The 1,073,876-nt window shown below is 42.1% G+C and overlaps 9 protein-coding genes and 1 long non-coding RNA gene across 19 annotated transcripts; 4 read left to right on the forward strand and 6 right to left on the reverse strand.

The window, feature by feature from the left end:
- The first annotated feature begins 11,513 nt into the window (after window positions 1-11,513).
- MCM9 (minichromosome maintenance 9 homologous recombination repair factor) lies at window positions 11,514-89,833 on the forward strand. 2 transcript variants are annotated; one of them, XM_050949472.1, is made up of 13 exons: window positions 11,514-11,615; window positions 13,368-13,690; window positions 22,427-22,743; window positions 32,651-32,732; window positions 34,691-34,891; window positions 36,995-37,120; window positions 38,605-38,724; window positions 64,929-65,103; window positions 68,685-68,887; window positions 71,092-71,295; window positions 73,153-73,235; window positions 85,342-85,487; window positions 87,627-89,833. In XM_050949472.1, exons 2-13 carry the CDS (start codon window positions 13,381-13,383, stop codon window positions 89,245-89,247), a joined length of 3,588 nt encoding a protein of 1,195 aa, XP_050805429.1. In that variant the 5' UTR covers window positions 11,514-11,615; window positions 13,368-13,380; the 3' UTR covers window positions 89,248-89,833. The 2 variants fall into 2 exon arrangements, with proteins under 2 accessions (XP_050805429.1, XP_050805430.1); XM_050949473.1 differs by lacking the exons at window positions 64,929-65,103; window positions 68,685-68,887; window positions 71,092-71,295; ... (1 more) ...; window positions 85,342-85,487; window positions 87,627-89,833 and adding an exon at window positions 44,838-47,512.
- Window positions 44,322-60,274, reverse strand: ASF1A (anti-silencing function 1A histone chaperone). Its single transcript, XM_050949935.1, has 4 exons — window positions 59,931-60,274; window positions 55,158-55,273; window positions 47,891-48,067; window positions 44,322-44,724 (listed from the first exon to the last, which is right to left on the reverse strand). The coding sequence occupies exons 1-4, from the start codon at window positions 60,037-60,039 to the stop codon at window positions 44,512-44,514; spliced, it is 615 nt and encodes a 204-aa protein (XP_050805892.1). The 5' UTR covers window positions 60,040-60,274; the 3' UTR covers window positions 44,322-44,511.
- A 123,766-nt stretch (window positions 89,834-213,599) lies between the features above and the next one.
- On the forward strand, window positions 213,600-388,702 carry CEP85L (centrosomal protein 85 like). Of its 3 annotated transcripts, XM_050949566.1 has the most exons (13): window positions 213,600-213,693; window positions 242,085-242,246; window positions 298,244-299,028; window positions 345,884-346,005; window positions 364,114-364,231; window positions 366,699-366,875; window positions 373,165-373,317; window positions 374,699-374,853; window positions 376,609-376,726; window positions 377,234-377,284; window positions 383,621-383,728; window positions 384,185-384,398; window positions 387,346-388,702. In XM_050949566.1, exons 1-13 carry the CDS (start codon window positions 213,630-213,632, stop codon window positions 387,507-387,509), a joined length of 2,391 nt encoding a protein of 796 aa, XP_050805523.1. In that variant the 5' UTR covers window positions 213,600-213,629; the 3' UTR covers window positions 387,510-388,702. The 3 variants fall into 3 exon arrangements, with proteins under 3 accessions (XP_050805523.1, XP_050805524.1, XP_050805525.1); XM_050949567.1 differs by lacking the exon at window positions 242,085-242,246; XM_050949568.1 differs by lacking the exons at window positions 213,600-213,693; window positions 242,085-242,246 and adding an exon at window positions 290,792-292,129.
- PLN (phospholamban) lies at window positions 277,978-322,253 on the reverse strand. Of its 6 annotated transcripts, none has more exons than XR_007773913.1 (3): window positions 322,039-322,253; window positions 320,322-320,393; window positions 277,978-279,060 (listed from the first exon to the last, which is right to left on the reverse strand). XR_007773913.1 is itself a non-coding variant. In XM_050949992.1 (3 exons), the coding sequence occupies exon 3, from the start codon at window positions 312,539-312,541 to the stop codon at window positions 312,383-312,385; it is 159 nt and encodes a 52-aa protein (XP_050805949.1). In that variant the 5' UTR covers window positions 312,542-312,667; window positions 320,322-320,393; window positions 322,039-322,210; the 3' UTR covers window positions 311,662-312,382. The 6 variants fall into 6 exon arrangements, 2 of the variants coding, with proteins under 2 accessions (XP_050805949.1, XP_050805948.1); XR_007773911.1 differs by lacking the exon at window positions 277,978-279,060 and adding an exon at window positions 300,837-305,572 and having other exon boundaries at window positions 322,039-322,246; XM_050949992.1 differs by lacking the exon at window positions 277,978-279,060 and adding an exon at window positions 311,662-312,667 and having other exon boundaries at window positions 322,039-322,210.
- On the reverse strand, window positions 373,416-458,553 carry LOC127049342 (uncharacterized). Its single transcript, XR_007773935.1, has 3 exons — window positions 458,479-458,553; window positions 427,045-427,275; window positions 373,416-374,487 (listed from the first exon to the last, which is right to left on the reverse strand). It is a non-coding gene; the product is annotated as an uncharacterized LOC127049342 (long non-coding RNA).
- Window positions 458,554-465,600: 7,047 nt separating this feature from the next.
- On the reverse strand, window positions 465,601-840,704 carry SLC35F1 (solute carrier family 35 member F1). Its single transcript, XM_050949787.1, has 8 exons — window positions 839,964-840,704; window positions 622,439-622,614; window positions 546,483-546,610; window positions 526,442-526,601; window positions 522,331-522,487; window positions 512,370-512,422; window positions 505,944-506,098; window positions 465,601-468,054 (listed from the first exon to the last, which is right to left on the reverse strand). The coding sequence occupies exons 1-8, from the start codon at window positions 840,134-840,136 to the stop codon at window positions 467,830-467,832; spliced, it is 1,227 nt and encodes a 408-aa protein (XP_050805744.1). The 5' UTR covers window positions 840,137-840,704; the 3' UTR covers window positions 465,601-467,829.
- A 94,749-nt stretch (window positions 840,705-935,453) lies between these two features.
- On the reverse strand, window positions 935,454-967,872 carry NUS1 (NUS1 dehydrodolichyl diphosphate synthase subunit). The gene is made up of 5 exons (XM_050949874.1): window positions 967,266-967,872; window positions 947,935-948,057; window positions 942,628-942,780; window positions 937,200-937,299; window positions 935,454-935,686 (listed from the first exon to the last, which is right to left on the reverse strand). Exons 1-5 carry the CDS (start codon window positions 967,645-967,647, stop codon window positions 935,596-935,598), a joined length of 849 nt encoding a protein of 282 aa, XP_050805831.1. The 5' UTR covers window positions 967,648-967,872; the 3' UTR covers window positions 935,454-935,595.
- Window positions 967,873-975,432: 7,560 nt separating this feature from the next.
- Window positions 975,433-988,005, reverse strand: LOC127050081 (nephrocan-like). Its single transcript, XM_050951613.1, has 3 exons — window positions 987,817-988,005; window positions 982,187-983,088; window positions 975,433-975,880 (listed from the first exon to the last, which is right to left on the reverse strand). The coding sequence occupies exons 1-3, from the start codon at window positions 988,003-988,005 to the stop codon at window positions 975,433-975,435; spliced, it is 1,539 nt and encodes a 512-aa protein (XP_050807570.1).
- An 18,645-nt stretch (window positions 988,006-1,006,650) lies between these two features.
- Window positions 1,006,651-1,009,405, forward strand: LOC127049226 (zinc finger and SCAN domain-containing protein 29-like). The gene is made up of 2 exons (XM_050949809.1): window positions 1,006,651-1,007,548; window positions 1,008,780-1,009,405. Exons 1-2 carry the CDS (start codon window positions 1,007,026-1,007,028, stop codon window positions 1,009,328-1,009,330), a joined length of 1,074 nt encoding a protein of 357 aa, XP_050805766.1. The 5' UTR covers window positions 1,006,651-1,007,025; the 3' UTR covers window positions 1,009,331-1,009,405.
- Window positions 1,009,406-1,014,348: 4,943 nt separating this feature from the next.
- GOPC (golgi associated PDZ and coiled-coil motif containing) lies at window positions 1,014,349-1,062,216 on the forward strand. Of its 2 annotated transcripts, XM_050949753.1 has the most exons (9): window positions 1,014,349-1,015,252; window positions 1,037,183-1,037,347; window positions 1,040,166-1,040,189; window positions 1,049,817-1,049,992; window positions 1,051,495-1,051,660; window positions 1,055,575-1,055,670; window positions 1,057,321-1,057,485; window positions 1,058,211-1,058,391; window positions 1,058,911-1,062,216. In XM_050949753.1, the coding sequence occupies exons 1-9, from the start codon at window positions 1,014,959-1,014,961 to the stop codon at window positions 1,059,027-1,059,029; spliced, it is 1,386 nt and encodes a 461-aa protein (XP_050805710.1). In that variant the 5' UTR covers window positions 1,014,349-1,014,958; the 3' UTR covers window positions 1,059,030-1,062,216. The 2 variants fall into 2 exon arrangements, with proteins under 2 accessions (XP_050805710.1, XP_050805711.1); XM_050949754.1 differs by lacking the exon at window positions 1,040,166-1,040,189 and having other exon boundaries at window positions 1,014,353-1,015,252.
- Window positions 1,062,217-1,073,876: the final 11,660 nt, after the last annotated feature.

The following is a 1,073,876-nucleotide window of genomic DNA, read 5'->3' on the forward strand; positions in this document are numbered from 1 at the left end:
AGATTCACGCAGTGGAGGATTGGAAACTGCCCTATGGATGGCCCAGGCGTCTGCATGGCTAGTACGGAAAGGGAGACGTCAGTGAGGTCTATGGTGAGATATTTTGTTTACCTATTTCCGTAGCATATGGCTGGAATGTAACTGGTTAGTATCTCCATCCTATTAAGGTCTTTAGAGACTATGTAAATTGGGTTGAGGAAATTATCAGTGAAGGTGAGTATTGTATATGATGGGAAACCAATGAAGTTGACTGGTAGGGATGGTACGTGAAATTTTCTTCAATAATCCCTTCTCTAGATCCCATGAGTTGGGTCACCACTCTCAACTTGCAAGATGCTTACTACCATGTGTTTATTCATCCTGCTTACCGAAAGCATCTGCATTTTATTACCTTTATTAGCAGTTTAGAGTCCTACCATTTGGCCTGTGAACACTTCCAAGGATTTTTACTATTTGTCTTTCGGTGGTAGCAACTTATCTGAAGTGATGAGTAATAAAAGGCCACTCACTGCAGCAAGTCACAAAGGACATTCAAACATTATCCTGGGTAGGCCTGAGGACTAGCTGAGACAAATCTACTCTCATCCCTGTTCAATCAGTAAAGATTAGGAAGCAATACTGGAATATTGGAATCCACATCAGCATACCATCCCCAAAGAAAGTTTGGCACAATGTCATCTCATTTCCAACCTTCATTCTCAGCTAAGAATTTCAGAGAGAATCTGCCTAGGCTTGCTATGACACACAGCTGCTTGTACTTGGGTCCCCCACCTCCCTTAGGACTATGCCTTTGCCCTCTTGAAATCTGTTTACCAACTGGTTAGACACAGCATGGACTTACCTATAGTGGTCCTTCCACAAGTGCTGACATCTCTGTTTTGGTGGACAAAAACTCAAAATGTCAGCTAAGCTGTAGTGTTTCAATTGTCTTACCCTCGCCAAAGACTCTTGTTACAGATTGTTCCAGCATGACTGAAGTGCACATCTAGACAAATTTCAAACACAGAGACTGTGGTCAAGGACAGAGTCTCAGTTGGACATAATTGTACTAGAACCTAGAGCTGTTCACTTAGCCTGAAAGACTTCTGTACCTTTCCTGCAAGTCACAATCATCCAAATCCTGGCAGACAGTATTACAGGAATGCATTACATAAACTGACTCAAAGAAGCAAAATCATCCCCCTTATGCCAGGAAACTATCTACTTGGAGGACTGTTGCACCCTTTATCAGATCAACCTAACAGCCCTACACTTTATAGGCAGCCAAAAAAATTTAGTGGATAAGAGCAACAAGAAGGGCTCCTCTGTGCACAAATGGACTCTCAAAGATTTGATTATTTTTAAAATGGGAGATCCCCACTATAGACTTATTTTCTACCAATGTCAAGGCAAAGTACCTTATATTTTCCTCTCAGGGAGGATGTATTCCTAATCCAGCAGGAAAGAGACGTTCTATATGCTTTTTCTCCATCCCAGGGGGAAAATTTCCAGTGCTCTCAGGAAGATACAACAGCATAAAGCTGAGGTGATGATGATAGCTCTGACCTGGGCTTATCAGTTCTGGTACTCCAATTTGTTGCACCTGTCAAACCAACCATCTCCTCTTCCACTTCCAAACCAGCCAGACATTTCACAGAACCAAGGTTTCAGGTTACATCTTGACCCAATTTTTCTACATCTGATAGCATAGAGGCTAGTTGACTAAATTCTGTTGACAGGCCTGTCAGTGGTAGCACAGGACATTTTGATCCAGAGCAGAAAGGTTTCTACAAGATTGAGATACAAACCTAAGTGGAAGTGTTTTTCATTGGGTTCCATTCACAGACACCTTCAACCTTTGGAATCTTCTGCTCCTGTTAGCTTGGATTATTTACTGTCTTTGAAACACTCAGGTCTGTTGATTAGTTCTGTCAGAGAGCACTAAGCTGCTCTCTCTCCCTCTCATCCCTAGCCTCTGTTTGCCAGAAGCTGGGAATGAGTGACAGGGGATGGATGACTTGATGATTGCCTGTTCTGTTCATTCCCTCTGGGGCACCTGGCACTGGCCACTGTCAGAAGACAGGATACTGGGCTACATGGACCTTTGGTCTGACCCAGTAGGGCCATTCTTACATTCTTATGTTGAGGGTAAATCATTTTTCCCCATCTCACTGTATCAGTGATTTTAAGAGCCTGTTTCATGTTGTTCCACCCAGTCAAGGACCCTTTTCCTAGCGGGAACATGAATGTGGTTCTTCTATCATTGATGAAACCTCCTTTTGAACCCAAGTCGTCATGCTCATTATACCACTCTTCTATTAAGACAGCATTTTTGGTGGCTATTATTTTGGCTCATAGAGTGGATGTAATCCAGGCTTTGATGGTAGGCCTTATATACATTATATTCCAAAAGGAAAAGATTACTCAGACCACATCCAATATTTTTATCTAAGTGGTTTTGGATTTTCATATTATTCAGTTTATATACTTGCCTGTCTCTCTCTTCATAAATCTCATGACTCTCCTGGAGCAGTTATGCTTCATACACTCAATGTTTTCTTTTTACCTGTTTAGAACAAAAGCCGCTTCTTAAATCAACAAAGCTTTTTGTGACTTTTGGAGACAAACCTAAGGGGTTGGCTATTTCCTCACAGAGGCTCTGGGATGGGGTCTATCAGGCCTTTGCTGCCTGACAGACATCCTATACTTTACCTAAGTCAGAAGCTGCAGCCGTGAAAGACTAGATACTTCACCATCAAGAAAGAATATCTAGTCATCAGTTGGACTGTAGAGGTAGTACAGTATCTTTCAAGGATTCTCTTTGACCTAATATTGAAGCATGCACCCCTTAAATGGTGCAATGAAGAACACTAATCCTCCCACTATTCAAGGGTATACAATACTGCAAGCGCATGCCTTTTGTGTACGACACTGACCCGATCCACAGAAATAGAATACCGACTTCTCAGCCCAGATGGTGGGATTATTGCAAAAGGGAGAGACCGGACCCTCAGACCCATTCTGCAGGGGGAGTTGTGTGCTGGAATCTATCAGGCCGTCTCTGCCCCCTGTGAAGGTGGTTTTGCCCTGATACACCCCTACTCAGGCCAGGTTGCCAACAGGACATAATCCTTCAGAGCCTTAAAGGGATCTCAGGAGCCAGGAAGCCATTTAAGAAGGCTTGCCTGCGTTTTCTCAGGGCAGTTTGGGGGTGAGACTGGGACAGAGAATTCCTACACATTAAACAAACTACCTCCTTCCTCTTGGATTAGGGAATACACTGCTACAGCTCAAACAACATCCGTAGCATGCTTATGAGGAGCCCCTCTTTCAAAAATCTGTAGGGTAGCTACTTGGAGTTCTATTGATACATTCCCCATTAATAATCCATTTAGATAGGGGTCCTATCATCCTTCTCCAGTAGGGGGTGACTCCTAGCCATTCACTGGAATCCATCTGTACAAATGCTTGAATAAAAATGGTTTTTACTAGGGCTGTCAAACGATAAAAAAATTAATCCTGATGAATCACATGATTAAAAAAAATTAATCACAATGTTCATAATAGAATACCATTTCTTTAAATATTTTGGATTTTTCTACATTCTCAAATATATTGATTTCAATTACATGGAATACAAAGTGTAAAGTGCTCACTTTATATTTATTTTACTACAAATATTTGCACTATAAAAAACAAAATAAATAGTATTTTTCAATTCCCCAATACAAGTACTACAGTGCTATCTCTTTATCATGAAAATTGAACTTACAAATGTAGAATTGTGTATAAAAAATAACTGCATTCAAAAATAAAACAATATAAAACTTTAGAGCCTACAAGTCCAGTCAGTCCTACTTCTTATTCAGCCAATCGCTCAGAAAAACAAGTTTGTTTACATTTGCAGAAGATAATGCTGCCTGTTTGTTGTTCACAGTGTCACCTGAAGTATGCCCGTTCATGCTTCAAACACCACTCCAGAGGCCATGCGTCCATGCTGATGATGGGTTCTGCTCAGTAAATATCCAAACCAGTGCGGACTGACACATGTTCATTTTCATCATCTGAGTCAGATGCCACCAGCAGAAGGTTGATTTTTGGGGGGTAGGGGTGAGGGGGGTTGGTGGTTCAGGTTCCGTAGTTTCTGTATCAGTGTTGCTCTTTTAAGACTTCTGATGGGATGCTGCACACCTCATCCCTCTTCGATTTTGGAAAGCACTTCAGACTCTTAAACCTTGGGTCAAGTGCTGTAGCTATCTTTAGAAATCTCATTGGTACCTTTGCGTTTTGTCAAATCTGCAGTGAAAGTGTTAACAACATATGCTAGGCCATCATCTGAGACTGCTATAACATGAAATATATGGCAAAATGATGGTAAAACTGAGCAGGAGACAAATAGTTCTCCCCCAAGGAGTTAACTCACACAAATGTAACTAACATTTTTTTAATGAGCGTCATCAGCATGGAAGCATGTCCTGTGGAATGGTGGCTGAAGTATGAAGCGGCATACAAATGTTCAGCGTATCTGGCATGTAAATATCTTGCTTTCAGGTGACTGTAAATAAGAAGCGGATAGCATTATTTCCCATAAATGTGAACAAACTTGTTTCTCTTAGCAATTGGCTGAACAAGAAGTAGGACTGACTGGACTTGTAGGCTCTAAAGTTTTACATTGTTTTGTTTTTGAGTGCAGTTATGTAACAAAATCTACATTTGTAAGTTTCACTTTCACGATAAAGAGATTGCACTACAGTACTTGTATAAGGTGAATTGAAAAATACTATTTCTTTTGTTTATCATTTTTACAGTGCAAATATTTGTAATAAAAATAATACAAAGTGAGCACTGTAAGCTTTGAATTCTGTGTTGTAATTGAAATTATATTTGAAAATGTAGAAAAACATCCAAAAATATTTAATAAGTTTCAATTGGTATTCTATTGTTTAACAGTGTTCTTAAAACTGCGATTAATGATTAATTTTTTTAATCGCAATTAAATTTTTTTAGCTAATCGTGTGAGTTAACTGTGATTAATCGACAGCCCTATTATTTACCTTCAATAACTATGATTCTTCAAGATGCTTTGTCCTCACAGATCATATGATCCACTCACCTTCCCTACTGATATGAAATCTTTTAATAGAATTCTATTTTGATGAAGGAACTGAGTGGTGATTGGAGCTGCTCTGCTCTTTATGGCCTCACAGAAGGGCCATTCAGCGCACATGGACAGCCCCAGTGGACTCTAAGCTCATGCACATGGGGCACACATAGTGGGATCCGTGTGGACAAAAGCTTATTCAAGAACCTGTTATGGTAAAGTAAACAACTTACTAAATTTCTGTGTATATAGGTTTGGTTTGTATCTTTATTCCAAATTACCTGCATGGAAGAGAGGGTTAACAATAAAACAATCCATTGCCACCTCATGTGGTGCTTCCCCAGTGATTTGCACAGGTAACAGTGAGAGATAAAAAGGCATCTTTTAAAAAGTGGAAGTCAAATCCTAGTGAGGTAAATAGAAAGGAGCATAAACACTGCCAAATTAAGTGTAAAAATGTAATAAGAAAAGCCAAAAAGGAGTTTGAAGAACAGCTAGCCAAAAACTCAAAAGGTGGTAACAAAATGTTTTTTAAGTACATCAGAAGCAGGAAGCCTTCTAAACAACCAGTGGGTCCTCTGGACAATCAAGATACAAAAGAGCACTTCAAGATGATAAAGTCATTGTGGAGAAACTAAATGAATTCTTTGCTTCAGTCTTCATGGCTGAGGATTTTAGGGAGATTACCAAATCTGAGCTTTCCTTTGTATGTGACAACTCTGAGGAATTGTCACAGATTGAAGTGTCACTAGAGGTGGTTTTGGAATTAATTGATAAACTTAACAGTAACAAGTCACCGGGACCAGATGGCATTCACCCAAGAGTTCTGAAAGAACTCAAATATGAAATTGCGGAACTATTAACTATGGTTTGTAACCTGTCCTTTAAATCAGCTTCTGTACCCAATGACTGGAAGATAGCTAATGTAACGCCAATATTTTAAAAGGGCTCTAGAGGTGATCCTGGCAATTACAGACTGATAAGTCTAACATTGGTACCGGACGTATCAGTTGAAACAATAGTAAAGAATAAAATTGTCAGACACATAAAAGAACATCACTTGTTGAGCAAAAGTCAACATGGTTTCTGTAAAGGGAAATCATGTCTTACTAATCTATTAGAGTTCTTTGAAGGGGTCAACAAACACGTGGACAATGGGATCCAGTGGACACAGTGTACTTAGATTTCCAGAAAGATCCCTTACCAAAGGCTCTTCTGTAAATTAAGTTGTCATGGGATAAGAGGGAAGATCCCTTCCTGGACTGAGAACTGGTTAAAAGACAGGGAACGAAGGGTAGGAATAAATGGTAAATTTTCAGAATGAAGAGTAACTAGTGGTGTTCCCCAAGGGTCAGTCCTAGGCCCAATCCTATTCAACTTATTCATACATGATTTGGAGAAAGGGTAAACAATGAGGTGGCAAAGTTTGCAGATGATACTAAACTGCTCAAGATAGTTAAGACCAAAGCAGACTGTGAAGAACTTCAAAAAGATCTCACAAAACTAAGTGATTGGGCAACAAAATGGCAAATGAAATTTAATGTGGATAAATGTAAAGTAATGCACATTGGAAAAAATAACCTCAACTATACATACAATATGATGGGGGGTAATTTAGCTACAACTAATCAGGAAAGAGATCTTGGAGTCACTGTGGATAGTTCTTTGAAGACATCCACGCAATGTGCAGCAGCAGTCAAAAAGCAACCAGGATGTTAGGAATCATTCAAAAAGGGATAGAAAATAAGATGAATATTTTATTGCCTTTATATAAATCCATGGTACACCCACATCTTGAATACTGTGTACAGATGTGGTCTCTTCATCTCAAAAAAGATGTACTGGCATTGGAAAAAGTTCAGAGAAGGGCAACTAAAATGACTAGGGGTTTGGAACAGGTCCCATATGAGGAAAGATTAAAGAGGCTAGGACTTTTCAGTTTGGAAAAGAGGGGACTAAGGGGGAATACAATAGAGGTATATACAATCATGAGTGGTGTGAAGAAAGTGAATAAGGAAAAGTTATTTACTTGTTCCCATAATATAAGAACTAGGAGCCACCAAATGAAATTAATGGGCAGCAGGTTTAAAACAAATAAAAGGAAGTTCTTCTTCACACAGCGCATAGTCAACCTGTGGAACTCCTTGCCTGAGGAGGATCTGAAGGCTAGGACTATGACAGGGTTTAAAAGAGAACTAGATAAATTCATGGAGGTTAAGTCCATTAATGGCTATTAGCCAGGATGGGTCAGGAATGGTGTTCCTAGCCTCTGTTTGTCAGAGGGTGGAGATGGATGGCAGGCGAGAGATCACTTGATCATTACCTGTTAGGTTCACTCCCTCTGAGGCACCTGGCATTGGTCACTGTCAGTAGACAGGATACTGGGCTGGATGGACCTTTGCTCTGACCCAGTACAGCCATTTTTATGTTTATGTTTTTAACATGGGGGGATAAATAGTGGGCTTGAAATAAATATCTAACTCAGCTACAGTAACCACAGTAGTTTTTTAATTTAAGATCACTGTATTATTTAAAATAAGTAAAACAAAAGCAAAGTATGAGCACTGAAATTAATGGACTACTCATGTAACTAAGGCAAGCAAAATACTGTTTCGATGCATGTGATTCCAATGTATTAAATAACTTGAAAGTACAAATTCTTTTCCTACAAATCCTTTTTGTTTAGTATGTGACTTTTCTCCATGTATTTCAAGTGAAGTTACAATTAGATGTTTTCATTTCCTTTCTTGTGCACTTTCTCACAGAGTATGTTAGCGCAGCCCTGGTAATAGTGTTGTGTCTGGTGCCTTTGCAATCATAGATTACTGAAGGAGAATTACACGCTGTTTTTGTGAAGATCTTACACTAGCAACTGTTTGGGGGACACAGGCTGTTTCTGTTTTAATTTTGCACCAGTTAATCATCCATCAACTGCCAACAGCATCCAAAACACAATAGAAGGCAAGGACTCTGCAATGAGCATCTTACAACAGAACGCTCAGATCCTGCAAACACTTAGGCAGATAGGTAGTCCCATAGGGTAAATGGGTCTACTCTCATGCATAAAGTTCTTTTTTGTTTATGCCACTTTTTCTGGTGAAGGTAATGGCGGCAGCATGGAGAGTAGGAAGGACCACACCTCCTTTTCCTCCACAACAGGTTCTAGTTCCTCTTGGGGGATTCTCCAGTGTTCACAAGCCAGTCGAGAGATATAATCCCTCCAGCATGTTCTGAGTAGGCCTCGGGGCTTCTGCCCAGTGGGACGTGCCTAGTAGAGTTCCAGTGGAAGTCTCGCAAGGGGCATCCTTACCTGGTGCCTGAACCACTTCAACTAGCTCCTCTAGATCCAGAGGATGTAACATCTCTACTCGGTAGCCATCCTATATAGCCAAGCTCCTTCCCCTATCTCAGCATAAGCCCAGCCACCCTGCAGAGAAAGCAATTGCAGGATGGGCAAAATCAAACAACAAAAAGAAGACACACACTCAGTGATAGAGTTTTATCTTTGGGCCTGATCATCCATCCCTTAAGTCAACAGAAGCAGGATTAGGATTTAAGAGCAGAGCATTTAAAATTTTATTGGTGGATAACAGCACTCTTGATACGGGAAAGTAGTTGTGGGCTAAGTGAATGTTAGAGGAGAGATCTGACTGAAGAGTGGATAAGGGCCTAGTGCACTGGAACTGGAATGGAATTTCAGACAAAAGGGATGTATGGGTGGGTTGCTTTTTAATTTTAAAATGTAATAAGATTTAACTGTAAAGTATTCTAACTAGTTAAATATGTAAAGGGGAGAAAGAAGATGTTTACAAGCTAAATACAACATCACAAATACTCAGTTGAAAAGGAAAATTATGTTTAACAATTCCCATCAAACAAATAATAATAAAAAAAATACTTGTGGCCGTGTACCAGCCCCTGCAGCACGAAGAAGAGAAAACCGGGTTGCCTATCAGCCTGACCGACTTTAAAGACGAAAATTCAGAAGACCTCAAGGTATCTGTCTAACTGTGGGGATGGGGGACATGGGCCTAACTGAGCTTCAGTTAACTGGGAGTTTTATTTAAATGGAGCACCACTACAATTGCATTTTCTCCTTTATTTACTGGGATCTGTAGTTCTCACAGCTTGCCTGAAAAATAAGTAAGTGCTGTCCCCATTGTTTGTGATTGTTTCCTCATCTGTACAAGAAACTTCCCTGAGCTCAAGCAAGATGGCTGTAGAAGTGCAAATTGAATTTGGATCTGCTAACAAGGTCTTTATGGCATTGCTGACAGTGAAAAATCAAAAACTTCTGCAGACAAAGTCTTCTTTTACAATACAAAATTAGTCTGATCAAAAGATCTCGTTGTTATAGAAGTAAAAAAAGCTTTTCTAATTTTTGATATCCTCAAAGTAAGGTCATTATGGCCTTTTAAGTCTCTGCTTAAAGATGAAATATAAAAGGTTATACAGTCATTAAACACATTGCTACCTTACATTCTATAGTATAACATCTCCTTTTGAAATGCATGTGCACTCTGTCATCTTAAAAGACCAAGTCACAGAGTCTACGTGTTTGGATCATTGTTAAATTTAAATCCAAGGCAACAACTTCTATTTTAATAAGAAGTCCCGAGTATTCCTTCTACATTGTATATAGTTTAAAGAAATTCTAACTCAGTTACTTTCCTAAATGGTCTCCATCTCTTAGGGCCTCACCTGCACTACAGATTAAAAAAAACTGGAATTCCAAATCCTACAAATGTACATGCTTAACATTATTAGCATGAGTAGTTCCATTAAAAGCAATTACTTTGTTTAAGCATCTGCAGGATTGGGGCATAAGTTCTTAACCCCAAAATTGTAATACTGCTGCCTTCACAAACAGTGTATGTCAACATAAAACATGGAGAGAGAATGCCTAGTAGTGCAAGTATACTGTGTCTTCACCCTGCTTCCCATAGAACATTATTATTGAGCTATATAACCATGTTCCAATACATTGGTGGTTTTAGTAAAAGTAACAATTTAATCATCCCCATCTCCAATATAAACAGCTGTGCAGCTTAGTGCACAGACCAATACATTTGACAGTTATTTCTGTATCTGAAGGAATCAAGCAAAGCTACATTGTTAAAAATCCAACAAATTTTAACACAGCCAGAGCCCTAGAACAGTTGCACCCATCTTCCCTCACCCATCAAAGGACAATGTTTCAAATTCCTATTCCCTCCCCCAGCTCCCCCACCAACCTCATCCAGCCCACATCCACCTCCACTCCAGTTAATGGCAGAGGGGAAGTCCATTACATTAGGGTGTGAAACTGCTGACTCAAGCAAACTGTGGTCATGCCAAAACCTAGGATTTAATATAGTTATTGTGGTAGCATAGAAGGTGCCTTAGTAAGGTAAAGATAACAGTAGTCTTGAATGAATCTTTAGTTTGAAGTGGTTCAACAGCAGTAAGAGCAACACACAGGTAAAAAGAAAAAAAATGTTTGTTTTTAAAAAAATTGGTTCTAGTTTTTTTATTCAGGCCTAATCTTAGTATTTAGCTATGTATGCATGTAGGTGAGGCTATAAGAGACATGCCCCCTTGTACCCACAAATCAGGCAGTTTGATGGTACAGTGTTACACACAGCACTCACAAAATCTGAGGGCACTTCTGAAAACCGTGTTTCTTGTTTAAAGAATATACCTTAAATATCCTTTTGATGATCTGACTGGCAGACACACTTTGGCGGGTGAGCACATCTACTTCAAAAGTTCCAAACCTGCTAAAAGTGAAGGTTACTTGCTGTCCGGGACAAGTTTAAAACATGTCAAGCAAAACTGTTAACATTCATTTAAAACAATATTTTTTAAAAAACAACCCACATGTAATCCTGCTTCTTGCCCTCAATTCCTTTACGGAATAGAATGACTGCCTCTGCTGGACACCTCGTTCTTCCTTCAATCCCCGCCCCGGGTCTCCTCTTTTTATCCCAGCAGGACAGCTCAGATTATTTTTATTTCCACAACTGTCCCGATTACTACGATCCCTGCACTCCGAGGAGAGCCTGGCCACCTGGCTCCTGGTGGTGGGGGAATTAACGGGTAAAGACACCGGCTGAAAGATCAGGAGGGTACCGCGTGTTTACACAGACGGGGGGCGGCCAGAGAGAAACGATGTGCAGCGGGGGCTCAGCACCAACTCATCCCGCGGCCCCAGGAGAGCCCAGAGCCGCCCGAGAGGCCCAGCGCGGCTCCCCCTCCAGCTCCTGGGCTAGTAGCACAAACTGCTCCGTGGTTGTAGCTTGTGCCACTACCCCGGCCCCTCACCGCAGCTCCCGGCCTCGCTCCGCCTGCTGCCCGAGGCTCGGTCCTTCTCACGCTGCGCCCAGCCACGTTTCCGGCTCGCTGGGCCTCTCTAGCCGGCAGGCGGCCCGGGCGCGGAGCGGAGGGGGCGGGACGGAGCCGCTTCTCCTGCCGGGTGAGGGTGGCCGCTCAGGGTCGCTGGCTCGGTGCAGCGCGGCGGCTGCCTGCGAGAGCCCGGCTCGGGAGGCGGCGGCAGGTAACCCCGGCGGGGTAGGGGAGCGCGGCGAGCAGCCCGCGGGGGCAGGAGCGCGGGCTTGGCCCCTCCCCCGCCGCGGGAGCTCCGGTGAGAAACTTTGTGGCTGCGAGTTCCCTGTTCCCCTGGGGCTGGCCCGGCGCCACGTGCCCCGCTGCGCGGCCCCAGCCCCGCAGGGCCCGGCGGGATTGGCTGCCCTGGCCCAGGGAGGTGGGGCTGGAGGGTTCCCGCACCGCAGCAGCAGCCCTGTGCCCCTGCCCCTACCTGCGGCGGGGGAGACGCCCCTCGGGCCTCGCTGCTTCTTGGGCGCCTCTCTGACATTTAGGGGTGTGCCCGCTGGGCGCTGCGCGGACACAGAGGCAGGCCTGCCCCCGGGAGGGGGGTGTTGAGGCTGCCTCGCTTCTCCAACCCCTTCTTTTCGATGTCCCTCGTAAAGAGTCACAGCTGGACAGGCCTGAGGGAGCTGGGGCACCTGAGTCCCTAGTGATGGAACAAGGGGGTTGCACACTGCGTAGCTTCTGTAGGCTGAGCTCATTGCACATACCAGGGGAGGGATTCCTTGTGTCCCTTCACTTCCCCCCTACAAGCTTCATGTGTGCCACCCTCCGATCCCCCACTATGTCATGGACTCTCTGCTCCCCCACTTCACCACCATCCCCCAGGGCTCTGTGTGCCCCCTATTTCATCTTCCCCATATCAGTATCCCCCATTTTTCTCCCATGCCAGGGTGTCTGTGTGCCTTCTATCCCCTCATTTGCCCCTTCCCCCTATATCAGTGGCTCTGTGAGCCCCCATTCCCTCTCATGCCAGGACCCTTCATTCCTCCTCCCATAGCAGGGGCTCTGTGTGCACTCCCTATTCCCCCATTCTGATCGGATATGGCATTCCAAAGTTATCACTTTACACACTAACAGAGAAATGCCATCATGCTGAATGGAAGCCCTCACTACACTCAGCCAATCAAAGAACACATTTATGTTACATATGTTCTGTCCATTAGGAAGTTTAGAAATAGGAACATCACAGGAACCACAGAGCACCTGGTCTTCACAAAAAAAAGTTTTGATTAGTTGTTTGTTTGTTGCCCAAAAGTCATTTATACTCAAGCAAACAAAAACTCACTGATATTTATTCCATTCACACTGACTCAGAGGAAAACATTCCAAGCTCTAAACTTCGTAGATGGGAAACTTGAGCGAGAGAAGGTTCCTGGTTCTTTGCAAGTTGCTGCTATAACAGGTTTATTGTGTAATTATAGTTTATTATTATTTATGTGTCAGTACCCCCCAGAATGTGTTAGGTATTATCTACAAATATAGGGAAGACAAATATAGTCACAGCCCTGAGGAGCTCAATCCTGCAAATGTGCCCATGCTTGACTTTATGCATGTGAACAGTCCCATTGCAGTTAAGTTTGTAAAAGGCCCAAGAGCTTGTGAGAGACACTTAATAGCAATTGAAATAAATATCTTAATTTTTTTTTATGTCAATGAGAGTTTTCACTGAGTAAGGTGTGTGAACTAGGACCCCTAGCCAAAGATAATATGCATGCTTGCCATATGGTACTTTTCATTCATAATTTTAAAAACACTTAGCAAACTATCTTTATCACAGTTTAACAAATTTTTGTCAAGGTATATAATGTACTTAGTGTAAAATAGTTTACATTATTCACTTGTGACCCTAAAAAAATATTCTTTAAAATAATTGTTTTTTAGTTTTTTTAGATCTTTAACTGTTTTTTCCCTTTTCCAGTTATAGGTTCAATATGCTATTAAATGCTGACCAAGTAAATCTAATTGGACAAGTGTTTGAATCCTATGTTTTGGAACATCACAGGAATGACATTTTGCATATCTTAAAGGAAAGAGATGATGAGGGACACTACCCAGTCATTGTTGATGCTCTTACTCTTTTTGAGACCAACATGGAAATTGGAGAATATTTCAATGCATTTCCAAATGAAGTGCTCCCTATTTTTGATAATGCATTGCGCAGGGCAGCCATGACAGCTCTGCAATCTGCTTCCCAGACTCATGATTTTAGCGTTAAGCAGAATCTTCATGCCAGAATATCAGGTGAGTCATTGAGGTGTGTAATTCCATGAGATGTTGTGGATTAATGTTTTATTGACAAAGGGTAGTATTCACAAGAGAATTGGGTGCCACCTAACCCTTTAGGCACCTAAAGTTCCTAAAGACTGAACAATCCACTGGTTAGGGCACCTGACAGATCCGAGACCCAGGTTCCATTTCCCTGCTTCCAATCAGGCAGAGCAGGGATTTGAACCTAGGTCCACACATCCTGGGTGAGTGCCATAACCAATGGGCCAAAGATCATAAGGGGGCACCAGCACTACTTGCTCTTCCTCAGTTTTTCCTGAAAAAGGATGTAGGTGCCTAACTCCAGGAGAGGGTTCCCAGCTGTGGATCCCCAAAAGAGATGATGCCTCCCTCTGGCCAAGAGTTAGGCACCTAATTCCCTTTAAGGGGTGCAACTTAGGCCACATCATTATAGTTCTCCCCATATATTATATAAAGAGCCCTTGGCACCTAATTCAGGATTTTGAATTCCACTGGGCAACAGAGCAGCGTAATGCTGAGCATTGCAGTGCCTTAATCTTCATTGTACATCCCACCTTAAAAGTTCCAGTGTACTCTATTTACCAGGAACTAGTGCAGTGCCTGGTGGGAGAAATGACTGTCCTCTGTGTTTTTATTTTTGCAATTTTGATATGTAAGGAACAATAAGGACTTTAAGTATATTAGAAACAAAAGAAATCCTAGCAATGAAATAAACCTATACTAGATGCAGATGGCAAAATTGTTAATGATGCAGAAAAGACAGACATGTTCAATAAATATTTCTGTTCTGTATTTGAAAAGAAGCAGGATGTGCTTTGTTCAAAGGAGAATGATAAATACTTTCCAGACCACTAATAAGTGTGGAGGATGTTGAACAACATCTTCTAGGGATAAACATTCTTAAAGGAGCAGACCTGGATAGCTTGCATCAAGAGACCTAAAAGATCTGGCTGGGGAGATCTCTTGCCTGCTGATGTTCATTTTTAAAAATTCTTGGAATACCAGGGTAATTCCAAAAGACTGGAAGAGTACTAATGTTATGCCAAAAAACTTAAGTGGATGACCTGGAGAACTATAGGCTGGTTAGCCTGACAACAATCCGGGGGGAAATAACAGAAAAGCTGAAATGGGATATTGTTAAAAAATTAAAAGCTAAGAATATAATTAATGCCAGTTAACATGATTTTACAGAAAATAGTCTTGTCAAAGAAACCTGATTTCATTCTTGGATGAGATTGCTAGTTTGAATGATAAAGGTAACTACATAGTTGTATCAGAAGGGTAGCCATGTTAGTCTGGATCTGTAAAAAGCAACAAAGAGTCCTGTAGCATCTTGTAGACTAACAGATGTGTTGGAGCATGAGCTTTCACTTTATATTTCTGTAAGGTGACTGACTTAATATTTATGACATTCTGATTAAAAATTAGCACTGTAAAATTTCAATAGAACACAGTTAAATGATTATGAACTGGCTAATTGACAGATCTCAGTAGTTGTTAACAGGGAAATATTGAATGGAGGTGTTTCTAGTGAGCTTCTGTAGGGATCAGTCTGAGGCTTGACAAGGTTTGACATTTTCATCAATGATCTGTAAATAAAAATAAAATCATTGCTGATAAAATTTGCAGATGACAGAAAGATTGATAGGATGGTGAACAGTAGTGGAAACAGGGCAGTGCAGAGTGATCCGTATGCTGGGCCCATTCAAACAAAATGCATTTTAATACAGCCAAAGACAAAGTTACACATCTCAGAACAAGGAATACAGGCCATAACTACAGTGTTGGGGATTGTATCCTGGAAAGCAGCGACTCTGAAAAGGATTTAGTGGACTTACTGAACATGAGCTCCCAGTTTGATGCTGTGGCAGAAAGGGCTAATGCAATCCTTGGATGTGTAAACAGAGAAATAGCGAGTAGGAATCGGGAGTTGATTTTGGCTCCATATATGAAAATGGTGCAACTGATATTGGAATACTCTCTACAGTTCTGGTGTCCACATTTTAAAAACGACGTTGAAAAACTGGAGAAGGGTGTAGAAAAGCGCCACAACAATTATGTGAGGGCTGGAGAAAATGCCTAGCAGTGAGTAACTTAAAGAGTTTGGTCTGTTTAGTATAGCTACAAAAAGCTTGAGAGATGACTTAATTGTGGTGTATAAGTTCCTTTACGAGGAGAAAAGACTAGGTACTAAAGGGTTCTTTAACAGAGAAAGGAATAACAAGAATCAGTAGCTGGAAGCTGAAGCTAGACAAATTCAAATTGGAAATAATTTTTTACCAGTGAGGGTAATTAACCATTGGAGCAAACAATCAATGGAATTGGTGAATTCTCCATCTCCTGATGTCTTCAGATCAAGAGTGGACACCTTTCTGGAAGATATGCCTTAGCCAAACACAAGTTATTGGGATCAATGCAGGGGTTATTGGAGGAAATGTAATGTCCTGTGATCTACAGGAGGTCAGACTAGATGATCTAGTAATCCCTTCTGGCCTTAAACTCTGTGAATCTTTGAGAGTCAACAGAGAACTGCTATTTGTCTAAGAAAAGCAGAAAATGTAGCCCTCATTAACAAAGCCAAAGAAACCCCCAACACAATTTGCAACAAACCGGTGCTGCCTCTATAAAACGCTGCATGAGAGAACAGAAAATTTTCACGAGATAAAAGGCTTGGTTACAATTAAAGGAGCATTATTTGAAATTCTCAAGACCAGTGCAGAGAAAGAATTGTTATAATTACTGTTTTTATTTGTATTACAATATTTGTATTATAATATTAAATTTGATTTAGGTACAATTATATTAATACATAAAAGTCTCTTAGAAAAAAATTACATTACTTGAACTAATGTATTATAAAGACAAATGTACTGTATCAAATCCAATATTATCTACAACAGTTAGTAAAATGAAGGTGGGGATGGAAACTGAGGAAAAGATGAGGGTGTAATGATAATCTAAGGTCTTAATGTGTGGAGCTCCTTGCAGGATCGGGGCTTAAACCAAAACTTGTGTATTTATTTGTAGTACTGGGACAGGCGAGTCTAGGCCAACCCAGTATTAAAGGCCTGCCCCCTCAACTGAAAGTGAGGAACCACTAAGTCCAGGCTGAAATTGATTGCTGGGAACAACAAAGGAGAAAACAAAACAGGAATGAGGATAAAGGTTGAAAATCCTTGTTCCAGAGAGGGACACCAAGCATAGAACCCTGAACAGCACTCATGGCTACTGCTCCTCGAAGGCATCTGAGGAGTCAGTGGACGCTGCCCAGAGGAGCTGTGCCCAGAGGCATGAGCAGACAAGGGACTAGTAATATACCCTACAGTTGCAGAACACCCTCCTGTCTAGTAACTTCCTCCTGGTATGATGGTTGGCCATCTTGGCCAGTGCCAGGAGGAAGTTGACAAGAAGACAGATGGGGTATGCAAACAGCAGGGAGGTGCAGGGAAAAGTGCAACCAGAACCTCAGCAGGAGTTTCTGGAGGTGCCAGAAGAGGGGCTGCAACCTGATGCACTCCATGTAGATGTGCGCCAGAGTCTCCCTCTTGCCGCAGAAGGGACGGATATTTGGGGAGTGTGTGAACTGTGCCAAGTACATGCCCAGGGTCATGGCTCCATGGTGGAGCTTCCAACTAATATCCCCACTGGGTCGTAGAACCAGAGTGGAGTACAGACTGGCTTGCCAGAGTTCCTTTCTCTCCACAAGCAGCAATAGGTCTTGCCATTTGGTGAGGAGGGAGACACAAAGGTGAGGATGTGGATGGTATGAAGAACGAGTGTGTACAGATGTTTTCTGGGCATGTCTTGGAGGCGAACTGACTAAATGTCATTCAGGCAACTCAGGTGGCCTTAGGGGTGACTGGGGAAGCTTGCAGGTTCGATGATGAGTTCTGAAGGGCCAGGAGCAAGGGGTGGGCAGGGAGCACCATCCTGGCAGGACCTTCTTGAAGACAGTGAGGGAAGCAAGAGGCAAAATTGTCCTCGCCTACTGCAACATATGACAGTGGACACACAGGGTGGGCAGCCCGACCTGCTGGCCAAGTACCGCAAGGTCCACCCAGTCCTTCAGATCATAGTCCAGAAGGTCTCTGATTCTGGTGTCACCAGCAAGTACTGTCCTCTGACACCAATCAAGACTCCATCCCCTGCACACTTAGATGGGGGCTATGTAGCAGGGGTTCTGTGAGCAGGTCCTCCACCTCAGTGGCCCCTATGCACCTGGTTGCTGATGCTAGCTTCCAGGTCCTGAGGAGGTCCTAGTAAAAGGCTGGAAGCTCAGAGAGGTCTCGGGAGAAAGGTACATGCCCAGATAGAGCAGCAGACCCACACCCCACTAGATGACAAGGTGCGTGGGTGAAAGGGAGATTGCCTGCCACCTGTCCTCAATCATCAGACCAGAGCTCCATGATGCTGGAGGAATGTGCCCAGCAAGATGTGAAATCAAGAAATGTAAATGCTGTCCAACTGGGAATGGCACAGTTGAATGTCCTCTACCTAGACATAAGTGAAGGTGGTGGAGTTGTCCGGGTGTTAGTCTAACCAGGGAGTGATGGTTGATAATCTCCATGAGAACGTCCATGGCGGCCTGGCACTTCTCTAGCCTGAGGTGGTCCTGTGCTTCTTCCAGAGTAGGGTGACCAGACAGCAAATGTGAAAAATCAGGATGGGGGTGGTGAGGTAATAGGATCCTATATAAGAAAAAGACCCCAAAATCGGGACTGTCCCTATAAAATCGGGACATCTGGTCACCCTATTCCAGGGTAGTGTTAAAATTCATGCCCAGGATCAGGCAGTTATGAGGATCCAGAGTGCTGAGAAAGGCAGATGCCTGCTGATAGAACTGCACTGGCTCTGGTCCTGTTATGTGGGATAGAAGTTAACCAGGAAAAACCTGTGTAGGGGTCAGGAAATTCCATGAGTTTGCACTTAGTTTCAGATGCATTCTTTCATTGGTGTGGAGAAGCATTGTTTGCACCTCAACCCTTTAGGAAAGTAGCAGGGTGTACAGCAGAGAGTGGTTAGCTCTTCTTCCCTCTCTAACCCTTCAACAGCATGACTGTTGCAGATGCTTTAGTACAATTCTGGGACATGGTTAACAGATGGTTGGGGCTAGTATACCCTACAAGACAGAGTTATATTTTAATCCGTTTGGGGGTAGTTTATCTGCATTGTAACTCCTCTGACACTATTGATTTTTGTAGTACAGATTTTTGTAGTGCTGCTCGCCAGGAGCAGCTCCAGGCCCCAGCACGCCAAGCACGTGCTTGGGGCGGCAAGCCGTGTGGGGCTCTCTGCCGGCGCCGCGAGGGCGGCAGGCAGGCTGCCCTCGGCGGCTTGCCTGAGGAGGTCCGCTGGTCCCGCAGCTTCAATGGACCTCCCGCAGGCTTGCCTGCGGAGGGTCTGCTGGTCCCGCAGCTTCAGAGGACAGAGTGCCCCCCACGGCTTGCCGCCCCATACTTGGGGCGGCAAAATTCCTAGAGCCGCCCCTGCTGCTCACTTTAAAAGCAGAATATATTGTTGGAAGAAGTCAGGAATAAAAGAACATTTCATCCTTTTTGTCACAATGTATTGTCCTTTCTATTGACATTAAATTTGTTGTCAAGATGTTGATATTGAAAGCAATGCCATGCATGATTACTTGAAGTTGGTTACTCCTATAAGCCAGGAGTTAGTGGTTTCCTATGTTGGCCAAGTGTGATTGCAGCTTTTCCGAAAGTTACTAAAATTAGTATTGTGCCTGGAGAACTCCTGGCCTTTGAGCTAAGGGTTTCAGTTTCCCATTACACAGAGTTATATCAGGCCTGAGATGCTTATGATAATTTCCAAGAAGTTATCACTCTGATATAAATATATACTGTACTAAAATCCATTAATTTCTTAATATAAGATTTTGAATGTTGACTTTATTTCTGTAGTTAATAAAAAATTGCTGAAGCATTTATCAGATGTTAGTAGTATCAGACAGACTTAATGTTTATTAATTAAAATGTTATTATATAGACCTATGTCCCTGGATTTTGATGGTATATGTTTACTTAATCTTTCAATACTGTCAGGTTAGAAGAATCAGTTATACAATATACAGTATCTGCTGTTTCACCCCACTAAACCTTGTTTCAAAAAGTTATCATCAGTAGACATACGTACATTCAGGAACATAATCTGAATTGTGATTCTGTCTTTCATAATCCTGTTTTGTGAGTTCCTCTAGCAAAAAATAAAACAATTTGCCACCCATTTTACAATTTATGCAGACTTTATGCAACTATTAATTTTATGATATAAAAGGAATGCATGACCTCTTCTTTCTTACTAGTTCAAAATCATTAAATGTGATGTAGCTTTCTTTTTCTAAACCAATTTTCTGATTCCATTTGCACACCTCTTTGCTTTATAATGAGCATCTTTTTTTTAATCATAGTGTTATGGGGTTATAGATTAAGCTACCAAAGAAGTAGCAGGCGCTATGGGAGTCAAATACTTTTCTGATAGACCATACCTACAGAAAAGCTGATTATTGCTGCAGGAATAAAAAGGATGAGCTACATGGATTAAAGGTTCTTTCAGCATAATTTCCTAAAGATGCTGTCTTCCCTTAAATGGGCATAAAGGACTAGAAACTTTTTGATTTGTGGAGTTTCTCATCGCTCTTCCAAAGTGGGTCAGTAGGGCATTGCTTTCCTCCCGCTATGGAAGGAGCAGGGGGAACAGCCCTGAACACAGTAGAGAGTATAGTCTCTCATTTAACCAAAGGAAAAAATGCTCTTGAATAGGAACATCAGCTCATCTGCAAATTCGACACCATCAGCTCAGGATTAAACAAAGACTGTGAATGGCTTGCCAATTACAGAACCAGTTTCTCCTCCCTTGGTTTTCACACCTCAACTGCTAGAACAGGGCCTCATCCTCCCTGATTGAACTAATCTCGTTATCTCTAGCTTGCTTGCATATATATACCTGCCCCTGGAAATTTCCACTACATGCATCTGACGAAGTGGGTATTCACCCACGAGAGCTCATGCTCCAAAACATCTGTTAGTCTATAAGGTGCCACAGGACTCTTTGCTGCTTTTACAGATCCAGACTACACGGCTACCCCTTTGATACTTGAATAGGAAAAGGATGTCTAGGAATCCAAAACTGGGAGAAAGCATCTTTCTCCCTTGGGTAGGGAAGGGGGTGAGAGCAGCCCTTGGCATATGCACTGGTTAGGGTCAGGTGGGGTGAGAGAAGCTGCACTCAGCTGCACAGATCCCCTCTGCTTTAGAGGGAATTAAAAGATAAACTTGTCTACTTGAAGTTTTGTATTATGCAAATATAAATGCATAAGATTTCCTTTCACTGCAAATCTGTTCATGGTTGAGGGAGTTTTTGTTTAATTATCATTAGCCTACCAGTGTGTGCTCAGTAGCAAAGCATTTGTGTAAAGCTCAACCTATCATGTTATTACTAATGTACTAAAACCTACTCAAGGACACATGTACACCTCAGGCAAAGAGTTTGGGAAACAAAGTAAAATGAGTGGATTAGAGTCTCTGTATTGCTCAAAATACATTAATTTCCTTCCAAATCTAGTCTCTCTCTCTCTCTCTGCCCTACTGATGCTCACTCAGACAGTCATGCCACAAAGATGTTCAGTAGCCAATTGAAGTGCTACAGCTTTCTCCCTGGTGTCAGGTGTGCTATGCTTTATGAAGGTCATAGAGTTCATGCCTGTTGCTGGAAAAAATTATGCCAAAGGCAAAAATATAAGGAAATACATTGTTCTCCAGTGTTCCAAGGGAGCAGGGAGGGGAAATTCTGTCACAGTTACACGTAATAGCTCACTTTACTATGTAATATTAAAGAAAATAGTAACTTCGTATGAGGTAGCTATTCATGTTATCACATATCAAATATTCTAAAGTGCATTTATTTTTGAAAAGGAGTTGTAGGCTGTTGAGGTACGTTAATCTTCCTAGCTAAGGGCTTTGTCCTGCATGATTCTAAATGCCTTATGGCCAATAGAATGGAGGGCTCAGCATTGACTCTTAGGGTAGAACTAGAGCAGGGCAAGTACTGCAAAAAATGTACTATGACTATTTGTTTGAACTTATAAGTGAACATGCTTCAGTTGTGTTCATAACTCCTTTGTATTTGTTTTCTGTCAACTTTCCTGAAAGTGAGTTTTACTAGTATTGATCCTAGAGGAAAGAATTTTAAGGTCAGATGCTCACAGAATGTGAATTTTAAATTTTGTTAGCTTGGGAATTCACACCAGATTATGAGTTATGCTTGTTTAACCAAGGAAACAATACCATATGATTTATATGGCTGATCGCAGATAAATAGCAAGTCATAGAAGGTGGTAAATGAAAGTCATAGAATAAATGAAACTCACTAAAAGGTCATCAAATAATTTCAATTAATAAATTCATTTGAGAAAAATCCATGAACAGGAGAAGGCAAAAACCCTCAAATCAGTCACAATAAATTACTGCTTAGCTTTTGGTCAGAATAGGATTGTAATGCTGTTATATTTTCTCTCCATGTTAATTCTCTTATGTGTTTTGATATTTGTGACTAGTATGTTAGATTAATGAAATGGCCATGGATGCTGTTCACATCTGTCTTTCTCTCTTTTTCCAGTTGAGAAAACAGCTTTGTACCATACACTGCTAATGAAGATACATTTCATGTTTATAAACTTAGACTTGCGGTCTTAATAATGTATGTATTTTCATTTAACAGGTTTGCCTGTTTGCCCTGAGCTAACCAGAGAACGTATCCCTAAAACCAGAGATGTGGGTCACTTTTTGTCTGTTACTGGAACTGTTATTCGTACCAGTCTAGTGAAAGTCCTGGAGTTTGAACGGGATTACATGTGTAACAAGTGCAAGCACGTTTTCGTGGTCAAAGCTGATTTTGAGCAGTACTATGCTTTCTTCCGTCCATTAACCTGCCCTAATGAAGAAGGCTGCAATTCATCTAAATTCAGTTGTCTCTCAGGAACATCCTCTGTTCCGACCAGCTGCAGAGACTATCAAGAAATCAAAATTCAGGAACAGGTAAAAAAAAAAAAATAGAGGGAAGAGGAGAAATAAAATAAATGAATCGTAGAAAAATAAATTACTCTAGTAAAAGTATTACGGCATTCGTTGCTGGGGTAAGCTAGTGCAATCCCAACAGAATTATACCTGTTTATGCCAGTGATGAATTGTTCCCTTGTAACTGGTAAAAGATTTCTTAACATGCTACTATAAGTGGAAGAACTGTATAAACCCTTTACAGTTATTTAGAACAATTGCCCAGGTGAAAAGAAAGCTGATGGACACCTTTATCCTGCAATTCCAAAACTTCAAGCTAAAGAACTAGAAAAATGAATATCCGCAGAAACACCCATGCAAGTTTATTCCATTTGCTATATGGCTATATTATTTGAAGTCATTTTTATTCATTATTAGAAATACGTACAGCCAATGCCTGGATTAAATTAGGGTATTCATAAATTAAGTATTAAGTGTGTGTAGTCCATCAGTTCAACAATGACATTTTCATGCTCTCTCTTGTTGTGGATTCTGGAGTGACTCTGAAGTCCAAACCATGACACGCTTGCTCGTGAGCAGATCGGGCAGGCAAAGTAATTGGTGAGTGTCTTGATAGCTATAGCAGTAGTATGATGCATTTCCCCTGCAGCTAACAATTGGTTATTTCTGTCCTCTTCAAAGGCTTGGTAAGCTCTGAGTGTTGTGTGCTGCTAGGCTGATCTATTTAAAGCAGCCTTCTCAAGATCATCCAGTTTTATTGCACCAAAGTGTATACTCTTGTAGTGCTTTCTGGGGCGGCCTTGATTCCAATGTCCTTGTGCTGATTCTCCATAGAAAATTTTTCTGGGGAGTCGATACTCAGGCATCCTAATGACGTGTCTAACTCAACATGTTGGGCTTTTATCAGCATGGCCTCGATGCTTCTGGCATTCTACTTTTGTAGAACCTCCAGGTTGGCAATTTTGACCTGCCAGCAGATCCCCATAATGGCACTCAGACACTGCAAATGGAAGGCCTCTAGCTGTTTGATATGCCATTTGTATGGTGCCCAGGTCTCACAGCCATAGAGGAGAGATGTGAGCACAAAAGCATTATAAAGTTTTATTTTTGTTGAGAGGGTTATGTTGTGGGATTTCAGGATTTTGTTATGTAACTTTCCTAATGACTGAGAAGCTTTCTATATCCTGTTCGTGATCGCTTTGTCAAGAGATCCATCATGGCAGATGTTGCTGCCGAGAGAGGTAAAACTGTCAACGTGCTTTAGTTGGATTCCACTAATGGATATGCTAGGGGATATGGCATAGAGTGGTGAAGATGATTGGTGCAACACCACATTTTTCTCCAGGTTGATTGTGAGGCCAAACAATTTTGATGCTTCAGCAAAGCAATCTGTGATGCACTGGAGATCTTCCCCTGTGTGTGCTAAGAGGGCACAATCATGTGCAAAGAGTGCTTCTCTTATTAGTAGTTCTGTTACTTTTGTTTTTGCTTTAAGCCTTGTAAGATTGAAGACTGAGCTGTTATGTCTGTATCTGATGTATATGCCTCTGTTGAGCCCATCTGTAGCATGGTTGAGAACTTGGGTGAAGAAGAGGTTGAACAATAAAAGGGCAAGGACACAGCCTTGTTTGACTCCATATGAAATGGGAAAGGAGTCAATGAGATCTCCATTAAAAAGTACCTGACCCTGCATCCCCTCAGGAAATAAATGAATGATCTTTACCAGTTTTGGTGGGCAACCAAGTTTGCTGAGGATAATCCGTAATCCTTCTCTGTTGACAGTATCAAATGCTTTTGTCAGATCAATGAAAACACTGAAGAGATTCATGTTTTGTTCAATACATTTTTCTTGTGTTTGCCTGATACTGAAAATCATGTCTATGGTGCTGTGATCAGGTCTGAATCTGCACTGAGTGTCAGGTAGTTTGGCTTCTGAGACAGATGAAGTCAGTTGGTTCAGGAGGACACGAGCAAAGATTTTTCCAGCGACAGATAGATAGATTCGTAGATTCATAGATTGTAGGGCTGGAAGGGACCTCAAGAGGTCATCGAGTCCAGTCCCCTGCCCTCATGGCAGGACCAAATACTGTCTAGACCATCCCTGATAGACATTTATCTAACCTACTCTTAAATATCTCCAGAGATGGAGATTCCACAACCTCCCTAGGCAGTTTATTCCAGTGTTTAACCACCCTGACATTTAGGAGCTTTTTTTCTAATGTCCAACTTAAACCTCCCTTGCTGCAGTTTAAGCCCATTGCTTCTTGTTCTATCCTTAGAGGCTAAGGTGAACAAATTTTCTCCCTCCTCCTCATGACACCCTTTTAGATACCTGAAAACTGCTATCATGTCCCCTCTCAGTCTTCTCTTTTCCAAATTAAACAAACCCAGTTCTTTCAGCCTTCCTTCATAGGTAATGTTCTCTAGACCTTTAATCATTCTAGATGCTCTTCTCTGGACCCTCTCCAATTTCTCCTCATCTTTCTTGAAATGTGGTGCCCAGAACTGGACACAATATTCCAGTTGAGGCCTAACCAGCGCAGAGTAGAGCGGAAGAGTGACTTCTCGTGTCTTGCTCACAACACACTTGTTAATGCATCCCAGAATCATGTTTGCTTTTTTTGCAACAGAATCACACTGTTGACTCATATTTAGCTTGTGGTCCACTATAACCCCTAGATCCCTTTCTGCCATACTGCTTCCTAGACAGTCTCTTCCCATTCTGTGTGTGTGAAACTGATTGTTCCTTCCTAAATAGAGCACTTTGCATTTGTCTTTATTAAACTTCATCCTGTTTACCTCAGACCATTTCTCCAATTTGTTGAGATCATTTTGAATTATGACCCTATCCTCCAAAGCAGTTGCAGTCCCTCACAGTTTGGTATCATCTGCAAGCTTCAGAAGCGTACTTTCTATGCCAATATCTAAGAAGTTGATGAAGATATTGAACAGAGCCGGTCCCAAAACAGACCCCTGTGGGACTCCACTTGTTATACTTTTTCAGTAAGATTAGGAACCATTAATAACTACTCTCTGAGTACGGTTATCCAGCTAGTTATGCACCCACCTTATAGTAGCCCCATCTAAGTTGTGTTTGCCTAGTTTATTGATAAGAATATCATGCGAGACTGTATCAAATGCCTTACTAAAGTCTAGGTATACCACATCCACCGCTTCTCCCTTATCCACAAGACTCGTTATCCTATCCAAAGCTATCAGATTGGTTTGACATGATTTGTTCTTTACAAATCCATTCTGGCTATTCCCTATCACCTTACCACCTTCCAAATGTTTGCAGATGACTTCCTTAATTACTTGCTCCATTATCTTCCCTGGCACAGAAGTTAAACTAACTGGTCTGTAGTTTCCTGGGTTGTTTTTATTTCCCTTTTTATAGATGGGCACTATATTTGCCCTTTTCCAGTCTTCTGGAATCTCTCCCATCTCCCATGATTTTCCAAAAATAATAGCTAGAGGCTCAGATACCTCCTCTATTAGCTCCTTTAGTATTCTAGGATGCATTTCTGGTGACTTGCAGGCATCTAACTTTTCTAAGTGATTTTTAACTTGTTCTTTTTTCATTTTGTCTTCCAAACCTGCATCCTTCCCTTTAGCATTCACTGTGTTAGGCATTCCTTCAGACTTCTCAGTGAAGACTGAAACAAAGAAGTCATTGAGCATCTCTGCCATTTCCAAGTTTCCTGTTACTATTTCTCCCTCCTCACTGAGCAGTGGGCCTACCCTGTCCTTGGTCTTCCTCTTGCTTCTAATGTATTGATAAAAAGTCTTCTTGTTTCCCTTTATTCCCATAGCTTGTTTGAGGTCATTTTGTGCCTTTGCTTTTCTAATCTTGCCCCTGCATTCCTGTGTTGTTTGCCTATATTTATCCTTTGTAATTTGTCCTAGTTTCCATTTTTTTATAGGACTCCTTTTTATTTTTTAGGTCATGCAAGATCTCGTGACTAAGCCAAGCTGGTCTTTTGCCACATTTTCTATCTTTCCTACCCAGCGGAATAAATTGCTTTTGGGCCCTTAATAGTGTCCCTTTGAAATACTGCCAACTCTCCTCAGTTGTTTTTCCCCCTCAGTCTTGATTCCCATGGGACCTTACCATCAGCTCTCTAAGCTTACCAAAATCCGCCTTCCTGAAATCAATTGTCTCTATTTTGCTATACTCCCTTCTACCCTTCCTTAGAATTGTGAACTCTATGATTTCATGATCAGTTTCACCCAAGCTGCCTTCCACTTTCAAATTCTCAAGGAGTTCCTCCCTATTTGTTAAAATCAAATCTATAACAGCTTCCCCCCAGTAGCTTTTTCAACCTTCTGAAATAAAATGTTGTCTGCAATGCAGTCCAAGAACTTACTGGATAGTCTGTGCCCTGTTGTGTTATTTTCCCAACATATATCTGGATAATTGAAGTCCCTCATCACCCCAAAATCTTGGGGTTTGGATGATTTTGTTAGTTTTAAAAAAAAGCCTCATCCACCTCTTCAACTCCTAGCATGACATCACCCTTGGTTTTTTTACCCCTTTTAGCCTAACCCAGAGACTCTCAACACTTCCATCTCCTATGTCCATCTCCACCTCAGTCCAAGTGTGTACATTATTAATATATAAGGCAACACCACCTCCCTTTTCCCCTTGTCTGCCCTTCCTGAGCAAGCTGTAACCATTCATACTAACATTCCAATCATGTGTATTATCCCACCAAGTTTTGGTGATGCCAACAATGTCAGTTTTATTTATTCGTTAGCACTTCCAGTTCTTCCTGCTTATTACCTATACTTCTTGCATTTGTATATAGGCATCTAAGATACTGATTTGATCTTGCCTCCCAGTTTTGCCCTGACTCTCCTTTCTCTCTGCCATTATGACCCACACTCCCTCCTATTTCCAACCCATCTCCCAGGTCTCTATGTTCCCCACTTACCTGTGGGCTTTGCTTACCTGTCCCCGTCAAACCTCGTTTAAAGCCCTCCTCACTAGGTTAGCCAGTCTGTGTCCAAATAGGGTCTTTTCTCTCCTCGAAAGGTGAACACCATCTCTGCCTAACAGTCCTTCCTGGAATAGCATCCCGTGGTTGAGGAAGCCAAAGCCCTCCTGGCGACACCATCTTCACAGCCAGGCATTCACCTCCGCGATGCACCTGTCTCTGCCCAGGCCCCTACCTTTGACAGCAAGGATCGAAGAGAATACCATCTGCACTCCAAACTCCTTCACCTGTACTCCCAGAGCACTGTAGTCACTCTTGATCTGCTCGTTGTCACACGTCGCAGTATTATTTGTGCCCACATGGATGAGTAGCATGGAGTAGTAGTCAGAGGGCTGGATAATCCTCGACAGTGCCTCCGTAACATCTGGGATACGGGCCCCCGGCAGGCAGCATACCTCCCTCGATGAAATGTCAGGGAGACAGATGGGCACCTCTGTCCCCCTCAGCGGAGAGTCTCCGACCACCACTACCCTACATTTCCTGTTCACAGTGGTGGCAGCAGACCTCCCAGCCTTAGGGGTATGAGGCTTCTCCTTCTCTGCTGTAGGGGGTGATTTCTTCTCTCCTGTATCAAGAAGAGCATAACAGTTTCCTATTACCACAGCGGGAGGGTTTGGAGCAGGGGTGGAGCACTGCCTGCTGCCAGAAGTAACCAGGGTCCACCTTGAGCCATCTCCTCCTCCACCAGTAGTGTGTCAGCAGTCCTGTGTACTGGGACAGCTACCTCAGCTGTCTCCACCTGGACACTGTCCAGGAATTGCTCGTGGATTCGGATGCTCCTCAACCTAGCCACCTCCTCCTGTAGCTCTCCCACCTGCTGCCTGAGAGATTCCACCAGCAGGCACCTTTCACATTGGATGGTCCCCCCAACCTGGATATCAGTAAGTGGAAATTGCAAGTTACAGTCCCTGCAAAACCACACCAGGATCTGGGTAGAAGCGTCCATGCTCAGGCGCTCTGTCTGGCTACAGACGCAGGTGGAGGAGACAGAAGCAGTGCTGGTACAGGTGTTGCGGGTCTTCCTAACCATCATAGGCCTCCCTCTGGCAAACTCCCTCTCAAACTCCCCTGTCTGCGGCCCCCTGTCCGCTTCGCTCCCCTGGTCACTCTGGGGATGGTAGTTATCACAGACCACTTTGCTGCCTTATTTTTAAATAAAGGAATAATTGTGGCATCTTTGAAGTCTTGTGGCATTTCCTTACTGTCCCAGTATCAATAAGGATCTTCTGGAGTGTTGTTACCACTTTTGGACCCACAGATTTATATATTTCTGCTGGTATTCCATCTCTGCCCAAGGACTTTCCTGAGCTCATCAAACTGATTGCCTTTTCTATTTCTTCAAGTGAGGGTGGTGAGTCAAGCTGGTGCTGAATAGGCTTTTGAAGTATCAGATTAATAGCACTTGTTTCAGTTGAGGATGATCTGTTCAGTAGCTGGATGAAATGTTCAGCCCATCTCTCTTCCATGCTATGTTTGTCTTTGATGACTATCGTTCCATCAGCCATCATGAGCAAACCTGTGCCCACCTTTGAACCTCCATGGGCTGGCTTCAAGGAATCAAAGAACTTCTTTGTTTCATTTGTTTCTGCATATATTTGAATGTCTTCTGCTACCTTTACCCACCATTTATCTTGTATCAAGCGTAGTTGTCTTTGTGCCTTGCTTTGCAGGTGTTCAAATCTGTTTCTCTTTGAGGAGGACTGAATATCATTTGGCCAGATTTGGAAAGCCTAATTTTTTTCTTTCAAGAGTACTGTGATTTCCTCCTCATTTTCATCAAAGCAGTCATGGTAAGCCCTTTTCTTCCATCCAAGGACGTCAGTTTGTATCGTACAGGTTTTTGTACTGACTCTCTAAATTCCTCCTATGAGACAGGTTTATCACCAAAGTTGGTCTCTAGTGAACTGTGTCTCAATAGGATGCATAATTTAGTTTAACAATATCAGGGGACATCTTGATTGGTATTGGGCGTTTCAGGCATGTGGGTACCATGTTAGATTCAGTATTGACCTAATCATTCTATGATCCATCCAACATTCTGCACCATGCATGGCTCTGGTGATCCTGACATCCCTTATGTCACATTGTTGGACAATGATGGGCTCTATTAGATGCCATTGTTTGGATCTGGGGTGCATCCATGTAGTTTTATATTTGTCTGCCTGTCTGAAGATGGTATTTGTAATTGTCAGACTATGTTCTGCACCCTTGCTTAGGAATAGGAGACCATTTTAGTTCATTTTTCCAATGCCATTTTTCCCAGTGACACCTTGCCAGTAGTTGTTATCATTACCTACTCTTGCACTGAAATCTCCTAGGATGATTAGCTTGTCACTTTGTGATGTTGATTTGATGAGAGAGTCAAGATCAGAGTAGAACCATTCCTTAGCATCATCATGCGCTTGATAAAGTGGGCGCATATGCACTGATGATGGTAGCAAATCGTGACTTATTTAGTGGTAACCAAAGTTTCTTGGGTCTTCCATTAGTGCCTATTGAAAAGTCTTCAAGACATTTCAATAGTTTGGTTTCTCTGGCAATTCCCACTCCATGGATTCTATCTTTGTGTGGTTCTTTTCCCTTCCAAAAGAAGGTGTAACCCCCAGCCAGTTCTGTAGTAATGTCCTCGTCTGCCAATCTAATTTCACTGAGTGCTGCAATGTCAATGTCATACCAGGCTAGCTCTTTGGAAAGGAGCGCTGTTTGTCTTTCAGACTGAGAGGTATCGTCTTTGTCTGTCATAGTCCTGATGTTCCAAGCAGCAATCTTTAGTGCTTTTTTAGATATCTTTGGTTTTCAACTGCGTTGGGGAAAATCTGCCAGCTGTGGTAAACTGTCCGGATTTAATTTGGGCAGGCAACATTTCAGGCACCTTTTCTAGCCCCTTCTCTTACAAAGGGAGAGCAGTGCAATCCTAAAAAGGGCTGCTCTGTCACCTGGGCTGCTGCCCTTGGGTCAGGGATGGGTGACCAATGTCCCAGGCCACCTGCATGCAGGCTTGTGGCTACAACTACCCAGTAATCATCTTCACCTGTCGCTTTGCCACTCCCCCATCACCACAGGATTTTTGAAGAGAGAGATGCATGAATGACGTGTGCGTGAAGTTGATTAAAAAGGGAGAGTCATTGCACTGGGACAATCCCATTCTCTTGTCTGCTGAAGCTTGGCCCAGTGGCACAAAGACTGTTACAACTGGAGGCTTCGTTAGCTGCAGTGGATAGCCATGACTTCTGTAGTGCCCCATCATGCCTTTCGCCTTCCATAATACGTTGCTGTGTAATACAGTACTAAGTATATGTTGTCTGTCTAAGGGCTTTGCTACACAAGGAGTTATTTCAGAATAGTTAATCCCGATTAACTCCTCTTAATTAATTTGATGTGTGTACTCTCTTATTCTGAACAGGAGTACCTTATTCCAAATTAGTTTAATTCGCATGGAGTTAATCTGAAATAGTTAATATACTTTAAATTCCTACCCTACCCTATAGTGGATTAATTTTCCTGTGTGGATAAACTCTAAACCAACTACATTTGTTTTATATGTGATCATGATACTTGAGATGGCTCCCATGGAACCAATTTAGCCTAGTTATGGAAAATACCGTTTCTATGGGTGCTGCTGCCCCAAGAGCAAATCTGCAAATATCAACCCTTGCCAGTCTGCAGTCACCTACACAAATGGTCACTGAACATTTTTCTGCCCAAGGCAACATGCAGTCATTTGTATGATAGTCAGCCCTGAGGGACTGCCTGTGATAGTTGCTTAACTGGGGAAGTTATAACAAAAACTCAGTATAATGGGCACATACTTGGTCAGTGCCAAGTGGTTACGAGGTGCTTAACCAAGTGAAAAATAGGTGAAAAATTCTAAATTCTGCAAAATTTGAAAAAAAAAAAGAGAAATTGCAGTTAATATTTCCACTGTTGTATTTTTGTTGAGCACTGTAACATATTCAGACTTCTTTTAAGCGGCCTCTTCTCTTAATTGGGATGATATGATGTCCAATTTAAGAGGGCTCTGAGATGTGTGTATGTATACATCATATATACAAAAACAGAACTGTGTGGAGCGAGAAATGAAAAATATTTTAGCAAATTAAGGATAACCAATGACTGAAGAAGTTAAAATATTTCTGATAGCATGTTACCTATCTTGCATATTCTCTTTTATGCTTAGTCCAGATTTTTAGTTTTATTAGAACTTTATTTTTTTTCTTTTACTGTGTCACAAATATCTGCACTTAAGTGCTTTAGATGGAAATCGCCTGTGACAAGATTGCATAGCCTTTGCCTTGGAGGAAAAGAAATACAACAATTACTGATGTATTTGTCAATACCTATTCTCCTGGTTGTGTTGTGTTTTTTTTCCTCTGCTGTTGGTTTAGTCTTAGGGATTTAAGTGTAAGCTTCTTTCTATCCCTGTCAAATCTTGATTAAATACATGTAGTGCAGTGGCATCTTCCAGTATGTACAGTTAAGAGGAAGTGTTTAATTTTTAAGCAGGCATCAGTGCCTACAGTAAACTTTGTTTATTGAAATCATTCCTAAAGTAATTCTCAATAACAAAAAAAGTTCCTTTTTTTACAGTTACGTTATTTTTGTATAGCTTTATCCAGCAAGACATTGAAGTTGCTCAGCACCTCCCAGAATATGGCCCCTAGAGATAATTTAAGATCCAATTCTGTTTCCCTTGATGTCAGTGGCAAGATTCCCCAGACTTAATGAGAGCAACTGCATGCTCATTGTATGAGTTCTGTGAGAGAAACTAAGGAGAGATACGCCTTTGCAGGGAAAGAAAGATATGTCTTTGGTGTGCAGAATAATGGTTCTGTTGCAAACCAGACTGGCATGTAAACCAGAGCAACAGCATGTGATTCTTTGGATGGCACCTGCCTGTAATGAATGCCTACTCTTTTTCTTGTGTCTACTAGGTTCAAAGGCTATCTGTTGGAAGCATCCCTCGTTCTATGGTGGTTGTCCTGGAAGATGACTTAGTGGACAGTTGCAAGTCAGGTGAGGGCAATGGAGTGTTCCTGTGTAAAGTTATATATAGTTTCAGTTACACACTTTTGTACCTTGGGTGTTTTCAAGTTTATATTTCATTTGAAAGAAGGCATCTCCAATAATGCTGTTAGTTTTAAGGGCTTGTCTGATGGGAAACGCTCATGTGTCACTTTGTTATTGTGTTAAGTCAGTGTGTTAACATGGTAAATTAATTGTGTTGCAGAAAAGACCATCCTCTTATGTGACATCATAACATTTTGGCAGAAAAACATTGCTCCAGAAGTTATTTTGAGACCTGTGAATGTGAGGATACTGAATCTCCATTCCTAAACTTGTACAGCCCCAAAGACCTTGAGACTGGTGACAGTACAAACAGTTTAGTGTCCCTTTGGTGGTTTGGGAAACCATATATCATAGCTTCTTGTCAAAGAAGGATTGCAGGTAGAAACATCAGCGTAGTGTGCAGTGACTGTCAAAAAAGCAAACAACCCATTAGGATGTATGAAGAATGGGATAGAAAATAATATTCAGAATGTTATAAGTCTATTATATAAATGGATAGTACCCCCTCCTCAGCAATACTGTGTTCACTACTGATCACTTGCTCTCAAATGATACAGAGGTCAAGGTTTACCAAAGCCGCACTGGCTGCTGTTGTAGAAAAGAAACAAGATTAGATGGTATAATCCAATATAGCAGCTTCTATGTAATTGGCCAAGACTGATCCAATATAGCAGCAAATTAGAATGAAGTGGGAAAAGGGAGAGTGCACAGAGCCCCTGGTGTGGGAGAATGGGGGACATGGAATGAGGACAAAACACAGACTCCCTGGGATATAGGGAATAGGGAACAATGGTGTGGGGGGAGAGGGACATGGGGAACACATGAGTCCCTTGGCATGTGGTGGTTAGGAAATGGGAGGCACACGGAAACTCTGGCGGGGGGAAGAATGGTGGACCCTGGTATGGAGGGAGGCAAAAATAGGGGCGGCACACAATGTGGCATGGAGGAGAGAATGGAGGACAATAGTATGGGAGAAGGAATGCACACACATTGCTGCTGGCATAGAGTAGGGGGTTGGAGGAAGTCCTTGAAATACGGATGTGAGAGGGTGGCACAGCTGGAGCTTATGTGGGGGAATGGAGGGAATGCATGGATCCCCTGATGTGTCCAATGCATTCAGCCTACAGAAACAGCCAAGTGGTTGTATAGAGTTATGGCACCTCTGAACGAAACAAATAGCATAAAGCACAGAGTTCCACTTGTGATTTAGATCAAAACTCTGTATCAAAACAAAAGAGCAAGTGGAAGTTTTAGTATTTACAACAATAAAGGTTTTTGACTAATTGTATCTGCAAATCAAAAGACACGACAAGAATACAAAAAAATAGATATTAGATGAAATTTGGTCCCGTTTTAGGTTTAATAAGCCCCAGTGAAAAGTTTCTATGAAATATTGCAGGGCTTTTATGAATGCATGAAACCTGAAAGTGAAATTGACTATAAACAAACCTTAGACTAAGTAGTCTTATTTTCATTGACTGAAGCAATAGAGATTAAACAAGTAAATAAAGAGCATTAATAGTAAAAGTAAATAATATACTTTTTAGATGTCACTGTTGCTTGTTAAATAGTTAAGAAATTTTTAAAGTAAGTTTTTGAACCTGATAGTTTTTCTTTATAACTCTTAAGACAGGTTGTATTCATTTCTTTTGTTTGTTTTGGATTCACAATTTAAAAAAAAATGATTACAACATTTTATTCCCAGCTTTTATTCATAGATATAAAAAAGGGTGCATGATGTTGCCTATTTTAGAAATGCAGTAATTAGAGTAAATTCTTTTTTCTAGCAACATCTGCTCTACAAAGGCCTAAACTGCCCTATTATGTTTAATTTAGCTGTTAATTTATGTATCTGCATATACTGAGCAGGATGTTACAGTGACTAATTTTGTCCTTACTAATAGGTGATGACATCACAGTGTATGGAGTGGTAATGCAGAGATGGAAACCCTTTCACCAGGATGTGCGCTGTGACCTAGAGATTGTTTTGAAAGCCAATTACATTCAAGTGAACAATGAACAACTGACAGGGGTTATAGTTGATGAGGAGGTTCAGAAGGAATTTGAAGACTTCTGGGAAAAGCATAAGCGTGATCCCTTAGCAGGTTTGTAGATGAAAGTGAAAACAGGAACGATGCTTGGATTCTTGCTGGAGATAACACTGAAAATTATATTATTGACAACGTTTTTCCTTCATTCCCTCATCCTACACTCCTCCTTGGAAGCTATTGGCACAGTTGTAGTGCACCTTCAGATCCCATTCAGTTCAGGGGCGTTGTGCACTCAGCTCTCCTGCTTCTCAGGCTGTCAAAGCTTGTCTCAGGCAAACAGGACAGACTTCCAAGAACTTTGTTTTAAAACTGTGTATAGCATGTGTTGGTGTGCTTGTTTGTCTTGCCATGGCAGTTTAAGGAATAATTTCTTGCTACACAAAATTTCCAACAAAGGAATATAAAATTCTTATTTGAAACTAACTTAAAAAATAGGACACACTTAGAATCCACACCAAAACTGTACTTTCATAATTTTAATTTTGAGCCTTATGCCACTGTAGTTTCCACAATGTGTTATGTAGCACTTAACAGGGAGTGAGCCTGAGTCAGAAATGATAAGAGTATTAGAAAAAACACAATGCTGTTATGTGCAACAAGAAAAAAAACACAATAGGTCAGTCGCAGCACTGTGAAGCGATGGTTTGGGTCAGATCTGGTTTTAGTCAGCATTGCTCTGTTGACTCTGCTAATAGCTTAAAAATATGTCTCTGTGTCTCTGTACCTAATACTTCTGTGAATCTAGATTTATTTATGTGTTTATAACAAGTCACACACCTGCGTAATGTTAAAGCCAATCTGTTTCTATAACACTTTTACATATTAAAAACAGCTTTAATTCTTAAACTACAGTTCTTCATACAAAGTCTGTCCTACTGGCATCTTCATAAGAGAAGCAAGATGTAACTAGTCTTTGAGGGAAAACTTCATAGTCAAATAAATAAGCACACCAGGTGGCAAACACATTAGGCAATCATGTGCTGTCTTCTTCGTGGCCACATACACATTACCTCACCTTTCATTAAACGTTTTGTTCTCCCTAGTATTATGGAGTGGTTTTTGGTTGGTTGTTTTTGTTTTAAATTTGAGCAGCTATGGTTAACTGATGATCTGTATTGTATAAACTCTAACCAGCTTCCAGATGTTTTATATGTTCTTCATTTACACAGAGAGCCTGGTTTGCCATTGTATTACTTTGGATTTACATTGGGGTTATGCTGACATAAAACTGGAGTAATGCAATGGTGAATCATGCCCTGCATCTTAACCATGCTGCACAGCCCATAGGTATAGCACATCACATCTTACTCAATGTAGGCCTCATTCTAGCCTTAATATGCTTACCTTCTACCTTTGTAATGGTAAATCCATTAATCTAACACACCATGTCTTCACATACTTACTTCCAAGTATAAAACATCCTTTTTAGGGATTCACAGCACTTCCTTTTCTTTAAGGTTGGTTGCTCAGCTCTGTGTGCTAACAGTGAAGGGTAATATATAGTCCCAGAATCCTGATCTCTGATGTGCTGCTAGTGTCAGTCCTTCAGGGGGCAGAATTAATTCTATTACATCTCTCTTCACTGCCAGCAAAATCAGATGAACAGATTGGAACATTTCAGTTCTTGAGAGAGTATATGGACAGTGAGGGAGAGACTGCATAGGAAAGGGTGAGAAGATAGGGAGATTCAGTAAAATAAAAATAGAGGAGAAAAATGAGCCGATTTTCTGCCTCATGTACAGTACAATATATCTTGGCATTAAACATTGGGTTTTTTTAAGTCAGTGGAGCTGTACCAAATTACACCAGCTGTTTATCTGGCTCTCTGGTTTCTATCTGCACACAATGTACTAGCATTCAAGAGGATAAACTGAGGGGCTGTAAGAACTTGGCCTCTGTGGTTTCACCTGTGAACTAAAGTATTCAGTCTCAGGACTTCGTACGGTGCCCAGCATCCAAGTATCTGAGTGCCTTCCACCTTAAACTGGCATAGCAAGGCCCTTATATTGATTTACATCAACTGAGGATCTGTTCTTTAAAGTGAAGGATGTTTGGGTCTAACAGCTGCTTGGGGGGGTTGTCTGAGGAGAGTATGTTAACTTACATCAGATTTGACTTTAAAACAGTGCTGAGTGCTGCCTTTCACTTCTTTTCTAGGAAGGAATGAAATTTTGGCTAGCTTGTGTCCCCAGGTTTTTGGATTGTATCTCGTGAAGTTGGCTGTAGCCATGGTGCTTGCTGGGGGTGTACAAAGGGCTGATGCTGCAGGAACTCGAGTAAGAGGTTAGTATTCTTGTTTCTAACAGTACATGTCTTCCCTCCATACATACAAACATTCAAAATGAATATTAGAGCAAATAAAGCTGTAGAAACATAATCATTCTGAGTGAGAATATTGTTTAATCAGCATTTGAGTTTCCTATTTTTAGTTTTACTTTTTTCGTTTTTCCAAAATAACTTCTGCGATAGAAACCGGTTTTCAATGCCCCATTGAATAAAGTATTAAAAGCAATTGTTTTAGGTAAAACAAAGGTTCAGATTAAAAGTAGTTTTATAAATGACATTTTAAAATGATTTTGTAGTAGCACATCCCTAATGGTATTTGGCGTCAGAATGGAATATTAATATTTCCATAGTGTGAATCTCTATCCTGCGTTGAAGGGAAAAAATAAGATTCCCCCTACTCTACTTCTTAATGCCAGATTTTTCCATCTGTGATTGTCAGCATGTTTCTCTTAAAACTGTTACTGTAAGCTATTTGCCTGGTGAGTCTCCTTCTGTTGTTATTAGATGGCAAATGTGCCAGGTGGTATGTAGGTCATAGACTATGTAGTCTAAAATAATGTGTGTATATACAAGTATGGAATATATGTTTTTTTAAAAATACTATAGCAGCCAAATCAAGTCATATAGATCCTGAAAGTGAAGTCATTTTGTTTATATTGTTTATATAAGTTATTTAAATCATTTTAGAACTCTTTGATGAGGTACTTAATAATCAAAATATTTACTTTTGTAATTGCTTTGTATTTGGAAATTATTAAACTTCATGATTATTTGACATAACAAAATATTTTCAGTTATTATCTAATAAGAAAAAAAGGCTGACTTTATTGCTTATTTGTACAATAATTAAAGTACACCTCTACCTTGATATAACGCTATCCTTGGGAGTTAAAAAAAATCTTACCGCATTATAGGTAAAACTGTGTTGTATTGAACTTGCTTTGATCCACCAGAGTGCACAGCCCTGCCCCCCCGAAGCACTGCTTTACCGCGTTATATCCAAATTCGTGTTATATCGGGTGGCGTTATAGCGAGGTAGCGGTGTAGTTAAATATTGGGATCATAACTAAGCAGTGGTTCCGATTCCCTTCATTACTCAAGGTGGAACTGAAAAATTTACCATAGCTGGCATCTGCAAAACAAGTCTGTTAAAATATGAAAACAAGTAACTGGATGACCCTATAAGGCTGGCTATGTGATTATTTTAAAGAATCTTTTATGATGAGAATTGAGTTTGAACGCTGCAATATGATTAGGTACTACTTTTGAATTATACAGTTTTATCACATCTGAGTGATGTTAGATATGACAATATTACACCTGAATTATTTATTGTATCGTATGTTAAGAGGTAAATTTTATATGAAGAATTACATTTATTATTTTAGTTAAAAACTCTCTGTCTTGTCTGTCTTTATAAATGTAGTAGTCAGTATGCCACCCAGGCAATCTCAAGCTTTGTGTATTTATTTTTTCCAAAGGTGAATCACATCTTCTGTTGGTTGGAGATCCTGGCACAGGGAAATCTCAGTTTCTCAAATATGCGGTAAAGATTACACCACGATCTGTGCTTACTGCTGGAATTGGATCTACAAGTGCAGGTATCTGATGTTCCAGGCTGGCCAAGCAGGGTGTGCTCTTAATTTTTATTACAGTTTATCTGGGAGTCTCCATCTAAGCAGAGAGGGGTTTTATGTTTGAGCAGTGATATAAGCTATTCTTGATTGTATTAATCTAGAAAAAATTGCCATGGAACTGGACAAGTGAGGGCTGGGATGGCTCCCTATAGATCACTGGGAATACATCAGCCATGTATCCATTTCTCTTGTGGTGGGAACAAACTTGCTTCACCCAGCCCCTCTAGTGGGATGGTGTGGTAGGATCTCTGTCAGGATTCTCATGGAGCCTCCCCCAAAGGATCATCCTACTGTTGTTGCTTTTTAGTTGTTTTCTTTTCCCCCCTGCAGAAAATTATTCAGGCCTATATTTTTTCTTTTTCTGGCTTTTTTTGATTCTTCCAGAATGAGTACACACTGTGTGGCTGTTACATGCAGTAGGATCATTCTCTTTCTGCTTAACAGAGACGACTCCTCTTTTCTCTTCCTCTCCATGCTTTGAGTGGGTTGCAGGTTGAGAGTCAGTTCCCTGCTATAAGGCACTGCCTTGTGCAGCTGAAGCCTTATCTCAACTCTGGTTCATAAAGAAACATCTGAAGAGCAAGTTTTTTCCCCCTTAGTATGCCCCGGATGGCACCAAATGCCAGGGGTTGTTAAGAACTCTTCCTGAGGGACAGTACAAAGCCTCAGGTCCTTCTCCCACCCTTGGAAATTATGCAGTTTGAACAAAGTGCTGTACAATCAATATATGCAGGAATCTGTATATACCTCAGGAGTAAAGGACAAAGGATTTCAACTAGTGCATTTAATAGAAATGTGTTTCTCAGACAGTGTTGCTCTTCTTCCGTTTCTATGATAGGGAAACAGCATTGTGTTTAAATGGGAAAAACAAAAGAATATCTTTTCCTAGTCCCTTAGCCCTGTCCATCAAGTGTGTATGACCTATATACAGAGGATTTGTCATTAAATACTATTACTCCTGACTTTAAAATCAAAATGTTTGCAAGCCTGTCTACAGAGGAGCCACAAGAATGTTCATGCTCAGGATCACCTTGAATAATCCATCAATAATAAGAACAGAACAAGCTGTACTTTGGGCTTGTTCATGTTTCCTCAGGGGACTGGTGTCTCACAGATAGTGACCTGGACTAAAAACCTTGCAGTCATTTCGTATATTATTGCACCCTCCTTCGGCAGTAATGATTACGTCTGCGATTTAGTCACAGAGGTCACAGAATCCATGACTTCCAAAGACCTCTGTGACTTCAGCCAGCACCAGCTGGGAGCTGCAGAGTCCCTGCCAGGCAGACCCCCACAGCTCGTGGCTTCTGCAGGTGGCAGGGGGGACCCCCAGAGCTCCGGGCGACAAGGGAACCCCTGCAGCTCAGAGCTACCAGTGGAAGGGGGCCTGGGAGCTCTGAGCCCTCAGGGGTGGTAGGGGCCCCTGGAGCTCCCAGCCCGCCCGCAGCTGCCCAGACTCCCCATTTTGCAATGGATATTTTTAGTAAAAGTCAGGGAGAGGTCACAGGTTTCTGTGAATTTTTCATTATTGCCTAGTATTAGAGGGGTAGCCGTGTTAGTCTGGATCTGTAAAAGCAGCAAAGAATCCTGTGGCACCTTATAGACTAACAGACGTTTTGGAGCATGAGCTTTCGTGGGTGAATACCCACTTCTTCAGATGCATGTGGTGGAAATTTCCAGGGACAGTATATATATGCTAGCAAGCAAGCTAGAGATAATGAGGTCAGTTCAATCAGGGAGGATGAGGCCCTGTTCTAGCAGTTGAGGTGTGAAAACCAAGAGAGGAGAAACTGGTTCTGTAGTTGGCAAGCCATTCACAGTCTTTGTTCAATCCTGAGCTGATGGTGTCAAATTTGCAGATGAACTGAAGCTCAGCAGTTTCTCTTTGAAGTCTGCTCCTGAAGTTTTTTTGCTGCAGGATGGCCACCTTAAGGTCTGCAATAGTGTGGCCAGGGAGGTTGAAGTGCTCCCCTACAGGTTTTTGTATATTGCCATTCCTAATGTCTGATTTGTGTCCATTTATCCTTTTCTGTAGAGACTGTCCAGTTTGGCCAATGTACATAGCAGAGGGGCATTGCTGGCATATGATGGCGTATATTACATTGATGGATGTGCAGGTGAATGAACCAGTGATGGTGTGGCTGATCTGGTTAGGTCCTGTGATGGTGTCGCTGGTGTAGATATGTGGGCAGAGTTAGCATCGAGGTTTGTTGCATGGATTGGTTCCTGAGCTAGAGTTATTATGGTGCGGTGTGCAGTTACTGGTGAGAATATGTTTCAGGTTGGCAGGTTGTCTGTGGGCAAGGACCGGCCTGCCACCCAAGGCCTGTGAAAGTGTGGGATCATTGTCCAGGATGGGTTGTAGATCCTTGATGATGCGTTGGAGGGGTTTTAGCTGGGGGCTGTATGTGATGGCCAGTGGAGTCCTGTTGGTTTCTTTCTTGTGTTTGTCTTGTTCTTGTCATTATTGCCTGTGACCTGTCCGTGACTTTTACTGAAAATATCCATGACAAAATCTTAGCCTGAGTAATGATCTCCCTAAGCCAGCCAAGTTCTTGTACCTCTGCTTTGCCTTGATCTTCCAGAGCTCTCACTTTCATTTCCTGCTCCACATAAGATGGCTTCCCTGAACACATGATCACCAAGGATGGCTGGAGCTGGGAGTCACTTTAGCATAAATGGGGAAACCACACTTGTGATGCAACACAAGCTGTCCTGGTGTGTAGTGATGGAGCTCTCTGTGGTTTCCAGCTCATTCCTTGCAGGGGGGTCTCCAAAATCCTAAAATTGCTTTTAGCTCTACATCAGTGAGGGTACATCACTTTTCCAACTTTGAACTCTTATGGTAAGGCCCATTAACATAAGAGATAATGAGGCTCACATCTGGCTGGCTGTGCAAATTACATATACATTCACTTCAAAATCCCTTTACGCTGCCAGTGTGGTGTAAAGGCGCCTTAGTGTAATTGAGAATAAGATTCTCGTAACACTGCTGAATAATAAAATTACTGAATGAAGTTCCTTCAAACTTTCTTTGGATCTTAGAAGCAATTTATTTAGAAAAATATTATCCTAAGAGCAATTTATTAAAAAACCTCACATTTATAGAGCTGTCCAAGTGTAACTTCCAAATGGAATTTGAGGTAAAACTTTGTTTTGCTTTTGGAATTTTATGTTCAAGTAGCTCAACTGATTTTGCTGGAACTTGTCAGGAAAAAAATCAGCTTTGTAATAAGATCAAGCATTAAAAATGCAGTTCCTAAAGGACATATTTGAGAGATGTGTATGGTTAAACTGAGGGAGTGTAAAAGTGAAATTGGTACTTTCCTTAACCATAATATATGATATGATAATTAAGCAACGTGCAGCCAATATTTTAAAAATGGGTCTCTCAATAAAACTTGCCCTCTTTGCCTTAGGTAGCGTGAGCACTGAGAGCGCCTCTATCCATTGCCATATTGTTTAGTGCCACTAGGGATGTTTCTGCACTGTGCCTTGGCCTTGAAAATCACTTGCGAAGAATCCATGATGTTGGCAAGTACTACATGATGTTGGAGTTTGGGTTCTGAATGATTTTGCCTAAGACTGTGAGGTTGGAGGGGTGACCTGTGTCACATGTTCGTATCTGGATGATCAGACAGTCTATTGCATTGTTCAGGAAGAAAGGAAAAGTTACTTCTCTGAAGGAGATTTTGAGAAGCTGTTTGTTAGTAGTGGATGTAATTTCTCTTCTCTGACTTTTACCATGAATTTGTTTCGCATATGGTGTTCCACTATTTGTAATGGATACTAGCATATGATGGGGCCAAATTCTGTCAGGGCAGCAGGGTGATTAATGCCATGCAGTCCATCTTCAAATGTATGGCCTCAGTAAGTTCCTCTTAAATACAGTTGATCTTTTCTGCAAGTTAGGATAGGAGCTTTTCAGAGCACTCAGTGCTTGGTCCAGTCTCTGAATGATGCAATCTGGGATGATTAGCTAGGCGGAATAGTTCTACTGCCACTTTATTGTAGCTGTGATGGTGGTAGACCCAGTTATTTAGTTTGTTTAAAGGGACAAAATGCAGTTAGGCATTGAACTCTTAAAATCTTTCAGTTCAAATGGGGCACTTAATTGTCTGTTGTACATTTGAAAATCTGAAGAGTTTTTGTTGTTGTTGTTGTGTGTACCCTGAGGAAATATTGAGATTTGGATCAGTTTATTCATTTGATGCACTTCCTGCGTTAGGTGGAAATTTGATCAAAAGTGTTTGTGTTTAAAAATGAAGACAATCTCACAAATGCCCTGAAACAATAGAAATTCTTACTAGTTAGGGCACATGCATCCTTACTAAACAATGTCAGAGGATAAGAGAAAATGCTCCCTATTTTCTTTTAAGTGATCAATCATCATGGGTTTTACCTTCCTTTAAAAGAAATAAGTTTGGGAACCTAACAGGTTCACAGTGTCAATGGTTATTGCTAAATACTGAACTATGTTCTTATCAGGCTGATTACAAATGTTATATCAGCTATCTGTGTGCAAAATCTATCCACCCTTTTGCCTTGACTTGCATAATAAGATTAATGAGAGGATTTGGAAGAACAGCTACATTGTTAGTCTTAGAATTATTAAATGTCTCAAATCTGTGCAATTGGTCTTTATCTTCAAGGATGGTAACAGAATACTTTATGGTAAGATCTTCAGGTCAGGTACTGTTTGTGCGCGTGTGTACAGTGGTATCACAATGGAGCCTCAATCTTAATTTGTGTCTGTGAGCACTACTACAATACAAAAATAATAAAATTGTATATTGAAATGTCTTAAACCCAAAATGTTTTACGAAGCTACAGTAGGATGAAGCACTTCAACTTCTTATTAACTATCTAAACCAACTACATGAATAAAGAGGCTTTAAAAAAAGTAAGTGTACCAGGCCATGATTGTACATCATAATCCTATAGGGAGCAATTTTTTTCTTACTAAATATTCATGCTACTCCTTTTGAAGTTTAAATTTTGTAACTGCTTGAAACCTTTCAACCAATTGTGCAAGCTATTAGCATGGTTGAAAGAGAGTTCTTTGCTGTGCCCATCTACTACAAATGAAACATTGTTCTTAACAGACTATATACAATGACTTAATAGCAGCAGGAGATTAAAAAAAAGTCACATCCTAAAATCCCAGATAGCAGATGGTAGAGCTCAAATTGCATGCTTTAAGTAACAAGTATGTGCCTTGAAAGGCATAGACGTTTGCACCTAAAATTATACTGTGCTGTCTGTTTTCACAGTAGAGGACATTTTAGGATTATTTTGTACAGATCACTTTTTTCCCCCTTTCTTTGCATTTTATCAAAAGACAGCTTTGTTCCTAACCTATTATTAAAGGGCAATGAAATTGTATTCAGCGTTATTAATATTAGAGATGAGCCCAAATCATCACTATTCCATCTGTGCTTAAATATTTTTAACTTTCTGTTCTTTAGGTTTTTAATTATATTTACAGAGAAAGAGAAAAATAATACATATGCTTTAATCAGATTAAGTTTAGAGCAAATAAAATAACACAGAGAAAAAACTACTTAAAAATAGTTGTATTTATATTCCACAATTTGCTCAAATACTGTTTTTTTTCTTATAAACTTTCTACAGGATGTTTTAAAACAACTTCTTCACGTTGTTTGTTGACTATGTACTTAAGGAATTTCAGGCAAATAGTTCTGGTTGTTTTTACAGCTTAACACATGTACAGTATCAAAACGATGGTAGTCACATGCAGTCCATATGAGATTCTAACATGACATTTAATGAATTTTCTGATGTTGACCACCCCTTTGATGCTGAAGGTAATGCATCTGTAGAAAGAAGTGACTGTAGATTTGGGTTACTGCTCTCTGCATCTTCCAGTTTTTCAGTGTTGTCCTCCCAGTTAATGTGGAATCTTGTGACTCTGGGGTTAGATGCCAAAATATTCCTTTGTAGCTGGAGGAGGAGAAAGTATATCAGTTGTGTGCGCATGCAAGATTACTGTATAAATTTATGTACAAACATAACTAATCTCTATGAATTTATGGCACCTAAATTTTAATCTACAGATGCTGCATATGTATCAGGAACAGATGTTTACCATACAGAATCAATCCATCTAGTCCAGCATCCTGCCTCAGTGGCCAAACTTGCTTTAGAGGATGACATAGAGCCCTCATCTTGCACCAAGCTAAATGTGCCTTGCTCACCCAAAGGGAGTAGATTTCCTTCTTAACATCCCACCGTAAACATGAGATTTGAGTGTGTTTATCTTAGCTTGCATATATACAAATGTTCAGCACAGAATTAAATTATCCAGTCCTGGTTTAAAAAAAAAAAAAAAATCTAGGCACAGTCTGAGACACTAACCTGCAGTAGTGAATTACACAAACTGATTATACAATGTGCAAAGTAGTAATACTGTTTGTTTGCTCTAATTACATCAAGTGTCTCTTTGTTCTTATCTGATCCTGCAGTCCTTCCTCATGTTAGTAACACTACTCCATAAGTGTGCTTTTGATCACATTTTGATCTTGACTTAATTGGATTTAATTTAATTCCTATTAAAAAAAATCTGAAAACGTACTTAGCTTTGGAACAGGAAGGTGACCTGGCCCCATTTAGATAGTATTGTTGACCCTTAATTTTTTTTTGACAAGATGACAGGTATGTGCGTATGGATATAGCCAAAAAATGTATTCATTTTTCACTGCCTCCTTTCTACTTTTTAATTAAGATACTCTGGAAAGTTTGTTGTTAACTGTTGAAAACGTGCATATTACAGCATGGTTTAAGACACGAGAATCTCCCATGTTGCAGAACCATCTGCCCTCATCATGAAAGCTTAGCTTCCTTAGAGTATGAGTTCTGTGGCTCTGATTCTTGCGCACACACACACACACGCGCGCGCACCAAATGGAAGGCAGCAATCTACACCATCCCTCGAAGTCACTGTATACGGATCACAGTACAATCAATTAATTATTAAACTAATCATGGGAAAACTCTGCCCTGGAGCTAAAAACTGATCTTTCTCACCAAAGAAAAACGGTCATTGAGTAATTCCTCTTACCCAAATTGACAACCTTTTATTTTCAAACCTGATCTGCTTAGCTCCCCTTCAATTATAATTATGTTTTTAACCAATGCATTTTCAACTCAAACTAAATGTCTAAATTCTGCACAGAAGAATTCTAATTTAGCCAAGAATTCTGCACTTTCATTATGTGCCCTGCCACCAAAATTGCTAGATAAAATTAAGAACCTCCTGAAGTATTAGTGAGTGAAAATAGTTCAGAAGAAGTTTGCTGCATTTTTGTTAAAAGCAGAGTTAACGTTGCATAAACAAATGATACTAGATTAAAGTAGTAGTTGAGGGGTTTTAGTTTTGTTTTAGTTCAAGAACTTTTGAAGAAACTTGGATATTTAGAAGCCAAAACTTCAGCATTTACACCATAAAAAAATGGCATAAAAGGAAATGGTTATAAAGTCAAAAATAAAAAATGGGAGAAAGAAAGGAACAGATTGGAGATCTAAGGTGAAGATATTCAAAAGTTAATAGCAACTTTGGGTGACCAACTCAAAGCCCCTTCAAGGGGCCTGATTTTCAGGAACTGCCATGCACCTGACCCCTGAAAATTAGGCCCCTGTAGGGTGTCTCAGGTTAAGCACACCAAATCACTGGTCATTTCTGAAAATCATGGCCTTAAGTGTCCTTTAGTGATCCACAATTTAAGTGTAGTTATATCAGGGTATCATTTTGGGGGAATGTGTGGCTTTTCTCTGGCCTAATTATTGCAGTACATGTAATATTCTGGTCCACTCTTCAGATTTTAACATCATATCATTTACCTATAATGGAAAAACAAATTTACCTCATTACCCTTCCCCATTAGCCTTCTAACGTCAATTTATATACATTTCTTCCTTAAATTTCCATGCAAATAAAGGCCCTGACCCCGACATGGTGTTCCATGGAGGCAGACCACTGTGCCCTCATAGAACCCCAAAGACAGACCCCCGTGGAAGTCAATGGGGAACACCTTGCAGGTAAACAGACATTTGCCAATGCCCTCCCTCTGTGCAGTGTTGTGTTCCAAATAATTCTTATTTGACAAGTCATTTTAATGCTAATCCTGACTTAGTTTAACAAAAAACAGACTCTTTTTTAGCTCATGTCCTTAGCTTAGATTTTGTGTTTTGATATTTTTAAGTCAAATATGTGACTTAGCAACTATGTGTGATTATTCAGCCAACTCTAATCAGGTCAGTCTCCACAGCCCAAATTTGGCCCATCTCCAGTTTTTGTTAATATGAATATCAATTATGATATTTGTGACATGGATGTTTGTCCATTTGGAAATGGAAAGAGACCAACAACTCATTTCACATAATCCATGTAAGATGGCAATAGCTTCTGATCACTTCTGATCTAGGAAGGATTCTGGATGAAAACCTGTATCCCGATCCCCTTCAAAACTATGATAACTGTCACCTTAAATTTTTTTCTAAATCTTTTGTTTTTGCTTGATTTGATAGCTAGTTTTGTATGGCTTAAGGCAGTGATAGTCAGACTGAGGCTCAGAAGCTGCAAGTGGTTCTTTAATGTGTCTCCTGTGGGTCACTGCAGCACATGATATTAAAATACTGTAATTTAATTATTAACAAATCTAAGTTATTAACCTATCAGGGTGCCTTTGCTATGTTATTAACCAATTGTAGTTGATAAAATAATAATACTTGGTCATCCATTTTGCTGTGAGAATTTTTTATATATATATATATAAAAATATATATATTTTTATTATATAAAAATATAGTGTGTGTGTGTATGTGTGTGTATATATATATATATATATATATATATACATACACACACACACACACACTATATTTCCCCAGCATACTGTTTAAATATGAATATATAATACTGTAGTAAATGAAACGATGAATTCACACTACTGTGGCTCTTTTGGGTAATGCTGATTGCTAATTTGGTTCCTGAACTACTGAGGTCTAAGTATCATTGGCTTAAGGAATTGTTTGGTTTTGTTTTTTAAGAAAGCAAGCCTATTATGTTAACCCTGCTTTGGATACGTGACCAGAATAGAACATTTCTTACCTTAGAAAAGTCTGGTTTTACTGGAGGATTCTCTCTTAATTCCGTTTCAGTGTATTCATTGTTTACATAATAGCCAACTCTAATAAATTCTTGGCCTCGGTAGGTGCATGTAATTAACACAACTGTTACACCTACTGCATCTGCATCTGGAATAAGTCCTGGATTAGGAGCGTCAGCCTAAAATGTAAAAGGAAAAGGTTATTGAAACAATACAGATTGATGTGCCTTATCTCTAATTTTATACCATATGGCTATCTAGCAAGGGGCAGTAGGGTTGTATGTCACATCCATCATGTGGATTAAGCAATGGCTGTGCACAAATTTTAAATTGATGATTCATGCATAGTCGGGAGATAGAGTGCAAGCACATCTACACTGCTCTCTCAGTAATTGCAACCTTGGATTTAGGGCACTACTCTCTAGAGATACATAGTAATTCAGTCTCCAGGGTTTATTTGTTTGGTTTTTGTTACTTCTGAAACCTAGATGAACAGGCAACTTTTGCATCTGAAATTTGGTTTTTTTGACCAATTACCAGGTAATCTGTAGTTCGGCCAGGTGCACTAATGTCCCTCCACTCTGCTGTGCCACTGTTCTCCACACCAACCTTGAAAGATTACCCTTGCTAGCTTATTTTTCATGAGGTCTGTGAGGTTACATTGGGGTGCATAAGTTTTCATAGCTGATAGATTAATCTGGTAAGGAAAAACTGCAAATCATACTTCAGCAAGGAGAGGGAACTGGATTGCAGTGATGTTTGAGCTATTCCACAGGCTAATAAGAGAAGGAACCTGTATGTCTTTTGTCTCTAGGATGTCCAAGTGCCCGGTTTTCAACTGGAAAGTCTGGTTGAAAAGGGGACCTGATAGTGTCTGGTCAGATCTACTGACCGGACACCCACACTCAAAGTCCAGTTATTGCGGGTGGGGCAGGGAAGTGCTGGTTCATCACCCAGGTCAGTCCCTACTCAGCGAGGGCCGCCTTCTACCTGCATCGGGCAGTTGCAGCTCCGAGCCCCAGCTCTGCAGGAAAGTCTTTCCCGGCAGGTGGAAGGGGGGAAAGAGCAGCGAGTAACAGGGGAAGGAGAAAGAGGAACAAACAGAGGGCAGGACCTCGGGGGAAGAGGTGAGGCGGAGGAGTGGGACCTCGGAGAGAAGGGGCAGGCCAGTTCCACCACTCTTGCTGGCAGGGCCCGCTCCAGGGTTTTTGCCGTCCCAAACAGTGGGGAAAAAAAGAAAAAGCCGCAATTGGTGGCACTTCGGCAGCAGCTACCCTGTGCCGCTTTCTTCTTCAGCGGCAGGTCCTTCCCTCTGAGAGGGACCGAGGGACTTGCTGCTGAAGAGCCCGACGTGCTGCCCCAAGCACCTGGTTGCTGAGCTGGTGCCTGGAGCCGGCCCTGCTTGCTGGAGTGTCCATCTTTTAAATATTACAAAGTTGGCAACTCTATTTGCCTCCCTCCCCATAACAAAGTTTACCAACATGTGTGGTGTTAAATGCGACTCTCTTCACTTCTGACACATTTTCAACCAGTAACTCAGGCCTAATTAATATGCATTAATCTTTCTAAATGATCTAGCAGTGGCAGTATAGTTGTTGATAAAAAAAAATATGTATCATAAAATGGGGCATAACCCCAATCTTTTGAAATGCCTTTTAGCTATAACTTGGTTTTTTTTTGTTTCACCCTAGACCTAGGACTTGTAACAATGCATGTTTCTTCAAGGGATCATTGCATAAACTGCTTCATGTTTACAAAACAGCAATTAAGCACTGCACTATTGCTGGGAAAGCTACAGCCAAACATATTTCTAATAGTTTATTATACATTCTAGTACTGTGGCCTGTTGAGCTGGTTAATCGTATGTCACTGGCTCCTGTTCCCTGTTTCCTTGATTCTACAAGTATCCATAAACCAACCTAGATACCTTAACTAGGGGCTGTGGCTACTAAGGAGAAGGAAGAGATGTTACACCCCTAGGGGACAACAGCACCAGTGTGGTGGGAATAGCCAAACAATATTATCCAAAATCAGGCACGGACCAAGGCAGCCAGGCAGTATATCCAAAATCGAAAAGGCTAAGACACAAAATGAGTTACACCTAGCAAGGGAAATAAAAGGCAATAAGAAAAAATTATAAATACATAAGGAGCAAGAGAAAGTTGAAGGAACATGTAGGTCCACTACTTAGCTGGGAAGGAAAGCTAGCGGATCATATCAAGAAAGTTGAGGTCTGTAATGCCTGTTTTAAGTCAGCCTTCACTAAAAAGATTAATGGTGACCAGCTATTTAACATAATTATTAACAACAAGGAGGAGTCAGGAACACAAGCCAGAATAGGGAAAGAACAGGTTAAAGAATAGTCAGATAAGTTAGATATACTCAAATGGACAAGACTTGATAGAATTCATCCCACAGCACTTAAGGAACTGTCTGAAGCAATATCAGAACTGCTAGCAGTTATCTTCAAGAACTCATGGAGGACAGGTGAGGTCGCAGAGGACTGGAGAAGGGCAAACGTAGCACCTATCTTTAAAAAGGGGAACAAAGAGGACCCAGGAATTATAGACCAGTCAACCTAGCTTGGATACTTGGAAAGATATTGGAACAAAAATATTAAACAATCAGTTTGTAAGCACCTAGAGGACAACAGGGTAGTTAGCAATAGCCAACATGGATTTGTCAAGAACAAATCATGCCAAACCAATCTAATTTCCTTCTTGCACAGGGGTATTGGCCTAGTGGATCGGAGCAAAGAAGTAGATGTGACAGATCTTGAATTTAGTAAGTCTTTTGACACAGTAAATCCTACAAGATATTCTCAAACAAACTAGGGAAATGTAGTCTAGATGAAATTACTATAAGGTGGCTGCACAACTGGTTGAAAAACAGTACACAAAGAGTAGTTATCAATGGTTCACTGTCAAACTGCAAGGACATATCTAGTGTGGTACTGCAGGCATCTATCCTGGAGCCAGTGTTGTTCAATATTTTTAAAAATGACTTTGAGAATGGAATGGAGAGTATGCTTCTAAAAATCTGCAGATGAAATCAATTGGGGAAGGCCTGCTAGTACTTGAGAGGGCAGGATTAGAATTCAAAATGACCTTAAAATGGAGAGTTGGTCTGAAATCAATAAAATGCAATTCGGTAAAGACAAGTGCAAAGTACTACTCTTAGGAAGGAAAAATCAAATGCACAGCTACAAAATGAGGAATAATTGGCTAGGCAGTAGTGCTACTGAAAAGGATCTGGGGGTTATCATGGAATATGAGCCAACAATTTGATGCAGTTGAGAAAAAAGGCATATATCATTTCAGGCTGTATGAACAAGTGTGTCATATGCAAGACATGGGAGGTAACTCTCCCATTGTACTTGGCATTGGAAATGCCTCAGCTAGTGTACTGTCCCCTGTCCCTGGTGCCACACAGAAGGACATGGACAAATTTGAGAGAGTCCAAAGGGGAGCAACAAAAATGATAAAAGGTTTAGAAAACCTGACCTAGGGGGAAAGGTTAAAAAGCTGGGCGTGTTTAGTCTTGGGAAAAGATGATTATGGGGAGACCTGAGAACAGTCTTCAAGTATGTTAAGAGCTGTTATAAAGAGGATGGTAATCAATTATTCTCCCTGTCCACTGGTATTGAAGGTGGGACAAGAAGTAATGGGCTTAATCTGCAATAAGGGAGATTTAGGTTAGATATTAGGAAAAAACTTTCTAACTATGAGGATAGTTGAGAGCTGGAATAGTCATCCAAGGGAGTTTGTAGAATCCACGTCACTGGAGGTTCTGGCTGAACTCCACTTACTACAGTTATGCTACCAGAAAATTTGGCCCTATATGAAAATATACATACTTGTGCACATACAATAATTGCTTCCTCACCTGCCAATGAAATGCAGATGCTTCTGGGGAAAGATTTAGCAATTCCATCGATGCACAACAACAGATTTATACAGAGAGTGAAAATAATGGCTTGAAACTGCAGGGAGCATTTAAATAGGCAGAATTTAATTAAGCAAATTGTGTTATAGAAAGGCATGGCCCTATCTAGACTAGGAGAATGAAGTGTTCAGCAAACATGTTCTAGTCTGTTGCATTCTATGTGGGTTCTTATATAGCACTCCTCACAGCAGTATCTGAGTGTCTTCCAGTAGTGCATTAAGTGATGTGACTAAAAACATCTGTCATATGTTGTGTGTTCTCTCAGTGTTGGTTAATGTGCGTTAACACATTTTTAAAGCCACTTAGCACCTGGCATAGACAAACACTAGCCTTTAAAACATGTTATCTGGTCATGGTCATTAGCTTGTCCCTTACTAATAACCACAACCAGTTAATATCTGTTTTAAATGCCACTGTCTTCATCTAGACTAAGTACAAAGTGTTGTTTAACTATGTTTTAGTTAACATATGTCAACTATTTACATGTTTGCCAAACTCACCTAATTTTCCTAGTCTAAACAGCACCACCGAGTCACCCTTTTGTGCAGAAAGGGCTGTGAGATCTGTGCCCAGGTGCTCAGAACTGTAATTTTACATCTTATCAAAAGATTGCCCCTACAGCAACACAGCATCCTATGCTGGGGCATTGGTTCAGTTACTGACTCAGCAGGAAGAAAATACTGCCTATTGAATCACCAGCATGACTTCCTGCAGTGCCCTGCTTTGTTCTTGGTGGCAGAGATGCCAACCTTCTAATGTGCCGGAGGGCAGGGGGATGCTCCCCTGGGCTTCTCCCCGGCCCCGCCCCAACTCCACCCCTTCCCCCAAAGCCCCACCCCTGCTCTGCCCCTGCCCTGACTCTTCCCACCCCATTCCACCCCCTCCCCTGAGCGTTCTCACTCCTCTCCGCTAGTGCCTCTTGCACGCTGCGGAACAGCTGATCACGGGATGCGCTGGAGGGAAAGGAGAGGTGCTGACCAGCGGGGTCGCCAGCAGGTAGCAGGTGCTGGGGGGAAGGGGAGGCACTGATTGGGGGAACTGCCGGTGGATGCTGAGCACCCATTTTTTTTTCCATGAGTGCTCCAGTCCTGGAGCACCCATGGAGTCAGCACCTATGCTTGGTGGTCTCCCATTTAAGTATTAACCAGGCCCAATCTCCCTTGTGAAATTTGATGATCAAAGTTTAATATACTTTGGGCTGCAGGTACTTTGCTAAAGAAACAGGTAGGAGAACTTACAGGAGAGCTTGTACAGAATCATGCACAGGATATATTCCAATATAACCAATGTTCTGTATATCTAACTCCTAGTTTGGCTGAGGTAAGATAAATATTCATAGCTGAAACATGATAAATGATACCTTCCTGTGTAAATATCATATCTGGGGGACATGTTATACAGGTAATCCTGATTGTCCAAACTTCACATGTCCAGAGATGTGCCTCTTTAGATAAACAACATCAGCTCTTCCTCCTATCTCTCTCTACCACAAGCAACATTTATAACTTAAAAAATATTAATTGTAATTTTTAGTTTTAAAAATGAATCAGATTCTTCACTCAAACTAATGTATCTTTAAAAAAACAGAGGCATAAATACCAGCTCATCTTTTTGAGCAGTGTACCACAGTGCAACCCGTCTCCAAAGGCATCAGAATGCCACAGACCTCTTCTGTCAATTTACCTAGTAAGTTGTTATGACTAAAGGGTTAAAACTTGATAGTGGAAGAAATTCTAATAAGGGAAGTAATTTCTCATACATCTTCTTTATTGGTAGTGGGGAGAAAACAACCCCAGTATTGAAACCTAATTAATAGTGAAGTGCTTAGAGAATGATTTGTATATAAAAGACTGTTAAATGTATCCGCCTTCCTGCTCTTATTGCTGTGCCTTTGACCTGCCCTGTAAAATAAAGTTTTCCTTTATCTGAAAGTTTCAGATGTGCTCTGAAGCATTCAGATAATTGGGATGTACATGTTTATTCAAGATGCCTTAGACATTTTCTACACACACCTTGACACCACCCTTAAAACAATTGTATCAACTGTCCGAAAGATAGAAGCTCATTCATGTCTTCAGTTATTTTCTTTAGTTATATGTGTGAACTCCAGTGTATCTTTGCCATAAAGTGCAGTTCTCATGTGGGGATCGAAGTACAGTTCTTCTGGAAGGAACTAATTTTAGTTTTAGTCTGACACTTCTGCCAGTGCATTTTAGTCCTCTTTTACCAGACGAGGCTAGCACTGGATAAAGGCTGAACTGAGGATATGTCTACACTACAAGCCCTACAGCAGCATACCTACAGTTGTGCTGCTGTAGCATAGTCACTTGTTTTCTGTCACTGTAGTCAATCCACCTCCTCAAGAGGCAGTAACTAGGCCAATGGAAGAATTCTTCAGTCGACCTAGCTGTGTCTCTACTGAGGCCTAGGTCGGCTTAACAATGTCTCTTGGGGTGTGTGAATTTTTCACACCCCTGAACAACATAGCTACGTTGACCTAAGTTTTAGGTGTAAACCAGCCCTAAATTTTAGGTGTAGACCAAGCCTGAGTCATGGTTTTGTGATACGGAAAAGGCACCACTAGGAATTGAAGTGAGACTTAAACCAGACAAGTGCATTAAGCCACCTCACTGCCATTCTCTCCCCATTTTCCCTTAGGCACTGCCTTATTTGTAACTCTTTGGCTTTGTCAGTTGGTAGCTCTTAGGATTTCCAAACATCTGAAAATTTATGGGTGAGTCCTAATCCTCATGTGTCTCCCTGACGTGCTTCAATGCTACATTGAGAATCCCAAACTTATTTCAGGACTTGTGACGTTGTGTTGCAATTCTAACATCATGGCATGAAGATCCAAACATCATGATGCAATATTGTCTTGCTGAACAAAGATAAATAGATGGCTGTCCTGTTAAGTTTTACCATGAGCTGGTCACTGGGAGGAGGGGCCTAGACTAACCTTTTATACCCAAAGTTTCCCACAACTGCTGTACCCACCACAACCTCACCAGTGGTACAAATGTTGGGAAGTGCTATCATAGACCAGCTAACTGGCATTTTTAACCACTGTGTTGTCTAATCTTGCCCCCTCCCCCTATTCCCTCATTGATATCACAAGTGGAGCTGTAGCAGTAGGAAATTTCAGGAAAAACAAGGGCTCGTACAGATAAGGCCTTAAAGTCAGGAACAGTAGATTTAAGGAGTTGACACAAAATGGCGTTTGCTAGGAAAAAATATATTATTGAAATGCTGCTTTGCTCTAGGCTGTCCCCTTTAAACACTGAATTAACTCAATTGTTTTAGCAATATTGAAAATAACAAACTTACCTGAAATACAAACATGTGCCTTCCTGCAGGAACAGGTCCTACTAAAACGGAGTCTAAAACTTGATCATACTCCTCACTTTCTGCTGAACCCACATAAATTATTTTCCATTCCAAATCTACATTAAAACAAAAACAACATTTAAAAAAATGCCCAAAATTTGCACAAAATTTAATTCTCTCTCTTTGAAAAAGTCAGTCCATAGCCTAAGGATCCCAGGTCTTGCTTATTTAAGACTTTAGCCCAAAACTGCCTCCATAGCTGCTGGTCCATAAAGATTACAGGCTTGTCTACAAGGGGAAATTTACTAGCATAATTATACCGCTTTAGTTATTCCAATACAACTCTACATGAGCTTTCTAAGTTGTACACCCTTTGCTGCCAACATTATTCAGAAATGGTATGCCCCCTGGGAAAAGGCTGTGTAATGCCATTTTTGGACATAGGCTTCTCATGAATGGAGAGAGAGGGATGCTGGACATAGTTGCAGTAGGGAATAGTGATGTGTAGAAAGTGAAGAGCTCATTTACATGAGGTAGCCATGGACTAAACAGCAGTACAACATCCAAGCAGAGTTCCCCTGCTCCCCCACCCCCCCAATTTTATTTTTTTTTGCAGAGCAGGCTACCTTGTTAATTGAATAGCTAGCACACTGTACACACACACACAGATATATAATTGATATTGTGATTACAGAATACTCTCAGTAAAAGTTTTGGTGTTTGGATGTAACCTGAATCTTGAGATGGAATTTATAACCATTTTATGTAAAACCAAATGTATTGTATGGTTTCATAATACAATTTAAAGAAACCAAACAATACTAACAGTTCATAGGTTTCCTGGCCCATATATATTGCTGTGCTTACTCTCTGCCCCAGCTTCCTGTTTAAAAACTGAAACTATCAACTAACATCCATTAGCTCTTACTTTTATTTATTTTTAACTTTCACTTTCCAGATAAAACACACACATGGCAGAACTAACCCACCAGAATTCTTGCATTTTAAACAGACAATAAAAGGTCACTATGATGGGTTTTTCTTATTGAAAGAGGCCATTTGTGATTATTTCCTTTTTTTAAAATGGAACTTATTTTAAAATCTGTTTCAAAGAGTGCCTTAAAAAAAAAACTTGATGTGACACATTTTCATCTTGTCTTTCAGTATGGAACTGTGCCCTGATCACGCATACACAGTCATTAGCGCATACTCCTATGCCATTCCATAGTCTTCAACAAGACACTCTGCACAGGTGCAAACAGGAGTCTATGCCAGGCATTCTTGATACAGGACAGGAGCCTAAGGGCTTGTCTACACTGGCAACTTGCAGAGCTGCAACTTTCTTGCTCAGGGATGTGAAAAAACACCCCCCACCCCCCGAGCTCAGCAAGTTTCCCTGCTGTAAAACGCCAGTGTAGACAATGCACCAGTGCTGGGAGCTACGCTCCTCGAGGGGGTGGGGTTTTTTAGAGCACTGAGAGAGTGCTCTGCCAGCGACCACACAAGCCATGTTAAAGCACTGCCAAGGCGCTGCTTTAGCAGTGCTTTAGCATTGCCAGCATAGACTAGCCCAAAGTAAGGAAGAAAATGCAACATTGTAACACAACTTGGCTGCTTTATGATTCAAGTCCCTATTTTTTATCATACTTTTTGCTATGTTTATTTTTTAAATGGCATAACTCATAGGATTCAGGAAGGCATTTTGTTCCCTTTGTATAGCACAGCATAATTTTCCAGGTGCTGGATGGGAATTATTTGCCAACCTTTGAAGTATCTGGTATTGGGTATTGCCAAGACAAGATATCAGACTAGACAGGTAAATGGTCAGATCTACTACGGCAATTCCTATGTAAATATACCACACACAATTGAGGAGTATTGTGTAGGCCAGGGAAGTTCATAGCGTATCCATTATAAGCCACTGTTCCAAAGCACTGCTGTATAAATCATTCTGGACTGATAGTTTACAACATTTCAGACTAGGAATAATATTTGAGGTACTGAGGGAGTAAAAGCTATTTCATAAATTATATGCTAAAAGGGTAACTATCAAATCCTACTTGTTTAAGACTGTGTGCCCATCAGTAACTTTTAAAATAGTTTAAATAGACAAAGTTAAAAAATTAAATTGGCAAGGTATTGGTCTGATTTGGAGAGAAAAAAATACAGTAAATGACCAAGATATTAGTGTTTGAAAATTAAAGCAAGGATACAACTTTCTTCATAAAATTTATGAAGAAAAGATTATCTGTAATTATAATAATTATAATGACTTATATCGGGGTTCTCAAACTTCATTGCACCGTGACCCCCTTCTGACAATAAAGTTACTACATGACCCCAGGGGGAGGGCCAGAGCCAAAACTCCATCACTCGGTGGGGCGAGCAGGGGCTGGAGACCAAGCCCTGCCACCCCAGGTCAGCGGACAGGGGGTCACAGCCAAAGCCCGGCTGCGCTGGGTCGGAGTGGAGCTTGGGCTTCAGCCCTGGGTCCCAGCAATTCTAATGCTGGCTCTGGTGACCCCATTGGGGTCCTGACCACAGTTTGAGAACTGCTGACTTATATGAAAGATCAACATCTGTGGCCATGTGGAGGTAGACACATGGTGATTGGTGGTTATGCTATACCTGTACTTCGCATTCTCAGTTGACAACAGGGATAATAGTGCAAAAAAAAATTGAAGTAAGCCGTCTTTATTTCTGCTCATTTAGCCACTAATCAGCCTGGCCCAACTTTCATTTAAATCCATCTAGTGTTGAGTGTGAGACATACAAATGTACACAAATATGAAGGGAGGGTTGAAGTCTTTGCAGCACTGGTGTAATCTGTGTCTTGTCTGGAGCACCACCAATTAAACAGGCTGCTACATTCTGCACCAGCTCTACCATCCAAGTAGTCTGAAAGAGTAGCACATGGCATGGATGCCTTGTTTACACTAGAGAAATCTTTAAAAAATTTCTCACCACCTCAGCACAGGTGTTTACCACATACCTGCACAAATGATGGCAGCTGGCCTAAACTAACTCATCTACCACTGAGAAAACTGGTGATCTGCAATAATGCTAGAGCAACAGTTAGAGAATTTAAGGAAATCTTGAGTGTAGATGGGGCCTCTGTGGAGAGTACCAGCAAGTATGACAATTAGACCAAATATTGTGGTGTTTTCTTATGATGTGAACACTTGCCCCCTCGAAACTGGTCTGACCAAATGCATGTAATGTAAGCCTCCAACATATAATAAAATAGTAGTGACTGAAAGATACAGATCTGGGCTGGATTTGAACTGGTGACACAAAGGTAGGAAACACTCCATATATCCCATTACCAAAGCTTTGAACTGTTTAGTTCCCCCATAAAATTAAAACAAAAATAAGTATGTTTATTTTCCCCTACCCCTTAAAATGCTGGGATCCCCATGTATCACATGTGAGCAACAGTGGTGGGGTGACTAGCACCTATTGGATCAGTCCTCTTCATGGGGGCACAGAGAGCACAAGCTGCAAATCAGTTGTGGCCACAGGCACTCCCACTCCTCTCTCCAACGCTTAAGTAACTTTCAGACTGGTCACTAATAGCTTGCTTCATTCACCTGTTCTGCCAGTGCTCTTGAGGGAAGCTAAAAGAAGCCCATTCCCCTTTCCCAGACCACAGTGGTGAGACCAGTGGTCCGGAGAGCCCCTCTGGCCAGAAGAGAAATAAATTTTGCTTTCTGCTGTAAAAATCCTGTTTATTAACCTGCAGCACTGGCCCAGTACGCGGTAGGGTCACTGCTGTGAACCCTTCTGGACGATTCCTGTAGAATTTGGGGAGAGTAACCCGCACTGGAGTCGCCGCTGCTGAGCGATGCAAAAGGTTAATGCCTAGTCCACCCTCTGCACTCGGCAGTGGGTTGGGTACATTGCTGACCTCACTCCCTGCACGGCGCACCCCGCTCTGTATAGGCTGGGGAGCAAAAAGACTAGGTTTGAAGAGTGAACGTGAGATCCCCAGCTGGCAGGACATAGCACAGTACACCTGGACCCTGGCTGCCAACAAACAGCAACTTTCAAGTGAGTGCTAAAAATATTATTTCCCTCCCCCGCCCTTCCTCCCCGGGGGGGCTTAGTACCCACAATAATACTACATCTGTAAAGGGATTCAGTCGGCTACCTTGATTATTTTCAGACATTTTGTAAAATATTAAGTGCTGCAGCTACATTTAAATCTCTCTACTTTAACCAACCCTCCCCCCCGATGTTTTCTTCAAAAAATATTCAAATCGAATATCAAGACAATGAAAATATTTCCTGGGATGTGTTTTCCCCACTTAGTGCAACGTTTCAGCAGCATATCGCTTTGCTCTGCTCAGCATCAGTTCACCTCAGCAAAAGGGTGCACGCTGAGATGTGCTCGTTAACCCCTCATATACACACACACACACAAACACAAAGCTGGCAACATGGCTACCACCACTCAAACAAGTTCCTGGCAACTTAAGCTTACGTTATAAAATGCATGTTTGGATCCGAAATACAGCAGCCCTCAACTCCGCAGCTGAGGACACAATAATCAACTTTCCCTTGCCTTCCAGCCTAAACGCGCCAGCCTAAGACAGAGCATTTCTAAACAGCATTTAGATGCCTGCCAGCACATCCTTTCATCTAGTCACACCGAGGCAGCGAAGGAGAAACTGTTAACTAGTAGCAGCAGGCCTTTGCAAAGTTTAAACCCTTTAAAACCTGAAACGAGTAGCTCTGGGTTATAAAATCCGTACTGGGAAAAAATCTACTCACCTTCAGACAGGTCCTCTATGCACTCAAACGTGATTTCGAACTGAAAAGGATTGTAGAAAGGAGAAGGATTATCCAACACCACTACATTGTTCACCTGAACCTTTGCCATATTTTGAAAAAAATACAAACAATAGGAATAGGGTGTTAATGCAGCACAATAAAGTCCAATGTGTTATTTTTTTGTAAAGCACAAACTCCAGTGCTAGTACTTGGTCAAGGCTGTAGAGCTATGACTTGAGAAACTTTTTTTTTCTTTTATTTACAACAGGAACACTCCACACTGTTTTGCAGCTTTCCTATTTCACTAAACTACAGCCCATTCTGCTCTGTTAACTGGTAGCCTTGGCACTGATTGGCTGCACACTGAGCTATGACCCTCCTCCTGAAGCTTCCTGAAAGAACAAGATGGGCTCCTTTGCTCTGAATGGGATTGAAAATATTATCTGCTGCTCCACCTGCTGGCCCAGAGTAGGCTAAAGGCTTAGAACAAAGTGGTTGGACTGAATGTAGGAGGAACGAAAGAATGAAGGACGAGCTAGTCTGACATTATTTGAGCACTGGGCTCACAAAATGTACGGAAGGGCATCAGTGGCTGGAGTTGGCTTTTTTGTTTTTCCTCTCCTTACTCTATTTAACACTCTCTCTTTTTTCTTTTTTTTTCCTTCCAAATCCAAAGTTTCTGTATGGCCAGAGGTTGGATAGAATTATTTGATAAGGAAAACAAAGATGTAGTTGCTGATTTTTTTTTCTTTTGCTAGTTTTAAATCTGTTAACCTCACTGGCTTTACTCTGATTTACAAAGGTGCATCTTAAATCATGAAACTCTTACATGAGTAGTCCTTACTGAGGGCTTGTCTACTCTTAAAATGCTGCAGCCATGCAGCTGCACCACTGTAGTCCTTCAATGTAGATACTACCTACACTTGATGGGAGGGCTTCTCCTGTCAGTGTAGGTAATCCACCTCCCCAAGAAACAGTAGCGCACACTAGCCCTGGTCTACACCAGGGGTTAGTTCAGGAGCAATGTTTCTCGGGGGTGTGGATTTTTCACACCCTGGAGAGATGTAGCTATACCAAAGTAAATTCCTACTGTGGACCAGGACTCATGCAATTAAAGCCATTGAAGTCAATGGCACTGTTCACTTGACTAGTGAGTATGTGAGGAAGGGCTGTGGGATCAAGCTTATGTTCAGGAGCGGCGCCAGGGCTTTTGGCGCCCTAGGCAGGGATCCTTTTGCGCTCCCGGTCAGCGGTGGGAATTCTGCGGCGAGGGGGTCCTTCCGCACTCCCGGTCTTCAGGGCACTTCAGCGGCGGGTCCCGGAGCGAGTGAAAGACCCGCCGCAAAATTGCTGCCGAAGACCTGGAGCGTGGAAGGACCCCCCGCCGCCAAATTGCCGCCGAGAGCCGCAAAATGCTGCCCCTCAAATCCTGGCGGTCGCCTAAATGGAAGCGCCGGCCCTGTTTATGTTATATTTTAAGGGCATGCGTTCCATAAATGGCTTTTCAGTTAAAGGGATGCTAGATCATGAGGGTGTGGAAGAATAATTATTATAGGCCCTAATCCTACAATGAGCTCCACCATGGGCATAAGGAGCAGCCTGCACAGAGCTCACTGTGGGTTTGGAGCCTTAGTGTTTAAACGGAATTGATCCTCATTCAAGTACCTATAGAAATCTCAGCTTTAGGAAAGCTATTGCACAAGCATGTTCTGCCAGAAGCAACCTTCATTCCCCACAGCTCACCACCATGGCATACTTAGATGTGCAGAAAAAAATCAAAATGCTTTAAGGTGAAATCATAACTCAGGAAGTGAGGGGATGTTTAAGCCCACTGTACCTCAAAGTCCATGGGGAAGGGGCCTTCTGCATGAAGAGCTCACTCTTTGCACATGGAGGATGGGCCCATGACCCAGATCTGTGGCACCAGGTTTCTTATCTCCAGCCTCTGAAGAGAGCAACTGGCAAGGTCAGGGATCTGTGGCTGGGGAGGGGACAAAATGGGCAGGGCTGGGTGAAATGCTAATTCTCTCTCTCAGCTCTATGGGGAATTTACTCTCCAGTAAATACAGGCTCAGGCTGTATTAATATCTGAAATTTAATTTATTAATTTCTTGAGTGTAATAGAGTGACTATGTAAGACAGTGTTTTAAGGGCTTCTCCCTGCCTGGAAAGCCTGAGCTATGCTGACAGGAAGCCACAGCAGAGCTGTAGAGGACTGGAGGGCAGTGCTGGGGCACAGAGATTCTGTGTGGAAGCCCGTGGTCCAGATCTCTGAGGTGACAGTGAGATTTCCTCTCAGATGGCTCCCTCCTGTAGGTTATTCCAGTGCAGGGGGCAGTCTTGGTCTGTATTTACAAAGATATTATACTGTACTGCAGTGGTTCTCAAAGCCGATCTGCCGCTTGTTCAGGGAAAGCCCCTGGCGGGCCAGGCCGGTTTGTTTACCTGCTGCATCCGCAGGTTTGGCCGATCGCAGCTCCCACTGGCCGTGGTTTGCCGTTCCAGGCCAATGGGGGCTGCAGGAAGCAGCGGCCAGCACATCCCTCCACCCACATCACTTCCCGCAGCCCCCATTGGCCAGTGGGAGCCGCAATTGGCCGAACCTGCGGACACAGCAGGTAAACAAACTGGCTGACCAAGGGCTTTCCCTGAACAAGCAGCGGACCAGCTTTGAGAACTACTTCTGTACTGAATATGTGATCAGTGTTCACTAGTACTTTCTATACCGGGGTGGGCAAACTTTTTGGCCTGAGGACCACATCAGGATATGGAAATTGTATGGCGGGCCATGAATGCTCACGAAATTGGAGATAGGGTGCGGAAGGGGATGAGGGCTCTGGCTGGGGGTGCAGGCTCTAGGGTGGGGCCAGAAATGAGTTCAGGGTGTGAGGGGGGGCTGTGGGTTGGAGGCAGAGGGGTGAGGGCTCTGGTGTGGAGCTGGGGATGAGGGGTTTGGGGTACAGGAGGGGGCTCCAGGCTGGGACCAATGGGTTCAAAGGGCAGGAGGGGGAACAGGGATGGGGCAGGCTGTTGCAGCATGGAGGGGGGTGTGGGCTCTGGGGTGGGGTTGGGGATGGGTTTGGGGTAGAAGAGGGGGCCCTGGGCAGGGATCGAGGGGTTTCAATGGTGGGATTGGGATCAGAGCTATGCCAGGGGATTGAGCGCAGGGGGGCTCAGGGGTGCAGGCTCCGGGCAGCACTTACTGCAAGCAGCTCCCAGAAGCATGTTTCCACTCCTGCTCTGAGGTGCGGTCAGGTGCCTCTGCATGCTGTCCTGTCCACAGGCACTACCCCCGCAACTCCCATTGATTGCGGTTCCTGGCCAATGGGAGCTGTGGGGGTGGCACCTGCGGATGGGGCAGCGCACAGAGCCACCTGGCCACACCTCCATGTGCTACATAGCATCCGGAGGGAGGTCATGCCAGCTGCTTCCTGGGAGCCTCACGGGGAGGGGGGGCAGGCCCCCAACCTCGCTCCCCAGCTGGAGCGCTGTAGTGGGGTAAACCCACGACCCTGTTCCCCGGCAGGAGCTGAGGGCTGAATTAAATGATCTGATGGGCCGGATGTGGCCCATGGGCCCGTAGTTTGCCCACTCCTGTTCTATACCTATTTATCACAGTGCTAGAATTTATTTTGGTTTTTGTAATTCTGCTATTTAAACCAGCAAGGTGATGTACTGCCTACGTTGTCCTGCAGTTAGAACGGTGAACTAAAACCCAAGAGAACTAGGGTTCATCATAGCGAATCTCCCTAAAAAACATATGTCAGTAAGAGATTTCGATTTTCATTGACTCTTCACTGACTACTGGGAGTACAGTATTGCACTGACAAGAACTGTGCACCAGCCAAAAGGTTGCGATTTCTGGTTCCAGTGCTCCGTTAAGGTCTTTGTGCCCATTGCAGTCCTACCAGGAGGATCTTTGGACTGGATGTGGCCCTAGCACTCCATAACATCTTTAGGAGCTATGGAGTGTGGGTCATAGGGCGATCTGTGATTCAGGCAGTGATGGAGTAAAGAAAAAAGAGCTTGAGAGTGAAAAAGCAGGGGAACTAGACAGAAGAGGTAACAGATAGAAGAGAGATCAGGGAAGGGGAGAAGGGGAGTTGCATATGTTTAAGCATAGATGGCCATTCTAGTAGTTATAGTTGCAATCCCAAATCCCCTTATGTTACATAAATACCTACTAGTACCATTGTCCTAAGGTTACCTCCTCTTCAGAACTAACTACTGTATCGGAGAAAAAAACTGACTCACTGGAGAAAGTGAAAATTGAATAGTCTTGGTATGTAAACAAGAAACATGTCAGGCAGCAGTTAAAACTCTTCATGCACTCAGAGCTATGAGGCTTAATTACAGCAGTGTCACAATCAGCAGTTTCCATTTGCAGATGCTTTGGGGAACTTTTTCTTTGGTTTTAGTTCCCATGCATTTCCAGTCTCAGGTTTCACTTTAAATTTAATGTTCAAATGAATCCAAAAATCAAAGAGAAACTCTGTCAGAACAAGTTCGAAATTTAGTCTGTCACTTCTGTTTCGTGAACTGGGGAAGGGGTCTCTGTTAAAAGATATGTTAAAATATTTTTATTTTGCAGAGTTTATTGCATGACCTTTTGAGGTTTATATATGCTTTAAGTGTTGATAGTGGGTCAGATGTATTCCTGGTATAACTTTGCTAATATCATTGAGTTTGCTTGACTCAACGAGTTTAGTCCTCTCAATCTTGGTTCCTTGTGTAAATTTGTTCATATCATAAAATCATCACTTCAAAATTTGGCATGCTTGGCAGATTTTGCTCCACAGACCATTACCTGGACTATAATAGATGGGATGTCATACCAGTAGGTCTGAATTGAGGTGCTTTAGCAGAGCTCTGCATTGAAGCTTGCACATTGCCTGCATTCTCTCTTCCTGGCACTAGCCCGTGTATTTAATCCCCCCTTTCACTCAAATGCACACACACATTTTTGAAAAAGACTGAATTGAAATAAATATTCTTCAGGTTTGACAGTAACTGCAGTGAAGGATTCTGGAGAATGGAATTTGGAAGCTGGAGCACTCGTGCTTGCAGATGGAGGTCTTTGTTGTATTGATGAATTTAATAGCATCAAGGAACATGACAGAACCAGCATACATGAAGCAATGGAGCAACAAACCATCAGTGTAGCTAAGGCGGGGTAAGTGGCATTTAAATGCATGTGATGAAATAACAAAATATCTTTCCCCTGAATTCCGAAATATTAAAATGAATGTTAGATCTAGATTTGCCACTCTGATCAATTTAAATCTTTCCTATACTGTACTATACATCTTTGTTTTAAAAGATACTCTTAGACTATGAGTCAAAATTTCAAAGGAGGGTGAAATGGACCAATGGATGCATATGAATAAAATACTTTTGGATCCCCTGCATCATCTTTGGGAAATCTGGCCATTGCATATAGAGAGGGCACGTCAAGAAGAGTGTTTTGGAGAGTGGTGGGCTCGGGGGTACTGTGGGGAGTGAGGCATTTTTTAAAATGTGAGTTGCAGTTCAGAAGCCAGGACTGAAAACACTTTTTTCTTTTCCCTACATGAATGGCAAATAATTAGTCAAGCAGCGAAAGAAGAAGGAGCAATTCCCGGGCTGCTCATTTTTATATGGTGGCCCATCTCATGAAAGAGACTACCGGCCACTGACTTGTGAAGGGAAAATGGTATATGCTACTTCTGAAAACTTGGATTTTTTAATTCTGTGGCAAGTGAAGCTACTGGCCAAATCCTCAGTCTGTCCACAGAGGAGACTGACATCCTCCCTAATAGAAGAGCTGGAGATTTCCCTAAAGTAGCAGAATCTCTGGCTGGGATAGAGCCAGCATAGCCAGTTCTATCCCACCCTCTCTCCAGTTCAGATGTGTCAAGGGTGGGAGGAGGTTGGCCTAGGGCACTTTGCATTCCAGTGATCTTGATCCAGCAGAAAGACTTCAAGGGTGTTGTGGCTGCCTGTGTATGTTAGAGCATTTTTGAGGCTGCTCTAAATTACACAAGGGACTGAATTGGCCCATAGCTGTCCTCAACCTTGGAGGGGTGGGGAGATACAAAGCTGGTTTTAAGCCACCTTTATTGCTGCCTCCTCAGGTCCTGCTATTATCCTATCTTATCCAGAACTTGAGGTTAAGGAAGTAGGTCTTCTTAAAGAGCCCACTCATAAATGAGTTGTTTACATAATTAAAATCCGTTAGCTGGTTTATGAGGCAGTAAATTCTTAGCTATGTAGAAAATACCATTGTTTGACAAAACATGCAGACATACTGAAAGAGTACATTTACCTCAGAATCTGAGGACTGCAGGGAGCTTGAGGAGTTAAATTTGGAGAATGACCTTGCAATTAAGTCACCTTGCTATCTGAGCGGTTGGCACCAATTGATCTCCTTTGTAGATTCTGGTGCCAGCACACTATATGCAAAAAAAAAAAGAAAAAAGAAAAAAGTCAAACCTGGGTGCCTGAAGTTAGGTTCTTAAACCCTAAATTTAGGTACTTGCATACAAATGGCCTGGCTTATGAAGGCGTAGAGCCACTGCACCGATAATCTGGTCTCCTGTCTTTCATCCAAAACTTTCCTCCCATTCTCTGTCACTGATGAATGTACCACCATTCTCCCTGTCACTGATGCTTGGAACCTGGGAGTCTTTAATTCCTCCCTTTCCCTTTACATCTAGGCTGTGTCCAATATCTTGCTGTTTTTTCCTGCATAACATATATTTGAAATCAAACCTTGTCTTCCTGTCCAGTCACACACAACTCTTGTTCAGGCCCAAATCGTCTCCTGTGTTGATTGCCATAATCTCCTCCTCTTTGGCATCCTGATATCCACATCTTCTTGACCTTTCAAACCAACTCCCTATTTTGAATATCTCCACTGACTCTCCCTTTTCCACACACATCAAATTCAAGCTATCCCCCCGTCCAGGCACTTTACGCTCTGTCCCTCTCTCCTTATTTGCCCCTGTCTCTTTTTAGTTTTTCCTGCACCCCACAACTCAGCGAATGACAACAGCTTTGAGACCCTATTCATCCGTTTCTTCCACAACCATTCCAGGGTTTTTTCCCACACTGCTGTATGCTGAATGGCTTCTCCTCAGTTAAATCCCTCCTCAGGACTTGCTTCTTCCACAAAGGCTACAAGAAATTAGCCAAGTAAGCCACTGATCTCATTCTATTTACAAAAGCAAGCCAACACACCTGCTTCACCATCTGGTGCACTAACCTTCTCTGAGTTACTGAATTGCTAAACATTGCCTTGGTCCTGGTTGTGGATTTCTGCTAACCACCTCCCTTTTGGTTTAACCTGTACCCATGCTGGAGCTTACAGCTCAGCTCATAGTTCTTTTCAGCATAATTGCAACTACTTACCGTGCAGACGGGGAAAATCACCTCAGAAGTGTGTGGGCACAGTTCACTAGAGGCAAGTCCCACTTTACATTAACCTTACGCAGACACAACTGCCCAGTCAACCTAAACAATTACACTCTTTAGAATGGTATTTACTTAATCCAATGACTTCACATTGAATCTGTTTTCAACTTTTTCTCCATATTTACGTTTTTATGCTATTTTTATGTGAGCAACTTTAATAAAGTAGAACCATGCAATATCCCCAGTATGCCAAGTATCCGCTCATGAGGATGTTGCCTACAACAAATGTGCAAGGTTGAAAGTGTGCCATTACAAGTCCTATTGTCCTGACGACTTATCCCAGCAGTATGGATGGGAACTCCCATTGTACTTGAACCATGCTAATGACTTGGACTTGCTATGGTTTAGTTCAGTCTGTTTTGTAAAATGGATCCATGCTTTAACTGGATCCCCTGATAGAGATGATTTTGTTTTGTAGATGGGAACTTAGAACACAGTTTTGCTCTCAGCACGCAAAGCTTCAGGTCACATGCTTTAAAAAGGACTGTATTTACTTAGGAATTTTTAAATAATTATACCATTACATAGAGAAGTTCCTGTTGCTTTGTGCATTTAATCTCTCTTTATACTGGCTGGGAGCCAACACTCTTTTCTTGTGGTGTGTACTGTAAATTGGAAAGCTAAGATTATTGGCTCTAACCTACATTCAGGTTCTGGACATGAGGTAGCAGCTTGCCTGGAGCCGACTGGAAATAGCCTGGTGATAAACCAAATTTAGAATAACTCTTCTGTTGCCTTAATTGAAAGAATTGTGCTGTGACTACTGGGACAAAGGTGTCTCACTGCAACTAAAAACACAGGAGCCAAGATAACATGATTCAAAGAGAAAATACTTTTTTCCCTGTAGAAAAATATGTAAAATGCTTAGCCATAGGAACAGCATATAGATATATAGATATTTCTTTTTTTTAACCCTGAATTGAGATATCTGAGCCATTAGCAATTATCTTTGAAAAGTCATGGAAGATGAGTGAGATTCCAGAGAACTGGAAAGGGGCATGTACAGTACCAATCTATAAAAAGAGGAATAAGGATAACCCAGGGAATTACAAACCAGTCAACTTAACTTCAACACCTGAAAAGATTAATTAAGCAATCAATTTGCAGACACCTAGAAGATAATAAGATGATAAGTAACAGACAGCATAGATTTGTCAAGAACAAATTGTGTCAAACCAATGATTCTATGATTTTATGAATGGTGCTATGTAAACATAAAATATGATTTTATATATTTTACTCAAAAATTATTTTCTATATCCAGTTACATGGAATAGTGATGTACATCATCTTTGTCTTTAGCTTAGTGTGCAAGCTGAACACAAGAACCACTATATTAGCAGCAACAAATCCAAAAGGCCAGTATGACCCTAATGAATCAATCTCCGTGAACATAGCCCTTGGCAGTCCTCTACTGAGCAGATTTGACCTGGTCTTAGTATTGCTAGATACAAGAAATGAAGACTGGGATCGCATAATTTCTTCTTTCATATTGGAAAACAAAGGTAAAAATAGTCTTTGAATGTATATAAAGCTTCTTCTCCGCACTGATCTTTCCCAAATGTTCTACAGCCCAGTTTTGGAATGACCACTTCAGTGACTGAAAGGGTAGTTCAGTTTATTTTCATTCGATCCTTGAATTCATGCACGGTGCCGGCTGTGCTGGTTGTGATGTGGTTGCCTGTCCATTAGGAATAGGACTGAGACCACCAATCCCTGTCACTTAGATCAGTGGTTCTCAACCAGGGGTCCGGGGCATCCCGGGGGGCCATGGGCAGGATCAGTGTTAGACTTGCTGGGGGCCAAAAAGCTGAAGCCCTGTTGTGCGGGGCTGAAGCCTGGGACCCTGAGCCCTGCCACCTGGGACTTAAGCTGAAGCCTGGGCAACTTAGTTTTGCAGGTCGCGTGGGGTCCAAGGCAGTTGCCCTGCTTGCTACCCCCTAACGCCAATGCTGACTTTTATATGCAGAAAATGCGTTGTTGTGGCACAGGCGGGTTGTGGAGTTTTTATAGCATGTTGTGAGGGGCCTCAGAATGAAAAAGATTGAGAACGCCTGACCTAGATTACTAAACACCTGTCAGATGGTGACAAATTTCAATCAGTCTCACTCCATGCCTGTTCCTTCTACCATGTCCTCCACACCCGCTTCTCTTCCCTTTCCATTTAGCTGATCCCCTACTACCTAACATACCCTACAAAGTAAAAGTGGAACTAACATGGCATTTGCTGCCCTCTAATTGTTCACTCGATTTGTTTGTTGCCCCTCTTCCTCTACCCTGTCTGGTCCATTTAGACAATATTCTCTCTTGTTTCCTTATACTCCCCATGTGTCTGTACCATCAGTTGTGTCTCTTGTTTTATACTTAAGACTGTAAGGTCTTTGAGGGAAAGACTGTCTTTTTGTCTTGCACAATGAGGTCCAGGTCCATGCCTAAAGTTCTGAGGTGCTACAGTAATAATAATAATTAATAATAAAGTAAAAAGGTGAGGAAAATCTTCTTGCACTCTCTTCTCCAGTGCACACCTGTGCCACATCTGGCACATAGTGATTGGCCCTATCAAATATGTAAGGTAGCTAGAGGAAATAATCATATATTTATGTGGCACTTTTCATCTCAAAGATACCTGGATGTTTTACAGACTAAACAAGCTGATGAACAGTGAGCCTGATCTTACTCCCATTTAAATTGATGGGAGCTTTGCTGTTGACTTTATTAGAAGCAGGATTGGATGTTGGAGCCTGGGGTGAAACACAACAATGTTACAAAACAGTTCAGGGCAAGAACTTTCAGCAGAACATGAGCAGTTTAAACAGCAGGGAAATTAGGTAGGTAGTGTAGGCTTAGATCATGCTGGTCATGAGTAACTTGCATGTAGCTTGATCTGAGTGCAAGGTTAAACTGTAAACAAGGATGTGACGGGTTGTGGACTGGAGATGGTGTTTTGGGGCTAGGTAAGCGTGAACACCTTGAACTGATAAGCTTGAAATATCTTAAGGTGAGGACATCAGCAATGAGTCCTTACACAATCTGCAAAGCAGTTGGTTCTTACATGGACCCTGTGATGTCCAAATCAATTCAATTAAAGAAGTATAGATATTAGGAGCTAGGATATAGAACCTGAGTGACATGCTGGACAAGGTGTTTTGGATAAGCTGAGTGGAAAAGGTCTTGGAGGGAATCCCAACAGATAGAATGTAATAACCCACTCTGGAATCTGGCCAAATCATAGCTGAGCTAAGAGAATGATAGTCCCTTTCTGCTCAAAATGTAATAAAACCTCATTTTACATTCATTCATTCATTTAACAGGAATCTTTAGGAAACACTGGGAGTGGATGGGTCATTACACAAAGTAAAACTATTTACCCATGTTTATTCATGCACACACACACGCACACACACACACACACGCACGCACACACACTGTTCCTCACACCTTCTTGTCAGCTGCTGCAAATGAACCATTTTGATTCCCACTACAAAAAGTTCTCTTCTATCCTGCTGGTAATAGCTCACCTTAACTGATCACTCTCGTTAGAGTGTGTGTATACATATATCTTCCTACTGTGTTTTCCACTGCATGCATCCGATGAAGTGGGCTGTAGCCCACAAAAGCTTACACTCAAATACATTTATTAGTCTCACAAGTACTCCCGTTTTATCTCTGTCATTGTTTTGAAGTTATTGATTGAGCACTTGTTACGCAGGATGCCCAAGCAAATCAGAAAACCTCTGGAGCATGGAAAAGATGAAGACCTACTTTTGTCTAATAAAGAATCTACAGCCAAAATTGTCTGATGAGAGCAACCTTATTCTTGTGCGTTATTACCAGATGCAGCGGCAGAGTGATTGCAGAAATGCTGCCCGAACTACCATTCGCTTATTAGAGAGTTTGATACGCTTAGCAGAAGGTGAGCACATGGCAGTTTTTGTTTTTCTGCCCAACCTTTTTTTTTTTTTAATGGACACGTTAAAAGTGCAATTATAGTTCATAGGTTAAGTAGTGACCTTCCAGCTAAACTAGGGATGGATGAACCTCCTTGAGTTTTAGCATTAGTGAACCTATAGGTTTTGTGGGGGTTTTAGATATACAAAACTAGTTTGAATTTTAATTTATTATATTTCTCCCCCCAAAAAATTAAACCAGTGTAAAGAAGTTAAAGGGAAATGAGCAATGATATTTAAGGACCCAATACTGCAAACACTTGGCACGTGATGTCAGTTATCCCAATGAGCCCACAGTGATTGGCTCCTTTATAAATATAATAAAACTGCATATGTCCATTGTAGCTAATTGTGTAAATATATTTCTAGGCAGAGATTTTTAAGCACGAAATGTGAATTGATTAATTAGTTAATATTTGCACAGCACTCTAAAAAAGTAAAGGATTACATAAATCATATGGTTTTTACTTAATGCCTGTCTCAGGGTTTATTTCTTTAATTTTGGGTCCACTCTGGGACATTTCAAACACACACCACTCCTGCTCATTCTGAAGCCAGAGGGATTATTTCCTGAGGAAGACATAAGAAGGGTGTAAGGATTTGGCCCTTATCATCCCATAATGTTACTAAAAACAAACATTTCATTTATTTCATTTATTTCATTTTAAATACCAAGAATGCTGTCCACATTGTGTACTAATGTGTTATGAAATTTCACTTTAAAAGCAAAACTGCATTTGAGTTTTAAGAACAAAAAAATAAAGGAAGGGTGAAATATCTAGGGTAGTGCTCTTCTGTCCTTTAAAATGGCTTAATGGTTTTTAAAAATGAATTTAAAAGAACATACAGTAACTTTGTATAACAAATTTCAGCCCAGAGTGATGTTTTATTTTGTCAAAGATATCTCTTTTTTATTAGTCAGTTGTTCCTATTTGAATTTCTTTGTCTGTGTGTAGAGGGAGGGAGGAGGGAAGAAAGGGATTGTTTTTGTTTTTGTTTTGTAAACTTTCCTATCATTTAAAGCCTTTATCCTGCAGATACTTTGATGCTATTCATGTTATAAAGTATTTTACATAAGTATGCATTTGCATGATTGGGGTCTTAACCAGCATTTTATATTTTCAAAGTGTTATACAAAAGTACCATTTTTCTTGCTTAAAAATAACTGTTCATCAGCATAATTACACAACCAATCAGAATGGCATAGTATGGAGAATTATTTGCGTTATATCTATTCATAAAATTTATTCTATTTTGGGTAATGGTGATTATGGGAAGTGAAGCAGGAGAAAAAAAATAATATGGAAAAAACACGTTTAAATAACATTAAGGCTGTGACAGAGACCAACAAAAGGAAGGAAATGCAAAGTGTGGACAATTGCTTAAATCATGTCTTTTGTCACGCAGAATGAAAGGTTAGCTTTAATTTTAAATGTCCTTCTTTTTGTTAGATTGTGTTGCTATCAATACATTTGGATAGATAAATATTATTTTATACCACATTTATCATCATGGTATCTCAACACCTTACAGTTGTTTAAATATAGTCTTTTGCTTTTTTTCCTTCCAATTCCTTCAAATTGTTATTGAATCTCTAATCCAGAAGACACACTTCATTTCTAATAAGGAGAGTTTAAGTTTTCCCAATTCTGCAGACACTTATGACAGTGAAGTCAATGGGACTATTTTTATGCTTAAAGTTAAACACATGCATAAATGTTTTCAGAATCAGGCCTGAATTTGTTAGCCTCTGGTTGCTAATACAAACAAATGCTTTTCAACTTCAACAACATTTTTTTTTAATGCTCATTTATTTTTGCTAGCCCATGCTCGATTGATGTTTAGGGACACTGTAACTTTGGAAGATGCTGTGACAGTGGTCTCAGTGATGGAATCGTCCATGCAGGTAAGCTTTCTTATAGGAAATGACACTACTACAATCCCATGCTCTATGATTTAATTCATTTAAGGAGACTACTATGTATAACTGTCTCCATCTCCTTGGAGAACAATCCATTTTAATATTCAGACATTGAAATATAATTGAATTGAGAAACTGTGTTATCATAGATGGATGGATGTATTTTTTCAGTTAGACATTAGCTATTATATGTGAGAACCAAAAAAAAAAAAAAATGGAGTTTTGAAAAAGTTTTAGAAAGGTGCCAGAGCAGTGTAAAAGGACTTAGCATAAATGAGAATCAGGCCCGGAACATTTAGTCATCATTACAGTTTGTCACTCCAAAATTGTAGCCAAAACGTGGTAGTGTTGCTTATATCAAATAGTTCTTTGGGAGGACAGGTAGCACTGCACCGAGCAGTATTCAAGTATTTGCCTAGGGTCTCCACATTCATATTTGCAGCATTTCTCATCTTCCATTTTGTCATATTGTCACCATGTTTGCCACCCCAGCTCTCACTCCATTTGGAGTACATCATTGTTTTTGTTTGAAGTCAGTCCCTGGGGGAAGTTGTTCTAAAGAACCATGTTCTCCCAGAGCATCGGCATTTCCTGCCATTTTGTTACTCCGTAGCCTTCCACAGTGGGATTTTGGGGTAAGGGATTTTCAAGGGCGAAGCTTTTTTTGGACTTCAGTCTCTTGTGTGGTGGAATGTGTCCAAACAGTGGATGTCTTGATACATGCACCTGTTTTTGTTTCTTGTTTTTACTGAAGACATCCCATCTTACAAATATTGGTGCAATTTATGTGAGGCAATATAGTGACAGCATGGGAGTTGGTTTCAAAGTGCCTGTGATGATCCTACAGGATTGACTGAGTTCAATATCAGTTTTGTGTGCATGGCCTAAGATAGACTATATGGATGTACAGTATTCTGCAGTGGAGTGACACAGACTGAGACAGAGTGTTTTTGGAACAGCTCCCCATTTTATGCTGGCCAGTTTCTGGAGTATACAGTGTTAGGAGTTCACTTTCTTTTGCAGCTTCTTTACGTGCTCTTTGAATGTCAATATTCAGTCTAATGTGACCCAAGGTACACTAGATATTCATAGTGCTCAAGGATTGTACCATCCCACAATATCTGGAAGTTTTACTTGACCTGATGGTATTTCAGGTGGAAGGTACACACTTGTGTCTTGCTGGAGTTGGCATATAGAAACCATGTGCAATAGTACTTTCCAGGCACACTCAGAGAGCCAGTTAAAACGCGCTCAGTATCTAAAAATCTTTCTGGTTGAGCAGCAATTCAAAGAACATCAGCATAAATGAATCTGCGCACATGAGGGGATTCTGCTTGGTCATTTGTGTAGACATTAAACAGCAAGGGTGATAGCACTGAATCGTGGGGTAATCCACTCTGCTGAGTACATCATCAGCTCTTCTGACCACCAATCTCAACAAAGAAACATTGATTTTCGAGCAGGGAGGAGATGATGTGGACCCTCTTGCTATTTCTCAACATTCTTGCCTATTTCACGAAAAGTACATGATAGTTCACAGTGTTTAGTTCAGATAGGAGATGAATGAGAAGGGAACACAATAAAATTTTGCAGAATAATGAATGGTATAGAGAATGTAACTGAGCACTCCTGTTTATCATTTCTCATAATACAAAATCAAGGGGACATTCAATTAAAATGAAAGGCAACAGACTTAAAACCAATAAAAGGAAATATTTTTAACACAATGCGTAACTAACCCCTGGAACTCATTGTCAAAAGATATCATTCAGGCCAAGAGCTTACGCCAGATAGGATATATGTTGAAAGGATATGAATCCTTGGGGTTAAGGGTATAATCTAGCTACTAACAGAAGCTAGGAAGAAACATCCCCTAGGAGCAGGTTATCCCCAAATTATCTGTGGGGGGTTTTAGCACCCTCATCTGATGTATATGATATTGGCTCTATCGGAGACTGTCTCTTGCACCATTGGTCTGATCTAATACATTTCCCGTTTTCTTGTACAGGTTGGTATCTCATGACTATGAGAAACCATATATGCAAACGATGATACGTTTTATGTAGCACGTTTCAAGCAGAAGGACCTCAAAGCATTTTCATAGTATCATAGGACTGGAAGGAACCTCCCGAGGTCTTCTAGTCTAGTTCCCTGCACTCCGGGCAGGACTAAGTGTGGGGGTTAGCATGAAAACCTCCAAGCTTAGTTACCAGCTTGGACCTGGTACTTGCTGCCACCACCCAAAAAATTAGAGTGTTTTGGGGCACTCTGGTCCCCCTGAAAAACCTTCCCTGGGGACCCCAAGACCCAAATCCCTTGAGTCTCACAACAAAGGGAAATAATCCTTTTTCCCTTCCCCCCTCTCTGTTCCCAGTCCTGGAAACAAAAGTACTTTCCTATTCCCCCAGAGGGAATGCAAAATCAGACTAGCAATCCAACACACAGATCTCCCCTTGATTTCTTCCTCCCACCAATTCCCTGGTGAGTACAGACTCAATTTCCCTGAAGTAAAGAAAAACTCCAACAGGTCTTAAAAGAAAGCTTTATATAAAAAGAAAGAAAAATACATACAAATGGTCTCTCTGTATTAAGATGATACAATACAGGGTCGATTGCTTAAAAGAATATTGAATAAACAGCCTTATTCAAAAGAATACAAATCAAAGCACTCCAGCACTTATATTCATGCAAATACCAAAGAAAAGAAACCATAGAACTTACTATCTGATCTCTTTGTCCTTACACTTAGAAACAGAAGACTAGAAAGTAGAAACTACTTCTCCAAAGCTCAGAGAAAGCAGGAAGACAGACAAAAGACTCAGACACAAACTCCCTCCACCCAGAGTTGAAAAAATCCGGTTTCCTGATTGGTCCTCTGGTCAGGTGCTTCAGGTGGAAGAGACATTAACCCTTAGCTATCTGTTTATGACACGCCCCCCAAATTGCAGACAGTGGGGAAGCTCACTGGCGGCGATTTCCTTCTAGAGCTTTAAAATAAACAGATTACTACAACACATGCACCTTTACATATACTACTAAGTATATAACTAACAGACTTCTACATTTTAAGAACACTTTTTAACTACTGAATTCTGGGAAACTCTCACGGGAGAGTGCATCAGCTACTTTGTTAGAAGCTCCTGTGATGTGTTGAATTTCAAAATCAAAATCTTGGAGAGCTAAACTCCAACGAAGAAGTTTCTTGTTGTTCCCCTTGGCAGTATGAAGCCACTTTAGTGCAGCATGGTCAGTTTGTAGTTGGAACCGCCATCCCCAAACATATGGGCGTAGCTTTTCCAGGGCGTACACAATGGCATAGCATTCCTTTTCACTGACTGACCAGTGACTTTCCCTCTCAGACAGTTTCTTGCTGAGAAACACGACAGGATGGAAGTTGTGATCTGTTGCTTCCTGCATGAGCACTGCTCCTATACCACGCTCAGATGCATCCGTGGTTACTAGGAATGGCTTGTCAAAGTCCGGGGCCCTGAGCACAGGGTCAGACATGAGCGTTGCCTTAAGTTGGGTAAAGGCCTTTTGACACTCATCAGTCCACTTAACTGCATTTGGCTGGGTCTTTTTGGTTAGGTCGGTCAGTGGGGCAGCGATTTGGCTGTAGTGTGGTACAAATCGCCTGTAGTATCCGGCCAAGCCTAAGAAGGATTGGACCTGCTTCTTGGACCGTGGGACAGGCCACTTTTGGATAGCATCCACCTTGGCCTGTAGGGGGTTTATGGTTCCTCGACCCACCTGGTGCCCCAGGTAAGTCACTCTGTTTTGGCCTATTTGACACTTTTTGGCCTTAACAGTTAGTCCTGCCTGCCTGATGCGCTCAAAGACCTTTTCCAGGTGTAGTAGGTGTTCGGGCCAGGAGTCTGAAAAAATGGCCACATCATCGAGGTAGGCAACTGCAAATTCTCCCAGTCCAGCTAGTAGACCATCTACCAGCCTCTGGAAGGTGGCGGGTGCATTTCGAAGGCCGAAAGGAAGGACATTGAATTCATACACCCCCGCATGGGTGACGAATGCTCACCTCTCCTTGGCAGGTTCATCTAGCGGTACTTGCCAGTACCCCTTAGTTAAGTCTATTGTAGAGATGAACTGGGCACGTCCCAACTTTTCCAATAGCTCATCGGTGCGTGGCATTGGATAGTTGTCCGGACGAGTTACCGCATTTAGCTTACGGTAGTCCACGCAAAAGCGTATTTCCCCATCTGGTTTGGGTACCAGAACCACTGGAGATGCCCATGCACTGGTAGATGGGCGGATTATACCCATCTGTAGCATGTTCTGGATCTCCCGTTCTATAGCAGCTTGGGCATGAGGAGACACTCGGTAGGGTGGGGTTCTGATTGGGTGAGCATTACCTGTATCAATGGAGTGGTATGCCCGTTCAGTCCGTCCTGGGGTGGCTGAGAACAATGGGGCGAAGCTAGTGCACAGCTCCTTGATTTGTCGCCGCTGCAGACGTTCCAGGGTGGTTGAGAGGTTCACCTCTTCCACGCCACCGTCTTTTTTCCCGTCGTAGTAGACACCGTCAGGCCACTCAGCATCATCTCCCTGGACTGTAAACTGACAAACGGCTCAGGAACAGGAATGGGTCTGGAAGCTTGCCTGGTTTGGCTACGTGTAACCATTCCCACTCTCTTGGCCTGCTTCACCTGGTTGGCCAAGTCTTCCCCCAGTAGCATGGGGATAGGATAATTGTCATAGACTGCAAAAGTCCACATTCCTGACCAGCCTTTGTACTGGACAGGCAGTTGAGCTGTAGGCAAGTCTACAGCTTGTGACATGAAGGGGTAAACTGTAACTTTGGCCTTTGGGTTGATGAATTTGGGGTCAACGAAGGATTGGTGGATAGCTGACACTTGTGCCCCCGTGTCTCTCCACGCAGTAACCTTCTTTCCACCCACTCTCAAATTTTCCCTTCGCTCCAAGGGTATTTGAGAGGCATCCGGGCCTGGGGATCTTTGGTGTGATGGTGGTGTAATGAATTGCACTCGCATGGTGTTCTTTGGACAGTTGGCCTTGATATGTTCCAGTTCATTACACTTAAAGCATCTTCCATCTGATGGGTCACTGGGCCGAGGTGAGTTACTGGAGACTGGTGAGGTTGAAGGGTAGGGTATCTGTGGCTTTACTTGGGTGGTATGTGGGGTCTTTGGCTGTCCTCGGTTGTAGGGTTTATGGTCTGTGTGCCCCCTGGGGTAATCGTTCCCCTTGACAGTAGCTTTCTTGCTTTCTGCCAGTTCCATCCATTTGGCTCCAATCTCCCCCGCCTCAGCGATATCTTTGGGATTTCCATCTTGTATGTACCGTGTGATGTCTTCAGGAACACCATCCAAGAACTGCTCCATTTGTATGAGGAGGTGCAGTTCTTCCAAGGTTTGAATGTTGTTTCCTGTTATCCAGGCCTCATAGTTTTTTGCAATGTAGTAGGCATGTTTGGGAAATGACACCTCTGGTTTCCACTTTTGGGTTCTGAAACGCCGACGGGCATGATCTGGGGTTATCCCCATTCTGTATCTGGCCTTGGTTTGAAAAAGTTTATAGTCATTCATTTGCTGCTTAGGCATTTCAGCTGCCACCTCTGCTAAAGGTCCACTGAGCTGTGACCTCAATTCTACCATGTACTGGTCTTCGGGAATGCTGTACCCAAGACAGGCTCTTTCAAAATTTTCCAAGAAGGCCTCGGTGTCATCCCCTGCCTTGTAGGTGGGAAATTTTCTGTGCTGTGGAGCAATAATGGCGCCGGGTTGTTAGGGTTGGCTGGCACATGCAGCCCAGCTTTTGCCAACTCCAGTTCGTGTTTTCTCTGTTTTTCCTTCTCTTCATTCTCTTTTTGTTGTTTTTTCCATTTCTTTTTGGTGTTTTTCCATTTCTTTTTGGTGTTTTTCCATGTCTCGGCGGTGGGCCGCCTCTTCTTCTGCTTGTTTCCTTCGGTAGGCCACCTCTTCTTCTTCTAGTTTTCTTTTGTGTGCTGCCTCTTGGGCTGCCTGTTCTCTTTGGAAGGCTGCCAGTTTGATGCTTTCTTCCTTTTCTTTCATCTCCATCTCTTTTTGTTTTATTTCCAGTTGTCGCCTGTGTTCAGCTTCTTTGAATTGCTCTTCGGCCTCAATTTTTGCCTTAGAAGTCATGGTTCCTGTTTTCTTGTGTTGGGGTGCCCTCCGGTGTTTATCTTCTGCACTGCAGGCTCTGTTGCCTCCTGAAGTCTGCCTAGCAACAGTGCCTTTAGCTAATCTTCAATGTTAAGTAAACCTGAAAAACCACTTTATTTGCATGCATATAGTGCTGGAACTTGCCTCCTAATGGGAGGGCTATTGCATGACAAAAGACCCTTAACAGTCTGGTAATGGCTTCTTGCTTAACATGCAAGCCACAAACTGCCAGAGAGAGCAGAAAAAAAAATTCTCTCTGGTTCCCTTTTAAAACCAACTGTTTCTCTCTCTGCTAAAAAGCCCTTAGCAGAGAAAAGAAAAATATAATATTCCTACTGGCTTCTGGATTCTGTCTATATCCCACCACTGCTACACCATATCATAACCTTAGTCCCAGATTTGGACCTTAGCGTCCAAAATATGGGGGTTAGCATGAAAACCTCCAAGCTTAGTTACCAGCTTGGACCTGGTACTTGCTGCCACCACCCAAAAAATTAGAGTGTTTTGGGGCACTCTGGTCCCCCTGAAAAACCTTCCCTGGGGACCCCAAGACCCAAATCCCTTGAGTCTCACAACAAAGGGAAATAATCCTTTTTCCCTTCCCCCCTCTCTGTTCCCAGTCCTGGAAACAAAAGTACTTTCCTATTCCCCCAGAGGGAATGCAAAATCAGGCTAGCAATCCAACACACAGATCTCCCCTTGATTTCTTCCTCCCACCAATTCCCTGGTGAGTACAGACTCAATTTCCCTGAAGTAAAGAAAAACTCCAACAGGTCTTAAAAGAAAGCTTTATATAAAAAGAAAGAAAAATACATACAAATGGTCTCTCTGTATTAAGATGATACAATACAGGGTCGATTGCTTAAAAGAATATTGAATAAACAGCCTTATTCAAAAGAATACAAATCAAAGCACTCCAGCACTTATATTCATGCAAATACCAAAGAAAAGAAACCATCTAACTTACTATCTGATCTCTTTGTCCTTACACTTAGAAACAGAAGACTAGAAAGTAGAAACTACTTCTCCAAAGCTCAGAGAAAGCAGGAAGACAGACAAAAGACTCAGACACAAACTCCCTCCACCCAGAGTTGAAAAAATCCGGTTTCCTGATTGGTCCTCTGGTCAGGTGCTTCAGGTGGAAGAGACATTAACCCTTAGCTATCTGTTTATGACAATCATCCACAGACTTTATTAGTGTACTCTCTATGCCATTATCTAAATAATTGATGAAGATATTGAACAGAACCAGACCCGTAACTGATTCCAATTTATAGGCTATGGCTGTGATCCTGCTGTCTTTTCTCAGACAAACCTCAGAAAGGTAGATATCCAAAGGCACAAATGGCACTTAGGCATCTGTGACCTGCCACTGACTTTTAATGTGAGTTAGGTGAGTAATTGCCACTTGTGCCTTTGAAAATGTACCCCACAATTGCTTCAAATGGAATTTTGCTACTTCAAGACCTACAGAATCTGACCCTATACAGCGTAGAAAGATTACTGAAATGCAGCCACAAGTGGGGTTGGAACAGATCTGCTTTTTAGCAGCATGCAGCAACATTACACAAAAGGTAAGTTAAGAAGTGATGTAGAATAACGTTTTCAAATGAAACTGCAGTGAGAAGTTAGGGAGACAGGATATAACTAACCAGATTAGAATTTGGCAGGAGACTGGTTTTAAATCAGTACTGTTAAAAATCTTGCACACAGTTTTGTATATACAAGACCATCTTGAATTACCTCCTTTTTTTTTTTTGCAATTTGATGAAATAACAGACTCAAATTAATATACACATTACACTCAAATTTTGATCCAGTCAGAGTGCAGAAAGGAAGTAAAGTTATTGTTTCATAATTGTATATTACTCTTATTTATGCATAGCCTTATGGTGTGATCGACTGAGGGGTTCTGAAATGCATAATTAGCATCTGTCTAGTGGGTGTCAGTGGGAGTTTTGCCTGAAGGATTGCAGGATTGGGCTTGACATTAGCTGGTATGCTTTTCATAATTACCCCAATATGCCGGATACCCGCTGTGACAAAGTTCCTCCTTTACTTTGGTGGGTCCTGTGCTTATTGGCGGATTTGCTCACCTCAGTGATCTTCCCCTCAGGTAACCCACAGTCTGGGTCAACTCCTCCTGTGTCTGATCAGGAGTTGCGAGGTTTGGTGGGAACCCGAGCCCGCCCTCTTCTCCGGGTTCCAGCCCAGGGCCCTGTGGATCGCAGCTGTGTATAGTGCCTCCTGTAACAGCTGCATGACAGCTACAACTCCCTGGGCTACTTCCCCATGGCCTCCTCCAAACACCTTCTTTATCCTCACCACAGGACCTTCCTCCTGGTGTCTGATAATGCTTGATTGTCTGATAATTCCTCAATCCTCCAGCAGCACACCCTCTCAGTCTCAGCTCCTTGCACCTCTTGCTCCCAGCTCCTCACACGCGCTTCCTCTCCTCTGGCTCCTCCCCACCTGACTGGAGTGAGCTCCTTTTTAAACCCAGGTGCCCTGATTAGCCTGCCTTGATTGGCTGCAGATGTTCTAATCAATGTAGCTATCTCTACTGCCTACTAGAAAGATCTTAATTGGCCCCAGGTGCCTTGATTAACCTGGAGCAACTGCCATTTGGTTACCAGGGTCCTAGGGATTTGTTTAGCCTGGGGCTAACATACCTGTTCCTCAGTACTTTACTGTAACTGTCTGGCCTTGCCCCATCACACCGCATAACTCAGGACCACTATGGGGGCCATGTGTTTTCAACCACCTGTGAAGTGCGAATTTTCCCTTTGAACAGCTTTTTCTTGAACGGGGTAATTTATTTATTTTTATTAAAAGATTTTAAAAAACAAACAAGAAAAAGGTTGTTTTAAGAAAAAATATCCTTCCTGGGGAAAAAAGTAATAAAGAATATACATTGTTTTTTCATTCAGTACCTGAGATGGTTTAACTCTCTCACTCTGTCTCTCTCGGAACCTAGATAGCCCACAACGCCATAGTACTGAACCTCTCTCTCTGTGTGCTGATCACTGGAAATGATTAGAGTTGCTTATAATTATAGTAGTTCATAGTTCCTTAGTATCTTGTTGTCTGCTTCCCTCTTTTTTTTTTTTCTTGGTTAACAACAGCATTTGCTACTTACTTTTTCAACCTGTTTTGTTGGGATTTCCTTTAGTTTCTTCACTTTTGTCCATTGAATTTGGTGAGAGACATAATTTCTCTCAAAAGCCGCCTTATTTTCTCTCCAACTGTCAATTTTTAGAGTGTGGGAGGGTGATGGAAACAAGCAGGTGGTTGAATAATTCTAGGGGGCTGGCAGCTGCCACCTTTCAGCTTTGCAAAGACAGAATCAAGCCTTGCATTTGTAACTCCTATAATATCATACACCACTCAGTATGAAACCAAGGGTCATGGGGTTTAGCTCAGTAGTCATGTATTTCTTCTGGTCCTCTTGAGCAGCTGACTGGCTGGTTGGCCTCTCTTGTTCTCATCTCTTTTTATATCCTTGTCCTTACCCTTTATTCCACCTTTATTTTTCCCTTATTCCCTGTCGGCCTTCTTGTCCACCTCCTCTTACCTCTGCTTCTTGATTCATTCTGTTCCCTTGCTCTGTGTCCTCCTGTTGTCTTGCCTGTCCTTCTTTCCATCCCACATTTTACTCTCAGCCTTGATTTACTCCAAAGTTTGCTCTCTGCCCTTCTTACTTCTGTCTTTCATTCCATGATTTCCACTCCTTATCCAGCTCCAGCTCCTCTCCCTTGCTTCTGATTTCCCCCTTGTACTTCTCATTTTCAGTCTCCTTTCCCAGCTCCTCAACCTTCACGTGCACATCGCTGTTCTCCAGTTGTTGGGAGCACTGCTAACTCCTTTGAGTGATTGAGAACCTCTGGTGCTCTGCTTCTTGTTCTGCCTACATGTGTATCAAGCAAAGAGCTAAATGCTCATCAGAAGTGTTGAACGTATGGACTGGCCATGTGGCAGCTGGGTGTGCGGCATTCCTTATCCTGCAGATGGCACTCTAGAAAACCAAGTATCTTGGAGGCTTGAGCACAAGACCAAAGGATGAAAATTAGGAGGAAGTTACCTTATATCCTGTGACATTCTATTTACTGTTATACAAAACCAAAAAATAACACCCATACACACAGACACACACACATAGAGGCAACAACACTCAGAAGTTAGGCCTGTGCTGTCTTAACTTGGCCTCCTTGTGCATATGCGTTAGGATACCATCTTTAATTATATGAGTACATGATATTTTTTCCACAGCACCCATGCTTCATTCAGTATGCAGGCTGGACAGTGCTCACTTAATGAGCAGCTATTCAATATGTTGTTGTATTGTCATTGTTCAGTCTGTGGCCCTAAGCCTTATTCACTGCACACTATTCAAACACTGCTCTGAAGACAAAATTAATAATTTCCTCCTGGAATTTTCCAGGGCACTCATCACTTTAGTATCTGAATGTTTCAGACATTAATTAATTTTCACAGCACTCCTGTTAGGTGAGAGGGTGGTATTATCCCCATTTTACAGATAGAGAGCTGAGGCACAGAAAGAGTAAAGTCAAAAGTATCCACTATTTTGGGTGCCTAATTTGAGACATCTAAGAGCTGAGTTTTCAGAGAACATGGCATTATTTGGCACTTTATATGTTCAAAGCACAACTCTCAGTGACTTTATTTGCAGCTGTGAGAGCTCATCACTTCTACAAATCAAACCCCAAACTTTGAAGTTGGGCAATTTGAAAATGAGGAAAACACAATTAGTGGCCACCTATGAAAAATTTGGTTTAAATGACTTGCCATGCATCACATAGGAACTCTGGCACAGGAAATGACAGACTCCAGTTCTCCAGGGCAGCATTCAATTGTCTTAACCATGACACCCGCCTTTCTCTTACACGCCTTCTAACTTCTGCAACAAATGAGGCAGAGGTCTTTCAAACAACAGCCTCTTTTACTACACAGCCCTGATTCATCCCAAGAGCAGGTCCATCTTGTGCACTCAGCAAGCAGAGTAATTATTCCAAATAAAGTCACTTTTATTTAAGAATAGAGTGTCCACATGGGGGAGTTATTATGGAATAGCTAAATTATACTGGAATAGTTATTTGGAATAGTTATGCTGGTCAATTTTCCTCATATAAACAAGCCCTAAACCACAAATCTTCTAACTCCCATTCCTGTGTTTTAACCATTCAACCAGGGTTCCTTTCCTCCTTTAAGGGTACATTTACTCAGGGATAAAAGCCCCATGGCCTGGCTGCAGCTGACCTGTGTTAGCTGACTCAGGCTCAGGGGCTCACGATACTGGGCTAAAAATTGCTATGTAGATTTTCAGGCTTGGGCTGGAGCTGGAGCTCAGCCCTCCACCCTGATAGGGTCCCAGAGCTCAGGCTCCAGTCTGAGCCCGAAGATCTAAACAGCAATTTTTCAGCCCTGTAACCCGAGCCTCACGAGCCTGAGTCAGCTGACCTGGGCCAGTCATGGATTTTGTATCCCTGTGTAGACATAACCTAAGTGAAAAAATTACAATCTTGTCAGTTATAGATGTTACTCACTTAGAATTTTTATAAGGAATTCAGAGGACTTCTTTCCTAATATCCACTTTTATCAACTAAAAATCCCTAAGAATAAACTGTCTCTTCAGGCCTCAGATAGATTCTCTTTATATTTTTTGTGTAAATCCAAGTAATAATAATAATAAACAAAGAGTCTGACCTTGCGAACACTTATGCAAGTACATAACATTATCCATGTGAGTTGTCCCATTGACTTCTATGGAATTACTTGTGTGAGTAAAGTTATTGGGTAAGTATTTGCCACATCAAGTGCTAAAATAGCCAATGGCCGGTTGTAGATAAAACTGTCTTTGGTGTTAAAATCTGATGCTGAGTAACCAAGATGTTTCCATTTTTCTGGTGGCACAGGGAGGTGCACTTCTCGGAGGCATCAATGCACTGCATACCTCATTTCCAGAAAACCCAATGGAGCAGTATCGAATGCAGTGTGAACTCATCCTGGAGCGACTGGAGCTGCAGAATCTTCTGCATGAAGAATTCAAAAGACTTGACAGGTGATAATACGAAGGTTAACAAAGAATTCAATAGAGTAAAAGGATTGCTGACAATAACTGTACTAAGAGATTCTAAAAATAGAACCTGACTTAGGAAAGAGACCTTCAGTGGAGTTGAAAAAGCAGGGGATTTTTAAAGGAGCATACTGAGATCATTATAGGATCATTTTTCATTCTGGGATTATTGAATTTATGGAGGGTTAAATAACATTTTAATGATTTCTCAACATACGTCCAGATAAATTTAATCTAATTCCAGTAAGGTCAGAAAGTTGCTCTTTGTTAATTTTATTAACTTTTTGATTCCTGTTTGTTAAAGTACAGCAAGCTTTGCTTTATTTTTTTTAAAAAGGTTATTTTATGTTTGTCTGGTTGGATCCCTTTCTTTGTGATAATGGGTGATAAGTCTGGATCAAAATTATTTTTTGGGCTGATATATTTCTTGATACTGAAAATATTTTAGATTCTCACTGGATGGTCAGCAGCTTTTAGCTCACTGGTTTCATCTTTGGAAAGTCTATATGTTCTTAATAATAGAAAACTCCTTTTAACTTATTGAGGTGAAGTAATAATAGTCTAAAGAAAAAATAACTTTTGTCTCCTGAACTGACAGCAAGCTCCATAAGAAACACATACTTGTTTTTATTAAAGAAAGATAAAAGAATAATGTTATTAAGGGAATAAAAGCAGCTGTGAAAATATGAATTTCCCTTGAAAAATGTTCAGCTCTGTTTTATAACACAGAGTAAGTCACATTCCCAATAAGCCTACAGAGCAATAAAAGCAACTGAAATGAAGTTGAAGGTGAGCTGGCTCCAAGAGACCTAAGCAAGTTTTAAAGTAGAAAAAAAGTTCACATCATTTTGCTGCTTTTTTTTTTTTAAAGATCCTTTCTACCTTGGAGAAAACCACATCATAATGAATAAATGCCTTACATTTATATAGCATCTGCTGTCTCAAAGGATACGCAAGCCATATGTAGTACATAGGAATTATTTTATCCACCACTGAAATGCAGTCACTTCTGAGCTGGAACATAGCTGTTGTTATTAGTGCATAAAAATACTGATTTAGAACATGAAGCGAAGAAAAATAGTATCTCCTGTTAAAATGGGTGAGTTTAGGCAGAATACAATTAACCAGACTGATATTTGGCCAGAACACTCCTGTTGTTTCGAAATGAGCTATGAGAATGAAAACAACAACCACAAATGGTGAGAACCTGGTTTTACGGAGCATCCAGAAAGCTTCACCCCAAGCACTATAGAGCGTCTTAATATATTTGTTCCATAGTGACTCTGAGGGAAGTGAATCAATCATCAACAACCACTTCTTCAAGCAGCATGTAAATTTTCCTCACCTGTCGCTCATCTAAGATTTGACCCTGTTTAGCATGAGATCTGATGAGATCACAGTTCTAGGAAGTGTCACTGCAGGGTGCATCGCTCATAAGCACTACAGGCATTTGTGATTCTGTAAACCTATTTTTTAAAAATTGAAATAAAAAACCATAACTCTGGTTAACTTCTAGAACTTGTTGGTATATCTTGATGCAGGGTAATAATCAGGATACGTTATGTATCTACTCTTTAAAACAGTAACCTTTTTGCCTAAATCTAACTGTGTGTGTCACATTGTGAATAACCCAGAAAGAGAATATGCACATGCAGAAAAAAGGACTTAAGTAAATAATACTAAATATAAATTACACTGTCAAATGGAACAGTCTACATTTTCATACTAAAATCCACTTTTTGTTTGAGCAAAGTTCACAGGCAATTTGCAAGAGTGAACCAATATGGTTGTAAATGCTAGTATTTAATAAGTATGGACCAAATTCTGCCACCCTTACTCATGCTAAGTAATGCATTACTCCATAAATAGTTCTCCCTACCATGAATAAGAAGGCCAGATTCTGCTCCTTAATACAGGAGCAAAAGGAGATTAGACATTGCTGCACTAAGGCCAGTGTTATATGTGGAACATAGTGATTCTATTATGCTGCTGGATTCCTTTGTAGCCTCTCTACACACATATACATACGTGTGTGTGTGTGTGTGTGTGTGTATATAGATATATATATAAATGAAAAATTAACCTACTCACTTGTAAAAATATTTTTTCCTCCTCATCCAACAGATTACAGAATGAAAATTCATGCCAGTTGCAGCCCGGAGAGACCAGCAAAAATACTGCTTATGGATCTTTAAGCGATGGTACCTTTGGGCAGTCAGAGCAAATGTCCCAGACAGAACTGTCAGACCAACAAGGGAATAACTGCAAACAGCAAAATTCTTTGGTCAAAGGGAGAAGTAAAGCTGATACGCATCTTGAGCCTTCAACTTGCCAGGCAGCTGGTAAAAACAGAGATACAAATAACCTGAGTAAACACAATGACAGCAGAGCTGATGGCAGCTTGACCTGGTTTGACAGCATGGTAGATGACAACATGAATGCTGAAGAAAGTGTTCAGCAGTCCCTAATCCCCACGAGACCTCTAGATAATTTGGCTTTGAAAACAATGAATGACAAATCCTGTTCTAAAGAAAAAAGTGATTCAAGACAAAGCAGAGAAACTGGGATGGGACAGTCACTGGCAACTGTGGATCTCAGTGGTACTTCTAGACAGGATGTAGTTTCTGGTATTGATGAGAAAAGGACAAAAGGACATATAAATCTTTATTCTGAGGCAAATATTAAAGATCCAGCCTCAGAAAATGCTAGTGTGCCTGATTCAGTGGTGACACAACAGGTCTCTAAGAGGTGGCAGAGATTGCGCACAGAGAGAGCTCACAATTTTTGTGCAAGTACACAAGACCCCAAAGCAGACACCCTTCCTTCTCCACTGTCTTTCCCATCAGCAGCTGACACACAAGTTCCTTCAGGTGATATGAATAATGTTTGTGCAATAGGAAGGAGTAGGAATAATGTGCCGGTAGTAGCTGACAAGCAGATAACTTCCATGAGAAAAAGAAATAAAGACCAAACGGTGAAGGAAGCAATGGCAACAGGTTACAATGAGCCAGAAATCATTGAGAGTGAAGGACCTCCAGTGGCTAAACTGGCTAAATTTTCATTCAGACAGAGGACAAAATTTGTTCATCCTTCTGAAAGTAAGAGCAATGCAGAATTGCCTCCCTCACAATCAGAGGCTGTTTTTACGCCTCACAGGATTTTGAGAACTGTAGCAGAAGGAGAGCAGCCAGAGGAAGAATGTTATCGCCCTGCGAAACACCAGAAAAAGCTAATAAGTTTAGGAAACAGTAGTTTGGAGAAGAGACCCCTTGATAATAAAAGAAAGGAGCAGCAGCAAAATGAAACCTTACAAAGAGAAATCAAAGAAGCTACAACTGGACACTCAGAGACCAAACAGATCTCAGATATCAGACACCATGCTGGGTTAACGCCAACTGCCGAGAAGAGCAGGAAAGGAGAGGAAATGCCTGGTGGCCTGAGCACAAAGAAGGTGTGCTCCAGCACATTAGCAAAACTAGCCAGGTTTTCCTTCATTTCACCTCCTGAATCAAAATCAGAAAATCCACCATCACTTAATGTCACCAGCAACAGCAAGGAAAGCCAGGGACTGCCTCTGAAGACCCATTCTGAGAGCACCAGCAGCAAAAGAAAGTGTTTTGGACTGGGGAGTGCCAGCAATAAAAATGTGGTCACAGGAAAATCTCTCTTCTCAATATCAGATTTAGACGATGCCACATTAGATTTTGATTGGGATGAAGAGATTAGGAAAAACCCAAGGTCATAAACCATAGTACTTTCCCCAGCCCCGATCCACCTGTCATTATCAATATATTACTGGGAAACAATATCACTCATATTAATTATTTCCAAAGCTTTCAGGCAGCACTTCAGCTGGCATAAATCAAAATATTTCTTTTAAGTCATTGGAGCTATGTCAATTTACAGCAGGTGAGGATTTGACATACACCACAGTTCAGATGCTACGTTTACCTCTCTAATAGTTTACAAGACTGTTTATAATATCTGTTGACTGTTTCAATTGACCTGGTATAACTTGAAAACTCATGTGATTTGTGATCATATTCAGAGTATAGTGGTACCTGCAAATGAAGCAGGATTAATTGACATTTTTTTCTTAATTCAACTCATAAACCACACACGATTGTAATTGATCTTGTGTCCCATGGACCATTTATTCCAATCTTCTGAGGACAGTGTTAGCAAGATGGCAAAGCAAAAGCTAACCGTGCAGTTATATTTTGTTCGTCCTTTACATGCCTTCTTCCTTGATGCATTTAGTGATATTGTGATATACCATTCTGTTGTGATATGTATTCCTGTGTTATCAATATCAAGAGAATTTTGCTCTGTCTGTGGTTACTGTGGTCCATTGTCCTTTTGATGTGTTGCGTATGCCTGCTTTCTTTCTTTCTTTATTTAACTAGTAGTATCCACTGGTCCAGGCACTTGTTAATAGGATCTTGCAGCTTGCATCTGTCCACGACACAGTGATGGCTTGTGCTGCATACTGGGGTTCTGTATGCATTCTGGGGTCATCAGTGTCTATTTTTACCCCATAATTACACCTCTCTTCTAGAAAATCCCCCTTAAGATAGAGCAGTAGTTTTCAAACTTTTTTTCTGGCAACCCAGTTGAAGAAAATTTTGATGCCTGTGACCCAACAGAACTGAGGTTTGGGGTGTGGGAGGGGCTCAGACTGCAGACAATGGGAGAGGCAGGGGTGGGCAGCACACAGAGCCACCTGGCGTCCCCTGAGCTTGGTGCCACAGGGACATGCCGGCCACTTCCGGGAGCCACCTGAGTTAAGCGCCGCTTGGCTGGAGCCCACTCTCCGAACCTCCTGTCCCAGCCCTGAGTCACCTCCTGCACCCTAACTCCCTCCCAGACCCCGCATCCCCTCCCACACTCTGAACCCCTCAGTCTCACGCCCTGCCCGAAGCCTCCTCCTGCACTCCAAACCCCTCGGCTCCACCTCCCAGCCCAGATCCCCCTCCTGCACCCAAGACCCCCTCATCCCCAGCCCCATCCCAGATCCCGCACCCCCAGCTGGAGCCTTCACCTTCTTCCGCCCCCCAGATGGTGAAAATGAGTGAGTGAGCAAGGGTAGGGGAGAGCAAGCGAGGGAGGGAGGGGTATGGAGTGAATGGGAGCAGGGGTTTGGGGGAAGGGGAGTGGGCAGGGCAAAGGTATTCTGTGTTCTGCAATCAGAAAGTTGGCAATCAGGCAGGCACACAGCCCCTGCCCATGATGCCAGCCTCTTCCTGGTGCAGGGCTGAGATGGACTTTAGCCTCACCACCACCACTGTTACGGGCCCCGCCCCTGCTCCTTTTCCCCCCAAGGCCCCACCTGTTGGCCAGGCCAAAAGTTGGAGCAGGACCATGATAAGAGCTGATCAGGGAGCCCAGTCCACTGTGGGTGAGCCCTGGACCCTCCACCTGTCCTAGCCAGAGGCTGAGAAGCCCCAAAGCAGCCCCTGGCCTGTGTCCCCACCCCCAAGGGCATGCCACCCAGAGCAGGTGGAGGGTACAGGGCTCCCCACAACAGCCTGGGCTCCCTGGATGGCTCTTATCACAGCCCAGCTCCAGCCTCCATCCTGGCCAGAGAATGAAGCCTCATAGGAAAAGAAGGAGCAGGAGGCAAGGCCACAACTCCCCCACTTCTACCAAGGGTTTGGTGCTCCTGACTGAAGGAGATTGTAAGTCCCTTCTGAGCTGACTGTGACATCTGTCCTGAGTAAGTTTTAAAGTCAATAGTTTTGCCATCAGTATTCAGTTTCACTCTCTAGGCAGGCTCTGTGTCATCCCAAATAACAGATCCCAGAAACAATGGATCTTGATTTTCTGTAATATAAGTCGGCTCCTTGACTGCTTTAATGGAGCAAACAGCTGCAGAATGTCCATATTTCATGCATTTATTACATAGTGTGTCTGTGGCTAGACATGCATCATCTCTTGGGATATGACTTTTTCCACAACTTGGTCATGTAGTCTGGAATTTGTCCTTCTTAACCCGGGTGTTCTCGCTCCTTGCCTCAGGGGTTTTATGATAATGACTTCTAACACTCAAGTGTCTGTTTATAGCATCTAATCTCTTTTCAGGTTTTTCAATTTGCTCCTGACTTTTGTTCTGTTATTTGTCTAGTTCAGACTGCTTTGCTTTCTGTATACCTGTGACTAGGGTTAAGTCTATTTTCAGTTGTGGCTGCTGTGAATGATTTTTATCTGTTAACTCAATAAACTGCCTATCTCTGATGTTTTGCAATCCCAGAAACACAGTTTCAGCCAATACATGGAGAGCTCTTATAAAACATTCAGCATTTCCCCCAATTTCCTGAATTCTCTGACGGAAACATGCTCTTTCACAAACCACATTTCTCCTAAGTATAAAGTGTGCATCAAACATAGCCAGAGCCCTTTCATAGTTATCTTTGTGACTGTCTTCAGTAAAGTCAAAGGATTTAAAGATATGCTCTGCCTGCTTTCCCATAGCATAAATTAAAGAAGACACCTCTTTAGCTCCAGTTTTTTGTGGCGTTTGTTTGCAATTTGAAACCTTGTAAAATACAGCTTCCAATCTGTCCATTCTGAAGGTTTGTCAAAGCTAACGTTCTCTGGAGCATTGACGAGTGGCATGCTGATGAGCTCCTGTAACCTTTGTTGCTGTTTTCCTTCTGTTTACAACCTTTGTTGCTGTTTTCCTTCTGTTTCTGTTCTTAGTATACTTCTGGCACCATGTCATGTTTCTGTACCAGAAATGGACCAACTAGAGAGTCTCCTTCTTAGCGAGGCACACACCAGATATGTTCATCGTAAGATCCTTTGAGTTCTATTATAGTGGAGCTATATAAAAACTTTCTAAAATGGGGGTCATTTAAGCACTCTAAAATCTATATAACCCATGGGGCAGTGTGTTATGCTGTCAACAGACTTCCAGATCCACTATTTTTCTATTTTTATTTTTTTCTTTAATCCTTTGTTTTGTTATCTTATAGTATCTCCATAATTTTTCAGTACTCAGGGTTCATTCTATATGTGCAACCATTTTTTTCTATTCTAAATGCAGCCACGCTTTCATTATGGGAGGAATATAGCACACTGGTTACCATTAAGATGTTTAAACGAGAGTCCTAGGGCACTAAATTTGTTTGTAGCAGCAACTGTAGGCACCGATCCTGTGAACACTTATGCACATGTGTAATATTACTGATATATAGGTGTTAGAGCAAAGGTCAACTATTTGCTTATCATCCCAGCTGCTCCCCACACACACGTAGCTGCTTTCTGCGTAAACGTACACAAGATACTCAGTAAAGGAAGTCAAACAGATGCATCCTGATTACCCCTAGAAAGGAATTCAAAAATTGCATGAGCTAATAGAATTTACGCATGCTAAGTTGTTTGTTACCGGGTATAAAAGGGCTGCTCTGCGCTTGTAAGGTGTGCTTCTCCCTCTGGCATGAGTCAAGGGGAGCACCCGCTCAGGTGACTGATGAATAAAGAACTTGGCAACCGTCTTCTAGTCTTCCGTGCCTCCTTGGGGTAATTGAGTAGCTCCAGGGGAAAACGAGCCTGTTTGGCTAACAATGGCGACCCAGATGGGACTTCTCTCCCTGTAGAGGGCGCCGACCGGCAGCTGAGGGCGATTCCGAGGAGTGGCCACCTCGAGCTGTTGGTTTGCTCGGGCTCCGGATCATCACAATCGGCCGGGGCGGCTGCGTCCTCTCTAAAGAGAACTCCGAAGGACACGGAAGCAAGACGGCTCCAGAAGAAGGGGAAGTCCGACTGCCGGACGCAGCCATTTCGGGCGGTAAGTGCGTTTACCTCCTGGGATTTGAGGAATAGTGCCCCCGAAGTGTGGGTTGGACAGTGGAAACCCTCTAGGCGGCCCGTATGCGGGAAGGTATATTAACACTACTGCAGTTTTGTAAATGTCTTGTTGTTGTGTTTCTGGTTAAGGAGTAAACAAGTAACGGCCAATGAGTAACGTCACTAACTCCACTAGTTTATGGGCCGTTCTTGACAATTATTGGGACTTGGAGCAACCTCAGGGATTGCTCTTGTTCCTAGGAGGGGTAATCTTGTTCCTCCTCTTAATGGTGTATTGGAAACCAAAATTATAACTGACTAAGGGTCTTGTGTGAAAGGTGGATGAGTGCCGCTGATGAGGTCTGAGACTTAAGCTGACTCCAGCCGCCCCAAGACTCCTGCGAAGGGAAACCCGGTGACCAGGATATCTTGATTGCAAGGGGGGTCAGCCAAACCTCATGACCCAGTGGATATTTGAGTTGGGGCTAGATCCCTACCCTTTCCTCTGTTTCGATACCTCTGTCTCGATAAAAATCGGGTAAAGCATAATGGGGTCTGGACAAAGTACCTTCTCCGGGACACCCTTGGGATGTATGCTGGATAACTGGAAGACATTTAGACGCCAGGCTGATTATGGAATTGTATTATGTAAAGACAATCTTGTAAAATTCTGTACTCCTTGAATGGACGACTTTCGGGGTGGAATGGCCCAAGGAGGGAACACTTAAACCAGAAATTGTACAAGCTGTACATAGTGTTGTGACCCAGGATGGGCATTGGGACCAATACCCCTATATAAATATCTGGCAGGACCTCGTGGCCAATCATCCCCCATGGTTGCAAAAATGTAGATCACGAACTATTAAAACCTTAATGGCCCGTGCCCCTGTTAGGAAACCCTGTCCCCCTGTTAAGAAACCTTGTCCGCCCGCTGTGATTCCTTCTGCCCCTGATCCTATGCCCTCCTCCTTTGTATCCTGGCCTCCCGGTTCTGGAACCCCCGATTGAAGGGCCCCCCCCCTCCTCTGAGGATAATGCCTCAACTGAAAATTTAAGGGATGAGCCAAGTGACCAAGACTCTTCCAAATGGGAGCCCCCTCCGATCTCTCTGAGCTCCCCGGTGTCTGACCACACTAGGAGCAAGACTGGCCCAGTGACAGCTCAGGAGGGGAAGGTGTGGAGCTTGGCACCTGACTATAATCCTGGGGATACTCGGTTTACCCTTATTAGCCCACCGGGCAAGGGTGGCCCGGTACTCCAAATGCCCCTAAAACAGAGCTATTTGTGTTCAATGCAGGAAACTGTAGCCCCTAATGGCGGTCTCACTATGGTATATGTTCCCTTCACTACTAGTGATCTATATAATTGGAAACAACAGAACCCCCCTTTTCAGAAGATCCCGCCCCACTAACAGCAGTGTTTGAAACCTTAATTACAGCCCATAACCCTACCTGGGGCGACATGAGGATCGCTCTTAACGCCCTGCTGATCGCGGAGGAGGGCGTTTAGTCCTCTCAAGGGCTAGCCAAATCAGTAGCAGACCCCGCCAAGGTGGCTGCGCAGTTGCCCAAGAGTCCTCCCAACTGGCTACATGACGAAACGGGCCGAAACCTCCATGGCCGATACGCCACGGCCATAGTACAGGGGATGAAACGCTGCATTAGAAAAAACCCCAAATTGGGCCAAGCTATATAATATAAGACAGGAAAAGAATGAAAACCCAGCCGCTTTTTACGAGTGACTTTGTAATAGTTGTAAAAGATACACCAACCTCAATCCTGAGGACACCAATGGGAAACGGGTATTAATCCCCCTATTCATTGGGCAGTCCTATGAGGACATTAGGAAAAAGATACAGAAGTTGGAGGGGGCGTCGGGCAAGAACACAGAGGAACTTTTAGAAATTGCTATGAAGGTTTATGATCGGAGGGACAATGAGGAGCGGAAGAAAGGGGCCCGCGTTTTAGCCCTGGCCCTGAGAGAGGGATATGAAGAAAGGGGGGACAAAGTTAAAGGATGGCCAGGGCCACCGGGGAAGGGACGGGGCCCCCGCCTGGGTCGGAATCAGTGCACTATCTGTAGGGAGGAGGGACACTGGAAGAATGAATGCCCCTGGTGACAGGCCATGAGAAAGGAACATAAAGATAGAACCCCGCCCCTTCCCATCCTCTACAACAATACAGGACTCTCGGGGGAGGAATCTTCCCCATAGGGGGGCCAGGGGACCCAGCAGCCCCTCCTGGCGGCACAAGCTGCCAGCCTGGATCCCATGGTAAAAATTAAAGTGGAGGGCCGCCCAATTGAAGCCCTTATTGATACTGGGGCCACCCTTAGTTTGCTCCCCCTTAATAAGGCTCCCCGTGGTAGAGCTCGGGGACGTGCCATAGTCCAAGGGATTGAGGGACAAACTACAGCTTTGGAAAAAACTCTGCCTCTCCTAGTGAAAATAGGGGACCATCAGATTTCACACCAGTTCGTTTGCAGCCCCTCCTGCCCCATCGCGCTGCTTGGACGAAATATCCTTACTAAATTGCAGGCGGAAATCTCGTTTGACAATGGGACCATGGAAGTTAGACTTCCTAAACAGCAAACCTCTAACTACCAGATGGCCCTCATGAGCGCTAGAAATCTTTTCCCGGAATACCAGGGGAATGAAGAGAGCCAGCTGCCGGGGGTTAACCTTGAGGTTTGGGCAGAGGAGGGAGGCGTTGCTCGGGCCCGGAATGCCTCTCCAGTGCATATTTCCCTTAAGGAGGGAAGCAGCCCGGTCCGAATTCGACAATACCCCCTTAAGCTGACCACTCAGATCGGGTTAAAACCTCTGATTCAAAAGTTTCTGCAGTGCGGGTGGCTCAGGGAAGGTACATCCCCATACAACACTCCAATAATGGGGGTGCCTAAGCCTAATGGATTGGTCCAGGACCTGAGACAAATTAACAAATTAATAGAAACCCCCTATCCTGTTGTCCCGAATCCTCATACTATCCTGGGACAAGTTCCCAGAACCCACAGCTGGTTCTCTGTTATAGATTTAAAAGATGCCTTCTTTTCCATTCCCCTTGATCCGGAGTCTCAGAGGCTGTTTGCCTTTGAATGGGAGGATCCAGGTACCCACTACAAGGCTCAATACCTCTGGACCGTTGTCCCACAAGGACTTACCTGTGCACCCGAGATTTTTGGCAGCCAGCTAAAAAGAGACCTTGCCCCATTCCTGGCTAGGCACCCTTCATGCAACATAGTCCAATATTGCGATATCTACTCTTAAGTACTGAAACAGAGGCAAAGAGCAAACTATAGAACTCCTTAACTACCTTGGGGCACAGGGGTATAAAGTCTCAAGGGAAAAAGCCCAATTGGTTAAGCAGCAGGTCACTTTTCTTGGATATCATCTTTGCCAAGGAAGGCGTAGTTTGGGTAAAGAAAGAATCCAGGTTATACTTGATAGCCCTCAACCCCGGAACCCCCGAGAATTAAGGGCTTTTCTGGGACTGACTGGCTTTTGTCGGCTCTGGATCCCTGACTACGGGGGAAGAGCCAAACCATTATATGAATCTCTAACCAAGGAAGGTCTGCTCCATTGGACATGGACTAGAGAGATGGAAAAAGCATTTCGAGAGTTTAAAGAAGCCTTGGTTCAGCCTCCCGCTCTAGCCCTCCCAGATCTCCGGAGACCATTCACCTTATACATTCACGAGAGGGGAGGGGTGGCTGCCGGAGTTCTGTGCCAAAGGTCGGGACCAACCTGGCGACCTATTGGATACTACTCAAAGGTGTTGGACCCTGTCGCCAAGGGGTGGCCTGCTTGTTTGCGGGCCGTTGCAGCAACCGCCCTCCTTGTCCAGGAGGCTGAAAAATTGACCCTGGGTGGGGACACTGAGGTTGTGGTCCCCCATGGGGTGCCTCAAATACTGGGAACGGGCGCTGGGGAAAACCTCTAAATCCTAGTCGACATACCAGATACGAGGTGGGGCTCTTGCTAGCCCCCAATTTAACTTTTAGAACAGTTAATTCTCTCAACCCAGCTACCCTACTGCCTGATCCCCAGGTTTCCCATGAGACCAGCCCCACTCATGACTGCATTGAAGTTTTGCAGCAGGAAACTAAACCTCGCCCTGACCTCTTGGACCTGCCCTGGCCTAACCCAGATATTGAGGGCTACGTTGACGGGTCCAGTTATGTGGTAAATGGCAAGCGGTTTACTGGAGCGGCAGTAGTAGTTAAGGGTGAAGGAATATACAAGTTTAAACTCAGCCCTAATTTGTCCGCCCAAGCGGCGGAGTTAGTGGCCCTTATTGAGGCTCTCCAGTTGGGGACCGGGAAAACTCTTAACTTATATACTGACAGTCGTTATGCCTACATGGTGGTGCATGCTCATGGGACCCTGTGGAGGGAAAGAGGGTTCATTACAGCCTCAGGCCAAAAGATTGCACACGGGAGCCTCATCAAAACACTTCTTGAGGCCCTGATGCTTCCCCTCTGGGTCGCCGTAATACATGTGCATGCCCATGGAAGGGCCCCAGAGGCCGAACAGCGTAGGTATAATCAATTGGCTGATCAGGCCGCAAAGGAGGCCGCACGAGAAGGGGCCTCATGGCTCCTCTTGGTTCAAGATACAGAAGCTAAAACCCCTCCTCCCCAATACACAGCTGAGGAAGTATGCCACGCGCAGGCTGCAGGGGCTCGGCAGGTTTCCTCTGGGTGGTGGAAATTGCCTGGAGGGGAGATTTTTGTCCCTCGACCAGTGCTTCAGGAAATTCTTAGGCTCCTACATAAAAAGGGACATATGGGGTCGGGAGCAATGGTTGATTTGGTCACCCGATCCCTTAAGGGGCTGGGCGTGCACATGGAAGCCCAGAGAATTGTTAGTAATTGTCCTGTTTGTCAACGAACCAACCAAAAGGGGCGTGGCCCTCCTGCCCCAATGGGAGGTCGGCCATGGGCCACCTTCCCTTTCCAAACGTGGCAAGTTGACTTTGCAGAAATGCCCCCTTGCAGGGGCTATAAGTACCTACTCGTATTTGTGGATCAGCTTACTGGATGGGTGGAGTGTTACCTCACCCGGCATTGTCAGGCCTGGGCTGTCACCAAGGCTTTGTTACATGAAATACTTCTTCTTTTCCATCTCCCTGAGGTAATTGAGTCTGATCAGGGAAGCCACTTTACCTCACAAGTGGTTCAACAGGTTTCTCAGGCCCTTGGTATACAATGGAAATTGCATACACCCTGGAGGCCACAGAGCTCGGGTCAGGTAGAAAGAATGAATAGAAGTCTCAAGGATACCCCTACTAAAATATGCACAGAATCTCGTTTGAAATGGCTTGATGCTCTACCACTCGCCCTTACCCACATTCAAAGGGCCCCGCGTAAGGGTCTTAAACTTTCACCCTTTGAACTGGTCTTTGGGTTTCCCCCCCGAATACTTATCCCAGGGTTCCGGGAGGATGTAAGCTGGGAAGTGGGGAATGACTCTTTATGGAAACAGGTTTCTGAGCTGCAATCTGTCTTGTTACAGCTGCATCGATACGCGGCGCCTTTCCAGGCCCTTCCCTTGGATCAGCCCGTGCATCCGTTCCAGATCGGTGACCAAGTCCTTGTCAAGAAGTGGAAATGTGACCCCCTTACACCACGATGGGATGGGCCACATGCTGTTTCGCTCATCAGCCAAGCTGCAGTTAAAATTCTCGGGAGCGACAAGTGGACGCATCACACGTGGGTAAAACGGTTCCTGAACCCTAACCTAGAGATCGAATCAAGAGAAGAGGACACCAGCCCTCTGTCCGGGGTGGCACAGGCGAAGACTCCACCTGGGAATATCAAGGACTAGATGGACTAAAAGGGCTGTTTAAGAAAAAGAGATAATGAAATTATCATTAATACTTTTGCTTATGTACTCCCATTACGGTTACGGCTGGGAAAATAGGTTTTTACAACTATGGGAGATTACAGCGAATTCCTTTAATCTTAGTAACTGTTGGGTGTGTGGAGGTCCAGGAGATTGGAATGAGTGCCCTGGGTGGCCCAACCAGTGCAACCCAAATGGTGGGTTAGTAACTTAAGTATAGTGCACGATGGGACAGGAATGTAGACTGAGAATAGTAGTCCTTGGCAACTCTATTCTTCCGGAATAGGCATCTTTTGCCTTAATCGAACGAGGCGGGAGGGAGTGTACGTAGGGGAGAGCAAATGTGACTGGACTCTATCCCTAGGATTTGATTGCTATGATCCCAACTGTGACCCGTACAACTGTTCTAAATATCAAGGGCGATGGAACTACACCCATGTGAGACTTACTAATAATAGCTGGGTAAGATGTTCCTACCAACAACATACGGGTGAAGGTTGTAAGGCAGTAGGACGGGATGGGTTCTTTGATGCTCTCTTTTTAAGTTGCCAGTGAGACAATACCACTAGCAAGGACCACGTGGTATGGTGGCATCAATGGGCATGGCAACACCATAATAGAATGCAGACCTATTTTAAACAATTTTGGTCCAGTACCAATAGGCCAAAATGGGGCTGTAATTGCGCTTGGAAGACAGGAGCTGGGGCATGGAAATGTGATTACTGCGATTCCGACGGCTGACTGTCAGCCATAATGGGGGTGCCCTTAGGGCCGGGTAATCACTTGTACTATGAACAATCATCGGACCCCGAAACCTGGGATAGTCCCTTTGCCAATGAGACTTGGGCCCTGAAAGGCCATTATTGGATCTGTGGGCCCTATGCTTATCGAAGATTGCCTCCAAATTGGTCAGGAGTATGTTATGTTGGATATATTAGACCCTTGTTCTTTTTATTACCCCAAATACAGGGAAATAAATTGGGAGTTAAAGTATATGATGACTTAATTAGAGAAAAGCGGTTCGTGGACTCTACCTTGGCTGCCGGAAGCTCCCAAACATGGGGAGCTCGGGAGTGGCCCCCTGAAAGAATGATAAAACATTATGGCCCGGCCACCTGGAACCCAAATGAATTAATATCAGGGGCCAGGGAGCCTATTTATAACATAAATCGGATAATTAGGTTATAGGCTGTTTTGGAAGTATTAACCAACCAAACAGCTGCGGCTCTTGATCTTTTGGCCGATCAATCAACTCAGATGAGAAATGCGATTTATCAGCACCATATGGTCCTCGATTATTTGCTGGCAGAAGAAGGAGGAGCCTGTGCATTATTGAATCAGTCTAATTGCTGTTTACAAATAAACGATAATGGAAAGGTGGTAAAACAGCTAACAAAAGAAATGTGAAAGTTAGCCCGTGTCCCGGTCCAAACATGGGGTGGGTGGAACACAGACTGGTTTACTTCCTGGTTACCACAACTAGGATGGCTCCGAAAAGGTTTCCTCTTCTTTGTACTCTTTATTACAACCCTATTAACCCTAACTTGCTTTGCTCCCTGTTTAGTTGCTTTAATCCGACGAATGACTAACTAAGTTGTATATCAACAAATGATGGCACTATACCGGCCAGTGAAAACTGAAAATTGGGGGCCACAGAGCTCTCAAAATGCTTTTAAGGGGGGAGAATCTGTTAGAGCAAAGGTCAACTATTTGCTTATCATCCCAGCTGCTCCCCACACGCATGTAGCTGCTTTCTGCGTACACGTACACAAGATACTCAGTAAAGGAAGTCAAACAGATGCATCCTGATTACCCCTAGAAAGGAATTCAAAAATTGCATGAGCTAGTAGAATTTACGCATGCTAAGTTGTTTGTTACCAAGTATAAAAGGGCTGCTTTGCGCTTGTAAGGTGTGCTTCTCCCTCTGGCATGAGTCGAGGGGAGCACCCACTCAGCTGACTGATGAATAAAGAACTTGGCAACCATCTTCTAGTCTTCCGTGTCTCCTTGGGGTAATTGAGTAGCTCCAGGAGGAAACGAGCCCGTTTGACTAAAACAGGTGCACTGAAATCACCTGTGTGTATGTTTGCAGTATCAGAACCTAAATGTGAAAGCTACAGCAGAAGTAGAAAAGAGCAGGTATAGCAAAGCTTTCTGGCCCTGTAAAGTACATCTACTCTGCACACTTCTTTCTGCAGAGTGTAGTGTACATACACATGGAGCCCTCCTACCATGAGTATGAATAGCAGTGTGGTTCATGAGTCATGGCTTAGGCAAGTAAAGACATGCCTGAGGGGGGGACATACTAGCACACATACCCTACATAGCTCTTGACTTGCCCATGTCATGCCTCCCTGTCTACATGCTGTTTTGAACAGTGTGGTATCCCACTGCTGGAGCCTTTCCCTGCCACAGGAAAAGACTCAGGTAGTGGGGGAAGGCTCCAGCAGCAGGGAAAGGTTCTTCTAGTTCCCCATTGCTGGAACTTTTCTCCACTGCATTCCCCCTGCCAGAGCCTTTCCTCGCCACAGTAACCACTTAACCTTCTCTTTGTTACGCTACGAAGATTGAGCTCTTTGAGTCTAGCACTATAAGGCATGTTTCTAATCCTTTAATCATGCGCGTGGCTCTTCTCTGTTGCTGCTGTTCTTGCAGGAGCTCTTGCTAGAGACAGGGCTGGCTCTACTGTTTTTGCCACCCCAAGAGGCGCGCCGAATTGCCGCCAGAAGGCGGGAGCAGTCCCTGTGCCCTTAGGGCGGCACCCTCGTTTCCATGGTGGCTGAAGACAGAAGCTGGGCCACCCCGGACAGCTGAACATAGAAGCTGCTACCGAATTGCCACCGCCGCGGAAACGCGCGTGCCACCCTGAAGGCACACAGACTGCTCCCACCGCCAGCAGCGGCAATTTGGTGCGCTGCTTGGGGGGCAAAAACATAGGGATTCCGGCCCCTTGCAGATTGCTGCCCCAACCACCTGCTTGGGATGCTGGTGCCTGGAGCCGGCCCTGGCTAGAGATCAAATTACATAACGGGTATAAAATGCTGCAGGGGCGTGGCCTTCCAGCTTCTCCACCAACCCCTAGATGCCAATCAACTTTGTGCCCCCCCCAGCCCCTCAATTAATTACTCATTTAATTCCATCCCTATATCAGTTCTGTGCCCCCACATCAGCTCATTTTGTGTCCCCAGACCTCAAAACTGCCCTTACCCCTATTGCAACTCTGCTCCTCCTGCAGCTGTGGAGGCTCAAGGTGTGGGGCGGAGGGGTAGAGAGAGAGGGCAGCTCCAGACCTGACAGGAGAGAGAAGCAGAGAGGGATCCCTGAGTTGTTGGACTGTTTCCCCTCCCTCCTGTACCCACCTTTCCTGTGAAAATGATATTGCTGCACCTTGTCCCCCCTCCTTTACCCAAACACTTCTGAGTTCCGGGGGGGTAGGGGAGAGGAAAGAGCTCTGCCTGCCTCCTATAGCTGCGCTGATCAACTGTTCTTCCCCAGGAGGTGGGAAATCAGCCATTGAGGGCTATTGGGCAAGGCTAGAAATCTCATGAAGGCTGGAGCTTCTCTCACCATTGCCCAACTGGCTCCAGCAGGAACCAAAATTATGCCACTGCTGATGAAATTGTGATAGTTGGCCACACTGTGTCCTTGGGAATCCAGGAAGTGGCCTTGAGAGGGGGAAATGGGGAAGCTGACATTTGGAGGCAAACAGCTCATAGGATAGAGGCCTGTAGAAGAAAGAGCACAGTTGCAAGTGTGGTGCACAGCTGCTATAATGCAGCCCAGTATTTGGCACATGTATTTACCTAAGTACTTTAAATTATAATTAGTGTATTTTTAAATCTGACACACAGTTTAGTCTCTGTGGCATACTTTATCCTGTGTTTGCTTGACCAGTGGGAAATTAATTTACTAATGCATTACATGTTTACAGGTAAATGTGAATCCTAAATTACCTTCAGTGACTTGTTTGTTACAGTCCTCCTTGTAGCTGTATTCTCTATAGAATTTTGTCTTTATTCTCAGCTTACTGTGAAGATAACAGAGCTATTATGGAAGGCACAGCAAGTCCTTGGAGAGGCTCCATTGCAGATAGAAGGCCTGATTCTCTTTTCACTTGCTTAAATTAGGAGTAACTCCAATGAAACCAAGAGAGTTGTTTTGGTGTAAATCTAGTGTGAGGAGAATCAGATCCACATTCTCTCAGTGGGAACTAATAAAGGCAGAACAGCACTAATTATAGTATTCAACTAATAAGAGATGGGGAAGGTAACAGCCAGAAATCGCTGACAAGACTCTCTTCTGCAAGAATCTGAACATGAGGTAAGATTCACTGCCCTCCTTCACTCCTTGTGCGCTGTTCAGGCCGTTCAAAGGGAGCGGAAAACACACACATTTCCAGCAAAGTGCTGAGCCAGCATATACTCAGAACCCTGTCCTACCTCCCTATTGCCTTGGTGTAAGGGGTGTGGCGAGAGCACACTCTGTTCCTGTTATCCTCAGCATGCTGGACGGTTCCTAGAAGCTGCTGTAACTTATACCACTGCTATATCAGGGAGCTGTAACCACCTCCCATCCTTGCCATGCCAGGAGGACTTCAGTGGCAACAGAATCTGCCTCATGTTGTTAATATCATCTGGCAAATGGTACATCACTGACTGCAATAAAATCAAAGCACTGGCTTTGATTCTCCATTGCCTTGATGCTTCTTAATCATTTATATCTGTGTGAAGTGGATGCAAAGCTCTACCAAATCAGAGTTTTGCATTCATGCTTGAGCTAGGGTGATCAGATGTCCCAATATTATGGGCTTTGTCTTATATAGGCAACTATACACACACAAACACACACCCTGAAAAAAGAGTGTCCCGATTTTTCAAACTTACAATCTGCTCACCCTAGCTGCACCTACTGTGCCCAAGTGTAAATGTCTACACAAGGTGCCTGCTTCCAGGAAATAATAGTGAATTACTAAACTGTCTAATCAAAACAGAACTAGTAAGTAACTCTTTAAGGACCAGAAGCCAGATTGTCTGCTGGTTTAAACTGATCTTGTTCAACTGAAATCAATGGAGTTACACCATTTGCACCAAATGAGGATCTGGTTCCAGGAACTTTAGGAATTTCCCCAAATCTAGTCGCTAAGGAGTCTCATTGATTCTCCCCTCCCACCACTGGAAATCAGAAGCACCTTGGTGGAAATCAGTGGAATTGCCATAGTGTAAAATCAGCAGGGGATCAATATCAGACCCAAATTTCCTACATAGTCTACATATTGCTCTGAAATTCAGAAGGTTCTGTTTCCACTATTCTATTTGTAGGAAGGGTGTTGCAAGATAAATTTTGTTAGAGTAAGAGGAGTATAAAGTGAAATAGAGCAGTTGTACAGAGAGCACTGTATTCAGCATGACTGTAATTTGCATTGGAAAGGATTTGGCATCCCAATCCCTTAGGTGGCTTTAAAAATATTAACCTGAATGGAGAGCATTGAAATAAAGTAAACAGCACAATAACAAAACCAAGTTATTTTTCACAAGTGAGGAATGTTTTCTCTTTTGGTGAAATTTTAAATGGAATTCATAATTAAATACAGTTTGTGCCACAGCAAGAGGCCTTTTCTGTCCAAGAATTTCAGGTTAATCATCTCGGTGCACCAAGCCAGACAGCTCATTGACTAAACTCCCTAGACGCTTTATTACATAATCAAGAATTCTCTTTCAAATGGTTAAAGCCTTCACTTGGTGGTTCTTTGCATGGCAAATCTACAGTTCTCTGGAGACACCACACAGACCTGTTGATCAAGGCAGGCTGGGCGTGGCCACAGCTCTGAAGGTCTAGCACAGGGGTTCTCAAACGTCATTGCACCACCGAGACCCCCTTCTGACAACAAAAATTACTTCACTACCCCCAGAGGGGTGACCGACGCCTGAGCCTGTCCAAACCCCACTGCCCCGCATGGGGGGCAAAGCCTGACCCCCACCACATCAGGCAGGGTAGACAAAGCTGAAGCTCAAGGGCTTCTGACTCAGGCAGGGGGCTGTAACCTGAGCGCGGTCACCCAGGGCTGAAGCCTTTGGGCTTTGGCTTCAGCCCTGGGCAGTGCAGCTCAGGCTTCAGAAGCCCAGGGCCCCAGCAAGTCTAAGCTAGCCCTGGCGACCCCCTTCAAAGGGGGTTGCGACCCACTTTGGGGTCCCAACCCACAGTTTGAGAACCATTGGTCTAGCAGAACAGCTAATTCAATCTGCCTTCAGCGGCTGCAGGCTCTACCAGTCCTTTCTGTGAGCAACAACACAACCAAAAGGGATGTCTCTAGTCTGAAACTTCAGCCAGTTACACTGTAAGTGTGTGGTACCTCTTCTCATGCGGAGGCAGCTCGCTGCAGCAGCCCAGTACAGGTCACCTTGGAAGGCCTCTCCGCAGAGGTGAAAGTGGGCCGGTATGGCGTACCGGCAAGAAGTGGCTGCTGGTTCCGGCCTGTACACAGCCAACAGCACTTTAAGGTCGCTGCCCCTCTTGCCCCCCACCCCCAGGGCTGCCAACACGGGCAGGGGGGGCAAAGGGGACAGCTGCCCCAGGGCCCAGCAATTTAGAAGGGCCCGGGGTTCCCAGCTGCTGCTGCCACCACTACCATGGCAGTAGCCCTTTAAATCGCCGCCGGGGCCCCAGGCAGCATAGCCTGGGCAGTGTGGAAGGGCTGGCTGGGGGAGAGTGACCTCCAGCCCCACTCCTTCCAGGGGCCCAGAGCCAGGCCTCTGACTGGTAAGTCTTTTACATTACCTTTACCCCTGCCTCTCAGGCACCCGTCAAGCAGCCAAGGGAAAGACTCAAGGGAGAGTGCAAAAATACTCAGGCTCCCTGGCTCCCTCTCACCTGCCTCCCCAAGTGGCCTCCCTGACCCCCATATGTTGCCACTCCCCACCACTTTCTCGCCCTCCCCTAAGCCTCTGGCTGTGTAGGGAGGACAGGCGAGCGTGCCACACATGGAGTAACAGGCAGGTGGTTAAGAGGCCGTTGGTGACTGTTTACATTTATCCTTTTTGCTGCACTCTCTGTGAAAGTGGGGGGGTCAGCCCATGGGGGGCAGGTGGAGCCTCCCTTTAGGGATGCTAGCCCTGGGCTCCACTCCTTCTGCCTATGCCATCCCCATGGCCAGAGGCCTGAGGCCACAAGCCCTTCTCCCCCCCCCCCCCCAGAGTCCCCCCCCCTCGGCTGCAGAAGCCCCGGACTGGCTGCAGCCCAGAGTGACACACACCTCACCACCACCCCCCAGCCTGGCTGAAGCTGCTCCACGCCTCTGCTCCCCAGACCCAACCTGCGCAGTGGAAAAGTGTCTGTTAAGATGCTTTTGATATGCCCCATGCAGGTTCTGGGGTGGCCAAGAAGGCGGTATCTGCCTCCTCAGCCACCCCAGAGCCTCCATAGGGGATAATAAAACAAAACCTTCGCTGCCAAACCCCGCAACTGGGGGTTCAGGTGGCCATGGCTGCAGCAGTGCCAGGCAAGGCAGAGCCTTCACTGGCCTATTATATCCACTGCCCACAGGTCAGCCCTTATCAACCATTGCCACACACAAGCACTCAAAAATCATGAGTTGGGTCCCAAAATCAAAAGATTGGCTTAATAAATCCCATTTTTTTAAAATATGTCTCTTTCATGTTGTACCTACAGGGTTCACATTTTCAAGCTTTTCTCTGCCACTTCATTTTCCTCATAAAAAGGAGAATTTTCAGGTAATCACATGACTCCAGGAATTGGGATTTTAAGAAAAATGCCAAATATTGTGAGACTTTCCGTAAAACTGTGCTAGTTGCTCTCTGGGCTTTGATGAGACAAAATGGCTGCTGCTATGTGCAGGCCTTGCCTGCCACTTCACATTATAAGACCCTGTTTTCAGTTGCTTATAACTTTGACAAATTTTCACTGCATGGACTGAAAATTTCCAGCCAGCTGTCTGCCTCAGGCTGGACTCTTTTGGAAACTTTCATCCATAATAGTTTAGCTGTTTCCAAGAATGAGGCTAGGGAAAACTACATTATTTTGCTCATATTGCATTCTGGTGACCTTTTTGGTGGGAAGCTCTAGTGCCTCAATACATTGCAGGTGGGAGTCGAAATTTGATTGGGGGTGGCGTTTGTGTCAGGGATGTAGCTTTCATGAGCCTCATGAAAATCCACCCAAATTTGGCCAAGTTATAAGCCTTTGAAAAATTGCAGTTAGCACATGTTCAGTAGAGGCTTCTCTAATTTTTAGCAGCTAATTTCCCCAAAGATCCCATCTGTATGAGGCATGCTCCAGCATGGGGCTGAGCGGGACTTTCTCTGCAAGTGCAGCTCCAGGCTGCTGTGAGCCAGGCACCAGAACAGAGATCAGAGAGCCTCTCTTCTGTGCTCCCAATGGTCCTCTACTGGTGCCCAGCAGCCCAGGAAGTGTGGAGGTGGAAGTTGCCCAATTTGAAAGTGGAGGCCCTGTGGGGGAAGTGAGATGGAGACAGGAACTGAAGGCTTGGGGGGACAGGCAGACACTGGGACTGGCTGGGCAAAGAAACTGGAACTGGAAGCTTGGGATGGAAACAGAAGTCAGTGGGACTGGGATCAAGTGGGTGGAGCAGTGACTGAGATCAGATGAGGAACTGGGGGGTGACTGGAACTAGCTAAATAAAGAGACCAGGACTGAGATTCAGTGGGGCAGGGAGATGGAGATAAAGGGGAAGCAGCTCTGATAAGGACCCATGTGGGTGGAGGACTGGGACAAGGAGCTGGGATGGGGGGGGGGGGGCACTGACTTTGGACAAGGAATGTAGGGTAAAAGGAATCTGGGACTGGGAGCCAATGGGGATGGGAAACATTGTGTGTGTAGGGGGAGTGATTGGAGGCTGGGGCAGGATGGAGAGAAACGGATCAGAGGAGGAGACAGGACAGGGGACAGAAAACAGTGCTCTCTCAAAATGACTGTAGACAATTATGCAGTGGTGTTGTAGCCATGTTGGTCCCAGGATATAGAAGTTGGTCCAATAAAAATAATTACCTCACCCAGCTTGTCTCTAAACAAATATAATACATGTTAAAAGTGAATAAGATAATTTTAAAGACAATATAAAATAAAGATATTATGCTAATAGTATATATTGTGTGAATCTGGTTCATCAAAACCAAATGTTTGCTACCCTAAAAAAAACCAATAGCAGTTGAGTTGAACCTTAGGAATCACTGACCTTAGCAACACCTATCTGTTGAAGGTCCTATTTGTGCATAGGAATGAACCAGCGTTACTGGACACTTATTGACCCAGACACCATTTCAGCATAAGGTTGTCTTATTACTTTGGTTAGGGCCTGATCGTGTGGCCATTGAATGTGCAGGATCAGACCCTTACTGAGCCACATACCCATGATCGTAGAGAAACCATTCTACAGGATTACAAGGTGCACTAATGAAATCAATAGAGCAGAGAGCATCCCTGGGGACCTGATTTTGAGAAGAAGGGGGTACCTACGGCACTCATTGATGTCAGTGAGAATTTCAGGTACGCTGCATCTTCCAGGATCAGACCCTACGAGATGAAAGTCTGTGGTGTTTGTTATCCCATAGGACTATTAATAACATGAACCCTATTATAGTGTGATAGTAATCCTGCTTTTACTTGTTTTAGCCTCAGCACCAAACTCCCTTTCTCAGCTCTTGGCATAAAGAATAATACCAAGGTCTTGTATTATCTACAAGATATTAAAGCAATGCACTATTTCCCCCAAAGTAGCAACAATTATCACTGGAATTATGCCTTAAAACTCACTTCAACATATTTTTATGAGTTAGAGTAGGGAGCTAATTCGGAATAGCATTTAGCCTCATTTTTTAAATAAATTAATAAGATTTTACCTATATTTATCTTATGAATTTGGCTCCTTTAACTTGTAACTAAGGACTCTAGCTCTGATCCTGAAAGATATTGAGTATCTAAAATTGCAGCTGGGGGCAGTAGGATTGGTGGGTACTTAATACTTTTCAGGATCAGTACTTTATAATGGCAGTTCATGCTAATTGATCCAGAGAGACAAGCATGAGGTAATACCTATAATATCTCACCCAGCTTGTCTCTCTAATATCCTGGAACCAACGCAGCCACAATAACACTCTAACTGATCAATTCAATTACACTATATATATATATATATATATATATAAATATTTTATATTACTGATAACATGAATGATATACTATAAAAAAGATAAAACAAGCAAACATGGGACTAAATTATGGTATGTACCTGGATGCAAGCATAATATTTCTCTCCTACCAATCAAATGACTCTGTATACACCTCTACCTTGATATAACGCTGTTCTCGGGAGCCAAAAAATCAGACTGCATTATAGGTGAAACCACGTTATATCGAACATGCTTTGAGCCACCAGAGTGCACACACCACCACTACCACCCCCGGAGCGCTGCTTTACCGCATTATATCCAAATTCTTGTTACATCGGGTCGCGTTATATTGGGGGTAGCGATGTATATGTTTCATGTATACCTATATTGTATTGCAGATGTAATCACCACCACTCATAGCCCCAGGGCCGGTGCACTAGGATTTGGGGGGGGGCGGCATTTTCTTCGTTGGTGACCGCGGTGGCTGGATCTTCGTCCTCCTCGGTCACCGCCGGCATTTAGGCGGAGCAAGCTGGGGAAGGGCTGCCTGCAGCAAGTAAGGGGGGGGCAGCACACAGGGGAACTCCCCGCCCCAGCTCACCCCTGCTCCACCTCCTCCCCGAGCACGCCGTGACTGCTTTACTTCTCCCACCTCCCAGGCTTGCGGCGCCATTCAGCTTAGGTGCCGCAAGCCTGGGAGGTGGGAGAAGTGAAGCAGCAATGGCGTGCTCAGGAAGGAGGCAGAGCAGGGGTGAGCTGGGACCAGGGAGGGGAGCTGCCATGACTGGGGGGCACCTCAGGGCGGAGGGAGGGTGGGGAGCTGCCGCACGGCTCCCCAGGGGGGAAGGAGTTACTACGGGGGGGGTGACTCAGCGCAGGGGGTGGGGAGCTGCCGCGGGGGGGTGCCTCAGGGCGGAAGGCGGGAGCTGCCGTGGGGGCGGGGGCCTCAGGGCGTGAAGGGACAGGGAGCTGCCGCAGGGCTCAGGGATGGGGGATGGTGCAAGGTGGAAGTTTTGCCTAGGACGTGAAACATCCGTTCATCAGCCCTGCATAGCCTCATGTACCTACTACAAGAATGAGACATTCAGAGAATGTACTTACATTAACAGCAATACCACTTTAATCCCTTGATCAACCCCAGTAACACCCTTTAATGGTTCCTGTGTTGCAGTTTTTTCTGCAGAGCAGCCTCTTGTGTATTTGGGAGGGCAGGAGCCAGGGTTGCAGTGGCCATTCTATGCCATGTACTCTACCAATAGTTCAGGAACATATGCTGTTTTGCTGACATGGTCATATATGCACTGCCAGCTAGAATCTGGTTATATTTTCATTAGACTTTAGGTGCTTCTTTCAGTACTAAATTCACCTCTATCCCGATCTAACCTGACCCAATATAACACAAATTCGAATATAACGCGGTAAAGCAGTGGTCCCGGGGGGGGTGGGGGGCAAGGGGGCAGGGCTGCACACTCCAATGGATCAAAGCAAGTTCAATATCACACAGTTTCACCTATAATGCAGTATGATTTTTTGACTCCGGAGGACAGCGTTATATTGAGGTAGAGGTGTAACTGCATAATTTAGAACTCTTTTAAATGGCTGAGGGTTTTTTTCTGTTCTTCTATTACCATCAGAACATCAGTCTGAATTTCATGATTATTGTAAAGTAACAAAGTATTAAGTATTGCAATGTAATCCGCACAGTTATTGTAACAATAAATTAACTAAAAACCAAAGAAAGAAAGACAAAGTCTATAAAAGCAGAACTAGAACTGTTAATTAATGGATGAAACATGAAATAGATCTCCCAAGTGAGGCTAAGTACCATCCTATGCTATAGAGAATACAGTTATTGATGGCCAGATGAGGTAAACGGAATATTAAGTGCTCAGCATTTCTTGTGAATGAGGTAATAGTTTCATTAATAATAAATGCTAACTGCTTCATGTCCCCTGGATACCTGATATTACCTGCATTATCAGTATTTAGAATGGTGCCTTTTTGTTATACAGAAGACTTAAAAGCTCATATGAATAATATTATTCTTTACTAAAAGAAAAGCACATTCCCTTCATGGAAAAACATGTTTGCAGACGAGTTTTTTCCAGCTTTGGTTTTGTCCCTGCACATCATTACAAAATGGGCTAAGAAAATGGATCATTCTGCGTAATGAAATTAGGCCATTGATATTTACTGACTGGAACTTGATAGCCACATATCATTTACAATGAGTTTATGAAAAAGAAATACATAACAGGAAAAAAATCCTATTTAATTTTTTTTTTAATCTGACTGTACTATAATTGCATTGTATGATCTCAAGGTCTTAACTAGATCTCTTGATAATGATTTTTACGAATCAATTTGCTTGTTCTTAGGAATCAATTTAAACCCCCATCCAGTCCCAAGTCTGAACCTTGGGACAGTTTAGCTCCAGATCAAGATATGAATTTCATAATACATATCCATTTTTATTCTAGTCTTTGCTCAGACAGGCTAGGGTTTAGGTCTATCAGACATAAAGGTGTTTGTGACAGTACTACTGCTAGTGCTTCTGTGCTGGCAGATGTAACAAAGACCTGCTAGTTACTGACAATGAAAAATACCACAAACAGGAATCACAGGTGTTGAACCCTCAGTGACTAAATAGGCCACTACAAAAAGAACCGTTTTGAGAACAAATGTCCACATCATCTGAAAGATGTCAAGGTTCAGAGACACTAGTTATTGCCAGGTGGACTGATTTAAATCAAGGCAATTTAAAGGACTAAGTGGAAAGCCACAATTTTAAATGATCAATTTTAATTAACTTTTCCATCGTATTTCCGCTATTTTCTAAAGAAAGGTGCATTCTCATTGGTTGATACGGCTAACCTAGTGAGGGATTTAAACTAGGTTCAACAAGGTAGGTGACAAAAGCCAAAAGGTAAGTAAAAAAATGGGGACATGGGAGAAGGGTCGGAATCGGGGAGGAGGGGATGAGCCATTATAGCAGAGATAAGAAAGCGACAAGAGAACATGTGGGGCGAGGGAAATCAAATCAGTTTCTCAGATGTCTGTATACTAAAGCGAGAAGTATGGGGAATAAACAGGAAGAACTAGAAATTATAATTAATAAACACAACTATGACATAGCTGGCATCACAGAGATTTAGTGGGATAATACAGGTGACTAGAATATTGGTAGAAGGGTACAGCTTGCTCAGGAAGGACAGGCAGGGGAAAAAAAGGAGGAGATGTTGCCTCATATATTAAAAATGTATACACTTGGACTGAAGTTGAGATGGAAATAGGAGACAGACTTATTGAAAGTCTCTGGGTAAGGCTAAAAACCAAGGGTGATGTCATAGTAGGGGTCTACTACAGACCACCTAACCAGGAAGAAGAGGTGGATGAGGCTTTTTCTTTTTTTAAACAACTAACAAAATCATCCAAAGCACAGGACTTGGTGGTGATGGGGGACTTCAGCTATCTAGACATCTGTTGGGAAAATAACACAGCAGGGCACAGTTATCTAACAAGTTCTTAGAAGTATGGTAAGAGACCCCCATGGCTTAACCAGGAGATCTTCATGTAACCGTGGATCACAAGCTAAATATGAGTCAACAGTGTAACACTATTGCAAAAGAAGCAAACCGCATTCTGGGATGGATTAACAGGAGCGGTGTAAGCAAGACACAAAAAGTAATTCTTCCACTCTACTCTGTGCTGTTTAGGCCTCAACTGGAGTATTGTGTCCAGTTCTGGGCACCACATTTCATGAAATGTGAACAAATAGGAGAAAGTCCAGAGAAGAGCAACAATAATGATTGAAGGTCTAAAAAGCATGACCTATGAGGCAAGAGTGAAAAAACTATGTGCGTTTAGTCTAGAGAAGAGAAGACCGAGAGGGAACATGATAACAGTTTTCAAGTACATAAAATCTCTGAGGATAGGACAAGAAGCAATGGGTTTAAACTGTAGCAAGGGTGGTTTAGGTTGGACATTAGGAAAAACTTCCTAACTGTCAGGATGGTTAAGCACTGGAATAAATTACCTAAGGAGATTGTGGAATTTCCATCACTGGAGATTTGTAAGAGCAGATTAGACAAACACCCATCAGGGATGGTCTAGATAATACTTAGGCCTGCCATCAGAGAGTATTGCAATATTTGATACTTTTTCTAAAAGCCAAAGCCGCTGGGGTCATGTGAGCATGCGAGAATCTCAGGGTCTTTTGTTTTCTTGTTTTGGGTGGGGGGTTGAAAGTACAAATGATTTTGTGTGGGGGTGTGTCTGATGCATGTTTTTTTGAATGCTTGGGATTGGCCATCATGCTATTACACGCTGACAGTGAGTAAATATAGTCAAGAAAGCTTGAGATAATTGGCCCTGAGGAGAGGGACCTGAAAGAGATTATACAGCACAGTCACCACCCATACAAGAGAGGAGTGTGGCTCAGTATAGAACAGACACCTCTGAGGCGGACAGGGGGGATGGGGAAGAGCAAAGACTATGGAGTCGTCTTGGGCAGAGGCACTCTTTGCAGAAGGCAGCAAAACCCTCTCAGGCTGAGGCCTGGACTTGCTACCCACAATGAAGGGGATAGAGAAGCAGCTAGGGTGGATCCAGGCCCTGCTGATACAGCTGTGGGGAAATCAGCAAAGACTGTAGGAGGCAAACCAGTACCTGCAGGAGTATTTGCTTGAGATTATGGAGCAGCAGCAGTACTTATTTAGGTGCCGGAGAGAGAAAAAAAGGGAGAGGCCGTAAGGGCTGGGAGCAAGGGCAAAGGCCTAATGCTTGGAAGCCAGAAGCCTGGCCAAAATTAGTCTGTAGCCAGAAGGGACACTTCACAGGGCCGTGCCCCTATTTGAGTTATAACGAGGAAGTTCCCCAGGAAAGGCAAGTGGCATGGTTGCTGCTGAGATAATAGGGGGTGGCATGTTTTCTTGTGGGGAGTTGAGGCACATAGAAAGGAAGTGCCCTTGTAGAAAGAAAAAGAATGGCCCAGAGAGGGGTAAAGTTCCCAGGAAGAGGGGACTGGACTCCTATGCTGGGAGTACAGAGAAAGTGGGCATAACCACAGAAAGGGCAGAAGCTCCACCCCCACACTTGGTGTGTGGGTAAGAGAGCTGATAGACAAAAAGACCGGGACAGAGAGGGCCTCAGAAGTTGTAGGGGTGAGCCCAGTGGCACAGCAGGCTACTGTGGGGATCCAGACCTTGGGGAAAAAGGGATTGGGGGACTCCGAGGAGCAGGGAAAGGAGCTGCAGGAGAAATTGGAAGTTGCTGAGGAGGCCCTAAAAATAGCAGAGGGGAACTTAAAGTTCCAGAGAAACCAAGTCTGGTATGCCAAAGAGGAGAAAGGAAATATACATTTTCTGTTGGAAGAGTTAAGGCAGGAGAGGGCTGCCCTGTGAGCCCAGCTGTTTGGGAAACGGGAAGTGATAAACCCTCCATCACCCTCAAAGGGTACAAGTCTTGAGGTCCCACACTGGCAGAGAAGGGGTTAACGGAGTCCTGGGGAGGCTGCGTGGGAAGCAGCCAATAGGAGAGAGGCTGCAAGGAACAGCCAATCAGGGCCCAGCAGGCTTATATAAAAAAAGCCACAGGGCAGAGCAACCTTAGTTACTGCTGGGAGCCAAGGAAGTAAAGACAGCACCCCTAGAGGCCTGAGAGAACTGTAAGTACCTTGAACAGAGCTATGGTGGGCTCCTGGCATTGAGCAGCTGAGGCCCTGAGATAAGGGCAAAGAAGGTGCTGGGACTAGGGGGAAGTGGCCTGGGGAAATAGAGCATCAGTGACTGAGATTACAGAGCAGCAGGAGACTATTTACAGGGTCTCTGCAGGGCCAGCTCCAGCTTTTTTGCCACCCCAAGCAACAAAGGGGAGGGGAGAGAAAAAGCCACAATTGGCGGCACCTCTACTGCACCACTTCATTCTCCCAGAGGGACTGAGGGACCTGCTGCTGAATTGCCGCTGAAGACCCAGATGTGCTGCTGCTTTCCATTGGCTGCCCCAAGCACCTGCTTCCTTTGCTGGTGCCTGGAGCCGGCCCTGGGTCTCTGAGTTGGGACTCAGAGTAGTGGGAGGGCTTGGATCCTCCACTTGCCACTGTGGAAGTGGCTGGACTGTGGGATAGAGATACCTATCTCCAGAAGGGGAAAACACAGAGGATGACCTGGCCGGAGGGCTGAGTTAAGAAGAAAAAGCTGTGGTTCTGGGAGCTGAGTGACAAATTGTAGGCAGGAGCAGAGACAGTGCTGGTTTGCAGACTGTGGACATTGGTGTTGGCCTCAAGCTAATCCCTAGCCCAGCCAGGAGGAGGTGTCAGTCTCGCAATGAGGGCTTTACCCCGTGACAGTGGGTATTTATGCATGCACATACCCTGACTGCACGTACATCAGGTATTTATGGGCAGATGACCAGATATATGCCTCTTTGTGTTCGCATGGAAACTAGGTATTGGTGTACATGTGTTAGGCATGCCAACATTTGAAAATCTAGCCCTGAAAGAGTAAAGGTTTAGATTGCCTCCTTGCCAGAAGAACATCTGGCTTTTATTCAGTTATTACGCACACTTATCTTTGAACTTTTATTTTTATGATATGACAACACTAAGTTTTTGTTTTTATTTTATGTTCAGCATTTTGGAGATGAGGGAAAACTAACTTCAAGACAGCAGAGGGAGCTCCAAAGTTTGATTTCTTTTAGGTAGAAATCTTATTTGAGAGAGATGTGATAGATTCTCAGGCTATTCAAACATATCTTTTAAAAAAATAAGATTACTTATTTGCACATAGGAATACACACTACTTTATAAGGAGGATTCCACACAGAGCATTTGCAAGAAACAATCATAGAAGAGGAATAACATAATCCTGTATTTCTAAAACATTTTTGAATGTTAAACGTCTTAAAAATGTCACTGCATGTCTGTGCACCACTGCACTTAGGCCCTACTTATCTTAGCCCTTCATTCTTACAATCAAGAAGAAAAACATGAGACACTTGGTCGTGATTGCCTGCTAAGAAATCAAAGTTATAATGGCCTTTGCCAGACTAGCTGTCTAGTATTTCAAAACAGTACATTGCCTCTCAGAATGTTTTTTCTCTCGCTGGTTTTTTGGGTGCTGGGAGAATGTGGCTGAAGTGGAATGTTGAGAGCTTGCACATGAGTGATTCCACCATTGAACCCCAAGTGTCATTATCTTACTCTAGCTATGGCTTTCTTCAATCTTCCCTGGCAGGAATATGAGTCACCCTGACACAGATCCTGTAGGGAGACAGAGGAAACAGGTAGACTGTGGAAAATACCCTTTCCTCTCCCACCAAAGTAAAATGTTCTGGCCAAGGAGGAAATGTCAATGAAAGTTACTTCTTTGATTCTTGCCAGAATGAAAAGATCCTCCTTGCCAAAGCATAGAAATGGGTGACACAAGGTTTTCAGTAACACTTTCTTCAGGGTCAGATCACTTTCAGTTCTCATGGTTTCATGCCACCAATTCAGCTTATTAAATAACCAGTCAGCAGTTGACCAACTCACACAAGTGCTACAGCTGATGATCAGGCTGACCCTTTTTAATAGTGCTTTCCCATTCCAAGCCAGGTGATGGACTGTCTCTAATTGCCATTCTTCCTTCAGAAAGATAAACTGGAGAGAAATGAAATGTCTCCTCAGTTTATTTTATTATTTAAATATGCTCAGTGTCCTGCATGTACAGAAGACCCAATTCCTGGCCAAAAGAGGCTACAATTTAAATGAGACTGTACAGTTCAGAAATCTAACAGAGGGAAGCAGGGACTGTGAGTGTTGAACCCTGGTCCACAGGCATCTTAAGTAGCAGTTAAATTCCAACTTACTAGCCAGTGCATTGCTATAGGTAGGAAAGAAGCTGAACCCCACTGTAGGACTCCAGTCAAGAAATCTGATTGGGAAAATGCAGAGGGTCCTGACTGGTTCACAGCTTCTGTATAAACCCAGCCCAGGAACAGGAAGCTGTTTATACAACTGGGATCTATCTTGCTCTGGATCTTGTGCTTCTTGCTCACCAGCTTGATGTGGTTACCAGTTTGTGGTTCTGATCTCAAATTTGTCTCCTGCTTCTAATCTTCTGGTAACCTGACCCTGCCTGCCTCCTGACACTCAGATTTTCAGTTTTCCCTCTGGGCTGTCTTGGACTCTGACCTTTTGGTGTCTGACCTGGTCTGACTCTACTCCTGCTCTGACTGCAAGGTCAGACTGCCCATGTCCTGGTCATGACAAGGGGAATAGGGAACAAATTTAAAGCTATGCAGATATCTGAGAGAGCACCATCACAAGGCTTATTCAGCAGAATTCTGCTTTCAGGGTGATTGTAAAGGGAAGAAAATGGTCATTTGGTGCTTGAGAAGAAGGATGCAATTCTATGCATAAAAGATGGCTTGGGAAAAGGGGTGATGTGAGTAGAAATATGCAAAAGACTTGGCTAGGAAGGAGGCTTAGGAAGATAACTGGAAGGAAGAGGGAAGCTGGTTAAAATAGTCATAATACAAAATAAAAGTAGCCTGATTCCAGGAGAAGCCGTAGTTACAAAGCTGATTCAGGAATGCACTTAAGCATGTGCTTAAGTCCTTCGATGGTCCTAAGGGCTTGTCTTTCGTGGAGTTATTCCAAAATAGCTATTTCAGAATAACTCCATGTATTCCAGAATAAGGTCACGTCTAGCCTACAAAACTTTGTCAGGAATGTGGAAAAACTCTCCCCTACAATGACACTGCTGTGCCAGGAAAATCCTCCATGTAGATATGGTTTATACAGGTAAGTCTTTTTTGTTGGTATCACTTGCCTCATTTGAGGAGGTGGCTTAAGTATCCCAGAAAATTAATTTTTGCCAGTATAAACTGATTCTGTACTAGGGAGCTTTGCCCATATCGTCAGATTGGCAAATTCTTTGTAATGTAGACTAACCCTGACAATGTTCACACAGGGAGTTACTCAAGAATAGCTATTGTGCTTTAAATTCACACCCTGCTTTAATCCAAATCAACTTCCAAGTGTAGAGTAAGCCCTAAACCCATTGCACCTATCAGCAGCTTTAAGTAGCATCAGAACTAGGGCTGGTCTGAAGAAGCAGGAACAGAATTAGGCCAGCACTGAGTACTTTTGAAAAGCCTACTTGTGGTTTGGTACTTATTTAGCACAGACAATATGCTAGGTACAAATCACAAATATAAATAAGATATTGTACATGGTAAACTAGTGGCCAAAATTGGCAAATGGGCCTAAAGCACAGCTCCTAAATCCATATATAGATGCTCAAGTGGCCTGACTTCCTAAGGTGCTCAGAAGTCAGCAGCTCCCACTGAAGTCAGGTGCTCAGCACTTTTGAAAATCAGGCTACTTTAGCATTTACATATGGATTTAGGAGATGTGCTTTAGGCACAGGTTTTGATAAATCTTGGCCATTGTGTGTGCATTAAAAATATCTGAGCAATGTTTGTTAACCTGTATTTTTGTATCTGTAATGAGTGGTGAACATTTAGTCCACATATTGCCCTGGTAATTTGAATAACTTCTTTGTGTCTATAAATTTTTTTCTCCAAAATTGCAGCTTCTAAACACTTGCTGAAATGTATTTTTAATGCTTAATAAAATTACTGATGACTTGGCAGATCCTGTCATGATAGTCTGGTATATTGCTTAAAACAGTAGGTTGCATTTCTTGTTGTCATTGGTTTATCTTCCAATGTTATGCAATGTTGTAGCTGGGTTTGGTTCCAAGAAATTAGACCAGTGTTCCTCAAACTAGGGTCGCTGCTTGTGTAGGGAAAGCCCCTGGTGGGCTGGGCCTGGCCGGTTTGTTTACCTGCCCTGATTGCAGCTCCCACTGGCTGTGATTCACTGCTCCAGGCCAATGGGAGCCGCTGGAAGCGGCACGGGCCAAGGGACATACTGGCCGCCGCTTCCAGTAGCTCCCATTAGCCTGCAGTGGCAAACGGCTGCCAGTGGGAGCCGCAATCGGCTGGACCTGCAGACCAGCCAGGTAAACAAACCGGACCGGCCTGCCAGGGGCTTTCCCTACACAAGCAGCAACCCTAATTTGAGAAACAGTGTATTAGACGCAAGGTGCATGAGGTAATATCTTTTATTGGACTAACTTCTGTGACATGAAAAGCTCTGGAGCTTGAAGTTTCTCTCACCAACAGAAGTTGGTCCAATAAAAGATATTACCACTTTGCCAGATTTATCTTATCAGCTGGGGCCTGGCTTACAGAGAAGCAGACACATCCCTTTCTTTCTGTTTCTGTGATACCCATCTCTATAAAGTGGTTTGGTGTGTGTATACACACATGAAAAACCCTATAAAATGTTTATTTTCTCTCAGTGTCATGCCTACATTATGATGATTATATTTGGACTTTCCTTAATGGCTGTGGGTGGCAAATCAATGCAATACCTACAGAATTTCTTTTATTTTTTTAAATGGTAAGGCATACTTTATCTTTGCAGATCTGTTTTCACAAGCCAGGGATAGAGCAGGGGGGAGTGGGAATGGAATATTAGTTGCTCTGAAAGTGTTTATAGTGTTAGCATCATCTTCCATAGGAATGTTTTTTTGTGTGTGGAGGAAAGACAAAACTATAGTTAAATGATATGCATCAAACTTCTAATTGTTCAGAAAACTTTGCTGCTGTTCATAAAAAAGCTAAATTCATATTTTATGGAAAGTGTAATTTACATGATTGTACTCAAAGCACTGATATGGGGGCCCCAGATTAGTCTGGGGATCTCAAGTGAGGAGATGTGCAGTAGGGTAGGAGGAAAACTGCATCAATCTGGATGTGCCCTGTCCTACTGCAAAAATGTCCAAGCCCACTTTTGCAAGCATGGGGATGTGGCCAAATTAAATGAGTTAATTGAATGCTACTTAAGATTTTGCAGTCTTTGTTGTGGGATCAGTAGTTCTATCACTTTAGGAGAGGAAATGGTTATTTTGCTGATGCACAATGGCATTCAAATTCCACCACAGATCTCTCTAAATGGAGTCTATAACCAAACTTTTGGATACTCTGCTCCAGGAACTACTATATAAATGTTGAACAGTAGCTGTTTGTGTTGTAGTATCACCCAAAGACACTAGCCTGTATGGACCCAAATGCTCTCCCTGATCTAAGCTACTGATCTGTAAAACCTTTATCCAGACTTCCTTTAAACACCTTCTTAAGAAGCCCATGTGGGATGATGCCTAGGGGAAATTGATAATAGCAAGGTAGGTAACTAGTCAGAATTACAGACTGTGATTGGCAGTTAAATTCAAGCTGCTGTTACTCCTGTGGAAATTCTGTGCCAAAAATTAAAAATTCTGTGCATAATTTAAAATTATGCATATTTTATTTGTCAAAATAATACAATATAATCTCACTAGTTTCAGTTATTTTGATAATTTATTTCAAAATACCTGTCAACAAGTATGTCTGTAGCAATACAGACAACAAACAAGTGTAACCCTTCTGCCCCTCTGAGTTGGCAGCAACAAGGGCCGGGTTCAGTATCCAGGGGTTCTGTTTCAATAGCACAATGCAAAACCTGCTCGAGCCCCCACCCAGTGACCTGGGACAATTACATACCATTCCCCCACACCCCAGGTGCCTCTAGGAGGCAATACTTTCCCACTCGCAAGCACGGAGTCTGAGTGTAGCAAAATCCTTTTAAGAAAGGAGGGAAACAATGCAGCATCACGTTGGAGAAACATCACAAACAGGATTATATCACAAACCATAAGCAAAAACCCACCTCCAAGTACGTTTGGCAATGTCTTTTCCCCCTTAGGGTCTTAAGTCCAATCACCCCAATGTCCAACAACCCAAAAGTCTCTGGTCAGTGCCACCCCAGAGTTCAAAAGTTTATCTGCAGAGTTTTACCCCCCGAGCCTCGGTGGAAATGGGGGAGTGGAAACACACAGGGTGTTAAGGGGCACCTTACATGGGCCAGGGCCAACTGCTCTGCCTCTCTGTGGAATTCTGCTGCAGCCTTCACCACGACCAGCTCCACTACACCAGCTGTGCCGCTCCTCCAGCCGACCCATGAGCCACTCCAGCCGCCCCCGCAAACAGCTCCACTCCACTCACTGTTCCATGGGCTGCTCCAACATGCTGCAAACTGCTCTGCTCTGCCAGCCGCTTAGCAATAGATCTTCAGGCTCCCCCACTAGTTAACACAGCACTCAGTGATCTCAGCTCAGTAAGCTTAGCTCTTTTAGTGATTTCAGCTCTTAATTATTTCAACTTGTAGTAGGGGAGCCCCAATGCTGGTGCACTATTGGCCCAACATGAATTCAGCTCAGCAGCCTCTAGATGGACTCTTAATGGAATCAAAATTAGCTCTACTCTTTAACAGTGGAGAGAGGAGGATTTGCAATTGGTGTTCCAGGCCCTCAAAGGGGGCCCATACCATCAGGTACACACAGCAGTCCCCATCCTCTCTCATTTCAATGGGTTTTGGCACCTATGTCCCTTGTCTAGCAAGTGCTACTTAACTGATATTGAGACATCTGTCATAAAGCAGTCTCATAGTTCCTCATTCACATAATCAGGGTAAATGAATTTCCCCCACCCCTAAGAAGCAGAGCAAAGGTTTGGGAGTCAGGGGGAACTGAGGGAGAGGGAAGTAATTGCTGGGAAGGATCCTGGGAGTGAACCTGGAGTGTTGTTGGGAGAAGTATGGAACGCGTGGGGGGGGGGATTGTTAGGGAGTTGGTCAGCCAGGTCTGCATGTGGGAGGCTCCCCCCAGCCTCTTCCATTCAGACAAATCTGCCCCTCTTCTCATGTGACCCTGTACCCACACTAAGCCACTCCCACTCTCCCTGTCCCTGTGTCACCCTGCACTGCCACTCGTATTCAGCCCCTGGCTCAGTGTTGTTACCCCACTAGCACCTGTCTTCCTGCCCCAGTTTGCCCACTATCTATCCCTTCTGAACCCCAGTCTGTGATATACCCCTGCAGCTCCATGTGCCCTGATCTGTCCCCCCATATCCCATACCACCTCACGTGGCCCTGTGATGAAGGCAGCCTCTGTCCCCTCTCTCTCTTTGGCTACCCTGGTCTGTGAGCCTAACCCTAACCCAGCCAACTTTTCTGGTGCCACATCAGCCCCTGCTGGGTGAAAAGTCTAATTGCAGCATGACTCATCTCAGTTTCCCTTCTCCTCATCAGAATCAATCACTTTGTGCCTGGGGAGGGGGCATTAATTCTGCACTTGCACAATGGTGTAGAATTCCCCCAGGAATAAACTGTGTATGGGCCTGTTGCAGGCCCAAGGACTTTTTTTTTTTAATTATTTTTAAGGGGGGTTATGGGAAGGCAGATTAGCATTGTAAGTTGCTATTGTGGTTGTAAGCATTGCAAGACACTTTGGGGGGAGGGAAGGAAAGATTAACGGTGTAAATGTAAAATAAAAATGTGGTTTTTGTTTGTTTTTTACAGACAGCAAAAGGCCAAAAAGTTGGGCAGGGGGTGGGGGGAGAGCAGTAAACAGGTTAACTTAACACTGTAGCTAGCTAGCTTAGTTTAATAATAAATCGCTATGCTGGCCCCAGTTTAAGGTTATGAAAATCTGCAGCAGCATTTTTTTTTTTTTTTACTTAACCACAAACAGCAATAAAAAAGAGAATACGTTAAACTAGGGCTTCAAAAATAAAAAACATAGGCAAAATGACAAGGAGGGAGCGGGGGTGAAGCAAAGCTGTTTGTCCCAGAAACTGGTGTGTTTTGAAAAAAGCTAAAAAGGCCACAAAAAGCCAGTTCAAATTGGCACAAATAGCACCAGGAACAGAGGGCCCTGAACAAAAATACCCCACAAAAATCCAAAACTTAAAAACTCTCCCAAAAGCCAAAGCAAGTCAGATTACAGCGGACCCCAGACAACCTGGGCCCAGAACAGAACTCCCATCTACCCTACCCCTCCTCTTACATTACACCCAGGCATGGCCAGCCGTGGGTAGAGCATGTGTGAATATGAAAGTGGGTTAGGGTGTGGGGCACTAACACTTTCTTCCTTTCCCTGAGTAATGTGGGGCGCACCCATCACTCTCTGCTGTTATTTTATTAATAAAGCTTTAAAATTTAAACCCTTGGTATGTTTCGTCATCTCCTCCCCCAAACAATCCTGTGGCTTCCGCATGATTGCCTGATGCCTCGGGCAGATTGGTAACTGAAATCTGCCACACAGTCACTGCTACCCTTATCCTCCCCTTCATATCATTTAATACCCAGATGTTACTATATTTTAAATTAGATTGTAAACTCTTCAATGCAAGGATGTCTTATGTGTAAACACAGCATCTAGCATAATGCTAATCCTGCTTAGGGCCTCTGGGTGCAACTGCAATGGAAATAGTAAGGGCTAGAAATGAGGTTGACAGTAATGGACTGTGCATTAGATTAATCAAGCCACCCCAGATACTGAGCTGCTTATCTGAGAAGCTATTTAGTTTGTCTCTCATTATAAGGCAAGTCTACAAAAGTCATTCTTGTAGTTTTCTGAATCCTTTCCAGTTTGTCAATATCTTTGTACACTGGGGACAAAATAGTCCAGTAACGGTTTCACTAATGCCAAAGGCGGAGGTAATACCATCTACCAACTCCCACTTGAAATTCCCCAGTTTATACTTCTCAGGATCACACTGGCTCTTGTAGCCGCTGCACAAGAGACAAAAACCAACTACCTTCAGTTATGACTCCTAAATGCTACAGCTGGGCAAGAATAACTAAAACTGTTTTGTCTCCTGCACTAAACCAAGGGTTTTATTTTTCTAGAGACAAAAATGTCCATGCTTTCAAATTTAGGAGGCACTATGCAATTAATTCTCATCCCTGAATTGAAGAAACCATAAACACAGTAATGAAACATATTTGGAGACTCGAAGAAAATATAGTTGGCTGTAGACATTGGTTTGGGGCTTGGAAACTAGAAATTTTTAAAATCACTCATACAAAGATGTATGTAGTCAAAATGAGAAGATAGCAACAGCAGTGACCTGTGTAAGCTAGAGGCTCTGTCCAGTATATTTGCATTTCCTGTGGACCTTCAGTAGGTTGCTTTCCCCTCCAAATCACGTTAAAATATGGAGCCACTTTATTTGTGGCTTGTATTCAATTGGGGAATGGTTTCCTGTCAAAAAATCAGCTTCTTTAAAGACCTTTGTTTCATGGAGTCTTTCCATATAATCTACCGAATAAGTCTGTCAGTACTAGGAATGTTCCTTTCCTTGGCAACAGGACTGCTAGTTTATCTTCAGCTTTTCTTGGAGATGTAAACACAAACAGACCTTCAACTGAGAGTCTTGCATGTATTTGTCTGTGCTGCTAGTGATAGAAGTCCAAGATCCCAGAGGTGTTAAGTTATGATGTATTTCCCACAGTTTTTACAAGTAGTAATGTGAGACAGGAGCTATTTATCTTCTCCTTTATGCTTGTGAATCACCACTTAGATTTTATGTATTAGCAAGAAGATGAATATCAAGTTGGACAAACAATGAGAAAAATAAAAGGATTTTAGTATATTCATAGACAGACATATGTGTATCACCTGAGCTATGATTTTAACTTGTCATAGTGAGTGGCACAGATGTTATAAGGAACAAATTGTGTTAACTATGTGCCCATTTTGTAACTCAAATAAAAGAACAATGGTTCATAATCTAGACTCTTCAATAGTCAAATTAACATTGTCTCTTTTGAAAATGGGACTTAGGCTCCTTAGTCACTTAAGAGAATTTTTTGAGCTATTTAGTCATTTTAAGTACATTCCCCGGATTAGTTTAGTTAGAAATATATTGGATAAGTAAAACGGTATCCATTATGGTTATGTCAACTTAATTTATAATTCTTTCAGTTCAAGCCTTTAATCTTAAAAGATGAAGTCTAGATATCTCTTTTCTGATTTGGTAAGGAATTTCAGAACTTAAAATGTTACAATACTGGTTTTTTTTAACTGGCATATATAAAATCCATATTCCTAACATTTAAAACCCTTTTTAATATTTTGTTCCACAATAACTTGTATTGAAAAGTCTAACTTAGTAAGACAACAAAATTCAATTCTCTACCTTATGTACAAACCTGCCAAACTGATACTGCTAAGAGACTATCTCTGTACCATTTTCTACTGCTTTATCAGAACTACCACTGTCAATGTCTCATCTATTGTATCTGAGACTTGTGGGAATTTTTTTAACTGGTTCTTATTACTGCCACAGAAGAGCCATTACCCCTGGGCAGGTGTGATTCTGGTTACAAAACTCTTAATTAGTTCAGTGTGTTGGTTTGACTTGTATAGTAGTGTTGAACATGTACTAAATGCAACTGTCAGTTTCTAGAACTGGGTATGTTTTGGTTATTCAGGGTAAGGTTTTTCAAGTGTGTCTACGGGCTAGACTATCCTAAAAGGATTTAGGTGCCAGAATAGACAAGTGCCTAAATCCACCAGAGATTACATGTTATGCTTTAACAGGTTACTAAAGGACTGCAGCCATTTTTGAGATTGTATTTTGAATTCTACTGTGGATTTCTCTCCCCGCCCCCAGGGGTACCAGAGAATCTTTGATTCACTTGTCAACTACTTTGGAGGCAAAAGAATGAAGGAAATGTTAGTGAAAAATATCAGTAATAGCTGAATGTCCATTCCAGAACCTCCAGATTTTTAAAATGTTTTCCACTTAAATAAGGGTTTGTGCTTTGCTTTACAATGATTACACAAGCAAGTCCATAGTATTGTAACACTAATGAAGATTTAAAAACTCCACTTTTGTGGGGTGGGGAGGCCACTAGGGAAGAAAAAGAATGTCCTCTTGCTTGGCAAGGAGACTGCTACTTTCAGTCTTCAGCTTTACTGTGTCCTAAGAAATAATGTAACGGGTACAGCCAGCTTAGCTTCCAGTATGTGTCTGGATGCATTTCAAAATGTTGGCTTTGATCAACAATGACCTATCTGGTTTGAGTCCTGACTATCTCAAAGCCCAACATCTCTTCTGCTCTATCCCGACAGTTGATATCAGCTTGGGAGCTCTGACAAGCAATCCTCAGCCTTAAACATGGGGAGCCTAGTGTATAGGCTAGGCAGAGTAAAACCTTCCCCATGTAGTTCTGTTAATGCATTCTGTATAATCCCTGGCACCTGACTGAAAATAAAAATGTTTGTGGAAAAACCACTGGCCTAGTATCCAAAGAAACTAAGAGCTTGAAAACCTTGCAACAGACTTCATTTTGTGCTTCTTAGAGCACTTCCTAGAGAAATCCCCTGAATCGCTCTTCAGAAGGTGGAGATTGGGAGGGCTGTGTGCACATATGCTTTATGTTGGGGTAATTAGAGGTATCTCAATACCTAAGACCTCTTTCTTATGCCTCCCTTTGATCCTCAGAAGAGAGAAATTTCAGCCTGATGCTCCCTGGGGAGGGACCTTTGTGATTGCTCTTCTGAGCAATTTTCTTGACCTGCCGGACAGAGGTCTACAAAGGGGGCACCCCACATTCCACACTTCAAGGGAGATTCCTAGATAGGGCCTGGAGACAAGCGGACCCCAACACCAGGCTCCAACCCTGGACATTCAGAAGGAGTCCTCCCAATGCCTCACATGGGCCAACACAGTGATGGGCTGATACAACTACTCCCAGCCAGCAAGTGAGCCATTGCATATAGGAAAAGACTGGGCCCACAGGTGCCTTACCAGGCTCTCCTTTCTCTGTCTCTAGATCCCTGCCACCATAGCCGTAACAGAGGAGGGGATCACTAGCTGCTCTGCAGTTGAGCAGGAAGCTTCCCAGGCTCTTTGATACTGTGCTTCAATGTACCTGGCTTCCTGAGAGTGCTCCAGCTTAGGGAGGCTGCTAGCAACCCTGTCCCTGTCTGAGCACTTGAGAGCAGCCTGGGTCTCCACAGAACAGTCACAGATCCCTCTGGATCCCTAGTTTTGAACCTGAGATCTTCACTCCTAATCCTGCTGTTCCTTAGTTGGCCCCCAAATTCAGCTGGTTCCTGTAGTCCCTCCCACAAGGCACAAGCCCACCCATCTCCCAGGACTTCCAATAAGGCCTCACTCCAGCCAACTGGCCAGTCTGCTCTGGTTGCCCTGCCAACTGGAGCTCTCTCTCTGGCTGTTGCTGCTGTGCGGGGGGCCCTGCTGACCTGCCCATCCTCCTGAGAGAAGTGACTGACCCAACCACCACCATTCCTGGGTCTCTGCTGGCTGGCTAGCCACTGCTACTTTGGAGCCGCCTGCTGCTGTCGAGGAGGACCCTTGCAGGACACTGTGGAGGCGATTTTGTTCTTGAACTGAGGGACTCTTAACATCATTTCTGGGGTAGTGGTAACTCCTGTTCGTGTGTAGAGCAAGGGGGAGAGGCTTGAAGCCCTCCACCTCCCTCATCTGCTCCCCCCTGCCACCACCCCCACTTGCCATCAGGCCTGCTCTTTGCCTCTCAACGTGGCTGTTTGCTTCCCCCTGTAAGTCACTTGGGACTGTTTGCAGACGCAAGCAAAAAGACTGAAATATGTGCCCACGTGTGCTTGCATATGTCCCCCACTCCCCGCCCCGGACTTGCCTTCCCAACCCCTGCTACATTTGGCTTCAGGACAAAAAAATAGGGGGAAAAACAGGTGCAGATCTCCATGCAGGCACCTAATCAGTGGGGAGGTGCAGGAGACAAGGTCTGCTTTTCCTTCTCTGCCATGCTGAATTTGGCATGGGGCATAGCAGTTCCTAGCAACTGAGGAGAAATTGAACCCTCCTTACCGACAGAGGCAGAGCCTGACAATCTGGAGATTTTAAGCCTTTTTCCTAAATCTTGTGGTTCCTCAGAGATGGAGCCACACCTCCCTGCCTCTCTGGACAGGTTTGGTCTGCCTCCAAAGCTGAACAGAGCAGAGTACTCCAGTGTCAAGGATCTGTGGATCTCATTATGCCAAGAAAGCAAATGCTCAGGTATGACACAGATAAACTTTCCTAATCAGGCCCATTTTGAATTATGAGGCTATTAATTTAACAAGTTTTGCAGAACTGACTTGTGTTTAAAAGAACTAGAATTCAGTATGCTGCCTATAAAATAAGGATTAGAAAACTATCTAGCCTTGACTAGAAAAGCCCTCAGCAAAAGGGAAAGCCATAAGAAAAATAAAAGGATTTGTGTATTCATAACACACAAGATAATGCATGGCTGAAGAGTTGGGATCACTTATGTTAAGGGTGACAGAACACAGATACAGTGGGGCAAGGAACTGCAGCTTCTGATTATATTAAAGTTCAATCTCTCTTCTCCTGCTTCATCTTAATTATGATCAGCTTGGATGCTCTTGCTGGCAGTCCTTTGCTTTGGAGGCTGGTGGGAAAATAGGGTTTTCAGCTGAATGGGAACCCCTTCACCTTGACTTTGTTTCTACTGTAGCTGCAACAGAGCTCAGGCTTGTGGACTCCCTGAAAGCACAGACTCCTGCTTTCCTATAACATTCAAATGGTCATTGAAGGTGTTGAAAGATGCTTTTGTTCATGAGAACTATAGGAACTGAATGAAGACGACCAAGCAGCAGTAGGATGATGCCTTTCAGTCAGTCCAGTCCAATCTAGTTTGTATGGAAGCCAATGGAAAAATTTCTGCTGACTTCATCGGGAGTTGGATCGTACTCTTATCAAGGTCTTTAGAGTCAAACCAGGGGGCTGGAGGTGAAAAGAATCTCTTAACTTTTCTAAAACTTTTTTATTCAAATCATCTGGAGGTAAAAGTTCACTCTTCTGTAGGTGAAGAGGGAAATGCTCCCTTCCATTTTTTAATTAATGCAGTATTAATTTAAATTAAGGTTATCAAGTGATAAAAAATTAATCACATTGTTAGAGAATAATACAATTTATTTACATTTTTGGATATTTTCTCTATCTTCAAATATACTGATTTCAATTACCACACAGAATACAAAGTGTACAGTGCTAACTTTATATTAAATATTTGCACAATAAAAAAATAGTATTTTTCAATTCACCTACAACAAATAATGTTGTGCAATCTTTATCATGAAAGTTTAATTGCAAATGTAGAATTATGTTAAAAAAAGAACAATCTAAAATTTTAGAGCCTGCATGTCCACTCAGTCCTACTTCTTGTTCAGCCAATCTCTCAGACAAACAAGTTTGTTTACATTTACAGGAGATAATGCTGCCCACTTCTTCTTTACATCACCTGAAAGAACAAACAGGTGTTTGCATGGCATTGTTGCTGGCATCATAAGATATTTATGTGCCTGATGTGCTATAGATTCATATGTCCTTTCATGCTTCAACCACCGTTCCAGTGAACATGCTTCCATGCCGATGGCAGGTTCTCCTCAACAATGATCCAAAGCAGTGCAGACCGACACATTCATTTTCATCATCTGAGTCAGATGACACCAGCAGACAGTTGATTTTTTTTTTTTCTTTTTTCGTTCTTTAGTTTGGTAGTTTCCTCATCAGAGTGTTGATCTTTTAAGGCTTCTGAAAGATGCTCCACACCTCATCCCTCTCAGATTTTGGAAGGCACTTCAGATTCATAAACCTTGGGTTGAGTGCTGTAGCTATCTTTAGAAATCTGACTGGTATTTTGTCAAATCTGCAGCGAAAGTGCTCTTAAAACAAACATGTGCTGGGTCATCATCTGAAACTGCCATAACATGAAATATATGGCAGAATGCGGGTAAAACACAGAGCAGGAGACATACAATGCTCTGCCAAGGAGTACAGTCACAAATTTAATGAACGCTTTTTATTTTTTAATAAGCATCATCAGCATGGAAGCATGTCCTCTGGAATGGTGGCCAAAACAGGAAGGGGCATACAAATACCTTGCCATGCCAGCTACAAAAGTGCCATACAAATACCTGTTTGTTCTTTCAGGTGATGTAAATGAGAGGGCAGCATTGTCATTTCATGTAAACAAATGTTTGTCTTAGTGATTGGCTGAACAAGATGTAGGACTGAGCTAACAATATAAAACTTCAGAGCCTACAAGTCTTGTTTGAGTGCAGTTATGTAATAATCTATATTTGTAAGTTACACTTGAAAAATAATTGGAGATATATTTATTTTATCTCCTTGAACTGGAAGGGACCTTCAATGGTCATTGAGGTCAGCCCCCTACCTTCACTAGCAGGACCAAGTACTGATTTTTGCCTCAGATCCCTAAGTGTCCACCTCAAAGATTGAGCTCACAACTCTGGGTTTAGCAGACCAAATGCTCGAACCACTGAGCTATCCCTCCCCCCCATCACTTACATGATAGAGATTGTAAATACAGTAATCATATGAGATGAATTGAAAAATGGTATCACTTTTATAGTGCAAATATTTGTAATAAAAACTGTATGGTTTATATTGTCATTGAAATCAATATATTTGAAAATGTAGAAAAAAATCCAAAAATATTCAATAAATTTAAATTGTTAATTGATTAAAAGTGTGATTACAAGCACGATTAATTGAAATTAATTTTTTGTTAATTGCATGAGTTAACTGCAATTAATTGACAGCCCTAATTTGAATCACTCCTTTAGAGACAGTTATGCCCCATCTCTAAATTTTTGTGACATCACTGAAATAACATTTTGTAATCCCATTAGTTTAATTTAATCATTAGAAGCAGAATGTTGGTCTGTTAAGCATTATCTTGATTTAAACCACCATCTCTAAATGCATTGGTACTACTGTACTACCATTAACACTTTTATCAGCCCTGCTAATGCAATCATTGCTTGCAACTGAGCAGTTTTACTCTAGGCCAATAGTTTTCAAACTGGGGTATGAATGCCCTTAGGAGTACACAAGTTCTTGTTGGGGGTATGCAAGGAAAACTCCTGTAGTGGCAGACAATGCATTTTATTTAGTAAGACTTGGCAATCTAATCATAGATAAATATATTATGACCCAATCTCAGATTGGGGGTGGTATGTGGTAGACTACCTTTGGGAAGAGGTATGCAGCCTAAAGTTTGAAAACCACTGCTCTACACTAAAATTTTCCAGATGGGATTTCAGATTAGGTTGAAATCTAAATACTAGAAGACTTTTCCTTATATGATTAAAAGGAATCAAAAGTTCTGTAGTTTGACACTTGTCCATCTAGAAAATTAGGATTTAAAAAAATCCTTTCCATGCAGGCTTATGCTGGCTTTTTCAAAAACATCCCCACCGAGCATTGAAGGCCTGAAACCTATGGCAGCAGCTTCTGCTCTAAGTGTCCATATCTTTCGAGCATCTTTCAGCATGGTCTATAATGCTTCCCAAATATTTGGTAGTTGCCACCTGCTCACTGTCCAGTCCAAACAGATAACTATTATGCTGGCCCTCCAGGGTTAGTATGTTCCTGTTGTGAAGGTGTTTATACTGAAGCTGACAACCTGCAATAATCAAGAGTTTCTCTGCCACTGAGGCAAGAACCTTGGTTTTTCTAACCAGTATTAAACATTACTTTAATATTAAAAAAAAAAATTGCCATTACTGTCTGATGCATTTTGTTAAGATTTAGCTGTGTATGGCAATTTGCCATCTAAAGGACCAATTCTGATCAAGCTTAGTTGGGGATACACTCCATCCGGGGGTAAGGCCCTCCAGCTGTCCCTGCTCTAAAGAGCCACTAGGCTGCCTGATAAACCATTCTGCCTGATTGGCTGAGGAAGCTACCAGGACTGTTCTTAAACTCAACACACATGCCAATGGACTCTGTCCTCTTATGCTTGTCTCTGGCCAAGCCCTGTGCCTTCACAGCTTCAGCCCAGATCCTGCACTTAGCCTTCTTCCCAGCCTTGCTCCTGTCTCAAACCAGCCCTGATCCTACCTTCCCTGAATCCAGGTAATCTGGTTATGTCCTTTGATTCCTGGTTCCAGCTCTGTCTTGACTCATGGCTTTGGCATTCAGACTCCAGGTCTGGCCTTCAGCCTTGGTTCTGAGCCTGACTGCCTATGAGCCATTCTCCTGATGTTCTTATTGTAATAATAGCTATTATAATACACACCAAAAAGGGCTCAAAGCAAGGAAGAACTGATCCAGAGACCACTGAAATCAAAGGAGTCCCCTGGGCTTTGGGTTAGGCCCTCAAGGAGGAGATAGAACTAGCTTTGCGTATGTTCTTAAGAAAGGTTACTTTACATTTCAGCCCTGAATTATAATTTGAGCAATGCTTTGTGTTGATTTCCTATATTACTGTGTGAATGAGACTATGTAGAATGTATATAAATATTTTCAAGTGTGTAGCATGTCAGATATCAGTTACTCTCCAGAACTATAAGCTCCATGGAGCAGGTGTATATGCTAGGCACAATGCAGAAAAATACAAGCCACTAATTTAAATTAATTTACATATTTGTAATATGTTCCTAAGCTCTTAACACCTGAAACACGTAAGTAGACCTGTATCGCAAACAACTTAAACCTATTTCTTCAGTTTTACACACCTTTTTTGAACAGAGTGTGTTCAAAAGGTTTCCCCTTAATGTTTTGTTTTCTTTACTTTGTGGGACAGATTTTTCACATGTGCCTATGCATGAACAAAGTTATACATGCTTAACTTATATCTGCAAATGCCATGACTGCATATTCAAATGAGCTAACTGTCAATGAGTAGGTTCATCAGCAAAAGGTAAAAATGAAGTTCCTAAGTCAAATAACTTCAAAATTTCTTTCTTCAGGTGTCATTTTATCACCAACTGAAAGATCCAAAAACAGAACAAAGCAACCCACTCCTCCACCTCTCAGGGTATTATCTCAGTCCTCACTGCTCCTATAGTGAGTTGAAGCTATTCATTGGTGCCCCACAGGCTCACAGGATTCCCTGATCACATGACTTGTGGCTTCAGTCCATCCTGGGGAAACTTTCCCAGAATGCCTGCTCTCACAGAGCCCAAGAGTTGTAACAAGCACCCACTGTCTATATCCCAAGGCCGTGTACCCTCGTACAATGGCTGTCTGTGTATAGGTAACTTGTGTGTATCAGTATTGCCACATCTCATTTTATCATAACTTTTTTTAATATTTGGTGTTTCTATTAAAGCCCCAGCTTTTGGAGTCATGTTACTAGGTCAGAATGTTAATTTTTTTTTAAAGCGTCCACTTCTGGTCCTTATAGCTTTAAAGAGAGCTTAAAGGTGTGAGACCCCCAAAGACTCAAACTAAGTCAAATAAAAATCCAACATGTGTATATTAATCTTATTGTTTTAAGCTAGATTCATGATTTTTCAACTGTTGGGTTTAGCAATAGTGTCTTTGTGTGCATACACTAGCCTCAGCCACAGATGTGAACCTTAAGGAAGATGTCTTTCCTAGAGGAACACCACAGGAGTCCTCCCTGTAATTACATACACATGCAACTAAACTTTTTTTAATCTTGTGCCAATACCTGGAATTAGTTTTGTCGTGTGTTTAGGCATTAAAGGGGGAAGAGTAAAGTAAAGGTTAATTTCAGGCTGGCAGAGGGAGCTCCAAAGTGGGAATTCTTTTGTACTTTTTACTGTTGAAATTCCTCCTTGGGATGTTCTCTGGGAAAATGCTATTTATTAACATCAGTGGCTTTCATTCCCTTCTGTCCATATTCCCTTTCTTTTAACTCAAAACCTTGCAGCTGTGGCGGGTGCAGAAAAGCATTTAGGAAGCTGGTGGGGTTAGTCTGGGATGGGAAGCAGGCACAGCAAGGTCTCCTAGCCTAGAGAAAGGGGTATGTTTGCGGCAGAGGAGGTGTGGCAGATAGGAACTGAACCAAACAGCCTTACACTGCCAGAGTCACAAGGACACTCTGCTAGTTGCACAATTTAAGACTGCCTCGCAGAAGCTTCAGATTGTGTTAGGGCTAGATATGGCTCTGGTAGTCGGGTAACTGAATATGGCTTTTTGACACGTTGTTTTTCCCCCCACCTTCTCCTTTTGATTTTCAGAGGGGGTGAACACTCAACAGCTCTCACTGAAGTCACTGGGATCAACTGCATGCCTAGTGCTTTTGAAAATCAAGACACTACATTAGATGCTTAAAAATGGATTTAAGAGCCTAACTTCAGGCTTATTTTTTTTAAAAAAAAAAATCTCTGCCAGTGCATTCTAAACAATAGCTGATACAACTAGGGCTGTCAAGCAATTAAAAAAAACCACGTGATTAAAAAGATTACTAGAATACCATTTATTTAAATAGTTTTGGATGTTTTCTACATTTTCAAATATTGATTTAAATTACATGTAATACAAAGTGTACAGTGCTCACTTTATATTTTTGATTACATGTATTTGCATTGTAAAAGTGTCTTTCAATTCACCCTAATAAAGTAGTGCAATCTCTTTATCACAAGTTGAACTTACAAATGTAGAATTATGTCCCAAAAACTGCATTCAAAAATAAAAAGGTAAAATTTTAGAGCCTGCATGTCCACTCAGTCCTATTTCTTGTTCAGCTCAAATAAACAAGTTTGTTTACAGTTGAAGGAGATAATGCTGCCCACTTGTTTGCAATGTCACCTCAAAATGAGAATAGGCATTTGCATGGTACTGTTGTAGCCGGCGTCACAAGATATTTACATGCCAAATGTGCTAAAGATTCATATATGCCTTCATGCTTCAGCCTCCATTCCAGGGGACATGCATCCATGCTGATGACTGGTTCTGCTTGATAACAATTCAAAGCTGCGCAGACCAACACATGTTCATTGTCATAATCTGAGACAGGCCACCAGCAGAAGGTTGATTCTTCTTTTTTGGTGGTTCGGGTTCTGTAGTGGCCGCATCAAAGTGTTCCCCTTTTAAGATCTCTGAAAGCATGCTCCACACCTCATCCCTCTCAGATTTTGGAAGGCACTTCAGATTCTTAAACCTTGGGTTGAGTGCTAGAGTTACCTTTAGAAATCTCACATCGGTACCTTCTTTGCATTTTGTCAAATCATCAGTGAAACTTTTTTCTTAATTAACATCATGTGCTGGGTGGTCATCTGAGACTGCTATAGCATAAAATATATGGCAGAATGGGAGTAAAACAGAGCTGGGAACATACAATTCTCCCCCAACGAGTTCAGTCACAAATTTAATGCATTATTTTAATGAGCATCATCTGCTTGGAAGCATGTCCTTTGGAACAATGGCTGAAGGGTGAAAGGGTATACAAATGTTTAGCATATCTGGCACATAAATACCTGGCAATGTTGGTTACAAAAGTGCCATGCAATGCCTATTACTTTCAGCTGACATTGTAAACAAGAAACAAGCAGCATTATCTCCTGGAAATATAAACAAACTTGTTTGTGTCTTAGCGATTGGCTAAACAAAAAATAGGACTGCATGGACTTGTAGGCTCTGAAGTTCTTTTTCTTTCTGAGTGCAGTTACGTAACCTAAAATTGCACTCATGACAGTGCAGTACAGTACTTGTATGAGGTGAACTGAAAAATACTATAATTTTTACAGTGCAAATATATATATATATATATATATATATAAAAATACACACTTTGATTTCAATTACAACACATGTAGAAAACCATCCAAAATATTTAATATATTTCAGTTGGTATTCCATTGTTTAAGAGAGGGATTAAAACTGCAATTAATTACAATTTTGAGTTAATGTCATGAGTTAAGACACAAATTCTAGCACCTGCAATAAATGTTGAGTTTAATTCACATTCATTTACATGTCCTGGGTATTTTAAATGATTCCATTTGGGGCATCATGCATAGTAGCTGTTCTTCTAAAGTAAGTACTTCCTCATTCTGTGGAAAAGACTTGAGTGAGTGACCTTCATGGAAAAGGCCAGCTCCTAAAAAGGAATTATCTCTGACTCTGTTCTGCGCAGAGAGCTGTGAAGTCAGATCAAGTTATTGGACTCTCAGCACTTTAAAACTGCAGCAGAATTTCCCATTCAAGTATTTTTCCAGAGAGGCAGAGATGTAATCACCAACCCTTCACATGGATTCCCTTCATTTTAATTATCAGAGGGGTAGCCGTGTTAGTCTGGATCTGTAAAAGCAGCAAAGAGTCCTGTGGCACCTTATAGACTAACAGACATTTTGGAGCATGAGCTTTCGTGGGTGAATATATCTGAAGAATACATCATGCATCCAACGAAGTGGGTACTCATCCACAAAAGCTCAGGCTCCAAAACCTCTGTTAGTCTATAAGGTGTCACAGGACTCTTTGCTCCTCATTTTAATGTTATGTCTTGCCTGGATGAAGGAGTGCTATATTAAATAACTTAATTTTCTAGAAAAAACTCAAATGTTCCCCTCCCCAATGTGAATTTACTGTTAATTTAGAAGTGAACAGTGTAGTAAGCCTGTTTCCTGCATTAAAAATTTCTTTCAACATCATTCTGTCATAGCTAATAACATTGCACCTGATTCTCCTCCCACTTACTGGGAGTTACTCTGGTTTTGTAGTAGTGTATTACTAACCCCCAGCAGTAAGAAAATAAATAATAAAAAAAAATCCTGAGTGAGTACTCTTTGCAAAAACACAAGACTGGCTTAAATATGAGACTTAAAATATCTAGTTTTTTGGTCTGTCCTGGCTTTTGACCTTCCCCTGCCCTTTTGTCTGATACTGAGGGTTGAAAATGCAACCTAAGATGCAGAGTGTGTGTGCACTCACACACACACACACACACACACACTATAGGCCCTGGATCCTCAGAGCACCACATCCCTAACTGTTGTAGGCCCTGGATCCTCAGAGCACCACATCCCTAACTGTTGTAGGCCCTGGATCCTCAGAGCACCACATCCCTAACTGTTGCCCTCTCACTCCAAACATTTGGCCAGAGCTCTCTCTGGCTGCCTTATCCTAGCAGGTTACTGCAGTCTACTGCTCTCCACCTCTTCTCCTCCTGCCCACCCCCCCAGCAAGCTGCAGCAACCCACCACTCCCACAAGGCAGACTGCAGCAACCTCTCAACTTTGCCCACCCAAAACACTGCACACTGGCAGGATTCCACAGCCTCCCAGCAAGCTCCTGAAGTTACCCGTGGCTCTAGGCTGCATGGGAGGAAAAGGAAGTGTGGACCAGTGGTCAAAGTGCTGTCCTTGGACTCAGGGGAGCTTGGCTCTATTCTCTGCTGTACTATAAGCTTCCTGTTTGACCTTAATCCACGTGTGCCTCAGTTCCCTATTTGTAAAGATTGAAGTGCTCAAATATCAGTCACTGGGTCATACAAGTACCAAAGATGGGGAGGAGGCTTCTCCTGGAGTTCTCCCTTGCTGCACAGGGGTGGTGGGACGGGGGAGGCTGCTGCTCCCTAAGATGAGGAGGGGAGCAGCTTTGTTCTAGTCATCCCAAGAAGCATGGCAGTCTCTAGTGACCAAAAAGGGAAACTGCAGATGGCTCAGGCAAAATTCCTAAATTGTCTGTTTAAACATGAGGAGATTACAAGAGCCCCCAGCCCCAAATCACAATACAGTATACTCCCATTTATCTAAAATCCTAGTATCCAAGCCTCTGCATTATCTGAATCTTTCTTGTCCTTCACCATGGAGAGCTGAAAGTGCACTTTTCATATTTCACATGTATGTGATTTGTTCTATCTTGAAGCGTGCTGAGGTTACAGTAACGCAGCAAGTAAGAGAACACCAAACTTGTAGCAGTTTATAGTACTTTTTGTCCTCAAAACATAAATACAGGATTTTGAGTTAGGCAGGATGGATTCCATTCCTTCTCCACTGACTGTGTATAAGTTTAAGAAAGTCACTTAACTTCTTTGCCTCCGGTTTCACATCTGTAAACTGAGAAAACTCTCTGAGATTGGCAACCTCCCAGGAGAACAGTGAGGCTTCAATATTTAATAAAGTGCTTTGGAATTCCCAGGCTGAAGCAAAGTATTAGCACAATCATCAAGGACGATGCCACCCTTCTGTTCTGAAAGCAAAGGATGGATTAATTGGTCTGTTCTTGTTGCTTCCTGTGACTTTCCCAAAACAGCTTCATAGTTAATACCGGTCAAAACATTAACTCATCCCCCCTATCTTCTGCACTGATTTGGGAGGATGAATAATGGTACCCAGCTCCTAAAGAAGCCAGGCTGCCACATGGAGGGGTAGCTGTCATCACACCATGTCTACATCACAGAACATTTTTCAGAACGGTAGCCGTGTTAGTCTGTATCAGCAAAAAGAATGAGGAGTACTCGTGGCACCTTAGACTAACACATTTATTTGGGCATAGGTTTTCGTGGCTAAAATCCCCTTCATCGGATGCATGCAGTGGAAAATACAGTAGGAAGATATATACACAGAGAACATGAAAAAATGGGTGTTGCCATACCAACTCTAATGAGACTAATCTATTAAGGTGGGTTATTATCAGCAGGAGGGGAAAAAAACTTCTGTAGTGATAATCAGGATGGCCCATTTCAAACAGTTGACAAGAAGGTGTGAGTAACAGTAGGGGGAAAATTAGCCTGGGGATTGCTGCCTTTCCTAGCATGACCTTTTAGGTGCAAATTGGGTCCCAGCTGAAAGATTGTCCTTCCATTTCATCTTAATCTCCTCCTATTTTGAGATCAACTTTCCCAACAGGAGGGATGGGGAAACCAATTCTGAGGTGAGCTTACTTTACAATGTCCTTATATTGGGTCTCTGAATCTGCCATTCTCTGGTCCCACAATTCAGCTATTCTTCCCTCGAGACATTTTACCATAGCTCCAAGAGTCATGAGCTGCTTGCACACCGATGGTACTTGGCCCTGAGGTAAGCAGTCTTTTATTTTATTTTGTGTTTTTAAGCGGGATGGGGACTGTCCACTTTAAATCTACTACTAGTTTTCTGCCTCCATAGTTAAACTTAGGTTTTTATTCTGAGTACGTGCTGGCTGAGTACGTGTCTTTGCTTTATTGTTAATTTAGAAACTAAGGATTTTTAGTTTGTTTAAATGTAGTCCACTAACAAGTAATTAAGGAGCTTATTTCCCCTCTGTGCTGAATTCCCATTCAGTCCAATCTCCCTTCTTTGCCTTGTCAGTGACTCCTTCAGCTTCAGAAGGGACTCTTGCTTGCTAGCTAGCACTGTATTTCTGTCTAACCAGCACAGTGCACAAGGAAGGTATCCCTTTCACTCCATTCAATTACAAACCAGTCAACTAACCGGTGTTATCTCTGACTCATTCAGTTCAGTCACTCAGTCTTCAGAGATTCCAAGGTCAAAAGGGACCATTGTGATCTAGTCCAGTGGCTTTCAACCTTTTTTTTCTTTCATTTGCAGACCCCTAAAAAACTTCAAATGGAGATATGGACCCCATTGGAAGTGTTGGTCTGCAGACTACAGGTTGAAAACCACTGATTCAGTCAAACCTGTAGAACACTGTTCATAGACCTTCCCCAAAATAATTCCTAGAGTATATATTAGAAAAATATCCCATCTTGATTTAAAAATTGCCAGTGATGGAGGATTCACCACAACCTGAAATTTGTTCTACCTTCAATTTTCAGCCATTGGATTGTTATACCTTTCTCTGATAGATTGAAGAGCCCATTATCAAATATTCCCCATGTAGGTACTTATGGACTGTAATCAAGTCACCTCTTAACCTGTTCTTTTTGTTAAGATTAATAGATTGCGCTTCTAGCACCTATCACTGTAAAGCATGTTTTCTATTCCTTGAATCATTCTTGTGGCTCTTCTCTGAACCCTCTCCAGTTTATCAACATTCTTCTCAAATTGTGGGCATGAGAACAGGACACTATTCCAGCAGCAGTTGCGCCATTGCCAAATACAGAGGTAAAGTAACTTCTCTACTCTTACTTAAGATCCCCGTTTATGCATCCAAGGATCTCATTAGCCCCTTTGGCACAGTGTCACACTGGGAGCTCATGTGCAGCTGATTATCCATTATGACCCCCAATCTTTTTCAGAGTCCCTGCATCCCTGGAACAGTCCCCGTCTTATTACTATGACTTGTATTCTTTCTAGATGTATACATTTACCCAAATTAAAATGCATAGTGTCTGCTTGTGCCTATTTACCGAGTGACCCAGATTGTTTTGTATCACTGATTTGTCTTCATTATTAACTATGCCAACTTGTGTGTTGTGTGTAACCTTTAGATTATTTTCAATTTTCTTCCAGGTCATTGATAAAAATGTTAGTGTAGGGCAAGAACTGATCCTGGAGGACCCTACTAAAACACGCCTCCTAGATAATGGTTCCCCGTTTACAATTTCATTTTGAGACTCATTGGTTAGCCAGCTTTAATCCATTTAATATGTGTCATGTTAATTTTTCATTCTAATTTTGAATCAAAATAGCATGCAGTACCAAGTCTCACACCTTACAGAAGTCTCTTTATCAACTGAATTTATAATGTCACCTAGAAAAAAATACCAATTTAGTTTGACAGGATCCATTTTCCATACACTCATGTTGATTGGCATTAATTATACTGCCCTTCCTTAATCTTTATTAATACAGTCCCATATCAGCAACTCCATTACCTTGTCCAGGATCGATGTCTAACTGACAGGCCTATAATTACATGGGTCATCCCATTTACCCTTTATATAAATATTGTCACAACAGTAGCTTTCTTCCAGTTTTCTGGAACTTCTCCAGTGTTCCAAAACTTATTGAAAATCAATATAATCAGGCTAGCAAGCTCCTCCAACAGCTCTCTTGATACTGTTGGATGCAAGTTATCTGGACTTGCTGGTCTAACTTCTGTAGCTGCTGTTTAACATTTTCCTGAGGATAGTACTGGAATGGAAAGAGTGTGTGGTCATCCTAGACATCTGTTTTTCCCCAAATACAGAACAGAAATATGTATTGAACATGTCTGCCTCTTCTGCATTATTATTGATAATTCTACCATTTCCATCTAATAATGAACCAATACCATTGTCAATTTTTTCATTCCTAAAATACTTAAGTACATTACCGTCTTTAACTCTGCTGGACATAGATTTCTCCTTGTTTCTCTTTCCTTCCCTTATCAATTTTCTACAATTCGAAGCTTCTGATTTGTTTTCATTATCAACTTCTTGTTTCGTGTGTGTGTATATTTTATATATATCTTCCTCTCTTTCCTGCTAAACCAGGTTGTGGGTGTGGTTGTTTGTTTTTTTTTGTTTTGTTTTAAACCAGTATTGCCTTCTTACTTGATTGTGGGTTTTGGGCATAGAGATGAAAGGCTGAAAGGGACCTTCAGAGTTCATCTAGTCCACCACCCTGCACTGAAGCAGGACCAAGTTTATCTACACCATCTTTGGCATACGTTTGCCTATCCTATTAACTCCCAATGATGAGTCCACAACATCCCTTTAAAGTCTATTCCAGTGTTAACTATTCTTATAGTTAGAAGGTTTTTCCTAACATCTGATCTAAATCTCCCTTGCTGCAGGTTAAGCTGATTTCTTCTTTTCTCACCTTCAATGGACATGGAGAACATTGATCATTGCCCCTGTTATAACAGCTCTTAACATATTTGAAGACTATTCTCGGGTCCCCCCATCAGTTGTCTTTTCTCAAGACTGAACATACCCAGTTTTTTCAACCTTTCCCTCATAGATCAGGTTTTCTAATGCTTTTATTACTTTTGTTGCTCTGCACTGGACACTACTCCATCTGAGGTGGCCTTGCCAATGCTGAGTATAATGGGACAATTACTTCCCACGTCTTACACATGATACTCCTGTTAATATACCCCAGAATATTAGTCTTTTGCAACTGGCTCACATTGTCAGCTCATATCTTATTTCTGATTCACTATAAACCCCAGATCCTTTCAGCAGTACTGCTGCCTGGACAATTACTTCCCATTTTGTATTTGTATATTTAATTTTTCTTAAGTGTAGTACTTTATTGAATTTCATATTGTTGATTTCAGACTAGTTCTAGTCAGTCATTGTCACAACTAGAGCGTGGGCAATCTGATCTAGTGGTCTGAGCAGGAATCAGGCCAGGTCAGGTACCAGTTTTGCCCTCTGACCTCCTAAGGGTCAGGTTACCTGGAGATCAGTAGCAAGGACCAGGTATTGCAGAGGAAGCAGTCCTAAACAGGGAGATTCCAGTTCCTTTGGTTCACAGCTTCTATATAAACCCAGCAATCAGACTGCAGGACTGGAGTCCTCTGTTGGGATCACAATCCATTCTGACAGCTGTTACTATGTCAGTGGGTGGCAGGCTGGAACTTATTAGCTGCTAAAAGCTCTATGGAGCAGGGTTCAAGACCTACAGTCCTGACAGTCGTGCTGAATTCTAATCTTCCCCTCTAAACAGGGCTGCCCAGAGGATTCAGGGGGTCTGGGGCAAAGCGGGGGAGCTGCGGCGCTTGTACTCACCTGGCGGCAGTCCAGATCTTTGGCATTTCGGTGGCAGTTGTTCCGCACTCTGCTAGTATTTTTCTGGCATCACACGGCACATGTGATATTTCCTGACTTGTACTGTTAAATTGGAGGGGGGAAACACAGCCAATATTACAAAGTGATAGGAAAATTACATTACCTGGCTATGTCTTTAATGGAAAGTTTCAATATATTTTGTACTTCCATAGCACCTTCTGCTGATCCCTTTAGGGGTGGGGGAGTTAAAATGTATTCTAGTTTCTTTTGATTACAGTAAATAATGCTCACAAAAGAACATTCCAACAATAGACCAAATTCTGGTCTGCTGTAAATGTGTGTGACTATCTCTCAAGTCGATGGGGGATGGATGGACTCACATACATATGGGCTGAATTTGGCTCAGTCTGCAGATTTTCTCCTTTCATTAGTTCAGGTTGCACAAAAACCTTTTTGGAGAATAACTCTAATGATCTGTGAGTAGCAGCAGCCATTTCAAATGCTGCTGTCTTAAACAGAAACCTAAAGCAGCAGGGGAGGCAAAGCTGAGAGGTCACACTTACTGACACTTCAGTGACGAGATTAATATTAATGGATTAGAAATCAAATTAGCCACTCACTCTTCTTTTAGTAGAAGTTGGTATATCAAGCGTTATTGCATCTCCAGGGAGAACTAGGGCTCAGGTGGCTGAAAAACCTGTCATGCCTTAATGCAAAATAAAATGTTGGTCCATTTTTTTTCCCGATTTTATAAATCCTAAAGAAAAAAATCCTATCACTTAGTACCAGTCCTTGCCTTATCCTAGCCAATTCCATCTGTAGAGATCCTTCCACTTTAATTGAACAGATTTCTTATCCAGATTGGTAGCCATCTGACAGATACTGTTATGTCACTGTCAGGAAATTGACTGCAAATCACTATTATATTTATTTAAATGAACCTTTTTGTCCATTCAATTTTCATTCATCTTCAAAAGCTCACTTGCTTCCTGGGGATATGACTCAAGGTCAGCATTTGGACGTAAAAAGTGTTGGGTTTTGTTTTTGTTTTGGTTTTTATTGTGTATTTGTGAGAGTTTATTTTTGAGGTTGGGTTTTTTGGTGGATTTTTTTAATGCGATTTCTCTTCTTATTTGGCCATGTTGCTTATTCATCTTTGCGGGGATTTATATACTTTTGGGAGGTACTCAGGAGTCTTCAAATTTTTGAGCCACAATTATATTTTAGATCAATAATGATCAGAAGGAATGTTAAGGCCTACATCCTGCCTCTGTTCTCCCATGCAGCATTGCATAGGATTTGTCATACTGGATTAGACCATAAATCCATTAAGTCTAATATCCTAACTCTACCAGTGTAGCCAACAACTAGTGTTCCAGAGGAAGATGGATGTTTCCTAGAATGCCCATCATATAGGCTCCCTCCTGCTCTACAACACAACAAGCTCACACTATTGTAATAGTGTGAAACTGTGCCTATACAGCTGTTAATAGGGTTTCCAATTTTGTTTAGCTCAATTGATTGGAAAGAAGCATCTTTCTCCATCACATGCATGGAGCCTAAGAGCTACGTGGGTTCTGGGGACCTTGCAGAGGCAAAGGACATCTGTACAGAAGGGGCTTTGGCGGCAATTGCCACACAACAATGGATCTTTAGATTGTATTAACTTGCTATGTGTTGAGGGAAGAGGAAGAATCTAGAGGAGCCTAGTTGCTTCCTTTGTGTTTTTTTCCTCCTCCTACTCCACAGCAGGAAATCCATGAAGGGATTTCCAGGATGTTGAGGGAGAAGTAGGAAGCGTTCCCTCTTCTCCAGAGACAAGCCTACCTCCATGCGTGGACAGAGTGAAGTATGGGTAGATTCTTGTCTCAACTATTTCCTTGTTCTCCAGCTTTTCAGGTGCTTTGGAGATGAACCAAATTGATGACTTCAATAGTGTTATCTCTGCAGGGAGAGAATTTGAACTGGAGTCTTCAAGAGTGTCGCACTCAACAAATGCTGTGGGACAGCAAGGTCATGGAGGGGCTCAACAATGGAATGTTTTATGACTAACCATTATCCATATAGGCCTAGAGCCACACAAGGGCTTAGTCATTGCAGTGATCAGCATTGCAGTGCCTAACTTTCAGGCACCTAGGTAATCACAAACAACAATAGGATTCACAAAGCCTGAGTTAAGTACCTAGGCTCCCTATACAATGAATGGGGAGAAAGAGTTGCCTTAGACTGGGAACCACAAAAGCCAGCACATGAGGCTAGGAGCTGTGTAAACTAGCTTATAACGGATGCAGACAAGAGGAGAGTGTACTAAGCTCTGCCCCTCTGAGGGTTAGGCACCTAAGTTCTGGCTGCAGGAAGGGACCTCGTTTTGCTTGTGATCCACAGCCAGGAACCCTTCTCTGAGTCAGGTGGTGTAAGTGCTAAGCTGTTTTGTGAGAAGGAGTTAAGCACTTGCCTAGCTCATCCCAAATGGCCAGAGGCGGAAAAGGATAAGGTGGTGGTGCTACGTCTGTAACTTTTAGCCCAGTGGTTAAATCACTCGTTCAAGATGAGGGAAACCCAGGCTCAGTTCCCACCTCTGCCTGATGCAGGGAGAGGATTTGAACAGGGATCCTCTCAGGAGAGTGCCTTCACCACTGGATTATGGGATGTTCTGATGTGAGGTTTCTCTCGTTCTCTCCTGTGGGAAGTTGTTTCACTTTGTATAATACTTAGATGGGATCAACCAATATCATAATGAACCCTTGAGCAGAGTCCTTTCCTTTTTCCCCTTCATGAAGGCGGCTTTAGTAACCAATCAGTTCTAAGTTTGGGAGTCACCATAAATTGCTCAGAAAGCGTCACTGGAGAAATTCTAGGTGGAAAGCTTAAGCAAATGAAGCTTTTGCTGGAGCTCTACTCCGCCCTCTGGTCCCCCTCTTGTTGATCATTAGATGGGGCAGAGAGCACCTTCCACTGTAGAACTTCTGTACAGTTGAAGTTTTTGGTAAGTAGCTTATGCAGAAGAAGCAACGCAGTGACCCTTCTTGTCCCTGTTCATCCAAGGATGGAAGCAGAGCATCCTTACCCTCTAGACGAGAGTCAGGCAACCAGTCTTGTATCAGAGGGGTAGCCATGTTAGTCTGGATCTGTAAATCAGCAAAGAATCCTGTGGCACCTTATAGACTAACAGACGTTTTGGAGCATGAGCTTTCGTGGGTGAATACCCACTTCGTCAGATGCATGTAGTGAAAATTTCCAGGGGCAGGTATATATATGCAGGCAAGCTAGAGATAATGAGGTTAGTTCAATCAGGGAGGATAAGGCCCTGTTCTAGCAGTTCAGGTGTGAAAACCAAGGGAGGAGAAATTGGTTTTGTCGTTGGCAAGCCATTCACAGTCTTTGTTTAATCCTGAGCTGATGGTGTCAAATTTGCAGATGAACTGAAGCTCAGCAGTTTCTCTTTGAAGTCTGGTCCTGAAGTTTTTTTGCTGCAGGATGGCCACCTTAAGGTCTGCTATACCTTATATCAAAAACCTACCGACCGCTATGCCTACCTTCATGCCTCCAGCTTCCATCCCGGGCACATCACACGATCCATTGTCTACAGCCAAGCACTGAGGTACAATCGCATCTGCTCTAACCCCTCAGACAGAGACCAACACCTACAAAATCTCCACCAAGCATTCTCAAAACTACAATACCCACACGAGGAAATAAGGAAACAGATCAACAGAGCCAGACGTGTACCCAGAAGCCTCCTACTGCAAGACAAACCCAAGAAAGAAACCAACAGGACTCCACTGGCCATCACATACAGTCCCCAGCTAAAACCCCTCCAACGCATCATCAGGGATCTACAACTCATCCTGGACAACGATCCCACACTTTCACAGGCCTTGGGTGGCAGGCCAGTCCTCGCCCACAGGCAACCTGCCAACCTGAAACACATTCTCACCAGTAACTGCACACCGCAGCATAGTAACTCTAGCTCAGGAACCAATCCATGCAACAAACCTCGATGCCAACTCTGCCCACATATCTACACCAGCGACACCATCACAGGACCTAACCAGATCAGCCATATCATCACCGGTTCATTCACCTGCACATCCACCAATGTAATATATGCCAGCAATGCCCCTCTGCTATGTACATCGGCCAAACTGGACAGTCGCTATGGAAAAGGATAAACGGACACAAATCAGATATTAGGAATGGCAATATACAAAAACATGTAGGAGAACACTTCAACCTCCCTGGCCACACTATAGCAGACCTTAAGGTGGCCATCCTGCAGCAAAAAAACTCCAGGACCAGACTTCAAAGAGAAACTGCTGAGCTTCAGTTCATCTGCAAATTTGACACCATCAGCTCAGGATTAAACAAAGACTGTGAATGGCTTGCCAACGACAAAACCAGTTTCTCCTCCCTTGGTTTTCACACTTCAACTGCTAGAACAGTGCCTCATTCTCCCTGATTGAACTAACTTCGTTATCTCTAGCTTGCCTGCATATATATACCTGCCCCTGGAAATTTCCACTACATGCATCTGAGGAAGTGGGTATTCACCCACGAAAGCTCATGCTCCAAAATGTCTGTTAGTCTATAAGGTGCCACAGGATTCTTTGCTGCAACCAGTCTTGAATCTCAAGTACAGCTAATGTTTAGGTATTCCATGGGGGTACTCTGAGGATTAATTCATTAACTTTTGACAAGTATATAAGGGATGGTTCAATCTATTTGGATTAAATAAGAAAAAACACAAAACCAAGAAACAAGTAAAAATAGAGCAAACTTTTTGGGGGGTTGAGAATTTTGCTATCAACTTTCTCATGCCATTTGCTGGGTTCTGTCTCATTTCAGCAGCATTTCATTGACTCCGATGGTTCTGGTTGTTTGAATAAGGCCTCAGTAAGTATCCATTGTTTGTTTTTTGAATGCTTATCAGTATCAAACTTCTGAAACTTTGGAAAAAAAATATTTTTGAGCTGTTTTAAAAAAAAAAAAAAGGCAAGGCAACTCTGTATAATACTTTCAGAAAGAGGCACTGCCACGTGGCACCTTCCTCAACAACACGACCAGAGGGTCGTATTGAAAGGTGAACTGTCGGACTGGAAGGAGGTCACCAGTGGAGTCCCTCAAGGATCGGTTTTGGGACCGATCTTATTTAACCTTTTTATTACTGACCTTGGCACAAAGAGCGGGAATGTGCTAATAAAGTTCGCGGATGACACGAAGCTGGGGGGTATTGCTAACACGGAGAAGGACAGGGATACTATTCAAGAAGATCTGAACCACCTTGTAAACTGGAGTAATAGAAATAGGATGAAATACAATAGTGAAAAGTGCAAGGTCATGCATTTAGGAATTAATAATAAGAATTTTGGATATACGTTGGGGGCGCATCAGTTGGAAGCGACGGAGGAAGAGAAGGACCTTGGGGTACTGGTTGATAGCAGGATGACTATGAGTCGCCAATGTGATACGGCTGTTAAAAAAGCAAATGTGATTTTGGGATGCATCAGGCGGGATATTTCCTGCAAGGATAAGGAGGTGTTAGTACCGTTGTATACGGCGTTGGTGAGACCCCATCTGGAATACTGTGTGCAGTTCTGGTGTCCCATGTTCAAGAAGGATGAATTCAAACTGGAACAGGTTCAGAGACGGGCTACGAGGATGATCCGAGGAATGGAAAAACTGCCTTATGAAAGGAGACTCAAAGAGCTTGGCTTGTTTAGCCTGGCCAAAAGAAGGCTGAGGGGGGATATGCTCACCCTACATAAATATATCAAGGGGGTTAACGTTAGGGAGGGAGAGGAATTATTTAAGTTTAGTACTAATGTAGCCACGAGGACGAATGGGTATAAACTGGATATTAGGAAGTTTAGACTTGAAATTAGACGAAGGTTTCTGACCATTAGGGGAGTGAAGTTCTGGAATAGCCTTCCGAGGGAAGTAGTAGGGGCAAAAGACTTTCCTGGCTTTAAGACAAAGCTTGATAAGTATATGGAGGGGATGTTATGATAGGATCGTTAATTTGGGCAATTGATCTTGAATTACCACCAGACAGGTCTGCTCAATGGTCTGCGGGGTGATGTTGCATGCGATGGGTACTGAGTTGCTGCGGAGAACTCCTTCTTGGGTGCTGGCTGGTGACTCTTGCCCACATGCTCAGGGTTTAGCTGATCGCCATATTTGGGGTCGGGAAGGAATTTTCCTCCAGGGCGGATTGGCAGGTGCCCTGGAGGTTTTTTGCCTTCCCCTGCAGCGTGGGGCACGGGTCGCTTGCTGGTGGTGTCTCTGCAGCTTGAGGTCTTCAAACCATTTTTGAGGATTTCAATAACTCGGTCCTGGGATAGGGGTTGTACAAAATTGGATGGGTGGGGTTCTGTGGCCTGCCTTGTGCAGGAGGTCAGACTAGATGATCAGATTGGTCCCTTCTGACCTATGAGTCTATGAGTAACACTTAAATACTCTGTTAATCTTTTTCCTTTTGGTCACACTCCAACTACTCAAAGCAGAACACAAAAGACTGAAAGCTGCAAGTTTGGAGTTTTGACATTTTGAGTTTTGGCCATCATAAAATCAAGGAGCTTAAGGGATTTGTTTTATGTTTGCCTGAGATTTACACCACACATCCAGTCCTTTTCCCGCTGCAGTTAATGGGAGTATTGCCATTGATTTCAATGTGAACAGGAGATGGCCTTTATTGGTTTTCCTTAAACTTAATAAATTAGAAGCCATTCAAAAGAAAACTGTTACGTTATTTACAAATATGTATGCTAGAAACAAACAAGGCACCCAGAGTATGAAAGATTTGAATTTTTTAAAATTTATATTGATGGATCACTCAGGCTAAATGTTCCTTTTCATCATTTCTCTAACCTGGATTTAAAAATACTTTACTATTCAAACTGTTAATTTTATTTATATATATAATATATACACAGCTGGAACACAATGTAATGTTGGGCTATAAAAAAACATGCTGATTCATTAAACAATTAGCTGAGACTGGGGCTTCATTGCATTAAGCATTGTGCACACGCATTATGGGAATGAGTACACTTTCAGCTGGGAGTGTAAATTCCCAGCTCGAGGAGACATACCCCTGCTAGCTCTGATCAAACTAACATGATAAAAATAGTGTAGCTGTGGCAGTGGAAGTGGTGGGAGAGGGCTAGCCACCTCAAGTACATGCCTAGTTTCTCAGATGGACAAGTACTCAGAGGTGGCTGCTACTCCTGCTGTTTATGCTGCTGAGGCTCTGTTCTGTTTTTAGTGCACTAGTTCGATCAGAGCTAGCACAAATGTCTCATTGAGTTCTAAAATACCCTAAAAGAGACAGTCTTTGCACCAAACAACTTATCTTCTCTTCAAAACAAAGAGTGTGAGGGGAAAGATAATTAAAGTAACATGCCCACTGTGATGGAGGTCAGTGGTAAAACACTGGGAACAGACCCAGTCTGCTGCTTCCCAGCCCAGTTGTCATGTCTACTCTCTCACATTGCCTCCCATGAACGAAGTGATTTATTGCTGGAGTGAGTTACTTGTGTACCAGTTATACTCACTTTGGTAATCAGATTCCCAAATAGGGGGCAGTAAATATTTATTAATCAACTTATGTTAATATTTTTGCTCCCTATTAAACCCCCTGGCAGAGGATTGATATGTTAAACATCTTTGAGTTCTATTTATGTACTTCAGTGCACCATAAACAGTGTAACACTGGTAACTGGACACTTCATTTTTGTTTTCATTAGGATTAATGAGGCACTACACCTAAAATAAACCATTTTTACAGACTGGTATTGAACCAGAGGCCCTGATTCAGCATAGCACTAAAGCATATGCTTAAAGTCAAGTATGGATTAAGTCTTACTGACTTAAAGTTAAGCACGTTTTAAATGCTTTGCTGAAAAGGGATGGACTTAGGCATATCCTTCAGCACTCTGCTGAATCAAGGCATCTGCTTCTTTGCTTTGCTAAATTGAGGGCAAAGAATTGTTAGATGAGGTGGATGGAAGGAATTAAAACCTTCACCATGGAGTGAAATTCACCCTGTGCGGTTTAAAAAAAAAAAAAAAAAAAAAAAAAAATCCACCGTAAGACCTAGGCACCATTTAAACCCTTAAGATAGGACTTGTGCTGGCTCTTTGGACGAGAATGAATTTCACCCCCTCTGAACAAGAAGACATGACATTTGTCTCACCCTGCTCCCAGTAAAATCAATGGTAATATTTTCATTGACTTTGATGGAAGCAGGAGCAGGCCCTTTTTAGGATTTTAGCATTCATCATGACATGTACGCTGATTACTATAAAAATATAGGCAGAATGTATACCCAAGAATGAAATACACTCTATGCCCATGTCAGTTTTCAGACAGCAATATTCCAGGAAACTTTTTACTAAATATATCACTAGAATCCATCAGTTATATTTCTATAGTCTGTAATGTTTGACTGTTTACACAACATAATAAAAGAACAGCTAAACAGCTTAATATTGCTGTAACCTCACAGTCACACACATTGATATAATCAACAGTACTGTCCAATGCTAATCTGCCTCTTTTGGAATATTTAAGTTGCTTCAAACATGCTAACTGTATATTATGTAAAATAATAAATATTAGGTGCCACAAAATAATTCAAGAAACCTTTCTCCAGAGACTGTGGTAACAAACTGCCCCAATTCTGCTATTGTGACTAATACTGTCACTATAAAGGGCTTTGATGTGCATATTTTATATCCTAGAAATTTAGAAATAGAAAAGGGGCAGGGTGAAATTCGTCAGTGCAAAAAGCCTATGCAGGTACTATGCTCCCAGTCCTCCCCATATTTACATAGGAGCATCTCATTGCAGTCAGTGGGAGTTGTGAACATGTTTGAGGGCAGAATTCAGCTTTTGCAGGAGTGATGCATGAGGCTTGGGCCTCTGGTCTGGAATAAATTATCCCAAACATATCAAAGGAGAGATTTATCAAAATAATATGTACTGCAAAGTGAAATGAGAAAGGAATGAAAGAAATCAAGGAAGCTCAGCCACTGCAAATCACATCTCCCAAAGCAGAAAACTGGAGCTAGATAAGAAAGCAACCAGGAAGATAAGCTGGGAGCCAAATGCTATGCTTGTTAAAAGGAAAAAAAAAAATCAATCTAGAGCTTGATGTCTGTGTATGCAACTGCCAGACTTCACCCTTGAGCTGCCACTACTCTATTGCAGAAGCATATGGAGACAGCATGTCTCCAGCTGGCAGGGTTACGTGCTGTGTCAGACCTAGCAGCAATTCTGAAAGGGCTAAATTCTGCCCTTACTCAGAGACAGGGCCAGTGCAAGGATATTTTGCACCCTAGGTGAAACTTCCACCTTGAGCCCCCCACTCCCACCCCTCCCCCCAGAGCATCGCTTATTATAAACTTTCAAAAATGAATACTGCATAATGTGGCACTGTTAATGAGAATTAATACACATGCGGCTTGAAAATGTATTAATTAATTATTTAGACTACATATTTAATGAAAATAAATGAATAACCTGAGAGAATGTGGGGCTGGCTGGCTTCAGGCAGAGGTGTGTGGCAGGGATTGGCTGGAGATAGGCAGTTGTGGGGCTGGCTGGCTTTGGGCTGGGCAGGGGATGCGGAGATGGGGTGTAGGGTTAGCTGGAGACTGGGGTGTGGGGCTGGCTGGCTTCAGGCATGGGGGGTGCAGCAGGGCCTGGCTGGAGAAAGGGGAGTGTGGGGCTGGCTGGCTTTGGGCAGGGCAGGGGATGCGGAGATGGGGTGTAGGGTTAGCTGGAGACTGGGGTGTGGGGCTGGCTGGCTTCAGGCACGGGGGGTGCAGCCAGGGCTGGCTGGAGAAAGGGGAGTGTGAGGCTGGCTGGCTTTGGGCAGGGGGGAGAGAGTGGGGAGGAACTACCCCCCCCACACACTCTCCAGCAGCGCAGCTGGGGCCAGGTCTCTGCACTCCCCCCCCCCCCCGCTGGTGAGTGCAGGCCCGGCCCTGCTGCAGAGCTCAGGGGAGTGGGGGCAGGGCAGGGCTGAGCAGGGGCAGGGGCACTGGGGAAGAGCCAGAGCAGCAGGGAGAGCACAGCGCCCCTGGCGGCCGGAGGAGGAATGACATCACTTCCCGGCTGGCCGGCCGGAGCTGATTAAAGCCGCAGCGCCCCCTCGCAGAGCGGTGGGAAGAGGGTTACACATTGAGCCGGTGCCAGGTGAGCATCCCAGATATTTTGGGCACTGCTTTTTGGCACCTGAGATCTTGGCGCCCTAGGCAGCCGCCTAGTTTGCCTAGTGGTTGCACCGGCCCTGCTCAGAGAGGTGACACAAGGCCTAGGCAATACTTAAATTCCACTTGAGCCCTCAGGGAAGAGTTCTATTGAAGCCATTGGGACTATGCTCAGGAATAAGGGTGGCACGATTTAGTCCAAACTGTCTGGGAACTTCAGAACAGCATTTTGTTTTGGTTTCTCAAATGCTCTTGGTTTCTTCTATTCCAGGAATAAGAGTGTCATGGTAAAGAGCTGCCTGATGATGCTGACTGAACCAGTGTTAATTTCATTTAGTCACAGACTACATGATGATGGTCTTGAAATATTCATTATATATTTCTTGCCCATGTCTTCCAAAGATAGTGTAACATGCTGATGGATATTGAAAAAGAGCAGTTTGCATTGCTATGGTTGCAATTAAACACAATCATGTCAGACTTTTGCTGACTGTGCAGAAGGATACCTTGAATTGTGAACATACCATTCATCAAATTTATGGCATGATATGTTTACTAAAACAGTGGGATTAACCAGTAGGAGATGCTATAAATGATACTTGTTGTCCTAACCTGAATGTTGTACTAATACCATTGCACTTTTTAAATTTCTTGGAAAAGCTATTGGTAAAATGTGTTTTCAAGTCCCATGAATGTCTGTTGTTCCCATCTTTGTTTAGACTGAATTTTCGTGCTAATGAAAGGTGGCTAATACACACTTGTCATTAATAACTGGTTATGCAAGCTTCACTGTAGGTAACTTAGCTTGTATGTTCAATCCAGCAGGTTTCCAGCTGTTGCAGTCTTGGGTTTTTCCTGCGCAACATGGATGTCTTTTTATTTATAGGGAGAATTCTGATGTAGAGAAATGTTCAGTGGGTTGAAACTTCCAAACTCTTCACCTGTGACTGAAGCTAAAGCTTGCATATTTGCCTCAGGATCTCCTAGCTCATTCTCAGCTGCTGTGCAGAGTTGGATTGGCTTCTATCAGAGACCATACATATGAGTGACCTGGAAGCTAGTCTGTGATCAGGCCTATAGTGGCTGCTGGGTGGGACACCTCCTCGCAGAACTCTTGTTACACACAGGGCCACCCAGAGGATTCCAGGGGCCTGGGGCCATCGGCGGCAGGCGTGCCTGCGGAGGGTCTGCTGGTCCCGTGGCTCCGGTGGAGCATCCGCAGGCATGCCTGCGGGAGGTCCACCGGAGCCGTGGGACCAGCAAGCGGCAGGGGGCCCCCCCGCACAGCGAAATGTCTAGAGCCGGCTCTGTTCGGCGGTGGGGGGGCCCTTCCATTCTGGGACCCGCCCCTGAAGTGCCCTGAAGACCTGCGGCGGGGGCCCCCCACCACCGAATTACCGCCAAAGCGGGACCGGCCACCAAAGTGCAGCCCGCTCTTCCGTAATTCGGTGGCGGGGGGCCCCCGCCGCGGGTCTTTGGGGCACTTCGGCGACGGGTCCCTGAACGGAAGGGCCCCCCGCCACCGAATTACCGCCAAAGACCGGGTTGCACTTCAGTGGCAGGTCCCGCTTTGGCGGTAATGCGATGGCGCGGGGTCCTTCCGCTCCGGAGCGGAAGGGCCCCCCCGCCAGCGAAGACCGGGAGCGGAAGAAGCTCCGGGGCCCGGCCCCGCAAGAGTTTTCTGGGGCCCCTGAGCAAGTGAAGGACCCCGCTCCAGGGGCCCCGAAAAACTCATGGGGGCCCCTGCGGACCGCAGAGCCCGGGGCCTGGGGCAAATTGCCCCTCTTGCCCCCCCCCCCGGCGGCCCTGGTTACACATCCTCTATCTCCATGTGCAGGTGGTGGAATCCATTGCCAGAGGACCGTCTTGGCTGATGCCATCAGAACTGGAGCCCTCTTAGACCAGGGGTCAGCAACCTTCAGCACATAGCACATCAGGGTAATCCACTGCCAGGCCATGAAACATTTTGTTTACATTGCCTGTCCACAGGCATGGCCCCCTGCAGCTCTCAGTGGCCACAGTTCACCATTCCTGGCCAATATAAGTTGCGGGAAGTGGCAGCCCACCACTTTCTGCAGCTCCCATTAGACAGGAATGGTGAACCATGGCCACAGGGAGGTGCAGGGGACTGTGCCTGTGGACAGTCAACGTAAATAAAATGTCTCATGGCCTGCCAGTAGATTACCCTGATGGGCTGTGTGATGAAGATTGCTGACCCCTGTCATAGACTATGATTGGAAGGAATTAGTGGACTACCTGGCACTCCACCAGTACATGGGGCTGCCCACCCTGCACATTCCCTGTCATGTGCTTCAAGAGGTGAGGGTTGCCTTGCCTCGCCTCCTGCTTTTATTGAGAGGGTCCTGTAGGCTAGTGCTCCCTACTCACCCCTGCACTCTAGAACTTGTCATTGGACCCCTACCCTGTGAACCTCCCCATCTGCCCCAATATGCCACTTGAGTCACTGCATGACATCCAGCTGTTCTATCTCCAAACTACACACAGAAACATCCATATGTGCTCATGTTTCATCCCATCCACTTCCGTGCCTTCATGTCTCATACTGACACCAAGTGGCAGGAGGTGCTGCCCTCTGAGGAGGGCAAGGAACCCCAGTGGCCCAGTGTGTACTCCACTCTGGTTCCACAGCCCAGCAGGAACATCCAGTTTGCAGTTCCACCATGGAGCCCTATGCACAGGTGTACACCTGGAGCTGTTCACATGCTCCCCTGATACCTGTTCTTTCTGCATCAAGAGGGAGGCCCTGGAACACATGGACGCAGAGTGCGTCAGGTTGCAGCCCATCTTCTGGCTCCTCCAGACCCTCTCACGAAGGCCTTGGCAAACCTCCTGGTGCTGGCCAACATAGTCATCCACTATACCAGTAAGAAGCTGGATGAGCTCTGTGACCATGAGGCCTCTTTCTGGGCCCTCATCCAATCATGCCTCCAGGCAGAGTTCCTCTGAGTGCTGTCCACTGACACCTTTTGAGGAGCAGAAGGCACTGTGAGGTATTCTCTGCTTGCTGCCCCCCTCTGGATTGCTCTGATATTTTTTAAAGCTTTAACCTTCAACCTTCACTCCCTTTCCTATATTATCATTTGTTATCTGCAGCACTCACTTGGGGCCTAGGTCCAATGGCTTCTCCTCCATTGGAGGGAGCAGGCCTCTAGCTTTAGGTGGGCCTAGATCCACCTGTCCCAATACCTGCAAAAAGTACACACTAGCAGATTACATTACTGGGCGCGGGGGGGTCTTTATTTGAACTCAGATGTTAGAAATTGAAGATGAGTGCATCAATATTATCTAACAGTTAGCTGCAATTCATTTTTGTGATCTCATCCAGCTTAAATATGCACTATATAATATATGTCTGTGCTTGGAGGTGCTGAAAAATGCATACTAGCAATGTGCTCATAATAGAGAGTTGCTGAAAATATTGCAATTTCCTTTGAGTCTAAAAGCCTTAGCTAGGCCAATAGGGCTTTAATTGTCAAATTTTAAGCAGTATTACTGAGTTGTGGTTTACAGCCATGCTATGCACAGTTTTGATTGTTGTTTTCATATCCTAATCTTTCTGGGTTTTAACATCTTATGCCTCATTGTTCAGCAATGGATTTTGATTCCAGAGGATTTTACTACCCTCCATAAATAGAAGTTTGGGAATAACATTATAAATTAAATGATTGTTGCAATGCTCAATTTATTGGTATTCCCACTCATTTGATCAATAGGCTACAACTTAGTACAAAATACAGCAGCTGAAGTCTGAGTGACTGTGACCCCAATTTTTCTTTTTGCACTAGTTAATCTTATAACTACAAACACTAGTAAACTTGAACATAAACCCCATAACAAAACAGGAACTAGCATACTTTTCTGAATCAGCGGCTTTTTATACTCTGTGCTGGATCAATTGATACAAGGAGACCTGTATTTTTATTCCCAAAATGTGTTAACTTGAGTGGTCCCTCATTTATCTATTTGCACCTATACCATGAAAGTCATTGCCTATTGTATTAGATATGCCTTTACTTTTAACTGGTTTATTAACAATAAATGAAACCTGGTCTCTATAATGTCACTATCATGGAGGCATTTCAAAGTACTTGAGACTCAATCTTTGTAAACAGAAACTGGATGGAAATTTAAGCAATTTGTCCAAGGTTCTACAATGTCAGCTGAGAATACAACCCAGAGTAGTAACTCTTCCTCTGCTGCTTTAATCAATGGAGGACATAGCCTCTTCACTTAGGATTAAGTGTTAAATGCATTTGTTTTCACGATCTTTAAACTCATTTGAACTATTCTTACCTTTGCAAGAGAAATTCAGTTTTAAATTAACTCACTGAAGATATGGTCAGGAAAACTTAAGTCAAGAAGTGATTTGTTTTATTTGACCTAGCATGTTGACCCTAAGGTGTTCACTGGTGCAGGAGGGGCAGTCAAATGCTTTGCCTGGATATGAAAAGGCTCTAATAATTGAGTATTACCCAACATTTGGAGATATGATTGCTCCAATATGAGTGGTCAAATCAAAGAGCATAAGCTGGTTGCTGGTGGGATATGGTCAGCATTTTTTTTAAACTCACAAGTGTAAGATTTTACAATGATTGGGGTTTGAACTTTCTTTGAAGCATAAGGTGTAACGGTTACTGTTGAACACAAGATACTGGACTTGATAGTGCTAACCTGATGGCCTGATTGCATATTGCAAATGTTAGATTCCTAATTATAAAGTTATAAAATTACTCAGCATGAAGCTTTTGTTGATATTAAATACAGGAATAGGCATTTAGATTTAGAGTGAAATTTATCTCTGCAGGGGGCCAACAAAACACGAAGGGCTTGTCTACAGTGTGGTGTACAGGGGTTCTAAATTGTAGAGAGCCTTAATATGTTGCACTTGACATGGACCCTATTGGCATGAACTAAAAGGTACCTAGGTGCACATTAATGTACCTCTCACCTATATCAGCACGAACTAGGTACCTTTTAGTTTGCACCTGCAGAGTCTACGGCAGTTTCTGCACAACACATTGTAGTGGTCTATCGGGGTGCCAATTGAAAAGCTCACTGCAGTGCCATGTAGACAAGCTGTTATGTCTATATAGTGCAGTCACAGCATGTGATTGCAACTTGAGTAGGTATGGCTGAACTAGCTTTGATCTAGCTCGCTTGGGTCCTGGAGCAGAGAGACTGCAGCAGTGTGAGCTTCAGCTCAGTCTAGTTATACCAGTAATTGCCCAGGGTTCTGGACAGACATGTACCATCCCTGCTGAAGCATGAGCTGCCCACGGCTCCACTGCTCTGGGACCTGAGCTAGCTAGAGCAAAGCTAGCCCAGGTATACCTATTCAAGCTGTAACCACACACATTGCAACGTAGATACACCATTAGGCAACATCTAGCTCAACCTTTTTCTTTCTGAGCCCCCCCTTCCCCCAACATGCTATTCAACTCCACAGCCCACCTGTGCCACAATAACTACTTTTCTGTATAGAAAAGAGTCAGCATTGGCAGCAGCAAGCTGGGCAATTGCCTCAGGCCGCATGCCAAGGGCCCCCCACAAAGCTACATTGCTCAGGCTTTGGTGTCAGCTCCAGGTGGTGGGGCTCAGGGCCCTGGGCTTCAGCCATATGCAGTGGGGCTTCAGCTTTCTACCATGAGCCCCAGCAAGTCTAATGCTGGCCCTGCTTGGTGGCCCCAGAGCCCTGATTGCAAACCACTGACTAGCTGTCATTTAAGCCCCTGCTATAGAGTTCAAGTGGTGCATAGGTCTTTTGCTGGCCTCTGCACAAGAGTGAATTTCACCCACAGAGAATACTGGATCCTTATTCCATGGGATACAGTATTTATTGAAGTTTAACAATGTAGCAGAAAAGAACTTTAAAAGTTTTGGAAGTTCTCAGCCTTTAGGCCTTTGTTCAGCAAGGCACTTAAAACTACACATCAGTTTAAGATTAGGAATAATCCTATCCCTTTTCAACAAAGCATTTGTTTAGATCTATTGACTTCAATGCATCTTTCTGAACAGAGGATGGGGATTACTCACCAGCCCAAAGTTAAGCACATGCCTCTTGACTTTCTGAAATTAGTTTTTTTTGTTTTCAACTTTCTGTACTTAGCTTTTGATTAAAGGTGATTTGTTTAAGTTTGAGCTAATATAGTTCAGCCATTTAAGAATTGGGCACTTCACAGCTGGGGAAAGACATCCTCACTAGCATAGCTCTTCATGCACCCAGGAAAATGGTTCTTCCTAAGAGGCTAAGGGTCTAAGAGGCTCCATCCTGTAAAACCCCTAAAGTGCACAGGATAGGGTGTTCTGGTAGTGGCTAGCCAAACTCCTCCAGAATTTCTGGCATATCAGCAGAGTGGTGAAGTCCCACAGGATCTCATTTTTTCCTAACAAAAAAATCTAGGAAATTCCATAGGAAGAATGACCTTAAGAGATCAGTAAGACTGCACCAGTAAGTGTTCAGATGTAAGGATATACCGAAGTTTCACACACACTCAGCCCTTATTGTGCATGTGGATAATGATGATTTTTTAATTGCATGATCATACTATTTCTTAAACAATATACATTTTTTCTGCTAAGTGTAGCATTTTGTAGTACTCTACACTGGTCTCCAGATGCCAAGCTGTGACCTTAAGTCATTTCATTTAAATACAAAACCCCCCACAGTGAATAGTACTTACTCAACAAACTGCAGGTTTAGTATGACAGAGTAATGCAAAAAAGTTGCTAAGAGAGGCCACTCTAGTTTGCAGCTTAGTTACTGTCTTAGTTAATGGCTTCATCCTCTATATTGCATCTAAGGCAATCTATGCTGTTAATATGTGCATAGGTCAATTTGTGTAGTAGTTTTGTGTGGAATAACTTACTAATAACCATTTGTGATTTAATTAACATGCAGTGACTTTCCAATAAAGATTTCATAAGACTCATCTTAATGTGCATTCCAAACTCAGACATGTTGTTCTAATTTGCACTGATAGTTTAATACATTTACATTTCAAGCAACTAATTGGCAATTTGTACACTTTAGTGGGCAAGAGGCAGAATTTCAGAGATTTTTTTAATACATAGTATGATGACTTGTTAACATTCATCATGCCACGATCAGCTTTGAAGAAGTATTCTCAACTGATATGTAGAATGTCTAGTACCAGTGATTAAAAGGATGTTGCAGTAAGATGGTGGTAAGTTAACAAGACAAACCTCTTTACCTTGTAGCAGAACATGATCCAGGTGGCAAGATTATAGTTGCAGTTATCAGAAAAATAGCAGTTGTCATTGAGCAGGTCAGAACAGGAGTTTGGATGAGTCCCCCTGGGCACAGTGCCATATTTTTAAAGAGCTGTAATGACTACTTATGTATAGGGGCTAATATATTGCCTTCCTAGTAGGCAATGTTACATATGAAGAGCTTGATCCTGGTCCCATTGAAGTTCATGGCAAAAAGACTTCAGTAGGAGCAGGGTTGGTCTACAAATGAAAACTAATTAAAGATTACCATGATTTAACACCCAGATTCTGCAAAGACTTAGTCTAAGTGTTTGCAGGATCAGTGCTTTAGGTAGCAAATAAATTGTCACTAAAGAAATGTATAACTAATTTTTCAATTTTATTAGAAACACCTGTCACCTCTTTAAAATCTCCTCCATTACTGTGAATGTGTCTGGTGTCTAAGTGCTGAGATTCTATTGCTTCACTCCAGCAGGAAGTCCAGTCTGCTGACCTAGATTGTCATAAGGGAACTGCTAATCAGCAGATTGGCCATGTAAGGGCTGAATTGGGAACATTGGAAACAGAATTGAGCAATTTAATGGGTAACATTTTAGTGGAGGATAATGGTGCAAATCAAGGAACCAGGAGCAGTTAGTATGCATGCATTTTTGCAGGTGCAAGTTTAAGTATCTGCATTTCAAAATTTGCCCTTGGATTGTGAATCCTGTCCTTCTACAGTACTGCACTATGGATCAATTGGTAGTTTATATTTTTCACTTTTCTTTTAATTAAAAATATGCACTACTGGATTTCTGCCAAATAGATGATTGTGTCCCAGCTGGGTTAGCAAATATCCTGAAATGACTCTGAAATTAGTTGTTTATCATTTTTTTTAAACTTGCTAAAACCAACCAGCAGTTTGAAGAAAAGATGCATGTAATATTGATTCAGATGTAGAACTTGCAAAGAACTATAAAATGTGCTGTAGGGGGAGGAGATGGATTAGACAACTTCAGTGATTTTAACATTTTTTAAAAAGTTGCCCCAGAAATGCAAACATTTCCCAGTCTGTCAAGATATTTACAAAAAATTCTTTAAGTGGGGAGCATGACTAAGGCTAAGATTGTCAGGGATATTTTTAGTAAAATTCAGGAACAGGTCATGGGTAATGAACCAAAAAAGAAAAAATCACACAAGCCATGGTCTGTCCCTGACTTACTAAAAACATCCCTGACAAAATGGGGAGGGAGGAGGGTCCAGCACCCTGCCCCCCATAGCAGTTGGGAGCTGCAGGGACCCCAGTGGCTGGGAGGGCTCCTCCTGCCACCCTCCAGGGCTGGGAACTGGGGGGCCTGCCAGCAGCAAAAGATGGAGAGCTGTGGGCCTTGGCTGTTGAGCAGCTCTGTGGTCCCTCTGCCACCACTGTCTGGGAATTGTAGCCTCCCACACACACAGTAGCTGAGCAGCTCCACATTCCCTCTGCCACCACCGGCAGCCTCTGGGAGCTGCAGCAGGAGCAAGGGAGGAGGCAGCTGCTCCCAGCAGCTGACCCACTACAGTGGGGACCTTAGCAGATCAGGTCACCACCAATGGCAGTGGCTAGTCATTTGCAGGGAGTCCCTGGAGGCTTGGCTACTGCAGGGTCCCCAATGTCAGGGAGGTCACAGAAGTCAGACATAATCTTGACCTTAAGCATGACTCAGCCTGATAAACATGTCATTGTCAATTCCCACACAGGGAAGCTACATATCACCTGAACTGAAGAAATATATTAACAAGTAAAAACCCTCTATTTGGAAGATGCTACTCTGAAATATTTCCATAATGAGTAACTAGTTAGAGGCACAACCTTGTATAGTTCAAAAGGCTGCCTATCTTCTGAAAAGACCCTTAGTCATTTAAAAAAAATGATGAAGAAGCTGTAGTACCAGTCCTACAGGGCTAGGATCTCAGCATTTATTACTGGAATTCACTGTGAATTGTTTTACACATTACAGATCAGAACAGAAGACTGAGGAAAGTGATTTGTTTATCCCACATGTGTTTAGCTCTTAGTCCAGTGCATCTGTGCACTCTTGGTTTTCACACCTGAGCTCCAGAAAGTCAAACACTAGTTTAGCAAATCAGATTATTCTGAGAATTGATGGACTCATTCCAAGTAGAAAACAATAAGGTATGGCTACTCTGATTCAGCTGAAGATAGGGTGGAAAGCCTTATGTCCAAGTGGGATCTCTTGGGCAATTGCACAGGAGGTATTCAGCCTAGGAGGACAATGAGCCAACACCTATCTGAAGGAAGTCAATGATCGTAATAAACTGCTAACCTAGAACCATAAAGTTAGAAGAGACCACTAGGGTCATCTAGTCTAACCCCCTGCCAAGATGCAGTATTTGTTGTATCTAAACCATCCAAGACAGATGGCTACCCAGCCTCCTTTTGAAAGCCTCCAGTGAAGGAGCCTCCACAACCTCCAGTCTGTTCCATTATCCTATTGTTTTTACAGTTAGGAAGCTTTTCCTGAGATTTAATCTAAATTTGCCCTCTGTAGTTTGAGTTCATTGCCTCTTGCCCCAGAGGGCAGGACAACTTCTCTTTTTTTAAAAAAGGCAGCCTGTAAACATGCAGGACTTACCCCTGCAGCACCTCCTGCTGGTGTCCGGGGAATTAGCTCTTTTTCCAACTCCAGAGCATCCTCTGCAGGCCAGTGTCCCACTGCCATTGGCCCCCATGTTTCTCCAAGGACCTTGTCTCTGGGGTGCTACTCCCTGGCAATACCCTTGCAACCTCAGGGCCTCCCCACCCAGGTGAGCCACCAAACCTCTATCCCCACCTTGCCTCAGTCATGGGCTACTGCCAGTCATCATCTAGCCCCCACTCACTGGGACAGACTGCAGTGTAAAAGCCACTCATCATACACAAGGGGGTTTTGGACCTGCTGCCTCTGCCTACCCATGGGCTGCCCCCTGCAACCTCAGTACCTAATTGGCCTTCCACTAGGCCACAGCCTAGGGGGGGTTTCCAGATCAGAGCACCCTTGGTCTTTCCCCAGCCCTGCTCCATGCCAGGTACCTTCTCTGAGCTTCCTGCAGCCAGGCCCCTCCCTCTCACAGCTAGAGAGAGTCTCTCTGTGCTTCTGGCCCACTGCCCTCTTATAAGGGCCAGCTAGGCCCTTATTAAGCCATCTACAGCTGTGGCTGCTTTCCCAATCAGCCCAGCTTTCAGAGCTGCATCCTTCCCCAGGGCTGCTTGTACCCTTCCAGGGCCGGAGTGGGAGGATCATCCCACTACCCAGCCTTTCAAGTACTTAAAGACCACTATCATGTCTCCACTTAATTTCCTCTTTTCCAAACTAAGCATTCCCAGTTCCTTCAACCTCTGCTCATATGGCTGGCATTCCAGCCTTTGATCATCTTTGGCACTTGCTCCTGGATCCTTTCCAGTTTCTCCACATCCTTTCTACACACTAGTGACCAAAACTGGACCCAGTACTATAGCTGAGGTCTAACCAGCACTGATTAGAGTGGTACTTGCATACTATGCCTCTGTTAATGCAACCTAAAATTTCATTTGCTTTTTTTGCAGCAGCATCACCGTGCTGACTTATATTGAGGTTGTGATTCACCACAACTCCCGGATCCTTCTCAGCAGAGCTGCTGCCATGCCAGTTATTCCCCCAGTCTGTATTTGTGCATTGGGAAGAAAAACAGAAGTATAGCACCTTACATTTTGTCTTTGTTGAATTTCATTTTGTTGTGTCTAGATCAGTTCTCCAATTTATCAAGATACCTTTGAATTTTAGCTCTATCTTCCAAGGTGTTGGCAACCCTGCCCCCGCCCCCAACTTTGTGTTATCTGTAAATTTGATCAGTGTACTCTCTATTCCTGCATCCAGGTCAGTGTTAAAGATGTTAAACAACACTGGACCCAGAACAGATCCCTGTGGAACCTCACTTGAGACCTCCCTGCAATCTGACATCCTTCCATTACTAGTTATTCTTTGTTTGTTGTTGTTTAACCAATTATGTATCCACTTAATGGTAGTTCTGCCAAGCCCATAGGGCTCTAGCTTGCTTATCAGTATGTCATGTGGGATTGTATCAAAAGCCTTGAAGTCCAGATTTATTATGTCCACTGCATTCTCCTATGCACCAAACCAGTTACTCTGTCAAAGGAGGAAGCTGGTTTGGCATGATTTGTTTTTGGTAAATCCATGCTGTTTGCTAGTGATCACCCCTTCATCCTCCAGGTACTACAAATTGAATGTTTTATACCTTGCTCTAGTAGCTTCCCAGGTATCAAAGAGTCTCCTTCGATATCTGAGACATGTTATTGTGCTGTTTGAACTGGTTTGTTAAAGCACACCGTGACACCTTAGTGCACACTAGCAAAGTCTACGTGGCCCAATTAATGCACAACATGTCAATGCACTTTAAAAATCCCACCCTTATAATACACATTGCTGCACTATGTAGACAAGCCCTTACAGGTCAGCTTTGAGAGTGCTAGTGCCTAGCATCTGGACCCCTTTCTTCTCACCTCCTCCTGTTCAGTTGATATGCATGCAGTGAGATTGATTGGAAAGTGGTGATTAGGGGGGAGGGGACTGAGGAGGAGGGACTTTCATGAGAAGAAGGAAATAGAACAATGTAGGCAAAGGAATTAGAGTGAAATGGAAAGTAAGAAAGAAATGAGGCTAGAGATGGAGAAGGTGTGAGAACAGAAAGAAGAGAGACCCTAAAATACTGTATAAGGAAGAGAGAACTGAAGGAAGAGAAAGGAGAAAGAAAGACAGATGCAACCAAGACCCAGTGAGCTATGTTATAAAATATATATTTATTAGAAACCTGGTTGAGCATGTTCCAGTTAAACACAGGAAAAATAGAAGTAAGGAATAGAAGACGTAAAAGAGCAACTTGAGGGAAACCAGAACTCAGAGTTTTGGTTTTGGTTTTTTTTAAACTCTTGGTCAGTTTTAGAAAGGCAGCACACTGACTGTTCAGGGGAACTTGTATTCCACTGAAATCATCTAGTAATCACCTCTGTTCTTACTAAGGTAATATCTACACTGCACTTTGTCATTAAAACTTTTGTTGCTCAGGGTGTGAAAATGACACCCCCTCCTCCCAGAACAACAAAAGTTTTAATGCCATACAGTGACAGTGTGGACAGTACTTTGTTGGTGGAGGACACTCTTCTGGCAACAGAGCTTCAGCCCCTTGTGCGCAGGGTGGTTTTATTTTGTCGCCAGAACCGCGCACCCTACAATGGCACGGGCCTCAGTCTGCCTCATTCAATGATATACTCTCCACCTCAGCTCCAGCTACATTCTTTGTGCCTCAGTACAGGTCTGTAACTGGGCACAACTCACCCCTGCAGCACCTCCTACTGGTCATCCTGGGAATTAGCTCAAATTCCAGCTCAGAGCACCCTCTGCAGGCCAGTGATCCACCTTGTTTCCTGCTACAGGCCTTGTGTCCCTCCCTGGACCCCAGTGCCCCTTTTACATGGGGTTCTACCCCCCCGGCAGTGACCCCTTCCTATTTGGGAGTTCCCCCTCCTGGGAACCCCCCACCCTCTATCCCCACTTTGCCTCAGTGTAGGCTACTGCCAGTCATTGTCTAGCCCCACACCCTGGGGCAGACTGCAATATCAGCCACTCATCATCAGCAAAGGGCTTTGGACCGGCTGCCTTGGCCTACCCCTGGGTTGCACCCTACAACCCCAGTACCACCTAGCCTTTTGCTAGGCTGCAGTCAGGGGCTTTCCAGGCAGGAGCTCCCCAGATCCTCTGCCTTTCTCCCCAGCACTGCTTCATCCTAGGTACCTGCTCTGGTTCTCTGCAGCCAGGCCCTTCTCCCTCTACAGGCAGAGCAAGACTGTCTACCCTTGGCTTCCCTGGCCTTCTTATTAGGCCCTGTCGCTCAGTTTGGGGCGTGGCCCCAGCTGCTGTCACTTCCCCAATCAGCCTAGTTTAAAGGCTGCTTTCTCCAGCCCCCAGCCCTTATCCAGGGCTGTTTTAACCCTTTCAGGGCCGGAGCAGAGATCCACTCTGCTACAGGGTCAGACAGAACTACTTCCTTCTATTTGTCACCCTATGAGCCAGCACCCCAGCAGATTTTGTCTGTACAGCTAATGACAGCTGGAGGTGGGAGGCACTCTAACTGAATTTTCAGGTACATCACAAAGTGGCTGTCAAGCTGCACAGAATCCAGCATGGCAGGTGCACTAGGTGGAGCTGAGAGTTGCATGGGCTCTCAAACTTATTTCTCACCGTGGAGACCTCTAAAATCCTCAGGTCACCTCTGATCACAATGGAGGAGTATTAGCATCACTCAGTGGGAAGAAATAAGAAGACACTGATTGCAGTTTCACTGAAACTAGGTAAAATATCTTCCTTCTGTGATGCTCCAAGTTCTTTTACTTCTATTATATAGCAAAGCACTGCTAATTAACTTTAGTCCCACCTATAGTTCCTTTTTTATTTGCTGCTTTAGTGTGGTTCTGTTCTGAAAAATGCCTGTAAATAAGGCCTCAGTTTGATAGTAGAAATTTTTCTGACCCCTAGTCTTGCAAGCGCAGCCTTGCATATCAAAGGGAATCTGTTCTTTCTGGCTTGTGCATTATCTCCAGACCTGTCAGAAAGTCTTCAGGCTAGTTTTCCTCCATTAATCTTATGTAATCTCTGTCTCCCACTTCTGCCCTCTTTTACATCTGTGCCCACACCAAGGGTTGTGCAGGTGTCACGGGGGATGGAGGAGAATTTGGCCCTGCGCTTGGAATTTAGTAGTTAATGTTTCATTCACTTGCATGAATATTTTCATGGCTGTGCTGCTAGAATGCATATGCCTTACCTGCCCAGCCATCTGACTGGATACTAGCGGAGTCTGACAAAAATGTAGCTTTGAAAAATAAGAAATCTTGATGAGGCAATCCAATTAAAGACATGCCATACTGCCTCTGCTTTACTCTGTTATCCAAACCCTTCCATGGGATCACAGCCCTACATACATATTTCTCTCTGCTGGATATTATTGTAGATTATACAGGCCTGTAGGTGCAGGTGCCAAAACAGAGGGGAGGGTGCAGCTCCTTATCAAGAGCTGTTGGAGGCTAGTATAGTTCCTAGCAGGAAGGCTGCCCTAATTTTGTGTCCTTGTTGCAGTAGGTAATTTCAGGGGCACAGAATCATGGGGATGCAATTCTGCCCCAGGCATACAACCCTCTTCATACCATCTACCTTCTCCTTCCACTGGCCTGCCCCTACTCCCAGTGCCCTGTACCCAGGACTGCTGTTGAGAGCTCAGCACCTGCTGTAGGGCCTTCTCCAGGAGGGATAACTCTCAGTTTGGGGGAATACATGAGCCCTACAGCCCCTTTCCACCAGACTATATACATCAGAGAACAGTGATTAATCTGGCCCTTTATAAACAGCAAATAGTAAAAGGCTAGTAATGCCTTTAAATGCCTGAAGATAGCTGCTACCATGAATGTGGACGTTTTCCATTAAAATGGATAATAAATAAAAGTGCATCTATGATGTGGATCTCAAAGATCCTTACAAAGATGAGTATCGTTATCCTGAGCAGATAGCAGTCATGAGAAGTACAGGCTTTGCACAGACAGGTTTCATAAAGTCTCAGAACAAATAACTTTTCTCTGCATTGTGTCAGTTTTAGATTTGCATGTAAAGTGCAACCAGGAGGGTGACAGTCAGATTGTGACTTAACACCCCAATGGTGACTCCCTCTGCAAATTGCAATGGGTGGTTTGTGCTACATTCTCTAAGCTTACCCATGACCACCACAATTTCCTGTTACAATAATCTGAACAGAGAATACTTCGGAGGAAGTTATGCAGAAAACAAGTAAGTTTGCTGTCTTAATTTCCGTGTACTTGATTAAGAATGTTCCCTTAATTAATGGTGCTTGTTACAGTTTATACAGAGTGCTCTTCAAACTGAAATATGGTTTGGAGGGGGAAGGGACTTGAGAGTCAGACAAATACACAAGCTAATTTCAGAAGCTTTATAGTCTTCTCAGCATGTTGCTCATGAGCAGCTGTATAAGGTTCCAGGAGACCCTTTAATTTATGATGCTGAAACTGAGAAAAGTAGCTTAAATATTCAGCTGCCAGATATTACTGCAGCTGGGATTTCTGATAAGTAAATTGAGCCTTTTGCCATTAGAAATTCTACTGTACAATTGTAAGTGTTCCTTAAAGGCAGTAACAAAAAAGCAATTTCACGTGATCCAAGCCAGAATGTTTTAAAAGTGACAGATATATTTATTTCTTGTTGACCTCTTTATATACTACTGGAGTGCAAGCTGGAGCCCGCTCTTAATGTTCATAAAACAAGTCATTCAATATAACGGATATTTGTACCTTTTTGCTAATGGTCATGGTTTCCTGCCTGTGTAAGAGGAAATGGGGTGGAGGGGAAACGCAAGCAAGTCCTCCATCTGACACTCAGATAACCTGTTTGGAACGCACGTGGTTTCTGTGCTGTTCACAGCAGACGTTCTTGGTATGTCTGTTTATCTGTCCCCTTTGCCATTGCAGCTACTGCACTGCAGTTAGAAGCTTGTATATGCAATGAGGATTTAACATTAGTTCCCAAACAAAAGGCCAAACGAGAGAGAGAGAGAGAATATTAGCTGCTGTATTTTCTCTGGACACACAATGCCTTTGTGAGGCATGTTGTGGGAAAATTTGGGTTGCTATGCAGTTGTTTTGCTGGTAATACGGGAACCAAGCCAAGCTAGAGCAAGACATGAAGACTGCTCTAATTAGTCCATGTAACAGAAGTCCTCAGCAGTTACTTTGCTCTCAAGTTTTCCTTTATGTCTGTGCATTTCAGAAAACTGCAGCTCCCTGCCTGCTGTGTCGATGCTGCTGTTTGGGCCTAACAGGCCTTCTCAGCAGCGTCGGTTCCAGGCCACAGCGCGCCAAGCGCGTGCTTGGGGCGGCACGCCGCTGGGGGCGCTCTACCGGTTGCTGGCAGGGCGGCAGGCGGCTCCAGTGGAGCTGCCGCAGGCATGGCTGCAGACGGTCCGCTGCTCCGGCGGACCTCCCGCAGACACACCTGCGGCAGCTCCACCAGAGCCACGGGACCATCGGACCCTCCGCAGAAATGCCTGCAGCAGGTCCACCGGAGCCGCGGGACCAGCTGATCGTCCGCAGAAACGCCTGCGAGAGGTCCACCAGAGCCGCGGGACCGGCAAGTGGCAGAACGCTCAGAGAACTGCTGCTACATGCATTTCAGGCAAAATCATAGTCAGAGTTTTAGGCCAGAAGGAACCACTAGATCATCTAGTCTGATCTCCTGTGTATCACAGGCCACCAACACCCCCCTGCACCTGTACACTAAACCCAACAACTGAAATTAGACCAAAGCATTACAACCTCTAGGAGATTAGACTATTATGCACTATAGGCAGAGAATAGGAGAGACTGACGTGCCCCAGTGCCCAAGGCCCCCGCAATGCCAGGATAATCCTGAGGTCTTTACTCAGTTTTTAATTCTATCATACTCAGACAAAACTCCCACTGGCATCAATGGATGTGAATGGTTTTAGAAAATGAAAACCAAGTAATGAACTAAAAGTGTAGCAAATACTAAAGTTAGGGATAAAAAAATTCTTGCTTAGGTCAGAGCAGATAGGAAGGCAGAAAACAAATATTTATTAAGATCAGTGCCATTTGCACTTATACTTTGTCTGTATCTTCACTTTGTAGACCCATTCAGCTAACTCTGCTTAAGATCAAACCGACTAGAACTGTTCTGAATACCCACCATATGCCAAATATACTAATTTAAATAATCTTTAGCTGCATATGTATTGCAATGCAAAGGCCAAAGGAGACTGAGGACCTGCAGGCCCCTGAGTCTTGTAGGGGCAGCCTTTCTAATTGGAACTAATTTCCATTTCTGAGAGAACACAGAGGATAGGGTATAGCCACTGGGTAATAAACTACTGCCTTTCAATAAAGAGTGAGGGGGAATCTTAAGCACTTTAGTCATAGAATAAGAGATGCATCTCCAGCTGGCAGCAAGACAGAGAGCAGCACCCTAGAAGAATCTCCACATACTGCAAAGACACCCCAAGTTGTATAGAAATAGCATATTTTTAGCATCATTACTCAGCTTTTAAAGATTCTCCATTGTCCCCTTTGAGTCTGGGAATATTTGTCACAAAAACCACCTTTACAATTGGCATTAGTTGGCACCATTACTAGCAGTGTCTAAGGACTGAATGGGCATGAAGAATGGACTAATCTCTCACTCTAAGTGTATGTCAACATTGCAGTTAAAAAACTGCAGCTGATCCGAGCCACCTGACTGAGGCTCGAGCTAAGGAGCTGTTTAATTGCAGTATGGACATTCAGTGTTGGGCAGCTACCTAAGGCCTGCGGTCCTCCTACCTCACAAGATCCCTGCAAACCTAAATCAGCTAGCATGGGCCAGCCATGGGCTTTTAATTGCAGTGTAGACATACCCTAAGCCCTCGTCCAGACTAACCTGCGGCATCGGCGGGTTAAAATCGATTGCTTGGGGATCGATATATCGCGTCTAGTCTGGACGCGGTGTATCGATCCCCGAGCGCGCTTACATCGATTCCGGAACTCCATCAATCCGAACGGAGTTCCGGAATCGACGCGGAGAGCCGCGGACATCGATGCCGCGCCGTCCAGACTGGTGAGTACCTCGATTTTAGAAATTCGACTTCAGCTACGTTATTCTCGTAGCTGAAGTTGCGTATCTAAAATCGATTTTAATTCCTAGTCTGGACATGGCCAGAGGTAGTCGGCCTGAAGTGTGGGGTAGATTTCACTCCCACTACACTTACTGTACATGTTCTCTGGATAAATCAGTGGCTTTTGACTTCCAGAACTAACAACCTGGCATCTTTCACATACATTAAATTCATACTTTTTTCTTCTTGTTTAAATATGAGTTGTTTTGCTGATTAGCTGTACTTCCTTTCACAGGAGTGGGGATAAAGAGCACATTTTTAGTTAGCATTGTTCGTTTTAGCTTTAGTTAAAGTTTTACTTGAATATTCTCACCCCCACTTTGGAAAAATGAGTCCTAATTTCACCCTGTGGGTTATCCCATTTCTGTTAGACTGTGGTGTACAAGAAAACCTGCACATACAGAATTGTATAATAGCTGCATTCCTGAATAATAAATATGGCTTGTCACAGAGCCAAGTATGCTTATGTCTCTCCATAGCACTCATTTAACTTACAAAGCACAAAAACATTTTGATAGACCATAATAAATTAGAATTTGATTTTATGTAGTGCCATTCGTGGTCACTGTCCCAAAACTCTTGACAATGTGATGAGCCAGAAACTGGTGTGCAGTGATTATCTAGCGGAACATGGCAACAATTTTTATACTCAATAATAGCACACGTGCACCTTTGCACATTTATTTTATTTCTAATGATTTACTGCATCTTAGACTCAAGTGGCTAAATTCTATGTTGTACTGACTGGCTAGCACAAGTGGACACAAGGGTCAAAGGCAGGGGCGGCTCTAGGAATTTTGCCACCCCAAGCACGGCAGGCCGGCTGCCTCCAGCGGTTTGCCTGCGGGAGGTTTGCCGAAGCCGCGGACCAGCGGACCCTCCATAGGCAAGCCGCCAGAGGCAGCCTGCCTGCCACCCTCGTGGCACCGGCAGAGCGCCCCCTGCAGCTTGCTGCCCCAAGCACGCGCTTGGCGTGCTGGGGCCTGGAGCCACCCTTGGTCAAAGGTGGCTTTGTGCCATTTGGATTATGGAGTGTACCCCAGCTAGACAGCCCCGCAGCTATTGAATGCCTGTCTTTCTACCTGTCTGTGATATGTACTCTCCCACATGCCCCACGTATATGAAACAGCCCCTATATGCTAGACAGCCTCTATACAGCCCTAGCTGAACTCTCAAATACATTGTGAGTTGGCAACACTATAGTAGAAATTACAAGGACAATAGTCCTCCCTCCACGCTACTGCACTCTTAGCTAGCATCTTCCAAGAGGCTCAAGGTAAAAGATAGATTTTGCCATGTGTGCAGAAGGTTAACAAATCCAGCCTGTGACTAAGGCCAAGCAGGTTCCAAAGCCAACAGCCCACAGAGAGAGCACCTTGCAGGTATCCCCTCCCTTTTAAAGTGAGGGGTCTCCAGCTTGACTGCCTTCCTGATCACAACCATGGCTGTGTGGTGGAAGAAAGAAGTAGTGTCTCTGGTGGCCTCAGAATGTAAACCAGGCACTAATGTTGAAAGGAACAAGTAGCTGTGTTTCATTTCTGCAGCAGGAGGCTGGGATGGACCTAAACGTCCCCTGGCACATGCATATACGCTTTTTATGTTTGTCAGCCAGCTATGTACCAATGATGCTGTGGTTGTTTCAGGTTATATTTGGGGGAGGAAAAGGGAGGAAAAAATTGCTTTTCAGACCCATCTAAAAATGCTAGGACCAGCTCTGCTTGTTAAAATGCCTTTTCTGAGGCTGGAACTGAGGCTGCTAACACAGCCAGGCAACTGTCAGCCCAAGGATGCACCTGCTATTGCTACGGCAGCTGTTATAAGGGGAACTCCTTTCCAGTGTCCCTCAGCACTACCTCCAGTAGTGTATTGGGGATGCACTACATACACCACCCTGCTAGCAGCTCCACTTAGTAGGAGTTCCTGCTAGAAGCTGTGTTCCCGGGCCCAGCCAAGAGTTTGGGAGGGGTTAGAGCCTGATACAGCCAAATCCCCTATACGAGCTGCTCCTAACACACCATTTAGGACAGACCTCCAGCAATAAGGGGAGACCCACCTATCTGAACAACCAATCCAGCCACCAAACCACATGACGAGAATGGACCCATCCCCACCCCTACCAATCACCATACAGCCAGATGAGTGATCTGCTTGCCACTATCACTGGTGCTGTGAGGAAAAAATTGCCAGGTAGAGTACCCACCTGGGGAATGAGAGCATAGTGGGTCAAGAGTTACTGGCTAAGGGTGGAGGATGAGGGAGAAAGTACTGAATAATTTTTAGTGGATGAAGAGTAGAAAACTAATGGCTTTGAGGGGAGAAAGCATTTGATTTTTTTATTTGTATTTATTTATTGGTTATTTAAAAGAAATCAAAGAATACAGGCTCAATGGACTTTTTTTTGTAGGAAAGATGTAGTGGAAGGCAAAATATTTTACTCGCAAATATCACATATTGTTGACTGATGGAAAAAAATTGAGGGAGCTTCTTGTTAAAATTTTGGCACCACATCACTACCCATGTGGTAAGAATTATGTGCACAATTGCCAGTGATATAACTGGGAATTGCAGCAGAAGTGTATTAAGAAAATACAGATATATCTCTCATTGCTTTCATAATTTTCTAATATTTGCAGCATCTGCTCTCCACAGAGTTCTAGAATCTTCCAAGTGAGCATTAAACCTTTAAGAAAATATCCCTAAGTATTGTTCTGCCTGTAATTTTAACTTGAAGTTCATGTGCCATGTGTTGTGAGGAATAAGGAGACAGAGCATTGCATGGTGACTATTTGAAATGTTATTAGCCTTCACAGAGAATAAACTGACTCTGAAGAAGTCACTGAGAGATTGTTAAAAGCTTGTCAATGTGGTATCCACACAAAAGATTGATGGAGAATCACATTTTGCAGTGAAATCCACTAGGGAGAAACGCTATACGTTGCAAAGAATTCAGTAAAAGTGCTGGCAGTAAGTTGACATAATTAGCTACCTTTAAGCTTTTTTCCCTTTAGCCCCCCTTCTTTCATTTAAGTCAATAAATTACACATTCAACTAGCTGCGTCATGGTTATGGTGTAGTTGTTGTCTTGGAGTTTGCTTCAAATGAAGATTAGGTCCTTCCCCTCCCCATCCACATGTATGTGTCCTATTCTTTTTTGCCAAATCTGTTATGTCAGTCATCTGCAATAACAAAAGTAGCTACCCATGGAAAGTGGTGATGTGAAAGGTCCAAAAGTGTGGAGTTATTTTGATTTAAGATGTTAGCAATAGTAGAAATAACAGAGAAACTGCTGTTGAAGGGGAGTGGAGACATTTTGTAAAGCTGGAGATGGGATTTTTATTCTCAGATGTCTTCTCACTGCTGCAGTTGTAGAAATGTTTTTATAATGTCTCCCATTCCTTCAAAACAGAAAATTATAACATAAGATCAAGAAATAGTCAAATGAGCTGATTGGCTACTCTACAGGGCTTTATAGATTCATAGACTCTAGGACTGGAAGGGACCTCGAGAGGTCATCGAGTCCAGTCCCCTGCCCTCATGGCAGGACCAAATACTGTCTAGACCATCCCTGATAGACATTTATCTAACCTACTCTTAAATAGTCTTTTAGACTATAGTCTTCTCGTAAAGGCTTGTACATTCCAATAGTGGCTACATAATGCAGAAGAAAATCCATATGCTTTTTTTTGGCTCCACTTTCAGTTTGTAATAACAATAACCATCACAGTTCAGGCCATTTCCTGGGGATTTAATGATTGGCTGGAGTTAATGTTCCTCACCTGTCACTTGCTCCCAACCAGTCATTAATCTTCAGGAAATACCCTCCACCTCAATCATTATGATATGATAAAGGTCTGTAAAATCAAGAATGGCGTAGAGAAAGTGAATAGGAAGCTGTTATTTATCCCCTTCATGTAACACAAGAACCAAGGATCTCACAATGAAATTAATAGGCAGCAGATTTAAAACTAGTGTAAGGAAGTACTTCTTCACACAGTCAACCTGTGGAACTCATTGCCAGGGGATGCTAAGGCCAAAGGTATAACAGGGTCCAAAAGAGAATTAGATAAGTTCATGGAGGATAGCTATTAACCAAGGTGGACCAAGACATAGCCCCGTGCTCTGGGTGTCCCTAAACCTCTGACCAGAAGCTGGAACTGGATGATGGGACAGATCACTTGATAATTATTCATTCCCTCTGGAGGATCTGGCACTCATCACTCTCAGAAAACGGGCTAATGGGCTAGGTGAACCATTGGTCTGACCCAGTATGGCCATTCTTATATTATTACCTAAATAAATAATCTTAGTGCAGATCAGGACATATGGTATTCCAATGTGACTAATACAGCATGGGTGATAGATGGAGTGCGGCAATGTAAATAGGGAGGTGGCATTGAAGGGGAGGGCTAGGAGTCAGAAGACAGAAAATGAAGGGCTCATGAAACTATGGCACAGTCTGCTGGTAGGGATGGTTCCACAGCCTCATGTCTCAGCCCTGCAGCCTGGAAGGGGCAGCATGTGCACAGTATCTAGAGCTCAGCCACATGAGAAGGTGTGTACCCTGGAGTTTGCAAGGTAATGGGAAGGGGTCTCCTCCTCCTCTAGGGACAAAGGGGCTGAACCTACCATGGGTCTGATTGCCCTGAAGAGGGTGTAGGAGTTGGTGGGGGGGATGCAGTGATATCCTAGGATGAAGAGTAGGAGACAGACATCTGGACATTCGGATGCCCAGAAGAGCAGTGACCTCGTCACAGCACTGAGACCTCAGTCCTGCCAGCTGATCTACTGGAGCTCTGCATGGACACAGGGATCAGCGCGCCCTGCAAGGTAAGAGCCTAGGTTTGTAATATGGTAGTGTCCATCATTGTATCCCTCATTTCAAGGTGTGTTGTCCTTCACGTTGAGGTTCACTGGCCCTCATTTCAGAGTGAGGGGATTTAGAGGTATATGGTTAAATATGGCATTTCCTTACTTCAGAATGCTTGACTTAAGTAATGTTCTTAGTGTGTGTGTAATATATAATATATATATATATATATATATATATATATATATATAGGACTATAAATTTGCAGTTTTGATGTTATAGAAAGGAAAAGCAAAATTCAGTTATCCCCAAGTGCCACCTGGTGCCCTTGCCTAATATAAATGAGATGTCTACTTGCCTACTTAAATTCCCTTGTAATTTCAGTTGGATAAGGTTAGTCTTCACTTTGGGTATTAAAACTCTACTGTAGTATTCGGTTCCCTATGATTATGGCTATTGCATCCAGTTACAGAAGTGACAGTGTTGAAAGTGGGATGTCACCCATATGCTTTTATATGCATCACTGTTTAACTCTGTAAAAAACCTTGAGTCTTTTGAAAGATGCAGTACCCAGTAATAAATTCCACCTACCTAAATTCCATCGCCTGTATAGGGCCCATAGGGCCAATTTACCTGTATAAGTAGGACTTAAGCAGGGCCAGCTCCAGGGGTTTTGCCGCTTCAAGCGGTGGAGAGAAAAAAAAAGTCGTGATCGGCAGCAGCTCCACCATGCCGCTTTCTTCTTTGGCGGCAATTTGGCGGCAGGTCCTTCCCTCTGAGAGGGACTGAGGGACCCGCCGCCAAAGAGCCCGATGTGCCGCCCCTTCCCCTTTGCCACCCCAATCACCTGCTTGCTCAGCTGGTGCCTGGAGCTGACCCTGGACTTAAGTGATACATAGGCTTTATGCAGGCCTCTGTCTAGGAGTGAATTTCATCCTATCTGAAATAATCTTGTCTCTGACACTTGTGCCTACACCAATAGGAGGTGCTAGGCAACCAGACTGCACATGAGAATGGGGTGGAGGAGGTTACCTAGCAACAGGAAGCTACAAGTAGATGAGCTCTGTTTTGAGCTGTATGGGCATTCTGTTCTGAGCTATGCAAGGTAGTCCAGAGATGAGAGACTGAACCATAAAATGAAGGAGTTTCACAACAAAAGACACAAAAAAGAATAAAGAGGCTAACAAGAGAATATGAGTGATTAGCAAAAGAACAAGAGAAGATAGGGACCTAGAGAGAAATGACACTGAGGCCTATAAGAGAAACTAAACAGAAGAACCAAGACCAAAGAGAACCATTCCAAAAGAGACACAAAATGTGTACTCGAATGGAGGCCTTGCTGGTATGCAATGTGTATTTGAATAATTATGCAGTATACTATTTAAATGTTCTTATATATCTGTTCATTAGATACTTTGCTTTAGAAATCTATTTTATTAATATATGCACAAATAGGTGTTTGTGTGTGCATATTATTATTATTTATTATTTGTATCCTAACACCATTAACAGGCCCCAACCAATAATGGGGCCCCATTGGGCTAGGCATCACAATATCACAGAATAAGAGTGTCTGCTCTGAAGAGCTTACAATATCTAAATAGACAAGAGAGACTTGGATTGGGAGAAAGTGCTACAACGTACAAGTATATATCCATCTGATTTTGTTTTATGTATCACCTTTCACTCTTACCAAAACTTTGTTAATTTAGATTTAAGGATGTTCAAATGCATTTCCTGTCAATGCAATCTCTGAAAATCAAGGAAATCCCCAGTTAAGACATTAACATGCAACCAACCTCTATTCACATCATATCAACTAAATACAATTTTCCTATTTTATGATTTTCTTGAGATTTAGTGATTGCATTGATAGTAAAAACTTTTGACCAACCTTAACTCTATCAATCAACCTTTTATGTTGGAAATGTCTTTGCTTTTTTTAAAAAGGGGAGTTCATGGGCTAGTACAGGGAGATGAGTGGGACATGAGGGGACATGCAGAAAACAGAGGGTGCTAAGCTGGAGAGAGTGGTAGGTGATGATAATAAGAGAGGGCTGGGCTACTGGTTGTGGACAGGAAGGTCAGTGAGTATGGCAGGTGGCATGGGAGGAGATGTGGTTTGCAAGTGAGCCTTGGGAGGAGCAGGGCTGAGAGAGGGAATGGGGCTACTGAAGAATTTACAATAGAAAACGACCAAAAGCTGACACAGGGGAGAGGAAAGGGCAAAAATGATCCTATCCCATGAGGTTAGGAAGGGTAGCAGAAGTCATTTGGACTATATTCCTCTGTTGAAGGATAAACTGCAGTTATGGTTGGGGGGGGGGGTTCCCTCTTACAGGATAGTAAAAAGAACAATCCATCCAAATTCACTGATTTTGTTTCACAATTTATATTACCTTTTTCATATTTACCCAGCATTCTAGCTGCGTGCATTCTTTCTTGGGCTATTACTCCAGACATTCTGAACTTCCTTTAATTAACAGCAATGTAATAGTTTAGGCCACCGTGCCTCTATCATTAATACACTTGCTGGAAACTTTACTCTTCATCACCTTTATGAAGTTTACCATCCAGAATAGTGTCCTTGTTTTTAAGGCAACTGCCCTCCATTTTTATACCTTTCTGTTTTGGCTGTGTCATCTCAGGCTTTGCTCAGAGAAATACTAGTTTAATCCACTCATCCTTGTTCAAACTTTCTTACTGAACAGGGATCTTGCTCATCTTTCAGGATTTTTGCTCCTTGGCTGTCTCTGTATAAGTCTGAGTATATATAGCATTTTAATTTGTGTATTTTTTGTCTGTTACTCATTCACAATCCACATTTTCCAAAGCTTGCATGTGCAAAATCCAGCATGTAAAAATCTTCACCAGAAGTGTATTTCAGATTCCAGTATATGTGTGGGAGGGAACCCCAAATTTCACATTTAGCAAAATTTCAGGGACATGAAAATGTATTAAACAAATTGATGACAATTTTTGGACTTAGTGTGGTCTAGTGGATATGGCCCTAGTGTGGGAATCAAGAGACATGGGATCTGTTCCCAGCTTTACCACTGCCCTGCTGTGTGACCTTGGGCAAGTCATTTCACCGACCTTTTTTTCTGTTTGCCTCCTGCTCATTATTTTAGAAACCAGTTTAATTAAATTGGCACAGCTCTCTTGTGTGGACATTCTTATTTCAGTTCAATAATGCCTTATGGCAACTAAATTGGTAAGGAATCAAGTTATGCCAATGTAAGTAAACTGGTTTCTAAGATGATTTAGTTAAATTGATTCCACTTTCTTGTGTGGGTAAAGCCTACAGACTTAGCACAGTGGGGTCCCAAGCTTGACGGAGGCCTATAGGTGGTGGCATAAACCAAGTATTACACTGAACTTCATTTACAAATCTTCCATCAGTTTTACCTCACTGTTATTTCAGATTTCCTTGGCACTGTCAGAGCTAAGGGCTTTACCTTAAACTGCATGGTGTCAAATAGCCACCCACACGGCCCATCATCTACTGACATCCCAAACTCATGTGGGGAGAAGTGGGTCATGGACAAAATTACAAAGGTCAAGGCATAAAACAAGATGAAACAAACTAAGAACATAATGGGTAACAAGAAATTTTTTTACAAATACATTAAAAGCAAGTGGAAGACCAAGGACAGGGTAGGTCCATTACTCAATGAGAGGGAAAGACAATAACAGAAAATGTAGAAATGGCCAAAGTATTAAATGCCCTTTTTTGTTTCAGTTTTCACCAGAAAAGCTTAGCAGAGAGCGGATGACTAACTTAGTGAACATCAGTGTAAATGCGGTAGGATCTGAGGCTAAAATAGGGAAAGAACAAGTTAAAAATTACTTAAACAAGTTAGATATCTTCAAGTTGGCAGGGTCTGATGAAATACATCTTAGATCAGTGGCTCTCAACCTTTCCAGACTACTGTACCCCTTCCAGGAGTTTGATTTGTCTTGTATACCCTAAGTTTCATCTCGCTTAAACTGCTTGCTTACAAAATCAGACATAAAAATACAAAAGTGGTGCAGCACACTATTACTGAAAAATTGCTTACTTTCTCATTTTTACCATATTATAAATCAATTGGAATATAAATATTGTACTTAACATTTCAGTGTATAGTATATAGAGCAGAATAAACAAGCCATTGTATGTATGAAATTTTAGTTTGTACTGACTTCGCTAGTGCTTTTTCTGGAGCCTGTTTATCCAAACTAGGCAGATATCTAGATGAGTTCATGTACCCCCTGGAAGACCTCTGTGTACCCCCAGAGTTACCCCTACCCGTGGTTGAGAAGCACTGTCTTATACTACGTAAGGAACTGGCTGAGGAGATCTCTGAGCCGTTAGCAATTTTCTTTGAGAACTCATGGAGGATGAGAGAGATCCCAGAGGACTGGAAAAAGGCAAATATAGCTGCTATCTATAAAAAGGGGAATAAAGACAGCCCATAGAATTATAGACCAGTCAGCTTAACTTTGGTACCTGGAAAGATGATAATGGAGCAAAAATCAATAAATCAATTTGCAAGTACCTAGAAGATAACAAGATGATAAGTAACAGTCAGCATGGATTTGCAGAAAAGAAATAATGTTAAACCAACCCAATAACTTTCTTTGACAGGGTAACAAGCCCTGTTAATGTCAGGGGAGCAGTAGATGTGATAGTCTCAATTTTAATAAAGTTTTTGATTCTGTTTCACATGACTCTCATAAGCAAAGTAGGGAAATATAGCCTGAATTAACCTACTATAACGTGGGTGCAAAACTGGTTGGAAATCCATACTTAGAGAGTAGTTATCAATGGATCACAATCAAGCTGGAAGGGCATATTGAGTGGGGTCCCACAGGGATCTGCCGTGGGTCCAGTTCTATTCAATATCTTCATAAATGATTTGGATAATGTCAGAGAGAGTACAATTACTAAGTTTGCAGATAATACCAAGCTTGGAGAGGCTGCAAGAGTTTTGGAGGACAGGAGTAGAATTCAAAATGATCTTGACAAACTGGAGAAATGGTCCGAAATAAAGAGGATGAAATTCAATAAGGACAAATGCTAAGTATTCCATTTAGGAAGGAATAATCAATTGCACAAATACAAAATGGGAAATGACTGCCTAGGAAGAACTACAGAAAAGGATCTAGGGGTTGTAGTGGATCACAAACTGAATATGAGTCAACAGTGTAATACTGTTGCAAAAAACCCAAACATCATTCTGGGATATATTAGCAGGGCTGCTGTAAGCACGGTATGAGAAATAATGCTTCATTTGGAGTACTGTGTCCAGTTCTGGGCACCACGCTTTGGAAAATATGTGGACAAATTAGACAAAGTCCGGAGGAGAGCACAAAAAATTATTAAAGATCTAGAAAACATGACCTATGAGGAAAGATTGAAAAAATTTGAATTTGTTTAGTCTGGAGAAGAAAAGACCAAAGGGGACATAGCAACTGTCTTCAAGTATTTAAAAAGTTCTTAATAAAGAGGAGGGTGATACTTTTTCTCCTTATCCACTGAAGACAAGACAAGAAGTAGTGGGCTTAAATTGCAGCAAAGGAGATTTAGGTTGGATGTTAGAAAAAAACTTCTTGAATGTAAGGGTAGCTAAGTACTGGAAAAAATTGCCTAAGGAGGCTGCAGAATCTCCATCACTGGAGGTTTTTAAGAACAGTTAGACAAATGCCTGTCAGAGATGATCTAAATAAAATGTAGTCCTGCCTCAGTGCAGAGGACTGGAGTAGATAATTGATTGAGGTCCCTTCCAGTCCTACATTTCTATGATTCTCTGATTTTTTTTTCTCCCCCATACCTTGTTGTAGAAGCTGCAACTCATTCATGGATACTCAAGTTTTAGTGCTTCAGTGGTAGGCCTCTACCTTCCCTAACCCTGAATATTTCTCACAAGGCAAAGAGTTTTTACTTAGGCTTTGCTCAAGGGACCAGGACTTAGACTGGTTTTCTGAGGGAATATCTGTAGGGTTAGTGGATGAAATGTTGCATATGTCTCTGGCCTGTTAATGGGTTCCTGCTACATATAAATGCCAAGGCCAAACTTAAGAGACAAGGTGTGTGGGTAATATTTTTTTATTTGACCAACTTTAGTTGTGGCCATGTCGGTCACAGGACCAACATGGCTACAATGTCATTGAAAAAGGCCAAACTAAATAGTTTAGCAAAAGTAAGTGTTATAGGGAAGGCAGGAAAGTCACAAAGTTCTATTAACATGATTTTATTTTTTGTCATAGTAGAGGATTGATAAAGCTTGAAGAATTTTATTGGATGGATGTTGACGCTATAAAGCTACATCTGATCACTTTATCATGAAGCAAGGGCTACATTTTGAGTCATTCAGGAAAGGGGCATTTGTTTTAGTTTATCCTCGGCCACAGAAATCTCTGTTATTATGATGATTACATTATATGTTTATGAATAAGTTTGCTCTGACTGGCTATTTAAAAAAAATATCCATAAATGTCAGCTGTCCAGCAACCTGACTGACAGGAACACATTCTGCTTGGTATCTTTAAGAGGTAATATCAGTGAAATGGAATCTTGTCACAAGATAATGGTCTCCTGCTGATACATGAATGCTCAGGCATTTATGGAAAATATATGCCAGGCAAAGCCAAGATGTTTATTTTTGGAGCAGAAGATGCTAGTTCTGTGCTCTTGTTTGATTAAAAGAACATTTCTGTTACACCCAATGATCTTGTCACTGAAGTAAATTAGAATCAGACAGCTGGCCCTTATTTTCATTTACACTGAGGCCCTTTTTGCTCAGCTGAGGGGCCTTAATATAATTTAAAATTAGGCTGTTGGTGTAATGACTCTTGATGAAGTCAAGTGATAGTTGATTTCTGTACTACTGTAGACTTGCTGCATTCTGATTGGGTTAGAGAACAGGACTCTTTTGTCTCTCATTGGTTAAAACACAAGTTTATCTATAAAAGCCATTGAAAGACTCCATGATCCATAAAGGACCTTCTCTTACATTACAACTCTTCTAATTTTGCTCATCTACTGTGGCCACTGTTAGTGCAAGAGCCTTCTTTACAGTTACTGCCATCCTCAGCAAGTTTTGTGAATCTGTGCCTTTCTCATCTTAATTAACATCACTGCTGAAAACTTATTTTTCTCCATTTGCCCTGTACCTTTTCAATATTCCACTCCTTCTGCTATTATCTGTCTCTGTAGTAGTGCTATTTAACTTAGTAAAGTGATCTGGGATACAGTTTGTGTGAAAAATGCTATATATAATCCAGTATACTGTACTAAAAAAAGTACAGTATTCTTATAACTAATCTGACCTCCGAGTGCCTGATATTTGACTTACAAGACAGTAATTGCACAGCCTTCCAGTAATCCGACCATAAAATAAAACAAAGCTGCTGTTACCATGGATTTTAGGGCAGTGGGCATATTATTTAACCAAATATGGCTTTAAAAATGTCAGATGTTAATTTAAAATATCCCAACCGTTATTTTAATCAAGTTGATAACATGAACTCTGTGTGTGTGTGTGTGTGTGTGTGTGTGTGTGTGTAAAATCAGTTGCATGTGGGCAAGACAAGTAAGGCAAGATTTAAAAAAAAAAAAAAAAAAACCACAACAGCTAACTGGTCTTGAGCCAATCAGTTACCTCTGAATTAGCAGCATTCAGCTTGAGAAGACCTCTTGGGAGCCCAACAGAAAAAGAGCAGCCATTCAGCATCTGTGCAGCAACAGATGCGTAGTGGGCTGTCCTGGATATCCCAGGGATGGTTGGTCTTGGTGCAGTGGACCACACCACACCTGAACCTGTTAAGTTGGCTTCAGAGCTGGCATGGGAGCTCAAAGCCACATTGCTGTTCACCTGGCTTGATTATGATGTAGGAGCTCCTGGTAGTGGCAGTCTCCTTCCCATTCTATCCACCGCAGTGAGCCTATGATGATGTTAGCCTGATGGAAAGTGTGCAGCCTATCCAGAGAGGATTTCTGCTATGCAGTAAGTGACTGGATGCATCCCCTATATCCCTGATGCAAGTGTGAGATTTTCTGTACCTTGATAATCAATTTATTGGCTGCATCCTGACACTGGATGTTAAGTGGAGGAATATTGGCTAGGACTGGTAACCATACAAATTTTGTTGGCTTTAGATGTGCCCATGATAATTCTTATGGTATGATTTAAGCTGTGTGGCTACTAATCTAGTATGGGCAGAGTTTAACCAAAGTGGAGCACAGTATTTGCCAACTGAGTAGCAGAAAGCAAGCCCTGAACTATGCAGTGTTTGCGCACTGACTCCCTAGGTGGACCCTACCAGTCTCTTCAGGAGACAGTTTCTGCTTTTGATCTTTTCAGCTACTTTAGTGAGATAGTATTTGTACATGGGTGTGTGTGATCTTGGGTGACCCCTAGATATACTGGCTTTTAATCATGAGCCAACAACTGACCGCTCAAGATGTTAACCTCAAGTTAGCTCTGAGCATGGTGTAAGTGGAAGCATGTTGACATGTGTTTGATGTAATTGATTTCAGTCTGCATTTCTTGCAATACTCACCTAAGGAAACCGTATCACTGTTCAGGTTCTCTTCAGTGTTTTGAAAATCTTGGTCCCTTGTGGCCAAGCAGTTATCATTGGCATATATATGAACTGCCTGGAGATGGTATTCAGTAGGTCATTGGTGAATACATTAAATAAAGTATCAGAGGGTAGCCGTGTTAGTCTGGATCTGTAAAAGCAGCAAAGAATCCTGTGGCACCTTATAGACTAACAGACGTTTTGGAGCATGAGCTTTCGTGGGTGAATACCCACTTCCTCAGATGCATGTCATCTGAGGAAGTGGGTATTCACCCACGAAAGCTCATGCTCCAAAACGTCTGTTAGTCTATAAGGTGCCACAGGATTCTTTGCTGCTTTTACATTAAATAAAAATGGTGACAGCACCCAGCCTTGTGGGGATCTGTTCTTCTGGAATCTCCAGGTCCTGATTTTGTGGCCCAGAGCCACCTGAAAACATCTACCTTGGAACATCAGCTCAGTTGCCATGGCAACCTATTAAGAAGAGCTCTTGAAAACTTATACAGCAGATAAGTGTGCTAGATGGTGTCACACACTGCTGTAAGGTTAAAAAAGACAGCTTCAAGTTTTCTTCTTCTCTTGAAATCTATTCTCAAATGTACATAGTTAGTGCTAACACTTAGTTTAGTCAGAAACCTGCCTGATCATTACTCAAAAGTTGTTCTGTCATGGGTGAAATTCTCTGTAGGATTATCCACTCCAGAAGTTTATACCTACAGCTCAGGATTAATATTGGGTAATTTGGGTTTTGTGCTGCATTGAACTACTTGATGAGCATCCAAGCCTTTCTGCTAGATCTTGAGATTACTTTTGTCCAATGGTCTCTGCAAATTTCTTTCAGGCTGTTTAGGAGGGGGGTTGGCTATTTCTGAAACACTGGATTTTTCATACTGTTCAAGGAATTCTGCACATTCTTCATCCAGACATATTTAGATTTTTTTTGGCAGCCATGTGGGATGGACTTTGGCATAGACATAAAGATTGCTTTTGGTGTATCCTTGAATATGCTTGATCTATTGAGATGTTATGCGGGATACAGACTTACATTGGTCAATAAGCTTAGAGTAATTGGCTCAGTCTGCCTTTCTGTAGTTCCACCATAGCTCGGAGCCAGTGGTCACTATAGGAATGGTAACCCCTATTTGGACTGGGAAAGGGTGATGTCAGCTGTGGGGGAAATTTCCAAGGACCCTGCAGATGGCTGGTAGAGGGCAGTCTCCAGCTGAAATGACACAACTGTGGTCAGGGGAGTAGCCCTGGTTCCAGCTGGCAACGTGAAAAGTTGCTGGTCTGCTTAGGGTCACAAAGAAATTGTAGTTCACTGAGGGAGGTATAGTTTGCAAGGTCTATCCCACTTTGATCAGCTTCTCTGTAGCCGTGACTATTAAAGTCTCCAGCATAAATGGCAGGATGCTGGAACGATGGTAGAACAGGAGCAAGCCATAACTGATTAAGGGGCTTGTAGACATTAGCCACTTTATTTTGACATCACAAGGATCAGTAAGTTTAATCAGGTGTAGGTGGTAAACTCTCTACCTCAACTAAACTGGATCTTACATAAGTGTCTCTGCTGTATTTTTCATGCAAAGTGTAGTTTATAGAGTCAAAACCAGATATTATGAACTTATTGGCAATAAGAGAATTCATTGGGATTTCCTGAAGGCAGATGATGATGTGTTAGGAGGCAACATGTTCAAGAACAGAGGGTTTTGAAACTGATAGGCCCTCAAAATTGAACTTTAGCATCTTGAGAAGGGCCAACATTTATAACACTTACATGAAATAAGTTACACATAAATTGTCAAGTCCCACCATGTTCTCCTGCAACAGGAATCCTCTGCAGAGGCTTCTCACAGCTCAACCTTCCTCTAGAATAGAAGGATTCTTAAGAATGACCAACCATTCTCTTTAGTTTGGAAGGGAGAGAAAACCATTTCCCGACTTTTAGAAAAAAAGGGATACTTACGAGCGGGAGGGATCATTTTGCACAGTCCACTCCTACCCAGCTCCTCTGGAATAGGAAAGATCCTCAGAGGGAACTATGCATGCCTATTCCCTCCCTCCCTTACTCCGGAGCAATAGGGAGTCTTACTGGAAGCATGCTCAGTCCATATCCCACTTAAAGAGAAGGATGACTGTTGAGTGTATGATGCTGACAGTCCAGTTCTCTGCTCCTTCTGGAGCAACATTGAACTTTGAGGCCTAGATTCTTTTATGAACTACATGTGCTTTACTCTGGTGTAACTTCAGTGTCTTCAGGGAAGGATCAGGCCTGCTTGTGAGTGGGGAATCTTGGCTGAATTTCTCCAAAGTATGGGATTGTCACAGCAGCAACCTGGCATTTGTGGTTCAGGACATAGCTTATTTTTTCATGAGTTTTTCAGGTGTTGGGGAAAAAATAGTTTATATTACGGTATACTCTAATGGAAAAGCCCAATAGAATTGAATTGGGATAAAACTATTAGGGTCCTATTAGAAACTTGGCTTTTTACAGAAACCACTAAAAATATTTATAGGGCTTGATTTGCCATTGCCCTGCACCTTGTATAGCAAGGGTTCTCAAACTGGGGGTCGGGACCCCTCAGGGGGTAGCAAGGTTATTACATGGGGGGTTGCAAGCTGTTAGCCTCCATCTCAAAACCTGTATTGCCTCCAGCATTTATAATGGTGTTAAATATATAAAAATGTGTTTTTAATTGATAAGGAGGGTCACACTCAGAGGCTTGCTATGTGAAAGGGGTCACCAGTACAAAAGTTTGAGAACCACTGTTTTATAGTCATTTATACTTGTGCAAAGCAAGAAAATGGGCATAACATAGTAGTATTTATTTGGTAGTGTTTTTATGCCCACTGTATACAGATGTAAGTAACTACACAAGTGCAGAGCAGTGAAAGATCAGGGCCGTATAATGTAACAGGATTCTGCTGGTTTTCATTAAACTCTCCTATAGAATCCTATAGCAGGGATGTAATTCTCTTACTTTTTATAAAATGGATCAGAGCACATAAAGAAAGTTAATAATATTCTTTTAAATTCCATAGGACATGAGGGAAACAATCTTGGTTGTGGGGTGTGTGTGTGTGTGTGTGTGTGTGTTGTGCAAATATCAGACTTTTTTTAAAAAGGAAAAGGTAATGTTTTGCTAGGTTTTTTGTTTTTGTTTTTTAGAGGAACTACTTTTTGGTGGAAGAACTCTGTGACTGCGGTAAGTCAAACTGAATAATTACCAGTACTGCCAGTATAACAAGGATTGGGTGATGTCCTTTTCAGTTCAGTAGATAGAATTTCTAAATTAAAATATTTGTTCAATTTACATTAGAAATAGCTATTGATAAAGAACTGGAAAGAGAACAAGCTGGAGAATCTGATATATACAAAGCTCCTGGTCTAGACTATTTAGTGGAGGTACTGCATGATTTTGTATTGTGTTAATATTTGTGTTTAAATATCTAGAACAATTCTCAACTTTTTTACCCAAGACCCCAAAAAACACTTGTGTTTTCATAGTATGACCCACAATCACAATCATTTACAGCTGCAAATTACTCTTACTGCGGTAACGGCAAGAAACTAGTACTAGACTTGGGTGGTTGACTGGTGTGTTGTGAAGGGTTGAGAGTGTTGGGGTTGCTGGGATAAGACTGGTGGATGCTGGAGTTTCTGGGTGGTGATGTCTGAGGACCCTCTAGGGGTACATGGTGAGTGCACTAGATACTTTCCTTCATCTACTCCTCTTCTCACACACTTATAATCTACTCTGGAGTAAGGTGCATCTCAGAATGCTGTGGACATCAGGAAAAACGTCTTCACAGTGAGAACCACGGATCTGTAGGGAGACAAGGTAGATGAGGTAACACCTTTTAAAATTTATTGGACCAACTTCAGAAGTTGGTCACAAAAGATATTACCTCACCTACCTCGTCTCTCTCACAACCTGGGACCAACACTGCTACAACAACACTGCAAACATTAATCTGTAGAACAGTTTTCATGAGGAAGTGGTAGAAGCCCTATTGCTTGGCATATTTAAAATGAGACTGGGCAAAATAATGTACTGTAAGGAAAAATTCTGTTTTTGCAGAAAGATGGACTAGGAGACCTAACAGGTCTTTTGTATTTCTACTTGTTATGATTTGGTGAAATAGTAAATGGGATAAAAGAGTTGGTAACTTATAGATTTTAAGAACCCATCTTTGGGTTCTAGTAATATTAGGAACTACTCAATTAAACTGATGCTCAAGAGATTCTGGTAACACTCATAGTTGGTTCCTAATCGAAGTCATGTGTATTGCAGTTACCAGAAAGCTTATGTAATTGAGGTGTCTCGATTTCTAACATGTCTGTTTGCTCACTAAATTTCACAAACACATGGCTTTGAAGCTTGATCAGTGGCCCTACAGGACAAATTCTTTATTCAGTTACGAATCTAGAGTAACTTCATTGAGTTCAATGGAGTTACTTCAGTTTGACATGAGTGTCACAGGGCACCTCCATCGCTGCTTGGTGAACCGCACTGCCTGGCCAGTTTGGATGGTTTCACAGTCACAAACACACACCGGGCTGTTTATTTTTCACCAAGATATGCATTTTTTCCCTTCTTACATAGTAATATTGTGCAAGACAGACTTACAGCAAGGGTAGGCTTCCCTGCAGCCCTTACTCCCCAGCCCAGGCTCATTCTCTGAACTTCCTTCTGAGCTGCCCCTTGCTTCTTGTTCCTCCCCTTATAGCCTCTCCAGTTACCTGGTTAGCACAGTGATTGTCACCCGGGTGCTCACAGTCCCCCAGCAGAAAGTGTATAATTGCCCTCAGCTGGGTCTGCAGCAATGTCAGGGATCGGGGGCTGCTGATACCAATCTCACTCACCCTGGTTGTGATAGCATGCTATCTGGTTTTATGACTTTAACTGTATCTTTACAGTTAAATTTGCCACTATGCATATATTATGACTATCTGCAATTTACTGAGTTATTTTTACGAAATGACTCTAGGTGTTTACAGTGAAAAGAATAGAATCCTGAATATATAATAGTCAAAGTTGAAAAGTTAAGCATTTATTTGTGCCCAAAAGTATTGTCTATTTTTTCCATTCTTAACACAAATTATAAAAGTGCATGCATTATACATGATTAGTGTACAGTTTTGTACATACAGATTGTTAGAACTGGCCTTGTAATTTCAACTTCTCTCTTCGTTCTTTTCTTTCTGTTTTTAATTATCTGTTTTTTCTTATTGGGTTCTGAGGCCAAGATGATAAATGTTCTTAGAAATCAGAAGCTGTCAGTGAGAATCCATTCATCTGGTCCTTTGTGTCACCCAGGCGTGGCTTAGTGCTTGCAAAATCCTCGCATGCAGTCTAAGGTTGATATAAATCCTCCTGCATCAGAGCTTAAGATAATCTCTAGTTAGTTGGGCTGGTCTAAAAATGATGCTGTTTCATTGAAACCAGAATGTTTTGCGGAAACATGTCTGTTTGAATGAAAATTTCATTGGGAAGGTTTCTCAATCCAGGATGGAATTCCGAGAGAGAGAGAGACCCCAGACTAGCCTGGTGTTTAAGGTTCTCTGTCTGTCTCAGAGAGGGGACTTGAATCTGTCTCTCACACATCCCAGGTGATGCCTTAACCGCCAGGCTATTCAGCATTTTCTCATTCCTGACACTGAAAAAAAAATACATTTTGAAATCTTGAAATTTTTCATGAAATGGAATTGTTGTTGACTAGCCAGCTCTAGTCAGGAGGAAACTTTCCCTAATCCTCCTAAAAAGTGATATAAGAATTGCCATCTGGGCTCAGACATACTGGTCCATCTTGTCTGACATCCTGTCACCAATAGTGGTCAGTACCAGCTGCTTCAAAGTAAGGTACAAGAAATCCTGCAGTAGGCAGTTATGGGATAACCTGCCCCTAGGGAAAGTGCAAGAGTCAGTGGAGAAGGATAATCACAATGGAGAACAAATAAAATATAAATCAGAGATGGACCTTCGCCAGAAAGTTTGTATTCAGATATGGATCTGAACTTTCCCAAATGCAAAGGTGTTCAAATCCTAAGTTTCCAACTGGCTGTTTTTTAAATGAAAAGAAAAGTAAAACATAGGCCTAAAGAAAGAAAAACACAAGGCAATGGAGGAAGGACAGTAAAAATAGATGGGGGGAAAAAGAAGAATATGGAACAAATTTATTCATCCAGGAACTATGATTCTCCTCTGGCCACATTATACATGTCTCTTTTCTGGCTAGTGCCCCTATGGCTATTAAATTAGGGAGGTTACTGCCACTTTCTATTCCCACAAACTACCTCCCCGCAGACTTTCTGTAACTGGGGCTCTGTCCATGGACTCATGCTTGAAATGTGGGCTGAATCTGCCCCTAAGAATAAACGATCAGTCGATAGAAAGAGGTTTGTCCAGTGCTGATAATATTTTTGGAGATAGTTTTAATCATATGCAGCATATTTAAAAGGCTGGGTATTCCTGTTTAGTTTCTAATGGCTATTTTTACAGGCTATGAATATGGGAGGGTGCACATCCTCTCTTCTCTCTTTTCCTGTAGAAATAATGTGGAACAGGAAAATAGATAGAAGCTGAAACATATGGGTAATTGTTGAACTAAGAGTAAAACTTAATGTGGAAAGTTAAACACAACTGGTTAATGGTCCAAACTATTGCCAAACATAACACCTTTTGAATGCTCTGAAAACAACTCATAAACGTATGAATGTTGAAAGTCTGTTTTTGTCTGTTTATTTTTGTGACTTTGTTACAGATATGAGAGTATTTTACATTAGTTCTCTAGGCTTTTACAAACAGAGCAAACATATGTAGTTCAGCCAATAGACATGTCATCTTTTGAAATCTGTGCTTTTTCTCCCTACCTATAAAATGTTCCTCCTGGGAAAAGCCATTGTAATAGTTAAAGAACAGTTTATTCTTTATGGGCCAGACTGGGACTCTTAGGCACTGCCCTGCACTGGAGGCAGGTGGAGCTGCATTCTCTTATGAGGAGTTCTGTAGACACAGTGCCTCAGGAAAGCACCCTACCTCCTGGAGTTCCCTGGCACATGCTAAGGAGCATGCTCTCTGTGGCTGGTGGAGACGAGGTGGGGACAGAGCTCCTTTGAGCTGGCTAATGCTCTAGAGGCAGCTAGTAGAGCTGGTCAAAGATTTACTGATGGAATTGTGATGTTCCCCCCTGGTGTTAGCTGGACCAGTGACCTGCTAGGCCTCTTTAATCCTTGACTCGGGAGCCAGCCTTACCCTGCTCTGCTGTGAGAACCCCCACTCCTGGGCTGTTCACGCACAGCCTCTGGCATGTAAGCCGCTCTTTGGATTGTGCAACCAAATGACACTAGCTAATATCTCTGGTTCCAGACACAACCCTAAGAACCTCAGTCTTGCAGTGTCCAGTTATGCCCACTGGATGCTACAATCTTATATAATTTCATCAATTTAATAAATTGATATGTACCAGGCTTGTTTTCCCAAGGGGAGTGTCCACTTTAAGCACTGATATTTGTGATTTTAAGTGAGTTTTAAGTGCAGTAGCTAAGAACAGTCAGGAGGAGGTCACAGTTTTGTTATTTTCTGTTTGCTTATTTTGGGAAAGGGAAGTAAGAACAGGAAAGCAGGAAAATGAGTGAAAGCAGTGAAGTGATTGCGAAGTTGGAGCTTTTTAGGTTTCAGTCTGTAGAAAGGGAGAGGGAGCACCAGATATTATTGCAACTGAAAGAACTGGAGATTAAAAAAAAAAGAGAGAGAGGAAAGAGAGAGCAAAAACACCAACTGGACCTGCTAGAGAAGCAGAACCAGAACCCCCCCAACCCCAACGAGTCCCATCACTCCAAAAATGGGAACACTTATGTCCTGCATACGAGGATGATGATATTGCTGAATATCTGACTACCTTTGAAAGGCTGTGTGTAATACATGAAATTCCTGATAAGAGCGTTCCTACCGTGCTCACTGTGCCACTGTGACGTTCCCCTCTGTTCTTGTCTGGACCAGTGACCTGCTAGGCTTCTCCAATCCTTGACTCTAGGTGCCAGCCTTACCCTGCTCTGGTGTGAGAACCCCCACTCCAGAGCTGTTCATGCACAGCCTCTGGCATGTAAGCCACTTCAAGCTACTTGCAAGTGAATGACACTAGCCAATATCTCCGGTCCCAGACACAACCCTAGGAACCTCCATCTTGCAGTGTCCAGTTATGCCTGCTGGACGGTGCAAACTTATACGAGTTCATCAATTTAACAAAGAAATTGATATGTACCAGGCTTGTTATCCCAAGGGGGAGCCTTTGACACACTTCAAACCAAATGCACTGCTTCAGGTAGAATAAACAAACATTTATTAACTATAAAGATACATTTTAAGTGATAAGTCAAAGCATAACAAGTGAGAGTGGTTACCAAAAGAAAAGAAAATATAAGCACGCAGTCTAAACTCTCAACCCTATTATACTGGGCAGCAACTAGATTAAGTAGTTTTTCTCACCCCACTGGATATTGTAGTCAATATACAGGTTTGTTCCTTAAACCTGGGCCCTTCTCCTGCCCTCATCTATGCTGCAAGCAACCAAGACACTGAGAAGACAAGACTCCAACAGAACTTCTTTGAGTTGGCTAATGCTCTAGAGGCTGCTAGTAGAGCTGGTCAAAGATTTACTGTTGGAATGCCATTCAATCTGAAAATACAGATTTGACAGAACAGTTCCCAGAGAATGTCGATTTTTCATCAAAATTTTCAGCAGAAACCAGGCACAGGGACAAGCGGCTCCCCAGCCACTCTGCTGGCAGGATTCTGGGTTCACAGGCTCTCAGGTCAGCCACTTCTCCAAGCAAGTCAGGGGAAACCAGGGAAGCAGCTGCCCAGAGAGCCAAAAAATCTGAGGCGCAAGCCAAAAATCCCATTATTGCTCTCACAAAATGGAATTTTTCACAATTTTTCCGTCTTGAAAAATTTTGAATTTTTGACCATTTCATCCTGATTGGGATGAAAGTTTCTTTCGGAAATTAATTTTTTTTGCATGACGGAAATCGCCTTTTCTGGATAGCTCTAGTTACTAGTAAGGAGCAGCCCCTGAGCTTAGAGTGCATGGACTATACTGAGCCATCCTCACCTGCTCTCTGCAAGGCTTGCCTCTTCTTCAGGACTCAGTCTGGCCCAACATGTGCATCACATTGTATTAATTTGTATCTGTTACTTTAAAACTTTTCTGGGGAACTTTTACCATCCCCCAGGATCCCAAATTATTATTTCCAAATTTTGGTCCCTCCTGTGAAGCAGTTCTGTGGAGATCTGTGTCTGACAAGCCATTTCTGAATGGCCACTGGTGCTGTGTATTTAGCATACATCCCCAATTAAACAATGGCCAGAAAAACTTTGTGCTTCTTTTTCCAGGTTTAACCATAACTTTGAAATCCAGATGCGTATTTGTTTGTATAAATTGTTTTTTGGGGGAATTAACCCAAGTAACAGATCTTGCTGATACGGGTTTTTTGCTTTAATCTTATAATTGTGCTCATATATTGGAAACTTACAAAATATCAAAACAAAACACCATATCATAAAACCATGAGAAATTTAGCTCTGATTTAAGCATTCTGTGGGAATGTGGTGTTTCCCACCGCCTTGTTTCACTCCCTCTCACATTTCCAGTAGCGTACTATAGTGTAAAATCCTGAGCAGAACAGTATGTTTCAATTACATAGTTTTATTACAATGTCAAGGAAAGTAAGATTGCCCCTCCCCCAGCTATATCATTTCTGCTCTGCAGGTCTGCTGATGTAATTTTCTGACAGATTTTTCACGCCCCCCAGTAAGTTTGTAGTGTTCTGGAGAGCTTACATTGCAGCTGCCCATGCTTAGCTGATTGATAATAATACTAATTGAAATTTGTTGTCCAAAAAGCACAAGTAATGGTGCAAGCTTCCCCACTAATTTGCTTTAGTCTTCTTTTGCAGGGTGCGGGTATTACAGGCTAGAATTCATCATCTATTGAACACTTTCTTCTCTACTGAGATTGACAACAAAGATGCCAATTTTGTGGCATGGTCTTCTGGTATGGTGGGTGTCACGCTGTCTTATAGACGCATAGACTCATAGGTCAGAAGGGACCAATATGATCATCTAGTCTGACCTCCTGCACAAGGCAGGCCACAGAACCCCACCCATCCAATTTTATAACAACCCCTAACCCAGGACTGAGTTATTGAAATCCTCAAAATTGGTTTGAAGACCTCAAGCTGCAGAGAATCCACCAGCAAGCGACCCGTGCCCCACGCTGCAGGGGAAGGCGAAAAACCTCCAGGTCCCCTGCCAATCCGCCCTGGAGAAAAATTCCTTCCCGACCCCAAATATGGCGATCTTGAGTGGCTCGTGAGTGAGAATATCAACCTCAGGACAGACTGCTATGAAGCAAGGCACAAACCCCAAACTGGTTGAGTTCTATACTTAGATTTCATCAATCAAGTAACAAGTATAAACTGCTCACTCTCTATGCAGCCTTAATATGGAGTCACAGACAGTCCCCTTTGGCATTCTGATCTATCGTGCCACCTAGGCAAGCTTGACTCTGTGATAGAATGTCACTTTATACCAAAGATCACAAAATATTCAGGTTTCTCCCAGTCCCAAAGGACCAGTCACTTACCTCAGGTCAATTTGCACCTTAGATCTCTCACCAAAGACAACTATTATAGCCAATCCTGTAACAAACTAACTATAGGTTTATTGAACTAGGAAAAAGTATCTACACTTACTGGAGGATCGATGCTGTGGTGATGGATGCATCGGCGGTCAATTTAGCAGGTCTAGTGAAGACCTGCTAAATTGACCGCCGATCACTGTCCCGTCGACTCCTGTACTCCACCTGATTGAGAAGAGTAAAGGGAGTCGATGGGAGAGTCTTCCATCAACGTCACATAGTGTGTACCCTGTGGTAAGAAGATCTAAGCTACACTGATTTGAGTTACACTATTCACGTAACTCAAACTGCGTAGCTTAGATCGACTTTTCCCTTTAGTGTAGACAAGGCCTAAAAGAGTTATTTACAAGGTTAAGGCAGATAGCATACACACAAATGAGTTACAGTCTTAAATTCCAAATGATAGAAATTTCTATAATATTCAAATTGTATATGTCTTTTAGGGTTAACCCACTGAACAGTGAGGGACTCCTTCCTTATGCTTAGAAATCCTTGCCCCTCATAGTCCAACTAACAAAGGAATAATAAGTTCTCCTTAGAAGGCATTTTTATTCCCTTCCCCCAGAATTCAAGCTGTGATGGGATGAGGTTTTGGGCATGTATCCTCTTCAGGGCTGTGTGGGAAGCAATGAACAAAGTCTTTGTTTGACCGTGGCCCACTTGGATTCAGTAGTGCTTCCTGATGAGCAGGAGATAACACCTTCTGCAGGAATCCAGCATTTTGCATTAGATGAAGTTTTTTTCTTGTTTGGTGAATTACAAAGTTTCAGAACAAACACCTTTGTTTGTATTATCTTATAGCATGGGCTACAGAGGACATAAGTGAGATTAATGCATGCAGCAACTCACAAGCATTTCATAAAGTGTAAATACTATACACATAGGTATTGCACTTATTTCAGTCTTAACAATACTACACACAGGTGAAACAGACTGGTTTCCAGCTATGCCTTTGTGAGGCCTAAGGGCCTTGGCATGAGCAGGCACCTGGTCTGCTAGCATCACAGTGGGTTTCACTGTATGGTCATTGGGGATCAAACAACCATAGTATGACCAAATAATTTCACACAGACTAGTAACAATCTGTCAATGACAAAATCTTTTGTTTAATATTCATATCAAACATGATTCATGACTATGTAACTCCAGTTCTACTGGTGCAACTCCATTGATTTCAGTGGAATAGCACCTGCATAAAACTGGTGAGTAATACTGTCATGATTTAGGCTTCTCAGATGGATTTGTGTTGGTGAAAGATTTGTATCTCCTTTTATCTGAACCATGAGGCAGCTTGTTTCAGATACTCTACACTTTCTGTAGTGCATCCAGTCTAACAAGCTACCAGTTAACTGAAAGGCCCAGATTACAGTACTTCCCAAACAATTCTAGTTCATGGCAACATTGATCATATTTAACTGCCTCATACCTCTTTGCTGTGCCATTACGTCAGTTAAACGTTAATGGTCAGATAGAAATACTTATGAACACATATGCTACAAACCATGTGTGTTCCAGGCTAAATGTAATTTTCTAGTATATGTCTAGACCTATTCATTATGCAGCCAAATATTTTACCACAAAAGCATAAATCGTATACTCAACCATGAGATTTTTTTTAAGAATGAAAGACATTTGTCATGATGATTTATTAGAACAGGGATCGGCAATCTTTGGCACGCACCTCAGGGAAATCCGCTGGCAGGCTGGGACGGTTTGTTTACCTGCAGCCTCCGCAGGTTTGGCCGATCACAGCTCTCACTGGCTGTGGTTTGCCATTTCAGTCCGATGGGGGCTGTGGGAAACAGCGCAGGCTGAGGGATGTGCTGGCTGCCACTTTGCACAGCCCCCATTGGCCTAGAGCGGCAAACTGCGGCCAGTAGGAGCTGCAATTAGTCGAACCTGCGGACACTGCAGGTAAACAAACCATCCTGGCCCACCAGCGGATTTCCCTGATGGGCTGCATACCAAAAGTTGCCTATCCTGTACTAGAAAATAAAATATTTGTCTCCTAGCACAAATAAATAAATATATATATATATTTAGAGCAAGAAAAAAATCCTCTTTCCCTTTCCCTTAGTTATATTTTATGGTTTTATATATATATATACACACACACACACACACGTCCTCATTTTCCTAATTAGCGCTTAGATATTGTGGTGATGGACACCCTACAGATACCTTAGACAGAAACTGAAGCAAAGAGAGATTAAATCACTCACCCAAGTCTCACATGGAGCTAAAGGCAGAGCCAGGAATAAAACCCAGGTTTTCTAGTTTCTAGTTCCAGTTGACGACACTACCCTTCAGTGTGCAGGCAATTTTTTTCTTTTTGCAAATCAATGCAGCCTAAAACGAGTCCTTCAAAACTGTCAAACTCTTCCACTAAACCCAAATGATGAGCACCCCAATTGTTGACCGTCTCCAAAGGAAACCATATCCCTCCATATAAAAGAAACTGTACTTGAACCAGGCTTCATTTATGGTACAGAAGATTCTAATCAGCATGCCTCAGAGTGGGACCCTTTATGCTTAAAAATCCTAGGTACAATTCTATACAGGCTTTCTTTCTTTCCTTTATGGCCTATCTGGAGCTGTGGACATTGAAATTCACAAAGCATGCTTTCTGTGTACTGTATTCCAGTATGTAGAATAACTAATAAGAGACCTAGAAACTCTGTAAAGATATCTTTTCATGGTTTATACTCAGACCTTCCATTTGTTACCAGACACATATAGCATTCATTTCTAACAGTAAATGTCATGCACACAGTAGCTCTGCTGTGGGTGTGAAAACTAGTTTCATTACAGCTGTAGTCGTAACAGATCAGATCACATCCCTCAGTCTGAAACTGTACAGCCCAAAACATGTTTTGCAGGGGCAACCTAAGATCTCAGTTAAACTGACCTATATCTTAAGGTTTTTCAGTTGCCTACCTGCATCTAATTAGAGGACAGCATTTTAATAACTTATTTTTCAAGCACAAAAAATTAGCACATTCCTTCACAGATGTAAAGCAGGATAGGTCTCTCTCCCAAAGTATTTGCAAACTAAATGAAAGCTTGCAGACTGAGGGCGAGATTGTGCCCAGTGCACAAGTGGACAGTGGTACACAGTGATTAGGGAAGCCAAAAGGAGCCTTCTCTACCTTGTGTGGCTTGTGTAAGGGCTAGAAAGACTCATACAGGAGCTGCTCCGTACCTACTCGAAAGGCTGTTTGGCAGACATGAGATGTGCCATTGCTCTGTTTTCGCCCCCTTCATCGCCCTTCCACACTGAGCAACCATGCAAAGTGGTGGGGAGTACAGTTATTACCACTCCCCAAGGGGAACAGTAGCAGGCACCAACCTTCAGCACAAGGCTGTGGCTATATGGTACAACCAAGTCACAAATAAGAGGTTAAATAACTTGTCTGAGGTCATGCAGTGAGCTAGTGGCAGAGCCAGAAACAAGATATAGTCTTCTGCCTTCTATTTTTTCTTTCACTGCACTGTGCTGTATAGGACTGTTTCTGATACAGTATGGGCTTAAATAGACAAGTGATGATCTGAATTTCACAATCTTCTTCTATAATGACTAAACAAAAACCCTAGAACCAAAGCGCACCCAAGTAAAATCCTGCATCTGAATTTTGTATCTCAGGCCCATCTCTGAACTTTCCCAACATACAGGATGTATGTTGAAATACAGGATTCTGGTTTAGGTCTGTCTCTAAAACTTCATAATTTGTGGTTAGTTTCCTATCAGCCTCATGAAATTGAAGGAAAAAAGGGCCTGAGCCCTCTCCATTGACTTCAATGAGCTTTGGATCAAGACCTAATGGTATTGGTGAGAGGTAGGTATTGTCTGGTTAGTGGCTGCACAAGCTCCTCCACACAGTTCTGCCGAAGCAGCTCCTTCCTAACTTGCTCCTTTTCTAGTGCTTATCCTCATTTTAGCTGAGACTGCCAAATATGATTCATTAATTATGCCAACATTGGGTCGTTTTGACAAGTATGCAGAAGCCTAAGACGTGACTACCAAACTCATTTTCACTTGTGGATTTGAATATAGGTCTTTAGAGAAGAAAGGTCAATGCACAATGCAGCTAGCCCTTTAATAAAAAAATAAATAATATGTGTCAGGCGGAGACCTGGTATGCTAAATTTTAGTCTGAAATAACTTTTTATAGCGGAGCTGTAAACCTCTGGAAATGGTTTTATAATGGAAACAGTGACAGGTCCTGCGCTATGGTAACTGAAGTAAGTGTGATTATAATAATACCCAGAAGGAAATGTCCAGTATGTTGTGCTGCTGCTTTCTGTTGGGTCCTCCACATATCCAACACTGAATCAAATGCAGGAAAGGAGAGCAGATGACTGTGTATGTGCAGGGGGGAGGGAAGAAAGAAGGAAGGGAGAGTGGAGTTGTTAGAGCCATGCTCTTTTGCTTTCAGAATAGCTAGTTATTGTTGTTCTCGTTTCAATCTGCAGTGTAGCCAGTGATCAGAATCAGCTGTTGTGCTTTGAATCTATCTGTGTCTGTTTATTGTGAGCACAAAAAGAAAAGTCATTAGCTTGTGAGCACACTGAAAAGCATTGAGCAATGATGTGTTTTGAAAGAAGGGGACAGCTGAGCCTTCTGGAGGCCACAGTTAAAATGCAACATGCCGGTTATAAAGGGTCTCCTGATTGCTGTTGCTTACAATCATCTACACAGACAGTTTTTGTTTACATATCTGATTTTATGGTTCAATCCTTTTCAAAATGTAATAATAAAATGTTGCCCCCCCACAAAAAAAAAGATGTTCAGAATTTTTCTGTCCAAAACTATTATCAAAGAGCTAAAAAAACAACATTGTATGGTTACCAGTCCAAGCCAATATTCCTCCATATAACATCTGCTGTCAGAATACAGCCAATAAACTGATCACCAACGTACAGAAAATGCCACACTTGCCACAGTTCAGGGATATATAGGATGCGCCCAGTCACCGACTGCAAAGCAGAAATCCTATCTGAACCATGCTGCACACTTTCCATCCAGCTAATATCATTGAGAACCACTGCACCACAGTGAGCTGATCAGTGGTACGCGTACCCCTGGGGATAGCCAGAGGTTTTCCAGAGGGTACATCAACTCATCTAAATATTTGTCTAGTCTTACAACAGGTTACATAAAAAGCACTAGCAAATTCAGTACAAACTAAAATTTCATACAGACAATGATTTGTTTATACTGCTCTATATACTATACATTGAAATGTAAGTACAATATTTATATCCAGTTGATTTATTTTGTAATTATAAGGCCAAAATGAGAAAGTAAGCAATTTTTCAGTAATAGTCAGGGCCAGCGCAACCATTTAGGCGGACTAGGAGGTTGCCTAAGGCGCTGAGATTTGAGGGTGCCAAAAAGCGCCCCCCAATTTTTTTAAATGGTTGAGCAGCCGCTGCTGCTGGGACAGAGAGGGAGTCTGAGCTGCCGGCAGCAGCCCGCAGTCCAGTGTGTCCCCTGGGTCAGGGCGCCTCCGTAGCAGCCCGCAGTCCTGGGTGTCCCCTGGGTCAGGGCGCCTCCGCGGCAGCCACCAGTCCTGGGTGTCCCCTGGGTCAGGGCGCCTCCGCGGCAGCCTGCAGTCCAGGGTGTCCCCTGGGTCAGGGTGCCGCCGTGGCAGCCGGCAGCCCAGGGGCGGGGGTCCCCTGGCCCAGGGAAACCCCGGGCTGCCAGCTGCCGCGGAGGCGCACTGACCCTGGGTCAGGGCGCCGCTGCGGCAGCCGGTAGTCCAGGGTGTCCGGAGGGGGCGGCAGGCAGCTCCCGTGGAGCTGCCGCAGTCGTGCCTGCGGACTGTCGGCTGCTCGCGCGGCTCCGGTGGACCTCCTGCAGACACCACTGCGGCAGCTCCACCGGAGCCGCAGGACCAGCGCGCGGGGCGGAGAAATTGCTGTCCGCCTAGGGCGCTCAAAACCCTAGCGCTGGTCCTGGTAATAGTGCGCTGTGACACTCTTGTATTTTTATGTCTTTTTTTGTAAGCAAGTAGTTTTTAAGTGAGGTAAAACTTGGGGGTACGCAAGACAAATCAGACTCCTGAAAGAAGAGTAGTAGTCTGGAAAGGTTGAGAGCCACTGCTGTGGTGGACAAAATGGGAGAGAGCCTCTGTCACTACTAGGAACTTCATCACCATCATCAGGCTGGATGAATGGCTACCTGGTGTTGGGCTCCCACACTGCCTTTGGAGCCAGCTCAATAGGTTCAGGTGTGGTTCACACCGCCAAGACCAACCATACCTGGGGCATGCAGGGGCCCCTGTGCATCAGTAGTTGTGTGGAAGATGATGCACACATGCTGGATGGTTGCTTTTCTCATGTTGGCCTCCCCAGAGGTCTTCTCAAACTGAACACTGCTGGTTTAGAGGCCACAGACTGGCCCAAGGCCAGTTAATTGTTTTCTGGCTTTCTTTAACCTTATCTGTCTTGTCTTGCCCCCATGCAATATATCCCCTCAGGCATCACTTTCGTCCAGAAACCCATACCCTTTAGACTTGACTGCTCAGAGTCACCTCTCTTTTCTGAAAACTTGAGCTCTAGGACCACTAGTGATTTAACTGGAGTATCACGATGGAGGTCCTGATGCTCCTGGAGGAGTAACTGGGCATTTTGCCATTGACTTAATTTGGAACAGGATTGGGCCCCAAGATGGATTGAAAGGATTGACTGCCCAGACTGAATGAAAACAAGAGAAGGGGGAGAGAGTAGGCATCAGTCTGCCTGTTTCTTATGTATCTGCCTAAACCTTCACATCAAAATATTTACTTCAGCACATGGAAGTGCCAAAAGTTACTATTAATACATTTATAAAATGGCATTGCTTGATGGTTATAGATAAATGTCTCTTCAAGCGGCCAAAAGAGTTATTTTTAAGTCTGTTATTCTTTAACACACACCAGCAATGCAAGTTGTGCAAATGCAATTTGTCACAAATAAAAATTCAGAACCTCCTGTGAGGAGCCTGTGCTTTATTTCTGTGAAGCTAAAGGGGCTTTAACTGTGGTTTGGAAATCAGCTTCTTTTTAGTTTTCTTCTTAATCCCCATCATTCCTACCCTGCAGATTGTGGGAACCTACCCATTTTCCATATTGCCAGTAACGGTATCCCTTACCATTTGCTGTAAGATCTAGGATGATCTCACCATTTTCATTTCATCCTTCAACTTTCTAGCTCCCTGCTTCCCCTTCCCCCCACTAAGAAAAAAAAAAAAGGAAGAAAACCTACTGAACCACTTCCACTGTTATAATACAGAGCTCCTTTCAGGGTTATATGTTATCACTGCTGCTTAGGCCAGCCACGAAGAGTTATTATTCCTATGGTACATCTTATATCCTCCTCTTCTTTCTGGAGAAAAGCACACTATTTTCACCAGGCAAATTGACATTCTGCTAGCCAGGACTAACTCACTAGGTTTGAATAATGAAATGTGCTTTTAGTTTCTATAAAGCCTCTACACTTACTAATATAGCTTCTCTATATATCAGCAGCTTATCAGAGTGCATGGAAGACAGGGTTCAGAGTGATTCTAGGATCAGTGATTCTCTTCATAGGGGCAGGTATTTTAAACATCACCCGTACTTTTTCACTTTAGTTAATATCGAAATCAGAAGCTCAAAGAATGTGTGAAACAGAGATAATTCAAGGTGCTTGTGCTCCCCCAATATGCATTCACCAGAATTATTTTTGGACAATAGGTTTGGTAGCCAAACACTGGTTAGTCATAATTATGTAACTGTTGCAACAGAACCAATTTTATATTAAACTTGTTCAGATCAGTAAGCTACACATAAGAAAATTTTACATCTAACCAGTCTGTTCAGCATGGTTCAGAGAATAAGACCAGGACTGAGATCCAGGTTCTCTTCCCAGCTCTGCCTAGACTTTTGTGCCTCTCATTTTCATCATCTGTGAAATGGGGATAATGATACTTACTCTTCTTTGTGAGGTGCTCTGAGATGAATGGATAAAAAGTGCTATGAAAGTGCAGAATTTTATTATTTAGTTTCTAATAAAAGGAGATAACCAAATGAGAGTAGGGAAGAAATGTTAGACCAGATTCTGCCGTTATGGCCTAGCTCGGAGTAGGAGCCCATCGGGAGTTGCACTGTACCTGGGGGAGAAAGTCTTTTGAGTTTTGAGTCATAATGCCTTCCAGAACTCTTGGGGAGCACACCTACAAGGTATGGAGAGGAAGAAAGGATACTCCAATGGATAGAGAACTAGTCTAGGACCTCAGAAACCTGGGTTCAGTTTCCTGCTCTGTCACTAACTCTGTGTGACTTTGGGCATGTCACTGTGCCTCAGTTTTCCACCTTTAAAATAGAAATTTAGGATTAGGAGGGACCTTGTGAACTCATCTAGTCCAGCCACTATGCTGAGACAGGACCAACTACACCTAGAGTGTCCCTACCAGGTGTTTGTCTAACCTGTTCTTAAAAACCTCCAACGATGGGGATTCCACAGCCTCCCTTGGAAGTCTATTCCAGTGCTTAACTATCCTTAGAGTTAGGTACACCCCATTACACTAGCCTATCCCGAACCAGCCCTGCAAGGGTTAACTGTGCTTTGCAGGCTGAGGAAGCCCCGCCCCTCCAACTCTACTGGGCATGCTCAGCAGAGTATAAAAGAAAGCAGCCCAACGCAGTCTGGGCAGGCTGCTGAAGGGATAGGTTGCAGTCTGCAAGCTCTCTCTAGGGAGCTGCCACAGGCCCTGACTACAAAGCCACAGCACGTTGAGTTCCAGATGGGCTCCAGGCTTCCTGACGAGCCCAGAGAAGAGACCGTGCTGGCAGGAGCTATGCCACTTGACGAGCCCAGAGACCCATGCGAACCATGGAGCATCTCCGAGGGAGAAAGGATAGGAAGCAGCCAGGGGACTTAGACTTTTCTCTGATGAGTGAACTGGGGAACCAATCAGCATGTTTCAGGGGGATCCCCACCACTGCCAGGGCCCTGGGCTGGGACTCAGAGGAGCAGGGAGGGCCCAAGTTCCCCTACCGGGGTGCTCTATTTCCCTAACAACACCAGAATTGGATGCACTTATTGACTCTGGCCATTAGGCCATGCTGTCCTGAGAGAAAGGGCTGCTTTATTGCCTTGATGGCCCTGCAGGGATTGGGCTTGGGGCCTACCTTGCGGAACTGCCAGTGCGCCTAACCGAGATGGGACCTGATGACGAACCCAAGGCATTCCTCGTCACCTTTGAATGGGTTGTGATGGTTGCCGGTTGGCCCCCAGAACACTGGGCCACCCTGCTGGCCCCCTATCTGACTGGCCAGGTGCAGAATGCTTAACACAGCCTTGATCCTCACAAAGCCTTGGATTAGTCCTGAGTAAAAGCCAACATATTAGATTACACTGGCATTAGTCCGGAGACCTAATGCCAGTGGTTCCACAAAGAACGGTACTTGCCTGGAGCTTGACCACAGGCCATGGCCCAGCACTTGCAGGACTATTGCTGGAGATGGCTAAGCCCTGAGAACTTTACCAGGCCCCAGATAGCAGAAGCCGGGGCCCTAGGACAATTCATGCAGATACTGCCGGCAGCGGGAAGAGAGTGGGTGCGATGCCACCGCCCCACTATCCTGTCCAAAAGTGTCTCGCTAATGGAGGATTACCTGGCCATGGAAGGATCAGAGCGACAAATCCCCAAACCAGAGTGTACAGTTGGGGTGGAGTCGGAATTCCGATCACAACAATTGAGGCCTGAGGTAGTGAGATCTTGGAAAAAACATAACATCACTGGGCCCCCACTGACCACTCATGGGAACTGGGCAACGCATCCTACCCTGAGGAAGAAGCTTCCCCAAGTAAATCAGAGACTCCCGGACTCTGCACGCGCACTGGAATGCCTAAGGACCATTGCTATGAGTGTAGGTAAGAAGGGCACTTTTGGAGAGAATATCCCTTTATCTATTCTGCCTATGGACAGGTGTGGACAGCAGACCACTGGGCTTGGGAAAAGGGCCCGGCTAAACTCCTGGTATCCGTATGGGTAAATGGTATTGACTCTGGCCATGAGGCCGTACTGACACATTTTATCGTCAGGGTCACAAACACAAGATCTAACTGGCTGCTATATAGATTTCCACCCCCCTTCTTCTCACCCTACGTAACCTGGCACATGAGATGGACTGTACCTACCCCACGACAGCTAGCAGGGCCGGCTCCAGGCCACAGCGTGCCAAGCGCGTGCTTGGGGCGGCATGCTGCGGGGGGCACTCTGCCAGTTGCCGGAAGGGTGGCAGGCGGCTCCGGTGGACCTCCCGTAGGCGTGCCTGCGGAGGGTCCGCTGGTCCCGCGGCTCCGGTGGAGCATCTGCAGGCATGCCTGCTGGAGGCCACTGGAGCCACGGGACCACCAGACCCCCTGCAGGGAAGCCTGCGGGAAGTCCACCGGAGCCGTGGGACTGGCGAGCAGCAGAGCACCCCCCGCGGCGTGCCGCCATGCTTGGGGTGGCAAAATTGCTAGAGCCAGCCCTGACAGCTAGATATTAAGAAAAACTTTCTAACCAAGTGAGGATAATTCTTCCCTGCTTCATATGAGTGTCGTGAAGATAAATACAGTGAAAGGTTGGAATGCACTTTGGAATTTACTGATGAAAAGCTCTTTACTATTATAAATAGTATTTTATTATTTTTACTACCCTACCTCTTTGGAGGTTGCAGTATACACACACGCCTTCATGGCCAGCTAGCTCCACAATATCCTCACCTCACCTTTTTTTGTAGTGACAACAAGATTACTAGCCCTAAGGAGTCCTTTCATTCAGGGTAGCTCCAGGGGCTGCAATTGTTGCCAATGTCTGCATAGAAGACAAAATGAGAGGAAAGACTTCTTGTTTCTCTCACTCTGGACAAGCAGGAGCAGGCCATGATGTGCAGATTCCACTTCCCAGAGTCACTAGTGCCTTAATTTATGCCACACTTAGATTGATCTAGCTGATTTCAGCAATCAAAAGTAAACATATCCAAGCCTACTGTTCTGTTGCTAATCATACTGCTGTAGGATTGACGGCCAAATCTCAGGAAATAATATGCAACTAGCTTTATTGGGTGGAAGTGAGATGAGCATAATGGCCAAATTTTCAAAGGAGCCAAGTTCCCATTTAAACATCAAAATAAGTGTCCAGATTTTCAAAAGAGCTCGTTTGAAGTTAAGCTCCTTTTAAAACTCATCCTGACATGTTAGTGGCTGTAATTAAGTATACATCCTATCATGGCTTCTTATATTCCACATACTCCAAATCCTTCTTTGCAGGTAGTATCACTGAAGACACATGGATCAATAGAATTTACTTTTCAAGCCAGGACATCTTCTCCAGTAAGGGCTTTGATGGTCTGGCAATTAGCTATGCACCACTGTCAGATAAATTGCCACCCACTTTACCAATAGCCATGGTGATCTGAAGAGAAGTTACAGATGATTGGGGAGGACTGGTTTGTGATGGTTAGTCTGCAATGTCATGCAGGAGAGAGTTTTAGTGACCAGCCTCTTACTTTCGAGGCTGGCAATGGCTATAACTTTCAGTGGACAAGAATTTGCCTTATCTTGTCATAGGGACCCTCTTGAATGTTTTGTATACTTCATGTAAAACTATGAACCTGGTAGAAAATGTGATGTCTTTTATTCCACATTAAGTAAATTATAATGCATGGATCTTCAGCCTAGAAAGTTGCATCTGGACTTTTTTGGTTTGTGGATTAGAACTCGTGTCAGACCAATATATGTTGTTCCATTCTCTACCTTGTCCTTTCCGCCTCCCCCCTCCATCGCTCCCGCCCCAAGAATAAAGCTACAGATGTTTTCTACTGTTAATTTAGTGCCATCTTTCCTGAACATTCAGTGGACTGTATTTTGTTCTGTTATTCCTATGCATCACTCGTATCAGTGTGGTAGCACAAGTGCAAATGGAAGCTGAATTTGTCCCATGATCTGATCCAAAGCCCTCTGAGGTCAATGGAAAGACTACTTTTGATTTCAGTAGATTTGGTTTCAAACCCTTGTTTTGCTATGTGATTTTCTACTTAATGTGGGCCCAATTCTGCACTCATATATACAAAGGAAACACCCTTTGACTCTAGTGGGAGATTTGCTTGAACAGCAAGTAGGATCTAAACCTGTATTTGGAACGGAGCATAGAGTCAGTAGATAATGATAGATAAACTTCAAAAGGTTCATGTGAGGTAAGCAACTAAACTTCTGGTTCTTCATCTGAATGATTGAATCTCCTGGCTCCGAAAAAATTGATCTGAAAATCTTACAAAGCAAAGCTTTGTTGTGAGATTTCTGATACTTTATGCTTCCATTCGGGCCACAGACGCTCTGTATTTCTCCTCATGGTAGACTGATACTTCTGCAGAGGCAGCCGGGAAATGAAAACAAAATAAAATAAAAATTTTCTGGACTTTTTCAAGCCACAGAAAATGTTCAATATGGATTTTGGTAACATGGTTGGTTGTATTACTTAATCAAGATCAATTCTTCCATCTCTACTTAATGGGCTATTTGTTTTACTTTGCCTAAAAGTGTAAAGTTAGGGCTGGAAAACACTGCAGAATATTATTTTTAATTTAGATTCTGCATTTAGAACCTATGAATTAATGCTTTAACATTGCCTAGCATATTACTGGCAGTACCAGAAAATAATAAATAATATTAATATGACAAATTGTGCTGTTTTCAAGACATGTAAGAACATCATTTTTATATGTGAGTCAATTTTCCCTTTTTTGTATTTATTCTTGACCAAAATCCCTGATACATTGGGAATTGTATCTCGTTTTTCCTAATTGCTTAGATTAGGATCAATATTTTGTGGATTCACATCATTGTCCTTGTATCTAACAGTGGAAGATAGTTAATTGTATACGTGAAAAATGATCGCTTACTGCAGTTATGTCTGCTTCTTATTTGTGCCTTTCTCTCCCTCCCTCCCCCCAATACTTTGTGCTAAGTAAAGGCCATGACATGGTGACTGCTGGGAATGCATTCCAGCAGGGACAATATTATGAAAGGCTCAAGTAACATAACTCCAGTGAAGTTTTCAACAAGGGCTTCCATGAATGAGTTGTCCTGATGGAGGGCCCATTGAAACAGTCTGCAGATAGGAATGTTGTGCATAACTGGCCCTTACATTCTCTTATTGCTTCTCTGTTACTATTTCTTGTAGCTTCTTAAAGTTGCAATTTTCTGTTTAGTCACCGTAGCTTTCTCATTGTCAAGTTCACATCAGGGAGCATATCTACAAAACTGTTAATTTTATAACTGTATGTCCAATCATCTGGAGAGGTTAACGACTAGGAGAGAGTTAAAAAGGAGGAAGATGTAGAAGAATTAATAAAGAATTTAAGCAAAAAACACAAAACAAAGTATTATTTGATCATCCATTTTTTTCACCTTAATATACTTGCCATATGAATCTGTTCTTCAAAACTAAGGATGCTCCTCCCATGCTCTAGATTTTTATTAGATCTGCCTAAGGAAATCCATCACTTGCTGGAAAGAGGCCAATAGCGGTGAAGAGAACTTAACTTTTGACCTTTCGATAAGTGATACAGGAAACCATCAAATCTTTTCTGTATCTACCAATACATATTAATTGGAAGAATTATGATTCCTTCATTTCACTGTGCACTGATTTACTCAGGCCTCCTTATTTGGGATGTCTGAGTGAAAAAGCCCATTCAAACAATTTAAAACTGAGAGCTCTATAATGCCTAGAATTGTTGGGATTACCTCCCTACTGTTTAAGTAGCATTATTTCCACTTACAACTTTTAATAATGTTTTTTCTATGCTTCTTTGTAATGGGGACACTCACCTCTTAAGCATCTCTTCACAGCAGGGTGGAATACCACCGTCCTTTTGTCACTTCCCAGCATACCCTGCAGTCTGCCAGCTGACCGTGGAGGGTATTCCATGGCTTGGCCCTCCAGCCAAGTCACAAAGTCCAAATGAACTCCTTCTGGGGTAGTAAAAAATCCAATAAATGAACCATTCTGATGCCCTTGCTAGGGTCTTCAGCCCTGCTCTGAGCCCTTTAAATTCAACCCTTTGTTCAGGCTCTCCAATAAGTTCTGTCTCCTTCTTGGGGTTTATGCCACGGTAGCCAGCAAGGGGACACAGGCTTGCTTACTACTCCAGGTTTCAGGCTAGGGACCATATAAACAGCAGCTATGCCCAACTCACTTTCATTTCATTGCTGCTGCTTTGCTGGGACTCTTCCTACCAGGCCTTTTTTAGTTTTACCCCTAACTCAAGGCTGAGGTTCTTACGTCCTCTCTCTCCCTGCAAACTCAGCTAAGATAAAATAGAAACAAGCCCTCAAGCTCTTTTGGCTAAAGAGGAACTCTCCTGTAGCACCTGTTATCAGAGCCTGTGAACTCTGATTGGTTGCTTCCATGAGGCCTCACTAGGCAGGCCTGGAAGACCCACCTTTGTTGCTCCTTTCCTGTCACTTTGGTGCTTCCTGGGGTGGAGTGTAGTAGAACTGTGGGGCCGCAAAGGCCAAGTACACCCCATCACATTCCTCAAGAGCTTAATCTTTCATACAGCTGAATTTTATCTTGATTTCCTGTGACATCACAGAAATACATTTAATATTCATATGGATTGATCCATGTTTCCCTTTGGTAATTTAGCAATAGTTTACTGACACTTGCAGTGAAATGACATAAATTTTTCCATTCTTGTTTTATGTCCTTTTAATTAAATAATTCCTTGAAGTTAGTAGTTTGATCTCTCTCTCTCTCTCTCTCTCATATTTATCTTAAATTATCTGGCCACAGTTTGTGAAGCAAATTGATCAGAAAGTTTTTTTTCCCAATTAGAACTCTTAGGCAATGTGTTAAAAGTAGAATACTGGAGAGTCAGCTCTGCAACCAACTCAGAGATCAAGTCTACTTTTAATAAACACACTCATGTCCTGGCTAAATTTAACAAGCAAGTCAGCATCAACACAGTATAATGATATAGTTGGGTGTATGTGTACAGCCCCTGTGCCTGGTGAGATAAATCCAGTCATGGTTGTGAAGCAGCACAGAATATTATAGTCCCAATTTTGCTTGTCATAGTCAGCTGCCTTGTTTTGGCTAAACTCAAACTGGGCCTGTCTATAGGATTTGTATTTGTTAACCAATTTATTTTGAGGATGTTTTAAGAAGGCTGAAGTATTCATACTTGTGGTTCAAGTTATAAGTACTGCGCTTTGAAATCTTAGTGATAATAAGACTGGCTAGTGAGAAGTATTCAGTAAAGAGAAAATCCTGTCCTTTGCTGGGTACCTTCTATGCTGTGGAGAAAAGTGACCAGTGTGGTTCCTCTGTGCAAGAAGTGAGGTAGGTTTTGGGAACTATACATCCTGATCTGTGGTAGATTTTGACTTAAAAAGGTCTGGAGGATTTAGCCTATCAGCATATACATATAGTCATTTCAGACACAAACCAGGTCACTGCACAACAGCACAAGCTGGACAGGAAATGAGATATTATGGAAAGGATATTGGGGTAAATGCCTACACTTAGGCAAAGAACTATGGGATCTTTGAGTAGATAAGACCTTTTTTAACATCTCATGTGAATGACCCCACTCTGTGTATAAGAAGGAGACCGGACTTATTTGAGAGCCTGAACAAAGGGTTAGACATTTGCCAATTTTAGTATTTGCATTTTAAATGATTTGGATAATGGCATAGAGAGTACTGCAGAAAAGGATCTGGGGGTTATCACAACAAAATATGAATCACCAATATAATACTCTTGCAAAAAACCTGAAAATCATTCTGGGATATATTAATAAGAGTGTTGTAAGCAAGACACGAGAAGTAATTTTTCCAGTCAACTCAGAAGTGTTAAGGCCTGGAATTCTGTGTCCAGTTCTGGGAAAGATGTGGACTGTTTAGGAAAGATGTGGACAAATTGGAGAAAGTCCAAAGGAGAGCAACAAAAAAGGGGATTAAAGGTCTACAAAATATGACCTATGAGGAAAAATTTTAAAAAATAGGTTGTTTAGTCTGGAGAAGAGAAGACGGCGGGGGGACATAACAGTCTTCAAGTGCATAAAATGCTGTCATAAAGAGGAGGGTGATGATAAATTGTTTTCCTTAACCACTGAGGACAGACAACAGGTAATGGGCTTAAATTGCAACATGAAAGATTTTGCAATTACGACATGAGGAAAAACTCCCTAACTATTAGGGTAGTTAAGTACTAGAACAAAACTACCTAAGGAGATTGTGGCGATTTTAGAGAATGGGTTAGATAAAGACCTGTCAGGGAGGGTCTAGATAATACTTAGACCTGCCTCAGTGCAAGGGACTGGAGTAGGTGACCTAACAAGGTCTCTTTCAGTCTTACATTTCTGTGATTCTATCTGTTGTTTTTTAGCCAATGTACGCTTGCCCAGAAGCCTCTACCTAGAACCAGTGCTTAAAAACTATTTTGTGATACGTGCATTACAAACACCAAATAGATAAATTAATGTGTTTTTGCTAAAGTCCAATCTATAACCATTAGATTCCCCATAATGAGTTAAAATAAGAAAATAAAAGATAATTTGTGTTAATCAGCTACTATTTAAAAAAACAAACACAATGCATGGGATCAGCAAGAAGTTACATGAGCACAGGGTTTGTTGCTTGCTTGAATGTTTCCAGTGAACACATACTGTAGTGTTCCATCTGACCCTCTGTTTAGGCTACTATGCATGTATACTGTGTTCATCACAGGGCACAGTGTCTGAATCCCTCACTTCTATTGTCTGGATTGTAGTGGTCTACTGTTGTGAGGGTGGGTCCAATAAAGTATGTATACTGGGTGTTAGCTAAATACTTTTTCTCAACCGCTATCTCTGCATCCTTGTTTATTGACGTGTATTTCTGATGGAGGTCAGGTTGAATTTTTTCCAGAAGCACATTTAAAGAAGGGCCCACTGAGACAGTTATTCTAACACCTTCTGCAGACCAACAACAATGTAATGAATATGCCAGCCAGTTGTGAAGCCATTTGACAGGGGTTTGGGGGTAGGCAGAAGCTGTGTTCTGAGGATGTGGCTGTTTTCATTTTTTGATTTATTTCTGGCAGAGCAAATTCATTATTTGCATTTTTTTCCTGCTGGATGGTCGTTATTTGTGATTGTAAGTAATTAATTGTTAGGGCACTTAGTGATTCTTGTGGTGGCCTTTTTAGTGTTCTTTAAATAAATCTAAATTAGTTGCAATTCTTATTGGTCTTCATCTTTTTTTCTTCTGGTATTTGAAACTGAAAAGTATATGGTAATCATGTATTAGTATCATAAACTCTTCTAAGTGGGCTGGGATTGGATTCAGTGATAGCTCAGTGGTTTGAGCATTGGCCTCCTAAATTCACAGCTGTGAGTTCAGTTTTTGAAGGGGCCACTTGGGGATCTGGGGCAAAATCAGTACTTGGTCCTGCTAGTGGAGGAAGGGGGCTGAACTAGATGACCTTTTGGGGTCCCTTCCAGTTCTCTGAAATAGGTATAATGTTGTAGCTCTCTTTCATTTGGCAGCTTAAATGTCTTTCTAGTGCAAGCTTGGGAGTAAACCCAAGGTAGGTTCTGTCATCATAACACAAATCCTTTTTCTGTACATTTATTGTTATTTATATACATTACATAGTAGGGAGGAGATGTAGGCTCCTCTGCTTTGTGCTGGTCAGTAGCTAGTTACGGTGGACTTTTTGGAGGGGTTACAAGTCTGCCTGTATTGGCTGTTGGTGGAAGGGGGCTTAAGGCAAAGGCAAGAAGCAGCTTTGGGAATGTCTGATACATTGGTGCACCTTCACACTGCAAATTCGTCATCAGCTTCTCCCAGTATCATCCCAAGTTCATACTACTACTCTCTCCATGCACCTGGCAAGATTCTTCTTGGTAACTTGTTTGAGAAGATACAGGAAAGAATTGGTTTTCAGATCCCCCTATATTTAGATTTCACCCATGTGGCTGTCCTTTTAATTCTCCCTGATCCTATATGAACTAAGTGAGGAATATAGATGAGATCTTTGGGGGCAGAAGGCAGTGGAAATGTTTGGGGAGTGCAGAGGAAGGACTGGGAATATACAGTCCTGGAGTTTTCCAGTTCTCTTTGTCCTGTAAGGTGAATTAAGTTTGAGGCCTTGTAAAAAATAAAAAGGCACCCACTCCCTGAAACGCAGATGGGGTTTGAAGGCTCCCAGGCTGTAGATACGAAATGCAGGACTGGACAGGGGCGAGGGGGCAGAGAGGAGATAAGGCATAGCTGAGTGGCTACAGCGTGTACCCTGTGGTGGAAATCTAGATAGGCAGGTACGTATATGGGACGGCGGGGTGGGGCATAGCCCCTCCCCGCCCCGGTCGATGATCACAGGACTCCCTCCCCTGCCACCCTCCCCGCGGCCGCTGGGCTGCTCCGCCTGCGCCCCCTCCCCCTGGGCCGGGTTATGCAAGCGGCTCCGCGCCCGAGAAGCAGCAGCATCTGCGGGGCTCCCGCCCCTGGCTCCGCCCCGCTGCCGGCCGCGCAGGAGGAGGCGGCCCCGGCATAAAGCAAGTTTTGTCCCCGCTGCTGCGCCCCGCGAGAAGGCGGCGAGAGCTCGACCCCTGCCCGCGCCATGGCCGCGGCTGCCCCCGGGCCGGAGCGGGGAGGCAGCGCGGCGAGAGCAGCCCAGTAGCCCCCCGGCCGCGGCGCCGGCGCCTTAGCTCCGCTTGCCCGGCCGCGTCCGCTCGCTGCTGGCCGGGCCCCGCGGCGCAAGGCGGGGAAGCTCGCGGTGCTGCTGGGCTCGGGGCCCCGGCACCATGTGGGGCAGCAGGATCCTCCCTGAGCTCGGGGACGGCGGCGGCTTGCGCAGCTACAAAGCCGGTAAGGAGCCCGCTCGGCCGCGCATCCATCTCTGCCTGCCACCTTCCCTCTCGCCCGGACCCTTCCTCCACCCTGGGCGGCCCCTGCCTAGCGGGTACCCCGCGCTGCCTGGTGACTTCTGGGCACCGCGCCGGGTTTGCAGAGAGCAGCCAGTACCCGCCAGGCACGTCTCCGTCTCTCCCCTCTCCCGGGTTAAACAGATGGCCGGGAGATTGGTCTCCGTGCCCCAAGGCTGGCTTTGGGGCAGACCCGGCCCCACAACCAATCGGTTCGGTTGTGCTTCAAAAACAGTTGCAAAGGATGGGGGTGGAGGGGAGAATAATAGTTTTGGGGAGGTGGCAGGTCAGTGCAACTAATTTCTGGTGGTGCGTTTGCAGACAGGCTGCTCTGTGTAGAGGGGCATTTAAGGGAGCCATTTGAGCCGAGGAAATGCAATTAGCTCGGGGCTATATTTAGGGCTGATCATAATTGCTTTTAAATCTGCGACTAAAAAAAACCCCTCTTCCCACCAGATACTTCACTAGTTTTGCTGAAAAGGGAGAGAGACAAGTTTGGGGTTTGAGGAAGAGTCTTTATTGCACATCTGTACTTCTTTTGCACATGGCAAGAAAAGATCTAGTTAATGAATCTTTAGTCAGTGAGTATAATTGAGGCAGCACTGGTACAGTGACTGGAAACATAGTGATACCTCTGTTGTTTTTTTCGGTAGTGTAACTTTTCAGGATATATGGTATCTTGGCCAAATTCATCCCTGGTGTAATTCAATTTCAAGTGTTTTTTAGATTGTAAAAGGATGAGAATAAGGGAAGGCCAGTTTTCTTGAAATCAGTGGATTTACACCAGAGAAGAAGCTGTCTCATTGTGTTTAGATGTGTTGTATATCTCTGTTGGTAATTAAACAATGCACTGTGTGATCCCCTTGATTCTTGTTGCGGTGATGGCTGAAATGACACTGTGTTGTATCCAGTTAAGTACCCATTTTTTTTATTAAAGTGGAACAGTTTGGTCACAGTGCTGGGAACACACTGTATATGGCTGTCCGGCACTTGAAAATACTATCATTCTTTTGCAACATTGGTAGTTATTTTATATCTCTAATTAGCTGGATTTAGGGATATAAATATAAACTGCCTACGGTTGCAGGAGAACTAACTGTTATAGTTTATACAAATGTAGTTTTCAAATACTCCTTTTTTTGTGTCATTTTCTATTTAGTTAGCTGGAACATAGAGGTGATGACAAAAGTTGATCTTATCTAAATAATCTGCTTTTCCTTCATTCACCCTAGAGGATGAAGGACCTAAACGATAGATATCGTTGCCTGTATGCATGGTTCTTGTTTCAAATTTAGACTGCAACCAACATTTTAGCCATTTTTTTTAACATTGTTTTGGACCTTTAATTTTAATGTCACTTTCATAACTGTTTCTGGCCTGCATTTGAATTCTGAGTTTCTGCAATTGGCAAGACTTTTTCAGGCTGATTAATATTTAGAATTGAATTTTTAGAGATGATTTTGTAGTGTATCGATCTTATGAATAGTACAGCTCATGGGAGCAAGGGCTTTCAGGATTGGGTCCTCTATCTACGGGCAAATAAAATAAATGGACTGACTGCAGAGCGCTTTAGACAGTTTTCTAGAAGGGGGAGCAAAATCGTGCAGTTCCTTCTCAAGTAAAATCCTCATGATTTTGCTCCCTAGTCTAGATTAATACATCATTGTCAAAGTGTCAAAGGGATAAATTCTGCTTTCTTCTACATTGGTGTAATTTGCAAGTAATTTCATTGAAATCAGCTTACTGTGTTAGTTTTGAAATTGAGATATATAGTTTAATTTAGGAATTGCTGCATTGTTGCAAAACATCTGTCTCTTTCCTTAAATGGTATATAAATAGTTGGCATGGTTAAATGGCAATATTGTTTGCTTTTGAGCTGACATGTTTTTATTTGAAAATATAAGATATTTCTAGCAGCTCTGAACCTTCACAAATAGTCCAATGTGTGCTCACAGTAATATGAAATAAAATGCTGTTATTTTTTACTGGTAGCAAGAATTATTAATTTTTTAAAACTATATATAATGTAGTTGTAAAAGATTAGTTATAAGGCTTAGTATCAGAGGGGTAGCCATGTTAGTCCGGATTCTTTGCTGCTTTTACAGATCCAGTGGCACCTTATAGACTAACAGATGTTTTGGAGCATGAGCTTTCGCGGAAGAAGTGGGTATTCACCCACGAAAGCTCATTCTCCAAAACGTCTGTTAGTCTATAAGATGCCACAGGATTCTTTGCTGCTTTTATAAGGCTTAGTTATTCTTTTGTCTAGTTATCTATTCTTTTGATAGGAAAAGTTGTCATATTCTACATAAAATTAAAAGAGAAAAGAGCCCAGGGCCTAAATTTTGGAAGGGCTGAGTACCTGTGGATTCCTTTGGAACTGCAGGAACTTGGCAGCTTTGAGAAGATGGCCATAATTATTTGAAATCCGGTGGTACAAATAACTGAACTTGGGCAGTGTATAACATCGGTTGTTATGATCACTAAACTTAGGGCCAGATACAAAACATATTCCTGTTAATGGGAGTCTTTTTCCATTCACTTCAGTGGGCTTTGGATCAGGCCCTTACTGGCTATGTGAACACTGCAGTCTAATCCCAGAATTCAAATTCGGGCTCAGACTTAACCCCCCCCTTCTGTCTATACACAAATTGTGCTAACCCAGGGCTCAGTCTCAGGATCCCCCGAGGGTGAAGGTTCTGAGCCTGAATGAAGCTGTGATCCAGGGTTCAAAGCAGTAGAGACTCGTGCTTTGAGAGTCTGCCAAAAGTATTCCACTATCTCACAGGCTGGATTTCATTGTCCTTTTTCCCAGGACATCCCTTCTACATTAAATTGATATACTTGGAGGACTGGCCAACTGTTCTTTTTTGGTCCTGAAAAGGGCGGTTTGAGGTATAAAGTATAATCGTTACTACCGTACTACCTTCACTGGGAGGTCGGTATATTCTGCAGCTGAATATTGTGCGCCAGTGTGGTCTCTCAGCAGTCACACTAAGCTCCTTTACACTCAGCTCAATAATAGTATGCACATAGTGTCAGTGATGCTCAAATTGGCTCCAGTTGGCTGGCTCCCAGTCCTATCTCACATCTAGCCTCTACAGATTAGAAAAGCTGTTCAGACATCTTGCTTTCTTAATGCAAGTGCGAGGATCCTGCTGCACAGTGACCTGCAGAACCTGCCAAAGACGAGATTAAAATCCCGCAACCCTCTATGGAACTGTATCAAGACCCTTACACCCACCTTTGATGCTGAGACTCAATGGAGGGTTACATGGAGCATTTTGACTGCTCAAAACAAACAGCTTGTTGTTGATCCTGTTGAGGTACCACCAGATTTTGATTTATGTCAGAAAGACTGGTGCAGCTTGAATTGCATCAGGACATCTCATGGGAGATGTGGACAAATCCTCTTTAAATGGAAAATGAGGCAAACACCTGTATGTGACTGTGGTCACCAGGCACAAATGATGGAGCACATCATATCTGAGTCTCCCCTTCGTTTGTTTGCCGAGGGCCTGAAGGACATTCACCAGTTCACTGCTGTGGCAATGTGCTGGCTATCAGACTTAGATAGACATTTGTAGTCATGGCTACCTATCCAAGCCATACAAAAGAAGAAAAATTTCATTGTCCACTGAACAGTCAAGTTTTCCCACGCTGCGCCACGAACCAAGGGCTAGGGCAGCCTCATTTGGGGAGGCAGCTAGGAAATCTGGAATATGGGTGGTTGGACTCGGGGCTGCATAATGCAGTGTAGATGCTGGAGCCCCAGGTTGGAGACCCAGAGTTCAACAATTCCTAACCCGGGGTTACAAATGAGTGTAAAATGTTCAAGCCCTAGGTTAGCAAACCCAGGGTCTGCTAACTTGAGTTCTATTCACCCTATGCTTACATTGCATTATAGACATACCCATTGTGTCTGCACTGGGAAGTCATTTGGTTTAGGTTAAACTTAAACTGAATGTTCCGTTTCTGTGTTTGAATCAACCGTCCAGTATCCCTTAGTTCATGAATAGATGAAGGGTTTACTTACGTTTGTTCAGCAAATCTCAGTTCCGATAATCTTTATCGCAACTGTCTCTGCAATATTCTATAAATTACTTCACTGTCTGATTTCCATCCTCCTCTTCCCCCCCCACCCCCCATGTTGTGCTTTTGGAATAATCTGAGTTGAATAAAAAGGGACTTTGGCTCTCTTCTATTATATGAAATGCAGTTTTTAAAAGCAAATGTATAGTTTGGCACAACACAGAATGACATGCATGGTTAGTTAGAAAACGAAGAGAAGATAAAGGTCAAGTGCAACCTTTGAGTTCTGATCTCTGAAAAAAATATTTCGAACACAGACTGAAGAAACTGCTGCAGTTAAGGGTGTCCATAAATAGTATAGGGTAGCAAATGAAAGGAGTGTAGTTAGAGGTGCACAGCCATTCTGATTCAACATTGATGATGAATGCCAATGTACTTTGCTGTTAGCAGATCTGATACTGTTTGTGTTGGTACAAGGAATAAAACTGAGACTGTTGAAACAGTATGGTGTCATAAGATAATGGTCTCCTACTGGCGAACGAAAGTTAAGGCATTATTTTCAAAGCTGGAGATTCTTGTCTTATGACAATGTGCCCCTCTCCCCTCCAGTTACATATCTCTCTTGGACCAAGTGATTGGTATAGATTTTTATATCTTTTTGTCTGTTGCATATTGGTGCAGTAGAGTTGAAGACTGCAACATTATTGACCAGCTGTTATTGCATTTTGATTGGTTGACACACACAGTAGGTTTTCACATTAAATTGATCAGAATAGTTTATCCAGGAAAACATAATATTTTGTTAGAAGCATATTCTACATCCGTGGAAAAATTCTTTTTTCAGTAAAGTACGTTGATGGCTAATACCATCCCCTTTTTTCGTGAAAAATCTCATGGTCTACTTAAAAAAATTAGATACAGAGTGTGGAACACTATCACTAGTTATATAACTGGATCATGAGATTTTTTTTTTTCTGTGAAAGATATATAAATTCATTTTAATTTTCTTAAAACACAATGGGCCAGATCAGTTCCTGGAGTGTACACGAAGGAGTAATTTGGCCCTGTGTGTATTAAATGTTCAGGTATAGCATAGATAAAATTTATTCTGTTTTCTTTCATATTTATTTTCCGAAACCAGTAAAGTAATTGTCTTTATAGGTAAACTGCAGTGATACACAACACAAATACCCAGAATTCTTTGGAAAATGTTGAAAGTCTAGCTGTTTTTGAAGTCTTTACTCACATCATGTTTTGTTTCCAAATTGTTTTCATTCTGCGGTTTAAGGGAATTTTGCATTCTGCAATGAAAGTAGGCATTAACTTGTGCACAAATCTGTAAACAAACCTATGTGCCTCTTTATAGCCAAGGATTAAATGGTAAACATTTACACCATGGCAAATACTGCTGCCAAGCTAAAGTCAGTCTAAGCTCTGTTAACACGTGTCTATTGTTTGAAAATCTAATAATAATTTTTAGAATTTGAGTAGGTCACTTTCAGACCCCTTTGCAAACATTATTGCTCATAAAAACCTCCTGAGTTAGATAAGTAATTTCTCTTTATTTTACAGAGGCATAAACTGAGATGCAAGAGTTTATAACTTGCTGAAGACCACACAGGGAGTTCTGAAACTGACTCCCAGCCTCAAGCCCAGTCGTCCTGACTATTGCTTGAATTGCATAGGCAATTAATGACACACTTCAGGCTGTGAAAATGTTCATCTGAATCAACAGTATCCACCAGACAAACAATCATTCACTCAGACTGTGTGTGTTCAGTATGATATAAATGATTGCAGGAATTTAGACAACTGCCTAATGATTTATTTGTAATATGTTTGTTTACCTTAAATAAATGGGACCATCTGTGTTCATACTGTAGTTCAGTAACCAAAACTGGACTATTGCGGCCATGGGTCTGCGTGTCTGAGGAAGGTTTGGCCACCTGCTCAACAAACTTGAAATAAGGAAGCTCCTAAGGGTGTAATTAACATTATATAGAAACAACTTCCTAAGTCTTGTGACATGTAATACATTAGGAATGTGATTAGTTCATATCCACAAATCCCTGAAGTTTCTCTTACTTAAACCATATATATAAGCTAACATGCGTAAAAGTTAGACAGCCTAGTTAGTGATGTCATAATTAAAATTGTGATAAGGTTGCAACTCATTGTGAGCTTTCCTGGTGTTAACTTTCTGAACACAACTGCCTAGTGGCATTAATGAAACTTAGGTGCTTAGTTTGTACCGAAAAGAGAGAAGTACTTGGAAAAACTTAGTTCTTTTGGGGTTCGGGGGAGGGGGGCTGGGTTGGGGGAAAAGATTCAGTAATTTCATTTCTGTAACAAGTTTTGCTCATCAGTAATTCAGGTTCAGCTACTAAGGATGTGATGGTCCTCTAAGCCTGCAAGGAGGCGGGCTTATCTTTGCGTGCTGGTCAATAAATGGTGAGTTAATGTCGCCCTATAGAGTGGGCATCATATACATATTTATGCCAGACACACACAAATCAGGTTGCTATAGTACAGAATGAGTGATTATCGGCGTTCACAAACTCAGTATGACAATTATGGGAATGGACATTGAGGCGATCTCTTTACTCTCCCTCAGTAATAATGAAGTAAACTGAGATTCCTTGTTGGAATGGTAGTTACTGTTAACTCCTTACATCTCTCCTCCAAGCTATAGCTTTTCAAAACATTAATTTTAAAGCTGTATATATTCAAGGGATTTCGTACTACAAAACACTAATGTCTTAAGAGGTTGAGTGCAAAGAATTGATGGGTCTACAAAATGCAAAAGTAGAAGAGCAGTCATATTGTTACTCAGTGGTGTTTAAGGAAGGCTGCAATCTTTTCAATTGTATACTCACACTCAGAACTCCTGATCTGACAATGGACTACATTGTTTTGTAACCCTGTATATTTTTACAAAATACGTATCTAAAATGACTCTTTAAAATATTCTGCTCAGAAGCGTTGGGTTAAATTATAATACAGTGAAGTTATCTCACTGTACAAATCAGAACTATATATTAATGGTTTGCCCTGGGCGGCTATGTCTACAGTAAGAAAAATCTGTATGTATGTGTTTAAACAGGTGTTTATTAACTCATGTTGCCTACTAGCGTGTTAAAATCATGGAATAGACTAGGCAAGCTGTAGTTTTGACAGCTGTTAGCCGGTGAAAGCAAACCCTTAGTGATACCTTAAGATTTTCCTCAGTCAGCTAGTACATGTTAAAGCTGCACTTACCTTGTCTGTATTGGGATAGTAACATTTAACGTGAGTAAGCTAGTGTGTTAAAAGTCCACTCTTTTTTTTTCAATAGTATGGATAAAGCTTAGGTTATCACTGTGTTTGGCAGACCCCTATCTTGATAGAAAGCACAAGTGAAAAAGATTTGTAAATCTAATGGTTCTGGAAGGACTTGACGTTGTAGGAACAAATGGTTGTGCTGCCATTGTTGGGAGCAGAGTATGTGTGTTGTGGATAGGTTATTATAGGAAGAGGAATAGTTCTACACTTGTCTCCAGTATCAACTGTTCTGCCTTCCACATTCTTTAGAAGCCTGCCTCTGCCTTGCAACCTGCTTGAGGCTTAACAGTGGAGGAGTTAAAACCACTTGTTAATTCTTATGGTGGCCCACTTTGTACAGCTGTAGTTAAGAAGCATTTTTTTGCACTCTGCCCTTTGTTGTAAAGTGTTCAGTGACACACAACTGCGCTGTGAACTGAAAGTTTACACTAAAACTCTTACACATGTTGTGGGAGGGAGAGAGGGCGAGAACCCCTCCTTCCCAGCCCCAGCTGGGGAATCTCCCCTGCTACAGCAACCACGGAGCTGAAGCTAGGAAAGAGGGCCATCTCTCCCCAGCAACTGCAGCCCTGGAGCTGGAGAAAGTTGCCTCTTTTTTTCTCTGGCCGCCATAGCCCTGCATGTCCTAAATTCCCCTCTGCCTCTTCTTCTCCCCCCACTGTCCCCTCCCACCTAGTCGCTATTCTCCCCAAGGCCACCACCTCACTTTACATGTGCGTCTTCTCCAGGGTCCAGGCACCTAATTAGTGGAGCCATGCCTGCGCAGCTCAACTAATTAGGTGGATGGCCCTTCATTTTCTCGTGTGCGGCCATCCAGGCACGCACTTTAGCGGGAACTTTGTGTGGGTCACCTGAATGGAGCTCGTCCACGGACCACAGTTTGAGAACCTCTGATAAGTTATTAGAAAATATGCAGAACCTAATGTAAAGGAGTGTAGAGGTCTCTTACTTTCCTGTGGGGGAGATTTTTGCTGGCCTGGCTAATTTGAGGATGGTTAGACTGGCACAGGCAGAGCTACAAAGCATTTGCTCAGCCACTCAGTCATTGGAACCTATAGAGGCTCAGAAGTAGGGGTTGAAGAATTCATGCAAATATACTTAGAGCTGTGACCAACCTTGTATGGGTCCTGGCCATTTGCTCTGCTGCACCTGACAATTAATTTCCCTGCAGAGCTGCCTGTGGAAGTTTAGGTAGAAGGATCTAAGGATTTGGGATCCAAGTTAGCATTCTCCAAAATAGCTGGTTGTCTGTCAGCTGGTTCTGCTGCCAGAGTATTCGGCATCCTACTGATTTTCCAGCATTTGTCGATTGAGTAGCCCCCAGAGGCATGACCTGGGAGATGATGGCCTCTTCCTGATGTCATTCCCCTTTGACCTCTGCTGCCATGTGGCAAGTATGTGGAAAGTGTAGAAAGGGCAATAGTGCATATGCTACCTGTCCTCCCCTGGGAAGAATTTCCCTCGTTAAGGTGCATTAGTCCCTCAGGTTTCACCTGGTGCAAAAACTCCTGCAGCAAGAGGGAGGATGAATCAAATCTTAAAACTACATGAGTCTTTCGAATAGCCTCTTCACACCGATTTGGTTCACCACTACAGTCCATCTGGTGACTTCAGGAAGTAGATATTCAGCTGCAGACTCCCACATGGAGGACAAGGAGAATAAGGAGAGAGGAGCAGTAGGAAGAAGGATCATGATGTTAACTCCAGGGAGTAGGACAGCTTCAGTGGCACTGGCAGATTTGAATTCGTCCAGAATAGTATTGTATGCAGGGCTTTGGAGCTGTGCTCCGGCTCCCCTCCAGTTCCAGGCAAAAACCTGCAGCTCCGCTGCTCTGGAGCTCCTCCACGCTCCAGTTCCGGGCTCCGCTCCAGTTCTGGGCTCCACTCCAAAGCCCTGATTGTATGAATGGGGGTTAAAGTGATAAGGGGAGACTGCTTTTACAAACCCTTAGCTGAGAAAAGGCAGGCTAAAGACTGAGTGCACTAGTGTCATGGTCAAGAGAAGGATTTTCTAAGGGGCTGTACAGCAGGTAGTAGAGAGCTGGGAAGTTACTAGAGAAAGAAGAGTGGCTGGTGGTGTTAATCACTTTCTCTTCTGCAGCTGTCCGTGTAATTCCCAAAACCGTGTGTATCTCTGAAAACTAGCCAGTCATGGAGTGGCTGAGCACATGCTCTCCTTCTGCACATTTAGTGACAGAGGCCATGAAATTTCCAAATCCAAATTCATTTATAAGGCATAGAAGCTTGTGGATAGGCTTATAAAGAAGCATTTTGTTCAATGCCTTTAACAGTTCTTATATATAATATACATAGATATAATCTATGTAACAAAAATCCTTTTTGCTTATTGGGACAAACATAATTTTCAGCTTTTAATTCATCAGAGAGTCTTAACATGCAGTATCCAAGCAAGAATCATTCCTGAGTCACTCAGAAACCTTGTCTTAGATTTTTATCATAAGTTATCCAGTTTTTGGTGTCTGGTTTACTCTTTTTGCGATATGGCATGTCCAGATGGTGTTGGAAGCTGCAACTTTTTTTCAAATATGTTTCTGGGTAAATTGGGCAACTTTTCAAGATTGGTTTTCTTTAAAAATGGCAGCTCTTCTTGGATTCCTGCTCTGCAACAAAGTTATCCATATGTATGAACAATCCTGATCCTTAGGAGACTTGTTTTATAGTTGAGAATTAATGCAAAAGAGACTTAACTTTATACAGAATTCTATGACTCCTGTTAATCAAAGGATGAAAGCATCTGTGGGTAGAAGCTCAAAGGGATGACCTCGCACAAGGTGGTTAGATTTACCCCTTTATTTAAAAAAACAATCTTTTCTAGCAAAAGTGATATGGAAAATGGGGCTAACACTTATATTCATGATGTTCTGTATCTTCATGCACAGCTCCTTTTGATGTAAATAGAACAAGGGCTTGGTATGGTCGTTGTATCAGAAGAATCATCATTAAATCATATAGAAGATTTTACTGTATATAAAACCATTAAACAGTTGAGAAGGAAGAAGAACAGAAGTAGCTGTTGGTAGCCTGGAGAGTACCCTGGGTGGGGTCAGGTGGGACTAAGGGGAATATTTGCCATCAAAAGTAAGCAAGCCCTTTGACGCTGTTATTCAAAGGAAAACTGAAAGTTTATTCCGGCTCCATGGGAGCTTCCAGGATGCTGGCATGCAGTGGATTGGAGTGGAGCTGTTGAGTCCCAGGTCCTGTCATGACAAACAAAAAGTGTGTGTGTTTAAATCATCTTCGTTGAACACAATTGGAATGCCCAGGGAAGGTGCTGCTAACGTGTTTTGGAGCAGTTAGCTGGCTGTGTTGTAGCCTAGTTTTCCCCTATGTCTTAACAGGGCTGTTCAATCCTGTTAAGCTAATGTGTTTAAAAAAATAAACTCTTTTATTGCCTGTCAGGACTCGCCCACAGCGAATACTTCAGTTATTGGGTTGGAGTGGGAGTCCTGAAATAATTCTGTTCCTACTCTGTAGCTTGGGAGTATTTCTTCATGCATGTCTCTTTTTCCCCTTTGAAATTCCCTAGTGGCTTTCTCACTTTGGCTAAGTGCTGAGGAAAGGATTTCATTCCAAATGTACATAGCAAGTGTAAAGAAAATTGGTGCTGTGTTAAAATTATAGAGTGAAATCCTGGCCCCATTCAAGTCAATCTCAAAGCTCCAAGTGACTTGAATGGAGCCAGGATTTTGTCCCTTGCATTCAGATATGGAAGTGTGGAGTCCCACTTTTAGATCCTATCTATGATGAGAGGTACTGGACCTTCCTCTTGAACAGTCATGGTCCTGAGACTTTTAGACATTGGCTGTGGTAGATCTTTAAGTGGACCCCTCTTTGTGTATAGTGCATATCACCACTAGTTGAAAAATGTGGAAATTCTTTCATGTTTCAATGGAAATACCAGATTTTTGAAAGTTATTGACCAATTGTAATACACCTCCCTACATCCCATTTTTTACATGGCTGTTCTTTACAGTCAAGGTTATTTATATACCTTTGCTTATAATGAAGAAGAGGGGTGTCTTTATTCTCATTTCCCCAAATCCAGTGCACCAGGGTAGCAAGAGTTCTTTTGTGATTCGCTCTGTTAGCAAGTGTGAGAACCTTCTATAAAACTACTGAAGTTTTATTGACTGACTTGTAGTAAACATGATGATTAGCCCCACCCTGTATATAGGGAGGTGGGACTGGCTCTTTAAAGAGAAGGAATTAGGGTGCTAGGACAGAGGAGGCTCTGGAGGGGAAACCCTAGGAATGGCCAGGCTACGAGAAGACACTTCGGCACAGGTTTATGTTGTGGTGCTGTCTTTGAGTTATCAACAAAGCCAATCCCTGGGAAAGGGCTAAATTTGGACACTGACTTGGGGGTCTGAGTGGTCTTCTGATGCTGGGGAAGGGATTCAGCTGTTCATGTACAATATGTCTTGTTCGACTTCAGCAATTGGCTGCATACCCAGAGGGCCCAGTGTAGGAAGTGTACACAAATACAGTGTAAAACCAAATCTATAAAAGATTTTATTATTAATGCTGTCAAAAGAGAGGTAAAGCAACTTTTAATTGATAGGCTCCCTGAATTTAAAAGGGCGACTCCCTGTCTGCAGTAATCAGATTGAATTGAGAGCAAAAGTGGAACAGGGGGGTAAAGAGTACATTGAATATGAAGACAAGGAAGCGAGCCAGCATAGCAGGCATGAGGTAATTTATGGAGTCTTTTGTGCCAAATGTAAAATAAAAAACATCTGTAGTCTACGTTTCTGAATTTTGCTGTGTGCTAATAGGCTGTATCTGGAAGAAAGAAAGGAACTCATAAATATTATTAGCAAGTGAGGTAAAATCTTGGCTCTACTAAAGTAAATGGCAGAATTCTCATAGACTTCAGTGGGGCTAGGATTTTACCTGTGATTGCTAGGTTGATAGTAAATCTTTATAGTTAAGTAAGTGTGTGTGTGTGTGTGTGTGTGTGTGTGTGTGTGTGTATGTGGTATATATATTCATAGATTATAAGGCCAGAAGGGACACTGTGATTGTCTGGTCTGTCATTCTGCGTAACACTGGCTATAGGACTTCCCTTCATTAATTCCTGTTTGCAGTAAAGCACATCTTTTTTGAAGAGCATCTTGTCTTGATTTTAAAAATTTCCATGTAAGGTAAATCTACTGCTGCCTTAGTAAACTGTTTCAGTGGTGAGTAACCCTCAGTGGAGAAACTAATAAGTAAATAAAAGTTTAAAATATTGCACTTTATTTCAAGGGTGTGTGTGTGAATAGATTGGGGAAAAAAAAAAGACTTGGTTGTAAGCTAGAATGTGACATCTCACAAATTTGAATCAAATGTCTTCATATAATCTTTGCCTGTCGTCTTTGTTCTGTTTGTCTGTGCTTGTGCCTTTAGATTGATCTAATCTCTGCCAAAAAGGACTTGAAAACTTGTCAGTGACCTAGTATTGTACAGTGACTTATACATTTACAGAGCCATATAAATGATGACTCTGTCTTGGATGCTATTTTAAGATTAAACTGTTGTATTTTGTATTACTCCTCTCTTCTCCCCGGAGGGTTTTTCTCTTCCCTGGAAATACTAATAGCTTAAAATCTTCATAATGTGTGAGAGTTCATAATCAGATGTTCCGTGTTATAACAAAGAGAGTTATACATTTGGAAATAGCCTCTGGGGATATGTAAAGAATACTGTACCTGTAGCCATCTGTATGCAATACGGCGTAATTGCATTAAAGAGTTTGAGACAACATAACACGAGAGTTAAGTTTTTATGTAGATTATTCGTGTCACCAAATACAGAAGAAATTACATGAATTTATAGTAACTGGGTTATAATATTAAATGTAATTAGTCTAAAATACTGTTCTAGTTGAGTTGTGATTTTGAGCTGCAAGTCAGGGAGTTCAGTTAGATGAGACTTCATGCTCTTTCACCCTCCATTCTCCTGGATTCCTCACTCTCCTGGGTTTCTCACTCTCCTCTACCTTGTCATTCTTCCCTCCCTTCTCACATCATTCTCCTCTCTACTCACTTGCTTGCATTATGGGAGGGTCGCCTATTACATGATCAGAAAACTGGGAAGTAGAATACATTAATGTGTGAATGTTTGTTTATTTTACCGATATATCGTATGTAACTCAGATACGGGCCTTTTTCATACAGAGGGCAGCGTGTTATCAGTCTGCATGGGTAAAATTGCTAGTTTCCCTACAAAGTTCTTCCAGTTGTAAAAGGGGTTTATAAAGAGAGCTGTCTTTCCTCTATCTACAACTCTGTAAGCTCCATGCTAAAATAAATAAAAGTTATCCTCTCTTGTCTCAATAGTCTTCCCTTTCCCACTCCTCTGTCTTTCTGGTTTTTCTTTCCCTTCATCTGATTTACTATTTATCCATTTTTTCTCCTTCTTATTTATCTTTTAGAGCAGGGGTGGGCAAAATATGGCCTGCGGGCCGGGTCTGGCCCATCAGGGTTTTGGATCTGGCCCTTGGATTACCACTCCTGGAAGCGGCGGCACCACGTCCCTGCGCTCCTGGGGGGAGGGGGTGGCAGAAGGCTCCACGCACTGCCGTTGCCTGCAGACACTGCCCCCCGTATCTCCCATTGGCTGGGAACGGGGAACCATGGCCAATGAGAGTTTAGGGGGAGATACCTGCAGGCAAGGGCAGCGTGGAGCCCTTTGGCACCCCCACCCCCCCACAGGGGCTGCAGGGACATGGTGCCAGCCGGTTCCGGGAGCGGCGCAGGGCCAGGGCAGGCAGGGAGCCTGCCTTAGCCCCGCTGCATGCTGCCGCCACCCTGGAGCCGCTCAAGGTAAGTGGCACCCCACACCGTGAACCACTTCTTCTGCACCCCAATCCCCTGCTTTGAGCCCCCTGCTGCACCCCAGCCCCCTGCCGCACCCTTCCCACGCCCCAACCCCTTGCCCTCAGTCCCTTCCTGCATACCACATCCCCTCCAACACTCCACACTCTCTCCCACACCCCTGCCCCACATTCATGGCCCTGTATGCAAGTTCTCCACCCAGATGTGGCCCTCGGGCCACAAAGTTTGCCCACCTCTGTTTTAGAGTATAAGCCCAGAAGGGATCACCAGATCATCTAGTTGACCTACATTATAGTACAGGCCACTAGCACCTGCACATAAAACCAAACAACCAAAATTAGACCCCAGTATTTTAGCTTGCAGGAAACTAGACTATTCTATTGTGTACCGCAGACAGAGAATAGGAGGGACTGAGATTCAGCAGTGCCTGAGGTCCCTGCAATAGCAGGCAAATGATTAAGTGAGAGAGACCAGATAATCCTGGCAAGTGACTCGTACCCACAAGCTGCAGAAGAAGGCAAAAACCTGCTAAGGACAGTGCCAATCTGACCTGGGGAAAATTCCTTCACAGCCCCGCATATGATGATCCGTTAAACCCTGAGCATATGAACAAGAACCAGTCAGCCAAGCACTGACAGAGAAACTGTTCAGTAGCACCTCATGAACCTGGCCTTTCTCTTCCAGTGTCCCATCTCCAGCTATGGCCATCCCTGATCTTTCAGAGGAAGGAGATTAAAAAAAAAAAAATCCTAATTGAAGAACTGTGGAAGCCTTGTTAAATAAAATAAATGTGTTGAAATAAAAATGTAGTTACCATTGCTGAATGTTTATTGCTTGAAGCCTGCCCTAATGCGTTTTCCAGAGTGCATGAACATAGGGACTTTGCCATGTATTGGTGGTCACCTGACATGCATAAACCACAGTTCCCATGCTTCCTGATCATTTATCCATCATAAGCATAGAAAAACCTTTGAAAGCAGACAGACTACAGCAGCTGAAGTAACACTGTGGCTCAGTAGTGCTTTATTAATGAAGCTAACCACAGAGGTAATCTAAGTAATCCATGTGACTTTTAGTCAATTTCCCTCTTGCCTGATGGTGACTTAATGTAGAAGAATTCTGTTTAGCTCTTCATATATAAATCTATAATGCTTGTCTGCTGCTAATGGTGTAAAGATCAATTGTGTGTGTATGTGAGAGAGAGAGAAAGAGGGGAAGAGAATCATAAAAGGGAGGAACAAAAACTGTAAAAAAAAAAAAAAGACAGCAAATGCAGTAAAAAAGAGGGACTAAATATTTCCTTCCACACACAAAGCTTCAGGAAGGGACTTTGCAGAGATTTCACAGACTCTTTGCAAAGATTTTCCCACATCTCCCTGTTGCGGGCAGTGAGATGAGAAGTCGCTCCCTAACCTGAAGTATGACCAGAGATCCGGGGTAGGTCAGGGCCATCTGCATGTAGACCCTGTACTTCCGCAGCAACTTCAGATCCTAGCAGGCTCTTCCTTCCTCCAGTTTTCTCTTTTAGGAGCTGAATAACTGTGGGCTCCTCCTTGTCTATGGTGGCCATCAGGGACATGCTTGGAAAGGTTATTAAAGCCTAGATCTGTGCTAGCTTCTGCGGAGTGGGTAGGGATGATGGTGGCTTCGAGTACATCTCCTACCCCCTGAAGTGGACCCTGGACTGTCCAAGGAAGGAATAGTGTTGCAGAGGCCTCCAAGTCTACCCTGCTGCATGGGCGAGGGGAAATCTGTGCATAGAGGACCTCTCAATGTACAGCATAAGGGAGGTGGCATGATTTGGCCAAAGGGATCTTATTAAAACTGTCGACAGAGTGTCCCTCCACTCCTCTCTGTTTTGTATACACTTCTGTTTAGAGATGGGGTTTCTCAGAAGAAAAATTTTATGTTCGTTCCTTTTAAAGCTATTATAGAATGTGTATGGGATGGTGTAAATCAATTGTCTGTCTTGTGAATATGAGAGACCTGGTTTCAAAGTCATAAAAGTCAGTTTCCACTAATTGAAGTAATAGCCTATTTCACTGCTCTGATTTCTACAGCTGTTACATATCGGTACATGTGCACTCTCTGTGATTGGTGCTGTACAAACACATTAAAAGACACAGTCCTTGAAGAAGCTTTATAACCAAATTTCTTTATCCTGCAATATGATCAGCACCTTCAAATTCAGTTGAGATCTGTAGGAATTGAGGACTGTTATTAACCTGCAGCGTTTGATTCTATTATAGCTAATACATCTATCCTTTTTGTTGTTTTACAAGGTCATATTTTGCTATGTGTAAGACATTTTGCTCCTGATTGTGCTGAAGTTAATGGAAGTTTTGCCACTCATTGCATTGTGAGTTTGACCAGGTCTATAAATCATAATAGATGTCTGCCAGTGAGTTATAAGGAAACAATTAACGGAATATAGGGTTTCTGGTGCCATAGTAAACCACAAGAGCTTTTCTCTTGCGGTCTGGGATCCCACCGGAATCCTGCAATGGATTGTTTATAAAGTTGCATTAATATTCTATATGGATCTGCCATTGCTTCTTCACCAAATTGGCATTTAGTGTTGTGCAGAAATGTACTGTTTCCATAGTTGGAAGTGAAGTAGTGCTTCCCTAATAATTTTCAACCCCCTTTAATTTGAGAGGAATAAACAATATCTTATCAGTTTTGAGGCAAATTGCAAGTTGCTTGGAACACTGTTTTACTGACTTGCTAACCTTTTTTGGCTTTAGAATAATATTAATCTGTTTTATCTATGAACGGTGTTTTTATAGACATTTCTCACACCTGAAAAGTTATGCACACCTGTTCTGAAGTATACTTAGAAGGGCACAGGTCTTATTGTATTTCTTTTTGTATATTTTCTTAACTTGCACATGTAATCTGTTAATTTATATGACTGCTCTTGTTGAATGAGCTCTACTTCTGCACACCTCCTTAGGAACAAGATAAGAACTTCTCTGCTGAAATCCTGTCACCTTAAAAGACATGTAGGAGGGGAGCTCACAACTTGCAGACTATAAATATATGTAGGAGAGGCTTCTCCATGGTTGCTGACCATCTAAGACCTGTAGGATAGGAGATACCTGCCAGTACCTTTCTGAAGATGTGCTTATTTCCTGCTTGCCTTATTTGAAGTGGAGTTCTTAACCTTCAGTCCTCAAACTGTGCATGTTGGGAGCTCTGCTATTACGAATGTTTTAAACTGCACAGGCCAGTTTTAGTGCAGTATTGGCCGCTTGATGGTATTGATAGTATTGTCAGCAAAAACTGGAAACAGCGACTCTGTACATGTAACATAAATATTACGGTGAAAAAGTGGACATTCCCAAACGAATCTTATTTAAAGAAAAGTTTTTTGAATGCTGATTCCACTACCTCGTTGTGCAAGAACCAAAGAAGCAGCAATCTTTTCTAAAACAAAAATCCACATACAAATAGTTTCTAGAACCTGAAACATCAGTAAAGCTGGAAATGAGTAGTTAAGATATTTAGCTAATCTCACACTGCCATCCCAACTTGGTCACTTATGCTACAAACCAGCTGCATCATCCGTCCAAGCTTAATTTTATATGGTTTCTCTTTCTGTTTCTCTATAGAAAGACTTGTAACAAATTATACTGCATAGTGTATTTTTGGATAGACGACGAGCATAGAAAGAACCTGCTCCCAGGACATTCAGTCTTTTCTTAACAGCAGCAGAAAACCCTCTACATAGAAATGCTATACAGCCAAATGCAAGCAGTTCTCCTGGTGTTAGCAGCACTGCTTATCTCTTGAGACCTTGGGAAATCCCATTCATCCTGGAATATCTTCTTTCAGACAGACCCAAAGTCTTCAATCAGTTCTGTAAGATACACTGGGCAGCTATTGATGCGTTCCATCTCTCTGTTGAGGGCTGCTCAGTCTTTACCCATCCCATGACTATGAAGCTCTGGAAGGACATCAGAAGGAGATACCCTCCAGTTTCTAAATTGATCCGTATCTGAACCTTGTCCCCTCTGCACTCATGAGGCTATTGTTTGGCTTCCTGTTCTCACCTACACCTCTCTAGGAAGGTGGCCTTCCTTAAGGTTATGACCTTCATTAGGAGGCTAGGCAGGTTGGGGCAAATCCACTAGGCGCAGGCTTTCATAGAGACAAAGTCTCTTTGAGACTGCATCCCGAATTAATCCCCAAGGTGTCTTCTGAATTTCACCTTAACCAGATTGGTTCGCTTCTCAGTTTTCTACTCAAGACCCCACCTTAGCACTAAAAAAATCAAGCTTAATTCTCTGGATGTACCTTGGCCTTCTGTTTGTGCCAGACAAGACTCTTTACAAAGTCTCTGAGATTATTTGTCGCTATTGCTGAAAGAATAAAGAGAGGAGCTATATCTTTGGCCTGGTCTACACTACACATTTAAACTGATTTTAGCAGTGTTAAACCGATTTAACACTATACCCGTCCACACTACAAGGCCCTTTATATCGATATAAAGGGCTCTTTAAATCGGTTTCTGTACTCCTCCCCAACAAGAGGAGTAGCGCTAAAATCGGTATTACCATTTCGGATTAAGGTTAGTGTGGCTGCAAATGAACGGTATTGGCCTCCGGGCGGTATCCCACAGTGCACCATTGTGACTGCTCTGGACAGCAATCCGAACTCGGATGCACTGGCCAGGTAAACGGGAAGAACCCCACGAACTTTTGAATTTCATTTCCTGTTTGCCCAGCGTGGAGCTCTGATCAGCACGAGTGGCCATGCAGTCCCAAATCCAAAAAGAGCTCCAGCATGGACCCTATGGGAGATACTGGATCTGATTGCTGTATGGGGAGACGAATCTGTTCTATCAGAGCTCCGTTACAGAGGATGAAATGCCAAAGCATTTGAAAAAAATCTCCAGGCCATGATAGAGTCCACAGCACAGTGCTGTGTGACAAGTGTAACGGAAAGCCAAAGAATCAAATGGATGCTCATGGAGAGAGGGAGGGAGTACTGAGGACTCCAGCTATCCCACAGTCCCCAGCAGTCTCCGAAAAGTATTTGCATTCTTGGCTGAGCTCCCAATGCCTATAGGGTCAAACACATTGTTGAGGGCGGCTCAGGGTATAGCTCGTCAATGTACCCCCTCCTCCTCCGTGAAAGAAAAGGGAAAAAAATCGTTTCTTGACTTCTGTTTTTTCCAGTGTCACCCTATGTCTACTGAATGCTGCTGGTAGACGCGATGCTGTGGCAGTGAAGAGCAGTATCCACTCCTCTCCCCTCCCTGGTGGCAGACGGTACAATATGACTGCTATCCGTCGTCATAATCAGCCCGTGAGTGCTCCTGGCTGGCCTCAGGTGAGGCTGGGCGGGGTATCTGGGTAAAAATAGGAATGATTCCCGGTCATTCCCAGTAGATGGTACAGAATGACTGACTGGTAACTGTCCTCATCATAGCAACTGGGGGCTGAGCTCCATCAGCCCCCTCCCTTTCATGTGTAAAGAAAAGATTCTGTACTACCAGGACTATCATAGCAGGGGGATGCTGGGCTCCTCTCCCCGGCACAGCTTAATGTCCTGCCTGGACTATCATAGCAGCTGGAGGCTGCATCCCCCCCATTTTATCTCAGTAACAAGTCAGTGTTTTATTCCTGCATTCTTTATTACTTCATGACACAAATGGGGGGGACACTGCCACGGTAGCCCAGGAAGGTTTGGGGACGAGGGAAGCAACGGGTGGGGTTGCTGCGGGGACACTCCCTAGAATGCGATGCAGCTCATCATTTCTGCGGGATCTGACATGGAGCGGATGTGCTTTCTGTTTCTCTGATACACCAGTTCTCTAGTACACTTGCCCCATATTCTAGGCAGGACTGACTCTATTTTTAGATACCATATGGGTCATTCCCATTTTTGTCTTTGCGCCCCTGGCCGACCTCAGCCAGGGGCACCCATGACAGCAGCAGACGGTACATAACGACAGATAACCGTCATCTCATTGCCAATTTACAATGGCGCAGCAGATGGTACAGAACGACTGATAACCCTCTCTGCTATCATGCAAAGGCAAATGAATGCTGCTGTGTAGCGCTGCAGTATCGCCTCTGTCAGCGGCATCCAGTACACATACGGTGACAGAAAAAAAAAAAAAAAAGCTGAACGGGCTCCATGGTTGCCGTGCTATGGCGTCCGCCAGGGCAATCCAGAGAAAAAGGGCGTGAAATGATTGTCTGCCGTTGCTTTCCCGGATGAAGGAATGAGTGACGACATTTACCCAGAACCACCCGCGACAATGATTTTTGCCCCATCAGGCGCTGGGATCTCAACCCAGAATTCCAAGGGGCGGGGGCGACTGCGGGAAGTATGGGATAGCTATGGAATAGCCACTCACAGTGCAACGCTCCAGAAGTCGACGCTAGCCTCGGACCATGGACGCACACCACCGAATTAATGTGCTTAGTGTGGCCGCGTGCACTCGACTTTTATGCAATCTATTTTACAAAACCGGTTTCTGTAAAATCGGAATAATCCCGTAGTGTAGACGTACCCTTAGAGCAGCTGCTTGGGGTTCTTTACCCACCTTCGCCAAGCATTATGCTGTGGTTCAAACTTCAGCTTCAGATGCTTCATTCGGCTCAGGTATCCTCTGCTGTGTAGTACAGAGTGCTTCCTCGCACCCTTCTCCTCAATGAGCACTGCTTGGGAGTGACCCACAGGAATGAAGAAGAAAGGAAGGTTGTTTACCTTTTCCTAGTAACTGGAATTCTTCAAGATATGTAGTGCCTGTGGATGTCCATGATCCTCCTTCCTTCCCTGCTGCTTGGGTCCTCTTTGGATTCATGGTAGAGTAGGGACTAGAGAGGTGATTGACAGTTGGTCTGCACTGCCCTTTGTGCCCTCTATTGGGAGGAGGAGGAGGAACAGATCAATGGACGCTGCTCTTGAAGTGTTTCCGGTTTCGGGCTCACGGAGCACATGTGCATCCCCAGTGAATACCCTTAAGGATCACACATCTTGAATTCCAGTTACCATAAGGTAAGTAATCTTCCTTTCTTTGTAACCATTCATTGTTCCTCTACGGGAGTATTCGAATGGAAAGTCAGTCCAGCTATCGTATTTACAGTCCAATTTATAAAGCAAATGAACTTTTAAAGAAAGACTAGCTGACAGTGATTAGGTGTAGTCATGTTTAATTTTAACATAGCAAGATTTCTCTTAAACTGACAAAGAATGTTAAAAGTAATGTTGGCTGTCCATGCTGACTCATTTCTGGTCACAGTTTTGAAATTTCTGTGTCAAAAGCAGTGTCAAGGACAGAATCTGGCATTCTGTAGTTACAATATAATTTACCAATTTCAATATCTTACCAATTTCATAACAAGAGTGGAAGACTAGCTGTTGCTTATAGTTTAGCATCTAAGTTCATTAACTCCTTTATTGTTCTTATTGTAAAAGCATGTTTTTATCAAACTCACTAAACTGGGATTCTAAAACCCTCTTTGTGAAGGTTATTCTGTTATATAAATGTATAAATTTGTGCACAATTATATTAAAATCTACACCTGCTGCTAAAATAAAGTGCTGATGCAGCCGAAAAGCTAGCTAGCTGTCTGTCACCAGTATCTGAACTCTCTCTCTGTGATGCTTTCTGTAGAAATGTTAAATTTTATACAAAAAGCAATGAATGTTGAGATAATCTGTCTCAATAAATATTAGTCCACTTCTGCCTCTGTATGCACTTTGCTGTCTACTGATTTTATATTTAAAATTATTTTTATATTATATATAAACAATCATGGTGGTAAGACAGCATCTTATCTTTCATTTATTTTGACTGTCCAGCCTTAAAGAGCAATAATTAACAGCTCTTGATAAACTAAGTCTATTCCAGACGTATTCAGAATTCTGGGAGTGTTTGTTTATTTTGCTCGTTGGAAGAAATTGCTCCCTAATCTGACCATAATTCTAATCTTTTTGGAACAGATTTTTAGAACACTCATTTGTAAATCACATCATCTTCACGAGATAAAACTGGTCAAACGGTAAAATATTGCATTAATTTCTAACTGGTGTGATACTTGCTGGCATTGTGTGTGTCTCACCCTCCTCCCCCAGTTAGGCAAGACTGGCATTCTATGCTGATTGCCTGGTTTTAAGATAAGAACAGCAGGGTAAGACAGGTGCACTGGCAGAGCAGTGTGGGGGAAGCTTGCATATCATCTGCCCATGTTAAGCTTGGCTCAGTTACATTAGTCCCTCACTTTTACATATATCACACATTCACAAAGTAGAGTTGAAGAGGACTTGTGGGATATGAGAAAGTTTATGTGATGATTGCCATGTAATTTTATTTTAAATACTCTAAGCTAATGAATTTTAAATAATGAACTGAATTAATTCAGCCCGCAAGGTTTTTTTTTGTTTTCTGTTTTTTGCTTTCTTAACTGCCTTATTAGTTTAGAATTGGGGCTTTGTATCTTTACACTTTAAATTTGCATTGGTTACAATTTAACTTTCAGCTCTTGAGACACACTTTTTCTAGGGACTTAATTTAATAAACTAGAGTGTCTTATTGCATTCTGCTTTTTTAAAACAGTGTATGCCAATGGAGTAAATTAAATATGAAAAGCTACCACATGTGTACAATAGTTACTCTGCAGAATGGTTTTCATCTGCAAAATGCACCAATGGGACAGTAAGATAAAATAGTAATTTTGATTTTTTTTCATGACTAAGGCTCTTTTTTTTGTTTTCAGTTTTTACTGATTTTTACCAAAAAATTAAAGCCTGGGTTTAACAAAAACTGTTACTTTGGTTTCTATTTTTTATTTATTTTTCCCTAATTTTGAATCACTCAAATACATTAGTGACCATATTATAACTTAAATTTAACATCCCTGTGGTATGGAAAACACCACAGCAGCCCACCCTGGTAGCATTTAATTTCAGAAAGGGGGACTACACAAAAATGAGTTATTTAAACAGAAATTAAAAGATTCAGTACCAAAAGTGAAATCCCTGCAAGCTGCTTGGGCACTTTTTTTAAAGACACCGTAATAGAGGCTGCTCAAATTAAATGTATACCCAAAATTAAAAAACATAGTAAGAGAGCCACAAAAAGAGCCACTGTAGCTAAATAACAAAGTAAAAGAAGCAGTCAGAGGCAAAAAGGCATTCTTTTAAAAGTAGAAGCTAAATCCTAATAGAAAAGAGCATAAACTCTGGCATGTGAAGTATAAAGATATAATTAGGAAGGCCAAAAAAGAATATCAAGAACAGCTAGCCAAAGACTCCAAAAAGTAATAGCAAACATTTTTTATGTATGCAGAAGCCAGAAGCATGCTGAACAACCAGTGGGGCCACTAGACGATCGAGATGTTAAAGGAGCACTCAAAGACGATAAGGCCACTACAGAGAAACTAAATGAATTCTTTGCATCGGTCTTCATGGCTGAGGATGTGAGGGAGATTCCCAAACCTGAGCCATTCTTTTTAGCAGCAAAGAGTCCTGTGGCACCTTATAGACTAACAGACGTTTTGGAGCATGAGCTTTTGTGGGTGAATACCCACTTTGTCAGATGTGACATATCTGAGGAACTGTCCCAGATTGAGGTGTCATTAGAGTAGGTTTTGGAACATACTGATAAGTTAAACAGTGATAAGTCACCAGGACTAGATAGTATTCGCCCAAGAGTTCTGAAAGAACTCAAATGTGAAATTGCAGAATTACTAACTGGTTTGTAACCTGTCATTTAAATCAGCTTCTGTACCAAATGACTGGAGGACAGCCAATGTGGCACCAATTTTTAAAAAGGGATCCAGAAGCGATCCTGACAGTTACAGGTTGGTAAGCCTGACTTCAGTACTGAGCAAACTGGTTGAAACTATAGTAAAGAACAGAATTGTCAGACACATAGATGAGCATAATTTGTTGGGTAAGAGTCAATGTGGTTTTTGGCGATGCATGATTTCCCTTTACAATTTACTAGAATTCTTTGAGGGGATCAACAAGCATGTGGACAAGGGAGTTCTAATGGATATAGTGTACTTAGATTTTCTGAAAGCCTTTAACAAGGTCCCTCACCAAAGGCTCTTAAGCAAAGTAAGCTGTCATAGGATAAGAGGGAAGGTCCTTTCATGGATCGGTAGCTGGTTAAAAGATAAGAAACAAAGGGTACGAATAAATGGTCAGTTTTCAGAATGGAGAGAGGTAAATAGTGGTGTCCCCCAGGGGTCTGTACTGGGACCACTATTATTCAACATATTTATAAATGATCTGGAAAAAGGAGTAAACAGTGAGTTGGCAAAATTTGCAGATGATACAAAACTACTCAAAATAGTGAAGTCCAAAGCAGACTGCAAAGAGTTACAAAGGGATCTCTCAAAACTGGGTGACTAGACAACAAAATGACAGATGAAATTCAGTGTTGATGAATGCAAAGTAATGCACATGGGATTGTTTTCCAAACTACACATATAAAATGATGGGGTCTAAATTAGTTGTTACCACTCGAGAGAGATCTTGGAGTTACTGTGGATAGTTCTCTGAAAACATCCACTCAATGTGCAGTGGTAGTCAAAAAAGCTAAAAGAATGTCGGGAATCATTAAGAAAGGGATAGATGATAACAGAAAATATCAGACTGCCTCTATATAAATCCATTGTAGGCCCACATTTTGAATATTGCATGCAGATGTGGTTGCCCCATGTAAAAAAAGATACATTGGAAAAGGTTCAGAAAAGGGCAGCAAAAAATAATCAGGGGTATGGAACAGTTTCTGTATGAGGAGAGATTAATAAGATCTGGACTTTTCAGCTTGGAAAAGAGGTGATGAAGCGGTAATATGATAGGACTAGAAAATCATGACTGGTGTGAAGAAAGTAAATAAGGAAGTGTTATTTACTCCTTCTCATAACACAAGAATTAGGGGTCTCCAGGTGAAATTAATAGGCAGTAAGTTTAAAACAAACAAAAAGAAGTATTTCTTCACACAATGCACAATCAACTTGTGTAGCTCTTTGCCAGAAGATGTTGTGAAGGCCAAGACTTTAACAGTGTTCAAAAAAGAACTGGATAAATTAATGAAGGATAAGTCCATCCGTGGTCATTAGCCAGGATGGGTAAGGATGGGGTCCCTAGCCTCTTTGCCAGAAGCTGGGAATGGGCGATGAGATTGATTACCTGTTCTGTTCATTCCCTCTGGGGCACCTGGCATTGGCCACTGTTGGAAGACAGGATACTGGGCTAGATGGACCTTTGGTCTGACCCAGTATGGCTGTTAGGAAAATACTGATTAAGAAAATCCAATCCGTTACCTTAGGTAGCTGTTAGTTAATAATCAGTCTAAATGTAAATGCAAGGATGTCTGTGAAAGCAAGACAATAGTAGAAAATGTGTATACCCACACACATGCATGCATAGTTATATGTGCTGTTTATGTACAGTTCATGCAATGAATTGCATCATTAAACTTCTTTTTACTTTCACTACACTTAGGTTTTCTATTGTTGCTTTTTTCTGTCATCCCGTCCCCCTCTATCAACCCCAATATTTACTCACAAAACTGTGGGAGATGATTTTTTGCACCAATTTTCATCCATTTAAAAATTTTGAAATGGAAACATTGATAAATTCCCAGATAAGGTAAACAAAAATGTAGGGCCTTGTTTATGGCACATCTAAAGGCTTAGTCACCTGGAATTACATGATTTAGATGTGGTGCATTCTTTAGTGGCCAGACTGTACCTGGCCCCTGCTATGGTATGTAAAGAAAAAGGAAACTTTCTTCCCTTCATCCCCCATCTTGTGTCTCCTGCAAGTAGGCCAACTGCAGTTGCAATCACTGGGCATGTCCAGGGCGGGAAAATATGTGGTGGTGGTGGTACTGGTTTTAAAATGTGAACATGTTTAAAAACATCATCTTTCTAATCCTAGATGACCTTTGAATGTAGAGATTGCTTCTTATATAAGCTTTGCATTGGGCATGAAGTTTGTGTGTACTTAGTTTATGACTGGGATTTTTCCTCAGTGCATATGTTTTTGTGTGTTAAAGGCTGCAATATCAACAAGAAACTTTTTGTATTACTTTTTTTGGTATTTGTATCTCTTTTCTGTGCTTCTGCTTTATTAAAAGAGGAAATAAAATGCAAATCTTTAACAAGATGTTAATTATCTCTCAAGCTAACTAAGTCAAAGACATCTCTGACTGAAGTCTGCCTTAGGCCAACATTCTTCTTTTGCTTGGAATAGTCATGAGCAGCAAGAGATATGGGCAGTGTAGTGAATTGCTGTGAACAAGGCTGAAGGAAGGATATAATAGCAGTTCTCCCAATCACTGCAGTGAGGATGTTTTGTGGCTGTCTGGGGGACAGGACATATATGTAGTGGTTTGGGTGGGCAGAGGTGTTTGACTGAGGAGGTGTTTGGGGGAAAGACAGAAAATGTAAAGGAAAAGGGTACAGAACACTATGGTGAAAGAGAAGGAAATGACAGACTCTGACAATAGTATAGGCAACATATGCAAACCCCTAGGGGTACACAGAGGTCTTCTGGGGGGTGCATCAACTCATCTAAATATTTGCCTTGTTTTATAACGGGCTACATAAAAAGCACTAGTGAAGTCAGTACACACTAAAATTTCATACAGACGACTTGTTCATACTGCTCTATATACTGTACACTGACGTGTAAGTACTGTGCAATATTTATATTCCAGTTCATTTATTTTATATGGCCAAAATGAGACTGTAAGCAATTTTTTCAGTAGTAGTGTACTGTAACACTTTTTTGTATTTTTGTCTGATTTTGTAAGCAAGTAGTTTTTAAGTGAGGTGAAACCTGGGGGTGATACACAAAACAAATCAGACTCCTGAAAGGGGTACAGTAGTCTGGAAAGGCTGAGCCATGCCTTAAATTGCAGGAGGTAGGGCATTTTAGAGGCATGGTGGTATACGTGTTTTTGCCATGGCTAGTAGGCTTGTTAGATGGGTATATTTTTCGAGTCCTGTCAGAAACTATCAGTTCCTTAGCTACATTCTCGTCTCGGTGAACAGCTATTGGGGTGTTGTAATGAACTCAAATTGTCAAATGACCTGAAAATACCTGCGTGTGGCATGTGAGAATGGTTACTGAATGTGTGACTAACCTTTGAGAATCACTTGCTATTGAAAGTATGATGTGCAGTTAACTGTTAGATAAGCGTATAACAAGACTACTTCTCAGTTTTTTAATATCTGACTTCTTATTAGATGTACAAATCTGATTGTCAATATTCTACTTGAAAATATGCTTAAGTAGACTATGTTGGTTACTGAAAGTTGCTTTTGGATGGACCTCTGGTTAGCATATCAGGTATGCATGTGATCATCCTTATAAAATGTATACTCTGGGGACTAATTGCAAGCATGGTCACGTACTCTGCATAATCTATGTTTCATAGTTCTGCAGAACTGTGCTTTAGAATCCAGTCTTCGTTTCTTTAAAAAAGAACATCTTAGATCCTGTGATTGTGAAAGAAACTTTCCAAATGTAAACTGAGTATAACCAGTGCAATGATATTTTCCTGAGCCTATAGCCAGCTGGAAATGATAGTTTTGAGAGATGTGAGCTGCCCCATTTATCTCTCTCTTTTTAAACTTTGAAACCTAATGTTGACCAGTGAGATGTCAGTGTTAAGTGTTCCAATACTGATTTCATTCTTAGAAAAATGTTCAAGCAGTGTGATTATCTTACAACTTGAAACTAATGTACCTTCCTTGCATTCAAGTACCTAAAGCTTCCACCACCATCTACCCAGCTTCCATCTTCTCCTCCTATGGCTTCCTCAGTGCAACACAGTTCTGCGGCGTGTTGATGAGTGAATTTAAGACAGGCAACATACAGTCATTTTAAATATCTTGCTACAATCAGTGCAGTTTTGTTTTGTTCATGTTCAAATTTAAATCAGTAAAAGGAGTGTATTTTTATGTTTACCTGAAATGGCTGGGGAATTTCTAGTCTGCTACTTTGGAGTGCCACAGTAACTGTTGCTACAGAAGCATTTTAGGCCAACCTTGCCATAGAGTACACAGAGCCCTGATTGTAACCTTATTCATAACCAGATAGTCACTGTTGACTTTGCTGGTCTGTATCTGGAATGACAGACTTCTGACTTCCTTCTCTGTAGGCCCAGATTACTCCTCTGCGGGATGGTTATCTGGTACTGAATCGCTGTGGCAGGCCTCAGCCATTCCATCGAGCAGCCGAAGTAACCATATCAGAAGACACAGTATAGCTTCTGACAGCGGGGACACAGGCATTGGTACCTCCTGTTCTGATAGTGTGGAAGGTGAGTGAAGATTCTTAAATTCTGAAGTTAATCAGTCTTCGTGAGAGAAAGAGATGAACTAAGAAGTTTTAAAGGCCAACTGTATTTTAAAATACTTATTTCTCCAATATTGTTAAAGAACATGAAATTGCCAATTTTTTATGATGGGTTGAGAAATTGTTTTGGTTAAATCTGTTTAACTTGCATTGTATGGGCCTTAACTTCTCTGGTATCACAAGGTTATCTTCTGTTGTGTGAGAGTAAAGATAGTTAAAACACAGAACTGGGAAAAAAGATGGAGAAAGGTCTTGTCCTCTTTTGCCTTCTGTTCAGGGGACTACAAATTGCATTTTATTATGAGGCATCTCATGAACTGGCAAAATTCAATTTTAAGATTATCCAAAAGTATCTAGAGAGGGATAAAACTAAGTTTGAGTGATATCGTATCCCCAAGATTTCTCAAATTTGCTCCTATCGCAGATGATGTATAAGGGATTTAGCCACTACAACAGGAGTATTCCTATCCCCCTGCATGGAGGGCTCTCCCTGGAGTTCAGAACTGCACCAGGGCAGTGAATGGGACAAGAATGGGTTAAGCCTGTGTTGAGCAGTAATAGGCCACAGAGATGCATGATCCTCTTTTTCCTCCAGCAGGGTTCTCTAGGGTAAAGTAATGCAGGTTGGGGCTATGTTACTTTTTTCTGCAGGGCCTTTCTGTGCATGGATCTCTTTAAAAGGAATCCTGGGACCACTGCAGCCCAGGAGAAGGGAGATAGCATGTGTCATAGTATAATTCCCAAATCTGGATCTTAGCGTCCAAAACATGGGTACTAGCATGAATTCCCTTAAGCTTAATTACCAGCTTAGATCCTGTACTGTTGCCACCAATCAGGACTTAGAGTAGAGCGCCTGATAGACTCTGGTCTCCCCCAAAACCTTCCCTGGGGGCCCCAAGGCCCAAATTCCTTGAGTCTCACAACAAAGGGGAATAAACCATTTCCCTTCCCCCTCCTTTCTTCCTCCCACCTCTTTCCCGCCCTGGGTACATTAGGAGATCACCGTGATTCAACTCCTTGAATCTAAAACAGAGATTCGCCCTTCCCCTCCCTTCTCCTTCCCTGTTAAGTACAGACTCAATTCCCTTGAGCCTCAACAAGGGGAAAAAAATCAGACAGGTCTTAAAAGCAAAACTTTTAATTAAAAAAAATAAAAAATAAAAGGTCTATCTCTGCAATTTAGATGGTAAAAAGTTACAGGGTCTTTAGCGTATAGACAATAGAAAGAAAGCTTTCTCCAGCAGAAATAGAATTTAAAATACTTTCACCCAAATACACATTAAAACTCTACCAGCCAGATACACAGTTGCAAATACAGAAAAACAGTTAAAAAGACTAAACTGTCTTTCTACTTTTGTACTTACAAAATTGGAACAGAAGATTAGAGAGCCTGTAGGTATGTGTGGTCACTCTCAGAGCCTAGAGAGAACAAAGCAAAACCCAAAAACTACAAACAAAGGCTTCCCTCCACTGAGATTTGAAAGTATCTTGTTTCCTGATTGGTCCTCTGGTCAGGTGTTTTTTTGGTTCCCTGTTTGTTAACCCTTTACAGGTAAAAGAGACATTAACCCTTAGCTATCTGTTTGACAGCATGGGAGTCCCAATGCCAGTGTAGAGGCACAGGTCTCTGTATGAACGCTCCTGACCTCCTGATGATGGCCTAGGATCCTCAGGTTTTGAGGCTGTAATGCCTTGTTGCAAAGGGGGGCAGTCCTTGCCTACCCATCCCAGTACCCAGCATGCTGATTGCAGACGAGCTCTGAAAAAGAATCCTCTCTGTCTCCTTATTCCTGTCCTGTGTTTAGCTGTGAGAAGGGGTAATCTGGTGCTATATTAAGAGACTCGGAAGCGAGGACTGTTGTACAAAGACGACATGTTCTCTGGCTAATTGTGATGGATTTGTACTCTGATCAGTGTGAGTTCTTAACTCGGCTTTGTGTCAGAGCTTGTTGGAGAAATCCTCTGTAATAATTGGGCCTATGTATTTACCCTAATTGTCCGCTCAACTGTAAAAAGTAAGTAAAAGTTTCTAAAAGGTCACAACAGCTATTAATGGGGGAAAGTACAAAAGAGGCAAAGATTAAATTAGTCAAAATAAAAAGGCTGATTAATGTAATTTCAAGAACTGTGTAAAAATTCTGCCTGGTAAGCAGGACAGTGTAAAACCAAAAATCAGTAAACTGAAGTTGATTTGTTTAAAAACTAGGCCAAATTTGTAAACAAAATAATAAAAGGATTAGCTATTTCACCCATCATTCCCTTTTGAGTTCCTTTAAAGAAAGATTTTTTTTTTTGAGGGTGGGGAATTGGCTACTGGAGTGAGCTTCACCATTATGGCTGCTGCTACTCCCAGCATCTCCTGGGACCCCAAGCATTTGTCATCTTGATACTAAAAGATGTCCTGACAAGAGAGGGACACAATTGACATCTCCAGCTCTGCCAAACACCTCCGGGGATGTGAGACTTTTTGTATCTATATTACCCATCTGAGTGTGTTCTTCTCCTTCCTCACCTTAGTTCTTCTTTCTATCCCTCACCTTTTTCCTTTTGTCTAATAATAGTCCAGCTTAGCTGGGCAAGACTGTATTTTTCAACACTACTATGTCTGTGACCAAGAAAAGGCAACTGAAAGTAATACTCTAAATAGCTGAATGCTGGTACAAGTTTTCCAGGTCTCAGAATGGCTAATAAGACTATGTGCTGTGTTGTGTTTCTCCAGCAGTGAGGTTGCAAGTGAAAGTCAGCACCAGCAACAGAAGCTGCATTTTCTATCTCTTTCTTTTCTCTCCCTTTTTGTGTGGGTGTTTGTCTTGTTTATCTTGTAAAAAACAAAATCCAACTCTAACAACAGAAATGACAGCTCCAGCTGATCTACTAATTTCTTCTCCCACCTCCTCCCCCAAAATAATGACCATTTTTAGTATCCTCTAAAAAATCCTCTAAAAACCTGTCGGGGGGGGGGGGAGGGGAAGGGGGAGTGTCTTCTAAAAACTCACTGCACCTTAAAAAAAGTAAACAAAAATGTTAAGATGAAAGCCTTATGAAGTACTTGACATTTCAAATGCTTTAACTGTTTTATTTTTTCCTTTTTCTGTATTTTTTGATAAAAGGTTAAAGTAATGTTTAATGGCGTGTTTGCCATGGTACTAAGCAAGCTAAGCTCTCCGTATTCCAAATCTTGTTTAGCTCTGTTTAAGCTTAAGCAGTAATTGGGTCTTGTTCACTCCTTTAACCTTTGAGCCTATATATTCCATCTAAATTAATACACCTGCTTTCTTCTTTTTCCAAATACTTATTTATAAAATATAGTAGGATTTAAGTAAAACAGATTATTCATTAGCTAGTTTATGAAGAAATATATTTCAGAAAAAAAATCAAGAATATAGATGTGCAGTACTGGGATTTTATTTTTTTGTTTGCTTTTTCAAATCTTGTTTATTGATTCTTGCAAATATAATGTTTTAACAGACAACTAGGTTGCTGTAGTACTGAAATAATGCTTAGTTATGCATCATTAGGGTCCTAGCCACACCCTTTACTCAGGCAAAGCTCCCTTGAAATTCTATGTGAGCCTTGCCTGAGTAAAATGTGTGGATGGAGTCCAGAAGTATTACTGGCCCATAAGACCAGAAGAAGAGCTATGTGTATGCTCGAAAGCATATGTCTCTAATCAATAGAAGTTGGTCCAGTAAAAGGTATTACCTCACCCGCCTTAGCCCATAATTTGCTCTCTGATTTGCCCATTGGATTTCTGTTTCCTTATGTGCAGATCCAAGCATTGCAGAATAGTGAGTTAAGATCCAGGCCTGGATAAAAGCACTTTTTTTTCTCTTTCTTGATGGCTTCCCCATTTGAGGGGTGGATGGGAAAGAGGGGATAAAAAAGCAACTACTGTAAAACTTGATTTAGGGGATATTATCACTTTAAGAGCTACCTTATATCTCTATGGTTTTGACCTACTATTACAAGAAACATCTCTTATTTTCAGTTACAGCAATCACATAACATCTCTATATTTTTTTGAGTTTGTATATTTTGTACATTTGGTGATGCTTTACATACAGTCAGTTTCACTGTTTCCCTTAGTCCCCTGGCTTGTTAGCTGTTTGAAAACTTGCATAACAGAGCAGAGGAAAACAGGAAAAATGTGGTTGTAAAATACAAGTTGGCAGGAGGACTGAGGGGATAGGTAGTATCTGAATTTACTACTTTATAGCTGACTAAATTTAAAGTTGACTGTTTTTCAGGAACAAATTAGAATAGCTGATGCAATTTCGATAGGATTGCCAAGGCTGGCTTGTAGTTATAGACTCTCTGTTCTGCCATCTGTTTTCAATGTGGGTGCTAGGGAGATAGCCCTTAGGGAACAGGCTCTGCAGAAAAGATATTTTGACAACTCAGCAAATCATTACAACTTCTAGCAATTGAAGACTGAAATGTGAGTTTGTCACATTGCTTTTTCTGACCGACTAACAGATAATCTATTCTTAATTTTAGAATTACAAAAATGCATGTTGTTAATTTTAACACTATTCTTGATTTTTTTTGTAAACAAAAGGTTTATTCAGTTGTTCAGAGCTGTAGTTATTAGTAAATGCAATAATATGTTGTCTGATGCAAAGAATGAAATTCAGGTCACTGGGTATGTTTAAGATGGTCTGGTTTTCTCTTTTACTATTGCATTTTAATAATTTCTTTAAAAGATGGTAGCATAAAATTTAAATATTTATTTGAACTATTTCAGGAGCATTCTTCTTTCATTCTGGAATTGTAGAGTTTAAAGGGATAGTCTCAAGTAATTTTTTTAGAGTAGGAATTAAAATTTTCAGATGGGGGGCAGAAAGAGGTTTTTATAATGCCCAAGAGGAAGGGAAAATATCACTTAAAGTGTAATTGTTCCCCTGCAGCACTGGGAGCCCAATCATAGTATTGTGCTCAGCCGTGGCTCCAGGCACCAGCGCTCCAAGCGCATGCCTGGGGCGGTAAGCTGTGGGGCGCTCTCTGCTGGTCCCTGCGAGAGTGACAGTCCGGTTGCCTTTGGTGGCTTGCATGCTGGAGGTCTGCTGGTCCTGCGGATTTGGTGGCAATTTGGCAATGGGTACGCCGAATCCGCGAGACCAGGGACCTCCTGCAGGCAAGCTGCCGAAGGCTGCCTGACTGCCGTGCTTGGGGCAGCAAAAAGACTAGAGCCGCCCCTGATTGTGCTAGTATCCGAAAACCAGGAAATGAAACTGACCAGTTTAGTTTCATTGTTCACGTTGAGCAAAGTGTTTATGGGGAAAGACTCTTGTGTGTTGAAAAGCTAACTGGACTCTTAAATCCGTTCTGCCCATATCATCTGATATTAGTAAAGATTTGTATTAACTGTATTTATCTTAACTCAGAGTATCTTTTTAATCTTTCTGCCAACAAGTGATGGACATGAACTTGTTCACTGCTACAAATCCTTGTTCACAAGTGTTTGGTTCGGTGTGTTTTGTTTTGTTTTTTGGTTGTTGTTTTTTACCAAATGTACATTGAGGCCAAAGCCCGTTGCCAGCTCTGTCCAAATATCTATTCAGGGGACACCATCATAGGACCTAATCACATCAGCCACACTATCAGAGGCTTGTTCACCTGCACATCTACCAGTGTGATATGTGCCAGCAATGTCACTCTGCCGTGCTTTACATACAGTCAGTTTCACTGTTTCCCTTAGTCCCCTGGCTTGTTAGCTGTTTGAAAACTTGCATAACAGAGCAGAGGAAAACAGGAAAAATGTGGTTGTAAAATACAAGTTGGCAGGAGGACTGAGGGGATAGGTAGTATCTGAATTTACTACTTTGTAGCTGACTAAATTTAAAGTTGACTGTTTTTCAGGAACAAATTAGAATAGCTGATGCAATTTCGATAGGATTGCCAAGGCTGGCTTGTAGTTATAGACTCTCTGTTCTGCCATCTGTTTTCAATGTGGGTGCTAGGGAGATAGCCCGTAGGGAACAGGCTCTGCAGAAAAGATATTTTGACAATGATACTCTGCCGTGTACATTGGCCAGACTGGACAGTCTCTACATAAAGGAATAAATGGACACAAATCAGACGTCAAGAATTATAACATTCAAAAACCAGTCGGAGAACACTTCAATCTCCCTGGTCACTCGATTACAGACCTAAAAGTCACAATATTACAACAAAAAAACTTCAGAAATAGACTCCAACGAGAGACTGCTGAATTGGAATTAATTTGCAAACTTGGCGCCATTAAATTAGGCTTGAATAAAGACTGGGAGTGGATGGGTCATTACACAAAGTAAAACCATTTCCCCATGTTTGTTTCCCTCCCCACTACTCTTCCTCACACCTTCTTGTCAGCTGCTGCAAATGGATCATTTTGATTACCACTACAAAAAATTTTTTTTCTCTCCTCCTGGTAATAGCTCACCTTCACTGATCACTCTCATTAGAGTGTGTATGATAACAACCATGGTTTTATGTTCTCTGTGTATACGTATGTCTTCCTACTGTATTTTCCACTGCATGCATCCGATGAAGTGGGCTGTAGCCCACGAAAGCGTATGCTCAAATAAATTTGTTAGTCCCCAAGGTGGCCAAATACTCTTCTTCTTTTTGCACAGAAGAAGAGGTTTTAGTGGGAGACAGGTGCTGGAAATCAGCACCTCATGATTGGCCGAGGCTCTCTGCTCCATGATGGGTGGAGTGTGGAGAGAGACCAAGAGAGAGGATACTCTCTGCTTACCAGAACTTGAGGCTGAAGGCAAGCAGGCAGACCCTGTGGAGCCCCCTGGGGTGGGAGATGATCCTACTTGTAGCTACTGAAGGCCTGAGTACCCCAATGTGAAACCTAACCAGATGGTTTGCGTTCCTTTTTGCACACTTTTCTTGTTATTTGTGAAGAGGAGAGTTCTGAATAAAGGGACAGAAATCTAACCTGGGTGAGGCTGACTGTCTATCCATCACCAGCTGGTGACTAGGGCCACTAGCATACAAAGGGTTACAACACAGCTGCTCCCAAGTGGCATCTCCATATGAGTCAGTGTCTACATGCAGCATTGTGTTAATGTTTTAGAAGCCATGGTGTATTTTACCATCTTGTGCCACAGGATGTATCATAAGGAATGTGGTCAATTCATAGAGACAGGAGTGCAAACTCACTGAAGCGTCAAAAAAATGCTAATGCTAATGTGAGGGAGACAACTTTTTGGGTGGCATCATGGTGAATGTTGCCACATCACAATTCAAACAAGATGTATGTTCATGTCCGTGAAAAGTGATCTGAAGACGTGATTTCTAACACTTTTTTTTTTTTCTTCAAAGTAAGTTATTTACCGATTTAAAGATGTAAAATAGGATCACTGTTTACCTATGGTAATAAATAGTGACTTGGTTTTATATACTCACGCTACTTCCTAAGTCTTCCTTGCTGGGAACTCATTACCATCATTCTTTTCTAGCTACTATATCTTGACAATATGTTCTTTCAAAACTAATATAACTTAGGTTTCCCTGGCAATTTTGTTTAAATCCTACTAAAGAATAAATACTTCTCCGAGCACTAAGTACTTACTTCTGCTCCTTCAGGAAAAAAATACTTTTACCTATCAAATGGTGACAGCATTTCCTTTTAAAGAAAACAATTTATTGTAGATTTAGGTGAAACACATTCCTGACTCTCAAGATAGATATTATCTATCCAACACAATGGAGCTTACTCACAGGAGCAGAGCATTGCTTTTCAAAGGAAGGAAACCCAGAAAAGAGAGGCTCCGATACACTTTTTTTTTTTTTCCTTCCCTCTTGGCTTCCCTGTCCAGTCCTGGAACTACTCCATCAATTTATGTCTGTGACCTGCCAGGATCCAGAGGCTCAGAATTTGACTGTTCAACTTGGGATAGTACATGGATTTCAGCTTCCAGCTTTGCTTATAGCTTAGCTGGAAACTAAGAATGCAGTACGTTCTGAAATTAGAGTACACTGAAGACAATGGGAGCTAATGGTATTTGCCAGCTCAAAGGAGGTTCTCCTCATGTCCCAAGATTTAGGCTTCTCAGTGCTCTTATACTATGTCATTTTGAGTTACATCAAGATAGATGGCTACTGTATGACTAAGATTTGGAGGTGTTGGGAGTGAACACACGCACACTCCAGCTACCTCTTTTTAAATAAATAAAAAAAGCTTCAGTCTTTAGACAACACTGTTAACTTCATCAGATCAAACTTCTTTCCTAACCCTGCACTAAGCTACAGGTAGCAAATATATTCATTAAGCCATCCTTCAGTCATATAAAGAGAAGGGAGGAAGGGTAGAAATAAGGCGAGAAAGAAGAGAAGAGGAAGTTTTGAAATAATGGAAACCATAATTTCAAGCTGCTGCTGCTGCAGACTTGGAACATCCCCATGTGTACAGGTAAATGTTGCTATTAGGTGTAATAATGATAAAGAAAAAAGTTCAGCTCAGAATGTGAGGCAAGATTCCTTTGACCCTCATACTGTTCTTTAAAATAACATCTCGTGTTAAATCTCATCCTTTGAACAAAGCAACATTTAATTAAACACAGTCATGTATATCTGCATTGTATTTTCTGGATAATGCATCTTTTTTAAAGTTCAGCAGTCAAGGTCAAAAAATGGAGGGGGATGTTCCCCTTGCTAAAATTGTAACACTCCTCCCAAAGGCCAGTTCCACAGATAACAACTAAGGACCGTATTTTCAAAGTGCACGTGCACATAAAAACATTGATTCAGATTTGTATACAACAATAAGAGGGGGCATCTCTCTAATGCTCAAGTGTTCCTACTGGAAAGTTTTTATAAAAACAAAAATAGTTACCCAGCAGAACAGGTCTCCCCTTCCTAATCTGTGTCTTCAGAATTTGTGCATGCTCATGCCTATACGCATTGCGACCACAACTTGCATGCGAACAACTGTGCTCTAAGATTTAGATCAGAATACCCAGTTTATAAATATATTCCTACCATCCAGGAACTTATGGATGCTGGAACAAAATGTGTCAGCCTGCCAAAGCCTGGGACCCTATGAATTGCTACTTTTAAAACCTACTTCATGTACCCTGCATGTTTAAATGGTAGAAGTCTGTTTCTGAATTGAGAAGTTGTCTGTGCAACACTGGGGAGTAACCTTGTTCAAATTGACAGATGCATGAAAAAAGACTTCCTTGATTTCTCACACAAATCCTGACCCCAAAATTTATGAAGAAACTATTTGAAACTGAGTTTGAAAATGCTTAAAGAGGCAACAGACTTTAAGGCTTCCACATGGCTTCTGTTAAAATAGATGTCTGTTAGAATAGCCAATACATAAGATAACAGATATCAAGTGACACAATGTGGTATTAGGCTGATGGATAGAGAGTGATCAAAAGTGGGGATAATGCTGATATTGTTCCGGGGGGAGAGAATATTATTATGTTGGTTTTTTTTTCCTATGGACACTATGGATTTGTATTTGTAATGTCTTATTTTTTGCAATTATACATTTTAAATTCCTATAGAAGCACCTAAAACCTGGTACGGGTACTTCAAATTAGAGAGAGGAGAGAAACTATAACTTACAAATTTACCATTGAGTTTCATGCAGCAGCGGCCTCCTAAAGACTTAATTCAGAGGCTTGTTTTTTCACTCCTTTTCTGTTTGCAAGCTTACATAGATTTCAGTGACAGCTACAGAAAGGTAGGGAATGCAGGATCAGGCCCTATAATTGTAGTTTCAAAACCTCACAGAGTCCTAGAGCCTGGGCTTCAGCCAGAGTTTGTACATCTACACTGCAGTTAAACAGCCCCACAGCCTGCAAGCCCAAGTCAGCTGGCAGAGTCCAGCTGTGGGTTTTTAATTGCAGCATACACATACCCTAAGAGACCAGCTTGCACAAAACAGCACCAGAATTTTTTTTGGGGGAAAATGATCTTAAAAGTACTTTTATGTACACTGGGGTATCTGGAATAACCACGTTAACCCCCTTGTTGTGTATAATTACATAATTTTAAATATGGCTTGCAGCCCTACTTGAACTAATCATATGACTTCTTTTTAATTCCTTGCATTTTAATCAAGGTACTGCAACTAGCAGTAGAGAATATAATTATTTGTGTTGCAGGAAATGATTTAGTCTCTGCTAAGGTTGAGAAGAATTGTTGATGATGCCTGAAGTTTCAGCTCTAATTTTACAAAGAAGACGTCAAAGCCTTTGTAGATGGCTTTGCAGTCATTGCTTTATCACACTAAATTTACACTATTGGAAGTCTGCTTGACTTCCTCCTCTTATTTTGGTCATGTAAGCAGATCTCTGTCATCACTGTAGAGCTGAACTAATTATGATGGAATACTCCATTTGAGAATGTAGCTTATATAGTGATTTTAATTATTTTTATTAAATTAAAAAGTTGCTCAGAAACAAAGGGTCTGATTCTGAGCTTTCACCAGTGTAAATAGAGGGGTGACTCGACCAAAATCGTGTGTAAAAACTGCTCCGATAATAGAATCTGTCCCAAAGTCTTGCTTCTGAATGACATATTACTCTATACTTTCTTAATAACCATAAGTACAGACTTCTTTTAGATGGGTCTCCTCAATGGTGAAGAAATTAGCTTGTAAATGCAACATTCCTAGATTATTCCTTTTTTTTTTTTTTTTACACTAATAGAGAGGTAAATTCTCTTTCCTCCCCTGAATCCCCTGCAGAGGAGGAGGTGGGGTGTGTGTGTGTGTGTGTGTGTGTGTGTTTGTATGTGATGTATATAATTATATATGTAGAACAGTGAAGGAAAAATTTGAATAGCTCAGGTTTAGGGGGAGGGGAATGTTTTGGAAATCTCAGATGCTTGAAATTAAAAAAAACGAAAAACACTTGGACACCTGCTCATTGGACGCTGAATTTGCGGAACCGAAATGATGATTAGAAACAATAGCTCAACCAAGTTCTGTTTTGATTATTAGCTTTTTCATACAGAATAGAAAGGACTGTGTCACAGTTAATATCTAGACTTGATTTGAGAGCTGTGACTAAAGTTCTGTGCCTTTCCCCCTCCCAGACTTTCCCCATCCCTCTCTCCCAGTATAACTGCAACTGTGCCTTTCAACTATGAAGAGAGACACTAGCTTGTCTCCACAGTGTCCAGGAGGCAATGAAGCCCTACAGGGATTTATGTAGCAGGACCACAGTGGTCCCTTCTTTTTTGCCATTCTTCAGTTTTGGAGAATTTCCTCTGAAGCGCTTGAGTCTTAATTTCAGATAAGTGTATTTTTAATAGCTGATTGATTTTATTTATTTTTACAAGGTATTTGGTGATGCAGCTGTAGCTCCTGCCCAGTGTCTAGCAGTCAGAGAATGCTACATTGTGTAAAAATGAAACGAAACAACAACTTTCTGCTAAGATAGAGAACTGTAACAGTACTTTCAATATTCCATGTGATACGTCAGTACTATATCATAGGAAGTGTTTGATATCTAATGGATAGAACTGAGCTGACTTTAGTTTCTAATCCTTGTAATTTAGCTGTCTTAATGTAAGCTTTTCAGCAAGGGAAAGTTTTTTCTGGCAGATTTTACATTAGAATCACACTGCAGTTTATAAATCTGCACCTTCTTTGTGTGCATTCCTGAGATCTCTTATAACTGCTATCACTACACTCTAGTATTTTTCCATAACTTTGAGTTTTCAAGCTGAGGTTCTAATTTCAAATTCTAACTATGTTCAAGAGGCACCAGTGCTTAATGTTGGGGAGAGAAATAGAGATTGCACTTTAAGTACATGTACTTAAATTTGTTTTATATTTGAAATTTTGAAACTTAAGGCTATAGTCATTTTGGTGAAGCTGATGTAGTCAGTCTGGTACGATCTGTCATTGTGAAAGCGCAGGGAAAACTCCCCATCCATCTTTTTGTGGGTGCATGTTTAAAAGTTACTGCTTTCTTTGAGGATATGCCAGTTAGCCCGATGTGACCTAGTTTGAGCAGCAACCGTTGATGATTAGGTACAGAACAGGGCTGAACTGAACTTGTTGCTTAAGATTTGTCTTCTCATTGCTGTGTTGCAAACAGACAATATCAACAGTATAAACATTGCTGAAAAAACAGAGCAAAATTCAGGAGGCTGTTTGTTTCCTGCTGACAGGAGAACCCTCAGTGAAATTTCCCAGGAATTACTCTGATGATGGGAAAAGGGTTTAATTTTTCTTCAAAAGTCTATCAGGATTTAACAATTTTAAATAGATTTTTTTTTTTGGTCAATTTTTTTAGCATTTTATTGCAGAGGAATAATGGAACAATTTTGTAGACCAAAGATAATTCTAAGTACTCCTAAAGTTGAAGGTCTGTTGCTAACAGATTTTTAAGCCTTTATGATGTCTCAAACATTTCAAAAATATGTACGCTGATTTTCAGAATTAAAAAAAAAAAGACAGAGGGTTATAAGGCAAATATTTTTACTTGATGTTAAATTAGGTGGATTATATATTTGTGTAATGGGCTATACATACTGCCTCTTGGGGCACATGACTGAACTGCTTATATTTTTCTGTTTGTTTTTAAGATGTAACTTAAAGTCAGAATTATTCTTCTCTTATCCGTGTGCTGGTCTTGAGTCCAATATTCTTTCTTCATTCTGAGCTGAACTTGCATAAGGAGAACAGAATATCAAACTTGAAATGCAGCATTGTTAAGGTATTTTTCCCACTTTGAACTTTAGCGTTCTAAAAGTGGGGACCTGCATGTGCTCTTCTAAGCTTAATTCCTAGCTTAGATCTGATAGCGCTGCCACCAACCAGAAATTCCAGTGTCTGGTACACTCCCTGTCCCCCCAAAACCTTCCCTGGGGGACCGAGGACCCAAACCCCTTGGGTCTTAAAACAAAGAGAAATAAACCATTCCCCCTCCTTTCCCCCTCCCAGACTTTCCCCTCCCTAGGTTACCCTGAGAGATTACACTGATCCAAACTCCTTGGATCTTAAAACAGTGAGGAATTAACCTTTCCGCCCCCACTCCTTTCCCGCCATCAATCCCTTGGTGAGTTTAGATCCAGTCCCCTTGGGTCTTAAACAAGGGGAAAAAATCAATCATGTTCTTAAAAAAGAAAGCTTTTAATTAAAGAAAGAAAAAGTAAAAATTATCTCCGTAAAATCAAGATGGAAAATGTCTACAGGGTCTTCAGCTCATATAGACTAGAGGGACTTCCTCCCCCTTAGCCTGAAATTAAAAGTTACAGCAAAAAGAGGTAAAACTCCTTCCAGCAAAATACACATTCACAAGTTAAGAAAACAAACATAAAACTAATCCGCCTTTTCTAGCTAGTACTTACTATTTTGAACATGAGAAACTGTGTCAGAAAGATTGAAGAAAGACCTGGTTGCACGTCTGGCCCCTCTTAGCCCCAAGAGCGAACAAAGAACAAAACAAACAGCACAAACAAAGAGTTCCCTCCACCGAGATTTGAAAGTATTTTGTCCCCCGATTGGTCCTCTGGTCAGGTGTCAGCCAGGTTCACTGAGCTTCTTAACCCTTTTACAGGTAAGAGACATTAACCCTTAACTATCTGTTTATGACAAGCGTGTAGACAGGAAAACAGAATCTTGTCCTCTGAGAGAAAGCTTATGTAAAAATCTTCTCATTACTGTGAAATCTTTAAATGCTCCCCTGCCTCTGCAAATCTCATATGATTAGGTGACCATGTGCAGGCTACGTAGAGGTTTATTGGCTTATTTTAAGACCCTCTATTGAACTGCAAATGATCAGAATCTTTTAAAGTGCTTACTTCTCTGTTTGGAAATTGCCTGATTTGAAGGGGAAAAAACCCACTGCATAAGATATTTTTGTATTGAGATTTTATGCTTTCGTGCTGTTATTGGAGTAATACTATATGTGTTTAGCCAGATGCATAATATTTTGAGTATGAAAACAAATATTTGTGAAAGATGCTAAGCATAGCTTTTTAGAGAATACAAACATTATTTCACATTTCTTCTGTGGGGAAAAAAGAGGTGGTTTGTAATTTTACGCGTAATTGCCTTTCCCAAAAATTTTGGTTGTGCAAATCAGAAAAACAATAGTTAACCAGAAACTCCTTTCTGGTTTAGCCATTTTGTGGTCATAGTAGGTAGCTGAGACTTTAAAAATTAAAAAATAAATCAACCCCAATTTCTTGATGCACATAACAATAAATTTCTTCCTGTTATAGTGGAGGAAAGAATAACCTGAGGGAAGAAACTAGCTAAATAAAATATTTGACTTCTTCCTAGACAGTAATGAATTCTTTGTTTTTATAAGGTAAAATTAAGCATCTGGAAGGACAAAACTATGTTGAATGATACTGCCTGGAACATGGCAACTTTAGTGCAGGAAGCACTAGGATTTCTTTCTGAAATCTCAGTTGTAAACCTGACGTGTTAAGAGAAATCAATTTTTGTTTTGTTAGCGAAACTGTGATTACAGAGCAGCCCACCTACTTACCATTCTACTGACAAGGGTCCATTCTCTATTGCAGAAATCATACTAAGTGCCCAGTTCTATTCTCATTAAAACAATGGGAGCTTTGATGTTCACTTGAATGAAAATAGGAGTAAGCCCTAATTTTGGCTCACAGATTGCTTTCTCTTTGCTTAGAGAACATCCAGTACTCCAGGAAAGTGCAGATAGTCTTCAGGTTTTTGTGTGTGTGTGTGTTTGTTTTTTTTTTTGTTTTTTTTTCCACTGGCAGAGTGAACAGGAGGAAATGTGAAGTATATCTGCTGACAGCTGTTTTTTGTTTGTTGCTTTTATAGATTCCAGATTCTTACATTTGTACCATCTTCCCCCTTATTCTGTGCATGTCCTTCAAGATGTGTTTTTTCGCAGCAGCTATTTTTTCCCCCTCTTCTGGGCTTGAACAGACAGGGCATAAAGAGGTTGCTAACATGCTAGGCAGCCCACGAAAGCTTGTAGACCTGATTCCTAACCAGGTGCACACAGGGTTGCAGAAATTCTTCTCTTTCCCTTGTTCCCCACTGCATCTTCGTGCCTCTGGAAAGAGTACATTCCCATTTGGGAGCAGAGGCTCTTCTCCCATTCCACCACCATTCTAGCAAGCAATAATTACCTAAACGGGAACAGGGCAGAATGAAGGTGGAGCTCTGGCCCCAAACCTTCCTGCACCAGGCAGCAGAGTTGTCAGGACATGGCGTACACTCCTTTAAATATACGTTGGACCTGGCACTGAGGGCCGAGGAGGAATTCTGGGTGAGTCACTCATTTATGCTTCTTCGGGTCCTTGCTGTAGGTCAACCTGTCTGTTCCTCATCTGGCATATTCCATGCCGTAAATGCCACCATCAGGCTCAATATCTCAAATGAAAACACGTAGTAAATTTACACATTGGTGTAAGTTGCTCCCCAATATGTCTAAGGTGCATACTTCTAAACTGCTTTATCCAAAATAATTAGCGCAATCTCTGTCAACGTCTGAGAAGGAAATTGTATGAGAAACTTTGATGTTTATTCACTTAAGTATTTATTTTTGATATATCTTCCCAAAATTATGCATGGCTTTACAGTCTAGCATTATCTTCTAACATCTAGATTGCTAAAGAGCTGGCCAGAGCACAAATTTTATTTAATGGCTCTTGCTGTGTAGAACACATACACTTCCTTATATTTGGGCTGCCACTGCTAAATAGAGCACAATTGTTGATATGGGCACATGAATCATAAGTCTGAACATCCTGTGTATGTTTAGTGGATTATGGGAAACATGGATAGACTATTAATGGTATATCCTTTTGCACCAGGTTCAGCCCATCGCTACCAGAGGCTAAAAATAATTTGTATTTTCATATACAGAACCGTTCTTGTACACTGACATTACAAGTTTGTTTGTTTTCAATTCAGAATAAAATTTTCAGCTTTATTGTGATCTATTTCTTTCTTATTATTTTATTGCAGGATCACCCCAGAGATAAATTGGTATTGTGGCCCATTATGCTAGGTGCTGTACAGGCACACATGTAGACACCATTTTAAGATTTTTAATTGGGTGAAAAAGGCTTTTTAAAGTGGTGTTACTCTGAAAAGTAACACTGTAAAAGTGTTGCCTTCTTAAGCAACAGATGGGCTTCCTGTATGTAGTCAGAGTTCTGTCTGCTGACGTTAATGTCAAAAAGGGTTTTACTCTTGTTAGCATTGTAGAGCTAGCACAATGATGAGTGAGTTGGATTCTGTTCCTTTTGTGCCTCATCAGTAGAACTATTTATTCAGGTGACCTGCAATTGGAAATTGGTTACTGTTGTGCAATCGTATTCTCATCTGTTGTTTTTCACGGTTGTGAGTGAAGGCCTGGTTTGGCCAGCAGAAACTTTCAGAGTTAAAGATGGGTGCGAAGAAAAGAATCCAACTGTATGTTCAGTGTCCAACTTGAGTTTGTAATACTGTCAATAAGAAAAAAACATCTTTTCTTGTAGACTGAGCACACTTGATTGAGAAGTGATGGCATGCCTATGTCAAAAGGTCAGTGACATGAATACTTTCAAAACAGGGCTTATTTCTGAAATCCCAAAGAGAACTCGGAGACAGATTTGATTGTGGTTTTTTTTTCTTTTTAAATGTAAGATCAAAAACTAAGTTTTGATTGTGCATAAGGGGGAGACAGGGATTTTAAACTCCATTATTGTTATGTAACAAAGCAATAATTCTCAGAGCATCAGCTTTTACTGGCCATTAATCAGTACTGAATCTGTGTGCCTGTAAGTGCTGCAGGAAAGATCTTATAGTGTGTAAACTACTTCTGTTCTAAGGGGCATGAAACCCTAGAAATGAAAATTGGGGAATTGAATTTTAATGGACAGTTACAAATAACTTGTGAATTTGGCCAATCATGAGACTTGAAGAGGTGGCAGGCATAGTTATAAGAGACACTAAAAGTATTATTAGTTCTGTGGCCTACAGCTGAGAATCAGAAGGCAGTTGGCCCAACGCCAGAGCTGCCAGTAGTTTGTGTTTTGGAAAGAGAGTCCTGGATTTTGAACTTGTGAACTGGGTTCCCAGTGAGCATCCAGAACTTTTGTGCCTGGCAGGCTCCTCGCTCTCTGCTTTGCTCTTCTGGAGAGCATTGCCAAACCAGTTGCTTATTCCCTTACTCAGCACAGCTGCTGGAAAGACTTAAGTGCTGATGGTTATTTTTTATGAGGGGAATGAAGTGGCGGGAGAGAGATGGGTGGTACTGGTAGTGGTTGCTACACTTAGCTTTGGAGGAGAGGGAAGACTACTGCCACTTTTACAAGCGGGAAGATGGAAGTGAGAAGCAGAGTGGCTCATCTGCAGGATTGGGGGGTGAGGGAGGGTAGGGCTGGGAGGCGATGGACACCTCATCAGTATCAGGGGAGCACAGAGGGCAGCTGCAGAAACAGAGGAGCACTAAAAAGAGTTTGTGGAAGGAGGTAGTGAAGGGAGGGAGCAGAAGAATTTACTGACTTGCGTAAATGATATAAGAATTACTTTCAAAATGCCTCGACTCAGAATGCCTCAACTTGCTGGAACAGTAGAATCTGAGCAGAATGGATGAATTCTTTCATCCTTCCAAGGCATGCAAAATGCAAACCATGCAATTTACTCCAGTATATGTGTCTGTGGATGTAAAACCGTAAGAGTGAGGCCCTGTTTGCACTACATGGACACAAAGCCCACCTTTCTGTACAGACCTACTTATGTATGTAATTATAGGACTGTAATTTGGAAGGTCAATTGCATAAATTGGGTATTTGCATACTATTTTGCTGCTTTCCACATGCTCCAAATATTTAGCTTTTTTGAATTGTCCCTGGAAAAATGTTTGACATGTTGACAACTATATCCAGTGGTCATACAAACAGATGAATTTATGCTGATCCTTCAAAACTGGATCTAGCATTTGATTCTAATTCTAGCTTTCATTTTATAAGATAAATGCTGCTGTTATGGTATTCTTTAGCTGGTTTATTTTTATTCAGAAAAACATTGCATTTGTTGTAAGAATTGAATTAGAAAGCAAAGTTATTTAAAAATGCTCAGTTACTGAATATTGAATTCAGGCTTAAATCTTGGCTAGTAATCAGAAAAGCTATGCTAAAAATCGTGCTTCATTCTTCTGCTACCTACAGGGTTGCCACCTGTTCAGTTTTTACTTGGATAGTCTGGGTTTCGTCTTGTGTATCCGGGTGCCATTTGACAAGCCCGGATGTCTGTTTTTTGTGTTTGTTTTTTAAATCTGTGGAAAAGGATGGCAACCTTAAGCGAAAGGAAAGGAGGCAGTGCAGCAGCTGCCGCTCTCTCCGAGTCCAGGCTGCTTGTGCTGCTCGTAGCGGTGCATGGCTCTGTGCAGCCTGCAGGTGGTGAGCAAGGTGGCCTTGGCCATGCTGGTGACGGTCCTGTGAGTGACCGGCAGGGCCTTGGGGAAAAAGACAGAGCAGGGGAAGGGCCTCGGGGGTCCAATTCCCAGCCATTAGAAAGGTGGCAGTCTGTCTATTTTTAAACCAAGCAAACAGTATAATCAAACTACCTAATCTACCCAAACCAGCGCATTTCCTCTCTGTGTAAGGGAGCAACTGCAGAGGGCCTTTTCAGGGAGACTCTGCAGCCTTCTGGTTATAACAGTAGCTCTGAGGAGGAGAAATGGGTATGTTTCCCACATTTGGGAGCATACTGAATAGATCCACAAATAGGCCCCATTCCTTTTAGTGAGTGCTGCAGATGCAGACTCTCACACAGCCCTATTTTAACTAGTTTGGCTCCATGCAGGCACAAAGGTAGACTTACGTGGTGCTTGCTGCAGGATTAGGGCCATGGCATGGATCCATATGACCAAAACACTGCAGAAGATGCATAGAGTAGGCTTTATTATTCCAGCAGGAGCCTGAAGGGAGACTGATATGTAGGGCCTGTGACACTTTTTTAGTATTGAAGCTGCCTGCCTTTTACTGCATTGTTGCAGATCACTTTCATGCAAGGAAAGCACTCTTACTCTAATCACGTTATTCAAGATAGATTCAGATGTGGCCTGTGATGTAAAAATAAACCCAGCAAAAATAAATCCTTTTGACGTAAACACAGAAGACATAAAAATGGAATTATGGAAAGTAGTCAGCCCTGAGCATTTATCTCAATAGGGATGTTAAAGCTACTTTGTAAATTAATGACAAATTGCTGATTATTGGATCTGAAAAGTAATTCTTTAATTTTATCACAGAAGTAATAGGTTGCAGATTCATAGAATCATAGAATATCAGGGCTGGAAGGGACCTCAGGAGATCATCTAGTCCAACCCCCGGCTCAAAGCAGGACCAGTTTCCAACTAAATCATCCCAGCCAGGGCTCTGTCAAGCCTGACCTTAAAAACCTCTAAGGAAGGAGATTCTACCACCTCCCTAAGTAACCCATTCCAGTGCTTCACCACGCTGAGTGAAAAAGTTTTTCCTAATATCCAACCTAAACCTCCCCCACTGCAACTTGAAACCATTACTCCTTGTTCTGTCATCGGGTACCACTGAGAACAGTCTAGATCCATCCTCTTTGGGACCCCCTTTCAGGTAGTTGAAAGCAGCTATCAAAATCCCCCCTTATTCTTCTCTTCTGCAGACTAAACAATCCCAGTTCCCTCAGCCGCTTCTCATAAGTCATGTGCTCCATCCCCCTAATCATTTTTGTTGCCCTCTGCTGGACTCTTTCCAATTTCTCCACATCCTTCCTGCAGTGTGGGGCCCAAAACTGGACACAATACTCCAGATGAGGCCTCACCAATGTTGAATAGAGGGGAATGATCACATCCCTCGATCTGCTGGAAATGCCCCTACTTATACAGCCCAAAATGCCATTAACCTTCTTGGCAACAAGGGCACACTGTTGTCTCATATCCAGCTTCTCGTCCACTGTAACCCCTAGGTCCTTTTCTGCAGAACTGCTTCCTAGCCATTCGGTTCCTAATCTGTAACAGTGAATGGGATTCTTTCATCCTAAGTGCAGGACTCTGCACTTGTCCTTGTTGAACCTCATCAGGTTTCTTTTGCCCCAGTCCTCTAATTTGTCTAGGTCCCTCTGTATCCTATCCCTACCCTCCAGCATATCTGCTACTCCTCCAAGTTTAGTATCATCTGCAGCTGAGAGTGCAGTCCACACCATCTTCCAGGTCATTAATGAAGATATTGAACAAAACCAGCCCCAGAACTGACCCTTGGGGCACTTCACTTGATACTGGCTGCCAGCTAGACATGGAGCCATTGATCACTACCTGTTGAGCCTGACGATCTAGCCAGCTTTCTATCCACCTTATAGTCCAGTCATCCAGCCCATACTACTTTAACTTGCTGGCAAGAATACTGTGGGGGGCCGTGTCAAAAGCTTTGCTAAAGTCAAGGAATAACACATCCACTGCTTTCCCCTCATCCACAGAGCCAGTTATCTCCTCCTAGAAGGCAATTAGGTTAGTAAGGCATGACTTGCACTTGGTGAATCCATGCTGACTGTTCCTGATCACTTTCCTCTCCTCTAAGTGCTTCAGAATTGATTCCTTGAGGACCTGCTCCATGATTTTTCCAGGGACTGAGGTGAGGCTGACTGGCCTGTAGTTCCCCGGATCATCCTCCTTCCCTTTTTTAAAGATGGGCACTACATTAGCCTTTTTCCAGTCATCCGGGACCTCTCCCGTTCTCCATGAGTTGTCAAAGATAATGGCCAATGGCTCTGCAATCACATCCGCCAACTTCTTTAGCACCCTCGGATGCAGCGCTTCCGGCCCCATGGACTTGTGCTCGTCCAGTTTTTCTAAATAGTCCTAAACCACTTCTTTCTCCACAGAGGGATGGTCACTTTCTCCCCATACTGTGCTGCCCAGTGCAGCAGTCTGGGAGCTGACCTTGTTTGTGAAGACAGAGGCAAAAAAAGCATTGAGTACATTAGCTTTTTCCATATCCTCTGTCACTAGGTTGCCTTCCTCATTCAGTAAGGGGCCCATACTTTCCTTGACTTTCTTCTTGTTGCTAACATACCTGAAGAAACTCTTCTTTTTACTCTTAAAATCTCTTGGTAGCTGCAACTCCAAGTGTGATTTGGCCTTCCTGATTTCACTCCTGCATGCCTGAGCAATGTTTTTATACTCCTCCCTGGTCATTTGTCCAATCTTCCACTTCTTGTAAGCTTCTTTTTTGCGTTTAAGATCAGCAAGGATTCACTGTTAAGCCAAGCTGGTTGCCTGCCATATTTACTATTCTTCCTACACTCGGGGTGGTTTTTTCCTGCAACCTCAATAAGGATTCTTTAAAATACAGCCAGCTGTCCTGCACTCCTTTCCCCCTCATGTTATTTTTGCAGGGGATCCTGCCCATCAGCTCCCTGAGGGAGTCAAAGTCTGCTTTTCTGAAGTCCAGAGTCTGTATTCTGCTGCTCTCCTTTCTTCCTTGAGTTAAGATCCTGAACTCGACCATCTCATGGTCACTGCCTCCCAGCTTCCCATCCACTTCTGTTTCCCCTACTAACTCTTCTCTGTTTATGAGCAGCAGGTCAAGAAGAGCTCTGCCCCTAGTTGATTCCTCCAGCACTTGGACCAGGAAATTGTCTGTACACTTTCCAAAAACTTCCTGGATTGTCTGTGCACCGTTATATTGCTCTCCCAGCAGATATCAGGGCGATTAAAGTCTCCCATGAGAACCAGAGCCTGTGATCTAGTAACATCTGCTAGTTGCCAGAAGAAAGCCTCTTCCACCTCATCCCCCTGCTCTGGTGGTCTATAGCAGACTCTTACCATGACATCACCCTTGTTGAGAGCTCGCACTTCTAAACTTAATCCAGAGACTCTCAGGTTTTTCTGCAGTTTCATACTGGAGCTCCGAGCAGTCATACTGCTCTCTTACATACAATGCAACTCCCCCACCTTTTCTGCCGTCCCTGTCCTTCCTGAACAGTTTACTAACTACCTCTAGATTTCTTCTACATGCAGCTTAGTCTGTAACTATACTGGGGACTGGAATGTTCTCGGGAAAGGAGTAACAATATTGCTTAAAAATTAAGAGAATAAGCTAGGGAACATGTTTCATTACTTTCAAATTGAGAAGTAATGAATTTTTAGGAACTTTTGGGCCTATCATGAGCTGCTGCAGGACTAGGTGGAGTTAAGAGTACCGGAACTTGCATGATCAGGCTCCCTATTGTTTTAAAAGTTAAATTGATAGCCTGGGTCTAAGTACTGCTCATCAGTTACTTAAACCCATTCTCTAGCCATGCATTATTCATACAATATGTTAGCACTACTTAATTCATTGGTTTAAAAATGGGATCTCAAAAGGAGTCCAGTTAAAGAGATGGAAGAAAGTAGAGTACCTTACCATAGATTGAAATTCCCAGGGGAAAAAGGAAGTTGTTGAAACTAAAGCAAAGACCAGAGAGTGCAGCCTGGTCACACGCTAGGTGAGAGAGGTGTCTTCTCTGAATGCATGTCATATTGATTTCTGGTTTGGAGACTGCAAGCCTTTACGATTCTTATATAGATGACTACAATTAGAGGGAAAATAGGCTGGCTGGAAATTAAAAATTTCTTTGTAGCCCAACCTGCTTATTTTGTTTCGGACTGTAGTTCAGAGAAGAAGCTTCTCATTTTTGTATTGTACTTTCTTGGCAACAGTTAAAAATATTATACAGAATGGCACCAAGACGTGCTTACTCCTTATCAAAGATAAACTTAGGGCGTTTGTTATGCAGGAGACAGAACACAGAAAAGCATTTTGTGAGCAGGTAGAATGTCACTCATTGCATGACAAAAATCTAATACTAATCTTTTTTTTAAAAAGATATAAAATAGTGATAAGCATATTGGGCTGACCCTCTGTTCTTGAGGTAGTACCCTGCACTCACTGATCCATGCAGATCAGTTTTTACTTTGCGATCCTGGTCTCTGTCCACAGACTGGGAGGAGGGGGTAGTGTATTCAGTTTCTAGTGGAGGCAATGGAATAGGAGTATTTTAGTGAGCAGGAATGTGCTCAGAGGTGACACTTCAGATGGCTTACAGAGAATTGTTGACCAGTTCAGAAGGATGTTTAATAGTTACAGTGGGGAAAATCCTTATATCCCATTATGGATATAGAGGGCACTTGTGTGGGTGAGCTCTTAAAGTACATGACTTAAATTATTTGTACTAATTATTAGTGGTAAAAGGATGCTGGAAAATGAAGTCCTGTGATTGCTAATAAATATGATAATGCAGTGTTGTAGCTATGTTGATTCCAGGATATTAGAGAGAGAAGGTGGGTGAGATAATATCTTTTATTGGGCCAACTTCTGCTGGTGAGAGAAACAAGCTTTGGAGCCACACAGAGCTTTAAAGAGAACAGAAGTTGGTCCAATAAAAGGTATTACCTCACCTACCTTGTCAAAGTAAAGTTACTCCAGTCTGAGTTACTCAGCGTTGCCTGTCTTAATTATCTGGATATTTAACAGATGTGTTAATTTTTCCAAAATAGGATTATTTGTGCTCTACAGTAGATCATAGGACCTGTCCACAGACTCGTATTATATTTTGCTACAAGCTTAGTGATGGCCCTTGTTTATTTACAAAATATTTTTGTTACTAGTGTATCCTTAGCACTATAGCTTAGTAACCTTAGTAAGATGATGCAGCTGGCTGGTTGATCTGAGTGGGAAAGTCTCAACACTTGTGTGTCCAAGTTCTTTGTACGGAAGTTAACAGTGCTCCGAACTTGTCAGATCACCTAAGAGGAAACAGTTGTTGAGTTTGTAGGGCTGACAAGTGGAATTTTCTACTGTTGTTTCTGTCTTATCATAATATTTAACCTGAAAATAAATGCAATGCAATTAATTCTCTAGCCTACTAAGGTTGCTTTGCAACTGGTAAGTGGCACAAAGCCTTAGAGTGCAGAAGATGACCAGTGTAGAATTCACCCTGTACAGAGTTGCTCTCTGCTAGTTTAAAACTAGCAGAGACAACCCTACTACCTCTTGCACCAGCCCCTGTCCTCCTATCCCTAGCAAAAGGGGAAGGAGGAGGCAGGTGGAAGTGGGCAATGAGTGGGACTAGGTACAGTGGTGATCTGCTACATACACCTGATGTTCAATTAAATTAAGATTCTTAAGGAACCTTATACTAGTGAGGTAAGTTAGGGATTCCTCTGTGCGTCAGCTATGCTCAGATGTAGAGGAGAATTGGTGCCATTACGTCCAGCAGTTTTGGATTCTGAATGCAAGAATAAAACTTGATACCTGATGTACTATGAAGAGTTTGAATATTGGTGCACAGGAACGGGTATGACTTCCTTGTGTCCCCCCCCCCCCCCCCATTTCCATCTTGTTTCTTAGACCATGTTCATTTTCAGTCAAGTCTGGTACTGTCTACTCCAAGCAAGTGTTCTGCAGAAAAGTAATTAGACTAGGCAGCACCTTTGTCAGCATGCAGGAAATTGTTTGAAAGAACATGTGAAATAAGTTGATATACAGAAATTCTAGCTCTCTGGAATTTAAAATTTCTGCTGTTTTTATGATTATTTTTTCATAGAAACTAATACTATTAGATTCCACAAGCACTCTTTCCTATTTGAAATGAACAGTGGACTCGGTGATTTGACTAGATTCTGATACATGCATTTTCCAGTACAAAGCATGAAAAGCAAACCTTTAAATGTGATTATTTTCAGATAGCAAAGTTGAGGATGGCAATTGGAAAAGGGAGAAAATGCTAGCTTGTGAGTAAATGAACACAGGAAATGGATTAGGCCCAGGGTTTGGCATATAAGTGGGTGACATTGCCCAAACAAGAACGTAAACAAGCTAGTTTTGTTGGCTCTTATTGCAATGGGAATAAAGGAGGCAGGGTAAGGGAAGGAAATTGATGTTTATCAGATTGAGAATGGCAAGTTTAATAGTACAAGCGATTATTTTCAAGTCTATATTGACCTGATCCTGTAGTCCTTAACTTGGGCCAAACTGCCATTGAAGACAATGGGAATTGTAAGTAAGGTCAATAGAAGCAGGTCCTGAGAAGGAACAAGCAGTTTTGACCCTCTTCAAAATCTGGAAACTTAGGCTTTGTCTACGCTACAGACCTTACAGTGGCACAGCTATACTACTGCAGCTGCGCTGCTGTAAGGTCTGCCGTGTAGATGCTCTGTGCTGATGGGAGAGAGCTCTCCTGTTGGCATAAGTAAACTATTCCCAATAAAAGGAGTTTCTGTGTCGGCAGGAGAGAGTCTCCTGCTGACGTAGCGCTATCCACGTGAGTGCTTCTGTCAGTGAAATTTATGTCTGTCAGGGGTGTATGTTTTCACACCCTGACGGACAAAAGTTTTACCGACAAAAGTGGTAGTGTAGACATAGCCTTAGTCTTTTGTGTGGAAAATCACCACAAGTTTCTTCTTTTGGTTCGTGTTATTTTTAGGGAGAAAGTCACTCATGAATAAAACACAGAATAGCACTTTTTGTGGTGCTCACTTGGATTATCTATAAATGTTTGCAATGTATTGTCTAATATAGCTTCCAGATAACTCCATTAGTGTGGTGATTGATGGCTTCTGTAGGACTAGATGTTCCTTGTCCCTGTAATGTGGGAAGAACATTCAACATTCTCTTAATATATTACCTCCTCTACTCTTTTTCAGTTCCACCAGTTATGCTAGCCTCAGTACTCTGCTTGTCCATTCCTCCCATGACCACCTCTACCTTTCCCTCATGCTGCCATAAGGCCCAGAATACCCTTCTTGAGCTGGTCTGCAAAGCAGCAATCTTCACATTCAAGTCTTTCTATGAAACCTACTTCTGTACCAGCTCTGCAGATTAGCTGGCAGATTGACTGTTTGTTTCCATTGCTTAGTTAGAATTGTGGTCAAGATGACTTGTGTGGTCCATTCACGCACGTTAATTGTACATTGTGGAACTTACAAGTCAATCATCTATGTGGGACAGTTGACTGCATAGTTTAATTTCCATAATGATGCTGCAAAGCAAGAAGTAGCAGGACTACCATGTACTATGGCCAAAATTGGATTACAGATGTCAAATATTTTATCTAGAACTGCTTCTGGGATTCCAAAGGTGATGACACCTTACAGGTGGAAGAATACAAGAAATAGTCCCAATAATAATTAAAAAACAAAACATTTAACATTTGTAAAATAGCTTTTCAGCAATAGTGATGTGTTACAGAATACATGAACACTGCTTTTTAACATTAATATTGCAGTAGAGCCTAAAGGCCTCAACCAGGTCAGAGCCTGTTTGTGCTAGGCCCTGTACAAACACCTATTAAATGACAGACTGGGCCTTGGCATGAAGGTTTTCGCAACATTTGTTTGAGGTGATCTGCATAACTTTCACTCCTGGCTCACTACTCATGGAATCTCCTTCCTTTAGAGGTTTTTAAGGTCAGGCTTGACAAAGCCCTTACTGGGATGATTTAGTTTGGGATTGGTCCTGCTTTGAGCAGGTGACTGGACTAGATGACCTTCTTAGGTCCCTTCCTGATATTCTATGATTCTATGAATAACAAGAGCATCCCAAATCCATGTTACTGAAACACTTATAGAATGCACACCAATATGTATTGCCTATATTGTGTCCATGCTACTGAAATTCTTAATATCGTAACTTTTTATGTTAAATTAGATTTTAAATTGGATTTACATACCGGTGTAATAGGTTGACAAAACCGCCTGTATTTGTTTGTTTGCTTTTTCCTCTGCAGAAAATTGTATAAAGTATCAGCAGTTTAATGCTCACACTCTGTGCATGTAACAATAACAGAAAACATGGAAATCACAGAAGTGCTAAATGGCTTTATTGTTTCAGTTTCACCAAAAAGTTTAGTAGCAGTTGGACATCTAACTTGATGAATGCCAGTGAAAACGAGGCAAGATCAAAGGCTAAAATAGGGAAAGAGCAAGCTAAAAATTATTTGCACAAGTTAGATGTCTTCAGGTCACCAGGGCCTGATTAAATACATCCTAGAATCAGGGCTGGCATTATGAGTGGGTCATGCAGGGAACTGCCCAAGGCGCTGTGGTCAGGGGATGCTGTGTGGCAGTGCAGAGGTGTACGCTGCTGGTGTAGTGTTAAGAACTGCTCCTGGCTGGCAGGGAAGCGCCGCAAACTCAGAGGCGATGCGTGGGGAGTGTCCAGATTTCTCCCTGCTTCCTCCTGGCTGAGGATTGGGGGGAAGTGATGACTCAGTGCTTGCCTGTGCCCCCCAATGGGCCTGTAAGAGGGAGAGTGAAGAGAAATGTCAGGTGCTCCCTGAATCCAGGTCACTTTCCCCACCTGTGCTATACTGTGAGGCTAGCACCAGGAGCTGCTGCTGTCCTGCTCTCCCTTTATGCAAAATGATATGGACAAACTGGAGAAATGGTCTGAAGTATTTGTCCTTATTGAATTTCACCGTGTTTACAAAGTACTCCACTTATGGAGGAACAATCAGTTGCACAAATACAAAATGGAAATGACTGCCTAGGAAGGAGTACTGCAGAAAGGAATCTGGGGGTCATAGTGGACCACAAGCTTAGTAAGAGTCAACAGTGTAACACTGTTGCAAAAAAAAAAAGCAGACATTATTCTGGGATGCATTAGCATTCTGGTTCTCGAAGTTTTCTACTGGTGACTCCTTTCACATAGCAAGCCTCTGAATGCAACCCTATCTTTTAAGTTAAAAATACATTTTTATATATTTAACATCATTATAAATGCTGGAGGCAAAACAAGGTTTGGAGTGCAGGCTGACAGCTCGTGACCCCCATGTAATAACCTTGTGTCCCTCTGAGGGATCCCAACGCCCAGTTTGAGAACCCCTGCATTAGCAGGAGTGTTGTAAACAAGACACAAGAAGTAATTCTTCCTCTCTACTCCATACTGATTAGGCCTCAGCTGGAATATTGTGTCCAGTTCTGGGTGCCATGTTTCAGGAAAGATGTGGATAAATTGGAGAGAATCCAGAGAAGAGCGACAAAAAAGAATAAAGGTCTGGAAAACATGACCTATGAGGGAGGATTCAAAAAATTGGGTTTGTTTAATCCGGGAAAGAGAAGACTGAGAGGGGACATAACAGTTTCCAACTACATTAAAAGTTGTTACAAGGAGGAGGGAGAAAACTTTGTTCTCTTTAACCTCTGAAGATAGGACAAGAAACAATTGGCTTAAATTGCAGCAAGGGTGGCTTAGGTTGTACATTAGGAAAAGCTTCCTAACTGTCAGGGTGGTTAAGCAATGGAATAAATTGATTGGGGAGGTTGTGGAATCTCTCTCATTGGAGATATTTAAGAGCAGGTTAGACAAACACCTGTCAGGGATAGTCCAGATAATACTTGGTCCTGCCATGAGTGCAGGGGACTGGACTAGAAGACCTCTCAAGGTCCCTTCCAGCTCTGTGATTCTATATGTGTAAAGTTTGGCATAATTTTTATGCAATAACTTATATACGAGTAAAAACAAAAGTAGATAAAATACCACAGTAAAAATGTTAACTATATATGTTTTTAAAAAGACTATTTTGTATGTTCAGTATTCAGAATTCTCACCAAACAAGTTTGTGTTTTGCACCTGCTCTATATTTCACCATTTCAGTTATGCTATTTTCTGTCGATTTAAAGTGAGATTATTTTCTCAGAATTAAGAAGAATTTTATCGAATGCGAAGCACATTGCTTCAGTTTATCAAGAGTCATTTGTGTCCTTTCTTCTGCCCTTAACCTGAAGTGTATCAGGAGCCCGTTACCTCCTCGGTTTCCTGAGTGATGATGTAAAGCTCTTTCTCTGGCTTCTAAAATTGCTACCCTGTGCTAAGTTTCAGATTTCACCCTTGTAGATTGGATGTGGGCCAAATGCCATTACAATTGCTATGTTAGGGATTTGCTGCTACTCTTAGGTAACAGAAGAATTGTGCAAAATGGCTCTTTTTTGCTATAGCGCAAGAATTCTTCTAATTGTTAATGTCACTAGAACATAATGAACATACCTCATTTTTTTAACTAATTATAGCAGGATGACTATCTAAAATGTTTCTGTACTGGTGACCAGAGGGTTTGACTTCATTTAGAACTAGAATGTAGATTGTGGGTCTGTATCTTCTTTTCTCTTTCACATATATTGTGCATTGAACAGTTTGTTCATCATGTGTTTTTGTTTTTTTTTTTTAGTGAAATTTTTTCTAATTTTGGGATATTACTGTGCTTGTAGAAACAGATTTCTGAGGTGTTCCCTGGTGGGATGTTGAGCATAAAAGAAAGGGTTATGTATTTTTGTGTAGCATAAACTACTTGGAATAAGGTGCTTGTATACCATGGTGATGAGTAAGGCTACAATTATGTCACAGAGGTGATAGAATCCATGATTTCCTGAGATCTCTGTGATATTGGGGGGTGCCCTCCACATTTGACTGGCTGCCGCTGCTGATGGGAATCCCTGAGCTGCCCAACTGCTGCCGCTGGCAGCTCCCACCCCCATCCACAGTGCCCTGCCGCCACCAGCAGTGGGACCCCAGAGCTGCTCAGGTGCTGCGGGACTGGGGGGGGACTCCTATAGCTCCCAGCCACAGTGGGGATCCTTGAGCTGCCCAGCCACCACTGCTGGCAGGGGTACCCCCCCTCTGCAGCTCTCCAGTTGCTGGTGGTGGTGGGGGGAGCCCCTCTTCCACAGATCCCCAGGTGGGACCAGGGGTGGGACCTCCGCAGCTCACTGGGTGGGACCGGGACCACCGTAGCTCCCAGTTACTGAGCAATGGGGTCTCTGCAGATCCCAGCCTCTGCCAGCAGGGTGCTGGACCCTCCTCTCCCTGACTTTTACTAAAAAAATCCATGAAAAAAATGGGAACAGGTCACTGGCTTCAGTGAATTTTTGTTTATTGCCCGTGTCTTGTCCGTACATCTGCTCCTCCAGCCATAAACAAAAGTATGGTAACATCAAAATAGTCAACACTCTAATATTTTGTCGATGGCGTGAATGGAGGGAACTAAAACAATTTTTAAAACAGTTTAGTTTCTATTCTGAAAATTAACTACGGGAAAATATAATGGAGCAGTGGCAGAACACTTTGACTGTTTTCTTACAATAATCAAGAATTTAGATATTGAGACTAGAAAGAGCCTGGTGAAAAAAGACTATCTTAATGTTGTTCAAAGATTGTGAGTAGTTTGAAACAGTCTTAAGGCTGCTCAGAAGACATAGGATCTAATCCTGCTCTCAGTGAAACCTGGGAGCTTTGGACTTGACTTCAGTGGAAGAAATATCAGACCTTTTAATTGGTCTGAGTTCACTGGCACAGCTTTTTTCCAAATGGCTATCCATTTAGTCCGACGTAGTCCAGAACTGAAATCATGTTAGCCTTTCTGTGTTTATAGTTAATGCAGTGTCTGTTTCATCTTCACTTCTTCCCTTATAGTAGATTTTGATTTTTCCGGACAGATTTTTGACAATCTGCTATTTTGGAGACGAAAGTTTGTCCTGGACTTTCCTGTAATTGGGGGTGGAAATGTCAGAGAACGTCTGTCTAGCTGACTTACAGATACAAACAGGTAGCTAGATGTCTCATTACTACTATTAATCCAGAAAAACTGATGCAGCCACAGCTATTTGCAGGTGCAAAACTGCCTGCAAAAATGGAAGAAATTACTGAAAAGCAAGCTCTATAGATTGCATACATGTCTGTATTTTTCCGATTGTAGTAAATATGCAAGCATTTGGCAAGCTTTCTATGTTCAAATGTTTAATCACAAGATTATTTCTGAAGGCGAAGGGTAGAGGAGCAAGCAGCCTTGGGGCCTGAGCCCACTCCAGATTGTCAGTGACAGAAATCCCATCAACTTAAATGGGAGGAAGATTTAGCTGTAAGAATAGCACGAGCATTAAGGCCACTAAATCTTCCCATTGGTATGAGTGTTTTATTTGTATTTGTTGAAGCAATTGGCTGACCTTTCCTGGAAAAGCTTAGTTGAGCCTTCAGTTTTTCTAACAAGATCGTAGAGATTTTGAGTCCATTCTCTTAACGGAAGTCTCCTAGACAAGGGGATATTAAACTGATGCTGCCTTAATATTGTATTGTAGATCCATAGCAACGAGAATACCACTGTAGACCAATAACGGAATGCTGAAAACACACATGGATCATGGGTCTAGTCATCATTTTGCATTTTTTACCAAAAAAACCCCAAACAAAACCAAAACTGCAGGCAAGGCATGAGGTGTGAGTATAAAAACCGATAGTGCCTGCCTGCCTCCGTGTTGCTAATTTGTTTACCATTGAACAGTTTTAGCCTTATTTTTAGAGTACTTTGCTGTGGAATTGATGACTCTTGAGGCAAAAGAGCAACTTTAAAATGTTTTTTGTAGGGGTTTTTTTATTAGTCATCTTAGAAAGCGTGTGTGTGTGTGTGTGTGTGTGTGTGTGTGTGTGTGTGTGTGTGTTTTCCCATCTCCCATTTAGAACTTGTTACATAGTAGTGGATCTGTGGTCCATTTCCTCCAGTGCCCTGTCTCCAACAGTGGTCAGCACCAGATGCTTCAGAGGAAGATGCAAGAACCCTCACAGTGAGCAAATGTGGAGTAATCTTTTAGAGGTTAACAGACTTATTTGGACATAAGCTTTACCCACGAAAGCTTGTGCCCAGATGAATCTGTTAGTGTTTAAGGTGCCACCGGACTCCTCCTTGTTTTCGTGGATACAGACTAACATGGCTACCACTCTGATACTTTTAGAGATTATAAAAAAGATTGTCTTCAATCCTGAAACATTAAAAAAAACAGCCCTCTCTCCCTTCTAGTACCTTTAATTATCATTAACTATTAATGCTTGGGGTATACTTGTTATCCATATAATTGTCACTTTCCTCTTTTTGAATCTTGATTGTAAGTTTTTGGTCTCAACATCATCCTGTGATAATGAATTCCACAGACTAATTTTGTATCATGTGAAAAATGTTTCCTTTTTATCACCCCAATAGTCTCTTTAAATCCTCTGTGCCTTCTAAAATGCAGTTTCTTTGAAAAAACAATGTTTCATTTGGTTTTGAGAGATTCTCAGGTCTTTATATTACTTATTGGTGTCTTCCTCAGTACTCTTTTATGGGTCTCCCACCACTTAACTGAGACCAGTCAAATTATAGTTGAGGCAGGATTACTTGGTTTGGCCAAAAATATTAGGGATGGATTTTTCCTACATATTTCTATAATCATTACCGTTTGTAGACTTTTTTGGGTTGGTCCCAGAAGAAGGCTGCACATTCAGTGAATGAATTTCAGGGGTTGCTGGTAAAAGTAACCACAGTATTAATTTTTAGGCAGCTTTCCAAGTAAACAAGATAGGCGTTGCAAAAGAAAATTGTTCATGGGATTAGAGGATGCTGCTGTTCTTTTGTGTCTTTAGCTTCTTTACATTTTAAGAGTGCCCCTAAAATTACTCCTAATGTACATTATAGCTCAGGCCATGTTGTGCTTTCTTTAAAATTGCCAGCCATGCCTGGGAAGAATTTGTTCCACTAGAAACATGTTTTCCTTTCTAGAATGGCTCATCAGGATATAGGATTTTGTGACATCTTCCCTTTAGCTAAAGCTGGGTATATGGTCAATCACAGAACCCATACTTCATTATCATATGGAAAGGAGAGTTTGTTGCATAAACAAACCTGACAGTTTTTTCATCAATTACCTCTTTTTGTAATCTGCTGATTCTTATCACAAACTTATCTATGGTTGTTTCTGGATGATGGAGATTTTTTTTTTTCTTTTTGCTACAGGTGATGTACTGTGGCTATGTAACATACATGATGTGACTGAAACACTCTCTCATTGGCAGATAACTCTGAAATGATAGAAAATATGGTGATCTTGAAAGTGGATAGTCTTCAGAATCCTGTATGTTGAGGATGGATTCTCCTAAACAAAATAAGTCAATGCAGTTATTTAATTATTACCATACTGTTCATTTAGTATTACTCATTGTATTCACTGATACTCAGTACTACTTTAAAGGTGACATTGTAAAAGGAAGATCTGCCTATTTCAGCTATTTTGTTTTTTATCACATCTGAATCTGAAATGATAGTTGTTACTCTATGGTACTGTATTTTTTGCTCAAACGTGATAATTCAAGATTAGTCCAGAAGGAAGACAGGCAGTCTTAAGAAAGAAGTATGAAATAAAAAAGTTTACTAACCTGAAGATCCTGCATGTTCAGACATGTTCCTTTCATCCTCTTCAACGTACTTCCTTCAGAGAAGGAACATGTCTCGTTGTTGTTGTTGTTGTTGTTGTTGTTTCATTCGGGCAGCCAGGCCTTTCATTTCTTCATTGCGCTGTTTGCATTTTACTCGCATGCCTCTCTTACCCATACGTAGAGGAACTTCATTAAAATATTCCCAAACTGGGTCTGTTTTACGACCTGCTGCCATTATAGGTTTCCCTTCTAGTGAGTGAATTGTATGGTAGATCTCAAATCAATGAAGGCTACACTCAGAAAGACCTCAAGACTCCTGGAATGAATATGCTGCTCAAACAGTTTCAGTTTTGTTTCTACTGCCTGTCCCTCCCTTCTCACATTTATCTCCAGATTTCTTCTCTTTATCTATATCTGTTCCACCCCCAACAATCTTCTATTCATTGAACTTTTTGAAACTTTGCACTTTTAGAGAGAGGTAAGAGATTGACTTTGTGTACACAAATTTGCAGAGGGACAATAGAGTTGAGGTCTGTTATTTCTCACCTCTATATATTATTTATTTAAAAACATAACATGCATGTTAACAGCAAAAATCTCTGGGAGAGACATAGCCACAGTTTGAGAACTGCAAAACTAAACATCTCTGGTATCTTCTAGACTGAGCACTGAGTCCCATTGGATAGATAGAAAATTTAACCTAAATCATCTATACAGAAGCCCCTGGAACCCCATAAGATTAGGTCGCTAAACATTACAGGAATATATTGTCTCATACTATAGAATTAGAATTTGTAGTCCCTATTCCATGATGAGATATCTTTGAGCTAAATGTATCTTAATTAAAACTATGTTTAGATAGGTTTTTTCCTCAAAAAAACATTTTATCCAAAAAATCTGATTTAAATAAAAAAAAATCTGATCTTTTTTGATTTTTTTTTTAAATTATTGATTTTTATCCACCCTGCAGGCGGATAAAATCTATGGTCCTTTGGAAAGATGTAGTGCTCAACAAACAACATACTTTTCTTCCTCAGCATTTAGTTATTGCCAAATCCTATTATTCACTTCCCAAATGCACACAGTCTTTCTGCAGGTAACAGTAAAGAATTGCTAGCTTCTTATATGACTTCTGTTAAGTAGGGTCAGACTAAACTGTCTGTCTGCCATATTAAGGTTTCATATAATACCATTTTAGAGTGTTTGTTTATAGCTGTGTTTGTGCCCTCAGTAAGAGACTATGCCCTAACATCTACGTATAATGTCACACGCAGAAATGTTCAGTTCTTATGGACAACTGCAGTGAATCATTGTGTAATTCCTGGAGGCAATGTCACCCAAATGGATCTTGGAGTTTTTAATGAAATGAATGATAGCATATTGGAATATGTTAAGTAAATCATCATGCAAAACACAGCATGTGTAGATGGGGGTAAATGGTGTGTGTGTTTGTGTGTGTGATAGAGACAGAGATATATATGTTAGCCTCCAATTTACGCCTAGGTATCTTTCTCCTGTTCACATATTTGTACTGTCTTCCCTGCTGCCCTTTTCCCTTGGAATGGTTCCCAAGAGAAAAGGGCAGCATGGGTGTTTTTTTTTTCTAACCACTTATTCTCATTCTCAGTTAATTGTAACACTAAAAGCTGGGAGAAGATCATTGGTTGGGAAGGGGTGAGAGTGTCTTCTCAGGCTTCACCTCACTATAAATATGATTATGTTCTGTTCTATATAGATTTTGATACCATGCTTATCACGTAGTATCCGAGAGCCTTCCGGTAGTGCATCAAGCAACATGCCTACACATCTTGCACATGTTTGTTCTCTCATCTCTGGTTATATGACTTCTCCTTGAAGTGTTGCTTTTTCCTTTTTTTTTCGAGAGAAAAGGACACTGTTAATCTAAAAATCATCTCTGCTTCTGAACATTGTATATCTAGTGTTTAAAAATAATCCTCAAGATTACTGGAACAGAAGGAGATTAGAAGTGGGGAGGGAGTTATCATTTGTGTCTCTTTTTTTCTGTGTTTCTTTCTGCATTAGATAGGATTTTGTGTGTAGTCATTTTTACTGGATTTTTTGTTGGTCATTTGCACCACACTCCTGCATTGATCTTGTGGGTTCTCCCTTGAGGACCCTGTGCCCAAAGTCTGCAAGAGATTCTATACTAGTAACTATTGCAGCACCAACACCTAATGCTGAAACTGAAGATGCAGCAGGCAAGGAAGTGAAGAGACAGAGAGGGGGGAGGAGGTGGTGTGTGAACAAATATCTTTTGTGGCATTGTATCACCTTTGAGTTGACCCAAAATACCCTTATAAACCAAAGAAGGGAATAGGACAAAAGGGTGCTCTGTCACAAAATTTACTTTAAAAAAATTAACCATTTTAAAAAAAATTAAGTTCACAACATTCCTTAGTGTGTTGCTCTACTGGAATTACACTTAACTGTAATTCTTAGTGTGAGTGTTTGATTTTTTTTTTTTTTTTTTTTTGGACAGGCAAACCAGAAAAAGAAAAAATAACACGTTGATGTATAAATAGATGGTTCACAGTGTACTAGAAAGATCAATTTACCCATTGACGGCGTAGCTTTATTTAAACATGTTTTTTAATTTACTTGCTGAAATGCATAAAGAAAGAGGTGGTGTAGTATCTATCCTCTCGCAACATGCAATGGATGTGTTTTTAAAATTTTTTTTTGCTATCCATGCCCCTTATTAAAACTTCCCTTTTAGATAAACAGCTGGATAAATCCAATTTAATAAGAAAAACACAATACAATTGTGATGGGTTCCCCAGGGTGCAACCTGGAATTGGGGCACTGCTGCGTCCTCTGGATTTCCAATCTGGGCTCCCTTTCACACTGTAATGTTGTGACAAGCTACAAACCACTCCACGTACTGCACTTACACAGCCATCCACAGGCAGGGATACACCCAACTGAGTTACATGAATGCTTCTCCCAGCCACTCATCAACCAGCAATAGAGTGTCTTCGGCCAGCTTCCCCAGCCTAGGACCCCAGAGCTGTACCATCTTGCCTGACCAGTGTAAGTTTATTACCCAGTCTGCCCCTCCCTGAAAGTGGAGAGGATATGCACCAGCCTTTGCAACCTGTGCAAATTTCCCAAGCACTTCAACCACAATGCACTGTTTTAGATAAAATATAAAACAGATTTATTAGCTACTGAAAGATACATTTTAACTGATTATAAGTAATAAGCGTACAGATCAACGTTGATTATCTAAGAAATAAAAATCGCGATCTGAGTGCTATAAAGAAAACAGGATTTAAATCGAGCAGTCTCACCCTGATAGATAATACAAGCGGGTTACAGATCTTCACTACACAGGCTGGGACTCTCCTTCAGACTGGGACCACCTCTTTGTTCTCCAGATGTGTTTCAAGGTGTTGAGTTGAGGGGGGAGTGAGGCCCAGTGATGATGTGACTTCCCCTCTTTCATAGTTTCTTCCAGCTTGCTGGAAAGATCCTTTGCTATGATTGTGAATCAAGCAGTCTCCATTGTCTACATGTGATCTCTGCGAAGTCTCCATTGTATACAGTTCCTGGGATAGTCCTTGGGAGCGTGGATTCCTTTAATGGGCATCAGCAGCGTCTGGCTGCTTCCATTGTTGTACCTGAAAGGTTCCCACATACAGTGACAGCACTTGCAATCAAACGTTAATATCCTGTTAAACAGATCAAGACTTTTAAAATGATACCTCACAAGGCAGACTTTGTACACAGCATATCATAATTCTGACACTGATGAACATGAGGGTTCCAGGGTGCTGCTTTGAAGCACAGTGTACCACAGCAGTCTCTTAATTTTCAAAATACTGAACTCTACACTTTCCTCTGAATAGCCTACCCTTGTGGAACAGGCGTTCTGGAGTAACTCTATTTCTTCTTCGAGTGCCTCCTCATGTCGATTCCATTCTAGGTGTGTGCGTGCCCATGTGTATGGTTGTCAGAGTTTTTTGCCTTAGCAGTATCTATAGCATTGGCTGTGGCACCCTCTTGAGTGCCGTGCTAATGTGCTGTTTGAAGTGCTTAGGGGAGTCCCTTAGAAAGGACAAGTGCAGAATCCGTAAAAGCTTTCTCCCTAGAACCCAGAAGAAGTGGGCCCTCCTCCCGGAGGCTGCACTTCATCCTGCCTCAGAGCCCTCCAGCTTGGACCCCATGCCGAGCATCTCGGCATCAGTGCAGAATGCATTGCTGGCACCGGGCTCCACCCAGCACCATTCCCCCTCACCAGCGCCTAAAAAGCTGCAAAAGTAGAAGAGCCCCCTAGCATCAGAAGGGAAAGGGGCTTTGGGCAAAGGACCTAAGTCAGGCCACGTGCCTGCCCTGGGGCATCATGGGGGTACTGCTGTGGTTGGTCCCCCCAGCCAGGCCAGGGATCCGACTCCTGGGAACGGCAGAGGACTCTGGCTTCTCCTCGAGCCCTCATTGCCCAAAGCGGCCCCAGCAGCTAAGGAACAAGCAGGCTGACTGGCACTGTAGTTGCCGCGCCAGACTCGTCTAAGACCCCAACACCTAAGGACAAGCCAGTCCTGGGACTGCCCCTTAGGGCAATGGAACACCCTCAATCCCTGGATTGCAGGCGTCGATCCCCATCTCCACAGCCTAGGACCCTGGCACCATACCCTTGGTCTCTAGTCAGAAGACCCAGGTCCCCAATGCTGTGCTCTTCCCCTGTGAGGCATGGGACACAGGATTGGAGACACCGGTCCCTGTATCCCTGGTATAGGCAAGCTTCCCACCAAAGATTGCCATGGTGCAGGTCACCTTTGCCTAGACGGTCTCCCAGACATAGGTTCCCACTGGGGCGGGATTGCTCCCCATCACATCACCTCCCTGTTACCACTCGTCAGCCAGGCACCGATCCTCGCCCTTGTCTCATTGATCGCTGGCCAGGGTCAATCAGCAAACTCAAGCCTTGATGGTCGCTAGTACGGCAGTGGTCTGAGTCAGATGGGGAGTTCAGCCCTTCACCAAGGAGGGATGATTCGCTGCTGACCAGCAAGACCATTGTGGCATCTGCAGCAGTGTGGCAGCTCAATGGTCATACCAGAACCCATGGGGCGTGCCCGGAAAGCCTGTCCCATATTCCCACCAGTCTTCCATGGCCACCTCAGAAAAGCTGCCTCCAGGACCGGAGTTGGAACACAGCACCGAATCTGATGTGGGGGCAGTGCAAGAGAAGCAAGGGAAACCTGCTGCTCCCCTGACTGTGCAATCGTTGTCATCATTGTCTCCAGATGAAGTGGTGGTGGGTCCCTCCCAAACGTGCAGTCCTCCTTGACAAATTCAAGCGGCACCAGGTCCTTTTAAGAGGGTGGCTACCAATTAGAACTTAAATACTGAGGAGTTTGCGGCGGAATCAGACTTCTTTAATGTTATATCCTCCTCCACCCCAGCCCGGGTTGCGCTGCCTGTCCACTTAAGATTGCCAAATCACTGTGGCAGACCCTCCCTTCCATTCTGCTTACTTCTAAGAGGGCGGAAAAGAAGTATTACGTCCCTGCAAAGGGTTTGAATATTTTGTACACCCTCCAGTGGCATTGCTGGTCATATTTATTGTTATTGAAAGGGACAGGCAGGGCCATGTCAGTGGCACGCCAAAAAATTAAAGATGCTAAGAGGCTGGATATGTTTGGCACAAAAGTTTATTTGATGTCCAGCCTGCAGTTTTGGGTGTCTAACCACCAGGCCTTGTTAGGTAGGCACAATTTTAATATGTGGGACTCCCTTACAAATTCAGGGAGGCCCTCCCACAGGACCAAGCCCAGGAGTTCACCGCTTTTGTAGATGAAATCACAGCGGTGGCGAGAGGGGCCCTCCAGATGGCTTAGGGACGCTACAGACTCTTCTCCGAGCTCACGGACTCAAGGCTCCATGGCCTTGAAGGCCCCCATGCCACCCTCCACTCCTTGGGCCTTCATACTCCTCAGCAGGCTAGGAAGCTGTTCCAGCCTCCATCTCCTCTGCCTCTCCAGTCTAGGTCCTGGGGGCCTCCCTGTCTGAGCACCTAGAGGAGAAAGGGTAGAGATGAGGAGTCTATGCAGCAGCACCTGTTGTCCTCCCATTCATCTGCTCAGCCTGTTTTTTTCCACAAACCAAGGAGGCTAAAAGCAGACATTTGGAGGGTGCACTCGAGAACGGCGCCCCAGTCACTTTCCAGGATCCACCCTTCCACTCTTTCCTTAACCACCTGTCCCTATTCTAGTCGGCCTGGTCTCGGCTGACCTCAGACCATTGGGCACTTGAAGTAATATCTTCAGTTTACACCCTGCAGTTCATGGCCGACCTTACCTCCCAAGCCCCTTCCCTGTCCCTCTTCAGGGACCCTTATCACAAGCAACTTCTCGTCTGAGAGGTCGAGAACCTCCTGCACTGGGGGCGGTGGAGGAGGTCCCTCGGGACATGAAAGGAAAGACGTTCTACTCCCATTACTTCCTAATCCCGAAAGCAGAAGGGGGCCTCAGACCCATTTTGGACCTGGTTCGGCATGCTTCTGGACCTCTCAGTGGCTGCTCTGTTACAGCTACCATTCAGGCCAGACCTGCTGTCCCAAAACGATGGCAGTCTTCTGCATCCGAACCTGACAGTGCTGCACCTGACGGCTTGGTTGCTGCATGGTTAATGCAGAGGAGCAGGAGCTGGAGTGCTCAGATAGCGTCCAACAAGTCCTGTTGGGCAGCAGAAAGCCGTCTACCAGTGTGGCTTACCTGGCCAAATGGAAGTGGTTTGCTTGTTGAATCTCTGATAAAGGCATTCGGCCCGAATGGGCCTCGCTGCAGTTAATCCTGGACTGCCTTCTGCATCTCAAGCTGCAAGGCCTGTCCCTTTCATCTATCAAGGTCCACTTGGCTACTATCTTGGCTTTCCATTCGCCACTCGAGGGTAGGTCGGTTTTCTCCCAGAACATGACTGCCAGGTTCCCCAAGAACCTTGAGTGCCTCTACCTGTTCGTCAGGGACCCCATCCCTCTGTGGGACCTGAATCTTGTGCTGTCACAGCTCACAGGGCCCCCCTTCAAGCCTCTGCCATCCTGCTCTTTCCTTCTCCTTTTCTGGAAGGTTGTGTTCTTGGTTGCAATAATATCTGCCCACTGGGTCTCTGAGATTAGGGTATTTACCTTGGAACCACCCTGTACGTTTTTTACAAAAACAAGGTTCAGCTTTCATACCCAGCTTTCCTGCTCAAGATAGTCTTGCCGTTTCATACAGGCCAGGACGTTTACTTACCTGTCTCCCCCACACCTCCACAAAGTGACATAAGTCGGAGGAGGAGCGTAGTTTGCATTCACTAGATGTCAGGAGGGCGCTAGCCTTCTACATTGAAAGTACCAAGTAATTTCACAATTAGACACAGTTGTTCATTGCGGTGGCCGACAGGATGAAAGGTCATCCAGTGTGCACTCAAAGGATTTCTTCTTGAATCATGGCCTGTATTTGCTGCTGCTATGATCAGCCGAAGGTGCCACCTCCAGCCACTGTCACCACCCACTCAACCAGGGCACAAGCATCGTCGACAGCTTTCATAGCCCAGATGCCTATCCAGGACATCTGTAGGGCAGCCACCTGGTCATCCATCCACATGTTCATGTCCCATTCCGCACTTACCCAGCGGGTCCAGGACGATGTTGGCTTCGGTAGAGCAGTACTGCAAGCCACTAGACCAGGGGTTCTCAAACTTCATTGCACTACGACCCCCTTCTGACAACAAAAATTACTACATGACTCCAGGAGTCGGGACTGAAGCCTGAGCCCACCCAAGCCCCACTGCTCTGGGCTGGGGGACCAAACCAAAGCCTTAGCCCAAGGGCTTCAGCCCCAGGCAGGGGGCCTATAACTTGAGCCCTGCCACCTGTGGCTGAAGCCATTGGGCTTGGGCTTTGGCCCTGGGTGATGAGGCTCGGAGTTTGGCCCCAGCCTCAGAAAATCTAATGCTAGCCCTGGTGACCCCATTACCTGCCTTCCTACCCCTCTGTCGGAGTTGCTGGCAAGAAGGAAGTGAGCGGGCGTAGGTTTTGGCTGCGCCTGATATACCAGCGCATTAGTGAGGTACTCAAGGAGGCGCCACAGCCGACTCTACAGATACTGCTAAGGCAAAAATCTCCGACTGTGCATGTGGGCATGCATGCATCTAGAATGGAATGGAAGAACAGCAGTTATTAATGGTATCCTTTATATTCTTTTGAATACCCCAAGTTATTGTTCAATAAATGACCGCTGTCTGATTTGCCTCTTGACTCCTGTGTCCCGCCTCCACCACAGGAGCCCCTTTTAGATGACCTTCCAGTTGTAGGCATAATACATAGGCCCTTAACACAGGCACAAAACATAATTTGTCCATCGGTATCAAGGGCCTCTTAAAAATTATAGTAACCATCCTTTTGTTTCTGTTTTAGTTAAAAAGTTTATTTTTCAAGAAAATTCAAGTGCAGAGGTTGGATATGTTGATTTGTAAAAGAAAATATTCAACGGGGGAAAAAAAACAACAAAATTAGAGTGGGAACCTGTAGGCGGAGCGCTCACCGGCGCAGCCCCTCCTGCTGGTTGATCTGGGAATTTAGCTCTTCCAGCTTTGGAATGCCTCCTGCTGGCCAGTGTCTCCCTCACTGCCACCTGCTTCTTTCTCTAGTACCACCCTTTAGTTCTAGCCCCACGTCCCTCCCGGCTCACGATGCCCCTTCTCTGGGGTATGGCCGTGCAGCAGTGCCCCCCACACTAAGGGATACTCCCCTTCCTGGGGAATCCCAATTCCCCATAGCCCACCTTCCCTCAGTGACCAGCTGCTAGTCTTCATCTAGCCCCTTTTCTCAGGGGAAAACTGTAGTTTGAAATGGCCGCTCATCATTGGCCAGGGGTTTGGACCTGCTGCCTTTCCTGGCCTGGCTGCACCACTACAGCCTCAGTACCACCACAGGCCCTTTTAGTACAACCTCAGCCTGGGAACTTGTCTGGCCAGAGTTCCCCAGCTCTGTCTGTCCTTCCCCGGCACTGCTCTGTTTGAGATACCCTGTTCTAGCCAGCAGCCAGGTCCTTCCCACTCCGCCACTGGAGTGAGACTCCCCCTGCCTAGCTCCTAGCCCTTTTATCAGGGCCAGCTGGACCTAATTGGGTTTGGCCACACCTGCAGCTGCCTACCCATTCAGCCTCCCTTGGCTGTTTTCAGCCGCAGCCCTCTCTAAAAGGGCCGGCTTTTACCCCTTTCTGAGCTGGAGTGGGGTGATTGCCCAGTTGCAGAACTATATTGAAATTCTTAGATTAAAAATTTAAAATTGTGTGTATTTTCAGAATTAGAGCCTAGAGTTTCTTTATGAGAGGCCATTTAGTGTTGAATTGTCTATGCAATTCAGGTGTAAGGCCATTATCATAAGTGCCGACTCCGTGGGTGCTCCAGGGCTAGAGCACCCATGGAAAAAAGTTAGTAGGTCCTTAGCACTCACCAGCAGCCAGCTCCCCTGAGTGCCTCCTGCCCGCTGGCAGCCTCGCTGATCAACTCCTCTGCCTCCCAGCGCCTCCCACCCACAACAATCAGCTGTTCCGTGTTATACACGAGGCCCTGGGGGGGAGGGGGAGGAGCAGGGGACGGGATCGAATTGGGTTGGAAGAGGTGGGGTGGGATCAGGTGGGGTGAGGGTGGGGGCTTGGAGAAAGGATGGGGTGGGGGTGGGGCCTGGAGTGGAGGTGGAAGAGATGGGGTAGGGGAAGGAGGCGGGTAGGGGCAGGGCCTGGGTCTGGTTCGAAGTAGGGGGTTGAGCACCCCCGGGGCCCGGAGGAATACAATGCCTGTGGCCATTATAATTGGTAACAAGCAGATCACTTTGCCTAGAGGAATCCTATGAATAGAGTACGGCCAGTGTTAGCAGTTACCCCACTGGCTACTGAATAAGTGTTATGGCTGGGACTTCCGTGTGCACTTGGGATCCACAGCTGCCATAAAAACGTCTTGGAGACATTGATAACCAGTGTGATTTAGAGCAGCCTTCCAGTTGCTCTGACCTATGCTAGGGGACCAGCCTGATGCACAACTGGCCTCAGACTAGGGGACTGCAAAAATGGATTAAATTCATCTTTAGGATCCACCATTCTCCTGAATTTCACTGTGTACTCCTCCGCTGTAGCTGAAGTTCAGGAGCCTTGGCCTGGTTTAGTGGTAGGTGACCTCCTAGGTAGGGCCCTACCAAATTCACTGTCCATTTTGGTCAATTCACGGTCATAGGATTTTTAAAATGACAAATTTTAATTGTCAGATATTTTAAATCTAAAATTTCATGGTGTCATAACTGTAGGGATCCTGACCCAAAAAGGGGTTGTGTGGGGGGAGGAGCGGTTGCAAGGTTATTGTGTGTGTATGGGGGGGGGTTGCAGTATTTCCACTTCTGTGCTGCTATTGTTGATGGCGCTGCAGTCAGAGCTGGGTGTCCAGAGAGCTGTGGCTGCTGGCTGGAAGCCCAGCTCTGAAGGCAGTAGCGCCACCAGCAGCGGTGCAGAAGTAAGGATGGCATGGTATGGTGTTTCTACCTTTGCTTCTGCGCTGCTGCTTTCAGAGCTAGGCCCTCAGTTAGGAGCCACCACTCTCCGTCTGCCCAGCTCTGAAGGCAGTAAGGGTGGCATGGTATGGTATTGCCATTCTTACTACTTTACTGCTGCTGGCGGGGTGCTGCCTTCAGAGCTGGGTGCCTGGCCGACATCCACTGCGCTCCGGCTGTCCAGTTCTGAAGGCCATGCAGAAGTAAGGGTGGCAGTCCCGTGACCCCCCAGAATAACCTTGCAACCCCCCCCAGTATCCCATTTTGGGTCGGGACCCTCAGTTTGAGAAATGCTGGTGAAATCTGTATAGTATAGGGTAAAAGCACACAGAAGACCAGATTTCACAGGTGAGACCAGATTTTTCGGTCTGTGACGTGCTTTTCGCAGCCGTGAGTTTCATAGGGCCCTGCTCATAGGATATGTCTACACTGCATTTGAACACCTGTGGCTGGCACCTTGTCAGTCAGCTCAGGCTTGTGGGGCTTGGGCTGTTGGGCAGTAAGTGTGGTGTAGGTGCTTGGGCTGGAGCCTGAGCAGTGGGACCTTATGAGCAGGAAGGGTCCCAAAGCCCGGCCTGCAGCCTGAATGTCTACACTGCAGTTTTACAGCCTCTCAGCCCAAGTCTCCCATGGGTGTTCAGTTGCAATGTGGACATACCCTATGAGTTTACAGGTGGAAGGGACCATCAGATCATCTAGTCTCAACTGCTATATATCACAGGCCACTAAATGCCACCCTGCCACCTCCACACCAAGCCTAACAGCCAAAATTAGACCAGACTATTACAGCCCTCAGGAGACTAAACCATTGTTTGCAACAGGGAGAGTACCGGAGTGATTGAGGTGTGCTGCTTCAGGCAGTTTAAAAGTAAGATGAGTCTTCACCCTTATCTCACATCAAACCTCACTGAACCTTTTTTCTTGTTCAAATCCCCTATTTGCTGTTCTCATTTTCTTCCAGAAGCAGCACGCAGACAGCGTGGAAAGGTATAACAAGTGGGGTTCCACAGGGTTCTGTTTTGGGACCGGTTCTGTTCAATATCTTCATCAACGATTTAGATGTTGGCATAGAAAGTACGCTTATTAAGTTTGCAGATGATACCAAACTGGGAGGGATTGCAACTGCTTTGGAGGACAGGGTCAAAATTCAAAATGATCTGGACAAGTTGGAGAAATGGTCTGAGGTAAACAGGATGAAGTTCAATAAAGATAAATGCAAAGTGCTCCACTTAGGAAGGAACAATCAGTTTCACACATACAGAATGGGAGGAGACTGTCTAGGAAGGAGTATGGCAGAAAGAGATCTAGGGGTCATAGTGGACCACAAGCTTAATATGAGTCAACAGTGTGATACTGTTGCAAAAAAAGCAAACGTGATTCTGGGATGCATTAACAGGTGTGTTGTAAACAAGACACGAGAAGTCATTCTTCCGCTTTACTCTGCGCTGGTTAGGCCCCAACTGGAGTATTGTGTCCAGTTCTGGGCACCGCATTTCAAGAAAGATGTGGAGAAATTGGAGAGGGTCCAGAGAAGAGCAACGAGAATGATTAAAGGTCTTGAGAACATGACCTATGAAGGAAGGCTGAAGGAATTGGGTTTGTTTAGTTTGGAAAAGAGAAGACTGAGAGGGGACATGATAGCAGTTTTCAGGTATCTAAAAGGGTGTCATCAGGAGGAGGGAGAAAGCTTGTTCACCTTAGCCTCCAATGATAGAACAAGAAGCAATGGGCTTAAACTGCAGCAAGGGAGATTTAGGTTGGACATTAGGAAAAAGTTCCTAACTGTCAGGGTAGTTAAACACTGGAATAGATTGCCTAGGGAAGTTGTGGAATCTCCATCTCTGGAGATATTTAAGAGTAGGTTAGATAAATGTCTATCAGGGATGGTCTAGACAGTATTTGGTCCTGCCATGAGGGCAGGGGACTGGACTCGATGACCTCTCGAGGTCCCTTCCAGTCCTAGAGTCTATGAGTCTATGAGCTTCAGGAGGACACAGGTTGTCACTTCTTCTTTCCTCACCCTCTAACTGATGGGTTTTACCTTCAGCGAGAACTTACTGGGGAGCCTTCAGAGGTTGGGATATGTATCCATTGCTTATCCATACTGAACCTTGAAACCTTTTTTTGACCATTGCCACTAATCTGGGTAGGCAGTTACTGTAATATTGTATGTCTTGCTTAAAAACACCCTCAAGGAGAAGCTTTGATATATTTCCCCCACTTCCCTGGAATGTATATATGAGTGCCTTTTGAAAAGTCAGCTTTCCCATGTTGAATCCTGGGAGTTCTGCCTGTACTTCTCAAATGACTCTGAATTTTTTTTAATGAAAAATTCTCTTTGCAACATCTGCCTGGTTCTGTCCCTCTGAGACTAGGGTTTGCAGAGCACAAAATACTGCCAGGTTTACATTTTATAGCTGATCATTCCTTTTTAAAAGGTTTTTTGTTCAAATACACTGAAATGTGTTTTTGCCTCTTGAGATTTGCGTTATTTTTTCCGAGAGCCCCTACTTTTTCTTTTTAATGAGCAAAAAGATTTTATGCTTGATCCTTTCATCAGCATATATGTGCTGCATATTTAAAATGGAGTATTAATGTGATGTAATTTGGATGTACATCATGTTAAATCACCTAGTTTCATCTTCACTTGGAGCATCATTTGAAACCATATTTGTAATGAACTGTGTGTATGCAGGAGAATGAGTATCTCAACCACGTGTGTCTCTTCTCAGAACACTTCCGTGTGTGTGTGGTGGGCTTTTTTTTATGTATTCGGTGCAGTACTCCTGAACTAAGAGGGTGTCTGTTTGCATTTTGCAACAGTTAGGTAATGGCTTCTAAAAATCAAAGTAGGGGGTTCTCCCCCTCTCCCATGACATGCTTCAACATGCCCAAATGGCAGCAACGTTTCTACAATGTGACCATACATTTGTCATGCTTAATTCTTAACAGATATGATTCTGAGAGAGCTATGCTATTCTTCCCCATTACTTTAAAGAAACAATTCTAGATTACAGCACCCAAAGCTATAATATCGCCTCAGAAAAATGTGTAAAATCGAAGGTTATGTGGGAATGAATTACTGTTTAAGACACGTGCAGCACTGTTACAAATACTAAGAAAGTAAACTTTCTATAGCATGTTGTCATAAACAGATAGCTAAGGGTTAATGTCTCTTTCACCTGAAGCACCTGACCAGAGGACCAATCAGGAAACTGGATTTTTTCAACTTTGGGTGGAGGGAATTGAGTGTCTGTGTCTTTGTCTTTTTTCTTTTGTCTGCCTGCCTGCTTTCTCTGAGCTTTGGAGAAGTAGTTCTATTTTCTAGTCTTCTGTTTCCAAGTGTAAGGACAAAGAGATCAGATAGTAAGTTAGATGGTTTCTTTTCTTTGGTATTTGCATGGATATAAGTGCTGGAGTGCTTTGATTTGTATTCTTTTTGAATAAGGCTGTTTATTCAATATTCTTTTAAGCAATTGACCCTGTGTTGTATCATCTAATACAGAGAGAACATTTGTACTTATTTTTCTTTCTTTTTATATAAAGCTTTCTTTTAAGACCTGTTGGAGTTTTTCTTTACTTCAGGGAAATTGAGTCTGTACTCACCAGGGAATTGGTGGGAGGAAGAAATCAAGGGGAGATTTGTGTGTTGGATTGCTAGCCTGACTTTGCATTCCCTCTGGGGGAATAGGAACGTACTTTTTGTTTCCAGGACTGGAAGCAGAGAGGGGGAGTCACTCTGTTTGGATTCACAGAGCTTGTGTCTGTGTATCTCTCCAGGAGCACCTGGAGGGGGGAAGGGAAAAAGGATTATTTCCCTTTGTTGTGAGACTCAAGGGATTTGGGTCTTGGGGTCCCCAGGGAAGGTTTTTCAGAGGGACCAGAGTGCCCCAAAACACTCTAATTTTTTGGGTGGTGGCAGCAGGTACCAGATCCAAGCTGGTAACTAAGCTTGGAGGTTTTCATGCTAACCCCCATATTTTGGACGCTAAGGTCCAAATCTGGGACTAAGGTTATTACACATGTCCTCTGCCAATACTGTGTGTTTTGAGGAGGAAGGGTAGATCTGAATGTAGCAAGGGAGCTTGTATGTACTGAAGCAAGGAAAATAGAGGTGAGTGACTAACTAGTCCATCTGTGATATTGGAGTGAATAAAATATGATTTGCCTAACTAATCAGTTATGACTTGCAGCTTAATTCAATGAAACTTTACCTCATGTACTTAATTTAAAAATAAAAGGGGTAGGTGTTTGAGTTTTGAGGTAGAAACTGAAGAGTAAAGCTGAGTGTAACTGGGATCCTTTCCATCTGGCAAAACACAATGCCATATAGTTGATAACCTAGCAGAAGGATTTGTGGGAAATGGGTGAGGTGTGACTTTTGGCAAGAAGGGAGGTTGGGGAAGGGTGTGTACCATGCATTTGCTGCTCTTTTCTGTAGGATGAATACTCATTGGTTCCACCAGCCGCTGATTCTGAGTATCTAGGTAGCTCCTGGAGGACTTGGAGCTCTTTCTCTCAAAAAGGACACCCTCTTTGGGTAGAGTGCACCAAGGGCCTCCAGAAGAGGGTAGCAAATGCATGGTACACTGTCACACAAGATCATTGCAAAACAACAGTAGGAGGGTAATGAAGTGGTTGCCAGAAACCAGTCACTGAGAAGTTAGATGACATGTTTGAATAGGTTGATGTTGAAAGGATATTTCTAAGGGGTGGCTGAGAATCTGTCCATCATATTGTGGAACTCATTGTTCTTGTTTTAACAGTCCATAATTATATTTCCTCCATGTACCATGCATTCATACTGCATTTACTCCCTGACCTGCAGCTTCTAGCTCTCCAGGGTTTCCTTCCTCTCTTCCTGAAGAAACTTCGTTGTCGCCTTCATTTTCTGCAGGCTGTAGAGGGCTGTCAGGCTGGCATCTTTGTTTTCTTCCTGTCTTCATCCTTTCAACAAGAAAGCATTACTTAGTGTTGGTGGCTGTACTAATATTTCAGCAGACCTCTTGGTGTATGACTAATACATCTGTAGGTAAATGGAATTTCAAGGGAAATAAAAACAAATGTAACAAAATCATCCTAGTTGTGATTTTTTTTAACCATATTTGAGCAGCAACATGAATTACAGAAAAAGCATCTGTTGATAAGCTTGTCTTTAGGATTTTTGTTTGTGTGTGTCTTGTGAATTATATGTTCTTTGAATGACTTGCCTACCAAAACAAACCAAATTGTGATTTTAAAAAAACCCCCAACACTTAAAAATGACTGAAACATTGTAGTCTACATCAGATATTATAAGGAACAGTTTAGATTAATGTGATGTATTGATTCTGATCTGTTTGCAGTGCATTGCTTAGTTTGACAAATTCTGGTCAGCATGACGACTATTTAATGACTTACTCACTGCCAGCAGTGCCTCATTTTCTTAATTCGCTTTTAGAAATGGCCCTTATCAAAACTGCTTCCTATCTCAAGCGATCATTTTGTTAAATTTGATTAAAGACTTAGAATGTGATGTGTGTTTAAATACTGCAATGATAAGCGCTATGGACACCTTTTTCTTTTTCTTTTTCCTTTCCCTTTCTTCCCCTTTTTCCCTTTTCTTAGTAGTAGTATTAGTATTTTACATGTAGAGTATAAATTTTAAAAACTTTTTTCCCCCTAAAAAGTCAAAACATATTTCACTTTGTTTTTTAAAAAGCTTCTACACTTAGCAGCTAAACATGGAGTTCAGATCTGCTGCCTATTATAACCTTTAGTGAACATGCTTTTGGAAACAAGGGAGCTCTCATGCAGGATCAGACTTTGCCCATCTAGTTCAATATGTTGATTGTTACAGGTGCCAATATAAAATGTTTTAGAGGAGGGTTCATGTCAACCCATAGTGGACCCATACAGAATGGCCAGGCCATAGGAGAAGTTTCTTTTTAATTTCCATTAGTTAGTAATAGGGTTGTGCTAGTAATCATTTTAATCTGATTTAATGAAAGTCATTATCCGTATAAATGTATAATCCTTTTTCAAATCCTGCTAATCTGTTGCCCTCAATGAGTTCCACCAGTTTATTGTGTTTTATTTTAAAAATCTCAAATACACCTTCTTATCAATTTTAAACTTTTTGACTTTCAATTTCTTTGGACGTGCCCTTGTTTTTAATGAGGGTAAGTAAAAGTGCCAATTTAATTCTTCTGTACCATTCATTACTTGCTATACCTTCTTATCTTGTCTCTTCTCTTAACTAACTAGTCTTTATTGTTTCAAATAATCGTTGTAAAGAAGTCGTTACACACTTCAGTTTTTCTCTCCTGTGACTGGGCTCCTGTTTTTATTATAGATAGATAATATCTCTGTCAGTTTATATTTTTGGGAAATGCTTGTTTGAAGGAATTTGTTTATTTTCCTGCAGTAATTACAACTAAATTATCCTTTTAATGTTTTTGGCCTGCTAAAATTTGAAAGTAGTACAGAGAGACTCCAAAGGATGTGTGGTGAGGTACATATGTAAATTATTAAAGTGGTCTCAGCATTGGCAGCTTTTTGTTGAATCATGCAAATATATGTTTGCTTTTAGAGAATGATAGATCAGCATTTTGAGTAGTCTTTTTTTGTTTGGACTGGCTATTTGCTTGTTCAGTTTAAGGTCCCCCAGCCGCTTTGCAGTTGCTTATCCCTCTATAGCAAGGCTTCCAGTCCAGCCATAATTGTCAGATAGATGGAAACAGGGGAAAACACATGACTGGTGGCTGCAGCACTAAACTTTCTTGACAGGGCCCCAATTCTTCAATTTTGATTAAACCCCCATCCCTAGCTCAAATTCTCATTGTTCTCAGGAACTGTTTGGAGAAGGCTTGAACAGGCGCCCACCCCCTCATGAGCCAGATGTGATGATTTATTACAGAGACTGTGTGAGTCATGATTTGGCTGTTTTTTAAATCACTTGTGGCTGTGTCACAGAGGTCTAACTAACTAGGAGTTTAGCAGGCATGGTTTGGAGAATCATTCTGAAAAGATGACGTTGTGCAGTGGAGCACAGAACTTCTGTACACTCCAATTTAAGGTGGTTTGTTTTTTTAGCGAGCTCTTAGGATAGGAATGTCTGCCTTCTCTAAACCTTCTCTTCTGATTGCTAAGAATATTTTTATTTTTGTAAATAAGTACTTTCTTGGATCAGAGAGGTAGTTTGAAGTATGGGGTTTTTTTGGGTGACTTTTTAATACTTGCATTTTCTTCAGTGACTTTCGAATTATAGCCCAGATAAAATGCCAGACTTGAAAGCCTCTAATATTAGGAAAGCCCACTGATTTCAGCAGCACTGAAGATGAACGTGCCATACAGTATTTGCTCTTATTAAAACTGCGCAAATGAGTTAAGTGGTTGCTTGGGCTTTTCTGAGAGAAGAAAACACTTTTGTACCAATGAGGAAACTGTGATAAATAGCGACACTCATAAATGAAGTCTCTTAAGCAACTGGTTTTACTTTACATCTAAAATGGCAAATTCAAGTTCAGTAATGTTGTAGGATTTTCTGTACTAACCAATATAGTAGTATCAAAGCACCACATCTATATAATTTGTAGCCTTAAAATTACATCTAGTAAGTTTTTTAAAACAAAATATTATGGTGGTAGATGAGCCTTTCTTTCCTTAACTAAGTCCCAAATTTTTGCTTCTGTTTTTCCTGATTAAAAATGTGCTCACAAACACCTAATATAGTGTAAGGAAGGTGCATAATTCAGCTCCCCGTTGTTCTTTAGATATTATGATTATTGGACCTAGCAGGAAAAATACAGAAACCTGAACATAGACTTAACAGGTAAAGAATTGAAGTTCTTCTTCTTTAAAGGGATTCACGTAAGTAGTTTGGGACAGTTTCAGGTTTTATTCACTAAATAAATAAATGAAAAATCTACTAGTAAACTCAAGTTTTTAATTATATAAACATTCCTATGTGATTGGTGCTGGACAGGGCAAGCAGAAAGAGCACAGTGTTGGAAGCACTGTATAACAACCAAAAAGTGTTTGTTTGCTGCCAGTTTCAATCTTGCTGCATACTCTCCAAGACATGTGGAATGCAATTTTTCATTGGTATCTCTGAAGTCAGAATTTGGCCCATATTTCCCCTCTTGCAATTCCTTCTCTCTCTCCCTCTCTCTCTCTTCCCTCCGCTCTCCCCCCCCTCCAGAAAGTGAGATAGATTAAAATTTTCTAGCTGCTCCATCCCTGGGCCATAATTTAATATGTGTGTTGTATCTGACTCAAAAAGTGACCCCAGAGATTCCCTTTAGTGATTTTAAATCAGTATTTTGATTCACTATCAATGATTTTTAACACTATCAATGTTAAAAATCATATTTTCGTATGTTGTGTTGTAAACTTTACTGAACAGACAAGGAGTAAATTGATCATGTAGGAGGATAAAAAAATAATGATCATCTGGGTTTTCTCTCAAATGAGAATTCTGCCTCTTCTTTTTTTTTTTTTTTTTTAAAATGTGACCAGGATTGAGGCTGTTCCCTTTTACTTTCATCCCAGCAGTGCAGTGCTGAGAATAAACTCATATAAAATACACCCCTGTCCAGTAGCTGGTTGTACTTTTTGACACATAAAAATAAATTGTAAGATTTATTAAGGTGTAATGCAGGAGATTCCAAATTATCTGTCTATATAACTCTGTCGGTTTGGGCAATGCTGGTTTGTCATGAAAATGTTGTACACGTTAGCCAAGTATTTTAGGGAATTTTATGGCGGGGTTAAGAAAATAGGATAATTGAAAAGCAACTCATTTTATTATATACCATACGATATGGTTATGATGTAGTTTTAGAGAAGACCCAGTAATAACTTCCTCCATTTTTTTCTGCCATTTTCTTTCTTTCTTTCTTTTTATTACCAAAAGAATTGTTTAACAGAGAATTTTAAGACTCTTGAGCCAGTAAGGCAGCATCAGTAGTAATGCCTGTAAACTTTACATAAAAATTGATTAAATAAAATGGACCCTGTTTGATGAGAAATGCTGAAGTCTGAACGTTGTGTGGGTTCTGAATTTGATCTTGTTGTTGGATGAAGTAGTGCTTTAATTCCTACCCTTACTCCTGACTTTTGTAAGGAAAAAATTGTGTTTTGAATTGAGTCCTTTTCCTTGGTGGGTTATTGCTAAATGGAACGCAGTTTCATGGCCACAGGAGAAATACACCTCCTACCTCGATATAACGTTGTCTTTGGGAGCCAAAAAATCTTACCACGTTATAGGTGAAACCGTGTTATATTGAACTTGCTTTGATCCACCAGAGTGCGCAGGCCCACCCCCGACCCCCAGCACTGCTTTACTGCGTGATATCCAAATTCGTGTTATATCAGGTGACGTTATATGGAAGTAGCGGTGTATCGCAATTTAGAGTCTTTCTGATACCTTTTCTGGGTGATTCCCTTTTCTCTCTATTTTTATTTTTTTACTCCAGGCAGATTTGGGTTGTTCCTTTTTTGTTTTGTTTAAGATTCTTTCCTTAAAATCATTGCCCTACTTGCATAGCCTGTGGCGTAGACCCCTGAGCTTGCTGGGCTCCATAGTAATGGAGGCTCCAGCCTATTCCAAGTGTTTACTTTTCCTATTGGGGAAAAAAGCCGTATAAGAACTGATGTGGCTGCCTTGTCCTGTCCCTCTTCCAGTCTCCAACTTATTCAGTTGCCAGGTCTGATGTAGGTAGAGAACAGACTACACCAGCATTTTACCAGTGCATGTGATTTCTTCTCGAAATCACTGGCTAGCTGCGGTTTTAAATGGATAACACAGCTCAACATGTCTTCCTGGTTCGCTGCTCTAAAAATGGATTTCAGCCAAGAGAGGCGGGCACTGGGCAGAATATTTCTTCCTCCAAAAAATATGGAAGTGAGATGGGAGCGAGAGGGAAATGGAGGCAATTTCTTTTCTGTCCCAACACCAATGCAGGGCATGGGATCTCGCAAAGATTAGTGATGGGAGTGGGGAGACAGAGATCCCCAAACTGTAGGTGTTCTCCTCTACCCACATCCTCCCCCCCCCCTTTTTTTTTTAAAATCCTGCGGCGCCCAGCCTGCTTTCTATGATAAAGCCATGTGAGGAAGTTACTATAGCCCTGTGGATGTTGTCTTTCGTATTTTTTTTAAATAACCCCAACAGATGTGCAGGAACAATGACAGCTGGCCTGTGAATGGGGAGTAGGTGTCTTGAGGAATTGGGTGCTCCTCATTATTTGGGTTTGTAGTAAAAGAAACAGTGCCTTTCCCAAAGCTCAGCCACCCCCACAAGTAGCATCTGCAGAGTGCTGGTTCGTGTTAATTGATTTGCCCTTGAACACTGAGCTTGACCAGGCTAGTTTTGTGGCTCCCCAGGAACTCTGGTACTCACTGTAAGGCTGAGGGTTCTGAGGGGAAAAACTTCCTTTTTTTGTCAAAAATTTAACCAAAAAGTCTCATGGGGGTTTAATTTGCAGGTGGTTGAGTAAGTAATAATGCGTTAATGAGCTTACAGCGTGGAACAACATGAGAGCATGTGTAAGGTTGAGCCATGTGACTTAATGGAAGATGGTGAGAGGATTAGCTGCTTACTTCTGGTTGTCTACAGGCTATGATGCTAAGCAGCAGTTGCTGACTATGAGAGAGCTGTCAATCAGATCTCAGTAACCTCTGCCTCACCTCTGTGTTGTTTTCACTTACCAGTCTCTCTCTCTCTCTCTCTCTCTCTCTCTCTCTCTCTCTCTCTCTCTCTCTCTCTCAACAGTGCTTCCCTGTTGTCCTCTGTGAACGTTTTGATATTTCCGCTTGGGGTTGGAGATGCAGGGATAAGTGGAAGAAAGTGACAGTATGATCCTCTGGGGCCAGAGGAGTTCTGTGCTCCTACCTATTATGAGGGTGGAGGGGCTATGCCTCTGCTTGCCCCAGCCTGTGCATGCCCTGATGCTCAATGTTAAGCATGCGGTACAACATGTTATATGGACATCGGACTTGACCTTCACAGGATCACTGATCCTATACAGCTCCATTTTCTTCTCCATAGTGTGCGTGTACACACATGCACAGCTCTTTAGCTGACCAGCCTGCTTCCTTGTCTCCACGGGATGTCTGGTGAATCCGGGACAGTTGACTGTGTGAGAGAATGGCAGAAGCTAACAGAACTGGGCTGTTTCATTGCAGAATCTTGGCATAACTCAATTATTTTAACCTAAATAAAGCGTGGAAGTAGACAAAAGGGAATAATTGTTTGTGGTTTAATTTAAAGTTAAAAGTGGCATATTTCCAATACATTGCCTGTATGTATGAAGTTCAGAAAGAGAGAAATTTAGAATTTGTGAGGACTGTGGTTTAACTAGAGGAACCAAACAAATGCACATTTCAAAAAGGGAGCACTTCAAATTGTTTCCTCTGCAAAATTTAATAAATATATTACAGACAGTGCATAGAAATTAATTTTCCTTGAAAATTTATTATTTCCTATTTGGAGACTAAATATGATATGTGGATGAGGGAATTTTTAAACCTCCTTTAATTAAAAATTTCAACACAGTCTTAACTGTAGAGTTGCTACTGATCTCTCCATAATATACAAACTATCAAAAAATATTTTCCCCGCATTTAGGAGAGTCACTACAGCCTAAGGCCCTGCCTACACTACCACTTATGTTGACAAAACGTATGTCTCTTGGATGTGGGGGGGAACCCCCCCCACCCCTGAGCGACATAAGTTTCTCTGGCATAAGTGGTCGTGTACACAGCAGCATATCAGAAGCTCTCACTGACGTAACTACTGCCGCTCACTTGGAGTGGTTTAATTATGTTGAAGGGAGAGTTCTTGCCTGTCATCATAGAGTGGCTACACGAGAGATCTTACAGTGGCACAGCTGCATTGGTACAATTGTGCCTCTGTAATATCTCTAGTGTAGACATAGCCTAAATAGACATCTTGGCAACTTTATGACAGTGTTGTTTAAATGAAAACATTCCCCTGCAACATTGGCAACCCAAAAGAAAAAATAGTAGTGAAACTGGCCAGTCTACACAATTTTCATTGTCCTAGCTGTGCAACATCCACAGAAAGGAAACAAATGTTTTGATAGGTTTCATATTTATCAGTTCTAATAACTCTGTGTCATGAAATGTGTTTTTAATATGACTGTGTCCCGTTAAGAATTTACTAGAGGATATGCCTGCTGCTTTAACATTTTGTCCTGAGTTTGACACTTGATCAGTATATCTGGCAGAGCTTGTGTTGTGTTTATTTACTTGATGAATCTTTTTCCTAGATCATTCAACGTCAAGTGGTACTTCCTTGTTTAAGCCCAGCCGATCACTGGTCTCCATTCCCACTGCCCATGTGATGCCGTCTAATGCCAGCTCTTCACTTTCCAAACACAGGGAAGCTCTGAAGTCTGACTGCTCACAATGGAGTACAAACCTTTTACGATCAGGAGGAAGTCAAAATCTGGGCATAGTGGACAGCTCTGTTGACATGAAGGATGTGAGGCCTGTGCGGAAGTGGTCATCCTTGTCTAAACTCAGCACACCAGATAGCTGCAGTCAGGATGAAAGTGTCCTTTCAGGGGACTCCAGGGCTAGTACTGACAGATCAGGGAGAGACAAGAACATGTCACCACAATTAAGGACAAATGGGCCAAGTTGTTTGCATAATAGTATGGAGTTGCTAAAAGTTGAGGACAAAGAAACTGGGAAAAAACGATCTACTACGCTGGATTGTAAATACAAATTTGAAAGTTGCAGCAAAGACGACTTTGGTGTTTCAGATGCCTCAAATAGGAGACATGTCTTTGACATGACCTACAGTGCCTTACCTGAAAGCAAGCCCAACTCAGCCAGCGGTGAGGCTTTTGGGCACAGATATGCAACACTGGGACAGCAGGCTATGAACGGAGTACCCATTCAGCCGTCAGTGAGGACTCAAATGTGGCTTACAGAACAGTTGCATGCAAATCCTCTGGACTGTAGGACTGCTGAGGAGTCATATGGTTTGGCACCTTGGCAACTGCAGCAGCTTGAAGATCTTACAAGGGGAAATGAGCACCCTATGCAGGTAAGAATAGAAATTTGGTGTTTGCTGCCATCAGGTGGGCAGTAAGAGACACAGCATTGATCATGTAAAAGCAGCAAAGAATCCTGTGGCACCTTATAGACTAACAGACGTTTTGGAGCATGAGCTTTCGTGGGTGAATACCCACTTCCTCAGATGCATGTCATCTGAGGAAGTGGGTATTCACCCACGAAAGCTCATGCTCCAAAACGTCTGTTAGTCTATAAGGTGCCACAGGATTCTTTGCTGCTTTTACAGATCCAGACTAACACGGCTACCCTCTGATACTTGAGCATTGATCATGTTTTTATTAACTGTTTCAGGTGGGGAAAGTATTCTTATCTCATACCCACTGCTATTGTTGGTTTTTAAACTTTTAAGTTGTTTCTATAATTTAATGAAAAACTGACTGCACTAGAGCTTCATTTATTATCTGAGTGCCAGCAAAGTGTGCTCCAGTTAATTTACAGCTGCTGGCAGTTAATTATACCAGACAATTTACCCAATCTATATGAGAGCATCATCTATACTTTTTGCAACTGTGTAACATACTGTGTGTGTGTGTGTGTGTGTATCTATATAGGGTGCATATACAGATAGTCACATTTTTGTGTCATTTTAAGAGAACCTTCCATTGAAATGGTGTGATACATGCTTGAATGGACTTCATAATCTGAACTGATTTATAAGGAAACTCCATTTCCTTTTGATTTGAAACAGATTCATAGTAGACAATGACCCTCACATACGTCAAGATTGGTTACTTCATAAATGTACCTAATATCCTCATTTATAAACTCCACTCAGATAATTAATATTGACATGTTATAACTTCTTAACCTCTTCTGTTTTTCTGGAAAAATGTAAGCATTCAAGATTGTCCCCCTCTGTTTTGTGTGAAAGTGACATTTAACACTGTTTAACAAAAACAAAGCATTACATATATTACAATTATTATTTCAAAATATATCCATTTACATGCATGTCTGTTTGCAAATACTGATGTCAACACAGTTCAGAATAATTTGTGTTCACGGACAGAATGAGCACAGGGAACACAAACAATAGTTATCTCTTTGGCTAAGCTCACTGAAACTTCTACTCTTCAGATTTTCAAGATCGTAACAAATCTAAGACAATATTTTGTTTAAAACTTTGTCTTTTTTAAATTCTCAGTTTTTTACTTCTTTTGGAGCTCATTTCTCTCCAACTATTATTTAAAAATTCAGTTCCCTAAGTCAGGCTGTAGCTTTAGGGAAAGCGTTCTGAACTGACATGCAGGAGGCCAGCATTTGATTGCTGAGCTACTTAGCTCTGGTCTACGCTACAATTGTATGCTGGGCTTCTCCCATCGGCATAGCTACTACCTCTCGGAGAAGTGGAGTACCTAAGCCGACGGGAGCAGCTCTCCCATCAGCATAGGTAATGTCTTCACTGCTCTACGAGTCGACAAGCCCTTACTCTGACACTTGTGGCTAGCACAGGGTGGGAATACCGAGGAACTGTGCACAATTGTTTGGAGTACAATGGGAGCATTGCTGAACAGCAGCAGAAGCACTTATACAGATGATTAATGAGTGATGTCTATAGATCACATGTAAAAGCCTATCTGGTCTCCCTCAAGTGAGAGGTTGGACTTGTGGCCACATGAGGAACACTTGAAGAATGGGGAAATGTGGGTAGGGGGGTGTTTTAGAAGCCTTTTAAAAGCAATGTAGCAGTGTTTGAAGGAGGGGGAACAATTTCCTTCTTTTAATGCTTCAGTGAGAGTTTGTTGCTGTTTTAAAATCATCTTATTGCAACAACCTTAAAATGTTTCTGCAATAAAATTTATTTATTTGTAATGCTATTTTACATATTGAATACGGTCCAAACAGCAGAATCTCCTGAAGTTGATTTGCTACTGTTTCTGAAAAATTAAAAATCTTGTAAAAAGTTAGTTTTATTTAAAAAAAAAAAAAAAGTAAAGCAGTGATACTGTGTACAATGCAATAACAGGATGATAAACCTTATTTTTGTTTTCAGAGTTAGGAGTTTCATTTCATGACACTAGAGATCATTTTTGCTGATGGTGAAAATCTTTTAACAGTGCAATAAGAAATGTGCCATCTGCTTGGAAGTACAGTATGTGTACTGATTGAAATGCAGTGATTTTTAGAGCAGGCAGAGAGAACTCACATACGCTGTTGCTACATTAAAGAAAACAACACAAAATTATAACCAAATTTATCTTTGACTAAGAATGTAGATAGAACAATGATAACTTGCCCTGAACATTACATCGGAAAGTGTGTGCAGAAAAATTGGCTTATTAAACACATTCTGTACTCAACCTCTAGCTATGTGGAAGGCATCTTTTTTATATAATATATATATATAAAAAGTGATGTGAATCAACAGATTAGATTTTCAAAGGAGATGCATATTACTTTGAAGAGATTATAAAATGTTCACCTCAGGCTATAATATCTACACATGCCTTGTGAAACAAATTTCAAGGGAGGTTACTAGTTTAAGTGTTTCTCTGATACTCAGTGACAGCATGGGAGCGTTCCTGAGGTTGCCTTCACCAACATGTGCTGTTCTGAGGGCATCTCTCTCATCAAATCCTTTAAGGTATAAACAGACGTTCAAGAAGCAGACTTTTTTTAAACATAAGGTTAACGTTTTCTTAGTGAGCTAGAAAGATCCACACTATATTTCCATGCCATCAGGCATTATGCTTAGTTATTCCCTACTGATGCCTAACGTTCCGGCACACAGAAATCCCATCTTCAGGTAACTTTTTCCACAGGAAAGTGCTGCAGGATTAGGCACCTCTTAGGGCAAAATTTTAGTCTCAGATGCACGACCAAGTCTCCCATTGATTCAACTGGAAGCCGGGCATAGAATTTGGAGTGAAGAAATATGCCCCTTAAGGCTGTGAAAGGTTTGACTATGAGTATTTGTGAATAGTAGTTTCTCAAACCTTGATACCGTTGAGATAGAGCTGAATGCTGTTCAGCAGCACTAGAAATAAGATTTAAAATGAAAATACTTGGTCTTGAAAACTGCAGGAGAACATACAGTAAGAAATATTTCAGAAGGTTGCATGCCTATGTATTAGTACTATGTTCTAGGTGTCTTTGGGAGAACATGTTTGTATACTTGGTGAAAAGAATCAGAGGAGTAGCCATATTAGTCTGGATCTGTAAAAAGCAACAGAGTCCTGTGGCACTTTAAAGACTAACATATATATTGGAGCATAAGCTTTCGTGGGTGAATACTCACTTCGTCAGATGCATGCGTATTCACCCACAAATGCTTATGTTCCAATATATCTGTTAGTCTTTAAGGTGCCACAGGACTCTTTCTTGCTTGGTGAAAAGAGGCTTCTTTAGACTACCCTGACTTGCATCTGCCTCTAGTATTGATATAATAGGTGGAAGCCAGGGTGGCTTTAGCAGGGGTTCATGGGTTCAGTTGGACCCACAGAAATCTTGAAACCAAGGATGCAGAAACATCCTGCGGGAATAACTGGAGGAGCCATGTTTGCTCCTTTGCACAAGAAACAACATGCAGCTCCATAGGCCGAGTCCTGCATTATGGTGCTACCGTTCCTGGCCACATCACGGCACGAAGAGGTCAGAGCTACAGCGGCCCAGAGGAAACTCTTGGGAGGGGTTGGTTCTCCAGGCACTAAGGGCAGCAGGGTCGGGTGCTGGCTCATGCTGGCCTTCTCCCCAATCTGAGCAGCTGGATTTTGATGATGAGTGGAGCCCCCTCCCCCACCATTTCCTGGGTGGGGTCTCACTGCCTTGTGTAAACTGGGACTGGCCTCAGGGCAACTGTGTAAAGTGAAGCTGACCCTGTGCTGAAGCCAGGTCCATGTCCTCACCACACATCCTGCCCTCCTCCCTCCAGTGCTCTCATTGTATCATGCTCTCTTTGTGTGTGTTTGTTTTTTGTTTTGTTTCATACTGCGATTACACTTGAGTTTAGTATACTGCACCAGTTCATCTGGGAGGCTACACCTGTGCTGGATGGAAATTACTTAATAGTCTGGCTTTCCCCTTAATTTGTCTTTTTGCCATTTTCCATTAACAAGGTGCTTAGCCCTCCTCTCTGTTTAAAGCATGCATAGGTTAATATTAGAGCTGGTCGGGATGTGAGATTTTCATCTCTTGGAAAATTTAGACAATTCAAAATTAGTTTGCATTCCAAATCAGAATGGAAAGTCAAAATATCCCAACATTTTGCAAATCAAAATATTTCAACCTGTGAATTGGAAGTATTCAACTAAATGTCTGCATTTATGAGTAAAACAATCTGACATGTTGAAATGATACCATTCTCTTCAAATTGACATTTTGAAATGAAGAAAGTTTCATTTTGAAATGTCAACTGATAATATTTTTATTTTCGTCCCACTTGATCAAAAAATTGAAATCCTTTTCTGAAAATCAACATTTCCCCACAGAAAATATAAATTTTAATTAAATGATATTTTCAGAGAGAATTTTTCATGCTAAAAACTGCAGTCACTTTTAGTTTAATATTCATTGTTGTGCCTCACTGAAGTTAATTTTTATATTCTGTTCATTGTGAAGTAAGTGGTCTTGGGATTTGACAACTAGGGATTCATCTTAATACAATAAATATGTGAGACTGGTTTTCAATACGTGCTGATGGCTGATGTGTTAATCCAATCCTGACCATTTTTGATCAGTAAAAATATTATGCCTCTGTTTGCTGCAGAAGATGTTACTCCCAGTAGCTCATACAAATTTATATTCTGTCTAGTTAAAGCTGTATGTTTCATTATCTGTCTCAAACTTGTGTAGTGTCACTGGGATAAACAGTTGTTTCATTCCGCCCCAGAGGTAGTTACGCATTAGTGGAGAGTGGTGAGATTCTTGTATGCTTTGTTTGTTTGTAAAGTGATTTTGGATAAAAAGTGAAATATAAATACAATCCATAGAGTCACCATTTTTTCCTTTTTTTTTTTTTCAAATTGTCTCTTTTGATACAAACTCTTAGATAGCTATAGTTGTTTATATATTTATATACACAGTACGTTCTAAAGCAATATATGCAGCATATCTGTGAATAGGTATGTCATTAGAAAATTGGATCAGTTTGTATGTTTGAATTTGGTTTACTTCATGTTGTGGTAATGTGCCTACTCATTGACGCTCTAAAGGGTTAATTGAAACATTAAACGAACCCTTTGCTATAATTTAGATCCCTTGTATATGAATGTACAGACATAGTTTATAAAAGCAGAATATCCTCCAAAATATCAAACAAAATGTGATAAAGTGCTTATTATGAAGCAGCTGGGTAACTTTTCCTCTTTGAAACATACATTGACAATTGATATAGAAATTGACAATACTGTATCAACATAGAATAGCTATTGACTTTACAGTTTGCTGCTATATAAATCTTTTTGATTTTTGGAAAGGCTGTTTAAATATTTGTTGCACATACTTGATTTGTAGACAACAGTGAAAAGCTTTAATTGTAAGTATCCAGGCCGTCTCATCTACTATTGCATGAGACTTTCAGCAAACTTCAGAGAGACTGAAGTAGAGTGAGACTTGATAGTGTTCTCTATTTTATATTACCTTGTTGTTGCTCAAAATTTTAAGCTTAACAGCTGGTGATAGGTGAAATTCTTTCAATATTGATGCATAATAGAACTGCTTGTTGAGGTTTTTTTTCAAATGCTGCAGTGGATGGTGCGCCTTTTAAAAAGCTGCAGGTAATAATTTTTTATATTTGAACCTGCATGACAGATCCTGTGACCAGATGGTGGGATTTGCTTTTGAATAGCCACAACAACATTTTTGTTTTTCTTTTCCGTACGTAATCTGATACTTGCCATCAATCAGCTTTAGGCATCTCTCTTGTCCTTTTGAGGCCTGTGTTTCAGTTTTCTTCAGAGAGGTTGCCCCATGGAGATTCCATTTTTTTTATTTCTCTTATCCTCTTTGCAGAGATTGTACTCCTAGAAGACTCCTGCCTTTGATTCTTAGTTGTTTAAATACAAGTAATGAGTTTATTATACCAGCGGCAAGAATACTGTGTGTGCTTAGATACAGTGTCCTTTTGTCGTCAGCATGGAACTATACACTCCTCTTAGCCTTCAGCAAGTATGTTGATTGTTTTGCTTTTAAGCTATTTTGCTGTAGAGTAGATACATGAGCACGTAATATTCACATACTTTATAGACACTTCTCTATCTTATGCAATCTTTACATGTTATGTTCAGATAGTTTGAAGTGTTAAGTTATCATTGCAAAAAAAGCAGAACCTCAAAATTCACATGAGTTTCACAAGGATAAACATGAGCACCAGAACCATAACAATAAGCAGGAAATTGAGTAGCAAGTTGAGGCCTCTGTTGTTAGCAAGATCCATACTCTGCACTAGTCTGACCTCTTGTGCTTGCAACTGATTTCTTGATTGTAGCTGCTGTTGGTTCAGCTGCAGTAGTAAGAAATTCGGATTCGCATGTATTTCATCTTGTTCTTGTTTTCTACCTGTCCTCAGTTTCTGCCACCTAAGAGAAAATTGTTTGTTCACAATAACAACTTAAACTCTTATGACTGCTAATGTTAATCCTCTAGTTTCTGCAAAGAGCAGCTACTTTGGAAAGATAACTTGTTTGACTTACTGATATCTCCTGTTTTGCTACTGCTCTTCTAAGGAACAGATCCATAGTAAAATAAATGGGGATTATATAGCAATTTTTTTTAAAAACAAAAAACTGGTGGTGCTGTCCAGGCACAGCTCTTGTCAAGGTCACTTATGGAATGTATGGGTAATAATAATGGGGCTGAAACTTCCGTTAAGGCCCATTGCATTTCAAAAACTAGCAGCTTGAAACTTTTTGGAAGAGCACGAAAGTTTCAAAAAGTGTAACATTTCCTAACATGGGTCAAATGCATCTTTGCAAATAGGGAAAATTCCTTCCCTTCTAAGGTTTTCAGCATTGTGTGGCACAGCGAGCAACACCCACTTATTTTTGCCAACTATGTGTTATGTAAGATTTATTGCAACCTTGCAAAAGCCTTATTAAGGGCCTAGTTTGAGATGGCACAGGTCACATCTTTACTGCTTTTAATAAACACATATGCAGTAGTTTATTTAAAAATTTAATAACTTAGCAATTGTAAAAATAAAACATGAACAGATAGGATTGCTCAACACTATGCCAAAACTTCATTTAGATGGCAAACCATTTTTGGGGTGGGGGGAGGGAAAGGGGGATTGTTTATGGTTGTCAAATACATAAAACTAGTACCTTTTTCGGCATTTTTGTACCTTTTTAAAAATAGCATATCTGATTTTTATAAAAAAGTCTGTCTAAGAATTATGGTCCAGATATGAAAAAGAAATGGTTGAGCCTTATTGAAACCATTACAAATACCTTAGGTGATTGTTAATGAGAACCCTGATCTTGACAAAAGTCTCTATATGTATGCCATTATACTTTGTTTTTTCACTATGGGCATAAAAATATGTTGACGTACCTTCCTCTGCCCCCACGAAATGCATTTTAATTTACCAGTTTTAATTACAAGCTTTTGATTTATTTATCTATCTATAGAGTCCTATTACCACCTACAGCATTGCTAAAATATCATGACATTTTTAAAAACATGTTATTCCATTACAAGCTTTAGAGGTGGGGCAGACTGAAAATACAAAACACCACATTGAAATATGGTTATCAGTGTTTCTCAGACAATTTAGAAAATCTTTGTAAATAAAGAGCTAGTCTCATAAGTACTATTTAGGGTGACCAGATAGCAACTGTGGAAAAAACGGGATAGAGGGTGGGGGGTAATAGGTGCCTATATAAGAAAAAGCCCTAAAAAAGGGGCTGTCCCTTTAAAAACAGGAAATCTGGTCACCCTAGTACTATTTAATGAGAATATGAATATCAGAATCTGGCACCAACATGCCACAGGCCAAATTCAGTGTATGTGTAAATAGCTATGTGCATACTGGTGCAGCCACAAGTAGGTGGAACCTGGCTTACACCAGATTACCTATGCACTGTGGATTATTCCGCATTGTGAGACAGTGGTGGTTATGCACCTTTGCAAGAACAGTGTCATTTAGACCTTTTCCACATTAGCTTCTTCTCCACTCCCCCCCCAAGATTTCCCATTGATGGATCCCTTGGTGGCAACAGTAGCCACTGGCAGAACTAGCATAGAAAGGGTGAAAGTACTTGTGCCCTTGTTAAGTATCCAGAGTTTAACTGCTTCATGGTTTAGACTTGCTGTGAGCAGAACAGATGATGCTGAAATGGGTCAGACCTTCAGCAGGTGTAAAATGGTAACATCAGTTTACACTAGCTGATTATCTGGCCTAAAGACTGTAAGCAGGGAGTCTTTCTAAATAGTTTTTTAAAAAAAGCACAATTCTGATCCTGACAATTATTTCCAGGGACGGAACTTCTGCTGACTGTAGTGGAGTCATGCTAGAGTTAGGAGTTACTGAATCTTGAATTTTCATTTTTTTGAAGGACTTATCCAAGATTATTGCTATATTTTTTTTCTCCTTATTTATATGTAAGATAAACTAAAAACAAATTCGGTAGTGTGCAGTAAATCAGCGGCAATTGATTGAATACAGAAATGAGAACTTCTCAAATCCAAAGCCACCTAAGATATTTGGAATTTTTATTCTTATAAAAAGAGTGAACTGTAGTGTAGTTTAATTAAACTCACTAGATTGCTTGTATACACGGAGTGAATTAAAACTACTTAAAATCCATTTAGGCATAATAAAGTAAGCAAATAGCACTAGTCAAAACAAACAGCACCACAGAGAATCAAAAAACTTTATATCGCTTAGTTCTTCCACATGACTTTAACTCTTCTTTCTAAACTGGAGTGCATTTGAACATTCTTTACTTCTGTATTAAGATTTTATCTTCAAATGTTGATTTTTAGTAAATAGAAGTACAATAAAATGCTTATTTTAAACATCAAATAACTATACAAAGAATATTATGTACCCAAATTTTCAAAAAGGTTTTATTTATCTTTGGATTCCACTGATATTTATGGTATAAAGTATGATAGAAATGTTATCGTATATTCTTCATATCAACAGAATTCCAAGACCCAAATGTAATCTTACAGTACACACTATAGATTTACATTGTTGCAAAATGCTAATAGTGTTTCTAGTTTCTTAAATTCATTTTTTCTGGTTTAAGACTCACTGTTTCATTTGTATGAGGAAAATTCTCTTTGTTCTAGGGTTTGCCTTCTAATATAAACTGATTCCTCTGAAGCCTATTATTCCAACAAGGAGTTCCCAGAATGCATGGGTTCCTCTTCAGGGCCTAACCATTTTCAAGAAATTTTTCAGTAATGTTAAATGTTGGGTATTTTCAATGTATATATTTTTAAATCTCACCAAGGCAAACTAAAATTGGAAACCCTATATCCAAAAACATTTGAAAAGGCTTGTAGCTTTGTCTTTTCCCACTTCTTCTTCAGGGACATCCCCACATGTTACAGGCAGATCTTTTAAATAGTTATTGTACAGTTACTAGAATCCCCTCATGACTTTGTGGGGCAGGACTGAAAGATGTGGAATAGATCATGAGATCACTTAAACATTGTAATTATGAATAATATTCTTAGTCACATTAAATTGCATGTGATAGCACATCTTTGTTTTTAAATTAATTGAAATTCTACCTAGACAGTCCAATAAACCATTTTTAAATAACAGTAAGTTTTTGCAAACAAGAATTATAAGGGTATTTGTTTCAAATTGTACTCCACTACATTTACAGTTTCACTAAAAATAAGGCATTCATGCTTGGTTATAACAGAGGGACTAGGCTGAGGGAACACACCTGCTTTTATGTGAACCTAGTATTTATAAATACCTTTTGAAACAGAGATTATTTTACCAGTCTTCAATGGTGCATTCAGGATTCTGATATATGCTTGAGATGCAAGAGACAATATTGACTACTGTCCTTCAAAACAAAGGGAGTTGAAGGATAGTTGAATCCATCAATGCCTGAATTGGCCAGTGTATAGTAGCTATCTCTTTTTATTGCCTGTAGTTAACAACTTTATTCTATCCTTCTGCTGCCCTCTGTGTCTATCTGCTTTACCTAGGTAGGACATCACCTTAATATGGGCATGGTGGCTTCCACCACACCAAATATTAAGCTAGTTCCTCATTCTGTTTGACTTCTCATATTTTCACTGTCATCAACCCCTGCTTTTGTAACCTTAATTCCTGGGGCAAATTATTCTCCTTTGATGTTTGCATGAAACTCCCTTTGACATCAAATAGAAGATGCACACACAGACTACAGTAGAATAGAACCCTTTTAAAAACGAATGCTTTTTGGCTGATACCCTAGATTCTTGTTTTTCCTCCCTTTAAATGCTGCTGGAATAGATCTTCTGAATATTAAAGATAGGCAAAAAGTGGGGATGGGAACTGTAATCTAGTGCATAATAATCCTTGTCAAATTCTAGTGACTTTCCATATGAAACTGATATTTTAACTTCAGTGTTACAAAGTCTTGCTGAATCAAATAGACTTCAATTGAAGGTTTTGCTCTTGAGAGATCAATAAATTCTCTAATTCAGAAGTTCTCAAACTTTTTTATTGTGTGACCTATTTATTAATTATGTGCAAACTGCTTCCCTTCCTATCCAGGATAGTGTGGGCCACCTCCTTTGCAATCACGCAGTGTCCCTTTGGAAAACTGGTACTGGGAAAATATTTGTATGTGTGGCTGCTGGAAACAAGAAGAGCTAGCACTGTGTGAACTGCCAGCTATCTGAACACGATTAGCAAGAGCTCCATAGACTGCCATGATCTATGGACCAGTTAGTGAACCACTGCTTTATTTTGTTCTTGATGCCTGCAAAATTTACCTTCCCTGGGAAAAGGCATGGTAGAAAATTTACAATATAATGACAAATGGGTAGCCTTTCATTCTAGACAATCACATTAGAACACATCCTTAGTCATCAGCTAGCTGGGAGCAGGCCTATGTTGTGTTTTTCTGACCTATTTCTGACCACCTTGATCTCACTAGAAGGTGAATTTGGTTCAAATACTTTACTGATGAGCTGCCTCAAATAGAAAGGGTTTGGATAAGCAGTGAGTTATCTTTAAAAGAAAAGCAGTATTTTTCCTTGTACTGTATCCAGCTTGGGTAAGTTTGGTCAGAATAATGGGAATGGCCTGACTGCAGAATAAAAAAATCCAAATCTTTTACTTTATTATACCAAATACAAAAGCAAATCTGACACAGATAAATGCTGAATTTTATGTATTGAATTTTTCTAATGTAAAGGAAATTGCATTTCTTAGTGCAAATTATGGTAAATGTAAAGTGTGGTAGATAATAATCTGTTGCTAAAGCTATGTAAAACAAAAGGGTCTTGAGTTCTCAAGGCTAGGGTTGCCAACCCTCCTGGTTTGCCTGGGAGTCTCCTGGTCAAGGCTCTCTCTCCAAAGTAGAGTAGAAGCCAAACCAGGAGATTTTAGGTGCTAAAAGTCTGGTGGCTCAGCGGGGTAATGCAGGCTCCTTGCCTTCCCTGGCCCCATGCTTCTCCCGGAAGTGGCCGGCATGATCCTGCAGGGGCGGGAAGGATTTTTGTGTGCTGCCCATGCCCCGAGCTCCGACTCCACAGATCCCATTGGTCAGGAATGGCGGCCAGTGGGAGCTCTGGGGGTGGTCCCTGCAGGCAGAGGCAGTGTGTCGGGGGGCGGCAGGGACGTGCTGGCCGCTTCTGGGAGCAGCGTGCAGTGGGGCCAGCATGTGAACCCCCGGCCTTGCTTACCTCCAAGCAGCTCCTAGTCGGTTGTGCAGCAGGGCTCAGGCAGGCTCTGCCCCCACTGCTCCCATTGGCCGCACTTCACGACTAATGGGAGCTGCGGAGTCGGTGCTCGGGGCATGGGCAGTGCACAGAGACCCCTGCCATCCCCTTGGGCCACAGGGACATGCCAGACACTTTCGGGAATGGTGCAGGGCCAAGGCAGGCAGGGAGAATGCCTTAGCCCCACTGAGCCGCCGCCTGGGAGACACCCGAGATCAGCATCTCCTGACTGGAACTTATGCGCGCGCACACACAACCCCATCCCCTGCCACAGGCCTGAGCCCCTTCCTGCACCCAAACTCCCTCCCAGAGTTTGCACCTTGCACCCCAACCCCCTGCCCCAGGCTCATCCCAGAGCCTCCTCCCACACTCCAAAACCCTCAGCCCAGCCCAGAGCCTGCATCCCCTCCCACATCCCAACTCCCTGCTCCAGCCCAGTGAAAGTGAGTGAGGGTGGGGGAGAGCGAGTGACAGAGGGAGTGGGAAAATAGAGTGAGCAGGATGGGGCCTCGGAGAAGGGGCGGGGCAGGGGTGTTTGGGTTTGTGTGATTAGACAATTGGCAAGCCTACTCAAGGCACACTTTTGGCTTCTAATGTCCTCCTAACATTCAGTTAGCCAACTGGACACAGTGAGTGAATATTGTTCTCTTACCAGGGTGGTTGGTTCTTTAGATACCTTGAAAAACAAATTAAAACTTTCTCTGCAAATGACAACTTGTTTCAATAGACGTATTTTTTAAAACTGAGTCACAAGTCATGTGAATTGAAGTTTTGGCATTACTTTTCTTCCCAATAATCAGTTCTGAATCCCTTCTTTAAATAGGAAAAAAGAAAAAGACAATTTATATCAGGGAAAAGGTTTCTTTAAAATAGCTTCTACTTCATTTCTCAAGATTCTAGTCATAAACTATTAGAGCAAGTTGAATAATTTCAATTAACAGTGTAACATTGTAGCATCTTGAAGAATACATTCAAATCTAAATGTGCCTGTGCATCATTTTGGATTGATCTGGGCTTCTACGAGATATTAAAATATATATCCAATATCTAAAAAGATTTGCAGTGAAATTTTAAAGCATGCAGGCTTGAAAGAGTGAGGTGGGCTTTTTAATATAGTGTTTCAGCCAAGTGAACCACAAATTGAATAACACAATTAATGCCCTTTCTTACTTCCATGAAAAAGGCACAAATTTACCACATTCACATGAGATGTCTCTTAGCAAGGTGAACAAACAAGTTAGTTCATGGACAGCTTTGTACCAGTAGGCTTTAAATCACTGTTCAGTACAGAAGTGCTTTTTCATGTGTTTTATAATGGCTAGTCCAAAAATGGTGCAGTGGTTGACGAGACTGTTTTAGTCCAACTGCTCGACCTGCTCACACGGCTATTCTTGCCTTGGGAGTTTCTTGTTTAGTTCTTTTTTTTTCACTTTTGGTGTGGCTTTCTTATAGGATAGTGCAATGGGAAGCAAAGATTCTGTGGAACTTCAGAGAAGCATCACAAGGATACAGATAAGCAAGAGGCATATTAAAATAAGACAAAAATTTATGAAGAGGTCCTGGAGCTTTTGGCGTGCTTGTGGGTTCACCTCAATAGTTGAGGCCCTTCTCATGGCAGAGCGGGTTATGTGCTGGACCTTCTCCATGGCAACAGGAAAGCAGAGAGCACAAGTCAGGCTTTAGAAGAAGTGCAGGTAAAAAAGCAGAAGTTGTCAGGAACAGTGCAAAGTGGTTATTATCTTCAGTTTTTGGTTTAGAGAATCTGTGTGGAGCTGGGAAAGCAGGAAAGTGAAGAGTTAGAAACACAAAAGTAAAGTGTTTTGTTCAGTGCATGTGCGGATTGTATTCATGTTATAATAGTGCCTGAAAGAAAAAGTGAAGTTACTTTCCGCAGTGTGCTACATATTATTTTCACTTAAAAATGATTTTCAAAACAGATAAGACTTAGTGGAATTGCACATGCAACCTTATGAGTGAGTTAGTGAGTGCCTGCAAATCTGAGGTGGAGGCCCTTTATGAAATGGGACTTGTGGATGTTCAGCACTTCTCAGAATCAGTCCAATAGGGCCTAATCTGATTTCCTTCCGAGTCTATGGAAAGACTCTCTATGTCTTCAGTCGGAGTTGGTTCTGGCCACTTAGGAGGCAGGACGATCTCGTGGATAAAAGCTACAGGACATGGAGTGAGGAAGTTCTGATTCTTTTTCTGGCTGTGTCACTGACTACTTATGTGACCTTGGACAAATCATTTAACTTCTCAGTGCTTCATTTTTTGAGGGGGAGTGGAAAAACTAATCTTGCTAATGCATTTCCTTTCCAAGTAGAAAGAATGTCATGTGTAAGCAAATGCTGTGGCAGCGTCTAATATGTATCATTGATATGGGGAATTTCTAGTAAAATTATCTTGAAGGATGGGCAATCTGAGACACGAGACTTTTCTTCTCTGAAAGTACTTATGTGCGCTAAAAATTTCACGCCCAAAGGCAGAGGGATGGTGTTGCAATAAATGCATGGGAAAATATAAATTTTTAATTTGTTAGCGATAGATACAGTGTTGCTTGAAGTGCTTTTTATGAGAAATAAAGAGAAGATAGGTATGCAGTGCTTTCAGGAATGCAAGTTATATTGAGTTTTGGTTTTTTTTAAAAAGCCCCCAAAACATGCTGTAAGCTCTTCAGGGCAAGGGGCCGTCCCTTTGTTGTGTCTGTTCAGAACCTAGTACAATGAGGGCTTGATCCATGGCTGGGGCTGCTAGGCACAACAGGGATACAAATAATTGATGATAATGATGGTAATCTCAAGCTGCCCTTGGATAAATACATTTATTCACCATATATTTTTCTCCTAAGGGAGAATTTGCGCCTTGATGTTTGTTTATATTACATATATCTTTATGTATGCAGTGTAGCTGTAGCCCTGATGGTCCAAGGCTATTACAGAGACAGGATGGGTAAGGTAATCGCTTTTATTGGACCAACTTCTGTTGGTGAGAGAGACAAGCTTTGAAGCCACACACAGTTCTTCTTCCACTCTGGGAAAGGTCCTCCCAACTTCACAATAAAATGCTAAACCAGTGATTGATTCTCAAACTTTTGTACCGGTGACCCCTTTCACATAGCAAGCTTATGAGTGTGACCTCTCCCCCTTATAAATTAAAAACACTTTTTAAATATATTTAACACCATTATAAATGCTGGAGACAAAGCAAAGTTTTTGGGTGGAAGCTGACAGCTCACAACCCCACACATAATAGCTTCACAACCCCCGGAGGGGTCCCAGCCCCCAGTTTGAGAACCTCTTTGCTAAACAATTGGTTCCACCTTGCATTTTGCTGTGATGCTGGGAGTACAAGAAGGGCTCTGTGTGCCTTGAAAGCTTGTCTCTCTCACCAACAGAAGTTGGTCCAATAAAATATATTACCTTACCTGCCTTGTCTCTCTATGGCAGATATACTTTCTCTGCTCGTGACCCAGATAAGTTTATTGATAACAGCTATATTTTAAGATGTATAGACTCCTGCCATTGCATCCATATAGAGTAGGGGAAGACAAATCCTTAGAAGTGACCATCCCACAAATGGCATCATAACTGCTGTGTGAACCATCCTGACTGTAAAAGGGAGTGGATGGAGAGCAGCGTAAGGAGGCTTCCGTTACACATCCAGCCTCAAGATCCATAAATTTGCTTGCCAATCAGGCTAAAAGGGTCCATAAGAAATATCATACAGTGAACTTCATGAAAACTTTCAACCTGTTTTTTTTCTCTTCTCAAAAATTTGTCCACAGGAGAGGATAAGGGGCTGTTAGTTCACATCCAGTAGTATTGTATGCTGTGACCAGGATCTGTTTTCAGCATCAAAGACTGCAATAGCATTTCAAAAACTGACTTAAAAATCAGATTGCACGTAGATATATTAATAGCTTTGGTTGGTTGAATGTGGTGACATCTTTTCCTAAAATTAGATTATACAATTTTAGTACAGTATATGATATCAAGAGCTTATTTTTAGTTGACGCTTTAATTTTTCAGCTTAGTTTGATGCTAGATAGATGAAAGCAGGTATAGCATAAAGTGCTTGCCTGGCATATTCCATTCAGTTATTTGTCTGGTCTGTGTCTCTCTTTTGTGTAAGTGCAGTAAAAGCAAGACAGATGTGCAAGAATTCTCAGATGACTTGACCTGAAAGTTTATCCATTCGCCTAGCCTAATAGGGGCTGAGATACACTAAAATGTTTATCCTGTTCCAGAAGAGGTATGCTAGTTCAAGCACTAACGTTTCTGTGCTGACATAAACAAGCTTGTTCAAGCAGTGCATAAGAGTGACACTTCAGACAGCCATATTTGCTGGGAATCACTTCATCACAACCTGCTGTGCCATTATTTAATGGCCACCACAATTGAGAGAAGGCCCATCATTTAGTAAGGTCATATTAAAAAATGTTAATAGTGTTGTTTTTTTTTTTTTTTAAACCTTTGGAAGAAGAGAGGAAATGTTGTTAGTGAAATAGTCGTTGGGCTTGATTCTCATATAGCACTCTGGCTGTGTAAAGGACCCTTAAGGTGAGGTAGTGGCATAATTGAAAAATAGGTACTCTTTGTGTTTAAAAGATTCATATTTTTAATGCTCTGGAAGAACAAGACGTAGGGAGTTCAGAATTCAGTAATTAGTGTTGCTGTGCTAGAGAACCTATATGAAATTCTTAAAGAAGCACCAGCAGGGTTTCAGAAGCAATTCTGAGTGCTCTTGTTTTCTCCCTACATAATACGTCTCTGTTTGCGAGAGAGAGGTTTTCTGATCTACATGTATATGTCTAGACTTCAATATGTGTTTCCCTACAAGGTGCTTGGTTTCAGCTAGCAAATGCACATCTTGCTTGTTAATCTTCCCTAGGTGTGCATAAGGAGAAATAGACACAGTAACACAGCTGTGTGTGAATAACAAACAAGGTCAAAAGATACAGTCCAATATTCTATCCCGAAGAATCATTTAATTAAAATGAAGGCCTATTCTTACTGTATATGATAACAGCATAGAAATGCCCAAGTTTAGGTCACTGGTGCTAATGTTTTAGGTCAAAACAATGACGAAACCTTGCGCACGCACACACACACACACACACACCAGAAGTCAAAAGTGGGAGTTTCAGCAGGAGGGCAAATTTTATTTGAGATCTTATGTGCCAAGTATTATTGTGTTCAGATGCAGTACTGTCCTGCGTTGCCCAAGAAACAAACCTTTGGCTCCATCACTGAATGGATGTGTTCACTCTTCTGGAAGACATTGTGCACACGTCATTGTTTAGGTAAAAGGCCAAATTGCTGATCCTGCATGTCCATATGCTAAGGTTACTTTACAGTTGTTGTCTGACTGTGGTTCAACAGATCAGTCACTGTTGAGCTCCTAGTTGACAGGTAATTATTGTAGTGATTATGTGTGGTGGTTATTATCCATTTCTGAGTACCCTTCATACTGAGAGCAGGTATGTGAACAAAGTTCAAAACCGTGGTGAACAAAGTTGAAACCTGTAGGCCAAATTCATTCCAGGTATAAGTATATTGACTTCACTTGGGTCACACAGGATAAATTTGGCTCCATTGGAAACAGTGATTTTAGACACAGTTTACCCATTTCCTGTCGTATATTTACTAAATGTGGTAGTTATATCAGTGAAATAAAAGGAGTTTGACATGCATGATTTATTATCTTCCCATGTAACCAAACTAACTTGTGGTATGGAATAGTAAGACAGGCACAGGAAATGAACAATAGGTAGTGAAGTATTTCACAGTAATTTCATTTTGGTAGCATGGTACAAAAAGCAATAATCCTAGTTGATTCGTTTTGAAAATGAACAATTTAGTGACTGTCAGTACCACAAAGTGAAAATGCTAGTGAGTTACGTGATCTGTGGTTTATAGATATTTTTGGAAGCTATTATCTAAAATAATCCAGCATACAACATACTTTTAGATTAATTGTTGTTCCTCTGGTCTTCCTACGCGAAATCTCAGTAATCCTAGTTAAGATGAGATGCTCTCTGTAAATTCAGGTGAGGAAGAACTAAAAGGTCACAGTTTGTATTTGACAGTGGGAACTAGGCACCTCATACCAAAAGCAAAAGAGAGCTAGTCAAATATCTAGGATTAAACACTGAACGTTAGCTGTGGGAGTGTAGATCTGGAGCCCCTGATAACAGTTAGATGTGCAACATGCAGATCCAAGAGGAAAACTAAGAGTACAATTTGCTACTCTGTTCATGCACAGAAATCTGTAGGCAATGCAGAGGATCTGCCTGTTGATTTCCCTCCCTGACAGGAGGACTTTGCTCTATTTATAGTTCTGCAAAAATCCGTTTAATCCCAGCATATGTAACCTCCTTTTTGAGCCAGTGGCTGTATTAATTCATTTAATTTTGAGAACCTTCTATGTCCTTCTGAAGTCTCCTTTTTTTCAGTCTAGGAAGAAGGAACATTAACTCATTAGACCACTAGAGGGCCTCTGTCTACTGTTTATGCTCTCAGTTCAATAAAACTAGCGTTCATTAAAAAAACAAGACTAGATTATAGGTGGTGTGGTGCTGGAGAGGCTCATAATGGCATCTAGCAATTTTCTGAAGTGGAGCAATGCCCTGCCCATGGTCCACTGGTTCTTTGGTCACTAGCTGGATGTCTGTATATCCATCCACCCACAGGAGAGGAGCTTTCCTGTACCACTGTTCAAGTATTGTAGAACCTCTGGTTGGAATTCATTCTTATTCTCTGATTCAAGTGTTTCAGCTAGAGAAGAGTTCTGATCAGACCAGCCCGCTGTAGGAAAGGACTAGCACTGTGGGCACAATACGTTGTTCTCACACCATGAGTGGGGCAGTCATCTGATGGGAACAGCCTGAACATCAAACAAGGGAAGCTGAATTGGGGGGAAGAAAATGGATAGAACTGTGTGAAGGATGGAGACTAGACAAAAATAGATGTCACGGAAGGGGGAGATGGAACACAGAAATAGGGTATGGGGACAGGAGAGGAGAAATGGAGCGGGAGATCAAAGGGATGAAGGGACCAAACGTGAACAGAGAGGGAAAGAGAAACAAGGGTGTAAAGAAACAAGAAGAGATGAACTGAAGCTGGAGTACAGAAAACAGTTCATGAAAGGTAGAGGAAGTCCATTTTGCCAGAAATAGCAAGGACCAAATTTTAAGATTGCTTGGGGTTGCTTTTTCTTGTACATTGTCCATACACTCTGATTTAATGATGGATGAGGGGGATACTTTATATATAAAGTCTTCTGATGATGATATTTGAGGATCTTAACTGAATTTTCTTGCCCGGTATTAAGAATGTTTTGTGCAATGGCATTTAAATCAGACTAATGGAGTCAGTGGTTAAGATGTCATAAAACAGGCTAAGTTCAGCTATTTCGTTGGCCATTTTCAGGGGCACAGGGTTCCCCCCTCATTCTGACTGATAGCTATTTTACCTCTGGAACAAGAACAGCAGCAAAATCCATGTGGTAGAGCTTTTCCTAAATCATAGGTTGCTGAGGACCAACATAGGCTAGAGTGTCTAAATGTTACACTGATTGGGTCCTATAAATACCTAACAGATAAATTAAACATATGTATACATGCCTATTTACTCACTCAGCGTCTGCAGCAGTTCTAGTTGTGCATACATAGCTTAGATTCTTGTTTCTGAAAGTCACCCAGCATGTCTCATATGGTAATACTGATCATCATCTAATAAAATTAGTAATGATCTTGCTATATATATTCAGCCATTAGAATGGTTTTGTGGCTGACTCAAATCGAGTTAAATTCCTAGCTCTGCCATAGGCTTCCTGTGTGATCTTGGGCAAGTCACTCAATCTCTCTATGTATCAATTCCCAATCTTAAAAACTGAGGAATAATAATACCACTTGTTTTTTCCAATTTGTTTGTTTGACTTGTCTGTTTAGACGAGCTCTTTGGGAATGGAGCTCTCTTAATGTGTGCGTGTACAGCATCTAGTGCACTGGGTCTCCAGTCGCAGTTGGGGTTTTAATTGCTACTGTAGTACTAATAATTGATAACAGAAATAGAAAGCAAGTAAGTGAAAATAGAATTGAGGCAAAGATGAAGCAATGAGAAACAATTTTTTCCTTCATAATCTTATTAAAAAGATTGGTGTTGGGATGGAGTAGGGGGTGAGTTCAAGTGGTTAAAAAGTGATTTGATATGCAGACAAATCCCCGGAAGCATACATGTATCCCTGATTCTACTTTCCAAAGCTTGGTCCTCTCCTGTCATACATCTGTTGTTTGATCTAATGCCATTAAAAACAAACAAAACAAATATGTTTTGATTATTCCTATGTGAATGTGTTTGGAGCATTTGTCACATGCTGATGTTTTAAAAAGTACAGGAATAAGCACATTTTTGCTCTCTGTAATTATGGGCCCATCTTAATGAGCTTCCCATTTACCAGTAATACTACAGTGAGGGAGTTCTATTCATAGCTTACCTGCAGAAAAAGAAATACAGTTCCATTGGAACTCCTTGCCAGAGGATGTTGTGAGGGCCAAGACCATAACAGGATTCAAAAAGAACTAGATAAGTTCATGGAGGATAGGTCCATCACTAGCTATTAGCCAGCTATTTGCCAGAAGCTGGGAATGAGCGACAGGGGATGGATCATTTGATGATTACCTGTTGTGTTCATTCCTTTTGGGGCACCTGACACTGGCCACTGTCGTGAGACAGGATACTGGGCTAGATGGACCTTTGGTCTGCCCCAGTAGGGCTGTTCTTGTATTCTAAAGCATCCAAAATAATGAGTTTTAGAGCAGTGATGTTCTACATAGGATATAACTTGTCTCTAGACATCAATGAAACACTCATTAATTTTCCCTTCTGCAGTACAGTATTTACAAAACTCTCTAAATATTAATAAGGAATCAGACAATTAAAGGCAGATCATTGCTGTTAACTGTAAGTCAAATGTAACATTTTACATCTGTTTTAAAACACTTTTTTCATTTATATCACCAATACTTTTGTTGTTACTCAGCATTCTTGGACATCTACAAAATGGGTTATTACCCGTGCAAGCTATTGAGATTATGTATAGATGATCCGCATTCTAACCTAATGTAAATCAGCATAACTCCAGTGAAGCCAGTGGAACTATATCCATTTACATCAGACGAGAATTGCACCTGATATAGCCATGGATGTATTTTTATAAAAAGTCTAATAACACCAGGGCAGCTAAGTGCTATAGTTCTGTTTGTGTGTGTGTGTATTATATACACAGTTTAATAACTCAAATTTCTTGTTGATTTCTTAAATATAATTACTGTACTTAGTGTGAGCAAATCCCTATCTTTGTATGAAAAGACAAAATATTTGGTTTTAAATAAAAACATTTAAAAGGAAAATAAAATGCTGTTACCTAAATGTCCTGAAACAAATGCCTCTTGCAGGCAAAATGAGAAGTACTACTGCTTCCTTCTGGAAACAACTCCTATAACAGAATTACATAGCCTTCAACTAGTAGTTACATGCTGCAAAGTTCACCATATGAACATCGAAGTGTTCCAGGAATAGAATTCAAACAGTTCCCGTTTGCACATGGATGATATGTCCAAATACAAATGTATGGGTAAATTCTTGATGAATACATTGCACACAACTCTCAGTAATGTTAATGGAATTGCATTCCAGCACTCCCAAGAGTGTTGGGAGAATATACGTTTAAATACAAAATGTACAGTAGCACTCTGGTATTCATGGATCTTATCCTAAAATGTAAACATGCATATATGAGGTATATATTGATAGAAATACACTGCTACTCTTAGAACAGATATAGGTTTATAATGTACTGAGTCCATTTTTGTGTTTTGTAGTCTCCTGACTTCCACAAAAAAATTATTATAGATTTCTTCCTGTTATTTAGAAAAATTATCATCAGATTCCTAGACTCATGCAGTCATGCATGGATCCTTGGATTTCTCAACAGAATAAATTAACATGAAAATACAAAAACCAATGTAAGAAATGACAAAGAAATGTTCCTGTTTACCAGACATATCCTTTATTTTACTCATTTCCTTTCTTTAATTAATAAATTGTATTTTTGCTTCATATGTCTTTTTAAAATCTGACCCTTTATGACAGCTAAAACTTTTTCATGTGGGTTTGTTTTTGTTTTGTACAGTGCCCGAACACGTTTATCAACGATGGATGAGAAGGATACCTTATTTATAAAAATTACTTTTGATATTGAGAATCTTAGCTGTATTTTCCTGATAGGTATTAAGAATCTTCTGTGCCATTGTATTTCAATGAAACTAATGGATTCAGAAGTTAAGATATCATAAAAAAGGTAAGTTCAGGTTATATTGGCCATCAAAAAAAAGAAGCTTTAAAAAGGTTTTAGAACTGAGACATAGTATTTTTACATTAAAATTTGAATACTAGAGAATGATTAAGGATCAGCATTGTAACTCTTCTTTATCTTCAAAATAGGGGTCTCTCTCTCTCTCTCTCTCTCTCTCTCTCTCTCTCTCTCTCTAAAATCATATGTTTAATTTAAAAAAAAGTCTTCTAAAAATGTGCTGTAAGTGAATCAGTTTTTCTGATTTAAGAATAGGAAGGTGAACTTTCCTTATGTTGGGTTGCTAGTGGGCAACTAAACTAAAAGTAGAAACCCTCAAAACCAAAAAACAGTAATGTAAACTCTTGAATAAAATTTTACTTTTTGATGAGAACGGAAAAATTTGGTTTGAGTTTTAAAACAAAAGCAACAACTGCCAACAAAAACCTGAGTAGAGGTGTGAGAGAAATTATTAAGACTTCTGGTGTTGTGGTGGTGATTGCTTAATCCATTCCCCAAAGAAAACGTAGCTTCATATTAAAAAGAAGAAGCTAATAATTTTTAAAAACAAGACTACCATCCTTATTTTTTCCACTGTACTATTTTTTGGCTTGAAACAGTAATGCCTAAAATCTCTCCACTTTAAAAAAAATAAATAAATAAAAAGAAAACAGCTGTAAGGGTTGGGCTTTATTTTAAATAAGCATTTACAATACAGGCTGCTAATTTTGCATAGAGCAGTTTAGTTTGGAAAACTAAAACATAATTGTAATAAGAAGAGATCCCTTACCTCTGATGATGATTATTAGTGAATTGTAAGATAATGTGTTCTGAGCTGTGGGAAACTTAGTCTGGACTTCTCTGGCAACTTGTCTGCCTGTCGCCAAGTTTGTAGGAACAATTGAAGAAGGTGGAGGAAAAAATAACAAAAGTTTGAGGCAGGGCTCATGATGTCATGCAGGAATTCAGAAGTTGTGATTGGTTACAATGTGGCCTTTTAGTGCAGGGCAGATGCTCGTCTAAACTCATTATAGCAGTAATGTTAGCACTGGGGAAATGGGGTTTCTTTTGTTTGTTTTTGCCACATTCTTTAAGAAAGTGGACAGGAGGCAAGCAGTCTGCAGAGCCATGAACTGAAGAACTTCAGCAGTGATATCATCCAGTGTTTGGAAACATGGAGATGAGGCTGCATGCAAATATGTAGTATTTTTAGTAACTTATATAAAATTGTGATTAATTAAGAAAACTCTAGAAAATTCTTCAAAATGGTGAATTTGCTACAACAATGACAAATACGTCCCCATAATAATCTCCCTTTTAATATTCTGCTTTCATATAAATTAATTTTTTTTCCTTATGGTCTTCAGCATCTTCACAAGCTTTGAACCATTTTCATTTGTTAAAAGGGATTTACTAAGGTATGTGGTGTGTATAGCTTTTAGTGGTGTTATACACCTGATCACTATCCTCTTTACGTCACAGTATGAGTATCCTTGTTGTGTTCTCCAAAGCTTTCCTTCCCCATCACAGAGGAACTGATGCAGTTTGTGCTTCATTTCAAGATCTGCACACCCACAGACTAGATGTGGGGCAGGATTTTGCCCCAGACAAACTGAGATGCTTTAAGCTCTCCGCATATGTTTAAAATAGTTACTTCTCTTGCCCTTTACCTCAAACCAAATTATATTGTGGTCAGATATGATCATTTTTATAAGAAAGCATGGATATTGTATTTGGCACTATAGTAAACAGAGGAAGGTTAAATAGACAGAGAACACAAACCAGACACACAATAATGTGCTGAGAGAAGGATTCTGTCTTGCAGCATTGTTTAAAAATATAGTGTTTGCATTTAAAATACTTTTTTTGCACTGTTTTGTTGAGCTTCTCTTAGACCTTACCCTTCGTTAAGTGAAGGCAGGTCCTGTAAAACTGTTACAATAACTTGAACTTGAAGCTTTTATTCTAATACAGTAAATCTGGCAATTTTCTATTGCCCTTTAGTATCAGGAACAGAAAATTTAAAGTTACATGTTTCAATTGAAAGTCTCCTCCCGTGAATGGTGGTGATTCTTTACTTGTGCATAAGGCCTCATAATTCACTTGTAGTGACAGTGTTAGTATTATGGATCTCTGACATCTCAGGAGAAATGTATTTGCCCTTTATAAAGAAAGCATCCTATATTTATCACAGGATGTAGTCCTGCAAAAAGTTCATTTACCATTGATGGGTATATTATGGCGCTGTTCTCTTACTTTAGACAAAACAAAAGTGCTTTCTTTAACTTAGTCTGCTGCTTCACTTCTCACTTTAAAGTGAAATGTCCCCTGTTAAAATCATTAGTGTTTGACTAAAACACCCGGCGTATTATTAGCTGTAATTTATGTCCATCCCTTGTACAGATGGGCATAGCAAAAATGCTGTTTTGCGTTTATTCATTCCCCGACTTCTAACTTGTCTTTGATGTTGATGCATTTGGTCTGTTACTGCCTCTTTAGGGGTGTCTCTGTGTACACTTCATAAGGATTTTTTTTTTTCATATATAGTATTGTGACATGTTGGGAAGGAAAAATTGCCTTCAATCCAGTAGTTTCATCTAGTTTATTAAAATTGATACTTTTTTATTGTGTTTAATTTATGACCAGGAAATAAATGAGAGGATAGTACAAACAAACAGTGCCTTCAAAAAAATTTAATGAATCTCTTCTGTATATTTCTAAGACCATTTTAAGACTGTCTACTCCAGAACCATTTAAAATATCTGAATAAAGAAGTGCAGATTCAGACTAAGTGAATGCTATAAGTATATCCACTGTGGATCTTGTGTCGATCATACTGATTGTAGACAAATTCGTCTTAGATTAGACAACTTGTTGCTATAGAACTTTGTTAAACTTCAGTCTGACTCTGTTATCTGTGTAGTCTTTTTAAAATATCTAACATGCTTCCTGTTGAGATACTAGCGCAGTAAATCCACGAGTTCTACTTAAATGCATACTGCATTTTTCTGATTAACTTTTCTATGTATATTTTACAAGGTGCTCAGCCACAAATGAACTAATTTGGGACATTAGAAAAGAAAAGGTTTAAAAAAGGAATACATGTTGGAGGCTTTGGCATGCTTCATTTTCTTCTTGGGAACAAAATTGTGCAGCTGCTGCTTGCATGACCTTAAATGGAGATGATCTGGACTATCTCCAGTGGGATTAGAAATCCACGACCAGAGCATGTTTATGCTCTTGTATTTAGAGATCCGGTTGCTTTTTGGGATAATATCCAAAGAACACAAGCATTTTACACTCGGTGTAGCAGCTCCTTATTTAACTAATAATAGAAATTTCCTTCAGGTTATTTTGTCTTTTGTGTGTTTTTGTTTTTAAAATTTCAGATGTCCGTCATCTGTACTATCTTGGTAAAAACTCTGAGATGTTAGTGTTTTCTATGATCTGTGGTGATGGATAGAAACGAACTATAAAACATAAGCATAGTCTGGTTTTGTGGCTTAAAAGTAACTAAAGAAATTCAGCACTAAAATTGAACACCGATAATGAGGCCTTCTCACACTGTTGTGCCACTTTTTTCTCTAATAATATTGAGTAAATTAAAATGTATCTTTGCCTCTGCCTCTGCAAAAATGACATAATTGAGAGTCCATCTCTCTCTAGGATTTCAGTAGAATATGTTCAATTTAAAAATAATAGAAAAGATATTTTTTGTTTTTTTTCCCCTAACTGCCAGTGCTGCAAACTCACCTTGAGAACTGAGCCAGAGTTCCTCTATTTTTTTGTGTTGTCACCAGTATAACATGCGATCCACAAGCCAAATGCTGTTCTTGGTGATAACCTCACTGTTGTTTGTGTTTGCACAGGTGTCACTGATTGTAATTTAGGAAGCACTTACGTTGATGTATGGTGTTCTTTGCATGTGTTTGAACTACAGGACTAACAGAAGTAAAAAGTGGTGAAAACTTTTTTGTTTCTGAACTTGGCAGATATGATTCTAAAAGCATAGAAAGGGCTAGTTCTTCTTCATCTGCTGTAAATTAGCATAGTCCCATTAAAGCCAATGTCAGTATACAGATTTATACCAGCTGAAGATCTGGCCCAAAAGCAGATGTGGTAAGCAGGTGTCATTTTACTTAGTTGTTTTAACAACAGAATTGCACTTTGACAGTTTCCTATCCCTGAATTTTTCTTGCTTCATTTTGGTGGTGAGGTTTAAGAATACAGTCCTGACTTCAGTGAGTCTCATGTCAGTCTACTATTTTTAACTGGAATGGGGCGGAGGAGAGCGCTGCAGAGAAGTGGGGTTGAGCCTTTGTTTGGTTTCGTTTAACTTAATATGTTAGTGAAGCATTTAGTGAAACATTCTCTAGTAACATAACCAGAGTTCACGCTTCAGGAATAACAAATAAGATCAGAGTCATGATGTTAACATATAATCTACGCATTCTGATTTTAGTGTTGTGTGTTTTTTAATCACAAAATCTATATAAATAGATAGGTTGCACTCCATAGCCTGTGAAGTAATTTAATTAGTCATTTGCTTTGAAGATGATCAGCAGTATTCTGAATTTTTTTCCATTGCCCTTCACCACATCACTCCAGGATATCTTTCCCTCCCCCTTCCCCGTTCTCTGTTTTTCACCTGCCTCGTACTGCTGTCAGGCTATTGTTTCAACATTCTGTATCCAAGTTAAAGGAGATGGAAGAGTCACGGAGCGTCCTCTCTTAAGAGAGCCACCTTTCCTGCTTCATATATTGACTTACAGGGGATTGTGTGGAGTGTTGTTACGGAGGAGGCCTTCCTTCCTCACACCAGTGCCCTGCAGATCTAGGCCTGTCGTCTTAGCACCACATTTATTGTCCTCTGGTTTAAAAAAAAAAAAAAAAAAGGTGAAAAGTTCTTAATGATTTCCTAAAATTGGACTGTCATTAAAGTGCTGACTTTATTTTAAAATTTTATTCTGTCATCGATAATAGCAAGGTAAAATGATAAGTCTTTGGCTTTATACCTGTTTTCTTAAGTATACATAAGCATATGGGTTTAAAATTGTGTGGAACATAACTGAATAGAAAAGTCTCTCATCGTTGGAGCTGCAGTATCACATATTTCTCTGGGACTCTTTTTTCTCTTTGGAATGCTAAAGGCTCTAACAGTATTGATTGTCAGGTTTGTTACTAACAGAAGACTGTTTCAGAAAAGGTCAGCTTTAATATTTTCATTTCCTTCAGTATTATGGGCATGAACTTTTAACAAGTGTGGTAGATTACAGTGATAACAAGTATTATGGCACCTGTTATGTTCTTTGATACTTTGACCTATTGGTAGGATAGAGGAAGAGGATAAAAAAAGATTTTTGGCTGGGTCTTGTGGTATGTATTTATAGTGATTCCCCTTACCTCCAAAATATACAATTTATTTTCCTTAGACAGTACATATTTGGCATAAATTGCACCCATGTAATACCTTATTTTTACAATAAATATTAACACCATAAAAATCTATATTCTGTAAAACATCTGGCTTCTTTGGTATCAACACTTTTTTTTTTGACTATTCAATTAAATAGTTGGTTTATGTAACTAGTAAATTAAGAGAACCATTATGCTTGTCTCCCTGCCAGAAAGCAACATGATACAGCAGAGAACATTCAAGGAAAAAAGAGAATTATTTCAGCTTCAGTGCTTTTGGTTAACACAGTGCTTGTTTTTGTAATAATTGCAAAATCTTCAAACACATTATAATTTGAAGTTTTAGTTCTCTCAGTTGATTAGCTTAGTTTATTTGCATGAAGTGACGTGCTGAGATTCTTGTAACAAAGAAACTGTGTTGAGTGTCTTTCAGATAAACTGTTCCAGGAAACACAAAGATTAGTTGTGTTATTTGACATGGTATGAGTGATGGATGAACACAGGGACAAAGGCATATGAAGGAGAGATAAAAGACTTGGAAGACCATGTTTCAATTGCCAAGTGTGGTGGCACTGGATTATCTCTCCACTTTAACAGCAATTATAGAATGGAGGCCAGAGATTGTGTTTTGGATTTCAGCTGCTACATATCTTCAGTAGTAGATTGTCTTTAACAGGAAAGTGCTCAAACTTTGCCCAATTGGGGAACACATTAGCAATACTCAGGAGCATAAGAGTCGTAACACAGAGAACACTGCAGTAGCAAGTTCCATTCTAATATGCAGTAGTACTCATGAAGGGCATGGGTGCCCTCTTGCAATGCTCCATCTGGCTCCAAGGGGCACTTCATTCATTAAGATGGAGGTGGCATAAAGAGGTCTTTTTTTTTTTTAGTTTCCATGGATTTACTCCTCAGAAGGAAATGACTGTGTTTGGCTTGCAGGCCACTTGTTTAGTCATCCCTGCTTTACCAGGTGCATGTGTGAAATATTGAAATAGGAAATTTTAACACTTTCCAAGTTTAAGAAATTGTCATTTACTCCCTTCTCTCTTCCTCCTCCACTATCTTCATCTTGCTTGTGTATGGGATGGTGATACACAGATGAGTGAAAAGCTCTTGGTGGATTTCCGGCCATTAGCCATTTCTCTGTTAGTTTCCCAAATAGATATAAATAAAATATTTAGTTAGGTTTTACAATTTGACTTTTTATACAGAATTTCTCCTGTTTAATAGTAATAGTAATAATAATAATTAATAATGTGTCGACTTCTTGTCATTCATTTCACGTGTACATGGGCAAGAAAAAATACTAAAGACTTTATATGAAGTATAGCTGCTTCCTGTGAGGTTCTCTGGTAACACCTATGGGGGTGGGGGGGACGAAAGCCCAGCTTCCCCCACCGCCCTGAATACTTGTGAGTTTGAGGGGTTGAAATCTGCCTCTGAGCCAAAGTGTTCAAAACTTGGGAGTATTTGGATCCACACCATTATAGAAAGTATCAAACTGTGAACTGTAATCTGGGAGTCTAGTTTGGATCCATCTGTAAGCAATAAGAACAGATTCCAATGGAAGCCTGATTTTTTTTATTACATGTACACTGCTTCCTATCACTCAGTGAACTATGAAAGTATGCTCTTTAGAGTCTTGTGAATCCTTGGACTGTTTGAAATGAAGGGGAGAGTTTTTTTTATTTTTCACAGAGCCCCCTGCACGTGAAACCCCACCCTGCCGAGTTTCACCCCCTGCATCTGAAGCCGTTCTGAACCCAGGCCCCACTGCCCTGAATCTGGACCCCCACACTTGCACCCAGACTACCTCCCACTGAGGTCTCCACACTCCAACCCACAGCTCGGCAAGCCCCATCCCCCCTGCAGCTGGGCCACCCTGATGAGCCCCCCAGATCTCCAACTCACTGAGCTCCAACCAGCTGCATCCAGACCCTGTGCTCCATTGAACCCAACTCTCCCAGCACCCAGATCCCACCACTGAGCCCCCTAACTAACACATCTCTGCTGAGCCCCAACCACCTTCACGTGGACCCCCCTGCAGAATCCCATTCCCCATGAACCTGTAACCCTCAGTGAGCCCTTGTGCATCCAGCCCCCCCCCACTGAGCTGCCTGCCTGCAGATTGATCCACACAAAACTCGATTCCCCCACCCCTGGATCCCCTCACACTAAGCCACTCCACGCTTGGATCCTGTCGGGCTGAGCCTGCGTGCCTCACACCTGGATTTGGGGCTGGGGCTGGGCATGCGTGGAAGACTCTGTCCCTCTCGCTTGCTATCTTGGTGTGAAGGGGAAGGGCACCATGTTTCTGGGACAGGCCTGTCCCTTGCGCAGTGTCAGGATCGGGTGCAGTCATACTGCCGAGTCTGTGTACTGGGGCAGGAGGTCTGCAGGGTGATCGCCCTCCTCTGTGCAGCTAGTGGCCTTTGCTCCCCACTGCCATACTGGAGCCTCCACATTTATTTATTGACAAATATGCAGAATTCTAAAATACTGTATGCAGAATTTTTATTTTTTGGCACAGAATTCTCACAGTAGTATGTTAATACATGAGTGTGTTTGTGCATGTGTTTCAGTAAATGGCAATCTGATTTTTAAAAAATCTTAAATTCAGGAGACTGATAATGGGTTTCAAACCTGCTGGATGCAGGCATGCTTATAGAGCTGTGTTGCATTCAAATCCAGACTACTAAAAGTTCCAAAGTGAACAGTTGAGCATACTTTCTTCACAGCTGATATGTCCTCATGCTCAGCTCTGTCATTGGGGAATACGTGTGGTATCCCTTCACGATTTATCAGTCAATAGAAATGCTAAAGAGGCAGAAGGATCCAGAGAATTTTATACAGATTATTTGGATCTCCAAATTTCCATATAAACCAACCTGGCTCCCAGCTGTTTCTCTCTCCACACTTGAAGAATTTAGTGATCTTGCTTAAATATCATCTCACCTTTCTTAGTGGGGAGGATGTAGGAAAGTAAGACAGGTATCACAAAGGACTGTTTCAAAAATCTTGCCTGCTGGCTGCAATAATTTTCCTAACTAGCATGTCGTTCCCTGATATAAAACATCCTCCAAGCATCCTGAGGTTTCAAGTATGCACATATTATAATTTGTATAAAATAAATGTATTTAAAAAACAAAAACCCTTTATAGCTTCTGTAGTCTCTCTTTAAAAAAAAAAAAAAAAAAAAAAAAAGTTTAATTCATTCCTTGATCTTAAGCCATACCTACTTGACCGCCAAAGCCATACAGAAGGGTTCACACTTGGGGAACTGGCCCGTCTGTGCCAAATATTGCTTCCTTTCCAACAAATAACATTACATAAATAAGTATATTGGTCCAGATAGTGACCAGGAGGATGTGTATTCCAGTAGGTAGGACACTGGACTGGAACTCAAGAGATCTGAGTTCCATTCCCATCTCTGCTACAAGTCTGCTGTGTGACTTTGGGCAAGTCACTTTACTTTTTTGTGCCTTAGTTTCCTGATCTGTAATATGGCAATAATATGCTTAGCTCTTGTCTAAAGTTCTTTGAGATCCAGAGGTGAAGAGCACTATATAATGGGTAGTAGGTATTATCATGCATTAGGAAGTGAAAATTATTCGAATCTTTCTCCTTGCCTTAAGAAGCCTTCAGGGCCTGAATTTTGGTATTATCCAGCTAGACCTTCCAGCCTCTGACGTCTCTTGCTAGGAAGAAAACCACTTTCACAAACAGACGGGATTGCCCTCAGATGCACCCATATATCAAACTTCCAGTTTTGTTAGAGACAAGTGTGTCTCAAGTACCCCTCATAATGTCAAGTGGAAGAGGTTCGCTATCTGAAGTGAAGCCAAACAATTAGAAACTTTCACGTATTCCACACACAGAGTCATAGTTGTATGGATTTTCTGTCAGAGGCTAGATTGCTTGCAATTTTTAGTCCAGTATGAACCTGTGAAAGATTCAGACCAGAATTTTCTAGTGTCCTCTGATTTTGATATGTCTTACCCTTGATTTTTTATTTTATTTAGTTATTTATTTAGAAGTGCTGAGCACCCAAAACTCCAGCTGAAGTTAATGGGAGAGGTAGATGCTCAGCACCTCAGAAAAATCAGGCCCAAGGTGGATATAAAATAGTCTAGAAATTCTGGCCTAATTTCTTGGGGAAATTCTTGAATAATCGCTATTTGTGTAGTGCTGTAGACTGTACATAGCACTGTACAGAAATGAAATGCAGTCCCTGCTCCAGGGAACTTGCAGTTTAATGATGTTCCCAGGATACTAAACTATTTGGCTTGTAGTCTGAGGCCCAGATTGTTCCCCTGTATGGTAATACCCTCTGCCTACCACTGGCAGCAGGGTCAACTGTAGAGATAGGTAGTGACTAATTATTACATGTGCCAGATAAGTTAGGGATATGGAGATATTGACAGCACATACTTATCCCCTAACTGGATATAGGTCTGTTCAGATCTTGTTTAAAGATGGCTGTGTTTAGGTGATGGCCCCTGATAAACAAATTTACAGATACTGGAAATTTTTGGCAGTTGGTTTGCCAAGACTGTTACTTATTATTCTAGTCATAATGGTTTTGTTGTTTATCTTGTGCTCCCACTAATTCACTTGTGTCAGCCATCTATTGTTTCTGTCATATGCATAGACTGGAAAATCTTTGAGGCAGAGATTCTTTATATTTTGTATGTACAATGCCTAAAACAGTAGGGGCCCTGATCCCTTATTGGGGTCTCTGGGTGCTACTGTAATATTAAAAACAACTTATGGTGAATCAGCCATAACTCTTTCCTGACCTTTTTGAGTGCATGTTCTTTTGTCTTAACGTTAGTGCTTGCTTTTCATATTGAATAACTATTTACATTTTTTATGGTTTTGCTGCTTTCTAGCTTAGAAGAGTGGATTGAAGAAATCATTCTAGCAACTTGTATCACGCACAGCTTCATAGCATAAAGGAAAAAAATCACAGCCGTTCACCGAGTAAAGCCCCTTTTGTCTCCAGAGTGTTTCAATAAAAAAGTTTGAATTTAAATGTAATGGGAAGATAATATGGTCACTTAACAAAACACGTGCTTCTATACTTAGGAAAGACCCACTTGTTATCTATGGAAAATTCCAGGCACTATTGGTCTTCACGTCATATTAAGTGGCACCTAGAAGTGTTTTGTGCTCATAACATTTGCCAGAATATAAATGGAAGGGATTTCTGAACAAAATAATACTGGTGTTGGCACAGACTTTAAAGGAATGACACGTCTGTTGCTTTTGTGTGTCATGGTTTTATTGTTAGTAGGTAGATATGCAGGAGGAGGCATATAATCAAGTCCACAGCTTTGGGAATATCTTTTTCACTATGTAAGAGTGTGCTGGCTCGGAAGTGGCATAGATGAGAAAGTTGTGGAGCATAACTGAGTGCCTGACACCATGCCACAAATGAGGCAACATTCTTGTGCTATGAAAGAGTTACCCGTGACAATATGGTAATATTAACTCTGAAAATACAGTTACCCATGACAGTGTGGGTATTCACCCACGAAAGCTCATGCTCCAATATGTCTGTTAGTCTATAAAGTGCCAAAGGACTCTTTGCTGCCGTGACAATGTGTATCTTATTTCTACAGTTGACCCTGCTGCCAGTGGTGGGCAGAGGGTATTGTACCTTGCATAATTGTATTTTCAGAGTTAATATTCTTTTCACTTCTTGGTTAGTGATTTTTTTTTTTTGAGAGAGATATTTTGTTGTTGGTAAGATCACCACTGGTGCCATTCTTACAATAGAACATCCCATGAGAGGAAAACTAATGTTCTCACCCCCCACGTGGGTATCCATAGCTCCAAGTGATACCTTTTTCTCTCTTCATCTAGGTGTTTATACTGAACTCAGTACCATAGTGAGGTGTGCAGCATAAGCATACACACATGTAGGTTAGTGAGTGGATAGATTCTGAGCAAAATAAGAATTACTTAGATCATAAGCTGTATGGGGCAGCAGAGACCATCTTCATTATCTTTATATAGTGTCTAGTTTGGTGTTATGCTCTGTCCCCTTCTAGTGGCACCTAGCTCTGCTAGAGGTTGATGAGTCTGCTACAGCCTAGGTTAAGAGCCATGTGGCTTTTAGCTCATGCAGTAGCGGCTCATGCAGAGGTCCTAGGGTTTGATCCCACCTGCCCACAACCAGGGTCTGTCTGTTACACTGTCATGGTGCAAAAACTCAATAATAAGAATATTTTGACAAATCAAAAATACTTTGAGTGGTCTCTGGATATCATTTTTATGCAAACATATTTATTTTAAATGTTTCTGGGACATCAGAAATATTCAGCTGTCACTCATCTGGCCTGCTAAGGAATATGGGATCAATATGCCAAGATAATTATTTGCAAATGAGTGGTATGATAGGTTTTTCTGAAACCTTTGGTCAAAACAGTCAAACAGGTAAGCCAAAACTTCCAGCAGCCAATTCTAAACCAAAAATGCCAAAGATGCCCTTCAGTCTGTTTTCTAGAAGAAACTAACCAAAGGGATAGCTTTCGTGCAGTGAAAGTTTGGGTCCATTTGCAGTTCAGTGTTCATTGCTTCCTGTAGTCGAGAGCTGACCCCTACTTGTGGCTGTCCAGACACTTCTGAGCAAGATGTTGTTAGAGAGAGAACTCATTTCAGTTCAGGGGTTCCCTGTGCACCCAGTAAAGCTGTGTTAAGGGTTCAGATAGCTCATAGGGCCTTGCACAGATCCTCTTTACTGGGTAGGTTTACTCAGTGTGTTGGGGGATTGCCCAATTCACCAACTAGCTGTATTTCCTTCCTGAGCAGTTCTTTACATGGTTGCACATATCTATTCCAGAATGCCAGAGACAGAGTTTTTTGCAGCAGTGCTTGTTGAGGAGATACTTGTATCCTGCACCTCCTTATGGCCCCTCCTGAGGCTATATAAGGTCAGTGCCTCCCTGACCTGCTGAGTTCCTTCTCAGAGCCCACTGGGAGGTTTACCTCATGGGTTTTCTTCTGTGTAGGTAGCTAATTCAAGAGAAAGCTAATCTGTCAACAGTTAGTTAGCAGTTTACACCTGTTAAGTGTTTTTTGATTCTTGTTTTATACTTTCAAGTTTATTTTAATAGTTGGTTTCGATGGTAGGCAGCACTCACTAAGCTTGAGGCACTGTTTATCGTGTGAGGTGTCTGTCGCTAATAGTGGCCTCCATACATGGTACCTTTTATGCCTCAGTGAAGGGCACGTTAAGACTGTGAAAATATTGGGGAGGGGGTTTGAATCTGCCCCTTACTCTCCATGCGCAGCACTTTCATTCTGTGGGGCTAGGCCTAGCTCTCTGCTCCGCAGCCCATTGGCTCTAGCAGAGGAGCCTACCGCAGTGTCATTTGCCACATGCAAATAGATGCAGGTGGGGCTCATCTCTGCTGTTATTGGATACGGAGTCTCAGGATCCCTCCCCGGGACTTGCATAACATAAGTTGGTTCCATTGGCCTCACGTAGTCTTGGAGCTATTCGTGGTAGTGAGCACTATGTCCAGTAATAGGTGCCAGCAGTGTCAGATCCTAAGATTGCATACATTGCAACAGTAATGGATTGCTAAACTGTATTATACAGATCAACCATTAGGTGACGCTATGTGTCACATACCTCCCATAAGCTCACAATTGCTATTCCTGGCAGTGCATTAAAGGGTCTTATAGGGTACACATTTGGTCTCTCTCTCTCTCTGGGAAGGAAGCTCTATAGCCAGTCCATATCTGGTACAAAAGCCAGCACTGCTAGTAGCAACCTACCATGTGCAAGGTGTACATGGCGACAACAACTCATTACACTGACTTAAAGCAAATGCCAGTTTTGAGCTCGCTCTTGCACTCCTTAATTGGGGCATTTAGTGCAATAAAACTAACATTCAGAGATCCTAAGTCCCTTACAGATGACTTGATTGATAAGTTGATATTTCCCTCTATATTCCCCCTCATTTGGCTCATGTATCTAACAATTAAAGTTCAAAGTCCTACTGGTGAACATGTCTGTTAAGCCTCTAATTATTTTATGTCTCCTTCTTCCACTGTTATCATTCTGAAAATGAAATATGACTAAGCAAGTGAAAGTTAATTTCACCTTAATAAAAACAAAATAGTTTGTGTTTCTGTCCTGTTACTTCATACAATATATTTTTATATTTTCTCTCTCCTAGTTCTTTTCTTTACACACTGATTTATTCCAGAATATAAAAGTGAATCATGTTTTATGCTTAATATACCATTCCAGTTCATGGCTAGGTAAAAACACTAGTACTAAGAATGTCACTGAATGTTTTGGAAGAAATGTTGCTTTTACAATGCAATGTAGTGTTGTATACATTGATACCTTTTCATTTTTTTCCTACTGAAGGCCTTATTCTATCAGTTATCAAGTTACTTGCAAAAACAGCAATAATAGCATTGTTGGTCACAAGCTGTCCTAAGTAGCATTTTTCTTTTTAATAAATATTTTTATTGAATAATGTTAAACAGTTATACAATGGAATTCAAGAATATGGGTCCACTTAATAGAGTAGAGGAAAATTTGATCAACGTCTACAAAGCAAAACAACTACTTATCACTACTAAATCTAACCCACAACTACAAAAACAGGACAAAAGAGAGGAAAAATATTTGAAACAATATTTTACGTGCTACTTTCTGAACTATATCACTTTAGAATCTGTTATGTACAGTCATACAAGATTAATGCTCAAAACAATGCAACACTTAACTGGAAAGGAAACTTGTATTGTTTTTTGCAACTTTAGACTCCAAATTGCCAGTGCTAATTTTGACTTCTGTGAAGTAGGATACCAATTAATTCAACTGTCATTCTAGCCTTTTGTTCTGCAGAAATCCCTTGTGTGCACGTTCATGTGGACCCTTTTGTAATTATTAGTGGGTGTGTTTTACAGTACGTGTGCTTGGTCCTTAAATAGACACTTCAGTAGACACAATGAGTGAATTAAGCCCTCCGCTACACCTGCGCAATCCCAATCAAAGACATTAGGTAGAAAAAGACCTATTAAGTCATCCTTACCATCTCTCTGCCAGACAGGCTTATTCTGTTTTCTCTAGTGTTTTTTGCCCAGTGTAGTTCTAAAAAAAATATTAAGTGATTTGGTTTCCACCACTTGCTTTGGGAGACTTTTGTACTACCAATTATGTCTCACTGTCATTAGGTTTTTCCTGGTGTTAGCCTACATTTTCACTTCTGTAATTTGATCAGACGACTCTTAGTTGTGCATGGTGCATGCACCAATTAAATAATGTCCCTCTTTCCATGGAAGTATTTACAGACTGTTAAATCTCTCCAAACTATGCATGTGGTCTCTTAATTCTTCCTTATAAATCAGTCCCTTCGGGTCCCGAATCATTTTTGTTGCTCTTCTCCAAACGCCTTTCAGTACATCAGTATCTTTCTGGTTATGTGGTGCCCAGAACTGAACATAGTATTCTACATGGGTTCACACTGGAGCTATATATAAAGAGGCTATCTTCTACTTTCTCTCCATAATCTGATTTTGTCTATGGAGCCCAAAACTGCATTAACTTTTTTTTGCAGCCACGTTATATTGCAAACGTGTCTAATTTTTAGTGTCAATTTTTAACCCACAACCTCTCTCATAACTGCTTTCCAGGTTACTTCCTCACATCAAGTATATGCATTTCCCAAGTTGTATTAGGATGCATTTTTCCAAGATGAATCCCATTATTTCCTGTCGTTGTTTTCTGATCTTTTTGATTATTTACTTTTCTTCTTTAACACTTCTTTATTAAGTGAAGAAGACTAGACTAAACAGCAGTCTCTGCAGAGCTCCACTAGATACTATTGAAATCAGTAGGGTTGCATAGTTATAATTTAGGACAAACTCTGACCCAGAGTGTGCTGGATTTGCAGAGACATTAACAGATTTTATCACACCTTAGGGTTTGTGTACATGGAACATACACTAGAGGGATGTGATTTGCATGTTGCACATTAACTGACCCATTTAGGCCCTGCTAGTATGAACTAAAAGTTCCCTAGTGCGCATTGATGTGTTGCTGTTTGAAAGAGCAGTGAAGAGTGGTGGCACAGACTTAAATTCGGACAGTACACACACACGGGATTCTGAATACATACTTGCATTGCTAGCTTCCCAGCTACGCTGCTAATTTTAGCAGTGCTAATGCAGATGAAGCCAGTGTAGGTATGTCTGCTTGAGCTACAGTCACACCTCAGATTGCAGTGTAGACATATACCTAGTCTTTCCCGTTAAGAATTTAACAAATCATGTGTTGCTAAATGGCAGCACTTTTATCCTTGTATATCAAAGGCACCAGGTTCAGTGAAATAGTAGATGGTTAGAATTCAGACACTGCAAGTCAGGATTATTGCATTCTTATCCTTGTTTGGCCACTGACTTCTGTGTGGCTTTTGGTGTAAGTCTCTAAACTTCACTGTGTGCTTCATTTTGTCCATCAGTGAAATAGATATAGTAGTTCTCTGCATTACAGGGGTGTTGTGTTAAAAAGCAATTCCCATATCCTCAGCCTAAATAAATGGACCAGTGGCTGAGAAGAGGTATGTCAGGTGACAGGGGGAAGAGTGTTAAAGAAATCCCCTTCACGCTATTTTTTTGCAGACTATGGAGCAGCCATGGAGCTAAACCAAATCCACTACTGAAGCCCTTACCTGACCCTGCCCAGAAGAGAAGAGAACAGAAGTGTCTCTGTTCAGTAGTAGAGCTTCCAGCTTTGTTTCCCTTCCCCCCTCCCACCCCAAGCCTTTTAGGTTGATATGGGAACTGCTGTGGAGTTGAGATGCATGCCACACAGGTTTATGGTTTGCTCCTCCTCCTAACTCCTTCACTACCACCTCCTATCCCCCCCTTCTCCCCCAAAAAGAAAAATCCTGCCATTCTTGTGCAGCAGAGCTGCACCGGTCCATCACCTTGGCCTTTCTGCAAAGGAGGGTATCATGTTTTTACGTGATGATGTCTGTAAATTACATTCTTACAAAGGGGTTGTATACAGTCCATAAAAAGTGTGGAGTTTTGATTGGACTGCAAGCAACTAGTCAGAAATTTCATTCACTTAAACAATATAATTTTGTCTTCTTGCTGATTGTGAGAAACAGTAGTGGGCAGCTGGAAACTTTATTGTTGTAAAGAAGAAGTTAATATATTTAATAGGTTATTAAAATACAACTTTCAGGGAAGATTATCTGAAAAATCATTTAACTTTTTTTTTCAACATAGGCCTTATCTAATTATATGTGCTGAGCTGTTGAATGCTTTTTGAGGCAAAAAGCATGAGCATGGTTGAGGAGGAGATTTTAATATCGTCATTGAAAATTGGACCTCAAATATCTGGTTAAATTATCTGAATGTTAGTATCTTGGAAGTCTAGAGAAAAAATCCTTTTCCCACTGTTAGGAAACATTATGGTATTGGTCAGTAATTTCTGTCCCAACTAAATATTTGCATATAAGCCAGTACAGCAAAGATTTTTTTTCCCAGCAGCTAGCTGTCTTAGCTGTGACTTGAAGGCTTGCCAGGTCCTGAAAGTCAAGGCCAAGCCCTTGTTCAAAACAAGCTAGTGAGGCTTTGGATGTCCGTGTGCAAAGGATGCTGTTTTAACTGAACAGATGTTTTCAATCTGCGTTAGATATGCTTGGAAGAGGTGCCAGCTAGCAAAAATAGTCATGTTTTCTAGGACAGTTGGAAAAGAATGCTGGGTGTTTCAGATGGACATCTTTTCTAGTTGCAGTGGAGGATGATGGTGTCTGAAGTGGGAACGTGTTGTTGGCTTTACTGTATCTGCTGTTAAAAACAAACCGTGTTCTCATTACATGATTTGAGGGCTTGAAGGGACAAAAAGTTCTCAAATGTAATTGGACCACCTGTGTTTCTATCCTCATACAATTCAAACTATTTAGAAAGCTGTTGGGAGTGTTCAACACCATGTGCTCTAAGTGAGTGAAGTGAGCCGTTGTTATTCTGGGCACTATTGAAGTATTTATAGCACAAAACAAAAATGGAAAAATAATTTCAGTTTGGAATGACCAGTAAAAACACCTTGGTTTGATAGGTTTCGTAGAAAATTATAATGCTCTCTAAACATTGTGCATTCTATGGGAATGGATATGTTCCGACAGCAAAAGTTTGTTTGTGAAAGTCACGTAAATAGACCTTCGATACTGTATGTACATATTGTGACACATCCCCCATCATATAGCAACTGTTTGGCAAATCATTTATCGTTATTTGTTTAACTTTCAAGTGTGTGTTCTGTCTTGTTTTCAAGTGGCATTGACAGGTCTCTGACAGATGCTGCACATAGTCATTTTATTGTGTGAAGTAGATTTTTGTGTTGCTTTTTGCTGTGGTGCACATTACTAAATGATTTTTAAAGCTGTTTTTACAGTGGATTTATGTAGTGGACTTCTTTTGAAATATTTAGCTAGAAAAATATATGGAAACTTCCATATAATTTTCAAATAAAGGAGGCAAGATTTAAATCACTTACTTTAATCTCTGCCTCCCCCATCCCCTTTTTTAGGTGCTTTTCTAAAGACTCGGGAGTTGCAGACTTTGTAGCTTGTGTAAACTAAGCACATTGTGTACACCAGGTGCTCCTTGCATTTCTCTGTTCCTCTCCCACAAGTTCACTGTGTGCCACCCTCCCATCCCCCTCTCTTTTCAGGGACTCCCTGCAACTCTCCCATACCAGGGTCCCTCATCCCTCCCCCATAGCAGCAGCTCTGTGTGCCCCACCATTCTTGCTCCCCCCTCTCTGTACCTTCCATTCCTCTCTATGCTAGGGGGCTCTGAGTGCCTGTTTCCTCCCATAGTAGAATCTTCCATCTTCCCCGCCCCCCATGGCAGAGACTGTATGTAATCCTTCATTAAACCTTAACTCATTCATCACCATGCTAGAGTCCCCTAACATCCCTCGCCCCCCAGGAGTTGTCTGTGTATGCTTCCCTTCCCTCTCTCCCCTCCACCATACTGTTTTTTCTTTCTGGGAAAGGAGTAATTTGGGGTGTCAGCCTGTTAATCTACTGGGAGGATGAGCAGATATGAGATGGGAGTATTGTTATGCTATAAAGTGTAATGAGTGCCATCAACCACTTCTTTGATCAATAGACAGTTAGAGGTGCTTGAAGCTTTGTGTGCTAAGGACCTGGCAGAAAATTCATGTGCCCCCATTTCACCCTTTTCATTCTTCCAATTTCCCCCGAGATCAAGAGGGTTCTGGTCATTGGTGTCTAGAACATTGCCTGAAATTTTAGACTTGATCGGATGTGGCATTCAAAAGTTATCTCATTACAGATAGACAGACAAACCGAAATGCCATTGAGTTGGGCGTAAGACTGTCTAAAATTGCCCAACATGTTCGTTCGTTCGTTCGTTCGTTCGTTTGTTCTCATTGGTCAGTATAAGAGCCAGAACTTTCCTTTTTCAAGCAATTAGATGACATTTATATTCATTTACAGTCTTAATTTGTATATTCTTATTTCATTATGCAAAATATTTTAGGAGAGGAACTGAAGAATAGTTTTGCCAGTTGAAAATACAAGAGGAGCTTTATGTAGAATTGCACTTTGGAGTCTGGTCAGCATACCCATTACTTGGTAAAAAGTGTTTTAAAATCTTTGACTGCAGTTGCTCAGTCTTTTTTTGTTTTAGGTCTCCTTTTGGAAGATGTGCCCAACAATTTAAGTAATAATAATACCTAGCTCTTATGTAGCATTTTTCATCGGTAGATCTCAAAGTGCTTCACAAATTCTGTTTCATGCCTATTGCTTATGGGTCCAGATTTGAACTAGCAGATGAATACCAGCTGCTAAGGCTCATCTTACACAGAGAAGTTAATTCGTACTAAGGTAGGGTACAAATGAAAGTGGCATAGCTATTCCTGATTAACTCCCTGTATGGATGCTCTTATTTTGGAATAAAATAACCTGAGTTTAATCTGGAATAGCTATTTCAGAATAATTCCCATGTAAATAAGTCCTTACTCTTTTGATGATGCCAGACCCTGCCATCCTGTGACAGAATATGTAGACAGGAAGTTGCCTCCGTTCAACTTTCCCTTCCTTCTACTCAGACACTCAAGGGAAGGTCTGTAGACTGGCTGTTTTGAAGACAGGAGGGAGAGAATGCCTTTAGGAAGGCTAGACTCCACACCATAGGTGCTGACTCTGTGGGTGCGGCAGGGTGGAGCACTCATGAAAAACTTTTGCAAGTGCTTAGAACCCACTGGCAGCCAGTGCCTCCTGCCTGCCAGTGGCCCCGCTCATCAACTCCTCTCCCTCCCTCCCAGTGCCTCCTGCCCACCACAGTCAGCTTTTTTTGCGGCGTGCAGGAGGCTCTGGAGAGGAGTGGAGATGGGGCACATTCAGGGGAGGGGGTGGAAAGAGGCAGGGTTGGGGACTTGGGAAAAGGGGTGGGGACAGGACCTGGAACAGAGCAAGGGTGGGAAGAGGCAGAACGGGCATGGAGGCTTGGGGAAGGGGTTGGGTGGGGTCGGAGCCAGGGGTTGGGCACCCTCTAGGCTCAGAGGAAGCTGGCACCTGTGCTCCACACCCATGTCACGTGACTGGGTTGAACCTCAAACTTTGGAGAATCTGTTAGCACTTCTTTTCTGCTTATATTAATTTATTTTTGCTTTCCGTTTATAAACCTTGTCCCTCAGGGAAAAGACCTTGCTGACTGCAACTGTATTTTTTGTTCCGGTGAGTTATTCCATCAGTTTACACACTGTCATTAGTGAAATAGGCTGCTGTATCACACAGCAAGAGTTGTGATCTCAGTGTTGACAATTTCATACCTATGCAGTGCACAGGACACTGAATCAACATATCAAACTAATGAGCTTTCTTAGGAAGGCAGAGAATCCCTGGCTCTGAGAGGCAGGGAAGGTGCTAAAGTAAGGAATCTGATTTGGTAAGATTCGAGATTTTTTCCTCTCTGTCTGATTGTAGCCTAAAAGGGTCCAGTAGCTGGGGTAGAGAGGCAGGCAGCTCTGTAGTGGGAGAACCGGCAAAGGAAATGCTATGTACCACCAAATATGGCCACCTTTACTGATTTTTATTATGCAATCCAGCCTCTTGTCATTGGTACAACTAAGTTTTTTGTAAGCCATGCTTTGTGTGGCCATGCAAAACGGATTCTGTTAGTGTTTTTGCATTGGGGCACAACATCCCATGCACCAGGCCTGGAAAAAAAATTGATGGAGGAAATGATGGGACAATGATTTTAGGATCTTGTGAGAAGCAAAAACTAATGAGAGGGAGCTGGTCTGACTTAGATTGACAGGCCAGTATCCACCCAGGGCCTCAGAGATTCTTGACTCATGTAACTTATCAAAAGAAATGTGACTCAATACCTTTTTAAAAATTGTATTAAGTCACTTGAAAGTAAAATCAAGAAAACACACAACCAAAACTAATACTACTAATAATAAACCAAACGAAAAATAAAACAATGCAACTTTCAAATCAATACCAAATCAACTAGTTAAATCATCAAATTAAATAGTAAATTTTAGTAATGTCTTACGTCACAAATCCAAATGAGCACCCCTCTCAGCCACACACTAGGACTGATGGGAGGGCAATCCAAGCCTCTGTGTGCTGAATTTAAACCCAGCTTATATATATTTTAAATGCACATATATTCATGGGGATTGCATACTTTTTTTTTTCTTCCATGTAATTCATTGTAGGTGAAATCTAGCAGTTGACTGAAGGATGATAAAATTATATTTGAAGATCTCAAGTTGCCAAGGGCTAGATTCCCAAAGGGGATTTAGGCATTGAAACACTCCTAGCTGCCCAGCTGCCTAGTGAGAATCACAGCTCCAAGGCAGGCACCCAGGTTCCCATATGTTGTATGAGGAGAGTTAGATGCCTAAGGAAGGTATCTGCAGAAGCCAGCAAGTTCAATGAGGAGCCTCCTAAGATAGCAGAGAGTGAAATGCAGAGAAAAGGAGCAGGACTTAGGGCCCAGATCCACAAAGGTACTTAGGCATCTACATAGGTGTTGGAACTAGGGGTGCTGGGGTGTGTGTGGAAGCACCCCTTGGCTTGAAGTGGTTTCCATCATATACAAAGTTTACAGTTTAGTTCAATTGCTCTCAGCACTGCCACTATGCAAATTGATCAAGCACCTCATGGCACTTAACTCCCTTTGATCTGGTACCTGACTTACTGGCCCTGAAGGAGGCACCCATCTCCACTCTGGATTCTCTGCTATGAACCCTCTCCTCGAGTTAGGCACTTAAGCCAGTTCAGCCTTTTTTGAGGGATGGGGAGAGAATGAGATATTTTCTCTCCCTGTTGTAGCCAATAGCCCAGTGGCTAGGCACTGCAGGGCCGACTCCAGGCACCAGCGAAGGAAGCAGGTGCCTGGGGTGGCAAATAGAAAGGGCTGGCACTCCGTCCATTATTGGGGCGAAACGTCCAGGTCTGTGGCAGCAATTCGGCAGCAGATCCTTCAGTCCCTCTCTTCCTCTTCTGTGGCACTTCGGCTGCAGTTCAGTTGGGTTCTTCTTTTTTTCACTACTTGGGGCGGCAGAAAAGCTGGAGCCGGCCCTGCTCCCCTGGCAAGGGGAAGACCTGTTTTCAAATCCCTGCTCTGTCTGATTTGGAGCTGGGACTTCAGGTCTCTCTCCAGGTCTCTAACATTCCATCTGTGTGCCTGTCATAAACAGATAGCTAAGGGTTAATGTCTCTTCCACCTGAAGCACCTGACCAGAGGACCAGTCAGGAAACCGGATTTTTTCAACTCTGGGTGGAGGGAAGTTTGTGTCTGAGTCTTTGTTGTCTGTCTGCCTGCTTTCTCTGAGCTTTGGAGAAGTAGTTTCTACTTTCTAGTCTTCTGTTTCTAAGTGTAAGGACAAAGAGATCAGATAGTAAGTTATATGGTTTCTTTTCTTTGGTATTTGCATGAATATAAGTGCTGGAGTGCTTTGATTTGTATTCTTTTTGAATAAGGCTGTTTATTCAATATTCTTTTAAGCAATTGACCCTATATTGTATCATCTTAATACAGAGAGCCCATTTATATGTATTTTTCTTTCTTTTTATATAAAGCTTTCTTTTAAGACCTGTTGGAGTTTTTCTTTACTTCAGGGAAATTGAGTCTGTACTCACCAGGGAATTGGTGGGAGGAAGAAATCAGGGGAGATCTGTGTGTTGGATTTGCTAGCCTGATTTTGCATTCCCTCTGGGGGAATAGGAAAGTGCTTTTGGTTTCCAGGATTGGGAACGGAGAGGGGGAGTCACTCTGTTTGGATTCACAGAGCTTGTGTCTGTGTATCTCTCCAGGAGCACCTGGAGGGGGGAAGGGAAAAAGGATTATTTCCCTTTGTTGTGAGACTCAAGGGATTTGGGTCTTGGGGTCCCCAGGGAAGGTTTTTCAGAGGGACCAGAGTGCCCCAAAACACTCTAATTTTTTGGGTGGTGGCAGCAGGTACCAGGTCCAAGCTGGTAACTAAGCTTGGAGGTTTTCATGCTAACCCCCATATTTTGCACGCTAAGGTCCAAATCTGGGACTAAGTTTATGACAGTGCCCTATCCACCAGGTTATTGGGTATTCTGGAACACAGTATCTCTCTCCTGTTGGAGTTGTTCCTTTTATATAAAATATTCATTGGGTCAGAGAAAGAAAGTGAGAGGCTGACTCTGTAGCCTGGCAGTTAGGGCATTCCCTGGGATATGGGAGAGTAAGGTTCAAATCTCTGCTTCAGTGAATATTTAACTATTTATACAAATTATACAGCTTCATCAGGAGAGAGTGAGACACCCCAGAATACTCAATAGACTGGGGCACTCACCTGCATGCGAGAGTCCCTGGCTCAAATCAAGCAGTATGCAAATTCAAACCTGGGTGTCCCACCTCTCCCATAGGAGCATACCCTAGCCCCTGGCGATATTGGGTATGTTGCGACACGTACTCATGCCTGTCCTCAACATTCCCAACGTGCACCTCCCCACAGGCCCAGAAATTCCAACTGCTCACCCCCACCTGTCTTCTGTGCAGGTTAGGCATGCTCAGACCATGTCTGAGATTGGCTCTGCAGAGGAGATAGGTGGGGGGAACACCTAGTTTGAGGATCTCACCAGGGTTTAAAGTGAGCTTCAGGACTCATGCAGCTTTTTGTGTACGTACACCGGAGGGAACGCTGGCTGCCTACAGTGTTAGGTGGCAGCAGATCAATGATTTTGTGAGTGTCAATGGTGCCTAAATGTTGGAGTCAGGCACCTGAGTACCTTGTGAATCTAGTGCCTCTAATACAGTGGTTCTCAACCAGGGGTACGCAGAGGTCTTCTGGTGTACTCAGCTCCTCTAGATCACTTTTTCTCAACTCCCAGATAGGTTTGGGGGATTGCGAGTGCAGGGCCAGCATTAAGGTATGTCAAGCAGGGCAATTGCCCAGGACCCCACGCCATAGGGTGCCCTGTGAAGGTAAGTTGCATGCTTCAGTCCGGCCACCTGTGGTTCGGGCTTCAGACAAGGCTCACAAATGATAAACAGGCTCAGTTATCCCACTGAAATGTAAATACAATATTTATATTCCAATCAATTTATTTTATATGATAAAAATGAGAAAGGAAGCATTTTTCCATAATAGTGTGCTGTGACACTTTTAAAATATTTTTTGTCTCATTTTGTAAACAAGCAGTTTAAGTGAGGTGAAACACAAGATAAATCCAACTCCTGAAAGAGTTACAGTAGTCTGGAAAGGTTGAGAACCACCGCTCTAATACCATCAGGAAACCCTTTGATTTTGCTAAAAAAAAAAGCAAAAACAAAACAAAAAAAAACTGCAGCAAGTGCATAAAAATGTGTATCAGCATACAACAGTATTTCTCTTATCCACAATATTTGACCTCTCAATGGCCCTTTTTCCTTCAGCTCTAGTTTCAGAGGATATTGCCTTAACAATACTTTCAGGGTAATCTAAGATGAGTTTGAAAATGGGACCTTTTGGATCAAAGTTTCTTTGCTTTTTAAAAAAATGTTAACTTTACTATATGCTTAATTCTCTGCTCAGTTTTCTTTTAAATAAAACTGCAAAATTAAGTGCAAGAATGTTTTATGCTTCAGAAAAAACTCTACATTTGAAACTCATTGTAACAATTTTTCTCTGTTCTATTATTGTTCTTTGAACTAATCTATTTTTTTTTTTTTAAATTCAGGTTCTGACTGAATCGTCTCGTCAAGGTTACACAGGTACAGGCTATCAGGATTTCAGTAATTGGGAATCCCTTATGAAAATCAAAGAAGGGTTGCTAAGACAGAAAGAAATTGTGATTGATCGGTGAGTAATCCTTTCTTGTCTTCAATTGCAGTGTTAAGTAATAGACCACACAGACTATTGACATAGAAAGTACTATAGATGTTGACTTTCAAAAAGACCTGGTTCAAAGAAGGTTTTTAGGACTCAGACCTGAAAAGACTCATGTACAGGTGGGATTACTCAGTGCGTGCAGGTGTGTGTGTGTGTGTGTGCACGCGCGCCTTTGCAGGATCAAGGATGTAGTGTAATTTGTCTGTCTTTTCACTGACAGTGGTCGAGAGAAGTGAATGAGACCACTGGCTAGGACTGTTGCCCCTAAGATTACAAAAAAACAGATTTTTAAGAAACTGGCTGGCTGTAAAATCTTAATTTTCCTTTTTTCAGCCTGAACAATTCTTTGAAAATGACTTGGAAGACAAAAATTAGTTATTTGTAACCCATTCTTGAGACATTTTTCCCAATGACAAGTTAAAGGGGGGTGAATGCTACAGTTGTTTAATGATATAGTCGAAACCAGCTCTTAAAGATTTGAGAAATTGGCACCACAGAGGTATGCAATTGGTAAAAATGCATTCAAAGATTCCTATGAGTTACTCAGAGAATGATAAATCCAGAATAAGTGTCTAAATAAACACTTCCTCTCTAATCTGTGGTATGAAACAATTAGAAGAGGACCATCATCGAGACAGGGTGGGTGAGGTAATAATTCTTATTGGACCAACTTCTGTTGGTGAGAGAAACAAGCTTTTGAGCTTACCAGTAGCGTAGCTAGCAGGGGAAACAGCCGCTTCCCCTCAGCACGTTTTTAAAAAGCGGCGCCTGCCGGGCTGGCACTGGTGGCAGCACTGCCGGAGGAGCGAGGGGGCCAGCTCCTTGGCCATTGTGCCCTACTCTCAGTGCAGCCCCACCATCGCCGCAGCCACCTCCTACGGTGGCTCTGGGCTCCGTGGCCAAGCGCTCCCTGCCCCTTGCTAATGCGGCGGGGAGAGGCGAAAGGGCCCCTGCACCTTTAAGGGCACCTGGCTGGCGAGCCCCGCATGGAGTGCACTGAGCGCCGGGAGCAGGCAGGGGACATGTGGCGGCGCAGGACGGAAGGTGAGTGGCGGGGGTCCGGTGCCTTGCTCTGGGGGTCCGGGCAAGGGGCTCCCCGGGGCTGGGCCCGCAGGACAGGGGTGCAGGCCACGCTGTCTGGACAGAGGGCCCTGGCGCGTTGCAGGAGCCTGGGGTGGGGCGGATGGGACCCCACGGTTGGGGCCGGGGCGGCGCAGCCTGGTGGGGGACACCTGCAGAGCGCGCTGGGCAGGAGAGACTCTCCCGGGGACGAGGGGGTATCCACACCCCCCAGAAACCCGTGGAGTCCTGAGCGGCCCCGGGGTTAATCTGGGGGGGAAACGGGAGGAGTCGGGGGGGCGTGGCCAGAGGAGCTGCCAAGGGAGGGCAGCTTTTTTTATGTTTGCTCCCCCTACACTTAGCAGTGGCATAGCCAGGTTTTTACACAGAACTCTTCTTCAGGTCTGAGAGACTAGTGCCTGGTCTGTACTATGCGGTTAGATTGGTGTAAGCTGCCTTGTTTCGATTTAGCTATGGAAGTGTCTTCACTTAACTTTGGCTCCTGCCAGCGTAAGTGCCTCTCTATACCGATATAGTAACACCACCTCTCCGAATAATGTAGAGTCATGATTGATGTAATTAGGGCGATGCAGTGTCAGTGTAGACACTGTGTTGTTTACATTGACTGACTGTTACTGGGGTTTCAGGAGCTGTTCTGCAATGCCCGACACTCACAATACAAGTGCTCCTGGTAAGGACATGTGCTGCCGACACAAGGCGCCAAGTGTGCACACACGTAAGCGATTTAATAACTGCAGTGGTTGTATGTCACTGTCAGTTGGGTTGACATAATTTTGTAGTGTAGACATGGCCTAACTGAAAGTGTCATTGCTAAATACAAGGTTTGAACAGATTGTTTAGGTAAATATTTAACACATTTGAAGGAACCATTCAAAGTGAAGTGGCCTGTTAACACCTCTCCAGTCACAGAGAGAAAAGGGGAGGGGGAAAGCAGCTAGGGTGGTGTTAGTGGGTTATAGATTGTTGTAATAAGCCATAAATCCAGTGTCTCTATTCAGACCACGAGGTTTAGTGTCTAGGAAAGTTATGAGTTTAAGCTGCCAGGCTCATCATTTGAAAGTATTGTGCAGGATTCCTGTAAGAATGAGGACCGATAGCTCAGATATAGAGTGATCACTTTGTGAAAGGTGTTCACCCACAGGTGATATGGTTATTTTTTACTTTTATGATTTTCCTGAGTTTATTCAAGAGCATGGTGATTGGTTTCACTCATGTAGTTGCTAATGGGGCATTTAGTGCACTGGATGAGGTACACCACATGTTGCGATATGCGTGTGTAGGGCCCATTGATCTTGAAAAATGTGTTGTGGGGGTTGTTGATTATTGTAGCAGTGGAGAAATGTCTGCAGATTTTGCATCTGTTGTTTTGGCAAGATCTGGTGCCCCTTTGCATTGGTGTGCAGCAATCTGCAGTTGAATGTTACCTTCTAGATTTGTAGCAGTTTCTGAAGTTTTTGATGTTTGGGTGAATGAAGCTTTGAAGGAGAAAATGTGCTTTTAGAGAAAAATCTAAGTTTAATGAAGCTCACATTAAAGGAACAGATGTGAGCTTGAGTCACGAAGTTTGGATCTGAATGTCAAAGAGTATTTGGATCTGAGATTTTGTGTCCATCTCTAATAATGACTCTTGCCTTTGATGAGCTGGTGAAGATGTGTAGGCTATATTAATTGTGAAGTGTTTGAAACCTCTCATTAAGAATTGGCGTACAGAACATAGATAGGGATTGGCCAACTACAGGAATAATGGATGTTTGTCATGGAATATTTTACTGCTCTGTTATTTAATGCCAACGGCTCTTTTCTTCTAATGCATTTGTGTAGCTCAGTTGGACACAATTTTTTGGACACAGTAGAATTATGTCCCATATGTAATCTGTTCCAGTGGGATGACTCATTTTAGTCTTTGACTGTTACAAAGAGAAAATAGTAGTTACCATTTTCTTTGAGCCACTGTCCTCGATAATAGAGTATGATCATTGAGATTACAGCATGTAATATCGTTCCTGGAGTGGCTTCTATGTTGCACCTCCAAGAGGCACTGCACAGAACTCTCAGCCAGGGGAAGGGGTGGGCTAAGGTGGCTTTAAGCCACCGTTGCATCTTCCTGAAGTTGGGCTACTCCTGTGGCTGGAGAGGCCCTGGAGTAGCATGATTTACATAAGCCTGGGGGAGGGGAGCAGGATCTGTCTAAATTATGGCTGTCTCTCCAGGTCGCTGTATGTTCAGCGATGCTACCGAGAATTTCTGCAGTGCTGTGTGCTACAGCCCTCCCCTGATATGCCCCTCCTCCTTCCAGCACACCCTCTACATCAGTGCTTGTGAGGGTGTCCTGGGAGCGCAGTCTATAGCTGTCTCTCCATTCCAGTGACAGAGGATTTTTTCCCAGCCAGATTAGGGGCTTACTCCACTGTGGCCATTTTAGCTGGCATCTCACCTTATGTGTGTTAGGTTTTAGAGGATGGCAGCTAACATGGTTTTTATGTTTCTTCATTCCCCTTCTGCTAAACATTTCGTTATCACAACTGATCATGAACTTCCGTTTGACTTTTTGAATTCTAGCTATCTGATTTTGTTGCTTTTTTTTCTTGGGATGGACATCAAGTATTTTTACCTGGCATTTTGAATGGCAAAAAGTCTGACTACTGTAATTCTCAGCTCTTTTCCCTCTGTAGCAGAGTATGTCTACTGTACAAAATTAGGTTGATTTTTATATGTCGATTTTTAGAAACTGATTTTATACAGTCAATTGCACATGTCCACACTAAGCGCATTAAGTCGGCGGAGTGCATCCTCATTACTGTGGCTAGCATCAACTTACAGAGTGGTGCACTGTGGGTAGCTATCCCACAGTTCCCACAGTCTCCGCTGCCCATTGGAAGTCTGGGTTAAGCTCCCAATGCCTGATGGGGCAAAAACATTGTCACGGATTGTTTTGAGTACATGTCATCAGGCTTCCCTCCCTTAGTGAAAGCAATGGCAGACAATGGTTTCACGCCTTTTTTCCTGGGTTACCTGGGCAGATGCCATACCACGGCAAGCATGGAGCCCTCTCAGCTCACTGTCACTGTACATCTCCTGGGTGCTGCTGGCAGATGCAGTACTGCATTGCTACACAGCAGCAGCCCCTTGCCTTCGCGGCAGATGGTGCAGTAGGACTGGTAGCCATCATAAGTCTCCTGGGTGCTCCTGGTAGACCTCAGTGAGGTCGATTGGGGCGCTTGGACAGACATGGCTATTCTCCTCTTAGAACACCGAATGGGAGCAAGAGACTCCAGGTCATTCTCTTCTATAAGTTTCATCTCATGGAGATTCAGTCCTGCCTGGACTATCATGCGAGCTGGAGGCATCTGCCTCAGGCTGCTTGCCCAGCCAGTACCACCGTGCGGTTGCACCTACCCTGGCCTACCCCTTGCTCCCATGGCTCATGAAGCCTGGACAGTAGTAAGGAGCAGTTCAACTATAGGCTGAACAATGCAGAATGATGGTAGAATGTGCCTTTGGAAGTTTAAGTGCTCGCTGGCGCTGTTTGCTGACTAGGTCAGACCTCAGTGCAACCAACATTCCCATTGTTATTGCTGCTTGTTGTGTGCTCCATAATATCTGTGAGAGTAAGGGGGAGATGTTTATGGCTGGGTAGGAGATTGAGGCAAATTGCCTGGTGTCCGATTTTGAGCAGCCAGACACCAGAGTGATTAGAAGAGCACAGCAAGGTGTGCTGCACGTCAGAGAGGCTTTGAAAACCAATTTCATGACTGGCCAGGCTTTGGTGTGACAGTTATGTGTGACTCTCCTTGATGCAAACCCACCCCCATTGTTGATTTTAATTCCCTGTAAGCCAGCCACCCTCCTTCCCTCAAAATAAAGTAACTATTGTTTTGAAAACATGCATTCTTTCTTTCTTAATTTTTTTTTTAAATGAGATAATGGACAAGGTAGTCCGGGTGGGATGGGGGAGGAGGGAAGGAAAAGGCCACATTGCTTATTGTAGCCACACTAAAAATCAAACTGTTTGTTTGAATGACAGCCTTCTGTGGCTTGGGCCATCCTCTGGAGTGGAGTGGCTGGGTGCCCAGAGCCTCCCCTCTGCGTTTTGGGCATCTGGGTGAGGAGGCTGTGGAACATGGGGAGAAGGGTAGGCTGTTATACAGTGGATGCAGCGGGGGTCTGTGCTCTTGTTGGCTTTCCTGCAGCTCCAACAGATGCTTCATCATGTCCGTTTGCTCCCCCATTAGCCTCAGCATCTCATCCTGCCTCCGCTCTTCACACTCACGTAATTCTTTCCTGGCCTCTGCCACTGAATGCCTCAATGCATTAAGCTGTGCCCTATCAGTGCGAGAGGACTGCATGAGCTCGGAAAACATGTCATCGGGAGTGCATTTTTTTCGCCTTCTAATCTGCGGTAACCTCCAGGACAGAGATGAGAAGGAGAGTGTAGAAACAATCTGTGCTCTACGATTCTGAGGAGACTGCTTGGTCACCTGTGCTGCTGAGTTTGCCATGCTGACCAAACAGGAAATGAAATTCAGAAGTTCCTGGGGCTTTTTCTGTGTACCTGGCTAGTGCATCGGAGTTCAAAGCGCTGTCCAGAGCGATCACAATGGAACACTCTGGGATAGCTCCCGAAGGCCAATACCACTGATTTGCGTCTGTCCTACCCCAAATTCGACCCAGCAAAGTCGATTTTAGTGCTACTCCCCTCGCCGGGGAGGAGTACAGAAGTTGATTTTAAGAGCCTTTTAAGTCAGTGGAACGGGGTTGGTTGTGTGGACGCATTCATTTTGAAATTGACCTAATGCAGCTAAATTAGACCTAACCCCGTAGTGTAGGCCAGGGTTAGCAGTGTTTAATTTTAGTTTTCTTCCTACATGTTCTGTTTGCAGGGATGACAGGTCCTTGTGCATCTCTCAGAAAAGTCAGTTATGCTGATTACTTTTCATTCAACTAAATGTGGTAGAATGCATAATGGAAGCGCTTAAAGGTGCACAACAAAACCTTAGTGACCTTCCATTCATTTGCTTTATGTAGATACTCGGCACTAGTGCTAAGCATACAGTGAATTACCATTAGGCAGCTTAATAACACCATGCAGGAAGGATTTCCCCCTGAGTAGCGATTCTTCATTTTGGCAAAGGACTTGCTTTAAAAATAATGATTTACAGATTGTTTAAAGCCAATGATTTGAAATATTTTAAAATAGCCTAACACTTATATTTTGTGAGAAGTTTAAAATTGAGAATTAAAGCAGGCTTTCTTTTAACAGTTTTTTACAAGATGTAAACTTAGGGTTTTTTATGACTAACCAAAACCACTATATAACGCTGGCTCTTTTAATGCAGAAAACAAGTGCAGAAATATGGCACTATTGATCAGAATTGGTGTTTTGCACTAGATATGAAATCCTGTGAGGCGCCTTTGGTTCATAATGTTTATCTCTAATAACATCTTTCATCTACAGATTTCATAGCACTTGCGCAGGTAGGCATTATCCCGGTTTTGCTAGTGGTAGGCATTATCCAGGTTTTGTCAATGAGGAAAGTAAGGCAAAAATGGACATAGGGAGCCAAGGGTAGAGTTAGGAATAGAACCAAGGTCCTGACTCAGTCATATATTATTCTGCGTACATGATCATACTTTTAACTCGTTTTTGGGAGGCTGTGTTCACACAGGGGATTTAAAAAAAAAAAATCCCAGCATTGCTAGCACTGGTGCTTTATTGCCAAATTGCTGACAGTTCAAGTTGATCCTTAAATTGGAGGCTTTATGCTTAGGGAAAAGGAGGAAAAACTCATTTTGTTTGATGTAGCTTTGATTGTAGATGCTTGGAGGAGACAACTTTTTATGTGTTCTATGGAAGCCTATGAGGTTGCTGGAGTCTCTCTCTTTTAAACCGTGTTTGACATTGAGCTGATGTAAAAATTTAATTGGTAACAAACTGGTAACTTGACAACACCAGCAAAACTAGTTGAATACAAATGCTTTTTCTCAAACACCTCTTTCCCCATCTATCTGGAAATCAGAGCAGTGCTGTAATGCTGGCCTTTCACATGATGGGCTGGATTTTCTTCCCTGGTGCTGTCATCCATCCCACCTGTTCCCTGCTGTCAGTACAGGACATAGCCAAATAAAAAGGAGCATGGCTGGGACATATGTATCCTACACCAATCCCTGGCTGCTGTTTCATCCCTGGGGACATTAGTAACAGTATAAGTTGTTTTTAAATGTTGCACTTCTATTGTTCTAACATGCACCAGGGACTGACCCTGCACGCAGTTGTCTAGAATTGGGAGAGAGATGAATCACCTTTGCACCTCCCACGCAAATCTAGAGCATACGTACTTTGGTCTAATGATGTGCAGACAATGGATGTTTGAATTATCCAAAATGATTTTAAATCTAAGTGTTACCTTACTGTAAAAAATATCGGCCACCTCCTTCTACCTGAGAAGAAGCAAAAAACAAGCACTCTGGATCAGAAAACTGGACAAACATTATTTTCTGTATCTTAAGCATTTGAAACCTAGTAAAAGCTAAATAGCTGCAATCAATCCAGTTTTAAGCTGTCTTAAAAGAACTTTAAGTGTATTTTGGTAGTTTCTTGTCAGAGGAAAGCCAAAGATTTGAGTAGAGTAAAAAAAAAACAAAACAAAACCTCACCTGGTTCCATTTGTAAACACAAAAATTGCTTTACTTTTTATTCGACTTACCATGTTGAGCAGCAGATTTACTAAATGAGTATGCAAAATCAGTTGGAGTGTTACATCCATTCTATAGATCAGCTTGAAAGCTGAGCACATATGAACACAATAGTATAAATAAGTAGATAAAAGGTAATTTATTTTCATTTGAAAGTTTTGAAAAGGTACTTATAAAAACTGTGTATCTTAGTGCCTTAGAGACTGAGATCAGTTTTTATTCAGCCATGAAAACTGGTCCAGATCCGCCACCTTTTCTGAGGAAAATGCATGAGAGGCTATGGCTGTGTGCGCACACACAACCAATGAGAGATGTACATGGTCTTTCCCCTCCACGCACAAGTTCATGAGGAGTGATCGAGCCCTGAATTAGGATTTTCCTTAAGAGCAGATGTGCTGCTGCTGTTGTAATGTTTACAAGCTGAATGCTCTACTGGACACAGTACGAAGTAGTTTGAAAACATAGCCAAACCTGGATTGTTTTCACTTTGCAGTATTATTTCTCAAGGATTTTGTTTTGACCTGTGACATCATCTTATTTTTAACACTAGAGGGAGCAGCACGTTCTTCTGTTGATTTGGTAAATACCAGTGTCATATTTGAATTCTGTAAGCTTCTATTTTGCTTTGTATATTGAAAATGTTAAAAAAAATTATAACCTTGTTTTGTAATATTTGGAGTGGTTCTGAATTTGCCCAACCGTTACATCTAGGCATTTGCAATACAAACTTAGGCAATACTGGCACTATTTGTTTGGCAGGAACTCTGTATAACGGTTGTGTGAATAAATGCCAAATATTTGAACATATGACATAAGCTACTGAAAATAACACTGCGCTCAGCAATGATTGCAGTGTTCTCTTCCAAACAGCTTAGGGGCATCCAAACAGCTTACTTTTAAGGAAAGGTAAATGTAAAGGTTAGAGTTTTAGTGATTAGCTCTCATTCCTCAGGGTATAATAATGTTTAGATTCTTAGAACAGTTGCTAAATCATTGGCTTCATACCCTTAGCTGAATTGTGTTTAGAGCTTTCATTTAGACGGCTGAATTAGATCAATTTTCTTTCTTTTTGTGAAATTATTTTGTCTTGATTTGTTAACATCATACTGTGTGTGATTGGATTAATGTGCATGTTACTGCCAGTGTCCGTTATTCAGTGCTTAACTGTAGCTCTCTTGAGTTGAGTATTTTGTTATGATCTATAGTATTACTGTATGCATAGAAACGGCATTTTGAAATAGTAATTTTTGCAGAGATTTGAGAAAGGGATGGTAGTGAATTCATGAATGGCTGCTGAGAGCCATATACTCTTCTAGATACAATTGTGCAACAGTCTGTGATGTAAGTGGGAGTTCCATGCATTAGCTCAAGACCAATATATGTATAGCCCACTGGGAGCATGCTGTAAAATTCTACTCACCCACACAGTCAGAATAATGCATTTTTGGAGAGCAGCTGAGTAAAATATAATTAGCTTTTTCTTTATCCTGGAACATTTTTGGTAAGAGATGAGTAAAGGTTTTGTACCTTGACTAGTAAACTTTCATGGTGATTTTGTCATTTAAAAAAAAAATCCACAAGTGGCTACAACTTAGATCAATAAAATGGAAATAAAGATATTAAAAAGTCTTTCTCCACATTTTCATAGGCTACATAATAGATATAAACTTGAGATTTGAAGTATGCGCGCGCTCTCTCTCTCTCTCTCTTTCTTAAAAACAAAACAAAAAACCGTCTAGTTTTTTAGCACAAAACCAATGTGAAACAGCACTTCTCATACCCGCACTGATGTCTGCACTCTTTTGGAAAACTACAGAACTCCCACAATGTTGTGGAGGAAGCAGCCCTTTTTCTGAGCAGGCAACTCTGTGTATCTTCCTCCCTTTCCACCTTCTATATATTCTCTGTGGTAGTTATAGCCATGTGATAAATAGCAAAGCCGTGTGGTAAAAAACAGTTGTGTACACCTTTGACTGCCTCACCTGCACTCCCACCACTAACCGTTTCCCGTGGGCCTTATTCTAACATTCAAATTTCTAGGCTGCTTTAAAAAGCAGCCACGTAAAAAAATAACATTCCAGAGAAATGTTTCCTCCTAACTTCCAAATGTGGTATTCCTTTCTCTATGCCAAAATTAAATTCTCCTGATGCCCAGGAATGAGCAGTGCTCAGTTTGAACCACTGGCAGGTTTAAGGTAGCTCATGAAGAAACAGGGGCTTTATTCCATTACAAATAGGACCTTCTCCACTGCCATCTGTTACTAGTGATCCGAGCTTTAGGGCTTGGTACTTGGAGGTCTTGAAAATCTCTGTAACAGTTTCTCTGAAACAGGGAGGCAATACAGTATATGAAGATTATTGGCACTCGTTTGAAATGACCTGTGTAATTCACTCCTGGCTTTAGCATTCATGAGTAATGAGGAACATTATGCTATCGTGTACATCCTGTGTGCGTTGAGAAGGAATGGTCCCCGCCATCCCTGGAGTCCCTGCACTCTGGATAGGCCCTTATTTGAGGGGCACAAGGGGAAGCTCTTGCGTTACCTCCCACATATATTGTACACAGCTCCTGTGCATCTGCATAGGGTGTAAGGATTGTCAGAATATGGCCCTAAATTACAATATGCCTATGGGATTCGGCTGCTGTGACTGAGACCTGGATTGGCCCTTGGGGTGCACCACTTCCCACTGGTCTGGTTCCTCCTCCTGGTCTCTCTAGGCCAGGGGTCTCAAACTCAGATGACCATGAAGGCCGCATTAGGACTTGTACATTGGCCTGAGGGCTGCATTACTGACACCTCCCCCTGTTGCCCTCGGACCCGCCCCCATGCCACCCCTTCCAGGAGGCCCCGCCCCACCCTGTCTCTTTCCACTCCTTCCCTGCCCGCATTCCAACCCCTTCCCTGAAATTCCCACCCCAACTCTGCCCCCTCCCTGCCCCCACGGGGTGCAGGAGGGGTGTGGGATGTGGCAGGGGCTCAGGGCAGGGGGTCGGGGTTGAGGGTGGGCAGGGGGCTCAGGGCAGGGTGCAGGAGGGGTGTGGGGTAGGGCAGGGGGTCAGAGTGTAGGACAGGTGCGGCAGGGGGCCCTGGGCAGTGGGTTGGGGTGCAAGAGGGGTGTGGGGTGTGCCAGGGAGTTCAGAGCAGGAGGTTGGGGTGCAGGAGGGTTGGGGGTGCGGCTGGGGGATTGGGCTGTGGGGTGTGGCAGGGGGTTGGAATGCAGGACAGGTGTTGGGTGCGGCAGGGGGTCGGGGTGCAGGGTACAGCAGAGGGTCGGGGAGTAGCAGGGAGCTCAAGGAAGTGGGTTGGAGTGCAGGAGGCGTTCGGGGGTGAGCTCTGGCCTGGCGCACACCGGGGGCAGGGCAGGCTGTCTGCCTGCCTGTCCTGCCCCCGCGCTGCTCTGGGAAGTGAACATGGGGAAGGGATGGGCGTGGAGGTGTGTAGCTGTTGTTTCAGGCACCGCCCCCAGCAGCTCCCATTGGCCCGGAACGGGGAACCGCGGCCAATGGGAGCTGCTGGGGGCGGTGCCTGAAGGAACAGCAATACACAGACCCTGCGCCCCTTTGTTCCCCATGTTCCAGCCAGCACGGGGGCAGGGCAGGCAGGCAGGGAGCCTGCCCTTTCCCTGGTCCGTATCGGGCCGGAGCCGCTCTTCGTAAACGCTGGGGGAGGGTGGGGTGGCCGCGAGGTGCTTGCGGGCCGCAGAAAATCACCCCGCGTGCCGCGTGTTTGGGACCCCTGCTCTAGGCATTAGCTCTTGAGACTGACGCCCCTGTCTGCGGTTTGAACACTGTCGGTCCGATTCTGGTCTGCAGCTCCTCTCACTCCAGGACCCTTCGTGACTTAGCCCTCTGGGGTAGAGTCCATCAGCAGTCCTAGGCAGTCTTCACATTCGCTGTCTTAGTTATTCCATGTCCTTGGTGGTTGGTAGGGGAACCCAGGCCCATCCTCTTCTCCATGTTCCAGTCTAGGGACCCTCAGCTCAGTGGTTCAGCGCTTCCTCTCTCTGCCCTCAGTGCTCCTTCCCTGGACTGCTTCTTACCACTCTGATTCCTTCTCTCTGTGGGAATACCAGCATCAAACTTTCTTCCTCTTCCCAGGCAGAGACTGCTCTTTCCCAGTTGCCAGCTACTTGGCTTTATAGGCCCTGCCTGTTCCTGCACAGGTGGGCCTACTCACAGTCACTTAGTTTCCTGTTCCCTGGCTCCTCCAGGTGACTGTGGAGTTAATTGGCCTGCCTGGCTGCCTTAACCCTCTTCCAAACCTGTGTGGGGTGGCCATCCTATCACAGTATCCTTTCTTGCATAAAGCAGCATTCAACAGGAAGCCCTGTCAACTGTGCAGCATTTTTGAGCTGCCCCTCTGTCATATCACCTCTGTGAGGCCAGGGGCAAAGCCCAATGACTTGGAAAAGACAGTTCTTGCATAGGCTGTGAGTAGACCTGGGAACAAAGACCATCATAAACCTCACCACCTTCCATTCCAAGTGCAGGACACACTTTTTTAACCTTGCCTTTGCTGATGTGAACACAGAGCAGTGGGTATATTTAAAAATAAGAACAAAAAAGTCTTAAAAACAAATTTCTACCAAAGTAAAACACTTCCGTGTGCACACAATTCTTCTCTCGAGGAGTGTGAAAGAGAATGATTGATACATGACAGTTGTTAGCATGTCACTTAATGCATGATTGTGAAGCGATCAGCTTCTGTGGTTATGACATCAATATAAGAACCTTTGTAGAACAGAACCAGTTCTCACAGAATGCCAGCGATTATCGTGAACCTACGTTACCTTGCTCCGTGAATCTTACCAGAGATGCCATTGAACACAGCTTCAGGCAAAAGGTAAATGGCACCATGGAAACTGAAAACTGCTCTACCAGTGCTGGACTGGGTCTAGAGAGACATCTGTAGCTCATGGTGCAATCCACAGGTGGCGAAGTTTCATGACGTCTGGGAAACGTGCTTCCGGAGTTCTGCCATATGTGAGAACTGATGGCCCCAGCTCTTGGCTGTTCTGCCTGCTGGAAGCATGAATGTAGGCACAATGTAAAGAGAAGCAGCTGATCTTTTGAGACGACCTCCTCCTACCATGTACTTTGATGTCGGATAGATTAGTCCTAAGGGTTATGAAGAAGTCTTAATATTGGCCTGTGTGTTATCTTGTTTTCACCAACCTACGCTATGTATAGCACAGTCTCCAATTTCTGAAACATTATTATCTGACATAGGGTTATCTCCTTTAACATCTGCTAAATGCATTGACTAAATTTGTACAATGAAAATTTTAGATAACAGGGACATTTCAGTGTCCCCCCATGACATTTGAATAACTATTGCTGTATTGTATATTCCTGCTTTGTTGTATAGTATTAAGTAGAAGCGTATTTCCTTTATGTAACCTGCATATACTGTTGTAAGTAATTTTTTTCTTTAAGTTGGATTCAGATGCTTTTTTTGTAAGTTACTTGACACTTTATGACATATTAACTGTAGCCTCTAATTAGCTAAAACAACATATGGTATTGTCAGGCTATGTATTATAATAATGTGTCCAGATAAAACCAGGTCTTATATGAACATCCATGGCTAGTGTTCCCCTCCCCTACACTGTCAAGCACCACTGATCCACAGGAATAAAGACATTGTTGATGCCTGAAAGTGGTTCGTAAACATGAAAGGTATTTGGGGGCAAAATGGCAAAGAACAGGATTTTCCAAAGACATGCAGATTTTACAAAAGTTGGAAATAGAAGGGAACCCGTCTTTTCAGGAAAAGGGTTTACTGTAGGTTTATCAGGATGTTGCATGTGGCATTTGGGACTTGAGAATCTAATATGTGGGAACCAGGTGTAGCCTGATGCACGTGTTGGGTAACGCCTGGTTGTATGCCAGATACATCTAGATCGAATGTGGCTTCTGAGATTTATAATGTTTTGGTGTTTTTTTTTTTAAATAGGAAGGGGGAGGTAAAGGGACCAACAAAGAACATATCCTCAGGATATTGATTTGAAAATTTTTAGGAGATCAAGGGAAGAGAAAGATATTGCTATACTCAGAATATAACAAGCAGATCATGTCTGAAGAAAAACACATTTCTTAATTCATTTTAATCCCCCCCCCCAAATGAAACAGCCACACTGCAGAATTTTTCTGTGGGAATTCAATATGGTATTCTGGGTACAACAGGATCTTTCATGTTGTTAAAAAGAAGCTTCAAAGCTTTCTCTTCTGCTCGTAGATCACAGCTTTATGCCTTGAGGAAAAAGTGAAAAGATTTGAGATGTCTTGCAGACTAAAATCTTTTTGAAAAGCAGCTTGTGTTATATTTGTATCAATTATTTGGCTACAAAAGTAGACAGTAATACCTCTTTTTAATGAAGATTTCTTCATAGGTATCACCTTTATATATATTATAAACACCCCCCCCAAAAGGGTGCTTTTCATTTCTTAGTGTTTCTTTTATATAAAAATACAGTTTTGCTTCCCTTGAATGCAGCTTCTTTAACTGGCACCTTAGAGGTATGCAATTCATTTCTTCTCACCCCTTTTCTTCAGGCTGACCCTGCTGGCATACACAAGAAGCCAAGTCTGAGATTTAAAAAACAAACAAGCAAGCAAACAAAAAACAACCCAAAAATACTTTTAATTATCTTCTGGTTCACAGTAGAGAAACTGAGTTGAAGTAACTAAAAGTCCATGTATTAAAAGTAGTGTTATTGGTGGGTTTTTTTTTCCTACACTCCGTATTGAATTTTCAGAGATGGCCTTTCATGAGAGAATGGTGGTCCTGTGAATGAATGAGACTGTTTTTTCATTGCAGTCAGATATACATTTTAGCTATAGCTGGCTGAAAAATGCAAATTTTAAAAAAAAAATCATGTGTTCGTCAAAAAGCTGAATTTAAAAAAAAAGATGACCACAGAAGATAATTTGGGAATGGGGTGTGAATTTGAATTTTTTTTATTTATTTTTTTTTTCAAACATTGATTTCAAAACAAAAAATTTCAGTGAGCTCTAGTTTTGTCCTTTATGAAGACAGAGGACACTGTTAAGGTGATTAATATTAAAGCTGACCTACTCTAATAGCAGCTCCATCTGGAAGGTGAAGCTAGCTATCTGTTTCAAGGCTGGTTAATTTTTTTGGCCTACCAAGCTTGATATTAAATATTGCCATTTATCTGAGCAGCGGCTTGAAAAGAGCCTAAAGTGTCTTCTTGAAAACGCTAGAATTATTAGCTGAAAACAGGCAGGCTGTCAGGTATAGTATTTCCACTGCCACGCACAGGCTATATATTTGTGAGATCATCTGAAGCTCTTACACACAATTTTTTTTAAACAAAGCCCTCATAGCCTGTGGTTATGTAGTGGATTAGTAGTAACAGCTGTGGGGTAACGAAGGATTAAAACTATCCTAGCATATGACAATATCAGCAATGAAATGCACATAGTATGAGGTCTTTCATTGTCAGAGAACTCTAAAGACTTATAGGATTATATGCATATAGTGAATATATTTCTAGTGTTTGTTTTTCGTTCTTTGTTTATGAATAGCTATCAACTTTCGTCGTTTTGTTTTCCTATGGCCTGAAGTTAGTTTACTGTGAGAGAGTGCATCTTCAGGAAGACAATTGCACAAGAATTACATGATCTATGGACATTTTTCCATGATGTCGTTTGTTGACAAGATTTTAGGATGGCAGATAAATTCTAACTATACTTTGCAGTTTGAACCACAAAGTATTGAGACAAATTCAATCCACTGTAATCATTTACACCAGGGATTAATTTGGCTCATTTTATTTTCCTCTGGGGATTAGTGGGAAGAGGCTTGGTTTAAAAAAAAAAAAAAAAGTGATGTATTTTGAAGTTCGATAGTATTTTTAAAATGCTCAGTTCAACTGTTTAGTATCTGTCCAGGAATGCAAATTTAAAACAAATGTTGAGATATGATCAAAAGAGAAGGAGAGTGCAGTTGCTTCAACAGTTGAGTGATGGTTACTTACATAATTTAAATCAGACTTGGTGGAAATGTTGTAATAAAATAAATATGCACAATAATAACTTTTCACCTTTTATCATCCCACTTTGACCTCAGGTTAAGAGGTCTTGTATTAAATGAGTTTGCTGAACTTGATTTTGCCTGTCCTTAATAAATTCTGTTGTGTTCTTGGTCACAATTACTAAGACCTCATCATCTCTCTCATGATAATGCTATGTGTTTCTTTCTAGTAAAGATCATATACTCTCTACCTCCATATTTTCTCCCTTCATACCAGGATTTGGTATTTGAAATGCAATAGTGCATAGAGACCCAAATCGAAATTGTTTATTGTAGCATTCCCCCTCTTTTAGAGCAAATTTATTTTTCCCAGTGTTACTCATTCCTTGTTAACTGGGCTCATTCCTTCCACGTAGACTGGGAAGGAGGAGCAGTGGCGAAAAAAAAATTGTTCCATTGTATCATAGGACATCTTGAAATTTATTTATTCTTATGCATTATATTTAATGAATTGTCTTAATACGGTGTACAGTTAAGCCTTTCTTATATTTTCCCCATATATCCCAATATATGTATAATACATACCACAGCTTATGCAACAAACATTTATGGGACATGTAAATTTACTTTTTTTTTTTTTTTAAAGCAGCAAATTCCTCTTTGAGGTGGACTAACTGGGACACAGTCTGCTCATGGCCAGCTGGGTGAATTTTCCTGCTTAAAAAAAAAAAAAATCCCTGTAATTGAGTTTGTGTGTTTGGTTTTACTTTATTTTTCTACCATGATTTGGCCTCAGAGATTCCTTACCTAACTAATCAAAGGGTTCCTTTCCCTAACCAACTTTTCATGTTTTTTCCATTTCTTGCTGCTTTACTTTTATTGAAAACCTTCTGATGTATCCTGGGAATATTTAGAAGACATTTAATTTAGAAACCACTCTGGTTATGGATTATAATTTTTACGGGGGGGTGGGGGCGGGGTGTAGGCTGTTTGCTCAAAGATGGATCTCTTTCCTTAGAAATTAATCTGCTCCTGCTGTTTATTCCCACTCACCACAGCTATAATCTCCAAAGAATTTAATTGTGATGTCACAAACAGGTTTGTGAATTTAGGTGATGTATAAGCAGCAGGAACAGATGAATACTTAATCAATTATCCTGTCTCCCAGCAAATCCCTCCTAGTATAATAAAACAAACCCAACCAATCAACCAAAAACGCAACAAAACAAGAAAAAAGGGCGGGGGAGGGGAAAATGGAGGAGAAATACAAAGAATGAGAAGTGCAGAATTTTTATTGTTTCTGAATAATGTCCTGCCAAGGAATCTGTGTGCCTTTTAAGGTTTTCACAGGCCAGTGTGACAAAGCTGATTGTAGTTGGCCACAGGAAGCCCTGTCTCTCTCAGGAAAGAGATTAGTGGACTCTTTGGGCTATGCGCATCTCTGATGTAACTCCACGGACTTGTAAATTGACATCCAGGGTTGTGTTTGGCCCTCTAACCATAGTAGTTCAAATCTAGTTGTTTTATAAATAGTGGTATAATTTATGCCTCTCATGTACTCTGGAGGGAAGGTTGGTGCAAGTGATAAAGTAGTTTAACTTGTACAACTTTGATATCCAGTGCTGTGTAAACTTAAATGCACTATAGCTCATTTGTAAAGCTGTCAGAAGAGGAAATAGTAAGCAGAAAAGCAACTAAAAGGAGAGTCTTAAGTTAAACACTGCCATCCTTATTTTATGGTCATGACTTTTCCTTTTAAACTTTTTTCTGCCCCCTTCCCCCCGGCCCTCCCAGTGGTGTGTAAATTTCAGTTATGTGAAAAAAGCATAATATGCAACCAGAGGAGCAAAAGCAGGTGTAGCCCTGCCCCTTTTCTAACCTCTGGTATAAAAGACATCTCTGCTTGTCAAATTCATGGTGGTCTCAAGACACACTTCCACAGGAGTTCCACCTGTATTCTCCAGGCTGAATTTAGCTCATTTTGTATATGCTTTATGGAGAATATATGTGACCATGTATCTTAGCAGATGTCTGTATTTCATAGCCTAGTGGGACTCCAATTCTGGCCCAAATCTGGATTAATTTGAGATAGACTGCAATGGGAAATCCCAGGATTTCTATAGATTCAGAATGGTGAAACATCTAACTTTGGCCAGGTGGAGCCTATAGTTTTCTCTTTCACATGCTCAAAGGAAGTTGAAGGTTGGTCTTTATTGCTATAGTGGTTGGAAGCATAAATCTTCAAGATTCATGGTTTCCTCTTCTTCTCCCCACCCCCAAAGTAATCTGGCTTTATGTATTACAGGCAGAAGCAACAAATTAACAGTTTACATCAGAAGATACGGGAGAATGAATTACGGGCTCAACATGCCAGGCTGAACCATCTTGTGAATTGTGAAGAATCTTACGTGACTAATTTACAGGTAGGGTGGTTATTTTCGTTTAGGTATTGTGATATATATTAACTGAATGCATCAGAAATACCTGAGGGCATGTTCACAGTTCATTGCAGGCCAAAAAGTAAAACCGTTTAAATTGTTTGTCATCTGTAATATTGCCTAATACTCATACTTTGCATACATTTCAGGATGTTCTGTTAAAATGTACTTTTCCCCAATAATTGCAGAAGTGTTTTACAAGTTCTAAATCAACTGTTTTTATATTAAGTGTATTTTGTGCTTAACATTAATTTTACTATTGTATGTGTTTTGAAATCTGAAAAAAGTGTGTATTGTGAAGAATGAGGTTAGAGCCATCGTAGTATTCAGCCAGCAGAGGGATCTCTAAGACGGGGTGCAGGGTAATGTTAAAGATGAAGTGAAATAAGGAAGAGGCTCAAGAAAAGTAACATTGGAGTGTTAGCTATATTGTCTGAAGTTCAACACCTTAAAATAAATGGAAAAGATGTAGAAGCCTGGGCTGTGATGGTCAAGCAAGGTACCAATGGAGTAACTTTGCATAGCAAAAGAAGACAAATTTGGCAGGGACACCTAAGTAGGACCTGGGATAGATGCATCCAGAGGGAGATGGGGGAGGGAAGAATGACAAGGACAAGCGTAGACAAAAGATTCTCCTATCCTGTTTCCCTTGTATCACCTTTTCCTTTTTCTTGTTACAATCAATGGACCAGATCCTCAGTTCATGTACTTAAGCATAACTCCAATTATGTCATTGGAGTGATAGTGATGTGTGCCAGCTGAGGACCTGGCCCAGTTTACATAAAAGACCATAGAAAGAGGAGTCTGAATGCCTGAACATTTGTCTTGTTGGGACTGAGAATTTAGCATGCCTGTAAGCTAACAAATGCATTAACTGAAATGGAAACACCATGCATTGTTAATAATTTAGGGGAAGATTTTCAGGCGCCTCAGGGATTTAGGTGCTTAATCCCAGTCGTAGGCACTTTTGCAAATCTCCTTATTTTGTAAAATTATTTTAAAATTGTAAACATGCTTTTCTATACTGAAATAGTTACCTATTAGAGATTGGGTGGGTGTGAGTTTGAAAGAAAACAAGTATTGGCATTTTTTTCAACATGAAAGGGGCAGTTACCCCAGAACTTGCAAGGATGTTCTGTGTTGGTTTTATTTATTTTTTAGGAAAAGGGTGTTACACACAATCTTACATATAATCATGTAAATAGTAAACTTCATGTAAAACATTTAACAAAGGCTTTTCTTAATTAATAGCATTTTTAAAATCAAGCCTCAGAGGATTTTTGCTTCAATTGGTTATTCAGCATTTATTCCTGGGAGTTATTTTTCTTAATTGTATTCCTAAGACACAGCTTAATCTTTGAAAAGATTTAAAAAATTATTCTGAATATTTTCTCTGTTTTGTTAAAGGGATGCTGTCAGCTCAAAAATCATGTCTTTTAACAAAATCAAATTGCTTTATAAATTCCAATGTAGAGTACTGAAACTGCAAGTCTTTTAAAAAAATGCAATTTACTTTTCATCACTCATGCTATCTGTCTCTATCTTGCACTTCTCTCACCATGGACAATGAAAACAGAAATGTAATTTTCACTCCGGTGAAATGAGGAGGCAACTTAGTGCAGTAGATAGAGCAGCAGATATAAAACCTAGGTTCTGTTCTTGCCTCTGCCACTTCTGTGACCTTGGGCAAGTCGCTCCTTCTTCTTTCTGTACCTCAGTTTCTCCATCAGAAAAATAGGGATAATAATGCTTACCCTCTTTCAAAAAGCTTGTAAAGATGTAAGCGCCATTGCAATATTTTGGTTTGTTCATAGTCATTTGTAGTCTGGCTTGCTTTTGGGGTTCTAATGCAGTGTTTGGAGGTGGAAACACTACGGATGTCTTGGTTTTCTGTAAAAGAAAAACCTAAATTTGGGGCCAAATTTGACATGACCCTGTCCCTTTAAGCATGTTATGGTGATCATCATAATTCTTCATTTTAAGGTATGATTGCCAGATTCAGATATTCTCCTGCTCCACAAAGTATAACTTCCAGAAATTCATGGTGTATTAGCTGATTTTTTCATGCTTATGCTCAGACATCCAATATTGATTGAAAAATAAATCCCACTCTATTTGTATACAAAAAAATGTGTGTTACAAGGCTATGCCTTCCCTACGAGCTTGAGGTGCGATTCCCCTGCTTGTGCTATTTACCCCCATGCTAGCTTGATGAGAGCTGGCATGAGTATGTGTACGTGAGCAGGTAGTGAAGATGTAGCCTAATAAACACCAGTGCAGTTATTTTTCGTAGCTTGTGCTGTGTAATCTCTCCTCAGAAAACATGTTGTAGCATATGTGCATTTTCTTTCTAAAACAGGCACTGTATTTTTCAATCTACCAAGTGAGAGGGTTTTCTCTAGGAGCCATTCGGTTATGCACTTTAACTATACTTTTCTTTTCTTTTCTAAAGCATTCCCAATATGAGAACACGTCATTGCAAGCTCCATTTTCAGAAAGATCAGTATCCCACTGTGAGGAGCTTGAGCAAAAGCTTGCATCAGTTGAGAATAAGGAAATGCAACTCAATGAGTTTCTCAAGCAAATTTCAAACAAATCCAGTGAAGAGAAAAAGAAGATGGAAGAGAAAGTAAGTGGCTTTCATGTTTAGATTTCACCTTTGTGCCATGACTGCATCAGAACTTTTTAAGCAGAAAGCGACTAATGTGTAGGCTCTAATTTATCCTGTGGTATCTATAGCCCATCCACAATATGGCATTTAAACATGCTGAGCCCAATTCACCACTTGTTCCAGTGTTACTTTGTGTTACACAATTACTTGATTTCAGTGGAGCTGCACTGGGTGAAACTGGTGTATCCCAGTGTGAATCAAGCCCAGTAGAAGTGTACCAAACATTAACCATGTCCACAGAGTGGCAGCAGGGCCGGCTCTAGGCACCAGCATTCCAAGCCTGTGCTTGGGGCGGCACTTTTCAAGGGGCAGCGCTCCAGGTTTTTGTTGTTTTTGGTTTTTTTTCCCTTCAGCGGCAGCACTCCATTTGTTGTTGTTGTTGTTGTTGTTTTTGCTTCAGCGGTGGCACTCCCCCCCCCTTTTTTTATTTGCTTGGGGCAGCAAGAAACCTGGAGCCGGCCCTGAGTGGTAGCATGAGGGCTTTTCATTTTTCATTTTAAAAATCCCCTCTTGGACAGGGGCAGTCTTGCTATTTGTATGTGTGTTCAGTGCCTACTGCAGTGGCCCTCTAGGTATAACTGTAATCCAGGTAACAAATAATAACAGCCAAACAGATGCTATATACCGCCACAAGTACCATAACCTGTAACAGTTTTTTAACATGGCTGCCACATGGATTGTAATTTGTTAATATGGATATAACTCTGGAAACCTTTTTTTAAAAAAGGCCTGTGTTGCTATCCTCCCTAAAGTGGAACATTCAGAACAGGGGAGAGATAATAGTGGCTGAGGGAGCAGTAAAAACAACTCACTGAGGTAGCATTAGCTTTTCCTGGAGGGATGAGAAAACTGTGGGCAGCTTCACCAGTGTTAGCCTGAATGTAGATGGCTTTCTCTGTTCCAACTGCCATTTTCAGCATCATATTAATTAAGCTTGCTCCCAGCAAGCATATATGACCTGGTGCTGAAATCACCCATCTTCATTATGGGTCTTGTGGTTCCTAATGCGAGCCAAAGAGGGACGTTTTCTGTTAAAATTCCATGGTGTAGAAAAGGCAGTAGGCTTGTAAGCACAAAGACTTGTGACAGTGTATTGAAATCTTATTTTTTGTTTCTTTACTTACTTTCAATTGATCACGTTCCCTTAGAACAGGGCTCCGCAATGTGGTGCCCACAGGCGCCATGGCACCCGCGGGAGCATCTAAATGCACCTGCGTCCTGGCCGGCAGTGGAGCACCCGCTGAAATGTCGCCGAATTTCCGCAGCATTTTGGCAGCGACACCTCTCGATGACACTGCTTCAGCAAGCGGCATCATCGAGAGTCATCGCCGCCAAAATGCCGTGGAAATTCGGCGGCATTTCGGCGGGTGCTCCACTGCCACCACGGTCCTTCGTCTGGCGCCTGCCAGACAAAAAGGTTGGGGACCACTGCCTTAGAAGGAACCATTGCATCCTCTGAGCAACCCTGGGCACATCTTAAAATACACTACACAAACTGACGACTCAATTTATTTTTAAAACTCCATTAAATCATGTCTGTAATAGAAGAATTACCATTGCTGACCACAGTGTCAGCATGAATGGATCTGAACCTCTCTTGAAGGTTTGGATGGTATTCAGAAACCAGTTACAACCTGTTGCTGACACTGATTTCAGCTCATGTCAGTTAGGTTTGCCCAGGGTGTTGCTTTAAAGGAAAATTGTATCCATGTGCCTCAGCCCAACAGTCTGAAAATTCATGTGTTTTTGAAGCACTTTTTAATATGAATAAATGAACGTTTTTTTTTAAATAGTGTGGAAAGTTTGGGACTAGAACCGCTGTGTCTAATACAGCAGACACAAGTCTCATATACTGAGCTGTTCTGCCTTCTAGAGTGAATGTGCCAAATCCATAAGTGAAAAACTGCTGCCTCTTTGAGAGGTGCAGCGTAGAAGTTACAATGCAAGACAAGGACGGCTCCTGATTCTGGGCTGTTCTGGGAGTTGGGCAGAATCTCTGCAGCGTAATTTATTACACAACCATGACTTATTCCCTAAGCCCCATCCAGCCTGTGGACGGAATGAGCCAAGGATCCTGTGGAAAAAAATGTGATTGTGTAATTAAACGAATGTATTAAAGTAGGATGGGATTGTAATTGTAGAAAGGAGGAAATGCAGGGCCAGAAAGGGCATGTGCCGCTGTAGGAACACAGCTGACAGGAGATCTGAACTCTGGATTGGGGGCTAGGTCCAGGAGGCAGTCTGTCTGCATGACCCCTGTGCACCACTGTCATTGTGCTGATGTTAGGATCAGTCAGAGCCTAAAGGGGAGGAGGCCCCTAATCAGTCACTGAGGAATTGATGATGGGGGTGCTGAAATTATTTTGCTCATCCGGGGAACTATTTGCTGATAAAACCGATCATTACTGAGAAAAGTGTTGAAGTGATTTCTGAGTGAATTCCTCCTCCCCAAAGGCCGTGGAAGGGCTCTCCATCCCAAGGCAAGGGGTGGGGGATTGAAACAAACTACTAGTAAGGGAACCCCCTTCCTTCAAACCCCGCACCCCTGCTGCATACAGGAGGACAAAATTAAGTTTTCACTGTAATACTGACATTAACACTGTTGAGGGCTGACCTTTACAGGAAAAATAATCCTTTAGGAAGTGGGGAGAGGAAATTGGCGATGTGGAGATGGAAGGAAGGGGAATATCAGTGGCTGACAGTCCAGCTAATCGAGGAAGAGAAGCTACAGACTGTGATTGCAGGAGAGGAACCTCAGGTTGTGGGTGCAAGAGGGAAAGGGTAGATGTGGAGAAGTCACTATGTCTGTCCCTGAAAATGATGGAGGATTTTAGTGGATGAAACAGTTGTGCAAAACCTCACTGAAGAAGCACAAGGCCAGCATCCCCTAAAGGAAGATGACATGTCAGAGGAGCAAAGGCATTTTTGGAAGGTCATAGGTTTGGGGAAGCATCCTAATTCTACGATGTATCTCCAAACACTTTTGGGTTCTACCTGGTAAGAAATGTCGTAGAACAGCCCGTTTTTGAGGCCCTGATAATTAAGAGATTCATATCAAAACTAATCTTAAAACTTAATGGAATCTGTATATAGCCCTCCCGTAGGCCCCAGGATCCTGACTTGTTTAGAAAATTGTCCCTGAAAAAGCTTTTCAGATGTTGTCAGCTATTAAACACTTTTATAAACGCCATCATTAGACTCTGACATGGCCAGTGTCACACATAACATATGTTTTTCAGCAAGATGGATGTTTACATCACTAGACATGGAAACACCAATTGTATTTGATATTTTAAAGGGTTACATTTCACACTTATTCATAGCGACAAGTATTTCTAATCCTGTAAGTTGCTAGGCTGTTGATCTGAGCAATATGGGTAGAGTTTTCATTAAATCAGATCCTGAGTGAGAAGACAGGTTTTGAGTATTTTTTCTTTTTAAAGTCCTTGTTAATAAAGCAAGTGCCAGGAATGAGTGTATGTGTACTGATCTTGGTTATCAAACATAGCAAAGAAAGTATTTTGCAGGCTGATGGTAAATTAAGATTCGTTTAGAAAGTCAGCCTTAACAAAGCTGCTGTTTCATTGTGATGTCCTCTGATGTAGTTGTTGGAGTGTGTCAAGGTCAAATTTTTGGCTCAGATTCCTATTAGGTTTAGTCCCGATAGTTATGTATTTGAAGTTGTTTTTAATTCCTGTAGCTGTTGCGCAAAATAATATCCAAAACCAAACACTTAGGACGTCTGTCTTGCGAGGATGTTATCTGGTCACCTGTTTATATTGTGTGTATATTATAAAATGAGAGTTGAAATAACACTTTGTAACTCAAGAAGAGTATCATGAGTAAACCACTGTTACTGGCATAGTGGGTACAGCACTGGACTCGGGAGACCTGGGATCTGTTCCTGGCTCTGCCACTGGCCTGATGTGTGACCTTGGATGAGTCACTGCACCTCTGTGCCTCATTTGCCCCTCTGTAAAATGGGCCTAATGATAGTAACTTCCTTTGTAAAGCACTTTCAAATGTAATAATGAAAAGCAGAGTTTAAGAGTTAGGGATTATTATTTCCTATTATCACTGCAGTACCTCTAGGCACCAGATGGATCAGGACTCCATTGTGCTTTGCAAGCATATACAGAGAAACAGTCCCTGCCCGAAAAACAAGACAGACAAAGGATAGGAGGGGAAACAGGCACAGGGATGTGAAGTGACTTGCCCGGTGTCACACAGCAGGTCAGTGGCAGAAGCAGGAATAGAACCAAGTCTCCTGACCCCGAGTCCAGTGCTCTGTCAGAGGCCATGCAGTTTCTTGTATACATGGCTTTGAAACATAGTATTTACCCAAGAACTCTGAAGCATGTGTGTGTTATAAGTTTTTGGATTTTTTTTTTAAGTAGGGCTGTGCTGTATGCTCTAGTGGCTAATGTGCCACAGATCAAAGAAAGCTCTCTCACGTTATCAAGTTATACAGAATAAGTACCTGAAAAGTTCAAGAGCTGGGAGTAAAAGTGGCTATGTGGTATGATGCTATACGACATCAAAGCCCAAAAACAGAGCTGTTGCCCCTTAGGCTGAGCAGCAAAAATTCAGGGTCTTGCAGAGAGGTTTCCATTTTGATGAGAAATTGGTGGCATAGTATCAGGGTATTTTCTTAGTGCAGTGGTCACCAGCCGGTTGATTGCGATCGACTGGTCAATCCTAGAGGATCTCCCAGTTGATCACGATCTCTGGTGGCAGTGTGTGGCTGCTGCTAAGGCAGAATCCCTACCCTGGCCCTATGCCGCTCCCAGAAGTGGCCAGTGCAGCCCCGGGACCGGGGTGGGGGGCAGAGGTCTGCCTCCGCTGTTTCTGCCTGCAAGCACTGCCCCCACAGCTCCCATTGGCCTGGAGAGCTGCGGGAGCGGTGCTTGCAGAGAGGTGCAGTGTGAAGAGCCACATGCCCCTCGTTACCCCCCAGGAGCTGCTGGGATGCATTAGCCCCTTCCAGGAGTGGTGTGGGGCTGGAGTAGGCAGGGTGCTTGCCTTAGTAGCAGCCATGCTGCACTGCCAACCAGGAGCCGCCGGAGGCAAGGGCTGCCTGGCAGGAGACTGTACCTCAACCTCCAGCTCTGGGCCCCCTTCTGAAGTCAGCACCCTATACCCCCTTCTGCACCTCAGCCCTGACTCCGCTCCCAGAGCCAGCACCCTGTACCCCATCCTGCACCCCAACCCCCCTGCCACAGCCCTGACCCCCCTCCTGGAGCCAGCACCCTGTACCCCGTCCTGCACCCCAAGCCCCTACCCCAGCCCAGAGACCCCTCCTGCACCCAAACTCCTGCCAAGAGGTTGCACCCCTCATCCCCTCCTGCACCCCAATTCCCTGCCCCAGGCTCTGACCAGAGCCCCCTCCCACACTGTGAACCCATTGACCCCAGCCCAGAGCCCACATTCCCTCTCAAACTCCTACCCCAGCCTGGTGAAAAGTGAGTGAGGGGGGGTGGAGAGCAAGTGACTGGGGGTGAATGGGGAAGAGTGAGTGGGGCGGGGCTTTGGGGAAGAGGGGCAGGGCCTCAGGGAAGAGGCAGGGTAGATCCTGGGTTGCCCTCAGATTCAAAAAGTGAATTTGAGCATAAAAAGGTTGGAAACCACTATCTTAGTGTAGTATGTTTATTTACAAAAAACGTACACCAGTCCTGTTTGCCTGGATAGCAGTAGGAAAAGAGCAGAACATAGACAGCTCTTCTGCAGTAGCCTCAGACCAGGCTTTGCATTATCCCCAGAAACAATTCTCGGCCTCTGTTTTTTCTCTTCAAGGATTCATATAGACTTGCAGCAAAATGCAGACTCTCTGACTGTCCACACAGTAGTTTTGTTCCAGTTCTCCCAGGCATGCACATAGAGCAAGCCAAAATAGTGAGAAATTTCCTAGCAGATGGTGGGCAATTGACATAAAAAAGAATGTATTAAATAAGGATGTTTTCAATTCCCAAGCAGTGGGTCATATAAATCAAGGTAAAATAATTGTAGCTTCAAATACGTTTGGTGCAGTGAGAATACTGAAAAATGGTAATTGTTCTGGGTAGGTGATACTGGATTTAAGCAAAATAAATGACCCTGTGGTGTAATTTTCTGTAGTAACTTACTTCTGGCTAAGAATGTAGCTCCTAAAGATCTGCTGAGTTCTGAGAATTTGGAAATAGATTCTTCATTATCTTGTACAGATTTATTTTGTACCATAATAAATTATGTAATTTTATTACTCTTGTAGCTTAAAACCAGAGACAGGTACATAAATAGCCTGAAAAAGAAATGCCAAAAAGAGTCTGAACAAAACAAAGACAAACAGAGACGAATTGAAACCCTAGAAAAATATCTAGCTGACCTGCCAACGCTGGATGATGTAGAAAGGCAGAGTAAGCAGGTAAGGGAGAAGTATCTGGTTTTAATAATACGTAAAAGAAGAGGTACAAATATAAATATATTCTGTGACCTGCATTTGTGACCAGGGTCCCGGGGAGCCACACTGAGGTTATTCAATTAGGGCAATCTGTAAAGAATGGGATAGACAATCCCCAAAGCTGGTGCATATTCCAATACTTAGATTTTGAAAACAGCTTTTGTAATACCTTACTGGTTACCCAGAAGCCAACACAGTTCCCTTAAAGCAACCCAGCCTTGGGCTTCCACGCAGATAACCAAGTCAAATATGATGAGGATTACTGAAAATCTTATTCATCATAGAAGAAAGTTATACCAGTCCCAAAGGATTGGACACATTATCTCCCAAGGTAATGAATATTTCAGATCTTACCCATATACATGCCTACAGCCAATTCTTATTACCTAAACTAAAATGTATTAGAAAAGAGAGTGTGTATTGGTTAAAAGATGCATAGAGACATGAGTACAGTTCTGAGATCAGTTTTATAGTACAGATGGTGAGCTTTGTAGTTGCAGAGCTCTTTCAGAATTTGTCCATAGGATATAGTCCAACGTTCATATTCAGGGTGATCCTGGTTGGACTGGAGATCTCAGTCGTAGGACTCAAGCTTCCCCTGTGTAAAGCATCAAGCAAATCTGAAATAAAAAGGATCATGCCCCAAAAGTTTTTTTTTATATAGTTCTAGGCCTTCTCTTGACAGCTCGGAGTTCTTAGGTGAGCAATAAGCAATCACTGAGACTTTGAAGTAGGCTTATTTCCTAAGCATCATCAGTAATTAGCTACAAGGATTAACATAAGGCAATTGCCTGTTTTCCACCGTTCGCAGGTGATTTGCTATACATTTCAAAGAGAGATCAATACAGTGATATCACTATATTTACAGTTCATTTGAATGTTAAGATCTCTTTGATATATGAATTAACAGAATACAGCATAGACAGGAACAGTTTTGTTACATTGTTAACCTCTAACAATATATATGTAAACACACAAAACACAAACATTTTCTACCAATATGTTCCTAGAGGTTGAATTCAGGTCATTTATCTTGCAGGATGCTTAACCCTTTCTGGCCATGGATCACATCATTGATTGTTTTGCAGTTCTTCTTGACTGAATTGCAATGTGAATATCACTCTTTTCCCCCACCTGATTAGAAAAACAAATATTTAAAGTGTTAAAAGGTGTTTTAACAGTGTAACAAGGATAATTATAATAGACTTTAGTGCACTGTAGTTGGAAATAGTCAAAATGAGGCTAAAAGGGTATTCCGAAGATAACTGTAAAGCTGGGGCCTGTAGTAAGTACTCTTAATACAAATCTCAGCATTGTGTCTGACTGTTTGGCTGTAATGTCTTAGCTGCACATTCTAGAAGAGAAGAACAAGCAACTGCAAGAAACAGTGACAGATTTGGAGAAGAAGCTTGGAGAGACTAGAACACAATGTAGGGAGAAAGAGCTGCAACTTGTGTGTCAGAAAAAGAAAGAAAAAGACCTGGTCACCACAGTGCAGAGGTATGAATACCTACGTGATGCTCTAGGACTGTTGCAGCATACTTGTTGTTTCAAGCTGCCAAACTCTTTGCAGCTTTACTCCAGTGTGGTGTCAATGACTTTTGTGTCACGCTGGAATATATTACCACACAGAGGGTGACAGTGTGACACAAAAGTCATTGACACTGTACTGGAAATATGATGAGATTTCCTTTGTATCATGTTACGAATGATATGATTACAGAGGAGGGGCTGACTATCACCAATGTCTTTATGAGAGCTGGCGTCATGACATGGTGCCCAGTGAGGGTTGGACAGAATAAGCATGTGCAGCAAAAGAGCATTGTTCCGAGACTCCCAGCATTCCAAGCTAATAAATAAGCCTGGACTGGACTGTAGGAAATCTCAGAAGAAATGTATTGAGGGGTAAACTAACTATGGAAGGGTCAAAGATTTAAAAATCCTGCATCCCTCTCCTGATGGGGGAGGTATTTGTTCTGAAGTGGGCGGATATTTACAGGGAGATTTAAGTGCAGCTGGTGCCCTATCACTGGCCTTACATAATCGTAAAAGAACAAATTGGGCAGATTTCCATGGAAAAATTCCAGATGGATGATTGAATGAGACTATGGTGTACCGTTACATTCTTTATACTACTTCAACTGATATTTTTCCTTTTAAAATGATGCCTTTGAGTTATGTGATAAAGACAGCCAAAAGGGAGAGGTTATGAAAAGGATAATTTCTTATAATTTGGGGTGGATGTTGCTTTAGTTCAGGGCCCCTCACTTTCCTAAATGTACATGCCAGTAGCAGTCTAAAAGTGTGTTACTGATGAAAGGCTAACTGGTTGGGACATGTAGTCAGGCAGATCACTGGGCAGATTGTTTCCATCTTACAGCTGATGCACCTTTTTATTTGTGTCCGTGTGATCTACAGGGATGGTTTTGTCTCTCCTAAAAGCCTACACATATTTGAAACCATCTCTGGTTTCTGTATTGGAAAACAGGATTGTCACTGTAATAAAACACATTTATTTTTGAAAGCTGCTGAGGGGGGAAGCTCTGGCAGCCTATAGGGACTTTAAACAAACTGCTGGGGGCTGGGAACATTCCTCTGGTGTGTAAACATTGTAACGACTGAGATTTGTGGCTTTATGCTGCCCCCTCACATGCCCATCATAGGGGGCAGGAATGATAGACCATAGTGCTTGGCAATTGTGGACTGCAGTGAAGCTCATAGGGACCCCATAGGCAAATTTAGTAAAGCTGCTGTAAGAACAACCCCCAGGACTGCTCTGACTAATGCTGGAGCTGATTCAGCCCCCACAGCAGCCCATAAAATGGGCAGCACAAAGGTGTCTTAAAGTCACAGTTGTTCCCCTCCTTCTGAGTGCACCTAGAGTGCCTTGCCTCAAGAGATGCAACACAAAATCTGGTCCAGGATTTACTTTTTTAACCAGGCAGCAAAGTATTACAAAGATGGAGTATATATTGGATAAGTAATAAAACTTTCCTGTGTATTTAGATTGATCTGTTCTTGTTAGCGACATGGTGACTTCAAGAAATCCAGGATTTACACCTCTTACCCACCTGTCAGTTTGCTTATACACGAAGCTGGAATCTACTTGTAAAGTCTTGGTGGGTTTGGTGAGAGACTGGTTGATGTTGCTTAGAGTGGTTTTTAAACCCTCCACTAGAATGTACTGCAGTTTTTTTTCCTTGTTTTCCCAATAAATTGACTAGTTGCTTTTCCATTCTTATCTCTGAATTGCAGTTTACAACAGAAGGTAGAAAAATGCCTGGAAGATGGTATCCGCCTTCCCATGTTGGACACAAAACAGCTTCAGAGTGAGAATGAATGCCTCAAAGAAAAGAACGAGAGAGCCCGCAAGGTCAGTCCATGAAACTGATTAGCTGAACTGTCAGTAGATCCACAACCTTAGAATCTCCTATTGTGTTTCTTTGTCTTATTTTTCTCTCACTCAATTTTTCACGTGTATTGCTGATTCTGGTTTTTCTTCAACATATGTGTTTCTTGGTTCAGTGCATTTGTTTTGCATGAATTCTCAGTTGCACAAGAAAATTTAAACCAGTTTTGGTCAAATAAAATACAGAGAGAGAGACTTAACTTACTGCCAGTTTCTTGGTAAAAATTAATTGTGATTGTGTAATTAGTAATTTCATGATGAAGATTGCTGTGTGAGCATTAAGCAGTATTTCTTTCTTTTTTTTTTTTGTTTACTTCTTTGAGAATAGGTAATTTGAGATCCAGGTTTAGACATTTATAAGAGAAAAGAGGTCACTAGATCAGAAATTAGAGAGACTGTTCTACTTAAAACTCACAGGGTCAATCATCTTTTTAAATGTGGTACTTAGTCATATTTCTGGTTTTTTTACAGGTCATAGACAATCAACAAAATCAGATAGCTGGGATGATAATAGAAATTCAGGTAAGGAAATGTATATATTTTGCCATTGGTTTAGGCAGTTGCAGTTTATAATAATGTGCTATTAAGACAAAGATACTGTATCTGTGTCCAAATAGCTTGGAGTAGAACATCTCCTTAGCCTTAACTTAAAATAAGCTTTTTAGCACTTTGCGGATAGAAACAAATTTAGAGTCCCAGCACAAGGTGGAAAACTGCCTCCCTACAAGTTGCCTTATGCTGATGGTCTAAAGGATGTCATGTCCGATATCCTCAGAGCTGCTTATGTCACTTTTGGTGCTATTGGTATGACTGCACACTCTTTAACAACGTGTCATGGGACAGGCACAAATTGTAGTCAGATAAGAAAAAGAAATACACATTAAACACCTAAATATTGAACACTAGCAGTTGCTCTAAGAGTGCAGTCTTGAATGAATGGAAATCTAACAGGAATGGGTTTGAAAAAAAAGCCACTATTGATTAGTTGCTACAGTATGAACAATCTGGCATACCTATTAACAAAGCAGTTTCCTTCAGTTACTTTCATAAAATAAATGAGTAATTTTACCCATCAATTTGACTGACCGTTTAGTAGCTTGACACACTTATGCCATCACAATATATTTCCTGGATCTTTCCAGTTCCCCTATAGTTTTAACCTTCTTATTCCATCTACTTCCCTGCTGCTGGGTGGCATATCAGTGGAAGTTACTAAATATGCTGCAAAGAGTCCTGTGGCACCTTATAGACTAGCAGACGTATTGGAGCATGAGCTTTCGTGGGTGAATACCCACTTTGTCGGATGCATGCTGTATGGGTTTTAACCAAGAAAGCTCATGCTCCAATACATCGGTTAGTCTATAATGTGCCACAGGACTCTGCTGCTTTTACAGATCCAGACTAACACGGCCACCCCTCTGATATTAAATATGCTGAGGGTTTTACACTGAGTCAAATTCTGTGTTGATCTGGATTAGGACCAGTGGCTACAAGCTCTGCTTTATTTACTGGTACCAAGGCCAGCATTGCCCTAACCTGAGTTAGTCCCAGTAGCTCTTCTATGTCCACTGTCAGCACTTGCTGCTATTGACAGCCTATTTTTAAACAGTATCTTCAGTACGGGATGTTTGTACGGTTAAGAGGTGGAAAAAGGATAGTTGCATACCTGACACTTGTGCCCAGTGTTCTGTCAGCTGTAGTTGACAGGCTGATTCTGTTCTCTCACCATCCTGAGTCAGGTCTGACTCCACTGAAAGCAGTGGAGTGACACGGGGAAAATTGGTTTTATATGAAAGGAGAATCTGACTTAGCATCTTCAGCAACATTATAAAGATAATGTCAGTTTCAGTTACCTGCTGCATAAATACTGGGTGTGCAATGTAGAAAACTTTCCCCCTTAGCAAATAAGTGAGGGTCAGAATGAGTTTAAAACCAATCTAGGTATGAGGACCAGGATCTCAGGTGCAATGGGGTATCCATCAGCACACCAAAGGCAGCAAAATAGAATCCTTTTTTTCAGATCCCTGAAGTAACCAGGGCCAGTTCAGCTCCTGGCCCAATTTAGAGTGGTTTCCAAATGCTGGTTTGCAATGGCCCCCTCGGGGCCAACAACTGTGGGGAGAGCTGGATTGCAGTATGCTCCGCACATACTCCTGGTTTGAAGGTCCTGGAAAGGGATGGTGGAGAACTAGCTATGCCAGCTCTATGCCAACAAAGGATTTGGCAGGCCTGGGGAATCCTCAGCTGTGTATTATGGGCAGTTTTAAGTTGCCTTTTTACTCCCAGAGTGGTGCAAACAGAACTCTGCGTGACCAGGGATCTTGCTCTCTCCTTTAAAACTTCTATTTTTAAATTAGGATCTCTTTCTTGTCTTCCTGTTTGTAAGAGAGATTCTTGCCCCGAAACACATCTGCTTCCAGTTTCCTGTAAGCAGCTCTTCCTTGCCCCATTTGGTGGCAACCCAAATAATACGGTCTCTTCCCACTGAAAGACTCCTAGATGTGGAGCACCAGCACTTGCATCCAGGGAGATGCATAAACAGCCCTCTGAAAGATCCACAATGCGCCTCAGAGACCAGGTGGTAAGCACTAATGGCCTGCTGCAAATGGGAGGCTTTCCGTTTATTTCAGTGGCCTTCGGATCAAGCCCCATCAGACCACCCCCAAAAGAACAAAAATTGAACTTTAGACGCTGAGAAGCTCTCTATCCTGTTTCACTGTGGAGTCAGCCCCCCAGAGCACTCAGATTCCCCTCTGTAGACCTGCCTGATGCCTCATGTGCTCCTCCATGGTCATTTTGTGCTTCTGTTGAGAGAGGAAGGGAGAAAAGAAATATGGCTGTTTCTCCAGCTCCGTTCCTCCCCAGCCTGTTTCAGAATAGGGAGTCACGGGCAGCTCCAAAGGGGGATCAGCAGTCTCAGGCTTGTTGACTTCACAGTTGAGAGTAACTCTCACATCTTGGCAGGACTGTTTTTCATTTTCCTTCTCCCGTCCCCGACCATCTTGATATTTTTTTGGGGCTGGAGAAGTGGGTTTCACTGCTTGTTCCTGGCCAGCAAGGTTCCATCAGTCCATATTTACTTGACCTCTGCCCTCAGCAGTCATCACGTAGCACTTGTTCTCCTGTCTCCTGCTGGGAGTTTATAGGAAATTGCAGGTGAATTGTTAACATCACTAGAAGAGGGAGGATTTCTTTTCAGAACCGGGAAGCACAGAATATGGTTAAGCAAAAACCAGACCAATAATAACTTTTTGAATCTTATTTACTCAGTGAGTTCATCCACAATTTAAAATTATGCTTTATAAATTTATCTTCAGTTCAGTATTTTATTAAAAAAGTAGCCTCCCCAATATGATTTTTTATATTTGCCTGCTGGAAGTGTCAGCTGAAATGAAAACAAATCCTGCTCCAAACAGTTTGTGACCATTTTAATTTCCTGTTTATTTGTAATCTCTAAGTAATGGTTTTGATCTTCCTGTTTTTTCTATTGTGAGAGATTAACGTCCTGGTTACTTTTGAGAGATGTTATTTTGCGTGCCGTACAGCTTCAGAAATAAAAAATGTAGATGGAAGTTGCTTTTTTAAAAATTCCTGTTCAAATGATTATTTTAGATTGTCACAAAATTAACATTTCCCTTATGAAAAAAAATACTAAAAAGGATAGAAAAGCCAGATTGTACAGAGCACTTGTTATCTAATGCATATCTGGCATTCCTATTGGTGGAGCTGTTTGTGTATCATGACTGATGGGATTAACATAACTGAATGTTAACTTCATACAGAAAATGTATAAAGTAAGTCAAACAGCAAGAGGGGACAGGGAAAACCATAGTACTGTGTGTCCAAGATGGTAAACCAGTGGACTTTCATGCTTAAGTGCACTCACATATATTTCCTACCCAAGGTAGAATTAATTATTAATACAAGTTTCCAATTTTAATGATCCCTGGCAAATGCCAGTGACTCATGAGCTGATGACATACATATGATTCAGTGTAATGTAGAATTGTATGTGAAATTATTTCCAGACTCTTCATTGATGGAGTGTGACTAGAGTTATACATAAGACAAATGACAAACGGAATTTTGAAAATCAAATGGTAAAACTTAATAGTACTTGTGAACACGTCTTTAAAAAAAAAAAAAACAAAAAACCCCCAACTTGTCATGTGCATAGATGGGATGAACATAAAACAAAGAATAAACATGCATTCAGTATGACTGTTGAATGTAAAAACCTCTTTTAGTTGATATAAATGAACAATATCTGGGGGCTCTACATGGTGACTTAGCACAGCAGTAAGAGTAAACTCTCTTCTTATTCCCCATTTAGAAGTCAAAATTTAAACGTAATAGGGAAGACAAATCCTCTGTATTTGGGTTTGGTGTGTTGGAACAGGGAAGCAGCGGCACCATTCCTCATTACTTTCAAGATAATGCATTTGGAAAAGTTCTGTGCTATTGGGTGTCAAATGGGCAGTGGATTAGTGCATTAGCCTTTGAATGCAACTCTCAGAGTAATTTCATATTAGGTCATAAAAGGAATTAGTTTATCCTAAAACTTTATGAGCATTTTTCTGTGCCCTAAAAGCACTGTACAGTTTGGAACAATTCAGCACAATTTGCTGTGGCTGCTTCAGTTATTGCTCTTCTACTCCTTGAGTTCTTCATATCCTCAAGAAAAATGGTTAGAAAACTGGGATGAAATATTAGGTTCTTATTGAAATTAAACTATAGAACTTAATAAAGAATGATTAAGCTTACATATTTTTAACCATCCTCTTAGAATTCTCTGAGAGAGAGAAAGAGAGAGAGAGAGAGAATTCTCTATTACATTTTACAGGACTTTTCCAAGAGCCAGTGCCATCCCCTACATGGGCTAGCATTGTGTCGTAAGCAGTAATCTATGGAGCACCCATTTTTCTTGTTGCAACATGATCTTGAGTTCCACTGGCCTGGAAAGGTTAAATCAAAAGAGTTCCCAAGGCCAGGGAACCAGTGACAAAGTACGCAGCATTGCCACCAATGCTCCTACTGTATCTTGAGCAAGATAGGAGTGGATTGACATAAAATAATTGGAACTGGGCAACAGGTTTTACATATTAATGTGCTGATCAAAGGATATAAAGGAACCTTTGGATGCACTGAGAGAGCATATCAATGGGCTTTCAGAGCGATAACATTACCAACATGAAAAAAATCCCCTTTTTGAAGCTTTGCAAGAGTCTGTGGTTTAGAGTACTAGGAGTTTATATAAGCAGTAGCTCAGCTTTATTAATATTCTGAGTGAGGCAGTTTGTCTGCTTCTCTTTCTGGATTTAACCCAAATAATCATGCAAAGCATATAAACATAGATAAGGGAAATCATCAAGTGGTGAAATAAGTCTACATGATACTGACAAAGATAACTACGATCATACTGAATTGCAATATATATCCAGGTGGAACTAGGTATGTGGAGGTGTGTTTTGAAACCCAGAAGTAACCTCTGTAAGCAGGAACTAGAAACCCACTCCACCCGCAAAACATGATGCATGCACGTAATCTGAAATATTATTTAGTGATGTACCTTTTCAGAACTATACAAACATTAACAAATTCCACATATTTGTGCAGAGCAGGATTATCCCTATTTTCAAGAAAGAACATGTATGTTACTGTGATGCAACATTCCAATAAGTACAGATAAGTGTTTTAGATGAATGTAGTCTGACAAATGTGTTTATCATCTTGAGATACATACTAAAGCTAGGCAAAGGAAATTAAGCAATGGTGTGAATTTCTCATGAGATCAAAATCATTGTCTCAGATGAGCTGATATTGCAAAAACTTTGCCCTAATTAGGGGTGAAATTTGTCCTGTATCTATGTTTTCAACAACCTTAAGAAGCTTTATAAAATGGGTTTATTGTTATTTAAGCAGTCAGCTGTCAAAAAGACAGTGAGGTGAGACCACTAAAGCACACTCAAGAGCTGTTGACTCACGTCATTGGAGGAGTTGATCTTTTTCGTCAGTGTAGGAATCAAATCTGAGAAACTGAGTATTTATTAGCAATAGGTGCAGAGAAAGTTTATTGCTGGTTTGTAACTGCTAGGATAATCGTTTGGACAGCTGAAGTGACCCAAAAGCTATTAAATTATTTTACCTTGCAGCCACTTGTTTATTCAGGATTCTTTCACCCCCCACTGCACAGTTCAGGTGTTTAAAAATAATTTTGTAAAAAATTAAAGAAACTGCATCATATCAAGTTATCATCAAAGGCCAAAAAAGTCCTTCAATCTGAACTGAGCATCAAATTCACCAGTACTCAAAGGAGGGGTTGTTTCCATATTCTTAAAAATGGAAAAAGAAAGGTGAAAAGAACTTCATCTTGTTAGTCACAATGAAATTAGCATAAAATGGACAGTTAGTGGGTGTTAAGACACTCCTCATAAAAAGGAAATAGCTGCTTTGAATTAATTATAAGACCAGTAATTTTAGACTCCATGCATTTTTTTCCCTATTTAAAATCTACAGGTATTTGTGTTTATGAAGACACCTATTTTTAAGGGTTTTTCTCTGAGGTGTGATATTACTGTAGCAATCTATCATGATAACTTACATTTTTTTCTGACTAGAAATAGTCAGTGTCCTACAGAGATTTGCTCCTCAACAGACTGCTAGAGGAAGTTGTTCCTATAGATAAATGCTGAGTCATTTAACTGCCAATAGCAAGGTGGTGAAATAAATAGACGAGTAAGTAAATTGGAACATAACAAGTACAGTAAATCAACAAAATTTATCTCTGTGTACCACAATATACCACAACTGACAAGATACAAGAATTAAGGCACCTATTCCTGTTTTTATTCTATCCAGTCTATGGAAGAAAAGCTTTTGCAAGGGAAACTGACAATGCAGAAGATGACAAATGAGACTGAGGAAAAAGAAAGGCATATACAGCAGTTAAATAAAACTCTGCTTGAAGTAAGTAATTAGAACCCCCTTATAAAAATATTTCTACCACAACCGAGCCCCATTGTGCTAGATGCTGTGAAGATACGTAGTAAAGAGCCAGTCCCTGCCCTGAAGAGCTTACTATTTAAGTTAATGACAAGACCTGATAAATGAATGAAAACAGACACATGGGTGGGGACTCATTGCCATTCACACTTTGAGCAAGTGCTCTAGCCTGGAAGCTTTGATATGGATGGTTTATTTTTAATGTTTATTTTTTAAAATCAGAGTAGGCCCTAAATCTGCCAGTTAATAAATGCCATCATTTATCTAAGTCCATTCAGTTTAATTCATATTGTTCACTGTCTGAAACAGAAAACGTGCTGCTTTTTTGTATAGGCAATGTTTTGAGAAGTCTGCCTCTGGTGGGGCTAGTATTAGGTGAAGAAAATGACACCGCCCTTTTTTTTCTTTATTTTCACAAAGAACCAAAGACTAATGGAAGAGAATGCCTTTTTGAGGGAGCAGATATGCCAGATGGAACAGTCCAGACAGCCAGTGTCTGAAAAGATGCCGGTGGCTGACCAGTTGTTCAAAGAAATGTCCCATTGTTTGTTTGACTTGAAAGCACTATGCAGTATTCTCACCCAGAGAGCTCAGGGCAAGGAGCCTAACCTCTCCTTACTGCTGGGAATCAGATGTAAGTGATATTATCATGCAATATTTATATTGTACTTTGACATTGAGAAAACACAGTCTATAGCAATGGAATCTAGTTTGGGCTGGCGGAGACCTGTACTTTCTGGTCACCATGAAGAAATCTAAACAGCACTCTTCGTATATTTTTCAAGTGCTCTTGATCATGCAGTTACTAGTCCAAGCTATTAAGTATTTCCTGTTAATGTCCTTCAGGCTATAAGATATACAGGAGGAGCAGAACTCAGCCTGCTAAAGTGCAGCAATTCCCCATGTACGTCTTACCACAAAGAACCCAAAGCTCTTTCCAAATGTATATGCTGTGACCAAAGCATAATCAGGAACCACTTTATAGAGTAGTGCCATCTTCTCTAAGGTGAAATGCAGCAGCTGTTTGATCGCACACAACATACTCAACAGGTTAGGAGGAGAAGTGGAGAAAATTATATATGTTGTTAGCATACTTGCAGATGAGCCAGTATACTGACATTAATACACATAATTTTACTGTGCCATATGATCTTGAATAAGTACACCTCTACCCAGTGGTGAGCTGGAGCCAGTTCGCACTGGTTCGCAAGAAGCCAGTGTAGAACCAGTTATTAAAGGGGCCAGTGGGTGGGCAAACTCTGGTCCACAGACCACATCCAGCCCGTGGGACTGTCTTGTCCGGCCCGCCTGAGGGTCTCTCCCTTCCCCCCCCCCCCCCCCCGTCTTGCAGGGCACCAGCGCTCTGGGCAGCTCGGCAGCTCCTGCCGCTCTGAGCAGCATGGTAAGGGGGCTGGGCCAGGGCTGGGAGGAGGGGTTTGATAAGAGGCAGGGAATGGTTGAGGGGGTAGAGGTTCTAGGGGGGGCAGTCAGGGAAAACGGGGGGGTTGGGGTAGGTGTGGGAGTTCCGGGGGTTTATCGGGGTGGTGGTGAATGGGGTTGGGGCAGTCAGGGGACAGGGAGTGAGGAGAATTGGTTAGGGGGTTGGAGAGGGTCTCGAGGGGGTGGTCAGGGACAAGGAGCAGGGGGAGTTGATGGGTTGCGGGTTCTGAGGGGGGCAGTTGGGGTCGGATGGGGGGAAAGGCACATGGGGCTTGTACTCATTGTGCGGTTCCCTACCAGGTCTTCGGCAGCTCTTTGGCGATGGGGGGTGTCCTCACTCACTCCAGGTGAAGCACCCGCTGTCGAAAACCTGGAGCGAGTGAAGACCTCCGTTGCTGAAGTACTGCCGAGGACCTGGTAGGGAACCAGTTATTAGGATTTTGGGAGCTCATCGCTGCCTCTACCCTGATATAACGCAGTCCTCAGGAGCCAAAAAATATCACCGTGTTATAGGTGAGACCGCATTATATCTGGGTAGTGAGAGGAACTGCTCCCCACCCCAGCTCACCTCCGCTCTGCCTCCACCTCCTCCCTGAGCGCACTGCCACCACTCCGCTTCTCCCTCCCTCCCTTCCAGGCTTGCTGCACCAATCAGCTGTTTGGCCTAGCAAGCCTGGAGGTGGGGGGGGGGGGGGGAAGCGGAGCAGCGGTGGCGTGCTCAGGGGAGGAGGCGGAGATGAGCTGGAGCAGTTCCTCTGTGCCCCCCATTACTTGCTGCGGCCCTCCCCAGCTCACCTCTGTTCTGCCTGCTCCCACGAGCGCACCACTTCTCCCCCCTCCCTCCTGGGCTTGCTGTGCCAATCAGCTGTTCGACGTGGCAAGCATGGGAGGGAGGAGAAGCAGAGCTGAGCACTGTACTCGTGCGGGGAGGAGTAGGAGGCGGCAGAGCGGAGGTGAACTGGGATGGGGAGCAGTTCCTCTGTGCCCCCCCATTACTTGCTGTGGCCCCCCTTCCCCAGCTCATCTCCACTCCGCCTCTTCCCACGAGTGTGCCGCAGCTCTGCTTCCCCCTCCCTCCCAGGCTTGCTGTGCCAAACAGCTGATTGGCCTAGCAAGACTGGGAGGGAGAAGAAGCAGAGCTACGGCGCGTTCGTGGGAGGAGGCGGAGCAGAGGTGAGCTGAGGAACTGCTTGCGGTAACACGAATTTGGATATAACGTGGTAAAGCAGCCCCATCCCCCGGAGCACTGCTTTACTGTGTTATATCTGCATTTGTGTTACATCAGACCGCGTTGTATCGGGGCAGAGGTGTGTAAGTAGTCAAAACTCCAGGTTTACAACACATCCAAAAGGGATGTTTTCAGTAACACAGGTTTACTACTAATAGAATCCTCCTGAAGCAAATAGGTGTTGCACTGAGATCTCCCAACTGATTATTAATCTGACTTGATTTTGTGAGATCCAGTAGGATCACAACATGAGCTGATATCAATTAAAGAAAATACTATAGGACCTCACTAATCCTTATTAATAGAGAGCTGTTGCAGACCAGCCATGTTTATGGATTAGTGAGTGTGGGGGCAGGGATCGATACGTGTGTAGTTGTGATTTCTGTTCCCTCTGCTACATTTGAAGGGGTTGGCCGAATGGTGGTTTTACTCTGTGAGTTCTCGGGAGAGTAAATTGAATCTCTGTTCGAGATGCATACTCCTGCTGTCCCAGGCTACAGAAACAACACATCCTGTATGCATTGCCCTCCACCAGGTTGCCCAGACCTGCTATCAACTGCTTCTGGGCTGTGCCTCTTTGCCACCAGACCCTTGGGGAGAAAGTTGTGCTGCCACCACTTCTCCATCCCACCCAGCACACTTTCTATTGGCAGGAACCCCCCATAAAGTTGTGTAGTCAATCTGCCCTTTAGGTTTTTCCATTGCCACTTTGAAAGAGCTACACTAGATTCAAAAAAGGAATAGTGTATGGTTTTAAGTGCACTAAATACTGCATTTTGATGGCTTTTCCTTATATTGAAGCAAGATTTGTGCTGGTATCATTAACTAAAAAACAAATGTGCACTCTTTGAGTGAATGTGTAAGCTTTCATGTGGTTGCATGCTAAGCTCTAGCTGTGTCTTGTTTTTCACAGCAATGAGCTGTTCAGCTGAAGAGAATGAGAATTACCACAGCACAGAAACTCTCACCAAGAAACTCTCGGAGGTGTGTCAATTACGGAAGGATATTGATGAACTGAGGACTATAATATCAGACCGTTATGCTCAGGACATGGGAGACAACTGCATTACCCAATGATAAAATGTTGGTCTCACAGCAATGACTACATTATTAAATGCTGCTGTGTTACAGATCTTTGCATTTCTATGAAGGAGCCATATGGGAAGATTGCATATTGTATATGAGCTGCACATGGGTGTCTGATGGGTCTGAGGGTTTTGCATATTTAATTTAGAGGATGGTGGGGAAATCTTAATTTGAAGAGAGTGGTACAGATCTCAAGAAAATCTGTGTTCTCCAAACTACTGAATGTTGGACCAAGCTGTGAAGAACGTTCCCATTAGAGATGTAGGATTTTATTTCCTCCCTCATGGCTCATTTAAACAATCTGTGTGGTTATACTGTTTTCCGGAGTCAAAGCAAAGTCTCAGAAAATGGCATTAATGTTACTACTGTACTTACTTTCCTTCATCAGAGGTTGGAGTTGCGCAGTCTGAATTGAAAGGCTGGAGTGACACATTCAAGCACCCAAAGGTGAGAGAAAAAATGGACCGTTGGAGCCAGATACTTCTGCAAAACACATCATGTTGGAAACTGCAATTGGGGTAGTCCTTGACTACTACAAAAGGTGGTTGCTCTTTTTATAATTGCCTTGTGAATTAGGTAAGGGAAAGAAGGTGTGGTTTCAGCAGCTGATCCATGTTGATTATTAGGGTTTTTATTTTATCCAGCAACAGTCTAGGCAAACAAACTCCGTATGTGAATGTGGTCCCATCAGATTTAGATGTTAGCCTTCCTCATATCTCTATCTTTTAACACGTTGCTTAAAAACTTTGTTTCAGTAATATGAAGACTGACACAAACACACAAAAGCCAGCTGTTTATAAGTCTTAAGACTGGCTTTCTGTCAGAAAAAAGGACACTGGAGGTGTCTCATGGTGTGTGTACTCAGGGCCAGTGCAAGGAAATTTCGTGCCCTAAGCGAAACTTCCACCTTGAGCCCTCCCAGCCCTGCTGCAGCTCCCCTCTGCCCTGAGGCGCCCCCACCACGGCAGCTCCCTACCCCAGGCCTGGGGAGCCCTGCGGTACCTCCCCACCCTCGCTAACCTCTGCTCCGCGTCCCCTCCGAGCACGCTGTCCTGCTCTAATTCTCCTCCTAGGCTTGCGGCACCAAACAGCTGATTGGCGCCGCAAGCCTGGGAGGCGGGAGAAGCGAAGCAGTGACTGCGCGGTGGGACCCCCGGGCTGCAGGCGGCGCGCTGACTCAGGGGAACCCCCCGGGCTGCAGGCGGCGCGCTGACTCAGGGGAACCCCCCAGGCTGCAGGCGGCGCGCTGACCCAGGGGAACCCCCCGGGCTGCAGGCGGCGCGCTGACACAGGGGAATCCATGGGCTGCTGTGGCAGCTCAGACTCCCTCTCCCTCCCAGTGGCAGCAGCCGCTCAAACACTTTAAAAAAAAAAAAATAGGAGGGCGCTGCTTTTTGGCGCCCTCAAATCCTCACGCCCTAGGCAACCGCCTAGTCCGCCTAAATGGTAGCACCGGCCTTGTGTGTACTGTAGTTATTTTCTGTCTACAACCTCTGTTTTAAATGTGTTCAGCCTATATATCCAGGGCTCAATCCTGCAGGCCTCCTGAAGGTAATGAACAACCCAAATCTTGCAGAATCTGGCCCAAAGAAAAAATTTTCTGCCTCTTAGTGCTGAAAGCTCAGAATGTTATCAGCAGACTCTATCATTTTGTGTGGTGTGCAGGACTTGTAGATTTTTCCAGTCCTGCAGGAAAGGATTACTTAATGTGTTCCTGTGGTTTTTTTTTTTTTTGTTGTTGTTATCCAGTGCAAGACTGCCCCTGCAGGACAGATAGAATATTAGCACTCCTGCAAAACGATTCTGTGATCAGAACTTAGCTGGGTAACTGTAGAACAAGGATGTCTCTATTTCACTGGAGACAAACATAGCGAATAAGTTCTGCCTTCAAATGCTGACCTGGCCAAAATGGCTGCCAAGCTGCATTATTAATATTAGACAATGAGAATAAGCATAAGACTACAAACATTTAAAAACTGAAAAAGTTTGAGAGCAAATAGGTGCAGCTCGCTTATGCAGTTATTGCAGCTGACAGCATTAGAAATCTTTTGTTAGTAAGCTTATGGGCCATGACAAAGTAGGCTGGAAGACGGCAAACTGTGGTAAAAGAATGGCTATTTTTGGTTTTTCTGACATTTAATATCTATATTTAATTTTCACCATTTGTTAAAAACAGAAAAATAGCTTAAGGATAATGTGGATTGACATTGCTGATTTTAACGCTGAAATTTTCAGCCTTCTGTTTTGTGTTTAAATGTCATTCTTATGAACTTAGTGATTTAAAAATCTTCTGGTCAGTCTTTTCTAACTATTACATGGGCTTATTTATTCAACAAGTCTTGCCTGCTAAACTGTCCCTACACCTGGCCTAGATCTGTGAAAATCTCTGTGTTTATATTAATGGTTCTCAGTATTTTTCAAATGCAGATTATTTGCTCATACTGACGCAGCAACTTCGGGAGCATTAAGTTTTCCAGCCTTACCACTGAACAGCGTAATCTTTATATTTTTTTAAAAAATATTCGCGGGCTAAGAAAGAAGCTATCTTTTTGCCCAGAACTTGGCTTTTTAGGGTTTTTTTTTATTGCCTAAAAATTGGAGTTTGTAGTATTATTATTGACACAACTTTAAAGAGGGACTTTCACATTAGGGCAAAACTGAAAATAAGGAATCTTTGCCTATAACTTAGTGGTTGCTGTTTTGATTAGTAGTTTTAATAACTACTTACTTCTGTATAACTCACTTTCTTTCTGCTTGACCCTGAAGTGAAGTCATAATCCTGTGTTTATAGCAAATTTTGTCTAGTGTCAGGAATACAACATCTTGACTTCAGACAGTCAACTAAGGGTATTTGGTGGGATAAAAAGAGGGAAATCCATGTCTAAGCAACACCATACTTCAGTAAGCAGACGGGACAAAAAAAAATCAGCCTATAAAAGGGAAATGTATTGCTGTTTTAAATTGCATAGGCACATATTGGAGGGATAGTAGTGTAGTGTTACAGAAGAGAACAGCAGATTCTGTTTTTATCTGTGCCAGGTCCTCCCTGTGATGCTCAGCAGGTCACTTAACCTCTGCGCCTCAGTTTCCCCATCTCAAAAATGGGGATACTGCACTCGGGAGTTGTGATTAATGAATTCATGTTTATAAAGCACTTAGATCCTTGGAAAGAAGTTCTGTGATTCAAGAGTATTATAGAAGGTTCTCCCCTATGAAAGTCTTGATTTTTTTAGTTGCACTATTGTGAATGATGATGCTGTATTTCTGCATTTTTTCCTCTCTGTTACATTAGAGCACCAATTTTATTTACATTAAAATACAGAGCACTTGATTTTTAAAGTAACACACTGAGTTTATCTGCCTCAGTCAAATTAAAGCAGGGAGAGAAATGGCAGATGTGATGAGCCAAAGATGCAAATTACTGATAAGGTTAGAATGAAGTGACCACAAAGAATAAGTATTTTTCCTTTTCTTTGATTTCTTAAAATTGGGCCTGCTGTTGTAGGAGCTATTGCTATATATGCATCAGTTTACATATGTTTCCAAACAGAATAAGCTTTGTCTAAGTAAGATATGCATGATTGTTTAACTGGTTAAAAAGTAGAGCGTGTGTGGTCTCATTCAACATATTTAATGATATGGTTGATTAACAAATGTTAACAGTGGCATTACTGAAACTGATTTAGTCATGACAACTTTTTGCCATAACTTAGAGACAATCTCAAGGGTTAAAAAAAAGTCTGAGTGGATACTGTACCATTCTGTCTACAGTCATTTTTGTATAGTTTCAGTTTAACTTCTACAGTCCTTTTAAGTGATACTTACAGTAAATAACTACTGTATTCAAGAATGTATTTTAAAAATAGCTTGGAAAGTAGTTGTCTTTGGGCAAGCTATAAAAGATGCTATGTATTTACTGTATATAAGTAGTTCAGCTCAATTGTGCAAACTTAACTTAGATTCTTAGCCTCAGATGTGTAGGTTTATAGTGATGTACTTCTGTAACTTATTGTGGTTGCTATAACCACCAACTCAGGCGACAACATTTTAAAACTGCCAATAGATGTAGCTGTAAGAGCCAAAGTTATTTTGCTCTGCTCATTTCTGAAGATTTCTTACCACTTTCAGTTAGAGGAAAAAATTATCCTGCTTGCTATTTTAAAGATAAGCGGGTGCAAGGAAGGATGGAAATCCCTCTTCAGGTACCTACCTGACACCTGAATTTTGCCCTCACTTATGTTACCCTCAATAACATAAATGGGGCTGCATGGGCGTAACTGGAATTACAATTTGGTTCTTTTAATGGAATTGATACAACAGGTTTTTCTGATGCGTGGGGAAGTATTTCGATTGCTTGAATTAATCAACCAACAGTTTTAAAATATGAAAACAAAGCAGTGGCTATTGAAGATTATATAAACAGATTTTATATGATAGCTGATCAGCAGTATTAATTCCACTGCTGCATACCTTTGTGCCTTTTTCCCTTTAGTAAATGTATATAGTCCCAATACATTTTAGTTGAGCTAGAAGAAGGTCAGTAATTATTGCACCTTGTTTGCTCTAACTACAGATCTTTTGTTTTTAGGCTTTGATAGTAAGGAGCCTCTTACATAATATCTAGAAATATGTACTAAATGCTATAGGTACTAGGCATACATCGTGTAAGTTAAGTGATTTTAGCAGTCCAATTTTTCTGACGGGAAGAGTGAGCAGGAAATTCAATCAGAATGATAGTTTTGTATATATTAACTACAATATCTCATTGATAATCAGTGGAGAGGAGGGGCTGAGTCTGACTTTTAAAAGCACAGCTGTCATATGTATTGGCTTAGTCCCCAAAGGCTGGTAGTTATGTAAATTGGGTTCTGTTTTTGGACCGCTCAGAATACCTCATGTGTAAATAGAGTTGTCATGACTTAATCAAAATGCATTCAGTGTAAAAAGTAAAGGTGCCACTGGGTGGCTCACCTTTAGCTCTGTGGTTATTGCCTCCTTTTTGTAATTTTTTTATAGTAGGGTTTACAGCTAGAATTTGGAATGCCAAAGTTCTATTTATTAAATAAGTTTTCATTGTTAATGGCTAGTATTTTTCCACTGGAATTTTGTTTGTTGATGTTTGGGATTTGTATCTACAGAGCGAAAATAAATTTTGTTACAAAATTACTATTTTTAATCATAATTTATATTGTGGTAACACCCAGTTAGGATGGGTGCCTGCCTGTGCTAGGCACTACACAAAAGAGGAGCAAGACCTGGTCCCTCCACTGAAAGGCCAACAACATAAAGGTAAAAGTGAAGAGATACCAGTACATACCCACTGTGACACATACCTAGATAGATGAAGGAAAATTACTCACCCTTAATACTTTTTTTTTTTTTTAAATAGTTCTCTCTTCAAGCTATCCTACACCAAAAGCAGCCTAAAACACACACGAGCCAATCCACCTCCCAGGAAGCAAGCTGGCAGAATACATGGCGACGATGCATACTTGGTGTCCGTGAGTGACATCGGTATTCATACACAACCCCCCCACTCAGCTGCTGCCTAACCCTGTAAGTGCCTAGATTCACTTGGAGCTTAAACTTTTTGCAGTATAAGTGCCCACGTTTCTGCCTCTGAATAGGTGTGCTACTGCCTCATGCCAGGTGCCTAAGCCCTAGTGCAATTCATAAACGCAGGGGAAATAGGCAGCCTCTGAGCACACCTACCATATCAAGGCCTGCAGACATGCTCATAACGCCACAAAAAATGGCCACACAGGGTTGGGGGGAGGGAATGAGAAACTAGGACCTCCTTCATTCCCTTTCAGCTTAGTAGTTAAGGTACTCCCATGCAATGTGGGAGACCCCTGGCACTGGTATTCTTATCGGGGGGGGGGCTCATTTGCTCTCACACAACGCCTTTGAAATCTTACTTTAAGACTGCTTCACAGCTAGGCACAAAGACTCCTTATGTTGCTTGCAGATATGTGGGCTGCTCTGAAGTCCTTCATCCCCTAGGAAACGTTCTGGCTGATTCAGAGCCCAGCCAGCATGAATCTATAGGCTGTTCTGGCTTCCAACAGGAGTGTAAGAGTCCAGAAGCAGAAAGGTGTAAGAGAACATGCAGGCCAAGGAGAAATGAGCAAGGTGAGGAAGGGTAAGACGAGTCTGTCCAGAGAAGTAAAAGGATTGGCCAGCTGTTTGTTGAAGATCATTCCCAAAGGGGTAGTGATCTGGGTCCAACTGACATCTCAAAGTTGCTCAGAGATTCAAGCTGCATGAAATAATCCAGGCCCCTGTCACAGGACTTGAACAAGAAAGGCTCTCATTGCTTTTGATGTGGAGTTAGTCAAAGATAGATTTGTGTTTGTCCCTACTTAACACCAGTTCATAACCAGTACAGCCAGATACTTCATAAACACATGAAGCAGAAGACTGGAGTTGGTCATTCTCCTTTAACCTAACAGCTTGTTGTCTAAAGCAAAGTAAAGAAAGAGGGTTCATTTATATTCACCTCTCCTGGATCCTTGCAACTCCCTCTAAGATCTCTTCTCTGTCCTTTCTCTTTGGCCTTGGACTCTGTGTGAGCCTTTCCCTCAGAGACCACCTCTGTCAGCCCCTATCTCACTTCCTGGAGCTTGCACAGCACAGAAATTATTATTTGTTATGCCTACTTGCCAGAGACACCACAAAATTCACCTCTAATATAATTAGCCAGTGTGTTATACACATTTCACATCACTGGGAGTTCTCTAGCCTTCTGTCTGAACTTCTAAAAGGTACTTCTAATTAAATGAGACCCCCCTCTGTCCTCTGTATTACCATATGTGCTAGGCAACATAGATCCCACCTTTTCCCTAAGGTTGAGCAGTTCATAAAAGATTAACAGATTTATTCATCACATTCTCATAAGGTTAAAGCCATTTTAATTCTTAAATTTTTTCCTCAGTCTAAATTATTATTTTTTACAAAACACACATCAACTGTGACAGCTAAACCTGCAGTAGATTTTGCAGTGGTTCACTATGACTGAAGAGTCATTTGGTCTGGAAACAAATGACAGTGGTGTGAGGTGGTGTATTTGAAGGCATGGGGAAAGGGGGGAGAGAGAGAGAGAGAGAGAGTTCTGTGATACTCAGTACCTGGATCTGTGTGTGTGTGTGTTAGTGTGGCAAAGCTTAGTAGAACTGTCTCCTCTTTTTCTCCTTGTGCTTTGTTACTTCTGCCCAACTGTCTAGGGCTACTTTTCTAATTTTTCCTCTTGCCAGGACTTTACCCGGTATTCTCTTGAAGTCAATACCTTGAAAAGTCTACCTGAAGCCCTTTTTAGAAAACTTAATATTTTCAGCTAATACACCTGGAATGTTTTATAACCAGTTTGGCAGTGTTACTGAAGAAAGCAAACATGGGCATTAATGGACCTGAGAGATAACTGGATTTGTTAGTCTCACCCCTCTGAAAGCTACTGTCTAGAGGGATGGCCAAAGGCGGGGGGGAGGACGCTGAAGGAAAGAAGCACATGACCCAGGAGAGGTAGAGTTCATTTCATTCCTTTTTTAAAATTCCTCTGCCTTAGTCCCAGAATTAATACTTGCGATGATGCTAAAGGTTTGCACTGAAATAGGGTTACTTGATATTGTGAACAGCTCCTTTAATAAAAGAAAATTGAGATTTTTTAATAGCAAAATCTCCGAAAAGAAGCTGGATTACTGTGATATTTTTATAATAAAATCCGGCAAATTAACACAACACTGTGTGAAACTCAACTGCACAAAGCACTCGTGGATATGCTGTAGAGCAGTGGTTCTCAACCAGGGGTTCACAGAGGTCTTCAAGGGGGTACATCTAGATATTTGCCTAGTTTTACAACAGGCTACATAAAAAGCACTAGCGAAATCAGTACACACTAAAACTTCATACAGACAATGACTTGTTTGTACTGCTCTCTATATATACTAAAATAAGTACAATATTGATATTCCAAGTGATGTATTTTATAATTATAAAAATGAGAAAAGAAGCAATTTTTCAGTAATAGTGCACGGGACACTTTTGTATTTTGTCTATTTTTGTAAGCAAGTAGTGTTTAAGTGAGGTGAAAGTTGGGGGTACGCAAGACAAATCAAACTCCTGAAAGGGGTGCAATAATCAGGAAAGGGTGCGAGCCACTGCGGTACAGAATAATTTGTGACTGGTTCTCTGGTGCATCTCTCTGCCAATCTCACATTATTGCTATGATTCAAAAGTGATGACTACAGTCACAGTGGCAGAAAAGTTAGCTTCACAGTTGGCCACTTGCTCCAAAATACAGAACTGTTCACTAGGTTATAAAACATTTCAAAGGCTGAACCAAAACTATACTTCCACCTGTTGAAGCCAGCAATTAGTAGAAAGAAGTTCTCCAAGTGACATGTTCTCCAAGTGACACTGGCCAGCTATCTACATTTGCAAAGGCAGCTAGATGGCATGAGAATTCAATGCATTAGCATTGCTTCTGCTTGAGGTCTGAATTGATATCTGGCACTATACATCTGAACTCTATACAACTTGACAGACTTTTGTGTATTGCCCCTTTTTAAATTTGCAAGGGAGCAGCTGCCATTTTATGAGGCAGACCTGATACAGCATGCTCGAGGATTGCAATGTTATGCTCTGTCATGGAGACTAAGGGTATGTCTACATCTACAATTTTGCAGCGCTGGTTGTTACAGCTGTATTAGTACAGCTGTATAGGGCCAGCGCTGCAGAGTGGCCACACTTACAGCAACCAGCGCTGCAAGTGGTGTTAGAGGTGGCCACACTGCAGCGCTCTTGGGCGGCTTCAAGGGGGGTTCGGGGAACGCGAGAGCAAACCGGGGAAGGAGACCAGCTTCCCCGCGGTTTGCTCTCGCGTTCCCCGAACCCCCCTGCAAACCGCAGGGAAGGAGACCTGCTTGCTCGGGGGTTCGGGGAACGCGAGAGCAAACCGGGGAAGGAGACCAGCTTCCCCGCGGTTTGCTCTCGCGTTCCCCGAACCCCCCTGCAAACCGCAGGGAAGGAGACCTGCTTGCTCGGTGGTTCGGGGAACGCGAGAGCAAACCGGGGAAGGAGACCAGCTTCGCCGCGGTTTGCTCTCGCGTTCCCCGAACCACCCTGCAAATCGCAGGGAAGGAGAACTGCTTGCTCGGGGGTTCGGGGAACGCGAGAGCAAACCGGGGAAGGAGACCAGCTTCGCCGCGGTTTGCTCTCGCGTTCCCCGAACCCCCCTGCAAACCGCAGGGAAGGAGACCTGCTTGCACGGGGGTTCGGGGAACGCGAGAGCAAACCGCAGGGAAGGAGACCTGCTTGCTCGGGGGTTCGGGGAACGCGAGAGCAAACCGGGGAAGGAGACCTGCTTTATTACCAGAGGCTTCCTCAGGTATGCTGGGATACCTGCTTATTCCACGGAGGTCAAGAAAAGCGCTGGTAAGTGTCTACACTTGATTACCAGCGCTGGATCACCAGCGCTGGATCCTCTACACCTGAGACAAAACAGGAGTACGGCCAGCGCTGCAAACAGGGAATTGCAGCGCTGGTGATGCCCTGCAGATGTGTACACCTCCTAAGTTGCAGCGCTGTAACCCCCTCACCAGCGCTGCAACTTTGTGATGTAGACAAGCCCTCATTTTGTTCTCTCTCGTTTGTTTTTTCTTTAATATAAGTACATTTGGAAAGATAAGATTTTATCAGTAAATGTTGATTTTACCGTATACACAAACTGAAACTATTTCCATTAGTAATCAAAATTTACGAATAGGCAAAGTAAAAAAAAAAAAAAAAATGCTGTTTGAGAACAAGTCTGCTTTAAAGATATTTGCTTTATATATTTTGATGATGTTGACAATGCTTAACAGTTAACTTCTTGAATCTCCGCTTCGGTCATTAAATTGTCTAAGCCACCATAATTTTCCACAACTGTGAACATTTAGATCAAAAATAAAAAAGTTTTAAAATAAGCATTGATATCCACTGAAATTTTTTTTAAAGTAAAATTGAATTTAGCCAAGCCTAAAAATAAGTTACTTCAGGCTGAACATATAGGGCTGTTCTTTGGATTATAAAAAAAAACAAAACTTGAAAATGGAATGAATTCAATTAATAAAAAAAAACACACCACACAATTTGGCCCAGCTAGCTTCTTATATTCAGTGTTCTAGGACTGACATCACAGAAAGGATAATGCAGATGAGACGAGAAATGCATTCAAAGAATTGTGTAGGGCTATTTGCATAGACCCCACCTACATTCTCAATGTCTGACTCACACAATATTAAAGAACAAAAATAAAAACAGTTTGAGTGATAACCAATATTATAATAAAAAGTGCTGGAAAACAACACACACTGATATGTACAGCTGCCTATGTGGCATGGCTGTTGAGCTGCACAGAGCAGGCTCTATGCTAGTTTGGTTCAGAGTTTTGTCTTAAGCCTGGGCTACACTGGCGGGGGCAGGGAGGGGTGAACGAAGATACTTCGACTTCAGCTATGCAAATAGCATAGCTGAAGTTGAAGTATGTTAGTTCAACTTACCTGGCCGTCCTCATGGCAGCAAGTAGACGGCCGCAGCTTCCCTGTCGACTCCATTTACTCCTCCTGCCAAGGTGGAGTACGGATGTTGATTTGGGGATCGATTTATCGCGCCTAGACGAGACGCGATTAATCGATTCCCCAATATATCAAACACTACCCACTGACCCGGCGGCTAGTATAGACATACCCTTAGAAAGTCCAAAACAAAGAACCACATTCTAGCCTCGGATACAGACTGACCTGCAATTCCATCAATTACACATGCAATCCCACAAAGGGCAGAATAAGGGTACAAATGGTACAGCTTTTCTTACCTTTCTGTCTGCTTACATTTGTCACTGACTTGCTACCTCTTTCTCTTTGGAACCCTATGTGTAGAAATCCAGTTTAATTAAAATTTTCATGCAGATACTGAATATAGCTGGTTACTTGAAATATGTGTCAATACCTGGCAATTCATTGCCCCTTACTTGAACCATACTACTGATCTCTCAAGGTAGAGAAGTTATTTCACACACTGTGATCACTAACACAATAGGTACAGTTACATCATCAAACTAGCAGGAGGTTAATAAAGCTCTTCATGAAAAACAAACAAAGGGTTGATGTTTGGTTGTTGGTGAGTATTTGCTTCAGGTTGGGGGGGGGTTGTCTGTAAGCAAGGATAGGTCTGTCCCCCAAGATCTGTGAGAGTGATAGAGTGACGGATCACCTATCTTCACTTACAGACAACCCCCCAACCTGAAGCAAATACTCACCAGCAACCACACATCACTGAACAAAAACACTAACCCAGGAACCTACCCTTGCAACAAAGCCCGATGCCAACTCTGTCCATATATCTGTTCAAGTGACATCATCATAGGACCTAATCACATCAGCCACACCATCAGGGGCTCATTCACCTGCACATCTACCAATGTGATATATGCCATCATGTGCCAGCAATGCCCCTCTGCCATGTACATTGGCCAAACCGGACAGTCTCTACGCAAAAGAATTAATGGACACAAGTCTGACATCAGGAATCATAACACTTTAACCTCTCTGGTCATTCACTGACAGACCTGCGGGTGGCAATTTTGCAACAGAAAAGCTTCAAAAACAGACTCCAACGAGAAACTGCTGAGCTGGAATTGATATGCAAACTAGATACAATCAATTTAGGTTTACATAGGGACTGGGAATGGCTGAACCATTACAAACATAGAATCTATCTCCCCTTGTAAGTATTCTCACACTTCTTATCAAACTGTCTGTACTGGGCTATCTTGATTATCACTTCAAAAGTATTTTTTCCTTACTTAATTGGCCTCTCAGAGCTGGTAAGACAACTCACACCTTTTCATGCTCTCTGTATGTGTATATATATTTCCTCAATATATGTTTCAAAGAAGTGGGCTGTAGCCCACGAAAGCTTATGCTCAAATAAATTTGTTAGTCTCTAAGGTGCCACAAGTACTCCTGTTCTTTTATCCCAATTTCAGTTACTGGAGAAAGAAACACAGAATTTGCACTAGAAACAAGGCAGACATATGAACAGGAAACTAAACCACTTTCTCCAATGCCTTAAGAATTCCTTAAACGTTAATCCCAATAGTATGCTTTTAGAAAGCATTACCATCTTTTTAATAAATTTTAAACATATACTGACTTTTTTTGGTTCAGGCTACCTCCTACAATATTGATACCACGATGACACAAATTAATTGCTATGTTCCTTTCCATGACTTCTGTATTCATGATTTCAGTGCTGTAGTGACATTATATTACAGAAATCAATGTGAGCTTTGAACAGGTAATATGGGTAATACATAACGTTATGGTCATTCTGTAGAGCATTTAAGCCACAATCATTAATTTAACAAATGGACTTCACATGACAACACCTTCACTCAGACCATTTTTTTTTAAATTCAGTGTATTCCTAAAGGTATATAAATTAGGCTCATTAGCGTTAGGGGTGGAAAAGACCTATTCATCTATCTGGGTTCATTCATTTATAACAGTAGGAATGTATGAGTTGCCAAAATGACCAAAGTTCTACGTAGTCCAGGATCTCCAACCATGGCCATAATTTCTTTTGACTCCTTAAATTTGTCTCTCTTCTATGACCAACAGGTGTTTCCTGTGTGTCTGTCAACACACAGTCCGGCAAATGTCCTACTTTGACAAACGGTCCCAAGTAGTGTAGGTACCAAGCTCTCTGACTTCACCTCATACGATTGTTTGAGAATTGTGCACAACTCGTGTAAGAGACTCAAATAGTCCAAGTACACGGAAAAAAAATCACTCTAAAGACTAACAAACAAAAGCTATAACATCTAGCCTTACACTTTGCTAATGCTGAGCCACAAAGGCATGATATATCTTAGTCACAGGGAACAAAGCCACCCCGCATTTTGTCCAGAATGCATTTTTCACTCCCCTCTGAGTCTTCTGGCTACCCAGTCTGTTGGAGACACATAGTTTTGGTTCTTTGTCCCCTGCTCCTGTTACCCTCGAGGGTCTATCAATCCAAAGCTCTTGGTAACTTTTACTCTATGCGAGGTGGTGTCAGGAAATAAATCAGGGGAGACATAGCCATCCAACAGATAGATGGCTGGCACAAACAGCACAACACAAGAGTGCTTTCACTTAAAGCTAAACTTTACTTAGTCTCAAGCACTTACACATGTCTGCAACAAGTTGGTAAAAACACCCCCAATCCTTGATAATTACCGAAGCTGGGTGTGGCTCTCGAGTGACACAGCGGCAGGCTTCCACTGGCCAAATCTTCTGTGTGGGGACCACAAGATGTATCCAGAGGGAGAGTTCAACTATCTCACACTTTCCCCCTTATTTATACATTTGTAATAGAATGACATGTCCCTTAAAGAAAACTTGTTAAGTAAGCAGTTTCAATGGTCAAGCAAGAGATTCCTACTGATTATTGATTAACCAGATGTGGGTTCTTCCAGTGTTTGCAGCCTTGAGACCCCAACAGACATTCCTGGGGCACATTCTGCTCTTTTAAAATGCATGTATCAGCAACTTCAACAAAATTCTTATTAGGAAGGGTGCAGGGTCAAGCTGCCCTTTCTGTAGCACCCCAAACCCCCTCCCCTCCTGCCTTGGTCAAGCTGAGACCGCTGAATATGCTGCTTTTAAACAATAAGCCACAGTGGTTTCAGGCACTTCACTGGTTTGCCAAAATCTCCCTGTACATTTCCATCAAGGAGTTTTGTACGTTTCAGGTTTCTTTGATTATGGCACATCCTCATAGCAATTGCAACACCTCCTCTCAGGGTAGTGGTCTCTGTTTGGTCTGTTCCCATATCCATTCAGGACTGTACCCCATGGTTTGGTTAAGTAGCTGAGGGCCAACAACTAGCCTAACCCCACTCAAGGGCAGCCAAGAATTCTCTCCACTGCAGGAGATTCCTTGGGTGGCATAGTACAGCGTAGGACAGACCATAGTCATTGTGCTCTGCCTAATCCTTTGCTAGTAAAGTGGTCCCTATGGGTGTCCTTAGACTATTGTAAATTATACAAATGCCTGGTTTGGACACAAGGTGGCCCATGTTGGTCAAAGCAGCCACCTGTCTTAAAGCCACCTTTTCTCCTCTGCCCCCAGGCCCCTCCCTTATCTTTCAATGAAGACTGAGCATCAGTGCCTGTTCTTTTGCATCTGATCACCCCAAGTATCGCTTTGATGGTATATTCACACAACTGGAAGTGTTCAGCTCACATTTGCATCCCTGTTAGCATCTGTTTTGGGATAATATTCAAAGTGCTAGTCTAGCTGACAGCTTGTTGTCTTTTTTGCATCTGTGGCTAACGTAGCAGGACTCCGTTCCTATACTGTTGTCTTACTAATAATTCTTTGTCCAATATAAATTATTGGCACATTCAAGCCATTACTTCACAGAGTGTTATAACAGTTCTATAAAAACCCTTCTGTAGCAGGGGGACCCCTGTTCCTGCCCTGAAGGGTTAGAAACAGCCCAGGAGAGGGCTGAGGCTGGGAAGGAAAGCCTGGGCTGATTAGGGAAGGTAGGCTCAGCTGTGGCCAAGTCCCAGGCAGGCCCACCTGGCCCCTATAAGAGGCTGTGAGCCAGAAGTCCAAAAAGAGTCAGTCTCTCTCTCTCTCTCTCGCTCGCTGTAGAGTGAGATGGGCCTGGCTGCAGGGAGCTGGACACAGAGTACCTGAGTGAAGCAGGGCTGGGGAAAGGTTGAGGAGCTGGGGAGCTCCAGTCTGGAAAGTCCCAGGCTGCGGCCTAGCATTGGGCTAATAGGTACTGGGGGTTGCAGAGGGCAGCCCAGGGGTAGGCAAAGGCAGCAGGTCCAAACTCTCCTTGCCAGTGATAAGTAGGCTGCTACTGCAGTCTGCCCCAGGGCGTAGGGCTAGGCAATGACTGGCAGTAGCCATATACTGAGGCGAGGTGGGGACAGAGGGTGGGGGTTTCCCGGGGAGGGGAGACCCCGAGAGAAAGGGGTTACTGCCAGGGGGCAGCACCCCATGTAAAAGGGCACCAGGTCCATGGAGGGACATGGGAGCCATAGGACAGGAGGATCACTGGCCTGCAGAGGGTGCTCCAGAGCTGAATCGAGCTAATTCCTGGAAGACACCAGCAGGAGGCGCTGCAGGGGTGAGTCTGCTTGTCTATACCTTCCTGAAAAATTATTACCAAAAAATGAAAACTTGCCCCAAGGGGATGTTTTTCTGCATTCAGGCAGATGCTGGCAGGCTTCTGCCCTGACTCATGAGGATTTATATCTTTTAATGAAAAAAATATTAAGCTAGTACGACTCAAGGAAAATGTCCCTGCTGCCTAGAGGTCTGCTAAGCAATGAAACATTATGAAGTGATTTAGATTGATGGCATAATCTGACTGGCTCTGAGACATGCTATACTACATAATACCATGACAATCAGTTCGTTAGTGACATTATCCTCCATTATATTAATCAGTCCATAAAAGAGTGAAGACAAGTAATGGGACGGTTAGTTTAATTATTGTTCAAACATTTCATTAAAACGGATTATATCAGTCTTGAAAATTTCTAACCTCTCACTCAAACTTAGCCACCATGGTAAGAAGTGAGTGACAGTATTTTTGCATATGAGGTAGTAGAATTTCAGAGGATTCTCTTTGCAGCATTCAAGACAATATCTGAGGTGGAAAAAAGACTCCAAGACAATGGATGTGGCTCAGTCTAAACCATCGTGGTGTGCAGCACAAAAGCTGATATGTCAGCAACAGCTGTTTGTGTCTTAGAGGCAGGGGGTGAAGACTTTAAAGCTTTTCTCTGATTTAAAAAGAAAATTGTTTTCTTGAAATCCTGGATTCTCCCCAAGCTGCTGTTGCTGTTACTCCAGCTTTGAAGGTCAGCACATAGAACAGCTTTTAACAGTTGATTGTCTGAACTGCAAAAGGCTTAAAAGATCCTACCAGGCCATAAAACCCAGATGTCTGTTCATACTGATGTTAAAATAGAGAACAAAATAATTAAATTTAAATTTAAAATAAATCCTGTATTAAAAAAATAGGGAGCAGAATTTAGGCTTTAATTTGCTGTGACCTACACCTCCTGTAGCCCTATTCATTTCATTATGGTTATATATCTGGTAAATCAGGACAGAATTTGGCATAAACACATCTCTTGTTTTGGGCTTTTATGTTTCTGTCATGTGCACGAAGGAGAAATAATTCTATGATGAAGTATGAGGAGTTACTTAAAATATGTAACTAATTCTAACACATCAGCCAACAGGCTAAGGGAGAGCAGCTAATGGTAAATGTGAACCCATTTAATAGAGATCGCTGTGCTTCTAAAAGTTAATTTGTTCTCCCCTTCTCTCTACCTACTTACATGCCACACTTTACCGTAGCATCGGAATATCTTGCTGTCCTGTTGTTCAGGAATTCTTTGACTCCGATTGGCAGAGAGCTGATGTCCTGGTGCCTTCCCCATGCTAAACTACATTTAAAAAAAAAACAAAAAAAAAACCCACCCTAGAAATGCATTAAATACTTTCCTAATACTACTTTTCCATGTTAACTGTTGGTGCTGCTGACTAATGCTGGGCCACAAATCTGATCTAATATGGCAATTCCTATGTCCCCAAACAATTGCTGCCGTGCCACAGAGATGACATGATTGCAAATACAATAGGATGTGTTCCCCAAGCCCATCTCTCTATTAAGATGTGGTCCACACTAAGAAAAAGTCTGAGAACCTTTGTTCTAATATATAATAATTTTAGCCTCTTTCTAAGCTTATGGCATAGCTGCGGTGATGATCTCCTGAGCCATTCTATTCATCTTTTAAGAGAACAAATAAATCTTCTGCACAAGGAGATCTCAAAAAAGCTGGATGAAGAATCCCCATTTTTTGCAGTCTGAGAATCAAAGGACTAAACTGCCATGAAGGCTAAACTAACCATCCCTTCTGTGCTCTGCAGAAATCTGGATCAAACAGTGTAGTAAGCACTGATAACCTCTCTCTCTTCATGGGTATTAGAAATTTTTTTAATTGATTTTTTTTTTAAACTCGTGCAACGTAGAATTGCAACAGAAATGCCCACAGCTTCCATCAATGAAATAATTGGCTCAAAATATATATTAAAATTATGCTACTGGAAGAAACTTTACACCATAAGTCTTGTTGGGGCAGGTGGGACTCATCAGCTTTGGCAGGCGACACACCTAGGAAGAGTAAATATTGCCTGTGTACAAGAGACCAAATGGAAAGGTTGCAAAGCCAAGATATGGATAGAGGTTACAAAATTCAGGAGGTTCAACCTTCTGAAAGAACATTGGCATTATTATGGATGAAACCATGCAGAGGCGTAGGATCGTGGTTACCAGAATGTCAGACCAACTGCTGGCTGTAAAACTGTGTTGGGAAGAGGTAACTATGCATACAGTAAGTGGGAGAGGATCAAAAAGGTAAAAGAGGAGTGTTTTGATGTGGTGTTGTACCTTACCGGAAACATACCATCCAATCAGAAGGTAATTATTGAAACAGATCTCTATACTACTGCTTAGATAGATGTAAGTTACATAAAAACCCACCCTCTGAGCAATATAACTTACATCAACTTAACGCAGAGTCTTATCACTGACAGCTTTAGTGTAGTAGCGAAAACAAGCCCCTAAATGCATATGTTGGAACTGTGAAAGTGGATATGAAACAGTCCATGGAGGGCACAGCCTTGGAACTGGAAACTCAGAGGGGGAAATAATCCTATAGCCTTGTCAATTGCAAACACACTCTTTTTCAGAAGAGGAAAAGCCATCTCATAAATTATGCCGGTAGAGGACACAAGTCCTAAATTGAGTTCCTTTTAATAATAATGAGAGAGATCAGGGATAATCAATTTTAAGATAATAGTTGGCAAGTGCATTGTGAGACAGGACAGACTGCTCCTTGTGGTATTCAGAATGCAGAGACTTTGGAAGCACCTGAACCCCAGGGCACTGGAAAAGCCTAAGTGCTGGAAACTTAAAGATGAGAATAAAAAAACCTTCTTCCAATTAAGGAGTAACATGTAGACTTCCTGACTGCACACCAGAATGTGTGGACGACAATTGGTTCAAACTCAAGTCAACTTTGCTGGAAATGGCATACGAAATCCTAGGAGTGATTAAACCAGTGCTGACAAGGATAAGAGGGTAGATTTGGTGGTGAATCCACTGAGGGAAAAAAAGGTAACCTTTGGAAAAAAACAGACCAATAACTGTGATAAGATGGTATATACAGGAGCCAAAAAGGAGGCCAAAAGAGGTGTTGTGACAGCTAAAAGTCATCACAGCCTAGACTATATAACCCACTAGGAAGATATGAGGGAGAAAAGACCATCTAGAGACTCACCAAGTCAAGAAAGAAAATGAGGAGGGATATGAAAGAGTTTGCTTACATTAAAATTGAATACGGCATATTGCAAACAAATGGTGAATCAATGTTTGGAGTGATAATTTTGAAAGAGTAATGAGAATGAGGAGAACCCAAGGAAACCAAACTGGTGCATGGCAGATAAAGGAAGAGGTTACAGAGGCACTTAAGCATCTGGGCCAAATGAAGTACCACAGGATGCGGTGAAGTTATTTAGAAGGGAGGAAATCAAGTATCTTACAAGTTTGTTCAACGGTGTTCTTCAGAAAGGGACAATGCCAGATTAATGGTGTAAAAGCTTGATGGTGCTTATTTTTAAACTCAAAGAAGATACTACACTGTGTGCTAATTATCATCCAGTTAAGCTGATGTCCCATGCTATGAAAGTATGGGAGAAGATTACCGAAGAGCATCTATGTAGAACTGTTGAAATTTGGAAGGATCAATATGGATTCATGCTGGGAAGACCACAACTGATGCCATATTTGCATTACTGATCCTCTGAGAAGTTTATAGAAAAGAGATGGCAACCGGATATGGTCTTTGTACGCCTTCTCCAAGTTCACAGTCATGTACCAGGAGAATTAATTTAGTGGGATTTCTGATGGAGGAGGTGCCAGGAAGATATATCCATCTTATGCAGGGTATGTATGATGGAGTGACTACTGCAGTCAAAACTAAATGGGACTACAGTTAGAGAATTTCCAGTAAACACTGGCCTACATCGGGGGAATGTGTTTTTTGTTTGCAGTGGTCATGGATGCGATAAGTGAGACTATACAAAGGGAAACACCTTAGAACATGCTGTTCACTGATGACTTAGTCAGATATATGAAGAAGATTAAGATCCTGCAAGCCAGTGGCAACATACTTTTTAGTGGCTGGACTTTGAGTGAACATTGGTAAAGCCAAGCCTATGATAACAGAGAGGAGGACTCACTATATAGGATATCACAGTAGGTTGTTTCGAATTAAAAAAAAATAAATCAGGGAAATAATATTCATCACCTTAGAGCTGACATTAATTTGCCAATAAGTGTAAGACTGACATCAATATCATTACAAATATGGGAAAGAAACAGGCATCTGGTTAAGCATGAAGGCAACTTACTTTGGATTAATATTAAAACATTGTTTCTTTAAAACAAAACAGATTAAATTGGGAAAAGATGGCCAGAGGACAGTTGTTAAAAATTCATCATATTAAATTCAACTGGAAATAAAATGAATTCTTCAGGGGAATAAAGACTGAATGTCAGAACAATATCAAATATCCCTTTGTGGCAAGAAAATCTAAACTTCTTGCCTGTGCTTCATAGAGCTTCATAATTCAAAGAGAAGAAAGTACATTCCATCAAAGCCTTTTTAACAAGCAGATCCTATTTTTTTTCCAAAGGGAGATCAGGGAACAGCAAGAGAAGTTTCATCAAAAGCTTTGCTAACTCAGAGCCAAACTGTTTGATACCTTATCAAAACCTCTCATTCCTATAGGCTTCACTAAGACTCAGAGTGCTCCAAAGACATAGGCCATAATCAGATGGCTCCTGTCACCGAGGAAGACAGCAGCCATTAATGAATATGTTTGGAGGAGGGAAGAGGAGGGATGAGAACAGAGAGAAACGTATCTGAAAGCCCCAGAGTGAAACTGTATAATTTATGGCCCAATTTTGACAAGCCTGGGCCACTCTCATGAATGTGTATGGATGCAACAATGAACCTGCACCTTGTCTTGCCATATGAATGCACAGCTACCATCACATTGTGCAAATATTAGCATATGCCAAGGCAGAGGTTTATGACTAAGTGCACAAACAGTTGAAATATAGCCCTATAGATGCAGTAGCTGTATGTACATCACTTATGCTCAGTAAAATATAATACAGTATATGACCTGCAAAGTGGGAGCCTAGTAAGTCTGGAGCACCATAAGCATGAGAGAGAACATGGCATTATCATACTTCGGATGAGGTAATTCTAAGTGCTATCATCAATAATTAGGGCCCTACCAAATTCACAGCCGTGGAAAACACATCACGGACTGTGAAATCTGGTCTCCCCCTTTGAAATCTGGTCTTTTGTGTGCTTTTACCCTATGCTATACAGATTTCACGTAGGAGACCAGCGTTTCTCAAATTGGGGGGTCCTGACCCAAAAGGGGGTTGCAGGAGGGGTCATCAGGTTATTTAAGGGGGGGTTGCATTGTTGCCACCCTTACTTCTGCACTGCCTTCAGAGCTGGGTGGCTGGAGAGTGGCAACTGCTGGCTGGGTGCCCAGCTCTGAAAGCGGCGCTCCGGCAGCAGCAGCACAGAAGTAAGAGTGGCAATACCATACTATGCCATCCTTACTTCTGCGCTGCTGGTGGCCACTCTGCCTTCAGAGCAGGGTGCCTGGCCAGCAACCGCTGCTCTTCAGCTGCCCAGGTCTGAAGGCAGTGCTGCCGCCAGCCGCAGCACAGAAGTAAGGGTAGCAGCAACACAAACCTCTCCTCCCCCGACAATAACCTTGCAACCCCTCCCCAACGCTTTTTTGGGTCACGACTCCTACAATTTCAACAATGAAAATTCAGATTTAAATAGCTGATATCATGAAATTTATTGTTTTAATATCCTCTGACCAAAATGGACTGGGAATCTGGTAGGGCCCTATCAATCATAGTCAGACATCCTCTAAAAGAGCTTCAGAGAGGGCAGTGGAGTGAATGGAAACATGCCTCTTGAAAAGAGACTGTCAAACTTCAAAAATCATTTAAACGATTTCCTTTGACTGTAATTTTCTGTCTCTGCTTTCTTATCACAGCAGATCTGGCTGTTTAACACTGTTGTTCTTCCTCATACTGCAGGTTCTCATTCTGGTTAAGTCTCTAGTTAAGCAAGACCCTCTTTAGTGATGGGCAGTCTCAACAGATTTAGCAAAGCAGTTTGAATAAACATCTTGGGAAATTTAAACCCTTATTTAAAACAAAGCCCTCTGATGTTTGGAGCCTATGCGCAACCTGCAGCCATTCCAACCTCTCCACAATTGATTCTCAGGCCCTTGCATCATTTTCTTTGATCCTCTAATATGCCCCTGGTGCTCACTAGCCCTCTCTCTCATGAACTTCCCTCACAAGCCCTTACTATTTCACAAGACATCACCCCCTTGTATTCCTTGGACAGGCTCCTAGTGATTATTCCAATTAATTCCAAGTAGCATGAGAGAATTCTGCTAAGTTTATCAAGATTCCTTGCTTCCTGTAGACCTTTTTTCCTGTCCATAATTCCCCATTTCATACCCCAAGAAACTACCCAGCACACAGTCCAGCTTCTTAGACTCTACAATATGGGAATGATTAGAGGGCCTTTAAGGAATTAATTTATCACTACAGATAATTTAGTCTAGTGATTGCCATGTCAGCTAAATTATTCATGTGATCACTGATCTGGTTACTCCAAAAGCTATTCTATTTCTCTTGCAAGAAGTAGTGTTTATAAATTAGCCATTGGCCTTAGTTCTAATTTACCACCATGAGAACTGCTGCAAGCTTGCTTACCCCGACACTAATACATTTGTACAACCAAGCTAGCTGTCAAGTCTGTAACCCTTCCCATTAGAATCATAGAATATCAGGGTTGGGAGGGACCTCAGGTGGTCATCTAGTCCAACCTCAAAGCAGGACCAATCCCCAACTAAATCATCCCAGCCAGGGCTCTGTCAAGCCTGACCTTAAAAACCTAGGTAACTCATTCCAGCGCTTCACCACCCTCCTAGTAAAGTTTTTCCTAATATCCAGCCTAAACCTTCCCCATTGCAACTTGAGACCATTACTCCTTGTTCTGTCATCTGCTACCACTGAGACAGCATAGATCCATTCTCTTTGGAACCCCTTTTCAGGTCGTTGAAAGCAGCTATCAAATCCCCCCTCATTCTTCACTTCTGCAGACTAAATAATCCCAGATGAGGCCTCACCAATGCCGAATAGAGGGAATGATCAAGTCCCTCGATCTGCTGGCAATGCCCCTACTTATACAGCCCAAAATGCCATTAGCCTTCATAGCAACAAGGGCACACTGACTCATATCCAACTTCTTGTTCACTATAACCCCTAGGTCCTTTTCTGCAGAACTGCTGCCTAGCCACTCGATCCGTAGTGAGTAGCACTGCATGGAATTCTTCCATCCTAAGTGCAGGACTCTGCACTTGTCCTTGTTGAACCTCATCAGATTTCTTTTGACCCAATCCTCTAATTTGTCTAGGTCCCTCTGTTATCCTATCCCTACCTTCCAGTATCTACCATTCTTCCCAGTTTAGTGTCATCTGCAAACTTGCTGAGGGTGCAGTCCACGCCATCCTCCAGGTCACTAAGGAAGTTATTGAACAAAACCGGCCCCAGGACCGACCCTTGTGGCACTCTGCTTGATACTGGCTGCCAGCTACATATCTGATACTGAGTAAGTTCCTCTGTTCTTTGAGAAAAGTCAACAGTTGTGTTGAATTACCCAGATTTCCTTTTTTTAAAATATGCATGAGGCTTTAATCTTTTCTGAGGCAAGATTGAGCTTCAGAGAAACCAGAGATGACCCGTACATGTTGATAATGGGGGGGGACAAAGTGAGGGCAGCAGCTTCAGTTGATGTTAGTGAGCATGCTCAGTACACGCCAAGCAGCAACTCACACTGGGGGGAGGGGAAGAGACACATGACTCTGCATGCCCTCTCATGCATCACTTGATGGAGCAACCCAGGTATCTTTATACTAAGAGATATTCGACTTGTGTCATGCGAAGATATTTATAAAGTAATCTACACACGAAATAAAGTGGTCACTGCAAAGCACAATTGAAACAAAAAGATTAAAGTACTTTGATAGCTAATCAAGTTAATAAAATATTTCACAATCTTCCTATCTTCAAAAGAGATGTTAAAAACAGGAATAAATTTCAGAGGTTTAGTTAAAAACAAGTATAAATTACTACACAATAAGTAAACAAACTCTTCAACATGGGTGTTACTGGCAATCTCCAAACTCCATTGTTCTCAGAGTTCAGGACTGGGAGATAGGAATTTCAGATTTCTCAACGAAGTTCTCACAGTAATAATGTATGAGGTCTTGCATTTAGTCGTAACTCCACTGAATTCGATGGAGTAACTCCACTGAATTCGATGGAGTTACTCCACATTTACACTTGCGTAATGGAGTCAGGTTCTGGCCCAACATATCTTGCTAAATTAATAAGACAATTTTTAAACTCAACAGTAGTGCCATATTTTATAAAATAACTCGTTTGAGGCATAGCACACAACCTCTGGAGAGCCTCAAAATCTTCGAGCACTTTAGCTTCTGAATGATAAAATTGGTATCTCAAATATAAGAAATTAATTGCCACTTAGACTTTCTTGTTCAATGTATTCTTTTTGAATTACACATCTTTCAGAGCAACATGTATTATTCATCTCATGGACTTTTACATGGAACACAATTGTAGAATAACCTTTCACGTTTGCAAGAACCTTAGGAAAAGGAATTGTAACTAATATCTTTTGCTACACATTTTCTAGACATTGGAGTATTAAACACATTTTTAAAAGTCATTAGGGTGAACCCTCACATATAAATATAGCCAGGAACAGCAAATAACGTCTTGATTCCTCCCCCAAACCCATAATGCAACAGAAATCAGCAGCAGTTTAGTCAGAAAAGGTCAGACCAGCACTTCAAAGATCCCAATGGAAAAAAAAATACTGCAAAGCCTTAATAAATATTTTATGCACTATACACATGGTATAATGGCAAGGATAACCTGAAATAATTTCTCATTTAAAACAGTAAAATATCAGCTTATGACAGAATCCACAGATTCCTGGCAACATATAAAAAGATGCTTTGGTTTCTACATGAAAGACCTTACCCATTTGGATATTGGAGTGTTATTATTTATGCGGTTTCATGTAGATTTTTTTTTCTTTTGTTTCAGGATCTGCTCCTAAAACACAGTTACAGAAATTCTCATATGCAAACTCTACGTGCATATTCCTGAGAGGATGGCAGCACCATTACAGAAGCCAGCTCAGAAAAGCTGCTAGCCAGAGAGCCCACTATCATATTGTTTATATTTTGGAAGCACTTAGAAATCCCTGCCAAGGTTGGAGTCCCCTTGTGCTAACTGCTGTACCGACAGCCCCTGCCCAGAACAGCTTCCAATCTAAATAGCTAAGAGAGACAGAAAGGGGAGAAGTATTACAATCCTAAATTTTAAATATGGAACTGAAGCACAAAAAGATTAAATTCCTTGCCCAAGATCATAAAGGAAGTCTACACGGACCTGGGAATTAAACCCAGAGCTCTTGACACCCAGTCCAATACATTAACCACAAGACCTTCCTTCCTTTGCTAGTCAAGTTCATTTATTTTATTGTGTCCTTCACACAGAATATCTCAACATTTTGCAGATAGTACAATTGTGAGCCAAAGAGAAAAGGCAAGCTTTAAGGTGAAATTTAAAGAGCAAGCTAGTCAGTGTCCAGGAAAGAGAATAACGTGTTGGAATGAAGAACAGTAAAAATTCTGAGATTTTCTAGATTAGGGAATAATCTCCCACAGGAAGTGTGGAAACCTATTATTTAGGACTTTTAAAGTAGGCTGAACTAAGCACTAGAAAATGTAGGGTAGTAAGCAAATTTGCATTAAACAGTGAATGGACTAGATCAGCAGTTCTCAAACTGGCATCCGCAAGTCATGTCCAGGGCCCTGGCCTCATTGATCAACTCCTCTCCCTCCCTCCCAGTGACGCCTGCACCCTGTGGAATAGTTGTTCAGTGGCACGCAGGAGGCATGGAGGGGGGAGGACCAGGGATGGGCATGCTTGGACAAGGGGTGGAAAGAGGTGGGGTGGGGGCGAGGCCAGGGGCTGAGTACATGCTCACTACACTGTTTCATGAAGCTAGGCAGCAGGGCAGTCCAAACAACCTCCCCCTTCTACAGTCTTCTGTGTCCCTTGCAGCCTGACTTTCCTGTCTTGCGGACTCAGACCCACACATGCACCACAGTACTTAAAAGGAGTTGTTGCAGCGACTAGCAAAGGATTCTATGGCATGTATATGGCCATTAGAAGGAGGGAGCATGGAGACATTTGGAGACCAAATGTGCTTTGGAGCTTTGGAACTTTGAACAGTCAATTCTTTCAGACAAGTTGGATTGGAGTCACTACATTGCACCACTGAGGGCGCCCAAACCATGACAGGAAAACAGTGTGGCTTTTATCAGAGGGGTAACCGTGTTAGTCTGGATCTGTAAAAGCAGCAAAGAATCCTGTGGCACCTTATAGACTAACAGACGTTTTGGAGCATGAGCTTTCGTGGGTGAATACCCACTTCGTCAGATGCATGTAGTGGAAATTTCCAGTGGCAGGTATATATATGCAGGCAAGCTAGAGATAATGAGGTAGTTCAATCAAGGAGGATGAGGCCCTGTTCTAGCAGTTGAGGTGTGAAAACCAAGTGTGGCTTTATGACTAGAATCTGGTCTATTTCACTCCACGCCATTTAGTGACAGTACTCTGGTCAACTCACCAGGAGAATTTGGTGGCAGAGAAGTTGACAGTAGAATTGAAAAAGATATTTGAGGAGGTAGTAAAAATGGTGAGTTGGATTAAATAAATTGTGAAATTTATTAAAGGTAAACCCAATGCATGCCTCTTTCCTATTTTATGTGAAGAAATGAGCTCTCAATACCAATAGCTCCTCTTACAAACAGAATGAAATTCATTGGTTTCACGTGGCAAAGTTTTTTGAATCAGAGAAGAGTGTGAAGGATTTTCCTTATTGAATGTGACTCTGCCCATGCAGAATATTAACCAGCACTGGCTTCCTCGGAATGCTTACATACGGGGCAGAATAAAACATGGGTTCTCAACCTGGAGGTTGCAATCTGATGTCTGGGAATTGCAACCACCCTGCCTTTCCCATGGGGCTAAAAAGGAATGGAGGTGGGTTCTTGAATATTCCCAGTATGAAAAGGTTGATAACCAGTGTTCTAGGAACCAATGTTTATTCACATACATTTACAGATCATCCTAATAGATCCATTCTTGTGTGTATTGGTTTCACATTTGCGGCAGGGTTTTCAAAACCAGTAAGTCATGACTTAACTCTGCTCCCAATGAAACCAACAGGCGTTTTACCACTAACTTCACAAGAACAGTTAGGCAAATGCTGAGTGCTTTTAAAAAGCCCACCCTTTATTTCTGCCAGATACACAGAATAGTGCTCAGCACTTATCGAAATCTGCAGATAAAAAAAGCATTCTAAGTGCTGTGCAAAAGGTGAGTACATATGATTTTCTCCATTTAACACATGGAGAAACTGAGGCAAAGAAAGATTAAGTGTTTTGCCCAAAGTGAGACACTAGGTCTGGAAGAACTGGTAACAGAGCCCAAGTCTCCTAATTTCAAGTCTACTCTAACCTCTGGACTACACTGCCTCGTATTGGAAAAAAACAAATTTGTAGATGTGATGCTTTATGTATCTTTTTATCTTTTTAAAAATGTGGATTGCAGTTAGATGCTAAAGTGGGCTTGATGCACTTAGCAGCTGGAGTGTATGCATGTACCTTTTGTTAGGTATTTGGATTTTAAAACAATGGGTTTTTTAGACTACTAAGAGTGAAGTCAGTTAATCAATTATGAATCAGATATTAACAAATGGAATTGGGCAGAGACATATTTCATTCCAACCCTTCTCTCCATATTGTGTCAGAAGCAAACAGAGATGGCAGAAAAGAAAGGAGAAGGTTTGAAGAAGAGCCATATTGATTATTCCTTCTACAGGCAACCTGATCTAGAAGATGTCACCAGAACACAATGTACTTTAGTACTCATAGAATAAGGAACATTAATGGAAGGATTTATAATTAGATAAAAACTGCAAACAGATCATAAAGTAGGTCTGAGAAACTGTTAAATAAAAGCTATTGTTCTTGAGAACAGATAATAAGCTCTTACAACAGCAAGAATTTTGGTACACTATTAAACCGTTAAAACTGTCAACTGACAGTAAGTTGCCTAAAAAGCTCATGGTGATAAAATGTTTAGAAGAATATTGTTTAAAAAAGTAGGGAACAGACTATTTTTACAGGTTTACTGGGTTCTTGTCTTTCAGTAAGTAATCAAAACACAGGCAGGGCCGGCGCTTCCATTAGGCGACCCTAGACGGTTGCCTAGGGTGCCCGGATTCAGGAGGCGGCATTTTGTGCGCTTCCCACGGGGCACACGGGAGCTTCTGGTTCTGCTCCCGTAGTGCCGCCGAAGAAAGTCCTTCTGCCGCCGTGCCACGGAAAACAGCGCAGGCAATTGAGCAGCTCAATGACTGCCGCTGTTGCCTGCGGCATTTCGGCGGAGGGTCCTTCTTTGGCGGCACGATGGGAGTGGAACCGGAAGCTCCCGCGCGCCCCATGGGGAGCGCACAAAATGCTGCCCCCTGAATTCTGCCTAGGGCACCAGAAGCTCTGGTGCCGCTCCTGAACACAGGTACAGTAACCAAAGAACTGGTTTCTTTATTTTTTTCACCATCATTAACTTCTCTCACTACTTTAGGCTTCTCTGTTTCCTTCCTGCCACCTGAAATGGAAACTATAATATTCTGGGACCAACATGGCTACAATAATACTGCATAGAAAGTCTGTTTCAGTCATTTCTGCTACTTCGTCCATACCCCAAATGACAATTTTTTAAGTGAATGAGTGAGAATGGAAAGAGAAACATACAGAATGTTTTGAACTGAAACAAACAGGCACTGGAGATCAGGTGACGGTTTAAGTTATAGGAAGGCTGTACCTGGTAGTTGAGGAAAAAAAATTGTCTGTAGTTACACATACATGTGATTGCAGGTATGTAAACTGAGGTACAAGTTAGCTCTAATTAAGTACCTTTCTACATTTCATGTTGGGAAGTCAGACTGAGTGATAAGTCACTTGCCTTGCCAAGGGTGCACAGCCAGGATTTCAGCCACACACAAACTCTTGTCTTGCAAATCGACCAGTCAATGAAGCACAGAGAACATACACATATCTATGCCAGAGCTGCTATCCTGTTTTACTCACAAAATCATTTCTCTTTCCCCTTTTCACAGGCTAGGAGACAGCACTAAAACACATTTCTATTTACCCTTAATTACTTTTCAAAAATAAAATGTTGCCCAAACTGCAGTGTCTCTCTTCTTCATCAGCAGTATCAGGCAACACTAAACAAGACAAGGCACTAGAGAATAAACTATAGATAGAGGACAAACCAGCAGAGTGATCAACTAGATCACCTAGAAGATCTTTTTCATTTTCCCATCTTTATTAATTGTTGGTACACACGGACCTCTACAAGCAGAGCGACTGCTGTATACACTGATATCAAAGTTCTATAGTAAGGCTCAACCTCTGCTCTTATCTTTTATTAGATTTCCAATCCCATTCTCAATAGATGTTACTGCTCCATTTGCTGTTAGACACTGAATATACCATCCTGTTCCATGAATTGCAGATAAGCACAAAACTCTTGAATGATGCATGGGTGAGCAAGGTGTTCTACTGTTTACCTTTTGCTTCGCACAGAGAACATTTCTCCCCTCAATATTTTTGACCAGCTAACCGCCATTCCTGGGTGGTTAAAACACTGTCCTGCTAACAGCACACTCTGTCCAATCCCTGGCCAGCCTGTCAGCTCTCGCTGACACTCTCTGGGAAGCCTCCAGCCACCTGATCAACTCTACCCTTTTCTAAACCCTGGAGTTTCTCAGCTCTGGCACAATAGCTATGTCTCTGGGGTTGGGAAGAAGAGACACCCCTTCATTGCTATAAACCTGACTCCTGCATTTGAAGGATTGCTGGGATGCTCCTTATCTGAGCCATTGCTTTACCTTTCCTGCTTGGTTCTTCTAACAACCCCTTTTGATTTAATTGCATGACAACCCATCATAAACTGACACAGAGGCATACACCATATTCATACAAAATAGTACAGCTATTTCTCAGTTTGTCACAGGTGGAGAGTTTTGTGATGTGGAATCTTCTCCACTAAGAAATAGACTGAACCAGCACCAATTCATCTCACATACATAGTAATGAAGAGGCTTGAGATTTTAATAATGTGCTGTTACATAAATCTTGCCTGGATTTGAATGGGTGACAGACGAATAGTAGTGCATTATAGAGCCTATTTCCTGACTAACCTCTGCTGAGGCATTTTAATTTTCTACAGATAAACTGGATTTCCAGCTATCATGCAGATACTGTGGAAGAAAAGAAGCAAATATGCATAATAATTCTGTTAAATATAAATAATGCTGCTAGCATTTACTACTTCCTCTCCCCCAATAATTCACTTCATTGATCAACTCCCACACACAATGCCTTTCTGAATGTTAGTTTAATTTAGGGAAGATTTTAAAAAGCACAACTGCATTGACATTTAAGCAGTACTATAAAAACATTCAAGCTGTGATGGCAAATCTATATTCTTCCACATTAGCATTATCTTCACTATAAATACACCTACAAAACATCATGGGACATTGCTCAGTGGTATCTGAAAACATTTTTTTTTCAGGAATTCATTTAGGGTTGATGTAAAGAAGAACATAGAATAGTCCTAGAACAGTGTGCATTCTCTCATCTTTCCTCTGCTTTTATTATTTAGCTATGTTTTGATTAAGAGAACAGCCACTGACTCCTATATATTCAGTTTATTCCAGAGCCGTCCCATTACTCAGTCTAAATGGAATTAGAGTTTGACCTGCCTCCTGAACAATTACTTCTGTGCCATATTCTCCCTCATCCAATATGATTGGAGCGTTCACTACTTTATCAGCAGACATAATTCCCCCACGTCCATCTGGAAAGATTTCACCAGCTTCCTCTCTCTCTTATTGGGGAAGATGGATTAAATATTAAACAGTACTAAAACACATCAAACTCTGAAGCACCCAGTTTCAGTTTCACCCTTCCCCTGTGCAATGAAATTATGTGAAAAAACAGACCAAGTGTTTGAAAATCACTGAATTATGATTATGGTAAGCAGACACTGGAGGTTATACTCATTATATTGCTCTAGTTCTGACTACTATATCAGAGCTGGGTAATTTCTAAATTTTCTTACATAAATGATTAAATACCAGTATTAAAAAACTTTGAAGGGTTTGTTACAAGCCTCCTTTGTCAAAAGCCTAAATCAAATAACTTTTTTTTTTTTAAAAAGACACTGATTTTTTAATGAAGAGTTTAAGGTTTGGGTTTTGTTCCTCATTTTCACTACCAGCCCCCAATGAGAGTGAACATAAAGTTATTTATCTGCACTGATAGCCCTTTTCCATTTAGCAAAACACTATTTTTCCCTTGCATTTTGACCAGAACTAAAATGAACATGGCCATTTTTAAAACAACAAAAATATAATACCTTATTGTACCAGCATTTTTTTTTAAATGAAGTATAGTTTTGGGAACAGGGTTTGTTACTTACTTCTCAAATGACTGAGCAAGGATCACAAAAAATTGCTCCAATGTGCCACACTTTCTGATAACTGAGTAGAAAATTTAAAATATAACAAATGTTTGAATTCACAGGACTCTGTACGTCAACCCAAACTGAGTCCTGAACTACAGTACATTTTTAAAATGGGATAAAGTAACTAAGGACATACCACAGCTGTTCAGGTTATCTGTTTTCCATTAGAATCCATGCAATCCCATTTAAAATATATTAGCAGGTGAAGGCAGTCAATGACCTTTTGAACATTCAGAAAACTACTTTCAATAAAGATACAGAGTCAGAATAAACCCACAGCTGACATCATTTACAGTAGTCTTGTTACTGGGGCTTCGGCTGCCTGCCAGAACAGTTTCAGAGATCATGAACACCCACATTGCTGAAATCAGAAATCTGTATAGCCCGCCAATTAAGTCTTCACAGACTTGGGAGTCAGATCTTGTGAGTGCCCAGCTCAGGGACAGACAAGGCATACTGTGCATGTGATCTCAAACATTTTTATTATTTTTCATTATGTGGGTTTAACCTTTCAGTATGCTGAGTCTAGAAGAGTCTTTTGTATTAAGCTTGCAGTCTGTTCACCTAATCTTACTAGATGTTAAGATAGCTTGATCTTGCATAATGCACTGTCTCTTGGCGAAATTTGCACTACGAGGAATTCTTACTTTATTTTCTATTCCAGAGGGAAGGGAGAACTGACCACAAAAATGGGCCTTTGGAATTCCTCCGTTCTAATCTTGCCTCTGACAGAGCTCCCTCTGTGACTTTAGGAAAGCAAATAAGATAATTATGATCTTCAAGGGTATGAGAGAATTAATCAGTTTGATCTCAGCTGTAAGTGACAAACAGAGCCCAGTGTTACACCTCCCCACTGAGACACAAAATGCCTCCTGCAGCTTCCTGGTGCACAGAAGAGGTGTGCCCGCCTGCTACACCTCCTAAAGCTGGCCAGTGTGGGTAGGTCAGAGCAGTGCCTTTCCCGCCTCCATTAGTGTGGCCTGCACCATAGAAGGGCACTAGCAGGGAGCCATTCCTGTGCTGGAGGGGTGGCAGGCGCGAGTGAGCATCAGGGATATAAACATGCCTGGCAGCTGAACTGGACTGGCTTTTTCCATGCCTTGGCGCATCTGCATAGAGGCCATTCGCAATCTGGCTTCTGCTGTTCATCATGAGCTTGGAAAATGAAAACCACTACATATTATTTTCATACCCAAAGATTTAAAAACAAAACAAAACCCACACAACTGTTTGGCTTGTTAGAGTTAATGAACTGATTGTTAGAACTGCAGAGTTCTCTATTGAAAGAGAGGTTCTGATGTTTCCCATCATCCATGCTTCAGTCAACAGCCATACCATTCACTGTACCACCCAGTGCTTGACAGATTTGGTCCACTTGGACAAAGCCAAGACCATCAAACTTCTTTGGCTCAGAAGCAGAGTTTAAAACTGCAAATGCAGAACACTGCACTTAAAAATACTCAACTCTGAAGAGATCATAAATGCAAGATTAAAGCTTTAAAATAAATGCAAAAGCCATTTCTTGCATTATGTGTTTCTCAGTTATGCCATTTTAAATTCTCACATAGTGATAACAAAACAGGCCAAATCTGCATGTCTGCCAGTCTGCATGTTGATATACTAACCTATGCTGAAGCTCAGCAAGTAATTAAAAAACATACTCTAGAATGGAAAATCAGATACCAGCATCTAATACTGAGTTGGGAATCAATATTTCCTCCCAAGAAGCTACTACAATAGAACATTACTAATTTTTAATAATTACTAGTCTCAGTCAGTTTAGCATTTTGGCTCACCCTCCTCCCAAAATATAACCTAGTCTTGTTCTTCATTAATATACGACTATGTACTGGGGGAAGTAAGTGGAGGAAGTGCCCGGGGGGACAGTCATTTTAAACTTGATTAGAACAGAGGAATTAGTTGTAAATCAATTGTTGAAGGCAACTCGAGTGGAAGTGATCATGAAATGATTTCACAATTTTAAGGAAAGGAAGAAATGAGAGCAGCAGAATAAGGACAATGGACTTCAAAAAAGCAGCCTTTAACAAAGTCGGGCACCGCTATAGCATGTCTGATGAAGATGCTTTATGTCAACAGGACAGAGCTCTCCCATCAGCATAATAAAACCACCTCCTTGAGCAGCAGTAGCTATGTCAGTGGGAGAACCTCTTCCACCAACATAGCACTGTCCATACACCAACATAAGTGCCGGTGTAGCTTATGTCACTCATGGGAGTGGTTTATTCACACCTCCGAGTGACATAAGTTATGCTGACATAAGCTCTGGTGTAGATATAACCTCAGAGAGCTGATAGGTAAGGTTCCATGGGACAAAAATCTAAGGGAAAAACGTTCAGGAGAGCTGGCAGTTTCTCAAAAAGACAACAGTAAAGGTGCAACAGTAAGCTATGCTGATATGAAAGAAAGATAGGAAGAACTGTAAGAAGCCAATCTGGCTCCATCAGGAGGTCTTTAATAACCTGGAAGTCAAAAAGGAATCCTACAAAAAGTGAAAACATGGACAGATTGCTAAGAGTGAGAATAAAAGAATAGCATATAGGGACAAAATTAGAAAGGTTAAGGCACAAAATGAGTTACACCTAGTAAAGAACATAAAAAGGCAACAAGAGTTTCTATAAATACATTAGGAACAACACAAAAGTGTAGCTCCTCTATTTAATGAGGCCAGAGCACTAATGATGAATGATGTCAAGAAGGCAGAGATATTTAATGCCTATTTTGCTTCAGTCTTCATTAAAAACGTTAATGGTGACCAGATATTAGTTGTGTTAAGAAACAATAAGAGGGAAAGAACACGAGCCAAAACTGGGAAACAAACAGGTTAAAGACTATTTCGGTAAGTTTGACGTATTCAAATCTGGATGGCCTTAGAGCACTTAAGGAACTATCTGAAGCAATCTTAGAACCGTTATTAGAAGAGTAATCTGAGAATTGACTTAAGGCTTGTCTACACTTACTCCAGTCGGCACTCCACCTTCCCGGGAGGTGGTAGTTATGTCTACGAGAAAAGCCCTCCCATTGATACAGCACTGTTTACAGCAGGAGTTCAGCTGGTATAACTGCGTCACTCAGAGGTGTGGATTTTCCACACCCCTGAGCAACATAATTATACCAACATAAGTTTGTAGTCTAGATCAGGGGTAAGATAGTCTGCTCTTAAATCTTTGCTGAAAAGCAGAAATAGGCCAAGACATCTGGGTTTTCAGTTAGAATTACTAGGTTAAGGATTTAGGGAGTTTTAAGGTGCTAATGAATAAGATAGTAAAGACTCTTTTTCCCTTTTATGCACATCATTTAAGGTTGTTTAAACCCAGAACCTAAATTCTTAACTAAACTCTGGCGATACATATAATTAGTCATCTTCTTCCAACTCCAGGGTTACTGATCTTGAAATAATCCATGACCCTGCTTTCTGTACAGGTAACTCACATAGTACCTATATATGCCCACTACTTTAGCTATCTGATGGAACTTTTACCTAAATGATTCTGCTTATTCCAAAAACAACAACATTTTCTTTTTCAAATGGCTTAGTTATCTGGCATTAAGCCTGACATCTTTTGAAGCCTTGTTATCTTCTAAAACCAGAGCAGCAACACACATGGTACAGTTTCCCCGCATACAAGTCACAAGATTCACAACTCAGAGTTATAACTGGCAAAAGACTGTTGAAATCCTATTTAAATTATAATGAAATAATTTATCAATGCTTATAACAAAAAGGTCCTTTTACTTATTAATTCACTGGCTCTGGGAATAGTGTTTGTTAGTTAACTACTTTCTGCGGAACATGCTATTTTTGATGTGACCTCTAAAAAGGGGACACAGAGAACAGAACAGACATCAGCCTTCCTGACTTTAGCCTTCTAATAAAAATTATTTTGGGGAGTGCAGTGAATTAACAGCAAAACAAGGTATTTGCCACCAATGCACAACTGATTTGAAATATACAGAGTGAGAGAGAAGTTACTTGACAGTCTCCTTTTGTGTCTGAACATCTTTAAACTATAGTTCTCCAGTAGCCCGTTGCCTAGTATATCTTATTTTAATTAAAGTTTTAGTACGGGCACCAGATCACTGATCAAACAGCTGTTATGCTAGGGAGCAGGATTTGTTCATTCACCACCTGGGTAGCAGGGGCTGAAGAAGACTGCAGAGCCATCTAGCTCAGCTACCAGGAAAGGGAGAGCTTCATGTTACTATGTTACTCTAGCAATTTTCCCTTTCAAGGATTTGTGGAGCAGCAGTGGAAAAACTCCAGAGGAAGCTGCATCTTTTTCAACAAGTGGGGTGATAGGCCAAAAAGCCTTTGCTGTTGGGTGTGGTCAACAGTTTAAGACTCCTTTTTCACCCTCAACCAAAATTTTAAAACAAGACTAGAATCAAAATCTACCCCTCAGAGTATTACTCTTTGTCTTTTAAATCTTCTCTAGTTATGCTCCAAAATCAATGCCAGTGAAGAGTCACACATGAAGAAGCTGTGTTATATTGTGTGGATCTCTAGATACACAAATAGCAGATATCAAACTTCGGTCTGACAGGCCTAAATCATCCCCTCCTGGGTTACATAATTAGCTCTCCATACTATACGACACCATAGAGATCCTGCAAAATAAAGTGACAACTTAACAGAATGTCACTATAACTGTGACATTATTGACACAAACTGGGACCGTATAGATCATTGTTGCACCCAAGGTCCTGTAATGGCACCAAATCAGCTATATAATTGATCCATTGAGAGCAGGCAGATACACCTTGTGACTCAGCAATGCACGCAGGGACCTGCCTATGGACAGAACTCTAAGGTTTTTCCATGACATGTGCTGGGTGGCTTGTGTTTGTGTAAGGGGACTGTTGCCCCCTTATTAACATTCAGTGGGGGTGTTTTGGTTGGCTAGTTCCCAGCACTAAAAGATTGGGGAGAGGCCAATGCTCCAGGTCAGCCTCAGCCTCTGAGCCTGATTGACAGGGCGGGCAGGCTAATCAGGGAGTCAGGAGGCCAAGGGGTCCCATCCTCCGTGTGAGCTGGAATTGCCTGGGACAGACAGAGTGGGGCCGAGCTAAGGAGAAAGCAGGGGCCCAAGCTAAGCTGGGGAGCAGAGCTGTGCCAGATCCAGAGGGGCCAGAAAAGCAGCTCAGGAAGCAGGTCAGAGTTGAAAGCAGAGCCAGAGACAGCCCAGGGAGAGAGCAGATCCTGTGCTGGGAGCAGAGCTGCAGCCACAGAGCGAGGTGTGCTGAGCAACTGGGCCAGGCAAGGGGGGGGACCTTGGGCAAAGGGCCCAGTGTGGAAAGATACCCTCAGCCAAGGGTCCTTGCAGGCCACACTGGGAGGGGGATCTTAACCCGATGGGGGGCTGATGCTGGGAAGAAGGGTCCCACCACCCAAAGTCCGGAGGTGTGTGGCCACCACCATTGCAAGTGTCCAACCCGCAGCATCCCTGCAGCAAAGCCAGGGCCTAAGAAGGAGACCCGGGACCTACAAGGAACAGACTGTGAAGTGCCCTGATGTCCAGAGACACTGTTTGTAATGTTCTCTTCCACAGAGCAGGGTGATGTGTTTTCTTTTAACCTTTCCCATTTTTCCTTATTCTTTTTTTAAATTAATTGTTAAACAATTTGTATTTGCTTTAAATTGTATGAAATGATCAGTGGGTCAGGGAGGTGCCCAGTGCAAAGAGAGCACCCTGGAGTGGGGACACCGTAGCCCCTGTCCCAGGTGACCACAGCAGGGTTGGGGTTGAGCCCCCCAGGAGCCCAGCCTTGTTGGGTTTATGAGGACTCTGCCAGACAGGAGCGTGGAAAGGGAGTCCTTGAGGGCAGGGAGGCCTCTGGGTAAAGGAAGTGGGAGCAAGGATTCAGATCCTTTCGCTAGCCCACTTCACTGGGGTAGTGCAGAAGCCAGGAAAGTTCCCCACAATAGCAGGACCATTCCCCCGCTCACATTTGGAACAAAGGAAGCACAAGCCACATGGCAAAAGGACTATAAAAGACAGCTGCATCATCTCTATTTTGTCTTCAATCCTGCTCCTTACCTCTGGAGCAACTTTGTTACAAACTGAAGCTCTGAACAAAGGACTGAATGACCCATCCCCGCTGTGGATGTACTCCAGAGATTTGATTTGAACCTGCTGTTTATTCCATCACTGCTACAAGCCTGAACCAAGAACTTTGCCATTACTGTATGTAATTGATTCCATTTAACCAATTTTAACTCTCATCTATATTTCTTTCTATGAATAAACCTTTAGAATTTAGAGATTCTAAAGGATTGGTAACAGTGTAATTTGTGGGTAAGATCTGACTTGTATATTGACTTGGGTCTGGGGCTTGGTCCTTTGGGACCGGGAGAACCTTTTTTCTTTTACTGGGGTATTGGTTTTCATAACCATTCGTCCCCAGAAGGAGCAGTACGGGTGGTATTACAAGGGAACTAGATAGAGTATTTGAGGGAATTGCTTGTATGACTTCTGGTTAGCCAGTGGGGTAAAACCAAAGTCCTCTCTGTTTGGCTGGTTTGGCATGCCTTAATAGTAAAGGAACTCTAGGTTTGGGCTGCAACTGCCCTGCTCTAAGCAATTTGTCCTGAATTGATACTCTCAGTTGTGTCCCACCAAAGGTCATATCATTACACTGTCATGTCAGAATACAAACAGTTTAAAGTCCTAGAGGGCTACATTCCACTTACCATCAGACTACCTACCCAGATTTGTCATTTTAATAAGTGCTTGTTTTGCTTTCTGGTCCAATCACACTATGGGTAGAGCCCTTCAAATCCACAGGTATCTGCTTTATATTCCTGGACCATTTTTGCGGATCACAGCTCAGATGCAGATACAAATTTTGTATCTGCGCAGGGCTCTGCAGCGCACACTGACCTGAATGGAGCAGCTGTCACCCAGCCTGCAGGCTCCAGCTTGGCTCTCTGAATCATGCAGCAAGGGGAATAACCTGCTGGGCATTCTGGGAGTTGCAGTCCCCGCTTGCTTGGATGGAAGAGATAAATTACAACTCTCAGAAAGGAGTGAACCAAGTGCTATTTTGAAAGAGGTGTGGTTGTAATTTAAACTAGCAGGCGGCAAAGGCATGTGCTTTGAAGAGAATAGTTATTGACGCTCTCTGCCCGAGCTGGATCTGCATGCATTACAGCCCTCACAGCTGCATAGGGGAGTCTGAGTCCACCCCCCATCACTGCCACTGGGAGGGCACTGCGGAACCTGAGGCTCAGGATTGTAGCCTTCCTACCCAGAACGGGGAAGGAGGTACTGTGGGGGTGGAGTACGTGGTTGGGAAGGAGGTCTCTAGGGAGAAGTGTGGAGGTGGTTGGGGGTCGGGAGCTTGACACAGCCCTGTGTTACTGCTTCTCAATGACCTGTGAAGCTGTTTAGAGCCTGCAAATCCACGGATATCTGCAGCCACAGATATCCACAGACAATTTTTACAGATCAGATGTCGGTACACATTTTTGCATCTGTGCAGGGCTCAAACTATAGGATCAATTCTGCAAATGCTGAGCACCCTCAATTTTGATTAATTTCACTGAGAGTTGGGGAGCTCAGCTACTCAAAGGACTGTTCAGCAACCATCTCTGGAGCCCTATAGGTCTATTTGTCATCCTTAGAACATGAGGTGCCTTACATTCGTATGGAGAAATTTACACCAGCTCCAGAGGGCATGGGTGAAGCAATCAGCTTTGCTTACGGCTGAACACTCTGCCATTGCTGCCTGCTCATGTTTGCATAATTTAAATTGAAGGGATTTTCTTTTTTTAATCTCAAACTCAACACATCTCCTGTCCCTGACATAACTGGCTGTCAATGCAGCAGTTTTCAGCATCTCAAACTTCACAAGGCAAAAATACCAAGGCAGCCAGTGGTATCCAGACTCAAAGCTAACAGCAGCAGCACAACAGACATAAAAACAAATGAAGCATTCTGCTTATCCGCTGCTTAGATGCTTCTTTCTGTCTGTAATATATTGGATTTTGTTTTACCAAGGTTCTTGACCCCTCTGTCCAATCTTCCATTCAAGTAATGGTCCGTAACATGGAAGAAAAACAAAAACAAACAAAAAAAAACCCCTGATCACAGCCTGTACTTCCCTACCAAGAAACTTTCCATTTGGTGAACGTTATCCACTAAAGACAGATTATCTGCAGATGGCTGGTGCATGTATGAAAGATTCACCAAAAGGTAGGGAAATAGCCACAGCAGTCTGAATTTGCAGTTCTGACAATGCAGTCAGGCCATCCTCTCATGGCATTATTAAAGAGATTGACTTCTGAATGCTGAACTGAGACATTGTGCAGCTTCAATATTTTTTTCATTTCACAGTAGAGAGTAATTTTCTGCTAGTACCTTACAATGCATCCCAGGAAGTGAGGGGAGGGATACCTTCTGTGAGTTACTCCATCATCATTCCACTCACCAAGGCATACCAGCAAGGCATCGTACTTTGCTCCGCTTTCCATTCCGTCCGCAAAATTCTAGCAATTGCCAAATCCTGTTCACTGTTCTTCCTCAACATTGCCAAAATCTGCCTTTTCTTGCCCATACCCAAAACACGTACCTGTGTCTCGGTCAGTTCCCACCTCAGCTACTGAAATCTGCATCCTTCTTGCCTTTAGCTTCTTAATTCACTCCATGCCAGCCCATCCAAAATCCTGCTGGCAAAGCAATCTTCACCACCACTCTGACCACATAGTTCTCCTCATCAAATACCTTCACCCCTTTGCATAAGCTTCTGTATCAGGTTCAAGTATGGTTGCTCTTTTGGGTTGTCCGCTCATTCTCTGTGTACCTGTGTTCAAAAACAGACTCCAATGAGAAACTGCTGAACTTGAATTAATATGCAAACAAGATACCATCAATTTAGGCTTGAATAGAGACTGGGAATGGCTGAGCCATTACATGCATTGAATCTATTTCCCCATGTTAAGTATCCTCATGTCTTCTTGTCAAACTGTCTGAAATGGGCCATCTTGATTATCACTACTAAAGTTTTTTTTCCTCCTGCTGATAATTGCTCATCTTAATTAATTAGCCTCTTAGAGTTGTTAGGGCAACTCCCACCTTTTCATGTTCTCTGTGTGTATATATATATCTCCTTACTATATGTTTCATTCTATGCATCTGATGAAGTGGGCTGTAGCCCAAGAAAGCTTATGCCCAAATAAATTTGTTAGTCTCTAAGGTGCCACAAGTACTCCTGTTCTTTTTGCAGATACAGACTAACATGGCTGCTACTTTGAAACTTGCTAGGAGAACTTGAGAGCAGCACTCAGAGGCAGCTAACAGGAGAGTTTTAGATGGAGTTTGGAAAGAGAGCATGAGAAACTTTCCTTCCAGGTCCAGCTCTACATTCAACTCCATAATGGCCAGCAATGGAACAATGGTTGAGATCTGCAATGCATGTGCCATGTTTTCTTTCCTGCCTGAGGGCAGAAGGGACTTTCCTGTATATGAAATGCAAGTTAGCGGGTGTGCTGCAAAAAAAAAAAGATTTGTGGATTGGAAAGGCGGGTTAAGATGCTGTAGAGAATCAGAGAAGCTGAGGAGTTCCTAGACAATCAGGGTTTGGGAAACATCAGTACACCTGGTTCAAGGAAGAACAAAACTGGCCACCAAGAAGTAGGAGAGGGAGGAACTCAGAGAGGAGGCTGGGCAGTTTGTAACCACCAGGTGCAAGAGGTCAAGGAAGAACTCTACATGTCTGGAGATAGATGAAGACAGGCAGGCTGGGGGCCTGGAACTGAGATATGATGCAGCACTCTTGTCAATAACCTAGTCCCAGATTTGGACCTTAGCGTCCAAAATATGGGGGTTAGCATGAAAACCTCCAAGCTTAGTTACCAGCTTGGACCTGGTACTGCTGCCACCACCCAAAAAATTAGAGTGTTTTGGGGCACTCTGGTCCCCCCAAAAACCGTCCCTGGGGACCCCAAGACCCAAATCCCTTGAGTCTCACAACAAACGGAAATAATCCTTTTCCCTTCCCCCCCCGCAGGTGCTCCTGGAGAGATACACAGAAGCAACCTCCGTGAATCTAAGCAGAGGGAGTCAACCCTCTCTAATTCCAGTCCTGGAACAAAAAGCACTTCCCTCTTCACCCAGAGGGAATGCAAAGTCAGACTAGTAAATCTAACACACACAGATTTCCCACCTGACTTCTTCCTCCCACCAATTCCCTGGTAAGTACAGACTCAATTCCCTGGAGTTTCCCCACTAAAGAAAAACTCCAACAGGTCTTCAAAGAAAGCTTTATATAAAAAAGAAAGAAAAATACATACAAATGGTCTCTCTGTATTAAGGTGACAAATACAGGGTCAATTGCTTAAAAGTAATATGAATAAACAGCCTTATTCAAAAAGAATACAAGTTAAAGCACTCCAGCAACTATAGACATGTAAATACAAAAGAACATAAAAATCCCCTATCTGATCTTTGGTACTTACAACTGGGAAACAGAAGATTAGAAAGCAGGAAATAGAAAAATCCTCCTCATAGCTGAGAGAGATTCAGGCAGACACAAAGAACTCAGACACAAACTTCCCTCCACCCAGAGTTGAAAAAATCCAGTTTCCTGATTGGTCCTCTGGTCAGGTGCTTCAGGTTACTTTTTTTTCAGGTGAAAGAGACATTAACCCTTAGCTATCTGTTTATGACAACTCTAAGATTGGATAGGGGATTATTCATATAGGCAATAATGACACTGTGTCATGGAATCTCTCACAGATAATAAACAACTTCTGGGTACTCAGAATTGTGCTGAAGAAGAACATCCAAGTGAGCTTCTTGGAGATCTTCATGTCCCACAAGCAAAGGAAGACAGAAGGCAGAAGATTCTGGAAGTGAACTCCTGGCTACGTGCGTGGTACAAGTTGGTGGATTTGGGTTTTGTGGAATGTTGGTCCACCTTCTATGGGGAGAGAGTCTATATAGTTTGGATGGCCTCCATCTCAGTAAAAGGGAAACCAAACTTCTAGGTGACAGACCAGCTAGTGTAGTGAGAAGGGTGTTAAATTAATAACAAAAAAGGAGGAAGTAAAAGAGGGAAGAAATGAGCACACAGCACAAAAATGTAGGTGTTGAGAATAAAATTAATCAAGAAACCAAATGACACACAGAAAACAAATTCTTTAGGTGCCTAAACACTATTGGTAGAAGCCTGGATAATAAACAAGTGGAACTGTATTTACTCACTTATGAGCATAAATTCAATCTACTTGATATTACTGAAGGGATAATTCATGACTGGAATGTTTAAAATTAATGGTTACAACCTATAGCAAGGATCAAGCGGGCAAAAGGGGAAGGGGGGCACTTTATGTAAAAAAAATGGCCCATTCCCAAGTCACTGTTAACTTCGAAGAAAGTTATCTTGAAAGCTTTATGGATCGTTGTCCTAACTGATAAAGTACCAAGCATTAGCTGGTGTCTGCTACAGACCACCAAAGAACACAAAGAAACAGGTCTCATGCTGACAGTACTAAAACATCCTTGGATTTTCTAAATATTACAGATAATATAGTCTCAAAAAGCATTACATCCAACAGGGAGGACTCCTACATCCAACCTCATCTTGACAGATAAAGAGGAGCTGATCACAAAAAATTAGTGCTAATTTAGGTGCAAGTGATCATGACTTGATCACATCTGTTATGGGCAAACAGAAGAAAGTTCAAACCAGTAATTATATATACATACACATACACCCACACACATACTTGAGGCTTTAAAAGGACCAATTTCACAAAGCTGAAAACAATTATAAGCTAAATCAACTGAGAGGAAGAATTTAAATCAGAAAGGTGTGTATTATAATTGAAAATTGTTTAAGAACACTTAACTTGTTGCCCAAAAAGCCACAACTGAGGAAGAAGACCATACAGGTTACAAAAACTGACCTGCTTAGAGGAAAATTAATTGGTATTGGTCCATTACTACATAGAAATGGTGGAATTATCAATAATGATGCAGAAAAGGCAGACATGTTCAATAAATATTTCAGTTCTGTATTTGGGAGATCAGCCAGATGATGTAGTTATATCATATGAGGATGACACTCTTTCCATTCCACTAGTATCTCAGCAACATGATAAACAACAGCGTCTGAAGTTAGACATTTTTAAATCAGCAAGTGCAGATGACTTGAATCGAAGAGTTTTTAAAGAGCTGTCTGATGAGATTGCTGGACTGTTAGTGTTGATTTTCAATAAGTCCTGGAACACTGGAGAAGTTCCAGAAGACTGGAAGAAAGTTAATGTTATACCAATATTTTAAAAGGGTAAATGGGATGATGCAGGTAATTACAGGCTCAACTGTCTAACATTGAGCCTGAGCAAGATAATGAAGCAGCTGATACAGGACTCAATAATTATATTACTTTCCTTAAATTCTTTAATGCCAATAAACATGGGTTTCTGGAAAATCGATCATATCATACTAACTTGTTATCTTTCCCACCCCCGCACCCCACCCCCGCAGAGATTCCTAAACCAGAAGGGACCATTGTGATCATCTAATGTATCTTGCATAACACAGGCCACAGAACTTCCCCAAAATAATTCCTTTAGAACTAGAGCATCTCTTTTAGAAAATCTTGATTTCAAAATTGTCAGTGATGGAGAAGCCACTACCACCCTTGGTTAATTGTTCCAGTGGTTAATTACTCTCACTGTTAAAAATGTACATGTTATTTCCAGTCTGAATTTGTCTAGCTTCAACTTCCAGCTATTGGATTGTTTTAAACCTTTCTCTCCTAGATTGAAGAGCCCATTATTAAATATTTATTCCCCATGCAGGTACTTAGAGACTCTAATCAAGTTATCCTTTAACCTTCTCTTTGTTAAGATAAATAGATTGAACTCCTTGAGTCTATTACTATAAGGCATGTTTTCTAATCCTTAATCATTCTCATGGCTTGTCTCAGAAACCTCTCCAATTTATCAACAGCCTTCTTGAATTTTTGTGGACACTAGAACTAGACAGAATTTTCCAGCTGCAGTTACACCACTGCCAAATACAGAGGTAAAATGACCTCTATGCACCTACTCCAGATTCCAGTTTATGCACCCAAGGATTATATTAGCCCTTTTGAGCACCACACTGGGAGCTCATATTCAGATGATTATCTACCATGACCCTGAATCTTTTTCAGAATCACTCTTCCAGGATAGAGTGCCCCATGTAAGTATGGCCTACATTGTTTGTTTCTAGATGTATGTTTACAGTTAGCCATATTAAAATGCATGTTGGTAAGATGGATGCAAGCAATGTGATCTAGATTGCTCTGCATCAATGACCTGTCTTTGTCATTATTTACCACTCTCCAAATTTGAGAGTCATCTGCAAACTTTATGAGTGATGATGTTATGTCTTTTCCTAGGTCTTTGATAAAATGTTAAATAGGATAAGGCTAAGAGCAGATTGCTGCAAGACCCATTAGATACACACCCGCTCGATAATGGTTCCCCATTTTACAATTACGTTGAAAGCTGTCAGTTAGCAAGCTTTTAGTCCATTTAATCAGGATTGGATGTTGTTCTGAAAGATTTATTGTAAACAAAAGGAATTATTTTGGGGAAGTCCTATGACCAGTGTTATGCAGGAAGTCAGACTAGATGATTTCAATGGGCTCTACTGGACTTGGAAACTACGACTCTTGAAAAGCTTTGCACATTTCTGCTCCTGCTTACAGCTCTTCTCTTGTCTTTCTTGCTCCCTTTGCTTTCCCCAAGACTCCTGTCTAACCATTCCCTTCGTATTGTTCTCACACTGTAATTATCCTTCCATACCATCCCCTTTCTCTTCAATCCAGCCCCTATTTACAACTTGTTTCTTCCATGAATTCCTTGGAGAGCACCCTTTGAAGAAGACTTATGATAGATCATAATATTAAAGTGAAAGTTGTTCCATCTTATCTGTATTCTATGATAATACTCTACAAACAAAATGGACTAAGTTATCAGTCTAATTTAGATTGTAAATTCCTTAGGGCATATTAATAAATAAAATAATAAGCAACAAAATATGAGAACACTCATATTACTGGGTGCCATAATTTTTATGGCTTATAAATACCAATAGTTAAATTTAAGTAAATTGCTAAACATGGAGAAAATTATTATCAGTAACCAGCTATCTATTCAGAAGCACTACTTTTAAGAAAGGCTATCCTAGGCTTTAGGGAGACCAGGTGGATGAGGTAATATCTTTTATTGGACCAATTTCTGTTGGTGAATGAGGCATGTTTCCAAACTACCTAGAGCTCTTCTTCAGGTTTGGAAAAAATCCTAGTCTTTGTCCATTTCACAGTGGACAAGTGTCAACATCACCAAACCACTTCCGTACTACAAATGGCAGACTTGTTGGCAGTATCAGCAGAAAGGTCAAAAGCCAAATGGTTACAGAGGTTAAACGACCATCTCACCCCTAGCAATGGTACTTCCAGGTCAAGAGTGCCACATGTTGGTGTGACAGGGCTAGGGGAAATGTAAAATGTTACCTCGATGGGACAAGAAGCAACCCATCTCTCCACCCCTGGTTTTACCCAGAGGAACAGGCTGGGCATAGTTCTCTGCCTGTGGGAAGGGGTGATACGCTAGTAACTCCAGGGGATTTCCCTTCCAACAATTTACCTAGGGAGGCTACACCAGCTGGGCCTTGCCTACTGGGTACTCACACTGGGATTTGGTGTGAGGCTACAACCCAATTATTCTCCCTCTTGAGGGACCTCACAGTTGCTCATGAGACCCTGGGACGGAGACTGAACAGTGGAGACAATGGGGAAGGAGCTTCCAAATTACCTCACCTTCCTCCCCAGTTGCTCCTCTTATCCGCATCAGATCTATCTGTGAGATGGCGTGTTCCCACTCTATTACTAGCTAGGGGTATGTTATTTATTGAAAATCTAACTATCTTGTTAAACTGTTAAAATGGGCACACACACAAAACACCAGATCAAAGCAAACATTTATCTTTCTGAGGAAGAGCCTGAAAATGGGAGAAAAACTGTTAGCAATTTTGAAAATATACTAAGCAGTTCAAAGGATTTAAAATATACTAAAGCAATCCTTACACTACTTCCTACACCCTGACAAAAAGACACGCCAGACTATGTACTCTATTGTACACATACACCCCCCGCCACACACACACTTTAAACAGTAACAGTCTATTTTTGGGGGTTGGGGCACTTAAATCTTCAGTTTGGTAGCCCCAGAAGCAGTGTGGGATGAGGACATAACCCACCAGGTTATGGCATCACTCAGAGTTCCACACAAGTTACCCCAGCAGTGTCCAGACCCCCCCACCCATTTTTTCCTCTCTTTGTGAAAGCCCCAAATCTTCTTATACAATAGAGGCAACTGATTTGTAAGGTCCCCAGGTGCTGTTCCCCAGTAGGTTTTAGTGAATGAAGATGACCTAATTCTCAAGCAGGTGAATGCTCTGGCCGAGTACACCCCATCATTCCACCCCATCCCTCATAGTCAAAGGTTGACTGAGAAGGATTTTAAAAAAATCCTCCTCCTCTGAGCTCTCAACTCCCTTGACTGCTGCAAGGTGGAGGCCACTGTTGTCCAGGCTGTGCTCAGCTCATGCAGGTCTTTGCCTCAGGACTGGACTGGAAAAGCCCCCCATAGAACCAGCTGAAATTACCACACAGGACTTGCTGCTTTCTCCCTGGGCTGTGGCTGCCAGGAACTCCGCTGGCTGGTGCTAGTCATGGTTCCCTGCAGTGCTGGTTTCAGAACAGTATGATAATAGTGGTGGGGGTTACTGGGCTCTGCAGCTCAGTCCCCACCCAGCTGCTCCACTCACTCTCTTTCAGTGGGGTCCCTGTGACTGTTTCTCCCTCCCTTTATCGCGTGTCTGATTCCCCAGGCTGCTCCCTACAGGCCTATCATAACCTTAGTCCCAGATTTGGACCTTAGCGTCCAAAATATGGGGGTTAGCATGAAAACCTCCAAGCTTAGTTACCAGCTTGGACCTGGTACTTGCTGCCACCACCCAAAAAATTAGAGTGTTTTGGGGCACTCTGGTCCCCCTGAAAAACCTTCCCTGGGACCCCAAGACCCAAATCCCTTGAGTCTCACAACAAAGGGAAATAATCCTTTTTCCCTTCCCCCCTCCAGGTGCTCCTGGAGAGATACACAGACACAAGCTCTGTGAATCCAAACAGAGTGAATCTCTCTCTCTGTTCCCAATCCTGGAAACAAAAAGTACTTTCCTATTCCCCCAGGGGGAATGCAAAATCAGGCTAGCAATCCAACACACAGATCTCCCCTCCCTGATTTCTTCCTCCCACCAATTCCCTGGTGAGTACAGACTAAATTTCCCTGAAGTAAAGAAGAACTCCAACAGGTCTTAAAAGAAAGCTTTATATAAAAAGAAAGAAAAATACATACAAATGGTCTCTCTGTATTAAGATGATACAATACAGGGTCGATTGCTTAAAAGAATATTGAATAAACAGCCTTATTCAAAAGAATACAAATCAAAGCACTCCAGCACTTATATTCATGCAAATACCAAAGAAAAGAAACCATATAACTTACTATCTGATCTCTTTGTCCTTACACTTAGAAACAGAAGACTAGAAAGTAGAAACTACTTCTCCAAAGCTCAGAGAAAGCAGGCAGACAGAAAACAAAGACTCAGACACAAACTTCCCTCCACCCAGAGTTGAAAAAAATCCAGTTTCCTGATTGGTCCTCTGGTCAGGTGCTTCAGGTGAAAGAGACATTAACCCTTAGCTATCTGTTTATGACAAGGCCTCCCCCCCATCTCTAGTGCTGCTGTTCACACCCCTCCGTGGGGCCCTGCCTGGCTGATTCTGTCGCCTTGTTTGCGGAGGGTTCCCGTTCCTCGCATTGATCCTAACCCCACGCACCAACTCTCTGCACATGTCACAAGGTAGCTCCCTTCTAGCCTCTCACACTGGTCTGCTCTTGCTGGCTTCCAGCCCTGCTCTTTCTGTGTTTTCTTCCACAGCAAACAAGGAGACCAGGGCTTGAGCTGAGGCTCCCTGATTAACCTCACTCTCTGATCAATCAGATTGACTTGGGATGCTGTCTACACTTCACTGGCCCTCTGCTTATCCAGAGGCCCTGTCAGTCCCAGGATCCTAACTCCTCTTCAGCCCTTCCGTTCACTCCTGGCATGGGGTGGGGGGAGAAGAGGGGGCCTCCAACCAACCAAACCCACAAAGTTTTAGTAATGGGACAACCGTCCCTTCACATTGGCAAGGCAGTTTTTACTACCTCTGAATGCACTGAAGCTTTCACTGCCATTGCTGATTGTTTGATTGTTTAATTGTTTTGTGGAGAGAGCATGTCTGTTTTCAGAGCTGCCATTCTGGCAGTTTTCAGGTGCACAAAAACAACACCCACATAATTAAACATTATATAAAGAAGCCCAGACTGTCCATGTACCTGATGAGCAGGAACAGATAATAAAAGGCTATGCACTTACTTTCTGCCAGCAAAGTCCCTGAGAGCAACAGCCACAAACAATGTAAAGTGGCAAAGAGAAATAAACTTCTCCCCCCTCCCCTGTGAAATGGAGACTCAAACTAGCAGGTAACAGAGCAGGGCAACAATCCTTCTGCCCTCCAAAGGTGAATTTTACCTACTGTCTGCGACAACCTGCTTCACTCTGCCACTGCCCAAATTGTATAAAACATGTCCTGATTTACTTGAAAATATGTTTCTAGTAACTTAAAAGTGGAAAACAAACACTGGCCTATTATATGGTCATAAATCCTTTTCCTCCAAGAGACCACTAAGCGTTCTACCAATTACCCACAGCACCACCGCAAAGTGGTGGAACTACACCCACTGTGCAGAGCACCAACCAGTCAAACAGTGCAGCGCACACTAGCTAAAAAGTGGGAGGAGGGGGAAAAGATAATTTTTTAATAAAGCTCTGAAGCAAACCCCTATTGTTACAAAATGGGATTTTAGGTCTTGATTCAGCAGCTCATCCCTATTCAGTAAAAACACTTAAGCACATGCATAAGTTTAAGCATGTGCTTAAGTCATTAAAGTCTTTGGCACTTCAGCACATGCTCAAGCATTTGCCCAAGTACTTTACTCAACGGGTGAAATTAAACAATTCCTTAAGTGTTTTGCTGAACTAGGGCATTACTGTCCACACAGTGCAGACAGGACCTCATTTAGAAAAATCTATTCTAAATAATGTAAACACAGTAAACAGGATATACAATTCCATTCATCTACTTTGGAAGGACTAAAGGCTGAGTCAACCAGGCTGGAGTTCAAATCTGTGATTCTAGGAAACATTGGTAGGAACTGCAAAGCTATAGCTCAGATCGCTAAGCTACTCCTCCCCACGAGTTGGTTTGTACTTTGGAGGATCATCTTTAAAAGAACAAGGTACTGGACTGTGATGGGATATATAAAACTCACACTGGAACTGAAGGGGTTAAGAAGCAATCCAGGGATCAGGCAGCCCTGTCCATCCCCACCTGCAGACTTTGGGCTAACAGTGAGAAGTAGGAAGTGGCCTAGGGAGGTAGCCTTAAGCCACTCCTAGATGCTCGACATAATTGTTTCTCACAGTGCTTCGGGCTGGAGCCTCACTGAGTGGAAAGGCCTGGGCTCCCCTACCAACCACCTTGATATGGAGGGCATAGAAACCCCCTCTTTTCCAAACTCTCCCTTGGAGAAGCCCAGAGAAAGCAGAGTCGTTGCAGACTCCACAACTGGAACTAAACACCCATAGGAGTCACTAAACAGATTGAAGGTCCTCCTGCCCTCCACCCCCACCTTTGGGAAGGTGTGGGACTTGATAGCTTTCTTGGGACAGGCAAAAAAAAGGCATTCCAAAGACACCCTCAAAGCCAGCAGGAAGAAGTGCAATATTGACATAAACGCATGGGAAACACAAGCCCTCAACAGACCAAAATGGAAGAGTACATTGTGGTACAGATCCGAGATCCAGCTAAGACAACAGAAAATGGAGAAGTGGGAAAGGAGGAAAGAACATGTCACAGCCTGACTCAATCCAGATCCACCCTTTCCACCAGGAAATGTCTGCCCCAACTGCGACAAGATCTGCGGGTCCTGTATCGGCCTCATTAGCCACCTGCAGATCCACCAGCAGTAACTGGCTATCATTTTACGGAAGACAGTCATAGTCAAACTCTGAAGGACTGCCGATGGTCTTCCTTGGGACTTCCTTCAGCCTGCACAGACACATATTGCATTGGTTGTTGTTGTTTTTAAAAGCTGCACGCAGAAGGGGTCTCGACAAACAGTGTATAAGGTTTTTAGATCATGTTATGAAAAACTACAAAGATACCTTACACGTATTTCTTATTGTCAATTTTTCAGCAGCTGAGCAATGGTTCTTCAGAGGACTTGTAGGTTCTGGACACCGACAGTGCCGAAGGGCAAGTGGATTGGACCCGATCTGTTTTTGCCTAGATGCAAAACCAGATGCTCAACAGAATACCAAAACAGAGGAGGATGCTTATTCTATAGGCTTGCACTATCTAAAGTTGAAAGAGAAATTCGGTATTAAGCCTTTGCGAGTTCATAACCATAAAACCATTATGTGTACAATTGTGCAAGCGGCTGTGCACGGAATTATCAAGCACTGCCTGAGAGAGAAATAAAGTGAGGATTGCCCTGGATGCACCATAGATGCCCCCAGTCAGAGCATCACGACTGCATGTACTGGTCTAAAGACCAGTAGGTGAGGTGCACTGTAAAATTAAATAAATTAGCAGTACTTTGCATATGAATAGTGTGTTAAATATCATCATCATCATGCTGGGATATGTGCTGCAGTGCCTCTGTTTAACCCAGGAACATTTCACTCTAGAGGCAGAATTGGTAGACAAAGTGACAGAGGCCGAGGACCCAAATAGTGTTTTAGATTAAACCATCAAACCAACAGATAAGTGTTAAAAACATCTTCTTTGTTCAGCAAAGTACAAAATCTTGCTAAGAAAAAAAAAAAGTTAGAGCGTGTTTTGGGAATAAAATAGTGCATGTTGTAAAATAAAATAAAGATGCATGTTTTAAATAAAATGTCAGGTGAAAATAACAGTGCGAAGCGTGTTTTTATGGCGTTGAAGGGGTGTGGGGTTTGTCAAAAGGGAAGTAGGTTGTCCTTGCAATATATGTGCAGTTAAGTTACAATTTGTCAACTACAACAAGAGATATATGAGTGGCATGTTCCTCTAACAAAAACCCACCCACCAGACCCAACCCTGGCACTTGTGTATGAAGAATATAGGCTGTTGGGGCATCTGGACCATTGCAAAGCAGCACCAGAACCCCTCTTAAAGCATACCGTCTTCTGCTTCAGCTGTACCTTTTCATTGTCCTTCTCCCCTCCTCCCCACACCCGGCCCTCGGCATTGGGACTTAATCATGACACTTCTGATTTCAACAATGTCTCAGGTCTCTCGTCTACTGGTTCTTATTATTTGATGATGTACAGCATCTAGGGTTACAGTTTGCATAAAAGTGTTTTATGAAAACAAAACAAAAAATATTCTCTAGGGGCTTAGACAAGATACTGATAAACAAAACTGTAATTGTTGCTTTACAGGCACTGCTACAAAGTATCTTTAAGTTTGTTTTTGTTAATACAGTAACTCCTCACTTAACATTATAGTTATGTTCCTGAAAAATGCGACTTTAAGTGAAACGATGTTAAGCAAATCCAATTTCCCCATAAGAATGAATGTAAATGGGGGAAGAGGGGGAGTTAGGTTCCAGGGAATTTTTTTTTCTTGCCATACTTTAAAGTACTATAATTGGGAGGTACTCCCACCTTATCCCACACAGGCACAGCCCACTGGCAGTGGAGACAATGAGCAGGCAAGGAGGCTGAAGGTGCTGTAGGCTAGAAGAAGCACATTGCGCAACAGCAGCTTCCCCCATCATGGGCAGGGGGCTCAACCCTTGGCCCACCCACACCACCCCTTCCCTCAAACCCCCACCCTTCACCCGCCTCTTCTCCTCACCGCTCCTTCCCCCTCACTCAGGAATCAGAGGAGGAAGAGGGAGCCTGCACGCTGAGTCCCCACTCCTCCCCCATCCCTCCTGAAAGCCACAAGCCAGCTGATTGCTGCAGGCAGGAGGTGGGGGGAAGAGGGGGAAGGTGGTGATCCGTGGGGTCTGCTGGCAGGCTGAAGGCACTGTGGGGGAGAGGGTGTAGGGGAGCTGATGGGGGGCTGCCAGCTGTGGACAAAGCAGGCAGCCAAACAACATTATAGTGAAGCATTGCACAACTTTAAATGGAGCATGTGCTGTAACTGAGCAGGGATGCAAGACTGAAACAACTTTAAGTGCCAGGAAATTAAGTGAGGAGTTACTGTATGTCTGATAGGCCATAGGATGGGGTAGATAATACCTCAAAGTGGGAAAGTGTTTCCAAGTGACGAACGCTTGCCCATGCTGAAGCATAACAACTAATACAGAATGGCTGCCTACAACACCGTTTCACTAAAAGTTATCAACATTCCCCCTAAAACTCAAGACAGCTTTCCTACTCCCATGGCCTGATCTCTGTGGCTTTTTTTAAAAAAAAAGTTTTAAATTCATTGTAAATTTGTTAGATTTTAAAAAAATATTAGAAAAGAAGAGAGTGCGGTGGTGGGGGCAGATTCCTTATCTCTAGCAGGAAAAAAACAGCTAACTTTTTTATGTAAGCTAATTTTTTCTTGTGCTTTTTGTATAAATCCAAACTTTAAAAAGCAATATTATGTATTTTTTTTTTGTTAATTTTGTTTTTTTTTAATAAAAGATATGTAAACTCCCCTCAATTGCCAGTTTTCATATTCTTATCAATTGCTGTTTTGGTACTTTAAAAACACTATTTTTAAAAGGACAGGCTAGTATCTTAAGCCTTTTTAGTAACCTAAACTTCTACAAAATATCCCTAAGAGTGGCCTTGTTTTGTTACAGCTCAGTCAATACTGCTTTTTCATGTTAAACTTAAAAAAAAAAACAAACAAAACAAACGAACACGTAATGCTTCAAATAGGCATCACTGCATACAGAATATCCTTAAGAAAAGTCATGTTATGTTACATCTCAGTCAATGCTGTATTTTCATGGGGTTTTTTTAATATAATGAAACACTGCATGTTTTGCAAGTGTTAAAAGTATGGGGGAAAAGTCAAGTGGTGGGGGGGTGTTCTTCAGATAGGCTATCTCTGAGCATCATGCAGTCACAAAGCGATGGTTTTTCGTCTTTTACAAATCAGTAAATGGAATAGAATACTTGATATAACTTTCACAAAGTGTCTTTCAATGTAATCTCACCATTTGTAAAAACTTTAACAGTGTTTAAAAAGTTAGGAAAGAAGTCTGTGTTAAAAAAAAAACAACAACACAGAAAACTGAAGGGGTGACCCCCTAGAGCAGTGGTTCTCAAACTGGGGGTTGTGACCTGAGAGGGTCACGAGGTTATTATGGGGGGGGCACAAGACCAGCCTCCACCCACAAACCCCACTTCTCCTCCAACATTTATAATAGAGTTAAATATAAAAAGGTGTTTTTAAGGTAAGGGGGTGGGGGTCGTCACACTCACAGGCTTGCTGTATGAAAGGGGTCACCAATGCAAAAGTTTGAGAATGACTGCCCTAGAGCATTGGTAAGGCAGACCATAGTGCATGGATCACTGGCTAGCCCAGGAATCAGCAACCTTTGGCAAGCGGCCCGCCAGAGTAATCACCCTGAGGGGTTGTGAGCCTTGGGAGCTCTCTCTTTCCCCACGAATAGTCACAAAGGTTAGATCTCTCTCTCTCTCTGACTCAGCCACATGCTGCCTATCTGCGAAGGGCTTTCTTGTCCCTTTTTCTGCCATGCTCTCTTTTAACCTATCTTTATATTGTTCTCTTTTATTTAACTTTTTAAATGCTCTTTTCTTAACCTACCCTTATATTTAATAAACTTTTTAAATTTTTTTTTATTGTTTAATAACATGACAAACTAGGCCTTTAAAACCAACTCTCCTTTCAAAAAGGTTCTAAACCTAACCAAAAATCTCTTTTCTTTAATAACTTGCCTCTATTCTTTCAAACTAACCCTTTAAACACAAAATCTATATTTTTCTTTAAGTGCTCTCTTTCTATTCTTTAATAACATTCCAAACTAGTCCTTTAAAATCATCTCTCCTTACTAAACCTAACCACTCTTTCTTGTGTATATTAACTTTTTCTTTCTTCCTCTAAACCTAACCAAATCTTTAAGCTCCTTTCCTTTACATACTCTCACTCTATTCTTTCAACCTTTTTCTCTAAACAAATCAACCAAATGTATCAAAGCATAAGCACCCAACATTCCCCCAACAAAACAAAAAATAAAAAATGGCCCCCAGTGCCAAATCTCAACACCAACAGAAACAGGAATGGAGGGTGGGATATAAGCTCAAAACAGGGCGTCAAAACCTCTCAAAAATACATGGTGATGAATGCTATCGAGCTATATACTACTAATGTTCAGTAGGTACAAAGCTGGGACAAGAAGTGAAAGTCTGAAAATGGACGAGTACACCCATGTCCTTGGCTTGACTATACATAACATCACAGCTTCCTAAAAAGGAATTTCTGATAGAGAGTCAGATGTGCATTTCACACACACAAATGTAGATGTTCATGAGGCAAAACAAAATAATGATCAGGATTTATTTGTACTACCTGTTGCTAACAACAGGATACAATGCCTCTCACCTCTAGATCCCTACCCAGACTGGTAATGGCAGAAAATCTTTACCTGTTGATCTTATTCCTAGAGGTGGGCTAAGTTTGAGCCCAGGCTGACACTTATCTAGTCTTGTCTCTTATCACATAACTCTCCCATCAACCCCTTTGTTAATGATGGATGTTGCTTGGCAACAACAACTCTTTCTTAGCCCCTCTCACAACAGTCTCTGCATTTTTTTCATTATTATGCACCTTCCAAATGGAATGTGTTCCCTGAGCTAGTCCACAAAGCCCCTAGTCTCTTCAAGATCCACTGCCTACAAGAAAATACCACAACTAAGGGAATTAAGGATCATCTACTTGGGTGGCAAGTTTGTAGAAATTTTGGTGGTGCCCAGAACCCGCCCCCCCCAACTCTGCCCCCCAAAACTCCGCCCCCCACCTGCCTAAGGCTCTGGGAGGGGAGGTCTGGGGTGCAGGTCCTGGATTGGGGATTAGGGTGCAGGAGGGGTGCAGCCTTTGGGATGGAGTTTGGGTGCAGGCTCTGGGCTGGGGCTGTAGGAAGGGGTGAGGGGTGCAGGCTCTGAGAGGGAGTTTGGGGGGTCAGAAGGGGTGTGTGGGAAGGGGGAGAGGGTGCATGCTCTGGGAGGGGGGTTGGGAATAGGAGGGAGTGCAGGGGTAAGAGCTGTGGGGCTGAGGATGAGGGATTCATGATGCAGAAGCGGGCTCAGGGCTGGGGCAGAGGATTAGGGTGCAGGGGGATGATGGCTCTGGCTGGGGATGAGGGGTTTGGGGTGTTGGAGAGGCTCAGGGCTAGGGTGGAAGGGCAGGGTAAGGGCAGCCTGCCTTGCCATTAGTGAATGGCAGGCACTAGGACAGCAGACAGCAGTTCTGCCGGGAGCCGCTCCATGTAGGAATGTGCTACACCAGCAGCACAAACAGGCAGGGGAGAGGAGCACACCGCTTTCTTTCAGGCAGGGACGCGGCAAGGGGTGGGGGGGACGATGACACGCAGGAGGAGGGGTGGTAGGCGGAGGCCAGGACCCGCTCCAGGCAGGGATGTGGTGGGGGGGAATATTCCATGCAGGGGTGGGGTGGGGGAGAATATTCCTGGTGCCCGAGCACCACAAACGTATATAACTTGCCGCCTATGTCTACTTATCTTTCAAAAAATAAAAAATAAAACCAAAAGAGTGGTGGGGGGGGGAAATCTTGTATTGTGCTGTATCTGTGCTGCACCTGTGGCCTCTCGAGAGCACCGATACTATGATGAAAATGTTTGTTCCAGATTTCCAAAAGCTTGTTAAGGTTGATTTATATTTTCAAATTCTTTACAAGTTTAAGTAAAGCCATAGGCCTTCACAGCACCTCAATATACTAAGCCACTTTAAAATGAGCAGAAAAACATATCACAGAAAATCCTACTAGGTATTTAACACTTAGAATTTAAAACTACTAAACTAATTTCCTTGAAACTTGGGTTGTTCTTTAAATCTCTGTGATGTATACAACAACACAGGCTTGAACAAAATCCATTCAAGCCATCGTTGAGTTATACAGGGACAAATTCTCTCTTTCGAACACATCGATCAAGTGTTTGGTTTTGCCTTTGTTTTTACAACCTAGCTTAACTGATTTTGCGGAAACTTTCCAAAGCTATCTGGCTCAGGCAGGAAACCAAGCATGTGACTGAAAAAGGGGGATGATGGGAGCTGTATTTCAATCATAATGATAGCAATCATCACCATTATAGTACACACAGATGGGTAAACTATCCCCCAACTGGGGACTGGAGATTTTTTTGTTTTACAGTCTTCTTAGAAATGTCCCAACGCTCTCACAAACCTTGAAAAATCTGTAACAATAGCCAGGGTTAAATGATACCACATGACACTCCACTTTTAATCCACAATGAGCTGCTTATTGAGGAGGGTCATAAAACTAGCCCCCAAATGACAACTCTTTTTTAATAAATTCAAAATTAAATTTCTAAAGACAATATATTATGTGCTGCAATATGAGCACCAAGGCTGTACTCAAATGAGATACTCATACTAATGAGAAAACTAACAAAATGAACTATTTACATAGGGGCAGAGTCTGCCCCCTCCCCTTACTTACACTGAGGAGGCCCTTACTCCACAAGTAATTCCATCAATCTAGCCCTAAAATATTAAGATTTCTAGTCTCAGTGCATGGAATATGTTGAACCAGTCAGTGGGCCCACTGAAGGCAGATTTTCTGAAGAATTTTGTACATTTTAAGGTCCTAGAGCATTAGTTGAATTAGAAACAAATTTTCTCTTTTGTGCTGTACTAAACATAGGTTACATACCAATCAGGTAGTTAGAAATTATGCCATTAACTGTAACAGGGACAAAACTGGGCCCTAGTATAACAATATCGTCCAGGAGTGGCTGTATATATTAAAATGTCATTCCCTAGAACGTGAAAGTGAGATTTACGCTTTGCCTGGGTTTTACAAACGTGGACTCTTCCTGCACTTTTTGTTGTTATAGTTCATTATTGGCAAAGTAATGTGGAAATACTGACATGGAAGCATAAATATTTTATTAACACATGAAATATGTTGTACATCATGCACACAAGCTAAGACTTACAGCTCACTGCTGACTCCTAATGAGTTTTTGCACATATGCCAGGCGAGGTTTCACAAACAAGGGGCTTCTAATCAGATATGTTAAATCACTCACTAAAAAATAAAATGACTATAGGAGAGAGCTTCTTAAAGCTCTAATTTTGTAATATGTTTTTACAGATGCAGTCTTGAGATGAACAATAAAAAGTGAACATTAACATAACTCTATAATTAACAGCTATAATTTCCATTTTGTATTAATAAAAAGACTATTCCAAACAAATATCTATGAACCTTTTTGCAAGTCAGTCTTGAAGTAAGAGTAAGGGTATGGCTACATCTGGAATTTCAAAGCGCTGCCCCGGCAGCGCTGCGGGAGCGCTGCCGCGGCAGCGCTTTGAAGTGTGAGTGTAGTCAGAGCAGCAGCGCTGGGAGAGAGCTCTCCCAGCGCTGCATGTAAACCACATCCCTTACGGGTGTAGCGTGCAGCGCTGGGAGCCGCGCTCCCAGCGCTGCTGCCCTGATTACACTGACGCTTTACAGCGCTGTATCTTGCAGCGCCCAGGGGGGTGTTTTTTCACACCCCAGTTGCAGCGCTGTAAAGTGTGAGTGTAGCCAAGGCCTTAGTAGTAACTGTACCACACCATTTTTGGATATATTCTATCTTGTGACCTGATCCAACTCCTAGTGAAGTGCAGGAAGAGACTCATCAATTTAATTGTAAATGGAATTGGGCCATTATTGTTGGTGTAGAAAAAAAGTCTTCTAATCCTTTCACATCTTAAGCTAGATCAAAATGTATACTGTAGGCCCATCTACTCCCATTAACATCAGTGGGAGAAGGACTAGGACCTATAAAAGATATATTATGTGACAAAGTTTCTCCTCTATCTTGGTGGGTCCTGCGCTTACTGGTGGATTTGTTCACCTCAAAGATTCACCACGTGGGTCAGGGAACAGCCTAAAGACTGTCCCCTCTGGTAGAGCCCACAGTCCAGGTCTATTCCTCCTGTGTCTGATCAGGAGTTGGGAGGTTTGGGGGGAACCCAGGCCTGCCCTCTACTCCGGGTTCCAGCCCAGGGCTCTGTGGATTGCAGCTGTCTAGAGTGCCTCCTGTAACAGCTGCATGACAGCTACAACTCCCTGGGCTACTTCCCCATGACCTTCTCCCAACACCTTTGTTATCCTCACCACAAGACCTTTCTCCTGGTGTCTGATAATGCTTGTACTCTTCAATCCTCCAGCAATACACCCTCCCACTCTTAGCACCTAACTCTTCACATGCACACCACAAACTGAAGTGAGGTCCTTTTTAAACTCAGGTGCCCTGATTAGCCAGCCTGTTCTAATTGATTCTAGCAGTCTCTTCTTAATTGGCTCCAGGTGTCCTAATTAGGCTGCCTGCCTTAATTGGTTCCAAAAAGTTCCTGCTTGTTCTGGAACTGCCCCTGTTACCTTACCCAGGGAAAAGGGATCAACTTAATCTGGGACTAATATATCTGCCTTTTAACACTCTCTTGTAGCCACCTGGCCTGACCCCTTCACACCATATATAATGAGACTACACTAAGGATATGTCTACACAGCAGTTGGGAAGTGTGATTCCCAGCTCATGCAGATGTACTTGCATGCTAAAAATAGCAGTGTGGCTGTGTCAGCATGGGCTGATGCTCAGGGGAGCTGCCCAACTACAATCTCACACAATCCCCTGAGTACATACTGGAGTGGCTAACCTGAGTCACTGCTATTTTTATGTGCTAGCTTGAGCAGAGCTAGTGTGTAGGTCTACCTAAAATGGGAATTACACATCCCAACTTCTGTGTACACATCCCCTAAACTTTGCACATAGGCTGGTTAATCTGCAAATGTGTCTAGTATTTGTGTTCAAACTGACTTATTGCACCTAATATTGGTTTGACTTCCTACTACTAGTGTAAAAAATAGATTGTTTGTACTCCTGTTACTTTCTGTCAACATAATTTTCTTCTGAAAACATGCATAGTCTCTGCAACGGTTTACATTATTAATCTTAGATATGTTCGCTTTGCCTTCCTGAAATGATGACTTTGAATCAGAAACAAATGGCTGTAAAAGAAGCAGAAAACACTCCCCACCTTCATAAAACCCTCCAAATATAGCTCGCTGTTTGCCAGTTGCCTCTGGAAACTGGTGTATTAATATTACTTAAGATGATGAATATTAGATTTGTGTTGGTGGTGGTGGGACGCGTCAACTGAAATGAAGGATCTCCTATTGCAATTTTACAAACAGGAGTTTTGTTTGAACAATAGCTGTAAAATATATAATTAGCTTTACTTCACTTTAATTTTACTTATTATGAAAACCTTAAAGACAAGTACACGAGTGCATCAGAAGCCAGTGAGGATTGTATGTGAGAGCTGCATAATTTTAAAAGCACCAAAAAACATTCCTCTCTTCATTTCAGAATAATTTACACTTGAGTCAGCAGGTCAGTTTAAAACATATGGTAAAAAAAAAAAACAGCTCTCCTGTAGCCATCTGGCCTGACCCCTTCACAATTAATATAGCTACTTTTCATTACATGAACACTGCTAAACAGAAATCAAAGACATTAGCGATCAGAAATAACTGATGGATGGTTTTGATGATCTATCTAATCAAAGAGTTCATACGGTATTGTTCTTTATGTATATTCTGAAGTACTTTTCCTAGTGTAGGTTTATACATCTCAAGCAACATGGTTACTCACACTGCCTGTAGAAAACTATTTTTACAGTTTGATAGATCTCACTCTGAGCAACTTAATATGTAAGCTAAAATTTCCTTTTCTCAATTTCATCCCACTACTTCTAATTATATCTCCAACCACACCTTGGAACTTAAAACTTTCAGATTCTCAGGGAGAGTTATAATATCCCTCCACAGCTGTAATTTACCCTATCTATAATTTTAAAATCCTCTCTCATCACAAATCATTTTCCAGTCCCTTACTAACGTTTCCCCTTCCTCTCTGCATTTCCTTCAATTTGTCAATATCTCTCTGGTAGTTAGGGTTGGATTCTACTCTTGATGCAGTTGCACAGAAGCAGAATTTGACCCAGACGGTTTAACTTTATAAAGCATTAAATGCAGTCTCTGAGATGAATGAAAGACTTAAAACATGTTGTTGAACCAACACATGTTGACAGAGTAATGCCTCCCACAAAGAAAAGGGATTTTCATTATTTCTGAAGTAATGACATTAAACACCAAACATATACATTCCACAAATACGTGTGAAGTTATCTGTAACAGAAGTTAAGTGAGTCTGAAGACTATGTGTGCATGTGTGTAGAATAGCAGTATCAGTGTACAGCGAGTTTTCAGACATGATGACCAATGTACCGGGTTACATACATAATCAGCTATCATAGATAGCAGCACAGGCGTTGGGTCAGAACAGACTGTAAAGGTAGCAGCAAAGAATGATTTGTCAAGTGTTTCAAATGAGAAGAAAGAAACCACAACAGTAGTACTAATAGCTACTGATAAATTGTTGCCTTAGGGGATAGAATATATTGCAGAAACTTTAAACTGAGACCAAAGCCTTTGGTAGCCTTTAAGAGACTATGTAAACTTTGTATATGGGATAAATTAAGCTATATTTAATAAACCTGCATTATGGTCAAAGGGATATATTAAATAATGTTTATTTGACTGGTATGGGGCATTTACTGAGGTATTTGGCAAGCCACTAGCATTTTGCCAAACAACTCAGAAAGCAAAGTATTCAGAATGGTCTGTGCAGCAATCAGTTTGCACAATTCACAGTATCAAGCACAGCGTACTGGCTTCTACAGTGGTTCCCAAACTTAGTGATGGAGTCCTCTGTGTGACACACTGGTGGTTAAGCAGGCCCCTACTGCTTTCCTTCTATCATCCTGTTATACCACAGTTCTGCTTTTTTCTGTCCACTCTTCCTCTTCTCCATTTCTAGCTCCATTTTTTTTTCCTTTGTATTTCCATTCATTTTTATCCTCATCCCTAATTACTCCCTCACAGAGGTAGATTAAGGTTTCCTGGGGCTCTGGGCCAGAGCAAGTCGGGGGCCTCTCACTATCCTTTCTGTCTGCGGCCCCACTCCCATTCTGCCTCCTCCGCCTGCGGCCCACCCACAGACCCACCCCTTTCTGCCCCTTCCCCAGGTCCCCCCCCAATTCCACCCCCCACTGCAGCCCGTCAACCCCTTTTTTGCTCCTTTCTGCCTCCCCCCCCCGCCCGCACTGCAGCCCCAAGACCGGAGAAGCTCTGTCCCGGCCATGGGGACAGTTGGGAGTGAGAGCTCCCCCAGTCCCAGGACTGCAGAGGGGCCTTCCCCTACCACTCCCTGTGCTTCTGCAGGGAACGAGGGTCAGGTGTGGGGGCTTCCTCTGCCACTCCACGGCTTCTGCCAGGGATGGGGGGCGCTGGGGCTTCCCCCAACCAGGGACTTCTGCTGGGGATGAGGCATCTGCCAGGGACAGGGTTGGGCACTACTGCGGGGGGGCTTCCCTCACCCAGTCTGCTGCTGCAGAGTGGGGTCAAGGGGCTGCTGAGGGAGAGGCTTCCCCTGCCTGGCATTGCTGCCATGGAGCAGGGGTCTTTCCCCGCCCTGCCTACCCGGCAGCCAGGGCTCTGGGCTCCCACTAGTGGTGGATTTTTTCCAGGGTACCCCAGTTGACATGGGCCCTGTTGACCTACTGGCTAATCAGCCCCTGCTCCCCCACTCCATTCCCTCACTCAGGAGGCTACATGCTGTTTGAGGTGTGTGGCCACGTTCACATGAGCTGTTCCTGTTGTCAGCTGTATAAGGGACTGCTACGTGGCAGGGGGTGGGAGGGAAGGAAAGATGTCCTCCGTGAAAAACTAGGCTGAATACGGGCCTGTGCAACTTTCCCCAACCTGTGCTCTTCTTCCTTGTTTTGCATTTCACTTTTAGTCCACATCACCTCTGGATTAGTCTAATCATGTGCCCTGTCTGCCTGGGAAACGTTAGGCTAATGTAACTATGTACTATCCACCCCCTATTGGAGGGAATTCTAGGTCTGCCAGAGGGTTATCATTTTGACTCTAGTAGCCAGCCTGAAGATGAAGTAAGTTTCACTACTAATTTTAGTTTGATGAATCACTGAGTTTTTAAAAAAAATTCTATGATAGATGTGTAAAGTATACAAGATGGGTATCTTTGTGGTATAACTCAATTTTTTCTTTAGTATGAATGTTTCCATTTAACTGTAAAAGTGTAATAAAATAGACTCAAAATTTGAGTTGTGTGTTACTAAAATAAAATAGAAAGGATTTTGTTAACCTTTTAACAGATGCCTGAAAGGAGAGAGTGAATCCGGTGCAGGTTCCTATTTAACTGATATATTCATTTACATCTGCGGCATAAACACTAGAAACCCCGTGTCTCTAACTCTATAACAAGAAAGGTTTAACTACATTTTCAAGAACTGTTGTAAAAGTCTGAAGTGTTCTTACATATTTGAATGTATTAGCTTTTAAAGTCAGCCAGGAAAATTAAAAGGGAAGATATGTGTTAAATCATTTCTGTTGATCCTCCATCATATCTGCACAGTGATTTGTCAGAGTAGCTCTGGCCATTCATTCCCTTAAGAAAAGATTTGACATGTACATATTTAAGCCTTCCTCTGTATTTCCATTAAAAGCAGTTGTATCTACTGGACATCCGGGCATCCTATTCATAAGCTACTTTAGAAATTAATCCTCTGTTTGAATAATCACAAATGAAGAAAGTTAACCCTGAAATTCAAATCACACTCTAAATTTTCACTGCAGTCCACTTTGTTTTAATGGACTGAACATGGGGGGCGGGGACCTACACAGCAATAAAAGCCCCAGGGATAGAGAGAAATTCAGATACAGCAATTTAATATATAGTTTTGTATGAGTTCTTTAATCTTAAATTATAACCCTGCACAGATGTTAGATACTTTGGCAAAATGATCTGTATTTTCAAAATGTATTAATCCCCAGACAAAGAATCACCCTGTGAAAACACAAATTACAAATAAACAAAAATCATGAAAAACTATTGTTTGATCCCATCGTAAGAAAAGCCTCATCATACCTAATGTGTGGCCATTAATAAGAAGTTAGCTTACAGTATGTATCATATTTTATCCTTTGTGACCATCTCTTAATCCATTCGCAACCTCGGATCTTTGCAGATTTTGAACTGTTTATATCTAGTAGTTTCCACAGCTCTGACCACAAAGCTGTGATTCTCTGGAGATCCCCCTTCCTGATTTTAAATGAGGACAGTGGGATAGCCAGAGATATGCCATTCCCAGAAAGTATTTCCTAGGTTTAGCACCTAAGTTCAGTGCATGCTGGAGCAGAACTTAGGAAGTTTAGTCAGTGCTGTGTGAACACTTAATTCATATACTTCTCAGCTATCGCTCATGTCAAGGGGCATCCCTCATTTTATTCCCAAAGGTAACTACATGCTACACAATATAAGCGTCCCTTCATTTTTATATTTTAAAAGAATCATGAAACTGAGGTTACAGATTTTAATTTTCTTGCATGAACAGTTTTTTGGGTGTTCGTCATTTTTGGCCTTTGTCACACATTGTGTCTCTCATTTAGGCCTTAGCAAATTGGGAAGCATGCTCAGAGAGGGAAGACCAAAAAAAAAAAAAAAAAGAAAAATCAGTTAAAGTCCACACAGGTACTTTATGTAACTCATTATCAAATCTGAGTGCCTTGATTTCAAGGGTTCTCAAACTGGGGGTCAGGACCCCTCAGGGGGTCGCAAGGTTATTACCCGGGGAGTTGCGAGCTGTCAGCCTTCACCTCAAACCCCGCTTTGCCTCCAGCATTTATAATGGTGTTAAATATATAAAAATGTGTTTTTAATTGATAAGGGGGGTCACACCCAGAGGCTTGCTATGTGAAAGGGGTCACCAGTACAAAAGTTTGAGAAACACTGATATAAGGTTTAGTCAAGTAACTTTCTGCCTAAAAAAGGCAAGATGACAAAATTAGGCAATCAAAATTAAGGAATTTTATATCATTTTGTAATTGAGGTACAGATGTATATTCCATTTGCAATGGAAGACAAAGTGACCTGGCCATCTTTCCAGTGCTAATGAAAGGCTTTAAAACATCCTCCCAGGACTACTCCATATCACTCTAATACAGAACACTTTAGTGGCTAGCAGCAGGAAATCTTAGCTGTTGGGGTCAGGTGGGCTAATTACATATTTTCCGACCAGCAATGAGAGACAAGACTGGAATTGGTCTCTCAAGTACTATACACCATCATGTCCAAGAACAAGCCTTTTAAGGAGGAACCATTATGATCTAGGATGAGCAGCAGCATTTGTTCAGGCCAGTAACACTTCAGTGGATGTGGAGAATATGCTCCATGTCAGAGGGCATTTGAGTATAAAGTCCACAGTGAAATTACAAAATTTTACAACTGCAAAGTTTTGGATTCAAAACTTTAGGAAGCAAATTACACAGTTTTCAGATACTGGTTTTCCTAACTTCTTTACTTTGTTTCTGAAGTGAAATAGTCCTTTGTCAAGAAAATTAGTCATTTAAGCAAATAGCTCATTTTGAACATATTGGGGAAACAAAAATAACTCAAACAAACGCCACCAAGCAGACCTTCCTAGAAACTGGGGAGAAAATAGCAGAATCCCACTGTGGCATCTTCTATTGACAATTGCCAAGCAGGTCTAATTTACCTTGTTCTTCTCTTAAACACTATAGAGATGGGTGCTATAGAAATATCTAAAATGATTGATTAGATACTTTCTGATTCATGTATTTTATACACCTTGTAAAATACAGATAGAAGTTACCAACCTTGATTTTTTCATCAGCATATTCTTTATTCATTCCTTAAATATTATTTATCATCTCGAAACTGGATAAGAGGAAAAAAGGGATTATCAACCCAATCAGTGTTTGCATATTAGAGTTCCAGAAAAGGTGAAAACCTGCAGCTGTCTGCTGTAAGATAACATTTTATACAGATTGCTCTACATATACAGGTGCCTAAAGGCATCCTTAAGGGTGAGGCAGCACAGGAACTATTAAAATCCAAACTGAGACAGACCAGTTAAAGGGAAACATCCAGCTGACAGCTCAAAAGTGCAATGCATCATTTCAAGAATCCTCTTTGTGTATGTATTCTCAGTGGTTACCCTTTCTCTCTAAATGCAAAATCCATTAGGCTGCTCCTATTTTTAAAAATAGGAGCAACAGATATAAATGTGTAAAAGATTCAAGTATCTCTGGTAAAAACAATTCAGTGCTTGCATTTGTTTTACGTAAAAGAATATAAGAATGCCCATACTGGGTCAAACCAGTGGGCCATCTAGCCCAGTGTCCTTTTTTCTGACCCTGACCAGCGACAGATGTTGCAAATGGAATGAACAGAACAGGGCAATTATCAAGTGATCCATCCCGTCATCCAGTCCCAGATTCTGGCAGTTGGAAGTTTAGGGACACTCAGACCATGGGGCTGCATCCCTGACCACCTTGGCTAATAGCTCTTGATGGCCCTATCCTCCATGAACCTATCTAACTCCTTTCTGAACCTAATTATACTTTTTGCATTCACAGCATCCCCCAGCACTGAGCTTCACAGGTTGATTGTGCATTATATGAAGAAGTAATTCCTTATGTTTGTTTTAAACTTGCTGCTTTTTAATTTCATTGGGTGACCCCCCTGCCTCTTGTATTATGTGAAGGGGTAAATAACACTTCCTTATTTACTTTCTCCACACCAGTCATGATTTTATAGACCTCTGTGATATCCCTACCCCCAGTAAACTCTTTTCTAAACTGAGCATTCCTAGTCTTTTTAAATCTCTCCTTATATAGAAGCTGGTCCATACTTAGCATTTTTGTTGCCCTTCTCTGTACCTTCTCCGATTCTCATACTTTTTTTTGAGATGGGGTGACCAGAACTGCACACAGTATTCAGTAGTGTATTTAAAAATTAATAGCTAGACTATACAAAATGGGGCAAAGGAACCATGTATCTCAAATACTCTCTCACCATTATTTTAAATTATATTTCTTTAATGGCTTTTAGATGGTGAGTAGTATCAAATATATCCAACTAAAAATAAATCAATAAATAATTTGGAAGATTTTTATATAACTTGGGTTGATAACAATGAAAGACTGTTACCACAGTGGGATGGCTATCGCATAATCACCCCTCTTTCCCCAGAAGTTGACACTATTTAGCTGTCTCAGAAGACAAAGCAAGGACTGAGTCGGTCTGGTGTAGGTGTCATCCACAAAATGCAGTGAGCTAACAGCAGGCCTGGGGTAGTTATAAGAAATAAATGTTTTTATACCACTGGGACTAAGCCTGTAAGTTTAAAACAACTGTATTGAATCCAAATTATATGCTGTGGAGCCCTTCTCTGTTTAAATGCTTGCGATATCAAGTCAATTTTTCAAAACTGACTTAAGCATTTTGTACCCTAAATCCTACTGAGTTTCAGTTAGACCATCATCTATATGTTTTGGCAGATTGAAACTCCTTTCTATCCATGTTTATATCTTGAAAATCAGCTTCACACACACAAAGCCTGAGTAGCTATCCTTCACAGAGAACTAAGCTGGGGGGAGGGAGAAGGGCTGGAAATTAAACTCTACCACAAGCCCTGAACAGGCCCAGAGATGCACATGATTGTAAATTAGACTCATAGACTTTAAGGTCAGAAGGGACCATTATGATCATCTAATCTGACCTCCCACACAATGCAGGCCACAGACTCTTACCCACCCACTCCTATAACAATTCACTGGGAACTTTGGACAGATGATGCTAAGAAGTGAAAGTATTACCATTGCTTCCTTTCAGCCAAGAGGAATTACAAAAAAATGTGTATTTTGTGAGGTGGACGCTATGGTCTTAAAGGTAGAAACTGCCAAAGAAGACTGCCCTGGTACTCAAAATGGATAGAAATGGTGAATGGTGATACTTCAGCATAGAAATCTCTCTCCATTATATTATTATACTTTTTGTAGTGTATGTGGTTATTGTCTGGGTCTTTTTTCTGTGCACTACACCTTTACATTTATAAAAATCGGAATACTCACGCTTTTATTTCTGTTGTTCACAGATAAATACTGTGCAGAGTATGGATGCGAATAGAAACTTTCAGTGTTAATAGTCACGATCCTTCCTTTAGTGTACATTCGTATATATTGCAATGCATGCTTCACTTCCACTTAACCTGATATAGCAAAGTGTATCGCATGTGTAAAGCCATCAGAAGCACAGGTGGAAAGGGGAAACAACTTAATCAATGCGGTGTGAATCACATGGATACAGAGATGGTGCTCTCCTAGCAGAGGGCTGAAGAGCCCCACAACTCCTCCATTCCTTCAAAAGAAAAAAAAACCTGCTACTCTGAGGATTTACCTTCCTCACCCTCTTTCCCTTGGCCTATTGCTAGCCAAATAAAAATAAAGTCAGAAAGAGAACATTAAACATGGAGACTGGGAATTGCCTCTTCCACAAAATGTTGACTGACCAGGCGCAGTTTCATACCTTTTTGAAGATTTTCAAACATTTTCAAACAAAACAAATGTAAGTAACAAAAGAAAGCCTGCCTGTTCTATCTGGAACTCTAAACTAGAATAAAATGCCACTTGCAAATCCCCATACAACCCAGTCATAGGATCCCAAACTCTCTCAGTAATTTCCCATCAAATGATTTTAAAAAGAAAAGTCAATAAGCTAGCATCAATATCATGAAACAAACACTAACTCAAAGCAGGTTATTCCTTTCCCTCTAAGCAGGAACACCTCTCTCATGCACAGTGAACATCATCTCTTCAGGGCTGCCCTACAGAATATATCTCCTGACGTCTCCTGTCTAAAAATCAAAGGTTTATATTTGGTGGGCAAGGAATTCAGCACTGGGCTCCAAATGGGGAGTGTTTGGGGGGATGCATTTATTTGTATTATTATTTATTTATTAATCCCCTTTTGGGGCTGAAAACTCTTGCTTTTAATATATATTTATGTAAGCGCCCAAAAAGACAGCTTCTGGGAAAGAATCATTCATATACTTCTTGCAGTTCATTTTGAACTCCTCTCTGATTTCAGAGATGTAGAACTGAGTACAAACACTGAAAGTTGCATAAACAATTAGGACTCCGATCCTGCAATCTTATCCAGATGGCCAGATCCTTATACATCCACCATGTCCTATTCAGATCACTGGGAATCTCTTGGGCATAAGGTTCCTCTTGCATGGACCACATTGCAGGTCTGAGGACTATGTTAGGTAAGAAAGCATTATATACAGTCAAAGAGTACTGTGTGAAGGACTGAAGTTACAGTGAGAGAGGTCCAGTTCAGGAGAAGTCTGAAGCAATTATAGGACAATGTGTAAAAGACTTGATACATTAGCTCAGTAGGAGCTAGAGGCAACAACATTATGAGTGAAAGGGCAGGTAATATTACAATGTCATTAGAAGCTGAGGAGAATTCTGTTACAATATGAATAAAAGTCTCCACTTTATGAGGTTAATAGAAGTAAATGGAAATTACATTATGATGTGAAAGAGACCTGTTACCTTACAATGTCTGGAGCGGAATCAAAGAAAATTGCAGTGAAGAAGAACATCCCCCTTACAACAACTATAGAAGTTAAGGCAAAATGTGTTTTCTTTCATTTGAGATTAATCCTGTTGAAGGCAATCAGCACCTTGTGTCCATGAACTGCAAAACACTGCAGGCTATAACTTTGCCTGAAAAGTTTAGGGGCGGGTGCTGGGGACAACTCCCTTCTCCACTCAGTATTATAAGGTCCCAATTCCATGAGGCTGCTGGGTTCCCACTAGCCTCTCTCTCTCCTATCTCTGAAACAACCCACATCCTCTCTTCCCTATACTATAAACACCCCTCATCACTTATCTTCCTCTCCTCCCTGACACCATTCTGTCATTTCCCCTTTTTCTCCCAGAATCCCCTAATTCTCATCTTCTTCTTCCAAGCCCATACTCTCCTCCTTCATTCCCTGAAAGGACCCACATCACCCATTTCTCCCCCACTGCCCTGTCCCTGCACTTCTCTGCCTTTTCTAATATCCCTCTACCAGCAAGGTGTCACATAAACCTAGACCCATAATGTCCCCCCACTCTGCCTCCCAAGATACCACTTATCACTCCAAATACCCCTCTCTTCTTCCCAAGGTCCCCAATTTTCCCTCTCCTAGATTTCCCAGTTCTCCCCTTCAAGTCTCTGGCTCCCTCTCCCTACTCCCCAGCTCTCTCCTCTTCTGTCCCCAAGGTTCCACTCTTGTTGCTCCCTTCACAAGGCAGCTGCATATCCCCCAGCTCTCCTTTGCATATGTCCACAAGGTTCCCCTTGTCCTCTCACAGGTGCCTCCTCCCCAAGAATTCCTAGAATGGCCTCAGTTTCCAAGAGGCCATCCAGATCTCTCCTTCCCCCACCTCAAGTTCCCCTTCTCCCCCTGCCCCCATACCTGCTCCTCCACCCACAAGGTTCCTATCCCCAGCCCAAGTGCCTCCTCCAGGTGTCCCCTCCCAAGGATCAATCCCTCAAGGTACCCTACCTGTCTGCTAAAAGGTGGGAGGAGAAGCTACTGCTGGGTGGGCAGTCAGTGGCTTTAACTCCTGCCTGCCCTGCTCTCAAGCCCTGTGAGCCAGGAGGAGAGAGGCCTGGCAAAACAGAGAGAGGCACAGGGCAGCTGTGGAGAGAATCTCTGCAGCTTCCTGCAAGTCCAGGAAGGCTTCTGCTCAGCTGGCCTGGTGCATTGCTTCCTGAGCACTCCCTTCCCAAAGCAGCAGCCCCAGCTTGATATCTGTTCTTTCTGGTCCAGCCAGGGCCGGTGCAAGGATGTTTGGTGCCCTAGGCGAAACTTCCAGCCTGCACCCCCCCACACGCCCCCACCCTGAGGCCCACCCCGCAGCAGCTCCCCCCCCACCCTGAGGCGCCCCCCCTTGCGGCAGCTCCCCATCCCCCACCCTCTGCCCTGAGACACCTGCCCCAGCTCACCCCTGCTCCGCGCACGAGCACCCCATCGCTGCTTCACTTCTCCCGCATCCCAGGCTTGTGGCATCTAAGCTGATTGGCGCTGCAAGCCTGGGAGGCGGGATAAGTGAAGCAGCGATGTTGTGCGCAGCGAGGAGGGGGAGGAGGGGTGAGCTGGGGTGAGGAGTTCCCCTGCGTGCCACCCCCCCTTACTTGCTGCAGGCGGCCCTCCCCATGCTCCCCTACTCCAGCTCCCTCCGCCTAAATGCTGGTGGCAACCGGGGCGGCCGAAGATCTGGCTGCTGCAGTCCCTGCTGAAGAAAATGGCACCCCCAAATCCCAGCACCCTAGGCGACCACCTAGGTCATCTAAATGGTTGCACCAGCCCTGGGTCCAGCCCTACCCTCCTTATTTGGCCAAAACCAGTGGGAAGAGGGAAAGATATTGTTGTCCCCCCGAAGCTGAAAGCTGAGGAGTGAGAAATGCCCCCTTTCTACATCCCTTATAATTGGGCCTGTGTAGCTCCCCCCACTCCCATCTACTGGCCCAGTCTGAGGTTTTCAAGATAGGGTAAGGCTGCCTTGTGGGCAGAGGAGACTTTGTATCAAACCCCCTAACTCCCACAATAACTAACCCCCAAATAAACAGTGTGCTCCTGTGGGGTCATTTAAACCCCTCTCAGGGGCTCTTGTAACCCTTTTTGGTCCTACCTGCAAAGAAACACAAACAGGATTACAATCCAGCAGCCCCTCTCTGCTTGCCTGCCTCATGCTCCCAGCTTCAGCCAGTGCTGAACTTCCTGCTGGGAGGGGCAGAGGGGTCTTCCTTCCTGGCAGGAACCTGGGAGTTCTCCCAGCAAGCTGCCATTTGTAGTCCACAACTTGTAGTTCCCATAGCAGCTGTTGAAGCGCAGTGGAGCTTGGGCTAGACACCTGCATTAGTGTCTGAAACTCCCTTTTACATCCTGCCCTGCAGCAGCCCACAGTGCTCCACATAAATTCTGATTGCCCCACTTTTGAAGCTGGAATCAGTTGCAAATCCCCCATTTGTGGCCTATGTGCCGGCCTGTCCCTGGTACACAAGCAAAGTACTGTGATTCCTGATCCTGGCATGTCAGGACTGAGGACCCATTTTTCTGGGGGGTGCTGTACAAATATACCCAAGACTAAAAACCATTTGCATGAGAAGTTTCAAGTAAGTTGCTCAGGCGGCCCACAGTAAAGCGGAGACAGCAGAGTGTAAAGTGCTATCAGAGGAAAAGCAGCATTGTCAAGGGCCTGGAAATGAGAGCAAGAGGTTTGAACTTGAGGAGGTGAAGCAAAGGGAGCCAGTTTAGGGATTCAAAAGAGGCAGGGGGTGGTGTGATGTGGTCAGTGACACGGAAAAAGAAGCAGGTTTTAGCCAGTGTCATTGACTGAGTAGAGGAAGGTACTGTGGGTGCTGGGAAAGAAAACCAGGCAACTCTAAAAAAGCAGTTACCTGATAATCAAAGAAGTGAAGTGCCAGAAATCCAGTTGTTAGAGGGCTGGATCATAGACTGCTATTTTCTTGTGGTTTATAGAAAGCCATATTTCCTTTTGTTATGTGCTGCATGCAACCTAAACCTCAGGAATAAAGCGAGAGAGAGAAAAGTTGTTCATTGAAAGATTTTTTGTGTGTGCCTTTGTTGGCTGGGGTGGCCGGTCCACTTGCATGCCTGTTGTCCCATCACCAGCGTGAGCCCCAATTGGAACATATGTCTGCCAACATCTCTAGGTCACTATGTGAAAGCAAGCAGCTTTGCTCTTTCAAGGCACCTCATCAGTTTGACCATTAATTGAATCCTAAATGCAGAGTGAAGTGTGGTAAATCTGAATTTTAACATAGGTTTAACTGACTAAAGTTATCATCCTGTTTTGTGAGGCGTCTGTTAATTTTAATTAAAAAGAAAAGAGAAGTAGTCTTGGGGACATGCAAGAGTTATGAAATCCATCCAACCAGTTGCACGTGCATGTATGTGTGACATCTAGTTAGCGTCTAAAAATCTATTTAATGCCAAAAACTAAGCTAGAGAATTCAAACAAAAGCTCATGGGGAGTCATGTGATAAGATTACTTTGATTATTCTTGTGATTAGTCCATTCTCCCTCAGGACTTTCATTTAGAAAAGCAGTCATTTTAAGAATATACAAATTTGGATTGCTAGTTTGCTGTGAAACTGGCACGAGGCCAGCCTTCTGTGAAACTTGATGGTATCTGAGAAAACAACTAGCTGAGTTAAATATGTGCAGTCCAGCATGATTTTGATCCAGTGCCACAGATTTCCAGTCATTTGGCATGTATAATATCCAATCCCATCTACTACCAGATTAGTTATTCTGGATGTGAAGTGTCTCTAATATAATGTAATGATCCCATAGATTAGTGGTTCTCAAACTGTGGCTCGGGATCCCAAAGTGGGTCATGACCCTGTTTTAATGGGGTCACCAGAGCTGGTGTTAAGACTTCCTGGGGCCAAAGTTGAAGCCCGAGACCCAGCGCTCAGGGCTGAAGTCGAAGCCCGAGGGCTTTAGCCCTGGGTGGCGGGGTTCAGGTTACAGGCCCCCTCCCTGGGGCTGAAGCCCTTGGGCTTCAGCTTTGCTCCCCGCCCCTTGTGGGGCAATTGGGATCAGGCTTGGGCTTTGGTGCGTCAGGGCTCAGGTGGGCTCAGACTTCGCCCCCCCCCCTCCTGGGGTCATGTAGTAATTGTTGTTGTCAGAAGGGGGTCTCTGTGCAATGAAGTTTGACAACCCCTGCCATAGATCTTGAAGCTGGGTCCACAGGGTTCCCACTCAGCTGTTAGCCTCCTCATTCACACCCAGCAGCTTGCTACTAATCACCCAAGCAGGAGAGACCTTGTAACCTGAAGTAACATTAGGAACAGCTTCCCTGGGCCTGATTGGAGGAACACCTTGAAGTCTGATTGGTCAGGGCTTCCTATTTAAACCCCATGAGCATCTGCCCAACTGAGTTTCACGGGGTTGCTACATTGGACCCTGCTTTCCTCTCTGATGCCTGAACCCTGCCATGCTCCTTACCTTGCCCCTGGTCTCTGAATCTGGCTCTGACCTTGCACTGACTCCTCACTATGACTCTGGCTCGAACCACTACACCTGTTTACCTATGTCCCAATCCTGAAACATTGTAATTAAATTATTTACCACTTTAGTGCTCAGTGATCTTGTAGACTCAAGCAGATTTCCATTACCCTCCACCCACTCTATTTTGGCAAGGGCTTTTAGTAGAAGTCAATGTGTTATCCATGGAAAATCCAGTACTTTGTCCCTGACAAGTGTATACATCCTTCAAATGAAGGATGGAAAACGGCCTTGTACAGACAGCAACATGACATTTATATTAAAATTGCACGAGCCTACTCTGACCAAGAATGTGGGGAATAAAAAGCAATATTTTGTATAAATGTATTTGACAGCAAAGTATTAATTGATGTTGGCAGCAATAGCCAGTTGCCTGAGGGACACTGCACATAATCAGTTGACACTAAAATGTTGATTGTATCTCAAGGTTGTGGAGTGAAATCATAAAATACCCTATTCTGAAAAAATGACATGAACATTTTTTGAACCTAAAAAAATGTTAGCCTATACACAAAGAGCCAGATTCTGAGCTAATTTATGCTAGGGGAAACCCAGAATAATACCATATTATTATTTTTTTTCATTTAGAAACTAACTTTAAGGGAATACCGGTTCTGTTAAGATGAGAAAAAAAAGTAAATAAAGTATTTCAAAGAAAATGATAGCACTGCCTTAGAGTATTAAAACTGAATGCATTTTAAAAAATTAGATTAAAAAAGAGAATGCATTTTAAAAATGGGCCTGATTCTTTCAGTCTTTTCGTTTCACCCAGATTTTGGCTCCTGTTCTGACTACTTGACACCACGGAGGATTCCCCATTACATGAAGGGAAGCTCCAGGTGACATAGAGCAGCCATAGAATCTATGCTACTCCTCTCCTAACCTCTGGCCGAGGGGATGTTTCCAGGGGAAGAGGGCATGGCTAGAATGCCTCTATACGCTAGGTATCCCACACTGCTGGCATGAACCCCTTGGGGCCATGGGCAGCCAGACATAAATTAAAAAAACACTTTTAGGCTGTTTTATCTTATGCCAGTAATTGTGCTCTTCCCCAGACAGCTCCAGGAGCCAGGGGTCACAAAGGCATCATAAAGTTTTCTCTGCCTGCCCTCAGCTCCCCAGTCTGATCTTGTGCCAAGCACAGGTTGGCTGGGCCAAAGAATTTGGACCTTGCACAGTCACTTTATAATTGTGTAAACTGCATTGAAAGTGGGTGTAGAACATGACCATTCTGCTTTGTTAGCATTTTATACCCATTTTGCACTCACTATCCAGAGTTATAAATAGCTACGAGGCAGAGGAGAATCAAGCCTTTTGGTTACTTTTGTTGCATTTCTTTAAGCTTAAACAGTGAAACTAGGATTGTCTACTTAGTTGCCCTTTCTATTTGCAGATAATATCACTTCCTGATTCTCATGCATTGGCACCTTTCTAGTAAGCAGCTGGCTTTGGATTTCTGCCATTGTAGGGTGCTGTTGAAATAAAAACAAAACAAACAAACAATAAATACCTGTTTTCCCTGAGAAAAGTGATACTAATGAAAATGTTTCTTGCCATTAGATGTTGACTAAATTTTTAAATAAAACATTATCTAATGTTACTTAACAGAGTTCCTTTCATACTGAAGCATGTGTGATATCATTCATGTGAAAATATTTCCAAGTAAACAGTTATTTATAGAGTAATTCCAAGCAATCGCTATTATTAGGATTCATACAGGCAGAGGTCAAGTTCCAGCCAGAAGATAACAAGAGATTTTTTAATGTGGTGGATGCAGGGATGTGCAGGTTTGGAGGAAAATATACAGCAATTATTAGCACAATCAAACCACACACACTTACTCATTACTTACAGACACGATAACATGCACAAATTTACACTTGCTAATCTGGCACTGAATAAAAGCGTGCATTAGCTCAGAATCTCTGTCCGTGGAACTCCATCCAGCTGCAGTTGGGCTGATGTGAGAAGAGGGTATGAAATGGCATCAGATCACCAGTTGCCAGCCATTTGCATTCCCAGCACTGGGGCAGGAGATGGGGGAAATCTGGTGGTGGATTTTCTTACAGGAATGCCATGCAAATAAAACTGGGCAGACACACATCCTGACAAGTATCCTTGAATGTCAATACTTAAACTCCACTGAATGCATTGACTGCACACTCTAGGGTTTCTTCTCTTCCATCTTCTCAGTCTGCTCTGAAGTAGGGTGACCAGACAGCAAGTGTGAAAAATTGGAATGGGGATAGGGGGTAATAGGAGCCTATATAAGAAAAAGACCCCAAAATCAGGACTGTCCCTATAAAATCAGGACATCTGGTCACCCTACTCTGAAGTATCTCCAGTCTTATCTCTCCTCCTCTGCCTTCTGGTCCCCCCACCCCCAGCCCAGTCCCTTTTTTCCTCTGGTGTCTAATTTCCTTCACCTTTTTCCTTTCCCCCATCTCAGGAGCCTTCCTGAAAGATGGCTGCAGTGTCCAAGGCTGGGGGTCAGTGAATGTAGAAACCGGAAGCAGAGCACCAAAGAAGGAAGCCAGGAGAGATGGCTGCAGCTGCCTAGCAACAGAAGCCACAGGAGCCCCTGATGCAGGAATATTACTGCTCCTAATAAAGTCTGGCTAGTAGTAAGTGATTTCATGAAGATGGCTAAAGTCAGGCTTGTGTAAATATGGCTGTGTAGCAAAGATATGCTGCCTACACTTGAAAATCATCCAGTGATTTTAATTTTACAGTGCCCCCTGCTAAATATTCATATGTCAAGAAAGTCATGTCAGGTTATTCCACAGGAAAGGAACCAGGCAAAGAAACTAATAACCCTGCTTTCAGAAAGCATTTATTTTTTTATTTGAAAACATTATACAGGCATTACATTGTCAAAGCCAGTCCATATAGGAGCATGCAAATATCAAAACAGAGAAAAGTTTGTTCAACTTGGTGCAGGAGTTTGGGGTTGGAGTGTTTTTGTTTGGTTGGTTTTGGTTCATATTTCCATTTGCAGTGCCAAGATTAGTGTGCTTAATTATGACATTTAACAATAAAATCCTACCCATGGGGTAAAATTTATATTTGTAGCTAGCTTGGGAATACTATTTTTTTTAAAAGGGAAAGAAAACAATACAACACGCTTGTCAAAATGTTAATAGCACACGTTAGCAATATCTAAACTATACATTGAAACTTTTTCATATGACACAGTGGTGCAAAATTTTCAATTGCTTTGTCTATTATTGTGTATTTAAAAAGTTTTACAGCTGGGAAAAATGACAAGTTCTGACTCCCAGTGCAGGTCTCCACCCAGTAGCAGAAAATCACATCAGCCTTGCTAAGGGCCACTCACTGCCAATGGGTAGTAGAGGCTCAGTTTTTTCCAAGGAAAAGATATACACAAAGCGGGTGAAGTCCTAATTCAATCACTACCTGTTGGATAGCTGAACCTTGCCGGTGTCCACTGAGTTCTGGAATTGCAGGAAATGAAACATCTAGAAATAATAAGTTTTCCCTGCTGGACCTCAGCTTTCATTCAGAGTATTTGTAAAGCTATACGACTATTCTCCTTTGAGGTCCATCCATTACTGGCAAATTGGAACAATTCAACACATCCTCTTTAGCTGGAGCCCATTAAACAAAATAAAACTAAAATAAAAAATAATAATAAAACAACCCCATACTAAGTTATCCCAGTGACATGAACCTCTTCATGTGCAAGAACACACAGGATGGTTGTTGAGTGCACAGTGCATATGTGAACAGTTGCAATTTATTTCCATACAGTTAAGTCATTTAAGATATCCGATAACAGTTGTCTCAGATGGCACCTCTTAGCCATCAGTTGATTTCAAACCCTTATATGTATAAACTCCTGGGTCACTGAGTTGACCTGGATATGCCTTCGATCCAGTTGTTCCTAGTAAGACTTTAATAAACATCTACAAATTATTGTAAAAAATTTGAGAGAAGGGAGAGAAAAAGACTACAGACATCTGGCTTAGAAAATAAATACTAAGAATGAAGTAAACCAAAACAATTATGCAAAATGAAGGAATGTAAACATGAAACAAACATGCACACATACACTCCCAGTCTTCAAAGGTCTCAAGACTAACATGGGAATAATGCTCAGAGAAAGGTATTTAATTGGTATAAAAGGTAGCAAAAAGACTGGGAGATGACAGGTGCCCACCAATGCTCTTCAGGGTACCTGAGAGAACAATGACAGTTGTGACGAGAACATACGGCAGGGGCTTGAACTGTACAGTGACTACACAAAGTCTATGCACCAGTTAAGCCCTGATTTGAGGACTTGTTCTTGTGCTGGCCCTCTGCACAAGCGTGAATTGACTGGTCACCTAAATCCCGCTTAAAACCTATTTTGAGGTCTTAACTGGGAATGGAGAGGCCCAACAAATACGGATGAATGTGAAAAATCTCAGTGTTGCCAGCTCTTGTAATTTTAGAGTGTGAATCTCACAATATTTGCAGTTTCTCTTAAAGCCTCAGATCCTGGAGTCACGTTATATGAAAACCTCAGCTTTTTTTTGTTTGCTTGTTTAAGTTTTCAGCCCTTATGGTTGCAGGGGAAAGCTTGAAAACATGACCACTAAAAGTTCCGAACCAGAAGTAAAAAAATAAAAAGAACCCAGCTTTTTGTGTGTGTGTTTGGTGGGGGGTAAATCTCATGATATCTGAACATGTGTGTGTGTGTGTGTGTGTGTGTGTGTGTGTGTGTGTGTGTGTGTGTGTGTGTGTGTGTGTGTGTGTGAGGGGGGTTGAAAATATTACAATCCCCTCTTTTTCAACTGCAGTGGGATCATAAAAGGCAGCATAATCATGATGAGACGGACTGTGTCTCTCTTCCTCATCAACAGGAAGAATGAGATTAAACAGATAGTCAATAATTTAGTAGCATATTGGCACATCACCATTTTTATACTTGTATGCAAATTTCCCTCAGGCTGCTTCAGAGAAGTCCTTTTTATAGCTTTGCAGAACAGGACTATAAGACAATACTTCAGCAGAAATCCATCCTGCTTGGTTGATTTGCATGGCCTTTTCCAATCTCAAGAGTGTGCAGTTTCTTTTTCTCATAGAAATAGGTGAGTTGTATTTTTTTTTTTACATAAAGCCCTACATTTTCATTTAAAACTGACTTCTTCAGAATAATATAATTAAACTAAAATACATTTCATATGCCCACCAGCAGAAAATGCAGCAATTTACCACAACCTTGCTGCAAACCCTGTTTTCCAATACAATGAATATATAAAAGCTATTATAATAATATGTCCTGCTTCCTTGGCTCCTTTTTTCTGAAGATCTTAAAGCACTTTAAAAAAATGTAGTCCCACAATCCTTCTGTGAGGGAGGTAAAGAATTACTATCCCTATATATACAGATTAGGAAACTAAACCACACAGAGGTTAAGATCACACAAGAGGTCTGTGGCAGATCTGTGAATAAAACTGAGTTCTCTTAAATCTATATCCTATTCTTTAAACACAAGACTATACTTCCTTTCCTTAATTTTAAGAGGAAACTGGACTGAGGATGTATGAAGCAATGACTTTTGTCTTTCACTGTGCTCTTAAAAGGAAAAAAAAAATCAAGACAGGCTACAGATTCGCAGGGCTCTGCTTCAGATTCAATATAAGTGTTTTAAATGCTCCACATTTCTGATGAGTTTCCTGCAGCAGAAGTACAGCTTAGAGCACATCCTGATTTCAGAGGGACTGTCACATTCCCTGGTGAATATCAGAAAACTGCTAAATTCTTTTACTTTTGTAGATAAATGAAAAATAATTGGCTACACCTCTTTGGCATGAATACCATCATGCTGCTGCAGTACCAGCAGCAGATGGGTCAGTCTTATTCTTAATATTCATGAGATCATTGTATTATCATACTAATATTTATGATTTTGGCACAAGAAGGTTCTAATGAAAAATGTACATATTTCCAGATTAGCACGGTTAGGAAAAGGAACGCAAAGCCTCCTGTACCACAGGACTGAGAGAACTGGAATAGTAGAAGGCTCCAGAATATGCACTGAGCATTGAAAATAAGTGCCTTGGTCTGACTGATATATCATTACCAATGAGAGCTACAATATGTAGGAAAATAGAAAATGAAAATTAGTTACAGATTTAATTTTAAAAGTAGGAAATTTGTTCTGTTTCTGCAGGTTAGACACAGCCACAGAAATGTAATTCCCCTGTCACCTGGTACAGAACCTCAGCCACCAGGAAATCCTCCATGAAACATAAAAAGGTCAATGCTTCAGTAATTCACTTCTGTAAATATAGAAAGGCTAAAATGCTCATTTTACACCTATTCCTAGAATAGAGACTGATACTGTAAATTGTCCCTCCCCTGCACTCATAGCAGAGATTACATATAAAGTGGGCTACTAGATAGATAGTACAGCTGAACTCACTAATCCTTTCTCTCAAAAGATCCAGGTGCTACCAAAAATGCATCAGGGTGTAGCCACCAGAAGTATCCCACCTATTTGTGCAAAACAAACACATTTTAAAAAGAGAGAAAATAACAGTGACTGTACACCTGGACTTACTGTAAAAATGTGGCTTTTCCACAACTCTGTGTGGCCTTGGCAAAGTATCACACAGTAGGTGCAAAAATACCCTTTTGATTTCTATGTAATTTCAGCTTGTATTTTGAATATCTTCACAGATCGTTTGATAGTGAGCGATTCACACAGAGCATTCTGTTGAGACCAGCATACTGCTAACACCCTAAATAAGGGACTGGCACCTCTTTGCAATGTACACCCAGTGACAATTAGTTTGTAACTTTTACAAGCTTTCCTTATTGCTACCTTGAAGCTCACCTGTGTAACTGTACCCAGTAAATACCTTTCTCTATGTACAATACAGGGACCATGGATATACAAACTCCACTGAAATCATCAGTGGAAGACAAGTGCCTGGGTTTAGGCAACTCTGATGTGAGGCTCCTCTTCTGTCTCCTGGCCTAGACTGGTATACGTTACTGAAGGTTCCAGCTGTCCGGTTGCTGGCAAGTCTACAACAGGTCCTGAAGGGTTTCGAAACTGCTTATACACCCGTGGATCCTGGGCTACGTATGTTGAGGTGGAGGAGTACAGCACCAGCCCAACAAGGATTGTGAAGAATGACAGCAGATAAAGTCCTGAAAACTAAACATAAATAAGAGTTAAGTCATTAGAAAATTGCACTGGTTATTCTGTGCTCACAAGGGCTAGTGGAAAATTGCAGGCACAGATCCTTGTTTTTATATGCACAGCATAGAGTACTGTTAGTCGTTCCTTGTTTGACTGTAGATTTTGAGGAGATACTGGAAGTTTGTTTCCATTACTCGTGCCACCTATTTTATCAAAATTATGAGTACAATTCTCCTGCGGCTCTAGCAATAGGTAAATATGAGTTTGTCAACTGGGACTCAGGAGATCTGGGTTTTGTTCTCAGCTTTGACACTTATCTGTTATATGACTTTGCCCAAGTAACTTCCTCTCTCTGAAATTCAGTTTCTCCCTCTGCAAAATAGCAATAATGCTATTTCCCAATAGTTGTAAAATGTTTTGAGATCTATGGATGAAAGGTGCAGTATAAGTATGAGGTTTTATTGATTTCAAACCACGTGTCCTTAAAGTATAACAAACACAGTCAGTGCTATATAAATAGCAATGATACCATGAATTTTAAAAAGGCATTTAAAAAGTACCCTTACAAAATATATTTTTAGTAAAGGCTCTTTTGACATTTACTTACCCATATATTGGTGCTGGTGGTACATCAGTATTTATTCACCTACATGAAAGCCCAAGGTAGTTCACTTGCAGCAATAAATATTTTGTATGTAAGCTGAATTCAGAAAGCAGCTAATAGAGCTGCACACGGTTTAATGTGATTTCAGAAGAGTCAGAGACTTTAGCTTTAAGAAGCCCTGGGCTGACTTCAAAAGGTTGAAATGTACACACAGAAGATCAGATATTTATCCAAAGCTTGAGTCTGCATAATCTGATAGGCAATTTCACAAGACCAGAACTTCGCTTGAGTTTTCTGGTATCACCTTTTTCAGATTGGGCTGGAAATATCACACATATAGCCTTTCTGGCAATATTTTAGCACTTGCAGGTGAGGTAGACACAGGAACCCAGAAGTCTATAGGAATCAGAAATAAAGTATTTGATCCTTAATCTCCTTTAAGGTCACTGTATGCTGCTGGAACAGCACAAAGTGACTGTAAAGCTGCCCTAAAGGGGCAGCTGAGGCTTTCCTCAGCAATGGACAAAAGTTTGGATGGTAGAAAGACGGCACAAACCATTTTCTGTTGCCTGCTTCTTCCACATCAGTAGAAGGAATGTGAATTATACTGGTGCTGGAACACAATGTACTCCGCTAATTTCTAGCCAGTGGAATGATCCCAAGAGGGCCATTCTAGTTGGCATAAGTCAGAGCAGTCATATGGCCACTCCAGCTTGTCGAGGATCAAAGGTGAAGTAAATGGGGCTTGAAGTCACCTTTACGCTCACTACAAGCTGTACCAACCCTGAACCCAATAAAGGAAAAATTAGCTTTCAGAATCTTTAAACAGTACATTGTAGAAATGGGCAAAGATGTGATGTGAGGGTACATGTGCACCCCTAATCAACTCCCCCAAAGCAATCAAAAGTGATCTGAATTCAAGACTCACCAGAGGACAAACTGCATGGAGCAACTTGGTAGGTCAAAGGACACAGAACTGATTTTCTATTTAGCAAGAATTCTAAAAGTGCAAGTGTTCAGCTGTGGTCAGGAATACAAGAATGAATGAAAATGCCAACAGCTAACTGCAATCGTAACCAGTTACAGGCTACCCTCATGAGGTGGATATATTATTCTGAACAAAAGGTTGCCGCAAATCTGTTTTCTAATCCTAGCTGACTATGGGACTACAGGTGCCAAATGTGTTTCTCTTGGTTCATGTAGATGCAGTGCTAGAAGGTCAGACTAAGTTAATTATTCAAGCAAGAGCTTCAGCAGTTCTGCCCCATTTCTTTATGCTTGTAAGGAAATAATTTTGTCAAATGCAAATTCTCTTTAAAGGTGCAAACTTTTCCCTGTTATTAATTTGCTATCACAGCACTGAGCTACAGAGTTTGTGTCCACCATTCCTACTCGTGGTTAATCCTGCTGCATTTGGCATTTTTCAGAAATAGCCCCTCCGAAGAGCTTTTGAAAATGCTAGAAGCATAACCCCTGATAAGTCTGTATCTGCCATCATTTTCCACAGTGAGAGTGTAATAAATACACTTCAGAAGGGAATGCACCATAATGAGGAAAGTTTAAAGCATGTCAGGTCTGTAGCTGGAAAGAAGGCAGGGCTCTGCTTTTCGTCAGTCATTAATTGCTTTTTTCCAAGCATGTCACCAGATCTTCACATGTCATCTGGCTGTGTGATCTGATGTAATCACCCAGCCAAAAACACAATGCAGAATGCAAGAGCTAGTCTGCTGAAAGATTCCTTCCATATGTCACAAGCCTGCAAGGAGTGGTTGGGCAGAGATCTCCCCCCTGTGGTAATCAAACCCCAAGTCAATCAATCCAATGTCTTTTTCCTCTCTGTTTCATTTTAATTTTCACTCCCTGTGGATGTCTCAATTCTCTCCTTTTCTCCTCATACATAAATTTTGGCACCTCTTGGCTGTAGCAGAGGGTCTGCTTTTCAGTGGACCCTTCTGTCTACAAATAAGCCCAAACTAAAATCCCAGGCACAAACTTTCCCAAAAGGTTTTAGGGTGGGAGGAAGAGCTTCAAGAATCTGATCCCTGATCCAACAATCCGAATGTCATGGCTAGTCTCTACTGTGGTATTAGGCTGAACGAAAACCCAAGGTCTGATTACCATCCAGACTTTAGGAGTTTTACACTGGGTTGGCAGTTGAATTTAATTTGTATTGCTGCCTGCTAGGTCAAGACACCCCTGAGCACCAGAAACTGAAGAAGGGAAGCAGTGGGGAGGACAGACATGTGTGCCCCCAATCCCATATTCGGCAAAGGTCTATAAGCCTGGCTCCTTCACTGAGTTGCCAGTGCAATTGCCAGTCACAGGTATAGGGGGGAAAAAGCAGCTCAGGGAGCAACAGCATCATACAGATTGCAATAGCTTTAAAAAAATGGAGCTGAGCACAAAACTGTCTTGGGGTGAGGATCAGGGCTGGTGCTTCCATTTAGGCAACCTAGGTGGTTGCCTAGGGCACCAGGATTTGGGGGGGGCAGCAATTCGGCAGCGGGGGGTCCTTCCACGCTCCGGGTCTTCGGCAGCAATTCTGCGGCAGGTCCTTCACTCGCTCTGGGACCCGCCGCCGAAGTGCCCCAAAGACCGGGAGCGCGGAAGGACCCTGGCCTAGGGCGCCAAAAACCCTGGCGCCGCTCCTGGTGGGGATCCCTAAACTATGGAAGCTGTGGGGTACAGATATCCAGGAGTAATGAGGGAGAGACAAAGAGGATGAGGGGAGAGGTCAGAGAGAAGACAGCCGGGGTGGAGGTAGGAAAGGAAAGGTAACAAGAGAAAGGGGAGAGAACATAAATATTTACGAAAATAAAGCCTATTTTGACTGCACTCCTCTCCCCACTTTCACATTGTTGGCTGGGGACAGGATGAGGGAAACAAACTAACAAGATGTACCTCTCCTTCTCAGGATACTTATATGCTGTTATCCTCTCCCCTTGCCCTGTGTCTGCTTTTGTCATTTGAAAATGGCAAGCTCTCCGGGGCCAGGGTTATTGCTGGGGCTATTTTTGCACTGTGCCCCAGCATGGACTATAGGGGTATGAATTGTGGAACGCACCAAGTGTTGCGCACTAACTTCCTCATGAGGATGCTGCTGGTGCAAATGAAAAGGTGCCTCATTCACTGAACACAGTCCTGTTGAAAGAGGGTTATGTTAACATGAACTAGGTACCTTGTAGGTCACACCAGCAGCACAGACACGGGACAGTTAGCACTCAACACTTTGGTGTGCACTGCAAGTCAGAGTCCTATAGCTAGGGCTGCCTGCGGGGGTAGTGGGGGAAGGGGAAGGGGAGGGGAGCAAGTGGGACAATTTGCCCCAGGCCCTGCAGGGGCCCACACAAGAATATAGTATTTTATAGTATTGCAACTTTTTTTATGGAAGGGGCCCCCTAAATTGCTTTGCCCCAGGCCCCCTGAATCCTCTGGGCGGCCCTGCCTATAGCCCACACTGTGGCAGAGCGTACAAAGCTCTGAGTGTCTAGATTATTTAGTGCAATGAGGCCCTACAACAACAAAATATAAATAAGAATTGTTAACACTTTCCTGGTTAGAAACAAGAAGTTACAGGCTGGAGCTGCAATTGTTTATTTTCTCTCTTTTCTATCATCATAACTTTCTTAGAAGTTTAGTCACTGGCTCTCTGCAGTGCTAAGGTGATAAAAGTTGCTAATAGCATTGTTGAGGTTTCAGCCTATTTCATTCAACGAAGGTAAAGCAAATATATATAGCAGGCTAGTGAGGGAAAGCAATCATTGATTATTGGATAATTTTTCCAGCAGCTTTTGGGCCTCATCCAAAGCCCACCAAAATCAATGAGAATCTTTCAATTGATTTCATGGGCTTTGAAATCAGCACTCTGAAGAGATTAAGACAGACTATGTTAATCAAATGGAAATGGACTACAAATGCTATTCACCGTGCAGAGTTTGTTAGATTCCCCAAATGAAATCTTTGTTTTACTGAAACTTATATTCACTGAACTGCTCTACTGCTGGGTCTGTGTAAGGAATTTTTATCTTGACTTGCGATCCTCATTTCCTTTAGATTCAGTGTTAATAGACAGTAAAAGAAACAACAACTTCAAAAATAGCTGTTCCATAAACTATTCTAAGAAACAGAGTTTGAGTACTTCATTTTGTATTGCTACCCTGCATATAACTGAACTAGAGCTCTCAGAGGTTGTGTAATTCCTCTTTTTGGGTGACCATTGCTTGGAAAAGATATTGCTCTTCATTTTTCTAACTTATCTCTCATTTTCTCTCATATATGTCTCATAAGCCTTGCAAAATATATAAAAATTAGGGCTGTTGATTAATCAGAGTTAACTCACATGATTAACTCAAAAAAATTAATTGCAATTAATCACACTATTAAACAATAGAATACCCATTGAAATTTATTAAATATTTGTAGATGTTTTTCTGCATTTTCAAATATATTGATTTCTATTACAACACAGAATACAAACTGTACAGTGCTCACTTTATATTATTTTTTATTACAAATATTTACACTGTAAAAATGATAAACAAAAGAAATAGTATTTTTCAATTTACCTCCTATAAGTACTGTAGTGCAATCCCTTTATTGTGAAGGTGTAACTTAAAAATGTAGATTTTTTTGGTACATAACTGCACTCAAAAACAAAGTCCACTCAGTCTTGCTTCTCGTTCAGCCAACTGCTAAGACAAACAAGTTTATTTGCATTTACAGGAGATACTGTTGTCTGCTTCTTATTTACAATGTCACCTGAAAGTCAAAACAGGCATTTGCATGGCACTTTTATAGTCGGCCTTGCAAGGTATTTATGTGCCAGATATGCTAAACATTCATATGCCCATTCACGCTTTGGCCAGAGGACATGCTTCTATACTGATGATGCTCATTAAAAAAAAAGTGTTAATTACATTTGTGACTGAACTCCTTGGGGGAGAACTGTATATCTCCTGTTCTATTTTACCCACATTTCATGTTATAGCAGTCTTGGATGATGACCCAGCACATGTTCGTTTTAAGAACACTTTCACAGCAGATTTGACAAAACACAAAGAAGGAACCAATGTGAGATTTCTAAAAGTAGCAACAGCACTCAACTCAAGGTTTAAGAATCTGAAGTGCCATCCAAAAGTTGAGAGGGATGAGGTATGGGTCATGCTTTCAGAAATCTTAAAAGAGGAATATTCCCATGCGGAAACTACAGAACGTGAACCACCAAAAAAGAAAATCAACCTACTGCTGGTGGCATCTAACTCAGATGATGAAAATGAACATGCGTCGGTCCGCTCTGTTTTGGATCATTATCAAGCAGAACCTGTCATCAGCATGGATGCATGTCCTCTGGAATGGTGGTTGAAGAATGAAGGGACATATGAATCTTTAGCATATCTGGCACAGAAATATCTTGCGACACCGGCTACAACCGTGCCATGTGAATGCCTGTTCTCACTTTCGGGTGTGTCATAAACAGATAGTTAAGGGTTAATGCCTCTTTTACCTGTAAAGGGTTAAGAAGCTCAGTAAAATTGGCTGACACCTGACCAGAGGACCAATAAGGGGACAAGATACTTTCAAATCTTGGTGGGGGGAAGTCTTTTGTTTATGCTCTTTGTTTTGGGGGTTGTTCGCTCTTGGGACTAAGAGGGACCAGACGTCAGTCTAGGCTCTCCAAATCTTTCTGAATCAGTCTCTCATGTTACAAACTTGTAAATAACAGCCAGGCAAGGCAGTGTTACTCTTATTTTTGTTTTCTCAACTTGTAAATGTTCCTTTTTGCTGAGAGGATTTTACCTCTGTTTGCTGTAACTTTGAACCTAAGGCTAGAGGGGGTTCCTCTGGGCTATATGAATCTGATTACCCTGTAAAGTATTTTCCATCCTGATTTTACAGAGATGATTTTTACCTTTCTTTCTTTAATTAAAAGTTTTCTTTTTAAGAAGCTGATTGATTTTTCCTTATTTTAAGATCCAAGGGGATTGGATCTGGACTCACCAGAAATTGGTGGGGGAAAAGAGGGGGGGGATGGTTAAATTCTCCTTGTGTTAAGATCTAAGGGGTTGGATCGGTGTTCACCAGGAACTTTGTGAAAAAGCCTCTCAAGGCTGCCCAGGGACGGGAAGGTTTTGAGGGGACAGGAAGTGTTCCAGACACTGAAATTTCTGGATGTCGCAGTGTTACCAGATCTAAGCTAGTAATTAAGCTTAGAAGTGTCCATGCAGGTCCCCACATCTGTACCCTAAAGTTCAGAGTGGGGAGGAACCTTGACAGGGTGACATTGCAAACAGGAAGAGGGCAGCATTATCTCCTGCAAATTGTAACCAAACTTGTTTGTCTGAGTCATTGGCTGAACAAGAAGTAGGACTGAGTGGACTTTTAGGCTCTGAAGTTCTACATTGTTTCATTTTTGAATGCAGTTTTTTTTGGACATAATTCTACATTTGTAAGTTCAACTTTCATGATAAAGAGATTGCATTATAGTACTTGTATTAGGTGAATTGAAAAATACTATTTCTTTTGTTTTTTACAGTGCAAATACTTGTAATAAAAATAAATATAAAGTGAGCACTTTACACTTTGTATTCTGTGTTGTAATTGAAATCAATATATTTGAAAATGTAGAATAGACCCAAAAATATTTAAATAAATGGTATTCTATTAGTTTAACAGCATGATTAATCATGCAATTAATCACAATTATTTTTAATCATGTGATTAAGCACAATTAAATTTTTTAATTGCTTGACAGCCCTAATAGAAATACTCTAGACTTGTAGTTCTCACTGAGACCCACTTCCATCCATGCTAAACAGGATAAAAATGGAAAATTTTAAAAATGGAATATGGCAAGAAATTCTGTAGTTCTAGTTAGTTAAATATTTATAAGTGGAACCCCCAGAACCTCGGAAACTGGACACCAGACAGCAATGAACACAAAATTCACACAAATTAATATAACCAGTGGCAACATCATCTCATGGAGAGGAAGGATAATCTGCCATATCTCTTGGATGACCAAATCACTTAATCTTTCTGTGCCTGAGTTCCTGATCAGTAAATCAGGAACAATAATATGTTCTCCCACCATCTGTCCGTCATCTCTGTTTGGATTGCAAGGTCTATGGAGCAGGGACTGCATCTTAATGTGTTTGTGTAGAATCTAGCACAGTGTGGCCCTGTTCTAAGTAGGGGCCTTTTAGGAGCTATTGTTCATTTAGGAGCCAAATAAACATGAACAACAATTAAGTCAGGGAAGCAACTAAGCTTTGTCCTGCCTTCTAGAGCTTCCTAAATCTGGGGTTTGAGGGAGTGAGTTAGAAAGGAGGAAGCTCTCTACCAAGAACACCCTGCCACTGATCCTGCAATGTTCAAGCAGAAGAACAGCACGTGACCCGGTCATTCATAACTGCGGTGATGGGCCAGCGAGAGGGAGACAATCCCCCAGATAGTTAGCTCTTCAATCACATTATTTCTTTTACGCAGGTACGTCACAACTGACATTCTGCCCTTCCAAAGGGAAGCATTAGCAATCTCTGTCAATAATGAGCTCAAAACTTCTCTGCTGTCCTTGACCAGTGCAAAGGTCTGTCTCACTGGTGGTGGACCACAATTCCCCTTCAACAGTGGTTCTCACCCCTTTTCATACTGCCCCCCCTTCCATTTAGCAAATGTGAGAAGAGCCGGGATAACCCCTGGGTTGAGAACACTTGCCTTAGTTGACCTAAGACCACACTTAACAAAAAACAGAATGAAACTCAGCAAAAGGTGGTATATTTATAATCTCCAGCCCTGATACTGAATCCACAGCACTGGCCCAATCAGTCAGGAGAAGCCAGCTGTTTTTCAGTGCAGCAGATGGAAATCTCCTTACAGCGAGAAAAGGAAATCTGAAATAGAGCTAAAGCCAGCTGGAATCACCACGCTGCTTATTTTTGCTATGGGACTTTGCTGATACTATGGCAGATAAATAATGGAGGATTAAAATGAATTTCTCTGTATATTTGTGTAGATAGGTCAGAACCCTCCGTGGGATTAATGATAATTACATGGATGAGGGTAGCATCTAGAGATCTCAACCAAGCCAAGCTCCATCCATTATGCTGGGAGCTACATATACACACAGGAAAAAGAGACAGTTCCTGTCCTGAAGAGTTTGATTTCCAGCCTGAACTGGAGCGGTAAATGTTGTAATGTAGTCAGGTTGAATGAATGCATCATGTTGCTCAGTATCGACCACTTCTACCAATTAATGAGCAGTGCTGGTGGGTTTCTAAGGACTTTCATCCAGACTTCTTTAATCAGAAAAAGGATGATGGGCACAGCATGGGCCTTGATGACATAAAGAAATGGAAACAGAGACATCTTCCTGGATCTAATAAGGATGCAGAGATCTCTTCTATAGAGAAAGAAAATAAATACCTCTGTTATAGTTAACTTCGTAGTCTTATCATAATGGACATTTATGACATTCCCCAAAACATGTGAACTAGTCAGCACTAAGTCAGTCTACACATCACAGCCTGCCTTCTGTGCTTGAACGAAGTTATTAGAGGATCTATCTAAAGGCAAAGGTGGTGGAGTAGCATTGTATATCAATGACGAGGTAGACTGTAAAGAAATAAGAAGTGATAGAATGGATAAGACAGATCACATTGGGGAAGAAAAGTACTAGAGCTTCCCCTGGGATAGTGCTTGGGGTGTGCTATAGCCCGCTGGGATCTGATTTGGATATGGATAGAGACCTTTTTAATGTTTTTAATGAAGTAAATACTAATGGGAATTGTGTGATCATGGGAGACTTTAACTTCCCAGATATAGACTGGAGGACAAGTGCTAATAATAATGATAGGGCTCAGATTTTCCTGGATGTGATAGTTGATGGATTCCTTCACCAAGTAGTTGCTGTACCAACAAGAGGGGATGCCATTTTAGATCTGGTTTTCGTGAACAGTGAAGACCTCATAGAAGAAATGGTTGTAGGGGACAACCTTGGTTCGAGCGATCATAAGCTAATTCAGTTCAAACTAAATGGAAGGATAAACAAAAATATATCTGACTAGGGTTTTTTATTTCAAAAGGGCTAACTTTAAAAAAATAAGGAAATTAGTTAGGGAAGTGGATTGGACTGAAGAACTTGTGGATCTAAAGGTAGAGGAGGCCTGGAATTGAAGACTTCAAGTTAAAGTTGCAGAAACTATTAGAAGCCTGCATCCCAAGAAAGGGGAAAAAATCATAGGCAGGAATTGTAGACCAAGCTGGATGAGCAAGCATCTCAGAGAGGTGATTACGAAAAAGCAGAAAGCCTACAAGGAGTGGAAGATGGGAGGAATCAGCAAGGAAAGCTACCTTACTGAGGTCGGAAAGTGTAGGGATAAATTGAGAAAGGTTCTATGGCCATATAAATAAGAAGAAAACAAAGAAAGAAGAAGTGGGACCGCTAAATACTGAGCCTGGAGTGGAGGTTAAGGATAATCTAGGCATGGCCCAAGATTTAAACAAATACTTTGCCTGTCTTTAATGAGGCTAAGGAGGAGCTTAGGGATAATGGTAGGCTGACAAATGGGAATGAGGATATGGAGGTAGATATTACCACATCCAAGGTAGAAGCCAAACTCGAACAGCTTAATGGGACTAAATCGGGGGGCCCAGATAATCTTCATCCAAGAATATTAAAGGAACTGGCACATGAAATTGCAAGCCCATTAGCAAGAATTTGTAATGAATCTGTAAACTCAGGGGTTGTACTGTATGACTGGAGGATTGCTAACATAGTTCCCATTTTTAAGAAAGGGAAAAAGGTGATTCGGGTAACTACAGGCCTGTTAGTTTGACATCTGTAGTATGCAAGGTCTTGGAAAAAATTTTGAAGGAGAAAGTAGTTAAGGACATTGAGGTAAATGGTAATTGGGACAAAATACAGCATGGTTTTACAAAAGGTAGATCATGCCAAATCAACCTGATCTCCTTCTTTGAGAAGGTAATAGATTTTTTAGACAAAGGAAATGCAGTGGATCTAATTTAACTCAATTTCAATAAGGCTTTTGACACGGTTCCACATGGAGAATTATTAGTTAAATTGGAAAAGATAGGGATCAATATGAAAATTGAAAGGTGGATAAGGAACTGGTTAAAGGTGAGACTACAACAGGTCGTACTGAAAGGTGAATTGTCAGGCTGGAGGAAGGTTACTAGTGGAGTTCCTCAGGGATCGGTTTTGGAACCAATCTTATTTAATCTTTTTATTACTGATCTTGGCACAAAAAGTGGGAATGTGCTAATAAAGTTTGTGGATGACACAAAGCTGGGAGGTATTGCCAATACAGAGAGGACCAGGATATCACACAGGAATATCTGGATGACCTTGTAAACTGGAATAATAGTAATAGGATGAAATTTAATATTGAAAAGTGCAAGGTCATGCATTTAGGGATTAATAACAAGAATTTTTGTTATAAGCAGGGGACTCCTCAGTTGGAAGTAACAGAGGAGGAGAAGGACCTCGGAGTATTGGTTGATCACAGGATGACTATGAGCTGCTGTAATGGGGCAAGACTCACCTCTGCTGCGCCTCCTGTCATTCGTCCTGGGACTCAGCTCTTTTGACCCAGAGTGCCCTCTGCAGGCCAGTGTCCCACTTGCCCCCATGTCCCTCCCAGACTCGGTGCCCCTTGTCCTTGGGTGCTGCCCACAGCAGTACACCCACTCTCAAGGTCTCCCCACCCAGGGGAACCCCCACCCACTATCCCCACGTCACCTCAGTCTTGGGCTACTGTCAGTCATCATCTAGTCCCCGATCACTGGGGCAGACTGCAGTGTAAAAGCCACTCATCATAGGCAAGGGTGGTTTGGACTGGCTACCTCTGCCTACCCTGGGCTGCACCCTTGCACACTAGTACCTTTCTGGCCTTTGACAAGGTCGTAGCCTGGGGCTTTTCCAGGTGGGAGCTCCCCAGCTCCCTTGCCCTGTTCCCCAGCCCTGCCTCATTCCCCAGCCCTGCCCTACTCAGGTATCCTGTTCAGCTTCCCAGCAGCCAGGCCCTTCTCCCTCTAGAAACAGAGAGAAACTAACTCTGAACCTGGCCCACTGCCCTCTTATAAGGGCCAGCTGAGCCCTGATTGGGGCGTGGCCACAGCTGAGCCTGCTTCCCCAATCAGCCTGGGAACTGCTTGCTCCCAGCCACAGCCCTCTCCTGGGCTGTTTTAAGCCCTTTAAGGCCGGAGTGGGTGACCACCCCAGTGCAGCCGCCAATATGATATGGCCATGAATAAAGCTAGTGCGATCTTGGGATGCATCAGGTGAGGTATTTCTAGTAGAGATAAGGAGGTGTTAGTACTGTGATACAAGGCACTGGTGAGACCTCATCTGGAATACTGTGTGCAGTTCTGGTCTCCCATGTTTAAGAAGGATGAATTCAAACTGGAACAGGTACAGAGAAGGGCTACTAAGATGATCTGAGGAATGGAAAACCTGTCTTCTGAAAAGCGACTCAAAGAGCTTGGCTTGTTTAGCCTATCCAAAAGAAGGCTGAAGGGAGATATGATTGCTCTCTATAAATATATCAGAGGGATAAATACTAGGGAGGGGGAGGAATTATTTAAGCTCAGTACCAATGTGGACACAAGAACAAATGACAGGTTTCAGAGTAGCAGCCGTGTTAGTCTGTATCCACAAAAGGAACAGGAGTACTTGTGGCACCTTAGTGACTAACAAATTTATTTCAGCATAAGCTTTCATGGGCTAGAACCCACTTCATCAGATGCACAGAAATGGATATAAACTGGCCATCAGGAAGTTTAGACTTGAAATTAGATGAAGGTTTCTAAGCATCAGAGGAGTGAAGTTCTGGAACAGCCTTCCAAGGGGAGCAGTAGGGGCAAAAGACATATCTGGCTTCAAGATTAATCTTGATAAGTTTATGGCGGGGATGGTATGATTGGAAAGCCTAATTTTGGCAATTCATTATCTTTGACTATTAGCAGTAAATATGCCCAAAAGCCTGTTATGGGATGTTAGATGGGTTACTACAGAGAATCCTTTCCTGGGTGTCTGGCTGGCGAGTCTTGCCCACAGGCTCAGGGTTTAACTGATCGCCATATTTGGGGTTGGGAAGGAATTTTTCCTCCAGGGTAGATTGGCAGAGGCCCTGGGTTTTTTTTTTTTTTGCCTTCCTTTGCAGTGTGGGGCACGGGTCACTTGCTGGAGGATTCTCTGCACTTGAAGTCTTTAAACCATGATTTGAGGTCTTCAACAGCTCAGACATAGGTTAGGGGTTTATTATAGGAGTGGATGGGTGAGATTCTGTGGCCTGCATTGTGCAGGTCAGATTAGACAATCAATGGTCCCTTCTGACCTTAAAGTCTATGAGTCTAAATCTCAGCCTAATCCAAGCCCTCAGTATAGATTACTGATGCTACTGAAATTTGAAAAATATTAGGAAGCTATAAAGATTACTTCTCCTCACCTTATTTCAATACCTGCAGTGAAAATAAAAACTATACAACTAACACTTTTAAATTTTTGATTTATAAAAAGTGTATTTTATGTACTTGTCAAACTGAAGATAATCATACAAAACAAGGCCTAGATAACATGTATGACATGACATGCTCGGTATATGCAGCAAACCTACCGATTTTGAGTGGTTGGATGTTCCTGCTATATATCCTAGGGATGTTCCATAGGGAATTGATGCCAGAATACATCCACCCAGTCAGGGATAGTGGAAAATATAACATAATCTGATTCAGCTTCATGACTTGGGGTTCAAGGCAAGCACTATGATCTAGTGATCAAAGAAGACAGGTGGTCAAGCCCATTCAAGTTTCTGCTATAGGTGGGTGAACCAGTTCACATAAATTAAGAAAAGACCAGAACAATTTTGCAGATTGACCAAAAAGGTTTGGTTGTTTTTAAAAACAGCATTACACATCTCTAGTTATGGCTGGAAATGAAAGTTCCTAAAAACTGTGAAAGTCTGTTCTTGCAATATATCTTTCCCATCTGGATCCACGAAACTAGACATTTTGTGGAAAAGCCTGATAGTGCAAGGTTTTCAAACTAAATGAGGTTTGGATGAGTGCATCTGAAGTTCTGGGTGCTTATCCAGAATGAACCTTTAAACCTTTCCAAGTTTGTTCTTATCCGCATTTGAGATCCTTGTGCCTCAAAATGGTGTTTCTCAACACCATACAAGGGGTCAGCTTGCGACCTTCCTAAACTGTGTCAGGAAGATCTCAGGGACTGGCACTGGTCCACACAGACCAGTCATTAAGAAACACTGCCTCAAGATAATCTAGTTGAGAAACTGGGTGCAAAGGTGGGTCCTTGCTGAGGAGCAAATAGTGCTTTGGATTTCATCTATCCTGAATAACTACAAAGAAAGTAAATGAAAATAAAAGGAAAAAACTATAAAAAGGGAGGAAAATACATTTCTGAGTCTGACAAGAGCAAGTCATTCTTCATATATCATGAATTTAGATGGGAAATCAGAACAAAAGGAAATAAAAGTGTGTTTGCAGCTAAGGGGAATTTCTGTTGCAAGAGGGAATTTGCAGACAAGTGCTTCTGCCCGTCACTGCTGAACAGAGCCACATTATTGCTGGCACTGGGGCAAAACACTAGTGTGAATGACAAAGACAGCCAGATGTGCTTCTGCAGAACAGCCCACACAAACAAAGACAAATGAGTGATTTGCTAATTTTGGTTTTGCACTAACCCATCATGATAATGATCATGACCATTATTTTTATGATTATGAAAATGCAAATTTTCTTTTATCCGGCCCATTGGACTGGAAATAGCCTGCAAGAGCAGTGCAGATTCTTCCGCTGGGGTTCTCCAATTACAATTTTATTTCATAAGAATAGCAGCAGTCTAAGCCTCTTGGGAGCTGATATGAAACATCAGACTACCTGCTGATGGCAACCTAACTGCATTTCTTAAGTCTTGAGATAAGAAAATGTCTATTAGATGACTAGTTGAAGTCAGAAAACTTGGAGACATTATCTGCCTCATATTACATGATAAGCATCTGAAATGTAAGAACCACTACCTTTTTTCCTCTCCAGTTGGGAAACAGCGGAGAAGCAAATCATCGACAAGAATTAACGAACAAACCAGGCTAATTAATCCATGACATGTTAACCCTTTTAGAAAAGTAACTTCCTGAGAACATGCTCACAAAGAGGGACAAAATCCACAAAACCTTTCACTGGAGCACAGTTCATTTCATTCCATATTCCTCTTTACATTCGTGATGCTGTGAGGAGCAGCAGTCCCCAGCAGTGCTTTATTCTAATCAGCAATCCTGTGTAGTTTGGTGAGCCCTCTGTTTTCAAAACTAATTCATTTTGCAGCATAATTTGCACAGCCAATCAAATCAGAGGCCAATGGGGGTTCCTTTACAGACTTGTATCCTCCCCCCTTGGGTAATTTCACACATGAATACATGAACTAACTGAGGTAACAGAACTAAAACCAAATTTCTCTCATTATCTTTTATATGGTAGACAGACATTTCCACTTGGGTTGATGAATTGATCGAGAGTCTGAGCTTGTTTGCGCACTGCTTTCTATTTTCACCTCAAATATACAGTAAATGAACTGCACTATAACAAAATCCAGAAGTTGCATGGAATGAGTTTTCTCTGTGGGATGCAAGTCTAATCAGTCAGAGTACCTGTTACAGCTGAAGTTTCAGATATCTGGAGATTTTACATAAATGATCTAATGCCCTAATTTGCATATCTGAGTATTATGCATTACCTTATTTACATGAATGACAGCAAATGTCCTAATTAACAGCATTTAAGTCTGACAAGGCTGCAGCTTGGAATGAGCTCTAGGAACATAGCAGTGCAGTTCCTGGCTTTCTCCAGCATCTCTCTGCGTTCCTGTTCAGCTCCTTGAGGCTCTGCCCTGGCTGTCCCTTGCCCTGGACTGGGTGGAGGGCTGTGGTTGCGTGGCTATCCCCCAGTGCTGGCTGCTACCGCTGTGGCCTGGGAGGAGGACTGGCTGCTTCTAGTCATTGGCTGAGGTTGCTCTGGATGGGCTTTTGGTCCCTAGCTGCCCCTTACCAGGGGAAAAAAAATTCTGTCCCTGCCTGCTGTTCCCTGATTTGGGAGGTGGGAAGCTATGGCTGTGGTCCCAAGCTGTGGCAGGCTCTGGTTCCTAATTTCTGGTAACTGGTCACAGACTAGAGAGTTGTTACAACCAGAGCACTCCCCAGTGTCACTCTAGCCATATCTCCAAGTCTATGACTGTGGGTTGGGTAGGGGAACTTAAGAACGGCCACACTGGGTCAGACCAAAGGTCCATCTAGCCCAATAATCTGTCTTCTGACAGTGGCCGATGCCAGGTGCCCCAGATGGAATGAACAGAACAGCTAATCATCAAGTGATCCATCCCCTGTTGCCCATTCCCAGTTTCTGGCAAACACACGCTAGGGACACTATCCCTGTCCATCCTGGCTAATAGCCATTGAGGGACCCGTCCTCCATGAACTTATCTAGTTCTTTTTTGAATGCTGTTATAGTCTTGGCCTTCACAACATCCTCTGGCAAGGAGTTATACAGGATGACTGTCCATTGTGTGATAAAATACTTCCTTTTGTGTGTTTTAAACCTGCTCCTATTAATTTCAGTTGGAGACCTCTAGTTCTTGTATTATGAGAAGGAGTAAATAACACTTTCTTATTTACTTTCTCCACACCAGTCGTGATTTTATAGACCTCCATCATATCCCCACTTAGTCATCTCTTTTCCAAGCTGAAAAGTCCCAGTCTTATTAAGCTCTCCTCATATGGCAGCTGTTCCATACCCCTAATCATTAGTGTTGTCCTTTTCTGAAGCTTTTCCAGGATATCTTTTTTGAGATGGGGCGACCACATCTGCACACAGTATTCAAGATGTGAGCATCCCATGTATTTATTAGACGCAACATGTGGGCATACCATGGATTTATATAAAGGTAGTACGTATTTTCTGTCTTATCTATCCCTTTCTTAATGATCCCCAACATTCAGTTTGCTTTTTTGACTGCTGCTGCACATTGAGTGGATGTTCTCAGAGAACTATCCACAATGACTCCAAGATCTTTTTCTTGAGTGGTAACAGCTAATTTAGACCCCACCATTTTATATGTATTTAAAATGGACTAAGTTCTAGGCTGTGTCACAATCGAGAATCATCCCACTTGAGGCTTTATGTGTCCTCCTATGTCCTCTATGATTTTAATCATTGATATTCTGCCCAAACCAGAGAGATGCAGCCGGGAGTGTCCCCTCAACTCTGCAAGTCAGATCTCAGATTTCACAGATGATGTCATTACGAAGAGCCTACTGTGGACTTTCCTTCCCAAATACTTACCTGCTAGGACTGTGTGTTTATGTGAGAGAGCTCCACTCTCATCCTATCTTCTCTTCTTTCCTTCTTGCTTTCCTGGCAGCTGAGTAGGGAATAAGGTTAAGAAGACAACTTTCTCTCTTCTGCCCCTTCTTCCACCAGATCACAGGAATTGGGAGAAATGAGTCTGTGTTCAGTACATCTGAGGTGTCCACCATGCTGTCTAATTCAAATACATCAGGCAGAAGGTGCCTGAAAACCGTGTTTTTACTCATAGTGTCTATAGGGTTGTCTGCACAGGAGAGATTTTTTCTGTAAAACCTAAGATATGATTTTAAACTGGTATAGCTAAGCCAGTATAATTCCCTGAGTGGACACTCTTACTTCAGTATATGAGGGCCCTTTTCTGGTATAGCTTATGTTGCTTGGGAAGAGTTTTAAGATTAACATGAAAAAGCCACTCTTATACCAGAACTAACGTTCACAGAGGGAAGATGTATATCTACACACACACACACACACACACACCCCTCGTATAACAAAAATTGGCAAAACTTTTCCAATGTAGACAAGGCCTAAGACCAGGCAGAGTGCTCTGAATGGTTCACAGCCATTAGACACAACAAGGAAAGCTCTTGTAAAGTTTTCTTCATTTCTGAGCAAGTGGAGTGCTGATCCATGGGACCATGTGGTGGGGAAGCAGAACTCTCAGAATCAGAAGAAAAGCAGGAGGATCACCTGAATGAGCTCTAGAGATCTCCGTGTGAAAACAACTTACCGTGTAGCTAGAATACAATTTCACTGTAATATATCAAGATACCTGTAGGTGTGCAAACTCTTTTACACTGATAAGAATGGGAAAGGTACTTGCTTATGTAACCCATGCTTGTCATTGTTCCTTTTAAACAGTAGTAGTCAGAACATATTTATTTTTGCCAGAAGAGTAGATCAACTGTCTATGGACTCCAGCTAATCTGGCCCTTGCAGCATGCTCAGTAGGGTATCTCCAAGGCTGGGGGCCATTTCCACTCCCAAGTGTAAAGAAAAAAAGGCACCCAACTCTACAGTTGTTTCAACCAGACCCAGCGTGAGACAGCCATATCAGAGGGGAGGTGAAGATCTCTGTCCTGAGGGCTGATGCTTATAGGGCTGCTTTCACTAACTGCAGCAAGAAGACAACCACAAGGAGAAGGATACCAGCTGAGTCAAAGAAATGGATTTTTGCTGCCTGTTCGGCTCAGGATGGTGTAGGGACATTAATACCAAATCGGGGTGCATGTTTTAAATGCATAGGGTTTGTGTACGTTTTGGTACTGAAGAAATCTATAGGTTTGATACTAATTTTTTTATTTGCACGTATTTGCTGTATTGATGTAATCAAATTGCATTTAGATTCACAAGGAGTCATAGTTAACCCTCAGAATTGACGTCTTATAAACTTGAAGATTTTTTTAAAAGTCTGAGTAGCTCTACTACATGCATTGTGGTGTTTTTGTTCCAAACTGGATCAACTCAGGGTATGGGCATCCACGACTGTTCACATTTCCATATTTATCTTATGGGTTATTATCCACAGGTAGAAGTTCTGCTGTCAAAACAGACTGAACCAGCTCATTATTCCTACATTAAAATGGAATTATACTGACTACTTGTGTAATCAAAGGCTAGCTGGTTACATATAAGCTCCAGGTACCTACAGTACTGACCTTCTGAGACAAAGCCCACTGAATTAAATTAGCACACATTGAAAATAAAATAGATATTTAAATGCTCATAATACTATGGGAATAAGCACCATAAAAATGCTTATGAATAACATATACTGCCCTCCCCCTACCTATTATTTTTTAATATTCTCTAGTGATTCATTTTATCAGCTGTCAGTTGTCATGAGTGCTTTTTGTTTGTGTGCCTAAGAATTTAATAAAGCACCAGCTGCCTGCAGTAATCAATTCTATATTGCTGTATCTGAGGCTAATGGTGTTCAAAAGCAAGGTTACTGCAATTGATTCTTCTTGTGGCCTTTGTTTATACGTTTTCTGCTGAGTGTTACAATACGTGCATACAGCATAGCTTCATTAGAATGGCATTCTTTATCTCACCAATACAACTGGAGAACATTCCCACACTGACACAAAGAATCTGCAGCTGCAATTCATTACCTTCAGTGTAAGTTACTGTAAATCACCTGGGGGGTGGGAGGGGAGAATACAATGCCATGCTTTCTCATTAGGATTCTAAGAGTTTGGTGTGTTTGCTCCTGAGAACATGACTGAAAATGTCAAACCCTCCCACAGGCTTGAAGTCAAACATATTCGGCCACTCTTGCTTTTTCCCTCTTCTTTTCTTGTCCTGAATCCTTTCCGCACCATCAAATCTCTCTTAGGGCACAAATGGGATCTGCTACCCCTATCATAGACTACTCTTTGCATGTCCTTATGTTGTTAAGTCCCATAAATTCCCCCTCTCTGAATACTGTTTGACAAAGGAATTCTTCCAGTTAGCCCTGTTTGTGTGTTCCTCAAGCTGCCCGATGAAATGCCTGCCAGAGCAAATGCTCTGGCTTCATTCTTAATGCATGTCCCAGATATTTCCATCTTCTATTCTGGATAACTTTAGTGATCCAAGGGTATTGAATTATCTGATGAATCTCAGCATTTTTGACAAATTCCATAAAAATATACTGAATATTTTCCTAAGGCGTTTGCTTTCAAACACATTTAGACATCAGTCTATACCCTTTGTGTATTTGTAGCTTTCACATCCATATAATAAGGCTGAAAGAACATTGAGTTGAAGATTCATACTTTGGTCTTTAAGTGATAGATTTTTTGATGACCAAATCTTGTTTAAGCTGGTGAATGCAGCTGCCTCTTGGCCAATTTGTGACATTATTTCCTTCTGGATATTCCCACTGGCTTGCATGTTAATACCAAGGAGTGAGAAGTGACCCACCTTTCGTCTCCCTTTGCCTTCTAATGTACTGTTAAGTCATGCAATATTTTTGTTGTATCCGTCTGCACTTTCTCTCATGAAGTCAATGGCAATGCCAAACAGGAGAGGTGAGAGACTGCATCTTTGGTTACACAGACACTGGTGACAAACATTCTCATGCATCGCTGTTTGAAATTTAGTTGACCTGCTTTCCAGAAATTGATTAAATCTTTTTCTTTGTTTCTATTTGCATGTATTTGCATTAGCCGAACCCCTAAAATTTCCCAAATAAATCTGAAAACAAACTGAAATTGAGCAAAAAAAGTCTACTAAGCTTTGCCTGGCTTTGGGTGGAAATTGCTGAATTTCAAATGGCTTCTATCCCAAAACTTGCCCATGTATACTGGAAATTCAGCTCATGTTCACTGACACTTTTACAAACCCCACCCAATTCTATCTGCAAGAATTAATTACTCTGAATAGGTCAAGATCCATAGAAGTGGGATGGATCTAGAAAATGCAGACAAATAGCAATGGGCTTAAATTACAGCAAGGGAGGTTTAGGTTGTACATTAGGAAAAAAACTTCCTAACCGTCATGGTGGTTAAGCACTGGAATAAATTACCTAGGGAGGTTGTGAAATCTCTGTCATTGGAGATTATTAATAGCAGGTTTGACAAACACCTGTCAGGAATGGTTGAGATAATACTTAGTTCTACCATGAGTGCAGGGGACTGGATTAGGGGTCCCTTCCAGTTCTATGATGCCAGCTAATAGCTGCATTTTCATATTTAGTAGAAACCATGAGCTGCTCTCCTCCACTTTCTACTTGACTCTTCACTTCAGTTTTCAAAATGCAGCTCATCCATTGCAGTATTTCCTGGAGAATGGAAAAAGGACTGACCTTGCCTACTTCATAGTTTGTCCTTGTAATGGAGTCGGCACTTGCCTCTCCTGGGCACCCCCTTTCTCTGACCGATATGCCTGTAATCACAGTCTTTTTTCAGAATGGCACCCACTTTTCATGGACAGCTCCGTTTTGGTTGGTTGGGTGTGAGCCTGTTTTTACTCATAGACTTTAGGGTCAGAAGGGACCATTATGATCATCTAGTCTGACCTCCTGCACAAAGCAGGCCACAGAACCCTACCCATCCACTTCTATAACAAACCTCTAACCTATGTCCGAGTTATTGAAGTCTTCAAATTGTGGTTTGAAGACCTCAAGCTGCAGAGAATCCACCAGCAAGTGACCTATGCCCCATGCTGCAGAGGAAGGCGAAAAACCTCCAGGGCCTCTGCCAATCTGTCCTGGAGGAAAATTCCTTCCTGACCCCAAATATGGCGATCAGCTAAACCCTGAGCATGGGGCACGACACACCAGCCAGCACTCAGGAAAGAATTCTCTGCAGTAACTCAGATCCCATCCCATCCCACATCCCGTCACCGACCACTGGACATACTTATCTGCTGGTAATCAAAGATCAATTGCCAAAATTAATCTATCCCATCATACCATCCCTTCCATAAACTTATCAAGCTTAGTCTTAAAGCCAGATATGTCTTTTGACCCCACTACTCCCCTTGGAAGGCTGTTCCAGAACTTCACTCCTCTAATGGTTAGAAACCTTTGTCTAATTTCAAGTATAAACTTCCTAGTGTCCAGTTTATACCCGTTCGTTCTTGTGTCTACATTGGTACTAAGCTTAAATAATTCCTATCCCTCCCTAATATTAATCTCTCTGATATATTTATAAAGAACAAGCATATCCCCCCTCAGCCTTCTTTTGGCTAGACTAAACAAGCCAAGCTCTTTGAGTCTCCTTTCATATGACAAGGTTTCCATTCCTCGGATCATCCTAGTAGCCCGTCTCTGAACCTGTTCCAGTTTGAATTCATCCTTCTTAAACATGGGAGACCAGAACTGCACACAGTATTCCAGGTGAGGTCTCACCAGTTCCTTATATAACGGTACTAACACCTCCTTATCTTTGCTGGAAATACCTCGCCTGATGCACCCTAAAACCGCATTAGCTTTTTTAACGGCCATATCACATTGGCGGCTCATAGTCATCCTGTGATCAACCAAAACTCCAAGGTCCTTCTCCTCCTCTGTTGCTTCCAACTGATGTGTCCCCAATGTATATCTAAAATTCTTATTATTAATCCCTAAGTGCATGATCTTGCACTTTTCACTATTAAATTTCATTCTATTACTATTACTCCAGTTTACAAGGTCATCCAGATCTTCCTGTATGATATCCCGGTCCTTCTCCATGTTAGCAATATCCCCCAGCTTTGTGTCATCTGCAAACTTTATTAGCACATTCCCGCTTTTTGTGCCAAGATCAGTAATAAAAAGGTTAAATAAGATTGGTCCCAAAACCGATCCTTGAGGAACTCCACTAGTAACCACCTTCCAGCCTGACAGTTCACCCTTCAGTACGACCCGTTGTAGTCTCCCCTTTAACCAGTTCCTTATCCACCTTTCAATTTTCATATTGATCCCCATCTTTTCCAATTTGACTAATAATTCCCCATGTGGAACCGTGTCAAATGCCTTACTGAAATCGAGGTAAATTAGGTCTACTGCATTTCCTTTGTCTAAATAATCTGTCACTTTCTCAAAGAAAGAGATCAGGTTGGTTTGGCACGATCTACCTTTAGTAAAACCATGTTGTAATTTGCCCCAATTACCATTGACCTCAATGTCCTTAACTACTTTCTCCTTCAAAATTTTTTCCAAGACCTTACATACTACAGATGTCAAACTAACAGGCCTATAGTTACTCGGATCACTTTTTTTTCCCTTTCTTAAAGATAGGAACTATGTTAGCAATTCTCCAGTCATACGGTACAACCCCTGAGTTTACCGATTCATTAAAATTTCTCGCTAATGGGCTTGCAATTTCATGTGCCAGTTCCTTTAATATTCTTGGATGAAGATTGTCTGGGCCCTCCGATTTTGTCCCATTAAGCTGTTTAAGTTTGGCTTCTACCTCAGATGTGGTAATATCCACCTCCATATCCTCATTCCCATTTGTCATCCTTCCATTATCCCTAAGCTCCTCATTAGCCTTATTAAAGACTGAGGCAAAGTACTTATTTAGATATTGGGCCATGCCTAGGTTAACCTTATCCTCCTTTCCATCCTCAGTGTTTAGCGGTTCCACTTCTTCTTTCTTCGTTTTCTTCTTATTTATATGGCTATAGAACCTTTTACTATTGGTTTTAATTCCCTTTGCAAGGTCCAACTCTACTTGGCTTTTAGCCTTTCTCACTTTATCCCTACATGTTCTGACCTCACTAAGATAGCTTTCCTTGCTAATCCCACCCTTCTTCCACTCCTTGTAGGCTTTCTGCTTTTTCTTAATCATGTCTCTGAGATGCTTGCTCATCCAGCGTGGTCTACAACTCCTGCCTGTGTTTTTTTCCCCCTTTCTTGGGATGCAGGCTTCCGATAGTTTCTGCAGCTGCGACTTAAAGTAATTCCAGGCCTCCTCCGCATTTAGATCCGCATTTTGATTTTAGTTCTTTCAATGGGGTGGCACCTGTCTCTTGTGAGCACCCACCAGTCGATGGTTTTCTCAGCGGGTCTTCAGCCAAGCTGCATATGCTGTTCCCCCCTTCTGAGGTATACAGTCCCGAGTTCTTTTCCTGGTATGGGGCTATAGCCCTAAGGCTTCTTCCCAGAAGCACTATCTTCTTCAACAACCCAACTGGAGCCTATCTTGGTACCCTAGGCTGGTGTCCTTTCAGCAGCCCTCCCTAGGCTCAGTCTTTAACCAGACCAGCAGGGCCCATCTCAGTACCCTCGCCTGGTCTGGCTGGGTCCTAGTTTCAGTCCCTGGGGCTCAGCCTGCCCACACGGACCTTTTCATGGTCCTGCTGCTCTTCTATTCAGCCAGCCAGACACGAGGTCTTTGGCAGCCTTCCCTGGACTCAGTTCTGCCTCCAGTGAGCTTTCTGCAGTGAGCTATCCACAGTCCTGCTGCTTAGCCAGCCAGGCACCTGGTCCTCCCTCTTTGCACTCCAGGCAGGAAATGAAGTCTCTGCTCTGCTGCTTGCCTTTTATCTGCCCCTTCTGGCCCCTTATTGGTCGCTTTTGCAGCCCCTCTGATTGGCTGCTCCTCTGCAGCCACTTGAGGCTGGAGAACTTCTCACTGCTCTATTCTGGGGCAGGGTGACGCAGAGCCACAAGGCCTCCAGCAGGGGGCTTCCAGACCTACAGCAGACCTACAGCCACAGTCCTACAGCAATTTTAATGGAGCATTGACCAACTCAACAGATGAATTTTCTTATATCCAAGCACAAAACTGTCCAACAAAACAGAGAACTAGAAGGCTGTCATACACAGCATAGATTTTTTTTTCATTAGTTCCCCTAAACATCCTTCTCCATTTCTTGCCCCTTCTTATTGTATGCAGAGGTACTAGTGATGATGGTCTGAATATTCTGCAGGTTGTCCAACCTTGAAGTTCCATGATCCTGATGTAATGTGTTGAGTCACCTTCCCAAGATAATTCAGATATACCTCTTCTTTTATTCATCCATATCTAAATTCATCCTCTAAAGAACTAATTTGCATGAATTAGGAACAATTTTACATGCATAATCCAAATCCTCTTTAAGTCAAAGGAAAGATTCCCATTGACTTCAATGGGTTTTGGACAAGGTTGTAGGAACTGTAAAAACAATTAGTGCTTCAAACTTCAGTCTGTGAGGGCAGCAGACCCTCCTGTAAATACCAGCCTATACATCTGATTTTTGGAAAGTCTATACAAAGCTTTGCAAATGTCAAAAAATCTAAATATTCATTAAAAGTGACTGATATCGGATGGTACACTAGTTTCCATTAGAACAGAATTGGGTTTTATTTATATAGTATCTTTCACTTCAAGGTAATTTACAAAGCAGTTAGTTGAATTCTGGTGGTACTGTGACAGATCATCTTCACTGATATACATGGGAAGCGGACTCTCATCGGATAGAACTCCACACCTCTTTGGAAGGATGGGGTGTGCCACTTCTGCATAGAACTCCAGTGTATGGTCCTATGTGGGTGCTCTACCCACATAGGGAAGATATTGGAGTAGGAGGACTTTGGAGTAGGGGGAAGTGGAGTGGATTTTGGAGTAGGGTGCTCTACCCACATGGGGAAGATATTGGAGTAGGAGGATTTGCTGCAGGGATTGGTTGTCCCTGAAGAATGTCTAGATTTCCCCATGGAAATCTGTCTGGGTGTTAATACAGCTTGGATTCTTGGGTTTCTGGGTCTTCTATGAAGCTGAAAGGGACATAGCCACATGGTGCTAGGGGAGGAATGGGCAGTGGATCTGTATGGAGGTTCATTCAGCCTTGCTGATAGCTTCTATTTCAGTGGAATTGAGGAGTCCTTTCTTGGTGGATCCTCAGGTCTGCAGAGTGAGGGGCTTTACTCTTTCCCACCTCCTCACCACACCAAATCCCTTCTGCTTTAGGTGATTGATAGTTTACAGCTAAATCTGTAAGATCAACCTCATGGAGTTTTGCTTCAGTTCCATCCCATTTCTCCAGGCTTCTTCCTAGGATTAGGTAATCGAATGCACAGACAAATAGAAGTAAGGTAAGTAAGTAAGGTAAGAAGTAAGGTAACCTAAACTGTGAAAACTTGTTTTATGTAGAGAAAAAAATATTGGCTATGATCTGGGATTTCATCTTTGTATCTTTTAAATTAATTCCATAAGACCAATAGGTTCTATTAGGACACTCGCAACCTTGGTTCAAAGTTTCACCGGAAATCAGCACCTCTTGGACTACAAAGCAAATGATTTTGGCAACGTACCTTCTTTCCCAGAAGATAATTGTTTTGAGAATGTAAATCTTTCAGTTCAAGTAAATCTGAGCAAACATTTGGACAATGGACATCATAGCTTATTTAGATTTTTTCCTCTTCCCAAATTGTCCATGAACAGACTGATTTTTACATTTGTTTGCTACTTGTACCTCTTCAATTCATTTTCACTGCAAGTATTCTTTTGAAGCAGTCAATATCTGCAACATGATATTTGAGCTGTCTGACTGTTCAGATAAGTCACATGCTATTGCTTCTTTACCCTGACAGGATAGATTCACCTTCAAACTATTTCTAAAATTAATATTGTTTCACTACAAATTTCATTTATGATTAAATGAATTCCAGTTCATTCAAAATTCCCTTTCTGTGAATATCTCTATAAACAAAACCGCACTTGAACAAATGATCACGAAAAGTGTTTATTTTAAAAGGAGTGCAAATGTATTTAGGTTGAGCCATTTACTATTCTCCTATCTTTCAGATAATCCACAGTCTTGCTTAAAAATTAAGATAATTAAATTACACAAGTTGGACTCACCAAATAGCACTTCAGCATCCCTAGTGCTATTATATTCTCTACAGTACCCTTCTGGGATAAACACAGTTAAATAATTCCTTCTGGTGATAGAGATATGCAGTTCAACACACCCACACACACACACGCGCTACTTCAACAAGGCAGTGCTACCTCAGCAGTGTGTAGAACCAGGGCATAATAAGGTTTTGCGTCCATTTTTTACATGTTGGAGAAGCAGCATCTTTCTTTCAGAGGACAGCTGGTTAAAAAAAGTTACTCTGGCCAATGATCTACTGATTCTCAAAAGTAAGGGCCATAGTAGAGACATCACTACAATCTGATATACAACTTTGGCGTATCGAAGTCCAGAACACTGCTGTCATCCTTAGTCCTTATCAATCATACACTCAACCTAGAATAATAAAAGATCATAGAATATTAGGGTTGGAAGGGACCTCATAAGGTCAACTAGTCCAACTTGCTGCTCAAAGCAGGACCAATCCCCAACTAAATCCCAAGCCCCTAAATTGCCCCCTCAAGGATTGAACTCACAACTCTGGGTTTAACAGGCCAATACTCAAACCACTGAGCTAACCCTCCCCTCTAAATCATGGAGTCAACATACCATTAATCTTGTATCAGAAAAAAGGCAGCTATAGTACCCTGACAATGAAGTAGATGCAATCATAGGCTTGGTGTTGTGTTACACTAATTGTGAACAGTCTTTTTAAAACTAAAATCCAAAAATCCAAATTGAAACAATTCATTAAAACATTATTTTAGCCTATGGCAATTGATGTTTGTGAAGTAACAGCATCTGAAAAAGTGATTTATTGGAATGGAAACCTCCATATTACCTCTATGTTACAGTTGCAGCCTGTTATGCAGTACATTTTGATGGCCAGAAAATGGCAGTTATAAATTATTTCACAATTCATTGGTTTATGATTTATGAATAATAAATTTAAATACAAGATAGCATGCAAAAGAAGGAGCAATTTTTTCAGAGAACTAGCATCTCAGTGTGAAGTTGCGAACAATCTACTGTCAGACTATGAAATGTCTTGTTAGGAAGCATGTTATTTTCCATTTTGCACCCTTCCCTGAAGTTCACTTTAGAATTTTATACTATGAGTTAGCGCTCTACAGAGTCATACCAGAGGATAACCTGGTATGGCCTTACCAAAACTAGCTCCTGTTTCTTCCAATGAGGAGAGAGCAAAGAATGACAAGGGGCTCTCATTGCAACTAAAAACATCTCTAACTTTCTTGAATTGCAAGCCAGTTTTTCAAGATTGGAAGTCTGATTTTTCCCTAGAATTGGTCTCTAATTGATTAAAAAAAAATTCAGGCATTGATTTGGAACTCTGTCTGCTCAGATGGAAGGCACATAAACAGTACAATTTCACCATGTTGCTTAATAGTAACCGCATTATTGAAGGTGAGTTACAGTAAGTGGGATTTCATAGGTTGGAAGAGAAAGTAAAAGTAAAATAAACTATCAGGTTGCTATATATCATCAATAGTTTGAATCACTAACAATGGTATTTGTCATTAGCATAATTAATATGACATATTTGTAGTGGCAGTGTCCAGAGGCCCTTATCAGGATAGGGGCCCAATTGTTTGAGATTCTGATCAAGCTTGCAGATAAACATTGTCCCAAGCTCAAAGAGCTTGCAGTATAAACTTATCTATGGAGAAAATATCCTGAAATACAGGTTCTTGACATTTGAAAAATCAGTGGATAACTGTAAACAAATGTTTTGAGTTATAATAATTCAGCCAGGATAGAAAAGGAATTGTGAACGCTTGCCTGTTCTCAAGCAAAAGCAGCCAGCAGTAGTAACATCTGACCTACACACCTGTATTCATTTATAATCCCATTTCTTGTCACTGCTGGCCCTTATCCCTTGCACTATTTGTTTAGCCATCCCTGATTCCAACTCAACCTACAATAACGGACCAGCGGCAGAGCACCTGTCAGATCTTGAAATTTAGTGCTCAATCCATTGGCAATTGAAGAGAATGGAAAGACTTCCATTGACTTAAATCAGCCTTGGTTCAGGCCCTTAGTGCGGCAGAAGAAAATGCAACATGTGTATTGGTTCAAACCTTTTCTCCTACTCTGGTTTACAAAGAAACCCCCCAAAAAGCAACACCTTTTTCTGAAATTGTTTGATCACTCTCAGATGTTTAGGACATTCTTTCAAATGATCAATTTGACTGACTATTGCTAGGCGAAAAAATAGAGAAAATAACCATCTTTTGTGAACAGAAGAAAAAGGGCTGTTTTAACTCTTTGTTGTAAAGCACTTTGAGGTTTCTTAGTGAAAAAGTGAAGGCTGAAGAATTCCAGTGTTTTTAACCATGCTGGTGCCTAACTGCTTCATTTATATTCTTCATATGTTAAAATGGAACATATAAGAGGGGGGTCATAAGGCAGCCTTCTATAGTCCTTAAGCTATCAAGTACTTTTAGACTTCCTTCTCAAGTATCAGATTTTGCCAATTTAGGACGTGACCCAAAGTCCATTGAAGTCAGCTGAAAGACTCTTATTGACTTCATGGGCCTTGGCTCAGATATTTAGAGACTTTCTTTTCAACGAAAGCTCCTAATTCTTCTGCTGCAATTCTATGGGGTTTTTTTTGGTATTTTTTTTTAATAGCTTCTTACTTAGGGCCAGATGGCCCAGTTAAGCCAGTGTATATCCAAAGTTCATTGGGGTTACTTTGGATTGACACTTGCATAAATGAGATCAGAATCTAGCACTCTGTACTTTTTTATCATGTTAGAAAAACAGCTTTTCATTGTGTTAGGTTTCTTGAACTGTTTATGAAATACCCATCCACAGTCTTCCATGGAGAAACTGATATTAGAGCTAATACGAAATATGTCCTCTTCTGAACCTATAACACTTACAAGACTCTAATACTAAAAGGGTTTTGAATGTCACGTGTTTATTTGTACATTCTTGATTCCCTTGTAATCCCTATTTTACTAGCTTTTACAGCAGGATTTGTGACTTTTTTGGTTATCCATGTAATAGCCAAATTGTCCTGATTAATAAATTGTAGCTATGTCCAGAATATCTGAATTTTCATGGCTAAATCTTGGATAAAACAGGATTTGCCAGTTCAGAATATAATTTATTGTGTTTGGCTTGCTAGGTAATGATATAATATAGTGTGACTGGACCTGCTGATGCAGAACATAATCAGCATGCATGGTCTAGCTAGCAGAAAATGTAAAATAAACTGCTTAGATTATTTACTGAGAATACAATTTACTTAAAATAACTAAAGTACAACATATGCTTGAAAATGAAGAGTATGAAATTTTAAAAGCTGACATTAACATTAAGTTAAGGCTGAGAAAAAAAAATCCCAAACAATAAAAAAGCCAAACAAAAAACGAAGGGAAATAATAAACCCAGGGATATCATACATTAATTTCCTGGCATTGATGGTACTGGTGCATCAGTGACAGCCAGAGAACGCTGTATTCTACAATCGGGAAATTAATGATTTGATGGAAATAGCCCTTGTCTAATAAAACTGATTTAATCTTTTGAGGAGATTACTTATTTTGTTGATAAAAGTAACTGTGTAGATCAGGGGTGGGCAAACTATGGCCCGTGGGCTGGATCCGGCCTGTGAGCTCTTTTAAGATGGCTGAGGAGCTCCCGCTGGGGAGCAGGCTCTAGGGCTTGCTGGCACTCCAGCTGGGGCACAGGGTTGGGGGCTGCATCACATTGCTCCCAGAAGCAGCCGCATGTCCCCACTCCAGTGCTCCAGCTGGGGAGCAGGGTTGGGGGCTGCACCATGTGACTCCTGGAAGCTGCTGCATGTGTCATAACCTATTCCCAGATTTGGACCTTAGCGTCCAAAATATGGGAGTTAGCATGAAAACCTCCAAGCTTAGTTAACAGCTTGGACCTGGTAAAGCTGCCACCACCCAAAAAATTAGAGTGTTTTGGGGCACTCTGGTCCCCTCAACAACTTTCCCTGGGGACCCCAAGACCCAAATTCCTTGAGTCTTACAACAAAGGGGAATAAACCATTTCCCCCCCTTCTCCCTTCCAGGTGTTCCCTCCCTGGGTTCCTGGAGAGATACACAGAAGCAAGCTCCGTGAATCTAAACAGAGGGATTCCACCCTCCCTATTTCCAGTCCTGGAAACAGAAGTACTTCCCTCTTCACCCAGAGGGTATGCAAAGTCAGGCTAGTAAATCTAACACACACAGCTTTCCCCCTGACTTCTTCCTCTCACCAATTCCCTAGTGAGCTACAGACTCAATTCCCTGGAGTTCCCCACCAAAGAAAAAACTCCAATAGGTCTTAAAAAGAAAGCTTTATATAAAAAGAAAGAAAAAATACATAAAAATGGTCTCTCTGTATTAAGGTGACAAATACAGGGTCAATTGCTTAAAAGAAATATGAATAAACAGCCTTATTCAAAAAGAATACAATTCAGAACACTCCAGCAACTACACACATGTAAATACATAAAAAACCCAACATATAAACCACTGTCCTTTCTGTACTTACAACTGGGAAACAGAAGATTAGAAACAGGAGGTAGAAAAATCACTTCTCACAGCCGAGAGGGACAGACACAAGACCAGAACAAAGGACTCACACACAAACTTCCCTCCACCCAGATTTGAAAAAGTCTTGTTTCCTGATTGGTCCTCTGGTCAGGTGTTTCAGGTTACTCCTTTCCAGGTGAAAGAGACTTTAACCCTTAGCTATCTGTTTATGACAGCATGGCCCTGCTTTGGTGTTCCAGCTGGGGCGCACGGTCTGGGTCTGCACCACGTGGCTCCTGGAAGCCACTGCATGGCCTTGCTCCACAATCCAGCCTGTGTGCAGGGTTGGGAGCTGCACCATGTGGCTCTCGGAAGCTGCAGCCTAGTCCCCCTCCAGCTCCTACACATTCCAATGGCCCCCTGAGTGCTCCAATGGGTGGTGCTGCGGATGGGGCAATATGCAGAACTGGCTGGCCACGCCGCTGTGTAGGAGTCGGAGAAGAGACATGCCACTGCTTCCGGGAGCCACTTGAGGTAAACGCCACTCAGACCCTGCACCCCTGAGCCTCTCCCTGCATCCCAACCCCCTACCCCAGAACCAACATTTAATTTCTAGTGGAGTTCCACAGGAACCTGGTGCTGTTCAACATTTTCATCAGTGATCTAGAAGTAAATATAAAATCACTGATGATAAAATTCGCAGATGACACAAAGACTAGTGGAGTGGTAAAAAATGATAAGAACAGGGCAGTCACATAGAACAATCCAGATTGCTTGGAAGTCTGGGCCTATTTAGACAAAACACATTTTAACAGAGCCAAATGCAGTCATACATCTATGAACATGAAATGCAGGCCATACCTACCAAATGGGGGACTGTATCCCGGAAAGCAATAACTTTGACAAGGATTTAGGAGTTATAGTGTACAAACAACTCTCAACGTGAACTCCCAGTGCGATGCTGTAGAAAAAGGGCTAATGCGATTCTTGGACGCAGTGCCGGCTCCAGCGTTTTTGCTGCCCCAAGTGGCAAGGAGAAAAAAAAAAGAAAAGAAAAGCCGCGATTGGCGGCACTTCGGCAGCAGCTCTACCACCGCTGCTTCATTTTTTGGCGGCACTTCGGCGGCAAGTCCTTCCCTCCGAGAGGGACCGAGGGACCTGCCGCCGAATTGCCGCCAAAGACCCAGACGTGCCGCCTCTTTGCGTTGGCTGCCCCAAGCACCTGCTTGCTGCGCTGGTGCCTGGAGCCAGCCCTGCTTGGATGTATAAACAAGGGAACAGTGAGGAGGAGTAGGGAGGTGATTTTACCTCTGTGTGGCACTGGTGGGATGGATACTGGATTACCCTGTACAGTTCTGGTGTCCACATTTTAGAAAAGATGTTGAAACATTGGACAAAGCACAGAAAAGAGTCACAAAAATGATTCAAGGGCTGAAGAAAATGTCTTACAGTGAATGACTCAAGGAGCTCAATCCGTTTATCTTATCAAAAAGAAGATTGAGAGGTAACTTGATTACAGCAGGTAAGTATTGTCATGGGGAGAAAGTACTGGGTGCTACAGGGCTCTTTAATCTGGGAGAGAAAGGCATAATGAGACCCAATTGCTGGAAGCTGAAGCCAGACAAATTCAAACGGGAAAAAAGGCACAATTTTTTTAACAGTGAGGGTGATAAATCACAGGAACAAACTACTGAGGGAAGTGGCAGAATCTCCATCTCTTGATCTTCTTAAATCAAGACTGGATGCCTTTCTGTATATATAGGAGGTCCCTTATGGCCGATAACTCTATGACTCTATTAAATTATACTTTCCAGGGTCATGTCACTAAGGCTACCTTGATGTCCTTATTTCAGCCCATAGTATGCCTAGGCATTGCAATACCGATATGGTATAAAAATATCTTGCATTTATTTAGCATCTTCCATTCTGGATGTTCTCAAAGCACTTTCCAAATCTGGGATATGGAAAACATCTCCAAAACAGAGCTAGCTTAGTGTGGAAGGTGAAAGCTTTTTAAGAGACTACAGCAATATGACACAATAGTTTAGGGCAGCAGATGAAGAACTGAACCTGCAAGATGGAGGCAAAATGTAATGCAAAGTAAATAACATCCCCTCTACTGGTTCTTCACACTAAAGGGCTACCTATGCTGCAGGACTTTGGTAAAATGCACGTGACCATGAGGGGCATAGCTCACTCTATTTTTGCCTTCATTGTTTCGTGTCTGTACATTTTCTTTATATAGTTTTTTAAAAAATTAAAATCCCTTATATATAAATTGTAATTAGTCTGAAATATAGCAGCAACCTTGACACTATAATGAAACTAAGGGACAGAATGTGGCTGGCCCTGCACAAGTGTGAATGGCAGAACAGAAGGCAAGAACTTTCCCTCCCCATACACACTTGCATAGGGGACAGACACAATCCCAGTGTGAATTGCAAGAACAGGGGAAGTATTAGCTTCACAGATGTTTCCACGCAGGAAGAGACAGGTAACTTGGAATACACATGAAGAGCCAGTTAGGCTCCACTATAAGACCAGAGACCTGATTCTCTCTCTTCTCTGCTCCCATCTCTGCTCCAAGTAACTTCCATTAAAGTAAATGGGAATTACTCATATCTAAGGCCATGTTTTAGTGGTGGGTATTTTTAGTAAAAGTCATGGACAGGTCACAGGCAGTAAACAAAAACTCATGGCCCATGACCTGTCCATGATTTGTACTATACATCCCTGACTAAATCTTGGGGAGCGGGGTGGCCTGGAGGTGCCATGGGTGCTGGGAGATGGGTGCTTGGGGGAGTGCCAGAGGTGCTCATGGGGGAGGTTTATGGGGGTGGGGTGCTGCAGGTGCTCAGGGGGGCTTGGGACCCCTGCTTGTGCTGTGGGCAGTGGGTGGCGGTGAGTTGCCCGGGACCCACGCTGGTGTGGGGGAGGGGGGTTGGCGGGGCTGGCAGGCTCCCTACCAGGCTTCATGACTCCCCAGAAGTGGTGACATCTCTCAGGGGAACCACAGCCAATGGGAGCTGTGGGGGCAGTGCCTGCAGGTGGAGGCAGCATGCAGAGCCCCCTGGCTTCACCTCCACCTAGGAGCCGAGGGATATCACCGTTTCCGGGGAGCCTGCCCCCAAGTAAGAGCCACCCAGAGCCCTCATCCTCTCCCATGTCCCAACCCTCATTCCCCCAACCAAACTCCTGTTGCTGCTGTGGGTGGAGGGGGGGAAGCAGTGGCCCAAGACTGCCCAGCAGCGGCTGGTGCAGCTGGCCACTGCAGAAGTCATGGAGGTCTCAGAAAGTCATGGAATCCATGACTTCCGTGACCTTCGTGACAAACTTGCAACCTTACTCACATCCTGTGGGAATGGGGCAAGGTGACAATTCCTGTTTTGATATGGTGTGGTTGAAGGGGAGGTGCAGCTTAGCCTGCCCTCTACTGGAAGTTCCAGCTTGGGACCTAAAAAGGAAGCAGGCACCCACTCCAAGCATCAAGCCTTCTCCGCTTCCTGACTCAGGTCACTTAGTTCCACTGCTTCCCTCTTTTCCTTGGCGTGTATGTATGTTACCCAGTCTTCATGGCTCTCTATATCTGGCTCTCCAGTCAAATGAAGCCACCTCTACTTGGGGTACCATCCCACAGTACAACTGTCCACTTAGGCCAGATTGATCTGTTCACTCACTGAAAGAGGTCAAGTAAGCCAGGGTCATGTAACAAAAAAATCAAAAGAAATAAAGTCCAAACAAACTGCCTCCTCAGTCTCTCACCCGGTGGACTCCTCAGACTGGAGGAGAGAGGCACGCTGTTTCCCCGCACACCCCCAATTTGCTACCTCTTCCTGCTTAAGTATGTATTCTGATGTGCAAGCTGAGTAAAATCCACAGGTTATAATAGGACCTCTGCCTGGCTCTGTTTGGTAGGAATTAACTCTTTCCCTGGCTGGGCTAGCGTGGAATTTGCCCACCACATCACATCCCGTATAGCACTCATTTTCCCTGCCACCACAAATGTATTTCACAGAAGCTAAAAAACAAGAGAGAGACCTAGACAGAGATTGGGACAGTGTGTGGCCTGATTCAATATGATATAAATAAGAAAACCAAACAACTTCTTTAATTCCTTATCTTATTTCAGTTTTAGGATCCTGATGGACCTTATTTTTCAAGTAGGGAGATAGCTAGATCACTCTTGAGAGACAGGTCAAAGGGTTGTACCTGGGCCAGAAGGATCAGAAGGCAGGGGGATAAATGGGATGAAAATGTGTAATGCGATGCTTACGCTGTTAATTCAGTAATGAGAATTATGCAGCTACTGGACAGGGCACTGATAAACATCTTTGTCTCACAAGCAGAACATTTGGACTCAGTTACTGATTTAAAAAAAATGACTGCATTAGTTGGCAGAATTCAAATAATTTGATTAGTTTTTTAAAAAAGAACTGCAATTTGCATACTCAGAAATCTATCGCAATATATAAAATTCACTTATTACATTATTAATCCTCCATTAAAGTTGATTCTGAGATACATGCTATAGTTTTGGTTTACTACAGACTAACATTTGGGGACTGGCCAATATAATAGAGACACTAGCATATGCGGTGCATATAATACATACAGATTTTGGTTTATTTATAAGCTTACTGTCCTATATATCAAGATAGCATGAGTCCTTGTTGTAAGAAGCTGAAATATTAACAAATCAAAACACTTCAAATATAATCTCTTCTTCAGTTTGGTTTCTGAGGCTGTAAGCCCAGTAAAACTCATTTCCTGTATTTTCCATGGATTGTCATAGATTTACTGCTGTAGGTGCAATAAAGCTGTCAGGTGATAAAAGTAGTGGAACAGGGAAAAATCATAACTGTTTCTTGAAAGCCTCATAAAATTATATTCTGTAAGGGGCAGTAAACCACTCAGATTATTCTAATTTAGCATAAAGCCATTTGCTGTGAAGTGGGGCTTCACCCATTGGTCAGCACAGCAATAAATAGAAAAAACAGTGCATCAGAAGAAGAGGTACAGCTGGGCTGGGAACAGAACAGCTTTTCTGAAACTAGAAAACATGCCGTCCTAGAAGGGGAATTAATTTAGGTCATTTGATGTATATGTATTAGACTTCATTATTTCATGCAAGGAGCCCACTTCATAGCTCTTCTTCATATAAAAATCATACCTGATAGTAAACCAGAGGAAAAGATCAGATTAAGGATCAGAACAAGAGAAATTAATTTGATATGTAAAAAATGTTCAGACAGCTAGAGCCGGAATTTTAATCCAGTTCTTTTACCCTTTTCCTCTTTCTAAATTTTCCTCCCCTGCGACCATGAAGATTGTGAGAGGAGACAGATTGACAGCACTGAGATTGATACTGCATTGGTGCAGAGGCAGGGCAAGCTTCTCCACACTTCCCAACTGGGCTTCCAACTGGAGGGATCATGATACTATTGTTATTAATTATATCTCTCATGGTAGCAATCACCATCTCTGAGTGGAGACCAAGGCCCCATTGTGCTAGGCACTGCACACACGCATATAACAGAAAATTCATGCCCACAAGAGCTTATGAATGTGGGCCAATCTTCATGATAATTCAGTCCTCAAAGTCTGGGCTGGGACTCCTGGCAATGGTATCAGTTGATTATTTTTTTAAAATATATTTTATAGAAATGAAACAAAACTGGAACCATTTATCCATCCCCTGTACTTTAGGGTTCAGGTAAAACTGGACTAAGATCCAGCACCAGGGTTTGTTTTGCAAAACCAAAATCACACATCTTTTTGTCCATCTCTATCTGGAGCCAAAACTAAAATCACGTATCCAATTCTTGCTACCCTCCAGAATTATAATGATTTGGACAAAATGGGACCTGGATCTGAATCTCCTTTTGTGGAATATGGATGGCTTTGTTAAGGCAAAATGACCAACGACATTGCAAAACCAAATCCACCCTGGGTTTGCCCATCTCTGTTTTTGGTGATGTGGCCACTTGTCTACAAAAAACTGGACTGACACCACTAAGCACATTTCACTACAAGACTCCAAGCAGCCATAAGATAGTAACACATTTCAGTCACTAGTGATTTGAACTGGTGATCTAGAAGTCAGGGATTCCATATCCCTTAATCAGTCCCGGGCTCCAGCAAATGCCCTCTCCAGTGTGTTTTTATTTTCATTTTGGATTCCATACGCATCTTTATTTGATATCTGCAATGCCCTTGAAGAGTCATTAGCATGAAAAAATAGGCAAATAAGAATTTTTGTTCTTCGGTTGGGCCCTGAAGTTTTGCATGTGGACATTTCCTCATCATTCAGACACATTAAACCCTGACTCTGGATTGTTTGCCAGGTCAGTATCATCATTTTTTCATTTCCTTCCACTAGTTTCCAGGCCATCATTTTCCCCATTAAGTCACCTCCCTTTTCTGAATAAATCATGTCTACATAGCAATTGCCTCCAAGAGCATCATGCCATTTTTAAGATGGCCACCCAGGGAGGGTTCTGAATAGTGTGACATAATCCCTTGCAACTGGAGGTCTGGACTGTGGCCTATGCCATGTTCTAAATATCAGATGGCTTGAGAGCTAGAGGTTTGACTTTAACATAAGTCTCCTTCACATTCTGATACACTAACAGCCAATCCACTGGGACAGCTGACAAAAAGAACATTTTTGCAGCTATATTTTGGACAGTCAAGAGGCATTATGCAAAAATAATTCAATGTTAAAACTATTTCAGATACCGTGTGAAACACAAAACAAGCTCATCATCTTGCAGAAATATGTGGGATCTGTTAATGGTTTATAAAGTGACTTTCCTCTCATACACAAGTTTGGATCTGGTCAAGGATGGGGGTGAGGGATTAAGTAGGCATGGAGACTGAATTAGGTTCTCTCTCAGAGGTGGTAATTTCAGAACAAGGGAGAAGCACACAAAAATTGGTTTACATTGGGGGAAAGGAGAGTATGGGGAAGACTGCACTTTTAATAAGTAATAACAGATACATCAAAAGTTCTCCACTTCACTGCATAGACCCATTAAAAAAAAACAGCAGTTCCTGTTGTGGTCCTTAGACTGATTCATTTCTCGGCATTGACGCTACTTCAGACAGAGTCATCATTCAGATACATAATCTATTCAATTTACCTTGTAGTTAAAGAGGAATAATCCACAGAACAGGCTGTACAGGTCTGCTGTGAGCAGGGAGAGGTTGACTGCAGTAGCACTGGTTTTCTTAATGACCACTGGCATGAAGCTGTAGAGGCCAAACATACAGGCACTAAAGCCAACATACAGCAACCCTGAGGGAAGAGGAACAAGATAAAATGATCTTCCACGGATAATCCAAAGGTCTCATATTGCCTGAATTTGTGTTGTGAGAAAGAAGAAAGTCACACTGCTTAAAAAAGAATTAAGAATATTTTTTTCAAAGAGCATTTATTTAAATTATTAACCTGTGTATATATTTATGGACATACTTGGAGCATTAATATAAATATGTACTATACAGTGGAAATGTAAAATCCTCTAATAAATCATGGAATCGCTACGAATGTCTAAATCACACAGGACCAGCTCCCCAGCTGATGTAAGCTGTTACAGCTCCATTGAAGTCAGTGAGCTACATCAATGTAAATCAACTGCAAATATGGCTGATTAAATATGAGAAATGTGTACCGAAACCTGTGTACTAATAACTGCTTCGCAGATATCTTGCCTGGTGTGGTATAAATAGTGTAAGTGATGGGACCTGGCAGACTACAGGTTTGTCATTCATTAGGACAATCACACAATCAATAGAACTTGGTGTCTAATTCATAATGAATTATTTATAGAACAAATTACACCTGTTCTGTTTTTGAATTGTCTGTGAGCTCACCACAATTTATTCAAATGTGCTGGATATTCAAAATTATTCAAATAATAAATTCTGTGAATAATTTTTGGCCTGTAGCTTGTTTGACAGGGGTTTGCTGTGAATATTCTAAATTAGACATTCATGCTGTTTTGACTGGGCACATAGTTTGTATGCTGCCCGCTGGGGTGTCCATGTTTTTGTGCCCTGACTGGATGAATGCAATTCTTCAATGCTGCTTCACCTTGACATCAGATGCTATGGTTGGATAGTCCATCTGGATTGTTGTCAGGCAGTCTGCATAGAGACACTGAAGTTTCTCCATGACATTTAGAGTATCAGTCACTCAGGTAGGTTTTCATCAAAACTCTCTTTACTCATTCAGAAGATCACCAGGTGACTGTGTGCGGCTGGCTTCATTTTTACATGATAGAATATTTTCATCGCCTCTTAGACATATTAAGCAGCTATGCTGTGTGTCTTGCAGATGCCCCTGCCGTCGAGCAGGAAGCAAGATAACTACCCATCCCTGTGCAAATATTGCCTTTTCAACAGTTTTGGACTAGTCCAATAACACAAAGTGTTCTGTAGTTCCCATGAGAATAGCTTTACTATTAAAATAGTATCTTCTATTAATTGTGAATTCCTCTTAATGGGAAATGAAAGTGTGTTCTGGGGCATCCTCCAAACTGGACCTAATCCTCTAAGGTTTTGAACATGCTCAGTTCCCACTGAATTCAACAGGAGTTGAGGGCATTCAGCACATTGCAGGATTAGGCCCATAAAATGGATTATACTGCACTTGCAGATGAAGTACCGTCCATGGACAGGGCACTGGGCTGGGAATAAAGAGATCTGGAGTCTGTTCCTGGCTCTGTCACTGATCTTTCATGTGACTTTGGGCAAATCACTATACGTCTCTGTGCCTCTATTTACTCTCCCATCCTTTGTTTGACTTGTCTATTTAAATTGCATGCTTTTCAGGACAAGGACTGTCTTTTACTACGTGTCTGTACAGTTCCTAACACAGTGGGACATCTAGGCACTGATGTAATATAAATAATACATTCTATTAAAAAAGTAATTTCACTTACAAAAAAACCATCTGAAGCCCTACCAGGGAAGAATTCACAGCAGCAATTACTTGGTGGTAAATCCCAAAGCAAGTTTCAAAAACAAAACAAAAAAAACCCACTCAACTTCTCCACTCATCTGCACTCAAGCAAATGATAATTCCCCTGCTACTGGATGTTGCGATGTGTGCATGAACTAAATTTAGACTCATGCCACCCTTCAGAGGCATTAACTTAAAACTGCAGAGAATCTGATTCCCAGAGACTTGAAAGTACAAAATAGGGAATTAACTGATAATAACAATGAATAAAGTCCTGCTGATTTTATATCTTTAAAAAAAAAAAGGCTACCCAGCAGATAAATACTGCCATAATACTCCTGGTTTTGATCTCATAGAAGCAGTTCAACAGAAGTATAGCTCTGTATAAAACATATATAGTGGTCAGCCTAAGAGATCAGCAAATGCCTAAAGTTACCACACACTGATATCACAATTTCAATCTAGACTTAGAATATGAAATCACTGTTGTGAATGTTGTGCCTGTTAGCAAATAGTGACATTTTAATGGTTAGCACTGTACATGGGTATCCATGGGATTCTCCCACATACGGTACTTAAAGGAGTGCTTTATGCCACCTCTGCCATTCTGTGTTGGGACAATGATTCCACAAAAGGCAGTATAATTTGGTCTAATGACAAATTTTCAGCAAATTGCACTACTTCAGCTTCTTTATTCCTGGCTTCAGACCCGTTCAGGTAAAGAAGTTACTCCAGCCCTTAGGCGAGCAGTTCTCAAACAGTAGTCATCACATCAATGGCGCTCCATGAAACACTCTGCAAACCACCAGAGAGCTGGCAGGGCACAGGTGCAAATACTCATTGCTAAGAGCAGTCTGAAAGCCTGTAAAAGCAACTGGAAATGAAGAATATATCACCAAGCTGTCTTCAATGGGATTTAAGTACATGCTTAAAGTTAAGTGCTTTGATGAATTGGGGTCTCTATGAACAATAGCATTTTACATTACATTCTTCATATTAAGATACTCTGTCAGGGAATTAACTGCATTTTCATAGAGTCACTTTTTCAAACTATGTTCTGGTTCCAGCAGAAGAATGCTTACATTGTGGTTGTACTCTGAAGGTTAAGTGTAAAAAATGGCATCTTATTTGCCCCTTAACTATACCTATAATCCACTTCAATTGGGTGACAGTTATTGGTGACTGTGTGTAAGCCAGAAAGAATGCCATTTGACTTTCATAGCCCAGGTTACAAGGCTAGCAGCTCCAGAAAAAAAATACTTATTTTACTTGTAAACTGATCAAATTTGATCTGGAAGTTACTGAGAGACCATAAAGTTGGAACCCCCAATGTGATTTTTACAGAGAGTCAGTTTTCAGAGTAGAAATGCCTCCGCATGTTAGATGGCTCTTATCGGCTTATTTTAGCCTTGACCATTGTACTAGGAAATCCAGAGTTCCACTGGTATTTGACAGTCAGAGATCATTTCTTGCAAAGATTTCTTAAACTTGCTTCTTAGAACAAACAACAAAGGATGCTAGAGAAGAAAATCATACCTCTCATTGTGAGGGATGTGCCTCTTTGAGACCCAAATTTACTTCTCTCACACATCAAATTACTGTTTTCATGGTTGTTACTGTTTCATTATTCACCTCACAAATGAATTACAGTGCTCCACCTGATTCGTACAGTCAAATCATTTCCTTTTGGGGAAGATCTTCAGCTGATAGAAGTTGGCATAGCTCCACTGATTAAAATGAAGCTACACTGGTTTACAGCAGTTGAAGATTTGGTCCTGTGTGTGAAAGAACCTTGCAGGAGAAGAACTAAGTAGCTAAGAGGGTTACAACCTATGTTAAATGTGTTATATGCTAGGATGGATTTGGACCTTCCCAACACAAAAGCATTTCCCTTTTACATCAGCTGAATGTTAGTTCCTACATTCTTAATGACACAATTATGGTAGATGGCAAGAGGCCATCTTTAGTTATTTACTAGGTTGCCTGCTATGACTTTATCACTACCATTCAAAGGTCTGAAGATTTAACCGTGCTAGGCCACAGGTTTAAATCTGCTGCACAGGATAACTATTTAGGACAAGCAAGGCTGTGTCCTCCTTGATGTAGTCTTGTCAATCACTACTTGACAAACTTACAATGCTGCCAACGCAATGGGAAATGCACCAAGTACAGTGGAAACCAGGGAAGAATTCAAAACTGTACAAAGTTATCATCATTTTATCCATGTTCTTTGGCAACTCAACCACATTTCAAATTATTGCACTCACAAAACAAGTACAGCTGTACACCATTCTTGGCAGGTTGATTTCCTCCTTCTACTCTCAGACATTGTGACTAACTTGGGAAGACATTTTCATGGCAGTGGAGACCACCGGGTGTGACTTTATTTTAAGGGCACATTTAACTAATCCTGAATTACAACAGAACTCTTGTGAAACTACAGATGACATCCAAATAACTAGGAGATGAATTCACTATAACGACTGCTGGTACCATCAGTACCAAATTAATTCATGATCATAGGCTTCTTAACATGAAGTGTTAACAAGCTCTGTTAGAGCTTTGTTAAGGATCTCAGATGAATGAAGGCAAATGAATCTACAATCTGCAGAAGGGTTTGTTCCTCAGCTGTTACTTTAACTGATTTGTCATTTAGTTTTCAAATCTTGTGTAAAATTTCCAAGACTTGTAGTGACGATGCTTCATGACAGATGCATTGTTCTATTACGGTTTAGGATAATTAGAGGAAATAGTAAATAAAGCGGTAAAGAAAGCAACAAACTACTATGTTACTTATCACTCCACATCTCAGAGATTCCCTGTATAACCAGCTGATTTCCATATTTCTAAGGTTATACCTTGATGCTCATTTTGAAACTAGGCTAACAAGATGCTGTTGCTGTATAATTAAAGCCTGACCTCCTGCTCAGTATTTCAAATTCTTGCACAGAATACAGTATTGTGTGTTATCAGCATTCAATTAAATGCTTCTATTGTCACAGATGCCAACCGTGATGTTTTAGGAACTGTCTGTCCCTAAATGTTGATTTTTTTAAAGAGGGGAAATAATTAGCTTCAGTTATCAGAACAGAATCTTAGGGCTGGTCCACACTAGGGGGGGGGAATCGATCTTAGATACGCAACTTCAGCTACGTGAATAACGTAGCTGAAGTCGAATATCTAAGATCGGATTACTCACCCGCCCACACCGCGCGGGATCGATGTTCGCGGCTCTCCGTGTCGATTCCGGAACTCCGTTGGGGTTGATGGAGTTCCGGAATCGATATAAGCGTGCTCGGGGATCGATATATCGTGTCTAGATTAGACGCGATATATCGATCCCCGAGCAATCGATTTTACTGCCGATACGACGGGTAGTCTGGACGTGGCCTTAGACTCAAAATCATTTTCCAACTTGAAAAGGGAATAAGCCACCCAGTGTGCAAAGTGAATCACTGTATGAATTTCATTGTCTAGCTATGCTGGAAGGCCAGGAGGCACTGGATGTGATTTAATTAGGCCATAACTTTATTCTTAACTGTCTGGGAGTAGCTGGCAAATAAATGTATACAGTGCAGGTTGTCATATATACTTGGGGGACTTCCAACAGCCCTCCCTCTTACCCATCCTGAACCCCAGCCAACCTGCTTTTGGGACCTTGCCGTCCCCCCTCCTTGAATGAGGGTTGGATGGGGCTACAAAGGAGGGGGAGTTGGCTCCCTGCTGTGCAGTCATAAGAGCCCTGAACCCCCAGTGTTTCTGCTCCTCTAAAAAATACCTCCTTTAAATCCTTTACCAATCCATTTTATCTGGTCCAAATAAAAAAGGGCTTTTTCTGACTGGCATGAACCTCTATAGTACCCCTTCTCTTCTGGTCACCTGTGGGGAGGGATGGGTCAATGTTCCCACACTGACCTGCTCCGCAGCATCTGTAAAAGTCACTCCATGCCTCCAGCCCTTTAATGAGGTAACACCAACCTCCATGCCTTCCACCAACAAGCCAGACAATGGTGCCCCCACCCCCTGCTTAATATGCAGTAAAGTCATTGTGCATGATGCTACCAAAAACGTACTTGAAATACATATCTGCTATACTCACCAAGTTCACTTGGAGAGCAATTAACTATTTGCATGCAGAAATGCTCCCCTCAGAAAAGGTTTTATGGACCTGCAAAATCCAGTGCAGGCAATTTTCTTTTATAGTTTTTTGTTAAGTTCTGTTTTCTTTCCTTTGCACTGAGTGTAAAACGCTGGTTTTTAACAACCACTCCGGTTATTTGTCTCAGTGCTGCAATGAATCTTGGAACGAGAAGCCTGTTATTGGTTAAGTCACTCTGCCGCCAGAATGATCTACTCATGACATTCACATGCTTCTTCTCTGCCTAACCTAATAGTGCAGGGAATATATAAAATGGCAGTAGGAGGAGTGGGGGCACAGATCATTTCAAAAGGTTCTGAGGCATGCAGTTCCAACCTTTGACAGTAGCATGAATGAACATAGCAAACCTTGCCTCCTTTAGCCCTCTCACACTCCTCCCTAAGCATTATTCCTCTTGTTGCTTTCTTCAGCAACAGTTTTCAATGAAGTGAATTATCTTCTTACCTATTTGCCAATCCCAGGGAACTTTTAATAACTCCTTGTGTTCCATTATTGCACTGGAAAAGAAAAGAAGGCAAAGTTTGATGGGAAGGAACAGAACTTAAATTACTTCCACTCATGCAATTCATATGGTGGACAACACAAAATGAATAGCCTTATAACAACAGACTCTGGAAACAGCTATACAGATCAAACGCAGTCAGACCTAGTTAACCTAGGGAGAGGAATTATTTAAGCTTAGTACCAATGTAGACACAAGAACGAATGGGTATAAACTGGGCACTAGGAAGTTTAGACTTGAAATTAGACGAAGGTTTCTAACCATTAGAGGAGTGAAGTTCTGGAACAGCCTTCCAAGGGGAGTAGTGGGGGCAAAAGACATATCTGGCTTTAAGATTAAGCTTGATAAGTTTATGGAAGGGATGGTATGATGGGAGAGCCTAATTTTGGCAATTGATCTTTGATTATCGCCAGAAAAGTATGCCCAGTGGTTGGTGATGGGATGTTGGATGGGATGGGATCTGAGTTACTGCAGAGAATTCTTTCCTGAGTGCTGGCTGGTGAGTCTTGCCCACATGCTCAGGGTTTAGCTGATCGCCGTATTTGGGGTTGGGAAGGAATTTTCCTCCAGGGCAGATTGGCAGAGGCCCTGGAGGTTTTTTGCCTTCCCCTGCAGTGTGGAGCATGGGTCACTTGCTGGAGGATCCTCTGCAGCTTGAGGTCTTCAGACCACAATTTGAAGACTTCAATAACGCAGGCATAGGTTAGGGGTTTGTTATAGAAGTGGATGGGTAGGGTTCTGTGGCCTGCTTTGTGCAGGGGGTCGGACTAGATGATCACATTGGTCCCTTCTGACCCTAGAATCTATGAATCTAAACCCACTTTGGTTTTATCCCTATATCTGTGTGTTGGAAAGATCTTTGGTGCAGTAATAAGATTTGATAGCATGTGATCTGCCCTGGTTTATCTTCAGATCTCTGGCTGCTAATCCAGAGCTGCCCACCCCCCTCACTTTCATATTGGCCTGCCCTTTGCGACTTAATATTCCTAAAGCTCTTGAACTTTAAGGATTGATAATGTATCTGCATGAGTTATACGCCCTTCAAAGCTCCTCTGCACTGTAGAATAAATACAATGATGAGTAAATCACAGACTTGAGGTGGCAGATTTCATAGCATAGTCTTGAGAAAAACATCCAGCGCTATGATTTGTCAAACATTAAGAGAGAAACCAAGTAATCATAGCAATAAAACTCATGAAACAAAACTAAGGGTGGGCCAAACTGAAGGAGTCTAGTTCAGGATTTAGTTTCAAGGTTAATTGAATGATAAAAGCCCATTAACACTAAGACCCTTATTGTTTGTGTTATTGTAGTGCATAGGAGTCCCTGCTATGGACCTAGACCCCATTGTGCTTGGCACAAACATGGAACAAAAAAGCAGTCCCTGCCCCAAAGACCTTATAGAGACAAAAGACAAGAGATGGATATGGACAGATGGGGTAGTATAAGGAAACAGTGAGGTGCCAATAAGGCCCCCCATGCTCTAAGGATGGGATCCTACAGGTCAGGACTCCTCCTAGCTAGTTCTCCACTCAACTAGCCTTCTCTGGTCTGTGATTTGGGGACAAAACCCTGCTGTGCAGGGCTCTTATGAGTTTGTGCCTCTTAAACTGAAGATCTCTCTTTCCTGTCATTTACAGAGAGACTTAAAATAATTCTGAAACAATTTTCAAAAAGCATAATACGCTGCTACCACTTTTCTTTATTATTGTTATTAGTTTCCAGCTGCACCCACCAGGCACAAGACAAAAGGATGCACAGTTCCTGTCCCAAAGAACTTGCATTCCAAAAAATACGAAACAAATAGAGAGATGCATGGGAAAGGAAAGGGGACCCACAAACAAATGACAGGACACACTATGTATGCTTCAGAGTTTTCATGACAATACTTTTGCTTAGCTTTTTAATATATAAATATTTAAGACTATAAGAATGCCCATACTGGGTCAGACCAATTGTGCACCTAGCCCAATGTCCTATCTTCTGATAGTGGCCTATGCCAGATTCTTCAAGAGGGAATGAACAGAATAGGACAATTTTGGATGATCCATTCGCTGTCATCCAGTCCCAGTTTCTGGCAGTTGGAGGTTTAGGGACAACTCCAGCATGGAGTTGCGTCTCTGACCATCTTGGCTAATCGGCATTGTTGGACCTATCCTCCATGAACTTATTTATTTTTTTAACCCAATTATACTTTTGGCCTTCAGAACATCCCCTGGAAAATGAGCTCTACAGGATGATTGTGCATTGTGTGAAGAAGTATTTCTCTTTGTTTTAAAACTGCTGACTATTAATTTCATTGGGTGACCCCTAGTTTTTGTGTTACATGAAGGAATAAATAACATTCTTTCTATACCATTCATGATTTTATACACCTCATCAGACCTCCCTTAGTTGTCTCTTTGTTAAGCTGAACAGTTTCACTCTTTTTAACCTCTCCTTGTATGGAAGGCGTGGGGGTACCATGGATTTACATAGTGGAATTAAGTTATTTTCTGACTTATTATCAAGCCTTTTCCTAATGGCTCCTAACATTCTGTTTTGTGTTTGTTTTGTTTTGTTTTTTACTGCTGCTGCACACTGAATGTGCAGAACTCTTCACATTAACTCCAAAATCTTTCTTGAGTGGTAACAGTAAATTTAGACCCCATCATTTTGTAGGTATATTTGGGATTTATGTTTTCCAATGTGCATAACTTTACACCTATCAACAGTGAATTTCATCTGCCACTTTGTTGCCCAGTGTAGCGAGATCCCTTTGTAACTCTTCACAGTCACCTTTGAACTTAACTACTGTATCTTGAGTAATTTTGTTTTGCCTGCAAATTTTGCCACCTCATTGTTAACCCCCTTTACCAGATCATTTATGAATATGGTGAACAGCTCAGCTCCTTGGGATCTATTTATTTACCTCCATCTGAAAACTGACCATTTATTTTTAATCCTTTGTTTCCCATCTTTTAACCAGTTACTAATCTATGACAGGACCTTACCTCTTATCCCATGACTGCTTAGTTTTCTTAAGAGCCTTTGGCGAGGTACCTTGTCAAAGGCTTTCTGAAAGTCCAAGTTCACTATATCTACTAGAGCAGCAAAGAGTCCTGTGGCACCTTATAGACTAACAGACGTTTTGGAGCATGAGCTTTCATGGGTGAATACCCACTTCGTCAGATGCACGTATTCACCCACGAAAGCTCATGCTCCAAAACGTCTGTTAGTCTATAAGGTGCCACAGGACTCTTTGCTGCTTTTGCAGATCCAGACTAACACGGCTACCCCTCTGATACTATATATCTACTAGATCATCCTGGTCCACATATTTGTTGATACCCACAAAGAATTCTAATAGATTGGTGAAGCATGATTTCCCTTTTTAAAAGCTGTGTTGGCTCCACCCCAACATATGTTTATCTATGTGTTTGATAATTTTGTTCTTTACTATAATATCAGCCACTTTCCCTAGTACTGAAGTTAGGCTTACTGGCCAGAATCATCTCTGGAAGCTTTTTAAAAAATGAGTGTTACATTAGCTACCCTCCAATCATTCACAAAGGCTGATTTAAGTTAGTAGTTCTGCAATTTCGTATTTGAGTTTCTTCAGAACTCTTGGGTGAATACCAGCTGGTCCTGGTGACCCACTACTGTTTAATTTATCAGTTTGTGCCAAAACCTCCTCTACTGACACCTCAATGTGGGACAGTCCCTCAGATTTGTCACCCCGCCCAAAAAATAAAAGAACAGCTCAAGTGCAGGAATTTCTCTCATCCTCTGCAGTGAAGACTGATGCAAAGAATTTGCTTAGTTTCTCCTCAATGGCCTTGTCTTCCTTGAGTGCTCCATTAGCAGCACCTCGATAGTCCAATGGGCCCACAGACTGTTTGGCAGCTTCCTGCTTCTTATGTACCTAAAAAAAATTGCTGTTAGTTTTTGCGTCTTTTGGTATTTGCTCTTTCAAATTCTTTCTTGGTCTGGTTTATTACACGTTTATACCTCACATGCCAGAGTTATTATGGTGTTTTTACAGAGTTTCCGTGCAGTTTGCAAGCATTTCACTCTTGTGACTGTTGCTTTTACTTTCTGTTTAGCTAGCTCTCTCATTTTTGCACAATTCTCCTTTTTAAAGTTAAATGCTACTGTGGTGTGTGTTTTTTGCATTTCCCCCCCTGCAAGGATATTCAATTTGATTATACCATGGTTGCTATTATTGAACCATTCAGCTATAGTCACCTCTTGGATCAAATCGCGTGCTCCGCTCAGGATTAAATCAAAAATTGCCTCTCCCATTGCGGGTTCCAGGACAAGCTGCTCCAAGAAGCAGTCATTAATGTTGTCCAAAAGTTTTATCTCTACATCCCTTCCTGAGGTGACATATACCCAGCCAATATGAGGATAGTTGAAATCCATCATTATTATTGTGTTTTCTGTCTGCAATCTCCTTGAGCATTTCACAATTACTGTCATCATCCTGGTCAGGTGGTCAGTAGTATATTCCTACTGCAATAGTCTTATTGTTCAAGTATGGAATTTCTATCCACAGAGATTCTATAGTACAGTTTGAGTCATTTATGATTTTTACTTTATTTGACTCCATGCTTTCTTTCACATACAGTGCCACTCCCTCACCAGTACAACCTACTCTATCACTCCTATATATTTTGATCCCTGATATTACCATATCCTGTTGATTATCATCATTCTAACAAGATTCTGCTGTGCCTTATTATATTAATATCCTCATTTAATGCCAGGCATTCAATGTTCATCCATCTTCGTATTTAGACTTCTAGCATTTGTATATAAACACTTGTATGTTTTGCCAGTAATCAGTTGCTTGCCTTTGTGTGTGTATTTAAATGGGACTCCTATGTTTGACTGTTCCTCACTAGTTCCTACCTGTATTTTATCCAGGGGCAGCTTTATCAACTTCTTTCTTATCCTCTTTAAGAGGATATAGAGTTTCCCCTTTAATAAACTCTTCCCTAAGGGATGTCTCCACCTGAATTGTGTGCTCCATCATACGTGTGAGCTTTTCTCCAGCCCTTAATTTTAAAAAACCTTCTACAATCATTTTATTTTACATACCAACAGGCTAGATCTATTTTGGTTTAGGTGGAGCCCATCTTTCCTGTATAGGCTCCCACTTTCCCAAAAGGTTTCCCAGTTCTTAATAAACCTAAAACCCTCCTCTCAACGCAATTATATCATCCACACTTTGAGACTCCGCAGTTCCACCTGTCTTTCTGGTCCTGTGCATGGAACTGGAGTATTTCAGAGAACACTATCATGGAGGTCTTAGATTTTAATCTCTAACCTAGCAGCCTAAATTTGGCCTCCATGAGCTCTCTTTTACTTTTCCGTATGTCACTGGTACTTACATGTACCATGACCATCAGCTCCTCCCCAGCACTGCACATAAATCTGTCTAGATGCCTCAGGAGATCTGCAACCTTTGCATTCAGAAGGCAATTCACCATGTGGTTCTCCTGATCATCATAAACCCAACTATTTATATTTCTAATAAGCAAATCTCCCATCATTATTACCAGGCTCTTCCTAATAACTGGGGTTCCCTCCCCAGAAGGAAATCATGATGTCCTCTAGAAGGACATTCCAAATATAGCATCATTTCCCTATGCTCGTTTGATGTTCTCCCTTTCCTGAGATTTTCATCCTCCTCAACAGCACAGACACTGTCAAACTGGGGATGGGATGCTCTACTGTGTTTCCTGAAAGTCCCTTCTATGTACCTCTCTGTCTCCCTTAGCTCCTTCAGTTCTGCCACTCTAGCCTCAAGAGCTCATACTGTGTCTCTTTGGCCATGAATTTCTCACATCAAAAGCACATATACACCACCTGCTCATGCTGCATTCAGTGCAATAAACTGGAGAACCCCCACCCTTCATTCTTTTTACTTTTGCAGGAGTGGTTTGGGGGTTTTATTTTTGTTTTTTTTGGAGTGGAGTTATTGGCCTAAATTTAGAGTATGTTTGCCAGGTGCCCTCCCCCCACCCCTCGCTTCTCTTATACTCATTCCCCTTTCCCCCTTACCTCCTGAGTGTTTTTTTTTCTAGAGGGCTTTTCTGGCGCTTTTTAGTAGCTATGTTATAGCCACCTCTCCCTGCTGCTGAACTCTGTCTTATGCTCTCTCACTCTGTCATGGAACTCTCTCTGTTTGAGAGCTGGAACTGGAAGGAATGTCTTTCGAACTCCCTCACAAAACTTCCATGTTCACTAACTTTTCTGGTTGCTGTGGACAGGGCCGGCTCTAGCCATTTCGCTGCCCCAAGCACGGCAGCACGCCGCGGGGGGTGCTCTGCCGCTCGCCGGTCCCGCGGCTCTGGTGGACCTCCCGCAGGCATGCCTGCGGATGCTTCACCGGAGCCATGGGACCAGCAGACCCTCCGCAGGCACGCCTGCGGGAGGTCCACTGGAGCCGCCTGCCGCCCTCCCGGCAACCGGCAGAGCGCCCCCTGTGGCATGCCGCCCCAAGCACGCGCTTGGCGTGCTGGGGCCTGGAGCCGGCCCTGACTGTGGAGGTGACTTTTTAAACCCTTGTTCTATGTAAATTAGCCCTGTTCCCTCGTCAAGGCATCCTAAAGAGGCTAGGGATCAAGAGATCACAGGCTAGAGCCTCATTAGTAAGCGCTCAGCCTAGCCTAGCAAGCCACTTGGCTCAGCACAGAGCCCCCCAAAACAGACCATATTATAATCTTCAAGCAAGCAAGCAATGTGTAAAGAAAGAGAAAATTATTCTACTTTCAGCCACTGCAGTAGAAGTGTGTCTCCAGTAGGGGTTTCAATAAGGAGAAGACTGTGGTTTTGTGGACTAGCTCAGGAAGGGCATCCCATGTACAGAGGGCAGCATACATAGAATAAGGCAAGCTAATGATTGTTGAAGAAGCAAACGGTGCCTCAAAGCTGCAGAGCAAACAAGGAGGTGAGGGTAGGGAGACAAGAGGCTAAGTGGTCCAGTACTCTGGAAGTTGAAGTGTAGAGGATGAGGATGGGAGACAATGAAGAGAGGAAGAGGGAGAGCTAGGTATCAAAACCAGAAGAGGAAGTTAGCTGGTGAGGAGAGGACTGTTCATGATCTATAACAACTACATGGAAAATGAGGGGGACAAACAACATAATGGAGTGCTGTTCCACAGAACATAATTTACTGTCATATACTTCTTCTGTATTGCCTTTTCGTGACCTGGGGCCTTGCAGCAAAGTTCTTATATTTATAGATTCATAGATTCATAGACTCCAGGACTGGAAGGGACCTCGAGAGGTCATCGAGTCCAGTCCCCTGCCCCCATGGCAGGACCAAATATTGTCTAGACCATCCCTAATAGACATTTATCTAAACTACTCTTAAATATCTCCAGAGATGGAGATTCCACAACTTCCCTAGGCAATCTATTCCAGTGTTTAACTACCCTGACAGTTAGGAACTTTTTCCTAATGTCCAACCTAAATCTCCCTTGCTGCAGTTTAAGCCCATTGCTTCTTGTTCTATCATTGGAGGCTAAGGTGAACAAGTTTTCTCCCTCCTCCTGATGACACCCTTTTAGATACCTGAAAACTGCTATCATGTCCCCTCTCAGTCTTCTCTTTTCCAAACTAAACAAACCCAATTCCTTCAGCCTTCCTTCATAGGTCATGTTCTCAAGACCTTTAATCATTCTTGTTGCTCTTCTCTGGACCCTCTCCAATTTCTCCACATCTTTCTTGAAATGCGGTGCCCAGAACTGGACACAATACTCCAGCTGAGGCCTGACCAGTGCAGAGTAAAGCGGAAGAATGACTTCTCATGTCTTGTTTACAACACACTTGTTAATGCATCCCAGAATCACGTTTGCTTTTTTTGCAACAGTATCACACTGTTGACTCATATTAAGCTTGTGGTCTACTATGACCCCTAGATCTCTTTCTGCCATACTTCATTTAACATTTTGCTCAGCAGGGTAACCTCATGAACTGCAACATTTTGTTTTCAAGACAATCCTGGGGGACAGCCCGTAAACTGAGATATAAGTCTCATGCATATAAAGGCAGATATAATTCCATTATTTTACAGAGAAAATGATCTCATTATTTTATGCACAGCATTAGATTTATAATATATCAACAGCAAACAAATACAATTTCTTCCTCCTTCCCCTGCCCCCCTCCTCAGGATGCAACTCTCCTGACAAGAGTAAGCTAAAAGATAATGAAATATTGCAGTTTTACTATCAAACTCATTCTTCCTCACACTAGGTTTTGTAATAGATGCTTCATTTTTCAATCTATGTATTATGGTTCCTGACTATAATGCCCAGATTAGCATCCATTAATTTGTATCCCAGCACCCATGAATGCCACCAAAATAGGTGCTGCTGCTGACATGCTGGGCAACTGTCTGATTTCCAAGACAGATTCCTTATCTAGACTGTTCCCATCTATTTTAGATCCTTATTGCACTGAAATAGCTAATAATCACCCACAGCTTTTCAAGCTATGCTTCTATAAATTCAATGCAGAAAACTCAAATGGTAGATTGTATTATTATTTTAATATAATATATAGTGTTTTTCATCCATAGGTTTTAAAGCAATTTATAAAGGCCACTGTATCAGTACCCCCATTTTACAAATGGGAAAACTGAGGTACAGGTGTAAAGTGAGCTCCCAAAGGCCAGCAGCAGAGCTGGGATTAGAACTCTACTCTCCTGAGTCACAGGCCTGTACTGTCTCCTTCAGACAACACTGCCTCCTAGATGTGTCTAAGTTGACATACATTTAGTAAGACTCCATAATGACTGTCTTCTTTATCATTACCTATTGTTGACCATGTATACCTATACCAAGGCAATAAAAATGATTCTCCCCAAGCAAATCAGACAGTTTTACCAGTTCTTATTTCCTTTATGCAGTTTACTTGTGCAGCGAGCAGTTAATTTAAAACACTTAAGTCATGTGCCCAGAAGCCACAACAATGGGTATACAAAAATAATAAACTAGTCTACTAAACAAATGTAGTTGGTTCAGTGGGACTCAATAGAGATTTATAGCTGATCATTCTCTATTCTTGGAGGCTGAGCAGATCAGCTGTGCAGATAAGCCACCAGTTTTGATTAATAATTACAAGTTATTTTGGGCACCACAATAATCAGATCTGCATAAAATTTAGCAATATTACCTAATGATGGTTTGGAGTGGTATTTTCCTTCACCAGCCACATTTTCAAAGGCTGGAGCCTACTCTCCAGCTACAAAGCCTGCCTCTGGAGCGCAAAATGGACACTTGCGCACATCACTACCCATTTATGTGAATATATGTGGGCTTTATGGGTGAAATGGGTGTGCCTGCAATTCATGAGCCAAGCTCGGGAGCCTCTGGCCCTTTCTGTGTTATCACTGCAAAGTAACTGTTTCCGTGTTTTCTTTCATATCTTTCTAAATATCATAAATTATTTACATGGAGTAAAACTATTAATGAAATACTCTCTGGCAGAGTCAGTGTTTCCATCTGCTTATAAATTCTAGGTGACTTTTTATAAACATGAATCACAATTAGAGATAGGTGTGGCCTGTATAATTCCTAATACAGCTCAAGATGTTAAACTGCCATTTGTCCTGAAATAGCAAATATGTGGACACAATTTTACATCTATCAGTCTACATTTGGTACTTATAGAACACAATCCACTGTAGTGTTTCAGTGCAAATTTAGGTAATTATTTAGATCATTACTGAAATGTACTGACCTGATAGGAAATATTAAAACTGACCAAGCAAAGACTTAAAACACAAGAATTTAAACAGTCTACTCTCCACAGAAAATGTTTGGCTAAGAAGAAAGGAGAATGAAACCAAGAAAAAACTAACTGGTGAATTAGTTTCAACAGGCTCAAACCACAAACCCTCTCACTTACAGCTGAATTCCACTGAAGAAGGAGCCAAACAGCCCAATCATGCCCAAGAACTCCACCCGACTCATGTTTCGGACAATGTACTCCTCACAAACATTGGAGATGCCGTAGAGTGTTGCTCCACCTAGTACTAAGAGATCCCCTATCAGCTTATTTTCACCTAGGAATAAATGGAGAAAAAACACAGGAGGCTTCAAAATAGTGATCATTTGCCTAGAAGTATTGCAAGCTCTTCCCCACAGACTCCAGACCTAGCAAAATAGCCCACGTCTTTGTAAACAACTTGCATGCAAATATACTGTTGTTTGCCGATTTGCATTCAAAATGTAAAGCCAACTTAGCAGAGACAGAGGGAGAGATTTCATTGTTTTGTGAAGGAGATTAACTGGAGGAGAAGATGACTTTGTAAAGTCCAGAAAAAAATAGCACAGTCCAGAGACTAACCTTTTTTGGTTTTTGGTGTGAAGTATAGAGTAGTGATGATGGAGATTTTTACACTGTATTGAACGACTGTAGTGCTGTCTAATGTACCAGACACAGGGAAAAAACATACCTGCCTGATGTGCATTTCCACTGAAGTACTGGCAGTCTCAAAGAGCGTTCAAAACCTCCTTAAATCTTGGAAGCTTTTATTGTTATTTTAGTAGAGAGCTTTCAGGTAGGTTTATTCAAGTTCCAACTATTCCAGAAAACTTAGGCACTGATCCTGCAAAGACTTATGAGTGTGATTAACCTTAAGCATGTGACTAATCCCAGTTATTTCATTAGGGCTATTGACTAGACCAGGTTGAAGAGATTTCAAAAAAACCGTGTTCCATCAAAAATATGCAGTTCTGTCAACAATGAAATGCTTTGCAAAATAGGGTAGATTTTGCCAGAATTTCATTTTGGAAGGAAATGGAGAGGAAAACAGTTCCAACAATGTCAAAACATCCCATTTCCACACTTTTGGAACACTACATTTTGATTTTTCATTTGGAATGACTTTTCATTTTGAAATATTTTTAATTAGTATTATATTATGAAACAGCACTATGTTATAGTGCACTAAGGAACTTCTAGTTCATGCCAGCAGAGTCTATATGGACCAACTGACATGCAACACTAAGAAAGCTTTAGAAATCACACATCTGTAGAGTGCATTACCCTGCCATGAAGACAAGCCCTTAGGCACCTGGATAACTTTATTCACATGAGTTCAACAACCCAGAAGTGCCTAAGTCTTTGTAGGATCAAGCCCTGTGTTGTTACATACACAATTTCTCATTCAGCTGATGCCTAGCACATTTTGGGGGACTGTTAACATAATAAATAATATCTGTATGAGAGACTATGCTACAGTGATATCAGGTATGTCCTGTAAATGTATACATTCACTGCCCTTGAACATAAACAGTTTGTGCACAGGAGGAGAAGGGATTTATTGAGAAATAATAAAAGTGTACTTGTTTCTGGTTCATCCCCTTCTTTTGTTTGCCTAGCCAGGGAAAATATCCTATAAACAGTGCAGCGCTTTTTAATGAAGAGCCTCCTGAAGCCTTTTATTTCACCACCAGCATTTATTTATTTATAGTCCATCTTGACCGCATTTCATAAATAGAACCAGCTCATATATTTTACTTCATTAAAGGGGACACATAAAAGTCATTCCCTGAGTTTTAATAAAGCCATTTTATAATTTTAAAAGAGCTGTGATACTTAGCATGAAAGGCAGATGCTTGTGGTTGAATTTCTTCTCCTTGCATACCAATAAACACAGATACAGACAGTCCTTCAGGTCCAGGTCTACATTAGAAGCAGTGCTGGCTCCAGGCACCTGCACTCCAAACGCGTGCCTGGGGCGGCAAGCTGTGGGGGGCACCCTGTCGTTCCCTGCGAGGGCGGCAGTCAGGCAGCCTTCCGCGGCTTGCCTGCGGGAGGTCCCCGGTCCCGTGGATTCGGCGGCAATTCGACGGCGGGTACACCAAAGCCACGGGACCGGGGACCTCCCGCAGGCAAGCCACCGAATCCACGGAACTAGGGACCTCCCACAGGCACACCGCCGAAGGCTGCCTGACTGCCATGCTCGGGGCGGTAAAAAAGTTAGAGCCGCCCCTGATTAGAAGCAGGCAATAATGCGAGTACAGAATGTTCTGAGATCAAAATACCTAGTAGCCTTATCTGTATAGTATCAATGAATATGACAAATACTACTTGCTTCTTGCCAGTAACCTGCCAAGTGACTATCTCAATCTAATGACTTACTCTAGTTAGTATGGGATTGTCTCTTAACTTTTTCTTTTCCTAAATAGAACCAGTGAAGTCAAGTGAACTAATTAATGTTGCTAGGGAGGAAGGGCACATGATGGATTCCACACAAATCTAGTTTCAATTTCCAAGTTTCCTCAACAGCAACCGCCATAGCTGTACACCTGCTAAGAAGCAAAGGATAGAACCCCTGGTCCCTGGCTCCTTTACCTAAGGGGCAGATCTTTTAGTACATTCCTAAGTGGCTTAGAACTCCACTGGACAGACTCCTCTGTGTATGGTTCTCCCTCCTCCGTGCCATTTCTCACAGCTGCTTCACTGGCCCCTGAATCTCTGCATGCCCTCTCCACCCTGGTCCCCAGCTCTGCAAGTTCCCAGTGAGCCACAGTGCATCCACCCAAATGAGGAGCAGGTGAATTGGTAGCCAGGATGTTTCCTTTGGTGCCTGAGGGTGAAATCCTGACCTTGCTGATGTCAGCAGGTGTTTTGCCATAGACTTCAATGGGGCTGGGATTGCATCCCAAAGTGTACAGCAGTTGAGGACTAACTCTTGAGAAATTTTTAAGGAGCACAGAGGGGACCCCTCCTCTGGTGCACCTGAGCCAAAATATTTAAGTCATTAATGAAAACTGCTTAAGTAAAAGCAATGAAAAAGATTGCAAAACACTATAGGTGTTTCTGTAAGGATGTAGAAGCACTGTATGATATTGTATTGTATTAACTGAGAAACAGGCTATGATCTTGTAACTAAGATTACAATGCATTACACACATGCCCATGCAACCTTAACTTTGGCCTTTCCTGACTTTTGAGTGTAGGCAATGCTGCTGTTTTCTGAATGTAGTTTTATTTTTTGTGTAGAGTTTTTCTTAATGCAGCTCTGATTTGCTGATTCATGGGACAGAGCAGATCTTCTCCTTTGTAGCTGGAACAGAGTTGCTTCTTGGGTAGGGAGATGAAGTGAAAGTCTTCAGGACAGGAAAAGAGAAAGTGATGGGACAACACAGGCAGATCTGCTCTCTGTAAACCCGCTCAGTTTTTGTTCTGTAGCATCTTGGCAAGCGCAGTTTTCCCTGAACTTACTTTTGTATTCAGAACACTGACTTTAAAATCCCAGTGCATTATGCTCAGCTCAAAATTCAATACTTATAATTTAGAATGAAAACAGCATCCAACTGCCAATTTTTAAAAAGAACTCGTTCTCTTCCCACATCAGTTGGGCCGGCACTAGAAAAATCAATGTGACAGAAGATATTGATTGATGAAATGTAGCCCCTTCCATACTGCCCATCAGTGTGCTGTAATTGTGGCTAAAAACACATTATTCGTATAATCCAAAAAAAGCGTGTTTTACATATAAACCAGTTATTTCAGGTATGATGCAGGTATCTCCACAATTAACCTTTATTTCAGATTTGGTGCAGCACACGATGGAGATTGTTAATTTGTGGGTTGGATGTGTCTGAGTATGTGACCAGTGAAGTAGGCTGTGTGCAGAAAGTGAGCAAAAGGGAACAGAAGTGAGAAAACAGACTGGAGGGGCTCAGAGAGAATAGGGGACTGTAGCTCAAAGATGCAGCCAAAAGCTGAGCAAGATTGCTGCTGAGGCTTGAAGAAAAAGTGTTTCAAGTCATCTCCCTAAGTGGCAATGACCCTCATTAGTTGGGGTCATTTTATTCTATGGCTCCTTCCCTCAATGAATGGATGTTGAGGCATGGAGATGGTTGAAAACTCAGAAACACATTTCAATCCACACATGATCTCCTGGGGCCTTTCCCTTCTTTGCCCCCTTCCTACCCTCTTGGATCACCTCAGAGTTACATAGCTTTCCCCAAATGAAATCACACAAATGTATCCAAAGACTCACCTGCTTCTTGCTGTCTCCCGACAAGGACGTCTGCTCCTGCCATACAGCCCATGCCCAGAATGCAGACCACAATTCCAATGAAATGAACTGCCTTATATCGGACCAGCAGGAAGAACCAGGACAGTAATATCACCACTGGGATAACAAAACAGTCTAGGAGCTGTCAAGGAGGAGGAGAACAACAACAAAAAAACATTGCTGCACAGGTTACTCTAAAAACACTAACCTAGTAACAATTAAAGGAGCAGAACAGAGGACTATTCACTGATAGTTTTCCTTACCAGAAACAGTGTGACCTTGTGGCTAAAACACAAGACAAGGAGCCAGGAATTCTGCATTTGATTCCTGGCTGTGCCACTGACTCACCATGTGACCTTGGTCAGATCATCCAAGGCCAGATTGTCAGCAGTGTTCATCATTCACAATTTGGGCCACATTTTGAAAATCTGGGCACAAGTGTCACAGTGAGAGCTGAGCATTTTTGAAAATCTGGCCCTTATTATGGATGATGATCACTTGAAAAATCAAGCTCTGAGCTCATCTAAAGAAAAAAAAAATCAGACCATTAATGCATTTCAGTTTTCTCATCCATAAAATCTGGATAGTACCTCTTTCAAAGGGGTCTTGTAAGAATTAACCATGAATTGGCCTGATTTTCAGAGAGACCCACCAGCTAAGAAAATCAGATCAAATATTTGTAAAAGAGCTACCAGCATACCACTGAAAGCCAAAGACTTTGAGCAAAATATTTCAAAGTGCCTAAGTAGCTTAGACACCTAAGTCCCATTTTCAAGGGCCAGATCCTCAAAGGGACTCAGGTGCTTAACTCCCATTGAAAATAATGGGAGTTATGTATCCAAATCCCTTTGAGAATCTGGGCCTTAGTCATACAGAAGATTCAATGCCATTAATTTACTCCTTAATGCTTAAGTAACTTTTGAAATTGGGACTTAAGCTCCTAAGTCACTTAGCTGCTTTTGAATATTTTTAGGAGAAAGTATAATGGACTTTACATGAAACTAGTTGTCCGACTTACATGATGGGTTTTCTGCTTCCATAAAAACAGTGGTTCACAGTACAGTTAATCAGTAAAATGAAAAGGTAAAAGGTATGTCTACACTACGGAGACCATACCAGCATAGCTATGCCAGCACAGTTCCATAGTGTAGACTTAGTTTACACTAACAGAAGTTCCCTGGCCCCCATCAGAGGAACACCATCCCTGAACAATGTTAGCTATGTTGATGGAAGCATTCTTTCAGTGACCTGGCTGTGTCTACACTGGGGGTTGGGGTGGGATCTACTGGCATTGCAACGTTGATGCGGGGTATGGTTTTAACCCATACCTCACCAACATAGCAATGCAGATCCAACTTTCAAGTGTCAGCAAAACCAAACATTTTGAAAGACATGAAGTGAAGTTTGGTACCCATGTGCCATTAAACTTCAGTGGGAGCTGGTGCTGAATCCCACTTTGTGCCTTTCAGAATCTCTCCCTGAGTGTTTAATTGCAAGTTATATTGCAAGTAAGGCAAGGTATTTCACTATCTCGCTTATCCTTAGAGAAATTTATTACTTAGGGCTCCACTGTATGCAGACTGTCTGTGAAACATGGAAGTTTTATTCTGTGTATTTCTCTGGATGTTATTCCCTTAATTTTTTAAATTTTGGGGGATGCAGGGTGGCATTTTTTTTCCATTGGAGCAATGGCCTAGCATCTGTATGTGTCTGCACTCTATTCTCTCAGTTTTGGTAACCATTATACTTAGAAAATATTACTGAATAATGACTATATCCTATTAAACTTCTGCTTATACATGTCTATTACAAATGTATATTAGGTGTAATACACAGTGTAACAAAGTTCCTCCTCTGTCTTGGTGGGTCCTGCGCTTATTGGCAGATTTGCTCACCTCAGTGATCTTCCCCACAGTCTGGATCAACTCCTCCTGTGTCTGATCAGGAGTTGGGAGGTTTGGAGGAAACCTGGGCCCGCCCTCTACTCCGGGTTCCAGCCCAGGGCCCTCTGGATTGCAGCTGTCTAGAGTGCCTCTTGTAACAGCTGCATGACAGCTACAACTCCCTGGGCTACTTCCCCATGGCCTTCTCCAAACACTTTCTTTATCCTCACCACAGGACCTTCCTCCTGGCGCCTGATAATGCTTGTACTCCTTAGTCCTCCAGCAGCACACCCTCTCACTCTCAGCTCCTTGTGCATCTTGCTCCCAGCTCCTCACACGCACTTCCTCTCCTCTGGCTCCCCCTTCCCTGACTGGAGAGAGCTCCTTTTTAAACCCAGGTGCCCTGATTAGCCTGCCTTGATTGGCTGCAGGTGTTCTAATCAGCTTGTCTGCCTGAATTGATTCTAGCAGGCTCCTGATTACTCTAGTGCAGCCCCTGCTCTGGTCACTCAGGGAACGGAAAATTACCCATCCAGTGACCAGTATATTTGCTCTCTACCAGACTCCTGTACCCCACTGATTTGAGTCTGTCACATATCCCTCCCCCCTGCTCAACACCAAGGGGTTGGGCAACTCGGGATGCCAGACAGTGCACACGTGACACGCCATCAGCATTGCCATGACGGCTCCCTGCTCTGTGTTGCACACGTAACTGGAAAGGTTGGAGGGATAAGAACCACCTGGTCACCCTTGTGTTCTTCTCCTTGTTCCGCTGCATCCATTGAAGAGGGGCACGGTCAGTCACAAGGACAAATCTGCACCAGAGCAAGTAGAAGCGCAATGCTTCCATGGCCCATTTCACGGCGAGGCACTCTCTCTCCACCACTGCATATTTTTGTTCCTCGGAAGGAGTTTCCTACTGAGGTAGAGAATCGGGTGTTCCTCCTCCCCGACCGTCTGTGATAGAAAGGCCCCCAACCCTACTTCCGATGCATCTGTCTGCAGGATAAATTCCTTGGTGAAATCAGGGGCTATCAGTACAGGGTTACTGCAGAGGGCAGTCCTTAGGTCTGTGAATGCTTCCTCTGCTGCGTCAGACCATCTTACCAGATCAGGTCCACGGGCTTTTACTAGGTCTGTCAGGGGCCTTGCCCGTGTGACAAAGTGGGGGATAAATCGTCGGTAATACCCCACTACACCTAGGAATGCCCGGACTTGTTTCTTGCGACGTGGTCGGGGCCAATTTTGGATGGCCTCCAACTTGTTCACTTGGGGTTTTACCAGACCTTTTCCCATAATGTAGCCAAGATATTTGGCCTCCGTAAACTCTACAGTGCACTTGGCAGGGTTTGCTGTATGGCCAGCTCGCCTGAAGGTATCAAGGACTCCCTCCACCTTCTCTAGGTGGGTTTCCCAGTCCGGGGTATGAATGACCACATCGTCCAAGTAGGCAGCAGCATAACTGTTATGCGGGCGTAATAGCTTGTCCATGAGGTGCTGGAAAGTAGCTAGGGCCCCATGTAGTCCAAAAGGGAGGACAGTATATTGAAAAAGACCCTCTGGTGTAGAGAACGCAGTCTTTTCCTTTGCTTCTTCCACAAGGGGAATCTGCCAGTACCCCTTGGTCAAGTCTAGAGTAGTCAAGTACCGGGCATTACCCAGACGGTCCACTAGCTCATCTATGCGAGGTATGAGGTACATGTCGAACTGGGATACTTCGTTAAGTCGCCGGAAGTCGTTGCAAAACCTTGTGGTGCCATCAGGTTTGGGCACCAGCACGATTGGGCTGGACCACTGACTGTGGGATTCTTCGATGATCCCCAACTCCAGCATTTTTTTTACTTCTGCTTTTATTTCCTCTCTTTTGGCCGCTGGCACCCGATAGGGCCTCATTGTTATTCTGGCCCCAGGGTTCGTGACGACGTGGTGATATGTCTCGGTTGTTCGACCCAGTTTTGTTGAGAACACATCTTGGTTCCAGATGATCATCTCAGACACCTCATTCTTCTGGTCTGGTGTTAAATTGGGAGACCCTCTCACCTTTTTGGAAGGCTTGTTTTCCTGGGTTAGGTCTTTTTGGACAGTTATGCATGCCTCTTGTGCATGCCAGGGTTTCAGAAGTTTGATGTGACAAAACTGTTCTCGTTTTCGGCGTCCTGGCTGCCGCACCTTGCAGGTTACTTCCCCCATGGGTTCAATCACCTCATAGGGCCCCTGCCATTGGGCCAGAAGCTTGCTTTCTGCTGTGGGTACCAACACCATCACCCGATCCCCTGGTTGGAAGTGCTGGACTTTTGCCTGGCGATTGTAACAGGTTCTCCGGACCTCCTGTACCTTTTCCAAATGTTCCCATACAATAGGGGTGACATGGGCTATCCGGTCTCGCATCTGTATTACATGTTCTATTATATTTATCCCCTCATTAGAGTCCTCTTCCCAGATCTCTTTGGTGATATCTAGTATGCCACGGGGATGACGTCCGTATAATAACTCGAATGGGGAAAACCCAATTGAGGCCTGAGGTACCTCCCGGATAGAGAACATAAGGTAGGGCAATAGGGTGTCCCAATCCTTCCCGTTTCGACTCACCACCTTCCTTATCATAGTCCTGAGGGTTCGGTTAAACCTTTCTACCAACCCATCAGTCTGCGAATGGTAAACTGAAGTTCTCAGGGTATGTATATGGAGCAGCGTACAGAGATCCTTCATTAGCTTTGACATAAATGGGGTTCCTTAGCCTGTTAATATCTTCTTTGGTAGCCCCACTCGGGCAAAGATCCCCACCAGCTCTTTGGCTATATTTTAGTGGCTGTGTTCCGCAGGGGGATGGCTTCTGGGTAGCGAGTAGCATAGTCCAAAACAACAAGTACATATTGGTGGCCCCGAGCCATCTTCTCCAGGGGTCCCACTAGGTCCATGGCTATTCGCTCAAAGGGGACCTCTATGATGGGAAGAGGTACTAAAGGTGCCCTAAGGTGGGGATGGGGACTGTGCAGCTGACACTTCGGGCAGGATGCACAGTACCTCCACACTTCTTCATGTACTCCAGGCCAGAAGAACCATCGTAGGATTTGTGCCAGGGTCTTCTCTACCCCCAAATTCCCCCCCAAAAGATGACTATGAGCAAGACTTAATACAGCGTGCTGGTGTTTTTGAGGTACTAGGATCTGCTGTACCTTCTGCCCCTGTAGTGGTTCAACCCGGTATAAGAGATTCTTCTTCATTATGAGGTAGGGTCCTGGCCCCTGGGTTTTCCCTTCCACGGGGACCCCATCTATTTCAGTCACCTCCTTCCTAGTGTTGTTGTACCTTGGGTTTTCAGCCTAGTCTAGTCCAAAATTTCCTCTCCCGGGGCTAATCTGCCCAAGAACTAGGGGCCCAGTCTGTTGCCTCTACTGGTTCAGAAGCGTTAGGGTCGGGGTCAGACTCAGGTGCTTCTCCCTCCTGGGTGGCCTCCTTTTCAGCTGCTCGGGTCCGCCTACCTACGAGAGCGACCCTCTGGCTTTGAGTCAGTATTCGGGTTCCCAAGGCCTTAGCTGCCCTCCTTTCCCTTTTCGACTTTCTGCCCTATCTGGGTATGGAAAATAAATCTGGAGATATTTCAGAGAAGACTGGGGGTTGACAGTCTACTGTGGATGCCTCACTAATTTCAGGGTTCCCCTCTTTCTCCAATCCTCCTACTGGGAGTAAATCTCCAAACTCTGGGAAGTCCCTCCCTATGAGCACCGGGTATGGGAGTTTAGGGATTATACCTGCTGCTACCTCAGTAGTGTTCCCCTGAATCTCAATTTTAACTGGGATGGTGGGGAAATAACCAACTGTCCGATGGACACATGTTATCCCCGTACACTTAGCCCGTAGCATCTGACTACACTTCACGAGCTTCCCCGAGACAGGCATGATAGCACTAACCGAACCAACCGGTGTCGTGGTCTCTAACCCATTTAGCTTTACTGGTCTGGTGTACATATGTGGGGTTAGTGAGACCCCCACAAGGTGGATTAGGAAGCATGGGTCTGTCCAGTTCCCCAGGTTACACTGCATAGGCTCCTCCGCATTGGGACACTATGCAGCTATATGTCTCCACTCCCCGCAGGCATAACATCTGTATGGGGCCCTAGGCATTCCCCGGTCTCTTGGTTTGGACAGTCTAAAATCATGATTCTCTTCTCCCTCAGTGCTTCGACTCTTTGTGGCTTCTGGTGGGCCTTCAGCCCCTCTCTTTTTCCACCTGTGATCTCCTGGTTGCCCAGTCACCCGATCTCTAGGGCTTGGTGCTGCTAGTTTAACCCGAGGTGCCTCTTCCTTAACTGGTCGGGTCAGCTCTCTCACTGTCCTTCACCTCTCTACCAGTGCACAAGCTCATCATAGGTGGAGGGTTTGTTCTGGCTTACCCAGGCACGAAGGTCTGGTGGAAGTCCCCTCATGTATCAGTCGATGACCAGAACTTCTAGTATCTCTTCCAGACTTGGGGACTCCATTCGCAACCACTTTCGTGCGAGATGGATGAGGTCATAAATTTAGGACCGTGGGGTTTTGTATTCCTGGTACCTCCACTCGTGATATCGCTGGGCCCGCACTGCAGTCATTACCCAGATCTGGCCAGGATCTCTGCTTTCAGCTGGCGGTAGTCTGCTGCAGCCTCTTCAGGCAGATCATAGTAGGCCTTCTGGGCCTCCCCACACAGGAATGGGACAAGGATGCCAGACCACTGATCTCGAGGCCGGGCCTCCCGTAGGGCTGTCCTCTCAAAGGCCAGAAGATATGCCTCTACATCATCCTCCCGCATCATTTTCTGCAGCCAATGGTTGAGCTGTATGATCTGTGTCCCATCATGGCCACGGTTCAGCTCTGTAAGGGTCTTTACATGGTTTACCAGTTCCTGCAACATAGCTCGGTCTGGAGAAACCTGGTCCATCAGCAGGTGATTAGTCTCTTGCTGCAGCGGCACAGCCTCCTGTTGGGCAGCTGCCTGGACACAGGTAGCCTCCTGCTGGGCCGCCGTAGCTTGTATCAATGCCCGCACTAAGTCATCCATTGTGGTGAAAAAAAAATAAACCCTCTACCTTTTATTTTTTTAAATCACCCTCTTTCTTCTGCCGAGCTGTGCACACCAAAATCCCACCCCGACACCAGTTATAACAAAGTTCCTCCTCTACCTTGGTGGGTCCTGCACTTATTGGCAGATTTGCTCACCTCAGTGATCTTCCTCACAGTCTGGATCAACTCCTCCTGTGTCTGATCAGGAGTTGGGAGGTTTGGGGGGAATCCAGGCCCGCCCTCTACTCCAGGTTCCAGCCCAGGGCCCTCTGGATTGCAGCTATCTAGAGTGCCTCTTGTAACAGCTGCATGACAGCTACAACTCCCTGGGCTACTTCCCCATGGCCTCCTCCAAACACCTTCTTTATCCTCACCACAGGACCTTCCTCCTGGTGCCTGATATTGCTTGTACTCTGTAGTCCTCCAGCAGCACACCCTCTCACTCTCAGCTCCTTGTGCCTCTTGCTCCAGCTCCTCACATGCACTTCCTCTCCTCTGACTCCTCTGCATCTGACTGGAGTGAGCTCCTTTTTAAACCCAGGTCCCCTGATTAGCCTGCCTTGATTGGCTGCAGGTGATTTAATCAGCTTGTCTGCCTGAATTGGTTCTAGCAGGTTCCTGATTACTCTAGTGCAGCCCCTGCTCTCGTCACTCAGGGAACAGAAAACTACTCATCCAGTGACCAGTATATTTGCCCTCTACCAGACTCCTGTACCCCACTGGTTTGGGTCTGTGACAACAGCTACAACTGGATAAGTTAAGGTCAGAATTTCAGCCTAAAAACATTGACTAAAAAGCAAAATAAAATGCCAAGATGTGTTTCCATTGCTCGGCCACACTTGCTATTTGTATTATGCTTTGAATTCATGTAATAGGATGAATAGTAGCACAAGCACAAGCTTAACAATTCAAAATGGTATGTGAATATGACACTGGTGGATTTTATTGATCTCCTTACTTACAGTTTCAAAATAAAAAGTAAGCTTAAAAGAAGGTACGGCTGTTTCTCTAAGTACCATGTGCCATCAGGATTCAGATTTACACAAGAGAACAGGCATTTCCTCATCTGTCACATTAGAAATGACCAAAGGGGAACTGCTAATTAGAAGAGGAGAGGTGGGGGCAGAGAAATCCCTCTCCACATTCTACAGTACCTCAGGGCCAGTCACTGACAGGTGGCAGCTGTGAGGGGAAGCTCTCACTACACGATTTGCTTGAGGGCAGTGCTAATGAGGAGCTCTAACATAAGGAAGGGGAGTGTGTAATTGGAAGAAAATTCAATGAATGTTTAGAAAGGAAGAATCAGCTCATCTGTTTCTTGCTGTTCTCCACTGGGAGTTTGCTGACCAGCACTTTTTCCTTTTGATATTGATACAGATCAGCAATTATTCCTGCACATTAGTGACCTTATTTCTAAAGCTTTCTCTCTCCCCTTTTCCAGAGACTTATGATACATTCCAGTTACATCCTTGCATGCACACTCTGTTTGCACAGATCGAAGAATAGATGTCACTATCAGCAAGAGGGTACATGTTTGCAATTCACATATATGATAAAACATAGTAATTGTTAAAAATGTTATCACCAGTGGGGGAAAAAATTCTCTCAGATGTCTGTTATCAACCCTGGCTCAGAGGCAGTGCAATGTCTTTTAATTATCAACCACCTAGAGAAGTTTTGTCTGGTATATTAACATAAGAATATAAGAATTGCCACACTGGAACAGATCAGTGGATTGGTTAGTCTCGTACCCTGTCTCCTAAAATGATTTAAATCAGAATTTTCACTAGAGGAATCCACAGAAGGGGATAGCAGGATCTAGGTAAATTGAACCTACGTTCTACCTCAGCATCATGTGCAAGGAATATTTAAATTGTGTGCACCGTATATGATGACAAGTTTACCATCTTCCCATGACAAAAAGAGAGAATTTATCTGATGACGTCTGACCTGATTCTACCCTGGGTTTGGGTAGAAACAGGTCACTTTAACTTGAAAATATGGTATGTACAGGAACTTCTTTATAACATTTTAATTAACTTTCCCATTGTATGCACATTTAAAAATAATAATAAAAAATCAATTGCATCCTGGAAATGGAAAAATTAGCATGACAAGATACGTGTTTGACAAATATCAACCCAGGACCAACTTCACATATTTCACGATAATCGTTTGTTTAAAAAAAAGCATACGGTGATTAGAACTTCCTGAAGATAATGACAATAATGTGTCCCTTTGGATTAATTTTGATCATATGGAGACATTTCACTGGCAACAGAGACAAAATGTAGAAATTATAGCAAATGCGATATACTGTAGTCAGTCAAATTGCTGTCTGATGACTGACTCTTATTTACTAATAATAAGTTAAATACCAGAACTGAAACATGAGTGAGGCATAAGTCATCTTATCACAATAAATACTTCATATTCAGGAAAGCAACAATTCTGCTTTTATAGATACACAATTTTCTTAATGATTGGAGTAAACAACTATTCTGCTCTGTAAATCAATCATAATGATTTATTTTATAGTGACAAATCTTGATTTTGAAAGACAGGGAGATTTTAGGGAAGTATGATGACTGGGTGAGATCTGTTCAGTATAATCAACATAATTTGTGCATTCTCTTTTGCATGACAGTTAATTGAACAACAAAAAGAGCCAGGCAGCAACCAATGCACAGCTTCACAGTGTATTTTATCTGCAGGAATTGGGAATTATGTTCATTTTTCTCTTCCACCAAATAGGGAAAAAGGACAGAGAAAGTGCCATTAGCACTCCTTTCCCCATGTAAAAATAAACCTGAACAAATCGCATGCTAAATTAATTAATCACGATCTGTTCTGCCCTCTAATGACAGATGTAAAATCGGCATAATTCATGGAAAAAATATGCAATGTAAGAAATATTACATGTATTGACTATGTGCTGACTGATGCTGCTGTACTGTAATTAAGATTGCTGGGTTGCACTGTTCTAGTTAATAATTTATGGGTCAGATCCTGAACTACTGATGTCGGAATTTTGCTATTGATTTCAGTGGCATCAGTATCGGACTTTATGGGTGAGATCCATCAACAGACTTAGGCACTGCAAGACACAGTGTCACAGGGCTGGTCTACACTGTGGAGGATCGATCTAAGATATGCAACTTCAGCTATGCTATTCGCGCAGCTGAAGTCGAAGTATCTTAGTTCAACTTACCTGGCCATCCTCACAGCGGCAAATCGACCGCTGCAGCTCCCCCGTCGATTCCGCTTACTCCTCCTGCTGAGGTGGAGTACGGATGAGACGCGACAAATCGATCCCCGATAGATTGATTACTACCCACCGATCTGGCGGGTAGTGTAGACGTGGCCACAGAGCCTAACTTTTTGGTGCCTGGAAGAATTGCAGAAACAAAACTCCGATCCACAAAGCCGAGTTAGGCATATAGATTCCTTATACAATGAATGGGGAGACAGAGGTGTCTAAGAGTGCGATCTACAAAAGCCAGCATGCTAGGCAGGGGACTACCTAACCTAGCCTATGGGAGATGCTGAGGAGAGCAGCGTCCTAAACCCTGCCCCTCTTTTGGAGATAGGTGCCTAAGTCAGGGCTGCAGGGAGGCATGTATCTCTGCTTAGTGAGTCACAAATGAGAACTACAGAGTAATTCCCTCTCTCTCGCCCTATGACTGTTCCATTGTGGATAAATACTTACAGAGTCATTGGGCCAAAGAAAGAGAAAAAGAATGATTCTGTAGTCCAGTGGTTAGGGCACCCACCTGGGAGGTGGGAGACCCCACGTATTGTACCCCTGCTCCAATGACTCTTTATTTATACACAGTGGAACAGCTTCACCAGGAGAGACTGAGGGAACCCACAACAGAATATCTCAAAGCTCAGTAGTTGCAGGACTCTCATGAGACTCTCTATTCAAATTCTTTCTTCCCCTCTGCTAGAGATAGGGGGATTGAACCTAGGTAACCCACATCCCAGGTGAGTGCTCTCACCAATGGGCTAAAAGTTATAAGGTGTGCACCACCTGCTTCTTTAGCCACATTTTTTGAATGGGAGCCAATCTAGTAGGTGTGCTCAGAGGCTACAGGATTGGACTCTGCACACGAGATAAGCTGACAAATGCCTTTAATCTCCTGGTTCATGATTCATTCTGGGGCTTAGGCAGCAGTTAGGCATCCAGAAGCATGATCAGAGGCAGAAACATAGACACAGAGGGAACTTAGGCATCGAGTAGGGTGACCAGACAGCAAGTGTGAAAAATCGGGACGGGGTGGAGGGTAATAGGTGCCTATATAAGAAAAAGCCCCAAATATCAGGACTGTCCCTATAAAATTGGGACATCTGGTCACCCTAGCACCGAGTAAGTTTAGGCCCTACAGGGTTAGGCAGAAATTCTGTGGGTTACAGAAGAGCCAAAACAGGGACACAGGTGTGTATACCCAAGACGTAGACCCCTAAGGTTTAGGCATCTAAACACCTTTGTGGATCCTACCCTATGTGCCGACTGTAATGTAACAAGAGTCTATCCTGTTTCTACTGTTTTAATGCTGAAAGGAGGCATATGTTTGTACACAACAGCACAGACATGCTTAAATATATACAGAATTTCAGCCTAAAAAGTGGCTTGTTATGCTTTTCATTACCATCTCCACTTCAGTTAGTACATCTCCTCATAAAAACACATATACTCAATTCAACTATATATCACACATACAAATGGATAATGAAAGCATCTCTTAAGAAATTACGACTGTGTCCCATCCTGCTCTTCCTTCCACCTCCGCCTCAAGCAGAATCATCAGCACTTCACATTGGATGGAACTGGGAAGAGATCTGCATCCATGTAGTCCAAGGTAAGACAAATCTTTTGAAGTATCTCATTGTTCAGCTCCCACTTGTGCTCCTGGTTATAAGTGTCTTCTCAGAGAATCTGCTACTTTGTTCTGCAATTCTGGTAGGTAATCCACTGAGATCTCTACATGTGAGATATGCACCAATTCCATCGTTTTATGGATTCTGCACATAAGGTCATAGAATCATCGGGTTAGAAGGGACCGCAAGGGTCATCTAGTGTAACCCCCTACCAAGATGCAGGATTTATTGTGTCTAAACCATCCAAGACAGGTAGCTATCCAGCCTCCTTTTGAAAACTTCCAGTGAAGGACCTTCCACAATCTTCCCAGGCAGTTTGTTCCATTGTCCTGCTGTTCTTACAGTTAGGATGTTTTTCCTGAGATTTAATCTAAAATCTGCTGCGATGTAGTTTGAATCTATTGCCTCTCGTCCTGCCTCTGAGGCAAGATAGAACAAATTTTCTCCATCTTATTCCTCCTTGATGATTTATATAATACATTGCTGTTCTGTTGTTCAGCATTGCTCTGATCAAGTGGCCCCAATGTGGGGTAAGAAATGATGGCAAGCATAATGGATTGCCCTGATATGGAGGGTGGTCTCATGTGGGTCCATTTGCCTTGAGCTGTGAAGTCCTGAAAATGTGCACCCCAGCCTAGCAGGAAGGCATTTTTCACAGAAGGGTGGGGATGCAGGAATAGAAGTCCCACATAGACCTTTTGGGGATTCTTCTACCAATTGAAACAGTTGAGGACCTTTTGAGGTATTGACACCTGCTTGGATAGACTTTGTTTGTTGGATGCCTAGACTGTTCTCATACAAGTTCGAAGATAGCAGGAGTGTAGTCTTCCCAAAAATATATTACAAATGTATAGGCTGCCATGTGGTCCAGGAGTTGAAGGCAAGCCCTCACTGTGGCTTGTGGGCTCTACTGTATTGTGGAAATAAGGCTGGACATTGTAGCAAACCTGTGTGTGGGTAAGTATGCTCTGGTGGTGGTGAAGGCCACAGTAGGCCCAGTTAAGGTAATTTGTTGTCTAAGTTTGAGAGCTGACATTTCCAAGCTGAAGCCCAAGTAGAAGAATAGGGGTAGGATCTTGTTGGTTGTTGAGAACTGAATGACCCTTTACAAGCCAGTCATCCAGATAAGGAAATATAATTATTTCCATCTGGCAGAGATGGGCTGCTGTGGCTGAGAGGATCTTGGTAAAGATCCTGGGGTAGTGGAGAGACCTAAAAGTAGGATACCGTATTGGTAGTGGTCTCTGCCGATGACGAAGCATAGAAAATGTCTGTGGGACAGGTGTATGGCTATAAAAAACAAACCAGGCATCCTGAACATCAAGGGAGACAAACCAATCTCCAATGAGGAAATTATCTCTGGTAGGGTTACCATTCTGAACCATTGAGAGAGGATGAAAGTGTTCAAATTCATGGGGTCCAGAATTGGTCTCCAGCTCCAGGACTCAGCCCCAAGATCAGAGCTGCCAGACCTCCACACCCTGCCAATGACACTGTGAAGAAGATAGAGTCCCCCAGATGACCTGATCCTCACTATCCATCAAGAAAAGTTCATCTGCCTTATTGGGAGTGGTGAGCATTGTATGCTTAGCGTGTGCATTCTGTTTTGGTGATTGTTAATAAATAGAGGTTAAGTAGGATATTACTGTGTAAGGCTCTTTCATTGGTAAAAAATCCGTAAACCTGCAAAAGATTAAGCCTTCAGTCCACAGGGAATGGGTGTTTGCTCTGAGCCCACGGAGCAGCAGTGCCCAGAGCCACAGAGGGGTAAAATTAGGTGCCTTTTTCCTGGAGCCCTACAAACTGGGAAAGGGTGGAGGGTGCCTAAATCAGCTGGGTTATGCCTTGAGCCCTAGGAACTGGGTAGAGGTGGGATGTCCTAGAGTGTACAGGCAACAAATTTAGGTTAAAATTGGTTGCCTTGGAGTGTGTGTAACAAATAATTTTGTGTGGGTAACTCTTCAGAGGCACTGGGTCTGGTACTGACAGTAATACCACTTGAGGTTGCTTACTAGAAGGCTTCTCAGTATGTGGCATGGTCTTTTTAGTCAGTGCCGGATCTCGGTAGTAGAGGAGATAGAAGCATCAGTGGTACACATGCCAGGTTGTTTAGTCTCCTTGGTTCCAGTTTGAGAGGTGACTTAGCCCATCTCTTGGTTTCTTCCTCTGGAGAACTGGGTCTCTTTTTTAAAATGCCTGGACAACTCTGAAGGATCCCCAGGGTCTTTGCTTACCGCAGCAAAAATATTCACAAATATTCACTGCACTGGGCAGTAAAGCCAAACTGTTGGGGTGGAGAGATTTGGACCCTGTGGGTCTCAGAAAATGCTCTATAAGATGGAATTTTAGTCGGTCCTCCCTCCATTTTCTGCATCTGCTTTTGAATCCAGAGCAGACCTTATATTTGGAAGGGATGGGAGTCTCTCCGAGGCAGTGGAGGCAGATAGAATGCCTGTTGCTGCAGGGCAAATACCTGGGGCAAGTGTGACAGGGTTTGAAGCCCAGACTTTTGGGCATAACATTTTAGGAAGGCTAGAGGAGGATGAATCAGAATGCTGGTCCCAACTAGGCAAAAAAAGGAGGAAAGGGGAATCCCCCCTCAAAAAAAATCCCACACATTTTTGCTAAATAACCAAAAATAAAGAAAAGTTAAGGAAAAAAGAAAGAGAACAATTAACAAAAGAAAACAGCAAGCTGCATGGATAGCTAAAATGGACATCGTGACATTCCATATCAAGCCACAGGAAATTGAGAAGGAATGGGAGCCACAGTGCGCCTGCCCTTCCTATATTTGTATCCTCGCTCTGGAGCACAAGAATGTGCAGGGCACAGTGGCAGACTAATGAACACTGCTGACAAAATCTCTGACCAACAATGCACGGAGGCACGCACATCCTGAAGTGGAAGCAACTACAGGGAAAATAACTCAAAGAACATACTTTTATTGTTGGTCTCCAGATGTCTATAAATCCGAGGTTTTACTATCTTCGTTTTTATCATGCCAGTCAAAGGCTTGAGTGCCCAAGGAATAAATTACCAGAGAAATCACCATTTAGAAAAATGGCTCTCCCTTCTGCAATGGTCTTTTTTTGGTGGCTCCGTATGCATACACTATAGTACTGTGGGAGACAGCTTTGAAGAAGCAGCCTAAAGAGTTGCTTGATGTAGAATAAGGAAAACAATTAATACCAGATAATACAACAGAACAGCATATACTGCACTGCATGTAGCTAAGACTCAGGAACTAATTAGGGCTGGCCTAAGTGATGAGATGGTGTTTGGCTGCTGTGCTGAAGACCTGGATTTTGGAAATGAATGTGAGATTCTCAGTCTTTAGACATCTGGGATCAGATTTTCAAAAGAGCTCAAAGCCAGACTTTCAAACGTTCAGCACCCATGTATTCAAAGTTTGTTTCCTGCCAGCATCATGAAGCACATACACATTTAAAGAGATTGAATGATCTACCGTCTTGGAGAAAGATAGGGTGTTATTATGAGGCCAATCAGATTGGAAAGGGTATTTCATCTAATGAAATAGAGCCAGATCCTTTACTCATGATGAACTACACCAAATTCTGAAAGCAATCTCATTGAAATGAATGGGACTGCTTGCTGGGGAAAAAAAGCACTACTGAATGTGAGTAAACGGGGAGAAGGAGCAGAATCTGTCTCATAGTGCTGTATGATAAAATGGGGAAGAACTGAGCTGGAAGGCAAGTTAGATATGTTTGTATCACACACAATATGTTTAACAGAAAACTTTATAACACTGGTAAGATGAGCACGATGTAATATCTTGTAAATACAGTACCAGGAAACTGAAGTTCAAAAGAAATATACTTTATGTGAATACCGAGTCTAGACCTAAACAACAAAGAAATTCAGAACTTCTTATTACCTTGGGGAAAAGAGTTTTATCTGAAGTGGAAAGTGGGATCTTAGAACATCTCTTGAAATAGTTACTAAACCTTCCATAGAACTACACCAGGGACATGTAAAAACAGCAAAGATAAATAGGAAAAGCAATACCTCATACGGTCCTAGAAGTTAACTGTATAATCTTAAAGTCAGCCCTAAGGGAGCTGGTTCAAATGTACACAGGACTATTAGATATGCTCTATACACCCGATACAGCTGAAATGCGAGAGGACTGCATCACTCAATGCAGGTTAGGTTAATTTATCACAGGCAAAATAGAAAATATTTTACAAGTTCATAGCCATTTGGGAATCAGGACTCAGCTGTCTGACACAATTAAATGTGATCTGCCTATAGACTATAGTACATTGGTGCATCTTGAATGGCCAGTTTCTGGTGTGTTCAAATTTACCTATTGGGTGAATTACTCTGCTCCAAACCATACTGCCCTTTCTCTTGGTTCGCTGCAGGAATTTTTAAATGAAAGAAAATGTTATGAGACATATCAGCTGGGAAGGAATGGCTTTTCTGTAGGGTAGCATCTGCTGCCCTCAGGCCATTCCTCAGTGGCCATGATGTAGATGCACAAAGGACAGACTGAAACTGTAAGAGGGCCAGACTGATTTTATGACCATTATGCCACAGTGCCAAGATGCCAGATGCACAATGGAAATGCTGCATTATACTACAGTAACTGCCATATTGGGTGAGTCCAGTGGTCATTCTAGTCCTGTATCCTTTGCTCTAATCTTGGCCAATACCAGATGTTTAAAGGAAGATGGAAATGGAAAATGACATAATAATCTGCCCTGGTGGAAATTTCTTCCTAACTCCAGGCAGTTAATGATTGGCTTATACCCTGACATGTAAAATATGAAATTCAGAGTGGCTTTAAACCAAACTGTTATACACAACCTACTCTACAGTATGAGTCTCCTGACATTTATATTATTGAAAGAGAGAGAATACTGTGGTACTAAACATAACGCTGCTTTGTTTTCATCTCACAATGGTGCATCCGGGAGCCAGTTGAACTGAACAACTCACTGTCAGACAGTGACTGTGGAAGAACTTTGAAATATTTAATCAGAAGCACATCCAGAAGTTAATGATATGGCCCACATTCTGCTCTCATTTATGCCAGTGTAACTCCATTAGCTTGAACAACTGGCAGTTTTGAACAGATATTATGAAATGTATATGAAAATCTCACTAGAAACACCTTTCTATTCTAGCCCAAAGGACCAAAGTCTGTAAGGGGATGTTTTAGGGGATGTGTGGGCGTTGGGCAGTGGGGAAAGAGGGGTGGCATTTTATGCCTTTCTCACAGACACTGTGGGATAACATGCGTACAAACAAGATTGAGTTCCTGTTTACACTGGAAAATCTGACAATCCTAAAAAGCATAATGCTGTTTGGCAAACACTACCACAGTGGGTTTGGAGTTGTAAACTGAAACTAAAACAGCAAATAGGTTTTATTAAAAGTTTAATTTTCTAATTAAGCTTTGGATTTTTGCTGGGAGTTGCCTAATGTTTCTTTCCTAAAAGCACCCCCAGCTCAGTACATTTACACGTTAGTTTTGCATGATGGAGCAGAGACTCCATGTGATAAAGGATGTATGTTGTAAAGCTGATTTTCTACTGAAAAGGTCCATATACCACTGCTATAAAAATAGTGAAAGATTTCTCTTTCATTGAAGTGTCATTGTCAAGCTGTTAAAGAAGTGCAACAATACACTTATTCTCCGCATGTCAGAGAAGACTGAGTGTAAAATCCATCCAGAATAACATCCTTATTAAACACAGTCAAAGGGCTAGATTCTCAGTTGCTGCACATCAGCATAGTTCCACTGGCTTCTCATAAAGCTGTAATGATTTACACCATCTGAAAGTCTGACCCAAAGTTTCTTAGGGTCATTTCTGAAAAGGATTGAATGCTTCCCACTATGTGTTGATGGCATGCAGCATCTCATAGGAGATGCTTTGAAAAGAATAGTCCTGTTCCCTTTCTAATAAATGAGTTCCTTGGAACAGCTTGATTTCATCAATCTTTTTACCAACTTCCCTTCTTCCATCTTCTTTCCCTGTCAGCAACCAGGGAACTTCTGTTCAAGCTTAATGATGCACTAATTTTATGATATTTCCTGGGTATAGTGAAACTTGGGCCACAATTCATGAAATGTGTTATTTGGTTCATTCCTCATCTCAACCCATTGATTTATGCTCATCTCAGTCTGCCTGCTTTTAGGGCTCGTCTACACTTGAAAGTTAATTTGGATTAAGTTAGGGTGTGAATTTAAAGCACAAATCAATATTTCTGAATAACTCCATGTGTGGACAAGCCCTAAGACAATCCAGGACAGCTATGGGAATGGGAGACAGTATAGTACTGTTTTCTTGGCAAAAGGCCTCAAGGCATTTGAACTTCCAACTCTTCTCTCCTGCAAGCCATGCAGAAAGGAGAGTAGAACCCCTTTACCACCTCTGTGTGCAAGAGGACTAAAAGAGCCAGCAGTCTCTCTCCTATGGCATTTCTCCTATCTCCACCTTCACCACCTGCCTCAGCATGGACAGAGTGAGGATCATAGCTCTACCCTCTTTCTCTGTTCTCCATAGGGGTAAGATCCACCATGGCAGAAACTAAGTGTTAATGAAACAACAGTAGCTTAACGAAATGCATAGACAAGACCTTCTTGTGAGGAGCTGTGAACATCAGTGAGGATAAATGATGCAAAGGGGCATAGAGAAACTAGAAATATGGGCAATAAACAACAAAAGAAGATTCAGTTTAGGAAAATGCAAGCTCAAAAATATTCAGTGAGAAGTACAAATGTGGAAATGTTGGGATCTCAATGGGCAGCAAATTGGATGGGAGATCACAATGCAATGTGGCAGCAAAAAAATACGCTTTTACAAAAATTGATTATATCACTAAATCTGTCACAGAGCTAGTCAAATAATTCCATTAGGTATTTAATTTGACAACGTTCACGATATTTCAATTAATTATTTTAGTTACTTACCCAGTTTTTAGAACTAGACAAATAATTCACAAACCAGGCTGCGTAAGCACATTTATATGGGTGAATGAGAAAGGTAGATACATAGACAGATACAAAGACCTATAAAGACCAAGTACAGGGGGTTGTGTGCCCGTATAAGTAGTGTAGAACCTTGCTCAGAGAGATCTATACAAAAGTAGTAGTATCGATTTTGGTTTTATTACGATAGATTTTTCCATTCCACTAGGTATAAAATAACAGAGTTATCTGTGTGTTGTCGGGGGGAGGGTTGTTATTTAATTCTCAATGATTTTCTTTGAAAAGGTGCTACAGGTAATTTTAAAGATGTATTTGTGTTTCAAAGAAGTCTGAAAGCCAAATTCTGGAAGCAGAAGCACTTATAGTTGCTCACATTGATTTCAAATATTTCATATAATCCTTAAAACTGCCAAGTTTTCCCTCATTCTTGCTTCTTATTCAGGCACAATTCGGTTTTTAGTACCAACACTGCTCACTCAACCATGGAAGAGATATGTTCTTAATTATCTCTGCTTTTTCAGGACATTAGCTGCTGCTTATTTATTTTACTGGCTTTATAGCAAGTTTCAAGCAAGTAAAGTATAAATACGATCAGACTATCTAAGGGTGCCATGCTATTTAAACATTATATAGAGTGGAAACATGTTTTATTTCAGAATGATCAACATCAATTTGTGTAGCTATGTTCAGAGATATACATTTTCCATTATAAATTTCTATTACTTTTTCTCCATTACAGTGGAAAAAACCTAAGTCTTTAAAATTTACAGGCTATACCTTTAAATAGACTGTTCCTATTGTGTTGGTGGGGGAGGGTTATGGGGTTTTGTTTTGGGAGTTTTTGGTGATTTTTGAAAAGGGCAAACTGTGCCTGAAATAAATGCCCGTGATTACTTGATTTAGGATAGTGAAATATGTGGTTGTAATTTTCCAATTACAAACTGAGTCTACACAAATGGGTGTTTACCCTTTAAAATATATTATTAAAGGACCAAGCCAAGTAGCTTAGCCTCAAACATCTGAGAGTGAGTAATTTAAACAACATTTTCTTTTTCTATAGATTGCAGAATGGTCAGCATTAAAATTAGCAAACGATGAAAACAAAAAAATACATCATTTTATGAGTGTGAGAAATCATAAAGAGGAAGACAAAGAAGGAATTGGGTTCCTGATCCTGCCCTGTTGAAGTGAATGGGGACTTTACCATTGACTTGGTGCAGAATCAAACCCTGAGAGAGGAAATCATCTGAGTACTTACCTGTACACTAGTAAGAGTGGTGTATTGGTAAGCTTTGACTACCAAGTAATTGGCTTCTATATCTATTATCCCCAGGATCATGTACTTCCACCATCTCCGTTTCAAAATTGCCAACAAGTTTTCTTCTCCTGTGTTGGTAGATAAAAACAAACATACAATTACATATAAAGAGTTAGAAACACACCCACAACAAACTCTGTCTCATGAGAGATTATACTATAGAATCTTTTGCAATCAGATTAGTGGATAGATTCAATTGAACATAAATCCAGATTGTGACTTAAATATAGTTAAAATTGAAATATTTACAAGGTATTTTAGGTAGGTAAAAACTAACACCTTATTTGTCTTGCAATTCAACACCACAAAGCAAGCTGGTTGCCTGGGTTTTCGGTTCACTTGGGTTTTAAAAACTTGTCATGAAAAGTTATTAGAACTTAAACAATTTTTGGTAATATTTCCTAAGAATATTTTGTTGTCCAGTTTATGTATGCAAGTCCTGACTACAGAATAATAAATATGATGTAAAACAGGACGCAAGAGGTTCTCATTTAAAGTCGGAGAGCAACAGTATGTAAGGGTATCAGAGTAACCAAGCAGAACAGTAACAGAATAATCCGGCTTATTATAAACTTTAAAGGAAATCTTAGGTGCAGATTCAAAACGTTGGATTAGTTTAGAGAAAGGTTGCACAGAGACAGATTTTGTGTGACTGGTAGCTCTGCTTCCAGAGTCAATTTTTGAGCAACTAGATTTGTTCTTCAATGCCCTGGCAATGGAATCCTGCCAGTCACACAGTACTTAATTTCTACTACGTGAAGACTATCAGCACAACATGGCTTGCAGATCAAATCCATAACTTCGGAAAGGTCAGACAGTTTTAATGCTGGGCAAAGGATTATTACTGTTCTCAGTTCAAAGGAAACCAAACACACATTCATCAGGGACAGATAACCCTATTACTTATGTGCACTGTGGTAGCACCTGCAGGGCCCCAATCATGACTGGGACCTCCTTGTGTGAGGAGTTGTACAAACCCATCGTAAGTGACAGCCTCTGCCCTAAAGAGCTTATATTCTAAATATGGACATTAGAGCTGACCTGAACCACTGTCATAAAGCTTGACCTGAACGGGAACCAACTGGGAAGTTAGAAAAAGTTCCATCAATTTAATATTTTTTGTGTGTCTCCACAAATCCTTTTAGTGTCAGCTGTAACCACAATTACCAATGGGCAAAATAGGATAAAAAAATAAACTGAACATTATTCCAAATAGACACCAAAACCTTTAAAAGATTTGAAAAAGTTTCATCGGCTTTCCCAACTGCACCCCTATTATTCTTCATTGTCAGGTGAGCCCATGTATTTCTAGGTTCCAGCTGAAACGGGTAACAGATGTGCTACCATCTCCTATAGAAAGGTGGCCTCTTGGCATTTCTGGAACAACCTGGAGGAAGACTCTCTGAAATCTCATGAGAATTCTAACCTACTGTTGCAGAAGAAAGTGGCAAATACTTCAGATACTCATTCAAAAGCTTGGACATGAAAAACTGGCTTAACTGGAATATTATAGGAGTGGTGCCATTGACTTCAACGGGGCCAGGATTTCATCCTGAGCATTTTCCCCAACCCAAACTGTGATTCATAGGACGTTTGTTCATTAAGAAATACACTCACATGCACTCTTTGCAATGGGGGTATCATGAGGCAGCATCCTAATTATTTACTGTACTGGCAGTGACATTGAGAATATAACTTTTGATAGGTTAAGACCAGACTTTGTTTACTTGCAGAAAGAAGCACAGAAACAGCAGGAGTCAGGAATGTGATTACTTTGCTCAGATGACATCCAATAAGTAATTTAATAATCTGGATTCGAATGAGTTGGTCCTTTCTACCACATCAGCATTTCCATTAACCTTTACGCTTTAAGTGATTTTGGCTGCAAAAACACTCTGGTTTATGATGCTGCATAGCACAATATATTTGAAACATGCTATAACTTTATGCCTCTGTGTTGATTTGAGGATGCAAAACACAGTAACTTTTTCCTTTGAGTCTGCTTATTTTTTGAACATGAAAGTGATTAATTTTCAAAGCAGCACTTGGGGATTTAGCCACGTGATTAACATCAGTGCAAGTCACACAGATAAATCCTTTCCCAGGATTTTGAAAATGTATCCCAAAAAGTTACAGTGCCAAAATGATTTGACATACCCTTAAAACACCACACTGAAAAGTGCTAGTGTAATGAAAAGACATATTAAAGCTTTGAAGTGATATTTTTCCTTACTTTTAAAGAGAGATTAAAAATAATGAAATCTAGTTCTGGAACATTGCAGGGTTCATTGAGTCACATAGTGTGCTACAGTATTAGTGGGGGAATTAATGCTGATACTTGTCAATATTAAAGTTCTGTTTCAGCAAAGCACTTAAGCACCTGCAAGGTCAACCCCAGATTTGCTACCCCTGGAAGCTGGCACCCAGGAAAACCATCCTCCTTTGCCTGCTCTTAAGAATGTCCCTGAACACCTGCTTAAATCGATGCCTATCCAAGGGAGCACATAAGCATGAAGTTAACTTTGAGAAGCTGTTGAAATCTCATTGCACATGCTTCAACTGTTTTCTGAATTGGGGTTTAACTCCTGTGCTCCAGAGATATGGGGTGCTTGGAATAGAATGAAAGAAAAGACCAAGGCGGAAAAAAAAGTGGTGTTGATTGAAAGATCAAGACTCTCTTAAAATATGAAGAGCTTCAGTAACTTTAGATTGCTAAATTCAGGGCAAAGTTATTTACAATTACATTAGGGCCCTCTTTCTGTTTTATAAAGAGTACTATCGGGAAGTGAGTTGAGCATCAGTGGAGTTGACATCACACTGAACTAATTTAAATGTGAAGGGGTCTATTGTCTTATAAATGCAGTGGGGAGGAAAGTTTACACAGCTGACTACTATCAACGCTATTGGAAGTTCAGTCATAGATCTCCCGCACCAACTGCAGAACTTGTGAAATTAATGGAAAATTACAATAAAGGCTGAAATAAAGAATCTTAAGATATAAAAAAAGCATTAGCTTGCACTGGTAAGTCATGAACAGCAAATCATTTGCTCTGAAACAAACCAAAGTGGGGAAAGTATGGTGAAATAGATTACCATGGCTTTAAATTATTATATTTACACATCAGATAAAATGGATGCACATAATCTGACCAGGATGACTTAAATTACAGTACAACACAATAGAGACTGTCTTTACCAAATTTACCCCCAATGGACCAATGGTAACATGTTTTCTCCTTTCTTCTTTTTTTTTTTTTTTGTGGATGTAATGTGTACTGTCTTGATTTAGTATCACAAACTGAGAAGAGGAAGTTAAACAGAGGATAATCTACAATACAAAATAATCCTGCATGTAACATACACAATCATTTTGAAAAAAAGGAAACACATTAAGGAAAGAATGAAAGAGTAGCAAAAGGTCACCACAGAACCCAAGTTCAAGAAAAGCAGAAATAAGACAGAGAAGATTAAATGAGTAAATAGACTAGAAATAGCTACACCATTGCTGGGTAACAAAAGGTGTAGTTCAACAATACTGTAAACTATATTTCATATTACTTGTGTGACCCTTCTGCCCCTCTGAGTTGGCAGCAACAAGGGCTGGGTTCAGTATCCAAGGGTTCTGTTTCAATAACGCAATGCAAAACCGGCTTGAGTCCCCACCGAGTGACCTGGGATAATTACATACCACCCTCCCCCCTCCCCCCGGTGCCTCTAGGAGGCAATACTTCCCCTCTTGCAAGCACAGAGTCTGAGTGTAGCAAAATCCTTTTAATAAAGGAGGGAAACAACATGGCATCATATTGGGGAAACACCACAAACAGGATTCATAATATAAACCATGAGCAAAACACCCACCATGTAAGTTTTGGCAATGTCCTTTTCCCCTTAGGGTCTTAAGTCCAATCACCCTGAAGTCCAACAACCCAAAAGTCTCTGTCCCTGGTCAGTGCTGCCCCAGAGTTCAAAAGTTTATCTGCAGAGTTTTACCCTCTCAGCCTGGGTGGAAATGGGGGGGGGGACACACAGGGTGTTAAGGGGCACCTTACGTGGGCCAGGGCCTACTGCCCCGCCTCTCCGTGGAGTTCTGCTGCAGCCTTCACCACGAACAGCTACACTTCACCAGCTGTGCCGCTTCTCCAGCCGACCTGTGAGCTTCTCCAGCTGTCCCCGCAAACCGCTCCACTTCGCTCACTGTTCCATGGGCCACTTCAACCGTCCCGCAAACTGCTCAGCTCGGCTCCACTCCTCTCACTGTTCTGTGGGATGCTCCAGCCATGCTGCAAACTGCTCCGCTCTGCCAGCCACTTAGCGATAGATCTTCAGGTTCCCCCACTAGTTAACACCGCACTCAGTGATCTCAGCTCAGTAAGTTTAGCTCTTTTAGTGATTTCAGCTCTTAGTGATTTCAGCTTGTAGTAGGGGAGCACCAGTGCTGGTGCACTATTGACCCAAAGTGAATTCAGCGCAGCAGCCTCTAGATAGACTCCTAAAGGAACCAAAATTAGCTCTGCTCTTCAACAGTGGAGAGAGGAGAAGGTGCAATTGGTGTTCCAGGCCCTCAAAAGGGACCCATACCATCAAGTACACACATCAGTCCCCAGCCTCTCTCAATTCACTCAGTGTTGGCACCCATGTCCCTTGTCTAGCGAGTGCTACTTAGTTGATGGTGAGATCCTCTGTCATAAAACAGGTTCATAGTCCCTCATTCACATAATCAGGGTAACAACACTTTATTCCTCCTGCCCCAAAAACAGAGAAATTGGGGATCCCACAGCTGTCAAAGTGACCATTTTAGGCTGCCGTGGGCTATGCTAGGTGGGGTGGGTGTGCCTACGCAAACAAGATCAGCTCTTGAAATTCTTTTCCACACTTGCCATATCACCACCAGATGTCAGGGTAGAGCTCATCCTGACTCTGCTTACATCTGCAACTCTACTATCAATCATTAATATACTAAATGGCGACCACAGGAGTCCCAAGGCTCACTTCTCTTTCAAATGCCAGAGGTTAATGAGGTGCCAGTTCTGACAGACTATATTACCAATTCTCAGTTTGCTCCCTGGCTAGATCTCCAACTTTTGAGAGACAATCATCTGGCTATGAGGTCAGTTCACAGGAACAGGTTCTGGTGTTTACTCAGCTGTTTGTTAAAACTAAGGATTGCTGGTAGGAATATTTCTGGTTTTCACTCCAAGTCTTATAACTAAAATAAAGCTTCTCCTTGTGTACAGATTATTCCAAAAGACTCTCTTTTTAGGGAATTCTACACCAAGGTAATAGAGATGTTGGGGTGCCTCCGCATTGCCAACAGTTCTCATTATTACTTAAAAAATAGCTAAGAGGGCCCCAATACATGTAAAGGATAAATTGTGCTACAGTCAATAAATGTAAATTCAAAAGGTGATTTTTTTTCCATATTGTGCCATCTACTCTGCACTTAAGCACATCAACAGAAATGTCCAAATCTACATCCCAGTCAGCCCCCATACTGTCCAAATTCACTTCTGAAACTGTAAGGCTTTTATTATTACTTTAGCATGCCTTTGTCTCAAACATTGCGAGTCCATATGTGAACCCCCCATGTAGAAATGTAACCTTTGACAGCTCCAAGCCTGGATGTTAACCTCTGCAAAGTGTTCCCTACATGAATCGGACTGGTAGTAATTTTAATCTTAGTAACATCCTCTGACATGCATTTTTCAAGGCCAGGACTCATGGTCATCTGCTTGTCATTCATATTCTACACTTGCTGAGGGTTATCTAAGAGTTTTAGTTTTTTAGTCAACCTTTTGGGGAAGAAATTTAGCTACCCTTCTGACACCTCGCTGAAGTGGAAGATGAGAAAGTTGACTAAGATTTTCCCCCAAAATCATTCTGTAATCCACAAGAATGGCAATCCATAGTGGGACCTCCTCTTAGAGCACCACACTTCTTCATTGCCTCCCCTGGAAGTCTATATTTTCCTCCTCATTGTATTCATCCTGGCCTGGGAAAAATAATTGCCTTACTTTGAGACTTCCTAAGACTATATTCTTCTCCGTGTTGAGCAGAGTCCATTCCTTGACTGAGTATGTCCAGACAGAAATTGTGGAGACACCAGCTGGTGATAGGAGGCACATCAGGTTGTTTTAGCTAGTCTGGGAATTCCAGAATTTTGGAGACTCATCTCAGTTAATGTTCAATGGGCTTAGTCTTGATCTCTCTTGTGTTCCAATTAGGCCTGAGGCTGAAAACATCTTCCTTCTCCAGTCAGTGCATTACAAGCAGAGATGTCCAATCAAGATCAGGATGTTACTACTGAAAGTTTTACTAGAACCCAGAGCAGAAAAATGGGAATACAGCTAGTTTTTCAGCATGTGAGTTCAGACTTCATTGGAGGGTTGATCTGATTTAATTAGCTCTGTACTCCAAGATTTCTCATAGACTCATAGACTCTAGGACTGGAAGGGACCTCGAGAGGTCATCGAGTCCAGTCCCCTGCCCTCATGGCAGGACCAAATACTGTCTAGACCATCCCTAATAGACATTTATCTAACCTACTCTTAAATATCTCCAGAGATGGAGATTCCACAACTTCCCTAGGCAATCTATTCCAGTGTTTAACTACCCTGACAGTTAGGAACTTTTTCCTAACGTCCAACCTAAATCTCCCTTGCTGCAGTTTAAGCCCATTGCTTCTTGTTCTATCATTGGAGGCTAAGGTGAACAAGTTTTCTCCCTCCTCCTGATGACACCCTTTTAGATACCTGAAAACTGCTATCATGTCCCCTCTCAGTCTTCTCTTTTCCAAACTAAACAAACCCAATTCCTTCAGCCTTCCTTCATAGGTCATGTTCTCAAGACCTTTAATCATTCTTGTTGCTCTTCTCTGGACCCTCTCCAATTTCTCCACATCTTTCTTGAAATGCGGTGCCCAGAACTGGACACAATACTCCAGTTGAGGCCTAACCAGCGCAGAGTAAAGCGGAAGAATGACTTCTCGTGTATGTTAGTGAGCATGAGAACTCGCGGGTTCCTAACAATAGGATACGCTACGACAATATGCAACTTGTTTACCTTTTGGGGTGGAAGAGGTACAAAAATCTCCTGATTAAACCGCATTTGCCTTCATGCCACACTTTTTGCTTTCATTCACATGCTGCATTTCCTGCTATTTGGTTTTCCCTATTGGACAGGGTTCAGATCATGGAAACCACTTGGCATGCAATAATTATTTATTATACACAAGATACATACTAAGGCAGTCAAATTTAGCATTTGTCTTAATTTCATGATTTTTGTTTAATTTCCCCCACACTCCAGCATGATCATCTATTTTACTAAAATTTCCTTGATGTGCTAGTTCTTTACACATGTTTATCTATCTAAATTGATCACCAAGAAAGAAATCTTCTCTCAGTATATGTGAGATAGCTATTTTCTACAAGTATTTTCATGAGATAGCACCTGAGCTGGCCAACCACATGGGGTGGTGAGCTGCATCCCCTGATGGAGTGTAACAGCATGCCTGCTTCCCCCTCTGCTGCCCCCTCTATGCATGCCAAGGAGTGCCAGGAGGAATGGGGGGTGAATTCAATTCTACATGCACCCTAGTGAGGGCCTGTGTATCAGTGGTACTGTGACAGGCACTAATAGTAGCACCCTGGTCATTGATGTGACTGCAGCCTGCGGAAGGCTGCAGGCTCAGCTATGACCAATTGAACATTTTCTGTTGTGAGATTATGAGAACCTGGATGGTAATCACTGGTCTAATGATGTAATTGGGAGGATATAAGTGGAAAGAAGTGGAAGCTAGGGGGAGTTTAGAAGGTAAAACTGGCTGAGGAGTGAAGGCTGTGGGGAAAGTACCTCTTGCTGTAAACTGGCAGTACACTATTATACTTTGCAAGGAAGAAATAAATACACACACAATGAGCAGGGTAACAACTGGATGTGTGTTTGTGACAATGAGACCACATGAACTGGATAGACAGTGAAGTAGTGACCAAGGGACCCTGTGACACGTTGGGGCTTATCCGGGATCATTAACCCTCTCAGCTGAGAGAAGGAGACTTGAGCGGTGACCTGCACGAAGGCAGGAGATCTGGGCACAATGGGTGAAATGCTGCGCTGGCTAGTGGAACAACAAAAGGAGATGCAGCTGGCGGAGAGGCAAATACTTCTAGGTTGGCAGGCAGAGCAGCAATGAACATTACAAGAATTCATCAAGGAGCAGGCCCAGGTACAGCAACAGCTCCTGCAGAGGCTGATGAGTTCCAGTTAGGGGACTGGAAATCTAACAGAGGGCCTGGGGCTATGTAAGATGGTTTCAGGGGATGGCCCCGTTGCCTTTTTACTAACCTTTGAGTGGGTGGCCGTTAGCACTGGATGGGACAAGAGCGCATGGGCACTTTGACTAGCCTCTTATCTGGCCAGTGAGGCTCAGATGCTCTCTATGCTGTGAGTGAGCACCAGACCAAGGGTTATGATACACTGAGGGCCATTATCTTACATAGGGTGAACCTGTCAGCAAAGAAATACCACCAAAAATTCAGAGCAGCCAGATGGAACTGCGGTATACATCCCAGGGTCTTTGCACAGAAGTTGTCTGACTGGGCCACTCAATGGTTACAGCCAGATAGATAGGACATTGAGTCCCTAATGGACTCTGTTATTCTGTAACAGTTTACACATAGACTCCCCAAGATTACAAGGGTCTAGGTTCGGAGACATCAGGCAGAATCATTAGAGGCAGAGGTAATGTTAACAGGAGTATGCTGAGACAGACTTTCCATGGAAAGAGCTCCATACCCCTACAACCTAGGACAGAGGAAAGAAGGTTGAAGAACTTCATGCAGTGAAGTCAGGAAGCAGATGCAAGGGACAAACAACGGTGCACCAGCTGCCCACACACCAGCTTGCTATCAGTGCAGGGGAAAAGGGCACGTGAAGAGAGACTGCCCCTACCTGGATTGCGGGTTTTCAGAGTTCTGTGGGTGGACAGGCGTAAAACGGGAGTGGGAGAGGCTGGGATAAGGACGATCCCTGTCAAAGTCAAACAAAGAATGACAGTGGCATTGTACATTCAGCGGCAGCATGTTCCCTCATGCAGAGCAACCTGGTTAGGCTGCAGAGGTGACAAGAGGGTGACAAAGTTCCTCCTCTACCTTGGTGGGTCCTGCACTTATTGGCAGATTTGCTCACCTCAGTGATCTTCCCCTCTGGTGGAACCCACAGTCTGGGTCAACTCCTCCTGTGTCTGATCAGGAGTTGGGAGATTTGGGGGGAACCCGGGCCTGCCCTCTATTCCGGGTTCCAGCGCAGGGTCCTGTGGATTGCAGCTGTCTAGAGTGCCTCCTGGAACAGCTGCATGACAGCTACAACTCCCTGGGCTACTTCCCCAAGGCCTCCTCCAAACACCTTCTTTATCTCACCACAGGACCTTCCTCCTGGTGTTTGATAATGTTTATACTCCTTAGTCCTCCAGCAGCACACCCTCTCAGCTCCTTGCGCCTCTTGCTCCCAGCTCCTCACACGCATACCATAAACTGAAGTGAGCTCGTTTTTAAACCCAGGTGCCCTGATTAGCCTGCCTTGATTGGCTGCAGGTGTTCTAATCAGCCTGTCTGCCTAAATTAGTTCTAGCAGGTTCTTGATTACTCCAGTGCAGCCCCTGCTCTGGTCACTCAGGGAACAGAAAATTACTCATCCAGTGACCAGTATATTTCCCTCTACCAGAATCTTGTACCCCACTGGTCTGGGTCTGTCACAATACATGGGGAAAAGTGCATTTATCCAGTGGCAGCTATCCCTTTGGCAGTAGAAGAAAAGTTTAGATGGCCTGGAGGAGGGATAATAAAGTCATGCCTTACTTGGTAATGTTAGGAACAGACTGGCCCTCATTCCCCTTATGTAAAAAGGGTAGACAATGGGGGAAAGGTATCCTAACTGGTGGGTCCACCTAAAAGCTTCACAAGTGTAGAACCTACAGGGAGTCCTCCAGGCCCAGTGTGTGATGCCCCCAGACATATGGCAACACGCTCAGACAAATGCAACACAGTGGAGGACTTTTTGGGGCGGGGGGAGGAAACCTGAGAAGAGGGCAGTGACACAGGAAGTATTAGCTCAGGGACATCTAGAGGAGAAGGCGGGTCGAGACTGGGCTGACTCCCAGAAGGAGCAAGCCTGGGGCAAGGCACAGGATGAAGGACAAGCCAAAGAGAGATGGGGGGAGGGTCCTGACAAGGAAGCGTTGGTGGGTGAACTTACACCACTAGTTCTGAATCAGGGAAAGGTAAATCAGGGAAGAGAGATCCCAAGACAGTGGCTCAAGAGAGATAATTCATGTGGGTAAAATATAGGCCTGGAGCGAAGTAAACTGGAGGAAAGGTCTGTGGGATGTGATTGGTGCGATGATCAGTGGACTGAGAAGGAGCTCTCGGGGAAATCTCCACCCTCTCAGTGTACCTTTTGTGGGTGGAAGGCAGGAGACCCTCACTGGTGGTCTGAGGGCCATCCCCACAGGAACCCACAGTAGAATCCCAATTCTGTAAAGAGGGTATGGCATGGACAGCAAAGACTATGTCTTTGGAGGCAAGAAAAGGCTTTGGGTGCAATAAGGTGTGGGGAGGTGTGTCACAGGGCACAAATAGTAGCACCCTGATAGCTGATGTAGCTACAGCACGAGGAAGGCTGCAGGCTCAGCTATGACTAATTAAACACTTTCTGTTGGGGGATTATGAGCACTTGGGTGGTAATCACTGGGCTAATGATGTAATTGGGAGGCTATAAGTGGATAGAACAGGAAGCAAGGAGGAGCTCAGAAGGAAAGCTCAGAGGGTGAGACTGGGTTGATGAGTGAAGGCCGGTGGGAAACCCCCTCTTGGCATGAACCTGCATTATGCTGTTATACTTTGCAAAGAAGGAATAAATACACACGTGGTGAATAGGATAACAACCACATATGCATTTGTGACTGAGAGACCACATGAACTGGCCAGGCAGTGAAGAACACCGGATAGCAACTGAGGTGCCCTTTGACAGGAACCACTAAGTCCTCATTAAGAAATGAAGTGATTTTTGACAAAGTGTGCTTAAAATGTTGTGTTGGGTTTTTATAGCAGCTATTTAATTCAAACATTTTGTAAACAGATGTAAGAAAATGTATTCTTATTAATGATTCAAAAACTTCACTCCTAAGGATGCAGACAGCTCCCAATCCACTTTTCTGGACCTACAACAGAAACAGGGAAGGTAAGACATTGCGACATTTCCTGGTAAAACAAAGAAGAAAAAAATTGGTTGCTTCTTTGCGGGGTGGGGATGTTTCATGCTCTTTATTCACTATAAACAACAAAAAAAAAAGAGGCACAAATCTACCTTGTTCCTATGCATGTTGCCTTTAGAATGAAAATCTGGAATTTCATTATAGAAATATATTTAGATTGTATGATCTTGGGTGGGGGCCCATCTGTTTTTTGTTCTGTGTTTGTACAGCACCTACAACTACTGAGTCCTGGTCCATGACTAGGAGTCCTAGGCACAAATTATAATAATTTGAAAACCAGAAAATGCAAAGTCTAGTTTGATAAGAGCAACATTTTCAAAGAATCCACGGGATATGCAGTGGTTCTTGTGAGGATGTATTTGTGTGAGAGCACAGAATAATGCCTACTTATGCACGCTCTTGGGGGGACCATCTATTCCCCCCCTGCTTTTCATAAGTGATTTACCTACCGTTTTTCAGTGTTCCCCAGACACATACTCTGAGGCCTATATGCAGAAGATCTCCTAGAGTATGAAAGCTGCACTCTTGCCACTGCTGGCTCCAATTCAACAAGTAGGCTGCTTTGTAAGAGAAATGATTTTTACATCACAAAGAAGGATTTACCCCCAAGAGATTACAAAATTAAGAATGAGAAAAAGAAAATTAAGAGGCCTTATCTGTGCAATGCCTATCAAAACCACACATGCACATGTAGAGACCTTCTCACGTTCATTTCCACAGCTGCAGAGGAGACTTTGACAAAAAACAGATTTAATTCTTTGTGCATGGATTTGGTATCTGGGTAGAATAATGGATCTGATAGGCTTCCGAGTTTAAACATATTGCCCTTCTTCTTCTCATCTGCCATAGCCATCCAATTTATTTCACTGCAATCTGGATAACAGCTTGCTATTTAAGTGAAGGTCACCTGAAGCCCTACACTCCACTTTTGCTATGCAGCATGGAATACAGCAGAAGGGACCTCAATGCACAGAAGAGGATTGATTGGAGGAGTACGGCTACATAATGATTCTCCCCTGCCCCCACCTGCTGTGTGGGAGCTGAGCATCATGTGGATGAGAGAGTGCCCACAGGAGATGGTGGTTGGAACCAGGATCATTCAGTCAAAATGGCAGTTTCTTTATAAGGCAATCTCAGTCACAGGGTACTATCACGCAGAGTAATGACTTTCTTTCAATTGCTTTCACATATTTCAGAGAGTTTGGACACATACCTGTCTGGGGATTTAGCCAATCATAGAATAACATCTTTGTTAGCTAAGCTGCCATTCCAGCTGGTGGGGAGATGAGGGAGGGACCATGTAGCAGCTATGTGGAACTTCACCCCCATATTATAACCTGAACTCTAAAAGGTCTGGGTCATTTCTGTGTATTCCTGTGGCTATTGTACATGAAAAAAATGCTGGTGTGATTCCTGCCAGCCCACTGGATCCAACGGGATGATGCAGCAGGCTTGTAGCTCGTCAAAAGCTGCACAGCTATGGAGGTCTCCGGTCTTATTCTGAGAGGTTTTTTAATATAGTCCCATGATGCTTGTTTACTTCTTCATACTTATATGTATTATTGATGGGTCAACAACAACTGCTGTTTTTTTTATTGGACTAAAAATAATACACTGTCACCAAATTATTCATGCTCATAGAGGATAAATTCATCTCCTTACAGGGTTGTTCTGTTCTTGCTTGTGTATTCTGTTTAATGTATTCATGAGTTGTTGTTTTTTTTCATTCTGTTCTGCTTTCATAATGTACCACACTTTCTTTAAGCCTTTTGGGAGAGCAGAGAACTTCTCAACTTGTTTTCACATTTCACTTGCTGCTTCCGCTGCAGAACCAAGGTAGACTTAGGTTGAACTTTTGTGTGTGTGACTTTTCTCAGTTATTGTGACTGACACACACACACACACACTTGTTATGTATTGCACAATGAAATTTGTTTTTCTGCAATATCATGCTCCTGAAGCCAAGGTTTTTACAGTATACAAACCTAGCTCTGGGAAAGGGCTACATATTGGGAATGTATTCTGAACCCTTTTTAAAGACATCCTTGTTTATCAGTTATCAAAGCAGGTTTTCTTTTCAGTGTTTGGGGGATTTTGGTGTATTTCTAATAATCGATACTGTTTATGCATCCAGAATTCTTATCCTATTTAGTGTCTAGCCAGGTAATAATGTCTACTTCAACTCTTTGGAATTTCAATAACTGAATGTACCTAAGTATTCATTTAGCTAGCAGTTTAGGAAATGCTAGTTCATATAGCCCTTGATCTACTGACATCAGGAGGAGTTATTCACAAAGCAAAAATGGTATGTACTCTTTGCATCTGTTACCTCTGACTTAGTCTCATTCTTCTCTACAATGTTCATAGCTCAGTATGTGTGAAATCCTTTGTTACTAAACTGAAAGTCATCTCAAATATTCAGATCAGCTATTCCCTCCTAAAATGTTATGAGGAGTTGTTCTCATGATGTTTTGCTGCCTCAGAAACAGACCTAGAAAACTGATCCTTTGTTAGGGCCTTGAACCAGAAATACAAGAGATGACATCAGATCTGGGAATTTAAATCTGAATCTTCTCAAAATATAAAGGGTTCAATCTCTGAGGCTTTGGTCTTGGTCCATCACAAAGTCTGTTGCTGGAACCAGCAACCGTTTTCAGATTGTAAACTCTTTAGAACAGGGACCATCTACTACTCTAGTTGTGTACAGTACCTAACACAATGGGGCCTAATTCTTGGTTGGTCCTTAAGCAATACCGTAACAGACATGATTAACAACCTCTAGACACCATCTTGTTTCTAGAGACTGTTGATCATGTCTTTTTTTAAAGTACAAATATGACTACTACCATAAAATGGTCAAGGATTTTGCTGATGACAAGTTCTCATCAGGACTTTCTATCTAGTGACATCCATCTTTTTTCCTTGGTGGCAGACTGTGCTATGTGTTATTGCTATATGCTATCTCAGGGAATAGCCAGTGACAAGAACTGTATGAAATTTGCTTGATATTAACCCTTTTGAATTATTAGAGTTTCGTTTAAAAAAAAATCTCCAAACTCACTTTTAAAGTTCTAGTGTAAATAACTTTGAAGTTCTTCTAGTCCAACAGGTTTTCCACGTAAACTGTTTCACTTTCTAAGACAATGTGAATAATGATAGTTACCTACCGTTTGTACAGTGCTTTGAGATCTTCAGACAAAAGGCACAGTACAAATGCACAGTATCATTATTTATTAATCAGAAGCAGCTTAAGCAGATCCAACAAATTGTTCATTGTTATTGGAAAGTGTTGGCATGAAATATCAGGCAAGGAGTGTACATGACATGCATTTAGAACCAACAGATAAACTATGAAACATAAAAGATATTTCTGTTAGAAAACAAGTCTGGCTGGTAACAGGTAGAAGGTAGACAGTGCTATTTTTTCTACAGCAGCAGCTCCTGGGGCTATGTCCACATAAGTACTTAGATGCCTACCAGCACCTTTAGGGCCTAAATCCACCAATGACATTCTCAAACCTACTGCTCAGCTGCTGCCTACAGTCCTCAAGGCATCTAGGTTTCTAATGGTGGGCACATGTAAAACTGCTTAAGGACTGACACTGCCCCACAGCTAATGAGCTGCTCACAGCCTTAAGCCCTGGTGGGGCTCATACTAGGTGACCGCCTGCCTATCTCCCTAGCAGATCCCAATCATACTGGCAAACATTGAGCATCCCTATTGGATTCAACCAGGCACAAAACACAGCCAGCGATGAGCAGGTTGGGAATTTTGCAGACTTGGATGGGCATGAGTGGGGATGTTCCCAGAATACACAGTAGCCTAGTGGTTAATACATTCACCTGGCATGTTGGAGACCTAGATTCAAACTTCTTCTCTGCCTAATTTGGAGCAGGGATTGTACCCAGGTTTCTTACATTGCAGGTGAGTATCCTAACCACTGATATTTTGGGGTGGTTCTCTCAGTGTCTCCAGCTGAGGCTGCTCCATTTAGTATAAAAAAAAATTTCCTGGAACAGAGACTGTAATCTGACTCTCTCACATCCCAGTGGGTACCCTGGCCACTAGGCTATACAGTCTTTTTCTCTCTGGCCTGATTAGTATTTATAAAGTTGAACAGCTCCAATGGGAGAGAGCCCCATCCCAGGTTACCATATAGCCTGGTGGGTAGATTCAACCCCCACCTTTGTCAGAGATTTGAACCCAGGTCTCCCATAACCCAGCTGAGTTCCCCAATCAGTCTACAGGCTACAATTGGGGACACACAGACACAGATACACCCTACCTACGTATCTCCCCTTGCCCCTCCCCCCCCCCAGGCATCTAATTTCTGATGGAAGTTCAAGGCTGAAAATCCTGAACGGAAATGGGTGTCTCCCTCCTCTGGCTTGTCAGGCGCCTAAGGCTCAGATCAGTGGGGGTTAGGAATGTATGGCCCCACCCCTGCTCCTTTCCTATGCATTTTTACTCCTGGCTACCTTAGGCAGCTCCCTATTCCACTTTCTGGCTTCTGAGGAGTCTTTCCTTAGGCATCTAACTCTTCCCATTCATTAGATGTCTAGGCTGTCCATATAACTTGGGGCTGAGGATTCCACAGATGGCAGGGCATCCAGGAGTTAGGCATTGCAATGCCCAAGACCCTTCATGGATCTAGCCCCTGGTACCTAAATAAAAATAGGCTGTTTGGAGTCTGAAGAATAAGCAGACGGGATATATATACACTGGTATTGTGATTGTTCTTGCTAGTTTGACAATAGTGTCAGAGCAGAATGTTTCAGAGGAGAAAGAAAAACAGCGGGTTTATGTCAGAGAGAAAGTGGCAGAAATAAAGATGTTTCTGGAGTCTACCAAAAGTGTAGGGAAAATAAGCTGAAGATGCATAGGATGCTAATAGCTGCACCATGTCCTGTTATGGTCCCAGGCAAGCTGGGTGGTAAACCAGTGTAGAATACCTAAGGACCAGATTGCTTCAGGATGCCCACATCTGCACAGAAGCTGTAACTATATGTAGACTTGTTCAGTTATCCATTTCCGTTAAAAGGTTGCACTCAGCTCTGCTAGAAATGCCTGCTTGAAGGATCATCGGGAGCAGGGCCAGCAGAAGAATGCTTGATCCGGGGGCTTTCTATGAAAAGCTAGTTCTCCTTCATGCTAGTGACATTGCCAGTGAAAATCAGGGAAGCCACATAAAATATTAGGCTCTGCTTCATTGCAGAGGGTACGCAGAACCCCATGAAACACACTTGTGTCATTATTATGGGCTAAAGCAGGGATTGGTAACCTTTGGCACGCAGCCCGCCAAAGGGATGTGCTGGCTGCCGCTTCCTGTCGCCTCCATTGGCCTGGAGCAGCGAACCGCGGCCAGTGGGAGCCACGATCGGCTGAACCTGCAGACGCGGCAGGTAAACAAACCGGCCTGGCCCGCCAGGGGGCTTACCCTGGCAGGCCGTGTGCCAAAGGTTGCCGATCCCTGGGCTAAAGGTTCACCAAGGGCAGTATCAGGCACACATTAGGATCAGCCCAAGTTACCTTAGATGTAAAAAACACAAGTGCTCAGTGGTAAGGTTGTCAAAAGAAGGAAAGTCCTGTGTATGAATTTAGCTCTGCACATCCATTGTCGCAAATGTTCCTTTAGATAGTTGTGGACCACAAGATGTCATTAACCTTGATGGCAGTTTATGCATGAGCATGAAAAGCCTGATAAAGTCATAGTACAGGCATACCCACATACAAGCTGCTGAAAGAGTAGCATTCAACGACATCCATTTAAAGATGGCCAAAGGGGCTCCAAAAATCATGCCTACAATGTGAAGAGTGAACACAGTCAGACAGACAGGAGGTGCCAAAAGCATACCCTCTCAGTCAGCTATGAAGAAAACAGCTATAAAGCTTATCAAAATATCATAGTGCAGCACACAGCTACCTGGCCCACTAGGGGTGCATATGTAATGCAAAAGTACTTATCTAATGTGGATTAATACAACTACCTCATAGACTTTAAGGCCCAAAGGACCATTGTGATAATCTAGTCTGAACTCCTGCACATTGTAGGTCACAGAACCTCACCCACTCACTCCTGTAATAAACTCTAAACGCCAGCTGAGTTACTGAAGTCCTCAAATTATGATTTAAAGATTTCAAGTTACAGAGAATTCACCATTTACTTTAGTTTAAACCTGCAAGTGACACAGAACCCATGCTGCAGAGCAGGGATTGGCAACCTTTGGCACACGACTTGCCCGGGTAAGCCCCCTGGCGGGCTGGGCTGGTTTGTTTACCTGCCGTGTCCGTAGGTTCAGCCGATTGCGGCTCCCACTGGCCGCCGTTCGCTGCTCCAGGCCAATGGGGGAGGCAGGAAGCAGCGGCCAGCACATCCCTCGGCCCGCGCCACTTCCCACAGCCCCCATTGGCCTGGGATGGTGAACCGCGGCCAGTGGGAGCTGTGATTGGCTGAACCTGCAGACGTGGCAGGTAAACAAACTGACACAGCCCTCCAGGTGCTTACCCTGGCGGGCTGCGTGCCAAAGGTTGCCGATCCCTGCTCTGCAGAGGAAGGCAAAAAAAAAATACAAAAAAACAAAACAAAACACCCCAAACCCCCAATTCTGCCAGTCTGACCAGGGGAAAATTCCTTCCTGATCCTAAATATGGTGATCAGTTGGACCCTTGGCATGTGGGCAAGACTCCCCAGCCAAACACTGGGAAATAATTTTCTGTAATAACTCAGAGCCCTCCCCATCCAGTGTCCTGTCTCCAGCCGTTGGGGATATTTGCTACTGGCACTTGCAGAGCAGCTACATGCTATTGTAGGCAGTCTCATCACACCATCCTCTCCATAAACTTAATAAAATCAGTCTTGAAGCCAGTTAGGTTTTTTGCCTCCACTGCTCCCTTTAGATGGTTAGAAACCATCATCTAATTTCAAATCTAAACTTGTTGAGGGTCAGTTTATACCTGAGTGCCAAATGCCCACTTTTGCTGCCTAGGTACATATATTGTCTCCTAGCTCTGTCTTAGTGCTTCCTCCAGATCACCCTTCTCTGACTGCATTGCAATGTTGTTGGGTGTTTTTTTTTTTGGTTATGTAGCATGCAGGTACATGTATGCACATCCTGTATGCCTTCCCCGGGGAACATTAATACAGTGCCGCCTTAATTATGCGGCTACTAAAAGTGCATTTTTAAGGTGCTACAAGTACACTTTATGGTTCTTCCTGCGGGCCTTATTGTATGCCACTTCTGTGGAAGAATCTGGCCACCTACGTGGCATAAGAAGGTATTGAAGAAATGAATGATCCAGAATGGACTATAAGAAATCCTGTAGGCCAGATGCTTTTTAGACTTTAAGGACAGAAAAGTACTTGTAGTGCACTTAAAAAATAGAGCCCATATCTTGACTGGGACCTCTGGAAGTTACAGTAATATTAGTATTAAATAACCAGATAGCAGCAGCAGCCTCACCCCTGCATATGTTCATCATGGGGAAGCACAATTTGGGCAACAGGGGACTGGCCTTCCACTATCTTCTATCCTAGGTAGTCATGTACACCTGTGCAGCGTGGCTGTAAAATGCTCCCCTTCTGACTGGTATGTGTATCCACTTTGCCTAGGCATGACTATGAAAGGAGCAAGGAAATGGATAATCTTGACCTGAAAGATGAAGGCATGTGTGGATGGACATGACAACAAGCAATGACATAAACACATGCTACAGTACAACATACTGTTATTCACACTACCCCCTGGAGACATCCCCAGGTGAAGTCACACAAACACAGCTCAAATGTTTATGTGCAACAATGGACTAACTGTATTTATGAAGTGCCAGACATATTTCCAGTCAATCATTGATAGCGTGGCTTTACTCAACAACTAGCCCATTTGACAGTAACTTCAGATGAGTGTATACATACATACACTAGTCACATTGGTTTGTAACAATTTTGTTGAGTGGAATATAAATAGTTCATTATTTGAACCTCATAACAAGCCAACTCATATGTTATGACACATCTCGAGTGGGATAGTACTTGTACATTCATACAGTGTGGTACACTTTCTCTTCTTCCTAAAGCCAGCTTTCAGTAGCACTGCTGGTTGAACTAGCACTTGAGTGCAGTCAATCACACCAAGAGGATTGGGGAATTATGCATATGGATAGAGTTTAACTTTTACAAAGTTATGCTCCTTGCAGAAGTGAAAGTAAGTCAGTATGCCCTGGTACAGCATACTGGCAACAGCCAAGTGCACCGTACCGGGGCGGCCTGGTTTCCCCAGGTGGCAATTTAAAGGGCCTGGGACTCCCAGCAGCAGCTGGAGCCTCAGGCCCTTTAAATTGCCACCAGAGCCCTGCTGCTGGAGTCTTGGGGTAGCAGCAGTGGGATTCCGTGGGCTATTTAAAGGGCTGGGGCTCCCGCTGCCTCTACTGCCCTGGACTCTTAAATAGCTATGCCTGAGCCCCGCTGCTGCTACCCCAGGGCTCTGGGGGCTATTTAAAGGGCTGGGGCAGTAGAAGCAGGGGAGTCCTGGGCCCTTTAAATAGCCCCCAGAGCCTTGGAGTAATAGTAGGGCTTGGGGGGCTATTTAAAGGGCCCAGGAGTGCCTCTACCTTTAAACAGCCCCCAGAGCCCTGTTGCCAGAGCCCTGGGGTAGCAGCAGCAGCTGGGGGCTCTGGCAGCAGTTTAAAGGGCCCAGGGCGATAGTGGCAGCCGAACTCTAGGCCCTTTAAACTGCTTCCGGAGCCCCCGGCTGCTGCTGCTACCCCGGTGGGGGTGGGAGAGGGCACTTATCGGTACAGGGCGGGCCAGGGCTGGCTCTGACCCCCCACATCCCCACACCTTCCGCCTGAGGCCCCGCTCCTTCTGGGGGCGAGAGCTGCCTCAGCCCAGCCCCGTACCGGTAAGTCTCTATTTTCACTTTCACCCCTGGCTCCTTGTACAATGTGGGAAATCTAATTAATTGCTCAGTGTGGATTAGCTTAATTTTATTACATTGGTAAAACCAGCTTGGTATTAGGGACTGACACATGCCTTGCCTACCACTAGCAACCTACAGCAAGAATTCCTGTAACTGGTACAGTGATACATGTCTTCTTTTGCCTGTAGAAGGTTTTGCTATCTGTCTAGATCTTGTCTGCAGGCTGGGTGCAAGCAGATCACAAAGAACTATTAAGATTCATATTCCAATCCTGAAATAGTCATTACACTAAGTATCTGTCATTTCCAAAAACCTAAAATGTCTTCTGTAAATTCTCACAATGAATGTGATACTGCAGCTATACAATGTCACCTTGCACAGGGGGGCACAAGGATATAAAGTATTTCCCATCCCCACTACAAGAATCACGAGCACGAGTCTTAACATACTGGGACACCTAGAAGTAGAATCCTTGCAAAGGTAAAGCACATTTATACCTTCCCCTTTTCCACCTAGTCTCCATGAGACCTAATAAGCACAAATAAGCAGTGATACTAGCAGTGGGCAATCTCATTAAAAAAAAACTTAATTAAAATAAATTTGCAGAATGCCTCCTTGTTGTTTATCATATCATGTTTTCTGTTTCTCAACAGGAATTAACTACAGTATCCTTTCCATGATGCTGATGATTTCTCACTTAGAAATATACACCAACTCTTATAAGAATAGAAAATACAGTGCCATTACAAAATCTATTTGACTGACAATTGCAGGAGAAAGCCCTATGATATGGAACTGTAGAGTTAGAGTAATAGGAGTTCACATCATGTAACGAAGATAAAGGAAAGCGCAGGTCCACTACTTAGCAGGGAAGGAGAGCTAATAACAGATGATACCAAGAAGGCTGAGGTGTTTAATGTATATTTTGCTCCAGTCTTTACTAAAAAGGTTAATTGTACCCACATGGTTAACACAATATTAACAAGGGGGAAATAATATGTTAACAAATATTTAAATAAGTTAGATGTATTCAAGTTGTCAGGACCTGATTAAATTCACCATAGGGTACTTAAGGAACTAGCTTTGTAAACACCTAGAGGACAGCAGTGATAAGCAATAACCAACATGGATTTCTCAAGAATAAATCGTCAAACCAACCTAATTTCCTTCTTTGCCTCGTGGGTAGTAGTTATCAATGTTTCACTGTCAAATTAGGAGGAGGAATCTTGTGGAGTTCTGCAGCAGTCTGTCTTGAATCAGGTACTATTCAATATTTTCATTAATGACTTGGATAACTGAGAGTATGCTTATAAAATTTGCAGATGACACCAAGTTGGGAGAGGATGAAAGTACTTTGAAGGACAGAATTAGAATTCAAAATGACCTTGACAAATTGATCAACAAGGTAGAATTCAATAAAGGTAAGTGCAAAGTATTACACTTAAGAAGGAAAAAAATTAAAGGCACAGCTACAAAATAGGGACTGATTGGCTACATGGTAATACTACTGAAAAGGATCTGGGGATCTTAATGGATCACAAATTGAATATGAGTTCACAATGAGATGCAGCTGCTAAAAAAGGCTAATATTCTGGAGTGTATTAACAAGAGTGTCATATGTAAGACACAGGCGGTAATTGTCCTGCTCTACTCGACTCTGGTAAGGCATCACCTGGAATACTGTGTCCAGATCTGGGCATCACACTCAGGAATGATGTGGAAAATTGGAGAGAGTCCAGAAGAGAACAATAATTATCAAAGGTTTAGAAAACCTGACCTATGAGGAAAGGTTAAAAAAACTAGCCATGTTTACTCTTGAGACAAGAAGACTAAATGAAGACCTGTAAACAGTCTCCAAATATGTTAAGGGTTGTTATAAAGAGTACAGTGATCAATTGTTCTCTATGTCCACTGAAGGTAGCATAGCTGGGACAGAGGGATGCTCAGGCATAGTCTGTATAACTATTCCCCCGCCCCGCCCCCCCCGCTTCCTGCACCTCAGCTTAACTCTTTGCTGAAGCACAGGTCAGAATTCTGTCTTTTCAGAAAACAATACACAGCGTTAAACCTTGGCTATGGTATGTAAATACCTGATGTTAATAGTTCCCAGTCCGTTTCAGTGACAGAGTTCTATAGACTTTCTCAGTAAAATCCAACAAACAATGCACACAGAACATATTGTAAAAAAGTATAAAACATTGTAAGCAGTACTGGGAATACTATGAATAAACTTTAGATGGTAAATCTTCTGGTGTTCCTTATACAGACTTTCCCTCCTTTTGTTTCTGTTATAAGTATTCAAATATGAGGTTTCAATATAACATTTTCTGTACTTTAGCACATGCATCAAAGCACATTCCCCTCCGATACTCTCTGAGATGACTTTCAGTCGTTACAGTCCGACCGTAGAATGCAGTGGGTGTCACTTGGACTCTTCAGAGTTTGTGGAATGGCAGCATCTTAAGGTATGTTTACATTGTAGCTGGCAGTGAGCCTCCGAGCCAGGTAGACAGACTCCTGCTACCTTGGCTTAAGCTAGCACTAAAAATAGAATTGTGGACAGTATGACTCTGGTGGAGGTTTGGGCCACCCACCCAAGCTCAGACCCAGGGGTTGGGTGCCCAAGTTGCAGCAACATCTATACTGCTATTTTTAGTGTATTAGCTCAAGCCAAGCTAGCAGGAGTCTGTCTACCTGGGCTGCGAGGCTCACTCCCAGCTGCAGTTCAACAAACAAACAGTCTGGGACTCTCCACAACTAGAAGCTTTCCAGTCCTTGGGTTAATCATTAACTGGTCTTCCCTGTAGCTGGTGAAATAGAAACTTGTAGCCTGTGTCCAGAGTGGTACAGGGAATGGGACCCAGCCCTTACAGCAGTAACTAATCTTGGTTCTGCACTATCAGTTGCTGACTGGGTCCACAAGGCTCTTCTGAACTCTACTTATAACCTTTCCCACCCCTTGCTCTCTGATTTGTTCAGAACTTAAAGGATGATAAGCATATGATCTACCAGGTGGGTTGCCCAGAATTAGGGTGACCAGACAGCAAATATGAAAAATCGGGACAGGGGGTGAGGGGTAATAGCCTATATAAGAAAAAGACCCAAAAATCGGTACTGTCCCTATAAAATCAGGACATCTGGTCACCCTACCCAGACTGGAAACTTCCCATGTAGTTTTAGAACAGCTACTTAAAATATCTAGCAATTACCATACTTTGTTCTGTAAGTTTCTGGGTCTTTTTGAGTTGCCCTATTCTGCTCTTTGCACATGTGTGAAGACAGTATCCAGCTAAGATCTATGTCTCCTCCTCTGAAGAAATAAAGTCAAATAATGCAGTATAAGGTATGTGGGTTTATATTAGGACAAGAAGTCATTGGCCTAATCTGCTTTGCACATGTGTGAACAACTACACAAGATGCAAGTCAGAGGAGAGTCAAGCCTTCTGTGGTCATTTAGTGACATGGCCAATACTAGACCAGGCCTCCCTACATCACTTTGCACCTTTAAGAGTAGATTTTTAACATGAAATGTCCACCTGCTGTAAAGGCTCAGCACCTTCAACCAACTTTTATTACCACTGACAGTAAGACAAGTACTTCAGCGTGCATACAAACCACATTTATGCAGGGAAGCTCAGTTGGACCCAGGTCTGCTTGGAAGTCCATTCAAACAATACCAGCAGCACAATCCTGATCTGTATCAGTGGCTGAATAAATGATTGTGGTTAGCACTCTTATAATTTTCACTCTCACCCTTCAAACTATTCAAAGTATCTGGGTATTTATCTCAATAGCAGTATGAGCAGTGGGTGGGTTTTCAATTCCAAGCATCTCCTTAGGCTTTTGTGTCTCTCAACTTGGATTCAGTGTGAAAGTCACTGTGCTGAAATGGAATCTGATCATTGCACTGCTCATCTGTGGTGTGGTCAGAAGCCAACTGGATAAGTAATTATTACTGGAGCCATATTCCATCCAGCACCATCACTATTCTGCTCACGCCTTCTCATTTCCCCCGCACCTAGGGAACAGCATACGTTCACCAGTTTAAGCCCCAAAACAGTGATAGATATATTATTTCAATGGTGGGACTGTGTTTCGCTCCACCTGCTAAGGGTGGCACTTAATTTAGGCAAAAGCTAAAAGCCAGAGTATGCTGTTCTGTGAATTTATGAGATTAACAGAACTCCCAGCATGATATAAACTACCTAGAGCAGTGGTTCTCAAAGCTGGTCTGCCGCTTGTTCAGGGAAAGCCCCTGGCAGGCCGGGCCAGTTTGTTTACCTGCTGCGTCTGCAGGTTCGGCCAATCACGGCTCCCACTGGCTGCGGTTTGCTGCTCCAGGCTAATGGGAGCTGCAGGTAGTGGCGCAGGCTGAGGGATGTGCTGGCCACCGCTTCCTGCCTCCCACATTGGCCTGGAGCGGTGAATCCACGGACAGTGGGAGCCGCGATCAGATGAACTTGCTGATGCAGCAGGTAAACAAACTGGTCTAGCCTGCCAGGGGTTTTCCCTAAACAAGTGACGGACCGGCTTTGAGAACCACTGAATTAGAGATCAACAGGGGAGGTGATTGTAAACCAATTACAGCCACAGACAGACGTGTGGGAGAGTCAAAAAACTCTTTCCCTACAATCATTACATGATTCTATTTTTCTTTCCCTGTCCCACAGCCTTTTAGTGGAATGGCCTAGTGGTCCTTCCGTGGCCTTGACACATCCCCCCAAATTGCATAACCACAGCCCCCGTTCTACATGAAGCAGTAGCTGTCCTGTATCACGTACACTTCTTCTGCAACTTTACCTTGGAAACATGCAGCATTAGTACTTCTTTATACTTTGCTCCTGAGGGCTTGTCAACACTGCAAAGTTGTCAACAAAACTTTGTCTTTCACAGGTACTTAAAAAAGGCCCCCCATGAAAGACAAAAGTTTTGCCGATCTAAGTTGCAGTGTGAACGCAGCTTTATTAGCAGGAGCACTCTCCTGCCAAAAAAGCTAACGCCGCTCAGGGGGCTGGAAGTACCAACAAAGTGCTGACAAAGTACCGAAAAAGAGCATTTACACACACTGACTTTTAGTGACAAGGTTGTGTCGACACAGCCTTGTCACTAAAAGCTGTGTGGTGTAGACAAGCCCTGAGTGAATTCCGAGTCCCCTCACTTTCTACACTATGTTTTACTTGGAATGTCTGGTCCTTAATTATGAGTTTAATAATTAATTTATTCCATTTTGAGGTACATAAGGGTTTCTTTGAAGGCAGAAATAAATAACAAATTGTTCTTAGTTCAAGAAAAGGGACCCACCAGTTCTGAACCTCATGTTGTGACAGCACATGAATGCAGTGCTATCATGATAACCTCCTCTTCTATTTTTCTGTCCTTGTTACACCTTGGTCTGTTTTATGTAACTGTTGTGGAAATTGTAATATTTATGCATAAAAACATACAAAACCTCCCACAGGATATGAAATATTACCGCAGATGGACTGTCATAATGTGGTTACTTACCTCTAAGGCCTTGATCTCAAACAAAGATACATGTATGATATTTACCTTGCTCCCCTCCCCCATTATGGAGTTTATGCCAGCAAAACAGGAAAAAGAACATGTTGGACTAGAGAGGGAATCCATGATGGACAAGTAGGGTCTCAACAAATCAATGTTAGAACTGGAGTAGCCCCTGCCACACTGAGCAGCTAGCTTATGCACTGGAAGTGATATACAAATGGTCTGCTAACGTTATTTTATTTACTATTACTAGTACAGTTTCAATTTATATGCATGGTGATACATGGAGGGGCTTCAGGACACCAGCAGGTAGAGTCCATCATAGGCAGACAGTTTAGTTCACCCATGAGATGAGCAGTCATTCTCCTTATGCAGTTACAAACTCAGAGCATGTAACATTCCTGACTTCAGACTGAAGGAGATAATAGTCAAACCATTAGGTATAAACTTCACTACCTCAGTTGCCAACCCAGTGCAATACAAGATGCAAACAGTGTCCACTCACAAATACTGAGTGAGAAAACAACTGGGATAGGTCCATGGTTGCCATTGTGGCCATAAAATCTTTGGAAAACACTGAGAAACTATCATCCGCAAGGATGCTGAATTGACCTAAAACAAGAAGCCCAGGTAGATTAGGGAAAAATGTGGTGGCACTATTTCAAGCTCCACCCACAAATAAGAGCTTGTCTACATAAGGAGTTATTCTGGAATAGCTGTTCCTGATAATCTACACATGAAAATTAATCTTGAATAAGGTAGGGTATGAATTTAAAGCGGATTAACTATTCTTAATTCTATGTGTAGACACTTTTCCGTATTCATTTAATCCACTTCCAAAATGGACTACAATAATTCAGAATAAGACACTCATTCTCGAATAAGAGCGTTCGCACAGAGACTTAATCAGGAACAGTTAATTTGCTTTAAAATTCACACCCTATCTTATTTCAGTTTACATTTTCATGTGAGATGGAGATTAAAGAAAATCTAGGCATGGCTCAACACCTAAAGAAATACTTTGCCTCAGTTTTTAATAGGGATAATGAGGATCATAGGGGTAGTGGCAGGGTGGCTAATGGAAATGCAGATATAGAAATAGAAATGATCACATCAGAGGAAATCAAACACACACAGTTTAATGGGACTAAATCAGGGGACCTGGATAATCTCAATCCAAGAATATTAAAGGAACTAATATATGAAATTGCAATAGCAAGGATTTTTAATGAATCTGTAAACTCAGGGGTCATACCCTATGACTGGAGAATTGCTAAAATAGCTCCTATTTTAAAGAAAGGGGGGAAAAGTGACCTGGGAAACTACAGGCCTTTTAGTTTGATCTCAATTGTATGCAAGGCCTTGGAACAAATTTTGAAAGAGAAAGTTAAAGGCTTAAAGGTAAATGATAATTGGGATAAAATACAACATGGTTTTACAAAAGGTAGATCATGCCAGACCAACCTGATCTTCTTTGAGAAGATAAATGATTTTGTAGATTAAGGAAATGCAGTAGATCTAATCTATCTGGATTTCAGTAAGGCATTTGATACAGTTCCACATGGGAAATTATTAGTTAAATTGAAGAAGATAGGGCTTAATATGAGAATTGAAAAATGGATAAGGAACTGGTTAAAGGAGAGACTACAATGGATCATAATGAAAGGTGAACTGTCGGGCTGGAGGGAGGTTACCAATGGAGTTCCTCAGAGATCAGTCTTCGGACCAATCTTATTTAACATTTTTATTAAAGACCTTGGCACATAAAGTGGAAGTGTGCTAATAAAATTTCTGGATGACACGAAGTTGGGAGGTATTACCAATATGGAGGAGGACCGGAATACCATACAAGATGACATTGTAAACTGGAGTAATAGAAATGGGATGAAATTTAATAGTGCAAAGTGCAAGATCATGAACTTAAAGACTAACAACAAGAATTTTTGCTGTAAGTTGGGGATGTATCAGTTGGAAGTGACAGAGGAGGATGTAGAACTGAGAAATGAAATTGTTTTCAATTGTTCACTTTATTAATGTAACTTCTGTTCACCATTCACTACACTTGCCTATACTGTAACTTCTGTTCCATATTGTAATTCAAGCCCCATTTTAAAACACTCACTCCATTTTGTAAAAGCTTCCTCCAACCTTCATTTCTGCAAACCCTGCTGTAATCTTATTAGTTTAGTTTAGATGTGTGAATGAGGTATGTATGAATGATGGAATCAACCTCCAGCCCCAGCCTGTCCTGATGAGATAAAGTTCAAATACCAACAGCTGAAGACCTAGACAACAGCCCTAAACAAAGTAAGAAGCATCCACCCTGTCATAAACAGATAGCTAAGGGTTAATGTCTCTTTCACCTGAAGCACCTGACCAGAGGACCAATCAGGAAACCGGATTTTTTCAACTTTGGGTGGAGGGAATTGAGTGTCTCAGTCTTTGTCTGCCTGCCTGCTTGCTCTGAGCTTTGGAGAAGTAGTTCTATTTTCTAGTCTTCTGTTTCTAAGTGTAAGGACAAAGAGATCAGATAGTAAGTTCTATGGTTTCTTTTCTTTGGTATTTGCATGAATATAAGTGCTGGAGTGCTTTGATTTGTATTCTTTTTGAATAAGGCTGTTTATTCAATATTCTTTTAAGAAATTGCCCTGTATTGTGTCATCTTAATACAGAGAGACTATTTGTATTTTTTCTTTCTTTTTTATATAAAGCTTTCTTTTAAGACCTGTTGGAGTTTTTCTTTACTGCAGGGAAATTGAGTCTGTACTCACCAGGGAATTGGTGGGAGGAAGAAATCAAGGGGAGATTTGTGTGTTGGATTGCTAGCCTGATGTTGCATTCCCTCTGGGGGAATAGGAAAGTACTTTTTGTTTCCAGGATTGGGAACAGAGAGGGAGATTCACTCTGTGTAGTTTCACAGAGCTTGTGTCTGTGTATCTTTCCAGGAGCACCTGGAGGGGGGAAGGGAAAAAGGATTATTTCCCTTGGTTGTGAGACTCAAGGGATTTGGGTCTTGGGGTCCCCAGGGAAGGTTTTTCAGAGGGACCAGAGTGCCCCAAAACACTCTAATTTTTTGGGTGGTGGCAGCAGGTACCAGGTCCAAGCTGGTAACTAAGCTTGGAGGTTTTCATGCTAACCCCCATATTTTGGACGCTAAGGTCCAAATCTGGGACTAAGGTTATTACACACCCTAAAAAGAAAAGGACAACAGAACAACAGAAGGAAGATCAAAGCCAGGTCCAAGGCTGAAAGTCACGCCTGCAATTGATGGGTAATCAATCTAAACCCAGAGGCAGTGTGACACAGCAAGACCTATAGACTTTGAATCCAAACTAAAAGCCTATAAAAAAGAAGGGTGAGATGAGAGACTTTGGGTAACATTCTGCTGCCAACATGGAAGGACATCAGTGCCTGCCCAACAGAGATCCAGCTTGTCCTTGTGCCCAGCTTTCCTGGCCAGTTAGCTGCCACAAGCTACGAACCCAAGCTGCGAAATCAAGCCATGAACTTAAGCTATCTTCAGGACTGGTAACTATGCAGCAGCTGCAGAACACCTGATGAATGTGGGTGTGTGTGTGAATGTGTGTGTGTATAGGTATTAGGTATAATGTGTGTGTATAAGAATTAAGATATTAGTTATTAGTCATAAATTGTTATCATAATAAATGTGGCATCTTTGCCTTGTCTCCTTTAAAAAGATCCTGCTGGTTTTTACTGGTCTAATATAATTGGTACAACAAGGAGAAAGACCTGGGTATACTGGTGATCACAGGATGACTATGAGCTGCCAATGTGATGTGGCTGTGAAAAAGGCTAATACATCCTAGAATGCATCAGGTAAGGTACTTCCAATGGAGATAGGGAAGTGTTAATACTATTATACAAGGAACTGGTGAAACCTCATCTGGAATACTGTGTGCAATTCTGGTGTCCCATGTTTAAGAAAGATGAATTCAAAGTGGAAGAGGTGCAGAGAAGGGCTGCTAGGATAATCAGAGGAAAGGAAAAAAGTACCTTCCAAGCAAAGACTCCAAGAGCTTGGCTTGTTTAGCCTAGCAAAAGAAGGCTGAGGGGAGATATGATTACTCTCTATAAATACATCTGAGGGATAAATACCAGGGAGGGAGAGGTGTTATTTAAGCTAAGTAACAATGTGGACACAAGAACAATGGATATAAACTGGCCATCAACAAGTTTAGGCTTGAAATTAGATGAAGGTTTCTAACCATCAGAGGAGTGAACTTCTGAAATAGCCTTCCAACAGGATCAGCGGGGGCACAAAAAGTAACTGGCTTCAAAATAGATTCTGATAAGTTTATGGAGGGGATGGTATGATGAGACTGCCTACAAGGGCACGTCTCTGATTAGCAAGTACTAGCAGCAAATAACTACAATGGCCAGTGATCGGACACTAGATGGGGAGGGCTTTGAGTTACTACAGAGAATTCTTTCCCAGATGTTTCGCTGGTATGTCTTGCCCACATGCTCAGGGTCTAACTGGGGGCAGGAAGGAATTTTCCCCTAGGTCAGATTGGCAGCATGGGGCAAGGGTCACTTGCAAGTTTAAACTAATGTAAATGGTGGATTCTCTGTAACTTGAAGTCTTGAAATCATGATTTGAAGACTTCAGTAACTCACCCAGAGGTTATAGGTCTATTACAGGAGTGGGAGGGTGAGGTTCTGTGGCCTGCAATGTGATCATGATGGTACCTTCTGACCATAAAGTCTATAAATGAGAGACTGATCTGGTGGCAATTCCCATGGCACTGGGTTTTAAAATGCACGAGATCTTTAATGCTCATGTAGGTTAGGCATAACATGAGATTTGAAAGTCTTCTCTGAAAGATATATACACACAGTAAACTGCACAGAAACAGTTTATCTACCTTGAAAATAGGAAGGGTTGAAACAATCCTAGTAGAACTCAAGCCTCTGGTTATAGGGAGTAGGTGGATTAAACGAAACCTGATGCCTACACCACCATGGTGTTCCTTAGTATGTGCTATAGTTTTTTTTTTACAGTGTTATTTTCTGATACTTATTTTGTGCTGTTGCACAAGCTGTTATGATAGGTAAAATTTGAGCCAAGATATCAGAAAAGATTCTGTTGTCCTTCATCCCAGGTTTGGTGCAGACAGGGGACTGATCCCAATAGATGCTCAACCACTCCTTGGATTACAACATGAATAGATTAGCCCCTTGGAACTTGAAAATATACATGCACATCTTCCCATGTGTCAATTTGGCTGGCAGTATGGAAAATGCCAGTATTTAAATAGTTAAACACAGATGCTGTAGTACATAGAAGGGGGGAAAATCAACAGCTATCAACAAAACACTCTGTTCCATTTGCATTTCCTTTCTATGGTACAGTGCAGCCCAGCCTTGTCTGACTAACCTGTTGTGCTGGGTATGACTTACGGGTAGGTACTAAGATGGATGCCCTGTGTCAGGCCTTGGGGTCAGTCTGCAGCAATTCAGGATGGGACCTTTTGTCATACTTTTGACTGTGCTCATCAAGTGGTAAGAGTCCTGAGGCAATCCTTAACTAATGACACAGAATGTATCACGCAGCTCTGTGCTCAAACTCACAAAATTGACAGATTCATCTGCCACAGTCAGGAAACATCAGGTACAATTACTGGGAACTTCGAGCGACAAGCACAGTCACTCCTCACTTATATGGGAGGGAAAAGAGGCAATTGTTCTATGTCATTAAAAAGAACAAATACAATTTTCTCCAGGCTAGTTTACCCTATACAGAGAGAAAATTTAATACAGTACAAATATATTTCTCTTTCTACTCCCCTTTAAACCATTTTGAATCAGACTGTTTTGCCCTTAACTTAGCACACAATAGCAATTATGCTGTAAATAGGTTGATATTAATGATATCAAATTTTATTAGTTTTTTTTGTCCATTTCACCCTACACAGACACATTCAAAGTAATACACCCACACATACACACAAACAAAATAATCATATCCTGCTCCTTTTCACCACTGTGCTGTGATCCTAGTTGGATTTAGGTGGCACAATCCATACCTTCTCTTACTCTAGCTACTCTATCAAGGTATTTGTAATACTGCAATCTCCTCCCAGGCAGGTCTGGTATTCCTCCTCTTAGGGCTTGTTTAAATGAACAAATGCATAGTGTGCTTTTGAACTACCCTGCTTTGAAACGGGAGTACATTAAAGGGCACAAGGCTTCAGCAGATTTACTCTGGATGTATACCTGTGTAACTCAGAATGGGATTGGGCCACTATTCTTTCCCCACTGAGTGTGTGTTTCTCTTTCCCTACAGGAAGAAAATCTAAGAAGACAAAGAAATCACAGGATTTTCAGTTCATAGCTGGGACTGGTGTGTCCAACAGTCAAGAAAGTAAAGGATTCCTGTACTAAACCAAAAGAGAAATCAAACTCTAATCCACTGAGCTGCCATTAACATTTTTCTCCTTCACATTTTTACTTTAGGGAAAGAAAAAGACCTTTCTTTTTCACTTGACTACTCTGTTTCAAGGACTGGCTTGTAATCCTGGAAAATAGTTTGGTTTCAGGTCTGAATTTTATTGAGATGGCAGTTATTGGGGCTGAAGGATAACACCAGAGATCTGAAAGGTGCTTGGAGTGAGGCTTACTCATTATGCTGACAGTAGAGACAGATATCTCCGACTACACAGAAAAACAACATTTCAAATTGCTTTGCATATTAACACTTTGCATTGAGAGCCTCAGCTGAAAGGCCCTAAGCATGTGACAAATTTTAGCTATGAAAGGATGAATTCATTAATTATCCCCATTTCACAGATGGGGAAACTAAGACAACAGGGTCTTGCCCAAGGTCGCCCATCAGACACTTGGAAAGCCAGAAGTTCTGACTTCCAGGTTTGTGTCCTAACCCCTAAGGCTCTTCTCTTTTGGTAAACTTTTCGATATCAACATGTGAATGGCCAGTCCCCACTAAAAGGAAATGCACACTGTCAAGTCTCCCTTAACAGTGAATTACACTGTGATCAACTGAGAGTGTTATACATGAATAAACTCATTATAGTTGTTTCCGAGCCCTGGACTGACTGTGTGTTCATTTCCATTCTGACACAACAGCTGCCTTTGTGGAAATCTATCCCTACCATGCATAAAGGAAAAGTGGTTGGTGCAAAAACATCAACCTAGAGTCTCAGTCATGTAAGGTTTGCTAGTTAATGTGATAGGCAGAATTCTGACACAAGATTTCCAACAGGTTCTTAACATGAGAAGAATTTATTCAGAAAGTCTCTCACTATCCCTCTTTCATGGCCCACTACTGCCTGTATGTCTTTGTTGCCTAGCAACATGCCTCATCTTTGCTGTGCAAGCAAATAACCTTTCATGTGTATTCTCTCTGGTGTTTTTATTATTACAAACTCAAAAAATGCCCATTTCTCATATGCATGTTTAATTTCTCCCTCTTTGAGACATTCCAGACAGTCCAGTAACATTCAGATTGCTGTATTCTGAGCTTTCATACCTCATCTACCTCAATGTTTGGCACTCCAGCAAAATATAGATAGCCTAGAAAGGGAACAAGTGCTTTGCCAAATAATGCATTGCCTCCTTTAATTTTATTTTAACTTTAATTGACCACTTCTGACTATCAACCTGTGCCTCAAAGCACAGTTTTGATACATTGCTGGCACTTACATACTACATCCCAGTATCACTTGGCTACTTGTGAAAGAAAGAACGAACGAACGAAACAGCCAGCTGTAACCATAGGATCAAAGTCATACTTACAAGGGAAGGGAAAAGATTATGATGAATGTTAGCTGGCAAAGGGGTCTTTCTTAAATAACTGTAAACATTGTGAATATTGATCTTACAGAAACAGTGTTTTGGACTTTTAAATTCTCACCAAGGATATTACTGAACAGGTGTGTTTGCAAAGTTCAGTAGTTCATAGTATGTCTAATTCTCTTTCAAGGTGGAAGGAAAAAGTATTTAATAAGGGATCATCCACTGCTACTTTGCTTTTGACTCCGTACTTTTACGAGGGGCCTACATCTTCATAACAGTATAGAATTTTTTTCTCAATTGCCTTTTTTCCTTCAGTGCACAGCAGAAACGATATGTGCAAATATTTTAGCTGTAGAAACATTGATCTTCTTTAAGATATTAGACCATCTGCTCTAGCTGTCTTGACCAATCATCTACCCATCCACAGACAGCATGAAAGCTGCTGCAAATGTGCATAACATAGTGCATCCCAGTCATCAACAGTATTTTAATATTTGGTCCATTATATTCTAATTTGAAAGTGTGTGCTTCTGCAGATATCTGGCAGCTGGGCTGGAATACAATTCTTGGTGATGTTTTCCCACTGGGATTGACACTCATGTTTGGTTTATCAGCATAGACCTCAGAGTTATACATAAAAAGAACAGGAGTACTTGTGGCACCTTAGAGACTAACACATTTATTTGAGCATAAGCTTTCATGGGCTAAAACCCACTTCATTGGATCCATGCAGTAAAATATGTAGGAAGATATATATACACAGAGGACATGAAAAAATGGGTGTTGCCATACTAACTATAACAAGACAAATCAGTTAAGGTGGGATATTATCAGCCGAAATCTTGGAAACATTCATGATCTGCTTGCTGCCTACCAGCAGCCAGGACAATGCAGGGGGCTTAAGCTGCCCGCAGTAGTGTTCATTGGTACTGAGGACAGTTGTTAAAGCAGTGCAAATTAAATCAGTAGGAGAGGACCACTTTGTAGACAGATGCTTGATGTTTGCCTGCCCGCCCAAGAGAAATAATCGGATACTACGCTGAAGATAATTAACAGCTTCACTTTGAGTTTTATGGAAAACAAATTAATCTTGTGAAATTATTACAAAAGCACACACTTTAATATTTGTAATGAAGATCGAATGAAGAACATGGGACATTTATCTAGTTAATTTGAGAGAATTAGCTGCCAGATTGTAATAAATAAATATGTACACAAACACTGAATTCAAGTTTCCCTGGGTAGTGTGAATTTATTATTACTACTACTATTCTACAGTGGCATGCATGTGATTGGCAGGGATTTCCAGCCTTTTTGGGCAGTTTATATGACTAGCTTGGCAATGCTAGCTAGTGCCCATCCACATTTCTTTCAGCAGTAACAGCTCTAATCTCCGTTGGTGTTTGGAGCAAGCCACACTGCTCTGTAGATTAAGGCACATGCATCTGATAGGAAGGCCAGTAGTTTCAGTGCAATATGATTTAACAGAGGCTCATCATGAAGAAAAGCATGGGGGCGATCAAGTGTGCAGCTGAGACAACCAGTCACATATTCACAATTATCAGTATAGCTACACATATAAATGGCTGGAAGCCACATACTAGAGAATATACTAAATCAACTATAATAGTGTCATCTCAAGACTCTACAAGCTGAAGAGTGGTGCCTGACTTCCACATTACAGCACCTTTTACAAACTAGCTTTCCCAATACTTTTAGCAATTATCACAAAGCATCGAATTAGTGGTACTTATGCCATTATAAAAATACTTCTAAAAATGTATTTAGGCAGAAATGGTACCTTTCTTAAAGAACTATTTACACTGATGTCATAAAAAAGAATTTGGCTCTCAACAAAGTAGACACGAACCTTTTAAAGCATTGTAGGGTGCTTGAATGTGCAGCACTATGGCAATGTGTATTACACAACAGTGTGTGATAACCTTGATTAACTTCTAATTACCACCCTGAATTAATTATAGCATTTGTAAAAATCCTGCTTTTATTTGGCTGTACTGCTTTGGGGCTGGGAATGGTGCCATTGGGTGCTGGGTCCCAGAACAATATGCTAATGTATCACAAGATAACTCAAGGCTTCCTGGGGAAAAGGGGTGGAACATGCAGTAGGATGCACTTTAACACTGCTCTGGTAAGGATAATCATGTACCCTGGACTAACACACAGTAACATACATGTTGGGGGTCTGATCATACCCCCTGACCAATTAATGCCACCTTATGGATGTTCTGTGGTTGGAAGCCCCCGCCCCTTCGTACATTCAACTGCTAGATTAAAATCATGCCTTGTGCTGCATAAGACTTCAGGCACACCCTTCATTTCACTCCTTCCAAGCACTCACATGCACAAATCAGGAACTGACCCTATGCTGGATCCATACTAGGAATTAAGTTAACTGAAACATGAAAAATGTATCTGATGATTCATCTGTGAATTTCATTACTACTGTCAGGAGTTTTAAAATCTTTTCTATTTTTTCACATTTAAAAAGGGAGGCAAATGTGTCAAACTTTTTACATCTATCAGGCCAAACTCTTCTTTCCACAAAACCAATAACCTGGCTGTCAGGTTTCTCATAGAAGGCAAAACGTATGTTAAATTCCTACCCAGCAGTCACTCATTTCTGTGGCATCTGAATGGCTAAATCCCTAGAACTGCCTTTTTGCCAGATTTTGGTACTGCCCTGCTGCTACTCTCCTTTAGGAAAATGCAGAGGTTGTCTAGCTGCTAGTGCAACTAAGGCCCCTCTTTAGACCTTATCTGGCCAAATCTCAACGGGAAAAGTTTTATAGCTGATTTATTTCCAAAGGACAGGTAAGAAAAAGATCAAACAAAACAAAAAGAAAGACAGAGGTACAGAATCTGGGTTATTTCAAGGAAACAAAAACGCAACTGGTTCCTTGTTTATTTTTGATTTGCTTCTTCACAGTTTGCATTTCCAGGTCTGCAGGATGCTCAGCAAACTGCAGAGCGCTAAAGCATTATGAACTTCTCCCATGTATAATTAATTACTCCGGCTAATAAAAACTGAAGTTCTGAGGAACGCCCAACAGATTGGTAATGGATAAAGTGTTTTTCATCTACGCCACAAGTTCATAGCTAGCCCAGGTGAGTAGTGATAAAAATATAATTACCATCTGTCAGGTTTTCAGTAGCCTGTATGGAATGAGTTTCAGTTCAGTTCTTAGCAGGACTGGTGTCCACCTCAGAAAAAAACCATCACCACCACTACAGGCAGCGAGTAAAGCTGCTCTCATATTTAAGACACTGAAGAGGGACCCAAGAGATGAGAGTTCATTTCCTGGCTTTACCACAAACTCCATGTGGGACTTTGGACAAGTCTTAATCTCGCCGTACCTCAGTTCCCCATCTATAAAAACAGGGATAATTCTTCCTTGCTTTCATCCTTTGCATGTCTTGTCTCTTCGGACTGAGACCGATAGTGTCCCTTATACTGTGTATGTGTAGCTTCTAGGCGGTTGGGGTCTCCAGATGCCACTATAATACAAATAATTATTAATAATAAATAGTTTCAGGATGCCCAAGAATCAGGGGCGGCTCTAGACATTTCGCCGCCCCAAGCACGGCGGCACACCATGGGGGGTGCTCTGTCGGTCGCCGGGAGGGTGGCAGGCGGCTCTGGTGGACCTCCTGCAGGCGTGCCTGCGGGAGGTCCACCAGAGCCGCGGGACCGGTGGACCCTCTGCAGGCACACGTGCAGAAGGTCCACTGGAGCCGCCTGCCGCCCTTCCGGCGACTGGCAGAGCACCCCCTGTGGCATGCTGCCCGAAACACACTCTTGGCATGCTGGGGCCCAGAGCCGCCCCTGCCATGAATGAATAGAATGGGAATTAAACTGTCCACCAACCCCTTCAGATGGTCTCTCCAAATCAGGATTGAGGCATATTTGTTAGGTGGGGAGATGTCAGTGTAAGGAATCTGTGTCAACCTGGCACCTTCCACTTGCACTGAAGTCACTTAAGAAAAAAAATGTATTTATCCTCACAGCACTTCTGTGAGGTAGGGAAGTGTTATACCTGATTTTCAGATAGGGAACTGTGTCACAAAGACACTAAAAGACTTTTCCAAGGTCACACAGAAAATATGTGGTGGATCAGGGACTTAAACTCGGGTCTCCCAAGTCCTAACCATTGAACCATCTTTCCTCAATGATTAGGAGCTAAGCAGTGGTTATTAGAGTGTAATGTAAATTTTTACATCGTGTGCACTCAAACAGCTGTGCATATGAACTTGTAGATCCAGTCCTGGTCCATCAAAATCACTGCATCTCATTGACTCTAATAGTGCAGGATCAGGACCCTTATGAAATATATTTTAAATAAACTAAAAATAAAATAATCGTATGCTTCTGCGAGTCTTGGCTTTGGCTGGGGTAGACAGTGAAAATGTCATGAAGCAGAGTGCTTTAGTAATTTTGGTGGTGACCTGATTGAATGCAGACGATCCTAGAAGTGTTGAAAGAAAATCTGTTATCTCAGAGAGCAACTTCCATCCCCAAGAGAGTCATTTCAGATCTGAACTCAACCACCATAGATGTGCAACTATTGGTCATGCTGCTTTTTATACTACTGCATTTGTCAGGCTTATAGCTGGGAATTCCAATACTTTTGGAAAATATTCCTTTCCAGCTTTGAATAGGGACTTAAGGATTGGATGCTCAGAGCTGGTGAAGTCTCTCTCTTTCTTTCACACAGTATCATACACAAAATCCATTTCAAGTAGGCATGACTGAGCTGATCATAAAATTTTCAAATGATAAAGTTTGCTTGGGATGGTCAGGGAGAAAGTCTTTTCAGCCTAATTATTTGCAGATAAAAAGGAGGAAAACCTAAACCAGATCTCACTGTAAATTGGCAACGGATTCTTGCTGTATCCCTGTTACTGTGATTTTTTATCAACTACAAGCCTGGATTCTGCAACACCAGGCAGTGTTTAGAGCGAAACCTTTCCGCAATGTTTCATACATCTTGGTTTAACTTACTTTCCAGCCTAGTTGTCTTGTCATTATCAGATATTGCAGCCTGTCAATATAAGTGCTGGAAGGCCTTACAATCCAAGATTTATGCCAACAGCGTTATTGGTATAATGATTCAAATTGCCTCAGGAGCTGTCTTGTTGGTGATCAATATGAAAAGATGTGTCATCTTTTGTTAGTGAACTCATCTGGGAAAGGCATATCAGAGAAAGGCCAGTTGTGTGTTGCTATAAAGCCCTATAGCTATTTATTCTTACCTGATCCTACCAGTCTCATATCTTCGTGCATTGGTTTGGTGTACATTTTGGGTGTTGAACAAAGTGTTGGCAGCGACAGCATGTCACTTCTTGCAGATAAGGTAATACATGCAAATTATGCATAGGAACAACAGCTTAAACATTGTGAGGTGCTTAGATACTATGGTAATGGGGAACATAAAAACCTTATGATGAAAGAAGTGCCTTAGAATTTGAACTTGCTGCACAGCTAAGCCAATGGCTCTTAAGCCTGATTTGTATACCCCAACTACTCAACTCTCAGCCTGTTTCTGGACCAAGTCCTGTAGACCTTACTCAGGTAAAGCTCCCAGTGAAACCAGCAATGTAGAATTTGGTCCTGCAGCAGTTTTATGTTGTGTCCCCATTTTGCAAATGAGCAGATATGGGCACACAGAAGTTACACAACTTGCACAAAGCCAAACAAAACAGGCATTTAGATATTGTGGTAGTGATGGAGGGGGCATGTAAACACCTCAGTAGAGACAAGGGTGCCATGTAAACACCTCAACAGAGACAATGGCAAATCTTCAGGATTTCACCCAATAAGTTTGTGTCTCCCTTTTTATGGGTCTTATGCTTTAACCATAAGTCTGTCCCTTCTTCCACTGATGTTGAAGTAATAAGTTAGAGAAGAAACAAAATAATCCAGAAGTGAAAAATGATAAAACTCTACAATTGTTTATCTTACATAAATCTCAGGAAGGATGATTTCAGATCATGTAAAATTTGCTGAGTAAGGGACTCATCCTTCAAATAGTTTCTCCAAGCCTATTATTCAGTGGAAATACATACAGTATTAGACGTGTGCATCAGAGTAACTCTCATCAAGACTGGGCCACTAGCTAATGAAACTGAACAATTATTAAATGAATGCCTGTACAATCTCTATAATTATAATTATGCCTGCATTACCTGGCCTTGTCTGTTCTAGGCCCTGAACATTAATACAGGGATTCTAATTAAGAGTTAAGTGAACAAAATGGCTCAGAACTGATAAGCAATACAATTCCTGGAAAAGGACTGGTGCACCTCATATGAATATCTGAACAAAAAGAACTCTTCACTCTATCTGTTTAACTTAATCCAATTATTTCTCTTTTTTAAGATCCTTGTCACAGGAGCCAATTTGAAATAATTAATTCTGGACTGACTTCAAGACAATAGATAATGTAAGTATATAGTCATCTGCAAATGAACAGAAAGAAGAGAGGCTCAAAATAGTGAAGAAGGGGAAAATGGGCTATTGGGTAAAAGTTAATAAGGACAATAGGAAAGGGTTACACAAACTAAGGACAATAGAAATAGAAGTAAAAAAAGGAAAACCAGGAAATGTTTAATAAAAAAAGGCTATATGGTCCAATTCAGGATCGGGATCTTAGTTTTCAAACTTGTAGTGTGTAGGTGGACTGCTCCACATGCCACACAACATAGGATCGGAGACCCTGGTTGTAGTTTGTTTAGGGCACAGACTTTGTTTTTTTGTGTGTACATAGCCTATTGCCTAGTAGGTAAATAATCATAATAAATCTAAGATATAATAAGAATCTGCAAAATACCAAAGATGGAGCAGTTCCATTTTACAATTGATGGAAGGTCTCCCATGCATTTTCAAACAGCAAAGTGAAGCGTTGAGCAAGACATTTTTATTATTATCCTGACTTTGTCTCCGCTTTAAATACACCTCTACACTGATATAACGCAACCTGATATAACATGAATTTGGATATAACACGGTAAAGCAGCACTCCGGGGGCGGGGAAGAGGTGGGGCTGCGCACTCTGACGGATCAAAGCAAGTTCGATGTAACGCAGTTTCACCTATAACGCAGTAAGATTTTTTGGCTTCCGAGGACAGTGTTATATTGGGATAGAGGTGCACTTAGAAACAAACAAAACCAGACAATACTTTTAAGGAAAAGGCATTGAGCAGATATGCTCTAATAGTACATCTTTGCCAGCTCTAAATGATCTTATTCTATTATTAGATGAAAAATAAGCTTTCTTTACATTTGCTAACAGATAAACCATTCTGAGTTTACTTGCAGTTTCCTATTCAATATTTACTCCCTTTTTAAGATTTCTTTAGTTCTGCTGGCAGGTTTATGTGTATTTGTTATACTGTCTGCTATCGGGCTGGTAGTTGATGGTGATTGACACAAATCAAGAGGCAGAGGGGAAGATCAGCCTGCAGTAGAAACCATAGACACAAAAAAACCTCCATGGTGGGAAGCGACAAAGCTGCCCAGGAGGAGAACTCACACAAATGGACTTCCTGTTGCACAACAGCAATGGCTGTTCGGGAGATATTTATAGGTCTCTGGGAGAAAGAGAGATCTTGTGCTCTCTAACATTTTGTGAGCTCATAGTGCATTCTAAGGCATAAATTATACGGGGAAGCCCTGTAGTAGGAAGGAATGGGAAGAGTGGGCTTTGCTGATAGGTTGTCAAGTCTTTCTTTAGCCTAGGCAGCCCAGCTGACCCTCAAACGGAGACTTGATACTGAATAGGCATAAATGAACTGCCCTCTGCAGACACAATAAGGACCAACTTTGCCTCCCTTCTGGACTTCATAAATCTACACATAGGAGTCTAAAGTAATGAAGAATTGCATCTTCTTCTTTAACATGAGCAGTTCAATGGCTAATTATTTTCTAATGTTTGTTATCATAACCATCACATTCCACAATAATTACAACACTCTGCACTTCTTCATAGGATCTCAAAAACTTAACACATGATTTAAGCCTCACAACAATTATGAATTCAATTTTCTCCTCTGAGGAGTAGAGAGGTTAAAGGCAAAATTCTCAGAAGTGGCCACAGATTTCAGGTGTCTCTATTTTTCAGTGCCTGGGAGTAAGCATGAATATGTTCAGGTAAACAGGAGGAAATTTTGGACATAACTATGAGGGGTTGAAACTGAGGCTTAGAATGGGACCTTGACGTAAACATTAATTATGGAACCAGTACTAAGCAACTCAATAAGATACAGGGTCAGATAGTGCCTGCTGCTCAGAGGGCTAGGCCAGGCAGTCACAACTCTCATGATACTGCAAGTGCCTCATGCCTGAGGAGGAAACTGTTTTCTCTTGAGTAGTACTGAGTGGTATGTAGGAAGGACACCCTTAGCCTCAGCTGCAGCTCTTTGGAGAGCAACTAGGAAGAGGAGTTCCTTGTGACATACTCAGGGTACAAACCAGACTAACATGTAGCTGTGTCACCCCTGCCCTCTTACCTGGGGTTTTCTTTACAGTGCTTTGTTGCTGTAACCTCCAACCTGGACTGCTCACAAACAGCCTCCAGAATGCAAGTCACTCCCAGCTCTGTGTGTGTTTGTGTCTGTGCGCGTACTTAAAAGCCAGCCAGCCACACCTTGGCTCTTACCAGCCTTGGTTATACTGCATAGTGACCCCCAAAACACTCCCAATCTTAGATTTTACTCCAGAAATGTATATCCTGTCCTGCCCAGCTCTATCCTGGTCAAGAGCAGTTCATATGAAGCCTGTATTTCTTTAAGCTGGGAATGGGCGACAGGGACTGGATCACTTGATGATGTTATTTTCATTCCCTCTCAAGCAGCTGGCATTGGCCACTGCTGGAAGACAGGATACTGGGTAGATGAACCATTGGTCTGACCCAATATGGCGGTTCTTATGTAATAAAAATAATATGAACACATCTTGTTACCCGAAATGGAGTTTCACAGACTTTTCAATTTAAACACACTGGATTAGATAAAACAAGTAACAACTACAAAACGGATAGATTCTAAGTGAGTACAAGTAATGAGGTATAGAAATCAGAAAGGTTACAAGACAAATAAAGATGAAATGCAACTGGAGCCTAATTTAACAAGCTATATTAAATTCAGACCAAAGTTTTTCTCATCACATCCTCTCAGAAGTGTTACTGACCAAATTTCTTAGGTCAACATCCCTTCTCCAGTTCAATGGCTGCTTCCTTTGTCCCTTTTAGTGCACTGAATCAATGGACATAGAGAGAGAGAGAGAGGAGGGGTGTCTTGGAGTGTTTGTACCTCTTTTTTATAGTGTCAGTCCTCTCTTGGAAAACATTTCCAGCTAAGAGTCTGGAGACAAAAAGTCTATGGAGAAGGATGTTCCCTTCTGCTTTTCATCACCTGTTTGATGATTCTTTGCCTACCCTTCCTGCTTGATGACCCTGTTTACTGTTTAAATGCAAATAAAGCAGAGCACACATTCCTTTGTTTGAGACAGACCTATTAATATAACCATACAGTGGAGTCATATAACTTCACATACAAGGTTGCCACACATATTTTATCAGGACAATATTGACCAGCAAATTATGAGTTTACAAATGATATCTTAAAAGGCATACTTTGTACAAAGATTATTACAACAGTTTTTAGGCTGTGGACGTGGGTACATTCTGTCACTAGTATATTCTGTCATTAGTAATAAATAGCCCTGTTTCAGAGCTCCAGTAAGCATCTATGCTGATTCTACTACATCTGTCAGTGGCTGGAAGATAGTGCTGGGTAAGAGTAAACAGGGAGCAACTCCTCTAAAGTTAATGGAATTAGATCAGTGAGATCAGAATTGGTCCAATATTTCTACAACTGACAATGCTACTATCTGCAGCTCAGGTTGCTTATTAGATGCATTTACACATACTGATCTAGTCTTTCAGCTATCACTGTAGGTCCTACGAGGTTATGTCAATTAAATAAAATTCTCTTTATGGTGAATGACAGGCTTCTCTCTGCTCACATGATGATAACGAAAACATGAGGCAATATAATCAAACTGCAGGAGGATTTCTCCACAAAGAGTGACCTGCTCTACCCAATCTGTTGTTCCAGACAAACAAACAGACCCAGAAACTGTTTTCATGACTAATATAATTACTCTGTGGGATCTGTTGTTTGTGTAGTGTAATGGTTCTTTCATCTGTATTAAAAATAATTTACCGGTACTCTTGGTCCACATTCTGCCAAGTCAGTAATGACAATGTATCATCAATTCTCTTATCATGCAATGAGACAAAACAGTTTGGAATTAGAGACCACATTAGAAACATAGTGCCTTAAAAAACAAGGATAAGACGATTCTCTTTCAGTATTTCCTTTCATCTTCTCCTTACCATCCCAATCGCCTTCTGTTTATGGACAAAATGCAAACTGGAACGCTATGAATGGCAATAATAGAGTTGAAGTCTCATGTGTGGCCATCAAAATTTAATTTGGAATGCTGCTGATTTCTTTGAGTTTGTTTTGTCAGGGTACAAAGTCCCAATTGAACACATGCCTCCTCTGAGTGAGCCAGAAAGAAAGTTTAGCCAGGCCAAGTACAATAGCCTTAATCAGCCAGATGCATACTATTCAAAGGGATATTTTCCCTGCACAGCCAGGTGGGGATCTGACTGGCATTCAGACTTTGCAGCACCTCACAGTGGGAGAGAGGTCTTCTGCAGTCATTACTCTGCTATGGTGTCTGTTACTGACAGCACTTTCTACTGGCTCTGGTAGAGAATCAAAATGTCTCTCTCCATAGCATCATTCACTTCCCCCTTTGCTGCACATGGTTTCTGTTCTTCATCCAATGCACATGTGCTGCCAACACAAAGCAATCACGCAGAGGATTGCTAAAAGTTAGTGGCCTCTTCTAGGGTTACCAGATAGCAAGTGTGAAAAATCAGGATAGGAGGTGGAGGGTAATAGGAGTCTATATAACAAAAAGATGCCAAAATCGGGACTGTCCCTATAAAATTGGGACATCTGGTTACCCTAGCCTCTTCTGAATATGAAATAGATGTTCAGAGTGTTGCTTTTGCTTTGTTGCCATGAAATAGGGGAGGGAAGTGGCTCAGTGAAACACTGGCTTGATCAGCATTTTGCTCATGAAAGGCTTGTGATCTGTTAGTCCACAGATGGTCAACTTCTGACTGGCACATAGAACTGATATTTAGTCACATGAGTGATTTTGATAGCAGAGAGTTAAAACTAATGAGACACTGCTGCTCAAATAATGTGCACCTGCGCTTAGCTTGAGATAATGACTGAGTATCTTCCAATCCAAGGTGCACTACAGTATTTAGCTCATGTGTAAGGGAGTTTAATATTATTCATCACATTTTTAGAGTTTAACCCTTTCAGGTATGGCAGTTGTGATTTCTCACGGCTGAGGTGCCCCAAACACCAGCTGAGGGCATCTTGGAGATCCAGATTTCGGGCATTAGGATGCAAATGTATTGGATGTTTTGTTTTTGAGTACAGTTATGTAAGAAAATAATAATTCTACATTTGTAAGTTGCACTTCCATGATAAAGAGATTGCAGTACAGTACTTGTATGAGGGGAATTTAAAAATACTATTTCTTTTGTTTCTTTTTTACAGTGCAAATATTTGTAATAAAAAATAATATAAAGTGAGCACAGTACACTTTATATTCTGTGCTACAATTGAAATCTATTTGAAAATGTAGAAAATATCCAAAATTTATAATAAATGCAAATTGGTATTCTATTATTGTTTAACAGTGCAATTAAAACTCTGAATAATCATGACTTTTTTTAAGTAGTTAATTTATTTTGCATTAATCACATGCATTAACTGCAAGTCATTGACAGCCTTAGAAAATACCACATATCACAAGACTCGTGATAACATTCTGAAAGTTGACAACATTGCAGGATATGTGGATCTGATGGACAGCACAGATCGGTTATGGCCTCTTGTGTGCTCTTGTGCATGGTGGTGCATGGGTTTAGGATGAAGAATGGGTGATGCCAATGGATCTGCTTTTACATGCATCTCCCAACCATTATCCTCTGCGTAGGTGCCACTGGAGCTACTGTAAGGAGGATTCTTTTCTCCACTAGCCCTACAAAGACCTGAATAAACAATGCAATAACATGGGCTATGTGTTTGGGGAAAGATTTGCTTCTAGGGTGTAAGATCACAGATAAAAACTCAATGAGTAGCAGACCATATTTTATAAGGAAGCCAACACACCAGTTAAATATTTGAGAAGATGATATTTTCATATTCAAGAATCATATTCTGTCTTCCTTCTTGTGGGGTTCTAGTGGCTTCTGACCTCATTTTTATACTTTCATTTATCCCTACATATTTTTAGGGGCAGTCACATGTTTTATTAGGTAGCTCTCATTTATATACACATTTTGCTTAACAAATATACGTTCTTTGTTGACCATAGTCTTTTAGCTGTTCTGTCTGCAGGAGTATTTTCAGAACACTACAATCATCATCATCATGTGCCTCGGATAAGCAGCGCTATGAAGACTTCACTCAACCTTTTGGAATTGTGCTGCTGATGACATGAAGCTTTAAACACTAAGGTCCAGGTTTCTCAGCTGGTGTAAATCAATCAATGTAGCTCTAATGAAGTCCCAGGGGCTGTGCTGATTTATGCTGACTATCTGATCCTAAAATCCTAAATATGAATTCTTTTATAATCTTCCAGTATAAGATAAAACTACCACATCGTGCAAGCCTTCAGAGGCCTTCAAAAATTATCCATGGTTCCATTACAACTTGCAGGTAGTCATTGTGAATCAGGACCTCGGAGCTTTTGTAAAGACGGTGCGTTAAAACTGAACAAGACTGGCAAAGCAAATCATAGCACAAAGGAGCAAAGCATCAAAGACCATCACTAGAGAGTATGATGTTGGGGCAGCACTTAGCAGAGGCTTGCAGGGACTCAGAGGGAGAGGCTCTGTTGAGGAAAGAAAAGAGAAAGAGGAAAGGATAGAGACCTCCTTAGGATTTATGGGGTCCTATGCAGTATTATTAAACTGGTGCCCCTATGCCTGATGGCAGCCCAGGCTCTCGTGTGTATTTTAGATAAGGGTGGTCTTTTGAAGGATTTATTTAAAAAACGATATGTCTGAAGATCCAAGCATTTAAGATTAAAGATGAATACTCAGATTGCGTATCTAAAAATCTACGCGAGGATTTTTTAGAAATGTGATTTTATAATCTTCAGCAACATATCAATGAAATATTTTTAAAGCAAATTTTAAACTAAAGTCCTGTAGACATGTTCTGAGTAAACATTACAGTAATGCACAACTTTTTTTGTCAGTAAATTCAGAAACTGACAGTATATACTTGGGGGTTGCCAAATGCCTGTTAAATGGCTTCATTATCACTTGGATGGCTCTTTAACAGTTTCTGTGTTGTGCTAATAGGTCTGGAAGGCTTTTTCAGTTTTAAGTACTAGATCCCCTCTGGAGGAAGACTCACCAGGCTGTAGGAGCCAGCTGTGGTTGGAGCCTGCAGGAAGGGTTAAAACAGGGTTAGGAAGAGGCAGGAAGGTTGACACTAAGATCCAGGGGTACCCCAAATTTTTGGGTGCCCTACGCAACAGTGTATGCCTAAGGACAGCCCTGCATCCAGGAGAGAGGATGTTGGCTAGGAGCCAGAAACCTTAAGTATGTGGTCCCTTGAGGGCACTTAGGGGGAACACAGGTGCAGTTACCTTGTGAGAGTGCCCACATTCTCTGTTTACTTTTGTGCCAGTCTCCTCCTGCAAGGCCACCTGGGCAGTGATGTCTGAGCGTGTCAGGGAATGAGAGTAGAGGCAGCGAGAAGCAGTGAGATTTTAGAGGGTCAGACAGCTATAAGCCATCTGGCCATCAATCCACCAACAGTTTCTTCCTGCCTATCCTGAGTAATTGTACCCAACCTATGAAGAGGGCAGTAGGGGGTGAAGGGAAAGGACACTCAGCCACAGATCCCATGCTCTTGGCCCCCTTGGAAGAAAAAAGGATTTGCCCCTCTGTCATAAACAGATAGCTAAGGGTTAATGTCTCTTTCACCTGAAGCACCTGACCAGAGGACCAATCAGGAAACCGGATTTTTTCAACTCTGGGTGGAGGGAAGTTTGTGTCTGAGTCTTTGTTTTCTGTCTGCCTGCTTTCTCTGAGCTTTGGAGAAGTAGTTTCTACTTTCTAGTCTTCTGTTTATAAGTGTAAGGACAAAGAGATCAGATAGTAAGTTATATGGTTTCTTTTCTTTGGTATTTGCATGAATATAAGTGCTGGAGTGCTTTGATTTGTATTCTTTTTGAATAAGGCTGTTTATTCAACATTCTTTTAAGCAATTGACCCTGTATTTCATCACCTTAATACAGAGAGACCATTTGTATGTATTTTTCTTTCTTTTTATATAAAGCTTTCTTTTAAGACCTGTTGGAGTTTTTCTTTACTTCAGGGAAATTGAGTCTGTACTCACCAGGGAATTGGTGGGAGGAAGAAGTCAGGGGAGATCTGTGTGTGTTGGATTTGTTAGCCTGATTTTGCATTCCCTCTGGGTGAAGAGGAAAGTGCTTTTTGTTTCCAGGACTGGGAACGGAGAGGGGGAGTCACTCTGTTTGGATTCACAGAGCTTGTGTCTGTGTATCTCTCCAGGAGCACCTGGAGGGGGGAAGGGAAAAAGGATTATTTCCCTTTGTTGTGAGACTCAAGGGATTTGGGTCTTGGGGTCCCCAGGGAAGGCTTTTCAGGGGGACCAGAGTGCCCCAAAACACTCTAATTTTTTGGGTGGTGGCAGCAAGTACCAGGTCCAAGCTGGTAACTAAGCTTGGAGGTTTTCATGCTAACCCCCATATTTTGGATGCTAAGGTCCAAATCTGGGACTAAGGTTATGATACCCTCTAATTCTGTACCTCCACACCCAGATAAGAGAAAGTGTTTCACTACTGATGACTCTGACCAGGCCATGGGAGAAGGCAGAAAATGATTTGCTTCTATACCACCCTCTGCTTTGGGCCTTGGGAGAAGAAAAATTCCCTGCTGCAAACCCTTCCTTCCCCACATTGCTATGTGAAGGAGAGAGAATCATTCTTAAGAATACCCGGGACAGTCTAGTTTGTGAGAGGACTAGATTTAGGAGGTGGGGCCACAGAGAAGCCTGCAAGGCAGAAATTGGGAGTTGCTGGGGAGGACAGTGTTTTGAAGGGCAAGTCCCTCCATTGCAAAATGTCAGGTCAGCGACAGTCTACTAATACAGTCAATCACCAACAACTATAGGTCAAATATTGAAACATGGCCTCTAATACTCCCCCTACAAAATGAAATGGCAACTTGTTCGCATGCATAAAACTGCATTTGTCAGGCACAGCAGATGCAGATAAGCTCAGTATGAGAAGCTATTGTTGAAAGACACTGGAGTTTGAGGGTGGGGGAACCAAAACAAATAAATACAGACTTTGTAGACTGTTCATAGAACTCCTGTAAGTTCATCCAAATAAGAATATTGAGAAAAATATGAAACTTTTAATAGAGTTCTGAGTACATTTTAAGCATCATAAATTATACTGGCTTAGAAACTGTTGTGACATTATAATCATGTTCCATTTTTATTTTGCTTTGTACTGGCACTCATTTGTTAGTTCTGAATTCTGTAAGCAATCACTGAGACATGAGAAGGAATGAAATAATGCATGCCTTAGTGCATTATTAGACATGAGATTGAAAAGTAAGTGATGTCACAATATGCATGATTACAGAGCACACAGTATGAAGATGTAGGCTTGCAATTTATGATTAGTTAAAAATGAACTTATTACAATGAAATAAAAACTTTAAAAACAATTATTTCCCTCTGACACCCTTTACTGCACTTAGGGTTGCCGCCTCTGGAAGTATAAAAAATGCAGGATATCCAGGATGATTCTGAGCCCATATATTTGTACTGAGCATCCTCACTGACTTTCCAGGATAGCTATCTAAAAAAAATGATCCTGGGAAAACCTGGCCAGATGGCAACCCTAATTGCAGTGCTGCCAACTCTTGAGATTTTGTCGTAAGTCTTGTGATACAAATATTCCTCTTAAAGCCTCAGTTCATGGAGTCAAGTGATTACATGAAAATCTCAGCTTTCATTTAAAACACAAGTCCTCAAGGTTGTGGAGAAAAGCTAAAAACTAAAACGCAAAACCAGAGGCAACCAAAATAACTAGTTACTTTGGAAAATGGAGGACTTGTTGTTTCTAAACTACAACAGAGGTTTGGAACAGATGCTAAGGCCTGGTCTACACTGGGGGCGGGAGGAATCGATCTAAGTTATGCAACTTCAGCTACGTGAATAATGTAGCTGAAATCGACGTACTTAGATCTACTTACCGTGGTGTCTTCACTGTGGTAAGTTGATGGCTGACGCTTTCCCGTCAATTCTGCCTGTGCCTCTCGCACCAGTGGAGTACCGGAGTCAATGGGAGAGTGCTTGGTGGTCGATTTATCGTGTCTAGACTAGACACGATAAATCGACCCCCGCTGGATCCATCGCGGCCCATTGATCCAGTGTGTAATGTAGATAAGCCCTCAGTTAGGCTTGTTGGTCTATGAACAAATGGCCAAAACTCAACTTAAGTAAGTTCATTTTTTGTATCTTATAAATATTATCTATAGCTGGGGATGGTATGGCAGTTCTGACCTCCTTGTTGTTCTTGTACACTTCAAGCAGCTCTATTGAAAATAGTAAAAAACCAAAAACATACTAGCAAAGGAATCACTTGACCATATAAAACTTGATAGCTACTGGAACAGCTGGATAACACAAAAGGATAGTCATTTAAATAATCAGTTTACGCAGACATTATTAAAGTTAATGTGGTTCCCTTTCCCAGTTTACAGCTCCAATATGTTATTTCAAGGCAGATCAATCCTAATTCCATCTTTATTGTTTTAAATAAAAGTTGCTGGTTGACTGTGATCTGGAAATGGATAAATTGCTGCTTTGGGGGCACCAGGGAAGACTCTTGTGTACAGTCTGTTTGATCCAGTAACAAACATTAATGAAATTAACAAGGCCTCAGTTTCCACTTTCTGTTGTCATCCGGGAGAAAAGTAAAATACTCATAAGAACCCCTTATATGGTATTTTTCTACCTGTAAACCTCAGAGTACTTTACACAGGTAGATAAACACTATTAACCCTATTTTACTGTTGCAGAAATTGAAGGTATGTGAATTGTCCAAGGTCTAACAGCAGCCTAATAGCAGACCTGGGGATAGAACCTAGATCTGATTCTCAGTCAGTGTCCTGTCTGCTGAACCATGCTGGCTTCCACAAGGAAAGACACATAGTCTCTTTTATTCATGGCCCTAATGGCCCTGTTTTTTGGTAACAAGCAAGTGGGGAAAATTCTTCCCCAAGGTTAGCCATAGGAGTGGGAGGTTTGAAAAAATTTCATTCCCAATTGGTGTTTATGTTGTCATCGCTGGCTCTCTTTAGTTTTAAACATCCAATAATATTGATGTAATTGACTGTTTTTTGTTTAGTTAAGAGACCATCACTTTCTTTCATTTGGCGTGTTCCTTGCCATTGGGAGTTCACATACATTGCTCTCCTAGCATATGTTTTATGAGAGCATGTTTCATAGCAACCGCCTTTTGGGATGCCTCCTCCATAAATTCCTTCTTTTCAAAGAAGTATTTGTGGGGATCATCAAAAATTTGAGATAGAACTAGAAAAGATGAAGTGCTTTAGGCAAGAACCACAATCTACAGTGCGTTCTTCATCAGCAAAGAAAAGTCCTGTCAATGCAGGATAATAACAGTATTTCTTTACATTTCTGTAATTCATCACAAAGCTTCCAGTCTCAAGAATCTAAGGCAATCAAGAACGCAGTCTATCTAATCAACTGACCAATTCAAAGACTGGTTAGCTTGGAAGAAAAAAACCCTCATCCTAGGAAGCTTATTATACCTAGCTGGGAAAAAGAAGCCAAATGAGCCACTGGACTGAGGAACAGAAAACACGATTTCATGGTGCCAGTCTAATAGGACCTTCCCCTATCTAGGCCTATCAAGCATTAGTAGTTGCATTTACTAGTTATTTTGGAGTTGGACTCCAAAAAGAATGGGCAGAGTGTAAACTCAAGAGTTTGGCAGCAGAGGTTCTCAGATTTTTTCCACAGTGTGGGCTACATCTTTATGGAGACTGTCTTATGGAACGTTGCCTTTCACATTTGCAATTGGGAGCACCTCCCTTTCCAGTCATGATTGCATCACATCCCTGTGTCAACTACAGTAATTGCTTCCACAGGAAACTAATTGTGTATTGTTAGTTGCCTGTAATGAGATGGACATTTTGTAATTTTTGACTAAAAAGAAGTTAATCATATTGTCCAGTTTTGCTCTTCATTTCACCTCCTTTGCTTGATCTGTTCAATTCCTCTCAGCCTCACAGAGGAGTGCTTATATCATGTGACCAGCCAACTCTCCACAGACTGCAGTTTGTTGACCTCTGTACTAGACGACATGAAGAATCTCTGCCAGAACTGGCTCTAAATACTGAACAATTAGGACGTCAGCTAAATCAAGAGGCCCCTGAGGAACTACAAGATAGCTTAATGTAAGACCAATTTATAAATGCTTAACTTTGTAATGAACCATAAATTGAAGATAAAACAAATCTAGTATATTTCCTAAAGAATAAAGTAGTTATGAATAAAAAAATTTGTTTCACCAAGAACTCTATAAATTGTTATAGAATTAAATGTTGCCATTGTGAGCAAGAAAGTCACAAATCAGGAAGAGAACAAAGCACTTCATCTCCATTCAAGAACAACCAGCATTTCACTAAGGCAGAAGACTCTAATCAACTAAGTTTGAGGAACATAGTTTGGTAGTTTTGGTGGCTTCTAACTGCATAACAAAAACTTGTAAAATCTACAACATTGAAGGAATCTCAACCAGAGATTGTAAAACAGAAGCTATACAAGGCACTTCAATAGTGGAGACAGGAATGAACATCAAACAAATATGTTTAAACCAAAAGATTTCTGTTTTACTCATACAAGCTATTAAAAAAATTAAATACTGAAGAAACTACTTTACTGCTATGATAGAAACTGATTGTGATGTTTGGGTGGCCAATATCATATGGATCAATGTATTTTGGAATTTTACTTTCTACTTGTGTGATACAAGTAGCAACTCATGATCTGAAGAGATGTACTTCTAACAAATACTAGTATTAGTTCTGCATATCTAAGCGATGGATGGTTGTTGGCGGTTCACATCTATAGGAGTCACAAAGAGAGGCAATACCATCAGTAGAATTTGTTACACAAACTACATTACAGGAGAATCAGGGAGTCCTGGAACCTCTTGAAGAATCAAATATTAGTAGGTGGAATCTGTTGGTAAAAAGCATTAGTAGAATTAAAATAATTGTTACCCAGCGTGTCATGAATCTAACAGAAAGATGAACACCTATTGAGTTCCCTGATCTTAAAAGTTATCACCATCATATGCAAAGCACTGTAACAAATGGTGGTTAAAATGTAATAGAAGTTGAGCTTCAGCATAGATTAGATCTCTCTATGCACTAGATCTAATATTCTTAGAGGAGATTTAAAAGTAACCCAAAGGGCCTATGGCACAGTCTGTTAAATGCGTGGCTCGATATAAAAGACTGCTTGCTTGTTTCTTCAGAGATCTACACTTGTCTAAACTTCCTTTAAATAAGACTTTCTTAATAGTTTTTGCCTTTGCAGTTTCCAATTAAGCTAATAAGAATAGTTGAGAAGTTCAGTGACAATATTCAAATGCACTTTTAGCTTTAAATAGATTAAACAGAGAAAATAATTAGAGACCATTCACATTTTCAAGACAGTATGCTCAAACAGAGATAAAATTAGGTCTTCAAGGTAACCTGACTTGTTGAATAAATTTGAGTTCTGTATGAAATATTGTCTTACCCCAAGTTTTTAGTTAAAAACAATAAAATAACTTGGTTGTTTAGAGAGTTCTGAATGAGGTTGTGCTCTCTCTCCGGGGTATTTTTTACATTTTCAACCAGAGGAAAGCTCAGAATGGACTACGCTGTGCCTTGTAAACATAGCTCTGAGTTGGGGGCAATTCAAAGGCAGTGAGCTCCCCTATGCACAGTAAAGAATGCAAATTGATACCGCCTTTTAAAGCATGCAACATATGCCACGATCACCACTAGCTGCACTGTTCAGTGCATAGGGTGGCAATGGAGCTATCACTCCACCTACTCTTTTCCTTTTGATGTCCCCTTTAGGATGATGGCTTCCTTGGAGAATTAATGAGAGCAGTTTCTAAGCTCCCTTGAGCACAGGGACTGCTATTATGCCCAGCCCTTAACTAGACTATGCAAGGGAAAGCTCCTTACTTCCTAACCAGGGGCGGCTTCAGGCCCTAGCACGCCAAGCGCGTGCTTGGGGCGGCAAGCAGTGGGGGACGCTCTGCCGGTGCCATGAGGGCGGCAGGCAGGCTGCCTCCGGCGGCTTGCCTGTGGAGGGTCTGCTGGTTCCGCTGCTTTGGTGGACCTCCCGCGGCTTCAGAGGTCTGCCGAAGCCCCAGGACCAGCGGACCCTCCGCAGGAAAGCTGCCGGAGGCAGTCTGCCTGCCATGCTTGGGGTGGCAAAATCCCTAGAGACGCCCCTGTTCCTAATCCTCACTGCTCCCCATCAGTGCGTATCTGCAGAACGGCATGGCAGAATCCAGCCTCCATAAGACCTTTATATAAAATGGGCCTTTTAATTTTCCTCTTAAATGGAAACTGTCAGCTTAAAAAACACATTTTAAAAAAATTCCTTACCTGTTCTACAAATAGTACTTTAAATTATTAACACAGAAAGAATGTTTAAAATTGATTTACAGTTCCACTCTGTGCTATTTGTTTAATTATCACATTTTACATTCTGGTTGGTCAATGAAAATAGATTAGTTAGTACTACCATTTATAGTTAGCTTCTAGTCTATTACACTGCTCTCAAGTTTTCATGCACTAGTACAGTGCTGCAGCTTTGGTTTACTCCAAGAATATATATTTTAAAAACAAACTCAAGCCACCAATTGGTAAACCTGTGTTCCAAGGTTAATTGGACTGTACTTTCTCAAACCTAAGTGCATGGCAATTCTCTACAGTCACAAGATACTACAGATGAAAAAACAAAACAACACACCCCCAAAACAAAAAGACACCCCTCCAAGCCCCATAAGAAAAACAAAACAAAAAAACCAACCAAATTGAAACTTCTCTCCCTCAATACTTAAATACTAATAATAATTCCATCAACAGCATGAAAATACAAGGCAAGATTATAATCTGAATAACTTCCCATACAGAATACCATAAAACTTGTAGGGACACACACACACACCTTTGAATTTCAGAAACAGATGACAGAATAACGTTTCTAAAAAAAACTGGGCTCAGTTCTCCTCTTGCAAATTCTGGTATAAACCATAAATAACAACACTGAAATAAATGGATTTACACAGATGTAAGATTGATGTAAGCAAAAGTAGAATCAGACTTGATCTTTTTTTCTGATCGGAAAAAATCAGTAAGGAAAGCAACTAAGTAGGTGTCACCCACAGAAGCGTGTGTATGTGTGTGTGTGGGAGTGGGGCTCCAGGGCCCCCTGCTTTTCTCCACAGGGAGACTGCTTAAGCTCTAGCTCAACTGACTGAAATACCTTGGCTTACAGGGTGCCCTTAAGCATTATTACTGATGTCATTTGTGTGATTACAAGCTGTGTTCACAGCAATAAAATAAAGCTAAGCTTGGGTGGTATTAATGGCTCTACTAATTACACTGCTATAAAAGGTTTATGTGTGGTATAAATTTCAATATTATTACTATCACACTATGGTACTGGCTTTAACTATAGGAAAACTGCTACAAAGCTGATCTCCATTTGCTCTCTCCATTTGCACTAATCCACAGGACTGAATGAAGACTAAATGGAGGGACTGGATGGCAGTTGTAACTCTGCAGCAGTAGATCATGTACCATAGTGATCTCTCAATAGTAGGGGATAATCTTGGCTAGCTGGGAGGGCAAGACAGCCCACCTCACTTCTCAGTGGACCAGTAGGCAAACTATGATGCCTGGTTAGTCACCACTGAGATGGGCTTAGTCAGCAGCATTAGTCAAACTGCTATTTCCCGAGTCTGCCACCACTTTCTCCTGTTCCACTAGGGTCACATAAAGCACATTTCCCCTTCTTTGGAGCAGCAACAAGGCAAGCTGCTGGGCACATTGATCCCCTATGCCATCCTATTCTCAATATAGCTTCTGAGCAGATTGATCTTCTGTGTCCTCCTACTCACTATTGCCAGACATAAACATTGAAAAATCAGAAATCAGACCCCAAAATTCATGAGAAATTTGCGAGATTAGTTTAAAAATCATGAGTGCTAAAAATACTAAAATTTCAGATTCTTTTTATTTCCCTTTGGCATTTGAGCCTTTAGATTTCATGTTTGCAAGCTTTTCTCTACAACCATGCCAGAAATATACTTCTTTTTAAAATAAATGAAAGCTGAGATCCTTACATGACTTCAAGATCTGAGACAAAAAAAAACACCAAATATAATAAGATGCATGATAAAACTGTAGATTTGGAAATGCTGTGCTCTACACCAGTAGATAATTCCTTGGCCCTAGTCTTCACCATGCCTGCTCTGTTCCCTCAGTTGCCCAGGATAGACGATACAGATGAAAAATTTGCGGTAAATGACTTGTCCAGTGTTACAAGTGAGTTGGCAACAGAGAATAGTAGCCTTGGGATCTGAAATGTGCTACTTTATAAACTAGAACATACAGAGTATAGTCCTTTATCTGGCGTCCTGTTTAGAAACAGGATCCTAAGGACTCCCTTGCCTTCAGATGAAAAGGCCTGGAAATGCACTCAGCTATCATGAGGGGGATGCATACTTGTGATGTGACTTGCTGTCAGTATGGAACTCTCATTCTACAACACTGAAACCAAAAGCTGTGCAAAACTCTTTACCAGAACTTCCTATCCACAAGGGGTTATTCTTTCAAAGAAAAAAGTATCGGCTTTGTTTCCATGGCACCAGACAGGAAAATGTTATCCCACCTGGAGAAACTACACCAGTGTTCAAGGTGAAATCTTTAATGCATCAAAGCTATATATATTATTAATTCCTAACTTATATTTTAATTCCAAAGGATGAGCTTTAACTTCCATTTGCTTTGGTAGAGCACAAGGACTCAAAAGTGAATCATAATTTTCCACATTAATGAATTTCCGGACTGAAAAAGGGTAATTTTCCCCTCAAACTTTATCTATATGAAATTCTTATTATACCTTATGCATAAATCAAAGCTTGTGCTGCTGGAATAATTTCATTTGTGACACAGAGATCACTTCTTGCTGATGCAGTGAAAAGGCAATTTCATAACAGAAATAATGCACTTGTCTAAAATACAGCACAGCATTCTTTCTCTCACTCTCCCCTCACCCTCCTGCCCAAGACAAATATTTGACCCCAGTCCTGATGTTCTTAGTCAGGCAAAACTCCCACTGATTCATTCAGTCAAAGGACGAGGTGACAATATCAGGATTGGGCATTATGGCACGACTGCTGTTAGTTTACAAAAGTGCTCTGGTGTGGTGCCATCCTTCACCATGTCATTCCTTCCAGAGGATTTTAACTGTTCCTCCTAGAAATAAAAAGCAAACTGTGGGATGGGGTGCGAGGGAGATATTACAATGCACATTTTTACTGACATGGCAGAGGTGGAACAAATAGGGAAGGAACTATGGTCTAACTCAAAAGCAGAAGCAGCACTTGAGGAAGGATTCAAAAGGAGCATCACTCTGGTCAGGTAGGAAGGGTTTCCATAGGAGGCTGCATGGAAGAAAGCGCAAAGATAGTTATGGATAAAGCAGTCAAACATGAGGTTGAAGCTGACATTACTGGAGGGTCGGAGGGAAAGGGGTCTGAGTAAGAAACAAAGCCAGAGAAGTAGGAAGGGGCAGAGTTGTGAAGGGCAGTGAGGACAAGAAGCATAAACTTGAAGTGATGGAAACAAGTGGAGTCAGTGGAGGGATTCATTGATCCTAGATTTAAATTAACACTCCTTAAGCAGCGAGGAAAGGAGAGCTGTAATATGATCATGCTGCTAGCCTGTTCAGTACTTTACCTATTTGATGGTCCAGTTTCCACATCACACTGAGAACCCTAGCTTTGCTCCAGCTGACGTTGAGGTCTTAGTCTCACTTGCTATTGCTCCTAGTCTCAATTTATTATTCTTTACTTTATTTGTTCTTTTTGTCTGTCTGTCCATGCAAACCAACTCAATGGGTTTAGGGAGGAAAAGCCTTAATCAGTGTGCCTGCAAAGTTATGCAATGGGGACAGTGCAAATCACATTCTAATATGTATCACTGATTGACACAGGTACAAAAAATTAAATAATTTTCAGTTCCACCTCATTTTTTGGAAGATATACTCAACTTAAAGCACAATTCTAAATTCCTTCAACATACCAGGCCACTTTTGCGTGCCCCTTAATTAGAATGGAAAGACATTTGTGCCTACATTTCCACCATGTCCTCAGATAAGAGTAGATACTACCAGTGCAGGAGGAAGCCCAGTTTCTCTGCTGAGTAGAAGGATGTCTTAGTGGTGAGGGAGGTAATACTACAGCAGTTCTCTGAAGCAGAAGACATAAGGAGAAGTCATAAGCCTTGTCTTTAAGATGTGTTACAGAGATAGTACATCACATATTTGTGATATTGCTAGGGATAGTCTGCCTTTATAACGGTGAAGCCACACTACATACTCAGCAACCATGCAAGTATCTAGATTCTATGTCTTCTATAAGCCCAGACCTCTTGAGAATGAAGAAGTCAAGATATATCCCTAGCTGGTTTGCCAATGCATCTGTGATTAGGTGATTTTGAACCATGGACAACCTGCAGATTGATGGAATGGAACCCCTTCTTGTTCCTGTAGGCCACAGTGATGGTATACATCTCTGTATTCACACCCTGCACACTACTGTAATGATCTTTGTACAAAGTATTCCATGTAAGGTATCATTTCAAAATTCATAATTTGCTGGTCAGTATTGTCCTGGTAAAATATGTGTGGTTACACTGTATGTGAAGTTGTAAGATTCCCCTGTATGAGGTTATTAACACAGGTTTAAAACCCCACAGCCTTGCCCAGGCAGAAGTCAGCTCTGTCCTAAACAAAGGTAAGAATGTGTGCTTGCCTTAATTTGCATTTAAGCAGTAAGCAGAGTCATAAAGCAGGAAGACAAAACAAAGGAAGTTCAAACAGGTGAGGGAAAAAGCAGCAGGGAATATCCTTCCACATAAACTGTCTCCTGGGTCTCAGCTGGAAATGTTTTTCAGGAGGGGGACTAAAATTACATAAAGAATGGACAAACACCCCAAGGTGCCCTTCTCTCTGTCTGTCTCTGGCATTGCACCTAAAAAGACAAAGGAAAACTGTTATTTGACTTTTAGGGTGGGGAGGGTTTCCTTACCTGAGAGTTTGGTTAGTAATCTGCAGAAATATGTGGTAAGAAAAACTTTGCTCGATTCTTATATGGTTTGTTAAATTAGGCACTAGTAAGCATTTTATCTTTATTTTTCTTGTAACCATTTCTAACTTTTATGCCTCATTAGTTGTACTCATTTAAAATCTCTCTTTGTAGTTAATAAACTTGTTTTACTGTTTTATCTAATTCAGCTTGCTTAAATTGGAGTAGCTGGGTACTCTATTTAACATAAACTGGCATATTATTCCCTTAAAGAAATAGCAGACTTAATAAATTTGTACTGTCCAGGAAAAGGCTGAGTAGTACAGGACATACATTAGGGTGGGGGAAATCTGGCACTGAAGGTGTGTTGGGGTCACTCTGCAGCATAACCAAAGCTGCCAAGAGCCAAGGTGTTGCTGGCAGGCTGCAGTTACACACAGACACTCAGGGTGTGATTTGCATGCTGGAAGGCTGTTTATAAGCAGCCCAGGTGGGAGCTAGTACAGCAAGGCATTGTAAAGCATTCAGTGTTGAAGGGCTTGGGTAACAGCCCCCCACTAGTCTGGACTGTGCCCCAGTATGTCACAGCCACCTCATTGCCTGGGGAGACTGGCCTGAAGGGAACAAGTGCACTTTGTAGCACTTAGGACTGGACATGAGAACTTATGGAGTTATGAAACTCTCTCATGACCTTGATGCTGTCCAGACTCAGAGGAAGTTATTAAAATAAACCCTCCTGAGAATGGCACTCAGCAAGAACAGAAGTAGCCGACTGACTTTCTGAGTTTTCCCCAATGATTCCCTACTTACGTGAGCTACTTTGAGAATTTATTTGCAGGATTATTTTCTGACCATGCCCTCCAGAAGTTTCCCTTCCCAGATTTATCATTTTGGGCCCACATTCTAATTATACTTAGGGCTTTCTTGGACATAACCTTTTTTTGGTCCTCTGATCTCCATCTGGGTGGATTTTTAAAATATGAACAAATGTCCATGATTTTTCCTTGCTCATCCTTTTTCCCTCCCCTCCCCCCCAACATCGATTCTTGTAGAACTTCAATTCCCAGTGTTCCCTAATAGCAGTGTGCGTGCTTATTGGATTTGCCACCTTACTTCTGTGCTGCTGCTGGTGGCGCTGCCTACAGAGCTGGATGGCTGGAGAGTGGCAGCTGCTGGCTGGGTGCCCAGCTGTGAAAGCAGCACCACTGCTGCCAGCTGCAGCACAGAAGTAAGGGTAGCATGGCATGGTATTGCCATGGAAACTGTAATCCCCTCCCCCTCCCTCTGGCAGTGTCCTCTATTTGGGAACTTGAAATATGGCAGCCCTAAATATACCCAACTGCCACCTTCCTTTGAAAAAGTGATATGGGTACAAACACCACTTGTTCCTGGTTACTGCTATTGCAATGGTTCAATTTGGTGGCACAATGTTTGAAAGCTGAGCTCAAGAGGTCTTCTTAATTTCTATGATAGTACAATTGTCCCAATCATAAGCAATTCAGGAAGAGGAAATCCTTTCTCAGTTCTCAATCATTTGAGGCACTGAAGTGTACACTATTAAGAAATGTATAATCTCCGCTTTTAAAAGGACAATATTAATACATAATAGAAATAATTCTTACTGAAGGAATTAAGTTAGCATGTTCCTTACGTGGAAATAGTATATTCAAAAATACAAATTTTCTGTTTTCCTGCTCATACTAGATGAGTTTTCATTTCAAAATTTACAAACAATATCCAGCTTAAAAGCCTGCAATAAAGACGCTCAGTTTAGTTTCCACAGCTAGACAATTCTACTGTAACAAATGTGAAGACCACTAAGCAAAACTGCAAAAAGCACTGCAGATACCTAGAACCTGCTACTTCAGATATGGTTTTCTCACAAGTAGTCAATACCGTTTGATGCTGGTTTGTTCTTCCTGTGGAGTGATGACTGCAGAGAAGTAGTCTTGTAACTTAGTGCACCACATAACAACATTTCTTTTTCATCCTACTGATCTGGTAGAGACAACATGCAGGTAATTATTTCTGTTGTTTTGCAATTCCACACCTTTCTAGTGGTACCAATCACTCCTCTCCTTGTTCCCAATTTTTGATTGAAAACAACTTTCTTTGTGGCTTCTCAAATTGCTGTTTTCTCGCGTATCCATCATTCTAACAATCCCACTAAACAACGCTCAGTCCCTCACAGGCTAATCCCTGAAAAACTAGCATACAGCATTCAGAGTAGCTAAGAACAAAAACAAAAGTAATACATTGCTGCAGAGTCTGCCAGAGAAGCTTCACTCTAGGAGACTACCTTTCAACAGTGAAATTCACAGGACACAAGCAGTCCCTCAAACACACAACTTGTGATCACAAAGTGGAAATAGAAACAGAAAGACACAGGGAAACACAAGGCACACTGAAAATCCAGAGAGAAATTACTCTGATGAATGTGACAGAAGAGACTGAAAATGAATAATTATTTCTAGTTCACTGTTCAAAATATTAAGAAATATGGAAAAGACACTTCCTCAGATTACTGACAAAATGAAATCTATTAAAAAGTATGGAAGAAAAACTGAGCATTTTGAGAGAAGTGAGAGACAGCCAATAGAGTATTACTGAGCCAGAACCATTAATGAGCAGCAAAGAATCCTGTGGCACCTTATAGACTAACAGACGTTTTGGAGCATGAGCTTTCGTGGGTGAATACCCACTTCTTCAGATGCATGTGGTGGAAATTTCCAGGGGCAGTATATATATGCTAGCAAGCAAGCTAGAGATAACGAGGTCAGTTCAATCAGGGAGGATGAGGCCCTGTTCTAGCAGTTGAGGTGTGAAAACCAAGAGAGGAGAAACTGGTTCTGTAGTTGGCAAGCCATTCACAGTCTTTGTTCAATCCTGAGCTGATGGTGTAACCATTAATGTAAGCCTTTCTGTGTTCAGTATAATTTTAAAAACAGCACCATTTACTTCTTAGAGTTCTATGCCTATTTCCACTTTGAGGATTACCCCTGACTTCCCTTACAGAAATATGACACAGTTATCCTGATAATTGGTGGTGATTCATTGTTTTTTAATCTAGAGAAGACTGACTCTTAAATAATTCCATCACAAAAAGACAACACTCTCTATACAGACTTGCAAACAGGCACAATCCCCATAAAACAAGAACTGAAAGATACATAGGCATTAAAGTACAACATATGTTATCTAAGTCAGTCTACCTGGCATGTATTTCTGTGGTCAAAGCTAAGTGATTCTTCTATAGGGTCTATGGGAGCCATCTTCTCCTTTACAATTACAGACTATTTCTATTGATGTTAATGGGAACAGTGGTGCACACCATGGAAAAGTTGTGGATAAGCACTCTTAACTTTCGAAGATTCAACTACGCCTAACTGTTAGCATCATGATGCTGTAATGTGGAAAGCACTTGATAAGTGAGATCTCTATTTTGAAAGAAAAATAATCTTTCATTGGCAAAAATACTATAGTACATGCCATGGTTATCTGTGTATCTTTGAGAATGCTGAAGGCAATATTGTTCTGAGAGCCTGACTTGAATTCTTATCTTGAAACAATCATACATTATTTTTCTTTGGTGTGTCATTTTCCTTTAAAGAATCATGTATGTGCTATTTTCTTTTTCTCTGTCAGTTTTGTCTTACTCCACTGTCATACGGTAGAGAAATCTCTGATAAGTGCAGATCACTGTTTTCTAGAAATAAAAAAAAAATCCCAAACCCATAGCTATACAAAATCCCCACTAAATCAACCATGACTAGATTCCAATTTTTTTTTATTTGCAATTAAAAAATGTCAAATACAAGGGGGGAAAAGTAGGCATTTCTCAGAGTGCTGATGATCTCAGCCCATCACATGCTGCCTGTCAATATCCATGCACAACTATTGCCAGTCACATAAAGGAAGCACACAGTAACCACTGACATTTTAGCAAGTCTGATGCTGCAGCTGTAATGTCAGGCAGGAAGTTTTCTAATGCTGCATTTGTTTAGTTACTTTAAGTCAGACATATTGCTGGCCCCACTGAAGACAATGGCAAAACTCCCATAGGTTTCAGTGAGGTCAGGATTTTACTCAGACTGAACAATTATCACTTTGGGATAGGCAAAGAGTACCACTCTCAAAAACTGTACATAAGTACTTGGTTTTCTATAATTGTCAAAAGCAACGCAATTACATTAATAATGGTAAAAACCATTACTGCTCGTAGTACAGCTTTTTTTCCTTTCCACTAAATATTTATCAAAACACAACAAACTGATGCAAGGAGAAAAGGCGTGACTCACATCCCAGTGGGATAAAGAGGCTATTGTGATTGCAAGCCACTTTTCTGCCCTTCAGCTCATGGGCTGCTCCAGGGATCAGAGAGGCCCTTGGCATAACTTAAACCGGCTCCCAGGACTCTTAGAGCAGCCTGGGGAGGCAGCTCTAACTTAAAGCTGCAGCACTGCCTGGAATCTCAGTAGGGCTGCATGCTACAGCCCTGTCCTTGATGTGCTCTTCCCACGCCCCACTCCACCCCCAACGTGCCCTTTACCAGGACTTGTGAAGGGCTCCTAGGAGGGCAGCTTTATGGCTGTCTCCTACTGAGCCTCCTTGCTTGGTGAATCCTCTCCTAGCCAAAAATGGTGGCCCGTTATGTCACTCCATCCTTTTACCTGGTGTAAAGGGGTGGGAGTGGATCGGAGGATCTCACCCAAAAGGTCTTTGGTGCAAAAACCTGTCTCCTAGTATGTGCTTATACAGTGCCGAGCACAATAGATCTATTATGTCTATTGGTGTTTCTGGGTGCTACAGTAACACAAATTAATAATAACTACTAATACTTATTTATTGAAGTTACCTATGCATCAAGGGAAAGCATCCTAGGGCCAGATCCTCCGCTGTGGTAAACCACTGTAGCTCCATTGAAATAAACAGAGTTACACCAATTTACACCAGGTAAGGGTCTGGCCTCTGTTAAGGGAGGAAATATTCAGAACATCCCATTCTTTATATTTGCTCATTTTCTCTCTAGCTAGCCATGAAGAATGACAGCACTGCACATTCTGTCATCTCAATCTATGGAGAATGAGAACTCTAACCCATACTTTGACATTCAAGTGAAAAAGAACCAAACACCAATGAAAAACAAATAAACAAAAGAAACACACACTATCCTACATGCACAGATACACCAGCGGAGGCTGAGTAAGTCACTAGGGCTATGCCAATATACATCTACTGGGGGTCCGGCTCTGATTTTAAAATCTCCCTTAAAAACAGATAATCAGTTTGTTAGATGAAGAATCATCAACACATGCACCACTTTTATTTTGTAAAAATTCTATTACCTCACCTAGATCATTAGGTTGAACAATATTTCCTATTTAACTTTAAAATAGTACCGCTGTAGCTTGATTTCAACCTCTATTTGCTGTATTACTGGAATCAGTACCAAAAATGCATCTCTGACAAGTGATGGTCACCTGCATTAGGTGTGGAAAAGCTAAGGACCCAGTTGTTTCCCCTCTCCTGCATTGCCATGGGTTGCTAAGGCCCTCACCTGGGTTCTTCCCTTCCCCATGGAGGGCTCTCCACTGGTCTGTGGATCTCTGTACAGGGACAAACAGGCTGGGGAGAGAGGGGGATTTGCATTGTACTTCTGCTAGCCCTGTCATGCCAAGGCTGGAAAGATAATACACAGCTATAGGCTGAATTACTTTTCTTTGACCTCTTCTCCATTGCTGGGAACCCACTTCCCCCACATTAGGGAACTTGGGGGTAGTTGCTAGAAGCAGAAGCCTTGACAATTATGGATCCACACTACAGAGACCTGGGCTGGCACAGAGCATCCACACTGAGGGTCCTACCCCCTCCCCTGTCAATATATACGAGGATCTGCATGGATCCCAAGGGATCTGTGAAGTTTGTGAAAACAGCCCACGTGCTGTTTGACAGGGCAATCCCATCACCCAACAGAACAAGTTGGGAGAAATCTTTGAGAGAACACCCTTTTTCCTCTTCAGCTTCCTACCACGGGTCTTCCTACAGACTATCACTTCAGAATTATGAGGTAAAATCAGTTGTCTTGCATAACCCTATTGGATAAAACCACAACATCTTTTTCTTTATAAATCTGATCCAACTCTCACTGAAGTCAATGGAAGGACTCCACTTGACTGCAGTGATCAGGCCCTACAAGAAAAGCTAGATATGAGCAAAGAGCTAGGCCCTAATCGCCTAATTGCCAAAATTGGGATAATAGTTATTGATTTCACTCACAGGTATTTTGTAAGTATGAGGCTTAAATGTTTATAAACATTTTAAAGATGAAAAGCTTAATTATTATCATAGCACTGGCATCCAGAAATGTGACAGGAGTATAAAGGGATCACGCTTTAATGGCTCACAGAAGAGCAAAAAAAGAAAGGAAGAAAAATAAATGTCTCTCTAAAAAGACTGAAAAACTCTTAACCCACTAATTTACAGAATATTTGTAAGTTTCTGCCCTGAAGATGCATTTACTGTATAATTGTTGTTACAAGATCATGCTGATAATAAATAATGCAGTTAAAGGAGGAGGAAATTTGTGTTATTGCTTGGCAGAAAATGTGTCATTACAATAAATGGGAAATTGTGAAATAAATCTAAGCCCTTATCAGCTGCCACAGCTTTCTCTTCCCTTGTTTCATATAATCTTTTATGGTCCTTTTTCTAGATGAGAGGGTAAAGTACTTTGGTTTGCACTGAGCAAAGTTACTACCAGTAGCACCACAAGTAGTCTTTATACCACTAGAATCTTGTCAACAGAAGCCAATGAAATAATAAGAAGAAAAGAGGCAAGCAGGCTGTTTCCCATGTAAGATAAACATATTGCACTTCCAAGCCTGCACAAAAAAATATGATCTGCATAGGGGTTCTACTGTGCGTCTTGTGTACTGCCTGCAAGTGGGTTCTGCAAAACTGGATGCTGCTGAGTCTTTGATTTAATGAAAACGTAGGGAGGCAATTCAATTCACTGCAGGGACCGCTTTGTTCTTTCATTATGATTCTTTTTTAATGAGAAAGACGATTGCAAAGATAAACTCTATTCCTCTGAATTTTTACACTAATTATATACAAAGCACCATTCTGGCAGAGCGGGACTTATCTCCTTCAGGCAATACAGTTATCGTCTTGTAACCACACTTCAAATCTCCCGTATGAACACTAAAGCTACGTGCAGGGAATGTGCATTGCACTATACTTGCTAGCAGCTTGAATTGATGAATATTTAAATATTTCCATAAATCGCAGGCAAAGATTGATGCTGGATAAAATGGGAGGCAACCATGGCCTTGCATTTAGCTTACAGCAATAGAATCAGAGGTGCATTATTTTAGCAAAACCATTAACTATCCTCAATAGGGTGGGAAAGGATGGTCTGTGTTGTAAATAACAGTCCTTGAAATGTTTATGTAGCAGAAGACAAAGAGATGGAGCCATATACTAACGCTATAAAGGACAGTTATCCCTTAATTGCCAAGGAAACATACTGTGTGGAGTTGTACTGTATTTGTGATTGAGCCTCCACCTCTAATAAACAAACAGTTTATTGTAGGATACAGTAGGGCAGTCTTGCAAAGCTAGTGAACCACTTCATCCTCAAATAGAATCAGAGAGAGCCACAAAATCATATCAGCACAATTTTCTATTCTGTTCGTGTCCTTATAGTGTACCCATCAGCAGGATACCCAAGTGTTTTCCACACATGCCTTAGGTGACAAGCATCTGGCTTGCAGCATTTTCAAAAGTGTGGCCTCTTTGACCTGCAAAATCTGTGACTACCTGCCTGAGACCATAAATCCTGTAGTTAGTGGCACAAGCATTCAGACTGCACCCACAATATGAACTGCAGGCTCAGTCTAACCACTGAGGATGTGTGTCCTCAACCAGGTTGTCACTGAGGATTTGTGACCTCAATCAGGCAGTCACAGATGCAAATATTGAGATTTTCCCCACAATTCAAAGGCTGGCACATTTTACAGGTTGGCTGAAAACCTGGGCCTATCTGATCATGTTTGCACCATGATGTAGCACCATCATCACAAATTGAGCTAGCATCAGGACAAAAACATGACAGCACAGTGTTATGCCAGGATTACATTTTGGTTCTCCACAACTCCATCAGATACATTAGAATCTCCCCCTTTCTCCTAACTTACATCTCCAGGTGGCAGAGGCAAGTGGGAGGGTGTGTTAGTCCTTTCCCCCCACTCCCTTTCTTTTCCTGACTGCTGAGATGGAAGGATGGACCTTGATAGTGCCTCTCCACTTGTTCAGCTCTTTCCTACAGCCTCCCTTGCATCAGACTGTGCTCCTTTCAGCTGCATTCCACTCACCCTGACAGAGATCAAGTGAAACAAGAGCTCTGGTCTCCATGTGACCTATATGCAGGACCTCACAGAAAAAGCGTCACTGATGCAGGGAAAACACCAGCATGGTCAGATCTCGGCTCTATTCCTTGGAGATCATCATGGGTATTTGAGCATTTGTACCATTATTGCATGGCACACAGCATTCAGACATACCATGACAGTTCATACTTAACTGCTGCCACCAGAATCAAAGAGAAGGAGTCCTTTCAATATTTACTACTATCTGTGTCACATGATGTTTGTTACACCAATGATTTACTCGAATAATATGATGCAACAGGATGGAAATGCTGTGGTGTGCCACCATCTCAAGGATCAAAAGGAAAAAACATTTAAAAAAAAAAAGATAGGATGCAGGCCATGGATTTAGACAGCAGGTGTATGTAAGCTAAGACTCAGGGGGACACTGTCTTCAAATCAAAGTGATAAAAAGAAGGTAGGTAAAGCAGCTCAAAATCATCAACACCTAGGCCTAATGTCTAGGGCCAGTATTAATCTCTGTAAGTGCATAAATCTGCTAGCAAAGCAAAAGACACCTGATGAAAACTGACTTGAGCCCTAAGATGTTTGGTCCCTCATGTGGGTGAAAAGGATGCAGAGGCCTATGTAGTCCTAGTTTGTGTATCTTGGTGGAATAAAGGCAGTTGACAAATGACAAGCCCTCAGGGTAAAAGAAAACTCCCAACTGAGAGGAGGCAAAAATAAAAGACACTCAAAAAACCAACCAGTCAAAATAAAACAGGAGAAAGGTCAGGGCTAATGTTTTTACCCACTCCTCTCACATATGGTGTGGAATAAATCTTGTTCCATTGAAATCACATCAGCTTCAGTCTATGGCTGAAGAAAATAAATAAAAGATATCTTTCCATTTATGGGAAGGGAAATTTTCTACAGTAATTAGAAAAGTATCTCAAAGGAATAGAATCTGCAAGTCCTTTACAAATTATACATACAGGAATCATTTAATCTACCACTGAACTGTAGCCACTGCTTGAAGGGAACAGAATTTTTTTTATACAACACACAGCAACATTATCCAACAACTTAAGGTGAGAAATGAAAAAAAAAAAGCACCTTATTCAATTGAAGCTACAGGGAAAATTTAAGCAGGCACAATGTAATTATCCAAATTGGATTGTATAGGAAACTGGATCTATTACTTCTATTGTTTAGTTTGCAGAACTGCTTACAGCATTTCAAACAGACAAAGACAGTTACTGTCCCCTCAAAAGAGTATAAACTAAAATGACAACTCTTACTCCTGGCAAAATGATCCATGGAACTTTAAATTACAAGTTGTCAGGAATCAGAATTGCAGTTTTATTTCTCATCCACTAACTGAATTTTATCTGAATAAGATCAGGGATCTTCAACTTACAGCCAAAGAGACTTCCAACTGGCAGACTGGATAAATGTATCCCATACAATTTGGCATTCATGGCTGAAAGACTAGTGAAATTACAGGAAGTGCACTATCCACTGACAGCGAAGAAGTAACACACCGTAAGGGGAACATGAAATATTGTTATGAGAATTCCAAATGCTAAAATGTCATTTTGGTGCTGATCCCAAGTGGTAATGCATGCATAGGCTGTTTATTTTTCAAAATACAGGGCGAGACTGTGATTTTAAGCACATAGCCCTGCATTGGGGTAGGTGGAAGGGATCCTCTGCAGTGGGAGCTCCAGAAAGAATCCTGGGCCTCGAGGGCAGTGCTTGGTGCCATGGGAGCTCTGCTGACTGTTAGAAAGTCTGCAACATGTTCTGCTGGCCTGTGTGAGATCTGGGTCATGGCCCCACCCTCCCCTCCCTCTCAGGGAGGTCAATACTGTTACTCTCACAGGTAGAGTTGTTTGGAGGACCAAAACTCCATTTTGTAACAACTTTTGAGGTTTCATATTCGTTGCCTTCTGCACTGGAATCAAATCAATACCTTTTGAATATTTTGTGCAAAACCGATGTGCACTGAAACCAGGGCTGGCTCTAATGTTTTTTGCTGCCCCAAGCAAAAAAACAAAAACAAAAAACAAACAAACAAACCCCTCACTGGAATGCTGCCCCTGGAACTGTGCCGCCTCAGGCACGTGCTTGGTTTGCTGGGGCCTAAAGCCAGTCCTGATTGAAACATTCGTTTCCCAACTGAAAACCAGACTTCTTCAATTTGGATCTCTCACTCTCTCCCTTCAGACGTGACTAGAAAGTCCTGGGCTGAAGAAACCTTCCCATTGAAAACTTTAGCCAAATCAATATGCTTCCGCAAAATGTTTTGGCTTTGACAAAAACAGCCTATTTAAACAAAAACACATTTTATTGAAAATATTCCTGCATGTCCCAGCCACATTATTATATGTGACCCAAACGCAGAGGTGCCAACTGTGGGGAAAGCTCCTTGGATATCTAGTGGGGTAGCCTGTGCGATCTGAACTACAGGATCTGGCCCTTAATTAATTAAAAGATAAATGCAGTTTTACTACTAGAATGAAATCAACCAACAGAAGACATCCGTTGTTTTGGCTGCTCATCAAAGGGCAGATGTGCAGTATAGTGAAATAGAGCAAATCCTGTGAAGGTTGCCTTTTCATTCAAACACACAGTTTGTTAAAGTGGAAGAACCCATTTGAGAGGCAGGTAAATTAGGAATGCACATATTAAGATAATGAGGTCATAGGTTGAAACCAAGAAGGAAATCGATGTAAAATAAACCTTCCAATAACATGTGGCATGACTTCAGCTGCTAATAGTCTCACAGGAGGTTATAACTCATCTTTCATGGCACAGGTCAAATCTGGTTATATGCCAAATCTAAGCCATTACAGTGACTTCAGGAAGAATTGTATTTCCATTGACGTTTGGCATGACCTCATCACTTAGCGGTGAAGAAGGAGGATTCATCCAGCTTTATGTACATTCATACAACCCTTCTGAATCAGCAAGTTATTGCCCTGATTTTGCCACCGCTATGTATGCTAGGCAGGACATGCTGAGCAAGTTGTCTTATTTAAAGCATTGCAGAGTAAGGCGCTACACAGTATGAGTAAAGGCAGAATCTGCCCCTCTGAGATTATGATTTTTCCCCTTCTGTTCAAAATAGATACCTACTATTCTCTCATCCCTTAATTATTTTACAGTGTTAGTATATGTGCTATATTCACCTATAACAGACTTCGTGGCTTTTAGAAAGGATTAATTTTTGCCTACAAGCTGCTGATGTCTCCACCACAATGTTGACTGCTGACAATTAACACCTCTTGGGCTACTATGGACATTTTCCTATTTATTGCTTTTTCATGTGCTAAAGCTGATCTCCCCAGGTTTCTTTTCCATAGCTCCATTTCACTGACAGAAGGATGATTAAGTCTCTCTCTTGTCCTCATTGTGTAATCACCTCTAACACAAATGAGTAGGCACAAGTGTCATGACAGGATCCCTCTAACCAGAATCCTTTGCAGATTAGAGGGTAGAGCTGTGATAAGAAGAGGTACAATCTTTTTCCTCAACACAGGACAAAAAATAGGTTTTGGCACAACAGTGAACAAAATAAAAATGGGCATGATAGCAAGTTACCTTGGAAGGAAGTGCTACGTGCTGTCGATTTCATTAATATTTATCTCAGTTTGGGAAAAATCAGTTAGATTATTCATAATAATATTCAGTCATTTTATGATATTGCATTAACAACATTTACTGTTATAACATTGATTTAGCTACATGCACACAAAGAAATTGAAAGGAAAATTTAGAACTTAATACTTCAATATTGGCACTTCAGTAAGTGTGTGCTAATGTTAGCTGTAGTGTGTGTGCATTCTAAGTAACTAATAAGCTTAAAGTTGGCCTCTTGTGGAAAATGGAAGGCTAACTTGTATGACTTTGTGGAAAAAAGATACCTACGCGAACAAAAAATCCCCCAAACAAAATAATTGAGCTAGTCAAGAATTTTCCCATCAGAATGATATTCTGATGGAAAATGCAGTTTCTGCAGAATTGAAAATTTCCATAGAAAGCTCTTGATTTTACGGAAAATATTTGATTTTCCTTATAGAAAAATCAAAATGAAATATTTCATTTTGGGACACTGATCCAATCAGAATATTTCATTTTGTCAAACTGACCCAAATTATTTTGTTTCAAAGCATTTCAACAAAAAAATAAACTGCCTTTCCATATCAGGGTATTGCCTTATAGGAGTTGTAACCATGAGTCTACTCACATAGTCAAAGTTAAACAGATGCTTAAAGTGCTTTGCTGGACTGGGGCCTGAGTATTCAGCATCTTGTAGGATTAGGCCCATAAGAAGTTTGAAGGAGGATCTCTAAGCCTGAGCAGCCCATATCCAGTGTTGGAAAGAACAGTCTCAGATAAATTATCCTTTAAACAAATTTGAAATACTGCATTTGGTACCCAGAGATGAAGGTGCTAGACATCCTATAAAGACCTAAGATAGACAAACAGACAGATAGACAGCTAAATCCTTAAACATGTCCAGAAGGAGAGTGGAGGAGCCCAGGCCTTTTCCTTCTACAGGAAACAAGTATTTTCCCTCTTTCTAGATTGATGCAGATATCTAGCATTTCTAGAAAATACAATTCTAACTGTTCATGCTAACTGCTGTTGTGAAAATGTAGGGTCATGGGAGCATGAGGACACATTTATGGTGTTGTTTTGCTGTGTAGAATACAGTAGCAGTGACAGATTTTCAGCTGGCATAAGATGGTGTAGCTCCATTGTCTTCAATATAGCTATGCTGATTTACACAAGGTGAGGATCTAGCCCTGAGTATTTTGCACAAAGGTAAAATAGGCAATACAGTGGAGCTATTTATTGTGGTTAAACTAACAGCGCCACTCTAACAGGTAAGAGGGAACAGGAAGACTGACCTGTAAAGATGTGGGGAGGGAAGGAAGTGAGCACAGGTGCTAGCGAGACTGGAGATAGAAGTGGGTTATTCAGTACGGCAGGGGAAATTTTCTCCTTTACTGGAAAGATGGTGGACAGTCAGAGAAGGCCAATCCACAGGGGATTCAGGACAAATCTAGATTTGGAAGAGCTCAGTAAAGAAAGAGGAGTCCCACGCAGGGAAGTTAAGGATGCCCCCAAAGAAGTTACTGGAAGCAAGTGTTGCAGTTCCGCAGTGAAATTCTGTTTAGCGTCTCAAGTGAATGCCTCCATATTCAAAATATATGCCTATATTGTCCTCCCAATCCATTTATCCATTCAGAAAGCAAACAAAACAAAAAATGGGGATGATGTTATTTTTAACTTCTATACTCGTTTTCATGGTTTGATTTCTGAAATAGAAAGATGGAGTCATTTAAGAAATCTTAAATTTTGCATATGAAATAGAAGAAGCTAAGCTAGAAAGAAGTTTTTGGATGTGCCCAGCATTCAGAACTGAATCAGTCTGTACAAAATTAATATAATTACTATGTGGTTTTCATCTGTTAATGATGCCAAACAATGAGAGCTGCTAGAAAAACTGTTCTAGTCTAACACCCAAAAATAAAGAATTTAAACAAATACACAAGCAAAAAACCCAGTGTGAGGCTTTTTGGGAGCAAAGCCATATTTTCGCCTGACAGAAGCCTGCTGTGGATTTTAAGAGTCTGTTCTGATCATGTTTAACAGCATAAGTATAAGCAGAACTGTGTATGTGTAAGAAATTCTTGAGTATGTGAGAAGAAAAGAAACTAACTAAAAAAAGGTAGAAAAGACTGGATTGAACTAACACTATATCTGCATTGGTAGGGGAGGAGAGAGAATATGGAATGAGAGACTAATACATATGTCTAAAATAAGATAAAAAACTAATTTATAAGCTTGTGTAACAAAGGGAGGTTGAAGCTGTACTGTCCAGTGCAGGAGGTGACTGTGATGAGTTTGTCCTAATGAGCTTCCCTGATTGAATTAACCTCATTATCTCTAGCTTGCTTGCATATATATACCTGCTCCTGGAAATTTCCACTACATGTATCTGAGGAAGTGGGTATTCACCCACGAAAGCTCATGCTCCAAAAAGTCTGTTAGTCTATAAGATGCCACAGGATTCTTTGCTGCTTCCCACTTGTAAGTAATTGATCACTACTTGCTGAGTGTTTTGCCTTAATAGATATTTGTTAGACCCATCTGCTGAGTAAGTGAATCCCAATCCAACAGGGTTTGTCACATGGCAATATCAGATGGACAATAAATGAAATGGCCATGTGCTGCTGTAGTGCTCTGTAGGAATTTTATGGAATGTGCTTGGATTACCACTCTCCCTGCTCTGTGTCCATTCCTTGTCCAGGATTTTTCTGGGCATTCTGCCAATTCCAGACATTCCTTCGTGAATAGCTCCAGGCTATTCAGTGGGTGCCCTCCAACTCTTCCTGTCATTCTTCTCTGGCCCAACTTTAAACACCTTCCATGACTACTGTCCCTATGGGTCATCCTCTCTCAACACCTATGCTCTCCCTTCTAGAATAATTGTGCACACTGCATCAAGTCCTACCCACTCCCAACTTACTTCATGAAGGCTCTTCCCACAGGCACCAATCACTGCTAAGTGAAGGAAATCAGGATGCATTCAAATCCCACTACATCAGGACTTGAAAGTTTTGGCTTAACTCCCCAGCTCTGCTACAGATTTCCAATGTTACCTTGGCCAAGTAACTTAACCTTTCTGTGCCTCAGATGCTCATCAGGAAATATTAGCATCCCCATTTTACATTCTCCCAGCTTTTGTCTATCTTGTTTATTCAGCCTGTTAGCCCTTCACGGCAGGGACAGTCTCCTACTGGATGATCATTCCTGGCCGTGGTGCATTAAATGTTGGTTTGTGTTCCAGAAGGTTAATCCACAAAGTTAAACCTTCTTTCTTTCATTTTAAACTTGATACCTGTCCATCTGAGGATGGGCCAATTACCAAACTGTCATACCTCAGGCAAAACCAAACGTTTTTGGCACACAATTTTCAGACTGTGTTAGGATCTTCTGGGGAATTAAGTATTAAGTATTGCTCTTGATAGAAAGTTTTAAACAGTTTCAAAACTCAGTGTATGATACACACAATAATAATGTTCTAAATCTAAATGTGGAATGGCATCACAGGATATGTCCCAACATAGGGTAACATTTAAAATAAAAAAGATATCACCACACCTACCTTGTTTCCCCAGTATTTGACAACATTTTCAAAAACACTTAAGTGACTTGAGAGCCCAAATCTCATTGGAAGTCCTTACTCACTTAGTGCCTGAGTTACTTTTGAAAATGAGACTTTTGGGCTGTAATAATTCTGTAAATTGTTCGGTAACAGTTATGCAAGATCTACACTCGTGCTTTCCAGCAAGAGCTACGTTTAACCACAGGTTTCCAAAGAGCCTTTGATGATGTTCCCACAACCCAAGCTGAACTGGGAAGGCAAAGAAAGGTTGAGCAGCAACTTCCTAAAGAGACTTCCTAAGGATTGACATGCCCAGAGATCAACATTCAGCAGTTCTGAACATTTTTAATAGATACCAGGTTTTAGAACACTCCAAAACTTTCCAACTCGCAATCTAGACCTAAATGAGTGTATATGAAACAGGAAGAAAGGAGCAATAATTCACATGGAAATAATCAGGCAGAAGGGATACAGATTTTCCTTTCACACAACACTACTGTATTGGTTATTTATTAAAATAGTCCTTTCTAATGAAAGTTGCTTTTTCCTTTCATCCAGAAAGTATGTAATTTTTAATGTGTTGTGGAAAAAAGGATCAGTTAATACACACAGAAATGTCATTAGATGCTTTTGGAGATTTTACGCTTTAGCCATTCAAGAGCCTAAGTTCCATTTTTAGGAGCCCAAAGCTCATTTTAAAAAAGGATTTAGGCTGACAATAGCTTTGGGCTCCTAAATCATTTAGATGTTGCAACGCTAAACACAGCAGTGCCTAATACCTTTAAAAAATCTGGGCCTAAGTCGAATTGAATGAAAGGCAATGGAACTTAGGCTCTTGAGTGACTTAGATGCTTTCAATAAACAGGATTTGAGTGCTTTGGAAAATTTTGTCCATAGTGACTAGATCAGAGGTCTCCAACCTGTAGGGTGCGCCCCCTTAGAGGTGCATGGAGGAATGTTTGGTGTGGCATGGCTGGGGCCCAGGCCAGCCCCATGGGGGGGTAGGGAGGGAGCGCCACCCAGCTCTGCTCCTGGCCCTGGCCCCCAGGCACCAGCAGCCGGCACCAGCCCCCAGGGGAGGCTCCGCTCCTGTCCCCACCTCCAGCTATGGCCCCACCCTTGGCCACCTTACCTCTGTCTGTGTCCCTATCTCCCAGAGCTGTGGCCCCGCTCCTGGCCCTGGCTCCAGGGAGCAGGGCTGGGGAGTGGGGGAAGGTAAAAAGTTTGGGGACCACTAGACTAGATTCTACAAAATAGCTTACAGAAGCTACTTCTCTTGGAAAGAACGGTACTTACCTTGTCTGACAGCTAGTGTAGTGGTGTAGACCAAAAACAGGAGGATGTAATTGAGGAAGCTCTGAAAAACAGGAGTGTTGGCATGGAAATCCTCTGACAAATACTTGCTGGTCAGGCCAATGCCACAGATAAGAAGGGACAAAACCTGGCCAAGAGCCACAGACAGCAAGAGCTCCCTAAAAGAAACAAGAAAAAACACAGACATAAAACACTCAGCATCTCAACCAACCAGGAAATTCTTCTTCTCCTCTGAGAAGCATAAATCCAAATGAAAGTGTTAAAACATGGGAAGAAACATGATGGCCTTGATCTCTAATGTACCTGGTAGGAGTTGTCCAATAAGTATTACCATCTCTTTCCTCAGCATTTACTGAAATACTTCCCAAACACTTCCCTGAAAAAAACCCTGTGGGAGAAGCCAACACTCCGGTGTTGAAAAACAAAACGAAAGCCGAGCCTCTGGGTTCGCAGCAAGCTGCCCTCTGTTGCGTTGAGAATTGCGGGGTTCTTCTAACTGACACCTACGCCAACCATGTCACTCCAGGACTGGAGGCAGCAGTCGCTTTTCGAATGAAAAGGACTGGAACCGGGAGACTCCAGACCTTGATTTGGTGGATATGGGCCCATTTAGTCTTACGACTTCTTCACCCCTTCCCCCAGTTTGCTTGTGTGTGTCTCAAAGGAGAGACCCAGGAGTATAAATTCACATTTTCAATACAATGAAAGTGTATAGCTGTCCCAGTATTTAGCATGTGTCTCTGTGTATACACGACCAATAGAGGAAAAAAAACCATGTAGCAAGGGTATGGCAGCGCTTTGAAGTTTCGAGTGTGGTCGCAGCACCAGCGCTGGGAGAGAGCTCTCCCAGAGCTGCACGTACTCCACATCCTCTACGGGTGTAGCTTGCAGTGCTGGGAGCCGTGCTCCCAGCGCTGCGGCACTGTTTACACTGAGGCTTTACAGCGCTGTATCTTGCAGTGCTCGGGGGGTGTTTTTTTCACACCCCTGAGCGCGAAAGTTGCAGCGCTGTAAAGCGCCAGTGTAGCCATAGCCTAAATGTGGGCCAGCCCATGGGGAATGGAGACTAGGGGTCTTACAGTGACATGTGACCATGTCACCTGATAATGAAATCCATCTTAATCTAGTATTTTTCCATTTAGAAGGACAAGTGGGGACTCAGAGAGACAAAGGATTCTCGCCTTGTGCCAAAGCTATAAAAGGGGGTGAAGCAGGACAAAGGGGGCTGCCACTCATGAGAAAACCCTTCTTACCACCTGAGATGTCTGCTGGAACTAACAAGGACTGTACCAGGGAATGGATTGGACCCAGACTAGGAAGGCATCTACTCTGTAAAAGAAGCTTACTGGAACATCTCTGAGGATGAGATATTACCTGTAATCAGTTTCTTAATGTATTAGGCTTAGACTTGCGTGTTTTGTTTTATTTTGCTTTGTGACTTACTTTGTTCTGTCTGTTATTAATTGAAACCACTTTTTATACTTAATAAAATCACTTCTGTGTATTAATAAACCCAGAGTAAGCGATTAATACCTGGGGAGAGCAAACAGCTGTGCATATCTCTCTATCAGTGTTACAGAGGGTGGACAATTTATGAATTTACCCTGTATAAGCTTTATACAGAGTAAAACGGATTTATTTGTGGTTTGGATCCCATTGGGAACTGGGGTGTCTGGGTGCTGGAGAGGTAACCTGCTGAGCTATTTTTGGTGAAAGTCTGTAGCTTTGAGGGCATGTCTACGTTGCAGCAGGCTAGCATATCTGGCTCAACAAGGCAGGGTTCTGGAGTCCCAAGCTGGCAGGGAAAACGGGCTCAGAGGTAATTTCAGCACGTCAGGTGACAGTCCCAAAGGGGTCTCTGTGACCAAACCTGTCACACATGTAACCACTCCTTCCACCCTTACATCTTTCACTGAGATACAAAACATGCCTCTGTGAAATAAAGATATCCAACTGGGATGGTTTCACAGGATGGCTGGGCCCTGTGATTAAAAACAGATCCAGCTCCCTTGTTCTAGAGGAGGTGCTCACAGTTGAGCCAGTTAAGGGGACAGGGCTGCATCTGGACTATAGCAGTCAGAGGGAGCTCACTGAAGACAGAGCTACAAGGAACTGTGCAGTAAAGATGCAGGGAGAGAGGGTCTCTGAAGAAGGGACTGGGGCTGGTTAAGAAGACCCAGATGGAAGGTGTGTTTATCCTTTGGAGAAGGCAGGCTGGGCCTTGCATCTTCTCCAGTTGCTTACACAGCAGAAAGAGACGGTTTCTTGGGGGCTTTCCCCAGTTTAAGACTGGGTTGAAGATTTTTTTGTTAAGATTTTTTTATTATTAATACAAAACTCCAGACGCAAGAAAGGTTGCATGTGGATGAGCAAAACTGCAGGCAGTTCAATTTAAGGAGCCCTGAAGAAGGGGAAACTGAGGCAGACACTGTAGAGGCACTCCTGGCCGTGACAGAGTGGTTGGGTGGTGACCACCATGTTAAAGATGGCAACAGAAGAGACTAACATTAGTGCTAAAGGAACCACATATCCATAATTCTTGCCACGGCTGCCCATTGATGAGAGACTGTAAAATTTGAAGTCTCACTGAAATTTAGGCAGATCCATCTCCTAGACACTTGTAGTCCTTTATCCATTTAGACGTTTCTTCAATTACTGTCTTTTCTCTAAAATGGAGGTTCATACAGTAGCATCCTCTCGCTACTCTATGCTAGGTGCCTTAATAGGGGGCTCTTGAATTGAGGAGTTAAATGCATGCAGATCTGCATGCATATATACTTGGTTGATTTCACACAGGCTGTGGAATGGTTGCTTGCCTTCTCTAACCTTGACATATTCCACATATGACCATCAGCAAACATCACATAGATACATAACACATTTACAATAGAACTATTGTGGAGGCAAGTGCCTCAGTTTTTATTCTTATACTCAGGAAAGTGGACACTCTAATTTTATCACTCATGGAAGGAGGTTAGCAATAGTGGTTTTTGCTCCACATGGTGGGCCACTGCTGGACACCACTAATCTTGGGAGATTTTTTTTTTTTAATTGTAGTAATTGGAGATATACCTATTTCCTAGAACTGGAAGGGAACTTGAAAGGTCATTGAGTCCAGCCCCCTGCCTTCACTAGCAGGACCAATACTGATTTTTGCCCCAGATCCCTAAGTGGCCCCCTCAAGGATTGAACTCACAACCCTGGGTTTAGCAGGCCAATGCGCAAACCACTGAGCAGCATGATGATGCGGCCCTCATAAGCACCGTGTGCATAAACTTAGACCTTTGTTTTCCACCACTCCAATATATGTCACCTTGGATTGACAGGCTATCCCAAATCTCACATAGAAAGTAACTGGTTAATTTGGCAGGGCTTTATGTCAGAATCTTTGCCATCTACCAGATAAGCTTCAGTTCTGCCAACAGTCATTTCTGTCTATGTAGAAGTGAAATATTTTCCAACAGCTGGTTCATTAACATTTCATCCTGCATGATACCAAATTCACAAGTGAGAATTCTTCTCTTAAGACACCTATACAACTGCCTACAGTCCTATTTATAGGATGTCCTCTACTTCTGAATGTAACGTTTGCAAACAATATTAATGGCTACTCAGCAGTTCTCCTGATGTTTTCAGTGCAATTGCATATTCTGTGTTGGTCTTTGTAGCTACAGATGGGTCAGTGTTCAGTTAATTCTTTGTCCTCAGCCCCTAGGTGATGCAGTAGAATAGCTTTTCATCTCTGCTAAGTATTCAACACTTGCATTTGCTATTAATAGGGATGCCAACCCTCCAGGACTGGCCGGAAGTCTCCAGGAATTACAGATTAATCTTTAATTAAAGATTGTCATGTGATGAAATCTCCAGGAATACATCCAGCCAAAATTGGCAACCCTAGCTATTAAACATCCTTAAATCAACTCTTAGTACTGCCTCCACTGCATAGCTGGAATTCCCATTGGAGACAGAAAAGTAGTTACAAGTGCAATGGAATTAGAGAGGGGCAAGAATCAAGACTCCTCCTCTGAAAGTACACAAACTTTGGGAACATTTTGGATGTGGATCAGAATATTATCTCTAAATAGAATTTACCTTTTGAATATAACCAATGTAAATAAAACCTGTGTGCCTAGAGTCACTGAATACCTTAAAGCACTTTAACAAAAAAGTCTGTTATAATTAGTGCTACAGAGCAACAGGAAGTTCTTCTCTAACCTAGGAAATGAAGACTAAAATCATATAGCCACACCCTGCTGCAATATATCATGCACTCAGAAACAACATGATCAAGCCCTACTGTTTTTGCTTCCCTCCCCCCTGGCATATTCCATCTCCAAAGTAAGAGTACTACTGAGTAGGGTGGCTCAAGGGAGAAAGGCTGAAGTCTGATAGGGTACGTCTACACTACAGGATTATTCCGATTTTACATAAACCAGTTTTGTAAAACAGATTGTATAAAGTCGAGTGCACGCGGCCACACAAAGCACAATAATTTGGTGGTGTGCATCCATGTACCGAGGCTAGTGTCGATTTCTGGAGCGTTGCACTGTGGGTAGATATCCTGTAGCTATCCCGTAGTTCCCGCAGTCGCCCCCACCCATTGGAATGCTGGGCTGAGATCCCAATGCATGATGGTGCAAAAACAGTGTCGCGGGTGATTCTGGGTAAATGTCGTCACTCATTCCTTCCTCTGTGAAAACAACGGCAGACAATCATTTCGTGCCCTTTTTCCCTGGATTGCCCTGGCAGACGCCATAGCATGGCAACCATGGAGCCCATTTTGCCTTTTGTCACTGTCACCGTATGTGTACTGGATGCCGCTGACAGAGGCGTACTGCAGCGCTACACAGCAGCTTTCATTTGCCTTTGCAAGATAGCAGAGATGGTTACCAGTCGTTCTGTACTGTCTGCTGTGCCATTGTAAATTGGCGCTGAGATGATGGTTATCAGTTGTTCTGTATCATCTGCTGCTGTCATGGGTGCTCCTGGCTGACCTTTGCTGAGATCGGCCGGGGGCACAAAGACAAAAAGGGGAATGACCCCGGGTCATTCCCTCCTTTATGTTGTATCTAAAAATAGAGTCAGTCTTGCCTAGAATATGGGGCAAGTGTACTAGAGAGCCAGTGTATCAGAGAACCAGAGAGCAGAGCCGCTCTGTGTCAGATCCCACAGAAATGATGAGCTGCATGCCATTCTAGGGGGTGTCCCTGCAACAACCCCACCTGCTGCTTCCCTCCTCCCCCAACCCTTCTGGGCTACCGTTGTAGGGTCTCCCCATTTGTGTGATGAAGTAATAAAGAATGCAGGAATAAGAAACACTGACTTGTTACTGAAATAAAATGAGAGGGAGGCAGCCTCCAGCTGCTATGATAATCCAGGCAGGACATTAAATGGTGGAGGGGAGAGGAGCCCAGCATCCCACTGCTATGATAGTCCAGGCAGTACAGAATCTTTTCTTTAGACATTAAAGAGGGAGGGGGGGCTGATGGAGTTCAGCCCCCAGTTGCTATGATGAGGACGGTTACCAGCCGTTCTGTACCATCTGCCAGGAATAACCAAGAGTCATTCCTATTTTTACCCAGGCGCCCCCGGCTGACCTCACCTGAGGCCAGCCAGGAGCACTCACGGGCTGATGATGAGGACAGCTACCAGTCCTACTGCACTGTACCGTCTGCCACTGCGGAAGAGAGGGGAGAGGATGCTGCTGTTCATTTCCCCAGCACAGTGTCTACCAGCAGCATGCAGTAGACATATGGTGACATTGAAAAAAGTCAAGAAACGATTTTTTTCCCTTTTCTTTCATGGGGGGGAGGGGCAGTAAATTGACAAGATATACCCTGAACCACCCCGGACAATGTGTTTGACCCTACAGGCATTGGGAGCTCAGCCAAGAATGCAAATGCTTTTCGGAGACTGCGGGGACTGTGGGATAGCTGGAGTCCTCAGTCCTCCCTCCCTTCCTCCATGAGCGTCCATTTGATTCTTCGGCTTTCCGTTACGCTTGTCACACAGTACTGTGCTGTGGACTCTGTATCATAGCCTGGAGATTTTTTTCCAAATGCTTTGGCATTTCGTCTTGTGTAACGGAGCTCTGATAGAACAGATCTGTCTCCCTCTACAGTGATCAGATCCAGTATCTTCCGTACGGTCCATGCTGGAGCTCTTTTTGGATTTGGGACTGCACCACCACCCATGCTGATCAGAGCTCCACGCTGGGCAAACAGGAAATGCAATTCAAAAGTTCACGGGGCTTTTCCTGTCTACCTGGCCAGTGCATCCGAGTTCAGATTGCTTTCCAGAGCGGTCACAGTGGTGCACTGTGGGATACCGCCCAGAGGCCAATACCGTTGATTTGCGGCCACACTAACCCTAATCTGATATGGTAATACCGATTTCAGCACTCGTCAGAGAGGAGTACAGAAACCAGTTTAAAGAGCCGTTTATATCGATATAAAGGGCCTCGTCGTGTGGACGGGTGCAGCATTAAATCGGTTTAACGCTGCTAAAATCGGTATAACCGCATAGTGTAGACCAGGCCGTAGCCTCATACTTGCCATTGATCTTCTTTAGAGTGCAGCTTCCTTTTTTGCTTCCCACCTTTCTTTTGTTTGAGTCTTGCTTCTGAGCTTGACCACCCAGCTTTCTGACTATACAGTACTGCACTGGTTGGAAGGTGGGGGAAGGTGTCCTACAAGATCTTTTCCATCTCTCATTTCTATTATTTTCTATTTAGAGTGCCAGCTTTTCTGTGCAGGGACTGTCTTCTACAGTAATGAACATAGTGTTAACATTTAACAAAGTATTATTAATCATTAAATGGTCATGCCTTTATTGTACATAGAAAAAAAATCATGTAGCCCTTAAATTGCATCAGCACTCAAAATACTGGACTGTACAAACAAGATTGAAGGGTTATGGATAGCTAGTCTGTCCATGACTTCCATATCCACTTTGTCTTCTTAATTGCTAGTGCTGCAAACTCAAGCTGGGATTAGAAAGTTATATTGTGTTCTTCCTCCAGTCAGAACTTGGTTTATCATTTTGTGGATGGCATGTGAGGCAGAATAGAACTCATCCTGCTCTTTGATAGCTGCTCTGGCTGTGCAGCATAAACATTAATCAATACTTGTATTTAATAATGTGCAGAAATGGCTCAAATGAACACAGAATGCAGATCTCCTGAGTAGGGAGGGCCATTCTATTAACTGTAGTTTCTTCTAAGACTGTTCACCACTCTTCAAAATCTCTTACCCCAAATACAGAAATATCTGCTTGAATCATAAGTCGAAGGCTTTACTCTACCAGTTCCACTCCTCACCAGTGAATCAACAATGAACCCTGACAAAGGGCTGGTTTCAGGGAGCGAACTGAATAGGAGAAATTAAAAGTGTGAACAACATAACAGGCTGCTGGCATGGTGAACACCTTCAAATGAAGATGTGTTATTCTGTTTGCTTGGCTGGGCAGGCATATGGAAACTTTTCCCGACTCTTTAACACAGGGACAACACAAATCTCTCTTTTTTTTAATTGGTGGAAATGTCAGCCACTATCCAGAAGCAACAACACCACACAATGATATAGAATGATGCACAGATTGGTTGGCTCTAGTAGCAAAGTTAAACACCTTCATTGTGCAGAAAATGCTTTATGGGACAACTTTTCCAATTCATTTTTATTCTTCCTATCAACAGTGATTTAATACAAAGTACTTAGCTCCAGGATTTGGACAGACTCAGTAACCTCTCTTTCAGTTTTAGGGTAATACTTAAACTGTGGAAAACTGGGAAATATTTTTATAAATGTCATATGCCCCTCAGTGTGTGTGAAATTATTTTGCCTGAAAGCATAATTAGATCAATAATTAGATTTGCCAGAAGCTGGGAATGAGAGATAGGAGATGGATCACTTGATGATTATCTGTTCTGTTCATTCCCTCTGGGGCACCTGGCATTCGCCACTGTTGGAAGACAGGATACTGGGCTAGATGGACCTTTGGTCTGATCCAATATGGCCATTCTTATGTTCTAAAAAGGTTAAAGAAACCAGGTAGAAAAGGTAAAATCACAGTGACCTAGAAAAGGTGTGTCCCCTCAAACACAACAGCCAGGTTTACAGCCGTGGAGTCCTCAGCCCCAACCCTGGCAACAGGGCTGTTTGCCAAGACTGAGAATCTGAAGAGATCAAAAGACACTGGTCACTGAAAGGACCCACCCTACAGAAAAGGAGGAAGTTGTCTCTGGCTGCAGACTGACACAGAAACAGTGACTGTGAATTAGAGGTTTGCAGTGGAGAAGCTGTAACTTGGCCACAAAGAGAAAGGAATATACAAAGGCTAAGTCAGCTCTACCCAGGGGCCTGAAGGGGTCACCAAGTTCAGGAAAGCATTTTTATTTATTTTAAATCTATTTACTGAGGGCTGTGTAGTTTTTGAATATAAATCATACTTTGTTTTGAAGAATCTGCTTTTGTGCTCCTTCATACTGTTACTGTCCACGGGTTCCTGAAGGGAACTCATGCAGGTACCAAGTCCATTGGGCCTGCTGTATCATACGATTTGTAACTAGCCTGGCGTAACCAAATGTCCAGTTGGATCACAGGGTCCCACCCCAAAGAGAAGTAGAGGCATGGGCCTGCCACTTGAAAGGGGACTGAAAAGTGTCTCTGAAGGGGCAGCCTACCCAAAGACTGTGGTACAACCATTGAAAAGAAATTAGTTCTTTGTCCGTGGAAAACCTATTGTTTTCTTTAGAAAAAGCACCACCAAATAAATCCAACAATTACTTAATATGTTCCTTGCGTACCGTGAGTCCCTTTTTAAAGTCTCAGTGTTGCTGAAACATGTAATATTTCAGAACCCCTATGTTTTAACTGCAATATTTTTCTAAGTTCTTTTTGATGCTTCCAGCCATACATACAGCGTATGTCACAAAGAGAACAGCTTCTTCTGTTAGCCATCAGTAGTACACATCCATTAAGCAAGTACTACTCATTCATAAGATGAAGAAAAGTAGTAGGTTTTGATGGCGGGGTGGGGGGGGGGGGCTCAGTATGCAGCATCAAAGAGACACTCACTACAAAAACATTAAAGAAGGAAAGGGGGCTTGAGGTGTGTTTCCCCAGTTTTGGAGCCTACTCATACTATTCGTGTATTCTATTTCTCTACCCATTATCTCATTTAAAAGTCGTAATAGAGCAAATCACCATAAGCTCTTTCCCTCTTCCCACTCAGGCAAAGGGGAGCACCTCATTCTCCACTGGTCCACATTAAGACTTTAGAATTTAAAATAATTTGAAGATTTTCTACTCTCCTGCTGAATAGCTCACACTGATTTTCCTCCAATGATGCTTGGAAAAGGCAAGTTAGGACCTACTTCGTTGATATCTTGCTGCCAATTGAATTCAGTGCTGTATTATAATCATAACTCCCTCTAGATGCAGCATAAATCCATTTCAGTCTAACCAACACTGGTAATTTATTGGTACCAGTTTTACTCATGATATGGCAGCAATATCTTGAATAGTGTGGGACAGAAAGCCAGAATCACACCCAAGCCATCTAGTGGAGGCAGCAAAGAGTCCTGTGGCACCTTATAGACTAACAGATGTTTTGGAGCATGAGCTTTCGTGGCTGAATACCCACTTCGTCAGATGCATGTAGTGGAAATTTCCAGGGGCAGGTATATATATGCAGGCAAGCTAGAGATAATGAGATAGTTCAATCAGGGAGGATGAGGCCCTGCTCTAGCAGTTGAGGTGTGAAAACCAAGGGAGGAGAAACTGGTTCTGTAATTGGCAAGCCATTCACAGTCTTTGTTTCATCCTGAGCTGATGGTGTCAAATTTGCAGATGAACTGAAGCTCAGCAGTTTCTCTTTGAAGTTTGGTCCTGAAGTTTTTTTGCTGCAGGATGACCACCTTAAGGTCTGCTATAGCGTGGCCAGGGAGGTTGAAGTGTTCTCCTACAGGTTTTTGTATATTGCCAAACCTAATATCTGATTTGTGTCCGTTTATCCTTTTCCGTAGTGACTGTCCAGTTTGGCCGATGTACATAGCAGAGGGGCATTGCTGGCATATGATGGCGTATATTACATTGGTGGACGTGCAGGTGAATGAACCGGTGATGGTGTGGCTGATCTGGTTAGATCCTGTGATGGTGTCGCTGGTGTAGATATGTGGGCAGAGTTGGCATCGAGGTTTGTTGCATGGATTGGTTCCTGAGCTAGAGTTACTATGATGCGGTGTGCAGTTACTGGTGAGAATATGTTTCAGGTTGGCAGGTTGCCTGTGGGCGAGGACTAGCCTGCCACCCAAGGCCTGTGAAAGTGTGGGATCATTGTCCAGGATGGGTTGTAGGTCCCTGATGATGCGTTGGAGAGGTTTTAGCTGGGGACTGTATGTGATGGCCAGTGGAGTCCTGTTGGTTTCTTTCTTGGGTTTGTCTTGCAGTAGGAGGCTTCTGGGTACGTCTGGCTCTGTTGATCTGTTTTCTTATTTCCTCATGCGGGTATTGTAGTTTTGAGAATGCTTGGTGGAGATTTTGTAGGTATTGGTCTCTGTCTGAGGGGTTAGAGCAGATGCGGTTGAAGAAGAAGATAATGAAGAAGACGAAAGCTGCGAGACAATATTAGAATGACTTATAAAATAGAATAATTCACAAGGGGCTTGATTCTGATCTCATTTACACCAGTGTAAAGGAGTTAATGCTGCTAAAGTCAAGGGAGTTACATCAGTGTAAAACCAATGAGAGAGGAGAAGGCAGCCCAAGCCTGGCACAGGAAGCCATTTTATTCTGCTTAAAACTTCTGTGCTTGCAGTTGGTATGTGCTGGTTTGTTTTCTTTGCTACTTTGACATACTGGTGTTTCTATAATTGTTCCTCCTCTCCCCCTCCTCCCCCAGTTATCAGTTATGTGGACACTGGAAACCCTAAAGGCAGAAATTCCAATATCAAACCACTCTAAGGTTAGCTTCTCAGCCCCGGCACGTACACCCATACATGACATATAGCTGTTAGATTTCCTCAGGTTCTCATGCAATTCAAATTTTCCTTTTGTTACAGTTTCCTGATTTATTCTGCTTTGTGTGGCTTGTTTGGCAGAAGAATTTTGCAGCAGTGCATTTGGGGTGCCAGCGCTTGTGCCCGGTAGCTGCAGTATCCTGCAGGCAAGACAATGGATGGACAACCCACATCTGGACTGGATCCCTAGAGACCACAAGCAACTGCTTGGCAGAACGAAAACACGTTGGGCTGATCCCAGGCGGGGGAGGCTCTAGACATTTCACCGCCCCAAGCACGGCGGCATGCCATGGGAGGCGCTCTGCTAGTCGACGGTCCCGCAGCTTCAGTGGACCTCCCACAGGCATGCCTGCGGAGGGTCCACTGGTCCACCGAAGCCGCGGGACCAGCGGACTCTCCGCAGGCATGCCTGCGGGAGGTCCACTGGAGCCACCTACCACCCTCCTGGCGACCGGCAGAGCGCCCCCCGCGGCATGCCGCCCCAAGCACACACTTGGCATGCTGGGGCCTGGAGCTGCCCCTGATCCCAGGACAAAACTTTGGCCAGAAATGGAAAGAATGTGCTCGCAACAAAAAGAAATGGTGTTGTGTTGACTTGCGTTCATGGAGGGACAGACGAGGACAAACCAGACAAAGGTGACAAAGGTGATATCGTTACAGCATTCAGTTTGAACACCAGACCAGTACAACTCTTCTCCATAATAGTAAAATGCCTTTTATGACCCAACATCAAAGTGGGATTACATTCTGAACTGCTTATAGGGGCAGCATACTGTGCTAGTAATATCTGATCCTTTTTTGCTGAACCCAATGACCTACAAAAGTGGCTGAAGGGTTTGAATACTCAACCCTGATTATTTGTTTTGGGAAATGCTTACTTCCATTGGGTTATTGACAATTCTATTTTGAACACCACCCAGGTCAACTTTCTTCTTAACAGATTCCCCCTCTTCTCTTTTTTACTTGGTCTCATTTCATTGCTAGGTCCCCATTGCATCTCTTACAGCATACCTTAGATGGTGAAAACTTCTGGTACTTTTAATCTCCAGAGATTTGAAAAGTACCAGTCCCTCAACATAACTCAATATCTGCCAGCCAGGGTCTGAGCCTGGCAGATTCTCTCCTGACCTGAGTCTTTACCAGGTTAACAGCAATCTATATAATAGTTTCATAGTATGGTGGAACAACAGGCTTTGAGGTAGTTATATACTTCAAAGACTGAGTTATTTATCAAAATATTATAAGGATGTATTTTGAAAGGAAAGAAGGATCTCATTTGGAGACTGGTTACTGTTAACACAGATTAAAATTGATGACAGCATGTATTTGATTTGAGTGCATGGTTTTACCAAACTGCTTTACTTGAGGGCACTTTAATGTACTAATATAAACAGCAGAAGAAAAGAGATCACTATCTTAAAAATTCTAGTCTGAGTTCATTAGGAATTTCATGTTCTTCTGAGACTATCAGACCCGCTTTATTTGAAGTGTTTGAATATGGACATAGCATCCTAACTTTAGATACCCATCTTTAATTTTGACTTTTCTGTCACTCGATCTCAGGAAGAAAGGGAAAGTAGTATGGTTTGAAAACCCAAATGTCAACACAAAAATAGGATGCTGATGCTGCAGTATGGAAGAGCTCTTAGGTCCCAGTGATACACCAGACCTAAATAGGGACATACCAGGAAAATAGACATTTCTACAATATCTTGTCATATCCACCTTACATGTATATGCGGCACCTGAGAAGTTTAATTAATAGGATGCTTCTAAAACCTTCTTTATGCCAAGTAAAGCAACTGGCCAGTTATCTTTGAAAGCTGGGGCTACAGATTTCTAATAATTTTCAGTCTGGCACACTTGAAAGCCTCTCAGCTGTTCTGTTTGATTTGATACTGGCTATACCTAAAGGGAGGGAGGGAGGGAGGGAGAGAGAGAGAGAGAGAGAGAGATTTTGCATCTATTTAGTAAGAGTTTTCCCCTATGCATTCTTACTTTTACCCCATTCTCACATGTGCACTACACAGGGGAGAAATCCTGCAAGATGGCACATACAAGCCTCTCAACCTCCACACCTCTCCCAGTAAGACAAATTTTATAGCAGAAATCTTCTGTTAATACATTAAAGCATCTGTATCAGCTCATGATAATTTACATAAGTGATCACGACTTCCAAGAATAAAACATTTAAAGCAATGAAGAGCAAGCAGATTTATGTGTGTAAGTGCTGTTAACAGTTAATGAAGTTGGCACCATAATATATTTATTATATTAATCAACTATTCTCATCATGTTAATTCTCAATGATTACATTAGGCAATACCCTGTGTAACTGTAACTGTTATAAGGTTAATATTTAAAGGCCTCTTTTGCTTCTGACAGTGGCACAAATAAACCTTTCAGAGCTGCAGAATCATAGGTAATAGCCATAACTGGACAGTGAAATAGTAAAGCTTTGATCCCACCTAACCCCATAAGAATTTTACTCAAATATTTACATAAAACTCAATGAGTGAAGTTCACCCTTGTGGAGAAGGTCAATACAAGCCTCTCCATCACTTAAGTCCTAACTGAATCCTTATTTTGAGGTCTACAATGTTATACTTATAAGAAGCACATGGGATCTTTATAGGGGAGAAGGCAAAGAAGCCAAATTTATTGAGAATACAACAGTCAGAATATGCTTTTCAATCACACACACATACATACCATGCACACAGTCCTGCCAGTTGATGCTTATAGTTACCAGTCCAGAGTCTGGATCAATCTAGTGGCCAGCCAGATTGGTTGCAGAGGAAAGCCAGGCTCTGTCGGTCACGATCCGATGCGCCTGGAGCAGTGGCAAGACAAAACCAAAATCCCATGGCAAAGCACCCTGTTCTTATAATCTTTTTTCTCTGTTGAAGTCTGTGTATTTTGCTGTATTGGTTTCTGACTGGTTACTTGTGTAATCTTTTGATGTAAACATTCCAATACATCTCTGAGAGGGTCATCCTGTCCAGGTTTCGATTTAATCAACTGTCCTTAGGAGTGCCAGCCTTACCTCAGGGTCGTCAATCTGCCCTTCCTTCATTATGGATGCATGTTGATGGTGACCTTAAGTCTCTCCACTTCTTCTTCCTTGACCATTTGGTGATAACAATGACCTTCACACCTTATCTTTTCGTGATGCATACATTCCTCATTCACACAATCTTTTACAAAGACCTTCAAAGGTATACAGCAATTTTTATGTAGAGCAAGAAAAGGCATTCTAAATTAAACCTTGCTAAGTGTCATAACCAAAACAATTCACATTGAGGCCCAGGCCTTCAACGTTACTCTAATCTCCTTAACATAGACACAATACAAGATCCTGTCTCTTACTTACTAAACCTCAAACAAAGAAATGTATATTTAACTAGAGTGCCTAATTTGTAATACATATAGGAAACCATAGCAGACATTATAACTTATCCTAAAACAAAAGGGTGACCATAATCAGTCATAAGGATTGTTCTGATCTGTCCCTGCCCAGGGTCAGTACAGACACTGGCAGTCTATCAGATGCATTTCTACCAATGACCCAGAGGGTCATTTCTTTCTGCTATTCAAAAAGGGTGGCTGGACGGATGAAATCAAATCATACATTAATTCTCATAGTACAATTATAAAATCCTGCTTCTACATAAGTGGAATTTAAGTGGTACCTAGGCTTTACGCTGGCCCCCTGCACGGGGTGAATTTCACACACTGAAAATTACTGATCACTTGCAACTCCCTCTGACTTCAAGGATGCAAGTGGTCAGCAACATTCCTTACAGTTTTGAAAAATTAAACATCAACTCATTAATAATCATAACTGGCAACATAATGAACTTCTGGCACTTTGATCACCAAGATGACCTGAAAAACTTTAGGCCTTGAATCACAGACTAAAGTTTAAGGAAAAGCAACAAAGTTACAGTAGGAAATTGCTATCAGAATAAAGCATTAGCCAAGAGGTTTTAGTCTTCTGTTTTCTACTATCTATTATCTAAATTAGGAAGGACATTTTCCAAATGGTTTGAGCTCTTCTGTGAAGGTCAGAGGTGGGTCAGCAATTTCCTTTTCACTGCACTGGTTGTTCTGTCCCCTCCTGCCACTACTTTCTCCAGGTCATCCTCTTCTCCTTCCTGTCACCTTAGCTTTGGACAATGAGAACTGAATCTTAGGAACACTTCATTCCTTCATCAGTGCACTGAAACCTATCTTTAACGGCCACCCAAGGGGCTGACAAAAAAAAATAAAAATTAACTGCTTAACAGAGGTGACCTTGTAATAGAAATGGAACAGAAATGTGTACTTCAATGTGCTTGGGGAATCTTCAGGACAACCTCTGAAGACAGGAGATTTCCTAAATGTTTCCTTTCTCTTGTATGTTTCACTGTGCTGTAATTCTTATAAATGAACTTCCATTAGTGAGCTTGTATCTAAACAAATTTGTGTTTTTTTCTCTCTTTCATACACACAAGTAAATGGTGTAAGGCTGTTCCCCGAAAACACAGATCTTTCTCCTCCTCTTACATACAGTTGCTGTGCATTTCCACGGCACTGGAGAATCTGCCGCTATGACTGCAAACACAAACAGCACTTTTCATCATTATATTTTTTTAAACAAGAAGCATGTTGAAAAACAGTAAAATAAAGTGCAAGGAGAAGCCCGTAGGGCTCTTATTTAGATTGCCCCTGAATTCAATCTATTCTAGGCAGAATCAGACATTTTTTGAAGTAACTTGTCAACAGACATCCTACCAAGGAGCTCTTCACGGGAAAAGGTAGGTTATTCCTAAAATCCATAATACTTTCAGTTTTAAAATTGACAGTTGTCTGTCAACTCGAGACTTACTGTAGATTAGGCTATCTAGAAACCAGAGCAGGACTATTTCCAAAGCCTGTGATTTAGTGGAGGTGCATTTACATATGGTTCTGGTAGGGTGACCAGATCAGGACAGTCCTGATTTTGGGGTCTTTTTCTTATATAGGCTCTAATTACCCTCGACCTCCTGTCCCGATTTTTCACATTTGCTGTCTGGTCACCCTAGGTTCTTGGTAGTTTATCTGGTGGTGAATGATGCAAAGTCGTAGACCCTTTGTCCAGCACAATGATGATTTTCTTTTTTGGAGGTCAATTAGTCTCCTAGATCTAAATGTAACTCAAAAATCTATGGTTCAGCTTTCAACTGTCCTTGTAGTATTGATGTAGAAGTCTCTCCCATTGAAACTACAGATTCCACATGAAAATCTCCATCTTAATGGGAATAACTAACATTATCATTTGCTTTTCCAGTCATGGATCTTGAAATGCTTTCTAATCAGTAAAGAATACATATTTGAACTAGGTAACATTCTGGGTCAGCAGAGGGATGGAAAGGTTACATGACTTCCCTAATTTGTAGTTTCTCCATACACCCTTGGGCTTCAGATAATACACTACCAGCCCCCTTAGAGTTTCAGCACCCCCGTATTACAATTAAACAAAGACAGCACGCAGACTTATGTGAGGTTGTTAACATTAGCTTTTACTCTATTGTAAATGAACTAGTTTGAGCTGTTAGCTCTTAAAGGAAAATAGCAGGTAAAGTAACTGATGGCTATCTGCCTCTTAGAGGAAATAAAGCTCTGACATTTTCCATTGGTTCATCTCACTGCCAGCAACTTTTATGCCTGAAGCTCAGGACATTATAAATATAGCAAAGTGGTAAAACTGGATTCCACTATGTGATGAATGTCTTTGGATGAAATGAGCAATAGTTTTAAAAGTTTCCAATCAGCTAAGATCAACAGCTACCATTTTTCTAGGAGGTATACAGCATGCAGTAACAAGTGTGGGTAATTCCCAGAGGTGGGGTGGGGGGAAGCTCACCAGTGCCCTTACAAGTACATCTCTTGCTAGTTCCCCTTTGCCAAAACTGCATAATGGGCTAGTGCAGTTTAAAATTGTGGAGAAGAAGGTCCACAGACCTTACCAATGTTAAGGGTCAGTAAATACTGAAAAAGGCAAGCAGCATCACAGCTACCGAGACACTCATCACCTATAAAAACAATTCCAATTTAGGACTCAGATGGGAAGCAAGCTGAAATGTGACTGATTCATCAGGCAGAGAAGGTACATGTGACCTAATTTATTGTGGTCCTAGTTAGCAGCTGTGGTCCTGGAAAATTACATAGGAGCCCTAGAAAAAGAATACTCCTGCTGGAAGTCTATGCCATTGTGCAATGCAGAATTTCTGCAGAATTAATGTATTCCGCAAAATTTTATTTTTTCAGACAGAATTTGTGATTTCCACCAAAATGCTCACTTTTCTGGTTTTGCATGTTTCAAATGTATTAGTTATGTATACACGCAATGTCTTTGCCCACACATGAGCCTGAACCCACACCCTGCCCTTCGCTCCCACCTATCACTGCACAACTCCACCCCAGCACTCCCACCCACACCTGGCAACAGGCATGCATGCCACCTCTGGAGATGGAGGGGTGCTGACTGGCGAACCATATACATTACCCAACCTCCCCTACCCCCACCCCCACCCCCACTTACCTGAAGACATACTACGCTGGATCTCCCTTCCTCATGCTAACCACCCTCTATCCTACAGCTAAACTACCACTAACCCTCACCAACCCTCCTCCCTCTACAGTGGCGTGACATAAAAATCTTACAATACACAAAGAAGTTTGAACAAGACATGACAGATAGACACAAAAGTAACCTTAAGAATGCTACTGCCCTTTTAGGCTAGGTTGTTACAATACTATTGTATAACATACTTTTGTAAAATGACTTTGTTTAAATGAAATATTTAATTTCACTGAAACAGAAGATAACTGCAAACAAAGATACATCAATTTCTATCTTAATATGCCTAGAAAGGAATCTAGTGTCAAAAAACATTTCCTGAATCTTCTTTATTGTCTGTATTGTTACAGACATACATATTTTGAAATATATTACAAAATTATTGAAACTGTTGTGATTATATTGTGTTATTTTGACAAATAAAATATACAGAATTTTAAAATATTGTGCACAAAATTTTAATTTTTTTTGGCACAGAATTCCCCCCCAAACTCACAGTAAAAGAAACATCACAGTCATTATGTGTAATTTCAGAGCTAAATAAAAAAGTTTTGTAGTGACTCTTCCCAGCTCTAAGAACTGTCTTACACATCTCCTATACTTCCCCAAATATGTGAGTCAGAATATTTTGACCTTACACATACCATTCTCTCATAAATTAAAAGGAAAAGGAGATGTCACCCTCTCAGAAAGGGAACAGATCAAAAGCACTGCAGGAGGTGTGTGTATATGCCAAGGAGAAAAAAATTACATGAAGTAGCTAGTCATGGAATCGAGAGAAAATTTCACTTAATTACATAAGCTGCATACCAACATAGTGAAGGAAATGTTCAGATGTGCTGAGCCCTGGTCACAGTCTTTGCTGGTGCAACTTGCAGTTGCAAATGTTGTGCCTGAATTTTCTTAAAATGTAAAATTTATTGCATGCATAACTCTAAGCACAAACACTTCTAATGACCTGACACCTACCCACAACCAAGTAGTTGAAGGTGCATGTAAAGGACTGGGGTCTATTTTACAGCGCCCTCTTCCGTTCCTGTTGGACTCAGGTTTGCTCTTGCTGAGCCAAATCCCTCACTGGGGAAATTCTGTCTGGAGCCCTTTCACAGAATCCAGGGATCCATTAATTCCTCCCCTCTTTTATTTCAAGCCTTCTTAAGAAAACAAGATCAAACCTTCACAGACTCTTCCCTCAGAGTCTGTACAGGGTAAGCAATCCCTTCCCCAAATCTGTCCTTTCACCCTCTAAGACATCAACCCAAAATTTCCTGGCTCTTGCCTCACAGCCTTAGTAATAACAAGACTTCCCTCAGTCTCCCTTCTGCCCATTTGTTTCTTGGAGCAGTTCCTTGTTGTGATTGCTCTAGCCGCTGCCTATTGGGCCCACAGCTTTCAAGCAGGTATTCCAACTCCCCCTCTCTGTTTCCTGCTGCCTTCTTTTATGAGGAACAGCCAATTAAGTTGCAGGTCTTTTTCCTAGGTGCAGTTGCAGGGCTCATCAGCCAGCCGGCTGCTGGCCTTTGACCCCAGAGGAATGGTATCCTTTACACCTTCCCAGGGCTAGTGCTCAGATTATTGTGTGGGACAAAGCTACAGGTTTAAAAAGTGACAGATACAAATTGTATAGATGCAAGTTTTCACTTAATAAAGAAGTGGCTGATTTTTAGAAAATTAGAGCTAATAGGTACATTAAAAAAGAGGGATTTTTATATTAACAAATACACTGTTTGGTGTTTTTGTTATTAATTATTATTTATTATTATTAGTTTGCAATAAAATAGCACCAAAGGACCACTGAGCTGGAAGGTATAATTTCCTGCTTAAGGACAGGGCTGGCTCCAGGCACCAGCGAAGAAAGCAGGTGCTTGGGGCAGCCAATGGAAAGGGGCAGCATGTCCGGGTCTTCGGCAGCAATTTGGTGGCAGGTCCCTCAGTCCCTCTCTTCCTCTTTGAGCTGCCACTGAAGAGGAAGAGAGGGAGCAAAGGATCCGCCACTGAATTTCCGCAGAAGAATGAAGCGGCGTGATTGAGCTGCCGCCGAAGTGCCGCTGATCGGCTTTATCTTTTTTTTTTCCGCTTCACCGCTTAGGGCGGCAAAAAAGCTGGAGCTGGCCCTGCTTAAGGAAACATGCCTGTGGTAGCTCTGATGAGCTGTAGCACCAAAAACAGAAGTGTGGCTGTGGTGGGAGGGGCCAGCGGCCTCAAATCTGATCCCATCCAAGACACGAGGTATGTACTTTGGGTGGCTAGCCTCTCCTGCCGGTCTTTCCGCCCTGTAGCTATACTATTTTTAGCACAGTAGCTCAATCAGAGCTTGCATGAGTATGTCTATTCATGCTAGAATTTATACCTTCCAGCTCCAGTACAGACATCCCCTAAGAGATTATTCTTGCCTCAAAGAGTTCACAATCTAAATAGACAAAAGAACATAAGGAACAGGGGGAAGGATATAATGTATAAGTAGAGTGACCAGTATGATGGCTTGCAAATATCCATCTAATTTAATGATCTGATTGTTGTTACATCTAAGTCTTTTGCCTGACTTGTGGAAAGTATTTTTAGTGTTTATGATAATTATTACACTCTTTTGGGAAGCTACTGATATTGTTTTTATTTACATTTATTTCAAATGTATACCCAAGATAGGCATATGCAATTTACACTGGCTTCAAACTTCTTTCCAGCAAACTTCTGCCACCAGCCATATGCAAAAAATGGGTAAGAACCTGGGGGAAAAAATCCTTAAATTGCACCCTTAACTGTACCACTGCACACTGAAAGACCTATGAGGTTTACCACTTCACTGAAGTCTGATCTACTGAGGGTCTCAGTTTGGTAATAAGCAGCATTTGCTACTACATCTTTCCCCAGTCAGTAACCACTTCAAAGGAGATATTTGTATGCCTGTGGCTAATTCTGACCTAGCCTCTTCAGGGCCCTGCTTCCATGTCTCCATTCACGATTTTCTACTTTTGGCTGCTATGCCAGAAGGTTCATTTCTCTTCAGCCTCTCAGAAGGGAATAATCCTCAAAGCTATTGCCTCATGAAGCTTGTGGGGAACACAAGATATCAAGTGTAGATTGGTTACAACTTTCAGATATTTGGATGCCTAAAGTGTATCCAAATGATCTGAATCTTTAAGGCCTGTCACTGCTCAGGTTTGTTCCCTGGGGGAAATTTTTGTTTCTCAGGGTCTTCCTGGATCTCCTGCTGCTCTGAACACTCAGATGACAGAAGTGGCCAACAGTCTATCTGCGCTGGGCAAGAAAGACATATCTTTCCCTTTCAGATGGGAACCTCACCAGTTACTCCTACCCTTTTCACATCAAGACTGGATTACCACAATGTAACACCTGAAGACAAATTAAAAACCTCAGCTAGTACGGAACATGGCTTCTTGCTTTGCCTAGTCGTGTTTCTCTCAGGGAGAACATTATGCTTAAGCTTTTAAATCTGTACTGGCTTTGAGTTTGTTTTCATGTGCAATTCAATGATTTTCATGATTTTGATCACGGAACCCCTAAATGGTTTGGGTCTCTGTTACCTGTCCTTAGAGACCTCAGCCAACGTTTAAAAATAATGACTAGTGATTTTGGGTATCCAACTTGAGGCACAGTAAAGGAGCCTTATTTTCACAGAGTGGGTGCTCAGCCCCTTCAAAGTGGTCTCAAGTCGGGCACACAAAATCACTAGCTGCTGTGGAAAATCATGGCTGTCCTTTCTGCTTCTCTGACACTGTGCGTAGTGAGCCTTCAAGTGCAGCATATAAACTGATCCTATGTTTCTAAAGAAAGGAACCAGCACTGCTAGACTACATGTTTTTACTGTTTGCACCACAGGATCAGCATGTCCTTTACTCACAACACATACTAAAGATAGTCATTGTATTGCAGAAACCATTAACGAGAGTATAATAACGGGAAGCCTGCAGTCAGGATTTTGTGTTTAAATTCCTATTTTATGCAAAAATTGAAAAAAGTATCGTGAGCAGGAACCGAAATTATATATAATTTGTCTACTACTAAAAATAAGTTCTGCTCGCTTGGTAAGGAGAGATCTTAAATTTTAGGTACAAGTTAAGAATGAAACAGGTCTGGGTTTATTGCTTTCCCCTTCAGTGCCAAGATAAATCTCTCCCTTCCTCCCTGCCTTTCAATAAAGTGAGACAGCATGACACCTTCTGACAGCTTTGAAAATGTATTACAGACTTGACACACATTGATGGAACACACATTATAAAAAATTAGGGCACTGATCTCATTTTGCTGCTTTTAATAGAGTTTAAAACTGCAATGTGTCTAAAAGGGTTTGTTCTTAGTATACACACAAAGTTTAAAGGTGACAGAGGAAGGTGTCAGCTGCAGATTTCTGGAGAGTCAACTCAGGGTAACTCCTGGCCTGTGGGACAGTGCTGTGGTGATAATCACACCAAAGAACTTGATGACCCAAGAGATGATCATGATGACTCACTTAAAGTAAAATGAAACCTCTGAAGAAATAAGATATATATATGGTCTTCATGTAGGAGATAAATCAAGTCTGACCTTCTAATAGAGTATTTATTTATCTACATTCACTACTTTCCAGCTGGTTTTACTGCAACTCTTCCACAATCTCAGGATCTACATTTTGGTTGCAACAACTTGAGTTGTTGTCAATCATGTAATGACGACTTACTGAGAACAGAAGTCCTCCCACCTAGGATACCAGAGTGACACAAAATGTGCTTTAAAGTGGCAGCCAAGGATTCCCCCAAGTGGATGAATCTTTGAGTTGTGTAAAAATGCTTTACATTTCTCACTTCCTCTGTGGTGTAGATGGCATGATGAGGATGGGTGGTGGGCCAGAGGCCAATATTCTCTTAGGATCCTGGAACAGTAGAATGGATCATAAAGAAGATGTTTCTATTGGTGTAAATTTGAACAGCCCTTAGGCTGCACTAATTTCTCATGGGAGCTGAATCAGGCTCATGGTAATCCTGGGATTATGGTAGACAGAGAGGTGTCATTACACCATCTTTGCTTCCTTACGCTTCAGGTGTGCCAACCTCCACTATAGAAAACCTGAGGATTGAGTGCATATATTGTCCAGGCCCCACTGTGACAGTATATAGGCACTTCACAAACCCAGAGGTAGACATGGCCCTGCCCAAAGAGTTTACAAAGCCTTCGTCTGTGGTGTCTCAGTGTTGGCCAGTGGTATAAATCAGAGTAATATGAAGAATTATCTTAAACTCCACTACAAGACACCTGCTTTAAATTGCTCAAAATTATTTGGAGTACATCTCCAAAACCTAATAAAAGCTCACTGAAAAACAGATGCGTCCTGGTCACTAAACACATTTATCTCAAGCAAAGCTTCTTTTGCCTCTGGCACACACACAGACACATACAGATACTTTCATTAGCATCAGCATCATCTGAGTAGTTTGCTTTTTTCCTCCTAGCTTCTCATACTGAGCCCGAATCCATGTTCTGTGGTAGAGACAGCAGAAGGAAGGCATGTTAGTCCAGCAACAGCAGAGCAGGTTGTCAGCTGGACAGAGGAGAAAATGGGAGGAAAGAAAAGGAGGTGAAATTGGGGAGTGCAAGCAAGTGGAAAAGGGAGAAAATGCCCCTAACATCACCATTTTCCTTGTATGTTGCTAGTCTATGGGTGGTTGTAGGTCTTGCCTATTTAGACTGTAAGCTCTTCTGGGTAGGGACTGTGTCATCAGCTGTGTTTGTACAGTGCCTAGCACACTTTAGTCACCAGCATAACAAAATAATAATAAATAATAATAATAATTATTATTGTTATTATTATTATAGCATCAACACTCTGTAATACCTATGGGTAGTATCTTTGTAAAAAGAAACAGGAACTCAATATTATTCAATAGTGTTTACCCTGCATTCAAGGACATTTGCAAGAGGGACTTGAAAACTTTTTACACTGACACTGCAGCAAGCAACAGGACACATCGGAGGGCTGAATTGCAGGAGTCGAAGAGGCTGAAGGGAGGTGGTTGAGAGAGAGGAAATGAAGAGAGCAAAGAGGAAAGTGCAGCAGGCCTCAAGTGCTAGTAGTGTGCTGGCTTCATCCTCTGGCCCTTCACCTTACACCTGCATTATCTGTGGCAAAGGCTGTCACTCAGGAATTTGAGAGAGAACACGGGTGAGGTAATATCTTTTATTGGACCAACTTCTGTTGCTGAAAGAGACAAGCTTTTGAGCCACACAGAGCTTTTCTTCAGGTCTGCAAGATGAACTGGACTTTCTAGCCACTTATGAATGACACACAGTAACTGAACCGCTTTGGCACTTACACTGTCATATTTCAAGACAAACGTCTGCCATTATTATCCTGCAGGACAGGAATTTAAAGGCTCTACTTATAACCAAAGGATGGAACTTCTGCCTTAACCCTGAATTTCCTTGCCTTTTGGAGTTTGTCAGACCACTAAATGTGATTTGAATATTATATGTTTAGTTTCCTATTGATTTAATCTTTGATAGTTTAAGAGAGACAAGAAAATAAAGAAGGGAAGAAACACTCCTCTGAGAGGTGAGAGAATTAAATTATACCACTTATCGTGTGCAGCACACACATGCTTAAGAGATTATGTTCAATAGGTTATATTTGCTATGCTTTAGTATGCACCCTACATTTTGTTCTTTACTCCAATAGATTGGTTAGTTAACGTATGAAATAGATTATTTTGGAATGAGCATATAGGGCTGTAGAACAACTTAATTGCTTTTTATAAAATCGGTGAAGCACATTAGCTTTGCATATTGTGCCATGGTTTACTTGTGAATTATGCTGATATTTAATTGAACTGTAATTAAATTACTCTACCACAAACTTTTGTTCAATCAGTTTTGTTTGGCCCAGTCTTCTTGTACAGATTTTTTTGGGGGAAGGGAGGGAGCAGAGGGAGAAGGAGGGTTAAGCAAGAGGGTTTGCAGATGCAACTCAGATACGAAAACCATCTGACATGGCACAAGTGAGATCCAAATAAATCAAATATTTAGTTCTTTCAAGACACAAGTGCAACATAACCTTTTTCCAGTTTTGTCAGTAGTGACAGGTTTTCCCCCTATACACCTCTCTCCTTTGGGTCAAATTCTGCTCTCTTTTTCACCTGTGCAACCCTGTTAATGTCAGTAGGGTTGCATAGGGGTACGGATCTGATCCAAAGCTGACTGAAGTTGGTGGGCATCTTTTGCTATCTTTGAACATCAGACCAGACCCTAACTGAGAAGTGAATTTCCACTGTGTCTACTTTTTGGAACACAAAAGATTATACAGTATATAAAGTGTGTGCATATTTCTATATATACACATCATGCACAGAACTGAGCATGTGAAAATGGAAGTCAAGTTGAAGCTTGGATAAAAATTGGGTCCTAAATATTATATAACACAGGTTAGCTGATTTCTATTACATATTCAAGGGAAATATCAGACTTCACCAAGGTGTGCAATAGAATCATCTGATGTGCAGAATATGATCAGTGCTGTGTTATGGTACTTAAAAATGTTTACTTCTTTTGCTAATACTTGTTATGTACATTCAAGGATGTTTGAGAGATATCAACAGAGGAGATGAGAGACATTAATCTTATAACTAACTGAGTGCTTGTGTTTAATTTACATGATTTTATTATTTAGTATCTATGTCAATCACTTAATTTGCCTGCAAATCATTCTCGCATACAATTTTAATGAAAGATGCTATAGAGAAATTCATCAAATTATTGAAATGAGAGCTGGGAAAGGCCCATTTTATCACCTACTCCATCCTCTAGTAGTTTAAAATAGATTCCACCACTTCCCTAAAGAGATTGTTCCAGCATGCTCGTCTAGAGAGAACAGGGCATTACACTGGGAAGCAGGAGACCTCTGGACAGATCCTCAGCTAATGTACATTGTCAAAGCCAAGGATCTGCCCCTGTATTCTATTTCCACCTCTGCCACTAACCTTATATGTGACCTCAGACTACCTCAGCTCTGTGTGCCCCTCTTTACTCTCCAGTCTCTGGCTGTTTAGTCTATTTAGGCTGTAAATTATTTGAGGCAGGAACCATCTTATTATGTTTCTGTGTAGTACTTTGTATGTTGGGGCTTCTAGGCATGAATCTGATACATATAATACTAAAACTCACTGTCCAGAAATCTCTCCTGATATTTAGTCTACATTTTCTTTTGTAATGCAACTTTATATCCCCTCTCAGTTATCACTTAGCTTCATTTTGTGGTTAGGATTATTTTTCTTCACATATAATTGCTGATGTTTTCGCCAAGAGAAATCTAACTTTCTTATTTCTCATCTGTATTCCTAATCTTTCATGGTCCTTTTGCAATATTTCGGTGTTCTGCCAACACGTGCCTCCACAAATATTATTAATTTATATGTAAATTACACAACTAGAGCTGGGTAAAGCCCTTACTTAAGGCATGTGATTTGGGATGCCCATGCTAAAAGAACATACAGGTTACATTCTATTTTAACCCTCTTATGTTCCTAATAAAGGATCATCTTGTTCCCTCTACCTCTTCAGATGTAGTGACAGGAAAAGCAATCTGATCCTGGGCCTGGGGGCACAGACAGGGGAAGCACTTTTATTACAAAAAGACAAAAATCTCAGAACAACAAAAGGTTAACTGAAAGTGGAAGGAGTAGAAGGGAAAGTTAAAAGAAAAGGCGTTAACAAATTAAGGAAAATGATCACAATGCAAAGTATATGTCCTTACACAGAGGGAGGGGTGTAGAGGAGACGGAGAGAAACTATAACTATTCTTTCATAAGAGGGTAAGAGGGGGTTTCCCCTTTCACTCATAGTGATAGCGGGGACTCAGCCACCAAAAGCAGTGAATGCGAGAGCTGTTCATGCAAAGGCCTTCTACCTCTACCTTGCCTGCCAGTCACCGCACTGCGTCTGGAGCTGTGTGGTCTGGGGTCCACCGCTGCCAACCAGTGCCCATGGAATTCTCTCTCAGAAGGCATTTCACAGTAATTCCTGGGCAGCCAATTCCAATGAGAGTTTTCCTATCCCACGAGGGTTGCCAACTCTGACTGAAGATATTCTGGGAGATTTTTTTTCCGCAACATGATGTAATGTCATTTTCTTAAAATATCCTATTAAAATCTCCTGGATTGCTTTCAATACTGATTCTGGGAGACTCCAGGCCAATCCTGGAGGGTTGGCAACCCAATATCTCACTGCTGTGCCTCCAGCCCTACCCTCTTTCTACCCCCAAAATCTGATCCCCACAGAGGGGCTTCTGCCAAGGCAGGGAAAGGAGCACTTCCATCACCATGATTTTCAGTTTGATGCAACTTTGTGCTTTCTTTCTTTTAAGGCTTCACAGGCACAGCTTATGCCAAGCCTCACACTCCATTCTCTCCGCTGCTGACTGAGAAAACAACTGTAATGGGATACGACCTCATCAGGCATTTGAAAATTACATCCATTTATCATAGATCTCTTCCTTTTTGTCCATTCTTTTCAGCTTTCCAACCCTCCTTCTGGCCTTTCGGGCAAATTCCTGAATATCCTTCAGAAAATGTGTGTTAAAAGAAAACATTCACTTTATGAACTTGTCCTGCAGATACAGTTATGTGGCTATAGTTGTGATCTATCTGCATGGGGCTTTCCCAGTATTATTAATATACACATGAACCCCTAGGTCCTGAGATCAAAATATACCACACAGGACAAATTTACATTACAAGAAATCAATGGAGTTGTGCCTAATTATGGCACCAGTGAAACTGACCCTATGTCTCCATTTCCAAACACTGTCACCAGCCAACTGAAAGGGCTCTGACTGAATAATAAATCAGGACAAAAAGGGACCATGATTTTTTTTTAATGAATTCGATGCTAAGGACTTCATGTGATGGAGAACCCACACATTCCCAGGTAAGTTATTTCAATGGTTAATTAATTTTCTTGTTAAAAGTTTGCAGTTTATTTCTAGTCGGAACATGTGTAACGTCAGCTTCTAGTCATTGGACCTTTTTCTGCCTTTGTCAACTAGATTAAAAGGCCCTCTATTATTTAGAAGAAAAAAAAGAAAAAGAAAGAAAATTCTCTTTATTAACTTGCAGAATAACTGGAAAAATGAAAAAAAGCAGTTCACAGTTACCATGCAAGGAAATTGGCTTTTCACTAAAACTCATAATCCACTGAGGATATGTAGCCTGATGACACCATAACAAATTGTGCTCAGTGATATCTGGAGACAGCTTAACAAGAATGCCAAGCAGGAAAGCACTCAGAAAACCTCTTTGCTGAAAGAGGTTTTTCCTGTGAAGCTGTATGTTAACACTATAGCTAACATGTAGTAAAAGAAAATGGAAGTGAAAAGAATCACTGTAAGTACTTATTCTAACATTTTTTTCTTTGAACTAGTTTGTGCTCCTTGGCATTTCAATTAAGAAAGCATAGATCCATAGGTTATATAAAACCAGAATGGACCACTGCAGTCATTTTGTCTGATGTCCTGTACAACATGTCATAGGATGTCCCTGAATTAATTCCTGTTTGAAATGGAGCATATCTTTTAGAAAAGCATCTAATCTTGCTTTACAAATTTCCTGGTATGGAGAATTTACCACAACCTTTGGTAAGTTGTTGCAATGCATAATTACCCTCACTGTTACATAATTTTACCTTATTTCTACTTTGAATTTGTTTAGCTTTAACCTCAAGCCATTAGATCTTGTTATACCTTTGTCTGCTAATTGAAGAGCCTTTGATTATCAGATTTCTATTATCCATGTGGGTACTTACAGACTGTGATCAAGTCAGCACTTAACGCTTTCTTTGTTAAACTAAACAGATATAAGCTCCTCCAGGGTGTCACTGTAAGGTATGTTTTCCAAACCTTAATCATTTTTGTGGCTCTTCTCTGTGCCCTCTCCAATTTATCAACATCCTTATTCAATTGTGGACACCAGAACTGGACACAGTATTCCAGTGGCCAGATACAGTGTCTTAATATAATCTTTCTATTCCTACTCAGTAGTCACCAGTTTATACATCCAAGGATTGTATTAGCCCTTCTGGCTACGAGTCGCACTGGGAGCTCATGTTCAGCTGATTGTCCACCATGATCCCCAGGTTCTTTTTAGAGGCCTGCATTCCTTGTTCCTAGATGTATAACTTAACATTTGGCCATATTAAAAGGCATGTTATTTGTTTGTGCCCAGCTCACCAAATGCTCAGTATCAGTGACCTGTCCTCTTCATTATTTATCACTCCCCCAATCTTTGTGTCCTCTGCAAACTTTATCAATAATGTTTTCTACCAGGTCATTGATAAAAATATTAAATAGTGTAGGGCCAAGGAGTAATCCCTGTGGGACCACAGCAGAAACACACTAGCTCAGTGATAATGCCCTGTTTACATTTACATTTTGAGACCTATCAGAGTTAGCCAGCTTTTAGTTCATCAAATGTGAACCATGTTGATTTTGATTAAAAAACTAGAAAGATACAAAATATCATGTGGCACCAAGTCAAATGTCTTACAAAAATCTAAGTATATCCCATCAACTCTATAAACTTTTGTCAACCAAACTTGCAATCTCATTAAAAAAAGATATCAAATTAGTATGACATGATCTATTTAAAAAAATATGTGAGTGGCATCATTTATATTATTTTTCTTTAACTCTTTATTAATTAAGTCTCTAATCAGTTGTTCCATTATTTTGGCTGGGATCGATGTCAAGCTGACAGGCCTATAATTATCCAGGTTTACCCTTTTTAAATATTGACACAACGTTAGCTTTCTTCCAGTCCTCTGGAATTTCCAGTGTTCCATGACTTATAGAAAATCATCATTAATGGTTGAGAGAGCTCCTCAACAAGCTCTTTTAAAACTCTTGGACGCAAGTTATGTGGACCTGTTGATTTTAAAATGGCTATCTACAGTAGTTGTTGTTTATCATCATCCTTAGTTACCGTTAGCATGGAAAGTATTCCATCATCATAATATAACTATATCTGGCTTTTCCCCAACAAAATAGAAATTTGTGTTGAACTCTTCTGCTTTTTCTGCATTATTATGGACAATTTTACCATATCCATCTAGTAAAATGCCAATATCATTGTTAGCGTTACTTTTGTTCCTAATATATTTGAAAAAAATCCTTCTTATTACCCATAACTCTGCTGGCCACTGATTTCTTCTTGTGTCTTTTTGTTTCCCTTATCAATTTTCTACAATTCTTAGTTTCTGCTTTATATTCATCACTATCAACTTCCCCTTTTGTTTCCATTTGTTACAAATGGTCACACTTTGAGGCTCTTTTCTAATACACAAGTCTTGAAAACATGGCTGACTGCAAGGTAGAAGATTTTAGCTATTCTTCTGGAAATGTTAAGAAATCTCTGTTTAAGAAATCATATTGTTAAATATCAAAAACCGAAACTCACTAGTGTGCCAGAGAAATGTGCAAATAACATTTAAGCTTAATGCAGTGAACTCCGCTGAAGATGAAAAAATCCTGGGATCTACATTATTTCTTCAAATGTCAATAAACTTCCATTCCTAAGGAGATATGGCTTTCCGATAGTATAATGGAACTTTGGTTTTACTGTTATCTGCCTGTAGTGATCTTTCAGCTATGTGAAGCAAATATTGCTTTCCAAAAGTCAATTCTCATGTGTGATGGTGCTTTGCTTATATTGATCGGTAGGGATTTTGCTTCTCAGATTGGAAATTTATATTTTCATTGTTTTCCAAGATAGGAAAGAATATCACATCACATTTTTAATGCTTCTTGATTGCAGGTTAAGAATGTTACCAATGTGTGAAAGTTTATTAGAGATACAGATAATCTCATAATCTTACCTTTGAAATTAAATACCTGAATGTTCGAGATGCTTATTCTCTTATTAATCTGTTACATATGATGATATTCATCATTAATCAGAGAGCCAGCATAATACACCACTTAAAATCCTATTTAAGACACCAGAATAGGGTTTAATTGGAAATTAATTACTACATAGGCCTTGTTGTGCAGGGCCTTCGCATCACAGGTTAAATAAAGCATGGCTCCACTGAAATGACCTGGAGCTTTGTCACTAACTTCAATGGGGCCAGGATTACACTCATTACTATGATTCTCTGACCACAACATTCCATCTCTTTACTATGGCTCACATTCCAATTCAAATTTCCCTTGTGGTAACCATGGAATCTTCAGCCTTTAGATCTTGGTATAAAAACTGATCTGAAGTTACAATTAAATTGTTCTTTAGTGACTTTATGGAATAAACTCCTTCCCCATTACTTAAAAGGGCATCATTAATCAATTAGAATCAAAACATGTTTTTTTTTCCACATGTGATGGCTATTAGCCTTTATCCTTGAGAAAGAAAACGTCAAAGAAAAGAAAAGGATCCATTATACATCCTTACAGGGCAAGTTCTGTTGCTACCTTTCATGCTGTCTGCCTCTCATTTCCACTCAGCCCATGGTTAGACAGAGAGATGTGAAGAGAACTATAGCAGTACTCTCACTTGTATTCTAACACAATGATCCCATGAGGCACTGCTTGGCATCTTCTCTAATACACTAAGTTCCCTCAACTTCCATTGAAGACAATGGGAGTTAAAAGCACTCAACAACTGGCAGGAGATGCTCAGCGCCTTTCAGAATTGGTTCCTACATGCCTTCTCCTGAATCATCAGTATGTGTTTAGCATGAATAATGTCACTGAACCCATGTTTCTTTCTTACTACAGTATATATTGACTAGCTCCATTGGCCCATCCCTCAGGATGATCTGTCAGAGTTTGGCCCAAGTCAAGATTATTTTGAGGAGAAGACACAAAACTGGGATCAAAATTTTTGTTTCAAAAGGTCTCAAAGAGTTGTTGAAGCATCAGTATATTATACTATTTCCTTAGACACCAGGGCGGAAGGGTATAGGTATTTCACCTTTTGCAATGTAGGTGTGAATAGTTCAGAGTATGTAAGCACATGGGTCAGTCACATCCTACTTGCTTTAATCATGCAAGTAAACTCCTTGATTTGGGTGCTAAGGAAAACAAATGGTATGCACAGTCTAAAGAAAATGCACAGTCTAAAGAAAGAAGACATCACTAGAATTCTGTGGAAGCCTATCTGACTATCCCAATGAAATGAAGGAGAATGACTCTTCTCAGTTCCCACTTCTGCTTCCTTTATGAACTAAATCTGCTGCAAGGCTGTAAGAGACCAGCAGTCAGGAGGGAGAAAAACAATCTAGTCACTGACCCAGAGTGCCCCTGTTCACATCTTGTTGTGTTATACTTTAAGATGTAATTAGAATTCTTTCAATTCCTGATTTCACAGCCCCAGGAGAAGCATCTCCCTTCTTGACACTGTCAGCATTTTGAGAGGACAGACACGTATACAGCAAATACAGTCTTCTCAGTCCAGGTCTGTGTCACGTCTACCTTGTTGCCTTGATTAACCACCTGCTGCTAAATTTCTCTCATTTTCAAATAAACATGTTTCTTCTGATATTCCACAAAATCTAGCACCAAAGCCAGAGATAGCAAAGCAACCAAGTGAAGTGTGAAAATCTTAATATACTTTACAAATGGGTGTTGAAAGGCAATGTAACAAGTGTTATAAAAGAACACAAAAAAGAATGTGAAAATAGGTCAGATTATATAATCTCTGCTCCATAACTCACTAGAGCTATATAACAAGGAAGGGGTGAAGTGAGTTTGAGTAATACAATAAAGTCTAATTCCAGTTTTCTGCTATCCCTATAGACTGAACTGTTCCAAAACATTTTTCGTTTGGATACATCCCTTTGATTTACTCATCCAACCATGAAAGTGAACATAGTCCCTTTTTCTAAACAACCATCCAAACTAGTCTCTGTTTTCCCTTACTATCCCGAGATTATACATGTCTGTAAAAGTAGATACTGAGTGATTTATCAGAGATGTTGGAAAGAGGAGCTGATTAATTAAGGTCTGTATTAGGTCATCAGTATCAATGGATAAAATCTGTGCCTGTGACTCATTTAAAATCATTAGTATAGATGCTTCACAGAAAGGTGGAAGAAACCCACCTGAGGCAGCTGGGATGTAATTCCCAGCAAGGTCTCATCCTTAATCCTCAATTCCTAATAGTTATAGACTGGTTTAAATCCTGAAGTATAAGGTTTACCTTATCCCTTCCATATTCTTTCTTTGCCTGAACTGTTACAACTCTGGATATTCTTATTATTTATATAAATGTCCAATCCTTTTGTGAATCTCACTAAATTCTTGGCCCTGGTGACATCATATAGGTTATAAAACCAGAAGGGACTATTATGATCATCTAGTCTGACCTCCTGTAGAACATAGGTCATAGGATTTCCCTGAATTATTTCCTATTTGAACTAGAACATATGTTAGAAAAACATTGAATCTTAACTTTAAAATTGCCAGTGAGGGTAAATCCACCACAGCCCATAGTAAATTGTGCCAATGGTTAATTACCCTCACTGTTAACAATTTGTGTTTTTTTTCTAATCTGAATTAATTAACTTCAACTTCCAACAACTAGACCTTATTATACCTTTGTCTGCTAACTTGAAGAGCCCTCTAGTATCAAATTTCTGTTTCCCAGCCCTATGTAAATACTTACAGATTGTGTCAATTCAAAACAGATTGAGCTCGAGTCTATCACTATAAGGCATGTTTTCTAATTATTTAATCATTCTTGTGGCTCTTCTCTGAACCCTCTGTAATTAATCAACACCCTTCTTGAATTCTGGAACTAGAATCGGACAAACTATTCCAGCAGTAATCTGTGGAAATGTGGCAAAGAGTAACCCAGTCTAAATATGCATTGAGTTAAAAAATATTCCTTTTATCAGTTTTGAATTTGCTACCTTTCAATTTCTTGTTATGTTGTGAAATGGAGAACAGAAGCTCCTAATCTTCCTTCTTCATTCATTATTTTATATATTATCATGCCCAGTCTTACCCATTTCCTTGCGAAACAGTCATAGCACCATAACTTTTACAGTGATGTCACTGCAACTTTAAAACTCTGAATTTTTGACTTTCAAGAAAAGCACTTTAATCCCAAAGGATCACAAAAATGCTTTACAAACAATATCCGATGAACAAATAAATAGATATTAATCACATCATCAATTATAATGCAGCTCCCTCTAGGGCAAAATATGGCAGCTATTTAACAGCACCTGAGAGCACTACAAAACAATTTAGGACTGGAAATGATAAAAGCACATTCCACTAAAACTACCTGAGAATTTAGCAAGGTAGAATGAAGTTAATAACTCTTGTTTCTTAGTTTAATCTCTGGGCGTTATTTAGGGATAGTGGAGTTTGTGCAATGCTTCAAACTGGGACACATAAAATGTCTGCCTGTATGTTGCAGATGTTCTTTAATGACCATCTTTACATTATATTGAATCTTTTATACCACTATGTATAGCACAATCAGCTACTGGGAATGAAGCTGTCATGTTGTTTTAATACTCACCACAGCTGAGTTATACCGGTACCAGCTAACAATAACAGTTTACATTCTAATAGTGTCATATTTCAATTTTCTGTATATGAAAGTAAAAATAAATGAGGAAACTGGTGGAAAATTGCACATACCAAATAAATTTAACATACTACATTATTTTTTATAATACACTGTTGCAGAATAATTTCCTCTCAAATGTGATACCAAATAAAATATCACTGTGTGGCATTCTATAAGGAAAAGTAGGAGTTCATTTTATCGGCTTCACATTTCCTTAGGGTATTTCCACTGTGAAAAGCCTACTTTGAATGGAATCTTTCTTTTCCTCACAAGTTCTGATGGAAACAGTAAATCAGTTTTACAGAAAGTATAAGTTGAATTCCCAAAGGCCTTGGAGTCAGCTCAGGATATGCTACAGGGTACAATAGCATATTTTTTAAAAGTTCTTAAAATACTGATTGTGGCAGGCATCCAACAGTAAATACCAGACACACTGTCTCAAAAAATGCCATCACAATATGAGCACATTAAATAACAGGAAGGAAAATAACAAAATGCAAAGGTGGAATGAGCATTGACAACAGAGCAAAGATTTAGACCCAATGTCCATACTGAATGGAGACTTCTTATATTTCACATAACTGTGGAACTATTATTTCAAAATATTTACGCTTAAATTAGTCAGGGCCAGATTCTGATTGCTTACTCATTGTGATGGCACCATTAGTTCCATTGATGTCAGTTTTGATACCCTTATTCTTTCTTGACTACTTTTGGACTAGGGTACTAATTGACATGAATAACGCTATCCAAATTTGATCATCAATTAATTTGAAGGAATAAGGTTTCTTCTCAGTGGTTTGTGGGTTTTATTTGATAGGCTGGTTTTCCTAAATGTATTTTCATCACAACTATGGAAAATTATTAATAAACAAAGTAATTTGGACCACATTTGTTAAGTGCCATTAGTCTGTGGGCTAAGTATATGTCTTCTGCCAGGATCTGTACTGATGATTTTAAATGACCTGTCTTTGGTTTCTGACTATGGAAACATAGGCACACTTTGACTTCTATATTTCAGGGGGCAGCTCCAGTCAGGCCAAAGGGGCCGCGTGTGTGTTTGGGGGAAACAAATTCCATGCCTGCCCCCCACAAGGGCACCATTTCAGATTGGTGGGTGGCACAATTTTACCGTGATTCCAGAGGCTACTTAGGCAACTGAAAATTCTAGTGTTTTTGCAGATAATTACTTAGAAATATCTGACAGGAGCACTGTATCTAATTCCTATATCAAGAAAGAAAATTATATAAATATTAGACCCACTCAGCTCTAACACTAACATGTTCTGACATCTAGTGGTAATAGGGTAACCAGACAGCAAGTGTGAAAAATCAGGACATGGGGTGGGGGATAATAGGCACCTGTATAAGAAAAAGCCCCAAATATTGGGCTGTCCCTATAAAATCAGGACATCTGGTCACCGTATGTGGCAAGTCACTTATGGGACACTGGTTCAGTTTAAAATTGTAATGTATATTCTTACTCAGATACTCTTACTGAAATCAGACGGGACCATCGTGATCATCTAGTCTGACCTCCTGCACATTGCAGGCCACAGAACCTCATCCATCCACTCCTGTAGACTGCTAACCGCTGGCTGAGTTACTGAAGTCCTCAAATCATGGTTTAAAGACTTCAAGTTACAGAGAATTCATCATTTACACTAGTTTCAACCTGCAAGTGACCCTATGCCCCATGCTTCAGAAGAAGGTGAAAAATTCCCTTGGCCTCTCCCAATCTAACACATGGGAAAATTCCTTCCTGACCCCAGATATGATCAGTTAGACCATGAACATGTGGGCAAGACCCACCAGGCAGACACCTGGGAAAGAATTCTCTGTAGTAACTTAGAGCCCTCTCCATCTAATATCCTGTTTCCAGCCATTGGGGAATTTTGCTACAGGTAGTCACCACTAGGCCACACACCACTGTAAGCAGTCCTGTCATACCATGTCCTCCATAAACTTATCAAGCTCAGTCTTGAAGCCAGTTAAGTGTTTTGCCCCAACTGCTCCCCTAGGGAGGCTGCTCCAGAACTTCACTGCTCTGATGGTTAGAAACCTTTGCCTAATTTCAAGCCTAAACTTGTTGATGACCAGTTTATATGTATTTGTTCTGGGATCCACACTGATGCTTAACTTAAATAACTTTTCTCTCTCCCTGGTATTTATCCCTCTGATGTATTTATACAGAGCAATCATATCTCCTCTCAATCTTCTATTGGTTAGACTAAACAAGCCAAGCTCTTTGAGTCTCTTTTCAGAAGATAAGTTTTCCATTCCTCAGATCATCCTAGTAGCCCTTCTCTGCACCTGTTTCAGTATGAATTCATCTTTCTAAAACATGGGACACCAGAATTGCACAGAGTATTCCAGATAAGGTCTCACCAGTGCCTTCTGTAATTTTACTAACACTTCCCTGTCTCTACTGGAAATACCACGCCTGATGAACCCCAGGACCGCATTAGCCTTTTCACGGCTGCATCACATTGATGGCTCAAAGTCATCCTGTGGTCAAACAATACCTCCAGCTCTTTCTCCTCCACTGTTACTTCCAACTGATAAATCCCAGGCTTATAGCAAAAATTCTTGTTGTTAGTCTCTGAATGCATGATCTTTCAACTTGCACTATTAAATATCATCCCATTTCTAATACTCCAGTTTACAAGGTCATGCAGATCTTGTATGATATTCTGGTCCTCCTCCGTATTGGCAATTCCTCCCAATTTTATGTCATCTGCAAATTTTATTAGCACACTCCCCTCAAAAGACAAAAGTTTTGCCACGACAAGTGCCAGGAGCACTCTCCTGCTGATAACATAAATGTGGCTCATTGGGAATAGAAGTTTTTTGTTGGCAGGAGAGCTGACAAACAGTGGCTACACTGTGCGACTTTTAGCAGCAGGGCTGTGAAGACACCATCATGTTGCTAAAAGCTGTGTAGTGTAGACACACCCTAACTAATAATTTCTCATGTGGAACTGTATCAAATGCCTTACTGACACCCAGATAGATTAGATCTACTGCATTTCCTTTGTCTAAAAAATCAGTTATCTTCTCAAAGAGTTATTAGTAACTTTGTTACCACCTCCTAAATACAACAACAGAAACAATTGTAGAAAAATCTACAATAACTTTCTATCATTTAGACTACTTACTTTTTGCAGTTCACCAAGCTTGGAACAGATCATTTAACTTTAGGCAACATTCTAACAGCTCTTTCTCACCCTAATCACCTGTTAATCACTCTGTTAATAAACAAAATTCTGAATACCCTTCTTCAGGTGAGCAAACTCCTGTCTACTCTGCAGAACGCATTGCACTGCACACACAGGCTGCCTTCCCCTGAGGCTTGCAGTTTGGGGTGCAATGTCCTCCCTTGTCCCCCGCAAACTCTGCCTACTTATGGAAACTAGGATACTGGGTATGTGTTATATCCTCCTTACTGTTTAATAACATGTTACCTTCTCTATGGTCCACTCAGGGCATTTTGGAAATGGATTTCACTGGACAGTAAAGATGCATTCATATCAGTGAAAGCAGTAAAGAATCCTGTGACACCTTTTAGACTAACAGACGTTTTGGAGAATGAGCTTTTGTGGGTGAATACCCACTTCATCGGATGCATGTAGTGGAAATTTCCAGAGGCAGGTATATAAATGCAAGCAATATATACCTGCCCCTGGAAATTTCCACTACATGCATCCGACCAAGTGGGTATTCACCCATGAAAGCTCATGCTCCAAAACGTCTGTTAGTGTAAAAGGTGCCATAGGATTCTTTGCTGCTTTTACAGATCCAGACTAACATGGCTACCCCTCTGATTCATATCAGTGGTTAGCAGTCTTCCTAAATACCAGGCTTTTCTTTCACAATTCAAGTGGTAAAACATGGGAGGCCAGATTGTTAGGTTTCAGATTATTCACTGTGTGTAAGTGAACCACTCCATTAGCTGTATTATGTCAACTTCAACCAACTTGAAAATTACACTTTCTTACTTTAGTTGACACAATAATTGGCCTTGAGAGGTATTATTTGTACTATGGGTTCAGAAAAGATAAATATAATTATATATTTGCCTTTCACATAAAACAGAATGCATGTGTGTGTGTTCTGAAGAACTGGTAGGTTGTACTAGACTTCTAGCCTCTTTGTCACTAGGGTATATTTCTTTTGCCCACTGTTGGCATCTTACCTAAAGGTCAGAGATCCCAAATCAAACTTCCACTTGATAACAATGATAAGCATTCACCTTATGTGCCTTTGGTGTAAAGAGTTCATGATTTAAAATGGAAAGACTCTAAGAAATTAATGTTACGCCTCTTTTTCTCTTATAATAGCATGGCAAGGTTTTCCTGATGGCCCACCCTCTTAGCAGGTGGTTGGAACCTTGCATTAAACTACAGAAGTTCTGCAGACTCATTGTGGCATAACTGCACCCTTGACATAAGAAAGGTAGCATGGGTGGTGCGTATAATAGGCCAGGGGAGCTCTGCCTCCCCTGGTGCTGCTGTGGCTGTAAGATCCCTGGTTGTGGGGTTTTGGGGGAAGTTTTTGAGTTATTATGATGCATGCAGGTTCCAGGGCGGCTGAGGAGGCGGTATGTGCTATTCAGTTTCCTGGACTCCAGCAAAGTAGCAAATACTGAGTAGCAAATACTGCCTCCTCAGCTTCCCCGGAACCTGCATGGGGTATAGCAAAAGCTTCTTCCAGACCACAGACGCTTTTCACCGGGTGTGGGGAAGGTGCGGTGTGGCTGAAGCTGGTCTGGGACTTCTCTGGCCGATGCGGGGGGGGGGGGGTGCTCGAGGCTCTGGCCATAGGCAGGGTGAGGGCAGAAGGGGCAGAGCTGGGACTAGCCTCCCCAAAGGGGGGCTCTTCCCACTGCCCATGGAAGGTAGGGGTGACACCCTTAGGAGAGGCAGCTAGGTGGTCTTGGATAAAACTTCTATGGACTGCCAAGTTCCAGGAGAACCACACAACAAGATCATCAGATCTTCGTGGTCTGATAAGAATAGTATTTGTTCACAACCTCTTTGCCTGATGCCACTTACATTTACCTGTGTCTGTACTGAAGGTGAGATGAGAGAAACATCAGAGGCTTCTGGAAGTTTCTTCTACTTATCTACCTTTCAATATATGGCAAAGGACACACACCCAATCTTTTTTACTAAGAAGTTGTACTGGGCTTCTCGTGAAACACTCTACTTCCTTGGAAACATGCCTTGACCCACTTGTCATAACAATGGCATGCATATAATGGCCCTATTACCAGGTTACTGAAACTCAACTTCTCCACAGAGGTGCAGCACAACCTCAAGACATAGTAGCACCCTGTCAGTTCACTCTGCTTCTGGGACTACAATAAGACTGTTTTCCCTCCCTCTTCCTGAATATATATCTCAATCTGACTCACCTCCCAGCAACTGGAGCACACTCTGTCCCCTGATTCTCCAGCTTGCCTCCCCCTCCCAATGGCAACAACTGTGTCTCCTTTTCACTTCTCAGCTTTCCACCCCACTTCCAATGAAGATCACGGCTGAAGTGCTGGTATTTGCGAAGAACTTGCTAAATACCCTGAGCAGCAGGGGAACTTGAATTTCGGCCAGTGTAGCTGGTACATTATGCAGCACTGAAGCAATTAATCAGATTTGGAGACCCAGGGTAAAATAATTAGCTCTGTGAATGACATGTACAGCCAGTCTGGAATATAAAAGTAGGAGAGGCGAGAAGGAAGATTTCATTTAATTAATCCAGGACTTTGACACTTCTATACAGTAGTCTTATTTAGCTAACTTTTTAATTGACAATTTTTTCTAATCTATGCTCCTTTGTTTGTTTGTTTGTTTGTGTGTGTGTTTTCTGAGAATGTCTAGTTTGGCTAAGTTGAAGCTAAGCACCAAAAGTTCATTTTATATCTAACCTTATATCGATCTAAATCAAAGACTAATTCTGCTTCCATTATGTTACTTCTTCTGGAAGGTCTTCAACAGATATATAATAATTAAGCATTAAGACATGGCAGGGAGTGTACATATCACACCACAGGTTGTATTATTAAATTTTAACCACCCAAAGAGTGCACTAATTGCCCAGAGATGCTGTCTATGACTCTTTTGCTATTACTGTGAAATGGAAATTACAATATACTGAAAAAAATTAGGAAGACCATTAGACGTGTATTTATTGGTAACTGTAGACTGGACCTGTATTTTCCAAATAACTACTAGTGATTTTTGGTGGCCCATTTTTTGGGTACCCAAATTAAGATATCCACCCTCTGAAAATCAGGTTCCTGAAAGTCATGTCAAGTTGGGTACCAAAAAATTGAAGCACTTAAAATCACCAGTCATAATGTTTGAAAATTTAGGCCATGAACTGTGGATATAGTATTAATGATGACCAATAATAAAACTTCAGTTTTGTCCAGAATTCTGCTTTGCTTTGGCCATACAGTACACCTCTACTCAGATATAACGCCGTCCTCGGGAGCCAAAAAATCTTACTGCGTTACAGGTGAAACCGTGTTACATCGAACTTGCTTTGATCCACTGGAGTGTGCAGTCCCGTCGCCCTGGAGCACTGCTTTACCACGTTATATCCAAATTCATGTTATATCAGGTTGTGTTATATCAGGGTAGAAGTGTACTTGGTTTATGCCTCTTGCGTATTCTGTTATGTTAGCATTCCAGCTTCAGGTTTGGAGAACGCTGCTGATTTAGCAGCAATGCAGAATTAATAGTGCTCTAAATTATGGTAAGATAGCTGACTAGTGAGAGCAGAGAGTTCACAAGAAGCTGAAAATTAGGTCCAATTAAGGGAACCAGAGAAGAGCTCCTGAATGGGCTGAAATCTCTTAACAATAGAAACAATTTAACAAAAACTAAACAAGGAAGAAAAATTGCACCTTGACCAGTGCACAGAGGCCACAGCTGACTGCTGACAGTCAGCCCAAGGTTTTTTTGTTTGTTTTTTTAAAAGACAACCCTTTTTACAAAGCCCTTTATATGGCGGCAATAATGATGTGCCGTGTGTGCCACATTCTGTTCTATTTGTACAGGAGAGTTTCCATTTCCACTTTTGAAATTGTTCATATTCTCATATTCATAGTGTGGCAACACAATTAATCAGCAATCCTAAGACATGCTGTCTCACGAGAGGCCCGTGAGAGCGGACAAGCAGTGTGTAGGCACTCAATTGTCACAGGTTCTAGACTAACAGATTTTTTTTTTTACAAGGCAAAGAAAGGATTTTAATTTCATAACTTCATCTAATGTGGAAACAGAGTCACTAAGTCATCCCAGACCAAATTCTATCATGTTTCTTCTTTCACAAGACTCTTGACCAATACAGCACACCCTTGGCCCAGGCACGTTCTTTTTCTGGTACACTGGCTCTTGTTTCTTGATGGAGATTAGTTTCCAGTTATAGTTTTGGATTTCATCTGCGCTTTGCTGCCGTTTTAATGTACTAAATGTTTAATATCCTGAATCCAAAGTTTTCCAGATCTTGAATCCCAAGTTCTTCCAAACCACACGTGTTGAGACCCATACACATTCCTGCTATCTAGAACAGGCTTTAAAAATGGTCTATTGTATATATACTTCAACAGTTGTGTAGCTCAGCAACTGCAGGCTGATTCATTCCCTTCCACCACCTGGTGGGCTATGGTTGCAACTGCAGCAGCATTCAAACTTGTACCTCAATATGACAACCTGATCTATTTATTGTGACATGCTGAATTTCCTCTCAGCATCCCCAAAAGAAGATCTTGCAATAGCACAGAAGATTGCACTTGTCAACACTAAGATAAAGTATCCTGACGATCAGCCGGTATGGCACTCGGGCATTTAGAAATTCTCTGTAGAGAAACCAAGCGCTATTCCTTTCCAGCTTCTCCCAGCAGAAGCTGCAGCAGTCAACATTGCAGAAATGCCTACTTAGGAGAGCTGGGACAAATGGAAACCCTGATTCTAAACAAAATGAAGCAAATAAACGATGAATACTATTTAACACTATCAGACGCTTAATTTTCACAGTGTGAGACAAAATAACAACATTCTGTTACAACGTAAAACACAAATATCCTTCTTCCAACTACAGTAGGGGTTTGCTAAGAATACACAGAATAATACTGGAATATAACACTAAACTGGCAACTTTCAGCCTGTGGATTAAAAAGCATAGCGTAAGCAAGCAGCTAAAGATAAAAAGCAACACTGATAATTGCAGTCAAACTATTGACTGCTTTAGCAGAGTCCTTCAAAAGCCATTTTCCAGCCTTCCATAATGTACCTGAGGTGTCATAATACATATGCCAAAACATGGAATGAACGAATAATTTCTCACCTGTAATTTTGGCTTCTCCTAGCTGTTCTATGACAGCATACATAATGGGTATAAGTGCTCCCACCAGCAAATGGATATGGGGAAAAAAGCAAAGTTGTGATACCCCTAATAAAAGGGATGGCTAGCTTGGTTAGACTCACAAAGCAATAACTTTCCATTAATTCTAAATTATATGTAAAGAACAATTTTTCAGAGAAAACAGCTGCAAATCCATTACTACCATGAAAAACAAGGTAAAAGGACTAGGTTTGTATAGAGGAACTCAGACAACCAATACAAGAGATGGACAGGTATGAGATTAGCATTCTCCACTGTCCCTCAGCACCAGCCTAGGAAGTTGCAACTTTAACAGCAGTACCCACCTTGAGAGCAGAAGAGAGCAGGTGATTTAGAAAATATCTGAGAGTTTAATGGTTAAAAGCAAGCAGGACTTCTCCTGCCAATGGTAGCATCTACATATATTGTCACGTCATGTTTGTAATGCTGTGGCAAATAACGTATGAAAAGATGCCAAGGTTGCTGCCTTAAACAGTATGGCTGAGGTTCAGGCAGCATGAGCACGGACAGCCGCTGTGTAACCAACCGCCCTCCTCCCCAAGCTCCATAGCTTCCTCACCCAGATGCCCATGAACATAGTGGGGAGGCTTCCGGGGACCCAACCACTCCACCTCAGAGGACTGCCCAAGCAACAGAAAGCTGGCATTCAATAAGTTTTAAAGTGCAGTGTGGCCTTGTCCTTCCCTCCTCCCCCAACCCACCTGGTGCTTCCATCCTCTTCCACCCCTCCCGGGCTACCTTGGCAGTTATCCCCCTATTTGTGTGATGAATTAATAAAGAATGCATGAATGTGAAACAATAATGGTGGGCTATGGTTGCAAGGAGAACACTGTAGCTTAGGGTATGGCTACACTTGACATTTCAAAGCGCTGCCGCGGCAGCGCTTTGAAGTGTGAGTGTAGTCAGAGCAGCAGCGCTGGGAGAGAGCTCTCCCAGCACTGCACGTAAACCACATCCCTTATGGGTGTAGCTTGCAGTGCTGGGAGCCGCGCTCCCAGCGCTGCGGCACTGATTACACTGCGGCTTTACAGCGCTGTATCTTGCAGCGCTCAGGGGGGTGTTTTTTCACACCCCTGAGCGCGAAAGTTGCAGCGCTGTAAAGCGCCAGTGTAGCCAAGGCCTCAGCAGTTGTGATCTCTCTACTGAACCTAGCCTTCAGGAGCGCAGGGCACATGACACAGTACTGCTGACATAACAAATATGAGAGGTACTCCAACAGCAGTGTCTTTACTCTATCCTAGTGTACTATCAAAACTGAATAAAGTAAAGCTGCCCTGGGCTGCTGCACTCTTTGCTCTCCTAGCATCTTTTCACAATTTTCTTTTCCTGGAGGAGCCTGTGAGGCAGCTGAGTTTCTTCTGGCCATGCTTCCTCCTTAATTAAATCATGTTCATATAAAGCCTGTTCCACACATGTTACCAGATTCTCTACTCACTTTATGGCACTTTTACATTGCTCAGGTGGTGTAAAGCAGTGGTTCCCAATGCGGTGCCTCCTGACGTTGCCGCTTCTTGGCAGAATTTTGGCGGATGCTTGTCCGCTGGCCACGGTCCTCGGTGGCTCGTTGTTTGGTGCCTGCCACCCAGAAAAGGTTGGGGACCACTGGTGTAAAGGATCTAATCTGACTGTAAATTCCCCTCATCAAATTCCCTTGGCATAAGGGAACTCTGTGTTCAGCATGTGTGTGCCAGTTCTGGGTCTGTGCTTTTGCCTCTATCTCCCTTCAGTGTAAACACAGTTCTTTAAGAGCCATTTACCCTGATTCTCCACTTCCTTACATTGGTTTCACACTGATATAATTCTATCAACTTCAATAGAGTTACTTCAGATCTGCAAAAGGGTAAGTCAGAGGGGAATCATAGATCATAGAATCATAGATTATTAGGGTTGGAAGGGACCTCAGGAGATCATCTAATCCAAACCCCTGCTCAAAGCAGGACCAATCCTCAAATCCCTAAATGGCCCCCTCAAGGATTGAACTCACAACCCTGGGTTTAGCTCAAACAAACACTTTTAATAAAAACCTATTACTTACTCCTGTGGGAATTCTGCACCAAAAAATTAAAAATTCTGCACACAATATTTTAATAGTCTGCAAAATTCTGAATATTTTATTTGTGAAAATAATACACTATAATCATGCCAATTTCAATTATTTTGGTAATTTATTTCAAAATAACTGTCAGCAACTATGTCTGTAAGAATACAGACACACACAAAAATTCCATCAGGGGTAGAGAGTTAAAGAAACAACTACGACAACCCAGTTCCTGTTGCTCTGCCCCTTCCCCTCAGAGGTCAGCTGCAGGCCCCCTCCCTGGCCCAGACACCTGCACCTCTTCCCCAACCAGAGCCCAGCTTCAGGGCCTTCCCAGCCCAGAAACCCATACCCCTACCCCTAGAGTCCAGAGATCCAGAGTGAGAAACAGCCTGATGCTGGGTCCAGGGCTGGTATGGAGTTTCCTGCATGCTGCCTTCTTCCTTCAGTGTGTACCAGGCACTGCAACTGCTGGGAACCCTCCAGCTCCATCCCCCTCCCAACAGCAGTGTTTTCTATTTGTGAGCTGGGCTCTGCTGGGTCCAGCAGCCCCTAGTGGCAGCCTGAAGCTCTGCAGCCCATTTCTGCAAAGTTAAAAGGAAATTCTGCACAAATTCTGCATAGCACAATGGTGCAGAATTTTCCCAGGAGTAATTACTGACCGAATTATCTGCTGATGTAAACTCCACCAATGTCAACGGCGCTACACCCAATTACACTAGCAGTGAATCTGGCCCTATATAGCTGAAAATTTTAATTAAACATTTAGTCTGACTTTAATAGGCTTTGGATCAGGTTCTTTCAGCACTGAACAACACTGATCCAGTCTGCAATCTTCTTACCACTTCAAATACAGTGAACTTCTAATTTTCTAGCTGCCAGAAAAGCCAACAGACACTGGAGATAAACTTCTCAAGAATCAGAGAAATGTTCCTTCTGAACGATCCTGTCTCATACTTTTTCTTGTATTCAGACAGCCATTTAATTTGCCTTAATATCCCCCTTGCTTTTGTGCTTTAAATATCTGGGGAATGAAGAAGGTGGTTAAAATAGCAGAGTAAGTGGGCATTACAAAACAAATGTGGAAGACATTAAATAGTGTACATTCAACAGCATCATACAATTCCTGCAGTCTTACTGAGAAAGAAAACCAAAATACATAAATAAAAACAATACCCTGTCTTCCCTCTTAGAATCCCCTGTCAATAATGGCTGACAACTTGCCTTCCTTGTTAGGAGTGGTTGGTATTTTCACAGATCAGGGGGCGCATTCTAGAGTTTAGTTCTGCCTGGGATTTTTTTCTTCTCATGATGCTTGTACTACAAGGAAATCTAACATCTGTCATTCTTGGATTCTCTTGTGGCTTAAGATGGATGGAATCAGAATGACCACAATCAGACCCAGTGCTGTACTTCTGATTTATTGAAATGATGAGAAGATAGCAGCTCCCTCATGCGTGACTGTGTGTGTTTTTAGCAAGTAACAGATTCCATCTTTAATGAAGAGAACAGGGCTAAACCTCGCTTTGCAAGAAATAAATATTTCTACATTTGTCACAAGAACCAGAAAAGTGGCAGAATGCTTGAATGCTGCAGCCTATGTAGCATTTGCAGTTGCTTGCAAAAACCGGAAGAAAAACCTGTTTGCACATATTGAGAAGGGGACTCAGAACTTAGTGTTTTTTCTTTCTCATCTTAATTAGCTGAAGTCAACAATACTGAGCAAACCAGGTAGAATCACCCTTCTGCCTAGTTCACGCTGCCTCTGTGTAAACATTTCAGGTGCAGGCATTTGTAAGTGCAATGGTAAGAGAGATAACCATGAGGTGAAATTGTGCAGAAAGTGAAAAGAATTCAGGAAGAAAGTAATGATGATGAGATCTTGCAGTACAGCTGTGGCCATTATTCTGTATGTGAGGCTGGATCTGATTCAAGACTTTTTTAAAAAAAAATCATGCTTCACTGCACAAATATCTATCTTTTGAAATCTGTGTATTTCCACTAGCGCGTGTTAGAATCCCAACCAGGAACAATTTTATAACTGGAGTTTAATTAAACTTAGCATAAAACCAAACAAACACAGCTTGCACAAGAAGCCTCCTTGCTGCTCAGTCCAATCAGAGCACACAGAACTCTGCAGCTGCAACTAGAATTTCCCCTTTAACTCCCTTAGAAGACCTACAATCCTTAAAGGGACAAGGCACAGGTAAATGCAACCTGACATTCCCTTATGAGTAAAACACTCCTTCCTCATAAATGTAATGTCATCCTGACATTTCTATTAACAAATTATAACATACAGTCCATTCATTTGACTTATTAGCAGTAGCCCATGAGTTCCACAAACTCATAACTCATTCTCAACTGAGTCTTTAGATCTCTCTTATTTCTCAAGTTCTGGTACTGAAGGTGGAAAATTCTGTATCTCTCTTCAGTTTATTTCACATTAAACTGGAGGAAGTTTCTGTGACAATTTTAGTTCTTCTATCCAACAGAACAGCCATTTCTGAGCAGCTTAAATTTCCAAAGCTATTCCTGTCTTATGAAATAACAATTCCTATATGATCAGCGGTATAACCATGTAACTCCAAATCATTGAGCATATGGCAAGCTATTTAGGAAAGCATCTATTAAATTAACATAATAATAGAACTATTAAACACAGAACAATATCCATACCATGAGTCAATATCACATCATTACGAATATTACTTCAGTCTTGGATAGAATGCAGGATAAAGTATAGGAATAGGTACTTGGTATTACATGTTACAAAATGGGGACAACCCCATGGTGCATTCACCAGTCCAACAGTTGGATTTAGACACAGAGAAGCATGCCTAACTATTCATAGATCACTACCTGTGGGGCTCTTTTCTCTCTAGTCAGGCAACCTCATGCGTTAGTGGATTGTTCTAGTGATCTGTCCTCTTGTCCGCTACTGATTTCAAGTTCCATGGTCACATTTGGCTTTCATGTCTTTCAACAACTGGTGTGAATGTCACATCAATCTCATCAGCAGTTTCCAAGTTTTACAGGATCAGCAACATGCTCGTTTTCCAGATACGGACAGAATGTTTCTGCCTTTGGATTCAGAGTCTTTGTGCCATGGACAGTATCCAGTAACATCCCATCATGTAATTCATCTTTACTCTCACCATCAGATCATTGGGGTCCAAATTCTTATCTTCGTTCTGATCTCTTATTGTGCTAGTTTGCCTTGTTTTCTTTGTCTTCCGCTGTGACGGTTTAGAGGGCGGTTTTATATCTAGTAGTAACAAGTCACAGGGAAGTAAAAGATTGTCTGCCAAATGATTCAGTGAGATACAGCTAGATAATCCTGGCAAGTGGTCCACATCCACACACCACAGAGGATGGTGAAAAACTCCAAGGTCACTGCCAGTCCGACCTGAGGGAAAAGTCCTTTCCATAGGGTGATCAGTTGGATGCTGATCTAAGCAGCCAGACAAGCACCTGAGATAGAATGCTTGGTACCACCTCACAGACCTTGCCCACTCTACCCAATGTCCCATCTCCAGCCATGGCCATTCCTGGTGCTTCAGAGAATGGAGATTAAAAACAACTCTATCAGAATACATTGGGGAGAACATCTTTCTGACTCCTGGATGTGGGTGGCTGAAATGCTGAAGCATGAGCATTTAGGAACGTAAGACATACACTGGAAGTGAGCCCCAGGGCTGTTGAGTCCTGCCCCGAACCATCACAAGTAATCTCATCATACAAGCACAGTCATAAATTTGTCCAGCTCTCTTCAAACTAATTAAGTTATTTGCCCCCACAATTTCTCTCCTCTCAGGCCACACTCACATAGAAACTCTGCTGCTATCTGTTAGCTGTTCATTCTGCTCCTAAATGTCCCATCTCTTCATGCAGTTCTTGATATGCCTGCCTTTTGTAATTTTCAGGTAATAACAGTTAATTTCATAACTTGGTTTTCAATAAAGTATTCCATCTGTACCCAAATGCAACCGATACCATTCATACATAAGGGTGGTGATCTTACACATCCTTCTAAGTTCTCTTGGCTATTTGGTTTGTGCCCCAAGAACTTATAATGAAAAATTATATAAAATCGCTGGATCTTCCTTCTTAGCTGCCAAAATGTTTCCCCATGTAATAGGCTTTATGGTGCACTTACTGTTCATAGAGAAGTCTTCTACAGCCAAAGAATTTGCAATTATAGCTGCTAACCAAGACACCTTGACATTTCTTTGTACACCCAATGACTGTAAGGAAGCATTAACATCTTTGGTTATCTCTTCTGTGCACTCTGTCATATATTTTTCAATATCAATGGGGCATTCCAGATAGAGCACCTGCCTCCATATTAGATTTCCCTGGATGATCTCTAACTTTGCAGTAAGAGTCAGCTAATTCTGGTGTACACCAGTGGGCAGTGGTGTTCAGCATGGCAGAGGTGAATACCCGTCAGCGGGTTATCATTATAAACCATAAAGGATTGTGCATAGCAGAGGGAGTCACAAATTTTGTAAGTTACAGCCCATATCAAAGCTAGAAACTTCAGCTTTCTTAAGTTAAGATCATTCTTCTGAGATCCAGTTAGTGCCCTTGACCCATAATCAATAACTCTTTGTTTACCTTCCTAACATTGCTACAAGACCTAGTCCCTTATTGAAAGCATTTACACAAAGGATAAAGGGTAAGGCAAAATCAGAATAGACTTTTATTGATGACTTTGATGTTGCTCAAGCCAGGTAACTGGCCATTTGGAAAACATCTGTCCAGATCCTTTTCTTGCCCTTTGGCATCTTCTTTTTCCAAGTCCACTTCTGATGGTGTTGTGGGTCAGATTCTATTGTCAATAAATCATAGAAGAGCTTTGTTATCTGCAAAATATTTTGAATATACCTTTGATAGTAGGTGAGGAACCCAGCAGCTTGTGAAGTTACTCTGTGGTGGTTGCTGGTTTCTCTATAAGAGCACAAACTGCCAAGAGGACAGTAGGATCCATCTTGTAACATTCAGCAAGATAATGTACCTCTCTCTTAAAGAGGTCATGCTTAGAAGCGTTCAGCTTCATTCTGTGCTTTGTTAGCTGTTGCACTATTCTCTTTACATTTGCCATGAGTTCTTCATAAATGCCACTGTAAACAAGAACATCATCCAGGTATGAAGTATACTCCTCATTCCTAAATTCCACAAAGAAATCCCCCAAACCCTGCTGCAAGGCAGCAGGTGCATTTGTTAAACCAAATGGAATTGTAACTCATTTTATATAGACCCAAGGAGTAATGTGAAGTGACAGCTTTGTCTAGATATGGAACCCTGAGGGTAGGCCTCCCTTGATCTAAGATAGAAAACCAACCTTTAATTCATTCAGAACATCTTGGAGTCCAGTGATGGACTGTCTCTCGTTTTGTTTTACTATTCAATTCCTGATAATCTACACAGAGTTTTACATGACAATGCCTTTTCTGGACATGTACCACTGGTGATGAATAGGATGGCTTTGATTTTGTGATTCACACCCTGATTAGGAAATCTTTCAGATATTCCTTTACTTTTTTATACAGTCGATAAAGTACTTAGATGAAAGTCTTCTGTACATGTTTGCGGGTTGTTGGTATGCATCTGCAGACCAGGGATCTGTCCCATATCACCATCATGTCAGGAGAAAGCTTTAAAATCCTCCTTCAGTATTTGCTGGACCATTTTCCTTTTCATCTCTTTATGGCTCAGGTTCACTGCCACTTCAAACAGATCTCAATCAGCCCCTCTACCTAGAGGCAGTTCTCACTTTGTTGGTTAGTCCTTGACCCTTGGTATTACCATTTCTCTCTTTCCATACACTTGCCACCTGTAAGGCTTTTATCTGTTGAGCATCCACTGGAATTTCAGATTTAATCTGCTGTAAATTTCCAAGCACAATTAACCTTTTCACAATGATGTCACATTTTGACGGGTTACTCACAGAGAGATTTATCTGGCAAAATAATCCTTTTAGGTATTTTGACAAGTGTTTCTTTTCTGTCCAAATCTTCAGGCTACTGAGCAGCAACATCTGGTTCAAATATTGCTGTTAAACTTTCAATATCCAGGCCTGGGTGAACCCAGCATATTACAGTAGTGGTTTATCCTTTAGGGATAATTACATCCCTCCTCCCCACTTTTAAGCATGCACAGATTTTCTGAATTTTGCTTCTGAAGAGCTTCCACTTTTTCCAGGCCATCATGAGGAAATACTGGTGCCTCATCAGGTGAATTGTAGCAGTGGTGTTTGACTATCTCCTCAATAATATTGGAGGCAATGATCAAAGCCTCTAATCTGAGGGTATGTCTACATCTACAATTTTGCAGCGCTGGTTGTTACAGCTGTATTAGTACAGCTGTATAGGGCCAGTGCTGCAGAGTGGCCACACTTACAGCAACCAGCGCTGCAAGTGGTGTTAGATGTGGCCACACTGCAGCGCTGTTGGGCGGCTTCAAGGGGGGTTCGGGGAACGCGAGAGCAAACCGGGGAAGGAGACCAGCTTGCCCGCGGTTTGCTCTCGCGTTCCCCCAACCCCCGAGCAAGCAGGTCTCCTTCCCTGCGGTTTGCAGGGGGGTTCGGGGAACGCGAGAGCAAACCGGGGAAGGAGACCAGCTTCGCCGCGGTTTGCTCTCGCGTTCCCCGAACCCCCCTGCAAACCGCCGGGACGGAGACCTGCTTGCACGGGGGTTCGGGGAACGCGAGAGCAAACCGGGGATGGAGACCAGCTTCGCCGCGGTTTGCTCTCGCGTTCCCCGAACCCCCCTGCAAACCGCAGGGAAGGAGACCTGCTTGCTCGGGGGTTCGGGGAACGCGAGAGCAAACCGAGGAAGGAGACCAGCTTCGCCGCGGTTTGCTCTCGCGTTCCCCGAACCACGCTGCAAACCGCAGGGAAGGAGACCTGCTTGCTCGGGGTTCGGGGAACGCGAGAGCAAACCGGGGAAGGAGACCAGCTTGATTACCAGAGGCTTCCTCAGGTATGCTGGGATACCTGCTTATTCCACGGAGGTCAAGAAAAGCGCTGGTAAGTGTCTACACTTGATTACCAGCGCTGGATCACCAGCGCTGGATCCTCTACACCCAAGACAAAACGGGAGTACGGCCAGCGCTGCAAACAGGGAGTTGCAGCGCTGGTGATGCCCTGCAGATGTGTACACCTCCTAAGTTGCAGCGCTGTAACCCCCTCACCAGCGCTGCAACTTTGTGATGTAGACAAGCCCTGAGTGGACTCACCAGCACAACAGTCAAGTTATCATCTTTGCTTAATCAGAATTGGATTACAATCTATCCTTTATAAGGGACTTTTGTTCCATTATCAGCTTTAAAGTCAAGCCCATCCCCTATCTCCACTAATTCTTCAAGGTCCTTATGGTGTGTCCCGAGAGATTATCTTCCACCCACTGAATTGAGACCATGCACACCTGTGCCCCAGTATCCCATAGCACTTGAGTTTGTATTTTATTGAGAAAACACCATGTCACACATCTCTTTCCAACTCAATTAGCTACTCTGATTTGCTGCTTGGGTGTTAGATGGCAAAAGTAGACTGCTCCTGGTTAACCAGATGCAACGTAAGTGTTGTCCTGGCTCTCTTATGATTTACTGGCTCCAGGGGTTTTGCCATCCCAAGCAGCCAAAAAAGAGCCACAATCGCGATCTGCGGCAATTCAGCGGGAGGTCCTTCACTCCGAGCATGAGCGAGGAACCCTCCGCCAAATTGCCACCAAATACTTGAAAGTGCCGCCCCGCTCCGGAGTGGCCTCCCCAAGCACCTGCTTGATAAGTTGGTGCCTGGAGCCGGCCCTGACTGGTACAGCATCCTGAATGGTAGTGTTCTTTACTGGTCTCTGCTAGATTGCTTGCAGCTACCACGTCCTCTTCCCTCGGGTTGCCTGTCTGCATGTTTGCTCCTACCATAGTAGGCACTTTTGATATACTCCTAGACGGCTTCTTTAATATGTTAATTTCAGCATTCACATCTTAGAATTCATCAATAGTGGCAGTAGTCCCTCATCTCATTCATCAATGAGTCACCTTTGGAGTCTTCTTTTCCCTTCAGAGGAGGTGCTGCTTTATTCTTTGACCTGTGCTCTTTGTTAGGTGACTGCACAGAATTACACGCTACTGCCTTAGCATGTAGTCCCTCCCCAGCTTCTGATGTGTCTGTACCTCATCACTTACAACAGCATGCAGCTTCTCAAACAAGTTCTCCTCTGCAACCCCGGTTATTTTTTAATAAGGTCATATCATAGACAGAATATTGATATTCTGCAGTCCTGTCAGGACTGAATGGAAGAACGTGGTTTGTACGAGGACAAGGTCATATCTCAGGTCAGAGTCAGCTTGTTGTGAGGCAAACTTTTGTCTCAAATCAAGTGCTTGGTCTAGAAAACCCTCAGGGGTCTCTTCTGGCTCTTGTGCTGCTCTTGAGAGCTGCAGGTAACGTTCAGTTACACCTTTTTCCTGCTAGGACCTTAAGATGACCTTAGTTTTAGAAGGCTCAGATTAATACCCCTCCACCCCCAGCCAAGAAAGTCCGGAAGCAAACTTCCCTAATCACAACTTCCATTATCTCTTCCTCCTTCCTAGGTATACCTCTTTCAAATCCCACTTTCAATGTAATAAACCAAACTGTTTAGGCTTAATTTAAAGAGACGGGGTGGGTGAGACAATATTTTTTATTGGACCAGCTTTTATGGGTGAAAGAGACAAGCTTTTGAACTACACAAAACTATTCTTCAGGTTGAAGAAAGGTCCTCAACACGTCACAGCTAATAAAGTGGAACAAATTGTTTAGAATAATTTGTTACACATTTTAAGGGACCATTGAAGGTGAAGTGGCCCATTAACACTCCTGCAGTCATAGGACAAAAGAACATGGGGTGAGTGGGTTACAAATTATTGTAATATGCCATAAATGCAGTGTCTTTATTAAGACCATGATTTTTAGTCTATAGCAAATTCATGAATTTAAGATCACGGGTTCGTCTTTTGAAGGTGTTGCACAAGATTCCGTTGGAGACTTAACTTGTCCTTTTGGTAGGACTCCCAATTAGTCCTGTTATTTTAAAGCCTTTCTTTAAAAAATGGTTCTGCTTTCTGGGGTAGGGGTGACAGATTTTCCACAGTGGGTTAGCTTTTAATTTCTTTCAAGATTTTCTGAAATTGTATTCCAAGTCATTTAAATTTTTCAGAATACTGTTTCTGAATGGTCTCTACTTCAGTTGTTTCAGTTTGCTCCTCTTTTGATGTAGCAGTGAGGTGTAAAATCTTATCTTTTAATGCCAGCAATGTAGACAGTCCCTGATCTTCCAAATCTTTCTTCGCATTTATGTGGCTTCTTATATGTTTGAATAAAACAAAACAGCTTTTTGTTGCACTTTCACTGCAACTTGTCCCAGAAATGCTCAGAGAGACATAAACTTCTCTTAAATGCTCATCTTTTAGCTGATATAAAAATTCTTCTATCTCCTTGTGAGGGTCCTCTGATTCTCTCCCAGCCATAGTGCTTGCAAACAATTAAATCTTCCCAGGCAACTTTTCTGGAACAATCTATAGCAGCTTCCAGGTAGGTTCATCTCTCAGAGAGGTCAGATCATTACAATTCAGTCTCTCCTGCCTGGCTTGCCAAACATTACACCAGGGAGAGTTTTAAAACTGAAGTTAGATTAAATTTAGTATTAAACAAACAAACAAACACAGCTCACACAAACCTCATTGCTATTCAGTCCTTTCAAATCATACATACAATTCTGCAGCTGTCAAAGCTGTCCTCTGCGAACCCTTCTGTAGATTTTCAGCCCTTAAAGGGACACTGGCATCCAGATGCTTCTTCATTTGTGCATCAAGTATCATCAAAAATATTTTCCTATGTTTCACATGTAAAGACTTTCAGGAGCTGTTTATTGTAATCAGGATTCTGACAGCAGCTGAAGGGCCTGTAAAAACCTCAAAGGGATCAATCAGTCACCATAAAAATCCCATCAACCATACTCCATATAAAAACAGAAGAAACAACATACCAGTGTCAACCATCCCTTTTGCTTCAGCAGCAAGAAATGCTATTCAGATAGATCTCACATAGGCTGTGTGGAAGGGAGAAGTACTTCCTGCACAGTGCTGTGTCCTCTTTTACAACCTAGCAGATGCCCCACTATGAGGGCGCCAGAAGGATCTGATTTGTACAGAGAGGACATGGAGGGATGACAACAATCCTCTTCATGGTCGTCTCGCACCCAGAGATGGCGGATACCTACCGCCTAAGCTAATATTTATTTGAAGGAACATTCAGCCTAGGCTCCTCTCCTGTACTCATTTCAGAGAAAGAGGGTTTCTGCAGGCTTGAGGTCACTGATTGAGGGAAGAGAGTCTGGAGGAACAGTGTGGAGAGGCCAGCCCTCTGCAGATGAGGGCTCACAGACCTACAATGCCAGGATCCACAGGATTTGGAGCTTCACCCACTACTTCATTTGAAGCTAACAGTATTCCCTCCCCACTGTGTACGTGTGCTAGCACAGAGGAAACGGAGAGGAGCATGGGTGAGAGCAGTCATGTACACTGTCTATTTAGGAGGACCACTGCTTCCTTTAGCTTAAGAACAAGATCTGTAAAACAACTCCACAAGGTCAAGCACCTGGAGTTTCCTGGCCCAATTATGCCTTTTCTCTCCGTATTTCCAGAGGACATGTTTGGCCAATAAACAATGAAGAGAAATCATTCAGACTGAAATATTCTGGGTCAAATCCTGCTCAGACTGAAGTTAATGGGAAAACTGCCACTGACTTCAGAAAGAGCAATGTCAGGCCTTCTGTGAAGGTAAACACATGCTGCCAAGGTAAGTTGTTTCCCTGTGATTTCTGTGCTCATCTTGGACATGCTGACTAAATATTTTAATATTTGAGCAAACCTTCAAACAACAAAACAATCAGAATTTGATAACAATATGATGCAACATGATCTTAGTATAATATGCAAATATTGGTTCACAGTGTTCCTATTTGCACAGCAGTTTCTCTATTAAAAATGATGATGTGAGCTTCCTACATGGGTAAGCACACCACGATACCCATCAGGATTACTTTATCATGTGAGCCTTACCTCTTTCAATGCGTGGCAATTCACAATCTATTTGAATTTGACTAAGCACTGAAATAACAAATGGAGCAAGAGACTTTCATTTGCACTTTAGGTGGAGTCCTCAAATTTCCTGTTATCGTTCCCACCATTTTTTAGCTAACCCCATGTCTGAGAATGCCAATCTAAGACCCTGTAGTTAGGCAGCTCTCTCTCCTTCAACACCTCAAATACTATTTGCACTCCTTACATGTAGGAAAGAAGGATGGAGAGTAGCAATGCAGAGGATTGGAGTCAGGAAGTTGAGGTCAGATTCTGAGCTGCATCAGAGTGGTACTCAGTGCAGTTCAGCATTAGGAAAGGCAAGCACAGCTTTTTCACACCTCAGAGGCCTTAGGATTCTGGGGGTAGCATGGCCTGGCCCACCATCAATTAAAGCAGTCCTGTCTTACACTTTGCTACCCACATGCCAAGGGGCTGTTCTGGCAGGCAGAAATACTTGGAATACAGAGTCACTCCAGCTACACTCCCTCTTCCCAGCTGTGCTAGACCACAGGAAGGGGGGGGGGTGACTGAGAGCTCCTGTGCTGGCTCTGTGCCACATGAGGATTCTTGTTATACAAGGGGAATTCCCAGATAGCAGTTCTGGGCACAGCTGGAGACAATGGGTCACAAAATATCCTTCTTATCCTGACTGTCAGCAAGGTTGAAACTCTTTGTCCATCTGGAATGGAGCTGCAAGCTACAAATGGTTAAAAATGGTTGAGTTATACGGAATGTTTGAGGTATGATTCGTGGTTTTAATCCAATGCAACAACATTTCCCAGAAACGTTACAATTTTTCTGCTCTCCTAATAGAATTCATCCCTCTCCCGAATGTCTTCTCTGCCAAAAGCTATGAATGTGCCTCAGAACCAGGGACTGTGGCCATTACCAGTAAAAACATCTTCCCCGTACCCTCTGTGAGCATGACCATTTCAAACCTACACTGTTTTGTATTCACTCCAGTGCGTGAACTCATTTCCACAACCTGTCATTGCAGCAGATTTTACTGACTCCTAGCAATTGAACAAATAAAATAAAATACTTAAACAGCAGCAGATTTTATCCCTATCTAGACCTTTTTGCACAGGCGCCAGCTTCTAATTTTCCCCGGGGGACGGGGGTTCAACTCCCACTCAGCCCCATGCTCTGCCCCTACTCCACCCCTTCCCCAGAGCTCCTACCCCGCCTCACCTCTTCCCACTCCTGCCCCTACTCCATCCCACCCCTACCCCCAAGCCCCCACCATGCCTCTTCCCACTCCCACGCCACCCCCACCCCACCTTTTCCCACCCAGTTCCACCCCCTCCCCCAAGTGCATCCTGTCCCTGCTCCTCCCCTCCCCTCAGTGCCTCCTGCATGCCATGGAACAGCTGATCACATTGGTAGGAAGCACTGGTAGGGAGGGGGAGGAGTTGATCAGCGGGGCTGCTGGTGGGCGAGAGGGCTGTGAGGGTGCTAAGCACCCACTAGTTTTTTTCTGTGGGTTCGCCAGCCCTGAAGCACCCATAGAGCCGGAGCATATGCATCTTCTGAAGGGAAACCAACTGCAGAGTCAGGTCTTCTTTGAGGTCTAAATCAATGAATCAGAAAGTCTACCAGAACTGCACCTAAGGCCATATCTACACTACAGATTTCTACCAGCATACCGATGCCAATCAGAGGTGTGATTTCTGTGCTGGCAGAAGCCCCTCATGTGGATGCAGCTATACCAGCAAAACTGCACTTTACCAGTATAACTTGTTTCCCTCCGAGGGATAGGGAAGGAGGAGGTGGAAGAATAAGCTATACCAGTAAAAGCACAGTTTTGCTAGTGTAAGCTGAGTCCACACTAGGAGTACTTTGCCAGTACAGAGTGCTAGTTCCTATACTGGTAAAGTGTTCCTAGTGTAGACATGGGCTCAATTATGAAGGCTCCAGCAGTGATCGATGTCTATATCTGAGCTCCTTCTCACGTGGTGAGATGGGAGTTCAAGAGAATTCTAACAAATTGATAATTTCAAGTCCTGTTTTTCATTGCCACCTGCCAATTTAAAATCCTAGATGTTTATTGAGTGAATTTTAAAATGAGCTTTACCCTGGCTACTGGGAGTCTCTACTACTTTTGGCCTGTCATTGCTGTACAACTAGAAAAATGCCTCCTCCTCCATTTGATAACATGTATCTCCTTCCCTACTGCACTTTTCTTGGTGTCAGAGTTTCCCCCTTGAAGCTTGTACACAGTTTGCATTAATTGTAATGAGAGTTTCTATGCATGGAACAAAGGTAGAATGTGACCCATAGAGAATGAGGTTTTATACAACAGCAAAGTTTTTAGAACTACTTTTGAAGAAGTTACTGCAACTGGAAAAGGAGAAGTTTTATTTTGGCTGACTTGAGTCTGGCCTGAGATAAGAATTAGCAATGCCTAGACATGAGGAACCAGCTTGGATTAGCTGTATTTCAATGTGCACTCTGGAATAATTACTGTGTAGTTGGTAATTGTTTTAGATTGTTATTAAAGCTTTCAGCTGAATGTTACTTGTTTGTTTTATGGATTAGTTTGTTTTGTTTAATTGGTGTAAAGAATTACTATTGTGGCGTTATCAGCTACTGCTGCTGCTAGCTGAAAAATTCTCCTAACGATATTTGTGATTTGAACAACTCTCTCACACAAGTAAATCTATGTACAAAAAAGTCACTATTAAAGCCAGCCCAAGATAGGTAGGTAGTCTACACATGCATGTTATGTTTGATATTCAGGCCATCAATGGTTCTTGCCTCCAAACAGAAGTATGCAAGAGAGCTGAAGCACAGCAGTGGAGAACGTGTGTCCCGTTTCTTTAAATCAATAGTAGAACACCGGGTAGGAGGAGGGCTGGGGAAGTTTCGAGGCAGAAGACGAGAACAAGTAACTTTAGGAACAATATTGTTTTCCTTATTGTGACCTCTTCTGTGATTCTTTCCCATTATTACATGAGACAGCTGTCATGCACCAGGTACCTTCTAAAAGGGTGGAAGGGAGTGAAACAAAATATTTGGAAAGTAAGTTTTGCTACCTTCATACCCTCACTTAAAGGGACATGATCAATTAGAAACATAATCAAGTACAAACAATGAGTTCAATGTGATTTCAGGCCCCGTTGCCACTTGCTAATGTTTGGTTACAATCACATTTCCAATTTAAAAAATACAAACCTCTTTCCTGCTGTTGTGTGAAATACTGACACAAACAAAATGGGTTACTGACTATACGGTATAATGAAAGCAACTACACGCAAGTGGGTGAAATTAACCTTGTGATGTTACACCCCATATTTTTCATAGAAATAGTGTTGTGATATGAATATGGCATAACTAAGGTATGTTTTATGCAAGATGGGTCATGTGAGATATCATTGGAAAGGTTATAATTTGCTCGATGTGATTAACCAATTTGTATGCATGTATTATTTCTGTATCTGAGGTTAGGATTATTGTCTATGTAACAATTACAACTGTGTGTGTACTTGGGAAATGCCCACCAGACAGAAAGCAATCAGCCTTCATGGGCCATTACGAAAAAACAATGAATCTTTGAAGATGTGGATCTCCTCTCTTCCATGGAGTTTCTTCCTGTGGACATTGCAAATAAACCTTGTTTCATGGTTGCTTTGAGACTGCAAGATCAGGTGATAAAGTGACCTAGTACAAAATACCACCTTGGACCCTGCTGGTACTTTTCCACTGGAAACAAAGGCTTCCAGCCTTAAGTACATTCTATTTAAGGCCGGGAAGGAAGGCTTTCAGGGCTCTCCATTTGCCTCCCCACCTGAGAAGGGAGACTGCGGAAAGCTCCTGAAGAAACCAAGGAACTAAGCTAGGGGAAGGCAAGGGCTGAGTCCAGGCTGAGAACAGGGGTCTAGCCTGTAAATAGACATAACTGGAACTCTGAGCTGCAGAAACTCTACAACCTGCCTAAGCAACATTTAGGGTGAGAAATTACTATGTGTAACCTGCTTTTTTAGGTGTATTAAGCTTAGTTTGTGTGTTTTGTTTTATCTGCTCAGTAATCTGTTTTGTTCTGTTTGTTATCCCTTAGAATCACATAAAATTTACCTTTTGTAGTTAATAAATGTATTTCTTGTTTATAACATAACCCAGTTTGTGCAATTCATATCACGCAGTGGGGGGCAAGAAGCTGTGCATATCTCTCTCCGCATTGAGGGAGAGGGTGAATTTTTATGAGCTTGCACTGTGCAGATCTTTCTATACAGCAAAAGACAATATTATTTTGGGTTTACTCCACAAAGGGAGTACTGTGTGACTCCCTGAGCTGATTCCTCCCGCATAGAGATGATCTCAGTGTCTCTGTGCCCATTTGCAGCTGAGTGCGTTCCTACCTGTGTGTGTGTGTGTGTGTGTGTGCTGGAGAAGGCTTGAGGGCCTGGCACAGCTAGAACAGGGTGAGGAAACCCAGGCTGATGGAATGGGTGGAACCAACAGGACCCCAGCACATCAGGAGGCATCCTAGACAGGGGGTCCAATCCATCACACCCCCCTCAAAACAAGAGGTTACAGTAAGTATGCCTACCAGAACATGCAGAACTGCATATTGCCCAACATGTTCCCCTTATAGATACAGGTGCTGAGTGATGGCGTTTTCATTTGTAGTTTCTAAATGTTTACTTTTATATTTCTAATCAAATTGAAAAGCTGTCTGCTAGGACAATTCTGCTAAAATAAGGAACTAAACTAACATGAACAGAGCAGAGGACGAAAGCAGTAGCATGCTTTAGGAGGCTCAAAAAATGTGCAACTAACAAAGCTGCTGTTGATATCAATAAATCCTGGTAGACTTTGGGGAGAAATGTAAAAGACATGACGCTGTCTGTCATTGGCAGATCTATCACTAAAACACGACAGTCAATTTTCAGTAGATGTAACCTTTTCATAAAATGCCTTCTTCATAGAATCAGGGCTAACCCCACATTTCCCGTACAATCTGTTCCAGATGATATCCAGCTATCTCCTGTCAGAAGTTTCCCTTTGCCCTTCCATGCACATTGGTTTTGATTTTTTTTAAAATAAATGACAGAGTGCTACGAAGAAATAGCAAGAACAACACAGAATTCTTTAATTAATAACACCACAGGAGTACTGCTGTAGGCACCACTTCATCAAAGCATTTGAGTACCCGCTGAATTCATCTCTTTTCAGGAACACACTTTACCACATATTTAACTTTAAGCATGTACTCAAGTCCCACTGAATTTAAGAGCATGCCTAAAGTTAAGAACATGCTTAAGTGCTCTGCTGAATGCGTGCCTTTTAATATGTGCAAATCACAACCCAAAAGTTGCACATAAAAATGAATTGTACAGTTACCGCTGAGCAATATGATAAACAAATAGTGAGTGGATCCTGTAGTGCTCCTGCAGAGTGGAGAACTCTACTGACATCTCATCACTTACAGACCTAACAAAAATCTGTCTGCTTTCATCTTTAGCTTTGTGAGGAATGTAGTACAATTACACTAAATATATCTATTCAGTCATGCACACATTACCAGAAATGAAAGAGAGGGTGTGTGTGTGTGTGTGTGTGTGTGTGTGTGTGTGTGTGTGTGTGTGTGTGTTTGTGTATGTGTGTGTTTAAAAGGACCCATTATTGGCCACACCGCCCAATCTTTTGGACATCCAAGCATCATTCCCATTTCAACAGCACATTAGCACCATTCTCTGTGTGGGTAAAGGATAGAGCTATGTGGTTTACAGCGTAGGGATAGCACAGTGCCAGTATATGCAAATCTAATGTTTTAGAGCCAACCTATGGCTGTCTCTGGAGAGATGAACAAAGGAGAAGAAGGTACAAGAAGTCCTATTTTGTAGCACTCTATTTCACAGAACAATCTCAGCCCTCATGCTTCCTTTGTGCAAGGATTAAAAGAGCTCAGAGTTTGCGGTGGCAGTGTATGGATACGACTCTTACCATATGCCCTGTAAAAGTGACTAACTTTTACATACGCTACCATAATGTTTTCCTGCATTGCGCCATTTTCTTTCAACGTATCTTCCCCCTAAGTGCCCATGGCAGCAGCTTTTTCCCACATTTGATATGCAAGGGTGGGGTGGCATAGCTGCTGCACATAAGTCTTTCATTTATTCCAGGCTACAGTGCATTTCAGACATGCAGCCACCAGGAGTCCTACCATCTTCTCAATCACCATTTCAATCAACTCTGGCAAGCACCAGCATACATTGCAAGCATTTTCATCCCATTTCAAACCTAGCTCAGCCTCTAATACCTCAATTAAGGACCAGAAAAGCCATTAAAAGTCAATAATCACATAAAATACCAGCATGGACTTCAACAGCACCCACCAGCAGGCAGCCAATTTACTGTACTTTGGATCGCTCACATTTTGTAACACAGTGAGAGCATGGAGTCTAGAGGGGGAAAGCCATACATAATACAAGCTCGCAATGCAAACAGAAAAATCATATTGCCTTCAGAATCATGTCCATATCTCTGCATTTGCTTTCAGAGCATGAGTACCAGAATGGCTATGACAGAGATGCAAAAAAGTAAGTGTGATCCTCTTATGTGACACATCTGTGGTGGCTATGTGACAGGACTACCATAATTCACTGCAGTCATCAGTGTACAGTTTCTTTCTTTCTTTCTTTCTCTTGCTACTTTGTTGTTGCTTCTGTATAGATGCTCATTTTCAAATCTGCAGTCAATAACAAAGGTTCAAATATAGTTTTCAAAATGCAACCAACAACTCTGATAATTCCTTGCTCTTCATTGTAATTTCATTCATCGATCAATCCATTTACAGAGTCTAGACTTATCTTTCTGAACGCTGATTGTAGCATGGTTTCTGAGGGCAGATTCTAGTATGAATTCTGACCTCTCATTGAGTATACTGTAGTTCTCTTCTTTTGTGGTTGTTTAAATGAACATACCTAAAGAATAAGACTTTAATTGCTGGCCTCAGATGGGTTTTGATGCATAATCATTTTATTTATATAAAAACTGACTTAACTTTTAAGATACCAGTGAAGCCTAACTAAGCATTTTAGAATAATTGTTTTTGCCTGCGAGTCTTCTGTAGGGCTTAATTTGAACAAGGAACCCTGATTTTCACTGCCCATCACATTGCATTGGCCAAGTTTAAACTGATTACCAACCATAACTTTAAGTATGCTGCCAAGAGAAATGTAATAAGCTAGAAAATTAAAATATAGTCAAACTTCACGATAAATGGTTTGAAGTAATATATTTATTAACTGAGAACAAAGTTATGATGAGTTTGACTTCTGTTAAATGTAATGTGAATATGTTTTCCATAGGTAACTCTTGCAAAGATTTGTATATAAGCATTCTGCTTCCAACTCAGCAAAATAGTTAAACACATGCCTACCTTAAAATATGCGAATGGCTCCACTGAAATGAAAGGGATCACACCATACTTAACTGGGGCTTCAATGTACAAACAAGGCCTTTCAGTTTTTTTCTGAGCTATTATAACAATCAGTGCAGACAACACCTCCACCAACAGATGTTAAGTTGTGATCTTGTATGTTATGATATCGCTGATCTGACATGGAAGGTTAGCAGGAAGTTCAGTTCACCTGTGTGTGCTAGAATTGGTACTTGCAGTGTTCCAATAAATCCTTGTGATTCTATAACCATGTATTACAACTGGTGGCAGTGGCTGCCAGAGGGTAAAAGCACTTTAGCCTGAGAAAAAAATTACCGATCGTGTAGATGACACTAGAATCTATGAGTAATTGATAGACTTTGAGATGTTGCTCTCTGTGAGAAGTGGACTGATGAGAAAACAGCACAGTACTTAGCAGTGTTCTTGGATGGCAATGACAAAGCATTTTACCAGTAACATCCCAGTGCAGATCATGGTTCTTATAGACCGTTACATAAACACTTATGCAAGTGCTATGAGATGGGGGCTTCCCTTTTTGTAACACCAGCAGAAATGGAAGCCAGGAGGCAGAAGGGACCTTAGTTATTTGTGTGCACTGCAGTGACTGACTGATGGAGGTTTCTCTGCACCACCCTGGTTGGGAGATGTCTTTACGAAGTAGAACCTACTTTGCTGAATCTGGAACTGATAATTAAGGCCCTACCAAACTCTGGTCCATTTTGGTCCATTTCAGGTCATAGGATTTTAAAAATTGTAAATTTCATGATTTCAGATATTTAAATCTGAAATTTCACAGTGTTGTAATTGTAGGGGTCCTGACCCAAAAAGGAGTTGTGGGAGGAGGTGGCAAGGTTAATGTGTTGCGGTGCTGGTACCCTTACTTCTGCACTGCTGCTGGCACTGGCGCTGCCATCAGAGCTGGGCGGTCGGAGAGTGGCGGCTGCTGGCCAGGAGCCCAGCTCTGCAGGCAGAGCCGCCACCAGTAGCAGTGTAGGAGTAAGGATGGCATAGTATAGTATTGCCTTTTGCCTCCAGTTCTTGAGCTACAGATAACCCATCAACAGCAAACGAATCCCACAAGCCCTGACAGAGAACGCTTACAGGGTTTCGGGATCACTATAAATCCATGGTTCAAAGTACAACAGCTTAGCCAATGCTAGTGCATAGTGAATAGCTATGGACTGCAGACCACTCAACACTGTAAATGACAGAGGGCTAAGAGATGCTATTCAAATTTCATCTTCCAATCAGTCATACACCTTCCTTTCCTGAGGAATCATTGCATCACAAATACATGACCTATATCACAAAGTGGAGCTTCTCAAAAATGCGCTAGCTGTTGCTTTTACAGGTGATCACTGGACATCCCTGAGCAATCACAGGACTTGAGAACTGCATTCCAGAAGGTGGAGGAACAGATGAACTGGAAGTGAGCATGTTAGCCACAAGATACCAGGAAAATGGAAAATTATGGCCCATCTAGAAAGGAGAGAAGGTTTGGTGTACAACTGGAAAATTCAGCTTGGAAAAAATCCCAAACTTACTCATTTTTTTATGGGACCTTATACTGTAGTTAAAAAAATAACTAAACAACTTATACTTCCTGATACACAAAGCAAGAGCTTAATTTTTTCTGTAGTGCACTGAGAACTGCATGGATTCACTGAAAGAAAGGGGATGGCAAACACTGAGGATGCTCAACAACCATCCCAGAGAAATGCAGAGGAGGATTTAGAGGTACCCTGGTAGGTGACTTGTAATGGAAGACTGACTATGGAGGAGGAATCACCAGTTGAGGAGTACATTTGACAAAATGTCAGCTCCTAAGAAAGCAAAGTTAGATGTCCATTCATTTCAGCCTTTTTGGACAGACACATTTGGATTTATTCAAAAGATGGACCGTGTTGTTTGTCGCACATCAAGTGTTCGACGACACTTTGAAATTAAGCACCAAAAAACCTTTCTTGACAAAGCAGACAAGACTGAATTGATCAAAAAGGCAGTAGCAGGATATGAAAAGCAAAGCAATGTTTTTAAAAGCTTAAGTGTAAGTAAAAGTCAAGCTACAGAAGTAAGTTACAAGATTGCACAGCGCACTGCAAAAAACAGAAAGCTGTTTACAGATGGGGAATACATAAAAGAAGTTTTCTTAGCAGTTCGAAGATTTTGTTCAATGATTTGCCAAATAAAAATATGATCCTATCTAGGATAAAAGAGCTGCCTGTCTCTGCTAGAACAGTTGAGAGACGCATAAGCAAAATGGCAGAAAACATTAACGAAAAGCAGACGACTGCATTAAAAGACACAGCAGTGTTTAGTGTTGCAGTTGATGAGAGTGTGGATATAAATGACATTCCACATTTGGCAGTTATTGCAAGATATTGTGCAGGGTTTCTCAAACAGGGGTTGCCGCTTCTGTAGGGAAAGCCCCTGGCAGGCTGAGCTGGTGTGTTTACCTGCCCCGTCCGCAGGTCTGGCAGATCGCGGCTCCCACGGGCCACAGATCACTGCTCAAGGCCAATGGGAGTTGCTGGAAGCAGCAGCCAGTAAGTCCCTCAGCCCACGCTGCTTTCAAAATGCAGCTAATTCAGTTAAAAAGCTCAGAATTGTGGGCATCAAAGTCTGGAGATCTGTGGAGTACACTTGAAGCTACTGAGAGAGATCATGAAGTCTCTATTCTGACCTGCTGGACACTCCTGCCAGTGAAATTTAACTGTTTGAAGAAAATTGTGTTTGCAATGCTTTCAGCATTTGGATCCACATACCTGTGTGAACAGGTATTTTCACATATGAAATCTGTCCTCTGTCCCTCTCAGAGCCAGTTAACAACTGATCACTCAGAAGTCTGTGTGCAGCTTAAAGTATCCAAATATGTGCCAGACATTGGAAAACTCATCAAGGAAATGCAAAGGGCAAGGATCACACTGAACTGATAAGATCTGCATTTTAATTTAATATTAAATGAAGTTTTTTAAACATCTTACAAACCTTATTTACTTTATATTCAACAATAGTTTAGTTATATAACAGACTTATAGAGAGAGACCGTCTAAAAACATTAAAATGTATTACTGGCACGCGAAACCTTAAATTACAGTGAATAAATGAAGACTTGGCACACCACTTCTGAAAAGTTGCTGACCCCTGATCTAGATCCAACTACAAGTGATGTCTTATGACTTTGGCAGGCAGACCCATAAACCAGCATGCATGAAACACTATCTGGATCCCTAGGAGTCATTGTTACATGTTCTTATTTAACAAAAGGGGGAAGTTGTAATGATCAGTGCAGACAGCTCCTCCACCAGTAAGTGCTGTATCTTTATTTTAATGTTAAGTAGTGTCTTGCATCGTATTATGTTGTTGTGTCTGATCTGGAGGGTTTAGCAGGAAGTTAGGTCTTCCCTGTGTGTGCTGGAGTTAGTACCTGTGGTTTTACAATAAAATTCTGTAATTTTAAAAGTGACTCTCCATAGCTGAATCACTTGACTGGGCAAATCCTATTCCAGAACAAAATATGACTTATGACCACACGAGATAAAGGAATTTTAAAGCAAGGTGGGATTCTTTGTGTGATCAATTGCATATTAAATACCCAGTGTGCTCTGTGGTGTCCAAGGTAATTGTGTAGCAATTTAAATCAAACTGTTAAGACTTAATAGTGAGGAACATAAACTATGGGTTTTTATTGATCACGTCTTCAATGTATGAGTATTCACACAGGCTCCTGGGTGCAAAATAATGTTATTTTCAGCAATATCCTCGGGGAACCATGGGGGGTGGACCCTGGGCAGAACAGGGGCAAGCCCCGGGGAAGGGGAAGAAAGGGGTAGGGCCATGGGTAGGGCCACAGGCAGAAGGGGTGGAACGGGGCAGGACCTCAGGTGGAAGGGGTGGGGAGGGGTCTCCCACTTACTCTGGCCTAGGGCCCCAGAAAACCTTAATCTACCTCTGATGGCATCATAAGAGTAATACAGATCTACCCCGGTGCTTCCAATCACACAAAAAGTCTAAACTACAGAGTGCTGCAGTGAATTCCAAGGCTGGCTTTGCTATGGTGATGGCTCCTTCTAAAGGAGCAATCTATTCTCACAGCAATAACAAAAAAGCCAGAAGAAACGTATTAGGAAAATAATACTTTCAATTCTTCAGAAATACATCAGGCAAACGTGTTTTGCATTTCTTCCGTAGTTCCTATTATCATCTGGTGGATCTAAGAAACATTTTATGACAGTGCAACCTTGTCTGTGCTATCCAAAGTTTAGTTTCTTGCATGATCCAGGAAAGGCCATGACTGTTTCATAAACTGAGGATCCTTTTTATTGTTTTTTCCCTTAAGGGATGTCTACAGAGTGCAGCTGGGAGCCCGTTTCTCCATGTGAGTGGATGGACATGTGCTAGCTCTGCTCAACTTAGCATGCTAACCCTATCAGTGCAGCTTGGTACAGCATGGTCTGCACTCCAGGCTTGCCACCTGAGTACAATCCCACCCAAAGTCCCTGGGTACATATTGGCTGGCCAGCCTGCGATACCACCCATGCTACCTCCAACCACACTGCTATTTTTGCTCTAGCAGAGGTAATGCACATCTGTCTACCCATGCTGGGAAGCAGCCCTGACTTTGAGGGATTCCTCTCCTCCCCCTTGGCATGAAAATGTAATTCAGTTTCCATTCTGCTAGGCCTCTGCAACCCCGGACTCTTCCATCTCAATCACTCTACACATCCCAGCCTGTGTCCAATTTTTGCCACCTTTTTCTACATAACACCTCTAAAATCCATCCTGTTCTCTCTGTCCATATATCTACTGTGCCCATCCAGGCTGCCTTCTTCTCCCATCTTGATTACTGTAACCATCATCTCCCTGGCCACCTCACTTTATTCAAAAATTTTATATACACAAAAATGTAATCACTCAGATCATCTTCCTTACCCATTGCTCTGATCTCATTTTGAATCCTTCCACTAACTCCCTTCTCCACCACATCAAGCTCAAACTTTTTGTCCCTGTATTAAAAGTAGACTTGGCAGAATTGAATTTTTTAAAATAATTTCATGTTTATTTTTAAGCATTTCTTTAATATTTTAGATTTAAAATGTTCACAATTGAGGGAAATTATGGTGCGAGGTCAGACATTTAATGACAGTAGATGTTGAGATTTAAAAAGTTAAAAGCTTTATAACCATTAACACACAATTTGTCACCATCACATGTCAAGTAAAGAGCCTTAACACAAACTCTAATAAGTTCTCAAGCAGCACTTTTCTTACTTTGCCTATCTATGAACTTCAATTACTATTGATGGAAATATTTTGTCGTTGTGTATGTGTATGGTGAAATTGATATTTACCGACATTTACTAATAAAAATCGAATCCTTCCAAGGCTACTTAAAAGGCCTTGCATAACATAAATAGAATATACCCCTTTAAATGTCCTTTTTTGCTAGATCCTTTAGCTTCCTGTCAGAGAGCAATGACTGCTTTAGCAGTCTTTGTTCTCTCCTCATCCTGCACTTCAGCCAATTTTTGTGTTCTGCACAAGTTGCTTTAAGACAATATCCGTTTTCTCTTAAGAATGCACAACCTCCATCTCTTCCAATGACTGCAAAATCTACAAGACAGGCAAATCAATTGTACTGCTCTAGCTTCTCCCACACACACCCTCCAAAAATAAAAAGTTTCCTTTCATTAAGTACGATAATTGGTTTTGTCACAGACACTGTTATCTGTGCTTCTGTCTTCATTTCCTCATCCCCTACTCCAGGGTTTAGCTCATTAAGATATCCTCAGACACTAAGATTCTGTACCTAAAAGCCCCATTTCATGGCCAGTAATATTGTTTTGTAACTACAACTGCTGTTGTGCAGTATTTGATTAAAATAATTGTAGACACAAGCCTTCACCACAAATTCAAATTGAACCAGTTTGGGGGATTAAAGACGTTAATCCCTCCACACTAAGCACAACTGAACCAAAACTATGTACCTTTGAAGTTCACCCATCACTAAATTCAGTTCATTTTCTCGTTCCAGCTATTAGGATGGATAACATTTATTTTGGTATCATCCTCTCTCAGGTGTATATCTGACTTCCTTATTTTATTTACTGTGTTAAGGTCAGTTGATGCAGCTGGAGAAGAATTCCAAAGAGGTGTTAGAAGATATAAATGAATATAGAAAAAATTATTCCTACAAGCAACTTTGCAGAGGTTTTACTTATTTCAGCACTATTTCTAAGTATCCATCCAAGAAATAGCACGATTTCTCACCCATTCCATACTTACATTGTCCTAATAGCTTTTCATACAGTTATTATGTGACTTCTTCCAACCTTGCACACTGTATGTGATGACTTGCAGGTGTATTTGATGGATTAGAGTGATTTTTTAAACTTTTGCTTTTATACATATAATTCACGTTGGTACTGTATTTACAATCTGGGCACCTTTGAGTTACTAATCACATCAATTTATTACAATTTTATGGCCCAATCCAACACCGATTGGGACCCAATTGTGTAAAAATATAAAAATGACTTTACTGAAATGACTAATTTAATTAAATTATAAATAAAATAAAATAAATAAAATTACCCACTCATGTAAGTGTTTACATGATAGAGCCCTTAGGAGATACAACAGTAATGCTCTGAAATTTATAATAAAATATAAAGGTTTCTCCAAACAAAAGAAGGATCTGAAATTTACAGAAAAAAAACAAAAAAGAAAATAATCTGAAAATAAAAATTGATAAGAATAATTTCTATACTGCTCTGCCCCTGCCTTAAGATTGTGGGTATTTTTCTTGAATTAACCTAGAGGGTTGCTTGGTTTGTTTTTCGTCCCCTAAAATTCTTCCTCATTAAAGGGTCCTCAGTGCATTTCAATAGTTTGCAACTCTTATCCCTGTCCTAGAAGAGAAGGCCTTACTTGGGACACATACTCCAGATCATCAGATAATATTCTGAAGGTCTCAACTTTGTTTTAAATACTTCAAAGCTCTGTCCTTCTTCAGTGTGCTACAATTCTTCCTTGTTGTACAAGACCAATGTCAATGTCATTCTGAAACTGGCATGAAAGAGATGCTTGAGTATCGACCAAATGTACTTCCTTAAAGCTAGCCTAAGACACAAGAGTTACCGTCATATTCTAATTGGAATTTTTCCTCTGATTTTAATCCAGTGGGTTTTGGATTACTTCTTAATTCACCAATGGGCAAGAGCGGGGGAGGAAGGGAGAAGGCCTTTGTCATTCCTGATAGGTACAATCAAATATCTGCTCAAGAAAAGAGACACTGAAGTTAAACTAAATGTGTAGCCAACCCGATTCAATAGATATATTGTCTTGCTTCATATTTTCTTCATTGAGAAATTAACATTTTTATATCTGAATGGAAGAGAATCCCTCAGGCACTAGAGAAATTAACTATTGTTCATTTTTATTAAGTTATAAAAAGAAATTTAAAGGTTCTTTGCAGCTAATTCAAGATACTACAGACATGCTGTAAAGCAAAAGGTCCCTTGAGCTATTTCTTTGTCAAAGAGATCATTGGCTCAATATACTACTTTTCTTCACAGTGTGGCATGTGTGTGACAAATGTGGAAATGTTGGTAAAATTTTTATGATTCCTGTGCTCAAGTTAGTTTCCCTCTGTGCTTTGTATTGCTATACACTGAGCATGAAGGGAAGGGACAAGATGTTTGATTCACAAAGCGGCTTGATTGGAAACCAAAGTCATTAACAAACTGAATACAGCATATACATGTGAGTGGAGGGTTTGGAAGAGAAAATGGAATTCCCAGTGTCCAGCACGTTCACACCTACTGACCAACAGCCAAGTGGAGATTTCCCCCCACCTGTCTGCAGGGAAGCAGAGTACAGGCCCTGAGCCAGGGAAATAAAGAGAAAGATGTCAGGTGGCTCTGGTAAGAGCCAAGCTCAAAGGGCTCTCAAGTAGGTGTAAGGGTTTGTCTACATTTACAGCGCTCCAGTGGAGCAACTGCACCGTAGCACTTAGTGAGACACTACCTAGGCCGACAGGAGATTTTCTTCCATCAGCATAGGTACTCCACCTCCCCAAGAGGCGATAGCTATGTCGGCGGGAGAAGCTCTCCTATCGACATACCGCTGTCTACCCCAGGGGTTAGGTCTTTATAACGATGTTGCTTCGGAGTGTGGAAAATCCTGAGTGATGTAGTTATACTGACATACGTCGGTAGCATAGACCAAGCTTAAGACAAAAGACCAGAGTCAGTGGAAGGAAGCAGAGATGGTTCCTACAGCAGCATGACTCAAGGGAGCCCCGGCTTTATCCAGAATAGACTATCTCCTAGTCATTGCTTCTCTGTGATAACTTAACAGCTTTCTGGTGCTGTACTCCGCGACTAATAAACTGTTACCTTTTTTAAAATGCTGCCTCCTGTCACTGAAGATACTTATCAGAACATTGTGCCCTGAAGCGTCCCACAGGAATCTGGCTTGGATGGACCTGGTGCAGGGAGCCAGCACAGTTGCCACCAGTCCACGTTTTCCCAGGATTTTCCCTTTTTTGAGGTAGCTGTCCCGGGAAATCTATAAGAGTGCTTGGTACACACTGCCAGCCGTCCAGTTTTGTGGATTCAGGATCATCCCAGATGTCCTGTTTTTTGTACAAAGAGGTGGAAACCCTAGTAGCCACAGAGAGACGAAGATTCTACTGGCACTCGAAACCCCTGTTTTGGATTCATGAAGACCACGGCCCTGGCCCTGTGGAACTGGGTGGATCCTTAGAGTCTGGCACACTAAAGTGTTCCTCCCAAAGGACTGATTACAGGCTGGAGCATTGACCAGACCCTGTGAATCCATGACAAAATGGATCTTAAATCCCTATTAATACTTCTTATCTAAACAATAATGCTGTCTCTCCCTCCCAACAGAGCCACTGGAAGGATAACATCACTGCAGAAAGTAAGTGATAATTATCTACCAGTTTAGTTATATTTTTTATGCTGACTCAAAATCTACTCCCCAAACACCCCTCTCCCACCTGCCACACACACGTTTCTGCTATAACATCAGACAGTTGTAATGTCCCTTAGAGATCCTGCAAAAATTGCAAGCAATGGGAGAGTGTTTGCAAACTTTATAGGTACAATGAGAGTAAGCCCTATTCTACACTGTGGGGTTAGGTCGAATTTAGCTGTGTTAGGTTGATTTCAAAATGAATGTGTCTACACAACTAACCCAGTTCTGTCAACCTAAAGGGCTCTTAAAATCGACTTCTGTACTCCTCCCTGGTGAGGGGAGTAGTGCTAAAATTGACCTTGCTGGGTCGAATTTGGAGTAGTGCAGACGCAATTCGACATTATTGACTTCCGTAAACTATCCCAGAGTGCTCCAATGTGACCGCTCTGGACAGCACTTTCAACTCTGATGCACTAGCCAGGTACACAGGAAAGGCCCTGGGAAATTTTTGAATTTCATTTCCTGTTTGGTCAGTGTGGTGAGCTCAGCAGCACAGGTGACCATGCAGTCCTCCCAGAATCGCAAACAAGCTCCAGCATGGAGCAAAGGGAGACACTGGATCTGATTGCTGTGTGGGGAGAAGAATCTGTGCAGGTAGAACTCTGGTCAAAAAGAAAAAATGCTAATAAATATGCCAAAATCACACAGATTATGATGGACAGAGGCTACAACAGGGACACACAGCAGTGCCGTGTGAAAGTTAAGGAGCTCAGGCAAGCCTACCAAAAGAAAAAGGAGGCAAATGGTCGCTCTGGGTCAGAGCCCCATACATGTTGCTTCTATGATCAGCTGCATGGCATTCTAGGAGGGGACCCTACCACTACCCCACCACTGTCCATGGACACCTGCAAGGGAGGAGTCTCACGCAACAGGGAGGAGGATTTTGTGGATGAGGAAGAGGAGGAGGAGGAGAATGTGCAGCAGGAAAGCAGTGAATCTGTTCTCCCCAGCAGCCAGGACCTTTTCATCACCCTGGAGCCAATACCATCCGAAGGCAGCCAGTACAGCTACTGGAAAAATCTGTTAACGTGTCTGGGGATGGACCGGAAATCCTCCAGGGACATCTCCACGAAGCTCTCCTGGAGGTACTCTGAAAGCCATTGCAGAAGGTTTCTGCGGAGAGCTGCCTTATTTTGTCCTCCACAGTAGGACACTTTACCATGCCAAGCCAGTAGCAAGTAGTCTGGAATCATTGCAGAACAAAGCGTGGCAGTGAGTGGTCCTGGATTTTGGTCACATTCAAGCAACATTCGGTCTATATCGTTCTGTGTTAGCCTCAGGAGAGTGATATCATTCATGGTCACCTGGTTGAAATAGGGGAATTTTTGTAAGAGAACAGTAAAAGGACCCCGGTCATGCTGGGCTGTTTGCACTTGGCTGAGAATAGCCATGCGGTGGGGGGAGGAGTGAAGGGATCATCCCAGAGAATAGCCACGCGGTGGGGTGGGGGGAAATGTGTGCTGCACATCCACCCGAAAACCGCAGCCCATCCTTTTAGATGGCAAACCCAACCGGCATTACTTGCTATGGGAAAGGAGGGCATCAGGGCCGGCACTTCCATTAGGAGACCCTAGGCGGTTGCCTAGGGTGCCAGGATTCGGGGGGCGGCATTCTGGGTGCTTCACATTGGGCGCATGGGAGCTTCCGGTTCCGCTCCCGTAGCACCGCAAAGAAGGACCTTCTGCCGACATGCTGCAGAAAACAGCGGCAGGCAATTGAGCAGCTCAATGACTGCCGCTGTTGCCTGTGGCATTTCGGCGGAGGGTCTTTCTTGGGAGGTGCAATGGGAGTGGAACCGGAAGCTCCTGCGCACCCTGTGGGGAGCGCACAAAATGCCGCCCCCCGAATTCTGCCTAGGGCACCAGAAACTCTGGTGCTGCTCCTGGCGGGCATTGCAGTTTGAAACCATTCCCACATGTTATGAAGGCCTTAGAAGCCAACCCCACATACCCTTTGGCTTACCATGGCTGCCTGGAAACCATATGATGTGTTACCATACTGGCAGGCGCTCAATATAAAAGGCAAAATGTGACCTTGTACCTAAAGCACATGTACTGTCTGCTGTGAATTGCTTCATTCACTGTGAAAGAGTCTCCCTTTTGTTCTTAGAAATGTATCATCTTAAATTTTACTTTCCGTTTTTATTCCCTGCAGGTGCAAATGTTTCTACGCTCCCCCTATCATCTCCGTCCCTGAGGTTATCGCAGATTAGAAGGTGAAAAAAACCGCACTTGTGATGACATGTTTTCCAGGCTCATGCAGTCCTCCCGCACTGATAGGGCACAACTGAAAGCATGGAGGCATTCAGTAACAGATTCCAGGAAAGCATTAAGTGAACGCGATGAGAAGAGGCAGGATAAGATGCTGAGACTAATGGGGGAGCAAATGGACATACCCAGGCATCTGGTGAAGCTGCAGGAAAGCCAACAAGAGGACGGACTGCTGCTGCATCCACTGTATAACTGCCTACTCTCTTCCCCAAGTTCCATATCCTCCTCACCTACACGCCCAAGAACGCGGGGCAAGGGAAGGTGGCTCCAGGCACCCAGCCACTCCACTCCAGAGGATGGCCCAAGCAACAGAAGGCTGTCATTCAAACAGTTTTTATTTGTAGCATAGCTATAATTAGCAATGTGGCCTTGTCCTTCCCTCCTCTCCTCCTTCTCCACCCCACCTGGGCTACCTTGTCAGTTATCTCACTTTTTTTTAATTAATAAAGAAAGAACGCATGGCTTCAAAACAATAGTGACTTTATTTCCTTTGCCAGCTGTGATTAAAGAAGGGAGAGTGGTTGGCTTACGGGGAATTAAAATCAACAAAGGGGGCGGGTTTGCATCAAGGAGAAACACATACAACTCTCAGACGGTAGCCTGGCCAGTCATGAGACTGATTTTCAAAGCCTCTCTGATGCGCAGTGCGCCTAGCTGTGCTCTTCTAATTGCCCTGGAGTCTGGCTGCTTAAAATCAGCCGCTAGGCGATTTGCCTCAACCTCCCACCCCTCCATAAATGTCTCCCGTTTACTCTCACAGATATTATAGAACACACAGCAAGCAGCAATAACAATGGGAATATTGGTTGTGCTGAGGTCTGACTGTAGCAGGGTGGTCACCTCAGGGGTGGCTCCAGGCACTAGCGCAGTAAGCGCGTGCCTGGGGCGGCAAGCCACAGGGGGAGAGCCGCTGGTCGCTGTGAGGGTGGCAGTCAGGCAGCCTTTGGCGGTGTTTCTGTGGGAGGTCTGCCGGTCCCATGGTTTCAGCGGTAATTTGGCAGTGGGTATGCCAAAGGCGTGGGACTGGCAGACCTCCCACAGAACCGTCGCTGAATCTACGTGATCGGGGTGGACCTCCTGCAGAAATGCTGCTGAAGGCTGCCTGATTGCCATGCTTGGGGCAGCAAAAAACATAGAGCCGCCTCTGGGTCACCTGCTCCGGCCTTGGAAGGGACAAAGTCAGCCCTGGGATAGGGCTGAGGCTGCGAAGCAAAGCCTGGGCTGATTGGGAAAGGCAGTAACAGCTGGGGCCATGCCTCAATCAGGCCCAGTTGGCCCCTATAAGAGGCTGTGAGCCAGGATCCCTGACACTCACTCTGGATGCTGAGAGAGGAGGGCTTGGTTGCTGGGAGCTCAGCAGGGTACCTGAGTGGAGCAGGGCTAGGGAAAGCCCAAGGGTAGACAGAGGCAGCAGGTCCAAACCCTCCTTGCTGAGGATGAGTGGCACTTACACTGCAGTCCTCTCAGTGAGCGGGGACTAGATGGTGACTGGCAGTAGCCAAGACTGAGGCGAGGTGTGGATAGGGGGTTGGGGGGAGGGGAGACCCAGCTAGACTGCGGGGTACTGCGGGGGGCAGAACCCTGAGAGAAGGGGCATCAGGATCCAAGAGGGACACAAGGGCCAGTGGAAAGGTAAGATACCGGCCTGCAAGGGCGCTCCAGAGGCTAGTGAGCTAATTCCCTGGACGACCAGCAGGAGGTGCCACACTGGTGAGTCGTTGCCTTGCCACACTAGCCGAGTCAGCAAACAGCGCCAGCAATGTCCAAAGGCACATTCTACCACCCTTCTGCACTTGCTCAGCCTACAGTTGAACTGCTCCTTATTAGTGTCCAGGCTGCCTGTGTATGGCTTCTTGAGCCATGGAAGCAACGGGTAGGCGGGGTCTTCAAGGATAACTATTGGCATTTCAACATCCCCCACAGTAATTTTGTGGTCTGGGAAGTAAGTTCCTTCTTGGAGCTGTTCAAACAGCCTGGAGTTCCTAAAGATGCAAATGTCATGTACCTTTCCCGGCCATCCCACATTGATGTCGGTGAAACATCCCTTGTGATCCACCAGTGCTTGCAGCACCATTGAGAAGTACCCCTTGCAGTTTACGTACTGGTTGGCCAGGTGCTCCAGTACCAAGATAGGGATATGTGTTCCGTCTATCGCTCCACCAGTTAGGGAACCCCATTGCAGCAAAGCTGTCCACTATGTCCTGCACATTTCCCAGAGTCACTACCCTTGATAGCAGAATGTCAGTGATTGCACTGGCTACTTGAATCACAGCAGTTCCCACAGTAGATTTGCCCACTCCAAACTGATTCCCAACTGACCAGTAGCAGTCAGGCGTTGCAAGCTTCCACAGGGCTATCGCCACTTGCTTCTCAACTGTTAGGGCAGCTCTCATCTTGGTATTCCTACGCTTCAGGGCAGGGGAAAGCAACCCATACCTACAACACTATGCAGTCCCACCAATCTGTGCTTGTTTGCCGGGCCCAGAATCAGTGTTCCACTGTATCAACCAGCCCCACTGCTGCCATGATGTCCCGATTGCCACATCCCATGCTTTTAGGAACATCTGTGTCCATGTCCTCCTCACAATCACCCTCGTGCTGCCATCTCTTAGCCAGGCTCTGCACATACTGCAGGATAATGCATGACGTGTTTACACTGCTCATAACAGCAGCGGTGAGCTGAGCGGGCTCCATGCTTGCTGTGCTATGGCATCTGCATGGGTAACCCAGGAAAAAGGCATGAAATGATTGTCTGCAGTTGCTTTCATGGAGGGACGTAGGGATGGAGGGAGGGAGACTGATGACATGTACCCCAAACCGCCTGCGATAATGTTTTTGCCCCATCAGGCACTGGGAGCTTAACCCAGAATTCCAATGGGCAGTGGAGACTGTGGGAACTATGGAATAGCTGCCCGCAGTGCACCACTTCATGAGTCGATGCTAACCATGGTACTGAGGAAGCACTCTGCCGACCTAATGCGCTTAGTGGGGACATATACAATCAACTGTATAAAATCAATTTCTAAAGATCGACTTCTATAAAATCAACCTAATTTCATAGTGTAGACATATCCTAAGCGGTAGTATAAAATGAGAGTAAGACTACAGCAACATAGAAATGTAGGACTGGAAAGGACCTTTAGATGTCATCTAGTCCAGCCCTCCGGTGCTGAGGCCAGAACAAGTAAATCTAAACCCAACAGGTGTTTGTCTAACCTGTTCTTAAAACCCCCAGTGACTGGGATTCCACAACCTCCCTTGGAAGCCTATTCCAGTGCTTTACTATCATTATAGATGGAAACTGTTTCCTGATATCTAACCTTAAATCTCCCTTGCTGCAGATTAAGCCCATTACTTCTTAACCCACCTTCACTAGATACTGATAGTGTGGTACCACACTCTAAAACTACTGTTTCAGCAGTAGGTTGAAGCACACTACAGAACTCTTTGTGTCCAATGGCGGGATCCACACAGCCAGTTAATGTGTGGCAGGCTACTGCACTGTAGACTTACACTCCAGCTTGCTGCACACTAAACTGCCATGTGGACAAGCTCTAAGGTGTTTCAAGTTGGACACTCCATATCAGTGGCCACTTCTGAAAATTTGTCTTATGAGATTTGACCATGGTGGCAGAGTGAGTCACTGACCATTAGGAATGCAATCCTGGTCTCATGATGTCCCATTCTCTGCTCAATCCACCAGACTAGACTATGTCTGTCTCAGCACACATTGGTGTGGAAGTCACTTCAGTACAGCTTGCTCCAATTTTAGCTTATTTGAAATTCCAAAGGAAGATGCCACTTGTTACTAAAAGAAAAACTGGCTACTGGCTAAAATATTTTATTTCTGCTATTTGTGTTATTGTAGATGTTCATGCATATGCAAATTCCCTACATGATTCTTGGTCTTATAATCTACTAATGGTACTTAAAAATGAAAAGGCTTGAACAGAAGACCCGTTATCAGCTTTGAACTAAAAAATGAATTTAGACAAACCTGCTCAGAGTTCACATGAGTGTGTGGTAGATTGGAGACTATCCAAAAGGTTTTCTTTCATCCATTGTAGATATTTCTCATTCAATCTTCACAATCATGTAAAAAACATCATCATACCTATATAATGTAACAGCCGACAATCATGAAATACATTATACCAAATCAGTCATCAACAACCTCATAAGACTGTTTTTTCCCCGTGTTACATGATCCAATATCTGAGCATAATAATACAGGCAGCAGCAGCAAACATTACTTTCCACACATCTTACCCTGCCTCAGTCTACAATGATTATCTGATCAGAAAGAGTTCATTTATTAGTCAAAACAAAAAAAGATCTGGGTAGCTGAGGTGGGAGAGGAGGCTGAGGAAAGAACAATGTCCTAACTGTGAAACACTGTGCCAACTTTTACACAAGACTTCATTTGTGAAATAAAGATGTCTTTTGTCACCAGACGTTTAAGCCTAAAAAGCAAAGCCTTTGTAACTAATGTCATTTCCTATTGGGGGACAATATACTTCTGAGTTTTGGGAGCAACTAGGGACTGGTATAACTATTTTGGTTGGGGGGGAGTGATTATTTTTTTTTACACCCAAATGGTTATACTGGTACAATTGCTTGTATGCACACAGTTATATTGGTATAAAGGTGCCTTAGACAAGTCTAGCTTATCTCCATTCATCTTGTAATAGCTATGCCAGTATAAAATACCTTTATACCGATACGGATACAACTGCACAAGGAGAATTGTATTATTTTAGCTGTACCAATAGAGAATAGATTTACTGTTATGATTTTAGTGTCATAACTTCAATAATCAGGAATGAAACTATATCAGTAAAGTTAAAGCAATACAACTGTTTACTCCTAGTGGAATTCTGTGCCAAAAAAATTAAAAATTCTGCACACAATACTTTAAAATTTTACATATTTTATTTGTCAAAATAACACAATATAATCACACCAGTTTCAATTAGTCTGGTAATTTATTTAAAAATACCTGCCAGCAAGTATGTCTGTAACAATACAGACAACAAAAAAGATTCAGGAAATGTTTTTTGACAAACAGTTTCTTTACTAAGCATATTAATAGAGAATGTTGAGTAATATTTCATTTAAAGAACAGTACAGAAACATATTTCCCGTACTCTTCAGAAGCAGTGCAAAGGCTTGGTGGAATCAGGGGTAACAGAGGAGCAAAGGGATAAGCCTTGGGGGAGCCAGGAGTAACAGAGGAGCTGAGGGGCAGGGAAGTACTTGCTGGGAAGGAACCTGGGAAGGAGCCTGGAGGGTTGTTGGGTGTGGGTGGGAGATGTATGAAACAGATTTGGGGGTCAGGAGAGGGATTGTTAGGGATTTGGGGAGCCTCCCCCATGAAAATCCTGGCTGACCCCTAGCCTCTCTCATTCAGTCAGGCACATCTGCCTCTCTCACCAGCTGTCCCAGCACCCCCACTTAGCCACTCCTCCTCCCCATGTGATCCTGCACCCTGACTCAGCCACTCCTTTCAACGTCCCAATGTGTCCCTGCACCCTCCTCTCCCCCATCCCCAGGTGTCCTTGCACCGCTCTCCTTCCTGTCCCGAAGTGGCCCTGCACGCCCTCACATTCAGCCCCTGACTTAATGCTGTCACCCCACTAGCTCCTATGCCCTCACCCCAGTCTGTCCCCATGCTAGTGCTTTTGAATCCCAGTCTATGTGACCCCCCAGCAGCCCCATGTGCCCCACTCTATCTATCCCCCTATATACTTTGCCTCTTCCCCTGGCCTCTGCCCCCTCCCTCTCCACAGCTGGCTGCTCCAGCCTGTGAGCCACTACCCTGTCTTCTGACACCACAGCAACCTCAGTTGGACAAAAGATGCAATTGCAGCACCTCTCTGGAAAAAAAATCTGCAGGAGATATGGATTCTGTGCATGCACGGTGAGGCAGAATTCCCCAGGAGTAACAACTCAGTGTGTAAACAAGGCCTGGGTGTCTGCATTGAAGATCTGACAAATACAATTAGAGCACTATCCTGAAGGAGCCACTTTCTGACAAAAGTATTATCTGTAATAACTGGGCTTCCTATGTACATGTTTTTAGAAGGATGTGAGTAGGAGGAGATGTACTACCATGGCTTCCAAAACTGGTTAACCTTATGTATTTCAGAGCAAAGTGAAAACCAATGAGCTGGACAGAACAATTCCAAAGTAAATGAAACAATAGACATCCCTGCTTATTTCTCTTTGTAATTCAGAGGAGATTTAACCCCATTGACCCACACAGCTGTTTTGGGATGGTATAAAGAGTAGATATCCATATAAAGAACTGCATTCAATGCCCATATGGGACAGGACTTTAAACAGGAAGTCCTACTCTTTTCTCTCAAGTTTTCTGTACATCAAAAAGCTTTCTGTGGTAACAAAATATCCGGAACTATGAACACACTCTGTAATATGGTAACACTTCTTAGAGAGATTTGATGATTTTATTATGTACGTTTATCTAAACAAAAAAAAATAAGCTCACTGCTGTAACGATTATCATTTTATTTCTGATATTTACATGGCAGTGCTTTGTAAACCCACTAAAACTTCCTAAATAAATAGTTATTTTTTTAAAAATAAAAGAAAGACAACTCATTCAAGAGAGGAAACTTCTAATATCGCTATGTTACCTTAAATTCCAGCTTTCAGCAAAATTTTAGATTTAGTATGATTTTACCTTCCCAACTGCAATAATCAGGAATGAAATAAGCCAATACTCAAGGAAAAAGCTATTGACTCCAGTTTGCTCTGCCTGCTTCCATTTACTGAACCAATAAGCAAGCGTTCTCTTCAGAAAACTAAAACCAATAAGAAAAAAACAGTTTATTAAAAAAAACAGCAGGTTGTGAATCTATTCCCTTAAAAATAATAAACAGAAGGTCTGTCAAAATGTCTGAGCTAGCAGCTTCCCTTCATTACACCTAATTGCTATGCAGTGGCACTTTCAATTGATGCATGCAAAGAAAAGTAATTTCATGTTGATGATGTGAGCCTCCAGCCAGTAGAAGGCTGATTCCCCTTCATCTATTTACACTCTGCTTTGGAATTTAAAAACTGTTAGTTGATAACATCAGCTTCCTAGTATAACTTACAGTGAATTCCATACTAGTGGAAAATGAATATAACTTCCCTATGTGCTTTGAATTATAAAAGGTAAGCATTCTTTGCTGGTACTTGGCCAAGTCCAGCATTTTGGGTACATCAAGACTACCTGCCAATCTAGATGCAATATATCGATCCCCGAACACGCTCCCATCGACTCTGGAACTCCACCAGATCAAGCAGCGGTAGCAGAGTCAATGAGGGAGCCGCAGCCGTCGATCCCGCGCCGTAAGGACAGGAAGTAAGTCAAAATAAGATACATCAACTTCAGCTACAGTATTCCCGTAGCTGAAGTTGCGTATCTTATATTGACCCTCCCTCAGTGTAGACCAGGCCTTTGAGATCTTCTACCAGCTGCTGGTTGACGGTTCACACACTGATCAGGTAGATTAGACAGAACTTCTTTTATTTGAATATAGATCTTTAAAAGCATCAGGGTGCTTTACAGAATACATGTACTGCATATTCCCAGAGAAAAGTTAACTGTAAGCATAAAAAAATGCTGTTCTTTAAAACAATGCTAATATAATTACATATTAAATATACATATTATATATTACATATATAAAAGGGTATGGCTACACTTGCAGCTCTACAGCGCTGGGAGTTACAGCTGTCTTTGTACAGCTGTGTAGGGAAAGCGCTGCAGTGTGGCTATACTGACAGCTACGAGTGCTGCAGTGTGGCCCCATTTGCAGCGCTGTTGGTAGTGGCTGAACAGGTATTCTAGGATACTTCCTAATACCTCTGGAGGCCAATTACAGCGCTTTTGGTGGCCACACTGGCGGAGCAGCGCTGCATCACCAGCACTGCAATCGTTATACCCCAGGCAGAGCAGGAGTACAGCCAGCGCTGCAGCCAGGGAGATGCAGCGCTGTATGTGCCTTGCAAGTGTGGACGGTGAGTAAGTTGCAGCGCTGTAGACCCACCACCAGTGCTGCAACTCTCCAGTGTAGCCAAGCCCTAAGGGAGTCTTAAAGTTGCACTAATGAGCACTAAAAAGTCAGGAAATGCTGAAGTTATAATTTTAATTCTGCATACTTGAGCATACAAATTATGACATAGCCCCCATTTCAGGAAAGCACCTCAGCATGTGCTTACATCCCATTGAAGGTAATCGGAAGTAAGCACATGCTTAAGGTTAAGCATATGCGTAAGTCTCCTTCCTACATAGAGATGCTGAGTTGGGGGTATAATCTTAACTGTATGGTTATATATTACGCCTCAGTTATCATCATAAATGGTTATTACAAGCTGATACATATCTTTTAGTAGTGTGCATTGTTCCGTGTAAGCAAGATAAACATAATTCACAAAAGGAACCTCTATGGAAAGTACCCAGTAAACTGAACTTCCACAACATACTGCAGATGAATGAAAACAAAAAGTATTACTGAAATTTGGCTGCTATATATAGCCCGCTAACATTAACTTCATCTCATAAATTTCACTTGAGGAGGCTGTGGTGATTCTATCTAAATCTATACGTGGCCATCACTGTAGTATTTGAGCGACTCAGAATCTTTAATGAACTTTATCCTCAGAACACCCCCGTGAGGTAAAGAATTATACCAATTTTACAGATGGGGATTGGGGGTGCTGGTAGATTAAGGGTTTGTCTACACTAGAAAGTTTTACCACCTAATCTGTCAGCATTCACTGTGAGCCCTGAGCAGCAGAGTTCAAACATTTGACCAGAGCGGTTGCTGCCATGGGGACAGGCATTGTGGGCGTGGTGTTGGTGGACTGCTTATGCCAGTACGAGTACTTCAGCATCCACACAGGTCTTGTACCAGTAGAACAGCCCCAGTTAGGGGCTTAGGTTGCTTGGGGAACTGGTTTAATTTCACTGGTAAAAGTTCAAGGTTTTTATGGCAAGCCTAAAGATTAAGAGTTGATAAATGGAAGGTTGGCCAACAGCAAGCAAGTTTCACTGGCAAAACTTTGTGTTGTAGATCAAGCTTAACTGCCTTGTGCAAAAGCACAAAGACAGATGCCATATGAGTCAAGAATTGAGCCCAGCTCCCAGCTCTCTTGAGTCTTGGTTGGGGGGAGGTGGAGAGAGAGGAGGGTCATCCTTCCTATCCCTCTGAAAAGAAACTAGACAGCACATAGATTACATAATAATTATTATTAAAGTTATGAAAGGAAAAAAGAAGATATCACACTAGAAGTCTAAATATTCAAGATGATCAGGACAATTCATGGAAGTATAAAAAATAAGAAATATTAGTGCACTATGCATTAGCATTTCCATAAGATTGCACAAAATATTGTTAGAATGTCTGAGAAATAATATCTTGTCATACCACTAAATAATGTATTATTATGCACAAAGGGGAGAGTTCACATTTTTTGTATATTTCTTGATTTACGAATGCTTAACTGTGCAACCTTAGGCCGTGATCCAGCAATTTACTACAGGTGGAAACACCCTTGCATGAGCTGGAATGAGCAGCAAGAGCAAAGCCATTCTCTGCAGATTTTTTTTACAATGTAATTTCCTTTGGGGTTATTTGGGGTGAGGACTGAGGGATGAGATGGTTAAGAAAACAGAACACCCCCACCCTAACCCCACATCACATGCATTTTATAGGTAGGATTGACAGAAATATGGTAAGTGGGAAAGGAGAGGGGATTGCAAAATTTTGGAAAACTTTGAAAGCAGTTTTAGTTCAAAGGAATCTTCTGTGGAAATGTTTGTTTTAAATTATACATTTTCCAAAACAATCCTATCATGTGACTAAATTGAATGATCAAAATTGGCAGTACAAACTTATGAAATAATAAAACAAAAACAAAACTAGATTTTGCACAAACTTGTTTATTTAAAATTTAATGACAATTTTGGAAAAAAGGGAACATTTTGAAAATTAAATTATTTTTGAACAATTCTGTTTTCAGATAAAAAATTGGACAAGCTTTACTTATCTTTATCTTTCAAATGGAGACCCTTAAGTTTGGACTCCCAATTATATGAATGACAATAATATAGTTTTTCATAGTATAATGAAATGATCTACACTTTTCCTACTAACAAGTGGGTTTCTATTATGTATGAGCAGGTACGTGGCAAATCCTTTCATTGTTGTGAACTGGGTTACATGCTGGAAAGAGTCCTCAAATTTGTCTGCAGGTTAATGCACAACTGATTAGAGCTGGACCACTGTTACTGTCAATCCAACAAATTGGACTCAGGCTACACTGCCTCTCAGCTCAGACTACAGGAGTGTGAACAGTAGTGCACACCAAAGTGCTACACTGTAACTCCCCCAAGTGGACACTGTGGGCATGAACTGAAAGGTTCCTAGCTCACATTAATACAGCTCTGTTTGAAGAGAACTACATTAACGCAAATTAGGAACCTTTCAGCTCATGCCCACAGTGTCCATATAGGGAAGGTACAATGCAGCACTTTAGTGCACACTGGTAGTCACACCCCTGTAGTTGGAGTTGGGAGAGCAGTGTAGACAACCCTGCAGACTGAGTGGGCAGAGGAGCCACCTAAAATTGTATTGTGTGTCAAAGTGCCACTGCCTTGGGAAGAGATGTCACCACCTGTTATTCATCAGAAGGAGCAGAGCAGCATATGAAAAATTTGTCATTGGGTGCTCTGTGCAAAGAGAAATGGTGAAGATTCCAACTGTATTTTCCATGGAGGGGCTAAAGATTCTACCCATCTCATGCCCTCCTATGTATATGTGCGTTGACTCCATGAGGAGAAACACGGATGCATTCACTCATTGCTGTTTTTCCAGGGAAAATGTCAATACAATGCTGCTTCTGAGACAAATGGTAAACTGGAGATTGGATTTCTCACACCCAGGTGCTTGGAGTGAAGGGAGGTACTTTCCCATCCTCTTGTCAAGGGAGAATGGCACATCTCCCTCATGCCCTCTTTGTCTTGGTGAACACAGTGCTTCCAGGACATGTGCTATAAGCAGGTGATCATCAATTGTTTTCTTTCTTTTATTCCTATCACAAGAAGCCAGTAATTCAGCTGTACATCTCTTCTGAAGGACAGCACCTCCAGAAGCACAATGTATCAAAAACTTCATGTTGGTGAAGCAGTTTGACACTGACAGGAAGAGTGCTACTTAATCATCATCCCTACTTCCTGAAGTAACCTAGCCAATAAACGCTGGGCCAGTAAAAGACATTACCTCACCCACTTTGCCTCTCTAATGTCCTGGAACTGAGATGGCTACAGCTACACTCCATTCATCTCAGTCAGGTGTTAACTACTAAGCCTAACAATAGGAATTAAAATGTCAACATTAGCTACACTTCTGAACCTTTTAGAAGATTTAAGCACTGATTAATGCTGTATTCTCTGTAATTTGAAGTCTTTAAATCATGATTTGAAGACTTCAGTAACTCAGCCAGAGGTTAGGGGGTTTATTACAGGAGCGAAGTTCTGTGGCCTGCAACATGCAGGAGGTCAGAATAGGAGATCATGATGGTCCCTTCTGACCTTAAAGTCTATGAGTCTATGAGCTACTCTTGGAGTGCAGGAAGACCTTGGAATTCTGTGTAGACAGCTTCGCCCCTCCCTCCCAATCAGACTATGGAACAGTGCCAAGAACAGTTCTGATCTGCGGCTGTTCTTTCTTATTCTGCAGTCATGTGTGAATGAGAACTGAACACAAAGAATGCATTTATTGGCTTTATTTCAGTATGCTGTAGTCTCTCTTTTGCCCCCTTATTAATTATTCTTCCCAAACAACCACCTCACCCCAGTTAACACAGTAATGCAACATATTACAAAATGAATATTTAAAAAACTCCAAAAATAAATTCTGTGGGAACTGAAACTGTCTGTTTGAGTCCAAGTCTCAATAATAGACAAGCTAAAATTGGACAGAGAACATAATAAATCAGTGACACTAATAATGACAATCCCCCAAACCGCAATATCATGGCAATGGAAATCAACAGAAGCTCTAGATAAGGCTCCAGTTTTTGGCAGATACCCTGAAAATCAGAAAGTGGAATTTTGTTTCCTGAACTCAGCTCAAAAAAAGAAGGGAACTGGACTTGATGATTAGATATCTCTAAGCAGTACTTATGGCCTGATCCAAAATTCACTGAAATCAATGGGAGTCTTTAAGAGATTTGGATTAAGATCTCAAAGCACACTGATAGAATGGTTATAAGAAGTGAAAGGTATTGATATCACTTGAAGTCAATGGGACCTGTAAGCGCTCAGTACATTTGAAAATCAGATATTATGTCTAAAGTTGGACATCCAAAAATGGAAGCACTCAAAAATCAGAGAGGTTGCATTTAAAAAACTGGGCCACTACATATCATTCCCAAGAACTGTACTATGTTATATGGCATAAATAAATACATTACTTAACTTTTACACTTGCAGACCAATCTGTTTGGTCTATATTGTTATTTCAAAAGGCTGAATATGACTTCTATATGTTGACAATGAATTTCCACGAATTGCATAATCTGCAGTTCAGACTTTCATTATCTTTTCATTGCACTGAAATTATATTAAAACTGATCAAATGATAGCTAAGGATTACATTCTATTTTAAGAGGCTGCTCTGTCACTTAGAACTACAATGCCACATTGCCAGAGACTGGCAGAAAAATAGCTAAGCAAGAACATGATTAAAAGGAAAGCATGATTACAAACACAAATGGCACATTTTGTAAGTCAGTCGTTAAAGGTATGTATAGTCTTTACAAAGTAAAACACTGATGTATTGAAAAGCTGTTTTCCAGCCAGCCTAGTGGGTTGATAAAATATACTAATGTTGTTAAAGTGGCAGAACCTCTCTTCCGTAGGTATGGAATTTACAGAGGGCCTTTGTACTGTACATGGCTGTCAATCAATCGAGACAGGGATACAATCATAAAATGGGAGCCCCAGTTGAGATGTCAGATGCTACTCACCTTCCCACTTAACTCCTCATCTTAATTCCACTTGGGTTGGCCTAAATCTTGAGTCCTCACTTCTGTGATGTGATCTACTGTGCATGTACTGTCATCACTCTGCTGAGTATTTGCTTATTTTAAGGGCCATCATTGCAGCTAAAAGTTTTAGGTAACTAAATATTTTTTGTATCAATATTTCTTATAGTAAGCACAGGGAAAGCAATGGAATGTTGCAGATAATGAAGCAATTTTATCTAAGTATCTTAAGTAGAACTGGCACCGAATATGTTTTATTTCTATAACTGTGCAAAACATTTTTTGTAACACATAAAACCCTGGGAAGCTCAGCTAGTTCTAGATTTCATGTCCAATGCAAAACTCAGCCCAGGTTCATCAGAAGATTAGCTAAGGGTCACTGACTTTTTGAGCAAACCTGGGCTGATTTATAGTTTTGTGGCAAAACATATGAACTCAGCGATTTATGTGGCTAGAATGCAAAGTCCAGTCATAAGTATAGTTTTGACTCAGTTTTACTTTGAACTATGGTTCCATTTAACCCTGAAGCTCAAAATTATTGTCAAGTTCCTTTCTCCCACCCTTTTCTTTATCCATGTGGGCCCCAATTCCACAAGTTACTTGAACATATCCTTAAACTTAAGCACACGAGTAATCTGTTTTAAGAGAATGGTGAAATCCTGACCCTAGTGAAGTCAGTAGGAATTTTGCCATTGACTTCAATGAGGCTAGGATTTCTCCCAGTGAGACCTCTACAATGGAACTATACACATGCTCATCATTAGGGACATGCTTAAGTAGCTGGCTGAACTGAAGCCTCAGACAGTAAGTTCTTCAGGGAAAGATTGTCTCTTACTATGTGCTTGGGCCTGATCACATTTGGAGCTTGTAGGTATTACTATAATACTACCACTTCTGTGAAGGTGTAAACCTATATTTGCTGAAACCAACGTGAAAATAGATATTCACACAACTCCACGCATCACATTTATTTTTTAGTTCAGTGGACTCTACTTCCCAGTATCTTTCCTAAAACCTTTGAACATATCTTTGCTGATTAAGCACATGGTCCTTCTTCCATGCCCTCCTGGCATCTGTTTCTTAAACTTCCTTTCTATTTTTTTAAATAATCAAAATATAGGTACAGTTATATTATTTGTTTGCTCAAGGGCTGTTTGACCAACAGGAATGTATTTCATACAATAAAATAATCAGAGATAATTTTACAGTGCCTTTCCTGGATGATCTTAATAGGTTTTACATAGAGTAATAAGATAAGCCTCAAAACAACAATTAAAGGTGGCATTGTAAATATTTTTAATCTCTCCTTTCAAAAAATGAGGAAAATGAGGCATACAGTATAGCCCAAGTTCACACTGCGAGTCAGGGGCAGAACCAGGAACAGAACCCAGTTCATCTGGCTCCCACTGCTGCAATTTAGCGACAATGATATCAGTTATTACAATAAAGAAAAGCTATTTAACTGACTTTAGCTCTGTGTGCCATTACATAGAATCATAGAAATAGAGGGCTGGAATAGACTTCGAGAAGTTATCAAGTCCAGCCTTCTGAGCTATGGCAGGACCAAGTAAACCTAGACTGTCCCTGACAGGCATTTCTCCAATATGTTTCTAAAAACCTTCAATGATAAGGATTCCACAACTTCCCTGGGATGCCTATTTCAGAGCTCAACTACCCTTCTTATAGTTAGAAAATTTTCCTAATAGCTAATGTGGAGTTTTTTTTAATTTAAATTGAATTTAGTAATTTTGTACCAGCCTACTATGCGTTCAGCTCTTGTTGCTACAGTTTCAAGCTGAACACAGTGAAAATCACCTTTGGTGCTTTTTTCAAAATTAGAGACTCTAGGAACACACAAAAACCAAAGATAATGACCACAGACACAATCACAAGCACAAAATCTTATCTGTAGTTTTAGTAAAGCAATAACTGAGATTACAATTATCCATGCGTATATAAATCCTACAACAACCCATGCAGTGACTAAGACTGTAGTCATACATTCTCAAAGATATTCTAGAGTTTGATGGAACTCTCAGCAGATGATCATTGATAGATAGATGGTTCCTGCTGAGATTTCTCATGGGGTTTTCCCACTTTTACCCAAACAGGCAACTGCTTTTATATTGTTGTTCTGATCATGCCTAACATATGCATGAGGGTTTCAACCCTCTTTTCTTTATCTGTACTTCCATACCCCAAGAATTTTGGGGTGGGGTTCAGTTTTTCATACGTTGATTCTTAGTTCTCCTTATTCTCATTAGCATATATACATAATAAAATGTCCACGTTAACCTGCAGTCAAATCAGAACATTCCTTGGACAATACATTGCGGTCTACTGCAGTCAATTCTTCCATATCACCTATTGGCACATCTTTTATAGTAATCTTATAAATGTACTGTCATACGGTTATTCCTAGGTCACTCACTCATGTCAAGCATTCTTAAGCCTAGGCCCTAATATAACTAAACTAAAATCGTACAAGGCTAAGATTGTAGGCCTTGTATTCCAGCCATGGTTTACTTACATACTCGATACACATTCATCACTCCTAAATACTCGTCAATTTAATACTTCTGTAATCCTACAACTTAATCTATTTAGCATGCATTGATTATATATGAAATAGCACGAGTTGACCATAACACCAAATAACAAATAATAATGGATGATAAAATGAACTAATTGGCTACTCTAAATTAAATCTTCCTTGCTGCAGATTAAGCCCATTACATTTTTGTCATATCTTCAGTTGACATGGAGCACAATTGATCACCATCCTCTTTATAACAGCCCTTCCCATATTTGAAGACTGTTCTCAGGTCCCCCCTCAATTTTCTTTTCTCATGACTAAACATGCCGTTTTTTTAATCTCTCCTCAGAAGTCAGGTTTTCTAAGCCTTTTATAATTTTTGTTGCTCTCCTCTGGACTTTCTTTAATTTGTCCACATTTTTTCTAAAGTGTGGCACCCAAAACAGGACACGGTCCTCCAGCTGAGGCCTCACCAGTTCTGAGCAGAGCAGGACAATTATCTCCAGTGCCTTCTTAATACACCCCAGAATGGTATTATCCTTTTTTGCAGCTGCATTGTTAACTCATATTCAATTTGTGATCCACTATAATCCCCAGATTCTTTTCAGCGGTATTATAGCATAGCCTGTTATTCCACTTTTTGTAGTTGCGCATTTGATTTTTTTCTTCCTAAGTGAAGTACTCTGCACTTCTCTTTACTGAATTTCATCTTGTTGAATTCAGAACACTTCTCCAATATGTCAAGGTCATTTTCAATTCTAATCCTGTCCTCCAAAATGCTTCCAACACCTCCCAGCTTGATGTCATCTGCAAATTTTATAAGTATACTCTCCACCCCATTATCCAAGTCATTAATGAATAGTAATGGACCCAGGACTGACCCCTGTGGGACCCCACTAGATAGCCCTTCAAGTTTGACAGCAAACCATTGATAACTACTCTTTGAGTACAGTCTTTCAACCAGTTGTGCAACCACCTTATAGGAATTTCATCTAGATCATATTTCCCTAGCTTGTTTATGAGAATGTCGTGTAGAACTGTGCCAAAAGCCTTACTAAAATCATAATATATCACATCTATTGTTTCTCCCCATCCAGTAGGCTAGTAACCCCATCAAAGAAGGAAATTAGGTTGGTTTAGCATGATTTGTTCTTGACAAATCCATATTGACTATTCCTTATACTCCTATTGTTCTACTGGTGCTTATAAATGAATTGTTTAATAATTTGTTCCAGTATCCTTACAGGTATCGAAGTTAGGTTGAATGGCTATAATTCCCTGGATCCTCTTTTTAAAGATAGGTACTAGGTTTGTCCTTCTACAGTCTTTTGGGACCTCATCTATTCTCCAGGAGTTCTCAAAGATAATTGCTAATGGTTCAGAGATTGCTTTGGCCAGTTCTTTAAATAACCTAGGATTAATTTAATCAGGGCTCTAGTAACTTGAATACATTTATATTATCTAAATATGCTTTAACCTGTTCTGTCCTTATATTCACCTGCATTTCTTTCCTCTTGATGATAATATTAATTGTGTTGAGTATCTGGTCACCATTAACTGTTTAGCAAAATAGGCATTAAGCATGTCAGCACTCCTGATGTCCTCAGTTATTAGTTCTTCTTTGCTGCTAAGAAGAGGACCTGCACTTTCCTTCATCTTTTTCTAAGAACCTCTTGTTATATTGCCTTTTATGTCCCTTGCTGGGTTTAACTCGTTTTGGACCTTAGCCTTTCTAATTTTATTCCTACATGTTTGTGCTATTCTTTTGTACTCCTTCTTAGCAATTTGTCCATGTATCCACCTTTTGCAGGATTTGTTTTTCAGGTAATTAAAGAGCTCCTCATGGAGCCACATTGCTCTCTTACTATTCTTCCCAACTTTCCTTCACATTATAATAATTCACATAATACTGTCATCTTGAGAAACTGCCAGCTGTCTTGAACTCCTTTCCCTCTAAATTTTCTTCCCATTCGAACCTTACCTAACAGTTCTCTGAGATTGTTAGTCTGCTTTTTTGAATTCTATTGCCCTTATTCTGTTGCTCTCACCCCTTCCTTTCCTTAGGATCATGAAATCTATCATTTCATGATCACTTTCATCCAAACGGCCTTCCACCTTCAGATTCACTACCAATTCCTCCATTCTGGTCAGAATCAAATCTAAAATGCCTGTCCTCCTTGTTAATTCTTCCACTTTCTGGAACAAAAAATTGTCCCAATTACATTCCAAGAACTTAGTGGAAATTTTGTGTTTTGCCATATTACTTTTCCAGCAGACGTCTGGGTAGTCAAAATCTTCCATTATTACCAGGCTAGTATTTTAGATATTTTTCATTCTAGAAATGCTTCATCCACCTCCCCATCTTGATTTGGTGGCCTATAGTAGATCCCCTACCATGACATCACCCCTATTTTTTACCCCTTTTATCTTTACCCAGGGCCTCTCAGCTGGTTTGCCTGCCACCTGCTTTCTGGACCTCAGAACAAGTGTATATATTTGTTATGTATTACACCATACTCTGCCTTTGCATACACTCACACAACTCATGTCTGTGTATATATGCAAAACTACCCACATACACTCTACGCCATGCACCCTCCCCAGTAGTTTTATTACCAGATCAGGCCCAGGTGTAGGAAAATGATTACATCAACTGCTTATTTATCCCAATTGTAAATTTCCTTTATGGCATGCCTAACTCACACTCTTCACCTAATGTCACCAGGGCTGTTTGTTTGTTTGTTTGTTAAGTGAATTAAGTGTTTTTGAAAGATGCCAGATTTACAGTCCTGGAAAACAAAGAAATCTGTTTATCCAGAGACCAAGCACCAAGGCCAGCAGCAATGCAAGCTTTCCCACACCACATCACCAGTGTGACTTAGCCGTGAGCTGAAGCGACTCAAGGAGGGATGATAAAGGCCTCTCTAAACAGTCCCCCAACAAGAGTGCTAATGAGTACCAGTTGTGATGGTGGTTTTTCACATTTGGACAACTGTTCACTAGGAATTGGACTGAAACCCACTCACTTAACACAGACCACCAAACAGCAGCCCAATAATAATGACTTGTGCCTACCACTAGACTAGGTTGGATTTGAACTAGTAACATAAAGATTAAAAGATCCACATTAAATTACTAGTCCTCTGAGGCAATCTGCTTTCACATAATATTGTCAAAAACCTATGAGGAATAATAGAGAGCAGAATTGTGAACCTCTCTATAAGTTTCTGTTTAGGTAGCTTTGAATGCTAATGATAACTAATTTAATTACTTAACTTCATTTGTGTTTCCCAATGGGCCATGTGATAGGATCACTTTAGAAGACAGTGCTCTTGGATATTGTGGATCTTATATATTACAAGAATGCAATGTTAATCACTAGAAAATGCAATTACAACACTATTGCTAAAGCCATACGTATGAAAGGAATTGAACTCCAGCACTGGGAAGATGTGAAATATTTGACTCCCTGAATAATGTTAGGAACTTATATTTAATCCTCTCAAAACAATTCCTAATTCATTTTTTAGTATGTCCTGTGAGCTTTACAAGAGGATTATTTTTCTGGTGCACAACAATTTTTAATGTTGGGCTGAAAATCTTTTACCATTAATTTTGCTCCTGACATCCTGTCTCTACTGAGGTCAATGGGAGTTTTGCCATTAATGTCAATGAAGTCAATACTTCCTCCTTGGTTTTTAAAGGAATGTGTAAATCTGCCATATGTGAAAACTCTCCCTGTGACTGGTCAACAGAGTGTAGTATAAGAACTGAAAGTGACCCCAACACACCCCCTTGTACTGCCCAGCCCTCTCCTGGACAATACAAGCTTATGTAAAGACTGTCATTTAACAGAAATGATATGCACACATCCTGTTACCCCAAATGTAGTTTCCTGGACACTTCAATTCAAATACACTGAATTAGATAAGATAATAAAACAAGTTTATTAACTACAAAGATAGATTTTAAATGAGTACAAGTAACGAGGCATAAAAGTCAGAAATGGTTAAAAAAAAAGATAAAATGCAACTAATGCCTAACTTAACAAAGCAACGTCATTATCTCTAGCTTGCTTGCATATATATATACCTGCCCGTGGAAATTTCCACTACATGCATCTGACGAAGTGGGTATTCACCCACGAAAGCTCATACTCCAAAATGTCTGTTAGTCTATAAGGTGCCACAGGATTCTTTGCTGCTTTTACAGATCCAGACTAACATGGCTACCCCTCTGATACTTAACTTAACAAACTAAGTTACATTCAAAGTAAAGTTTTTCTTGCCACATGCTCTCTACAATCTTACTGGCCAGACTTCTTAGAACAGGATACATTCTTCTGCTTAGCGGCTGCTTCCTTTGTTCTTTCTGGTGCAGTGAATTGAAGAAGAGAGAGAGAGAGGAAGGAGGAGGTGGTGTCCTTGGAGATCTCCCCTTTCTTTTTATAGCCCCTCCTTTGACAAGCATCTCCAGCTGAAAGCATGGTGACAAGTAGATTGTGTGAAGGAGAATTCAATGCTGTTTCTTTGCTCAGATGTACATTTATTGCCCATGTCCCTCTTTCCTGCCAATGAATAGCCATTTAACAGGTAATGGCCTACTGAGTTTGTTTACACCTGACTGAGGCATCAGCTTTCCCTTTGTCTTTGAGGAACTGGTTTGGCCACTCCCCAGACTTGGGACATAATTTAGAAACACCATACAGTAGAATCTTATAACTTTACATACATTGTTGCCACACATATTTTACCATGACAATAATGACCAGCAAATTATGAGATTTGAAATGCTACCTCACAAGGCATACTTTGTACAAAGTTTACTACAGTGGCGTGCAAGGCGTGAATACAGGGGTACACTCTGTCACAATAATACATTTAGTTTGAGTGGGAACGTGATTCCAAGGCTAATGCACATAATTAAGGAGTTAGAACACAGACCCTGATCCAAATCCCTTTGAACTCCATGAGATTATTCTTATTGACTCCAATAGGCTGTGGTTCAGGCCCATTGGATTGTATTTGTAGACGTGTGGAGCATTCAAAAATTCAAATAAAATGAATCTTAGCTGCAGATGCTCAGCACCTCTGAAAATCAAACCCATAAAGATTTGCATGTGGTTGCATGTGGCTCTTTATTTACTTCAGAAAATAAAGAAGTTTTTGCATGTTTTGGTATGTAAAGGTGCATGTTACTATTACAGTTCTGATTTCATTGTACTGAAACTTTACTGTTCCAAGGAGCATCCCTGCCTCTCAGTTCTGAGTTCCTCCATTTTGGCTGTCAGTTTCAATTAATGAAGTCCGCTGTTACAGAGCATCATGAACAGTGTGCCCTCTCATGGAAGCTTAACATTTGTTCTTGCTTGTTTTATTATGTCCCTCAGTCTAAGATTATGTTAATTCAGAATGAAAGTATATGATTTAGTTTCATGTGTATGGAAAACATAACTTCCTAGCATGCCTAACTTCCTATGTCTGCACTCTTTGGATCTCATCTTCATACTCATTTTCAGGTAACAGATGTTAACAATAATAGTAATGCTTCACCCTCATAGTGCAATACTTGTCCACTGTGCTCTACAAACATTAATTAATTATTAAAACCCTGTGAAGAAGTGAAGTAAACCTTCATATCTTCATTTTACAGATGGAGAAACTGAGGCAGAGAAGTGAAGTGACTTACCCAAGGCCACCGAGGGAACTGATATCAGAATCAGGATTATAGCTCAGCACTTCTTGAGCCCCAGCCCTGCACTTATTCTTCTGCATGATGCTGCCCTCTTTTTGCTTGTCAAAGCATCATATTCAAAGTGTCAAACTGCCCAGGGTCAAAGCTCTAAAACCATGGTTAATTGCATGCTTCTGTTGCTGAGGGCTCATTTCATAGATTCATAGACTTTAAGGACAGAAGGGACCATTATGATCATCTAGTCTGACCTCCTGCACAATGCAGGCCACAGAATCTCAACCCATCCACTTCTATAACAAACTCCTAACCTATGTCTGAGTTATTGAAGTCCTCAAATTCTGGTTTGAAGGCCTCAAGCTGCAGAGAATCCTCCATCTACACGAGACGTGCTGCTTTAACAATACCAGGAGAGTTAAAGTGGCAAATTTCTCCTATTGTAGACACAGTTATACCTATACAAAAGTGACTATATTGGTAAATTCTAGTTCAGGAAGTGGAATAAGCTATACAGGTAAAACTGCACCCACAGCAGGGCCTATATTGCTATAGCTATATTGGTAAATATATATATATGTATCTTACATTGACATTGTTATACTGATAACTTCTCCAGTTCATATCAGTCCTCAGTTGGAATCACTTATTATTCAAGAGCCAAAAAATAGGACATGCGTTTAGACTAATCCATGAGACAAAAAGAGAAGCAACCTAGCTGCTTCATTAAATAAATATTGTGACTCGAAAACAAAATTTACTGTTCTCCATCATGCAGACAATTGCCATTAGTCTAGCACCCAAGAGGCTAACTTAGCAGACATCAGGAACTCGAGCAGTCTTCATCCTTTACTACTAGTGGTACTGCTTCAGAGGCTTGGTGGGAGTCAGAGGTAATCTAAATGTAATAGACTGCTGGAGACGTAGGACAATATTCAAATTTAGTGCTCATAAATGTGATGGAAATAAATCTATAGCTTTTTCTTTTCTCAGTTTCATAAGGGCACATAGTCTGGAGAACACATTCACTGCACAAAGAGACAAGCAGATAAAATAGTGCAAGGATGTTACTTTGTGATATCTGGCTAGCTAAGAAGATTCTGAAAAAGAGTTTTCTGCCAATATGTCACCAGCAACCACTTTAATCAAGAGCAAACCGACTGCAACATTTAGCCTGGATTAAAAACTGCTCATCTTCCTTAAATATGCAATCAATCAAGGTGACACGTTAACCTGGCCATATTAAAACACTCAGTGATTTGCAGTTCAACACAGACAACTCAGGAAACACAATTACCTTTTTAATATTCAGAAACAAAGCAAAATGCTTCTGCATGCTTAATAAATCTTCAGGCCCTGAAAAGTTAACATCCACTAACAACCACTGTCTTACTGGTTCTGCTTCCAGTTTTCAGATGTACCAATTTGCCTCCTCAAAGAGAAAAAACTGACAGAATCCAAGGGAGTAGTCTGCTTTGCCAACACTCTGTAGCACTTATTACTGCATACAGTGGATGCTGCAATTGGTTCAAGTGGAAACACTTGGGTCAAATAGTGTCATGATGTGCAACGCTTACTGTACAAACTACAGGATAAATCCTAAAGCCCTACTCAGACCTTACATAGGCAAAACTCCCATATGACTTCAGGGTAGGCTTTGCTCAGGTAAGGACTGGGCAAAGACTTCAGGATTTGTCCCTACTCAATTCACACCCAGCAATATGGCATATTAACTGGATTATTTTCCAGGGATATTGTCATGTGTGGTTGCAGAAAGGAGATAAATTTTGTGAGTCAAAATATTAAGATGAAACAACAGTCATCACAAATGTGTCTCATATATTTGAAAGATTATTCAATAGTAAAAGACAGTTTTCCTTTCTGGAGCAGAGTCATGGAAATCTACAACAGAACTTGGTAAAATAAACTCATTCCAAGCAAATAACTGCAGAATATCTTCAGAGTCCATTGGAATGAGTTTCTTGCAATGTTAGAAATTCTAAATAGAGCACACCAACCTAAAGTATCAAATATGGTATGAAGACATGATGGACATATTCAGAACACACTTTAAGGATGCCACCAACACAACGTCCATATCAAGTGATAATATGAACATCACCTGGAAAGAGAAAAAGAGGGCGACCTAAAAACACATTATGCACAGCAGAAAAGCCAAATCCTTCAACATGACACTCAGAAGCCTGAACTGACCAGCACAAGACCAAAACAAATGGCAGAAACTGGTGCCTGTCTTATGCACCAGAGGGTTCAGGAGAATAAGGAAACAGAAAAGACAATCACTAAGGTTGCTACATTATCTGATTGTTCAAAATGCAGTATACATTTATTATGATCACTTCTACCCGCAAAGATTTTATGAACTGAAATCAAGAGCAAACAAAAACTCCAACACAGACATTCTGAAATTCTCAACATTGGTCATAACTCCAAATAGCTGTGAGTGGGGGAAAAGTGGTATCTACTCTGCCTTTGCACAGTAATTAATAAAATGTTCTCTATCAACCAGAACTGAAAACACAATCTTGCCGGCTTCTAATACGCACCCATGATGAGTGTGACAGATATGGCAATTTCCTGCAATATCCTTATGGTATTAAGTTTCTATATTATTTGGGGCTGGGATTGTATGTAACCTCTGGAGGAGGAAGGTATGACACACATGAGACCTGGGAGTTCAAAAGACTATACTGAAATTGCGTCAGACAAGTATGGACTTTTGGGACAATAAATGTTAATTGAATTTCCTGGAGAATCCCTATGGACAGGTTAATGCATATTCCTCAACTTCGGTTATGCAAAACATCAGTGAACTGATGGGCAGGGTCCTCTGGGAGAATAACATGAGGGGCAAAGATGTCCAGGAGAGCTGGCTGTATTTTAAAGAATCCTTATTGAGACTGCAGGAACAAACCATCCCGATGTATAGAAAGAATAGTAAATATGGCAGGCAACCAGCTTGGCTTAACAGTGAAATACCTGCTGATCTTAAACACAAAAAAGAAGCTTACAAGAAGTGGAAGATTGGACAAATAACCAGGGAGGAGTATAAAGATATTGCTCAGGCATGCAGGACTGAAATCAGGAAGGCCAAATCACACTTGGAGTTGTAGCTAGCAAGAGATGTTAAGAGTAACAAGAAGGGTTTCTTCAGGTATGTTAGCAACAAGAAGAAAGTCAAGGAAAGTGTGGGCCCCTTTCTGAATGAGGGAGGCAATCTAGTGACAGAAGATGTGGCATAAGCTAATGTACTGAATGCTTTTTTTGCCTCTGTCTTCACGAACAAGGTCAGCTCCCAGACTACTGCATGGGGCAGCACAGCATGGGGAGAAGGTGTCCAGCCCTCTGTGGAGAAAGAAGTGGTTCGGGAATATTTAGAAAAGCTGGATGAGCACAAATCCATGGGGCTGGATGTGCTGCATCCGAGGGAGCTAAAGGAGTTGGCGGATGTGATTGCAAAGCCATTGGCCATTATCTTTGAAAACTCATGGCAATCGGGGGAGGTCCTGGATGACATGAAAAAGGCAAATGAAGTGTCCATCTTTAAAAAAGGGAAGGAAGATAATCTGGGGAATTACAGGCCAGTCAGCCTCACCTCAGTCCCTGGAAAATCATGGATCAGATCCTCAAGGAATCAATTCTGAAGCACTCAGAGGAGAGGAAAGTGATCAGGAACAGTCAGCATGGATTCACCAAAGGCAAGTCATGCCTGACTAATCTAAATGCCTTCTATGAGAAGATAACTGGGTCTGTGGATGAGGGGAAAGCAGTGGATGTGTTATTCCTTGACTTTAGCAAAGCTTTTAATAAGGTCTCCCACATATTCTTGCCGGCAACTTAAAGAAGTATGGGCTGGATGAATGGACTATAAGGTGGACAGAAAGCTGGCTAGATCATCGAGCTCAATGGGTAGTGATCAATGGCTCCATGTCTAGTTGGCAGCTGGTATCAAGCGGAGTGCCCCAAGGGTCGGTCCTGGGGCTGGTTTTGTTCAATATCTTCATTAATGGACTGCACTCTCAGCAAGTTTGCAGATGACACTAAACTCGGAGGAGTGGTAGATATACTGGAGGGTAGGGATGGGATATAGAGAGATGTAGACAAATTAGAAGATTGGGCCAAAAGACACCTGATGAGGTTCAAAAAGGACAAGTGCAGAGTCCTGCAGTTAGGACGGAAGAATCCAGTGCACTGATACAGACTAGGGACCGAATGGCTAGGAAGCAGTTCTGCAGAAAAGAACCTAGGGGTTACAGTGGATGAGAAGCTGAATACGAGTCAACAGTGTGCCCTTGTTGCCAAGAAGGCTAACGGCATGTTGGGCTGTATAAGTAGGGGCATTGCCAGCAGATCGAGGGACGTGATCATTCCCCTCTATTCGACATTGATGAGGCCTCATCTGGAGTACTGTGTCCAGTTTTGGGCCCCACATTACAAGATGGATGTGGAAAAACTGGAAAGAGTCCAGAGGAAGGAAACAAAAATGATTAGGGGGCTGGAGCACATGACTTATGAGGAGCGGCTGAGGGAACTGGGATTGTTTAGTCTGCAGAAGAGACGAATGAGGGGGGATTTGATAGCTGCTTTCAACTACCTGAAAGGGGGTTCCACAGAAGATAGATCTAGACTGTTCTCAGTGGTACAGATGACAGAACAAGGAGTAATGGTCTCAAGTTGCAGTGGGGGAGGTTTAGGTTGGATATTAGGAAAAACTTTTTCACTAGGAGGGTGGTGAAGCCGTGGAATGGGTTAACTAGGGAGGTGGTGGAATCTCCTTCCTTAGAGGTTTTTAAAGTCAGGCTTGACAAAGCCCTGGTTGGGATGATTTAGTGGGAATTGGTCCTGCTTTGAGCAGGGGGTTGGACTAGATGACCTCCTGAGGTCCCTTCCTACCTTCATATTCTATGATTCTAGGAGTTTTGAGGCTATGCCCTGAAAGGAGGGTCATTGTCTGCTGATAACCTGTTACAAAGAAGGCCAAGTTCAAATGCCCAAGCTATATAAAGAAATGGCTGACCCACCCCGTCTGGGTTCTGGATCTAAGATGGATGAACATGTCAACACAGGAAAAACCCTACTATGTGTTTTAAAAGGCTAAAACCTATCAGAATCCTGAGTTGGAGATGGGGGTGATCTCTAGTAAGCTTCTTAATATGTGTGTTATTTCTTTTATTGTTTTAAAGTTTTCTCTTGTAATGGAGTAGACTAGGCCTAAAGGCCCCCTGCTGGAGGCCTCAGGGTTCTGCCACACCTATGCCAGGAAAGGAGCAGTAGAGAGGCCCTCCAAGCAGCCTAGACTGGTTGTGAGGAAGGAACCAATCAGAGGGGCTGCAGGAACAGCCAATATAAAAGGAACTGCAAGACAGAGCAGTACAGTAACTCCTACTTAATGTTGCAGTTATGTTCCTGAAAAATGCTATTTCAAGTGAAACAATGTTAAGCGAATCCAATATCCCCATAAGAATGAATGTAAATGGCGGGGTTAGGTTTCAGGGAAATTTTTTTTTGCCATACAGTACAGTACTATAGTTGGGAGGTGGCCCCCACCTTACCACACACAGGCACTGGAGACAATGAGGTAGGCAAGAAGGCTGAAGGTGCTGTAGGCTAGGAGAAGCACGTTGTGCAGCAGCAGCAGCAGCAGCAGCTTCCCCTACTCTGCAAGCACCAGGGGCAGGGTGCTTAACCCTCAGCCCACCCACACCACCCCTTCCCCCAAGCCCCCACCCTTAACCGACCTCTTCTTCCCCCCACTCCCCCTTTACTCTGGACGCTATGTCCTTGCTCCTCCCCCCTGCCTCCCCTGGCTCCTGCCCCTGGCAATCAGTGGCGTTCAGGAGGCAGGGGAGGGAGGGGGAGCCCTAGCGCTGAGTCCTCCCTCCTCCGCCTCCCACCTGAATGCTGCAAGCCAGCTGATTGCCACGGCAGGAGACGGGGGGAGGTGGGGGAAGTCACTGATCCGTGGAGTCTGCCAGCGGGTGGGAGGCACTGTGGGGAGGGTACAGGTGAGCTGATAGAGAGGCTGCCAGCTGTGAACAAAGCAGGCAGCCAAATGATGTTATAGCGAAGCACTGCACAACTTTAAATGGAGCATGTTCTGCAGTTGAGCAGGGACGTAAGATTGAAACAATGTTAAGCGAGAGGACGTTACTGTAGTTAGTTGCTGCTTAGTGCTGCAGAAGAAAGGACTGTGTGCCTGGCTGGAAGAGCAGCAGGACCACGGACAGCTCATTGTCGCAGGGACTGGGGGAGCAAGAGCTCTCCTGGCCGGCTGCTGGGACTGAGTAAGGACTGAGCCCAGGGAGAGCTGCAGGAAGATAGTGCCTCCAGGGAGGAAGCCCTGGGGATATGTCCCCATACCAGGACCAAAATTACTTAAAGACTGAGCCCAGGCAAGGCTAGAGAGACACCACCAGAGGGGTACTAAGATAGCCCCTAGTGGATTGTATACCCCGGAAGGGGTCAGCTATGATTCACATGTAGCCAGTGTGTGAGACTTGGCCAGAGGGCTGAGTCATTGAAAAAACCGCTTGAGAACCACTGAGAGGGGTCACCAGAACTGAAATAATGCAGACACACCCAACAAGAGGTGAGTGCTGACATGGGTACATCTTTGTAGTACTTTTCCCTTGAGAATAAATGTGCCTGCTTAGACAGAGCTGCATGGTAACTTATCTATAGGCAATATGCTGGTCACAGTCCCTGGAGAGAAAGTAAACTGCAGATGCTGGCCTGTTTAGGCAGTCTGGCTTGCTGAGGACATCACAGTGCAGGGAGGAAGCTGCGCAGACTTAAAATCCAGGGTCAGGAGGGAGTGAGACACAAGCCTCTGCCCAAGAAAGTTGATGTCTGGGAGCTGGAAGCCAAAAGTGGGTGAATTTAGTGGACCACAAAGGGGGAATACAGGTGCAGTTGCCCTGAAACTGTGACAGTGAGATCCAACTGTAGTGCGATCACTAAACACAATATAAATGTTAACTTCACTTGAGCTTCACAAACCATATATCACTGTCACAGAAAGACAACTAGTTTACAAGCTGCAGTGTAGAGAACAATGAAGCAAAAGTTATTAGTATCTGATATGGATCTCAGCTGGGAAATGGAGGTCCTACATCAAAAGTAAGGTTTTAACTGACAGCCTTTTGATAAAACACATTTTCAATTTTGTCAAAATTTCCACTTTACTGAAACAAAGTAATAGAAGATCTGGGATGAGCTGAATATGTGTCTGTGTCTGTAACGGAAGACTGTGTTTCCACAGTAACAACAGTCCTAGAGTATGAGGTATCACAGAGTGTCAGTGGCATTTCCTGAGGACATAGTTTACAGTACGTTCTTACCTGGAGGAGAGACTATTTCTCATATGAATTTTGTCCATTATGAAGTCTCCCTTCATTATAGTGTTATCTTTAACGTGCCAGATGTCAGGGCAAGCACCAGGTCTGCAAGCAATACCAAGCAATCAACTCAATAGGAAGACTGGTGAACTACATGGGTGTTTTGGTTATCTGCACCACACAATTCTTTAGTAAAAATGCAAAACTACTACTAATACAGAATTCATCTTCAGCTGGTGCCAGTTTTAGCAGGTGTGAAAGGAGGAAGGGAATCTTGGCTGTAGATGAAAGTGAATCAATTATATCCCTCCATCCTGCTGAGCTAAGATAATATCTGTTTTATCTTAAAAGGTTCCACTCAGTCACTAGGCTGCCTATACACAGCAGCTTCCATCATGGTGCTACAGCTGAAGCAGTAGGATGAGAAAGACTTAGTGTTGGAATGTAGATTAAACCAACAAATTGTGAAGTTATTTATAAAACACAAAACATCAGCAAATGTCTGAATGCGCGCGTAGCGGGGGAGGAATCTAAAAAACACAGGGATGTATTTATGTCTTCTCTACTCTGTGCGCACATACATTAACTTTCATTAACAATAAGGGGAATTTCATATTTTTACATGAAAAATAAATCCACTAGGTTGCATTGTCAAAGCCGTATTTTATTACTTCTCCCCTCCTTTATGAGCATCCTTCTAAACTTTCATTCTAAAACATATTTTTTATTTTTCATTTTATTGAATAAAATTTATTGTATTGAACAACATATTGAACTACTTCATACTGAATTTAATACAAGGCAGCACACAATACAAGCTCTCATATATTCACAAAAGCACTGGAAATAATTTTAATCAGGAAAGGAAAACAGAAGAAATTGCCTAAAAACAAAACTTTGGGTTTGATTGTACCTCTAAAGCGTGGACCTGTCTCAATGGTAGCTCTGCTGGCTGATGTGGAAAAAGAAATAGGGATATAAGTTGTCTTTCTGTCCCCTTTATGGTAGTCCTCCACTCTCATTTAAACCCAAATGGGTGGCTGTGGTCTTGTGACTACGGCACTATCCAGGGAGTCAGGAGTTTTGGGTTTTAGTCCAGCTTCTGCCATGGACATGCTATGGACGTTAGGCAAGTCACTTCTCTATGTCTTTGTTTTCTCTTCCACCTTTTGTTTTGACTATTTAAATTTTAAGCTCCTTAGGGTGGGGACTATGCATTTGTACAATGTTAAGCATGTTGGGGCTTCTAGCCACAACTGTAATACAAATAATAGATAATAATGAAAGTGAAGCCACACAAATTATACAAAAGATACATATCCAGTGTGTGCAGAGAGCCTGTACAAAACACAATGCACTACTTAAATCTTGTGGTGCCTAAATGGCAGCAGAAGAGGTATACAGGTTTTCAGCCTATTTTCTATATGAAAAGATAGACTCATCCAACAAAAAGGATTACTTATCTACTGAGCCCTTACGTAGACACACTCTATAGCAAGATTACTTTATACCCGCTGTTCCAACCACACACATACTATAAAGCACAATAATCCTGTCCTTTCCCAATATCATCAAAGGCTCTAACCATTTAATTGCAAAATTTTAATTAATGGTTTGAGAGATACTTTATTGGTTAACAAATATAGTGACAGTTATAGTATACACCTCTACCCCGCTATAATGCGACCCGATATAACACGGGTTCGCATATAGCGCAGTAGCAACGGGGCTCCGGCGGCACTTTCAAGGGTCCAGGGCTCCAGCTCCTGTGGGGAGCTCCGGGCCCTTTAAATCACCACCAGAGCCCTACCGCTCCTGCCCCAATATAACAGGGTTTCAGCTATAACATGGCAGGGATTTTTGGCACCCCACGACCGCGTTATAGCGGGGTAGAGGTGTATATCCCAAATCATAAAGCATTCAATGAACATTAATCAAGACTTAAGAAGAGAAGTTATAATATCATTATGAGACTAAATATCTGGGATCTGACTCAGTTTTTGTATTAACCCTTTTATACTAAAACCAAAACAAAGCAAGTAAGCACTCCACATCCCCAGCATACTCACTTCATATGTCAGTACATCTATAATGAACTATCTCCCTACACTTATTAGCCCTTTCAGTTCCCATTACCATCCTTCAGTATATAATCCAATCCCAAAAGATCTCAAAAAACAGTATTTCAGAGTCAGTTACAGGAGCACTCCCACAACCACTTGTCCACAACTTTCTCCTGTTCTATTTGGAAGTGAATTCTCTCACATACACACAAAAATCTTTTATGTCATATTATCCACCACCTCCCACAACAGCAGAGTGTTAGCCATATACAAGAGATTTAGCAACCTAGATTTCCAGTGAGAAGATGGAAGAGAGATTTTTCTATGTCCAGAAGTCCCTGCCACGGAGCCGGCCATGCATTGCTGTCCTGCTCTTCTTCCTTCATAGAATAAATAGTTTGACCAGGCATTCAGATACTACAATGAAAGGTGCTAGTACAAACCCCCAAAATAGATACTAGAGCTGGTCAAAAGTGAAAAGTCATTTTTATGAAAATGTCATCCTTTTATTATCAAATTTGAAATTTCAATGTGGAATTTTACTAAAAATTTCTAATTCCAAAAATTTTCAGCTAGCTCTATAGCTGGCTGAAAAACAGGATGGAATGTTCATGGATGTTTTTCTTAAAACATTTGCCTCATTTTTTACTGAGATTCAAAATGTTCATGAAAAGCTTGGCAGGAAATGGAATTTTAGAAAATTTCAACCAGCTGTAATTGACACATAATAAATAAAATTTCTGTCCACAAAGAGACCCAAATTCATGTCCTCTCTTTCTGCAGGTGAACAATTCCATTAACTGAATCACTCAGCAACACTAAGAATGGGAAATTATTGCACGGTTATTTTAGAGTTGACTAACGCAATAAAACAATTCTAAAATAACTTAGACTCAAAATCTGTTGACAGCTACACCAGCAGTACAATCCATGAGCAATCCCCCTTCTTGTATTTTCAATTTACTGGGCTAGATCCAGCAAGCAACCTACTACAAAGATGTGGAGTGATATATACCCTATGAGCTATTTTATATATGAGTCTCTCAAATGATTGTTGGGATTTGGGCTATAAAACATTTTTCTTCCTGTTAGATACAAGATTACATTAGAGGGAATGGGACAAAACCCAAACATAAAACACAATCCAAAACCAAAAGATGAATGCGCTCACACTCTCTGCACCTCGTTCTATGGGCCTGATGCTCCTCTGTGTGGCTCTCGGTAGTGGGGAACCAGAGGAGAAAAGGTGGTGTCTCTTGCTGTGGTGAGGATTTATACTGATCAGCTATGCTTTGACTATAAACCAAAAGTGTTTATTGCATAACTTCTGAGATGTTTATCAGAGTTTATGACTCGCAGACTTAATGATCATCAGTTAGAAAGAATGAAGAGAAAGGAAGGTGGAAACAATAGAAAAAAAATTGATTTTCCATCCTTTCACACAGACTTCCTTCAATATAACAATTCCAACAATTCCTTTTGTCCAGACTAAGCCGGGTTCTTTACTCCGTAGGATAGTCTCCTCTGACCTTTCCTCCTGATGAGTGATAGTTAAAATATCTAATTGCTCTCTTCTTGCTATTAAATGTCTTTTCTATCAAGTATAGTTTCAATAACTTTAGGTGACCTGAATAAGCACACAAAATAATAGGATTTCTACTGCTTTTCAGAGATCACCATTAAAGCCACTCGACCACCGTGGTAATAGCAAAGACACGTAATTTTGACTGGTTGTTCTCCGCTGATTATTTTGGGGAAATAAGCACTGCAATCAATGTTAGTTATTAGCTGAACTATCAACATAGAGAATTTAGTCTAAAACCTTTTATCCAAAATTAAGCAATGGTTTTGAAAGATTTTTAGGCTGAAAGAATAAAGACTATATAATACTGGAATATTAACCAAACAATAAGGCTTAAAAAGTAGAAGGCCTCTTACAGGGTAATATGATCAAGAATTGTCACCAACCACTTTCCAAGATTCCTTGATACTGTATCCTTTTAGCACTTGCCATTGTGATACAGCCCAAAGTCCTATGTGCCAAACATTTTGCTAAGTTGAGGACCTATGGAAAAAACAGCCCGCCTGCCTGTTACCATTCATATAAAGAAAATCTGCAAGACATCACATCTGAAAAGCAGTTCTATATTAGATGTGAAGGGAAATGCAGTGAAATGTCTCAATGAACAAGAAAAACGAGGTATAAGAAATTTGTAAAGCTGCATGTAAAACTCGAAACATAACAGTCATCTCAAAGTCATATGATATGAGGCTCTTTTTTCCCCTGGAAAATGTTTAAAGAATTACAGTAGATTTTATCTAGACCAGGGGTCGGCAACCTTTCAGAAGTGCTGTGCCGAGTCTTCATTCATTCATGGTAATTTAAGGTTTCGCGTGCCAGTAAGACATTTTAACATTCTTAGAAGGTCTCTTTCTACAAGTCTATAATATATAACTAAACTATTGTTGTATGTAAAGTAAATAAGGTTTTTAAAATGTTTAAGAAGCTTCATTTAAAATTAAATAAAATGCAGAGCCCCCCAGACCAGTGGCCAGGACCTAGGCAGCATGAGTGCCACTGAAAATCGGTACTCATTACATTAATGTTTCCATCCAAGCTTTCCTTTGGGTTTCCTTCCTCTCAATAAAGTCTCAATATTGATTTTCCTGTATTTACGTTACTTTTCATTTTAGAATGTTTGCATCTAGATCCTAGATCTTAAATTTAACTCTCTTTCTGGAACATTTACTGAAACCTGTTTGTGTGTCCTGGTAAAATATTCCCAAGACATTCCAACAAGAGAATAAAGCATGTACTTCATCATGTCAGAGTTTCTTATTCACAGACCAGATTCTCCACCAAGATATATATGTTCAGCCATCCTTTACTATAAAGTGAGCCTAGTGCATGTATCCAAAGGAGAAACAATGGCTGTCCCTTTTCCTTCTCCTTGTCTTAGCACATCTTGTATTTTGGTGGACAGTTTGCCTTATTAACTTGATCCACTATTTCTGGAATATTATTCCATGGTGGCCATAGAATAAAGCCCTTTAACATAAGAGATAATTTTAATGGTTTGTTTATATCCAATATTGTTCAATATGAAAAATACATATTTTAAACAGTGTCCTATGAACCTATTAATTCATGGATGTTAAGAAAACATGGATTTTTACCCTTAACATCTTTGTTCTATAGTGTGAGTACCTTAGAGCAATTTTAAGATATATGTTATTGATCTGTGAGAACAAATAGCCTCTGCAGAAAGTTCTTTAGTTTATTAGGTAAAGTACATCTGAAAAACTACATTAAAAGAACTTTAGGATGGCAAATTCAAGTACTCAAACATCAGGAAATACCAGAATTAAATGTTGCGCATTAAACCTTAATTTGTCCCCCTTGTGTGTATGCACTATGATATGGTCTTTAATTCCATGAGTGCACACTTTTTTCCCATGGGATCCATATTTCATTCAGTGCCTAGATGGAAGCACTCCAGTAATGAGCAGTTATTCCATGTTTTGTTTTCTTCTCATTGTTCAGTGTTTGGTATTAGGCCATATTTACTATTCAAACCCTGCTCTGAAGACAGAACTATTAATTCTTTCCTGAGTTTTCCTATGGGACTCATCATTGCAACATTTGTGCTTCACAAATGTTAACAAATTTATTTTCAAAGCACCCATGAGGGAGGTAATGGGGTGGTATTATCGCCATTTTACAGATGGAAAACTGCACAGAGACAATGTCAAAAGTGTCTGCTAATTTTGAGTATCCAATCGGTGATGCCTGTGGCCTTATTTTTCAAAGAACATTTCATTTGTTTAGAGAACAGCTCCCACTGACTTCAGCTGCCATTGTGAGCGCACAACTCTACTGCAAATCCGACCACAGATGTCTCAGGTTGGGCCTCCTAAGAATGAGGAACACACAATTAGTGACCATTTGTCAAAAGTTTAGTTTAAGTAACTTGCTCAGCATCACACAGGAACTCTGTGGCAAAGGCAGGAATAAAATGCAGTTCTCCAGAATTGTATTCTACTGCTTTAACCATGAGATTCTCCTTTCTCTTCCTAGAATCTCAGGCCTCATTCACTTTCCAGCTTCTGCAAGAAATGAGGCCAAGGGTCCTACCGATTTCTTCACTACACAATTAGGATAAGAAAAATATTGAATAGCTCCCCATTCAGTGAGCACTGTCTATCTCATGCACTGAATAAGGTAAGAGTTATGCAGAAAAAATGGTTTATGATCATGTTCTTAAAGACTATACCATAATGTATACACACATGGGGGCTAAATTAAGGTTACACTAACAACCTTGAATTCTGACATTTTCTGACTCCTGAGTGGTTGAATTTGCAACCTTAACATTCTTTTAATTCATTTGTGGTTGCAATTTCCTAAGTTTAACAACCCCTCCCTCCAAAATTCCATTTGTAGAATCATATTGACTCCTACAGGGCTCATCAGCTGGGATGGAACCTTTAGATCAGTGGTGGGCAACCTATTGGCCACGGGCCCCATGCGGCCCATCAGGGTAATCTGCTGGCGGGCCATGAGACAGTGTTTACATTGACCGTCTGCAGGCATGGCCACATGTAGGTCCCAGTGGCTGCGGTTCACCATTCCCGGCCAATGGGAGCTGCGGGAAGCAGCATGGGATGCAGTGATATGCTGGCCGCCGTTTTCCGCAGTTCACATTGTCCAGAAATGGTGAACCGCAGCCACTGGGAACTGCAGGCAGCTGTGAACACATATTTTCAGCAGAGACACATATTTTACCAGATGGTTTCACAGATATTTGCTGACAGAGGAATGTTGAGACTTGGGAATCCTGGGTTCTCTTCCAGGCTCTGGAGCGGAGTGTGCTCTAGTGCACTGGTTCTCAACATTTCCAGACTACTGTACCCCTTTCAAGAGTCTGATTTGACTTGTGTACCATCAATTTACCTCACTTAAAAACTTACAAAATCAGACATAAAAATACGCAAGTGTCACAGCACACTATTACTGAAAAATTGCTTCCTTTCTCATTTTACCATATAATTATAAAATAAATCAATTGAAATATAAATATTATATTACATTTCAGTGTATAGTATATAGAGCAGTATAAACAAATAATTGTCTGTATGAAATTTTAGTTTGTACTGACTTTGCTAGTGCTTTTTATGTAGCCTGTTGCAAAACTGGGCAAATATCTAGATGAGTTGATGTACCCCCTGGAAGAGCTCTGTGTGAGGGGTATGTGTACCACTGGGCTAGTGAGCACAAACTCTTCTGCCCCTTTCCCCACATGTCTGAACCCTTTTGCCCTGGCCTCTCTAGCCTGTCCTTGTCTTAGTCCTGGTCCCCCATCCCCCATACTCCCTCATCTCCTTGTTCCAGTCCCAGGCTTCCCCCTGTGCCCTCTTGGCTCCATCTCCCAGTCCCACCTGTCCCCTTGGGCTCCTGAATCCAACCCCAGTCCCTCCTAGATTTTCATCCCAGTCTCCCCCCACACACACCCCGCTCCTGGAGGCCCAGCTCTTCTCTGCATTCAGCTCAGGCTCATACTTGCTTACTGCCTGGGCACCAGGAGAGGGAACACTGACAGCACTGGAGAGGCAGTCTCTGCTCTCAGTTCCTGTGTCCAGCACCACAGAAGCCTCGGTAGCCGGGAGGAGTAATTGTAGAGAAAACTTTGCTCACGCCCTGCAACCCCGGGCTCAAGCTCAGTGCAGCAGAACCTTTGGAGAAATTAGCTGTCACACTCTACAGAGAACAAGCAAACTAAGATTTTCAGAGGCTCCTAACTTGTCTGATTTTTTGCAGATTTTCCCAAGGATGGCTAACGGTAAACCCCTACCAAATTTCAAGATTCTAGTGCAAAGCATGCAAGCACTAGAGTTTCTCAACATAAAGGTTGTAAGAATTTTTTTAACATAGGCAAAACAATGTATTTTCCCCTAACCTCAAATGGCTGCCCTATTTTTGTTGAAGTATGGCAAAAAAATCTCAGCCTGAGTCAGATACCCAGTGTAGGAAATTTCAGCCCAAATGGTAACAGCTGAGAAAGTAATAAGCAACTGAAAACAGGGGTCTTATAATGAAAAGTGTTGAGCAACCTTAACTGTAGGTGTTGCTACTTGTGCTGCCTATAAAACATAGGACACCAGATCCTCAGCTGAGGTAAGGTAGCATAAATGCCAGTAACTTCAGTGGAGCTACTTTGATTTATGTGAGCTGATGATCTGACTCTATTTAGCAAAATGTGAAGTATTATTTATCCAATATTCCATGCATTTTTGTAGCCATTATAGACTGACATATTGGGCAATTATCACAAGGTATATTGGAGTGCATAATAAAAATCCTTATGAAAATGTGATAATTGCACGAGCTACCATTTTGCAAAATTAAGCAACTTGTCCATTTGCATTTCCCTCATTCCCCCATAATAACAAAATGTCTACATTATTATAGGTTTATTCTTCCCTCAGCGCAAGCACATAAACAGAAGTTACACACAATTGTCAAAGAGAGACTAAATCAATTAATGTGGTGAAACCACCTTTCCCATTGGACTCACTTAATTCAGAGTCAACATCTAAAACAACAAGAAATTAGGTAAAAAAAAAAAAAGTCTGAGGCCTCAAATTACTTGGGATTTTGTCCATGACTCCTAACCACACCTTAGAAAGGCAGTATTTTAGTCACTGTTTCTTCATGTTCTTGTTTATCTTCCAGATTACTATCTGTGCAGCAAATTCAAGAGGCAGATGGGAATTGTTTATTCCCATAATTTGGGGGGCTTACCAGTGTTTTCTGCTTAACACTAACACAGGGAGTGGTTGGAGGGTTTTTTTGTTTTGTTTTGTTTTGTTTTCCCTTCTGGAGCTGTATGCTAGGAATCCTCTGCAGGGCAGTAACATTTTCAGGTGACATGGACCGTATCGGAAAGATGATCAAAGTCTTAAAACACCAGACTGTGTTTACGTATTTTGTTTTAAAGCATGGGTGTGCTCCATGCTCTCTTTTTCATATAGTAGGAAGTATTAGTGCTCATTAAAAACACAATAGGCATCAGTTCTAGAGAAGAGAAACTAACATTTAATCCGTCCAATAAAATCCAGCATTTAGGGCAATGAGGTGAACCAATAAAGAGTCCTTTTTTTGTCCTTCACGGTCTGTAATTACTGCATACCTGTCAAGACCAAGAAGCACAAATCTTGTTCTGCACACACAATGGAGCAAATGGAGAAGGACTCAGTAAAGAAGACCTGGTTTAAAAGCAATCATTGAGATGGCGGCTGAAGGGAAAACAATTTATTGTAGGAGATCAGCAAAAGAGTACTGCATTTGTTATTACACTGAACTACTTGGGTGCAGATCTTCATGGGCACTGATTCAAAGCTTTACTAAAACTAGTTGCTAGATAGCACCTTCTACTAGAGAGAAAGAGACAGACAGACAGACAGATCCTGCAGTAGCACATTATTATATTTTTACAGGTGTGATACATCATGCACTAAATGGCTGCCAGTTCTGCTTCTTTAAGCACGGAACTTTTTAGAGAGGTACAGTACAGTTTCTTCAGATTTTTTCACTGTGCAATGCTGACTACAGAGCTGAGCTTCCTATGGAAATCACAATCAGTACTAGACAGGCAGGATTTAAAATAAGAATGCTGACACTGACTGGCATAGAAAATAAACTAAAACCATTGAATGGCATCATTTAAAAACCCTAGCAATATCCTCAATTCCCTACTGTACAGGGAAACAAAATATGCAATACCACAAACTGGGGGGAGGGGTACTTGGGAGGGGGATGCCACCTTTGAATATAGGCAAGGGCTATTACTTGTTTTGATAATACACATTTAAAAGATGGTGTCAACTTCTGACACTGCCATCAGGTTTGTTAAAGTGCAGCTTATTCTATCTGTGCCTGAACACAAAAATGCTAATATAGTCTATTGCAACCTAGAGAAAGAAAGTGGGTTAGTGTCGTCTCTTTGTAAATCCCAGTGATAAATAGAAATTAAATTTATAACTATGTGAACAAGGGCTTTCAAGGTCCTAATGAGGGAATAACACTCATCCTGTTCAATATCATTGTGTTTTGCTCACACAGAAACTACAGGTATCCAGAAATCTGAATCTGATATATACAGGTCTATGATTCACCCTTGCAACTCAAAGGCCCTCAAGGTCTAGACTGATCACAAGGTATTCTGAACTGGATTAATTAACAGGCAGGATATTGACTCAGATACAAAACATTACAACAATCTTTACAACTGTTTTCGTTATCTGAAAGTATTTAAAACCCTTACTCCCTGATTCTAAGAAATTAGAAGCCAGTGATAGGCTTTGCAGTTAGATGAGCCATCCAGTCATTTGGTAATAACTCAGGTTGCGATTTTAATGTGGAAGCTACTTGAAACTAAACAGAAGTCAATTTTACTGAAAAATTCCCACTAAATAAAAATATATGTGCAGTACATAGCTGCCAGAAAAAGACACCACATAAGTTAAGTGTTTGAAGAAGCCCCAAGTCTCAGCCAGTGTTACTGTAGCCAAAATTTCAGTAAAAGAATCTATACAGGTGAAATTACAACAGCAAATATTCAAATACCAGCTGACAGTCCTTCAATGACCATCCTATCATTAGTAATGTAACAAAAGACCAGTTCATATTACTATGGCAGGAGTCACCAAGTGGTGCTATTACACATAGTCTTCCAAGTCCTTTTTCTTAGTGTTAAAGCAAGTTTTGAGTCTGGGGAAGATGTATGGTGTCATCAGAATAGCCAGTAACCTTGTGGGAAGCGTGCTGTCTGGGGATATGAGAGACCCAGGGTCTGCTCCCTGCTCTACCTGATTGGGAGCAGTAACCAAACTATAGAGTCATTCTCTCTCTCTCCCCAGTCCAACGAATATTTAATTATTCAGATAAATAAGAACAAGGTCCAACAGGAGAGACTGGTTCTATAGCTCAGTGAACCAGACAGAACAGGGATTTGAAGTTCTGGGTCTCTCAGATTCCACACGAGTCCCCTAACCAATGAGCTTTGATAATTCTGGGATGAGTATTTCTCTCTCTCTCTCTCCCCTCCCTGCTTCCCAAACCTAGAAATTCCATCCTCAACCTGACATAAAAAAGGTCTCATCTAAAAATTCCCAACCAGCTTTAGTTGTTAGGCTTTGCATTGCACAGTGTGTAGAAAAAGGTTCAGTAAAGAGCAGCTGGGTGATCAGCAGGAATATTATTTTTAAAGAGTGCCATTCACAGTCCTGAGAAGATACAGTATTATCAAGAACCATGCTTATATCTTTATTTAACATTTAGTGCACCAAGATTATTATATAGAGAAATCAAGTTCCAAATTAGTTCCATGCAAAAGCTTGTAAATATAGAATCATATAAAGTTTTATTTTCCCCTCAACTTAAATTTATTAATTAGCAGATTACTGATGGGAGCCTAGAACTTCTCCCAACCTTAGATGTGATTGGCACACTAAGCACCCCTATATTCACACCCTACACGCTATTATAAAAAGGGGTGGAGCCAAACCTCATATTAAGACAGCAGCAGGCCAGCATGGCATCTACAGTCAGCAGGAAAGAGAAGCTTGGTCTGGGTTTTACTTTTCAAAGATACATTGCAAATGTTTCCCAGTCTAGGGGATGAGAAGTCTGAGCAACTGAATCAACTGATTGTATACAACAGTACTGTATTATTGAAGTGTATAAAGTGAAGTCTTTTCTGAAAGTTAAAGACACAGGGGTGATTAATATCATTGTGATATATATGTATCAACACTACATAAGGAATTATGCATACTCATTGATATTAGGCTGTACAGTCTGCCCAGTCAGGAGAGAATGTTACAGCTATCTGTGTCCTATGTAATTAAGCCTCATGGAATCAAACAATGGATGTCCCATTTACACCGAAATCATACGGAGGATGAGAAGTCCATAGGAAGGTAAGAATGCATGAGGTCATCCTGCCTCTTGAAAGAAAGTCGTTGAACTTTGGAAGATCTAAGCAAAGACAGATGCCATCTTTGGCATCCATCACTAGACAGACACAAGGGAACAGAGCTCTTGTGAGCTGAGAAAGATGGGTCCTTCAGCCAACGGGGGGGCTGAAATCTCTGGAACTGAATACAGATGAGAAACTTGCTTAGGCAAAGATCTTTCACCTAGAAGACAAGGGAAACCAGACCCATGTGCTTTTGTGGAAGGTCCTGACTGAGAAAAAGTCTGCCATGGCTGAGAAGAAGGAAGGTTAGTAAGAGAAACCATCTTGAACAAAGTCTGTCTCTTTCTAGATTAAGTTTTAGATTTTTAGATATGTGTTTTCACTTTTATTTGTTTGAACCCTTTCTAACTATGTTTTATACCTGAATTCACTTAAAGTAGTCTTCTTTTGTTAATAAACTTGTTTTACTATTAATTGAAACCAGCAGTGTTGTGTTTGAATTAAAGTGAATGTTAACTCTAGTTAATGTGGCAAGATGGTGGGTTGTATGTCTTTAGAGGAACAAATGACCTTTACTATTTCTCTGACCTGTCCAGGAGAGAGTTGGACATTGCAGAGTGCACAATTTTGGGAGAATTCAGGACTGAAGGTCACACTGCAAGTAGTAACTATGGCTGATAGAAGCCAGAGTGGGGCTGTAGACAAGCTGCTGGGGTCAGAGCTGCTGAACCAGGGTTGTCTAGCACAGAGACACTTCAGGGTGTGACCTGCATGCTTGTACGATGCTTGTTAGCATCCCGGGTTGGGAGCTGCAGCAGCAAAGCATTGTGAGGCACCCAGAGTTACAGTGCAAGTGGTGACACAACCCCCGACTGGTTTGGATTGCAATAGCAAAGACCTTCACAGTAAGGAACAACTTTTTTGCTCATTACTGATTCCTCTACATCTCATGACTATCCCCTCAAAATCATGAAGACAACAACTACTTAAGTCCTGTTTGTAAACACATCCTACCACTCTGAAGTTGCCATGTCTGCCTACCCACCAGACTCCCCTCATCACCCTAAATGTAGGAGGCAGCAGCAATTGATCATGCTGCAAATTTTGGAGCCTCTCTTTCTGTTCTGGCCCACTTCTCTAACAGCTCTCATAAGGGCAACTAACAAGGGCATTACAAATAAAAGAACATACTCAAGTCAAAGAAATTCCCTGGTCCAAAGTACAAACTACAAAGTGGTTCCAGATTGGTGCTCCTGAGTGATGCAGAAGAAACATCATTCACAGATAACACACTCTTTATATGGGTCAGGCTACACCATTGTGCTTGCAGCAGGAGGAACGGTCGAATCTTGGTCATTCCTTAATGCTGAAACGTGGGAAACGTTGCTGATGATGTAAAATCACAGTGGCTGTGCTCACTTCTAACCAAAGAATTTGGGCAAGAACTTAAACACAGTTTTAGTGTTGTTCAAACTATTAGAGCAGGGACCATTGAGCCTCCAGGAACACCTCCAACAACAGCCCTGGGAAGAAGAGCATATAACATCAGGTTAAACAAATAAGTCCTGGCACCAGAGCCATGTGACTCAAGGTCTGCTGGCAGACACGCCTTCCAAAGGCTATGAACAGCAAGGATTTTCACTTGAGATACTGCTTGTCTTTCTCCTCTGGTCTTTTCATCACCGATGGATTAGACAACAACCTACACTGAAATTCAGAGCAGGAGCATTTACAGCTGTCTTCCAGCAGGAGCACAGTAAGTACTTGGGACTGACAGCAGGAACTTAGAGGAGTCCTCAAGATGTCAAGGAATCTGAATGTTAAATGCCTACTTTTTACTCTCTGTCTTAATAAACATAGTACAACCCATCAATGGCTCTTAAGGTTATGGGAAACTAACCTAAATGTCACCTGAATCTTCTCTTACACGTGAAGGGGCTCCATTTATCGAGATTTTGGGGGGCCAAATTAGTCTCTCGAGTCTTCAAACCATTTTCGATTCTGATTGCATGCAGAAATAAAGATGTGAATGTGTCATCCAGAATTCCACGTAAGTGAGAATTAATAGCTTCAGGAATTTTTCCATCCACAATTTTAAATGAAAGAAAGATTGCAAAGTGGGGGGGGGGAAGGGAGCGAGAGGAAAAAAGATGACCTGAGACTGTCTCTTTGAGTTTTCTCAGATCAAATCAAAATTTATGCTCATGCATTATGCGTGAGAAAATTTGTTTGAACTTTTAACTACCTCCTGGGTAACAACTCAGACTGAACTCCCTGTGCAGGTTTTCCACCAGGTTTCTGAGCATTTCTCTTTGAATTTTTTCCCCTCTAGTTAGCAACATGGGTGGCAAGAACTGCAATAAGGCTCTTAATGTATCTATAATTTGACTTCTGCTTAGTCATCCATCAACTACCTGTTTTGCAAAAACCCCTAACAGACCAGCTGCATTAATCCATTTCTGTGGCTCCTCATGCTGAACAACTCAGTGTGGGCCCCGAGACAGCTCCCAGTTCTCTTTGCTGAATTCTATCAAACACAGCATTTTAAGGATGCCTCCCTGAAATTTACCAGTCCAAAAATGGGATAAATTGAGAGGTAGTCCCAATACAGTAATGAGGATACAATAATTTCAGGTAAGTTTTACTCAGGACCTTCGGGACGATGCTGATTTTGAAAAATTATTTTAAAACATCCATAAGATGGGCAGTGGATTTATAATATAGTAACTGTCATCAGAAAGTACACACTTTTAGTCCAAGGAGAAGGTAAATTTCTTTAAAATACAGCATATGAAGAAATAAGTAATATACGGGTAGGCACCAGGAGACAGAAAGAGAAAAAGATGGAGACAGAGAGTTAGCATGAGCGTTGTAGTGCTGCCCATGGAGTATAACATGAACTGGAATTAATTTGCAGTTTTCCTGATTAATTAAAGAAGGGTGAAAATCTGACAGTTCAAGATGAGTAGCAGCACATTCACATATATATCATTGTACCTTTATTATTCATAAAATAACTCTGCACTGGTTTCAATTACAGACAGAGTACATTATAAAGGTTGTAACCTAATACATATATTATGAGAGGCAGATTAGGGGTTTGTTGGGCCCTGGGCCAGAGCAGAGTGGGGGTCCCTCCCCACCCTGCAGCCCCCGCTGACACTACTGCCACGGAAAAGGGGTTGGGATGTGGGGGCCGTGCAATTGGCCAGGACCCCGGACACGGACCCCATTGGCCCAGTGACTAATCTGTCACTGTATATTATCACTTTTATCTGATTCCACACAGAAAGCTATGTTAAAAGAGTATTAAGGTTCCAAAGAGAAGCAATCAAAAATTAGAAAATGTCAAAAGTTCGTTTCAAATTTAGTAGCTTTATATATGTGCAATTTGAGCACTTGGCATTTCCTGGCTTTTGATTGCTTCAGTGGAGAAGCACAGCATTCTCTTAATGTAGAGGTTTTTTTTAATTGAAATTTCTTAGGGCTTTTCTTTCTTTAAAGATGGCCATGAGTATTCAGAGTGTATAAAGTCTTTGCAGGATCAGGCCCTTAATTTCTATTCAACTCTGAAATCATTGTTCTACTAACAACTCTCTTGAGCTGAAAAAATAAATATGTAAGTGGTCAGGCACACGGTCACTTCTTCTAGCTATAAATGGACCCTTCTTGGATTAAGATCCAACAATTTGGGCAGATAAATTCTATTTCCATCATTACTCTGCCCTCTGTTTCAGCAGCTAGGATGGTTTTATCTGGTAGATCAGAGGAAATTGAATTTATATTCCTTTTTATATAAAGAAATGACTGGCAAGCTTTCTGAATATTTGTCAATTTATTTTATTTTAACGAAGGAAAGAAGGAAACCTGAGAAACAACAATCTCTGTCAACACGGAAAAAGCTTGGTGAGTTGAAAATTGCTATTTCATGTGTTGTGCCATCTGAGTGGAACAGTCTTCCATTGAACATGCTTTGCTTTATTTTTATTCTTTGACTTATTGAATTTCAGGACAGCTCACCACAAATAGATTGTAATGAATGCAATAGCAAATGTTGTTATTTTAGGAGGCATGAAGTTTACAAAATAATTTCCATTATAACGCCCCATTTTCATATATTAACTTTAAAAAAAAATCAAGTTTCAGGTTGAAATTTCTTGTGCTTGTTCTCTGAAAAGATTTTGCCCAAACTTTCAAAAATCAACTTTGGGCAAAATCTCTTCAATCACTTTTGAGTTCTGAAGATGAGGATAAAACAAACATACATAAGGCGCCCATCGCCACCACCTCCACGTTTCACTTATTTAAAAAAATTGCCACGTTTTCACACAGCAACTCAAAATGGTCTGAATTTTGAAACTTGGCATTTGAAGCTGAGGGCTAAATCTGGATCCTTGTTGCATGCTTACAGCTGTGCCATCATAGAGGGAGAGGTAAGACGCATTAAGAAAAAGTTCATGTATCATGGAAAATTTTAAGGCAGGGTACTTGTACTTAGCATTGTAAAGTTCATACTTAGTGCTTCTCTGAATTCAGAGTGACTGCAACAGCCTTCAAGGGTCGTTTGGCAGACCCTTCTTCCTACCCACACTAACACTTCCCGTACCAGGATTATGCTGCCTCCACACCACCTGGTGATTTCTCTATGGCAAAGGAATCCTCAACCTCCTGGTTAAGATGGCTTTATGCATACTTTACACTGACAAGGAAGTGCAAGGCACATGCAACAGGAAGCTGGTATCAGGTCTAAGCTTACACAAATGAATAAAGTGCCTCAATTCTAAATTCACGCAACAGTTCAAATGTTTATGCCCCTTGGCTTATGCTACCCCATATTTTTAACGTTATTTTAAAGCTACATCATCTGAAGGCCATGAGGTGACTTGCATTTTAAGGATTTCCTGTGCCTCTATATGCAACGTCACAGTAAGGATTTCAGGCAATTTTAGCTCTTGTGCCTCCATATGAACTTATGCCAGGTCAAAATATTCATATTGGTAAAGAGATTCCCCACCTCCTACTTAACATTTTAGTCATTTTAACAAAGAATTTTTAAAATTTGGAAATTAAACAGAAAAAGATAAATTAATGCAACATCAAGTTTGCATAGTTAAAATCAGCAAATGTCAGTGAATTCAAGTTAATTTTCCACAAGCACTGTTAACTCAGCCTCATTACACATATATTTAGTATTTTCTAATCCTGGTTTTCTGGTTGATTATGTAGCTTAATGTGTTACTATTTTATGCCATCAAACATATACTGTAAAATATGCATGATGTTCAATGTGAGAGTGTTAAGATTCTTGCTGGAAACTTTATGTTCTGATTTTTGTTGACTTTGCCTATACAGCCTCTTTGTTGCATTAACACTTTTTTATATTGCTACTGTTCTGGGACTTCTCCGCTCCAGCAGCTGTCTTTGGTAGGTTTAAAAAAGAACCCTCTTTTTGCTGGTCCATAAAAGCAAAAATCTGTGTTAAATTTAGCAGCTTGAAAAGAAGTGGAAAATGAACATTCCAGAAAGAAACCTCATTGTCAGCTGCAAAATTACAAGTTCTTTCTTCAGATACACAAGTGCAGCTCCCTTTTTGACCATTAGGAGCCAACCTTGTGAAGCGCTGAGTGCTTCATGAGAGATGACTTCCATGGGAGTTAAGAGTGCTTGGTATCTGGTACAATGGAGCCGTTCTAAAGCCAGATCTTGATGTTGCAAATTTAACTTTTAGCCCTGACCTACAATGGGATTACTCAAAAACTTAAGCACATATTTGCAAGACCAAGGCCCAAAAGGCAGTCTCAACTTTTAAAAATATGTGAATTTTTTAATGAATTTTTAAGTGCAGTTTGTGTTTTCATTGGGGGAAAAAAACAAAAACAAAAAAAACCCCACCAGAATATGTTGTCCAAAATCAAACCATCATTCAAGAATTTCCAAAAGATTTTTCACAGATTGTTTTTGTTTCCAATGTGCCCATAAAAGTGACTTTTTTTAAAAAAGTGTTTACGTTCAAAAATAATCACTATAAAACAATACCAGGGACGATTTTGGAAGTCTAATAAAGCAACAAAAATAAAATCAGAGCTATCTGAGCATCGGAGATGGGGGGGTTAAATTTAAAAATATCATTAGTAAATGTGAATGTGCTATTATTGGAATAGCATGAAATGTAAAATGTTCACATATCTGAAATATGGAGTACTACACTATTTTCCAAGGATAACAAAAGAAGCATAAACATAAAGCAAATGCATACGTTGCTGATACATAATAATATGGGGCAAATGGAAAAAACAATCCGTTTAGAAATAATGGCCAGATAAAGTATTTTCTATATCTGGCATCTTCAAAAATGGAAATGAAACATGACAGTCTATTAATAAACATTCCAGTTTATCATTCAATGTGTGTATCCAGCCTTCTGGATTAGTTAAAATTATTATAAAAAACTTTCTTAACAGTGTATTTCAGAAATTGGGTTCAGTTCTAACTCTCCTATAGTGTTATCCAGTTTGATAAACATATATCTGCCTTTTATTTTAAAAGCCTCTGCTAAGACATGGAAGAGGGAACCTACACAGTCTATTCCTAACCCATTAAACTTTATGGTGGCTGTGCTGCAAAGTCACTTCTTAAAGTTTTAGAAGCTTATACTCTTCTCCAATATTTAATCCACTAACAGCAACAAGATGGCTGATCCTGGAACTGATCCAAAGCCCACTGAAATCAATGGGAGTCTTCACTGGGCTTTGATTCCGGCCTGTTGTTGACATTGTGGCATTGTCAAAAAGTAAAGATAGAACAAACAAAAAAAACCTTTCTACAGCCAGGTAGATATACAGTCGCTCAGTACAGGGGTGCAGTTCTGAGAGCAATAAACGGAGCACAAGATATTTCAGGTCCTGACAGAGAGCGATCATCTTGAGAGTACTACATTATCTTTATTAAAAAAAAAACACACAAAAAAAAACCTAAACAAAAGGAAAAGACATGTCAAAAAGTCAACAACTTTGGAGAAAAACTTAAAACAAATAATGGTGTCCACTAATTAAGTGTGAAAATGAACCCTCTGTAGTCCCAGACAACATTGTAATGAAAATGGCTAACAGGAAAAGAGACTGCAAAAGCATGAAACACATTTATAGCTATACAAATATTAGAGTCCTCGGCAGTCCTAAAATCACTGATCAATTTCTTACATTAAAAACTTTATATAGCCAGCCCCGAAAATTAACTTAAAAGAAAACTTTTTAAATCTACAGGCGTTCAGTGTGAAATATAGATAAGAACTCTGGCAGGAAAGCAACTGTGGTGGTTAATGTTTCAAATCTGAGGGGCATGGATTAAATCCTGTAGGCAGCATGAGCCAAATAAAAAAATCAAGCGCGAATGAAAGCAAAATACACTTGTTTTCTCCACCAGTGCTCAGATTACTCTGGCTGGTTTGTACCCAAGACAAGTGGTAGAGTTTGTATGGGAAAAAGGGGCCCTTACGACCCGGTTATCTCCACATTCCAGCTTTCCTTTTGAAGGGAGGCAACATCTGCCTGGAAGGTGAGAGGCTAGGACCCAGAGCAATTCCCTCAAGAGCTCAAGGACAGGAAGCAGGACAGCTGTACCTTATTTTCAAAAAGCACATATAGAAAAGCTCCTGCAAAGGGTGCTGCTTCTGCTGCTGCTGCTAAGAAAATAAGCTACTCTCCATTCTGTTAGAGGTTGCTACAAACACATTGACTTTTATTTGCTCATTTTGCATTGTGAATCTTGTTTGAACATTTCGAGGAACTAAGCAACTTTATGAAGGGACTTCACTTTGTGTTTATGCTAAAATATATAGCACACTATTTCTGTTACAAGAAGGGATTTGGGGGAAACTTTGGAAATGGGCTCTGACAGAAAACTTCCTAGGTGAGTGTACTGAGTCAATCACTCCTATCCCCACTCATGCTTCAGGTAACTTGCCAAGAGAAAATCTGTTTTCTAATACTACACTTAAGAATATCAGTTATTAGAAACCTACAGAGCTGCCCAGTAATGTGAGGATTCTGATGAAGAGGAAGATTCTAATTTTTTCATCCAAATACAGCTATTTTACTTGTCGACTACGGAGAAATACAAAAGAGCTATCATCGATGGCTGGATTTATAAATCCCTTTTGTCCATCAGTATTCCCATTGGCCTCAGACCAACAAACTCATCCCCAAGAACTGAGATTAAACCAAAGTTACAGTGTAAAAACAACTCTTGCCTTCCATTTTATTAAAAGCACTCCAGTCCCACAGTGCTCCAACCAGCAGCACTACAGGGCTTCTTGCTAATCCACCACCTTGCGGCTAGTCGTATGGTAGAACAGCTTTCATTGGTGTTCTGTGCTAGCTGCAGGGGGCATGTAATGGAACTCTTGTGATTATAGTCACTACCTCTTTTTAAAATTACAATTTGCAGATCCATATGTTGGGACCCACTGAAAATTTGCTAAGATATTATTGATGTTAATGAAACTAGAAAAGCTGCACAGTAATAATTTTAAGTGTTACATTTGAGACCTAATTATCCTCTCAACATTAGGGCAGATGAACACCTGCCTAAAAATGGAAAGCCAATAAAAACAACTTTTAATAAAGCCTCTAAAGCTTATTGGGAATCTCGTCATTGGCATCAATCTTATTTGAAGGAATAGCTAAATTTGCAGTGTCTGTGTAACCCACACACCTTCGGGGGGGTGATGTTCTGTCCCATCCAGTGGCACTGAGAACACTTAGAGAAAGAGATAAAATGAGTCAGCTCTACAGCCTTAGCTAACAGCGAGTTGGCTTTTAGCTCATGTGGTAGAGGTCCCTGGTTCGATCTTGTCTGCCAACGACCTGGGTCTGTCGGCGTTACATCTGCACTGTAACTGAGGAGTAACAGCTCTTTCTGAGCTCTTTTCTCTATCTAGTTTTTATGAGTGCCTGTCATGGTAAGATCCAAGTGTATCTGCGAGAGTACATGGTCACATCAATAGAAATGCATATTGTTGAATATAGTTTACACAGAAGTGACACTAATTTGAACAGTTTGACCAACAGAAGGCACAGCAGAGTCTTTAAAGATCACCTGGAAAATATCTTTTAAAAAGAGAGAAGAAAGAAGGAAAAGAAAAGAAAGAAGCTACGATATATACAGACTACCCAAAAAGAAACTTTTGTTATAAAGGGGTTTATTTATTCTTGTTTTTTTATTTCTCCTTAGGATCATTCAATCTGGTCTTCTCTGATTTTACAAGGCAGACATGTTAGGGGGAATTTTGGAAAATATATTGTTTACGCTCACCCACTCTTTGCAGGAGAGGGGTTAGTTGCTCATCTTTTACAATTTGGAGAAACAACATTTAGATGTGAGAGCTCAACAAGTTCTCCAGAAAACCTATGGAAGATTAGAGTTGACATTCCTTAGATTTTTTTTAAAAATGGGGAAAGGGTTTGGGAAATGTTCACAACTTCTTTATACACTATAAAACAATATAAAAAAGATACAATCCTATTATTTTCCCCTTGAAAGTCATGTTTAAGGCCAAATCCTCATACCATTCGAGACAATGGAAGCATTACCATTACTTCAAAGACATCAGCATTTGGACATTAATGAAGTTCTCTGATATAGTTGGAAAATTAAAGCAGTTTCTCAATACAAGCTGAGGAAAAGAAGTTTAGTGAATCCTGGAGCCAAATGTTTTATTTGGCAGAAGTATGCTCTTCCCTTTTAGCCAACACAAATTATACTGCATGTGGGAATCTAAATAAACTGTGCACATCTTTCTAATGAATGGGTGGGGGAAAGCCTTAATGGTTTGAAATAGAGCATAAATTAACTTTAAAGTAGTTTATGTTATAAAATTAAAAAGCTGGATCCTTAACATCATGCCTCCTAAAAGAAATATTCAGCTCATGACATCATCTAAATTTGCTTGCTTCATGTCTGTTTTAAAAGACTCTCAGTCTCCAAATTTCCCATTACCACTGCTTTACAAGCGTCCTGTATAAATACGTAACAAAACAAAATGCTTTAATAGCTATATTTACTAAACTCATCAGATCACAAGCACATCAGCAGAAATACTGGGCCAAATTATGGCTTTAAGCCACTGGTCATGATGGGAGTGGGAAGAGGATTGAGAAAGAGCTGCATAGCAGCTAGAGTCTTCAAAGGCATTCTGGTGGATTTAGCCAGAATTTCTCTGGGGTAGTACACAGAGTGGGAAATCTATGACCTCGTACACAGTGCTGGGTCACTTCGCTGGCCCTAAACATCAGCTGTTGTGGGGGATGGAATAAAAGCTCTTCTCTAAACCTCCCTGTCTCTTTCTCCCTCATCACCATGATTGTGGTTGGCCCCCACATTGGGGTGAAGAAACTGAAAATAGTGTATGTGTGTTGAGTGTGTGTTTGTCCATTTGTGCACCTGTGTAGGGCTGATCACAATCTGAATTAAAATATGTTTATTAGCATTGGCCACAACTCGGGATTTTTGCTTTGTGAGAAAATGTTAAGATCTCAAGAATTTTGTTTCATTATTAATTTGGTCAAAGCCAAATTTTTGAAAATTTCTTGTGAGTCAGAAATCCCCTCAAAAAGATTTGATTCAGAACCAGATGCATGGTATTTCCAAAATGAAATATGTTCCCCAGGACCAGCAGCCACTGACTAAAATTGACATTCTACTCAGTGTCACAACTGTACTGCATGGCGAGCAGCTCTGGAGCTGTGGACCTTGGAAGCCCTGTAGTTCCTGGGCCCAAGGCAGTCTGCATGGTGAGGCTGGCCTGGAGCCATGGAACCTGGAAACCTAGGCTCCACAGTGGCCCACCAGGTGATCTGGCAGGGTACTAGGCAAGTTTCCAGGGTTCCATCAAACCCCTGCTTTCGATCTGATAAACGTTTGAACCCAACTCACTTTCACATGACATTTCGGGTTCACTGAATCAGCATTTTCCAACCTAACTCTTTCATTGGAAAATGTCTGACCACCTCTAACGTTTATATAGTGGACCAATGTGCAGAAAGGCAAATCTGCTGAACTCTCCCATTTGTTGTTTTATCTCCTACAGTAAATGTTCAAAGAATCTGATGCTGGGCAGCAGGTTCAAGTATTTCCATGCGCCTGCAAGAATGTCCCTCTGCCCCGACATGTGTTAGAGTGTGTTTGTGCTGACTGCTGTAGTTGTACTTCATTCAGAGCAAGAAATACAGTTGCCGTGGGAACCAGAGTTCTCAAGTGAACAGTATTCGGCATTTTGAAGTGTGATCCCTGCAGCACACTAGGGTTGCCAATCCTCCAGGATTGTCCTGGAGTCTCCAGGAATTAAAGATTAATCTTTGATTAAAGAGTATGCCATATGAGGAAATCTCCAGGAATTTGTCCAATCAAAGTTGGTAACCCTACACACACTCGGGAAAAAAACAGCAAAAATCACAAAAGGGAGAGAACATTTCATTCTATCTCCTCTGATTCAGCATTCATGAACCAAATTAATATAGTATCGAATCTACATTCTACTAGATTTTAGACTATTGTATACCTAATAAAAACCAGTCCCAACTGCAATTTCATCAGCATTCACTATGACAGCATTTCTCAAACTAGGGTTGCCGCTTGTGCATGTAAACCCCTGGCGGGCCGGGCCGGTGTGTTTACCTGCCTCGTCCGCAAGTCCGGCCGATTGCGGCTCCCAGGTGGACTTCCTGGCCGCCATTCCAGCAGCTCCCATTGGCCCGGAGCAGCAATTCACGGCCAGTGGGAGCCACAATCAGCTGGACCTGCGGATGGGGCAGGTAAACACACCGGCCCAGCCCGCCAGGGGCTTTCCCTACACAAGCAGTGACTCCTGTTTGAGAAACCCTGCACTATGATGAACATTTCAAATGGCTCCAATTAGGACTTACAAGGAAAATGTACACCAAAAAAATTAGGGACCCTCTAAAAAAGTAATATGGAGGGAGTCATAAAAAATAAAGGCTTCTTTTTGTATCCTCTCCTAAGCCCATCTTCCGTCCCACAATGTACTACAGAGTATGCTTCCTACACCTAGGTTTGCTGATATTGTAATGAGCTCCTTAGTTTATAGTACTGTTGAGATTATAGTTGTTGCCTGGCCTAATATACAAAGCAGCTCTGAGAAATGGATGCTGGGATGTATGTAGATAAAAATTTTGTTAACAAAGAGTTTTTTTTATTAAACAGTATCACTAACAGCTATTTAATAGGGAAATTCAGGAAGCTTTAGTATTGTGTTAGAGGGACAGTGATGAAAAGAAGTCAGGTACCTCAAATGCCACCAGATACTCCATTCATTCCATAGTGGGACAGAATAAAGGAAGATATCATCTATTCAACTCATGGGCAAGCTTAAGCCTTGGTAACAGCTGTGTATTCAGGACCCACATGCCTTTATAATGGCTGCAATGAAATAAGGCTTATTACCATGACTATCTGGGTTTGCTAAAGTTATTCTTCTCCAGATGGTATAATACAATTTTTAGCTACTGAAGGACAATTAGAAGTTGAAGTACATTATTATGTCATGCAGCACCTATTTTGAGACACGGTCACATTTAATTTAAGGAAAATTATCCTACAAAAATCATACACACTCAAGCTACTTCAGAGTTAATTAAAATTCTACAAGTGCTCCTTTTACCTAACTCTAGTGTGTTTTACTCCATTATTCATGGGCATCAATGTTCACTTTAAATGTTCTATTAATTGAATGTCCAAGTATTCATTAAGGAAACTGTAATTTTGATTTATGTGTTGTGGGAAGTCACCAGATTTAATTCCAACAATGGTTCCAGCAGCAGAATAGACATGCTCCTTCAGAAAGGTTTCTTGCTGTAAAAAAACCTGGAGTTTTGTTTTTGCAAAAAGAATAAGTTGATTTTAAAGAGACAGGAAGTTTCAAAGGCAAAGCTGCAAAAACAGCCTCTCTATGAAAGAAAAGCAGCATTTGAGAAAAGTGCTTCTAGATTTGCACCATAAGATTAACAATCTGCAGTGAACTTTACTGCCACAATGATCGTATAACTGAATCTGTGATGTATGACTTCAGGCAAAAGAAGACCAGCACTTCTACTTAAGCATGCACAGCTGAATGCCCAAGGCCATTGTTTAAACAATGCATAGTGCGCCTTTTTTACTCAGAGTGTTTACTAGGGATGCTTAGACATATTATTCCATTTCCCTCTCCACTACTCCAGTCTTTTGGAAAAGAAGAAACAATGTCCGTGGTAACTGGATTCTGCATAGACATTAAAGCAGGGTTTCTCAAACAGGGTTGCCGCTTGTGTAGGGAAAGCTCCTGGCGGGCCGGGCCGGTTCGTTTACCAGTCTCGTCTGCAGGTCAGGCCGATCGCGGCTCCCACTGACTGTGGTTCACTGCTCCGGGCCAGCGGGGGCTGCTGGAAGTGGTGGCCAGTAAGTGCCTCGGCCTGCACCACTTCCTGCAGCTCCCATTGTCCAGGAACAATGATCCGCGGCCATTGGGAGCCGCAATTGGCCGGACCTGCGGAGGGGCAGGTAAACAAACCAGCCCGGCCCACCAGGGGCTTTCCCTACACAAGCGGCGACCCGTTTGAGAAACCTTGCATGAAAGCTTGTAACCATGAATCAGTCTATATAATGACTAATTACATTAAAGCTTCTATCAAAGAAAAGCAAACATTATAACCCAATCTTAAGGCTGCCTTAAACAGATACTGCCTTCCTTGAGTGCCATATCGAATAAATAACCAGAATTGTACCTGGATCAATGTTACTAATCAGTAGTACATTCCTAAATTTCTCTTCTCTAGCAATGGAGTGTCTCTGAGCCTCATTCCTGCTGCAAAAAGGGCCGCCTTGCTTCTGCTCTGTCAGGTGCAATGGATGCTTTGGGATCTCAGATATGCTCAAGAACCCTGTGTGCTAGTTCCTTTGAAGCATTACTGCAAACAATGTAAAGGATTCTGGGCCATGTTTAGGAACTAAAAGTGCGGACTATACAGAGAGAAACACGCCAAAGAGAAACAAGCCGGCTGTTTGAAGGAAGAGCAGCATATGGCAACAGCAGAAATTCACCACGGTCTCAACTTTATTGTCATGGATTTCCATGCATACACGGGCCAAAAGAGAAAAAGAATCAAGTGATGCAGTTTAGCAAAGCTAGTTGAAAATTCAGATGGACAAATTCTGCTCTCAGTTACATTGATGTGAATCCAGAGTAATTTCATCCAACTCAGTGATGTTAATCCAGATTTACACCAGTATTGCAAGGTAGATTGGGTTAAGGCTTTTAAAAATTCTTTACTTTTAATTTCTTTTCTTCTGTCTTAAAATCCTTTCTAGGTGAGGTTAATGAAATGCTGCCTGGCACTTCTGACAATTTAGACAGCTGCCACTAGGGGTCTTCAGATATGCACAGACATGCACAGGAGTCATGGCAGTGAAAACAGAGGAGCAGCAGCTCTTGCCCTAATGTGTGAGAGGCAACCCAATTCTTCCCCCACATCAGTAACCCAACTTAGAACTGAGAGGGAAAGAGATGCAGGATAGAGATAAAGAAAAAAGGAGCCCCTATTTGACAATATGGAGCACACTGTTCAGGAACATTGTAAGAATTTGCAAGCCTGGAACCTGGAAGATTCTGGGCTGCTGATATCTCTGCAGGGCCTTGTGAGGCTGCTGGGCTTGGCAGGAAATATGCCCAGCAGGCCTGAGTGTCAGCTCCTCACAGCCGACTTGTGCCAGTACTTACACAAGGAAACCACGAAAGGGAGCTGTCAGAGCAACAGTGCAGACTGTCTGTCTCTGCTCCAGACTCCGGATTGCGATTAACCCTAGACTCTGGCTTCTGACCCTGGTTTGTCCTTGACTTTGCTCTTTGATTGCTGTCTGTAACCTGGCACCTGACCCTGATCCTGATCCTGCCTCCAGATGCCTGAACCTCAGTCTGCCCACTGGCATATCTCAGACTTTGACCACCCAGTGCTCAACTCCTGCTCTAACCACCTTTGTCCTGGTTGTGACGCATACTTCAGTAACAATGGATAGGCATGCACTGGTGGCCTGTTGCAAGGATTGGATGGGCTTTTTAGGATGCTGAACTTTTAAATCACCTATTTAATTTTTACAGAGCTGGTCAGAAAATGGGGTTGGGAAGCTATGAACTTTGTTTTAAAAACATTCAATTCCGCTTTTTGAAGAAATTTCATTTTTAGTGAATGTTTTCAGCTCTACCTTTTTTAAAAAAAACTGTCTCATAAAACTGAATTTGGGTTTCCCTTGATGAACACAGCCAATTATCAACCACAAAAAGAAAGTATTCGTCCTTTCTATTTTCATAGGGTTTTTTATGTGATAAATCTTTGCTTGGCAGTCCCTCAGATGGTATTAAATAGGGGAAAAGAGAGTCAGAGTTAGGAGGTAGTTCTTAAGCTTTGTTAAAGTCTGATCCTGTTAAGACAAACTCAGGCAAAGGAGTGACTAAAGGGAAAAAACAGCAAAACATGAAAATGCAGTTTCTGCTTCTGATGCTTGTTGTTCAGCTGCTAGAAAATCACAGCCACTGTACAAGATCCAATTTCCCACTCTAGGATGCCAGCTTTGCTTCCCTAGCTTGGGAAAAGATTTGGCTAGATTTTTCTTATTTTCCTTTGGCCATTTTTTTTAAATAAACAGAGATTGGACTGTTCATATCCAATTTTAGCTTGCCAGACTGGTACTACAAAGCATTCATTGCAAGGCTAAATTTGTCCTGCTTGGCTGAGTTGCACTCTTATAAGACAGAAGGCAAAATGAGAAAGGTAGGAGGAATAAGGTGAGAGTGCAGATTGTCACACAGAGACATTAGCAGGGATATTAGGTTCACATGGCAAGATTAGCTCAGAACGGACACACAGAGACGGAAATTTATCCAGTTGCTTCTCCTGTGATCTATTCAGAACATCTTTCAAGATGATGAGAAAGAAGGGGCAAGGACTTTTGACACTTCTAAAGGCAATTGTGCAAGTGATGGTGCTCCAATCTCCTTTCCACCCTGAGTGGTGTAATTTTCTAAGTGTTCCCCAGAAAAGAAATGTCTGTGAAGAGTGGCAAATTTGCACAATCAAATGTGACCAAAAATTTCCAATGGCCCTCTGATTTTAAGGATATTTTGGCCTGTCATATAAAACAATATTATAATCTCACCAGAAGCATGAAAAACTTCTAACCAACAGATCTTTTAGTTCAAACAAACCTAGTTCACACCATTTCATTGACAGGTCAGTGCTTTCTTTCAGCAATGGTACAAACCAGGACTGCAGGTTAAAATCACTTTCCAGCTACTTTTCACACACTTTGGGCAATTTATACTAGAGTATTGTTCAGCATGTGTAACACACACTTAAAGGCAATGGGAAGACCATGGTAGGTTGGAAACATATTGGGGGGAAGGGGAAGAAGAGTGCTGTAGGCTTAGTGGGTGAAAGATGCAATTAATTAGGGGTGATATGGATAGGCAGGAGGTGGACAATGAACACACACACAAAGGGTAGAAGTCTGAAGGTGCCCCTACCCTTATCTAAACAGGCTCCCAACGAAGAAACCCTACATCAGGGTTTCTCAACCTGTGGTTCGGTACCCAGAATTGGGTCACCAGAATGTTTCAAAAGGTCCTATGGCAGTTCCTGTGGTTCCTGTCCCACGGGGCTGGCTGGGCTCGCCTCCCTGCTCCAGGCACTGCAACTTCTGGGGTCCCGGCACCACTCAGGTTTAGCCCAGCCATCATGATGATGGGAGTCTGGGTAGGACAAATCTGAGTGAGTGGCACTGTAACCCCATGAGCCAGGTCACAACTCCACTCACACAAATTCAGTCCAGTCATGGGGGTGGAGCCAAACCTGAGTGGTGCTGCAACTGCAGAGGTTGCAATGCCTGACGTGGAGAGCAAACCCCAGCCAGTTGCATAGCACAGGAGTTGCAGGAGCCACCACTGTGGAGTGAGTGCCAGGCAAGATCCAACCCCCTGGGGAGCATGACCTGACCAAAAATGCCCCAGGGCCTCTACCCCCAGACTATTTACTGGGTCGAGACATGCCAGCCTGGATCTGGCTCATCAGGGTTTTCAATGCGGCCCATCGGATTGATAGCCCTGTGGCACAGTCGAGGTAAGGCAGGATCCCTGCTTGCCCTGGCCCCCGCCGCTCCCAAAAGCGGCCAGCACCACATCCCTGCAGCCCCTGGGGGAAGGAGGGGCAGAGGGTTCCGTGCGCTGCCCTCGCCTGCAGGCACTGTCCCTTGCAGCTCCCCCTGGCCGGGAACAGGGAACTGCGGACAATGGGAGCTCCAGGAGTGGTACCCGCAGGTGAGGGCAGCACACAATTGAGCTGCCTGCCCCACCCCACCCCCAGGAGCAACTGCTGGACATTCTGGACACTTCCGGGAGCGGCATGGGGCCAGGGCAGGCAGGGAGCCTGCCTTAGCCCTGCTACGCGCTGCCGCCACCCTGGAGTCCCTCGAGGCAAGCGGCGTTAAGCTGAAGCCCACACCCCAAACCCCTCCTGCACCCGCACCCCAACCCCCTGCCCTGAGTCCCTTAACCCCCTGCTTTGTGCCCCAATACAACCCTCCTGCACCCCAATCCCCTTCCCTGAGTCCCTTAAACCCCTGCCTTGTGCCTTGACACACCCCTCTTGCACCCCACCCCCCTGCCCTGAGCCCCCCTGCATGCCACACCCCCTCCTGCACCCCTGCCTTGAGCCCCCTGCTGCACCCCACACTCCTCCTGCACCCCAACCCCTTGCCAAGCCACTTCCCACACCCTGCACCCCCTCCCACATCCCAACCCCCTGTCCCAGCCCTACATTCATGGCCCTGAATACAATTTCCCCACCCAGATGTGGCCCTGAAGCCAAAAGTTTGCCTACCCCTGTTTTAGAAACAGAATATCACAGAGCCTCTTGGGACACATTTTGCTTCATAGATTCAGAGAAGTGTGCGAACTCCTGATGTTTATCCAAACCCCAAAGCTTCTGAGTTCTGGGATATGGATATTAAAACAACCTAGAGTTCACCACACCTTGCCCTTTTGTGGCAGGGGACTCTTGGGTCCCAGATTATCTTGAGACCTGTACCTAGAAAAAGTATTCAGCTGTTAGCAATCATGGTCTTCTATGCACTGAGGTTTTTCTCTGCTGCTCTCCAATTTGATGCCTTTCCCTCCCTCCTGGAGCACATGATCAGAGAGAGGAAACAAGCACCTACCCCATCCCTGCTCTGACCATGTTTTAGATAGTGTCTGGTGCACACATGAACAGACTAAGTGCAGATCAGCAGCATTCATAGAATATCAGGCTTAGAAGGGACCTCAGAAGATCATCTAGTCCCACCCCCCTGCTCAAAGCAGAGCAAAATCCTCAACAATTTTTTTTTACCCCAGTTCCCTAAATGGCCCCCTCAAGAATTGAACTCATAACCCTAAGTTTAGAAGACCAATGCTCAAACCACTGAGCTACCCCTTCCCCTAGAGGCAGTACAGAGGGAGGTGAGGTATAAGGGAGCTAGGGAGAGATAAAGAAAAAAAGCATGGAAGGTGGAGGGAGGGAGAAAGTACAGTAGGAGGAACAAAGTTCAGGTTTCCTCTATTCCTGAGCAAGCACCCGCTAGCACTGCGTACATTTCCCTTTTCTTCTGGCAGCTGGGCAATTACTTCAGAATTGTACATATCTCATCAAAATCTATATATCTGAATAACCATGTAAGTGCACCTCCAACTCCAGCAGATATAGCATGAACCCTCTTTTTAAAAATATTCTCTCCACCCTCCAATAAAAATAAACTCTGCCCACGCCTATCCCAAACCTCAGCATCTACTTCTCAACCTCAGTAACCATGAAATATATGCAATACTGTGGAAGTAAATGGTCATACCAAACATTGTTATATTCTGCACTCTCTGAAATCGCTCACACTCTTAAAGAAACATTTATATCGTTCGGACCATGTTGAATCCTCTCAGGATTACAAACAGAAAAGCAGGCCAGAAATGCCAAAGGTATTTACAAAGTATTACAAAGTCATAAAACAACACAATTTGCATGCATGCTGACATAGCCTACTACTGTGCAGGTACTTTATCTGAGCAGCCGTGCCATTTTGTTTCTATTTTCACTACTCATGGGCCAAATATTGAGGTCCTTATTGTGATGGGGTCACTTCCCCACTCAGGGAAGAAGGGTTAAAGCAGGCCAGAGGGAGCCTGCACAGAACCTTCCAATTAGAGGAGAGCTCACTAAGTGAGCCAATTGGGAGGTGGCTTGTTGCAGTGGCCAATCAGGGCCAGCAGGGGCCATATATAAAGGGCTGCTCAAGGGACTAGAGGGAGTCTTTCTCTGGCCTGTTAGGGAGAAGGACTGTTTGTCTAGGAGCACCATAGCTAGAGCAGTGCTGGGCAGGGTAGCCGAGCAGAAGGAGCTTCTGGCTGGTCACTGTCAGACCGAGGCCCCAGAGGAAGGGCCGATAAGGTGCTAGGGATCTGTGTCATGTTTCCCTTCCCCTTCTCCCCCCCCACAACTTGCCCTGAGGGATGTGGCCAACACAGACTGCAGTTTGCCCCCCAGAGCGAGGGACTAGACTGGTGATTGCAGCAGGCTACTGAGGCAAGTGGCTGGACTATAGACTGCCGGTTCCCCCAAAACGGGGGAGACAGTAGAGTGGGACACAGTCAGAGGTCTGCGCAGCGACACAGGTCCCACAGTGGTGGAGACAGCAAAGCAGGAGTAATAGTGAGTGAGACACCACCGGAGGAGGGCGCCCTGTGAAAGGACTTGAGCTAATTCTAGAATGGCCAGCAGGAGGAACCATGGTAGAGAATCTCACACTGCTACACTGCCTCATTCTGAATTTAGGCAAAGATCCCATTGACTTACAAGTTAGGACTAAATAGTTTGGCCCTATGTCAGCATTTCTATTTGCCATGGTTATTGCTGACTTTACAGTCAGAAATGAAGTGCATTATAAACAACCCCTCCACCCTGAAAAATCAGCCAAACAAATCTTCTCAAACTGAGTGAGCGGATCAATGATCCAAGTATGAATGTTTCTGCTGGAATTACCTCTTCAGTGCTACTTGCTCCAATTCAAACAAGTCTAATTTTACTCAATTGCTGGTGCCAAGGGGCACCAGAACTTAGTCAAGCAATGAAGTATAGAAGATTAGCTGTATTAACATGTACTGTATCCACAAATTTAAAGTGATCCTTTACAAACTAAGAATAAAAGGGCACTAGAGCTGTAATGGCATGGTGTGACCTGACATATACAATTAAAAAATGAGAAGCTGTTTTAAGAATTAAAATATTCCACAGCTGACTATTGCACTAAAACAGTAAAAGGGAGAGGTGCAAATAGCATGAGTTTTCTGTGAGGTAGGAACAAAAGATATTTTCATATGCCCTCAATTTGTGCAAGGCCTGGAAAACGTCTATTAAGGTCAAACAATCGATATGAGTATTGACTGCACTGTCTTGTAAATTCAATGATAGCACTGTACAAACAGTAAAACAATGGCACACAACCATCTAAACTTTTCAATCTTAGCAATTTACTACTGCTGGTGGAAAATAATGTTTATTAAAAAAATACTACCATATTCTATAATACTGGCCCAAATTACCACAATGTACAGAAGAATGCTGCTGTAGCATTCTGCATCATTACTGTGGGATACTATAATTTTACTATGAAGGGGCCACATACAGTAATAGCAGGTACAATGGATCAAGTTCGGAGATGATGTAACTCACATGTTGTTCAGTGGCTGTTAAGGTTTCTAATGGTTTAGAGCCCCATGTGCTGTGCTATTGTGAATTCATGGAATTGTCCAAGGAATCTGGCATTCTGCCAAACTGCCAGGGAATTCCATTTGGGGGGGCTCTGGAATCTGACATTTTACCACAGCCAGGGGCCAACATTTGGACCTGACTGCAACTTCCACTCTTTGCTCCCTTCACCACAAGGAGGAATGCAGGACAGAAAGCAAGACTTTGCCCTGCCCATAAAAGAAGGAGCTAGAAAACTGGACAATAACTCTTCTGGCTCATCAGAGGGACTGAACTGAGGAGCCAGGGACAAGAGACAGAGCTCTGTGAGGCTGTTCGTAAATTACATAACACCTTTTTTGTTGTGATTTTTTTTCAAGACGCTCCCACCCTCTTATAACACTGAAACTAACTGACACTTAAGGAACGTCCCCCCTCACACACCCTAATGTTATGTAATTTATAGACAGCCCTTATGCCTCCTGGGATGCAATGTGTGCAGGGCTAGGTTAAGGCAATCTAGGGCCTGAAGCGCACCAGGATATGAACCTTCAACTTTCAGAAAGTCTAAACTGGCACAATTTACATATGGAGGCACTGGGAGAGGGGGTGCAGCAATTGAAATAACTAACACAAATGTTAAAGTAGCTCTCTCCCTGCAATTTTAAACGACACCTTCTACATACTCTTGCAGCCTTGTGGTGTGTATATCACACCAGGTCAGATACGTAGAGTTCAATTCTGGCATCACTTACAGTTGTGTACTTAGGGGCAGCCCTAAACCCTTTACAGCATAACTTTCATGCTCCCTCAGAGAGGGATGCTCCCAGAATTTTTTTCCATGGTGCACACTGTCATTCCCCATAGAGTTATCCCCTCTGCAGCTGCTGGCCCCAGCTGAATCCGCATCATGCTCAGCCGATGTTCCAGCTTAGACCTGCACAGGTGCAGTGTCACTCCCCATTCCTGGGCCCTGGTCTACACTACAGAATTACTTCAGGATAACGATGTCATTCGAGTGTGAATAACCCACACCCCTAGGTGAGGTAGTGATACATACCTAAGCACAGCTACAGACAGCACTATGTCAGTGGGACAGCTTCTTCCTCTCATGAAAGTGGATTAACTAAGATGACGAGACTCTCTCCCATCCAGCTTAGAGTGTCTTCGTTGAAGTGCTACAGTGGCACAGTTGTGCCAATGCAGTATATTAAGTGTAGACCTGTCCTGGGAGGGAACACAGGCTGCTGAAAGCCAGGTGAGGCGTGGGGTGGCAGCCCTGGTGCAGGAACCTGCCCCATGGCTGTGGCAAGGAGGAACAGTGCTAGCCAGCCCAGTGCCTGGTGTGCCCACTCAGGTTTGGCCCTGCAGCCCCTCAGCCTCAGTTAGCCTACTTATACTCACTTACTGACCTGTAATTTACATCACTTTAACTATAAACCTCTGAATCTGTCCCACTACCTTATCTATTTCTGTATTTAATTGAGCTTGACCTTGAACCTCACAATGCAACTAGCCACTTGTTTCTTGCCATGGCTCTCATCCCTCTCATTTCTTCCCAGATTACAATGGCTTTAGCAAAACAACATGAAAAGGGCTTGATTTCAAGCACTTTAGTCAATGAGTAATTTACAGAAGTGCACTGAAATAATACCCCAAGGCTATTTCACATTAAGAGTAATACAAAAGCCTATTGTGGATGAATGATAGAAACATAATTAGCAAGAGTTCCCATCGTTCCCAAGTTGCTATTATTTAGAAGAGCCCTCTCTACTTGGAGTTAGGCTTTTGACCTGCTCTGAATTTCAGAGTCAGTAGTAACTGAGGAATGAGTGCATGAGAAGAGCAAACAGGCATAGTATGAAATCACAGCCATTTCATTAGTTGATAACATAGGCAGGCCCTACTGCTGCTAAGAGATTTGGCAGTCAGCAAGCTATGTTTATGACCTGAAGCACTGTAATGAAGGGGAGGGGGAGAGTTTCACAGAAAGATCACTCTGATTTTTGCTCACGTTTAAAAGTACTGCTAAAGAAATGGCTCTGCACCTTGTAAACACAGGCTATTACTACTCCAGGGGATTCTGTGTCAAATGTCCACCATCACCAGCTGAGACTAAGCATAGCAGCACATCTCCAGAACCAATATGGAGATTACCAATACTACCCAATTTCATGGTTTACTGGCCACCATGGCAAATCAGTAACCCCTTCAATAATATACACTGAGGGTGACAATGATAAAAATCTGCCCAAGAAGTAGTGGGGTTCAGAAGCAAGGTTAGACTAGAACTGCAGAGATACTGTTCATATGGGTAGCGATAGCATGGGACCTTGGAAAACACTGGCTTGCAAGTTTACTCCAATTGACTTCCAACACTGGCAAAAAAGTTCATTACAGACATTGCAAGCAGCTCAAGATGCTGTTTCACTAACCACATATCTTTGCTAATTAAACACAAATCATAACTCAAACACAGCATTACTAATGATTAGCCACCCAACTTCAAAATGAAGGGAAACAAATAATACATTCCTTAGTCACGATTTCTCTGCTTCAGTAGTTTGCATAGCCATACTGAATGTTCCCTACCTTTCCAATATTAACTCTCAAGCCCCAATCCTGCAGTGAGCGCCATGGGAGCTCTAGGCTTCATCCAAACACAGATCAGTGCAGAATCCAGACCTAATATCACTTCTCACCACTCAACAAGTTTACCAAAGACTCTTCTTTACAGTCTGGGAGATGGAGTCAGAGACCTCTTCAAATGGGACCTGACCCAGAGTCAATTGAAATCAATGAAAAAAACTCCCAATTTGACTTCAATTGGTTTTGGATCAGACCGAAGCTGAAGTATATTTTGGTTTAGCACAATTCAATTTTATATATATATATATATATATATATATATATATATATATATATATATATATATATATATAATGGATAATATCAGTTCATTTTAAACATTTTTTCTCTTTAAATTTTCATCATTGTGGGACATTACAGGGGGGTGTCATACATTATTTAATGACAATAGATAATGTGGTTCAAAAAGTTAAAGCTTTATAATGATTAACACAAATTGTCAAGATCATCCTTAAATCATACTCTAAGTTCCCAAGCAGCATTTTTTCGTTGCCTATTTACAAATTTCAGTTATTAATCAATGGAAATATTTTTGTCAGTTTGTGTGGACAGTGAAATTGATGTTTACTGATATTTACCAATAAAAATCTAATCCAAACCTAAGCATATATTGTAAAGCATGCATTCCCAGGAGACTCTAACTCTCTTCCAAAATAAATTTAGTTTCCATCAGCTTGGGGAGACATCCACACACCCACACAAAGTTGTTTTTCAGACCACGGCCTTCATTTTCAAACTGGTATGGTAAGCTGGATGCCTGAATCATGCATTTAACCTCACAGAGAAACATTTAGGTGCTTAAATACCACTTTTAGGAATTTATATGCCAATATGAGCACCAAGATATGTGATTCCCAAGTTAGGTGTCAAATGTTTTCTGTCTGGCTGTAGAAAGTGGTGCCACTAAGCCTAGGAATTAGAAAACCAGACTAGGTACTATGAGAAAACACTCAGTTGTTCCACTGGGCTAAAAGATTAGGCCTATCTTTAGAATGATTTTCTTCCTATACCACAGTATGCCAGATGACAACTGTGGCATCCTTCTAGGTGAGAACAAAGACATCTTTATTTCTTGGTTGGCTTACCTGAGGTGATGGCAGGAATAGGGTTGGGAATTTGTTCTTATGGTAGTTCTGCAATCTTTCTGATTCTCAGAATATGTTGCAGTTTTGAAATTCTGGGTTTTATCTATACTTTTGTTAAAATGTCCAGAGGTCTTCAGGTATGAATGCCTTATCAATTACATTTTTATCAGAAGTTTTCTTTTGATGGTTTCTCTCCTGCTCACCCTTTCTGAAAAATTGCTCTAGGGTACTGGGTCAGTCTCTCATGCACTGGGCCTGCATCCTTTCTCCTAAAAAAAGAGAGTTGTATTTTAAATCTGTAGCTGTTCCATGTAGGCTGGAATTTTATAGTGTTTTGCACTTTGAATAAAGTTTAAGGTAACATATATTTTATTTGTCATATCTGAATAAAGGCTAATTCTTCTTTCCCTAACACTTGTGTAAATCAGAAGTGGTCTTATTAAAGTAAATGTATTTATACTGAGGTTAAGCCCTGCAAGTGAGATCAGAATCAAGTTCAATACATTTTAATGCTTTTTAACAAGCATTATATAGAATAAAAAAGTTCAATGCTTTAAAGGTCTGTCCCTGGCAACTCCTGCTCTGATGTGTTTTCTCCCTTTTCTAAGGCTTAAAAAGTATTCTAACATTTTCTCTTTGTTCTTCAGGAGTTCATTTTCTATTCTCTGCAGTGTCTTTTATTTCATATCACAGAAGATCTTATGAATGACCTCCTGAGGGGATAAACAAAAACCAGGTGTCCCATGCTGTTTCTTTTAGATCTGTCAGCAGCCTTTGATACTGTTGCCTATGAAATTTCCACATACCTGTGGATGCTGGTAGGGACAGACAGGACTGCACTGGAGTGATTCTGTTATTTTTCTCTCCACAAGGACCCTTAATATTGGGCAATTGCTCAACTGAGAGGACTCTCTTATGACGGATACAAGAAGGATCTAGCTTTTCAACCCTCCTATTTGATGAGTACACAAGGCCACTAGAGAGCTGGTTTGGGTGAAGTATCATTAGTGCATCGGCGGTAATGAAAACTGGGAGGGAACTGAGCCCTTTCAACGTTTTAGACAAAAAACAGAGTAACGAATACATCAGTGGTCAGGGCACTCACATGGGAGGTGGAAGACCCAAGTCCCTGCTCTGAATCCTGCAGAGCAAGGAGCTGGGTCTCCCATCTTGCATGTAAGTGCCCTGACCACCTAGCTATTGGCTATTCTCGGCTCACTCTCTCTCTCTCTCTCTCTTTCTTTCTCTCTCTCTCTCAAAACCATCCTGGACCTGAGAAAGCTTTGTCGAAATTGGTACAATCCCATGAAAAGTTTCCATTTTGACAAATCAATGTCTTCCAACAAAAAATAGTTTAATCAAAAAATTCCCAACCAGCTCTCAGGATAACACTCATTAGCATTATGTTTATTTCATCAGATCTTGCTAACTGATTTTCCCAGTATCTGGTTAAGGAACAGGCTCAGGTAAAAGTAGCTGTCTGAAGTAGATGTCATTCCAGAAAAGACAGAAATAATGCTGGTAGACTGGAAAAAGCAACTTGAAGTAGTTGCAGTAATGTCAAACTGCACAATTGAGCAGGCATGTCTTCCTTGCACTATCAAGTTTTGAATGATGGGAGTCCTACTGAACCCCAGGATACTTCTAGATCTCTACACTACAGAGGCAGCCATTAATTATTTTTTTCCATCTTCATTTGGCTAGGACTTTTGTCTTCAAATAGATTGCTGCAACACATTTTACTAGATACCTGAAGACCACTCACAGCTACACTACTGCAGAATTTAGCTACTTTTGTTGTTTTGCAAAGAGTACACATTATCCAGTTCTTCAAGATGGTATTAGGTTCCAATTTCTAGCTGGGTGCAATTCAAGATATTTTGGTTCTCTGGTTAAATTCTATGGTTTGGGTTATGGGTGTCTGTGAGACCTTGCCTCAGTGCTTTTCGCCAACAGTGAAATAACCCGGAGGCATGAGCTAACCGCTTCCAGATTTGAGCATTAAGGAGTCCTCAATTCTGGAATTTGCTCCCCTTAGTGGCTGGTAAAGACCAAGCCCACTGACTTTTGGGGAATATTACAGGGTTCAACTATAGTTCAAAGAAGTATGCAGAAAACGTTCTTACCTTTGAACTACTAGGTAAGCAAACCTGTACATATAATGGTTGATATTGCAAGAACTGGTTATATCTTAACTTAACACAAGAACTAGAGGCCACCAAATGAAATTAATAGGCAGCAGGTTTAAAACAAAGAAAGTATTTTTTCACGCAATGCACAGTCAGCCTGAGGAACTCTTTGCCAGAGGATGTTGTGAAGGCCAGGAGTATAACAGGGTTCAAAAAGAACTAGATAAGTTCATGGAGGATAGGTTCATCAATGGCTATTACTCAGGATGGACAGGGATGGTGCTCCTAGCCTCTGTTTGCCAGAAGCTGGGAATGGACAACAGGGGATGTATGACTCGATGATTACCTGATTGTTCATTCTCTCTGGGGCAGTGGCCACTGTCAGAGACAGGATAATGGGCTAGATGGATCTTTGTCTGACCCAGTATAGCCGTTCTTATGTTATGATCTTTTAACACAACAGCTAGATCTCACGCTTTTGTTTGTAGGATACTAGTGAAGTGGGTTGTACCTAATCTTTTAATTTGTAGCTGTGTTAAAGGCATTTATTGTCCTGTTTTTGATAAATTATATATTTTATTAAAAAATATTGCTGAGTCCACAGCAACAAGCAGCCCAAAACAGCTAGTGAGTGCCACTCCTTCACCCTACTGCTCTGTTACATGAGTGGTCATATGTGTAGGAGAATAACACAGCTTCACAGCATTTCATGCCAGGACCTTCCTGAGAAGAAAACAAAATCTCAGAGTAAGAACAAGTAGGATGTGTGCTGTGGAAAAGTTGGCAGAAACCTTTAATCTGAAATACACTGATTCTTGGTAGATGTTTATGCCAGTAAAAACTAAAGCAATTTTGCAATTAAAAACCCTTGATTTTTTTCTGTTTTTACTATATTGTGATAGGCTTCTTTTTTCTAAATTAGAATGTGATTGTCTTAGCTCCATTAAAGATTACATTATTGGGATGGAGTGGGGGTTGCAGAGGGAAATAATATGCAAAATGTCATAATTACCATCTCACCCCATATGACCTTGGGATTCAAATACCATGAATCAATATTTAATGTCCTGTTCAACATTTTATAAAGTTTTCCCTGGTATGTGACATATGCAAAAGCTGGCACCTGGACCAGCATCAAAGTCTCTCAAATTGGGGCTAGGGTGAGCTCATCACATCATGGTAAAAACTAGTCTTTGTTCTCACTGTGACATCCTGCATTAATAGGAGATCATTTTCTCACAATCACCACCATTCATCCTGAGTGCAATGGGGTCTGCACCGAACAACTCCTCATTGAGCTGCAGAAAACAGGGAAATAACTGCCGAGTTTTCCCGGTTACGCTATTGATATTTAAGTGCTGTTCTCTGTGGGGACATAACAGCTTAACTCCAAAAGGGCTGTGACCTATTTTCATGATTACTGCTGCATTAATGAACAAGTTGTTTAAAAAAAAGGCAAAGTCTCAAGAAAGATAGAGGCTACTGCAAGAGCAGGCTGGAACAGATAAAATATCTAGCTCGTATACAGCTAGCTGCTGCAATCATGGGCTGAGCAACAACATAGGCATGTGTGTACAAATCCACAAGCATATACAGGTTCACACACTGCCTCTGTATTCTAGTTCAGAATTCTTTTATCCTCATGCCCAACCGTACTGTGGCAGCAGAGAATGATACAAGTCAGTAGCACTAAAATACAAATTTTATTTGAGTTAGTTTGTTTTTTAATTTTTTTCTTCAGGCAAGCACAGAGCAAGACAATATCTGGTTGTCATTAGGGTTCTCCATTTTTTACCTGTTATTTTGCAACAAGTTTGGCTGAGATACCAATTTATTTAGTACTTGGGTACCCACTGGCTCTTCAAGCCCCAACCTCACTGTGTCTCCCTCCTTAGAGACACTCTGTCCCTCCCAGAGTGTGCTAATGTTGCCAAACAGCTGTTTAGCGGCTGGGGGGGGAAGCACTGGGAGGTAGGCAGAGGAGTCAGGATGTGGTGTGCTAAGGGGAGGAGGAGGTGGGGCAGGGGGTGAAGGGAGCTTGGTTGCCAGTGGGTGCAGAGCACCCACTAATTTTTCCCTGGAAAAAATTTTTTCCTCCAGCCCTGGAGCACCCACGGATTCAGTGCCTATGGGACTGGTCCAGGTTTAAGGGGAAAACCTGTATATTAAGGACTGCAATATCCAGTGGGGTGAGAAAAACTGCTTAATCGAGATGTTGCCCAATCTATAGGGTTGAGAGTTTAAAATGTGTGCTTATATTTTATTTTATTTTGGTAACTATTCTGACTTTTTGTCTACCACTTATAGTCATTTAAAATCTATCTTTTTAAGTCAATAAATTTGTTTAACTGTTTATCTTTATCAGTGAGTTTGCCTGAAATGTGTGCTAAATCTATTCAGGCTTGCAAAGGCTGGTGTATGTCCACTTTCCATTGATGAAGTGGCAAACCAATTAATAATTTGCACTGCTCGTCTTTTGCAGGGAAAGATGGTATATTCTTGAGGTACAGTGCAGGGAGCTGAGGGGATTTGGCTGGGTCCTTTCTTTGGGTGATTCATGGATGGCTCAGGGAGCATTCATGCGATCTAGCTGGGTGCGGGGCTCCACATGTGGTTGTGCTGAGTGATAACAGCGCCTGGAGGGGTTTGCTGCTTGCCACTAGCAAAACATTGTGGGAGACAGCTCAGGCTGGAGAGTTTAAGGGGGCACAGTGGTCCCACCGTCCCAGGCTGTACCCTGGGGAGCCTGTCACAGTCTATTGCCACAGTGTTCCAGGGACATGCCAGTCAGAGCTGGGTAGGAAGCTTGCCTGCCCCACCAACCCTCGCCTCCCTGGGACCAGCAGGGGTCCAGGGCTTCATGCTGCCTCCTGACCCCACCACTTCCCGTGCAGTCCAGGACTGCACGATGACGCCTGCCCCTGCACCCAGTACCCACAGTCCCCCAGCCCAAGTTTTACTTAGGAGTATATAGTAAAAGTCATGGACAGGTCACGGGCTGTGAAATTTGTTTACTGCCCGTGACCTGTCCATGACTTTTACTAAAAATACCTGTGACTAAAACATAACCTTAGTTATTGGGCATCTTGTCTGATAATTGAACATAATTTGTCATGTGCCCTACCTCCTTATGACAATTTTCTGACCTCGTGAATAGTATTTTCCAGTTCAAGAGGGTGACTGATCAAAAAGCTCTTAAAGCCAGAAGAAATGCAGAGGGGTTTATAGTGTTTTCACATCTAACCTTGCTTAAAACAGTATGCTTCCCATTGTTACTCACGCTTACCCATGTAGCCTGGATTTGCAACATACACACACTCTCTCTCTCTTGACAAAATAAATTGCTGGACAATAGTGATGCCTCACGATGTATCATAATCTCATGCAACTGTAATCTCTTTAATCTGTATCTGACCCCATTTTCCTGTTTGCTGTGAATTATCATGATGGAAGTGACATTTGGGCTCAGAACTAACGGAGATAATGGCCTCAGTTTTAAAAAATGAGCAGTGATTTTGGGAGCCCAATTTGAGATACTGTAAAAGGGCCTGATTTTTAGAGGTGTGAGGACCTGACCTCTGAAAATCTGTTTAAAGGTGTCTTAAAACTGAGACGCACAAAATCACTAGTCACTTTTGAAAACTAAGGCCACTAAGTACCTTAGCCTCTGAAAGCTGGCATATGACATAAAGAAGTCTGTTCCTTGTTCTCTTCAGGCCCAATCCCAGGAGGTGCTGACTTTGGTGAGATGTAAGGATGCTCAGCACCTCACAGGAACAGGATTTCATTGCCCATTTGTTAAGAAATGATGGAGAAATGCAATTTTGAATCTATTAATTTTGCTGCCAACATAATGAAAGAATCATCATGTTGATTCAGTACAACCAGGGAAGTTGTACTCAAAATATAAGCATGCTGTGGTCTCCCTCATCTTCATAAAACCTACCTGCCTCTCCAACTTCCTTCTTCTGTTCACTTCTTAACTGAATTTGCCATTAACCAACATTGTCCTGTGTTGCCAATTTCATCCGCTATTCCCTGCAATCTGGCACCACTCTCATCAAGCTCTCTAACAATTTCTTCCTAGCCAAATCTCATATCTCTATTCAATATACACTCTCCTTGGCACCTCTATTGCTATTGATAGTTGATCACATCCTCCTTTTCAAAATATTGTACTACATGGGCTTACAAATCTTTGACCTCTACCACAGTGGTTCCCAAAGCCAGTCCACCGCTTGTTCAGGGAAAGCCCCTGGCATACTGGGCCGGTTTGTTTACCTGCCGCATCCATAGGTTTGACCAATTGCGGCTCCCACTGGCCACAGTTTTCCGCTCCAGGCCAATGGGGGCTGCGGGAAGCAGCGCAGGCCGAGGGATGTGCTGGCCGCCCAGGGCTGGCTCTGGTTTTTTTTCCGCCCCAAGGAAAAAAAAAAAAAGGGGGAGTAGGATGGCCAGAGTGACAAAGTGGGGGGGGGGGGGACGGCGGAGCCAGTGCAGCAAAGCAGGGAGAAAAAACAAAACAAAAAAAAATAATCTGCGGCCTGGCTGGAGCCAGGGTTCAGGGGACCCCTTGCACTGCAGACGTGCCCCAGCTTGCAGAGGGAAGAAGGAGAGAGCGGGGGGGAGAGAGACAAGAGGAGCGGTCAGGGCTTCAGCAGGGCACTCGCCACGTGGCCCTGACTGCTGCGCTGTCTGCTTGGAGGGCTCTGTGCTGCTCCGGTCGGTGGGGAGGGAAGGACGTGGGCTGCCCTGCCGAATTTGCTGCAGGGCACTCCCCTCCTCCGTGCCGCTGCCCCCTACAGGGCGGATGGATCAGTGAACCAAAAAAACACAAAAAACGGCCGTGCAGCCCTAGGATTGGGCGGAATGCCGCCCTGTAGAATCTGCCATCCCGTAGAATCTGCCGCCTCAAGCACGAGCTTGCTCGGCTGGTGCCAAGAGCCGGCCCTGTGGCCGCCCTTCCCACAGCCCCATTGGCCTGGAGCGGCGAACTGTGGCCAGTGGGAGCTGCGATCAGCCAAACCTGTAGACGCGGCAGATAAACAAACCAGCCCGGCCTGCTAAAGGCTTTCCCTGAAGAAGCAGCAGACCGGCTTTGAGAATCACTGCTCTACTTCTTTTTCTCCTACCTCACTTCCAGAATCTCTTCCTCTCTCTATCAATGTTCAGAGTCCCTGTGGTCCCCTCCACTCGATTTCTTCCTTTAAACCCAATCTCTGAATGACCTCATCGGCTCACATAGCTTCACCTATCATCTTTTCACCTGTGAATCACAAGTCTGCCTTTCTGCACCTGATATTCCTTCCTTGATCCAATTCCATGTGTAAGCCTGTCTCTGCCAATATTTCCTGGGTGTCTCATCATTAATTTATTATTTGCATGGCTAAAACTAAATTCTCTTCTCTTTCCCACCAAGCCCACCATTCTCTGGCACCACTGACCTCCACTTTAAAATCCTTCCACAAGACCCACTTCTTCCATTACGCTTCAAATAACCTAGCTGACTAATAATGGCTAGGTACAGATGGCTAATTATATATAATATTATAGATATCATAATATGGTTTATCCATCTCCCACCACACTTTGTATATTACTTTTTGGGGCAGAAGTTGTGTCTTCCTGTATGTATGGACAGCATCTAGCACATTGTAGGCACTACTGAAATACAAAAGAATAACAACAATTAATAATAGTTGTCATGTAGAATCTACTGCTTTTTCAGGGTACCATGGCTCACTTCTTCTTACCTCCAAATCAGGCTAGGCATTCACAAGCACAGTGAGAGTGACATTTTGCACTTTGCCTCATCAGATTAATGCACAGGTGCTGAAGTAGGAGTAGTATTTCTGGCTTGAAGTGGTTTCCATCATATACAGAGTTTACAGTTTGGTTCAAAGGCTCTCAGCACCCTTTCATTAATGGGGTGTGGGCTGTTGCCTCCTGTAGCAGCAAAACTTCTGAAGCTGTCTGAGGAAAGAGAGTAATTCTTGTAGATCCAGTGTGATAAACAAGGCACTTAGCTTTCTTTGCATGAGTGGATTCATTATGTGCAGATGTTTGGTGCAGTTCTACAAATTTTTATGGATGAACAAGTCACATCATTATTGTGTTATTTGACCAGAAAAGAAGCATGGCCTAATGCCATCTGCAAAAATTCACGTCTTTTTTATTTAGAACCTCAGGCAAAGCATAGAGGCAAAATGAACTGGAATATACCTGGAGATGCCAGATGACTCCTGCAATGAGTAACAATTAATCTGAAAATGAGAAACTGAATTCTTCATTACATTGGCTCTTTTGAATCCTTTAATCTGTTCTGGCAGTTTTTCAACAGCATCCAAAAAAGCCCTTGAACGGTACCCCCAACAGATGCTTTCAAAGAAGAAGAAAAATAATCCAAGCACAAAATATTTCACTGTACCGTGAAAAAAAAAAGTACAACAGCCACGGCATCATGTGAATTCTGTTTATGCTTTGGATTCAAAAATGACACAACACATACTTATATGGGAAACTAGAGAAAAGGGCTACAGTGCAATTATTAACTGACACCCATTTTTTCCCAATTATGTGACAAAAAGTTCCTTAATTTTCACATCTTATGTAGCTAGAATACAAAATCCTCTTTCAATGCTACTAGAACCCAGATAAATTAGACAAGATATTGACTCTGAATCATCCCCATGCACTACAGGGAGTGCAAACCAACACTGGGACATAAGCCCCAGGCTGGCTAATTTCAACAAGATACAGTCTAAACTGGAAAAATCTTATTCAAGCCCAGAGAAATCTCCAGTGCGGAAGAAGCAATTCTAGAGTGAAGTACTTGGGGAAGCACAGTTAGGCCTGAATAGCTGGTTAGTCAATATGCTTTTGTTAGTACAGAGATGCATCATCATGAGGAAAAGAAAGCAGCACTTCCTCTTTCCCTTGCCCTTACTGAGACTGACTGATAGACCCAAATATCATGGTTCCTCGAAACAGAAAACCTCAGATACATGTGAGATGAATGAGACCAAATGCATCCTTGGTGTAACTCAGTTGACTTCATCTGGAGTTAAAGCAGGGACAAATTTTGCTCCCACTATTTTCTATAATGGGTATTAATCAAAATATTTGCTAGAGCCAGTGGAATTTTTTAACATTTTACGCTCTAACAGCGTTTCCAACAAAGAAGTTCTATAATACACCATATCATGCTTCAAAATCTCAGACCTGTATACCTTCCCAATTTTGATATCTTTGCCTTTACTTTGAATACGCATTTTGTTCAACAAAGATGGACTGCTCACCTGAGGACAGCTAAGATTTTACTCTTAATGAGACAGCCATCCTTGAACACTTTGTTGAACCATGTTCTGGGTAAAGAATCCATGGATATTATCCTCAAGGTCATTTTCATCCTTCATAATATTAAATTCCTTTCACTTACATTTGTGAGTCAATTTTTTTTCTGTAAACTGGCCAACTCGATTTTGCAAAGGGAGAGTTTGCACAAGGCAACCACAAATCATGTGATAATAAGTTACAGGGTCTCTTTGTTTAAGCTGCATAATTCACTTATGCCCCAATCTGGGAAAGTGCTTAAGCATGTACATAATTTTATGCACTTGAGTAACTCCATTGAAGGCAACTGATCTAATCAGACCACTTTTGTGCTTAAAGTTAAGAACATGTTTTAATGCTTTCCTGAACTGGGATCTTAGATATTAAAGTGATAAGTAAGAAGAGATAGATAGATAGATAGATAGATAGATAGAGCATAACAGAAACCGCATAAATTTCAGCACAGAATATTTTTACAAAACACCAGTGCTCTCTAAACAAGGTAAAAATAATAGCAATGACACCATTTCTGTGAAACAATATTTCCATCATGTAACTAGCTTGAAACTAAAGTGTTTATTCAAAGACCAGCACTTCAGTACTTGATACACATCTCTTCCACAAGCAGAGAGGTTTTATTTATATTTCATGTATTACTACCCTGTGAACTTTTAAGATTGTGCCAGTCTAATACCAGCTATAAAATACATTATTCTACAGTTGCTGAAAAAATTACATTAAGCTCCTCTTGATGGTATATTTAGGATATAAACACAAACTTTCTGAATGTAAGGAGGTTGGGAGAAGGTTTCAACTCATTACTCATTTTTTATTCAGTCCTCATTCATGTAAAAAATTCCCACTGAAATCAAAGAGAATTTGGCTGAGTAAGGACTGAGTGAAAAAAAAAACTTCAAAAATCAGAACCTCAGGATTTAGTTCTTCCTGTGCAGTGAGCTATGATCAGCTGTGATCCAATACAGGTAAATGGAGCATTATCAGAGACTCATTTCTCAGTTTATGTTACTGCCATCAAAGCCATTTGGCTCAAGGATCTGTTTGGGGTTTTTTGGTCAATAATATGCCTCTACCTTGATATAATGCTGTCCTCGGGAGCCAAAAAATCTTACTGCGTTATAGGTGAAACTGCGTTATATTGAACTTGCTTTGATCTGCCGGAGTGCGCAGCCCCCCCCCCCCTCCAGAGCGCTGCTTTACCGCGTTATATCCGAATTCGTGTTATATTGGGTCCCGTTATATTGAAGTAGAGGTGTATTTGGGGAATTAAAGGCTTATCAACCTGCACATGAATTGGAGGGGGGGGGAAGTAACAGGAGAAATTTACTAAGGAGGAAAAGGGGAGAGAAAAATGGAGGAACAGAGTCAAGATGAACATGGCTTATTTACCTCCAATATCATCAATATCATCATCCCACTGAGGAGAGAAGAGAAGGGTTGAGAGATGAGGAAGAAAGGAGGGATGATAATAGGCTGAGCTTCTTATGACATGAAAATCCAATCAGGAAGAATACCACATCCCATCATCCAACACTGAATTGTTTATGAAGGAGAACGGATGGAAATGTTGGGGGAAAAAAAAGATGAGAGAAGAGAAGATGGGAGAATGTGTGGCAAAGCAGCAGTGAAGTACTGATTATGCTTATCTTGAGTTCGGCTGCTAGTATGGTGTCTTTTCCACAGGACTTTAACCCCAAGTTACTAAGAAGCCAGGACTTTCCTATTGCAACTTACAGTCTTCATTATGGACTTGATGTAGAAAGCACCTGGTGAAATTCAATGGTCTGTGTTATGTAGCTCAGACTACATGATCATAATGGTCTCTTCTGACTTTTAATGTCTATGAACTTCTATAAAATCAATAATGCTATAATATACTGACTGTCTTTTCCTTTACAACTTGTGTTGAATGTAGGTGCATATTCGTACACGTATAATTAACTAGAATACGATGGCCACTGAAGCAGCAAGATGGAAATATGAGAAATTAATTTTAATGATGTGTAGGCATAACACAATCTAACTAGATTTTTACAGGTAGCGATGACTAATTAAATAAATGTGACTGTCTACAAGAACATTTTGTTAACAGAAAACTCTGTGTGTGTGTGTGTGTGTGTGTGTGTGTGTGTGTGTGTGTGTGTGTGTGTGTGTGTGAGAGAGAGAGAGAGAGAGACACACACACACACACCACACACACACACACACACACACAAACTCAATTAACAGGCCTCAGTTAAACATGTTTACACTGTGCTGCAAGCTCTGTAAAAATACAGTTCCAAGCCTTGTTTGGAATGTGGTGGTGGAAAGGGCTGAACTTGGGGAGAATGGACTGACTGTACAGGAAAATGATTTACTGTAATCTCTTTGGTAAATGAGTTCTTCAAGACAGAAAAACACACTAATAAATAATTACTGTTACTGACGTTACTTCAGATAAACTGTGTTTAACAATATGATACTATGAAGCTGGATGATTAACTTCTATTGAGGTGCATATATTGACCTGAGAGGAAACATAGACTGAGGTGAAGTAGAGGTCAATATTAATCTTGATACACACTAAAGTACCTTTGGCCTGTTCCTCCAAGTCCCACATGCATAGAACTCATCCTGTGGGAGTTCCAGACATGGAGAGCTTAAAAGATCAGACTGTTGGTATTTGCCAAAACATTTTCAAAGGAGCATAAGGAAGTTAGGAGCCCACTGAATTTAAAAGAGAGTTGGGCACCTAACTCCCTTATGTGCCTTTGCAAATCCCAGCCGAAAAGTTTATATCTCTCATTACACACACATTCTGAATGTCTTCATTGGAAATATGTGGAAATCTAACCAGTGTGGGTATGAATATCTTAAATGTTTAATAAAACCCCTGACATTCTAAGGATAATATGATATCGGAGGGCTGGATACCTGCTGTTGACGGCACTCAAGACAATGAAGACGTTGATGTGCATAATCTCACTGGCTATCACATGAGTTTAGGATAAACTATCATGATCTACTGAATAGTCTTCAGAATGTAACTTTTAGGCATGCTGTCTGATTGTTTAACACTTGCTGATCTCAGGATTATTGACCCTCCCGAGGAAAACAACACAAACTTCTTGACATGACATATAAAAAAGCATGTGAGCTAGTTGTATGTAACAATAATATATTTTATCAGAATGTCACACTTGTAACAGTTAGTGATATAGGAGAGGGAGATGGGGTCACTGTGACACAGAGGCCCATTGATGGTTCACTGCTCTGTGTCAGGAATTTTTGTCAGGCCTGACATACTCATTACACCTAACACACTGTTGCCATTATATGGACCCATAAAGTAGCATACAATATATTGTTGGAAAACTAATAACTCACTCATCATTAATATTTTTGTGTGATGTATGTGTTGTGTACAAAGAGTTATGACTGTGTGCTAGAATTATGTTCTTAATACGTGTTTTGCAAGCAATGCAAAAGCACAGTCTGTCTTAGACAAAGGAAAGTGTATTTGCTTGCCTGACAATGAAGGTATGTTTATATGAAGGATAAACAAACTAGTGAGTGGGAGAGATAGCTTTTTTACTATAAAGACCGGAGGTCTGAATCTCAAATGATAAGCAATTGAATTGACTGACTGTATACAATATTACAGTATTAAAGAAGTGTATTGAGTAAGCTCTTTTATGAAAGCCTGTGTCACACTGGTAATTAATATCATTGTCAGAACATATGCATTAAACACTGATGAGGTTAAAAATGTGTTATGCTCTTGGTCTTGTCAAGAGAGTGTACTCACTGGAGAGCAAGAGACCAACCCAACTGAGGAAGATTTTAAGGACATCTTCCAGAGCTACTGCTTAGGATGAGACCCTGAAGAGAGTCATGCATGTACATGCATCCGACGAAGCGGGTATTCACCCACGAAAGCTCATGCTCCAATTCGTCTGTTAGTCTATAAGGTGCCACAGACCCTTTGCTGCTTTTAATTAACCTATAGCAACCCTCCCTAGTCTACAGGGAACCTTGCCTTAATTAGCCTAGGATTTATATATTTCCCCTCTACCACTGCTCCCTGGCCCTCCTTTATCACAAATCATAGAATATTAGGGTTGGAAGAGACCTCAGGAGGTCATCTACTCCAATCCCCTGCTCAAAGCAAGACCAATGCCAACTAAATCATCCCAGTCAAGGCTTTGTCAAGCTGGGCCTTAAAAACCTCTGAGGATGGACATTCCGCCACCTCCCTAGGTAACCCATTCCAGTGCTTCACCACCCTCTTAGTGAAGTAGTGTTTCCTAATATCCAACCTAGACCACCCCACTGCAACTTGAGACCATTGCTTCTTCTGTCATCTGCCACCTCTGAGAACAACTTAGCTCCATCCTCTTTTGAACCCCACTTCAGGTAGTTGAAGGCTGCTATCACATACCCCCTCACTCTTCTCTTCTCTTCTGCAGACTAAATAACCTCAGTTCCCTCAGCCTCTCCTCGCAAGCCATGTGCCCGAGCCCCCTAATCATTTTCCTTGCCCTCTGTTGGACTCTCTCCAATTTGTCCACATCCCTTCTGCTGTGGGGGGACAAACTGGATGAAATACTCCAGGTGTGGCCTCACCAGTGTCAAATAGAGTGGAATAATCACTTTCCTCGATCTGCTGGTAATTCTCCTACTAATACAGCCCAATATGCCACTTGCCTTCTTGGCAACAAGGGCACACTGCTGACTCATAACCAGCTTCTTGTCCACAATAATCCCCGGGTCCTTTTCTGTAGAACGGCTGCTTAGCCAGTCGGTTCCCAGCCTGTAGCAGTGCATGGAATTCTTCCTTCATAAGTGCAGAACTCTGCACTTGTCCTTGTTGAACCTCATCAGGTTTCTTTTGGCCCAATCCTCCAAATTGCCTAGGTCACTCTGGACGCTATCCCTATCCTCCAGCATATCTACATCTCCCCCCAGCTTAGTGTCATCTGCGAACTTGCTGAGGGTGCAATTAATCCACATCACCCAGATCATTAATAAAGATGTTGAACAAAACCATCCCCAGGACGGACCCCTGGGGCACTCCGCTTGATATCGGCTGCCAGCTAGACATGAAGCTGTTGATCATTACCCGTTGAGCCCAACAATCTAGCCAGCTTTCTATCCACCTTATAGTCCATTCATCCAATCCATACTTCTTTAACTTGCTGGCAAGAATACTGTGGGACACTTAATCCTATGTCCTTTTGTTAAATTTGTTTTACTTTTACTATAAACCAATTCAGTGCTGTGATTGAAATAAGACTGTCAAACCCCAGTTAAATTAATGAGCAGCTCATACTGTCTCTTTAAAGGAGCAGCAAACTTATTAACATCTATGAGTGTTCCAGGGGAGAGGGATACCACATGGAGAAGTCTCTGGGGAAGTGAGGAGTTGAGGTTTATTGTTCTTTACCTACAAGGGAACCCTAACAGACTGTCACACTGGGAGATGATTCTGGGGAAATTTGGTGCTGCAAGGGCACTGGAGTCACTTTGCAAAAAAGAAACTGGATGGTGAAAGCCAGGGTGTGATCTGCTGGCTGTTGAGCTGCAGCAGCATAGCATTGAAAGCACCCAGAGTTGTGGGGCAGCCAGTGAAACAACCCCTTACCGGTCTGGGTTAAACCCCAAAACATCACAGTCATAAGAGCAAAATATCAATGCAGCATAGAAAATTAGAAGAAGAGGCTAGTCAGGTAGGGATCTCATTTCAATCTTCTCCCTTTTAAGCCAATAAAGGGGGCCAAACGTAAGCTGCCATTTTGGCTTAGCTTAGGACATTCTTTGTGCCTAAATCTAAGTGCTTCCACTGTCATACCTTGAAATACGAATCAGAGCTGAATTCTGAAGGGAAGAAACAGCTTAGGACAGCAGGGCCTATACAAAATGGGATAACGACAGTTCCCTTTCAGTCACAATATCACTTTGAAACCCAAGACTCCATGAGTTAAAAGGATATAATGCATTCACTCTGCACAGCTGGCCAGGTGAATTATTTCATAACAAAGCAAAATAAAATAATGCATTAAATGTTAGTATTACCACCACCAATTATTAATCAATTCAACATCCTGGACTGATTTCAGTCTGGGTTTGGTCTGGTTGTAGCCATAAAGCTGTTAAAAGCCACCTCCTCTCTGTTGCTAGTAGTCTACCTCTCAGTGTTAAAAGTATAAATTATTAATGATCATTACTGCTAAGTCAGATTGGGATCTAGCACAGAACCCTTGGGGTTTTCATAAGCAGTGCAAGAGAATCTTTAACCATCACAAGCAGGCCTAACCTCAGTTTTACGTCTCATCTGAAAGATGGATAATATAAGATGCCCTCTTATAACAAGTATGCTATCACTCTGTCATGGAAAGTACACAAGAGAATCACCGACAGGACCAGCGAAGGTGTGTTTCTCTGTGTCACAAAGAAACAAACCCTTGTAAAGCAAGTGAAAACTAGAAACTTACAAAATGTAAAACTTACAATTGTTAAAAATCCGAACTTTTCAAAAAGATTTTGTTTGTTATTAATAAATATTTAGGACCCAATTCTAACAACCTTACATTGAGTGGACCTGACTTTGTAAAGACTTTGTAAAGAGCCATGTCAGGTATTTTGCAGTACGAGTAAGTGCGGCTGAATTGGGCCCCTTATAACAATAGCACTATAAATGTGCATTGTATTTTACCAAATATAGATAAGGTACGGTATGCTCCTTGGACGGCAGAGGTTAAAATCCAAAGGCCAGTTTGTGAACTCCTTATTCAGATTGGTGAACAGCTACTCACAGGATAGTCCTACTGACATCAGTGGAACTACTCATGACAGTAACTGCTCACCAGTGTGAAAAATGAGTTCAAAAGATGGCACTAAAAGGACAAGAGAAATAAACACAAAAGAAAGCACAAAGACTACAGTGTTCAGGAAATAGACAGTGGGAGGATCACTGATGAGGAGGGATTGTTTGAAGAGGAGGGATTTGAAAGATAGAGATGTGGTTGGCAGGTAAGAGTCCACTTAGTGTTATGAAATTAGTACTTTAATTCTTTTTTTTTTAATCTATTTCTAACCAATTGAAATTCTTCAATAGAATAAAACTAATCACCAGGTCTCTCTGTCAACCACATATCCCCTGCACTATCGGCAGGCAGGTATCTAGTTTTTGCCTCTTTGTGTCACCAATGTTTTCTTTACCAACAGCACAGAAATAAATAGAGAAGATGAAAAAGAACTGTGTATTTGCAAATACCCTCTCAGCCACTAACAAAGATGTGGAAAATTCTGCACCCTGCTTTTATCAACCATCTGCCATTCTCTGAACCACCCAACAGTTACTGCATGAAATTCTAGGTCACAACAATGGAAGTTTGTATGGCTCTGAATATTGCGGTCACCAGTGAGACTCAGAATTTTTTTAATTTCAGGCAGTTTAGAGAGAATAGAAAGATAAAGACAGTCAGCAAAGAAAAAGTAACAATCTCCTATCATGGTCAATGCATAGAGTTTTCTTACATATAGAGATATTACATTAAAGCAGAGAACTAACAAGAGATGTTTTTTTAAATGCCTCCCCCTCCATTTAAACAAAAAAGGGATAATGAGCAAAACCCAGCAACAGTCTCCCTTTATATTCAGTATCAAGAAGGCCCACAGTTCACTAACGAAAACATCCAGGGGACTGGAGACTAGGCACTCATACAATGGAGATAAATGAATAGGAGATAGAGGCTAATAATGAGAGAGGATAAGGAATAATTTTACCTTTCTCTGTGCACGTCATATGCAAATTTTCTAATGTTTGTTTGTGGCAATGTATTGGTTACTGCTAAAAGGAAAGAGGAAGTTAAAGGGTTTTAATTATTGCTTATTTTAAAGGCCAAGTCATACACATAACATTCAAAGCACTTATTTTCACTCTGCTTATTATCCTGCTGCGACTGAATTCACACTAGGATGTTTGCACAGTGCTTAATATAGAAAGATAAACTCAGTAAATACTGCACTGCGTTTTAAGTGATATTTAGAGATCACTTTATTTGTCACAGTGGTAGCTAGCGTAGAGCTCATCTACATGTGAAAAACTACCAAAACAGCTATACGAGAATAATCATTCTGGAATACTTCTCCATAAGGACATGCTTAGTCTGGAATAAAAGTGTCTTATTCTAATTTAGCTTAATTACTAACATGGGAAATTATTCCAGAATTATCTGGAATAATTATTTAGGTAAATTTCCATGTGTAGACAATCGCATTTAGGCATTGTCATAAACAGATAGTTAAGGGTTAATAGAACACAAGTACTTCATGTCTCTTTTGACTGTAAAGGGTTAACAAGTTCAGTGAGCCTGGCTGCCACCTGACCAGAGGACCAATCAGAGGACAGGATACTTTCAAATCTTGAGGGAGGGAAGTTTTTGTGTGTGCTGTTAGTTTTTGGTTGTTGTTCTCTCTGGGTTCTGAGAGTGACCAGACGTGCAACCAGGTTTCTCTCCAATCTCTCTGATACAGTCTCTTATATGTCCAGAATGGTAAGTACTAGGTAGATAAGGCAAGTTAGGCTTATGTTTGTTTTCTTTATTTGCAAATGTGTATTTGGCTGGAAGGAGTGCAAATTTGTATTTTGCTGAAAGGATTTTAATTTGTACTTGTATACTTAGGCTGGGAGGGTATTCCCAGTGTCTATAGCTGAAAGACCCTGTAACATATTCCATCTTAAATTTACAAAGATAATTTTTACTGTTTTTTTCTTTCTTTAATTAAAAGCTTTTCTTGTTTAAGAACCTGATTGTTTTTTTTATTCTGGTGAGACCCCAGGGGACTGGGTCTGGATCCACCAGGGAATTGGTGAGGAGAAAGGTTAATTTTCTCTCTGTGTTAGGATTACTTTCTCTCTCAGGGAGAGTCTGGGAGGGGGAGAGAGAAGGAGGGGGGGAAGGTGAATTTTCCTCTCTGTTTTAAAATTCAAGGAGTTTGAATCACAGTAATCTTCCAGGGTAACCCAGGGAAGGGAAGCCTGGGAGAGGCAACGGTGAGGGAAAGGGTTTACTTTCCTTGTGTTAAGATCCAGAGGGACTGGGTCTTGGGGGTCCCCAAGCAAGGTTTTGGGGGGACCAGAGTGTACCAGGCACTGGAATTCCTGGTTGGTGGCAGCGCTACAAGTACTAAGCTGGTAATTGAGCTTAGAGGAATTCATGCTGGTACCCCATCTTTTGGACGCTAAGGTTCAGAGTGGGGGTTTATGCCATGACAGGCCCATAATAAGTGGCTAGATATTCAAAATAACTCAGAGTCTCTAATGTATTGAACAGTTTTGCAAATCTGTCTCTAAAGGTCACAGTGGGAGGGTTGGGATTTGAAAACTTCAAATGTCCCTTATTTTGACACCTAAATAAGAGCTGAGCTCTTTTGAAAATCTGGCCCCAACCATGGCTCCTAAGCGCTTGAAATCTGGCCATAGATAAATGGATAAACAAAAGTCCTATTATATACAGGATATGTCTACATGGCAATAAAATACCCACAGCACAGCCATGGTTGGCCTTGGGCTCATAGGGTTTGGGCTGCAGGACTATAAAATAGCAATGTAGACATTTGGCTTGGGCTTAAGCCTGGGTTCCAGCCCAAGTTTGAAAGTCCACATTGCTATTTTATAACCCTGCAGGCTGAGCCCCGTAAGCCCAAGTGTTAATTGCAGTGCAGATGTACCCAGAGAGTCATTATTAGTGAGGAAATCAGCATAAAGTGGATTTGTGAAAAAAAATTAGTTTGGAAGAGATATTTGAATGAGGAGGAAAAAAGTATTTGGCTCAGAGGAAGTTGGAGGCTGCTTAGAGAAGGTATCTCAAACAAACAAGAATGTTTTTCTAGATGGCAAAATACCACTGAAAACTTTAGGATGAGATTGGTTTCCTTGAAATATGTTCCTAAACATGGTGTGGATATTACTGACATCAGCTCAAATGAAACATTAAAATAAAATAATGAGGAATCTATGGAGGACACAATCTACAAAAGATGCAAAGGCACATGACGTGAAATTTTGTGTTCCATTACTTGCCCCATGGAGCAGCTGGAGCCCCATCACCCACCAGTGCAGCCCCTCCTCTATTCCCCCACCAGTGCTCCCAGAGGAGACCCAGTGTGCCTGCTGCCCCATGGGGGACTGCACCCCGCCCCCCAGGGACAGCCCTGTACACAAGAGAAATGAACCCTACAGCATTTTAAGTTTTCTGTGTGAATTACTTTGTGTGCTCTACATTTTGGCTTTTTGTCACAAATCATCATCATCATCGTGTTCCCATTAAGCCTCTGGCATTTAGGGCAGTGACGAAGCTCCTCCACTCGTTTGTTTCGGCAAGTCTGTCAATGGTTCCCCAGCTGTGCCTAGGTTTTTCAGGTCAGCTTCCACAACTCTTTGCCATCTTGTTTTCGGGCAGCCTTGTTTTCGCATGCCTTCAGAGGTCCATCTTATTGCTACTCTGGTGATGGAATCAGTTTCCATCCGAAGCACATGACCAATTCATGTCCAGTGCCTCCTGGCAATGATGGTGCTCAGATCCTCTTGGCTGCACTGTGTCGATCTTGGTTTGAGATTGTTCTGGGCCAAAAGATACGGAGGATTTTTCTGAGGCAGGTTGTATGGAATGAAGACAGTTTGGACATATCATACTTTCTCATTCTGCACTATAAAGTAATGTTGAAAGTGCGCAGCTCTGATAAATCTTAAGTCTGGTTTTGGTGTTGTATTTTGATGATTTCCAGACTGTATTTAGCTCCTGAAGGTGTTCCTGGCTTTACTGATTTTGTTCTGGATGTCCAATAGCAAAGTGCAAATGTGAGATGCAGAGGAATGGCTTCAGATAAAATACAAGCTGGATCCAAAACCACTCCTCCTGCTGCAAAGTGAAAAAGCAGCCCAGAAGGATTTACAAAAAATCAAACCTGTCTCCACTTTTGGCCCTCTAGACAGGGCCCAAAACTTTGGTGGTTCAGATCAAATGGACCTGGGATATGAACAGCTCTGGTTTTGGACTTGCAAAGTAAAAACTCAGTTGTGAAAGTTTTACCAAATATAAGCAATCACCAATTTTGGTTTTACTAATAACAAGTAGATACTGACATTTTATTATTCTCTTTTCTGAAAAATTGAAGTAAGAATTCAAAAGAATGATTTCTTTACTAGCATCTGTTCTTTAGATACATGAGAGATTTTCAAAGTTACGATGCCTCATTTCCAGTGAAAGTATCTAAAGTGTTATTTATGCTAACTTCTAATGAAAACGGAGGGCATGATCATGTCATGTTAGAGCACCTCATATTCCTAACTGACTTCAGTGGGAGCTAGGGAATGCAGCACTTGCAGGATCAGGCCTTTAAACTCTATCAGTGCAAAAAGAGCAAACCAAGAAATTGTCATACCATGAAGAGGAAAATGTTCTGTCACATAGGAGTCAATTCCTTACATGGAAATTTAGTTATTGTGACTCAAAGTAGTAACATTCCCTCTCTGGTCAGAGAAATTCTCCTACTCTCCCAGAATCAAGCACACTAACTGCAAGATACTATTTACTGACTGTAAAGTATAAGTCACCTGCCACTCAATAGAAATTGCGTTATACATGGGCGTTCCTAGCAGTTAACAATGAGGCTCACAGTGATTCATCCTGTGATGGTTCCAAAACTATATTAAAAGGAAAAAGGAATGTATTTCTGAACTCTGTTTTCAACCCTTGCTCTGTCTCTCATTGCATGCAAACAAAAATAGCCAGCATTAGACCTTTGTCATTTCTTTTCTTTTTCTGACATCCTAAAACACAATCTCATTGATTATGCTCTTGCACTAACATGCAGCCAAAAGTGCCAGCTCTGAACCACATTCAGTAGGCAGGCAGGCAACTCTAAAGTTGATGCACCAACCGATTTGGTATGCATGAACTCCTGGCAGCAAAATAATTATTTCCTCAGAGGTTCTTGTTGTCTTCAGCATGCCATGAATTCTGTGCAAGTTAAATGTCAATTTATCATTCTCCAGTACTTGCAGCAGCTGACAGCCCGGGTGCAATTGTTAAAGGTGATGTAAATTATTTCTGCCCTTGTACTTTCAGATTTTTTTCCTCCTAAACAAATGTAATGTAGGAGACGTGGGAGAGAGCTTTGAACTTTCTGAAATCACAAAGAGCATCTTCGGTGAAAAAGTGATATACCTCTTCAACAAACCTCTCAACTTGTCAAGGTCATGATGTAGGGCAAAGACCCAAAGTGAAGGACACAGAAAAATTATTAATGAAGGAAACTTAATAGACTTAAAATACTATTTGATTCACTCCTTTATGGTAAATAACTATCTGTGGGCTCAATCCTGCAAAGTGCTGAGCTTCCTAGTCATGATCCTGCAAAACACAACAGGACATCACACGTATTTAAAGTTAAACACATGCTTAGGTGCTTCACTGGATAAGGATCAGAGTTTTCAGTATCTGGCAAGATTCAGCCCACTAATCTCAGTTTCATGATTCTTTTTTATTTCCGATTAAATAATTGTCAACAATAGATGCAACTTTGGGCCTAAAATAAGGGACTTCCCTCCAAATGAGGGACAGTTTATAAAGCATGTTCCCTAGTGTCACTACAAATTATTTCAATATCTTTCACGACCACATCTGTTAACTTTTTTAGATAAAAATCAACTGAAAGCCACCATGTCAATAAAAGGAACAAACACTTTGTGAAGAGCGGTCAAAATGACTAAACAAGTCCAACTAAACTGAAAATCCAATTCAGTGAGTGGAAATCTATTGAAACTGGTGCCAGGACACAAGCACATTCTTACAGCAATGAAGGGATTAAAATAAGGAGTAGAGCTGTGCAGAGAAAGGCAATTCCATTTCACGGAGATTTGTAAATTTGGGTTTGTTCTGATTTAGGAACAAAAACCAAAAATTAAAAAATTCTCCATGAAAGGAAATGGAGTGCAGGCTCCAGGACAGTCTGCTTGGTGAGCTGCCCAAGAGCCACAGATCCTGGAAATCCTGGGGACCACTGCCCCAAGGCAGTCTGCCTGTTGGGTTGTCCCAGAGCTGCAGATACTGGAAACCTGGGCTGGTGAGGAGCCAAGTGGGCGAGTTGTCAGGAAACCTGGGTTCCATGAGAACTTCAGTGAAAAGTTAATATTTCACCTACTCTGAAAATGTTTCATCAGAATTTTTCCAGCCCTCTATAGTAAGGAGACTAAAAACAATCACTGAACTTAAATTACCATTTGCATTGACTCCCACCATCTGCCAATATAACTTCTATGTGCCCTAGCCCAAATGTTTATGGGACAGTACAGCGCCCATGTATTAGAGCCTCAGTCCTGACTGAAGGTTTCCAAGGGGTACATTAGTGCAAATCAATTTTATTGAATTATTATAATATTTTTATTTATTTTTTAACAGCAACTAACAACCTCTGTCAATGGTGTTAAATTAATCTGTTGAATTCTGTCGCAGCGATGTAATTCACTATTAAATTATATTGGTTGATATAAAACTTTGAATAGAAAGACTTTCACTCCGTTAAAGTCTATATATTTACAGAGCAATTGCTATAGAAACGTATTTAGTTTCTACAGAGCGCTAATGATTTTAACCTCTGAACACTGGCTAGCACTTTGGTATAAAGCAGTGATTCCTAAACTAGGGGTCAGGCCACAACATCAGAAGGTTGGGTTGTGATCCTGACTGACAGGTCCAACTCGCGGCCTTCAGTCTAATCCAGCCAAAGAGATGATTCCATCTGGTTTCCAAACGCATCCAGACCTTCTCTGCAAAATGGTGTCCTATAAATAGTGTGACCCCACACATACAATGAGCACCATCCAATGGCTGTGCAAGCATCCAGTTGAGACCTGAACCAACATCCTTATCTTCTGTGTACAGCAGTCTTATCAAGAGAGCATCTTCTCTGCTAGAGATGGTTGAAACCTGTGTTAGGCTTTTCTGAGATGAGAATCTGCAATGACTTGTAAGCTCCTTAAAGTCAGGGACTAGGTTTTAGTGTTTCATGTGTATGGCACCATGAGCACCCTGTTGGGCTGACACTCAAAGAATTATTGCAAGTCACTGACTCTTTGCATTGGGAAGCATATGGCTGTTCAGAAAGGTTTTCATGAATTCAGTCTTTAAGACTGCATAATTTGATGGTGAGTTCTTTCTTCTGGCCTCTGGTCCTCAAGTGACCAAGAGTGTTTTTCTTGGTGTCCAGTTAGCAATGGGCAAGAACCAATCTGGAAAGAATAAAAGTCCTCATGTCATGTGTCTCATGATCAAGAAGAGACAGGACTGGGATGTAGTGAATATGAATGAGATTCTTTATTGAGGCTGCAGGATACAGACAGACCTTGTTGTTCTCTCTGGCTCCCAGACTGATTAACATAGCCGGTGTAGCCTAGTGTTACCACACAGGGACTTCCTAAGTTCTGACTTCATTTGCTTATCAGTGAGTGTGCTAATTTTTACCGAGTTATTATCATACATTCTTCATTCTGATTTGTAATAAGAGGCACAATTGAGTCATTTTTACACAAAGCATCTGGTTCAACCTCCAGTAGTGAATTCAGTGATATAGTATGAATGAAAAACAAGAGTGCAAAAAACATGCTTGCAAATATAATGAGGTTTTCCTTGAGCATGACTTCACCAGTGTTTTTGTCAATAATTAAAAAATAAAAGGTCAAAATGCCTGCTGTATTATATAGAGATATCTTGTGAAAGCATGAAGCCTAATAAACAAACAATATTTGAAAACCCTTCAGAAGGAACACATAGGGAAAACAAGATCATTTTTCCATTGCTGGAAAGAAGAACTTTTGTGTCAACAGGTGTAATGCAAGAGTGCCATGTCCATCTCTGTGTAGGGGCAGGATTTTATAATTGTACTATGAGAATTAATGTATGATTTGATTTCATCCTGCCAGCCACCCTTTTCTGAATAGCAGAAAGGAATGACCCTCTGGGACACTGGTAGAAATGCATCTGACAGACTGCCAGTGTATGTACTGACCCTGGGCAGGGACAGACCAGAACAGTCCTTATGGCTGATTATGGTTACCTTTTTGTTTTAGGATAAGATTTCATTACATTATTTGCTATAAGGTCTTGCTTCTTGTATGCATTGCAAACTAAATTTGGGTAAGGTTCTTTTGTAATCTCTTTAGTAACCATATAATCCTTTCCAAAATGTTATCCTATCTGAGGCCTCTGTAAAAGACTGTGTGAATGAGGAATGTATGCATCAGGAAAAGATACAGTGTGATGGCCATTGTTATAGCCAGATGGTCAAGAAAGAAGGAGTGAGAGAACCATCAATGCACATCCATAATGAAGGAAGCGCAGACTGACGACCCTGAGGTGAAGGCTAGCAGCCCTAAGGACAGGACAATTGATCGGAGCAGATAACACAAGTAACCAGTCAGAAACTGACACAACAAAATCCATAGACTTCTACAGAGAAAAAAGACTATAAGAACAGGGTGCTTGGCCATGGGATTTGGGGTTCGTCTTGCCACACTCCAGGAGCATCAGATCACGACTGACAGAACCCGGCTCCCCTCTGCAACCAATCTGGCTGGCCATTAGATTGATCCAGACTCTGGACTGGTAACTATAAACATCAAGTGGCAGGACTGGGTATGTGTGTGTGTATGTGTGTGTTTGAAAAGCATATGCTAACTGCTGTATTCTCAATAAATGTGGCATTTTTGTCTTCTCCTCTATAAAGATCCAGTGTGTTCTTATAAGTATAACAGCTGACCAAGCTCAGAAGGCATCATTTGAGGTGAGTTATTACATTGCACAGGCCAAGAAGCCTCACACAATTGAAAAGACTTTGATTATGCCCACTGCAATCAATATGGTGAAGATAATGTGTGGGGAAACTGAGAAAACAAATTCAAAGCCATACCACTCTCCAACAGTACAGTGAAGCAAACAGATTGAGGCAAAAGCAGCATATCAGGAAAACATGCTCCTGGAGTGTCTGAAAAACATGGATGATTTTGCTTTTTAAGTTGACGTGAGACCTGAAGGTCCTGATGCACATTTCTCCCCTTTTGCACAACACATATGGGATAGTGCAATTCCCAAAAACATTCTGTTCTGTCTCTCTCTTCCCGGACAGAAGACAGCACAAAGAATATTTGATGTGCTACATGGCTCCATGCATGAAAAAAATATCCTCTGGGATTCCAGATGGAACTCTGTCTGTGGCAGGCCACAAAGCAGGTCTCCATGTCTGTCAAGAAAGGTGCTCTGTCTACTGAGTAGAATCACTGTATGATGCATAGAGATCAACTGGCATCTAAAGATCTGAGTCCAGAGCTATGTGAAGTCCTGCAGCAGGTCTCATCCACTGAAAACTATATTAAGCCTCAGCCTATTCACACAATTGTTTGCAAAACTGTGTGAAGACACAGGGTCAGCTCATGACATGTGGTTGTTTCACACTGAAGCTTGTTGGCTCTCAAGAGGAAAAGTACTGGGATGATTCTTTGAACTGAGAGACAAGCTGTGTGCCTAAGCAATGGACAGTAAAAATAATGAATTTGTTGATTTTCAATGTGACCAAAAGAAGCTGTGCCTTCTTGTCTTTGTCACAGACATCTTTGGGAAACTGAATACATTGAATGCAAGTCTGCAAGGAACTTTCTTCAGCTGACTGATTGAATCACTGGATTCATCAAGAAAATTGTTTTCTGGCAGAATAATCTGTTCCAGACAAATTATGAATCCTTTTCCTGCAGCTTTGCAGGTTCATGGCTGACAATGAAATTATTCAGCCTTCCACACAGATGAGGGCTGAACATCTCAGCCAGCTGGAGGAACAATTTGCATCCTTTTTCCCTGACTTGGACGTGATAATGTAAGATTTTGTGCAATACTCCTTGCAGTGCAAGCCTGATGCCATGGATTTGCCAGTAGCTGAAATCAAATAGCTCACTGAAATTTCCCAGAGTTCTGGTTCAGTGTCAATGTAGGGATATTAAAGAAGGTACTAATAGTGATTCCCCCAAGTGACAGTGACCCCCCCAGTTTCACCAAGTACAAAAATCTTTAATTTCTTCTGTTAAAACTTGTAAGCTCCTGTCTGCAGAAAACATTGATTGTATCTGTCCTGTGAAAGATACTCTATTGCTATGTAAAACTTACAAACAAGTTAATTGACTTTGTTCTTGAAGTGGACACTATGTTACCACCCCTGCTGTGAGCCTTATGCCATTAATTGACTCTGCTTAAGATATGGAATGTATGTTGATGAATGCGTAATGTACGTGAATGGTTAGGGAGGTGCCAGCCTAGAAAGGATCCATTGGCCAAAGAATGTGTCAAGTGGACCACCTGACAACCCCCGGAGAGTAAACTGGGATCCACCCCAAACACCTGGAAGGAATGTGCCACTTTAGACAGTGTGGAGCCACCAGGAATGTGCCATCTGCTAATTGAGCCAGCGACAGCAGAATGAAATGGTTCCCATAGACTAACATAGGAATTAATTCCTATAAGAATGAACTCCAAAAACTGAGGACTTTGAGTCTCTGGTTCTGCTGCCAACCTCCAGGAGCATCAGGTGCATGTGACACAGACTCGGCTCCATCCTCATGACCAAGATACCTGGCCAGTAACTTGGCATGAGCAACTTCTAGATTGGTAACTATAACAACTATACAGAAATTGAATGAATGATTGTGTGAATGAATATATATATGTGTGTGTGTGTCTGTGTCTGTGTCTGTGTGTGTCTGTGTGTAAGGAATAAGTAGTAATAGGAATTAGCCAAACAACGTTGTTTACTTTTGTCTTTTGCTTTATTATTATATTTACAATAAATGTGGCATCTTTTCCTTATCCCTCTTAATAAGATCCTGCTGGTTTTTATTATATTGGTATAACATCAAGAACAAATTTCCTGCCCTCTCAATACCTATCTTGAATTGATGGTGCCATTCGAGAACATGTCCATCAAGTCTTGGTATTGATCTAACATTGATGTCACATCAGAGATTAGATGTGCAATTTCTATCACAAAGCTGGACTTCAAGAAGCTGTGTTGCAACATGCAAACCCATGTCTCACATTAGAGATGGTGAGTTTACTAAACAATGTACTTAATGTGTAATTCTTTGAATTCATTGGTCACTATGTTGCTGTGTGGGGTCATGGGAATCAATAAGTCTCAAAAAGAGGTCATGTAGGCAAAAAAATGTCGGAACCTCTGCCCCAAAGGATGTCATAATAGAGTGAGGTAACTACTAAAGAAGTATATCATTAATCTTTTTGATCTGAGTGGTTAGTCAATGTTCAGGGCTTTGGGGATGTTCCAGTTTGGAGTAGAAACTGACAAAGGGGTCTGGTATTTTTGTTGATGCAGTCTTATTTACAAATAATGTAAAAATCCAGTTTCCTCTGAACATACAAGGAACCAAACAGGACAGTGTCCTATGCTCACAGCACCCAAAACACACTTTTCCGCCAACTCCTCAAAAGCTCTCTCTCTCTAGACTTTTTCCAGGGTAGTTCCCAGCTACTTGTTCAGTGTCTCTCTTTCTTGTCTTTGACTAAAGGTGTATGTATAGGAGAGACAAGCTGAAGCAAACAATGCCCAGTAGAACCCTCCACCCACATGGTGCAAATTTTGGGCAGACTCACATACCCCTTTGTCTGAGGTGGAAGCTCGTGATTAACTTATTTTAAATACAGGGTGGCAGGTATGCTTGTAATAATATGAAAAGTATAGATTTTTTTTAAAAAACAACATTATTTAAAAAATAATATTGCTACACTGTGGCAAACTTGAATCCTGTTTTTAATCATCAAATTCTCCTTTGTTTTTTATTCTTCCTTATCATGGCTCACAGCTGCCTCACACTTTTTGTTAACAGAAACCACTCCCTTTTCAGTCTGTGACTCTTATCAGATACTGTCAGTAATAATGATTATGTGCTTGTGATATTAGTCTCATTCACTGAGATAACTGGACAGATGATCACAGGGAATGAATCAGGCTAAAGGAGCAGTCATCTTGTAAGGGAAGAAAGTGGCTATATGCTCTGGTGATATTTGCCCAGATAGTCTGGAGAGACCACACGAAGAATAACAGATTCCGTTTTGAACACCCACGTACAAGAAAGAGGTAGATAATGGTGGGTATTCAGAGAACAGAGTATGCAAGGATTAGGGGCTTGTGACCCAAAGCACCCTTGTATTCACACCCTACACACTATTATAATAATATTTGTACAAAATATACCTTGAAAGGTTTTATTTGAAAACTAATAATTTGCTGGTCAATGATATCATGGTGACATGTATGTAGCAACATTATATGTGAAGTTATGAATTCCCCCATATGATGTTGTTAGCACACGATCATGCCCCACTCAGCACTGACTAGGCAAAAGTTGTTAAATAGATTGAATTTAAACAAATGAATGTATGTTTACCTCAATTTACATATAAGTAGGACAGAGGGTCCTTGAGACAGACGGAGGGAAAAGTGTTAGGAGACAAGGCAAATTGACATTTCAGCATACACAGGGCAGAAGAAAGAGCAGGAAGCCACATTCACCACCAGACTCCATGTCACTTTCTTTACTGTTTGAATAAACTTTGATGTAAGGGATAATCCTCAGAAGAATCTACTTCAAAGGGTGACTGGACTATAAAAGTGAGGTGCAAAAACTCTGCAGTGGATCTCTCCCTATTTCTGTCTTTCACCTAAAAAACTCCAAGGTTTTACTCCTGGGGGAATTCTGAACCACTGCTCAAAGCAGAATTTGCACAGAATTCTGCATTTCCCCCACAGAATTGAAGCTGCAGATTTGCTGGCCGTCACTAGAGGCTGCTGGACTCTTCAGAGCCCAGCTCACAGTGAGTGGAGTAGCCATCCCAGCGAGGATAGAGGCTGCATGCTGTTGGCTTGATCCTCATTCTCCCAGGGATGGGAGAGGGCAGGAGACCCAGCTCTGGCAAAGGGTGAGGAAGGGCAGGGCCACACCACACTGAATCCCCCAGCAGGACAGTTAAGAAGTTGTGGGGATGCAGGTGTCTTGGCTGAGGGTGCCCCATAGTTGGGCTCTGAGGGAAGGGGGGTGCTGGCGTATGGGTCAGGGGGTGCTCAGGAGAGAGCTGGACAGTGCAGAACACACGTTCTAGGGAAAATTCAGCACTAGGAGTGTGTTGGGTTATCCTGCAAGCAGTAACCCAGACTGGTAGAAGTTAGCATGGGGTAGAGTGTTGCTGACAAAGTGCTAGTTCGGAGCTACCTGGAATGTTTTTTCCTACCTATGTACTACTAAAAGGCTATGCTTCTGTACTACTGTATATTACATGCACAAAAACTACATTAAAATAACATTGTTAAGGCTGCAACGTCAACCCCTCAATTGTTGTGAAATGCCAGAATTAATGTTGCATTCTGAGTGCTGGATGAGGTAAGGGTCCTGTAGAAAAACTAGTATGTTATCATGTAATTAAAGACTATCATAGAGACAAACTTAATTCTAATATTTCCTAACTTTTGATACTTCACTGTGCAACCTCTGTAATATTCTTTTGAGTTAATTTTTTGCGTACAATTTCCTAGCTTTTTAAAAGCGCAAACTGAAAAATTCAGTACATGGTGTCATATTGACACCACATGCATGATCAGCTGAGTTGGAACCTTTAGCTCCACTGCACAGCTACCAGAATACTGATAACAGCAGTAAGATGCTACCCTATGGACCAGCACTTGAGGAGGACAGGACACTTTGCCAGTGGGTTTGCCAGAGATATTTGCTGACAGCAGAAGAATGGTGAGACTCAGGAATCTTGGGTTCCATCCCAAATTCTGGAGAGGAGCATGCTCTAGTGGACAGAGGCCTTCTGCCCATTCCCTCTGTGTGTGACCCCTTCTGCCGCATTCCTCCAGTCTGTCTCTGTCCCAGTCTGCCTTGTCTCTGCCTGGCTCCTCATATCAGTCCCAGTCCCTTCACATAGCTAGTCCCAGTCTCTATGCCTCAAGGCTTCTCATCCCAGTCTCAGGCTCCTTGCCAGCCAGTCCCAGTTTCCCCCTTCTGACTCCTCATCTGATCTGTCTCTCTCCTTTACCTATTTCCTTATTATGGTCAGGGCTCCATTTATTCCACAATTTCTGAGCTGCAGTATTTGCCTTTACACAGAATTGTGCTCAAGAATTTAGGCTTTCATTTTTTTAAATAAATGACAGTTATGCATTAATACTATGGCCTACTGAAAATGAGGGGACAAAATAAAAAAATATTGATTTAAATTAAAAATAAACACTGTACTAATTGTATTATTAATTTTCATGTTAAACTAAAACCCTCTCATTTTTCAGTTTAATTTAAAGTTCTGCAGATTTTCCTTTCTGCCACACAATCCAGGGACCCTGCCTCAGCATTTAGGTCCAGCTTGCCACAAAATTATGGTCAGGATCTGGATCTGTAGGAAATGACCACAATAAACTAAATTTACTTTTAGAAGGGTTGACTTGGAGATACATATTTTGAAAGGATTTTGCATTCCAAACAAAACTGAAATTAAAAATAGATCAGTACTCTTTTGGGCTTGATCTAATCTAGGACTTTAAAAAGTAAATAAAGGCAGTGTAATGCAAAAAGAGAGAAAAGACAAAAACTGTACAAATCTGATCTTCACCGAATATTGATTTTTATATCTTTCCCCATATATACTGCACGTCTCAAGCCTTTTTCTTCCACACAAGGCTATAAAATACATGAAGAAAAATAAAATACAAGGCATGCAATAAATCCATAAAACAATATATAAAATATATTCTCTTGCAAAATCTATTGCTTCTCTTCTACAATAGCTGTTGTCAGAAAGTTTGAAATGCTTCTGGTGCCTTTTTGAAGTATTTTATTAGTAACTTGCTCAGTCTGAAAAATTGCACACTAAATGGAAATACCCTGAAATCATTTATCTAATGTTATTTTTTATTTTAACCTAAAAGGTGTGTGTGTGTGTGTGTGTGTGTGTGTCCAGAACCAACAGTAACAATGCAAATTGGCTCCTCTTGATGGATCTGTCCATGCCTTAGTCCGTTACTTAAATGAATATAGCAAGCTCTGGTCAGTATGGGAAAAGCAAAGTAATTATGTTTACTGGGAAACCCCCACAGCACAACTTAAAAGAGTTCTCAGATTAAAGAAGTTGGGTCTTTTTGATGTTCTGTTTTCCAAAATATGTATACCATAAAATGGGGGAAAATAATAGCACAGAACATACTGAATACAAAGAAAATTTCAGCCTGCATGGGTGTCTCAATGGCTAGAAGTACAAGCATTGTTCTAGGCAGGATTGTGTGACAGTTGGCTACACCAATTTCCATCATCCATGTTGCAGATAAAATGAAAAACCAAAATCCTGATTACTTACAATTAGGGTTGCCAGGTGTCCAGTTTTTGACCAAAAAATCCAGTTGAAAAGGGACCCTGGCAGCTCCAGTTAGCACTGCTGACTAGGATTGACATGAGTCTGGCAAGCTCCCTACCTGACTTTGCATGCTCCCAGGAAGTGACCATGTGTCCCTCCGGCTCCTAGGCATAGGGGTGGCCACAGGGGCTCCACGCGCTGCACCTGTCCCAAGCGCTAGCTCTGCTGCTCCCATTGTCCAGGAACCCTGGGCAATGGGAGCTGCGGGAGCAGCACCTAACTGTGGGAGCAGCATGCAGAGCCCCTGTGGCTGCCCCTATGCCTAGGAGCCAGAGGGAGATGTTGCCGCTTCCCCAGAGCTGACTGAGGTCAGTGCCGCCCGGAGCCTGCACCCCTCACCCCCTCCTGCACCTCAACCCCCTGTTGTAACTCAGAACCCCCTCTCGCACTCAAAATCTCTCCTGGAGCCTGCACCCCAACACCCTGCCTGCCCACAGCCCCCTCCCATGACCCAACACCCTGCACCAGCCCGAGCCCCCTCCTGTACTTCAAAATCCTAGGCCCCAGCCTGGAATCCCCTCCTGCACCCCAACCCCCCGCCCCACCTCTGAGCCCCCTCCCACATCCAGACTCCCTCCAGGAGCCTACACCCCCTCCCGCACCGTAATCTCTTGCCTCAGCTCTGAGCCCCTTCCTACACCCCGCACTGCCTCCTGCACCCCAACCCCTTCCCCCAGCTTGGAACCCCCTCCTACAACCTGAATCCCTCATCCGCAGCCCACCAGAGCCCGCACCCCCAGCCCAGAGCTTTCACCCCCTCCACCCCTCCTAATTCACTGCCCCAGCCCAGTGAAAATGAATGAGTGAGGGTCAGGGAGAGCGAGCGATGGAGGGAGGGGGGCAGGCCTCGGAGCCAGGGGCAGGGGTTAGGGAAGGGGTAGGGGTAGGGGCAGGGGGCAAGGGTGTTCAGTTTTCTGTGATTAAAAACCTGGCAACCCTACTTATGATTGTTAAAGATACCACATAATTTTTCGTTTGATCAGAGGGTTGGCCTGGTCTTCTGGCCAAATTCCAACTTCAGTAATTACTTTGAGGCTCATCCTGTTGCCCTTAAGTGGCTTTGGGCAATTCTAACTTGCTTCCATTTTGCTCCTTGCGATCTCAGCTACGCTGGTGTAATTGTTTTATTGTGGTATACCTCTCACAGGCTCCAAATCAGAATTGAAGCCCATTGTATGGAAAGACAGTCCCTGCTGCACAAACTGTACAATCTAATCTATAAAGCAATGAAATCTGGAGTAATCCCACAAATAACTACATTTAAAAAGATAATCAGTCTTATTTAATATGACAGACAATCATGTAGTCGTGACCAACCTCTCAATAGACTATGGAGGTGAAGCCAAATCCATCTGATAATCCCGGAATAATCTCAAATGGATTTGAGTTATTTTTCCTAACCAGGAAAATGAAAAATAAGTAGTTTTGTCACATGCAATAACAGAAACTCCATGCTTCAAATTTCAAAACACACCATCAGAAGAAACACTTTTAAAGACATATTGGTGGTATCTGAAATGCATTGCAAGTCTGGGTTCATACTTAGCCAGGATACTTGTCTCATTATTTGTTTTACAGATCCCCAAAATGAGACAGACACTTTACAGAGCATATAGAAGACACAGTCCCTTTCCGAAAGAGGTTAACAAGCTAGATAAAGACATGACATAACAAATGGATGCAGGATGAACAAAGATATCGGGGATGGGGGGGAGTGAATACCAATGGTTACATTAACACAGGGCTATAAACAAGGCTGGGAGAGTGGGGCAGCCATCCAGGGTGCAAAGCCATGGGGCAGAAAATGGGGCATCATGAGGGGCATGCAGGGTCAAGTGCCTCCCCAGATTTCTGCCTTCCATTTATCACAAAGGTTTTCAATCTATGGGGCACACTCCCTACACCTATGTAGTCCTGGCAATGCTGTTGCTTTGCAGTGGCAAGTGAGTGCCTTGGGGAGCATCTCATGGCACCTGCAGGCAGGGTCTGGCTCCAGGGGGAGTTGCTGGCAGGTGCTGTGCTCCTTCAGGGGAGATGCAGGAGTGCGTTGGTGGCACAGCATGGAGCTGTGATGTCCACCCTGCCTGGGGAGCACCTGGCTGTGCAGAGGTAGGTCAGCTCAGAAAGCAGGGAAAGGAGGGCTGATGGACAGTCAGCCAGCACCCCGGCTCCCACAGCACAAAGAGCCAGGGGCCTAAGCAGGCGGGGTGGGGCGGCTCCCACCAGCTTCCAAGACACCAGTTCCTGGCAGGAGATGATGGTTTTCAAACTATGGGGTGTGCCTCCAAACCTCTGTGCTAAATGGAAGACAGAAATCTGGGCGGGGGAACCCTGAACATATGTGTCGTCCCATACATCGTTTCTAGTGGGTACAAATATGCTTGCTTCCCCAAGCACAAAAACACCTCGTTAGGGCTCTGCATTGACAGGCTATTTTTTATATCTGTTTAACAACTTAGATTTTCTTTGTTGATGGTCATACTCAATGAGGTCAAGTGGGGCTAAGGGATGATGGAAAGTACAGTGGTGTACAAGAGTATGAGGGAAAAGTGAGTTAAAAGGAGAGGGAAACTGAAGGGGAGGAAGAAAGGGGGGGGAAGAGGGCAAGAAGCATAGTGGGCAGGGAGAGTGAGAATGGGGAAATCAAGTTACATTGATAGGAAAAGAGCAGGATGAAGATGGCTAACAATCAAGTCCCAGGACTTCACAAAGTGAGGGACACAAGGCTACTGTGCCTTGAAAATAAAACACAGGCTGAACATGATGGTCCAGACTGAGGCAGGGGAATAGAGGAGAACCTACTGCACTCACTGCATTGTCCACAAATTGCCCCATCAGAAGGTAGGGTTCCCTTTACTCTTCAGTATGCAGATTTTAAGGCCTCAAGGGACCATCATGATTATCTAGTCTGACCTCCTACATAACACAGGCCAGAGAACCCCACCAAGTGATTGCTATATCAAACTCATAACTACTGGTTGAGCTAGAACATCAGTCATAGGAAGTTCTTTTCTCAAACCGTGAGAATCTTTTGAGGGATTTGCCAGAGACACAAGACCATCAGTACAGAGACGCTGTGCCTCTGTACCAGCTTCTATGCCCCCAGAATTCCTCTGAGCTATTCTCACTATAGCTTTATGGGAGCTGCACTGCCAGGGTAACCCTTCCCCTCCCAATTTTCTCTAAATGGGCTCCCCACCAATGATGAGGCTCCATGGAGAAGCTCTTTCAGAGCTCAGTAGCAAAACATTTGACAGTTTTTCCATTGCAAATAAATAGAATTGTGATACTGATTTTAGGTTTCTAAAATTCTATTTTTCACACAGCTTAAATCCTGCACTGCCAGAGGGATGGAAAAGCTGGTCCTCTCAGTCTCTAATACCTAGGAGTCTACTCTTCCTATTCTAGAGTATAAAACACTTGATTATTAATTCATTCAGCATTTGACCCAAAGCCCACTGAAGTTAACAGAAAAACTGCCATAGACTTCAATGGGCTGTGGATCAGGTCCACAATATGTACTCTCCAGTTATTCTCTTAAAAAAACCAAACAAATCCTGCTTATCTCACAGCATACACCTCCACCCCGATATAACGCTGTCCCTTGGGAGCCAAAAAAATCTTACTGCGTTATAGGTGAAACTGCATTATATCGAACTTGCTTTGATCCACCAGACGGCGCAGCCCCCCGCTCCCCGCAGTTCTGCTTTACCACGTTATATCCGAATTCGTGTTATATCGGGGTCGCGGTTTACCAGTAATTGGTTAATGAGAACTGTGTTCCTTTTTTTGGTTACTTCATGCATGGAAACTAGTCATACTGCTTTTTTAATCTCTTTGTGTGTTTAAGTTGAAAGATGTTTAGGTATTTTTACCTCAAACAAAAAGGAGATACAAAAGCCCTTTTAAATTCACTCTGCTTTGAAACAGAACCACAGGCATTGTATAATTACCCAGAGAGCAAATGTTGCTGTATACAGAGGCAAACAGATTTTTATGACAAGGGCAACAATTCCAACGAAAAGGGCAATAATTAACCACCACTTCGTCTTTGCTCAGGCCAGTATTCAGGATGCCTCAAAGTTCTGAAGTAATGCTAGGCCCTGATCCAGCAAGGAGCTGAGCAAACTCAATTCTCAATGACTCTAACGCAAATTGATGAGGGAACTCAGCACTGCACTGTGTGTTACCCCTTTAGAAAGGGGGCTTCTGAAATACCACACCGAGCCACTATTCACCCCTAGACTACAGCAGCAAGGGCTCAGAAATCTGTTTCCCAGATTGCATCTGGTCCAGGGAAGTGATAGAACTGGTTAGCAGCACTACTAGAACCAATCATAAACCAAAACTCAAGGATAATGGGGTTGGTATTACTTTCATTTTCAACTGTGTTTTAAAATGTGTGTGGCAGGAAAAGAAGCATCACAGCCATGAAGGCCCCTTCTGCCCTCTATTCCTAGCCACAGGAAGAGTCCTTTGGGGATTTCTGGGACAATGAACAGTATCATCTCAGCAGAGACCAGAAATCCAGGAGGCTGAGGAGAGTCACAGTTAGGCTACCAAGAGCCAACCTAACTGCTCTGTGGAATCCAGACCAGAGAGTACAAGGATAATATGTCCATCCTTGACATAGACACTTTGTTAGAACAGCCTTGCCTATTGATTTTGCTGTTTTGTTTTAAGCCGGCCACCAACTTCACTGCTGCACCACTCATCCCAAGAGTGAGCCTAACTCACTATGTGCCTAGGCAGGTCCTGGGAGGGAGCACAGGGAAGTTGGTAGTGGTGCAGTGTTAAATGTTCAGAGGAGTAGAGTTTATGTAATGTTTTTGTCTTTTATTATCCTAATCTCCTTTTCCACCGTCACTTACCCTGAGCTCCCCATACATAATAAAGCCCCAGTTATGGTTTTACTACTCTAAGAATTGTGATAGCTATTTTATTGTGTGTGTTCTGGCTGACACTCTTCTGTAACAGATTGTGCATTAAGTATTTTTGCAAGGGACAAGCCCTCTTTGTTCCTGCACTAGGAGGGATTTCTTGGGTGGAGGCACTGGGGGCCCTTGTAGATGAACCCTTGACCCAGACCCCTGAGGAGAAAAGGGAGAAGGCTCCAGTCACACCTCAAGACTAGGTTACAACTAGATCAGGCATATAGTTGTGTACAGTGTGGCTTCAGGGAGCATTCAGTATACTGTGGGTCACAGGCACTGCCTCGGTGCTCCCGGTTTCAAGAACCCACAGGAAAAAAAGGAGGGTGCTCAGCATCCACCAGCCATAGCTATTCAAAGTGCCACCAATCAGCTGTTTGGCAGCTGGGGGAGGGACTTGAGGGAAGGTGGAGAGCAGCGAGTGGCAGGTGGGTGGAGGCTTCAGGGAGGGGGTGGAGCAGGGGCAGGAAGAGGCAGAGTGAGGGCAGGGCCTCAGGGAAGGGGAGGAGCAAGGGCAGGGCTTCAGGGGAGGGGGGCAGAAAGAGGCAGAGCCCAGGGCAAGGCCTTGGGGGAAGGAGTGGAGTGGGGGAAGGTCCTCAGGTTGAGCAGGGTGGAGCACCCCAGGGGAAAAATTAAAAAAAAGTCACTGCCTATGCTGGGGGCTCCTGATTCATAATACTTTCTTCTGAACTATTATTATTTCTAATAGTGCCTAAAATGTGCTAAGTTCTTTCCAAACACAGAAGCCATGGTTCCTCCACTGAGAAGCTCAAATCTGTTCTGCAACAGATATGTCTTCTCCTGATAAGTATACAAAAAAACTCAAAAATGTACATAATGTGAACTAAGCTGGGGGAAAAAATGAGTAATGCATTGTAAATTACTACATCCATTGGCAGTGCTGGGAAGGGGGATGTTTTATGTATTACGTATTAAGTAACAGAACCAGAGATATGGTGACTCTATTATGTCATCAAAGACTACACATACACAGAGTGAACAGTACCTATAGATAGAATGTATGTATAATACAGAATTTCCAGTACATATATACATGCACACTCCATACTATATGTATAGTAGTTCTTTTGGAAGTACTGTATTTGTCTTTCTTTAACATCAAGGCATATGTTTATTTCATTCTGTTTTCCTCCCACTCACACGGGAAGAGAGCAGTATTTCCTGTTTCCCACTGGAAAACATTAATTCTTTAAAACAGAAAAGCTCATTTTCCCACTTCATCTGATGCTACTGCTGTTCAAACTCTTCTTGAGGAGCACTTCCTGTCTTTGAACTCTGTATGCTGTCTCCCTCTTCCATGCCAAGAAACCTGCTACAATGCCAGGGGACAGAATTACTTCCTCTTTCTGTCCAATTCACAAAAAATTCAGCTGGAAACCACTGGTACTTTTCTGCTATTTGTGGGTAACCACTTGGAAAGTGATAAAAAGGGGTGAAAGCTTCAATGGAAGGATTCTTTCCATTCCTGCCCAGCACTTTGAGGCAAAACAGCTGAAGCAACATTACTTTTATTTCTAAGACTATATCCATTTCAGAGCTTGATAAGCAATGTCACAACTCTTTATTACTAAACTCAGAGGATGTGGATGGACAGTTCTTTGTATGCTCTCAGCTGGGTATGCCGCTCTTAACATCTTTACATGATACACACTGTCTCTTGGCTGCCTCCACTCATGTCAATCTATCTGGATGGCACGATGCCAACTTATACAAGTTGGCCAAACTCCTGCCCTCCACCATAGGTGCCAAGCAGTGAGGCATCCTGAACAGCACTGTGGATACCATTTAATTTGCAGGAATTCAATCCCATATGCCAGCACTGAAGCCTGGTAACACATGCCTCCTTATGCATGATCCACCTGTTGTTTCACAAATGCCAAAAAAGAATACATCAACAGAGAGAGAAAAAAATCAGAGTTCAAAGGCACATCTGCTTGCTGCTTGGCGGGTCTATAGTACAGAAGGTGTCCTGAAACATAGGAATAGAGATTTATAACTTTTAGAAATTGCCAGTGTGATTTCATGTTGTTTTACAGAATAAACCCTCTAGGGGATGTCTGCCTCCAAAGTGATATTCTGGATTACTTATGTTTGCTTGTGACATTTACAGTACAACAATATGTGTATTTATGTGCATAGAGAAGTGTCCACACATTTCCCTAGGGTCTCTACATGCCAGGCAGCTGTGATGCATCAGTATTTCATGCAGAGGGAGTATCTTTTCATTTCAATAAACTGTAAGGCGGCATACCATATTTTGGGACTGAGCTAAAAAAACAACAACACTTTTTCCCCCATATCACAGCTCTTCATCTGGAAATCCATTGAGCCCAATCAATGCAAATGCAACGTGCAGGCTGTGAAAATTCCTGTTAGGATTTATGAAAGCATCTAGAGAATTTCTGTACAGCAACTGAGAAGCCATTTCTGATCCTTACTTCTGATCAGCCCTGCAGATCAAATATCAAAATGGAGTACTTCTAGAGTGGAATACTCTTCGCTCTGAACATGTCTATATTGCACTTATGTTAAAACAGCCATGCCAAGAAACAGCTCCAAAACTATCTGTCTGATAGGCAAAGAAGAGGATATTATTCAATTGTCCACCATTGCGACAACCCAGAAAAGTCAATGGAAAACCATCAGAGACAAATGATAATCAAAACCATTTGGCAATGAACAGGAACAATAGGACAACAAGGGGATCACCCCATCTGTGAATAAAGACAAAGGATGATTCAGTATATCACATAGTGGAGAAAGACAATCTGGATCCATTCACTGAGGAGGTACCTTGATGAGCATGGGTGCTTCATAAAAGACTGGGTCTTGGCTCCTTGGAGTTAGCAAGCATTGCAAAAGACCGAACTTTGGGGTGAGAATCTATTTTATTATGTGAAGGCTCTAGTCTGTGTTTTATTATTTTGTTTTATATGTAACCATTTGATTCCATCACTCACACTTGTGTCTATTTGAATCTCTATTTTCTCTCAAATAAGTTTCCTTTTGCATTACTATAATTGAACTCAAGCACTGCATGTGACACAAGAGCAGTGGACTCAGGTAAAACTGGGGTACCCTGTTCCTCTGGGAACAGAGGATCTGTGATTTCTGTAGGTATCTAGTGATCAGGGCCTGGAAACCACAGGGGGAAACTTCGAATAGACTTGAGGGCTAGGGTGCATCTATCAACCTGGCACAGCCCAGAGGGGGGTGCTTGAGTGGCTGACAGGCTGGCTGTGTTAGGAAGCTAACAACCAGCTGGCATAGGCAAGGCTCCCTCACACTGGAGTCAGGTGGCAACAAGGTGGCTCACAGCCCTGTGGGCACCCAAAAGAATCACAGGCACCTCATTTTTATTTCTTGTAAGAACATTAAACTATTAGAAAAATATTTTGCTCAATTTATTTGATGAGATCACAAAACATGATTAGAATTAGCTAAATTATAGCTGGCTAAAGAGACAAGGCAGAGGCTCTTTTCCCCAAATTTATAGTTTGATAATTGGGTATGTTGATTAAGATTTAGCCAAAATTTCGCAGGCGGCATCCCAGCGTAATTATTGCAACATCACTGAGGTAAAGATATGTGCCTTGGTTTCTCCAGAAGCACTTATTCACTTTAACCTTTCTAAACAGTCATTTTGTACAACAGCTATCTGTCTTCTTTGTATGACTTTGCTGTTTAGTGGAAAGGGAAGGTACTTTAAAACAGCTGGGACAATGGCAGTGCTCTCACAGCTGCATTGTGTTATGGGAAATCTGAATTTCCTTCATGATAAAAGCTGTTGTACTGATAGGCAGTTTCCTTGTTTGGTCTTGATGATGCACATGATGAGGACATTGACGGTGATGCTGTATAACTTTCTGGAAATTCACTTCCGCATAATACAATGCCCAGCCTGCAATTTATCTAAAATTTATCTAAAATTTATCTAAAATTTATCTAAAATTTACAGATTTCCTGAAGTTCTTGGTAGAATATAAACTTCTGAGATTTACAGGGATTGTTCCTGTAGCATATTTATCCAGTGCCTTGGCCCATCTAGTTTTAAAATGTCACATATTATGGCAAAGGAATAGACAATATGGCCCAACTGGTTTCATTCGCACTTTTAGTGCTGCAGTTCAAGTTCCCTTTCAAATGACAAACTAAATTTCTGGTTGGAATCAAACAATTTTTATCTTAATCAGAAAATATTTTCTTAAAATTAACACTAACACATAAATAAGGGCCCAATCCTGGAAAATGTTGAATGCCCCTTACCTCCCAATGACTTCAGTGGGAGCTGAGTCTGCACAACACCTCTCAGGAAGCACTCAGCATCTCACAGGATTAGCTGCTAAGTGTTTGTCAAATATCAGTGATGACAAAGTGGATTACAGATATGAGATTTGTGGGTTGTGAAGGGCATAGAATTAGCCACCCTGGTTAGAAAGTGAGTCTAGGACTCATGATCTCCCAGGCCCCGGCATAGTGCATCCCCAGGAGAGGAAGAACAATTTTGTCTGTGCCCTGTCTAGAGGGTCTATGTTGTATATAAAGTACTGAAGTAAGAGGATGGGGTGGAGCATGTGCAATAATAATGGAATGTTGATGGATTTTGGTGTGGGTGCCAAACACAAGCTGTGCTGTATGAAACACACAAGCAGGAGTGATTTTCAACAGCTTATAACGCAGCCAAACACAAACAGGTTTTTATAAAGGAAGCAAAAAAGAAACCTCGCTGACCCCAAAACTATACTCCTGCCAAATTTCAAACTCCTACTGCAAACCATGGAGCTGTAAAGTGCTAAAAAAAAGTTGCAAGTATTATTTTTAGAATCGAAAGTGTTGGCTAACTCCCTTTAATACACACACACCTAATGAAAATTTATAGCTACTATATGGTGGAAATATTCCCAGTGATGATCAGATTCCCACATTTTCCATAATTCTTCACTCACTGATTTTGCTACAGAATTACCCTCCACCCCACTTGCCTCAAATGTGGAACTTTCCTGTGCTGACCCCAAATAAGAGCCAACCACTGGATTCTTTTGCAACTTTTCAGGTCAGCAAGTTTATATCAGCTGCACCACACTCTACCAGTCAGATAACACCACATTAGCATACAGGGTCGAGATATGAAGTATAACTAAAGTAGAGTGGAGGGGAAGTTGATGGCTATTTAAACAGTTTAATTGATATAGCTATAATAGGCAGCATTATCATTTAAAAACCTTTCAAAGAGCTGTCTCCTTTCCTTATAAATTGTCAGTGCTGAGCAGATTATTTATTAAAAGGCTTTTAAATGCTGCTGTTAAGAAAAGCAACATATTAAAATCAATTAAAAGTCTTTTATAAAAGCACCAATCTTCTCTCCCTTCTTATGCCTCTGCCCCTCATACCACCCACTGAAAAGTAACACGTTTAGGACTCACTCATGTGTCACAGAAGAAAATGGAAATTTTGCCACTGATTTCAATGGGACAAAGGCAAGGGACTATATTCTAGTGCTTAGAGCACAACTCCAGGAATTCTCTCCTGGGTTCTATTTTTGGCACTGTGACAGAGGTGTTGTGTGCCTTCATGTTATCTCACTGTACCCACATGTAAACTGGGTATGTTTACCTATATTACAGGGGGGTTCTGAGTCTTGCTCAATGGAAGTCTGAAAAGCATTTTGAGATCCTCAGAAAAAAATTTAAATGCATTTTGATTATTAACCATAGTAATAAGAAATATATTTTTTATCAAATTTAATCAAATGAATGTCTATGATGCCTGGCATATGCAAGCAACACTTTAAGACAACTCAAGATGAGGAATAATTTTTTCAAAAGCATCTAAGCGACACAGAAGTAGAGCCAGACAAAAATTTTCAACTGAAACTCTGAGGGGGAGGGGCAAAAAAGGCAGATTCATTTCAACGGAAACATTTCACAAATTCATGTTGCTTTTAGGTAACCATTTTGGCTTAAAAAAAAACTTAAAAAATTCTGAAAAACTCAAAATATTTTGTTTCTGTTTCAAAGGTTTGGATTTTTTACTTGAAATGAGTTTTGGTTTTGAAATTAAATTTCCTTTCCTTTCTTTCTTCTTTTTTTTAAATAAGTTTTAAAACATTTTAAGAAGTGCTCAAAATAGAAACAAAATGTTTTGTTTGACCTGAAACAAAAAAATGGACATTCTGATTTGCCAAAAAAATTCAATTTTTTGGACTTCCCAACAAACTGAAAAATCTGTTATTCACACAGATCTACTTAGGAGCCTAAATCCCATTTTCAAAAGAGACTTAGGGCAATACGTACCAGTGAAAGATAATGAGACTTAGGAACCCAATTGGCTAAATCACTTTTGAAAATATTAGCCTGGAATTCCAGAACTCAAAGAGGTATAGAAAGGAGGCATGTGTGATTTCACCATTAGCCAGGTATTTTTTTAAAATTCAGGAAATATCCTGGGCTACAGTTTCAAAAATATGCACCTAAGTTGTGAGCCCATAAAAGGGAAATTGTGTGGACAATTTGCAATTTTTCTTTGTGAATAATTCATTTCTTAGCGATTTCCTGTTCTGTATGAGTAACTTAGTCTCATGATTTGAAAATGTTGCCATTGTAAACAGTTCACAGAATCTATGTTCTGCACTGAAAAATGGCCATAATAAGGATCAGGTCGGTGCATAGGATCATGGTGCAGTGCTTTAACTATGAATAACAAAAACTGCTGGCCTTGTTGGTCCCAACCCACAGAAGTAGAAGATTCCCTATGACCTTCCCTGGAGGGGGTTATAGGGAGAAAGCAGCTGAACTGAAAGCAAAGCATCAGAGAAGCAGGGAGGCATTTAGACTTTTTCACCTTCAGCCCCATCTGTGAATCTATTTCGGAGGAGTAGGCAGGGTGGAAGAAGAACATATTGAGTTAGCAGTGGTGTAGCGCAGTGGCTGAGACATGTGGACAGACCATTGGAAAGGTGCAGAAATGGTTTTGATTATTATTTTTTTGTTAGGGTAACTAACAAGATTTGTGCATTCATGCCTTTTTGGCTTGCAATACAAAAGCTCAAAGACTTGGAGCTCTCCCCCAAAGATCGATGGTGAGCTAGGTGGAAGGACGCTAACGCCCTGTACAAACCCCTCATGAAGGATCCAAACAATAACCCAATGGCTTTTCACTCAGAAAATGTGGTCTGCTTTGAACCACATCTGCACATCACATGGCAGATGTGCCTACCTGCTTCATAACTGAGACACAATCCAATCTATGACTACAGAAACAGATTTCACACTATGGATCACCTCAGCAACAAATGTCCCAAACAATCATATCCTGGTGGTAACTCTGCCATCCACGCCACGTGACCTGAAACACTCAATTCGATTGCCAACCTAGACTTGAATATCTAACATTGCTATTTTTAACCTATGTGGAAGAAGAAAAAAAGTATTTTGTTTATATGTTATCTGTTAATTACTGTTTATCTTTTTTTCAATTTAGACTGTAAGCTCTTCAGGGCAGGGACCATGTCTTCTTATCTGTTTGTTCTGCACCTAGCGTAAGAGTGTCCTGATTCTGATTGGGGCCTTTGAGCACTACCACAACACAAAAATTAAATCCCCACAGTAAAACTACAGTAAACTGCATATATATCAATAAATTAAAGATAAAACAATTATGTTATAATTATCTCCCAAACAAATATTTACTTTAGGAAAGATAGCGGCCCCCTTCATTACTGGAGGCCACCAAGCTCTTGGAGAGTAGCTTAGTTTCATTCCAATGGCAACAGGATGCAATGGCAGTTTAGAAAGAGGCCATCTTTGCAAAGGGCTGTATTATAGCCTGATTCCCCCTGAGAATAATATATGGCAGTGTCACGGGGCCACTCACCACACTGGCGCCTCCTGCTGGCCATTTCAGGAATTAGCTCTGGTCAGCAGGTGTGCCCTCCGGTGGTGGTGGCTCTCCTGTCCTCATCTCTGCCTGCAGACCCACCACAGTTTGAGTCTCACTGCCTCTGCTTCGTGGCACAGCCCTCCAGCCATGTCACAATCTGGGTTCCCCCTTCCGTGGGACTCCTTCCACAATAGTCTAGCCACTCCTCACAGTGGCTTGGTAGTCCATAGCCTGGCCGTTTCTTCAGCATCGAGGGCAGGGGGTGGAGACAAACCAGGCCCACCCACTGCTCTGGGTCCCAGCCCAGAAACCCTGCAAACAACAGCTTCCCACTGCCCCTCCTTTCTTTTTCCACCAGTCTGTCTCAATTCCCTGGGCCACTTCCCTAAAGCCCGAGCCTCTTCGGCTCCTGCCCCTGGCTCCTTCACCCTCTTCCCAGGGCCTCGAGCCTGCAAGCACTAGCAGCCTTGTTCACAGTGTTAGTCTCTGAAGCCCTCTAGGAAGCCAGTCTGCTCCCTTGCTCTGGCCTCCAGATACCTTTTATAGGGGCCAACTGGGCCCTGATTGGCTGGTCCAGTCACCCCCTAACTGGCTGCAGCCACTGCCCTAAATGGCTGTTTCCTTACAGCCCTCCAGGTTGGGTTTTAACCCTATCAGAGCCAGTGCTGGGCAGACGCCCCATCACAGGCAGCCATTTTGAAAGAGGGTAGTTCTTTGTGGAATTCCCAGGACAAATTATTCATCAGAACCTGCTAAAAAAGAAAGAAACAGTCATTTATAAATAATAATAGCAAAATATTATCATGTCTATCATTTCTTCAGATGTAGCCAATGCACAAGATTTCAGTGAGTTTTATATAAAAGGAAAGTTTTAAGCGTCTACATTATTCTGCAACTAAGATCTTTCGTGAGAAAAAAGGGGGTCAGACACTGCTAAATTTCGTAAATGACTTGTTTCTAAATTAATTTTAAATAATAAACTAACTGATTTACTTGTAAATCCTCAGATAATGCAATCTGTACTGAAAGTGCTGTAAATTTTGGGAAGATATGATGTAACTCTCCATACATAACAAAGTGGTTAAATCCCTGCCTTAAGAAAAATACTCCACTTAGCCTTAATGAAAAAAACTTTGACTAGCTCTTCTATTATAAAAAATAACTATGGAGCAAACACAGAGCTGGTGGAAGCCAGTGGAACTACACTAAATCTATGGAAGTTCACTCATTTACTCTAGGTCTGAATTTGGACCTCAATCAGCAGACAGTGAACAGAGGTATATACCTTGTTTTGCTAAGAGTAGGGAGCTGTTGGATCAGATTCCTATGGAAATTTAAGTTATTTATGCTTTAAGAATAGCATATATAATGCTGCTTCCTTCTCCTCTAAGTAGCACCCCACCAATGGCACTGATCTCAGCAATGGTTTCAAATGCTAAAGTTCTATGAAAAATTGTATACACACTCTATATTAGTAACACAACATGAGCCAAACTCACGTGGCTTAAATAATATTTTGTGATCATGAAAATGTTAAATAAAATCTTAGAAACCTCAGTGTAGGCTGTGAAAGCTGACTTTCCAATGGCTCAGATTAGGCAATGGCTGAATCAGATGGCAGAGTTTGGCAGTAGCCCATTAAAAAGGCCTGGATGCACTTACACAAAGGAATAATCATGCTTTCAGGCTCGAGTTTTATCAATGAACTGACCAGATTCCAGGCACTGTTCCCCTGTTGCCTAGTAAAGGGGCACTCATTGAGGATTTAATCACAGTTTACGTGCCACAAAGGAGGGAACCGGAATACTTTACCACACAATGCAGCTGAACAGCACATCAAAGAAAATAAAGCCATAGTTCTGCCCAAACTCATATATGTTCTCTTTTCTGTCTAAAGCAGGCAAAAAGAACAGTGCTGCTCTTCTCATGGGAAATACATAGGCACCCTTTGCCACCGTGAGCAGCCGTTCTGGAAAGATACAGCACTCATTCCAGTCACTAATTCGAAATGAAGGACTTGGGGTGCTCTACACTGTTAACATTGGAACCCTGCTGTTCAGAATCTAATACCTGCTTGTGAACATGCATGAAGTGTTTTATAAATTATACCTCTATCTTGAATAAAACAATTAGAAAGTGGCATGTCATCATGATGTAACAAGCCAGGGATCTGATTTTAAATCCATCATCCCTGTCTTTAATAACCCTGAAATTATAGCTTTGGTGAAGGACTCAGAACCTTAGAAATTAGAGATGATAAAAACTTCAGAGCATCTTTTCTCTCCCACTGCCACTGCAGAGTTGCTCCCTCCACATATGTTCTGAAGGTTCTTTTTGCAGTTTAGTTTTAGATGATTCCACTTCTTTCTAGGGGAGATTAGTCCAAAGTATCATATCTCACCAGCAGGCTATTTTCCTATATCCAGCTTTAATTTTGTTTATTTATCCCACTGTTCCTAGTTATATTCTTTTGAACTACCCCAAACGTTTCCGGATATAAATGGGGAGGCCAGTCTGTGCAGGATCTAAGCCAATACTTTTAGATTAAAAATTAACAGTAGATAGATTCTCTCTCAGATATTTAGAAACATAGGCTTCTAGAGTATCACATTTCGTAAGCCATACTGTTTAAGCTATTCAGTCCTATTACAACCATTCAAGGGCAATCTACCCTAAATGAAAATAATCCCTCTTTTAAGAACATGTTGCAAAAGAAGACGGTGCTAGGAGTTAAGAGATATGGATTTTAAGAATGATATTGCAGAAACTCCCAGGCAGGATAGCTAGGAGACAATTTAGTGAGTGACTATGGAATAAATTCATCTTTGATGTACTATAAGCAGATGCAATTCCCACTGAAAGCACATTAGTGCTGAATCCGACCCTATATCACCTTTGCAAAATCCTACTCACCCACCCTGCCTAAGTAATTTTCTTGATGAGTAAGTTAAATACGATTACTAGTTTTTGCACTGTTATCATTATGGTAAAAGGTTAGCAAACAGGTTTTTTGTCTGAGCTGCTAAATTTCCGTTTATCAGTTCAGGCAAAATTAAGCGAGGTTCCCCTATATGGATATGAAAACATTTAAAGATAAAATTCTCACTTGATTTTGTCATGCCCCTTAGTAATTTCACAGGATGGGCCTTTGATCTTTCCTATTTCTGTAGGTCCAAACTCTAGTCCTTACTTGGGAAAATTTCCTTTTATGATACACTTTGCATTGACTTATTTTCTATATACTGAAGATAATCTGTTTCAAATAATTAGTCCCAAATTGATAAATTAATATGCTTTAGTTAATGATAGGCTGTCAACAGCTTACATTTTCTAGAAGCTATTATGTCTGCCCCCAGAATTCCATACATCTATATCTGAATTCTCTGCTATTCTGAACTATTTAGAGTCATGTCCCTTGGTCATTACTATTTGTCTGTTTTATTATGCATGATTCATATACAAGTATATCAAGACATGCCCCTGCTATTGCATTTATAGAATGTTAACATATCAGTGAAATGAGGGGAACTTGTGCTCTGCTTTTAAACAAACTTTAAAAATTATTGATGACCCCAAGCCACAATCCTCAGATACGGATCAGAACCTTCCCGAAGTTTGCAGATAACTGTGTAACCCATATGCGTTATAGTTTATACTGCAGCATTTGATTTAGTTTGGCCCAAAGAAAGTCAGAGAAGCAGTGGGGAAGAGACATGGGTTTTAGTTTAGTATGCTGTGCCTCTGCAGAATGCCGGGCAGGGTGACTCAGCTAGAAGGGTCCAGAAAATCTGGAAATAGGGTGTGGCAGTTATTAGACATGCTCAATAATTGATTCTGAAGCTGTATAGGACGTTTTCATGGGAGGCCAGTGGTCCCCAACCTTTTTCGTCTGGCAGGCACCAGACGAAGGACCATGGTGGCGGTCGACTACCCACCGAAATGCCGCCAAAATTCAGTGCCGCTGGCCAGGATGTGGGCGCATTTAGATGCCCGTGGGCACTGTGTTAGGGATCCCTGTGGTAGGCAGTCCATAAATAGGAGTTAAAAGCCCTGTGGGGTCAGTGGCTGATCCATGCCGGACCAAGAGCCGTGTCTGCTCTGAGGGCTGGGTCCCAATCCCTGTACCACTTTGGATACAGGCTCCAGATTTCTGTTTCGTCAGCAACACAGAGAACAAATCAGCTCTTAACCCAAAGGTTGGAAGCTGTGGAGATCCCCAGATTCTTTAATTGATGACAGGATTCTGAAGTGTATGAAAGGACTGAAATTATGCGATTCTCCTCAAGCTCTGAGAAGTCCAGGTTACACATACACACTACATACTATAGTCACACTATAAAGACTGAAAATCATCTCTGAGAGAAGGTTAGAGTGCAGTGTGTTTATGTGTGTGCTAAAGTATAGAGGTGTAAACTGTGATTGACATGGCAGCATCCTGCCATATCCCTGGGAGACCATATTGAATTAAGCTTAAGTATCTTTGGGGGTCCATTGTATTAAATAAAAGATTTATCTGTTACTGTGAGCTGGGATTGTATATAACCTCTCTGGGGGAATGCGAGGAGAAATGATGTGACGCTTGGGAGTTCAAAGGACTATAGTGAAAATGTGCTAGACAAGAATGGAGGACAATAAGCCTGAAGTGGATTTCCTGGGGAATCTCTAGGGAGAGGTTAATGCAAATGTCCCAACTCCATTTATGCTCCTTTTGAAGCTATGCTCTGAGGAGAGGGTCATTGTCTGACGATTTCCTGTTCCAGGAGGCTAGAGATCAATGGCCTAATTGGTACAAAGAAGCAGCTGTACTGCCAAGCCTGGGTTCTGGTTCTGAATCTGAGACAGTAATGAACTTGTAACCATGAGGAAAATCCAATTGTGGGTTTTGCAGGACTGATACCTACCGAGCCCAACGTTGAAGGTGGGAGGGGGGATCTCTGATGAGCTCTTTAACATGTGTGTAGGTTCATTTATTGTTTTTAGTGTTTTTTCTGTAATGCTTTTACCTGGAGAATAAATGTGCTTGCTCAGAAAGCGCTGTGTGGTAACTTTTAACAGTGAGCAGTACACTGCTCATAGCCTTGAGAAAGACAGCAAAGTGCATTCTGGCTTGCTGGGGATATCACAATGTAATTCAGGGAGCTGTGCAGCCTTAAAACTTTGGTCAGGAGGGAGAGAGACAAGGGTCTTCGCCCAAGAGAGGTGAAACTGACAGAGACATTATGTTGAACTGTTATATATGTGTAATGACAACAAGGGAGGCTGATCGGGGAGAGTCTGCATAAGGAACACCAGTAGATTTATTGTCTAATAGCTTTTGTGGAAAAGTTATTCACAGTATTCTGGATGCTGCTTTACAATGTTGTATGTGTGCATTAAATGTTTATTTAGTAAGAAACTGTCTAGTAATCACTCTCTGCAGTTGACTATTAATGCCTTCTTATCAGGATTTTACATACAATAGCTCTGAAGTTTAACTCTGTAGTGCTATCTGAAAAGTCCTGAAAAGACAGAACTCTGGCCTGTGCTTCTGCAAAAAGTTATGTTGAAGTCCAGGAATAAGAAGAGTGTTAGAGGTATGCATAATATAGCCTTAGCATTTCCTATATAGATACACTTGGATCTGGGGTTCTGGTTCAGTATGGCAGAGATATACCCTAGCTATGAAGATTGTATCCAGATTTAGAACCAAGCTTCCCCCAAACATCATGGGTAGTGGATGCAGACCAAGTTCTTTAAAAAATAAAGAGATCCAAAGAAATTTCAGACTAATAATATACTCTGCTGCTGCTAAACTCTGCCTTTCAATATAGACAGAAAATCTATGTAGGAGGCCATTCTTGTCATAACAGGCTACAATTGATTTACTGTAGAAAAATTGAAGAGGAACAGAAAATGGTGTCATTAATAGGATTATTTTTCCCAGTTTTTTGTGAGTAAGTGCATGTAGTTGGTTAATGCAAGCAACACATTTAATCCCAGGTGTGCCTGGAACACCTATGGCACCTTCCTCTCTCTCTCTGCAGCAACAGTCCTGACAGCTAAAGATGACAGAACAGAACTATATTTAGATCCTGTCAAAATTACTCCTTAGTCAGGGTAACTGTTGGGACACATGAGACCGTCTCTCTTCATGAGTGCTGAGAGATCCACCTCCACAGCTCCATGAGCGCAAGATGGAACCTCACACCAAACCTCCCTGCATGACAGCAGAGACTACTGTCAGAAAGGCAATATTTCTGAGCAAGGCCTATTTTCAAACAGCATTATCCTAATCACAAAACCAAGCCTGTTCTAGTTATTTATATTTGTAATTGGACACTCTTCTGAAGAGAGACATGTTAACATATTGGATCACCACTACAGGGAAACAGAACTTGCTTGTGGCTGTTTCTCAAAGTTTCACCAACTCATGTGTGCAACTTTATATACAGCCAAATGTCTTCTAAACTGCAGTGCAAAGTCTGTGGAAAGGGTAGGGGCCAGTGATTCCTCACAGCAGGCACCAAGAAACAGTCGGGTTGTTTCAGACACAAAGAACTGAACTACTTCACCCAACAGGTTTGCCTATTCTGCCGCGACGTAAGTACACTTTCCTCTTGAGAGAAAGACCGCAATCTGCTTGGGAAGAGAGAAAAGAAAGCCATAGGGTAGAGAGGGCAAAAGGAATGGCACTACTTGCATTCATGGGGAACAGAGGAAAAAGGATAACTGACCATTACTTAACAAAATGGAACATAAAAAAAAAAAATGTTCATAAACACTGGCCCAACCCCCACCCCACACAAGCAACAGAGAGAGTGTGTGTCCATTGGAATGCAGATCACATCTCAGAAGCTATTGTTCTGTCCAAAAAAGAGAGCGAGAGATTCATTCATTAAAGCTGCAGCAGATGGCTGTGCGGCAGACAGGGAGCAGCATGAAGCAGGGCCACCAGCTGGCAGCAACCACACGGGCAACATTCAGTCGCAGCTGCACTTTTACTGTTCCTTTCAATCGTTCTGCATTCCTGAGAGAGATACTTAGCGGGGGATCCCTTGCTTTTAATAGGCACATTTAGGGATGGTCCAGTCGGCAAGTGAGCCAGAGCTCCTTCCACTCCCGCTATCACCACCCCCATCAACACAGTTCAGCAAGGAGACATTAGTGTGGGGTTCTCAGTTCACTAACACAAAATCCCAATAGATTTACCCTCTCCCCCACATCTTCTCTAAAAGCTGGATGGGGTGTGGCATTTTTATTCCCCATAACATACAATAACCCCCTTGCAGAGTAGACTGGTTTAAAGAAACAATGTCTCCATCCACAACCATGATTTCAAGTAACCAATGCATTCAAAACTGGCACATCTCTCTTCAGGTCCAAGACCTCTAGGACAGCCTGGGACTTCTCGTTTAGGTTTTGCTGGTTTTGCTCTTCCTCCATTCCACCTCCTGTCTCCTGGAATTTTCCATCACCGTGAGATGACATTGACATTTCTGGTAGTTGCACTAGGAAAGCAGCTGGGAATTACCAGGCCAGCTGACACGACTGGAAAGTATTGTATCTGTAGCTCTCAAACCGTTTTGCAAGAGCAAGTTTCTTTTTGCCTCTGCTGGCAATACAACAAGCCTTACCTACGTTCTGCCATTGCAGAACAGATGTACGGCAACAAGGAGAACAAAAAATTCTCAGGACTTCGGCAGGAATATGGGATGACTGATGACTAAGATGTGCCAAACAATACAGAACACACACAGTCTTACTGGCAAGCTCAAGACAAATACAACAATTGTACCTAGAGTGGTCACAACATCTTTGATTAAATGAAATTTTGGTGAAATATGCTGTTTCATCATCAAAGCCAAAAACATTGTGCAAAGATGTATCCATTTTAGTGATGTTTTCACTGGGAACGGGGCTGCAGTTTTGGTGGGGGGTGGCTTTGAGAGAGAATTTCTCTCCATAGTCTATAGCCTAGTGTAGCAGAGTGGGTCTCTGCTCCGGCCCGGAAGGGGTTAAAACAGCCCTGGAAAAGGGCTGGGGCTGGAGAAAGCAGCCATTTAGGTTGGGCTGATTGGGGAAGTGGCAGCAGCTGGGGCCACACCCCAAACTGCGCAACAGGCCCTTATATAAGGGCAGAGAAGCCAGGAGTCCAGACAGTCTCTCTCTGCCTTCAAAGAGAGAAGGGCCTGGCTGCAGAAAACCAAATAAGGTACCTAGGGTGAAGCAGGGCTGGGGAAAGGCAGAGGAGCTGGGGAGCTCCTGCCTGGAAAGCCCCAGGCTACAGCCTAGCAGAAGGCTAAGAGGTACTGGAGGTTGCAGGGTGCAACCCAGAGGTAGGCCAAGGCAGCAGGTCCAAACTCCTTTGCTGATGATGAGTGGCTGATACTGCAGTCTACCCCAGGGCGTGGGGCTAGACAAAGACTGGCAGTAGCCTACACTGAGGCAAGGTGGGGATAGAGGGTGGGGGGTTCCCAGGGAGGGGAAACCCCTAAGGAAAAGGGGTTGCTGCCAGGGGGCAGAACCCCATGTAAAAGGGGCACTGGGGTCCAGGGAGGGACACAGGGCCTGTAGCAGGAAACAAGGCAGATCACTGGCCTGCAGAGGGTGCTCCGAGCTGGAATTTGAGCTAATTCCCAGGATGACTAGTAGGAGGTGCCGCGGAGGTGAGTTGTGCCCAGTTACACTAGTGATTAGGGCACTGACCTGAGATGTGGGAGAGCAAGATTCAAGTCCCTGCTCTGCCTAATTCAGAGTGATCTAGGATAAAAAACACTCTGTTCTGAATCAGGCAGGGCCTTTAACATACTTCCCTTCTATCCCTCACAGGAATGCTTCCTGACCTTGGGTCCCTTTTCAATGTCCTTTAAGGGAAATCCACTGTGGAGGGGACTTCCTGAGAAAGGTAATACAGGTACAGATTTTCCCAGGTAATAGCCATGGGGCAGTTGGGAGGAAGAGGTGTGCTCCCCAACACACTTCTCCATCTAATTTGGGGCCAAATACTTGCCCCCACCCCAGTCTGACTGATCCTTGTAAAGAGCTTGCTGCAGGGTCTGGGTGACAGAAGTGAAAGGGGTGGGGAAAGTGGAAATGATGGTGTCCTAGAGTTGACAGTCCCTTCTTCTGCATGGGAAATCTACTTCTGCAAGGTTCCCTCCTGCACGTGATCATGGAGGCACATTCTAACTGAATAAGATCTGTCCATCTTGTTCTAAAACAGATATCTTAGATGCATGTTCAGTTTGAGGCTCTATTACTCTGCAGTGATTTTGAAACTGAGTGCTCACTTGTAGGAATAGTGGCAAAATGCCATCTTATTACCTTCTTACAACAAAACCTCCGATATGAAAAATGCTGAGCTTTGTAAAAACAACAACGAAAAAACAAAAAAAATCACCTGACTTCAGGTCAAAACACAGTGGCTTGGGCCCGTCTTCCATATAGGAAGGATTTGCAATGCACAGGTTGGAATAAGGACTCAAGGTTCATCTTCTTTGGTTATCAAACTTTAGCAGTCAGCAGTAATACCTGACATTTCTGAGGAAAGTAAGAACAAACTTAGCAATATAGCTAGCCAATTGTGCAGTATTATATATACGCTGAAGAAAATATTGGCACTACTAGTGATTGGCTTATGACGTGAAGTATGACATTTAGCATGCATTCTTAGTGTGCATAGCTACCATACCAATGTTATTGATAGTCATAAAGTTACCCAGTCCTTTATTAAAATCCAGTCATGTATTTGACTCAGTGACCTACCATGTCAATGAATTCCAATTTATGACAAACTATACATCTCATCTAATGTCTATAATAATAGCAAATGGAGAAAAGATGCTAAGAGCAATAGGCAAGAGAGGAAGGAGGGGGAGCAGAGGGACGGGAAGAGAGAGATGGAAGAAACTAGTGATATAACAAAACTACTACCACCAATTCTGAGTTCTAATTCTCAAAAGCAGCTTCTAAAAATAGTGGGCAGAGTTTTGTGTGCACAAGTTTTTTCCCTATACAAATACTTGGTGTCAATCTATGCGCACAAAATTGCGGGCATGTAGAATTGTGCCTACTCATTTAAAGGGACAGATTGAGGTCTCTGATCATTTGACCCTCCAAGTCTAAAATGTAGGGTTTATTTTTTTTCTGAAGATTATTATTAAAACTAAAAAGATAGTATGTTTTACACTTCTTAATGCTCCAAGAAATGCAGAGTGGACCTTAATGCCCTAAATAAGCTGTCAAACTTATGGATAGATTCGCAATCAATTTTAATAAGGCATGGATGAATACAGAACCGCTTTTAAAATGGATAGATAACAGTAGGCCTTAACCCTCCAGTGAATGTGTTAAGATGACTTCCATTCTGATCACAAAATGACTACTGGTCATCACTCTTTAGATTTACGAGTTCATAACTGCCTAGTCAGTCTCCTCTATTTCTCTCCCATTGCCTCTATCTGCACGTAACAACACAAACCCTGAATGCAGTTTTGCTGCAATTGGTTTCCATTTAAAACCTAGACAAAAAAATCTCAGCAAATCATTTTGTGAACCAAGCTTGTTTCATTTCTAAGGTATGCACCATTTCATATTTGCAAGGACTGGAGAATAAACACAAGTATGGAACCCACGAAGTCCCAGTATATTTTGTAATTTGGGACTTTTGTGAGTAACCTTTGTCTGTATACAATGCCTAGCTAGTCTCTGCCACACCCCCAAGAGAGGAAGGACAAAAAAGGATAAAGCTAGTCAAACACAGTACAAACCAAGTATATTTCATCCCTTTCCATAAGGAAAAAAAACTTCCATCCTCCTATCTTTTTGGATAAAATCAAAAACAAAGGTGCCTAGAGGGCAGCTCTAACTAGTGTTCAGAGTAATTTACATGGATTTGTATTCTATACTATTCCTTAAAAGGGATGATTAATCACTATGGTAACCCCTGTATCACATGAAACACACTTGCTCTGAAATAGAGTGAATATAGTATACCCTCTTACTGAAACACGCATGTCAAAAGGGTAACACGAACTTCTCAAGGGGTCACACTTTTGGTTGGTGGTGGGGAATTAATCCTTTATAATAGACCCTCTTCATTTGGGGTACGGGATTAATTTCATAGCTCACTTCCTAAAAAAAAATCTTGCAATTAAATTGGGGATCAGATGACTGCTGGTTGAAAGGAAATGGAATGCATTCTATGGTTCGGTCCTAGTCTGTGCAATGACTATATTTAGTTTTACGGGCACTTTATGGTTCTTCCATAGAAATGGGTCTGGCATGCTCTACACAATATGCAGGTGTGCATCACCATCACTTTGATTATAAAATCAGCTAAAATGCTTGCCATGAAACCACACATGCACAGTGGCTAATTTAACAAGATACACAGAAATGGCTGCCAAGCTACTACAAATCAGAACTGAACCATAATAATTACACACACATTACACAAAAGGCAAGAGAACAGGTTTTCCCTTCCTGGCAATCTATTCACATGCCACAGAAGCTTATTTTGGTTTCATTCCATCTATGAGTGCATATTTGGACACAGACAAAAATAGATGAAGACGTATTGTATCGCATCTCTCCACTCCCAATATATATAATTCAAACATGTAAGAAAGATCTGCTATGGAAGCTTCTTCCCTTCCCTGCTTTTGATAGTTAATCTAGGATAGATACAGCAGCAACTGTACATTTTCTTACAGAACCTGCACATAGAAGAGACAGTTGCTTCAACCTTCCCAGTCTGAAAATGATACTTCAACATGCCTATGTGAAGTGATCCACAGAAAATCTTCTTGCCAATCATATGCCAGTCTGGGCACTACCCATTCGCAAACTGTTAAAGCTTTAGCCTGGGGCAGATGTGCCAAGGAATCATTGGTTCTAGATCAGGAGAGCCCAAACTTTTCCCAACCACAGTCAACGTTATCGAACTGCTAGGAGCCTATGAAGTCGACAAGTGCTAATGTGCAATGCTTCCTCTTGATAGGAGTGTGTAGATCACATCAAAATCACGTATCATCACTCTCAGAGGCCTACAGGCCAAGACTTTTTTTAAAAAAGGAGTCCAAAGTTTGTCATTATTTAGGTTCCTAACTTAGTGGCATAATTTTGAAAAGTGCTGGAGTATCCAACAGCTCCAGTTGAAGTCACTGGGGGATGCTGGGTGTGCAGCACTGTATTTGACAGTACTCAGAACGTTAGATGACCATCTGTTTTGCAGGCACCAGGCTGGGGAATAACCTGACCAGTCAGTCTCAACACATGTATAATTTCATCGGAGTGACGACAAAGAAAAAAGGAAATTTGTCTGTGTTCCTTCTGCCTGTATGTGGAAAGCATGTATGATGGTAAAATCAGAGGTAACAGGTTATTCGTCTCCCAGACACAGCAGTCACACATGATTAGTTGTAGATCAGCACAAAAATTCCAGCCATATTGAGCTGGAGCCTGGCAACAACTGTTTTATTTTTTCAATAACTGCATTGTCAGAACTTCCCCCTAGTCTGTACAGTATGTGATTGTCATAGATCTCATCAATAATATCCAGGATGATACAGTTTATGGTGGCTATGTTCCATATATAAGCCCAGGGGGAAGTCTGAGTTTGTGGCCTACAATAATCCTAGGATTGGAAGGAAAATGAACCAAATGGAGCAAACTGCAACAGCACAATATTTAATACAAAGAAGCAACCCAAAGATCTATAGGTCTCATTACATAATATTCCACTTGGAATAATAGGGATCCAAATAAAGCACTACATATTGAGGCCTGCAGTCCTGATGCACTTGTTAGTCCATATTCAGAGTCCATATTTCTGATCAAGGTAGCTGTAGGCCACCTAGACACACTCAGTAGGTCACACTTTTGGCACTTCATTCTGTAAGTGGCATGTATCTTCAGTTCAATATGTTGTGTGCAATTACCTCCACTTGCCTCCTATTCAGCCTGCCTATGCTTTCATCAGAAACACCACTGATTTTACTTACTGTTGGGTTTGAGAAGAGTGGTTTTGTGGATAGATATATAGCAATGAGTGATCATCCCTTCCATTGCTAATAAGTATTGGCAACTGAGATTAAAACAGAATGCTTTGGGAACATAGGATTGATACAGAAAGCCAGAAGTAACACTTATACAGAGCTTGTACAATAATATATATATAAATGCAATCTATGAATCTAGGCACCTAGAAGGAGCTCCTCCTATGTGACCAATTCAATGGATGACCAATACTCTTTCCGCAATTCAAGTTACTGCTCTGCTGATCAGAGCACTCCTTCAAAGTGCTGGCTTTGTAAAATGAAAGTACATGAACATTTGCTCTTGGGAAAATCAAAAAGAGGAGAAAAAGGCCAAGAAATTACCATGGGACTCAAAAAAAGCCACACCATCTGCCTCGTAAAAATAGCCATTCACAAAGCAAGGGAACAGTCTGAAAATAGCGTCTGATGTCATAATTAATGTGATGAATCAATTCAGCAGCCATTGATCAATTTCTTTCCTAATCAGTATAACAAAAATTACTACACAGCTCTTTAGAGACACAAGAATGATTCATAATGCACAGAGTGCAACTTGCACAAACTACATACAATAATTCAAACATCCTCAAATAACTCTCATATATAAGTAATTGTAAAAATAAAATCGGTATAGAATAAAGGCCCCTGCTCTGTTTCTGAGCAAAGACCAAATGCACAGATTGTTTATACAAGATTTTACATAACATCAGTGCCTATTGAAATGAGGGAATTAAATAGTGCTAGCTAAAAACAGGTATAGGGAGAAGTTCTGTCCAAGCTTCCCTGGGTAGCTCAGTAATGCATTTCAGAAAACACCCACAACATCCTTGCTATGTGCCAGAGTTACAGGGCTAGCTGTACCCATCCCCTCTCTAAATGTACCCCCTCAGATGTCAGGCCTCAGACCTTTCTCTCTCCTGGGGTGTAATCACATGATTTTTCCACTTGGACCAGACCCTGGACTACAGTATTGTGTGTTTCAACCAGGCCTTCCCAGCAGGTCTGACACCTGCAGTTCTTTCATTTGGGAGTCTGTGAGCAGTGTCACACTGTAATCACACAGCCTTCTTAAAACCAAAGTATTGATTAATTTTAACAGTAGGAACAAAGCATTAAGAGAAAAAGGATTTTAAAATAACAGAGTCTATGCATGTCTGTCTTATGGGGTTACCATCCCCTGATGGTAAACTAGGCTGGCCAAACATCTTCAGACACCTCACGGGGTACAGGCTCAGTTTGGTTTCCTAGACCAGCTCCTCAATTACCTGCCCTTTTGAGAGAGAATCTTTGAGAGAGAGAGAGAAGCCAGTTAGAGTTCCTTTGTTTTTGTCAGCTCTCAAACTTTATTCTGGCTTGTATGAACCAATTCTTGTATGCAGTGTAGTTGTAGCTGTGTTGGTCCCAGGATATTAGAGAGACAAGGTGTGTGAGGTAATACCTTTTATTGCAGTGGCTCTCAACATTTTCAGACTACTGTGCCCCTTTCAGGAGTCTGATTTGTCTTGCATACCCCAAGTCTCACCTCACTTAAAAATTACTTGCTTACAAAATCAGACACAAAAATATAAAAGTGTCATAGCACACTGTCATAAACAGATGAGTAAGAGTTAATAGAACAAAAGTGCTTCATATCTCTTTGCCTGGAAAGGGTTAACAAGAACAGTGAGTCTGGCTGTCACCTGACCAGAGGACAGGATACTTTCAAATCTTGAGGGAGGGAAGTTTTCTGTGTGTGCTGTTAGTTTTGGTGGTTGTTCACTCTGGGTTCTGAGAGTGACCAGATGTGCAACCAGGTTTCTCTCCAGTCTCCCTGATACAGGTTCTTCTAGATTCAAAATAGTGAGTATTAGGTGATAAGGCAAGTTAGGCTTATGTTTGTTTTATTTGCAAATGTGTATTTGGTTGGAAGAAGTTCAAATGTGTATTTGCCTGAAAGGAGTTCAAATTGGTATTTTGCTGAAAAGATTTTAATTTGTACTTGTATACTTAGGCTGGGAGGGTGTTCCCAGTGTCTGTAGCTGAAAGATCCTGTACCTATTCCATTTTTTTTAAATTTACAAAGATAATTTTTACTGTTTTTTCTTTCTTTAATTAAAAGCTTTTCTTGTTTAAGAACCTAATTGTTTTTTTATTCTGGTGAGACCCCAGGGACTGGGTCTGGATTCACCAGAGAATTGGTGGGGAGAAAGGAGGGAAGAGGGAGAGAGAGGCTGATTTCTCTCTGTGCCAGGATTACTTTCTCTCAGGAAGAGTCTGGGAGGGGGAAAGAGAAGGAGAGAGGAAGGTGAATTGTCCTCTCTGTTTTGTGATTCAAGGAGTTTGAATCACACAGTGATCTTCCAGGGTAACCCAGGAGGGGAAGCCTGGGAGAGGCAACGGTGAGGGAAAGGGTTTACTTTCCTTGTGTTAAGATCCAGAGGGTCTGGGTCTTGGGGGTCCCCGGGCAAGGTTTTGGGGGACCAAAGTGTACCAGGCACTGGAATTCCTGGTTGGTGGCAGCGCTACAGGTTCTAAGCTGGTAATTGAGCTTAGAGGAATTCATGCTGGTACCCCATCTTTTGGACGCTAAGGTTCAGAGTGGGGAATTATACCATGACACGACACTTTTGCTGAAAAATTGCTTACTATAGCATTTTACCATACAATTATAAAATAAGTCAATTGGAACAGAAATATTGTACTTACATTTCAGTTTATAGTATATAGAGCAGTATAAACAACTCATTCTCTGTATGAAATTTTAGTTTGTACTGACTTTGCTAGTGATTTTTATGTAGCCTACTGTAAAAATTGGTCAATATCTAGACAAGTTGATGTACCCCCTGGAAGACCTTTGTGTATCTCCAGGGGAACACATACCCCTCATTGAGAACCACTGTTTTATTGAACCAACTTCTGCTGATGAGAGAGAGAAGCTTTTGAGGGTCAGGAAGCCGAATCTTCACAGTTAATAGTTCAGGTATTGTCTCTTAAAAACCCTTAGGTGTTTACCCAGGAGTGGCTTATTTTGAGTCATTGTTTCCTTCCTACCTGCTTTTTCTTTCCACCTCCTATTAAACTAAACCAATATGTTCATACAGGAAACATCCCAATAACCAGTATTCATACAGAATTCATAAACAACAGGGCAGCTCCAAATCTATCAATCAGACTGTGTTGTTCCTTTGCCCCTGTGACAGAGTGTTCACCCCACACTCGCCCCAAAGGGATTAATGGAGGGCAGATGGACCAATTAACCTAGTAGGCTCAAGCTGGGAGAACAAAGGCTGAGAGGAAAGTCCTAAATTAGGGGAAGCTCGCCTGTGCAGGAACAGGTAGGGCTTCTATAAAGCCCAGAAGCGGAGAGCAGCTAGGGGCTTCAGGGTAGTAATCTACAGTTATTCCCTGCGAGATGTGTTTGAAGTTACAAAGACAAGTGCCTTACAGTTACTCCCTAGGAGGATGGAGTTGTGAGACCTGCAAACCCAGAGAGATGGGGAGAGCCAGAAGGTAAGAAAATGGCTCAGGGAAAAGCAGTTAGCTCTGGGAGGGAACAGACCTTGGCTGCTGAATAGGGGGGTCCCTAAGATGACCTGGGGGTAGAGGGATGGTCCATGTTCCTCTACCAGCCACTGTGGAAGTGGCACCATAGGGGCAATGAATGGGAAGACTGTTACCCCAGAAGGTGGGAAGTATGCAGAGTGACCTGGCTGGTCAAGTTGTGAAAAAGGAGCACCTGGAATTGCAGAGGTGGGTGGAAAGACTGTCAGAGGAGGGCACAACACCTGGAAGGAGCTAATCCCCAGAGCAGCCAGGAGGAGGTGTACCTACTAGTGAGCGGTCCTCATAATTGCCCTTATGAGTAGACACTGACAGATAACCACAAAGCATGTGGCAGCTTTCTGATAGGAATGGCTGTCTGCAACGTTGCGGTTTTAATCTACCACACACATTACCCTGGTAAACTAAGCACAATTTGTCTTCAGTAAGACAGAAGAAAGTTAGAATGTTTCTCCTGTCATGTTAGCTCCTGTTATGCTCTCACCCCCTGAAAGTGGGATTTTCAAAAAAGTGCCCAAAATTGGCCAAGCTCAGCTTCCACTGATTTTAATACTAGACCAATACTGAGACATGGATGGCAGCACAGACTAGCCACCCAAGTATGAGCCTGCCTGACTCCCTGGGGACATCCTTGGGTGGCTAAACCATGCTGCAATGTCCACACTGCTATTTCTACCATGCTAGCTAGAGCAGAGCTAGATGCATCTGTCTCCCCAGGCTGGGAGCTGCAGATATACCCAAAGAGGTTAAAGGACTGGCCTAACGCCACAAACCATGACAATGGCTGATCCAAGATTCTAAATACAGAGCTAGACCATAAACGCCTTAGCTATAAGACCTCCCTCCCAAAAACAACCCTGCTGTAATCATTTGCTGAGCTGTGATTTTTCCATAAAAGAGGTGATCCCAACAACATATAAAACCACCCCCCATAAACTATTTTAGCCAAGCACAATCAAAATGACACACATACTATATTTTTCATATTAATCTAATATCCCAAAACTTTACCATTAAGGTACTCTCCACTTTGCTTGGTCCTCTTCGATGCTTGTTTCTAAAACACATCTATACAGTTGGATTTCTTTTCCCTTTAATACACGTCATCTGGTTGCTCTTTCTAGCTTGCAGATGTTTATTCCAATAGAATAATTAGTATTCTGGCACTTGTAGCCTTAGCAGCAGGTACAGCAACTGTATGCAGTAATATATACCATAAGCACAAAGTACACCCTGATTAGCTTAGCAGTACAGTGTGCTGAATGGACATGACAACTTTCACTAGGAAAGAACAAAGAAACCTGGTGGGGGAGGGAAATGTTCAAAGCAGCGTCATCTTCCCTTAAAACGCACAGGTTGAAATAGTATCTCCTAGCATTCTTTTTCCCCTTGAGATCTCACTTCGGAAAACTTTAGTGTGCTCTTTCCTTGGATTAGATTTTAAAGCTAGGCAGAAGTCAGTTTGTTTCCATAATTCGCTTCCCTGAGGTTATACGTGAGGTTAACGTGTAATTACAACCTGCCCTATGCACCAGATATTATTATGAACTGGCAAGGAATGGATTAGAAGACCTAAGAGTCTCTATCACCTCTAACTGTTATGTCTCTCTGCCTCTCTCACCTCACTAAATCCCAATGGGTAACATCTGAGGGTTGTATGTGGAAAAAGCAATCCTACCTATATCATGCAGTTATCTATTTTTGGCAAGTTTTTTTTCCACATATACACCTGCTTCTCAAATATTCTCTGCACATATGTACTTAGTAGATTTGGGAAGTAACTTAGTTCTAAGTTAAATCTGTATCTTTGTTCCCCTTCTTGCCCTTGGACCCTGCCACACAAAGCCAGCCAGAATATAGCTCTGACTAGATATGATCCCATAACTCCAACCCTGCTAAACACTTAGCACACTGGTAATCCCAATGTGATCAGTGGAATGATATTGACCTGCCTGAAGTTAAGAATATGCCCAAGTGTGTTGCTAGATTGACACCCACACGTCTGAAAAGAATGATCTAATGCCAAAAGACAGGCAATGTAAGAAGAACTAGACAGTTTATATACTCCATAATAAATCACTGTGGAATAATATCAAATATGAGTATGCTTTGTTGGATACCTTAAGATCATTCAAAAAGATCATTTTCCACCAACTTTTATTCTTTAATTGGATTGACCTTTAGAGCTCCCCTTTTAAAAAATTTTTATTTTTTTCCAGGTGCTAAAAAGTAAGAACAAGTGGTGCAATGCCGGCTGGTTTTTGCCAAGGCTCAATCAGTGATGGACTCAGAGCAATAATTATCCTGGGAGAGATTCTTCCCTGCATGTTAGGGAGGGGAAGGGAAGGGCACATTACTGACAGTCAGAATTCCAGCTAGGGTTTCCTGGGATGTCCACACTAAAGCAGTAACTCTACCACTCTCAGAGAAGGTGCAGTATGCTCCCTGATCTGAACATCTGCAAGGGTTATACCAAGGAGTATGGACTGCACACCCTAAGAACACTAGTTTCTCCTTGTACAGGGCACAAAGAGGTGGAGAAGTGTAACACACACACACCTCCTGGGTGTGGTGTTCTGTCCCATCTAGTGGCATGGGGACCATTTAGAGAGAGAGTTAAATGAGTCTGGACTACAGCCTTAGCTAAGAGCCAGCTGTCTTTTAGCTCATGCAGCAGGGGCTCACACACTAAGCTCCAGAGGTCCCCAGTTTGATCCCGCCCACTGAAATCTGTCTGTTACAGAAGTTTCAGGGCCGGCGCTTCCATTAGATGTGTTGGTGGTATAGTGGTGAGCATAGCTGCCTTCTGAGCAGTTGACCTGGGTTCATTTCCCAGCTACCACACTGAGGTGCTATTTTTTTGGGGGGGGAGGGATAGCTCAGTGGTTTGAGCATTGGTCTGGTAAACCCAGGGTTGTGAGTTCAATCCTTGAGGGGGCCATTTGGGGAACTGGGGTAAAAATCTGGGGATTAGTCCTGCTTTGAGCAGGGGGTTGGACTAGATGACCTCCTGAGGTCCCTTCCAACCCCAATATTCTATGATTGATTAGGTGACCCTAGGCAGTCGCCTAGGGTGCCAGGATTCAGGGGGCGGCATTTTGTGCGTTCCCCACGGGAGCTTACGGTTCCGCTCCTGTCGCGCCACCAAAGAAGGACCTTCTGTTGATGTGCTGTGGAAAACAGCGGCAGGCAATTGAGCAGCTCAATGACTGCCGCTGTCACCTGCGGCATTTCGGCAGAGGGTCCTTCTTTGGTGGCGCAATGGGAGCAGAACCGGAAGCTCCCATGCGCCCCGTGGAGAGCGTACAAAATGCCACCCCCGAATTCTGCCAAGGGCGCCAGAAACCCTGGCACCGCTCCTGAGAAGTTCTCTGCAACTTCCCTACAGCTTGGACAGTTACATAAAGATCTGTCAGAATCTGGATTTCTGTTGAGAGGATTCAGTAGCCTCACTAGCTGTTAATGCAATGGGGAAGATCCTCAGTTGATATAAGCAGCATAATTCCATTGAGTCTGAGCTATACCAGTTTACACCAGATGAGAATCTGGCCCAATATTTTAAATCTACTCTTAATCTCACCTATCCTGTTTCTTTGTTGCATCTCACCACACCTGGCTTTCCCCTCAAGACCCTAAAAGATGGTGACTCCACTGTGGTTTCATTTTCTACTCTACACTTTCCCTGAAACCTTCACTACACCTTTAACTCATTCAAAAGGAGTACTGTAAGACACATCAGGTCCAAGTGCTATGATAGTGCACGGCAAGAGGAGGGCAGAAGTGGTTTAAGGCAGTCAGTGCAGGCCCTGGCATTGATTAGAGCAGCATATTAGGGTGTTGCTCTAGCAGCTAACAGCCTCCAAAAGGCTGCCTATGTGTTGTGTGTCAGCCCAAAATCTCCATTTTGCTATGTTCTATGGAGATACCCTCTCCCATCCACAGCATGTCTCCTATTCTGAGGCTCATAAGAGGAGCAGTGTAGTGTGCTGGCAGTAGGGCAATCTTCCCCCAATGCTTTGTGGCACCTTTCTGGTTCCTGTATGTTGTCAGAATGGTGTATATGGGCCAGGTGAGGGGAGAGAACTATCTCCCATTATATTTTATTAAAATGTCCACACTTTTCTTACTTTGCAGTCTCCACTCAGAGCATCTGGCAACTTCTTCCCCCTGAACCCTTTAATAAAACCCAGTTAAGAAACTATGTGTGTGTCTCCCCTTTTGCCTTTAGATAAACTGATCACTAACTCTAGTGGTTCTACAATCTAGTGGTTAGAGCAAAGAACTAGAGACCAGGAGGATACTGGATTCTAGTCCAAGCTGAACTACTGATCTGCTGTTAAAGCTAACAATATAACTTTAAAATGCAGTGTGCCTTTTCACTGCATGGCTCATTGTTACATAAAAGCCATTATGAAATGTGAACAAAACAATAATTTTCAGACCCCCTATAAAACTCCTCTATCATTCCAAAATTTATCTGTCTTTCATAAAAGCTACTAGGGGAGGGTGTGAAATTCTGACATATTTCTTTCCAAAAAGCAAGGTGGAAAAGAGCTGCCATCAAATAGCTCCTTAATTTACTTTCTAGTAAATGAAGAAAAATGTCAAGTCACACAAATATTTTCCAGCTAGGACAAAGTAATGAAAAAGAATCCAACTCATAAAACAGCATCATTTTAAAAATCAATGTAGCTTAATAAAATATGGCCAAGCAGGCTTTTTGGACATACACATGCCATTTTCTTTGACAAATGAACATCAGAGCTCAGCAATCAAATGGCCATAGCTATAAATGTTATGCTTTCTTCCATCACCGGCTAATATTGGCTTATAGGTCACAATTAACTTTGGAGCTGGGGAGGCAATAATTATGGTCTTGTTACTGGACACAAATTAGCACATTTATCAGCATTAGAGCTGTAGCAATCTATTTGCCTCAGAGTAGCATGCTCTGGCAAATGAGCTCCACAAAGCCTGCAATGCTTATTATCTTGTGAGCGTAATGCCATTTGCTCATCAGTTCAATGTTTTATTTTGAGGCTTAATGTGGCCACTAAAGGCTGCCGATGGAAGAGGGAGCCTAAGAAGAAAACTGATCACCAAGCCAGCAGGAAACTGAAATCAAGCATGGGAGTGAATGGATCTGCTACAACAAGAAGCAGAGATCAGAAGTAATAATTACTGAAGGTTACAATGTCATTTTGAAAGTAGTGGATACGCTCTTGTGTTTGGATGCAGGAATATCCTTTCCCAGGAAACGATTTGGATAATACTTACCATAGGGTGCAATGTAGTATGTCCCAAAAGTCAAAAACTTTCTTTAGAAGTATTAACAGAGAAGCAATAATACAAGTCATTGCAGCAGGGAATGGTTCAGCAGCATTCAGACTGGGTGTGGGAAATTAACTCCCTAGGTGGGAAACACCACTAGTCCTCACCACTCATCACTCAAGTTCAAACAGTTCTGAGGATCTGATGTATACATGTCAAACTCATGGCAGAATTGGCTGGCATTCAAAACAGAGGAAGATGTTTTCCCCTTATCATCATAATCATATATTGAGCAGTGTGAAGGGGTGTTTACCCCACACACAGGTGGTGAAAGGATTCATGTGGACTGGAGAGGCTTATTAACCTGGTTGCACCTGAAGGGCAGGTCAGGCCCACTTAAAGATGAATCCTAGCCGGGGAGGATCTGGGTGGTTTCAATAAAAGGATGGCCAACTCCTGAGACAAAAAACAACTATAGGTCAGAGCTGCTACCAGCAGAGATAGGGTTAGATAACAGAAGAGCTGTCATACCTAGCTACAAGGGGGCTCCCTAAGAGTGGTTGTTCTCTTCCACAAACTTCAAAATGCTGAATGTACTTTCTTCAGTCATGAGAGAGACCGAGAGGGAAAGCAGAAAGCCTGAGCCTCAAAAGGAGCACTTTTTTCAATGAAAAAGGAAACAGGGTGACAGAACTGAGCACATGGAACTTAAATTGTTCACATAACTAATTCTACAGCCACAAATACCTGTATCTTTCATATTTTAGTGGTTACATTTTATGAGCCCCCATATAGCTAAGTTTATCATTTTTATTTATTTATTTGCCTCCAGTGACTTTAGCTGAGCATGAACTCAACTCACAAGCCTGACAAACCTGAAGAATAGTTTTAAGCTTCTTCACCAGGCACTTTCCCCAAACTCTCGTGGTGATTGTCCCTAATCAGCATTCAGGTGTTGATTTGTAAGGCAAGATTTAAAGGAAGGGAACACCTCACTAATAGCCCAGTGTTTATCCCTGCCTGCAGCAGCAGCAATGAGAAGGACAGAGACTCCAGCCATCTCAGAAGACACAGCATCACAAAGAACTCCTCTCATCCCGGCTGGCATCTGGGCTTCCCCTCATTAGCACATTAAAGCGACTCTGTCCATTTGATCAGAGCCACTCTGTGCAATCCACCAGAGTTCTCTATGGAGCCATTTACACTGCTACTCTTTTGAAACTGTGCCTCTCCTCCCACAGTTCAAGAGGCACTAACCTCTTCCCAAAGCCCGAGTTACAACCTGTGTCAAATTTCTTTCTTACCACAGGTACCCAGTAAGTACAGACTCTGAATGTCACAGTTCAACTGCAGAAACATACATAATTTGTCTTTCAAATTACTCCATCTAAGAATAGCTTTTTTCCAATCAAGTACATGAGATTTTTGTATTTTAGAATGCAGGGCACTGGGCAGGCTTCTGCCCTAGTACATCACCACCCTTTGAACAATTCCTATTTCAGAATATGACTCCCAAGGCACACTCAATGTATGGTACAAATTCTCAGGAAAAGAGAGACACAAAGGCAACAGAGCATTAGGACATTAAGTCTAAAAGGGCTCAGAGCCTAGTGAAGGATATGTTTTGTTCACTCCTATGATGAGGAGAGGGGAAAAATGACAGGACGGGCTGTGTCCCACGAGATTTCCAGCTCCCACAGGACTTCCGGAGTAGGCTTGAGGTCCTATAGGATTTGGTCAATGGTTTGGAGCCATCACCTCTTGCAGGGTTTGACATGAGATTTGGAGCCGTGATAAGATACGTGCTCAGAGCCACTTCCTGTTTGCTGGTTTCCAGCAGTCAGCCCACCCTCTGTCCCTTATGTAGGTCACTGCAGGCTGTGCTAGTCACCATTTTGGGGCTGGGAAAGAATTTTTTCCCATACCACCAGGTTGGTTGAGGCAGGGCCATCTCTAGGATAAAAAAAAAAAATCCTGGGAGCACAACTGCTGAAGCAGGGGTGGGGGGGGAAGATGTCTGGAATGCCACCCCTGAAATTGTGAGACCCCAAGCAGGTGCTTGGTTTGCTGGTGCCTAGAGCTGGCCCTGGATTGAAGCTGGTTGGGTTTTTTTGCCTTCCTTCAGCAAAACATAGGGGTTAGGTTTTGGACAATCAAAGGGCTGGAAATTCTCCCCCTCCCAGAGGGCACAGTTTGGATCTACATGACAGTCATTTAGTAATTGCAACTTTTGTTAGGCACCCAGTGCAGGAACTCCCTGATTTAGGCTCCAGAGCCCAAAAGGTAACACAGTGGGCATCCCGAGTGCATCTTCTTATGAAATGGAGCATCATGTCTAGCCCCCAGGGGGCAAGTGCTAACCAGGAGCTGGGATGCTACTTGGTGGGACCGCCCTGTCAACGTGCTTAATGGCGGTACTGGCTGGAGGTCGAGGTCCCCCCTCACTTCAACCTCCAAAAGAGGGAGGGATGCTAGTGGGTGAGTGGAAGAACCCAGAATCTCTCCTAATGTGATGATAGGGGGGCGCACACACACACGCGCACACACACACAGAGTTCTGCATGTTGAGAGATATCAGGCTGCATTCCCAATAAACAGACATACTGAACTACCCTGTGGGGAGAGGGTAGGGTAGAAGATACCAATATTATAATACTAACAGCCACATATTTCTCTTATTGCAACACAAATCCCTGAGAACTGTATCTTACCCAAGGGTGTGATTTGCTTTCAGAATAATGGCTACATGTAAAATATTGGGAATAGGGTACAGTAGAGAATTTCTGATCAGATATGTTTTGCATTGGTCCGCTTTCCAAGATCTATTTTTTTTCCAGTCACAACATCTGGGTAGTGGAAGATGGTAGCACAAGCCCAAGATATAAAACTAACATAGCCAAAGATTGTTTTTAAAAATGGTCAGTCTCAAACACTAAATCAGGAACTGCTGTTTCAATAGCAAGCATTCCCCAAACAACACACCCACGGAGATATACAGAACACACACTCTGTAATGGTCAGATGCAAGTGTCTTCCCTGAAGAGCAAAATAATTTTTAAAAAGGCTACAAAAGAGCCAGTGTTTGCTTTATCTATGATCCAAAATGTGCATTTTCTTTGACTGCATGGAAATTTTGAATATTTTTTCTAAAGGTGAACCAAAAGCTATGTGAAAAGGCCTCAGATCCACTGTTTTTCACCTGCCCTTATTCGAGGAGATCTTTAATAGCTGTTTGAATGTTTTAGAAATAAAAATGCCAAAGAAAGCTCATTCTTTTGTTTTGAACAAAAAAGCTTAGTTCTTTAGGGGACTCCAAAGGGGACTATATTTGATCTTCAAGTTGCTTTCATTAAAGCAGAAATGCCATAAATTATGTGGATTGTTGTTTGTGTCTCAAATCAGTCAACTGAATGATGTTATTGCTTTGGGGCAGTGAAATAAATTGCCTTGGTTTTATTATTTCTAAATACATAAATATATACATACATATCTAATTAATCATAAGAATATGCATTGTTAGAAGATTATTTTTCTGGGATTATAGTTTTTGTGGGTTGCAATGTAGTTGTAGGGGCACATAATATTTCATGCTCTTATTTCAAGAGCCAATAGCCTTGGCATACAGTCCAGGTTCAAAGTTATTGTGCAGTATTGGGCCAAATTCTTCCTTGACTCTAAAACTAGTAATGAATTCGATCCATTATATATTGAAGGAAGCAGGGATTTGCTCAGACTGTACCCAGACAGCTGTATTCCTTAACAAGAAGTATCAAAACAGACCTTATGCATAGACTATGTATTTATTTTGGAAATATAATTAGTTATTTTCTAGCCTATATGAATTATCTTGTTTCATACAATTTCATTTTCTCTTTTTGTAATAAAGGTCATGGTTTCTTCTGTAAGCATGAAATGTACCCATGTGCAGACAGACAGCACAAGTCCTACTTCACCACTGTAAAGATACAATAAATGACACCGGATTCAGGGGCTGGAGGGAGGCCTAAACGACTCTCAACCCAATTTTTTGTTTCAATTTTATAGTTTCTCTTTACCCTTTAAAAATGATTTTTAGGAACTTTCAAAACCACAAAAGTACCATTCACAAAGAAACAGATCCTTGAAACAGAAATATAAACTGTTAGATTCTGCAACAAGTACTCATTTGTGAAAGTACTAGGAGGTGGAGGAGAGTAAAACAAGAAGCATTATGTACAATACAGATCTAGTTTAATGAGAAAGTTTTATATAATACTGAAAATGTATCTGGAGTATCTTGCACTGTTATATACCAGGACAATTTATTGTTTACTGAACTTCAATAGAAGATTGTAAAAATAATAAATAACAAGACACTCCAAGGAGAGACAAGCTGGGTGAGGTAATATCTTTTATTGGATCAAAGTCTGTTGGTGGAAGGGACGAGCTTTTGAACTTCAAAGAGTTCTTCCTCAGGGACCTCAGAGCTCTGTGAAGCTCAGAAGCATGTCTATTCCATGACTAGAAGTCAGTCCAATAAAAGATATTATCTCACCCATCTTGTCTCACTCTGGAGTATTTTTTGATTTATTATTTTTACTATCTCCTGGTTAAGTTCTATAAAAACATTACTATATGCCTCAATTAAAAATGGAGATGAATAAAAATAAGCTTCACCGGGTAGAACAGACCCAGAAGTAAGAAGAGGAAATATATTAAGCCTTAAAAGTAAATAAGTTTTTAGTAATTTCCTTCTCAGTCGAAAATGTAACATTATCATCCAATACCCACCCGAGTGGTGCTTGGATATCACTCTGGAGTGCAGAGTGTTTTGGTCTCACTATTGTACTTTATGTTGTCCTGAATGACTTTGTTTACTTGAATGAAATACCACTGGTTAAACGTAAGAACATAAGAACTGCCATACTGGGTCAGGCCACGTTCCATCTTGTTCCCAACAGTGGCCCATACCAGAGCTTCAGAGGGAGTGTACAGAACAGGGCATCTATGAAGTGGTACACACATCTTTCACTCCCATTTTCTGAGAGTCAGGGATTTAGGATCATCCTGAGCATGGGGTTGCATCCCTGACCATTTTGGCTACGAGACATTGATGGACCTATTCTCCATCAACTTATCCAGTTATTTTTTTAGACCCAATTATACTTTTGGCCATCTCAACTTCCCACAGCAATGACTTTCAAAGGTTATAAATGCATTGTGTGAAAAATACATGCTCCTGTTTATATTAAACCTACTTCCTTATTAATTTCATCAGGTGACCCCTGGTTTTGTATTGTGTGAAAGTGTAAACAATACTTCTCTATTCACTTTTCTCACACCATTCATGATTGTATAGACCTTTATCATAACCCACATATTAATTCTTTTTTCAATATGTCCAACTTTCACCCAATCATTTGGTTCTGTATCAGAATAGCAAGGCCTAGGGTAATTCACTTTATGATCCTCATTTCAGTAAATACTTTGTCTGAATCCTCTAAGGGGACAACCAAACAATAACTGCCCTCCATCTTTCAGCAACGTTTATCCTTTTTTCAGCTCCTTTAAGGCAGTGGTGTTCCCCCTTTTCAGCCTGAGGCTGAAACACATTTCAAAAAGATCAAAGAACATCAATCAATACTTCCAAGGTGATTCTTTGCCCTGCTATGCTCCCTTTATATCACTCAGATGACAAAGGGAGTGGTGACCCACAAGTCCCATGTCGGAGGACTATATACACTTGGTGAAAGTTACAGGACCCCTAGGCTAGGATTACCACATGTCCAGGTTTTTCCAGGAGCATCCATTTGTTGTAGCTGTGCTGGGAAATCTGTACAGGTATCAGTACACACTGCCAGTTGTTTAGTCTTATAGTTTCAACCCTACCCCAGACAGCTCTAAACTGCACCAGGGCCAGGCAGAGGATCAGGATACCACTACTGGTTGTTGATTCTAATCGTAGATAGATAGATTCCAAGGCCAGAAAGTATCATTGTGATCATGTAGTGCAGTGGTCCCCAACCTTTTCCAGATGGCAGGCACCGGACAACAAGCCACCGAGGACTGTGGCCGGCAAACAACCATCTGCCAAAATGCTGTTGGAGGCATCGCCGCCAAAATGCCGCTGCAGTAGTGTCATCAAGAGGCATCACCGCCAAAATGCTGCCAAAAATCAGCGGCATTTTGGCAGTGGCACCTCTTGATGACGCCGCTTTTTGGCAGCATTTCAGCAGCAATGCCTCTTGATGACACCGCTTTTCGGTGGCATTTCGGTGGCTGCTTGTCCGCCAGCCGTACGCAGGCACACATAGATGCCCTGGTGGGCGCCATTGCACCCACGGGCACCGCGTTGGGGACTACTGATCTAGTATGTCCTCCTGTATTACATAGGCAATAGAACAAGGATCGGCAACCTTTGGCATGCGGCCCGTCAGGGAAATCCGCTGGTGGGCCAGGGCTGTTTATTTACCTGCCACGTCTGCAGGTTCAGCCGATCGCAGCTCCCACTGGCCGCGGTTCGCTGTCCCAGGCTAATGGGGGCTGCAGGAAGCGGCGTGAGCCAAGGGATGTGCTGGCCACCGCTTCCCATCGCCTGCATTGGCCTGCAGCTGTGATTGACCAAACCTGCATACACAGCAGGTAAACAAACCGGCCCGGCCTCCCAGGGAGCTTACCCTGGCAAGCTGCATGCCAAAGGTTGCTGATCCCTGTGTTATACCTTTCTCTGCTAGATTGCAGAACCCATTATCAAACATTTGTTCCCCATGGAGGTATTTATAGGCTGTAATAAAGTCACCTCTTAACCTTCTCTTTTCCTTCTCTTAACCTGAAATAGGTTGAGCTTCTTGAGTCTATCACTATAAGCCATGTTTTCCAATCTTTCTCCTCTGAATCCTCTCCTATTTTTCAACATCCTTCTTGAATGGTGGGCATCAGAAAGTTTCCTCCTCCTCTCCTGTGCTGCCCCGGATGGCTGTAGGAGAGGGGAGCCAGCTGAGTTCCAGTCCTGGATCCCACAGCCCAGGGGGAAAGGAAGCAATGGAACAGCTAGAACTACTCTTCTCCCTCAATTGCAAAGCATCACATGGTCAGTAGGGGACTGCTGAGCAGTTGTAGCAAGAAAGGAACAGCAGCTCTCTCAGCTCACATGAAAACCCCTCTTAGGGCTGCAGGGCAAGCATGGAAGATAGTGGAGGATGGAATACCCCCCTTCCTCCTCCTCCTTATAACAATGAGCCCAGTTCAAACACTTCAGTTTAAAATTTGCAGGACATGAGTCAGGAACACATTTTTAGTTCAGGATCAAACACAATTTTCAACCCTTAACACTACTGTCTTGAGAGCCACTCTCTCTGGATACCACGGCTTTAAAAATAACAGGGAGTTTGTTCAAAATATGGTAGATCATTTTCACCAGTAATGGCAGGTCAGAATTTAGTTCAAAATAATTCCAGTAAACCCCACCTTCCATTACCTGTTTCAATCCTGCTATCCCTCTTTAGGATTCTGGGCACCCTACAATTTTTAATTGTATACTTTGGTTTTCTGCTATTGCCCACCTTACAGTAAGAAAGACACTCTTAGTGATCACTGAAATAGATTTTTAAAGCCATCCACTCCCGTTTTCAATATCTCTTTTTCCTCTTTAACCATTTGGAGATTTTCTTCCACAGTGTCCACATTGCCTTCTAATCTTAGAACTTACTGGGGGAATGTTTCACCTTCACCTTTCAACCTTTTCTCCATATGCTTTCACAGCTTGTAAAGCAATTTTAAGAGAAATCTTGGAAGACAATTCTGGATTCACCAGGTGACTGTTCTCACTCTCTCTCTCTCTCTTTCTGTGTGAGAGAGACTTCACAACTGCTAAGAGTGCCCTTCCCTTGCTGGCAGTTTCCTCCCCAACCAGGCCAATTCCAGACTGCAAATAAGTTTTTGGCAAACTCTGCCTGGTGCCAGCCTGTTATTTTGTTTGTTTTAGGAGACTTCTCTAAGCAGGAAAGAGAAGTCCAGCCCAAGTAAGTTCAAATAAATAACATTTCACAAATGTCCCAAACAAATGGTAGATAAGTGTCACAGATAAAATACAATGGGCACCACTTTTCCAACAGAGGAAAATGTATTGATGCAGAGCAATTAGTACTGGCTTCTGGTTTTGATATTTCTATTCCCTCCTTCCCCTTCTATATTTGCATTTTACCTTTCATAGCACATGAAAGCACGAATGCTTTGTTAGGCTTCATGTACTGATATTTGCAGTGCCATGACATTATAAAGGACTGAGCTATTAGATTTTTCCCATTTAAACAGTGTCTAAAACTCAGGTAAAATTTCCATTGATACTTACTGCAGGATGGAGCTACAGGTTATTCTAACTTAAGAGAAGACTATTTTTGATCTCCACAGCGGTAACAACCCTTAATTTTTTTTTGCATAGACTGTGTTTTAAAATAATCTGTCAGAAGTGCTAGAGCTTGGGATATTGTCATTTTATTTAGGTATAAATTAAAATAAATAAAATATCAATTTGGTCCTTGATAAATGCACTAATGGACAAGATTCACATATACAAAGCCCACATGTTAGCAGCAGAACTACCTGGGCTGGAGGAACCAATCTAGTACCTCACGGTCACGGGCAGGGTAGAGTCCACTTGGAAGACCGTTTTGTGGTCACTATTCCTGTCCATAGGCTGGAGTAGGAGTGCATGTGGCCTGTGTATCTGACCCACTGGTCACTTGGGCTGATCAGAAAACAACAATTTAATTTTTTGAAAAACATCAAGATTTCAAAATCTGTTCATATTGCTGATTACAATGAAAAAGAAACCTTTTGAAATTTTCCATGAAAATACAAGAGCTGCCCCTCACACTCAAATAGCATAGTGGTTAGGTAACTCTATGGGGATATGGGAAACTTAGGTTCAAGACTTGCTCAGAGTTTATGTTCAAAGTAATTCCAGTAAACCCTCCCTTCCAGGTGAGTACCTGACTACCAAGCTATTGGTTGGCCTGAAGGTTTATCCTCAATCTCTCCTGCTGGAGCTGTCCCATTTTATATAAATAATTAAATATTCATTGGGTCTGAGAGATAGACTGAATCTATACTGTGGTGGTACAGCATCTAGCCTGGAATATGGAAGACCTAGGTTCAAGTCCCTGTTCCAAATTAGGTGAGTACCCTAGCTACTAGATTATTGGCTATGGAGGGGGGGGGGGGTGTTTCTCTCTCCTTCATACATATCCTGGCCTTGTTTTTGTTTGTTTGTTTTTTTGAGGAAAAAAGTTTTCCCCTGGCCACACACACACACCTCCACCGCTTCCCTCCCCTCACAAATTCCCATCTGCAGTGGTTTATGCAGAGTTACCAAAGAGCTCATCTCTATGAAGAAGGGGTGCAGAGTTCTGTGCGCCAGTGCCCATACAGCAAAACCATCATGGTTCAGTTGGATTGAGGCATCTGGAGAATGTGGCATTGAGTCTCCAAGTCTGTGCAGATAATTCTATTTGTTTCAACTATTCTTCAATCTTCTACATTCTTGAATAACTAAGTACAAATATATTTTCTCCTTAAGAAATGCTTTTAAGATCCTCCTAGAATTATCAGAATTCATTAATGAAAAGTAACGGCAGGGTTCCCTGAGGAATCAGACATATACCTTCAGAATTGATGGTAACAATCATTGCTTTCAAATTTTTAAAAGCTTGGAAGAGTAAAGGCACTCTGTCTCCAAAAGCAATACATTCAGAACAGGGTGCTGAGCTTTTTCTTAGCTGTTTACCCATGCTGCCCTTGTGTGAAACTAATGTGAGTGTAATGTGAGATGTGAACACGCATACACACCTTCCCCCAGGTATCAGCAGTGCTGCAGCTGCCCAGTAGGGCAAGTAAAACTGTGCATACACAGATGGCCTGCTAGAAATGAGATGGTATGCTGCTGAATTATTTATCTCCCATTCTTATGGGGAAAATTAATCTCAGCCATTGTTTTGGATTCTTTAAATATTAGATATGTTAGTATCCAAGGTAGAAGAAACAAGTAATTTGCAAAGGGAAAACACAAAAATTAAATAAATTGAGTTGATGTTTCACTGGATTCATTCTTCTTTTGCTGCATCATCTAACGCATTCTTCTTATAATATCTTAGCATGCACAATTCTGAACCACATGCATAGGCAAATCTGCCCATTAGAATCTCACCAACACTTCATTTCTGATGTCAGGGCACAGATCTTGACAATGCAAACTGGCTTAAGTAACCAGAAATCAGGCAGACCCATTTAAAATCTCCTGAGACATTAGATTTTGTTTGTTTTGGATATTATATGTACACACGCACCAACAGTAAACCCCCACACAAATAATGACTAGCCAGATCACCTCAGCTATGACAATTTTACAGCTGTTTCTACATCCTCCCACTTCAACCTCATAGTTCCACTCAGGTAAAGTGGCATAATTTCTTAGGGATTTCTCCATTAAAAATCAAAACTGCAGACTCTATAACATAGAGTCTACTCTTATTTCTTCGTGGCTATACTCTGTGAATATGAGATTAACTAGCAAAAATTAAGTATTTGGAGGCTTATTCTATGGAGTTCGTCCTCTGATGGAGTCACTAGGCATGTAAAAATTAGCGTCTTCCAGCTCTGAAAGGAGGGAGGGAGTGGGAAAAGGGAGCCCACGGTTAGACAGTACGTGGTGCAAAGTCCCTTTCCAACAGTCAACAGAGCGGTCCTGTGTTGAGAGGAGCAGTCGGGTTCTTAACCCCCGTCCTTTCAGCTCTAAGCCCTGGCAGATAAGGGCACTTCCACTGGCTGCTCTCTCTTCTTAACACTTTCGTGCCTCTTTGGGGCACCCTTTGCCTCGATCCCTCCCTCCCTGGTGTTGCTGCAGGACGACTTGGGCTGGTTGTGAGCCCCAGACATGTGGCACCTGCCCTCCTACGCCCGGGTCAGCAGCACCATCCTCCGCCCGCACCAGGACGGGCCGGGCCGCCCTGCTGTTTAAAAAGCCCGAGGGCACAAAGCGCTCTCCCCGCCCCCCCCCCCCCTCCAGCTCTGCAAAGGGCAAAGCTGGGGAGCACATGCTACCCGCTGCTCTGAGGGCCGGTGGGGGGCAGTGAGCTGGGCACCCCTGCCCTCCCCCCGTCCCCACAAGCGGCTCCTCGCCGGGGATCCCAGCCCTGGTCTGCCCGCGCCGCCTGGGGCCGGCCCCTCTTCTCACCTGTTCAGCACTTTCCGGAGCCGCTGGCTCACGCCGGGGGAGGAGGAGGCGGAGATGCTGCTCCTGCCGCTGCCACCGGCGCCGCCTTCCGCCGGCAGGTTCTCGATGGTGGCGACAACATGGTTGGGCTGCGGCGGCTGCTCGGGGGAGATCATCGCGGCGGGGCTGGGCATCAGAAGGCAGCAGCCGGGCGCATGCTGCGCCGCGCGGCCGGCCGGGCGACACTTCCGCGCGGGCGGCGGCTCCCTCGCTTCTTCTCCGCCCAGCGCCAGCTCCAGAGTCACGGCCACTGTGCCCCGCTCCTGCTCACTGCGCGGCCATGGAGCGAGGGGCGGGCTGCTGCTGCTGCTGCTGCTGCTGCCCCCGCCGAGCCGAGCCTCCTTCCCAGCAGCAAGGGCTGGTCACAGCCCACGAAGTGGCCGCAGTTTGGACCCCCCGCCCCCGTCCCTTCCCTTCCCAGCGAGCGTCTGGCTCTCTGTGGATCAGAGGAAGCCGCTGCCGGGCTGGACTGAGCCGCTTTGTGTCCCCCTGGCGCTGCTCTTCCGGCTCCCTCACACACACACACACACACACACACAGAGCGTGCGGCGCTCAGGTGCAGCCCGCGGCTTCGCGCCGGGCTCAGTCCTCGCCAGTGAGTGCGGTGTCTGCCTCCCTCCGTGCGGGGGGCTGGCTGGGAGCGAGAGCGAGTCAGAGGCAGGCAATGAACGCGAGTGTAGCAGTGGGAGTCGAGACGGAGCCAGTGGGCAACAGCCCTCCCCTCCCCGCCCCGGCTATTCACACCCACCAGAGGGAGCACATGCAGCAACGAGAGCCCCCCCGCCGCCCCCGGGACTGGGTCTGCCTGCCGGGAGTTGTAGTTTCCACCCTCAGGGGTGTCTCCCCCCCACCCCGCCTTCAGTACCAGCCACCCGCGGACAGCGGCAGGCGGCTGCCAAAAGTCCTAGGAAATGTAAAGCCGCTGAGGTGAGACATGGGGAGTCATCACAACTAAGGCAGGCCGGAGACCCGCAATCCCAGCTGCCAACAAATGTTAGGGTGTCCTTCGGCCTCAGAACAAAAACAAGACAAAGAGTTTTTCACCGAAAAAGCAGCCACCTCAAAAAGCAGCCAACCACTCAAAGGCCAGTGTGCCCCCCAAAACAACCAACTCCTGATGGAGAGGGCACCCCCCCCGAAAGCAGCCAACCACTCAATAACCAGGGCACCCTGTGACATACTGGGGTGCAATCCAGACCAGTGAGGTTTGTGTCACCCTTGCCCTGCAACTTGGGGTGCCTTGTGGTAGTTCCCAACCTGGACCTCTCACATACAGCCACCAGCATGCAGGCCACTCCCAGATACGTTTGTGTAACTGCAGCCCATCAGTCACACCCTGGCTCTTACCAGCCTTGGTTATATTACAGAGTGCTGTTAACGCACTCCCAGTCCCAGATTTTCCCCTAGAAATGTAGGTCTTGTACTGCCCAGCCCCCTCCCGGACAGCCCAAATATATTAAATCTGAATGCTTTTAAGGGGATAATATACACACAATTTGCCGCCCTAAATGGAGTTACCAGAGACTTCAAATTGAACACACTGGATTAGATTAAATAAAGCAAGTTGATTAACTACAAAGAGATAGGTTTTAAGTGAATATAAGTAATGAGGCATAAAAGTAAGAAATGGTTACAAGAAAATAAACATAAAAATGCTTTCTAGTGCCTAGCTTAACAAATTGTATTAGATTCAAATAAAGTTTCTGACCACATGCTTCCAATAGCGCTACTGACCAAACTCTTCAGGTCAGAACCTGCCCCCCTTGCTTCCAGAGTCCAAAGACTCTTTTCCTTTGTTTTCTCAGTTGCAGAGAATGAGATGGGTAGGGAGAGAGGGGAGAGGTCTTGGGATGCTTGCCCCCATTTTTTATAGTTTCAGTCCCTCTTTGAAAAGCATTTCCAGCTCAGAACCAAGAGATAGGGGGTTTGGTGGAGGAAGGACTCCTCATGCTGTTTCTTTGCTAAGATGCAGATCTATGTCCCTGCCCCCCTTTCTTGCCAAAGAATGGCCATTTGATAGGTGATGGCCCATCAGCTTTGTTGACACCTGGTTGGGATGTCAGCTTGCCTTTTGAGAAACTGGGTTAGCCACTCTCCAGACTTATCTGGGAAACACACTATAGTCATGATTTTAGCTTATGTTCATAACTTTACATATAATGTTGCTACATGCATTTTACCGTATTACTCATCAGCAAGTTATATGTTTTCAAATGATACCTCACAAGGCATGCCCTGTACAAAAACTATTACAATAACGTGAAATGTGTGAATACAGGCCCCAAAACCTCCCACTGTCCAGTGGCAAAGGTGCCCGCCCCAAAAAACCATGTACCACTGGGGGCCAGGGCACCCCTTCCAAAACAGTCAACTGCCTGGTGGCCAGAATGCTCCCCAAAACAGCCAATTGCCCAGCGTCCAGGGTACCCCCCACAAAAACAGCCAACCAGTGGTGGCTAGAGCACTTCCCCCAAAACAGCCAACTGCCCGATGACTAGAGCATTCATCTGGGATATGGGAGAGTGTCTTGCTCTCTCTCTGTCTCTCTCTTTCTCTCTCTCTCTCTTCATTCCACCCTTGACCTGAGAAACCTTCCTGATGGAAATTTTTGTCAGAACAGATATGTTTCTGCCAAAAGTTTTAGTTTAAAAAAATAAATCAGAATGTTCTGATAGTAACGCCAATCAGTTTTGTCAAAAATTTCCCAATTGCTCTAACAAAAACTACCAACACCAGACCTGACACAAAGGGCAACTCTAGACATGGATTGATGAAAGTGGGCTCTTGAGAGGGGTAGGAAGTTTCAGACACTAGACCAAATGTGAGATGGAATGAACAAAAAAAAAAGGCTTCACCCACAAAATAATTAATTTTTGCTAATTTTGCTACCATTCACATCCACATAACAAATGCTAATAACAATAATACTTTACCTCAATAGAGAACTTTTCAGAGGAAGAGCTCAATGTTCTTTAGAAAGAGCACAACACTAATATGCACAATATCCCAGTGTGGTTTCATCGGTAGGCAAATTGAGTTATAAAGAGGGCAAGACCCCCATTTTCAAAAGGGCTCTCTCATTTTAGGTGCCCACATTTAGACACCTTGATTTTCAAAGATGCTGAACAAAGTTTGAAAAACTCAGAAGTAAAGAGAACTTTTAAAAATGTGTCACTAAATAGCTTTTCCAAGGAGAGAATGTAACAGTCAGGTACAGAACACAGGAGTCCTGACTACCAGTCCCGTTCCTAAATTCAAGGAGCAAAATCTTGGCCGCCCTGAAGTCGATAGGAGCTTTGTCATTGCAGTGAGGCCAGGAGTTTACCCTAGATGACATTATGTTAACACCTGGTGATATAATCTATGTTAACTCATTTCACTTACTCTCCCCTGTACCTCTTTCTTATAATTTGACATGTACTGGATGTAGGCCAAAATAAGCCATGAACATTTCTATATACACATGAAGTGAAACACTTACTGGGTAATATACATAAGAAATTCCATATAGTTGTATAAATAGAAGAATTTACGTAACAAAGGAAGAAACACACACAAGAAAACTGTCAAAAGAAACAGAGACATTAACCACAAAACTTTACTTTATGTATGATTCTTCCTGCACCAAGCTAAGAAACTCCCCCAAGTAGTTCAGAGGCAGTCACTGTCAGAAGGCTAGAGCCCTGGCAACAAAGAGGAGCTGTCAGGGTGTTGCAGGAAGCCAGAGAGATGGACAGTAGCACAGAGTCCAGGGGGCAGTTTGCACAAAAGATATTTGCCTCTTGACATTTGCTAACAGCTGCACCTTTAAGAAGTGAATCTCCTAACCTTCAGGGAAGGCCAACCCTTTTCATCCAAATCCAGTGCCCTCATCCTTCTCCCTACCCATGGAAAAATTCAAAGGAAACTGCACTTTGAAGCCAAAAAACTCTATTCCCCTATATGAAAATGGTCCTCATAAAAAAGAACAGAGATATTCAGCAGAATGAAACATCCTTGATATTATTGCCCCTTCTTCCAACATCAGTATCCTATTCTGACACTAGCTCTGCCCTTCTGCCAAGCAGTTACTGATGTCTGGGGCCTTAGAGATAGATTTTTCTAGTGGAGGAGAAATCAGTGATGCCAAGGCTGACTATATTCTAAGTGTAAATTGATTTTTTTACATAAATATACATAAGTCCTAGAATATAGGTAGGCAAAAAGCATGCAGGCCAATCCCTTCTGTCAGGAATCTCATCCCAACACCAATGTTCAATTCCCAGAGACCAGCTCTGCCTCAAGAATTAACTGTAATCAGAGACTAATTCAGAGAGAAATCTCTCCTCCAGCTCTCACATAGCACCCTCTAAGTACTACTAACAATACCAACGCTACAGCATGTCTTCCCAAGACTGAACACTTGCTTGCACAGTAAGAAAAAGAACATGTGTAACAGTGCCATCTGGTGACACGTGCCGTAGCAATATTTTATAATTGTGTTGGTTAGATGTTGATTTAAATGTGGGGAATACACTAAACTAATTAAACCAAGTTTCTCACTCTTCCCTGTGAGGAAAATATTTATACAACCATCACATACCATTGTGTCATAGAGACCAAATGGCTGAGTCATCTTATGAAGAAAATGGGTTATCCAGTCTAAACAGGGTAAAAGAAAATATAATTTATTAGATTCTCTCTCACCTTAGGGAAAAACAAATAGATAATAAAGATTACTGTAAATAACAGCATAAGGAATTTAGCTCACAATAATCTGATGCTTATTAGCCAGCTCAGAATCTGAACTTCCTAGCCTAGCTCAATGTTTCCTGAAAAATCTCTTTCTCTCGTTTTAAAATCTCATTTCCTGTGGGTACGTCTACACTACAGGATTATTCCGATTTTACATAAACCGGTTTTGTAAAACAGATTGTATAAAGTCGAATGCATGCAGCCACACAAAGCACAATAATTCGGTGGTGTGCGTCCATGTACCGAGGCTAGCATCGATTTCTGGAGCGTTGCACTGTGGGTAGCTATCCCGTAGTTATCCCATAGTTCCCGCAGTCACCCCTGCCCATTGGAATTCTGGGTTGAGATCCCAATGCATGATGGTGCAAAAACAGTGTCATGGGTGATTCTAGGTAAATGTCGTCACTCATTCCTTCCTCCATGAAAGCAACAGCAGACAATCATTTTGCGCCCTTTTTCCCTGGATTACACTGGCAGACGCCATAGCATGGCAACTATGGAGTCCGTTTTGCCTTTTGTCAGTGTCACCGTATGTATACTGGATGCCGCTGACAGAAGCGGTACTGCAGCGCTACACAGCAGCATTCATTTGCCTTTGCAAGGTAGCAGAGACGGTTACCAGTTGTTCTGTACCGTCTGCTGTGCCATTGTAAATTGACGATGAGATGACGATTATCAGTCATTCTGTATCATCTGCTGCTGTCATGGGTGCTCCTGGCTGACCTTCGCTGAGGTCGGCCGGGGGCGCAAAGACAAAATGAGAATGACCCCCCGGCTCATTCCCCCCTTTATGTTGTATCTAAAAATAGAGTCAGTCCTGCCTAGAATATGGGGCAAGTGTACTAGAGAACCACTGTATCAGAGAACCAGAGAGCACAGCCGCTCCATGTCACATCCCACAGAAATGATGAGCTGCATGCCATTCTAGGGGGTGTCCCTGCAACAACCCCACCCGCTGCTTCCCTCCTCCCCCAACCCTTCTGGGCTACCATTGCAGGGTCCCCCCATTTGTGTGATGAAGTAATAAAGAATGCAGGAATAAGAAACACTGACTTGTTACTGAAATAAAATGGGGGAGAGGCAGCCTCCAGCTGCTATGATAGTCCAGGCAGGACATTAAGTGGTGTGGGGGAGAGGAGCCCAGCATCCTGCTGCTATGATAGTCCAGGCAGTACAGAATCTTTTCTTTAGACATGAAAGGGGGGGGCTGATGGAGTTCAGCCCCCAGTTGCTATGATGAGGATGGTTACCAGCCGTTCTGTACCACCTGCTGGGAATAACCGGGAGTCATTCCTATTTTTACCCAGGCTCCCCCGGCCGACCTCACCTGAGGCCAGCCAGGAGCACTCACGGGCTGATGACGAGGGTGGTTACCAGTCCTACTGCACTGTACAGTCTGCCACCGGGGAAGGGAGAGGAGAGGATGCTGCTGTTCATTGTCCCAGCACTGTGTCTACCAGCAGCATGCAGTAGACATACGGTGACATTGAAAAAAGTCAAGAAATGATTTTTTTCCCTTTTCTTTCACTGGGTGGGGGAGAAGGGGAGTAAATTGACGAGATATACCCTGAACCATCCCGGACAACGTGTTTGACCCTACAGGCATTGGGAGCTCTGCCAAGAATGCAAATACTTTTCGGAGACTGCAGGGACTGTGGGATAGCTGGAGTCCTCAGTACCCCCTCCCTTCCTCCATGAGTGTCCATTTGATTCTTTGGCTTTCCGTTACGCTTGTCACACAGCACTGTGCTGTGGACTCTGTATCATGGCCTGGAGATTTTTTTCAAATGCTTTGTCATTTTGTCTTCTGTAACGGAGCTCTGATAGAACAGATTTGTCTCCCCATACAGCGATCAGATCCAGTATCTCCCGTACGATACATGCTGGAGCTCTTTTTGGATTTGGGACTGCATCATCACCTGTGCTGATCAGAGCTCCACGCTGGGCAAACAGGAAATGCAATTCAAAAGTTCACGGGGCTTTTCCTGTCTACCTGGCCAGTGCATCCGAGTTCAGATTGCTTTCCAGAGCGGTCACAGTGGTGCACTGTGGGATACCGCCCAGAGGCCAATACCGTCGATTTGCGGCCACACTAACCCTAATCTGATATGGTAATACCAATTTCAGCGCTACTCCTCTCGTCAGGGAGGAGTACAGAAACCAGTTTAAAGAGCCCTTTATATCGATATAAAGGGCGTCATTGTGTGGACGGTTGCAGCGTTAAATCAATTTAACACTGCTAAAATCGGTATAAACGCGTAGTGTAGACCAGGCCTGTGCTTCTCTCTTTTGCCAACCATTGTCATCCGCTAGGTTTGACTAATCTGTCTATCACAGTCATTCGTAGCTCTGCAGCTGCCATTAGCTTTTCCATGGGTGTATATATTTGCCTCTTTGTCCTTTCCTAGATCTGAGAAGAATGAATGAAGGAATGCTGCAGAGATTAATAAAACAAAAAAAAAAACCCACCACAGGAACGTACTACCTTCCACACTTCATTCATAGCACAGTTGCTCACATGCTCAACTCACTCAAAACACAAAAACCTGGGACAGGAAAGAGAACTGAATCTCAAAAGACAAGGAGAGAGACAAGAAAGCTTGCAGCCAATTGCAGAAAGAGACATGCCATAGTCTCACACACTGAAATTTAGTGCAAAAAGGCCAATGGGAAGGACTACTCTAACCTGCTGAAATAGAAAATATTGAACACTGAATAGTTTTATGGTGGTGTCTTTGCTCAGCCCAGTAACAATTTCAATCATCATGCTCTTTTCAGTAATCCACATTACAATTACTCTTACTTTGTTTTATTGCACATCTCCTCTCCTTCTTCATTACATAATTAAATGTCAGCCTGAAGTACTTTTTAATTTAAAGGTGTCTCTACTTGTCCAGAATTAATAAGTTTCAAAAAATATTTTCAATGGAGCAATAATAACCCTTCCCAATCTGCTCCTGTTCAGTAATCAGTGAGTGTACAGATAACAAATAAAATACAGTCATCTTGGAATTAAGGAACAAGGCTTGAGAAGTCCTGTAAATTTTTCAGGAAGAATTTTAATTTCAGTCATTTTAATATTGTTCAGAATTTACCTTTACTGTACACACAGAGAGTACTCAGTCTTGCAAATAATTTTCATTCATGTTACCCTTATTTATACAATTAATCCATTGACATTAATGGAACTACTTGTGTAAGCCACTGTTCAGCGTGCAGTATGAGCTTAGAAGAGCAGGATGAAGAGGAGCAGCCTTTTAACTAGAAGTTTTTTCTACCATTCCAATTTCATCATACAATTCTGCCCTTAAAAGGCCTTTGTCCTTCTCTTATTGTCCAAAGCCTCTCTAGATAACGAAGTATATAACATCAAATATTGCAGCATGTACAAAGCTAGGGAGGCAGTGAAAAATAGATCTTAAAGTTTGAACAAACAATGCATTTAGTTTAAATACATATCTTTAAAATACTTTTCAATATTGGGACGTGGGTGGGTAACAAATAGCATGAAAGAACAGCAACTTGTTACCATCTTCAAAATCCATCCCAACTGCCAAAACTTTTCCTATGCTTTGGTGAGTGTGATGGAAGTGGAGAAGAGATGTAAGAATATTATGAATCCTGTTGGAGCTGCTAGATAATCTAAGAATGAGTTGTAACAATATTATGAACACTCTGATCTGGTGAGAGGCAGTTATTGTATACTGGGCTATAAGACTTTCTTGTATGAATGGGTGTATAGCCTGGTTTATTGTTTTTAAGATGTTTCCTCTTAAATACTTTTGTTCTAATAAATAATAGTTTGCTTGAAGAAGGCTGTATTGTCTCTGATTACCATTGTCATTGCTCTCAGAGGGAAAAGAACTGCAGGGTCTGAGCCTAAATTAGACCTGCTGAGATAATCATGGTTAGTCTGCAGCCCTGAATCTGGTCTGAGAGTGGGGGAGTAGCATGATTCCACCTCAGTGAGAGGCGAAGGCTTGAGACCTGCAAGTAGGGTGCACACAGTGAGATCAGGCAGGGTCTTAGTCACTATGACGGAGATCTCCTGACTGGACTATCAGTTGCCTCCTCTTTGACTTACCTTCACATCTCCAGCTACGTAAAATCCTGACACCAAACTCATCTTTCACACCTGCCACTGTGACCACATCAACTCCTCACTAGCTTTGCCTATCATTTCACACTGAATTCAAATTCCGCATGTCCTTGCTTTCCAGGTTTTACATCCCCTTTCCCTTGCCTGCATCTTGTTTCTTCTTGTACTGCTCCCAGCATCTTTGCATCCTTCTTTCAGAAGTGCTGCTGCACATTCCTCCCACACCTGAAATATCGCCCCTCATTCTGTAAAGCCCACAGCCTCTCTTCTTCAGACACACTGCTTTGCCCTGTCTCTCCAGTCCAGATCCACGCTTTCATGACAATGTAGGAAATTTAAATTAGTTTTAAAAGGGGGTGAGGGGAAACTAATATGATTTGTAACCACTGAAACAAAAATCTTCATAAACTTATTTTATGTAAGTCTCCCTCCATCTTGCTTGATGGAATCTCTCATTTCAACTTTTTATGTCATGTCTGATCTAGATTGTAAGCTGTTGGGTCAAGGATCTGCTCTGGCTGAGCTGCACTCTGTGTAGGACCAGAGGGTAGGACAGTAAAGATGGCTTTATACTGTCTTTATGACTTCCTAATCCTGGGGTCAACTGGGAGACCTGCTGTTCTGATCAAATTTACAATTATTCAGCCCGTTGGGATACAGGCTCTAGCCATACCCCTTTTTCCCCAGCTGCAGCCCATCTGCTGGGACCCTAGGAGAAAATGTGACATAGAGTTGATATGCCAGCTCTATCACCCAAGGAAATCCTAAGGAGGCTATGTAAAATGGCTTTACAGAATAACACAAAAGGGCTGTATCCTGGCTGAGAGTCAGTAGTGACCTGCACACATGCACCATTATATAGAAGTGCACAATAAAACAGAAGCAAAGAAAGTAACAAAATACTTGTCCAGGATGCATTCTGAATTTCTCTATTCCTGAAAATGGCAGAGATATTGCCCTTTCTATAATCTTGCTAACTTCATGTTCAGTAGCTGCTAGGCTCATTCGCTCAATCAAGACTCAAGTACATCAGATTTTTTTGTCATCAGACAAACTATCAGTTCAAATCATATATATGTAACAGTAAAAAAAAAGGCAAAAATCTCAGGATGCTTAAATTGACTGCAGCACACCAGCTTTACTATTGAGATCCTTAAGTAAATGCCCCGCCAGTCCTTTCACATTCAATACACTTGAAATGTTTTAATCTTTTTTCAATGAGGATTGATCACCAAAAATTAGCAAGCCCTCTTTGTCAAAGCATCAAGACCCTTTTCATGTTATTTTTAATTGTGATGCTGCTCCACAGACATCATAGGCAGGAAAAGAAACATAATTGTATACCTGAGTGACTACAGAGAGGAATGCCTGATTCAGGCAGAGCCATGCTGGAAGATTGACGTTTCCAAAAAAAAAAAAAAAAAAAAAAAAAAAAAAAAAGATGAACTAAATTTGTGTGGTAAGAAAAACACATCTGTGAATTCTTGGAATCCACTCTGGAAATAATTTGACTTTTTTTGTGGGGAAAAAGTCAGGTTCAAGGCTTTTATTTCTTAATAGTTCTTAATTATTAAAATCTTAGCAGCAGGCATGATTAATAAGGACAATCAGGTTTTGGAACAGATCATCTAGAGAAGTCATTATGTCACCATCATTAGTGGGGTTCAAGATAATGCTAGATAAATAGAGTGTAATTAGTTCAGTATTTTATCCTGCTTGATGCCAGGGGTTACACTTGATGATCTGAGAAGTTATTTCCCAGCATATCATCTACATTACGTTTTACAGTCTAAGAATATTCTAATGGTAAAAGGTTTACTGAACAAACACATACATAGGAAATGAGCTGTGCTAGACAGGGTTCTTAGATTTATTCAATGCACCAAATTCACTTCTACTGTAAACTCCATAGATTTCAGTGGAAACAGCAGAGGGTGGAGTGCTGTTTCATTTTACATCCTAATCAGTACAAGTTAAACTACATCCCCTTTTAAGTAATTGATGGAAGTATCCCAGAGATTTATATGCGTGTTGCAATGGCTTTTACATTGGGCCAGCTCCTTAAATTGCTCTTTTGAAAACGAATTTCCTACTCTTTGCATGCCCAACTGAACCTTACTGCGTAGTCTGAGCTCAATACTGCCCTGAGCAAGGACTGGGGGAGGGACGAAGATCAGAACATTTTCCCCATGCATAAACAGCAGGGCAAGATGCCTCCTTAACACACAAGAGTTGGTGAGCATACCAACATATCACATCCCCAAATAGATAACGTGTTGGGGGTATTCCACTCCCAAGATAGCTAGAGTATGAGACGCCATCAGCAGTAAGAGCTAGGTGGCAGGCAGACATGGTGCTCCTGCTTAGAGGGGCAACAAAGTGAACCCCACCACGGGATGCTTCTGCCCACACTATGAATTACCCTGGTAAGCAGGATCGCTGTAATAAGAGGATGCATGAAGCAGCATCTTTGCTTCCCATTACTGCATCAGCCACAGCAGGATGTGTCCTTTAAAATGCATTCTTTGGATTTTAGTCCTTTGAGTCATATCAGGGACAGGATTACATGTGCTGTGAATACTTTAGTGTGCAGTGCAGACACAGTTTCAGTAGCTTAGCTCAAAAATGCTGGAGCCAGAATAACAAAAGCATGCTGGACATGCTACACATTTCACAGTACAGAGTATTCACAGACTCTAGAGCTGATTCTTGCCAGCTGTGAGGTATTGACTCATTATTAATTATGTATACCACTGCCACCTACAGTCATATGATAAACCTGCTCAGATATTACAGTGCTTTTTACCTGCTGAGCTAGTCAATCCTTTCCTTTGGCTCACCAAACACAGGCCACATTTGCAGATTCAGATTCAGTAATTTCCTTCATTGGCTACCCACAAGGCTGAAGTACTTTGAGCAGAAGGTACCTGTAAAGTCAATGCTATCATATGGCTATATGCCCAGATCCTCAAAGGTATTTGGACATCCACATTCCAATGAGAGTCCTTTCTGAAGTTCTGAAGTTTACCAAGACGTATGCTGATTTTCACAAAAAATGCAGTAGGGTAGAAGGTCTTCTGCCATTCTGCTAATACCAGCAAATTAGGTTACTCACAAGAATTATAGTACTTGATTTTTCTATTTCCAAAGACAATCTTCCTTCCAAAAATATTGGGCTCAATTCTCAGCTGGTGTAAATCAGCATTTACTTCAATGAAGTTATGTTGATTTATACCAGCTGAGGATTTGTCCACATCTCCCAGTTTACAGAAAACCCTGGAATTATAGGATTTGTGCCTCATAGCCAGCCATCAGCAGGAGTATTCATGGCAAATAGTGTGCAAAGCTTTGAATGATTTAATGTAATTGTAGGTACATGAAATAATATCACAATAGTCATGCCACCTCCACATAATATGGACCAATCTTTGTAGCATAGAGTCTTGAATTGTTACAATCTGCCAATGTAGCTATTGGGATGCTGTGGCCTACATCTCTACTCACATTAATTTGGAGTGAAATACACCACCATACAGAGAACTAGCACAAGGGCTCTGTACCAAAGTTCTACATAAGCTTTCAAAAGATTGCTTAAGCGTAAACATCACATAGGCTTTGCGCAGGCTCTGTCTACGGGGTTAGATTTCACCCACAGTTAGTGGGTAAGATATCACTTACCTGCTTTGTAGGCCACTTTAAAACTCAAGGATGGGGTAGTCAATAGGCAGACCATGGATCAAATCCAGACGACCAGCTGCTTTTGAACAAACTGCAACATCTTTTAATTTACTTATCATCATTATCGTTATTGTGGTATGAAAAATGTTTCTCTGGAGTCTGGACTTTGACTATACTTTGACTAAGAAATTTGGACCTTGACAAAAAATAATTGACTATCTCTGCTCTAGGTCTTCTCTCCTACATGCTAATGTTCAGCACTTATAGAATGTGTTAACTCTGAGTTGTTGGAAATGAGCCCTAAGGAGCTGGTAATAGAAAAGTCAGCTGTGCGCAGACAGAACAAGGTAGAAATGTTTAGAGGCCCATTACTAGCTGACTCTTCACAGATGTAAGGTTATCTGACACTCCAATGTAAGCAGCTGCAGCAACTCTTTTAAAAGTCTTAAACCATTAAGAGACACCTTATTGTGACAAAGCATACCCAGAGAATTTCAAGTGTGACCAATCTTTGCCCATTTTGCTGTTTTCAGGGTGAAGTTTGGAGACTTAGAGCTGGTCTACACTAGGGGGCGGGATCGATGTAAGATACACAACTTCAGCTACGGGAATAGCGTAGCTGAAGTCGAAGTATCTTATTTCGACTTACCTCCCATCCTCCTGGCATGGGATTGACGGCCGTGGCTCCCCCTGTCGACTCCGCTACCGCCGCTCGCCCTGGTGGAGTTCCGGAGTCGACGGGAGTGCTTTCGGGGATTGATATATCGTGTCTAGATGAGACGCGATATATCTATCCCCATAAACCGATCGCTACCCGCCGATCCGACGGGTAGTGTAGACATACCCAGAGAATGCAGTCTGGAAGCCCAGTTGTATGCGTTACAATTTTTATCATGTGCAAGAGTATCATCATTGCTGATATTTTTGACCCTGAGGACTCCTTGAAGCACTTGTATGGTGTTTTGAAACAAAAGGTTCAATCTTCCCTAGCATTGAAGTTGTGTATGGTGGAACTAATAATGAGATATGGCAGTTAAATGGACAGAACTGATGAAATGGGACAAAATAGGCCTCTACCATGCATCATAGATGTCAAGCTTCCTACTTCAAGTAGAAACATCTTGTAGTTAACTTTTCTCCCTCCCCCTTATGTGCCTGTTTGTTAGCTGCTGTTGCCTTTTTGGCTGGTTCTGTCCTTTGTTCCACAGTCTACTGTGCTCTTTTCACAAAATGAAACTTAATATGAGCAAACTTCATTTTGCCACAGCACAGGGGAAAAGCTAGGCTCAGTTTTCTTCCCCTGTGCTGAGAGCTTAGCCAGTTCCAAGGCAAAGTGAAACTTATTAACAATGTGGCTTTGTCTAAATTAGAAAAATGGACTGGTTTAAAAAAAATAATCAGTTTTAATGACAGAAGCTAAACTGATGCAAGCTTAACTGGGAGGAGTATTGAGCAAAGAATATGGGGAATAAATAGAAAGAACTGATAAGTCTTAAAACATAAGCATAATGATGACTTAATTGGCATCACAGTGAGATAAATCTCATGGTTAGAATATTGGTACAGAGGAGTATAGTTTGTTCAAAAATTCTGACAGATTAAAAAGGAAAAAGGTATTACATTGTACATCAAGAATATATACACTTCTTCTGAGCTTCAGAAGGAGGTAAGATGCAGCCTAGTTGAAAGCCTCTGGGTGAGGATAAAAGGGGAAAAACAGTGGTGATGTCATGTTAAGTGTCTATTAAAGACCACCAAATTAGGGGGAGGAAGTGCATGAGGCATGTCTAGAACAAATAACAGAAATATCCCAAACACAAGAACTGGTAGTAGTGGGGGACTTTAATTACTTGGACATCTATTGGAAAAGTAATACAGAAAAACACAAAATTTCCAATAAGTTCTTGGAATGTGTTGAGCATAGGCCCTGACTTCCCCTCTTTTCCGCGGATGCTTGACATCCCCTCTTCCCCTGGGCCCCGTCCCGACTCCACCCCTGCCCTGCCCTGCCCCCTCCCACCCCTTCCCCAAAGTCCCTGCCTCAACTCCGCCCCCTCCCTGCCCGTATTCCAATCCCTTCCCCAAATCCTGGCCCTGGCCCCGCCTCTTCCCCACCTCCTCCCCTGAGCGTGCCATGTTCCCACTCCTCCCCACACCCCGAGCTTGCTAATGCCACCAAAAACCTGTTTGGCGGTGGCCAGGTGGGAAACACTGGGAGGTAGGTGGATGAGTGGGGACATGGCATGCTCGGGGGGGGGGGGGTTGGGAGCTTGGCTGCAGATGGGTGCAGAGCATCCATGAATTTTTTCCCGTGGGTGCTCCAGCCCCAGAGTACCCACAGAGTCGGCACCCATGGTGTTGAGGACAGTTTGTTTCAGAATCTGGAGGAATAAACTGGGGGGCAGCCATTTTAGACTTGATTATGACTAGCAAGGAGGAATTGGTTGTGAATATGAAAGGTAAAAGGCAATTTGGGTGAGAGTGATCATGAAATGACAGATTTCATGATTCTAAGGAAAGGAAGGAGTGAGAGCAGCAGAATAAGGACAATTGACTTCAAAAAAAGCAGATTTTAACAGACTCAGAGAACTGGCAGGTTAAGTTCCATGGGAAGAAAATCTGTGGGGAAAAAGGAAGTCATGACCGCTGGCAGTTTCTGAAAGATAAAATATTAAGATGCAACAGCAAACTATCCCAATGAGAAGGAAATATAGGAAGAATAGTAAGGAGCCCATCAGGAGCTCTTTAATGACCTGAAAATGAAAAGGGAATCCTACAAGAAGTAGAAACATGGACAAATTGCTAAGGAGGGGTACAAAAGTCTAGCAAAAGCACATAGGGACAAAAATCAGAAAGGCTAAGGCACAAAAGGAGTTACACCTAGCAAGGCACAGAAGAAGAGGTTCTATAAATACATTAGGAGCAAGAGAAAGATGAAGAAAAATGTAGGTCCACTACTTAGCGGGAAAGGAGAGCTAATAACAGATGACATCAAGACAACTGAATTATTCCATATATATATTTTGCTTCTTTGCTAAAAAAAAAAATTAATTGTAACCAGAAGCTTAACACAATTAATATTAACAACAAAAAAGACTACAGTGGGGATATGATCATCTTCAAATATTTTAAGGGCTGTTATAAAGAGGATGGCAATCAATTGTTCTCCATGTCCACTGGCATTGAAGGTGGGACAAGACATTACTGGCTTAATCTGCAGCAAGGGAGAGTTAGAAAGTTTTTTCCTAATGTCTAACCTAACTATAAGGATAGTTGATCACAGGAATAGGCTTCCAAGGGAGGTTGTAGAATCCCTGTGACTGGAGATTTTTAAGAACAGATTAGACAAATGCTTGTTAGGGGTGGTTTAGGTTTACATGGCCCTGCCTCAGTGCAGGGAGCTGGACCTGATGACCTCTTGAGGTCCCTTCCAGCTCTGTATTTTTGTGATTCTACAAAATTTATATAAGCAAGGGTTAAACCAGCTTCAATGTGTCTACAATAATGATTTACATGGTTTTGAGTCAATTTAATTAAACCAGTTCACTTATCTAGTGTAGAAAAAGTCTTATATATTGTGCCAAATTTATCCCTGGAGTAACTCCATTGACAGAAGAAAAATAATAAAGAAAAGATTTGTTGCTGACTTTAGGCTGGTATTTTCTTTCATTTAGTTGAGAGTGTAAGTTCAAGATGATGGCAAAACTCACCACTATCACTGGGGAAAGAACCCCAGGAAGAGAGTGAATTTTGTCTGTAAAGAAGGAAAATTAACTATGGTGAAAAGATCTTGTTTTCTAGTGGTAAGAGTAACTGGTGTTATTAATTTAAATTGCTGGACTCTGTATATTACCAAAGCCTCCAAGACCTTTGTGTGTGGGAGAGAATGAAGTTCCAAACTGCATGCCCAGAGTTACACTGGTCATTTTAACTTGTCTGTTACATTACAAGTTCATGTAATGTGCTGTCTGCTAAGACTTAGTCTTTTTTTAAACTCTTTTTGAGATGTAATTGTCAGGTCATGCTCTCCCACCTTCCCAATAGGACTGGGTAGGGTTGAGGCGCAGCACCATAAAAATTAATAAAAGACTAGAGAATCCACAAAATTAATGCCAGTGTTTCCTGCAGAATCCTGTGGAAATATACCTTCCAAGGCCCTCTACATCACCAACAAAATGCAATTGTCTTGTCACATTGACATTGGCTGGCTGGTACTTGTGCTCTGTGACCACTCCTGTGTAGCACATAGTAATTGAGACAGTTGATATTGCTCTGAACAACAGAGCAAATCCCTGATTTTTACATGTAAGAAGGATGGGATAACCCTGGTTTTAATGTGTAGGCCATATAAGAAGGGGAATATATTTCCCAGATTCTCCTCAACCTCCTCCGCAACTTCCCATTTTCCCTCACTACACAACCCATTAGCCACATGTAATTTATATGGAGAAGATGGAGTAGATTATGCACATAGGACTATTTCTGCTGTTTTTCTTCCTCTGCACCACACAATGGGATTAGGAGCATTGATCATTGGCATTCCCGTGGATTGCAGACATGTTGTTTCTTGTTCTGGAAGTGATTAATAATAAACTTTCACTAGAAGTAGCAGGGAAGTGTTTGATCTGTAAGTAGAGGTTTCATTGTTGGTAACAGTAGCTCCGGAGTTCAGAGAAGCTACACTAGATGTATATAATGGTAATTGATTGATCTTCACAGGGCTTAAATGGTGTGGTCTGTCTGCCCTGGGCTGAATTTCACACTAGCACCAAGATTTTCAAAGGTGGGTCCTTCAAGCTAGGATCCTAGGGAGATTTTCAAATGGCATTGAGGCAGCTGACGCACTTTGAAAACCAGTGAGAGTTAAGCACCACTGTGCTACTCTGCCTTTGAAAGTTTCCCCCTTAAAATAATACATAGGCACCTAAATAAATGACCTGACACTCAAAAGTACAGCTCCACCTGGCTTCACTCCTGGAATTAGAAACCTAATTTTTGGCATCCATTTCTGAAAGTTTTGGCCTAGATTCTTAAGCTTATGGAGCTTAGCACAGCTGAAGTGGGATCTGTATAAAAATATCTAAGTGAGGAGAATTCAGGAGGCCAGGATGCTCCCTGCCTATAGCCTTCCTACTCTAATTTTATTCTGTTTTCTTAATCTCATAGGTGGAGGCAGCAATGAATTAATACTACTTCTATTGCTTAGAATCTAATATTAATTCATTGTACTTTATCCTTCCCTAGTAAGAAGTAAGGCTAGCAATGTGCTGAGATTTCAGTGACTACTGCGGTTGCGCAGGGGTTGCAGCCAACTGTGCCAGCAAGCTACTTTGTGATGATGTGACATTTAAACTGTCTCAGCTTCCCCATGTATAAGATGACAATCACACTTATCCACCTTTCAAAAGTGCCTTTAAATCTTCAGATGAAAGCTACTACATACAGTAAGTAATGAATTAATATTATTTTATTAAACTAACACTGACTAGGAGACTTTGGTTGCTTTTTTCCCCCTGTAGCCAATTCAGATTCTAAAAGTCTTTGTGTTCTCAAAATATCTGCTAAAAGCACAGCACCTATAGCGTGCTATAAATCCACAGCTCCAGCTGATCTTTTCCCCAGTGTTTTAATATATTAATTTAATTATTGACTAACCAGTATGTGAAACAGCTATTGAAGCATAACCAGCTTACCACAGCACTTTCTCTAACCAGAGGCTGCCCTCAAGATGCTCAGAATTAAATATAAAAAAAAAAGTGATCTCCATGACAGTGATACAGGTTTATTGAGAATTACAGATTGTTTCTTTTTTTAGAATGACCATTGGGTCAACAAACTAGGATTATAAAAGAGGGGCTGTACAGTCTAGGGAAAATCGAGACAAGACACACAAATACATCACTTAGTTAAGCCTAAATACAAAAGCCTTAACATGAGTTTTCTTATGTGGCATTTAAGGCATGGATTCTTACTGAAAGAGTTCACTATAACAAACTGTCACTGTTAATTTTTATTATTCAATCAATCTCTGTGGGCTAGATTCTAGTTAGCCCTTAATTGGGAGCGCTGTAGAGCTGAGGGATGGAGGGGAAGATGTTCATGCCCTACCACCTATATGAGTCCAGTGTTAGGATAGGGAGAATAGCAGTCCCAGTGTTCAAGACAAACTCTGGGATTACCCACCACATAATTCCCTCAGGGAAAGAGAACACACAAAAGGGGATGGTGAGCAGGTGGAGCCATGATCCTGTTTATCCCCAATCCTGCTCCATTAGTCAGTCATGCAGGAGGAGGGTGGGGGGAGATGCTGAACTCCTTAAAGGGGGGTAGCTGTTTGTGTGCTCCCCTACTCAGCAAAGACTTCCAGGGGGCATTTTATGAGAGAGAATGCCTCCTGCTGCTTCTCCGCACATGCTGTAGCACTGACCACTATGCTCTGTGTAGGACTAGGTCTAACTGGCACTACAGCCTCATATACAATCATTGCTAACTAGCAACAAATGCCTGCTGAAGCCTTCTATTATCACCCTCACAGACTAACAAACTGTAGAGTTGGAACTAACAGACTTTCCTCAAGGTACGTGGGAATGGTATATAAAAGGAAACATTCATTTCTTCTTTTAGGACCAGATCTGTCTCCTTTGCAACAGGACCCATAAAGCTATCGTAAGTTGACAGCTGGGGATTCCCCCATTATGGGGGTATGCCTACATAGTGTAGATCCCCAGCGGCAGAATGGCCCCTTGTGTCTTTTGCAGCTAGGCGTAATTTGGAGCAGTGAACCTGTTATGTCAGTCTAGCCTCTGGCAGTTACCTTTGTCCCCCTCAGCTGCACCAAGTGAAGCTCTGGTCCAACTGAAGAGCTGTGTCTTTGACTTTTGGAAATACTTTATCATTCCAACCCTACAAAAATAAATTCCAGCTGTTAGGAAGGCCCAAGGAATCCATTTAACATTTCCATTCATAAAGGTAAAATGGTAAGAAATTACTGGAAGCTTTTAGTTTTGGGTTTGTTTGGTTTTTTTTAACATTTAAATTATTAATAATTAGAAATGGAAAATTTACTCATTGGGATGAGGGCTAAAGAAAACTAATGTTGACATCTTTCCTGAACAAAACACAACATACAAATCCTCCACTTTCATTCTAAGGCTCACTCTGACAGTAGATTCTTACGTATTTCATCCACTAACAAACTTTGACAGAATTCTATTCAACAATCTCCTCTAAAAATGACTTGCTGAGATCAGCAGCTATTTCCAGGGAAGAACTACTTTTTTTCTTTTTTTCTTTTTTTTTTTTTGCCAGTTACGCCTGAAACCATGTGGCCACTCTGAACAATTACTAAACAGCTTTCATACTTACTTCAGCATCCCAAAACAACAGCAACTACACACACTTGAAAAGATTTATGGTAACAAACCAACTCATTGCTTTTATCAGTGCAAGCAGTGAGTCTGAATTCGTGGTCATTATTTTGAATGATCTGAGAATATTTCATACGATCTGTGTTCTGTGGCTTCCGTGACTACTTTTGGTGGGGGCAAAATAAGATGAATAGAGCTAAATTTGATCTTCTTACAAGGTCATTTAAGAGAGTCCTTTAAAAGGCCAATTGTACCATAAGTAATTCTATTTGTGCCACTTACTGTTACATTCCATATGATAATGTTCAGTTTTTATTTCTTACCAAATAAAGACACTTAATAAAATGAACAAATAGTATGGATGAAACAAAGAGCCTGGATTCACAACTGCTCACGCCAGGGTGTTCATGCACATATATACTGCACTCCTTGTGCCAGAAAGGGCCACTGCACCCAGGAATAGATTGATATACTGCAATGGAAAGATAGCTGATGTTTGCATCACTGCCCTCTCCGGAGGTTCTGCCTAGAAAGGACTGCTTTATACTGCAGCTATGGCTTCATAGGTGGCCTGATAGCAGAGACTAAGCAGAAATGTGCTGAATCAGTGAATCCTGTGGCTACTCTACCTTTGTGCTCCCCGCAGCCAGCACTGCAAATGTTTGAGGTTGCACTGACCACTAGAGGGGGGGATAGATTGCCACACCAAACAAGCACTTGCACCAAACCTCCAGCACCAGAACACTTGATTCAGGGAAACCACACTGGTACAGAACAGGTGGCTATTGCCCTGCAGGAGTTGGCAACACCAGACAGCTATCTGTGAGCTGCAAACTACCTTGGGTTTGGTAAGTCCACTGTTGGGGTCAAGACTGTGCATATTTGTGAAGCAATTAACACTGATCTACCCATGGGTGAGTGGCAAAAGTGAAGTTCCAGAAATAACAGTTGTATTTCAGGGATGGGGTTTCCAAACTGTCCAAGAGACATTGAGGGCACCCACATCCCAATACTTTTCCCACCAAAAGAAACGAATATGTGAACACAGGGGTTACTTTTCACTTGTTCTGCAAGGTTTAGTGGAACACAGAGGCAGATTCATGAATACAAACATGGGAAACACTGGATAGGTGCATGACATCAGACTGATGATGAGATTGGGATTGTACTTGAAGGGGAAGGGGGAGAATGAATTTTATTCCCCAGAAACAACGTGGTTCTGTACAATGTGTCTGTAACTAATGTTATTTTGGGGAGACTTGACATACCTGCTGCTAATTTGTCTGATGAAACCAGCTCTGATCATCATTGGGGAAAAAAGGAAATTAAATTACAAACTCGGTGGCTGCAGAATGGTCATGGAGTGCATGTTTGGTAGGCTGAAATCTTGTTGGCATTGCCTACACACTCATCTGGATGCCAATGTGGTCAATGCTGTTCACAATCAGCACCTGCTGTGCACTGCAAAACATTTATGAGCTGCAAGGGAGAGCTTCCATGCCAAGTAGGCACAGGCCAAGTCTAATTTACAAATGTTACATGCAGTTGGATCCCACCCAAATACACACTGGGTCTGGTTCCCAGCAGGCAAGGGCAATCAGGGACGCCATATGTTTACACATCTTGGAACAGCAAGGAGACAAAGGATGACAATTCCTGTGCCATGAGTCACCTTCATATCCTGTACAGCTGCTGGTAAAGGCCATAACAGAACATTGGCACATAGCAGGGACGGGTACATCATTTTGTGAGGGTTTTGTTCCCCGGTAGTCGATGGTCATTTGCTGTTTGTTCCTGTGACAATTCACCCTATACGCAGTTCTAACAGGGCAGCTCTACTAGGTTTAGCCCTTCGGGTTGGGTTAGTGATATGGATGGTGCGGACCAAGTTGTAGCATTGTCGTTGTGCAATGTTTTTGGCATAACTGGTCAGACTTATTTACAAACCTCTTCCTGGGAGCGCTCAATTTCTCACCGCCCTTATCAACATTTGGTTTGGCAGGTGCAGATGCACCAACTGTTCTGTCTCAGCACTGTTAAATGCACTTAGTGGCTGTTATGGAGTACTAGCCCCAGGGTTGAAACTGGTCAAGTTATTTTGGGGAAGTGGGAGGGGGAAGAGATGGACTGTTTAATCTCTGGGTAGCAGCAAATGCCTGTATTGTTACAGGAAGTGTGTTTTGTTTTTCTGTATATGAACCAAGCCCTAAAGAGGCTTATCTACTCATTTTCTCTGTTGAGAGTTCTGCTGCCTTTAGAATGAGCAGTGCTTTCTGTAAGCACAAAACCCTAGATGCACATTTCCCATCCTTCTGGTGTGTCCTTGGGATTTTGGTTCTCAGCTGGGGGAGGGTGGAAGGAAATGCATGATGGCACTAGACAGTTACGTTCTCCCAATTCACGAGCGGTGAATCATGGGGCCCAATCCTGAACCTGAAAACATCTTACCTTTATCATACTTAGGAAGGAGGGACCACATACAAGTCAAGGAAACTAATATTATTAAAGTAGTATATGGAATGCATAATTGAAATATTTGTAAAATGAATGTAAACCAACAAAACATAATGGAACTGAATCCATGAACAAAAGTTCAGAGACACTAACATTTGGCCAATCTCCTTACCCTCCCATTCCCTCTGACAAGGGAGGTGGGGAAGAACCTGAAAAAAAATTCTTGGGGACAACCAGGAACCTGTCCTGCACAGAGCTTATGGGCAGACACTTGGTGGGCTTCAGGGATTTCTGCAGGCTCATCATTCCCCTCATGCATGCTCAGAGGGGTGAGGGTGGGGCCATCTTGTGAGGGGTTTCAGTGACAATGGAGGGTGTGGTCCTGGGAGTCTGCAGGCTCCCCCATGTCACAGAGTCAGGAGTGGCTGGTCCTCTGCAGCAGCCAGAGGAAGAGCTGGCCGTTCACAGAAAGGTGCAGTAGCTACGGAAGCAGGCAGACCCCAAACTCGTTTAGACCCCAAACTCATTCAACCCCTAGTTCTATCAGCCTCTCCATTAGGAAATGCTTCTGTTCCCAAAGGTGTACCTCCTGCACCATGACCCGGTTCATGAGTCTCTCTTTCTGTTGAGGTTCCTGATCCTCCCGTGCCCTGAAAAAACACTCAAACTGCTCCTGGTTCCTCCTGTCCATGCCAATGAACAAGTCTTCCAGGGTCCTCCTCCATCTGCCTTCGCTGCCGGTGGGGTGCTGCTTTTGCTCTCCAAGTGGAATGGTTTCCTTCTTGGGAGCCAGAGGTACTGCCAGTTTGGAGACCCGGGTAGCATTATACACCCACTCCAGGTGAAGTTGTGGAGGACAGTGCATTCTGACCTCACACTGATCAGCACCTGGGTGTGGTAAGGGGGCAAATCAGCTATTCTCAGAGCTGGATCCATTCTCACCTGTATTGATCTGTGAAGAGCGCAGTGGAAAACTATGCTGATGTGGTGAGTGCAACTTGCTAATGCTGGTAAAAACGAGAGGATAGAGGACATTTATAGAGTGGGTAAGGGTCAGGTAGAAAAGGGTTCATTGAATTGTGAGAATGAGACTGGAGGACTACTGAAACTCAAGACTGGTACATGCTCCTTACCCCCATTCACTCTGCAGACTCACACAGGTATGGGGCCACGCCACAGCCTAAGGTGTGTACTTACCCTTAACCCTCAGACATGCTAGTTTGCTCACCCTCTACTCACCTTCAGACAGGTGTTTAGTAGTGAATGGGGGAGTGTGGCACAGCCACATGCATGGACATGTGTGAATTCACTAGAGTGGGTATAGCCATAGATCACTCCCACAAGAGCCGATGGAACCCAGCGCTGAATCAACCTTACAGCTTGTCTTATATCAAAAAAAGCTTTTACAGGGAAGAGTTCCAGTTTCTATTCTGGTGTTGTATAAAAGTTTCTATAACATTCAGTTATAGCAGGTAAAAGTCCAAATGGCAAAGGACATGAGAAGGCCAATGGATTTGCAATTTTACATCTTGGCCTGCCTTCTTTTTGGGAAAATCAATAATATTACATTGGCACTGAGAGGCCCAAATGGAGATCAGGACCCTATTGTGCTAGACACCCAACACACACATTGTAAGAAAACAACCCTTTTCCTGAAGAGCTTACAATGCAAATAGACAAGAGGCTGGGAGGTCAAAAAGAGAGAGAGATGAAGTGACTTGCTCAAGGTTTCAAAACAGGTCAATGGCAGATCCAAGAATAAAACCCACATCTATTAAGTCTCAGGGTAGGTGCCCTATCCACTGTCCCTATTTTGAAAAGATGAACTGCACATTTTTCCATGCATTAGCACAAACAGAGTCTATATGCTTGGTTTCCAGAAAATCCCCAAATCCTAAAAAGGCAGAGGCACAGAACACTGAGTTGCTGCCCTACCTTCCTAGTTATCTGTAATGGGGGTGAGCAAGGAGGCTGCTGTCAGTTATAACCAAACACTTGTTTTCTGCTGTGGTATTCTGTGAAGGGTTTATTGTACTACCACATCTTTATCAGCTAGCTACATGCCCTGGTGTATAGTGTGTGTGGCTTCAGAAGGCTCAGGATTTGACAGTTCACTCATTTATAATAGTTATCACAATCTGATCCCACCTGGGACAAATGGAATCGTAACGCTATTCAGCAATCACAAGTATCTCCTTAAACATCATTTCATGGAATATTAAGGGAATGATCAATCTTATTTCATGAAAGAAAATACTGGCAAGTCTCAAGAAACCTAGGGAAGATGTAAGAGGGTTTTTTTGTTTGTTTTTGTTAAACAGGTGAGTTTCCTGTTTGTTTTGGTTTTTGTTAAAAACAAACCAAAACAAACAGGAAACTCACCTGTTTGACTTTGAGAATCCAGAACTTCAAAGAGGAATGCTAGGAATGACAAATTACAACTGTCCTTTCTTACAAAAGGAAGTGACCTCTCTAATATTTCATACAAAATTAAAATCAAACTGTGGATGCCTTCAGAAATTAATTAGTAGTACTCAACTCTCTGAAAGTTAAGCTTAATGACACTGAAGCCCCACTAGTAAAAATTTTTGTCACAAATAGGGATGACCCAGATTTCTTTAACAAACCAACTGCGTGGGTGTTAGCTTTTGGAATAACCCCTGTTATCCTTAGAACAATCTTTAACCTTGCTAATAAACCTAACGGATAGATACTAGCAAAACCCATTCTGCATGCTTCCTAGATAGTGCTGCCCTGAAAGAACTTTTATCTAGATTATGCCCACACATAAAATCATGAAGCTGGTAACTAGAGAATAAGTGAACCGTACAGGAGGAGTATTTTAGTGTCATATGTTCTCCCTCTGCTCCCTCTCGCCCCCGCCCTGCCTTTCTTGTTTCCCCAATCTCACCTATTTGTATAGAGAGGACAACAGCATCCAATACCGGAACAATAGAAATCTGACCAGGAGCCAGCCACCCTGCACATATTACATAAAGAAATGATAATCAACTATAACATTCAAGGACAAATTGAATCTCCAAAATCAGGCTGAAAATGTGGATTCTTTCTTATTATTATTACTACAAGAAGTCAAAAAAACTTTATAGGCTTGGAAGGATTAAATTTTTATCAGTAAGTGTCAGTTAAACATCAGTTTCACTGTACACACACACACACACACACACACACCAATGAAAATATATTTCCATCAATAATATAAATTTACAGCTATGCCAAGAAAGAAAAACGTTGCTTAGAGAACTATGGTTTGATTTAAGCATATTTACTTAGCATATATTAACATGATAGACAGTTTATTTTTTTACAGTTATAAAGCTTTAATTTTTTTGAATTGTAACATCTGTCATTAAGTAATTGTCAAAACCCCACATAAATTGTTCACAGTTGCAGGACATTAAGTTGATACAAACAGAGAAAAGTGTTAACATAATATTATCAATCAAAAATTCTGCCAAGCCTACTTATTTAGAAACAAATGCCCACACAATTTCATTCACAGCTATATTTACGAAGAGACAGGAAGGCTTACCTCTGAGGAGGTATATCATATTCATTCAGGAGAGGGGAAGGGTATTAGGACAAGTTATGCAGAATTGTCAAAGACTAAAACAATTGAATTAGAACTATGCTCCATCTCAGGAAGATGTGTTGGAGCTTCTTAACAATAGACAAGATGTGAATAAAATATACAGACCTCTTTTGCCCTGTTCAGACTTGGCAAGTTCCTTTCCCTTCTTTATTCATACTTAAAAAAAAAATTAAACCTTATATTTTAAAAAAATTCTTGGCCCTTGAACATTCATGGCAAAGTTATATCTCAAGGGGGAAGATTCCATGTTCTCATAATTAGAATATTACAATGATTTCTTTATAGAGACAGGCTTCCTATTCGTACCCCCACATATTATTGTGGTGTGGAACCATGTAAAGCCATAACTCCTTTTACTGTCTAGGCTACATATGATTGTGGAGGGGTGGGAGTGGGGGTGTAATCTAACAGTAAAAGTAAATTTCACATGCAAAATAAAACTAGAGTTTTCAGGAACACTAACATTGTACAAGGCAATTCACATTTTTAAAACCACATTTTCTAGGCAAATATATTTGAAGTCCAGTGATGCCAAGGCTTGGATAAAAACCACTTCCTAGTTGAAGAATGGACTGATGTCTACATTTCTGTGTTTTATATAAACCTTCATGGAACAAACAGATCTATATCATGTCCCTTTTCTGAACATTGATTATTTGTAGAAAGACTCACCCACAAGCTAATAAATCAGTGAACACAAGCTATTCTTTTTTATCCCAACAAAGAACCAAAGGTTTCCATTAACAGTGACATAGATTTGATGTCAAAGAGTTGATCAGGTAGCTGTGAAAGAATAGTGGACAATTTCCTAATTTAATATCTCTGCCATGTTTGTAACCAACAAATCCACAACATGAATGGAACAAATAGTATCTTTCTGGCGTTACAGCATTTTGTTACATGATTCTGTACCTAAATTATTTTGACTCAGATTATCCCTTCTCCCTCAATGGGTAGAGAGAGCAGACCAACCATCCCAGAACCAAACCCCATAGATCATCATCAGGGGGATAGAATGGGAAGTGTTGCCTCTACTGCATTGCTCTTTCCTTCTCCTGATCCTGTGCATGTCTTCCCTTGGGCGGAGAATCTGCACACTGGGAAAGGGTGTGCTTTGGGGCATGGAAATGATCCTGTCCATGCAGTTACCCTTCCCAATCTAATTCCATTGAGGATTAACTTCGGGAGTCACCCCTTCCATAATGTGTAGCCCTCAATCCCTCCTTAAAGTTGATTAAGGCCAAGAAATTGACTGTGAGCACAGGGGGGCGGTGGGGCTCAATATAGAATTTAGAGACATAAGCTTCTTCACAGCTGGCCTTTCAAGTTTACACACACACACACACACACACACACACACACACACACACACACACACCTCTCCCACTCCCAAAATCATTGGTTTCACCTAGGGCTCGTCCAGACTGGGGAGGGGGGAAATCGATCTTAGATACGCAACTTCAGCTACGTGAATAACGTAGCTGAAGTCGAATATCTAAGATCGAATTACTCACCCGTCCAGACGGCGCGGGATCGATGTCCGCGGCTCTCTGTGTCGATTCCGGAACTCCGTTGGGGTTGATGGAGTTCCGGAATTGATATAAGCGCGCTCGGGGATCAATATATCGCGTCTAGATTAGATGCGATATATCGATCCCCGAGCAATCGATTTTAACCCGCCGATACGGCGGGGTAGTCTGGACGTACCCCTACAAAAGCCACCAATATATAAGAACAGGCATACTGGGTCAGACCAATGGTCCATCTAGCCCAGTATCTTATCTTCCAACAGTGGCCAATGCCAGGTGTTTCAGAAGGAATGAACAGAACAGGTATCATCAAGTAATCCATCCCGTTGCCCATTCCCAGCTTCTGGCCAACAGAGCCTAGAGACACCATCCCTGCCCATCCTGGCTAATAGCTAATAATCCTCTGTGAACTTATCTAGTTTTTTTTTAAACTCTGTCATAGTTTTGGCCTTCACAACTTCCTCTGTCAAAGAGTTCCACAGGTTGACTGTGCATTGTGTGAGGAAATACTTCCTTCATTTATTTTAAACCTGCTGCCTATTAATTTCATTTGGTGACCCCTAGTTCTTGTGTTAGGAGAAAGAGTAAATAACACTTCCTTATTTACTTTCTCCAAACCAGTCATGATTTTATAGATCTCTATCATATCCCTTAATCATCTCTTTTCCAAGCTGAAAAGTCCCAGTCTTATTAATCTTTCCTTATATGGAAGCTGTTCCATACCCCTAATCATTTTTGCTGCCCTTTTCTGTACCTTTTCCTATTCCAATGTATCTTTTTTGAGATGTGGGGGGGAGGCACCATATCTGCATGCAGTATTCAAGATGTAGGTCTAGGATGGATTTATAGTAGAGGCAATATGATATTTTCTGCCTTATTATCAATCCCTTTCTTAATGCTTCCCAACATTCTATTAGCTGTCACTCTGTTTTGTGAAATCCCTTTGTAGCTCTTCATAGTCTGCTTTGGACTTAACTATCTTGAGTAGTTTTGTATCATCTGCAAATTTTGCCACTTCAACATATTCATAAATTATCTGGAAAAAGTGGAAAACAGTGAATAGGATTGGTCCCAGTACAGACTCCTGGGGGACTCTCTCCATTCTAAAAACTGGCCATTTATTCCTACCCTTTGTTTCCTATCTTTTAACCAGTTACTGATCCATAAGAGGATCCTCCCTCATATCTCATGACAGTTTACTTGGCTTAAAAGCCTTTGGTGAGGGACCTTCTGGAGGGTAGGGGGACATTCCAACAACAATCTAAAGGAAATTCTACAGGAATAGAAATACACTGAGAGAAACAACTAGCAATTTGAAAATGAGTTGAGATAGTTGAAAGATAAGAACATCTAAAAAACAAGATTGACAGCATGATGGAGAAGCTGATAAGTACACAGATAATGATGGCTGACAGAATATCACTTGTGATATTATTCGCCATACTAGAGCTTCTAATCTAGTGGTTCTGAAACTGTGAGTCAGGACCCCAGAACACGGTCCCCAGGGCTGGCGTTAGACTTGCTGAGGCCCACAGCTGAAGCTAAAGCCTGAGTCCCACCACCTGGGGCCAAAGGCCAAGGGCTTCAGTCCTAGGAAGTGGAGCTCTGGCTACAGGCCCCCCCCACCTAGGGCTGAAGTCCTTGGGCTTCAGCTTTGCCTCTCCCACTGCCCAGGGTGACAGGGCTTAGGCGGGCTCAGGCTTCAGTCACCCATCCTGGGGTTGTGTAAATTTTTTGTCAGAAGGGAGTCACGGTGCAAAGAAGTTTGAGAACCCCTGCTCTAAGCAACAAGTTTCAAGTACAGACCAGCTGGGTCATAGAAAAACATAGCTGCTGAGTATAGCTGGCTAAAATTTTGTTGTGGGGGGGAAGAGAAGGATGTAAAAAAAATTTTTTTTACTTGACTGTTCAGGTTTTGCTAATAAGGTTGAACGCTTGTCACGCAAGTTTCAGTTCCTAAAACTTGAAAAATTATGAAAAACCTAAAATTTTCCACAGAAAATGCTGAAGAAAAAAAGTGTGGATTTCATCAAAAAATTAATGAGAAAAAATACTCTTTAAAGCAGATCTGCTGCTGAATCAGAATCTCAGATTCAAGTTCAGTTCCAATGTGTGCTGTATTGCATGTTACAGTACAGTTGAAAGACGGATCTTTGTTTGATACTGGGCAAATACTACATTCAAAAAATGACACCAGTGTTCAAAATAAATTTAACGTTGTTTAAAAAGAATAAACTGGCCCTGAGGAAGTTTAGGCTGAAAATTAGAAGGTTTCTAACTACCAGATAAGTCAGGTTTTGGAATAGCCTTCCAACAAGAGTAGTGAGGGAAAACACTTAACTAGCATTAAGATGCAGCTTGATAAATTTATGAACAGGGATTATATGACAGGATTGCTTGTGATAGCAGAGGACTGGACTCAGTGACCCAGGTACTCCTTTCTAGTCATATGTTCCAATTTAAATACTTCTATTTTTAGTCAAACGCTATTTGTAGAATGACAGTAATGTATAATTTAAAATATTAAAATAAATAATTGTACCAAGGATTCAGGTAGCTCCATTGCAAACACACATCTGTGTACAGCCGAGGTTACACTTTACATTAGTGGGGTAGGTGTGGCAAAAAAATTAAATCAACTTGAATCTGTCATTGAGGGGGAAAGCTTGTATGAGTATCAGTCCAAAAACATCATTACGTGCTGTTAAGGTTGACTTGCAGTGCCTCGGACTATCCAGAATCAGAGTTAAATTACACAATACAAGTAATCAATCATTTACATTGTGGAAGCACCAAGAAGCCTGAAACAAAGGTAGGGTCCCATTGCACTAGGCACTGTATAAACAAATAGCAAGTGACAGATCCTGACCTAAATTGCTTTCAAATGTATTGTGCTATGCTACCCTTGAGCAGTACCCAAAAACTACAGTACTGAAGCATGGGGCCAGCTGTGTGGTGCTATCCTCAAAAGGCTCCACTACTTTTTATTCATTTCTGGGTTGAATTCAAGGTTGATATTCATCTATCGATCCCTCAGCCAAGATTTTGCAGAAGTGACTAGTGATTTTAGGTGCCCAACTTGACAAACCATAAAGGGGACAATTTTCAGAAAGTGTAGAGCAGCCACCCTTAGAAAAATCTGATCCTTTAAAAAATGTCTCAGGTTGGTCATCTAAAGTCATTAGTCATTTCTGAAAATCTTTGCCCTGCTGTGTATGGTTTATGTCTTAAGCTACATAAGATCTCCTCTCTCATCAAGACAACCAATATTACCTGGGGTTCTATTTCCCTAAAATCCCTAAATATGAATTACTGGGGATTGGCAGGGCATTCACCGTGAAAGACTCGCAGCTCTGGAATATGCTTCCCTCTGCTAGTTCAGAGCCCCCAGTTGTTGACATCCAGGCATGGTGAAAGGGTAGTTTGTCTACTCAAGCTTTTTGCTGAGGGAGGCAACAGCAGGGAATGGAGTACATTTTATCTTGGGACAGGAGACTTTGGGTTGACCTTTATTAAAAAGGTGTATGAATATTGCTTTAATGCACATATGGTCCAATGGATTAAAAAACTTTTTCACATTAATAATAGTGGCTTTGCCCAAAGCATCATGGCTGTTCAGGACACAAAGTGATAATGCCCTTGGACCCACCTTCTTGCTTCAGCCAGTTAAGAATGAAGCCTAGGATAAAGAGAGAAATTTCATGATCTATTCTTATAGTTTAGATATAGAATCATAGATGATTAAGGTTTGAAGGGACCTCAGGAGGTCATCTAGTCTAACCCCCTGCTCAAAGCAGCACCAATCCCCAGACAGATTTTTACCCCAGATCCCTAAATGGCCCCCTCAAGGATTGAACTGACAACCCTGGGTTTAGCAGGCCAACACTCAAACCACTGAGCTATCCCTCCCCCTTGTCACTTATGCAACCTCAATTCTGCCTCCACGTGTTATGTAGAAGTTCTCAACCTTTTTCTTTCTGTGCCCCCCCGAAACATGCTATAAAAACTCCATAACCTACCTGTGCCACAATAACTGATTTTCTGCATATGAAAGCCAGGGCCAGTGGTAGGAGGTAGCAAACAGGGCAATTGCCTGGGGCCCCCACAAAGCTACATCGCTCAGGCTTCAGCTTCAGCCCTGGGTGGCAGGGCTCAGGGACCTGGGCTTCGGCTTTCTGCCCTGGGCCCTAGCGAGTCTAATGCTGGCCCTGCTTAAAACCATGGCTCTAAAGCCTTCAACCTCATGAGAGGTGAGCATGTCCAAAATAACTGTACTTACAGTAGCAAAGAATCATGTGGCACCTTATAGACTAACAGACTTTTACAGATCCAGACTAACACTGCTACCCCTCTGATACTTGTACTTACAGTGTGGTAATGTTTTGATTACAATTGGCTAATGAATCCTGCTTATACCTTATACTAGGTACTAATGAGATTCCTCTTACCATAACTTGTTAATCAACATAGCATAACTGTCAGTCATAAAATGTATTTAAAAATAACCCTACAAGTGTGTGCTTATTTATTATTTCTGTTACAAAAGCATTTTCAGGACCCATTATTCTATGCAGTAGTTTCCCCCCCCCCAGGATTTTTCTAAATTGCTCAGTTAATAGAGCTTGACATTAAAACTCTAACTCAAGAGTAGCTATTTTTATATAAATATGATTTCATTGTCACTCCCTCGCCCCAAAAAAAGAAGTTGAATTAAGATTTTCAAAAGACTACTTGATGTTTTTTGCACTTATTTGCATAATTCACAATACTTTCAGGATTTACTTTGCATAAATCAAATTCACTAACTTCTTGTTCACCTCATCACTTCTAAGAGAGTTTTTCTGCCTTTACTGGAGTTGAATTAATTCTCTGGAGGTACCAGTATCAATGCCATGGCTAAGGCTGGAAAATAGCATAATACCTTCAGTGTTTCCATTTAAATGGGAACTCTAGAAGACTACTACTCGTTAGCAGATTTTAGATATTTCATCTAACTCTAAAAGAGAGAATCTTTTTATTACTTAAATTCTCTGAATAAAGATATAGGATTTAGGCAGAGGGATTGGCACCATCAGGAGAATAGGAATTAATTGCCCTACTGAATGCCAGTGGCCCATCTAGTCTGGTCTCTGTCTATTGTCAGAGGCTGGTTTCAGAAGGTGGTAAAGCAATGGACCATTATGGAATCCCCTGTGCTGACGGGGAAGTTTCTTCCTTACTCCTGGCATTCAATGGTTGGTTTATGCCCTGAAGCCTGAAAGCATTTTTCTCATCATTTATTTATCCTATCTAACATTCTCCTTATCCTTAGAAAAGGCCTTTTAAAAAATTTGCTATGCTTTTGGGCTCACTGTTTTCTTGGGACAGTAAGTTCCAGAGGGTAAAATTACATTATAAAAAGAATGATGGTGGTGGCTAGTGCTTTACAGGAGATCAAACTGGATGATCTGGTGGTATCTTCTGGCCTTAAAATTCAATCTATTCCTAGTATCATTTTAAATTGTTCCCTGACAGTTTCACTGTCACTATGTTCTTGTATAGTAAAAAAAAAAAAGTGCTCATTTACTTCCATTATACCATTTATTATTTCATACTCCGCTAATGCACCCTCTTATTCAACTCCTTCTGTAAACTAACCAATCCTATTACTTTTCCACCATTCCCAGCATAGAAGCCTCTCCACACTCCTGACCATCTCTGAACCATCTCTGTGTCCATTATATTTTTTGAATTGGTGTCCAGAACTGCACCCAATATTCCATATTACTGGAATTGATGTGAGAGCACTCAGTGTTTTCTAGCCTAATATTTTGTTTTGATTGCTGCACTATGGGCTGTCCACAATGATGTACAGTTCCTTTTTCCTGAGTGCTTCTAGTTCTCTTAGAACCAAATGTACACAAGTAGCTCAAATGATTCCTTCTGACAGGCACAACCTAGCTTTGGTCAACAATAAGTTTCATCTTCTACGATACTCAGTTGCCTAACTTGATAAGGTCCCCCTTGAATTCCTCACTGTCTTCTTTAGTTTTGACTACCATCAGTGAATCACGTGTAATTTTTGCAACCTTGGCTTAATATTGAGCATTTATATTATAGTAGCACCAACAGGCCCCAGTCAGGTTGGGTCCCCAGTATACAAATATAGTTAACAGTACCTCTGGATGTGACCAGACATAATAAGTCAATAAAACAAATGAGTTGTTCATCCACTTCCCTACCTCCATTAATAAAGACAGAAAACATCACCTGTTCTAGTACAGAACTAGAGGGAACACATCTTTGAATATTTGCCATACTGAAAGTTGACCACATCCTAGTCTGTTTTCTGACTCTCAGCCAGTTTCTGATTTGTGGCAGTATTCACTGAAGTGTTGCAAGTGAGAAGTATTCCTAATAACCTTCTAGGGAGGACTTTATCCTGGGATTTTTGAAAATCCCAGTAGATAGTGTCACCCCTCAACCCCCTTTATCCACTCCTTTTGCAGACATGCTTGAAGAATTGTAGTGGACTGGAGAAACATGATTTTTTGTTACAGAAGCTATGCTGATTTGGCCTTATCAGAATACGTTCACTGAAGAGTTTTTTATAATACTATTTTAAAATGATTGTTTCAACCAATGGCCTGGACTGAAGTAAGGCTCACTCTCCACGGTTCTCAGGATCAGCCCCAATGAGACTTTTCATTATTTTCCTTCTCCCTCCACCAAGACTGGGACATTTACTACCCTCCAGCCCTCCTGTACAGTAACTGAGTTTAATGACAGATTTCAGAGGGGTAGTCTGGATCGGCAAAAACAATGAGGAGTCCTTGTGGTACCTTAGAGACTAACAAATGTATTCGGGCATAAGCTTTTGTGGGCTAAAACTCCACTTCATCCGTTTGATATGTTATTGCAGATCAGATGAAGCATTGCATGCTGGGACCTGCAGTCACCACAGGTCACATCTCTATTGAAAACAGTAAACATGATCTTCTTAGTTTCATGCAAATGAGATGTGGCTTGTATACTCTTGGCTAGTTTCCAATGTGGCTCTTCTTTGGGCAGAACTGGAACACAAGAGCCTCTAGGTCATAATGTACCTTTTGTACATGAATCAGCTGCGTTTTTTCAGCCAGATCTATTGATGTGATAATTCTTCTAGATAATTGGTGTCACTTAACTTGACAGGAAAGAATGGAAAGGACAGTGTTCTCCAATATGATATAGCTCAATAACTGTGCTTTCATTCTGATTGTCAATAAGGTGACCAGACAGCAAATGTGAAAGATTGAGACGGGGGTGGGGGAATAAAGGAGCCTATATAAGAAAAAGACTCAAAAATTGTGATTGTCTATGAAAGCGGGACACCTGGTCACCCTAATTGTCAAAGATATTCTATTTTACTTTCTTCATAAAGTCAGACTTCCTCTTGACTGTGTCATTTGCAACTCCCAGTGATTTCATTCTAAAATTCTAAAAAACTGGGAACTAAAGATACTTACCCACTCTTTGTAAAATGTTTTGTCATCTATGGACAAAGAGTCCTATTTATGTGCCAAGTATTATTATAAGTTTAAAGAGATCTTAAAAGCTTGTAAGAATATGTTAGTGCATCCACATCTTCTGCATGCATGTGACTTTTTCAACCATTGCTTATTTCTGGCTTTGACACTACACTGTTGCAGGAGGAACAAAACAGAATAAATTGAACAGATGAAGCCTCTAGTAACAAAGGATATACTTCAGAAACAGCATTGAAGGTTGTATTTAATTTGATAACATTTGTAGAAGACTTTTTTTAAATTACTTACCTAGTTAATATGTATTATTCCAAAACACAAGTTTTTGATTTTAGAAATTGTAAGAGGAAGTGAATATATTTCATTGCAATTGTTAAATGTCTTGCTTGGCAGTGCAGACATATAAAGCAAAGAACAAGAAAACAAATAATTTCTGCATAAAACAAGATTAAGTCTTAACAAGGTTTTCATGCCAACTGAGTGGAAGACAAATTTTTATACAGCAAGCATAAATATTAAAACACTGTTCATTCTTGACACATGGTAGAGTTCAAAGAATTTTTTTTTATTTCATTCCTCCCCCAGTCATTCCAAAAAGCTTTGGTCTGTTAGAGACTAGAGACAGAAACCATCCACCCACACACACACACACTAAGTGTTATGAGCTTTTGACCCAGATCTCCATTATTTTTCGGGTTTATTTACCAAATATTTTTCAGATGAAACACTTTCCTTAGTCACAAGTACACAGCTAGGATTAACTAATTCAATTCCTTTAACTGCCAAAGTGACTTTTCTGAGGCATGGCCATGTGTTCCAACTGGTAGGCTTAAGACATACATATTCATCGTCCTTTAACCTGAACACTCTCACAGATAAACCCCAAGATTTTACATTTTTGTGATTGAGGGTTTATTTCTTACAGATAAAAGCAGGGAACAATTAGCAACAGATCTCTGGGATCCATAGTCATCACCTGGCCCCCTTTCCACCATAATACCTAGATAGACAACAGCCAAATAGCAAGCCAGGACATAGCTAGAGAGCAGCAATGGGGAATTTAAAAAGCCATACACCCCAATTTTAGCACAATGCTCCCAGATTTTCATATGACATCCTGGTGTTCCAGGAACTTTTGACCCACAGATCAACATTTTACAAAAGCAAATTTTATAAATAAGGTAAAATAGGCAAAGCGATTTGCCTAAGACCACATAATGAGTCAGTATGCTCAGATTGCAAGTCTATGCATGTTTTCTCTAGATATTATATCACATCCCAGTGCTCTTTAGGCACAAAATTCATTATAGCACAACAGTACTCTTAAGGATCTCTGCAAGGCTTATGAGCTCCATGCCAGAATTGGAGGCACCTGGGGAATGTCTTAATGCAGAGTTAACTCAGGGTTTTAACTGGGGTTGCCCCTAACCCAGCTCCTGTCCACACACACAAACTTTGGGGATGCTTTCAGCCCAGGCTAGCTGGCACAGATGGGGCTATAGACCAAAGCCAGAGTGATGGTTACACTTGGGAAGGAACCTGCCCACTCTGCAGTGACACAGATTAAATTGCTCCAGTGCTAACAGTCTCCAGTGCCTTCCCTCATTCTTCCTGTGTATCTAGAACAGATAACTTCTCCCACAATTCACTAGGAAAGAATCAGAGCAGCTCAGCTGACTGCAGTACAAAGAACCATAAGATATGCCTAGTATTGCCAACTCTCACAATTGTATTGTGATTCCAGGGATTTTGGGTTGGGGGGGTTTAACCTGGCTCATGAAAGATGCCAACTCACAAATTTCCTGTATTCAAAATGGCCACCATTTCCTCTTACTGTCAGTGGGGCTGAAGCCAGCAAGATGTCTGCTATTTCTCTACAGTCTATCTGTATGTGGAAGGGAAGCTGCCCGTCACCTGCCACTGTTTTCAGTGAGAGTGAGATTGAAGCCAAGCCCACAGGCAAAATGGCTGCCCTTCTATGGTTCAGGGAGCTAGACAGGACACTGAGTTTGAGAGAAACAGCACAGTCCCTTTGAAAGGTAGAGGGGGAGAATGAGGTGCACAATGAAGATTTTGAGATTGCAGGGAACTTGGGGGCACCGGGGAGGCTGAGGGCTGGTGCAGAGGACAGTGATCGAGGTGGAGGAGTAGAATGTCAATTCTCCCAGCCTGGGGGCATGCAGAGCAAAGGACATCCCCTTTAAGCAACCAGTGGACGATAGAGTTGCCAGCTCTTGCAAACTGAGTTGCAGAATTTTGGCACCTGTAGGAGGAGCTGTTGCAATGATGTGAGAAACCCCTCTCTGATCCTGCCCTTTCTAGGCCTGGGCACAACTCTGTGTAAGAGCCTTGAGACTGAGGGAAAACACCTGCCCTGTCTCTGAGCCCTGCCTTTAATATGAAATTGCCCTGGGACAACAGACTGGAGAGTCTGAGAAAAGTACTGCTGGGATCAGGGCCCCAGACCCAGCAGCAAAACTTCCCTCCTCCCACTGCCTTGGGATTTCTCCTCTCCATGGAATCCAGGCAGAAGCAGCCCTGGGGAAAAGGGCGCAGCAGCAAGGAGTCAGGGAGGTAGTGCTGCCACCACGGGGCTGTTACAGGAGACCAGGGAGCAAGGAGCCAAGGCAGTTGTAATTTGAGGGGGGATCTAATTCATGATTTTTGATCTCTTGAAGCTGGCAATATACTGTGTCACTAGAAGTCCTAGTGACACACAGAGGGAAGCACAGCACAAGAGAAGACACAATAATTCGAGTGTGACTGCAGTGTCCACTCAGACCTGGGTGTTGCCAGTCACTTGAGTTAACCAGAATACATTTATTCCTTCACTGCAGAGTTATCTTCTTGACATGGTCAGAAAATGCAGGTGGGGGTGGCCGCACTAGCAGCAAACACAGGTAAAAACTAAGTGTGAAGATGCTGGGCCTCAGTCTAAGAAACATCATAGTAAAAAACACACAACATAAGAATTGTTCCAGTTCTTTAGAATTTCCTACCTGAAGAAAATGGCTTGGCCAATTTAACTCATTGCGGAGACAAACTCCATGGGGGTGGCCTATGGATAGATGCTTTTTCAGTTGGAGAGAGCAGAACCTTGGACCCCAACAATGTGGGGGAAAAGGCTACAAAGGCTGTTGTTGTGTTGAGGCCAGAAGAGTGGCTGTGAAGAAGCTCTGTTACTGTTCTGCAATTTCTCCTCTGCTGTAGATCCCTAGTGTCCAGCCCATGTAGCTAACATGGAAACCACAAATAGGATTTACCTCCACAGAGAAAGCAGCTGCGGCAAACTCATTTTTCCTTAATTTAAGTTATTCCTTGCTCCCAGACAGTCAGGGGCGGCTCTAGATATTTTGCCACCCCAAGCACAGCAGGCAGGCGGTCTTCTACGGCTTGCCTGCTGGAGCCCCCAGTCCCATGGATTCGGCGGCAGCCTGCGGGAGGTCCACCAAAGCCGTGGGACCAACGGACCCTCCACAGGCATGCCGCCAAAGGCAACCTGCCTGCCACCCTCACAGGGAACGGCAGACCGCCTCCCGTGGCTTGCTGTCCCAAGCACGCACTCGGCGTGCTGGTGCCTGGAGCCACCCCTGTAGACAGTACTTCCCTGCTAGCTCCTGGCCAGAGTGGCATGGCTGTAATGGAGGATGAGAAGAAAACAGATCAGGAGAGAGAGGACTTTCTAAATAGAAGGGAAGGGAGTCAGTTAGGTCCTGCTGTTCCTCCCTACATTAGTTGTATGGCCCTGCCTCCTATGCAAATATTCCTACTCACTCTCTCATGAGGGGACCATCCACGAGGAATTAAACTAGTATGAATTAGCCAGGTTCCTAAGAGTTAATGGGTTTGTGAAGCTCTTAACAGAGATGAAAAGCATTATGCCTTCTTTAGGGTGTTTAATTTTTAACCACCACACTGGAAAGATAATCCTTAACTACATTATCCACTATTTTATTTGAAAGCATTGGGATATCATGTTTTTACAGATCACAGGCCTTTTTTTCCTGTGTGCTTACAATGTTTTGATTGGATTGACTGATAAGTTGATTGGAAATAGAGGATTTTAATTAAGTGCCTATTTTGTACACAGTTTTTGACTATTTGGGTCATGTATTTTGATAATCTTTTAAACGTAGCCAACAGAATACATCACACACACACACACACAAACAGGAAATAAAACCTCTCAGGAAGCTCCATACCACACATGCCATCGAACAAATGATTTGTACAGACCAACAACATTTGATTTTATCAGAGCCATTTGACAGAGCAGGAACAAAGAAAAATCATTACAAGGATCAAAGACACTGAGCTCCTGACTGGCACTGAAGTCACGAACCTTAAGTCTGAGATGTGACACCCGACCAGAAGGTGACTTTCTCCTGTGCTGCTCTGTGGCCATATCCTAAACAGCAGCAGGAGGCAGCTTTGAATGCTGGGTTTAGTTATTCCTGCTCCTGTTGATAATCGTCTTTGCTTCTGCAGCAAGGAGATAGGCTACTAAATTCCACAGTTTAAAGTTGCATTTTGTATTAAGAGATTGCTACCAGTACCTACCTGTGGATTCTAAATTTCAGAGCCTCGGGGATCCAATGCAGCAACTTCACACCAGCCTTGAATTCAGGTTCTTCTGTCTCCTGAAAAAGGAAGAGAGGCTGAACTCCCCCACCATCCCATCTCCTGGCTCTTCCCCTCCCCCCATCCTCCAAGGAAGAATGGATTGGAACTAAGAGCAGAAACAGAGGAAGATATTTTATTAGGTGACACTGGAGACCAGAGAACATGAGCTAGCACAATGGAATGGAAATCTCTTTCCCAGAATACCAAACACTTCAGCAGTTGGGAGTGCAGTGCACTGAATGTTACATAAGCATTTGACTGCGTATATTTTAAGGCTTGCTTGCACACAGATAAGTGCATTCATCTGATGTTTCGATTAAGTTCGTGTCTATACACTATAAGTGCAGATTTAGTGGCTTTGTGCTATGAAAACAAAGTGTGCTCAGCTAACTAGAAGCTTTAAAATATTCTTTTTTCACGGACCAAATCCCAAAATCTTTAATCATTACCCAGGCAGAACTCCCTTTGTATGAGCAAAGACAGCAGGATTTAGTCCATCAGCTCATAGCAACAGCAATCATATTTCTTGGTCTGGCTTTCAGACCGCATGGCCTACCTCTGAAATAGCTATGCTCTGCCTGTAACACTGACTTTCTACTCAGAAGGCAAGATCTGTCAAACAAACAAGCTCTTCAGGGCACCTTAACACATCCATTTCTCAATTTAAAATTTTGTTTGCAAGAGCAGAGTTTACAAACAGGAACTATATCTTTCTGTAGGTCTAACCAGGCAATGTGCACAACAGAGCACATATCCTGATTGGAGGCTTTGGCAACTAATGTAATAGAAATATTAGATTACGCACACAAAAATTAAGGTTGAAAAAGCAAGCACTTGAAAATCAAGCCACAATTAAGGTACAGCCACTGTAGGTCTGTGATTGCACTGTGATGTTGCACTCTGTGTGTTTATGGAAATATGCTTATAAGTGTAAATATAACACAAGGGAATATGCTTTGTGCTAGATATGCCATGTGACATATCTTTGCAAAGGTTATGATCTACTGAATATATTCATCCTATTTGTATGCATGTATCATTTTTATATCTGAAGTTATGAGCATTGGCTCTATGCTTTATTTGATGTGTTTGCTGTAGGAAACACACAAGGGAGGTTTGGCCAACATATTGTGAAGGGGCTATTCAAGTAATTGTGAATACTTAACTAACAACGGACTTTGGGAGACACCAATCCATATCTGAGCTTTCCTGGGAACGTTCAAACTAACAAACAATGGCATCGGCCTGCAAAAAGCTGAATCATTCATGGACATGTGATTTGCCCAGGTGGCTACAAACTCCATCTTGTTGCTGTGATTTTGCACATAAGAACAAAGAGGTTTCCATCCACAAGAAAGAGAATATAAAAGGCCCTAGAAGCCTCTCCATTTTGTCTTCAGCTGGCCAGGGCCGGCTCTAGCCATTTCGCAGCCCCAAGCACAGCGGCACACTGCGGGGGGCGTTCTGCTGCTCGCCGGTCCCGCAGCTCTGGTGGACCTCCCGCAGGCGTGCCTGCGGATACTCCACCGGAGCCGCGGGACCAGCGGACCCTCCACAGGGACGCCTGCGGGAGGTCCACTGGAGCCACCTGCCGCCCTTCTGGCAACTGGCAGAGCACCCCCCGCGGCATGCCGCCCCAAGCACGCACTTGGCGCGCTGGGGCCTGGAGCTGGCCCTGCAGCTGGCTCAGGAGATGGCCTCTCCACCCCAAAGAGATGCCTGAAAGAAACTGGAACAAAGGACTGTAACTATGGAGCTGTGAGTGATTGCTGGACCCAGGCCATAAACTACAACGTTGGTCTGAAAAGGATTGTACCTGAGATAACATCTAAGGTGAGGAGTTAGTATTTGTAACTAAATCCTTAGTGTATTAAGTTAGCCTTGCATATTTTGATTTATTTTACTTCGTAACTTACTTTGTTCTGTTTGTTATTACTTGAAACCACTTAAATCCTACTTTTTATACTTAATAAAATCACTTGTTTATTAATTAACTCAAAGTAAGTAATTCATACCTGGGGGAGCAAACAGCAGTACATACCTCTCTCTTAGTGTTATAGAGGATGGATAATTTATGAGTTTACCCTGTATATGATTTATACACAATAAAACAGATTCTTCTGGTGTTTGGATCCCATTGGGAGCTGGGTGTCTGGGTGCTGGAGACAGGAGCACTTCTTAAGCTGTTTTCAGTTAAGTCTGCAGCTTTGGGGGTGTAGTTCAGACCTTGGGTCTGTGCTGCAGCAGGCTAGCATGTCTGGCTCAACAAGGCAGGGTTCTGAGGCCCAAACTGGCAGTGAAAATGGGCTCAGAGGTAGTCTCAGCACATCAGGTGACAGTCCCAAAGGAGTATCTGTGACCAAACCCATCACAATCACATCATAGTATCAGACAATTTTTTCTGAAAAGGTCTTTACATCTCATGCTTGTGGAGAAAGCCTTTTGCAACTATCGCTGTGCTGAGAGCCCTCAGATCTACTTCTGTGCTCCAGACCTGTCTCCTTCTGTTCCAACTAAATTCTCAGCTTCTCTCTGACATCTCATCAGGGATATCTAGCCATCAGCACAAGCTCAACCTGGCTAGAACAAGCTCCTAATTTCCACCCCCTTCCTAAGTCCTCCTCACTATCTCCTTTTTTGATCAGTCACTCAAGTCTGTAACCTGGATGTTATCTTGGACTCTGACCTCTTGCTAGGTCCTCACATCCAGGTGATGTCTAAATCTTGTCAATGCTTTCTGTAGAACATCTCTAACCTATGGCCTTTCTGATCCACCCACACAGCTAAAACTCATCTTGCATCTCAATTACTGAAACATCCTTCTCTCTGGTTTTGATAAATGCAGTCATGTCCCACTCATATCTATTCACTGCTGCAAAGACCATTTTCCTAGCCCATCATTCTGACCATGTCTCTCCTCGCTTTCAATCCCTCCATTGACTCCCACTTCTCTGTTGCATCAAATACAAGCTACTGATCTTCACTTTTGAGGCCCTTTGTGGTCAATCCCTAACTGACCTATTATCTCTCATTCATTACTGAGCGATTGATGCTCAGCTCCTATGGGCCCATGATGCCAGTCTCTATTGCCCACTTCATTTTTCAAACAAGTACCTTCATGCTTTCTCCCATATTACCCCTTACACCTGGGAAGCACTCCCTGTAAACATCTGCAAAGCTACCATCATTATCCACCCTCAGAACCCTCCTCCTAACTCTCCTTTGCTATGATAGCTACAGAAAAAATTGACAACTGTTAGGCTGTGGTCACAGCACACCAGCAGCCTATAACCAATACTGAGTCATTGTTTCCTTCTACTGCCCAGGCTGTATCCATTGGTTGTCTTTTGACTTATACTTAGATTGTAAGATCCTTGGGGCAGGGGCCAATGTTTTGTTGTGTTTGTACAGCACTTAGCACAGTGGGGTCCTGACCCATAACTAGGGCTTCTAAGTGCTATGGCAATACAAATAACAACATTACTCAAGTGTAACCAATGTAACAACATCAGCTTGAGTCTACAGCCAGCTAAAACAATAGCTCCAACAGGTGCAAGCTGCCCTGTTTATCTCTACTGGTTGCTTCTCTAGAGGAAGGCAAGCTTTCCTCACCATCCCACTGGGAGTTTGTGGGTGTGTGGAAACTTTGCTGCTGCTGCCAGTCCACTGAACATCTGCTAGGGTGATGTCAGCGGCAGCCCTCACACACAGTAGGTAGAAACAGAGACCCCCTTCCTCCAGGACAGAGCCCAACCTGTGTGAAGACAGTGGATGATGGTGTGGAGAGCTCCATCCTGCCCAAATAGAAGTGATGGCAAGTCCCCATCAGACAGCCCATGTGTAGATGGCCCCTGTCACTGCAACCCCAAGAATGGGTAGCCTCACTATCCAAGGGATGTGGTGATGTGAAATGTGCCTTGGAGCCCAAATCACCTTTATTCTCCCCTAGTGTAAGGGGTTGTGAGGAGCACCCCCCTCTTCATAAAAAGGGAACGCACTGGGAGGTAGGCAAGTTCATTGCCTCTATCCCCCAAAACATACAAACTTTCCTCCTAGGACTATATGATCTTGAATTACTGTACAAATATAATTATCTGCAGAAGGAGAAGGGCATGCCAAAAACATATTTATCACCCAAGCATTATAACATGGTTGATGATCAAACAACCTGTGAAGCTGAGATAATTTTCTTCATTTTCAAGTAGCCACTGGAAAGCCTCATTACATGCCTGAAGATGCATTGCTTAGCAACAACATTTCAGAAATTCAAGTTATCAGCATGATCACTAATAAGACAGTACGCCGCAAAAGAATTCTGCATAAACTTGATGCATTTGCATTTCAAAATAAATGAGAGTAAATGTCAGAATGATTTTTGGAGTGTATCAGCTCTTCTTGCCATAGATACATTGCATTCTCACTAACATTTTCAGATTAGAATCAAATCTGAAATGTTTCTAAAAAAAAAGTGTACAATATTTCTCTCACAGATATAGAATATACCCACATGATTCCTCTAGGTTAACTTTAGCAGACTTCTTTAGCTATCTGAAATACGTGCTTTGAAAATATGGAAGACACAAGCAGATTTATAATAAAGTGATATTTTCCACAGAACTATCCTTTAATCAGCTGTTTGCTGTAACTAGTTACAGTTAGCAGGCTGCAAAGCACTGAGGAATTTGAGGGACTCTCATTTTACTTAAATATGCCTTTAAATATTTTTCAAAACCTAACAAAATATGCAGGCAAAAAATATTATTAATGTAAAGTTAAGGGTAGTAGTAAATAATCAAAGACCTGCATGTATAAAGCATACAAGAGCATTGTAGTTGCCAAAAAAAAAAAAAAAAAAAAGCCACAAGCTTAGAAAGTCCAGAATCTGAGAATTTTGGTTAAACTAGAAGGAAATGCAAACATGGAAATGCACAGTTACAGTAAACCAAACAACCTTAACTGTGCTGCAGTAGTGACACACAGAGATTCTCCTCTGGCCAGAACGTATTAATGTCATAAATGACAGAAGTAGAATACTTTACTTTCAATCAGTTCATGGTTAATCTGAGTGCATCCTTTATGACTATAGGGAGTCTACACACAGGAAAGACAGACTTACTTTAACCCTTTCTTATAAGGCATAGCATACTGAAGGCAATCATCCCCTATTCTTCATTAAGGTTCCATGGACTACAAATATTATAGCTATTTATGCATATAAACCCCATTTGGCCACAACATGAAGTAATAATTCATAGGAGCAAGGGGCACAATTAATGTTGCACAGACAATCTAAATTCTGCCATTTCCTTACTTCAGAGTCCTTGATTTTGCAACCTTAATGTCTCTTTAACTTACTTTGTGTATGTGTGTGTGTGTGTATAATTTTCCTAGGTTTATAAAATACACAAACTTACAACAGAAATTCCATCATGTCGCATCACTTTCACTCACAGGATTCATTAGCAGGAGCAGAACCATGATGTCATAAACAGATGGTTAAGGGTTAACGTCTCTTTTACCTGTAAAGGGTTAAGAAGCTCAGTGAACCTGGCTGACACCCGACCAGAGGACCAATAGGAGGACAAGATACTTTCAAACCTTGGTGGAGGGAAGTCTTTCTTTCTGCTTTTTGTTTTGGTTCATTGTTCACTCTTGGGCCTGAGAGGAACGGGACATCATTCCAGGTTCTCCAATCTTTCTGAATCAGTCTTTCATGTTTCCAAATAGTAAATAATAGCCAGGCAAGGCGGATTAGTTTTAAGTTTGTTTTCTCAACTGGTAAATGTGTCTTTTTGCTGGAAGGATTTTTACCTCTGTTTGCTGTAACTTTGAATCTCAGGCTGGGGTGGAGGGGTTGGGGGAGAGAGTCCCTCTAGTCTATATGAAGCTGAGTATCCTGTAAAGCATTTTCCATCCTGATTTTACAGAGATAAATTTTACCATTTCTTTCTTTAATTAAAAGCTTTCTTTTAGAGAATCTGATTGATTTTTCCTTGTTTTAGAATCCAAGAGATTGAGTCTAAACTCACCAGGGATTGGTGGGGGGAAAAGGACAGGGGGATGATTAATTTCTCCTTGTTCTAAGACCCAAGGGGTTTGGATCTTGGGTTCCCCAGGGAAGCTTTTGGGGGAACAGAAGTGTGCCAGACACAGACTTCTGGCTGGTGGCAGCATACCAAATTTAAGCCAGAAATTAAGCTTAAAAGTGATCATGCAGGTCCCCACTTCTTGAACCCTAAAGTTCAAAGTGGGGAAAAAACCTTGACACATGAGATCCACTGCACAGACCTCTGCCATTTGAGCTGACAGAGTAATTGATAGCAGTAGTAGGCTGTCATCCACTGTGTGAACCAGCACTACATGGGATGAGCGACACACTCTGCCAGTCAGTTGCACAGATATATGACGACATCAGAGGAACAGAGAGACTCAGTAAGCTTGGGGTCCATTTACGGTGACCAGACAGCAAGTGTGAAAAATCAGGACAGGGGCAGGGGGTAATAGGCACCTATAAGACAAAGCCCCAAATATCAGGACTGTCCCTATAAAATTGGGACATCTGGTCACCCTAGGTCCATTCCAGGCTCTGGAAGGCTGTGTGCTATAGTGAGCATAGACTCTTTGACCCATTTTCCCAATCCTGACCGCTTCTGCCCCATCCCCTTTAATCTATCATTGTTCTAGTACTGCCTCTTCCCCAGCCCTGGCTTTTCATCCCAACCCCAGGCTCCTTGCCTAGCCAGTGCTGGTCTCGCCATCTGAGCTCCAGTCTTCCCTTACTCCCAGTTCCAGTTCCCTTCCACTCCCAGTTCCTTATCTAATCCTTCTGTCTTGTTCATCCCTCTACTGCCTCCTAGTCCCAGTCTCCCACCCAAAGCTCCATATCCAGTCTCCATTCCTTGTCTTAGTCTCTTTGTCCAGCTAATCCTAGTTCTACCCACACAACCCAGCTCCTCAGCAAATCTGTCTTCCCCTCTCATTCCTTCCTTCCAACTGGGTCCTAATCCCAGTCTCAACTCCCCCATCTCCACATCCAATTCCAATGTTCTCCCCACCACTGGCTCCCAGTCTCCCTCTGTTTCTCTCCACAGTTCCTACTTCCAGTCTTCCCCTCTCCACCCCCATTGGCTCCAGCTCTTGTTGCTTCAAATCAGAGTCAGGTGGCTTTCTTCTCCATGCTACCAGGGACCAGCAGGGCAGCATTGAGAGCATGTATCTCTGCTCTCCATTTCAATGCCTGGCTCCACCTTGACCCTCAACCACTAGGAGCAGTAATTACTGGCAAAGTCCTGCTTAGTCCCCACAGCCCTAGGCTGAAGAATGATCATTGTGGATAGAACCTTCATAGAATTTAGCTGCTCCCACTGAGCATGTACAAACAGATTTTTCAAAAATTTATAACTTGGTCAAATTTGAGAATTTTCAATGCAAAGGTAAAAGGCACATGCATGATAGAGGCCACCCCCTGCCAAGTTTAGGCACAAATCAGAGCACCAGAGATTCTCAAAGAAAAGGTTGGCAGATTTTTATATATATATTTTTTAAAACATGGTACATAATTGCATTTTCTCTACTCTCAAATTTGGCAAGAGCTGAGTTGTTAAATTAAATACAACTGAAAACAAGTTCTTATAATGGGAAGCATCAGGCAAGCTTAACAGCTGGTACCACCAGCCCTACCTGTAATACAAACTCCATTTGGGCCACATAAGAAGTCACTACAGTTTCAGAGACAACAAAAATTAATTGAGTGACAAAGCATCATACATGGCATAAAAGCCATGTCCAAAATCAGTTTTTACAGTTCACCCCAAAAAATGTGTGAGTAGATGGCTTTACTACTCTCCTTCCCCCCAAAATCCATACATACTGCATAGAGTCAAAACTTACCCCTAACCCCTTCCTGGGCTTAGGCTTAGGCTTTGGCTTTATTTGCAAACAGCTAACAGTAAAACAAAGTCAAGGCCAAACTTTCTTCCTAAGTTTGGTAAACTACTAGCCAGCCCCAGGATGCCTCCCTAAAGGCCATTCAGCCTAGAGACTCACTCCCCTATAGCCAGGATGAAGTTAACAAGCACCACATGCTGCAATGAATCAGTAAGAATCCATCAATATTTCCCTAAAGAGTTTCAACTCCTGCTAATAAGTGGGGACAGAAGAACCATCAGATCCTAATTTAAAGCATCTCCTCCATATTTCAGATGCCCAGCCAGTTCTACAGCACAGGAATCACCACTGTGGGGTGCATGCTGGGCAGGACTCAACCCCCCTGGGGGACGGCATCTGACCAAAACCGCCCTGGGCCTCCACTCCCAAACTATTTACTGGGTCATGACAGGCCATGAACTTTTACAAATCAGTCCTGAGCCCAAAAATGTTTAGAACCAATGGTTGAGAGCTCTCACCTGGGATGTGGGAGATCCAGATTCACTAAATTCCCACCTCTGCCAGAAGGGGAAAAGGGATTTGCACAGAAGACTTTTCAGGTGAGCACTCTGACTAATGGGCTAATGGATCTTTTGAATATGGGGGTCTCCGAGTCTGTCCTGTTGAAGCTGTTCCATTATGGATAAATGCTGAAAGAGTGATTGGAGCATGGAGACTACTCCCTGGATCTCCCACCTCCTAGCCCTAATGACAAGGCTTCAGAGTCATTCTCACTCTCTTTCTCTCTCACTGGCCCATGGCATCTGAGAGATGGGAGTTGAAATCCCTTCTCCCTTTCTGGCAAAAGGGGGAACTGAAACTTGTGTCTCCCACATCCTGGGTGAGTGCTCTAACTACAGAGCTAAAAGTTATAAGCTGGCTACCTTCTCCTCTCCAGCTGGATTTTTAATGGGACATGATCCACTAGGTGACATCTGAGTTTGCCTACTGGATCAGGGCTACACAAGCAACTTAGCTAGATGAATGCTTGCATTTCCCCTGGTTTATGAATCACCCTGGGGCTTAGGTGGGAGATAGGCACCTGAGTACCTAGATGAAAGCAGCACTGTGAATGCCCCAGGGTCTAAAACTTAGGTGGCTAGGAAATTTTACAATGGAAAGTTAGATGCCTATAGCATTAGGTGGCAGACAAGGGAATGTTGTGGATCACAATAGTGCCATGCACAGGGACTTAGGTGCCTAACTCTGGAGTTTAGGCACCTAAATTGCTTCATAGCTCACACCCCTAAAGCCTTTAATCCCAAATAACCTCTGTTATAAAACATATGTGAAGGGAAGATAGGAGGTGGGCATTGCTAAGGGGACTGAGTTAAGGTTATTTGGCTGTCATAGGTGTGTGTTTCCATACTCCCAAAAGTTGGGTTTCTTTTAAGTTGTAAAATGCTTTTTTTCTTCTTGAAATACAAAATTCTTGCCAAATTTTAATATTCAGATTTCTTTCAACCTGAAACTCCAGCATAAAGGTTCTTTTTTGCCTGGATGTGCTTAACTATGTAAATATAATTTTTTTGAAAGAAGGTAACTACAACAATGTAATGTTAAAGATAGTTTTGTATAGCACTGTAATCATAAGGACAGTCAAGCCTCTCAGATTTCCACACACAGCTCTGCTGGTTCTGAAAGCTAGGTATTAATTTAAAAAAGGCACACTATAAATCTGTCATCTTTAATACAGGAAATAAAATAAGCAAACAACCTTATTCTTTTAACTAATGGTTCTAGAGTCCTAGCAATATCATTAGAATACAATTGATAGTAAAAAAAATTAAGGGCTAGCATTTTAAAATCAGCAGGATAGCTAGCTTCCCTCCAACATATTCACTGATAGGAACTTCAGACTGGGTTTGAATTGAGAAGAAGGTGCTCTATTTTTCTTCTGACCATAACTTCAATTTGTAGAGGTGGAATATGTCTCACAAGTGGAGGAAGATGTGTGACACTCAGACTTCTGGGTCTTGCCTTTGTGTGGGTGTGTGTTTTGAAAAAAAAATTACAAAGGACCTAATTGGACTTCCTTAGCCAACATGCTTAAGTTTTAGGAGCAAGAAGTCAGCACAGCAATGTAACCAGACTCCATTAGTTGCTCACAGCACACTGTTAACTGTGCAAACTCATAGAGGTGCAAGCTATAACAGTTCTGGCAATAAATAATTTCCCAGGTGTTTCTAGTCAAACACAGCAGGCCCTAATGGTCTAACTAACCAATTTACAGAAAGATAATTAACACTTTAGTTGCTAGATTGCAATAGGGTGCAAAGCACATAATCAGACATCCTCTTATGTAAATCTCATATTGTACCCAATAAAGATATCTACCTTCCTTTGAAAGGAAATCTCAGGAAGTCCTTGGGATAACTATCTTATTAACAGCATATTTCTTCTGTCCTGTGTAAAGTTTGAGGGCCAGATGCATGAAAATGGCACATGGTGCTGAACCTGTGCTTTACTAAATGATTGAAACAAACCCTCTAAAAATAGTGGAAAGGCAAAACTTTCTTCATTTAATAGTATTTTCAAACTGTCAGTCTTTGATACTTGTAGGCTTGATGCGTTTTATCCTTTACAGTAACTGATTTACAGGTCTTGTACACTTTAGCATATAGTTACAAGAAGCTAAAGGACCAAGTACCATTTTTATTACACTAGCTCTAATAACTGGTTTTCAGGAGCGAATACTTGCTCACAGTTTTGATTTCTGGCCAGTTTTCTGGAAATTGTGTTACTTATTTGAGGTCTCAAGAAAGAGAAAAAACAGGTTTAGAGGGCTGGTCTATACACAGACTTGCACTATTTTAACTTGAAGGGTTACTTACAACTGATTTTGCTATTTTGGTGCAAGTCTGTGTATAGACGCTCATTTTGGAATAAAAAGACAAAAGGCAATTTAGCTAAAGTCTGTTTGCTACTGACACTGAATTGACTTTATTTAATTTAGATTTAAATAATAAAATAGAAACCTATACAGAGGCTTTAGGTGCCCTGATAGCATTTCTAGGGGGCATTAACCATCTTGTAAATTTAACAAGTACATTTTTAGACAGGAACAATTATTCAACTTGACTAGCCAGCCAAACACAACATTTTTTATTCTGTAACAACAGAGTCCACATACAGACTTTGCACTGAAATAACTAACATCTGTTGTAATTCACACTATTTGTTATTTCTGTGCAAACATGTGTTGGACAGCTCTTAGGTACTGTTCCAAAGCCAACTCAATAGGAATTTTCAGCAAGGTTTTCCTGATGGGTGACATAGTCAAGAACAACATTTTGCTATACAATGACTCAGTGGTGTGCCTGAGTGATTATCATTTTGTACATCTTTTGATCACTGAAAAAAGCCACCTGATTTGATGGAGGAGAGTAAGCAGTTGATTTCATATGTTTAATACCATTCCTCTTAGAGAATGCCTGAAATGAGTGGAAGACCATTGACCAATGGATTATTTTCTGGAAGTCCATATGCAGCAAAGTTTGTCAGAACTTTAGTGACTTTGATAGAGTTGGACCAGGTTTGTGGGGGATGGAGGAATGTCATGGAGTTTGAGTTCTGTGAGCCTGATGAGCTGTTTTGGTCTTGAACCTTTTGTGAAACCTAAAGCTTTTACAAATGAGGAAACTGTACTCCAGTTGTCTCCACCGGCTGCAAGAAGGAAGGCAATGAAGTTCCCTGCCCTTTGGAGCCAGGAGCAGATAAGTTGCCTGAGGAAGGGAAAGTCAAACTTCATCTCAAGGTTGAAGTGGAAGAAAGGTTCCAATCCCCCACAACCCTAGCATTTTTATGGTTGAGGTGTAATAAACCCCCCAGAGTGAAGATTCCACTGACATCACCTTACTTAGCACAATGGCACGAAAGGCATTGTGGCAATATAGTAGCAGTGGTTTAGAATTCAGCTGCCAGGATCAGTGGGGTCCATTTTCATTTAGCTTGGCCGTAAGCTCCCTGAACTATAGGCCATGAAATAGGGCACAAAATTAATAACAGAAAAATTAATCAAATGATAAAACAGAAACAGCAAGTCCTGAAGGCAAATACAGCTAATATGTGAACTCTGCTATACTAAATATTTTTGCATAAGCAAAATCCCCAATTAATTGTTAAGGTGGCTTCCTATTTATCTAGTTCAATAAAGTCCTGTGCATCATGGATCACCTTGGCTTTTAACTCTAGCTACCTACCTTTGAAGTGTGGTAAGGGTGTAAATCCTGTAGCCTCCAGACATCTTCTGGGGATGGCTAGCCAGTTCTCCATTGCCCTGTCATATTAATTCTTCATGAGGCTGGCAAATAGACCTCCCTATAATTTCAATCTACAAATGTTAGACTCTTCAGAAGCCACCTCTCCTCTGCCCCCAAAATCTTGACTGAACTGATTCACAATGAGATGTATGGGTGAGTGTACAGAGCTTTTATAGTGAGGAAACCCCGCCCATTTGAGTTCACCCTATAGAATTTAACAGTGATGAAGCCAAGAGAGTAATATAATGGACTGGATAAGCTTGTATAGAAATCACTCTAAGTACCTACAGAGTGACATGGAAAATGATCTCATTTTTACATTGTTAAAATTATTCTGGAGAATTATATCCCTGCTAGAGAATTCTACTAGCTCAAACATTCTACAGAAAGGCTGTCACATTCCAGCAAATTCACTTTCCAATAAAGGAAGAATGGCAGGTACCATGTGGGCCTATTGGTATTCACCAGACAGCGCATTCACCAGGTCTATATGTGGATCCAAATCTGACCACCAAAAATAGCTGGCTGCTGACAGTTTTCATTTTAACTCTCTCATTGTGGGTTTCATGCAGCTCTATTAATAGAGTCTGCACAGATTTTGGTGTCACTGCAAGGAAAGTCTCCACAATACAGAGTACTGGACTTCTTAGTTTTTTCAACCTGCATGTGGCTCTAGTTAAAAATGAAACACATTCCCACTAGACTCTAATATATGCAGCATTAAGGTTTTAAAGGCTGGTCCTGTCTGCCTCCATTTGCCATTTCAGTTGTTGTAACTGGAAGTTCTTTTTACGAAGGGCTGAAAATAGAACTTTGTTGGTGGATTTCATGCCTGAGGGCAACTGGGCTAACTCCACCTCATTTCCCAGTTTTTCAGTTGGCTTATGCTGAATGTCAGTGTTTTGGCCATTGGGAAAAAGAAAAAGGAATAGGTCTTTGGTGTGTGCTCATGTAAAAACTGCAACCCAACAAAACATAAAATAAAACCACTAACACTTCTGTGGCTGTTGCTATCCTCTTGTTCTGCTCAAATGCCTTTTTGCATTTCTTTCTCTAAAACAAAGCACATTTCTTTTAATTGCCATTGGATTTGTTACTGAAGAGAAGTTAGATAGAAACTTTCTGTAACACTTAAGAGCAAAAGGAATAATTTCTGTGCTATTCATAGAAACATTTACTGTGGACTATACTTTTTTTCTCTCTAGGACAGACTTTAACTTTTTCATATCAACTGTATGACTCAGATATGTCACCAGTGACTGGAGTAAGGCACATTTACTTCTTATTCACCATAATCTAACATATTTTAACAGACTCTGGATTTCTCAGATGAGCATCTATATTTTACAGATGTGAGGATCTGAGCCAGATAATGAGTCACACCACAGTAAATCCTAAAATATTTTGCCTTCTGTATGCTGAAATATAGCTGGCCTGCCAGCCACCCAATAAAAGAGGCCTATTGCTCCAGGACAACATCTCACATGTGTTAACGATGGCATCTGAGACTCTTGTGCGCCATCTGCTGGTACACTTGATACAAACCTACATTTTCCAAATGAACTGTGCAAACATCCTAGATTTTTAGGACTGGGTAGCGGTCCACATACAGTAGGGGATCATTCACCTCAAAACTTCAGCTGGCATAAATCAGCACATTGCTGCTGAAGTCAATACTGCTATGTTAATTTACACCAGCTAAGTATCTGTCCTACTCTCTGGGAAAACAAGCAATCCTCCCCTTGTTGAAGAATACACACAATGGAAACCATCCTTATCCTTAGAAAATGTCACAGATCACTTTGGTAACAAGTTCCTGTAATTACTTTTCTATTAACAATTGTATAGCACATGATACAACTGGGGCCTTCCAAAGGTACTGTTTAGAGTGTGCAACTAATCATTAGCATGCACACCTTTTACCAAACCCAGTGCAAGCTCCACGGATATTTTTCAAGTAAGCTTTCCAGTCCACTGAATACTTTTATTTACTTGGATTAATTCAGGTGTAAGTGATTACACCAGGGACAGCCAACTTTGAAAGACTGATGCCCTTTGCCTGAAGAGTCTGAGATAAAGTTTCAGATTGTACTTTTACCTTTATTTTCCTCTTAAAACAACTGACCTTTTGTACACACCGTTTACTGTAAGTTCTGCTTACTAAGTTTTTCTATATAGACTCTCTGAGATCCGAAATATTGCAGCCCCAGTGCCAGCTGTGCTGGTGAAGTGGCAACGGTGAGTACCCAAACACAAGAAGTTCTGCAGGGAGAGCATAGTGGTTCAAGCTGCCTACAACCTGCCTGGTCCATCTGTACCTTGGAATCAGTGAGTGCACCCCAGAAGGAGGCTAACCAGGGCATCCCAGAAATGCTCTGACTCAGCACAGAATCTATCTGCTTGGATCACGTGAGGTCCTAGAAGAACTTTCAAGCTACATCCCTTCATAGCATAACTCCCTGTGGAAGGGCAGTAGCACTACCTCTGCCTGCCCTCCTGTACAGGCAAGTACATTTTCTGTCATAGCTCCCCGGTGCAGATGCAAGGCACCCTTCTTCCCATGGGGTGAGTCAAGATCAATATGCACAAAGCCTGGCAAACATTCAGAAACGGGAATAATAACATTTGTAAGATGCAAATCTCCAAAAATGGAACCTTTTGGATTGTCAGGAGTTTTGTTCCCCTGCATCTTCCATGCTGTTAATTTGTGGGAACTTTATGGTCCTAACTAGGATTAGAACTGAAGTACCAAAATATCATGAGACCCATTTCGGGTACTCCTGAGACCAAGGAAACAAGGAGCATCAAGAGCCTTGTGAAAAAGATGTACGACACCCATTAGGTCATTGACTCCATCCCTCTGCAAAGGTAGAACCGTGCCCTGGTAAAGGTCTACCAGTTGAAGAGTTTTTCGTACATCCATATGCAATATTAATCTTTTTCAGTACATTCTAATTATTACTGTGGTGTCTGGGGGCTCCAATCATGAGCCAAGGCCCCAGTATGCTAGGCAGTGAACAAACATAGAAAAAAAGTCACAGCTCCTACCCAGAAGCGCTTGCAATCTATGTTCAAGACAAGAGGCAATAATTGAATTCAACACAGAGATGTGTGTGTGGAGGGGAAGGATGGTGTATGAGACAATACTGCTTACCTTCATATAAGTAGGCTGCACATTCCTGAGTGTTTAAGAATATTCAACTTGTTTAGTGGCAGGGTGGGAGCAGGAGTGAATTTGACTGTAATAAAAGAAAAATGGAGACAATAATGTATTTACTTTCAGTCAATGCTCTTCATTCAGAAATAACAGGTAGTGCCATCAGAGAAGAGCTTTATTTGCACTGTCAACATAAGATGTTTTGATTCCTTGCTCTAGTTCTAAAAAAACAACGCTTTAGCTGCCTTCATGCTAACAATAAAAAATTGATCTTACTTTCACTTGCAAATTAATTCCATGCTTTCTCTTTCAGTGACACCATTTTATAGGCATATTTTCAAAACATCCTCCGCCTCCTCCTCCTCCCTCAACTCACATACACAACAACAGAAGGAGGACTAAAGCACTCTCTGAACTGAGCATTGAGACTCTGATCTGGGCCTGACAGGAAGAACCTGCATTCAGTACCTGAGCACGTTAAAATTTTAGCCAGAAGGCAAAGAGGATACAAAGGAGGATCCCAGTGAGACTGCATTTCATTTAGAATAGATGTCTGTTGAATTTCTGTGGGGAATGTTATTCTGATTTACTGTGATTAAATTGTCCCACGTTAGAGATCCGCAGAAATAGAAGTGACAATATTTGGAGTTTTCCCTGAAGGACTGGGTAAGAGGGGATTATTTTGTAAGCAATTCATTTGGCACACATGCAGACACACGCACAAAATCCAGTATTAAACAAAGCTGAGCTTTTATGTATATGGACAACTAATTCTTCTACTGTGAAGATGGCACTATTTTCTCCTGAGGGAAAATGGAAAAAGGAAATAATCTGTACTAGAGCCACACAACTTTAAAAAGACAGTTGTCAAGAGGCTAATGCAAGATATTATTACAAGTCTTATATTCCATCGACAGTGTCAGGGGTCCCATTGAAAAAACAGGAGTTCCTCTCCTCCCTCTGGTATTTACTGAAAAAGGCAACCACATTAGCCTTCCCGTCCCCATCTGACCTTCCTCACAAGATCAGCTCCAGTCTGCACTCTGCCAACTAAGCCACCCTCCATCTCCCCATTCTCTGCTTCTCTGAAAAGCCCTTTCCTTCTTTTATCTGTGTTGTTGTCCCTTAGGAGTGGAGAAAGCTCCCATGCAAAACCCAGGGAGTCATTACTTTGTCCTCTTTCAAGCTCCTCACCTCTGCTGAAGCGCATACAATGAACCTGACAGTGGCTAGACAGGTAGAGAGCTGTAGTCACTGCTACTGACTGACCAAGGATTGGGGACCTCCTATTTAACCTGTTACCCTATTTACTCCAGCTCACCCTGACCTGCTTCTTTGTCTCATTCGCCTGTCCATCTTGTCTTTTGGGCTACCAGGTCTTTGGCACAGGGACAGTCATCTATGCTTGTACAGTGCCTAGAAAAATGGAGTGCAGCCTGGTTGCAGCCTTTAGGTGCTACCACACCATAAACATTGTTAATAACAACACTTTCTCTTATTCTCAGCTCTTACAGAATAGCAGGATGATATTTTCTCATTCATCCCTGAATAGTGATACCAAGCCCTTTTCTGGGTTCAGTCCTAACTTCATCAGCTAGTCTTGCTCAAATCTGGTCAACCAATTCCTGAACTTCTCGCTCAGAAAGGTACTTTTCCTGCCTATCACTGCAGTGATCCTCACTTCCTTGTCAAACAGTACTGAAAAGGGATCCCAAATTCCAGCAATTTCTTATGTAAGTTGAACTCACGTCATTCCTGGAAAGGCAATTTTCTACTGAGCACCAACTTACATTATTACGTTTCTAATTCTGAACTCCTCCAAAGCACCTGTTTCTATCCTAGCAATAATACTGAAGTCTTACAGTAGAACCTCAGCATTACAAACACTTCGGGAATGGAGGTTGTTTGTAACACTGAACAAAATGTTATGGTTCTTTCAAAAGTTTACAACTGAACATTGACTTAATATAGCTTTGAAACTTTACTATGCAGAAGAAAAATGCTGCTTTCCTTTTTTTTAGTAGTTTATGTTTAACAGTACCGTACTGTATCTTCCTTTTATTTGTTTTTTTGTTTTGTTTTTATGTGTGCGTGGGGGGGGGGGTTGTTGTTGTTTTGTCTCTTGGTTCCAAATGAGATGTGTGGTTGAATGGTCAGTTCATAACTCTGGGGTTCGTAACTCTGAGGTTTGACTGTATAATAAAAACTGCAATTTTCACTCTCAGCTCTGTAAAATGATGAGGCTCCCATCTTTCCCCCATTGCACAGAATCCGAGGGGCGGTTTGGAAGAATAGTGCTGAAGGGAAAGTGCAGTATTGCGGCTATTTTCCTTCACACAACATCTCTTCTGTGTGCAGTCTCCAGTGCCGTAGGCTGCAGTACTGTGTCCCGATTTCTCATCCCTGGCCTTACCAAAGTAAAACTGCTCTGTGCTGTGCTAGGGTAGACAGTGTGAAAAAAAATGTCTTCTGAGCCTATGAGTTTCTTTTCCTACACAGTCCCAGAGTCTTACATTTACCTGGCAAGCCTCCCTGTAGCAAAGATTATATTACTTACAGTACTGACAATGAGTTTTGTGCTCCAATGCCCTTGTGGCCTAGTATCCTTTAAACACATCAAGAATGGTAGCAAGGCTTTGGTGAAGCACACACTACCTACTCCCTGTGGAATAAGCCTGCCAGTGGCTGACCTTTTAAAAGCAAATATGCCCACTACATGAGCAAGTCTAAAGTTCATTGGTACTGAAAGGGGTAGAAGTGGAAGTGATGAAGGCAAACAGAGACAACTTGTTAGTTAAAAAGCAGGCTCCCTGGATTTTTAAATGTAATTCGTGGATCTATTCCTTGGGCGGGATAATTATCCTCCATATATTTTGATCAGTGGACTTAAGGAAAAATTCTGAGCCAATTCCTCAGCTGGTGTAAATCAATGTCGCTCTAGTGCTTTCAGTGGAGCTGTGCCGTCTGACACCAGCTGAGGTGCCAGCCCTCTGCACTGACAGAGACTGTGCAGCACAAAACACTCCTGTTTGATTTAACAATAAAAGCCAAGAGGTTTTAAAACAACAACAGCCTAGGCTGGAAAGAACTATTTTGTGTGTTGGAGGTAGGGGAGGATTCCCCACCTCCTGCTGCCCTCACCCAGCTTTCTCTCTGTCACAAGGTGTGCTCCCTCACCCTGTATTTCTCTTTGCAAACGATCTGCACACACTCCCCTGTAGGTCCAACTCTGTGTGCTTGTCTAAGGCCTGGTCTGCGCTACAAAGTTAGGTCAATGTAACCTGCCCTACACCGACCTAGCTGTGCATCTGTCCACACTTACATTTGTCTCCCACCAGTGTAAGCTTTCCATTGTGCTGACATGGTAACACCACCCCTACAAGCGGCTTTGAGCCAAGGTCAATGAACTGCAAGCAACAGTCAAGGAAGTGCAAATATAGACACTGCATTACCTATGTCGACACCGACAGCCCTCTGGCAGCTGTCCCACAATGCTTTGGTCATAATTGTGAACCGCACTGCCCAGGAGTCACAGAGACAGAAGCCCCTCCTTCCCCTTTACAGCCCTGTGAATTTGTGAAATGCTTTTTTCCTGATTGTCCATCTTGGAGAGCATACCTCCAACCACCCTCCATTGTCATGTGCAGCTGACCATGCAAGCTACATATTCCAGACCCACATTGGCCTGGAATAGACAGGAGGTATTGGATCTCCTGGGCCGGATGGAGAAGAGGCTGTACAGGTACAACTACAGACCAGCCATAGAAATGTGGACATCTATGAGCAGACTGCACAGGGGATGCAGAAGGGTATGACAGGGACCAACAGCAGTGCTCCGTGAAAGTAAAGGAACTGCATCAGGTATATCAGAAGACAAGGGAGGCCAACAATTGATCTGGTGCTGAGCTGCAGACCTGCCACTTTTACAAAGAGATGCATGCCATACTTGGCAGAGACCCCTCTGCCACACACATACCACTATGGATACCTCTGAGGAGTCCAACACACAGGTCCTTGCCATGAACAGCAAAGGATAAGAAGGAGGTGTAGGAGGAAGAGGAGGAGTATGGAGGACATGCAACAGGCCCTGTTTAAGACCCACTTTAGTCCAGTCAGTCTCAGCAGTTGAGCACAGGTGAGCCGGATGCAGGGGAATGAACCTCAGGTAAGTGTGTACATTTATTTCCCATTAGTGATGTACTGGTGGCACTCCGAACTTAGCAAGGAACAGCTATCGACTTCTCACTAATTTACTCGTGCTAGAAGAGAGAGCAGCAAGGATAAGGAGGTGTTAGTACCGTTATATAAGGCACTGGTGAGACCCCATCTGGAATATTGTGTGCAGTTCTGGTGTCCCATGTTCAAGAAGGATGAATTCAAACTGGAACAGGTCCAGAGACGGGCTACTAGGATGATCCAAGGAATGGAAAACCTGCCTTATGAAAGCAGACTCAAAGAGCTTGGCTTGTTTAGCCTGGCCAAAAGAAGGCTGCGGGGGGATATGCTTGCTCTATATAAATATATCAGGGGGGTTAACGTTAGGGAGGGAGAGGAATTATTTAAGTTTAGTACTAATGTAGGCACGAGGACGAATGGGTACAAACTGGATATAAGGAAGTTTAGACTTGAAATTAGACGAAGGTTTCTAACCATTAGGGGAGTGAAGTTCTGGAACAGCCTTCCGAGGAAAGTAGTGGGGGCAAAAGACTTTTCTGGCTTTAAGACTAAGCTTGATAATTATATGGAGGGGATGTTATGATAGGATAGTTTAATTTGGGCAAATGATCTTGGATTATCATCAGATAAGTCTGCTCAATGGTCTGCGGGGAGATGTTGGATGGGATGGGAACTGAGTTACTGCAGAGAATTCCTTCTTGGGTGCTGGCTGGTGAGTCTTGCCCACATGCTCAGGGTTTAGCTGATCGCCATATTTGGGGTCGGGAAGGAATTTTCCTCCAGGGCGGATTGGCAGGGGCCCTGGAGGTTTTTCGCCTTCCCCTGCAGCGTGGGGCATGGGTCGCTTGCTGGTGGATTCTCTGCAGCTTGAGGTCTTCAAACCAATTTTGAGGATTTCAATAACTCAGTCCTGGGTTAGGGGTTGTTATAAAAGTGGATGGGTAGGGTTCTGTGGCCTGCCTTGTGCAGGAGGTCAGACTAGATGATCATATTGGTCCCTTCTGATCTATGAGTCTATGAGTCTATAACAAAGAGGGGCAGAGTTATCTGCTTTTCATTGAACTGTGGAGTTACGGGGGGGGGGCATGAGGAGCAGTTTACTTATATACACAGGGAAGTCCCTTGAAACCTCCTGAGAGATGTGGAGGTCCTCTGGAGTCCTCCCCCAAAAGTTTCTAGGGGAAGAAGCCTTATTTCTGCCTCCACAGTAGACCACTTTCCCACTCCAGTCAGTGATAACTTCAGCAGGCACCATAGCAGTAAACAGGCTAACAGTATATTGTCTGGGCAGCTTCGGGACATCATCATCAGCTGCACATTCTGTGCCTTTGTTACACTCAAGAGTGAGATAGCAGCTAAAATCACCACCGCCTGTGGAAAATGGCGCCGGTATTCGGTGCCATTGTCCTAGACTCATAGTTTCATGCAACTGAGCAATTCCCTCCTCCTTTCCCTCACTCCTGGTGGGCCATACTCCAAACTGCTCTGAATGGTGCCGGGCACATGCATTCCAAAGCAGAAGGGTCAATAAGCATGTCTTGTTTAAAACTTTAAGGAACAAAGGAAGGGAGTTCTAAGTCTTAACTTTGTGACTATATTGACAGTAGTACCTACGTGTGTTTTATCTCTTCCTGCTGCCATTGCTGTCTTGAGGGTTTCCCCTCCACATGTGGGGAATGCCTGAGCCAGATAAAGAAGAGGACTTGGGATGACATGTTCGGGGAAATCCTTCAAGCCAGTGCTGCCTCTGACTGTGAGCACAGGGCCTGGAGAGTTAATGTTGCAGACAGCCTGGAGAAGGAAAGAGTGGAGAGGAGAAAGGCCCAGAAGGAAAAGAAGAGCGAGATGCACCAGAGCATAATGAGGCTTCTCCAGCAGCAAACACAGGTGCTGCAGACCCTTGCAGACCAATAGGTTCAACAATCTCAGACTCACCTCCATTTGCAGTCCATGGAGAACTCCCTATCCCTCCTCCAACATTCCACATGGCATTAGGAGCCGCATCTGTACTCCTACCACTCCACACCAAGAGACACGAGGAACAATACAGATCACATACATTGACCTCTGAGATCCACAGTTGCTGTATGGGTAGCCAAAATGGACTTGAACGTTCTTTCCCCTTCCTTAAGCTCTGGTTCTATACATTTGTTAAGTTTTTTGGTGTGTTTGTTTTTGACTTGTATAGAATTTTTAAAGAGTTTTCTTTACTCAATAAAACTCTATTGTTCGGAAAATAATTCATTGGTATTAATTCCCAACATATGCTGCAGAATGCCTGGCGTCCGTGAAAGCACCCACTTACTTGTTATTGCACACTGTGACACAGTTCAGAGGATCGATGACAAACATAGCTTAGTCAGCATAAATGTACAGCAAGCATCACAAAATTAATAGGGGTGTTGTCAGTTTTTTCTTCATAGATGTGCCCCAAGCACCACACAGTTCCTAACAAGCCCCCAAACTGTAGGGCCACACAGAGCACAGTACACCACAACCTATTACTCTGGCTCATTGTCAGGGTGCTCTTTCAATGTCTTCTTTAGCCGTATTGCTCCCCATTGAGCTCTTCTGATAGCTCGTGTGTCTGGCTGTTCAAACTCAGTGGGCAGCTGCTCCAATTCCACCCTCCATCTCAGCAGCAACTTTCCTCCCTTTGCTTCACAGATATGACTCAGAACACAGCAGGCAGCTTTAACCATTGGGATATTTTTCTCACAGAGATGCAATCCTGTGAGTAAACAATGCCAGTGCCCCTTTGCTCTGATAAAAACACAGTCAACTGTCATTCTGCACCTGCTGAGCCCATAACTGAATGTTTCCTGGGTGCTTTTGAGGTGTCCAGTGTATGGCTTCATAAGCCAGGGGAGCAAAGAGTAGGCCGGATCCCCCAGGATCACTATTGGCATTTCAACATCACCAATGGTGATCCACCAGTCAGGAAAGAAAGTCCCTGCTGATAGCTTTCTGACAGTCCTGTGTTCTTAAACATACAAGCATCATGCACCTTCCCTGACCAGCCACCATTGATGTTGGTGAAGCGTGCCTGATGATCCACCAGTGCATGCATAGAAAAGTAGTCCTGTCTGTTGACGTGCTCTGTGGCAAGGAGGTCTGATGCCAAGAGTCACAGTCCTGCACAGCAGGAGGCAATTAGTGGCCCCACACAGTTGCATGACAATGGCCCTCACAGTGGATTTTTCCAACTCCAAAATGATTTCCTACTGACCAGTACCACTCTGGCATTTCAAGTTTCCACAGTGCATTTCATGCTGTCTGAAGTGGCTCATGATTGTGCTTCAGGACAGCCTGTCAAGAAGCAGGGAAAAGACACCTCCCCCCCGCCCCAAACTGGTTGTATGTTGTATAATTAGATTTCCCAAACCCAGTAATGGGTGTGAACTCCTAAAGTACTATACCCATCTTACCTCAGAGTCACAGACAGTTCCTTTGGGCATTCCAGTCTACCTTGCCACGTAGGCAAGTTGGACGTAGTGATAGATGGTTACTATACGCCAAAGATCACAAAACATTCAGGCTGCTCCCAGACCGAAAAGACCAGTCACTTACCCCAGGTCAGCTTATACCTTAGATCTCACACCAAAGACAATGCTTTCAGCCAACCCTATAGTATGAGAGCCTTATTACAAGGTTAAAGCAGGCAAACATATATACACAAATGAGTTGCAGGCTATGGTTTCACAAGGTGACAGCACTGTAGGAATCTGTCAGCTCTAAATGTCTTTCAGGGCTAACCCAGGTTGACCCAGGGGATCTCTGCTTCTGCGTCATAGCTCTGACCCTGTGAGAGGCAAAAGAGATGACAAAATTTCTTGTTAGCTATTTTTATTTCCTTCTTCCAGAATTCAGACTGATGGGATAAGCCCTTTTGCACATAGCGTCTTCATGGGTGCAAGTGGACAATTACATCTCTCTCTCTCCCCCTGCATTCAGGCTGGACTACAAGTTTTATAATACATTACGCTGATGCCAATATGCGTAATGCATATTCATTAGAGGTTTTCTCCCCTCTTCCTTATTTCTATTTCCTCACCCTACTGAAGTTGGAGTGCCCTTCTCCTGTAGGTTAATATATTAATGATCTCAAGTTATAATCACCTACATCAATTCGTTGCCATAGCACTCTTGTGGGCAGACATCTGCAGACGTTCCTATCCTAAAATATTCGAAAAGCTGGTGTTCGCTCATATTCCTGTGGTGGCCTGGGGTTGTTATCTATAACCTTTCCTCTTAAACACTCTATTCCCAGTTCCCCAAAACTTAGAGATAACCTCTGGGCCATTTATCTGTGACAAAGTTCATAGACCTCAAGCCTTATGTTAACTCCTGAAGCCAATGTCTCACAGAATATAGGCCTGTTGGTTCCTTGTGTTACTGCTAAATGAAATAAATGCTAAAGCTAGCTCTATAGACTACAGTGTCCACACAACATAAAGGTTTTCCCACACTTCTACCTATTCCCTAGATACAAGCCAAGATGGAGGAGAGAGATCTCATTTCTCTCTCAGATTCTGGGCCTCTTTGCCCTTCCTTCCAGCCTCCCCTTCTCCCTTCCTGTCTCCCTTTTAACCTTTCCAGCTGACAATATGAATCCCTTAGTAACTGATTAATAACCAGTCCTTAATCAACTCTCTCCCCAAGGTGGCCCCTTTGGAGAAGCTTACAGAATACCTAGAGTGGTGTTTCAGCCTTAGCCTACTCTCATCTGTCACACACACATCCCTGCCCCCCAATGTTAATCTCAAGCAAAGTGTGAGAATGACAATATTAAAGCAAACCTCTTCTTGTCTCATTCACAGCTTGTCCAAGATGAAAGTATTCTGCTCAGGTTTGCAATAATAGAGGCTGGTGGTGGCATCTCTTAATACAAATGTATTAAACGGGTATGTGGATCTTGCCTTTTTAATTCAGAAATGCGTTGCTGGCAAAACTGTTATTGGATTGTTTTGTTTTTACAGCCCTTTGCATTCTACTTCTCCAAGATGGTGTCTTGCTGTCTCTTCTTAATCCCTTTGTTTTCTATTTCTAATTTTTGTTTATTTTATATATCTAATTTTCCGCTTTTCTGCCATACTAGCTTGTGCAATACATTAAAGCCAAGAAAGGAGCATACTTTCTTGCCATTACAGAAATAATTTTAACTACAGAAAATTAGAATAAATGTGCGTACACTAAGCAAGCATTAGAAGTAGTGTGTCTGGCTTTAAATCTCATTTCTCAAAATTGCAACGTGAGCAGTTTCACTGGCTTCCTTTTAAACCTTTTTGTCTGGGGTTCAGACAAATTCATTTCCCAGTGGTATATGTTTGCATGAAAATAGAAAATATTAAATATGCTCATGCATGGTCTGAGAAAAGTTCCATATAACCAAATGAAACAGGTTTTTTTTTTTAGATTACCTTGACTACAAAAATTTATCATTCCAGAGTATGTCAGAGCCCTACATTCTGGTAACGTGCACTATTTTTTCACTTGTCAGTGTGGGATAAAAACCTAAGATATGCATAACTCAGCTACTTAAAAAGTCATGGTAATCTAGTCAATTTAAAAAAATTAATTCAAAATTATTTCAAAATAATTTTAAATGTTGCACCTGCCCTCAGTTTCCCCACCAATTTCAGCAGTTTTACAATCACATTTTCCTATGTTTTTAAAGCTTCTCCCTTCTGTTGCTGTGAGAGAGGTCCAACCTTAATGGAAAGCTGATTAGTTGAAAACAAAAATGTAATTTAAATGAGTTCTGGTTGGAACTGTGTTTCAGTGGAGTCCAGTTAACATACAAGAAACAATATTAGTTGCTTTACAAAAAAAAGTCCTCCCTTTTTCAAAACCCGCAAAGGTAAGTGTGTCTGGAAACCAGGATCCAGCCTATCCTCACTCCTATATAATCCTTCCCCTCAGACTACCACTCCAGCTGATTTATAGCACCCACCCAGAGAGGTCAAGTGAATTGTCCACATTTGTATAAAGCGACAAAGAGTCCTGTGATACCTTATAGACTAACAGATGTATTAGAGCATGAGCTTTCATGGGTGAATACCTACTTCGTCAGAGGCATGTATTCACCCACGAAAGCTTATGCTCCAATAACTGTTAGTTTATAAATTCCAGACTAACATGGCTACCCCTCTGATACTTGACACATTTGTATAGTGAATCAGCAGTACAGCTAGATTAGAATCTAGAGGTCCAACCCCTCCCTCTCCTTTAACCACTGTATAGACAACATTCCCATAAGCTTCTTTCGAAAAATCAATTCAGAGAGTATGTGTATATGTTATGGAGGTGATCTCTCTGCTGTCTCCTTTTCCTAAACCAATTTGCCTTATCTCCAAAGGCTGGAAGCTAACAGCAAATTTGCGAAGTGGGGGCTTCTCCAGTGTGGAGAAGAAACAGATAGCTAGTATAAATAGATACCTTTCTTTGAGAAAAAGATATTTTCCAGAAGAGCTCTGGCTGCAAATTTGGTAATAGGGGCATGACAAAACAACCAGTTCTCTCTCCATCCATTTCCCCCTTCACACACACCACTATCACATCTGGCTTTTCAGATTCAGCATAATGCAAGCTTATAACAATAAGGTGTGTAAGGTTAAAAAATAGATTAATCATATAACTTACCAAGATGGGTTCTTTTTCAACCCAAACTATTTCCCATAGTCTTGGAATTACGGAAGAGTGAACCAGCTACAATTATAAGGTCTTATTGTTTCTTATCCTAAAGTTTAGACCTTTCATAGAGCTAAACTGATCTATGGCCAAGATGGGTAAAAGTGGTTAGTGATTTTGAACGTCCAACTTGAGACATCAGAAAGGTCCTGATTTTCAAAAGGCAGACACTTGACACTTCCTGGAAACCAGGCTTGTTTAAGAAGTCTCAAGCTGGAAGCCCAAAAGTCAGTTGGTAAATTCTGGCCTTATGTTTTTGCAAGTATTTTTTAAATGGAAACTCAGCATTATGTTGGCCATAAACAGAACATATCATGCACTGATCATGGTTAATCCTTGCTTGTCAGTTTTTTCTGCTTATTGGTTCTCTGTGTTGTAGCTTCAGTGTGACCAGCAAACTTGTATTCTTTTGTTATTTTGAATTACTTACACTTCTGACTTTTCTTCAAAAGTAAAACTCTGCCCCAACTGACAAAAAAAAAAAAATCCTGATAATTTTTTGTTAAGGAGAAATAGTGTCATTAGCAATTTGCTGTGTAGCCATTATTTCTTTTTTTAATGCTCTGAACATTTATTTTTTGTATGCTTGAAGATTTTACAGCGTAGGATGTCATGCTGCTGCCCTTGTCTCTGCTGTGAAAAGCCTACTCCCATTCCTTTGCAGCTTGCAAACAGCAAAAAGGGTTTTAAGGAAAAAAAGGAAAAGGAAGCTGGATTCACTGTTTAATAATCAAGGGACTGGACAGCACCCTGCAAAATGCAGTACGTTGACTAAGGGTGACCGAACACACTTAACACATTCACAAAGCTTTCTTGTTCCCCCAGGAACAACATAAAGTGGAATTTTAGGCCATGTCTATACTTACCGTGATGCTGCGGCAATCGATCCACCAGGGATCAATTTAGCGGGTCTAGAGAAGACCTGCTAAATCGACTACAGATCACTCTCTCATACTCCACCAGAATGAGAAGCATAAGGTAAGTTGACAGGAGCTACCACAATAAGTTGACCTAAGCTACATCGACTCCAGCTATGTTATTCACTTAGCTGAAGTTGCATAACTTAGGTTGAGTTAACCCCATAGTGTAGATCTGCCCTTAGGCACTAGTCAAAGACTTAGGAAAACACTGTTCTAGTGTCAATAAGATATTCTTGCCTTCTATTTCTTCCCTAATTGTCACTTTCTTATGATTCTAAGTTCTAATTTAACACACTTTACCTAAGACCCACCAATTCCTCCTTGATCAATGCTGGAGTTAATATAGTATAAAAACTATTTGCATCTTCTTTAAGCTAAGTTAACCCAAGACATTGTCATGTTCAAACGTTTGGTCTTTTGGTATGTGTCTTTGCAAGTTAAAGATTAAAGCTACAGAAACCAGTCCGTAAGTAAATGGTATTACGTATTGGAAATTCTAATGGTCTGTACATTATGACTTTCAGTACATTATGACTCAGTTTGTTATAGACAGACTTTCTAGTGGTTACTCTTTGCGAAGGGATTCTGCACTTTTGTATTCACTTCAACCTGTGAAATTACTTTTCCCTCATTTTTCCCCATAAATGTGCATTTTTAGAAAGAATGATGCTTTCCTATGACAAGCTATGCCGCAAAATATCAAAACAAATATTCAAAGCAATTTAAAAAAAACAACAACACTTTTCTCTTTGGCACTACATGCACATGCACAATCTCCTTAGATCAATAATCTAATTTATTAAAGAAGAAAATGTTTCTACTGTGTTAAGCACGGTAGAAATTCCACTTTAATGAAATGTAAGCCTTTTCTTCAGTTTAAGAAATCAGCACAAAAGTCTTGTTTTGAAAGTGTCTACTTGTGCTGAACCTATCAAGGAAGACTTACTTATTTACTATGTAGGGTAATAAACTTTAAAGAAGACACAAGATGATACAGGCATTCTGCCACTTTAATTTTCTGTATAAAAAACAAGCTTTGAACTCTAGGGTAATTAGGAGAGATACTGATAAGCTAACTTCAAGCACCTAACAGAGGACATAGACTTCTGATTCAAGAGGTATCATAATTATGCCAGCCTGACTTGCTGCTGTAAAAGAGTAAGAGAGGGTAGGAACTGTCTTACAATATGTTTGCACAAGTCATAGCACAATGCAGCTCTGACCTGGTTGGGGCCTCTAAGCACTACTGTAAAATACATTAATAAAGTTATTGGTATATGGACCCTTTCATCTAATTCACTTATTCAAATGTGGCTCAGACTGGTACTAAACAAAAGTTGATTTCATCTTCTGGCTGGTATCCTATGTATAAGAGTAGATGACTCATTTTCTGGTTGATAGGTGTTTGCATCACATTAATCATTGAAAATAGACATTACATGGTAGTTCACAGTGGAGGAGACAAAGACTGAAAGGGGAGGTGATCTTTCCAGGTTAGCTTTTGAAGCAAATGGGTGGTCCAGTCGGAGAAAGCTTCTGGCACTGTACATCCTGTGTGGATAACTAGGATTTCAGTTTCAAAAGCGTGTGTTGTCAATTATTTGTATAGTTCACCTGTGCTGAATTTACTAAAAGCAATTAGATTTAAGAAGTTTGTGTTCCCAAGCTGAAGAAATATACAAACAATTGACAAGACAAGTTTTTGTCAAAAGCAGTGCCTAGTGGGATTTTCAAAAGTGCCGAGGTACCTCTCTGCATCTTTAGGCACCTAAATATCGGGCCCTCATTCTCTATATCGATGTACAAGAACTAGAACATTTTGAACCTGTTTTTTTCCTGACCTTTATTTAAAGACTGCCTCCAAGTAACTGATCATTTCACTGGCTCCCTAAGTGGTCACCTAAGACAAGTCTCATTGTTCCTGCAGTCTGGCATTTCCTGCTCTTGCTTATTTTTGGATGAGGACATCATAGGTAAAGCATACAGGTTCTTTTTGAAACCCATTTTTCCCCCACCTCCTTTGCATCCTTTGTGTGCTAAAATGAGGCATTATCCTTCTAAATAAAATGTAAGAGATTCTGAGACTTGGAGCTTGTCTCTTTCCTGGAGATTAGCAGTAAGCAGTTTACTGTGAACGTTATTGTAATGTGTAAATGGTGGCTTGCCTAGGTCTGGGAGCCTCATTTTAAAGAGGGATTTAAAAAATCTTCTACTTACCTCGTAGTGTGGATGTTTAACATAAAATATATGTCTCACATATAACCTCCTGCCCTTTTAGCTCTGTAAAGTTCTTAGATTACAACACAGCCCCATAGATAGCTGCTGGGGGAGGTGTGCAAAACCTTCAGGTACAGATATGACACACTGTGCTGCAAGGAGACACTCTGCACCCTATGTTCACCCTGGTGGTATAACTATGATATGTTTTGTACAAAGTATGCCCTGTGAGGGATGCTAAAAGTCTTGATCTGTTGAACATTAATATCCTGTTAAGTTGTATGTGTTATCATTGTATGTGAAGTTATAAAGTATTGCCATGTATGTGCTACTGAAACATGCTGTGAGATTGGGAACACCCACAAGCAGCCTTTCAGGTACAACAATAAAAAGCCCAAACAATGTTGATTGCCTGTTGAGGAAATACCCACACTCACAAGGATTACCCCAGGAACTGTGAACAATGGAAACCTCTCAGAGATAGCCGAACACAATGGGGACTGTTTCTAGGCCACTGCAAAAGATCTTTACAGCAAGTTGGAAAAAGATATAAAAGGAGGAGTAACATCATGACAGGGCCTCACTCTCCACACAAGATATCACCTGGAAACACCTGAGGAACAAAGACTGAACTGGGAGAAGTGCTGGTCCCAAGCAGGAAAGAAGGAAGCCTGTCTGTGTAGAAAACTTTGGTGGACTGTTTATACTAACATATTGTTTAATTCAAATCCTGTCTAACATATTAGGCTTAGGGCACAACTACACTGACAAAGTTACAGTGCCAGCAGTTACAGCGCCGCTCAGAGAGTGCAAAAGGAAGACTGCTGTTGTGTGTTCACTTGCAGCACTATTCGTAGTGGTGCACTCTGGGCACCTATCCCACAGAGCACCTCTTTCTCTTTTGCCATTAAGCGTTGTAGGAAGGTGGAGGGGGTTGCAGGGCATCCTGGGTCCTGTCCCAATGCCCTGTGATGCATTGCTTCACATCCCAGCAATCTCTGTGCTTCCATCCACATTTGGCACCAACTTTCAACGGTTTATGTACTGGGCGCCCTGCCTCTTTCAGGCTGCAGGAATGGATCCCGAACTGCTGACCAATATGCTGCTCGCTCTGACCAACACGTCATGAGTGGCAGTGGAGTTATTCCTTAAACTACAAAGGCAAGAGGAGTGTGACATTGATCTCACCACGCATAGTAGCTATGACACGAGATTGCTTGTGGTATTCACAGAGGTGCTGACCATAGTGGAACGCTGCTTTTGGGCTTGGGAAACAAGCACTGAGTGGTGGGATCACATCGTGATGCATGTTTGGGATGATGAGAAGTGGCTGCAGAACTTTTGCATGAGGAAAGCCACATTCATGGGAGCTCACCCCAGCACTGCAACTCAAGGCCACGAGAATGAAAGCTGCCCTTTCGCTGGAGAAGCACATGGACATTGCACTATGGAAGCTGGCTACTCCAGACCACTACTGATTGGTTGCTAACCAGTTCGGAGTGGGAAAGTTGACCATTGGAGTCATGTTGATGGAAGTGTGCAGGGCCATTAATCTCATCCTGCTCTGAAAGACCATGACTCTGGGCAATGTGCATGACATTGTGGATAGCTTTGCACAATTGGGCTTTCCTAACTGCGAAGGGGAGATAGATAGCACGCACATTCCAGTTCTGGCACCAGCCCACCTAGCCACTGAGTACATTAATCACAAGGAGTATTTCTCAATAATTCTCCAGGCGCCTGTGGATCACCATGGACGTTTCATAGACATTAACGTGGGCTGGTCCAGAAAGGTGCATGACGCACACATCTTTCAGAACACTGGCCTGTTCAAGAAGCTGCAAGCAGGGACTTTCTTCCCAGACCAGAAGATGACTGTAGGGGAAGTCGAAATGCCCATAGTGGTCCTGGGAGAACCCGCCTACCCCTTAATGCCATAGCTTATGAAGCCATACACAGAGCAACTTGACAGCAGCAAGGAGCAGTTCAACAGGCTCAGCAAGTGCAGAATGACTGTTGAGTGTGCTTTTGGCCATTTAAAGGCCCTCTGGTGATGCCTGTATGAGAAACTGGACCTGGCCGATGACAATATTCCTGTGCTTATAGCTGTAAACTCCATAATATTTGTGAAGGAAAAGGTGAAAGCTTCACTCAGGGCTGGACCGCAGAGCCTCAGGACCTGGAGGCCGAGTTTGAACAGCCAGAGACCAGGGCTATTAGAGGGGCACAGTGCGGAGCCATAAGGATCAGGGATGACTTGAGGCAGCAAGTTGAAGTTGAAAGCCACTAATATTTGTTGCTATGCTGGAGACTGCAGTGCTTCTAATGCTAGGAGGTGATTGGTGCACATGATGCAAGAAGGGGGTTTAACATAATTGTCTGTTGCTTTGCAGGGCTCTTTTTGCTTTCACTTAATAGAATTAATATTGCTTTCAAACCAACACAATTATTTTATTAAAAGACAAGAACTGGAGGAAAGAGTCAAATGAAAAAATTCATCAGCAAGGAGGGGGAGACGGGAGGGAGGAGGGGGGAAGGGAAGATCTCAAAAGGAGGAGGGGTCCTATCTTTCTGTAACTAATAAATATGTTTTATATTTTACCTAAAATCGTGTGGTTTAAGTGAAGTGTTTGGAAAAAATCTTAGCTCAGTTAACAAAGGTTTTGTGCATATTCCTCTTCACAACGAAAGAGGGGTGAACTGGATAATTGTAATAACCTTTACTGGTTAGGCTTTTTACCAGGGCAGGATGGTATAACTATGGGGTCCTAGGCTGGGGAGCTGGCTGCATTTTGGCTGTAGCCTCTCTATTGTTGGTCCATGCAATGGCTGGCAGAGTATTAATGAACACAGCTGGGTGTGGTCCCTGCCTGTGAATGTTGGTGTGAGTGCAAGCTGGGAGGGCTTTGTAGCTTGTCACAGTGTCATAGTGTGAGAAGAAGGACAAACTGGTAAGGTAGAGGGCTCAGCTGTACCCCAGGTCCAGGATGCACTCTGGGAGGATCCCATCACAACAGGCATTGCCATTATCTAGCTTATGGTTGAAATGCTGCTGTGAACACCCTAGTTCATTTGTGTTTCCTTTCCTTGACCAGTCTAGACAGCTATTTTACTTCTATGAATCATGTTATGGAACCATCTGTAGGCTACCTGAAGGGGAGTGAGAGACGGGGAGAGAATGGCCAGCATGGCTCCATGGGACAAAACCCTTCTCACACTGGCAAAGAGAATGGTGTTTAGCAGCAAATGTGTTTAAGCTTTGTGGTTACTACCAATTTCAGCAGTAGTGCGGGCAGGAACCCAATGCACATATGCAAATCCACATGTTTCTAGTGACTCATAGACTTTAAAGTTAGAAGAGACCAGCATGATCATCTAGTTTGACCTCCTGCACATTGCAGGCCACAGAACCTCACCCAACCCAACCAGTAAATAGACCCCTAACCTCTGGCTGAGTTACTGAAGTCCTCAAATCATGATTTAAAGACTTCAAATTACAGAGAATCCACCATTTACATTAGTGGCTTTCTTCTTTTTTGTAATTCCCCACTAGAGGTTCACATATGTAAGGAATGTGAAGAATAGTTGCACAGAGTGGGAGGGATAGCTCAGTACTTGGTCCTGCTAGTGAAGGCAGGTGGTTGGAATCAATGACCTTTCAAGGTCCCTTCCAGTTCTAGGAGATAGGTATATCTCCAATCATCATTATTTATTATTATATTTTACTTGTATTTACCCACTACTGAAGATCTAGTCCTCTGTGGTTGAGGGAGAGTGATGATTTCATCCATTTGAAAAACAGTAGCATAATTAGGGCTTGTTTCAGATAGGGCATAGGATAGATGGATAAAGTTGATCAATTCACTATATCAAATAAATGCAACATGAGCTCTATAAATGCAATACCCAGGTTGTGTATGAATGTATATACCAGGGGTTGGCAACCTTTCAGAAGTGGTGTGACGAGTCTTCATTTATTCACTCTAATTTAAGGTTTTGCATGCCAATAATACATTTTAACATTTTTAGAAGGTCTCTTTCTATAAGTCTATAATATATAACTAAACTATTGTTGTACGTAAAGTAAATAAGATTTTTAAAATGTTTAAGAAGCTTCATTTAAAATTAAATTAATATGCAGATCTTGTCAGTTTAGTGTGATCCTTGCCCTTGCTTTTTCCTTGCTGAGTTTTCCACTGTCTGGCACTTATTTGGATACCTCAAGCTGCACACAGGCTTCTGAGTGATCAGTTGTTAATCGACTCCAAGAGGGACAGAGGGCAGTTTCCATGTGTGAAAATACCTGTTCACACAGGTATGTGGATCCAAATGCTGAAAGCATTTGCAAATGCAATTGTCTTCAAACAGTTAAATTTCATGGCAGGGACATCCAGCAGGTCAAAATAGAGGCCCCAGGATCTCTCTCAGTAGCTTCAAGTGCACTCTGCAGATCTCCAAGCTTTGATGCCCACAATTCTGAGCTTTTTAACTGAATGAGCTGCATTTCAAAATCTTCAACACCCATCCACTGAAATACGGACAAATCCAAATAGTTTTCGTTCAACTTTTCAGGTTTAATTAGAAAAGAAAGCATTGGGCCAAATTGCTGGAAATCTTGAAAGCTTGAAATCTGTCAGAAAATTCTGATTCCAGGTCTTGCATGTACATTTTAATCTCAACATCAAATGCAGTGATCTGTTCCATGTGGCATGATAGGGATGTAAGCAGAAAATCAGGACTTAAAAATATCTCAGTTCAGTGGAGCTGGAACAATTTTTAAGGGTCGGGGTGCTGAGCTGCGCTCCCTGTTGCCCACGTCTGCATCCCTCACCAGGGCCGCCCAGAGGATTCAGGGGGCCTGGGATCTTCGGCGGTGGGGGGCCCCCCGCTTCGGCGGTAATTCAGCAATGGGGGTTCCTTCTGCTCCGGGCCCCACCGCCGAAGTGCCCTGAAGACCCGTGGCGGGGCCCCTTCGCAGCCGAATTACCGCCAAAGACTCGGCACTTCGGCGGTGGGGCCCGCTTCGGCAGTAATTCGGTGGCGGCAGGTCCTTCTGCCCCGGGCTCCGTGAGAGTTTTCTGGGCCCCCCGGAGTGAGTGAAGGACCCTGCTCCAGGGGCCCCAAAAAACTCTCATGGGGGCCCCTGTGGGGCCCGGAGCCTGGGGCAAATTGCCCCACTTGCCCACTCTCTGGGGGGTCCTGCTACTCACTGCTGCAGGGCGGGGCCAGTGAGCCACAGCTGGGGGAGGCTGTAGAGCCCCAGGCCAGCAGCCAGGATCTCAGAGGCAGCAGAGCCCCCCGGACTTGTGGTCGGAACCCAGGGCCAGCAGAGGGCTGAGCAGGGCCTGCAGATGAACCCTGGCTGGCAGGGGGCCAGTGGCCAGTACCCCAGGAGAGCAGCAAAGCCCCTGGGACCAGTGGCTAGGACCCAGGCAGTGTAAGTGCCACTGAAAATCAGCTCGCGTGCCGCCTTTGGCACATGTGCCATAGGTTGCCTACCCCTGGTATATACCATCAGGAACTGGAAAAAGTTACAGCTCTCAGCGTGACATTTCATTGACTAGTCTGCACAAGTAATTGGATTACTTGTCAAACCATTAAATGTTTATTTTATGTGGTGAGCTAATGCAACTACAAGAATTTGTACTTGTTCATCTGAAATGCATTCCAGTTCATACCAGTGATACTGCATTAATGTACATTTCATATTTCCTTTCCTTTTTCTGTTTTAAAACTGCTTCTCTCTGAAGTATTGCTCTCACCACCCAGCCAAACTCAACATATTTTAAAGCCCTACTATAAATAAAACCATCTGGTTCTGTTTTTCAAATAAAACAGCCTATTAATTCACAATGAGATTAAGTTTGCTCTTTAGGAATCCTGCTCTTACTTCTTGACTTTGAGTGCTGTGCGTTGGAGGTGCTTAGTGAGACAAGCAGCTGCTGCATCCAAAAAAAATAGTTGCTGCCAGGCTCCCAGCTCCCAGGCAGGAAGCCAGCTATAGATAGAAAAGAAATTTCACACCTCTTAACTTGGAGAATCACAGCAGGAAGAGTGGGTGGGCTGTGTAAAGAAAGCTGGTCAGCACATGCTTATGACAAATGAGTTCAAGAGGTGAGAAGAAACAGGTGTTTCCACAGCTGGGGCTGCTCCACTAACTAAAGGAGTTGATGCTAAGACCTTCTTTAGCAGAGAGAGTCACATATTAGGATCCTTGGTTTGCTGCTCCGGACATTGGCAGTGACTAACACTGCATTGTTACAGCACCTTCTATTGCAGAGGTCTGCAAAGAAGGTCATCCGAAGCTTCCTGTAGGATATCCCTGTCCTTCTCTGTATTGGCAATACCTCCCATCTTTGTGTCATCTGCTAATTTTATTAGCACAGTCCCACTTTTTATGCCAAAGTCAGTAATAAAAAAGATTAAAGAAGATTGGTCCCAAAACCGATCCCTGAGGAACTCCACCAGTAACCTCCCTCCAGCCTGACAGTTCACGTTTCAGTATGACCTGTTGTAGTCTCCTCTTTAACCAGTTCCTTATCCACCTTTCAATTTTCATATTGATCCTCATCTTTTCCAATTTAGCTAATAATTCCCCACATGGAACCGCATCAAATGCCTTACTGAAATCGAGGTAAATTAGATCCACTGCATTTCCTTTGTCTAAAAAATCTGTTACTTTCTCAAAGAAGGAGATCAGGTTGGTTTGGCGTGATCTACCTTTTGTAAAACCACGTTGTATTTTGTCCCAATTACCACTGACCTCAATATCCTTAATTATTTTCTCCTTCAAATTTTTTTTCCAAGACCTTGCATACTACAGATGTCAAACTAACAGGCCTGTAGTTACCTGGATCACATTTTTTCCCTTTCTTAAAAATAGGAATGATGTTAGCATTCTCCAATCATATGGTACAACCCCTGAGTTCACAGATTCATTAAAAATTCTTGCTAATGGGTTTGCAATTTCATGTGCCAGTTCCTTTAATATTCTTGGATGAAGATTATCTGGGGTCCCTAATTTAGTCCCATTAAGCTGTTCAAGTTTGGCTTCTACCTCGTATGTGGTAATATCTACCTCCATATCCTCATTCCCATTTGTCAGCCTACCATTATCCCTAAGCTCCTCATTAGCCTCAGTAAAGACGGAGGCAAAGTATTTGTTTAGATATTGGGTCATGCCTAGATTATCCTTAACCTCAACTCCATCCTCCGTGTTTAGCAGTCCCACTTCTTTCTTCGTTTTCTTCTTATTTATATGGCTATAGAACCTTTTACTATTGGGTTTAATTCCCTTTGCAAGGTCCAACTCTACATGGCTTTTGGCCTTTCTCACTTTATCCCTACATGTTCTGACCTCACTAAGGTAGCTTTCCTTGCTGATCCCTCCCGTCTTCCACTCCTTGTAGGCTTTCTGCTTTTTCTTAATCACCTCTCTGAGATGCTTGCTCATCCTGCTTGGTCTACAATTCCTGCCTATGAATTTTAACCCCTTTCCTAGGATGCAGGCTTCTGACAGTTTCTGCAATTTTGACTTGAAGTAATTCCAGGCCTCCTCTGCCTTTAGAGCCACAAGTTCTTCAGTCCAATCCACTTCCCTAACTAATTTCCTTAATTTTTTAAAGTTAACCCTTTTGAAATCAAAACCTCCAGATCACAGTATGTCCCTCGGCCCGCACCGCTTCCAGCAGCTCCCTGGAGCAGCGAATCACGGCCAGTGGGAGCCGCAATCAGCCGGACCTGCGGACGGGGCAGGTAAACAAACCAGCCCAGTCCTCCAGGGACTTTCCCTATACAAGTGGCGTCCCAAGTTTGGGAAACACTGGCTTAGAGAATACTGCCATTTTAGGAAGGAAATCTTCTAGTGTTGAGAGGTGTGACACAGACACCCCTTGGCAAAGGCTCATGTGTTCTTTGCAAACATTTTTCACCTCAAGCCTGACAAACTCTTTGTGACATTGGACCCCATAAGGCTTTATGGAAATATGCTTATGAATGTATATATGACATAACTGGAATATGGTTTATGCTACATATGCCATGTAACATATCTATGTAAAGGTTATGATCTACTGAATCTATTCATCCTATTTGTATGCATGTGTCATTATTGTATTCAAAATTATGAATATTGGCTGTATACTTGTTTGATTTTAAATAGCCTTAGTAAGGCATTTGGTCAGCTTCTTTAGAAAGGGATTTGCAAGTTAAGTGCCCAATCAAGAAGCACTTAACGGACAATGGATCTTGGAAGGCTCCAATCCACATAAGAAGTCTACACGAGGATGTTTAAAGTAGCATGTGAACCATAGCTGCTACCTGTAAGTTCTGAATCATGCATGGACATGTGACTTTCCCATGTGACTTCAAACTCAATCTTGTAGCTGGAATTCTACACAAGAGGAGGGAGGGGTATCCACCCACAAGAGAAAGACTATTTAAATCCCTGGGAGACCCCTCCATTTTGTCTTCAGCTGGCTCAAGAGATAGCCTCTCCACCCCTCAAAGGATACCTGAAAGAAACTGGAACAAAGGACAATAACTACAGGGGGTGTGAGTGAGGTTTTATCTGTATTCAGTTTTCTTACTGTATTAAGCATAGACTTGTGTGTTTTATTTTATTTTGCTTGGTAATTCATTTTGTTCTGTCTGTTACTACTTGGAACCACTTAAATCCTACTTTCTGTGTTTAATCAAATCACTTTTTACTTATTAATTAACCCAGAGTATGTATTCATACCTGAGGAGGAAAACAGCTGTGCATCTCTCTCTCTCTCTCTCAGTGTTACAGAGGTCGAACAACTTATGAGTTTACCCTGTATAAGCTTTATACAGGGTAAAACAGATTTATTTGGGATTTGGATCCCATTAGGAGTTGGGCATCTGAGTGTTAAAGACAGGAACACTTCTTAAGCTGCTTTCAGTTCAGCCTGCAGTTTGTGGGATGTGGTTCAGACTTGGGTCTGTGTTTGTGGCCAGCAAGCGTGTATGGCACATCCAGGCAGGGCTCTGGAGTCCCAAGCTGGCAGGGAAAGCCAGGGCAGAAATAGTCTTGGCATATCAGTTGGCAGCCCAGGGGGGTTTCTGTGATCCAACCCGTCACCCTCTCTATACCGAACACAAGTCTTACAGGATATTTATCCATAAAGAGTAACATGTAAGGTATCTACAGATAGCTCATAACTTTTCAAGCCTCATCATCACTGTAAGATGTATGTATGGACAATATTTAGGGAATAATGTATTAATATTGAAAGTATGCTTTGTGGACTTGGAGACAGTACTGCATCGGAGCAAAACCATTTGTCACAGAGTAAAATATTAATCCTTCGCTAGAAAGCATAAGGAAGGCTATATGCTGTGATGAACCTAGTGGGGAAAGCAAGGGTAAATTCTTTCTGCAGGAGGGCAGGATATACAAGGAAGTCCAGCTGGGTAACAACCGGTGCTCTGGGAAACCGTGCAGACAGTTTATAGTGCCCAAAAGGTCATTCAACAGAGTGAGTTGTCGAAATGAAATCCTATCTCAGTGTCAAACTTTATGTCCCTGATATTTAGTGAAAGATCTGGAGTAAAAGAGTCCAAGTCTGCGCTTTACCACCCAGAGACAAAAAGTCTACTGGAAAGGGTCAATGAGACTCTTAAATCCATACAAAGAATGTATGTGGACAGAAAAATCTGGAGATTCAGATGTGTTATTGCCCTATTATTTGCTTATAGGGAAGTGAAGTAGAAAGAAGGCACCTGAGACATGAAGCCTGGTATAAAGGCCTGATGTAAGCCCTAAGACTCAAACTAAAGTCAGGCTCTGCTCTGTTACAAAACATACCTATTTGCAAGTTCACAGACCTTGGCAAGAACAGGGCTAGTATTGCAAAAATGCAAACACTCCTAAGAAGTGCTAGGCACAGGATACTCATGTAAATGCATTCCAGAAGGGTAGTACTAGAACACTCCAATACAAAGTTATGGTGTAAACATACTCCCCAAAGATGATGCAGAGACACACTGGCCCCTCTTAAAGATAAGGTCAGAATGACAGGGTGATGGATAGAAATGTTTCGCTCAAACCAACATGTACAAGTTAAAGGATGGTAAGTAACCATGTCAGAGGCACAATATGTAACTTGTTTGTATCAGTGTATAAAAGAGGCATCGCAGAGAGTGTCTTTGTCTGGCCGAGTGGGAATGGAAAGTCCTGCAATTCACTGAGCCAAGTCCATTGTAACGAGCATACGTGTGTTACTGTATCTTTAACCACTGAGCTAGGGCATTAGGACCATGCTCCATTGACAAAAAACCTGGCCGAGTGCGTCCGCTATGGAACCAAGTCTGGGGTCTTCTTGGGCAGTTCAATCAGAGCCTGCTGTACAAGCTAGCTGGCCAGAGCCAGTGCAGCATGCTGAGAGAACACACAAATGCATGCAATAACTGATGACAGGAAGTACCTGAAAAGTCCATGGGATTCACCCCCATTTGACCTTTTTTATGGAAGAAAGGTCCGTGACCTCCTAGATCTTACTAGGGACTCCTGGGAGGAGAATTCTGAACCAAAAGGGAAGTCCCTAACTGAATATGTAACCAGGTTTAGAGAGCATTAAAAATCCACAATGGATTTGGTGCAGCAAAGTCTTTTAAAGAGTCAGACTGCATAGGAAGAATGGTAAACAGGAATACCAGTGAAAGGACATTTGATGGATGAGGGTTAGTTTGCCTTGGTTCCTTAAAGGTGGAATTTATTGTCAACTGGCCTATACCCCAAACTAAAAAGCAAGTGCAATCATTTATAGGGTTGGTGGGTTATTACTGCAGATTTGTAAAGGGTTTCAGCGATATTGTATCAGCTAGCACTGACTTCTGTAAAAAGAATAAACCAGACAAAGTGGTTTGATATGAGGCTGGTCAAAAGGGCTTTGACAGAGTAAAAAAGACCCTTTGGAACAGCCAGTTGTGGCAAGCCCTGATTTTAGTAAGGCGTTTGAGCTGTGTGCAGATGTATCCACCATTACCAGACTTCCAGTTTTAATGCAAGCAGGAGAGAGCAAGAAGAAACTCCCCCATTGCATTCTTAAGTAAAAAAAATGAGCTCTACTGAAGAAAAGTACTCGGTCAAAGAGTGGGAATGCTTTGCCATTGCAGGGGCAGACAAACAGATACAACACTATCTGTTCAACAGAAAATATTGGGTGTTAAGCACTCTCCCTTGGAGTGGCTGCACATGACCAAAGGTACCACCTCTAGGTTTTTGTGCTGAAGCATAGCACTCCAGCAATATAAAATGGAGATTATACACAGCAAAGGGAAGAAAACATGGTAGCAGGAGCCCTGTCCAAAAAAGAGAGCCCAGAATTATGCCTGCAGAATAATCATTAGCTACCCGTACTGTGTCAATGTCAGACAGAGGTATGAGAGGGACCCCTTGGAAAAGAGTCCCCTGTTCTTTGCAAATAGCTCTCACCTCAGACTGAACAAACTCACTATACCTAACGTCTTACAGGATATTTATCCATAAAGAGTAACTTATCAGGTGTCCATAGAAAGCTCATTATTTGTGGGGACACAGCAGTTCAACAGACCGGATTGTACTCCAGGTAATGTCTCAAGGGGTAAGGGAGAAAAAAAGTCACAAGAGCCCTGTACCATACTCATTTGTCACCTCAAGACTGGATTAAAGCAATATAATCTTAAAGGGGCTAAAATCACCTGGAAGTTGCAGCTGTAGCAAGCGGTGTATTTAACAGTATTTCCCCTAGGGAGCACTTTAGCCCTATGTGCTATGATTAGCAGTCTGTACCAAGTAATATCTGAGTGAAATTAGAAGTGTTTATGATCTTAAAATTACTGAAATGGTATGGGCTAGCAAGCTCCATCTATTGTGATCAAAGGTACTCATGCTAGCCCTTTAAATGAGAGAAGCCTCTGGCAGGGGATTCTTTGTGAGAGGCCCTTGATTCCAAAATTCATTCCTCCCTATCCATTGCTAGTGTGCAATATCATTGATTTACTAGCCTTCAGAGTCCAGTGCAAAGCCTACTTGCTGAGGCTTGTCCTGGGTGGGGCTGGTGGGAGTGGGATGTTGAGTAAGGCAGTAGGATAGATAACTTGAGTCAGTCATTTTGGCATTGTTATATGAAGTGTTGTTGTAGTTGTGTCGGTGCCAAGATATTAGAGAGACCCAGTGGATTAAGTAATATCTTTTATTGAATCAACTTCACTTGCTGAGAGAGACAAGCTTTCAAGTCACACAGAGCTCTTCTTCGGGTCTGGGAAAGGTCCTTCCAGCATCATAGCTGAATACAAGATCAAACAGATACTTTAGCACTGGGCAGATTTGTAAGTTTTACTTTAATGAGTACATTTAAGAAGTCTAATAAGTACTCTGTCCCCAAATCCATAGTATGATCATTTTTTTCTTTTATATCTTTAAAAGTGAACTTAGAATCATAGAATATCAGGGTTGGAAGGGAGCTCAGGAGGTCATCTAGTCCAGGCCCCTGCTCAAAGCAGGACCAAGCCCCAGATCCCTAAATGGTCCCCTCAAGGATAGGACTCACAGCCCTGGGTTTAGCACAGACGTGGGCAAACTAGGGCCTGCGGGCCACATCCGGCCCGTGAGACAGTCCTGCCCGGCCCGAGCTCCTAGCCAGGGAGCCTAGTCCCCGGTCCTTCCCCCACTGTCCCTCCTCCCCCGCAGCCATGCTACCATGTGGGCTGCACTCTGGCCAGCCGCTCCTGCTGGGCTAGGCTGACCAGACAGCAAGTGTGAAAAATCAGGAGGGAGGTGGGGGGTAATAGGAGTCTATATAAGAAAAAGCCCCAAATATTGGGACTGTCCCTATAAAATCAGGACATCTGGTCACCCTAAGCTGGGCAGCATGGGGAGCGCAGCTGGCTCTGGCTGGGTGCTGCAGCTGTGAGCTCCTGCTGCTGGTAAGGGGGCAGGGAGCAGGGGGATTGGGTAAGGGAACAGGGACCTGGGGGGGCAGTCAGGGAGAAGGGGATGGTTGGATGTGGCAGAGGTTCAGGGGGAGGCGATCGGGGATGGGGAACAGGGAGGGTTGGGAGTGGGAGTCCCAGGGGGCCTGTCGGGGTGGGGATGTGGATGGGGGTCAGGAGGGCAGTCAGGAGACAGGGAGCAGAGGGGGGTTGTATAAGGGGGTGGGATCCCAGGGGGGCAGTTAGGGGCGGGGGGTCCCGGGAGGGGGTGGTCAGGGTACAAGGAACAGAGGGTGGTTGGATAGGGGGTAAGAGTCCCAGGGGGGCTGTCAGGGGGTGGAGGTGTGGATAGGGGTCAGGGCAGTCAGGGGACAGGGAGCAGGGGGGGTTGGATGGGTTGGGAGTTCTGAGGGGGCAGCCAGGGCGTGGGAAGTGGGACGGAATGGATAGGCGGCGGGGGCCAGGCTGTTTGGGGGCACAGCCTTCCCTACCCAGCCCTCCATGCAGTTGCACAACCCTGATGTGGCCTTCGGGCCAAAAAGTTTGCCCACCCCTGGTTTAGCAGGCCAATGCTCAAACCACTGAGCTTGGACAGAGAAAAGCCTCAAGGCAAACAGTTTCATTAAATATTAATTTATGAAGTGCTTCAGCATTGAGGCATGTTTACATATAAAGATATGTAACATTATTCAGCTTCTAAGAGAGTGGTTTCAGGTGCAATTTAAGAACAATCCAAAGGCTCTCAGTAGATTGAATCAATAGAATTCAATAAGGTCTTGCATCATTTAACAAAGCCCTGTGTAGCAAGGGAAGTGCTTGCAAACGTATCTTTTAAACTTAGCAGAGTTGAGGGAACGGTTAGTGTATATTTAAAGTACAGTATGGTCCTTGTTTAAAGCATTTAAACTAATATTTAAATATTTTCAGAGCGGCTCAGCTCTTGGCAGAAAGAGCCAGAAGTTGCTGGCATTCACTAATAATACTCTTGTGATACAGATAAGGTATATAGCCACATGCTTAGAAACTTTGGTTGTCTGTAACCCTCACATAGCATGAGGTAGAACTCCTTGTGCTCCAGTTGAGATGAAGGAGATTCTGCATTAGCTCTCAGGACCAGAGTGGGGAGCCTCTGTTCAGGAAAACAACATGAGAGCAAAGCCTTTACAGTCAGCACCCACCCTACGTGCCGAGAGTTCCCATCCAGTAGAAGGCAGTAGCACACAAGTCACCATCCTGTAAAGCAGGGGTAGGCAACCTTTCAGAAGTGGTGTGCCCAGTCTTCATTTATTCACTGTAATTTAAGGTTTTGCATGCCAGTAATACATTTTAACATTTTTAGAAGGTCTCTCTCTCTAAGTCTATGTTATATAACTAAACTATTGTTGTATGTAAAGTAAATAAGGTTTTTAAAATGTTTAAGAAGCTTCATTTAAAATTAAATTAAAATGCAGATCTTATCAGTTTAGTGTGATCCTTGCCCTTGCTTTTCCTTGCTGAGTTTTCCGCTGTCTGGCGCATATTTGGATACTTTAAGCTACACACAGTCTTCACATGTGAAAATACCTGTTCACACAGGTACGTGGATCCAAATGCTGAAAGCACTGCAAACGCAATTTTCTTCAAACAGTTAAATTTCATTGGCAGGGACATCCAGCAGGTCAGAATAGAGGCCCCAGGATCTCTCTCAGTAGCTTCAAGTGCACTCTGCAGATCTCCAAACTTTGATGCCCACAATTCTGAGCTTTTTAACTGAATGAGCAGCATTTCAAAATCTTCAACACCCATCCACTGAAATATAGATGAATCCAAGTCGCTTTCGTTGAACTTTTCAGGTTTAATTAGAAAAGAAAGCATTGGGCCAAATTGCTGGAAATCTTGACATCTGTCAGAAAATTCTGATTCCAGCTCTTGCATGTACATTCCAATCTCATCGACATTGACAGTGCAACGTGTCGATAGCTCTTTTATGTGCTGGAAGTCGTGGAAAGTTGAAGTTAGACTATCCCGAGAAAAAAATGCTAGTTTTCCAACAAATGTCTTCCAGGCTTCATAAAAATCCAGAACCATTTGTCCTGCCCCCTAGAGACAGAGGTTTTTTTCGTTCAGGTGAGCGGTGATGTCAGTTAGAAACATGAGCTTCCACAGCCATTTGTCATCATCCAGTCTGCGGTAGTTTTGTGCTTGAAACTGTCTGTGAGTCAAAGCAGATTGAGCAAGAAGGAGATTCACAATTCGCACCACTGTACTCATCACATTATTAAGCTCTGAATTAGAAATTTTAGCACACAAGTTTTCTTGATGGATGATACAGTGAAATTTGAATGTCAGGTGGCCAATTTGACCTTCAGGTAACTTTATAAATCCCTTCTGTTTTCCGACCATGGCAGGAGCACCATCTGTTGTCACACAAAATATTTTTTCTGATGTCAACTCCTCGTTCTTCAAAATGGTTTACAAAACTTTCCACTATATCTTCTTCCTTTGTTGTGCCATGCAGGGTTTTAGGCAACAAAGTTCCTCTTGGATTTCATCAGAAGCATAATATCTTGCAACAACTGCCAAACATGGAACGTTGTTTATATCCACTGCAACGCTAAACACTGCTGTGTCTTTTACTGTAGTTGTCTGCTTTTCGTTAATGTTTTCTGTCATTTCGCTTACGCGTCTCTCAACTGTTCTGGCAGAGACAGGCAGCTCTTTTATTCTAGATATGATCGTATCTTTATTTGGCAAATCATTGAATAAAACCTTTGAACTGCTGAGAAAAACTTTTTATATATTCCCCATCTGTGAACAGCTTTCCATTTTTTGCAGTGCACTGTGCAATCTTGTAACTTCCTTCTGTAGCTTGATTTTCACTTACACTTAAGCATTTAAAAACATTGCTTTTCATAACCTGCTACTGCCTTTCTGATAGATTCACTTTTGTTTGCTTTGTCAAGAAAGGTTCTCTCATACTTCGTTTGAAAATGTAATCAAGCACTTGATGTGCGACAAACAACACTTTCACAACAGAAAGCACAAACAGCACGGTCCTTCTTTTGAATAAATCCACGTGTCTGTCCAAGAAGGCTGAAATGAATGGACATCTAACTTTGCTTTCTTAGGAGCTGACATTTTGTCAAATGTACCCCTCAACTTACAGTGGAAAAAAGATCACGACAGATGGCAGTGTGCTGTTCCACGTGGCATGGTAGAAGCAGCAAATCTAGACTTAAAAATATCCCAGTGGCACTGGAACAATTTTTAAAATGTTGCCCGTCTGCACCTCTCACTGCCCCAGGCTGGGGCCATTGGGTCACAGCTGGGGGCAGCTGCAGAGCGCGAGGCCGAGGCCAGGAGCAGAGCCCTGGGCCAGTGGCCGGTACCCTAGATTGGCAGCGGCTGAGCGGGGCTGGTGGATGGAACCCCAGGCTGGCAGCAGAGTGCCACTGAAAATCAGCTTGCGTGCCGCCTTTGGCATGCGTGCCGTAGGTTGCTGACCTCTGCTGTAAAATGTTAGCAGTGAGGAAACAGATTTCTCCCCTAATACTCTTCAAGTTGTAAATGAATGTCTCTGTGAAATGCTGACTTGTCAGTATGTGACAAGCCTGTGATGCAGTTCCTGCTAGCAAGATAAATTGAGTCATATCTCAAACATTATTATTAAGCTTGTAAACTAAAGCAACACAGATGGCACATCTGGTTTAAGCAGATGAAGACTGGAACCATCTGTATGCAAATTTGAGTTACATAAACCAATCTATTTTAATTATAGCAAATCCTTGATTAATAGGATAGAGATATTCATAGAACTATGAAGACATACATTTAATTTATTTTTAAAGGAAAATCTTCCACATCTAGCAAATCACTCTGGATCATTCAATGCAGTCTTGATTTCATATAGAAACTGAAATTATGAAACACGAGGGAATCCCAGCAGGTAGATTTAAAAATTAACGTGTTTCATATATGTTAGAGTACATTTAAAATAAGTTAAGAGAAAGTAAATAAGGAAGTGTTATTTACTCCGTCTCATAATACAAGAACAAGGGGCCACCAAATGAAATTAATAGGTAGTAGGTTTAAAACAAAACACAAGAAAGTATTTTTTCATGCAACACACTGTTAACCTCGGGAACTCCTTGCCAGAGGGTGTCGTGAAGGCCACTACGTAACGGGGTTCAAAAGGGAGCTAGATAGATTAATGGAAGATAGGTCCATCAACGGCTATTAGGCAGGAATGGTGCCTCTAACCTCTGTTTGCCAGATGCTGGGACTGGGTGACAGGGAATGGATCACTTGATAACCTGTCTGTTCATTCCCTTTGGGGCACCTGCCATTGGCCACTGTCAGAGGAAAGGATACTGGGCTTGATGGACCTTTGGTCTGACCCAGTATGGCCGTTCTTATGTTCTTAAGTTACATATTTCTCTTATGCTTACTGAGTGTTTCCTCTAAAGAACAGAGGTGGCTATGTTAATTGACATATTATAACCTTGTGTTTGCATCAAGTGGAGAAAAGAATTAATTCTCGTATTACTTTGCACTTGCAGTTCCTTGGAAGCAGAACCAGAGTTGTCAGTGAAGGCAGGCGGGGAGCAGCTACAACACTGAAGACCCAGGCAGTTCAAAATACTTCCAAAGCTGCTTTGTAGAGTGAATTCCTTTAATGAACAGGCTATAAAAAATAAAATTTAAAAAAATTATATGAAACACTTCACAACCAGCTACTGGCAGACAAATCTTGTGCACAAACAAGGAAATGGAGGAGAGCTGTGGTAGTGTAAACCTTCCTTTGGAACTGTAATACTTGTGCTGGGTGGGATGGATCTGTGGACTTGACATTTTGGGGTAAGTTAAGAGAAGTTTGAATGTTTGTCAACTTAGTGAAGATGTAGAAGGATAACCAGATGGCCCCCTACATGACCTCTGTATGTTGCATATGATCCTTTGAACCAGGAGGCTGCCATGGCTGAGTGAATAACAACAGCCATTCAGAGGAGATTTAGCCATGTTAACCCATTTTTTGAGGAGGAATGATGATGATACATGGTACGAAACAAGAACTAGATTTTCAAAGGCTTGGTTTATTTATTTAAGGCAGGGTACAAAGTCATTAGCATGGGTCTAGTCAGAGCAACAGTAAAACTGTTAACCTTTTCCAACGTGCTAGAAGCAGCACGTGAAAACAAGACAACATTTCATCTGGACATTAGCGTTTTCAGAGTTGTGTCATACATCAGGCTTAGGCTAATATGGAAATGCAGCCGGGGACTAAAATCTAATATTAACTATTCTTTTTTGATTCCTTGTTAGTAGTGCTTTTATAGTCTTTCTAAAGGTTGTCTTCCTGGTGACAATCACTTTTGGTAAGAAGACTTTTGGAGTTTGGTGCTTCATCAATAGATGAACTGGACACCTGAAGAGGGCAAAGGTGTGCAAAGAGTTAACACAACCTTCATCCCTACAATATGCTCTATATTCTATACATCATAAGAATTCATTGCATCTTTTTGCCCATATACAAACCACATTCTGAAAACCTCTGGTATATGCTGGACGTGAAGAGAGCTCTAAAATTTTATAGTGAACATAGTAGGTGATTCAGAATAATGCCCTATTCATGGAGTACTTTCATAATCACTTTTCTTAGGTTCCAGAATGTGTCTGAATAATCTGTTTTAATTGGTGCCTCTCAAATACCAAACAGATAATTTCATTTTCTTGTGAGAGCAGGTCTTTCCTATGGGAGAAGAATACCAGAGTGATAGGTGCCATTTGAACTGGATCTGAGAGCCATCAGCCTCACTTCTGTTGTCTTTTTTTGGTGAATAGTACTATGAATGGTAATAAGACATACAATCATGCTTTTGACAATGGGGGAAGAGCAAAACTGCAGCAATCTTTTATTCATTGCTATATCTGGAAGGAAAATTTCAGTATCTTTGTCTGGTCCCAAATGTAAACAGGTCTATTGATGGGTATTACAGGGCTCCAAGTCTCCCCTAAAAGAGCTTGGGCTCCACTCTCCCACATGTATTCTTTACCAACTTGATCTATCTTTCATGTTTAGCTCCCCTTTTGTGTAGATTCCTGTCTGCCCAAAAACCAGTGGAGACTGGGCTCCTGTAGAAGGAGCAAGGATTTGGAACCTCTCTTGCTTGTTGATATAAGTCCCTGCTGAAAGCATTGTAAGACATCACAAGGATGCCTGTTGATCAGGACTGGGGTTGGGGTTGTTAGGTCATAATTGATTGCTCTGAGCTCAAGCCACTTGATATAGTGTTGGAGCTGTGTTTGTTCACGTTCCCTGACTGGGCTTCTGAAATGGCCATTGATTGTCACCACCAACTCTGACATGGTGTGGCCATCTGAGTACCTACCTTCTTCTAGTCACAGAGAGACCGCGCCTGTTCTCTTTATGCTCCTTTGAGCACTAGGACTAGGGAGGATACAGACTGTGGGCTAAGAAAGATGAGAAACTTCTTGAGAGAAAGTATGTAGAACTTCACTCACAGCAGTACATCAGTCCAGGAAGCCATCAAGAGTCCTCAAAGATGTAATTGGAGAATTGATAACATTGGTGGTATCTTGGGCACCAGCTCCTGCTAGAGAAAACAAAAAACGAAAGCCACTTTGAAAGTTGGCATCTAGGACTTCCCCATATGTAATAAACTGTGTGGAGGCATATGACTCTTAGTAGTATTGACAAATTAATGTTGTTCTGGAACAGGTGTAATAATTGCTTTGTGAGTCTTCTCCGGGAAAGGTGCTCTGATGAACACATCATTTTATAATGGGAAGCTGGAAAGAGTTCATGTATAGCGGAAAAACAAGAAGATAAGTAGCACTTTGGTAAAACACTTAGAGAAGTAGGTATACCAAAGGGTAAAAAGCAGCATACCGAGGAGACTGTCTTTTGCACATCAAGTGGACAGACGTCTCTTGAGAAAGTTATAAAATAGTATGTAGATAAAAATTCTCTGACTAGGAAATAGGTGGTTTCCATACTGAAACTTCAGCTTTTGGAGGGAGAACTTCAGATTGAGTACTGCTCCGTTGTTGTTGGAATGCTTGGATTAGAGTCCTAAACCTTAGAGTCCCTGGGAACTCATTTGCTTTAAGCTGAAACCGGTGATATATTGCTATTTACATATGGTGGTGTTTCAATTGGTTAGAGGAAGTAGGTGGTGTCAGTAACATTGGATTTGAAGTTGCATTCATTTCTAAGAAGTTACTCAAGTTGGATGTGCCTAAGACCCATGTGCCTGGCATAATATGGATCCAAAAATGAACATTTCCTGCAGCATGTCCCTTTTGTGGGGGAATCACATAGGACTGGATAAGCCTAGGGTCATGCTTGCTTGAAAGTGCAAGAAAATGCTTTGCATTCATCTCCTTTTTTAAAAAAAATGTATTTTAAAGGGCCATTTGATTTTCTTGGTGGTTTGATAACCCTCATCTAAGTCTTAGCTGATTGAAAGGTATGCCAGGACCCACAACAGGATCTATTTTCTTTTTCATTATGAAGTTGAATAAGGTTTTTAGATTCCACCCCCCGCCCCAAAGGACATTTACATGGTAGTTTTATCCATAAGGTCACAGAGCATTCACTTCAGTGTACTTCACAGTGACCACCACCTGCTTTCCACAGCTTTAGCCAGAGCTGGCGTTACAACACTAAATTATAACTCATTGCTCTTGCTGAGAAACCCAGATCAGCCAGAGAAGCACATATCATGAAAGGATTTTTAAACTAGAAGGGGACATGAACGTGCCAGCATAGCTATAGTGGAAGACGTGGAGGCAGCAGATGCCTGAAAGGCTATAGAGCTGGCTGGCTGGCGGCTTTATCTGTTATTACCACATCTTTGGGGAGAAGGTGGCATCTGTGTTTGGGAATGTAACCAGATCAGATTCACTTGTGGGTGGTATCATCTCTCTCCTTTACCACATTTTCCAAGCTTACCAGGCATTCCTATTTACCCTCCCTCATGATACAAAAGCAATGGGACATTCAATAGATAAATATCGCATAAGTAAAATATGAGCAGTCCCCTTAGGAGCTTGTTCTAGCTGTTCTCTCCCCCACTGTTCATAAAAGTCAACCATCTGACTGAAAAGGCAGAATGGAGTCTGTGGGTATCACGGAGTTGACATTTGCATGATTAATGAGGATCCTCCTCCAACAGAATTCAGGAAGGATTCTATATTGTGTCAACCTCTACAAACATATGTCTGGCTATTAGCCAAGATGGGCAGGAATGGTGTCTCTAGCCTCTGTTTGCCAGAAGCTGGGAACGAGCAAAGGGATGGCTCACTTGATTACCTGTTCTGTTCATTCCCTTTGGGGCACCTGGCACTGGCCACTGTCGGAAGACAGGATACTGGGCTAGTTGGACCTTTGGTCTGACCCAGTAGGGCCATTCTTATGAGTAGTCACCTCTGCTTCTCAAGTAAGTGATATTCAGAAAAGCCAACTTGGAGTAAATCTACCATCTCTTTCCCTGTAAATCCTAAGTATATCTGGTAAAAAAGAAAGCGCAAATACAATATAACCAAAATCTTGTGGGGAGAGCCCTTATCTCCAAGTAGCTTGTGTCCATGTCCATCACTTTAAGTCTCCTCTGAAACCAAGTTACTCTCTCAGTTCTCTGGCTGTTTAAACTTAGGCACATGTTAAGTATTTATAACTCAAGTCAGTTCTCATTAAAATTTTTGTACCCTGAGTTGGTCAACAAGTGGATACAATGCCTGCAGCCCGAGAAGTACAGTATTCCCACAAGTAACTGCATCAGGCTTCAGCCCCCCAAACCAGAGAACCCAATTAAGCATTAGCTCCCCCATGCATGAGTCACTGTGCTGAATGCATAACTTGCCAACACTTTGTTACCTCCACTCCACCCCAAAAACGAAAAAACCCCAAACCACAAGTCCACACCAAGATGCACAGAGTATAGTTTTTCCCAAATTTACCTCTCTCCAGAGCAGAGAGCTCACAATGGTCTCAGGTGACTTTGCAGCTCAATGATTTTCACTGCAGCAAGTAGTTTAGGAAGCTAAAATGAGATAGGTATAAGAGTTCAGTTCAAGAAAAATGTACTTATGTTCAGGACTATGGTGTAGTTAACTTGCAGCAAGTGTTGGGTATTACATAAGTAATGGACTTCTCATTACAACAGGCAGATGTTATACAGGATGTCTGAAACAGGAGTAGTGTGTGCAGGGGAAATCTAGAATAGGGCACTCACTTCCAAATGCAAGACCCTTCACTGTGGGTCAGAGTTTAGGGGGCTTGATTAACTGATGCAAAATACATAATGGCCATACTAGGTCAGACCAATGGTCTGTCTAGTTCAATATCCTGTCTTCTGGCATTGGCCACAGTCAGATGCATCAGAGGGAATGAACAAAAAAGGGTAATAATCAAGTGATATATCCTGTCACCCAGTATCTGACAGTCAGAGGCTTAGAGAGACCCAAAGCATGAGGTTGCATACCTAACCATCTTATTCTAATAGTCACTGATGGACCTATCCTCCATTAATTTATCTAATTCTTTTTTGAATGCAGGTCATTTTGGGTTTCACAACATCTCCTGGCACCAAGTTCTACAGGTTGATCACACATTGTGTGAAGTAGTACTTCCTTTTGTTTTAAATCCACTGCCTATTAATTTCACTGGGTGAGCCCTGGTTTTTGTTATGTGAAAGGGTAAATAAGACCTCCTTACTCATGTTTTCCACAGCATTCATGATTTTGTGGACTTCTGTCATGTCCCCCCACTTCCTTAGTTATCTCTTTTCCAAGATGAACAGTCCCAGTCTTTTTATTCTCTCCTTGTATGGAAGCTGTTTCATATCCTTGTTTTTTAATGCCCTTCTCTAACTTTTCTGTTTGAGATGGGGAGACCAGAACTGCACACAATATTCAATGTGTGGGTGTACTATGGATTTATATAGGGGCATTATATTTTCTGTCTTATGATCTATCCCTTTCCTAATGGTTCCTAACGTTAGTTTTTTAGACTGCCACTGCACATTGAGGAGATGTTTTCAGAGAACTATGTACAATGACTCCAAGATCCTTCTTGAGTGGTAACTGCTCATTTAGATCCCATCATTTTGCATGTGTAGTTAGGATTATGTTTTCCAGTGTGCGTTACTTTGCATTTATCAACACTGAATTTCATCACTGTGTTGTCCGGTCACTCAGTTTTATGAGATCCCTTTGTAACATTTCACAATCTGCTTTGGATTTAACTATCTTGAGCAGGGATTGGCAACTTTTGGCATGTGACCCACCTGGGTAAGCCTCCTGGTGGGCTGGGTTGGTTTGTTTACCTGCCGCGTCCACAGGTTCGGCCGATCGCAGCTCCCACTGGCCGCAGTTCATGGTTCCAGGCCAACGGGGACTGTGGGAAGCGACGCGGGCCAAGAGACGTGTTGGCCGCCACTTCCCACAGTCCCCATTGACCTGGAGCAGTGGACCGCAGCCGAACCTGAGGACATGGACGGTAAAAAAACTGGTCTGGCCTGCCAGAGATTTTCCCTCATGGGCTGCGTGCCAAAGGTTGCCAATCCCTGATCTTGAGTAAACAACAAGCCCCAGAACAAGCATCTCGGTTCCCCTTCTACAGCAGAAAGTTTAGATCCCTTTATATAAAAGGACAGTTAAGTTTTAGATTTTCCCTTGCCTTTGGCCCCCACATCCCCATACAATCTCACCAACTCTTCAGTGCAGATGCTTTCCATGATAATGTGAACACAAAGGACATGAATTGTTCACACAAAAAATGGGGGACAGTCCACAAAAAATGTTTTGGAGGTTCACCCAAGAGGTAAGGCCTGCTTGGAGCAGGACACTCCAGAAGAGAGAAAAGTGATACCATTCCGCCATGAGCCATATAAATTATTTCCCAATTCAAAAATCTAGAGAAAAAGTGTTCATATAACACCATAACCTGTAGAAAGATTATATTCTTTTATTGGTTTCTTGTTTTACAGATTCAGGTTTAACTTTCAATAATAAAGTTAAATAAATTGATTCCTTAATCATAAAAAACTTGCTTTACACATTATTTACATGTAGCCAGAGACTACAGCCAGACAATGTCACAGCTATACAATGTACCTGCACACAGGACAAGCTGGGGTGGGGAAGCTAACCGCAATGACACATTCGAAGATCAAGTTGTGAATATACAGAGTGTATTTGGCACAGCTCACTAAATCTTAAGGTCTGGCTCTGAAACAGGAAATACTTGCTTCAGTAAAGATATTCAGGAATTTGTTAAGGGCCAAAAACAGTTCAGGTAATGCAAGACTTTTTTGGCAGTCTGCAGATTGGTGAAAAGATCAAAAGAAACACAGAATTAAGTCTCATTTTCCTGTTTTATTTCTGTTTACTGCCAATACCAGAACTGCTTGACAACCTTTTTTATGTTTACATGAAGGTGGTCTTTGCCTCGCGAAAAAATTAAATTCACAATACCCAAGATCTCTCTTCAAGAGCAAGTCATTCATCCCATCCCCAAAAGCTAAATGTATGTTTAGTGGGGAATTCCAGGGACCTCAAGAAGGCATTGCATGCTAAATTGTCCATCTTATTTTATCATAGTAGAAACAGGGTGAACATCAAAAGCCAACCCCACAAATGAGATTAAATACACTGTACTGGCATTACAACCCATAGGGAATATCATCTTGACGTCCTTGAAAGGATCAGCTCAAAGCAGTGAGCACCTTGATCAAGGTCCCTTTGTCTCACACAAAACATGAAATGAGGCAGTTCACATTATTAGAGATTCTTTTGGGACCTGCAATGTGATATTAAAGGAGGGAGAGGAAAATAAAAAGCATAAATTACTGATGCTAACAACTGCTCTCCAACCTGTACTGTAACATTATATCTACTCATGACAAAAAGCACAGTGTGTTATTTTACACAAAAACAAACAAAAAAACATTCTTTTAAAATTTGACAGTTCCCTTTTTAAACTGAAATAAAGATTTCCCATGCAGTGCTTTGCCAAGCTTCCCACTTTCTTAAAGAGCAAAAGAGGACTAAATCTCTGAGGAAGGAGATAGATCTGAAAACACTTGTTAAAGAACAGGCTAACAATTCTATAAACTCAAGGACAAAAAAAAAAAAAGCATATAGTTTCAAAAAGACAAACATTCAGCAATAAACAGTACAGCTCTCTTTTTAGGTACTGCTTATTCTTTAATACTTAAAAGCATTTAGACATTACATGACAATTTCAATTTAAGAGTTTTTATTTCAAGTGTATTTTCTATATTTAAATAATTAAATGAGGGCATTCTGTCATGGTTTTTTTCCTATAACTGTCAAGAGTTCTTTATGCAGATATTAACCTAATGCTGCACTTCTGGTTACATTGCTTCATCATTCATGATCCCAAACATGAAAAAAACATAATAAGAGCACTGTATGTTCACTAAATCCATTCCTTCTCTTCACTGTATTTGCAGACTTGCTAAACTCAGACTTGAACATATCTAGCTCAGAATGTATATTTATATCTGATGGAGACTTCCCTGAAATGTACCCAGTTAAACATTGCCTTATAGCTAAACAGTAATAAGGAAAGCACAGTGGTAATTTGTATTGTTCCTTAAATAGAGATTGAAAAATAGAATCAGCAACACAAAATCTAAATTTAACTCAATCTGAGACTGGTTTATCCAGCTAGAGACTTAATTCACTTAAAGTTTTAATTTAAGAATAGTACCAGATCAGTGGAATATAAAAAGTCATTGACAATGATAATTATGTTTTGGAAATCTCAATTTATGTCATCTCATCACTATGGGTGCTCAATTCAGTGCCCACTGAACTCAACAGGAATTTGGCTTCGCTGGGTCCTAGGAAAGAAGGGAATATATCTAGGGCTATACATGCATTTTTGGAAGGCTTTTGCTTTTAAACATTCTCTTTCCCCCCTCAAAAAAACCCCCACAATTCACCCTGGATATTTCATAACAGACTGCTGCTTAATGTACTTACCCCAAAATAAGGTAATGAAAGAATCTGTGGCCTCTTCAGATTACAGAAATTTATTACCTGTGCTTTTTATCCTTTTAGACACTTTGTCTTGTCAGCTGATAAGCTGGAATCTTTTCATTCCATTTTTATGGTCACCTGAACAGTTACTGATATACGCAATAAACACACACACACCTAACATATTTGAAGATAACCAGGCCAATAGCTCTCAAGTGTTCATCTATGAGGAACACAGGGAGGATAAGGACTGGACAGGCATATAATTGCAAACAAGTCTTCCACTTTTCCACTCTTTCAATGCATGTGGCAACATCTTACATTGCCTAGTAGTTTTCACAAGGATACTATGAATGTTTCCCCTTAGAAAAGAGGAACATTATTCTTACATAACATTTTGGTCACTGGAAGGAAAATAAAACAGAGGTGGGGGAATAGAGCATTTGATCAGCTCTGCTTAAAATTTATACAAGGTAATTTGCACAAATTAACAAAACTGTGCATTTCCCCCTTTCCGCAGAAGGATTCTCACACACTCACACGCACAGACTCTCTAGAAAGGTAAGACACTTTATTGAGTTTGTTGATAAATTAAGAAAATTACTATGAACCAGACTTGTTCAGATCACAGGGTGCTTGTAAACAGAGATACTGGATCCTTTCCATGGAAAGCCTGACAGAGTGTTCAACAAGAAATCATTTTCCCCAACGCTGCTCACAGGCTGCATAGTGATGGAGGGCAGAAAAAAAATCTTCATAGCTGATATTCAGGTGTGAAGGCAAAGAACTGAGGAAACAAATTAGGAAGGAGTCATTAAGGCAACTATTTTATATAAAGGAGTTTACCTAGGCAAGCAAATGTAATTTCTGGTTAATTATCACAATCACAACCACAACAGTTAACTGAGCTGCAGAGTTCTGGTACCCCTCAAATAACTCTCATAATGAAGGGCTTATCTATACACAAACTGCACTGAAAAAAACTAATTTGGCTGTAATTAACATGTTTTTTATTTTGGTGCAAGTTTACCCATGGACACTTACAGAGCACTGTGAAATAAGTGTGAGACAGACAGATTTGTGCCAAAATAAAAACCGGGTTAATTACAGACAGGCTAACTATTTCAGTGTAAATTTGGTAAATGTGTGTGTAGAAAAACCTTAAGACATTACTTTTAAGCAACTTATGTAGTACCATTGCCATTCTATTGTCATGATCTTTATTTAAGAGAGTTCTTCTACTGACTTCTGAAGTAGCCCACAAATAGCACAAAGAGCTGCTGCTTCCCATGACACTGAGAAATGTTCAAAATATTTTCAAACCACAGAAGAAAGTTTAAATCTTCTGGGTGAAAGTATGACTGAGCCCTTTTTCTATTAAAGCACTCAAAGACAGTTACAGGTTCGACTTCATTAATGAAGTGTCAGTAGGAGTCCCAAGATCAGACACACTTCTGCTTTCATTCAGATTACTCCTGTACATGGAAAAACCCCAACACATCCGCAAAGAATGCCTCTGACCTCATTAACATCTCCTCAGTTAAATCTAGAAGACAGACAAGTATATTTAACAAACCTCCATGTGTAGACAGAGGGCAACAGAGCTTTACATAACTTAACTCTAAGTGAAAAGTAAGTATCAACAGCAAGACATGCTCCTGTTATGAGAAAAGGTCAAATGCATACAATTCAAAGACAACCTGATACAAGCTGAGGCAAAACACTGTCACACAAAACTGATGGTTTGATACCTTCTCAACTATGCAGCCAATGGTCTTTAAGATACTACTGAATCTTTTCTGAAGAACCTATCAACCAGGGCATATAACAAAAGGATTCAGGATCCTTTTAACTGAACTGGTAATGCCAACACTTTTTAGAAGCTATTTTTTTGCACACCATGGTCAGAAAAGGAACTGAAGAGCAACAATCAATTAACAGACACTAGAAACATCTGCACACACAACTCCTCTCTGGGCTTCAAGGCACAAAAACCTCTAGAACCAATGGAGTAAATGCTTCTTGTTGGAGACAAGCAAAACCCAAAAGCAGGGAACCAATCAATATTATCTCTCTGTAACAGGAGATGGTAAAAATTGATGCACAGAACAGATACCTTCTGTACAATCACTATCTCCAGGCAGAACTCAGGCCCTGCTTTTTGTCTGCTGGAGGGATTTCATCTCTTTCTTTCTGCACTACTTTAAAATTTTAAAAAAAAAAAACAACATTTAAAACTGTTAAGTTAAAGAATGAATATATTCCAACCAGTTAACATAAATGATTTATAACCAACTCACATGATCTCTGTCAGTCTGATGTGCCAGGGAAGGAATCCTAATGTGCTGTCCACAGGACCAAACTTCAAAATTAAATCAGGGTCAGGGAAACCTTTATTACCTACAAAATAAATAAATAAAAAGAGAGGGAAATAATTAAAGTTTATGGGATTAGAGATTTAGACTTATTAGAATTTTAAGAGACTTATTTCACATGAAATATGCATTTGTTCATTTAAAAAAAAATCAGTCACATAAGAGACAGTAAAAAGTGTTATAGAGAAGAGATCAGCCCTGCACCTTTTTTCTAACAAGTGAAGAAAGAGGCTGAGGCCAGCATTGGTAAGAGTGGGCTGCTATGTCTTGCACAATAGTCTGGGGACTTGGTTAAAAATATAAATATACATAGTGAAGCCGTTAGAATCTTACTGTGAAAAATCAAATTAGCTGACATATTGACCATGATGTCTCATAACATATCACAGAACTCTCCACAAAACACCCCAATCACTGGGACACAGCTGAGAAAACTTAATGATTTATTACCTGGAGAACTTAAAAAAAAAAAAAAAAAAAGGGCAGTCTGCTCTTAACATACAGATTGACAGATTTTTACTACGTAGTGATCCCTGTGCTTTAAACACAAAAACAGGCATGAATTGCTTAATTTCTTGTACTTTGCCATTGTTCTTAATGAGTTTAGACAAGTAACTATACATAGTTCAATAAAGTGTCTGTAGGAGTCCTAAGGTCAGATGCATTTCTGTCTTCATTCAGAGTGCTCCTGGACATGGAGATACCCCAATGCATCCACAAAGTATACTTCTGACTCCATAATGTCTCTTATAGACAATACTTACCTCCTTTTAACATCTACTGATCTCAGAGGAGGTAAGTATCATAGAATATCAGGGTTGGAAGAGACCTCAGGAGGTCATCTAGTCCAACCCCCTGCTCAAAGCAGGCCCAACACTAACTAAATCATCACAGCCCCTCACTGTTCTCCAGACTAAATAACCCCAGTTCCCTCAGCCTCTCCTCGTAAGTCATGTGCCCCAGTCCCTTAATCATCTTTGTTGCCCTCCGCTAGACTCTCTCCAATTTGTCCACATCCCTCTGTAGTGGTGGGACCAAAACTGGACGCAATACTCCAGATGAGGCCTCACCAGTGCCAAATAAAGGGGAATAATCACTTCCCTCGATCTGCTGGCTGTGCTCCTACTAATACAGCTCAATATGCCGTTGGCCTTCTTGGTAACGAGGGCACACCGCTGACTCATATCCAGCTTCTCGTCCACCTCGTCCCAGGTCTTTTTGTGCAGAACTACTGCTTAGCCAGTCAGTCCCCAGCCTGTAGCAGTGCATGGGATTCTTCCTTCCTAAGTGCAGGACTCTGCACTTGTCCTTGTTGAACCTCATCAGATTTCTTTTGGCCCAATCCTTCAATTTGTCTAGGTCCCTCTGGACCCTATCCCTACCCTCCAGCGTACCTACCTCCCCCCCCAGTTTAGTGTCATCTGTGAACCTGCTGAGGGTGCAATTAATCCTATCATGCAGATTATTAAAGATGTTGAACAAAACCATCCCCAGGACTGACCCCGGGGCACTCCGCTTGATACCGGCTGCCAACTAGCCATCAAGCCTTTGATCACTACCCATTGAGCCCGACAATCTAGCCAGCTTTCTATCCACCTATCAGTCCATTCATTCAATCTACTTTAACTTGCTGGTAACAATACTGTGGGAAAATGGCAGCACAGAAAGATGAAGTGACTTGCCAGAGTCCATTCTGCAAGTCACTGGCAGAACCAGGAATGGTCTCCAGAGTCCCAGTCAAGTGTTCTATCTAGGCCACACTGAATTTCAGCTCTGTGGATTAAATTTGTAAATTAGACTAATTCCATTTTAATATGGTTTGATAAAGTTGTCATTGTGGTAGTTTAAAAAAATGCAGGACTATTAGAAGCAGGCTTAGCAGGGTTGTGTAATAACATTTAAACTCCTACCCACACTACACACTTCAGACTAAACTGTAGTGCTCTGCGTACATCCATCTTGGACTACTCCCACATAGAGCCAACCACACTGTAGTGAATAGTACTGTTCTCCTCAACCATCTGTAGAACATACTGTAGTTATGTCAGTAGTTTAACTAACTGAATGGTCCCCATAGTAAGAAAATACCCAGGCTTGGGTTTTTTTGGTATTAAATTTAAGATTGGAATCAAATTTCCTTAATTTCTGGGAGTAATTCCACGTGCAGCAAGAATCGGATATGCCTCTTTCAAATGAGACATGTAAGAACGTCTATATGGAAAGTCTGACACCTTAAATTTCCTATTATGATGCTCTAGTATTGTGTTAAGGGAGGAAACAGATGACCAAGAGCTCAGTTCTTTTTGCAGAGCTGGAGCCCTGCATCTGACATTGATGGGAAAGTCCAAAACAAAGGCAAAACACCAAGCCATATTAAAATCATTTCAAAACCTTCTGATAAGGGTAGAATTATCACTGGAGTATGGGTTGTTCGCCTACTCCATTCCTCTGGGAATCGGTTGGGATTATTCTGGTTTTTATGATTGTGACACAGAACTTTAGGTATGGAAGTGGTTGACTGAGGCAAGTGTCCTAGCCTCTGGAAGAGTTAATTTCCGAAGGAAAAGAAGGGGACATTTCAGATTTAAAGCCATTGAGACTATGTGGTGTGATACACAAGAAAGTCTTCCATAGAGGGAGGGACAAGTCTGAGGTATCCAGTAACTATCTTGTGCTCCTACTGCATTCCAGAGGCTGGAGAGAGTGTGGTGGCCTGATTAGCTGGACAGATTTGGGGTAGCAACAGAATTGTTGCTTCCAACACACATGTTCTATGCCACAGCCATTGATGTGGCCCACTAAAAATAGTTCAGGATGAAGAGAAGAGCAGTCACTGAGCTCAGTTCCTCCATGTACTCTAGGAAGTTGGCTAGGAAGGACATAAAGTCAGTATAGGACACAGCAATAGAGATCAAGAATGGGGAGAAAGTTCTCAATGGACACGATCCTAAAGGCATCTTTAGTTTTAACTCTGCCCTGTAATAATGCCATGCAGTAACCAACCAATTCTGATTGCAACATCTGTGCTTAGAGTCATAGATTCAACTGATTTTTCATTTTAGTTTGCTCTTTCCACATTCCTTCTTGGTGTCATTACAGGGGAGAGTTGTTTAAGTGCCTTAACTGTACATTTTGCTACCTTAACATGTTTAGATTTCTAGAATTTAATCTACGCTTAGAAATTCCTGGGTTTTTGCATGCCTGTGTTAAGAGATAATTAAGCCCTACCTGTAATTTTTTTTTAATTTTAGATATGTAAACAGACTTAATTCCTAGACAACAATTGAGTTAAATTAGAGTTATGTCAGAGGTATTAGGAGGTCATCAGTAAGAGTATTCTGTTCGGCCCTAAAAGTCAAACCTGTCTTGTCCATAAAAGCAACTGTGCATCTACACCAAATTTTCAGCACAATTCAAGAGTAAAGCTTGAATTTTCTTAGTTTCAAAAAAAAAGTTTAGTTTCGAGTTCTAGTCAGTTAAAAGTTAACAAAAATTCACACTCTGCATCATGTTATTCTGTAGTTTGGCTGCTGCTCACTTGAGGTAGGTTGGCATTAGCCTGAGTGTAGATAATTCAAGTTAATTTGAATGCGAAGACAGGCTTTAATACATTCAGTTGACTCAGTCGCACTTCTCTCGTTTCTTCAGAAGGAAAATTGTTTGAGAATCCCATAAAAGACACTAAAATATGAAGATTGGTGTTGGAGAGGTTATACAGGATACAGACAGGAGGAAGACTTGGAGGGGAGGAGTTAAATCGAGCTTTGAAGGCATAGAAGAAACTGATGCAGAAGGTGAGGGAAGCCAATGGGATATGTTTTCAGAGTGGTCTGCAAAAGAGTTTAGCAGCAGCATCTTCAAATAGGGCAGAATTGGGTGAAAGTTTTTTGACTAACAAATTTTGCCAAAAAACACACCTGGGGTGGGGGAGAAGGAGAGGCTCAAATTATTCTCAAATTTGGGAAATAGTTTAGGCTGAAACTTTTTTTCAAAATGTCACTTTGAATTGAGATTTGAAAGGTTTTCAGGCTTTTTTTGTTTAGTCGAGGGAAAAAAATGAAAATTCAATTTTACACTCTCAAACACTGAAATAAATAAATATAAAATTATGTGCTCAGTTCTGTGCCAGGGACATGACAAATGTTATGATTTAAGCTATATACAGTAACTTCTCACTTAATGGGTGTAGTTATGTTCCTGAAAAATGCGACTTTAAGCAAAACAATGTTAAGCGAATCCAATTTCCCCGTAAGAATTAATGTAACTGGGGGGTGGGGGGGGTTAGGTTCCAGGGAAATTTTTTTCACCAGACAAAAAAATATATATTATATAGAAATATACACAGTATATGTTTTAAATAAAGAATCTAATATTGTTCACAGCTATGATGATTGTGAAGCTTAGTTGAGGTGGTGAAGTTAGAGGGTGGAAGAGGGTGGGATATTTCCTAGGGAATGCCTTGCTGCTAAATGATGAACTTGGCTGAGCCCTCAAGGGTTAACACGTTGTTAATGTTGCCTCTCTCACAAGGCAGCTCGAACACAAGGGAGGGGAGACAGCATAGCAGACAGAGAGAGACACACACCTTGTGTGAGAGAGAGAGAGAGAGAGAGAGAGAGAGATTCACATTGCCCCTTTATGTAAGCTGACCCACTCTTAAGTGCATTGTCTTTATAAGTGGATCACGAAGTTGAGACAGCAGCTGCTGCTGCCCCAAGCTGTCTCTCTCCATTTGTGTCCTCACCCTGCTCTATATGAAGAAGGGGTAAGCGGGGTGCAGGAGCAGGGGGGAGGGGGACATTCTGACATTAGCACCCCTTCCCACCCTCTGCACAGCAAGCAGGAGTCTCTGGGAGCAGCTCCAAGGCAGAGGGCAGGAGCAGCGCATGGCAGTGGGGGGAGGGACAGCTGAACTGCCAGCAATTGATAGCCTGCTGGGCAGCTGCAGCACAGGAAACTTACGGGAGCAGGGAGCCGATAGGGGGGCTGCAGGTCCACCGTGGTTCCAAGCCCCCACCAGCTAGCTGCAGCGGGCTGCTCTTCCTGCAAGCAGTGAACAAAGCAGGCAGCTGCCAAACGATGTTAGAAAGGAACACTGCCCAACTTTAAATGAGCATGTTCTCTAATTGATCAGCAGTGTAACAATGAAACAACATTAACCAGGATGACTTTAAGTGAGGAGTTACTATATTATCAAGATATGGGCAAAAGTTCTAAAATGGTCATCAATGCTGAACAGGAGACCAAATCCAGATGTAAATCCAATGCCATTTTGATCCAAATATGCCTGTTACAAATTGACTTGTTAGCACATAGTATTCCCTCCCTGCCCCAGGCACAATACAGTACTTACTACTTAGTAAGTTGTTTAAGACATTCACATCCAGGTCCGTATATTTTCTTTGCTGTTGTGCTACCAACTGGCAGAAGTTCTGAGCAGCTCTCACTATGTCTGCCTTTCCATCTTCTGGGGACAGCACTTTCAATGTAGATTGGCAATTTAAAACTGCAAGTACAAAGCACAAAATTGTTTTAAAAGCAAGTGAACTTTTGCAAGAAAGGTTATTTGTTTACAGTTCTAGGAGGTTGATGAACTATTCAGAGAATGGGGACAGGGATGCAAGTTCTTGTATCAATAACAAAGTGTGCACATCTTGAAATCTCACATTTTAAGAAGCAATGCACTAAAGCATTTCTACACAGTGTACAAACATGTATATCGCAACTACATCTTTTTAAAAGTTTCTGGTGTTCATAGTCTCCAGGTTTGTTACCTTAACTTTGTATTTCCTACAGTTTGACCTTAGGACATCTTCCAGGGATCTTGTAAGTGCCTAAAAGCCTACCACTTATAATTGAACAGTGTCATTAGTCTCAGGCCAGTTTCCAAGCTGTGGGGCAGGAGGGCAAGGCCACTCCAGAAGGCTGCATTGGCACTTGCTGCATATGACTGCTGGAAGCACTGTGCCAGAAGGCTATGGTACCAGGGAGCAGGGTAGGGAACAGAATGGAGGGATCACCTGGGCTCCAAAGGGAGTTGCAATCAAATGAAAAATGGAAAGCATACCCATAAAAAACAGAAGGATGAGATAAATGAAAGAAAGGACAGACAAAAACAAGAGAGTAGCACAAAGAACAAAACAGGAGGCAGGATGTGACAATTCCAGACGCAACATAATGGGACATGGGTGAAAGGCAGACTGGATCTTTAAGAAACTCATAATACATTTATAATTTTAAATTATTTGGTTGCAAGTAACTGCTTTACAGGAGTCTTTGAAAAGGCTATAGACAGAGAAATTAAGACAGACGAACAAGGATTATGAGGCTACTAGGGAAGACAGCCACTAGTTTTTAGTCTATATCACTAGACTAAGTGAATGGAAGGGATGAAGGTAGGGTACCCATGCTAAAATACACAAGCTTCTTGCTAGCTGATGTACTTATGGCCCATTTTTGAAAGAAGATATACATTCCACATTTCTTGTCTGAGAAGGAAAGAAAGATATTCAGTCACAAGTTCATCTGTGAGGGGCAAACTTTGCAGTGGGCTTCAACTGACTACTTGCATCCAATGCATTTACCCAAAGAACCAGGAAAACAGCTCGGAATCATTAAATATGCTTTGTGCTATGTGTAACACACCAGGTTTATTATTTAGGTTCTCAGACTCAGTCACGGACTACAGAGCACTTGCTGGTAGCCCATGAAAAGTTATGTGGTCAGATAGTGCTGGCTCTCCTTGTTTTCAGCTGCTTTCAAGGATGTCCAGGTTCTTCAGTGCAAAGGAGAGCCTGGAGGTTTGCAGAAGCATCCAGGAATAAGATGGGACTGCACAGCTATCTCAATACGGGCTGCTGCAGAATATACACATTTGAACTTTAAGAGAAACAGGATTACAACTATCACTTGGCTGAATTCGTACTCGTCAGCACAACGCAGATTTCAAGCGTGGCCCCTCTATGGGTAATGGTAGGGAAAAGTCTCCAGCTCTGGTATGTAGGGTATGCACATACCTAAGTGGAACAGATGTCTGCATCTACTCAAAAGAATTATCTGATCTCTAAAGATACTATACTGACTTGGACCAAGATATTTTTAAAAATGGATGCCTAAAGTTAAGCTCTTAAATAAGCGTTATGTTTAGACACAAGTAAGTGGCCTCATTTTCTGAAGTGCTGAACACTCAGCAGCTCCCCCTGATGTCACAATTAGTATTGTTTGAAAGGACAAAGGAACTGGCAGCTGGCCGAAATGAGGCTGACCTACCTTGGCCTCAAAGAGCCAGAACTCTTACAGCTAAGAGCCTGCCCTACATAAGGAAGCCGAGATAAGAGTAAGAATTCAGCCAATGATTACGGCAAGTCTACACTACAAAATTAAGTCTACCTAACTTACGTTGACTTATAGCCACTGCAGTAATTGAACTGCTTTTGCATGTCCATACTATGTTCCTTGTGTCAGCGGTGCGCATCTCACCAGGAGTGCTTGCACCAATTTAACTGCCAGCGTGGGGCATTGTGGGACAGCTTCTGAAAGGCAGCAACAGTTGATGTAAGCAACACAATATCTATACTGACACTGTGTCGACCTAACTAAATCAACCTCTTGCAGAAGTGAAGTTATTAAGTCAGCAGAGTGGGAGAGCTACATCAGTGAGAGCTGAATTTTAGCATAGATATTTAGAGTTAGGTTGATTTAAGTTGCCTTATGTCTATCTAACTGTAGTGTAGCCCAGGGCTTAGATAACATGTCTATACATTGCCCAGTACAGTGGGGTCTCTGAATGTTACTTAACACAAATATTGCATTGAAAAGAGAGGAAACTGATGCTGCAGTCTAAAACCAAAATCACCAGCAAGACTTTGCCATGCTATCTACCAAGAGAAGAATAGATAAGGGAGCAAGTGGAGAAGCAGAAGCATCTAGATGCATGGGGACAAGAGGAACATGATACTCATTGTTAGTGTGTCTTTACTACTGGAAGAGGAGATGGGCAACAAGACAGTCTTGCACCCTGAAAATCCAAGGAACCCCTGTTGTGTGCCATATAACATTAATAAAGTATACATTCAAGACACTGAAATTCACCCCAGAATTCTTGCAGTTGAGGAAATGAAAAAAAAACTTTAAAATGTCTTTTTCAGAAGAACTACCAATAAATAGAAACTTCTGAGGCAGATCCTGGCTGGCACATTAAAAGGAATGTATCCCTTCTCTCAGGAAATCTTCTAAAGTAGTACTGCAAATCTGGTGAGAGAACCCTGTGAGTGTAAAGAACTGAATGACTCAAGCAGTAAAAGACTAATTTTAAAATTATTGGGTCTCACATTCATAATAATAGGATACAACTTGATGACTGTACTTTTTAAGTAACAATCTGTTTGGCAAGTAGCATTTCTTACAAGTACAGTATTTGTCTTTACAAATGCATTCCTTGAGTAGCACAATAGTATTGTTAGTCTGGTACTATATTGTTACAATACCAATGTTATATACTCAAGCAGACAGTTGCACTTTGCAGCAGCTTCCCAGTGCCTTAAAAACACTTGTGGAGAAGTTTATATACTGAGGCCCTCAGTTACAGGCTGTCCCTCTTGCATATGGAGGTCTCTATCTTATCAAGAAAGTAAATATGTTTAGACATGTCAGCTAGTTAGCTAAAACAACGAGGAGTCTTGTGGCACCTTAGAGACTAACCAATTTATTTGGGCATAAGCTTTCATGGGCTAGAACCCATTTCATCAGATGCATGGAGTGGAAAATACAGTAGCAGGTGTATATACATAGTACATGAAAAGATGGGAGTTGCCTTACCAAGTGAGGGGTCAGTCTAAAGAGACAATTACATTAACAGTAGAATACCAAAAGGAGGAAAAATCACTTTTGTAGTGGTAATGCGGGTGGCCCGTTTCAAACAGTTGAGAAGAAGGTGTGAACAACAGTAGGGGGAAATTTAGTTTTTCTAATGACCCATCAACTCCCAGTCTTTATTCAGGCCTAATTTGAGGGTGTTCAGTTTGCAAATTAATTCCAGTTCTGCAGTTTCACGTTTGAGTCTGTTTCTGAAGTTTTTTTGTTGAAGAATTGCCACTTGTAAGTTATGTTATTGAGTGACCAGGGAGATTGAAGTGTTCTCCTACTGGTTTTTGAATGTTATAATTCCTGATGTCAGATTTGTGTCCATTTATTCTTTTGTGTTGAGACTATCCAGTTTGGCCAATGTATATGACAGAGGGGCATTGCTGGCCATCCTCATTACCACTATAAAAGTGATTTTTCCTCCCTTGGTATTCTACTGTTAAATTAAATTGTCTTGTTAGACTGACCTCCCACTTGGTAAGGCAACTCCTATCTTTTAGCGTACTATGTATATATACCTGCTACTGTATTTTCCACTCCATGAATCTGAAGAATTGGGTTCTAGCCCATGAAAGCTTATGCCCAAATGTGTTAGTTTCTAAGGTGCCACAAGGACTCCTCATTGTTTTTGCTGATACAGACTAACACGGCTACTACTCTGAAGCTAGTTAGCTGAGTCAGAAGAACTGATTCTCAGTGTCTTCCTCTTAATTGTGGAACAGGAAGCATACACTAGATTTGTTTGTGTATGCTAAATTGCGAAAGTAACCTTATTGTAGACATTCCTGCCCTGGTCCCCTCATGCTTCATGAGGAAGCTACTGTTGCACGCAGCAGTGGAAGAGCTTCTGTTCATTCTTCCCTTTTCCCCTCTTATGGGTACTGTGCACACTGCCAGTACTGAGGCAATGTTTGCTCCGACATCCTTCTCCTACCCAGAGCTAGTTAATTTCACATAAAGAAAGGAGGCTGGCCAGCATGCTGAAAAAACAAGAAAGAGTGAATATGCAGGTGACCTCTCCCCTATGAAATTAGCTTATTCTGCGTCTTCTATTGGGAAGTGTCCCCCTCGTTTCTACAGCTAACTGTGAAGTGTTCGCATAACTATGGACATATAAAATTTAAGAATATTTTTTTCCACTAATAATTCTCACATAGATTACGAGAACAATATGTCCCTTAGACCAGTGGTTCTCAACCAGGCACACATTTACCCCATGGGATATGCAGGGATCTTGCAGGGGGTACATCAACTCATCTAGACATTTGCCTAGTTTTACAACAGGTATATAAAAAGCACTAGCAAAGTTTGTACAAACTAAAATTTCACACAATGACTTGTTTATACTGTTCTATATATATTATACACTGAAATGTAAGTATAATATTTATATTCTAATTGATTTTATAATTATATGGTAAAAATGAGCAAGTATGCAATTTTTCAGTAAGTGTGCTGTGACACTTGTCTTTTTATATCTGATTTTATAAGCAAGTTGTTTTTAAGTGAGGTGAAACTTGGGAGTACCCAAGACAAAGACTACTGTAGTCTGGAAAGGTTAAGAGCCACTGCCTTAGATAACAGGATCCTTTGAGCAACTACTACACAAACAACACTAGCCCAGGATGGTTATAAACATTCTTTGTCACTCACTTTAATGAGGGGCTAAGGAAGAAAGAGGGGAAAGAAAAAGTAGGTAGGTAGCAGTGAGAGGGTGGAATGTACATATAGGATGATACATAACCCTCAAAGAACAAACCACTTAGTTTTCTCAGGGCGCTCATCACCACAATCCTACCTTGGTCTGTTTTGTCTTGATTTGCAAATTCCACTGTATATTTGGAGCAATCTAGACCCAAGAGTTCCTGCTGCTGTTTTAAAATTTCATCCATCAGCCTTGCGTTATTCCTCTTGAAGATTCCTTAAAAAACCCATAACAAAACATAAGTCACTTCAGTTTCCACTTTTCAGAAAGAATGCTGTGAAAACAGAGAAAAGAAACAGGCAGTAAACACTAGTTTTAAACCAGACTCAACAAGATTAATAAATAACTGAAGCAGATGATACTACATAAATCTGGCTTCATGGTGACCTTGGAAGAGAAAGTTAACTACATACAACTTTAGATCTGGTGTATGCTGCTATTGTTCTTGGTATAGCTGAACCACTACGCAGTGACATTTGATAGTTCTTTAAAAAGCAGAACACTCACTTCACTGCTAGAACGCTCTAATTCTATGACCAATTTACCATTTCCACGTCAGGCGCAAGTTAGAGACAGAGAAGATGTACAAACAAGCAGAAGCAAGGAATTCCCATGTTCTAATGCTAGCCTTGCACCAGCTCCCTCTGTGGCCCAAGACAAATGAAACTTTGTATCAGGACAAGTAGTGCATGGCAAGCTCAGCTGTAAAGCTAGGGTGCACAGCATAACCTCTTACATGTTCTTAACAGCTTTACAAGAATCAATGTTTGTAAAATACACTGTAGACTAAATTATGAGAAGTGAGGCTAGAGCAGATGAATATTAGAGGCAACACAAACAATTATCAGAATAGCAGCAGTGTTAGTCTGTATCCGCAAAAAGAACAGGAGTAGTCCTGTTCGTTTTACAAACAATTATAACTTTTACAGTCAGATTTCATAGCCAATACTGACAGTACAGGCCTATATTTATTACAGCATATTGCGATCAACTCACTATTTGACACTTAGGAGAATAATACTGCTCATTTTATTACAAAAATTCACTGCTCAAAACTTCATTAGTATTTAAAGTTGACCACCAGTGCCTCATACACTTTACTTCGGGCTGGTCTACGCTACGGGGGAAAATTGATCTTAGATACGCAACTTCAGCTATGTGAATAACGTAACTGAAGTCGAAGTATCTAAGATCGAATTACTTACTCACCATCCTCACGGTGCGGGATCAATGTCCGTGGCTCCCCCTGTCGATTCCGCAACTCCGTTCGGGTTGGTGGAGTTACGGAATCGATATAAGCGCATTCGGGGATCGCTATATCGCCTCTAGACGAGACGCAATATATCGATCTCCGAGCAATCGATTGCTACCCGCCGATACGGCGGGTAGTGAAGACGTACCCTTCATTTCTTGGTTTTCAGAGGTTTAAGAACACACCAACCTCAGTCCACTTTAACTCTGCTCCTAGAAGCCGGCAAGAGCCACAGGGAATATACTGAAAGTATGTTTCAGCCAGGGCTACTCTACAATAAGAACACGTACCTAAGGAATGATGAAGTAAGCATACCATTTTATGTAATGTGGTATATCTTACAGAATTGTATTCTTTCCTTCATCTGCATGCATTCCAGCTGATCTTCACTGTGTTAGGGACTGCTGCATTGACTGGTGCAAGGATTACTTGCAGTAGTTTACCACAGCTCACACTGCAGTATGAGAAGTACATCTACATCCAAAGAGATCATGAATCCTTCATTTCTGTGCTGAGTTATGTAGGTTGCACAAGCAGAAAAGCACAACAGCCAATTCTTGCTGTGGGGTTTTGTAGAACTCAAACCATAGGACAGTACGCTTCAAGGAGGACGTAAGTGCAGGCAATGTTCTCAAGAGACTAAGATAAAGGTCAAGGAACAGTAATAGCTGGAATGCTGATGTTGTTTTTGCAGAACAGATTAAGTTCAGGCCAGGCATAGCCAGTTTTGTTCACTAAGCCTGTTCTAAATGCAGAGTTTGCCTTAGTGAGGACAGAGGTTTTCCTACCATACCCAGATATTTTGATATCATCTGGAAAGATAGTGTGCTATGTTGTCTGTCAGTGTGGAAAGGGGCTTCACTCAGAGGGCAGGGTTTCAGTTCCAGCGTGGGTCTGGTAGATACCTTAATGCTTTATATCCTGGTATTTTAAGGTTTAACCATACATGTGCTTGATGTTTTGGAAGGGTACGAGACATGGCTGGTCACTCTTAACTGTGAATTAACCAAATTTTTTTTAAACAGTGAATTCAAAAGTGAAAGTGGTTCTAGTAGTAAGGGGGCACAAAGTCTTCCTGCAAACCTTGCTGCCACTAAGCTACCGGGTTTATCCTCTTCTTTGTTCCTCCATGTCCCCAGTAGGGGTTGAGAGACCTTTGAGAAAACAGACTGTGGGCTGGCTGTAAGGACCACATCTACCAGCTGGAGGCACCAAGGAGTGGAGATGGACACCAGACTCCATTTTGAAAGAAAGAGCTCACCAAAACCCTTTTCAGCTAGGACTGCAGAGACATGTGGAATGGTTTGTTCATCTCAGTAGGATGTTCTCAAATGAATCACAACATGTCACAGGGATTAATACAATCTGACAATAGTTCTGAAAGGTGTCAGATGACCCATTTAACTCAATAGGTGTTCTTCTCCCCATCATGAAGTCTACTCCAGCCCTTGTTGTAGGATATTAGATTTCATATGCACGGTGAGATGTTGAAAATTAAAACAAACTCAATGTGACGGGTGTACGTTGATAATCCCTTGCCCAAATTACACTAAATTTGTGTAATTCTTTTGAGGTTTAGAGTGTGTGGCCCCTTTAAATCTTTTCACTGAGGGGGGAAGTGCTGATTGTTCCAGAAGGAGGAAGTTATGGGGGGAGGGGCAGGGAGGAGGGAAAGTGACAAGGTGCGTGTGTCTGGAGCTCAAGACAGAAGGCCAGCAGGCCTTCACAAAGTGAAGCAGCTGACAACTTCCATGAAGCCTGGGAGGGGCAGAGCAGCCCATCGGAGACACTCCAGGCAGGGGGAGCATTGTACCAAGGAGGAATCCCCTGAGAAGGACAAACTGGAGCTGGACCCAACTTCACTGCTGCACAGAACTGTATGGGGCCATGATTCCTGGGGCTTGTGACTTTGCATAGCAAATAAAGAAGGAGCATGTTAGCTTGTTAAGTGGGAAGGTTGTTGCTCTGTGTGGCTTTGCAAAGAGCAGGAGAAGGGGATACTGGAGAGGTTTGTTGGGAAAACTTTGCTAACACCAAAGATAACCAGGAGCTCTCAAGATTCACGCTTGGACTGGAACTTTGCCCAGGACTCCTGAATATTGCTCGGTGGGGCCTTGTGTTAAATGCAACCCTGTTTTATTGATCCCCACCATCTCCCCTCTCCCATATCATTTTATTCCTTTCATCCCTCTGTAAACAAATATTTCCTTTTTCTATATTCATTGTAGCCTTCCCATAGGTGTTTACTCTGGGGGTGTTAGAACAAATGCTCCTGTTGTGGAAGGGACTGTCACTGCTGCATTCCTGCACATGCCTTTCTTGGGTAGAGCTGCCTGCAGAGTAGACTCCATCTGGACTACAATGGTGCTAAAGTTACATTTGTACCACAAACTCTACCATGGCCCTTTATGTGACATTAATACACTGGCTGGTAGTAGCACCATCACAAGCTTAAAGCAGGGGTTTCATTTTAAGAGGGGTGGAAAAAGCCTACAAAAATGATGCTTTAACCAAAGCAACAGAACTTTAAAATGTTTATTGTAGTTTGTGCAGTGCTTGATTTTTTTATTACAGTTTACGGGAGGGGGAATATTTGGAGTTTGATATGATTACTGGCTTTCTAAAACAATGTGCACAAAACATTCTAAGGATGCTGACATGGACAGGACTTGAACTCACAGTATATGGGTGCTGTTTGGGTTCAACGGTCACAGGATGTCACCTTGAGCCACCTACTTATTTCGATGTTTGCAAACACTCTTGCATGCAAGCAATACTGGCCGTCTCCGTTGCAAATGTACAAGTGATTTTCTCTGGTTCAGCAGCTTTGCTTGACCCACATTGTAGATCCAACTTTTACTCTTAATACCTTTTGTCACAAAATGGTCCAGTACCACTCTCTGAACAGGAATTTCCTCTGTTGCAAAGGGATCCAACCACTGAAGCCCACCTGCTGCTAAGCTCACTGTTTCTGGGAAATGACTGATCTCTGCTCCTAGCTCTGGATTGCTCCAGCGCACTCTCAGGCGCTGATGCCAAGGTCTGACCACCTTCTCAAGCAGTAGGATCATGTAGTCTGACTGCTTAGATCCTGAAGATAGTTCCTGGCCCCCTGATGACTCTCAGTTGTTTCGACATACGTCCCCCCACAGAGTCCAGATGGCTGCAGGAGCTCTGGTTGTGTAGCTGCACCATTCAAAAACAGTGCAACGTTGTGCAGTCTATATAAACATTTAATTATAAAATCATAAGTGAATATAATGTAACAGATATGCTTCACGGAAAAGGTCTCTTGTAAGGTATTACAAAGCTTATAATCTACTGAATGTAATCATCCATTTATATAAATTACCACTCTTATATCTGAAATGAGAAATATGAAATATAACTGAGGGACTAATGTGATGACTCCCATTAACTAGGACCATTGTCTGCAAATGACTGTTTTACTTGCAAGTCTTCCTGTATACGCGTGTGCTGGCAAGTGGGCAATGAAGTCTTGCAGTGACGTGATTCTGTCACCTGAACTGGAATCCATCTTTAACCTGGTCTCTTTCCATTGAGAAGGAGGGGGTGGGAACTCCGAGAGGGACAAAGGATTCCCACCTTATGCAAAGGATATATAAAGGGGTGGAAGAGAACAAAGGAGGAAGAGCCATTATGAAGAATCCCCTAGCTACCACCTGAGCTGGAACAAGATCTGTACTAGGGGAAAGAATTGTGCCCAGGTCTAGAAGGTGTCTAGTCCTGGGGGGTCGAGGAGGAAAAACAAACAAACAAACAAAAAAAAAAAACTTACTGAAGCATCTCTGAGGGTGAGATTATCTGTATTTGATTTGATTAGACATAGATTTGCACATTTTATTTTGCTTGGTGACTTACTTTGTTCCGTCTGTTACTACTTGGAACTAATTAAATCCTACTCTCTGTATTTAATAAAATCACTTATTAATACCTGGGGGAGCAAACAACTGTTTATCTATCTCTATCAGTGTTATAGAGGGCGAACAATTTATAAAGCTAATGCAGGGTAAACCTATACACGGTAAAATGGATTTATTTGGGTTTAGACCCCATTGGGAGTTGGGCATCTGGGTGGTAAAGACAAGCACACTTCTGTGAGCTGTTTTCAGATAAACCTGCAGCTTTGGGGCAGGTAATTCAGATTCTGGGTCTTTGTTGGAGCAGGCAGTGTCTGGCTCAGCAAGACAGGGTGCTGGAGTCCTGAGCTGGCAGGGAAAACAGGAGCAGAGGTAGTCTTGGCATATCAGTTGGCAGCTCCCAAGGGGGTTTCTGTGATCCAACCCGTCACAGTACAGTATGGAAGTAAAGTAAGGAAATACAGGCTTAGCAAATGAATTCCTTAAAAACACACACAGACACACCTCAAAGGTGAGTGTTACAGAGATATGGAAAACAAACTTCTGAATGCTTTCCCTTACGGACTGTCCACATCAGAAATGCTACAGCAGCACAGCTGCAGCACTTCAGCACAGACAATATCTACACTGGCAAAAGGGGGCTCTCCTTCAGAGCAGGTAATCCACCTCCCCAAGAGGCAAGGCCAATGAAAATTCCAATGACCTTGCGCTGTCTACCACAGGTTAGGTCAGCTTAATTATGTCACTGCAGGGAAGGTGGTAGATTTTTCACACCCCTGTGCAATGCAGCTGGGTTCATCTAAGTATTTAGTGTAGACCAGGCCTTTGTCTGACCTCACTGCCTTTTGTGAAGGCTTGGGTTTGATCAGCATCCTCAGGGAAGGTAAAGTCCCTATCTCCACTCTCTCCAGATTGGTCCCGTTTCTGTTAATGAATTAGCTTCCCTCCTTTATGGAGCATTTTTCTTAAAATGCCTCTGGCACCTGTTCTGTCCATGCTCCTCCACAGAGGAATTTCTATGCTTCAGTGAGATGTTGACTTCAGGGCACAAATGTCATTCAATGTCAATGGCCCTGCCACTAGCAACCTCATTGTTCCACCAGGGGAGAGCCATTCACTGTTGATGGCCTTTGATTGCTCTGTGACAGCTTCCCAGACAGTGTCTGTACTTGTCTACACATGCAGCAGCACCCCTGCAAGTGCCTCTGGTGAAGACTCTATGGACAGGAGAGAGCTTTCTGTCCGCATAATAAAGCCACCTCTGCAAGAGGCAGAAGCTATGGCAGGAGGAGAAGCTGTCCAGTCGACAGCACTGTGCACACTGGCGCTTATGTTGGTGTAGCTTATGTCACTTAGGGTAGTTTATTCACACCACAAGTGAAATAAGCTGTAGTGTAGACATAGCCTGAGAGAATGAATTCTTAAAGTCACATCAGAAGTAACATTCAAAGGGTGTTCAAGTAAAAATGCAATAAGGTGACAATCCTATCCCCCAAATCTTTCACACCCTTTAAAATATTGCTTCCTTAAAGAGGCAGCAGGTGTGGGATATCGCCTCAAAGTGGGTGATTATGTTTGAAGAGGACCAGGCCTGGTCTACATCTAAACATTAGGTCGATCTAGTTCTTGAGGGCTGTGATAAGTGTCACACAGCCACCAAATTAAGTGAACCTAAACCCCACTGGAAATGGAGCTAGGTTGACAGAAGAATTGTTCCCTTGACCTAGCTACTGCCTCTCAAGGGGACGGATTTACTAACATGGAAAAAAGTCCTTCCATCGCTGTAGTAAATATGGCACTGAAGTGGCATAGCTTCATCTCTAGCACTTGTAGTGTAGACATGCTCTCAAAGCCACAGTTTGACCCAGGTGCATGAAAAACCCCTAATTTGTGTCATGTGATTTAGGGAGGAGACCAAGGGTGGGTCTATCTTGGGACCCTCTAGTTCCAAATTTGGAGCTTGAAACTGACCCCAAACCAAGCCAGAAATATTTTCTTCTTTAAAACTGATTTAAATACATTGCTTTGTAAAAAAACCAAATATTTAGAATTAATTTTGAAATTACAACATATGTTTAGGCTTAAATTTACTATAATCCGTTAATAGTCTAATTAAAAACAAATATTCAAAGTGATACTTGTTTGCTGCTGAAGTTATAAAGTTAGATCACTGGTGAAGTCACTGGCTAAGCACCCAGGACTAGAGAGTTTGTTGGAATGCTAAACCAGTTTTTGACATCAACAGCTTCTTCTGCAGGTGCAGAGAAAACATTTTTTCTTCATTTTATTCAATTAGTTCAGTTTGAGGACTAGTTCATTCAAACTTAAGAAACCAACTGGGAAAGCAAGAAAACTTGTTTGTTTTTCCTTCTAATGTATGGGTTAAAAAAAAAAAAAAAGGTATGAGGGGATGAGATCTACTAATTCTGAAGTCTTGAGCTATTCAATTAGAAACAATCAGTTCAGTAGCTACCTTTGTTTATGAAGCCAGTCAGTATTAAATGCAGAACTTTTTGGCAAATTCTTATAACTTTTTTCCTTTTGCATCCAGCACAGTTAAGGTAGTTTTATTTAACTAAAGACAATTTGAAAATGTTTATGCATTTTTAAAAAATATTTCCCTTTGGACAATGTATTAAGATATATCTAAGCAACACATATTCCATGTATGGAATATCCTCCAGCTTCCTGTTTGCCATTTTCCAGCGTTATGAGTTTTAAACTAATCATTTAAACCTCATGACCTCAGTGTCAGCACGTTAGCTTTCAGTGGCAAGAGATCAGAATAGTTTTAGCAACATAGGAAATCTTTAGTAAAAGGCAAAAAAGATTTATACGATCTGAAGAAAAACTGCTGTAGCAGTCACAGCAGATTTCGTGATAATATAGTGTCTATTCAATGCAGCCTATTTAGAAGCATATAAAATGCTGGTATTTTAGGCTTATTTCTTATAGGGGAAAAGATGCTTTCAATTGTATGTCAAAGTAATTTAGTCAACGGCAAATCCTCTGGACTCTTTGTAAGCTGCCTCAACCAAGTTTAAAATCTTTCATGTATTTTTCAGAATGGACTTAGTTTATAAACAACCAATAGTCACACTGTACACATTTCCTAAATAGAAAGTTATTTTGTGCAATTTTTGCTAGGGTATGCACTTGTGTTTTGAAAACAAGAATTATACTTGGAGACATAACAGTGACTACAGACTACTATGGCAAGCAAACGGCAGCAGCAAGCTCAGTGATCTCTCCCTTCTAGCTTATTATTCCTGTCTAGGCTTTTCTTAAGGGGAAGGTTAGCCCATTGAATATCTGATGAAAACTAACTGGATAACTTATTGAAGCTTTTTAGAAGTTTCAGTCAAAAATGAGAGGGAACATAGCTGAGTGGTTTGTGAATTCAATCCTTGAGGGGGACACTTAGGGATCTGGGGACTGGTCCTTTGAGCAGGGGGTTGGACTAGATGACCTCCCAAGGCCCCTTCCAATCCTGATATTCTATGAAATATAAACAAAAATTCATTTACAATTAATATTAGACATATCCCATCACTTCAGAGTAAATGGAAACTACAACAAACAAATCCTGCTACTATGGATTATTGTACAGTTCATAACCATATTGCAATGGTTAAGTATTTAAAATATATCTTTAGAGGGCAGTTTTTGCTTTCCCTCCCTCAAAAAAAAAAACAAAAAACAATACCCAGGTCTCGAGCTCCCAGAAGAAGAGGAAAGAATAATGATCCAAAAGGGATTTTAGCTCTCTGAAAGGGGTTGTAGTGTAGTACAAGCTACAGTCACTCCTTCTGCTACTAGTAATTTAGAGATGAAAGTCCCCAACCCAATACCAGTCAATCCCCATAGCCATTCAATGCCCTGCATGAAGTTTGATATTCTAGGGTTGGAAGAAGGAAAAAAATTAACTTCAGGTTTGTGTCAATGCAATGATACTTAAAACGGACTATATTTGTGCCAACTCAGCCATTAGTAGAAGGGAAAATTGCAAGGTTAAAAAAGTCTCCTTGCCACAGGAGAATTCCCCAATAAGGATGAGGATCTTAGTCACCATTTTCTACAACACACAAGTATTCATTTAAAAAAAGCCAAGATTCTAGCCTTCTATTTTAAATATAAGACTACAAATGTAAACTGCATTTAAAGTCAGGCAGATTTTTCTGCCCTAGTCTGCAGAAAGATTGCTGATCAATGAAGTCTAGTTAAATTAACAAAACTAGTCAGTTTCACAGCTATTCATAGCCCTACTGGTAGCAGAGGAACACATGATTTTTGCCAATTTCAGACTGCTGCAGGCTATGATAATCAGTGGCAGTAGGCATTTGAGTTGTGCAGAGAGGAAGACAAACCCCCCACCCCCAACCCAAAATAAGGGAAACAAGAGAGGGAGAATAGCAGAGACCTATTTCAAACCCGACATGGCAACCAGAATGCTCTAGGGTGAAGGAGACCTCTACCTTCAAGGCAGCTACGAAGAGGGAGCTTCAAGTGTATAGCAAGCAAAGCAGCTGTGTTACCTAGCCAACAAAATAGAAAGGCACTAACGCAGGGTCCAAGGTGGGTGTGTTTTTATTTAGGCAATCTCTTGCTAGTAGAGAGGCCTGGTCTACACTAGAAAATTAGATAAGCATAGCTACATTGCTCAGGGGTACAAAAAATCCACACCACTGAAAGACATAGTTAAGCCAACCTAAGTTCCTGTGTAGAAAGCACTAGTTTGATGGAGGAATTATTCCGCTGACATAGCTACTGGCTCTCAGGGAGATGGATTACCTACTCTGACAGGACGGCCCCTCCCATCGGTGTAGGCACTGTCTTCACTGAAGCACTACAGTGGTGCAGCTTCAGCAGCAGAGCTATGCCGCTGTAGCTTTTTAAGTGTAGACAAGACCTAAGAAATTTGTCAAGCCCTGAAAAACTAGCTGCTTATATAGAGGTTCTTATAAGTCTTCAGTTTGGATGAAGACATTTAACTCGATATATTTTGGTTGAGAAAACTGACCAACAGCATTAGGCTCTTTTGTAAATTGCCACATCTTTCCCTTTGGGAACCAGATGCAGTCACAGAGTGGCAGGGAGAGCACCTCCCATTGGCTGGGAACAGGGAACTGCAGCCAATGGGAGCTGCTGGAGCAGTGCCTGCATGCGAGGGCAGCACAAAGAGACCCTCCACCCCTCTCCCCCGCAGGAGCTGCTGCCAGACATGCCTGTTGCTTTTAGGAGCAGTACGTGGCCACGGCAGTCAGGGAGCCCGCCTTAACTCCACTGTGCTGCCGCTGCCTGGAAGCCGCCTGAGGTAAGTGGCACCCAGCCGGAGCCCACACCCCAAACCCCCAGGCCTGAATGCCCTCCTACACCCAACCTGAGCCCCCTTGTGCACTCTAACCCCCTGCCTCAGCCCCCTCCCAGAGCCTGCACCCTGCACCCCAACCCGCTGCCCCAGCCAAGCCCCCTCCTGCACTCCAGCCCCCTACCCAAGGCTCAGCCCAGGTCCCTCCCACACTCCAAACCCCTGGGCCCCAGCCCAGAGCCTGCACCCCAATCCCAGTGAAAGTGAGTGAGGGGGAGAAGAGCGAACACTGGACAGATGCGGGGATGCAGTGAGCAGAGTGGGGCCTCAGAGAAGGGTGGGGCAGGAGCAGGAAAGGGGGCAGGGCAAGGGTGTTTGGGTTTGTGAAATTACTCTTATTTCTACATTTTCTTTGAGGTAGATCCTGGGTTTGCACTTAAATTCAAAAAGTGATCATGTGCTTAAAATGGTTGGAGACCACTAATCTGACAGGTGTTTGTCTAATCTGCTCTTAAAAATCTCCTGTGACAGAGATTCCACAACTTCCCTGGGCAATTCGTTCCGGTGCTCAACCACCCTGACAGTTAAGAAGTTTTTCCTAATTTCCAATCTAAACAGCCCTTGCTGCAATTTAAGCCCATTGCTTCTCGTCCTATCCTCAGAGGACAAGGAGAATAATTTTTCTCCCTCCTCTTTGTAACACTTTGTATTTGAAAAACTTGGTTATCATGTCCCCTCTCAGTCTTGAATAGTTCAGTCGGGAATCATTCCCAAGGAAAAAAATATTGTCAATACTGTGTCAGCTGGCACACTAAGATAACAAATCGAACTATTTTGTTGAAAGTCTGCACGATCTACTAGACAGCTGCTTCCTTGGGATGCTTGCTAAATACAAAGGAAGAGACTTGTTGTTAAGGCTGTAGACTGGTACTCAAGAGATGTGGGTTTAATCCCGAGCTCTGCCACAGATGCCACCTTGGGCAAGTATCTTATTCTGTGCCTCAGTTTTCCCTCTATAAATAGGGGATACTACTACTTTTCTCTGACCCTTTGTATGTTTTGTCTATTTAGAAGCGACTGTTTGTGCTAAACTAGAGCCCAAAAGGCCTGACCAAGATCCAGACCCCATTGCATTGAACACTGTACAAAATGCATAGTGACACAGGTTCTCTTGTGGTAGCATGCCTTACTAATAGTTCCACACTCTTACTGTAGTCAATATTTTCAATATAATCTTGCTGTAATATTTTTATCCTCCCTAAGAGGCATACAGGTCATGAGCTCAAGAATTACTGAGAGGAAGGCCAGATGGTAAAGTATAAAGCTAGATATCATCAGTGTCACCAGACTTGTGAGATATTGAGGGCCCTACAGTATCAAGCTCAAGTAAGCAGTTCTAGTGGGATCTTACCCGCTGTTCTTGCACAGAAGTGAACCATAATACTTCAGAGATTGATATTTATATCTTTAAAATTACTCTCATCTCTTACTATTCGTTGTCAGTACAAGGTTCCTTTACCTACTAACCAAAGCCATGGGTGACTAAAAAGCTTCTTAATAGCATTTGCAGTGACACTAGGGCTGTTACTGAGCTTTTCATTGAAATTCCCATTGTTGTTACAGCAATGGTGTAGCTCCACTAGTGCAATGATCCCCAAATTTTATGTCAAACTCCTTGTGATGGTGCACTCCATACGTTTCATGGAAATATGCTAATAAGTGTGAATATAATGTAACTGAATATGCTGCATGCAAAAGGTCTCTTGTAAGGTATCATTACAAAGTTTATAATCCACCGAGTGTGTTCATCCTATTTTTTATCATTCTTGTATCTAAAACTAGAAATATGAAGTATAACTCTAAAGTCCTATTGTAATGACAAAGTGTGGGCCATTAATGGTGGCTTGGAATCTTGATGGCTCCCATTGACTAGGACAATTGGTTGCAAATTGGCCATTTACTTGCAAGCCTTCCTGTGAGTCAGGCTGGGAAGAATGGAGGCTTGTGGTCCTCACAGGAAATGTGACCATGTCACCTGCTACTGGAATCTATCTTAAATCTGATGCTTTTCCATTTAGAAGGAGGGGTGGGGACCAAGGGAGAAAAGATTCCTGTCAAAGCAGCAAAGAATCCTGTGGCACCTTATAGACTAACCGACGTTTTGGAGCATGAGCTTTCGTGGGTGAATACCCACTTCGTCAGATGCATGTGGTGGAAATTTCCAGGGGCAGGTATATATATGCAGGCAAGCTAGAGATAATGAGGTAGTTCAATCAGGGAGGATGAGGCCCTGTTCTAGCAGTTGAGGTGTGAAAACCAAGGGAGGAGAAACTGGTTTTGTAATTGGCAAGCCATTCACAGTCTTTGTTTAATCCTGAGATGATGCTGATCAGACTGTGAATGGCTTGCCAATTACAAAACCAGTTTCTCCTCCCTTGGTTTTCACACCTCAACTGCTAGAACAGGGCCTCATCCTCCCTGATTGAACTACCTCATTATCTCTAGCTTGCCTGCATATATATACCTGCCCCTGGAAATTTCCACCACATGCATCTGACGAACTGGGTATTCACCCACGAAAGCTCATGCTCCAAAACGTCCATTAGTCTATAAGGTGCCACAGGATTCTTTGCTGCTTTTACAGATCCAGACTAACACGGCTACCCCTCTGATACAAGATTCCTGTCTTGAGCCAAAGATAGAAAAGGGGGTGAAACAGAACAAAGGGGGCTGCCAGTCATGAGAAATCCCTTAGTTACCACCTGAGCTGGAACAAACAAAGCTGTATTGGGGAAAGGATTCGGTCCAGACTAGAAAGGAGTCTAGTCTGTGAAAGAAGCTTATTGGAACATCTCTGGGCAGGAGATTTACCTGTATTCAGTTTCTTAATGCATTAGGATTAGAATTGCATGTTTTGTTTTATAACTTACTTTGTTCTGTTTGTTACTTGAAACCACTTAAATCTTATTTTATACTTATAAAAGTCATATTTGCTTATTACCTGTAATTAACCAAGAGTAAGTGATTAATACCTGGTGGAGCAAAGAACTGTGCGTATCACTATCAGTGTTATATAGGGCAGACAATTTATGAGTTTACCCTATAAAAAGTTTATACAGAGTAAAATGGATTTATTTGGGGTTTGGATCCCATTGGGAACTGGGTGTCTGAGTGCTAGAGACAGAAGTACTTGCTCAGCTGTTTTCAGTTAAGTTTGCAGCTTTGGGGGCATGGTTCAGACCCTGGGTCTGTGTTGCAGCAGGTTAGCATGTCTGGCTCAACGAGGCAGGTTCTGGAGTCCCAAGCTGACAAAGAAGACAGGCTCAAAGGTAGTTTCAGCACATCAGGTGCTGAACAGTCCCAAAAGGGTGTCTGTGACTGAACCTTCCACACCCCTCATTACCCATAATATAATCTGTCCACATGCATCTTATAGCCAGGGTGGAGCAGGGAGCAGAGTGGGTACACCCCACAGTTTAGTGCAATGCTCCCCAATGTTTAAACTTGTGTCATCTAACCCTGAGCAACAGGATTTACTGCAGACAACCTATGTTTCTTATCAGATCCATATCAGGACAGTGCTATGTCATAATCTCAATTCTTGCTCAATGATCACTACTATTGTCAAACTGTGACACACTCCAATAAATTTCACATTGCATAAGACCTACCAAGATTAGAATAATCTTGTATGGCAATAGTTTCCAATGTTGTTGGAGCAATTAAAGCAATCTCTCAGGAGTCTGAAACCAAAAAAAAACAAACCACACACAACTAAACCCTTATCCACAGCAGCCAATATATACTTCCCCAAGAAGCTGAGCATGCATTAGCCACCACAACCTAATGCCTCTTTCACCGAAAGAATATTTAGTCAACAGAATAGTGCAATAAATACTGCAGAAATCCTCCCTGGATCTAACCTAGCTCCCCCAGTATCAAGCCTACAGTTCCTAAACAAGCTCAAAGAAGCTAGCCAAAGATAACATCCTAGATCCTGCAGTTTGGATTCAGGCCACTACACAGAACAGGAACAGCATTAGTGGCACTGATGGATAACATCATGCTTGTCTATGAATGGAGGAGACATCCATTTCCATACTCCTAGATCTCTTCACATGGCTGATCATGAGAGATTGCTATCCCACCTGATGGAGGTAGCAAAAGTCCAGGGGAATGCTCTAAAGTGTTCTGAATCCTTCTTGAAGGAATGCCTAAAAAGGTAGTGATTGAAAAATTACATATCCACCAGATCTCTTACCCACACAGACCCACAAGGACCAATTCTCTCTGAAGTCCTATTTAAGATCTACATACAGCCACCAGAACTGGTGTGAAATCAGAAATATCATATGCAAATAGCAAAAAGTTCTATCCTTCATATCATACAACACTACTGTAATCAGAAACACTTTGAAGAGCCCCTCAGTGCAGTGCAGTCTCCTTTGGCTGAAGATAGCCAATTGTACAGTAAGTCCATCTGCAGTTTAGCTTTCACACAGCACAGTTTTACTTGTGGATGCTGTTATCTCCAAATGGCTAGATGACTCTGTCTATCCTGACAGATGACTTAGCTAGCATTAGTAATAGATGCTCATCAATTCCGAGCTGGACTAAAGTTATGCAGCCTAGCTGGGAACAAAGCCATCAGATTTCAAGAAACTAAGGCCTTGTCTACACTGCCATTTTCCAGTGCTGCAACTTTCTTGCTCAGGGGTGTGAACCCTCCCCCCCTCCGCCAGCCAAGTGCTGCAAGTTTCAGCACTGTAACATAGCAATGTAGACTCCCTCGTGGAGGTGGTTTTTTTTTATAGCGGTGGGAGAGCTCTCCCCTAGCACTGGTGCCACAACTACACAGCACTTTAATGTTGCTAATGAAGACATGCCCTGTTGTCTCTCAGCTCCTTAGAGCTCACATCAAGTGCTGGTTTTGTACAAGTCCTCAGCAACATGTGACAGCATGAATATATGAAGTCTGTTCTCTGCTCACTGCAGTGACTTCCCATAAAATGAGAAATTCAAGATCGGTCCTCCTAGTCAAGAAACCCCATAGTTTGGGCCCAGAATACCTAAAGATCATCCTTTCAACAGCTCCACTCCTCTGGCACAGTAGAGTTGTTTACTACAAGGGTAAAGCTCATCTATGTAGGAGACCAAGCTTTTTCAAGGGATGATCCAAGACTGGATCTTCTGCAGGATCACTAAATCTCAATGCTTGGTTCCAAGCTGAAGGCATACTTCCTTGATCTTGCCTTCATCAATATAGAACATAGCACATTCCAGGTAATACAATTTAATAATGTAAAGTTTAAATAAAAATGTACATATCCTTCCCCCTTTGAAGAGGAAGGAAGAATCATTTGAAAAAGAGACACTAGTTATAATCCTTAAACTTTTGAGAGATGCTCAGACACAAGATTATAGAATAAAAACAGCAAACCAAATATGCAAATCCATTTCCCAGCAGTAAACCTGACTCTTTCCCTACTGAGTAATAGAGGCCTAAGCCACCAATTCCTACAGAATCCAAGTTCCCATTTAATTAACTTTAGTCCTAGACCATGGATCATAGACTCAGACTCATAGACTGGAAGGGACCTCGAGAGGTCATCGAGTCCAGTCCCCTGCCCTCATGGCAGGACCAAATACTGTCTAGACCATCCCTAATAGACATTTATCTAACCTACTCTTAAATATCTCCAGAGATGAAGATTCCACAACTTCCCTAGGCAATCTATTCCAGTGTTTAACTACCCTGACAGTTAGGAACTTTTTCCTAATGTCCAACCTAAATCTCCCTTGCTGCAGTTTAAGCCCATTGCTTCTTGTTCTATCATTGGAGGCTAAGGTGAACAAGTTTTCTCCCTCCTCCTGATGACACCCTTTTAGATACCTGAAAACTGCTATCATGTCCCCTCTCAGTCTTCTCTTTTCCAAACTAAACAAACCCAATTCCTTCAGCCTTCCTTCATAGGTCATGTTCTCAAGACCTTTAATCATTCTTGTTGCTCTTCTCTGGACCCTCTCCAATTTCTCCACATCTTTCTTGAAATGTGGTGCCCAGAACTGGACACAATACTCCAGTTGAGGCCTAACCAGCGCAGAGTAAAGCGGAAGAATGACTTCTCGTGTCTTGTTTACAACACACCTGTTAATGCATCCCAGAATCACATTTGCTTTTTTTGCAACAGTATCACACTGTTGACTCATATTAAGCTTGTGGTCTACTATGACCCCTAGATCTCTTTCTGCCATACTCCTTCCTATGGAGTCTCTTCCCATTCTGTATGTGTGAAACTGATTGTTCCTTCCTAGGTGGAGCACTTTGCATTTATCTTTATTGAACTTCATCCCGTTTACCTCAGACCATTTCTCCAATTTGTCCAGATCATTTTGAATTTTGACCCTGTCCTCCAAAGCAGTTGCAATCCCTCCCAGTTTGGTATCGTCCGCAAACTTAATAAGCGTACTTTCTATGCCAACATCTAAATTGTTGATGAAGATATTGAACAGAACCGGTCCCAAAACAGACCCCTGCGGAACCCCACTTGTTATACCTTTCCAGCAGGATTGGGAGCCATTAACAACTACTCTCTGAGTATGGTTATCCAGCCAGTTATGCACCCACCTTATAGTAGCCCCATCTAAATTGTACTTTCCTAGTTTATCTATAAGAATATCATGCGAGACTGTATCAAATGCCTTACTAAAGTCTAGGTATATCACATCCACCGCTTCTCCCTTATCCACAAGGCTCGTTATCCTATCAAAGAACGCTATCAGATTAGTTTGATACGATTTGTTCTTTACAAATTCATGCTGGCTATTCCCTATCACCTTACCACCTTCCAAGTGTTTGCAGATAATTTCTTTGATTACCTGCTCCATTATCTTCCCTGGCACAGAAGTTAAACTAACTGGTCTGTAGTTTCCTGGGTTGTTTTTATTTCCCTTTTTATAGATGGGCACTATATTTGCCCCCTTCCAGTCTTCTGGAATCTCCCTCGTCTCCCATGATTTCCCAAAGATAATAGCTAGAGGCTCAGACACCTCTTCTATTAACTCCTTGAGTATTCTAGGATGCATTTCATCAGGCCCTGGTGACTTGCAGGCATCTAACTTTTCTAAGTGATTTTTTACTTGCTCTTTTTTTATTTTCTCTTCTAAACCTACCCTCTTCCGGTAAGCATTCACTATACTAGACATTCCTTCAGGCTTCTCAGTGAAGACTGAAACAAAGAAGTCATTAAGCATCTCTGCCATTTCCAAGTCTCCCGTTACTGTTTCCCCCTCCTCACTGAGCAGTGGGCCTACCCTGTCCTTGGTCTTCCTCTTGCTTCTAATGTATTGATAAAAAGTCTTCTTGTTTCCCTTAATTCCCATAGCTGGTTTGAGTTCATTTTGTGCCTTTGCTTTTCTAATCTTGCCTTTGCATTCCTGTGTTATTTGCCTATATTCATCCTTTGTAATATGACCTAGTCTCCATTTTTTATATGACACCTTTTTATTTTGTAGGTCACGCAAGATCTCGTGGTTAAGCCAAGGTGGTCTTTTGCCACATTTTCTATCTTTCCTAACCATCGGAATAACTTGCTTTTGGGCCCTTAATAGTGTCCCTTTGAAAAACTGCCAACTTTCTTCAGTTGTTTTTCCCCTCAGTCTTAATTCCCATGGGACCTTACCTATCAGCTCTCTGAGCTTACCAAAATCCGCCTTCCTGAAATCCATTGTCTCTATTCTGCTGTTCTCCCTTCTACCCTTCCTTAGAATTGCAAATTCTATGATTTCATGATCACTTTCACCCAAGCTTCCTTCTACTTTCAAATTCTCAACAAGTTCCTCCCTATTTGTTAAAATCAAGTCTAGAACAGCTTCCCCCCCAGTAGCTTTTTCAACTTTCTGAAATAAGAAGTTGTCTGCAATGCAGTCCAGGAACTTATTAGACAGTCTGTGCCCCGCGGTGTTATTTTCCCAACATATATCTGGATAGTTGAAGTCCCCCATCACCACCAAATCTTGGGCTTTGGATGATTTTGTTAGTTGTTTGAAAAAAGCCTCATCCACCTCTTCCGCCTGATTAGGTGGCCTGTAGTAGACTCCCAGCACGACATCACCCGCGTTTTTTACCCCTTTTAGCCTAACCCAGAGACTCTCCACACTTCCGTCTCCTATGTCCATCTCCACCTCAGTCCAAGTGTGTACATTTTTAATATATAAGGCAACACCTCCTCCCTTTTTCCCCAGTCTATCCTTCCTGAGCAAACTATACCCATCCACACCAACATTCCAGTCGTGTGTATTATCCCACCAAGTTTCAGTAATGCCAATAATGTCATAGTTGTATTTATTTATTAGCACTTCCAGTTCTTCCTGTTTATTACCCATACTTCTTGCATTTGTATATAGGCATCTAAGATACTGGTTTGATCTTGCCTCCCAGCTTTGTCCTGACCCTCCTTTCTCTCTGCCATTATAGCCCGTGCTTCCTCCTGTTTCCAACCTATCTCCCATCATACCTTCATGGGAATGAATGCCACCCTACCCTCCTGAGCTGGCAGGCAGGCATGGGGACTCTGCTGCTGCCTGGCACTTTCTCAGGCAGCAGAACACGGCCAAGGGGTCTCTGGTGGTTTCACAGCTGCTGCTAGAGCCAGGCAGGCAGAGATGAGCCTGGAGATCCCAGGACAGCAAAGACAAGGAGTGGGGATGGAGTTATTCACGCAGGAAGGAAGCTCATTGGTAACAGCCTCCGAGGCGTGCAGGGGCAGGCAGAACTCCCCCAGGCGACGGGCGGCCCCTCTCCCCAGCCCGTGAAAGTGGGGGTGTTTCTCCAACACCGACTAGCCAGAGGAGCCCCCTGACAGGACACAGAGGCCACAAGCCGAGCCAACCCCCGCCGCGCTGTATCCGCCCCGCGCCCGTTAGCGAGCACGGGAAGGTGGCGCCCAAGGCCCCTCTCTCCCCGCCAAGCCCCCGCGCTCACCGTGGTGGTCGTAGACGCTGACGTAGGAGATGCCCACCGCCATGCACCACACCACCAGGCTGGCCATGTCCGCGTAGCTCGGCTCCTCCTCGGTCACCACCAGCCCCATGTGCACCGGCAGCTTCTCCAGGGACCGCCCGTCCCAGCGCCCCCGCCCGCGCGGCACCCGCCGCGCCGCGCCCGGCTTGTGGAAAGCGAAGGCCCCGGCGGCGGGCGCCAGGAGCGCGCAGGAGGCGGCGGCAGAGGCCGCGCGGCGCCACCAGCGCCAGAGCCACGAGCGGGGGCCTCCCCGCAGCCGGCCGCGGAGCCACGAGAGCAGCGCGCGCAGCAGGCAGAGCAGGGCGTGCAGCAGGCGCCACACCAGCTCGCACGCGCCGCTCATGGAGAGGAGCGAGCGCGAGCCCGGGGCACCAGCTGAGAGGGGCAGGTGCGCGGGACGGCTAGAGGGTGCGAGGGATCCTCAGCCACAGCGCGCGCCACGCACCCTCATCGCCACCCACGCCTTGCCCAGCCCAGCCACTGTCCTGCTCCTCACTGACACCGCCTCATCTGCTCAGCCGCTGCCGCTAGCGCCGCCATCTTGGTTCTTCGCCTGCCCTTTGACCCGACGCCGCCGAGCTCCTATTGGCTGAACTCCTGGCGCCGGCGTCACTTCCTCGATTAGGGCGAGAATGATGTGGCCAACAGGAAATGTCTGGGCTTGATGGTCCGGCTCGGGGTGTTGCCCGCCGCGCACAGGGGCTGGAGGCAGAGACCTGGGCACAGCGGCCCCTCGTGGGGAACTGGGTAGCAAACGGTAACTGTATAGCGAAGCCTCAGACCGCTCTTCAACCCCCTCTTCTCAGCTCCAGGCAAAGGCGGGAGCTGAGCCTGGGGCGCTCAGACAGGTCCTCCAATCACTGGATGCAGCGTTTTTCTCCCCACACTCTTTTGATGGATGTGGCAATGACAGCTGCTTAATTTATTGTTACAAGAAACCTCTTAGGTGTCTCAGCTGCTTGATGCCAGAAGTGGGGCTGCCAGTTGTGGGTCACTATCAGCCTTGGGTCAGGCACCTAACTCCATGAGAGGAGCGAATAGGGTGACCATATGTCCTGATTTTATAAAGACAGTCCTGATTTCGGGGTCTTTTTCTTATATAGGTTCCTGTTACCCCCCACCCACCCCTGTCCCGATTTTTCACCCTTGCTGCCTGGTCATCCTAGGAGCAAAGCCCTTAAGGACACCCTTTCATGGCTTGGCTCCCAGTCTAGTATGTTGTCTTTTGGGGCTCATGTTCCAAGTGATTTTTTAGGTGCCTAAAAGATGTTGGAGTGCTGAGCATTGCAATGCATAAACCCCTTTGTGGATCCAGGCTGAAAGATTTTGTTTCTTTGAAGAAAATGTCACATTGTGTGTCAGTTTTTGGAGAAGCCATGTTACCCTCCCAACCCCCCAATTTATTGAAAGTAAGATTTGTAAAGTCAGCCTCTTCCACCCCTTCTCTGCTGCTTGTTTTTTCTTCATATAATTCTTAAACAATGTGCAGTGTCCTGTACTTCATTGGTTACATGTGTACTTCAGTAATTCCATCAGGTTCTTAGCTAGTGTGGGCTAGAAGCAAGAACACTGGAGTGGCACATAAAAGACCTGGGTTCTGTTCTAGCTGACCAGAGCCAGGGTAACCTCAGACAAGTCACATCCTCTTGTTGTGTCTCAGTTTCCTCATCTGTAAAATGGGGATAATGATACTGGCCTCCTTTGAAAGCACAATGTAGAAGCAAGGTATTACTATTTAAATATTTTAGTAGGTATGCCAACACGTGCTTATGCAATTATCCCAATGCTCGCTGAGGGTTAAAAAAAAAACCTTTTAAGAAAATGCATCAAAAGGGCTCCTTTTTAAAAATAGTAAAAACTTGTGCCTGCTGATTTATGTCCATCGTGCATGTTTTCCCCTTCGAATCTTGTCCCAGGAAGCCTGTGTGCAGGATTGACGGAGAAAGTGTCTCAACTCAGACAGTGGGAGAGAAGTGTATTAAAAAAACGAGTCATGGAATAAGTAATAAGCTGGGAAGAGCATTTAAAATGATTTTTAAACAAGTAATTTTATGGCCCCTTCTAGTGTGGTATTTTTAAATTGTAGGAAATTGAACATAGTAAAACAAGTGGACAACAAAACTTTAATATTTATATGTATTTCATCTTTAAAATGTGTTGCAATATTAGTAATTAATCTTATAACAGCCATGTAAATAGGTTAGTATCCTCACTTTACAGAGGAAAAACTGAGGCAGAGTAATTTCTTCCAAGACCATTGAGTCAGTGTTAGAGGTGGGATTATTAGAACTCAGAAGCTTCTCATTCTCAGGCTTGTGTTCAGTGAGGCCCTGATGCACAAAGGTACTTGGGTGCCTAAACAGGGCCGGCTCTAGCAATTTCGCCGCCCCAAGCATGGCAGCATGCCGCGGGGGGCGCTCTGCCGCTCGCTGGTCCCGCGGCTCCGGTGGAACTCCTGCAGGCATGCCTGCGGATGCTCCACCGGAGCAGCGGGACCAGCGGACCCTCCGCAGGCACACCTGCGGGAGATCCACCGGAGCAGCCTGCCGCCCTCCCGGCAACCGGCAGAGCGCCCCCCGTGGCGTGCCGCCCCAAGCATGCGCTTGGCATGCTGTGGCCTGGAGCCGGCCCTGTGCCTAACCCTGGTTTTAGGCACCACTGCAATCCACAAAACTCCCGCTCAACTGCTGCCTAACTCTGTACATGTCTAAACTCACTCTGTGTCTATTTTCAGGATAAAAGTTCTGTTGATGCCTAAATTCCTGCCTCTGGGCATATGCACTGCTGCGTCACTCAAGGCACCACCTGGACGCTTCTCTCCCAAATAAGCATGTAAGAATGATCCTCAAACCCAAAGAAGATAGGCAGAGGAGCGTCTGTCTTGCATGTGGGGCTTGATCCAGTAGGCATGCTCAGAAACTGTGTACCAGATCAGATCTGATTCAAAATTTGGTTTGTGGGGCTAGCAGCACCCACCTTATAACTTTGAGGCTAGATTCAATTCCCATCTCTTCCTCAGGGGGAGAAAAGATTTGAATAGCAGTCTCTGGAGAGAGCTTCAGTGGAACAGTTTCAACAGGAGACTAAGGGCTTGGCTACACTGGCGCTTTACAGCGCTGAAACTTTCTCGCTCAGGGGTGTGAAAAAAACACCCCCGAGTGCTGCAAGATACAGCACTGCAAAGCGCCAGTGTAAACAGTGCCGCAGCTCTGGGAGCGCGGCTCCCAGCGCTGCAAGCTAAACCTCATGAGGATGTGGAATATGTGCAGCGCTGGGAGAGTTCTCTCCCAGCGCTGGCGCTGCGACCACACTCACACTTCAAAGCGCTGCTGCGGCGCTTTGAAGTTCCGAGTGTAGCCGTACCCTAAGGCTGACAGATTCCCCCATCAGAATACCTGATAGCTCAGTTGTTTGAGCACTTCCTGTTCACATTCTTTTTCCTCATCATGCAGACAGCAGTAAAAGTGAACTTGGGTCTCCCACAGCCTAGCTAAGTGTGCTAACCACTTGGATAAAATTTATACAGTGGGCTGCTCCTCTTCCTCCTGTAGCTGTTTTGAGTGAGGCAGACATCTAACTCTAGGGTTACCATACTTCCGGATTATCCCGGACATGTCCGGATTTTTGGGTTTTAAATAACCATCCAGGAAGACTTTGTAAAAATCTAAAAAGATCTGGGATTTCACTCCCAATGCAGAGTGTGGCGTGGCTGACAGAGCGGCCGGGCTGGATTGAGCCACTTGCATCAGGGGCTCCAGCAGCCAGAGCCCCTCCCCTGCCCCCCCCCCCAGCCTCAGCGTGCCCCGCTGCCGGAGCACTCTGGTGGGGTGGGGCTGTGTGCTTCTCGGCCCCCTTGCAGGGTGTCTTTTTTTTTGAAAGTTCAAATATGGTAACCCTATGTAACTCATTCTCACAAGAAACAGCTTAGGCATCTAAGCCCCCAAGAGAGGAGTTCTTGATGGTAGATCGCTAACACAGATAAGCTCCTATTTCTATGAGAGGTGGCAGGGGGCTTAGATACCACCAGCCCTCCACGCCCCACCCCCTTCGTTGTTGCCATCTCCTATTCAGGACTGGCGCTAGGGGTTTTAGCGCCCTAGGCGCATGTCAATTTCGCTGCCCTGCGCGCTGCTCCTGCCGCTCCGGTGGAGCTGCCGCAGTTGTGCCTGCGGGACGTCCACCGGAGCCGCGCGAGCAGCCGACCGTCCGCAGGCACGACTGTGGCAGCTCCACCAGAGCCGCAGGAGAAGCCAACCATCCGCAGCCACAACTGCGGCAGCTCCACCGGAGCCGCCTGCCGCCCCCTCCGGCAAAACGCCACCCACCAATAATCCTGGCGCCCTAGGCAATTGCCTAGGCCGCCTAAATGAAAGCGCTGGCCCTGCTCCTATTGACTAGCTTAGGCAGGAAGTTGCCCTTTTGTGGATCATGTTCTAAGGCACCTGTCTCTCTCCCTTCATTGTATAGGGAGCTTAAGCACCAACTCAGGCTTTATGGATCGCATTATAGTTCTCATGATTTTCTAGCCACTGAAAAGTCCGTTTGTTGATCCAGGCCAGATTCTGTACTTGGTTTTGCTGCATTCAGCCGCGGCTAAGTGAAGAATATCTCCTACCCAGAATCAGAGATCAGCCTAATTTTTCTGATCTAAAGGCAAAAGGTGCAACTGAATTCAGTACTCCGGCAATATATCCCAGTTTGTATGAATAATGTTTGTCAAATGAAATCCCTGTCTACTGGATTCCTACAACCTGTGCTTGTAAAAATCTGTAGACTGCCTGTAATATATCTTGTATCTCCCAAAAGAGAGAGCAAGCTCCATCAAGTTAGTCCTTTGCTGTGAAACTGATATCTTCTGATAGTAAGAAAGGCTGGGTGCCTGAGATAACACTAGGCGGGCACTTAAAATAAATTGTTAAAAGAATCATAGACTATTAGGGTTGGAAGGGACCTCAGGAGATCATCTAGTCCAACCCCCTGCTCCAAGCAGGACCAATCCCCAGATTTTTACCCCCGTTCCCTTAATGGCCCCCTCAGGGATTGAACTCACAACCCTGGGTTTAGTAGGCCAATGCTCAAACCCCTGAGCTATCCCTCCCCCCCATAATGAATCTATCATTATGAACAATGGGTGAAAATTAGTGTAACAAAAATGATTTTCTTATGCAGAAAAAAGTACTTTGGGATCTTTTTTTAATTAATACACAGTCCAATATAAGCAGATAAAAGTCACTAGCAACCACTAAAATTGTTTGCCTAAACATATTGCTGCCTTAAACATCTCTCTCTACCAAAAACATTTGTCTGATGTCTTGCTAAAAAAAAAAAGTTGAAAAACCCCAAATTCCTCATGTCACTGTATTTAATCTAGTGACCCATATAGCTCTAATTACAAATACTATTGATACTTTCATAGGTGACATAACCAAATAACTGAGGTCTGACACCTGAAAAAACAGACTTTATGAATGTGATTATTAAGTAACTGAATGGCACTAGAAAACAGTGGATAATTGAGACTGTTTGTTTTGGAAAGTAATTTGCTGCTATCACTGCTCAGTTTTCAGCTGAGATTTATGAACTGGCAGGAAAGCCCTTAGATTGTTGTTTGTAATTCACTGGTTTTTAGTGTTTGTGTATTTCTGTTCTGTTTGGTTTTCAAGTACTTTGGGAACTGTTCAGTAAGATCTGCACTAGTGTATATAGCAGAGCTGGTGTTTATATCATAAAGCCCTTTTGTCTCAAATATTCTGGGACGCTCCCACCCATGAAAGGCCTCTCACCTTAATATAATTGAAGTAGCAAAATATAATTTCTTCTTGATGCAGGAAAAAATCTATATTAATTCTGATGTTTGTATCTTCTGTTCCCCCCAAATAACAGATATATTTAAATAGTACACCCCATGTGAGAGAATATAACTTCTTCACCTACATGTTGAATTTAGCTATTAGAGGCCAAATAGAGGTGCAAACTGGTCAAATTTACATATCACAAGACCTAAAGAAAATGTAACAAGGTGTAAGATAAAGTGGGTAGAGGGCATTTCATCTTAGAATCTCATCAACATGTAACTTACATCACTTAGGGTATGTCTACATCTACAATTTTGCAGCGCTGGTTGTTACAGCTGTATTAGTACAGCTGTATAGGGCCAGCGCTGCAGAGTGGCCACACTTACAGCAACCAGCGCTGCAAGTGGTGTTAGATGTGGCCACACTGCAGCGCTGTTGGGCGGCTTCAAGGGGGGTTCGGGGAACGCGAGAGCAAACCGGGAAAGGAGACCAGCTTCCCCGCGGTTTGCTCTCGCGTTCCCCGAACCACCCTGCAAACCGCAGGGAAGGAGACCTGCTTGTTCGGGGAACGCGAGAGCAAACCGCGGCGAAGCTGGTCTCCTTTCCCGGTTTGCTCTCGCGTTCCCCGAACCACCCAGCTTCGCCGCGGTTTGCTCTCGCGTTCCCCGAACCACCCTGCAAACCGCAGGGAAGGAGACCTGCTTGCTCGGGGGTTCGGGGAACGCGAGAGCAAACCGGGGAAGGAGACCAGCTTCGCCGCGGTTTGCTCTCGCGTTCCCGGAACCACCCTGCAAACCGCAGGGAAGGAGACCTGCTTGCTCGGGGTTCGGGGAACGCGAGAGCAAGCCGGGGAAGGAGACCAGCTTGATTACCAGAGGCTTCCTCAGGTATGCTGGGATACCTGCTTATTCCACGGAGGTCAAGAAAAGCGCTGGTAAGTGTCTATACTTGATTACCAGCGCTGGATCACCAGCGCTGGATCCTCTACACCCGAGACAAAACGGGAGTACGGCCAGCGCTGCAAACAGGGAGTTGCAGCGCTGGTGGTGCCCTGCAGATGTGTACACCTCCTAAGTTGCAGCGCTGTAACTCCCTCACCAGCGCTGCAACTTTGTGATGTAGACAAGCCCTTATTAGGAATTTAGCCTTATGTTATTTAACCCAACACTTGCAATCTTCCTTATAAAAAAGGCCAATCTTTCTTTAAGAAATTTACATATTAATGACTCTGTGTCATCTTCTGTTAAATACTTGATATTTCAGCTCTCTCCTATTACTAAGTTTAAATAATTTGTTGTCACGTTTTCTTATTTTCCATTAGCAGACTGGATCTCTTACACTGGGTGACAGGATGTTTTCCTTTGCACCTTTTATTGCTGTACCTCTACAGACAGGAGTAATGCATAACCCTAAATACTTACATACAGCAACTTGTCCTGCATTGTCATCAAATGGTTGTTTGTCTGTTGCACACCAAAGTCTCCCAATAATTTTGTCTCTGTCAAACTTAGCCTAATTTCTGGTGGTGGCAGTTCCTGTTCCCTAAGAAAGGGGTAAGCAATGATCCTTTAAAGGGACACAGTCAGGTCACATTTGGTCCCAAACTTTTGGTTCATGGATACTAACCAAACTTAGAGCCAGTAAATAAATGTTACTGAACAATAAACAAGCTCCACTCACCTGTTCTCTTTGTTGTATTTGTTATAAAAATAGACAAGTGGATTAAACCTAGAGATGTGCCTCAACTAATTCATCTTTAGACTAAGTGGTTTAAGTCAATTAAAGGGGACAAATCTTGAAAATTTAATTTCTCAAGGGCAATACTATGTGAACAGTACTGAACAACCACCTATATCAGTCTGAGTACACATAGAAAACCTTCCAACTTCAGGCCCCTTGTTCTGGCAATTATAACACTGCCATCTTAAATGGGTTGGGTCTCAGATTCCCAGCTGCTGCATCTTGTGTGGTAGGTGTGGATTTTATTTACAGGACTTCCGTGGAACTATTTGCTTGCTTGTCTGAGCCCCATGCAGAGCTAGCAGACCCAGTTAATTGCCACTGTTTTGTTTGAAGGTGCCAAACTTTTCTAGCTGTTAATATTGGTACTCTTATTTTCTACACACATATAATATTAAACAAAAAGCAGTTTTTTAAAAAAGAGGCATCTTACAATTTTCAAAACACCTTACATCCCCACCTGCATCAAATCACTAAGTCTTGTAGTATAAAATAAAAGATGAAATGTCAATTGTAGCCGAGAAGGCTCTTTGTCTGCAAATATCATTGCTGAATTAAGAAAGATAGCTCTAAAGCTCATCATAGTTACATGATTAATCTATTTCATAATCATAATAATCATCATCCATGTTTACACCTTCACTGGAGAGGTAATCAGTCTTCATTTTTTTTCTGACCTCTTTGCCTCGTTCAATTGAAGAGAGGTGGTCTTCACACCGCTGCAGAATCTTTTTGGAAGACATCCAGCTTTCGCCTTGGCTTTCTGCTGGTGCTGCACACTGTCCTCCTCTGACATCTGTCCCTTTGGCCATCAGCGCTCTTCTGGTTCTCAGAAGGTCACAGGTGCAATTCCATGGGTTTCCATCCAAATACAGGTACTTGAGACGAGGCAGATTTTCCAGGACTTTGCGATCCAAGGCAGATATCTTGTTGTTCCGTAGATTTAAAACCTGGAGCTGTTTCAAGTCCTTTAGCTCTCGTTCTCCAACATCTTGTATGTCATTTCCTTTTAGATCCAACCTGGCTAGAGTATCTGGAAGTCTGGAAAAAACAAAACAAGATGAATATATTTATCTTACTGATTTTGCTGGTGTTGATTATGCAGGGAGGGAAGCTGAAGGTTAGTTGAAACGCACATAGATTATGGACCATCAGCCTTTGTTGTCCACCATTTAAAAATTAAGTAAATAATGTGACCCACTATGGAAGAGGTGTGGCCCTGGAACATTCTTATGCATAATTTGTGGCATTTGTCTGAATTTTTGCTTTGTGGTGATTTCTTATTTTAAACTGTGGGTCCACCACCTTTTTGCCTTTCAATTGTTTTCCCCGAAGTGTTACAGTTCTGATGTATACTGAATGCATTTAATTGAAATAAAGAGCAATTTTAGTCCTATTTGGGAAAAAAAGTATTTTATTCCAGCTGGGTTTTCAATAAAGTTAGAAGCAGATACATGATGTCCCATGTCATAGACATGCATAAGGCAAATTTATAGTAGTGCCAAACGTTAAATATCTAGAGAAGCCTAAGGACATGCTCCCCTAGCCCTTCTTTGGATGATTTTGGTTGAAAATTTGTACAATATATTGCATGGATTAGAAAATTGGGGTTGGGGGAAAAGGGAGTTAGCATCAGATTCAGAAACTGAGCACACCAGGTAGGAAGAACCCGAATGAAATTGCCCATGTATATGACAATATATTTTATTTAAAAAAAAAATAGAAATGCCCCTTACCTGTTTTGTTAAAAAACACTTGAGTAGCTGAACGAAATCTTATGGAGATCAGGTAGGTGAGGTAATATCTTTTATTGGACCAACTTCTCTTAATGGAAGGTCCTGCCATGAGGGCAGGGGACTGGACTCGATGACCTCTCGAGGTCCCTTCCAGTCCTAGAGTCTATGAGTCTAGAGTCTATAAGGTATACACTTTTGAGCAACACAGAGCTCTTTTCAGGTCTGGGGAAGAACACTTTTCTTGCTTCCCCAAACCTGAAGAAGAGCTCTGAGCAGCTGGCAAGCTTGTATGTTCCATCAACAGAAGTTGGTTCAATGAACAATATTACCTCATCTATCTTGTCTCTCTCATATCCTGGGACCAAGGTGGCTCCAACAGCACTGCAAACAACTGTGGATGAAATATGATTTACTTTTCACCATATGTGTTGCTTATTTACTTTTGTACTCAGTCACCTTGGACATGAAACTAGCCTGGTCAGTTTCATTTCTGTTTTTATACATATACATATATGATATGACTAAAGCTCTTATATTTCAAACGCTGTACTGTTCATTTTTATCTTCTATTTTTATCCGAATCTGTGGGTGAAAGCTGTTTAATAAAGAAGCAAGTTAATTTGGCATAGAAAACAATTTTAATTAAATCCTTTTGAAGTTAATCCAAAAGACAATTTACTATTCTGGTGCCCAATCTGCTGAGGTGAGGAGTGGCAATATGAGATTTAAAGGAAGTCTGTTACATATCATTTCCTTGGGAATTATAAAGAATTTTAACTGGAATGATTTATAATTGAGCAGTGACTCTCCACTAACACCAAATGTGATAGTATATTGTACTGCAGTGATCTGATATATCATTGAAAATAACTGAGGAGGTACCATTGGGATATTCAGATGTAGAAGTATTTATTTGCGAGAGGCTAAATATTATACCATGGTCCAAAGCTTGCTGTCATACTGATGCAAATCTCCCTGTGACATCTATGAGAATGTTACATGAATAAGGCTGTAAAATTTGGTCTTATGGTATTAAAAGACCCAGATGATAGAATAATGGATTATTCCATATGCTTTATACTGGTAAGACTTTGATCTTGCCTTTTGCTTGTGTGACCATGATAAAAATATTTGGGAAAAAACCATGGTTTATGCTGGTAGTTGATATGCATGGTGCTTTGACATGCAATAATGATAAGGTGGAGTGAAATCCTGGTTCCACTGTAACAATTGAGAGTTTTGCCATTGACTTCAGTGGGACCAGGATTTCACTCAAGGTCCCTGTCCCAAAGAGATTACAGTGTAAGGTGCTGATCCAGCATAGATTTAAGCACATGCTTGATTTAAGCATATAAATAGTCACACTGAAGTCAGGTTGAGGTTTTGTGGCCATATTGTTTGGTCTTAAGTAGTGTTTATTTTAAAAGAGTAACTATGTTCAAGTATCTAGCTGATCCTACTGCTATCAGAAGCTCCACACAGCATCAGAGGGCTGACTATGACAGCTATGCTGCAGCTGGAAGTGATAACTATCTAGTTCTAGCATTCCCTCCCCACTCTTGAGACTTGGTCAGGCAGAGGACAGAAACCCAGAGGCTGGCTCGATGAAAGTAACACTGCTCTCAAGCGACCCATTTCCGAAAAGCACTTGGACATGGATCTGCAAAGGGATGTAGGCATTGAAACACCTGGCTTTTAAATACCTATTAAATCACTAGAACAACATAGCAATCCACAAAAGCCTGAGTCAGGCACCTAGGCTCCCTATACAATGTGTGGGGAGACATAGTCTCCTAAGAATGGGATCCACCTAAGCAAGCAACTGGGAAATGCTTATGAGAGGGGTATGTCTGAAGCCCAACCTCTCTCACAGAGATAGGCACCTAAGTCTGATCTGCGGGAAGAGACCTATTTCTGCTTGCTCTTCAAAGCTGGGAACCTATCTCCTGGAGTCAGGTGGCTTAGATGAGAATGAGTTAGGTATCTGCCTCACTCAGCACAAAATAGCTATGGGGAAGTAAGAGAGGCACGGTACCTCCCTTATGATCTTTAGCCCGGTAGTTAGGATACTCACCTGGGATGTGGGAGACCCCCAATTCAAGTCCTGCTTGATAAGAAGGAATTTGAAAAGGATCTGCTACCTCTTGGGTAAATGTCTTAACCACTAGACTATGGAGTGAGTCTCACTATCTGGCCCAATTAATATTTAATTAAAATTGAATAGCTTCAATATGAGAGATGGAGGGAGACCCATATAAGACTATCCATCCCATGATCAAGAGGTTAGGACACTCACCTGAGAGGTGATTGATCTGTGTTCAAATCCTTTCTTCTCAGACAGCTGTGGGCTGTGAGCCAGGGTGCTCTCACATCTCAGGGAAGTATCCTACCCACTGGGCTAAAGGCAGCTGTTTGCTTTCCCTTTCTCCTATTATGCTATTTTGTGTGTAGTTAGCCCCCTGAGCACACCTGCGTGATCAGCCCTGCATGTGAGTTAAATAGAGGATGGCCTATCTTCTCCTGGTTTGTGGATCTCAGTGTGGCTTAGGTGGAAGATTGGCCCATAGACGCTTAGATTGAGGCAGCAGTACATGTGCCCAGTGGTAGAAACATAGGCTCTACTGAACTTTTACTATAAAATCTTTGTTGCCAAGCGAATTCAGGTGCCTATGGAGTTACCTGCTCAAGTGCCACCTATCTTATTATGGATTGTAGTGGCACCTAAAAATGGGAGTTCCGCACCTAAGTACCTGCGTGAAGCTGGGCCTTAAGCAATTGCTTAAATTTCATTCAGCACATGCTGCAGTATTGATTGGGGCTATGGCCAGCTCTCTGCATATTCAGACTTCCAGGATGACAGCTGCTGTCATCATATCACAGTACTATCAGTCTTATTTTCATTTTTTGTACATACACTCAGGTACCAAGTGAAGGGTGCACAAAATTAACCACATAAAATATACTTCTGCTCATCGTCCCCTTCTGTGATTTTAAAGTGCTTCCTTAGAATTTATGCCCACTGCAGAGTTAAAAATAAAAATCCCCAATATAGCTTTAAAAAGTTATATTGTTAAAAGATTAATAGAGAGCTCTTTCTTCTCCCTAAATTGTCTCTACTATATGTTGTAAAAATAAAATGGATTAGACATATTGAATGCGATTACATAACTAGAAAGCAATAAATGTTCCTATTAAGCTAGACTGAAATCAAACAAATTAACATACCACTAAATCACTAATTATAAAATTCGTACCAAGTACCTTCCAGAAAACTGATGCTAAAGATCTGCTGCAAGTGAAGTTTTATTACATTGTTTACTTTGCCCTGTCCATAAAATGAAATGTAGTAGTTTAGTGGTGTTAAAGAAACTGATATTACACAGTTACGTTGGTATGTTTTATAACATCGTATTGTACAGGTATTTAGAACATAGGAATTGCCATACTGGATCAGACCATGGTCATCTATCTCTGACAATGGCTAGTACCAGATGCTTCAGAACAATGTGTGAAAACCCCAAAGTGGGCAATTATGGAATATTCTGCCCACAAGGCAGTTCCTTCCTAAATTCTTCAATTAGAGGTTGGCTTATGCTTTTGAAGCATGGAGGTTTATAAACCTTTAGGAAGAGTATGTATATATGTGTGTGTGTGTGTGTGTGTGAAATTCTATTGTCAATATTGTTATCTATATAAATAGCCAATTCCTTTGTTTGAACCGTGCTACGCTTTTGGAATTTTATCTTCTAGCAGTGATAAGTTAAAGATGGGTTTGTAAAACATGTTTCCTTTTATCAGTTTTGAATTTGCTTCCTTTCAGCTTTTGCATTATAAGAGGGGGTAAAGATGAGCATCGCTGTACCTTCTCTATGCCATTCTTTTGTATATACTTAGCATTCCTCCCTTATTCCAGTTGCAGCCAGAGATTAGAAACAAATGTATTCAATGGAGGTCACAAATTTTTTCAAAACAGCTCTGTTGCTTTGCTTCAACTACCAACAAAGATGCCAGTTAGTGCCAATTACGACGATGGGCTTATGGTAAAGACATTTCTCTACTAGGAACAGGAAGGAAAAAAAAATCATTTCAGAGACCCACCCAATGGTTATCAGATGGTTATGTTCTCTTTCATTATTAACTGCTAGGTGACTCAAGATAATGACTGGACATTAAAGGCTCACAAGCAATCTAGCCAGAACCAATAGTATGAGCCAGACAGTTCTCTTAAAATTTTAAATAAATTAAATGCTAGCCTTTTCCATGCACAGAACAACTACTGATGGCAATAGGAATTTTCTGCAGACATCAGGGAAAAATAAGTTTCCATAAAGTTCACTGCATCTTTTACTGTCTGTTTAACCACATTCATGTGCACTAGCGGGACTGAATTTTGCTGTAAATAAAAATAAAATCTGTGTGAAGGTGCACTGGTGCAAAAGGGGCCAGATCTACACGGGGACTTAGGTGCCTAAGTCCCATTTTTTAGGCACCTAAGACCCATTTATTAGGTGCCATTGTGATCCACAAAATCTCTGCTCAGCTGCCACTTATCTCTGTAGGTACCTAACTCAGTGCCTATGTTTTCAGAGTCAGAGTTCCCTAATTGCATAAGTTTCACCCGCTGGGCACATGCACTGCTGACTCAGGCAGGCATTGGGACACCTAAACCCCAGAGCCATCTGCAAACCATAGGAAGATGGGCAGAGAAATTCCAATCAGGTGAGCATGTTCTGAGCATGCCTCATTCTACACAAAAAGGCCAGGGTGGAGAAGGAAGCCTCCCTCATAATATTTAGCCCAGTGGTTACTCACTTAGAATGTAGGAGACCCCTTGTTCAGGGACCGCCCCCCTGGGATTTGAACAGGTGTTTCCTACCACTTAGTTAAGTGCCCTAACAACTAGACTACAGAGTCATTCTGATACTGTCTTAATAAAAAGGGGAATGGCTTCAACATGAGAGATTGAGAGAGAGTTATAGCAGACTATCCCATAGTCCAGTGGCTAGGGCACTCACCTGAGAGGTGACATGTCCTTGTTCAACTACCTTCTTATCAGGCAGAGGGGAATTCAACAAGGATCTCCCACATCCAGGGTGAGTTACCCTGACTGCTGAACTAAAGGTTGTGAGGGGTCCACAGATCCCTGCCTAAATACCTTCATAGGACCCAAGCAACTATTAACTTCGATTTATTAAGTTTGCTGCAGATCTTTTAGTTGTTAGGGAGCAGAGTTTCTTTCTCACACCCACACACATCTATGGAGCATGTAGGGGGAGAGATTAAGCGAACATATGGATGTCCCAAAATCAATGAGAAATGCCATGGACTTCAGGGCAGTTAAGAAGAGTCCTAGAGGGGGTGAATGATGAGAGAGACCACCCACTGGGTCAGCCTTAACTCCAACAAAGAAGTCCCAGTAGCTTAGCAATGGCATGATAGAGCAGCCCCACATACTGATGGAGACCAAAAACTGAGAAGTGAGTGGAGGGGAGGCAGCACAGCTGCTGCTCCCCCAGCTTCGACAATTGCAGTCCCATTTCTGCCAGGTTAGGCAGCATACGGAGAGAGAGATGATGACCTTCATTTACCAGCTGTCTTCAAATTCACTTGCCTTAATGGAATAGAAATAAGCAGGTTTTGTTCCAGTGCTAGGTTAGATAGTTGTGCACATGCATGAAGTGCTCCAGCCTCAAACGTGCTGACAGTGTTGTTGTCAAGAAACAAATGCTTGAGGTCTCGTAGATCCTGGAAGCCCTGGGCTGTCACTCTCTGAATGAAGTTATTGCTACAGTCAAGTTTCTGTAGTCTGGCTGATAGTCTGAGTGGCATGGTTTGGAGGTGGTTCCTGGACAGCTCCAAGGTGGTTAAGTTAGGAAGAAGCTGGGCACCATCAACTGATGAGAGCTGATTTTCAGAGAGGAAAAGCTCAGACAGGTTTTCCAGGTGTTTCATGTCTCGAAATCTTATAATTTTGAGTTGGTTTCTCTCTAGTTTTAATGAAAGCAGGGACTTAGGCAGGTTAAGAGGGACCTTGGTCAGAAGATTGCCAGTTAATCTGAGAAACTGTAAATGTTGGAGTGGTGCAAAGAAGCTGCCTGAGAAAGAATGTAGTTTGTTATTCTCCATACTCAGATACTTCAGTTCGGGAAGCTTAAGTGGCCCAGACACAGATTCCATATTATTACCATCCAAAGTCAGACTCTGTAAACTGCAAAGGGAGGAAAGTGTGCTGAAAGAGACTGCCAAAATCAAGTTGTTTTGAATGTCAAGCACCCTTAATTTCTTTAAGCCTTCAAAATCTGACTCATGCAGAACACTAATTGAATTGTCACCAAGTTTTAATACTTCAAGACTGGATGGGAGGGAAGTGGGTATGCGCCTTAATTTATTCTTCCAGAGTTCCAGGATCTTCAAGGTGCTCAGAGCTTTGAAGGTTTTATCTTCTACCGATTCTGTTCCACTGCAAGACAGTATAAGCTCTTCCAGGCACGATATTCTACTGAAGTCAGAGATCTTAAAGAAAAAAGAAAAAAACAGAACAAATTAATGTGATAATATACTATCCAGTTTATGGAACCTCCTTACTAGCTTTTACTTTTCTATATGATCTAACTATTACTAATATTTATTCCTACAATATGGTTAATGATGAACAGCAGAGAAAACAACAGACAATAAATACAGATATTATTGCAGCCATGTACATTTCAATTGCTGTTTGTTTGCAGTTCTGGAATGCTACTTTATTATTTAGATCCAGTTTGTGGCTGGCTCTGCAGATGCACATGTATGGGGCAATGGGAGATAAATAGCATTCTGTGCACTCCTGCATAGGATAGCCCAGTGCATGTTCATGACTAGCATCTATATAAGCACAAGTCATTGTAATGAATGGGATGTTCCTCTCCCCCATTTGCTGGCCAGCAGAGCTCCCTGGTGCAGATAGAAGTGCATACTCCATCCTTTCATAGAGCAGTGATGCTGTCTGGAAACCAGAGGAGGAGATAGGATAAGTCTCATCACACACTTCCCTACCATGGGCTTTGGCTGTGAACCACAATCTAGCTCTCAATTTTATAAAACTTACGTTTTAAGATGGACCCAAAGCAAAACCCCAGATCCAAGCTCTCTGAACTTTAGGGCAGTTTAGATTTGAAAATGAACGTTCCAGCTCAGGCTTCTCTCTACTTCCACTGAATTTTCATAAGTCAGAAATAAACAGATGTTTATCAGTGGTAAATGAAGTTTAGATGTGGCTGTGAATTTCATAAGTAGGATAATGCTGATTGTTTTATCATTTTTCTTCTTTAGTGGAGATCTCTCACTTACAATGCTCTTTTTGTACGCTGAATTAACGAGACTTAAATTACTGTGGCAGTTCCCCTTAACATGTAGATATGAGAAGCAATTGAAAAAAAGAATCCAGGAATTCTCAGAGAACACTGATTTACTTAAGCAATGGTGCTGAGTAGCTTTAAAAGCTTGAGTAACACTATAATGCAACGTAAGAGGTTTGATTTTTAAGAATGAATTTAGGGGATTAACCAAAAAACCCTTCAGACTAAGAATTACATCCTGCCCTAGTGTACAAGGGGGAAGTATGAGGATAGTTGTTTCTCCTCACTCCACCCATGCACACAGCAGAGATCTCGTTATACTACTCAAGAGCACTAGGGAGAGATGTCTAGCTAATGCTACACATGCACACCACTTTTCCAAATGACTCACTAGCTAGAGTATCAGAGGGGTAGACCTGTTAGTCTGGATCTGTATGTAGGATGTAGTTTTACATGCGTCTGATGAAGTGGGTATTCACCCACGAAAGCTTATGCTCCAATACATCTGTTAGTCTTTAAGGAGCCACAGGACTCATTGTCACTAGCTAGAGGCACACTTTGCTTCTACTCAGAGGAACAGCAAAACATGCTTCACAGCACATCCCTGAGGGCTTCCCTGTCAAATCTTGTCTTGGCTAATAGGAATTGTTTGCAGAGGATGTACTGGATAGCAGCCGTACAGCTTCATTGTGCATCTTAAAGTAAAGCAGTTATCAGAAAAATGGCTGTAACCATGCACCATTTTACTCAATATATCTAATCCCTGTGTGTCCTTGAGTCATATTGGTTTACTTTACCTCCAAAATCCAAGTGTTACTTCTATTAAGAGCACAGAATGATACTTTATACAGCTACAGAAGGGTGAGCCAGATTTTATATCGCCTTTGCATTCTCATCAAAATTGTCAACTAGCTTCTAACTGCTTAGCCTCGAGCTTCCAACTGACTCTCTTGCAAAGCCATTCCTTGACCGTACAAATTTCATATGGAGTCATTGAAAAAGTATAAATATGGAACCTTTCCCATCAACCCCATTTTAATTCAGTGAGTATGTTACCACCACAAAATAGCCTGTTCCCTTAATTGAAAGGCGTACCACTGAAATAAATGGCATTACTCAGATGAGTAAGGACTACTTGTATGTTGTAAGGATTTATGGAAGCCCTTCATACTGAGATCAAACTAAATCTGAACTTTCATAAATTTGACATATCTGGTCCAAGTGAACTTTTTCCTGCTTTTGCTAAGTTGATTCCTTTAGATCTCTAAGAAGCTTAATTTTTATTTTATAAAGTGAGAGAGTTAAATAAATAAATACTTTTTATTTCTTTTCAGTGCACAGACATTCATTCTCTGATGAAGGATATTATGGTTCTTAATATGGATTATTATAATTTTCTTTTGCATCCATTTAGAATGCTTTGGTAGCATCATTCTCTGTTGTTCTATTCCTGACACTTACACGTGTATCCTTTTTTGCAGTCACCAAACAAATGAAAGTTAATAAGCCAAGACATATTTGAAATAATATCAGCTCCCTCTGCTACATGGTGCTTCTTATTGTTTAGCTGGGCAGTCTTTAATTGGAAGTGACACTGTCAACAAGTTTGGGGTCAAAAATTTAGATCTTGTGAAAAACAAGGATTTACAAAGCTTTAGATGAATAAAAACATTTGCATTATTACTTTTATGTCAGTGGAAGCAAATTCATCTTAAACTAGTCCAGGCAGTAATGGCTGAGAACAACATTATGCTAGTAGATGCAAACCATAAATTAATCTAATTAGAAATGGTCTAATACTTAAAATGAAAGCAACCAGTCTAGAGTCACTGTTCAAGCTGAGCAAAATGCAGAAGGTGAGCAAACAGCATAAATGATAATATGTAAATTCAATTTTTTTAAAAATTCTTTCAGTTTCAATAAAGTGAGAAAGACAAGGAATCAAAAAATAAGTTAGCTTTCTTTTAAAGCTGTCATAGGAAAAAAGCATTTATTTTAAATTTGGAAATTAAGACCCATATCTTGTAAAATTCAGATGCATATCTTGTAAACACTTAAATATGCACCAAATGGGATTACTCAGATATGTAACTTTACATATGTAAATTTAAGCACATGGGCATAAGTGCTTAGAGAATCAGGGCCTAAGTTTTATTTTAAACAAAGTTTGTCACATGGAAAGAAAAGTGAAATATACGTGCAATAGCTCAGAGTAATCTTAATTAAAGAGCCCGGATAATTACAGCCTGATAGAATAAAGATATTTATACCATATTCATTGCAAACTTAATAGTAAATGTAAGGCATTCTGATTGTTCACCTCAGGGAATTTATAAAATGACAAAATGCCTTATCAGATGGTTTCAGGTATAATTTTCTGGCATTTATTTCATTACACTGCAACATAGTTGGGTGGCTTACATGTTCACAGCAAGCATTTAAATGTCTCATAAAAAATACCTGTGTTCTTAAAAGGCATAGTCCAAGTCTGCTTTGCTACTATTAAGTGAATACTAGTTGACATAAATGAGCAATTAAACTGATAAAGAGCAATCAATTTTTCTTACTTGTCTTGAAATGTAAATACTATTTTTCTTTCCCATTATTTTGTTATATTTCTTAATAAAGAGCAAACAGACATGTCTGCAAAAGGAATTTATTAACTGGACTATATCACTACACCAAAAGTATACAGGTGAGCTTTGACTCTTCTAGATATTGGATCTATGACTGGGGAATTTGGGGATTAATAATGGCTGGGAAACAGCAAAAGTGAACTGTATGATATGGCTAAATTGCAATATTACTCTCAAAATAGAGATTATTTAACAGTCTGAACAACAGGAATCCCAGACATTGCTTCAAAGCAATTATTAGCCCAGTTTATTGAATCTTGAGAATAAAAGCAAAATATGAACCTCAATAAAAATTTCTCTCTTTTAAACAGACAGTTTCTTAGGAAATTATTCATATACAATTGGCACATATAGCATGTATAACACAGATGGTTTTATTTCCCTATTGTCTATCCACGTAAATTGGATTTATTACAGCAATATTTTTGCAGTGGGACTAAAAAGAAGTTACTCCAGAATGTGCCACATTAAAGCATCATGTGGTACTGACTTTTGTACAGATCTACCGGAAATCAGTGATGCCTAGTGAACCTCAGAATGAACTGAGTCACACTCTTTTAAACTCTTACTGCTTATGACCATCACAATAATAAGTAGGTAGCAACTTCATTTATAAATTGCTCTTGTTTAGTAAGATCACTTAGGGCCCAATTTTGCTTTTATTGACATCAAATGCAAAAGTCCGATTGACTTCAGAAGTGCAGGATCAGGTCCTGAGTAGTCAAACCCTCACTATGCAGTTTTTAATAGTAGATGTACTACTCACAGGAAAGTACTGCAGTTACATTCATCACAGAAACTTCTTTTATTTTGTTAAGCTACTTGACTTAGATAAAGAAGGAATTAATTGCATTTAATAGAATGCCATCACTTCTAAGTGAAGATATAAGGTAGCTCTTGAATCAATAGGAGTTTGACTGATTAAAAACTGATCAAGATTTGGCTCTCTTTTATTGATTATAAAATGTATATATGTAAGATCAACATCTTTAATCACTGGTTTATTAATCACATAAACAAATCAGTCAAGCAGTACAAACGGGGTCAGATACCATAGTTATGGAAACAACAACAACATAATAATAATAATTAGTAATAGTAAAGAATAGGCAAAACAAATACAGACTTGGCACAATTGTACCTAACCATTAGTCGCTAGAATAAATCTCTCACTGGGTTTGACTTTGAAGTCACCACCATGCAGAAACATAATGGATCATTTGATTTAAATTGAAAATGGAAGTTATTTAAACTGGGATTTATCCTACCTGGAGGTGTTTGATTTTGCTGTGGCTGATGTAAAGCTGCCTGGCGTTAGCAGGAATCTCTCTAGGTACTTGTAGAACCCGGTAGCATTGCACTGACTGTGTAGAGTCACAATTGCATCTTCTGGGGCAGGTGGTACTTAGACCATTGTAAAGAGGAAACAAAATGAGTAAAACATAAGACAAATGCATCTTCCAAAATAAGAACTCTGAAACCATCCCTGTTAATAACAACACAGTATGAATTTAGGCACCAGAAGTCCTTTTATACCATGAAATCTGATAAAAGGATATTATGACTGTGTGCTTTGTCTATGGGAGAAGGCAGCAAAAACAATACCTTAATTTGCCTGGGTTAAAGTGTTAGCAAGCATTACAAAGAGTGAGAGGCTTAAACAATGATAAGGGACCTTTATATTTGTAGGCCTGTGAAATTAGTGTTATTTATTGCCTGATGTCTAATCTGCAAACATCCATATTATCTGCAGTTTCCTAGTTTTGTTAAATGTGACACCATGGAATTAGTGGAAAAAAGATAAAGAGCTGTTTTATAGTGGGCTATAAAACCTCTGTATCTTCTGTGACCCTGTATTTAAAACATTAAAATAAACACTCCACCTAAAACAGATACTGAAGCCTTTTTTTCCTTCCTTCACATTACTTACATGAAAACAAGCAGCTTTAAAAAAAAAAAAAACAAATTAACTTTCTGAACTTTTTGATGCAGTTCAGTGATGCTGGATGGTACAAGTTCTTTTAAAGTTTGATGGAAATATTTTTTTTTAATTACATTTTGGTTTGTGTTAACTATAACGTGGAGAAGGTTGCCACAGAATTCCAAGTTTTGATACTCATTCTTTTTGGAATTGAAAATTTGTGAAACACTTGAAAGCTTTTACCACATTTCCAATGGTATAGGACCAAGAAAGTGTTCATAATTTAAGGCCCAGTTGTCTCATCCCAGGTGGATAGGAGCTAAAGAGGAAGACTCTAGGCTTCCTCTTATGGTGTTTTCTCCCCAGTTGTTCCATGTAGCTGCAGAACAAGCTGTGAGGACAATTCAATAACTTTTGGCTCTGGGATCCAGGAATTATGTTTTGAGTAGTACTGCATTTCTGCTTTGAGCTCTGTAGGGCTGTGGCCCATTCTCCCTCCACACAGATCTCTGGATCTTTAAAGTATCCCTAATGTTACCTGTGACGAGTGAGGTATGTGTTGCCTTCTTTCCACAGAGGAGGGGAAAATCCATGTCTGGGATTTCCCTTTGCATGTGGATCTTGAGAGGGAATGATCAAGTCAATGGCTTATTCCTTAATTTTCCTCCTGTAAATTTTTCTTGTCTACAGCAGAAAGCTCATCCTCATCTGTAACAGGGTCTTTGTTTTTCTCTTGTCTCAGCATTACCCACAAAAGGCTTAATAAACTATAAAATGAAAATGTTTGTGAGCGGTGATCCATTAATAGCTACAGAGACAAATCTGCAGAAAAAGTAGCACTCAAGCAGTGACAATGCAAATTTCCTCACCCTGCTCCAGCTGGTATGCCTCAACTCTGTTTTTGGAGGGACTGTGGGCCCAATCCTGCTCTCACTGAATTCTGTAGCAAAATTTCTCTTTACTTCAATGGAAGTAAGGACTAGAAGTCTCAGTCTCAATGGACAATTCAGTCCTTGACTTCTCTCCTAAAGCTGCCAAACAGCTATGTCAACTAGAATGGTTTAAAAATTTTGTGAAGAATTTCATTAATTTTTCATTCATTTTATTCATATTCCACATGCTGACTGAGAAATTCCATTAAACTTTCTTATGTCCTTATGCCAAGGGTCAGCAGGTCACTGAGAGCTCACTGACTAGAAAATTGCCCTATATATTTACGTGTGCCACATTACAGTGCCAATGGCATGTTGGGAGACAGTTGGCAAACAACTGTTTATTTTATATATAAAAAACAAACATTGCAAATATAAATATCTTTTAAACCATTACAATTTGACCAAATCACAATGGGTTTTCACCAAATCTCCACCAGGCATGTGTCTCTTATCTAAGAACTATCTTCCTGCCAATTTTTCTTGTTTGTACCACAAAGCAATGAGGCACACTAGAGCTTTATAAAAATGTCTACAAACAATTCTTATCATGAGAAAAGTGTATATATATTTACTAGGGTGACCAGCCAGCAAATGTGAAAAATCGGAACGGGGGGTGGTGGGTAATGGGAGTCTATATAGGAAAAAGACCCAAAAATCAGGACTGTCCCTATAAAATCGGGATATCTGGTCACCCTAATATTTACCCTTCACTTTGAAAAATAGCTAGCCCATTTTTGCTCTAAATTATTGTTTTTTTAAAAAAAGCATCCTGAAAAAGAGACCAAGCAGGACAATTTCAGCCCCAAAGTGAAAGTTTTTGGAAATTTTATGCAAATGGGACAGATCTGTTAGGCTGGAAACACTCAACCTTAATTAAGATGAAAGAAAAAGACAGAAATTATTGCCTTTTATGTCCTGAGATATCTATGTTACTTTAGCTTCTTAGCACAGGTGTGATCCACAATGTTAAGAGTTCACCACTTATTCAATTTCTCTTTTAATTTTGGGGAGAAGGCAGATGATGTGACAATTCTTTCAAAATGTTAACTGTGCAATTAATGCTGCAGAGTCTCACCAAGGTGCTGGAGGGTATATATCTGTATACTGTAATGTTTATTCTGGAACATTTCAGCATGTGCCCTCAGTTTGTTAGTCCTTTGGGGAAGATAAACTGTTTATTTTTATCATACAGTGAGCACAATGCACACCTACACCAATACAAAAGGTTTATAGAATATAATATAATTAAGGTTTATCGAACGTTATCCAATCTTAAAGTACGATGTAATTGTTCTATGAACCACTGAAATTTATGGTCACATCCTGTTTACTTCCATGTTCAGAGTTTCCAGTAGTGATGGTAGAAATGCCATGTGTAGATTAGATCAAGGGAAGAATAAGGCAGCTGATTATATTGTCCTGTGGACATGTATGTATAAATCCACAAAGAGGAAATGAAAGGACATCCTTTGATGTATGTAAGTTATCCAGGAATCCTCTTGAAGATCAGGCAGGGAAATTAAGCAATTCTTCGCAAAACTAAAGGGCTGCAAACCTAAACCGATAAAAGGAAAAATTTCTTTCTGCCATACATAGCCTGTGGAATTCACTGCCACCCGGAAGCTGTTGAAACAGATGCCATAGCTAGAGTTTTTAAAAGCTATTGATATTTTGACCATTAACAATTTCTGACACTAAGTAAGATAAATTATAGCTAAAAGGTATTAAATCTCATGCTTCAGGGATAATCCAAGGGGAGTAGTGGGGGCAAAAGACATATCTGGCTTTAAGATTAAGCTTGATAAGTTTATGGAAGGGATGGTATGATGGGATAGCCTAATTTTGGCAATTGATCTTTGATTATCAGCAGATAAGTATGCCCAGTGGTTGGCGATGGGATGTTGGATGGGATGGGATCTGAGTTACTGGAGAGAATTCTTTTCTGAGTGCTGGTTGGTGAGTCTTGCCCACATGCTCAGGGTTTAGCTCATCGCCATATTTGGGGTCGGGAAGGAATTTTCCTCCGGGGCAGATTGGCAGAGACCCTGGAGGTTTTTCGCCTTCCTCTGCAGCGTGGGGCATGGGTCACTTGCCGGTGGATTCTCTGCAGCTTGAGGTCTTCAAACCACAATTTGAAGACGTCAATAACTCAGACATAGGTTAGGGGTTTGTTATAGAAGTGGATGGGTAGGGTTCTGTGGCCTGCTTTGTGCAGGGGGTCGGACTAGATGATCACATTGGTCCCTTCTGACCCTAGAATCTATGAGTCTATGAGTCTATAATCTGATCATCTGAAGGGGTTGGGGTGAACTACCTTTCCCTATTCAAATATATACTGATAGGTCTGTTTTTTTTCCAAATAGAAAATGACATCAGGTTGATTTGGCAATGTGGTTACTGGGTTGTGACCACTTATAACTGGGAATGTCCATTTGATACAACTGGTTTTACACTGAACACATACTGGCCTTCCATAATTGCTACTGGAGACCTGAGGATCTTCCTACTTTATATCAACCCCACTTGAGGTGCTGAGTTGAGCCAAGCACACTACCTTTAGGGCATTTCCAGCACCTACTAAGCCCAGGGTCAGCAGATGAAATAAGCCTATTTCTAAAACAGCCTTGTAAAACTGGCATAAATATATACCAGCTCATGCAGAAAGTCTTGCCTGACTTTGCAATAGTGATTGATCAAACTAATAGCATCTTATTTGTCCATCGAAAGCTCTCCAGGGGTGAGTAGAATTTGCAAAGATGTTTTAAGGCAATCATTCTACCATATTTTGGTGCAGATTCTTATTCCTTACTTTTCCTAAAAAGATCAAAGAACCTTGGTAAAATAGTAAAACCTCTCTTTATAATGGCATATACTTCAAGCATTTTTAGCAGGTGATACCCTGCAACAATTTGTTACCCTTTCACTTCCGGTGAGTTAGTTCAAATAGTGACATAGGTCACCACTGACTAGGATGTTTATGATTTCATGTGGGTGTCAACCTCAAAATATCATCCCGGTCTGGCACATATAATTTAACAATGGTTTCTGCTCAGGGATGCAATGATACTGGTGTTAATCAGAACTAAGTAACTCCATTTAAGCTAGAGCAGTGGTTCCCAAACTGGGGTTCGTGAACCCCTGGGGGGTTTCGAAATGTTACATGGGGTTTTCTGGAAAAAATTCCCTAATGGTGGACGGAGCTGTCCCTAGGGATCCCAGGCAGCATGGGACCAGCAGTCTGGAGCCCCTAGACGTCCAAGAGCTAAGCAGATCAAAGCAAGCATATCTATCACACTGAGGAGATTTAACCTTCAAGACTCCTTATAAGAAATGGAAAGGGAGGTGAATATTTTTTGCTGTTTTTAAAATTAAATAGGCAGCTAGTATCGTTTTTAAAATTATTATGAAGAACAAGTTTAAGCTTTTTTGTAACGTGTGTTGTTTGCCTGGACTGCTCAAGACCGGAATGTTTGTGTAGGAGGAACACTTTTGAGTGAAATCTTGGAAAAGGGAGATCTTGGAAGAGTGTTGCCGTTTTCATAATGTAATAAAAATACTATAATGATAAATAATTAATAATAAATAGTGTGTAATAAGCATGTCATAAAAACAAATTCTATATTTCCAAGATCACTGCTTTTATAATTTATACTCAGGTACAGGAGAAAATCCCTGGAAATATTCATTTTTAAGAGGAGGTTCGCAAGACTTGACGTGCTAGGGAAAGGGGTTTACAGGCTGTTAAAGTTTGGGAACCACTGAGCTAGAGTTACACCACTGTAAAAACAGTGTGAGATATGAATAAGGTTCAGTGTTCTTGGCCTCTCGCTTTCTTGTTCAGCAAATGTAACTCCTGCTACCCCAAATTAATAAGGGGACACTTTAATGGTAAAATCATTAATTAATTTGCTATTTATTGCAATGATTTAATAAAAAATAATTATTTTAGGTATTAATGTGAACTCTGCTTTCAGTCACTGGACTATTATTTAGATGTGCTAGCTATCAAAGTTGATCCTATGAAAGATCATTGTCATATCTGTCTTTTTCACGGAAGTCCAACATGTCTCCACAAAAGCAAATACCTTTCTTTCTGCATAAAACTGTCACCTGATATTTATCTCTCATCAGAATCAGGGATAGGAGTCAGGGGACTGTACCTATAATAAAAGCAGGAAGATGTGAGTTATGTTAAAGGGTAAACAAACAGCTCAGAAATTTCTAATGTGTAAGTAACACTGCTGGCTCAGTGAATTGTGCAATTTCGAAATATCACATTAAGAAAGTAAATCAGTAGCCATTTAATGCCAACAATTTTTATGCAGTACTCAAGACTGCTTTCAGTGGGGAGTAAAACTGAATGCATGATTTTCCCCTCAGTGATTTCTCTGTTAAGAAGCATGACTGTAACCTGTTATTATGTGCAATCACAGGGAAATAGTACACAATATGTGATTTAAATCGAAAACTAAAATTTTCAAATCAAAACCTGCTGAACACAAAATCCAGTTCTGGCTCTTCATGTTGTTGAATACTAAAATAATTGTGTTTATCAAATATAATTGCAAAGTATAAAAAAATGACAGTTTGGATGAAACAGTGTGGAAGTCCTCTCTACTCATCTATGGTGAGGTCTTTAACATCCACCTAGACCTCTATTAGCTCTTTTAAAAACTTAAAATATGGAATAGCCCTGGTGACTAGCCAGTATGCCCTCTTATATTATGAAGCCAATCCTGCTTCTACTGAAGTCAGAATTTTAACAAAAGCATATATATATTTATATAATTATTGCATATTTTAAAAACATTAGGGTTGCAAAATCAAATACTCAAAATGCCAGAATTAAGGTTGTTCATGCAACCTTAATCCAGTCCCTTTGGGTATATACTTATGATGCAGGCTTTAATTACATGCTCAAATACTGTTTTTTCCGTGGGGCCCTTGCCTCATTCAGTCACAGGAAAGACAGTGATCACTGAATGGGAAACTATTCATTATCTATCCTTTATCCTTATCATTCAAAGTGTGGCCCCATGCATTATTTACTTCTCATCATCCAAACTCTGCACTGAATACAAAATTATTTGTTTTCCTTTTGCTATGCTGTCGGTCACACTATCTAAATTCTTTAATATTTGTGAAGAACTTATCTTTACAACCATCCTGTGAAGTGAGGTGGTATTTCTGGCAAACATTGCAACCTCATGAAGTATCTTTAGGGACTAATGTGTTAAAATTTATGTATGGTTTATGCGTGATTGTGATTTGCTCCATGGGAGAAGATTATCACAGATCCTCCAGGAACTAAAAACAAGAGAAAGTAATTGTGGTGACACTAAGACTGTAAACAACTCGAGGTACCATGGTTTGCATATACTGGTTCAGACTGGGTTTTCCAGAGACTAAGAGACAAAGAAAGAACTTGGGACATGAAAAAAAATGGACTTTAAACAGATTCAGGGCCCTCATTTGGAGTGAACAAACAGACAAGACATTTTGTCCAAGAAGTGGAGACCACCAATCCTGCTAAGGGGATGGAATGACTTTGGCCAAAAGGGCTATAAGTCAGATCGCTGATTTCTGGTATAGTTATTAGTAAGTGTGTAGGACCTGCAACTGTTTTTTTTTTAATGCTTTCTCTGCTTGCTTTTTAATCCTGAATAATTGCACTCTGTTTAGAAAGAGCTGTGTGGTAACTTGTAACTGCTGACACATGCTGATCATAGCCCTTGGGAGAAAGCAACACATAAGCGTTGGCCTTTAGGCAGATTGGCTTGCTGAGTATATCACAGGGCAGGGTAAGCGGGACTGTACAGCCTGAAAACCCCGAGTCAGGACGGGGAGAGACGCAGGTCTCTGCCCAAGAGGCATGATGGCTGGAAGCCTGAAACTTTTTGTGGGTGCCTTTGAAGGACCACAAAGGGGAAATACAGGTGCAGTTACCCTGAAACTATGACAATATTATTATCCCAGTTTTACAGATTGGGAACTGAAGCACAAGAATTAAAGCTATAATTGTCAGAAATGTCCACTAATTTTGAGTGCCCAATTTGAGGTGCCTTAGGCCTGATTTTTCAGAGCACTTAGCATACTTTATATGTTCAGAGCAGAGCTCCCATTGATCTCTGTTGTAGGTATGAGTGCTCAACACTTCTGCAATCAAAGTCCAGGTGTCTCAGATTGGGTATCCAGAATATGAGGAACATAGTGGGCAGCTGTGTAAATTTTGGTTATGTAATTTGACAACAATCACCTAGGAACTCTGAAATAACCTCATTGCTCTTAGTTCTAGTATCCAGTGCTCCTGTAAGGAGCAACTGCAGGGAGAGGCTTGCTCAGCCCCTGCCTGGGACTGGCGCAAGCTCAGTTATTTGGGGGGGCTGGTGCAAGTGGTCTGGTTGGCACACAGGAACCACAAAGGGATTGAGCGTGTTCAGGACAGACGGAATCACCACAGAATTTAGCTGCCAAACTCTACATCCATACTGAGCATGTGAAAAGAGATTTTTTTTTTCCCAAGAGGCATTTTTAAACTTGACCAGATTTGGACCAATTTTGACAGGACTGACGAAAGATCCCTTGCACAAAGGCCACCCAGATTTCAAGTCCTTGCTCCAAAGCATGGAGGTGCTCTGGCTTCTCACTGAAATGGTTGTAAGATATTTTTTTAAACTATATATTTTCCCTTAACCCCTGTTGGTAATAGCCAAATTGTTTTTGAAGTAGACAACCTGCATCGAAAATTTCAGCCCAAACACTTAAACTTTGTCAAACTTTAAGCCACTGAAACCAGGATCTTTTTATGGGAAATGTGGGGCAACCTTAACTATGGGGAGTGGTATTTGTGTGCATTAGTATGCATGTGCATTTTTCCCATTCCACTTCGCCCCATCCCAAATAGCCTGGTGGTTAATGCACTCACCTGGGATGTGAAGGTTCATAGTGCCTGTGCCAAATCAGGCAGATCAGGGAGTTGAATGTGGCTTTCCATATCACTCTTCCTCCATCCGTTTTGGTTTGTTTATTTTTGTTTTTTATTTTAAAAAAATCAAAAGGTCTTGGTTTAATTGCTCATCTGACTGGAAACAAATGTCAAAACCTCAATTTTTTTCATGAAACAGAATTCTTGTTCTCCAGCCAGCTCAGGGCTGAGGCACATTGGCATGTTGGCCTGGGGAAGTTGTGCAGTCACTGGCCAAGCTGTACCTGTTCTGTATGTAAAGAGAAGCCTTCTTTCTCCTGTGCTGTGAAAACCAATACCTTTTCCCACTACTAAATTAATTTAAAAGTTGAAATCAAAATGGGAGTCAAAGGTGGAAAAAGAAGTAAGTGAATGAAAGTAAAGGTACCTGTGTAAAGAAGTCTAGACAGGGCTGGCCTTACCATGAGGTGAACTGAGGTGGCCGCCTCAGGTGCCAGACTGTGGGAGGGCACCACTAGGACCCAGAGTGTAGAAAATTGTGTCTGCTGCTGGTGCATATGTATTCTCTGTGCTCTAGATGCACAAAGATGGTGGAGTGCTCTACTGTAGGAAGGCACAAGAGACATAACAGGCAGGCAGGAGAAAAGGTGAGAGGGAATAACGGAAAGGAGAAAGAGGAGGAGGAGCCTCTTATGTACCACTCTAGCCCTCTGTGGAGCCTGGACTGATTAACACCAGGTTCTCAGGGAGCTTCCTGTTTCCTGCTGCTTCCCTCAACCCACTTGAGGAGAACTGAAGTAGTAGGAGCCAGTTAGGCCCTTAAGATGCTGATATCTTCCCTCACTCAGGCCCTGCTACCAGCCTGCTTATTTGTCTCCTTCAATTGAGTGTTGAAAGCCACTATAGCTGGCACAGAACAGCAGTCATGAATGAAAGAAGAAAATGCTCCTCCGGGGCAGCATTCAGAAAAAGAAAGCAAGTCCAGGAAGCTTTTCTATCTAAGCAGGAAGGAGCTCTCCTGAGATACATAGGCACAAAAGTTCAGGGTGAGCCTTCATGCCCCAGTGAGGATGTGAGTGGTGAGGGGATGCCTGATCTTCCAGTTAGTCAAAGTGCAGGTGACCTGGCAGCTACTGCAGCATCCATATCTCCATCTCAAATGGATGTAACCATGCACACTTCTGAAGAAAAGTGTAGATCAGAGAAGAGTGTGGTGGAGGCGCAAGGAACAGCTGCTGCTGAGTTTAGTTCCTTAAGTCTAGATGATCCAGGACGGCGGACCCACTTGAGCAGTAGCCTGAGGGACTTCCTTGTACTGCATGGGCCACAGCAAGTGAAAAACTTAATGTTCCCCAAAGACAATGAAAATAGAAGTTTCCACCCAACACGTTACTGGCGTGAAATCTCCAATGGTGACAAAGTGGAGAGGCCATGGCTTATGTACTCAGAAACCCAGAATGCTGCATACTATTTTTGTTGCAAGCTCTTCCAGGAACAAAGGACTGGAAAAATTGGGCTAGAAATCTGGCATGCCATGAGAAGGCAGCAAATCACCAGGGAGCACTCCATAGGTGGAAAGAGCTTGAGATGAGACTAAAGTTAAAGGCCACCATAGATGATCAGCATCAAGAGAAGATTGCATCAGGGTCTCTTTACTGGCAAAATGTTCTGAAAAGGCTCATTGCCATTGTAAGAATGTTTGCTACCCAAAACCTAGCACTGCATGGCACTTCAGATCAGCTGCATGTGCCAAACAATGGAAACTTCCTTAAAATTGTGGAGCTGATAGCTGAGTTTGATGCTGTACTCCAGGAACATCTAAGAAGAGTTACCACCCAAGAAATGTACACACACCACTACCTTGGAAAAACAATTCAAAATGAGATCATACAGTTACTGGCAATAAAAGTCAAACAGAAGATTGTGGCAGATATGAAGTCAGCAAGATATTACTCTGCTATTCTGGACTGCACACCTGACATCAGCCGTACAAAACAAATGACTTTAATGATGCATTTCATAACAACAGAACCTAGTGAAAATGTCCCTGCAATGGTGACTGTCAGAGAGCATTTTCTAGAATTTATTGGCATTGATGATACTACAGGAGCTGGTATGACAAATGTGCTTCTTAAAAATCTGGAAGATACGGGAATTGCGATAATGGTGCCAACATGAGAGGAAAGAACAGAGGAGTGCAGACACGGATCCAAGAGTTAAACCCTCAAGCTTTTTTTGTCTCATGCAGTTCTTATTTGTTGAACTTGTTGGTCAGTGATGCAGCATCAGCTTCTAGTGAGGCTGCTGAATGTTTTAATATAATTCAAAGCATCTATGTGTTTTTCTCTGCATCAACTCATCGATGGCAGAGGGAAATGGAATAACTTCAAATTTCCATGTGGCTTAGTGTTGTGGCATGACATACTGTTTGAAATAAATGTTGTAAGCAAGAGACTCCAAAGTGTTGACCTTGATATATCTGGAGCAATGGAACAATTGGACAAAGCAAAGTCATACTTACAGTCTTACCGATCAGATGAGGGATTTCAAATAATGCAGAGAAGTTGGCAAAGGAACTTCACACTGAACCTATTTTCCCACCCATTCAAGAATACAGGAGTCACTGAAGAAGAAGACATTTTGATTACAAGGCACGGGATAATGCCATAAGAGACCCCAAACAACAATTCAAAGTGCTAGATTGTGCAATACAGTCAGTTGAAGAACGTTTCATGAAGCTCAAGGAACACAGCAGTATATTTGGGATGTTGTATGATATTCCAGAACTCCTTGGTGTACCTGAAGAAGACCTACACCAGCAATGCAGGGCACTAGAGACAGTGTTGACACATGATGACACGTGCGATATTGATGCGAGTGATTTAGGTGATGAACTGAGAGCCCTTTCAAGATACATTTCAGCAGGATCAACTCCAAAGGCTGTTCTGGAATATATGTGCACAAATAAGATGACCACCCTCTTTCCAAATGTTTTTATTGCTCTGCGTGTACTTCTAACACTTCCTGTAACAGTTGCCAGTGGGGAACGCAGCTTCTCCAAGCTGAAGTTAGTGAAAACACATCTACACTCCACAGTGACACCAGAGAAACTGGTCGTCCTTGCAACCATCTCAACAGAGCATGAGCTGGCTCAGACTGTGGAACTTCAGCAGGAAGCAGTTCAAATCTTTGCAACCAAGAAGGCATGGAAAGCACCACTTTGATTATTCAAACAGATAAAAATGCCAGTGTTTACTATGCAGACAAGAAAAGTTAGATTTGCTGTTTAGGTGTTTGAAAGTTAAGTATTACTTAAAATTTTTTAACAAGGCATTTTAAGTTGTTAGTTCTCCTTTATTGGGGTAGGTGGCAGACCAGTACCATGAGAAGACTAGAACAGGAAGAAGGCAGTTTTGGCCCAAGCAAGGGGGCATGGAGGCATCATTTGAGCTCCCAACCTCAGGTGCCAAAATGTTGTGGGCCAGCCCCGAGTCTAGAAATGTACCATAGGAAACATTTTTAAGAGAAAAAAAGTGGTCCTATCCTTTGACTATGAAATTGTGGCATTATCTCTGTGTAAAAAGACACCTAAAAGTAAACATTTCTTCATAGAAGAAATAAGTGTATTGTTACATCCAAGGAACCACCCAAGTTTAGCAAGTCAGTAAAAGGGACTCAAATAAAGAATTCTCATTGAGTCCACAGATTGGCAAGCATTTAAAATGTGAAAATCCACTAAGTCTCACTTTTGCAACAGACGTTTTTGATAGCTACACCTTAAAATATATGTCCTCGTAAATGTCAGTGTGGATGGAGGCATTTTTTCCCATAAAGTGCTTCACAAAAGCATATTTTTGTTTTGTTTTATCTTCTCAAGGTTTCTCTCATGTTGATAATGCCAGCACCCAATCTTTGCCTCCCTTTGAAGCTGGAATCAAGAGTATGTACTCCTGCAACTGTACAACTACACACATGGCCTTGACATATGCGTATGCTGTAGAAAAGCATCTATGGCTGGGCACTCAGCAATTGCAAAAGTTTCCAGAGCAGCTGACCTCCATGTGTAAACACCATGTCCTGATTCTATGCTGCCCTGCACCTTGGGTAGTCATTTAAAGCTGAGGAAAGTGTGTGCAAACCTCTAAAATCCTGATATGTTCTATCTGAGCTAAGCTTTATGCAAGAATAGGGAAAGTGGAGAGGGCAAGAGAGAAAGTGGCTTTACATCACCTATGTACCCCTATATTATGGGGCTGTCCAGGAACCTGCTTGACCCCTGACATACATTAAAGTAGCCACAGGGCTGCTCTAATTTTTGTTTGTTTTCCCGCAGGCTCTTCAATCTAGCAGAGAAAGATATAATACAATCCTTTTAAAGTTCTTTAAAATTGACATGCTGAGTCAGATTTCTTTGAAATTTGGTGTGCCTCAGGGAGGTGCAGGGTAGGGTTAGTGACCTAAATTTGGGGTCAAATGAGCTAGGTGTGTGGAGATATGAACTCTGAAAAAATGGTCATCTTTCAAAAAATTTCCAGGTGGTTTGTTTGTTTGTTTGTTGTTTTTGCACAGAGCTAGAGATAAAACTATTGATGTGATGTGGGTCAAAATGGTCTCAATCTGTCAAGTTATACTCAAGGGAGCGCATATAGTCCATTAAAGCTTGGGGTCCCAAACTGAGAAGGGTATTTAACAACAATTTCATGTCTTTCCTTGTGTAGATGTGCAGTCTGGATTACAATGCACATGAACCAATAAAGAAAAAAGCCATGAGAAGATTTCCAGTCAGCCACTTCATGCTTGCATGGGTAGTTTGAGAGAATGTGTCAATGCCTTTGCCTTTGGTGACACCCCACCACTGATGTTTCTAGACCTAATCTTTGTATACCAGTGCAATAAAGATATAATAACTCACGTTGCTTGCTACAAGTTGTGTCCCTTATAATATAACATGTTTTGGGTTTATTTTATTTTGTTTGTTTGTTTTTGTGGGGAGGTTTACAATGAACACAGCAGAATAGTCAGCAGCCAACAAAAATCACCTCTAAACAAAATCTTTGTTGTATCAGGTCTGGAGAAGCCAGAGACAGAGGACTGTAGGGCAGAGGAGGACAGTGATAGGGAGGGGGGTTGCAGCTGAGGAGGGGGCAGGAAATGAGGACAGGTGGCAGGTGAGTCTTGGATTGATTGTTCAAGAAAATCCGTATTTTATTAGCCCCTGGGGAGCCAGGGGTGACAAGTGGCTACTTCCTGATCTTGTGGGAGATTAATGTGGTGTATCCCAACACACACAGTGCAGAAGTTTGGAATGACAATGCAGGTACCTTGACTGCTAAGGGAAAAGAAATCTGTGTGCCGCCAAGCTGTCACGGTGTGGATGCTGGGCGATTCCTGGATCACAGGATTGCAGGAGAGCAAGGAGTACACCATGATATGGTGGCTGCTGATTACAGGTTTATTTGAGTGAAGACAGGTGGCCTGCATTGGCATCATGTTTTGCCCACTCTGCAGCCTCTAACTGGTGACTTAAGAAGTTTGTGATCTGTCAGACACTGTGGTGATACACTCAGGCAGAAGTGATCTAGGCCTAATTCCTGATTCATATCTCATATAATCTATGAGGTTAGAATTGAACAGCTTCAGAGATTTGTCTCCAGGAGCTGTTTTAGTTTTCTCTGATTTGGCTGAGCATCTGAATAATTACTATGGCAACAATATAAAAGTTATTAATATGTGTTGGAAGAACATTCATTGGGAAACTGGAGGTTCATGGCTGACCAGAAAATGTGTACTGTATGCCACAGAAACATTATAAACTCTGACGCCTCACTGTTTCTTGGAGATGCCCCCTGTCTATTGGACAGGGGGCAGAGCATCTTTCTGTCAAACACAAAACACTCAATATTTTGGAACAGAAACCCTATCTGTGATTTCTGCTACACACTCCACCCTCCCACCCATTCTAAAACATGACCAGGAACACCATTCCACTGTAACATAATTAGCCTTTGCTCCAGTTACTGCATGTCAGTCACGTTATGGGGAGGGGAGGGGAGGTCAGGTGGAAGGGAAAGTAAAAGCAATACAATGTTTGTATACCATGGAGTGAAGCGTTCAGGGAGATATGTTCCCTGCTTGCCCGGGATGGTGGAGGCAGGATAAAGTAGTAGGGGGGGGGGCAGGTGGAGGGGGAGCTCAGTGAATGGGTCAGGGGCATGGCTGGGGAGGAGTGCAGAATCAGGGCTGGTGAGGCAAAGCTGGTGTATGGTGGGTGTGTGAGGTGGTGTTGGCTGGCTCAGTATGCAAATTGTGGGACATGGTACGTATAAAAAAAATCTAAATTAACACAGAGTCAAGGTTGCTTGATGGTATGTCACCCTCTTGCAGAGTGCTGAGTTGAGTAAACCTCAAATGCCTGAAAACCAAGAAATGCAGTTAGGTTTTTCCTTGCAACACTGAAGGCAGGTATTGCAGGCCCTAAGCCTCCCCAAACAGTCCCACATGGCCCTGCCCATGCTCTGCTCCAAGGCCCCTTCCTGCTTGCCGCTTCCCCCTTGGCCCCAATCCAGGCAAGCTTCTCCTCTTCCCGGAAGTGGACTGGGGCTAGGGCAGGCCAGCCTGCGGCCAGGATTTGGGGTGTCTGGGGCTGCACAGCACTGGGGGGCCCCCCTAGGCACTGGGAACATGCCACTCGGTGCTTCAGGGCTGGGAGCTCTGGGGCCACCTGCCCGGTGCTTAGGTCACCCAGCATTGGGACTGCCCAGCACTCTGGGGCTGGGGCTGCAGTGCCCTGTGCTTGGGGGTGCTGGGGCTGGCCACCCTGTGCTCGAGGGGACTGGGGGCTGGGGTGGTGGGGCCAGCAGCCATGGGGCCTTGGGGCTCCAGCAAGGGAGAAAAGGGGTGGCAGGGCCTTGGGCAGAAGGGTGGGGTGGGGCTAGCCTCCCCGAATGGGCGACTCACACACCACACATGCCATGCAACCTTAATTCTGCCCTCTTTCAGCAGTGCCCCAATATATCATGTTAACACACACACCTTTACACTGCCAACCCCACAGTTGATGAAAGGTACAAGTTCTTCATCTCCTTTTGATAACCCATTCTCTCTCACCCACAGGATTCCATCTAATACAAAGTACAAAAAGGAAAAAGAGAGAGAGAGAGAATGATTCTATAGTTCGGTTGTTAGGGCACCCACATGGCAGGTGGGAGACCCTGGGTCCAATCCCCCTGCTCCAATCACTCTTTCATTATTTATCCACAGTGGAACAGCTTCAACAGAGAGACTGAGGGTAATCCACATGAGACTATCCTAGAGCTCAGTGATTAAAGCACTCTTTTGAGAGGTGGGAGACCCCTGCTCAAATCTTTTCTCTCTCTCTACCAGAGGGAGGGGAATTAAACCTGAGTCTGTGCATTCCAGGCAAATGCTGTAACCACTGAGCTACAGATTATAAGGTGGCCCACTTCCTCTGGCCAGATTTTGAATGGGACCGAATCCAGTGGGTGTGCTTAAAGGGCACCTGTTGGATTGGACCCCACACACAAGATAAGCAGCCGAACACCTATCTTCTGTTTCATGATTCCCTCTGGAGTGTATGTAGGAGATAGGTGTCTAGATGTCTAGAAGGAGGCAGCAGTGTGCATGCTCTGAGGCAGAAACGTAGGTGCCAGGGGAACATTTACCCTGAAAACTTGGGCACTGAGTTTAGGCACCTACATGGTTCAGTAGGAGTTTTGTGGATTGCAGTGGAGCCAAAACTGGGATTTATGAGCCTGAACCCAAGACATAGGTGCCTAAACCAGGGTTTAGGTACCTAAGTACCGTTGTAGATCCCATCCTATCCCAATTATTTTCAATTCAGCAAAACACATACCTATGGTTGAATACCACAGTCTGATACTAATACAAACACATGTAACTAAGTGAAGGACTAATCTGTGAGAGTGCTTTGGGAGCTGGAGGAGCGAGAGGGAAACCTTGTTTGACTTATGAAGTCTGTTGACATGAGAAATAAATGTAGCACTGACAATGGACGAAAAAAGTAAAATTAATGACTGGTAAATTCTGACACCATTGCAGATAATGCAGTTGTAAGATAAAGCCAAGCCAAATCCTCAGCAAATGGGAAAAGATCATCCAAATTCAAGAACAGGTGATACTCTATAAAGGGACAGGTAGACCGGTAGTTATAACAAGTTGTGTGAGTTTAAAGGGAATGTTTACTATAGGTATTTTACATAGTAAGTATGAGAAACCTCTTTGCCAGTTGTCAACATAAACTGATATCTTTAGATGCAAGATGAAGTTATGTTAGCACGAAGTTCTAATGCCTAGGTAGGAGGCGTTATTTTGGCCTTTTTTCTTTAAACTGAGGCAGCAGAAAGGAATGTAATTCCACATATATTTCTCCACTCTGACATTTACTGAAATCTATTTTAAATCAAGGCTAAGAAAGAAAATTGAAATCCTAATTCAAATGGATAGACTAATGTTGTCATGTAACTGACCAAAGTTAACATAATAACATTTTACTAGTTGGACACAATTAAATGTTTTGATTCTCCATCAGACTATCCCTGCAGAAATTGCAGCCAGCATTATATGCCTCATGCTGTTATTTGGATGGAGATCAGACGTGAACTCAGTTAGGTTCAGTTCCCACAAGTGCATACAGGAGCATTTCAAACCAGTTTGGCTTCAATCAAATAGAGTTGTAGAATAGTTTGTAGCCACTCTAAATAGTGTTAGCAGCAAAGAGTCCTGTGGCACCTTATAGACGAACAGACGTATCAGAGGGGTAACCGTGTTAGTCTGGATCTGTACAAGCAGCAAAGAGTCCTGTGGCACCTTATAGACTAATAGACCAACTATTTCACTGCTGATCAAATCATACAAGACAGAGGGCCATTGAACAACTGATGTCATTTGCATGCAAGAAAGGGAATAATGATTCTGTACAATTTGCTGAGAGTGGTGACTTTGGGGCATCTTAAGAGGACAGGGCTTGGTTGAACCAACTCATCAGCACATAAGAATGGCCTTACTGGATCAGACCAATGGTCCATCTAGCCCATAGCCTGTCTTGTGACAGTGGCTGGCGCCAGATGCTTCACAGGGAATGAATCCCATCTGGCAGTTAGAGGTTTAGGGACATCCAGAGCATGGGGTTGTGTTTCTGACCATCTTGGCTAATAACCATTCATGTACCTATCCTCATATCTAATTCTTTTTTTAACCCACTTATACTTTAGACCTTCACAGCATTCCCTAGCAACAAGCTCCACAGGTTGACTTGCGTGTTGTGTGAAGAAATATTGCTGTATGTGTGTTTTGCTGCCTATTAATTTCATTGGGTGACCTCTGGTTCTTGTGTTATGTGAAGGGGTAAATAAGACTTCTTTTTTCACATCCACCACACCATTAATAATTTTATAGACCTCTGTCATATCCCATCCTTAGTCATCTCTTTTTTAAGCTGAACAGTCTCTGTTTTTTTAATTTCTCCTCATACAGAAATTGTTCCATACTCTTAATCATGTTTTTTTCTCTTCTTAGTGACTTTTCCAATTCCAGTATCTTTTTTTGAGATGCGGCAACCAGAACTATACCCAGTATTCAAGTTGTGTGCACACCATGAATGTATATAGTGGCATTATGATATTTTCTGTCATATTATCTATCCCTTTCCTAATGGTTCCTAACATTCTGTTAGCTTTTTTGACTGCCATCGCACATTGACCAGATTATGACATACTATATCCTAGGGGAGCGTCTTGTAACCCCCATGTTCCTCTTTGGATATAATTGTGATATTGCATATAAAGCATGCCATGTGAGGTATCAGGGAAAAGATTATGATTGGCTGAAGGTCACTGTTCTATCTAAATATGTATATCATTAATGCATATGAAGTTATGAGAATGTGTTGTATGGTTGCCATGAAAATATGCTGTGGATTTGGGAAGCACCCAGATACTAACTCTCCAGAGATAATGACTAGGGAGGTAACAAACACCCAGGGGAGAGGGCATGCTGGGGGTGGGGGTGGTGCTGAATAGTAATCACCAGCCATTGTCCAGCAAGGGATCTACAATGCAATGATTCATCTCCATAAGGCCACACCAGGGGAACTGCTCAGCCTTGACTGGGGACTCAGCAATGCCCACCAGACATGCCTGAACTTGTGATCTCCAAGCACATGGACTAAGCGTATAAAACAGAACACAGTGGCCACATGCTGGGCCTTTCTCCTGCCGCCACCTATGCTGCAAGCAACAAAGACACTCAGAAGACTGAAGATTTCAACAGAGGAGAATAAGGCCTTGGCTACACTACAGAGTTGCAGCGCTGGTGAGGGGGTTACAGCGCTGCAACTTAGGATGTGTACACACTTGCACAGCACGGCCAGCGCTGCAACTCCCTGGTTGCAGCGCTGGCTGTACACTCGGTCGAGCCTCGGGTGTAGAGGATCCAGCGCTGGTCAGCAAGTGTAGACACCCACCAGCGTTTTTATTGACCTCCGTGGCATAAGTAGGTATCCCAGCATACCTTAGAAGCCTCTCCGGTAATCAAGCAAACTCCACTGTCCTGGGCTCACCTGACCCCTCCTTTAAATGCCCCGGGAATTTTAAAAATCCCCTTCCTGTTTGCTTAGCCAGGTGTGGAGTGCAATTAATCAATCAATCAATCAGCGACCATGCCTCCACGCACCAAACGAGCCCCAGCATGGACCAATGCAGAGCTGCAGGACCTCATAAGTGTTTGGGGAGAGGAGGCTGTGCAAGCACAGCTGCGCTCCAGAAGGAGAAATTATGATACCTATGGGCAGATATTGCAGTCCTTGATGAGAAGGGGCCATGAACGGGACGCATTGCAGTGCAGGGTCAAAATAAAAGAGCTGAGGAGTGCTTACTGCAAAGCTTGTGAGGGAAATCGCCGCTCAGGAGCTGCCCCCACAACCTGCCGTTTTTACCAGGAGCTGGATGCCATACTTGGGTGTGACCCCACTGCCAATCAGAGGAGCACGATGGAGAGTTCAGAGCAGGGAGAAGTGGGGGAGGGTGTAGAGGAAGCCGACAGTGAGGCTACTGGCGTGGAGGGAGACACCCCGGAGTCCCAGGAGGCATGCAGCCAGGAGCTCTTCTCAAGCCAGGAGGAGGCTAGCCAGTCGCAGCAGCAGGAAGTTGATGGTGAGGAAGAAACTGAGGATCGTGCTCGGGGTAAGCAGATTTTTATGTTTTGGGAGAGGAGGGTTTGGGTTATGGCTGCCTGCATGCATGCCTAAACGTGGAATAGCCCATTGATTTGCTCTATCACGTCTCTGTAATCTGCCTCGGTAATCTCTTGAAAAGTTGCAGCCAGAGCGTTTGCAATTTGCTTTCTCAAGTTGATAGGGAGAACCACCGTGGTCCTTGTCCCGGTCAGGCTAACTCGTCTGATCCACTGTGCAGCGAGGGGTGGGGGGACCATGGCTGCACACAGGCAAGCTGCATAGGGGCCAGGGCGGTATCCACATTGCTGTAGAAGACCCTCCCTCTCTTCCCAGGTAACACGCAGCAGTGATGTGTCTGGCAGTAGGAAACCCTGTTGAGAATTTAGGGATACTTGAGTGCAGGGCGCCAGGTTCGCGTTTCCCCAGCCCATTGCGCTCTGTTGTTTACCCCCCCCCTCCAAGCATGTAGCCAGCCACGCGGTGCGCTCCGGTGTTCCCCACCCCCCTCCCAGCACGTAGCTAGCCACGCGGTGCGCTCCGGTGTTCCCCACCCCCCTCCCAGCACGTAGCTAGCCCCGCGGTGTGCTCCGGTGTTCCCCACCCCCCTCCCAGCACGTAGCTAGCCCCGCGGTGTGCTCTGGTGTTATGCACTCCCCTCCCAGCAGGCATCCAGCACCGCGGTGCGCTCCGGTGTTCCCCACCCCCCTCCCAGCACGTAGCTAGCCCCGCGGTGTGCTCCGGTGTTATGCACCCCCCTCCCAGCAGGCATCCTGCACCGCGGTGCGCTCTGGTGTTCCCCACCCCCCTCCCAGCACGTAGCTAGCCCCGCGGTGTGCTCCGGTGTTATGCACCCCCCTCCAAGCAGGCATCCAGCACCGCAGTGCGTTCCCCCCCACCACCAGCAGGACGGCGTGAACGCGTACCAAAGCCCAACCCCCGCCCCCCCAGCAGCTTGCCACCTTCCTGTTCACTACTGTCCCCTGTTCAGGACACCAGCTACCTCCTGTACCCATTGCAGATAAACCCCAGTGACCGATCGGTCAATTCCCACTCCCAAGGGGAACTCGGGGGAAAACCACTCACCCCATTGCTCGGCATGACTTTAGCTTCCCTGCCCTCTCTGTGTTATGTGAGGTATGTGAGAAGGATGCCACCAAAAGTCTAAAAAGTCCTTCACTGTGTGATAATAAACAATGTAGCCTCTGTGTATTACATAGTTCTATCTCTCTTTTTTCTAGTGACCTTGACTAATGCAGCCGGATCACCGGCCTCACGTAGATTGCAGAACTTGAGACGAAATCCCAGAAAATCAAAAGAGGAATTGATCAAATCAGTTATGAGTCACTACAACAGAGAAAGTAGGAAGACACAGGAATGGAGAGAGAAAATGTATGAATGGAGACAGAGTGTACATGAATGGAGGCAAACAGAAAGCAGGAGAAAGGAATTGTCTGCCAAAAAAAACACAAAGCAGATGATAAGCCTCCTGGCTCGCCAAACTGAGTCTTTCGAGTCTCTCGTAGCCATGCAGACAAGTATGTACCGTTGTAACCCACAGTCCTCCCAAAGCCCTCTTTCTTGTTCCCCAGTATTTCCACAAAACAACTTTCTCCAGCAGCCAGTTTCTTATTACCCCCAGCTGCCCCCAACACCTGTACGATCACCTACCAGCCCTGATAACTATAATTCTTACCCTGTTCACTCCACCCCCATTACCCTGCAGCATAGTAATCCCGAAGTGCAGCAGACATTGAATAGTGATCAAAATAGCACATATTCAAACCTGTGAATGTACAGTCCACCACCCCGACCCCCTTGCCTTTTATGTACTGTATGTTGAATAAAGGATTTTTTTTCTTTTTCACTACGTTATATTATTGCTGGAAGTGGTAAATATTGTACCCCAAGGTAAAGCAAAGCACGTCAAATGCATCAAACATTACTGTTGGCTCTCAGCATCAAATTGCTCCCTTAAAGCATCCCTAATCCTTGAAGCCCTTTCCTGGGCCTCCCTATTAGCCCTGCTCTCTGGCTGAGCAAACTCATCCTCTAGGCGTTGAACCTCGGAGGTCCATTCCTCACTGAATCTTTCACCCTTCCCTTCACAAATATTATGGAGGGTACAGCACGCGGATATAACAGCGGAGATGCTGCTTTCCCCCAAATCTAGCTTCCCGTAAAGACACCTCCAGCGGGCTTTCAAACGGCCAAAAGCACACTCCACAGTCATTCTGCACCAGCTCAGCCTGTAGTTGAACCGGTCCTTGCTCCTGTCAAGCTTCCCTGTATACGGTTTCATGAGCCATGGCATTAAGGGGTAAGTGGGGTCTCCAAGGATCACAGTGGGCATTTCGACGTCCCCTACTGTGTTCTTGCGGTCTGGGAAAAAAATCCCGGCCCTCAGCCTCCTGAACAGGGAACTGTTCCGAAAGATGCGTGCATCGTGCACCTTTCCAGGCCATCCTGAGTAAATGTCAGTGAAATGCCCACGGTGATCCACAAGCGCTTGCAGAACCACGGAGAAATATCCCTTGCGATTAACGTACTCTGATGCCAGGTGGGGTGGTGACAGAATAGGAATATGCGTCCCATCTATTGCCCCTCCACAGTTAGGGAAACCCATTTCTGCAAAGCCATCCACAATGTCCTGCACGTTCCCAAGAGTCACAGTTCTTCTTAGCAGGGTGCGATTAATGGCTGTGCAAACTTGCATCAGCACCATTCCAACGGTAGACTTTCCCACTCCAAACTGGTTCGCCACCGATGGGAAGCAGTCTGGAGTTGCCAGCTTCCAGATTGCAATAGCCACCCACTTCTCCACTGGCAGGGCAGCTCTCAATCTCGTGTCCCTGCACCGAAGGGTAGGGGCGAGCTCAGCACACAGTGCCATGAAAGTGGCTTTTCTCATCCGAAAGTTCTGCAGCCACTGCTCGTCATCCCAAGATTGCAGGACCATGTGATCCCACCACTGAGTGCTGGTTTCCCGAGCCCAAAGGCGCCGTTCCACGGTGCTGAGCACGTCTGTTGCTGCCACAAGCAATTTAGTGTCTTCACCGTCAGGCGATTCAATATCATCGTCTGACTCCTCACTGTCACTGTCACTCTCACTTTGCAGCTGAAGGAATAGCTCCACTGCCATGCGTGATGTGCTGGCAACATTCATCAGCAAGGTCCTCAGCAGCTCAGGCTCCATTTATAACAAAAACCGCAGAAATCGCGCTGCAGAATCACAATGCCGCCAAACTGCTCGGAATGTGTAGCAAAGCACCACGGGGCGTTGGAACAGGAAGCGGAAAGACCCTCACACTTCCTTCCCCTTCCCACAAGCCACTGCGCCAAAATGGGACGAGGTGCTCTGTGGGATAGCTGCCCACAATGCACCACTCCCAACAGCGCTGCAAGTGCTGTAAATGTGGCCACACTGCAGCGCTGGTTGCTGTAAGTGTGGCCACTCTGCAGCGCTGGCCCTACACAGCTGTACTAACACAGCTGTAACTACCAGCGCTGCAAAACTGTAAGTGTAGCCATACCCTAAGATGGGTGAGAAACACCAATTCCTACGTCCAGTGCAATCCCTGAACAATAGCTAAAGAAAGAGCTTAATCTCTGGGAGATAAGGTGCGTTCTGGTATTGAGAGAGAGACTACCTTTTGCACTTACACAGAGCTCTTCTTCACCATCTGGGAGTCACATGGAAGGATAAAACCAAGTGGCCCCCACACAAGGCAAACAGAAGATACACCACAGAGCTCAGATAAGAAAAACAATTCTTTGATCAGAATAATATTCCAAATACAGTTATCAAAAAAAACCACACTCCCTCTTTCCATACACACTCCCAGGCAGGCATGTTCAAAGAAACCAAAAATGATCTCATTAGCTCTCTCCTCTGTCTTGTCTTTCCCTCATTGAGGAATGAAGAGTCTCTCTTTCATGAGATTTCCAAATAGTTTGTAAACCCCAGTTACAGTGTGTATGGGGTGATCTGGGGTGGGGGAGCACCAACTGCAGACAGGTAGCCTATGATCTTTTCCTTCTCACACAGAAGACTGGCCATTTGTTCATCAAATGGATGAGCAGTATACAGGCTGATTTTTTCCTTCCTTCCTTCCTCCCTCCTAGCCAGGAATTCCTAGGTTCACGGGGCTCAGTTTCATCTAAACTTAAAAAAAGATCTCTGTTTTCATGAGTAAGCCAACTTTATGAGGCCTGTTTACCCTCTTTTACCCCTCCAGATTATTTCTTTTAGCTAGACAGCCCTTCCTCTAGGTTTGACATTTCTGGCAGGTTTTGCAGAATGGAGCCATGTGCAGTACCTTTTTGAAGGCCAAACCAGTAAACTCTACCTGTTCTAGCCTGGTGTGGAGTTTATACACTGTTGTGAAATTTCAGAAAATATTCTTGGAGCTTTTCCCCACATTTTTCTGTGGATTTTTCAATGAACACACATCCCCAAAACAGTGCATACTACAGTATATAGCAAGTGCTCAGCCAATACGTCATTTAACCATTCTAGTGTCTCCCGGAATCTAGGAAAAGAGCAGGAGGCAGGAACAACCTAGTATTCACCTGCTAGAGTTATAGATGGCAGTAAAGCATGTATTCTCTATTTAAAGATACAAGGTGGATGAGGTAATATCTTTTATTGAATGAACGTATGTTGGTGAGAGACAAGCTTCCAAGATACACAGAGCTCTTCTTCATATCTCAGTGTAGTTTGAAAGCTTCTCTCTCTCTTACAAATAAAGATCCAATAAAAGATTTACCCCCTCCCAACCACCGTGTCTCTCTAATATCCTGGGACCAACATGGCTACAACTATGCTGCATATTCTCTATATAGTCATCCTCTGTCTGCTGTGAGAAGAGAAAATGTCAAAATTAATTAATCTAACCATTATTCAAGTGAACAGTTTAGTGGAACTAGAATAGTATTTGGCTTACCATGGCAAGGTGCTGTTATGAATGCAATTTACAGTAGGAAAGCTTTTGGCTCAGAGTGGAATTTTCACTACACCATAAATCTGACTTGTTGGGGAATCTAATGATTATTTTCATCCTTGATTGTTGGGATTAACACAGAACTGTGGTCTTAATCAAAACTGTCTGGGAGAGAGAAAAGAAACATTCTCCCCTTTAAAACATGGTCTATTAATAGAAAACAGATCTAACTGGGCATCTCTGACATTTCCTCTCAGATCATGTGCTCAGGTTTATTTATGGATGAAGAGTCACAGTAAATACTGCACTTTTTCAAAATCAAATTCCTCACCAATACACATCTCATTCTGAAAAAAATAGCAAGATTTGGAGGAATTATAAAAATGAGAAGTAGCACAAGAATCGAATGCAATAATAAGTCAGTTTTCTCTGCAGAGATCTGTATTTGGCTAATGTGCACCAAAAGTCAATTATTTCTTAAAAATTCTGTTGTCCAATTATTTACAAAAAGGACAACAGTGGGAAGTCTCACCATTACACAAGCAAGGGGGAAAAAAGGTATCAATTTTTGAATCCATGGAATAATTTCCTCCCCCCCGCACTGGATTTACTTTAATTACAGTTCAGAGACTGACTATATCTTAAATCTCAGTTCTGAAAATAGTTGCAATACATGCCTTTACTTCTGGCCACCAACAGATGGCAGCACTTGAATAGCAAAGTCCTCATCTGGGACTGGATCTTCAGTCCTTCCACAAACAAAATTCTCCCTTTAGATCAGGGACCTGATTGTGGGTGGAGTCTGCACTCAGCAAAAAATCTCCCTATTGAAGTCAAAGTTTTGTCTTAATGTGGATTGCAGAATTAGGTCTCTGAATTGGCTGGTTGCAGGCAATTGGTAATTACCAGACAGCAATAACAACATTATAATACTAAGCATTTGCTCTTCTTCAGCAGCATTTATCCAAGGTGCTCACTTTACAAACATTAATTCTTCCTATGAGGTAATTAATCAGAACATTTTAGAGGTGGAAACTGAGGCACAGAAAAGGCATAACTGGCAAGTATTGTGTTCCACGTGTGATAGTTTATGTGGCTTACAAATATATGGTATGGCTCATTTAGTAAAATTGCACATTTACAAGTAATTCCCATATGCCCATTGCCTTGGCTTCATCTTAAAGTCAATGCACTCCCCCTCCCGTCCCTCCCCCCCAAAAACCACAACAAAAACAGTGCCGGGGCAGGACACGGAGCTGCACAATATTTGTCAGCTGTGACAGATGGTTACATGCTGAAAGGTGGGGGCTGTGGGGGAGAAAGCTGGGATTGTGTAGAAGATGGGGGTGTCTGGGAACAGTGGCAGAGCGGGGATGGCGGGAGCATCGAAGGGAAGCTGGATTTGTGGGGGTTTCCGGGGACAGATGGATAGCTTTGGGAAGCTACGGCCAGCTAATTTTCTGCTGGGCGTCCAGGGGAAAAGCTGGGGTCACGATCTGCGGAAAACTGGAGGTGGCCAGGAAGGACGTTGTGGGGAACGCGGGGCCAGCTGGGGTTGTAAGGACGGGGAAGACGGGCTGACTGGACACAAGTGTTTGAGGGGTTCGCTCGCTGGGGGTGGGGCTGGAGGGGAGCTTAGGACCCGTACTGCCCCCCCTCCGGCTGCTTTCCCTGCGCTGGCCCAGTAGGGGGCACAAGGAGACTGGCCACTTCGCTACCGGCCCCAACAGATGTGCCAACAGCTGCTGGTGGCCACATCGCCGGGGGGCAGCAGCGCGCCCCGCCGCTCAGGCGCTGACATCCCGAGAGCGCGAGGCTCCGAGACACGCAGGCACGCGGCAGCCTGGCCACAGGCGGAGGCCGTTGGTGCGGGTCAGCCGCGGCTCCCGCGGGCGCCTTCCGGGCCTTTGTCTGAGCACCGACCCCGACTCAGGGCCTGCAGGCTCCGGGGAAGCGCCCTAAGGCCGCTGCGCTGCTCTGCTCTGCAGCGGGTGGTGTGTGGGCCGGGCGGCTGGCTGGCCCCTCCCTGCAGCGAAGGGCTGGAGAAGAGACAGGGGCTGCCCAGAACTGCAACGACCCCCAAGCGCAGTCTTGGCAGTACGCATAGCAGGCAGCGCCTGCGCAGTGTGAGTGGTGCAGCGGCGCTGAGATCGCTGAGGTGGGGATCGGTCATGCTCCCTGAGCTGCATTCTCAGTTGTGGCAGGCAGCACAAGTCAATCGACGATCTCAGGGCACCGACAGAGCGCCACCTCGCAACCTGTTTCGGCATCCGAGCGCATGCGCTGTAGGGACGCGTCGCTTCTCTCTCAGCCACTGTCACCAGACCGGAGAAGAGGCTACTGCCGCCGCGTCCTGCGGGCGTTGAGGGGGGCGGGCGCGCGCGCGCGCGCGCAGGTGTGTGCTGGGTGCCGCGCGGGCGTTGAGGAGAAGGGGCGCGCGCGCAGGGGGTGCCTCGCAGGTCGCCAGGGGTGTCAACATGTCCGGTATGGGGGCTGGTTCGTGCGGCTCGGGCTCCGGGGCCTGTGGCGGGGGGGTCGCCGCCGTCGCCTCCTCCCCGGGCGGGGGGGTGTCGATGTTCCGCTGGCTGGAGGTGCTGGAGAAGGAGTTCGATAAGGCCTTCGTGGACGTGGACTTGCTGCTGGGGGAGATCGACCCAGACCAAGCGGACATCACCTACGAGGGGCGGCAGAAAATGACCAGCCTCAGCTCCTGCTTCGCCCAGCTCTGCCACAAGGCGCAGACCGTGTCCCAGATCAACCACAAGCTGGAGGTGAGGGGGAAGGGTTCGAGAGGGGAAAGACTGGGCATGAAGGGGGTGGAGCTGGGTGGCCGGGGGTTGAGTCGTTAGGGGAGGTGGGAAGGAAAAGGGCTTGATCGGCTGAGGGGACCTTTTCCCCAGTGGCCTGATTGCTGCACTAGCCTCCCATTGGATAGACTGGGATTCAAGGTGTCCGTTCTGCTGTTCAAAGACTTTCCTGCACTTGGCCCTAGCTACCTGGGACACCTCTTGCTCTCCTTAGCTGTAGCCTGGCTTCCCATGGCAGCTATGGGTTGCTAGACTAATTAATCCATAGACTAGTACACAAACACACGACTTCAGCGTAGCTTTCTTAGAATATTTTTTTCACAACTCTAAAAAACAAAAACCCACCGAAACAGGTGAACACGTTTAAGAATCTATAACCAAAAAAGCACTGTTCCCTATAGAAGGAAGCCGGGGAGAATGTTTTTAAAAGCTGGAGGCACTCGGATATTATAGTGATGTGCATTGTGTAAGAACCTGGATGTATAGTTAGATTGACCACCAACTGTAGCTCTCTCATTCCTCTGTATGATTCAGAAGTAACTTAAATTGCCTTTTATGTGATCACCCCCTTACGATTAAGCTGCAGCGTGGCCTATTGCAGAAATAGTTGACTGCAGGAAGAAAGCACCTTGTCCTTGGTTTTAATCCTATTTCTTCCTGGCAGTAAGATATGGGTGTGCAGATTATCCCTTGAGCATTAGTAACACAGTGGCCGAGATGGAAAATATTTCAAAGTAGAGTACAAATTAATTCAGTAGATTGCGTTCATTGGTAATGAGCGAAGTTGTCTTCTATCTCACAGGAGTGCTTTCCAGACTGATGTTTATGGTATTATTTATGTGTGTGTTGCTGTACATTAGATATGACAAGTTCCTGCTTAAAAAATGTAACATATATAGCCATAATATGGTGGTCTACTGAGGAGTTACAGTAGACAAAATCAACATGGATAGCATGTGATGGAAGTACTATTCAGTTTTATTGTGCCATTTGAAACAGGTGTGTTTTATGAGCTATTTGAAGGGGAAGGAAGATGCATGGCAAATATTGATTTGGAAAGCTGATCCATGTATAATTACTGGGGAAAACAATAATTAAATCTTGAATGAGGGAAGAGAAAAAGGGAACATTTAAGAGAGTTGCTTCAGTGCAGCATATGGGGGGGGACTGAGGCAGGGTGTTAGAAGCAATGAAGACTAAAGGTGATATTGGAGTTCTGGAGTGAGTAGAGATAATGTTCTTGATAGTGTGGGCACAATTTAAAGCAGCGGTTTTCAAACTTCTTGGGCTGAGCCTCCTCCCCCAATTTAAGTTACAATTTTTGGTTGCGCCCCCCCTGAACCCAGACAAAAGAAGTGAATCAAGGGGTGGAGGTAGTGCTCCCTCCCAAACACCCCAGGTGCCAGACGATGTTGCTCATCTCACCCCCTTTCTCTCCCCTCGAATGTTCCTCCACGGCCTTCAGTTTGAAAACCTCTGATTTAAAGGTTCTGGTGCTATACAGTGGGGTTCATGGCAGGGCATATAAACCCTGACAGAAATCTGTGTGTGCACCGTGACTCTGCATCCCCACATACACACATCTCGTCTCTGGGAGTGAGTGCTTGAAAAGTGAGGATAAGCTTCTTCATGTTAGTGAAATAATTTTCCATTGAGCAATTACTTTTAATACATCTTTGATATATACAGTTGGTTTTTTTGTCTTTATCTTTTAAAAATAGCCATTAAAATGTTTTATCTTGTGCACTGTAGTTTTCATAATAACAGTTTTGGGAAACCTTAAGTTTTAGAGACCTCTATTTGAAATGGAAATTGCTTATTTGAAGGAACTGATGATACAGTTACAAGCTATGATGAGAATAAATGTCTTTGTCTTTATTACAGACCTTTAATCAAAAGACCTGGTGCTCAACATGAAGGATACAGTTTCAAATTTTGAAACAATTCACCTGGGTCAATATTGGTACTTGGAACATGATCAGTAGACTCACTGTAGTTTAAAATTCATGTTACTCTATTTTATGAAGTAATTAAAATAACAACCACTACCTAGTAGCTGGCTACCAGGATTTAAAAGCACCTGCATATTTTAGTTTGAAGCCATCATTTGGATCATAAAACTGCAGCGAAACACCGTTTGGTGGGGGTACCAACATTTACTCAGAAGGACAAGGTGGATGAGATCATATTTTTTTATTGAACCAAAGTTGGTCAGAGAGACAAGCTTCTGAGCTTGCAGGCAGAGCTGTCTTGAAAGCTTATCTCTCTCACCAACCGAAGTTGGTCCAATAAAAGATACTGTCTCACCCACTGTGTCATTCTAATACCCTGGACCAGCACGGCTACATCAACACTGCCTATAATATTTACTCAGATCACTTGTTTCAACTGTCATCTTAATTTTTACATAAGCTGTTAGCAGTAACAGAACACAAATCATGAATTCTGTTTTTATCTGGATATGAATAATATTTTATATTGAAGTACTACTGATTATCTAAAACTAAGACCCTTCAATTTGGTAGATATGTGAGTTGTCTTTTTGAGTGTGATGAGACTGTTTGTTCATATTTTTGGCTGTGCCCATCACTGTAGTATCTGTATAATGGTATATATGTGCAAAAGTGTTTGCAGGACTGTGCGCCAACTGTATGTATAGAAAGGGTTGCTCTGTTAAGATGGAAGGTGCTAATAGTGGTGCCAAAGTGCTACTTCTCTTCCTTCTCTCCATACTTTCCAAAAGGGTTTTCAAAGCATTTCTAAATTTATTTATTTTTTACAATTCTCTTGAAATGTCAGTATTTTAGCATTGCATCTTAAACACGTCAGTAGTCTACTTACATACTATTTTGAAGAGTATAAGCAAATAAAATAACTAATGCCTGTATCATGTTGTTTTGTTTCATTTTTTGTTTGTTTTAAAACAGAACTCCTCTTTAGAGCTGTAGTGGTCATGTAATTGTGTTGCAGACACGCAAACAGAGAAGTGCTATTGAGTTGAGTGTAAGATCTTGGTTTGTTTTTTCTTGTTAGTGAAGTTGTCCTTGAGGGTCACATTTAGTGCCTTGGGGGCCAGGAACTGGACACTGCTGCTCTAAGGAGTTTGGTACTTAACACATGTTTTATATTGCCAGCACTTAGTTATTACTACAGTGAACGGCAGCAATATAAAACTTTAAGATAGTCAGTCAGTAATTTAAGGATAAAAAACATTCCAGGGATGCTGTAGTAAAATAGGTACACTTCTACCCTGATATAATGCCACCTGATATAATACAAATTCGGATATAATGCGGTAAAGCAGTGCTCCGGGGCGGGGGGCAGGGGGCAGGGCTATGCTCTATGGTGGATCAAATCAAGTTCGATATAACATGGTTTCACCTATATGCGGTAAGATTTTTTGGCTCCCAAGGACAGCGTTATATCGAGGTAGAGGTGTATTACAAACCCAGGAAATTCAGGTTATGATTACATTTAAAAGAAATTCAAATGGAGATGCACAATTAAGACACCCAGACAACCTTAACTCGGCCCTATAGTGACAATATGCAATAGGTATATAATTATGATTAATCCATAATAGTGTCTGGTGTCCCACATTAGTTTAATCTGATTTGTAAAGGCATATTAGATATATTTTCATTGTTTTTCTTCATGTTAGTACAGGGTTGAGTTCAGGTTAAGCAGATTAAGTAAGCCTCCTATGGCTACCATCTTTCCAGAAGTCATCTTGGCTTCACTTTTACCGGGAAAAATGGACAATGTTGGTGATTTTGAAAGAGGGTATCTTGACTGTGAAGGTGTGGGGCCTCAGACCCACTGAGAACAATAGGAGATGGCAGTCATTTTGAAATAGTTCAAGAAATTCCCAGTAGTACATTATTATCAATTTCTTCTGAAGAGGAAATTGTTTTGAAAAATAACAGGGGGAAATGACCATTATCATTAAAAAAAACAAAACCCAATCTTTTACTGTAGTCAATGCATGAAATTTTAGTGAATTTTAGCTTATAGGAAGTTTCAAGTGTTGTACCACTGTTAAGATCATTCTGGATGAAAAGTGGTCTGAGATAAGGTGTTACATTTATTAAAGGATCTTTGTTTAATTAGGCTAATGGATTTATTTATAAATTCTTAAAATTTATTCTGTACTCTCAGTATGTGTTGTGATTTTGGAGGTTACACTCTATTCTTTATATATAACAAAGTATTTGAATACCTTTGCTTCCAGTACAAAACTGAACGCATCCTTAACTACGAGACTGTGACTTGCACTTCCATAAACTATCTTTAAAAAGTCCATACCAAAACCTCTAAGGTGCCTGACAATCAATTGTTCTTAAAGTAACAGAGGCCCCAATTCAGCAAAAACACATCTGTGCTTAACTTTAAACACATGAGTACAGTGACGTAGCCAGGTTCTAAGAGCAGGGGAAGCAAACATAAAAAAGGCGCCCCCCTTGGCTCCTCCTCTGGCCTCGTCCCCCCGGCGCCTCCGGCCACTCCGCACCCTCCCCCCCCTTTGGCTGGCTCTTCCAGCCGCGCCGTACCCCCCGCCCTCATAGGGTCCACTTCACGCTGGCCTCCCCTCTGTGCTGCTACAGTACCGAGCCCTGCACACACCCTGACAGTCCCACGTTCCCCCAGGCCGGGCCGAGCCGTGGTGGAGTCCGTGTCCTTTTAAGAGCAGAGCTGGGCTGAGCCGAGCCGGCGGGAAGTAGCTCCACTCCCTGCTGCAGGCTGATGCCGGAGCCTAGGCTGACAGCCAGGCTTGTCTCCTGCACCAGCTCCGGGGGGGGGCTTTGCTATGGCTCCCCCAGTCCCCCCAGGCCGGGCCGCCCCCTGCACCTGCACAATAGGGGCGGATTGCATGAGGGCAGGACCCAGTGGGGCTGAGGGCTGAACAGGCCCAGCAGGGCGGTGCGGGGGCTGCTGGATGGGGAAGCTGGGGAAGGGGTGGCACGGCCTCAACCCCCTGAGGCTGCCTGCCCTGCGGAGGAGGCAGAGGGCGCAAGCCGCAGCAGGACCCCAGCCTCCCGGGGGAGGGGATCTGGGGCCAGCCAGGGGAGGCAGGAGCAGCCTTGGGGGTGCTGGGCGTGTGCAGGGCAGAGCCCCAGGAGAGCCCCAGCCCCGCGGCAGGCAATGCTGCGGAGGATGAGCCCGCGCCCCGTGGCGGGCGAGGGGAGCCCCTACAAGCCCAATGAGTTTGCCCAATGCTTCCTTGTTCTGCCTTGCACTGCGTCAGGGAAGCCAGTCCCCAGGGAGCAGAACACGTAGGCACGTGGCTTCCCCAAGAAACACGCTGCGCTGCTAACCGCTCCCAGCGCAGCAGGGCTGGGGCTTGGGGCAAACAGCCTCAGAGCCTGGCTTGGGGAGGCTTTATCTGCAGCCAGGAGACCAAACACTGCTGCAGAAGAGCCCGTGCATGGGGCGATGTGCTGGAGGTGGCCATGCCAAGCAGTGCCGGTGGGCGGGCAGACTGGGCTAGACCATGCGAAGGCAGGCACCGCCCCCCAGCAGCACGCAGAGCCGGAGCTGACCCAGGAATTGCTTTCTGTGCCACTTTCTGTGCCCTGCGCCGCCCCGCCCCACCACAGAGACCAGCCCGTGGGCCCCCTACTCCCGCCTGCAGGAGTTCAACTAAGGCACCACTTTTGGAAAATGTCCTGAGGGGAAGTGGCTGCTTCCGTTGCACTCCACTAGCTACGCTACTGCATGAATAGCCTCCTCTGCTTTCTCGTAGGCTTAAGTACTTCGCTGAATCAGGCTCATTATGATAACTGCTCAGCACCTTAAATACTCGTATACAAATAACTTGTTAACTCAGACAGCCAGGAGTATTAAATAATCATATATAGGTAACAGTAAGGTTTCTGTCTTACCAAAAAAAAACCCAGAACAAACATGCAGGTGGAACCCTATATACATACAGAGTCCCGTTGGTTTCTATACAGGCGTGGAGTCCAGATTAAATTACAGGTTTGGGGTCATACTCAGCTAACGGTAAATCAAGGAACCATGTCTGTAATATTTATCTTTGTATTTTCAGTGCAGCCTAATAAAGAGCTCTAAAAATGTTGCCAGCATACTTTCTTTTGAAATGTGGTTCTGAGTTTTCTCATTATTTAAAGAGACCATTTTAGATAAATCAGCACGCAGTTTTACTCCTAGATCTCTGTGTATGTTGGGACTGAATGTGATCTAGTATTTTGAAATGTCACCTGAATCAGATTTGGTCCAGTTAACTTTATATCCCGGGACGTGACCTTATTTTGTGATGTGGGAAGTGGAGGTGAAGCTATGCCTGAATTCTTAAATATCATCAATGTCAGTCCAGGTTTATAAGAGTCATCAGCCGTATGCATGTTTAATTTATAAATTTCTCACCAACTTCATGGCTGGTAGGGATTGGCTACACTTAATCCATATTCTCGTGCTTCTGAAATCCTAGAATTTTGTCTAAGAAGTTTTGTTTACATGACTTGTGCTTCAGAAATCAGTGTGTGTAAAAGACAAGAGAAGAAAAGTTGAACTTCCAAAGAGTAAATGCTCGGGTGCTACTGTTTTATTTTTAAATTTTATTCACAGAATTGTAACATTTATATACACTAGTTAATAACACTCTTAAAATAATGACATCAATAATAAGGAGCATAACAGTTTTTACAAGGTATGAGTATTCTTGGAATACAATTAAAAAGAAAAAGCAACTTGAAAAAATACTCCTGTGATACAGGCATAATATTGAAATTTCCAACAAGAGTTACAGTTGATTAAAAAGGAATTCTGAACTGTATTTTTATAAATAAGTACAAATAATATGATATAGTCAAGTCCAGAGTAAAACTACAATTATGTACAAAACAATGACAGCAATCAGTACATAAAACAAAATAAACACACAACGATAATAGCTTGCAGCAGGAACAGGTATTTCCATTCTAACAGTAGAAATGGAAAATATTTATTATAAATAAGATTGTGATATCTGACCTATATTTACCAAAACAACCCGTGTGAAGTTTATATTTATTGTTAGCTTGTTCGTTATTAGTGTTCTACAAGGGAAAAAGAGTGAAAACTTGCAAAAAGTCATATGTCTAGACTGGGTTTTCTGCACAACAGACAAAACTGATGCTGTCTGTCGCTTTAGTCCTCCAACCAATGTTTCAGCATGTTTCATCAGGACTTTTGACTGGACCTGAGGAATAAGAAAATTAGTACTAGTTCTCACATACCATTTTTCATTGTGTATGGAAATATATTTAAATTGAGCCAAAGTGAGTCAGAAGTTAAGGGTACGTTCACTGCCATCTATTGTATTTGTATGAAGTACTTTTACTTAAATGTTATTAAAGCTAAAGGACAATTCAATTCAACTTTATCTTTGTTTTTGTTTGGATTATAGCATTAATTTAGGTCCTTAATATTTAGCCGCAGTGGTCTAAAATATTTGTATTTAATACAGCTGTTTGTATAGGTGTAGCATGTTCTTTATGTTCTTCTTGGGGTTACAAGAATGGTGGAGCTCCTGTGTGAAACTTTAACTGAATGTTTTAACAGTTTGAAATTACTGAAACACCATCGTAAAATAAAGTTTGTCCTATTCTTTTATGTGGTTATGATAATCAGGACACAAATGTTATTTATAGATGTCATGATATTGTGTAAATCAGGGCTTAAAAAAATCCATTCACTTATTCACTTGTGCAAAATGGAAAGCATTCTCTGGAAAGTTGGGGAGCCTAAGGTTTTTTTAAAAAAATTTTTTTTACCGGTTATTATTTTAAAGGTATAGTGTTTATCTTTCTGAGGCTACAGACAGCTTGTGCGTGGCTCCTGCTGCATCTATCTTTGCTAGGAACAGAGTACAATTAACAAGACTCTGGTCAGTTTTTTAGAGCAAATCATGTCATTTTCATACTGTATTTCCTGAGAAGGTAGCAAACAGAGGTAGGTATTGGAGGTATTCACTGGGAAAGAGGACTCAAATAATTGAGGCTGAGGAAGGAATAGAGTAGTTTCCACTGTGGTTTTTTTTGTGGCAGACTTGGGAGAAGGGTAGAGTAGTGGAGATCCCTCTTAGATCCTAGGTGACTCTGGATGAAGAATATAGAGAAAAGAGTTCTCTTCCAGCCAGTAGAGGAAGGTGACACTTTGAAATGTATCAGGTAACTATTAGTCACAGGCTGATCCAAAGATGAAGCCCTCAGGCAGACTAGGTACACTAAAAATCCCAGCATCTTTGGGGTATGCTTCTGCTGAACACATTGCCTCAGGGTGTTATTTAGTGGAGCCTGACCACACTCATTTCTTGTATCTGCCTTTGTTAAGTGTAGGCCTCTGACTGGTAGGAAGTATATTTTTTTTCAAGTGCTGATATATGTTGAATTTATTTAGTACTTGTGTATATTTCCAAGTTGAGCCCATATTAATAACTGTATTGTTTCTGAAGTATAGTAGTTCCTCTGAAGAAAAAAATAGGTTAACCAGCACTTCTCCCTTCAAAAAATTCCAACCATAACAAAATGTGTGACATAAACAAAAATGTAGAGATGTGGAGGCTATACAATTTGTATTGCCTTGTGTTGTGCAAGCCCTGTATAAAACTGCAGTAGAAGGCACAGAACAGTTCACTATTGTAATGTGCAGTGGAATGGGGAAGGGAAGGATTCATTCCCTGGAGGAACTCCCCAGCTTACAACATTGCTGCTTGATCTGCATAATAGGGTCAGGATTTGGGCCTTATGCAATTCATATCTCTTTTCAGAGTTTAAGACCAGAAGATATCACCAGATCATCTGTGCTGATCTCCTGTACATCACAGGCCACTACACAGCACCCAGCCACCCCTACACCATGCCCAACAACCAAACTTAGATTGAAGTATTACAGACCTCAGGAGCCTAAACTATTGTGTGCTACAGGCAGAGAACAGAAAGGACTGAGGTGCTCCAGTGCCTGAGGCTCTTGTCCTGACAAGGAGTTGATTTAGTGAGATATACCCAGATGATCCTAGCAAGTGACCAATGCCCTAAGCTACAGAGGAAGACAAAAATTCCCCAACATCCTGCCAATCTGACCTGTGGAAAAATTCCTTTCTGACCTAAATATGGCAATCCATTAAACCCTGAGCATATGAGCAAGACCCACCAGCAAAGCAGAGAGAGAGAATTCTCAGTACCACCTCAGAGCACTAGTCTACTTCCTCCAGCATCTCTTCTTTAGCCTGTGGAAATTTCTAATGTTTCAGAGGAGGAAGACTACAAAAAACCCAAATTACATCGAGAGGGGTGGGGGGAATTCCCTTCCTGGTGTCTACAGGTGATCAGCTAAGCATGAGATTTTTGAAACATGGCTAAGGGCTTCTGATTTTTCAGTTTTAACCTATAAACACTGATAAAACCCACCCTAGTACGAAAATTTTGAAAAGGGGTTTGTCTAGTAAACATTGGAAACACCTTGTGTCTAAGGGCTTGTCTATGCAGAGCATTAATGCAGGCTACAAGGATTTGAATTCTAAAATGCACTAACATGTTGTACTTCAATTGGTCTGTTTAGAGTCTGCTGGTGTGTACTGAAGGTTCCCTAATGCACTTTAATGTAGTTGTGTTTGAAACAGTACTGCTGTAAAAGGAGCCTATGTGGCATCTGTCTAGCTGGGTTGAGGCTCCTTGTGATGCCCAGTTACCACCACAGGATTGGCTCAGTCCAGGCTCCAGCCTCTGAGTCCCTCCTTTGTGGGCCTGCTCACTTCGTTTACGGGGGGGGGGGGGGGGGGGGCTTTTCCTGGGGATTCTCCTTTTCCGACTGCAGCTTCCTCCTTTTAAAACCCTCCTCCCTGCCAACCTACCTTCGCATACAGAGCCTCTATAAACCCTGTGCTGACAGGGAAAGGGTTATATATCCCATCACAACCATGTTAAAGTGCACTAGGGAGCATTATAAAGAGATTATTCATAGAAAGTCCTGGATATTACAGAGAACTCAACAATTGCTAAAAATAGATTGTGATAAATGAAATGAATAACCCCAGAAAAACAGAAGCTCTAGACGTGGCTTTAAGATTTCTTTTTCCACACTCAGGAAGACAGTATTATATATTAGTTTACACTTGGTTCATGTTTGGAAGGTGTATTTTCTAATTGCAAGACTAGAAATGTTCTTACATGAAAATTTAGTTTCTGCAGAAATTGGTGGGTGAATCCCCCACCCTCCAGTTTCTGGGAAAAGTTTAATTCTTGCTGCTGGAATGTGGAGTAGAGGATTTGTTGAGCCATGCTTATATGATTAAAACACTTTTTTTTAGTAAGATACAAGTAGTGTCAATAGCCTAGAGGCCAGAAGACTAATAGCCAAAATCAGATGTGGATTTGTAAACTACATATTACTTAATGATGTTAATTGAGACTTGATATACATTACATGAGGAGAGGCTACTGTGAAAAACAGTAATCCCCTCCCCTCCACTCACACACATCTTAAGTGTTTAACTGCATTCCAACAGGTTTGTGTCCTGATCCTGCAAAAAGTCCACATATATGGACTCCTGTATCTGCATGAAGCATTATTGAAGTAATGTACAGTTCCTTTTTTTTAACAGTGTCAAGCACACTATTGATGTTTAATAAACTGTAAAATAAATGTTTTTTTTTTTTGGTCTGATCATGGTCTCCATTATCCAATAAAAGTTTCACCTTTTTTAATATATGTTTGTTTTGGTGATATTCACAGTACTTCTATAATGAATTAAATGTCTTAACATGAGTTTCCCTTACAATGATTTGAGAGCTCAGTGGTCACAAACTTCACAGAAGCATTAAGTAGTGCATCTTAGTCGCTTTGATATATGGTGGTTATGTTCAGAAGTTTGGTGTGAGACTAGAAATTAGTGTATGGCATAAAAGCTTAAGGTAGAACAAAGCCAACTTCCCTGTGTCCTTGGAAGCCTTCCAGCATTCCCCTCCCAACTTTCTGTGGGGTTCCATAGAGCTCTATCCTATGTTCCCTTTTCTCTCTACATCCTATTTCTGGGTAGTGTCATCCACAAGCCTGAATTCAACTACTATCTCTGTGATGACAACACTCAGATCTACCTCTCTTCTCCAGACTTGTCTCCTCTTGGCCGTGTCTTTGATTCTCCTCATGGATGTCTAACCGTCAGCTGAAGTTCAGTGTGTTTAAAACAGAGCTCCTAATCTTCCCCAAAGCCCTCCTTGTTTCCTCCTTTCTTGATCACTATGGACAACATGAGCACCCTGCCTATCACTCAGGCCCATAACCTGGGTGTCATATTTGACCTCTCTAGCTCCTCAAATCCAGGTTATATTTAATCTTGCAGATTCTTTCTGCATAACATTTGTAAGATATGACCTTTCTTATCCATCCATACTGCTAACACTCATGTCCAACCACTCAGAGTCTTGTCTCGATTACTGCAACTTTCTGGGCTTGACCAATGCAGTCTTGCCCTGCTCATATCCATTCAGAATGGTGCTGCAAAGATCGTTTTCCTAGTCCATTGCTTTGATTGTGACGCCCCTTTGCATCGCTTCACTGGCATCCTCTTCTCCGTCACATCAGAAATAAGCTGTTTATAAACACTATCAAGGCCCATCACAGTCAATCCCCACCCTATCTATTAGCTCATTTGGTATTGAGCTGTTGAGTCCCACCTCCAGTGTACCCATGATGTCACCTCCATTGCTAACTTGTTAATGTGTGCTTTCTTCCATGCTCATAGACTCATAGGTCAGAAGGGACCAATATGATCATCTAGTCTGACCTCCTGCACAAGGCAGGCCACAGAACCCCACCCATCCAATTTTATAGCAACCTCTAACCCAGGACTGAGTTATTGAAATCCTCAAAATTGGTTTGAAGACCTCAAGCTGCAGAGAATCCACCAGCAAGCGACCCGTGCCCCACGCTGCAGGGGAAGGCGAAAAACCTCCAGGGCCCCTGCCAATCCTCCCTGGAGGAAAATTCCTTCCCGACCCCAAATATGGCGATCAGCTAAACCCTGAGCATGTGGGCAAGACTCACCAGCCAGCACCCAAGAAGGAATTCTCTGCAGTAACTCAGTTCCCATCCCATCCAACATCTCCCCGCAGACCATTGAGCAGACCTATCTGGTGGTAACCCAAGATCAATTGCCCAAATTAACGATCCTATCATAACATCCCCTCCATATACTTATCAAGCGTTGTCTTAAAGCCAGAAAAGTCTTTTGCCCCTACTACTTCCCTCGGAAGGCTGTTCCAGAACTTCACTCCCCTAATGGTTAGAAACCTTCGTCTAATTTCAAGTCTAAACTTCCTAATATCCAGTTTATACCCATTCGTCCTCGTGCCTACATTAGTACTAAACTTAAATAATTCCTCTCCCTCCCTCACGTTAACCCCCCTAATATATTTATATAGAGCAAGCATATCCCCCCGCAGCCTTCTTTTGGCCAGGCTAAACAAGCCAAGCTCTTTAAGTCTCCTTTCATAAGGCAGTTTTTCCATTCCTCGGATCATCCTAGTAGCCCGTCTCTGAACCTGTTCCAGTTTGAATTCATCCTTCTTGAACATGGGACACCAGAACTGCACACAGTATTCCAGATGGGGTCTCACCAATGCCTTATATAACGGTACTAACACCTCCTTATCCTTGCTGGAAATACCTCGCCTGATGCATCCCAAAATCGCATTTGCTTTTTTAACAGCCGTATCACATTGGCGACTCATAGTCATCCTGCTATCAACCAATACCCCAAGGTCCTTCTCCTCCTCTGTCACTTCCAACTGATGCGCCCCCAACGTATATCTAAAATTCTTATTATTAATGCCTAAGTGCATGACCTTGCACTTTTCACTATTGTATTTCATCCTATTTCTATTACTCCAGTTTACAAGGTGGTTCAGATCTTCCTGAATAGTATCCCTGTCCTTCTCCGTGTTAGCAATACCCCCGAGCTTTGTGTCATCCGCAAACTTTATTAGCACATTCCCGCTCTCTGTGCCAAGGTCAGTAATAAAAAGGTTAAATAAGATCGGTCCCAAAACCGATCCTTGAGGGACTCCACTAGTGACCTCCTTCCAGCCTGACAGTTCACCTTTCAACACGACCCGCTGGAGTCTCCCCTTTAACCAGTTCCTTATTCACCTTACAACTTTCATATTCATCCCCATCTTTTCCAATTTAACTAACAGTTCCCCATGCGGAACCGTGTCAAACGCCTTACTGAAATCTAGGTAAATTATATCTACCGCATTTCCTTTATCTAAGTAATCCGTCACCTTCTCAAAGAAGGAGATCAGATTGGTTTGACTCGATCTACCTTTAGTAAATCCGTGTTGCAATTCGTCCCAATTACCATTGACCTCTATGTCCTTAACTACTTTCTCCCTTAAAATTTTTTCCAAGACCTTACATACTACAGACGTCAAGCTAACAGGCCTATAATTACCCGGATCACTTTTATTCCCTTTCTTAAAAATAGGAACTACATTAGCAATCCTCCAGTCATACGGCACAACCCCCGAGTTTATCGATTGCTTAAAAATTCTCGCTAACGGGCTCGCAATTTCACGCGCCAGTTCCTTTAATATCCTCGGATGGAGATTGTCCGGGCCCTCCGACTTCGTCCCATTGAGCTGTTCAAGTACGGCACTTGTGAGGCATTCCCCACAGATACCCTTAAAGCTATCTATCCTCCTTCAAATCCCTCCTTAAAACTCTTTTGCTGTGATGCCTACAAAAAATTTGACAACATTTAGTCTGCTTGTGTACTGAGATCACTGCGTATTATGCTGACCAATATTGTTTCATTGTTTTCTTGTACTTATCTGCATCCATCTATTATCTGCATCCATCTATTGTCTCTTATCTAATTTTAAGGCCAGGTCTACACTGACAAGTTAGCTGGGTCACCTACATTGTTTAGGGGTGAAGAATCTGCACCCCTGAGCTATGCAGCTAAACCAACGTAACTCCTGGTGTATACAGCACTAGGCCGATGGAAGAATTTTTCCATCAACCTAGTTATCACCTCTCAGGGAGGTGGATTAACTACAGCAAGGGGAGAATCCTTCCTATTGCTGTAGTGAGTGTCTACTCTGAAGTGCTGCTGTAGCAATTTAAGTGTAGACATAGTCTTAGGGCTAGTCTACACTGTCAAGGTTATTTAATGTGGCTTGTGTAGTCATGGCAGAGCACTGGGAGAGAGCTCTCCCAGCGCTCTAAAAAGCCCACCTCCATGAGGGGCGCATGGCTCCCAGCACTGGTGCACTGTCTACACTGGCACTTCACAGCGCTGAAACTTGCTGCACTTGGGGGGGTGTTTTTTCACCCCCCTGAGTGAGAAAGTTGCAGTGCTATAAAGTGCCAGTGTAGACAAGACCTTAGATTGTAAGTTCTCTCTGTCTTTGTACTAGATGCTGTACAAAATACAATGGGGATTTGTCCATAACTAGGGCTCCTATGTGCTATGGTAATACAAATAAGTAATAATTTTCAGTCAAGTTTAATTTTTTTGACACTTACCTTGCTAGGAAAAAATGAATTGGATGCTCCTAAATTGATCTCCTGAGAGGTCTAGATATGAGGAGTTGACACAGAATATCCAATAATAAATCAAAAAAGAACTGCAGAGTTGACTAAATAATGCTAGCATTTTTATAAAGCCCCACCTCCTTTCTTGGTAAAATGCTTATGGAACTATACAACAATTTGAAATATAATCATCAAAGAAATTAAAATAATTAATTAGAACATTGGCAATTTGACTATTTTTCCACTTCAGAAAATGCATTTATACTAAGATGATTTGTTGATGTTATCTTATAAATGTTTGAAAATAGTAACTAAAGAAACCCATTTTATAAAAAATAGAACAATTTCTGTCTGAATTGTGTTGTCTAGAGAAGCAGGCTTTGAATTTTTCCAACAATGTTTTTGAATCCTTTGCAAAATAGCTCAGAATGTATTTAAACACTAGTCTTTTAATTCTGAGATGATTTTGTTCCCTGTGCACAATAGGCAAAATTGTCATTTTTAAAACTTTAAGAATATTTTCAATGGGATAAATTTTCATTTATATCTTGTAGCTGTAAATGCCTTTTTAAGAAGTGCTGCTTAATTTCTGGCAAACAGTAAAAGTATGTCCCCAGCCCCAAAACAAAACAAAACAAAACAACCATAGACTTACCAGAAACTTAACTATTTTTTTTGTTCTTCTGGGTCATTGCCTTATTGCAGAGTCACTTAGACCATTCCATTCTTGATGATGCTGATGATGTGGACCTGCAGTTTAACTAAAATAGGATACTGGCATTTCAGAGTTAAAAAGTAGATTGATGTAGGTCAAAGTCGTGACAGTGATTAAATCAGTAACTCATTCTGAAACAGAATGTTGCTCACAGATGCTTTAGAAAGCTCTAACCTTGCAGAGGTGTAGGTTTTTTTGGAATAGCAGTTAAAGTGCTTTTAGGGGTGACCATCAAACTGAAACACATGCAGTATTTATAGTTCAGAAATTTCCATTGTCTACTAATGGCAGATGTTCTTCCCTGAGCCCTGAAATATCATTAAATCTCTGTCAGCACTAATAACAGTATACTTAGCCCTTTCTACACATGGATACTCATAATACTTGTATCATTTCCATTTTGAAGTTGGGGAAACTGAGGCACAGAGAGGTTAAAGGCCTCATGCATTACCTACTGAAGTAAATGAGACATTTGGATTTATTTCAGTGAAGTTAGGGCCTTAGCCAAAGTATCCTATCCAAGTTTATACGAGTCAATAACAGAGCTGAGAATAGACCCGAAAAGTGTTTTTTTGTTTTTGGGTTTTTTTTTTTCCCAAAAGAATTCAGCATTTGGCCTAACTTGCTCCCATTGAAGGCAGTGGTAAAACTACCGCTGACTTCACTGGGAACCAAGTTAGCCCAATACTTAGTGTCCAGTGCCCAATCCAATAACCGCATTGTCTTCCTTCTATGCTTTCTGTAATGGTGCTAAACATGGGTTTTGTCCTGTTTACAATAGGTGTTAGACTTTTTATTGCTCCAATTCAGCGTGAACCACTGCTGATAAGCGTTGGAAGAAGTGAGTCAATTTCTTAGGCCATGTCTACATCTAAAATTTTGCAGCGCTGGTTGTTACAGCTGTATTAGTACAGCTGTATAGGGCCAGCGCTGCAGAGTGGCCACACTTACAGCAACCAGCGCTGCAAGTGGTGTTAGATGTGGCCACACTGCAGCGCTGTTGGGCGGCTTCAAGGGAGGTTCGGGGAACGCGAGAGCAAACCGCGGGGAAGCTGGTCTCCTTTCCCGGTTTGCTCTCGCGTTCCCCGAACCCCCGAGCAAGCAGGTCTCCTTCCCTGCGGTTTGCAGGGTGGTTCGGCGAACGCGAGAGCAAACCGGGAAAGGAGACCAGCTTCGCCGCGGTTTGCTCTCGCGTTCCCCGAACAAGCAGGTCTCCTTCCCTGCGGTTTGCAGGGTGGTTCGGGGAACGCGAGAGCAAACCGCGGCGAAGCTGGTCTCCTTTCCCGGTTTGCTCTCGCGTTCCCGGAACCCCCCTGCAAACCGCAGGGAAGGAGACCTGCTTGTTCGGGGAACGCGAGAGCAAACCGGGGAAGGAGACCAGCTTCGCCGCGGTCTGCTCTCGCGTTCCCGGAACCACCCAGCAAACCTCAGGGAAGGAGACCTGCTTGTTCGGGGAACGCGAGAGCAAACCGGGGAAGGAGACCAGCTTCGCCGCGGTTTGCTCTCGCGTTCACCGAACCACCCTGCAAACCGCAGGGAAGGAGACCTGCTTGCTCGGGGTTCGGGGAACGCGAGAGCAAACCGGGGAAGGAGACCAGCTTGATTACCAGAGGCTTCCTCAGGTATGCTGGGATACCTGCTTATTCCACGGAGGTCAAGAAAAGCGCTGGTAAGTGTCTATACTTGATTACCAGCGCTGGATCACCAGCGCTGGATCCTCTACACCCGAGACAAAACGGGAGTACGGCCAGCGCTGCAAACAGGGAGTTGCAGCGCTGGTGGTGCCCTGCAGATGTGTACACCTCCTAAGTTGCAGCGCTGTAACTCCCTCACCAGCGCTGCAATTTTCTGATGTAGACAAGCCCTTAGTGTAAATAGTATTCAGAGTGGCACCTCCCATCACTTGCATGGCATGTTAGCCCTTAATAATGTTGTTGCCATTTTAATTCTTGACTGCCTCTAGTATTGATGGATTGCAGCACTTCACATATTTGTTTCTCAGTTGGATCAGCAATATTAGATCTCTAAATATTTCTTCCAGTTGGTTTAGTTCATTGTAATATGAATATATTTGTTTTTTTAACTAACAATTGTTGCTGGGACCTATGCTGCCTGACTACCTTGATAATAGCTTGCTGTGATACTCATCTTAATAAGGTTAAAATAGTGGAAAGTTTTAGTATCCTTTAAAAATGTTTGATTTTTCTGTCCAATAAGTTATATATATTTTAGGCAGCTTGTTTGTCAAGGGTGAAAATGATAGCAAGCGAAAATTTGCTTAGCCATACTTGTTTGCTTTAAGAGGTGTGCTCTCCATATTCCTGAGCTCCTATTGCTATGAAAGAGAAACCGATACCAGGCAAAATATTGCTAGTAAATTGTCTTGTAATTTTTTAATGCTGTGATATGCCTGTTTTGTGCCACAGCGTACTTCACTGGTTTCCTTTATACATTCCTCAGTTTAGTTGTGAGTACACAAGTTTACTTCATAGAGAGGAAACCACAACAGTTCCTACTGTGACAAGCTAAAAGAAGTTTAACAAACAGAAGATAGGTTTATTCCTGTAAATACTGCAGTTAGAAAATATGCAGCAGGATATATGTTAATATGTCAAAATACAGGTACTTAATGCCTATCATTAACTGCATTGTGCACCAAGGAAGTTAATGAGATTTCTTGATGCACAAAAATACACTATACACCTCTACCCTGATATAACATGACCCGATATAACACGAATTCGGGTATAACACGGTAAAGCAGCACTCCGGGAGGAGCAGGGCTGTGTGCTCCGGCGGATCAAAGCAAGTTTGATATAACGCGGTTTCATCTATAACACAGTAAGATTTTTTTGGCTCCCGAGGACAGCGTTTTATCGGGGTAGAGGTGTACTTGCAGTACATTTGCAATTTAAGGAAAATAAAGATTTGGCAGTGGAATTCCCAATCATTTAGAGCTCTTCACTGCATCCTTATATGGCTGAATCAGCAGATTACATAAATGATTTGATATGATTAATAAATATATAAAGTAACCCCTTCTTTGTGACTCCAGGATCAAACCTGCTGTTTTATCATTATAGTTGTTCAAATGGCTTCTCCCACACTGTTTTGATCTTAAAACTAAACATTCTGTTTGTCATCCAGTACATGTTGTTGTGTTTTTGTTGCCGCTACTCCTGATTGGCTCCTCTGAAAATTCCATGACAGTCATAGGTGCCTTTCATAACATGATATGACACTTTTCCTTTGACATGTAATTTGTAATATATATATTTTTAAAAAACTGTATTAAAAGATTGGTAAGGTTGTGCATGTAAGCTTAACTCAGCCCCTTTTTGTATATGCATTCTGATACAGCCTTTAATTGCAAGATCTTTGCAATTTCAGAGTAACTGCACTTGTATTCCCCCTCTGTGGTCCACCAAGGGCAGGACTTAAAATTTCTGGCTTCTCTGCTGTCACCTCTCTTGGGCGGAGACCCATGTCTCTCTCTCCCTCTTGACCAGGGTTTTTCTAGGCTTCACAGTTCCCTGCTTGTACTAGGTTATTCCCAGCAAGCCAGATGGCCTAAACAGCCAGTGTCTGCACTGGGGCTATAAACTGTGTTATTGCCCACCGTAGTTTACTCGCAACTCTTTCTAAGCAAGCACATTTATTCTTAAAGTAAAAGCATTACAGAGAAAACATATTAAAAAAAAAAAAAAAGAACCTACACGAAGGATAATTAGCTTATCAGAGATCACCCCGAGCTCCAACAAGGGGTCTGGTAGGCATTCAGTCCTTCAGATCCCACACAGGTTTTTCTGTGGTTCCAAGTTCATAACAAGAACAACCATGAATAAGTCAGTTTCTCCTTTATACAGCTTCAGCCTTTGATATTCAGATACCAGGAACAGGTTCCCTCCTCAGGAATAGCTTCAAAAGGTTGGGTCTGGAGGTAGGAATTTGAAATCACCTCCCTCTAGGTATTGAATAGGAAACCCACTTAACTTTGTCCCAGAAGTTCCTTCTTGTTGGGCACATTGTTTAAAATACTCCTTTGAAGCTCATAACTCTTCCCAAGGTTTGTATTGACCATGTCTCCACCTCATACCCCCTCCCCCGAACCTCCTGGGAAGTTACCTTCAATCCTGCAATAATACATAAATGTTGCATTCAATGCAATAGACTTCTATAAAGTTTCTCCAAGATATTGTGGGAAACTGAACTATTTATCACAATGATCAAATACTATTTCCCCCAGAACCTCATTGGGATGAACAGTGCTCACTAAATCAATAGCTATTTAATATTTTTTATTCTTCTTATTCAGTGTGTGGTCGTGCATTATTTACTGCCCACCCTTATTTACTGCCTGTCCTAAACAGATAGCTAAGGGTTAATGTCTCTTTCACCTGAAAAAAAAGTAACCTGAAGCACCTGACCAGAGGACCAATCAGGAAACCAGACTTTTTCAGATCTGGGTGAAGGGAAGTTTGTGTGTGAGTCTTTTGTTCTGGGGTCTTCTGTCTGTCTCTCTCTCGGCTATGAGAGGATTTCTGTTTCCTGCTTTCTAATCTTCTGTTTCGAAATTGTAAGTACAAATATAGTAAGGCAGGAAGGTTTCTATTGTTTTCTTTTGTATTTACCTGGGTATAGTTGCTGGAGTGTTTTGGATTGTATTCTTTTTGAATAAGGCTGTTTATTCATATTTCTTTTAAGCAATTGACCCTGTATTTGTCACCTTAATACAGAGAGACCATTTTTATGTATTTTTCTTTCTTCTTATAAAGCTTTCTTTTTAAAACCTGTTGGAGTTTTTCTTTAGTGGGGAACTCCAGGGAATTGAGTCTGTGCTCACCAGGGAATTGGTGGGAGGAAGAAGTCAGGGGGAAATCTGTGTGTGTTAGATTTACTAGCCTGACTTTGCATTCCCTCTGGGTGAGGGGGGAAGAGAGATTAGCTCTCGGTACTTCTGTTTTCCAAGGCTGGAAACGGGGAGGGGGGAATCCCTCTGTTTAGATTCACGGAGCTTGCTTCTGTGCATCTCTCCAGGAACACCTGGAGGGGGGAAGGGAAAAGGTTTATTTCCCTTTGTTGTGAGACTCAAGGGATTTGGGTCTTGGGGTCCCCAGGGAAGGTTTGGGGGGATCAGAATGCCCCAAAACACTCTAATTTTTTGGGTGGTGGCAGCTTTACCAGGTCCAAGCTGGTAACTAAGCTTGGAGGTTTTCATGCTAACCCCCATATTTTGGACGCTAAGGTCCAAATCTGGGACTAGGTTATGACACTGCCCTTTATCCAAACTTCAGTATGGTTCCTAAAGGACTTAAGTCCACATCGTGGAACCAATAGCCACAATTCTTACTGATTGGCTATCTGAACAGAGGAAACAAGGATTTAATAGATTGATTGTATGACCTAACCTCCTGCTGTTAGAATTGTATTTTATAGGTCAAGTGCAACATTTGTAGCTGGACATTGGTAGAGCAATATATGAAAATTTCACTGCCTGTGATTTACCTGTTTTTGAATAAATAGGACTTCAGTCTTAGAGTTAAAATGCAAAAGAATATTTCAAAAATAAATTTTATTACATTAGTAGTTAGGATACATTAAAAAGGAGTATGGTGTAGGCCAGGGGTCGCAACCTCTGGCATGCGGTTCGCCAGGGTAAGCACCCTGGCGGGCCGGGACAGTTCGTTTACGTGCTGCGCCAGCAGGTTCAGCCAATTGCGGCTCCTGCTAGCCGTGTTTCGCTGTCCCAGGCCAATTGGGGCAGCGGGAAACCGCAAACAGTACATCCCTCGCCTATGCCGCTTCCCGCTGCCCTGGTGTAGGCAAATGTCACTGAGGTAAAGCCCAGCCCTGCTTCTCTAGGTCTATGGCAAAATTGTGAGGGCAGCTGTATTAGGCTCTTTGATGTTAAGACCTTAAAAAAGAAATAATCTGCTCATTGATGCTGTCTTTTAAACATCTTGTTGAACTATTATTTTTTCTGTTTGAGAGTAGAGTATCCACCACAGAGACATCAATAATGCCTATTTATTAGACAGGGTGATATGGTTTTGCAAATAAGTCACAAACTTTTTATTTAGAAAAGGATTTTAAAAACCACTTCATTGTAGAAGTAGATTTCTTTTGCAGAATCCTATTCATCCTAGAACAAGTTTTTAAAAATTACTCAGGTTTTCTTGGCATTTAGGGCAAATCCTGGCTTGCCTTACCAACAAATATTTTCTGTTGAAGGCAGGGAGGCTGTGATTTGTCCTATAATTTGAAATTTTCAGTATCAGAAAAAATTTGTGTAGTCTTATTAAGATCTCTGTGGATATGTGCTTTTCATTCATGGAAGTCTATATAGGAATTTATGCAGAGGCTTCCTTTTCTTGTTAATCTGTAATGGATTATGAAGGAAGTTCCATCCAATCTTCAGAAGAGTGATTTGTGTTTGTGTGCTGAGAGTTGGAGAAGAAAATGTGTTGTAAACAGAGGAATCCTTGGAGGGGTATGAGACACCCATGGAAAGAATCCAATTCCATCTTTATTTTACCTGTATGACTGAAACCTTTATAGTGTAGAATGTGACACCATATTATAATAATGAGAAACAAAATTTGAATAATTTCACTCATTGTTGGACTCATGATATCTTCCAGGCGCAGCTAGTGGACCTGAAATCTGAACTGACAGAAACTCAGGCTGAGAAAGTAGTATTGGAAAAAGAGGTGCATGATCAGCTTTTGCAACTCCATGCCATTCAGCTTCAGTTGCATGCCAAGACAGGCCAGAGTGTTGATTCTGGGGCAATTAAAGCAAAATTGGTGAGTATCCTAGATTAAAGGAAAAAGTTCAAACTACCCTTTTTTTTGACTGTGTAAGCGGTGAAATGTTAATGTTGCTGGTGCAAATTTATTTGAACACCAGCTTTAAAATAAACAAGTATATGTTACCAAGGTTTCTTATACTATTTCGTGTGTAAAATGATGAGCTAGTAACCATCTATAGCTGGAAAAGTACAGTAGAGGGAAAAAGAGGGTCCTAACCAGATGTCTATCAACATTCAGGGTTGCAGGCTGTTTGCTTTGAAATACATATGTAATAATTTCAAAAAAAATTGTATTAAAGTTCTGCAGTAGGGAAAAATTAAGATTGTGTTTTTTTGTTTTTATAATATAAATAAGTGTTTTAACTTTTGAAATATTGGAAATATAATCTTTTTGTTGAAGGTGTTGTTTGGAGAATGCAGAGAGGTTGATAGGCAGTTTTCTTAATTAAAGAGGTGAAGGGGGTTTGAATCTTGTGGGTTTTTTTTAAATAGCTTTTTTCAGCATTTTATTGGGTGTTAACAAAAACAGAATTTTAAATAAAGTCAGCGTGTGAATGAGTATCAGTGTAAAAATCACTTTTCTTCTCAATCAAGTTTAAGTTCCTTGGAAGTAAAGATAACTATTCTTCAGTGGTTCATGGAGTTTTCCTGGGGTAGAAAAGATCTTTGAACTTCTAATGTGAAAAGTAAGTATATCTTCTTTTTGCATTTTAAAGAAGCCAAAAAAGAGGAGACACCCATTCCTCCTCCTCCCTCTCCACTCCACCCTGTAGGGGGTTTTTTGTGGTGAGGGTGACTACTAGAGATAAGACTGAAATTTTTTCAGTAGTCCTCTTTTCTATATTTGCAGACTGGGCCACCTCTCATCTCAGTCTTCTTGTTTAATTCAACAGATCATCAGGAAAGACTCCATACACCACTGGTGATTTGTGAAACACATTTTGAGGAACTATTTGGCAAATATCACCAAATAGCCATTATTTATTTTATTTTATTTTATTGTTAGCCTACTCTGGATTTTAACTGGTGATCTAAACAAGAAACATTCCTTCTCATTACTAATCACAGATAGCATGGTTTGAGGGTCCAGCATGAATAGAATTTTAATAAACAAAATAAAAATCATTCTATATAGGCTATATGAATTGCAGGACTCTGACCTGGTTTCTGAACATTGTTTACACACTTTATAACTCTTACAACTCTTAAGCCATGTTTGTCAATGACCATGTTGAAAATTGTTTCTCTAACAAGTTCAAGTTGTGAAGCCTCAACATACATGGAATGTTTTCCTGTTACCTTAATGTGTATTAAATTACAGAAATCCCAAAGGCAGAGTAAAGCAAACTCAAAAGATTAAAAATCTAGGCTTATGAGTACAGTTTCAACATATATAAATCCCTAAACAATATGGCAAAAGTTTACTCCTTAGTTTTAACTATGAACACAGACATTTTTGTGGCTTTAGCTCACAACTATAATATTTTTCTATTTGGTTCAGGTAGTTTTTTTTAAATAGACAAGCTTCAGGATTTATCTATGTTGAAATTGTACTCATTAAAAATCTAGGCTGACATTTTGTCCTTCATTCAGTATGATGCCTTGCCTCATCCCCTTTCTTATAAACCATGAGACTTATCTTTTGAATTTGCTTTACTCTGTCTTCTGGGATTTCATAGAATTTTAGTGGAGAGAAACTGTCCTTTAAACTGTTTTAACTATAGAAACTACAAAGGTTGAAGAGCTTGAGCAAGCAAAATTGGAGCTCCATAGATGGCAACGAAAATTGGAAATCTGAGTTTTAGATTAAAAAGAGTTTAAGTGGTGACCTTCTATCAGTCTGAATCTGCCCAGGGGAGCATTTTGAAGGGAAACCTTGTCAACAAAATGTGTTACTGGAAAATATAATGCTGCATATGTTAACCTCCCTCCCTCAGTGCCGAGTATACAACTTCTCTTACTAGAGCATGGGGGAAGGTTATTATGCAGCTTACTATGAATGCATATTTGAAAAACTCCAAATTATGCAAAACGGTGAATGAAAACCTATTTAAACATTCAAGGTTGCTCAACAGTTGACTACATGCAGTTTACTCTACAAGCGTCTTTCAGATACGATCTGTTTTTTAATATCCTGTCTGTGCTGCATGGACATGAAATTTCTTTTGGTACTTTTTGTAAGAGTTTTTATAAGAGTTTGACTAAAGTGACTTTGGTCAAAATTGTATCTCCTCCTCCTGTTTTGCAGTGCATTATATATATATTTTTGCTGCTTACATACGTGTGTCCCATAAGTGGCTGAAAACCAGATGTGTAATATATAGCTAGAAAAGTATTTTATAATGTTACGTAAATCTGAATTATAATTTAACTATCAGGTAAAACCCTTAGTTTAGGTTCAGAAAGGCTTAGAAGCAAGCCTGTATTTGTTGTTCTTTGAAAAGCAATTATCTTTTCCCCAACAAAATGTGGAAATCTTTATAGCAATCTTACTGTATTTTAAGCTTTTGTAGATCTTCCCAATACTTATGTTTAGTAAGGAAATGAATGTATGTAATTTTCTAACAAATAATTGTAATGATTTATTCCTTACAATACATACTTTGATGCAGAAATTGCTACAAAATAAACTTTTTTGTTTAATACCATACTTATTTTTGTGTCCTTCAATAAATCTGGTACATTTCCTTAATAGTATTCTGACAGAATAAGACTGCTGATATTTGCATTTATTTTATGGCATTTTCTAGAAGTTCACTTTGCCACTGTTTACCAGTTTTTCTGATTGTGGAACTGTTTTCTTCTTTCTTAAGTCTATCCTTTCTGTGGATGAGTTGGTAAGTATGCTAGTTCCCTTCATCTGTATACATATTGGCCTCTGAGACTAGAAAAACGTATCTGTCTGGCTTTCCCCCCCTCCCCCCCCCAACCTCGTCCCCAGTTGTCCACATATCTGATATTGTTGACAATTTTTAGTTTTGGTGCCTTTTTTCCCAAGCCTGTGCATGTCTGTATTTGTTTGTTTCTGGTTGCTGCAACTATTTTGGGATGATAGGGCCTGGTAATTTATGAAATTCTGAAGGTTGTCTGATCTTGCTACATAGAAACAAAATCTGAAACTGTTTAAGTATTTATTTAAAAATAACAATATCCAGCATGTTATGAGCAATAATTTTTGTACATTATCAATTTTCTCTGGTAATATGTCAGTTTTCATACATTTCCCCCCTCTCCTCAATTCCCTTTTTGTGAGCGTGTTGTTTTTAATGTAACTTTCCTATTTGTTAATAGTTCTCTGGTGCCTAAAATATGTAAGCTTAGTAGTGTACTTATAAGGAGGTTTGTTTGGTAGTGGTTCAGACTTGAGACTTTCACCTCTTAAACTTTGCAAGTGATAGACTTAAAGATGTTTAAATAATGTCACTATTTTCATAGAATTATGGCCCTTATAGCTACTATTAAACATTTGTTTTTATCTATTGAAAAAATTGTTAAGTAATTGAGATCTGTTATTCTTGAGTAGAACTTCATATTTTTAATGTTGTCTATATTAAGCATAATTTTTCTCCTTTAGGAATATTAGTCATGATATAAAAACTAGAAAACAATATCTGCTTATATAGGCAAAATATAACTGATTTAGGAAAAGGCTGAGGTATTCTTACACATTAGGACACTAACCTGTCATTCCATCTTACCTCAGTACATTTTATGTTAAGAGTAAGAATTTTCTAATGATTTGCTATAATGTGTGGTTAGATTTTTTTTTTTTTTTTTTTTACAGCAGTAAGGAAATACCGTTCACTGTTGTGATCGTAAACATTGTTTTATGCAGTGTGTGACCTTTTAGTGCCAAACATTGTAAGTGTATATTCTTAAATGCCACTTAAAGAATGGACAGTGGATAGCATTGTGTATGTTTAAGGTTCAGTTCCAACTTCATTTTAACATCACCTTTTTTAATTGTGTATAACTTCGTCTCACTAACTAGTTCTAGAATGTAATTTTCCAGCCTTTGACAGAGTCCAGAGGAGAAATTTTGGAGTGGAAAATTTGAGCAATTTTTTTTGCTTATGTTTGAGTTCTATTCCTTGTTTCTTCTGGAAAGAAATATTTCACAAAGATATCTGAATAATGATTCAAGTTAGAAACATCAGACTTGATTTGTTTTGTAAATATAATTAGAATATAAGGAATAAGCCACATTTGAAGAAAATCAATGGTATAGCTTTACGCTTACAATCATTTAAAGTGGATCACTTCACACATGAACAGTAGAATTTTGCTGTTGGTTTTTTAGTTGATCTAAAAATTCTAGATCACTTTAGAAAGTTAGCTTGTGGTAGTTGAGACTCAGAAGGTTGGAATTATGAGCTTCTTTCAAGAGTTGTCAAACCAAAATCCCTGGATCAAGGAAATTACACATTCTAGATGCGCTTAATCTTTTCTAAAGTAAAACTAAACCAAAAATACCCAAGGAAATACTATGCAAAAAATACCAGTAGTATAATGTTAGGGTTCAGAAACTAAACAGAAATGTCAGGTAATGCAGAGCTCTGTGCAGGGTTATAGCTGCGTCAGTCCCAGGATACTAGAGAGACAAGAGAGACAAGAAAGACAATATCTTTCATTGGACCAACTTCTGTGGGTGAGAAAGACAAGCTTTCGACATAACACAGAGTAAAGATTGAATGTTCGATTTTTAATCTGTTCCTTCATGCATAAGCCTTAAACTTTGGCCTCTCTATCACATTTTATATGTATAGGATATCTTACAAATTGAGAATAAATTGTACAATCAGCGGACATTTACTTGCTCAGATCTTTGGGAGTGTTGGGGCACCTTTGTGCCATCCTGGTAGTGCATCGCAACCCTAAAGCCAGCCTAATGACTACATGAAGATCATGCCTGCTTATTACACTCCCCTGGGGTAGAGTTGCCATTATACAACAAGGGCATGCCCCTTGTTGCAACCAGTATAAGGGATGTGACTAAGGCATCCCTGCACCCTGGCAATTCCTGTAATTGCCCCATGCCATTGGGAGGAAGTAAGTTAGACCAGCCCAAAGGCCAATATATGACCTTTGGAATGGGGAGACTAGGAAGTATTGTGCCTCACATTTAGAGGATAGGTCTGTCAGTGGCTATTAGTCAAGATGGTCAGGGACACAACCCCAACCTCCAACTGTCAGAAGCTGGGACTGGACAACGGGAATGGATCACTTGAAATTCCCCTGTTCTGTTCATTCCCTCTGAATCACCTGGCACTAGCCACTGTCAGAGACAGGATACTGGGCTAGATGGACCATTGGTCTGACCCAGTATGGTCGTTCTTATTTCTCAACTTATCTATTTTAAATTCAGAACCTGTATTATACAAAAAGTACACATAGTGCATATGGTATCTTCAGTCCTTCAGTGAAGCTGGGAAGGGTGTATGCTGCAGCTCAGGATTGGGAGACATAAAGGAAATATTAAGCCAAAATTGTTGTCACTGTATTTTGTGCCTCTCCCCTCCAGACCTTCTGACCCTGAGCTGACTGTGGCTGTGTGCCAGGTTGCTCTAGTTTGCACCTGGGAATCTACCCAGCTCTGGATCAGGAGGTTCATGGGGAGTGGCACAAAGGTGATTTAAAATTACCTTTATGCCTCCATCCTGAGCTGTGCCATGCATTTCTCAGTCATATTTAAGGATTGGGGCCAATATATGTACTATGGTGTACTACTGCGTAATACAGTCTCTTTATTAAACTACATAACATGGCAATTTAGGAGATGAGAAAAATATACTAATCTTCATCATATGGGAAGCTCAGCGTCTGACAATTGTCTATGGCCATGCCACTATGACAATAGCTGTGGCTGGAAGCCGGTTGGGCCAAAACCCGTCTAACTTCCTAGATCAGATCAGTGTCATAAGACAATGCAGAGTTAGTAGGCAGCAAGTGTGTTACAAATTGTTGTGAACTATAAAATGGGTATCTCAGCTCAGTCCATGGTTTTTAGTGTCCAACAGAGTTATTAAATTATTTTGTTTTCAGATATTTAAAATGCTTGATGTTAGCATCAATTACACTGAGTTGTAATTATCTGATGATACACTGTATTGGTACCAGTATGGGGCAGTAGGATGATGAGGTTGTTTGGGTTTTTCTTCCTCACACAGGAATGCGCATGGGGTGTCATCAAACATTTACAGCCAATATTTGATGGGGACCACATGCTGAAAGAAATCTTTCCTGAGCCCTCTGTTCTGATCTTTAAACAACCTCCCAGCCTCGCCAATCTCATCATCAGAAGCAAGCTCCCCACAGACTAGGACACACCAACTCAAAGCTGTACCAGGTTCTGCAAGAACAATAGATGCAAAACCTGAAGACGTGTCTTCAGTGCTATGATGATCAATACCTTCTTCAACACACCTTTTAAGATCCAAGAGTCCTATAAATGCCATCACGACGTGTGCCTTACTCAGAGCATCAAATGCCCCAACACTGCCTCTGCAGGTAACACCAGACAAGCACTAAGCTCTCAAATGAACTCACACTGAAAACTGATAAAAGACAAAAACAACCTGTTACACACAGGCAAATACTTTTCACAAAGAAATCACTCACCTACCTCTTCAATATGGGGTATGTTCAGATAATTACAACCCAGTGTAATCGATGCCAATATCAAATTGTATTTTAAATATCTGATAACAAAATATGTACTTTTTAGTAAAATTTGTATAGGTATTGCAATAAAAAATTACCAAAGGAAATAGTAGTAAATGTAGTAGACCCTATCCTTTTACTGTTCTACATTTCTACTATGATTTTTTTCAGTTATGTGTAAGTAATCATAATCTGCCTTCATCTTGAAGTTTTTCTCTAAAATAATACTAATCATAGTTGAGCAAATTACAGCCCATATCTGTGCTGTGGGTCTTGGAAAAGATAATTTTATATTTTCTCTGCATTCAGATTGAGCATTGTACAGTAATTTGAGTTTCCATAATTGTTTTAATTATGAGGAATGAAGAGATAAGGGATAATAAGATACTCTTTTAAGATTAAAAATTGAGCAACCTCATATTAAATAAATCTCTTTCATACTAACTAATGTAGATCTCCTCATATCTGGAATACTGAATCTTTGTGCTGAATTCTGTGCATAAAATTGCACATTTAGGCACCAATCCTGCAAGAATGCTCCACAAGTGAGGACCTTCGCATGGACCCTTTTGGCTTCATTAGGGTTTTGCATGATGAGAGATCCTTTCACGTTGAGCTGTTTTCAGGATAAGGACCTGTGATCTTAAAGGAATGCTGTCAACTTGAAGTCTAGTCACTTTTTAAAAGTGGTTTCAGGTACAGTGCTTGTCTGTGAGTCCCCCTGAAAGAAGTGGTTTTACCAGGCCATTTCTCTCTCTTGCTGGATGAAAGATCCATGTGAGCAGCAGTTGAAACTGACAATATGCCCGTGCATAGGAAACGGTAACACCAAATGTATACGGAATGCTGTGAAATGTCCAAAGTAAATAAACCTAGAAAAATATTTGTCTCTAATGTTTCAGTTTCAGTAAAATTTAGGTGTCACTTATAACAATAGTGTGTGTGTGTGTGTGTGTGTAGGGGGTGATTTTTATTTAATTCCATATGTTTGGTGCCAATTATATGCTTAAGTTTTTTGTAGACAGACATACCCTGAATCAAAAAATTCACAATCTAAGGGCAGACAGAGGTTAGGAGAATGACAAACTTTTTATGTTCTTTTTACTCAATGGACAGACAAGTTATTTTTAATTTTATGCTATTGCTGTTTTTATTACCAGGCTTGTGTAAGCCATAGACACCAATAGGCACATTTAGGATATTTTGGAAGAGCCAGTGAGGAGGTTTACCCATGAATCCAATCTTAATTGACTGATTGTGAATGAAAATGGTATCACCACCAACAATCTCTTTTGCTATAAGAATATGTAGAACTCTATACCTAATTTTCAGCTGTTGGTAATTTTCTTTCAAGAGAAATAAGTGATCTGTGTGAGGCTGTCACTTGTGAATCAGTTCGGACATACAGTCTTTCTGTCTGATTTCAAGTCCAGGCTCTCTCTCTTCCTAGTCTCCCAGTTTCCCAAACTTAGGACTGGTCTACACTAACGGTGTAAGTCAATCTAAGTTACACTACTGCAGTTATGTAACTGATGTTGATGTAACTTGAGTTGACTTAGCGTGGTGCTATACCACGCTATGTTGACGGGAGAGCATCTCCCATCGATATAGCTTCCACCTCTTGGGGAGGTGGAGTACAGACGTTAATAGGAGAGCGCTCTTCCATTGACTTAGCGTGTATTCGCCAGACCTGCTAAAACGACACTGCTGCATCGATTGCAGCAGGGTCAATTTAGCCAGTAATATAGGCATGGCCTTATCTATGGTGACTTCAGTTTCCATTTTGATGATCTGTTTGACCCCTTAACTGCATGTTTCCTTTCCTTTGAATCTTCATTTGACCTGCAGTCCTGGTTCAACTCTCGCACTCACCAAAAGGGCTGTTCACTTGACTTGGTTTTCATTAAGCACTGCTGCTCACTCGCTCTTTCTCTCTCTCTTCCAGAATTCCCCTTTCTGACCATCACTTGGTGTCTTTAAGCATCAGCCATCAGCCCTTCTCCTCACCCTTTGTCACTCAACCTTTCCATGCTTCCAATCCATCAGCACTGACATCTTATTTGCTCTCCTCCATTTTTTCCCACTGAGATGGTCGTTGTCCCTGTCTCCCATACAAGATCCACCCTGCCAGCCCCCTTCCCTGGATCACCCCCCGCATGCGTTTCTTCCTTTTCTGCTCTTGCACTGTCGGGCAACTTTGATGGAACTCCCATGACCAGTCTGACTTCTTCCACTACTGATTTGTTCTTTCCTCCTTCAGTTTTGCCATCTTCCGTGCTAAACAGCTTGAGTTCTCAAACTTATTGAATCCCATACCTGCAACCCCAGCTGCCTTTCTGCCACCTTTGACTCACTCCTTAAACATTTGCTTCCTCTGCAAGATCTTGCCTATTTCATCCAAGAGACAGTGTGATAAAATACGATATGGCTCTCCCCTTCCCTTCAGCTTGTCTTCCCTTCCTACAACTCTTGCCTCCTTCTCTCTCATCATAGAGACAGAATTTTCTCATCTGCTCTCTTCCTCTAACCTTCCTACTTGCCCCCGTGACCCTGTCACATCCCATCTCATGATCTCCTCTACCTTACTCTTCAACTTAACCTCTGCTTGTCTCTGGCTCTTTCCCCTTACAATACAAATATGCCGTAGTCTCGCCCACCCCTGATCGTGTTTCCCTTTCCAACTAGTACCACATCTCCTATCTCCCTTTATCACTAAACTTATTGAGCTTATAGTCTACAATCTGTCTGGGGTTTTTCTTTGTAATTCCATCCTAGACCCTGTCCAGTCCAGCTCTGCCTCTTGCACACCACTGTATCCACACTCAACAAAGTCTCTAATGCTATAGCTCAAAACTAGTACTCCATCCTCCTATTTCTTGACCTGTTAGCTGCCTTAGGGTACGTCTGTACTTCCCACTGGATCAGCGGGAAGTAATCAATCTATCGGGTATCAATTTATCATGTCTTGTGTGGATGCGATAATCGATCCATGAATCGATGCCTGTACTCCACCTCTGTAGGAGGAGTAAGCAGCATTGACAGGGGAGCTGCGGCAGTCGACTCGCTGCCGTGAGGACGGCCAGGTAAATCAAACTAAGATACTTTGACTTCAGCTACATGAATAGCGTAGCTGAAGTTGCGTATCTTAGATCGATCACCAGTGTAGATCAGCCCTTTGACACAGATGACCAAGTTCTTCTTGAAATCTTGTCCTCTCTTGGCTTCTGTGGCTCTGTCTTCTTCTGGTTCTCCTCTTACCTCTCTAATTGCTCCTTCAGTATGTCTGTGGGAGAATTCTTATCCACTCACTAACTTTTTATAGGGGTTTGACAAAGTGCTGTCCTTGGACCTCTTCTTTTCTCTTCTCCCTCTACACCTTATCTCCAGGTAATCTCATCTGCAAACACAGATTCACCTACCATCTTTGTGCTGACTACTTAGCTATGTATGTCTCTATCCCAGACTGTCTCCTTCTGACCAAGCTACAATCTTGGCCTGTCTCTCTTACATCTCCTCATGGATATCTCCCCATCAGCTCAAGCACAACATGACTAAAACAGCAATGCTAATCTCCACCCTCCTTGCTACCTCTTCTCTTGAGCACTGTGGACTACATCAACAGCCTGCCTGTCAATCAGGCCGATAACCAGGGTGTCATCTTCGAGTTGGACCTCTCTCTAAGACCTCACATCCAGGCTATATCTAAACCTTGCCAATTCTTTCTGCGTAACTTCTCTAAAATCCAACCTTTTGTATCCATCAGCACAGTTAAAACTCTTGCCAAAGCTCTCATCCTCTCTTGTCTCAATTGCTGCAAAATCCTTTTCTCTGGTCTTGACCAATGCAATCTTGCCCCACTCATCCATTCAGAATACTGTTACAAATATCATTTTTTTAGGCCATTGCTTTGACTGTGTTACTTTCCTCTCTGCATCCCTCCACTGGCTCCCCTTCTCTACTGCATCAAACATAAGCTGCATGTATTCATTTTCAAAGCCCTTCATAGTCAATCCCCACCCTACCTATCACCTTTCATTAGGTATTGAGTTGTTGACATCCACCTCTGATTGGCCCATGATGTCAGCCTCCATCACTCACTTATTACATTTTCAAACAAGCACTATGTGCTTTCTTGCATACTGCCCCGCAAGCCTGAGAAGTGCTCCTCATAAACATCCTCAAAGTTCCTTTGCCATGATGCCTACAGAAAGCTTGACAACAGTTAGGCAGTGGTCTGTATACCAGCAGTCCTGTCACCCTGACCAATATTGTCTCATTGTTTCCTTGTATTCCCCATCTGCCTAAATCCATCTTTTGTCTCTTGTCTTCTACTAAGATTGTAAACTCCTTGGGGCAAGGACTGTATTTTAGTTCTATGTTTGTTGAGTGCTAGCATAGTGGGGTCCTGATCTATGACTAGGGCTCCTGTGTACTACAACAGTATAAATAACAAATAGTAGTAAAATACTGTGTAGCATATTATAGACTCATAGACTCTAGGACTGGAAGGGACCTTGAGAGGTCATCGAGTCCAGTCCCCTGCCCTCATGGCAGGACCAAATACTGTCTAGACCATCCCTAATAGACATTTATCTAACCTACTCTTAAATATCTCCAGAGATGGAGATTCTACATCTTCCCTAGGCAATCTATTCCAGTGTTTAACCAACCTGACAGTTAGGAACTTTTTCCTAATGTCCAACTTAAATCTGCCTTGCTGCAGTTTAAGCCCATTGCTTCTTGTTCTATCATTGGAGGCTAAGGTGAACAAGTTTTCTCCCTCCTCCTGATGACACCCTTTTAGATACCTGAAAACTGCTATCATGTCCCCTCTCAGTCTTCTCTTTTCCAAACTAAACAAACCCAATTCTTTCAGCCTTCCTTCATAGGTAAGGTCCCCAAACCTTTAATCATTCTCGTTGCTCTTCTCTGGACCCTCTCCAATTTCTTCACATCTTTCTTGAAATGCGGTGCCTAGAACTGGACACAATACTCCAGTTGAGGCCTAACCAGTGCAGAGTAAAGCGGAAGAATGACTTCTCATGTCTTGTTTACAACACACCTGTTAATGCATCCCAGAATCACGTTTGCTTTTTTTGCAACAGTATCACACTGTTGACTCATATTACTGCCATTGGAAATTAAACTCCAAATAATTTCCAAAACTAGGCAGGTCTTAACCCTGGCAAGGCATGACAACCAGTTCCTTTCAGAGATACCATCACATAGGTATCGTCACCGATGTGTCTTTGGCATATATTTTAAAGGCCTTGTTTGACTATCTCTTAAATTTACCACACATTTGATAGCATAAAGGTAATTTGATGTTAAGACATAATTTGTTAAAATTAGTTATCACTTCATTATTTTTAATTTTTGTTTTAAATTGATGACTGTATTACGTAGTGTTTTGTCTAGACGTCTTTAGTGTTGGTGGTGTTTAGGGCAGAGATTTTCAAAGGCACAAACGGGAATTAGGTGCCTGGATTCTACTTACTTTCTATAGAGTTGAGCACATGATTGTCCTTTGTGCCTTTTGAAACCTTCCCCTATGTCTTTTACGTAAAGGAAAAGGATCCTATGATGTAAGGAAAGTTAATCCCAATGTAAGACAATTTTGTGGCTCTTTTGTAGGAGTCTTTATAATAAAGGAACTTTAGCCTCAATACCACAATACTTTCTAGAGGGAGTAATCCATTATGTAATGCTGCAGTTATTGCATGTTTATTTGCAGAAATGTTTAGCACTTTTCCTGAAATAACTTAAATAAAAACTACCAATTTTTTTCTTAATTTTTTTTTTAGGAGAGAGAGCTTGAAGCCAACAAGAAAGAAAAGGTGAAAGAAGCTCAACTTGAAGCGGAGGTGAAGTTACTGAGGAAGGAAAATGAGGCACTTCGTCGACACATAGCTGTGCTTCAGGCTGAGGTTTATGGGGCAAGACTGGCGGCCAAATATCTAGATAAAGAACTGGCTGGAAGGTTTGTACAAGTAATTTCAGGTCCACACTATGATAATTTTGCTGTTTGGGACAGAGTCCATCTTTTTGTTCTGTTTATACAGTGCCTGGTACAGTGGGGTCCTTGTCCATAAGTGGGACTCATAGGGGCTACGATAATACAAATAATGGTATAAGAGAATCAGAATTATGGAAAGATTAGGATATGTTTAACCTTATAGGTCCTCTGTTCCCCCTGCTATTGAAAATAAACCAGGCTTTCACTATGTCCATTGCAAACTGTAACCAGCCCCTTGGAAGCATGTTTTAGGAATATGCATACTTCCAGCTAAGCCTTGAGCAGAATATTTCGGGTCAGGTTCCTGCCCCATGTAAGAAAAGCAAATGTCTTTTCTTCAGGGAGAGATAAAAGAAACCCTTCCGTCTCTCCCCATAGAACAAAAGTTTGTTTCCCTTAGTTCCATGAATGACCTAAGGTGACTACCTCAGTAATAGCCTAATTCCAAAGGTATGTTTAAAGAACCAATATTTATTCCAAAATAAAAAGAGAATTTAAATGTAAAATCACTGCTTATTTATATTGTGGTAAAACTTAAAGACTCCACTCAGGGACAGGACCCCATTTTGTTTACTCCTGTGCAAGCATTTAGGAAGACAGTGTTCCTAGTTCAAACAGCTTAAAATCTAAAAAGACAAAAATCCACTGAAAGGTGTGGGAAGGGGATTAAATAGATAAACAGTAGTGAGAGTGATGATAGGGACACGATGTTAGTTCCTTTTTTCTTTCAAAATGTGTAGAAACTATCCCTAACTACCCCCTCTACAAAGCTATTGTTAGTCCTCTTTTTTGCATTTTATTTTTTACCCTTTGTCTATTTTTTATTTCCCCAGTTCTTTGTTTTAAAAAGGATATTAAATTATCCTATGTGCCAAAGTACCCCTCTATTATGATTTCATCCACTGTCCACTGAGACAGTCCTCCAAGGCTGTCCTCAGAAACAGTTTGGGCCTCTTGGATTGCAGGGGCAACCCAGACAGTTTCTTTCTCTGCCATTATTGCAGCTCCAGCTGTTGCCAGACAATGTTTCTTGCCCCACACCGAGAGAAATGGTAGGGAATTTCTACCTCAAATGGTTGCCTCCAGTGTGGGTTTGGGCTTCTGAGGCAGGGTCCAGAGTTGGAGGAGTTGAGGGAAAGAGAGGATTTCACTAGATAGGGAAAATCTTGCAGTTACAGTTGATTTAAGCAAAAATCGTCACCTTACAAGCCATATGTGCTTGCTTCAAGGAACTATGCTGAGTACTGTGAGGTAGGTACGTACAGCAATCCACAATCCTGAAACTTTCAGTGAGTGTTGTGTGTGTGTACATGCTCAGCACTGTTGCAGTTGTGCTGGTTTGAGCAAATGGGTGCAAGTTACAACACTGCAATTCACTAAAGCAGATAAATTGTGAGTACTGAACTACCTCAATTTTCAGTTGTGATGTATTGTACACACTCTTTTTCTTCTTCCTCATTTTGTAGGGTCCAGCAGATTCAGTTACTAGGTCGAGATATGAAGGGTCCTGCTCATGATAAACTTTGGAACCAGCTAGAAGCAGAAATACACCTGCATCGTCACAAAACTGTTATTAGAGCATGTCGGGGTCGTAATGACCTGAAAAGACCAATGCAAGCACCACCAGGGCATGTAAGATGAACTCTGATATTATCTTAGTGAACCTGCCTTCCCCTATTTTCTTCACCAGTCCTTCACAGCTTTTCAGGGAGAACTAATATGTATAAGCCTCCCTCTTCATGCTTGTTCTGCTGTAGTTTGTATTCGCTTGTATGTGGTGATATAATCCCGAGTCATTATGATGTTACGTATATTACAGTGAATTAAAGTGTGGTTTTATCTTGAATAGTGACTCTGCTATAATGTCCTGAGTTGTGCACCTGCAGCTTCCATTGATTTCCCTGACAGCGATGGGTGCTCAGCCCTTCTGAAAATCAGACTACTTCTGTTTAGGTGTCAACTTATGGCTTTAGGAGCCTAACTTCAGGCACATAGGTTTCAAAATGTTGACTTAATAGTGTTCATTGTCAAAGCATCTTTATTAGGGCTGTGAAGCGATAAAAAATTAATCGTGATTAAACGTGTGATTAAAAAGTTTAATCATGATTAATCGCACTGTTCGTAATAGAATACCGTTATTTCAATATTTTTGATTGTTTTCTACATTTTCAAATATATTGATTTCAGTTACAGCACAATACAAAGTGTACAGTGCTCACTTTATATTCTTTTTATTATAAATACTTGCACTGTAAAAATGATAGAAGAAATAGTATTTCTCAGTTCACCTCATACAAGTACTGTAGTGCAATCTCTTTATCAATAAAATGCAATTTACAAATGTAGAATTATGTACAAAAAATAACTGCATTCAAAAATAAAACAATGTAGAACTTCAGAGCCTACAAGGCCATTCAGTCCTACTTCAGCCAATTGCTCAGACAAACAAGTTTGTTTACATTTGCAGGAGATAATGCTGCCCGCTTCTTGTTTACAATGTCACTTGAAAGTGAGAACGTGGCAGTGTTGTAGCCGGCGTCACAAGATATTTACATGCACTAAAGATTCATATGTCCCTTCATGCTTCAATCTCCATTCCAGAGGACATGTATCCATACTGATGACGGGTTCTGCTCAAAAATAATCCAAAGCAATGCGGACTGACGCATGTTCATTTTCGTCATATGAGTCAATTGCCACCAGCAGAAGGTTGATTTTCTTTTTTGGTGGTTCGAGTTCTGTAGTTTCTGCATCAAAATGTTGCTCTTTTAAGACTTCTGAAAGCATGCTCCACGCCTCATCCCTCTCAGATTTTGGAAGGCACTTCAGATTCTTAAACCTTGGGTCGAGTGCTGTAGCTATCTTTAGAAATCTCACATTGGTACCTTCTTTGCATTTTTTCAAATCTGCAGTGAAAGTGTTCTTAAAATGAACATTGTGTGCTGAGTCATCATCCGAGGCTACAATAACATGAAATATATGGCAGAATGCAGGTAAAATAAAGCTGGAGACATACAATACTCCTCCAAGGAATTCAGTCACAAATTTAATTACAGTAACTCTTTGCTTAACGTTGTAGTTATGTTCCTGAAAAATGCTACTTCAGGCAAATCCAATTTCCCCATAAGAATGAATGTAAATGGAGGGGGTTAGGTTCCAGTGAAATTTTTTTCGCCAGACAAAAAACTAATATATATGCACACACACACATATATACACAGTATAAGTTTTAAATAAACAATTTAATACTGTTCACAGCAATGATGATTGTGAAGCTTGGTTGAGGTGGTGAAGTTAGTGGAAGAGGGAGGGATATTTCCCAGGGAATGATTTACTGTTAAATGATGAACTAGCATTTGGCTGAGCCCTCAAGGGCTAACATATTGTTGTTAATGTAGCTTCACACTCCACAGGGCAGCATGAATGGAGGGAGGGGAGACAGCATGGCAGAGTGAGACAGAGAAACACACTGTGTGTGAGAGACACGCATTGCCCCGTTAAGTACGCTGACCCACTCTAAGTACATTGCCTTTTTAAGTAGATTAGCAAGTTGAGACAGCAGCTGCTGCCAGCAAGCTCCCTCTGTCCTGAGCCCTGTCGTGTCCTCCCCCTACTCTGTGGAGATAAGGTACAGAAGTGGAGGCAGGAAGACACCCCAACGTTAGCACCCCTCTTCCCCCCACCTCTGCACAGCAAGGAAGAGGCTTCCTGGGAGCAGCTCCAAGGCAGAGGGCAGGAGCAGCACATGGCAGTGGGGGGAGGGACAGCTGAACTACCCGGCAATTGATAGCCTGCTGGGCAGCTGTTGCACAGGGAACTTAGGGGAGCGGGGAGCTGATAGGGGGGCAGCCGGTCCACCCTGGTTCCAAGCCCCCACCAGCTAGCTCCAACGGCCTGGTCTTTCTGCAAGCAGTGGACAAAGCAGGGAGCTGCCAAACAACTGTTATAAGGGAGCATTGTGCATCTTTAAACAAGCATGTTCTCTAACTGATCAGCAACGTAACAGTGAAACAGGGTTAACCGGGATGACTTTAAGTGAAGAGTTAACTGTAAAGTATTATTTTTTTAACAAGCATCATCAGCATGGAAGCATGTCCTCTCGAATGGTGGCTGAAGCATGAAGGGGCATAAGGGTATTTAGCATATCTGGCACATAAATACCTTGCAATGCTGGCTACAAAAGTGCCATGCGAATGCTTGTTCTCACTTTCTGGTGACATTATAAATAAGAAGTGGGCAGTATTATCTCCTATAAATGTAAACAAACTTGTTTGTCTAGCTATTGGCTGAATGAGAAGTAGGATTGAGTGGACTTGTAGGCTCTAAAGTTTCGCATTGTTTTGTTTTTGAGTGCAGTTATGTAACGAAAAAAAATCTACATTTGTAAATTGCACTTTCATGATAAAGAGATTACAGAATAGTACTTGTATAAGGTGAATTGAAAAATACTGTTTCTTTTACCATTTGTACAGTGCAAATATTTGTAATAAATAATAATATAAAGTGAGCAGTGTGCGCTTTGTATTCTGTGTTGTCATTGACGTCAATATATTTGAAAATGTAGGAAAAACAGCCAAAAATATTTAATAAATTTCAATTGATATTCTGTTGTTTAACAATGCGATTAGAACTGCTATTAATTGCAATACATTTTTAATTGCAATTTATTTTTTTTAGTTAATCATATGAGTTAATGGTGATTAATCAACAGCCCTAATCTTTATAAAAAATCTGAATAACAAACTTAATTAGAGTTGGGGTGAACTCAAATTCATGGTCAAAATTTTCAAAAGTGGCTTGTGACTTTGGGTGCCCCAACTGGATAAGCCTTAAAGAATCCTGTTTTTTATAGAAAATACTCTTTGAAATAAAGCCTCTTAAAAGCATCTCAACTAAGTCACCTAAAATCACTCATTACTTATAAAAATACTGGGCCCTGTAGATTTTCGGTGCAGTTACTTTTTTTTTTCTCATCATGTGTGATAGCAACAACAAATTTCACAAAATATAACGAGAAAAGAAGTATCTTGATATATTCTGCTTTTGTGAGATTTTGAGATTGACTTTTGTTGTTGTTTTCTTATATCCTGCTGGAATAAATGATCAGAAATGCTTGAGACTGTATACTGAATGTATTGACTAGATCACTGTAATAATTAAGGGATGGTTTCATAAGTTTTTTAATTTCACCTGTGGTCAAAATATAGTTTCTAGTATTGAGTGGTAGACCCAACTAGTTTCCAAACTAGTGACTTTTGTGTGGTCTGCCTCTCTTTTCTGGGGCTGACTTTTGTCTCATCCATTTCTTGTTACCACAGGAACGCTACCTCCAATCAGGAGTGTAAGATGAGTAGTCTCTTTTTTTGTTTCCATCATCAGTTCTTCTTCACAGTTTGTCTGGCAAAGAATATTCTGTGTTTGAGTTGGCTTGTACTAATGTAACTTTGCTGCTGCTGTGTGTATTCTCCTTCTGCATGTGAAAAAACAACCATAAAAGTACCTTTTAGTTCATATGTTTATATTTATTCTTTTTTGTATTAAACTAGGAACCAGATTCCTTAAAGAAGAGTCAAGGCGTTGGTCCAATCAGAAAAGTTCTCCTTGTTAAAGAAGACCATGAAGGGCTAGGCATTTCAATCACAGTAATAAATATTTATATCTATTTTCCACCTTCTGTCCTCATTTACAGTTAACTTTTAGGTCATTGCTATAGCTGAGGGAGAATAGCTTAGGTGATACTGTAGTATGCAGTGATGCCAATTTTTGACATTTGGACAGATTGGAGTATTACAAGTTAAATAGTAATCTACTGGAAAAAACACTTCAATAGAACTGTTTTTATATACTGTTGTCTATGAACAACAAAAGTAGTTTGTCTCATCACCGTTCAGGTTTTATCCAATGTAAGAATTACTGTTGGAAATGTACAGAAATATTAACTTGAAATGTGACTATATTAAATTTAGCAGGATTATTTTTATAAAATATAAGGAACAGTGAGTCTACTGCTTTTAATATCATCATCATCATCTCATGTGCATTAGACTGCATGTATAAACAAATGCAAATCATTTTGAGTTCTAGAATGTGCAAGGTAGCTGAAAAATATCTGAAACTTCTAATTTTTTTTAAACGTCTCACTTCAGAAGCATGCATTTAAAAAAACTCAATAATATTCAATTTCTGGGCATAGCCTTTATATGCAGGATAGTTAGTGGAGAATTCTGACAACCAATACATATAATCTTGGCAAGCAAAGAGAAAAATGAGGTTTTATAATAGAAATGCCTCACAGAATCTTGGCATAGGCCAGCTTCTTCAAATTTCGGTGTTGACTTCATACATCCAAATAATAGTAGGCTGATTTTCAAAGGCTAACTCAGTGAATGCAGCAGGCAGGGCTAGCTCTAGGTTATTTGCCGCCCCAAGCTCAAGTGGTGCTGGGCTCGCAGGCGGCACTGGAAGCAGAGGGAGTGATGTTACCTTCTCCCAGCGCCTGCAGGGTCCTTACACCCTACGCCGCCCGGCCACGCAGAGATGTCCCGATATAAGGGGTGGCGCAAGGCAGCGCAGCAGCCAGTGCGCAGATGAGGTGGCGCAGCCCCGGCTCCCCGGCTGGACTTGCCCTCTCCTCCCCAGGTAGCGGCTGGGCCCTGGCAGCTCAGCATCCCGGGGCTAGGGCTTCTCCTTTCTGCTGCAGTCGGGGGCGCGGCACCCTCGTCCCATCTAAGTGGCGCAGCTCCGAGAGCACAACTGCCCTGAAAAAAAAAGAATGGCCGGAGTGCTGCCCCAAGCATGTGCTTGCTTTGCTGGTGCCTGGAGACGGTCCTGGCAGCAGGTGCCCAGTATCTTTGAAAGTCTGGTCACTTTGGTTTAGATATGTAACTTTTAAGCAAGTGAGCCTGAAAATACTGGCCATAGTGCCTATATTTTATTGCATCCTGGAAGTAGCTGCTAAGTAACTGGCACAATGTCTGATGTATAAAAACATTTTTTTACTTTTACAATCTTGTTTCATCAATTTGTATATCTGATTTAAATATTTTGTTTTCTGTTAATAATCAGAATTATCACCATTCACTCTTCGAGTATATAACTCAGATTTGTTCACCTGTCTGGGGGCGGAGAGGGGGAATTAAAGGAATCATTAAATGAATTATTTTCACCAAAGGTGAAAATGTGTAATTTTCTATTGTGAAAACTGAAACAAAGACTTAAAAAGCTATCCAGACATTGCTTTCCTGCTAACAGCTATTTAAATAAATCCATCTTTTTCTTTTTTGTGGTGTTAGGGTGGGAAGGAGCATGGTGTTCCAATTCTAATCTCTGAAATCCACCCTGGTCAGCCTGCTGACCGATGTGGAGGTCTGCATGTTGGAGATGCCATTCTAGCAGTAAATGGAGTGAATCTGAGAGATGCCAAACATAAAGAAGCAGTAACTATTCTTTCCCAACAGGTAACTTATATTATCCATCAGTATGTGGCTATGTCTTCTTTTTTCTTACCTATTAAGTTGCTTGGCATTTTTAAATTTTCTTTCAACCCCAGCACTTGTGTTTAGATAGTGTTTCCTGCAGCTGTATCACCTTATGTTTTTATGCTCTTAGATATTGCTTTGATGCGCTTAGATAGGCTGGATCAGTACTTAGATTGGAGCCTTCCATCTAAATGTGTAAAGGAGCATTATTGATTATTATTTTCTCAGTCAGTACTAAACTATTAAAACCATATTTTATCCAAAACCTGAAATATTACTTTTACTGGAAATGTTGCCATGATTTCTCATGAAAATTGTAAGTTAGCCATCTCATGTCCTCATTCTTTGTGGGCTGGACTACATCTCCCATGATGCACCATGGCCTCCCTTGATGTACTTGCCTTTTCTCTCCAAATAATTAATAGATTTAGTTAAATTCTTGGTAAACTTGTTCTTCATTAAGCATAAGTTTTGCAGACTTGGGGATCATACACATTCATAGCAAAAATGTTTAATCCCTACTTTAATGCAAATTTCAGTGCATCCTAAACTATAGAGCTATTATTGCACTTCGAGTAAGTGGTTAATTCATATATTTTCCCAAAGCATTTCAGATATTCAACAAAATATACTTGTTAGCAGTCCAGTTTAACCCCCTAGCCATTTTGTGAAATAAGTACATGCTAATCTTTATTGTATTCTAGAGAGGGGAGATTGAATTTGAAGTGGTGTATGTTGCTCCAGAGGTAGACTCAGATGACGAAAATGTAGAATATGAGGATGAAAGTGGACATCGCTATCGCTTATATCTTGATGAATTGGAGGAAGGTGGAAATTCAGGTTCTAATAGGAAAAATGCAAGTGCAGCTGTCAAACCATCAGAAGGTAAAACTTCTTTTGCCTAAATGTTAAAAGCTGAAGCTTCATTATACAAACCTGTTTGACTGGAATTAAGAATTTTTAATGAATTTCATATGCCATGATGCAGCCAACTCACCTGGCTTTGTTAGGTCTCTCTGAAGTTCCTCATTCAGTCATCTTGGGTAGCCTAGGTAAATCTGTATTATCTGCAGGTTTTCACTTTCTCTTAACCATGTTCCCATGCGAAAATTGACTCTTTCTACTTTTTGTTTTCTGACTGTTGTCCAGTCCTAATACAGTGACAATTGGTTCTTCTTTGTCCACTGTTTTGTAGATGTGTTCAAATATTTCTTCTCGATTAGAGAAGCATGATTTTCCTTTACAGACGCAGTGCAGATTTTCCTAAAATATTATATTTATCTATAAGTCTTTATAGTTCTATTTTTGAGTTATTTTAATGAGTTTTTCTGAAGTAAAGCTCATTGGTTTGTAATTCCTCAGATCACCACAACACCTGTTAAAAAAAATATTTTTAATTTGCAGTGTTTGTTAAGAAACAAAGTGTTGATGGACATGAAAATGGAGACCTAGGAAATTCAGTTGAAACTCCCTTAGAAGAGACTGCACCCAAACTAGCTGATTCTGCTGAGTCCTTGCCCTAAAGAAATCGACTTGCCTGATCACTTCTTCAGGAAAGACTGATAATCAGTATAGACTGTTCCAAATTTTATATACCATAGTAGGTTGTAAAAGGACTATTAAAAATCAAAGGAAACCTGTATTACTGTTGCCTGAAAAAAATGGCAATTACCTCAGGGCTTCTTTGTGAGCAATTCATAATGTGTAAAACTCTGTTCTTCTGTGACACACATTAGTTAACACATTGCATGTAAAATGGTTTTTCCTTGAACTGTAAGCACCAAAGCATGTCGTTTCCAAAAGATAATCTTAATACATTCAGCTTTGGATCCTACTGATGTCCTTGAAGGGTATAGAATAAAATTGTAGCCAGCTTTATTTTGTTCCTTTGTCACTGAGTAAAAGCAAAGAATTAACAGCACTTTGATCCAAACTAACCTTTAACTGTTAAAAAAGGGAGAAGTGAATATTTACCACTGCATCCCTGAATTTTCCATTGAGGTTTTTTGAGCTGCAATTAAAAAGGGGGGGGCGGGGAGGGAAAGGGGGAACAAAACATGTCATGACTCAGATTTTCACATAATAGCAAAAAGCAATTGTTTTAGTTTAAGAAAACAAAAGTGGAAAGAACAACTGTTGAATATTGTAAATTCTGATCTCCCAATACACAATCATTTTACATCTGAGGAGATTTTCAGCATTATTTAATTTCTTTAAACAATTTATTGCCAATCAATGCTGCACTTAAAATATTCTCCAAAAGTATTTAAACAGAGCACTGTTCTATTTGTTTTTTAAGTGCAAAATTAGTGCAAAAATAGCTTACTGCTTGTTCAGAATTATGTCTACCCTTGTGCATTGTATCTGAGCATCATACAGTCAGTATTCGTTATTGAATGTATGTTAGGACTGATATGAAGTAATTTTATACATTGAGTTGTTCATCGTGGGCTTGATCCTATGAGATGCTGAATACTTTTGGATGGGTACTGAACACGCTCAATTCCCATTGAAATTATCTTTAAATCAAAGGGAATTGAAGACACGCCATATCTCGCAGCAGGTGCTCAGGGCCATGAAGTATCTGGTCCTAAATGGTATGACAGTCCTGTTAGCCTATAGCATTTTAATTGTTACTGTTTAAATGAAATACTGTTGCCTTCCAAGAGCATTTATATCCAAATATAGATAATTGATGTACATCTAAAGGCCCAAGGCATGTTTGAAAAATGGTGACTTTAATGGTGGTTTTCTTGGCTAGTTTTTCGTTCTGTATCTATAGAAATTTTAGTGAAACACAATATGCTCCATATGCAAACTATAAAAAAGTGTAATAGCTTTTATTAACCCAGGATAAAGCACGACATCCCTGCTCTCCTATTTACTGCTATGCAGACTGTTAAACTGTAATGTGAAAAGATGAGATTTTGTATTTTGAGAGTGAAACTAATGTGAAATAACAGCTTTGCAAATATTACTGTATTGATGTACATAAATAGAGAGAAAATTTCTAAGGCCTTTAGAGGAATATCAATTAATCTAATGTTTAATGTTCAAAACTTTTGATGTAGAACACAGTTACTTATCCCTCTTAGGAGCACTATATATATGTTTATAGAGATGTCTTTAAAGCGTATATACTTTATTCAAAGATTTTGCTATTTATAAAACCTTTAACTGTTGCTCTTTTCATGAATTTTTGTGCATGGTTCCATTCACTCAAAAAGCTGTTTCATTTACAGACAATTTTTTTTGTGGTAAAGCATATTAAAATACTCTGTAATATTGCCTCTAAGCATATGTTAATATTTAAAAAATAGGGCCGAATGCATAAGTCACATATCACCAGTTGCTTATGAAGGCATCTTTCTGTGCATCTGAAGCTCCATGTATTACATGAATTGTTCAGGTGCATTTTAGCAGATTAATTCATTGCTGTAATGTTGCATCCAGACATTCATTGTGTCACATCTACTGTCATTCCAATAAGGTGTACTCTGAAGCTGAGTGTAGCATGGAGCTCATTGTGTTTCTCCATCAGAGAAGGCAGTTCATTTTTCACTTTTCGGGTATTCCCTCTCTGTTTGAAGATGTTAGACATGGCCTTCTGTCATGTCTAGGGAAGCATAGGGATAGTTATCTGTGGGAAAGAGGAAATCCCTTCACCCCCGTTGAAGCACCTAGAATCTTCCATATCAAATACTTTTGCCCGTGTCCAGTTTGAGGTTGGACAGGGTTGCTGAAGTCGTTTTCTTTCCATCACCACTCTGTCTGCCTGCTGCTTTGATCATCCTGTAGGTGAGATCAGTGATAGAAGTGGTGTACTGGCTGGGAAGATGACCAGCATTGACAGATTAATGCCAAAATTCCCCCTACCCCCCATGTCAGTTTTTTTTTACCTTTGTTTGGGAAGCCCTGAGTCGGACAATATTGTTAGGACTTTCTGCGAAAGGATAGTGTGGTTCTACTCCATACTTCCTGCTATAACGCTGCAGATTTATTGTTGGGATAGTGAAACTATTAGAAGTTCTTTTTTAAGGCAACAGTAGTTTAACAAGAAGTTGCAAAATCTAAATGCAATCTATAAATACATTACTCTGTTTTGCCAATAACTGGAACACTCAAACCTGCTGGTTCCCAGGGGTTGATTGAGTTGGACACGAAGAGTTTCCAAGGAAAGTAAGATTTTCATATTTTATTTTTAAAAAAGTATACAACATTGTTTACTTGTATATATTTTACTTCAGATAATAAAACAAAGCTCTTAAGAGAATAGAGTGCAGCTTTGTGTGGATAATTCCTTGGCCATATTTTTTAAATCTTCAGTGGAATAGCTCTCGCTTGTTTTTTTAAAGGAGAATGGAGTTTGAAGGGAGGTGGGACCACTGCTTACTAAGAAACAAGCTTGATGGTAGTAAATTAACTTGAGTCATAAATTGTTTTGTATTTCTGTGGTAGAAGTGTATTTACTACAGTGGAGAGGGTTTGTATGTATCTCAAACTTACCACAGATGTGTTGATAATGGATATGGTGAGCAATATTCAGATGTTATTTATTGTATAATCTATCCAAACACCCTTCCATCTTGGGTTGGTCTCATATCTGTGGAAGGTGTAACATTTTGCAACAATTGTATTATACCTAGTTAAGCTGAGTTTCATATTTTTTTTATTAGCCTGTAAATAAAGATGGGATCTTATGCAGTACAACCGTTTCTGTTCCTAATTTACAATTAACATTTCAGGTTTTCTCTGTGTGATCTGCTTCTGCTAAATTTGTTGTTTTACATCCAAATACAGAGTATCAAGAACAAAAGACATTGACAAAAATCAAAACTCCTTAACATAAAGATTAACGCTAATACAATCTGGGTCAGTGAGATGTAACAGCAAATTAAAGAAAAAGACAGCTGGAGGTGTAGGAGACCTCTCAAAAATAATTAAATTTGGGAGATGTTTCTTGTTGCAGTTTTTCTATACGGGGATGGGGGAACAATTTGATAAACACCAAGTGTTCGGTTATAATGCTATAAACATCTCATAGCCATCAGCCAAAAAGAGCTGCAAAGATCCAGACCTTTGAAAACCAGTCAAAGGATTAAATCTTTGGGCACCATTGAAAACATGAATATATCCTCCTTTTCTATTTGATATGGTAAAAGAATAACAGGTGGAATGTGTATGTGTGTTTTTGGTTTTTCTGCCATGGGGATACAGTAGATGCCATCCCTTGGAACGTTGGTAATTTCTAGTAATCACTTAAAATTAATTTGTATTAAAGCTTTTCAGTTCACATTTGAAGAGCCCCTAACTAATATTTGCTTTATTACAAAACAGTTCTATTATACAAATATTTAAAATTTCCTTTTACTTACCTCTGAGTTCAAGCTCTTTTATTTCCCATGTAAGAGCTGATATCCACAAGAACCTGAAACATTTTTCTGTGTGCTCTACACTGCTTTGTTTTATTACTGTAATGTCTAAGAACCAATCATGAATGGAGCGTCATTGTACCAAGCACTGCACAAACAGAAGTAAATAGTCCCTGTCCCAGAAAGCTTACAATCTACATAGAGCAGATCGATGCAGGATGGGCAAAGGGATCGAACACATCAGCAGAGTGAACAATGTAATTGCACAAAACACGTTAGTTCCACAGAAGAAGCAGAGGAGAAGAGACTGAGGGAGGGAGAGGGTTGGATTGACAAACAGCTAATCAGCACATAGCAAAGGAAGTACAACACTGGTTCCTGAACTTGGGATGCCGCTTGTGTGGGGAAAGCCCCTGGCAGGCCGGGCCGGTTTGTGTACCTGCCGCGTCCACAGGTTTGGCCAATAGTGGCTCCCACTGGCCATGGTTTGCTGCTCCAGACCAATAGGAGCTGCTGGAAGCAGCTCAGGCCAAGGGACATACTAGCCGCCGCTTCCCATTGGCCTGGAGCAGTGAACCGCGGCCAGTGGGAGCCACAATCGGCCAGACCTGTGGATGCGGCAGGTAAACCGGTCCGGCCCACCAGGGGCTTTCCCTGCACAAGCAGTGTCCCAAGTTTGGGAAACACTGAAGTACAAACTGCAGAAAGTTGTCTGAAGGTCCCTGCTGTGGCTGCTTCTGCAGCTGCCCCATCGGCTGGAGTCTTTGGCTGGTTCCTTCTTATAGTTGTCTCCCAAACCCACATGTCAGGGGCAGAGAGGAAGCATCACTTGGGTCCTAGTTTCTCTAGATTGGTGCAGGGGATCTCCCCGACATATTTCTGGGCCTCAGAGGTGCTGGGAGAAAGGGTGGCTCTAGCTGGATCCCATTTTACTCCAGCCCCACCAGTGCAGGAGTCCCTGCTTTGACTTCTGCAACTACTTCTACTGGCTGGAGTATTTGGCTTGTTCCTCTGCAGCTTTTTCAGGCAACATGGCAGTGGCAGTGAGGCACAATCTAGGTCCTAGTTTGCTGTGGGAGGAGGGGTGCGTGGAGGATCAACTCTTGCAGGAAAAGCTGCACTGTAGGCTTGAAAAGATTACGTGATTTTTCAAACAGTTCTAACTTTTTTCCTTAGGCCCTTTCTGTTCTGGACCTGTCTTTGCACACACAAAGAAATTAAGGGTTGATAATGTAGCAGGCCTGTTTGTAGGATGGGGATGTTATTTTTTGCAGACTGAAAATCTAAATAAGGATGCTACAGTATGTGCACTGAGTGGTGAATCTTTAATTTTACAGGAATGCAAGTTACTGGTAAACTTATGGCTGCCTTTAACAGAAAAGCATTAGTTCAATTTCTTTTCCCTTCCTTCCCCCTTTGGCAAGTTGTGGTCATGTCATGTGAAGTAATTATTTTCCTAGTAGGATCCATGCTAGCAGCCCCATCATCTCTGTGCGCGGTTTTCCCAGTTATAAAAGCAGCACTGCATCTGTTCCTGACGTTTCCTGCATCTGCACACATGCACATGTGGAGACCTGTGCTGGAAGCAGGCAGAGCTCCTAGCCCACATCTCGTGTACTAATAGTCTCTGGGGTAAAATTTTCAAAAACACTTTAGTCCCATTTTCAAAAGTGACAGTCACTTAGGAGCACATTTTTGAAAATGAGACTTATGTTCCTAAATCATTTAGGAGCTTTTGAAAATGTTACTCACAGGCTTTAGTTTTTTCAGACATCATATAGTTGTTAGAGAGACAAGGTCGGTGAGGTAATATCTTTTTTTGGGCCAACTTCTGTTGGTGAGAGAGACAAGTTTTTGAACTTACACGTAGTTCTTCTTCAGGCGACCTGGTAGGATCCATGCTAGCAGCCCTGTCATCTCTGAAGAGGAGCTCTGCATAAGCTCAAAAGCTTCTTTCTCTCACCAACAGAAATTTGTCTAATAAAAGATATTATCTCACCCACCTTGTCTTTTTAATATCTTGGGACCAACATGGCTACAACAACACTGCATTCTCTTTAGTTATGCCAGCCTTATTCACAGAGCACTGAGGACAAGGGTATCTGTTCTCAGTGAATTGCACTGAGAAAAAGCAGCACAGGTGTAAATGTTTGGAAGACTATAGGACGTTCAAAAGGCATGTCTGCAGTCCCCACTGACATATGTGAGAATAGCTGGATTATTTTTAATGAAATAATGCAAAATTGGTAACATGTTTTTTAAACCATCCTCTCAAATAGGGATGATTTGTATCAGAGACCATACCCAGGTCCTCACCTCTCCCACCCCACTGATTGTCTTCCCAGTTTCATGACCCTTCTTTAACCTTTGTTCTCTCTCCACATTGAGCACCCTAATCCAGCTCTCCACTATTGCTTACCCTCCTGCTAGCCTGATTGCTACTTTCATTTGCCTACCTCCTCACTGCAGTCACTTCCAGATCCCTGCTGGTTCACTTCATCAATCACGTGGGCTATGAGTGCTCAGCTGACTGCTTGCCAACTGCTGGTTCTCTGCCAGCAGTTTAACAACCAGCAATGAAGAAGCAGAGCTTTTTTATAAGTGTTTTTATAAGTGACTACAAGGCACTTCAGAAATCAGGGAGAGTATCTCTTGGGAGGGAGACATCTGGTGACTTGCCTGTTTAAGGAAGGTTAACAAATTTGTAAATCATGGCAGGTCCTTGCTGGATTAAATTTTAATCTTCCTGGTAACAGCATATTAGTTAGTGCACGTAAACTAGCATATCATGGTGGGGGTGTGTCATAAACAGATAGCTAAGGGTTAATGTCTCTTTCACCTGAAAAAAAGGTAACCTGAAGCACCTGACCAGAGGACCAATCAGGAAACTGGATTTTTTCAACTCTGGGTGGAGGGAAAGTTGTGTCTGAGTCTTTGTCTTCTGCCTGTCCCTCTCAGCTTTGGGAAGGATTTTCTATTTCCTGCTTTCTAATCTTCTGTTTCCAAGTTGTAAGTACAAAATTTAGTAAGGCAGTAAGGTTTCTATTGTTTTTCTTTTGTATTTACATGAATATAGTTGCTGAAGTGCTTTAATTTGTATTCTTTTTGAATAAGGCTGTTTATTCATATTTCTTTTAAGCAATTGACCCTGTATTTGTCACCTTAATACAGAGAGACCATTTTTATGTATTTTTCTTTCTTTTTATATAAAGCTTTCTTTTTAAGACCTGTTGGAGTTTTTCTTTACTGGGAAACTTCAGGGAAATTGAGTCTGTACTCACCAGGGAGTTGGTGGGAGGAAGAAGTCAGGGGGGGAAATCTGGGTGTGTTGGATTTGCTGGCCTGATTTTGCATTCCCTCTGGGTGAAGAGGGAAGTGTTTTTGTTCCAGGACTGGAATTAGGGAGGGTGGACTCCCTCTGCTTGGATTCACGGAGGTTGCTTCTGTGTATCTCTCTGGGAGCACCTGGAGGAGGGGAAGAGAAAAGGTTTATTTCCCTTTGTTGTGAGACTCAAGGGATTTGGGTCTTGCGGTCCCCAGGGAAGGTTTTTCAGGGGGACCAGAGTGCCCCAAAACACTCTAATTTTTTGGGTGGTGGCAGCAATACCAGGTCCAAGCTGGTAACTAAGCTTGGAGGTTTTCATGCTAACCCCCATATTTTGGATGCTAAGGTCCAAATCTGGGACTAAGTTATGACATGAGTGGCAGCGTAGTGGGAAAGATAGAATCCAGAAGCCAGTAGGAATATTATATTTTTCTTTTCTCTACTAGGGGCTTTTTCGCAGAGAGAGTTTGGTTTTAAAAGGGAACCAGAGAGAATTTTTTTTTCTGCTCTCTCTGGCAGCTGTGGCTTGCATATTAAGCAAGCAGCCATTAAAGAGACTATTTCGGGTCTTTTGTCAGACAATAGCCCTCCCATTAGGAGGCAAGTACCAGCACTATATACATGCAAATAAAGTGGTTTTTCTGGTTTACTTTACATTGAACATTAGCTAGAGAAAAAAAAAGGGAAAAAGGCACTGTTGCTAGGCAGACCCCAGGAGGCAACAGAGCCTGCAGTTCAGAAGATAAACACCGGAGGGCACCCCAACACAAGAAAACAGGAACCATGACTTCTAAGGCAAAAATTGAGGCCGAAGAACAAATCAAAGAAGCCGAACACAGGCGAGAGATGGAAAAACACAAACAGGAACTAGAAATAAAACAAAAAGAGATGGAGATGAAAGAAAGAGAAGAACAGATCAAACAGGCAGCCCATAAAAGAGAACAAGAAGCCAAAAATGCCGCCCACCACAGAAAACTAGAAGAAGAAGAGGTGGCCCACCGCCGAGATATGGAAAAACAACAAAAAGAAAATGAAGAGAAGGAAAAACAGAGAAAACATGAACTGGACTTAGTGCAAGCTGGACTGCATGCACCAGCCAATCCTAACAACCCTTCGCCAATTATGGTTCCACATCACAGAAAATTTCCCACTTACAAGGCAGGTGATGACACCGAGGCCTTCTTGGAAAATTTTGAAAGAGCCTGTCTTGGGTACCGCATCCCTGAAGACCAGTACATGGTAGAATTGAGGCCACAGCTCAGTGGACCTTTAGCAGAGGTGGCAGCTGAAATGCCTAAGGAGAACATGAACGACTATAAACTTTTTCAAACCAAGGCCAGATACAGAATGGGGATAACCCCGGATCATGCCCGTCGGCGTTTCAGAACCCAAAAGTGGAAACCAGATGTGTCATTTCCCAAACACGCCTACTACGTTGGGAAAAATTATGAGGCCTGGATATCAGGACACAATGTTAAAACCTTGGAAGAACTGCACCTCCTCATACAAATGGAGCAGTTCTTGGATGGTGTTCCTGAGGACATCACACGGTACATACAAGATGGAAAACCCAAAAATCTCGCTGAGGCGGGGGAGATTGGAGCCAGATGGATGGAAGTGGCAGAAAGCAAGAAAGCTACTGTCAAGGGGAACGAATACCCCAGGGGGCACACCGACCATAAACCCTACAACCGAGGACAGCCAAAGACCCCGCATACGACCCAAGTAAAGCCACAGACGCCCTACCCTTCCACCTCACCAGTCTCCAGTAACTCACCTTGGCACAGTGACCCATCAGATGGAAGATGCTTTAAGTGTAATGAACTGGGACATATCAAGGCCAACTGTCCAAAGAACACCATGCGAGTGCAGTTCATTACACCACCATCACACCAAAGATCCCCAGGCCCGGATGCCTCTCAAATACCCTTGGAGCGAAGGGAAAATTTGAGAGTGGGCGGAAAGAAGGTTACTGCGTGGAGAGACACGGGGGCAGAAGTGTCAGCTATCCACCAATCCTTCGTTGACCCCAAATTCATCAACCCAAAGGCCAAAGTTACAATTTACTCCTTCATGTCACAAGCTGTAGACTTGCCTACAGCTCAACTGCCTGTCCAGTACAAAGGCTGGTCAGGAATGTGGACTTTTGCAGTCTATGACAATTATCCTATCCTCATGCTACTGGGGGAACCAGGCCAACCAGGTGAAGCGGGCCAAGAGAGTGGGAATGGTTACACGTAGCCAAACCAGGCAAGCTTCCAGACCCATTCCTGTTCCTGAGCCGTCCACAGAGGCCCCGTCTGTGTTACCAGAGACCCAGACAGAGGTAGTGGATCCGGATTCCATGCCAACCACTGAAACAGCCACAGCACCTCCAGTCCCAGGCCCGGAACTGGAACAGCAACCAGCTCCAGCAATTACAACCACATCTTCAAACTCAACGCCAGAGGGCGCCAGCGAGCCAGAACTGGCAGAAGCAACAGACAGCCATACCCAAAAGGCTCAGCCCGAGCCTGAAATACCCTCAGGTGCACCAGCGGAGAGCGGTTCACCAGCAACGGAAACAACCCCATCACCTACATCGCTTCCAGAGGGACCAAGCCCAAGTCCACAGTCTGAGGAAGGACTGGTGACCCCAGCCTCAAGGGAACAGTTCCAGACTGAGCAGGAAGCAGATGACAGCCTTCAGAAAGCTTGGGCGGCGGCACGGAGCACCCCTCTGCCTCTCAGCTCTTCTAATCGATCCCGGTTTGTTATAGACCAAGAACTTTTATACAAGGAGATTCTTTCTGGTGGACACCGGGAAGAATGGCAGCCGCAAAAACAGTTGGTGGTTCCAACTAAGTGCCGGGGGAAGCTCTTAAGCTTAGCCCATGATCATCCCAGTGGCCATGCTGGGGTGAACAGAACCAAGGACCGGTTGGGGAAGTCCTTCCACTGGGAAGGGATGGGCAAGGACGTTGCCAAGTATGTCCGGTCTTGTGAGATATGCCAAAGAGTGGGAAAACCCCAAGACCAGGTCAAGGCCCCTCTCCAGCCACTCCCCATAATTGAGGTCCCATTTCAGCGAGTAGCTGTGGATATTCTGGGTCCTTTCCCAAAAAGGAAGCCCAGAGGAAAGCAGTACGTACTGACTTTAGTGGACTTTGCTACCCGATGGCCGGAAGCAGTAGCTCTAGGCAACACCAGGGCTAACACTGTGTGCCTGGCCTTAACAGACATCTTTGCCAGGGTAGGTTGGCCCTCCGACATCCTTACAGAGTCAGGATCTAATTTCCTGGCAGGGACCATGGAAAAACTGTGGGAAACTCATGGGGTGAATCACTTGGTTGCCACCCCGTACCACCATCAAACTAATGGCCTGGTGGAAAGGTTTAATGGAACTTTGGGGGCCATGATACGAAAATTCATCAACGAATTCTCTAATAATTGGGACCTAGTGTTGCAGCAGTTGCTGTTTGCCTACAGGGCTGTACCACATCCCAGTTTAGGGTTTTCACCGTTTGAACTTGTGTATGGTCACAAGGTTAAGGGACCATTACAGTTGGTGAAGCAGCAATGGGAGGGGTTTACGCCTTCTCCAGGAACTAACATTCTGGACTTTGTAAGCAACCTACAAAGCACCCTCCGACACTCTTTAGCCCTTGCTAGAGAAAACCTAAAGGATGCTCAGGAAGAGCAAAAGGCCTGGTATGACAGACATGCCAGAGAACGTTCCTTCAAGGTAGGAGAACAGGTTATGGTCTTGAAGGCGCAACAAGCCCATAAGATGGAAGCATCATGGGAAGGGCCATTCACGGTCCAAGAGTGCCTGGGAACTGTGAACTACCTCATAGCATTTCCCAATTCCTCACTAAAGCCCAGAGTGTACCATGTTAATTCTCTCAAGCCTTTCTATTCCAGAGACTTACAGGTTTGTCAGTTTACAGTCCAGGGAGATGATGCTGAGTGGCCTGACGGTGTCTACTACGACGGGAAAAAAGACGGTGGCGTGGAAGAGGTGAACCTCTCAACCACCCTGGAACGTCTGCAGCGGCGACAAATCAAGGAGCTGTGCACTAGCTTCGCCCCATTGTTCTCAGCCACCTCAGGACGGACTGAACGGGCATACCACTCCATTGACACAGGTAATGCTCACCCCATTAGAACCCCACCCTACCGGGTGTCTCCTCATGCCCAAGCTGCTATAGAACAGGAGATCCAGAACATGCTACAGATGGGTATAATCCGCACATCTACCAGTGCATGGGCATCTCCAGTAGTTCTGGTACCCAAACCAGATGGGGAAATACGCTTTTGCGTGGACTACTGTAAGCTAAATGCGGTAACTCGTCCGGACAACTATCCAATGCCACGCACCGATGAGCTATTGGAAAAGTTGGGACGTGCCCAGTTCATCTCTACAATAGACTTAACCAAGGGGTACTGGCAAGTACCGCTAGATGAACCTGCCAAGGAGAGGTCAGCATTCGTCACCCATGCGGGGGTGTATGAATTCAATGTCCTTCCTTTCGGCCTTCGAAATGCACCCGCCATCTTCCAGAGGCTGGTAGATGGTCTACTAGCAGGACTGGGAGAATTTGCAGTTGCCTACCTCGATGATGTGGCCATTTTTTCGAACTCCTGGCCCGAACACCTACTACACTTGGAAAAGGTCTTTGAGCACATCAGGCAGGCCGAACTAACTGTTAAGGCCAAAAAGTGTCAAATAGGCCAAAACAAAGTGACTTACCTGGGGCACCAGGTGGGTCGAGGAACCATAAACCCCCTACAGGCCAAGGTGGATGCTATCCAAAAGTGGCCTGTCCCAAGGTCAAAGAAACAGGTCCAATCCTTCTTAGGCTTGGCCGGGTACTACAGGCGATTTGTACCACACTACAGCCAAATCGCTGCCCCACTGACCGACCTGACCAAAAAGACCCAGCCAAATGCAGTTAAGTGGACTGATGAGTGTCAAAAGGCCTTTACCCAGCTTAAGGCGACGCTCACGTCTGACCCTGTGCTCAGGGCCCCGGATTTTGACAAGTCATTCCTAGTAACCACGGATGCATCTGAGCGTGGTATAGGAGCAGTTCTCATGCAGGAAGCAACAGATCACAACTTCCATCCTGTTGTGTTTCTCAGCAAGAAACTGTCTGAGAGGGAAATTCACTGGTCAGTCAGTGAAAAGGAATGCTATGCCATTGTGTACGCCCTGGAAAAGCTACGCCCATATGTTTGGGGATGGCGGTTCCAACTACAAACTGACCATGCTGCACTAAAGTGGCTCCATACTGCCAAGGGGAACAACAAGAAACTTCTTTGTTGGAGTTTAGCTCTCCAAGATTTTGATTTTGAAATTCAGCACATCACAGGAGCTTCTAACAAAGTAGCGGATGCACTCTCCCGTGAGAGTTTCCCAGAATCTAGTAGTTAAAAAGTGTTCTTAAAATGTAGAAGTCTGTTAGTCATATACTTAGTAGTATATGTAAAGGTGCATGTGTTGTAGTAATCTGTTTATTTTAAAGTTCTAGAAGGAAATCGCTGCCAGTGAGCTTCCCCACTGTCTGCAATTTGGAGGGCGTGTCATAAACAGATAGCTAAGGGTTAATGTCTCTTTCACCTGAAAAAAAGGTAACCTGAGGCACCTGACCAGAGGACCAATCAGGAAACCGGATTTTTTCAACTCTGGGTGGAGGGAAAGTTGTGTCTGAGTCTTTGTCTTCTGCCTGTCCCTCTCAGCTTTGGGAAGGATTTTCTATTTCCTGCTTTCTAATCTTCTGTTTCCAAGTTGTAAGTACAAAATTTAGTAAGGCAGTAAGGTTTCTATTGTTTTTCTTTTGTATTTACATGAATATAGTTGCTGAAGTGCTTTAATTTGTATTCTTTTTGAATAAGGCTGTTTATTCATATTTCTTTTAAGCAATTGACCCTGTATTTGTCACTTTAATACAGAGAGACCATTTTTATGTATTTTTCTTTCTTTTTATATAAAGCTTTCTTTTTAAGACCTGTTGGAGTTTTTCTTTACTGGGAAACTTCAGGGAAATTGAGTCTGTACTCACCAGGGAGTTGGTGGGAGGAAGAAGTCAGGGGGGAAATCTGGGTGTGTTGGATTTGCTGGCCTGATTTTGCATTCCCTCTGGGTGAAGAGGGAAGTGTTTTTGTTCCAGAACTGGAATTAGGGAGGGTGGACTCCCTCTGCTTGGATTCACGGAGGTTGCTTCTGTGTATCTCTCCAGGAGCACCTGGAGGGGGGGAAGGGAAAAGGTTTATTTCCCTTTGTTGTGAGACTCAAGGGATTTGGGTCTTGGGGTCCCCAGGGAAGGTTTTTCAGGGGGACCAGAGTGCCCCAAAACACTCTAATTTTTTGGGTGGTGGCAGCAATACCAGGTCCAAGCTGGTAACTAAGCTTGGAGGTTTTCATGCTAACCCCCATATTTTGGACGCTAAGGTCCAAATCTGGGACTAAGTTATGTCAGGGTGTCCTATGAAGGTTGACATCTAAGGGTACTTCCCTTCTCACTGGCTAAGCTTTTCTATGTTTTAGGATCAGTTTGCCTAAGGGAAGGGAAACATTAATCTTGAGGACACTGAGTGTAAATAGATTTGTCCTCAGCCGTCTGTATATAGAAGCATATTTGCCTTAGTAACTCCTCTCCTAACACAAGGCTTGCTCCAGCTCACTCCCTCTTGACCCACCCCCTTTTGGATGTGTGTGTATGTGCGTGTGCACGCGCACATTGGCCTGTCCTTTCTCCCTCGTAGTGAGTGGAAGTTTTTGGTTGGTTTGTTTTTTACATGCCCTGCTTTGCTTCCTGCTAGCTACTTCCCATCTTAGCCTGTGGTGACACAGCTGCCTTCTCCCTGAGACTTGTGGCATGAGGTGGAGCAGGCCAGAGCAGAAAGATGCATCCCCAAGAGTGGAGAGGTGTGGATGTTCTGAACTCAAAGACACCCAGAAACCCTCTTCTCCCTGGCACAACATCTCCTGTTGGACACCAGGTGACATCCACCTGGGGATTTGCTAGCTTTGTAAAGGTTGAGACACCATACATACATGGTGTATTTAATTGTTCAGGCTATCAGTGGGCTGAAAAAGATATCCCTTGTCATCCCTTAGTTGTCCAAAGAGTGCTTAGTGATCTCTTGAGGGATACATTCTAGTTACCACATTCATATTTTTGAGTTCCTAGATGCTACTATGAGTGCCATTGAAATAACTACAAATAAATAATAGCTGTGGATGCATCTCAGATTATGAACATGGAGGTGTCATGGTATAAACCCCCACTCTGAACCTTAGCGTCCAAAAGATGGAGTACCAGCATGAATTCCTCTAAGCTCAATTACCAGCTTAGAACCTGTAGCGCTGCCACCAACCAGGAATTCCAGTGCCTGGTACACTCTGATCCCCCCAAAACCTTGCCCGGGGACCCCCAAGACCCAAACCCTCTGGATCTCAACACAAGGAAAGTAAACCCTCCCCCCCGCCCCCCCCCCGTTGCCTCTCCCAGGCTTCCCCTCCCTGGGTTACCCTGGAAGATCACTGTGTGATTCAAACTCCTTGAATCACAAAACAGAGAGGACAATTCACCTTCCTCCCTCCTTCTCTTTCCCCCTCCCAGACTCTTCCTGAGAGAAAGTAATCCTGGCACAGACAGAGATCAGCCTCTCTCTCCCTCTTCCCTCCT

The sequence above is a fragment of the Gopherus flavomarginatus genome, chromosome 4, assembly GCF_025201925.1.
Source record: "Gopherus flavomarginatus isolate rGopFla2 chromosome 4, rGopFla2.mat.asm, whole genome shotgun sequence".
NCBI lineage: Eukaryota > Metazoa > Chordata > Testudines > Testudinidae > Gopherus > Gopherus flavomarginatus.

Bases quoted from the DNA above. Each gene is read 5' to 3' on its own strand.
- NUS1 (XM_050949874.1), bottom strand. From the start codon at position 967,647: ATGAGCGGCGCGTGCGAGCTGGTGTGGCGCCTGCTGCACGCCCTGCTC. The intron at 948,058-967,265 runs GTGAGCGCGGGG...GGGTTTTTTAAG, and splicing joins CAGCGTCTACGACCACCACG to GAATCTTCAAGAGGAATAAC. The intron at 935,687-937,199 runs GTGAGTTGGTTA...TTGTTTCCTCAG, and splicing joins ATCAGACTGACAGAGATCAT to TTCTTTGCCTTCACACCTGA.
- PLN (XM_050949992.1), bottom strand. From the start codon at position 312,541: ATGGAGAAGGTCCAGCACATAACCCGCTCTGCCATGAGAAGGGCCTCA.
- LOC127050081 (XM_050951613.1), bottom strand. From the start codon at position 988,005: ATGCATTTGTCTTATGTTTTACTCATTTTGTTTCCTCTTTACAATGGT. The intron at 983,089-987,816 runs GTAGGATAAATC...TTTTTCTTTAAG, and splicing joins GCAAAATCAAACACCTCCAG to ATCTCTGACTTCAGTAGAAT. The intron at 975,881-982,186 runs GCAAGTGAATTT...TGTTTTTTCCAG, and splicing joins CTTATTTCTATTCCATTAAG to ACTTCCAGATACTCTAGCCA.
- ASF1A (XM_050949935.1), bottom strand. From the start codon at position 60,039: ATGGCAAAGGTTCAGGTGAACAATGTAGTGGTGTTGGATAATCCTTCT. The intron at 55,274-59,930 runs GTGAGTAGATTT...GTTTTAATGTAG, and splicing joins CATAGAGGACCTGTCTGAAG to ATTTGGAATGGAAAATAATT. The intron at 44,725-47,890 runs GTAAGAAATGTT...CTCCTCCTCCAG, and splicing joins TAAAACCAGACTTTTCTAAG to CTACAAAGGAATATTTTGGC.
- MCM9 (XM_050949472.1), top strand. From the start codon at position 13,381: ATGCTATTAAATGCTGACCAAGTAAATCTAATTGGACAAGTGTTTGAA. The intron at 22,744-32,650 runs GTAAAAAAAAAA...TGTGTCTACTAG, and splicing joins AAATCAAAATTCAGGAACAG to GTTCAAAGGCTATCTGTTGG. The intron at 34,892-36,994 runs GTTTGTAGATGA...CTTCTTTTCTAG, and splicing joins TAAGCGTGATCCCTTAGCAG to GAAGGAATGAAATTTTGGCT.
- LOC127049226 (XM_050949809.1), top strand. From the start codon at position 1,007,026: ATGCCTCCACGCACCAAACGAGCCCCAGCATGGACCAATGCAGAGCTG. The intron at 1,007,549-1,008,779 runs GTAAGCAGATTT...TCTTTTTTCTAG, and splicing joins AACTGAGGATCGTGCTCGGG to TGACCTTGACTAATGCAGCC.
- SLC35F1 (XM_050949787.1), bottom strand. From the start codon at position 840,136: ATGCCCAGCCCCGCCGCGATGATCTCCCCCGAGCAGCCGCCGCAGCCC. The intron at 546,611-622,438 runs GTAAGTACCGTT...CTACCAACACAG, and splicing joins TACACTAGCTGTCAGACAAG to GAGAAGAAAACTTGTTGGCA. The intron at 506,099-512,369 runs GTAAGAAGATAA...CTCTTCCCTCAG, and splicing joins TCCCTGGGATTGGCAAATAG to GGTTGCTGTATGTTGGCTTT.
- GOPC (XM_050949753.1), top strand. From the start codon at position 1,014,959: ATGTCCGGTATGGGGGCTGGTTCGTGCGGCTCGGGCTCCGGGGCCTGT. The intron at 1,055,671-1,057,320 runs GTAATAAATATT...TTGTGGTGTTAG, and splicing joins GGCTAGGCATTTCAATCACA to GGTGGGAAGGAGCATGGTGT. The intron at 1,058,392-1,058,910 runs GTAAAACTTCTT...TTTAATTTGCAG, and splicing joins AGCTGTCAAACCATCAGAAG to TGTTTGTTAAGAAACAAAGT.
- CEP85L (XM_050949566.1), top strand. From the start codon at position 213,630: ATGTGGGGCAGCAGGATCCTCCCTGAGCTCGGGGACGGCGGCGGCTTG. The intron at 373,318-374,698 runs GTAAGGGAGAAG...GTAATGTCTTAG, and splicing joins TAGAAAGGCAGAGTAAGCAG to CTGCACATTCTAGAAGAGAA. The intron at 377,285-383,620 runs GTAAGGAAATGT...TATTCTATCCAG, and splicing joins GGATGATAATAGAAATTCAG to TCTATGGAAGAAAAGCTTTT.